The following is a 1,056,080-nucleotide window of genomic DNA, read 5'->3' as shown; positions in this document are numbered from 1 at the left end:
ACCCTGTGCCTCATGGGAACAGTCCAGCCCGAACTGCCAAGCCATGCCTTCCCTGGACCGGAAACAAGCTTCTGAGGACCGGTTCCTGGCATTGAATCCAGTGGCAAAGTGAGCAAGGGACTCTCGTCTGAGCATACCCTGCCACACTTATGGCGGCCAAAGCGGTACAAAAGGGGGTGGTGATGGACGGAGCATCTGAACCAATCAAACACTCACACCCAGTCAAAAGATCTGGATTTAATCCATCACCGTTCTTTAGCCCAATCTGCCACCCCAGTTCAGCCATGGCTATATGCAAATCAGTCTGACCCTGTGCCTCATGGGAACAGTCCAGCCCGAACTGCCAAGCCATGCCTTCCCTGGACCGGAAACAAGCTTCCGAGGACCGGTTTCTGGCATTCCAGCCGTCTTCAGCCCGGCTTGCTTGAATCCAGTGGCAAAGTGAGCAAGGGGCTCACGTCTGAGCATACCCTGCCAGAAACCGGTCCTCGGAAGCTTGTTTCCGGTCCAGGGAAGACATGGCTTGGCAGTTCGGGCTAGACTGTTCCCATGAGGCACAGGGTCAGACTGATTTGCATATAGCCATGTCTGAACTGGGTGGCAGAGTGGGCTAAAGAACAGTGATGGATTAAACCCAGATCTTTTGACTGGGTGTGAGTGTTTGATTGATTCATATGCTCCGTCCATCACCACCCCCTTTTGTACCGCTTTTGGCCGCCATAAGTGTGGCAGGGTATGCTCAGACGTGAGTCCCTTGCTCACTTTGCCACTGGATTCAAGCAAGCCAGGCGAAAGACGGCTGGAATGCCAGAAACCGGTCCTCGGAAGCTTGTTTCCGGTCCAGGGAAGACATGGCTTGGCAGTTCGGGCTGGATTGTTCCCATGAGGCACAGGGTCAGACTGATTTGCATATAGCCATGTCCGAACTGGGGTGGCAGAGTTAGCTAAAGAACGGTGATGGATTAAATCCAGATCTTTTGACTGGGTGTGAGTGTTTGATTGATTCAGATGCTCCGTCCATCACCACCCATTTTTGTACCGCTTTTGGCCGCCATAAGTGTGGCAGGGTATGCTCAGAAGTGAGTCCCTTGCTCACTTTGCCTCGGGATTCAAGCAAGCCGGGCTGAAGACGGCTGGAAACCGGTCCTCGGAAGCTTGTTTCCGATCCAGGGAAGACATGGCTTGGCAGTTCGGGCTGGACTGTTCCCATGAGGCACAGGGTCAGACTGATTTGCATATAGCTATGTCTGAACTGGGGTGGCAGAGTGGGCTAAAGAACAGTGATGGATTAAACCCAGATCTTTTGACTGGGTGTGAGTGTTTAATTGATTCAGATGCTACGTCCATCACCACCCCCTTTTGTACCGCTTTTCGCCGCCATAAGTGTGGCAAGGTATGCTCAGACGTGAGTCCCTTGCTCACTTTGCCACTGGATTCAAGCAACCCAGGCTGAAGACGGCTTCAATGCCAGAAACCAGTCCTCGCAAGCTTGTTTCCGGTCCAGGGAAGACATGGCTTGGCAGTTCGGGCTGGACTGTTCCCGTGAGGCACAGGGTCAGACTGATTTGCATATAGCCATGTCTGAACTGGGGTGGCAGAGTGGGCTAAAGAACGGTGATGGATTAAACCCAGATCTTTTGACTGGGTGTGAGTGGTTGATTGATTCAGATGCTCCGTCCATCACCACCCCCTTTTGTACCGCATTTGTGATAGTGCAGGAGCATTTATGTTTTCGCTAAAACATGATGATTTTGAGCAAGTGCTGAGACGCTTGCTGTTTTCACGATACTGCTGGCATTTGTGATAGCGCAGCAGCGCTTTACGTTTTCCCTGAAACATTGATGATTTTGTGCATGCGCAGGAGCGCTTTATGTTTTTCCATTAACCTTGATGATTTTGTATTAAGGCAAGAGAACAAGACGAGCAGAGGCACATAAGTTTCCAGTACCTTGCTGTCCTGACTAATCATATACTCATACAAGGAATCCCTGCTATGCTAGAACAGTGAGTGCAGAATTATTATTTATTCCTTAAGTATAGTGTGACCTGTTTCTCTGTTCTGATCCTTAACCCCGGTTCTGTCTTCCTTTATATGCAGTTCCCACAGACAGAAGGTTCCTACTTTTCTGTGATGCTCCTCTATGGCATAGGAACTGAAAAGGGACTGAAGGACCTGTCCGTCTAGCAGTGTTTTCTTATTTTATCCATTTCTCTTTTCCCCGGGGTACGCTGGCGCATAGTAGTGTTAAGATCACTCTATGTGTGGGCACCTCCAGGGGAAGAAGGGGGATTTTCTGCACACCATCGTTCCTGCTTACCATCCTCCGAGGTTAGTGGTTCTCTTAATTTGTTACCACTGGTACAGTGACATAACCACAGACTCGGCAGAAGTTTAAAACTCTTTTTCTATGCAAGTTTCGGTGAGTCTCCTTCCAAATTACAATGACCATAAATTTTACAAGTAAGAATATGATTAATAGGACATAACGTTTGCAAGAAATCACAGTAACACTTTTAGACATTGGTACCTGGGAAGGGTGAAAAAGGGAAATAGCACAAGGACATACCACATGGATTATATTTACCTAGAATGGTGCAAGGACCAATCCTGGCCACAGGCTGGGTCAAAGACAGTGATCCTGACTAATCAGGTGCCCCAGGGACAGGACAGGTGCAGATCAGGACAGGTGACCTCAGCTAAGTGCAACACCAGCGTCACACCCCTCTCTCTAGGCCAATTCAAATACCCCAATTGGGTAATCAATAACTCTCCCTTAGCAAATCTCGATTCTTCTGACAGAGTGCTCCGCCAGCACCTCTGTTCTCGATCTCCTATAGCATGCGTTGGGTCAGTGACAGGTCAGCTACTCGGAAAAGTCGGACAATTTCTCTAACTAAGCCTACTATAGTTATACAATTTCCAGGGCAATGTACCACCCCTAAATGTTGCAAATCTATGTGTTCCCCTTCAGTGATTGGTCAGAAAAGATGAGGAGACGTCATCACACCATACTAAGATGAGATCATTTCAATTCAATATAGTTGATCAAAGTTTCTGCCCACAGTTTATTTTCCCATGTCTTTATTCCGCCCACCAATATCATTTCATTTTAATACACAAAGTTTAATAAAGTCGCAAATCTTCTTCCTGTCCCAGGTTAGGGCTGAGGTTTTCCCAGAGGCATTAGCGGAAAGACAGTCCACTGGCATCAGTTCAATGCCACTGCTCGAGGTCTCTCAGAGTTCTAAACACATGCGCAGAGCGGTTTTCAATATGGCTGTTCATGTCACCCTCGGGCCCAATTACGAGCTATTAATAAAGTCAAAGAGAGACACATTAGAATACAAAAATAAATGAATGCACTGTTTACCACTTATCTCTACTCTAACCCCATTACTTTATTTATACTATAGCATTAATAGTTAAGTAGAACGAACAAAGTTTAGTAAAAACAGCAGCATGTGCTTTAATATGAGTAAGCATGAAGCGGCCATCTTGGCACTAGTGCGCAGAAGCTAGAAGTTCCCACCAAAGCACGGATACGTCATACCACGTAGATGTGGCAGACGCATGCGCAGAAGAGTTCCCGAATTTGCCGTGGCCGTTTTAGGACACTCGGGTTACTGTTAGTAAAAGCAAATATGCAAGCTTCCCCAGCTTACTAAATACGTCGTGTAATGCAAATATTAGTTGACAAAACATGTTGATTAATTAATTATGTGTTATTTCGAGAGGGCTGAGTCCAAGCATGTTTCGGTATTAAACCTTGCTCCATCACATGGTGTGCCTGCTGTAGGAGAAACTCATTAAAGAAAATAGTGCTTACAGACAAAATAAGACATACTGTGCAACAACAGCAGTAAAAGGGCCAGTCCTCATGGGAGGATACAAATGAATGGATGCAAGAGGAAGATTGCTGTACTGTTCCTATGTAGAAAAGGGGAAGGTTTAGCTGGCATGACCAAAGGTGTTTGAATGGCACCTTGGGGCATCCATTGTGTTGGATGTATTTGCCTCACACACCCCGAAGGATGTCATGCTTCATCATCGGCGTTTGCTCCTCGTCGGGGAGGCGGTGCAATCCCCGACGGGCTCACCTCAAGAGGGGCTCTTTGGCGGAGATCTTTTATCCAACAGCCTTATGGTGAAGTGGGGGTGTGTGGGCAGGACGGTGTGTGATGATGGGATGATTGCTAAAATGTAGCTGGGGGTACCGGAATTCACTTTATTCTGGGGGTCCCCTGGCTGCAATTAAAACGTGAGGCTAGCTTACTAGGTGTCAACAAATTAGGTTGAGTGACACTAGTAAAGACTAGAGGTCATAAGTGGTCGACATGTTTCTCGCAGAGGGTCAAGTTACCCGCGATTCATCAGGACCTTATAACAAGTGAGAAAAGGGGAACATGCTCGTGTCATGTATGTGGTGTGTGTTACCTCTGTGGGGTATCCTATGCCAAAAAGTCAGGGACTACATGCCACATGAGGGTCGGCAGGATTAGATATCAGGGGCGAGCCCATTAGGTGAGGCTCAGCATGCCTGTATCCTTGCTGCGTGACCTACCCGTCCCCGCCGAGCTCGGCGGAGCAGGAGTAAGCCATGAGGGACTGACGGTTAGCAAGCAGTAATACGCAGCGAGGCACCGTCCCGGGGGGATCGACGATGCGAATGCCGAACCCCAGGTCAGGGACCCCCGCGACACAGCACCGTGCGTCACTCGTCACCTCACCTACTGTAGGGAACCAGGCGGCTGGTGGTAGCAGACCAATCAAAAAGTCCAAGTGTTCCAGAGAGCGGACCCGACCACATTCAGCAGTCCGTTGTTATTCAACTCGGACCCGGCAGAGCCCGCACTCGAGACCCCGGCGTCCCTGCTGGGTTAGGCCTCAAGCGACCATCGACGTATCTCCGCTCCACAACGGCGGAGAAACTCCGGGATTGCACCACTGGAGAGCAGGTCGGATCACACACACGGATCCGGTGCAGGTAACCAGGATAAGCGACAGGATAATAGATCGAAGGACGGAGGTCAGCGGAGCCGGGAGACTATGCAGCCATCTTGGTTGGTGTCGTAGCTCCTCCTCTGAGTGTACTTTTAATAAACAATTATTGATTTGTATTCTCTGCTGTCTCACCTACTCTTCATTTAGTATGGAAGGCTGAGAGGTGGTCGTGAGGGACCCGAGTGACCCTAATCGGGCCACTTCCTTCATTACCTATTCCAGTAAAATGGCCTCTGCTCTCTTCCTTCAATAAGGTGCCAGAATTGCCTTCACTTTAGGGGACTCGTTTTCTGGAATACAGTGAAATATATTTGATAAATTCAGGTGATGTCACAAAATCGAAGAGATCATGTTATTTAAACGGTATACTAGTTGTAATCTAGCTGTAATTCTGCTCAACTTACTACTGGGGCCTAGAAAACGGTCCCTGCAGCTCCTGTCATAAAGGGGGTCCATTAACCCTTCAGGGGACGCCCAAACCTTCATGGGTCCCCCATTCAGCTCAATGCCTATGAATAGCTGTACTGCGAGATATGGGAGAGTCAGGCGCCTTTCATCACATTATAGGGGGAGACACCGTTTTTCATTACACCACTCACCGCCACATTTACTAACTTTGCAGAAAACGCTATGGGCATTTCTTCCTAAGACGGGGTTGGATTCGCTTTGTTCCTTAGGTGCTTTAAACAAAGCGTTGATATTTTATTTGTAAAACTAGGCATTTTGCAAAAGTGTTTTTGCTTTGTCATATATGCAGCCCCAGTTTACATGTAACGGATTGCTAAGGGGCATTCGAAAAACAGAAGGCGAGATGAAAAGATATCATACAAGGTGAAGGTTTTAAGGTTTATCTTTAGAATAAATCTCGCTATTGGCTTTAAAAAACATTCCTCGTGCACAGCCCTTAGTGATCTGAATAAACCACAGGCTTGTATTATCTAAGCAGCATTCCAGTCAGTTTGCACAGATCTGTTGAAAAGAAAAGAAACTGCTTCAAGCAAACAAAAATATCTGCAGTTCATCCAAACAAAAACATTTTCCTTGCAAACTGTAGACTATTTGTGATTCCGTTTGTGCCACAGCTGCCTTGGCCTCTTGTATTATTCGTCGGTTACCTGAAGAACACTCCTGATAACCAGCGGCCTTCCCACCTCTTGCTCGGCATCTGCGTTTAGGGGATATGTGCGCCATTGATCTAGTGATTCAGAAAAGGGGGTGGTGATGGACAGAGTATCTGAATTAAACAAAACACTCGTACCCAGTCAACAGATCAGGGCTTGATCCATCACCGTTTTTTAGCTCACTGCACCATCCCAGCTCAGAACCTGGCTACATGCAAATTAGTCTGTACCTGGCCCAGTGCATCATGGGAACAGGGCAGACCAAACTACCAAGCCAATTCTTATACTGGAAAGGAAACAAGCTTCCGGGGACCGGTTTCTGGCATTACAGCCGTCTTCGGCCCGGCTTGCTTGAATCCTGATGGTGCAGTGAGCAAGGGACTCACATCTGAGGATACCCTTCCACGCTTATGGTGGACAAAACGATTCAGAAAAGGGGGTGGTGATGGACAGAGTATCTGAATTAAACAGAACACTCGTACCCAGTCAACAGATCAGGGCTTGATCCATCACCGTTTTTTAGCTCACTGCACCATCCCAGCTCAGAACCTGGCTACATGCAAATTAGTCTGTACCTGGCCCAGTGCATCATGGGAACAGGGCAGACCAAACTACCAAGCCAATTCTTACACTGGAAAGGAAACAAGCTTCTGGGGACCAGTTTCTGGCATTACAGCCGTCTTCGGCCCGGCTTGCTTGAATCCTGATGGTGCAGTGAGCAAGGGACTCACATCTGAGTATACCCTTCCACGCTTATGGTGGACAAAACGATTCAGAAAAGGGGGTGGTGATGGACAGAGTATCTGAATTAAACAGAACACTCGTACCCAGTCAACAGATCAGGGCTTGATCCATCTCCGTTTTTTAGCTCACTGCACCATCCCAGCTCAGAACCTGGCTACATGCAAATTAGTCTGTACCTGGCCCAGTGCATCATGGGAACAGGGCAGATCTAACTACCAAGCCAATTCTTATACGGGAAGGGAAACAAGCTTCCGGGGACTGGTTTCTGGCATTACAGCGGTCTTCGGCCCGGCTTGCTTGAATCCTGATGGTGCAGTGAGCAAGGGACTCGCATCTGAGTATACCCTTCCACGCTTATGGTGGACAAAACGATTCAGAAAAGGGGGTGGTGATGGACAGAGTATCTGAATTAAACAGAACACTCGTACCCAGTCAACAGATCAGGGCTTGATCCATCACTGTTTTTTAGCTCACTGCACCATCCCAGCTCAGAACCTGGCTACATGCACACAAGTTATATATTATAAAAATATATGTATTTATTCTGAGAATAATCACCTGTACTCTTTATGAGTATAGAAGCACAAGCGTTTAAGCAAAAGCACAGTTTAACATATGAAAGTTGCACAATTATGGATGAGGCCGGTGGCCACTCAAACCATATATTAAAAAAGTGGTATAAGTATCACTAATCGAACAGTGGTAAGGCCTAGGGCCTTGGGAATCGCTGGGGCTATTCGGGACTAGCAGTGATGAAGTTGGGAAAAGCCCGCGGGACCGCTAAAACCACACGCATGCACCAATGCAAAGTCAATGGTGCGTAAAAGTTATCGAGTTACAGTTTTAGGAGTCTTCCGACTGGACTAGAACTACAAAACTTTAGACTTAGAAACTAGAGGTGTAAACCACTACAGGAGCACCGGCGTTCATGAGTTACCTCACCCACAGGAAGCGGGTGCATAGGTGCAAAGTCGTGTCGGGTTTCGTCGTGTAGATCTATGGAGCCTGGAGATGAAGATGCTGCAGGCGGCCAGAAGAGAAGTGTCCGGTGTGATCCAAGGGTGGATCGAAGATGTAGAGTACCTGAAAGCAGAGGGGACAGAGTTTGGGTCACTCAGCAGTGACCAGGGTGGAACCAGGAAGGAACCAGGCAATGTCGGGCGCAATCAGTTGGTTGTCGAGAAGCTTGTCTCCGCTGCCACGTGGACTCTGGGGCACAGAGGATGTCCAGGAGTGGATCACGAGCTGTCCCACGAAGGCTCTCGCTGTCGGCGGTGTCGGCTTCCGGATCGGAGTTAACAAGCCTTGGCAAGCGCAACCCACGCAGGATTCGAAGATCGCTTCTTACTCGGACCAGCAAGGTCAGAGCGGGTGCTCCTTTTCAGGGGAGTGAGGGCCAGTCTGGAGCAACCAGACTAGCAGAGCAAATTCAAAGGTTCGTTGGTACTGGGGCCACTAGCCAACGGGCAAGCGACCGGACCAACGCGTCGAGCAGGAAAATGCAAAGGGGCCCCGCGCAGCACTCGGTGAGTGTGGAGGGGAGAGCTTTGGTGCAAAAGCTGCTCGGGCTGGGGCTTCTCAAACCCAATGCACAGCGTCGAGGGAGCCTCGGGAGCTGCACGGTCAGCACTTCGTAGTTTTTACAAGATGGCCGGCCCCACGCTTCAGGTCGCCTTCACGGGTCTCAGATTCGCTGGGACTGTGGATTGGGCTGTTGGAAGGCAGGAAAGCTGGGTCTTGTTGATCTCTGTTGCTCGAGTTCCGGCGGGAACTGCAACAAAGCAAACGGTGAGGCGCTGGATGGTGCCTGTTTGCACAGGGTGGTCACTCCTTGACCACAAGGGAGATTCTTCAGTCTTCCACGTCGAGTGGGATGTCAAAGGGTCCAGAGTTTCGTTTCATAAGTTTCAGTCAGGATAATCTGATGTGCACTAGCACAGCTCCTACCTTTATTCCAAATCAAGGGGCAGGATTACCTGCTAGGTCCCTCCTATGGGTGGGACCCAGGAAGGGGGTGGTTACACCCCTTTCCCTTTGTCCAGTTTCGTGCCAGGACTGGGGATGGAGTGCCCCAGAACCGGTTTGACTGGATTTTGCACGGGACACCTTGTGTGCCCCAGGCAATGTCTAGTTTCATTCAGCCCACCCTGCCCCAATCCACTATCTCCTGTCTGGGGAGGTGTAGCACCTCCCTGCGACAGGAAATCTTTTGTCCAGGCCTCCCCTGCCAAGTTTCGGTCAGCAGTAGGAGGTCAGACTTGTGTCTCTGGCAGCAGCATCCATTTTGTGATGCTGAGGCTCTGGTTAGGATTAACCGCGTTTTAGCAAAGTAACATGTCTTCTCCCTCTAGAAGGGTGGAATGCTACCCCCGTCGCCAGGACTGGCGAGGGGGTAGTATTCCAAATCGTATGACACCCTACACGACATGTTTTGATAAAGCCAAACCAAAGTTATCAAGTAACCGCGAGGATTATAATGCATTTAAGAGTATATGGTATGGCAATATCCCGGAACAGCTAAGGGAGTTGGTCCCGACTGCTGCAGACAGGCTCATCTCATGCTAGAGCACCATCTCACATAAAACCAAGCACTCTGCCTCCAGGATTGTTAAGGCCTGCCATAGGAGTGACTTATAGGTGTATATATATGTCCAGATATAGGTTTAGATATAGGTATACTATATCTAAGCAAGGGGTGATTACACGACCTTGCCCCAGCTGAGTGATCAGCCAGTTGTGTCAGTTTGGATAGCCAGCCAGGGGTGGCAAAAGATATGCTGCAGCCCCTGGTAGGCCTTGGATGCACCTATGCCCTGGGTACCTATAGTACACTGTACAGGGGCTGATAAGGTGACCCAAGCCAATTTAGTTATGCCCTAGAGTGCATGGAGTCCATTTTATAGAGAGAGCAGATAGCCTGGGACCCTGATTAGCAGGATCCCAGGCCAACTAAGTCCAAAACTAGCTAAACACAAGGCAAAAAATCTGGGGTAACCATAGTCAGGTATCCACCTTCCTACAGCAATTAAGCAGCTGTCTGATTGGACATGAGGTAAATGGATTAGTCTCCTCCTGCACGGCTGAGCAGCATTCATGGTGTCTTTTATCAGAACGATTCCTCATGGAGCCAGACACCAAGAGGCCCAGTACTAACTTAACTAGAACAAAGAGCCAAAATAGGAAATATACTTGCATATGCTTCTTATATTTCTTATTTTTTCCAGTGGCATGAATTACATTTTCTTCGTTGGTTTTCACACCTCATATCTGTCTTGGATCCACAATTCACGAAATACAAAAATCCAAACTGTTTTTCAGTTTAACCTCAGTGACTCTGTAAGAGGTCACATGACAGCTATTGAATGTAGAAATGGGTGGGACAACAAATTAACAGGGAGAGCCGAGCCGAAATAGGTCTCGCATTGTAAATGCGAGACCTATTTCATTTCAAAGAAGCAGCCACCATTGTCCCTGGCTTCTTGGAAAGTGAAAGCGGGCATAGCGCGCTGTATGGTGCAGGAAAGCATGTCGTGTCTGCAGTAGGAAAAACTCATTAAAGAAAATAGTGCTTACAGACTAAATAAGACATACCATGTAACAACAGAAGTAAAAGGCCCAGTCCTCATGGGAGGTTATAAATGAAGACAAGGCGGTACTAAGGAGGTACTAACAAGCCTATTATTGAATCAGAAGCCAGCATTTACAAAGGACAATGACACAAGACAATGAAAACTATTGGCAGAGCTTCAAGTCCATACTCAAATACAGCATGCTTCCTAGAGTAGTGCATGCGCTGCCCATGCTTGACCTAAAAATCTGTACTTTTTCGGTCTTTCACCTTAACTACATATAAAATAATGAACAGCTTCAATGAAAATTAAATGGAAATTATGTTAATCATTGGAAAACGCAGTTTCGTACATTATAATACCTTTATTAGTTAATGCACTGCCTCAGAGAGCCAGAGAATTGAATCCTAGTTGGTGCAGTGGAGAATAGTGACCTGTGTACTTTTAGTGCTACAAGATCTGTGACAGAAAGCACTCTGAACACGCAAGTCATTATTTTTAACTTGCATTACACACAGTTTAAGATAGGCTCCTACAAAATGTGCAAAAAGGATTAAGATTAAAAAAAGTGCTTTTAAAATATAGATTTTAGTAATTCCCAGACTGTACACAGTGCAGTTTTTTTTAATAACGGTCTTTTAAAAGCTCTTACTTCACTGGTAGGTCCCATACAATACCTCCCAAAAAGAATTAATGTGTGTCATCAGGAAGCTTCAAGTGATTCCATTGATTAAAGCCAATACTGGCTTCCAATCACCTTTTACATGTGCAGGTTGACCATTTGCACACATTTACATTTCTGTCAGGTACGCAGGACCCCTGGAAAGAAGTTTTGTTTAGCTGTAGGTGCCTGCCTCAGTATCACAGCAGAGGAGACTCCCTCCCTTCCACTTCAGCTGTAGTATTTCAATCGCTAGAATTAACTGTCCCAGGGCAGTTGTCTTTTCTCACAAAGTAGGGGAACTGTTTTTCTAAAATCAAAAATGTATGAGTACTATGTGCCCTTCAGATTCCCCTACTTTGACCACTGATTACATGGGGTTCTGTAATCCTTATATAAATGCACATCTCAAATTTCATTATAATTCGTGACTAGTGATGCACTGAGTTGCCGAATTTAAAGAAAAGACACCAGAAGTCGCATATTATAAGTTATTACAGTCGAGTTTTGAGGTCAAAGTGCCTGCTGCCTGAGCCAGCGGCTGAGGTGAAAGGCAGGTCAGGTCATGGAGTATAATTGAAGCAGCTGTTTAAACCAAGGAAAACAGAACATTGCTTTTCTTCTGCTCTTTTTGAATAGCTTACAAGCAGAAAAAATATGTGTATTTTTTGCACTCCTTTGATCGAGAAAAGATAGACTCTTTCTGCATGTTTCTACACATTCCAAGCTACTTCAGCTCTCCTTTAAAAAAATAAAAAATAAATGACTTGTATTGAACTGTTTATCTGTCTGTTTTCAACAAATATCTAATCTTCCTGAGGGCCCCCAGTGCCGGGACAGCTCTTAGGAGGTAGCTGTGCGCTTTACAAATGCTGGAGGGGTGCGGAAATAATTTTAATCTTTAAAAAGGGCGATAGGAATGACCCGTCAAACGATCGTCCGATCAGTTTAATGGATATTTTAGATATTTGCCAGGCATATTTTATTACGTATGAATTCTTGGATGGACGAGAATGCCATACTCACAAAGTTCCAAGCTAGGTTCAGGAGTGGTATAAGCACGATTGATCAAGTTTTTAGATTTTGTTGCCTTTGTTGGAAGTATGTTTTTTTACGGAAAGGGCATATTTATGTGGCATTTGTAGACATAAGGGCTGCTTTTGATTTAGTTTTGCGTGATCGTTTATGGGATTGTCTGTATTTGCAGGGGTTGCCTGTCTGCTTACTCCAACAGATCATAAGACTACATGAAAAGAATTATGCAAGAGTGCGTTGGGGGATAAATGGAGAATTGTCAAAACCTGTTCCAATAATGCGTGGAGTCTGCCAAGGGTGCGTGTTGGCTCCCATGCTCTTTTCATTGTTTGTTAACGATATCCCAGTCCATCTAGAGGAGTGCAACAATGATTCACCCAAGTTGAACCGGTAAAGGGTCCCTGCACTCCTATCTGCGGACAATACAATCCTAATTTCACAGACACCCAAAGGTCTGCAAGCACTTTTAAATTCATTCCAACAATACTGCAATAAAAAAAAGGCCTAGAGATAAATAATGAAAAAAAACAAATGTATGGCCTTAAACCCGCACCAAACATTTAAGGGGAACTTCTTTTTAAACAACCAGAAATTGGAAATAGTGTCAAATTGTACCTGCTTGGGTGTTTCTCTTGATTCAAAGATTTCATGGAAAACCCAAGCAGAGAAGAGTAAAACACTTTTGACTCGGAATACTTTACCTATTTTAAAAAACATGCGGCGAGTCTTAGTAAATCTGTATCTCCAGCACTAGAAGTGTTTAAGTTTAAGGCCCAGGCTGCAGCGCTATATGGCGCAGAAATTTGGGGTACAACAGCTGGGAATCTTTTTCAGAAAAGCGAAAATAATTTTTATAGAAGCCTTTTAAGACTACCTAAACGCTCCTCACTTCTACCTTTAATGCTTGACTTAAACATGAAACGCACAGACCAATATGCAATCCTACGTCCACTTTCATATTGGGTTAGACTCTGGTGTTCACCAGACCTCGGAGATTACAGAGATGGTCTTTCAGAAATAATAAGATTGGATTCGCATAATTCCAATGGATGGTTGAAACATGTGCGAACATGGCTTTGTAGAATTGGGCCGTCACATTTTTGGGAAGAGCACTCATGTCTGACGCAAAGTTGCAAAAAACTGGTAAAAATTAAATTTTGGGCTTATATAACATGCAACCTCTCCAATAGTCATGCAAGTGGTTCTATTACAAACAGTTTTTTGGCTTACAAGGATTTTCCATACTTTGAGGATTTCTTAGGTGAGGTCAGACCACCTTTGGCCAAAAGCCTTTATTTGAAATTTAGGTATGGAATGCTGAAAACTAATGTAACCCTAGCAAGATGGGTTAAGTCAGTGGAACCAATAAATAGTGAGACATGCACATGTTGTCAGATTAGTATTAAAGAAGACGATGTTCATATTCTCTTCTTTTGCGCAGCGTACGTATCAGCCAGGAAACGGTGGATTAAGCCACTGTGTAATGTCATAGGTGTACGCTCGTACAAAGAAGCATATAGGATTATCAAAACTGACACCAGACAAGTGGTTGTCTTTTGTATCAGTAGATTCCTTTTGGCAGCAAGCTTTGTACGCAAGAAACTGGGTCTGGACTTATAGTTGCTTAGGCTAGTATTTATATTTGACGTGCTTCCTTTGATTCATCAAATGGTTGTATAATAATGAATTGCCCCTACGATACCAATATTGGAACTGTATAAACTAATTTTATAAAAATGTTTTTAGATTTTGCCTTTTTATCTAACTTCTGAATTTTATTGTACTTTCCCTAAACACCATCCACCTGCATGTAAATCATCTATTCTTCTCTTATGTATGTGCTATGCAGTGTTGTTTTATGCATCTTTATGGCCATTATGTGCCGAAATAAAGATTTATGATGATGAAATGCTGGTATTTCATTTAACTTCATCTAACAGGTTTTTGATGTGGTAAATTGTGCTCTACAGGCTTTATTTTTATTTTTCTTGTTTACAAACAAACTCACTCTTTCATATGAAAGAGCTATGCACCAAAGTTTTAAGTGGTTTGTGGGAAAGGTGATGGTACCTCCTGGTGTACATGGTAAGGCTATTGCAAGTCACCTCAGAGTTCCATAATCTTGTAAATAAACTCAACCTTTGGCCTCTTTCCGCTCTAATGTTATGGAACTCCTCGGTGACTTGCAACATCCTTATAATATTTGGCAGGGGGTACTTTATGAAAAGGTGAGAGTGGACTACACACACCGAATGATGAATAGTAGTAAATTCGTTGCGTCAGGGGTATCACCCTCTGGTCAAGAGATGTATATGAAATTAAAGAAAAGCGTCACCTCTGTACGGGACGTCCCCCCGAGCACAGCTATATCCCACAAGACTTTCCAACCGAGGTTATCCTCAAACAATCAATCAATCAACCAATCAAGCAGTGAACTTGTAAAGCGCACTACTTACCCGTGAGGGTCTCAAGGCGCTGAGGGGTGGGGGGAGGTGCTGCTACTGCTCGAAGAGCCAGGTTTTGAGGAGCCTTCTGAAGTTAACCAGGTCTTGGGTCTGCCGCAGTAGGGTGGGGAGGGAGTTCCAGGTCTTGGCGGCGAGGAAGGAGAAGGATCTGCATTTTGAATCACGCCATGTCACACTGTGCTTTAAAAACCAGATCTGCAATATTGACTAAAACTTTAAAACCTTGTCAGAACCACATGGTAGTGGTATCAAAAATGTCCACCGTAAGTCAACGTTACAAGAATACCATAAACAAACATTGGCAAATTCTGGCTACTGAACCAGATTTCAAGGGCCTGTTCATCGACAAACCTATTTTTGCATATAATAGAGGAAAAAACCTAAAAGATCTTTTATAACAATCCAAAGAAGCCAGCCCGTCCAAAAAGTTTAGAGGAACTATACCTTGTCATAACTGTAGTAAATGCAACAATGTCATCAAAGGTGCGTAGACGACTCATCCCATGAAAGGGACTCGCATCAACCTGAAAGTGACAGCAACATGCAATGCTACCAATGTGGTGTTCCTCTTGAAATGCCCATGTGGCCTTCCATATGTGGGTAAAACGGAGCGAAAAATCAAGACTAGAATGCATGAACACAAAAGCAGCATTAGAACAAAAAATCTGAAATCTACAGTTGCTGCCCACTTTGTTGACAATCACCACAACATAAGTCAATTGCAATTCCTAGTTTTAGAAATAGTGGAGAAAACTAAAGGCAGAAACAACAACAATTACCTCTTACAAAGAGAGAATCACTGGATTTAAGCCCTCAACTCCCTTAAATTTTTTAATTTTATTTTTTAAATACAGTTATCAAGTATTGTCAGGAGTGGTGCTGAGTGTTGTGGAGTTCTCCCTGGCACGCAACCATTGTAAAAATGGGTCCCATATGTTTTTCGGTCTGGATGCTGGTGGCATAAGTTCCCAGTACACACCCAGTTGGGTATGCCCATAGGTTACATCACCTTCCTCCTACCCCACTTAAGAGCAATCTGTCGTCGAGCGTACAGCATCAGAAAGGCATGTAGTTTGCGCCTCTGGAGCAAGGTATCCTTTACCAAGCCAAGAAGGCCTATGGATGGGGAGGCAACGTCTGTCCTCTCTACAATCTGATTCACTGCCGTGAAGACGTCTTGCCAATATTCTGATATCCTAGGGCAATCCCATGCCATATGTAAGAAAGATGCCGGTCCGAACCCACATCTCCAACAGTTCGCGTCTTCTCTCAGCCTCATTTTGTGAAGACTGACTGGTATGCGATGGTACCTATGTAAAAATTTAAAGTGTATCAGGCGTAATTTATAGTTTGGGGATAAGTATAGCATTTGCTTACAACAATAATCCCATTAGTTCTTTGTCAGTTGGGGGTCCAACTCACTGTTCCACATCTGCAAGGATCTGGGCTGTGTGACTGGAGCCTGACATTGCAAAGTGGCGTATAGGCGAGTTACCAATTTACGTGGGGATGATATGGCCAGAATGTTTTCTAGCGCTTGAAGTGTCGGGGGAGCCTCTGGGAACCCCTCCCAGAGCGCGCGGCATGCTGCTTTCAGTTTATAATATGTACATTTTTCTGCAAATGGCAATTCTTGTCCATCCTCTCCAGTAGGTTGGGGCCTAAAAGTGCCTTCAGGGTATTAATCAGCAAACGTCAGCAGCTGTGTGCCTCCCATGTCTATCGTCCCCCCTCCATGTTTCAAACATGGCAAAAGTGGGTTATCTCGTAGTGCCATGGACGGCGCGTAAAGTATTGGGAGATTAGCACGCCTCTGAAGTTCCCGCCATGTCCACCTGAGCATGTCAGCAGTGTCGACATCTTGTTGTGGGCGCGGCGTCTTGTTATATATCGCTACTTTTAGTGGAGCTGGCGCGACTGTGTCCATTTCAACCGCAACATGTGGTTGATATGGTGTCGGGTATATCCAGAAGTGTAGAAACTGGGCTTGCGCGCATAGCGCATAAAGTCTCATATCTGGGGCACCAAGTCCTCCCTGGCTTAGCGGTAGAGTTAGAAGGTCCCAGGATACTCTCGCCTGTCCACCCCCATACCAGAGAGAGCAATTGGGAGCGGAGACACTTAAAGAAGTGTTGCGTGAGGGGAACGGGCACGTTTGTAAATAAATACAGAAATTTCGGCAGAATTACCATTTTCGTCAATACCACTTTTCCTGCAGTGGATAATGGTAATTTGGACCAAATTGCCACTTTAGATTCCAGCCATGTTACCGCTCTCCCAAAATTTAAATTCCAGAGATCTTGTAAGCTGCGGCTGAGCCAAATGCCCAGATATTTGACTTCCTCTGCTGCCCATCGCAGAGGGTATTCTGACAGCACTTCAGCGGTCTCATCCGTCAGTGGAAAAATGACAGACTTCCTCCAGTTTATGGTAACACCAGATAGCCCGCCAAATCTAATAAATTCCAGCAGCACTGGGTCTAGATTCTCTGTGAGATTGAGGATGTATAGCGTTACATCGTCAGCATATAGTGATATTAAAAGGCTCCTGCTGCTTAGGCCTATCCCTCTAGCTGTGTGGTGTTGACGTATTCTGGCCACTAGCGGTTCCATGACAATGGCAAATAATAGCGGTGAAAGGGGACAGCCCTGTCTCGTGCCTCTGGTGACTTCAAAGCTGTCAGATATCAAGCCATTCACACGTACACGAGCTCGCGGCTTATTATAAAGCAATTGAATATGACTTTTAAAGAGGGGGCTGAAGCCCATACGCACTAAAATCCTAAATAGGTATGGCCATTCAAGTGAGTCGAATGCTTTCGTTGCATCTAAGAAGACAGCAGCTGCTCGTACACTGGGGTGGAGATAGTGTAAAATTGCAAATAGTGTTCGAAGATTGTGCGATGTGGCCCGCCCTGGGATGCACCCTGACTGGTCTGAGAGGGCTACCATCGGGAGAAGCGGCTGCAGACGATTTGCCAGTAATTTAGCGTAGATTTTAAAATCCACGTTTATTAAGGAGAGCGGACGATATGAGTCTAGTTCGCTTTCGTCTTTATCACATTTTTTTACAGTGTCATTATTAAAGCTTCGCGGATGGAATCAGGAAGGGTCCCAACCTCCAATGCTTCAGCGTATACTGCCAGTTGCTTCGGAGCTAGTTCGTCACTATACGTTTTGTAAAAAGTCGTTGTCAGGCCATCAGGCCCAGGGGCCTTGTTAAGTGGTAGGCTTTTTATTAGTTGCTTAATATCTTCTACCGATATGGGGAGATCCATATATATCCTGTGTGTATCATTGAACCAGACCAGACTTACAGAATCTAAAAAGTCCTGCAAACCCTCCGATTGCGTTGATTGAATCGCTGTGTACAAGGAAGAGTAAAAGGTAGCAAATTCCTGCAAGATTCCCCCTGGCCTGTTACAGTAGAACCACCAGTTTGTGTTACTGTGTGTATGAATGTGGTGGAGTTAGCTTTACAGAGCATGCCTGCAAGTGTTCGGCCTGGCCTATCCCCCTCCCCATAACGCCTCGCCTCAGCATGCTTCCCCAAGAATTTAAGCTCCCTTTGCGCCTCTTCCGCAAATTCCAATAGTTTACTCTTCAGTTCTGCCGCTAGTTCTGGGCAATCTCCGGAGCAAAATCGCTGTTCTAGGTTTCTAATTTGACTTTCAATCTGTAGTATAGAGCCCCTAATTGCTTTCAAAACGCCCACTTGCCTGGCTATACATTTCCCTCTTATTACCACCTTGAAGGCGTCCCAGAGTTTTGCCTCAGAGGATACCGAAACAGAGTTCAATTCAAAATACTCGACTATATAATTTCTAATCTCTTCCTTAAATGCTTCGTCCAGTAGAACATGAGGGGGTAGTCTCCAGTTAAAGGCACGTGTTGGTGAATCTGGGAGAGATAGTTTAAGTAAGCACGGGGCATGATCTGACAGGGAACGTGCAAGGTGCGTCACATCTAGGGTCCAGGTGGCCACATCTGCTGACACCAACCAATAATCTATCCTTGACCAAGCAGCGTGTTGACTCAAAATACATGTTCCCTCCCGCAACTGGGGATGACTATCTCTCCAAATGTCGACCAGAGCGCCTTCAGACATAATGTCACGTAGCGCCAAACTAGCGTGAGGGTGCAACTGTCTTGTCGATCCTCGCCTATCCTGGGTATCATTAAGTACTGCATTGAAATCTCCTCCCCAAATGATCGTATGACCTTGTGTGGAGGCTATCCATACCCAGACATCGCAAAAGAAATCCGGGGAATCTGTATTTGGACCATACACGGCCGTCAACACCACCGGTTTATCTCGAGTTGGCCCTGTAGAGCAACATATCTTCCCTCTGGGTCTGTGGATACTGCAGTTTCTTTCCAATCTAGCCCTCTTCCGATAAGTATAGCCACCCCTCGAGCATAATTGGAGTAGATTGCAGAGTATACTTCCGCCCATCTGTTATTCCTTCAGTTTTGGCGATGGTGTGACATTTAGGTGCGTCTCTTGTATAAAGCATATGTCTACATTATGCCTCGATAAATAGGCATGGACTAGCCTAGCTTTCCTGCCAACATTAAGCCCTCTAATATTCCATGTAAGGATGTTAAATGTTACCTTTCGCGTCTCGAGCACTGTTATGAGCTAAAAATATAGAAGTTCTACACCCAGTCGTATAATATCTTCTAGTGTAACCTAAGAAAATGCAATGAGCATGCTGATCAGTATGTACCAAAACAACTAACATTCCCTTCCCCACCCCCACCCGCTCCAACCCCACAATCAGGTTGTGTGAAAGCCCCCCCTCCCTACTTTGAAAACAACTTGTAGCAAACATAGGGAAACTTCCCATGGGGGCATGGTGTCTCCGGCATACACCCCCGTGGGTACAGGGTAGCTGGGGAGTTACAGTATCGTGCCTGTGGGAGTACCCCCTTAAACAGTAAAGAGGTAAGGATTTTCCATCTGAACAAATTTACAAAAAGGTAGCACTGCCTCAAAATTCAAATATTATATCAAAGGAACTGGCCTCAGACCATTTCAAAGTTGACAAATAACAGTTAGTGAGCATAAATAAATATTAAACAACACAAATCGTAAATGGGCAAGCATTTGGACATACATTGTAAATACGTTGTTTCAGTCGTTATCACTGCTTCTCGTTCCATTTGTGTTCACCGTTACTGAGACCGGTTTGGACTTGCACACATGTTTGGCAAACTTAAGGGCCGACTTAGCATCTGCAAAGAAATGAGCTGATCCATCATGCGAGACCTTAAGTTTCGCTGGGTACAAAAGAGAGTAGGGGATTTCAGCCTGTCGTAAAAGGCGCTTTGCCGGAAGGAACTCTCTTCGTGCAGCCTGTACCACTGGAGTAAAGTCAGGGTAGAATGAAATGTTATTGCCATTATGGGTAATATGTCCCTTCTCTCTCGCCAGGCGCAAAATCAGGTCTCTATCTTGATAGTTTAATAATTTGGCCAGGATGGGCCTTGGGGTGCCTCCTACCGGTGGTTTTGGCCAAGGGCTCTATGCGCCCTCTCGACCACGAACACCTGTGGCAAATGAGGATCAAAGAGCTCGTGCAGCAGGTACGCTATGTAAGTCCCCATTTTCGGGATAGCTGTTGTTTCAGGAATTCTAGTGACTCGGGGGTTATTCCTTCTCGAGCGCGCCTCCAAGTCATCATTTCTGGCCCTTTGGACAGAGAGTAGTTTATCCATATGTAGTAGTTGTTCTTTTTTTTCAGCTCTAAACTCATGAAATTCAGTTTGTCTGTTCTCTAAGCTGTCCAATCTCGTTTCATGAGTGGATACCTGGGTTTTAACCAAATCCAGTTGAGAGGTCAGTGTATCCAGCTTTGCATCAATTTTTTTCAAACTAGATCTCATCTCCAACATTAGGGAACTAAGGTCCTCACCCTTGTCACCTATGGAGTCATCTTGGCCTGTGGCGTCTGTAGTCTCTTGTTCCTGTTCAGCTTGCCTGGTGTTTCGTTTATTTTCAAATGTTATTTTAGGCTGTTGTGCATCTTGTGTACCCATCGTGTTCTCAGCCTGCTAGTACTGCAACTTTATAATGAAATATCCGCAGATGATCGTGCCTAAGCTGTGCGTCCCCTTTCTGGGCTTTCGTTTAATCTGCAGTTGGATGAAGCAGTATGTAGCCGCTTTCAGCAGTGTTCCTGCAGGAGCCACTTCAGAGGTGACATCTCAGCTTCGAAGAAACTAGAACTAGAATGATCTTTACCCCACAGTTCTGCACTTGTCAATAGAGCAGCTACTGGTTATGTGGTTCGGCGTGTTAGTGCGATGCAGCTACGCAGCCAGGTGTATCCGTGCACGTCAATGGCGGACAGCTTCCTCTCCCCAGGGAGCAATGGTCACTTTGCAGGAGCCGATCAAGGCATGCAGGGGGGATCGCTTCATCCGCACTGGCACTGCTTATACATCCAGAGGGTAATGCTGGCGCGTGATCTCATCTCAAACAAAATAGAGGCACGTCCCACCGGTTAGTCGTCAGCAAAAATGGCGGGTGGCATCTTTATACGTGGAGAGCTCGGACTTCTATTTTGGGGCTCCTGCTACAACATCTGCAATGTGCTCGGCGTTTCTCGCGCAGGGGTTTAGCAGCAGGGTGCCAGGTTCCCTTGAGTAATCCCCCTGCGTCCCTACCAGGTGCGGAACCTGTCGCCTCGCGTCACTTCACACTTGGCCACACCTTGTGGTCTGCCACACCGGCCAAGCGCAATCCGGCGTTTTGTCACATAATCTTGCGGCAACTGTGAATGCAGTCCTGTGACCTAGGACTGATGGATAGTTGCTCAGCTCTGTCGGGTTTCCCGCTATCACCTCTTGCTTTCTTCCCCGCAGTCTCAGGTATCGGTCCCACGCTCAGCCGCGCCGCAGCCACATAGCCTACAGTACCTGAGGTGTCTGATTGCTGCTCTTTGCCCACATGCGTCTCTGGGTCGTTGTGCTCCCTCGGCTTTATGGACCTTCCACCGCCGTTAAAAAAAATTCGGTTCAGCCTCCAGAGCGCAGTCCGCTCGGGCCGGGCCTCAGCAGCCCCGGGCTCGATTTTGGTGCTGCCCCACGCTCAGGGTCACTTCCGGTGGGCTACGGCGTTGTGCGGGCTCGTACTTCTTGTCAGCGATCACAGCGCGCCAGCCGCAGCCCTCTTTCTAACCGCTACCAGAGCGCTGCGATCTCTGTACCTTAATAATGCAGGGCAGCGCAGTTGGGTCTCCTCGGGGACACTTTAGAGAGGGTTAATTAAGGATTACTCTCCCCAGCCGGCGGAGCTCGCTAAAAAGCGGCCATCTCGCAGCTTGGTTGGCCACGCCCCTCCAACTCCCTTAAACCTTTTGGATTGAATGACAGAATGGAATTTTCTTGTTATCTGTAACTCCTGGGATTTACACCCTGGACTCGATGACTCCTTCATATGCCTGTGCATCAGCTGGTCTCTACCTGGTGTACCATTTTTTATTTTGCTGTTTCCTTTAATTGTTCACATCTTCGCACTTCTTCATGGCAACCTGTGACACGTTTTTCTCCATCATACCATTCACCTTCTGGGTTCATATCCTTTTCATCTATACCATTCACCTTTGTGATCATCTTATCTATTCTAACCTATACATGTTCACATGGTAGCTGTAAGGCCCATCCTTTCATTCATCTGGCTCTGATACGCTTTTCACTTTTTTTTCCTTGACCTTCTCAATGCTACTTGACTATGTTTACAGATTCTTATATGTTACCTATTTTGTAGCAATTTTCTACCTCTCCACGTGTTTACTTTCCTTATTTATTCATTATCATTGCTTATTGCTCTTTGTACATTGGTGTATTGAAGGTTTTTGCAGCCTGCTACATTCAAGCCTTTTATTTATCTTCCTTTGAATTTTTAATCACTTTATACATTTATTTTCTCAGTATACATATCATACTGATTGTTATTTTTCACCCACAGCTTCGCATATACGTTTTGTTGCATGTTCTAATATGGCCGCCACTTTCTGTGATAGAGATTTAGTCCTTTTTTACTGTTTAATCGCCATATACTAACCCCACAGAACTCCAGCTCCGATGTACACGCTAACTTTTTCTCCGCTCTTGACTATCGGGACACCTAAGTCCACATTGGTTTTAACAGTACTTCATTCTTGGTGCACAGGCACAGGTGATTCCATACACTTGTCTAGTTCTTTTTTATATTTTTGGCATCTTCCCGGTCATTAGGTCTCGCTGAGCCAACACGCATGTGTTGCTCTGCGAGAGTTAAGTAAGGGGCTTTCAAAAGTGCTCCCAAAGGCTGCAGGTGGATGAGGTACAGTGCATGTGCGCCGGGCGCTTGCACCATTTTTCAGCCTGCTTGATCACTTTCGCAGCCGCTTTGATGTTCTCAGTGAGCCACGCGGCCACTGAGAACATCAAAGTGGCCGCGAAAGTGATCACACACACCCTGTACTGCTTCCTTGGGAATATATATACAAAGACGTTGAAGTAGTTTAGTTCCGAATGTATTTAACCATTTAATGCACACGAACACGTGGATACCTGCAGAGCGTCAGTGCTAATATTAGCCAATCACACTACAATACAATGGCCTGGGATCATTAGCAATGCTGTGCAAGCTTATCTGTGCATCTACTTTTATTTCAACTTCATTAAATTACATCCTCGTTTAAATTCCCAAACCCACAAATCTGTACCACGAACATATTGTGCTGGCAGCATTGAGAGTCACTGTAGACAACAAGCAGTTTGTGTACTGGCGCCCGTTCATTGACATTAATCCTGGTGACCCCAGATTCGTTTTTTTCCCTTCCCTTTCCTGCCCATGCGTGCCTCCCAGTTGTCTGTATCCTTTCCTGCAGCCATTTCACTCTTTCTACCTCTGCCAGTAATAGGGTCCTCGTCTTTCTTTTTCCAGTTACATCTCCTCTCTTGTTCCTACAACAGATTCTGTAGTGTAGTTCCTATATTCCTAATACACTCTGTGCATTGGAATAATATATCCTATAGATTTGACGTAGGACTTCGGTTTACTAGGTCTCTATCGAATATACTAGACTTAATTGTGAGTCACAGCTAGCTCAGAGATCACTAGAAACTTTCTCGAATACACAAGAAGGGATTAGTTTCTGATAACCACATAAACATGACAACTTTGTTTCCCAAGAATAAGAAATGTATCTCTAGAGTCGCGGAAACAATAGATAGTTATTTCACTCTTTCAATCGTGCATGCTTCGTTTCAGCAGAGGTGCAGAGAAATAGAGAGACGGGCGTTTTCAATAAAAGGGTATTTATTGAACAGTCTTCTTTCTCATGCAGAGGAAATGAACTGCTACAATCGTAATACTGGTTGTAAAGTACAATGTGTACAGTACGAAGAGTATTATAAAATAACACTGTAAAAGCATGATATGGTTTCTAGGCCATAAAATACATAGAATACATGCATTAATAAATAAAGACTAAAAAGTACTCAACTGGTGCTTCTAAAATACGCCTACCCTGGTGTACTTAACCTAGGTCTAGTACAAGGGAAGAAGTAAGTGAGGTGTAGCTTAGTTTCAGTATTCTTTTGCCAAGAATTTATCCAATAATTCTCTAAGGGTTTAATCAGCTCCATACCTTGTTTTTACAATGAAGGATGTCTGGTATCTCTTTCTCAGGACTCGATTTCCCAACAAACGGCAAGGGTAGCTTGGAAACACTGGAGCTGGATTTCTCGGCAGGTGAAAAGACAGCGTCTCTCTCAGTGCGTCTGCTGGAGGGTCGGCTTCCTTCGGCTGTAGCAGAGCATCGGGCAAGTAGATACTCGAACTGCTCCAAACCACCGTGTGTTTGCCTGGGCAAGTGTGGGTATATTTATACCTTGAAGGTGCCTTGTTTGACGTAAGGTTGGACATAATAACGTCATCAAAGACTCAGTTCTTCGAAAACTCCATGAGTTCTTGGATAAATCAATGTTCAAGCAAGGGGAAGTCCCTGAATGCTGAAGGTGGGTTTTTCCAAGAAATCGTTGTGGATGTTCGGAACTAGTGGAAGTAGCTATGCCGTATTTGGACTGCATAGGCTGAGTCTAAATATGGCTATGATTTCTATGCCTATATAAGGATAGGGTGATTTATACCTATATATGGGCATGAATCGGGAAAATTACACTAGGGTCCTAAATTCATATACTACAATTCCAGCTTGGAAACGTTTGGTAAATGGGTGGTTTTCTGAAATTTTGACTCAACTGGATTATTGCTTTTCACTCTTTACTCTTTAGACCCACTGCAAACTATTTTTAGTTATCTTCCTTCTTCAATGCCCACTCTTCATTGTCTTCATTTCACTCCTGGCTTCTCCCTCATTGTGTTTGTATTACAGTTAAATGTACCCCTGTGCACTGAGGACCGTGAAGCGTTTCCCTCGCTTCGTCTCCCTCCACAGTTCTGCTGCATTCGCTGGTTACTTACAGCCGCTTACAATGCTTAATTTGTGACAAAAGAGGTGCCGGGGCTCTTATTAGGCGACAGCTTTTAAAAAATATTTTTTTGTGTTAGCCTGCCTAAGAAAGAGCACAGAAACCGTACACTTGGGGATTGCATGTTGTTTAAAGACAAACAGTTAGAAAATCAGCACTTGCATTTATATTACTTTTAAATAAAACTTGACACAAAATGCAAATGTGCCCAGCCAGCGTGTGATTTTTTTTTTTTAACAAAATCCAGAGATAATTTTGGAACACGTGTCTGTAGGCAACTTTGTAACATTGCACATGTCTGGTTTTTGTTTGTTGCGTGTATTTTTTTTGGTTGGCTTAGCTAGTGCCGCTTTTACAGTGCGGGTTACAGCTGCTTATAGAGCTTAATTTGTGACAGGATAGGTGCCGGGGCTCTGATTATGTGGCAGCCTTTATTGAAATATGTTTCTGTTAGCCTGCCTAAGAAACAGCACATAAATCATATTATTCAGGAGGACATGTTGTTTAAAGGGAAAAAGCTGAGACTTTTAGCACTCGTGTTTATTTTACTTTGAAAGGAGCTACAGACACGTTCACCATTACACCACACAAATGCTAATGGCTGTGCGTGATTAGGCAGCTGTGGCACCTCCCACTGTTAGTTCCTCTCAGGTGACATTCAGTTTCCAAGAAATAGACCGCCATTCAGTTTACAGACTAACAATAAAGGCGATTGGAGTTTGACCGTGCGTCGCCTATAATAGTACATCCTCTTTTTTTCGCTACTTCGTACCACACATCTATATTTTCTGTGAGCCTCAATTCTACCTCCTGAGTAAGTATGGAGGGTAGGCCTGCTGACACGGTGATGCTTGCTAGCAGCCTTCACTCACTGAGACATTTTACCATGCAGAAACCGGATCTCCCTAGTATACAGATCCTGATTTACAAAATGTTCTGATACTGGATTGACTTACACCTGTAAACAGGAGTAATTTATGTTTGGCTCCGTAAGACTGTTTGAGAAATCTCATACATGGGGGGCGTGGCTTGGCGCTCGGCGAGTATGGCGGCGCTGGAGTGAGCGCTCCGTCCACACCGGTGAGAGCTCCCGGTTTGTGTCTCCTTTCATTCCGGAGATGTCGCATTCCTCATTCGGAAAGTCATAGCATGCCGCCTGTGTCTTTTGGAGACTTTCTGCAGCCATAGACCCTTTCTTTGCCGACGGTGGGTCCGGTCGCGGCTCCCTGACGGCCGCCGCCGCCATTTTGTTTTTTCGGATGCGCACCTCACCTGACGACGGCTGGCCCTGGCTCTGATTTATTCTTCGAGAATGCCCTCCAGTAGGATTCTCTTGCACCAGGTGGGACAATTTTGGCAATTGGCTGTTGCCTTTTAATGACTTGTGGCTCTTTAATATTTTTTTCTGGGGTTACCTCCCCTCACGATTGGCAGCCATTTTCTGGTCTTCCCTGACTGTGATGTTTCTTCCTCCTTGGAGCTTGACTTTTTGCTTTCACTACCTGAGGCTTTACTAATACTTCACCATACGCTGCCTGCTTAGCTTTTGTGACGTTTTTTAGCGTTTCTTCGCCCTGGCATTGAACAAAGTGTTCCTGTCTATCGAACCTGGTACATTGAGGACCTCATCTTCTACTCCTATCCTTCTGCTGATTCAATATATCACAGGGTCTAACAACGTTTTTAACTGCACCACTATTTCGACGCTCTCCTCTGTGTTTATTCATACCATATGGGCAGGAACTCGACAAATTCCATTACCAAGAACTCGAAGAAAAGTCTCATTTAAAACTCTAAAGTATTTTCTGAGTTTGCTAAGCTTGATGCCTCTCAATCGCCTCCCACCAGCAGCACGCAGTTCATGATGGAACCGCCTGTGACAACATAGGGAAAAACTACCACTACACGACTGAAGAAAGACCCTCCTTCGCCACCTAAATCTATATCTCCCATCGCTATGGAGCTTTTGTTGGAAGAAATAAGGGCCCTTCGCCCCTTTATGGAGGAAACAAATGCTAAATTACAAGTCTTGACTGATAATTGGTCGCAAATGGACGCAAGAGTCACGTCAGTGGAACGGAGTGTTTCTTATCACTCCCAATCGAGGAGTGATTACATTTTTGTTTCCCATAACATTGCCCAGACTCTTACTAATGCTGAAATTGACCCCATTTTATTGTCAGACCATGCTCCTGTTTTTATTCATATTGATATTCTCCCTAAAGTTGCTGGGCCTAGGAGATGGCGTTTTAACAACGCTCTTTTATTAGATCCTAAGTTCACCACCTCTTTCACAGACTTTTTTACCGAATTTTTTGAGACTAATGATACTCCTTCCGTACCTCCTTCCGTGATCACACACACCCTGTACTGCTTCCTTGGGAATATATATACAAAGACGTTGAAGTAGTTTAGTTCCGAATGTGTTTAACCATTTAATGCACACGAACTCGTGGATACCTGCAGAGCGTCAGTGCTAATATTAGCCGATCACACTACAATACAATGGCCTGGGATCATTAGCAATGCTGTGCAAGCTTATCTGTGCATCTACTTTTATTTCAACTTCATTAAATTACATCCTCGTTTAAATTCCCAAACCCACAAATCTGTACCACGAACATATTGTGCTGGCAGCATTGAGAGTCACTGTAGACAACAAGCAGTATTGTGTACTGGCGCCCGTTCATTGACATTAATCCTGGTGACCCCAGATTCGTTTTTTTTCCTTCCCTTTCCTGCCCATGCGTGCCTCCCAGTTGTCTGTATCATTTCCTGCAGCCATTTCACTCTTTCTACCTCTGCCAGTAACAGGGTCCTCGTCTTTCTTTCTCCAGTTACATCTCCTCTCTTGTTCCTACAACAGATTCTGTAGTGTAGTTCCTATATTCCTAATACGCTCTGTGCATTGGAATAATATATCCTATAGATTTGACGTAGGACTTCGGTTTACTAGGTCTCTATCGAATATACTAGACTTAATTGTGAGTCACAGCTAGCTCAGAGATCACTAGAAACTTTCTCGAATACACAAGAAGGGATTGGTTTCTGATAACCACATAAACATGACAACTTTGTTTCCCAAGAATAAGAAATGTATCTCTAGAGTCGCGGAAACAATAGATAGTTATTTCACTCTTTCAATCGTGCATGCTTCGTTTCAGCAGAGGTGCAGAGAAATAGAGAGACGGGCGTTTTCAATAAAAGGGTATTTATTGAACAGTCTTCTTTCTCATGCAGAGGAAATGAGCTGCTACAATCGTAATACTGGTTGCAAAGTACAATGTGTACAGTACGAAGAGTATTATAAAATAATACTGTAAAAGCATGATATGGTTTCTAGGCCATAAAATACATAGAATACATGCATTAATAAATAAAGACTAAAAAGTACTCAACTGGTGCTTCTAAAATACGCCTACCCCGGTGTACCTAACCTAGGTCTAGTACAAGGGAAGAAGTAAGTGAGGTGTAGCTTAGTTTCAGTATTCTTTTGCCAAGAATTTATCCAATAATTCTCTAAGGGTTTAATCAGCTCCATACCTTGGTTTTACAATAAAGGATGTCTGGTATCTCTTTCTCAGGACTCGATTTCCCAACAAACGGCAAGGGTAGCTTGGAAACACTGGAGCTGGATTTCTCGGCAGGAGAAAAGACAGCGTCTCTCTCAGTGCGTCTGCTGGAGGGTCGGCTTCCTTCGGCTGTAGCAGGGCATCGGGCAAGTAGATACTCGAACTGCTCCAAACCACCGTGTGTTTGCCTGGGCAAGTGTGGGTATATTTATACCTTGAAGGTGCCTTGTTTGACGTAAGGTTGGACATAATAACATCATCAAAGACTCAGTTCTTCGAAAACTCCATGAGTTCTTGGATAAATCAATGTTCAAGCAAGGGGAAGTCCCTGACTGCTGAAGGTGGGTTTTTCCAAGAAATCGTTGTGGATTTTCGGAACTAGTGGAAGTAGCCATGCCGTATTTGGACTGCATAGGCTGAGTCTAAATATGGCTATGATTTCTATGCCTATATAAGGATAGGGTGATTTATACCTATATATGGGCATGAATCGGGAAAATTACACTAGGGTCCTAAATTCCTATACTACAATTCCAGCTTGGAAACGTTTGGTAAATGGGCGGTTTTCTGAAATTTTGACTCAACTGGATTATTGCTTTTCACTCTTTACTCTTTAGACCCACTGCAAACTATTTTTAGTTATCTTCCTTCTTCAATGCCCACTCTTCATTGTCTTCATTTCACTCCTGGCTTCTCCCTCAGTGTGTTTGTATTACATTTAAAGGTACCCCTGTGCACTGAGGACCGTGAAGCGTTTCCCCCGCTTTGTCTCCCTCCACAGTTCTGCTGCATTCGCTGGTTACTTACAGCCGCTTCCAATGCTTAATTTGTGACAAAAGAGGTGCCGGGGCTCTTATTAGGCGACAGCTTTTAAAAAATATTTTTTTGTGTTAGCCTGCCTAAGAAAGAGCACAGAAACCGTACACTTGGGGATTGCATGTTGTTTAAAGACAAACAGTTAGAAAATCAGCACTTGCATTTATATTACTTTTAAATAAAACTTGACACAAAATGCAAATGTGCCCAGCCAGCGTGTGATTTTTTTTTTAACAAAATCCAGAGATAATTTTGGAACACGTGTCTGTAGGCAACTTTGTAACACTGCTTATGTTTGGTTTTTGTTTGTTGCGTGTATTTTTTTTGGTTGGCTTAGCTAGTGCCGCTTTTACAGTGCGGGTTACAGCTGCTTATAGAGCCTAATTTGTGACAGGATAGGTGCCGGGGCTCTGATTATGTGGCAGCCTTTATTGAAATATGTTTCTGTTAGCCTGCCTAAGAAACAGCACATAAATCATATTATTCAGGAGGACATGTTGTTTAAAGGGAAAAAGCTGAGACTTTTAGCACTCGTGTTTATTTTACTTTGAAAGGAGCTACAGACACTTTCACCATTACACCATACAAATGCTAATGGCTGTGCGTGATTAGGCAGCTGTGGCACCTCCCACTGTTAGTTCCTCTCAGGTGACATTCAGTTTCCAAGAAATAGACCGCCATTCAGTTTACAGACTAACAATAAAGGCGATTGGAGTTTGACCGTGCGTCGCCTATAATAGTACATCCTCTTTTTTTCGCTACTTCGTACCACACATCTATATTTTCTGTGAGCCTCAATTCTACCTCCTGAGTAAGTATGGAGGGTAGGCCTGCTGACACGGTGATGCTTGCTAGCAGCCTTCACTCACTGAGACATTTTACCATGCAGAAACCGGATCTCCTTAGTATACAGATCCTGATTTACAAAATGTTCTGATACTGGATTGACTTACACCTGTAAACAGGAGTAATTTATGTTTGGCTCCGTAAGACTGTTTGGGAAATCTCATACATGGGGGGCGTGGCTTGGCGCCCGGCGAGTATGGCTGCGCTGGAGTGAGCGCTCCGTCCACCCCGGTGAGAACTCCCGGTTTGCGTCTCCTTTCATTCCGGAGATGTCGCATTCCTCATTCGGAAAGTCATAGCATGCCGCCTGTGCCTTTTGGAGACTTTCTGCAGCCATAGACCCTTCCTTTGCCGACGGTGGGTCCGGTTGCGGCTCTCTGACGGCCGCCGCCGCCATTTTGTTTTTTCGGAAGCGCACCTCACCTGACGACGGCTGGCCCTGGCTCTGATTTATTCTTCGAGAATGCCCTCCAGTATGATTCTCTTGCACCAGGTGGGACAATTTTGGCAATTGGCTGTTACCTTTTAATGACTTGTGGCTCTTTATTATTTTTTTCTGGGGTTACCTCCCCTCACGATTTGCAGCCATTTTCTGGTCTTCCCTGACTGTGATGTTTCTTCCTCCTTGGAGCTTGACTTTTTGCTTTCACTACCTGAGGCTTTACTTATACTTTACCATACGCTGCCTGCTTAGCTTTTGTGACGTTTTTTAGCGTTTCTTCGCCCTGGCATTGAACAAAGTGTTCCTGTCTATCGAACCTGGTACATTGAGGACCTCATCTTCTACTCCTATCCTTCTGCTGTTTCAATATATCACAGGGTCTAACAACGTTTTTAACTGCACCACTATTTCGACGCTCTCCTCTGTGTTTATTCATACCATATGGGCAGGAACTCGACAAATTCCATTACCAAGAACTCGAAGAAAAGTCTCATTTAAAACTCTCAAGTATTTTCTGAGTTTGCTAAGCTTGATGCCTCTCAATCGCCTCGCACCAGCAGCACGCAGTTCATGATGGAACCGCCTGTGACAACATAGGGAAAAACTACCACTACACGACTGAAGAAAGACCCTCCTTCGCCACCTAAATCCATATCTCCCATCTCTATGGAGCTTTTGTTGGAAGAAATAAGGGCCCTTCGCCCCTTTATGGAGGAAACAAATGCTAAATTACAAGTCTTGACTGATAATTGGTCGCAAATGGACGCAAGAGTCACGTCAGTGGAACGGAGTGTTTCTTATCACTCCCAATCGAGGAGTGATTAAATTTTTGTTTCCCATAACATTGCCCAGACTCTTACTAATGCTGAAATTGACCCCATTTTATTGTCAGACCATGCTCCTGTTTTTATTCATATTGATATTCTCCCTAAAGTTGCTGGGCCTAGGAGATGGCGTTTTAACAACGCTCTTTTATTAGATCCTAAGTTCACCACCTCTTTCACAGACTTTTTTACCGAATTTTTTGAGACTAATGATACTCCTTCCGTACCTCCTTCCGTGATCACACACACCCTGTACTGCTTCCTTGGGAATATATATACAAAGACGTTGAAGTAGTTTAGTTCCGAATGTATTTAACCATTTAATGCACATGAACACGTGGATACCTGCAGAGCATCAGTGCTAATATTAGCCGATCACACTACAATACAATGGCCTGGGATCATTAGCAATGCTGTGCAAGCTTATCTGTGCATCTACTTTTATTTCAACTTCATTAAATTACATCCTCGTTTAAATTCCCAAACCCACAAATCTGTACCACGAACATATTGTGCTGGCAGCATTGAGAGTCACTGTAGACAACAAGCAGTATTGTGTACTGGCGCCCGTTCATTGACATTTATCCTGGTGACCCCAGATTTGTTTTTTTCCCTTCCCTTTCCTGCCCATGCGTGCCTCCCAGTTGTCTGTATCATTTCCTGCAGCCATTTCACTCTTTCTACCTCTGCCAGTAATAGGGTCCTCGTCTTTCTTTCTCCAGTTACATCTCCTCTCTTGTTCCTACAACAGATTCTGTAGTGTAGTTCCTATATTCCTAATACGCTCTGTGCATTGGAATAATATATCCTATAGATTTGACGTAGGACTTCGGTTTACTAGGTCTCTATCGAATATACTAGACTTAATTGTGAGTCTCAGCTAGCTCAGAGATCACTAGAAACTTTCTCGAATACACAAGAAGGGATTTGTTTCTGATAACCACATAAACATGACAACTTTGTTTCCCAAGAATAAGAAATGTATCTCTAGAGTCGCGGAAACAATAGATAGTTATTTCACTCTTTCAATCGTGCATGCTTCGTTTCAGAAGAGGTGCAGAGAAATAGAGAGACGGGCGTTTTCAATAAAAGGGTATTTATTGAACAGTCTTCTTTCTCATGCAGAGGAAATGAACTGCTACAATCGTAATACTGGTTGCAAAGTACAATGTGCACAGTACGAAGAGTATTATAAAATAATACTGTAAAAGCATGATATGGTTTCTAGGCCATAAAATACATAGAATACATGCATTAATAAATAAAGACTAAAAAGTACTCAACTGGTGCTTCTAAAATACGCCTACCCCGGTGTACCTAACCTAGGTCTAGTACAAGGGAAGAAGTAAGTGAGGTGTAGCTTAGTTTCAGTATTCTTTTGCCAAGAATTTATCCAATAATTCTCTAAGGGTTTAATCAGCTCCATACCTTGTTTTTACAATGAAGGAGGTCTGGTATCTCTTTCTCAGGACTCGATTTCCCAACAAACGGCAAGGGTAGCTTGGAAACACTGGAGCTGGATTTCTCGGCAGGAGAAAAGACAGCGTCTCTCTCAGTGCGTCTGCTGGAGGGTCGGCTTCCTTCGGCTGTAGCAGGGCATCGGGCAAGTAGATACTCGAACTGCTCCAAACCACCGTGTGTTTGCCTGGGCAAGTGTGGGTATATTTATACCTTGAAGGTGCCTTGTTTGACGTAAGGTTGGACATAATAACGTCATCAAAGACTCAGTTCTTTGAAAACTCCATGAGTTCTTGGATAAATCAATGTTCAAGCAAGGGGAAGTCCCTGAATGCTGAAGGTGGGTTTTTCCAAGAAATCGTTGTGGATTTTCGGAACTAGTGGAAGTAGCCATGCCGTATTTGGACTGCATAGGCTAAGTCTAAATATGGCTATGATTTCTATGCTTATATAAGGATAGGGTGATTTATACCTATATATGGGCATGAATCGGGAAAATTACACTAGGGTCCTAAATTCATATACTACAATTCCAGCTTGGAAACGTTTGGTAAATGGGCGGTTTTCTGAAATTTTGACTCAACTGGATTATTGCTTTTCACTCTTTACTCTTTAGACCCACTGCAAACTATTTTTAGTTATCTTCCTTCTTCAATGCCCACTCTTCATTGTCTTCATTTCACTCCTGGCTTTTCCCTCAGTGTGTTTGTATTACATTTAAAGGTACCCCTGTGCACTGAGGACCGTGAAGCGTTTCCCCTGCTTCGTCTCCCTCCACAGTTCTGCTGCATTCGCTGGTTACTTACAGCTGCTTCCAATGCTTAATTTGTGACAAAAGAGGTGCCAGGGCTCTTATTAGGCGACAGCTTTTAAAAAATATTTTTTTGTGTTAGCCTGCCTAAGAAAGAGCACAGAAACCGTACACTTGGGGATTGCATGTTGTTTAAAGACAAACAGTTAGAAAATCAGCGCTTGCATTTATATTATTTTTAAATAAAACTTGACACAAAATGCAAATGTGCCCAGCCAGCGTGTGATTTTTTTTTTAACAAAATCCAGAGATAATTTTGGAACACGTGTCTGTAGGCAACTTTGTAACACTGCACATGTTTGGTTTTTGTTTGTTGCGTGTATTTGTTTTGGTTGGCTTAGCTAGTGCCGCTTTTACAGTGCGGGTTACAGCTGCTTATGGAGCTTAATTTGTGACAGGATAGGTGCCGGGGCTCTGATTATGTGGCAGCCTTTATTGAAATATGTTTCTGTTAGCCTGCCTAAGAAACAGCACATAAATCATATTATTCAGGAGGACATGTTGTTTAAAGGGAAAAAGCTGAGACTTTTAGCACTCATGTTTATTTTACTTTGAAAGGAGCTACAGACACTTTCACCATTACACCACAAATATGCTAATGGCTGTGCGTGATTAGGCAGCTGTGGCACCTCCCACTGTTAGTTCCTCTCAGGTGACATTCAGTTTCCAAGAAATAGACCGCCATTCAGTTTACAGACTAACAATAAAGGCGATTGGAGTTTGACCGTGCGTCGCCTATAATAGTACATCCTCTTTTTTTCGCAACTTCGTACCACACATCTATATTTTCTGTGAGCCTCAATTCTACCTCCTGAGTAAGTATGGAGGGTAGGCCTGCTGACACGGTGATGCTTGCTAGCAGCCTTCACTCACTGAGACATTTTACCATGCAGAATCCGGATCTCCCTAGTATACAGATCCTGATTTACAAAATGTTCTGATACTGGATTGACTTACACCTGTAAACAGGAGTAATTTATGTTTGGCTCCGTAAGACTGTTTGAGAAATCTCATACATGGGGGCGTGGCTTGGCGCCCGGCGAGTACGGCGGCGCTGGAGTGAGCGCTCCGTCCACACCGGTGAGAACTCCCGGTTTGCGTCTCCTTTCATTCCGGAGATGTCGCATTCCTCATTCGGAAAGCCATAGCATACCGCCTTTGCCTGTTGGAGACTTTCCGCAGCCATAGACCCTTCCTTTGCCAACGGTGGGTCCGGTCGCGGCTCTCTGACGGCTGCCGACGCCATTTTGTTTTTTCGGAAGCGCACCTCACCTGACGACGGCTGGCCCTGGCTCTGATTTATTCTTCGAGAATGCCCTCCAGTATGATTCTCTTGCACCAGGTGGGACAATTTTGGCAATTGGCTGTTGCCTTTTAATGACTTGTGGCTCTTTATTATTTTTTTCTGGGCTTACCACCCCTCACGATTGGCAGCCATTTTCTGGTCTTCCCTGACTGTGATGTTTCTTCCTCCTTGGAGCTTGACCTTTTGCTTTCACTACCTGAGGCTTTACTAATACTTCACCATACGCTGCCTGCTTAGCTTTTGTGACGTTTTTTAGCGTTTCTTCGCCCTGGTACATTGAGGACCTCATCTTTTACTCCTATCCTTCTGCTGATTCAATATATCACAGGGTCTAACAACGTTTTTAACTGCACCACTATTTCGACGCTCTCCTCTGTGTTTATTCATACCATATGGGCAGGAACTCGACAAATTCCATTACCAAGAACTCGAAGAAAAGTCTGATTTAAAACTCTAAAGTATTTTCTGAGTTTGCTAAGCTTGATGCCTCTCAATCGCCTCCCACCAGCAGCACGCAGTTCATGATGGAACCGCCTGTGACAACATAGGGAAAAACTACCACTACACGACTGAAGAAAGACCCTCCTTCGCCACCTTAATCCATATCTCCCATCTCTATGGAGCTTTTGTTGGAAGAAATAAGGGCCCTTCGCCCCTTTATGGAGGAAACAAATGCTAAATTACAAGTCTTGACTGATAATTGGTCGCAAATGGACGCAAGAGTCACGTCAGTGGAACGGAGTGTTTCTTATCACTCCCAATCGAGGAGTGATTAAATTTTTGTTTCCCATAACATTGCCCAGACTCTTACTAATGCTGAAATTGACCCCATTTTATTGTCAGACCATGCTCCTGTTTATATTCATATTGATATTCTCCCTAAAGTTGCTGGGCCTAGGAGATGGCGTTTTAACAACGCTCTTTTATTAGATCCTAAGTTCACCACCTCTTTCACAGACTTTTTTACCGAATTTTTTGAGACTAATGATACTCCTTCCGTACCCAAGCATACCATCTGGGATGCTTTCAAAGCCTCAGCAAGAGACTTTGTAATTGGATATGTTGCCACAAAAAGGAAGATTGCCCGAAAGTTCACGGGCGATCCTCTTCAGAAGATCAAGAGATTGGAACACACTTATTATACATCGCACTCTCAAGACAGTTTGACAGCCATTATTTACGCTAAGATGCAATTTAACAAAAAATCTACGGAAGATGCCTGCCTATATCTACTGAAGTCAAGTGCAACATTTTATGGGTGCAGGAATAAAGCTGGGAAGATCTTAGCTAATTATTTGAAAGTTAAGCATAATAAGTTGAATATTGAATCTATTTATGACACTAATTCTAATCTTAAACACAAATATGTTGATATTGTAACTGAATTCTCAATTTTTTATAATAATCTTTATTCTTCTGACACTCAGCCTTCACCCCAATCCTCATCCCATTTCTTTTCCATCATTCACAAACCCCAAATTCTTCTCCTTGATCTCACCTCTTTAGAATCAGACGTATCCCAACAAGAGTTACTTGCCGCACTTCAACATCTCAAAAAAGATAAGGCCACTGGACCAGATGGTTTCACAGTTGAATTCTATTTACACTTCTCAAAACTTTTGATACCAAAACTACACTTCCTATTAGGCACATTTTTCACTCTGGGTAGATCTTCTGGTTCCTTTTCTGACGTTCACATATGTCTTATTCCTAAGGAGGGGAAAGATGCTAAACATTGCAAAAATTACAGGCCCATTTCTCTAGTTAACATCGATTATAAGATTTTTGCCAAGTCACTTGCAGCAAGACTAGACCTTCTGTTACCTGACCTGTTGGGTGCGGAACAGTCCGGTTTCGTTAAAGGATGCTTTATTACTGACAACACCAGACTTTTGTTCAATGTCCTATCGAAGTCCTCACGCTTACAACACTCTCTTGCAGCGATTGCATTGGATGCCGAGAAAGCTTTTGATAGGGTCGAATGGACCTATCTCTTTGCGGCCCTCGAATGGTTTGGTTTTGGCCCTAAATTTATCTCTTTAATTTCCATCCTTTGCTCTAATCCACGTGCAGCAGTCTGTGCCAATGGCTTAGTCTCCTCCTTTTTTGACCTAGGAAGGGGTGTCCGTCAGGGGTGTCCTTTATCCCCGTTCCTTTTTGGTTTAAATCTTTTATTGAAAGTTGAACACAGTAGACATAGAACACATTAATATCTCGGGCGAGCATGCGGTCGCCTGGCCATGAACCACTACCCCTCCCCTCCCATCGGTGGGATCCCCGGTGGCTACTTGGCGCATGTCCCGCAGCGCCGAGTAGGCCCTGTCTACAAAAGCAAGTACAAATCCAGTCTCGTAAACTTCTAACTCCCAACCCCCCCCCCCCCCTGCCCACCCCAGTCCCACCCGCGTTTCCCCCTCTCCGGCGTGGTAGGTGCGATGGCATCTGTTCGTCGTGTTTGGCACGACCGCAGCGCTTAGGTAGGTGTGCGTTGTTCCTCCTGGAAATCGCTCGGGAGTCTAAGTACCCTAAGATATTTTGGGCAGGTGATTTCGTGGAACTCCGTAGACAGGAGGGAGATGAAGGGCTGCCATATGTCCAGAAATGTGTCCCGTGTTTGGGTGAGGGAGGCCTGTATCTTTTCCATACCCATAATATACCATAGGCGGTGAAGCCAACCCGTGTGTGTAGGTTTCCTGGAGGTGCCCCAGAGTGACAGGATGTGTTGGGTGGCCGCTCCCATCGCCAGCCCCATCTGCTTGCCTCTGACCGATTTCAGAGGGAACGTGATGGCGTTGGGGAGGCCCAGGAGTGTGTAGGCAGGGAATCGGGGAATTTCTGTGTCAAAGTGTTTGTCAAAGCTGCAGAGCACTTCCTCCCAATACCCCTGCACCTCTGGACAGTCCCATAAGATGTGAGTGAGTGTCCCTCGCTGCCCGCAACCCCTCCAGCACCCGGGATCTCTACGCTGGTTGCCCTGATTGTAGCCGGGCCGGCGTGAGGTGCCAGTAGTACGCTATTTTCACCGCCGATTCCTTACTGGCTACATTGCGGGCGGTGTGGTGGGCCCTGAAGTAGATGTCCTGCCACTCTTTGTCCGTGAGGGTGCGCCCTAGTTCGTGTTCCCATCTGTTTTGTCCCGCCGACCAAGCAGCCGGGGGAGGTGGGCCTAGCATTGCGTATAAATCTGTGATGACATGTCTATCGTCCCGTTTCGTGTGAAGCCAGCGTTCATAGGCCGTCAGGGGTCTGCCCACCTGAGGCTGCACATCTTTCTCCAAAAGCCAATGTCTAATCTGGAAGTATTGGAAGCGTTGTATCCGCGGGAGCGTATAATAGTCCTGCAGAGTGCCCATTGTCATGAAGCCCTCTGGGTTGAAGAAGTCGCCAGCTGCCTTGCACTCCGAGTCGCGCCACTGAGGGAATGACCGTGGGGCCATACCCGGAGGGAACGCCGGATTTTCAAGGAGGGGGGACATCGGGGACGGGAATGTGGTGAGGCCTTTCGGCACCGCTACTTTATCCCAAACCTGCATTACCGTTCTCGTGATGGAGGATTTTTTGAGATATGAGGGCCTGTCTCTGCGGCTCAGGAAGGGATCTTCCATAGGGACATCTGGCCCATGGCGCGATCCTGAAACAGCCATCGTTTTTCAGATTCGGGTCTATTCCATTCTAACAGGTAGTGGAGCTGCGCCGCCTGAAAATAGCGAAGGAGGTCAGACACCCCAAGACCGCCCTCCGCCGTGGTTCAAGTATTGAGGTCCCTACGGAGGCGAGGACGTTTACCCGCCCATACAAAGTGCGTAATGGAGTCCTGCAGCTGTTTAAGCACTCCGATCGGGGGCGTAACCGGGATGGTCTGAAAAAGGTATAGGATCTTGGGGAGTAAGGTAATTTTCACCGCAGCTACTCGACCCAGCCAGGAGAGCAGTTGACGCCGCCACCTCGCGAGATCTTCGTTGAGGTCTCGGAGCAACGTCGCATAGTTCTCCTCAACCGTCTGGGTAGTGCTCGGGGTTAGAGAGATGCCCAGGTATGGTATTGACATCTGCACAGATAACTCCCCGTATGTGCGGTGTTCACGTCGCGTCGCCGTGGCGTTCCAACCCAGGGGGAGGACTAGGGATTTCTCTAAGTTCACCTTGAAGCCCGACACCTCCCCGAAGCACCTCACCTCCGAAAGGAAAGCCGGTACCGACGTCGAGGGGCACTCAAGGGCCGCCAAGATGTCATCCGCATACAGGCTCACGGTTTGTTGTTTGCCGCCAATTGGAACGCCTTTGATGGACCCGTTGTCTCGGATCCGTTGGGCCAGGGGCTCGACGTACAGAGCGAAGAGCAAGGGGGAGAGAGGGTACCCCTGCCTGGTGCCCCTTCTAATGTTTAGGGGTTCCGAGCGTATTCCATTAACAGAGATCCTGGCTTGTGGGGTGGCGTAGCAGCTAGCCACTCAAGTGCGGAATCTGTCCCCGAAGCCATAGCGTAGTAGGACGGCGTCCAAGTAGCCCCAGTCCACCCTGTCGAACGCCTTCTCGGCATCCACGGACAGGAGGACCGCGTCGGAGCCGTTGTAATGAGTTTTATCAATGACGTGGAGCAATCGTTTGGTGTTGTCCGCACACTGCCTATTGGGAACAAATCCCGCTTGATCCGGCTCAATAATCCCCGGTAGACAAGGGCCTAATCTAGCAGCCAGCACGCTCGTGAATAATTTTAGATCGATATTGAGAAGGGAGATGGGCCTGTAGGCTTTGCATTGGGACGGGTCCTTACCCGGTTTAGGAATAACCACAATGTCTGCGTCCAGCATGTCTTGGGGGATGGAACCTCTACCCTGGAAGGAGTTGAACAGCCTGGCCAGCAGCGGGGCGATCTGGGCCGAGAATCCGTCCGGGCCTGGGGCTTTTAGAGGCTTGAGGCGCGCGATCGCGGAGATCACCTCTTCGGTTCTGACTGGAGCGTCAAGGGAGACCTTGGCGTGTTCGTTCAGGGGTGTTATGTTCGCGTCGCGGAGGTAAGTGTTGATGGGCGTCTGCTCGGACGGCGGTTCTGCTGTGTACAGTGAGGCAGAGAACCCGCGAAAAGCTTCTGCGATTTGGACATCGTCTTGGGCGATCGTCCCATCCTGAGTGTGGACCGGGGGCACCCTCGCCTTCAGGGTCCTAGCCTTGAGGCAACCCGCCAGTAGGCGGCCCGTTTTGTTCCCCCCCACGTAATATGTGTGGCGCAGCTGCAGGGCCGCGTATTCCGCTCTGTCTAGGTCTAAGCTGGCCAGTTGAGCTCTGGCCGCTTTAAGCTGTCTCTATATCCTGGGTGCTCCGGTCCGGCTATGGGCTTGTTCGAGCTCAAGGACCCGTGCCGACTGGGACAGTCTTTTTTCTTTCCTAGTCTTTGCCTCTGCCGCGGCCACCGAGATCAGCTCGCCCCTCACCACCGCCTTAAGCGCCCCCCATATCGCAGTCAGGGAAACCTCTGGGGTGTCGTTGGTCTGTAGATAGTCTATGATGCTATCTTGGAGTTTCTGTGTTACTCTCTCGTGTTGCAGGAGGGCGTCATTGAGACGCCACCTGCCCCTGCGTGTGCCATGCGCCGGGGTCCGCAGGTGAAATAGGAGTGCATCGTGATCCGAAAGTGCCGCTGGGAGCACCTCTACATCCTCCATCAAGGAGGACACTTCAGCGCTGCCAAAAAAGTGATCGATGCGTGCGTAGGTGCGGTGTACGTGGGAATAAAAGGTGTACCCTGGGGAGGTGGGATGGTGCGCGCGTCACATATCCGTGAACCCCTCCTCCGATAGCCAACGGCTCCCTTCCCGTGTAATCGCCCCCGCAAACCCTTGCCGGTGGCCAGATCTGTCCATGTCGGGATTCATCACTAGGTTCGCGTCGCCTCCTACCAGTATCGCCTTAACATTGGGTTGCAGCGCCTCTGCCAACGCCCCTTTTAGAAATGGTTCCTGTTTGGAGTTTGGAGCGTATAAAGACCCAACTACCATGTCAAGCCCCCCTATGCGAAGTGTGTAAGCCAGGAATCTCCCCTTAATGTCAGCTACTTTGTCTCTCATGGTCCCCTTGAAGTGACGTGCTACCAGAATAGCCACCCCCGCCTTCTTCTCAAGGGTCGAGGAAAAGTGTTGAGTCAGGAATGCCCTGGAGCGCATCCTGTGCCAATCTTTGGAGAGTAAGTGAGTTTCTTGGAGCAGACAGATGTCGGCCCCCGAGTTTTCTAGACAGGACAGGACGGCTCTGCGCTTTATTGGATTGTTGAGCCCCTTCACATTTAAGGTGAGTATTTTCAGCGGGGGATTAGCCATTCACAGGGGAAATGTGGACCTGGCAGTGTCTGCGATGTGCCCTTTGTGCGCCCGGTCTCCGTGCCAGTGTGTGCGTCGACGAACATGAGCCACGCCGGGAGGAATCCAAAACCCCCCATCCCACCCCTCCCCAACCCCGACCTCCCCCTCCCCCGACCCCTCTCTCCCCTCAATTCCCCCCGACTCCCATCCCAACTCCCCGAACCCCCCCTGCCCGCCCTAACCCCAACGTGTAACTCCCGTCCCCAAGTCATAGTCCCAGGCCTATCCAAAGTCAAATCAGGCCTGTAGGTAGAATAGGTGAAGAGGAATGTGGCAGTGGTAGCCACCGTGGCCCCCCGCCCCTCCCCCCCCCCATTACGGAGTAGCAATGCAAGTGTGGCCCCCCATCAGTGCACAGTTCAGGGTGTAACAGTGGTGTCCTTAACAACTTCTTCGATGGCCGCGGCTTTGTCCTTCGCAATCGTTCCCGGGTTCGGGCGGTGGGTGTGTCTGAAGCCTCGGCATCTCCTCACTTGCTGCCAGGCACCCTCGGACGGGCGGGGTCTGGTTGTCTGCGATAACCCCGGGGAGGAGGCCCCGTCCGATGTGTCGTCGGGGAGGTCAATACCCAGCAGGGCGCAGGTGTCCTGTAGCGATCGGAGTTGATGTAGGGTACCGTCCCATTTGAAGATCAGATGAAACGGGTGATCCCATGAGTAGGGCACCCTCTTGTCTCTCAGGAACGTGGTGACCACCTTGAAATCTTTGCGCTTCTGCAGAGTGATGGCCGAGAGATCCTGATATAGTTCAATGGGATGGTCACGGAATCGGATGGGTTGAGCCTTCCGCGCGTCCCGTAGGATCCTCTCTTTCAGGGGGAAGTCCGGGAGGAACGCCAGGATGTCCGGAGGGGGGGCAGGAGCTCGGCGAGGCAGCCCCACCCGGTGAGCGCGGTCAATGCGGATGGGAAAGTCGGGTGCTTCGTTGAGAACCTCTCGGAAGAGGTCTTGGAGGTATTCCGTGACGCTGTTCCCCTCCGCTTTCAATGGCACACCCCGGACCCGTATATTGTTCCTTCGAGAGCGGTTTTCAAGATCCTCTGCGTGGGCCTGGAGGCCCACCTGCTGTTCCTGAAGACGGATGACTTCTTGTTGGAGGAGCACCAGATCGTCCCCCCTGGTCTGATTCGATTCTTCTACCGCCATAACTCTGTCCCCCAGGCCCTCCAGGTCTCGGCGCAGTTCCTTCTGTTCACTCATCATGTCTTGCTTCAGAGTCTGGAAGTCCTCATGCAGCGTGTTGAAGAGGGACTCCAGGAACGATTTCGTGATGGGGGCTTGCGCAGGCTCCTTGGTCGGGGTTACGGTCTGAGACGCCGGCATTGTAGGTGATTGGGCCTTCCCCGATTTAGAGGAGGATTTCAGAAAGAGTTCGTTGATCGGGCGGCCCCCTCTGCGTGTAGAGTTCGACATGGGTGGGGGAGGAACCGGACTGTCCCCGTTCCTTTTTAACAGCTTTGGAGCCTTTCCTCTCTATACTTTGTCAGCATCCTAACATCCATGGTTTTCAAACTTCGCAGTCACATATCAAACTGGCTGCTTATGCTGACGATATTTTGCTTTTATATCAAATTCTTCTGAATCTATACCTGCTTTTCTCAATGTAATACGTGAATACTCCCTAATCTCCGGTTATAAACGTAATAACGACAAGTGTGAAATTTTGCCCTTGACAAAGATTACTCTCAAACCTGATTTTAGTGCCTCCAACTTTACTTGGAGTTCTTCACACATTAAATACTTAGGATTACTTGTTACCCCCTCAATTCCAGACACAGTTACTTTATGCCTGAACAAATGCATCCAGAAAATATCGGATTTAACGTCCAGATGGCACCCTCTTTATCTGTCCTGGTGGGGTCGCCTCGACACCATCAAGATGATGCTGTCCCCTATAATTCTCTACACGATTTCCAACATCCCAGTGCCCATTCCCTCAAAAAATTTTCAGAAAATTAACTCAATCCTATCCTCATTTCTTTGGAATGGTAAGAAGTCTCGGATGTCTCTCAGTAGACTAATACGACCAAAACTGGAAGGCAGAGTTAATTTTCCGGATTTTCCGGCCTACCAGAAAGCATTTCTTTTGCAACAAGCTTCTTTCTGGTTACAGGACTCTGTTGATCCTTGCCCTCTTTGGGTCACGGTTGAACGTCTTTCACTTTCCCCATTCTCTTTTGCGGAATATTTATATTTCTCCCGCAAACCGTCTTCATTATCTTCTCCCTTCCACCCCTCCCCCCATTACCACGGTGGCTGACTTTCTTAATTCCACCATTTGGCATAATCTACACATTTTAATCAACAATAAATCCTTTTACTGGAAGTCATGGAGGCAAAAGGGGTTAATATGGGTATCTCAATTATTCTCTAACTCTACATTCATACCTTTCTCAGCGCTTTTCCAATCTTTTGATTTGCCTGCCCCCTTCGCTCGAAAATACCTTTTACTTAAAGAGGCAGTATTGTCCACTTACACTCGACTCTTGCAATCTTGTGCTCCACCCACACTTCCTACCTCCGCTTCACAACTTCATTCTTTCTTGCGAACCACATCTACAGCTTCTGCCATCTACAAGTACCTTCATCCCACAGAATCCACTAGGTCTAAGACTAAGGTGGAAGAACAATGGGAATGTGACTTTGCCATGTCTTGGTCGACGTCTTTATGGACTAAGATTTGGACCAAAATTCGTAAATCATCCAGAGCAGCAACCCTGACACAATCCCTGCTTTTCATTTACAATAGGCTTTTCCTCACACCATCTGACCTTAGTAAGAGATTTTCCACAACCCCAGACCTGTGCTGGACTTGCTCTTCCCCACACGCTACTCTATTTCATATGTTATTCTCCTGTAAAATTGTCCATAATTTCTGGGTACAGGTCTGGTCCCAAATTAAAGACATTTTTCATACTCACATTTCTTTCTCTTATACTCACATTTTCCTGGGTAGTCTTTCCTCTTGCTGGGGGATAGTCTCAACGAACACATTTCTGGTCACCTTAAAGACCTCCATTGGCTACCCGTCAATAAGAGGATCACTTTCCGACTGCTAACCCACGCACACAAATCACTCTACGACATCGGACCAGAATGCCTCAACTCACGACTGTCCTTCTACACCCCCTCCCGCCAACTACGATCTTCCAGCCAAGCCCTCGCCACGGTACCTCGCATCAACAAGACCACCATGGGAGGCAGATCCTTCTCATACCTGGCTGCTAAAACTTGGAACTCACTCCCCGCTTACCTACGCCTTACCCAGAACCACCTAGCATTCAGAAAGCAACTTAAAACGTGGATATTTGACAAGTAATCGTCCTCCCCTTCCTAAGCGCCTTGAGACCCTCTGGGTATGTAGTGCGCTATATAAATTCTCTGACTTGACTTGACTTGACTTAATGTTTGAATTATTGATTTGTTTTTGGCTGTTGCGTTTCAGCAGATTACAGCCAATTGGAAAGATTTTTCAAATATCTCCTTTAAAGCATGGTGGTACAACATTTGTCATAATCATAGATTGGATACTGCTTTTGTTTTCCCTATTCACATGGCGACAAAGCGTATGGACTTCTGGCTCCCAATCATGCTTTACCTTGATGTTTGTGCTAAGCGCTCCTTTCATTTGCATCCTGCCCAACAAGAAGTCTCCAAACCCCCTTAATCACCCTAGATGTTCCTTATTTCTTCATTACTCTATTTTATCTCCCTATTATTGCATTGTTTTATATTTACAACCATTGTATACTGTTTGTTTAGCTTTAAAACCAGTTTTTAGTTTTGCTTACCCTGCTTTTCCTTAAATAAAATTTTATTGAACTGAAAAAAAAAAGAAATCTCATACATGAATGACATACATCCACCCTGGACTAAGTTACGGCTTGAAGGTCCAGATGCAGCTGGTGTAGAAACTATGAGGAGTACCCACCACCCCAGGTGTCACAGGGGTGAGGGGAAAGAAGAGCACAAAAGTGAGTGACAAAAGATAGCATTTCTGCGCTTCATTTGAAAATCTGGACATTTCTTAAGCAGCATATTTCTTACATTTCTACAAAATAAGCAAGCAAACACAGTGCTACGAAAAAAGTCATAGGCGTCTTTTTTGTAGTACATTCCTTATATGTAGAATTGTGTCTTAAGGCAGTAAAATGTAAAAATGAATAAGCATTGGCATTGCCAATAGGTCTCGCTTTTGGGACCTTATAAGTATTTAGTTATGCAGCACAATATCCTTGGTGCAACAACATCAACTGTTGCATGGCTAAACACTTATAAGGAACAAGGTTTAGCCATGAAACAGGTAATGTTGTTGCACCAAGGATATTGTGCTACAAAACTAAATACTTATAAGGTCCCAAAAGCGAGACCTATTTTTGTGTAACATCTCTTCTCTCCTTTTTAGCTCTGCCTTACTCATATTAATTTCAGTCTCTCCTAAATCAGCTTGGGATGATAACTGGCTGCTAATAATATTTCTTTTTATGTTTTTGCAACTGTGTGTGATGCCAATAATTGTCTTGTTTAGATGTTGTCTTCCCGTATCATGTACACAACACAAGCAGAAATGATTTGTTGAAGTGGTGCTGTGGATTGGCAACAGAGATGGTGGTATCTTGATGGGCTGAGCTGGCGTTGTGCTGAGCCGAGTGCCTATGCTGCGCAGAGGGAATTTTTGTGACTCGATATTTCTTGGAGATAGCGCTTTATTTTCAAATTGTACAGCTGGGAAATAGCGAGCAAACGTTTGTCTCGTTTTCCTTCAGAGCTGTGGTGTGTGAAAATATAGTTCTAACTCTGAGAAATGTTATGTAAAGGAAGGCCCATAAAAGAATGACTGCTTCCCTTTTATTTTGGAAACTGCTCTTATTTTTCATAATCTCATGATGGTAATTTGTGTTTGTAACAGACTTTCTCCACAAAGAGGCACTGGCGTAACGAAAAGTGAGGGGGCCTCCCTGCACGGTACTTAGAGGGGCCCCCTCCTTTTCTCAATCAGGAGCTCTTCAGCCAGAGTGCAGTGCCTAGGGGGCCCCTTTGAGCTAGAGGCCCCCTGCACCGCAGGGGCTACGGGGGGCCTGTGTTACGCCCCTGGAAAGAGGGACAAAATATGCGCTGGTACGCTTCAGAGCCATATCTCCACCACTCTCTCTCCCATTGTGTGTGCCAGCCCGGGCCGAGACACCTTCCCGGGCTGGCGACCGTCTGATTGCAGCCGCAGCCGAGTACTTCAAAGGTCGGTGAAAGACCATTCAGTTGTTAACGAGGCTTCGCAGTGTTGTCACCCCTTTTTTTGAGCCCCTGCATCTCTGTTCTGAGGGGAGCGGGGAGCAGCGTTTTAGTCTCGGCCCCTGGGGCCAACATTCTCGGGGCTCTCTTCAGCAAGAAAATGCATTTAGGACTTCCTGCAGCCAAATACTGAAACATGATAATCGGATCTCGGTTATTAATACAGTAGCCCTTTCCACCAAAATCGACTACAAATGTCACTCGAGAACCCTTAATGAGCAACAGGACGCTGGCAGCGCATTCACTCAGCTTTCACTTTCCTTAAAGTTCTCTCCCCTTTATTCTTCACTAAGTCCACTTATTTTTAAATCCGACCTATGCAATGCTTAATTTGTGTAAATTCACTGGAAGGCTGCCTGCCCAGAGGAAGTTGTAAAAGTCACATATTTCACTATTCGTCGCTTCGCTCTGCCCCCTGCGGCACCCTGCCCTCCCAAGATGAAAGGAAGCGGACATTTGTTTAGAGCTTGTAAATTTCGAACCAATTGGCCTGCGTCCCTGAATGTGAAAGGAGCTCGATAAGATCTGTTGTAGGCCTTTGTCTGGAGTGTGCTGCGTTTTAACACCTCAATGCAGTTCAGGGAGCATCTTCTACTGCAAGCTGTCCCGGTGGCTCAGATCAAACCCGGGATAGCTAGATCAGAAAGATTTTAAAACAAAACAACAACAAAATCTTCCCAATTCACTTAGAAGGGCTCTCAAAAGCTCAATGGCCAGGTCTGGTGAGATGCCACCCTAATTACAGCAGATAAAGTGCAAGGGCAGCAGATGCCGTCTTTAGTAGTCAGATGACTGCATACCTTGTTTTATTTTTAGGTCTCGCCTGCCAATGCGCTTGCGCATTGCTGGCGAGAGATATAGAGGGCCACCAGCAAATCCTACCAAGAGGTTTTGGAGTGCGGATTATGCCCAGAGCATGTGAGGCATTCAAGCGCGAAGCTTCGCCAGCGAGCGCTCGGCCTCACTTCCTGCTCCCCCTCTTGCTTTCGTTATCTCTCACACCCCATATGCTCGTTCCCTCCCACCCTTCCGACTTCAAAGGAACGCTGCTCCCCTGCTCCCCCGCCCCCGCCACGCAATGCCGAGTGATTGTTAAGCTTTGAAGTCTGCCCCAGTTTCTCTTCCATCCTCACTTTATCTCGCTGTTGTCTCTCGAGCTTTCCGCTTCTCACCCAGCCGGTTATTGCCCGACTTTGTCTTGCCCCCCGCCTCTCTATTCTATTGTCCCATCATTCCTAAATCTCTGCCCTCGTCTAAATCGTTCTCCGTGTCTCACCCCCCCTTGCTTTCTCAACAATTCTTTACTCTTCTCTCCCCATTTCTTGCTCTTCCTCTCTCCCCCAGCCCCCCGCAGACTCTCTGTTTGGGCCGTCTCTAGCTCTCTCTCATCTCTCCATCTTCCTCTCTTTTCTGCTGTTTCTAGCTCAACCTCTGGCTACGATCTGACTCCCTCCCATGCTTCCGACTTTAAAGGAACGCCGCTCCCCTGCTCCCCCGCCCCCCCGCCACGCAATGACGAGAGCTTGTTAAGCAGTGCGGCACGCCGCACTTACTCTAATGTTTTTTTTATAATCCGCGGTTTCCGACCCCCCCCCCCGCCACCGCAATGCTGAGAGCTTGTTCACTTAGTAGTATTTATTGCTATTCTAGACGAGTTTGGTGTTTTATCACTCTACTGAATGGTGCAAAGTGTACCGACCTCACAGGATGAGAGGCGCACTTGGGCTTGAACCTATGACCTTCACACTGCAAGTGTATACCTACCATTCATTTGGTGCGTTAGTGTAAAGATCAATCATTTGCGCCTTGTCCTGTCTCTTTTACTGCCTCTCTCTCACTGTTGCCCTTCTTTGACGCTCTTTTGTCTCCTTCTCGATTTAGTGTATTTCGGCTGGGTGGGTGTACTCTCTGAGTGCCAGAAAGTCTGCACTGGGGGCACATTTGGTGTCCCTGTGCATAGTCCAGCTCAAACCAGTTCTGGGAGCCATTGGCTCCTGCTCTGGTGTGAAACTGGATAAAGGACAGGGGTGTAGCCACCCTTCTGTCCTGTCCCTCCCCTAGGAGGGTCCACAGAATCTTTCCAACCCCTTCCCATCGGGATAAAGTGGGTTACCTGACCACAGGACTTTAGATTTTACCTGGACAAAATTCTGCTAAGAAGAAATCAACTATTTTGACTGCCTGCACGATGCTGGACAACTGAAGAATCTCCCTTTGGAGTAAAGGAGTTACTCCCCCCGCAAAAGCAGGCACCTCAACCCATCTACCCAGCTTGCTTCTCCCGAGCTCCTGAGGACTCTGAAGATTTCAGCAACACAGGAGCTCTATCTACCCTCTCAGCATTTCTGAGACCAGTATCCCTCGTGGGGACCGTGCACCTCGATCCCCTGTGCACCGTGTACATTTGCAGTTGCATATGCTTAGTGACATTTCCTGAGCGTGTGCTTTGGACTCCTTGTAGTCCCAAGCAGTATTTTAACTGAAGATTTCCGGCCTCCACTCTCCGAGTGTCCTGTGGACATGTGCTTTGCAGACTTGCTAGGGGTCTCCTCGCGATCCCTGGTTCGTTGGTCTGTGGGTCCTGGTGAGGGTCACCTTGTTAATTTTTGGGCTTACCTGGTTGCTCCAGAAGTGCCCTGACTCCCCTTTGCTTGGAGAGTCTCCGGGACCTTGCTGGTCTACACCTTAACCTTTTTCCTCTGACTGCATTAGTTGCAGTTGCCAAGGCTTGTTGATGCTCCAGCCAGACATTGACTCCTCAGCTCCTGACATCCTTTGTGGGAAAGCTCACCTCCAGATCCTGGTCATCCTAGACATCTCTTGGTCCCTGTGGCTGCAGAGTCAAGCAACCCTTTATCTCACCTGAAGCACCCGACATTGGTGGCCATTCGACTACTGAGCCCCTGGTCACCTAAAGTGACCCAGACTCTGCCCCTCTGCTTTCAGGTTCCTTTCACCTTGAATCCAGGCTTGAATTCCACCGGACACTCTTCGCCTTCCTGGCAGCAATACGTCTTTGCAGCTATCCTTTAAAAACAACAAGGTTTCCGACACTGCTTGACACCTATGCACCCGGCTCCTCTGGGATCGGTAACAAAGGTTTAGTAGTCACTGGTGGGTTGGCCTTAGAACCTCCTATGTTCCAAAGGGTTTGCTCGAAGTCCTCGTAGAAGTGTCCTTAAACTTTTAAATTTGCATCACGACTTTCCCATGGAGTTGTACAGAGCACGCGTCCGTGTTTCCTTACTGCACCCATCCTCCATGGGCTCCCTGTGTCACTCCTCTGGGTGGTTCCTTGGGGTCCCAGCAATTCCACGTTCTCTAGGCACTGTGTGTAGTCAAGTCGTCGTTGTGATACCATTTTTTTAGTATATGGTCCGGTCTCCCACTGGAGCCCGCTGTGTATTGTGCTATTTACGAACGTTCTATTGATTCAGTATTGTGTGCTTTATGCCCTAGTCTCCCATTGAGACTAGTAGAGAGTGTTATATTAATAAATATACATTTTTATATAAACACTGTGTGGTTCTCCTTTCATTCAGTCATTTAGGAGGTGATATTCTGGTAAAACAAGCTGCTTTACGCTCCTTCAAGATTAAGCCTGAAGGCTGCTCTCCATCGCTATCACTAGTGTAGCTTACAATAAGGTTAACTTTGACCTCATACATCATAAGGGTCGTGTGGACTGGTACAAGGGGCCCACTTTAATTAGTGGACTGCGTATACCAACCCACCTTCTCACAGATGCTAGTAATGAAAATGAACGTGAAGCCCAGATTTAATTACCTGTTCATCATTATCCCCCCTTGCGCAACCCTTATCGCATGTTAGTGACCATAGAGAAGTCTCTGAAAACCTTCCACTGGGGATATGTAAGCCTTGATTGAAACTGGGAACATTATACACTATGACGAAGATGGGAGAACTGAGACTGCCCCATGAATACTCAAAGTGACTGATATAACAGGCAGTGCATTATAGATATATCTACATGGTTGACTAGACACACCAGGTTGAGTGCATATGGAAGCTGCCCTCTGTGGTCAGTATAGGGGCACCAAACTGCTCTTCATGGGTGACCCTGAAAACCTGATCTCTTCACATCCAGTACTAAATGCAACAACTCATGCTTTGCACAAGGCCCATAAACTGCTAGGAGTGGCCTCAAGACTACATGCTTATGCCCCTCTCTCGTGCACTGCCTCCTTACTATTTGGAAGAAGAGAGCCCTACTGAAAGTGATTTTATCCAAGGGAATTCGCTAATTTGCTGACCTCCTCAGCGGCCAGGTGTATGAACCCTTCACATATGCCCAACCTAAACTTTACCTGCGGTCCGACCATTTCTGGTATTACATTGTGAGGAAGGCACCGGGCTCACCCCCAATACACATACAGCCCTCACCGATTTGAGACTACTTGAGGACATGGGTCACGTTTAGAGGGACGGTGTTAAGCTGCTACGAGATCCTGATAGACTCAATATTCTATCCCAGTCTCAAAGCATTTTAAAGACGAGTCATCAGATAGAGTACAGGTCACATACTGTGATGACGGCTGGTCAGACCTTAATGCCAACAATGCCAAACTTCTTGGAGAAGCCTGTCTGAAGTTTAGTTATTTCAAAGTGCTGAACAGGTGGCATGATGTTGGAGATGCAGATCACTTGACGATACATAGTTCATTTGCTGTGAATTTATTCTTCACTGACTCCCTACTGGGCCTCCAGCGAAGCCACAATTAAAAGACATTGATGCTGGCTTGTCATCTAAAAGCACAAACAGTCCTCCTCCATGATTTCGGTGAATGTTCAAACATGCCCAACAGTCATGTTGGCTTGTGTCTGCCGTGGCCGCGGACAGAATTTGTATCATGAGGCTTCGACACTCCAGCACCTGCCCTACCCCATACTCGTGGCTTCAAGAAATGTGTGAAGTGGCCTCCTATGAACACATTGTCACCAGCCTGAAAGACCACCTACATCCTCGACACCAGCCCAGTCCCAGTGCCTTCCAAGACCTATCAGGCCAGATGGGTAGATGTACATGGGACTCTTCTACCCCACAGCAGCTATTTCATTGCCAACCTAATACATTGCTGTTTCTGTATGTCACACTACATGAGGAGTACCATGAGTATGCATGTTTAAAGCCTCTGTGGACACATGGAGCTATATGTATTCTTTCCATTCAACTTCACATTCTTTCCATTTCCTTTGATGGTTACTGAGTCTCAACCTCTCTGAAATGTATGAACCTTGTCGCTGTAAGGGTTATTTCCACTGTACCACACTGCTAATATTATGTGTTTTCATATGTATTCTTATCAGTCACAAAGGTAGTGAAACTATTGGTTGTCATCAATTATTTGTACTTTATCGAAAAACGTATTTATTTTATTTTATTTGTTAGATTTATATTGCGCATGGCTGCCCCAGCGACGGGGCGTCCCAGCGCAGACCAACAACTCCCAGACAAGAAACCGAGGCAAACAGCATTAAGCCGGAAAAAGCCAGGTTTTGATGGCCTTCCGGAACACAAGATGATTTTGAATAGCTCTGATGGACCCAGGGAGCGAGTTCCACAGTTGCGCAGCAAGGCAGCGGAAGGAACGGCCACCAGCTCTGGCTTTCCAAACACGCGGGGTGCATGCCAGTGCTAAGGTGGCAGATCGTAAAGGACAACGGGATGCATAGAACTGCAGCAGTCCCCTCAAGCCAGCCGGTGCCTGCTGTGATAAGATCTTATGCGCCAAACAAAGCATCTTAAATTGGATACGCTTTTCTATCGGCAGCCAATGAAGCTTCTGCAGAACATGGGAGACCGAACAGGTGTATGGGAGGGCCAACAGCATGCGGGCAGCAGCGTTCTGTGCTCTCTGCAGACGCATGACGCTAGCCTTGTTGCGCCTAGATATAGGCAGTTCCCGTAATCCAATCTTGACAAAATGGTCGCCTGGAGGATGAGTTGGCGGACTTTCGAGGGGAAAAAACCAAACAGCGGTTTCAAGCCCTCAGGACACCAAAACACATCCCAGCCAAAGCTTTAGATTGGCGTCAAATGTTAGTTCACTGTCGAACCAGATGCCAAGATTTTTCACTGTCTCCTTGGGCAAGGGGGCAGGTTTCAGCTGGTCGGGCTTATAAATGTTAATCTAGAAAAGAGAAGTACATGCATTTCTTGCTATGATGTCTTTTCATCGAGAATTGGCCGTGGTCCCTTTTCTTGACACTATTAACACCATAGTGACCCAAATCTGGTCTTGGACTTACTCCCAGTCACCCTTCTCTCAGCAGTATCTGATCTTCCCGGCTTAATGTTGTAATGTTTGGCCTTTCCCCTCATATTTCCCTTTTTTCATGCAATCTTTCTTCCACCACTTGTTACCTAGAATGAGTGGGCAAAGGCTCAACTGTTTGGCTTTTAAACTGCATAATTTCTGAAATAGAAATAGCATTTAGCATACACATATCCCATACCTGGGAATCACCCTTACCTCCTCAACGGAATCGACGGTCATTACTAATTATACGTCCCTGACCACACAGATCCAGACAGATCTCACACGCTGGTCAAAGCAACCTCTCTCTCTATTAGGGAGCTAATTTCTGAATTATTTATTGACACTGAATGGATAACATTTCTGTACTGTTTCAAAAAATCAATAGTCCGCTCTGCGTTGTCTTCCCCCAATTCAGAGGTTCTCAATATGTTCGTTAACATGTTAGAGTTCAAATACAGGGCTTAATTTGAGAAGGTGGTTTACGGTGCTCAGCACCTGGCACTTAATTGTCAACACTGGGCATGTAATAGTCTGCGACATGGTGGCGCTGTCTGTTTAATTTACAAATGAGCACAACAACAGTTTTTTCTTCATTCAATATACATAAAAAATGACTACTGACTGCTACCCAAGCCATTCTTATACCTCTGGGGGCCTGGAATAAGCTGAATTGTCACACTTGAAGGAGTGTGATGATTAGTAATTGAGTTGGTACTGCCATTGACAGTGCTAGGAGGGGCAATGTATAGTGCAAGCTGCAGGGGCCTCCTGAAGAGAGACCTGGCACTTATTATTATTTTGTTTTACACAAATTAAACACTGTTTACACAACTTGTTTCACCTCAACATCCCCTTGATGCTATCTCAGATTTATATTGCTCTTCTAAGAGAGATGAGGTATTCTGTACGAATTTAATGGGGAAGACTGTGAATGATAGGTGCAGCAGGATCTGAAGGCCTAATTACCTAACAAGACAAGAAGTTTTATACCAGTTGACCCAGATTCAGAAACCGTACTATTTGTTTAAGCCTCATTCTAGTCTTAAAGATCCCCTAATAGCCCATATTACCTATTTGCATAACTCGAAAAAAATAAGCTGTACATAATTACGATGCAATTTCGTCTCAGTACCCGACTGTGGTATCTGTCTATATTTTCACTGTCTCCGAGATAGGGACTTGCAGCTCGGAACCTTGACACCACCAGGTTCTAGAATCGACTGCTGGGAACAGGTTGACATCTGAGGTGACAGCTGGAGTTAAGCTGTGGCTGAGGTGCATTTAAATCATCTTCTTTTCACTTCACTTACCTGACACTTTACTGTACGTGGGGCCACTTCCCATTTAACACTAGCGATAAGGATGGGAAATGCGTGTATGCACCTGAAATCACTATGGAGGAGGAGCTGATGTGATGGAGGTCTTAGCCACTGCTGTCTTTGTGAGATGGTGAAGGATGGAAATCTACTACCTCTCATGTGAAGAGCTAGAGGTGACTCGAGGAGAAGTTCAAACGCCTAGCAGTAAGATTTTCACTCAGCCTAATGTAACTGCAATGCTTTTTTGGCGCTAAGCGGCTGGTAGTCACCAAAATTAACTTTGACTTGTAAAGTGTTATATTCGATGTACTCATCTACATCTTTGGCTGAGGATTTGAGGCATTAAAGAGCACACTAAGTGACAGTGTCTGTTTCTTCCAGTAGTTTCTGGGAAGGATCAGAGACTTGCGCACTGGAGAACCGTAGTACCGAGCGCCACATCCAGAACGATGGCCCCACATCTCTCCACAAAGGGGCACACATTTACAAGGTGTGTCGCAGAATGGTGTGACACTGTGTGCTGAATGGGGCGTCAGACTGTCGGTGGGTGATGGCTGAGCAGATGTTTGCTGGTGCGTTTGCCTGATACTGCTCATAACGGAGAAATTAGAAAGTAATGGAAGGACCTGTGAGGGAGAGTGCGTTTCCTGAATTTCAGAGGACTGGTGGCAGTTCTCCCAGCCCACGAGAAACTTAAGACAATAAGAGGAAGAGCGCACCTCATGTGACCAAAGGGCAGAGAGAAACTCCCTGGTGGGAGTACGTCCTCCCTGAGTAAACTCGTAATCACAAACGGTACCCGACTACATGTTGAGATAACATTAAATAACCCTGGGAGATGATTGATGAAGTGACCTAGATGTTACCCGCTGGGTTTCGGAAAGGAAAACATACCTTTTTGTTTTAATTAGCCTCACACACCCTAGTGGTGTCAAGCTTCATCATCGTGTCACCCTGTCCGCTAAAAGTCAGGGTGGGCTCAACCATGTCTCAGGGAGCACTGGTCAGGGGGTCTTATAGAATAAAAATCTTCAGGCTGTTCCCGTTATCCCTTTATTCTTGGAAACGCATGGGATATTAAAATAATTAAGCATTTACCAGGGTCAATTTGATGTATTATTGGTCCTATTACTCTAGTGTCAGCATGTTTCAGCCTGTCTATTGGCCTATCAAAGGTCCTAGGCTCTCTTCAGTGCTTTATGAATATAAAGGTTCCCTCCCTGGTATGTGCAGAAGAAAATTATCACACTGCTCTAGTGACAAAAAAAGGGAAGATAGCTGCTCCTTTTGCATGAATAAAGATACACTTATCTTTAATGTTAAGGATCTTGTTCCTTCTTCTCCATCTAAAAAGACAAAAGCAGAGAAAAAAGACAAAACATAACACAGTAACTTTTTTTTTGCAATCATCGTTTTATCCCCAAGGTGATGTGCTTACAAACTTCACCCATGCTCCTCCGTTTTTCTGGGTGATTTAAGCCATCAATCCTAAAAAGTGTCAACTGCACACTCCTTCCAGTTATCTCGTATCAATATCGCTATTGTGATGGGTTTGTGATGTATGCGGTGTAGTGGCGATATACATCACATTCTATCCTTATTCAGTACTAGTGTAAAAATAAGTGCTTGAGAAATATCGGCATGCCTTTCACTTCTAACCACGCCAAAGTTAAAATACAAACATCCATCGTGCACGCATTCTTTATATACATTCATCTCTCCCTTACCCCGATGTGGGAGAGCTAACACTTCATGGGGAATGTAGTCGGAGGGGTAGTCCTCTAGTCAGACACTGTTTGTTGCGTTTGGTTTGTCAATGATAAAATGGTACCATACCAGCATGAAACAAAAGAAGGCAAAAACAAGCATGGGTGAGTCTTGTAATATTACCAATACTTCTCCCTGTCCCCACATACCTTTGCAGGCCGTGATTGCCATCACGCCTATGAGTAGTCATGTCGCCAAGGGTCCTGCCTCACTCCTACACCTGTTTGGTTTTACACCCTGGGTTTGCGCCACGATCCAGGTTCGACTCCCGGTTTTAAAGTGGCCACTTTGTTCCACGTTTCACTGGCGGTGCACATGACTGCGACCGGCGTAGCCGGAAATAACGTGGTCCGCATCGGGGTGATGAGATATGTAGTTTATACTACAAACTTAAGATTATTGCTAGTATGTATGTACTGAATTAAGCGGGACACCCGCAACGCATCGTGGTCATTGAATTTTAATCATCCCCGGTACGGATGCGATTCAACACTACGCATATGCTTTTATTAAATTACTGGCACTGATTAGTACTCGGTAACACAATTCTGTGTTTTACCAGTGCATACTGAGGCAACGCGATAACTCGTAGTTGATGACCGCCAAAGGTGTATGATGCCTCCATAATTAATTGTTAATAGAATTGTGGTGAACCGCTATGTTTTCAGTGTAGACCTGGCGATAGTGTCTAAAGAGAACTCTGGGTTTGACACTCCTTAGTAAGCAGGACTCTACCCTGATCCAGCAGGCCTACAGAAATTCTGTCTCAAAAGCACTACCCTACACCATGATACTCACCCATAATCATAAACTTTTCACAAGGCCCATAAATGACTGAGACAAGAATTGGCCAACTGAATCATGTGACCTAATTAATCGGAACTATTCACAAAAACTATTTACATTTATATACAACTGCAGTTTATCATTATCATGTTTATATATGGAAACATTTAATTAAGTCACCTAGGCAATGGATCAACTGATGGTAACTGGACTCAGAATAAAGAAGACTAGCTTGTCATTTCAAAATCTATTTTATTAACTTTATTTTCAAATAAAGAGCATTTTAATAAAGAAATCTTTTTTATTTAGCATTTAATAAGCAATCATTTTATTAAGTAAAGGCACATTAGACTGTCAGTTCAAAACGAATCAGTATGAAAAGTATTTAAGCAGAAAGAATCTCATTCCCTAAACCCTATTTCCCTGACTAAACTTATTAGAACCTAAAAGAAAAGATCATTAGTTCAGGTTTCCCTTACGTGAGTCAAAAGTCCGACAGCATCTCACGCCCTTCAGGATTCAGGAACGAGCCAGCAGCCCTCCCTCCAAGGGGCCAAGTTTTATACCTTTTCTCTATCTAAAACTAGCTAAAAGAATACTTTTTTAAAGACATCCAGCGCTTTCATTGGCTGACAGCCGTCAGTCCACATGAGATCATTGCATCTTCATTCCAAAATCGTGCCTTTCTAAAACGTCTTTGTCTATTGTCTACAAGCGACATTAGCTTCCGAGGTTATTGCAACAACTTATTAAATAACAGTTTGCTGATTCCTCAGCTTGGCGTTTCTGCCGCATCCTGTCCTTGGAAATTATTCAACACGGAGCACATCTTGCACAGTTCCTCTTATTTTGTTTACTGACGATTATGAATGTGACAAACTTTTTTCATTCTTTTGCTGTGCTCGGCTCATCACGACAGGATTCCAAACAGACATTTAAAAGCTAGGCCTCAGGCCTCTTTATCGAAGAACTAGTATGCAAAGAAACACAAAACATTAATTAATTTGAGTAATGAAGTCATTCTGTTACCCACCCCCTTTACTAATGTTAACCCATTAGTTTATATTAAGTAGCTTTAAGCACGATTAAGCAGCAATCATAAAAACATTCTTCACACGGGCCTCAGGATTCTCCACGAGTCTCTGCCACATAAAAGACACGACATAGACGAAAGCACATTTAAAATAAGCACATGCTATTATTTAAACAGCCGCAATTAATGTTGACAAAAGAAATAGACAAAGTTAGTTTATTATTTTTCAACGTACTCGCAAATGCAACAAAGAGCACATAATGTTAGACCCTCATGTTTGTGAATGCATTTTTAAACTAGGTTGAATTAGTACAAATCATGCATAAACTCATTAATTCATTATGAAAGTTTAACTCCGCAAATTCAAAACGCATTTGATTTCTAAAACTCGTTTCATCAACCCCAATCACATGGGCTCAGCGCTTGTCAGGTAACGGGAACGTTACGGATCACGTGGGCTTATAGATATTAAAATATTTTTTCTTAGGTTGTCCTGTATTAATACCAAATGCATCCTGGCAGTCCTGTTATCTCCTATTGTACCAGATGTTTTTCTAATATTTGTCTAATACCCACTTGGGAAGTCCATTGCTGTGCTTGTTCTTGTGAATATTTATGGACCGACCTTGTGGTGTCATTACATAGTGAATGTGCCTATCTGAACACAAGTTGTTATTTCATGATTAACGCCATTGTTATACTATGTGTAGTTTAATTGATTCCAAGGTATTGAATCATTCAAGCCCTTCTCATGGGTTCTCAAGCAGTAAATCCACTGTTGTTCACATTCGAGAAGTCTCTTAACCAGATTGCCACCCCTGTTTATCTGTTCAATCACTGTCCAGCTAAGCTCTTTGTCAGATTGGTTCTTTTCCAGAAAATGGGATGTGAGTTTTGTTGATGTGATTGCCCGCCTGATTGTGCTATGGTGCTCGCTCATGCAGACCTTGACCTTTCCGTTGGTCATTCTCATGTACATCAATTTGCACGGGCAGGTAATGACATACACCACATGTTGTGAGTTACAATTTGTGTGTGCTCCTTGTTCCAAAGGGGTAACCTAAGCCTACGTCAATTTCTTTTGTATGCTTAGTGAAAGAGCACACCACACAATTCCCACAGGGGTAGTGGTCCCTAACAGGGGTTGATTCCACAGTGTTACTTGGGAATTGCTTTTTTTCTGAACTCATCCGTGTGTACCAAGGAATGTCGCAAGATTCTGTTTCTTTTGCATGAGAACATTGGTTTTGCAAAAGTTAGTGTATTTGAAGTTAGGGTAGGTCAATTCTTATTAATGATCTTTTTAATCTTGTTTGCCGAAGAGTTGTATGTTGTGACATATATCAATAGGTTGGTTTCTGGTTGGTTTCGAGAAGAGCTGACCTAGGTGTAATCCTTGATCTTTTGCGTGCCCTCTCTATGATTCTTTTGGGGTAGGTTTTCTGCTCTAATCTTCTGCTCAGTGCATCCGCCTCTTTATTGAAATCATATAAGTCAGTGCAATTCCTCTGGACCCTGAGGAACTGGCCCATGGGTAAGTCCTCCCTCAGGGTCCTCGGATGTGCGCTGTCAAGTTGTAGTAGACTGTTCCTGTCCGTCGGTTTGGTGTATAGAGAATTAATCAGTCTTCCTTCTTTGGCAATGATATTTATGTCCAAAAAGGATACTTGATTATTACTGGATGTCTGTGTAAACCGTAAATGTGGGTTAAGATTGTTTATCCACCCTGTGAACTCAAGTATGCTATTTGAGTCACTTTTCCATATTATCAAGATATTGTCAATGTAACTCAGCCATTTCAGTATTCTTTCTGTAAAGGGATTGGTAGACCAGATATGTTCCTCCTCAAATTGGCTCATGTACAGACTCGCTATGCTCAGCGCAAACGTGCTGCTCATGGAAGTCCCATGGACTTGGAGAAACATCTGGTCTTCAAATTTAAAGAAATTTTCAGTCAAGGTAGGGTGCATCAATTTGATAATCCAGGCAACTTGTGCCTTCCATTGCCAATCCTCCCTGTCCAACAGTTGTTCAATGACTCGTAGGCTCTCCTCTTGAGGGATACTGGTATAAAGGGCCTCTACGTCAAGGCATATCATGATGTTGCTCTCAGGATCATATTCTATGTCAGCCAGTATATTAAGCATATGTTTTGTGTCCTGTACATAGGACTTAATTTTTGTGACGAGGGGTCACAAAAACAAATCAGGGTATTTTGATAGAGGTTCCAGAATGAACCCTATTCCGGACACTATAGGTCTACCTGGTGGTGGAATCTTCCCTTTGTGAATTTTTGGTATTGTATAAAACAATGGCATTCTTTGGTCTTCCAAATTCAAGAATTCATGTTCTTTCTTTGTGATCCAATTGTCATCCAATGCCTCTTTTTAGGATTGATGGCTTAAATCACACAGAAAAAAACCGGAGGAGCTTGGGTGAATTTTGTAAGCACATCACCTTGGGGCTACAACGATGATTGCAAAAAAAAAGTTGTTGTATTATGTTTTGTCTTTTTTCTCTGCTTTTGTCTTTTTAGATGGAGAAGAAGGAACAAGATCCTTAACATTAAAGATAAGTGTATCTTTATTCATGCAAAAGGAACAGCTATCTGCCCATTTTTTGTCACTGGAACAGTATGATAATTTTCTTCTGCATATACTAGGGAGGGAACCTCTATATTCATATAGCCCTGAAGAAAGCCTAGGACCTTTGATAGTCCAATAGACAGGATGAAATAGCACTAGAGTCAATAATACATCCAATTGACCCTTGTATATGCTTAATAATTTTAATATCCCATGCTGTTCCAAGAATAAAGGGATACCAGGAGCAGCCTGAGGATTTTAATCTATAAGACCCCCTCTCCAGATCTTTCAAGTGTGCCCTGAGACATGGTTGAGTCCACCCTGACTTTTAGGGGACAGGGTGACACGATGATGAAGCATGACACCACTAGGGTGTGTGAGGGTAATTAAAACAAAAAGGAATTTTTCCTTTCCCACAACCCAGTGGGTAAAATCTAGGTCACTTCATCAATAATCTCCCCAGGGTTATTTAATGTTATCTCGACATGTAGTGGGGTACCGTTTTTGATTATGAGTTCTCTCAGCCCCCATTACAACTCTTTCCCTGGGAAGACAAGATCTTGCAGATCCTACATCCTGAAAGCTTGACAGGAATCCCTGGTGAAGTGGAGACCGGAGACCGGTAAGTTAGACTTTTCAATGTGTCACTAAACCTAACTGTCATGGTTGCTTTGAATTTAGCTGTTGCTAACGTGTTCAGTACATTTTTTTAAACATAGAAACCTACCTATACCAGCAATATCTTGTTTGGCTTGTTTGTTTGAATGTATTGTGTTGTATGTAAGATAACAGGTTTCAGTATCCATTATGGTGCTTATAAGTGTTTTCAGACCAAATAACATATATGTGTTTCATATAGTGCGTGTTCTCCTTTTACTGCTGATTTTTATTATGTATGTTCAAGTTACAATTTTGCAAAAGTTGTGAAAGTTTCATCGTAATAACTACTACTACCATGATGTCTTGTTTCTGTTTTGTGAAAATAATATTGCAATATAATGTTGATCATTCTCCCTTCTCTATCATATTTTCACAGATGGTAAAGTGTCATTTATTGATCAATCTCTATTTAATGCTCTCTTTTGAAAATTGTTTGTCTTGATTTTGGTATGTTGTCCTTCTCTTGTCATGTAATTGAATTTATGTTGTTAATTTCACAAATCAAAGTTTGTTGATCTACACAATTAAAGGTATGTACATTTATATGTTGAATGTAAGTAATATGTGCTAAACATCCTTCTGAGTTGTGAAAATGTCTGTGTTTTAGCCTGAAAGGCTGTGGAATGGTCAATTCCACATTTCTCCTTCCTACTGTGTTATGTTGAATTGTTGGTACATTTCATGTATAATTACTATTTTTCCCCCATTTCAAGGCATCTTCTTACCTGTTTATTTGAAGTAGTTTTGTCTGAAATTTAAACTGTCTTCGTAATTAGGTACAATACCACTGAAAGGTATATTCAAGATTTCCAATTCCTTTTCCCTTTTAAGTTGCTACAATTTTTGCTTAAAACTAATTGGATGTGTAATCCACACTTTTATAATGTATACATTTTTTCACATTCATAATAGGTCCAGCAGTTTGAGCACATGGCAAAATACCTGTCTCTGAGGAAACCTCCACTCCAGTCAAGGATCAAGCCTCCAGGGAAGGCTTCATTCAGGAAAGTCCATATGAAGAGGCGCGCCCTGGTCCATCTGGTCTGCCTGGGCAGGCAGCTCCAGTGAGTCTCACTCACCCCCACACCTACACCCCCCCACACCAGCTGTTACAACACCTCAGCTTACGGATAACTCAATTTCCTATGTCCAAACAAACGGTAGACAGTCAAAATATCGAGTTGGAAATATCGACCTACCATAATATCGAGTCTGAAATATCGAAGGAGCATAATATCGAAGGCAAGAATATCGTAGGACAGAATATCGACCCAAGGTAAGTAATATCGAAATACTTAATATCGATGTAAGTAATATCGAAGTTAGTAATATCGATAGCATATATATCGATGTTAATAATTTCGATGACACTAATATCGATATTTGTATTATTTTATAGTTTTTTATTATGTATGTGTTATATGTTTAATTTAAGTATTTAAAATAATTACTATTATATGTGTATACATTTTCTATAATAATATATAAATTTATAAGGAAATTTGATGTTTTAGTACCGGAGCGGGTTGTGGGTTTATAGGGGAATAGGGTGGGAAGTAATTTAATTATGGTAAGTTAATTAATACTTAGTAGGATTAATTAATTAATTATAATTATTTGCTAATTAATATTGATTAATTGGGAAATAATTAATTGATTAATTGATATATATTTTCTGTAGCGGGATGTGGGTTTATAGGGGAATAGGGTGGGGAGTAATTTAATAATAATTAATTAATTAATGTATGTTTTTAAATATTTATAACTAATTAATTGGCAAATAATTAATATTAATTAGTTAATTAATTAATATAATTTTGTACATATTTTAAATTAGTAATTAATTGGTAATTAAATAATATTAATTAGTTAATTACATTAATTAGAGTAATTTATTTATATATATAATTTTTAGTTACTGTTAATTAATTAATTAGGGAAAAATGATATTAATTATTAAATTATATTAATTACAGCTTATGTGCTAATATATTTACTTTATTGTTATTGTTAATTAATTATTAATTGCTAATTAAATAATATTATTTAACTTTGGGTTAAGGAGTATTTTTAGGGTTCAGGGTCATTTTTGGGTTTTTGGGTAAAGGGGTATTTTTAGTGTACAGGGTCAGTTTTCAGTTTTTGGGTAAAGGGGTATTTTTAGGGTTCAGGGTCAGTTTTCAGTTTTTGGGTAAAGGGGTATTTTTAGGGTTCAGGGTCAGTTTTCAGTTTTTGGGTAAAGGGGTATTTTTAGGGTTCAGGGTCAGTTTTCAGTTTTTGGGTAAAGGGGTATTTTTAGGGTTCAGGGTCAGTTTTCAGTTCATGGGTAAAGGGGTATTTTTAGAGTTCAGGGTCAGTTTTCAGTTCTTGGGTAAAGGGGTATTTTTAGGGTTCAGGGTCAGTTTTTAGTTCATGGGTAAAGGGGTATTTTTAGGGTTCAGGGTCAGTTTTCAGTTCTTGGGTAAAGGGGTATTTTTAGCGTTCAGGGTCAGTTTTCAGTTCTTGGGTAAAGGGGTATTTTTAGGGTTCAGGGTCAGTTTTCAGTTCTTGGGTAAAGGGGTATTTTTAGGGTTCAGGGTCAGTTTTCAGTTGTTGGGTAAAGGGGTATTTTTAGGGTTCAGGGTCAGTTTTCAGTTCGTGGGTAAAGGGGTGTTTTTTGGGTTCAGGGTCAGTTTTCTCGACTGTTGCACTCTCTGGAGTGGGAATAGTAATTTTATCCCTACGCTATCAAACGCTTTCCCTACTGTTCCACTCTCTGGAGTAGGAATAGTAATTTTTACCCTTACTCTATCCAACGTTTTATATAATTAATTGTTAAAATATCACATGTTTATTTTATTTTTTATATTACTTACATTTTATTTATGTTATTGTTTTATGTTTGTAAATGTATTAGTAAATTAGAATATATTTCATTAATTTATAAATTAGTAAATTAATTATTAATACTTATTGTTCAGTACATATATATTATATCTTTACTGTATATATTTAATTAATGTATTATTAATATATATGTATTATTTATTAATTTTAAACATTATTAGATACTTTTAAATATGTATATTTTATTTATTAGTGTTATATACTTACTTTTACATTTATATATATAAAAAAAATCGATATTTTTAACATCGATATTTTTTGCATCGATATTATTTTTTCGATATTTTTGTACTTACCATGTTGTAGATAGGATGTCGATATTTTTGCCCTCGATATTGTTGACTCGATATTCTTGTAGGTCGATATTTCTGAGGTCGAAATTCTGTCAGTGATCCCAAACAAACATCACACCAATTTTGTGCCCCCCAGTCCTGGCTGCTTTTGTGACAACACAACCACTACCTCCAGTTCAGCCAGGGCCCAGTGGGATGTGGCACACTGGGTCAACAGTACAGGGTAGAAGGGGTAGGGATCAAGGGAGGGAATCTGTGAGTCAGCAAAATAGTGAGGCTACTGGGTTCACTGTCACCCAGGCCACCATTGACCAAGTCTTTGGATCCAACTATCAGTCCCACAACATGATGGGCTAGGTCCTTACAGAGCTCTGGGAGATGAGGCAGTTGCAGAGGGATCACAATATATGAATGGAAAATTAGAACTACAATTTGGGCTCCCTGACTGGGGTGCTGCTTGACATTTACACCCATATGTGCAGGGCTTTTCCGGCACCATCTTCACCATTCTGTAATCCAACAACATCTGGGCTAACTACATCTGCCTCAGCCACAGAAAGGGAGGCCCTGCCACCAAAGGCAACACCTGCAATAACCTCAGTCCCTGCAACTGTGGATCCACTAGCCCCTCGACGGAGCACACATTCATCTGGACCACCAGTAGAGGATGGCAAGACCACCGCCACCAAGAGAGGCAGAACCTAATTTTCTCCAGTGTTTGACTACCGTTCACGCTTTGGATTATTTTCTGGACACATTTATCTTTCTGATGCCAGTTGTCTTTTGGACAATGGCTTCAGACAATTTTGGTTTTTCAATAATGGTTTCATTCACCATGACTGACTTTTTCAATTTTTTTTTGCTACTTGGTTTTCATCCGGTTTTAGTTTATTTGGTTTTGTTTAATTAAAGCAAAAATAAGAAAGTCAAAGCAAAGACTGGTGTTGTATTTCTTTGCTCTATTTATTCATTATTTTCCTTTCATTATACATTTCAAAATGTAAAAAATAAAATGTCTGGTAAATAAATAAAGTGCAAGTAGGCAATGTTTCTCTCAATTTTCAACCATGACAACAAAATACAAATACTAAAAACTCATCAACTAAGTGATAAGCTAAGTAATCAACTAGCATTTGATTACATTTGAAAAATATTTGGCAAATTGCTCTTAAACATAACAAACCACCATAAAGAACACAAATACTCAGTGCCATTTCTACGTTTCAAAGCCTTGCCCACATGGAAAATAGGGATATAATCAAAACAATCATATTCAATAGGTAGAATATATTTGATTTATGTCATCAGCTGTAGGCAAATCTTCTGCCTCGCAATAGGAAATACACAACAACACCAAGAGTCAAATCCCTTAGCAATACTCAATTTGGTTACCACAGGCTCTTTCCAATACGCTGTTGCAGTATCTTGGGGAATGTCACAACAAACTGGAAGTGGTGTGCTACAAGATGTCCTTTCTTCAATGATGAAGCATTCATCAGATACTGCCAGTGTTTTGGTATCATCTCGTGGCCACAAAATGAAGTACTGCCATGAGTTTGAGAATTTATGTAATAGATGTGTGATTTCTATTGTGAGGCAGCCAATCTTGTTTCAGCTAATGACATAAATCCTAAATAGTTTGCCAACTCAATCAGAATTTTTAATAACATCCTGTTCTTCCATGGTGACAAGGTCTGGACATGGCTGGAACACTTGAGGCTGTTGTCTCCTCACTCTCACTGGGTTCCTATATCTGCAAAAATGTTTTTTCAACATAATAAACATTTGCTAACGTTCTTTTTATAGAACATACATTTAATGTTTTATTAATAATATATATGGCTTCTTAACATAATTTAACACAACTTGTAATTTTGACATTTATTTTAAAAACATTTGTTTACCTGTCTATTGATTAAAAATAGAATAATGTGTACATAATACATTTTGAATGTATTATTTAGACAGTCTTTTTTTCTAAAAAAACAATTCTAACAAAAATAGTGTCAATGACTGTGTAAATAACACCGCACAAATGTCCTACTTAATAACAAAAACACTTAAGCATAAATGTTTATTTTCAGTTTAATGAGTGACATTAGCATATTGTACATGTAAACAGACTAGCCACCATAAACATCCACAAATACACTATTTGACTATTTAAAATAGTGGGCACCTGACCTCTCCATCAGGACATTTGGAATTAGATGGCTGCTGTGGAAGTTGTCCAGGTAGTGGGTGAAAAACACCACAATGGACACTGACACAGGCTAACGTGTGTAAAAGCAAAATATAAAAGCTAATGGCTGTGTCCCTCTCCACCGGCGATTGTGTATGTTGTGTACATGTGCACGAGGTTTGAAGAAACCTCACTTGTCTCCTAACACTGCAGCCAACAAGACCTCCTCAACATTTGCTACTGTTTCCGACCTCTGGGAGGCTGGATGCGAGGAAGAGCAGATGATAGGGCCCCAGCATTCTTGCCATGTACCTGTTCAAAATGTACTTGTAAACCTGTCTAACAATTGTTTTTCAAAGCACAGGCTAGAATGTCCCTTTGAGTTCCTAAGTGAAGTGTAGTGTTTGAACTGAAGTGTAATTTATGTTTACTTTACATAAAACAATGATGATGTGAATTTATAAGCACATTATGGTTAGAGACAAAAACAACATTAGTATGTATCATGTGTTTTGAGTCCTACATTTTATTTGGTGTGTATTTTTAGATATACCAATGTATATGTATAATTTTCATTTCAAATGTAGAAATTTCACACCATATAAAAATCGAAAACACATTATATTTACAACGGTACATACATATAATTTTTTTTTACAACCGAATTGAAAAGGGTTTACTATGTGTATCATATCACTCAAACAGTCAAATCAAATCAAATCAAAATAGCTTTATTCAGTGTAAATAAAACAAACGCCATAAAAGCATGCTAATACATTAAAAAAGAAAAACATTCACATATTACATCATAATTAGGGCTCCCGGTTTTCCGTTTAAACGGATTTTTACATATAAATACAGACGGAAAACAAGTTTTCCTTTATCTGTATTTATATATAAAAACGGGAAAATACTAGTATATTTGTTATTGACTTCAATAAATCACACCCCCGGCCATCTGGTGTCTCCCCCTCCTTAGAGGGTTAAGAGGTGTCAGCACAGCTGAGAGAGCTTCCTGGCGTGCACACGCCGCGCCCGAGTACTTCACAGGTCTTTGAAAGACCATTTACATTTTAATGAGGCTTTGTTGTTCACCCCTTGGCCCCCTGCCTCTTGACTCTGCCGATTGTGCCAGAACACGTCTTTTCCTCTCAGGCTGGACTACAGTGGTTCTCGGGCCCGAGGCAGGGCTCCCTGCTGAGGTGGGTGGGGAGGGGTGAGAGCAGCTCCTACAGAATGCAGTGCCCAGGCCCTTGATCAGAAGCTCACAGGGGGTCGGAAAGTAAACAGAGGATCCGATAATGGTGCAGCTCACAAGACTCCTACCACTGGTCGGAGTCTTCCGAGCTGCATCGTAATAAGCCTTTTACGTGTTGAGACACCTATCCACAGGCTTCACCACGGTGCAGGAACAATACACCCTTTAAGGCCTGCTTAAGATGTGATTTTCAATAAATAAAACAGGAGCACTGCCTTTGCTTTTACTTTTCATGATTTACCAATCATACCTATGGTGGCATCTGACATAAGGCATCATTGGATTGTCACCATAACTAATTCAGGACAATAGTACTGAGCATAACCTTTCCAACATGGCAGACAGAAGCACACATCTTCCGCTGAATCCAATGCTGCAGGAAAGGAACTCAACAGGTAGTGTGAGTCAAAGGCCTTCTCTTACTAGTGATTCATTAAGTTATTTTTCTGTACAGTCTATAAAAGTGGCCTGTTGGAAACAACTACAAGAAATTTCAGACATGTCAAATTGACCCACACGAGGTGTGTGTAGCACGTTGAGCACTAAATGTATTTACTTTGCATTCTGATGCTTGAAGTCCTGGCATTATGTTGGTAAAAAAGACAAGAACGAGAATACAAACTACGGAACCCAGAACTAGATGAAAGATTTACACTTGATGTGATACATCTTCAGGTTGGAGCAGGTTTGTAATGCAAGCCTAAAAAGGTCTGGAACTAACTCATCTTCAATTTAACTGCATGTGGGTCATTTCGTCAACAAAAAACGCAGAGCAGATAAGGCATTTATCTCCCAAAACACCATTATAGAACAGTACAGTGCACCTAGTTTTTACACTCCAGCTGTGTGCAATACTTGCATTTGGAGTCTTGCTGATGCTTTCATAAAATCAGGACTACAACTCCCAGAATGCAAATCATAAAAGTGGACTGAAGGAGCTATTCATAAATGGGCTTGGGCAGCTTGGAACTCTGGAACAATCTATGACGTTTGCATAAAATACACTCAAACACCTGTCCAAAGAATAACTCACATTCGGTAGTATTCTGGGGTAACTGGGAGAACTGTGAGTGGCCATGATTAAGTTGTCTTTTATCATTGAGGCCCTGAAATTGTACTCAAATCCATCAGACTTGGGAGGGCTCAGAGCCCCCCTTCAAGTTTAGGGGCCTTATTTATGAAGGCCTTGCACCACCGGTGCGTCACTTTTTCCCATGTTAAAAGTGACGCACCGGCGGCGCAAGGCCTTCATAAATAAGGCCCTAGGTATCTAAATGCCTTTTCTCGCGGAGGTACTGAATCTCCTGCAAAATTGTGACACATCGTTTTGTGCATGTTTATTTTCCTTTCAGCTTGTTAATTTCACTTTGGCATAGATGCAACTAAAATAAAACTCTGTGATGAAGGGCATTCTTCCACAATGCATAGGGGATTAGGGACTGAGTGAAAATAATATGAACACTGTTCACAGAGTTTTCATTAAGAATGAGGGTACTGTTTTGCAACAGCTAGCATTAACTGTCATAAATGCTCACTCTTTCGAATAGTGTGCTGCCAGATAGCACGGCAGGTGGTTTAATGATAGCATTTATGATTTTTAAACTGCAAGGCTCTGAGACAAATGGCTTGTGATAGCACTTTTAAGCATATTTGGGACATTCTGCAAATGGCAACGTTTTCAGACGAATGTATATTGTTGACCAATAACAACTGAGTGCATGTGTGCATTCACAATTTAAATAAATGTGGAAAAATACTAGCTGTAGCGTCGTCTTTTGCTTGTGACAAAAATAAATGTGGATAAATACAGAAAAAATGCCCAAAAAATAAATATGGATAAATACAGACGGAAATGGCAAAAAAATAAATACCATAAACCGGGAGCCCTAATCAAAATCCATCATCAAAGTTAAAATCAGATTTACACATTTAGCTTTTCATGGGGATTAACTCAGTATAGAATCAATAGGGTATTAATACATCAATATATCATGGAACAGAAATACAATTGCCGCTGTATATACAATATCATGATCCATAATCAAAGTTAAAATCAGATTTACACATTTAGCTTTTCATGGGGATTAACTCAGTATAGAATTAATAGGGTATTAATACATAAATATATCATGGAACAGAAATACAATTCCTTCTGTATATACAATAAGGTGCTACTGCTTATGAATGCATAAAATTATATGGAAACATATGTGAAGAAATTACAGTTGTTAGTCTTGTCTTTCGTATAACAGTACATCCAAATGTGCATATTCTTTACTCTTCCTAATATAGGGTTGTACAAAACGAATGACAAGAGTTTATAATTTTCACATTATCCAAACCGCAAACAAAGTTAAAAGCATTTTTATAATTAAAAAGTCTGTTTCTTAAAAAAAGGGTTTTTAAACCTGATTTCTGAATACCCATATAAAAAGGACAAAAAAGTATGAAATGTAAAGTTGATTGTAAGGTTTTATCGTCACATGGGCAAGGTGGTAATGTGTGGCACCATTTTTCAGTTTTTGGAAAGGCTATTAAATAATGTAAGGTGCCAGTCCTAAGCCTTGTCAGGTAAAATCTATGTTGTATATTCCTTACCAATGTCAAGTATAACTGAGTGCCCCTCATCAGCGGGCATTCACAATATCTAGCTATACTCTGTTTTTGACTGGCAACCTTTTCCCGTTGCTGCTCCATTGCGGTTAAGTATCTTAATTTCAAATCACTATTACTATAATCCTGTATGTTAATAGGATTGTTTTTATCAATATTTACTTCACATTTAATTAAAAGTTAAAAAATTTACTCCAGCCATGGTATTTTAAAACTGTGGTCAAAGGCTAGGCAATCCTTTATTAGATCTTTTATAAATTTGGTTTCGTCCTTTGCCTATAGCCCTTGCCACAGTGTAAGACCAACTATGTTTATTATATCGCTTAAATATAATACAGATAATTCCTTGTGTACAATGATGTTTGGAGTTGCACTAGGGACAGCCAACAGTCTTTTTAAAAACGTATTTTCCTTGATTTGTAGTGCACCCGTATTTGCTCTCCCCCATATCGCTGCACCATAACAAACCCCGGAGACACACTGGCTCCTATATAATGATAACTTTTCACGTATGGGTTTGTTTCCCAATTTTGCTGCGAATCTAAAAATGCCCTCAGTAGTTCTTAAAAATTTCATCCTACAAGAGTCAATATGCTTATTCCAGGTACCATTTCTACTAAAGAGCATCCCTAAATATGAAAAAGTAGATACTCTATTATTAATAACCCCACCCACATGATGTTGTCTTGACTTTGGCCTCTTGCCCTCACAGGTCATTACAAAAGTTTTCTTTAAATGCAATTGTAAATCAATGTCCGACATGTATAAGGCAACATTTTCTATTAAACATTGTAGGCCATTTGCAGTCCTTGACATTAAGACAGCATCATCTGCTTCTAATAAAACAGGTGTGGGGCGTTTTCCTACTTTCGGGCACCTGCAACAAATATTTGTAAAAACAAATCCACATTATTTTAATATAATGAAAATAAAAGCTGAGCTAAAACGCATCCTGGTCTAATACCACGCTTTACCATAAAATCGGGTGTACATTCCTGCATCTTGCCATATCGTACCCTAGTACTTAAAAAGGCCAGTCAGTCAGTCAGTCAAATACACTTTATTCGATTTGTTAAAAATCATAAAAGACATAAAACATTTATATACAAATATAAAATCACATATTTCATGAAATTACAAAATCCGGGCAAAGACGTTGTATACAGTAATAGGACACAAATGCAATACAGGCCAGTGTTTAAGTGGTGATTCTACAAAACGATACAAAGTCCCTCGATGTCACAATTTTTGTTCTGGTTCTATAAGCCGCCACTAAAAAACTAGCCACACCAAATATAATGGGGGTACTGCCCAGAACTGTAGGTAAACTAGAGCCGGCCTGACTTCAACAAAGCCGACTTCTATTAAAATTGGTAACAAGTATTTTTTCCTAGGGTCCGAATATAAACCGCAAAACATAATAAAGTGCATGGTGTCCTGTGGGGAGAATTCATCACATTTACAAGTGGGGTCCTCTTCTGGTTTGCTCCAGGATTGATAACTACCTAAAAAGTAATGGATTAAATTAAATCTAAATTTGGTTAGCAGGTATCTGTGGAAGGGCTTGGTTACAATTCTGAGGTAAGGCCCAAGAGAAGGAGAAATTAATAGCATATAATGTGATCTGACAGTTGGTTTAATCAGTTCTTGCTCCTCGCAAGCCAATCTAGCCTTATCCATAAAGTGCATTTTCGTCCAGTTAATGTCCTCCCTCCTGATACAAGATGGGGAATTAAATAGTTCTGGTCGACCTAGTTGTAAAAAGGTGTGTCTCACATACTCCAGCCAGGGTATTTTCTTAGCATGGTCCAGAGACATAACATCATACAGAATAGCATGGTTAAGTGTTAGTTCATCATTAAGCCATGTCTTCAACCAGAATATTAAAGGAGCCAATCTAAGTTTATCAGTTACATAGTCTAAACCCACCTCCCCGTGAATCGAGAAGGTGGGGGTGGACTGGGGGACAGAAAGAAGAAGTCTCAGGAACTTATTTTCCACTGTTTGAATTTTTTCCTGTGACACATACCCCCATAGTGAGGACCTATCTGCCACGTCAGGACTATCAAAATTGACGACAACACAGTACCCCTGTACTAATTTAGGTCGTTTGCCAATCCAGCCCACCCTGTTGGCAAATATAATCCTGTCAGCTACTTGGATCCCACCGCTGCTGGCTTCCGCGCACCATGACCTTGCCTTGATTATTAGATCGGCAGCTGATTCTGCCATTCCCTCTTCTAGTGGGGGTACACCAATGAAGATTGCCACTAATGGGGCTGCCGCCGGGGATAAATCAAGATTCAATTTACTTACCCTTACCCTCTGACTAGGAACTGGGTTCCGTGGATGACTATCGCTCCCTAAGTGTCCTACCTTTGGGCACCCTGTGACTAGGCCTGTATTGGCACTGTGGGAATTTCATGCCCCCTCAGAGACTGCATGCACCCCAGAGCTGGGCAAATTGGAATCAGGTATTGTCATCACATTACCGGTGGAAATGTCGGGCGGGGATACCCCTCTAATTGGGAAAGGGACTGGAGTAAGATCTTTAACCAGTTTATCAATTAGTGAACATTTCGTCAATAGGCCGGCAAGGCAAGTGTTCAATGTATCAACAATGTCCTTAGCAATACCCACTAACAAAGGCTTAATTCGGGCAGAAAACAATACCTCTAGCTGGTCTCCAAGATTGGCATCAGACCCAAGGGGGGGATTGGGTTGCCTTCTGAGTTCTTCTTCCTCTTAGTGTTCCGTTTCGGTGCCTGACCGGGAATTTGGGTACTCTCTGTCAAATCCAAGGCCGGAATATCGCCAGATGGGGGGCAGACAGTTTGTATCGCAGGCATGTTAGCATTTAATATGACCACCTCCGGTTCTAGGGGAATGTGAGGCACATGTTCGGGGAGGGTGGTGTGTGCAGGCTTTGGTGGTGGGGTGGCAGACAAACCTAGCTCTAGTTCGGCATTTGCAATTTCCTTTGAAAGCACACCCACTGCAGATGAAAGATAAGAGATGATGGACTCTGAATGTCTCGGCACCTTTGCCTTCTTTCCCCCCTCTTCAGCCGTTACAGTGTTTTTGCGCTTACCCATTGGATGATTTCAGGGGTGTGGCCCAGCCCAGCCTCCTCCTGCCCCCGACTGCCACAGACTGCCCGCCCTTGTCCCGGGCTTCTCCCGGCGCTGCCCGCGTGCGTCCTGCGACACAGAGGAAGCGACTCTCCTATCTACGCCTCGGTGTGGTACTGAAAATTCTAGACCCTGCTATAATGTGGTACCGAAGCCCAACACTCGTGTCGAAAATAACATCGTATCATGACGAATTTGGTATCGGCAGACCGGTAATGATTAGGACATTATACCTATGCATTTGCGTCATGATCGAGTGATGCAATCACCTTAAATTCGTACTTCCTGTCTTGAACCCTCGGGTTCCATTTTGTGAGCGGCATCCATTTTGTGGTTGCCCTTACATAGTCAAAATGACCAAGGCCGAATTCGATCTGAAAGGACACGTACACCTTTCCTGACTCCTCTGCGACCTGGGCGAGCTGACTTCACTGCCTCAAGCCAAACCTGTTCGGGCAGTCCCCATCCCAATGGCCGAGCGAGATTAGCATCAAGGCACAACATGTCATAACCCGTTCATCGCATACAAGCCATGTTTTATCACACACACACCTGTCCCTGTTTCTTGTTTATGACTAGTTTTACGAGGAGGAGGTGCCCGATTTTATTGGGGGTTCATCGATATCTGATGGAAGTTCTGGACCTTGCTGGGTAATCTATCACGTACTGGACAAACCAAAATGTGGGCTTGCCATCATGACTCTGCTTTTTCTTTGTTGTGAAAATATGTATATGGTTGAACCGTAAAACAAAGAATTTTTGCCTGAAGCTTATATTTTTGTATAAAAAGAAGAGGCTAGTTCTGTAAAAACGAGCAGTCTCCTGAGAACATACATGCGCTTCATGCTGTTGTACTTCTAGGACACCTGTTACTGGTTGCAGCCAATAAACTCGATCCTTGACATCACCTAGAAGACTCTGTGTTTCTGTGGTCCAAAACAGGAAGAACTCAAGAGGTCTTTGGGTGTCCCCCTGGCACCGCCGGGTCCCTAAAAACCCGGTACCTCAGTTGGCGCCCAACGTGGGGAGGTATCAAGCGGTATCGGTCCAAGCCAGATGTTCGTGAGGAGCTTCGTGTGAAAATTCCAGAGGAGGGCCAGCCACTGCAGCGACCCCTGTATGTCGACGTGGTTCCGAAGGTCTTTGCTGCGAGGTTCCCCGCGTCCCGACGGCTACGAAGGACTGCTGCCCTGACTATCGCCCTGTTTTGGACCCATTGATGCTTGGTAGAACAAAACGATAGACGAGTCTTCTAGTGACGTCATCGATCTTCAATACTTCAGTTAAGTATAAGTGGAGCGTCTCCGAGTCCTAAGTTTGATTCTTAGTTTTGGTATCCTTGAGATACGCTTTGATTTGGAACTTGCAAGCGCCAAAGCCGAGGGACTCGTGTATTCACGAGACTATCATATTCGATAATCCTTTGAAGTTTGAAGCTAGACTAGTGAGCGAAGATGCCTGGTCTTAGCAGACTTGGAAACTTGTTTTGTCTTGGTTGTAGTAGGGACTCCCGATTAGAGCATTCGTGTCCGGTTCCTCCGATTGGAACTCCAACATAAGAGCTCTATGTGAAGCATGGCGTAGGCCCTATCACATATAATGAAGTGTGGATCCGATACACCAGAAACGATGGTGTCTTAAAATGGCCTCAATATGGTAGCTTTGACACAGAGATTTTAGATAATCTAGAGGTGAAACTTTTCAAGAAGAAAGCCCGGCCGGCGATGTTGGACTCCTTTCGCCTATGGCGCAAGGAAGCCAAACAGAAAGAAATGAGATTAGCGAAGAAAAATAAACGAGGTATGTCAATGGTACAAGCTGCCATTGCATTCAGGGATAATGAGGAAGAGCAAGAGAACGAACAAATGCTCAGAAGCAGGAAGTTAGCAGTAGATAAATGCTATCCAGTTCTGCCAAGTAAAGGACAAGAATCAAAAGACGAGCATGAGAAGGATCCTTTAATGTCTCATCTACTGAGTTCTCCACCTCCATATGCGCAAAGTGCTACAGCACCGCAACAACCTTTAGTTGTACAATGCCCTATTGTTCTAATACAAGCACCAGCTCCTCTTCAGCTGGTTTCTACTCCTCCGGCGCAGCCCTCTCAGGGGCCGCCGCCTTTGCTACATACTCCATCTGCTTTTTCTACGACTTCGCCTACTGCTTCAACTGCTTATCCTAATACTCTTTCTGCCACTGCCTCGACTTCTACTTTACATCAGCCTGTCTTTTCTGGCGTTTCTGCCTTTCCACCAGCTTCCCCTTCTGTTCGACAGAGAGTAGTAAATGTATTGGCATTTTATATAGCGCACTACTTACCCGTAGGGTCCCAAGGCGCTTTGACCGCTGCGAAACCCTTCCTGGCTTCCCTGAGAGATGGTCCCTTAATGGGTATCTCCAGGGTGAGACCAGGCATCCCCGGCGGTCTGGTGGGGCCGTTAGTGAAGATGAGGCAAGCTAATGCCCAGAGTTGCCGAGTGTGATTGCTGATCAGAGTGGGCACCGAGGCGAGAGAATTATCGAGTCCGCTGACCCTGGTCCAGAAACCTGCCGCACCGGAAATCGAACCCTGGTCCCGGGCCGTCCTCTGCTCTCGGGTCTGCCGCCTCTAACCAGTGAGCCACACTACTTCACTGTAGTAGCAAACACTGTCACTGGTCTTTTCTCACCTTTCTTTGGGTCGCCTAAGACGAACCCTAACACAGAACGTAGACAGTTGCGGAGTCGACTGCCTGACTATCACGAGAGAGAAGTACTGAATGAGTTAGCACGTAAATGGGTTACCAATACTGTAAAGTATGACGTTCAGTCCGTCATGGAAGTCATCCGTCAGTGGGAAGCATCTACACAGAGATATGTTTTTGAACAAATGTGTGTATTTCTTTGTGAGGATTTGGAAGGCAATGATCCAGCATTCGACATGCCTGAATTATTCCGTGTACAGCTCAAGTTCGCAGAAGGCATGATTGTGGGTGCCGAGGTTGAACAAGCGATTGAGATTTTGTTGTCTTATAGGGGTAAGGGAAGCAATTCTAGATCACTGTCTGAGCATGACATGCCAGGTAGGAAAAAGGCGCGACAATATCCCATGAGAGAGGTTCCTCCAGTTTGGAGGGAAGGTGATGCAAATGCGAATCCAGCCATTCCGCCGCTTTTCCAGCGTGTATGGGTACATGTTCCCTGGAAAAGATCTGAGGTCTTAGCGCTGAAGCAGACGTTGCCTGATCCCCGTAAAAATCCTGCAGGGTATTATAAGGAGTTATCACAGACTGCCAGCTCCTGTATTATGAATTTAGCCGATGTAGACATGTTGTTTGGAAATGTTGTTCCACAGCCTTTATGGGGAAAGATTCGTCATGCAGATCATGACCAAGAGTTAGGTGATACATGGGTTAATATTGCTGCTGCTGATGCTAGACAAGTTGGTGGCTCTAAGCCCGAGCCTTTGGTAGCAGAACTTCCTGGTAGAATTATCACATATATGAAGACTTTAATGCCTGAATTGCGTGTGAATTGGGACAAGTTGTCTGCGTGCAAGCAGAAGAAAGATGAAAATGTGTCTGACTTTTTCACGAGGTTTGAAGAGACTTTCGTCGATCATAGTGGTCAGGATATGGCTACCGAGGGTGGCCAAAGATTGTTTGTAGACAAGTTTGTACATAATTTGCTTCCTGAACTATGTAATAAGTTGAAAGATTCAGAGAGTGCATGGGCTGTTTCCACGTCAGCACAGATTTTAGCCACAGGCCAGTACTACGAAAATAGACGCAAAGATGAGCTAGAGAAGGCTGATAAAAAGACGAAAGAATTGAAAACTAAAGTCCTTCTCCAGCAAGCTTATCCGCCTCGTACTGCTAGTCAGCACGATTATAAGCAACCTCAGCAGTATTCGAGAAACTCGCAAAGAAACGAGTCTTCTCAACAGCGTTTACCGTATGGTCCGAATCAGTGTGCGTATTGCAAGGAAGAGGGTCATTTCAAGAGTAATTGTCCGGCTCTGTTACGGCGTATGAATGGTGTCTCTGGTACGAGAGGGTGAGGTGTTCAACAGGCTCCTAGAGGTAGGGGCTGTGGAAATTTCCCCCAGAATGCTCCTTCTTTTCCGCCTCAGAAATCCATGAACAGCTTTGACCAACAGAATAATGTGTCTTCTAGGACAGCTCAGTACTATGCTGTTGACTACTATGCAGAGAACAAGAATGAGGGTAATGATTGCTAGGACAGCCATGGACAAAGAGAGGGAGTTGTTTCAGTTCCAGTAGATCAGAATGGACCTTATGTTGAGGTGATTACATCAGGTGTGTCAGAGCCTTTTCTGTTGGATACTGGTGCTACAAAGAGTTCTATTATGCACTCAAAGCTCCCTGGCGCACCTTTGTCTGGCGAAATGAATGTTTCAGTAGGTTTTTCTGGCGCCCCGGTTAGGAACCCGATCTCTAGTCCTATGTCCCTTTCTGTTGGGCCATGTGAATTAGAAGCACCCCTCATTCTTACAACAGGTTGTGGTGAAAACTTGTTAGGATTGGATCTGTTAAAGAGATTATATGCGACTTTGTACTGTTCTCCTTCGGGAGTACAACTCACCCTAGGTAAGAAAGTGGTTTCCCCAATGTATTTGTCAAGGGAGAAAATTCCAACAGAGTTGTCGTCTCTTCCAGATATACTTTGGGCCACTGGCTCTAATGATGTGGGTCTTTTGGAAATAGCGCCATATGTTATAACATTGAAAGCTAATGTTAGGTTGCCACGTATTCCCCAGTACAAGATCTCTAGCGAAGGTGAAAAGTCGTTGTTAGCGATCATTTACGACCTGATTGAGAAAGATGTCATTGAAGAGACAACAGGCAACATCTGTAACAGTCCTGTCCTGCCGGTTTTAAAGCGTACTGATCCTTCCCAACCACCCGTGTACAGATTTGTGATTGATCTTAGAGAAGTGAATAAGATTGTTGTGCCACAGTTTCCAGTTGTTCCTGATATAACTGCCCTATTGACTATGGTTCCAGCTTCAGCCACTTGGTTCACGGTGATTGACTTGAAGAATGCTTTCTTCAGCATCCCGATTGCCGAGGAGAGCAGAGATATTTTTGGCTTCAATCTAGGAGGCCGAAGCTTCCGCTTCAAACGCGCTCCTCAGGGCTACTGTGAAAGTCCATCAATATTCAGTAAGGCTCTGAAATCACAACTTGACACAATTGTTCTACCTGATGGCGCGACTCTTATTCAGAATGTCGATGATTTGCTGGTCGCTACAGATACTGAGGAGATTTGCAAACAAGCCACATTGTCATTATTGCGTCATTTGTGTGATATGAAGCACAAAGTCTCTCTTCCGAAATTACAGTATTGTCGACAAGAAGTGACCTACTTAGGTCACATCTTATCGAAGGAGGGAAGGAAGCTGACCCCAGAGAGAATACAGGCAATTGCAAAATTGGGTGTCCCAAGGACACAGAGAGAAGTGCGTGCTTTCTTGGGTATTACATCATATTGCAGACAATGGATACCGAATTTCTCCTTGGTGGCCAAACCTTTGGTGGCATTAACTTGTAAAGATACACGAAACCCATTTCATGGTCTGAAGAGTGTCAGAAATGCTTTCACGAATTGCGTGATGCATTGTATTCGGCTCCTGTGTTGGGTACCCCCGACTACAGTAAGCCTTTTACATTATATGTCCACGAGAAGGAAGGTTGTGCATTATCAGTCCTGACACAATCCTTTGGGGGCAAACAGCGTCCATGCGCGTACTTTTCGGCGACTTTAGATCCGGTAGCTAAGGCATTGCCAAGTTGCTTGAGGGCCACTGCGGCAGCAGCTGTCTGTATTCGACAGTCTGCTGGGTTAGTAATGAATAATACACTAATAGTTATGGTCCCACATGCAGTAGACATTTTGTTAAACAGAACAAGGACACAGCACTTAACGAGTGCTCGATTGTCAAGTTATGAGCTGACACTGTTAGCGAGTCACATACACATAAAGAGGTGTGATACATTGAACCCAGCCACGTTATTGCCCATTCCAGTAGAGACAGATGAGGTCGAACAACATGACTGCTGCTTTAGGACAGAAGAAGAGACAAAAGGGAGAGTAGACTTGCAGGACACTCCTCTTCCTGAATGTAATGATACTTTATGGGTTGATGGTTAATGTTTCAAGTTGCCGAATGGTGATACGACTGCAGCATATGCTGTGACGACTTTGCATACGATTGTTGAAGCTGCAAGTATCCCACACAATTCTGCACAAGCAGCAGAATTGATTGCACTTACGAGAGCATGTGTGTTGGCAAAAGGAAAACGAGTGAATGTGTACACAGGCAGCCAATACGCCTTTGGCGTGGCTCACAGTTTTGGACGATTGTGGCGTGAACGTGGGTTCCTGACATCGCATGGTACAAAGATCCAACATGGTCAGCTAGTGAATGAGCTTCTCGAGTCACTGACCTTACCACTACAAGTTGCGATTGTGAAATGCAGTGCACACAAAAAGGTGACAGATGATGTTGGCCGTGGAAACGCGTTTGCAGGTGAAGTTGCAAAAGAAACTGCAAGGAATGTGATGAGCCGAATGTATGTTGCAGGCCCTGCGAGATGGATTGGTGATGTTGGTATGTGCGCAGACACGATTGAGAGTGTGAAATCCATCCAATCCGAAGCCACAGAGAAAGAGGTAAATGAATGGAGAGAAAGCAAGGGTAAATTGGATGCGAATGGTTGTTGGGTCGAATTGTCAGAGCATCAGAGATGGCTGTTACCCGATGCGTACGTGCTTGCAGTGGTGACAATGGCTCATGGAATGGCTCACATCAGTGTGAAAGGGATCTGTAAGTTGTTGGCTCCAGTATGGCAGAATAGTGGAATCCCTAAGTGTGCAGAGAATGTGGTCAAGAATTGTATGGTGTGTCTGAAGTACAATCCTGGTAAGGGAACCCCAACTCCAGCTGGTCATTTTGCGCCTCCAACGTATCCGTTCGAGGTTTTGCAGCTAGATTTCATCCACATGGAGAGGTGCAACAATCTGAAATATGTACTCGTTGTTGTTTGTGCCTTTTCTAGGTGGGTGGAGGCGTATCCCCTTAAGGACAATACTGCCTTGTCCACAGCTAAAGCCCTTGTCAAAGAGTTCTTCCCTAGGTTTGGAATGCCTAGAATGGTCTGGAGTGATAATGGGAGTGAATTTGTGGGACGAGTGATGAAGAGAGTGTGTGAAGGGCTAGGCATACGTCAGAAGTTCCACTCTGCAAATCACCCCCAATCAGCTGGATTAGTAGAGTGCTATAACGGCACTCTAAAATTGAAACTGGCCAAGATCCAAGCAAGCACAGGTCTTAAATGGCCAGACGCCCTGCCTTTGGCACTCCTATCAACAAGAATGACTGTTCACTCTAGAATGGGACTTAGTCCACATGAAATTGTGTTTGGCCGCCCAGCCAACATATGGGGAGTGCCAAGGCCCACAAGATTCAGTGAAATAGAGCATCCTGTACTGCTTGACTATCTGTGCGAATTGACGACTAAATTGCGTGTTTTACACCAACAGGTCCACAGTTCTTCTCCGCCAGCGTCTGATGATCCAGGCCACGCAATTGAACCTGGCACCTGGGTCCTGGTGCGCAATTTCCAGCGAACCAAGAACGAGCAGCGTCGCTGGTCCGGACCTTTCCAAGTGTTGCTGGCTACCCGCTCTGCAGTACGTGTCCACGGCAAGAAGAACTGGGTGCACGGCGCCCATTGTAAAAGGGTCTAGTTACCTCTGCCTTATGACTGGTGGGTCCAGGATGGAATTGCTGACTCTGAGGCCGAGACTGTGCCTCGCTTCTTACCCTTCAGTGATGCACGTTTGAAAGGAACTACTTCAGAAAAGGAAAGCGATAACATTCTGCAAGGATCTGTGCCTCTGTCAATTCGATTGAACACTACTGAGCCTGAACTCCTGTTTCTAGACCACACAGCACCTGGTCGAAACCATTTTAACTTGAGGCCGAGACCTATGACTATGGACAAATAAACAAGTCTTTTCTTTTTGATTGTGCACTCTCTCATCCACGAAACTTGCTCATTTTTGATTTTAGAACCGCCATCCGGTTCTGCTGCTAGGGTCCCACAGTCTTTGGAGTGCAGCTGGAGATGGTTAGGTCGACAGTTCTGGTTGCTCTAAGGGAGTTGCCCTAAACTGACAGAAGCACTCCTTAGCAGAATCAATCTCCCATCGCGGGCAGCAACTTAGAGGATGGAGTTTCCCAAGATGGAGAGACCTGCCAGATCAGCGAACTTTGAAACGAGAATATGCACTGTGATGGCGAAAAAGCGATTCTTAATAATATGCATTTTCATGTTGTGTAGTATAATGATGTTTTTGGTGGGCTTTGCTTTATTCACCTTTCGAGTATCATTTGTACACACCACACAGCCCACACCTCCTCCTACTGTTTCTGCACACTCCTTTCACCCTCTACCTGAACACGAGTCTAACAGAAGATTAGAATTCATAAATAACTCATTTGTCCAGCTCCTACACCAGCACCAGTCTGTAATGAACACAACGAATTGTTGGGTATGTGGACTTATGCCACACACGACAGATAAGGGTATCCCGTATTTTGTCCTGCCATTTAGCTACTATGGTTCTCTGTGGGCATTTCAAACCATGTTCCTATTCGCCATAGAACCATATCCCCCGCGTCCCACAGGAAGAAATTCAAGCAACAAGGCACTAGTGGCAGGAATCAGCAATATGAGCAGGGATATCGACACATATCGAACGATCCCCAAAGATGAATTTAAGGCGTATAGTAGATGGAATATAACTAAATATGGAATTTCCTTGAGTGAGAGCCAGCGAGCAAAGAAATCCTCCCCAATCTGGATAGTACCCCATCAGGGTCACCTATGTCTGCAGGGAAATGGCAAAAAACCCTAGAGCTCAGTTAGGGAAGAGTGTCTGTACTGAAACTTACGTTTTCCTGTCTCAGACCTCCCCTTCATTCCTAGCAGCTAAGGGTACCTACTTCGTCTGCCATGATAGAGCATATACATGGTTGCCCCCTGACTTTTCGGGCACATGTTTTATCTCGTTCCTGTTGCCACCCACCTACACGGCCGAGGCAGATTACCATCGGACAAGGACAGTTAGGGGTGTTGTGAGTAAAGCAACACTGCGGAACAGGAGTTTGGAGATTTCGCAAAAGGTTTTCTGCCATTTTGGGGGCCTATGGTGAACAGCAGGAACATTCGCCAATTGACGAGGGTAGTTGAATCCGCCGTGATTGGAGCGGCTGGTGCCCTTAGTAACTTGACTGCGGAGCTCCAGTCGGACCGCCTTATGACTCTTCAGAACAGGGTTGCCCTAGATGTCATACTTGCAGACCGTGGTGGGGTATGTAAAGTGATCCAATCCAGTTGCTGCATTTTCATCCCTGACAATGCTCCGACAGTATACCAGGCCATCTCCAAACTGCATAAGATCTCTGAATCCATTCACGTGGATAAAGGGGACTGGTCCTTGCTGGGGTGGTTCTGGGAACTGATATCTGCCTGGGGATGGAAAACTCTGATATTCATTGGGATGGTCTTTGCCATTCTGTTTGTGTTCTGCCTGTGTGTACAGTGCGCTCCTGCAATATGTGGGCTCTGTGCTACATCATGTGTAAGGAAGCCTGTGTCAAGGGACGAACTAAGCAACAGGATGATGCTACAGCAGCATCTCAATGACTTCATGAATACAGATTTGGACTCAGATTAGCATGAGTTATTGCCTATATAAGGGCAAAAGGAGGGCCTGTGGTACTGAAAGTTCTGGACCCTGCTATAATGTGGTACCGAAGCCCAACACTCGTGTCGAAAATATCGTATCATGACGAATTTGGTATCGGCAGACAGGTAATGATTAGGACATTATACCTATGCATTTGCGTCATGATCGAGTGATGCAATCACCTTAAATTCGTACTTCCTGTCTTGAATCCTCGGGTTCCATTTTGTGAGCGTCATCCATTTTGTGGTTGCCCTTACATAGTCAAAATGACCAAGGCCGAATTCGATCTGAAAGGACACGTACACCTTTCCTGACTCCTCTGTGACCTGGGCGAGCTGACTCCACTGCCTCAAGCCAAACCTGTTCGGGCAGTCCCCATCCCAATGGCCGAGCGAGATTAGCATCAAGGCACAACATGTCATAAACCGTTCATCGCATACAAGCCATGTTTTATCACACACACACCTGTCCCTGTTTCTTGTTTATGACTAGTTTTACGAGGAGGAGGTGCCCGATTTTATTGGGGGTTCATCGATATCTGATGGAAGTTCTTGACCTTGCTGGGTAATCTATCACGAACTGGACAAACCAAAATGTGGGCTTGCCATCATGACTCTGCTTTTTCTTTGTTGTGAAAATATGTATATGGTTGAACCGTAAAACAAATAATTTTTGCCTGAAGCTTATATTTTTGTATAAAAAGAAGAGGCTAGTTCTGTAAAAACGAGCAGTCTCCTGAGAACATACATGCGCTTCATGCTGTTGTACTTCTAGGACACCTGTTACTGGTTGCAGCCAATAAACTCGATCCTTGACATCACCTAGAAGACTCTGTGTTTCTGTGGTCCAAAACAGGAAGAACACAAGAGGTCTTTGGGTGTCCCCCTGGCACCGCCGGGTCCCTAAAAACCCGGTGCCTCATCCGGGCGGAAGTGGGTGGAAGTGGGCGGAAGTGGGCGTCGCCAAGGCTGCCGAGCAAGCTGGGAACTGTAGTCCCCTCCTCTGCGGCCGCGCGTTGGAATTGTCCGCGGCGGCGAGGGTGACCACACGGAAGCAGGAGCAGAGTGTTGGGGCTGGTGAGTGAAAGCCCGTTTTGCCAGAAAAGCCCCAAAGGTTGTCCAAGCGTCCTCCCGCTCCACCGGGGAAGCGACTCTCCTATCTACGGCTCCGGGCGGAAGTGGGCGTCGCCAAGGCTGCTGAGCAAGCTGGGAACTGTAGTCCCCTCCTCTGCGGCCGCGCGTTGGAATTGTCTGCGGCGGTGAGGGTGACCACAGGGAAGCAGGAGCAGAGTGTTGGGGCTGGTGAGTGAAAGCCCGTTTCGCCAGAAAAGCCCCAAAGGTTGTCCAAGCGTATATTTATGAAAGGAATGAAATTACATCAATAGGAGCCCCTAACTCCTTCAGTATTTGCCAAAGTTTTTGATGGTTAACTAAATAAAATGCGCTTGTGAGGTCTACAAAACATAGGTCAAGTGCCCCCTCCTTGGCTAATATATACTTCCCTATTAATAATTCTAAATTTAAACATTGCTCTATCGTCCCAATGCCTCTTCTGAAACCATACTGGGCTTCTGTCAATATTTTGTTCTCGCTATCCCAGTCTTCTAGTCAATTCAATTCAAAACCACTTTATTCGATTATTTAAAATCATAAAAGTATGCTATTCAAATACATTTTTAAAATCACATTTACAGGATAAAATCGTTATATTTACATATAATACAATTCATATACACAACTCACAGAGTTCATCAAGTACACAAATTTCCAGAATATCTTACCAAATATACACACTATCTACAAATCAGCATTTAATCGACAGGGGTTCATATTCAGTTGTCTATTCAATTAAATCATTAAAATCTCTTCCGTCATTGAGAATTACTTTTACTTTTACTCACAATTTGTTTCCTCTAACTGTCTAGCTTTTTTGTTACGGATAGATGTTACAATGAAATTTGCTACCCCGAACATAACAGCCGAGGATTCCATCAACTGTAAGTATATTAAGGCAGGTTTTACTTGTAAGAAACCCTTATTTTTCAACAGTGGTATAATAAACCTTTTCCCTCCCTCCGTATAAAAAGAACAAAAGAACACAAAATGCCTCGACTCCAGAAACACATGCAATTGATTAAAACGGAATTTGGTTAACAGCCATCGATGGAAAGGTTTGGTAACAATTGTCAAATAAGGTTGAATAGACATTGTCAATATCAATAAATAATGAGCCCTCACTGTCAGTTTGCAGAGTTCATTGGCTTCACGATCCAATTCCCTAGATTTTATGAAATTGGTTTTTACCCATTTAATGTCAGCTTTAATTAAAGTTTCTGGGTTTAAAAAAAATTCTGGACGCCCAAGATAGTTAGATATTGCTTTGATATAAGACAACCATTTTATTTCTGCCACTTTATCTAGAGCCAGACAGTCCTTAATAATCTTATGGTTCAGAGTCAGGGCGGGATTTATCCATAATTTAATCCATTGCAGGATAGGGGCCATATTCAGATAGTCTGAGATATATCCCATCCCTAACTCACGATGTACAGCAAAACTCGGAGTTGATTGAGGGAGGCCCAGCAGAGCCCGCATAAATTTGTTTTCCTCCCTCTGTATGCGAATTATATCCTTACATCCCCATATTGCGGCCCCATACCTAGCTATGGCCACGGATTTCGCTTTATAAGCTATGGCCACGGATTTCGCTTCTAGTCTTTCTAGCATGATTCGACCTATAAACTTCTATGAGGATTCAAGCAGGGATATTGGGGGGCGTGGCTAGCAGCCGGAGGGAATGGTCGCTTGCTGAAGCGGCTCCCTGCCCTCGCCTGGCTATCTGCCAAACAAATCCGTATTCGCGACCTAGGACTCCCTTATAACTCGGAGACCCCTGTCCCTCAACCGATTGTGCGCATCTTGTGCAGCTGTGGGCCTGGTCGGGGCCACCGAACCTGATCCTGAGCCCTTTACGAGGAGATCCCCCGGCGTCTGCAAAATGGCGGCCGCGCTGTGCTCCGGACCCTGAACGGCTCGACCTGGGAGACTGGAAGGCGCCCGTATCCGCTACCGCTTAGGATTGCCCCTCCGCTTCCCCCCTGAGCCGCTGCTGAGACCTCCCGCGGCTGCCGGAGCTTGCCCCCTGCGGCAGAGAAACCGAGAGACACGGAGGAGACAGGCGGGGGACTGCCGACGGCCCGCCGGGACGCCATTCACGCAACGTCCCGGCTTTGGGGCCTACATCTGCTGGAGCGCCGGCGCGACTGCCGACGGCTTGGTTGCACGGGTTGGACCCTCCGTTAGCTTCCCCCCTGTTAATGCGCGGGCTGCCCGGGGTAGAGCCACAGCCCGCTTACACTGCCGGGGTGCGAGCTGCTGAGATCGGAGACCTAGTCCTTCTGCGCGGGGCTGCGCATCGGGAGTGCACCCAACGAGGACTCCGGAGCTGTACTGGAGAGAGACCACACCAAGCCAACAGCGCAAGACGACCGAGACACAGAAGCCGGACCCACGTGAGTGCCGCAACCTAATATGTGTGTCCTCTGAGCTGCTACTCCAACCTGTGGTCGCCCCGAGTTAAACACTGGTGGAGTCTGGGACCCTATTACTACGCCATACTTGCGTTATAATGGCAGCATTGTCAAGTACCGCAATCTAAAAGATCGCGTTGTACTGACATACATCCCTCTTCCTCACTTTATGCCACTTCACTTTATGCCAATCTACTCTATGCCTCTCCACTCTCAGTCTGAAAATAGACTAAAATTACCCTGTCACTACAGGGTGTATGGCCGATGGTACTAGAAATCAATTTTTGTCTCCTACCACCTCTTCTAATACCAGCACCCCAGTGATACAAGAAACAGTTTCCACCACTGTCCCATTGGCCCCTCCGGGACGTTTTACGGTAGACCCTTCCAAGTTTTCCACTTTTATTAGTCAATGCCAACTACATTTCATGCGTAAAACTTCTTGTTTTCCCTCCAAAAAGGCCAAAGTGGCATTCGGATTATCCTATCTGGGGGGGTACTGTGGCAAGCTGGTCTATTCCATTGATAGAAAAAAATTACCCACTATTATACAATTCACAGCATTTAAAGATGCTTTAAGGAAGTTGTTTGATAAACATTCTTACATACACTCGATAGACACTGAATTGGTAAAACTAAAGCAAGGAACAATAGATCTGATGACGTATATTACTACTTTCAACACACTAGTAGCTGAGTCTGGATGACCAGAAGAAAAACGCAGTGCCCTATTTTATAAGGGACTCAAAGATTAATTAAAGGACTTTCTGGCTCAGGTAGTAGTCCCCCCTGTGTCCTGTGATGCCCTCATCAACCTAGTGATGAAGTTAGATCACCAAAATGGTGAGAGAAAAAAGGAGAAGGATCAACCAGAAGTGTGTACACTAATATACATGGAGAAAAGGTAGGAGACAGAGAACATAGAAGACCCAGAACCTATGAAAATAAGCAGTATAAGAAGTTCCCTTAGTGAAGAAGAAGAGAAGAGAAGAGGTTAAAAAAATTATACCTATACTGCAGAAAGCAAGGGTACATCCTTAGATTTTGTCCAGTGCAACCACAGAAGAAATGAAGGGCCAGCAAACTCCTAAACCCAAAGTCTGACAAAAGAGAGACCTCGGGTTGTTCAGGGTTAATTATCTCACAACATGCAGTTCAAAATCATACCTTATCTCATCCTTTTTTCTTGTCATCACAGCTGAGTTGGTGAGCTGGAAACAAATGTCTCTGGATGTACAGATGATTCTAGACTGGTGCCACTGGTAATTTCATGGATTTTTTTCTGGACTAAGAACGATAAGATTCCTTTTTCCAATAATCCCTCTTGGGAGCATGTTAAAACTATTGATGGCAGCATCTTAAATCAGGTCCCATAAAGTATGCTACCATTGACATCATTCATGTAATACAAAATTCTCATTGCGAAATGATTTCTTTTCACCTAATCCAGTCCCCTCAGTTTCCTATCTTGTTAGGGCTTCCTCTGGCTCCGTCAGCATAACCCTTTCATTGATTGGATGAACTTATCAGTATCCTTCCCGACAGCATATTGTGTTAAGTCATGTCAACAATTCCAAGAACTTCCTGGCAAAGTGGTGGTAGTTGATTCCACTACAATCCTCTTGTTATCAAGACTTAAAAAGTGTTTTTGATAAAGAAAGGGCTCTCGCTCTCCCGCCACAAAGAGCATAAGACTGTAGAATGTATTTGATAGCAGGAGCTCGTATACCAAGCAGTAGGATGTATGCACTAACTGAGAAAAAAAAATATACTTGCATGAATATATTGATGAAATGTTGCAAATTGGAGTCATCCTTCCTTCTCGATCACCTGCGTCTTCACCTTTGTTTTCCATTCCAAAATGGGAAGGGGGTTTTCGTTATTGTTATTGTATAGACTATAGAGCCCTCAATGATGTAAACATAAAAAATAGGGACCCGGTGCCCTTCATTCCTTCGTTATTAGATCAGGTTAAACATGCCACTATTTTCTCGAAGTTGGATTTGTGAGGAGCATACCATCTAGAGATAAAGAGGGAGATTAATGGAAAACAGCGTTTTGTACTAAGTACAGTTTGTATGAATACCTGGTAATGCTCTTTGGTTTGTGTAATGCCTTGTCTGCATTTCAGTTTTTTATTAATGAAGTACTGAAAGACATGCTGGATTCATATGTCATGCATACATTGATTGAAAGAAACCAGGACGTAATCCCAGTGTGGGTAGCACTATACCTGTGGCAGTTGCCAAAGTAAATCACACATTCTATCAATCCAAAATGATTTATATACATAAAATACACTGCAAACATTCTTTTCAACTTTGTATTAACCATGTATTTGAAATTACATATGCACAATTGATAAACATAGGATATACGTGGATATCGTTTCCACCTTAATTGACACAATCTTCATAAACAAATTCAAATTAACAATTTCAAATTAACAATGGTCTTTGCAGACATTAATGTTACGATGCGCAGATTTGTGGAAAATCAGCCCGATGCATTTCGGGACCCCGTGGTCCCTTCATCAGGGGCACCTCTGTGGACAAACAAATAAACATCACACTGATATATGTTATGTGTACACTGGAGGATATCTCAACAACTGAAATGGACACGTGCTAATGATCTAGTTCATTTGTGTCAAGAACATATCTTGAGAGTAAAGTAATTCATGCTGAATCAACATGCTGATGCCAAAGTACTCCGAATAAAGAGAGCATAGAACAGTGGTTCAATCATGCATCATAGTGAATATGTACATATCCAAGAATACTACGAAGAACACCAAACTGATCGAGTCATAGATAAAAAGTAGCGTCTATGAAAAGTGTAACAAATAATCACAGTATTGGGTGTATAAACATACAATAAAGTGCCACCAGTGCTGTAACCACATGTGATAAAAAAAGGTAAAATGAAGGTGCCAATATCGAAAATGACCAATGGGCTACCTGCCGCACAACGTTTAAAAAATATCCGAGTAAAGATGTACTGCGAAGTTCTAAAGAATAAAGAGCTTGGTGTTACTGAGTGCTTATAAAAGGATAATGGCGTGCTGGGTGAAAAAAAGGATGGTATGGCGCTTACCGAATGTGGACCATGGTATCCCTTAGTAGGTGAAAAGGGTATTATCCTGTATGCAAAATACACAAAATTGGCATTCCAAATACTACAACGTGCACATATGCACTACAACAAAAGGAACTGTCTGGGGGTCATTTCTTACCTGCCGGTACGACAGGTGATGTAAAAATCAATGGGGACGCGAAGCCTGTAAGGAAATAGTGCTGATATTAAATACCATAGTATAGTCTTCCAATTGTGGTTAAAAAATGTGGGGAATAGCTCCTTACCCAAGGATACCGCACAGTCACTGGATACAAAAGCTACAGGTCAATCCAAACAGGAATGGAGAATCTCAAGCGTCGCACCAGGAGGCGCGATGGAAATAAAACTGTTCAAGTACGGAGTAGAAGACAGACTCTTAACAAGTTCCATAGCCACTTGAGGAAAAGTAAAACGGACTGGAGAAAGGACTGGTTTCAAAACCTCCATATGTAAACACCAAATGTACAATGGGGTAAAAATATATATAAAATATGCGGTAACCACCGACATGCATCAATGCATAAGAAATATCAACTAGTGAGCAAAAAGAAGAAATGTAATGCCCCCCCCCCAAAAAAAAAATATATATATATATTTCAAACACCATCAGGTCTCTCCTAAGAAAATGCCACACACGGAGGTGTTTGATATATAGCGGCTTGTCCGGCCACGAAAATGCCTCACCGCTTGTCAGAGCGGGTCTAGAGTGTTCGGAGATATGAGCATTGGTGAACGGAGGTGGCCTGCATCACAGGGAAATACTGCATGGTTTCAGCAACAGGACTGTAAGCCCCCCACCCGTCAGGGTATGACATTTTGAATAGGAGGCAGTGGAGCCCACTTGGGGAGTGAACTGTTAAGTCCATGTGGTGTATTACAACTGCAACAACCAGAATGCCACAGTACGCCCAACTGAATAAATTAAGTTCTTCAAATCTGCTTCCTTTCTTTCAGCCAGCCAGTGATCAAGAGCGCACAGCTCGAAACGCATATGGCGCTTTGGAAGGGCTGCTACCTGCTGTGAGCTACCTGTGATGCCGTGAGCTGTGATTCTCCTTGTGTGGCATTTTCTTAGGAGAGACCCGATGGTGTTTGATATATATATATATATATATATATATATATATATATGCAAAGTACCCCGTGTGTACAAAGTGTGTGTTTCATACAACCAAAGAGGAAGAAGTAAAATAAAGAGTAAAAAATAAAGCTGTAGATGTAGTGCCCATGATAAAGTGCTCCTCATTGTTCAAAACCATGTACAGCCTAGTTAGAAGAGTACAAACTAGAAAATATCAAAGAGCCAATACATATTCAGTTCTATACTGTCACTCAGTGTGGATTACTAATACATAGAAACATATCTGTATGCATACGTGGATTGTGGCTACACCCAAAAACAAATGTTAGACCATGGTGTGTATACATCCTATCGAACTTAGAGAAATGACGGGTTCCACATATAATTATATATATATATACACATGACGTTCACCACTAGTCAAATACCATCTATGATTACAATTAATCCGACGCAACAAACACTTCAAAACACTTTCTCAAGAATAATATACTCAAGATATGTTGTATTCAGACAACAATATGTGTCAAAGGTGCATACTCTGCTTACATTATTATAGAAAACAACTGTAATCCACCTGTTCATTTAATCCCTTCGGAAATGTAGTGCCCAAAGACTCAATCCAGTAAATCTCTCTTTGTAGTAATCTATTGTGGTTGTATATACCCTCTGAATGTTGCACTACCTCAATGACCTGACTGTGTATTTGTGAAATGCTGTGCTTAGCTTCATGCTGGAGCTTAAGGAGTTAGGTCCCGGGACATGGGGGGGGGGGCTGGACCCTTTTTCAAATCTATACATATACAACTTGCTCCCCTCACACTTCTTTTTTGCTTGATAATTTAAAGCACATAAATCAGGTCTACTTCTGAATATGTGGGTTTATTTAGTTTTACCCTTCACTTTTCAATTATTATTTAAAAATTGAAAAGTGAAGGGTAAAACTAAATAAACCCACATATTCAGAAGTAGACCTGATTTATGTGCTTTAAATTATCAAGCAAAAAAGAAGTGTGAGGGGAGCAAGTTGTATATGTATAGATGTGCTTAGCTTCATGGCAATGTGTGGCTTCGCTAGAAGTTGTGCTGTGTGTGCGTATTTTACTTTTGTGTTCCGTGAGTCTTAATTTAAATTTACTTTCTGTTTTCCCAACGTACATCAAGCCACAGGGGCATTTTAAACAATACACAACATTGGTTGAGTTGCAATCCGCCGAATGACGTAATTTTATTTGTTTACCAGAGTGGGGGTGTGTAAGGTATTGACCAGGAATCATGTTGCTGCAATGAATGCAGTTATGGCATTGTCCCGTACCTTTGTGTTGTTCTTGAGATATGGGTTTGGATGGCGAAATTATTTCTTGAAGGTTTTTGCCACGGGTATACCCAAATTTGGGTTTCTCAAGCAATAACCCATTAAAATCTGGTTCTGTCTCCAGTAGTTCCCATTTTTTTCTAATGATGCGTTGTATATCTTTAGAACTTGTATATTATTTGGAAACATGTGGGAGTTTTCGATGTTGATGGTGTACGCTTATTAAATAGTGATGAGCGTGGCCTTGTCGCTACTCTGTCCATATTATCTTGTACAACTTTCTCAGGATAACCCCTGTCACGAAATTTCTGTTTGAATTCCAGTGATTTTAGGATCATGGTTTCAGGGTTCGAGCAAATCCTCTTTATTCTGATAAACTAAGAATATGGCAAGTTCTGTATTAGACTGCGGGGATGAAAACTGGTGAAATGTAACAAACTATTTCTGTCAGTGGGCTTAGTGTAGACTTCCATATCAAAACCCCTTTGATGTATGTCTCTTCGGATTAGAACATCCAAGTAGTTGATTTGGGTTTGACTAATAGTGTATGTGAACTTAATACGTGGATCCCGTGTGTTAAGTTGACTGATCAGTGTTTCCAAAATGTTCCTGAGATTGGGTCCAGAACACAAAGATGTCATCAATATATCATGCATATTGTGCAATGCCTGTATTCCAATCAGGATTGTGTAGTATGTGGTCATTTTCAAACTTGTCCATGAAAATATTTGCATATGCGGGTGCCCCCGACAAACCCATAGACGTACCTGTTAATTGTGCATAATAATCAGATTGCCACCGAAAATAACTATGATGTAAACAAAAGTGTTGAAGTTGTAACAAAAAAACCTTGTCCACATCAATATCCTCCATTGTCAAGAGAGCCCAATCTACCGCTTCCATGCAGGTTTCATGTGCAATTGAGGTGTATAAAGCAGTTACATCGATTGTGCACATGCACCAATGTTTCTGTGCGTATGGTTGTATGGAATCCAGCTTTTGTAGAAAATCCGTTGTGTCACGAACTTAAGTACACCAATTTTGAACAAACTTTTGAAGATAGTGATCCAAAAATCTGCCTTTGGGATCAAATAGTGACCCACACCCTGAGACTATTGGCCTGAACGGGGGATCAACCGGATTTTTATGGATCTTTGGAGTCATGTAAATACGAGGTCTTCTGGGATTTTTGGTTGCCAGGAATTCTTTGCATGATGAGTCTATGTAGCCCATTTTTTTCTGCTTGTTGTAAAAGGACTTGCAGCATGCCTTGTAGCTGGACCGTGGGATCATTAGGTAATTTGAGGTATGTTGAATCATCTGTGACGTGTTCTTCCACCTTGGAAACATAGTATGCGATGTCCATCATAATCAAAGCCCCGCCTTTATCGGCCGGTTTGAATGTTAGTGTTGTGTTGCTGGCTATAGATCGATTAACTTTCTTTCATGAATATTGATATTCTGATGTTGTTCCTTCTTGAAGTTGATCTTAGACAGATCCCTTTTGACCAACTCTTCAAACGCATCTAACATTTTGTGTGAAACCGGTGGTTGGAACTTACAAAACCTCTTCGTTGGTTCATTCAGATCTGCAGTTTGGGGTTCAAGGCCATTAGTGAAATAATGTTTGAGGAGTAATTTACGCATGAATCTGAAAAAGTTTAGTAGTATCTGTTGTTGGGACAAATGACATGCCTTTTAATAACAACCTAGGTATAGTGCTACCCACACTGGGATTAGGTCCTGGTTTCTTTCAGTATATTATTTCCTGTGAGGTCAGTACAGGCAGTGGGTATGCACCCTTAACTCTAAACACTTAACAGAGAATAGACTGATTACACAGATTAATTAGCAGTGCTTCTTCGGATTCCCTATTTCTTTAATTGCATACATTGATGACATCTTAATGTACTCTTCTTCGGTGAAAGAACATATAAAACACTTAAAGAGTGTGCTTGAGAGACTACGGGATAATCAGTTGTATTGTAAGTTAGACAAATGCCAATTTCATACTGCTCAGGTGTGCTTGTTATTGTTTGTCATGTCCCCCAAAGGTATCAACTTGGATCCTCAGAAAGTAGTTGCCATAACTCGCTGGCAATCACCATGATCAGTTAAAGAAAAACAAAGTTTTCTTAGTTTTGCCAACTATTATAGGCCTTTTATTGAGAACTTTTCTGAGTTAGCGTCCCGCGTTACCCGGTTACTTAAAAAAGGAGTTTCTTTTGAATGGACCACAGCAGTTGAAGAGGCTTTCTGTAAGTTAAAGCGAGCTTTTACTCAGACTACATATTAAAGTAGGTGATTGGGGTTTGCAGAACCCATGAAGGTCACAAAACTCTTTAGCAATACTGGCAAGACCCAGGATGCAAGAATCTGGAATATGGGGAGAGTGGTGAGATATTCTTGGCCTATACAGAATAATGGTACCAGAGAGAAGAATGAAGCAACACTGAGAAAGTGAACTAATGGGGAATAAGCCAGAAGTAAGCAAAAGTTTGAATATCAAAGCCAATATCAGATCTAGTGGACGTGTGATTCATCCTCCAAGTTTCTTGTAAGATGATCTAGTCAACTATCTGGAGTGTAGCGGTGGATCATTCCTTCAGGTGTCACCTTTACTCCCCACAAACAACATTGTGTATTGTGGATCTTAAGCTGATGCAATAATCTTTGTATAATAGTGTACATATGTAGTTTGTGAGCTGTTGTATATATTATACTGTGTTTTAGTACACCTTCCTGCTAGTAATCAGTCAGTAAAAGTTCTTTATTTCGGTTAATTAAAACCATAAAAAGCGATACAGAACTTTGTCCTCCGCCTATTACAAATGTATGTTAAAAAAGACTATGTACATATTTAGTTAATACAGTTCAATTCATAACATGTACACCTGAAATGCATTAAAAAGTTTGTTTAAAAATTATACAATTATACAATATAAATCCAAATGTACAATATCCAAAAAAGCCTTTGGTCAACGGCAGTTTAAGTCCATACAAGGTACACTGTTGAATATAAGTATTTAAGGACCATAGCCCCCATTTGATCTAATATGACAATCTAGTAATATTAGTGTCTGTTTAATTTTCAACACGCACTGTATAACAGATTAACAAGTTTTGAGTTATCCAATGAAGGGTGGATTTTGGGTATATTGTAATTATGAAAAAAGGAGATGTATGGTATCAGTCTATATTGTCACTATCTCTGAGACAGGGACTTGGAGCTTAGAACCATGACACCATCAAGTTCTAGAATAGACTGCTGTAAGCACAACTAACTCTGAGGGGACAGTTGGAGATAAGCTGGGGCGGAGGTGCATACAATGAATCTTCTACTCCCCTCACTTACCTGACTGTCCTGTTTGTGGGTCTTCATCCCATTTAACACAGACCTTCTTCTGTGACTAATAATTCCTCTTGTACGTCATATAGTGCTTGGAGTCTCGATTTAGCCTCAGGTGTTGTGCGTGCTAAAGTCTGAAACAAAGATTGCCATTTGTTGTTTTCACAGCCTCCTTGATGATTCTCAATCAATCAGTTGACTTGCAGAGAGCATCATGTCACCCGTGAGGGTTTCCAAGTGCTGGCAGGGCCCTGGTGATCAGCCAAAGACCCAGGTCTTTAACGAGTTTTGGAACTCAGGAAGGGGGGGGTTCAGAGATAGAAGGGTAGTTTGTTCCATGTCTTCACTGCTAGGTAGGAGATGGATAGTCCTTCACTCCCGCTATGTTGGAAGCGGGAGGTGCAGGCTTGGGAGAAGAAGGCAGAGCGGAGGTGTCTGGCGGGCTGATACAAGTTCAGGCGGTGCTTCATGTAGATGTGTCCGCAGTTGTGTAGTAACTTGAATGAGTGGGTCAGTTGTTTGAGCAGGAATTTTTCTGTAAAGGGATCCAATAGAGTGCCCTGAGGTAGGGAATAATATGGGTTTGTCTTGAGAGGTTGAGGACAAGTCTGGCTGCGGCATTCTGTATGGTCTGTAGTTGACGGAGGAGGTGGGCTGCGATTTCTGCATATCGAGTATTGTCATAGTCCAGTCGGCTGACAATGAGGGCCTGGCTGATTGTCCACCTTAAGCTCTGTGGTAGCCATTTGAAGATCTTGCGAAGCATGCGTAGGATGAAGATGCAGGAGGAGGAGACTGAGTTGACCTGGGACATCAGGGTTAACTTATTGTCCAAGGTGATACCTAGGTTTCTAACGTGTTCAGTCAGGGTCGGAGTAAATCCGAGTGGTGTGGGTCACCAGGAGGAGCCCCACAGAAACCTTTTTGTTGCCAAAGATCAATACCTTTGTCTTGTGTAGGAAGGTGGAATCTGACTATATGGTTACCCCAACTTTTTTTCCTGGTGTTTTGCTGGTTTTCGACTTAGTCTGCTCACCCTATAAAATGGACTCCATGTACTTTAGGTACATACCAGATTGGGAATTGGGTCAACTCTGTGAGCCCCTGTGTAGTGTACCATAGGTACCCAGGGCATAGTTGCATCCAAGGCCTACCAGGAGCTGCTGCATGTATTATGCCACCCCTGGCTGGCCCTCCAAACTGGCACCACAGGCTGATAACTCAGCTTGGGTAAGGTGGTGTAATCACTCCTTACTTAGATATAGTTTATCTATATCTACCTATACATATAGACACATATGCACCTATAAGTCACTCCTATGGTAGGCCTCGACAATCCTGGAGGCAGAGTGCTTGGTTTTATGTGAGAGGGTGCCCTAATCCTTGCGGTTGGTGCTAACTTTGGTGTGGCTTTATCAAAACATGTTGTGTAAGGTGTCAAACACTTTGGAATACTGCCCCCGACAATTCTGGCGGCGGGGGTAGCATTCCACCCTTCTAGAGGGAAAAGACATGTATCTTACTGCTTTACCCGGTTAAAGTTAACAGAGCCCCAGCATCACAAAATGGATGCTGCTGCCACAGACACAAGTCTGACCTCCTGCTGCTGGACGAAACTCCGGAAGGGAGGCCTGGACAATAGGTTTCCTGTCCAGGGAGGTGCCAGCACCTCCCCAGACAGGCAGATGGTTTTGGGACAGGGAGGGCTGCATCCCCCAATGCTTTTTGAGGCACTGCCTGGGGCACACAAGGTGCTCCATGCATAGCCCGGTTCAAACTAGTTGCTGGGGCACTCCAGCCCTGCTCTGGCACAAAACTGGACAAGGGGAAAGGGGTGTAACCACCCCCTTATCAGGTCCACCCATAGGAGGGACCTAGGCAGGTAATCCAGCCCCTTAGCTTAGTATTAGTGTAGGAGCTGTGTCCCCAGGACTTTAGATTATCCTGGAAAGAAACTTTTATACAGAACTCTTGAACCTTCGACATTCTATTCTGACTAGAAGACGGAAGACATCTCCCTTGTGGTCAAGGAGTGACCACCCTGTGCAAACAGACACCACCAGTAACTTGCCAGTCTGCTTTGTTAACGCTCCTGCCAAAACCCGAAGACTCAGTGACATAAGAACTGGACTCTCCTTTCCTGGTCATGAATTACTAGCCTTCTCTCTAAACGGACAGGGGGGCGCTCTATTCACTGGTCTACTTTGTTATAGACCCCCATCCAGCCCTTTATCAGCTGTGACGGGGCTGATTGAGTTAATCCTCGACCTATCCGCCTCGCATTCAAGGCTAATGGTATTAGGCGATCTTAATCTCTGGCTGGGTGGCTCTGGAGATACTGCACTTACAGATCTGACCCAGACTTGTCAGAGTATTCTACTGCAGCAGTTGGTCCTCACTCATACCCATCAAAAGGGCCATATACTAGACCTTATCTTTGCTGACCCAGAGCTTGTGACTGTTCGAAATATCCTGCCCCAGTGCTGGACGGACCATGCGTTAATCCTTTTCTCTCTTACGCCCAAGGTGGGGCAGGGGAGAAATAGGAATTCTGGTGGAGTTAAAAGTACCAGACAATGGTCTAAACTCTTGCGTCAGTCCCCTTTACCCTCTTTACTCTCGGAGGGTTTCATTTTAGAGGAAAACGTAGATCTGAGTTATGACAGACTTAGTCAAAGGATTGTGTCTTCCCTTGACTCTCTGGCCCCTTTACGGAAAATAAGAAACAGGCCCACACCAGCGATGCCATGGTTTTCCGAGGAGTTGTTTCAACTTAAACTCCAATGCAAACGGGCTGAGCGCACATGGAGAAAGAAATACCTGGACTCAGATCGGGACCTTTACAAACAGGCCCTGTCCATCTATAAAGCACAGATCAAATGTGGGAAGGGCAGGTTTTTGGAAGAGTCTCTGCGGGCGGCAGCTAATAAATCACAGACCTTATTTAAGATCGTGAAGGATCTGTCATGCCCTGTTAGTGCGACTAATACCATCACAGCATCTCAGTCCCTGTGCGACTCACTGGCACAGGCTTTTGAGGACAAAATCGCAGCCATTCTGAACAATCTTGGCGTAACACCTGGAGGTAATCCTCAGGGTCGTACGGAAACGCACTCCGGGTCGACCACAGACTTTATCTCTAGCACTGCTAAGTTGGACTGTTTCCCTTCTCCAACGTTCGAGGAATTCTGCTCCCTGGCCAACAGTGTGTCGTCGGGATCACCTTTAGACCCACTACCGCATAAATACTGGAAGCTCTTTCGGGATGAACTCTTTCCACCATCTGCGATCAGTCCCTGGTTTCAGCACGGGTACCAGACTGCTGGAAACTTGCCGTGGTATCCCCTTTACTCAAAAAGCCCACCTTGGACCCGGTTAATCCTGCAAATTACCGACCCAGCTCCCTGCTCCCGTTTCCAATAAAGATTCTGGAAAAATGGGTCACAAAACATCTGTCTAAACACCTGGAGATTGGGTCCTGTCTGGATGAAGTTCAATTCGGGTTTAGACCGGCCCATGGGACGGAATCAGCTCTGGTGACTGTACTTGACGACCTCAGAACGCGAGCCGACCATGGAAGAGCAGTCTTTTTAGTGCTGCTCGACATGTCGGCTGCGTTCGACACTGTCAGTCACTCAATTCTGATTAACAGACTAGAGGAAGTAGGGGTAACTGGCCTTGCCCTACAGTGGCTGACATCTTACCTTGGTAACCGTCACCAGGTAGTGGCATTGCCACCGTTTCAATCCAACATCAGAAGAGTGGCGCAAGGTGTTCCACAAGGGTCGGCCATCAGCCCTATCCTCTTCAACCTGTACCTGCGGCCCCTAGTTGCGCTGATAAGATCCTTTGGCATAGCGGTGACAAACTATGCAGATGACACTCAACTTGTCTTCTCACTTGAGGGCAAGGAAGCAGTGACACTTGACACCTTCCACCGCTGTATGCTCGCAACTGCGGACTGGCTGAATCAGAACTCGCTGCAGTTCAACAGCTCTAAGACAGAAGTCTTACACTGCACCACTGACCGCGTCCCTAGACCTCTCCCGCCGGATTTTTGGCCACCCTCCTTCCAAAGTACGACTGGGCCTACCACCTCGGTCCGCAACTTGGGAGTGATGTTTGGGTCCAACCTCCAATTGGATGCAGCTGTGAATAAAACAGTGAGTACTTGCATGGGATTGCTTCGCATGTTGAGAAAGGTTCTACCGATGCTTCCTAAGGACAGCAGGCCAGAGGTGGTGAGGAGCATTATCATAAGCCGTTTGGATAACTGTAATGCTCTATTTCTTGGAGCACCAGCCACCTTGATAGGAAAGCTGCAACAGGTGCAAAATCTTGCAGCCAAATTGGCGCTTGCTCGTCGCCGCCACGGCTCCTCATCCCAGGCATTAAGAGACCTCCATTGGTTACCGATCCTTCAACGGATCGATTTTAAATCTGTATGTATCGTATTCAGGGCCCTTCACGGATATGGCCCAGTACCACTTCAGAACATGTTTCATTGGTACACCCCGTCTAGACCCCTTCGTTCGGCTTCCGCTTATCTTGCTGTGGTGCCTAAAGTTCTGAGAGCTCGGCTGGGCGGCCGATCTTTCAGCTTTACGGCAGCCAGACTATGGAACACTCTTCCGTTAGGATTGAGAAGTATGCATGACCTTGTCTCTTTCAAGAAAAATTTAAAAACACATCTCTTCCCTAGGACTGCATCTTCTTAGTTTTCCTAAATTTCAGCAGGGTGTGCAGCAGGATTTTCTTCAGTCAAAGCGCCAGGATACCCGTGGGGTGACAGACACGCGCTATACAAGATTACAAATACATACATACATACATACATACATACATACATACATACATACATACATACTCTCAGACTTCTCTGACTCCGAACCACATCCATAGCAAAGCTGAGACCCGTGACGGACACGAGAGACGTGGGACCGGACAACCTGGACATCCTGCATTTTGCTAACTGCTTAACTACCGAGGTACCCTCATAGTTGTGCATTGGGGAACAAGAAGCCCCAGACACGAGGGCCATTTGCACTGAAGCTCAGCCCTCCACACTCCACGAGTGCCGCGTGGGGCAATCTCTCGCATTTCAGCTTGATGCATCTTTCTGGTTCCTTGCCTGTTGGCTAGTGAGCCCCCTGAAGACTTTCCTTTTGGACTAAACTGCTTTCCTGGTTGCTCCAGGCTTGCTCCAGCTTCTCTTCAAAGGAGAAGCACCACAGACTTTGCTGGTCTGCAACAGAGACAATCTCGACATCCTGCATGGGTTGCGGTTGCCAAGGCTTGTTGGGTCCAATCGGATCCCGACACCGCAGTCAACTAGATCTGTCATCGGAGAGCTCAAATCCAGCGCCTGGTCATCGTCAATGCCTCCTGGACCTCATGGCTGATGAGACAAGCTCACCTTCTTCACCTTCAAGTATGCGACATCGCCTGGTTCCTTCCTGGTCACTGGCTAGTGACCCAGACTCTATCCCCTCTGCTTTCAGGTTCTTCACATCACCGATCCACCCTTGGATCCACCCGGACACTTTTTCTCTGGTCGCCTGCAGCACTTCTTTGCAGCTCTCCATAGAAAACGACGAAGAAACCCGACACCAAAAGGCACCTATGCACCCCTCTTCCCTGGGTGAGGTAACACGAATACTCCAGTGCTCCCGTGGGTCTTGACTCTCGAAGTGTCCTAGTCTAAAGGGGTTTTATCGTAGTCCATCCGGAAGTGTCCTTAAACCGTAACTTTGTAACTTCTTCGTTTCCCATTATAAGTCAATGGTAACTCGCGACTGTGTTTAGACACTGCACGCGTCTCCCGTGGGCCTCCTACTTCCTAACCTTTGGTTGTCTAGTGTAGCCCCAGCAATTCTACAGGCCCTAGGCCTGCTGTCTAACTCTCACTTGGTTCTTATACCACTTCTTTAGTATATGGTTTGTGAGGCCTCTAGGGCATAACTGTATTTGTGCGACTTATCATATGCTAATTGAGTAACTTGTGATGTACTTATACCTCTAACCTCATAAAGAGTGCAGAGGAGTTGTGTTTAGAATAAATACATATATATTTGATATATACCTTGTGCGGTGTCCTTTCTTTTGGTATTCAAGGGATTATATTTGGTAAAACAGCTTGCTTCACATGCTCTCTGAAGTCTTAGGCTAAGACTGCTGGTCCCTGCTACAACTAAGATAGCTTGTCTATAAGGTTGACTTTACAACCACCATCAATAAGGGGCGATTAGACTGGTGCAAGGTGCCCACTAGAATAGTGGACATCATATGCCAGGCTAACTTCTCACATCTTGTCCATGTTGAGCTTCGGGATTCCTAAAAACAGTTAGTAACTCTTCACTGGAGATGAGTTTTAGCCTGCAATTGCAGCCAACAATTCTAACATTCTCATCAGTTTCTTGTGGTTAGTCTTCTACCTTGTTGGCCTGACAGGGGTGATATAACAAATAGTTTGCATGATTCCCTTTCCCAGAGTGGTTTACCATCACAAAAGAGAATTATTGCAGTTGCAAGATCCCTTTTTTAAATCAGGGAGGAGACTTACATGCAAACCAATGGAAGAAGGGTTTTTGTGGTGTATGCAGATGTGAAATATATTCCCATACAACTAGACATCAAAATATTGACATCAGCATAGTTGCTTCTCTTTCTATTTACAAATAGCATTAGAGCAATGCTTAGGATGATAGAATTACTCGCAAAGGCCTGTTGTACTAATTGCCCATTAAGCTGAAACTGTAGCAGCTCTCCTCCATGGCTGGTGGGACTGACATCCACTGATAATTCTGTAGATTAGGAGGGATGGTAGAACTTTAAGGTTATCTCTGCCGACAGGAGCTTTCTTTACATCTTGTGTTCCTCAGACCGTTTCCCCACAGCATCTGTTCTTGTAAGATAACTCATAGGCTCATTAAGACAGTCAGGTTAGCTATGAACCAGCCACAATATGTGACCATTCCCAGAAATCGTTGATCATCCTCTACTTTCTGGCATGGTTCTGCTGCATGGCTAGCCACTTATTTCACTGGATCCAGTGAGAACCTTCCCACTGCGAACCAGGACCTAAAATCTCAGTCTATTTCTTTAGAATTTCACATTTAGATCTATTTAAAGTAAAACCACCCTCTCTCATTCTTTCCAGCAAGCTCTCAAATGGTTGTTGTGCTGTTCTGCGCATGTGGGGTACATCACAATGTTGCCACTGTCATTAGGTACTTCATACAAACCACTAAGTGTTTCTTGTATACTGATTTGAAACACTTCAGATCCACTGGTGATAGCAAAACTGAAGTGTTCATGTCATTCTGAGGCCGACATGTGTGGAGAAAGTGGATATATATCTTGATGATTTATGAATGGGTAGTTATGGATTTCTGTCAGGACTCCCTGGCATGCATGTCACGGATTGCCCTGTGTCATTTGCCAACATCCTTATGGAGGTAACATTAGTCATATAGCGCTGTGCGTAACCCACTAATGTGAACAACAAGGATTTGCCTTTGCCAATGTCTGGTTTTTATTTGCTTTTGCAATGTGTTTTTGTTTACTTTTGCCAATGTTTGTTTTCTATGTGGGGAATTTGCCAATGCTTATTGGTTTCAGGGAGCTGAAGGGCAAATGTATGCTTAACAACTGCCTGCTGACATTGTTGTCCTGTCGCCAGGCAACAGAGGCGTAAAAATATTGAAGATCCAAGAAGGTATGTAAAAGTACTTTTATCGTAGATGCGGCACAGCACATCTGTTCAAAGCAAAAGAAAGGCAGGAACTGCTGTGCAATAGCATTGGAACATGGAACCAAGGTTGTACAAAGCAGGTACATGGTTCCATGTTCTAGGCACAAGATAATCACGACGGAAAAGATAAGATAAGGGGAAAGACAAGGAAAATGAAAGGCAAGGAAAATGTAACAAGAGGGCTCTTGGTGGTTTAAACACGTGGATAATAATGATCCTGAGCACGTTGTTGTACATGCCCGCCAACGCCCAGGATCTAGGCTATAAATAGCCTCATCAGCAGACACCGGTTGCTTGGCTTTCTGTTTCCATCTAAAGGATTTCCCAGAGCCTCGAAGGAATTCCCCAGAGCCTCTGCCTCGTCAAAGACGAGGTGACTGCTGAAAAAAGATTTCTTCTGTCTTCGAGCCGGCTCAAAGACAAAGACACGGACATTGCAGAACTCTATTACTACGCTTGCATGAGCTAAGTGTTTTGTTTGATTTTCACTTAGTCTTGCTAACCCTTGAACTCCTTGTAGGGGTCACTGTTTGAAAACAATGCTACAATACTTTTGGTGCTTATTTATAGAGTTAACTCTTAGTGGCATGGTGTAGCAGCTGCCTTTGACAGTTGGTGCACACATTTCTAACACATGCTTTTTGATATTTGATGCACGCTTTTCTCCCTTTGATATTTGGTGCACACTTTTCTGAAAATAGCTTTTGATATTAGATGCACGCTTTCCTGACTTTGATATTTGGTGCATGCTTTATTGAAAACTAACATTTGTATTTGGTACATGTGTTTTGGCCGTACTGAGAGCGCAATACGTGATTAGTTGAAGCGCAACACCCTATTAGTTAAAGTGCAATGGTCTTTATGTAAAGTGCACTTGTTTTTAGTTATTTCCTGGAGAACTTTAGTGGCATTTTAAAAGGCACATGTAATCCGTGTTCTGGGAACTGAATGCAGACTTTTGCTTGAACTGTGGAAACACTTTCGGATGCACGCGGTGGAAACGCTTTCTGATGCATGGATGCATATATGACTGCTTAAGTTTCAAAAAGGTGAGATGCTCTGATAGCGCTAACATATTAAGTGAATTTATGACAAAGAATACAAAGTCTAATACAAATCCTGCTTTATGTCCACAGAATCTGTATATACATATCATAACGTGCATTGAGAGACTAATCTTTTGAAGCATCATCACCCCTTGAAAGGTAATTAGCATATTGGAGTTATAGCGTTTTATTGACTAAGAGAGATAGGGCTTTTGTACTCATATTCCTTTGTGTGTTTCAGGAAGATCACGAGTCGTTTTCCAGAACCTGGCAGGCCCAGACAGTAAAGTGTAACACTCTCTTCCTGGTGGAGTGTGAAGCGTAGCAGTCTCTCTTTTTTTTGTCTCTCATCCCAAATCCCCTTCCCTCTTTGGGCACCTGCCAGGACTCCTGTTTTCAACCAGCAGCACTGAGAGGTGTTCATAGGGGGTTGAGGAACAGTAATCGCCCCTGCGGACGGACCTGGTTTTCAGGTGAGTGGCTGGACTCACACCTTACAATTTCCCACTTTCAGATCGATATTCAAAAACTGCTTGGCCCCAATAACTTCAGCGATGCATCCACTACAGGTTGCTCTCTCAAAATGACTTTTTGGTCATTCATTTACTGACTCGGATGCGTACCACACCCAGCTGTTTGGGTTTGCTTGCCCCCTCAATCAGTGAACTAGGGGGTGGAGTGATCAGCAATCCTAATATTTCCAGTTTCCACTAGTTTATTCTGTTCTTGCTCCATTTGATTAATGGAAATGAATTATCCTGCATTGTATTGCTACAGTCTGAATCAACTTGTCATCTATGTGTAGCTTCACATTTTTGTTCTTAGTAAAAATGTCAACATATACTTCCAACATGCTACTGAGACTATATATTTTAACATCTAGTGAGAATGTCATCAGTTGAAATGATTCAGCTTCACAAGTGATAAGAATAATTCCCACTGTTCTAGTTACAAAGAATATAGTTGTGTTTATTTAGTTCAGTATGATATCTCTGTGGTAAATGTGCCAAGGTCAACTGGAGTGGTACTGCCATAAACATATGCCCTTGAGGTTGTTGTTTTGAGAGATGCTGATTGTCTAGGTCTCCAAAAGTCTTTAAGACACATTGGGCTCGATTCACAAAGGTAAACCAAAAGTCCAAGTTTAGACCTAATGTCTAACTTTACAGAGTAAAGTACACTTTGGTCTACATTTAGACCAAAAGTGTAAACGTAGACCAAATGTCTAACTTTACTACTTGTAAAGTTAGAATTTTGGTCTAACTTTACCTCTAGTTAAGTTAGACTTTAGGTCCAAGTTCACCTTTGTGAATCAGGCCCATCATTCATACTTTAGCCGCAGTGCCGGTTAGACTGACCATGCGATTCCCATAGATACTTAGCTGTGATTTAATTAACACTTTTTTCTGTCATCAAGCGCAGGTGCATATGCATAATGTCCATGTCCTCAATGCCATCTGACTCTGCTGTTTCTCTAGTCTCAGCTTGATCCTGCAGTTGTTTCACCATCTTCCAATTTGACATTGCCTTTAGATGTTTCTTTGTATTTTGTCAGCTGCCTGACAAGTCACAACACACTCTGGCAAAGTGATTTGCCTTTCTGCATGAAGAATGTTTTTTTGCAGGGCATGTGGAGCTGTGCGAAAAAGCCATCCCACAAAATACACACTTCTTCAGCTTCTTTCTGATTGAGAGCTTTGAGTAGCACCTGCTAGTTCATTCACCTACTCCAAGGTTCTGTCTTTAAGGAGTGTGCTGTCAAAGATGCCTCCATGTGTGAATCCTGGATTCTGAAAATGTATGTGACATTCCAGGCATAAGCATAGCTTCCAGAGTTATTTTGTCTTTTTCTAGAAACAATCTTCTCAATATCGAGGAGTAGAATCCTTAAATGATTTGAGTGCTGGTGCAAATGTGTCTACTAATTCACACATGCTGGGCAACTTCCAGACACATGCATAGAAGCATCAATGGTTTCTTCTGCCCTTGTTTCACCTGCCTCAATTTGAAACATTCGAAATCTGGAACAATTTGAAAGCCGATACGTTCGGTGGAATAAGGAATACCGTGTGACTCTCCTCATCTACCAAGCACATTACAATTGAGCATTTTGTAGTCGGGTATATTTCCGTTGCGGCTGGCAAGTAATTTAAAAATCTTTCTAGCCACATTTTCACTCTCAATGCAACAAAAGAAGGACCAGGTATCATTCTGAATAATTATATTTTATTTACAGAATTATGTAACATGTTGTGGCATAGACCACTTTCACCCTCAGTGAATGAAACCTAAGTAGAGCACTCCACCACTTGCCATAATGCTTTCACATTCTAAGTGTGGTGGACTCCTTCAAATGTCACAAATCTCTTGATTAGTATTTAATGTTTTTCAGTTCTTTCTTCCACCACATGTGTTGCTATTTTAAAAACACAGATAGGGTGCGCAACTCACATTGTGAAGTTATTTTTTTAAAATGTAGGCCTCACACATAACATATCTCATCTCACAACAACCACATTTTTCTCCACCAGCACAGGGCACACCGAGCTGCGCAGAGTGCTTGGATGCATGGACTGGCGAGGGCTGAACAGCACAGTTTTCAAATGCAACTGATGGAGGAACTGTCAGGCCGCTGAGAGGGGAGCTTAAGTACTCCGCACACAGCTATGGTGACCACCTGGCATGGAGGCAAATTCAGAACAGGACTGTAAAAATTCAGGACAAAGGGTCAAATTTTCAGGACAAAATATCAATTTTGTAGACACATCCGAAGAGTGACCATATCCTTCTACTTTATTAATGCATCTATTTACTATTTCTCATATTTCACTATTTATGCACTGTGCTCTGTATGAGATTGCCTCTAGGTATGCTACATTCAGATATTACATTATGTCCTTGTTCAATGGTAAAGTGATGCCCTTGATCACAGTGTCAAGAGCATCACCCCCTACTCAAATCTACAAATCTTTGGCAAACATTTTGGGAAATATTAGGGTAAGTGACTTTTTCACCTTCTACTAATTTAAACAAGTTAATAAAAAAAATCTCAGCCAGACATCAAATAAAAAAATAGTAATGAGGCAGAGCAGATGGTTTATGCAACAGTTTCACACCTAAAGTCATGATGTGAGGTCCCCACAACTTATCTGTAGTCTCAGAGCACAGAGAAGGCACGTCTGCAGCATTAGGGTGTGTGTCAGGGACTCTACGTTTATCTTCGAACTGGAAGCCCAGACCACCAGACAAATAGAAATACTGAACAGGATGGAGTTGAGATTAGATGGGATATCCACAGGACCTGATTTAAAGGGCCATTGCTAAGAACCAGACAAATAGGGAAGAGAAGAACAAGGTAGGACAATTCTTAAAAATCCGATAAAATGGGCTCTCCATAAATTTTAGAAAATATTTCGTACCTGGAGACTAGTCTCAGCAGAGAGATAAGAAACAGAAGAGGTACTGTCATATGCTTGAATGTGCAGCATTCACCCACCCTAGCAAACTCTGCTGGTGCATTAGTCTGTTGACAGTGCTTGCGGAGGGCGGGCAGGGGCCGGGACCCTTGGAAAGTAGGGTCCTGGGCATTTGCTCACTCTTTTCATGTCTTAAAATGACTCTGTAGTTGAGCCAAGTCTCAACCAGTAGTCTGACTCACAAGTGAAGGCCAAAGAGCATGCGGGACCTTCAAACTATTTGAGATAGAAATTAAACAACAGGTAAAGTATAAGAACACAATAAAGATTTTAAAATGTAGAAATTTTCTTTACCATAAGGAAGTTTTTCAATTTAGTACTTTAGATCACAACATTGCACTTACATTTATTTGAAGTGAAAGTTTCTAAGCATGAACTTTAAAACGTATATTAAACCTCCCTCCTGACAAAGTCATGATTGAACACAGTGAACCAATTGCCTGCCGTCCCTCACATCATGGGCAATATTATTTGTATAGATGGTGATATATTGCAGGCAATTAAAGCATATACAAGTGTAGTTTTTGTACAGTATCCATCTTGTGCTGAATTACTTGAACATTTTCTTAAATGTCAGTATTAAGTAAATTGGACAAAAAACGTTACTTGATTTTACTCAGTTCACACAATTCAATCATGTGGGATGCTGGGATTGAAATCCAGGTTTAAGTCACCGACTATAATTTCTTTTTCTCAATCACCTTTAACACCAGAGGACAGTGTTTTATGTACACTTCTGTCAGATTAATAGTACACTATGTTAAATAAACAGAGATCACGGGTTAATTTGACATAATATCTAGCAAAAAAGGTTCATAGTGAAGGTGAAGGGACCACAGGACACCATATGAAGGTGAAGGGACTACAGGACACCATATGCTAATATCAGTGGCTTCCTCTGACTTTTTTTTAGAGCTATTCAACCCAGTGGTTTAAGTTCACTGAAAAAAGTATGAATACTGCGATCCTGAGTGCAGTGCCGACAGGGTCAGTGAGCATGCAAGCGTAATCTAAAATGTGGCTAAAAAAACAAAGCATTCTATAAATATCTAGTGAATATGTCACCATCAGGTCACTGTAAATAAAACAAAGTACACCTTAAATGAAAAATACATGCAAGTTAAACTGTCAGTGGGAAATGCATTATATTATGTTACAAAACTTCTGCTGGTTAATGTAATCCCTGCAGATGTATGTGTGTGCAATTAGCAGTACACAGAAATCAATCTTGTTTGATGCAGCTAGGAACACTGACTTGTGCTAGGAGTTACCCACCTGTCACAGAAAGCACAGTAAATATGTACGTCATTGTTTTACACACAGTATAAGATAAGCTGTCATACAATTAGAAAATAAAAAGACAAAACACTTCTCCAAATTGTAGATTATAGTAATATGCAGATTGTACCGAGTTTTTATAACGGTCTCTAAAAAGCATGCACTCCAGAGCTCAGCTTCGAACACTCTTACCATACCTCTCAAAAAGAGGAAATTTTTGTCAAAAGGAAGCTTAAAGTGACTCCATCAATTGACACCTATATCGGTTACAAAGCAGCCTTTACATTTGCATATTAACCAATTGCACATATTTGCATTTCATTCAGACACCAGGCACCATGTCAAATTGGTTAAATTCATGTTTAGCTGCCTGCCCCTCCCTGGGGATTACAGCACAGGAGACTCCCTCCTTTTTACTTTAGCTGAGCCATCTCAACTGTCAGAATTAACATTTTTATTTTAGCACAAAGGCTAAAATTACAGGCAAATGACGTCCGTGGAAAGCTCCATCACAGACAAGGACATTTGAGTTAATAGGATCAACATACAGAGGGGCAGCCGGGTTATAGATAACTGCACTACCTAGGTCACTCACGTGGTATATTAGGTCTTTGTAATGCCCACCTCAAATGGTCAGCTGCCACATGATCATAAATAGACACAAAAAGATAGCTGAGAGGCAATACAAATTAGTAGTTTGTCGATGCCGCTGTATGTTTTTATTTCACACGAGCTTGGTGTTCATATTTAGAAACAGTTATGGAGAAAAAAGGGGGAGGTACCCTACTGTTTCAGATAGGGACAGGGTAAGTACAGGTTACAAAACAAAGAGTCCCAAATTTAAAAACTGAAATCCCTACACACACTAGAACATCAATTCAATAAACGGCAGAGAGAGCCCAAGTTATGTCAGCAAACACCACAAAATTAAAACAATACCAAATGGTTAAAAAAAGAGAATTTGTGTCTATTTATTACGTTCACATATTATTAGACCAATAGATTTCACAAATTAAAAACAATTCATACAATTTATACAATAAAACATATTTATACACACAATTTTTAAAAAACAGATCAATATTAAGAAAACAGAGGTCGGCGCAGCGTTTCGGTGATTCAGATGATTTTCTCCTTCATCAGGACAGTTTTCTAGACAGTAGAGAAATATTTCCATTATTCAAACAATCGTGTGTTGCTGACAATAACCCTTAACATCTCTTATATAACCCGCAATTCAAAAAGAGGAACAATTCCTACTATAATTGTTCTAACCATTATTAGAAGAATATGTAAGTTCTAAACAACCATTTTTGTTTACACCAAACATCGTAGTTTAAAAAAACATTTTAGTATAGTCTATTGTCTGCTGAGCATCAAAGTCATTTTTACAAGGGAAAACATGATGGTCATACCTCTCGCTAGTTGAGGATTTTAATTCCTTCTAGCTTTGTTATCGTTGTTTTAGGTTTGCACAGAGAAAGGTGGGTTTATAATTCACCTTTAGTGTAGACTCACTGTAAAAAATATATTTTGTTTAAAAATTATTATTCATACAGATTTGTTAAATAAGAGTAGGATTTTTAATCCTTCTCTATACATACCACTGGATAAGTATTCAAGAAGGATGGACCTTAGTTGGAGCCACCGATTTGTCAGCAATAAAATTCAACTGTAGGGGCAAGACAAAGTATTTCTAAAATCCCATATATTTCATGTATATTGAGCTTCCAGCCTAGTAAACTTGTTAATACTTATGACTGGGTCTTGTCGCTTGAGCATAACACTTGCCTTTCAAAAGCCTGTCAAGAAGCCTAGTATAGGTCAACTTTGCAGTCGCGTCTGGATGTCGACTGGGCTTGAAACCACATGATACGTCCTCTTTATATCCTTTTTGAACAATGAATACAAAAATTATTTATGTTTGTTTAGTTATAAAAGGTTTTATCGTATGTTAAATCTGCTTTTTCAGATTTTTGTTACACCCCCTTATCGTTACCTGGAGTATTGTGGCAGTGGTGTTGTACAGGTTAAAATACTGGACAGACCTGAAATTAAAGAATCACATAAATCTATATTAGGATTATTTCTTTTCTATTTTGATGTCCTCGTTCTAAGGTTTAGATATGGTAAATTTTCTTAGTAAAACCGAATAGTATCAACTATTTCTAACTACCCCCCTATTTTATTTCAGGTGGTGTACCGTCATTCTTAATCAGTATTGTTTGTTTCTATGACTGTCAAGTCATGAAGTTATCCTTATATCCTTATGTTACTGGTCCCATTAAGTTTAAAGGGTATTTACCATAGAGTTTCAGCTGATTTTACTCTAACGGCAATACGCCTAATGGGTGTTAAGTAAATCCCGTTCTTATCTACTAACTAGCATGAACCGGCTAACTAGCGAGGCCACAGCGCTTTACTTCGTAGATGAAAATGGCCTCCCTGCATTCAACGTGGTCACGGTTTGCTTGTGGGTGTGGAAGAATGTATCGTGTGTGGTTGCTTAAATACACGCAAGAGGTGAAAGTTCATACCTCATCAGTGACATATTTACTAATCCTGCAAAATATCGATACATGGATGCTCCAATGGGAGAAAGTTAAATGGTATGACTCACTCGATCAAAAGATTCAATAAAAGAAGGCTGAAGCCTTATTATTTACATTTTCTACGCATCGTGGCCGGTCCCATTTCATGGCCGCAATTTTAGACTGGTGTAACATATACTGGTCCTGGAGCAAGTCAACACGTAATTGCTCTAAAAGGAGAAAATTTAGATTGTGCAACTGGCTCGATCATAAAAATTTAAATAACTTAGCCTAAAGTCTTGTCATTTTGATTTCATTATTTAAGAAGATATCTGCCAGTCCCGTACGTAGCATGGCGGCCATCTTGGATTGGCCAGTCTATAATTGCCAGTAGTAAGTTTTATGATGTGATATAGGCATTTTTCATATCATAAGTAAGTTGCGCCAAAAAGTAAAAATACCTAATGTTTATAAGATTTTTTTAAACACTCCTGAAATCCGAGCTTTATAGTTCTTGTCTATGAATCTCGACCGAAGCCAATCTCATGGTGGCCATCTTTAAATGGGCTATCTGTGACTGCAAGGCGGGGTGGGAATAGGTGGACATGGGGTAGACCAATCCCTATGCACATCCCGGATCACTTCCTTAACTACAACCGTTTTAGTTGTCTTGAGGCAGTAGATTGACTGCATCTCCCTATTTATGAACAAGGAATCCTCAAGGATAAGGGGGAAGTAGAAAATAGATCTCTGGACACTTTAAAGTTGTTAGATTGTGTACAACCCAATATCACAGAGGACTGTGACCCTACTGGAGATGAAGATCCAGTACCGCACGAGTATGTAGACCAGGGAAACATAAATAGCTCAAGTCCATCCCATAAGCAAGGATGTGGTAACTTGATCCTCTATTTAGCTAATATAGAGGCTGTAGATTCCACATACCGGGATAGGGATGTTACCCCCGAGGCAGGGATACAAAAAGATAGACGAGGGTACAATCTAGCAAATTGGAACATTGCGGGTTGGAACAGTAAGCTGGGTGTTTTGGGCTGGAGAGAAATTTTGGAATCATTTGACATTCTATGCCTCCAAGAGACTTGGAGTGTAGATGACATCACCTATGATTGTTATGTTGCTTATAACCTCCCAGCACAAGGTTCGAATATGGGTAGAGCTAAAGGGGGTTTACTTATTTTTCTTTCTGTTCACCTTCCTGTGCAGGTTATAAGATATGTCATGATTGGAAGTCACTCCCAATTGTTGTGGTTGAGACATAAGAATGGCCGCAATGTTTTACTGATTAATTTTTATAATAACTTTCCTAATTCTATGCGATCGACTGCGATTAGCGAGGTCGTTCGGATGGGATTGTTCGGGCTAATCATGTTAATTTCGTATTCTTTTGGGGTGGGGATTTTAATATTCCATTGTGTCCCTTATCACTAACTAAGGTGTGCGGGATATATGATGATAGAGGAGAAGGGTATATTCATTTTAAGCATAGTCGTTACGGAGAGTCCCTGAACTCAGCCCTCGCAAAATTCTACTTGGTCGTGTTGCAACCTGCAGAGACAGTGATGGAACTCCCGTCCCTACCTTCACAGGGAGGAATACAGCTACAGTCATTGATCATCTTCTGGTCTCAGATGGTATTTGTATGCATTGTGACACTCCGGTCGTTCTGGATCTTGTGATCAGCGACCACAATTGTGTCACAGTAACACTGCTGGTTTTGGGTAATAAAGCACCAGCAGCCCAAACCGTTGTTACCGATATCGCCCCTTGTAGACCAAATGATCATAGGATAAAATGGAAGGGCGATAATTCCGAAAAGTTACAGATTAAAATTGTCGCGGCTTGTTTGCCCGATTTGTATTTTTGCCTGGACGAAAGTACAGATTCTAGTGGCATATTGATTAGTTTTAATAGGATTATTAACATAGTTGAAAGCAACCTGACCTCTACTAAGCATACTAATCATAAACCAAAGATGGATTGGTTTGATTCCTTGTGCACTGAGTCACTGCAGAAGCTTATGAGGGCTCTATCTTGTAGGCCCAGAGATAGGTCGAGTATCATAACTTTCAGGGCAGCCTATAAGGGGCATCTAAAACATCGAAAGCTGGAACTGCAGGAAGAAGCATGGGATCATTTGACCAAGGCCGTTGAACTATCGGACAGCAAACTGTTTTGGGATACGGTTAATTGTCCCTTTTTCAAGAGTGATAACACTCCAGTCCTCGCTGCCCAAGTTAGCGAGGATTGCTGGGTTACTCACTTTGCTAGTATTTCTAACCCGCAGAGGGTGGTAGATGCACCCTTGGCAGAGGCTGATCGATGGCAAATTGTCCCCCTAAGCATTGCAGTATCTGAGGTAGATCTTGCCATTAGAATTAGTAAGGGAGCAAAGGCCCCTGGTCCTGACGGGGTGCCCATAGACCTGTATAAGGCAGATACACCATTGTGGGGCCCCGTCTTGACTAAGGTCTTTAACGCGGCAGTCATGAAAAGCACACCGCCTAGTTGGGGTGAATCTGTAATCATTACGATATATAAAAAGGGGCATAGGTCGGTGCCAAAAACTACCGCTCTATCTCCCTTTTAGATTCATCACTCAAAACCATGAGTTGGGTGCTGCTGGCCAGGTTAGAAGAGTGGGCCGAGGGTTGTGGTATTCTTGCGCGGTCCCAATTTGGATTCCGAAAGGGTCTTGGTACCGTAGAACAATGCATACATTTAGACCTCCTAATAGGGAAGTATACCCGTGCAAAGCAGGGCTCGCTTTTTCTCTGCTTTGCTGACCTAAGCAGCGCGTTCGATCTTGTTGATCACGCGCTGCTATGGGCAACCCTATTAGAACAAGGTGCCCCAGCAGAGATCATTTATTTCCTGGCCAGATTATATTCTAAACTTTCTGCTCGCCTTAGATATGGTCAAGGGGGGAAATGCACTGATAGTATCAGTGTGAAGTTAGGCATTAGACAAGGCTGTGTCCTTGCACCCCTTCTTTTCTCCCTTTTTATTAATGCAATGGAGACCAAGCTTAAGCAGGTTAACTCTGATGCACCGCTAGTAGATGGCCAGGCTGTTCCCATCTTGCTTTATGCTGGGGATTCAGTGCTCCTATCCAGATCCCCCCGAGGTTTACAGAAATTGATGGACAAGTTTGCGGGTTTTAGCAAGGAAAAACAATTTTAAATTAATAATACCAAAACATTTATTATGCCATGCGGAAAGAAAATGAGGAAGTTGAAATCTTTCCATACAGAGGGACAAAAAATAGAAATTGTAAATAAATTTTGTTATTTGGGCATAACTTTCAGTGGTAACGGTATGTGGTCACAGGAGATATCCAATGTAAAAGCCAAGATGTCCAAAAGTGCTAATGGAGTTTTTAAATTTGCAAATAAGCTTGGCGACCGCCGTATATATGACGTGCTGCACATATATCGCTTGTAGATGCGTTGCAATTGCGCTCTACGGATCCGGTGTTTGGGGGCATTGTCGCCATGGGGATTTGCAAATAGAAGAAAATAGTTTTTTAAAAGACTGTTATGCCTGCCTACGTCTGCCTCCACTCTGATAATACACCAGGAATTGGGTCTGGAGTTTTTATCAGATTTAATCTGTCTAAGACCATTGTTGGTGTGGAGAGCAATCTGGCATAAGAAAGAAACTAGCTTTATGAGGAGCATTATTACTGATTGTCTTCGCCTTGACAAAAGCTCACTGATCCCATGGATTAATTATGTTGTGACAACTGCAAGAGATGTATTTAATCTTAATCTCCTGGTTGATCAGGAGTGCTTCTCTGATATTTCAAAGAAAGAGTTAAAGATCTCTTATTTACATAAGAAAGCCCAAGTGCGTAGAGACTCTACTATGTTGTCAACTATCCCTCAGTATTACTACTCCCATAGGGTTTCATCTGGTTTTTCCAAATATTTAAAGGTTGTCACCAGACCATCTCATTGTTTTGTCCTTATTAGACTAAGACTCGGAATTGTCCACCATTTGGTCGCGTTCCCAGTTATGAAAAATTATCCCTCTATACCATGCCCATGCGACAGGGTCACCAAACAGAGTACTATGCATTTTTTATTTCTGTGTGACATTTATAAATATCTTCGCGTTGCCTATTTAAACAACTGAAGAAGCTCCCTCTTGACCTATAAATACTTTTATCATGGGAGTTACCTCTCAAACACAGGGCATACACCAACAATGTCTACACAAAATGTGAATTTTTACTCATTTTATTTAATTTTTCTGTAAAAAAGACTTTTTTTTCAGTATATCATATTTTTCAAATGCAACAGTTATAAAAATATACATTATTCAAAGAAACTCCAGGGGAAATTCTTTCAACACAATGGAGCTATAAATATATATCCTTGGTTAATCAAATTCATGTAAAAAACAGAATCAATCAAATGTGCACAACCAGGTAAAGAGCCACACACACTTACTCATACATACTTCCTAAACATACATTCCATCACAAAAACAACCATAAAGTATCCTATAACATTGAATCTGTTGTCCAGTTGGTGACCAAAGTCATTAGATTTGAAGGGAAGGGAATTGGTCGACACGTTTCATTTGAGACAACGACATGGACCAACACATGAATGAAAAAAAGGCTTTTTTACCGAAAAATGAAATAAAATGAGTAAAAATTCACATTTTGTGTAGACATTGTTGGTGTATGCCCTGTGTTTGAGAGGTAACTCCTGTGATAAAAGTATTTATAGGTAAAGAGGGAGCTTCTTCAGTTGTTTTGGTATTTCTTCTCCCCTCTACTCCCTGACCTGAAATGAACTCCAAGAGGGGGTCCCCTTTTTATACTATTTCGATGCCTATTTAAAACCATTACTTATAAAACTGGCAATTACTACGATAAATTCGGCAATGAGGCTGCTGTTTTTGTTTTCACACTGCCATGTTTATTCTGAAATCTGTGGCTGCAAGGAAAAGTATGGTTTTCTAATCATTTTGTTTATTGTACATTGAGCTGCACTAAACCTGTTTTTATGGGGTAATCCCATTAGAGTGTAATAATATAAATGTACATGTATTGTATGCTTTTATGATTGTTTTTCTTTTTAATAATCGAATAAAGATTTGAAACTTGAACTTGACTGCTTATCTACAAATAGTCCATGTTATTGTTCATTTCATGTGCAAATCAGTCTATTAGTACTAGGTACATTTAAATTGAAAATTTCCTACCACTCATAAATTCGAAAGTCAATGTTTTATTTTTTGGGAACATTCTAGTAAAAACAAATGTGCCCATATTACTCCCTTGTTTATTAACATTAATCATATCTTGTGGGCCTCTATATTTATGTTAAATCCAGATTACGAGGGACCTCTGTTATAGCAGCCATCTTCTATGGTTCAAATATTGGCCATTCCATTGTACGTGAATGGAGTCTAAATAAAACTTCTTATCTCGTTAATTCTGCAGCCACACTCTGCTATGCTATTACCTTTCAGATGTACTACGGGTTGAATCACAGATCTATTACAAAATAATTTACCTATGCATCAGACAGTCGAAACTAGAGCCTTCAACCATTTTAGAGTACAGATGTATAAGTCTAAGCTCTCTGTTGGTCTATGGTCAGATAAGTTTTTTTCTAGTCTTCTCTGCTATTTAATCCATTTTTTACTGAGTCAAAAAAGCACATATAGAATTGTTCTATTTTTTTCCTTTTTATCAGTTCATTACCTCCTCTGAAACTCAATTTCATATTTTCAATTCCACCCCACCTAAGATCATTTAGGGTATGTTTCTCTTTTAACCAATGTTCAACCAATGGTGCAGTTGTTTTATTAGTTCTTATAGCAGATTTGTGTTCACAAATTCTAGTTTTTACTTCCCTAGCTGTCTCGTCTATGTATCCATAATTACATGGACACATAATCAGGTAGACTAGATTTTTGGAGCGTCAGTTAACAAAACTTTCCATGTTATGTTTAATTCCATTCACTGTTATGTTGTCACCTTTGATAATATTGGGACAGATGCTTCAACTACAGCATGCAAAAGTTCTAACTGGTAAGCTTGTGTTGGTAAGTCTTGTTTGGGTGGAAACATTAGATTCTCTGAATGTGTGTACCAGACAGTTCCTAATAGTCCTGTTCCTTCTGAAGGAAAACATGGGTTTAGGGAGGGGCTCTTTATTCTGTTTGGTAATTAGGTGCCAGTTTCTATTTATTATATTTTTAATCTTATTGCTAATGTTGCTAAAGTTAGTAACGAATATGAGAGGTCCTTTGTAATCATTTGATTTTCTTTCCCTATCCTAGAAGAAGGTGTCTCTAATATAATATTTAGCCCTTTTGTATGCATGTTTCACAAGTTTTTTAGGGTATCCCCGGGCAATAAATTTCTGAGTCAGGATAGTAGCATGTCTTTCGTAGTCTTTGTTATTAGTACAGTTCCTTTTTGATCTAAGAAATTGGCCAAAGGGAATATTATCCCTCTGGCTAGCTGGATGGTTGCTGTTGTAGTGTAGCATTGTGTTCCTGTCAGTGCTCTTCATGAATAACTCTACATTAAGGACACCTTCTACGTTTTTAATCACAATATCTAGAAATTCACACCTATCTTTGCTGTTTTTCAGGTAAACCTGAGATTATTATCTCCAAGGTTCAACCATTCGATGAATTCTTTTAGATATTCTACTGTCCCTGTCCATATAAAGAACACATCATCAATATACTGGCTCCATTGGGAGATGTTTTCCTAAAATAATGCCAGGTCACTGAATATATGTGTGTCCTCGAAGTCAGCTACATTTAGACAGGCCAGGCTTGGAGCACAGGTGGCTCCCATGCTGGTGCCCTTCACCTGTTTAAAAAAAAAAAATCAAACAAAAAAATATTGTTTTTAAGGATTAAATCAACACAGTCAACTATAAATGTGGTGTGGGCTGTAAGGTCATGATCCTCCTTTGTAACTAGGCCTTTTATCATGTTTATGGTGTTGTCCGGAGTAATATTAGTATATAACGCTTCGATGTCTAAAGTGACCAAGCATTGGGTCTCTGGGCAAAATTCAATATTTTCAAACTTTTTGATCATCACCGTGGTATCTTTTATGTATGCCTTTTGTCGTATCACCAACGGCTGTAAAAAGATGTCAACATACTGGCTAAGGGGTTCGGTAACTGAATTGATGCTTGAGACTATAGGTCTCATCGGGGGTTCTTTGGTACATTTATGGACTTTAGGCAGGCCATACAATGCCGGGATCACAGGGTTCTCATTGGATAAATAGTTATATTCTTCAGTGCATATCACACCATCTTTCTTAGCTAAAGTTAAAACTTCTTTAGTTCTGGTTTTCAATTAAATCCACTCTTGTCTACTCGATTTACAGTAATGTTGCTCATTACTAAGCATGGTTTGAATCTTGTTATTATAATCCAAAGTATTCATAATAACAATACTCCCCCCTTTGTCTGTGGGCTTCACAGTGAGGGCAACATTTTGTTCCCAAGATCTAACAGGTACATGCATCAATATTGCATTTTGCGATTCCTTACTTGTGAAAAATAAGGAATCGCAATTAAGGAGTTGCAAAATGCAATGCATCAAGAAATTGCTAAAAAAATAGCGATTTCTTAATATTCCTTAATTGCGACTCGCAAATTGCGAATCGCAATTAAGGCATACCTCCCCATTCATTCCTATGGGCCTAGAGGCCCATAGGAATGAATGGGAAGACATTCTCAATTTGCGATTAGCAATTAGCGAATCGCAAATTGAGAATGCGATTTCAAGGGTGCAGGGGTGTCCGAAGGACACCCTGTTGTACCCCTGAAATCAATCTGTGCACATATGTTGTGCACACACATGCCCTTAGGGCATGTGTGTGCACAACATGAAACTTTGAAAAATGCACAAAAGTGCATATTTCAAAGTTTACGCAAATTACCATGAGGTTGAACCTCATGGTAATTTGCTCCCCCTAATTGTGAAATCGCAATTTTTTAAAGTTTCATGCATTGCATTTAAGGAATCACAAAATGCGATTCCTTAAATGCAATCGCATTTCGAGAATTCGCAAATATTTGTGAATTCCCAAATTGCGAGGGCCTTCATCCTTCATGCATTCCAAAAGCAGATTTTGCGATCGCAAACGGCCGATTTTTGCGATTCGCACCATTTGCGATCGCAAAATCCTTTGATGCATGTGCCTGTAAGTGCTTATAGTTCCTGTTGTGTTATATTGCTATTCTGCCAAATCTTTTTATTAAGTAGATCGTCAATGCACTTGCTAACGCTACCTTCAAAGATTTCAATGTCTTTATTGACCTGTGCGCTAGTCGGGGTCCAAGTAAACTTGGGTCTAATTCCTGATCTATTGCCTATTGGCTTTTTTCTTTGCCCTCACAGAAGGAATTTAATCTAATTTTTCTATGAAAGTTTTGTAAATCACTTTCTAGACTATATTTATCAATGGGTTGAACTTTCGCATACCCAAGGCCTTTCTCCAGGACACTTCTTTCTGCCAGGGAAAGATCATATTGAGAGAGATTTATGATGGGTGCCTTATCCGTTAGTCCCATTTTTTTGTGACTCCTGGTATTCATATATGGACGTTGTTGGAATGGAGTCTATGGATGAAATTCCCCCTCCCCCTGCCTCTGCCTCTTGGGGGACCAAAGTTCTTTTGACGTTGTTCTAAAAAAGATAGAGAATCTCTGTTTGTGTTTGATACAATTTCTCTATCCAAAGTTTTATGATTCTCTTGTTGAGGTTCACTCTCTGAGTCTGAGCTTGTATAAGAAGTATCAAAGAACCTCACCCTTTTCTTGGGAAAGTTTTTTGCTGGTTGAATCCAAGGTTTTCTGTAATTACCTTCGTCCCTTGGTCTTTCATAAAAATCATTCTGGAGATATGGATAAACTGCTTCAAGGTTATAGGTATAAATATCTTTCTTAAGTTTATTAGTTTTTTTATTCACCATATATTATCCATATCCTACAATATATTTCTGAATTTCTTCCAGTTTCTTTTTAGCCTAGGGCATCTTTTTCCTTCAATTTATTTTCCAGCTCTTCTACTAGTTCTCTCTTCTCTATTATTAAAACGTCTTGGGCTGTTTCAATTATCAGCAACATTCAGTTGCGACTGCGCCTATTGGCTATAAACGTCCAGTTTTCAATAAATTTAAGTTTTTTTTTACAAAGACCCCCGGTTCATTACATATCTGAAGGCCTTTGGGGATGATGCCTTGTTTACAGTATTCAATAAGAAAGTCAGCATGTAGTTCTGTTCTTATTATTCTTTTTTTCATATTCCACAGTGCCTTCCACTGTTCTTCATTCGTATTTTCTAAGGTGATGGTTGATATATTTTTTGAGGTACTATTAATTATTCTTTTAAAATGGTCCTCTGAAAAACCATACGTTTTGATGCCTTCCATGGACCGTTTTAGATGCTACGTGGAAGGTATGGAACCAACTTCCAACTGACAAGCAGTGCTATCAAGTTATGGAGAAAAAAGGGGGAGGTACCCTACTGTTTCAGATAAGGACAGGGTAAGTACAGGTAACAAAACAAAGAGTCCTACATTTAAAAACTGAAATCCCTATGCACACTAGAACATCAATTCAATATACGGGAGAGAGAGCCCAAGTTATGTCAGCAAACACCCCAAAATTTAAACAATACCAAATGGTTAAAAAAAGAGAATTTGTGTCTATTTATTACATTCACATATTATTAGACCAATAGATTTCACAAATTAAAAACAATTCATACAATTTATACAATAAAACATATTATACACACAATTTTTAAAAAACAGATCAATATTAAGAAAACAGAGGTCGACGCAGCGTTTCGGTGATTCAGATGATTTTCACTTTCATCAGGACAGTTTTCTAGACAGAGAGAAATTTCTATTATTCAAACAATCGTGTGTTGCTGACAATAACCCTTAACATCTCTTATATAACCCGCAATTCAAAAAGAGTAACAATTCCTACTATAATTGTTCTAACCATTATTACAAGAATATGTAAGTTCTAAACAACCATTTTTATTTACACCAAACATCGTAGTTTAAAAAAACATTTTAGTATCGTCTATTGTCTGCTGAGCATCAAAGTCATTTTTACAAGGGAAAACATGATGGCCATACCTCTCGCTAGTTGAGGGTTTTAATTCCTTCTAGCTTTGTTATCGTTGTTTTAGGTTTGCACAGAGAAAGGTGGGTTTATAATTCACCTTTAGTGTAGACTCACTGTAAAAAGGTATTTTGTTTAAAAATTATTATTCATACAGATTTGTTAAATAAGAGTAGGATTTTTAATCCTTCTCTATACATACCACTGGATAAGTATTCAAGAAGGATGGACCTTCGTTGGAGCCACCGATTTGTCAGCAATAAAATTCAACTGTAGGGGCAAGACAAAGTATTTCTAAAATCCCATAGCAAGAGGTATGACCATTACGTTTTCCCTTGTAAAAATGACTTTGATGCTCAGCAGACAATAGACTATACTAAAATGTTTTTTTAAACTACGATGTTTGGTGTAAATAAAAATGGTTGTTTAGAACTTACATATTCTTGTAATAATGGTTAGAACAATTATAGTAGTAATTGTTACTCTTTTTGAATTGCGGGTTATATAAGAGATGTTAAGGGTTATTGTCAGCAACACACGATTGTTTGAATAATAGATATGTCTCTCTACTGTCTAGAAAACTGTCCTGATGAAGGTGAAAATCATCTGAATCACCGAAACGCTGCGTCGACCTCTGTTTTCTTAATATTGATCTGTTTTTTAAAAATTGTGTGTATAATATGTTTTATTGTATAAATTGTATGAATTGTTTTTAATTTGTGAAATCTATTGGTCTAATAATATGTGAACATAATAAATAGACACAAATTCTCTTTTTTTAACCATTTGGTATTGTTTTAATTTTGTGGTGTTTGTTGACATAACTTGGTCTCTCTCTCCCGTTTATTGAATTGATATTCTAGTGTGCGTAGGGATTTCAGTTTTTAAATTTGGGACTCTTTGTTTTGTAACCATCTTTAGAAACAGCCAACGCGTTTCGCCCTAAAAAGGGCTTCTTCAGGACTATATTAGCAGACAACATAAGCAGAGTTTAGACATCTGTGGTGGAAAATCATAACTTCCTTATTAGAGATAGAGTAAACAAAAAAGTCAAGATTTGAGATTGGACAGTCTTAGTCCAAGTGAGAAAAGACCGCACAATATTCTTATGAAAGGAAGGAATAGTTGTAGTCTGAGAGAGTAATGGTTCAAAGGAGAGAAAGGTTGTGATACTGTGAGAAGAGGAAGAAACAGGAATGTTTAGGCGAGCAGATCTCAGCAGCCATGGTGTAGTCCTATAGTCAAATCCAATACCCAAGTGCCAGTCCGTGATAAAAGTGCTTTAAAAAAAAAGGGAAAAAGGTCCCTTAGTTGACCAGCTTACCCAAAATTATAATTGGCATAGTACGTGTGCCAAGGAGATAAATTCTTGTAATGCGTGTTTGGTATCGAGCGCTGAATATTAGGATGTAATGTCAAGGTTAGATCCCTGTATGGAAGAAAAGGTGATGTAAGTGGTCCGTGTGCTCACTAGTGTGTAAATGAGCACATAAAGGACGGGTTGCTAGGTATGATGGTGAAAAGCACCTTAGGCCAAAAGGAACCGCCTATGTATCCTTATTGGAGAGATCCCAGACTGAGTTAGAGGCCAATTGCTTTCAATGTTCTTCATAGGAGTATCTGTTTGAAGGGATAAGAGTGAAATTAGGCAAAAAGGATCAAGAGGGTCTGGTATGTCTGGTAGTAAAGTGCTATGGTGCTGCATGAGTTACGCTAGCACAACAGGCAGGAAATCAATAGTTAGTGGACAGGTCAATGGGGTTGGAAAGAAGTTAAAAGCTAAGATGATCGTGACGGTGTAGAATAAATTGAAGTAATACCCTGAAGAACTGTGTGAGTTCGACCTGCGCAAATATCATAGCCGAGTCACATAAATTGGAATTTCTTGCAATACTGGTAATCAGAGGTTATATGTCATAATGTATCTCAGATCAGATAAATTCAGCTAATCTTAAAATGTTCGATTCCTCCCCATAGTAGTGAGTAAGGACCTACGAGGTAAGTCTTAGCTCTTGGAACGATGTGTTCCGATCAAGCAACGAAGAGTCTGACCCCCGGCATAATCGGTTGCAAGTTAATCTACGAGGTAGAATAAAACACTAAAATACGCCCAATGAGCCCTGTACCTTATCACGTAAGTTGCAGTGCAGCGATTCTTGATCTGTGTCCGGCTGGCATGAATAGCACGGAGATATGTCCAGTATCTATAGCTCTACCAGGGTGTCCCACCACAAGAACGTAAGTTACATGCCCTATACTTCCTGGTATCTGGAAAACTAGATGGCTGACTGCCTCGCAAGTGCCAGTATGCATGTGATTTCCAGATTCAGTGAGAGGCAATAGACAAGGAAGTGTGCACGCCTCTAGTGATCCCAATTATATGAAAAAGCCACAGCCCGTTATGCGGAAGGAAATTAGTTGAAAGATGCTTTATTTATTGATTAAAGAGTTGTGCTGTCAGTTACGGAAGTAATTCAAATTAATGCAATTATGTATTGCTTCAATATAGCACACATAAAAATGGTATCCAGCTTCGTAAGCAAGAAAAGAAAAAAGCTAATAAATCTCAATTGAACCATTATAGAAGACAAAGTCAGATAATGAAAATGAAGCCCTATGTATTAATGGTGTATATGAGAAATAACTCTATTGTTATTGCCGGTCAGGGGCAAAGAGAACGGTGTATTATAAAGGTCCCATAGTTGTTCTTTTTAGGGCGGGTGGAGACGGGGAGTTGAGTTGGAGATGGCTAGGGTAAAGGTTTCTGTCACACAAATGGGGTCACACTGTTGCTAGCAAAGTATAGCATAATAGACGTTAAAGAGTGTTAGCAGTTAAGGTAACAAAAAGATACACAAGAATGTGAGACTAGGCCATACCTCAAGGGAGAGGAGAAAAATGTCAAAAGAACCAAGAGACATGAAGGATTGTCTTAGCAACACAATCTCAGTGTAACAAAAATGAACCACAATAAGAGAGTGACCTGTAAGTGTGTTATGTATTACGCAAAAAAAAGTAGGGTGTCCTATTATTAAAGGATAAACGGAAAGCACAAGTGAAAGGTAAAAGGTAAAGAAGCTTTTACATCCTAAAATTCTTTTAAAACTTTATACTGCACCAATGTCGGAATTTGATCATAGTTTAGGAATATAGAAACAATTGACAGCTGTAATATTTACATATCCCTATGCATTCTATCTAGGGCAATGGGGTTACCGTGTCCTCGGTGCATAAGTACTACCAGAGTCTTTTTTTGGGCAATAATGTTACAGTGCCACATGTCCAATGGGGTTACAGTGTCCTGGGTGCATGGGTACTACCATAGTATAATTAGGCGGGCAATCAGAAAACAGTGCCACAAGTCCAAGGTTAGGAAACAGTTGGTTTAGTCAAGGTACTAAACAGGTGATTGCAGACAAGTCCAGATTGATAACAGGGAAACACACAGTTAGAGGAGGTTTGTTATACAGGAAAGACTATTACAAAAAAATGTGCATCTACTTTTCAACGTTGAGACCACGCGTTGTGGTATGCAGAGTACATATCCATCTCGCTTCCAGCTGTCTGAGTGTCAGTTCTCTGTCACCACCTCTTATATTGCCCTGGGGAACAGCTATGCCATGGAAGCGGAACTTGGTTCTATCTACCCCACTCCTACACTCCTGAGAGACCAAGGCATATGCTGAGTCTCCATTGAGAACTGCTCTGCGATGTTCATGAATGCATGTTTTGAGCTGTCTCGTGGTGCTCCCTACATAGATCTTGTCACATCCACAGATAAGTACATAAATTACAAAGCTGGTGAGACAGTTGATAAACTGTGTCCCTGTGTTGTAGCTCATGCTTGTGGTTTTGTTGCAACCTAAGTTACAGATGTTGCACGTGCCACAAGTGTAAAAGCCCAAAGGTTTGTGAAGCCAACCTTGTCATTGTGGTGTCCTGCAAAGTGTATGGCTCGGACACAGAGCATCTCTGATTGTTCTGCTTCTCTTGAATGTCAGGGATGGTCTTGCTGAAATGATACTGTTAACCCCAGGTATACCCTTGAGTAGTGCCCAGTGTTTGCCAAGTACTTTGAAGACTTCATGGTTTAGTGTGGAATTTGTTGTGATGAATGAGAGTCTTTGCCTATGTCAGGGTCCTTCCTCTTGCTTACTAGTGTGTCTTTCCTTTTTATGGACCTGGCCCTGTTTTCTGCCATATTAAGGACACGCTGGCCGTAGCCTCTCCATTTAAGTCTGTCTGTTGTTAGCTTGGATTGTGTGTCAAAGTTGGCTTCCTTGCTGCTGTTTCTACGGATTTGCAGCAGCTCTCCATAAGGAATAGCTTTTTTGGTGGATGGTTGATGTGAGCTACTGTAGTGCAGTATACTGTTCACTGCGGTTTCCTTCCTGTGTAGTGTGCTTTCAATTCTGTTGTTCTGAATGTTGTTGTTAAGGAAATTGAAATATTCCCTAAGTTGTGGTCCATTGTGTGTACATAAGATGATGATGTCATCAATATAACGACCCCAGATCTGGAAATGCCTAGTCCAGTCCGAAGTCACTCTTGACCATGCATGTGTGTGTTTTACCCATCCCATGAAGAAGTTTGCATACGAAGGGCCAAATTTGGATCCCATTGCAGTTCCCTGTTGTTGCTTATACCATGTCTTATCAAAAAGAAAGAAGTTGTTATCAAGGATGATAGCAATCATTTCGATCAGCATTAGATTATGGTCAAAAAGGGTCGCCTGTCTCTTGGAAAAGAAGAAGTCTACCGCAATCTTTCCTAGATCCCTCCTGATGCAAGTGTAAAGCGATTCTACGTCTAGCGTTGCAAACCACATCCTCTCATCCCATTCTAGGTCCTTGAACTTGTTCAGTATGTCCGTACTGTCCCTGACATATGAGGGCAGGTTGACCACTAATGGTTGTAAAAAAGTGCAAACAAATTTGGTAGGGCGTTAGACCTGTCAGCCCTAGGGTGGTCTTTCCCTATTTTTTGCCCTTGCCTCATTTTTTCCACCTACTTTTTGTTGGCCTTAGGTCTCTGGGCACCTTCCCATTGGTTCCCAATGTTAAGGTGCAGGTGCTCTCTTCCCCTAAGATGGCTGCCACTGACCCCTGCTACTGTAGCGTGGTCTTTTTAGATGCACTCTAGTAGCCAGAAGCTGACTGGGACCCTTAAACAATGTTGCAATACCAGCCTGCCTGCCCATAGCTAGAATGAGGGAAGCTCCTGGAACCTTCCAGAACAGGGAAGGTAACACCAACTGCCACTGCCAACTGCCAACTGTCGCTATATAAGGAAAGGTAGGGAAACTTTCCAGTCAGAGGGGAGTCAGTTGGGGCATCACTTACCTGGGGGAACCTACGCAGGAGATTTAGGCAGTAGGGCCTATTCAGGAACCTATACCACTGGGGGTGACCGGGTTTAGGTGCTGCCCACCAAGCTGTGTGAGGAACACTGAACTAGCCAACTGATCAGGCCCAGCGGGAGGGGAACCCAGGGACCACTTGAAGTGACCTGCTGAGGAAACTTGACAAGCCTTCAACTCAAACCCCCCCTCTCTTCAAGTAACTTCAACCCAAGGGCACCAGAACCAACAAGCGCCAAGAAGAAACTCCCCTGCGCTAATCAGGACTTCTGGGGATAAGCCAGGTACTGTGCTGTGCCAATTCTGCCCCTCTGTCTGCCCTGTGGCCCCAGCGCTGTCCTGCCTCTTCCCCGCTGCTGAAATTGAACTGTGCCGCTCCTCAGCGCTCCCCTGCTGTGCCCTGAGAAGCGCTGTAGCTGAGAGACTGTTGCTGCCTAATGCGCTGTAATTTCCCCTGCCCCAGCGCTATCTCTACCAAGCGCTGTAAGCTGCCCAGAACTACCCCTGAGCGCTGTGACCCGAGAAGCGCTGTAAGCTTCCCAGAACTGCCCCTGAGCGCTGTGACCTGTGAAGCGCTGTAGGCGGGCAAGAACTGCTGTTGCGCGCTGTGCCCCACAAAGTGCTGAATTGAGCTCCACTCACCCCAGGGAGGCCTGGCCATGAAGCGCTGCCATCCGAGCACTGTGATTTGCCCCTGCCGCCGTGTGGTTGCGGGCCGCGCCCGGCCCGAGTGTCTGCAGTCCCTGCGGCGGCCCCCGGAGCCTTGGGGAGGCCGCCGCGATCACATGCTGGGCTGCGCCCTGCCTGGAGGCCCCATTGCCTTTCGCGCCAATTCCTGTCAGGCCGTCCTAGGCCGTGAAGCCTGAGGCCGGGAAGCCTGAGGCCGGGATCTCTCGTCTCATGATGGGGGTGCATCACGAACTCCGCCCCCGCCGCGCACCAATTGGTCCGCACCGCCGAGCCCACGGAAAGCGAGTCATGGATTGGCTCAGGGGCCCGGCACCCATTCAGACCAGGCATGTGACGGGCCCAAGCAGCTTCACCTCCCCGGCCCGCACAGCAAGTGCTCCAGAGGAGCCCGAGAGCCCTCACCTGCGGACACAGGCCCCGTAGGGCCGGAAACTGATTGGGAGGCCGTGCGAGGCCTACCAGGAGGGCCCACTCTTCCCCTAAGGCCAGCTGGGTCCGACGCAAGGGCCCGAGTGGCCGAAGAAACCAGGTAACCCCCGGGGAGGAGGGCGGAAGGCCACAGGAGGCCCCGAGTTCGCCCCTCCCCTAGGTAACATTGTTGTGGGGTCCTGTTGGCCCTAGTTGTGCGCAGGAGACCGCTGAATTGGGCCAGAACACTGTTGAAGCCCCATGGTGATAACTATTCCTGCCTAATGAAGTGCTTTCTGAGTTCTCTGTAAATGAAGTTTCATACCTGTGCTTTCATTAGGAGGTGTTGCTTATGCCCATATGTAATGGATGTTCTTGCCTTATGAAATATTAACTGCCCACTAGAGCATAGACTTGCATGGAGTCATCTTAGGAAATGGTTTATTCCTGCCTGATAAAGGGGTCAATAACGCTAAAGGAAATGTCTCAATTTGCTTAAGCAATTGGTTGTTCCTCTTTAACGAAATGTCTTAATCCTGTCTAAGGCAGTATTTATTGACAGCCTACAGTTATCTAGTATTTAATATTTATTCATTTTGGTATTTATTACTGAATGATACAGCCCATGTGTTTTAAGAGAAGCTAATAAGTTATACTCCTGTGAATTTTTAATCACCCTGATCTAATCTTATATAAATAACTTATTGATTTGAATCCAGCATACTGGTGTGGTTTCAGTCATTGCGTGTGCATTTATTGTCTCAGTGGATGCGTGTGCTGTGTAGTCACTTAACACCTGTGCTTTCGGGTGCCTAACTGCTCGTGCCAGGCTAGACCCGGGGAACTGTTGACCCCAGTTCTTACATTTGATGCCGAGCGGTGGGATCCAGGACCTGTGACTATACAGCACCCTCCAGTGGGACAGAGTGCGCTGCAATTAGACTGAACACCTATCGTGCCTACAAGCTTGCTCAATTGACCCCCCCCCCCTGTCTAGCCTGTAGAGTGTGTAGAGACCTGTGTTGACCCAGCATTGTACCCACGTCCTAGCATCTTTCCTTGATTTTAACTGGGTCCCCACCTGGCAAAATGGAGTTCCATCTTGCCGATTTGGATGAGTACACAGTGGTGCAGCTTAGGGAATTTTGTCAGGGGATGGGGGTGCCGGTTGGGCGGAGAGCGGCAAAGGAAGAACTCGGTATCACCTTGAGGGCATGGGTAAGGGCCCACCCAGAGGAGAGAGGGGATGGGGAACAGGAGGAACAGGTCACACAAGGGGAGGCGGGCACTCCAGAAGACCCAGGCCTGCTCACCATTGATATGTCTGACAATGTGTTGCCAGGAAGACGTTCCGGGGCAGGGAGTAGTGTATCTAGGGGGAGTGCGTCGTCGCAGGAGTATGAGGACAGGAGGGAAGAGAGGCGATTGAAGTGGGAGCTTGCCAAGCTAGAGCACGAGAGGGAGAGAGAAAGGGAAGATAAGAAGCTTGCTTTGGAGAGAGAAAGATTAGCTATGGAGGAAGGGAAATTGGTGCACGAGCTCCAGCTTAAAGAAATAGAGCTGCGAGTATTGCAGTTGGGTGTGCCCCAACTGGAGGCAGCGTACAAGGGGCTCAACAGGGGCCCAGATTTTGGTTACCCAAGGAAGTGATAGCGAGCTACACCCAGGGGGATGACATTGCTAGGTGGTAGGAGGCGTATGAAGTGGCCTTGACCGCCCATGGGGTGCCCAAGAAACATTGGGGAAGTGGTCTGTACCGTTATATACCTCCCAATGTCAGGGACACCCTCCTGTACTTGGATAAGGCGGATCAGTTCAGGTATTCCACCATGAAGGAGGCGCTCATTAAAAAGTTTGGCCTCAACCCCGAAAGGTACCACCAGAAGTTCTGTGGCAGCCATAAGCTGTCCACGCAGAATTGGGTAGATTTTTTTGACTATGCCCGTAAGGCTCTGGGTGGTTGGGTGCGTGGCAGCGAGGTGCATGATTATGAGGGCCTGTACAATCTTTTTTTTGAGAGAGCACCTCTTGGATAAATGTTTTCCGGAGCTGCGCCAACATCTGGTGGACCGCAAGCTTGCGGAAGAGGCAGATACTTGGTTTAGCATCCGGGTGTCACACAAGGGCCCCAGGGGAGATGGCCCAAAAGGCGGACAGGGCGTCCCCCAGAAGAAAGAGGGGGGAGATAAAAAGAAGGAGTTCTCACGAGGCCCACAAACTAGACAGGTTGGGAGAGGAGTAGGTACCCCACCTCAGTCCAGTCCCCCAAAACCCACTTATCCTGACAAGAGTCAACAGCCAAAAGTGGTCCGGTGCTATGAATGCGGGGAGGTTGGACACTACAAGGGAGATGCCCAATGTCGCAAACGACCCCCAGCCCCCACTGGTGGCAAGAGTCCCGGGTGGCTAATGTAGCACTTGGGATGGAGCTGCCCCTAGATAGGGAAGGGGAGTGGACAGGCCTGACCCTGGTTTCACTTGGGGATAGAGAGATGGTCCCAGTGACGCCCTTACCATTGAATACTGCTAAGTACCAGCAGTGGGTGAAGGTCAATGGGGAGGTGGTGGATGCTCTGAGGGACACAGGTGCCAGCATGACCACCGTAGTGAGGCAGCTGGTGTCCCCTGAGCAGGTAGCACCTGATGTGTTCCATCCGGCCGTGTTGGCTGATGGCAGTCTGAGCTACTATCCCGTGGCTCAGGTTCCCTTTGAGTGAGGAGGAGTTCAAGGCCCATTGAGAGTTGCGATAAGCCCTGCCTTGCCTGTGGACTGTCTGCTGGATAACTACCTAGAACATACCGCCTGGAAGGAAGTGGAGCTTAAGGCCCACAATGAGATGCTGGGGTTACCAGGGTGGACTTGCGTAGTCAAGTGGTCCATGGCTGCCCGGCAGGAAGCTCAACCCAGGTTGGAGCCTGAGACAACGGCCCAACCCAATGCTGGTCATGAAGAGGAGAGTGTTGTGGATGAAACACCCCTTGTGATGGATGGGGAGCCCGTGGAGGTACCCCCGGAGTCCGTGGAGGTGGATGTTGTTCCCGTGGGGGACTTGCCGACCCTTGCCGAGTGGCATGTGGAAGGAGGGCCTACCCGGGAGGAATTCTGTTGGGCGCAGAAGGAGTGCCCCACGCTTGAAGGTATGCGGCGACAGGCCGAGGCCCAAGCAACTGATCAGGAGACCGGCAGTTTTCATGTGTACTGGGAGGTTGGCCTCCTTTACAGTGAGCATAAGGTTCCGGTGCATGGATCCTCGAGGGCCTAAGTGGTCCCCCGATGCTACCAGGCCTTCTTATTGGAACTGGTGCATGAAATACCCTTGGCTGGACACCTGGACCAGGACAAGACCTTTGCAAGGTTAGTCCCACATTTCTATTGGCCCAGGATGAGAGTTGCCTCTGACACCTACTGCAAGACCTGCAAGACTTGCCAGGCCAGTGGCAAGTCGGGGACCAAAGTGAATGCCCCTTTGGAACTGCTCCCGGTGGTCGGGACCCCTTTTGAGCGGGTCTGTATCGACATCGTTGGGCCGTTGGACCCTCCGACCTCTGCGGGACACCGGTTCATCTTGGTGTTAGTGGACCACGCCACCCGGTACCCAGAGGCTATTAGTCTGTCAAATGTCAAATGACAAAAGCTTTTGTATAGTGCAGCAAATCACTAGAAGAGGTCTCAGGGCGCTTGGCAAAAAGAGAGGCAACAACCTTAAGGGATGAGAAAAATGGTCAAAAAACGGGGGAATTAATTAGGAAAGAGCCAAGTTTTCAGACTCCTGCAGAGCTCTTGGTAGTTGGAAAGAGACAACAAATGAGAGGGCAGATTGCGGTGCCATGTATGAGAATGCCCTGCGTCCATTTCTGGAGGTTCGGGCCCTAGGCTGGGACAGAAGGGATTTTGAGCTGGAACGCAACAAGATGGGCCTGTGCTGTAAAGGAGTTTATGTGTAATAGTTAGAATCTTAAATTGACATCTCTGGCGCACAGGGAGCCAGTGTAATTTTTTAAGAATAGGTGTAGAAGCAGACCTCAGCGGTAGTCCCAGTACCAGTCTAGCGGCCTTGTTTTGTAGGATTTGCAGTTTAGTAAGCAGACACTCATTGATCGAAGTGAGCATGGCATTTCCATAATCTAAACGGCTTATAATAAGCCCCTGAACCAGAGGCTTTCTTGCCTCTAAGGGAAGCCATTTAAAGATTTTGCGCAATTGTCTCAGTATTCCGTAGCAGGTACCCGATACTTGGTTGACATGTGCTTTCATTGAGAGAGTACTGTCAAGCATGATGCTGTAATGGCAGGGTTTTTGGCTCTATCTAGCAGTGATATAGATCTTAGTCTTGCTCACATCTAGGATAGGTATTCTTAGCTTGTGTTGGCCCTTTTAAGCCCTTTCTTCCAGACCTAGAAGAGGATAGCTGCTTAATATGATGATAGATCCCTTATTCTTGACTCTAACCTGTCTATTGCCTATTGGCTTTGACATAGTAGACACATTGGTATGGTTTATGTAGGTATTCTGGCAGAGCTAAGGGGCATTTCATCCCTTTCAGGCCTACAGGCCTAGAACTAGAGGGACTCCATCTTGATGGAGCTGAGAGGCTTTTTAGAGTAAAGGTAAAGTTTATAGTTAAAGCTGTTGTTCGCCCTAAGCGAACCGGAGAGAACCGGCCAGAGCTGAATCTAATCAGGAATTGTTCCCGGGCTCAGGTCTCTAGACGAAACAAGCAGACTGGTCACTGTGGGAGCGTCTAGCGCAAGGAGCCTGGTGCATGGGATTGGTGGGAGGAAGCTGCTGGCTGGAACTTTCCATGAGGAAACAGCATTCTATATCAGTGAAGTGCAGAGGCGGAGTCAGAGAGTCGAGTGGAGGTGGCGGAGCCAAGCAGTCGAGTGGAGTTGGCAGAGCGGAGAGGGTTCAAGCTAGAGAGAGCTGACTTGAATTGAAGGAGCAGAGAGTGTTGGTTGAGGTGGAGGAGTGGTAAGCAGTGGAGTGGAGTTGGCAGAGCGGAGAGGGTTAAAGCTAGAGAGAGCTGACTTGAATTGAAGGAGCAGAGAGTGTTGGTAGAGTTGGAGGAGTGGAATTGCAAGAGGAGAAGAGACAGGACATGCTTGGAACGGAGAGAAGACAAACAGACAGTCAGTGAGCTGGAACTTAAGGAAGCAGTCAGAAGCAGTTACTTATCAGGAGGAGGTGTGAATAGCTGGAGTCTGAAGTAATGCCTTTTAGAAGAGATGGAGGAGAGATCGTGGACTAACCTGTGGGAGCAGCTGGAGTTAATTGGACATTGGCGCAGAGATAGTCAAAACAGAGTGAATAAGCTAGTGGAATGAAAAGCATCAGAGCGGCAGACACCATTAGATTGAATCTGGAAGGTGGAGACAGTTCGTGGGGGAGAGGAGTCCAGTGCAAAGTGATCAGCGCAGAGGTGTATCCAAGAGTGCAGGAGAGAGAGAGAGAGTCTGAGATGAGCCAAGGCACAGACGAGAGAGGAACCCAGATGACAGCTAGAACAAGACTTCACACTAATCAGGTGATATTGATTCTGTCACATTAGTTTACTTTACACTTGCATCTTAATCTTGTCTTTATTCCCTAAGCTATTGTATTGCTAATCTTTTCCCTTTCAGCGGTGTGTTCTATCTATAGTCTTTGTCTGTGTAGGTGTTTATATTGTTATAATAAAACCCCCAGTTTGTAGTAAACTGCAATGTGCCTTGTATTCTTGTTCAATCCAGGTAAATGTATCTCCTAGGTGGTGATTGTTTATATGAATGGATGAGTAACCCCAATCAGGTAAGTGGTGATCACATAAATAGGGAGCGAGTGGACCTATGATGCCAAGAATAAGAGGTACATTATATTAATTGGCTAACTCCTAATATTGTAGTAGCAAGCCCTTAGTGAATAGAGAGAGAGAGAGAGACTTCCCAACATATAACGATAGGTGCTCATAGGAATGTGGTCGTCGTTGATATACGGCGTTAGTGAGAGCGCTGGGGTGGATTACCAGCGTGTATACCCACAGGATTGTGGCTTGTGTAAGTGAGAGCGCCAGGGGGGATTACTGGCATGTAGGTTTGCCGGATTGTAAACCGTTTGGAAAAGAGAGCATTGGGTTCTGCAGGCCCATGTGTAGACGCACCGGATTGTGTGTCATATCTGCCCTGGGGTAGATTAGTCTGGGTCTGAGTGGCCGCGAGACTATAAGGTATGAGTGTAGTGTAGGGCATGGATATCCTTAGTAATCAGTGAGTATTCTTAGTATCCCTATAGATTTAGTGGTGTTTCTAATAATATGAGCTTGTATATTGCGAGTTCCCCATCCTCAGGTAGGTACCCAGGTGCCTGGATAGATGGTCCTGAGGAGGGATGTGGTTACGTTCTGGCTGGGTTGGAGGGGCCCCTAGGGGCTGATCCCATCTAATCAGAAAATCCGGCCATTACAGATGCCCAGGTCACGTACCACTTCTTTAGGCTCTGGGAAAGGACCTAATTCGTATGGCCACCAATCCTGGGACCAGATTGTTTTGGGCTTGCCGAATAGCAAAATTTCCGTTTTGCCATAATTGAGTTGGAGCTTATTAATCACTCATCCATTTACTAATATGAACCATGTACTGTTTGAATCTTACAAAAGTGTCAGCTATCTGAGAACTGCAGGTGATTAACACCTGCGTATCGTCTGCGTACGACACTGTGGAGAAGCCATATGATTTTATAATATTGGCCAGAGGAGACAAATACAGGTTAAACAGCAGGGGGCTGAGAATCGACCCCTGTGGTACCCCCACAGTGAGAGGCATGTTCCTAGATACAAGAGTGTTCATCTTGAGATAGGTATAGCGGCCGGCTAGATAGTCTTCGAACCAGGCTAAGGCGTTGCCCCTGACACCAATCTCCCACAGCCGATGTTTCAAAATCGCGTGGGAGATGGTGTCAAAGGCCGCCGATAGATCCAACAGGACCAGAATGGCAGACTCCCCTCTATCCAGGGAGAGTCGGATGTTATCGACTATCTCAATCACTGCGGTCTCTGTACCATGGGCGGCATGAAATCCTGACTGCGAGGGATCGAACAGTGCATGTGTTTCAATATAGGTGGAGACTCGTTTATTTACTAGATGTTCAAGTACTTTTCCAAAGTAGGGTAAGAGGGATATAGGCCTATAGTTGGATGGGGAGGAAGGGTCGCTATTTGTTTTTTTAAGAATGGGCTTAACCTGGGCTAGCTTCCAACTGCTAGGAAAAGAAGCACTCTCAAAGGAGTTATTAAAGATGGTGGTCAGCGTGCTAGCCAGAAGAGGAAGTATAGCGCTGCATCTACTTGGGGACAGTAAATCGGTGGGGGAGCCCGATTTGATTTTCTTGAGGGCTTCTAACACTTCATCTGAGGTAGTGGGCTCGAATTCAATTAAGGACGGGATTACAGTTGTTTCAATGGGAACCACAATACCCTGGGATACTGCGCCCGGCAGGGGTGCATCCTGATTGGGAGTTGGAAATGAAGAGTAAATTAGTTTGATTTTGTTATCAAAATAAGAAGACAATGAGTTGACCCACTCTGTGGTCGCGATAAATGCGAAACGCTCCACTTGAGGGTTGGTGAACTCCTTCAAGATTTTATAGAGTTCTTTACTCGAGTTGGCTGCCTTTTTTATTCTCTGCGAAAGGTAAAGTGTTTTAGTTTTCTTTATATTTTTCAGATAATTGGAATGAATGAGTTTATAGCTAGCACGATTTTCTGGCGTTCTGTTTTTCCGCCAACGCCTTTCAGCTGATCTGCTACTAGCTTTCTCATGCTTCAGGTCCTCAGTAAACCAGGGTGAGGCGACACTCTTAACATTGACTGAAGTTTCAGGGATAATTTTATCAAGAGTGTTTTTGATGGGGAGGAGCTACGATAGGAAGCAAGATGGCCGCGTAGTCTCCCGGCTCCGCTGACTTCCGTCTTTCGCTCGAAGATCCTGTCATCTATCCTGATATTCCGCCCCATATCCGTGTCTATGAAGTAATTTGCAGTCCAATGGAGCAATCCCGAGACTTTTCCGACATTGTGGAGTGGAGTAATGTCGAGGTTTGACTTGCGGCCTAACCCAGTCTGGAAGCCGGGGTCTTGAGTGCTGGTCCAGCCGGGTCCTAGTTGAACAACAGTGGACCGGTGAGGGCGGCAGGGTCCGGTCCATGGAACTTTCGACATCTTTTGGATTGCTTTGCTGCCGATCTGCTGCCTGGTCTCGTATCGGAGGTGAGGAGACGAGTGACGCCCGAGGCGGTGTGGCGGGGGTCCCTGACCCGGAGGCCTAGCGTTTGCATCGCAGGTGCCTTTGGGTTGGAGACTTGGCGTGCACGAACGCATGTTGACGATCTGTCCCTCACTGTTCATTCCTGCTCCGACTAATCTTCCCCCGGGGAGGGCGACTCTCCGAGGGGATCACTATGCCTGATGTTATGCGAAACCCAGCGGAGCGGGCTAAGTGCGGCCCGTCATGCGGTTAGTGTTGGCAGCCCTCGAGGCACTTCAGGTGACTATGGAGGCCCAGGTCTGGAATCTGATGTCGGGAGTGGTGGAATTAGAAGATCGGGACCGGACCCTGACTTGTTGCCCAGGATCCGGCGGCCAGCTCAACTCTCGACAGACACCCCAGCGGTGCATTCAGACCCGGTGCATGGAGCTGTGCCTCCCCCTACAGAAGTGGAACGGATCGAATATGCTGAGATCTGCGTATCAACTATATGGTCGGAATCTTTGGTTTCGCAACCAGCGGAATATTAACTGCTGTTCCAACTCTGGAAACTTTTAGTCGGAACTGTGAACTGTGTTGGATTGTGTCGCACCCCCTTCCCAGATGGTCCATCAAGATGGAGGATGGGACAGTGTCTGGCCTCGGAGTTGGGGAGGGGCATCGTTGGAACCGGCCTTCTACTTTGGGATTTGCCATCCTTTCTCCATCTAACAGACTATATTTCGTCAACTTCTGTGTTTTTTTTTCAAAACCGTATTTATTGAGAGTTCAAGCAAGTATCAATACAGTTCTCCACAATCAGGAGGATACTGTCAACAGTATGCAGGTAATGGCATGACAGTGAACCCAGATTTTAGGAAACAAACCCCATCCCACCCCTGCCCCACCCATCCCCAAAAATACCCCCCAACACCCTTCCCCAACTACCCACCCCTTATCCCACCCTAGCCCAGTGCACGTGTTCACAGAGTAGCAACATTAGATGGAAAGCAATGTAGGTGTCGGCCAACAACCTAAGGTACAGGGTCCACATCAGAAGGCAGCACATCATCAATGTCAATCGGGGGGTCAAGAGTAAGCCCCCTGTAGTCCGCCCACCGTTTCCAGATTTTGTAGTGCTTTCGGGGACACCCCCTGGCTTCGAAGACAGGCAGTTCCAGCCCCATGAGAAAGTCCAATCCCGCCTTCCAGGCGCCGAGTGGGGGGGCACCTTCACTTTTCCAGGCCTGAGCCAGATCTCGCTTGGCCACCACTAGCCCCAATAGCAAAAGATGTCGTTTGTAGATGTTGCCCCAACGTTCTCCAGGACATGGAGGAAGGTCCCACCCCAACACCTCCGATAGGCAGTCCCAGACCCCAGTCCAGAATCTGGTCAATCTCCCACAAGACCACACTGTGTGGAAGAGCGTCCCCCTTTCAGTTCCACACCTCAGGCACTCCGGAGCGGCTATAAGGCCCACCCGCCACAATCGTTCCCTAGTATAGTATGCCCTGTGAAGGTATTTGAATTGAATAAATCTAAGACGGACGGCTATAGCAGCCCCACGGGGGGATTCAAGGGCCTCACGCCAGTCATCCTCATCCAAGGGGCCAACATCCTTCTCCCAGGAGGCCTTCAATGTTAAGAGGGAAGGGGAGCAGTGCGTAACCAGGGAGCGGTATATCTGAGAGACCTTCTTGTCGCCCAGGTCCCCCATAAGGAGTTTCGCTTCAATGGGACTAAAGTCAGGGAGTTGATCTAACCCCACCAGGCTAGGGCCGAGGGCATGGCGGAACTGGAGGTACCGGAAGAATTGGGACTTAGGCATATTGAATTCAGAGCTAAGGTCCTGAAAGGACTTAAGTGTAGTTCCAGTGAGGACATGACCAAGGGACGAAATCCCGATCGCGTCCCAGCCGCCAAACCCAGATAGGGACGCCAGCGCCGGAAGCAAACCATTATGCCATAACGGAGTCTCAGCGGTCAGTCTGCCCCACCAACCCATACGGCGCAAAGCTTGCCGCCAGATCGCGAAGACTACTTGGGTGACCCTCGGCAGCGTCCTCCTCCGTCTGGCCGAGTACAGTAAGGTATGGAGCGTGGCACCCCCCATCAGAGAGTGCTCCAATGCATAAGCCGGATCGCTACGGTCTCCATACCACCACTCGTTGAGCACCAGGAGGTGGGAGGCCTGGTAATAGGACAGAAGATCCGCGGACACCAAGCCGCCGCAGTATGTAGAGAGAAAGCATGTACGCAGTGCCACACTGGAGGCACCCCCCGCCCACAAAAACCGGCCCAGCACTGAATTGACACGTCGGACCACTGCGGGTCTATTCTATATGGATGATTCTGCAGTTGATAGAGAAGCCGTGGCAGGGCTACCATCTTGAATATGGCCGATCTGCCATAGATATTGAGGGGCATGCGCGTCCATGTCTTGACATCCATCTGAACTCTATCCCACACTGGCTGCACATTCCGATCCCACGCCACCGTAGCCGAGGCCGAGAGGAAGACGCCCAAATATTTCAAGCCATCGACTGCCACCTGAAGGGTCGCGGCCCACGGGCATGTCAGCGATTCACCCCCCAACACCCACAGGGTCGACTTGCGTGGATTAAGAAAAAGCCCCGACGCTTCACCAAACTCCCGCATCATATCTAGTATGCGAGGGCCCGTGCGATGCAAATCAGTCATTAAGAAGAGGACATCGTCCGCATACAAGGCTATGCGATCCGAGTGGTCCGCCCCCATACAAAGCCTTGATAAAGTGCATCCCGGCGCACTCGAGCGGCCAGGGGCTCCATGGCCAGCGCAAAAAAGTACGGGGAGAGGGCACACCCCTGACGAGTGCCCCTGGCAATGGGGAACCGCTCGGAAATCGCCCCAGAGACACGCACCGAGGCAGTTATGACCGTATAAAGCAATTTCACATAGGAGATGAACACCAGCCCCAGGTTGAGAAGCGGCAGAAGGGCAAAGAGATAGGTCCAGCTAACCGAATCAAACGCACTATCAATGTCAGCAAGCAACAGCGCTGCCCGATCCCCGGTCGCCCCCACTGCGTCTATCGCGGCCTGCGCGCGCCGAATGTTGTGTCTCGTCGCCCGGTGTGGCATAAAGCCCGCCTGGTCCGGGTGGACAAGGTCCGTGATATGTGGAAGTAGGCGGTTCGCCAGCGCTTTGGCCAGGAGCTTGGCTTCAAAATTGATGAGGGATATGGGACGATAGGACTCGTGACGGTCGGGGGGTCTGCCCGGCTTTTGGAAGACCACAATTTCGGCTTGACGCCAGTCCGGGGGCAGGCTGCCACGCTCTCGCGCCAGTTCCAACGCCCGCCTGTAATGTGGCCCAAGTTGCAAGTGGAATTTCCTATAGAATTCGCTGGGAAACCCGCTCGGTCCCGGTGCCTTACCCACATTAAGTTGACCCAGCGCGTCACCTAGTTCCTCAGCCGTCAGGGGGAGATCTAAGGCATCTCGCACCTCATCCGAGACTGCATGAGGAGGGACATCCGGGAGGAACCCCTCAATGCCTTCGGGGGAAAGGCTCTCCCGAGAGGCGTACTGTTGCGCGAAATAGCGCGCAAAGCTCGCCGCGAGGATCGCAGGGTCTGTTATCACCTCTCCTGCTTCGTCTGTAAGCCCCGGCAAGGTGATCGGCTGCAGAGTCTGCTGACAAAGCCTTTGAAACATGGTGCAGGACTTGTCTCCCCACTGGTACACCCTACTACCTGTAGCCAGCCACGCCTGGCGGGCCTCATCCAGCAAGATCGAGGAATAAGACTGCTGTGCTTGTAGAAGCAGCCGCAGTGTCCTGTCATCACCCACTCCCCTGTATCGCGTCTCCAGCACCTCCACCCACTCCGTCGCTGTAACAATATTTTCCTGCCGAGTCCGGCGAGCAGAAGCGCACCAGGCGATGTCAATACTCCTCAAGGCGGGCTTCATAGCCTCCCAAACCGTCACCGCGTCCACCCCCTCCGTGAGGTTGTCCTGCCAATAGTGGGCAATCGCACTGCGCATATGTTGGGAGTAGGCCGGTCGCTGTAGATGCCACGAGGACATCCGCCACCGGAACGGTTGGCGTGCCTTACATAGGTCAATCTGAACTGCCACAGGGGAGTAATCGGACAGCCCGCGAGGCTGGATCGCCGCCCCCTTCACCCTGTCAAGGAAGGCCCCCGGCACGAACACACAATCCAAGCGTGAGAGGGAGCCATGCACTGCAGAAACATACGTGTACTCCCGCTTCCCGGCATGCAGATGCCTCCACACGTCCACCCATCCCAGTCCATCAATCATGGCATTCAACCGTGTAGGCGAGGCCACAGCCGCGACCCCTTGCCCCCTCTGCCTGTCCAAATTCATGTTCACCACATCATTCCAGTCACCTCCAATCACTGCCAGGGAATGGGGAAGCTCAGTCCACAAGGCAAACAGTTTCTCCGCTAGGGACCACTGCAGCGGGGGAGGGGCATCCACACTACCAAATACCACTGGCTCCACGCCAATCCTCCCCTGTACAAATACAAACCGACCCTGAGGATCGAGCCAGTGACGCTCATGAGTATAAGACAACCGCCTGTGGACAAGAATGGCCACCCCCCTCGAGCCCCTTGTAAACCCGGCATGAAACACTTGGTGGAAGCCAAACCGCTGCAGACTCAATGCTTTAGTACCCAACATGTGTGTTTCCTGAAGGAGGAGCACATCCGCCAAATCCCTTTTTGCCCAGCGAAGCACAGCCCCCCGTTTGATCTTGTCCAGGAGCCCCCGGACATTCCAGCTCAGAATCCGCATAGAGGTACTAGGAAGTACCGGTCGTGGGGCATCAGCCATTGTCACGATGGGCAAGTCTCTGCGACCCCCAGAACCCGACCCAGGTCCCCAACACCCCAGTTGCAAATATCATAAGAATCACGTGCATCCCACATAGAACAGCCCCGACCCCCACCACCCCCCTCGACCAGCCCCAACCCCCAAACAACCAAACACCCCAGTCCCCCCCCCACCCCTATACCTCAGAGAACAGTGAAGTATCTGTCGCGGCATGCGGTGCTTCAGGCCCAGAACATAGCGCCTAAAGCCAGCCATACCAATGGATCCCAACTAGTCCCCCCACTAACCAACAGGGCGCGCCCCTAGAACCACCCCCAAAATGAGGAGACAGCCCACAAATCGTGCCCCGAACCCCCATCCCACAAGCATCAGGTCTATAAGCAAGGCACCATACATATAAACCAGCCCTCGAGGGCCCCATACACTTGCCAAAACATAAGTCTACAGAAAGTAACAACAGAAGGGAGGTAGAGTGGAGAGTTAGGATTCTTACTCCACGGGCACTGTTTACATAAACAAAAAGAATCCAACTCACAGTGGGCAGGGGGGGGGGAATGTCAACCACAGATGCGGGGACATTCAGTGTTTTGTTAAATACCCCTCACACACCAACAGGCCCCTTGGTGTCATGCTTCATCATTGGGGCCTTCGCACCCCTCTAACGGGATGCGGCGTGCTACGACCGATGACTACGTGGGAGCACTTATAGTAAAGACTATGTGTGGTGCGTGTGGTGGAAGTGGTAGGGTATTTATTAAAATGTGAGTGGTGGGATGTGGTGAAGGTTAAAAAGTACCTGGCTCGTAGGTTTTAAAGAATAATTTTGTATTCAACCTCGGGCTGATACTAGTAAAAGAAGTGCAGATTGAGGTAGTTAGCTGTCGTGATTATGGACAGTACCTCTGGTGTGCGTCGACATGTTTCGGAGCTGGTGCTCCTTCTTCAGGACGGGGGCACAACTTCCCCACCTTACTCACGTTTTTCTATATGGTGTATAATAAACCAAAAGTGAAAGACTATTTACAGTGTCTTAAAGTTAATTAAGGCTACAGTGTGCCTACAGCGGTCGTGGAACATGCAGTTGCATGACCTACGGAAAAAACAAACCAAAATTAAAAATAAAATTGGTTGCCCTGGTTGGGCTAGCTCTGACAGGTGCAGTCACCTGGAGCACCAAGGTTCAATGATCCTGTGAAAGGAAAAGGACACACAAAACACACAACACAAAAAACACAAACTAATTTTAAGGAGGCACTAGGTCATACCTAATATGTTAGGTTTTCTTGCTTCATGAGCATCAGGTGAACGTTGAGGGTATTGTTGTTGCTAAATTTGCAACCTGGATAGATAAAGGTTAGATTTCAGTCTCTTGTACTCACGGTTCAAGGTAGTAGATGGTGTTTGGGTGTACCAAATACTTACAAACTCCAGGTAGAAAATTATCTGTGTTCCCCCTACGCTGCTCCGCTGGTAATGACTGTGGGAGCTCACCCTGTTGTATTTATACAAGAAGTGCTTAATTATTCTATGCCCTTCATTGGTTAATTAGCGGATGTATTCTAGGCCCTTATAAGGTAAATCCGCCCGTAAACCAGTAGCATGCGACCGATTTTCGGTGAATAGCAGCCGTCAGCTGTCAGCCGTCATGCCCTTATTTGGTTAATCCGCCCATTAGCCAATAGCCGCCAGCTGCAAGAGAGAGGGACGTGTTTTCGTAATAGTCTTTGGTGCGCGCATGCGCATCAAGAGTTCCGCTCTCCGCGTCAGATGAGGCAAAGCGCATGCGTGAACGGGTAGCGTGTTGGTAGAGTGTCTACGCTCGTTCAATGTGCATGCGCGATGACACTTAGTTTGGAGCAGTGCGAGAACCCCAATTAGAGTAGCTATGTCTATGCTCTTTCAATGTACATGCGCAGTGACACTAAGTTTGGAGCAGCGCGAGAATCCAAATAAAAATAGCTATGGGATCACTGTAGTAGTGTGAGGTTCAGGATTTAAGGTCAGGCTATTAGTTTAAGCAAGGTGGTGACATATAGATATTTAAGATGTTGGTAGCCACTAAGCTAATGATATGTCAGTCTGTGGAGGGGAGGTAGTGGAGGGAACCCATCGTGAAATATGATGGTCCTGAGTCCCTAGTGCTAGGTTGTACTAGGTTTCTGTGGGAGTTTTAGTAGGCGGCTCTAGGGGGCCAGCCTTAGGGAGCAAGTCAGTCCGAAAAGAATAGGTACACATTGTGTTTCAGTAAGAATTTGATAGCTGACTCCAGGGAACATCATCATTTAGACCCTGGGTATTCGTACCCAAACGGAATACCCACCGTTGTTCTTTCAGAAACAGGTCTGAGTCAGTTGGTATGTGTTCGATTACTGTCCATTTCAAATCATTTACACAGTGTTGTTTTTCTATGTAATGGGAAGCCATTTTTGCGGTCATCTTTTTGCAGCGCACATTGCTTTTGTGCTCACCTATTCGTGTTTTCACCGCTCTGGTCGTCATTCCTACATACTCTAAACCACAAGGGCATGTGATCATGTACACAACATTTTTTGTGTTACAGTTTGTGAAAGCACGTTGTTCCCAAGTTGTTCCATTTCTAAAAGTCAATGTCTTGCTTTTCTGCGTCAGGTGGCAACTGCTGCAATTCCCACAGGGAAAGTGTCCTTGAAGCCCAATTGTGGTTTGTCTTATTGGAGTGTTCTTCTTGGGTCTTGTGTGGACCATTAAGTCCTTCAAATTTCTGCCCCGACGATGTGCATGCATTGGTTTTTCCAGAGTCATGTTCCCACAATTTAATATCTTCCAATGTTTATTAATGATCTTAGAAACTTTGTTGGATATTGTGGAATAGGTTGTAACACATATTTGTCTCTTTTTGTTATCTGTACTCTGTAGTTTTTCTTCCAGCAGGGCATCCCTGTGGTTGTTCTTGGCTCTTTTCATCGCCTTGTCAATTATCCTGGCGGGATATTGTCTTTGCATCAACTTACTCTTCAGATCACCAGCTTGAGTCTTGAATTCACTCAGTTCATGGGCAGTACATTTGCTCCTAGTATAGCTGGACTATACGTTCACCACCTAGAGCAGAACAAGATTCTACATTCGGACAATCCGTACAGACCTCATATAAAAACCTGGAAGAGGTACATAGACGACGTCTTTATCATATGGGACGGCGATGTAGAAAGTGCATCAAGTTTCGTGGTTTGGCTCAATAACCAGAATACATACCTGAAGTTTACCAGCACAATGTCCAGTCAATCAATGGTGTTCCTGGACTTAAACATCTATGCCGAAGGCAATAGACTCAAGAGCACTACACACTTCAAACCGACGGCCAGGAACTGCCTCTTAAGGTATGATAGTTTTCATCCCAGACATCTCAGGGAGAATCTGCCCTATGGTCAGTTTTTAAGGTTAAGACGAAATTGTACTGAACTGAGTGAATTCAAGACTCAAGCTGGTGATCTGAAGAGTAAGTGGATGCAAAGACAATATCCCGCCAGGATAATTGACAAGGCGATGAAAAGAGCCAAGAACAACCACAGGGATGCCCTGCTGGAAGAAAAACTACAGAGTACAGATAACAAAAAAAAACAAATATGTGTTACAACCTATTCCACAATATCCAACAAAGTTTCTAAGATCATTAATAAACATTGGACGATATTAAATTGTGGGAACATGACTCTGGAAAAACCAATGCATGCACATCGTCGGGCAGAAATTTGAAGGACTTACTGGTCCACACAAGACCCAAGAAGAACACTCCAATAAGACAAACCACAATTGGGCTTCAAGGACACTTTCCCTGTGGGAATTGCAGCAGTTGCCACCTGACGCAGAAAAGCAAGACATTGACTTTTAGAAATGGAACAACTTGGGAACAACGTGCTTTCACAAACTGTAACACAAAAAATGTCGTGTACATGATCACATGCCCTTGTTGTTTAGAGTATGTAGGAATGACGACCAGAGTGGTGAAAACACGAATAGGTGAGCACAAAAGCAATGTGTGCTGCAAAAAGATGACCACAAAAATGGCTTCCCATTACATAGAAAAACAACACTGTGTAAATGATTTGAAATGGACAGTAATCGAACACATACCAACTGACTCAGACCTGTTTCTGAAAGAACAACGGTGGTTATTCCGTTTGGGTACGAATACCCAGGGTCTAAATGATGATGTTCCCTGGAGTCAGCTATCAAATTCTTACTGAAACACAATGTGTACCTATTCTTTTCGGACTGACTTGCTCCCTAAGGCTGGCCCCCTAGAGCCGCCTACTAAAACTCCCACAGAAACCTAGTACAACCTAGCACTAGGGACTCAGGACCATCATATTTCACGATGGGTTCCCTCCACTACCTCCCCTCCACAGACTGACATATCATTAGCTTAGTGGCTACCAACATCTTAAATATCTATATGTCACCACCTTGCTTAAACTAATAGCCTGACCTTAAATCCTGAACCTCACACTACTACAGTGATCCCATAGCTATTTTTATTTGGATTCTCGCGCTGCTCCAAACTTAGTGTCACCGCGCATGTACATTGAAAGAGCATAGACATAGCTACTCTAATTGGGGTTCTCGCACTGCTCCAAACTAAGTGTCATCGCGCATGCACATTGAACGAGCGTAGACACTCTACCAACATGCTACCCGTTCACGCATGCGCTTTGCCTCATCTGACGCGGAGAGCGGAACTCTTGATGCGCATGCGCGCACCAAAGACTATTACGAAAACACGTCCCTCTCTCTTGCAGCTGACGGCTATTGGCTAATGGGCGGATTAACCAAATAAGGGCATGACGGCTGACAGCTGACGACTGCTATTCACCGAAAATCGGTCGCATGCTACTGGTTTACGGGCGGATTTACCTTATAAGGGCCTAGAATACATCCGCTAATTAACCAATGAAGGGCATAGAATAATTAAGCACTTCTTGTATAAATACAACAGGGTGAGCTCCCACAGTCATTACCAGCGGAGCAGCGTAGGGGGAACACGGAGAATTTTCTACCTGGAGTTTGTAAGTATTTGGTACACCCAAACACCATCTACTACCTTGAACAGTGAGTACAAGAGACTGAAATCTAACCTTTATCTATCCCGGTTGCAAATTTAGCAACAACAATACCCTCAACGTTCACTTGATGCTCATGAAGCAAGAAAACCTAACATATTAGGTATGACCTAGTGCCTCCTTAAAATTAGTTTGTGTTTTTTGTGTTGTGTGTTTTGTGTGTCCTTTTCCTTTCACAGGATCATTGAACCTTGGTGCTCCAGGTGACTGCACCTGTCAGAGCTAGCCCAACCAGGGCAACCAATTTTATTTTTAATTTTGGTTTGTTTTTTCCGTAGGTCATGCAACTGCATGTTCCACGACCGCTGTAGGCACACTGTAGCCTTAATTAACTTTAAAACACTGTAAATAGTCTTTCACTTTTGGTTTATTATACACCATATAGAAAAACGTGAGTAAGGTGGGGAAGTTGTGCCCCGGAACTGAAGAAGGAGCACCAGCTCCGAAACATGTCGACGCACACCAGAGGTACTGTCCATAATCACAACAGCTAACTACCTCAATCTGCACTTCTTTTACTAGTATCAGCCCGAGGTTGAATACAATTTTTTCTTTAAAACCTACGAGCCAGGTACTTTTTAACCTTCACCACATCCCACCACTCACATTTTATTAAATACCCTACCACTTCCACCACACGCACCACACATAGTCTTTACTATAAGTGCTCACACGTAGTCGTCGGTCGTAGCACGCCGCATCCCGTTAGAGGGGTGCGAAGGCCCCAATGATGAAGCATGGCACCAAGGGGCCTGTTGGTGTGTGAGGGGTATTTAACAAAACACTGAATGTCCCCGCATCTGTGGTTGACATTTCCCCCCCCACCCTGCCCACTGTGAGTTGGATTCTTTTTGTTTATGAAAACATAAGTCTATACTGCACCAGTCAATGTCAACTCCACCATCCAAGTTCTGGCTGCCGCAATGTACAGCCACAGATCAAAGGCAATCAGTAGACGTCCATATCGTACGATGATCAGGATTCCTTGCCAGATTGGTCCGTGTCGGGCTGTGTGTCCTCCAAAAGGGGGTCTCGGGACAAGGACCTCCGTCGCGAGCGGGACTTGGGATGACGTTTTCCTTTACCGGGCGGGTCGCTCCGGTCTTGAGACGAGCTGCGCGAGGGCCCGGAATGCAACCCCGGCAGGACGTTTGGTCGGAGCCTGACCGCCTCGTCAGTCCACCTGAAGACGGCCTCCGGCGAGTCGAAAAAGTGAGTCTTGGAATTGAAGATCACCCGGAGGCGGGCCGGGTAGAGCAGCGAATACTGGATTTTTAGGCCACGCAGCTTGGCCTTCGCTGCCAGGAATGAGTGTCGCTGCTGCTGGACCAGCTTGGTATAGTCCGGGAAGATCATAATCTTATGATTGTCATACAGCAAGGTGTCTTTGAGCCGCGCTTCCCGGAGTATGACGTCCCTGTCGTGGAAGTTCAGGATTTTGGCGATGATCGGGCGAGGCCGCTCCCCAGCCGGTGGTTTCTGCGTCAGGGCTCTGTGTGCGCGCTCTACTACAAAGCAGCGCGACAGGGTGTTCGGGGGGAGCTAGCCCTCCAACCATCGTGTCAGGAATGCATCCATGGGCCCTTTCTCACAATCCTCCAGAAAGCCGACAAAACGCAGATTATTCCGTCGCGCCCGCCCCTCTGCATCTTCCACGCGAAGCGTCAGGCCCTTCTGAATCCTCTCCATGTCCGCAACTTTCTTCTTAAGGGCGCCAACATCTCCTTCCACTTCTGTGACCCTGGTCTCTGTTTCGGTGATGCGGGCGACCGCGTTGCGGAGATCTTGACGCAGCAGCATCACATCGGCACCGACCGCGCCAATCTTTGCGTCCAACATGTCGCGGGACTGCGTAATGGCCGCCATCAACGCCGCGTTGTCCGGCCCGGCACTCTGGCCTCCTCCGGCTGTCCCGGCACCTCCTCCAGGGCCAGTGAACTTATCAATGGGCCCTTGCTTGGTGGCGGTCGTGCCACCCCCGCCTCTAGTCATGGCTCCGGCAGAGGCAGTAAGGCGACACACGCCCGTACAGGGGTTCGCACAGCTAGAATGTCCACCACTCGGGCCCAGGCTGGGGTGTCCGGATCGCACCAGGCCGCGTGGCACCCACCTGCCACTAGCACACCAAGTTACAAGCAGGCACCTGGGCTGCGCTGCTCCGCCAAGGCGCAGGTGTTGCCAATCTCGGGCCCAGAGTCAAGGCCGCCGATGCCGCCCAGCCAGTCCGCCTACTCCAGCCGGCGGGACGCCGTCGACTCCGCAGACATCTCGCCACCGGCAGACAAGTAGATACTGGGCGACCTGCGGATCCGTGCTGTCGTCTCGCAAGGTCGCTACTCCGCAGGATGTATCAGCGGCAGGGTGCACCGTCACCTCTCTTCCGGCGACTCAGCTTCAGCCACACAGGCTCAGCCGCCTGCAGTCCGCCTGGCGCCCAGAGCCGGCCGGCGGGTGGGACAAAAATTGAGGTCCCGGCTCACCACGCGGCGAGTAGGCCCGGCGGGCACCGCCACCAAATGCCGCTCCAAACGCAGTCCGGGGCCCCAGCGACCACACCAACGGGCACCCCCGGTCTCCAGCAGCCACTGCCACAACAGCAGATGGAGTAAAGGGTTCAGGGCCAGGATAATTAAGCGGATAAATATCGGGCCGGCAGGAGCTCTACAGAGCCACGTCCGCCATCTTCGCCCTCGAAGCCACGCCCCCCTTCTGTGTATATTTTGACAATTTGACGATGGGGCTCTACTTATCGGAGGGAATCAGCAAATTTGATTGACGGGGCCAAGGCTGAGACTGTTGTTTTGGGTTTCACACTATGGTTTCATCGGTAACGGGATTGCTTTACTAGGTTAACGGAGACCGGGCGGGGTTTATAGTTTCCTCCGGTGTAATGTTCTATTGTATTCTGCTCGATTGTGTCAGCTTTGTGGGGGATTCTTTGTTAAGGCGGTGGGGAGAGACCAAGAATGCGTATGATAAAGCCCTCCTCCATTTTTACTTTTAGTGTAGGGGTTTAGTTCTTCTTTATTTCTCTTTGTTCTTCCTATACTTCGGGTTTCAGTTATTTGGCACGCTGCTAGGGGGGTAGGCCGTAGTCATCTGCAGGAGTGCAGGGTGGGGGGTTGGGGAGGGGATTTTTATTTTTGCCTTTATTGTTTCTATGGCCTTCTTTCTCTTTCGTATCCTTCCTTTTGCCTTTTCTTTTGCTTCTTCCTTTTTCGGGTCAGCGTAGTGGGTCCACTCTTCTGTCAATTATCGATTTTTCTTATCTGTGCCTATACTTTTCACGGTATTTCAGTATCATTTGGCGGGCGCTTAACTGGTGCGAACTGTGATTGTATGCTTGTTTATCCTGAATTGTATGCCTTAGCGCCACTGTCTTAAATGAGATCGATCTACTGTGGAAATCCTACTATTTTGCCCGCCCTTTATGCAACTCTGTGATATTGTATGGCACCTGATCCTTCTATTTTTATATTGAAAAATGGAGCCTTTAGATCCTGTCATTCACATGGTGTGCTTAATAGCCAGTTTTAATTGAATTTGTGGTACATTCGCTTCCCGGGCTGCCGAGTCGTGTCCTAACTGACTTGCTGTGATGAAACTGATTAGCAGCCGGCCCTGGTGGTTGTAGGCCCATATTTGTAACTGGTTGAAGTACCAATAAAAGTTTTCCCAAAAAAAAAAAAAGAGTGTTTTTGATGGATACTTCCAATTGGGTTACCATTAGTTCAATATTATCACAATTGTTGTTGGGAGGTACGAAATATGTCAAAAATGCCTCAGTGTGAATTTATGCCAGGGTCGTATAGATGCTGTTTCTTTCAGGGGGATTGTCCTTGACCTCAGAGGATTGGGGAATTTAAAATTAACAAAAAAATTATCCGTCCAGATCATAGACATGGGTGATTCACAAGTTAATTTTCCATGTTGGTGAAGATTAGATCAAGAGAGTGGCCAGCCTGATGAGTTGGGCCGAGTACCTTTTGTGTGAGGCCCAAAGTTTGCAAGGCAGTTATTAAATTACAAGAGTCAGTGTTGTGTGTTAAATCTGCATGATCATTGAAATCCCCAAGTAGGATAAAATTATCCGTAGCCAATACATGAGGTGCTAGTATGTCTAAGAGATTGTTGGCAAATTTTGATTTCACTCCCGGGGGTCTATATGCCAGGGTGGCCCTTCCAAAGGAGTTAGTGTTAAGTTTCATATTGATTATTAGAATTTCGAGCCTTTCATTCGCGAGTGACTCAAGCTTGGAGATTTCAATGGGGGCTTTTCCGCAATAGCAATGCCTCCCCCTCTCTTTCCTACTGCATCATGCCTGATAATCTGGTATTCGTTAGGGAAAGCAATTGCTATGTCAGGTGAAGCCTGGCTGTGGAGCCAGGTTTCAGTGAGGAAACAGATATTGGGTTTTTTATTATCCAGTAGGCTCCAGAGCTCGAGAGCATGCTTCGGAATAGATCTAGTATTAAGGTAGAGTGCTGCGAAGGTGTTCCTATCTACATTTGCGCTGGTGTTGCTCTTTAATTGAGGATTGACAAGCGCTCTCGCATGCGGGCCACTTAATGCTGTATTGGTAGCTACCATAGGGGGTACCATAGTTGGGTGGATTACCTTGTCACAATCTAATTGAACGGTTAACACTTTGCACGGGTTAAGAGATAGGAGTTCTTTCCGACTGTAGCAAATCATAATTGCTGTGCCAAAAACATCAAACCGAAAGAAAAAAATATGCAAAATATATTTATCCAGGGGTTAAGGCGGGAGGCGATGTCCAGGCGTGACCTTGGGCGCGCCGCCGACGCGCCGCTGCGCGCGTCCGCGCTAGTGACGGGAATATGTAGGGAAAGATGGCGAGGCAGCTCTGATGACGCTGCAGGTGTACCGCTGCTTCCTGTCCCTCCGCACAAACGGCACAAGCCGTGGCAGAACGGGGACCAGCAGTGAAATGAGCAGTCATATGAGTTGTTGCAGTAGTTAATCACCACAAACTCTGAGGACCGTCACTGCACCTGTGGTGGCGCGGGCCCTAATGGGGATATTTACCAGAGTGGGATTCCCCAAGGTCGTGGTGTCAGACAGGGTCACAAACTTCATGTCGGCCTACATGCAGGCCATGTGGAAGGAGTGCGGAGTGACCTATCGGTTCTCCACTCCTTACCACCCCCAGACTAACGGGTTCGTAGAGCGCTTCAACAAGACCTTGAAGGGGATGATCCGGAGCCTGCCAGAGGACTTGAGGTGGAAGTGGGACATCCTCCTCCCTTGCCTGTTGTTTTCGTACCGCGAGGTGCCACAGAAGGGAGTCGGGTTCAGCCCCTTCGAACTGCTCTATGGCCATCCCGTTAGGGGGCCCCTCAGCCTTGTCAAGGAGGGGTGGGAGAAGACTTCGAAGAAGCTTCCCCGTGATGTCGTCAGCTACATGCTGGCCTTCCGCAGCCAGATGGCCAAGCTGTGGAATGAAGCCTCAGACAACTTGGAGGCTAGCCAAGCCGTCAAGGAGTGGTATGACTGCAACGCTCGGACGGTGGAGTTGGACGCTGGACAGAAGGTGTGGGTCATGGAGCCTGGGGAGCTTAGTGCCCTCCAGGACCGGTGGAGTGGTCCATACGAGATTGTGGAGCATCGAGGCCAGTCTACCTATGTCGTTGACTTGAAGACCCCCCGTCAGCCCCATCGGGTGCTCCACGTCAACCGCCTGAAGCCTCACCATGAGCTATCTGAGCTTGCTCTCCTCGTGGTGACGGATGGGAGCGAGGAGGAGGAGAGTGAGCCTCTTCCTGACCTTCTGGCGGCCCAGGTGAAGGATGGTTCAGTGCAGGGAGTTGTCCTCTCCCCATCCTTGACCCCAGAGCAACAGAGGGACTGCCGCCAGGTATTGGTGCAGCACGCCTCGTTGTTCTCCCTCATACCTGGAATTACCCATCTGTGTACCCATGATGTGGACACAGGGGACAGTCCGCCTGTAAAAACCAAGTCTTACCGACTGTCCGATAAAGTGAAGAACAGCATCCAGGGTGAGGTGGCCAAAATGCTGGAGCTGGGGGAGATCGAACCTTCCTGCAGCCTGTGAGATAGTCCGTTTGTGTTGGTACTGAAAGTAGCCCCACCAGGCACCACACCAGAACTTCGGTTCTGTGTGGACTATCAGGGATTGAACTCCGTCACCAAGACAGATGCTCACCCGATCCCACGGGCAGATGAGCTAATTGACCGGCTGGGAGCAGCCCGTTACCTCAGCACCATTGATTTAACATCAGGGTACTGACAGATTGCCATGGCCGATAGAGCGAAGGAGAAAACAGCGTTCTCCACTCCCGAGGGCCACTTCCAATTTAGGGTGATGCCCTTCGGGCCCAAGAATGCTCCGGCCACCCTCCAGCGGTTGGTGAACCAGGTGCTGTCTGGCCTGGAGTCCTTCTCAGCGGCGTACCTGGATGACTTAGCTGTCTTCAGTAGCACCTGGGAGGACCATCTGCAGCATCTCCAGGAGGGGCTCCAGGCTCTGCAACGTGCTGGCTTAACCATCAAGGCTAGCAAGTGCCAGATTGGAAAGGGATCTGTCGTGTACCTGGGTGGCCTGGTGGGCGGGGGAAAGGTGCAACCCCTCCAGGCCAAAATCAAGACCATCATGGCCTGGGAGCCCCCCAAGACCCAAACTGAGGTCCAAGCCTTCCTCGGCCTCACTTGATACTACCGCAGGTTCGTCAAGGGATATGGTACCATCGTAGCCCCCTTGACTGAGCTAACGTCCAAAAGCAGCCACGCAAGGTGATCTGGACGGCTGCTTGCCAGGAGGCATTTGAAACACCGAAGCGCGCGATGTGCACCGCTCCGGTGCTGGCCACTCCTGACTTCCAGAAGGAATTCATCGTGCAGACGGATGCCTCAGAGCATGGCGTAGGCGCTGTGCTTTCGCAACTCAACAACGACGGCCAAGACCAACCTGTGGCCTTTATCGCTAAAAGACTCCTCCCTCGGGAACGGCGATGGAGTACCATCGAGCGAGAAGCCTTCGCTGTGGTCTGGGCTTTGAAGAAGTTGAGGCCATACCTCTTTGGCTCTCACTTCCTGATTCAAACCGACCACCGACCCCTTCACTGGCTCATGCAAATGAGAGGCGAAAACCCCAAGTTGCTAAGGTGGTCCATTTCCCTACAGGGGATGGACTTTCGGGTGGAACATCGGCCCGGAGTTGACCACGCCAATGCTGACGATCTCTTCCGGTTTTTCCGCCTTAGTGACGAGAACTCCCTAGAGGCTGGGTAGCTCTCCCCACTTTCAGTTGGGGGGGGGACGCATGTTAGACCTGTCAGCCCTAGGGTGGTCTTTCCATATTTTCTCCGCCCTTGCCTCATTTTTTCCAACTAATTTTTGTTGGCCTTATGTCTCTGGGCACCTTCCCATTGGTTCCCAATGTTAAGGTGCAGGTGCTCTCTTCCTCTAAGATGGCTGCCACTGACTCCTGCTACTGCAGCGTGGTCTTTTTAGATGCACTCTAGTAGCCAGGAGCTGGCTGGAACCCTTAAACAATGTTGCAATACCAGCCTAGTATAAGAACAACAATGTCCCAACTGGTATTCGTTAAAGACAATTAGTAAAGATATGTAAATACATTATCTGAAAGGAAACAAGGAGACTCTATGTAATTCTGACATTTGCTAAAAGCATAATTTTATGTATAAAAGATTTTTAGGAAAAGGAACAGAAATATAGTTAACAGTTATAGCAGCACTGCAGTATATAAATCACAACAACTGAAAAAACAGAAAAAACAACCCAAATTGTACGTGGTGCTCTAGGTGTGACAGTGAAAATCAATATAGCGACGCAGGTGACAGTGTGAAACAGCGTGAGTGGCGCAAGGTGACTGGTGAGTAAATATACAGTGTATTCCTTGATATACGGCGGTTCAAGATGGATTTGAAATTTATTTTACAAGTATTCAAATGTACAACCGCTTCGTATTTCGCGCCAATATTTGCGCTGAAAGGTCGACGGCGTTTCGATCCAGGTTACTACAGAATCTTCATCAGGACTGGGTCGTGGGCAGTGCTGCAGGGGGACAAAGGGAGAAGTGTTGGACAGAGGGAGGGTAACGCGGGAATGGAAAGTAGGGTAAGGGGTCAGTTGGTACCGGTGGATTGCCGCAGAGGTGAGGGGCAAACCGGGATAGCTAAGTGTTGTGGAAAACGGGCGCCAATTTGAGAAAAGGGCTGATGAACATGCGCAAGTAAGGGGTGAACAAGCAGGGATCACAGGTAGGGGCAAGACTCTGGATACTATGCCTGTAACCCAGGGTGGTTGCGACTGCATCAGAGAGGGCACATAACTAGTGCAGATGCGCAAAGGAGAGCAAGGGAACGCAATTAGTCTCAGGCAGGCATGGAGATAGAGAAAATGGCCTGGCGTTGGTTGGTTGAGGGGCGATGGCGTTTACCTGGTGGTCGATTTAATGGTAATCAATCGCCGGAGGTCCACAACTGCTGGATTATGTAGATGGCAAGCGCTTAGTTCCAAGCTGTATTTGGTCTACTTGGCCTGGAGAACAATGAAAAGTGACGGGGGAGGGAGAAGAGGGGGGGGTGAAAGTGGGAGGGGTAAGAGGTAAGGGTAAAGTCAATAATGGCCAGGTGCGGCTCAGTGGTGGGTAAGGTGATCGCAAAGTGAGTCGATCTTACCAGGGTACGAGTGGTTGGGTCCCGTGGCAATCCCGGGTGCGGGATTGGCTGCAGTGTGGCCAAACACACACGATCTCAATTAGTTGTGAAGACTGGAGGTGAAGGAGAATCAGGTCAATGTTCTATTGGAACGCAGAGCTAGCTATGGTGTGCAATAGAATATCCCTAGAGTTAAATTTGGGATATAGAGGTGGCTAGTAGGCACACGGCACAGCGGTCTTGCACTGAAGCGCCGCTGCCGCGGCTTCTTCCGACTTCGCAATGTCACGACCCCGGATTTTCTACCAGGGGGTCCAGCAGCATTTCTTGAGCGTTTGAGCGTTCCTCCGCAGGCTCGCTCCGCTAGCCCCCCATTTGCCGCCCTCTTTGCCCCTTCGCCTCTTTGCCCTCTTTGCCTCCGCCCCCGCCTCCACGGCCAACAGACAGCGGACGCCTCCCCCCCCCTCCAGTAAGATCAGCACAGAAGCCCGCGAGCCACAAGAGGGCTGGGCAGGGGTTAGTGGGGGCCGGAGGAGCCTTCAGGAGAGGGAGGTGTAAGTGATGTGGCAGTCAAGCAGCAAGAGGTGTGACAGCCAAGCAGCAAGAGATGTGGCAGCCAAGCAGCAAGTGGTGTGGCAGCCAAGCAGCAAGAGGTGTAGCAGCCAAGCAGCAAGAGGTGTCGCAGGCAAGCAGCAAGTGGCGTGGCAACCAAACAGAAAGTGGCGTGGCAACCAGGCAGCAAGTGGTGTGGCAGCCAAGCAGTCAAACAACGACACAGGCAAGTGGGCAGGTGCCTCGGTGGGACTTCGGTGGGTTTCCAAGTGTGTAGGACGGCGAGCAGAAGGCCGCAGTCTGAAGCACCCAGGGGAGTACGGTGGCGTCCCGGCCTGCGATCCCCAGCGAGACCTGCTCCCTGCTTCCCTTAACCCTCCACCACCACCTACCATTATCACTGCCGCCGCAACCAACTGCCATTGTGCCACTGTGCAACAGAACACAGAACTCAGCTGCCTCGCACATCCTGTGCAACTTGTATCACCTCCTAATTCCCCCAATCTAACCGCACCCAAACCAACACCCCCCCCCAGGGGTGGTGAAACAGAGGATGTGGTCAGGGAGAGGAAGAAGCGCACCTCCACCAAAGAACAAGGAGAAAGCCAAAGAGGCAGCAGCCAAAGAACTCCAATGTATGATCTCCCCTGGCCCCCGTCCTTCTGCCAAAACTGAAACACATCGGGGCCAGAACCGGGAGCCTCAACAGATAAGCAGCCATCGCTTTCAAAAGCAACAACCGTAGCAACAGCAAGCAACTGGCTAATCTGCAGCATTAAAAAAAACTACAGCGGCGACCCCGGTAGCGAAACGGGGCGGCAGTACCAAGACCATCCCGATTGCCCCACCTAGGCACCACTCCGCACCAAACAACAGTAAACGGGCACTGATAACGGACTATTTAAAAGTTGTAGTAGAATCTACCTCATCTAACCGCCACCGCAGTAACTCCGGCGCCTTCAATACAAGAGGCGAAACCAGCATCGGCCCAGCGAGTGAGGTCACAACACACACCCCTATTGGGAAAACTTTGAACCTGGAGTGCGGTAGGAAAGGTTCCCAGTCACCACAACGTTTGGAAGCCCCCCATGAAGCATTTACAGGCATTCCAAGCCTCCAGCTCTTATCATCCAAAGCTCTCATCCCCTTTGAACTCAGACATAAGCAAAATAACCAAGTCTTTGAGGCACAAATACATAACCCTCCCACTTCTGTCGATTATCCCAAACATCAGACATCATTTTCATTTTTCCCACGTACAGATGGACCCCAAAGTTACAATGATGGGGCCCCCGCTGAGGAGACGACCACAAACATCTTGCGCTCAACTGAGAACATAATAGGGAACCAGACTAAACCCCAGGGCGACCAGTACATCGGGGCCCAGGGATTTGCCAACCCCAATCCCATCAAAAAGCCTGTTTTTTCTTCATTTTTGTTCGAAGCACAAGCAGAACAGAATCACTGCCAGTCCCCCCGCCCCGTAACCCAACAGGAGGTGCAGTCCCCCCTTCCTGCTATGCAGGACTCTAACCTTTTTCAGCCATCATCCCCAACTAGGGAACTGCTTAGCAGGACCCCATCCTTTCTACACTCCCCTCGGTCAACACGCTCAATACGTAGGATAAACGGCGCCCAAGCCTCTCCAACTGAACCAGGCAGTAACTCAACTCCAACAGCCTGGCAACTCATGCTACCACCGATGGACACAATTGCCAAAGCAATTTCTTACCACGCAGACGAGCTGGATACCCAAGTGGACCTTCTAAACACATTAGCAATCCACGTTCAGGGGGTAGAACAGAGAAGCGTGGCTCAATTGTTAGAGCGGCGGACCCTGATGCAGAGGTCTGGCCCGGGACCAGGGTTCAATTCCCGCCTCTGCGGCTCTTGGACACAATTTCCCCAGACCTGATAATTCTCGCCTCTGTGCCTAGTCTAATCATGGGTCCTACTCTGTGACTCTGAGCAATAGCTTGCTTAATCTCCACAACGGCCTCAGCAGCGCTTGGATGCCTGCTTCACCTTGGGGGGGTGGAGGGGGCCCAGGAGTGGACATTTCACAGGAAAGCCAGGAAGGGTTCCACAGTGGTATGAATACAGCGCTACGAGACCTCAGGGTGAAAGGCGCTATATAAATACAAACACATTTACATTTACAAACTGCAAAGTTTCAACAAGATGGTCTCGAGGGTGCAGCAAGACCAGGAAACTACATATCAAATGTGTAACTGCCATTGCACCTAAATAATAGATAAACTAGCGAAGGTTCCCACCATCCTGTCAGATCTACTCGCTACAACCAGGGAAGCCACAAAAAAGAACGCCCCTCAAACAGAGCAAGACTACAATGCACCAAGGGCGACGGACACCGAACCACCCAGCCACGTGGGTGAACAGACACAAAGCGGCGCTGTTTTCATCTCAGAACAATTACTCATAGACCTCACAGTACATAGTCCAGCAACTACCGTTACCAACCCAAACATCCCAGCCCTTCAACCAACTGAAAATAGGGAGCAACCACTAGCTGAGCCACTTATATCAATCAAGTCACTAACCAAACGAGAGAGAAAACGCCTAAGAAAAACAAGAAATAAAAGGCAATCTAGACAGGCAACCAATTTATTTCCTGTGACCAGGATGCGGCCTCCACTTCTCCGGATATAACTTCATATAATGATCAATTGAACCCTCCATCTACGCAACCTACCCCCCTGAACCGCCCAAATAACATCAAAAGGGAACTATCGCAGCCAGAGAAAGTAAATAGTATATTTAAGCCACCAATGAAAGAGAAATACTCTAAATCCACCAAGGCAATACACTTAGAGAACTCCCCAATTAAACTAAAGAAACTTACAAAAGACACAAGTAGAACAAGTCCACGCATTGCATCTTCAGTTACCGAAAACGTAGGGGAAGATACCTGCCAAACTGAGACAGGTAGCAACTCAAACGCGGGAAGCAACCAAGCAACCCAGATAAACGTCCATAGACACCCAACTCAAAACAATGCAGCCGCAACCTTGATTACTTCTTTGAGAACAACAGAGTCACCACTGGCCAATAAAGTCTTGGGAAGGGCTGTACATCTAGCCTCACACCAGGATTGCTCCTCAAATTCTAACAAATTAGGCTTTATCCCCCACTATGTATCAAGGGGAAACCACAACATTTTAAATAGAAGTATCCTACTTAAACTCTTTAAAGCTCTGCCCCCCCAAGCCACATAACTACCAGCGACATTGTTAGTATTGCATTTAAACAGAACACGTACTTCATGGGACAAGAAATCATCACAGCCTCGTTCTCAGCCACCTCTTTTATTGAACAAATTTGGCAGCAGAGGGACCAATTCGCAAAGTGGGGCATCAAGTTAAAAAAGATCGACCCCCCCTGCTACCCCAACCTGCTCCAACCAGTCTACCAACCAGAGGGTCTGTAAAAGGCTCAGACCATCAAACTTCCCAAAAAATAAATAAGTGCATAACTAAGAACATTACTATCACCTTTGCTAACCCAGAATCCATTAAGCCCCCTGGACCCCGGGACCAAATCGCAGCCGGACCATCTCAAGATATGGCATGAATCAACACCCACGCAGCTCCCAATCGACTCCAAGGCTGCAACATATGCTCCTGGAATGTGTTCGGGCTTAGCACAAAACTCGAAGATCAAGGCTTCTTGGAGTTTATTTCAAAGTATAAAATTCTTCTCTTCCAGGAGACTTGGATGACTAACTTAACTCCCATAACCGGTTATGAGAAATTTCAGAGGCCCGCCGAAAAGGCAGGAATACTAGGGAGAACCAAAGGAGGTCTTTCAATGTTTGTTTCAACTGATATTCCATGGCAAGCTTCAACAATAGACCTCGAATCCTCTTGGCTGAATGTGTCAAACTCTAAGCCCCGCCTCTCACTTGTCTGCTGATACTTTACATCTATATTCATCCAGTGATCAGCCGAAAAAAGACATGTGTAGATCACTTATTAGCAACAATGACAACTTTAATACTCGCCTACCAGGATGCAAATATCATCCTGTCAGGGGACTTTAATATGAACTTACTGCAAGCCATTAACGAGCGTACACATGCACCGAAACAACGAGATATGCTCGGCAAGAGATGTGCGGCCAGTCTGGCGGAGCTTTCAATGAGAATTAAACGGGAGCAGCCCGACAGATAGTCCAGCTGCATACACCAGGATTACTCAAAAATCAGCCTCAACAATAGACTACTCTTTCACGGATCATGAATTCTTCCCTTTTATCACAAATTTTCAAATATTGGATAGGACCGAAAGCGACCACAAACAGCAAACATTTAGGTAACTAAGTAACATAGACAACCTAGTGCCATCCAGAGTATTATCACATCAAACGCAATGCTTCAATTTAAAACATCTGACATGGAAATCAGATTCGATTAATGACATCATGAGGACATGCACCCACCTCTTAGAAAGATATCAAACAGAACCCATAAACACTAAGACATGGTAGCACTTTACCCTAGAATTAAATAAAAAATTCTGCAAGCAGGCCATGGGAAAAAAAGTAAAAAGACTTGAGGGGGCTGAATGGTTCACAAAAAACCTCAGGATGCAAAAACAACAATTGAACAAACACCTCAGGAGACTACGCACCCAGTGCGCCGCCCCCTCCCAGGACCTCTTGCAACTAATTACTAAAGCCAGAAAAGACATAATAAAAGACATTAAGGCAGCAAAAAAAAGCGTTCCATGAACAACTCTGGGCCAAACTCCACCATTCCACCAAACAAAGGGACTCAAGGCAGTTCTGGGAAATAATCAACCAGTTAGCAAACGGCAAGAACCGGCATCACAACTCAGACATCATGGAGGACTCCTGGAGTGCCCACATTGATTACCTATACAACGATATGTCAATGGTTCGTCCGGTAACTCATTGCCCAGAACCAGGCGTGAAGCCAATTGTAGCAGGCCGTATCAAAATCACCCCCAACTCTGAAGCATTTGAATATTCTCCCCAAATCCGGAAGGAGCAAGTACTAAAAATCATTAAAAAACTGAGACCCGAGGGAGCCCCAGGACCCAACGGGTTGCCAAACGCCTTGTTCCGGCATAATCCCTTATTCTGGTGTGAACTCCTCCCGCCACTTTTTTCTTCAATCCTAGCTTCTTCTACCATCCCAGACTCCTGGAGGGGCAGTATTTTAAATCCAATATACAAGTTGGGTGCCCACTCCGACCCCTCCAACTACCGTCTGATAGTCTTTTATTTTTCTTTTTGGAAAACCTTTATTTACCAAAACAAAGTACACCGCTATTCAGCCGTACATCCCGGAGGCCAGGCAGCATTGTGAATCAATTCGGAAACATGTACAAAACAGAAAAAAAGGAGCAGTCAGGTTTAATTTTATGGATATTAAAGAAATTCCGAGAGAGACGAGAGGAACCAATGAAAACAAGAAAAGAGAAAAAAGAGAAGTGCAAAAGGGAAAAGAGAGAAAGGAGAAAGAAGATGGCAAGGCAAAGAAGCATAAAAAGCGATAAGGCACAGATCCCGGGGGAGAGGCGGGATCGACAACATCATAAAAGTACCAGAGCGTAAAGCAAACATGTAAACGGGGAGCAGAAAAACAGGATAGGTCCACGTGAAACCAGGGGAAGGGGAAGCTATGGGGAAAGGCGGACCTCCGGCTCAATCGTCTCTGGGGGTACACAGATGTCTCCTCTATATGAATTCCAGGCACCCCAGACCAGGCCCCACATCTTGGGCTTACCCCGGGCCATATAAACAGTTTTCTCCCGGAGCATGCACCAATCCATATTGGTCTTCCAAAGACTAAATGTCTCTCTTGGCAACCATATTACCAAGGGTGACCCAGCGGGTCTGAGCAGTGTTGTAGTCAGTCGGACCCCACACGTTCAGCAGACAGCATCGAGCCTCCGCATGCAAAGTCACACCAGTCACAACCCTCATAACCGCATGCACTCGCTCCCAATAGGAGGCAATGCCGTGGCACTCCCAAATTGTATGCATAAAGGTGGCCGTTGCACCACATCCTCTCCTGCAAATGCCATCCTGGGAGAGCCCCATACGAATCAACCTGGGGCCAGTGACATACACCCTGTGGAGCACTTTCAACTGGACCAATCGCAACCTGGCAGAGATGGCCACCTCCTTGGGGGAGGAAACCGCTGACTGCCATTCCTCGTCATCCATCTCAATCCCATCATTCACCCAGAGGTCTCTCACTTTCACCAACAGGTCCGTTCGTACATTTATAAGTTTCTTGTAGGTCAGGGAAATGGCACTATCCGGCATGTGGCCGTCCAACACCCTGTCCTCAAGCGGGGATGATTCGGGAACCTTGTCCCCCACAGGCAAGGAAGATGTGAGTGCGTGTCTCAGCTGTGCATATCGGAAGTATTCCATGGCCCCCAATTGGAACTCAGCCTATAAGGCAGTGAATGACTTGATTACCCCCTTGGACATCACATCCGCGACTTTGGAAATGCCAATGAGGTCCCACCGGTCAAACCCCTTAGAGTGCCACAGTTTCCCCAGTAAGTCGGAATCATAAAGGGGAGTAGCCATGGTGAGCCTGCCCTGCCAACCCAGAGTCTTTGTCACCGCCCTCCACAAGTGCACCGCAGTCTTGGTGGGACCAGTCAATTTCCGGCCCAGAGATCTAGAATACAGGGCCCTGTAATACATCCCGTCTTTCACGAGCCAGCGATCCATGGCGTATCCCGGGTTGACTGCTGGTCCGTAGAAGCCGTGGTTAATGGCCGCTAGCTGAGACGCCCAATAGTAGCGGCGTATGTCAGGCAAGGCAATGCCACCATCGTACCACGGAATAGTCAATTTGACAATATAGATGCGCGGTCTGCCATCCCACAACAAAGCTCGTTGCAGGCTGTCAATCTCCCCGAAGTACTTAGACGGAACTGGGTCTTGCGTGTTCTGAAGCGCATAGAGGAACCTCGGCAGGGACATCATTTTGAACACCGCCGCGCGGCCCAACAGGGACAGCGGCAGTCTCTTCCAACCCTCCACGTCACGCCGCAGGCGCGCCAGAGGGGGGAGCAAGTTGTTCACATAGCGCGCCCGGGCATCCGTGGAAATGTAGATGCCCAGGTACTTGAAGCTCTGTTGCGAGACCTGTATAGCACAACCTCTAGGGAGACGCGGAGTGTCCCCATTCAGCACGTATAGGTAGGACTTAGACCAGTTGATGACCAGGCCCGAGTAACCACCAAAAGTACCCAGTACGTCAAAAGCCACAATTAAGGACCGACAAGGAGAGGTGAGGTAAAGAAGAATATCGTCCGCATAGAGCGAGACGCGATCTTCAAAGCCAGGCGACCATTTGATACCATCGATATCAGGATGAGTATGGATCCATGCGGCCAACGGCTCAAGCGCTAAAGCAAATAGGAGCGGCGACAGCGGGCAACCCTGTCTGGTACCTCTGCGTAAAGCGAAGGAGGTTGACAATCGGCCGTTCACCGTCTCGTTGGCCATCGGGGAAGAATAAAGGAGCCGAACCCAACTAATGTAGTCAGGGCCAAATCCAAATTTAGAAAGCACCGCCCAGAGGTAATTCCACTCGAGCGAGTCAAATGCCATCGTCGCGTCAAGCGAGGCAAGCACAGTCGGTTCACTGAGCAGGTGTGCCCGCGCCATAACTGCGTGAAGCCTGCGAAGATTAAGGGCCGTGTTCCGATGAGGAATGAAACCAGACTGGTCCGGGTGGACCAAGTCCGCAATCACGCCCACAAGCCGATTGGCTAGCAACTTCGCCAGGATTTTAGGCTCGGCATTTAACAAGGATATAGGACGGTACGACCTACATAGGTCTCGAGGCTTCCCTTCCTTATGGATGACCACTATGGTGGCCAAACGTTGGTCAAGCGGGAGTTCACCGGCGTCTCGAGCTGCCAGGAACATATCCCTTAGGGGTGCAGCGACGGTGTCCGCCTTGATTTTGTACAGCTCCACTGGGATACCATTGGGTCCCGGAGCCTTCCCGGAGCGCAGCGACCTTATTGCCAAAGCAACTTTGTCTACCGTTATGCCTCGGTCCATGTCATCTCGCTCAATATGGGACAGACAAGGAAGCTCAACCTCCTCCAAGAAAGAGGCCGAGTCCGATTCGGACAGGGCGGAGACAGACGTACAAACCGTCTCAAAGTAGTCAGCGAACGCCGCGGCAATAGCAGTAGGGTCAGTAACGACCAGGCCGTCGTCTCCCAGGATCTCAGGTACCACTCGGGAAGCCAATTCCTTCTTGTCCAACCAGGCAAGAAGCTTGCCCGCTTTGTCTCCGGCGTCGTAGATCCTCCCTTGCTGTTCCCTGCCCATTGCCTTGGCAGCGTCAGTAGCAGTGGCACTATACTCCGACTGCTTCAGGGAGAGAGCATGGAGCAGTTCTGGTGTCGGCCCCAGTGCTAACTGAGAATTCAGGTCCGCGATATCCGACTCCAGCCGCACCAAGTCCTCATCCCGCCGTCTGCGCGCTTCGGCTATCAAGGAGAAAGCCTCTCCCCTAAGGACAGTCTTGAAGGCCTCCCAAAGGGAAACGGCCGACGTTACCGAACCCGTATTTTCAGTAAAATACAGCTCAATAGACTTAGCTAGGAGGTCTCGGGTCTTGGGGTTACGAAAATACCAGGGATTGATCGGCGCCACCCTGGTCGTCGCCACGATGCCAAAGTCAAATGACACCCAAACCGGAGAGTGGTCCGAGATGCCCCTGGCCATAAGACGAGCACTAGAGACAGACTGAGCTTGAGCCGAGGGAGTCAGTATGTAATCGATACGAGAGAGACTCCCATGAGCCCCGGAATGGAAGGTGTACTGTCGCTGGGCGGGATGTAAAAGTCGCCAGCAGTCAATAAAGCCCATGTTGTTCATGAAATCAGGGAGCCATGAGTGTGCACTGCGGAGATCTCTGGACGGGAAACGGTCCAAGGTGCCTGAAACCACAGAGTTAAGGTCCCCACCCAGTATCAATAGCCCCTCCGGGAGGCCCAAAATGGCGCCGCCAAGATCTTGAAAGGTGGCAGCCTGCAACCCCGGGGGGACATAAACCGAAACCAAAACCAGAGTACGCCCCTCCCACCTGCTCACCACAGCTACATAGCGGCCTCTATCATCTACCAACGTGGACTCCACCTCCAAGGGAAGAGACATGCGCACCATGATACCCACCCCACGGGACCCCGTAGAGAACCCGGAGTGGGCCACCATTTTAAACCCCTTCCTATTCAGAGCCTTACAAGTGTTGCCAACAAGAGTTTCCTGCAGGAGAACAATATCCGGAACACAACGTTTAAGCATTTGTATCACAACCCCACGTTTAATACGATCCCCCAACCCGTTCACGTTCTAGCTGAGTACATTCAAAGTCTTACGCCCCATCATCAATGATGCCCCACCCCAGCCATCCCCCCCCGGAAAGCAGCCATCAAAACGATGCATGCAACACAATAATACCTTCACCTTGAGAAGAGTAGGAAGAAGAAAACAAAAGAAAAACACACACCCCAACTACCCCCCACCCTGCACCCCTGCATTAGACAAGAAGCCACCCCAACTAGCAGTGTGCCTGTCGCCCCTAAAAACTAACCTACAAAAAGCCCCCAGAGGAGAATGGAGACATCCTATCCCCCCCGTTACCCTCCTACTTTAGGAAATCAGAAGAAGTAAAAAAGGAAAGAATCAATGTCAGTGTTCGATGCCTTCACCGCAGCCCTCCCAGAGAGAAGGTCAAAAAACAGAAAGTTTATTCTTGAGAACCTGGACCTCCTGATGCCCCCTCCGACTGGTCTTCCGGAGTGGTCCGACGCTGAGGCAAAGTGTCCAACCAGTCCCCTGCAGCATCGGGGTGATCGAAGAACAGCGTCCGGTCGCCATGTTCGATGCGCAGTTTCGCTGGGTAAAGCATAGAGTACCGTAACCCCATCTCCCTCAGCCTCCGCTTCACACCCATAAAACTTTGACAGCGTTTCTGGACGGCCTGGGTAAAGTCGGGGAAGAAGTTAATGTCAGCGTTCTGGAAACGCAGCGGGCCACCGCTCCTCGACGCTTGCAAAATGGCGTCTCGGTCCCGGTAATTGAAGAGTCTTGCAATGATGGGGCGCGGGGATGCACCCGACTTCGGTTGGCCACCTGGCAGTCTGTGTGCTCTCTCAACCGAAAAGAATTTACTCAATCCACCCGGTGCCAAGTGCTTTACCACCAAGTCTTCCACAAACAGGTCCACCGATTCTTCCTCGGCTCCCTCTGGCACACCCGTAATGCGGACGTTCTGGCGCCGTGCCCGTCCCTCAAAATCGTCAAGTCGGCGAGCAAGTGCCCCATTAGCCGCCTTCAGATCTCGTACCTCGGCCTGCATGTCCGACATATCAGAAGTCAGACTTGACGTTTTAATGTCGAGCGACTTGACCCTGTCGTTAGTTTTGCCGAGGTCGGCTCTGATGAGATTGAGCTCGATCTTGAGGGTATGCACTTTGCCGGACAGCGCTTTGTGTTGGCTATGCATCTCAGCCTTCACACCAGCAATGGCCCCCATCACGTCTCGAAGAGTGGGTTCCGTATCTTCAGGGGACACATCTCGTTGCGGGTCCTTGGCATGGCCCGAGGAGCCCGGCGATCCTCTGGAGTGGGAGAATCGTTCGGGGATGGTGGATTGGGAATGGATGGGTTTCCTGCTGACCCTCGGGGGCTTCCCTTTGTCCGGATCACCCCTGCCCGCCATGTTGGGGAACGGGAGCAGTATGGTCCAAGAGGGGGGGCAGGCCAACAATACCACCTCCACTCGATCAGCCGCACAAGTCACACCACCTTCAGCCGAGAAAAGCAAGCTATAGAGGAGACCATCAGGGCCCCCGGGTTCAGCGAGTATGTTAGGACCGCACGCAGTGCACCGAAGCGGGCCTCGTCTCAGCCCCAACAATGCCAGGCAACCATGTCGTCAGCGTCATCCAGCTTCACAACGGGATAACTCGGTCCAGGAAGCTCGGATCTTCAATCTGAGACCTGGCGCCGCGTCAGCATCAACAGCACAGTTGATTCCCACCGTCGTGGGACAGGATAGTTAGCAGGATCAATGCGGAGGGTCTTCGGAGCTCCGAGCTTACGCGGCCATCTTGGTTGCCCGCGAAGCTCCTCCCCCGTCTCATAGTCTTAATCGATGTGGAGGCTAAAATGTATGCATCAAACTTGCTGGCTGACTTGGAGGATTGGGTCGGAAGTAGTAACCTCATCCCCTATACCCAATCAGGATTCAGGGCAGGGATGGGCACACTCACGAACATCTCCGCGGTCACCCTGCTAGCCAACCAAGCTCTCGTAAAGTCCAGGCCTTTGTATGAATGCTTCATAGACCTGAAAGAAGCCTTTGACAAAGTCCCAAAAGCTAAGCTATGGGTAAAAATGCACAACTGGGGTGTCCCAACCAAACTCCTGAACGCCATTATCAACTTGTATTCCCAGACGTGGGTTCATGTCAGGAAAGGTGACGGGCACAGCATAACCAAAAAGTTCCAAACCCTTAATGGGTTAAAACAAGGGTGTGTGCTGGCACCCTGCCTCTTTAACATCTACATTGCTGACCTAGATAATCAACTACGGTCAATTCCATCAGACCCCCCAAAACTAGGTAACGTCCCCACACCCAGTCTTCAATATGCGGACGATATTGTGCTACTCGCTGTTACACCCGTAGGTCTGCAGCGACTCATCACCAAACTAGGAGCTTACACCACCAATGCCAAATTAACCCTCAATCACCCCCCAAAAAAAGTGATGTGTTTTGCCAGACGAGTTAAAACCAAGGCTCACCGCAAATTCACCTGGTACTTGGACGGGCAACCTCTGTCCCCGGTAGACTCATATAAATATCTAGGTTTCCTAATAGACCGTAACCTCAACTTCAAATTACAACTGGGGCAAGGCCGTATCAGAGCTAAATAACTGCAGTTCGCCTTCAGAGTCTTAAAGAAAAAACTCAGAGGGTGTTCTACAGGCAATTTGCTTAAAGCCATCTCAGAAAAATTCTTACCCTCGATTTCATACGGCTCGGAAATCCTAAATATGAAAGATGTCATCTACCTAAACTCAGCACAATCAACCCTCTTGAAGGTTCTGTTCTCAATCCCCCAACACATTTCACAATCCCAAATTCGTCTTGAGTACGGCCTGAGAAACCAGACTCCCGACAGACAAGGGGCATTAGCCAAATACTACTGGAGAATGAGGGATGCAGAGGACAACACCCTTGCACACTCCTGCTGAAAGGAAATTGAAACCCAATCCAGGCTAAGTAACTTAATGTTCAGTGTTCTGAAAGACTCCCTCGCGGCATTGCAGTTCGAGGAGGCATGGCTCACCCTTCCCACTTACTCCAGTTTTAAAATCGTAGTGAATAACGCAATCAAAAGGACCTCAATATTAATGGACAAAACAGCTGTCTCAAGTAAAAAACACGCCTGGGCCGTGATTCAAGGCTATCAGCGGCTGAAACCTCAACCATATTTACTTGACCACTTCTCCCAGGAGATAAAACACTACTTAACGTTACTGTGTCTGGGGTCATTTCCATCAAAAGACCTGGCACCAAAATGGAAATACCCCTGGCAATCCAAGGATTGTCGCTTATGCGGAGGACGGGATGAGTCTCTCTTACACTTACTATGCATATGCCCTTCCCTGGCAGTGACCCGAAGAACGGTCCTCCAGGAAGCCGTCAGGAAGGAACAAATACAAACATGCAGAGCAGCCGTCAGCCAATGCCTCGGGGGGCTATCAATCCAACTGTCCTGTACAGCAATACAATTTCTCAAAATGGCAGCAAAAGAACTGGAAAAAAGGAAGTCATTCACTAATTTAATAAGTTCCAGCATACCCACTAACGGCATAGTCTAAATGTTTCAAACTCTCCTGTTTTTAAATTCAAAATGTATTTTTACTAATGGTGGTTCCTCACCCTTTTATGATTTTTTTAATGTAATTAAATAAACGTATTTATGATGATGATGATTGTCTAACCAATGGCAATCACAATTTGGACCCAGCCATATGAAAATCACACTTTACCCTGCACCTCATGGGAACAGCACAGCTCGAACTGCTGAGCTCGGTCCTCCCTGACCCGGAACACAAGCAACCAGGACTGGTTTATCCCAAGTTGTAGGCTCATAAGCCAGATAAAGCTTGGTTCCAATTACACAGTAAGCATGGGGCCCCCATCTGGGCATACCCATGCCACTCAAGACGGTACATGAAACACACAAGAGCTGATGGGAGGAATGCTTCCAATTTGTCTAACCACTGGCAAAAGCTTGGGGTGGCATCCCAGCCCATCATTAATTTGCTCACCATGCCGCCTCAGTTTGGACCCAGCCATATGCAAATCAGCCTTGACCCTGCACCTCATGGGAACAGCCCAGTTGAACAGTTAAGCCAGGTCCTCTGAACCGGAACACAAGCAACACAAGACTGGTTATTCCCTAATCCAAACTGAGGTGGCATGATGAGAAAAAAGAACGATAGGTTGGGTTGCTACCCCAAGTGATGCCAGTGGTTAGACAAATTGCCAGCATTCCTCCCATCACCTTTTGTGTGATCCAGTGAGTTACAAATTCTGCTGCTGAAACCTGCTGTGAACATCAGGTTACATATTGGAATCTCATACAAGGCTACCTCAACCCTTCATATTTCCAAAGCTGGTAAATAGAATACCATTAAACTGGGTACTGTACTGTGCCATATACCCTAGCAGCAACTGTACCGCCTCCATCATCACTCACCAGGAGGTTGGTCTTTCTTTCGTAGGACACACCATGAAATTAAAGCCACTACTATTATGGGCTAAGATTATACTAAATTCTCCACTAGAAGTGGCCTAGCTGACTGCTTGAGCTAGACATGGGGGACCCCCTCTACAGTGAATCTGGGTCAGGGAAAAGAGGGGTATGAAAAAAACACAATACTAAATATTTCCCTCATCGACCTTCATACTTTTATCTACTGATTTAGTTCATATACATTTCATCAGACTTATAAACATTAAGAAAGCAATAGTGACAATTCAACTCTTCTCATTACTTCTTTAATATCTCATATTATTTTTTTCTTTTTTTTACATTATCAAACTCATATTTTTAAAAAAAGCTTAATTTTTTTGAGTTGTTCATCTTCATAATTTCACATCAATACAATTTTTTTACTGTCATAAGCATACAAAATTAATAAATAAGTTATACTAAGGAACATTTATTAAGAAAAAGTTATCTGCAAATTGCCCTTGGAAGAGAATAAATACATACAATCAAATAACAATCACACAAATACAAACACTCTCAATACAGCTACATTCATACACTATCTGTACACAGTTGAGTAACTCCTGGCAAGACGATACTCCTGCCAGCATAAGAGTCCTGGACGAACCAAAAGACTCTGCACTAGGTCGACACACGTTAAGGTGGACAACAGTTGTGCAAGCCACCTTCCTCGGGACCCATCCAGATATCAAGCAATCAGTTCCCAGGGGACCTATATAAATTTATAAGAAAGTCAGCACTATTGCAAACAGTAAAAGAATTGTATTGATGTGAAATTATGAAGATGAACAACTCAAAAAAATTAAGCTTTTTTTTTAAATATGAGTTTTATAATGTAAAAAAAGAAAAAAAGAATATGAAATATTAAAGAAGTAATGAGAAGAGTTGTATTGTCACTATTGCTTTCTTAATGTTTATAAGTCTGATGAAATGTATATGAACTAAATCCCTAGCTGACTGCTTGAACATGGATCCGAGCACTAACATCCCGTGGCTGGCGTATGTCCAGAGGTATTTTATGGACTTGGGTGCCCCTGAGTTTTTTTACACCCCCACTGAAATCACTAGAAACACCAAGAAATGAAGTATCACGCAACAGGTCATGGCAACAGTTTGTTACCATTCAAAGATTTTTCATCAAGAGGGCATAGAACCCTACCTAATATGAATACCTCACCAGGAACATAGATTTTTTTCTTACACATTTTAGAATGTGCACTACTCACTTCCTGATAGGTTTCTCACTGCAGGGTAGCTGGTCCCCGTCCTTACCTCATTGACCGTGTGATAATGTCCGTGCACAATCCACCATGCTCCTAATTTTTTTGTGGTTTTTATTCTGCACCAGGAGTTACATTTCTGTGCCCTAGCTGGAGAACTTTTCATCATCATCAAAATACTTTATTTCGGTCAAATGACCTTAAAAGTGCAAATGCAATAAATACAAACAGTACACAAAAATATTCACCGTTATAAATGCACGCTCACATAACCAATGAGTGACCTTGCGTGCATTCTATAATGTCCTCTAAAATCGAAATTAACTCAAAACAACATAAACCCTCCAAAATCCTAAAGAGTTGACAAAAGGGGATCTGCCATGTTGGGATCTGGGGATAGCTAGCAAATGACCATAAAAGTGCAAAGGCAATAAATAAAAACAGTACATAAAAATAGTCACTGTTATAACTGCACACTCACATAACCAATGAGTGACCATGCATGCATTCTAAAATGTCCTCTAAAATCAAAATGAGCTCAAAACACCATAAACCCTCCAACATACTAAAGATTAGACAAAAGGGGGTCTGCCATGTTGGGATCCGGGGAAAGCTAGCTCCTGAGACTGATTAGTTGGTATATACACAGTCTACTATCTAAAGGTTCAATGCAGTGTTTAGACCGGTGAAGGATAAGTCCTCTAAGAGTATAAGACTAATTATGTGCATTAGAATTGACAAAATATGGAAGTAGTCTTAGATTGACTCCCTTTTTAGGTTTTGCCTCGCCAAAAAGATGCGCTCTGCGCATCTTTTTCGCGCAGGCGAAAACCTGATGAGAACTGTAGTGTGGCTTTGGGTCGGCCCTCGTCATTCATTGGCTGGCTCCATAAATGGAGCCTAGCCATTGGACGAGGGGCCTGTCCGTCAATGCCGGACCAGACACGGGGGCGTTCCCGAGATTCTTTGGCTTTTGCCGACGTCACGCGACGTCAGGCGAAAGCCGGGAACGCCCCCGAATCTGTTCCGGCATTGCCGGCACTTCTGCGTCTCTCCTCCCCCGTTTACCGCCCCGTGACTGGCCGGCCGGCCAATCCTAGCGCGGCCGGCCGGAAGTGCCCGCCCCCCGCAGCCCGGGGGAAGAAGGAAGACGGCAAGAAGTATGGCGGCGCCCGCGGGGCTCCCGTGGCCTGGAGGGAACCCCGGGAGATGCGGAGGACGTTGCCGGTCTCCCATGCCGAAGAGGGAGACCGGAGAAGTGCCAGAGAGATTGCCGCCGTCGACGTTGCCGGTCTCCCATGCCGAAGAGGGAGACCGGAGAAGTGCCGCCGTCGCAAGGTGCAGGTGAGTCGATTTGTTTTTTTTTTGTTCCTATGGATACCTGCACAAAACGGTACCAGTTCAAATCACTCCTCACTAGCTGTCGCCATCCCTCCTCGGTTCCGCGCACAAAGAGCATTACGCCAGCGCTACCTTCACTGCTTCAAAAGATTACGGCCCGTCTCAAAGTTACTGACGATGGAACTTCACTACTCCGCTTCACAGGCAGCGCAGCAGCCGCATCAAATTTACCCTCCACTTCACTCGTAGACCGTCATCACATCCCGGCATCAGCAGCAGGACGGAAATTCCATGGACGGTCGAATCAAATGCCGGTGCCGCTCCAACCATCGCTTGTTGCCATTTGTAAGAAAGTTGCGCTTTACCAGGTAAGGTTGGCAATGTTTAGTTTTTGTAATTTCAAGCTGAGCATTCGGAGCGGCATGGCGTTCAGCTTAACTCCATCTCAACCCCTACAACCGCCAACCTTGAACCCCCAAGCTCATTCCCATTATATGTTCTATTCCCAAAGTTCCTCCACCATACCACAGAGGGCAATAGTTTTTCACCCAACCCGTAGTTTGGCTTCTTATCGACTGACATACACTTTAAACCAATCAGGACTGTGGGCTTTGTCAATGGATGTTTAAGATTAATGAGTAACAACGATTGAAAATGTTTACATTCTGAAATTGTGATAATGTGACTTCAACATTACTTAGATCTGTGGAAGGTGTCGTGATCTTTAGAGTGTCCCAATCACTCCCTTTATGTTCACTCTGTGTTACGACATGTATGCCCTTTTTCTCGCCATGTCTCATGTATGTGCATATCTTGTATCTCTGCATATCTTATATCTCATCTCTTTCTGCTTCGGCACCCTCTTTTCACTTTCTCCTGAACGCACTTCCTCGTTCTTCTTCACCACCCCAAACATGCAGAGCATCCACTCACCTATAAGCACCATATTTTCTTTAAAGTTTTACCTTGTCATATTTTTGACACCTGTGTACGTCTTTACTCACATTCTCATTGAATAACCATTGCAACTGGAACACGTGACCATTGCTCTGTGCTCTCAGTAGAGAGGTCAAAGATTGAATGACAATGTATTCTGAACACCTTTTTGACCCCATAACATGCACTTTGAGAAACTCATACTGCCTTCAGCCTCACCTCCAGAGCTCTCAATCGTGGCCCTTTATAAACACACGGAGGTAACTCAGTTGAAAGTATGCACTATACACTAGCAATATGCTACATAAAAAAATATACAGAAATACAACATCCTGGAAATAGCTACTACTCTTAGGAATGCAAGAAGTAGTAAAACGTAAAATATAAACTGGAACTAAAGCCCTAGAAGTAGTGGTGTGGTGGGTTCTGCAACACTTCTTTTTATGCAAAGTGTGATTTTGCAAAGTGAATTATGTGACAATCTTGCAGGGCTGTTGATTGTTTTCTTTTGTAAAGATGCAAAAGGGAACAGAAAAGGGGGGAACGAATCTGAAAACAGGGAGAAAGAAACGTGTTGCCCTCACACACCCCTAGAGGTGTCATGCTTCGTCTTGGGCATTGCTCCTTGTCGGGTCTGCGCTGCAATGCCCCACTGATACCACTAAGGGTTGCTTTAGCAGAGAACGTTTGTCATTTATGCCATATGATGAAGGGTGTAGGTGTGAGAGTGTCCTAAAAGTCTGGGATGGTAATGTGTGGGGAAGTGATGTAAAACTGTCTAGGAGATTTCGAAGTAGCTATTTTAATATGATGATTCTCCTGACCTGATTACACCACACCATACAGCAGTGGATGGACCACAATCATCTTAAACTAAATCTGGGTAAGACCAGCGTGGGGAGAGTGGCAGACGGGGGAAAGGTTCACGGGAGCTAGTGAGCAGGAGAGGGCACGGTGAAGAAGAAGAGCGCGGGGAGAGTAGATATGCGGATGAAAGGAGGAACGAGCAGGGAACACTGACGGGAGAGTAGACTGACTGACTGGGGACAGACTGGTTAAAAGAGAGCAGGAGCTAGTGAGTGAGAGGCGACAGGCGGGAGGTAGAGCTGGGATGTGTGAGCGGAGAGTGGTCGGCTGGTGAAAGGAGAGGACAAACTAGTAGGGCAGTTGCGGGCAGATGAGTGAAAGAGAGCATGGACTAATAAGAGAGGCGGAGGGCAGACGTATAAACGGGGTGCAGAGACGAATGAGCAAGAGATAGATTTTAGACTGATAAAAAAGGACAGTAGGAAGAGATAAAGGAGTGAGAATACGGATGAAATGGGGAGCAGGTACTAATGAGGGCGAGGGGACGGGCGAAGATGAATGAACAGGTGTAAAGGACAGCAGGGGCCAGTGAGGAAAGACTGAGGACAGGGAGAGGGCGAACTCATGAGAAAAGAAAGGTGAGCTATGTCTGGGAGTAGAAACGGTGGTGATGCTCAGCTCGAGTTATAGCACACACTGGATGCTGGTGTAACGCAGCCCCAGCGACGCGATGGAGTGGGGCGGGATATCCACTGAGTGCCCCTACGTGTCAGGGGCCCTCCATCAGTCCTCCGTGTGCCCCTGTTGCCTGCTTGTGCCTCCGTGTGCCCCTGTTGCCTGATTGTGCCTCCGTGTGCCCCTGTTGCCTGCTTGTGCCTCCGTGTGCCCCTGTTGCCTGCTTGTGCCTCCGTGTGCCCCTGTTGCCTGCTTGTGCCTCCGTGTGCCCCTGTTGCCTGCTTGTGCTGTGTGGCTGTGTGTGTGGGGTGCTTTGTGTGGCTGTGTGTGTTGGGTGCTTTGTGTGGCTGTATGTGTGGGGTGCTTTGTGTGGCTGTGTGTGTGGGGGGCTTTGTGTGGCTGTGTGTGTGGGGGGCTCTGTGTGGCTGTGTGTGTGGGGGGCTCTGTGTGGCTGTGTGTGTGGGGGGCTCTGTGTGGGTGTGGGTGTGTGGGGAGGCTGTGTGTGTTTGTGTGTGTCATTTGCGAGAGATAAAGCTAGTGGCATTGTAAATGACAATGCCATTTATTTATGTTAAAAAAAAAAAAATGTCAAGAGCAATGCCAATAGCTCTAACTTTAACAAAGGCAAAACCATTGCATTGTAAATGCTTGTTTAGACAGTGCCATTCACAGTCCATAGTCAAGCAGCAGTGATTCTACAGTTTCATTTTCTGGGTCAGTAGATGGTTGTTAGTCTCGGCCCTAGCCATAAAAAGATAGTATACATTCAGATGAAGGAAAATATATAAAACCAAGTATTCAATGTTGAAATATGCAGTTAAAAAGGAATTTATTTTGTGGACCTTTCATAGAGGTTTAACTACAGTGCAAATATATTTTACCAGCTAAAGGTCCAATTGGTCACCCAACTCCCTTTCCTGAAGGACCTGCACATTAAAGTGGCTTTCCCCTCTTAATGCAGGCAGACCTGTGATGCAGTCTGACCTGGACACTCCCCAGGGGGGGGAGGCAATTAGGCTTAGATGTAAGCCCTGGAGTCTCAGAAATTACTTGCACACCCTAAGATCCAGGTGAATGTGATACTCAGATAAAAGGATGGAACTTTCTGCCATTTGCAGAGCAATTGTTGTTTGGCTACAGAACATCTAGTTAGTCTCCACATTCCTCTGGCTAGAATTCCTGCCCAAAACTAAACGTTTTTACTATTAGAAAACCCAGCACCATCCACAACTTCCCTGGTCCTACCCCAGAAAGTACAGTGCTTTAACTTAGGTCTGGTTACTGGGACCCACCACATAGAGAACAGGAATCTCCACACCACAAATACGATTTGTTGTACATTATCGTAATTTAGGAGCACGAATGCTTCTGCTCCCATGGAGAGAGCAAGTTTTGCTCCCTTGTAGCTCCTGACAAGTTCATTCCTTGATGTTACTGTCATGACACTGCACTGCAGGGTCACTCCACATGCTTGTTCTTCTAATACTATCGAGTGTGTCCCTAATGTATTTAAGCCTGGGTAGTTTCCCTGCCCCCAAGAGAACCATTACTTCTTTTATCTCAGATCTATATGCGATCAGTTCTGGAGTAGACCAGATACATCGCCAGAAAGTTAGTGGTCTGAGCCTATTTCTTCTGCAATCGGTCTGACTCCTAAATCCAATCGAAGTGGGACAAGTGGGATACTAAGGGGGAGTCCAAGTAGCTGCCTTAAACATTATTTTCAATCTTACTTATATTTTTCATTAAACAGTGCCCCCAAAGTTCCGCCCCATACATATTGGCGCCCCTCTCTTGCAATTTATAGATCTCTGCAGTGGGGCTAATGGGTTTGAAAAATAATTTCATATGAGCTTTGACCAGTCCCCCTATTGTCTGTCCTAACTTAATGTTCGTTTTTGCTATTTGTGGTACCTAATCAATTTTTTCAGTTAGGTTTACACCTAGATATTCAAAAACGGATACCCTCTCAAGTGGGGTGCCGTTCAAGCAGAGATTGGGGTGTGTGGAATTTACTGGGTTCAAGACCATATATTTGGTCATCTGGATGTTGATTTCCAGCCCTCTATTTCTGTTAAAAGCGCCAAAGCTAACAAGAATCTTTTGAACACCCATTGTTGATTAGGAGAGCAGGAGGGTGTCGTCAGCAAGCATCAATGCAGGTACTTTGTTTTGTGCAATCTTCGGGGCATCGATGTCATTCTCCTTGTTCAACGTGTCTACCAATGCATTGATGTATAAACAGAACAAAGTGAGGGCTAACACACATCCCTGCCTAACACCTCTGTTGACAAGAGTGGCGTAAAGATCGCCTCATGTTTCCATATCTATTTATTTATTTATAAACTTTTATGTAGCGCGAACAAGATCCAGGGGGATATCAGAGCTCTTTACATTAGGATGGAAGGAGGACATAAATGCAAAGTCAACAAAAAGTAGTAGTAAAAAAAAAAAAAAGGAGGAATTGTTACAAATTCAGGGACAGTTACACCATGGAGGGTCATACAATAAACAAGTTTGCGCTGGCCCAGAGGGGAGCATTGTGCATGGGAAAGAGGAGCAGTAATGTATGATGGTACAATGGAAGTAGGAATAATGTCTTTGAGTAGGTGAGCCCTGCCCAATCAGAGTAAGAATTTTTCATTAAGAATCTTTTGGCTTCCAATTTGAAAGCCGTCGTTGCAGAGATTCTGTTTACTTCTGGAGGAAGAGAGTTCCAAATCTTTGGGGCGGCGCAGGAGAAGGCTCTGTGACAAGTTCTCTTTTTCTTAAGGATGAGTGGCCACAAGAAAGCTCGCGTTTTTGCGCTAGGTACCTGGGAGTATTGAAGTGAAGAGCTTTGTGCGTCAGAACAGCAATCTTTAACTGAATACGTACTTCAAAGGGCAGCCATTTGAGATATTTTAGGACTGGGGATATGTGCTCATTTTGCTTTGAGCCTGTAACCAGTCTAGCTGTGTAGTTCAGCGATACTCTTAGAGGAGCCAGAGTGTATTTGGGTAGGCAGCAGAGGGTCGCGCTGCTGTAGTCAAACCTCAGCAGGACAAGCACTTGGACCACCTGCTTGAAATCATTTTGTGGAATAAAAGGTTTGATCTTCCTGAGTATCCTCATCAAGTGATTTACTTCCTTTCAGACCTTACTGATGTAATTTTTCATGTTTTGGTGCTTGTCCCGGGTGACGCCAAGCGATTTGGCTGAGTCTATGATAAGAGGAATGCAGTTGAAGGCAGTGAGGTGATTCAACCAAAGGTCAAGCTTGGGGCTGTGGTTTGGAGGGGATATGACCATAAATTCAATTTTAGAGGTATTGAGCAGGAGATGGTTCTCAGTTAACCAGTTTTGAGTAGAGGATAGGGTCGTGTTGAGAGAGATGAAATTTTCCGGGGAAGAGATTTTAACATAGATTTGCGTATTGTCTGCATACATATGAAAGAGAGTGTCCGTGGAGTTTAAAGAGTTAGCTAATGGTTCCAAGAACAGGTTGAAGAGGATAGGAGGCAGGATGGACCCTTGGGGAACCCCCATGTGAACTGGAGAGGGCTGGGAGAGAGAGAGGTTTGCCTTGACCCTTTGAGATCTATGGTGGAGGAAGGACGAGAACCATTGTAGCACCTGACCAGAAAACCCCATCCTGTTTTCCAGAATGCAAAGGAAGTTGTCATGATTAACCGTGTCGAATGCTGAGGAAAGGTCCAGGAGGATCAGGAGGCCGGATTCGTTTTGGTCGTTCATTTTTAAAATATCATCCATAACATTAATGAGCGCCGATTCGGTGCTGTGCCCCTTCAGAAAGCCAGATTGATGCTGGTCAAGGAGTTGGTACTCCTCTATGTGAGCACAAAGTTGGAATTGAACACATTTTTCAATGAGTTTTGCTAGGGTGGGAATGTTACAGATAGGACGGAAGTTATACAGATCAGCCTTGTCTGTGTTGGGTTTTTTCAGTATAGGTGAAAACTGAGCTGCCTTTAGGCACTTGGGGATCATGCCTTGAGAGAGTGAAGCGTTTACAATCCTTGTCCAAGTGGGGATGAGAACATTCTTGATATCTTTGAAGATGGCCGGGGGCAACAGATCATTTAAGTGGTTGGATGGATTTATTTTATGAAGGATCTTGGTGATGTCTTTTTCACTAAATGGGGTAAAGGTGCTCTAGGACGCATTTTTCTTGATGTTCAGGTTAGTAGAACTGCGTTTTTCACAGAGGTCAAGAGGTGATCTGTCACTAGAGGAAGGCAATAGTGCCTTCTTAGAGGCAAGGTCAATGGTGACGAGTCTTGCTTTCTCAGTGAAGGAAGCACCAAGTTTATTGCAGGAGAGAGAGCTGCCACCAGGATCCAAGTGGTTTGGACCTACAACTGATTGCTGTTTGACCAATTCGGAGAGTTTCTTGGGGCTGTTTGCCACGTGATCCAATTGGTGTCTGAAATAGTTAGCCTTCACGCTCTTAATTCGTTTGTTGTAAAGGCTCCTAGCCTCTCTAAGGAGTTTTACAGAGGGATTGGATCACCAAGAACGTTCGAGTAATCTCAGGTGGCAGCTTTCCATATTTAAATTGTCATTATACCAGGGTTTGGATAATTTTGTTGAGGCATTTTTTTGTTGGATTGGATCAAAGTCATCCGTGATGTTGGAGATGGTCGAATTGTAGGAGTCAGTGAGTGACTGCACTTCGGCCACGTCAGCTAGGAAAGAGAGGGCCGATTTTCAGTGGGAAGCTATTTTATCAGAGTTTAGTGATCTGAGGTCCCTTTTCAAGATCTTTACTTTTGTAGGTATAGCCTTCCTGAACGATATCTCCCTGTTGATAAAAAAGAGGATGCAGTGGTGGTCGGACAAGTCACATAGGATAATGGAATCCAAGGTGATGGACTGTACATTTGAGATAATAAGGTCTAAGGTTTTTCCTTTTATATAGGTTGGTTGGTCACAGTGCTGAGTCAGGTGTTGCACATTTAAGAACGATTTTAGGCAGGATACCGCCGTATCATCGGGGTTCGACCAGTGGAGGTTTGGGCCACAGTTGAATCAACATTGACGAAGATGATTTCCATTAGTTGCTCGATAAAGGGGAGCTTGTCTCCCGGGGGGTGGTAGAAGGTGTGAAGTTTACAAATTGGTAAACTAATTTGGGCACAATTTCCTTTGTGTAATCTCTTGATCATACGGCATAGATACGTGGGGACCCAGATGTCATTTAGTAACCTTCAAACTCCTCATCCACACACACAAAGCTCTCCACAAGACCGGCCCAGCATACCTCAACAGACGACTCAACTTCTACACCCCCACCCACAAGTTCCGCTCCGCCAGCCTTGCCCTCGCCACATTCCCCATGTCCGAAGAACGACCACCGGTGGCAGATCCTTCTCCCACCTAGCCACCAAGACCTGGAACACCCTTCCCACCAACCTTCGACAGACCCAAGACCTACTGGCCTTCAGAAGGCTCCTCAAGACCTGGCTCTTCGATTACTAGCAGCACCCCTCCCCCAGAGCCTTGAGACCCTCACGGTTATGTAGTGCGCTTTATAAGTGTCCTGATTGATTGATTGAGTACAGACTACAGCTTGTCCCTGGGTGCCAGGTTAAAAGTACGTTTTAGATTGAGAAATATAAAATAAAGGCTAAGATCACTGTTTTTCAGTATAAAAGCTGGAGCCTGAAGATTTGATCTACAGTAGAGATATTTTTCCTAAATCCTCATTCAAAAGGATTTAGGATGTTGTGATCCTCCATCCAGTCCTGAAGGTGTGCCAGTAATACTTCGGCAACCACTTTCTGAGGTACATTGATTACACTGATGGATCTATAGTTGACTGGTAGAAGTTGAGAGCCCTTCTTATAAACTGGAAGAATTTCAGCTCCAGCCCAGGTTTTAGGGATCGACATTTCCCCCATCACCGCGTTGTATAATACACACAGGTAGGGCCCCAAGATTGTTGGTTCAGAGAGGAAGAAATCCCCCGGAATTTTATTTAGTCCCGGTGCTTTATGCAGGGCTATTTTGTTTATAGCACTTAATACCTCAGGCAGGGTTATCTCTGGAAACTCCCGGGGTACGCTCTGTTGTGAGTCATTGATTAGGTTTACTGAGTTTGCCTCTTTCCCAGGTGTAGCATACAGGGCCCGGTAATGACCTTTTTAGGCTTCCACCACAATGTTAGACTCGAAAGCCCATTTTCCTTCTCTACAACCTGAGTTGATTATATTCCAAAAGGCCATCAGATCATTATCTATAAGAGCCCTTCTCAGAGAGTCCCATTTTTCCTACTCTCAGTTTTTTTTGCATAAGGCCCGCTTAGACTTTATTACTGACCTATCATTTGATTTGAGGGCTTCTAGCAACACCAATTTTACCTCCCGACACCAGCGATTAAACCAGGAGTGCAGGAGCTTCCTTTAACCTCTGGGATGCCCCTCTGGGTAGAATATACCTGTTAACACCTTGGCTGCTTGAGATACCCCCCTGCTGTGCTGAAGGTCAATAGAAACGGGTGTGGTCATGACGAGCTCAGTTCGTCATGAGCACACGAGCAGTGTGCCTCATGACGAGCTGAGCTCGTCATGAGCATGGAAGGGGTTAATTTGGTTGTCAATTCTTGGTGGATCTCTGCAACCCCTGCTAATGAGGTGATTGTGCTTTCTTCTGTTATGAACTTATTTATATCCAGTAAAGAAGAACTTAGAGCCTTTAATAGGGCAGCAATCCCACCAGTTAATTAGTTCATTTCCGACCAACGTATTCTTCTCCTGTTGGTGGTGAGTATTAATCTATTGTCTGGAGGTGTATTTGCTAGAGATCCAGCTCGAATAACCGGTATCTCCAGCTCCAGGGTCAGTGCGTTGTGGTTACTGTCATGCCGAGGCAGGACAGCAAAGTCAACAACTCTAGGCCACATCCTGGTTTCTACCAGGATGTAGTTTATCAGGGAGGAATGACCCAAGAAAGTATGCTTCACCAGCGGGGGGTCGATTTTATGTGCCCATTGCAAGCCCTGACTGAGTGGTTCAAAGTAAGGGATTTGATCTGGAGGGCCAGCGGGGTCCATGCCCTAATGGGTCGGATACTCAGCTCAGGAATGTACCATAGTCTGTCTTCTTCATAAACAGCTCTACCATTGGGCTCCTCCAAGGGCTCCAATTGGCAATTGAAAACGCCTCCTATAACCATGTAGGTGTTGTTCATGATAGCGGACATGAATGAGAGAGGCTGATTGTTGTTGATCACTGCTATTTTAACTTGGGAGCAAAAGTGAGTAAAACACACTGGATATCATTTGAAGGAAACTCCATCCTCTTAGCCATCCATCCCAAATGAGTAATTACCCATATAAAAAATCCACATTTGTAAAGCACACAATCACCCGCAAGGGTCTCTACGCGCTGGGGGCCGTCGGGAAGATTAAGCAAGCTATTGCCCAGAGTCATATGGTGCTGGGCTAACCTGCCGCCGGAGCTGGGGATCGAACCGTGATCTCCAGATTCCAGCGCCAGTCGCCCTGGCCGCGGCGCCACACCTCTTCCAGTCCACTGGACGGTCTACCCTGCCCCTAGTGATGGCAGCCGTTGAGAAGTTCACAAAACGGTCCCACAGCACATCCACCCTAAACCATGTTTCCTAGAAGACGCACAAGTCATCCTGATCCACAAAAGACCCCCAGTCAGTGGGGGCAAGATTTTCTTTAGACCTGCAACATTCCAGGTTAGTCTACTCAGCAATGTTGGTGCTTCTTCTGTATCAGGGTTTTCTAGGTTGGTGGCAATTTTAGAGGACAGAATCTCCCTCTGAGGTTCTGGAAATCCCCTCCCTCCTGGCCCTGACTAGACACTTCTATTGGATAGGGTATACGTTTTAGGGCTTAGGCCTGCTAGCATTTCTGGTCTGTTGCCCTGTTTTGACACTGTTAAGGTAACAATAAGTGGGAAGGTTTGGCAACCATTGCCAGACTGACTTTTGTTCATTGGCCCTTCCCTATCCCATATCTTGTCCGTGGCTGCTTCTGAGGGCTCTGTCTGCAGCGCGATTCTTTCTCCCCCATGGCGTGTTGTGGACTTCACAGCCGTAGATTGTGGCTTGCCCTTTCAATTGTGCTCCCTTTAAAAGTTCTTATTTGATATAGCTCAAGCTGTTCTGTTAGTCAATCTACCTCCTCTGGGCCCCTAACCTATTTGCTGTGGGTAGTTTAAATAGCATGATGGGATATAAATTCGATAAATACATGTTATTGGCCTAATATATACAATATAACCTTATAACCGCACGTTAGCTTTGCATTATTCTCCTTGTATTATTGTAGTTAGGAACGATTCACTTTAGTGCTGCTTAAACCTATTGGTATGTCCGGGGCCATCTTGTTTCGTTTCTCTGTCTCAAGTACTGAAATCACGTGATTAAGCTTTCGGCACGAAACCACGATGGCAGACTTAGCTGTTTGCTCCCCTCCCTAGTTTGTAGCTCAGGGAAACCCAAGGTCGCACCTGCCCTTCTTGTGGGATGCGCACATTCTAGCAGATCCCGTTCCTGCACTCCCCGAGCTACAGATAGAAAGGGAAGCACCTTACTGACCTGCCCCGGGAATAGCTTAGGCCTAGCTACTGCAATCAATTGTGCCTTATATGGGTCTTCCTGCTGGCTCACTGACAAGTTGTATCTTTCCTAGTAAGGTGATATTGTGCTATGTGTGAAACGTGTATATGCTTTGCACCACTTGTATGTAGTCAGTCTCCTCTGCGCACCTCCGAGTGTCGTGTAGAATGAGGCTTCCCTGTCAGGGCTTGTATTTGCAGAATAAACGATTGAACCTTCTCCATTGCCGACTGATTTATTATTAATAAATAAAGGTATATGGGCTATTGGTGAGTATAGTCCATTAGTATAATATTTTGGTTCCTTCAAGCAAAGTCTAGGTTTCTGGTAGAGAGGTCCAGCTTGCAGTTGAATTGGATTAAGGGTGCCCAGTGTATGGCTGTTTTGTTCCCTGATTGATGTTGCTTGGGGTAATTTATGAAAGTATCCAGTTGGGAGGGACATAATCTCTGTGCCCAGATCCTGATTGGAATCATTCGTAAGCAAAAGACTATAAACAGTCATTGGATTTCTGAAAATAATCCGAACACAGTTCACTTGCCTATCCTTAATTCTGTTTTCTACCTAGTTGACCATTTGAGTCATAAGAATCTCTCCTGCTCTTTAATATGGAAATTGCCTATGTCTCTCTAGCCAGAACAGACATTCGTTGGTTAGTTCATTTTGGTATTCCCTCTGGCTTGTCTTAATCTGGTGTACCCCTGTCAATACGATGACATATGGAGATGAGGTGGGGTAGGTTAATGGTGAGGAGAGATGCCCTATCAATCCTATCTGCTCTTCCAGATTCACCCCCTTCCCCCTCCCCTGTACTCCTAGCACCGTACAATAGGATGCAGTTTCTCAATAGGGCTTTGTTGGAGTAGACCAGGCCACCTGTTGAGCCTCCACAGTTGTTAGTGTTGGTGATGCCATCTTAGACACCTGTTGTATATTTCCTTGGTACTATAGTTGTGCTAGGATTGACTGTCTGGCAGAAGGCATCAATTCCCCTTGCTGTGACCCCAAAAGGTATTTCACTACACTTTTCAGCCAATTTGTCACAGAGTTCTGACACCTAATCTAGGCGTGCTACCAAAGGGGTAAATTCTTACTTTACAATGTTTTAATTTACTCCTGTAAGTCCACCAGCAGGTTGCCCGCCACTTGTGTTCTATCAATAGCGCTGGACAGGGAGGGTTATCAAGTGAGCCATCATTCTGCTTCCTTTGTTTAGCCTCCCCTAAAGTTTTTTCTGTAGGTTTGTTGATCTTTAAAGAGGCCTTTCACATCCTCCCCCTTCTGTGGATGCACTTTGGGGATATCGTTGATGTAGTTGCCATGGGGGAGGGGGGTCATAGAGGGATTAGGCTGGATACAGGGTGTAGCTGGAGGGTGACAGAGCCTATCGAAGAGCGTTAGGGGTCCGAGGTTAGGGACAGCCATCTTTCAGTTTATTTAATTTTGATTACCACTACCCCTATAACCCTATGTAACATTCAATCAATTGATGTTGGTGGCAGGGAGGAGGTTAGTGTCTATGCCTGCGCCTGCAACTTTTCTTGGCAGGCCCGCTTCCCCATAATTGTTTAGTTGGTATCAAAGGGCCCGGTGACACCCCCTCAAAAGTTATGCAAAAACAGCAGTTGGGGCATAAAAGAGAAAATGGAGTGAGAAGGCAAGACAAAGCAAGACAGGCAAGGTCGTAAACTGAACAGATCCTTCACACGCCGCTGCAGGGGGCAACCGTGCAGGGTCCTTGACAAGCCCCTGATATGTTTGCAGATAATAGGGACATAGCCCAGTCAAGCCTTGTCTGGCTGTGGACTGTCAGTGTACTAAAATTGCCTCCAGGCGCAGAGACCAGTGTTGCCAGCAGAACACTCCCACTGGCAACCAGCTTTTACCTCCCACGGTAATCAGGCTCCAGGGGTAGTACACCGCCAGTCAGTGCCAATGAGAGCACACCCCAGGCGGCCCATACATCTGTCGGTGGGTGTAGCTGCAGGGTCCTATGGGACCAGGAGAGTAAGACAGCTACTCAGACTATCTAACACAAGGGAGTGTGATACTCAGCAGCCCCCTCCAACAATAAATCTCATCCTCTGCAGTAGGATCAGGTAAATGACGTACTCACAGGAGCCAGAATGGCCTTGTACTACCTATACCCCCTCTTTCCTTGTCAAGACCCAGATAATATCAATAACAAGAGTTTCTTTGGATAAGGGGGTCGTAGATAACTCCCAGGCCATATTTATTAAATTAAAATTAAAACAAACTTCATAATTACAATATTTACAAAAATACTCAAAAAAAATAAAATGACATTGATTACATTGATAAGTACAGATGTCAGATGGCTAACCTTAACATAACTCTAATACAAGTTATTCCTATCCGAATCTAAACATATCATCATCAATAATCATAATAGCAGTTACTTTCTGCGGATCCCTATTTGAGCCTACGGCAAGGTCAATAACTGGTGTCAGATCCTTATCAAATTAAGCCCGCCCTCCCACTGGAGTGCGCATGCACAAAAGGCCTGTTCACCGGGAGGGTACTCCCCCCCCCCCCCCGGTTACCCCCGTATGCTCTGTATACTATCTCCATAAGGGGCCCTTGCAGTTCTGCGCTCTTTACTGGCGCCATTGTGCATGTTCGGGGTGGCCAACCAGCCTAGGTAAAGCGTAACTCCTCACTCCCCCGCACCCATCCAGCCAGCCAGCTGTAACTGTCCCTGGAGATCTAGGAGAGACCACTTGTCCCTCCCCCTTGGGCGACCACATTCAAAAATGGCGCCACCCTCTAAGGACCTTAAATTTACTGCTCACCAATCATGACCTTACTGCCTGACCAAGGAATTGCACTAAATATAACAATAGATGACCTGTAAAAGGAAAACACCTCACCTGGACATAACAGAAAAAACAGAACAGAGCATAAACCACCAACATTCTGCTTTAGGGGACGGTGGGTGGGGAAATAGAATTACAGTCTCCTAGCGAGGCTGGTCTGGCAGGCTGGGGGTGCGAGGAGCAACGAGGATGATTCCTCTGCTCCCCAGCCCTTTATGGAACCTCTACAGCCAGGCCGGTTCTAACCGGCCTGGCGTTGTCCACACACGTGACCCGTAAGTGATTCTAATCACTTCCGCGTCACGCTCGGGAGCCACGACCAATCGCGATTGAGGCACGCCTGTCGCATCACTACTATGCGCAACAGGCCCACCTCTAGGGTCGTCAGGGGCCAGCATGACCGCCATACTTTCAGCGTGTCCAATGCCGGCCACGCCTTTTCTCTATGGCCTGGTACTACCTATACCCCCTCCTCCCTTGCCAAGACCCAGATAAAATCAGTAACAAGAGTTTCTTTGGATAAGGGGGTCGTAGATAACCCCTGGCCGTATTTATTAACATAAAATTAAAACAAACTTAATATTTACAATATTTACAAAAATATGCAGAAAAAAATTGACATTGATTACATTGTTAAGTACAGATGTCAGATGGCTAACCTTAACATAACTCTAATACAAGTTATTCCTATCCGAATCTAAACATATCATCATCAATAATCATAATAGCAGTTACTTTCTTCGCATCCCTATTTGAGCCTACGGCAAGGTCAATAACTGGTGTCAGATCCTTATCAAATTAAGCCCGCCCTGCCACCGGAGTGCGCATGCGCAGAGGGCCCGTTCACCGTGAGAGTACCTCCCCCTCCCTGTTACCCCGTACTCTCTGTATACTATCTCAATAAGGGGCCCTTGCACTTCTGCGCCCTTTACTGGCACCATTGTGCACATGCAGGGTGGCCAACCAGCTTAGGTAAAGCGAAACTCCCCACTCCCCCGCAACAATCCAGCCAGCCGGCTGTAACTACCCCTGGAGTTCTAGGAGAAACCACTTGTCCCTCCCCCTTGGGCGACCCCATTCAAGAATGGCGCCGCCCTAAGCCGGGGGCGCAGCCACGTCCCATTATCGCCCGGCTGCTCAATTACCGCAACAGGGATGTAGCACTCAGAGCAGCTCGCACGAGCCGGAACCTGGTCTGCGATGGAGTACAGTTTTCCCTCTACCCGGATTTCACGCCCATGGTACAGGAGCAGCGGAGAAAGTTTCTAGATGTAAAGAAGAAACTAAGAGACTTGCAGGTGGACTACGCTCTTCTGTACCCGGCACGCCTCAGGGTGACCCATCAGGGCAAACAGCACTTCTTTACGAACCCGCAGCAAGCTGAGGACTACGTGAAAAGGATCCGCACCGCCAGGAGGGACAGGCGCAATGAGGAGGAGGATGAGGCAGGCGGCAATCAAGCCGAGCAGGATGAATAATGCTGGGGGGGTGCTCTGCGGTTGGTCGTCGACTCCTTGTTGACCTACTGCTGCTCGCTTTGGGGGCTGCACGCCCTGGAGGCTAGGACCATCTTGCCCTACCCGCGGAGTCGCTGATGAGGGCTTCCTTGCACCCTTGGTGTGCTGCTGGGTGATTGTTGGCTCCAGAGCATTTGGGACCGCTGCTGGCATGGAGCTGGGTTCGAACAGAGGTGTGGCGCAGCGGAATGACAAGTGTACGGTGGGAGGTATGTAGGGTGCGGACCTTCTTACACCGCACACTGCCTGACGAGAGGGGTATTGGAGAGAAGGGGCCCTTGCGAACGCTTGGTCGCTGGCCCACCGGCGAACTGTGGAGACTCGCAATGGAACGTTTGCCCTACTCCCAATGGATCGGCCTTGCCTGCCAGCGGTGCCACGAGTAGACGATTGGGGGCTGTATAGGCGTTTTGCTGTGGGATAGCTATGTTGCATGCTGTGCGCTATTGCTGGGATTTGACTACTGCGCAAGTTGGAGGGGGTGCGGATGGGAGGGGGGACGCAGTTGGGACTGTGACTGACCCCCCTGCTCTAATTAATGGCCAAGCTTGGGGTCCAGCGAGTAGGTGATACAATGGTGCAGTGTTTCGGCTTCAGCCCACAGGAGTTATATATGCCAGGCACCACCCCTTCTTCTCTGTCTTCCCCGTATGTCGTGCGTGGGATTGGAGGGGAGTGTAGGGGTGTATGGGCGCGTACCTCTTTTGCCCCCAGGAGGGAATGCCCCACATGATTTGGATACGGTTCTTGTGTTTGGGGATTGGGGTGGGGGGTGGGAATCCGTTACTGGCAAGTTTGGGTTGCTTCAGTGGGTGGGGGGTGGGATGGTGCTAAGGGTGTTGAGGTGTTGTGCGTGGAGGGGGGGGGAGTCTGATTGTTGGGCTAGGGGTTGTTGACAGTGGCAGAACTGTTGAGGTTGTAATGCATGGCGTGAGGGCTGTTGCGGGGGATGTGGGGGGTGTAAGTATGGATGGCCCATTAAGAAGTCGATCCCTGCGTACGGTGAGACTGGTACTGCTTACGCTAACGCGAAGGGCTGAGGCACTGGCATTTTGCATGCTTGTAGATTGTGATTATACTGTCGGGTGATAATGCGTTAGCTACGGTTTCCTTGCTGTCCTGGAATGTACGGGGACTTAATAACCCCCGTAAATGTAGGAATGTAATTGCATATTTGGATAGGCATCAGGTGCAGATAGCCATGCTTCAGGAAACACATCTGAACCCGAGTTGTGCTCCCCGCCTCGCAAGCAGGTGGGCAACTGTGAGAGAATTTTCTTCCTTTTCCACCTATTCCAGGGGGGTTGCTATCCTTATAAACAAACGGTTGATGTTCCAAAAGATGGGAGTTCGGATAGACGGTGAGGGGAGATTTGTGATTCTGTGGGGACGGCTGGGTACCGATGTGATAATGCTGGTGAATTGTTACGCGCCTAACGTCGACACACCGGGATTTTACTTAACACTCTGGGGTCACATGCTAGAGGTCGAGGCCACACACATAGTCTGGGGGGGGGATTTCAATCTCTCACTGCACCCGGGGTTGGACAGGTCGGACGGGAGTGGACAATATAACACTAGGGCCAGGGACGCTTTACAGGGAATACTCACGGAGGCGGGTCTACTAGACAGCTGGAGGCACTTACACCCGGGCACTAGAGAGGGTACACACTTTACCACATACGCGCGCTCCTGGGCAAGGATCGACTACTGTCTTATCTCTCGTGGCCTAGCTGGAGGTCTCGTCCAGGTGAAACACCTGCCTCGTACATACTCGGACCATTGCCCTGTGCTGGCCGTCATTGGGATGCCTGGATATGCGAGGATGCGACCTCCATGGAGGCTCTTTCCGTCGGCCCTACTTGATCCTGTCTTTAAGCAGGAACTCGGCGAGGAGATTGAGGCCTTCTTCCCTAGGAACAAGGGGTCAGTGGACAAGGTTGAGACGATATGGGAGGCCTTTAATGTCACAGTGCGAGGTGTCACGATATCCAAGAGCTGTGGCATTCTACGGGAGATTGTGCATACCTTGACTACCCTGGAAGCGGAACTTAAGGCTCTAGAGGCGGAGATGGCCCGCGATCCCTGCCCTGACCTGGAGAAGGCATTTAGAACTAAACTGTCGGCCTATGAGGACGAAGCAGCCAGAGAAGTGAAGTTCCGGGGCAAATACTGGACAGCCAGACGGTATTGCGAGGGGGATAGGCCGGGGAAAGTCCTGGCAGCCCTTACCAGACATCAACGATTTGTCACGCATATTTTGGAAATCTCTGATGGGAAGGGCGGGTGTCACAGGGACACTAAAGGGATACAAGATACCTTCCTTCAGCATTATCGACGTTTATACACTACCCAACAGACTGGGGAGGTGGACTTTGGCTCATTCCTGGATGATATAGCACTCTGTTGGCTAAGCGACAGTGACCGAGCATTCTTAGGGTGTCCCTTCGAGCTGGATGAAGTTCGTGAGGCGATCATGTCGCTCAGTAATGGTAAAGCTGCTGGGCTTGACGGCCTGCCGGCTGAATTTTATAAGTGCTATATAGACATCATGGCACCAGTACTGAAGGAGGTATTCGAAGAGTCCCTAGAGGACGGAATACTACCAGGCTCCATGAGGGAGGTTGCGATCACCTCGTTACTGAAACCAGGGAAAGATCCAGTGGATACTGATGCTTATAGGCCCCTATCACTCTTGAATTGCGATGCGAAGATCTTGGCGAAAGTGCTCGCGACTAGGCTATCCCTCCTCATGAACACTTTGGTGCTGCCTGATCAGTCGGGATTTATCCCGGGGAGGGCCACTTCCCATAACCTCCGTACACTATTCTCCCTCGTGCCCACCATATCGCCTGAGCTCCCGGTCGCAGCAGTGTTTCTGGACGCCACCAAGGCTTTCGATTCAGTGGAATGGGGGTATCTTTTGGCCATATTGGGCAGGATGGGATTCCCCCGGATATTCATAGCCTGGGTGACGCTACTATACACCTCTCCAGTTGCCAGAGTCATCGTTAACGGTATGCTGTCGGCACAGATGCCGATCACAAGGGGGACTAGGCAGGGATGCCCCCTGTCGCCTCTGCTTTTCGCCCTGTCCATCGAACCACTGGCCTGCAGAATCCGGCAATTACACAAGGCTAGCGCCTTTAATTGCAACCAACGCCAGATCGGCATATCCCTATATGCGGACGATGTCACCTTGTATGTGCGGCACCCGCAGCTCCATCTCAATGCCCTGCTGAGGGAATTTGTTTTCTTTGGAGGCATCTCTGGGGTGCACATCAATTGGAAAAAGTCGCAATTCTATCCCCTCACAGCATCAGTGACCCGCTTTCCGCTGGATTACCCCTTGGAATGGTGCGACTCGGACCTAAAGTACTTGGGGATTGAAGTGTCCCTTAACAAAGAAGACACGCTTCGTATGAACTATGGGGTGGCCATCTCGCAATTGACCGACAATGTGACTCGCTGGATGGCCCTGCCACTGTCGATGGCAGGCAGAGCCTCCCTGATCAAAATGGTTGTCCTTCCGCGGTTTCTATACCTCTTCCAGAATATACCTTACTACCCAGGGGCCTACTTCTTTAAAAGACTTCGATCAGAATTGCTGCGCCTTTTTTGGGGAGGCAAGCAGTCGCGCCTTAGCTGGCAGCTCCTCACACAGCCGTACAGCAAAGGGGGTTTCGACGTGCCTGACCTGGAGGTGTACTACCTCAGCGCTCAGGCTCAGCATGCCTACTATTGGGTGAACCCCGCCCCTTTCATGCCGCAGGTCGCGGCGGAGGACTGGGTTGTTCACCCCCTGCCGCTCAGGGGCATGCTGCTGGGATCGACGGGAGATATCGAAACGCCAGCTACCACTGTCACCTGTACTATAGACACGTGGCGGAGGGTGACGAAACTACTGGACGCTCCTATGCTATACTCGCCGGCCATGCCCCTTGCATACCACCCAAAACTGTCGCTCTTGACGGAACGCGGATTCCGATCTATGTGCACTCGCTTACACGTTGATGTCTGGGGCGATCTCTTCCAGGATGGTCAGTTTCGCACCAAGGACCAGTTATTTCAGGGCACCCAGCCAACGACAATAGAAGTGTTCTATTATATCCGGCTTCGCCAGGGTATGAGGGACATACTCCCGAGCTTCCCGGAGGAACCGGGCACAGTTCTGCCTCTGCATGTAATGCTGTTGTCAGACGGCAGACACTTGGTATCGAAATTATACGCTGCCATTCGGGAGCAGCGTCCCCTTGTTCCGGTTAAGGCGCGAGCTGCCTGGGATTCTGAGCTCCCTACTGCCCTCACTGATGAGCAATGGGCGTATAGCTGCTCGGTCACTGCCAAAATCTCCCCCAGCTGCCGACTGAAAATTATTCATTATAAGTTCGTGCAGAGATATTATTATACTCCAGTTCGCAAGCTGCGTTTTCGGCTATCGGAGGATGATAGATGTGCGAGATGCCGGGCGGAGGGTGCGGATTTCCTCCACTTGGCCTGGGAGTGTGGAGCGATCCAAGAATACTGGGAGCAGGTACACGCTGCGCTCCAGGTAATGATAGCTGGCCCCCTCCCCATGGACCCAGTGGTGATGCTGTTGGGCTACACAAGGAATGTGCCCAAGACCGACCGCCGATATGTGGATGTCGCCTTGCTACTTGCTAAGAGGAGGATTGCCTGCAGATGGGGGAGGGGAAGGGCGCCGAAATTTAAGGAGTGGTTGGATGATCTCAAGTACTGCCAGGATCAGCATGGCGTTTATGCAGAGCTGATGCCGGCCCGTAGTAAACCCTGTGACTTCTGGTCCCCCTTACAAGTGTACTGGCTATCTCAGACGACTCACAGCGACCCCTCTGGAGATGACGGGTCTGAGCCGGGCCCATGAGCGGGTGTTACAGCCCTACACCACACGCACCGCACTACTTTTCACACGTAGGAATGTGCACGACCTGCCCAGCCCGGGGAGGGATGGAGCGAATACTGTGGGGGTGACACTGGGAAATCCGGAGGTAACACGATACGCATTGCATTGCTCACATGGTTGGTCTCTCCTCACCTCCTGCGGCTTTAGCACGTGGGCCAATGGAAGTGGGTGGGCGCATTCGCCCTATGGATGCCGGTCGATATAGACGGCTGCTGTAATAAAGAGTGTAGGTCCCTGCTTTGGGATGCGCCCTACCCTGGTTATTCTCCCACTGACTGCCATCCCCTTATGGGACGAAGTTGCCCGCACCTGCTGCACGAGCCGCACAGTTTTGTCCAGGATGGGGTTGGATGGTTGCTAATGGGTGCCTGCACATGCACGACTATGGGTGCCGGGGTGAAAGCACACGCTATCTGCCAAGATGCCTTTATGTAATGGAATGTACCACTGTTCTCGATGCTCCCGCCCTTAACTGGGCAGAGGGGGGGCCCCTGTGGGGTGAGGCCCCTCAGTCTAAAATGATATACGTGATGTATGCACTGTGCCAGCCCTTGAGTGGAAGAGCTATTTACATTGTATGTACCATGAACAGTACTGAATTGTATTATTATTGCATTGACTTTCATGCCTCTATGTTGAATGCCACTGATAAATGTCAAATAAAGGTTTAAAAAAAAAAAAAAAAAAGAATGGCGCCGCCCTCTAAGGACCTTAAATGTACTGCTCACCAATCATGACCTTACCGCCACAGGCCAGCATAGTTGACCGACTATCTGGCCCCCCAACTTGCTAGCTAGAAGGTCATATCCTGCTTCTGAAGCCCCCTAACCATGCCAGCAGATTCTCTAGAAGTATTTCATTACCTACTTTTGACAAGTGGATACCGTCTTTTAAGAAGACCGGCTCCCCCGGATACACCAGTGGGCGATCGTCTGTAAGTGAGGAGACCTAAACAACCCTCTATCTTATTATTGATCCTCCTTACTGAGTGATTCAGTACCCTCACAGACTCCCCCCTCCATTGAAATCTGAGTACCATCTCAGACCATACTATTGTGGACCCTTGGCATGTCATAGCTAACCAACCCACCTCCGTGATTATGGCTTCCACCAGCAACCTTCTACCCAGATTTACCAGATCATTCCCTCCCAGGTGCAAGATAATGATACTAGGTAGAGCCCCCCTTGCTCAACAGGTCCATTACAAAACCCCTGAACTGACTATAGCGGAGACCCCCTTTTCCATGAAATGACACCCTAAAACCAGCCTGTTCAGCTCTGGGCTTGTAATTCCCTGAAAAGAAAAATGCATTCAAACGTCTCACATATGAATGGCCAATCATCCAAACGACATGTGGTCCTTATTTCTGTGGATGTGCACGTTCTTGTGTTGATAGTAACTGCTGAGGTGCCGCTGCCAGTTTCCCCCCTGCGTGACAGGCTTGAGAAACTGTAAGTGTAAGCAGAGAAGGAACATGCATCAGCACCAGGCAAATGTCCTACTCACGACATGTGCAGCCGCACGTAGTGTTTATAACAATTGGAGGACCACCTCCTAATCCTTTTGACATTGCTGCTATGAAAACCTCTTGCTGTCGCCTCAGTGGCAGCCCCTATTCTGAAAGAATGGGTTCCAAAGCAACTAGGATCCAAACCTTCCTTCTGTAGCCATATCCATGACCCTATTAAACTGAAACCTTGTGAACGGGGTACCGTCAGCATGGATTAACAAAGTCTCCCCCTTGTACTAGGTCTTTGCTGTAAGAATGCCTCTAACTGTGTTACGGGGCAGCAAGGGTTACCATGTGCCCGATGCAGTACTAACCCCTCACCACGGGCCTCTTGGTCAGTTTTAGATTTCCTAATGGATATCAATAAGGCGTCGCCTAGTATCTTTGCATGTTCCAACTGCAGACCCCCTTGCACATCCTGTTTATTTTGGGCCACCAATTCCCCTATCCTAAATCCACCATAACAAGCTAATGAAAAGGCAGCTCTGAAAAGCAGAGCTCCCCCTGTGGTGCTGCAAATAATATCAAGAGCCCCTAGTAAAGATGTTAGCAACTCAACCCCTATTGGACGTCTTGTTTCTGGTGCTGACCCCTGGATGCGCTGCCACCCTTTTAAGGCTTTCCTAACTGTGAAGCTGTTGGTGGTATCTCCCCTGTCTCTAGTTTGCGCAAATAAAGAGATTGCTGCCGCATGCCACCTGGCTGCTGCCGTTGTGTGCCCCTCTTCGGTTAAGGCACCCAAAGTAACGCAGCAGTGCCCCTGTATCATGCCACTTCTCTGCCCACTCCCTTCCCAAGAATGTACAATATGCCCAAAACGCCCCTTCATAAGCTTTCCTGGTCCTGGGAGCTAGGCTAGCTGCCACCAGGTTCGGCAGTTGGGGACACCTATCTGCCAAAGAACTTCTGGGAAGGATGTTGGAGTCGCTTTTGCAGCGGGGAGGTGTGCCCTGAAAACCTGCATCTTGAAGCGAGAGAGTGCGTGACTAGCATAATCCAATACCCCTGGCACATGTTTAGCTTTAAATTGCATGTTCAATTTTATACATAACAACACTCTTTCACCAGGCGGAGAATCATTTTACACTGTGCTGCCTGTTGGTTGATGCGTTCGACCTCAGTCATGTTATCCGACCAGAACACCACTGATTGATTACGCAGACGTTCTAGCCAAACTGTTAATGCCACTCAGATGGGAAACAGTTCCAAGAATCCAATGTTAGGTGTCACCCCAATCTCCACCCACCAAGCTGGCAAATGCTGACCCACCCATTCATTTACGAGTATGTCACCGAATCCCACACTACCTGCAGAGTCAGTCCATAAACCTAACTTCGCAGAAGTAGTGGGTGAACCAGGCCAAACTGCACTGCCGTTGAAATCCTGCAGGAATGCCATCCAAATCCACATGTCCTGCCTAACCTCAGCCAACAGCCTGGTGTGGTGGTGTTTTTTTTTTTAGCCCGGCCATGGCCTGGGAGATGGAGCGGGAAAATGGTTGTGCCATCGGAATGACTCTCAGAGCAAAATTCCATTGCCCTACCGTCTGTTGTATCTGATGCAAGGTCACCTTATCTTTTGCCAGGCATTCCTGCAATGCTGTACTGAATTTCTTAATCTTGTCTGCCGGTAACCGGAAACACCCTTGGACTGAATCTAACTCAATGCCTAGGAATTCTATCGTAGTTGTTGGTCCTACTGTCTTTCCTGGTGCCAGGGGAACCCCGAAAGCCTGAATGAGTGTGCAAAATTCCTACAGTGCCCACGCACACTCCCGGGAGCCCGCTGACTCCAGGATAAGAAAATCGTCCAGATAGTGCATGACAAATTGATTCCCTGTCGCCTGTCTAAAAACCCATCCCAAAAATTACCTGAATTTCTCAAAGTAAGCGCAGGAGACCGAACAACCCATGGGGATGCACATATCCATATAGAATTTGCCCTGAAACCTAAAACCCAGAAGGTGAAAATCCGATGGGTGAACTGGCAACAAATGAAAAGCAGACTCAATATCAGATTTCATCAGCAGGGCACCAGGGCCCAGGCCCCTAAGCATCTCCACTGCCTGGTCAAAGAAAGCATATTTCACCCTACAAAACTCATCACTGATAGTGTCATTCAATGAGTTGCTCTTAGGTGCCAACAGATTATGAATCAACCTGAACTCACCATCCTCTTTTTTGGGAACCACCCCCAATGGGGAGCAGACAAAATTGTGTACAGGGATGCAGTCAAATGGCCCAACTATTCTGCCCAAGCGTAGTTCCTTTTCAATCTTTGTGGCTGCCATGCCTGGATTGGTCCTAACAGAAAGTTGATTTTTGCATTCAGGTGCCCCCACGTAGACAGGTGCAGGGATCCTAAACCCATACATGAAACCATCTCACAATGTCCTAGCAGTGGAATGATAAGGGTACCTGTTCAGGCAAGGGGTCATGGCAGTTACATTAATGGGTGAGTGTGCCATATGCTGTGTCCTCCCCTCACTCCTGTTTCCTCCTTCCCTTATCTCTTGCATTCTTGAGACATTTGGACTCTGGGTGCAATGGGTTGGCACAGATAAAGCATGCATGCTTGAACTTCCATGTGCCTAGAGTCCTGGTGCATGTCTGCCTGTTAAAGTCCCAACATGTCCCTTACCATCCTCCCCCGCTACCCGGACTAGTGGCAGGGCCTGTAGTTTGGGGTGGCCGAAAAGGCTGAAAGGATTGGAATGCCTGGCCCCTGTAATTGGCCTGTACTGCCACCCCAAACTGATCTAACCACAAGATTGTGTCAACACGGTCCCAGGAAAGGGATGGGTTAGATGCCTTAGCCTTCCTGAAGTCTTTATCATACTCCTTCCATCCAATGCCCCCATACTTGTCATGAGCCATAGTAATCCGACTCTGGTAACATGCCATCTCTGCCTGTATGTTGGGAAAACGTTCAGCCATCACTGCCATGAATACTGAGAAACCTCTAATCCAGTTATTCAAATTCTCCTCAATCCTGAATTTCAATAATTCACTTGCCCTTTCTCCAGGGAGCATCCAGTCCTTCTTTTTCTTTGCTTCATACCTTTCCATTTCGTCAAGAAGCAATGAGAACATGCTAACATAACTTTCTGCCCATATCCTTTCTTTCACCTCTTGTGTGACGTGTCTTGCTAAATGTTCCCTCCCAGTGCGGGATTCACCAACACCAAACAGTGGCAATGTTAGCTGCTTACCTACAGAAGCTGCTCCAGCTGGCTCCATCAACTTCTCCTTCGTCAGGCTGTTCACTGGCATTCCTTTGTTGGATTCAACTGAGGATACCCCACCAGTTGGATTGGAAAGGGAAGGTGTACACAGCCCCTCTCCTGACGGGCCCCCAGGTGTTGCAACAAACTGCGCTACCATCCTTCTTGCTTCTGACAGAGGATCCCCCTACGCTCTTAGCCTCAATTGACGGTGACAACATCCCAGCCTTCCCCAACCATGGAAGGACTGCAGCTATCTGTGCTACTAACTCTTGTGAAACCGGGGCGGTGACTGCCGGGGCATGCTTTGGGTCCAGACCCGCCGGACTCCCTGGAACTAGTTTGCCGCTTGCTGCCGGGACCACCCCCCGAGGGACAGCCGGGGCCTGGGCACCTGACGGAAAACCTCCCTGAGGAACCCACCATGTCGGAACAACTGGGACCGGGGCACCCAGAGGAAAACCCCCCATCTGGACCAACCCTGATGGACCCGGCACCTCCCCCTCTCCCATGGGCTGGAGGACTGGCACAGGTGCCTCTGGTATATTCTTTACCTTAGCGACCCCTTTTTTGGGCCTAGCCCACTTGGGGAGGGTGGATAATTCTCCCCTAGGCTTGGGGGACACTATGGTTCGCCGAGGCCTATCTACCACATCGACTTGACCTTCCACCCTTTCCCTGAGATCAGCAAGGCTCTGTCCTAATTGATAGACCTTCTTCCATCTCCTATCCATAGTCACCATCTTGCGCATCATTGTCTCCATCATATACTCCATGTGAGAACGCTTCTCGCCACGCTTCCCCTTACTGGCCATTGCTTTTACTGAACTGCAGGGGTTATTCTAAATGTGCCAGCTACCCAACCAAATACAGCATACACAATGCCACCCACTTAAGCACGGTCACTTGGGTAGTAGCCCAACCTAACACACCCCTCAGTACTTTCAGGCCTGGTCTGAAGAAATCAAAAAAAGGTTCCTAGGGGTCCCACTGATACTTGGTCCTTTTAAACCAACAAAGAAGAAATTGGCACAGAAGCTGAAATATAAAAGAGCATCTTTATTAAACTCAAATGAGTGAGACTACGTCACACAGAAGCCTTAGTATCTGAATGAGGAAGTCTAAGGAGTACAGAAAACTGGGGCTTTATATATGCTTAGGGTTACATAGTAAGCATAAATGCAAGGGGCAGTCCTGGCTCATGTAAGCATGCAAAATGACTAAGTTGAACATACAAGATCTACTTGCTCAACAAAGTGGGAGGAGAGTTACTTCTCCAAAAAGCAGCAAAAATAGCCTGACAGTTATACTAGAGAAGCAGGTGCATTCTACTAGCTAGGCCCTTCTGGGCATGTGCGAAGGTGGAAGATGCTAAGTATAGTTTGTCTTTAGGCAGATTACAAGAGCAGTTAACAGAAAGGTAGGACAGAGCACATGGCGAGCAAATGGCAAACAAAATTGCTGCCAGAAATACAAAATGGCTTTTACAAAGCGGATAAGATAACTTCTAAATGCAGGATGGCTTCAGCTAAATGCTAACTCATTGCTGTCAATTTTATGACAAGGCCACTGTCCAGGCCCTTACCTTACAATTCTGGAGGTACACGACCACCCGTAAGCACCCACGCAACCAGAGCTACGCCACACCAGCTAATCCAGTGGGTCAGGCGAGTTTTCTCTAGCCCGCGTGGCTCCCAAAAGCGCTGGAATACAGGTCTGTCCCTGCCCCCTTGGGTACCTCCTGTGTGCTGCTCCAACGAAAAATGAACCTTTTAAGATCTTGTCCCGATTGTTGGGGCTCTTGAAGCTTGTTCACTGTAACAGAGGACAACAACAGATCAAGGGAAGTCCCCCCCAATGGTTTACACCCAACCCAGGTGTGACTCCCAAACTGCCCGGTGCCCACAAATACCTAAACTCCCTAAGCAGTACTATTCCGGTGTGACTCATTGATATTAATGCTCAATATCACTTCAGGCCGAGTGCCGTGCTGTGCTGCTGGCACTGGGTTAATGCACAAGTATTTACAAACTGATGAACTGTGTACAATTTGCAGCCCCCCCCCAGCACTACTTTCGCTGCCCACTCTTAAAATACACTGTATACTATGTATACACACACAGCGTGATAACTTTCAGTCGCGCGATTCTAATAGATGCAGCCGAAAAGTGTTCGAGCCTCACAGTGCCCCTCGCGCTTACACGCGCTTACACAGTGCAAACAGAAACCCCCTGACTGAGTCAGACCTGATTTACGCGTTTACTTTTCACGCACTCTACCACATCTAATAAAGCGCGCTATTGATGCAGCGGTACCCTCAGTGAGAGCGCTCAGTTTACCCCCGTTGCCGCAACAAAACACAGCGGATGTGCGTACAGAAACGTTATTCGTGCCTCTGCTGTACCAGGACACACAGCGGAACCTCGCTGAAGCCCGCAGCATGGTGAGCGATCCCTGGGCGGGACCCTGGGTACCTTACAGAAGTGCTGTTCTAACTTCCGATAACCGGAACCGCTGAACCCACTGCGACGCACGCCACCTGGATGATCCGCCTGTCGAGCGCTCCCCGTTACCTCCACTGCTTGCCTGCTAATTCCTTTTCCTCGTCCAAACCGCTTTTCCGACCTGGAAAATAAAAAGCAGCTTGCCGCGAGGCCGTCCCGTCTGACAGAATAATACCGGCATCACAAAAAGACCTTCCAAAGACCACGAGGCAGCCCGGAAAAAAGAAAAGGAAATAGAATTACAGCCTCCTAGCAAGGCTGGTCTGGCAGGCTGGGGGCACAAAGAGGATGATTCCTCTGCTCCCCAGCCTTTTATTGAACCTCTACAGCCAGGCCGCTTCTAACCGGCCTGGCGTTGTCCACACGCGTGACCCGGAAGTGATTCTAATCACTTCCAGGTCCCGCTCGGGACCCACGAACAATCGCGATTGAGGCTCGCCAGTTGCGTCACTACTGCACGCGACAGGCCCGCCTCTAGGGTCGTCAGGGGCCGGCACGACCGCCATACCTTTGGCGTGTCCAATGCCGGCCCAACCTTTTTTCAAAGTTCCCAACAGCTGCTGCAGGGTCCCGTTGGGCTCAGACGATTCTCTCCAATGAGGGCTCTGAACGGCCCCCAAGTGTCACCACTATGAACCCTTGCCTCACGAGGACTGAGGCACAGGGGCTGGTGCTGATGCCTCCCCACTGGAGCAGCTGTCCAGTCACCGGACGCCTGCCGGACCCAACAGACCCACGTCGCTCCGCGTCAATCAATCTCTTGCCATTTTCCAGGCCGCCGTGTGGATTCCACATACAGTCCCACCTGTTGTTCTTTTTATTAGATTTTGCCTTGTTAGCTGATGGAAGTGCTGGTTTCCCTCGCAGTACCTCCCGTGGCGAATACATCTCTGCGCGCAGAAAGCGCAGGAGATCACACGGCAAGTCAGGAGTAGTTCTGCTGGGCTGCCATGAGTGCAGCCCCTCCGTGGGCTCGCTGCACCTCGGCCTGTCACTGGCAGAGCTGTATTTCGGGTTCGAGCATAATGGCCTCGAGGAGAACAACAAGAGGCTGTGGGTCCTGGACTGCGGACAGGCAGAGCATGGATGAGAACTTTTATTTGTAGCTCAGTGTCTCTGAATTTTAAGCTGTTACAGTGTCTGTCGTCCAAATGTATTTCAAAAACGTGGTTATATACTGTGCACTACGATGTTTTTTTCTCAAATCTTCTGTGTATGACGTGCTCCTTGGGATTTGCTCCTTGCTCGGGAGTTACGCATAAATGTGTAGATAGCACTATCGTAAACCATACGATGGTGGCTCCCAGGGCACTGCCGTGTGTTGCTGAATACCTCAGCTGAACATTGTCAATAAAGTTTATTCACAAAATGAAACAAAATCTTTCTTATTCTTTTCAGGATTTTTAATTCATCCTTTTCAGTTTCAACCATATATATTGGTAACTAGTGGTTGTAGTCACGTTTTATATTTCCTTCCGAATGTATTTGTCATTGTGTTATATGCTTCAATTGTAATGCTTGAAGAGTGAGGAAGTATTTGGGTTTTGTATACAGTTGTGGCTCCTGATAATTATGAATTATGTATTTTTTTCTCTTGAGTCAATCTTTTTTAACATTATGTTATTACTGATTTTGTAATATATGATTTGCACTTTTCTTTCTTTTTTGTTGTTTTTGTAATGTGTACACTTGTATAACCTAATCATGGTTGAATAAAGGTTAACTGAAACTGTACTAACATTATGAGAGAAGTCATTATTAAAGGAAGTCCCAGGCTACGTCTAGTCTACAGAATTGCCAGGAGGCTGAATGGGTCCGCCTGTATGATCTGTGCCTAAATCAGTCAGCCATCTTGTAAAGTGTCCTCCAGTTATACGCAATGCTGACAAAACCTTGGTGCCTAATGAGGGCAGTGGTACATTTCAGCCAAAATGACGTTTTTGCACTTGTACAGTAACAGAAACTAGGATTCTTTGATTTCCAGACCCCTTGTTAACCGAGTGCAGGATTTTCACTTACATCACTATTTCCACTTTTCAAGTGGAAGACTTCTGTTCAGTATCAACAGCTCTAGGATAGTTCTTGATTACAAGCAAATTCACAAAAACAACAGCCCTGCATGCCCCTAGACTGAAATCACAGTGATTGTTAAAAAAACTACATGTGGTTGTGTCTTTGTTCCCATCTTCAGTCGAGGTCAACATCACAAGTGAACAGATTAATTTTCAAACAAAAGGCCAGTCTTAAAAAAATAATGAATTACCGTAATCAATTACACCAGAATGTCAGACTTAGAAAGTCTTGAGACCCTGCCAATTACAGTTACTGCTTCTGGCGGCCAGCAAAGCAAGAGATGTCAACTTACCCATAGAACATAGCTAGTAGACGCTTGCCAAGCAGGGAATGCAGTACATAATCACTCTCTAGAGACACAGATCTCCATATGAGAATCAAACCACAGTTGTCTGGGGGAAGGACTAGATGGATGGGGTGAGCAGGACAATTCTACAGGGACAAGAGTCACAGACAGTCCAAATAATGCCCATTACGAAAATGCCACCCAATTGAAGGAAGGTTCAACTGACCTTCAGCCAATTAAGTATATGGTTGCGTGGACTTATGCTTCAATCTAACTATTCCCAGGTATGTTCTCCCCAATTATGTAGTGAACAAGAAAAAAAAACACATCAACCTCGTCCTCATGCTAGTTGGTAACCTACAAGCACATAAAGCAGGGACACTCCAGCATGCTTCGCTTCAGTCATAGCAGGAAGGCTCTTTAAGCAGCATGGAATCAGGTAGCTTGTAGTGTGCATATTCAGAGCTCCAAAACAACGTTCCAGAGTGCAGCACTGAAATGTATAGCAGAAATCAGTGTCATAAGCAAATTTAACATACGTAAGGATGAAGGACATCGAGACTCAGGGTCACTGGATGCTGTGAGATCATAGAGGTTCGAGAGACCTCTGGGCTGAGGCATCACTGGAACTTTCAAAGAAAAGTCCACAACTTTCCTTCCATATGTAGCACACCTTGGGTGATCAATGAAGCTCAGATGTGAATCTAAAATGGACCCTAAATTTTAAAACTCAGGGGGTGACTACTCTAGCAGTCTACTATTTCTGGGGTGAGGAGACCACCCGGCAAGCAGTTGGTGGTCCTACCGCTGCATTAGGATGCAACATTAGGATGCGACCACATGGCTGGCGGTCGCAAAGTGCTCCTTTTCAGTGCGGTTTGTGCTGCAGCCCAGGAAAAGAGACGCAGCACAAACCGCCATGAAAAGGAGCACTTCCTACATGTCCATGGATTGTTTGCCATGCACCATGTGGTGAATGGAATACGGTGCATGGAGGTAAGTGGGGGCAATACTTGTGCCCCCAAGGCAACTTTGCAGAGACCCACATGGGACGGGTCCTGTTTGGAGCCCCACTATCCTTTTTCAACAGCCTGTACATGGTGGTGTACCCGCCATGAACAGGCCGGTGGGAAAGGGTAACCAAATTCCAATGGTGGTGTCTGGCTGGGCATCACCGCCATTCTGGACCGTGAGGATCTGAGATCCTGTTAAAGGCGATAGACTGGACTCTGCTCACTGTGGTTCCAACCAGCATCATTAAACTGCAGTGGTCAGGCCGAAAGACTGTCAGCGTTCAGACTGACACCGACAAACTGTTGGTGTGCGGTGCGACTGCCATTATAATCAGCCCCTCAGTGTTTAATGACTCTGGTGTTTCCATGGCCCTTTGTACTAGACTGACATTAAAGCTCAACCTTCATCATAGAAATAGCAAGAGGCAACATGGCGGCGCAACTCTTTAGAGCTCCGTCTACAGGGCCCTGATTTATCCTGAAATTCCCCTGAGAAAGTGGTTTTCGCTCGTCAGTATCGGGCGGAGCAGGTGCGGCATTGCCTAAGGAGTCCGCCGGTGTGTGAGGCGGTGGTCAACGGGGCTGGAGCGGAGGCGAATTGACCGCTGGGCTGCGGAGGCGAGGGGGACAGCGAGAGGCGCGAAACCCGCCAGGGCCTGGTCAGGCTGGGAGGCCCCCGCTGTGGTAGTGGCGGAGAAAGCCGGCCTTGATCATAGCTATGGGCCCCCGCGTGGACTGACGGTACGCAGCGGCGGCCCTGGTGCGAGTGGCCGGGTGACCGGAGGTACCGGGGGAGGCTGTGCAGAGGGCCGGGAGGCGAGCCCCCGCAGTGACGGAGCCCGAGGCGCCGGAAGCGGAGGAAGGCGGACCGCGGCTGCCAGCGCCACGGAGGAGTGAGGAAGCCCCGCTGTGAGAGCCCGCAGGGGGGCCGCGCACAGAGAAGAGAGAGGCGGAGGTGAGGATTCGCCAGCGGCGGACACTGATCGCTGGTGACGGACGCAAGTGAGCGAGGAGGCGGACTGCAGCACACCTGGCCTGGGATGGTGTACGCTGAGGGCTCCAACTCGGACTGCGAGAGGCGGTGGACTCGGCAGACTGTGGAACACTGCGGAGGCTCAGTGGCCAGCGGGAGAGGTGAGCGGCCATGGGGGGGATGCTGCTGAAGTCTACTGCCGGCCGTCTGGACACTGAGGCAAGAGGCGGCGCGACCTGACTTTCCAGCAGCTGTGGGGGCATAAAAGCTGAGATCGGAGCCGAAGGGCAAAGAGAAGGAGCATTGAGCCCAGGGCGTGGGGGTGCACCAGGGCTGAGGAGATCGGAGCTGCAAGGTGCCGAGGGAGAGGCAAACTGTGGCTTACGTCCCTCAGTCGCCATTTTGATTTGGACGCCATTTTGCCCGCCAGCACTGTCGGAGGCCCCCGCCCCCCCTCCCCTGCTGGATCGCATAGGCTGTTCCCCTGCTGCCGATGTCGAAAGCTACTGAGTTCGCCCCAGTGGCGCGGGACCGAGTGAAGAGGAGACCAACACCCCCTCCCTGTGCTACTGGAGCAGAGGTGCACTTAGGAGAGCGTTGCTGCCCACAGACACGCATCAAACTGCGGAGGGGCGCCCATTGATGGGCCGGACTTAACTGGTGTGGCAAGCGGCCCCTAAGGACCTGAGCGGAGGTGACAGACGGCGGAGTTCCACTGCAGATAGTCCCTTTTTGGCCTGCACGCGGTACTGCTTGGGGGCGCATGCCTGATTCCCCTACAGCCTTATGAGTGAGCGGCACGAAGAGGACCAAAAGCTGGTGGGCGACTGGGGTACAGCATGATGGGCATCTGCTGGCTGTGCTGATGTAAGAGCCGAGGGCCAAGGCCTAGCAGAGGAAAAGGAGGAACGAGGCGTGGGGACTGGGTCTGGCCGCTGGCAACGTTGAAAGGGCGCCATTTTGATACAGGAGCCACCCCAGGTGCCCGCGGGAGGACAGTCCCCTGTCCCAAGTCCGTGACAGTCACTCCATCTGTTGCCGGCGCTGCGGGGCACCGGGACTGTGTCAACATTGCGGGACTGAGAGGTGAAGGACCCATAAGTGCGGCGGGAGTTGGGGCGCATCTGGGAGGACATTGTTGATTGCACCCGCACCCGTCTGCCAGGAAGTGCGAGCAGCAGGCCGGGAGCCAGCCTATGCGTTGATCAGTTCCTAACCGTCACAGCGTGGCTATCCACTGGAGGAGGACTACTGCAACTCTTCTGCGCTTTGTCAGCGCGCGGTGAGGCCTGCCGGAGCAAGACTGCTCTCCCCACAGCCGCCACTAGGAAAACAGCGGATAGAGAAACGCTAGAGGGACGATTGCTGACTGTCTCCCCCGGCCCAACTGGTTGAACGAGCCTGCTCCACCTGCAGTTGCAGCTAGAGGCCGAACTGGCCAGGGAACAATTGGAAGACGGTTGCCGCCTGCACTGGTCAGCTCAGTCAGGACGGGGGCTCATACAGACGCCTGGAAGCAAGGCTGGGAGGTGCGCTGTCCTCGGGCGCCTGGACATCCCACTCTGACTGGTGTCACCATAACCGGAGCAAGTACCAGTAGATTGGCCGATAGGAACGGGTGTCCTTCTTTGCCTCCGGACGTCGCCACTGGGGCCGCAGCCAGCCGTGCTGATTCCCACAGTGCAGCAACTTGTAATGGGCAGACTTCGAGACAAAGCACAGACGAAGAAGCAGGGGGTGGGTGTCCCTGACCTCTCGCAGGAGCAGAGCCGGATGGCCATGGAACCCACGGCTACCCTAGCGGCCAAGTTGGACACAGTTCTAGCGGCGGTGGAACAAATCGGGACGGCCTTGGAGCAAACGAAGTCATCCCTGGAAGGGCGGATCGATAAAGTCACATCTGACTTCGCGTTGCTGCATGCGGACCATCGTAAACTGTCGGAGTCAGTCAAGGAACAGCGTCAAGAGGTCCAGGAAATACAACCTGTGGTGCACAGCCATGCCTCAGCCCTGCAGGACCTGATTGATAGAGTCCATGCGCTAGAGGAACGCGCGGAGGACGCGGAAGGGCGAACTCGGCACAACAATGTCCGAGTGGTGGGCCTGCCGGAGGGGGAGGAGGGGACAAACCCTGAAAGAAACACGGAGGCCTGGCTGCAGTCGATTTTGCCGGCTGGAGCTCTGTCTCCTCAGTTCGTGGTGGAAAGGGCGCACAGAGTCCCAGCGCAAGCTCCGAAGCTGGGAGCCCGACCCCGTCCGTTTCTCTTCAAGCTCCTCAACTACAGGGACCGGGATGCAGTGCTCAGAGGAACATGAAGATGAGCAACCTTTAGGTGGGCAACAGTCACGTGATGCTATTCGCGGACTATACAACAGCAGTGCAAAGGCAGCGCGGCTCGTATTTGGCAGTGAGGAAGCAGTTGCGGGACCTGGAGCTGCCTTACTCCCTACTGTTCCCCTCTCGCCTGCGAGTGGTCTCTAAGGAAGGTACCCACTTCTTAAAAACTCCGTCGGAAGTCTGGGACTGGCTAGAGGAGACTGGACAGTGGACGGTACGCGGCCGACGGGCCTGGAAGACGGCGAATGGCAAGAGCAACGCTCCAGGAGGAAGAGGAGAAAGAGAGGGGCCCGACGTGGGCCAGGCCCGGGGTGGACGGCGCCCAGCCCGGAGAAGATGCAGCAGGAATGGCAGGAGGCGCTGGAGGTGGTTGCCACGTTGGGAGCGGTGAATGGTCACGGAGGCCCAGACCGCAGGCCACAGAGTGAGACTGGAACTATCGGCTCGTCCTCACCACTCACTGTACTGTTGGAAGATGCCATGCTGCCTGCGGTGCCACCTCAGACAGCGGACTTCATAATGTGACTGATGGCGGACCTGGGTTAGCAAGTTGTGTCGCACACACACAGTGTTCGGTCCCTTGTATCCTTTATATGACTGCTGTGACATGCTGGTGTGCTTAGCTGCTGGCCTCAGAACCCCACCATTGGGGTTCAAAGGCACAGTAAGGGGTGGCCTGCGCTAGAGACCGGCACCGGCTGGGCCCAACCACCTTTTCCGTGATTCACCAACCACATCTCAGTAGCGCTTAGTGCCCTAGATGAGGGAGCGGACTACTGACATCACTGACTGCGCGTTTTCCCTCACGCACGTAGATTGCGGTCAAGACACGTTAAGCGGTCGTCGCGTTATCTAGTCAGGACGCATTCCCCGTTGGGAGTACGCCCATAAAGTTACAATGTTAGTATTGGTTCACAAATTTCAGAAGCGGCACTTAGGAATCCCCGTCCGAGAGCCTGCCCCCTGGCCTAGCAAGACGCGCCCCATGACTCCCAGGGTGGTTACACTACAGCACAGCACATGGCGTGTACTAACATCATGACCTGGAACATCCACGGCATGCACACCCTGGCGCGCCGATACTCGGTCTTCGCGTACATGCAGCAACACCAGGTGGGGATTGCATTACTTCAGGAGACGCACATGTCCCGAGTGGAGTTAGAGAGGCTCCGCAGGCGATGGAGGGGGCAACTTCATGGTACGACCTTTTCAGCGCACGCGTGCAGCACCTTGATATGGGTAAGGGCAGGTGTTCCCTTTACATGCACAGACACACAGGTAGACCCAGAGGGGAGGTAGTCCTTTGTGCAGGGGAGACTCAATGGCAGGAAGTACTGTTGGGATCTATTTATGCCCCCAACACAGAACAGCCTGCCTTCCTAACATCACTAAACCACATACTTCAGCGATACGAGGGCCTCCCCTGGCTGCTGGGTGAGGATTACAACATGGTGCTGGACACTCAGTTAGACCGCTCATTCCTGCCCCTTCGTGCAGTGGCAGCAACCTCGGCAGCGCAGGCTCACAGGGACTGGTTAGCACACTGGGGCATACTCGACCTTTGGCACGCGCAGCACCCTACGGACAAAATCTACTCGTACTACTCGGCGGTGCACGACCTTCATGTCCGCCTGGACTAAATCGTGGGCTCCCAGTCCCTTCTCCCACTCTTATCTAAGTCAGAGTACTTGGGTAGGACGCACTCGGATCACAATCCACTATGGTTCCAGCTCAGCTGGGCGGTGGATAGATCCCAGGTACCCACATGGCGACTGCAGCCGGCTGCGTTGGAGGATGCCGAATTTAGTTCTTCACTGGGCACGGCCATCCTATCCTACTTTGAGGAAAATGAGGGTTCAGCGAGTGACCCTATGGTGGAGTGGGACGCCCATAAAGCGACTGTCCGGGGGCACTGTATAGGGGCCACATGGAACATTCGCACACAGGTGTCGGTGTCCCTGACCCGCATAGAATCCGAGCTTCTGCAGTATGAGAGCGAGGGAGAAGGCACTGGCAGACATGCGCTCAGGCTTGCGGAGCTCCGAGGTGAGCATGCGGTCCTACTCGAACGACTGCGATGCCATAACTATGCAGCACATACTGCCAAGATGCACGCGCAGGCGGACAGGGCTGGCCGATTGCTGGCCTGGTTGATACGGACCACGGAGCGCAGCGTCCCGATCTGTGCCCTCCGCTTGAGGGATGGGACGGTGGTGAACACGCAGCGCGAGATCCACCGGGCGCTTACCGATCATTATCGGGACCTATATAGAGCTCGAGGCACTGGTCGGGAATCTGCGGTGGGTGAATTCCTGGAGGTGGTCGAGTTACCTTGTGTCCTAGAAGCCCAGAGGGCAGAGCTGGGCGCCCCGCTCACGCTAGAGAAGGTGGGTGAAGCGATCCACACGCTGGAGACGGGGAAAACACCGGGCCGGACAGCCTGGCGGCTGAATACTATAAAGCGAATAGGGACATCCTAGCGCCTCGGCTCCTGCAGATGTACAGGGCATCCATTGATGAGGGCCATCTTCCGCCCTCACTACAAGAAGCGTTTCTGGTGTCCCTGCCTAAGCCAGACAGAGACTCCACGTCCCTGAGCTCCTATCGTCCACTGGAAATGCTTAATACAGACTATAAGATTTTGGCCAAAATACTTGCTGAATGCCTGGCGCCGCTGGTTCCACATTTAGTCCACCCAGACCAAAATGGTTTCGTACCTTCGAGGTCCACATCTCTGAATGTCAGGAGATATTTTCGAGTAGCGAAGGAAGCAGCGGCGGTATGGCCCAGGGCGGGGTGCCTGGTGCTAGACCTGGAGAAGGCCTTTGACTGCCTGGAGTGGGGCTACCTGCGGACGGTATTGGAGGCGTACAAATTGGAAGGAAACTTCCTGCGCATGGTGGGACTTCTGTACAGGAACCCGGTGAACCGCATCAGGCTGGGGCCGTATATCTCGGAGGAAGTGGCGGTGGGCAGGGGCACTCGGCAGGGATGCCCCTTGTCACCTCTGCTTTTTGCGTTAGCCATGGAACCCTTAGCGGCGGCCATGCGACAATACCTGACAGATGGCATCCCACTTGGGGATGGCGTGCACCAAGTATCTCTGTACGCCGATGACCTGTTGGTCTTTGTCAGAGATGTGAGCCACATGCCGGAGCAACTGGCTCCATTGCTGAGTCGCTTTGCTGGACTCTCGGGCTCTGAGTCAATGCAGGAAAGTCATGTCTCTATGCCTTTAACAGTGGAGTCGCTGATCCAGAGTACGGCCTAAATGGCACGCGAGTTCAGTGGCTGGCGGACACGTTTAAATACCTGGGGATCCAGACCTACCGCCGACCGGCGGACCTGATGGATGGGAATCTGGGCAGAGCGGTGACAGCGCTCAAAGCCCAGTTGGGCTTCTGGTCCACGCTCCCCCTGACACCCGCAGGCAGAGTGGCCCTGGCCAAAATGGTGATGCTCCCTCGCCTTCTCTACTATTTTGCGAATCTGCCCTTGTTCGTGCCTGCGTCCTTTTTTTCCAACCTTAACAGGATCCTACGAGACTTTATCTGGAGCGCATCTCAACACCGCCTGGCCCTCGGAAAACTGTTCCTCCCGACAGACAAAAGCGGACTCGCCGCCCCCTGTTTTGAGCACTACTACCTGGCAGCACAGCTTCAGTGGATTGCCCAATGGTTAGCAGATAAGGGGATAGAGGACACTGCCACAAGCGAGCCGCCCTACACATTGGAGAGGATCATTGCGTTGTTTCACCCGTTAGCGGGCAGGGCACGCCCCACTCCGCTACTGCTAGGGGTGGCGTACAAATGTTTCCGCAGGGCTCTGTACCTCACGCGGAAGGTGCTCCCATATGCGCCAGTGGTGCCTTTGGAAGGCTCGCCTGGAGGTGAGGGTGTCCTCACGCGCCGCATGTTGGAGCCGTGGTAGAGGCGGATGTCCAGCCACTTGGTGACCTATACCAGGATGGGGCTCTAATCCCCTTTTAGACGCTAACCGCAGAGGCCGACCTTCCCCCAGGAGGGTTCCTGTTACACAGATCTCTTACGGCCCAAATGGCGGCCGGATGGGGTGACATAGCGGAGGAGCCAGCGCAACACCTAACGATGCAGTACCTGCACGTCATGGGCAGGGGCAGGCATCTAATTAAATGGTTTGCCGCATCCTTACGGATACACACGGAGCTAGATCTGACTCCTCTCCGCGGAAAGTGGGAGCGAGATATAGGACGAGCACTGGCAGATAAAGAATGGGAGAAAATTCTAAAAAGCTCGGTGCGCATCCCCAGAAATGTGCGCTTCCGTCAGATCCAAATATACACAGGGCCTATCTCACCCCGACTTAATAAATAAATACTTTCACAGGGTGGACGCGTCCTGCCCTAAGTGTGGTGAGCTGGGTGCGGATTTCCTTCACACTCTGTGGCACTGCCCGGCCCTCGGTACATACTGGAGAGACATTAGTGTCCTGCTCACGCAATGCACTGGCCGCACAATCCCCTGTAACTTGCCTGAATTTCTATTGCATCATTTCAAGAGGCCACCCAAGGACAAGGCATCGTCCCGATTCCTGGATCTGGGGATGGTAACAGCGGTGCGGCTCCTTACTAAGAGGTGGAAAGCAAGCGACCCACCCAGCATGAGGGCATGGACGCTGTCCTTCCTATCATGGGCCAGAGCGGAGTGGACAGCCATCAGGAGGGAGGAAACGGTGGGGTTCCGAAGGGAGCCCATGGCGGAGTGCTGGGGGGGGCATGCTCGGCGCCCTGCAGGCGGCAGGGGGTGCCGCGGCTGAGGGGGCGGAGGGGGAATCAGACCGACACTACCAATGCGCAGGCTGGTGCACACCATGAGATGGAGGCGAGGGTGTAATGGAAATGGAGATGTATGCATTTGATTAAGGGGTGAGGGGAGTTGGCTAGACCGAGAAAAGGAGACAAACAATGTACAGGCAGGGAGGGGGAGGCGGGCCTCGGAACGGGGCACGGAGGGTGCGTTGTACTGTAACATGATGACAATGCCGTCTTTTGCTGTTTTAGTTCTCCTGCAAAGGTTTTGATTGCACTTGGGTTAAAAATGTAAGACTTGTCTCTTGGTGCGGAACTGGGGTGCGATGGCTCATGTACGTTAAGGGCATGCCAGGGGGATCAGGCTCTGACTGCATGCCGGTATCAAGACAAGGAAGAGATCCTGCCGTGTAATTTTAAAGGTTGCCCTACAAGAGGTCCAAAGGATTACATACATACCACTCTGAACCCTAAAGGGATATCTCACAGATAAATCAACACATATATATTATCAAAACTATTTATTATAGATTATTAAAGTTCATTTTTTTCTCATTTTCCTTTTGTATTTCAGTAGTATAGACAAACATATTCAAAGAGGACAATTATAAATATACAATAATAAAAAATTAGATAAGAAGATTAATTCCTATTCATAGCCCATATTCCCACGATACATACCACCAACACACATACACAGTCATTCACACTTCATACAACACTTCACACAATAGCCACAGATGTATACGATGGATATGGGACAGATGAAATAGAGTCCCAGATGGTTATGTAGGTTCCAGGGGTGGAACAAACGCAGAAGCGCGTTTCGGTGTATAGCCCGGCACGGGCTACACCTTCATCAGGGCGGAGGTGAGGTGGAAGGAGAGAGGGCCACAGATGGGGGAGGTTCTCTTGAAAATGACGAGGAGGGCAGGACGAGCTGTAATCCCCTGCTCGCTAGGTAATCAAATTCACCGGAGCATTTAGCATGGCGAGCCTAGTAGGCTTCAGGAAATACGGAGTCCACGTGGTGAGGGAATTCCGGTTCTGGTTCCAAGTTATGGGATGTCAAGGATAGATAGTGCGCGTTAAAAGACAACAATAGGCTCTACGCAGGCTTTCTTTTATAATAGTGTTCGAAGGGGTCGGCAACGGAGACACCGAAATATGCGGAAGCGATGGGATAGATGCAGGTTCCCCTAGATGCTCCCGGCGAGGGCGCCAGGTACAGAGGTTATGCCTCCTGTTCAGAATGCGAAACGCGCTTCTCCGGCTGGCCGTGCAGGGCGCACACTCGGGACTAGACGGGCCGCACAGGTGTGAAAGTGGCAGCGCCCTCTTGACCTGCCGCAATACTGGAGCAAGGGCAGCCAGGCACGATTGCAGAACTGTCTAGATGTTTATGGTGCACCTAATGTAAAGTTCAAATAAAAATGCCAACAAACAGAGTTGACAAAAAAAAATCATAGAAATAGCAACACATAGATTCAAATCCTCAATCTTGTATAATTCCCACAAACATGAACCAGTGGTGTCAAGTCCTCATTGAAGTTTTGTAACCACTAGCTGCCGAAACATCAATATACAGTAAATTCAAAACCTAGACAATACTGAATACCAATTCTGCTTATTAAGCATGTGCCTCTAAGAGGTTTTAGACATTACTAAGCCCTAATCCTGAATGTGAATATTTTAATTCCCCACTGATAACAGACAGAGCATTACCTGGGTGCTGCAGTTTTACTTGCTGCAAGTGCTGTATTGGCATCACTCGTCTGATCTTCAGAGTGCACAGTAAGGTGACTCTCTTTGTCCATATTATCATTTTCTGTTTAGGAAGTTGGAATGGCAGAGGTTAGTATCTGAGACACAAATGAAGATAGTTATAATGATTAGTGGCTGCAAATGTCTCATCAAATACTGAATCACAAAGGAAGATTTTAAGGATAATTAAATGTTTAGAAGTGTGACAGGATCTGATGCCTTTCTAATGGTCAGCGACTGACGATGTAAGAAATGACTTGCTATGTTAGAGATGACCCAAAGGGTACGTGAGAGGCAGGAAGGATCTATGAAGTGATGGAAGGGTAAGTAAAGAGTCAAGAAAGGTCATGGAAAAAATGAAAGAGTAAAAATGAGCCAAAGGGCCCACAAGGTTCTGCAACTGTAAAGGAGGAGCAGGAGGAGTTATATAAAGGCCAAAGAGGGCTGTGGCCTGGAAGACTGTGACTGACCATAAGAGTTTATGAGCAACTGAAATGTTATTTAATTTCCAGAAAGGTAAATGCTGCTATGGAGAGGCTGGTAGGGGCCAGGGGAATTCTGTGAGGATGACAAGTTTAGTGAAGGGGTATAGTGTACTGCAGGAGTGGTTGATGACTGATCATAGGTTTTAGGGTGTGGAGGAATCAGAAAGGACTGGACAGTTCCATAGATTTCAGTGATGGATATGGGAATAGATGTCAGTTCATATTGAAGGAATGTAAGGGTGAAAAAGGTTTGTAACTGTGTAAGACAGGTTTAAACGGGTGATAAAACTGGACAGGAGAAGTCAGAAAAGGGTTAGAAGAAAGCATATGACTAATTGAGGAGTCAGAGGAGAAGGAAAGGGTGAGAGAAAGGTGTAAGAAAAACAAGGGGCTGATAATGTAAGTCATGGAGGGTCAGGGATGAGTCTGTCGTGCTTAGTGGTACTAACAGTGACTGTAACCTTTCTCAACTAACAGCAGCTTTTACCTTCTTCTATCCGAGGGCTTCTTTGGTTAAGATGAACAGTAAAAGTCTGACCATCCATATTCTCATATGAATCACCATCTGTAAAGAGAAGAGGACCTCTTATTGACTATCATGTAGTGGCTCATATTGTTAGTTAGCATGCACACCAGCGGGGTTTGCATGTACTCTTTCCGGATCACTGACATAATATGGAATACAAAAAATTAGACTTACCAAAATATCAATGCCAAAATATAGAATGCAAAAATATTGAATTCCTATCTACAAACAGGTAAGTACAAAAATATCGAATCAAAAATATAGTTTTAAAAAATATAGTTAGTCAAAATATAGGATTTTTTTTAAATGTCTTAAAGGTAATTTAAAATGAATGAAATAATAAATATAATTAACTAAAACATACTTAAAAATACTTAAACAACTTTAAAATTAATACATAATTAATTTATTGCCACTCCAGTGAGTGCAACAGTAGGGAAAACGATGGATAGCATAGGGGTAAAAATTACTATTCCCACTCTAGTGAGTGCAACAGTAGGGAAAGCGTTGGATAGCGTAGGGGTAAAAATTACTATTCCCACTCCAGAGAGTGCAACAGTAGGGAAAATGTTGGATAGCGTAGGGGTAAAAATTACTAAATCGATATTATATTACTTACCTTCAATTCGATATTTTTCACCACTATGTTCTGTCCATTCGATATTTTGTCCATTCAATATTTTGACTTCGATATTTTGGTAATTTGATATTTTGAATTCAATACTTTGTCTGGTTACCACTCTTACCCTATATTTCAATATACTCTCGAAGTAAGTGTGGAACATAAGAGTCTTCACATACAGATGAAGAAGAGGTTTGTACGCACTTCGGCAAAGTAGGAGCTCTGCCATAAACTGACAGAGCTCCAGCTTAACTTACAATTTCCTCTCGTCATTTAGGGTTGAGGGAACTGCTGTGTTTCTAATGATGAAACCTCACCTGGTTGCACTTTTGAAAACCCTTGACCTGGTGATCTGGCTGGTGCAGGGTGACGATGGTGGTACCCCTGCGCTATTTAGGGCATGGCTGTTGCCACTGGAGTTCCCTGAGAAGATTTTCCCAATAAATCATGATGCACCCTGGTAGGGAAAACCAACAAAAGCATTCACTCAAAGGTAGAAAACTCTGAGCACGGGGCGCTAGAGAGCGCAAGAGCAGCATGGCCGCACGCCTGTGAGGCTCCTGCTCCCTGGGAGCTTTATCCAGCATTTATCCTGTGCAAATGCACTGTGAATTAAACTGCAACCTCGGTAGTCGGTAGAGATAATGTCCCTGCCAATCCGGTGAGAAGCCTGAAGGGATTGGAGGTCGGCCGCCGCCGCATTGGTCAGCAACAGAAGTGACCACACCGGGCTCGGGAGCGGAAGTGCTCTGCAGGCCGGCTACCACGATTAACCACGTCACAAGCGGAGACTGGGCCGCGCAGCTTGGGCTCGCACCTGGCGCGGAGGCTTATCACTGGGGAGCAGCGCTCGCGCACGCTTTGCCCGGTGAGTGATGGGAGGCTGGTGGCGGCGACATGACCCCTCGGAGGAGCTTTGCATAACGCCGTACTGGCAGTGAATGATCCAGGCCAACACGCGGAGGTGGCGGACGCACTGAGGCGCTGCTCGAGGCAGCACGGAAGGTACAGGGAGACCGGCGGAACACCCTGCACGCTGCGGACTGCGCCCTGGGAGTGGAGGATTGTTAGGGCCGCCCCAAGGGGCATTGGGGTGGAGGGCTCCCACTCAGTCGCTTTTGGGGTCGGGGGTGATCCCGCAGCGGTGCCCCTCCCCACACCAACCGCAGAGCATATGATGCAGGCCCATCTATGTGCCATAGGTGGAGTAGCACCCTGAGGGAGATACGGCCCGCCACGCAGGGAGTGGACTTTAGAGCAGCGTGGCAGAACTTTGGTGCTTCACTGGAAGGAAGGTACGTCGAGTGCACGCCCCACCCCCTTGCCAGAGTCCCGAGCCTGTGGTGGCGGGACAGAAAGTTATTTGCGAGTGGGAGTGCTCCCCCCCCTGCAACTGGTGCGGGTGGGCCCCAACCACCCCACGATACTGAGAGTGGGAGAGTCATCACGGGGACCCGGGGACCAGAGGCAGACCAAGCCGCATGTGGGAAAGGCATGGAAGGCGGGATAGGATGCGGCGCTAGAGATCGAACTAGCATACCAGCGACAGTGTGGTGGTCTGGGCGCGGGTTGGACCGCAGCGGCTTCCTAGTGTTTAGAGTGTGATGGAGGTGGCATCTGCAAGGAGATTGAACACATCTCACAGCTGGTGTCGTCAGGTGGAAGAGTGCGAGGACTCCCTGCTTCACAATATCTACGGTGCCCGCCCAAAGACCCGCGCGGTTACCGGCATAATGGGTATGCCTGATGCCAAACAGCCCAAATTGACTTTTGATGCGGCGAAAAAAGGAACGAAGTCGGCGCAGGACAATCCAGACCAGGAGACGGAGTTGCAAGCTAGTGGAAGTACTCCCCCACAGAATTCAGACACCAAAGAAAGCATTCTCTTCGCAGTTCATCGTAGAAAGAGCGCACATTTCACTCGGCCCGCGCCCTGCTCCCGGTATCACTCCGCGTCCCATAATTGCAAGATTATTAAACTATCGGGACAGGGATGTGGCTCTCAGTGCGGCACGGCAGAAGCGGACGCTGTCCTATGACGGAAACACCTTCTCCATATACCCAGACTTTACACCCATCGTACAGGAAGAGAGGCGGAAGTTCATGGACGTAAAAAGGAAATTAAGAAATGCGCAAATCGACTATGCGCTCCTGTACCCTGCGAAGCTAAGGGTGACGAATCAAGGGACGCAGAGATTTTTCACAAACCCGCAACAAGTGGAGGAGTTCTTGAAATCGGTGAAGCGATCGAATAGGGGAGGTAATGCCCAGGAAGATCTGCAACAATGACAACGTGATGAAGACGATGATCGTATAGAATAAATGCTTCGCCGGGATCAAGCTGTGGACTTACTTTTGGACTTGTATGGGCTGGTGCTCTACATAGCCTGTATTGACTACCATGAGGTGAGATCTTTCCAATTGCCTCATTTGCATGTCCATTATTGGCTCCCAGGCTCTGCTCCCTCCTAGTCGGGCCTGTTGTTCCACCGGGGCGGGCTGGAGGAGAGTGGGGGAACTGCGTAGCTCTCTAGTTGGGCACCCGTCAGGGTATACCCCCATTGTAGACCGTACTGTATTGGGTCCAAATGTTGTTGTTGGGAAGTGGGGTGGGGGGTGGGGTCGGGATTCTGGCAAGTTTGGGTTGCTTCAGTGGGAGGGGAGTGATAGGGATCTGGAGTTGAGCGACTTGGTATGTACTATGAGGAGGGTGGAGGGGAGTGAGTGGAAGGTACACATGAATGTCACACTGTCTAATTGTTTATACTTCACAGGTAATTATGATGTTGCTTTTTGGGGGGCTCGGTGGAACGATACAGAACAATGGCTATCTGTTAGAATGCGGGGTTTGACATTGGGTATCATAGCGGTTCGGAGAGTGATAGGGGTGTTACTGCACATGGCTATCGAAACGCAGACAGGGGGTCCTTTGCTGTAACTGGCATTGTTGAGTCCCCCCTCTCGCGACTGTACACAATGAGCACTTGCACCCTGAATCTTCTCTCTTGCAATGGACCTGCAGAGGTTGGCTGGGGGAGGGCAGCGGTTTTCAGACAGGAATGTTCTTCTCCAATGGCATATAATAGGGATGTGGGCTGCCTGAATCATGTCATCTACTGACAGCACTAAATAGAATATCCTTACATGGAACATCAGGAGGCTGGGAGACCCGCGTAAGCGACGTCAAATCCTCTCCTATCTTGACCGGCACTAGATACACGTAGCAATGCTGCAAGAAACACATTTTGACCCAAGGCGCGACAATACATTCGCCTGTAAGTGGGCTGCACATAGAATTTTCTCTTCCTTTTCGTCCTATGCTAGGGGAGTGGCGATTTTAGTAAAAAAAGGCACACCATTCACGCTGGCTGAGCTACATGGGACGCTCATGAGAAATACTGCTTAGCCTGGGGGAGGTTGGGATCGGATTCTGTTACTCTGGCCTGTTGTTATGGTCCAAATATAGATGACCCGCAATTCTTCACGGAACTGTGGGCAAAGATCGTAGACATTGGATCCAACCATATCGTGTGGGGTGGGCATTTTAATATTGTGCGTAGTCCGGACATTGATAGATTGCACCCGGCCACCCATCATTACACAAGAGCCCGTGCCATGCTCCAATCCACTATCGAGGACTACCACTTGATAGATGCGTGGCGGCATATGCACCCTAGTTGCCTGGAAGGTAACCACTTTACTGCACAAGCAGCGTCATGGGCGCGCCTAGACTATATTTTCCTGAACCTTGGGTTGAGACCAGCGATTCTGCAGGTTCAGCATTTAGCCAGGACTTATTCGGATCATACACCGGTCCGGCATACACTGTCCTCCACAGACTATGGTCCCCCTAGGAATAACTGGAGACTGCAACCAAAAATCTTGCTGGACACTGTGTTCCAGGAGGAGCTCGGGGAGGAGATCACAGATTTCTTTTTACGTAATAAGGACTCGGTCGACAGTGCAGAAATTGTATGGGAAGCTTTCAAGGCTACGTTGAGGGGCTTTTGTATATGGAAAGGCGGAGGGGTACTTAAGGATATTATTACTACCCTCCGCAAGCAGGAGACTGAATTTAAGTCCTTAGAGGGGCGAATGGCCACCGGTTTGGATGGCATCACACAATCGCAGTTTTGGGAAAAACTCACACCATACATGGATGAGGCTGATAGTGAGGCGAAGTTTCGTGGGAAGTACTGGAAGGCCCCCCGATACGGAGAGGGGGAGAGGCCAGGGAAGGCACTGACAGAGACGATTAGAATGTCACGGGGCTCTAATATAATCTTGGAATTGGAGGGGCTAGATGGTATCATGTACAAGGACACTGCGACCATACTTCACTGAACATTATGTGGCGCTATATACTACCACTAGGGCGGGTACATTGGACCTAGATGAATTTTTAGGGGATGTATCACTGGGCTGGTTGAGTGATGTGCAACGGTCTTTTTTAAGTGCCCGTTCGAACTCAATGAGGTCTGAGAGGCTATTATGCATATGCAGTCGGGTAAGGCTACAGGATCAGATGGTATCCCTGTCGAGTTTTATAAAACTTATATATATATTGTGGGAAGTGTATGAGGATGCATTAGAAGTAGGCCATCTTCCCCCTTCCATGCGGGAAGCAATCCTTATCTCCCTTTTAAAACCAGAGAAGGCGCCGCAGCATTGCGACTCATATAGGCCCTTATCACTGCTCAATTGCGATGTTAAAATACTAGCGAAGCTCATAGCAACTCGTCTCGGTCTGCTTATTGAGCATCTAATATTACCCGACCAGTCGGGTTTCGTGACCGGACGTGCAATGTCCCATAATCTGCGGACCCTATTTACCATCTTGAATAATGTGTCCTTAAAGTTACCTTTGGCGGCAGTCTTTCTGGGCGCCACAAAGGCCTTTGATTCCATTGAGTGGGACTATGTGTTTGGTGTGATGGCCCGCATGGGATTTCCCCCCCCCACCCCCCTCCCCCCCCCCTGTTCCTCTCCTGGATACGATTATTGTATTGCTCGCCGGTGGCTAAAGGTGTGATTATGGCAAAACCTCTGAGGGTTTCTCGATAACGAGAGGTACTAGGCAAGGTTGCCCGTTATCGCCCCTGCTGTTCGCGATTGCTGTGGAGCCACTGGTGGCTAAATTGCGACAACACCACAGAGACAGGGCACTGCAGTGTATTATGAGGCAGATACTAGTTTCCCTCTATGCGGATGACATTACGCTCTATACACGAGACCCCCAAAAAAATCTGAATATTGTCCTCCGAGAATTTATAGTATTTGGGAGACTCTCGGGAGTCCAGATAATTGGGGTAGGTCTTGCGTCTTTCCCCTTACTGATGCAACAAGCTGCTTTTCCCTGGATTACCCAATGGCCTGGTGCGATGATGAGCTAAAATATCTGGGCATCCGCGTGACAAGGAACAGAGAAGAATTGATGCAACTTAATTATGGCACCATTAAGGTGCGCATCGCAGATAATGTATCAAAGTGGATTGCCCTTCCTATCTCCATGGCGGGACGTCTTTCTTTGATCAAGATTATTACAGTGCCCCAGTTACTTTACCTTTTTCTCAATATACCCTTCCATCCAGGGACTTTCTTTTTAAGCAGTTGCGATCGGAACTGACACGATTAGTGTGGGGCAGTAAAACTGCGAGATTACAATGGAATGTATTGATACGGCCATATTCTCAGGGAGGGGTTGGGGTGCCCAATTTTGAATTGTACTATTACAGCTCTCAGGCGCCCTATACCCACTTTTGGATACATCAACCACGTTATATGCCCCAGGTGGCAGCGGATCATTGGCTCGCTAACCCTATCCCCATTGAGGGGACTCTGTACACCCCGCTCCCTCCACGAGACACAGCGCCAACCACGGTGAGTTGCACGGTGGCTGCCTAGGCATCTGTGGGGAAGCTGCTGGACACGCCTATGCTATACTCGCCACTGATGCCACTGGTATTACACCCCGCCATGCCTCTGCTTCAAGAGACCCTCTTCCACAAGTTTAGAGACCAAACTGGAATGCGCACCTGGGGAGACATGTACAACAAGGGGACATTCCGCACAATAGCGCATGTTTTCCAGAATATAACACAAACACCACCACTTCTTGTACATACGATTGAGGCAGGGAGTTCGCTCTATTACTCCTGACTTCCCCTCGGAACCGCCAACCTTTGCACCACTGCACTTGACATTGCAGAGTGAGAAAGCCAAACGACTGGTATCTATGATATACAAGACGGTGCACACATACAAAATTGAGCAGGCTGCAGGGGCCAGAGAAAAATGGGACCAGGAACTAGGGACAGCACTAACGGACAAACAATGGGAGTTCTGCTCACTGCAGACTGAAAGAATTTCAGCTAGCAGCAGACTCCGGATTATCCACTATAAATGTTTACACAGACTGTACTATACCCCTGCCCGCATGTATAGATACCAATTACAAGATACAGATACGTGTGATAGATGCCGAGCTGAAGGCGCTGATTTCCTGCACTTAGCATGGGGTTGTCCGGTGGTGTATGAGTATTGGATGCAGATTTTTCAAGCACTGTCCACTATGATAAATGTCCAGATTGATAGGTTGCCGCTAATGGCTTTGTTGGGGTATGTGGAGAGGTTATGGGTGGAACATCGTAGGTGTGTTGCATTAGCGCTGCTCCTAGATAAAAGATGGGTGGCATGTCGCTGGGGGAGAAGTAGAGCGCCCAAGTTTAAGGTGTGGCTTAATGATCTAATATATTGTCAGGAGTAGTTGGCGATCTATGCAGAACTTCTGCCAGCTGCATCCAGACCCCGAGATATTTGGGCACCGCTGAAGTGCTATTTACTGTCCCACCCTTAGTGAAGCTCTTCTGCTGAGAAGTGAGCCGACTAGGGAGCGAGCACTGTTACACAAAACAAGTTCGACTACCCACTATTGGACATGCCTGCTGCTGCTATGTTGAACAGCTTTGAACTGAATGAGGACCTGAGTATTTGGGGCATGATCGGTGGCCGCCCCCTTTCCCCCCTATTGTGGGGAGATGAAGGATTCCCTGTTACCTGCTCATATTTTCTAATTCTTTGAACTGTGTCTTTGCTCTTGGCTCCTCCTCTTTGCATATTTGTCATGCCTGAAGTATTGCACTGTTATAATGTCATTGGCCACTATGCAAAAGACTATGTGACTATGTTAATGACAATTGAATGTATTATTATGTACCAATTAAGACCATTATGGATTTGTGATCGCATGTGTACCATGACTGTGATGGTTTGTTTTGAAAATTAATAAAAATAATAAAAAAAAAAAGAAAACTCTGAACACATTAGGAGCACTATTTTTTTCTTTTGGCTTTTCTGAAACAAATTCTAGCTTTGAGAGCTTGTTTCTCCCAGAATTCACCTTGCCTTCAGTACATCTGCTGCACCGTTTGACATACTGAAAATACCAAAACCAAATATGGTGGGAGGTCCTCTGTCAGGGGAGTGGAGGCCAGGACCTTCAGGGACTGGCAGGCCAACCAACAAACATTAAATGAGGCACTTTGTTGTTGAAATCATGTATTTAAGATTAGAGCATTAATGGCATTCAGACACAACCAACGTCTCTTGCACCCAGAGTCCCCTTGCCTTACCATTGCTATGGCTTCACTTCTTAGGACACACACATGTGCACCTCTACATACACACACACACACACAGATGGGCCCCACAATGCAATTTCCCCATGCAACTTCATCAAGGTTTTTTGAACAGCGTTACAGCTATCACATTTTGCAGAGAGGTAGAAATTTACTCAGAAAGTGTTCTTTTTTTGATTTGAAATAAATCCATTTTTTTCTTAAACTCATATCCCCAAAAGCGTCGGCAATGCTTATATAGCCGCCCTTCTGAACTGTGCACCCTGAGGCTTTTGCATTCGCCGTGTTCTGCAAGCCTTACCAGACCCACACCTTTGTTAGTGTCATTGCGTAATCATCGGACCAAGGGTAGATGTACAAAATCCAAAGCACTGCTCCATGTCAGAAAGTCAAGCCAAATGTCAAGATTATTTTCCTTCGCCCCTGCTTGGTCTGAACGAGCAATTTTAATGGCAGCCCTGACCAAATGTTTGCCTAGGGTGGCAGGGGGTCCCTCATTTTAAACATATTTCTCTCTGGGCTATCAGGATTAGATAGAGCAATAGTCCTCTATGTTAGTTCTTCAACTTCTTAGTGATTGTACCATCTCCTCCAAACAGGACTATAGCCGTGTTCAGGGCGTTCTCTCTGCCAAAAATTCCCCTTAAAGCATTCTCTAATTCTCTATTCCATCCCAGTAATCTCTCAACCTTTGACATTCAAAAAAGATATGCAGATTGTTGGCTCTTATACAGTCTGGGGCATTTGGGGGGAGGAATAGGGGCAAACTTTACTATCTTAGCCAGTGTCCAATATAAACGATTTATGGGGGCGTGGCCAAGATGGCGGGGTGAGCAGACGCTTCTTCCCGCAGCTCCTCCGACCCGACTAGGCCCGAGCCCTTTTCCGTCAGCTTCTCTCCCCCCGCTGAAGCTCAGCGGCTGAGGGACGGGCGGCGGAGACCCTGGGGCACACATTGATGCTACTTTGGCACCGATCGCTCCGGCAGAAGCACGCTTAGAGACCGATAGCCAGACGGCGGAGCGCCTTGGAGGCGGAGCGGAGCGGGGCGCTGTCCGGGAGCCTCGGCTGGGGCCTGGTGCTGATGTCTAGTGATCTGGAGTGGAGCTCGCCCCGGTAACCGACTGGGATCGTCAGAGGGATAACTGCCGCGAGACATCGCTGAGCGTGGACCCTGCTATGTGATCGTGGTGATGCTTGGACTGGCGGTGGTGGCCCCGGCCCCGTCGCCGGTTGGCGACAGTGCTTAGGACCGGGAGCCAGGTCTACTGTTTCTCCTCTCTGGCTGCACGGCCCTGGATAGAATTTTCCTCTGTGTACCTGACTCTTAGTGTGGCCTTGGTGGCATCGCCGGGCCTGGACGATCTGCCCGGCCCCGCCCAACCGCCATCTTGTCTTCACGGCGACGGTGACGCAGACCTCCTCCAGTGTCGCCTAGGGTCATCTCCTGCACCTCTACCCTTGCACAGCTCTTCTTTCCTGCGGGACGCGGCAGCCCGGGTTCCCCCTGCGGGGGCCTACGTTGGAACTTTGACTGGGCAACGAACGGCCCTCTGCGACTGGACTGGCCCACCATTTTGTCATCTGTGGCGCAAGGCCCCTGGTGTCCCTACTACAGCGGGCGTTCCCCCGGGCGGCGCTCTGCCGAACGTTAGAGACTCATCGAGGACGGGGCCTACTGCTGGTGGCCGGAGCCAGTGTTCCTGACTCAGTTGAGTGTGGCAGCTCACGGGGCACGAATGTCGGGAAACCGAGGATCGAGGAAAGGGGACCGCACCCTGCCGGACATGCTTAGCAGAGCCCAGCAACAGCGAGACAGGGCGCAACCGTCTCCGAGCTCTTCCCGGGCTGCTGCGGACCCTACCGGGGGTGAGCCCCCCATCACGAGGTCCTTCATGGAGGAACTGTTCAGCTCGCTTAAGGCTGACTTCCAGACGCTGAAGCAGGAGGTGGCCAGTGAAGTCCGCAAGGTCCGCAGGGAGGTGGAGGGCCTCGGCGAACGGATGGAGACGGTGGAGGCGGCGGCCCAACGGCGGGACGACGAGATTGTCCATTTGCAACAGGACGTTCTCCGTCTCAGGGAGCAGACCTGATGGGCTATCTGCAGGACTTGTTTCGGGAGATTCTGGGAGAGCCCGCGGACTTCCCGATCCGCATCGACAGGGCCCACAGAGTCGGCCGACAGCGACAGTCGGCGGCACCTCCGCCGGACATCTTGGCCTACCTCCCTGACTTCCCGGTGAAGGATCGCATCATGTCGGAGGCTCGCAGAAAACAGCCATTGACATTCCGAGAACGACCTGTGGCGCTGTATCAGGACCTGTCTGCTATCACACTACAGAAGCGTAGGTCTTTCAAGATTGCAACCGATTTCCTGCGAGAGCACGAGACACCGTACTCCTGGGGGCACCCCTTTCGTTTGATATTCCGTTGGAACGGGGTACTGCACCAGCTGCGTTCCTTGCAGGATGTCTGCTGTGTCTTGGGTCTCACGGCCACAGAAGAGGATGGAGCAACACCAACCTGGAGGCGTTCAGATAGAGGAGGACGACGGCGGTCAGCGAGGAGGAGATCGGCGGTGAGCGCTGGGCGACCTGACTCACCCACCATTAGAGCGGACATGGCCAGCGCTCTGAGAGAAGCGGCCAGGGACTCGGCCGCCACGAACGGTGTGGCCTTGACGGCGTAGACTCACTCCGGGGGGAGATGGACATAGCTTCTTCGGTGCCAGGTTTGGGGGTCGGAGGGAGGGCCGGGGGAGGGCGGGGAGAACGAGTGGCCGGACGTCCACTTTTGGTACTTTCTGCGGACTTGACCGTTTTGGGACTTGACTGGGACAATGGGTTGTTTGTGTGTGAGTAGGACTTTGGCAAGTTGCCACTGGTTAGTTTGGGGTGGGGTTGGGAGTTGTTCAGGGGTTGGGAAGGAACCGTCCAGTATTTCATATGTTAACGCTTGGTCCTATTTTGCTTGTCCTGCGCTGCTGCCCTGCGCCGGTATACACCTGTTACAACGCAACTTTTACAACTACCTACTGTTACAACGCAACTATTACAACGCATACCATTACAACGCATTGCGCTGGGGGGCGCTCTAGGATAGGGAATAAGTATAATTTACTATCCAACACCTTCCCTAGTGTCCACGGGGACAGGAGTTAGAATAGTAAATTATACTTACCACTATCCAGCACCTCAAAGCGCTATGCGTTGTAATGGTATGCGTTGTAATGGTAGCGTTGTAACAGTAGGTAGTCGTAATGGTATGCGTTGTAACATGGTACATCCCCCTGCGCCCCTCCCCCGCCTGTTGCCTGCCCGCGGCATAGCGTCTCCGGACTCTGGGGGGTATGTCGTCCCTGAAGGTGGTGACCCTTAATGTTAAGGGTCTGAATAACCCTGTGAAGCGCAGGGCGATTTTATCTCTGCTGGAGGGGACACGAGCTGACATATGCCTCCTACAAGAAACCCATTTATTGTCCCGTGATTGTCACAGAATGCGCTCTGCCAAGTTTCCAACTCAGTTTTTCTCCTCTGCCACGTCCAAGACCGCGGGGGTGGCTATTCTGCTATCGAGCTCCTTCAGGGGGGAGGTGTTGTACAAATTTGCGGAACAGAAGGGGAGGCTTTTGGCATACCGCCTCCGCCTGGGGGACACGTCGTTTACCATTGGCTCCTTATATAGCCCAAATGACCACCAAGAACGCTTTCTAGATTCGGTGCTGGTGAACGTGACTGCCTCCCCTGATCGTCATGTCATACTAGGGGGTGATTTAAATATAGTCTTTGATTCTGCACTAGATAGAGCAGCGCAGCGATTCCCGCAGACTGGGGAACTTTCCCAGGCTGGGAAGGCCCGAATCACTGACATGGATTTGCATGATCTTTGGTGCACCCTCCACCCTACAGACAGGGACTATTCCTATTACTCGCATGCGCACCGGACGACGCACGGTTGGACTACTTTTTGGTTAGTGGACCGATGCGTGCCGCTGCTACGGCAGTGGACATTGGGGTCCTGTCACTGTCTGATCATGCGCCGGTCGTGGGCACGTTTGCGTGGCCGACGACCTCCCCCTCTCGGGGGTGTGGCGCCTTAGGGACACCCTTCTGCACAAAAAGACGGTTGTGAAGCATATTGAGGAGGCGATCCGGGAATACCAGGCACACAACGATAACTCGGACACTTCACTGGCGACACAGTGGGCGGCGCTGAAGGCGGTTCTCAGGGGGAAGTTCATCTCCATCTCCTTCCCAGAAAATAGGGAGCGGCAGCGCAAGAGGGAGGAGCTGACTTCCCAGGTCCAGGAACTGGAGCAGGTCCACCGCCGTACGGGAGCTCCGAGGGTGTGGAGGCAGTTGAAGGCTGCCAGGAAGCTCCTGTCGGCGCTGGACATGGACAGGGCGGAATACGCAGCGTTGCGTCTGAAACATGCATTCTACACAGGGGGGGATAGGTGTGGCAAACTCTTGGCAAATAGGCTTCGTATCGCGCACCAGCGTAACGTAGTGAAGGAACTATTGGGTGCTGACGGGGTGGCGGTTTCTGGTGATGCTGCGGTTGCGGAAACTTTTTGTAGTTTCTATGAAGCGCTATACACGGGGGAGCCCCCTTCGTCGCGGGATGCCACGGAATATCTGGAGTCCGTAGCCCTTCCGGCGCTGGACCCCGCTCAGGCGGAATACCTCGAGCGTGACATCCACGTAGAGGAGGTGATTTCTGCGATAGCCAGACTCAAGCATGGGAAAGCTCCGGGCCCGGACGGTTACACGTCCCTGTTTTATAAAACCTTCTGCCCGGTTGTGGCCCCTATCCTCGCCCGGCTGTTTAACTCCTTCTCCGAATCGGGAGCCATCCCACCAGACCTCTTAAGAGCAACGGTCTCAGTGATCCCGAAACCTGGGAAGGACCGGGCCCTATGCGGCTCATACAGGCCCATCTCTCTCCTGAATGTCGACCTCAAATTGTACACGGGGATTCTGGCGTCCAGGCTGGCCCTGCACCTCCCGGGTCTGGTTGAGGCCGACCAAGCTGGCTTTGTGCCTGGTAGACAAACTGTCGACAATACTAAACGAGTGGCGCACATTTTGGAGAAGGCTTCGCGGATCCCGGGCGAGCGGATGCTGCTGGCGGTGGATGCTGAGAAAGCTTTCGACAGGGTTCACTGGCCTTATCTCGAGCAGGTGCTCAGGAAACTGGGCATCGGTGACAAATTCTGCTCGATGGTCTTCAATTGCTACAAGTACCCTTCGGCGACGGTGAGAGTCAATGGGTGCAGCTCCCGTAGCTTTGCAATCGAACGGGGCACTAGGCAGGGATGCCCACTTTCCCCACTCCTCTTTGCTCTTTACATGGAGCCGTTTGCCCAGAGGATCCGCCAAAACCCGGATGCGATCGGGATCAAGATGGGGCAGTATGTCCACACGGTCAGTCTTTATGCGATTGATGTCCTGTTGACCCTGGACGATCCCAGGAGGTCCCTTCCCGCCTGTATTCATGAGCTGGACGCTTTTTCGCGAGTGGCCGGTTTTAAAATGAACATGGGCAAGTCGGTGGCTCTAGATGTGTCTCTGGCCGCGGATACTAGACGGGACCTCCAGCGGCTCTTTCCCATGCAGTGGTCATCATCCCTGGTGCCATACCTGGGGATTCTATTGGCGCCGACGTTGCCAGAGATGGTAACGGCCAATTACGCCTCTCTTAGCAAGAAAATCAAGGAGGAGCTAGGCCACTGGAGCAAAAGCCTGTTGTCCTGGCTCGGCAGGATTGCTGCAGTCAAGATGACGGTTCTGCCCCAGATTCTATACCTTTTCCGAGCCTTGCCTCTCCAGCCTCCAGTGGGCTGGATCAGGCAGACGCAAGCTGACATCGCACGCTTTGTCTGGCAGGGCCGCAAGCCGCGGATGAAGAGGGTTCTCTCCACGCTCGCCCCGGAGGCGGGGGGCCTCGGTATCCCGGACCTCCGGAAATATTTTCAGGCGGCGCAGTTGCGCTACCTTGTGGAGTGGAGCAGGTGGGAATCCGATAAGCACTGGCTCTTTCAAGACCAAGCGGTGGCGGGGCGTACCCTCCAGGAGGTTCCATTCTTGCGCCGGGTTCACCGCCCCCCCAACCTCTATGCTTCCTTTGTTACGCGGGTTCCCCTGAGGGTGTGGGACACAGTTAGTGAGGTTCGGGAACTCACCACGTTCCCTTCGCCTTTTACGCCGATAGCGGATAACCCTGATTTCTCCCCTGGGATGGAGCCAGGTGCTTTTTCCCACTGGAGGGCGGCGGGCTGCCGAGCGCTCTTTCAGATTTATGGGTCGGAGGGGGTGGTCCCCTTTCAGCAACTACGACAGGAGTTCCAACTGCCCGAGTCAGATAGACTGCGATATATGCAAGTCCGGCACTGGGCGCTTCAACCCCAGGTGCGGGACACCGCTGATCGTCAGATAACACCATATGAGCGGTGGTTGGTGACCCGCGCCTCCGATGCTAAACTGATCACCGATCTATATAAATTCTTGCAGCCCCCTCCGTTTCACTACTATAACCCAGGCAGGGAACGATGGAACAGGGAATTGGGTAGGACACTTAGCCATAAGGAATGGGACCAAATTGCACACCTTGCGAGATACTCGGCATATCACACTGGCCTCACGGAAACATTCACCAAGGTGTCCACATATTGGTACTACACCCCGGAGAGACTGCACGAGATGAACAGGCATATCGAGAGGGAGTGCTGGAGAGGTTGTGGTCAGGTGGGAACCCTTTCACATATACTTTGGGATTGTCCCTTGTTGGCAGCTTATTGGAAGGAAGTTCTTGATGAGACCGATGTACATTTTGAAATTGAATTACCGCGCTTCCCGGCGCATGTATTGCTGGGCCTTCCTAATGGTCTGATGTACCTTCTGAAGTCCCGCAGGGGCAGGCAAATCGCGATAGCGCTGGGCTCAGCGATTCAGAACATCCTGATCCACTGGCGTACCACCACGGTCCCCTCCATCACAGGCTGGTTGCACAGGCTCTGGCATGTGCTGGGTATGGAGAAATTATCACTCATGGTAGCGGGGGATGTGGACCAATTTGATGAGCTATGGCAACCCTTTCACGCGCTTTTAACTACGGAATTTAGGGAACTCACCTGTCCGAGATACCTCAGGCTTCTAAGATTGACACCACCAGTGATGTTAACCGACTAGGGGGGTAACAGGGCTGGGCTCATGGGGGGGGGGCGTAGTGGGAGGGCAGGTAGCGTTATTAGCGGAACATTGGACGGGCGGGGGGTGGAGGGGGAGTTGTGGTGAGTTGGGGTGTTCGGGGAGGGTTCTAGGGAATGGTGGGTTGGTTTTCTTTGTATTATTGCTTTCCTTTTTCTGCTCAGACTGATGGTGTTGATTATGCTCAGATTGATGGTGTTGATTATACTCAGCCTTTCTCATTTGCCGTTGTTTCCTTTTCCACAGCGGCCTAGTCCACCATCGCACTCATAGTATCATGCTTACCTTCTTTCACTTGAATGTATGTAACCCTAACCTCCTGTTCCCTCCCCCTATGTTTTTGTCTTAATAAAATGCTTTAAACCTAAACGATTTATGGTGAAAAAAAAATTCTTTTTCAGATTAGCAGGTTTTACAAATTTGTAAAGGAGCCTCAGGGAATATTCCCAAACGGCCTCTATGTCGCACTCTAGAGGAGCCCCATTCCAAACTTGATGTTGCTTTGGGCACTCCTCATCTACCTCCAAGAGCTTCTTGTACCACTTAGAGACTTCTTTGTTATTAAGGCTCCCGTCTTGGAGAGCTAGCTCCAACTCCCAATCACCCCAGGCTTCTTTCTTTTTGGACGTAAACCATGAAGATAATTGGACATATTTAAACCTGGAATAATCGCTCCCAATCTTTGCTCTCAGAACGTCCCATGGATGGACGCCCACAGCTGATATCAAGCCTGACCATTTTGTAAGGCCTGCCCTTTTGATTGGTATACTCAGGTTATCCTTCAAACATAGCAGCGTCCCCGGAGATACCCAAATTGGGACCAAGTCCGAATAATAGCCTAAACCCCACCTGCTCCTAACCCTATACCATAGGTGTAAGGCAGACTTCAATATTTTTAGGCATACTTTTTTGAAGTACCTGGGGGTACCAAATTTGTATAGAAAGCTATCCCACCTTCCTTACCATTTCTCCCAAAAGCCTCCCCCAGGTCGAATCATCAGCCTTCCCAAGCAGCATCCGGATATTTTTTAATTGAAAGGCAACGCAGTACCAACTGATATCTGGAAGAGCCAAACCACCTTTAATGAGCCTGCGCCTGAGTTCCTTCGATGCCAGCCTTGCGCCCTTATAGGCCCATATAAAGCTTGCAATCTTTTCCTGGATTTTATTAATACTCAGTTTGGGAAAGCCGAGAGGGATAGCGTTAAACAAGTATGTTGATTTGGGGAGTATGACCATTTTAATTAGGTTGACTCTTCCGTAGATAGTTAGAGGGAGATTTTTCTTCCTTGACAACAATTGGTCTATTTCTCTTGAAAACCTATTTAGATTAATCTGCGGGATCTCATCTATTGCCTTAATAATTGTTATACCTAAATATTTAAAATATTGGCTAACTTTTCCCTCCCAATCTTGTATGTTCCAACACATCACCTCGGTTTTGGATGAGTTGATTAGATATCCGGATAAAGACCCAAACTCCTCTAACAGATGTTCTACCCTTGTTAGTCCTACTGTTGGATCAGCAGTATGTAGCAAGAGGTCGTCTGCATATAGAGCAAACTTACTACTATGCTGATGAGATCTAAAAGGGGTTATAGAGGTATCTGATCTTATTATCTGAGGTAATGGCTCTATATATAAATCAAATAATAAGGGTGAAAGGGGACAACCCTGCTGTGTCCCTCTTAGAATGCTAAAACTTGATGTTAAGGTCCCATTTAACAAGATCTTGGCAGAGGCACCCTCGTAGCACTTTTTTAGAGTATATAAGACAATAGAACCAAAACCCATTGTTCTCAATACTTCCCACAAGTCCTCTCAACAAACTCTGTCAAACGCTTTGGCCGCTTCTAATGCCACTACGGCCAAAGGCTCGACACGTTCAGAGGCAGGATCTATGGTGCCTATGCGTTGCTGGGTCTGTTCTTGGATGTATCTCTTCGAGATAAAACCCTTCTGATCTAGATGAATCAGTTGTGGTACAAGCTTGGCTAATCTCCCTGTCAAGATGCTCATGCAGATCTTATAGTCCGCATTCAGCAGGGAGATCGATATATAAGAATTTTCTCTTGAGGGATCTTTAGTGGGTTTCAAGATGTGTACGATTGTTGCCTCTTTCCATGACCTAGGGTCTTGACCGCCTAGTTGAAAGACCGAATTAAGCAATGTTTCCATAATAGGTACTAACTTCTCCAATAGGAGTTTATACACCTCATCAGGAAGTGTGTCCGTGCCTGCTGCCATATTGTTCTTACTTTTTCCGAGACTCAGACGGATCTCGTTCCTAGATATTGGTGCATCAAGTATTTCACAGCTTTGTGGTGTTAAAATGGGTAGGGGTATTTCCCGTAGCCAGGCTTAAAGGGTTTCAGGATTGAGAAAGATTTCTTCCTTATATACCTTAGAAAATAGAGTAACTAAACAGGTTTGCATATCTTCCAGTTTATGGGATGTATCCCCATTTTCAATTACTATTAGTTTATTTATATAATTCCTTGACTGATCTACTTTAGCTTTCCAAGGTAAGAGTGCTCCTGATTTCTCCCCGTATTCATAATTCTGCAAGGATTTTGCAAACCATTGTGCTTTGCACTTCTGGTCTATCTTAATCCTATATTCATGACAGGCCTCATCCAACAGTCTCTGAACCTTTGCCTTTGCTTCAACCATCCCTGGGTTCATCTGACTAAGATCAGCCTCTAGTGAACCTACCTTATCTTCCATTTTTTTTAAAGATTGGGATCCCGCTCTATTTTTAGAGCTTATGAGACTATGCAAAGTGATTCTCAAGAAGGCCTTAAAAGCGTCCCATACAATATCTAGAGATGTAGACCCAATATTTACATCAAAATAATCAAAACATGCATGTTTAAGTGCTTTAGCTGTTAATAGATCCAATAGCATTGCTCTTTTAAGTGTCCATCTAGGTCTTGATGATGGACTACTGTCCCCAAAGGGGATAGCGACTGCCAAGTGATCAGAAATATGACTAGGATAGATATTGATAGATGTTATGGCATCCATTATTGATCTGTCTGCAACAGGAGGTAATCTATCCTTGAAAAATGTCCATATTTCTTACTTTGAAAAGTAAATCCATGGGTATTGCCCTTCTTAACTCTCCCAACATCTGAAAGTTCCAGGTAATGCATCATATTATTTAAGGCCTGACGGACTCAAGGAGTCCCTGCATGCCAACTCTGATTCGATCTATCAAGCCGTGAGTCGAGCAGGACATGAAAGTCTCCCCCTATTATTATTGGGGCAGTAACTTCCATCAGGTACCATTGTAGGCTACATAAATATGTGGGATTGTCAATATTTGGCCCATAAAATTATGTACAAGCTATCTCTGTCTCTCTAAAATCTAAGAGGGCTATAATCCACCTCACAGTTTTATCTGTTTTAAACGATTTTATTATACAGCCTGCCCCTCGTTTAATCAAAATAGCCACTCCCTTGCAATGACTGTCTGCTCTGATGTGCAGAAAGATTAAATCCAGGGGTATCGTGAAAAGGCAATGCGGCTCTCTGAAATATCCAAATTAGTCTCTTGGATCAGGCATATTTGAGCTGGGCTTTGTTCTAAGTATTTCATAACTCATCTCTGTCTGCACATACATCTATGGCCATTAATATTCCATGAGAGGAGTTTTAGGTCCCTAACTCCCATTAAAGCAAATCATTATTCAGGGTGTCATCATAGCTAAGGCAGTAGCTATTGCGATGATCATAAAACTAACTTTCTGACGTGATAGAGGATTTTTAAAAAACATTTTCTTCCACTGCCCCCTACCTCATGCTCCTCCCCTCTTCCCACACCCCTCCTGATCCCATGCCCCATCCAATCCCCTTCTCCCTCTGGAAAACCCTCCTTACTATACTAGGAACATGGCGGCCGTCAGCTAGCGGCCGCAGGATGGAAGTCCTCCCGGCCCGTATCGTAATTCTGAGGGCCCCTTTAAGCCCTCCTCACTATCTATCTGCGCCTCCTGCACACTCCCACATACTCTCCTCTTCTCTTGGAGTGCCTCCTCTCACCTGCAAGTTTGCCTACCGGTTTGCCGATGATCCTGGATCAGTGCGAGGAATCCGGTGCGCTCCGAGCCCCGCAATGGGAGGGCATGGCTTGGGAGTGGGGTTTCAGAAGGTTTGCGAACCTCCAGTTAAGGGCTGGCAGAGGCAGAGCCAGCACTAGAGCATGCAGCGGTGGCTGCAGGAATTAAAGAGGAGACGCGCTCGTGAAAGCCTGGAACTTCAGCCCTGGAGTGGGCGCACTGTTGGTAGGAGGTGGGGCAGCGTCCAGGAGCGGTTTTCCAGGTGGTGATAAGACATCCCAGGAGACTGGAGCTGCAGGTTTGCTATATTTGGCCCGAACCCATTAGATGGCTCCTCGCTGTACTTACCTCCTGCTGCTGGCTTGGAAAGCCTAGAAAAGACAGTTTGAGTGCTGGAATTGGGAGGGGGAGGCCAATACCATATGGAGAGGAGTAGAAACTAGCAAATGAGATTTGACCTCTCAGTAGAAAAGGTGTGCAGATATACACTCCATATGAGAGGTACTCAATCAATCTCTCTTTCAGAGGCTTTGACTCGAGACCCTTCCTACCCTACGAATAGCACAAGTAGGAATAGTAGACTTAGATCACTTGAGAGTCAAAAAACAAAAAAAGGAGGGGAGAAGGGGAAAAGAGCAGAGGTTTTTACCTCAGTTAAGAGCCCCAGAAGCAGAGGCAGAGGTAGGGGAAAAAAGGTCTCTGCAATAAGAGTGAAGATTACACCCTCTCTAAAATCCTGTGCCAGTCTTACCCCCACCCAAGGAGGTGTTTTTGAGTCTGTCAAAAATAGGATGGAGACAAGCCAGTCCCAGGGAGCACAGGGAATAACCCTCTCATCCACCCCCACACTATGAGCCCTTTCATTTCTACCTGAAATATCCGAAGCAACCACAGTGGAACCCAATTGCCCTCGAATGATCTTGTACCCTTCAATCTCCATCACAAACAGATTTACTGCATTGGAGCCATAAGAAAGGGATAATCAAGTTGATCAGTCAGTTCCAAGGCAGCGTGCACCAAGCCCCTCTCATACCCCCAGACAAGTTCTGAGTCTTTAGTAGGTATACATTTAGCCTTCAAGGAGGAGATGGGGAATAGGCTCACGGTATCCGAAAACAACCAAGTGGCGATACAGGCCTCCTGTGTAGTTCTAGCACGGAAGCTAAAAGAAGTATCTTTAAGGATGGACACTTTGGAGAAGGAAATCCCTAACATTAAGGAGGCACTTGATACATCCTCAGTAGAGATGAACAGATTATTGAGGCAAAATAAAGAAATGAGGGAGGACCTAGAGCGCCTTAAGAATCACTCAAGGAAGAACAATCTGAGACTGATTAATGTTCCAGAAGCCCTTAAAAGATCTGACATGAAAGCCTACGTGATCTCGCTGTTAAAAGACACAGTTCTTAAAAATTGTCCTAATATAGAACCATCCATGGAGATACAGCGGGTCAATCGGGAATCTTACAAGAGAAATACCGTGAGACAGAAGCCAAGGAAAATTTTGATAAACTTTCTGACGTACACCACAAAAGAGGCTATTTTGTCGATAGCACTTAAGGAAGGCCTACTGATGTCTGGATCATTCTCGTTCTCATCAGATCAGATATAAGCCACACTAATGACCAGAAGCAATGGGAACTGGGTAAGCAGATGGAGGAGTTGAATAAACTAGGCTCTAGGAACAGTTAAAAGTTCCTGGCCTCACTCCGCACAATGTGGAACAACCACATGTAAGTCCACCGATCAGTGGAGGAGGTTGATGAGCTCATAGCAGAAATTAAGAAAGGAGGAGGATCGTAGGGAAGGATAGGAGGGTGGAGAGAGGCGAGAGAGGCTGGGGAGGCAGGGGGGGTCTTTGGAAGTAAATAGTGCAACTAGGAGTAATATTGCCAGGGGACTGAGGCCCATTAGGCTGTAAATCCATTTTTCTCCCAATAAAAGTTAATCAACCTTAGCTCCTTCCTGAAAAGTTTCAGGGAGATCCATGAAGTGAGGGCCGAGAAAAAAAGGGGTTCCCAAACCATCTATCTATCTATCTATCTATCTATCTATCTATCTATCTATCTATCTATCTATCTATCTATCTATCTATCTATCTATCTATCTATCTATCTATCTATCTATCTATCTATCTATCTATCTATCTATCTATCTATCTATCTATCTATCTATCTATCTATCTATCTATCTATCTATCTATTCGAAATATATATATACATATATATATATAAATAAAACAATGCTCGTCCTGGCGCAAGCCTGCGCCGCCAATTAGTATTTCAACTGGTCTTGAAAGAACGAAGAGCTGAACCCAGGTTAGGTGCCAAACAACAAGGTGCTTTATTTATGCATGTTGCTGAGCCTGTCCGCCATATATATATATATATATCCAACACAAAGAGTCGCCTGCTGTGGAAGACGCTACTCAAACCGGTAAGTTTTGCCAAAATTTCTTTATTGCAGGTAGCAACACAGGACCAGGAACCAGCTCACTGGATGTTCAATTCCCACCCAACGCGTTTCATGTAAGGACACTTCTTCAGGGGCTTGGGATCAAAGTCAATGCTGATGCACTTTTTGGTGGCAACCTAAAATATTCAACTCTCCCCGCCTTAGTGGGCGTGGCCAAGACAAAGGCCTGCTGGTAGTTGTGGTGCACGTCGTTCTCCTTCAGTGAGCGGCATCACATTGCTTCACAAAATAAAAGTTTGTTATCCAAGTGGATTAGTGGCACAGTTCCAAGTTGTTCACGCTGCTAACTTTTCCCCGCAAAAAATGGCACCAGTTTCCATAAGCAAATCGGCCGATTGACGAACTCGCTGGGATGCTGGAACAGCAACGGGGGGTCTTCCGCGGCTCAGGCAAAGCCGCTAACATCCAACACAAAGAGTCGCCTGCTGTGGAAGACGCCACTCAAACCGGTAAGTTTTGCCAAAATTTCTTTATTGCAGGTAGCAACACGGGACCAGGAACCAGCTCACTGGATGTTCAATTCCCACCCAACGCGTTTCATGTAAGGACACTTCTTCAGGGGCTTGGGATCAAAGTCAATGCTGATGCACTTTTTGACGGCAACCTAAAATATTCAACTCTCCCCGCCTTAGTGGGCGTGGCCAAGACAAAGGCCTGCTGGTAGTTGTGGTTCACGTCGTTCTCCTTCAGTGAGCGGCATCACATTGCTTCACAAAATAAAAGTTTGTTATCCAAGTGGATTAGTGGCACAGTTCCAAGTTGTTCACGCTGCTAACTTTTCCCCGCAAAAAATGGCACCAGTTTCCATAAGCAAATCCGCCGATTGATGAACTCGCTGGGATGCTGGAACAGCATTGGGGAGTCTTCCGCGGCTCAGGCAAAGCCGCTAACATCCAACACAATATATATATATATATATATTTCCAAAAACAGCAATGTTCACGCTCTCAGGAAAACACCACACAACGCCAGAAGGTATCTCCAAGGGTGTTTAAACACCCTTGGAGATACCTTCTGGCGTTGTGTGGCGTTTTCCTGAGAGCGTGAACATTGCTGCTTTTGGAAATATTGAATAACCGGCGTGCTCGGCCGGAGTACACGCCACCTCCTATGGGGCCATCCGCAACCCTAACGGAGCATACGTGGGACTATATATATATATATATATATATATATATATATATATATACATATATATATATATATATATATATATATATATATATATATATATATATATATTACCTACTGGCGTGTCGCCAGTAGGTATATATAGTTAGGATTATTTGTCTATGGAACTTTTGAAAATTCTATGTCTAATAACTTTGGCGTTTGTGGACGGAATCGGCTGAAATTTTCTGAAAAATGGCACATTCTATTTCTGAGCAGCCCCCGAAAATTTGGGGGGGTTTCGTCAAGGGGGGGCCGAGAAAAAAGGGGGGTCCCAAAACGCGTTTTTCCCATGTTAATTTCCATAGGGCCTTTGGCCTCACTTTTAGCTCGAACGGCTGAATGGATTTGCACGAAACTTGGCAAAATTGTAGGGACTGTTAGCCCGATGTGCTTTTGCTAGGTCTCAATATATGTGCTCCAGTGGATTTTGAGAAATTAACGTTCAAAACAAGATATATATCTGTAACAGCGCTCCGGGCTGCGCTCCGGTCCGCTTACTTTTCGCGAAACGGAACTTTGCGATGCGAAGCTGATTGGCTCCCCGGTGTCTGTCAACATTCTAAACAGTCCGGAGCGGCCACCATCTTATCTCTCGGTAGGATCGAGAGAGAAGAAGAGGTGAAAAACGAAGGGGGAATTTAATGAAAGGGGGCAAGGTATACCCCTCTTGACCCCCTAGGAATGTTGTTGGGGTTATTAAAGGGTCCCGTGGGGAAAATAAAAAAAAAATTATTTTTCACGGTAGAAGCGCTTCCCGGGCCGCGAACTGGGCCGCAAACTGGTAGCGAAACGGGAATTCGCCATTTTGTGCTTCGTTTTAATTAAATTACTAGGTATAAGGGGGTGCGGGAGACCATTTTGTGCTTCGTTTTAATTAAATTACTAGGTATAAGGGGGTGCGGGAGACGTATCCTAATCCCTTATGTTTTCTGAGGGTGGCTGAGGAGGCTCATATATGTTGATACATGTCTTCCAGCGGCTGTGCGTGAGCTTTTTTTTTTTTAGCTGCGTGACGTCTGTTAACGTTCGATTCGATGGAAATCAGGAAGTGTTGACCACCAATTTGTCAGTGCGATAAAATATTTTGTTATAAATGAATCCTTATTGATAAACATTGTCTGCGCCATCTTGCCTTTTTTCCAATGCCACAATTTTGTCAGGCACGGCAGCCATTTTAGATGCCAGGCCGGTCCCAGGCTATCACCTAGCCCTGCGGATGTAGTTTATGGCCCCAGCTGTAGAGAATCCAGACATGCCAACCCTCCCGATTCAGGCGTGAGACTACTGATTTCAGTGCTAGTCTCCCGCCTCCCGATTCCTGCAAGCAAAAACCCGGGGGCATATTACCAACAACTAGCGATAATTTTTGTCTCTAACTTGTTTAGAGAGAAAAATTATCGCCGCACATCGGCGATTTTTATCGCAGATAAACCTTGCTATTAGCAAGGTTTATCGCAAATGCGATAAAAAACGGCCGCAATGCATGAATATCGCTGAAAAGTCAGCGATATTCATGCATTATCCAGCAAATGCTCTTAGCCATGTTATCCACCTCCCATTGGATAACATGGCTAAGAACTGCTCAGGCAGGTGTTAGCTTTTGGAGATATTCGTGCTTAGCGCGAATATCTCCAAAATTTGGTAATAGGAGATAGCGATGTTAGGGACTGTTTCCAGTCGCTAACATCTTGGCACGCCCACTTTGCATGTCATTAGTGATAGATATCACTGACATGCAAAGCGGGGCCCAAGATGGTCGCTATCTCCTTTTAGCTGTCACTAACTGGAGTTAGCGACAGCTTGGTAATAGGGAGATAATTTTATCTCCGCTTTCTTGGCTTTTAAAGCCAAAAAAGCGGAAATAAACCCCCTTGATAATATGCTCCACGATTCCTCGGGGGTTTCAGCTGACAGGGCTTGGTATTGTGTTACGTGCTAATTCTTCCAGGAAACGTCAGAGGGTCGATGCAGGGGTTCTAGAAGGGGTGATAAACCATTTAAGCCTCATGAACAAGCGCATGGTCTTTTAAAGATCTGTGAAGTACTCGGGGCGGCGGTGTGTGTGTGCCCTCTTTCAGGAGCGGGCGGGGGGGGGGGCACTGCCAGCAACTTGCCAGGCCGGGCAGTGTTCAACACTTGCATCACCCTTTCTCTGCCTGCTATTGCGCTCCATGCTTCGGAAAGGTAAGAAAAAGAACGTGCATTTGAGTTTGAAATGTCCGATCCTGTAGCAGTACACTTGCAAAGCACACACATGACAATAACCCGATTCAAGGCCCCATTCACTCGATTTTTTAATAATATATAGTACTCCAAAAAAGTAGGATTATAAAACTTTATTAACTTTTAAATATAACGAACGCAACAAAAACTGTAAATATATTTAAACATTTTTTGACAAAAAAAAACAACAATGGTCCGAAGCTGTCTTTTGTGCGAATAGTCCCAAGGCAGCACAACGTGCTGAGTTGTGGACGGCACCCAGGTGAAGAACCATCCCTTTTTTAAACCCCATGGTGACCAACTAAGTGCAGGTTTTACATAAAGTAGTGTTTACCTAGAGTGGTGCTGTGTAGGACAGTCTGAATGGAAATTAACCAGAACTATAACGATAACAACAACAACAACAATAATATAACTTTTATGCCTAAATTACGCAAACATTTAGCTAATCTGCTAAAGGGGGGAGTCGCCATTTCTTTTGATAATTTATTCACCCATCCGTAGCCTCTCTATTCTCCATTACAATGTGTTTCTTGCTGAAATTAACCAGAACTATAACCATAACAACAACAACAACAATAATATAACTTTAATGTCCAAATTACGCAAAGATTTAGCTAATCTGCTAAAGGGGGGAGTCGCTATTTCTTTTGATAATTTATTTATCCATCCGTAGCCTCTCTAATCTCCATTACAATGTGTTTTTTGCTGTCGCTAGCTGATGAAAAAACTAAAGTGATAACTTCCTCATCCTTATTTTGTCTTTCTTTGTTCCTTAAGATGTTATCTGTGTCAACCTTTTCCGAGAATGCTGATGCGTTAGGGATTTCCATGTGTTTCTTAATAGCATTGGTGTCTGCACACTTCTTTGTCAATTCTGTGAACATGAAAACTGCTTCATAAACAGACAATATCTTTGTTTAGTCATTAGTGTTAAGTGTGTCTGAAACTACAGTGCCCTTCTGTTTTTCTTTCTTCAGGCTCTACAGAGTTTTGTGTGTTGTTCTTTTGAGCGACAATTATTCCAGAGGTTTCAGGTTCACTTGTTTTGTCCTGCAGTGAGTTAACAGCTTTAGAGACTTCATGTTTATTTGCTATGTCCTGCTGTGCGTCAACTGCTTCAGAGACGTCAGCCTCATTTGTTATGTTTCAGTAGATCCTGGACCTGCCCGGCCGCGCCCAAAATGGCTCCGGTGTAAATGGGACTCGTAACTGCTTGTTGTGTACTGGTTGCCCAACCTTGATATCACGAGATACGTATGCAGTTTTGAAGCACATGGCGGAGGCTCGTCTGCTGTAGTGGGGCACCCCTTTATCGTTTCAGTTGCCATTCCGCCCGCTTTTGCTACACTGTGCCTTTTCCGCCATTCAGCTGTTTACCGCCCGCTCTTACGGCTACAGCGTCTCGCTCACCATGTAGTTGAGTTGCTCCCACTCTTGCGGTGCAGCGATAGGCGGCTGCCACAGGACTCTTAAAATGGCGGCCGGCTCTTCGGATTTGGGCCTGGTCCAGTAAAATGGCCCTGGGACACCTTGGAACTCGGACGCTTGTCTGCCAGGGCTTGGGTCCTATTCTCGAAAGCATCCCCTCAGCCTTGAAGATTCTACAAAAGTCTTGGGGATCTCGACTCCCGCAGGCTTCCGGTGGGGAGCGGCTGCCATGATTGCTTGCGGAATGGCCACGACGGAGCTACGAGATGGTGGTGCTCTCATGGTGACGCCAGCTTCAGTATGAAACATCCAGAAACAAGGTGGGGCTTTCATCGTTTGGGAAAAAAAATGTTTTAATCCAATGAAAAGTGTTATTTTTAGGTCACATGACCTAGTCTTACATCATTAGGAAAACAAAAGTAAAATGAACCAATGAAAAGTTTTATTAACAAGTCACATGACCTGTTATGCTTACGTTACGCGCTGCGCGGCGCGCTCTGGATCGTTTCCGGGAAGCTGCGCCTTGCGCACCGGAGCACTTCCGGGTGCGCTAACGCGGCGCGTCATATGACGCATTACGCGACAACTCAGGTCCAGAATATAGTCAAAATATCTCCACCAACCAGCGGTCGGAGTACAACCGTTTTCAGCAGTCCAAAAAGTTCTGTTAAATCGCAAGAGCGGGAGCAACTCAACTACATGGTGAGCGAGACGCTGTAGTCGCAAGAGCGGGCGGTAAACAGCTGAATGGCGGAAGAGGCACAGAGTAGTAAAAGCGGGAGAAATGGCAACTAAAACGGTAAAGGGGCGCCCCACTACAGCGTGTCTTCAGGTTAAACGGATTGTGGGACAAGGTCCAGAATGGAAGAGTCATCAAAAGGCAAAAAAGTCCGCCGGACCCCGGGAGCCGGCCGCCTATGTCGGGGGCGATCTCAGGCCACACCAGGGCAACACGACTTGGGGAGGGGGCAGGAGCCAAGCGCCCCCTCCCAGTCCGCGCCATTTCACCGCCCCTCGGGGGCCTCCGTGAAGCGGTTTAGGGAGGCACCGTATCACATTGTTTTCTAATGCAGTCAGGTGCACAAACGGACCCCACTTACTTTGAATAGTGAAGCTGCAGCAGGTGCAAATAAGGTTTAGACAGTGTTACAAGCGCTGCTTAGAACTCTGAAGTATGGCACTCAACGTCCAGGACTTATGCCATTTGTGTAAGGCAGTGACATCGAAGCAACTCAGGGAACAAAAGCATGAACGAACACTCACGTATGAAAATCTTACTTGGAGAGGGGGCAGGCGCGAAGCGCCCCCTCCCAGTCCGCGCCACCACACCGTATGTAGAAAATCTGAAGCCATCGTTTTACAAACTCTCAACCAGCCTTGGATGGAAAAATCTTAAAGAATGTACAAACTGAAAACCAGTTTTTGTCTGCATAGCATCAGCAGCAACGCTTGCTATCAGTGCATGAGTTTCATGCTCGATCGATTGAGCTAGCCGGATCGGGCAACAAAAAGTATAAAATAGTTATGTAAATAGTTATTTAATAAAATGTTTTACCCTTTTACTTTGCTGGTGTGTTGTATCTATTTATAATATTTGCATAGGGTTTGTTGTTATTTTGGGCGGGGTGGGTGGCGGAGTCGATCTGTCTTGCAGCCATCATGGTGTGGAGCTTAGTTCATCTCACTATTTTCGTATTTCTCATGAAGGGTTGTTCCTAATGTTTGTATTTTAGCGAGGTCAAAAAGAGATCCAATTAGTGGTCTACTGATTTTGCTCGATTACTTTTATTTTTTTACACGATTTTTCACTATCTGCAAAGACTAAACAGAGTATTGCGACTTTGTGCTTGTTTGTAAATAGAGAATGATCCAAAGAGAACCAATTCTAAAACAGTAAATGCTTGGATAACAATCAATGAAATGGAGAGACAAGCAGGTACGACGGATTACAACGGGGGTAAAGGTCTGCGTTAACTACCCTTCACTATCTGCAAAGAGAGAGTATTACTAAGAGAAAAGAGGGGAGGGGGGGGCAGCGTTCAAAGCACATCAGCGTGCATAAACACGAAAACGTTTTTACCTATCACGTACTTGACATTTGACAGCTTTTGATATTTGCTATTAAAAAACCATTGAAATTCACAGAAAAAACCATAGGTTATAGTCCATATATAGTTAGGAATTTGCATTTACAAAACCTTGAAAATTCACTGAAAAATCCATAGGTTATAGACCATATATAGTTAGGAATTTGCATTTACAAAACCTTATTTTACTCGCATAAAACCATTGAAATTCCATATATAGTTAGATGCGCTAACTATATATCGCGCACCCGCAATCCACTGCTGATGATGTCACATATTACATCATTCATGACATGGTTAGTGACATCACTGATGACATCACTGATGACATCTCAAATGACATCACTGATGACATCACTGATAACATCTCATTTGACATTACTGATTACATCACTGATGATATCATTCATGTGATAATACCATGAACCTCTTCAGACTCTAATATAACCTTAGATACAATCAGTGTAAACAGACAGTCACAGACTGTCACTCATCCATGGAGTTACTCACACACCTAGTCAGTCATGCAAACAATCAATCAGACTTCCATTTCCTCAACTATACAGTTATACACACCTTATTTATTCAAACATATACTAACACATATTTACTCTGTTATACAATCCCTGATACAAGTTCACAATGATCCATACAGATACTCACACATTCACTGGCTCTTATGCACACTTATTTATATATGTCAACTCTCACATGTACTGTGTTTTACATATGTACTTACTTTGACATGTAGCACTGAGATATCCATTCACTCACTAATACACTAATGCACACAGTCATCCGCCCATACAGCTGTTTCCACATGCAGTTTTGAACCCATACATATAGTGAATCAACTACTCACACATCTATGTACAGAGTCACACACCTCCCAGCTACCCATACACACTCACTCAGTGTCCCATACAAATACTTGGACAACCAATCAATAACCCATACAGTTATTCATATAGCTACTGATCAACACATGCAGCAGTTTGTAGAACAACAGATATAATGATGCACAAATTAAGATAGTTTAGTCACTAACCCATGCACTCATTAAGACACATTTAATCATTCTCTCATACAGTCAGTTATGCACCTACTAAATCCTTTTTCCAGACACTTAAACATCCACTCATTCTTCAATATGTAAGTCACATTTTAACTTTACAGAAACATACAGTCACTGGATGTTGTCATCAGTGATGTCATTTGAGATGTCATCAGTGATGTCATCAGTGATGTCACTAACCATGTCATGAATGATGTAATATGTGACATCATCAGCAGTGGATTGCGGGTGCGCGATATATAGTTAGCGCATCTAACTATATATGGAATTTCAATGGTTTTATGCGAGTAAAATAAGGTTTTGTAAATGCAAATTCCTAACTATATATGGTCTATAACCTATGGTTTTTTCAGTGAATTTTCAAGGTTTTGTAAATGCAAATTCCTAACTATATATGGACTATAACCTATGGTTTTTTCTGTGAATATATATATATATATATATATATATATATATATATATATATATATATATATATATATATATATATATATGTATATATATATATATATATATATATATACTACCTACTGGCGGTCGCCAGTAGGTATATATAGTTAGGACCTAGTTACCATAGGAAATTCCGAACATTCTATTGGGAATAACTTTGGCGCCCATTGAGGGATCTGCCTGTAATTTTCCTTAAATTTGCCTTGCTGTGCTCCGCTCCTTCCCTGAAAGTTTCGGGGGGGATTCGTCAATCGAGGGCTGAGAAAAAAGGGGGTCCCAAAACGTGTTTTCCCCATGTTAATTTCCATAGGGACATTCTGACAAGGCTACAGCTCGAACGGCTGAACGGAATTACACCAGATTTGGCAAAATGGTAGGGACTGGTATGCAGCAGTGCCTTTTGTATGTTTGGTGAAAATCCCTTCAGTAATTTTTGAGAAAATCGACTTTTTTCAAATTATATATCTATAAGCGGGACACGGTGCGCGCACGGGCATGCACCGTCCTTGCACTGTCCTTGCACGTGCGCGGACCATAGCTTGCGCGCGCGGAATTCTGATTGGCTGTTGGACGTCTGTCAACATTCCAGTCAGTCGAAATGAGGAAGTGTTGTCCGCCATCTTGTTTTTGTGACAGATGATAGTGGTTGTAAACAGAAGTGTAATAGTTGACAAGGAGGCAGGGTAGAGATTCCTGAGCCCCCTAGGTTTTGTCATGGGGTCTGTAAAGGACCCCGAAGGTTGAAAAAAATAAAATAATACAATAAAAAAATCACGGGGTCCGCGCACCGTGCGCGGACTTTGGCTCGAAAAGACAAAAAAGAAATACATTAAAATAACAAATTTCAGTGTTTAGATGTTGGTTGAGTGCAACATTGAGTGATGACTCTTTCACCTTTGGGTTTAGTTAGGTGTTTTGTGGAGAGTTTGTATGGTAATTGGTAGAGAACATTGGGGGTAGGTTGAACATTATGTGAGTTTGAAAGTGTTGATAATTTGAACCAATTAAAATGTTACTTTGGTTTTGATTTTGTGTGTGATAAAATGTGATTGGCTTGGTATGTGAATATGTATGAGAAATGAGAGAGAAACACAGTCATTTTGAGATTTCAGTGTTTGAGGTATACTTCTGAGGTGTGAGATTGACACAGAATTTACTGTTCAACAGTTTTCTAGAAGGTGAGTTGTTAATTTGTAAGGAGTACTAAGGTAGATCTGGTTGTACTCAGATGAGGGCTGTAAATGAAATGGCATTTGTAAAGCTTGCAGTTTAGATAAAAAAGAGGATGACATTCACTGCACTTGAAATTTAAGAAATGATTGGTGCTTTTTGAAAATGCAGCACAGCATATTAGGGTGCATAGTTTTGTTTTTTAAAAGAAGCAATTCTAATGGTTCAGAAAAGGTCATTGAAAGGAACATTGCACATGATTAGCTGTTACATTGAAAGGTCAAAGAATCTTGCTGGATTCATTTGCAACATAGTATGATGAACTTTTTACCTGTGTCTTTCTTAGGTGGGAGTTACCATGGTAACAGTTTGAATGAGCACTAGGGAGATGGGTGAATATTATGTGAGTTTGAAAGTATGGGAATGTAGAACCAATTGAAATGTTAGTTTAGTTTTGAAATAGTGTGGGAAGACATTTCATTCGTTAAGACCTGAGATATGTGTAAAGAATGAGTGGGAAAGTGTGCCATTTCTGGTTCCAGTGTCTGAGCTGCATTTCAGAGATTCTGCTTAAGAAAATCTGCTGTGTGTTTGACACTGTTCTATATGTTCAAAAGCGATTTTAAAGGTGAGCAATATAGAGAGAGTGCTGTTTGCAGTATTGGGAAGCATAACAAGCATATTGGGCTTCATTACTGTTGTATTTTGAAAATGAGTCAGGTTTCTGCATTGTAGTGTAATGCTCATTTAAATGGGTTGTGCTCTGTCTTTAAAATGATTTACCATGCTAAATGTTTTTTGATAAAATGTGTGGCTTAAAGATTTTTGACAAGGATCACTGTGAGTGTCTGTGTGAATTAAGGAATTATATTTTCACCTTTTTCTATAATGTTAACTGAATGGTGCATATTAGAAATGACATTTTGAAATGAGTTAGGTTTCAGCAATGTAATGTAGTGCATATTGAAATGGACTGTGTTCTGTGTCTAAATCAATTTACCATGCTAAATGATTTTTGCTGAAATGTGTGGCTATAAAATTTTTCACAAGGGTCACACTGTGTGTGTATGGAATTATATTTTCATCTTTTTCTATAATGTTAGCTGTGTGTGCTTACAGTTTGTATCTTTTAGTTTATAGGGTAGACTTCTTTTTAAATTGTTTTTCATGCTTGGATTCAATGCTGGTATAGAGATAGTGTAATGGTTTCATTGGACTTGTAAATATGCTCCTTTTTTAGAAGCGCATTGTGCAACCTTTAACATGGGTGCAAGCAGTGAATGTATGGAGAGGGATAGGAATAGCAGATAGAAAACAATATGAAATGGTGTGGGAGATGCATAAAGGATTTCTCTAATGGCATCAATTGAGATGGAATATAAGATAAAGAGGGGCATATTTACAAGCCCCTTGCACAATGTTTGATATGGGTGGAAGCGGAAATTAAATGCAGAGTAATGAAATTGGCACACAGACAAGAATATGAAATGGTGTGAGAGATGCGTAAAGGATTTTACTAATGGTATAAATTGAGATAGAATATACAAAAAAAGAGGCATATTTACAAGCCCCTTGCGCAATGTCTGACATGGGTGCAAGCAGAAAATGCATGCAGAGTAATAAAATTGGCACACAGACAAGAATATGAAATGCTGTGAGAGATGCGTAAAGGATTTTATTAATGGCATAAATTGAGATGGAATATACAAAAAAGAAAGGCATATTTACAAGCCCCTTGCGCTATGTTTAACATGGGTACAAATGTAAATGCATGCAGAGTGATAAAATTGACACACAGACAAGAATATGAAATGCCTTGAGAAATGTGTAAAGGATTTTACTAATGGCATAAATTGAGAAAGAATATACAAAAAAGAGAGGCATATTTACAAGCCCCTTCCGCAATGTTTGACATGGGTGTAAGCAGAAAATGCATGCCGAGTAATGAAATTGGCACACAGACAAGAATATGAAATGGTGTGAGAGATGCATAAAGGATTTTACTAATGACATAAATTGAGATAGAATATACAAAAAAGAAAGGCATATTTACAAGCCCCTTGCGCTATGTTTAACAGGGGTACAAGCAGTAAATGCATGCAGAGTGATAAGATTGGCACACAGACAAGAATATGAAATGCCTTGAGAAATGTGTAAAGGATTTTGCTAATGGCATAAATTGAGATAGAATATACAAAAAAGAAAGGCATATTTACAAGCCCTTTGTGCAATGTTTGACATGGGTACAAGCAGAAAATGCATGCAGAGTAATAAAATTGGCACACAGACAAGAATTTGAAATGGTGTGAGAGATGCGTAAAGGATTTTACTAATGGCATAAATTGAGATAGAATATACAAAAAAGAAAGGCATATTTACAAGTCCCTTGTGCAATGTTTAACATGGGTACAAGCAGTAAATGCATGTAGAGTAATAAAATTGGCACACAGACAAGAATATGAAATGCTGTGAGAGATGCGTAAATGATTTTACTAATGGCATAAATTGAGATAGAATATACAAAAAAGAAAGGCATTTTTACAAGCCCCTTGCGCAATGTTTAACATGGGTACAAGTAGAAAATGCATGCAGAGTGATACAATTGGCACACAGACAAGAATATGAAATGCCTTGAGAAATGTGTAAAGGATTTTACTAATGGCATAAATTGAGATAGAATATACAAAAAAGAAAGGCATATTTACAACCCCCTTGTGCAATGTCTGACATGGGTGCAAGCAGAAAATGCATGCAGAGTAATAAAATTGGCACACAGACAAGAATATGAAATGCTGTGAGAGATGCGTAAAGGATTTTACTAATGGCATAAATCGAGAAAGAATATACAAAAAAGAGAGACATATTTACAAGCCCCTTGCGCAATGTTTGACATGGGTGTAAGCAGAAAATGCATGCAGAGTAATGAAATTGGCATACAGACAAGAATATGAAATGCCTTGAGAAATGTGTAAAGGATTTTACTAATGGCATAAATTGAGATAGAATATACAAAAAAGAGAGGCATATTTACAAACCCCGTGCACAATGTTTGACATGGGTGCAAGCAGAAAATGCATGCAGAGTAATAAAATTGGCACACAGACAAGAATATGAAATGCTGTGAGAGATGTGTAAAGGGTTTTACTAATGGCATCAATTGAGATGGTATATAAAATAAAGAGGGGCATATTTACAAGGCCCTTGCACAATGTTTGACATGGGTGCAAGCAGAAAATGCATGCAGAGTAATAACATTGGCACACAGACAAGAATATGAAATGGTGTGAGAAATGCGTAAAGGATTTTAGTAATGGCATAAACTGAGATAGAATATACATAAAAGAGAGGCATATTTACATAGATAAGAATATCAAATGCTGTGAGAGATGCGTAAAGGATTTTACTAATCGCATAAAGTCCTGCCAAAGTTCCCTCTCTCAAACATCAACAAGCCAAATTGTGATTTCCACTGCACATTATTCCGATATATACAGTACGCATAGAAGAACATCATAGAGACAGAACTGTAAGGTAAGGAACGAAAAAGAAAGATAAAAAACAATTGATATATACAGAAAGAAAACAGATATAAACAAGTGGAAAGAGCATAGACGCACAGACATAGTGTCATGTTACCACCATGAAAAAGATGTCTAAGTTGACCCTTAATTCGATCAAAACTCATCAAGCACACAGTTACATATTAATTAATCATTCATGCTAGTAGGGCTCCAAAGTGGGCTTACCATCAGAAGTCCAATTCCAATAGTAAAACAGTAAGCTCATAATGAAAGTCCGGCCAAAGTTCCCTCTCTAAAACAACAACAAGCCAAATTGTGATTTGAGATCTTACTTCAGGGAAAAACTGTTTGTGATTTAGTACCAGGTGCTTCACACCTGACGAAACCGGTGACCATAAAACTAAAAAAAGTACTTAAGCTTTTCCACCATGGAAATTCCATACAACTTAGAAAAAAACCAAGAGTGAAAATGAAGATAGTGCAAACACCTGTCCATTCACCAAAGCACAAGTCCGATAGGTCACTAAAAATAATGAAAAAAAACTGTTTAATTTCAATCAATATTATTTTCCTCTGGAAACGTGTTGATAAGCACACTGTGAGTGGAACAATGTTGTTTGATACACTTTTGGTCTATCTAAGAAACATACGTGTGCTATTTTTGTATGCTGTGTACCATGGTTTCCAGACATGGAATATTTTAAAAAGGGTGGCACGCTTTTGGTCATTTAGTGATTGATTGCCATTGTTGGGTTTAATGTGTATTCATGACTTTGATGAAGCTACTTTTTTCTTCTATCAAAACAAAGAAGGGGGACCAGGGAGCTAATTAATGGTCCAGTATCCATGCTCCCGCAGAATACATTACACAAAAACAGGACACTGTTCCAAAGGCCAGGTCCACAAAGTGATCCATTGACCTTGTGATAGGGGAAGAAGAAGTCCTAGGTGAAACGAACCCAACAAACAAGGGAAGGGCTAGTCTTGCCTCTTGTTTACCTCACACACCCCGAGGGGTGTCATGCTTCATCATCGGGCTGTGCTCCTCGTTGGGTCGGCGTTGCAATTCCCAATGGGTCCACCGAAGGGTCGCTTTATCGGAGATCTTTTGAGGCATGCCGGATGGTGCATGAGGGTGTGCGGGGTAAGGGTGGGTCCTATATTAGGGGTATCAAAAGGTGCATGCATTGTGAAATGAAAAACTGACAAGGGGTAACCTCCTAAAGGTTATCATGATATTGTGTCCCTCTTGACAGATTAAAAAACTCTAAATAGAGTATCGTCCCACAGGGCATATTGTGCCTAGGTATTCAAAAACGGTCAACATGTTTCACGCCTCTATCGCCGCTAAGGTCGTTGGCACTTCTTCAGGACCAGGACATGAGAACAATAGTGAGGTGCACATGAATAGTGAATTAAAAATATCTACCCAAAGTATAGGTCAGGATGGGCCATTGTTCTGCTCCTGACCAAAACCTAGGACAAGAAAAGAAAGGAAAAAGAGAGAATACAATGGAAGTGCATTAGCCTTGATTAATACAACTTAGTGTTCCACTGCCGTGTGCATCACATACCAATGTCAAAACAAGAATAAAATGGAATAAAGAACGAGGCCGGTAGGAGATTAGTCATTTGCTTGTTGAGCATAAAAATATATAGGCGGGAACCTAGGAAAACAAATATACATACATATCGTAGTATGACACATCACAAGGGAAACTATATTGCCAGGCAGGTGAAATATACCCGTATTCATGTACCAGTGTTCAACCATAAATGAGTGAATACATTAGGCCATTTGCTTATTACTTGCTGGAACCAAATGAGACATATCTCTCCACAGTGAACCCAAGGTTCCAAACGCTCGAGGGACTCTTACCTTCCAATTTGAGCGGATCTCGCTCCAATGGCTTGTGATGTGTCATAATACGATATGTATGTATATATGTTATGTTGTGTAGGTAATATATATATATATATATGTATATATATATATAAATATATATGTATATATATATATATTCACGGAAAAAAACAGAGGTTTCACACCAGTTATAGTTAGGAATTAGCATTTAAAAAACCTATTAAATTCCAGTTATAGTTAGTTGGAAATTTTACTGACATAAAACCATTGAAATTCCCACGTTATAGTTAGTTGGACTCACTATAACTTGCGCGCCTGCAATGCACTGCTGATGACGTCACATATTACATCACTCATGACATGGTCAGTGACATCACTCATGACATCACTGATGACACCATCCTTGTGACAGAGTGACAGACCTGTTTTCAGTGTAATGTAACCCTTGAAACACATATTCAAAAATAGAAACTAACATTTTCAAAAAAATGGAGATACCCATACTAGTTACAACAACCAATTCAGTAATTCCACCAACTATATACACGTCCACTCATTCACCAACAGTTCTATATAGTCCCTCATACATATACTCACTCATAATATGTAGTGATACACCTATACATCCTGTTACACACTGACAGTCATCCAAAAGTTACTCACACACATACTCACACATGCAAATAAACTATTGGACATCCATTTATTTGCATATACAGCTATACACACACTACCACCTTACTTCTAAGGAAACTCACACATACTTACTCTCTTAAACAATCACTTATAGAAACACATACTTATTTAAACAGGAACTCTTACAATCTCTCACTCTCACATATACTCACTTATATACATCAATACTCACATATACTAGATTAAAACATATGTCGTTACTGATAAAGACACTAGTGAGACAGTCATTCACTCACTAACACACACATATACACACTCATCCACCCATACAGTTCTGCACATATGCTGTCTTCAAAACACTTACAGTGAGTCAGTCATTGATGCATCTATGTGCTAAGTAAGACCCCCACCAAACCATACAGACACTCATACTGATACTACAAAAAACATCTAATAACCCATATACACACACATGTAGCTACTCACCAACCCATGCAGCCACTTATACACAAAGTGAAACACTGATACATATATTTCAATATTTAAACATTACTCGCTAATATATGTATTCACTAAAATACACTTAATAAGCCAGTTAACCAACAATCACATGACCCGACGCGCTTACGCTATGCCCGGTGAGCATAGCGTAAGCTCGTCGGGTCATGTGACCTGAAAATAACACTTTTGATTGGTTCAGAACACTTTAGTTTCCAAATAATGAGAAAGCCCAGGTAATGAGACCTGAAATTAACACTTTTGATTGGTTCACAACAGTTTTGTTTTCCAAATGATGAAAGACCCCACCTTTTTCCTCATTTTCACTTTGTTGTTTGAGTGAAGAAGACCTGCATTCATTCTGTGAGAAATGGCTTCACTAGTAGCAGCTGCAGGTGCATCTGCACCACCACCACCTCCACCACCACCACAAGGACCACCACAAGACCACACTGGTGGTCATGAAGAAGAGGAGGACGAAGAGGAGCAAGAGGAGAGGCAATATCTGCCTGAGGACAATCCCCCATACAGACCCAAGGAACATTTTATTTGGGAGTTTTTCAAGATGCCAAGGGGTGCCAAAAAAGTGAATGCAGCTAAGGTGACTTGCCTCATCTGTCACCAAGAACTGTCAAGAGGGAACCCAAACAAAAAATATTCTTTTGGGAACCACGCTATGATTAGGTATATGCAGAGGAAGCACCCAAACAATTATTCGAGAGCAGAGGTCAGGGAACTGACCAAGAACCCTCCCCATCCTTCTTCTTCAAGCACCTCCAATCAACCCACTCCATTGGGTGCAGAGGTTAGGGAGATGGTCCCTAATTTCCAAACCAAGTTTGCAAAATTTAAATTTGTTTGCATATATTGCAACAAAACAATATCATATGGTGAGCAGAGCATCACTTTACTCAATCGAGCTGCAGACAACCATCACTGCAGCAAGCAACTTTAATTTTTTCTATTTTTTTGCTCCAGTTGAGCTGTTTGCAATTCCCTGTGTTTTGTTTGACCCCAGAAAAACTACAAAAAAATATAAAATTGTTCAGAAAATCCAAAAAAAATAAAAAAAATTCAAAAAAACAATAAAATAAATATAAAACAACAAAAAGAATAAAAAAAACAGTTCTTTTCAGAACTACCTCCAATTTATATAAAAATGCTACATGTTTAAAAAACTGTCTTTCTTTTTTTCCCCATGGTACGCTCCCCGGTGCGCTCCCCGGTGCGCGTACCGGGCGCTACCCCCGCGAAAATCCCCCCCCAAATTTTTTTTTGCCCCGCAGGGCCCTTTTATGGCCCCCACATCAAACCTAGAGGGTCAGGGGGGGTCTACCCTGCCCCCTTTTGGTCATTTCCCCCTTTGTTTTTGCCACCTCTTCTGTCTCGATCCTACCGAGACACAAGATGGCGGCCGCTCCGGACTGTTTCGAATGTTTACAGACACCCGAGAGCCAATCAGCTTTCCACGCGCAAGTCGCGTAGCGCGCCCCGGTGCGCGTACCGGAGCGCTGCCATAGATATATATATTTTTTTTTAACCTAAATTACTCAAAATCCACTGGAGGACATATCTTGAGACATAGCAAAGGCACATCGGGCTACCATTCCCTACAATTTTGCCAAGTTTGGTGGAAATCCATTCAGCCGTTCGGGCTAAAAGTGAGGTCGGCCGCCCTATGGAAATGAACATGGGGAAAACACGTTTTGGGACCCCCTTTTTATCTCAGCCCCTGCTTGATGAATCCCCCCCAAACTTTCAAGGAAGGACCGGAGCTCCGCGAGGCAAATTTGAGGAAATTTTCAGGCAGATTTGTCAACCGGCGACAAAGTTATTCACAATAGAATTATGAGCTTTTGCATTGAAAAAAATGCTAACTATAACTAACTACTGGCAACCGCCAGTAGGTAATATATATATATATACATTGAGCAAAACTCTTCTTCTTTCAAAATTTCTTCGCTGGGCGCCAAATGAAGAGCACAGACCACAGAACGTAGGAAATACCTTCAGTTTAATTAATCCTTTACACAAACAGAAGGGGCAGCCATGACGCGTTTCGTCCCTAGCTTGGGACTTGATCATATGACATGATATATGTTATGTTGTGTAGGATATATATATACATATATATATATATATATATATATATATATATATATATATATATATATATATATATATATATATATTCACTGAAAAAACCATAGGTTTCACACCAGTTATAGTTAGCTGGAAATTTTACTGATATAAAACCATTGAAATTCCCACGTTATAGTTAGTCGGACTCACTATAACTTGCGCGTGCAATGCACTGCTGATGACATCACATATTACATCACTCATGACATGGTCAGTGACATCACTCATGACACCATCCTTGTGACATAGTGACAGACCTTCTTTCACTATAATGTAACCCTTGAGACACATATTCAAAAATAGAAACTGAAATTTTTTAAAAAATGGAGATACCTATATCAGTTACAACAAGCAATTCAGTAATTCCACTATCTATATACACATCCACTCATTCACCAACAGTTCTATATAGTCACTCATACATATACTCACTCATCATATGAAGTGATACACCTATACATCCTGTTACACACCGACATTCATCCAAAAGTTACTGACACACATATTCTCACGTGCAAATAAACTATTGGACATCCATTTATTTGAATATAGAGTTATACACACACTTCCACCTTACTTCTATTTAAAATTACACATTTTTATTCTCTTAAACAATCACTTATAGAAACACATACTTATTTAAACAGGAACTCTTACAATCTCTTACTCTCACATATACTCACTTATATACATCAATATTCACATATACTAGATTAAAACATATGTAGTTACTGATAAAGACACTAGTGAGACAGTCATTCACTCACTAACAAACACATATAGACACTCATCCACCCATACAGTCCTGTACATATGCTGTCTTCAAAACACATACAAACAAAGAGTCAGTCACTCATGCATCTATGTGCTAAGTAATACCCCCACCAAACCATATAGACACTCATACTGATACTAATAATAATATCAAATAACCCATATACATACACATGAGTGGATGTGTATTAGATGGTGGTATTACTGAATTGGTTGTTGTAACTGGTATGGGTATATCCACTTTTTTGAAAATATTAGTTTCTATTTTTGAATATGTGTTTCATGGGTTACATTATAGTGAAAGGAGGTCTGTCAGTGTGTCACAAGGATGGTGTCATCAGTGATGTCATGAGTGATGTCACTGACCATGTCATGAGTGATGTAATATGTGATGTCATCAGCAGTGCATTGCACGCGCAAGTTATAGTGAGTCCGACTAACTATAACGTGGGAATTTCAATGGTTTTATATCAGTAAAATTTCCAGCTAACTATAACTGGTGTGAAACCTATGGTTTTTTCAGTGAATTTAATAGGTTTTTTAAATGCTAATTCCTAACTATAACTGGTGTGAAACCTATGGTTTTTTCAGTGAATTTCATAGGTTTTTTAAATGCTAATTCCTAACTATAACTGGTGTGAAACCTATGGTTTTTTCAGTGAATTTCATAGGTTTTTTAAATGCTAATTCCTTTGTATATCGAGTTTCTAACCTTTTTTTTTTTTTACAATTTGCTGTTTTTTTTTAAGTATTCATTTTTTTTTTATAATTTTTTTCTTTTGCGCTCTGGGTGCGCGCTCCGGGAAGCTTTCAGCTAAGCTCTCCTGTAAGCTTCTCCGAGAGCTCATCTGAAAGCGCACTCAGAGCGCAACTGTCGTTCGTGAAAAAAAAATATGAATGAAAAGTTAATAATAATGCAAAACATTTCGTACCATACAAATAAAATTTGTTTTTTTTAATATGGAAAATGATTATGCATTTCTATAAAAGATTGATGACGTCACTTCGGCGCGCAACGTAAGTGCCCTCGGAAGCGCATACGTGCGCGGCGCATAAACGCACGGAAAAGCGCCTACGATCGCGCCACGTTTGCGCCCCGGAAGCGCCTACGATCGCGCTGCGTAAACGCACCCGGAAGTGCTCCGGAGCGCGCAGCGTAAACGCGTCGGGTCATGTGACCCTAAAATAACACTTTTCATTGGTTGCTAACAGTTTTTTTTTACAATGAATGAAATCCCCACCCATTTCCTTCACTTCTTCTTTCACTTTTGTGACTGAAAGACCTGCCTTTTTTGCTGCTCCATATTCCTGGATTCATCATGGCTGCCAGACCATCCAGCAGTGAAGATGACTCCAATGATTTCATTGATGAAGAGCCTCCTACCCCAAAGGTGAAGGAACATTTCATCTGGAAATTTTTTAAGTTTCCAGCAGGCCAGAAGAAGGTGAATGCACCAAAAGTAGAGTGCAGGATCTGCAAACAGGTCCTGTCACGGGGTAACCCCCAAAAAAAATACTCTTTTGGCAACTTCACCATGATTCGCCATGTGGAGAGGAGGCACCCCCAGAATTTTGCCCGGGAAAGTGTCAGGGCTCTGGCACAAGAGGTTCCCAGAGATGGGGCCTCTACATCAACAGGAGGAGCAACTTCTTCTGGAAGAGAACAATCTCAGGGGCAGGTAGCAAACATTCAACCTGCATTCAACCATGGGGTCGTCAGATGCAGATACTGCAATCAACTCCTCACCTATGGGGAGCAAAGTGTCCTGCTCATGGTTCGGGCATTGGAGAACCATCACTGCCCTTCCCACCCCTAATTTTTTTCTTTTCTTTTTGCTCCTGTTGAGCAGTTTCTATTCCCTGTTTTTGTTCCTGTTCAGTTAAAAGAAGAAAACCAAAAGTTCTTTTCAGAACTACCTCCAATTCTCATCAAAGAGCTATAATCTTAAAAAATGAAGAGTAAGTGAAATATAGTGCATTGATAATTGAAAGGAGAATGAGTAAGAAAGAACAGAAAGGTATGAGAGGTGAAAGGAAGTGAAGTAGGAGGAATGAAAGAAGGTGAGTGTTAGAAAAGAAAGTTATGACACAGTGAATAAACTGGAGGCCTCATTTCTGAAAAGTGACGCATCGCTACGTGAAAATAGCGATGCGTCACTTTTCTGGACGCACTCCTTATGACATTCCAGATATGTCATATTTAATATATGACTAATCAATTCGCAAGGAGTTACAGATATGTCAGTATTTCTGACATATCTGTAAACACAAAAGTAACGCATTGCAGGAGTGCGTCACAAAAGTGACGCAACTCCAGTAATGTGTCCTTTCACATGGAAAAAGCACCATGTGAAAGGTTTGCTGTGAAGCAGGCGCAAGATTTTGGCGCAACTGCATCCTAAAAGTGACGCACTGCGTCATTATTACCAAGCTTTTTGCAAGGAACACCCCCTCTGCATGCATTATACCTGACACTATTTTTTAAAAAGTGACGCATCTAGGTACATGGGTCACTTTTTAAAACTCTGCGCCATATTGTATCTGCATCAGGTATAATGTATGCAGAGGGGGCAATCCCTCGCAAAAAGCTTGGTAATAACAACGTACTGAAATCTATGAGATTTCTCTGCGTCACTTTTAGGATGCTATTGCGTCAAAATCTTGCGCCGGCCTCGCATTACTTTTATGTTTACAGATATGTCAGAAATACTGACGTATCTGTAACTCCTTGCAACATGATTCGTCATACATTAAATATGACACATCTGGAATGTCATAAGGACTGTGGACAGAAAAGTGACGCATCACACCAGCAGTGTAATGAAATGTGCCTCGTTGCACTATATTTAAAGGATGCAACAGCATCCTAAAAGTGACGCAGTGAAATCTCAAACATTTCACTGCGTCGCTATTACAAAGCTTTTAGTGGGAGAACACCCCCTCTGCATGCATTATACCTCACGCAGATATAATGTGGCGCTTGATTTTAAAAAGTGACCCATCTACCTAGATACCTCACTTTTTAAATATAACGCAACGAGGCACATTTTTTTACACCACTGGTGCGATGCGTCACTTTTCTGTGCGCACTCCTTATGACATTCCAAGTAACGCATTGCTGGAGTGCGTCACAAAAGTGACGCAACTCCAGTAATGTGTCCTTTCAAATGGGGAAAGCAGCATGTGAAAGGTCTTGCCTCAGTCTAACACCTGCTGTAAAGCAGGCACAAGATTTTGACGCAACAGCATCCTAAAACTGACGCAGTGAAATCTCAAAGATTTCACTGCGTCGCTATTACAAAGCTTTTTGCGGGAGAACACCCCCTCTGCATGCATTATACCTGACGCTATTTTTAAAAAGTGACGCATCTAGGTACATGGGTCACTTTTTAAAACTCTGCGCCATATTGTATCTGCATCAGGTATAATGTATGCAAAGGGGGCATTCCCCCACAAAAAGCTTGGTAATAACGACGTACTGAAATCTATAAGATTTCTCTGCGTCACTTTTAGGATGCTGTTGCGTCAAAATCTTGCACCTGCCTCGCATCACTTTTATGTTTACAGATATGTCAGAAATACTGACGTATCTGTAACTCCTTGCAACATGATTCGTCATACATTAAATATGACACATCTGGAATGTCATAAGGAGTGCGCACAGAAAAGTGACGCATAACACCAGCAGTGTAATAAAATGTACCTCGTTGCACTATATTTAAAAAGTGACGCATCTAGATAGATGCGTCACTTTTTAAATATTGCATAACAATGCGCATTTTTTTACACCGCTGGTGCGTCACAAAAATTGACGCACAGGAAGCGCAAAACTAACAGCGCAAGGCCTTCATAAATATGGTCCTGGATTTTCCCCGTGCTTCGCCGGTGCGCGTACCATGCGCTTCCCCCGCGCAAAACGAAAAATTTTTTTTAATGCCCTGCAGGACCCTATTTTAGTCCCTACATCAAACCTAGGGGGTCAAAGGGGGTCTACTCTTCCCCCTTATGGTCATTTGCCCCTTTTTTTTTCAAACCCCTTGTGTCTCGATTTTACCGAGACACAAGATGGCGGCCGCTCCACACTGTTTAGAATGTTTACAGACAACTGAGAGCCAATCAGCTTCCTGCGCGCAAGTCGCGTGTCGCGCCTGGAGCGCACTCCGGTGCGCGCACGGGAGAGCGCCTACAGATATATATATTTTTTTGAACCTAAATTACTCAAAATCCACTGGAGCACATATCTTGAGACATAGCAAAGGCACATCGGGCTACCAGTCCCTACAATTTTGCCAAGTTTCGTGGAAATCCATTCAGCCGTTCGGGCTAAAAGTGAAATCGACCGCCCTATGGAAATTAACATGGGGAAAACGCGTTTTGGGACCCCCCTTTTATCTTGGCCCCCGCTTAACGTATCCCCCCCAAACTTTCAGGGAAGGACCGGAACCCCGCGAGGCCATTTTCAGGGAATTTTCAGGCAGATTCGTCAACCGGCGCCAAAGTTATTCCAAATAGAATTTTGAGATTTAACATTGAAAAAAATCCTAACTATAACTACCTACTGGCGACCGCCAGTAGGTAATATATATATATATATATATATATATATATATATATATATATATTCAAAACAGTCTTTCTCCTACCAGCAGGAAGAAGGAAGTGTGGCACAGCTCCGGGGGAACAAAGGTTGCTTTTAATGATGTAAAAGCGCTGACAAATTAAAGGGTCCCTGAAACGCTAGGCAGACGCGTTTCATCCATAGTTGGAATCTTCAGTGCCCGTTTCAGGCTGTTACCATTAGCGAGGGTCCATTGCTTTGATGTTTTTGAAGCTGTGACCACATCCCGTTCTGTAGCCACGCCCTGCTTGTGCCTCACAGGTGTGGAGCTCAAAGCGCCGTGCCTGCGCCACCGCTGCATGCTGGGTATTGTGGTTCACCGCAGGAGCCCATACAGTGAAGGGTTATGCTGAATACCAAGTGATACTTCCATCAGTCGTGGACGGTGTTCCACCCCCAATGCGGCCGTAGTGCAGGAAATAAAAGTTCTCCTCTGTCCCCCTTGATCAGGCAGCCGAGTACTGCCTCCTCTCTCCCCTCGTGAAGAATAACCGCCAAGTGGTGATTGCAGCACAAGGGGGGGTGACACGGTTGCAGTTCCATGCAGACAAGTCCAAAGGTTAGCAGGTAACACCGTGTCCCACCAGACCGAGAGGGCGTCCACAACACGCCAGCACCTGCTAGCTGGCGATAAATATTCAAAACAGTCTTTCTCCTACCAGCAGGAAGAAGGAAGTGTGGCACAGCTCCGGGGGAACAAAGGTTGCTTTTAATGATGTAAAAGCGCTGACAAATTAAAGGGTCCCTGAAACGCTAGGCAGACGCGTTTCATCCATAGTTGGAATCTTCAGTGCCCGTTTCAGGCTGTTACCATTAGCGAGGGTCCATTGCTTTGATGTTTTTGAAGCTGTGACCACATCCCGTTCTGTAGCCACGCCCTGCTTGTGCCTCACAGGTGTGGAGCTCAAAGCGCCGTGCCTGCGCCACCGCTGCATGCTGGGTATTGTGGTTCACCGCAGGAGCCCATACAGTGAAGGGTTATGCTGAATACCAAGTGATACTTCCATCAGTCGTGGACGGTGTTCCACCCCCAATGCGGCCGTAGTGCAGGAAATAAAAGTTCTCCTCTGTCCCCCTTGATCAGGCAGCCGAGTACTGCCTCCTCTCTCCCCTCGTGAAGAATAACCGCCAAGTGGTGATTGCAGCACAAGGGGGGGTGACACGGTTGCAGTTCCATGCAGACAAGTCCAAAGGTTAGCAGGTAACACCGTGTCCCACCAGACCGAGAGGGCGTCCACAACACGCCAGCACCTGCTAGCTGGCGATAAATATTCAAAACAGTCTTTCTCCTACCAGCAGGAAGAAGGAAGTGTGGCACAGCTCCGGGGGAACAAAGGTTGCTTTTAATGATGTAAAAGCGCTGACAAATTAAAGGGTCCCTGAAACGCTAGGCAGACGCGTTTCATCCATAGTTGGAATCTTCAGTGCCCGTTTCAGGCTGTTACCATTAGCGAGGGTCCATTGCTTTGATGTTTTTGAAGCTGTGACCACATCCCGTTCTGTATATATATATCCAAACAAATCCAGTAACTGCAAATGAATTCACACTGGTGCCGCGGCCTCTGTTGATAAACGCTTTTATTTCATTTTGCACACTCAAAATCAAAGGACTTTGTAATGTTTTCTTGAAGCAGGCTTAACAATGCATAATGAAGCTATGCTCACTGGGGCAAAACTTTTTTCAGTAATATCACTCGCACTGGTATTTCTTGTGCTGTAATGTTTAAATCATAATTTCATTTAATTTTCGGAACTTCATTGTTGAAAATTGCAGTAACACTGAAGTCTTTTCAAGGTTTCCATTCATTGAAGGCGGAACTAGTCTCTGTCACTTTAAATGTTACATCGTATCAGTGAAACTCTACCCGTGAACAAGCTGTGACTGAAACAGCGAAACGCATTGGGCACCCGTTGCAAAATTAAATAAAAGCGTTTATCAACAGAGGCCGCGGCACCAGTGTGAATTCATTTGCAGTTACTGGATTTGTTTGGATATTTGGGAGTGGCGTCCTTGCCGCGTTGCCCGCCGCCATTGAGGCTCTTCGTTTGCCGAAACTTGGTGTTGGATACTTTGAAACTAGACGAGAGCCCGCCCTGCATCTGGAGCCAAGAAAAGTACCAAGGGAATCCCTACGAGTCGCCGCATCTTGAAGGTGAGAGGTGGAGTTGGAAAACTTTGCCAACATCGGTAGCGGAGCGGGGAGGACCGGGATACCTACGGGAAGTGATCCATCGGCTCTTTTGTGTGCGTAAAGGGAAGCGGAGGACGGGAAGAAGCCCTAAGAAGTGTGGCTTCTCTGTGTCCATTAAATCGCATTCGAAAAACGCGGAAAGAAGCGTGTTAATAACAATGGCAACGGAGAGGGTAAATAAACGTAAAGAGGCAGCTACCATGCTGTTTACTAAAACCACAACGGACACAAGAGCTCGAGAAGGATTTCAGCTGGGAATAGTTACACTAGATGAAAAAAGGAAACTTTGGGACGCTTTATGGAAAGCTTCCAAGAAAGAACAATCCAAAGGCTGGGAAGCCATGGCATTAAGACAATATGTGGAAGTTGGAAGGGTACCAAGAGGTCTTAGAATCTACACTATCCCCACTTTTCAGAACTCGGATCCAGAAATGATACATTAATGGATGGGTGACAATGAGGAATGTTCTGCTAACATGCTAAGAATGCTCATAAAATATGCTGAGAAAGAGTGTGACAAGCTCAATGAGTAAATTGAAGAAATAATGGGGAAGCTGAAAGACCTCTGTAGTGCTGATGAACTTGAACTTGAGCTAAGCAAAATGAATGAAAAATTGTCCAAGATTGAAGAGGAAATCAAGCAAAAAAAGCTAACAAAATTTGAACGTGATGAAGCAGATTACAAGTATGGTCAAATACTGACATTCAGCAAGAAATTTGACCACCTTAGAAAGGGAAACACGAGCAGTTCACCAGTGACAGCAGTCACAGTTTCAACCGAAGAAACGACAGGAGGGCAAGAAGGTGTCAGTAACATGCTAGCCTCCACAAGTGGAACATCTGACCCCAAAGACACAGAAGGGGTAAAAGAAAGATTTTTAAAGGAGATCATGCTAATGGCAAAAGGGAGAGCTCAAAATATCCAGGCCGGAAGCGAAAGCCCAAGACCAAATCGTGGGCGAGGAGGCAGAGGAGGCAGAGGACGAAGTCAATCCACCCCCAGTACAGGAGAAACCCCAATGGGAATGCAAACAAGGGGAAAAATGGCGAAGAAATGAAGAAGGATACGTCGACTGTGGTAAATCTCTCAAATTATTCATTATCTGATACTGAGCTTGATGTTCTCTCTAAAGGATTGTCCTTCTGTCCTTCGGCTAATTTTAATTACACTGAATCTCGAATTGACCTTCTTCACTTCACTAGAAAATTAAAACTGAAGAAGTGGTTCGCAACACACAAGAATAGATTGAACAAAGTCTCTCATGTTCCAACCAATCTCAATGTGCATGACATCGAAACGCTTCAAACTGTACAAGAACTTGGTAATCAAGGGGATGTTATCAATGATCCCTTCCTTAATTTGATAAACACTGACATTGACATTGAAATGATGAGTGACAGTGGCTTTAAGCCCAAATCAATATTTTTACCGCAAGTTAACTGTGATGTCATAAACTGCTTTGAAAGACGAATGATACAAGAACTTAAAAAGTTGGATTCTGTGAAATACCGTAGTAGACAGAATCTTAACAAAGCACAAAGGGATGCCATTGTAACATTGGAGGAACACAGAGACCTTGTAATCAAAAAAGCAGACAAGGGGGGTAATGTGGTGGTTTGGCCACTACATATGTACAAAGAGGAAGGCTTAAAACAATTGAATGATGGTACTAAGTACAATGTGGCAAGTAAATCAGAGTATGATGAGTCCAATAGAATGATTTTTGACAAACTGAAACTGTGGAGGGAGCAAGAACTATTGGAGCACAGTGAATACATGTACTTATATTACAAGGACCCAAAAATTCCTGCACTATACCTCCTGCCCAAAATACATAAAAATGCCACTAGACCACCAGGTAGACCGATAGTGTCATCCAGGGGTAGCACATTGGAAAATGTACCAAAATATGTAGATTATTTTCTACAGCCATATGTGCAGAACCTACCAGGCTACATAAAAGACACTGGGGATTTTTTTAAATAAAATCAAGGGGATACAGTGGCAAGAGGATTAGCTGCTCCTTAGTATGGATGTGTGTAGCCTTTACACCAGCATTCCACAGAATGCTGGGGTTGACGCTTGCAGACACTTCTTAAAGCAAAGATCATTGTCATATCTGGTTCACACAGAGATGGTACTAGATATGATTTCTATTTTTTTGAAAAATAACTTTTTTATCTTTGAAAAAATCCTGTACAGACAAACCCAGGGGATGGCAATGGGGACCTGCTTCGCCCCCAGCTTTGCAGGTCTTTACCTCGGCTGGTGGGAGGAGCAGGTGGTCCGGAACATCACATTGTACCAAGACCATGTCGTCCTCTGGACCAGGTACATAGATGACAACTTCTGTATTTGGAAGGGAGACCAATTGAAAGCAGATTAATTTCTCCAAGTACTTAATGTGAATAGCTACAATTTGCAGTTCACTAGCCAGAGCAGCAGAAAAAAAATTGTTTTCCTGGATTTGGAAATTTTTATTGAGAAAAATAAACTACACAGCAGACTCCACAGGAAAAAGACAGCCGGCAATAGTCTGTTACTCTCACAAAGTTGTCACCCCAGAAATCTGGTTGCCAGTATCCCGTTTGGCGAGCTTTTGGGCACAAAACGCAATTGTTGCTCATCTGAGGACTATAACAAAGAAGAAGAAATAATGTGCAACAGATTTAGAGACAGAGGGTACAAAGAAGACACTATTCTGGCGTCAGTTGAAAAGGTAAAGAATCTCAACAGGGATGAGCTTTTGAATAAATCTGATAATAAACTCAGGTTTATAACAACTTACCATAACCAGGCTTGGGAGGTAAGAAAAAGTTTAAACAAATTCTGGGTAGTACTGAGAACAGATGAGGACCTGAATGAGTATGTGGGATTATACCCATCTGTCACTTTTAGACGTTGTAAGTCACTTAAAGATAGCCTTACAAACAGCTCTATAAAGGAAAGTAAACGAAAGAACCCTGTTGAAGGTTTTTTCACCTGCATGAGGTGCAAAGCATGTAAGTACAGTCAGAACTGTAAAACCATTAAACTGAGGAAAGACAAACCAGCTTTTAAAATTTCCATACATTTTTCCTGTGACACCGAGTTCGCTGTGTATGCGTTAAGATGCCCTTGTGATCTCTATTATATAGGGAGCACTACCAAGAAAGTAAAATTACGAGTTCTTGAGCATCTTAGAGCAATTTCTCATAATTACAGGCAGTACCCAGTTGCTCGCCACTTCCATGAAGTACACAACCAAAATCCTAATCTCCTCAAATTCTGTGTGTTGGATTCAGTGCCCCAAAGGGAAAGAGGGGGGAATCGCACTATTGAGTTGAGGAAACTGGAGTCTAAGATGATTATAAGGTTTAACACCATGATGCCCGCAGGGTTAAACTTTGACGAAGAATTAGCGATTCATCTGAGATGAGATGTTATTTATCATTATCTTTTTGTGTCTGAACCTTTGCGTCTATGTGCCCTTTTGATGATTTTTTAACTGATTGTTTTTAATTCACTAAGAGAGAGTTCCTGGGCTCTAAATTAGAAACCATATGTTACTTCTTTTGCAGAAAGAACTTCATGACAAATCTGAAGACCCGGATAATGAATTATTTTTATGCTCACTTGAGCGGGACTTTATTTTCAAGTACATGAAATGTTGACAGTCGATAGCAAATAAGCAGTACAATTTGATGCAAGTTATGTTTGTTTTATCATGACGCCCCACTGGGGCTATACTCAAAATCAAAGGACTTTGTAATGTTTTCTTGAAGCAGGCTTAACAATGCATAATGAAGTTATGCCCACTGGGGCAAAACTTTTTTCAGTAATATCATTCGCACTGGTATTTCTTGTGCTGTAATGTTTAAATCATAATTTCATTTAATTTTTGGAACTTCATTGTTGAAAATTGCAGTAACACTGAAATCTTTTCACGGTTTCCATTGATTGAAGGCGGAACTAGTCTCTATCACTTTAAATGTTACATTGTATGGATGAAACTCTACCCGTGAACAAGCTGTGACTGAAACAGCGAAACGCGTTGGGGACCCGTTGCAAAATTAAATAAAAGCGTTTATCAACAGAGGCCGCGGCACCAGTGTGAATTCATTTGCAATTACTGGATTTGTTTGGATATTTGGGAGTGGCGTCCTTGCCGTGTTGCCCGCCGCCATTGAGGCTTTTCGTTTGCCGAAACTCAATCAATCAATCAATCAATCAATGACATTTATAGAGCGCACTACCTACCCGTAGGATCTCAAGCCGCTGGGGGTGGGGGGGGGGTGCCGCTACTGCTCGAACAGCCAGGTCTTCAGCTTCTTCCTGAAGGAGAGGTGGTCTTGGGTTGGATATATATATATATATATATATATATATATATATATATTCACTGAAAAAACCATAGGTTATAGACAATATATAGTTAGGAATTAGCATTTACAAAACCTTATTTTACTCACACAAAACCATTGAAATTCGCATACATAGTTAGTTGCACTAACTATATATCGCGCACCCGCAATCCACTGCTGATGATGTCACATATTACATCATTCATGACATGGTCAGTGACATCACTGATGACATCACTGATGATATCTCAAATGACATCACTGATGGCATCACTGATGACAACATCCAGTGACTGTATGTTTCTGTAAAGTTAAAATATGTTTTACATATTGAAGAATGAGTGGATGTATAAGTGTCTGGATGAAAGATTTAGTAGGTGCATGACTGACTGTATGAGTGAGTGATTAAATGTGTCTCACTGAGTGCATGGTTAGTGACTAAACTGTCTTAATTTGTGCATCATTATGTCTGTTGTTCTGTAAACTGCTGCATGTGTTGATCAGTAGCTATATGAGTAACTATATGGGTTATTGATTGGTTGCCCAAGTATTTGTATGGGAGACTGAGTGTGTGTGTGGGTGGCTGGGAGGTGTATGACTCTGTGCATAGATGTGTGAGCAGTTGATTCACTAGATGTATGGGTTCGAAAGTGCATGTGGAAACAGCTGTATGGGCGGTTGACTGTGTGCATGAGTGTATTGGTGAGTGAATGGATATCTCAGTGCTACATGTCAAAGTAAGTACATATGTAAAACACAGTTTATGTGAGAGTTGACATATATAAAAAACTGTGCATAAGAGCCAGTGAATGTGTGAGTGGCTGTATGGATCATTGTGAACTTGTATCAGGGATTGTATAAGAGAGTAAATATGTGTTAGTATATGTTTGAATAAGTAAGGTGTGTATAACTGTATAGTTGAGGAAATGGAGGTATGATTGATTCTTTGCATGACTGACTAGGTGTGTGAGTAACTCCATGGATGAGTGACAGTCTGTGAGTGTCTGTTTACACTGATTGTATCTAAGGTTATATTAAAGTCTGAAGAGGTTCATCGTATTATCACATGAATGATATCATCAGTGATGTGATCAGTAATGTCAAATGAGATGTCATCAGTGATGTCATTTGAGATGTCATCAGTGATGTCATGAGTGATGTCATTTGAGATGTTATCAGTGATGTCATCAGTGATGTCATTTGAGATGTCATCAGTGATGTCATCAGTGATGTCACTGACCATGTCATGAATGATGTAATATGTGACATCATCAGCAGTGGATTGCGGGTGCGCGATATATAGTTAGTGCAACTAACTATATATGCGAATTGCAATGGTTTTGTGTGAGTAAAATAAGGTTTTGTAAATGCTAATTCCTAACTATATATGGTCTATAACCTATGGTTTTTTCAGTGAATTTTCAAGGTTTTGTAAATGCTAATTCCTAACTATATATGGTCTATAACCTATGGTTTTTTCAGTGAATATCAATGGTTTTTTAATTGCAAATATCAAAAGCAGTAAAATGTATTCTTCTTTTAAAGGGAAAATATATTTTTTATGTATTTGATATAAAAAAAAAATTCCGCTACCGGTCTGCGCACCGGGTAGCTTCCCGTTAGCTCAAATTGGTACCGCGACCCAATCCGCGCACCGGGAAACGTTCCGTTAGCGCAACTGCCGCATTCGAAAACAACATCGTGACGCGTCACATAAGCGCGACGTATCGGGTTGCCGCGTAATGCGTCTTATGACGCGCCGCGTTAGCGCACTCGGAAGTGCTCCGGAGCGCGACCCGAGGCGCGAAGCGCAGCACCCTGGAAGCGCTCCAGGCGCGGAGTGGGACGCGTAACGTAAGAGTAACAGGTCATGTGACCTGAAAATAACACTTTTCATTGGTTTAGAACATTTTTTATTTCCCAAATGATGAAAGCCCCCACCTTTTTTCCTCACTCTGACTTTCATCTTTGTGAGAGGAAGATCTGTTTCTGCTTTTTCAGTCATGGCATCTGTAGTAGCTGCAGCTGGTGGACCCCCACCACCACCACAACCACCTAGGAAGGAAGGACCACCTGGAAAGTTCCTTCCAAACCCAGAGGAAGAGGAAGAAGAAGAGGAAGAGGAGGTAGAGCCGAGGCAGTTCTTGCGTGAAGAGCCCCGGCAATCCCACCGCTTAGACCATTTTATATGGCAATTTTTTTCTTACCCTCGAGGGCAAAAAAAGGTCAATGCCCGGCTGGTGACATGCCTCATTGCGATGCAGTTCTGTCCCGAGGCACAGACAAAAAGTATAGTTTTGGAAACTATACTATGCACCGCCACATGCAGAGGTGGCATCCAATCAATTATAGCGTTGCTGAGGTGCGTCACCTCCAGGATAACCCACCAATATTATTTTACTTTTTCCCTTGGTTTTCCCCTTGTTACGCTTTTCGGAACGCTACCCGGTGCGCGGACCGGGCGCTAACCGTGCAAAAATGTGAAAAAAAGGCAGTTTTTTTTTACATATATGGGCCTCCTCAGCCACCCTCAGAAAACCTAGGGGGTAAGGATATATCTCCCGTGCCCCCTTATACCCATTCCCAACATTGTTTATCCTCCGTCTTGTGACTAAATTCGTCCGAAACACAAGATGGCGGACTCCCGTTACGCTACCGGTGAGCTACCCGGTTCGCGTACCGGGTAGCGCTTCCACCGCAAAAAATTGGAAAAAAATTTCTTTTAATTTTTTTGCCCCACGGGGCCCTTTAATAGCCCCCACATCAATACTAGGGGGTCAGGAGGGGTCTACCTTGCCCCCTTTCATTCATTTCCCGCTTCGTTTATTTCCACCTCTTGTCTCTCGATCCTACCGAGAGACAAGATGGCGGCTGCTCCGGACTGTTTAGAATGTTGACAGTCACCGGAGAGCCAATCCGCTTCTCCTCGCGAAGTTCCGTTACGTGTCTGGTACGCGTACCGGGGCGCTAACCGGGACGCTGTCACAGATATATATATTTTTTTGAACGTTAATTTCTCAAAATCCACTGGAGCACATATCTTGAGACCTAGCAAAGGCACATCGGGCAAACAGTCTCTACAATTTTGCCAAGTTTCATAGAAATCCATTGAGCCGTTCGAGCTAAAAGTGAGTCCAACCGCCCTATGGAAAACTCAATGTTAAAAACACGTTTTGGGACCCCCCTTTTTTCTCGGCCCCCGCTTTACCAACCCCCCCCAAACTTTCAGGGGACGCTCAAAAACAAAATGTGCCATTTTCCTGAAAATTTCAGCCAATTCCGTCCATCAACGCCAAAGTTATTCAACATAGAATTTTCAGAAATCCCTATTAAAAAAAATCCTAACTATATATACCTACTGGCGACCGCCAGTATGTAATATATATATATATATATATATATATATATATATATATATATATATATATATATATATATATATATATATATATATATATATCCTTCCACTTTGGTTCCATTTGCCGATACCGCAGCACTCAACACGGGTGCAGCGCCCTGCAGCTGAACCACGCTGCTCACAATTCTCACACCATTCCTCCAGCAGGAGAAAATATGGGTCGCACTCCACAGGTCGTATTTTGCAATTTTTCTTTTTATTTCTTTAACATTCTCTTCAAGTTTAAAGGCAGCTGTTACGATCTACGCGTTTCGGTATTCCCAATACCTTGCTCACGATCAACCGAACACTTGGCCCCCCCGTTTGATATAGTTAATTACATCTCACATCACTTCCTGTTGGGGATAGCCAGTGCCTCTATGCTTTCTGGGATATGTAGTTTTTTCATTACATCTTTCAATTAAATCATTACCATTTTGTTCATTATTATGCTGTTCTACTGCTTTTCCCATACCTGTGTGCGTACTTATCACATTTCATATCAATTGGATCCCTCCAGTGGGATAACATTACTTTCTCATATACGTTTTTAACTCCGTTGATCAATATTTTCAACTTTGTACATACCCCCCCAATGGTTTGGTTATGTTAAATCGTATACAATCCCATGTTTCACCATTTGATATTATCAGTAAATAATTTACTTGATTATTACACACTATATCCATGATTTTTTCTCTCTTTCATGCCTATCATAGGGTTGTTTAACAGTTTAGCATAATATTTGGCAATGTTCCTTTCTCAAAGCGAAGTCATTATAAATGTATATAGAGTTCCTCTGACTGGTTTAGCCCATGCGGGGTTAGGGTCCTTAGGTTTAGGATGTGACGTGACTCCTTTTGTCTCAAGAGTCTTTCTCTGTCTCCCCCTCGTTCTTTTTTGGGGACACTTTCAATACCAAAGAATTTCAATTGGGTCCAATCACTTTAGTGATTTAGTTCCATGTGCTTTGCTACCGCATTTGCTCTATCCTGATGTATGGTAGCTCGGACGTGCTCCAGTATTCGCTTTTTTAGTTCACATACCGTGCTGCCCACATACCTCATAGGGCAAGGGCATTCCACAACATATACCACATGTGTGGTTTTACAAGTGATTAATTCTCTGATCTCCCATGTTTTCTGGTTTGCCATTTGTACTTTTTTGATGGGTTTAGCTATTTGGCACGCTTTGCATGCATAGCACTTGACAAAACCTGTTGATTTTAGCCATGAGTCTTTTTTTGTTGTTATTGGTTTCCTGAAGTGGCTATGAATAAGATGACCCTTTAAGTTTTTTGCCCTCCTGTACGTGATTGTTGGGTGGTGTCCCATAATGTTCTTAACTGTATCATCTAGTTGTAGAATTTTCCAATTACGTTTCAGGATATTTGCAATTTTCTTACTTTCATTTGAAAAATCCATTATCATTCACACTGGTTCTGGTTCACTTGTGGATTCCTTTTGTTTTCTTACTAGGCATTCTTCTCTAGTTTTCTGATTGGTTCTCTCCCAGCATTTTTTGATTACGCCTTTGTTGTATTTCCGCCTTTTGAACCTGTCTGTGGTTGCCGCACTATGTTTCAGCCATTCATCATTTTCACTACGGATTCAGCGGATTCTTAGAAATTCCCCGTAGGGGATACTGCTGATGAGGGACTGCTGGTGGAAGCTTGTGGCTTCTAGGGTGGCATTTGTGGCCGTACATTTGCGATGTAGGGTGGTCTGTATTTGATTATTTCTTATATAGATCTCCGTATCTAGAAATACAATACGGTCATTGCTGATTTCATAACTGAATTTTAAGTTTGGTGTGCTGTTGTTCATGACTTCAAAGTATTCTACAAATTCCTCTCTACTTCCATCCCAAATGATTAGTAAGTCATCAATATATCTTGTCCAACTAATGACTTTAGATAAAGATAAGTCTCAAAATCAATTTTCCATAGGAAACTTTAGCTAAGGTTACAGCCCGAACTGCTGAATGGAATTACACCAAACTTGGCAAAAAGGTAGTGCTTGGTTCTGAAAGCGACCTTTTTCTAAATGGTATAAATCCATTCAGTAGTTGCTGAGAAATTAAAAAAATAAAAGTTTCAATATCAATGGCCGCTGTGGGTTCGCGACCCGTCCCGACCACGAGCTTCACCGTGATTGGCTGCTAACACTCCAAACCAGGAAGTGTTGGCAGCCGTCTTATGACTCGGTAAAACCGAGTCACAATTAAACAGTGAAACAAAGGTAAAAAACAAGAAAAGGGGGCAGGGTAGAAACACCTTGACCCCCTAGGCCTGCCCAGGGGAGTCCCACAAGGACCCACAGGGCCAAAAAAAGCATTTTTTTAAAATAATTTTGCTAGAATTCGCACTGGGGTCATGAATCCCGCCGAAATTATAAAACAAAATGAGGCCCCGGGTGGTCCAGGTCCCGGGGCATTACCCAGTTTATTATACGGTATAAAAGCCTCATTTAGGCCCAGAAGCCAGCCAAAGCACTTCACCCAACAAGCCACCTATTCAATGGATGGTAAGCCGTCCATACCTTCGACACCTTCTTGTTAGATTTAGGTTCAACATCATACAGTATTCACTGGGAGTCTTCCCTGTATGGGGGGTGCCAGATGAGTCAATTCCTTGTAGCTGCGATAACTTCTCAGAGCAGTCCCTCATACATTTTGTAATGTTTTGTGAGCACTTTAAGAAGAGTAGAAAATTATACTTGGTCCCTATTCTAAGGGAAGCAGGCTTTATGCAGGTGCGCCCAGCGTTACTTCATTTACAGTTACTAGGGAGTACCGAGATAATCTTCGGGGTTGCTAACTTTCTGGTCGCAGCTATGCGCCCAAAAACCAGGAAGCTATCCCCGAAGGACTTGGAAGGGCGCCCTCATTACACTGCAGACTTAGCTAATATTTTTTAAATTAACTATTCTTCCTATGACTTCACTGCAAATGTATTGCTTTTGTATTAACATTTAAACTATTGACCGGACCTACATATCACTTTGATTGATTTTTTAATTGTTTTAAACATATGAAATATACGATATGTAAAATAATTTTTTAACAATTGTTTTTATAAATTGCATTGTATTGTTGCTTTTATGATTTTAACTAATCGAATAAAGCTGGCTTTTGACTTTGACTTTGGAAAGAACATCCGAAGTGTGCTGAAGGTAGCAAGTGTTTTTCCACAGATAAAGCTCTCGCAGTGCACAGGATGATATATTTCCAGCCATGGGACTTGTAGAGCCACAGTGTCAGCAGCCCAACACTCTGTTGACATGTGGGCAGTGTGGACAGATATTTACTCGACAGGCACATCTAACATTGCATATTAGGAGGCATAAGGAGAAGTTGATCAAGTTGGAGGAGCAGTCTGAAGAAAGCATCCCACCCCAGGTGCATTTGAATGCACAACAGAAGAATCCGCCCAGTGGTGGTTTGTTCACATGCAAGGAATGTGGCGACACAGTTTGTCGCCAATGGCACCTGACTGTGCCCTGGAAGGAGCACCGAAGTGGGAAGCCCTTTAAATACAGAGAGTGCAGTAACAGTTTCACTCGGATGTGGCACCTCACTGAGCACCGTCGAAAGCACTCCGTTGACAAAGTGTGGCGAATGTGGCAAGATCTCCCTTCGGCTAAGCAACTTGAATTTTCATTGGCGTACGCACCTGTTAAAGGAACACTTACAAAGCAGCCAGAGCAACAGAAGTGACCCTCATCAACCAGATCTCGCGAGCCAGACAGATAAGCAGTTTAAATGTGTTGTTTGTGAGAAAATTTTCCTCAGGCTCACACACCTAGTTCTGCACCAGAGGCGTCACATCCGAGAGAAAAGTACAAAAAACCCTTGTGACAAGAGCAACACATGGAAATAGCCCTTATTTGCCCAAGAAGGGATACCCAGAAGCAGCCCTTTGTTCACATGTGGGGAATGTGGGCTGGTTTTCCCTCGGAAGGCTCCTTTCACGTTGCACCTCATGAAGCATGCACAAGAGAAGAGTAGAGGAAAGCAGGGAGGGACTCAAGAGCACTGTCAGCTAACGTCTCCCATAGGAGAAACGTTGTACAAATGTTGGAAGTGCAATAAGAGCTTTCCCTGCTGGGCTCACCTTGGTTTGCACCAGAGAGCACACATCCCAACAAAGCAGTTCCAGTGTGCTGATTGTGATAAACGGTTCACCCATATCGCCTACTTCACCATGCATTGTAAAATACACAAGTGGGACAAACGTTTCACATGTGAGCAGTGTCTAAAAAGCTTCCCTCTGCTAATTCATCCCACACTGCACCAGCGTATGCATAAAGATGAGAATGTCAAACCTGAAGACGATGCGGCCGTTCCACAGGAATTGTCCCCGCCACAGGAAGCTGCAGCTGCCCATGCGTCTCCTGGAGATGCATTGCAGCAGAAGTGTAATGCAGGTCAAATATTTCAGTGCAAAAAGTGTGACAAAAGCTTTGCACGCCAGGGTCGTCTCATTATTCACTACTGAATGCACACAGGAGAGACCCCGTTCAAATGCACTATCTGTGGGAAAGGCTTCCGTGGGAAGACCAAACTTGCATTGCACCAGCAGATGCACTCCAGTGGGAATACGTATAAGTGTGGAGAGTGTGTAAGTACCTTCTTTTAGCTTTCAGATCACATTAAACACCAAAGAAAACACAGACCGAAACCATTTAAGTGCACAGAGTGTGACAAAACCATCCATCAGAAAGCTAACTTAGCTCCACATGAGAAGACACACGCAGAGTAGAAACCGTTTAAGTGTATTGCTTGCGACAAGAGTTTCCAGTGCCACACATGCCTAAATTTGCACACAAGAAAACATTCAGACCAGAAAACGTACACGTGCAGTAAATATTTAAAGACATTCCACCTCAGACAGTCACTGATTGCACATGAAAGAATACACATAGGGAAGAAGCCGTATAACTGTGGGCACTGTAAAAAAAGATTTCAGCAGCAGGTACATCTAACTATACACACAGGAGAGAAACATCACCAGTGTGGAAGGTGCGGTAAACAGTTTCCTCAGCAATCCCATCTAACAGTTCACCTGCAAATTTATACAGGAGAGAAGCGGTTCCAGTGTCACCACTGTGATAAAATGTTCAGCATTAGCAATAATCTGACAGTGCACGATTTTGAGGAAAACATGGCGGCAGTCGGCTGACTGCAGCAGTGCTCCGCTCCGTCCCGGTCCCGGATGCCTGATTTTCGTGTTTCTTCATTTGACTTGCTGACTCGGCGAGTTATGCATTGAGCAGGTATTTTTTTTTTTTTTTTTTTTGTGTAAGATTTTTATTGACAGTTACCATCAAAATAACATCAGTACATCTGTTCAGTCATACATTTCGTACGGTAATGCAGTAGTTTGTACTGTCACACAGCTATTCAGCCGACAACCCTCCGGTCCGGCAGCAAATGTTAGAAATGATGTGGAATGCCATCAGGATACAATAATTGAATTTATGAAATCTTACGTTTTCTAGTCCATTTTTTGTTTTTATGTAAAAAATAAAAAGGAAACAGAACAAACTCAATGGCTCATCTGTGTTATATAGTCACAAAGCAAAAAACGATGTCAATGAAATATGCCGATCCCAATTATCCAGGTAGATACCCCTCCCCCTCAAGCACCAAACTAAGTCGAAATCTCTATTAGCAAAGGAACATTCCCGGTCCCTCCCCGGAATACAAGTTCCTCCTCATCCTCCGAATCGTCGTCTTCGTTCTCCGGCAGCGGTTCACATATGTCTCCTCTGTATCTATCCCATGCCTCCCATACCTTGTTCCATTTCTTTGGGTTAGCTCTCATTTTATACACAGTTCTTTCAGTTAACATCAATTTATCCATAGTCCTGCACCACAATGCCAATGTGGGTACCTCCGCCACCCCCCATCTCTGTGCCACGTCGCGCTTGGCCACCATTGTTCCGATAGTAACCCACTGCTGTTGTCTAAGATTAAGGTCAGTACCCTCCCAAATATTCAGTAGGCAGAGGCGTGGCTCCGGCGTAAGGGAAGTGTCAAGAGCCTGGGATATTGTCCTCATGACCTGTTGCCAATATCTCCTTATGGACGGGCAATCCCACAGTGTATGCAATAATGTACCGTCCTCCCCACATCCCCTGAGACAGTGTGGGGTTTCAGCCCTATGTATTTTATGTAGGGTAGTCCTTGTGTAATATACTCTATGTAGTATTTTTAGTTGTATGAGCCTAAACCTGGCCGACACCCCCGCCTCCCTTGGAGACGCCATAGCAGCATTCCAATCCGTCTCGTCCATAGCTCCTAACTCACTTTCCCATTTCTCTTGTAAATTCTGCAGGGGATCCGGGAGATTGTTCAACAGTTTGCGATATGTGAGTGAAGTGGCACGTGTTTGCAGAAAGTCTGTAAGAAGCCGGTCTTCTAGGGGTGAGGACTCTGGGATGGTGAACCCCGGTTCCAGTACCGCCATCAAAGCGTGTCTTATCTAGATGTACCTATAGGTTTCAGTGGGGCCTAGTGCGTATTGTTGTTGCAGTTGTGAAAAGGGAAGCACCCCTGTGGACGTCCAAAGATCTCCCTCCGTTGAGATGCCTATATTATCCCACTGGGTGAACCCCTTGCTGGACCTAAGGCAACCCAATTTCTTGGTGTCCCAAAGTGGGGTCAGCTTCGTGATGACCCCCTTCCACTTCAGCCGTGTGAGCGCCCTGTACCATAAAGTAACTGTATGCTTAGTAGGGCAAATCAGTCCCTTAAGAAGACTCGGGTTGTATAACGGGGCCAACAAACTTTGCGTCCCCAATTGGGTCCTATCAGCCAAATATGCCGGGTCATCGTGTGGTGCGTGGATCCATTGATTAATTACTTTAAGTTGGGATGCCCAGTAATAAAGTTGTACATTTGGTAGTGCTATTCCCCCATCATACCAACCATGGTTAAGTTTAACGTGGGCAATTCTCGGTGGACGTTCACCCCACAACAGGGTAGTCACCACTGCGGTGACTTTACGAAAATAGGAGAGCGGAATCACATCTGGGGTGTTCTCCGTTGAGCAGGTTTTTGCTTACAAAATCAAATACTCTTATTTTTGGGTTCGGAATATCGCCTAACCAAGCTGTTTTTCTCTTACCTCGATGTGCCTGAATCAAACAACTATCTTCGGTGCTCAGGAGGGAGGACGCGGCAGCTCTGCGGAGTCGACCAGCTGTAACAGCGGAGGTGAACGCCCTTCCCGAGCAAAGCTCACACCTGTGTTGCTGCGGTGGGGGAGAGCCGCCCTGGAGCTCCGCAGAGCTAGGAGAATTCGAAGCCTCCGCAGGGACACATACATAAGCAGCTCCGGTGAAAATAACGAGTCGGCATTTGGAGCTAGTGTTTTTTCGCCCATTAAGCCTGGCAGTGGTTTTTCTTTGCCGCTCACAGAAGCCTTATATGAACGTGAAGCTAACAAATTAGCCAATTAATATGAATACCATGATAAAGAGGTGAGAAACACCAGCAGCTATCAAAAATACTCAAGCTCAACTTTGGCACACATGAGCACTGCAGAATCTACCAGGAGGTTAAGAGGTAAGAGTGCAGCAAAGGGCTTGGTGGGGACCAGTATATCCCGAAAAAAGAGAGCTAAAAGCGCGCTCCAAGCTACTGAGGAAGGGGCTGGCAGGGAGGTTTTTGAGTCAGTTAAAAGCCCTCAAGACGGAGCAAAACTAAACTCAGATCAGGAAACATCCTCTTACCTATCAACTGAAGTTAAAGCGAAAAGGGGGAGGAAACGCGGCAAGGCGAAGCCCCCTACAACTTCCATTCCTAAAATCACTCCATCTTTACGCTCATATTTCAAGGTAATTCCCCAAGTCCTGAAAATTGGGAAAAATCACCAGCAGTGCTCTAATACTGTCACGAGTCTCGACCTAGGTTCAGAGACCATGTCCACTAATGGGCAGGTTTTGTCCCCAGCGACAGTGGCCGCAGTAGCTGCCTCAGCTAACCCTCTAGAAAATCAGCCACAAATAGCCAATACTGACTCCTCTCATATACTACAACTAGCAGAGAAGTCTTCTATAGTGGGAGATGGAGATGGAGAGGGAGAGGGATTATTGCTTAAAAATCCGGCAGATCTAGGTATAAAAAACTCTGAGGACACAAGGTCAGTTGACGAAACGGCACTACTATCAGTACCAGATGATGGTGTTAGTGACCCCACCAGCGATCCTATCAGTGTAACTACAGTTAACATGGAAGACAATTTTGAAGCTGGAATATTTTCTGAACCCCCTTCGATAACACCCCAAGAATCAAATGGCGCCGCAGGATCATGTCCAGAAACTATCTCCGTAGCTTCGATACAACTAATGTTTGCAGCATTATCCACTGAGATTAAGCAAGGCTTTGCTGAGTCAGCTTCTAACCAGAGGGAGATAAGGAGTTTCTGCGAGTCTCTCAATGAGAGAATAGGCACCTTGACGCTGAGAACCCAAGCACTGGAGGAGACTGTGGGGCAAATATCGATGAGGGCAGAGGGCACCCAGGAAGACATCACAAGATTAAGAAAAGAAGATCAAGCCCTTTCGGAGAGAATGGAGCTCTTAGAAAACAATGCAAGGCGTAGCAATATACGCATTCTGAATGTTCCTGAAGGAAGCGAAGGTACGGATATTAAGAGCTACATAATCACTCTACTAAAAGAAACTTTAAATCTTTCTCATTCCATTGAGGAGCTAGCAACTGATATTCAACGTATACATAGGGATCCTTTCAGGCGCAACCCACAACGGACTAAACCCAGGAAAATTCTTGTAAATTTCCATACCTACTCCTTGAAGGAGCATATCCTAAATCAAGCGCTTAAGCTAAAGTCACAATCATTTAAAGGCTTTAATTTTCAGATTCGCTCGGACCTGCCCCGGTTCACCTTAGACAAACAATGGGAGTTGGGCCAGAGGATGGACGCTTTCCGCAAATTTGGCGCTACTGTACAGATGGGTTTCCCCGCATCTCTTAAGATTATGCTAGACAATAAAATGTATAATATAAGATCAGTGCAGGCTGCTGATGACCTACTACTCTCTTTTGGCAGCAGGAAACAGAGAGACTAGAATTCAGATGTGTTGAAAACACAGCTAATAAAAAGCGCCTCTCAACTGTTCTAAATGCCTCAAACTACCAAAATTTCCATTATTCAGTAGGGAGGATAAAAACAGAACACAAGAAAATAATGAAGTGAAATCACCTCGGAAAAAAAAAAAAAACGGAGAAAGTTAGAGGGAAAAAAGGGGAAAAAAAAAAATAAGAGGGCCAGTCACACTATAAATATAAGAGGCACACGGGGTCGAGATGGGGAAGAGCTAGGGGCACTTACTTCCGGAAAACTTCCGATTGGTGAGTACAGGGTTTTCCCAGGGTAGGGGGGGTGGTGGGGAGGGCACGGGGGTGTGTGGGGGCACAATTATACTTTAAAGAACGAGCTCCAATCTTTCTATGTAAATACGTTTTTGAATATACGGTTTTTTACTCATCTCAAGCAAAATAACATGAACTCATATAATTTGTTACCTAAATTACTAGTCTTACTGCCAGTCTCACCAAACAACCCAAACCAACATCACAATGAGTAAACTCAAATTATTATCCTGGAATGTTAATGGTCTCCGCACCAGGCCTCGTGCTAACAAAATCATGCAATATCTTCGAGATACCGATGCGGGGATCATTATCCTCCAGGAGACACATTTAATCGAGAGCGAGACACTCGAGTTGGTCCGAAGGAATAGATGGATAGAATCCTCGATTTCAACAACACAAGGATTTAATACACGGGGGTCTTGATTCTTTTTAAGAAATCCCTAAGGGTTAATATAATACAACAGAAGGTGGATGCTGGAGGGAGATGGGTTATTGTAGCAGTAGAGTTAAGAGGAATGAAGTTAACACTAGTGGGCTATTATGGCCCAAATATTGACGATCCCTCAGCACTGAAAACCCTATTCAACCATTTGTTAAGTTTCCCAGACCCGGTGATTATAGCCGGGGATTTCAATATTACTTTGAACCCACTTTTGGACAAATCCCCTAACAGTAGACAAAAAAGTATCTCTAAATCTAGAAACTGTCTTTTAGGTCTAATGAACCAGTATGGATATACAGACATCTGGCGGATTAGAGAGGGTCAAAGGCAAGACTTCTCATTTAGAAATTCTAAATATAGACATAAATCTAGAATTGATTTTATTCTTACTAGTAGAGCTTTGGCCGATGACATTGCCTCAATACACTACACTCCAATACATCTCTCTGATCATTCGGCAATCGAGTTAGAATTAAAATTGGTTACGACACCGCCTACAAGAATGTGGTCCTTTAATAGGTCCTTACTCTCATCAATAGAAGATATTGAATTCTTACAGTTAGAAACACGCTACTTCTTCAACACTAACAATGGAACAGCCTCAACAGGAACTATATGGGATGCATTTAAATGTACACTAAGAGGCCTCATTAAAAATAAAGTAGCTTATAGAAGAAGGCAGTATACAGAGGAAGTAACTTCAATTGAAGAAAACATTTTGACAGTTCAGTCTGATATCGATAATATTGGTTTAATAGACAATCAGGACCTTGCCGAAAAACACGTTGAGCTAGAAAGGTTAAAGAACGCATTATCGGCAATTCTAGAGAAACGTGTCTTGCAGAGATGGGAGGCAAGCAAGCTCTCACATTTTCAATTTGGCGAGGGGGCAGGGAAATTACTTGCCTGGAAGACAAAATCTGACCTGGTTCGTAACATTTCCTCTGTTACATCAGCGAGGGGTACCTTTTCCAGGGACGACGAAATCAGAGTAGCTTTTAGAACTTTCTTTCAAACTATATATCAAGACGATCTTGATGTAACTCAGAATGACATCACGAGTTGGTTAGGAGGTATCTCTCTACCATCTTTAACATCAGATCACAGCCGTTCCTTGGATGAGGAAATAACCATTACAGAGGTAGAGGAGGCTATAAGGAGAGCAAAGGGTGGAAAGTCGGCAGGCACTGATGGTTTGCCATGTGAAATATATAAAAAATTGACCACAGAGGTCTCTCCAGTATTAGTTACCCTATTTAATCAAATTCTGAGACACGGCTAATTGCCACCTGAATCTTGGGATAATGCCTCCATAACCCTCATCTTGAAGCCTGGCAAACCCTCTTCAGATTGTGGCTCATATCGGCCTATTTCTATTCTAAACGCTGACTACAAAATCTTTGCCACTATATTGGCCAATCGGTTGGGCCGGGTAGCGCCAGATATTATAGCTCCGAACCAAAAGGGGTTTATAAAGGGGAGACAGCTGTCTGAGCTCACTTATGAACTACTAGGCTCTATAGATATCGCTATAAAAGAGGCGATCCCCTTGGCTGTCCTCACGTTGGATGCTACCAAGGCCTTCGACAGGGTGAATTAGCTATACCTGTCGGAGGCCTTGAGGAAGTTCAATGTAGGGGATAGATTTCGAAGAACGATAAACTTGTTATATCGGTGCCCATCTGCTTCACTTTTGATAAACGGCAGTTTGACGGAGCCATTCAGGGTCACGAGAGGAACTAGGCAGGGTTGTCCCCTGTCCCCCCTCCTTTTTGATGTATACATCGAACCCTTTGCTCAAACTTTAAGAGATAGTACACTCATTAAACCTTTTATTTTTGGTGGTTGGGAGAAAAAGGTGGCACTTTATGCAGATGACATTATGATTTTTACTTCTAGCTATGATGAGGCATACCCAGAGATAATCGATCTGGCTCTCAAATTTGGTAAAGTCTCAGGTTATGAGATTAACGCCTCAAAGACAGAGTCAATGTCCTGGAATATTAATATAACTTACAATAACGGAACATCCAAAACCCAAATTCGCTACCTGGGGATAAACATAATTAAAGATATCAACGCAATTGCTTCTCTAAACTTCACCAAAGTAGCTGCAGAATGCCGGAAACTCATGAGAGACTGGTCACATCTCCCGCTCACTGTCTTGGGTAAGGTTAATCTGGCGAAGATGAGTATCTTACCGAAAATTTCTTTTCTGTTTAACTCAATTCCACTTTCTTTTGGTGTAAAATTAATTTCAAAGCTGCAGAGCGCAATTACCAGCTTTACTTGGAATAGTAAAAGTCCCAGAATCTTGTGGAAAAAAATCAGACGTCGAAGGGAGAAGGGAGGGCTGGCTGGTCCAGACCTTCAAATCTATGCATGGGCTTTCCAGCTCTAGCATACACGTATATTGCTTAAAACTCCTACGTCTGCGGGGATGGGCCTTCTTTTTTCTACACTATTGGAATGTGAAAGAGTAGACCAATCTGGTTTCTTGTTTAAATTTGGAGACCCCAAATTCTTTAAGAAAATAAAATTAAAAGTTTTACAAGGGTTTGCATCTACTTGGTATAAAGTGAGGCAAGCGACTAAAGTTGGCTACTATTCTGGGAAGGCTCCTATATGGAACTTGCCGGTTCCCCCTGCATGGACAACGGATGCACTTAACAATCCGTTAATAGAAGCTGGTATCAATAGTTGGGATGACTTGTTTATGGATGGGTCTTTGCTTCCATGGGACTATTTAATTAACAAAGTAGGCCCAAGTCTGTCGAGATTTAAATATATTCAGATCTCTAGCTGGGCACAGTCATATAAGGAGCAGCCAGCACGGTTTAGTAAGCTGCCTATAGGTGGTTATAGTGAATTGGTAACTTGCCTTCTAGACAGCCCAGTGGCAAAGAAAGAAATTTCACTCTGGTATAACAAAATAATAGATGAAATAGATGCCAACTTCCATTTACCGACATCACTATGGGCTGAATCAATACCAGGTTTGGATGTGGAGGAGCTTTGGATGGCCTCTTGCTCAACACTCTGGGACCTAGTTAAACCTGCGTGGCTTCGTAGGAACCACCTTTTTACTATACATAGGGCATACTATTCCCCGCATAGGTTGACTAAGTTTTCTCTAACAGGTCCGGTGGTATGCCCCAGATGTGGGTTAATTGCAGCAACAGACATTCCTATGTTCTTCAACTGTCCAAATCTATCCGCTTATTGGGAAGCCATTAGCAGCAAGCTATCACAATCTTTGGGTGAACATATCTCTATAGACCTTGCTCTTGTTATCTTTGGTCTTAATAGCAAAGTCCGCAACGCCTCAACCAATTTGCTATTCTATGCCATTCTAGCGGCTCGTAGGGAGATATGTAGACACTGGAAAGATGCTCAACCACCCACAGTGCATGAATGGCGAACATCACTTCTTCAAATTTCTAAACTGGACCTCGCCAGGGCAGGAAATTCCAATAGGAGAGCTTTTTGGGCCATGCTTGGATAGTAGCGATAAGCATGTTTTTTTTTTTCTTCCCCAGGTCCTATGATTAAAGCGCGCATTGCCTACCCTTGCTTCCATCACTAAGTGTCTTGGACTTATGGGGGTCTCGATAACTCGGGCACTATCTACTAAGGCTCAGCCCTAAGCAAGATCATGGCTGGCCTGTGTGAATGGTGCCGATGGGATTTGGTCTTCCTCCCTCCCTAATGAATTCTCCCTCCAGCTATAAGCTGAGATAGCACAGAACACGACCATACGCCTTATTGCTCTGTGGCGGTCTTTTGATTTTGATAGATTGGAGCCGTGTACGCAAATGAGGATAAAAAAAAAAAAATCTGACAGTGCATCTGAGAACGTGCTCTAGAGAATTGCCATTTCAATGTAACCTGTAGGAGCAAAGATTTGCTCACCGTAAAGCACGGACGAATCACCAGGGAAAACATGTAAATGGAACAATTTAAGTTTCATTTGTTTAAAGCTGCCATTCCAATAATCCTCTGGTTGCAGACCGAGAGTTTAAACAGTAGATACATAATCTACGGTGAACCCTGTTACTGACCCTGCTGTCGCTGCCAAGGAGGAAAGTGTGCAAGCTATGACCTTCCTGAAGAAAGCTTAAGGGGATGGAGGTAATGCAGCCAGGAACCTAAGGTTAGAAGGCATTGGCGTTCTGCTTCTCGATATGTAGAACTCAGTCCTCACACATCCCAAGATATCTCAAGTGAAACGTCTTTGGGAAGCATTACCCGTGAATGCTTTTGAGAGCCATTAACCTTGAATGCAGATTGGTATGAGACGTGTAGGAAGAATAGTGCTAGTCAGTTTAAAGAGCTGGCACTCGAGGGTGCTGTATGTACCGTGTGATCTGCAGTTGTGGTTCAATAACGCCAACCCTGAGTTGAAACATAAACTGATATAAACATAAAAGACACGCAGAATAGGCCAACAATAGACTGAGAAGTTGAATAAGAAGATATCATGCAACGTGTATTGGTTCATGCTGAATATTAAGACTATAAGTAAATCTAAAAAAATAGGAGATAAGTGCGCTTGATCTTAGCCAAAAGACTGAGACGGTTGAAGAAAGTCTTACACATTGTTTCCAGAGGTATTGTCCTCTATGTAGGGCTGTACACAGAGAGATAAGGCCAAGTAACTGGATTTGTATGTTCACAATTTTATGTAAAACACGAGGTAAACCTCAGATTTTTTGACTTTGTGACAGTATTCATGAAATTAAAGAATACAAAAGGTTGAAGCTGGTTCTACCATTTAATATATTCCATTCACAATGAAGGGGGACTTCCAACTAGAAAAACTAAGAAAGACAGTAATATCATAATTCCATGCCAGGACTCAAAAGTATTGGTCTTGGTGGCTACACAGATGATTGTCAACTTTCAGGATGTAAAGATTCAATACACTTGAAGACTATACAATGCCTAATGATGGTGCTGGTAAACATTACAGCTTTTGGTCCAACTAGAGGCAATACTCACCTTTGTAACTCTGTTCCAGTTCCAGCAAGAGCATAACCTCAAGTGTGGAATATAGGTGCTGTACAGTTCAGATCCAGCATGGGATGAACATTTCCTAACTGACACTGATTTGCTACTGCCATTTACAGGTAAGCATCAGCTTGTTGACTTTGAACCCAAGATTATAAACCCAAGAAAACAAGCAAGGAGCATAAACCCTAGTCTAACACTGCAGTCTTCCCCTTTGCTAAAGGGCTGTCATTTGAGACATTGACTGTTCAGGACAAAACTATTTTAACTAATGCAAGAGCAAAAAAAGGATTTTTTTTATTCATAGCAGACTTGATTCTAATGTCTCTATTGATTACTGTGACCCTGCTGACCGACATTTTTAGTTTTGTTTACCTTCCAAAAGCATCTTTATCAGAGCACTACCCTTACATGGAGCTATTCCTGTGAAAGAAAATATTGAATTTCATATCAAACAATGCTCCTACCCTTTGTTGCCATAAAGGAAGGGTGTTACTAAGCACACTGCTACTAGAATGACACTCCCTTCTTTCCAACATATTACATCCCTCTCGCATCCTACATTTAGATTCCCAATGTAGACTTTTTTTTCACCTTAAATTAGTTTTCAATGTATTCATACCTATCTTCTTAGTAGCACCAACAGTCCACAATTGATGGGTCATTCTTTGATATTTTTGAGTTCAGATCCCCTCACAAATTATTACCAAATGCATCAACACACCCCACCCCTCATGAAATTCTTTCACCACTAGGAGGCTTGTGTCAGATCTGCAAGTACATTTTAAATGCTTCATTTGGTAAATATTTATTTTTTCATTGACATTTGGCTGGATCCCAGCTTGAAATATCCTCTAGCAAGATGTTGACTTCAAGCAGTTCTCATTGATGATTTGCTTACATTTGTTGTAAGAGTGATGCCAACATTGACATTTAGTACATGTTTTCAATACTATTAGCTATATATTAAATTGTCATTCACAGTTGGCATGCAAGAAGACATGTCACATCACTGCAAGAAGTCTCTGAAGCTAAAACCATTACACTGCAAATAACTGTTTCCATACTTGACTGCAGACTCACTGGAAATGGGTTTTCCTCAACCACCCAAACGAAACTCAAACAAAACTGGTGCTCATGTAAAGCATCTGATACCCGATTTCTCAGGTCTAGTTCGTGCCATATAAAACTCTTTCAAAAAAATAATAATAATAATAATAATAATGTATACTTATTTTTAACCCACAATAATTATAATAACCCTCAGGATACAAGGGGCCTTAATCCCCCAACTTACAATGCTCCACTGAGTGCTATTGCACATTTGTCAAATCAGGCCCCGCGCTCTGCTTTCACCACTGTGCAAACGCGCCACGTGGCTTATTTTAAGTTTGGAATTAAGTCCTCTTAAATCATGAGGGTCCGTTGGGTCCAACTAGCCCACCAGGTACCTCCAGTAAGCGCCACAGAGCTGCCTGTTTGCACAGCGGTGAAGGGAGGGGGCTGGCCTGATGTCTTTGCAACAAGGCCTCTTTCTGCACCTCTGTTTGTTCTTTCAGCATATCTCTTGCTTCTTTCTGCACCTCTCTTTGTCTTTCTGGACTTCTTTTTTTCTCTTGCTTATTTCTGCGCCTTTCTTCCTCTTTCTGCACATGTCCTACCTCTGTAAGCATAGTTCAGAATTAGCACTTAAAAAACCTTTGAAATTCACTGAAAAAAACGTAGGTTTCAGGGACGTTATAGTTAGAAATGAGCATTTAAAAAACCTTAGGGACGTTATAGTTAGTTGGACATTTTTACTTGTACAAAACCAGAGAAATTCGGCCGTTATAGTTAGTTCAGCTAACTATAACTCGCGCCCCCACAATGCACTGTGATGACGTAACATATTATATCATTAATTTTTTGTTCAAATCTGTTTTTATTTCATTTTACCTGACATTACATTTTCACAAAAGGCAACGCATCACATTAAGGGCCATCAGTACAGTACTCCGTCCATATATGTTGTAAATATATCAGTCAACTGGAGTGCTACGCAGGAAACACATTACTACACCTTCGCAGGTGTGGAGTCGAGGTTAGCCCTCCCAGTCAGTTCACTTCACTTAGGACAAATGGTAAAGCACTGAAATTGGATGGTCGTATAAGTGTGTGTTACAGAGTTCTTTCAAATTGTACAACAGATACAAATGAACATATGTTGTGGTCAAACATTCCCAACTAAACTAACCTTGGCAGCATTAACCGATGTCCATGCAATCATCTCTTCTCAGGCCCGCCCCCTGACATCCCACCTTACAGCAGCAACTTGACAGGCGCCCCTCTCTATTAGCTGTGGCTATGCACAACCTATCCGCGAAGCGGGAAACGCAGGCACCTGGTATTACTATTAATAGTTGGTAGGTTGCCCGACCCTCTCTGTATGTTCACAACTACCTTCCACGGACTGCACCCCCTGACTATCCCTCCCTGTATGACGCAGGGCCCGGAGCAATCCCTCCCATTGGGCAGCTATGGGCTCCCTCCTCAGTCCCAGCGTCTCTTCCCGTATTATAGCCAACTCTTCCGTTTTGGCCCAAGCTAAAAGCGAGTTTCGCCATGCACATATTTGTGGTGGATCGTGCGCTTTCCAGCGCTTGGTGAGGAGGCGCTTGGCAACCACCAATCCCAGGTCAAGGAACCTAGATGTGACTTTCGTGGCCAAGGATCTACGAAAATGGTGCATGAGGTAAGCAGTCCAGTCAAAGGGGATCCAAACTAATCGCTGCATGTGTTTGGAGTAACGCCGCAAACCAGCAGATCAAATGCCGACCTCGCCCCATAACGTGGAGGTACTGTATGGTAAGGTGTTGGCTCGGCTCCGCGGTTATGTAACCCCATTTAGCAGTCAGCGTCGCAATCAATGATCTATGCCATAGAAATTATCCTGGCGGCAACCTCACGTTCTCAGCCAGGGATTCAAATGGTATAATAGTGCCATCTCGATACAGATCCTCAAGTGTCTGCAAATCAGCTTCATGCCAGTCCCTGAGCTCAGTACGCGTGAGTGTTCTGGGGCCATTAGGGGATCCCTCCAGTGGTATTTCCAACGCATAGGGATTGTGCGCCCTGGTGAGGTAGAGGCTGTGACAGTAGCACCTATATTCCACCGCTAGAAGGAGTGGCTTAGGGGTCGCGGCTTTATTGGCTGGGTGGAAAAGCCTGGTTATTTGTTCCAGAGAGTAGGGGGCAGCGTGGACACAGTATCGTCAGGGCCCCTATCCGCAAGCCAACGGGAGACCCACTGCAGCTGTGCGGCCAAGTAGTAATGCTCAAAGCAGGGCCCTGTGAGACCCCCTTGCTCAGTCGGCAGGCACAATTTCGCCAGCGTCATCCTATGCCTGGCGCTCCCCCAGAGGAAGTCCCTAAATACACTAGCAAGTTTGGCGAAGAAGGACACGGAATATATAGAAGGAGATTAGTGAAGTAGTACAGGAGATGGGGAAGCATCAGCATCTTGGCTAGTGCCACTCTGCCAGGGACCGTCAGTGGGAGCGTGCTCCAGAAGCGCACCTGTGACTCAATTGCCACCAAGGCCCTTACCAGGTTGCCGTCAAATAGATCTGTTGTCTGACGATATATCTGGATGCCTAGATAGCGGAATGTATCCACTCTCCATTGTACCCTGATATTGTTTAGTGTATATCCCGGGTCGCTGCCTCCCTCCCCGAAGGCATAGATGCAGGACTTGCTAACATTTACGCTCAGCCCCGAGATAGCAGTGAAGTCACGTAGTATGTCCGCCAGCTGTGCTGGTATGTTCTCTATGTCCCTCACATATCAGGAGATCATCTGCATACAGCGACACTTGGTGCACAGCGTCACCCCGGGGTATTCCCTCTCCTAGCATCATACGCAACGCCGCCGTAAGAGGCTGTATTGCCAGAGCAAACAGGAGAGGCGACAGTGGGCACCCTTGCCTGGTGCACCCGCATATTGGGATAGTGTTAGAGATGTAAGCCTCAACCTCACCTGAACTGTGGGGTTCTTGTACAAGAGGCCAACCATCTGTAGAAATCTAGGGCCTAACTCATATCTCAAGAGCACTGCCGCTAGATAACTCCATTCGAGTCAATCAAAGTCCTTTTCCAGATCTAATGCAAGGCAGCCCGCTCTAGGCCACGCTCCCACACTATCTGTCACCACTCTAAAAAACCTACGCAGATTTAGCGATGTACTACGTTTAGGGACAAATCCATTCTGGTCACTATGAACCAGTTTGGAGACTACCAGCGCCAGCTGCTGCGCCAACACTTTGGCGAATATCTTATAGTCCGCATTGAGCAGCGCCAGGGGTCTATAAGATCCCAGGGCTGTTGGGTCCTTGTCTGGTTTCAGCAGGGACACCAGGTAGGCCTCCCACATCGAGGGGGGCAGCGTGTCTTTTTCTAGAGCTGTGATGTAGAGGACATGCAGTTGCTGTATCAGAGATTCCCGATAGGCTTTATAGTATTCGGCTGGGAGGCCGTCCGGGCCTGGTGTTTTCCCGGAGGCCATAGATTGGATCGCCTACCCCAGTTATTGTAAGGAGCGCCTCCGACGCTGTAGGTAGTCGGACGGATTCTAGGAATCTTGTCGTCTCTGGGCCTTGGCAATGCCGGCTTGATCGGTATAATAGCGTGTTATGGTCTACCATCACCCTGTGAATCTCACGTTGCGTATATACCAGATTCCCTTCCGGTGCACGTATGGCTTCGATAGGGGCATGCTTACCTTCCTGTTTCATATGTGTGAGGAAGAGAGGGTATCCCCGACTAGAGTTCCTAATTCGGGATAGGTATAGTATGTGAAAGAAGGGTAATTAGGAACTGGTTTGAAAAGAAGGGCAAAGGCGGACAATTGACAGCAAAGACTAGTAGAGAGATATGATGCAAAATTGTGACTTTTATTTTATTCAATTCTCATTTTGGTAAAAAACATGATTAAATTTTTATGAGTATTTGCCATGTGCCTATCTCCACTATACATGTGACTTTTCAATCTACATATATATACATATTTTTACAACTTATACACATCTTAAAGTAGTTCATTTATGCTCAGGGGTGGAGAAAAACAATTGTTTCAGCACATTATACATAAAAACATGGCTAGGTGTTTCAGCAGCCAGGCTAGCAGACGGCCCGCCCTACCTGCTGAAGCATGTGTGCGGGCAGTATGAGCGGTGTAGTTATGACAACGCAACTGTTCCATAAGTTCTGCATGCCGAGCCCTGAGTGCTTCCAGGCGGTCAGAGTGTCTGCCCCCTCCCTCTCCCTCACGTTCATATTGGAGTAGCTGTGATTCCAGCCGGGTAAGCGACCGGGCAAGTTGTTTTCGTATGTTCCATGTGGCCCATAAACAGTGACCCCTATTTATTGTCTTATGGGCATCCCAGTCCACCACAACGTCACCTGCCTTGCCACCATTAAGTTCAAAGTATGTGAGGACAGCCGTTCCGAGGGATGCACAGAATTCCAGGTATTCTAGCGCTGCAGGCTGGAGGCGCTACGTGGGAATGGGAGGGTGACCCACCTCCCAACTGCACTGGATTGGCAAGGGGTTGTGGTCGGAGTGCATCCGCCCCAGGTATTCTGATGCCTCAACTAGGAGGAGTAGAGAATGTGAGCCCACCACTCTTTCCAAGCGTACATGTAAGCCATGCAACGCAGAATAGTAGGAGTAAATACGTTCAGTGGGGTGGAGAGCGCGCCACATATCTAACAATGACCAGTGTGATAGCCAGTCCTTGAGTACTCGCGCATTTGACACAGCTGGTGTCTGCCTGAGGGGGAAAGACCTATCCATATGTACATCTAGTATCGAAATTGAAGTCCCCACCCAGCAACCATGGGATTCCGGCGTAAAGCGTCAGTACTGAGGACAACTGAGTTAAGAATGACGGTTGATCTACATTTAGGGCATATATCGAACCTAACAATACTGCCTGACCATTAAGGGCCCCTTTCACCAGCATGTACCTTGCATCTGGGTCCGTCACCACATCCTCACAAACTAATGGGATGCCAGCCCTCACAAGATCGGTGTGCCACTTGCGTGTGCAGAGTACACCGTGCAATACACCTGTCCCCTCCAGCACTTGCGGAGCCTGTCTAGCTCCTGCTGTGTCATGTGTGTTTCTTGCAGGAAAGCGATCCCAACCAAGTGCCTCTGGAGGTATGCAAATATGGAATAAAGCTGCACGGGTGTGTGCATGCCTTGCACGTTCCACGTAACCATATTAGCCCATGTCATCACTAGTGTAGCTAGACACTAAAGACGTCAAGGGTGGGGCGCCTCACGACGCATGAGAGCCCTGGGCATATGTTAGTGCTTCGCATTGCTGCAACAAAAACAATAATTGAACAAGAAACAACATAACAATGAGGGCGAACTCTGCAGGGAGTCAGTCCAAACCCCTGTAACAACCAGAAAGTACAGGCTTAGTCCGCATGTTGCCTGTGGGGTTACATGCACCTGATAGTGTGGTGCTGTGACTATCCCCCTTGTGTTTCCCCGGGTAATTTGCATGCCATCTACATAATTGCTCAAAGAAGTGTGTGGGTCCAGCCAGTTCAGAGTTCAGTGGCAGCCCATGCGTGCCCTCCCCCTGTAGCAACATATGGAGCCCAGCCTGGCAGGTGCGCAGCAGCCTCCACAGTTCCTCCCAAAGGGCGAGCGTGGCCAGCAGTCCCATCCGCCCACCGTCCGTAGTGACACAAGATGAGAACCCTGTGGTGCACCATTAGGTATCTACTTGCGTGAGCTATCTGTGACAGCGTTCAGCTTGCCAGTTCTTTAACCTATGATGCCATCTACAGTTTCCGGTGTTACTACTGGCAGGTCGGGGTCCTCTGATATTTCGGTCGATGGCGACGATGAGCCACTGACTACCAGGACGTCTCTCATGCAAGTGCTGAAATGTTCCCTGGCGCGTGGTGATCCGATGGTGGCCACCGCCGCCAGGGTGTCCTTTGTTTCCCGTTTCATGTTCTCTGGGCTTGGAGCCTCCATCCTTGAATTCATGTTACGTCTTGTCCCTTGGCGCCACGTCGTCTGTTCCTCCTGCCCGCCGGGTTGTCTCCGTCAGTCTCCGATGGTCTTGCTCCCCTCCAACACCCTGTCTCCTCCAACCAGTCCCAGACCTCTGCCGGAGAGTCAAAGAAGCAAGTCCCTTCTGTCACTACCATCTGCAGGCGAGCAGGGAATAATATTGAGTATGGTAGATCCAGTTCTTAGAGTTGGCGCTTCACTGCTGCATAGTTGCTCCTGCGGAGCTGCACTAAAACAGTGTAGTCTGGGAATAGCATTACTCGGTTACCACTCACATTGATGTTGTCCATTTTGCGCGTTTCTCGCAGCACCACATCTCTGTCCCTATAGTTGAGCATCCTGAAGAGGAAAGGGCGTGGTCTGGGCCCTAGCTGTGGCTTTTGTGCTGGCACGCAGTGAGCCCTTTCTACCACAAATTGCTTCTACAGCTCTCCTTGGTGGAGCAGTTCGCGAAGCCAGCGCTCCGTATATTGCTCTGGGTTCCTGCCTTCCTCACCCTCCGCCAGCCCCATGACTCTGATGTTGTTGCGGCGGGAGCGCCCTTCCACATCCTCCGCTCTATCTTACAGGGCATGTATGCAATCTGTCATGTCTTGTAGTGCGGCTGCGTGACTTTGAGTAATAGGCTGTAGATCGTGAAGTGTGCAGCCCTGCTCTGTGACTTTGTCGGCCAGCTTACGATGATCTGCGTGTAGCAGTGTGAAATCTGAGGTGACTTTATCAATTCTGGTCTCCAGGGAGGTTCTGGTGTGTTCTAATGCAGCTCCGATTTTCTCTACCGCTGCGAGCACTGAGTCCATCTTGGCTGCCAGGGCTGTAGTCATGGGCTCCATCTCTCGGTCAGCTCCCGCGCGTGTGGGATCAAGGCTGCTCGCACGCAGGTGTCCCTGTTGTTGTTTGGTGCACATTCTGCCCATTACTAGTTGTTGCGCCGTGGGCATCCATGACCTGCCATTGAGACTGATGTACTGTCTATGATACCTCTGTGGGAGTGCAAGACTCTTCAGGTGCGCAACCTGGCGGGGTCTCCAGCGTCAGCCGTGCTCCTCACATCCAAGTAATTCTCAGGGTGCAGGTTGTGTATGTCTGTGTACGTGTGCGCTCGTCACGTACTGCAGGGCGTCTGTCGCCGGTGCCTGGTACTTGCCGTGTTAGTGTTCCTTCCAGGTAGCCCCGTGTGTCTTTCTGCAAACCTTTGCTTGTGCCACTCCCTCCAATCTGTACCAGGCAGGACGATAGAGGCTCAGCCCCTGTTGGTGACAGCACTCTCCTGGCTAGTGTGACACTATATCGCTTCCCAGGCCCCGTCCACAAAGGCCACGCTGTCACCCCCGGTCTGCGTACCCGAGCTGTTTGGACCGCTCGTCCAGCGGTGTACCCTACTCCCTTTACGTATGAGACTGATCCGAACTCAGTGCGGTATATGCGCTTTCCACAATGCGCGGGGTACAGGGTGTATTCTGTCGTCTGCTGCCCCACTGGATGAGCAGGGGGTCTCTATAACTTACAGGTGTCCCCTGACGAGCGTGGAGTGTCTGCCATTATGTAGATGGGGCCAGAAGGCTCTGAAGGCTTGACCAGCACCCCAGCAGCAAGCACCACATCGCACATCCTGGTTCTGGCGTATAGGCTGCACCTCCCTTGTAGCAGGCCGCCCTCTGCTCCTTCCTCCAGTATAGCTTGGGTTCTAGTCCTTCACTTGCCAGTAGGCCCCAGGATCCAGCAGCGCCCTGTCTTCACAGCAAGTTCCCTTCACGCCAGCACCATTGTCTTGACTCACCCCCAGGGGGCCTCCAGATCATTCCACTGCTGCTGCTTATGCTACTTCCCAACGGGGCCTGTTAGAAGGAGTCTGACCACAGTTCCGCCTCCGTCCAGCTCACTTCACTGCGGCTCACGTACTACTCTTCTCGGGGTCTTCCACAGGAGCTCCCAGCTAGGCAGCACGCGACATGGCTTCTTACTTCACCACTCTGGGGGATCTCGCGGGACCTCCCCGACCTTCACTGTCTGCAGCCCAGTATCACTGCTGATTGCCCACTCCTCACAGCCCCAGGCTCCTGAGCTCCTAATTGAGGTATACAGAGCGGTCTACCACTCTCCAGTGTGCTTCAGGGGCTTGCAGCAGTCCCAAGCCACCCTCCCGGCACTCACCGAGATCTTGGCGGTGTCTTCTCCCACATCAGCTGGTAACTCACAGCTCTGGCAGTCCAGGAGCGTGTCTGCAGGTGTTTGATGTACCCCGCTGCGAGTTTGTGCGCGGGCCCACTCAACTCGGGTATGGGCGATCTTCTGCGACAAAATGTCCGAGCGCTGCCTCACAGTGAGCGGGCCACGCGCTCGTCCTTTCCGCCGTCGCGGATTCAGCGGGTCAAATGGCCCAGCCCAGGTCTCCCTTGGTGCAGTTACCCTTCCGGCACCTGGACCCAGGCCACAGAGCTTTAGATGGAACTTCCAGGATAAGTATGTCGGATCACAGGCGGATTGAGGAACGGAGCACTAGGGAGTTGCGACTACCATGCTGGCTGGTTAGCCACGCCCCCCCCCCCATAATATATCATTCAAGACATGGTCAGTACGATCACTGATGACATAATTGATGACATCTCAAATGACATCACTGATGACATCACAATGACATTATCCACGTGAAAATCTGATACACCTCCTCATACCCTAAAATAACCTTTGATACACCCACTCTAAAATACAGACTACCATTTTCGAAACCATAGACACACATCAGTTAGTACATACCCACTCGCGCTGACAGAAAAGAGGACTCATTGCCCATAGACTTTGGTTGCCCAGCACTAACACCCTGGGGGGAGCATAAGCCCAGGGGTATCAAGCAACCCTAGTGAACATTTCACCCAGCAGCAGCCACTGGGGCTGCCATCCACCCTAGTGGGACCACAAGTCCCAGGGTGCAACGGGAAGCTAAACCATCTCTTCCCCCATAGCCACAGCAGCCACAGGTGATGGGGATGTGTTGCCATTGCTCTACACAGAGCAGCCTGCCTCACTGCGGCCTGGGACGCGCTGACAGAAAAGGGGACTCGCTGCCCATAGACTCTGGTTCCCCTGCATTAACACCCTGGCGCGAGCATAAGCCCAGGGCTATCATCCAACCCTAGCGAAAATGTCCCCCTGCAGCAGCCACTGGGCCTCCATTCACCCTTGTGGGACCACAAGTCCCAGGGTGCAATGGGAGGCAAACCCATCTCCACCCCCATTGCCACAGCCACCATAGGTGCGGGGGAAAAGTCTACAAAAAACAGCCTCCCTCACCACAGCGCGTCCTTGCCCATCATTGCCAGGAAGAGGCAGGGCAGGGCGAGCCCCCTTTCACCTAACTGTCGGGCTGGGCTGCACACCACTCCTAAACCAAAAGATACTGTTCCACATGACATTGTCCCTATTCAGGTTCATTCTCATATCTTCTTGTAGTCTTTGCACAGGGCTCCGGGACTTATCGCGGGGAAATTGATTTCAATTGAACGCTTAATCCTGTATATTGTGGGCAATACATTTTAGGGGCGTATCGTAACACATTGTCTTTTAAGTGACGCACCAACCCAATTGGGGCAACAATATGGGTAAAAGGAAATCAATGGAGGGTGTGGGGGTGAGTAATGGCCCGCATGGGGGTAGGGAAGGGGAAAGAAGTAAAAAGCTCACATAAACGCGCTGTTAATAATTGTGTGATGGACAGGATAGACACCCTCATCCATGAGTGCGAAGACATTCTAGGCACAGAAACACCAACACCTAACTCTAATATGCAATTATCATCCCAAAGTTCCAGCACACTACCCACACCCACCGTTCCCTCAATGTTCTGTAAACAGCCTAGGAATAAAGTATTGAAGCACAGCGATGAGACACCACAAGAACTCACTGGGGTACAGACAATAGATCTTTCCACTCAAGATACACCTTCCCATTCCCCTACCTGGCCTTCCTATTCTTTGCACAAATAGGTTTGTAGTCTTGGCAGATACTACTGATGCCTCGGGGGACCAGATTACATCACCATTGCCCCCACCCCAAACCGAGAGCAGCGAGGAGGTGGCTCTATCACTGCAAGGCCTTTATCAGCTTGTTGCTTCTCTTAGACAAGATATAGAAGTCATGAGAGCTAAGATCGACGAGCTTGTCGACACAGTTAAAATCCTAACCCGAGCAACATCTCATACAAGTACAAGCAGCCTTCATGTCTTGCGGTGAATAGCGCCTACATGCACAGCAAACCTACCCCCCCTCTCAGTATGAAAGAAACCAAACAGGTGATTAATCGCTCGCACTTCCCCCAACAAAGCATGATAAAGTTTTTTCACCTTCCACCACAAGACAGCCCGTGACCGTAAAATCCTACCCCTGGAATTAGTTTCCTTGCAAACCCCTGCACACTGCACCACCCCTACAAGCGCACCAACAACAATGCACCCAATGGTTATTAACTCACCAAAGAGGAATTATCCTCTGCAAACCTCTTATCCAGAAAGAAAAATGCTGCGGCTGGTTACGAAAGCGAGGATTCACTAATTAACATGTCAATACACTGTATTCGTCATGTCAGTGGATACGCGTCCCTCATTCGAGAGGATATTGCCAGGGCCAGGAGATGCACGTCATGCACACAATCACTGGACCACATTGAGCTCACCCTGATTAACACACACTTGGCAGAAAATCACCTCTCACTTGAGTTTCGCACCTGCTCCCCTGACTCTTCAGCAATACAGATCAGGCGATTTCCAGTAGCACTATCCTTAGAAAGACCAAATGATAACCATTTGACGGGGACCATAGGAGGCTCGTTTTCCCTAGAATCTAATGATTGACTACAAAATGAGATCTGGGTAGTACAGCCATTACAGGTTCTCCCCTCAGTCATCGACCACATTTCCTTAATTGACCCAACCTTCCACTACCCCATTGGAAGGATCTAGTAGAGGGCTATGACATCTGTGTTTTCCAGGAAACATGGAGGCTGGCTCCTCAATATCAATTGGGTTATAGCTGCTATCACATACCTACCACCACTAAAGGGAAGGCTCGCCCCTCGGGAGGGTTGATTATATGGGTTAACATTGCCCGTAACTGTAGAATTTCCAGCCATCAAACTTTGAGCCCAGATATTATGAGGCTCACTATTAAGGGCCCAGGAGGGGGGGAAACGCTGGATCTGTTCAATGTTTATATAAGGGGAACAGTTGCGGGCAAAGCCTCACCCACCATTACACTACTCAAACAAGGTTTGTCAAACTGTTTGTCCCACTCCAGAGTAGTAGTCGCAGGTGATTTCAACAGTACTTTTGAGCCTCTCAGTACAGAAGACATAATAGGGATAGGGGAAGAAGATAGCAAATGGAGTGTTCCCCCACTAACCATACCTCCGGTAAAAAGATGGTAACAGATAGCTATTCAACTAAATGCACTCACCGTGGAATATGATTTGAGGACAGTGAATGGCAGCATTAGGTCTGATACCCAGGGAGCCTTCACTTACAATAGACCAACTTGTCCATCTCGTATTGACTATATCTTAGTAGACGTTTTGGCAGCATGTTTTAGATATGGTGGTGGGGAACACAACCGACAGCGACCACAACCCTCTTTGCATATCATTGAGGTTCCCATGGACACCTCCTTGCTCTATACCAACCACTCATATGCACTCTGTGACCAAAGAGGTGAGCCCCTCAAACTCTAGACGAGCCTTAAAATGGCATAAGGTTGCCCTACAAGATGCAAAAGTAGCGGCCATTAGGCAAGTACTGCATAAAAACACAATCAAGCTAAGCGAAGGTAGTGTAGAATGGCCCACTCATGCTCTTAGCATACACACGCACTATTGAAAAGATTAGTACTATCTTCCAAGTACCTAACACACCTACCAAGTCTGTAGTACACTCAAGGAGAGGTCAATCATGATATACTAAAGAGTGCTGAATTAAGAGGAAGGCCTTGGCAATAGCTATTAGAGCTAGGCACAGTCCAGTCATCAAAGCCGCAAGGAAAGAATACAGAGAGGCCCACCACCAAGCAAAGTTAGATTGGGACGAAACCCGATGACATGATCTCAAAAATGCCAGTTTAGCAAGGGACACTAACCTCTTTTGGACACTGGTTAGATGGGCAAATGAGGAGGAAGCAGACCAAATCCCCAACCACATTCCACCTCAGGTTTGGCATGACCACGTTGGCGAATTATACTATGGGTCTAACGATGCAAGTGTGGAAGGGCAATACGGCCATCTCCCATTAAATCCTGGGAACGGCGACAGTAAGTCATTAACACTGAATGAAGTTGAGTCTGCTATAAGTAGGATAGTGCCTGCTAAGGCACCGGGACCTGATGGCCTCCCTGGGGACCTGTTCCTTGCAGTCTGGGACAAATGGGCTGAGTATGTCCTCCTTCTTATCAATTCCATCTCTAGAGGATGCCCAGTCCCAGAATCATGGAAGGGCGCGGAGGTAGCCCCAATCTATAAGAAGGGAGCCAGAGAGGACCCTTCCAACGATAGGCCAATTAGCCTCATAGATGTAATGTAGAAGATAGTTGGCAGGGTCATATTGCAGAGAATCCAATCGTGGGCTGAGAAGGAGGATATCCTCTCTCAATACCAGGTGGACTTCCGTACCAACACAGGAACGGTGGACCAGGTCTTCAGGCTCCTCTTGATTCATTGGAAAGTGGCGGTTGAAGAACATAGAAACCTTCTCAGGTGTCTCACTGATACACCTTGGTCCTTTTAAACCAACAAAGAAGAGATTGGCACAGAAGCGGAAATATAAAATACATATTTATTAACCTCAGATGAGGGAGACTACATCACACAGAACCCTTAGTAACTGTATGAGGCAGTCTAAGGAGTACAGAAAACAAGGGCCTTATATGATTGTAAATAGGACTAGGGTTTAGCTCTTTATTTGAATACACCAACTCAGTTTTTTGAATCTTTTTGATAAAACCGTACCACCAACTATCATCGCCCCCCAGTGAATGTTTGATGTACATCCCCTGTCTTGTGTACACGTGTCTTGTGTTTATTTGTGTGTTAAATGTTTGTATAAACCACTCCCACAAATACTTCCCTTGTCCTTGAAAAGTTTCACTCCTCCATGTTCCAATAATGTTGATTGTTTGATGATGTAAATATATATATATATAAAAAAATCCTTCTTTTAAAATACAAAAAACTAACTAAACTCATAAAAATAAAAATAAAAGATTACCAAGCTTTCTACTATAAACTTTGACTGAAAGAGTGGTCTTTTTGGAATTAGCGACTAGGAGCTTTTTCTTCTATTGTTTTGAAAATTATTGCACAGTACTGGCAATTGTTTTGTTTATTTCTAAGTGGCGCAGCCTTACTGTGCTTTCCGCCAGACCCGTTCAGTTTCGTGGTTGGGTTACATAGTCAGCATAAGACCATGGGGAGGTCTTGGCACATGTAGGCATGCAAAATGCTTCATATGGGCATGCACGATCTGCTTGCTCAACAAAGTGGGAGGAGAGTTACTTCTCCATACAGCAGCAAAAATAGCCTGATAGTTATACAAGAGGAGCAGGTGCATTCTACTAGCTAGGCCCTTCTGAGCATGTGCAAGGTTCTGAAGAGGGAAACAGCACATGGCGAGCAATGGCTATCTAAAATGTCTGCCAAATACAAAATGGCTTTCAGCTCATGCTAACAAATCCCTGCAATCTTTAACATGGTGATTGGCAAAGGCAGTCTTTACCTCGCCTTTATCGACTTAAAGACTGCATTTGACCTGGTCCCTAGGAACAAGTTATGGGGAAACACTGCGTGCCATGGGTATCCCTCCACTAATTCGTAACCTCTTAGTAAGGCTTCATGATGGCAACTATGCTCAGATAAGATGGGGGTTCCCAGGGACAGCTTACGGATAAGATTCCAGTAAACAGGGAAGTACGGCAGGGCTGCATGATGGCACCCACCTTGTTCTCATTATAGGTGAACGGGGTGGTCAGATTTTTGCAAGAAAGTACACAAGCTGATGCCCTGGCAGGCAACAAGGTACCGCCTCTCCTGTTTCCTGACGATACATTGCTGATCTCAAAGACCCCATCAGGCTTACAAAAACTCCTGAACAGGTTCCAACTTTTCTGTAACACCCGGGGGTTGGTCATAAATACATCTAAAACAAAATGCATGACATTCATTCCCCACAAATCGTTCAGGAACAACATCACATTTGATGGGACATACCTTGAGAGAGTCACCACATTTGATTACCTTGGGATGTGCCTCTCAGAAAAAGTGCAGTGGAGAACCCATCTTGATAAAATGCTCCTGAACCACAAACGTGTTGCCGGATCACTGAGCAAAAAACATCGCTCATCGTTCAGTAGACCTATTGCCCCGGCACTCACTGTGTATGGAGACAAGGCAGTTAGTTTGGCTCACTATGGAGCCGAGCAGTGGGGTTTCGATAATCTCGATGAGATTAGTAGGGCAGAGCATAAGTTCTTTAGGGACCTGATCATGTTACCACAGGGGTTCCTTTGATATGCGACCTGGGCAGGTGCCATTTTAAAGACCTGACCAAACTTTGCCCTTGCTTTATTGGGCTCGCCTTAGGAGAACCCCGGAACTCACTAACTATGCAGAGGCTTTCGCAGAAGTAATGGGTATGGACACCTGTAAGGGGATTAAATGGATCTCTAATGTTAAGGCACTAATGATAACCCTTGGTCTTGAGGAACCCTGGGACGCTTAAAGCCCACCGAGTAAGGAAGAACCTAAACGCATCTATTGGGACTGGATAGATGCTAGAGACTTCAGTAACCGAAACATAGGAAGGCTTACGGAAGAAATCTTCCAACACAAACACCCTAGAGGCCTCAAACCTTACTTGGACATAATTTAGATCCCAAGGGATAGGGCATTATATACCCAATTCAGATTTGGCTCACTTGCAGTCCATGAATTCACCGCAAAGTGGTGCCCCCTCACCAGACTACTGAATAATGCCCTTCCTGTGGGACCTCTGAAGAGAGTGACCCACAGAGACCTCAGTAACCGAAACATAGGAAGGCTTACGGAAGAATTCTTCCAACACAAACACCCTAGAGGCCTCGAACCTTACTTGGACATAATTTAGATCCCAAGGGATAGGGCATTATATACCCAATTCAGATTTGGCTCACTTCCAGTCCATGAATTCACCGCAAAGTCGCGCACCCTCACCAGACTACTGAAGAATGCCCTTCCTGTGGGACCTCTAAAGAGAGTGTCGCACATTTCATGTTTGCTTGCCCAGCGTATGTAAACGCTAGGTCCTGTTGGCTTGCGCCAATCTGCAAACAATTAGGCACTCTCGATCATCGAGTTGCCTTACGCATACTAAAGACTGATCAGAGAACCCTTTTTGTTTGCGGAGTCACCAAGTTCCTGGATCGTGTCTGGTTAATCAGGCGCAGGGCTATACGAAGGGTGACCTGAAACTGATCCAGAATACCTGCGACCATGTATACCGGACTATTGTTACCTGCAATGCTATACTCTGTCCCCGATACGGAACATTTTATTGTTTTTATCACATTAATCAAAATGAAATCCTTATATTAGGAGGAAATAGCTTTACATTTTAATTGTCTTAGAAATATTGCATTGCTAAATTTTATTAATCTTAATGAATTATATCTTCTTCTCTGTAATACTGTTGAATTGTGATGCTTTTATGATATTTATATGGAAATAAAGCTGTTTGACTGACTGCCATACCCACTTACTAATTCCGAGGTCTACACACATATCCACTCATTCACCAATACAGTCACTCATACACGTAGTCAACCATCAATATGGCATTATCATATGCACTCACATATCTATACAGACACTCATACAATGCCACTCATCCATAGAGTTACTCACACACCTAGTCAGCCATACAAAGAATCAATCACACACCCATTTACTCAACTATACAGTTATACACACCACCTCACTTACTCAAGCATATACTAACAAATACTTACACTCTTATACAATAACTAATACAAGCACACATTGATCCATACAGCCACTCTCACAATCACTCACTCTCACATGTATTCATTTATATACTCCAACACTCACATTTACTGGCTTTCACATATGCTTGCATGTACCTCTGAGGCATCTATTCACTCACCAACATACCCATACACACACTCACCCATACATACAGCCCTTCACAAATGCACTCTTACAAACACTCACCCACCCATACACCCAGTGAATCATCCACTCACACATCTATGCACAGTCACACCTCTCAATCTGTCCACACAGACACTCAGGCACCCATACAGATACTCAGACAACCGATCGATAATCCATATAGATTCTCATTTAGCTACTCACCAACCCATGCAACCACTTACACACCAACTGACAAACTAAACTGTGTCTATCAGTCACTAACCCATGCATTCAGTAAGATACATTTAATCACTCACTTATACAATCAGTCACGCACCTACTAAATCATTCATCCAGACATTATACACCCACTCATTTGTCAATACACCTTGGCAGATATATAAAACATATATTAACTTTATAGAAACACACAACCACTGGATGATATCATCAGTGATGTCATTTGAAATGTCATCAGTGATGTCATCAGTCACTGACCATGTCATGAATGATATAATATGTGACGTCATCAGCAGTGTATTGCGGGGCGTGAGTTAGCTGAGCTAACTATAACGGCTGAATTTCTCTGTATTCGTACCATTGAAATGTCCAACTAACTATAACGTCCCTAAAACTTATGTTTTTTTCTGTGAATTTCTATGGTTTTAAAAATGCTAATTTCTAACTATAATGTCCCTGAACCCTATGGTTTTTTCAGTGAATTTCAAAGGGTTTTTAAATGATTATTTCTAACTATAACCTCCCTGAAACCTATGGTTTATTCAGTGAATTCGAAAGGTTTTTTAAATGCTAATTTTTAACTATTCCTACAGTGGTAGGACATGTGCAGAAAGAGGAAGAAACACACAGAAAGGGGAAAGAGAAATGTAGAAAGACGCAACAGAAGTCCAGAAAGAAGAAGAAAGGCGAAGAAAGAAGCAAGCAATATGCACAAAGAACCAACAGAGGTACAGAAAGAAGCCTTGTTGCAAAGACATCCTGTGCCCACAACATTTACTGACTGGTATTGGTGGTAACTGGCTCTGATTAACCAGGCCCGGAGCCAGTGCTATCTTGAAAAACACTTATAATACAGTGATAACACCTATGTACACTAGGGTGCATACAGGACTGCTCCCCTGATATCCTCCGTGAGAAAAAGGACTATCTGGCTAGGAGGATAGAGGCAGCCTTCAATTCATGTAAGGAGATCTTTACTGTTGTGAGGGAGTTCACGGCCCCTAGATCTAATCTTTCTCAAACCGCTCCTTCTGAGTCGTGGGTTTGTGATCTTGCAAAGTTTTTTACGGACAAGATTAAATTGATTTAGGACTCTTTTCCTGAGAGGATGGTTGAAGTGCATCCCAGCAGTGAGGTCGGGTTAGTCCCATCGCCTACTCTGGATTCCGCCTTGGCTGTTTTTCCACCTATCTCTATTTCTGCGCCATTGGCACTTTTGGCCAACCTTAAATCGGGGTCGCCGTTAGACCCCTGCCCGGCCAAATTCCTGGTGAAGATGGCGGCTGTGGTAAACCCATTGGTTAACCCACTTTGAACCTCTCTTTGAGGGAGGGGGTGGTCCCGCAGACTTGGAAGCGGGCAATGGTGATCCCCCTCCTTAAAAAGCCTGGCCTAGACCCCGAGGTGTTGGCCAATTATAGGCCTATCTCTCTCCTTCTGGCATTGGCCAAAATTAAGGAGAAGCACGTGCATAGCGTGCTCTCTGGCTTCTTAGAAACCAATGACCTGTTGCACTCCACTCAATCTGGCTTCCGCCCCAATCTAAGTACCGAGACAGCGCTTTTGGAGGTGTCTGAGGCCATCAAGGAGGCTCTGGATTCAGGAGGCAAGGCCATGCTTGTCATGCTTGATCTGTCGGCGGCCTTCGACACCGTCCCCCATGAGGGGCTCCTCGCCAGACTTCATAACATCGGTCTGAGGGGGGCAGTGCTCAGCTGGTTTACATCTTTTTTAGCTGGCCGTCGACAAACGGTCTGGGCCTCCTCTAGCTCCGCTGAGATGCCGCCATTGGGAGTCGGAGTTCCGCAGGGCTCTGTGTTGAGCCTGACTCTTTTTAACATCTTTATGACCCCTTTGGCGGCACTGGTGGAGTCCTTTGGGGCCCAGATCGTTTCCTATGCTGATGATACCCAGTTTCTCTTTATGTGTAGGAAAGATCAGGATTTCGACGGAGAGAGCATTCGGGACTGTCTCGGGGCTGTTTTCAATTGGTTTCAGCAGAACAGCCTCAAATGTAACTCTGACAAATCGGAGGTGCTGTTCTTTGGTTGCTCCTTAGACCCTGACTGGCAGGCGTGGTGGCCAATGGATATGTTCCCCCCAGCACAGGCGTCCCAGCTGGCAAAAAACCTGGGAGTCAAGATCGATAATGGTCTGACGCTGAGATCTCAGATCCTCGGTCTGACGGGCACATGTTTTGGCATTCTCAAGATGCTCCGGAAGTTCCTTCCTCTGCTCACAGAAGAGCATGGGAAGATTACGGTGCAAGCCTTAATTGGCTCCAGATTGGACTATGCCAACGTCCTCTATCTGGGTCTTCCGGAATATCTTGTACAGCGGCTGCAGGTTGTGCAGAACTCTGCTGCACGCGCCATTTTTGGCCTTCACAGGCGAGCCAGAGTGTCCGGCCTTGTGCAGTCGCTCCATTGGCTGCCTATGCGGAAGCGGATAATTTTTAAGGTGTTGACCCTGGCTCATAAGGCGCTTTTTGGTTCGGGAGCAAAATATCTTCAGCGTAGGCTTGTCTTCTACCGTCCGGCCCGATCCTTGCGATCTGAATCTTTGTTTCTTGCGGCGGTTCCCCGAGTAAAGAGGGCCCGTATTGGGGGACGTTCCTTCAGACTGAGGGCACCACAGCTCTGGAACACTCTGCCATTGGCCTTACGCGGTACCTCCAATCTGCTGTCCTTCAGGAAGGGCCTTAAAGCCTGGCTTTTTACCCTCTAGTGTGTCTCCTTTTGCTGTTCATGAATGTTTTATTTGTTGTTATGTTTCTTGTTATGAGCTGCCAAAATAAAGCGCCGGGACACTCCAATGGAGTAGCCGCGCGCTATAGAAATAAAAAAAATAAATAATAATAAAAAATAATAATATAAGTTGGGGTTACCCCTGTGATTGGCATGACCTCCCCTGTAAGGCCCTAGTACATAATAGGGCAGGGGGATTAAAACTACCTCTAAGTCAGAGGTACAGAGAGAGGCAAGAGAAGTGCAGAAAGAAGCAACAGAGGTGCTCAAAGAGGCAAGAATGATGAAGAAACAGTCAAGAAAGGTACAGAAAGAGGGAACAGGGGTGCAGAAAGAGGCAAGGGGGATACAGAAATTTACAACAGAGGTACAGAAAGAAGCAAGAGCAGTGCAGAAAGAAGCAAGAGGAGTGCAGAAAGAAGCAAAAAAGGAGTAGAAAGAGGCAAGAGCAGTACAAAAAGAACCAACAGATGTACAGAAAGAGGCAAGAGAGGTGCAGAAAAAGGGGAGGGTGAAGAAAGAGGCAAAAGAAGTGCAGAAAGTGGCAAGATATGTGCAGAAAAAGGAAAGAAGGGTGCATAAAGAAGGAAGAGATGTGCAGAAAGAGGCAAGTGAGGTACAGAAGGAGGCAAGCTAACTGCAAAAAGAGCCAAGAGAGTTGAAGAAACAGGCAAAAGGGGTGCAGAAAGTTGGAACAGGTATGCAGACTGAGGCAAGAGGGGTACAGAAAGAGGGACAAGAGATACAGAAAGAGGCAAGAGGGATGCAGAAATTTGCGACAGAGGTGCGCAAAGAAGCAAGAGCAGTGCAGAAGAAAACAACAGAGGTGCAGAAAGAGGCAAGAGGAGTACACGAAGAGGCAATAAAAGTACAGAAAGTAGCATAAGAGGTACATAAAGAGGCAAGAGAACTGTGGAAAAAGGCAAGAGAGGTGCTGAAAGAGTCAGGAGACGTGCAGAAAGAAGAAAAAGGGGTAAAGAAAGAGGCAAGAGGGGTGCAGAAATAAGCAAGAGGAGTGCAGAGAGAAGAGACAGGGTGCACAAAGAGGCAACAGAGGAGCAGAAGGAGGCAATAGAAATACAGAAAGAGGCAAGAACAATGCAGAAACAGGCAAAAGAGGTGCAGAAAGAGGGAACAGGGGTAGAGACAGACACAAGAGAAGTGCAGAAAGAAGCAACAGAGATACAGAAAGAGGCAGGAGTGTTGCAGAAAGAAGGAAGAACAGTGCAGAAAGAGGTAGGAGAATTGCTGAAAGAAGCAACAGAGGTCTAGAAAGAAGCAAGAGAAGTGCATAAAGAGGCAAGTGAGGTGCAGAAAAAGCAAGAACAGTGCAGAATGATCCAACAGAGGTGCAAAAAGAAGCAAGAGGTATGCAAAAAGAAGAAAGAGAAGTGCAGAAAGAGGCAAGAGAATTGCTGAAAGAAGTAACAGAGGTGTAGAAAGAAACAAGAGAAGTGCAGAAAGAGACAAGGGAGGTACATAAAGAAGCAAGAGCAGTGCAGAGAGAAACAACAGAGGTGCAAAAAGAGGCAAAAGGGGTACAGAAAGAAGTAACAGAGGTGCTGAAAGAGGCATCAAAGGTGCAGAAAGAGGCAAGACTTGCACGAAGAGAGAAGAGGTGTGCCAAAATGAAGAGTCCTCAAATCACAACCATTGTTATTTTTATCTGTTAAAATTGGTCAATTTATTTCTATCGTTTGTATTGTTGGTATGAGCATAATTGAATTCCTGATCTTTCAGGATGTGTTGGTACGTGAGACTATGAATCTGTTGGTATAAATGTGTGAGTGAGTGTGGCGTGGGATGTTATATACGTTCATTTAACAAATAAGATACCAATGAATTATGAATACATTTTGATATGTTTCTAATTTGTGCGTTGTGATACGTCTCTGTCTCTCTGGCCAGCTCCCTGGGTGTTTATATATTAGCGATGTATAACGCATATTAAGTGTTATGGTAGAGAAACTTTGTTTTGAATAGCTTGCCCGTTTCCCCTGATTTTCTCTGCCTTATTTGCCTCAGGGGCCCTGTTTGATTGAGTGGCCCTTAGTGCAGCAAGGGTCAGTGGTGTTCTAGCGGTGCAGCAGCAAGAGTGCACATGTTCGGTTTTGGGCAGATCATTTTTGCGACCAGCCTGAACATGCGCACTAGTGCACACATTAGGAGACCGAGGGTGCTTCTGCCACAGCCCCGGTCTCCTAAATGAGCAGGGAGTATCCCTGCTCAAGGCAATCCTGGCGCTGCTGGAGCAGCGTCTGGATTTGCTAAGAGGCAAACGTTTGCCAATGCCAGGCCTCACCGGTCTCGGCGCTCAGTCAACTGTCCTGAACATTGGGCGTCGGGCCCGCGCGTGGTTGGCACAGTGAGTAACAAGCATGACCAATCACTGTCTGTCACAGCTTGCCATGTAGAGTGATTGGCCATTTCTACGTTGTTGCTGAAGCTAGCATGACTGAAGAGTATGTGACGTATAGCAGACCTCGCGCCACAGTCTTAGCCACCTTGTATTCAGTCAGTGCTGCCTGCCTGCTACTGCCAGCCCAGTCCAGACAGTGCACTGCCTACTGCTCGCCACTCGTGCTACTTACTTGTTTCGCTTGGGTCTGGGTCACCTGTGAGGTCATACGACTTTCCTTCCCCAATAAACATGTGAGTACAAAACTGTGCTAGCCTAGTGCAGGCCCAGCGCCAGGCACCGCTTCAAGAATTGCCTGAAGCGGGCACAGAGGTCTTTGCTCCAGAAGCCCACCAGGCAAGTCTCATCTTTGCTGTGGTTCGGTATTTCCTATTTTAGAAATAGTGAATATCGGACCACAGCAAAGATGAGACTCGGCTGGCAGTGATCTGGAGCAAAGACCTAATTTCTGTGGTCTGTAAAAGCAGGTAAACAGAGTCGAGGGAGTTTTTGAGTACTGTACTGGATTTTTTACACCATAAACAGCGTCATTCTGGGGCAATGACTGAGAGGACGGGGCACGAGCCGCAGAGCAGGTGAGCTCATGCCAAGACCCACATGAACCCACAGAACTCGCAACGACAGGTCAGGAAGTGAGCCTTGACGCAGTAACAGCTCAGCGGCATTTCACAAGCATCCTAGCGAGGGGCCGGCTTTGATCTTCCGTAGAGCACAGCAGAGAATATCTCTCCTCTGCTCTACAGAAGATCAAAGCCGCAAGCCGGCCCGCATCCAAGCACCATGTTATTGCACCCAGCTCCTCTTTTAATAAAAGGAGTTGCTTGCACCAGAGGACTCCTCTTCCTAAAGTTGTTTCCGAGGGTTCTTAACAATGATTCAAGGCAACACCATGCACATTTGCCAAGACTTAGCGACAGAGAGAAACGAGAGGACTCCCTGCTCATGGGCAAAATAAAACCCTGTCACGTCTCACTTAATAATCCAACGAGTGTTTCTCTGTGTTTGGGAGGGGAGATGTCTTCACTAGCCGGAATATCACCCGGGCTGCCACAGAGTGGTCTACACCCCATGGCGTTTACCAGAAACTTCCTGTTAGCTCCTTTCCCCACTCTTGTATCAACCCTTCTGTCTCTGCTTCATCCCAATGCTCACCCCCTCTTCGACCCCTACTGCCTCTTCTGCTTTCCGTTACAGTGTCTTTCCCTGCCTTTGTATACCAGTCTCCCTTCCCTGTAGAGCTTTTATGCACCCCCTGATTCCTCAGCTTTGACTTCTCTTCTTCTTCCCGCCTCTTTGTTTTGTGTCCACTCGCAGGTTTTCTACAGGCTGTTTTTCTTCTCACTTTTTCCCAGTCTTTCTTCCCACCCTGGTCTTCTTAATTCCCACCTTTAGCTTCTAAATGTCACGCTTGCTGTCACAGCCCACATTTCACTGCACGTTCTACTGGATGTGTTATTTTATTTCTCAGACGTTTTCAATAGAAGCACAAATCCGGCGTCGTGTGAAATGCCACTGAGGTGTTACTGCGTCGAGATGATAGACAGAAAAGACACACAATTAACGAGAAGCGCATCCTGGTGGCTGGCTGGCAGGTGAGGGCTTGCCTAGGCATGTCCTCTGCCTTTTCCTGGATAAAAACCTGTGTCCGGCCTCCAAAAGCTATGGCGCGGAGGCGACATGAATGGCGCCTTCAGTAAACATTTGCATAACCATTTCAACATTGGGAAATTATGGCGGCCGGTAGAAAGGTTCCCCCAGAGTCGGTGTGTAAGATTGACTTAAGTGTCTTGGTGGGCCTATGTAATCATGTAAAAGGCCTAAGTCGGCATGAGTCACTGTAGAAAGCAGGTTCCCCCAGAGTCGGTGTTGACTTTAATTCAGTGTCTTTGTGGTGGCATGAGTGAGTCACTGTAGGCGTGCATATCATCCTGCTATATCTCGTTGTGCATTGTTGCTGTGTGTGCCAGCTGAGGATTGTAGGATAAAGGTCAGGATGACAGCTCTGCCAGCCCACTGGTGCAGATTACAGGAAGATGGTCAACAATGGGCGCTCAAACCCACTAAGCAAGGTTACCACCTTTAATGTTCACCACAAACTGCGTCAACTCTGGCATGAAAACATGTTGTGTCTGCGTGTTTTTGAATATAGGGAAGTCCACATTTGTACTGTTGCTTTAAGAGCGAGAAATTTCGTGCTCTATTCTAAGAAGTCTGGTTGAGTACAAAACCTCCCTGACAGCTCCATGGCAAAGATGCGTGCTGTAATTTAAAAAAAACTGGGGGCCACTGCTGATCTTTCCACGCCGCCGTGACGGGAACGGCTCAGGGTGAGCGATACCCTGACCTGGAGGCACCAGAAACGCGCCGTGAGGGAAACGGCCAGCTTCTTCACCGTCATCCACCCTGTGCAGCAGCAGCTGGGGAACTACATCACCCAGCTGCCCCGGGGGTGGACACGGCGGTTGTGACTTCTGACACGCGCCCAGAGGCGCCTCATTAGCAGGGAGCGCCGAAGCGCTCTGGGGGCCACTTCTGATCTTTCCAAGCGGCCATGACGGGAACGGCTCAGGGTGAGCGATACCCTGACCTGGAGGCAACAGAAACGCGCCGTGAGGGAAACGGCCAGCTTCTTCACCGCCATCCACCCGGTGCAGCAGCAGCTGGGGAACTACATCACCCAGCTGCCCCGGGGGTGGACGCGGCGGTTGTGACGCCTGACACTAGGTAAATATCAATGGCTAAGAACAAATCAACTATGGACAATTATTTAGTCAAAATGGTGAGTAAGATTAAAGATGATAGAAGGAAATCACTGGGTCGGGAAAATTTGCCGCCAGTGATAATTACTACTCCCCCCGGTGACAGTACTGATTTGATTCTGGCCTCTTCTCCTATTTCTGTTGTTGCTACTGATGTCCCTATAGTGGAAATCCCGTCAATATTAGTTGTAGATCAGGATGTATTAGACCAGGAACTTCCAGATGATTCCTTGGATGTTTCAATACAGCGCTCTCCAGTCAAGAGAGCTATAAGGAAATGTATGAAAACACTGACTAAGCGGGGAGGAACACAGCACAAGAAAACACCTGAAACAGTGCAGAGGAGCACTGTGGGTCACAAGGAGACTATGACTATTAACAATGGCACCAGCATGAACTCTGATCTTTTGGACCATATACCTAAGATGCTTGAGGCTAAATTAGAAATTGTTGTTAGGCCTCTAGTGGCAAAAATAGAAGTTTTAACAGCTGAAGTGTCTATATTGGGAGGTCTTCTAACCTGGATAACTCGAGACGAGGGTTTGAAATTGAGGGAATGTGATGTTATACCTGAAAATAATGTACAGAAGCCATTGGTGGGGAGGGTAAGCACTGCTAAAGCCGGGGAAACGAGCCGATCAGTTGGTCAGACTACACAGACCAAAGTGGCCCCAACAAGCACAGTGGGGTCATCAGCCCCACCAAGGAAAATGCGCCCAACTAATCTCCCACCAGATTGTGAACCATATGTTGTTGGACTTTCCAACGTCCCACCCTTAGACCCTACAGAGCCTAATTTCCGCCAGGAATCTCATAATTCACTTAAACATAAAACCGTTTCCAGGCTGAATAAGAACTGTGGGTTCCCGATAAACTATTCGGACCAGATATTAACAACTAGACGGGTACCCTGGATTGGTAATGCCAGGAAAACTTGCAGGGGTGAATGTATCATTACTAATTTTAGGCACCTTGAAAAATGTTGCGACTGTGTTACTTAGAGCAGCATCCCTGAAACTGGGTGAGAACAGTGTGGGTGTGCATCCTCTGGGATATTTCTATAGCCATTTAGCAAAGGTACCTCTGCATAACACCACAAGTAGGCCTCCTAATTCCAGCAGATGTCCAATCTTTGAGATCCCTACTCATAATAAATATCAGGCACAGAGTACCTTGGATCAGAATGATTGACTCTTGTCGCTTAGTAGCATTGGCCTGGGGGTAACCTCAAATATTCAAGATGGGAAGTTAAATAGGAATAATCTAGAGCTTATGCAATTACAGACAGTGGTGCCCACATTGAGTTACGAGGATAGCCCTAGACCGGATCCTGCCGTAATGGCAACGGTGAGTGATCAGACTTCTAATCGTACTGGCGATAGCATTGGCAGCCCAGGAGAGGTTGGTTTATGCTGCACCAATAGTATCAGGCCTGAGGGAATCACTAATGGAAATACTCTAATGGAAGAAACAAATATTAAAACTGTCCCTCTAGATGGCAAATCTAAACAAGACATATTGTTGGATGCACCCCTAACCAGTCTCAAGGAAAATGTACCCGTAAGATTAATATCATGGAATATAGCAGGCTTAGCTATTAACCTCCGGTATCTAGTTTGGTGCATTTACATTGAGGATTATGATGTCATCCTCCTCCAGGATACTTTGGCCCTAGAAACTCTGCATAGGCTCGGGTACAAAACCTTTTATTGTAACGCAATCCCCTCTTCAAGAGGGAGAGCGTCGGGGGACCTGGTAATATGGGTGAGAGTCAACTTAGAAATAGAAGTTACCTTACTGTCAATTCCTTCCCCTGATTTATTAGGATTAAAGATGGTGACAAGGAAAAAAGAATCTGTATATCTAATAAATATATATAACAGACCACACCCATCAAACAAGGAATCTAAGGTAGTAGAGCTACTGGACTCCTTTTTAGACACACTAGGACCAAATGCACAAGTGGTATTAGGAGGGGACTTCAACTGTAAATATGAACCAGTGTTGGGCCTCGATAACTTACTCGATGAACAGGACATGGCAAACGATATCCCAAATTTGGATTCTACCGGGCCAGTTAAATGTACTGTAGCAGCAACTCAAATTCTACAGCTGACCTTGGGTCATGACTTAAGGGCATGTAATGGCCGCTTACAATCTGATAGACCAGCAACCCCAACCTTTTGTAAAGGCAACTGTAAGTCACCTATAGACTTTATACTGGTATCTCTGAGTCTATGGTATTTGAATATGACTTCAAAATAGACACTAGGACAGAGAGTGACAATCTTCCACTCCAATTATGGCTATATCCCCAGCCTTTTATATCTGAACTAGTGGAAGAAGTTGCAGCAAATAATCCCTTTGGGGAACCTCAGGTATCAAATAATACGCGTGCTCTGAGATGGCCCTATATCCTGGCTAAAGATGTGACAATGTTAAATATTTATAATACCTTCTCTGACACCATTGCATCTTGCCAGGAGCCCGTATTGAGCACCCAGGGTGTTCTAGACCTACACTATCAATTAGTAGATGCGCTAACTCCCTTTTTGAGTAAAATTTGCAAAAGGGATAAGAACTTAAATGAAAGTCACTTAGAGCTAGCGAATCCCTGGTATAACAAAGAGTGTCGTCAAGCCAAGTCCAACTTGATCCAGCCTGTTAAAACTAAAAACTCACAGCTTATAAAAGATAGCAGGTATGCATATAATGAAATCTTGATTCAGGCGAAAAAAGCATGGGATGACGCATTATGGGATGATCTACTAACAGCAGCTAAATTGAAAGATCAGGGTACCTTTTGGAGTCTAATATCAAAGGGTAATAGAAAGGATAGTTCACCTAAGGACCTCTACCTAGACGAAAAAACATGGTGTGACCATTTTAGTAAATTCACACGATGATGAGGGGTTGCCCATACAAGATAAAGAGAATAACTTAGAACTGAGCACTGTGCCCTTACGATTGAGCATAGAGGAGACCATGCAGGCACTACAGGCCATCAAACCAGGTAAATCCCCAGGACCCGACAAGATCCCTGGTGATCTATTAAAGCATGATGGGTTAAGTATGGGGGCCCTACATTAACTTTTTATGTAACTCCATAGTTGTTGGAACGCCAATTCCTGATAGTTGGAAAGTGGCAGAAATTGTAACAATTTCAAAAAAAGGGATCGTTATGACCCGGGCAATTATCGCCCAATTAGTTTAATTGATCTTTTACAGAAGATTTTTGCCAGACATATTTTAAATAGACTTTTTGAATGGATAGAGGGGACTCAGATATTGACTAAATACCAGGCTGGGTTTAGAACAAAAATTAGTACGGTGGATCAAGTGTTTAGGTTCGCCTGTATCTGCTGGAAGTACATTAACATAAGAAAGGGTAGCTTGTACGTGGCGTTCATTGACTTGAGGGCCGACTTCGACCTCGTTCCACGTAATCTTCTGTGGATCACACTAAGAAACATGGGGGTCCCCGGAGAGCTACTAAAATAACTTATTAAACTACACATAGGGAACTACGCCAAAGTTAGATGGGGGAAGGGAGGTGAGGTCTCAAAGCCCATACCTGTGAGTCGAGGCGTGCGCAAAGGCTGTGTGCTGGCGCCTACGCTCTTCTCAATTTATGTTAATGATATATCTACATATCTAAGGGATTGCGACCATGACTCCCCGAAGCTAGGAGATGAGGCTATTATGGCACTTCTTTTTGCCGATGATACAATCCTCATCTCACAGAGTCCGAAGGGTCTCCAAAATCTGGTGAATTCATTCTATGGTTACTGTGTAAAGAAGGGGTTAGAAATAAATTCATCTAAAACAAAATACATGTCCATAAACCCACAAAAGTCCTTTAGGAAAAATGTGGCTTTAAATAATCAAAAACTAGAGTATGTGGGGAGTTTCAACTATCTGGGTATTATGTTGGATAGTAGCCTTTCATGGAAGGGGCATTTGGTAAAAAGTAGACTGTCCTTCAAACAAAATTCGATGCCCATCCTAAAAGTGCATGGAGCTAGTCATTCAAAAGCTATTACGCCGGCACTTGAAGTATTTAAGCAAAGGCCCAATCTGCGGCACTTTATGGGGCAGAGGTCTGGGGCAATGCTGTAAGAGCAACTTTGAACGGTAAGAAAATCATTTTATACTTAGGTTGCTCAAATTACCAACCAGAACTCCCCTAGTCCCAGTGTTTTTGGATATTGATCTTAAACATACAGATTACCAAGCAATCCTAAGGCCTTTGTTGTATTGGGAAAGGCTATGGACAGCCCCGGAGTTGTGTGACTATATAAGTGGATTGAGAGAAATTATCCAGATTGATGAGTATAAGAAAATCGCTTGGTTAAAACACATTTCCTTTTGGTGTATCAGGATAGGGTTGTCCCATTATTGGGAAGAACCCCAGAATATGACACCCCTGTGTAAAAAGTTCTTAAAGGCCAGATTTTTTGGTCTTATGTCAATGGTGAGCTAATTCATAGCTCATCCACTGGCACATTGACCCAGAAATTCTTGATTGTAAAGGATAATGCTGTATTTGAACCATTCATGGATGAGATAGGACCACCACTAGCAAAAACGTTATACTTGCAATTTAGATATGGGGTGCTTCAGACGAATGCTAACACATGCAGATGGGGGGTAAAAATGATAATGGCCTTTGTATCCTCTGCTCCCAAAAGGCAAAGGAAGACAATGTCCATTTACTGTTTTTTTGTCCGGTCTACAAGTCACCTAGGAACCGTTGGATTAGACCCCTCTGCAATATTATGGGCGTTAGGTCATACAAAGAGGCAGAGCGTATAATCAAGTCTAATACCTCACAACTGGTAGTGTTTTGCACAAGTAGGTTTTTATTTAATGTGTACCTCATCAGAAAACAGCTTGGCTACAAGCTGTAATGCAGTAATGGGGTCTGTAGTCTTCTATAACCTGTATAAGTTAGTATAGCATGCACTGAGTTCACTTTCTAAATGTGGTTTTTAAAGATTTTAAACTCTGTTTTTTTAATCTGGCTTTTAAATTATGGAATATAACTTTTTATTTAAACTATAAAGTGAGATCTGATTTTACCATAGTATTATAAAATTATTGATATGGATCAATTGTTATTTGCCCCATTATATTAATTGTAACCTGTTTATGTGACTATTTGTTGGTAAAGGGCACTGTATATATTGTCTGTAAATGTTTTTTCTCTGTACTTCCTGCTTTTATGGCTATATTAGCCGAAATAAAGTTGAAACAAACAAACAAACAAAGTAAACTTTGAGCACCAACCTTGCTTCTTATCATTTTGATTCATTCTTTATCCATCTGGGTAGTTTATATTCTATTCATTATCACTCAAGGTTTTAGCTCGGTGCTACAGAAGATCATTAACCATGGATATAATTTAATGACAGCCGGGTCATGTCGCACTAAGTACACCTTTGTTTGTCTCAAAATGCTAATCACCGCTCTCTGTAGCATTAATAAGGGGCTCTGGTTATAAAATGTGATAATAATGTGTGGTCTTGTTAAAATGCGTTGGATTATAAAATTATAAGGCAAAACACATGGTGCTTCAATGCACTTAAAACAGTGACGCTGGCATTGACTAATAACTTTTTTCATACTTGCTTACACATATTTTCTATATATTGTGTGTTAAAGAATAGAGAAAAATGTAACGGTGTTAATACAAACTTTTAATGGAGGGAAATAACTTTAGGATTAGTTTTACAGCAGATTTACATCACAGCAATAAACTGCAGTTGGACCCTGTGTTCAATTATTTTTTACTGTGTTTCAGAGCCATGTTGATGACCTCTCTAGAGACACAAGAGATACTAATATTTTTAGCCAAACATAAAAAGGTGCAGTTGCTAATGAAGACTTAATAAGTGAACATTTAAAATTTAGGGTACACGTGCTTAATTAATCTGCCACATCAAGACCTTTAGAGTGAGCATAACAGATGTCTGTGGAGGCGAGAGAACTACGCCTGCTTGTATCTAAAAATGCACTTCAGGTTATTCCTATGAACTTCATATTATTCCTTCATAATTGTCGGTCAAACTCAGTACTGGTCGAACTTCTTTACTCCTTTAAGCTTTCTTTTGTACCTTTCATTCAGTGATGATAACTACTAAGCTTTGACTGTCTGGACGGAGTGGGCAGGGTTTTAAAACTGGTACAAATACAAAACTAAATTAACACATCGGTGGAGCAGGAGCTACCTATTTCCTAACACTAGCTCAGCATCATTGGTCGGGGAATCGCATCAGTATTTCAATTGTCCTACATAAAATCCTATGGAATGGACTGGCATGAAACTAGACTAGTACCTGAACATAAATATTTTTGTTTTCTACTATCCGTGGTACTGAAATTATTTTCATAGTGAGGGTGATGGCCAGTGGGTTACATCAAAAATTCATAGGTATTCTGCACAACTATGTTGTTATCAAACAAGCAAGTGTAGACAGTGATAAACATTTAGCTTATTGAAGTGGTGTCCATCTTATCATCTCCTCTTTGGTGTTATCTTATAAAATGAGGAAAGCATTTTAGTACAAGTGGGCGTTGTAAAGCATGCCCTATCTACCAGGAACGGACTGGCCTACAGGGCAATCAAGCAGTGCACGAAGGGTCGGTATGATAGGTTAGTGCATGGACTGCAAAAAGGGCACCTTTCCAGGGAAAATACATTTTGTCCTGCAAAGTAAATAATACCAATGTTTTGGCTCTGCACTGCTTTGCATGACTTTGCATCTCATAATGTGCTGTGATTCAGTGTGCACATCTGTGCAGATGTTTTTTGTCAGTCCGTGTTAGTTTAGGTCTGAGTGCGAGTGCGCATTTTCACGTGTGCAAATCTTGGCTCTCTACCGGAGTTGTATGTGTCAGTTTGTGTGGTGTGAGTCTGTATGTTTTGACACCTTAACATTTGCATTGACATATGTAGTTAGGCATTCCCAACTTAAAGCAACCAAGTCGTATATAAGTGTGGGTGCGAGCCGGTCAGTGCACATCTTGGGAGTTGGGACTGGTTCCTGCATGTGAAGGCTAAGGGGCGCTGTCTCATCTGTTAGAGGACTGTCTGTGTTTGGTTGACTGAATTGTTATATTTTTATTTTCAGCACCTGGTAAAGCCTGACAAGCATTACCTAATTTTTGGGAAATGTTTGGGCGAAGAACAAGAACCCCCAACCTCCTTTGCTGCTCTTTCACCCCTACAACCCAGCAAACACCAGTGTTAAAGATAAGAAAGCTGATGCTATATTTTTTTACATTGGAGTTAGGGCTATGTATGTGGCACTGTACATGGTAGGTGTGGTGGATGCACATTTTGAACATTGTACCCTCAGTGGATGGAATTTACTAATAGCCTTAGGCCTGTGCTTAGGGCTATAATGGATGTTAAAAGCACTATCTATCCCTTCCCTTGTTGTAGGCCCTCAAGCAGTGTCTGTTTCAGTGCCTTCAGCAACCAGTATGGCCCACAGAGGCAGCAGGCAGTAAGGCTGTATTTGTAGCAGTCATGTTGTGCAAAGGGTAGCTGTTGGCAATCTATTACGATAATGCACAAGATATATGTATTTATACTGAAATGTTATATTATTGCACCAAACCTTATACGTTGTATTTTGCTTATTCACAGGTTTCTTTAATATTAGTAAGGCCAGCATCGACATGAATACAGTAGAACAGCTAATTGCAAGGCCATTCTTTGGACGGAAACTTGAAGAGAAACTACATATAAAGCAATTAGGACCTGATCGGTCTGACCTAAAACTACAAGTTACCCAGGACAGAGGGAAAACTTACAAACGTACATTCTCAAACATCTGGTACACAAAAGCTGATTGGCTTACAGGGTGCACGTAAACAAAATCTCTTTTCTGCTTCTCCTGCTTGCTGTTTGTTGGTGAAATTAAACTAGTGACTGGCGTCATTAGACCCTTCCCGCACTACCTGTGGCTGAAATCCATCTGCCTGTGTAATCTATTAAGTTGCAAACACTTGTGTGATATTTCAAAAATGTAATTGAAATAATTCATTTCAAAATTTCAACTTTTTTAACATACTATGTGTACATTTGACAAGAACAATCAATATTTATCTGTCTTGCTCTAGACATTAAATTTACTATCTGAATGAAAAAATAATAATCAATTAAAGTGTAAAGATAATCTAGTCCCAATGCATTTCGGGAATATTTCCCTTCGTCAGGGGCACTGAAAAACATAATATAATAAGCATATATAATCTTTTGAGAGAAGCGACTTTCAGCACAAATAACACTGATACAGTTGATTCACACTAAGTTATACACTGTAAAACTGTTCTTTAAACAAACAAAGAAATGCAAAAAAACTTACAATAGGTATTGCTATAATAGACATGTGCATAAACATTAGTGAAAAATGAACCAAACACATATATGAAAAAACGTGTTTCGAGGATTGAAATGGGAATAAGCTTGTTGTTGCATATTCGACTCTGAGGGATAATTGAGAAAATGAGGGTAAACCTGTTGATGGATAGTATGCTGTAAACGGTTAAGGTTAAGACAAGAAATTGGATTAGTGGATTGAACTCTTACCAAAGAGGATACTGAAGAGAACTAGTTATGAAGCCTGCATTCTGGAACAACGAGTTAACTTTCGAGGAAATCTACGGGATAAAAATGAAGCTTTGTTTGTAATTATTGCCCTTTAATAATATGAAAGTGATAAACTGACAATGCCGAGTATCGTACCTTGGTTTCCGAAATATGCACACCTTGAACCTTGAGTCTTTGCGAGAAAAAATGCCGGAGTAATCCACTGGGACTGGTCTTTTAAACGGCTGCATAGGAGCGAAAAAGTAATAAAGTCTCAATTGTGGAAAAAAAGCCTTCGGCTTGCACAGCATAATCTATTGAATACGAACTAGCTAAAAGGTTTCATAGATCGTACCTTGGATTACGAAACTCTGGTAGATTAGACAGTCTGTGCCATGAAAAACACTTGCAATGGAGAGACTGGTTTGTAGGTTCGGTAGCTGAAGTGTAAACAAACAGATAATATTTGTATATCTGGACTGCTAGTATCTAGAAACGGTGTCTCGACTGGTTGATTAAACTTTAAAGCACAAGTTACGTTATGTATGTGCAACTAAGACGAAGCCAAAGGTTTTCTTGAGATGTAATCCCGGAGAGGCGTATGGCTTCTTTTAGGAAACCGAATCCTGGAGAATAAATGGATAGAACGTGGGTATTTTTTAAAAAAGAGTCCTGCTGGGAACCCCTTAATTATCTGGTGAAACGCGGTGCATACCTCTAAGAAGAAGATGAGAAACGGTGGCTGTTTCTCTTGTTCAGGATATGAAAATCAGAAAGCCCACGTGGAGACGTGAACCGGCAATGAATAACGGACTGCGGAAGTACTTTATGTAATACCGATGTCGGGTCGGAAGATAAATATAGACGAAAGACTATAAAGAATGTGTAGAGCGTTGATGGCGTGAGAACTCTCTGTCCTGAAAAAAACTTTTTCTTTTAAGTACGACATAGAATATAAATACTTAACTTATAACTGAAAAGTAGATTTAAGTGGAAAAAAACACATAAAGAATGGCTGTGGGGCTCGTAGAAAACATAGAAAACGGACTAGGTCCTAACTAAACGTGGTTGTTCGCCATGTTGGCTTTGAATAAATTGTACGCCCGGGTACCTAAAAAGTGGTAAACTGAGGCTTAGTACTCCAGATAATGAATGAAAACTGAAGGTGTAATGAATCATAAAGAGTGCCGACATGTCTAGCTGAAATAATGACAATAGAAAGAAGTGTACAAATTTAATATAGGTTAATATACTGTAAACAGTGAAAGACAACATATGTGTTATACATTCATTTTCATCATAGACCTGTAATATACTGGTTGGAAATGATCTATCTTCACTTAAAGTGTCCTATCTTAAGCTGTAGATCTATTCTGTTGTTTAGGATCTTTAAATGAATGAGCTTATGGTGTCTGAAATATAGAGATGAAACCTCATGTGTATTGGGTTTTCTAAAGGGGGAAAAGTTCTTTGCCTTTAGAAACTGGTCATCTGAAAACATCTCAGATACTATCAAACTTGAGTAATTGGTTACCGGTCTTGGAGTTTAGAGGAGACATGACATATCTATTTTGTCATTGAGCCCTTTCGGTGTTTGGGTTTGTAAAAAGTCTATCCACCAAATTTCTCTCTGTGATAGACATTTTTCATTGTTTCGGTCTGGCAAAATTTGAATCTGTTCTAAAACCTGGAATCTAAGTTGCGGGATGGTGTGTTTCATTTCTGTCCAATGGGAAACTAAACTGGATGTTAAAGTTTTGTTCCGTATTCAACTTTTATGTTCTGTAATCCTTACTTTAACTTTATGCTCAGTTTTTCCTTTGTAAAGTTTGCCACACGGGCATTTGATACTGTAAATGACGTGTGATGAGTTGCAATTAGTCTGTTGTCTGAGTTTGATTTTTTTGCCATTCTGAGGATGTAATAAAAAAGGTCCTTCCATCACGGTATTGGAGTGAGTGCAATTGTAAACATTTTTCATGCCTGGGTTAAGTTGAGTTGATCCTGATTCCTTTCTTGTGCGAGTAACCAACTCATGAAGATTAGAGTTTCTGGTATGTGCAAAAAGGGGTTTATTCGCAAATATTCCTTGAAAATCTTCCTCTTTTTGCAATAGTTCCCATCGTGTATTGATGATGTTTTTGATTGCATTAGCTTGTATAGAGAACTTGCTTACAAACACTTGTCGATCTTTTCCTGACTTAACTTTCGGTTGTATCAATTCTTCTCTTGAAAATGCAGATATTTTGTTTTCTGCTGTTTGTATGACCTCTTTAGGGTATCCTCGGGCTTCGAATCTTTGTCTTTGTCGTATGGTTTCTGCGTAAAGTGCTTGATCATTTGATGAAATCCGTTTAATGCGTACTAGTTGAGAGTATGGTAAGTTGTGCAAAAGATTCCTTAGGTGAAAACTGTTGTAGGCTAAAGTGTTGTTCCTGTCTGTAGGTTTATGGTAAACTGTAGTTTCTATCTTGTTGTTTTGCAATTGCACTAATACATCCAAGTACGGTACCTCTTGACTGTTGGTAGTGAAGGTAAATTGAATTTGTGGGTTTCTTGTATTTAGTTCTCGTATTTTCTCAATGAGCAATAAATGGGGACCCTTCCATAGTAGGAATATGTCATCAATATACCGTTTATAAAAAACGGTATGTGTTTTCCAGATTTTCTCTGTCAATATGAAATAGTTTTCAAATTTAGCCATGAAGGTATTGGCAAAAGATGGGGCCCCTGAAAACCCCATAGATGTTCCATTGATTTGTAGAAAGTGATCGTTTTGCCATTTGAAGTATGAATGACGGAGACAAAATTGAAGTAATTCAAGAATGAAGACTTTATTAGCTTCAATTTGTGGCATTTGTAACAGTGTCCACTCGCACGCTTCCAGTCCTTCTGCTAAGGGAATTGAGGTGTATAAGGAAGTTACGTCAACAGTACATAATGTGATGTTATTGTCATTCAAGTTCACTGTTTGCAGAGATTGTAGAAAATGGGACGTGTCTCTTACATATGATGTCCACCCTTGTACATAAATTTTGAGAAACTCGTCTATGTATTTTCTCAAAGGCTCAAAGACCCACAGCCGCTGACTATGGGTCTCATTGGTGTTTGTTGGTGACATGTCTTGGACAAAGAGTGATAGACTTGAAGCATTTGTCTGACAAAATAAAAAAGCATGCCCACTCAAGAAGCCATATGGAAAACCTGAGAAAACTGGGAATGTTGGGAGACACACCGATTGAGCACCACATAAGCAATGCATACTGCAAAACAATACAGAAACACAATGAAGTAGCTGATAGGAATAGACACATACTATCAAAAATAATTGATTGCATTCGTTTCTGTGGTGCTTTCAAACTGGTATTGCAAGACCATGTTGAATCTGAAAGTTCCTCAAATCCTGCAATATTCAGAGGCCTTGTGGATGTAATAGCAAGCATAGAAAGGAAATTGAAGCACATTTAGCAAGTGCTATAGTCTTTAAGGGCACCTCTAAAACGATCCAAAATGAACTCCTTGAGTGTATGCTAGGAATTATGAGAACATGAATATGGTGGTGTGCACTCCTAAGTTTTACAAAATTGTGTGTGAGGAATTATGAGAAGCCATATTGTCCAAGAGGTGCAAAACACAGACTTTGTAGCTATTCAGGCTGTTGACACCACTGATGTGGCCACACAAACAGTCCGTATTAGTCTTTCGGTACCTTGACAAAGACTGTAAAGTTGTGGAGAGGTTCTATGGTTTCGCACATTTAAGAGATTCTAGTGCAGAAACGATTACTTCAACTATACTGCGTGAACTGAACTTCATTTTTCCAGAGCTGCCTCAAAGAAAAGAACCTATCGCACAAATCTATGATGGTGGGTCCATAATGAGTGGAAGCCTTGGTGGAGTACAGAAAAGAATTAGAGATGTGTACCCTAATGCTCAATATGCACACTGTTACGCCCACCAGCTTAAACTTCTTATGCAACAGGCAGTATTAAAGATCTCTGAGAGACATCTTTCAGGATGTGGGAGGCATGGCAGCATTCTTCTCACCTTCCCCCAAAGGAAAAGAAGCACTTCAGGAGATTGTGGACAAAAGGCTTCCAATGGGATCCTCAACTCGTTGGAACTTTAACATACGTACAGTCAACCTAATCTATAAACATAGGGAGGACCTTGAGAAATGTTTTGATGCCGAAGAAGCCAATGAAGCCTTTGATTACAAAAGTCAGAATGAAACCTGTGGCTTTGCTAGAACACTAAAAGACAGAGAGTTTTAGTTCTTTCTGTTTTTATTTCATGACATAATGTATTTTGTCGTTGATACAATAAGTGGAGTCAGGCCCTGGGACTTGTGGTTGGTTGGACCATATATATCTGGGAAAAACAAGCAAGTACCAACCACACTTTTTTTCATTCCTATTACTGAAGGAAAAAACAAACCAATATTACTCTTAGGTCTGTTGGGCGTTTCTTACCCTTTTAATTTCTATTTTTACTTTTCAAGCAAAGATTTTTATGTGTAAAAAGAATACAAGACATTTAAAACATTTACACAAAAATACAAAACATTCATCACATATATATACAAACTGTACAATATTTACTTATTCCAATTAATGCACTCAGATCCTTGTCGAACTTTGACAAAGTAACGCTCGGTATAAATGACAATATATTCAAATAATATAAACCATAGTTCAATTCATTGGTCTATAGGTCAACTGATGTCGTATTTTTTATGCCTAGAAAAGGGTAAGAAACGCCCAACAGACCGAAGAGTAATATTGGTTTGTTTTTTCCTTCAGTAATAGGAGTGAAAAAAAGTGTAGTTGGTACTTGCTTGTTTTTCCCATAATGTATTTTGTCAACATAATATACAACCATTTATAAGCATGAGCCATAGCTACTGTCTCTGTGAAAAGATATACCAGTATGTTTGTCACGAACATGAGCAAAGTGAGAGATGGGTTGACAATTTAGACAGCAAACTGTCAGAGGATTCTACTTCTTCAAACCGCAGGAAAAACATCAGCAGACTGGTTCGAATTGCAAAGGAGATATGTGACATTATAATTGTGCATGCACAAGAATGTTTTTCTTTCACAAAACATTTGGTGAGTGCCACATTATTGCAAAGTGAACACTTTGCAAAATATGATCAATCCTTTCCTGAGCAAGCTCTGAATGAGGCCGTGGAAGTTTATCCTATGCTCAACAAAGAGGACCTGAAAACTGATTTGACTGTACTGTACGGAATGAATGTATACCGGAAGGCCCCTGGTGCCATTTCTTTGCTGGCTTTAATTCAGAAACTTAATATGGAAAGGTCACTTACAGAGACAGTGGCTTTACTAAAAAGTGTCATTACCACTCCTATGACAACAGCAGAGTCAGAATGATGTTTTTCCACCTTAAAGAGAATTAAGACATTCCTCAGCAACACAATGATTCAGGAAAGACTGAGGCCCACATGCATCATTGTTACATTTTGCACTTCCTAATTTGCGAAAAATAAGGAATCGCAAATTAAGAAGTGCAAAATGCTATGCATCATTGTTTTCGCTATTCATTTGGGATTTGGTAAAAATCGCAATTTTTACCGAATCCCAAATGAATACCGAATTCTTAAGTGCATTTTCGCAATTCCTATTGCTTCCTATGGGCCAAAAGGCCCATAGGAGTCAATGGGAAGGCATCAGCAAATTGCGAGTGGCACTTTGAAAATTTCATGGGTGCAGGGGGGGGTCCAAAGGACCCCCCCATGCACCCCTGAAATGTATTTTTCGCATCATTTTTCACACACACATGTCCTAAGGACATGTGTGTGTGAAACATGAATGTAGAAAAAAAAACATTTGCAGCATTTTAAACACTTTTTCCAAATTTACCGAGTGGTTCAACCACTCGGTAAATTTGGCACACTAATTGCGACTTTGCACTTGTGAAAGTAATGATGCATTGCTTTTAAGAAATCGCACATCTGCGACTTCTTAAAAGCACCCGCAATTTTAGAACTCGCAACAATGTTACGAATTCTAAAATTGCTTCATGCATCCCAAAAAGCACTTTTGCATTCGCAAACGGCCGATTTTAAGTAATCGCACCGTTTGCGACTACAAAAATGCTTGATGCATGTGGGCCTGAATGCTTTAGCAATGCTCTCTATACAGTGCAACCTAGTTAAAAGAATCCCCGGCTTTAACGTTCAAGTTATTGAAAAGTTTGCTGCTCTTAAAGACAGACATGCTGATTTTACCTACAAAAAGTGAACAATATGTTGAATGTTGCTAGTTTGCGACATGTTTAGTTGTTTGTTAAATAAAAAACATCTGTGAGGTACTCAGAAATGCATTGTATCTCAAAGTCTGTTATGAAGCTCTGTGGTTATACTGAATAAGCAGCTACCTATGTTATATGACATATCTTTATTAATGTAATAATTGCACTTTCACAATTGCTTTATTAACCTTCCTGCTTTCTCACATTTGCTTGAAAATGCACCATTTGTCCACTCTTTTTCAAAATTTAGAGAACCTCCCGAACCCCCCTTAGGTTGTTTGGATTCGCTCGAACTGCTCGCTCGCTACGGTGCAGTATGGCTAGCATTTCACACCCACCACTTTCAAATGTCACCAGCCACCACTGAGGTTAGCAAAGGGCCTTCTACCACGCTGTAAGACTTGTCGCTGCATTTCTGCTAAGGCTTGAACCATTTGAACTAGAAACAAGGCTATTTTTGTTCAAATCTGCAGATTAGGGAGCAGATGAATTATGTGGCTAATGCAGAAAATGTATAATTGTGTGAAAGTCGGTGCAGCCAAACAGTCGCATAATTTCAGTGGCCCAGGTCATATCTCTGACCAGGTCCACAAGTGCTCCTCAGTGATTTCTTCTTTTTTGTTTCACTGAGTTCATAGTTGAGCTTCTATGGAAATGAGGAAGACTAAACCTGACACTACCACTCCACAACACAGACTACCATGCCATATAATTACTCTCCATAACACATATTCCCACTCTACATAATTCCTATAAAATAAATACCACATACTTTCTATCTACATAATACCACTGCACAATTTACCACATAATTCCACTACACACAACGTAGATCTACTCCACTCCGAAAAACATTAAGATCTAATAAACTGGTCCAACGACACAAAGAGAATACCGCTGAACCAAACAGGCTTCAGGAAAGGAACTGGGACACTAACTAATATTATGTCGCTCTCAGTACTAGCTGACAAATATCTCCGAAGAAAACAGCCCCTTCACCTATGTTTTATTGACTTAAAGGCAGCATTCGATAGTGTGGATCGGAACATTTTATGGAGGAAATTGCACAGTTGGAACATCCCGGATAAAATCCTGAGGGGGATCTTACTCCTTTATTCCAACACCTGGATGGAAGTTAAATTGGGGAATGGAACACGCCTCTCAAGAAAAATCAATACCAGCAAAGGTCTCAAGCAGGGCTGTGTTCTAGCCCCCCATCTTTTTAACCTTTTTATGGCGGACCTAACATCAAGTCTAAATAAGATCCCATCCCATCCACCTAAACTTGGCTCCATTCCGCTAACACATTTATCCTATGCGGACGATGTGGTACTGCTGAACCTAACGAAGACTGGCATCCAAAGGTTACTAGTAGAGCTGGCAGAATTCATAACAAACAACAACCTGGAGATAAATACAACAAAAACAAAAACAAAGCTTATCACCAGGCGGCGGACAGCCAGCACATGCCTCTATCTGGAGGGAACAAAGCTAGAGGCTGTGTCCAATTTCAAGTACTTGGGCTTCTACTTTGATAATCGACACAGCCTTCAGCAGCAAATCTCGTACATCACCCAGAGATCAAATTCACTCTCATTTGCTTTTAGATCTTTGGCCAAAAAGCTCACGGGGCCATCATATAAACCTCTACTGGCAACAATAAAAGCAAAAGTTCTTCCAACCCTGTCATATGGCAGTGTAGGACTGCATGGGAAAGATGCGGACCTGCTTAACAAAATGCAGACAGCCATCTTTAAATCCACCTTCCAAATACAACAGGGAGCCTCACCAGCTCAGACGAGGTTAGAATTCGGAACAGTAAATGAAACAGTAGGAAGAAAGTACGCAAGTATTAAGTACTGGTACACACTGAAACAGAACACGTCAGCCTCGGAATTGCATCAAGCACTATGGGAAGAAATAAGATCTGACCCTAAGTCCCCATACAATCAGTATCTTGAAAAGTCCATAACTGAGACTGGAACAAGAAAACTTTGGGAACTTAACCTGCCTTACCCAGCGTTCAAACAGGCTATAAACAAGTCAACAAAATTCCATTCCCTCGTACTTGATAAAGCCACGTTTAGTACCAGAAAACACGCATGGATGGTTATATCAAATTACAAAACACTTGTGGCAGCCCCATACCTAACAATCACATTTTCAGCTCACAGAAAACAGAAACTAATGGGACTCCGTTTTGGGAAATTTCCATCGATTATGGACCAACCAATCTGGGTGCATGACGGTCCGAAAATCTGCAGACTATGCGGGAGGAGCAACGAGGACTTCATTCACCTTGTCTGTATCTGCCCAAATCTAGCTCAAGCTCGAAGTTCTCTTTTTAAAAAGTCTATGAACGAGCGGGGTATAAGAACGTGCAGATCTGCAATTATGGCAACCTTGAACCCAGTAGACACGCAATTGAACTGCCTACTACTAAAGTTCCTTGCAGCCCACTCTCAAGCGCTAAAATACACTACGGCACCCTGTCAACAAAGGGATAATACAACTGTGGTAGCTCGGGGAGTGAGCTTTCCGGAACATTAAAAGAGGAAAAAATCAAGAACTGTAGAATTAAGCTATACAGACTGCATTTTAATCATACTTCATTTGATTTTAAATAACAAAGTCGGTATTAGACGGAGAATGTTATAGAATATACTAACAGAGATTGCACTTATATATTAGGAAATTTTAAACACATTAGTCGATTTTTAAAATGTATTGTTGTGGTTTTAATTAACTGAAACAATAAAAACGTTTTCACTTTTTTTTTCACATTTACATTCACATTGCCAATAGCTCTAACTCTCCTAAATGCGAAACCTATAACATTACAAACACTTCTCTAACTAGTAGTCGCGTTCGCAGACTGGTGGAGAAAGGGTACTGGGCCTCCAACCAGCGCTCAGGAATTCCCCTGCTTAGGATTTACAGGAGTTACCAGGAGGGCTTCTTGGCCTCCAAAATCCCTCAGGAGTATATTGGACTTCAATCCCAATCCCGTACCCTGCCAGGATGCTTGTTTGCAGAGTGGTGGAGAAAGGGGGCATGGCCTCCGAAGACGTTTAAGCAGTCCCACTGTGTGGGACTTACTGGAGGCAACAAGAGAGGTAGTTGGCCCCCAAGGACATCCTGGGGGGGGCAACTCCTCCTCCTATCACCTCCAGTAAGTCCCACACAGCAGGAATGCTAAATTGTCATAGCAGGCCATGCCCCCTTTCCCACCACTCCGCAAACATACTTCCTGGTGCACACTTGGATGGTGATTGAGGTCCCCTTCGCTGCTGGGGGTCCTTAGGGGCCAACTAGCCACCCTGATACGCCAGTATGTCCCAGATAGTGGGATTGCTGAAAGTTGGACACAGGCCATGCCCCCTTTCTCCATCACTCTGCAAATGCCCCTACTGGCACGTTCTAAGTTGGGGGATTAAGTCACCTTGAATACTGAGGGTCCCTGAGCGCCAACTAGCCCACCTGTTACCTACAGTAAGCCCCATACAGCTAGATTGCTGAGTGTGCTCGAAGGCCACGGCCCCCTTTTTACATGACTCTGCAAATGCGACTCGTGACGCACTGCTGCTTTAGGGATGAAGTCCACTTGTGTCCTGAGGTCCTCAGGACACAAGAGGACCACATCGTCCCACCAGCAGTGCGCCAAGAGGTACGTCTGCAGAGTGTTGTAAAAAGGGGCATAGCCTCAGACCTCTTCTCAGCAATCCAGCTCTGTGGCACTTACTGAAGGTACCTGGTGGGCTAGTTGGCCCCCAGGGACCCTCAGTATTCAAGGGGACTTAATTCCCCAACTTGGAATGCGCCAGGGGCAGGTTTGCAGAGTCATGCAGGGAGGGGGAGGGACCTCCGGCAAGGTGCTGGTTACTTTGTATTTTTATTTTGTATTTTATGGGAGGAGGGCTGCGTGGCCCCCTTTCCCTAGGCCCCTTTTGGCCCTGGAGACCCCATCCCCGGGGCCTGGCAGCCTTGTTTTTTGCCATTTATTTTTTGGGGAGGGGGACTGTGTTGCCCCCTCCCCTGGGCCACTATTGGCCCCAGGGACCCCATCTCCCGGGGTCTGGCCTTTGTAAAAATTGTTTTAATGAGGGGAGGTGGGCTGCTTGCCCCCCTCCTCATGGCCTCTTCCAGCCCGGGGATCCCATCCCAGAGGGCAGGCCTGCGTTTTTTTGTTTTTTAATTTTTATATTTTGCGGGAGGGGGGGCCCCCCTACTGGGATCCCTTCCATCGGGGTCTGGCCTCACAGTTGGGGACCGTGGGAGGAGCCCTATGCCCCCACTGTTCCACTGGCTCCCCGCCTCCTGCGGGAGCCAGCATTGCTTTTGAGCAAGGGCATAGAAGCCATCTTTCTTGTATGATACCAAATGTTGTAAGCTTTTAGGCCCTGCTAAGTTGACATAAAAAGCAGTGCATAAAATGCTTGTACTTTTACATTTGATTCAGAGACACAACTTTTGTAACACAAGGTTTGCTCAGGAATAATACGTGACAGGGAAGATGCTCAAGAAGACATCAGACATTTCAGCATAGCTCATTTTGCAATATGTCTGGTTCTTTCCATTATGTTGCAATAATTAACTGGGAAGGTACCAACGTTGATAGATTACATTACAGTGGAAAGTCCCCATAGCTGCCCACTTGGAACACGTGGTTAGCAACAGTATATTTCAGACCGTAAATGGTATAGCACAATCTAGACCTTTGCTAATTGGTCAAATGGCTAGGGCTTAATTTGTGCTACGTATGTGATGATGCCGCATCCTTTGTGGGTTTGGCCTATAAAAGCTGTCACCAACATCCCATCTTTGGGCATTCAGTATCTATATTGTCTGCCTCCGTGCTGCAGTACTTTTGCATTATTTGGTGTTCCCCAATAAATCTTGCTAACAGTTGTGCTGACAGAGACTTGTGTTATTTGTATTATTCCTTATTATTTATTTTTCAGCTTCTACAAGGGGAGCTGCTGACATGCATCTCCCCTTGTTCAAAAGCAATTCTGCTTTGCTTCGTTGAAGTGAGAGCAGGTGCCCCCCACACACTTTTTAATTATATTTAAGCCCGGGAAGGTGGCAGTCTCCGGGGCTGAGGGGGCCGCAAGGCCCCTGCTTATAATTTTTAAGAGCCCCAGGGAGCTGGGGTTCCCTTGGGCAGCTTGGGGGGGTTGGGACTCTCCCACGTATATATACATCATGCCCGTGCAAGGTGGCAGTCCCTGGGGCTGCGGGGGGCCACATGCCCCCCATGTTTAATTAACTAAGCCCTGGGGAGGTGGTGGTCCCTGGGGCTGAGGGGTCCCCCACAGGCCCTGCGTATTAATTGGTGATTGCCCACGGGACCTGGCCCACCCGGGGGCTTATAGAATACAAAGTGCGGGAGCCCGCGCTTTGTTTTCTTTTTTTTCTCAGCAGTATTCGCACACCCATCACAAATTCTGCAGCTTTTTTTCCTAAATTTTTTTTGGGCCTGGGGGTCCCTTGTGGGACCCCCTGCGCAGGCCTAGGGGGTCAGGGGGTTTCTACCCTGCCCCCTTTTCGTGTTTTTCACTTTTTTTTACTCTTTCCTTGTGACTTGGTTACCAAGTCACAAGATGGCTGCCAACACTTTCTGGTTTGGAGTGTTGGCAGCCAATCAGAAGTCAGCTCGTAGTCTGGAGAAGTCGCAACTCCTCCTCGGTGCTCAGATATCGAAAGAGTTATTTTTATAATTTCTCAGGAACTACTGAACGGATTTACACCATTTTTAAAAAAGGGATCTTTCTGAACCAGGACCTACCTTTTTGCAAATTTGGTGTAATTCCGTTTAGCAGTTCGGGCTGTAGCTTTGTCTAAAGTTCCTATGAAAATCGAGATAGGGAGAACAGGTTTTGGGTCCCCCCTTTTTTTCGCGGCCCCTGCTTGACAAATCACCCCGCAACTTTCAGCACAGGAGCTGACCGGAGTGGACCTTCTTTTTTGAAAATTTCACGAAGATTCGTCAAATGGCGGCGCCAAAGTTATTGGCAAAACAAAAAACGCTATAATTATATATATATGTGTGTCTGTATACATATATATATATATATATATATATATATATATATATATATATATATATATATATATATATATATATATATATATATATATATTTAACACCTACTGCCGTCGCCATTAGGTAGTTATAGTTTGGACCTAGTTAAAATAGAAGCGTTTTCTCTTTTGCAAATATCATTTAGCGACGTTGGACGAATCTTCGCGAAATGTTCGAAAAAATGATGGCCCGCACAGGTTAGCTCCTGTCCTGAAAGTTTTGGGGTGATTCATCAAGTAGGGGCTGCAAAAAAAAGGGGTCCCAAAACGCGTTTTGACCCTGTTAATTTCCATAGGAAACTTTAGACAAGACTACAGCCCAAACCGCTGACAACAATGTAGCTTTTGGTTCAGAAAGTGACCTTTTTTTTCAAATAGTGTAAATCCATTCAGTAGTTCCGTGGAAATTCATATATAAAAATATATTAGTATCTGATGACTTTGGTGGATCCGCAGACCCTCCCGATCACAACCTTGATTCTGATTCAAACCAGGAAGTGTTGCCAGCCATCTTGTGACTCGGTTGAACCAAGTAACTAGAAAAAAGGTAAAAATCCAAGAAAAGGGGGCAGGGTAGAAACACCCTGACCCCCTAGGCCTGCTCAAGGGTTCCCCAAGGGCCCAAAAAAGCATTTGCTTAAAAAGAATTCAGTGGGTTTTGCGTAGGGTGCTCGAATCCTGCTGAAATGTTTCCAAAAAACGAAGCGTGGGCTTCAGTGCTTCCTTTCTTTTCAGCCCCCAGGTGGGCCGGATCTTGAGGGAAATCCTTAATTTTGCTGCAGGGACCAGAGGGGCCCCTGCAGCCCCCAGGACCGCCACCTTCCAGGGGCCATGTTAATGATCTGCAGAGGCCACAGGGCTCCTTGCAGCTCCGGGGACCACCACCTCTCTAGGGTTTTTTTTTAATCTATAAGGTGTGGGGGGGTTGCTCCTGCCCCCCACTTCCCCAGGGACCACCACCTCCCCAGGGCATAGATTATTTAAATAGGGAGGTTATTTGTGGACATCTGGCCTTGGGGACCACCACCTGGAGGGAGACCATGCTGTCCCCCTTCAGGAGCCCTCAATGGCCCTGGGGACAACCACCCCAAGGGGTCGGCTCCAGCAATGTCCCGGAGTGCCCAACCTGGAACATTGCAATTTGCTATGGCAGTGCTCCCGCCCTGTCGTAGTAAACATCCGCTTTGCTTCATGGAAGCGAGAGCAGGAAAACTGCTCTTGCTTCCATGAAGTGAAGCAGAATTGCTTTTGGGGCAAAGGGAGCTGCATGTTGCAGCTCCCTTTGCTCTAGAACCATCCTGGATCCTGCAGGAGGTGGGGAGCCAGCAGGGCTTGTGGGGGCTTTTGGGCTCCCCTCACGGTCCCCAACATGAGGCCAAGCCCGGGGATGGGGTCCCTGGGGCCAATAATGGTTTGGGTGGGGGCAAATCGCCCCCTTCCTTTTTAAATTAAAAAAAAATAAAAAATTGGCCAAGCCCCGGTAAATGGGGTCCCTGGGGCCAAAAATGGCCCTCTCTCTTTTTTTTTTAAGTTCAAAAATGGTTCGGCCCTAGGGGATAGGGTCCCTTGGGCAATATCGGGTAATGGAACTAGGGGGCATTAATTTATTTTTCTCTCTTAAAATGAGTTGTGACCTCATCGAGGCTCTCAGCCCAGCCCCAAGTGTAACATCACTGTAGATTCGCAGATCTACCTTAAATACATATTTTAATTGTGTACAATCCAGAAAGTAGTGTTACATTTGTGTACTCTTTTTATATAGTTAGTGAGATTGCAGTTAATAATCACATTAAATTTTATAGAGTTAGTAATAATATAAAAAATGTTTTTAAGTTAAACTAGAAAAGTGTATTGTGTTGTAGTAGATTGAATTTGGGCTTTTGTTTTGTGGATTTACGATAGGTTCGCAAATTCACAACATTTTTAAAAGAGTAAGTATGTTAAAAAAATAGGATTCACTGTTGGATTATAGGGTGGCTCTAAAAAGAGCCCTTGTTTTCATTATGACTTTGTTGGAGCTACATGTAAGTGCGGATGCACAACTTTAGGTTGTTGAGAAACACCCACTCATCTGTGAAATGAACTCCATCACCTCTGTAGATATCATGCATATCAAAACATACATTGTTGTTATAAATGGACACCATCCTATGGTCTCTGAATGAAGCAGAAACAGAATCCTAAACTTACTACTTTTGGTATTCACAGAAGGCATTTAGTAGTAGTAAAGTTAGGATTTTGTCTTAAGTCTGTCTTAAGTCTGTCCTAAGTTTGTCTTAAGTCTGTCTTAAGTCTGTCTTAAGTCTGTCCTAAGTTTGTCTTAAGTCTGTCTTAAGTCTGTCTTAAGTCTGTCTTAAGTCTGTCTTAAGTCTGTCTTAGGTCTGTCTTAAGTCTGTCTTAAGTCAAACGTAAGACACAATACTAACTTTACTGCTACTAAATGAATTCTGTGAATACCAAAAGTAGTAAGTTTAGGATTTTGTCTCAGATTAGTTCTGTAAATTGGCCTCATTCTTCTAGCTTTTTCAATCTGTGGACAGAATTGATTTGACTACTTCCATTTCTGTGTTTGGCATATATTAGAGTATACAAAGACAGTTTGAGGCAAAAGCTACATCAATTGTGCAAAGTTATCCTTCATTAGGATTTCCAGACTTACCCCAGTCAATGTGCCTAGGTCATTGCCACCACAGTGCACAATCATGAGGTTAGGGCGTTGAAAATGCAAAAAGGTTTTAACCAAAGGCATCAATGGGTGCCCCCTTAATCCTCTCTGTGTAATCCATTTAATATCCACATTTTGCAAACCTAGGTCTTTGTCAATACCTCTGCGTTCAACATACTTTTTGCACCCGGAAAACATGACTGTGCCCTACAATCGATATTGTAAGCATCTTGAAGGGATGTCTAGAAGGAATGAAAAGATGTCTGGAGCTCAGATAGTCAGTTGGTAGAATGAGAGGTATCTAAAATGGTGGAAAAGATGCTGTTTTTGAAAAAGCTGCTAAGTGATTGGCTGTTCATTAACATTGGGCACTCAAAAATAGGATGCATGTTACTTTCCTAATTAAGCATGTTTCTGATTGGTTATAAAAAATGCTTGAAAGGTACAGTAGGTAGGATATGGTGATATTTTTCAAAAGTCAACCACACCTGCTATTTGTATTTTTAAGCTAATGCGCAGAACTTGAAAATATGGTGAACTTGTGACCTGCCAGAACAGTTGAATGTTGCAGAAACTTTTACTATGGAAACTAGGATTAAGCAGAATTCGGAAAGGGTTGAAAGGTAACTGTGGATCTAAAATGTGAAATGGTAACTTATATATAGGTGATATGTTACTAAATTAAGTTTTTTTAAGTCAGTAGTATGTGTAGAAGTAGTCTGTTGTTAAAAAAACACTAGTATTATTAGAAGTAGGGTTTCGAACTGCTGTAATGGCTCGCAGTTCCATCGCGACCCTACACTGCGGCACCTCGGTGGAGTCGCAACTCCAGAAAATTACAGAACCTGTTTGGGCACTTTTAGAAGACAGTTAAAAAGGGCTAATATGTTTAACCAATAGAAAATTTTCACAATGTGAAATATTGTAGTAAGCAATGTGATTTGTCACTTATATTTATTTGTGTGCAGAACTAGAGGGAGCGTTTGCCATTACTAGTTTTACGTTGTTGAGAGAGATGCATTACATTTATTGTGTAGGAAAGAAAATCTTTTATGAGTTTCTGATATTACATATTCTTAAATAATATTTGAAAGGTATGTTACAAATTTGTAAGGTGTGTTATGTAATTTGTAGTAGTGCTGTACTGTTTGTAGTGATATGTTTAGATTTGAAAAGCTTTATTTTCAAAATCTTGAAATCATTTGAGAAGTGTGATGTTTGAAATATGTTACAAAATGTACAGATATGTATTGTAGTTTGTTCTATTGAACTGAAATGATGATTAAAATAGTTTGTACATACTAATGTGTGTACATTGGTAGATGGACTAGTGATTATGGTAGTTTGAACGAGTCTGTGGAAGGGTACCGTTGAAGTATGCAGCATACTTTTAGGTGTCTCCTTGAAATGGGAAGTGCAGTCTGTCAAGTTTTAAGGTCTGCTTGGTCTTGTGATTGAGGTGTGTGTTAACTTGCACATGTATTTTCATACGTGTTATGCATCTGAAGATGCTAGATGTATAAAACACAGGTATACGTCTATTTGCATGTTTCTTTTACATATGATGCCACTAGAAAAAGGTGTACACACATGCATGCATGCTTTTAGGACTATGATGAGAAGTACAACAGAGAAATGCGAAGGCTTACTGCTTTATATTTGGCTAGGTCTAACATCTTGAGTACTTGCAGAATAGTGAAGCAGAAGTATAAAAGTGAGGTTGAAGACATGTTGGCAGAGGGAGTAGTGATTAGGCTACTTTGTATGAGTTTGTAGAAAAGTACACTTGAAATACGCCGCAAAATTTTAAGTGTCTGCTTGAAATGAGAAGTGCAGTTTGTGAAGTTTTAAGGTCTGCATGGTCTTGTGACTGAGGAATGTCTGTACTTCCACATGTATTCTCATATGTGTTATGCGTCTGAAGATGCTAGATGTATAAAGCACAGGTATACATCCATTTGTATGTTTCTTTTATATATGATGCCACTAGGAAAAAACATGTATATTTCAGCAGTATGGTGAGACTTATAACAGACACATGCAAATGATTGCTGCTTTATATTTGGCTAGGCCCAACATCCTGAGTAGTAATAGAATGGTGAAGCTGCAGCACAATTGTGAGGTTTAAGACATGTTGTTAGTTGGATTACTGATTAGGCTACTTTGTATGAGTCTGTGGAAAGGTACACTTCAAATAAGCCACAAATGTTTAGGTGTCTGCTGTAAATGGGAAGTGCAGTATGTGAACTTTTAAGGTCTGCATGATCTTGAAACTAGGGTATTTCTCTACTTACACATGTATTCTCTTATGCGTTATGCATCTGAAGATGCTAGATGTATAAAACACAGGCTAATCCCTTTTCGTATGTTTCATTTACATATGATGTCACTAGGAAAAGTTGCAGGCACAATCAATTAATCAATCAGGGTAATTGTAAGCGCACTATGCACCCGTGAGGGTCTCAAGGCGCTGTGGAGGGGGGGAAGCAGCTCTGTTCAGTCGAAGAGCCAGGTCTTGAGTGTCTTCCTGAAGATGTTCAAGGAGGGGGAGAGTCTGATATTGATCGGGAGCTTGTAGCTTGTTCCAGGTTTTGACTGCGATGCAGGAGAAGGCTCTTAACCTGTTCTGTCTCTGTGGATGTGCCAGGAGTTTCGACAAGGGCGAGCTTGGTGGATTGGAAATTTTTCTTGGGTACGTGGAATGAGATTCTCTCGTAGAGGTATTGGGGTCCTGTGTCGTGGAGGCATTTGTAAGCGTGAGTGAGTATCGTGAAAGTGACTCTCTTCTCAACAAGGAGCCAGTGGAGGTGCCATAGATGTTGAGTGATGTGTTGGTGTCTAGGGATGCCAAGGACAAGTCTGGCTGCGATGTTCTGTATAGTCTGGAGCTTGGGGAGTAGAGACTTGTTGATTCCGGCATAGAGGGCATTTCTGTAGTCCAGCCTGGTGGTTATGAATGCGTGTGTGATGCTCTTTCTTGACTCTGGTGGGATCCATTTGAAGGTCTTTCGGAGGATGCGGAGGGTGTTGAAACAGCTGGAGGTGAGGGCGTTGACCTGTCTGTTCAAAGAGAGGGAGGAGTCGAGTACAATGCAGAGGCTTCAGGCGTGATCCATGAGGGTCGGGATTTTGGAGGACGATGGGCCACCAGGTGTTGACCCATGTTGAGGGGAAGGGTCCGAGGACGAGGACTTCTGTCTTCTACGAGTTGAGAATCAGGCAGCTGTTGCTCATTCAGGATGCAACGTCCTGCATTCCTTTCTGGAAGTTGAGTCTGGTGATTCTGGGGTTCTTGGTGAGGGAGTGGATGAGGTGGGTGTCATCGGCATAGGATACTAACTAAGGCTGTGCTGTCTGACGATGGCGGTTGTGAGAAGTTGGCCTAGCATATGCTGTCCACTCTTCTAGTGGGCACCTTGCAACAGTCTAAATGACCCTTATAGATGGTAGGTTAATGGCAACCTTTATGGAAAGCTGTCCTAGTGGTAGCTGTGGAGAGCAGCCTTCAGGCTAAGTCTAGGAGGAATGTAAAGCAGCTTGTTTTACCAGTCAATAATCTTGTGAATAATCAAATGAAAGGAGAATCACACCAGGTATATGTATAAAATATATGTACTTATTCTAAACACATCCCTCTAGTCCATTTATGAGGCTAGAAGCAAAAGTACTCTCAGTAAACTCAATAACACACAGTAAATTAGCACAGTATACGTTGAGCCCTTGGGTATAAGAACCACAACTTGCATAGATACAAGGCCTAGAGCTTTTAGAACCGCTGGGGCCACCAGGAACCACCCAAGGTAGTGACACAGGGGACCCACGGGGGACGCCTGCAGTGTCTAAACACAGCCGTGAATCACCATTAGCTTCTATGAGGAAAGTCACGGCTGGAATTTCAAGAATAAAGGACACTTAGAAGAGGACTTGGAGCAAACCCCTTTAGAACTAGATGGTTCTAGAGTCAACACCCACATGAGCACTGGAGTACTCGAGTTACCTCACCCAGGGAAGCCAGGTGCATAGGTGTCTTTTGATGTCGGGTTTCGTCGTCAAATTCAATGGCGATCTGCTGCAAAGTGCTGCTGGCGACCAAGTGGAAAGTGTCCGGAGGGATCCAAGTCTGGATCAAAGATGAGAAGAACCTGAAAGCAGAGGGGACAGAGTCAGGGTCACTAGCCAGTGACAGGGGCAAGATAGTTGAGTGTCCACAGATGTCGGGTGCTTGCAGGTGAAGAAGTTGAAGCTTGTCTCTTCAGCCATGAGGGCCAGGAGGCGTCGACAATGACCAGGTGCTGGATTTGAGCTGTCCCACGAAGGATGTTGTGTGCTGTGGTGTTGGTGCCCGGATTGGACCCAACAAGCCTTGGCAACAGCAACAGCAAGCCAAACAGAAAGCAGAGATTGGCTTCGGTGCAGACCAGCAAGGTCTGAGGGACTCACCCTTTGGTGGGGAGTCAGGGCACATCTGGAGCAACCAGGGAAGCCCAAGAAAAAGCAGAGTTACCTTTGTGGGGACCCACCAGTCAAGGGACCAGGGATCGTGAAGGAGCCTGGAGCGGAAATGCAAGAAGCCGGCCCACGGAACACTCGTGAAGTGTAGGCCCACAAACTTCGGCGCAGATGTTGCTCGGGCTTCGGCTAGAAGGAACCCAATGCACAACTTCGGGAAAGCTCTGCAAGCGATGCACTAGCAAATGTGCACAGTGTCCAGTAGTTCCGGTCCCACGTCACTTGTGAGGGCTGCAGGTCTCAGCTTTGCTGGGATCTTGTGTCGGCCTCTGAGAAGTCTGGAAGTCTGTGTCCTGTGTCGCAAATACTTCGGAGTCCGGCGGGAGTTTCAGAAATGCAGACTGGCAAGATGCTTCTTTGGTGCCTGTTTGAACAGGGGAGTCACTCCTTGATCCCAAGGGAGATTCTTTTGTCCTCTAGTCTTGAGTAGAGCGTTGAAGTTTCAGGATTCGGTTGCAGAGTTTCGTCCAGGGGTAATCTAAAGTCCTGTTGCCAGGGTTCCTTTACTTATACTGAGAAAAGGGGTTTGACATACTCTGGGGTCTCACCTATGGGAGGGTTTGGAAATAGCGGTGGCTACATCCATTTCCTTTGTCCAGTTTCACGCCAGAGCGGGGGAAGGTAACCCCTGCAACTGGTTTGAACTGGGCTTAGCACAGGGACACCAAATGTGTCCCCAGTGCAGACATCAAAGCACTCAGAGAGTGCACCCACCGAGCCCCAATACACTAAAGCCTGTCTGGGAGGTGGTTACACCTCCCAGTGACAGGAAATCAATTGTCCAGGCTACCAATACTGGAGTTTTGGTCAGCAGCAGGAGGCCAGACTCGTGTCTGTGGCTGCAGCATCCATTTTGTAATGCTGTGGCTCGTTTAAACTATTACCGGGCAGACCAGTGTGTACATGTCTCTCCCTCTAGAAGGGTGGAATTCTACCCCTTCAGGACTGATAAGGCCTGCCATAGGAGTGACTGATAGGTTTATATGTGAAAGTGATATAAGGTAGATTGAGGTAACCTATATCTTAGTAAGGGGTGCATCCACCACCTTAGCCAGGCTGCAGTAGCAGTCCTGTGGTGCCATTTTGGAAGGCTTCCCAGGGGTGGCATAATACATGCTTCAGCCCCTGGTAGGCCTCTGGGGTTCCTATGCCCTTAGTACCTAAGGTACCATATACTAGGGACTCACAAGGGTAACCCAGTAGCCAATATGGAGTATACCTAATGTACATGCAATCAATTAAGAGAGGAAGCAGCTAGGCTGGGGTCCTGGTTAGCAGGGCCCCAGCCAGACTAAAGTCGAGAAACAGTGAAACACAAGCAAAAAGCTGGGGTACCCATAGTAAGCAGATCCTACTAGCCTACACAGGTGAAGGGGGCCATGAAGATGTTGAAGAGAGTGGGAGTGAGCGATGATCATTGTGGTGCTCTGCAGTTGATTTCAGTGGGTTTGGAGAGAAAGGATGGCAGTCTGATTCTTTGGGTTTTTCCGGTGAATACTGAGCCGATCCAGTCGAGGGCACTTATTTCTTCTATGCCGGCGTCGTGGAGTCTGGCGGGGAGTGTGCGGTGGAACACAGTGTTTAACAAAGCTGAGAGATTGAGTACGATTAGGGCCACAGTGTATCCTTACTTAAGGAGGATGCTGATGTTGTCTGTGGCAGCGAGTAGGGCGGTCTTGGTGCTGTTGTTGCTGTGGCTCTGGATTGGGAGGGGTCGAGGATAGAGTTTTCTTCGATGAACCTTGTTAGTTGTACGTCAACGTTCTTCTCAGTGACTTTTGCCACGAAGGGGAGGAGGGAGATGGGCCAGTAGTTCCTAAGGTCTGTGGGATCTGCTGAGGGCTTCATAAGCAGGGGCCTGACTCCTGGCAATTTCCAGTTGTCAGTAAAGGTGCCGGTCTTAAAGGTGGCATTGATGGTGCATTGTAGTTCTGGAGTGATGGCAGCACTGTGGTGCGGGAGCAGGGATCTGTGAGGGGCCGAGTGTACTCTTTGGTCATAACCAGTGTCCAGGTGGTGATGGTGGGCTGGCTGGCGTTGCTGGAGATGGGAGTGGTTATGGAGCCAGGTGTCCGATTGTTGAAATTGTCATAGAGGCTCTTGATTTTTAGATGGATGTAGGATCCAAGCGTGTTGCATAGGCCCTGGGAAGATTTGATGTCCATGGTTCGCTGAGGGGCTTGGTGAATTCTTAGATGATGCTGAAGAGTTCCTTGGAGTTGCTGGAGTTGGCGAGGATTTTGTTTTGAATGAAGGTCCATTTGGTGGTTCTAATGCATTGGTGGTATTCCGTCATGGCGTCCTTGTAGGTGGTGTGGTCTTCTGACATTTTGTCGTTTCTCCAGTTCTTCTCACTAAGCCACTGGAGTCAAGCTATCCTGGCTGAAGACAACTGATAGCCAGAAACCGGTCCTAGGATGCTTGATTCCGGTCCAGGGAAGACGTGGCCTGGCAGTTCGGACTGGACTGTTCCCATGAGGCACAGGGTCAAGACTGATTTGCATATGGCCATGTCTGAACTGGGGTGGCTTGGTGAGCAAAATAACAATGGATTGAACCCAGATCTGTGACTGGGGGTGAATGTTTTGCCATTGTGCAACATTCTGTCCATCATCTTGTGTGTTTTGATGTTCACCCTATGTGGGAAGGGTATACCCAGACGTGGGTCCCGTGCTCACTATGCCACTAGTTGATAATACAAATTATATTACTACACAGTTATTGCTGAAGTACCTCGATTAAACCAACATAGGCAACAGGTAAAAAAATCTCTAAAAGTCTGGCCCCTAATAACAGGTATACAGATCCTCACTCGCATTCAGCCCATTTTGGATTCTTACTATCCAGTTCTAGTATGTACCGTGTTTCGAGAAGGCGAAGCCTAGCTTCTCTATCCCCTCCTCGTTTTAACGGCCAGACTGTACCAATTACGTAGTACTGAAGATGGACTGGATTGGCTTCATGAGTTGATTCAAAGTGTCTGGCCACCGAATAGGCCTGATCTTTGCCTGTTATTGCCCTTATGTGCTGGAGTATCCGTTTGTGGGCGGGTAGACTGGTGCTACCAATATACCTCCACCCACATGGACACTCCAGCACATAAACCGCGAAATCTGTTTTACATGTCCGTCTTTTAGTGATTTCCAGCAGGTATTGTTTGAAAGGGCTCTACTAGCTGATTTTATTGCATCCATAGCGACCGGCCCTGCATTGAGTACACTTTTTAAAGCCTTTGCTGAGGGCCATCCATGTGCTGGAAATCTGTGGTTCTAAACTGCTCTTGACCAAAGCATTGGCCATTGACGGACACCATCTAAAAGTAAGCAAAGGTTTATCTGGAACCCTCTGGCCAATGATTGGATCTCCATTAATGAGATTCCAGTTGTGATAGAAAATTCTCCTTAAGTCAGAGTGTTGCCTATTATAGGAAAGAATCATGCGGGATTGAATACACCCAACCTGCGTGGCATTTGATTTGTCCTTTGATTTAGGTGTTAAAGCTAGATGTCTGGGCAGAAGGGCCACTCCCTATACAAGATAACAATGGATTAAACCCAGATCTGTGACTGGGGGTGAATGTTTTGCCATTGTGCAACATTCTGTCCATCATCTTGTGTGTTTTGATGTTCACCCTATGTGGGAAGGGTATGACCAGACGTGGATCCCGTGCTCACTAAGCCACTGGAGTCAAGCTATCCTGGCTGAAGACAGCTGGTAGCCAGAAACCGGTCCTAGGATGCTTGATTCCGGTCCAGGGAAGATATGGCCTGGCAGTTCGAACTGGACGGTTCCCATGAGGCACAGGGTCAAGACTGATTTGCATATGGCCATGTCTGAACTGTGGTGGCTTGGTGAGCAAAATAACAATGGATTGAATCCAGATCTGTGACTGGGGGTGAATGTTTTGCCATTGTGCAACATTCCGTCCATCATCTTGTGTGTTTTGCTGTTCACTCTATGGTGGAAGGGTATGCCCAGACGTGGGTCCCATGCTCACTAAGCCACTGGAGTCAAGCTATCCTGGCTGAAGACAGCTGATAGCCAGAAACCAGTCCTAGGATGCTTGATTCCAGCCCAAGGAAGACATGGCCTGGCAGTTCGGACTGGACTGTTCCCATGAGGCACAGGGTCAAGACCGATTTGCACATGGCCATGTCTGAACTGGGGTGGCTTGGTGAGCAAAATAACGATGGATTGAACCCAGATCTGTGACTGGGGGTGAATGTTTTGCCATTGTGCAACATTCAGTCCATCATCTTGTGTGTTTTGCTGTTCACCCTATGTGGGAAGGGTGTTAGACCTGGCACCTTGGTGTGAGTCTCCCTTCCACTTTTTGCTATTGTGCCTCAGATGTTTTGCTGGTGTTAGCTGCTTAGGGCACTGCGCCACGGACAATCCGCGCCGCAGTGCCAGTGCTCCCAATGTAAAGTGTACCTGTAATTGATTTCCATGATTGGCTCATTTGATTTACTGTCAGTCCCCAGTAAAGTGCACCAGGAGTGCCAGGGCTTGCAAATACAAATACTGCTAGTGGGCCTGCAGCGCTAGTTGCGCCACTCACAGAAGCAGCCTTTAAAAATGTGTCTAAGGTCTGCCATTGCAGAACCTGCGTGCAGTCTAGTACTGTCATGCTGGCTGGGCAAGTGCACCCACTTGCCAGCCTCTAAACCTTCCCTTTACTTCATGTGAGTCACCCCTATGGTAGGCCCTAGGGCAGGGTGCATAGTAAGTATAAGGTAGGACAAACCCTGATGTGTGTGGCATGTCCTAATAGTGAATTACAGCCATTCTCGTTTTTTACTATTGTAAGGCTACCTGTTCTCATATGCCAGAATGGGCTGCTGGAATTATTACACTCTATAATCCCAGTAGACTCAGGGAACATGGTAGGAAGTCAAGTTTAGTATGCTTGAACTCAAAATAATAAAATACTTCTTTTAGTAAAGTTTATTTTAATAGCCTGTGTTTGCAAATGCTACATTTAGAAAGTTAGCATTTGCTTGCCTAACCATTTCAGCCCGCCTCTGCTCTTATGTGTATCTGCTGTCTGGTTTCTGTGAGTGACAGGGCTGGGGATGACAGGTGGTGAATAGAGGGATTACAGCAGGATGTGTGGAGGGAGTGCCCCTTGACTCTGAATAGGGTTGTGCTCTGCCACTACAATGCTGGCTCCGCCCCCTGGGAGCGACTGCTCCCTGAAAAGGAGAGACCAGAGTTTGCCAAACAAAGTTCTCCAGAGCTGAAATGAACTATGCAAAGGCCCCCCTGGCCTGCCAAGACAAAAGCAACTGTGTATAAAAGTAGGAGACCTGCTCCTAACAAATCAGATCCTGTTTTACCACAACAAACCTCTGCCCAGCTAGAAGGACCAAGAAGAAGCTGAAGGACTGGCCTGCAGTGGGGCCTTGCTGAGGAAGGAGAGGAAAAGACCAGAGAGGACTTTGTTTTATTGTGCTTAAACTTATCTCCAAGGGCTTGATCTGAGCTTGCCCCCAGAACTGAACCCCAGGACAAGTGGGTTCAATTCTGCCTGTGCCCGTCTGCTGCTGGGCCCTTGCGTTCTCTTCCCTCGCCGGGCGTGACTATGGTGCCCTCGCCCCTCCTAAGGTCGTGACAGCCCGGAGCCTGGCCTCCCCTGCCCGCTGAGAGCCCTGCTCGAGTTAGAGTCGCTCTCTACCCGCTGGGCCGGGCCGCCCGCTCTCCTGTCACCTCCTCTGCTATGGAGCGTGTTGTGCGCCTCTTCCCCTCTCCTGTTGGAATCTGCACGGAGCGCATCTGATAGCCCCGGACGGTCCGTACCCCGATACGTGCCTGACTGTCCCACTTTGCCCTCCTGCATACCAAGGTCCGTGCCGCACCTCAAGAAGAGCCTCTAGTACGCCCCACCCCAGATCCACAGGTACGACCCTGCAACGCGGAATGAGAAGAGTTCCCCCATGCATCTCCTGCGTACTAAACAGAAGTACGCCCCGCAGGCCTGAACGGCGCCTCGCCCCGTGAGCTGCTCTAGACCACGGATCGCCCGCAGCCCTCCACATCGTCCCGCTCACATGCCTCGCACCTCGAGGGGGCTTCGAGCCGGATAATTCCTCGGAGAACGGCCGGCCCCGTCCAGAGTCCACCCTCACCTGAGGCCGCGCCTGAAACGCCTCGGACACTCGCAACATGGTACACTTGAACTCGATTTTGAGTTCACATCGGATCCAGGGTCCGCAAAGTTTGTTTTCCCTGTCGTCCGTCATTCACCAACGGGTCGCTTCACCAGCGCGAAGCGCGCATCGACCCCCAGCGTACCTTGCTGACAAGAACACTAAAGAACTTTTGCCTATTTAAATCTGGCGGCCTCATTAGCTAAACGTTATATGGTTTTGTGATAACTCTGCAACTAAGTATTTTTATATAAAGCCTACGTATTTTGATACAAAATCTACGCCTGGTGTCCATTTGTGGTGGGTCATTGTATTTACTGTATGTGGTCATAAATGCTTAACTGACTTAGCGCCCTGAAGATTAGCCTTGATTGCTTGCGCCACGCAACCTAAAGGGTGAGCAGGGGTTATTCTGAAGCTGTAGTTCCCTTGCCCTGACTAAAGGAGAGGGTCCCTGTTTGTCACAAGTGCATACCTGTGCCAACCAGAGACCCCCAATTCTAACATTGGAGGCAGCAGTGAGGATTTTCGAATTTGCATTTATGATTCATGTACATGAGTGTTAGAGAGTCTGCTGACGATCCATCCCATGTTTTGCGGTCAGTTGAGCGTTGGGCAGAGGAGCAGAGTCGGCGGCAGGCTGCGAGCCGTACGCGGCTGGGCGTGAGCGTTGAGTCGAGCGCTGTGAGAACAACGCCGCCGCTGCAGGGGAGATCGCAGGGGAGACCACATGGGGAAACCGCCACCGCCACCGCTACCGCCACTGGAGGAGCCGTAGCTGGTGAGCAGCAGAGGTGAGGAGCTGGAAAGTGATGGCTTGGTCTCCCGCTTGGGTTACTCCCTGCTGATTGCCCGCCCTGCAAATCCGATGCTGCTTGTGACTAATTTTGCCTGTGCGTGGGGTACAAATTATTTTAAAGAAGCACTGAAGTGAGCGTCTTATCCACAGAAGGGTAATAGAGTATCCAAGCAGACGTATCCCTGATGACATCCCATGCACATGCAATGTGTCTGACATTTTAAATTGGGAATGACATTCGAAATTGGGAATAGCATACAAGGAATTGAATCACATCTAGGCTTGTAGTGGTGCCCACTGTCAACACAAAAGATTACCTTCAACACTGAGCATTCGCATCTGAATTAGATACCAATTGGTGGAGTTGAACGATCCATCCCACGTGGCAGCAGGCTGCGAGCTGTACGCGGTTGGGCACGAGCGCTGAGCTGAGTGCTGTGAGAACAACGCCGCCGCCGCAGGGGAGATTGCAGGGGGAGCATTTCAGCTAGGGCGGAACCCGCTGCAACCAAAAGCTGTAGGAGCCGCTGGGATAGAACACACTCCCAGAAAAAACCTGGAGAAGCACACCCCAAAGCTGCAGGAACGGCGGACATTTGTCACACAGACACGCGTAAGTGAACCCACCTGCTCATCGTCCATATTTTGTCTAATCTCGTCCAATCCCTGCCCCAGCCAACACCCATCTCTGCCAAAGACAACCCTCAATCAGGTTTTAACGTCTTTATTTTGAAGCTTTCTTCATAAAAGACACATATAAAAATACATACAAATTTACATACATCATACATCATGAATAGTACAAGTTTAAAAAACGGTTATAAGTGGCCATCGAGACATTTTATAAAAATCAATTAAACAGTATCACAAGACGTTTTACATAGATCGTTAAAAAGGATTTAAAAATCACAAATCATACATTCGAAATTAAACTGAGTATATTCCCTCTTATACAGTTGTCATAGTAGTCTTAGTTATCTTCCTGAGAGGTATCTGGCCCTAATGGTCCATGCCCATCCAATGTATTTCGCCACACCTATGGAGATCCACTCGACTGTATTATATCTCAAGGTTAGCAGCGCTTCTTCCCACACCCGTGTATTAATCCTTCTACAGATGGGTTTTATCCATTTCTGACGTGGTGCACAGTGTGCTGGACAAACAAAAAGAAAGTGACCCATTGTTTCCTTTTGCTCACTACACCATGGGCAGTGCAAAGATAGTTGATTGTGCCATTTATTGGTAAATTCCCTTATTGGCAACGTGCCAACACGAAATTGATGATAAAATTTCCTATCTGCACTTTTGGTGATCTTGTCCCAGTATATCTCAGTGTGGGAAACCACTTTATAGAGCAAAAAGAAGCCAGTCAAGTTTTGTTTCTGTGAAAGCAAAACCATATCTTCTTTGACTGTGGACCAAAACATTAGTTTAAATTCTTTTTTTGGCGGAAATACCTGGTTTCCCGGATCTGACCACAGCATATGAAAACCCATCCTATAAAGAATTTCCTTTACATTTTTAAACCAAGGTAAATTCCCTGACCCAGGTATTGATCTCACATCCAGAACTTCATTTGCGAACATACAAAGTTCTGGAGTGGTCCAGATGCGTCTCTAAAGGGCTACCATCCTATATTGAGCTTGATTTTTAATTGATTGGCAGCCCATATCTAACATAAGGGGGAGTGTTGGAGTAGATAATGGGAGTCCTACCAAACTACGGAGAAATTTATTCTGAATTTTGTCTAGTGAGGCAAGATCTACATAACCCCACAAGTCGGAACCGTAAAGGATGGCAGAGCTAATTTTGGCATGAAATATTTTTAGGGCTGGCAAGACTCTTTTCGTTTTGGAGCAACGTTGTTCTTTAACAAGGCAACCCGATAAACGGGCAAATTTTAGGTAAAGTGCCTCGATCTGCTCCTTCCAACGCAGTCTATAGTCTATAACCACCCCTAGGTAGGTCATCACCCCTACTTGTTCCAAGTTGGTACCATTCATAGTAACATGACCCCTTTGTGATCTATTCTTGGTCAGAACCATGAATTTGGTTTTCGAAACATTAATTTCAAGATCGTTATCTGTACAAAACTCCACAAACTTATTAATTGCGGTCTGGAGACCCACCTGTGTTTTTTCCAGGATTAGAGTATCGTCGGCAAAAATTAAGAGGGGGAATCTTGTCCCACCCAAAACTGGCGCATCTGTCGGGGTAGAAGAAAGAAACTGTACTACTTGATTAATAAAGAGTAAGAACAGGGTTGGTGCCAGGACACACCCCTGTCTTACTCCACGGGTCACTGGGAAGGGGTCAGTCACCTGGCCCTGACGTCCCCATCTAACTCTAACAAAGTTAGAGTCATGTAGCCTGATGGTAAGCTCAAGTAGTTCGGGTGGCATACCCATTCTCTTTAGGGCTTCCCATAATTTTCCTCTAGGGACCAAATCGAACGCAGATTTAAGGTCCACGAACGCTGCGTATATGGTGCCATCACCTAGATGCACTGTCTTCCAATAGATCATGATAAACCTAAGCACTTGGTCGACAGTGCTAATACTGGCCCTAAAACCAGCTTGTAGCGGGAATAGGATACTTTCCTCACTCATCCAAGGCTGGATTCTACCCAGCAGCATCCTGGCAATTACCTTCTGCAGGGCATCGATATGACTTATAGGACGATAATTCCCCGCAAGGGTCTTATCACCTTTTTTTAATATAGGGAGAATTTCGGCCCCTTTCCATGAGTCTGGTATACAGGCTCCTCTAGCAATAGCATTAGCTAAGAAGGTTATATAAGGGACCCAGTTTATTGTATCAAGTTTAAAAAGATCAGCCGGGACGCAGTCCATACCTGGTGCTTTGCCATTTTGAATCTGTTTTAATGCAATCTCTGTTTCACATTCTGAAAAAGTTATGATCTCACTAGTAACTATGGGAATGGGAGGCAGATTACTCTCCCCAATATCAAGAATACCTGTTACATTGCTGCAGAATTGGGCCGAAAAAAATACAACCCAATCCTCGGCTGAAACGTAGTTAACTGGGGTTTGCGAGTCCCATGACCCTCCCCACTTCACTACCTGCCAAAATTTAAGTTGGTTAGTAGACAGACTGGACTCATATAGTTCCAGCCAGCGTTGGTCATCCCATGCAGTCCTTGCTTGGTTTAGCACTTTATTATATTTGGCCCTCTCTATTTTAATATCCGTTGTTACCCTGGACTTAATAACAGCAATCAAAGAACTATGTGCTGTGCGACAGGATTTGTTGTACCACTTAGCGCCCAAGGGTTTACTATCAATTTTCGACGAGCCACCTTGCTTTGTAAAGAAAGATTTAAGTTTAACAAAAAGGGACTCATGGATTGCAGTGATTTGTTCCAATGGCCCCATTGTATCCAGCACTGATTTTACTTGATTAGTGGCAGCTACAACTTCCATTGCAATTTTTTCAATAGTGTCAGGGACTTCCAAAATCTGATCCCAGCGTACCCTACGGCGATCATTTGTAAGAAATGTCTCAGCCGTAGTGTACTTTGAAGCATTCTTTATCGACAAGCCGCCATCCACTTTCAAGTTTACTAATAAGGGATTGTGATCACTTTCTGGCCTGTCTACTATTTCCATATCCTCTAATAGGCACCACAACTCTATTTTAATAAGGAAATAGTCTATGCGGCTGATACTATAGCCATTATCAAATGTGGCTTTTCCTGCTTTGTCCGAGATGGACCTCCCATTTGCTGCCCTAAAATCCCACTCCAGACATAACCCAAGCCATTGCAGAGCAGCATCAGTGACTTTTTTAATAGGCGATAAGGCGAGGCTGGGAATGTTCCATAATTGGTCTGTCTCACCATAACAATTATCTTCCATAACTGGTAGGGGTTCAAACGTACAGTTTAAATCCCCTGCCACTGTTATACACTTATCTCGGCCAATACTATTTAAAAGGAGTTCAAGGTCCTCAATAACTTCAGGACTCTTACCTCCCACTCGTCCCCTAGCATATATATTGATTAAAAACAAGTCCCGTTGATTTACTCTGCTGAATTTAAGGCCCTGTAGATCAGCACTAGGAGCAGATAGCTCGTGGGTCCTGTAGCATAGAGATTGTTTTATCCAAATAACAAGACCCCCAGACGGGCGACCCGTTTGCCCTTTATGAGCTGGTTTATAAAAATTCAAATAACCAAGGCGATAAATAGCTTCAGTTGACCAACTTTCTTGAAAAACAACAACATCAAATTGCTCAATAAATTCCCCCATTCTACCATGTCCATTTTCCCCTTCTGCAAATAGAAAGGACGAAAACCCTGCCTTAGGATATAAAGGCCCTAACAAAGGGGTCCAACAGATGTGGGTAAAGGGGTGATTAGCCTAGAGGTTGACATAACACATAACAATCACATGGTCAAATCAAGGATAAACAAAACAATTCATATTTGAAAATATATTTCTTTTTTTATTATTATTTTTTTCCATATAAAGAATAGCAATAATATAAATATAAAGTTTCTTTTAAAGTCTCACATGTACAAAATAGATCATCAGTAAAATAGACATGGATAAGCAAGCAATAAATAAGGAAAATTCTATCCTACCCAGTAACGGCCACACAACACACATTCAAACTCACTCACTTCAATCACCAACCAACCTATTCTATTTGATCTCATTCACCACTCATGCTACATCCATTCATCTAATCCTGGCGAATACAACACAAAGATGGTTTCACGTATTGTACAGATCGGGATGTTTTAGTCCAGGGGGGTGGTTCTGACTACAGGTCCTGATGTGAAAGGGACAATAGTCATTTTCCTGGGGACATAAGCCGACGCGCGTTTCGGTGGAGGGCCAATGGGGCCACACCTTCGTCAGGGCAAAGGGCAGTATACTGGGAGGGGGCACAGGAAAGAAGACACAATCTGCAAGATAGAGAACAAAATACATTTCACTTATACAAATTTAATTTATATCTAAAAATACAAGTTTTTCAAGGAGTACAATTTGATATACAGTAAAACATGCGGTTCCACATTCTGAATAGTTACTTAGATTAGAGAGACTAGGTTTTTACTCAACTGATGGATTTCAGTGCAAAGCTTCTACATTTGGCCAGTGGTTGCTGTGCCATGTCTAACCCTCTAGAGACACTCCCAAGGAAAGATTCCCTATCACGTGGAATCTATAAAGGCATCTTGATAGCCTTAACCAAATGGACCGTGGAGAACAATTTATACCAGCACTCAAACTTCATTTTCAGACAGGTATTAAAACCACCTTTTGTTTCCATATCAATCACATTCACATAATTCATAGCACAAAACAGAACTGTTTTTCAATGTACACACATGATCCTTTTAAGTGAGGACAAGGCCTGGACAAACCTCTTACAGTTATTTACAAATAAACGTTTCCTAATACACAATAAACTACAGGTTGTATTAAGATGGCGGCCGCGGGTCTTCTCATCACACCTAGAGCACTGAAAACCCTGCTTCCTTCAGGTTTACACAAGATGGCGGCTAAAAACAAACGAGAAGTCGATAGTCCGTCGTTTATTTTGTCATCAGCAGCCCACACAGCTGGGATCACTAAACAATGGCGCGAATATGGCGCTACTTAAACAGTGGACTGGAAGCTATGAGGGAGAGTCATTTGGCCGAGATATTTGGACGGCGGAACCCCTGCGCCACGGAGACAGCATCTTCGAACTAAGGTAAGCCCGCGAAACGGATGGTTTATGACTGGGGATTCAGCGTGAGCTTAGAATAATTGACAAGACTATCCTTTCCCCTTGTCTACTCCTTGGCTCTAGACTAGCCAGCCCCCACCTGGGTCACTTACCGCCGATGGAGGACGGCACATAGACTTGGACCCCATGAAGAAGAATCCTCATTATACCTAGAGACCTGCGCATTAGAACCCCAGTCTAGGAACAACTTCTGTTACATTGAAGGTAAAACTCAGGACGAACGTGTATATATGTCTAAATCTGAGTGGCTCTGTGTTGACCAAATACCACGTTTTCTCCATAGACTATAAAACCTACATACCTTTGGAAACAACGGGACGTACATAAAAAGACAGTTCCGCCTATCTGAACCAGAGGCGCTGGTATGTATCCAGACCTTTAGTTGTACCTAAATGTGATCTTGACACCCGAGACACATCGACTGTGTCTGTTTTCCAACTCTGTTAGGAATCTTGTCTGTTTTCCAACTCTGTTAGAATTCTAGCCCTCTTTAAAAAAAACAAACATTAGAGTGATCCATGCCTCTGTTCAATCTATAGGCTAGAGGGATGTACAGCCCTACTCAAAACCTGCCTGAGAATTGTGAGCCCTGAAAGAAGAAAACATTACGCTGAAGCGCTGGTAAACAAAAGTAGGTGTCTTAAACCTTGAAGGTGCTTTACCGTCTCTAGCTTGTTAAAGACTAACTCCCACTCAGTAGACTATATGTAGGAATAGTGCATTTATTTCTCTAAAAACAACAAGAGTGAGATTTAAAAGATTTTTTCTAGTGTCATGGGAATTTTGGTCAACGATTTAAACTTAGGGCCTAAAAGGAAACTTTCGGGTTGACTAAACTTGGATGACATTACTTTGTCCCCCTTACAGGGCTGGAATTGATCTGAAGGTTTACCCACTATAAATTATCCCTGATTTCCTCCTGACATCCTTTAACTGGCTGAATAAGACACATATACAGGTAATCAGAATAAGAGAATAAGTGACAGTTAATGCTGGTTTAGCCTTTTAAAATCGCCACTGACTGAATCAGGACTGGCTTGCCCAGTTGCCCCTTGAGGACCAGGCCTTGTCCTCACTTAAAAGGATCATGTGTGTACATTGAAAAACAGTTCTGTTTTGTGCTATGAATTATGTGAATGTGATTGATATGGAAACAAAAGGTGGTTTTAATACCTGTCTGAAAATGAAGTTTGAGTGCTGGTATAAATTGTTCTCCACGGTCCATTTGGTTAAGGCTATCAAGATGCCTTTATAGATTCCACGTGATAGGGAATCTTTCCTTGGGAGTGTCTCTAGAGGGTTAGACATGGCACAGCAACCACTGGCCAAATGTAGAAGCTTTGCACTGAAATCCATCAGTTGAGTAAAAACCTAGTCTCTCTAATCTAAGTAACTATTCAGAATGTGGAACCGCATGTTTTACTGTATATCAAATTGTACTCCTTGAAAAACTTGTATTTTTAGATATAAATTAAATTTGTATAAGTGAAATGTATTTTGTTCTCTATCTTGCAGATTGTGTCTTCTTTCCTGTGCCCCCTCCCAGTATACTGCCCTTTGCCCTGACGAAGGTGTGGCCCCATTGGCCCTCCACCGAAACGCGCGTCTGCTTATGTCCCCAGGAAAATGACTATTGTCCCTTTCACATCAGGACCTGTAGTCAGAACCACCCCCCTGGACTAAAACATCCCGATCTGTACAATACGTGAAACCATCTTTGTGTTGTATTCGCCAGGATTAGATGAATGGATGTAGCATGAGTGGTGAATGAGATCAAATAGAATAGGTTGGTTGGTGATTGAAGTGAGTGAGTTTGAATGTGTGTTGTGTGGCCGTTACTGGGTAGGATAGAATTTTCCTTATTTATTGCTTGCTTATCCATGTCTATTTTACTGATGATCTATTTTGTACATGTGAGACTTTAAAAGAAACTTTATATTTATATTATTGCTATTCTTTATATGGAAAAAAATAATAATAAAAAAAGAAATATATTTTCAAATATGAATTGTTTTGTTTATCCTTGATTTGACCATGTGATTGTTATGTGTTATGTCAACCTCTAGGCTAATCACCCCTTTACCCACATCTGTTGGACCCCTTTGTTAGGGCCTTTATATCCTAAGGCAGGGTTTTCGTCCTTTCTATTTGCATTGGTTTTTCCCCCCATTACCTGCCTATATCCTAAAGATACCCTTGGGGAACCCCCTTCTGTGTCTATTTAATTCCCAGCCTTGAGCTGTGGGGGTCGTTTTGGGTTCTTTCTACTAAATGGACCAGGAGAAAGTGTAAGGAGAGTGTGAGTGTTGTTCTGGAAGGCTAGAATGGTATGATTGATTGGTTTTGATAGTGATACACACATGACCTATACCTAAACCTTTTTGAGATTAATTGAACTAGAAACCGGTTGGCATCCATATCGAATATCTATAAAATCTATACGTTAAAAGACCTAGAATGGATACTATAAAAACATTTGGTTTCACAGATGATGATTTCGCCAAAATGCTTGGCCTCCCAGTAGATGGTAATCAAGATTTTACTGTACCAAAAGGCCTAAATGGAGACTGGAACAAATTACTAAATCTCCGAAAAAAATCAAAAAGAACGGAACTACATGCGAAATTCATGTTAGATTATCTACGAGCCGGTACGATCCCAATTGGGCTCAGAGTCCGTAATATCCCTGGAATGTTTATTGAAATCAGACAGTTCCTGGAGCGGTGGGCGCTTATATCTAACCGCTGCTCCAGGGACTGGATGATGCTGATCGTGGAAACCGCACGAACAGTTATGGAGATCCTCGAGAAAGAAATCCGAGAACTAGAGGACAAACTTAAGGATGGGGACTCAGTCGAAGAGGGGAAAAGGAAGCTAGAAGAAATCCAATTCGAACTGGAATCCTTCTCTGATTACTTACTTAAGAGAAAGACAGAAAAGCTAAGGAAGGATGTCCGCATGTTCTCACAGGAGAGGGCTTACCCCTATTTAGGGACCAACTTCTATACCACCCAAGAAGAGGGTGCCCCTCGAGGCCAAACATCGAGGTGGGGACAAGGAAGGAAAGTCACCACTTTCTCTGAAACAACGGATTCCGAGGGAGAAACCCCTGAGGAATATGACCCCAGTTACGAACAAGGACATAACCCTAATCAAGGACACAACTCAAATAGGGGAAATAGAAATGGAGGGTATGACCGCAACTACCAACCAAATCGTTTTTTAGGGAACCGCCGGGGCAATACCCGTCCCCCATTAAGAACGCCTCAATTGAGGAATTACCATCAGGGTCGCGGACAGCCACAAATGTACGTGCAGACTCGCCAACATCAGTATTGGCGAACATAAGGGGGCTCCCTGTGTTCAATCTATCAAATGAAACAGTAAACCCTGAGGCCATCCAACTTCTATCGAGGGGCCTATCATTCGTACCGTCCGCCAACTTTAACAAATTTGAACTGAACAGGGATTTACAACTGTTCTTTCGAAAGGTACGACTCCAAAAGTTCTTTCAAGATGCGCCCCCTACCGACAATGAAACTAATAGATCTGGTTGTAAACCCCCCTCCTCCTTCACACCGTCCTTGGAAATGGTGGGACCAGAAGTTGACATATTTGAAAAGACTGTTATGCAAAAGGTCAACAAAATGACCAAATATGTACCCATACCAAAAGCCAATTTATCCATCCAAGAAAGTAACGCCCTGAAAGAACTTGAGGCCAACAAGAACATCACAATTAAACCTTGTGATAAAGGTGGAGGTATTACACTTCTTGATACTATGGATTACAAAAAGAGAATGAATGAATTGTTGTCATCCTCAGGCCATTACATTCAGGTTACCAGGAACCCCGAACAATCCCTTAAAAAACGAATCTTAAAAATGGTCCAAAAAGCGGTTAATGATAATCATATCTGCAAAGCTGAGGCTGAATATTTGACCCCCTCAAATACAAAAATCCCCATCATATATGGCTTACCAAAAACACACAAAAGCAGTGTAGACCCTCCCATGCGACCAATAGTTTCGACCATTGGTTCTGCTACTGAGCCATTATCGAAGTACATCGATAAATTTCTCAACCCGATGGTCATGGAATTGGAGTCATATGTACGAGATACCGGGCATTTCATCCAGCAAGTGGAAGGCACTCCGTTCAATGAAAACTCTGAAATTATGGTCACACTTGACGTGGAGGCACTATACTCAAATATACCACAGGAGGGTGCATATGATGCCATTGAGACTGTGCTTGCCCGAAAGGCCAACATAACTAATTCGGCCTTTATCCTCGAATGCCTCAAAGTAGTTCTATTCGAGAACTACTTTGAATTTGACAACACACTGTATAGACAGGCCTCTGGTGTAAGTATGGGAGCGAGCTGTGCACCCAGTATTGCCTGTCTGTATATGGGCGAATTCGAAAAAACTAATATCTACAATGAGATGGCCCCTTTCTTCGAAAACGTCGTGAACTGGAAACGGTTCATCGACGATATCTTTTTTATCTGGAGGGGAGCAGAGGACCAACTAACTGAATACATTGAATGGTTGAATATGGCAGACAGAAATCTGAGATTTACCAGCCACACCAGTCGGTCTAGAATTGAATTCCTGGACATATGGATTGAACATCAGAACAACATCATCAAAGTATCTCTGTATACGAAACCTACAGCACGAAATACTTTGCTTCAGTACGCGAGTTTCCATCCGCGCAGCCAGAGGGATAGTATCCCCTATAGTCAGTTCCTTCGCATTAGAAGGAACTGTACTAATCTACAAGATTTTCTAACCCAGGCGGATATACTCCAGGAGAAACTACGCTTCCGGGGATATCCCCCAAGATTGATCAAAGAGTCCTTTAAACGTGCCAGGTACACGAACAGGGAAGCTATGTTTACAGAGAAAGAGTCGGAGAAATTGAACCAACTAGTTTGTGTAACTCGTCACTCTGAAATGAACCATAAGATCAGGCAAGCAATAAACTCCAGTTGGCACATCCTGAACCTGGAAAGTGACAAAACACATCTAAAACGACCAATCTTCGCCTTCAAAAAAAACCAAAACCTGAAAAACCATCTGGTAAGAGGAAAAATATTGGAACCACCGACCAATAAGCAAACCACTATATCAGGAATGGATCCAATATATGGCAATCACAAATGTGGAACGTGCCATATATGCCCTCAAGCCATTGTTGGCGATACTGTCAGTACGAACACCCGCACAGTCTCAGTCAGTCGGAATGCCACGCTGACCAACTGTCGTACCAGTAACATCGTATACCTAATACTGTGCCCGTGCAACCTCCCATATATTGGAGAAACTGGCAGAGAGTGCCGGGTACGCATTGGGGAGCATAAGTCCAATATAAGAAACAAGAAGATGGCAGCCCCAATTGTGACTCACTGGTTGGAAAAGAATCACAAGGAAACAGAAATACGTTGGTTCATCCTTGAAAAAATAAAAGCCAATCCTGGGATCGATCCTACATGCCTCCGAAAAAAACGGGAAGTGTTTTGGATCTTTTTTCTAGATACTGTCCAAAAAGGATTGAATGAAGAATGTCCCTGGCATCAGGCCCTTTTATAACTATACAGTCATAGTTCTGTGCCCCTAAATGGGAAATATGAGACTGAGATGAACGACACTGATATAGTTTCATGCCTCTAAAGGGGATATATGAGACTGAGATAAACATTAGGATGGACATTATAGGGATGAGAGTCTCTTAAGTCCAATTATCTTAATAGTTCCATGCATCTTAAGGGTTATTTGAGACCACAATGATCACTATGATGAAATCGATATTACAACGAGTAATATAGGGGAGAGTGTCTCTTACCCCAGAAACGCTAGCCTCAATCCCATCTACTACAAGGTCCATTATCTATAGCCGGTAAGCCACTTAAAACCAGCCTCCGACTTTATCAGAACTGTCCACAGAACTATAATTATATAATGAGATAAAGGACATGTTGGCATGAATATAGCCAATATATCAATAAAAAGTCTCCCTGCCACAATAAAAAGATCCTGCTAATAATAAGACTTTAATAGTGGATTATTGAGCATCAGCGCGAGTCCACTCATTTAATAATCATGATCCTTCGAAAAATTAAAACTTTGCACTGTCGATGCCCCATCAAAAGGATACCACAAACGGGACCCGTTAAATCGCCGTAGATGGACAAACCTCTTACAGTTATTTACAAATAAACGTTTCCTAATACACAATAAACTACAGGTTGTATTAAGATGGCGGCCGCGGGTCTTCTCATCACACCTAGAGCACTGAAAACCCTGCTTCCTTCAGGTTTACACAAGATGGCGGCTAAAAACAAACGAGAAGTCGATAGTCCGTCGTTTATTTTGTCATCAGCAGCCCACACAGCTGGGATCACTAAACAATGGCGCGAATATGGCGCTACTTAAACAGTGGACTGGAAGCTATGAGGGAGAGTCATTTGGCCGAGATATTTGGACGGCGGAACCCCTGCGCCACGGAGACAGCATCTTCGAACTAAGGTAAGCCCGCGAAACGGATGGTTTATGACTGGGGATTCAGCGTGAGCTTAGAATAATTGACAAGACTATCCTTTCCCCTTGTCTACTCCTTGGCTCTAGACTAGCCAGCCCCCACCTGGGTCACTTACCGCCGATGGAGGACGGCACATAGACTTGGACCCCATGAAGAAGAATCCTCATTATACCTAGAGACCTGCGCATTAGAACCCCAGTCTAGGAACAACTTCTGTTACATTGAAGGTAAAACTCAGGACGAACGTGTATATATGTCTAAATCTGAGTGGCTCTGTGTTGACCAAATACCACGTTTTCTCCATAGACTATAAAACCTACATACCTTTGGAAACAACGGGACGTACATAAAAAGACAGTTCCGCCTATCTGAACCAGAGGCGCTGGTATGTATCCAGACCTTTAGTTGTACCTAAATGTGATCTTGACACCCGAGACACATCGACTGTGTCTGTTTTCCAACTCTGTTAGGAATCTTGTCTGTTTTCCAACTCTGTTAGAATTCTAGCCCTCTTTAAAAAAAACAAACATTAGAGTGATCCATGCCTCTGTTCAATCTATAGGCTAGAGGGATGTACAGCCCTACTCAAAACCTGCCTGAGAATTGTGAGCCCTGAAAGAAGAAAACATTACGCTGAAGCGCTGGTAAACAAAAGTAGGTGTCTTAAACCTTGAAGGTGCTTTACCGTCTCTAGCTTGTTAAAGACTAACTCCCACTCAGTAGACTATATGTAGGAATAGTGCATTTATTTCTCTAAAAACAACAAGAGTGAGATTTAAAAGATTTTTTCTAGTGTCATGGGAATTTTGGTCAACGATTTAAACTTAGGGCCTAAAAGGAAACTTTCGGGTTGACTAAACTTGGATGACATTACTTTGTCCCCCTTACAGGGCTGGAATTGATCTGAAGGTTTACCCACTATAAATTATCCCTGATTTCCTCCTGACATCCTTTAACTGGCTGAATAAGACACATATACAGGTAATCAGAATAAGAGAATAAGTGACAGTTAATGCTGGTTTAGCCTTTTAAAATCGCCACTGACTGAATCAGGACTGGCTTGTCCAGTTGCCCCTTGAGGACCAGGCCTTGTCCTCACTTAAAAGGATCATGTGTGTACATTGAAAAACAGTTCTGTTTTGTGCTATGAATTATGTGAATGTGATTGATATGGAAACAAAAGGTGGTTTTAATACCTGTCTGAAAATGAAGTTTGAGTGCTGGTATAAATTGTTCTCCACGGTCCATTTGGTTAAGGCTATCAAGATGCCTTTATAGATTCCACGTGATAGGGAATCTTTCCTTGGGAGTGTCTCTAGAGGGTTAGACATGGCACAGCAACCACTGGCCAAATGTAGAAGCTTTGCACTGAAATCCATCAGTTGAGTAAAAACCTAGTCTCTCTAATCTAAGTAACTATTCAGAATGTGGAACCGCATGTTTTACTGTATATCAAATTGTACTCCTTGAAAAACTTGTATTTTTAGATATAAATTAAATTTGTATAAGTGAAATGTATTTTGTTCTCTATCTTGCAGATTGTGTCTTCTTTCCTGTGCCCCCTCCCAGTATACTGCCCTTTGCCCTGACGAAGGTGTGGCCCCATTGGCCCTCCACCGAAACGCGCGTCGGCTTATGTCCCCAGGAAAATGACTATTGTCCCTTTCACATCAGGACCTGTAGTCAGAACCACCCCCCTGGACTAAAACATCCCGATCTGTACAATACGTGAAACCATCTTTGTGTTGTATTCGCCAGGATTAGATGAATGGATGTAGCATGAGTGGTGAATGAGATCAAATAGAATAGGTTGGTTGGTGATTGAAGTGAGTGAGTTTGAATGTGTGTTGTGTGGCCGTTACTGGGTAGGATAGAATTTTCCTTATTTATTGCTTGCTTATCCATGTCTATTTTACTGATGATCTATTTTGTACATGTGAGACTTTAAAAGAAACTTTATATTTATATTATTGCTATTCTTTATATGGAAAAAAATAATAATAAAAAAAGAAATATATTTTCAAATATGAATTGTTTTGTTTATCCTTGATTTGACCATGTGATTGTTATGTGTTATGTCAACCTCTAGGCTAATCACCCCTTTACCCACATCTGTTGGACCCCTTTGTTAGGGCCTTTATATCCTAAGGCAGGGTTTTCGTCCTTTCTATTTGCATTGTTTTTTCCCCCCATTACCTGCCTATATCCTAAAGATACCCTTGGGGAACCCCCTTCTGTGTCTATCATTTTCCCCTTCTGCCCGCAATGTTCCAAGACAATATCCTGAGTGTATTTACAAAAGCTACTAATGGCTCATCAGGTATTACTACATTCCCCCCGCTTTCCTCATTTAATAAGGGGTTATCAATGCCATCCTCTACCAAATTAGAGGCATTGGAGCTATTTTTTGATAGATCACCCAAAGGATTTTCTGCATAATTATGTAAATTTTCAGTGCTGGTGTCCATCACCTGGGTGCTTGGGGGATGAGGGGATATTTTCCCAATAGAGAGCCTGGGCACCCTTTTGTCCTGTTCCATTGTCCCCCCGTTATGTCAATCAACGCCATCCAACCCGCACAACGGTGCAAAGCGATTCGAGAGATGGGGCATGAACATAGGGTAAGTAGCCACTTCTGGGGGATATCTTCCTCTAAAACTAACGTTTTGGTTGAAATGATTTCGTCGAGGAAGCTCTCTCCCCATGCTGCGTTTAGGGTAGAAATAATGCAGGGACAAAGTTTGAACATCACCCATTCTTCCAAATCTAGGTTCTCTCCTAATAAACTCAGCTACCCACGGCTCCCTAAAGCTGATGACGACACAATCCCCTTCGAGGTCTTTTTTGCTAAAACCCACCCAGTCTACTCTCCTAACGGTAAGGATTTCAGTCTTTGACATCCGTGGGAGTGGACGATTCTTATTTAGCCAAAATTTCACTTTGTTGTGTAAGTCACTGTGGGTTTCCACCTTACCCTCTCCCAGTGGGGCAACTCCTGTCAAGATTACGGTGTATGGCAGTGATTCAGGAGGAAAATTCACACATCGTTTCCTGGATGGAATATTTTTCCTAATCAGTGTGTTTTGGACTGCTGGGCGTGATGGTTTGGATGAATCTTTTGTGGTGGACTGTGTTTTGTTACCAGAATCAACTTTATGAGGGATAGTCACTACAGCAATCTGCTTATTTGTATCAATGGCAGGTTTCTGCTGGGGAACCTTCAACGAGTATGATACATGTTTTACGATTTTCCCCTTGTCTCCATTACTCAGCACCTTTTTCTGTGCGTTCATTTGCACAGGGCCCTTGGAGCTACTAGATTGTTGGAGATTTTTCAAAATATCGGAATTTTCCCTCACTAATGATTCCATAGAGTCCATTTTAACATTAAGCAGTCTAGTTCGTTCAAATAAGGGCAGAAGGAGAGATTTAATCAACACCTCAATTTTATCTAATAGTGTACCTTCTTCATTATTATCTGTGTTATTATTATTACTCCCCACAGGATTTGGAGGTATCACTATTGTGTTTCTTTGGGACGGTTTCTCACTAATGATTTTCTGAACCTTTCTTTTATTGCCCCCCTTCTGAGTCGAATCTTCTCGTTTCCTTTTGTTAGATTTGTGCATATTCCTATTCTCCAGAGGTGACAGATGTGCTTCGGACTCTGGGCTTATAATAAAACTAGAGGAAGTCGAGGTATCAGTCTCAGAGTTAATTGTGTTGTGTTGTGAAAAACTACCTTCTAATAAGGAAACCTGAGCGATTTTATCAGCACCCCTCTCTGGCTCTGACTCAAGGTCAGTAGGCGCAGATTCTATAGCTATAACATTACCAGCCACAGAATCCAATTGTGTTAGTGGAACAGGGGAAACAGCTTCACAAATTTTTCCTAAAGATGAACGCTTACCCGTGACTAAGTCAAGAGATAAGCGTTTTTCTGCAAGTGCAATTTCTTTTTCTAGGATGCATGTTGTACGTTTAAAAAATTGGTCAATAGTACCAGTAAAAACTCCATTTGTAGTGGATACTTGGATCTGTCTTTCTTTACCAGAGCGTAGGGGCATTTTGTGTGTATATCGTTAACCGCGCTGCCAGAAAATACAATATGCGATACAACTGACACTATAAATCAAAGAGTCGTACGATACCAGATGACACTGTGGGGAGAATGAAGGGGGGGTGGCCCGACCTGACCTCTGTCGGCCTCAGACGGCCCCGCCCTTGTCCCGGGCTTCTCCCGGTCGCTCCCGCGTAGCGGGACTTCTGGGATACTATTATAGGGACTACGTTGATGGGGAGGAGCAGGCAGAGAGAGCGGCCCAGGTGCTGGTAATATGGGCTGGCGGGGGCTCCTGGGAATTGTAGTCCCGGCCCCGGTGCTCGCTCGCAGCCCTGCTCGCTGCACTGGCTCCCACAAGTCTCCTCCACAAAGGTCCTTGACAAAAGTTAATATTCCCACTCGAAGCGGGACCCGCGAAGCGGGACCCGCGAAGCGGGTTCCGCGAGAAGTAACTCAGTGAACAAAGGAAAATCCTGATGCGCAGAGACCCAGCGTGTGGCAAACAGGTAGCAGCAAGGCGTCCCAAGGAATGATCTGAGTGCTGGTGCTTAAAAGCGTGCTGGTGGGGAGGAGCAGGCAGGGAGAGCGGCCCAGGTGCTGGCAATCTGGGCTGGCGGGGGCTCCTGGGAATTGTAGTCCCGGCCCCGGCGCTCGCTCGCAGCCCTGCTCGCTGCACTGGCTCCCACAAGTCTCCTCCACAAAGGTCCTTGACAAAAGTTAATATTCCCACTCGAAGCGGGACCCGCGAAGCGTGTTCCGCGAGAAGTAACTCGGTGAACAAAGGAAAATCCTGATGCGCAGAGACCCAGCGTGTGGCAAACAGGTAGCAGCAAGGCGTCCCTCAATAAGACAGGAAAAGTTGAGAGCCATCGGGGGCCGGCTGAAGCAGACGCTAAAGCAGAAACCGCATGAAAAAAGGTAGTGGGGGCAGCAGAGCGCAAGGTTGCTACTGGGGAAATGAGATCGGGGAAAATGCGACAACCCGCGGAAAGTAAAAAAACTAAAAAAAAATCAAGGATGCCACCTTCGGAAGCTAAATCTCTATCGGAAATAGGGACCGAATTAAATCTCAGGTTGGTATCAGCACCAACCCCTGAGTTAACAACAGACTCCGGACAGAAAACCGGTCTCCTAAAATTCTTTTATTTAAAGGACCCAATGGCGGCAATTTACGCGCCAACTGTTGAGGCTGGCAAGTTGCCAAGCCCCATTGCGCCATTGAATGTACCCTCCCCACGGGCAAGCAGCCCGGAGAACATGATGAGTATCGAACCAGAGTGTATACCCTCTCCATCATGTTCGGGCCTTCCTCTCCAAGGCAAATTGGCGTTAGTAACCGCCCAGGTGCATCGTTCCAACACTCCCGTAGTTACAACCGACATAAAGGGAGACAGAGTCGCAAAGGACATCATAGATAACCCAGCGCAAAGGACACCCAGTCGAGTCAGAGCAAAAGCGCGACAGTCACGGAGCTCGTCGAAGCCAGCAACCATATTAAGGCAAACAAGGGTGCCAAGGAGGGAAATACAGGCCATAAAAACCTATCCATCTCATCCGGACAAGAAGGGGATCCATGGTTAAAGCCCCTTTTCTTATCAAACGACTCTCAACTCGAGGAATTTACAGAGAGAATTACAAAGTACAGTGACTCACAAGGGAGAGCACCAAGAACCAAATATGGTTTCGATGATCGACATCTGAGCCCAGGTATGCTGGTCTCAACCCCGCCTTGCCCCGAATTAAAAAGAGACCAATAAAAAGTACTTATAAACGACAGCATTATTACACAATTAAATCAATCTTATCCTAACCATCCCGTACCGATTACAATTTCATCAGGGAGCACGTTGGACTCAGAGCCCAAGGACCCAAGCAAAATCCAAAACCATGAACCCTCTACGTCATGGACCCAAACCCTGTTAAGCACCCTAGAGCAAGCAATAAAGGTATTGAACTACCAATCGAATAAAATTGAAGTCCAGATTGACCTCATTACATTAGTGACTGGGCACATTTCGGGCAGAAACGCAAAACTGGACTCTCTATCAGCCCTTTAAACAGCCCAGGGGAAATTGGAGGCTAATACCAGCTTGAATAAACAACAGTGCAATTGTGGATGCGGAAGCATAATTGAAAAGCTAGCAGGCCTCCCGGCCATCTTGATGGACATCCTAGGGGAGGTAAAACAACCATGCAGTCACTGTCAGGTGATAGAAATTAAACCAACCCCGGAGAAGCCTCAAACAGCAAAGAGAAAGCATATCAGTGGCCCCACAAGAAGTAAACGATTAACGGAACAAGAACAAACATCAAAGGAACCTGGTCTAGGAAAACCAGTCTCAGAAAGTGATGAAATACCATCTACCCAACAATCCTTCATAGATGATAAACCCACAAAGAGGCAAAGGAAAAGGGCAAGGAAGGCCAGGCTCAAGTATAATAAACAACCAAACGCAGATCTGGGTAAAGATTTTCCCATATTTAAAACCAGCATCCCTCAGGAAAATAAATTTAAATCATTGAATGGGTCGCCAGTGGGTGAGGAGATTCTTGCAGAGCCTTCAGAGAAGGTAAACTCATCGAATACATCTTGGGTCGAAGGCCCTAGAATAGGAGCCAACTCGAGTCCTTTCCCATTCATAGGTGAAATCAGACAAAAGGACACAAGATCGGACCAGCAACCAAAAGCACAAGAGTCCGGACGAGAAAAAACGAGGTCCAAGCCAGTGGTTGAAAACGGAGGACGTGAGCAAAACGAACCTATATTAGGCCTAGTAAAAAACAGTATGGGCACAAAAGGCATTCGTAGAGAGGGCTCCAACCATAATACAAAAATCAATACAGAACACCAAACACCCACAACATTTGAAAAAAGTGTAAATGAAATTCAAGGCCCAGTAGTAGCACCAGAATTAAAAGCTGTGCCAACCCCCATGCGAATCATAGTTTTTGAAAAGCTCAACAATCGACTCACTCCCCTCGTGGAAGTTTTCAACTTCACAACTCGTCATCTTGCAAAGCAGCCTTAATACATAAGGAGCCAAGTCAGCATCTAGAGCCATTCAACTTAAAATTAACTTTCATCCCCGAATATCCAACCAGGGGGACACCGGACATTCTCAATCGAGGCAATTTGTTAAAATTATTTAAAGAAACACCAGCTTTACAAGAAATCACTTCCCAGGACCTTTACTCCATCGAATTTCAACAAAATATAAATAATGCGGCCATTGAGGAAACAGTCACAACTTGGGCTTCAAAGGACCTCGTAGAAAAGATATACTCTGCAAGACCTCAGTTTGAATCATGAGGTATCTCAATCATGCGACCTAAGCGCCCAAGGTATCCCGATCCTTTACAATTTAACACAGGTGACCAAAAAAAGGGACAAGGGATCAGAGTTCAATATACCTCCTGTTTACGCGGTGCTCGAGCCACCTCGCCAGAGTCATCAAGCGCAAGTCGCAAACTACAACCAACCGGTCTCCACCACGCAGACAGAATGGATTGGTCCTGGATACCCAATGTCTTGAGTAAGAAAGCTACCTAACCCAGACCCAACCTTCTCCCGGCCAATGCGGAACAAGAAGTACCCTCAGAGTTTAACAAAGAAACCAAACGTTTCATGCTATTCGTGGAACATGCATGGCTTCCGAGAACTGGCTCATGACCACGAAACACTATCTTTCGTCTCACGAGAAGACATAATCTTGATCCAGGAGTCATGGAAATTACAACCGACTCCCAGGTTTTAAAGAACATCATATATTTGCAGAAAGTCTCGCAACACACGGGCATCCCCGTGACGGACTATCAACATATGTAACCCATAAATATAATTGGACATCCGAAGAGCTGAATGTGTGTCTAAATTGGGTCCAAGTGACAAGAATTACCGAAGCCCCGACACTGGGGATGGAACCATGGAAAATTCTAATATTTAATGTTTATATCCATCCCGATAGAAAGACACAACAAGAAAAATACGTGACCTTGTTGTCACTGATCAAGGTAATACAAAGAACTCATTCAAATTGCCCACTGGTTATTTCCGGGGACTTCTACAACGCTCTCATTGCCCAAAACAAGGCAAAGGCGAAGACGACCGCAATCAGTGGCGGAAAAAAGCTAGCATCCACCTTAAAAGAATATGGACTGTCAATCCTGAATGGCAATACAAAGGGGGATAGGCCGGCAGCCGTCACATATCTGAGCGGCAAGGTCCATTCAATAATCAACTATTCAATAGTAGGTGATGAGTTAAATCCCAGCATAGAATCATTTAGCGTAGAACACCGAGTAGAAAGTGATAATTTCCCCCAAATAATAAGACTGAATATTGCACCAAGGATGGCGCCAACTACGACCGCCCTCCTTCACCACGCAACAAAGCGCAATTTAAGAAAATTAAAATGGCGTGGTGACGGGCTGGGCAAAATCATGGACTTAGTTAAAGCCCATATGGCCAACCTTGGGACCCAAAAGAGGAGGGAGGCGCTAGTATCCAACTGGGAGCAAACGATCCAGGTCCTACAGCAAAATTTCCCAGCAAGTACAGGGAACCAGAGGAACTTCAATATCAAGAAGGAGCCTTGGTTCAATATGGACCTCAGAACAAAAAAAAGAAAAGTCGCCAAGGAAGTCCGACGCTTGCAAGTTAAAAAGCATTGGGGTCAGTGGTAAACAAATCTAACCTGAATGGAGCCAGGAGCACCTATAGGAAGGCATTGATGGTCGCAAAGTACTCGCATAAAGAAACCATCTGAAATAAACTGTTAATCGCGGGTAAACATCCCAATAGCCAGGACTTTTGGGGTATCATAAATGACCTGAATCAAAGAGCAACACTCCAACAGGAAGCTGAGGTTGGAGCAGAAATCTGGACTAGACACGTTCAAACTCTATATTGCAATACAGATTCAGGTCTCGTTAATGGTACAGGGGCAACACAGGAAAACATGGCGCGACCAAAAAGACCCGCGTACAAGGAATTTAGTGCCTCCGAGCGGGAAAAAATTCAGAAGGGGCGAATAGAACCAGACGTCCTAACCACCAAAAATCAACTAAGGACAATAATATCAAGACTAAAGGCAGAAGGCGCGGCTGGACCAAACGGGCTGCCAAATGCGATCTTTAAGCATGACCCAGACCTGTGGTCAGTGATCCTAACGCCTCCGTTCATCCAAATATACAAACGAGCAGAGTCACCCGCCTCTTGGAAAGGCAGTATCATCCACCCTATATATAAGCATGGTGACCATCGTAACCCTACAAACTTTAGATTGATATCGTTAATAGACGTAGAGGCCAAGCTCTATGCTTCATGCATTCTACTAGAATTACAAGCCTGGATAGCATAAACAAAGATAATGCCAAAATTTCAAACACGTTTTAGGCAAGGAATGGTAACAATAACAAATTTAACTTGCCTGTCCATTTTAACGGACCAAACGGTAGCAAAGGGAGCCCGTTTGTACGCCTGCTTTATAGACATTAAGTCTGCTTTCGATCGGGTGAATAGAGAGCGCTTGTGGATGAAACTAAAGAGATGGGGGTTGCCAAACCAACTTTTAATAGCCATCAAAGCCCTACATTGTCACACTTGGGCAAGAGTGAAACTGGGAAACGGAGGTAGCACAACCAGGACTATCCCGACACATCAAGGCCTAAAACAGGGCTGCGTTTTAGCCCCCACCCTCTTTAACCTTTTTCTCTCCGACCTCACAAGCGCGCTGGAATCGGCAGATAGCCACCCACCATCTTTAGCCAACAACCCAATACACTACCTACAATATGCCGACGATATTGTATTGTTGAGTAAAACTCCAATCGGCCTACAAAGAGCCATAAATAAATTAACAGCATACCTAGAACGGGAAAGCCTGGAACTAAATAAAGAAAAAACTAAAGTGGTCCGCCTAGTAGATCCGCATAAGCTAAAATATAAATGGATGGCCCAAGGAATAATAGTGAAAGAACAAGGGAATTACAAGTATTTGGGAATAACAATATCAAAAGGCGTCAACCACAAGGATCACAAAACAGCTCTACAAGCAAAGGCACAATCTTTAATCTTTGCGTATCGTTCGTTAAAAGCAAAAATGGACTGCCCTAACTATAACCATCTATTAAAAGTAATGGCAGCACAGATTATGCCCAGCCTATCTTATGGCTTAGTTACGTGGTGTGGCAAGGAGGCCGATCTTTTAAATGAACTACAGATGAAAATTTAGAAAACGGTCTTCAATCTACCAAAATCCGCCTCAGCGTCACAAGTCAGGCTCGAATTTGGACTGCAAAACCTGAAGTTCTGGAGCATGAGCGGCTTCGTGAAACTCTGTTATAAACTTCGATCTGCAGACCCAGACACATTGGACTGGCTGAGATGGGAGGAAATTAAAAAACGGGCGGATACAGAAACCCCGAATCCCTTGGGAAAGTTTCTGAAACTCTGCGTGGAAAAGCTGGAGCTGGAAGCAGTCTGGAATTTTGGGACACATAAAGCAAGCCTAAGCAAATTAGCCAATGCGGCAGTAAAAAGGAAATCCTTTTTGAAGGATAAAGAGACACTGGCAAAACGCCGGCATGGCTGGACCATTATGAACTCCTTTACAAACTCAAAACCACTTGCATACCTATTATCCCACTTTAGTGGTCATTTAAAAAAGGCTTTTACAAACTATTGGATGGGGATGCATGTATCAAAGGACCTACTACCGTCCTGGAAATCCTCCGACCAGAAGGAGCAATGTCGTCTCTGTGGGTATAAAACTGAAACTCTGGCCCACCTTCTTTGTGTATGTCCGGCGCTGATAGGTCAGAGACGACTTTTATTGAAACCCACTTTTAATGCGCTAAATATTCGCTCTTGTAGACACGCTGTTACATACTGGCTCGGAGGTTCCTCCATAATCCTGGCATGCCGTGGAGTTAAATATCTGGCAGAAGTAAGAAAACAGCTGGGACAAATCGAAAAGGGGTATGGTGGGCCATTACGGACACTTTAACTAAGGATCTTACACGTTTGACCCAAATTTTAACAGGTGCTGAGAACTAATAATTCTAGTTTTTTTTTGACAAATTTTGTATTGCAATTTTATCATGCGAATTTTGTAAAAAGTAAGTAAAAGTGAGTAAAAAGTGATTATTCAACATGAGGCACAATCCATTTGACATTTTGAATCATTTTTTCAACATTTGCAAAAATCTATTTTTTGATGAAAAACAATGACCCCGGACCTGTCGAACTTTCTCCAGATGGTCAGAAATTGTCATTTTTTGATGTTTTCTCTTTTGACTGTAAATGACTAGCAAATGTGAATTATCACTTTTGGAACTAAAATAAGTGTGTTTAGAGTCATTTTTCTGCCAGAAATTGGTCGAAATAGAAGTTTCTGAGAAGGAGGAAAAGTCTGTTAAAATGGCAATTTTGGTCACTGTGAGGCTTTAAAAAGTGGTTATTCAACATGAGGCACGATCCATTTGACATGTTGAATCATTTTTTCAACAGTTGAAAAAATCTATTTTTTGATGAAAAACGATGACCCCGGACCTATCCAACTTTCTCCAGATGGTCAGAAATGGTCATTTTTTTATGTTTTCTCTTTTGACTGTAAATGACTATTGAATGTGAATTACCCCTTTTGGAACTAAAATAAGTGTGTTTAGAGTCATTTTTCTGCCAGAAATTGGTCGAAATAGAAACTTCTTACTAGGAGGAAAAGTCTGTAAAAATTGCAATTTTGGTCACTGTGAGGCTTTAAAAAGTGATTATTCAACATGAGGCACAATCCATTTGACATTTTGAATCATTTTTTCAAAAGTTGAAAAAATCTATTTTTTGATGAAAAACAATGACCCCGGACCTGTCGAACTTTCTCCAGATGGTCAGGAATGGTCATTTTTTGATGTTTTCTCTTTTGACTGTAAATGAGTACTAAATGCGAATTATCACTTTTGGAACTAAAATAAGTGTGTTTAGAGTAATTTTTCTGCCAGAAATTGGTCGAAATAGAAGTTTCTGAGTAGGAGGAAAAGTCTGTAAAAATTGCAATTTTGGTCACTGTGAGGCTTCAAAAAGTGATTATTCCACAATGAGGCACAATCCATTTGACATTTTGAATCATTTTTTCAAAAGTTGAAAAAATCTATTTTTTGATGAAAAACGATGACCCCTGTCGAACTTTCTCCAGATGGTCAGAAATTGTCATTTTTTGATGTTTTCTCTTTTGACTGTAAATGACTATTAAATGTGAATTATCCCTTTTGGAACTAAAATAAGTCTGTTAAGAGTCATTTTTCTGCCAGAAATTGGTCGAAAAAGAAGTTTCTGAGTAGGAGGAAAAGTCTGTAAAAATGGCAATTTTGCTCACTGTGAGGCTTTAAAAAGTGGTTATTCAACATGAGGCACAATCCATTTGACATTTGGAATCATTTTTACATCATTTAAAAAAAAAAATCTATTTTTTGATGAAAAACGATGACCCCGGAATGTCGAACTTTCTCCAGATGGTCAGAAATCGTCATTTTTTGATGTTTTCTCTTTTGACTGTAAATGACTAGTAAATGTGAATTATCACTTTTGGAACTAAAATAAGTGTGTTTAGAGTCATTTTTCTGCCAGAAATTGGTCAAAATAGAAGTGTCTGAGAAGGAGGAAAAGTCTGTTAAAATGGAGATTTTGGTCACTCTGAGGCTTTAAAAAGTGGTTATTCAACATGAGGCACGATCCATTTGACATGTTGAATCATTTTTTCAACAGTTGAAAAAATCTATTTTTTGATGAAAAACGATGACCCCGGACCTATCGAACTTTCTCCAGATGGTCAGAAATTGTCATTTTTTTATGTTTTCTCTTTTGACTGTAAATGACTATTGAATGTGAATTACCCCTTTTGGAACTAAAATAAGTGTGTTTAGAGTCATTTTTCTGCCAGAAATTGGTCGAAATAGAAACTTCTTACTAGGAAGAAAAGTCTGTAAAAATTGCAATTTTGGTCACTGTGTGGCTTTAAAAAGTGATTATTCTACATGAGGCACAATCTATTTGACATTTTGAATCATTTTTTCAAAAATTGAAAAAATCTATTTTTTGATGAAAAACAATGACCCCGGACCTGTCGAACTTTCTCCAGATGGTCAGAAATGGTCATTTTTTGATGTTTTTATTTTTGACTGTAAATGACTACTAAATGTGAATTATCATTTTTGGAACTAAAATAAGTGTGTTTAGAGTCATTTTTCTGCCAGAAATTGTTCGAAGTAGAAGTTTCTGAGTAGGAGGAAAAGTCTGTAAAAATTGCAATTTCGGTCACTGTGAGGCTTTAAAAGGTGGTTACTCAACATGAGGCACGATCCATTTGACATGTTGAATCATTTTTTCAACAGTTGAAAAAATCTATTTTTTGATGAAAAACGATGACCCCGGACCTGTGGAACTTTCTCCAGATGGTCAGAAATGGTCTTTTTTTAATGTTTTTTCTTTTGACTGTAAATGACTATTAAATGTGAATTATCCCTTTTAGAGCTAAAATAAGTGTGTTTAGAGTCGTTTTTCTGCCAGAAATTGGTCGAAATAGAAACTTCTTACTAGGAGGAAAAGTCTGTAAGAATTGCAATTTTGGTCACTGTGAGGATTTAAACAGTGATTATTCAACATGAGGCACAATCTATTTGACATTTTGAATCATTTTTTCAAAAGTTAAAAATATCTATTTTTTGAAGAAAAACGATGACCCCGGACCTGTCGAACTTTCTTCAGATGGTCAGAAATTGTCATTTTTTGATGTTTTTTCTTTTGACTGTAAATGACTATAAAATGTGAATTATCCCTTTTGGAACTAAAAAAAAGTGTGTTTAGAGTCATTTTTCTGCCAGAAATTTGTTGAAATAGAAGTTTCTGAGTAGGAGGAAAATTCTGTAAAATGCCAATTTTGGTCACTGTGAGACTTTAAAAAGTGGTTATCCAACATGAGGCACAATCCATTTGACATTTTGAATAATTTTTTCAACATTTGAAAAAATCTATTTTTAGATGAAAAACAATGACTCCGGACCTGTCGAACTTTCTCCAGATGGTCAGAAATGGTCATTTTTATATGTTTTCTCTTTTGACTGTAAATGACTATTAAATGAGAATTATCACTTTTGGAACTAAAATAAGTGTGTTTAGAGTCATTTTTCTGCCAGAAATTGGTCGAAATAGAAGTTTCTGAGAAGGAGGAAAAGTCTGTTAAAATGGCAATTTTGGTCACTGTGAGGCTTTAAAAAGTGGTTATTCGACATGAGGCACGATCCATTTGACATGTTGAATCATTTTTTCAAAAGTTGAAAAAATCTATTTTTTGATGAAAAACGATGACCCCTGTCGAACTTTCTCCAGATGGTCAGAAATGGTCATTTTTTGATGTTTTCTCTTTTGACTGTAAATGACTATTAAATGTGAATTATCCCTTTTGGAACTAAAATAAGTGTGTTAAGAGTCATTTTTCTGCCAGAAATTGGTCGAAAAAGAAGTTTCTGAGTAGGAGGAAAAGTCTGTAAAAATGGCAATTTTGCTCACTGTGAGGCTTTAAAAAGTGGTTATTCAACATGAGGCACATCCATTTGACATTTGGAATCATTTTTACATCATTTAAAAAAAAAATCTATTTTTTGATGAAAAACGATGACCCCGGAATGTCGAACTTTCTCCAGATGGTCAGAAATCGTCATTTTTTGATGTTTTCTCTTTTGACTGTAAATGACTAGTAAATGTGAATTATCACTTTTGGAACTAAAATAAGTGTGTTTAGAGTCATTTTTCTGCCAGAAATTGGTCAAAATAGAAGTGTCTGAGAAGGAGGAAAAGTCTGTTAAAATGGAGATTTTGGTCACTGTGAGGCTTTAAAAAGTGGTTATTCAACATGAGGCACGATCCATTTGACATGTTGAATCATTTTTTCAACAGTTGAAAAAATCTATTTTTTGATGAAAAACGATGACCCCGGACCTATCGAACTTTCTCCAGATGGTCAGAAATTGTCATTTTTTTATGTTTTCTCTTTTGACTGTAAATGACTATTGAATGTGAATTACCCCTTTTGGAACTAAAATAAGTGTGTTTAGAGTCATTTTTCTGCCAGAAATTGGTCGAAATAGAAACTTCTTACTAGGAAGAAAAGTCTGTAAAAATTGCAATTTTGGTCACTGTGTGGCTTTAAAAAGTGATTATTCAACATGAGGCACAATCTATTTGACATTTTGAATCATTTTTTCAAAAATTGAAAAAATCTATTTTTTGATGAAAAACAATGACCCCGGACCTGTCGAACTTTCTCCAGATGGTCAGAAATGGTCATTTTTTGATGTTTTCATTTTTGACTGTAAATGACTACTAAATGTGAATTATCACTTTTGGAACTAAAATAAGTGTGTTTAGAGTCATTTTTCTGCCAGAAATTGTTCGAAGTAGAAGTTTCTGAGTAGGAGGAAAAGTCTGTAAAAATTGCAATTTCGGTCACTGTGAGGCTTTAAAAGGTGGTTACTCAACATGAGGCACGATCCATTTGACATGTTGAATCGTTTTTTCAACAGTTGAAAAAATCTATTTTTTGATGAAAAACGATGACCCCGGACCTGTGGAACTTTCTCCAGATGGTCAGAAATGGTCTTTTTTTTAATGTTTTTTCTTTTGACTGTAAATGACTATTAAATGTGAATTATCCCTTTTAGAGCTAAAATAAGTGTGTTTAGAGTCGTTTTTCTGCCAGAAATTGGTCGAAATAGAAACTTCTTACTAGGAGGAAAAGTCTGTAAGAATTGCAATTTTGGTCACTGTGAGGATTTAAACAGTGATTATTCAACATGAGGCACAATCTATTTGACATTTTGAATCATTTTTTCAAAAGTTAAAAAAATCTATTTTTTGAAGAAAAACGATGACCCCGGACCTGTCGAACTTTCTTCAGATGGTCAGAAATTGTCATTTTTTGATGTTTTTTCTTTTGACTGTAAATGACTATAAAATGTGAATTATCCCTTTTGGAACTAAAAAAAGTGTGTTTAGAGTCATTTTTCTGCCAGAAATTTGTTGAAATAGAAGTTTCTGAGTAGGAGGAAAATTCTGTAAAATGCCAATTTTGGTCACTGTGAGACTTTAAAAAGTGGTTATCCAACATGAGGCACAATCCATTTGACATTTTGAATAATTTTTTCAACATTTGAAAAAATCTGTTTTTAGATGAAAAACAATGACTCCGGACCTGTCGAACTTTCTCCAGATGGTCAGAAATGGTCATTTTTATATGTTTTCTCTTTTGACTGTAAATGACTATTAAATGAGAATTATCACTTTTGGAACTAAAATAAGTGTGTTTAGAGTCATTTTTCTGCCAGAAATTCGTCAAAATAGAAGTTTCTGAGTAGGAGGAAAAGTCTGTAAAAATTGCAATTTTGGTCACTGTGAGGCTTCAAAAAGTGATTATTCAACATGAGGCACAATCAATTTGACATTTTGAATCATTTTTTCAAAAGTTGAAAAAATCTATTTTTTGATGAAAAACGATGACCCCTGTCGAACTTTCTCCAGATGGTCAGAAATTGTCATTTTTTGATGTTTTCTCTTTTGACTGTAAATGACTAGTAAATGTGAATTATCACTTTTGGAACTAAAATAAGTGTGTTTAGAGTCATTTTTCTGCCAGAAATTGGTCGAAATAGAAGTTTCTGAGAAGGAGGAAAAGTCTGTTAAAATGGCAATTTTGGTCACTGTGAGGCTTTAAAAAGTGGTTATTCGACATGAGGCACGATCCATTTGACATGTTGAATCATTTTTTCAACAGTTGAAAAAATCTATTTTTTGATGAAAAACGATGACCCCCCGGACCTGTAGAACTTTCTCCAGATGGTCAGAAATGGTCATTTTTTTATGTTTTCTCTTTTGACTGTAAATGACTATTGAATGTGAATTATCCCTTTTGGAACTAAAATAAGTGTGTTTAGAGTCATTTTTCTGCCATAAATTGGTAGAAATAGAAGTTTCTGAGTAGGGGGAAAAGTCTGTAAAAATGGCAATTTTGGTCACGGTGAGGCTTTAAAAAGTGGTTATTCAACATGAGGCACGATCCATTTAACATTTTGAATCATTTTATCAACAGTTGAAAAAATCTTTTTTTTGATGAAATACGATGACCCCGGACCTGTCGAACTTTCTCCAGATGGTCAGAAATCGTCATTTTTTGATGTTTTCTCTTGTGACTGTAAATGACTATTGAATGTGAACTATCCCTTTTGGATTTAAAATAAGTGTGTTTAGAGTCATTTATCTGCCAGAAATTGGTCGAAATAGAAGTTTCTGAGTAGGAGGAAAAGTCTGTAAAAATGGCAATTTTGGTCACTGTGAGGCTTTAAAAAGTGGTTACTCAACATGAGGCACGATCCATTTGACATGTTGAATCATTTTTTCAAAAGTTGAAAAAACTATTTTTTGATGAAAAACGATGACCCCGGACCTGTCGAACTTTCTCCAGATGGTCAGAAATGGTCTTTTTTTAATGTTTTTTCTTTTGACTGTAAATGACTATTAAATGTGAGTTATCCCTTTTGGAACTAAAATAAGTGTGTTTAGAGACATTTTTCTGCCAGAAATTGGTCAAAATAGAAACTTCTTACTAGGAGGAAAAGTCTGTAAGAATTGCAATTTTGGTCACTGTGAGGCTTTAAACAGTGATTATTCAACATGAAGCACAATCTATTTGACATTTTGAATAATTTTTTCAACATTTGAAAAAATCTATTTTTAGATGAAAAACAATGACCCCGGACCTGTCGAACTTTCTCCAGATGGTCAGAAATGGTCATTTTTATATGTTTTCTCTTTTGAGTGTAAATGACTATTGAATGTGAATGATCCCTTTTAGAACTAAAATAAGTGTGTTTAGAGTCATTTTTCTGCCAGAAATTGGTCGAAATAGAAGCTTCTGAGTAGCAGGAAAAGTCTGTAAAATGGCAATTTTGGTCACTGTGAGACTTTAAAAAGTGGTTATCCAACATGAGGCACGATCCATTTGACATTTTGAATAATTTTTTTCAACAGTTGAAAAAATCTATTTTTTGATGAAAAACAATGACCCCGGACCTGTTGAACTTTCTCCAGATGGTCGGAAATGGTCATTTTTTTATGTTTTCTCCTTTGACTGTAAATGACTATTGAATGTGAATGATCCCTTTTAGAACTAAAATAAGTGTGTTTAGAGTCATTTTTCTGCCAGAAATTGGTCGAAATAGAAGCTTCTGAGTAGCAGGAAAAGTCTGTAAAATGGCAATTTTGGTCACTGTGAGACTTTAAAAAGTGGTTATCCAACATGAGGCACGATCCATTTGACATTTTGAATAATTTTTTTCAACAGTTGAAAAAATCTATTTTTTGATGAAAAACAATGACCCCGGACCTGTTGAACTTTCTCCAGATGGTCAGAAATGGTCATTTTTTTATGTTTTCTCTTTTGACTGTAAATGACTATTGAATGTGAATTATCCCTTTTGGAACTAAAATAAGTGTGTTTAGAGTCATTTTTCTGCCAGAAATTGGTCGAAATAGAAACTTCTTACTACGAGGAAAAGTCTGTAAAAATTGCAATTTTGGTCACTGTGAGGCTTTAAAAAGTGATTATTCAACATGAGGCACAATCCATTTGACATTTTGAATCATTTTTTCAAAAGTTGAAAAAATCTATTTTTTGATGAAAAACAATGACCCCGGACCTGTCGAACTTTCTCCAGATGGTCAGGAATGGTCATTTTTTGATGTTTTCTCTTTTGACTGTAAATGAGTACTAAATGCGAATTATCACTTTTGGAACTAAAATAAGTGTGTTTAGAGTAATTTTTCTGCCAGAAATTGGTCGAAATAGAAGTTTCTGAGTAGGAGGAAAAGTCTGTAAAAATTGCAATTTTGGTCACTGTGAGGCTTCAAAAAGTGATTATTCCACAATGAGGCACAATCCATTTGACATTTTGAATCATTTTTTCAAAAGTTGAAAAAATCTTTTTTTGATGAAAAACGATGACCCCTGTCGAACTTTCTCCAGATGGTCAGAAATGGTCATTTTTTGATGTTTTCTCTTTTGACTGTAAATGACTATTAAATGTGAATTATCCCTTTTGGAACTAAAATAAGTGTGTTAAGAGTCATTTTTCTGCCAGAAATTGGTCGAAAAAGAAGTTTCTGAGTAGGAGGAAAAGTCTGTAAAAATGGCAATTTTGCTCACTGTGAGGCTTTAAAAAGTGGTTATTCAACATGAGGCACAATCCATTTGACATTTGGAATCATTTTTACATCATTTAAAAAAAAAATCTATTTTTTGATGAAAAACGATGACCCCGGAATGTCGAACTTTCTCCAGATGGTCAGAAATCGTCATTTTTTGATGTTTTCTCTTTTGACTGTAAATGACTAGTAAATGTGAATTATCACTTTTGGAACTAAAATAAGTGTGTTTAGAGTCATTTTTCTGCCAGAAATTGGTCAAAATAGAAGTGTCTGAGAAGGAGGAAAAGTCTGTTAAAATGGAGATTTTGGTCACTGTGAGGCTTTAAAAAGTGATTATTCAACATGAGGCACAATCTATTTGACATTTTGAATCATTTTTTCAAAAATTGAAAAAATCTATTTTTTGATGAAAAACAATGACCCCGGACCTGTCGAACTTTCTCCAGATGGTCAGAAATTGTCATTTTTTGATGTTTTCATTTTTGACTGTAAATGACTACTAAATGTGAATTATCACTTTTGGAACTAAAATAAGTGTGTTTAGAGTCATTTTTCTGCCAGAAATTGTTCGAAGTAGAAGTTTCTGAGTAGGAGGAAAAGTCTGTAAAAATTGCAATTTCGGTCACTGTGAGGCTTTAAAAGGTGGTTACTCAACATGAGGCACGATCCATTTGACATGTTGAATCATTTTTTCAACAGTTGAAAAAATCTATTTTTTGATGAAAAACGATGACCCCGGACCTGTGGAACTTTCTCCAGATGGTCAGAAATGGTCTTTTTTTAATGTTTTTTCTTTTGACTGTAAATGACTATTAAATGTGAATTATCCCTTTTAGAGCTAAAATAAGTGTGTTTAGAGTCGTTTTTCTGCCAGAAATTGGTCGAAATAGAAACTTCTTACTAGGAGGAAAAGTCTGTAAGAATTGCAATTTTGGTCACTGTGAGGATTTAAACAGTGATTATCCAACATGAGGCACGATCCATTTGACATTTTGAATAATTTTTTTCAACAGTTGAAAAAATCTATTTTTTGATGAAAAACGATGACCCCGGAATGTCGAACTTTCTCCAGATGGTCAGAAATCGTCATTTTTTGATGTTTTCTCTTTTGACTGTAAATGACTATTAAATGTGAATTATCCCTTTTGGAACTAAAATAAGTGTGTTAAGAGTCATTTTTCTGCCAGAAATTGGTCGAAAAAGAAGTTTCTGAGTAGGAGGAAAAGTCTGTAAAAATGGCAATTTTGCTCACTGTGAGGCTTTAAAAAGTGGTTATTCAACATGAGGCACATCCATTTGACATTTGGAATCATTTTTACATCATTTAAAAAAAAAATCTATTTTTTGATGAAAAACGATGACCCCGGAATGTCGAACTTTCTCCAGATGGTCAGAAATCGTCATTTTTTGATGTTTTCTCTTTTGACTGTAAATGACTAGTAAATGTGAATTATCACTTTTGGAACTAAAATAAGTGTGTTTAGAGTCATTTTTCTGCCAGAAATTGGTCAAAATAGAAGTGTCTGAGAAGGAGGAAAAGTCTGTTAAAATGGAGATTTTGGTCACTGTGAGGCTTTAAAAAGTGGTTATTCAACATGAGGCACGATCCATTTGACATGTTGAATCATTTTTTCAACAGTTGAAAAAATCTATTTTTTGATGAAAAACGATGACCCCGGACCTATCGAACTTTCTCCAGATGGTCAGAAATTGTCATTTTTTTATGTTTTCTCTTTTGACTGTAAATGACTATTGAATGTGAATTACCCCTTTTGGAACTAAAATAAGTGTGTTTAGAGTCATTTTTCTGCCAGAAATTGGTCGAAATAGAAACTTCTTACTAGGAAGAAAAGTCTGTAAAAATTGCAATTTTGGTCACTGTGTGGCTTTAAAAAGTGATTATTCAACATGAGGCACAATCTATTTGACATTTTGAATCATTTTTTCAAAAATTGAAAAAATCTATTTTTTGATGAAAAACAATGACCCCGGACCTGTCGAACTTTCTCCAGATGGTCAGAAATGGTCATTTTTTGATGTTTTCATTTTTGACTGTAAATGACTACTAAATGTGAATTATCACTTTTGGAACTAAAATAAGTGTGTTTAGAGTCATTTTTCTGCCAGAAATTGTTCGAAGTAGAAGTTTCTGAGTAGGAGGAAAAGTCTGTAAAAATTGCAATTTCGGTCACTGTGAGGCTTTAAAAGGTGGTTACTCAACATGAGGCACGATCCATTTGACATGTTGAATCGTTTTTTCAACAGTTGAAAAAATCTATTTTTTGATGAAAAACGATGACCCCGGACCTGTGGAACTTTCTCCAGATGGTCAGAAATGGTCTTTTTTTTAATGTTTTTTCTTTTGACTGTAAATGACTATTAAATGTGAATTATCCCTTTTAGAGCTAAAATAAGTGTGTTTAGAGTCGTTTTTCTGCCAGAAATTGGTCGAAATAGAAACTTCTTACTAGGAGGAAAAGTCTGTAAGAATTGCAATTTTGGTCACTGTGAGGATTTAAACAGTGATTATTCAACATGAGGCACAATCTATTTGACATTTTGAATCATTTTTTCAAAAGTTAAAAAAATCTATTTTTTGAAGAAAAACGATGACCCCGGACCTGTCGAACTTTCTTCAGATGGTCAGAAATTGTCATTTTTTGATGTTTTTTCTTTTGACTGTAAATGACTATAAAATGTGAATTATCCCTTTTGGAACTAAAAAAAGTGTGTTTAGAGTCATTTTTCTGCCAGAAATTTGTTGAAATAGAAGTTTCTGAGTAGGAGGAAAATTCTGTAAAATGCCAATTTTGGTCACTGTGAGACTTTAAAAAGTGGTTATCCAACATGAGGCACAATCCATTTGACATTTTGAATAATTTTTTCAACATTTGAAAAAATCTGTTTTTAGATGAAAAACAATGACTCCGGACCTGTCGAACTTTCTCCAGATGGTCAGAAATGGTCATTTTTATATGTTTTCTCTTTTGACTGTAAATGACTATTAAATGAGAATTATCACTTTTGGAACTAAAATAAGTGTGTTTAGAGTCATTTTTCTGCCAGAAATTCGTCAAAATAGAAGTTTCTGAGTAGGAGGAAAAGTCTGTAAAAATTGCAATTTTGGTCACTGTGAGGCTTCGAAAAGTGATTATTCAACATGAGGCACAATCAATTTGACATTTTGAATCATTTTTTCAAAAGTTGAAAAAATCTATTTTTTGATGAAAAACGATGACCCCTGTCGAACTTTCTCCAGATGGTCAGAAATTGTCATTTTTTGATGTTTTCTCTTTTGACTGTAAATGACTAGTAAATGTGAATTATCACTTTTGGAACTAAAATAAGTGTGTTTAGAGTCATTTTTCTGCCAGAAATTGGTCGAAATAGAAGTTTCTGAGAAGGAGGAAAAGTCTGTTAAAATGGCAATTTTGGTCACTGTGAGGCTTTAAAAAGTGGTTATTCGACATGAGGCACGATCCATTTGACATGTTGAATCATTTTTTCAACAGTTGAAAAAATCTATTTTTTGATGAAAAACGATGACCCCCCGGACCTGTAGAACTTTCTCCAGATGGTCAGAAATGGTCATTTTTTTATGTTTTCTCTTTTGACTGTAAATGACTATTGAATGTGAATTATCCCTTTTGGAACTAAAATAAGTGTGTTTAGAGTCATTTTTCTGCCATAAATTGGTAGAAATAGAAGTTTCTGAGTAGGGGGAAAAGTCTGTAAAAATGGCAATTTTGGTCACGGTGAGGCTTTAAAAAGTGGTTATTCAACATGAGGCACGATCCATTTAACATTTTGAATCATTTTATCAACAGTTGAAAAAATCTTTTTTTTGATGAAATACGATGACCCCGGACCTGTCGAACTTTCTCCAGATGGTCAGAAATCGTCATTTTTTGATGTTTTCTCTTGTGACTGTAAATGACTATTGAATGTGAACTATCCCTTTTGGATTTAAAATAAGTGTGTTTAGAGTCATTTATCTGCCAGAAATTGGTCAAAATAGAAGTTTCTGAGTAGGAGGAAAAGTCTGTAAAAATGGCAATTTTGGTCACTGTGAGGCTTTAAAAAGTGGTTACTCAACATGAGGCACGATCCATTTGACATGTTGAATCATTTTTTCAAAAGTTGAAAAAACTATTTTTTGATGAAAAACGATGACCCCGGACCTGTCGAACTTTCTCCAGATGGTCAGAAATGGTCTTTTTTTAATGTTTTTTCTTTTGACTGTAAATGACTATTAAATGTGAGTTATCCCTTTTGGAACTAAAATAAGTGTGTTTAGAGACATTTTTCTGCCAGAAATTGGTCAAAATAGAAACTTCTTACTAGGAGGAAAAGTCTGTAAGAATTGCAATTTTGGTCACTGTGAGGCTTTAAACAGTGATTATTCAACATGAGGCACAATCTATTTGACATTTTGAATAATTTTTTCAACATTTGAAAAAATCTATTTTTAGATGAAAAACAATGACCCCGGACCTGTCGAACTTTCTCCAGATGGTCAGAAATGGTCATTTTTATATGTTTTCTCTTTTGAGTGTAAATGACTATTGAATGTGAATGATCCCTTTTAGAACTAAAATAAGTGTGTTTAGAGTCATTTTTCTGCCAGAAATTGGTCGAAATAGAAGCTTCTGAGTAGCAGGAAAAGTCTGTAAAATGGCAATTTTGGTCACTGTGAGACTTTAAAAAGTGGTTATCCAACATGAGGCACGATCCATTTGACATTTTGAATAATTTTTTTCAACAGTTGAAAAAATCTATTTTTTGATGAAAAACAATGACCCCGGACCTGTTGAACTTTCTCCAGATGGTCAGAAATGGTCATTTTTTTATGTTTTCTCTTTTGACTGTAAATGACTATTGAATGTGAATTATCCCTTTTGGAACTAAAATAAGTGTGTTTAGAGTCATTTTTCTGCCAGAAATTGGTCGAAATAGAAACTTCTTACTACGAGGAAAAGTCTGTAAAAATTGCAATTTTGGTCACTGTGAGGCTTTAAAAAGTGATTATTCAACATGAGGCACAATCCATTTGACATTTTGAATCATTTTTTCAAAAGTTGAAAAAATCTATTTTTTGATGAAAAACAATGACCCCGGACCTGTCGAACTTTCTCCAGATGGTCAGGAATGGTCATTTTTTGATGTTTTCTCTTTTGACTGTAAATGAGTACTAAATGCGAATTATCACTTTTGGAACTAAAATAAGTGTGTTTAGAGTAATTTTTCTGCCAGAAATTGGTCGAAATAGAAGTTTCTGAGTAGGAGGAAAAGTCTGTAAAAATTGCAATTTTGGTCACTGTGAGGCTTCAAAAAGTGATTATTCCACAATGAGGCACAATCCATTTGACATTTTGAATCATTTTTTCAAAAGTTGAAAAAATCTTTTTTTGATGAAAAACGATGACCCCTGTCGAACTTTCTCCAGATGGTCAGAAATGGTCATTTTTTGATGTTTTCTCTTTTGACTGTAAATGACTATTAAATGTGAATTATCCCTTTTGGAACTAAAATAAGTGTGTTAAGAGTCATTTTTCTGCCAGAAATTGGTCGAAAAAGAAGTTTCTGAGTAGGAGGAAAAGTCTGTAAAAATGGCAATTTTGCTCACTGTGAGGCTTTAAAAAGTGGTTATTCAACATGAGGCACAATCCATTTGACATTTGGAATCATTTTTACATCATTTAAAAAAAAAATCTATTTTTTGATGAAAAACGATGACCCCGGAATGTCGAACTTTCTCCAGATGGTCAGAAATCGTCATTTTTTGATGTTTTCTCTTTTGACTGTAAATGACTAGTAAATGTGAATTATCACTTTTGGAACTAAAATAAGTGTGTTTAGAGTCATTTTTCTGCCAGAAATTGGTCAAAATAGAAGTGTCTGAGAAGGAGGAAAAGTCTGTTAAAATGGAGATTTTGGTCACTGTGAGGCTTTAAAAAGTGATTATTCAACATGAGGCACAATCTATTTGACATTTTGAATCATTTTTTTCAAAAATTGAAAAAATCTATTTTTTGATGAAAACAATGACCCCGGACCTGTCGAACTTTCTCCAGATGGTCAGAAATTGTCATTTTTTGATGTTTTCATTTTTGACTGTAAATGACTACTAAATGTGAATTATCACTTTTGGAACTAAAATAAGTGTGTTTAGAGTCATTTTTCTGCCAGAAATTGTTCGAAGTAGAAGTTTCTGAGTAGGAGGAAAAGTCTGTAAAAATTGCAATTTCGGTCACTGTGAGGCTTTAAAAGGTGGTTACTCAACATGAGGCACGATCCATTTGACATGTTGAATCATTTTTTCAACAGTTGAAAAAATCTATTTTTTGATGAAAAACGATGACCCCGGACCTGTGGAACTTTCTCCAGATGGTCAGAAATGGTCTTTTTTTAATGTTTTTTCTTTTGACTGTAAATGACTATTAAATGTGAATTATCCCTTTTAGAGCTAAAATAAGTGTGTTTAGAGTCGTTTTTCTGCCAGAAATTGGTCGAAATAGAAACTTCTTACTAGGAGGAAAAGTCTGTAAGAATTGCAATTTTGGTCACTGTGAGGATTTAAACAGTGATTATCCAACATGAGGCACGATCCATTTGACATTTTGAATAATTTTTTTCAACAGTTTGAAAAAATCTATTTTTTGATGAAAAACGATGACCCCGGAATGTCGAACTTTCTCCAGATGGTCAGAAATCGTCATTTTTTGATGTTTTCTCTTTTGACTGTAAATGACTATTAAATGTGAATTATCCCTTTTGGAACTAAAATAAGTGTGTTAAGAGTCATTTTTCTGCCAGAAATTGGTCGAAAAAGAAGTTTCTGAGTAGGAGGAAAAGTCTGTAAAAATGGCAATTTTGCTCACTGTGAGGCTTTAAAAAGTGGTTATTCAACATGAGGCACGATCCATTTGACATGTTGAATCATTTTTTCAACAGTTGAAAAAATCTATTTTTTGATGAAAAACGATGACCCCGGACCTATCGAACTTTCTCCAGATGGTCAGAAATTGTCATTTTTTTATGTTTTCTCTTTTGACTGTAAATGACTATTGAATGTGAATTACCCCTTTTGGAACTAAAATAAGTGTGTTTAGAGTCATTTTTCTGCCAGAAATTGGTCGAAATAGAAACTTCTTACTAGGAAGAAAAGTCTGTAAAAATTGCAATTTTGGTCACTGTGTGGCTTTAAAAAGTGATTATTCAACATGAGGCACAATCTATTTGACATTTTGAATCATTTTTTCAAAAATTGAAAAAATCTATTTTTTGATGAAAAACAATGACCCCGGACCTGTCGAACTTTCTCCAGATGGTCAGAAATGGTCATTTTTTGATGTTTTCATTTTTGACTGTAAATGACTACTAAATGTGAATTATCACTTTTGGAACTAAAATAAGTGTGTTTAGAGTCATTTTTCTGCCAGAAATTGTTCGAAGTAGAAGTTTCTGAGTAGGAGGAAAAGTCTGTAAAAATTGCAATTTCGGTCACTGTGAGGCTTTAAAAAGGTGGTTACTCAACATGAGGCACGATCCATTTGACATGTTGAATCGTTTTTTCAACAGTTGAAAAAATCTATTTTTTGATGAAAAACGATGACCCCGGACCTGTGGAACTTTCTCCAGATGGTCAGAAATGGTCTTTTTTTTAATGTTTTTTCTTTTGACTGTAAATGACTATTAAATGTGAATTATCCCTTTTAGAGCTAAAATAAGTGTGTTTAGAGTCGTTTTTCTGCCAGAAATTGGTCGAAATAGAAACTTCTTACTAGGAGGAAAAGTCTGTAAGAATTGCAATTTTGGTCACTGTGAGGATTTAAACAGTGATTATTCAACATGAGGCACAATCTATTTGACATTTTGAATCATTTTTTCAAAAGTTAAAAAAATCTATTTTTTGAAGAAAAACGATGACCCCGGACCTGTCGAACTTTCTTCAGATGGTCAGAAATTGTCATTTTTTGATGTTTTTTTCTTTTGACTGTAAATGACTATAAAATGTGAATTATCCCTTTTGGAACTAAAAAAAGTGTGTTTAGAGTCATTTTTCTGCCAGAAATTTGTTGAAATAGAAGTTTCTGAGTAGGAGGAAAATTCTGTAAAATGCCAATTTTGGTCACTGTGAGACTTTAAAAAGTGGTTATCCAACATGAGGCACAATCCATTTGACATTTTGAATAATTTTTTCAACATTTGAAAAAATCTGTTTTTAGATGAAAAACAATGACTCCGGACCTGTCGAACTTTCTCCAGATGGTCAGAAATGGTCATTTTTATATGTTTTCTCTTTTGACTGTAAATGACTATTAAATGAGAATTATCACTTTTGGAACTAAAATAAGTGTGTTTAGAGTCATTTTTCTGCCAGAAATTCGTCAAAATAGAAGTTTCTGAGTAGGAGGAAAAGTCTGTAAAAATTGCAATTTTGGTCACTGTGAGGCTTCAAAAAGTGATTATTCAACATGAGGCACAATCAATTTGACATTTTGAATCATTTTTTCAAAAGTTGAAAAAATCTATTTTTTGATGAAAAACGATGACCCCTGTCGAACTTTCTCCAGATGGTCAGAAATTGTCATTTTTTGATGTTTTCTCTTTTGACTGTAAATGACTAGTAAATGTGAATTATCACTTTTGGAACTAAAATAAGTGTGTTTAGAGTCATTTTTCTGCCAGAAATTGGTCGAAATAGAAGTTTCTGAGAAGAAGGAAAAGTCTGTTAAAATGGCAATTTTGGTCACTGTGAGGCTTTAAAAAGTGGTTATTCGACATGAGGCACGATCCATTTGACATGTTGAATCATTTTTTCAACAGTTGAAAATCTATTTTTTGATGAAAAACGATGACCCCCCGGACCTGTAGAACTTTCTCCAGATGGTCAGAAATGGTCATTTTTTTATGTTTTCTCTTTTGACTGTAAATGACTAGTAAATGTGAATTATCCCTTTTGGAACTAAAATAAGTGTGTTTAGAGTCATTTTTCTGCCATAAATTGGTAGAAATAGAAGTTTCTGAGTAGGGGGAAAAGTCTGTAAAAATGGCAATTTTGGTCACGGTGAGGCTTTAAAAAGTGGTTATTCAACATGAGGCACGATCCATTTAACATTTTGAATCATTTTATCAACAGTTGAAAAAATCTTTTTTTTGATGAAATACGATGACCCCGGACCTGTCGAACTTTCTCCAGATGGTCAGAAATCGTCATTTTTTGATGTTTTCTCTTGTGACTGTAAATGACTATTGAATGTGAACTATCCCTTTTGGATTTAAAATAAGTGTGTTTAGAGTCATTTATCTGCCAGAAATTGGTCGAAATAGAAGTTTCTGAGTAGGAGGAAAAGTCTGTAAAAATGGCAATTTTGGTCACTGTGAGGCTTTAAAAAGTGGTTACTCAACATGAGGCACGATCCATTTGACATGTTGAATCATTTTTTCAAAAGTTGAAAAAACTATTTTTTGATGAAAAACGATGACCCCGGACCTGTCGAACTTTCTCCAGATGGTCAGAAATGGTCTTTTTTTAATGTTTTTTCTTTTGACTGTAAATGACTATTAAATGTGAGTTATCCCTTTTGGAACTAAAATAAGTGTGTTTAGAGACATTTTTCTGCCAGAAATTGGTCAAAATAGAAACTTCTTACTAGGAGGAAAAGTCTGTAAGAATTGCAATTTTGGTCACTGTGAGGCTTTAAACAGTGATTATTCAACATGAGGCACAATCTATTTGACATTTTGAATAATTTTTTCAACATTTGAAAAAATCTATTTTTAGATGAAAAACAATGACCCCGGACCTGTCGAACTTTCTCCAGATGGTCAGAAATGGTCATTTTTATATGTTTTCTCTTTTGAGTGTAAATGACTATTGAATGTGAATGATCCCTTTTAGAACTAAAATAAGTGTGTTTAGAGTCATTTTTCTGCCAGAAATTGGTCGAAATAGAAGCTTCTGAGTAGCAGGAAAAGTCTGTAAAATGGCAATTTTGGTCACTGTGAGACTTTAAAAAGTGGTTATCCAACATGAGGCACGATCCATTTGACATTTTGAATAATTTTTTTCAACAGTTGAAAAAATCTATTTTTTGATGAAAAACAATGACCCCGGACCTGTTGAACTTTCTCCAGATGGTCGGAAATGGTCATTTTTTTATGTTTTCTCCTTTGACTGTAAATGACTATTGAATGTGAATGATCCCTTTTAGAACTAAAATAAGTGTGTTTAGAGTCATTTTTCTGCCAGAAATTGGTCGAAATAGAAGCTTCTGAGTAGCAGGAAAAGTCTGTAAAATGGCAATTTTGGTCACTGTGAGACTTTAAAAAGTGGTTATCCAACATGAGGCACGATCCATTTGACATTTTGAATAATTTTTTTCAACAGTTGAAAAAATCTATTTTTTGATGAAAAACAATGACCCCGGACCTGTTGAACTTTCTCCAGATGGTCAGAAATGGTCATTTTTTTATGTTTTCTCTTTTGACTGTAAATGACTATTGAATGTGAATTATCCCTTTTGGAACTAAAATAAGTGTGTTTAGAGTCATTTTTCTGCCAGAAATTGGTCGAAATAGAAACTTCTTACTACGAGGAAAAGTCTGTAAAAATTGCAATTTTGGTCACTGTGAGGCTTTAAAAAGTGATTATTCAACATGAGGCACAATCCATTTGACATTTTGAATCATTTTTTCAAAAGTTGAAAAAATCTATTTTTTGATGAAAAACAATGACCCCGGACCTGTCGAACTTTCTCCAGATGGTCAGGAATGGTCATTTTTTGATGTTTTCTCTTTTGACTGTAAATGAGTACTAAATGCGAATTATCACTTTTGGAACTAAAATAAGTGTGTTTAGAGTAATTTTTCTGCCAGAAATTGGTCGAAATAGAAGTTTCTGAGTAGGAGGAAAAGTCTGTAAAAATTGCAATTTTGGTCACTGTGAGGCTTCAAAAAGTGATTATTCCACAATGAGGCACAATCCATTTGACATTTTGAATCATTTTTTCAAAAGTTGAAAAAATCTTTTTTTGATGAAAAACGATGACCCCTGTCGAACTTTCTCCAGATGGTCAGAAATGGTCATTTTTTGATGTTTTCTCTTTTGACTGTAAATGACTATTAAATGTGAATTATCCCTTTTGGAACTAAAATAAGTGTGTTAAGAGTCATTTTTCTGCCAGAAATTGGTCGAAAAAGAAGTTTCTGAGTAGGAGGAAAAGTCTGTAAAAATGGCAATTTTGCTCACTGTGAGGCTTTAAAAAGTGGTTATTCAACATGAGGCACAATCCATTTGACATTTGGAATCATTTTTACATCATTTAAAAAAAAAATCTATTTTTTGATGAAAAACGATGACCCCGGAATGTCGAACTTTCTCCAGATGGTCAGAAATCGTCATTTTTTGATGTTTTCTCTTTTGACTGTAAATGACTAGTAAATGTGAATTATCACTTTTGGAACTAAAATAAGTGTGTTTAGAGTCATTTTTCTGCCAGAAATTGGTCAAAATAGAAGTGTCTGAGAAGGAGGAAAAGTCTGTTAAAATGGAGATTTTGGTCACTGTGAGGCTTTAAAAAGTGATTATTCAACATGAGGCACAATCTATTTGACATTTTGAATCATTTTTTCAAAAATTGAAAAAATCTATTTTTTGATGAAAAACAATGACCCCGGACCTGTCGAACTTTCTCCAGATGGTCAGAAATTGTCATTTTTTGATGTTTTCATTTTTGACTGTAAATGACTACTAAATGTGAATTATCACTTTTGGAACTAAAATAAGTGTGTTTAGAGTCATTTTTCTGCCAGAAATTGTTCGAAGTAGAAGTTTCTGAGTAGGAGGAAAAGTCTGTAAAAATTGCAATTTCGGTCACTGTGAGGCTTTAAAAGGTGGTTACTCAACATGAGGCACGATCCATTTGACATGTTGAATCATTTTTTCAACAGTTGAAAAAATCTATTTTTTGATGAAAAACGATGACCCCGGACCTGTGGAACTTTCTCCAGATGGTCAGAAATGGTCTTTTTTTAATGTTTTTTCTTTTGACTGTAAATGACTATTAAATGTGAATTATCCCTTTTAGAGCTAAAATAAGTGTGTTTAGAGTCGTTTTTCTGCCAGAAATTGGTCGAAATAGAAACTTCTTACTAGGAGGAAAAGTCTGTAAGAATTGCAATTTTGGTCACTGTGAGGATTTAAACAGTGATTATCCAACATGAGGCACGATCCATTTGACATTTTGAATAATTTTTTTCAACAGTTGAAAAAATCTATTTTTTGATGAAAAACAATGACCCCGGACCTGTTGAACTTTCTCCAGATGGTCAGAAATGGTCATTTTTTTATGTTTTCTCTTTTGACTGTAAATGACTATTGAATGTGAATTATCCCTTTTGGAACTAAAATAAGTGTGTTTAGAGTAATTATTCTGCCAGAAATTGGTAGAAATAGAAGTTTCTGAGTAGGAGGAAGAGTCTGTAAAAATGGCAATTTTGGTCACTGTGAGGCTTTAAAAAGTGGTTATTCAACATGAGGCACGATCCATTTAACATTTTGAATAATTTTTTCAACATTTGAAAAAATCTATTTTTAGATGAAAAACAATGACCCCGGACCTGTCGAACTTTCTCCAGATGGTCAGAAATGGTCATTTTTATATGTTTTCTCTTTTGACTGTAAATGACTATTGAATGTGAATTATCCCTTTTGGAACTAAAATAAGTGTGTTTAGAGTCATTTATCTGCCAGAAATTGGTCGAAATAGAAGTTTCTGAGTAGGAGAAAAAGTCTGTAAAAATGGCAATTTTGGTCACTGTGAGGCTTCAAAAAGTGATTATTCAACATGAGGCACAATCAATTTGACATTTTGAATCATTTTTTCAAAAGTTGAAAAAATCTATTTTTTGATGAAAAACGATGACCCCTGTCGAACTTTCTCCAGATGGTCAGAAATTGTCATTTTCTTGATGTTTTCTCTTTTGACTGTAAATGACTAGTAAATGTGAATTATCACTTTTGGAACTAAAATAAGTGTGTTTAGAGTCATTTTTCTGCCAGAAATTGGTCGAAATAGAAGTTTCTGAGAAGGAGGAAAAGTCTGTTAAAATGGCAATTTTGGTCACTGTGAGGCTTTAAAAAGTGGTTATTCGACATGAGGCACGATCCATTTGACATGTTGAATCATTTTTTCAACAGTTGAAAAAATCTATTTTTTGATGAAAAACGATGACCCCCCGGACCTGTCGAACTTTCTCCAGATGGTCAGAAATCGTCATTTTTTTATGTTTTCTCTTGTGACTGTAAATGACTATTGAATGTGAACTATCCCTTTTGGAACTAAAATAAGTGTGTTTAGAGTCATTTATCTGCCAGAAATTGGTCGAAATAGAAGTTTCTCAGTAGGAGGAAAAGTCTGTAAAAATGGCAATTTTGGTCACTGTGAGGCTTTAAAAAGTGGTTACTCAACATGAGGCACGATCCATTTGACATGTTGAATCATTTTTTCAACAGTTGAAAAAATCTATTTTTTGATGAAAAACGATGACCCCGGACCTGTCGAACTTTCTCCAGATGGTCAGAAATGGTCTTTTTTTAATGTTTTTTCTTTTGACTGTAAATGACTATTAAATGTGAATTATCCCTTTTGGAACTAAAATAAGTGTGTTTAGAGACATTTTTCTGCCAGAAATTGGTCGAAATAGAAACTTCTTATTAGGAAGAAAAGTCTGTAAGAATTGCAATTTTGGTCACTGTGAGGCTTTAAACAGTGATTATTCAACATGAGGCACAATCTATTTGACATTTTGAATAATTTTTTCAACATTTGAAAAAATCTATTTTTAGATGAAAAACAATGACCCCGGACCTGTCGAACTTTCTCCAGATGGTCAGAAATGGTCATTTTTATATGTTTTCTCTTTTGACTGTAAATGACTATTAAATGTGAATTATCACTTTTGGAACTAAAATAAGTGTGTTTAGAGTCATTTTTCTGCCAGAAATTCGTCAAAATAGAAGTTTCTGAGTAGGAGGTAAAGTCTGTAAAAATGGCAATTTTGGTCACTGTGATGCGGTAAAAAGTGGTTATTCAACATGAGGCACGATCCATTTGACATGTTGAATCATTTTTTCAACAGTTGAAAAAATCCTTTTTTTTGATGAAAAACGATGACCCCCCGGACCTGTTGAACTTTCTCCAGATGGTCAGAAATGGTCATTTTTTTATGTTTTCTCCTTTGACTGTAAATGACTATTAAATGTGAATGATCCCTTTTAGAACTAAAATAAGTGTGTTTAGAGTCATTTTTCTGCCAGAAATTGGTCGAAATAGAAGCTTCTGAGTAGCAGGAAAAGTCTGTAAAATGGCAATTTTGGTCACTGTGAGACTTTAAAAAGTGGTTATCCAACATGAGGCATGATCCATTTGACATTTTGAATAATTTTTTTCAACAGTTGAAAAAATCTATTTTTTGATGAAAAACAATGACCCCGGACCTGTTGAACTTTCTCCAGATGGTCAGAAATGGTCATTTTTTTATGTTTTCTCTTTTGACTGTAAATGACTATTGAATGTGAATTATCCCTTTTGGAACTAAAATAAGTGTGTTTAGAGTAATTATTCTGCCAGAAATTGGTAGAAATAGAAGTTTCTGAGTAGGAGGAAAAGTCTGTAAAAATGGCAATTTTGGTCACTGTGAGGCTTTAAAAAGTGGTTATTCAACATGAGGCACGATCCATTTAACATTTTGAATCATTTTATCAACATTTGAAAAAATCTTATTTTTGATGAAATACGATGACCCTGGACCTGTCGAACTTTCTCCAGATGTTCAGAAATGATCATTTTTTGATGTTTTCTCTTTTGACTGTAAATGACTATTGAATGCGAATTATCACTTTTGGAACTAAAATAAGTGTGTTTAGAGTAATTTTTCTGCCAGAAATTGGTCGAAATAGAAGTTTCTGAGTAGGAGGAAAAGTCTGTAAAAATTGCAATTTTGGTCACTGTGAGGCTTCAAAAAGTGATTATTCCACAATGAGGCACAATCCATTTGACATTTTGAATCATTTTTTCAAAAGTTGAAAAAATCTTTTTTTGATGAAAAACGATGACCCCTGTCGAACTTTCTCCAGATGGTCAGAAATGGTCATTTTTTGATGTTTTCTCTTTTGACTGTAAATGACTATTAAATGTGAATTATCCCTTTTGGAACTAAAATAAGTGTGTTAAGAGTCATTTTTCTGCCAGAAATTGGTCGAAAAAGAAGTTTCTGAGTAGGAGGAAAAGTCTGTAAAAATGGCAATTTTGCTCACTGTGAGGCTTTAAAAAGTGGTTATTCAACATGAGGCACAATCCATTTGACATTTGGAATCATTTTTACATCATTTAAAAAAAAAATCTATTTTTTGATGAAAAACGATGACCCCGGAATGTCGAACTTTCTCCAGATGGTCAGAAATCGTCATTTTTTGATGTTTTCTCTTTTGACTGTAAATGACTAGTAAATGTGAATTATCACTTTTGGAACTAAAATAAGTGTGTTTAGAGTCATTTTTCTGCCAGAAATTGGTCAAAATAGAAGTGTCTGAGAAGGAGGAAAAGTCTGTTAAAATGGAGATTTTGGTCACTGTGAGGCTTTAAAAAGTGATTATTCAACATGAGGCACAATCTATTTGACATTTTGAATCATTTTTTCAAAAATTGAAAAAATCTATTTTTTGATGAAAAACAATGACCCCGGACCTGTCGAACTTTCTCCAGATGGTCAGAAATTGTCATTTTTTGATGTTTTCATTTTTGACTGTAAATGACTACTAAATGTGAATTATCACTTTTGGAACTAAAATAAGTGTGTTTAGAGTCATTTTTCTGCCAGAAATTGTTCGAAGTAGAAGTTTCTGAGTAGGAGGAAAAGTCTGTAAAAATTGCAATTTCGGTCACTGTGAGGCTTTAAAAGGTGGTTACTCAACATGAGGCACGATCCATTTGACATGTTGAATCATTTTTTCAACAGTTGAAAAAATCTATTTTTTGATGAAAAACGATGACCCCGGACCTGTGGAACTTTCTCCAGATGGTCAGAAATGGTCTTTTTTTAATGTTTTTTCTTTTGACTGTAAATGACTATTAAATGTGAATTATCCCTTTTAGAGCTAAAATAAGTGTGTTTAGAGTCGTTTTTCTGCCAGAAATTGGTCGAAATAGAAACTTCTTACTAGGAGGAAAAGTCTGTAAGAATTGCAATTTTGGTCACTGTGAGGATTTAAACAGTGATTATCCAACATGAGGCACGATCCATTTGACATTTTGAATAATTTTTTTCAACAGTTGAAAAAATCTATTTTTTGATGAAAAACAATGACCCCGGACCTGTTGAACTTTCTCCAGATGGTCAGAAATGGTCATTTTTTTATGTTTTCTCTTTTGACTGTAAATGACTATTGAATGTGAATTATCCCTTTTGGAACTAAAATAAGTGTGTTTAGAGTAATTATTCTGCCAGAAATTGGTAGAAATAGAAGTTTCTGAGTAGGAGGAAGAGTCTGTAAAAATGGCAATTTTGGTCACTGTGAGGCTTTAAAAAGTGGTTATTCAACATGAGGCACGATCCATTTAACATTTTGAATAATTTTTTCAACATTTGAAAAAATCTATTTTTAGATGAAAAACAATGACCCCGGACCTGTCGAACTTTCTCCAGATGGTCAGAAATGGTCATTTTTATATGTTTTCTCTTTTGACTGTAAATGACTATTGAATGTGAATTATCCCTTTTGGAACTAAAATAAGTGTGTTTAGAGTCATTTATCTGCCAGAAATTGGTCGAAATAGAAGTTTCTGAGTAGGAGAAAAAGTCTGTAAAAATGGCAATTTTGGTCACTGTGAGGCTTCAAAAAGTGATTATTCAACATGAGGCACAATCAATTTGACATTTTGAATCATTTTTTCAAAAGTTGAAAAAATCTATTTTTTGATGAAAAACGATGACCCCTGTCGAACTTTCTCCAGATGGTCAGAAATTGTCATTTTCTTGATGTTTTCTCTTTTGACTGTAAATGACTAGTAAATGTGAATTATCACTTTTGGAACTAAAATAAGTGTGTTTAGAGTCATTTTTCTGCCAGAAATTGGTCGAAATAGAAGTTTCTGAGAAGGAGGAAAAGTCTGTTAAAATGGCAATTTTGGTCACTGTGAGGCTTTAAAAAGTGGTTATTCGACATGAGGCACGATCCATTTGACATGTTGAATCATTTTTTCAACAGTTGAAAAAATCTATTTTTTGATGAAAAACGATGACCCCCCGGACCTGTCGAACTTTCTCCAGATGGTCAGAAATCGTCATTTTTTTATGTTTTCTCTTGTGACTGTAAATGACTATTGAATGTGAACTATCCCTTTTGGAACTAAAATAAGTGTGTTTAGAGTCATTTATCTGCCAGAAATTGGTCGAAATAGAAGTTTCTCAGTAGGAGGAAAAGTCTGTAAAAATGGCAATTTTGGTCACTGTGAGGCTTTAAAAAGTGGTTACTCAACATGAGGCACGATCCATTTGACATGTTGAATCATTTTTTCAACAGTTGAAAAAATCTATTTTTTGATGAAAAACGATGACCCCGGACCTGTCGAACTTTCTCCAGATGGTCAGAAATGGTCTTTTTTTAATGTTTTTTCTTTTGACTGTAAATGACTATTAAATGTGAATTATCCCTTTTGGAACTAAAATAAGTGTGTTTAGAGACATTTTTCTGCCAGAAATTGGTCGAAATAGAAACTTCTTATTAGGAAGAAAAGTCTGTAAGAATTGCAATTTTGGTCACTGTGAGGCTTTAAACAGTGATTATTCAACATGAGGCACAATCTATTTGACATTTTGAATAATTTTTTCAACATTTGAAAAAATCTATTTTTAGATGAAAAACAATGACCCCGGACCTGTCGAACTTTCTCCAGATGGTCAGAAATGGTCATTTTTATATGTTTTCTCTTTTGACTGTAAATGACTATTAAATGTGAATTATCACTTTTGGAACTAAAATAAGTGTGTTTAGAGTCATTTTTCTGCCAGAAATTCGTCAAAATAGAAGTTTCTGAGTAGGAGGTAAAGTCTGTAAAAATGGCAATTTTGGTCACTGTGATGCGGTAAAAAGTGGTTATTCAACATGAGGCACGATCCATTTGACATGTTGAATCATTTTTTCAACAGTTGAAAAAATCCTTTTTTTTGATGAAAAACGATGACCCCCCGGACCTGTTGAACTTTCTCCAGATGGTCAGAAATGGTCATTTTTTTATGTTTTCTCCTTTGACTGTAAATGACTATTAAATGTGAATGATCCCTTTTAGAACTAAAATAAGTGTGTTTAGAGTCATTTTTCTGCCAGAAATTGGTCGAAATAGAAGCTTCTGAGTAGCAGGAAAAGTCTGTAAAATGGCAATTTTGGTCACTGTGAGACTTTAAAAAGTGGTTATCCAACATGAGGCATGATCCATTTGACATTTTGAATAATTTTTTTCAACAGTTGAAAAAATCTATTTTTTGATGAAAAACAATGACCCCGGAACTGTTGAACTTTCTCCAGATGGTCAGAAATGGTCATTTTTTTATGTTTTCTCTTTTGACTGTAAATGACTATTGAATGTGAATTATCCCTTTTGGAACTAAAATAAGTGTGTTTAGAGTAATTATTCTGCCAGAAATTGGTAGAAATAGAAGTTTCTGAGTAGGAGGAAAAGTCTGTAAAAATGGCAATTTTGGTCACTGTGAGGCTTTAAAAAGTGGTTATTCAACATGAGGCACGATCCATTTAACATTTTGAATCATTTTATCAACATTTGAAAAAATCTTATTTTTGATGAAATACGATGACCCTGGACCTGTCGAACTTTCTCCAGATGTTCAGAAATGATCATTTTTTGATGTTTTCTCTTTTGACTGTAAATGACTATTGAATGTGAATTATCCCTTTTGGAACTAAAATAAGTGTGTTTAGAGTCATTTATCTGCCAGAAATTGGTCAAAATAGAAGTTTCTGAGTAGGAGAAAAAGTCTGTAAAAATGGCAATTTTGGTCACTGTGAAGATTTAAAAAGTGGTTAATCAACATGAGGCACAATCCATTTGACATTTTTAATCATTTTTTCAACATATGAAAAACGATGACCCTGGACCTGTCAAACTTTCTCCAGATGGTCAGAAATGGTCATTTTTTTAATCTTTTCTCTTTTGACTGTAAATGACTATTGAATGTGAATTATCCCTTTTGGAACTAAAATAAGTGTGTTTAGAGTAATTATTCTGCCAGAAATTGGTAGAAGTAGAAGTTTCTGAGTAGGAGGAAAAGTCTGTAAAAATGGCAATTTTGGTCACTGTGAGGCTTTAAAAAGTGGTTATTCGACATGAGGCACGATCCATTTGACATGTTGAATCATTTTTTCAACACTTGAAAAAATCTATTTTTTGATGAAAAACGATGACCCCCCGGACCTGTCGAACTTTCTCCAGATGGTCAGAAATGGTCTTTTTTTAATGTTTTTTCTTTTGACTGTAAATGACTATTAAATATGAATTATCCCTTTTGGAACTAAAATAAGTGTGTTTAGAGACATTTTTCTGCCAGAAATTGGTCGAAATAGAAACTTCTTATTAGGAGGAAAAGTCTGTAAGAATTGCAATTTTGGTCACTGTGAGGCTTTAAACAGTGATTATTCAACATGAGGCACAATCTATTTGACATTTTGAATAATTTTTTCAACATTTGAAAAAATCTATTTTTAGATGAAAAACAATGACCCCGGACCTGTCGAACTTTCTCCAGATGGTCAGAAATGGTCATTTTTATATGTTTTCTCTTTTGACTGTAAATGACTATTAAATGTGAATTATCACTTTTGGAACTAAAATAAGTGTGTTTAGAGTCATTTTTCTGCCAGAAATTCGTCAAAATAGAAGTTTCTGAGTAGGAGGTAAAGTCTGTAAAAATGGCAATTTTGGTCACTGTGATGCGTTAAAAAGTGGTTATTCAACATGAGGCACGATCCATTTGACATGTTGAATCATTTTTTCAACAGTTGAAAAAATCTTTTTTTTGATGAAAAACGATGACCCCCCGGACCTGTTGAACTTTCTCCAGATGGTCAGAAATGGTCATTTTTTTATGTTTTCTCCTTTGACTGTAAATGACTATTAAATGTGAATGATCCCTTTTAGAACTAAAATAAGTGTGTTTAGAGTCATTTTTCTGCCAGAAATTGGTCGAAATAGAAGCTTCTGAGTAGCAGGAAAAGTCTGTAAAATGGCAATTTTGGTCACTGTGAGACTTTAAAAAGTGGTTATCCAACATGAGGCATGATCCATTTGACATTTTGAATAATTTTTTTCAACAGTTGAAAAAATCTATTTTTTGATGAAAAACAATGACCCCGGACCTGTTGAACTTTCTCCAGATGGTCAGAAATGGTCATTTTTTTATGTTTTCTCTTTTGACTGTAAATGACTATTGAATGTGAATTATCCCTTTTGGAACTAAAATAAGTGTGTTTAGAGTAATTATTCTGCCAGAAATTGGTAGAAATAGAAGTTTCTGAGTAGGAGGAAAAGTCTGTAAAAATGGCAATTTTGGTCACTGTGAGGCTTTAAAAAGTGGTTATTCAACATGAGGCACAATCCATTTAACATTTTTAATCATTTTTTCAACATATGAAAAACGATGACCCTGGACCTGTCAAACTTTCTCCAGATGGTCAGAAATGGTCATTTTTTTAATCTTTTCTCTTTTGACTGTAAATGACTATTGAATGTGAATTATCCCTTTTGGAACTAAAATAAGTGTGTTTAGAGTAATTATTCTGCCAGAAATTGGTAGAAGTAGAAGTTTCTGAGTAGGAGGAAAAGTCTGTAAAAATGGCAATTTTGGTCACTGTGAGGCTTTAAAAAGTGGTTATTCAACATGAGGCACGATCCATTTAACATTTTGAATCATTTTATCAACATTTGAAAAAATCTTATTTTTGATGAAATACGATGACCCTGGACCTGTCGAACTTTCTCCAGATGTTCAGAAATGATCATTTTTTGATGTTTTCTCTTTTGACTGTAAATGACTATTGAATGTGAATTATCCCTTTTGGAACTAAAATAAGTGTGTTTAGAGTCATTTATCTGCCAGAAATTGGTCGAAATAGAAGTTTCTGAGTAGGAGAAAAAGTCTGTAAAAATGGCAATTTTGGTCACTGTGAGGATTTAAAAAGTGGTTAATCAACATGAGGCACAATCCATTTGACATTTTTAATCATTTTTTCAACATATGAAAAACGATGACCCTGGACCTGTCAAACTTTCTCCAGATGGTCAGAAATGGTCATTTTTTTAATCTTTTCTCTTTTGACTGTAAATGACTATTAAATGTGAATTATCACTTTTGGAACTAAAATAAGTGTGTTTAGAGTCATTTATCTGCCAGAAATTGGTCGAAATAGAAGTTTCTGAGTAGGAGGAAAAGTCTGTAAAAATGGCAATTTTGGTCACTGTGAGGCTTTAAAAAGTGGTTATTCAACATGAGGCACAATCCATTTGACATTTTGAAAACTTTTTTTCAACATTTGAAAAAATCTATTTTTTGATGAAATCGATGACCCCAGACCTGTCGAACTTTCTCCAGATGGTCAGAAATGGTCATTTTTTGATGTTTTCTCTTTTGACTTCTTTGCAAATGTGTATATACTCCCCTCCCTATAATCTCTGTCATCACGCTTGAATTTACGCATCTTTTTCTCCTTCAAATAGTTTTGGTGCCCCTCAAACACTTTCTTAAGGATGTCGTAGTTCTTATCCACTAGGCCCTTATTCTCACAGGCCGCAATCTCTTTCTCTATTACTTCAATCTCTGATAAGAGCTTCGCCCTCTTCTCAATCGCGTGTCTTACTAGTATTTACATAATTATCAGGGAGGCACCCTCTAGATTTTCCTCCCATTCTTTAAGGAGGTCGTCGCTAAGGTCTCCAAAGGTTGGAAAGATTAAAATGCGTAACCCTCTTGGTGCATTCTTGTTGTCAATATACTGTTGGAGGTATTTCCAATAGTCTCTTGGCTTGGAACCAGTGGGCAGTTTCTCCTCATATGTTTGTATAGTATCTTTACAGTAGGCCATATCTTTAATCCACTGTTTGGTTTTTAGGGCCTACCTACTGCCCTAGCATAGTGAGATTCAGCGTTTGGCTAGGAGTAGGGCTATTATGCAAAATGTACACTTAGTAGCTCCCACACCAGGGATGAGTCCCCGCAGACATGTACGTATTGTGCATTCAAAAGTAACACCCACCATGTCACCCAGCATCTTTTCAACTTTTAACCAATATACAGTGATTGATTCACAATACCAGGCAAGGTGTATGAAATTGGCTTCTTCTGCACCACATCATTGACATCTAGCATCTGAACGTAGTCCATATTTACAGAGTCTGGCAGGAGTGTGGTATGTTTTATGTAAGTATTTATATTGTAAAATGCGCAAGTTGCCATTCGGTGTCAGTTAGAGTGCAGCATATTGCCCATTCTTACTCCGTGAGGTGGTCGTTAAGTGTATCATTTCACCTCGTTAAAGCCTTGTGCGTAGTGTCACCTATGTCCTCCTGCAATTTAAAGTATAGTTTCGATACCATATGTGTGTTACGGGGTCCCATGAGAATCAACTGTAGCATGGATAATTGTGACAGTTCAGCAGGGTAAGAGGGGTATGGTTTCGTGATGGCTCCCTGTAACCTATAATACGTGAATCTAAAGAGTAACGTCTGATTACTAATATATGTGAGGTCTTTAGGTTCTATAAAGGTGCCATTTTTGTACAGGTCCCCCATTTTATCGATACCAACTTGCTTTAGTAGACCTGTTCCTACTTCTACCCGGGTGACTGAAAGTTCCAGGTGATGATGCAAGGGCCATTCAATTGAATCAAATGCTTTTGCTGCCTCCAAAAGGACTGCAGCAGCCTTCGTGTTTGGGGTCAAGTAGTGTGACAGTGCATATAGTGTTCTGGTGTTGTGGACTGTTGATCTAGTGGGTATAAATCCTGACTGGTCTGGTTGTATGAGAGTAGTCATTAGCGGCTGTAGACGTTTTGCAAGAAGTTTGGCCAGTATTTTTGTATCGGCATTGATTAAGGATAGGGGCCTATACGAGTCACATTGTTCTGGGTCTTTATTCGGTTTAAGAGGGCGATGAGCATGGCTTCTCTCAAAGTAGGAGGTAGTATCTGTTTGTTATGGGCGTCTCCGAACAAGGTGAGGCACCAGTTGGTCAACAAATGCCTTATAAAATTCGCAGGTCGAAGCCATCTGGGCCTGGCGCCTTACCATTTGGGAGTGATTTAATTACTTCACTTCCACTACTGTTACTGGAAGCGAAAGATATTCTCTTTGCTTGTCCGATAGCAATGCTATCACCACATCCTCCAGATAAGTCATGATTTCGGAGGGTGGAGCAGTATTTTGTGAGGCATACAGTTTACCATACATTCCCATGAACGTGCTCAGTATATTCTGTGTATCGTATTAGAGCTCACCTTTAGTATCCTTTACAGCGAGGACCGTTTGTGGCATGTAGCCAGAGCAAATTTTGTTCGCTAAAACACGACCTGGTCTACCCCCTTCACTGATGGTGCGCGCAGTTTTGCGTTTTGTTAGATATTTAAGATCATCATCAGCAAATGACTGATATTCCGTCATGACAGTTCTAATATCACCCAGTGTCTTCGCGTTGTGTGTGCTTTCGTATTCACGTACCAGTACACCCAATGTGGCCTCCCGCTTGCTAAGTTGGCTGAGTATATCTTTTAATATTCCTGCGTTAGTGCTAATACATACACCCCTTATGGTGGCTTTCACCCCTTCCATGCTGGTGACGAACCCCAGCCGTCATGCACTACGGTGCTCGTGTGCTGATGATGGCTGGGGTTCGTCATGGCCCGCCCCTGTTCGTTTGTTTACCGCACGGGGGCGGAAACGGGCCAGCAGTGAAGGGGTTAAAGGCTTCCCATAGTAGGCTAGGGTCGTCCGTAGAGGGCTGGTTTAACGCGAAGTAGTCAGTGATGGCCTGGCTAATAATTTCAGTGTATACAGAGTCTAGTAGTGCCTTTGCATTGAATCTCCAGACATACGGTGGAGGTGTGTAATGAGGAAGGACTATAGTCAATAGCACCGGATTATGATCAGAGAGGGTTTTAGGCATGTGATGTATGTTTCATGTCCAGGACGCTATTTCCTCTGTTCCTAGCCAGTAGTCGATACCAGACCAACTGTTATGTATCAATGAGGTATGGGTGGCCTCCATACCCCCAGGGTATCGGGCTCTCCAAAGATCGATCAGGCGGGTTTGTGACATAATTTCTTCTAATACTCCCACCGCCCGTCTGTGTGGCTCCTTTGAGGCACCCGATCTGTCCAATTTGTCATTTAAAGTGATATTGAAGTCTCCTCCCCAAAGCAGAGCCATGTCAGGTAACACACTGATTTTACGCCAAATTATATTATAAAAATCGGGGTCATCCACATTCAGGCCATACTTATTGATCAGAGCCAGTCGCTGCCCCTGATTCGTCCCGTTATAATGACATAGAGACTCAGGTCATCTGTGATAGTGTTATCTATACTAAATTGGTTCCCTTTTTTTACCAAGATCATTACGCCCCTAGAGTATGTAGAGAATGAGAAGCTGTGTGTTGTTTCCACCCCTTTGTTCCCAATATTACTCTTGTGTGTAGGTGCGAAATGGGTTTCTTGGAGGAGGGCGATATCAATATGAAGCCTATGGAAGTATGCAAATATTTGGCGTATCTTTTTCAGGTTATTAAGCCCTCTAACATTCCATGTCACCAGATTTAGGTGCGCTGGTTGTAATCTATCTGTAGGTGATGACATAAGTTATCTTATAATCTATTGCTGTACAGTTCTCGTAATGGGTGCGTCTGGTACTGCTATTAGAAGCCTGGTGACAATAATTAGATTAGTATCAATCTGGATATCCGCGATGCATCTCAAATACCGCAGTCTGCGTAACGTTTCCCAATCCCATCCCATCCCACCCATCCCCCTCCCACTATGCCAAAGACAGACCCCTATCTGAAATAACAACATAATGAAACTTGTGGTGGGGAGCAGCCTCCTGGGGGGATCTGCCAAGTGCACACAACTGATGAAGCATGACACCTAGCTTGCTGGGTGTGTGAGGGTTCAAGTTCCCAAGAGGGAATTCCCCCTTCCCTTCCCTTTTGGGTTTTTGCTTCTACTCCACATCACACACTCTCTTTCCCTTCCACCCAGTCCTCCTGGGGAACTGTGTGTACTCTCTTTGTTGCTAGTGAATTGGACACACACATTGGACCCCGTTAAAAACTGGACACCGAAGGTTCCACTCCTGGTTAAATAATTACGTTTTATGTCCCTTTTGCAATTCCGCGGACATGGATTCTGGGGGCCTTAGTAGCGCCAGTGAGGTGTCCACACAGGGTTCTATTACTAGTGACCGGTGCAGATATCTATGGGGTATAGCATCTGAAAGACTTCAGTGTCGCCAAGTGTTAGTGGCAGTGCCAGCTACACACGGATAATGTTCAGGGTTTGTGCACAGCAGTGCCTGGCTCACCTCGCTGCACCGCAACACATGGACAGTCAGTCACAGCGTCGTCGCAGGATGGATCTGCTTATTGAGATACACCGTGGTAGTCAGCTCGCCTGTAGCACAGCCGTGCTATGAGGTGTTGCATGGGCAGTCGGTACAACACGCCCCCTTCAGTATGTGCAGTAGTAGGAAGGGCGGTGGAGCATATCATAAGCCACTATATGGGGAGCTCTGCCATTATGTTTATTCCTCTGTCTCTCCTCACTTCCGTGCAGGACTTCAGCCCACCTGTCCTATATGGGGTATCTCCCACTACGCCGCTGTTGTGCTGCTCTGCCATTTTGCGTCACCCTGAAGCATGTCTCTCACTGTGCAGGGAATGTAGCCTGTTCTGCGGCCAAAAGCTTCCAGAGTGCCCCAGTGGATGCCACAACCAACAGCGCCCAGCGCCAGCCATCCCAGGTTTGAAGTTTTCGGTTTCAGGCACTCAGATAAGCCTCACCGCAAGTCTCAGCTGCTCCGGTCAGACCTCACACTGGGCGCCGCCATTTTGAGATCTCCAGGTCGTCTCCATGCGCCGTTATTACACTCGCGATTTTCTGGAATGTGAGGCATCCTTCAGGGCTTACAGCTTCTTCCCTCCACTGCCAAGCGGTTCAGACATTCTGAGGAGTGTTTTGAGGTCAATTTGGTATCTGCATTGCGTTCTTTTTGTCGGATAATAATCCCGACCGGTGGAGATGTCTTAGGAGGCAGCCATACCGCAGTGCGCCCTCCAACGCCTCCCGCCTTTGACCCAAGCACCTGGTCACTTTGAAGTGACCAAGACTCTGTCCCCTCTGCTGTCAGGTTCTTTCCTTCCAGAATCTAAGTTTGAATTTGTCCGGACTCTTTTCACCTTCACAGAAGCAGTACTTCTTCACAGCCCTCCACTGAGAACGACAGCGGTTTCCGACACCATTCCAGACCTATGCACCGGCTTCTCTGGGATAGGTAACTTGGGTACTACGGTATGGGTGGGGTGGCTCTCTAACCTCTTAAGTTCCAAAGGGTTTTCTCGAAGTCCTCATCAAAGCCTCCTTAAACTTTAACATTGCTACAGTGACTTCTCCATAGAATTGTACGGAGCCCGCGGTCGTGTTAGGACACTGCACCCGTCCTCCCTGCGATCCCTATCTACTCAGCTTGGGTGGTTCCTTGGGGTTCCAGCGATTCTACGTGCTCTAGACCTTGTCTTGATCCCAGTCGAGATTGTTATACCACTATTTTAGTATAAGGTTTGGCCTCCCCCTGGAGCCCACTGTGTATTGTGCTACTTACAACTGTTCTATTGATCTTGTATTGTGTGCTTTGTGTTCTACCTTGTGTAAAGGATAGTAGAGAGTGTTATATTAATAAATACATATTGTTATATATAACTACTATGTGGTTCTCCTTCATTTAGTTAATTCAGAAGGTGATATTCTGGTAAAACAACCTGCTTTACATTCCTTCAATATTAAGCCTGAAGGCTGCTCTCCACATCTACCAGTAGGATAGCTTTCTAAAGGTTATCTTTGGGGGCGTGGCCAAGATGGCGGGGTGAGCGGACGCTTCTTCCCGCAGCTCCTCCGGCCCGACTAGGCCCGAGCCCTTTTTCGTTAGCTTCTCTCCCCCCGCTGAAGCTCAGCGGCGGTGAGATGGTCGCCGGAGATCCTGGGGCACACATCGATACCACTTTGGCCCCGATCGCCTCGGTGGAAGCACGCTAAAAGACCGATTGCCGGACAGAGGAGCGCCTTGGAAGCGGAGCAGAGCGGAGCGCTGTCCGGATGCCTCGGCTGGGGCCTGGTGCTGATGTCTAGCGATCTGGAGTTAAGCTCGCCCCGGTGCTCGACGGGGATCGTCAAAGGGGAAGCGGCTGTGTAACTTCGCAGGGTGAGGCCCGTGCCGTGTGATCGTGGTGGTGCTTGGACTTGCGGTAGTGGCCTCTCATGTGGCACGGCCCCCGACCCCGTGGCCAGTGGGCGACGACGCTTGAGATCGGAGCCAGATCTATCGCTTCTCCTCTATAACTGGGCGGCCCTGGATGGAACTTTCCTCTGTACACCTGGCTCTTAGGGTGGCCCTGGTGGTGTCGCCGGGCCTGGTCGCTCTACCCGGCCCCGTCCAACCGCCATCTTGTCTTCACGGCGACGGTGACGCAGCCCTCCTTCAGTGTCGCTTGAGGTCGTCTCCTGTACCTCTGCTTTAACACAGCTCTCCCTTCCAGCGGGACTCATCGGCCGGGGTTCCCATAGCGAGGGTCCCTGTTGAAATCTTGGCTGGGCACCGAATGGCTCTCTGTGACTAGACTGGCCCGCCATTTTGTCATCTGTGGCGCAGGTCCCCTATCTGGCCGGGAGTTCCCTCTCGAGGGACTCTACCGAACGTTGGAAGCTTATCGAGGGCCGAGCCTACTGCAGGTGGCCGAAGCCAGTGTTCCTGCTTCAGTTGAGTCCGGCACCGTACAGGACACGAATGGCCGGGAAAGGAGGATCGAGGAAGGGGGATCGCACCCTGCCGGACATGCTTGGCAGGGCCGAGCAACAACGGGACAGGGCGCAACCGTCTCCGGGCTCTTCCCGAGCCGCTACGGACCCGGCCGGGGGTGAGCCCCCCGTCACGAGGTCCTTCATGGAGGAACTGTTCAGCTCGCTTAAAGCAGACTTCCAGACGCTGAAGCAGGAGGTGGCCAGTGAAGTACGCGAGGTCCGCAGGGAGGTGGAGGGCCTTGGTGAGCGGATGGAGACGGTGGAGGTTGCGGCCCAACGTCGAGACGACGAGATTGTCCATTTGCAACAGGACGTCCTCTGTCTCAGGGAGCAACATGTTGAACTCCAAGCCCATAATGAGGACCTTGAGAACAGGTCGAGGCGGAACAATATACGGGTACGGTGTGTACCATCTGCAGATGAGGGGACAGACCTGGTGGGCTATCTGCAGGACTTGTTCCGGGAGATTCTAGGAGAGGCCGCGGACTTTCCGATACGCATTGACAGGGCCCACAGAGTTGGCCGACAGCGACAGTCGGCGGCACCTCCGCAGGACATCTTAGCCTACCTCCCTGACTTTCCGATGAAGGAGCGCATCATGTCCGAGGCCCGCAGGAAACAACCATTGACATTCCGGGAGCGGCCTGTAGCGCTGTATCAGGACCTGTCTGCCATCACATTGCAGAAGCGCAGGTCCTTCAAGATTGCGACCGATTTCCTGCGCGAGCAAGAGACACCGTACTCCTGGGGTCATCCCTTTCGCTTGATATTCCGTTGGAATGGGGTGCTGCACCAGCTGCGCTCCTTGCAGGATGTTTGCGGCGTCTTGGGGCTCACGGCTACTGAGGAGGAGGGAGCAACGCCTACCTGGAGGCGCTCGGATAGAGGAGGACGACGGCGGTCGGCGAGAAGGAGATCGGCGGCGAGCGCCGGGCGGCCTGACTCGCCCACTATCAGAGCGGACATGGCCAGTGCCCTGAGAGAAGCGGTCAGGGACTCGGCCGCCTCGAACGGTGTGGCCTTGACGGCCTAATGACTCACTCCAGGGGGAGATGGACATAGCTTCTACAGTGCCAGGTTCGGGGGCCGGGGGGAGGGTCGGGGGGGAGCGGGAGAAGCGAGTGGCCGGACGTCCACTCTTGTAAATTTCTACAGACTTGTCCGTTTTGGGACTTGACTGGGACAATGGGTTGTTTGTGTTTGTGTTGGGCTTTGGCTAGTTGCCATTGGGTAGTTTGGGTTGGGAAGAAACCGTCCGATGTTTCCTGTGTTCACGCTTGGTCCACTTTTGCCTGTCCTGCGCTGTTGCTCGGCGCCCCTCCCCCTCCGGCTACCTGCCCGAGGCATAGCGTCTCCGGACTCTGGGAGATATGTCGTCCCTGAAAGTGGTGACCCTTAATGTTAAGGGTCTGAATAACCCCGTAAAGCGCAGGGCGATTTTGTCTCTACTGGAGGGGACGCAAGCTGATATCTGCCTTCTGCAAGAAACTCATTTGCTGTCCCGTGACTGCCATAGAATGCGCTCCGCCAAGTTTCCCACCCAGTTTTTTTCCTCTGCTGCATCCAAGACTGCAGGGGTGGCTATTCTGCTAACGAGCTCCTTCAAGGGGGAGGTGTTGTATAAATTTGCTGAACAAAAGGGGAGGCTTTTGGCATACCGTCTCCACTTGGGGGGCACGTCGTTTACTATTGGCTCCTTATATAGTCCGAATGACCATCAAGAACGCTTCTTAGATTCGGTACTGGTGGATATCACTGCCTCCCCCGATCGCCATGTTATCCTAGGGGGTGACTTAAATATAGTTTTCGATTCTGCATTAGATAGGTCAGCGCAGCGATTCCCGCAGACTGGGGATCTGCATGACCTTTGGCGCACCCTCCACCCTGCGGATAGGGATTACTCCTACTATTCGCATGCGCACCGGACCTACGCACGCTTGGACTACTTTTTGGTTAGTGGACCGATGCGTGCCGCTGCTACGGCGGCGGACATTGGGGTCTTAACACTGTCTGATCATGCGCCAGTCTTGGGTACGTTTGCGTGGCCGGCGACCTCCCCCTCTCGAGGGGTGTGGCGCCTTAGGGACACTCTTCTGCACAAAAAAACTGTTGTAAAGCATATTGAGGAGGCAATACGGGACTACCAGGCACACAATAGTAACTCAGACACCTCATTGGCGACACAGTGGGCGGCGCTGAATGCGGTCCTCCGGGGGGAATTCATCTCCATCTCCTCGGCAGAAAACAGGAAACGGCAGCGGAAGAGGGAGGAGCTGACTTCCCAGGTCCGGGAGCTAGAACAGGTCCACCGCCGTACGGGAGCCCCAAGGGTTTGGAGGCAGTTGAAGGCTGCCAGGAAACTCCTGTCGGCACAGCCTTACGTCTGAAACATGCATTTTACACGGGGGGATAAGTGTGGCAAACTCTTGGCACACAGGCTCCGGGTCGCGCAGCAATGTAATGTGGTGAAGGAGCTCTTGGATGCAGACGGGGTGGCTGTTTCTGGTGATGCGGCGGTCGCGGAGACTTTTTGCAGTTTCTATGAGGCGCTGTACGCCGGGGAGCCCCCCTCGTCGCGGGAAGCCGTGGAATATCTGGAGTCAGTAACCCTTCCGGCGCTAGACCCCGCTCAGGCGGAATATCTTGAGCGTGATATCCGCGTTGAGGAGGTGATCTCCGCGATAGCGAGACTTAAACACGGGAAAGCCCCGGGCCCAGACGGTTACACGTCCCTGTTTTACAAAACCTTTTGCCCGGTGGTGGCCCCTATCCTCACCCAGCTGTTTAATTCCTTCTCCGAATCAGGAGCCATCCCACCGGATCTCCTGAGAGCCACGGTCTCAGTGATCCCGAAGCCTGGGAAGGATCGGGCCTTATGTGGCTCATATCGGCCCATCTCACTCCTGAATGTCGACCTCAAGTTGTACACGGGGATTCTGGCGTCCAGGCTGGCCCTGCACCTCCCGGGTCTGGTCGAGGTTGACCAGGCTGGCTTTGTGCCCGGCAGACAGACTGTCGACAATACTAAGCGAGTGACGCACATTTTGGAGAAGGCTTCGCGGATCCCGGGTGAGCGGATGCTGCTGGCGGTGGATGCTGAGAAAGCCTTCGACAGGGTACACTGGCCTTACCTCGAGCAGGTGCTCAAGAAATTGGGCATCGGTGATAAATTCTGCTCAATGGTTTTCAATTGTTACAGGAACCCTTCGGCGATGGTGAGGGTCAATGGGTGCAGCTCTCGTAGTTTTGCAATCGAGCGCGGCACTAGACAGGGATGCCCACTCTCCCCACTCCTCTTTGCTCTTTACATGGAGCCGTTTGCCCAGAGGATCCGCCAAAACCCAGATGCAATCGGGGTCAAGATGGGGCAGTATGTTCACACGGTCAGTCTTTATGCGGATGATGTCCTGCTGACCCTGGACGATCCCAGGAGGTCCCTTCCCGCCTGCATCCGCGAGTTGGATGCCTTTTCACGAGTGGCTGGTTTAAAAATGAACATGGGCAAGTCAGCGGCTCTTGATGTGTCTCTGGCTGCGGATACTAGACGAGACCTCCAGCGGCTCTTCCCCATGCAGTGGTCCTCTTCCCTGGTGCCATACCTGGGGATTCTGCTGGCGCCGACGTTGCCAGACATGGTGACGGCTAACTACACTTCTCTTAGCAAGAAGATTAAGGAGGAGCTTGGCCGCTGGAGCAAGGGCCTGTTGTCTTGGCTTGGCAGGATTGCTGCGGTCAAGATGACGATTCTGCCCCAAATCCTATACCTCTTCCGAGCCTTGCCGCTCCAGCCTCCAGTGGGCTGGATCAGGCAGACGCAAGCTGACATCGCACGCTTTGTCTGGCAAGGCCGCAAGCCGCGGATGAAGAGGGTTCTCTCCACGCTCGCCCCGGAGGCGGGGGGCCTTGGTATTCCGGATCTCTGGAAATATTTTCAGGCGGCGCAGCTGCGCTACCTTGTAGAGTGGAGTAGGTGGGAGTCCGATAAGCACTGGCTCTTTCAGGACCAGGCGGTGGCGGGGCGTACCCTCCAGGAAGTTCCGTTCTTGCGCCGAGTTCACCGCCCCCCCAACCTTTACGCCTCCTTTGTCACGCGGGTTCCCCTACGGGTGTGGGACACAGTTTGCGAGGTTCGGGAACTTACCACGTTCCCCTCACCATTTACGCCCATAGCGAGTAATCCTGATTTCACCCCGGGGACGGAGCCGGGCGCTTTCTCCCATTGGAGAGCGGCGGGCTGTCGGGCGCTCTTTCAGATTTACGATCTGGAAGGGGTGGTCCCCTTTCAGCATCTTCAACAAGAGTTCCACCTGCCGGAGTCGGATAGACTGCGATATATGCAGGTCCGGCACTGGGCGCTTCAACCCCAGGTGCGGGACACAGCCGATCGTCAGATAACACCATACGAGCGGTGGTTGGTGACCCGCGCCTCCGATGCTAAACTGATCACTGATCTCTACAAGTTCTTACAACCCCCTCCGTTTCACTACTACAATCCGGGCAGGGAGCGGTGGCACAGGGAATTAGGTAGGACACTTAGCCATAAGGAGTGGGACCAGATTGCACACCGTGCACGACACTCAGCATATCACACTGGCCTCACTGAGATATTCACCAAGGTGTCCACATACTGGTATTACACCCCTGAGAGACTGCACGAGATGAACAGACACCTTGAGAAGGAGTGCTGGAGAGGTTGTGGCCAGGTGGGGACCCTTTCGCATATTCTTTGGGACTGTCCCTTGTTGGCTGAGTATTGGAAGAAGGTTCTTGATGAGGTTGATATGCATTTTGAAATCGAATTACCGCGCTTCCCAGCGTTTGTTTTGATGGGCCTTCCTAATGGCCTGATGTATCCGCTGAAGACCCGCAGGGGCAGACAAATCGCGATAGCGCTGGGCTCAGCTGTTCAGAATATCCTAATCCACTGGCGCACCGCCACGGTCCCCTCCATCACTGGATGGTTGCACAGGCTCTGGCATGTGCTGGGTATGGAAAAATTGTCACTCACGGTAGCGGGGGAGATAGACCAATTTGATGAGCTGTGGCAACCCTTTCTTGCGCTTTTAACTACCGAATTTAGGGAACTCACCTGTCCGAGGTACCTCAGGCTTCTAAGGTTGACGCCACCGGCGAATCCAGCAGACTAAGAGGGACAGCGGGGCTGGGTCATGGAGGGGGGGGGTGCAGTGGGGGAGCAGGTGGCACTCTCAGCGGTACATTGGACGGGGGGGTGGGGGCAAGTTGGGGTGTTTGGGGGGGGGGTTTAGGGGATGGTGGGTTGGATTTCCTAGTGTTACTGTATATTATTCTTGCTTAGACTGCTGGTGCTGACTACGCCCAAATTGAAGGTGTTGCTTTTATTTAGCTCTTTGCAATCGCTGTTGCCTCCTTTTCACAGCGGGCTGGTCCACCGTCGTACCCATGGTATCATGCTCATTTTCTTTACTTTAATGTATGTAACCCTAACCTCCTGTTCCCTCTCCCTATGTTTTTTTGTCTTAATAAAATGCTTTAAACCTAAAGGTTATCTTTGACCTCAAACATTATAAGGGTTGTTTGGACTGGTGCAAGGTGCCCACTTTAATTAGTGGACATCATATATCAGGCCAACTTCTCACAGCCACCAACTACAATATAGCACTTATGCAGACAAATTAATCTACAGTTCCATTTAACTCTTAGCACCCCTGTAAACAAGCCGAAGGCTAAATCAGGTGTGCTAGGATTAGAAATTGTAAAGTGCAGATTCAAGGAAGAGCTGGAGCAACATCATTGAATGGAAAGGTTTACATAAGAGCAGCAGTGGCTTCGGTGTTAGGGCTTTGGGGCCTGGCCCCTCTAATTTGCATACATTTAAAATGTATTGTATTGGTCTCAGAAGCGCTGCATTATAGAGCACCACGAACAGAGGGAGCTTAATCACAAATACAACAGGTCGAATCAGATTAACAGACAATTTGTGTGAGCTTTTTGGAGAAAATGGCACTTCTTTATAGCATAAACGTAACCACATATATTGACGTGCTTTACAGGAGCACCAGTTACACTACACAGTTTCAGACACTGGTAGATTAAGAGATTTTCCCAGAAGGGCAGGCTGTTGAGGCTATGCCGACTACTAGAACCTCAGTTCCAAAGTCGGCATCTCTGGCCTTAAGGCCACATTCTCTACCTGTATGTAATAAACATAAGCCTTTATTACTCACTTTTTTGCCAACTGCATTAGAATATGTAATCCTTTCACTTAAAGCTTTTTAACTCAGGCATTAGTCCACAAGAGAGTCAATTAAAGGCACTAAGCAGTGTGTATTCAAATAGACATTGAAGTTGTTTACAAAGAGTTTAAGAGGTGCACTCAATTGTGTAGTTAGCAAAAAAAGTTCATAGAGTTTACAAGTCTTCTGTTCCTTCTTTATTGATTTCTTTTTTTCTTTCTTTTTAGAATACAGAGGCACAGCCAACGCATTTCATTCCCTATTGTGCCTTGGGAATTTCTTCAGGGCTAAAGTAAAATCATCTCAATCCAATAATTCGAAGAAAAAACTGCATATTCACCGTAGGTGCAAGATAAATGTATTGCCAAGGACCCAAGTACCCGGTACCTTTATTCTGAGTAGTTTTCTGGAAGGAAGTCCAAATGCGTTCCTCCGTGTATAGGAAATAGTAATGTTTGCAGAAAAAGCGAAAGGTTGTCCTTGTCCCCAGGGGGGGGGGGTTTGTCCGTCGCGCCAACAGTTCCTGTGGATAAAGGTAAAACTCGATAACGTGTGCTTCAAACACACGGACGGAAGAGCAGACGGTGCCGTAGACCATAACAGGGGTCCTTCAACAGTGACTTACACTGCTTTGGCATCTTGAATAAACGCCACACCTTATCGAGTTTTACCTTTATTCACAGGAACTGTTGGCGCGACGGACAAACCCCCCCCCCCCGGGAACAAGGACAACCTTTCGCTTTTTTTGCAAACATTACTATTTCCTATACACGGAGGAACGCATTTGGACTTCCTTCCAGAAAACTACTCAGAATAAAGGTACCGGATACTTGGGTCCTTGGCAATACATTTATCTTGCTCCAACGGTGAATGTGCAGTTTTTTCTTCGAATTATTGGATTGAGATGATGTTACTTTAGCCCTGACGAAATTCCCAAGGCACGAAAGGGAATGAAATGCGTTGGCTGTGCCTCTGTATTCTAAATAGAAAGAAAAAAAGAAAGAAATAAAGAAGGAACAGAAGACTTGTAAACTCTATGAACTTTTTCTGGTAACTACAAAATTGAGTGCACCTCTTAAACTCTTTGTAAACTCTTTATATAACAGACATCCTTGGCAGCGGATGTGGAGAGTGGTTGCACCACAACAACCCACGAAACAGAGGAAGTTGATGTGCTAAACCTTAGTCTACTGCTGTGTGCTTTGGTTTTCGAATAGACATTGAAGTTGGACTGATGCAAACTAGGAGCTTTCACATGGACATGAGAGATAAAGGAATCACACAGGGCTTCCATACTCAGCGCCTTCTGAGACCGAAGTTCCTGTGGCGCCAGTCTTCAATCTGCTGCTGTCCATATGCTATGATAACTAAGGGCTGTGAAAAGGTAAGCCTGGACATGCGCTGTATCTTTCTTTTAGAGCCTCACTTTCGCTTATGATACAATTATGCACAGAACAGGGTCAAGTAGCCAGGAACCGTTTACAGCGCTTCCAGGACTAATACAATACATGTATGCAAATGAGAGGGGTGTGGCCCCAAAGCCCTAACACAGAAGCCACTGCTGCTCTCGTTGGAGAAACACCAAAATGGAGCATCACCTGATGGACACATTCACATGTAACACTATTTTGATGAATGCCCATAAACGGGAAAATCCATTTCCTCAAAAATTGCGGTAAAGAAAACACCAGAAAGTGGAGACAAGACGATGGTACAAAAAAACAAGTAAGGAGAATAAGAGGTAGGATTAACAGAGAGGGTTGAGAGGTGTATAGCAGGTTGTAGCTAGAGGTAGTATAGGTTTTAAGGGGGTTGAACTACTGGGGTATTGGCTGTGATAGATGGCCTAAGGTACAGGTGAGGTAGAGGTACTAATGCACAGGTGGGAGTAAAAGTACCAGGGTATCAGAATAGACTGATGCACCGGTTTATAGGTACAGGTAGAGATATTGTGGTTTAGTTAAAAGTAGATATACTAGGGTATAGGAAGCAGTGTCAATGCTGTAATACAGGGCTTTAAGTGGGATGAAAAAACTGGGGGGGTCTTTCAAAAGGGCGTGGCCAATGTAATTAAAACACCTAAGCTAAGAATCTGTGTTTAGCATAGAGTGTCGCCCGACTTGTATTTTTTCTGTTTCTGTACTGTATCCAGATATATGATACAACAAGTAACATCATACCTACAAATCAGGGCTCTTGGCTTTGTCAATGGCTGTTAGTTCCATAGATAGATAAGCAGCAACTATGGCTTGTATATAATATTGAAAAAGCTTCCACATAAGGCCCTGGTGACACCACAACAATGTTCCTGCTCCTGATATTAAAAAACAGAAGGGAAATCCGGAGGAAAAATGACTCTCTTTAAAGAATTTCCCTTCCCCTATAATGCTCACCAGGCATGACGTCATGCTGTAACTTCTCCACTAGTGAGAAGGGAGCAGTGAGAGCAAAGCACATCAATTTGTCTCTGTCACTGCAGTCAGGAAAAAAATGAGCCAGGGCACAAGACAGAGCCCGATAGTAGACCTGTTTCAAGGCCTCCTTTAAAAAACTGCCGTCTCTCAGCACTGGTGAGACCCGGCCCACTTAAAGCCCTGCTGTATTATAGACTAGTTTAGAAGGACTAGGATTTTTGTGGAAGCAGGTGCACTAGGGTATAGCTAGGTGTAGGGTTATTACAGTATAGGAAGGGGTATAAAGGCTGGGTAGCCTACTATAATTGTGGATAATTGGGGGATGCTTCTAGGGTCTAAGTAGGTGTGAAGCATTAAAGTAATTAAAACAAAACTATTGGGTGAGAAGGGGGAAGAATTGACTCGGATATAGGAAGAGGGATGAATAGGAAGGAGAGAAAAGGGCAGTGGTTTTCCAACTATAAGTGAGACAACGTGGAGGCACCATCAATATCCTGCCACTCCGATTAAAGACAAACAAGTAATCTACGTGAGAATGGAAAAAACACCACATGGAATTCATTAAACCTAAACACCTTATTGAGAATGTCCCTTATTATTAGAATTCCAGAGCCCAGTTTTGTTATGAAGACCTCTCCATACGGGAGAGAAGAGAAACACAACTTGATTGAATGTTTCTTATCTGATCTAGTAGACAAAGCAAACAACATTGGCGTAGGGAGACTGCTCAGAGAGGTTTGTTGAGAGTCATACCACAAGAGTCACTGTGTACAGATCCATTAAGTGTGCTAAGAAGAGCGGAGAGCGAGTGCAATGTCCGCCGCGCCACAGGAAGGCGAATGTATAAAGTTATCAAAAGGAGAGGCAGAAAGATAATAGTAAAGCCAGTATTATAGAGCAGCACCAGTAGAGGGAGTTTAATCACAAATACAACAGGTGGAATCAGATAAACAGACAATTTACATGAGCTTCTGGAGATAATTACACTTCTTTATAGCATAAACGTAACCAAATATATTGAGGCACTTTTACATAAGCACCAGTTACATTACACAGAGTTTCAGACACTGGTAGATTGAGTGATTTGCCCTGAAGGGTAGGTTGCTGAGGCTACGCCGAGACTAGAAACTTGGTCCCCGGTTCAAGTCGGCACTATTCTCTACCTGTATGAAATAAACATAAGCATTTATTACTTACTTTATTGCCAACTGCATTAAAATAGGTACTCCTTTCACTTAAAGCTTTTTAACTCAGGCATTAGTCTGCAAGAGAGTCAATTTAAGTCACTAATCAGTGTGTCTTCAAATAAACATTGAAGATGGACTGATGCAAACAAGGAGCTTTTACACGGAGGTGAGGGAAGACAGCATAATGCAGGGCTTCCATATTCAGGTATATATAGAGTGGTCCCAGACAGAACACACCGGATTTAAGAAAATCACGATGTTTAAGTTAAATAAATTTAGAAAAATAAATCCTTTAGGGTGCAAGGTGTTTTTATTTTCACCGCACCAAAGTCAATCGATGATCAAAAAATTGGATGAGGAATATATACACAATATACATAAATTCAATACGCCCACAGGGAAAGGGAAAGGTATTAGGGAAAGGGTACACATTTTTTATGATAGTTTAACATCACTAATCAAAGTTTTCATGTGCATGACTCTAAAGATCACAGTCACGAAATTTAATAGATCCCCATACGTGGGGTCAGAAAGCAATACGTGAACATCAAAACAACATTTCAAATAGAAGCTTCTATTCAGCTGTATACATCAGGCTATCCTTAGGAGTTCTGGATTGTAGAAAAAAGTCTACGTTTCGACCCTGGGATTGTAGGACAATAGATCCTTACTACGCGGGTCTTCGTCAGGACGTGAAGGGAGGAGGAGGGGTAGGGTGGGGCTGTTTCCTGGTGAGTAATCAAAAAGGTGGCCTGGGAGAATGCCCCTGGTCGTTGGCGTGACGTAATTATGCCAGTGAATGTCCGTATCCTTGTATTAAGGCATGGTTAGATGAATGGAATCAATCGTATTTATTCAGGACTGCACCTCCATCGTTATGGGGTAAAGTAGGGAAACTCAAACTGTCGATTTATATATCATAAAGGGATGATCGAAGGGGATCGATCGTTGTATTCTTTGATTTTACCTCCGGCGTGGCGGGGTGAAAAAGTAGATATATGCTTTCACTCTTAATCCTGAAGAGATTAGTTGCAGGATTTTGGGAGCAAAAAAGTTCAGCGTCTTGCACCGTCAGGCAGGCACCAGGAAGTGCTAGTCTTCAGTCTGCTATAGTCCCTCTGCTATGATCACTAAGGGCTGTGAAGAAGTAAGCCTGGACATGCGATGTGGGCTGCAGGGCCGGAGTGGGAACTGAGCAGCCCTGCCAAATATTGGCAGACCAGCCCCCGTCCGGCGTGTAGCGAGCGAGCGCCGCGAGTGAGCCCGACCACTACTAGGGTGGTTTGGGGGGGTCCTCCCCCCATGAAAATTTTGGAAAAAGACAGACCAAAATGGAGAATTTTACAGCACACTCTTCATTACATATTGAATTATATCAACATTCAATACACAGTAAATAGTAGATGATGACCTTTAAGAGCACCAGGTTACCCAGCCAGTCACATGTACCTATAGACATTCTTTCAGAGAGCACCAAAAATAGACATGAGCACACAGGCCACTGAGGCCAGAAACTGTGGAAATGTCACACATAAGCACCTAGGCACTGAGTGCAGAAAATGTAAAAATGTCACATATAAGCATCTGATAACTAGCACCTAGGGCACAGAGGCCAGAAACTATGGAAACTTCACACATGACATGAGCCTCCAGGTCACTGAGCCAGACACTATGGAAATAGCACACATAAGAACCCAGGCCAGAAAACATGGCAACGTCATACATAAGCACCCAGGCTGACAGAAGGCATGGAAATGTCTCACATGGCACCCTAGCCAGAAAGTATGGAATATTCACACAAAGGCACCCAGGCTAGTGGCACTGGAACACTTTTCAGAGTGTGGGTGCTGCCGTCAATGTTGCCTGTACATCACTCAAGTCATGGGATTGTGAAAAATTCAAGAATCACACAAAGAACACCGGTAGCAAATCAGCCTTGCCTATTCCGGGACATATAAAACTTAAAAGTATATACCAAACCATTTAAATACACTGCACTCTGCATACCACACCCTGCCTTATGGAAAGGGCTTGCGCTAGTGGTGACATCCTGGTGATAAATGTAGTAAAAGGGAATATTTTTAGGCCTGGCAAAAGGTTCCTTTTGCCAGGGCAAAATTCCAGTTTTATAACTGCACTGGCAGACTGCAATGACAGGCCCTGGCCTTGACACATGTTTAAATAGGCTACTTACGTAGGTGGCACAATAAGTGTTGCAGGCCTAGTAGCAGCATTTAATTTACATTCCCTGGGTACATGGAGAACCACATTTCAATTATTAAATTTGCCAATTCGGTGTAAGCCAATTTTACCATGTTTAAACGAAAGAGCGCAAACACTTTAGCACTGGTTAGCGTTGGTAAAGTGCACTGAGCCCTAAGAGCCAACACAAATGGCCTTTTTTGATGTAATAAAGCAGATCAAACCTGAATTTAATTTGAAGGAATCTGAGGCCGTCAAAGACTTATCTAACCATGTCTCAGCAGTGAGTATGAACAATATGCTCCCGAAGGAAAGTGTGAGGAAGAGGGGGGGAGGAAGGCGTGGGGGGACCAAGACCATGGTATTATCACTGAGCAAATAGGTAATCGTTTCAGTTGTAAATAAAAAGCAATTTCGGCATATCCATGAAACAGGCGTGTAACCTACAGGTTACATAACCCATTGTTCCCCCAACGCTTTCAACCCGGTACATTCTAGCAACACGTATCTCTTTTTCCAGAACATGCACTCAACCCACTGTGCTGTGACTGGAAAGGGCTGCCTCCTATTCCCCTTTTGTTCAAGCCGGCAGGAGGCAATGTGTGTCATCATTATAGTGGAAAATGTAAAGGTTAGCCAAGCCCACCACCTCGCTCCGCCCTAAGCCTGGTAGGCCACAGCCCGTTCCGCGACCGCAGCACAGTGAATTTGTGAGCACTGGCATACTACCATAAGTGCTGGTGTTGACAATTTAGCACCAGTGCAGCGCTCCGGAAAGCACCAGCATAAATTAAGCACCCTGCTATGATGGTGTATCAGGGTATTTTAGTACACTGTTGACCCTGAGCAGACATCTGCTCATTTGTTGTCCATACCATGCAGCTATAATAGCAGACTCATGCTGCCTGCTCTACAGTCACATCACAAACTCCATTCATTGGAACACATATCACTTTTGACATTGACCCCTAAAAACAGCTCTTTGTCGTTGGTGCCTGCAAGATTCATGTTTGAATGGCATTAATGAGCAGTTACGTAGGTATATAATTGCAAGAGCAACATTAATATCTCTTCTCTCAGCTTGAGAACTGACCTTGGAAAACATTTCAACCTTACACTATGGCAGAGGTTCGCCACAGATTTCATATAGATCGCTCACCCTGCAGACTTTATTCCCCTTTCAAATGGTCTCTTCTGCTGCTTTTGATTAAATCACTTACATTTAAACCTCGTCCTTCCTTGAGGCTCAGTGAGTTAAGCGCAGGGCCCGGCCATCACTGAGGGAGGGAGGGCCACGCCCCGGAGCAGGCTAACATTTTCCGGCATTTACTGCCGCCGCCACCCCCTGCTAAGGACCGCTCAGTGGATGCCTTGTAACGTGTAACGCATTAAATGCTGCACCCATGGAAAAACCCTGCTAGGAGTAAGTTAACTGTCGCCTCTTGCATTAGCTGTGATGTTTGAGCACTGACAAGACCATCTCAGCCTTCCATCCTCCCAGGGTCAGTAAATCAGCCATCTGTAAGCCTTGTGTGCCATCTAAACCCATTCCTCTCGGCCCCCCTTGCTATATTCAGTGGCCCGTGCCCCTTGGGCCAGATCCTTTATTTAAAAACAAAACCTAAAATAGAGAATAAAATGTGAAATAAATATCAACCCGTCCCTTCAGTTTCCCGTGTGTGTGTGACTCACTCAAATCTATGTCAGTTTTATACAGAGCCAAGATTTCTTGTATGATTGGAATATTTCCCAGGCATTGCCAGTGGAGGTTACACAGGCATGTTACAGGAAGAGGTGACCTCCTACTGGGTGCATGTTACAAGCAGAGGCGGCCTCCTACAGCAGGGCGCATGTTACAAGCAGATGCAGCCTCCTACAGGACAAGAAGGCATATTACAGGCAATCGGTAGAGGCGGGCTCCTACAGGGCAGATGGCGGCCTGTCAGTGTGCTCCGCCTGTAGGCAGGCCTGGCTCCAACTTTCACAGAAAGAGAAGTACATTGTTGGAAGAAGCTTCAGTGGTGCCCCCTCCTGCGCTGCAGCCGGCGCCGAGAAACACGGTCCCTGTAACCACAGCGCTAACTAAGTACAAACGATCTCGGGTCTGTGCTGTGGAGGGCCATCTCAGAACATTCAAAGTTTTCTAACCACCCATGGAGGTTTGGTGCCCAGCAGCAGAGGCCTGCAATCAGCAAGGAACCTCAACTCCCAACAGGCCTTTACATGCAACACAGATGGGTCTCACTCTCTGGGGGTCCAGGGACCTGGACTGTGGATCTCACTGAAGCCAGACTTCAGGGCAGAATCAAACACACTGTCTAGGGAACAAAATAGGACCCCTGAAAAGAAATTAGGGAGGCTGCACACTGATCAAGGGCAAACTGTGAGGTTGTCTAAAGCCTAGGGAGGAAGAGCAGGCTAGTAGGTTGGTGCATTATATTGATTTGTGAGAGCAGTGCAAGTACAGCAAACGGAATCCAATATGGACGATTGGGGGCATCACTTGAAGCAGTACTGGAATGTGCAGACAAAAGAAAGCATGCATTAGGAGCAAAATGCATTCTCATGCTCCAGTGTAGCATATTACTTAGTCATTTATTTATTTATTTATTTTATTTATAAAGTTTTATATAGCGCAAACTTGATCCCGAAGGATATCAGAGCGCTGACAAACGCTTCCCTTACTCAAAGTCAGATCTGACTTTGAGTAAGGGAAGCGTTTGTCACCTTGAATAAATCCACGGGCCGGGCCTAACCAAGCTTTAAATGCTTTTAATTCCGGCCCAGTCGTGACGCCCCCAGAGACAGTGCCAGGCCAATTAATTAATTTTTCAGCATCACTCACCTATGGATGCCACGCGCCAGGTGGCAGCCAGCAGACACAGCCCGGGACAGGCTACAAATAACTAAATGACGGGGTCAGGGCCTCTCCAGGCTCCGCTGCAGCCTCTCGTCATCTCACTCTCTGGCCTCCTCTGCCTCCAGTCAAGCACCCTTTTTTTTGCGCGACCTCAATGCGATTGCACAGGATCACCCCTGATTAGGCCCTCTGACTCCAGACCCCCACCCTAAGGGTCAATGACACGCCGCGCAGACGTAAGGCGGAGACTGAAGACTCCGTGCATGGTGCTGTGCAGCTAGTGCCACCACCCAGTGGATTTTTTAATAAATATAAATTATAGTGCTAGCAGTTCTGGACACGGACAGCCTCTGTTGTTGCCGTAGATCGTACTGCGCGAGCGTGACCCCGTGACCCTAACGCGCTGTGGACGCCGGAGTGGAGCTGAGCGAAGCGCGAGCCTCCGGACGAGCCGAACCGAACGAGAGAGTGGGAGAGCGGCTATTGTGGGCGACGGAGGATGGCCCGGTGTTGTAAAAGAGCCGGTGAGCAGCGGGTGCTAAGTCGAGAAGCTGAGAGGCTTATCTAGCGAGCGGAAACGGCACAGAGGAAGCGAGGAGCTCGGTGTCCGTGAGCCCGTTAGAGAGAGCCTAAGAACAGGATTGTTGCCTCATTGCCCCGTCTGCCCCGCCAGTATCCAGTAGCCTGACAATTCACAGACACGGTCAGGTAGATTCTTGCAGATAGTAAAGCTCCTACGCCTCCACCTGAGCCTTTCTGTGCTACTGAGGGGTGGAAGAGGGGGTAAGGAAGCAGGAGCACAGTATTTGGAGTGATTTTGGAGCATTTGGAGTGATTTTGGAGTGACTCTGGAGTGACTTCTCAGCCTCATAATAATCAAAAAGTAAAGAAATGAGACTGTGAGAGAAGGAAAAACCTTATACACCGTGAATTAAGTTAGGATAATTTAATAAAAGAGAAGCAGAAAAGGGCACGGGCACGAGTTCTTGTACAAGAAAGAAGGCACAACGGAGGTAAGTGACATATTAAGTTTTGTTCTTTTTAAAAATTGAATAACTAATAAAAGTTGACTCTACTCTGAAGTGCTTGAGGGAAGCACCTAAGGAGTAAAATGGCTCCACGGAAAAATAAAAGTACATTAGGAACAACAAAGAACGCGAATGGTGGTAATCAACAGGATGCCCAAGAGAGCCTGTTATCCCCAAGGGCAAAGGAAAAATCAAAAGGCCCCCAAAAGAAAAAAGGAAAAACTCCCAAAGCTCCCAAAGAAGTACGACATGGAGGAAGTAAGGGGAGTGTAGCATCAAGTACAATTAAGGAGTTCTTGGGAAAGCATTTTAAACGGGTTTTATCTCCTGCTAAAACCATGGTAACCGAAGAAAAGGTTGAATCATGGAAAGGGGGATCCTCCTTAATCTTTGATGAACATTTCGTAGACTCCATAGATCTAGGCAACTGATCAGTCCGGTCTTTGACAGGTCAAAAGGGAATAATAATGTCACAGCGACTTTCTTCCTCCCCGAGATTAATATAACAGACGTTGGAAGAGGAAGAGGGAGATAGTCTGGCCCGTAATCAATATGATGATGATTCTGCCCAGAACCTAGATGGAAGTCCAGATGGAACTGAAAAGCAGGTTTTGGGGGGAGTCAATGACCGGGAAGGTCTGGACAAAAATAGTGACACAAATGGTGAAAATCGGTCACTGGACATAAACTTGGAAGTCTCGGAATCCCCTGCATTTTCAATGTTAGAAATGATGCTAATGGTCCAAAAATCGCTACAAGGACTGCTAGAAATAACAAAGCTAAACCATGATATCCTGAAAAGTCAAAAAATGTACCTCTCTAAAATTGAGGGGGAATTACAGGGAATTAGAGGACAAATGCCTTCAATGTTAAGACCAGTTTTAGATCCAGTGGTTATAGGACAAGAGAGGGAGGGGGAAGGTAGAATAGCTGATCCCCCATTAGTAAGCCATACTGACGTTCATGAAGTCTATGTGTCAAGGTGGCCAATGTTGGTAAAAAGAAGAGGCGAATACATGAATTATGGCAACGCAAAACGAGTAAGAGTAGCAGGAAGTGTGGTTCAAAGAAAGATTAATCTAAGTGTGACGAAAAAAAGAAAGGTGAGGAAGGAGCAAATAGAAGCGGTAACACAAGAGCCTAAGATACAATCGCTTAAAATAACGAAGTAACATAAAGAAACTAATCCTGAGAAATGGGCCAGGTCTCTAGTAAAAAAAGAGAAGTGTAGTAGGAGGCAAATTCACCATGACAAAGTGAGAAAAAATAAAAGCCATTTAGCCACAAAATTAGTAAAGGTACCGGCCCGGATGCCCCCCATCAAAAATAAACATAATGTATACCGGAAAAGTAGCATGGAAGAGGTACCTAGACTAAACACACAATATTATCAGGGGGTGACAAAGCCGGAAGAAGCGGCTGATAGAGGGAATAAGTGACTTTATTTCCAACAAATGAAATTGGGTAGGGGTGGCAAAAAATTAAAAAAGAGTGGGAATTTAAATAGAGCACACCTACTCAATGTTTTTGCCCATTGCCCAAATCTAAATGGAATAGGCTCATGAGACCTTAGACAGGTGGGATTCCAAACAACTGGGGATAGCAAGGAGGTCACCAAGGTACAGCTTTGTTCGGGTTTGGTCACATCTGCAATAGTAAATGCAGAGCAGGAAATCCGAAAAGAGGGGATTAGATTAGTGTCCAAAGAAGAGTTAGCGTTTGTGTTTAAGGCGCCCCAGCAGAAATCTTTCCTTAGGTACCACGCTGGGCTAGGAAAGAGACAAGTGAAGCTCCCAGGTAAGGAAATGGAGGAAGGGAGAGAAAACTTCAATATAGTAATAAACAATTCAGACATGGTGGAGGCATGGAAGAATTGGAGTAATACTTCAAGCCCAGCAGGACCCTCATACAGTTATAGGGAGGATTCCATAATGAATGGCCCTTTAAGCGATGTAGAATAGGTAAGGGGGCAGCCACCGAGCACACAAATGGTCTCTTGGAATATAAATGGCCTAGGAACGCACTTAAAACATGAAGCAGTGAAAGAACTCGCAAAAAAGAACGAAATAATCTGTATACAAGAGACCTGGCTCTGTAGTGCACCTCCAGTAGTGGAAGGGTTTCGACAAGTCCACCGTCCAGCAGTAAAATCTAACTCTGGTCGTCCTGCAGGTGGCTTGTTGACAATGATATCAACAACGTTAATATCTAAGACCTCTCTGTTATCTGTAAAGTGTAAGTGGCTTTTGGCCTGTAGAATTCAAACGACATATGCTGACAAGAAATATAAATATATGTTGATCCTAAATGTGTATATGCAATGGAGCTCATTGAAGGAATATGGGGTCGAATTGTTACATTTTAAGAATGATATGGATGCACTTTGCGATAAGTATGGGAATGATTTGATTGTGTTATTGGGAGATTCTAATCATAAACTAAATCCAAAATTGTCTGACCGGTGGTACTCAGAAATTCTAGAGGCATTTGAGATAAAAAAAGCAGAGTTTGTGGAAACTAAAACTTCAACTGATGCGGCTAAATTGGGTAATTATTTAGCCATAAAAAGTTTCTTTTGTCTAAATGGTGGGGTAACTCAAGACCGCCCGGCAAAGAAAACTTTTAAATATGGGGTGCACAACTGCCCAATAGACTACGTGTTTATGCCGGCTTGGAATTTCGAGTTAGTAAAAGATTTTAGCATTAACCCCATGGAATGTAGTGATCACAATTTAATAAAGCTAGAATTGGGAATAGCACAACACTTGGTTTGTGACACAGTTATCGTTCAAGAGATGGAGTATCCGAAGCGGATGACCACTCGGTTATCTGAAAAATCCATCTAGAGGTTAACAAGCCTGAAACATAAGGTTCAGTTAGGCTGCTTGAGGGGCCAAAACCTATCCTGGTTTGTGGATAAAATAAAACAAGTAGTGGAAAGCATAAGTATAAAATTAAGGCCCCTTGCAAGTGACCAGAAGAATAAGGGACGTGCCCAAATTAAGAAAGAAATATGGTTTAATCAGGACTGTTTAATTAAAAAAAGGGAAGTTAAGAAAGAAAAGCGTAGCTTACGGAAAAAATTTGTGCAAGCAAAGGCGGAAAACTTAGTAAAAATAAAAAGAGAATATAATATGTTAATCCAAAACGCAAAAAGGATTCATAAAGAATCTTGTTGGGGTAAATTATTGGAAACTATCGAAACTAAAAATATACTGCAATTCTGGAAGCTAATACAGTCAGCTACGGAACTTTCGATTACCCCAATGATTTGTGTAGTGGAGGAGGATGCGTGGATAGAGTATATACAGAAATTGTATGCCCCTGGGAGGAGGACCGATAATTTGGTATCAAAGGGTTGGAGAGGCCTAGTAGAGGATTTAAAACAAGATTGCTCAGCATTAAATGTCCGTAGGATAATCAGGACATTAAATTTAACAAGAGCTGCGGGCCCAGATGATATGCCTGCCCTGATACTAAATTCAAATCAGCCTTGGTGGGCGGAATTCTTCTAAAAAATGTTTGCAATAATAATAGAGCAAGGGGAATTACCCTTAAACTGGAAGGGTGCAATAATAAGTCCGCTACACAAGAAAGCGGATGTACATGCCCCCAAAAACTATAGGCTAATTAACCTATTAGATATAGGAGAAAAGATCTTTGCTAAGATGATTCTCGGTAAGCTAAAAGCATGGGTGGAACTTTGGTCAATCGTGCCAGTAGAACAGTGTGGGTTTAAAGAAGGTCACTCCACGATTGATTATTGTTTCGCCCTGTGGGCATTAGCCAGGAAATCAATAGAACAAAATGGCAAATTATTTTGCTGTTTTGTCGATTTCCGGGCAGCTTTCGACTCAGTGGACCGAAGTAGCCTATGGGAAGTGCTAGAAACTACGCAATGCCGGAGGGCATATTGAATATTTTAAAAGAATTACATAGCAATAATTGGGCCCAGGTCATTAGAGATTCAAAGGGCTCTTTTACCCAGAAAATTCCTGTAAAGAACGGTTTGAGACAAGGGTGCGTATTGGCACCCTTGCTTTTCTCAATTTTCTTAGCAGATCTTCCCGCCGTTTTGGAAGTTGAAAAGAGTGCTAGCCCGCGCATGAACTGTAATAAAGTGTCATACCTTTTATATGCTGATGATCTAGTGATCTTGGACCAAACCGAAATGGGCCTTCAAAGGAAATTAAATGTTTTTAAAAAGTATTGTGATAAAATGTTTTTAACTGTGAATATGGAGAAAACAAAGATCCTATGTTTTGGAAAGAGGGTAAAAAATGTTAATTGGTTTTTAGGTCCGGACAAATTAGATGTAGTAAGCGAATATAAATATCTAGGCCTTTGGTTTGACAGTGCATTAAAGTGGAATACCCATGTGGTGGCACAAATTTCAAAGGTGTCTTCATCAGTCTGTGTATTGAAAAAATTTAACAAAGATTATGGTGACATGTCTCACAGACCGATACTAAGGGCATTTGAAGCTATGATCCCCCCACAAGTTCTTTATGGCGCAGAAGTGCTCTATCTGAGTGGTAAAAGGGGGTGGGACCGGGAAGAAGGAAAGATACTTAAAATGCTGTTGTCTTTACCTAACGGTTCCATCTTGCAATCAAATTGGAGGTAGGGCTGACGGCATGGGATGTAAAGTCACAAATGTCATTGCTAAGATTTTGGAACCGTCAGGCGCCTGGTGGGGAACAGAAGGTCTCAATTTGGTGCAGAGAGGAAATACCAACAAGCAGCTTACATTGGGCACAGGAAGTGAGGAAAACCCTACAGTTAGTAGCTGCGCACTTAAAATTGAACCTCAAGCAACCTTCATTGGATTTAGTCTTTACCAAGAAAATGCTTAGAGACCTAGGGCTCGAATATTCTAGATCACAAGACTTGGAGTACCTAAAGCTAAAAAAATCAGTTAATTTGGTAAGGAATGAATGGGAAAAGGAGGTCCGGTTCCCTTATTTGGATGTGTTACCCAATAAATTAGGATCATTAGGATCCTCCCCAGCAGCCGCCCTATTTTTCTTCCCTGTTGAGACAGCGATGTCTAGCGCCAAGATGCTCCCTGGAGTGTAAGCGCGCTTTAGAAAAACCCATTCACATTCACATAAATGGCTAAGATACGAAATCTTGAAGGTTCGGGTGGGCTTAAATCCATGGAAGATCGATAGTAAAATAAAAGTAGCCCTGATCCAACCAGATGGTATTTGTAAATGTGGCCTAGGAGCAAAAAATTATATTTTGCATATTTTGATTGACTGTACATTGATCTTAGCTGTTCGAAAAATGTTTTTACGCCCAATATTCTTAAAGTACAAGGTGAATACACGTGCGGATGCTGTTGTTATCCTTACAGAAATGTCCTCCTTGGACATTACAATTGCGCTGGGGAAATTTTTGAAGGCAACAAGAGAATCTGTAATGGAGGCAACTAAGGAGGATGGGAAAGTTTAAGATTTTAAGATTTTGAAAATAGGAGTATCTCAATATAGTGTTTTTAGGGTTTTAAACGTGTACAGAGTGTGAAAGGAATTATGGTTTAATATTCTTATTGCTATGTGGATCCATTGTTCTATGTATTTTTTATAGACTAGTGTCTAAATAAACTTTGTTATATCTCTCTCTGCGTGCATCACCACCAGGCAGCAGCTGCATTTTATGCAGAGAGTTGTGTGCGTGTTTGCTGCTCGGTGACACCAGGGTCCAAATCGGCCCCAGGAACAAAACCGGACCCCTGCCACAAAACCAGCCCCCACCCCATCCAGCCTACCGGGGGATTGCCCAGTGCCCGGAATTGCCAGTCTGGCCCTGGTGGGCTGCCTTTCAGATCCTCACTTTCACTTATGATACAATCATGCACAAAACGGGGTCAAGTAGCGATGAACTGTTTACAGCGCTTCTAGGACCAATAAAATACATTTTAAATGTATGCAAATTAAAGGGGCGTGGTCCTAATACCCAAACGTAGATGCCACTGCTGGTGTACAGTACTAAGACTTGCCTTCTGTCATCTCTCTTATACACTGGTGACATTAGTTAATAGCTGTACAGAGTGAAAAGGAAGAGTATATTGTTATTATTAAAAAAATACTTAATAAAAAGATGTAAACAAAATGTAATAAGTGAAGAAAGAATTCTGTAGACAGAATGATATCTTCACAAATATTTATTATACATCTAAGTATATTCACTGGTTTCATGTGACCTTGTAGCACAGTGCTCAAAGAAAGTGGTTGTGCAAAGAGAAAAGAATGGAGAGCGATAGCAAAATACAATATATATCTCATAAGGAAATATACAAATAATACTTTTGTAAATTAGCCGAGCAGAAATAAACAATAAATTGTATTCCACGACACATAAGTTCACTTGTTTGTGTTTCAATAAATATATTTGTGGGTCATAATCCCGACATGATATTGGAAAAGCTTCGATGAAATATGTATAGAGAAGGTGTGGACCCATGAAAGAATATATTAAAGATGGAGATGGTCCAGAAATGAATGTCTAGTGAGTTGTAAGCATGTCTATGAGAGTAAGCACAGTGATGTGGACACTTCAAAAGGGTGGGGTAGGATAATTAGGTAAATGGCACAGTGAGATGCTGTGTGCATGTACAGCAGACAAAGAGTATAATCAGAAAAGGCCCTGTAATATATATGGCAATACACACAAATCTGGGCAGAAATCCTAACTCCGCTCTACAACAACACCTTCTTGACAGCCATAACTCCTGATTCTTGGAAAGGCTCAATTTTGGTACAGATTTTCCAAAAAGGGGATCAACTCAAGCCATCAAACTACAGGCTAATAGCCTTGCTTGACCTGGAAGCAAAAGCATATGCTCGCCTACTACTGAAGGACTTGGAGAAGTGGGCCGAAGAGAAAAGCATAATACCCTTCTACCAGACCGGCTTTAGGTCACAGTCATCAACTTCGGACAACGTATTGGCATTGACTTACTTATCATCTCAGGCAACCCTTAAGAATCACCCACCGCTTTTCTGCTATTTTGTGGATTATAGTACAGCCTTTGATAAATTTGTCCGTAAACGACTATGGTGGAAGTTATAAAACTGGGGCATTCCACCAAACTTGTTGAAGGCAATCGGATCTCTCTACGAAGATACCTGGGTGCGGGTTAAAACCAGCTGCTGCACAGTGTCCCCCAAAATATACATGGAGAATGGGTTGAAGTAAGGATGTGTGCTGGCCCCCATCCACGTTCAACCTCTTCACAGCAGATCTGGGGGAGGCCCTAAAAGGAGCTAGTCCAGTAGCTCCAAGACTTGGAAGCGTGAGTTTGCCGGTACTACAATACGCCGACGATACAGCTATACTGGATCATACAAGGGTGGGTCTACAAAGAGCCCTAAATATTTTTTTTTATTTTTTTTTTAATTTTTGAAGACCTTTATTCGTGCATGTAAAGAAGTACAAATAGTGGCCTACAACCTTCAGGCCGGCCACAAACATCATTGAGCACAGGTGCATGCAATATCAAGGCGCGACAGCATATCGATAGCAATAACATATAGTCAGCAGTTACACTGTAAAGCGCGCGCCTTCGCGCCCCAGGAGTGATGAAGGTCATTTTTAAAGTTTACATGGCTACTAGTAGGGACCAACTATTTTGCAATAATGATTAGAATACTAACGAAAGGAAGGAAAAGGAACAGGGGCCGCGTAGACAGAAAATAGCAACATCAGCAAGGCATACACCACCCAGCATTTCCGAGGGCTAAACCCACAGTAGGTATCATGACGGCCAAAAAATTGCACAACCAGGATAGTGGACCCGAGGTCCCATCAGCATCCACCGTCACCTGCCCATCAACATCAACAACACGGACCCAAGACAGAGGAAGAAGAAGTAAATTAAGAAGAAAAAACAAGGCACCATAGGAGCATCAAAAATAAAACCCATCCCCCAACCCCCACCCTATACGCATGCGAGGCTACGGCCTACCCCCCCCCCAGCAGCGCACCTGTCGCCCCATAAACCCGAAATAGAGAAGAAAGTAAAAGAGAGAAAAAGAAAAAAGACACCTTTGATATAGGGAGCAAGAAAGGAGAATCCAGTCTAAAACTCCCACAAAACCTAACCCCGGGGGAGGGCCATATTTGTTCATGTCACGGTCTCCACTACCCGCACTAGAAACACATCGCGGCAACTACAGCAAACATATACAAAAGTCATGTCCCCCAATGAGGTAAAGAGTCTCAGTCATGGCCCCTGTGTGTGTCCAGACACTGCAGCAATCCAAGTCCCCTCCAGCCGGACAAACAGTGCAGGGCCATCTCAGCAACCATTGTCCCCGGATCCCCCGCCCGTGAATATCAACACCCCACCAGGAAGGGCAGAACCAGGTACACCCTCCCCGCTGACCGACCAGGCAAGAAGGCAGAAATCAACCATTAGCAACAATTATCCCCATTCTCTAGTACGCAGAGGCTACCACCACAGTTAACAGGGCCAAAAGAGCTGACACATATTCACAGCCTGTTATGGATAAGAACCTTAAAAGCAGCACATATAGAGTCACAGGATAGCGTCCCGTTAACCAGATGGAGAAGTGCCGCACCAGAGCGGCAGAACACAGGCGAGAGGAGAGTGCAGCAACGTGACGCAAACAATCCGGCACATCAGGCAATCGCAGTTTCAATGGATATAGCAAAAAAAAAAAAAAAAAAAAAAAAAAACAGTCCGAGTCAAGTCCCACCAGCCAGCTTTTTAAGAGTGGTGAACGGAGTCCCTTCAGCCCTGGCCAGATCTTGACCGACTCGTCAGAAATGGCCGACGGGGGAGGTCCGGGTCAAACGATGCAGGAAGACAAGATGGCCACCACTGATGAAGAAGAAGGAGACAAAGGCAAAATGGTCGCCCTCCGGCACTTTCGCTATTGTAGACAAACAGAAGAAGCATCCCAAGGCTCAAAAGTCGCTGTTCACACCACCTTCTGAGAAAAGTTCTGCTCAAGGCTGCAGATGTAAAGGGGAACGAGACTGACGAAGGCAGAGTCTGGTACACTAACCTTACAGTCGAGAAAGTTGCAATTGTCGACTGGAGGGGAAACATTGTAGCGCCTCTGAGGGAATCATCCCGTCGCTGAAGGTGAAGTAGGGAGACAGGGAAAGGCAACAACTCTCTGCACAAATCCTGCGCCTCAGAGCCCCCGGATAAAGTCAGCAGGGGCGAGCCAGCACAGTTCTGGTAGGTGGTCGGCCTCCCGGGACTCGAAAGAAGAACATCGTCAAGACGCCCACTGATCCTTTGGAAGGAGGCATGACAGTCCTGGCGGAGCTTGGTCAATGCAGCAAGAACGGACCCGTATGTCGGCTCTGAGGGAAGGGTCTCCAGTCCCGTCTCAGGGGATTGCGTGGGTGTCGCAGCCTTCAGGTCTTCGGTGGGTCGGACGGCGGAGTCGTGGAACAGGACAGCCCCCTTTCGCACGGGGGAAGTGGCCGCCATCGCTTCATCCCAGCACAAGGAAGGGGCTAGGCACGGTAGGAAGGCAGCACCAGGCGGGCCGTCGTCCCATACACCTCTCACGATTCCGGAACGTCGCACAGGGGATTCCATTTCAATCCGCCGCGAGAAGAGGCGATTGCCGGAGTGGCCAGCAGGAGAGAGGCAGTTGCTGGCTCCCGGACCCTCAGCGGAGCGGAGACAAACGGGGCGCAGGTCCAAGGCTACGACGACAATTTCTCCGGTTGTATAGCTCGCAGGGATCCCGGAGGCACACGGCAGACTCAGCGCGGACACAGCATCACGCCGCCACGGTCAGAGTGCAGGATAGGAAACAGGATTACAGCGCTGGAAGTGCAGGCTCGCGGAGCCGAGACTCAGCGCGTCCGTTCAGGTCGCCATCTTGGCTCCAAGAGCCCTAAATATTTAAACAACTTCAACAACACCAACAACCTGACTGTCAACCAAGGAAATACCTAGGTGGTCATTTTCGGGACATACCATCGGAAGAAGAACACACAATAGCTAATGGGCAATCTACAAATCAACACAGTCGATTCATATAATTACTTAGGAGTTTGGCGGATAGAGCGGGCCAAGGAGAAGGCCCATCTGAAACAATTGAGCTCAAAGGCCAGCAAGGTCACACACCTATTAAAACAATTAAGCCACCACTTCATTAGACCGTCCGCTGGCCCAATATTAACTGTCCTGAAAGCCAAACTACTACCAGCTATCAGCTACAGCCACCTGGCCTTCCCCGTCTACAGGTTGCCGCCCTAAATTCAGCCCAAGTAAAGGCATACAGAGCTGTGCTCCATATCCCAAGGTCAGCCCGAAATGCAATGTTTGCACTGGAGTTAGGATCAGCAAGGTCAGACATGACATGCCAGGGGGAGATTATAAAGTTATACTTAAGGATACTAAGGGCCCCGATCCACTCTTTGAAACACCACCTGAGAACAATCTTCAAAGGGTCAGGCACGGCCTGGCACATCAGCCTAGGAAAGGCGCTTAAAACATTGAAGATCAAGGAAGACAGCATTACACGGCTAGACATCCCCCAAATGCTTGGAAAAGATCCATAAACCAGCTAGTCTGCGAAATCTCCTTTGATCTGGATATCAAATCTCCCCATTCAAGCGCCTACCTAGACCCTCTGAATAACTCCTACAAAGTAGGCAAAGCACAACCTTACCTAAGTGAGGCTCTTACTCCACTGGCCCGAAGTAAAATACTCTATATGAGGCTAACTATACTAGGAATTTCTGACTTCAACCCCGTATGGACCCCCAAGGGGGAATCTACAAACTGCAGACTATGCCCCTACACGAGGGAATCCTGGCTGCATCTCCTATGCTGCTGCCCGAATTTCAACAACGACCGTTGGCGACTCCTGCCTCCAATCTTTATTGCAAATGGAATAAAGTCTTGCAGCGGAGCGTCAGCCTTGTGCCTTTCCATCACCGACACAACGACACTAGCAAGATTGGCAAAATTCACTCATCAAATCAGGATCGCCCTAAAAGCTACAAATGAAAGCTACAAAACTCTGACAAAGGGTACTGCAAATCTGGAGGAAGCAAGCTTAGCGGCCCTAAAACACCCCTAGCCCACCAGTCTAAGACAGCACTTACATCAGCTAGGGCCAAAAGGATTGTAAGAGGTGTTGTCCTCCATGCTGTACAGCTGTTTACCCAGTGAGGCTTAAAAAGGAGACTTCATGAAAACGTGCAAGAGATCACAGCATTGACTATAACCTCTGGGGAGGGACGATCATGTTGGCACAGGGATGCAGTGCTCAATTTTATGTAAGATAAACAGTTGCTTTTAGTACTATGGTTTTTAGCTTTTATATATTGACCGTTTAAACTGTAATGATTTTAATTAATTGATCAGTTAATAAATAAGTACAAAGTACAATATGCACAAAGCAAAGATGCTGTCACAAAAGAGAAACAATGCCAAATGGCTGAAGATGTGAGTTGCGGACATGATCAGTTTCCATGCACCTTTCTTAAAAACAGGGGTACTACCTACTCTAGAACATATCCACCTCATGAACAAGGAAAGAAGTGGTAAGGAATCAGGATTGGCACCCGGGCACAAATTACACAATATTTAAAAAGACCAGATTCCGTGTACTTCAGCTAGGCCAAATGAAGTCAAAGGTTTGAACCCCCCTCAATGCTTCTAAAGGCGGACAAGCACAAGTTGGACGAGTCCTTGGTGGGTCATGCCTCAGATCGTATCCATGTACAAAGGCTAGAGAGAAAGTGCCTCTTAGGTTGCTGCTGTTACATCACAAGGTTGAAATAGCTTAATCTGTGTTGCACCTCTGTCCTCACTCCTACAAGTAAGCCCAAAACATCTCTAAGATCACAGGGTCCGTTGCTGTTTCTAATTACATAAGGAGGCATTGTCCTGTCCTTCTACAATTCCTTCCCAGACAACTTCCAGTTTATGATTAGCAGTGTATGACATTTCAGGTTACAAAAAGAGACCATGTGCTAAAAGGAAGTAAACCCTGCTTTCATTATTTAGGCTAGGAGGCAGCAGGGCAATATACCATACATTTGGTAAAACTCATTTTGTTCAGTCTTAACCAGCTCGTCTCTTAGTTGGGAAAATCAGCCTTTTATGTCTCCACAAGTTGACTGTTTGACCTCTTCCCACTTCCTTTAATCAGTGGCGGCTGGTATTTAATGGCTGGGGCGGGGCAGATTGGGGGGGGGGATACAAGGGAGAGGGAATGAAAAAAAATGTATAACACTTACCTGTTGCTGCTGCCTCTCGTTTCTCTTCACCTGCTTCCAGGGCAGGAGGCAGGAAGCAACCGGCTCCCAGGCTCCCCATAGCCAATCATAAGGCCACAATGCAGCGTTGTGATTGGTCTGAGCGCTGTGGTTCGGTGTTCAGTCAGGGAATGGGAGGCTGAGCATGTTCTGCACCCAGGCTGTAATGCCTGGGTGCAGTGGGCAAACCGCTCCTGCCCTGCTCTGTGAGCAGAGCAACCTCAGCCCCGCCCTGCCCCTACCCCGCTGAGCAAGGATGAAACATAAAATGATAATAACGATGAGTTATTATCATTTTATTTTTTCCATGTTGGCCTTCTCAGTGGGGCGACACTCCTCTGCCTTAGCGGAGGGGCCGCCACTGCTACTAATCATCCCCAAATACAAAAACAAAAGTAGCCAACAGGTGTCATTTCCTGGTCTAGACAACTCTTAATTCAACCTCCTTGTGTGGACTGATCGTGCTGGACACTGTAGCTCACATCTTCCCTTGAGGAGAGGAGCATTTTGCACACTGTTAGCTTTGTATTGTATTAAAGCATGTTTTTTTAACCCTTCACTCCCCACTGTGGGGTGCTGGTGCATAATAGCTAATGGTTAGCATGCTATATCATGAAAGCGGGGAAGTTGGCACAGTGTTGTTATTGTTGAGATCATGTGTCATTCAGATCTCACAACTCTTGTAGGTAGAGTGTAAAAACATCCTAGCTATCACTTCAGTGGCACTGTCCTTGCAGTTATAAGGACGTCAAGAGTAGATAGCATGTGGTTGAATTTAAACGGTTTCTCAGTGAACGCTACGTAGATGCAGACCATTTGACTGCTAAAGGCCCACCGTTGACTGAGGTATTGATTGTCACTGTTCATATGAAGTGAGCAGTTTTTTCCTAAGAGTAATGTTGCTTATCTCGCAGATTTACTTCAGATGAGCTTGATATGTAGCTTCTGCTTCAGCCAGTTCATGCCAAGGCAGATATTGGGCAAGGTTGAAACGGAACTAAGCAGTTTTACTATACAAGTAGTGAAGCATGCCTTGTGCTGTTCACCAAAAGAAGCCTAGGGCCCTCAATGTTAGTGGCACTAGGTTAACTGCATCTGGCAAGTATCATCACATCAGGGTACATTGTTCACACTGAGATGCATTACCTCACTTGTCCGAGCTCTGCACATCAAAATGGGAGAAAACTCAATCATACAGCACTCATTCCTCTCCTTTGATCCGCAAAACTTGGAAACTTGTGGCATTTCTTGCAAAATTCCCACTTGTTACCTGGCAAAATTCATGCAGCGTAAAACTGCTAGTTGCGACAGAATCTGGATTATCAAGGCCCTTAGAATGAAAGTTTAAGAGTGTACTCACCATCCTCCTGACTGCGGTCTGAGCACTGCTGCAGGTTCCTGACGGGCACCATGAATACTGCTCCCTCCATTTCTTCGTAAGACTGAGAACCTGTGAGTTAGATGAGGAGCAGCAATTGATAACTAGGACAAAAAAGGCAATACACCAGTGCCAGGCCTGTGAGAGCACGGACTGTCAACTGTCTAGAAGATCAGGGAGATGCAAGCATGCTTGGTTTTGGTAGAAATGTATATAAGAGCATGGACGTCGATTCACCAAAATTGTAGAGGAGCAGAAGTGACAGAAGGATCATTGTGGTAAGCAAGCACAAGACCGAATTAACACCTTGCCTCACCATTAACCTATAAACAGCTTCATGTTTCTGCTGGAGGACAGGGCAATGAACTACAGAAGTATTCCTTATTCTTATAGTCCCTTTTGTTTTCTGTTCCTACCTTTACCTAATTATCCCAAACATCTAGGGCTAGCAAGGGCAGGTTTCCAAAGATAGTAAGGGGCAAGCCATAGGTAGCGACTGCTATCCTTGGCTACCACTAATTGATGTCCATGTGTTGAAGGTCTTAGGCCCACATACATTAAGCGTTTTTGCATTCGCAAACGGCGCGAATCGTAAAAATCGGCCGTTTGCGATTGCAAAAACCTTTTTTGGGATGCATCATTTATTTTTCATTTATCTCAATTTAAGAAATCGCAATTTTTTGCGATTTCTCAAATTGCGATAGCATTTAAGAAATCGCAAATTTTGCGATTTCTTAAATGCTATGCATGATTTTATTTAATTTGCGAATTCGCAATTTGGAAGGGGAAAATTACCATGAAATAAACCTTCATGGTAATTTGCGAAAAGTTTCAAAAATGCAAAAAAATGCATTTTTGAAACTTACATGTTACACACACACATGCCCTTGGGACATGTGTGTGAGTAAAATGTACTTATGTGACATTCCAGGGGTGCAGGGGGGGTCCTTTGGACCCCCCCCTGCACCCTTGAAATTGCATTCTCATTTTGGGATTCCTTAATTGCGAATTCGCAAAATGAGAATGCCTTCCCATTGATTCCTATGGGCCTCTATGCCCATAGGAATCAATGTAAAGCGATTCCTTATTTGCGATTCGCAATTAAGGAATCGCAAATAAGGAAAATTAAGAAATCGCAAAAACTTTTGCGAATTTTTAATGCATAGGAATTTGCGATTCCTAAATTGCGATTCCTTAATTTTCGCAATTTAGGAATCGCAAATTCCTACAATGATGCATGTGGGCCTTAGAGTGGGATATATGAGAGATTATAGTCTGTCAAAGTTTTGAGAGGTCGGGGAATCGCTTTGTTGCTGAAACAATATTCAGAGTGCGAGTGCCTTCATCAATATTACGTCAGTGAAGTCATATGCTTTGCGGAAAATTCAAGCGTCATGCTAAGAACAAGTGCAGAAATGAGTCATGTCCATTCACGAGGAGAGTGATAAGGATGTGGTATATAGTCAGCGGTGCACTACGGAGCACACTGTCACTCACATACTACTTTATCATGTTGTGGTATCCCACAGTATTTTACAAACAGCACATTTTTCATTTGAAATGGCCACTGAATTTATATAAAGATGCAGTTTTACTGATAGAACTATATTTCACACAAATGATTATGTGTGGAAAACAGGTTTCACAAATATTTATCATTTGCGTATCACCAAATAAAGTGCTTTGATTTGCTTTGATCGTATTAGAACCTATATTTCCATCAAACTGCAGAATTATAAAATATTTCTGCTCTCCTAACTGCTGATATATTTTTGAAAATGTATGCAGTTCTTTTACAGGTATTTAAATATTGTTGTGTCTGAAATAAATTGACATCCTGGAGCATTTCCTTTCACACTCCTTGTAACCCAGCAAGATTGTCACATAATTCACTTTACGAAATGGTCACACTATGCTGTCAGAGAAGGAAAACAAAAAAGATCATGTTAAAAGAATAAGCAGCAATTTGATAGAAGGCATAACCTGACATTTGACCTCTGTCTTTCAAAGCACAGACAATGAAGCAAGTTAAAACATTTAAATGCATCTTCATTACTCATGCACCTTTTAAACTCCATCATGATTATTTTGGAGGCGCTCCAGCACCACCCCTCATCCCCACTTCCAGCGCCTAGGGGAATCTAATGACACAGGAAACATTTGACGCCAGACAGTTTTTGCTGCCCAAGAGGATAGAATGTGATTAAAGATAAGTAGCGTTATATTTGACACCTCGCTGTCCATGACTCTCCAGGTCAACAGAACGGTGGCCACTTGCTGGGGGGTCATCAAGATCCTTAAAAGAATCCTGCACTATCTGTCTCCCCAAGCACGTAAGCAGACGGTGGTTGCATTAGTGGGTTCTAGGTTGGACTACTGCAATGCACTTTATGCAGATTCTAAAAAGGGCCTCATCCAGCGCCTTCAGGTCGTGCAGAACGCGGCCGCGAGATTCGTTCTGGCTCTACCTAACGCATCCTCTGCTACAATGGCCAGGAAGAGCCTGCATTGGCTTCCCATTCAACTGAAGATCTCATTTAAGCTCTTGTACCTGGCCTATAGAGCTCTTTCAGCTGGTCCTTTGGATCCCTTGGGCTCTCTTCTAACCCGCCATGTTCCCAGTAGGACTCTTCGATCCTCTGAGATGAATCTGCTTGTAGTTCCCCGCGCGAGGAAGGTCAGAGGGGGCAGCAGAGCATTTGCCATCTTTGCCCCTCGGCTGTGGAATGCCCTCCCATTGGAAATTAAGGCCCAACCGTCTCTGTCCCTCTTTAAAAAAGCGCTAAAAACTTGGTGCTTTATCAAGGCCTACCAGTAAGAGATTATTTTGGTTCCAGCTAGCTTCTTTTTGGTTAGGCGCCTTGACGCCCATTGGGCTTAGTAGCGCTATACAAATTAGATTTCATTCATTAGATTTCATTCATAATGGAGGACCGAAGGGGAGAGAGCTTGAAAGCCAATCCACTTCTTGGTGCTACAGGCCTGACTCTTTGTTGCAATTGGTGGTGTCAGGTATATTCCTCTCTCAGAACATCTGAGTGTATTCTTGAGCCTCTGGTCAACTTAAGAAGTGGCTGCTACCCAAAAATACTAATTCCTTAAGAGACGGGGACTCTCCAGAGGGATGACTCCTCTGAACTGCTTTGACCTGTGCTGTGCCCTTCGGGTGGCGGTCCAGACACACCCATCTCACAGCTCTTATAAATTTGGTATTATAGAAGCAGTTGTGAAGGGGAGAGACCCCTCTCCCTCAGGACTTCCAGTCTACAGTGCAGTGCCACTAGGGTGTGGAAAACGGTTTTACCTCACCTGTTGATTTCTCGCTCACTCCATCTGCTGTACCCACAGAATTGCTGGGAGTAGGAGCCAGGAACCCTGTCCAACAAAAAAAGGAATTCTCTCATTAAAAAGACTGCAAACACTGGAAATCCACTAAATAATTGACAATTACTTTATTCTATGCCTAGTAATGAGGCCAGAACCCAGCCTCGAAACCTAGCTAACTCAGATGCAATTCCTGTGTAAAGCTAAAAGACCCAAAGCACACCCACCCGGATCAGTGTTGTTCAATCACTGTAATGTTAAATGCACACACGATTCAAGGAATAATGCACACCAGCTAGAATACAAAAACGTATATCTATGTTGATTTACAGTCAATGATTAGAACGCTATTTATGGATCTACCCAAGAAATCAGACATAAACATGTTTTTACATTGCTAATAAATTTGAACCTGTTGGACAAATCTGCTTCAAACTTTCCAATTAAAAAACAATACATTTTGCAAAGTGTTGTGCAGACAGAACTGATGGACAGGAAGTCATAAATGGGTTCTACAAAGGTAGGGTTTTACATTCAATTTCAAATAGGAGTTTTCTTCAGATGATAAAAAACGGAATAATATCAAATTTGCCAACACAGGCCACCATTGTCACTGTCCTTTTTAGGTTGAGCCGAGCTGCAGCGCGCATGAAGGAAGTGGCCCTTAGGGGCCAACCGGGTTACTTACAACCACCTGCTATGTCGTCCCAAAAATGAAGAATCGGTCAGACAGTAGAGAATACAAACAAGCTTTTATTAGCAATACTCGGCAGAGGAGTCCAATCTGACCTGCAACCTAAGATATCTGCAGAGGGACTGACCCTCAAACAGTCTGCAATGAGTAATCATTCCTCCCAAGAAATCTCCAACCAAACCCACAGTGGAAAGTTACCGGCCTGGGCTGAACATGAACAAAGGATACACAGAAGGATGGGCTACCACCTGCCAAATAGGTGCATGCTATCTGTAATTCTAGGTCACTGCGCTGAGTCTCAGCATCCCCTAACTTGGGAGCAGAGCTACACACTCAGGTAGGTATGCAAGGGCAGAATGGCCTATTCATTAGTAAGTCGGAAAACAACCTGGAACAGAAGAGAAAATAATAACAAAATACAGTGTTCTGCTGAAGCAAGCAATATGTATAATGAGGCCTAGTTCAGACACGGCCTAAGCAGCCTAAAAGGGATTACAAAATACAATATGGCATCACACTGGCTAACTCAAGCTTGCACGTTGCATGGATAACTCAGTAGGTTGCATAACGTGAATACAAATGGCATCTATTTAGCAACACACTAATAACCTAATATAGCATGAAATGAGTGCATTGCAGGAATGGGATTTTCAAACCTAACAGACCCTCCTTTTAGCATGGGTGGCTAAATGCTTTTTTGGGCTTTCTGGTAGGGTCTTTACATTTCTAAGTGGGGAGAAAGAAAATGCATAGTCGCTCAAGTTACAGGGGAGAATAAGGCAGCACATGAGTATCAAAATCCACTTAGTATTAAAAAATGATCTTGTTGATGAGCATTATGTCCTGGATATCCTGCATCATCATAGTAGAGACCTTATTATCACGTCATGGCAATTTAGGGGTAGGGGTGAACTTGCTCATACAATAGTTGCAACAGGCTAGAAGGCAATTGATACATAAGCAGCATGTAAAGATGACACCTGCAATAGCTACTAGGAAAAGTAGTATCTTCCAACCCCATGATGTCAGCAGACCCCAGGACCACCCTGTGAGAGTCAAGTCAAAAAGTATGTTTATTTGGATCGTAATCTTTAAACAAATACATAGCAATTAATTATTGATTTAAAATATTCCCCAACAATCTCTCAAGCAGGTTAAGAGTTAAAATCTTCTACCATTGGTTATAAAATTATCTCCTCCTAAATACATGACATTTAAAAATGGGTGCTCATATAATTGATTCCTTCATTTAATTCCTATCCTATTAAAATTAATAAAACCAGCTAACTCTAGACAAGATTCAAATTCCTCGTTATAAAATTCTAAAATATTATTTCTGACTTATTATAAAACTCTGTACTACCTTTATGAATTTCCCTAGGGTAATTGCAATGTCGATACTAGGTAATTCTGTGATCAGCTCAATTGCTTGCACCCAAGTTCTTATACCATATTTTACAAATATAGGGCGTAGCCAAAGTTTACCCTGATCTATGATGTTTATACAATCCAGCAAAATGTGCAAGGAGTCCCCTTTTGTGCCCAGCCTACATTTACAACACCCATTAGGATCCAACATTTTGGTTTTAATTTCTTTATTTATTAGCCATGGGTTAATCCCAATGCGCAGCCTTAGGATCTCTTTCCTAAACCACAGGTTTGGTAGGGTGTCCAGGTAGGGGAACCAGTTTTCCTTTGCCCAAGAGTTCATCATGAACTCTATTTTCTTACCAAGGTATTCCCTATCCGCTCTTCTAGTAGCTACCTGTCCATTGAACTTTAGCTCATTTTTTGTACACTCTACTATTGGGGAGTCTCGGCATATGTACACTTTCATGTTCTCGTAGGCCTGTACCATTCTCTTCCTGCACATTTTTGCCCAATTTAAGTTACTTAGTTGTATCTCTTTCCGACACCATTGTGCAACTTTTTGTCTTTTTTCATTTTCAAGGCGTTTCCAAAATCTAATCACTGCTACTTGTGATTGTACCCCCAAGCTTTTGTTCCTAGTTCTGTTCTTATTGCTTGCACCATTGCTGATGGGGGCAGGGATAAAAGATTTTTCAGGCATTTTCCTTCCTCTAGGTCCCAGGCTCCCTTACCGCTCAAACAAAGGATTTCTGCTCCATAGAGTACTTGTGGTGGAATCATTGCACTGCAAGCTTTTAATAATAGTCGATGGGACTTATCCCCATAGTCACGGTTAAACATTGGGATCTTAAATTAGAATCTGTTAATGAATACCGCTACCTAGGTGTTTGGTTCGACAAAAGATTAAACTGGCAAACACACCTAGAAGCCCAAAAAGCGAACGCACAAACATCAATTGCTGGTTTCGGGTTGCACAGTCCCCACAAGGGATACTGGTCTCAGAATCACTGAGAGGGCAGATCAACCTCAGGGACCTTGGGGAACCCACCTCATCTGTAGCTGAAATCTTCGGAGTCCTCAGGAGCTTGGGAGAAGCAAACTGGTCAGATGCATTTAGGTGCCTGCTTTTGCAGGGGAGTAACTCCTTTACTCCAAGGGAGATTCTTCAGTTGTCCAGCATTGTGCAGGCAGTCGAAGTGCTTGGTTTCTTCTTAACAGAATAGTGTCCAGTTACTGGTGTGGAGGTATGATTCCAAAGTGTTTGACACCAAACACAACGTGTTTTTCAGCAGCCGTTTAAAAATGGCTTTTACCGCGAGGTTATAGTGCACTTAAACATATATGCCAGGCTGCATCACAGACAAACCCGGAGAATGGTCTCTGAAGGCTGCAGAAGGGCTCTGCTCATGCAGGGGAACCCTATCACATAAAACCCAGCACCCTGCCTTCAGGATTGATAAGGCCTGCCATAGGGGTGACTGATAGGTATTTAAGTGTGATGATTTAGAGAGATATATTGAACCTATATCTCAGTGAGTGGTGCAAGCACCATCTTACACAGTCTGCAGTAGCAGGCCTGTCATGTCAATTTGGATGGCTTCTCATCGGTTGCATAATACTTGCTTCAGCTAATGGGAGACCTCTGGGGTACATGGGGTACCATATACTAGGGACTGATAAGGGTACCCCAGAATCCAATCTGGAGTGTACCTAAAGTACATGCATTGCAATTAAAGGGAAAACGCAGATAGACTGGGGTCCTGGATAGCAGGATCTCAGTCAGACTAGGCCCAAAACAGTGTGACATCAGTAAAAAGTAGGGGTAACCATAAGAAGCAGATACTACTTTCCTACACACCCCGTAAGAAGGAGGAACTCATAATTCCTTCCTATAACATTCAGGGCTTCTCCCTGGTTGTTTCATAATCCACCGTTTACATTTATAATGTTTATTTCATGCCAGGAGCGGAGACTATAGTTTCCACAACCCTAGAGCTGTTAAGTACATGTATGCTTCGGCCCTGGCAGGAGTTTTGAAATGAGTGTGTAGCGATTTTAACTGTCAATTTGAAACCCTAAAGGTAATTTAGTGAGATTGACACAGAAGGTAGACAGCATTTGGTCCATCCCTAAGTTAGTAATTCCTCCAATGAAAAAATGGCCACCTCTAGCTTTCAGAATTTTTGCTATAGCATTGAACCAGGGCCTACGAGCCTGTATTGTCAGAACTGTATCTGACAGGGCTGCTAAACACTCCTTTAATCGCCCCTCTGGCACCAGCCATATCGAATATGTTTTTGTGGATTTGCAGGTCTGGCCTCACTTATTTTGATATGGAGATCCATCAGAGACAGGACAGTGATCATAATGCACTCATCAGTGTCATTGCTCTTCCATTTTGTGGCATGCCAGCCAGCGTTCCTGATCCTTTTGACAGCAGATTGAGGCCAACTAATAATATACGTAAAGTGAAATGGTGTCATATGGCTCCCTATAAGGAAACGGGTCGGGCAATCTATAAAATAGTAGAAAAACATTTGGAAGGTTTTCTCCTCCAATTTGGGGGGGGGGGGGCAGATTCCAGTGATAAACTAGAGAAAATCAGGGCAGGTCAGGGCAAACTGTGTGGAGACCTTTACAGACTCTTTTTTGTGGAACCCAAAAAAGGCTGCAGGGAAGCAGCCATCCCCAACTTGATTTAATTTCTTATTTCCATTCCATTCCAAAAATCTTTATTTCGATCACATGATCATAAAAGATATACATATCATCACATTTTTAAAAAAATACAGAGGATGTCATTTTGTGATTAATAAAAACGCATTAAACAACATTGGTGATCAAAATAGATAGCGGTATGTCAGGGATTCAGGTCTGTCGAGAGTCCCCAACTCTCTTGATACAGCGATTTCGGGCATACCACATTGCAGTTAAAAATTTTGATAGGGCAAATACAGTAGTTGGGGATAAATCAGTCTTTAAAACTCTGTAAGCGGGTAAAAATGTTCTAAATCCCATGTTTTTAAGCAGAGGGACCAGCCAGTATTTTCTGCTTTTCTCATAGGCTCGACAGAAAAAAACCACATGTACGTCATTCTCCTTTGTGTGGGCACATGCAGGGCAGATTTCTGTGGGAGGCCGACAAGACCATGCTGCAGTGAAAGATGCCAAGGGAAGGGTCCCATACCTCCATTGCAGGAATAATTTCCTACTTAGCACTGGAGTCATGCCATCTAGGACACTTTCGAGTTGGTATGAGTCTTTGGTTTTTGTGAATTGGTTGGTCAATGATCCTTCACGGGTGCCATCCACAGCTCGGGAGAGCATTAGATCACAGTAGGCTCTAGATAACGCCTTTCTGGGCGTCCTGTTACTTGTGTTTACAGGATCCGACCATAAATCTGGAAGACCAATTGCCTCGGAGGTTCTCTTAATATAATTTAACCAAGGTGTTCTAGTGGCGTTGGGCAACAATAAAAATTCCTGCAGCTCAGCTCTATAGGTTGAGAGGTCTGGACTACTCCAAAGGCGACGCCAGAATGCTAAAGGTTAAGCCTCAGCTCATCCGTTATGGGCCTGAGGCCCATATCCAGCCTTAGGGGCAGAATTGGGGTACTCAACGGGAGAGCTGTAATCTGCCTCAGGAATTTATTCTCGGTGGTCAGTAATTTTGGCGATGGAATATGACCCCACAATTCCCCCCCATATATGGCGCCCCCCGGGCCTTTGCCTTATAAATTTGAATTACAGGGGTGAGTGGGCGATATGGTGATTTGCTCGCTATTCTCATAATACCACCCGCCAACTGTGCCAATTTGATGTTTACTTTTGTCTGGTGTGCCGACCACGTTAAATTATCATTTAGGGTTATCCCCAGATACTCAATTGTGTGGACCCGTTCCAAGCGGACTGTACCCAGAAGGGGGTTTGGGCGGTTAAGGGGCATGGGGTTAAGAATCATAAATTTGGTTTTCTGGGGATTGATTTCAAGTCCCCTTTCAGTGCAGAACTCCAGAAAACCGTCCAAGACTCGTTGTATGCCCATCGGGGATTTAGACAACAGCAGGGGGTGTCATCTGCAAACATGATTGCGGGCACCCTGCTGCCAGTCAATTTTTGGGCATCAGTGTTGGCAATCCTGGTGAGGTGCGCGATAACCCTGTTAACAAAGAGGCAGAACAGGGTCGGTGCAAGCACACAACCCTGTCTTACCCCTCTGCGAACGGGGAACCTTTCGGTTAGATTGCCACCTCTACCGCACCTGACATGCGCGAAGTTGTTGTGATGTAATCTCATCAGGATTGCCAAGATGTCTTTCGGGACATTCATCTCCTCCATGACCTGCCACAATTTTGCTCTTGACACCAAATCGAAGGCGGCACGTAAGTTCACGAAAACCGTGTACAAGGTGCCGCCCTCGATTAATGCTGTCCTCCAATATATTAGGTTCAGCCTAAAAATTTGGTCAATTGTGGACACCCCCCGCCTGAATCCTGCCTGGTAAGGGGTCAGTGTGTATGTCTCCTCCAGCCAATTCTGTAACCGGTCTAGGATCAGCCTACCGAAAAGCTTTTGGGATACGTCGATGAGGCTAATCGGGCGATAGTTGGCTGGGAGCAGAGGGGATCCCTTTTTGAAGATAGGAACCACCTCTGCGCCCAGCCAAGTATCCGGGACCTCCATCCCCTTGAGGACCGCGTTGAATATCAGCATGAGATAGGGGGCCCATATCACTGGTTCCTGCTTGAATAAGTCACCCGGTACCCCATCGAGCCCCGGAGCTTTCCCTGTTGACAGCCCTGCTATGGCAACCTGCACCTCTTTTTCTGTAAAAAGTTCTCCTTCAGGTTCAGTCACTATCATATTGTGGGATCCATTCGGAACCTCATCCTCTGTTGCATACAGTGACTGAAAATGATTTTGCCATATACTGGGGGCAATGTTAGGCTCAATTGCCGAGGATAGTTCCTCCATTCCGTTAGACACTATACGCCAGAATTTACTGGAGTCTCTGGTGGCAAGTGCCCTGGAAAGTTCCTCCCAGTATTGTTGGTCCCATTCAGCCTTGGCGTTCACCAAGAGCTTCCTGTGTGCCCTTCTCCTAGATTGAATCTATTCCCTGCTTTTGCGTGCCTTTATTGCAGATAGCAGTTCGCGTTTGGATTCCCTGCATGTGGCATTATACCACGTTCTCTTGATTGTTGCACCGGTTTTACCCCCCCCACCCTTGTAAAGAGGTCTAGCTCCATGGTGTTTATTAAGTCTGCATGGGTCTGCCCTAACAGGTCTCTATTTCCCCCTTCACCCAGTTCCTCCCCAATAACGAAGGCCCTCTCCAGAAGCGGAGTAATTCTGGCGTACAGTTTAGATAACTGTTCGCCGCTGGTGGCCAGTTTTGCCCACCTTACTCTCCTCCGATTATTTTCCAGGAGTAGGCCTGGCTTAGCGCTGTGAATGTCCCGGCCCGTATCCTTTATACCTGGTAGGGCATATTCAAGCTCCAGGGCGTTGTGGTCACCATCCCGTCTATCAATAACCTTGAAGTCGATGATTTGTGACCACAACAACAATTTAACGAGAATATAATCTAGTCTTGATTCACTTCCAGCTTTATTATAGGTGCATTTGCTTGGAATATCTGATTTAATACGCCTGTTACAGGCCCTTAGGCCTTGGTTTAGAGTAAGGGTGGTTATTTGAAGAGATAGGGGAGTCCAAGCTCTTGGTGGAGGTGCCACCGTGACCAGAACTAACCACCGTGAATCCTCCTCGAAGGAGGGTCCATCACGAAGGCCTGGTAGTGGCTCATAGTGTGAATTTAAATCGCCTCCCACCACATAGTGAAGTTCCCCTGGAATGTCACTTAGAAAAGCGGAAAGTTCCTCTATGGTGTTTGATTCTCGTGACATGGGTACGGGTCTTGAATACACGTTTATTACCACCAATTTGGAGGAATTTGGCCATTCTAGGAGGACAGTTAGTATATCATCTGAGTCTGTAGTTAGACAGCTGGCCTGGCAGCCCAGATCGGATGCTACCCAAATTGCCAGTTCTCCCGATGGTCCACCCCGTCCCCCCCACTTTGCTGGTTTGGAAAATACTGCGAACCCCTGGAATGTGAGCTCTTCTCGCACCCAAGTCTCTTGGAAAAGGCAGATACTTTACGAATTAATTAAGGAAACCCATTCCTGACAGTCGATTTTGTTGGCCAACCCAGCCACATTCCATGAGGTCAGGATCAAGGATTGGGGCCTGGTAGAAGGTGACCCTATATCGGAACGGTTGAATTCGATAGTATCACGGTTGACCACGGGGTGAGGAGACAATTGCCCCTGAACCGACCCTATGTTGGTATTGATATCAGATGTGTCCACTAAGGAATGCCCTGGATCTTGGCGGAGTGCTGGTTCTCTCTGTTCCCATGGAACCTGCACTTGTTCAAGGGGGGTATATCTATCTTCTCTGTCATCTATCCAATAGGGTTGGAGGTGATCTCTCCCTTGGGACTCAAACTGTCAATCAACCATTTCGAGGCTGCTATATCTGTTGTGGGTCGGGAGGTAGGCTGGATAATGGATTCTGTGGGGCCCCGAAATTCCTCTCATGCCACCCCCCCCCCCTCCACCCCTCCTCCTGGTGTTGGACTCCCATCCTTCCTCTTCACCATACGGTAAGAAAAATTCAGGGACTCTGCTCCTATGGTAATATGGTTCCCTTCTCTCCCTACGGTTGCTCTCCCATTCTTCCATCATTTCCTGGTATTGCCCCCATCTCTGATCTTCTAAAGTGTATAGATTTGAGGGGTAGAAGAATGAGAGAGAAAGGGCTTGGATGTTACTTTCTTGGTCGTCTGGGGCCCAAGTGCAGATGTAGGGGGCTGTGCTAGGTTCTCTAAAAGTAACCAGGACACAATCTCCTCTGATTGTTTTTCTGGTGTATCCCACCCAGGTAACCCGTCTGACCATAAGAATGTCACTAGTTGTACCTTGTGGGAGAGGTCTATATATAGACAGCCAACTAATGACTGTTTTTAAGGGAAAGGGTCGATTCTATTGCCTTGGGTTTTAGTTTGGGGACCCCTGCCAAGATGACCGTGTAGGGGGACGCCTCTGGTGGTAGATTCACAGGTTTGGTTTTTCGGGCAGTGTTTTGTTTTTTCCCTGGAGGTGTTAATTCGCTCTGTGTTTTAGTCGGGAGTGTAACAGTGTCTTTTGATAGTGCAGTAGTAGTTGGGGGTGGGATCGATACAGGCTGAGTTTTTGTAGGGACGATGTTTGTATTGGGGTTGGCCGGGGGTTGAGGGATCTTATGTTGGTTTAATTTGGGTTGTGGTTCTTGGGTAGTAGTAGCAGGGCCCTTTTTCTTCAGTGTTGTTGTGGACTCGATTCCCCTTTTAGGCTTTGCGTCCGTGTCCCCTTTAGCTCCTTTCAATTCGAGTTTCTGGGAATCTGCTAGCTGGACTGTAGATTTTTCGATGTTAACCAGCCTGGCTTCGATCTTAATCAGACGAGCCTCGAGGGGACTCAAAAGGGACCTAAAAAGTGTGCCTATATCTGCCAGTGTAATATCGTCACTAGAATTTTCCGTGGAGATGTTGTTAGAACCAGGTGGTATGAACATGGGAATAGTGACTGGTGGCGAAACCAATACACTGACCTTATCCGGATTGGCATAGGTGATACTGCCTGGAACGCCATTTTCCCTGGGAGGATTTAGTTTGGGGCTTTTTGTATTTCTTTCTCCCTTATTATGACCCCCCTTCTTCCTTTTTTGAATAGCACCTTCCCTATCACCCCTTGTTAGGTCAGAGATATTCTCACTAGTATTGCCTACAACTGTGTTAAGTTCGAGAATTGGAAGCGGGGTTTCAGGTGGAATTTGGGATATTTGGCCTGTGGGCAGAGTCATTAGACTCATATCCTCAAGATCACTTGGGGCCTCAATTGTAAGGTCTGGGTTAGTGGATGATTGGGTAGGTGAATGATTTTCCCCCCGATCCCCCAGTTCACAGTTCGTGGCTTCTAGCCTTCCATCAGGAGTTCTGGCTTGGGCCATTGGGCCCATCGATGATCTCCTTACCCAATCTATTTCCTGGGAAATTCGTCTCTCGAGTACTTCAATTTCCTCTATCAAAAGTGATCCAGCTTTAACAAAATATTTGTCAATGGTACCTTTAACGGCTCCAGCCGCAGCCATGGAAGATTTACTCCTGGTTTCTCTGGTGCACATTGCAATAGCTGGTTACTCCGTTCCTTGTGTGGGTTAACCGACCGGGGTGGTGGCCCAGCCCCGGTCTCTCCGGTCCTCGAACGGCCTCAAACGGCCCGCCCTTTGCCCGGGCTTCGCTCCGCACCTCGTACCTCGCGCGTCCCGTGTGCGCGAGTCCGAGTCAGTTTATGAACGTGTACGTTGGGGGCGTGGCTACCGGGGAGAGCGGGCCAGGTGTGTCCAATTGGCCTTGCAGGGACTCCTGGTCAATGGAGTCCCTGCCCTTCACGCTCCCAGCCCCGTTGAGCCAACACAGCCCACGCTCGCTTTCTCCGTGAAGCGGGACCCGCGGAGCGGGTCCGGCGAAGAGTGACAGGAGATTGGAGGTTGCAAAAAGGAGAAAGGCAGAGTCAATGCAGGTCAGGAATGCCTCTGTCCCAACACACGGTAGACAGAGCAAACAGGTCTTATTTAGACGGACCAGGGCTGCCTTGATGAAAGCTATTAAGCAACAAGATAGGTTGGAGACTCAAACTAAAAGGGGTTTTCTGAAAAAAAACTATCAGCCATATTCATCAACCGGAATAGCGCTCGCAAATGGGCAGATTCTGAGAATCTGGCCGTTTGCGAGTGCGATTTTTGCATTTGGGATTCATCATCCCAAATGCAAAAATCGCTATTTGCGAAATCGCATATTTGCGAGGAATTGGATTTAAGGAATCTCTAATAGAGATTCCTTAAATGCAATTCATCACCCTAATTGAAATTGCGAATTCGCAATATTTGGTCACAATTTACCACGAAATCTGACTTCGTGGTAAATTGCGAAAAACGAGTAAAAAGCACTTTTGTGCATTTTTTACTTTTGCATGTTACACACACACATGTCCTCTAGACATGTGTGTGCGCAACACCTGTTCAAATGTGCATTTGAGGGGTGCTACAGGGTGTCCTTTGGACACCCCTGGCACCCTTCAAATCGCAATCTTATTTGCGATTAGCAAATTGCTAATCGCAAATAAGGAATACTCCCCATTCATTCCTATGGGCCTTTTGGCCCATAGGAATGAATGGGGAGTTTTTCCTTATTTGCGATTAGCAATTTGCTAATCGCAAATAAGGAATCAGTAGGAATCGCAATAAATTTTGCTAATCCTACATGAATCCCGTTTTGCGAGTCCTTAATAGCGAATCGCTATAATTCGCTATTAGGGCCTCGCAAAACGGGAGATTGATGAATCTGGCTGCAAATGCCAAGCCAAAAGGGATTGGGAGGAAGCAAAGTGGGAAGGGCTTCTGGAGGCAGTACGAAAGGGGGATCAGCTAACTTTCTGGAACTTGGTATCTACAGGTTCAGCAGTGGGTTTTCATGCTGTGGAGACTAACGCCCCTGCTGTTGACTTAGTTACAGATTTTTTCAGTTTATATTCTGTAATTGAAGAGGATAGTTCCTCTGTGGCAGCTTCCAATTGTGACTTTGTAGTGGGTTTGAAAGAGAGGAGCCACCCAGTATCACGCTGCCAGAAGTTAGATCTGTAAATTTGAAGATTGTTTCCAATAAGGCACCAGGTCCTGACAAAATCCCGGGAGATCTTTATCTCAGCGAGATGGAGGTTTGGGGTCCTTATTTCACAGTTCTTTTTAATGCAGTCAAATTACAGGCCTATTAGCCTCATTCACAGTACACTGAAGTTATTCAGTAGAATCCTTCTAGGAAGGCTTCAAGATTGGTTAGACACTGAGGAAGTGTTTACCCCCTACAGGCTGGTTTTAGAGACAGTAAAAGTACACTTGACCATGTCTTTTGCCTACAAATGCTTTTTTTGGAAGGTGGTGGTTCTGTAAGGCTGGAGTTTGTCGGGTTGGTAGACCTGCAGTCAGTATTCGACCTAGTCCAGTGACTCAAGCTTTGCCAAGTGATGGCTGATATTGGTGTCCCTAAATATTTACAGGCCAACATCATAAGACTCCATGAGTATAACTATGCCAAGGTTAGGTGTGGTCAACTAGGTGAGTTGACAAGCCATTTCAATGTTACAAGAGGGGTAAGGCAGGCTGCGTTTTAGCCCCCACCCTCTTTACAATTTATTTTAATGATTTGATTGACATCTGAAAGGGTGGGATGTGATTCCACTAAGATTGCAGGCATTAAGGTTCCAGCCTGATGTATGCGGACGACACGCTACTAATATCCAAATCGCCCATGGGGTTTCAGAATGTTCTAGATAGCTTTGATATTTTTTGCACTTAGAGGGGATTGGAAATTAACATCTGAAAGGTAAAATACACAGTCCTTAATCCCTGTCCTATGACAAGATAAACCAAAGGATCAAATATTCCACACTCAAGCGTGTGCACTCTTTCGAGTATCTAGAACTGATTCTCAATGAGCAACTGAATTGGCAATGGCATATTGACAGGTGCAGACTAAAACTTGAACAACAAAGTGGACGTTTGATAAAAGTGCAGAGCAGTTCACAATTTCGTCATATTTCACTGGTACTGCAAATCTATAAACATCCGGCTATGGGGGCTGCCCTTTATGGGGTGGAGCTTTGGGGACACAAGGATGCAACAGTCCCAACTCTAGTAGAAAACTGATTCCTGTGCCAGTTGACAGACCTTCCTGTTAATACCCCTCGACTCCCCCTTAGGCTAGATATTAGCATCCTGCCAGTTTCTGAAGGGAAAGGTCTGAGGCCAATCCTTTATTGGTTGAGTCTTTGGGCTTATAACATACCATGAGGGGCTGGAGGAGATTTTGAGGCTTTCAGGTTCTGGCAAATGTTTGTGGATAAGGCTTATTCAAGACACCTTGGGAAATTTAGGAAACTGGATATTGTGGAAAGATCTGAAGACAGCTGGGTCTGTTTTGGAAGCATTCAATTTGAGATGGCTCCATGTTAGAAATGGGGTCTCTAGTTGGCAAGGGTTTGCACCATTGTCCAAGTAGGGACCCTTCCATCTAGTGAGGATAAAGGAGTTAAACTCCTATAATAACCCATCTCACCCCCATGGTAACTTGGCACGAACAGTCAGGCTTATCTTCGAGGCAGTGTGTAAAGCATTTGTACATAACCAATAGTAATACAGTGAAGACACTGCAAAAGGACACCACACCAGCGTTAGCCGCAGAAGTTCTGCCAGCGCAGAAATGTCAGGGGCTTCAAACGTTACGACCATGAAAAAGTTGGTGCATCATCTGCGACTGGAGGCCAGCCTAAATCGTGTGAAGGTTTCTCAAGCTGCTGCCGACTTGAAGCAGTTCTGCCTTCAGAACCTTTACCAACAGGTACATTTGCATGCAGCAGTTGCCAGAATTGTCAGAATATTATCAAAGGCAACTGCATTTCACATAATAATATTTCAATCAAAATTAAGAGCTTCATGAACTGCTGTACTAAAAATGTAATCTATTTGATTAAATGGCCATGCAATTTTGCATACATAGGTGAGACCTCAAGAGAAGTACGTGTAAGGATGAACGAACATAGATCTGCCATTAGGAATTTGAAGAAAGGGGCTCCCCTTATTGAACATTGGAGCGAGGCAGGACACACGAGTGATGATTTGGAGGTGACCGAGATTAATAGCTGAGGCGGGGATATTAACACCAAAAGGAAAAAATGACAGAAATTCTACATGTCACGCCTCAACACGGTTAGGAATGGCCTTAACAGCAAAGAGGATTGGGAACGAATCGTTTAACCATACAATCTGGTATTCCTCAATCTGAATCCCACAGTTTTTTCTGTGGAAATATTCCCTTAATGGGGATTTTGCTGTGATAAGTAATATCTACCGTATGAGTGAATTATTTATCTCTAATAAGACATTGGTTACGTGAAAATATGAGGACCATGTATCTTTGACCTTAATTTCCCCCCTTTTTTCTTTTATTCTTTTCTTTTTTATTTTTTAGACTGAATGTTCTTTAAAATATCAGAATAATAACTATTTTTATAAAAATTAAAAAAAGAGATATAAATGCTTGAAGACCGTTGCCACTGGTCAATTTATGTATGTTGTTCATTTGTAGGCAGTTTAATACACATTGGAATTGGTTCCAAAGTACTATTGTCCAGTAGTAAGTAATGTCTTTATACTAGATTTTAAATATCCCAGAATGAGGATAAACCATGCAGAAAATACCGTATGGCATTGGATTTAGGAAATGCTTAAATCTATAAAGTTCGAGCCAATTTGAAGAAAATCGAAGACAACTCCAGACCGGACACTGTTTCCACCATGTACTCAAAGAGTAACCATGATTTGCTATGGTTCCGTCACATGTTCTTGTCATGTGAGCGGGACCTAGTCGAATCGTGGTTCGCGTTCTATTTAAACGCCGAAAGCATAGAACACGGCGTAATGTCAATTTCATGCCAGAGGGAGCAGGGAGGCCGTCAATCAATGCTACGGTAAGCTTATGCACTGCGTAAAATAGGCGGCGAGAATGAGAGAAGGCTAACAAAGCTGCTATGTGATACAAAATTTAAACTTGGTAATCGCTTTAACACGCTATTCCCACATGCCCCGCGATAACAACTTGAACGGAACTAGTCAAGAGGTGCTAGTTGGTGCCTGAAAGTTGCCGCGGTAAACATGGAGCACTTGTGGCCACTTAATTTATATTACTCACATTCAAAATGTCATCGGGTGCTCATAGAAAACACAGTCGATTAATAAAGTCACATAATGAGTATAGAACATTGGGCATGTTCACGTTTCGATGATTTTGTCTAATACAAAGCAAACTATATTAGCTCACTATAAGTGAGGGTTACGATCAAAGAATATAAGAAAATAAGACAAACTAAATAGAGTATTCTTTCACAACCGTTCATAATGAAACGTTAAAGACAATGCAGTATTAACAAATGGCATAGCAGCTTTACAAACAGATTATTAGCATAATATTTTGGCTTCTGTTGTAGATTGGATATACATTACCAATCAGATCCTAAGAGTACAATTAAGAAGTACTATATGCCGTCAAGATAAGCAGTATACTATTGAGGGCTGCGACGACAGACACCATTGTTTGATTTATTATTGGTAAGTAACTCTCTGAGCATGTTAGGTTCATATGCAAAGTGATAGTTATAAACCAAAATGGAAAAGCCACAACTCTAGTTTTATTATCATCAATTAGATTTTATTCAGAATCTACCCACAAAGAACGGTGGCTCCCCTGGATGAATAGAGAAATCATAACCACAATCTGAGGTAGATCTTTATTTTTTCCTGTTCTAATGATACTGAGTACTGTGTACTTTACATTATAGAATTGTAATTGGTGTACACCTCTATGTTTTAGTACGACCAGAATATTCTAGATGTGAGTAGCAGATTCTAGCGCACGTCTAATGAAGGGCTCATCATCAAATCTACCCCTTCAGTCTTGTCTAAGAAAATCTCCTAAAGTATTCACTTTTTGAGGTATGTAATCTGTGTAGATAACCTAACAGGGAATTGACATTTAAATACATAAGTAATCCCTAAGTGATAAAAATATTATAGTAACTGTTAATACGACAAATAACTTTCTATCCTTATAATCGCTATAGTCGCAATCTGGATAACAAATAGACAGACTATAGATTTCCCTAAACTGTTGTTTTAATAATCGGGCGATTAGGAGCCTCTTGTGTTCTACTGGTTTGATATATATGATTTGTCATTGATATACTTTTGTGATATTAATTTGTAGACTGTATAAATAAATTTGGTTCCTTTCAGATGAAAATTCTGAATTTATACTGAAATGTTATAGAAGATAATTGTACTTAGAATCTGCCTACTGACCACTTGTGTAAAAACTTTATGGATTGTTTGCTAAAAAATGAAAAAAATGAGACCTGGTTATATGAGTAATTCTGTGTTTTTTACTGTCTAGAAACTGTCCTGAAGAAAGTGTAAGAGTTTTTAAATAATCACCGAAACGCTGCGTCGACAAATTTCCTTTTTGAACATTGTAAACCTGTATAATGTAATGTTTTTTATGCCATGAAATTTAATAGCTGATTTTAACTTGGATTTTTTAAATGTTTATTAAATTATTTTTAATGTGTACTGTACAATGTAAAACAAATACCTTGGTATAAAAAGCAAACCAGTTGTTTCTCTGATCTGTCTAGACTACACAGTGGGTTATCTAATAGTATGGCACAAATTAATTTCTCCTTTTTTTGTTAGTTTGAGAATTTATGATCTCTGTGCTTAGGGACTTTCTATATTTTCTCTGCCTTCAGATTGCCCCACACAATCCCTTGCTGACTGGAGTCTCTTCTAGTACAAAATCCTTTCAGGCCTCTAAAAGTGTGTTCATTTTTATAACTTGGAGAAATACTTTCTTCTTTTTATCAGTTGTCTCGGTTTACTAATATTCATATCTGCTGACGTGCCATCACAAATGGTGACTTTTCAAGGGGTGGCCAGGTTTGAAACCTGTACAGATGCTCAGCATTGAAATGATGTGCCAAGTTCATCTGATAACTTGTGACTGTTTTACATCTACCTCTCCCTTTTCAGTGAATTGTGTGGTGTTTGCAATACTGTTTCCTTATTACACAAGGGACTGTTTTATACACTGGTATTTGAAAGCCACAATAAAATATTTGGTTTAAAAAAAAGAAATGAAAAAAAACAGAAAAATATCATATATTTCTATGTACTTAAGGCAAGACCAAAAATGTTAAACATCCACTATACAATTCTTTGAAATCTTCAGTAATCAAAATAGACTTGAAATAAAGTTCCTTGAAGTCAATAGCTCCATCTGGGGCTATCACGGCGTTGTGAACAACAAATTAAAACAGTATTGGCTGACTGCGGCGTCGCAGCCAGCTATGGTGTCGGGAAGACCCGCAAAACAGTAACTTTAGAAATGCAGGGCATCGGCGACCTCTCGTGGGGCTGTGAAAACACAGCGTCTTCAGGTGTCAGTTCTGTATGTCATTGCAGGAGTTGTTGGCCTTTGGAGTCACACGCGTTGCAGATCAAACTACATGCGGAGCGCCGGCAACGGCAGGCATCGGGTGCTGCTGTGCGAAGTACAGCGGTGCGACATGCAGTGCCCTCAGGACGCGTTGCAGGCAGCGGCATGGTGACGGCCGTCCAGCAGCGTCGGTGAGACCATGGCTGTGGTGCGTAATGATGCAGTGCTCGTTGCAGTGCTGGCAGGTCACAGTGCAGGCAACGGCATTGTCATTGCTGAAGTGCTGTCGTCGGCTGACAAAATGGAGTCGATGGTGCTGGCCTCGGTAGGCAAAGGCTGTGGTTCAGGATGAGGTTGGTGTGTGGTGGAACTTACGTGCGGTACCCTCAAACCACAGTGGAAGTAGCGTGCATCAATGTCCGCGTGGAGTGGCATCGTCTGGGATACTAGGGTGAAGCTAGGTGGTACGGAGTGCAGTGCCCACAGGTCACAGTGCAAGCAGCGGCTTGGTGGCAGCATCAGGTTGCATCATTGGTAAGACCAGGGTTGCAGTGCTGTATTGTGGCGGTGCCCTCTGCGGTGCTTTCAGGACACAGAGTCAGCAGAGGCATCGTAGACAGCGTCAGGTTGCTTTTTCTTCCATTGCAGCACAAAACACATAGTCCCAAGTGCTGATGGCAGAATAACTTGAATTCTTTGCTGTTCCTGAGACTTTAAGAACAGGGGGCAAGCTCTACCTCAAGCCCTTGGAGAAACTCACAAAAAGAAATTGCAGAAATTTCAGTCCAGTCCTTTCACTGCCCAAGAGAGAAGCAGACACTGCAGGCCAACACAGCAAAGCACACTGCAAAGCGGTAGTCCCTCCTCACAGTTTCTCCAGCTCTTCTTCTTGGCTGTCTTCTTGGTTCTAAAAGAGTTCTGAAGTTTAGGGGTTTGGGTCCCACTTTTTAAAGCTCAAAATCCTTTGTTCTATGAAGGCAGAGAGTGTCTGTGCCTAGCCAGAACCAGTTATGTCCTCTCTGGTGCAGCTTCATGGCAGGAGGTGGAGACAGCTTTGTTAGAGGCAGACCAGGCACATTCAGCTGAAAGGAAATCCCCTTCCCCTACTCTAAATGCAGCTGAAGTATATTCAGCCCATCCCTGACCCATCTAGACTCTCTGGAGCCACTGCTCCGCCACAGCCCCTGTCATCCCAAAGCCAGACAGTCAATCCACAAACCCAGCAGAGGCACACTGGAGGGCTAAGAAACAAAATATCTACTTTCTAAAAGTTGTATTTTCAAACACAGAATGTTAAAATTACCTTTACTAAAAGATGCATCTTGAGGGGCGTGGCTTGGAAGCCGATGGAGCAGGCTGCGTGAGCGCCGAGCTCCGCAAAGATCCCCGTAAAAATCCTGTTTAAAGTGGCTCTGTGACCCACCCGACGGCACCGAACAACCCTGAAGTGGCGCGGACAAGGACTGGTGCTGCCCGGAGGACAAACCCGAAGTAAATAGGGAGTTTCTGCAGTTCTCCACCCGGGGTTGTCGCGGCAGAGAGGCCCAAAATGGCGGCGACGCGGGCCGACTGAAATTCGAGCCCGGGACGGAGGATGGTCGGAATCATCACCTATGTGGCCCATTCATCGGAGAAGCAGCAGGAGTGTCGAACCGAAAGCCCGATTTCGGACTGTCTCAGGACTGGGCTCGGATGATCCGTGAATCGCACCATCCTGTATTGCGGATTCCCCGAGCAAGTGCTGCCTGCGACTGTGGAGGAGCTATGGCCAGAAACAAGAGCCCTGACACACCGGATCCCTGGGGCTGAGCTGTGGGACCCTGAGAGGCCGCGAGGCTGTGGGACGGCTTGGTGGGGAGGGTCCACTAGCCACACCATCCTGCTCTGTGGATGCCCCGAGCGAGTGCGGTCTGCAACAAGGGAAGAGACACGGGCCGGAAACGAGCTCCCTGAGACCTCGGATCCCTGGAGGGACGGATTGGCGGGGAGCAGCGGCGCTGACGGTACAGCCGCGGTGAGTAGGGGGGGCTTGACCCAGAGTTCCGGGCCGCGGAGGTGGGCGTGGGACGCCGGGGACGGCCGCGGCCTGCGAGCTGTGGCGGCGGCGAGAGCGTGCGCAGGGAGACAGTTGGAGGGCTGTAACGAAAGGCCTGCCATGGACAAACTTGGCGGCCCCACTGTGAATGAATGCGAGTGCATTCACCGAAAACCCTGGGACAATGGCCTCTGAAACTGTTCACGGATAAGCAGGCAGGCTGTGAGGAGAGAAGGAGGACTGTGGCGGCTGATTTGACCTACGGGCAAGACGGCCTAGGGAGGAACGGGTGCCAGATATCATTGAGGCAGCCCTAGCGTTGGAGACATACAGTCGAGCTTTGAGCTCGTGATAGCCCTCAGAAACGCGAGGGGGGCCCCTGGCTGGGACGGTGATCCTGAATTGACACCACTGGCGGCCTGTGGTGCCCTGCATGCTGGGGCCCTCCTGGTAAGCAAAACTCTTGATCTTGACTGAGGCGAAATTGGAGGCTGGCATAATTTAAGAGGTCGGGACACCAAGGGGGTACATACAAACACTTGGCCACATACTGGAGGACATGAACACGGGGAAAACAAAAGAAAAGAAAGATGGGGCGCACCATTTACCAGCGAGTGAGGCATCGTCCAGGGCCGAGTTGGTTAGCCTGGAGGTGCCCCAGGACCCTAAGATGCAACAGCAGGTTGATTGAATATTGGCGGCTATAGAGGACTCACGCACAGCCCTGCAACAGGATATAGCGCAAGTGGCGACGGGACTTGGCCTCCACAGAGCGGATCACGCTAAACTTGCAGATAGAGTGAAACAAGTAGAGTGAACACTGAAGGACGTGACGCTAGCCCAAACGGTGCTGGAGAACAAAATGACCGACGCATTGGAACGGATCCTGGTGCTGGAGAAACGGGCTGAGGACGCCGAAAGTAGAAATCGACGCAATAACATTCACGTAGTGGGCCTGCCTGAAAAAGTGGAGGGATCAAACATGGTGCAATACCTGGAGAATTGGTTGAGGCCAGTGGTGGCCGCTGAGGGATTATTGCCTTTTTATACCTTGGAACGAGCGCACAGGGTGGCTGCGAAGCCACCGCAGCTGGGACGCCCCCCGCCCAGTGGTGGCCTGCCTGTTGCATTATAAGAACAGAGACAGGTCGCACCCACCTCCTGCCAGATTCCCCTGTTCGTAGGTTGGCCAAATATAGACTGGATTGGCAAACCAGGTGGAATTTGGTGGACATATGGTGAATCCACCACCCGCGAGACCAGGACTACTCCTATTTCTCATCAATGCACGAACTCCATGTTGGACTTGACGCAATCTTATGCTCACTGTCAAAAGTGCCTTCCGTGACCCACTCTGAATATTTGACTAGGACATTGTCCGACCACAACCCGTTGCTGATTACTATGCACTGGATGGTGGTAAAATCCGAGGTCCCCACTTGGAGATTGCGCCCTGAAGCGCTAAATGACCTTCTTTTCCAAAGAGAGGTTGGAGAGGGGATAAAGCATTATTTTAATGAAAATGCGGGGACAGCTTCTACTAGGGCAACAGAGTGGGATGCCTTTAATGTGGTGATCAGAGGGCTCTGCATCAGCAAGCATGTAGGAGTACGGAAGGTGTTGCTGCAGGACGTAGACAGGGCAGAAAGCAGGTTGCGGTCGGCTGAACGCGCACGACCTGAACATCTAGAAGTACAAGCAGAGGGAAGGGAGGCGAAGGAGGCAGTGCTTTGACTATAAAAACTATGTACGAGAGCCCATGCCGAAAGGGACAAGGTGGGAACGCTGCTAGCATGGTTGGCTAATCCCACACAATGGGGGTCCCCAATCACGGCATTGAAGGAGCAGGATGGTAGCACCATATACACTCAGTGAGAGATTATGGACCGGATTTTGGAATATTACGAAGCACTGTATGAGAGCACACAGGTGACGGGGGAGTCGGAGATTGATGCCTTCATGGAGAGCATGCCCCTCCCGCAGCTGGAGGAGGAACAGGCAAAATGCTTGGGCTGAGTTATAACAATGCTGGAAATTAGGGCCCAATTAAACAGATTGCCCGCAATAAGACCCCGGGGTGGACGGGTTGCCGATAGAATTTTATTCACAGTATGTAGATTTGCTGGCTCCAAGAATATTGGAGGTCTATGGGGAGGCGCGTGAACTGGGCCACCTCACTATGACGATGAGAGAAGCCCTAATTGTCCCATTGCTAAAACCTGGGCGGGAGGGTACCGACACAGCCTCTTACCGACCATTATCAATGTTGTCAACTCATTATAAGATATTGAGCCGGATTTTAGCATCTCGCCTCCTACAGCACGTGACGGGTTTGGTTTATGGGGACCAGGCGGGTTTTATCCCAACTAGGAACACAGCCACGAACGTGCGGAGGTTGCTGAGACTTATGGGAGAGGACCGGCTTGGCTCGCCTATGGCCACAGTACTTTCAGTGGACATAGAGAAGGCCTTTGATAGTCTGGAATGGACGTACTTGTATAGGACAATGGGGTGTTTTGGTTTGGGAGAAGCTTTTGTGGGTTGGACTAAGGTGTTGTACACCTCCACAGTGGCTAGGGTTAAAGTGGGGGCGTTAATTTCTCCCCGCTATCGAGTATCCTGTGGAACAAGGGAGGGCTGCCCACTCTCTCCGTTATTATTTGCTCTAGCAATAGAACCTTTAGCAGCGATAGAGCTAGGTTGGGACAATGCTGTGAGGGCCTGGGGTTCAGAGGGGAACAGCAGTACATCTCACTATATGCGGACGACTTGCTGATGTTTCTGGCAGATGCAGAAAGAGCCTTGAAGGGAGCAGCAGGCTTGCTATCAGAGTTTGGTGACATCTCCGGTTTAAAGGTAAACTGGGTTAAGACATGCCTGTTTCCGGTGAAATCAGGAGGGCCAAAGCCTATGGTACTGCGTAACGTGCGCTGGGAGCCGACATGTTTGGCCTACCTTGGTGTGCATATCTATCATGAGGCCACGGATGTTCTGGAAGGGAATATCGGGCGATGCGTGCGCTGAAAGGTAGAATGGCATTTTGGAGTACGCTACCGCTGTCAGTGATGGGACGGGTTGCTGTGCTAAAGAAGGTAGCACTGACTAGGCTGCTGTACTTTTTTCAAACATTGCCCATCTGGATACTGAGCTCTATGTTTAAGTTACTGAAATTGTGGGTTTCCTCTGGGGATCTGGCAGGTGGAGAGTAGCCCAAACAACACTCATGAGGCCGAAGGCAGAGGGCGGGCTGGCTGTCCCGGACCTGGAACTGTACTACTTGGTAGCTCAACTTCAGGTCTTGACGCAAGCAGTAGCCATGGAGTTTAGGGGTCCGGACAACTTGAGGGGTGGAAGAATTCCGAGGCACATCCTATCCTTTATAATTTTACAGCAGAAGCTCAACCTTAGAGATCTCGCATTAGAGGAGAAAACGTTGAGACTGTGCTGGAATCGCAGCTAGCGTAGAGAGTGTGTGCTGCATCCATATGCACCTGAAATTCCACTGGGGATGATTACAGTGTTACCTCACGGTGGAGATTGGTCCTCCTTGATGGAGTGGGAGCAAGCAGGGATCCAGGTACTCTGAGATTTATATGAGGAAAGTGTATTACTGACGTATACAGCATTACAGGAGAGATATGACCTACCAGGGGGTGGATTTCTGATGTACACTGCCCTGGTATATGCAATTAGGAAACATTGGAAGCAGGGATTGGTAGAACCCAAAACAACAATGGCATGTCAGTATGTAGTGATGGCGGCAGGGACGTTTAAAGCAGTTATCTTGCTTTTAATCAAGAATGCTGAATGAGGAATTGGCTCCGCTAGACGCCCTACGACTAAAATGGGAGGCAGGAATTGGGAAGCCCATACCGTAGACTGCATGGGGACAGATTTTGCGCAGGGCTTGGAAAGGCCCCAGGAATGCAAGATTTCAATTGGTGCATTTCTTTATCATACACAGAGCTTATTTAACACAGGGTAAGATCCAGAAGTATTTTAAAGTTAACAATGCGGCATGCCCAAGATGTGTGGGTGAGGGAGTAGAATTAGAACACATGTTGTGGGAATGCCCGAAGCTGGGAGATTATTGGGACGAAGTGGGAGGCCTATTGAACGCAATCACTGAGCGCCAACTAGTTTTTGATATGGCGACATGCATACTACATTGGTTCCCTCATACATCCAAGACAAAGGTGACAAGTATGTTTGTAGACATGGGGTTGCTGCAGGCAAAAAGAGAAATAACAATGCATTGGAAATCGAAGGAGGGTCCCAACAGCAAGAGATGGAGGGCTGAGTTGAATAAATGGGCCAGTAGCGAGGGGGTTATTAGATTCCAACAGGCACAACGCCTGAACAATGAGAAGGCGATGAACTCAGCGAGAGTATGGGAGGTATTGGTACACGCTTTGGCTGACCAACAGTCTGAGGAGGACCCAAAGTAGGACAGTATAGTTCCAGGAGGCCCATTACACGCCTATTATGGGAAACATTGGTTTTACATTACATCCAGAGACACGCTGTAGATATTGTGTTCAATGCGATACACACTGGTGAAGGGGGGAGGGGGTGGGATTATTTTGGTTTAAGAGAAGTTTTGTTACATATTCAAGGTATTTCATAACCGTGAAGCATGATATTGCTCGAATGTAAGTTGATTTATTATGATTGTATTGAAGAAATGATATATCGTTTTATAGCATGTGAGCTTGCACGATAGGGTGGAATTTGTAAATAATGCGGTGTGTGATGTTTATGTTGCTATTGACTGCACAGTGCCATTACACTGCCAACGTAATTTAAATAATAAAATATGTTTAAAAAAAAAAAACTAAAAGATGCATCTTTAGATTCTGGGTTCAGGAATACTAAATGTATTTTTCTACCTTGTTCCCGGGAGTAGTTATATTTATGAGATGTTATAAACAAACTCCCCCTTCTGCGCTATTGGAACAGGTAGACTTGCAATAGTAAAAAAAACAAAAATTGGCAGTAATTCACTATCAAGACATGCCGCATATCCTACCTTTCACATACACTGCGCCCTGCCCACAGGGGTACTTTTGGCCTACCTTACATGGCTGTACCAGACTGCACACAGGCTCTGAAATGGCAGGCCAGTTACATTTACAGGCTGCTTGTGTGGGTGGCACAATCAGTGCTGCAAGCCCACTAGCAGCATTTGATTTACAGGCCCTGGGCACACACAGTGCACTGTACTAGGGACTGACTCGTAAATCAAATCAGCCGATCATGGAAACACCAATACATAACAACAATTTACAACAGGAGCACTTGCACTTTAACACTGAACAGCAGTGAGAAAGTGCACAGAGGCACTAAACCAGCAAAAAACTGAATTAAAACGGGGAGGTCAGAAAGCAGAAAGTAATGGGAACCATGCCAACAGATGGCAAGTCTAACCCATGTCCACTTCATCTGAAAGTAGGGAGAACTACCCAACCTCCTGGGAGTTCTCTTCTCTAAGGTGGAAGAACCTGGACAGACCATCTGCATTGGCGTGTTCTGTGCCAGGGAGGTGTTCTACCTAAAGTCCATTCCCTGTAGTGAGATGGACCACCTCAACAGTTTTGGGTTCTGACCCCTCATTTGCATCAACCATCTGAGGGACCTGTGGTCTGTCCGAACTGGGAAGTGAGTCCCAAACAGGTAGGGTTTCAGCTTCTTCAGTGCCCAGACCACACCAAAAGCTACACCTCTGTTCCCTGAGAAGTACTCTCCTACTAAGGAAGACTACAGGCTGTTCTAGGTCCTTTTCATTCAGTTGTGAGAGCACCGCTCCCTCACCATGCTCTGAAGCATCGGTCGGTACAACAAATTTCTTGGAGAGGTTGGGTGCCTTGAGCATGGGCGCCGTGCACATGGCGGCCTTCAGGGCATCAAAAGCTTTCTGACAGGATTCAGTCTAGATCACCTTCCTAAGCTACTTCCTGGAAGTCAACTCTGTTAAGGGGGCAACAATGGTGCCATAGTCCTTAACAAATCTCCTGTAGTAGCCGGTGAGACCTAAAAAGGCTCTCAACTCTGTCTGGGTCTTGAGGGGTTCCCAAGCCAGCATGGTGTCAATCTTGGGCTGTAGGGGCACTAACTGGCGGCTTCCTACCTGGTGTCCCAAGTAAACCACAGAACCCTTCCCGATCTGGCACTTACTGGCCTTGATTGTGAGGCCTGCCCTCTGCATACCCCTCAACACTTCACCGAGGTGCTGCAAGAGTTCTTCCCAGATGGAAATGAACACTGCAATGTCATCCAGCTACGCAGCACTGAAATCCTCCAGTCCAGCCAATACCTGGTTGACCAACCTCTGAAAGGTGGCAGAGTCATTCTTCAACCCACAGAGCATCCCCTTGAACTGGTAATGTACTTCTGTGGTTGGGAATGCTGACCTCTGCTTGAACCCATCAGTTAAGGCAATCTGCCAGTATCTAGACGTCAAATCAAACATGCTGAGGAACCTGGCAGCTCCCAACCGATAAATGAGCTCATCAGCTTTGGGGATGAGGTGTGTGTCAGTCCTGGTGACAGCAGTGAGCCCACGGTAGTCCATACCAAACCGCAGTTCTGGAGTGGCACCGGTCGCAGCAGCCTTTAGGACCAAGACCACTGGGCAGGCCCAAGGACTGTTGGAGGGCTTGATCACCCCTAACATCTTAGAGACCTCCTCTTTGATGCTGGCCCTGACATGGTCAGTCAACCTGTAAATCTTGTGTTTTACAGTAGGGCTGTCACCAGTGTCCACACCATGGGTACACCAGTGAGTAACACTTGGGATCAGAGAGAACAGTAGGGCACACTGTCCTAACAACTGGTGACAGTCACTCTGCTGCTCTGGGGTCAGTGTAGGGGAGAGGATCACACCTTCCACTGACCCATCATGTTCCTTGTTTTACAGGAGGTCAGGGAGAGGGTCATTCTCCTCTTCCACCCCATCATCTGGCGCCAAGAGCATGCTCACTTCGGACCTCTCAAAGTGGGGCTTGAGGTGGTTCATGTGGAGGACGCTCAAAGGGTTCCTGGGAGTCTGCAAATTCACCTGGTAGGTGACATTACTTTTGCACTCCACCTCCTCCAAAGGCTCAGTCTACTTGTCCTGCAAGGCACAAGTTTCCACTGGAGCCATGACCCGCACTTTTTTCCTAGCTTGAAATTCTACCAGAGTGGCATTCTGGTCATACCACTTTTTCATTTTTTCATGGCTTGCTTCCAGGTTTGCCTGAGCGAGTTTCCTGAAGCAGGCAGTTTGGTTTCTGAAGGCCAGCATGTAGCTAAACACATCCTAGGTAGTTTTAATGGGAGCTGCCTTCCAGCCTTCCTTCACAAAACTCAGAGGTCCTCTCACAGGGCGACCATAGAGGAGCTCAAAGGGACTGAACCCAAGAGACTTCTGAGGCACCTCTCTGTATGCAAAGAGAAGGCATGGCGAGAGGATGTCCCACTTATGCCTCATGGGTTCTGTTACACCCTTAATCATGCCCTTCAAGGTTTGGTTGAATTTCTCCACCCAACCGTTACCTTGTGGGTGGTAAGGAGTGGTGAACTTGTAGGTTACACCACACTCCTTCCAAAGGGATGTCATATACTTTGATATGAAATTCATCCCATGGCCAGAAACCACCTCTCTGGGGAAACCTATGTGGGAAAAGATCCCCATTAATGCCCAGCCCACCACCGGCGCCATCCCGGTACCAGGTAGCATGGTCCACCAAGACCAGGATGTACCTGTTGCCCATGGCTGTCTTGGGATCCAGTGGCCCCACAATGTCCACCCCTACCCTTTCAAAAGGGGTTTCAACAACTGAAAAATGTTGGAGAGGAGCTCTAACCTTCCTCCCACTATTACCACTTGCCTGGCAAGTTTCTCAAGACCTGAAATGACCATCAGACTGCCTTCACATTTGGGGCCAGAAGAAGTGGGTGACAAGCCTGTCAAAGGTCTTGTCCTACCCTAAATGTCCTGCCAAAGGTACGACGGACCAAGTAGGAAGGTCCTGAAGTGCTAAGATACCACCAGCGCACGGGCTGACCCAGGCTTAGCGACCTTAGTCTCGATATACAGGAGCTTATTCTCCCAGTAGATCCAATGTGATCCAGACTGACCACCAGCTGCCTGGTCTGCAGCCTACCACCACAAACCCTCCGGAGAAGACCACTGTTTCTACTGGCTGCAGAATTCTTCCCAATGGGACCACCTTCTTGCTGCCAATGGGTCAGCTAAGAGATGTCACCCACTTCAGCTACCTGCTCCCCTGTAGGTACCGGCGTGACCTCTCAAGGTCCGCCTCCTCCCGGTTTGAGGGAACCTCAGGGGCCAGTTTACCTCGCCCCCTGCCCTTTCTTTTGGCAGGGACCTGGGCCACTGTTCAGGGCTCCAGGTCCTTCTGATCACCCTTTCTGGCCTCCATTGACCGAGTGGACACGCATGCCACTCTGGCAATCCAAGCATCTCCAAGTGAGATCTGAGCTCAACATCCTTCCCCAAGGACTGCTCCAGGTTGTTACCTAGCAGACAATCTGCAGACATGGTAGGGCTCACAACCACTCTCAAGGGACCTGAGACCCCCCATTTAAAGGGAACCTATGCCACCATACACTGGTGCTCTGAGTTGTCTACAGCAACTACTTGGTGGAATGCCCTGGGAACTACCTGCTCCTCAGAGACCAGGTGACACCGGACTGAGGTCACACTGGCTCCAGTATCCCTGAGAGCCTCTATCCTTTTCTCATTTCTGGTCACCCATGTGCTGACATTCTTTGTGCTACAGGGTACCAGTTTTCCTGGGACCATCTCACTGCCCCATAGTGAGATGAGGGTCATTTCTGCAGGATGCCAACCCTCCTGTGGGCACCGCTCCTCCCTAAGAGCTACACTAGACAACACTGTGGTCTGCCCACCAGTGGGTGGCTTCTCCCTCCTGGGGCTCTTAGGGTCCCCCCTTATGTGACCCACCCGTTTACAGGTGAAGCATGTCTGGGGGCCTGGCTCAGCAGGCTTTCCTGAAGTGACCCCTTGTTTGTTATCTCCTACGGGATGGTAACCTTTACCATGGGTGTTAGTTTGGGGCCCTTTTGAGAACTCCTGTGCTTTACCCTGTCCACCTCACTTTTCTGCTGGGGACCTTGGCCACTTTTGGCTGAGTCTCCCCCAAACGCTTTCTTGTGGACCCTGGTACTCACCCAGTGGTCCGCCTCCATAGCATGCAGTCTGGGGTCAGTTAGCTTACTATCAACAGGAAGTATCCCTTGCTTCCTCTTGGAAGAGTAGCCACAACCCTGCCCTCCAATTCCTTTCAGGGACCCCATTCATGCGAAGAGACGCCTCATACACCTAGAACCACTTTGTATGTCATCCCCCTTCATGATTTTCCTTGCCTACATTCTTTGGAATGTGCACAAGTCTGTCTACCAGCCCTGACAAATTGCTGCCACCATCTGAGTCAGTTCTACTCCTCTGATCCAGCTCCTTCACCTTGATTTCATGGTCTGCATCATTCTTTTCTCCTCCATGGCTAACTTAAGCTTCACCAGTTCCATAGCAAGTCTCCTTGTTTCCCGCCTGTCCTCCAGTTCCTCATGGGACTAGCCACTGCTACCTGGTTTACAGGGTGCTCCCCTAACAAAAAAACATCCATCCTTGGCATTGGCTCATCAGCCTCCATAAAAAGTTTCCCAGACAGCTCACTAGCATGTCTGGCTGCTACCCAGGCCCTCTGCGCCTTTTGTTGCTCCTCTTTTCTGGTGAGGACCCTGATTTGGACTTTGAGGTTTTTGCAGATCGCCTTCAATTCCTACACATTGTAGGTTTCTAACCTCTCCTCCTCAAAGGCCACTTCCAAGGATGCAGCAGATGATGCAATTGATTCAGAAATGTTGTACTGGCAAGTTCAAGACCAATGGAAAGGCAAAAATAGACCAAACAAACAGTATGTGGTACGTAATAGTCTGCAACATGGTAGTGTTATCATGCACTGCATTTATTATGATGCATCAGTGTAAACTGAGTGCTGGAGTGTGAGGCAGTATGCGCCCACCCCCTCTTATTTGAAAGGGCTTCCTTGAGCTAAAGAGCTGACGAGCTCTGGTTGATGCACCTGCACCCAGCGAGTGGTACCGAAACCTGAGAAGACTTTGGGCAGCATCTCCAGCACCCTTCAAAAAAGTGTTGCTCTTTCCTGAAGAAAGACAAGTATCCTGAAACACGTGTCTAGAGATACACAGTACTGGCTGCACCGACAAGGGTGAAAAACTAAAGCCTGACACCGAGGAAAGTGTTATCATGCACTGCATTTATTATGATGCATCAGGGTAAACTGAGTGCTGGAGTGTGAGTCAGTGTGCGCCCACCCCCCTCCTATTTGAAAAGGCTTCCTTGAGCTAACGAGCTGACGAGCTCTGGTTGATGCACCTGCGCCCAGTGAGTGGTACAGAGACCTGAGAAGATTTTGGGCAGCATCTCCATCACCCCCAAAAATAGTGTTGCTCTCTACTGAAGAAGGACAACTATCCTGAAACATGGGTCTAGAGATACAGAGCACTGGCTGCACTGACAAGGCTAAGATAATTTCACTTGTGTACTTGTGTACTTGGATTTTAATGTTTTGGATCAACTAATAAAGAAGTTACTCGGACCATCAGTGGATTCTGGACCTGCTTCTTAAATTACTTAGCCCTTGGACTGATTTAATGTTAAAAGGATGTTATTATCTTAGAGGCAGTGTGTAAAGCATTTGCAAATAATCAACAGTAACACAGTAAAGACACTAGAAAGAACACCACACCAGTTTAGAAAAATATCAATTTTTTTGTATACTTAAGACAATCCCAAAAACGATAAAAATCCACCTATACAGTACTTAAAAATCTTCAGTAATCAAAATAGACTTGAAATAAAGTTCCTTGAAGTAGAGTGCTCCATCTGGGGCTATCATGGTGTCGTGAACAACAAATCCAAACAGTTCTGGCTGGCTGCTGCGTCGCGGGCCCGCTACAGTGTTGGCAAGACCAGCAAAACCGTACCTTTAGAAATGCAGGGGGTCAGCGACCTCTCGTTGGGCTCCAAAAGCACAGTATCCCTAGGCATTGGTTACAAAGGTTAATGCAGGAGTCTTCGGGCCCTTGGAGTCACAGTCTCCTTTCTGGTGAAGAATTGGCTTGGTAGTTTAGTCTGCCCTGTTCCCATGATGCACTGGGCCAGGGACAGACTGATTTGCATATAGCCAGGTTCTGAGCTGGGATGGGGCACTGAGATAAATAACGGTGATGGATCAAGCCCTGATCTTTGGACTGGGTAAGAGTGGTCTGCTTAATTCAGACACTCTGTTCATCACCACCCCCTTTTCTGAATCGTTTTTGGCCACTATAGGTGTGGCAGGGTATACTCAGACATGAGTCCCTTTCTCACTGCTCCATCAGGATTCAAGCAAGCCGGGCCGAAGACGGCTGAAATGCCAGAAACCGGTCCCTGGTAGCTTGTCTCCTTTCTGGTGAAGAATTGGCTTGGTAGTTTAGTCTGCCCTGTTCCCATAATGCACTGGGCCAGGGACAGACTGATTTGCATATAGCCAGGTTCTGAGCTGGGATGGGGCAGTGAGATAAATAACAGTGATGGATCAAGCCCTGATCTTTGGACTGGGTAAGAGTGGTCTGCTTAATTCAGACACTCTGTTCATCACCACCCCCTTTTCTGAATCCTCTACTGAAGAAGGACAACTATCCCGAAACATGGGTCTAGAGATACAGAGCACTGGCTGCACTGACAAGGCTAAGATAATTTCACTTGTGTACTTGGATTTTAATGTTTTGGATCAACTAATAAAGAAGTTACTCGGACCATCAGTGGATTCTGGACCTGCTTCTTAAATTACTTAGCCCTTGGACTGATTTAATGTTAAAAGGATGTTATTATCTTAGAGGCAGTGTGTAAAGCATTTGCAAATAATCAACAGTAACACAGTAAAGACACTAGAAAGAACACCACACCAGTTTAGAAAAATATCAATTTTTTTGTATACTTAAGACAATCCCAAAAACGATAAAAATCCACCTATACAGTACTTAAAAATCTTCAGTAATCAAAATAGACTTGAAATAAAGTTCCTTGAAGTAGAGTGCTCCATCTGGGGCTATCATGGTGTCGTGAACAACAAATCCAAACAGTTCTGGCTGGCTGCTGCGTCGCGGGCCCGCTACAGTGTTGGCAAGACCAGCAAAACCGTACCTTTAGAAATGCAGGGGGTCAGCGACCTCTCGTTGGGCTCCAAAAGCACAGTATCCCTAGGCATTGGTTACAAAGGTTAATGCAGGAGTCTTCGGGCCCTTGGAGTCACAGTCTCCTTTCTGGTGAAGAATTGGCTTGGTAGTTTAGTCTGCCCTGTTCCCATGATGCACTGGGCCAGGGACAGACTGATTTGCATATAGCCAGGTTCTGAGCTGGGATGGGGCACTGAGATAAATAACGGTGATGGATCAAGCCCTGATCTTTGGACTGGGTAAGAGTGGTCTGCTTAATTCAGACACTCTGTTCATCACCACCCCCTTTTCTGAATCGTTTTTGGCCACTATAGGTGTGGCAGGGTATACTCAGACATGAGTCCCTTTCTCACTGCTCCATCAGGATTCAAGCAAGCCGGGCCGAAGACGGCTGAAATGCCAGAAACCGGTCCCTGGTAGCTTGTCTCCTTTCTGGTGAAGAATTGGCTTGGTAGTTTAGTCTGCCCTGTTCCCATGATGCACTGGGCCAGGGACAGACTGATTTGCATATAGCCAGGTTCTGAGCTGGGATGGGGCAGTGAGATAAATAACAGTGATGGATCAAGCCCTGATCTTTGGACTGGGTAAGAGTGGTCTGCTTAATTCAGACACTCTGTTCATCACCACCCCCTTTTCTGAATCCTCTACTGAAGAAGGACAACTATCCTGAAACATGGGTCTAGAGATACAGAGCACTGGCTGCACTGACAAGGCTAAGATAATTTCACTTGTGTACTTGGATTTTAATGTTTTGGATCAACTAATAAAGAAGTTACTCGGACCATCAGTGGATTCTGGACCTGCTTCTTAAATTACTTAGCCCTTGGACTGATTTAATGTTAAAAGGATGTTATTATCTTAGAGGCAGTGTGTAAAGCATTTGCAAATAATCAACAGTAACACAGTAAAGACACTAAAAAGAACACCACACCAGTTTAGAAAAATATCAATTTTTTTGTATACTTAAGACAATCCCAAAAACGATAAAAATCCACCTATACAGTACTTAAAAATCTTCAGTAATCAAAATAGACTTGAAATAAAGTTCCTTGAAGTAGAGTGCTCCATCTGGGGCTATCATGGTGTCGTGAACAACAAATCCAAACAGTTCTGGCTGGCTGCTGCGTCGCGGGCCCGCTACAGTGTTGGCAAGACCAGCAAAACCGTACCTTTAGAAATGCAGGGGGTCAGCGACCTCTCGTTGGGCTCCAAAAGCACAGTATCCCTAGGCATTGGTTACAAAGGTTAATGCAGGAGTCTTCAGGCCCTTGGAGTCACACGTGTTACAGATCGAACTCCTCGTGGTTCAAGTCAGGAGCGCTGGAGTCGGCAGGCGTTGGGTACTGCGGTGCGAAGTACAGAGGTGCAGTGAGCGGTGCCTTCAGGTTGAGGTGCAGGCAGCTGCTCAGTGACGGTCGTCCAGGAGCGTTGGTGCGGCCAGGGCTGCGGTGCGAAGTGATGCAGTGCTTGTTGTGGTCCTGGCAGGTCACGGTGTAAGCTGCAGCGTCGTCATTGCTGAAGCGCTGTCGTCGAACTGGAGTCAATAATATTGGCATCTGTAGGCCAAGGCTGTGGTGCAGGATGAGGATGGTGCATCATGGAACTTACGAGCGGTGTCCTCGTACCATGGACCAAGCAGGGGCATCGATCTTGGCGTGGATCGGCATTGTCAGGGATGCCGGGTCAACGGTGTGAAGTGAGGCGGTACGGAGTGAGGTGCCCACAGGTCATGGTGCAAGCAGTGGCTCGGTGGCTGGGGCTTGGAGGCAGCGTCAGGTGGCGACGTCGGTAAGACCAGGGTTGTGGTGCGGTGTTGCAGGGGTACCCTCTGTGGTGCCTTCAGGAAAGAGAGTTGGCAGCGGCGTTGTAGACAGCTTCTGGTTGCTTTTTTTCTGTTGCAGTACAAAACACACAGTCCCCAGTGCTGATGGCAGAAGAGCTTGAAGTCTTTGCTGTTCCTGAGACTTCTTGAATAGGGCTACATCAAGCCCTTGGAGAAACTCAAAAAAATACATTGCAGAAAGTTCAGTCCAGTCCTTTCATTGCCCAAGACAGAAGCAGCCACTACAGGCCAACACAGCAAAGCACACAGCAAAGTGGTACTCCCTCCTCACAGCTTCTCCAGCTCTTCTTCTTGGCAGTCTTCTTGGTTCCAAAAGAGTTTTAAAGTTTAAGAGTTTGGGTCCCACTTTTTATTGCCCCAAATCCTTTGTTCTCTGGGGGCAGAGAGTGTCTGTGCCTGGCCAGAACCAGTTCTGTCCTCTATGGTGCAGCTTCCTGGCAGAAGACATCAATTTTAGAGGCAGACCCGGCCTATTCAGGTACAAGGAAATCACATCCTCCTACTCTAAATTCAGCCCAGGTCTATTTAGCCCATCCCTGACCCATCTAGACTCTCTGGAGCCACTGCTCCTCCCCAGCCCCTGTCATCCCAAAGCCAGGCAGTCAATCCACAAAGGGATTCCATCAGTTAACGCCAATGCTGGCCTCCAAGCAAACTTTACATCTGCAGATTAGTGAGCTGCACACATTTACATCTGTTTCAGGGAGCAGAGATCCTGACAAGAAGGCTTATTTCAAGTTTATTTCTCTGCCCTCTCCTCGGGATCACAGCAGAGAAGGCCCTCTCTCTTAACCTTCGTCTTCTAGCACAAACGCTAAAATTATGGATAAATGCTGTCCGTTGAAACATGAATCACAGACAACTGATATTGGGGCTAATTTACAGACGGATGGTCACCCTACTTTACTTGAGCCCCAGTTACATTACACAGGATTTTTTTAGGCACAGGGAGTTTCAGTGATTTACCCAGAATCTTCAGGTGTTGACCAGACACCTAGACTCCAACCTCAAACCTGGTTCCCCAATTTAAAAATCAGCAGCTGTTGCCGTAATGCCACATCCTCTCCCTATTACTGATAATCTCAGTGGAAAGAGGAAGGATGGGAAAATAAACAGAAACACAAGGGCATATTATCAAAGGATTTATCTCCGTTTTTTTGGCTTTAAAAGCCAAGAAAGCGGAGATAAAATTATCTCCCTATCAGCAACAGGGTTCTAACACGCAAATTTTCATGTTAGCACCCTTTTTCTAAACGCTTCCCCTTGCATCTCTAATGAGATGCAAAGGGGGCGTTCCAGAAAAAAAATAATAGGAGAAATGTTGTTAAGCGACATTTCTCCTATTATCAAGGATTTCGCTAACCCTGTTAGTGATAAAAAAAGCAGCGCTAACTGCGGTTAGCACTGCTTTTTTTACACCTGGTATTTTCCTGACTTAGCCATGATATCCTATGGCTAGGATTGTGAGGCCCTATCATCAAGCTAACGCCAAACTTCGAGAGATTATCGTTGGTTTTCCAGCGATAATCTCTCAATTGGCAGTTAGCGTGAGGATTTTTATCACTTCTGAGATAAACCTTGCTAATAGCAAGTTATCTCTGCGTTAATTTCCAGCGATGCTTAGCGTTAATAAATTCGTTGCTAAGCATCGTTAGCGATAAATATCGCTAAATGTTGGTAATATGCCCCACAGTTCTCAAAGTCTCAGATTAAATACAGCAGAAATAACCCTAAATTAGCCAGCTCTTACAGTCTCCGAAAGTAGAGCCACTACTCTGGTTACCGTGTGGCTCCAGATACTAGAGGTAATGTGTACATTGTCTTTAAAATGCATCAATGTAGATGATGTATCGCCTTTACATGAGTCATCAATTAACAGCCCACATAACAACGTTATATGAGTCATCAATTAACAACCATATGACAACCTATTTCCCATCTGCCACGTAGAGCAAAAGTGATCCCAACTGTGCACAATCATCATCAGCTTTAAATATATTCTTGGAAATGCAGTAGTTTAAACAACACAGCTTTCACCCTCAAATACCATTTTCCATTCCTGGTAAATAAGCACATTTGGACACGTAACTACTTGCTATTTACATTCAGTTTGCCCTTAAATTTCTTTTTACAAGAAACCCACAGCCAAGATGCCTTCACTAAGAAAATGTTAGCCACTATAGTATTATGAGATGTGGCTGTTGACCTACTGAGGAATGTGAATGTGGTTTAAAGGGGGACAGTTAGGGAGGCAGTGATATTCACAACAAAAATATTTAAAGAAATTAAGTTTCACTGTAACATAACTTTTGATAACTTTTAATACTTTAATAAATACATATAACTAATTTACTTTAGGATTTTTTTATCATTATGAAAATACATTTATTGTAATTTAACTTGATATAAACTTGACTTCCCTATACCTAACCATAAAGAAATGTCCACCACAATTGCTAAGGCCTTTAACAAGTGTGCTGATCATCAAATAGTGTCATATTCACTACTAGTAGTAACTCTATGGTCGAACATGATGCTTTTTCTGACTCTACCTCCTGTTTCAAGAGGTGGAGACATGTAGATGTACAATTTTGAGTACCTTTACACTTGTAAATGGCGAATAGTCAAAATTACTAAAGTGATTCAAAGGATTAAGAGTACACTTGCAGGCATAGCTTTACCCACAGATACTTTTACTTTTGTCAATAGCCCACCATGTTTCCTCAACATATTGTTTAGTCTATACACTTAACTAGGTGTGTTTTGGCAGGCCGTGGTCCACCTAACAAGCAGTTACCTGAAATTATGCCTTGCCCTGTAATTGGCAGCTGTTCTGAATTTTCATAACATGCTCCACCTGTCAAAAAACACACACAAAATATATGAGCAATCACATCTTCAATATGAGTCACAGAATATCAAATACAAGCCAATGGTTCAGATTCAGGTGCTGAGAAAATGCAAGCCCCGACCTAGACACCTACTAAACAAGGTGCCTCATGATCAGTGTGTAACTACATCCTAAAGTATTTGGAAAGAAACAAACACTTCAATCTGAGACAACCTTGGTGATGTAATTAAAACATTGCACTCACCATGTTCCTTCCACATGCCTTCATTGGATAACGTCCTTATGTCGCACTCTTTAAAGTTTTCAAATCTAAGAGCACAGCCTTACACTTTGTCAGTATTGGTGGACACACCCCTGCAATTTCAATGGAGCCTCATACACAGCTAATATCATTGTCCATATTAACAATAATGGAGCCATCTAATTAATGGCTTATCTCAGTGTCTCCATGGACTATAAGTAGGCATTGCGCTTGACCAGTCCCGGAGGACATATTAAACATTTTAAGTTTCTCTCAGATCAAATGTTAATATAGCAAAAGCTGATTGCTCAGGGTACATATAAAATCATAGTATTGATTGTCAGGACCACCACGAGGGACAGTACTTGCCTTGACATACAATGACTTATGTAATGATACGCACAGGTTGGTGGTAGCCTGTGTGTACACTGAGGGTTAGGTCAGACTTTCCACTTTTTTATTAACTGTGGTGATAATAGACACTTTTGCACAAACTTTCCAATTCCTCCAATTTGAGCTTGAAATGATAAGCTATGCGCAGATTGTTTCTAATGATTTATGTTTTTGAGAGGACTTACCCAGCCTCAGACTAGTTGCAAAATGTTAAAAGAATAGATCTGTAGAAATCATTGTTTTTTGTACTATATATTGCACTCAGGTTCTAAGGAATATAGGATTAATTCATAAGATGTAACATTGCTAGGGTTAAGAGGCTGGTAGAAACAAATTAGACACAAAGATTATTCAAATTATGCGGCAACAAGTGTAATTTATGTAGCACACTTTCTGCCAGTATTATTTTCATCTATTTGAGCTATAAGCAAAAAAAAAATAATCTGCACATTATGTGGACACTTATTGGCACATGCACTAAATCCACAATTATGTAGAAAACACTGCAGCCACCAAATCTCAGATTTATTGACCCTCACCATTACAACAATTTATTGAGAGGTAAATACAAATTAAACTTTTTAATTCCAATCAGTGTTCACTATTAGTTGCACTTTCAAACAATCTGTTTTTTCAAGCTAACTACCCCAAAATACATCTGAAATATAAAAAAATACATAATGGGTAACATAACATACGGTCCAACATTGCCATCTCAGGGTTCTGTTGATATGTACAAACCACCCAGTTCTTCGGCCTCGTTGTTTATGATGCCACCAGAACAGTTCAATGGTTATATTCAACAATATTAAAATATTGCACTGTTATTCTGTTATATATCATATATTAATAATATATATGTGCTTGAATTAAACTCAGCCCTGAACAAGAGTATTGTACTCTCAAAGAAGGGACACTCATTCTTGTGATTCCTGTAATTTAGCAACATTCAGCAGGCTTGTTGAAATGTTAAGAGTGATAAAATACACTACTGCCTGTTGATAGCACCAGTCACCATTTAATAAAGGCCACAGCTGTGCTATAAGCATCAGCTGCCAACAAGTATATCTCAGAAAGCAGGGGTCAGAGCACACAGGAGTGCAGAAAGAACCAATCAACCCACTGCTCCTGTGATGAGTTCAGAGGACGAAATACTATGCTGTTTTCATTCTTCTTGCCAAGTGTTGCCCTGCTCATATCCCTCAACTCCAAAGCCTGATGAAGTTTCAATCTTGTTGAAACTTTGCAAACTCTTTTTCCCTTCTCTTGGGTACCTCTAAATAGGATGCCAACATGCTGCCCCAGCCTCGTCCAAGAGCATACGTGTGGCTTGTGTGTATCAGTCATCTGTCTCCACTGTCCTGAGAAATTTGAAACTGCATCTGTTACATCAAGGGCAAGGTCATGAGCATTACATTTGCTGTGCATGGCTGTTGAGCCAGTTTGGTGATGCAATCAGATCCCATCCCACTTATTAGTAAAAACATGTACTTGAGTAAAGAAGCCTCTATTGTCACATCTCTAGTTATGCAACAAGAACATCAGTCTGACTAATGAGGCCCTTGAAACGGTACCCCACCATCTATAAGAATCATCTACATGAAACCTAAGATAGTTAACTAAATATACATTGAACAAGAATCCTATTTTTGATTGATAATTTGATCAAACAAATCATTAAACCTCAACCGCAGTAAGGCCTGTCTTTGATACTAGAGGGCAATAAGATCTAGTGCCATCCATTTTAGTAACAGAGTCATCCAAACAATCACTATCAATCTGCAGTAATTTTATGACTCACTAATAAAGTCGGATACCCTATTGAGATGATCTAAGTAGGTATCAATCAAGCAAGAACGATCTAGGTGACTGTTGTCATTTAATCCAGCACCATCTATTAGCAAGATCCACCTCTTAGACAAGCAGAGTTGTCTGAGAAGACAATAAACATTCCAAAAAGAGAATAAACTCAACAAATATGTTATCTAACCAGATATCCGATCATGTAGTAAGGAAGACCTCTCCTAATACCCAACCAAAATAGACTTTGTTGCAAAAATGTCATCACATTTCTGCTCAATAAGTCATCTGGTTAAAAAAGGATATCTACTTAGAAAGAATTATCAGTTGCTCAAGATCCATCTATCTAAGCAGATACCCATCCTAGGTCATAGCTATCACCCAACTGAGAACCAGAGACATCTTATCAGAGATTTTGCTGATCATGAAGTGACCTCTGTTGCCATCTAACCATGAATCTGTTGCAAACTACAGTTCCTCAACTGACTAGCCATGCTCCGATCAATGGAAGTTGTTGGGAGGGTATAATTTGGGCAACAGTAATAGATCAGATGTTCATTGTGTCTAAAATTTCTGCATTACGTAGAGACCACCATTTTACCAGCAAGGTACTTTAACCCTCTGCAAAGACTATGAAGGAATAACAGGAATCTCACATTAACTTGAGAAATACATTTTTTATTAAAGATGATTTCTTCTCCATCTATACAGAGATCACAACAATCGTACAACCGTTGATGGGCACTTTACATTTTAATGAATCTACCAAAGCACCTATGGCATGTTCCATGTCATAGAAATGTCACCACATGTCACACTGTTTTACAGACCATTTCTCAAGTTTCCTGCCTGGTCAAAAATTCACTTGCAAAAGCTGCGGGTCAAAGGGTGTTTAGGGGCATTTATTAATCAGTCCACCATATAGGAGATGCCTTCATAGCACATCTCAGTCTCAATTCAATCACTACTAGGGTGTCTCATGTTTAAGTACTACTGGGGTGTCTAGTCTTTGACAGGAACATGGAGGATTTACAATGCATTACCTTATACACAAATATTACTTACCATATGCAACATTGTAATCTTTTACAACTTTGGACAGTTCTGCTGGGTTTTCATAACATATCCCATCTGTAATGGAGAAAATGGATGAACAATAAGAATACATAGGGAACATGGTGCTTTGTAGTTTTTTAACAACATAATGTTAGTTCCATTTGCAGTCTGTTTGAGTGAGACAAAGAAACAGTGCAAGAGCTGAGGAAAGACAGGGTAACACATGAGTAAAATTGCTAGATGGATGAGGGGGCTGAATGCTCAGATACATCAACAGCAGGGAGGCTAGAAATCCATGAGTGACAGATAGTCAGAATAGCTGAGAGTAGATTTAAAGAAAGACTGAAAATCCTAACTTAATTTAAAACTTTGGTTATTTTGCAGCAGCAATTGCACTACAACTGAAATCAAAAGCTGGAAAAATACTGCAACCAAGAATTGTGAACTAATATCATAGCTGAGAATGTGCATAAAAAGGACCACATGGACTAGAGAGTTAGCCTGAAATATCAATGGGCAGGTTGAGTGATAGTTTGCATGAGCAGAGTAAGTCAGCCAGAGGGCACTGATCAAAAGTTGAAGGGTTTGACTGACAGGCTGTCATTTGCCTGGGTTTGATTGCCCTGGAAGGGTGAGATAGGATGGGGATTTTTTTAGAAGGGAGAGCGTGCAGAGGAAGAAAGCCTCTCAAGAAATGGGTGCCAAGGGTTTAGAAAAGATACCGTGAGAGTGGGACAGGAGGACACTAAACCCCATCATGAGCTGTTGAGGTATCATGTTTTGTATCATGGTTCTAAGAAGTTGAAGAGTAGGATAGGTAGATGCAAGATCCAATCTTGAGCTGCTGGTTGAAGTCCCCCAGGGGAATCCTGGTCCTTAAAGTGTCCTGAGGGATGAAAGGGCCTAGGGCTCACTGGCAACAAACAAAGCCTTCACTACACTAGTAATCAGTCAATCAGATGAATTGTAAGCACACTACTTACCTGTGAGGGTCTCAAGGCACTGGGGGGCAGGTGGGTAAGCAGGTCCATTCAGTGGAAGAGCCAGGTCTTGAGTGTCTTCCTGAAGATGTTCAGGGATGTTTGTAACTATGTGGCAGGCTGGTGACAGATCATCCGGTAATCTCATACATGTGTTCTGTGTGTATGCTATCCCCTGTCCTGTTGGTCTACCAAGTGATGTGAGTGTAAGATGTTGGTTTAAGAAGACATGAAAATATGAAACCTAAACTCCAGTGTACGGATTTTTAGTGTAACATTTAGTGAAACTTAATCTGTGTCATCAGCTCTATTATTTGGGAAAAATGAGGTTCCAATGTTTTTGTTTCCTTATGACCTGCTGTACCTAGATACCTTGCTGTAATAACCGACTTTTTCTGGCCCTTTTTAGAGGGAGGATGATGGAGAATGACTCCAGTCTATCACCCTTATAGTATAGGGATTAGGACTATAAGTAGGACCTATCCATGAGGCACAGTAGTGCATTTTCGTACCCTTTTCCTTAGATCAGGGCTTATGAACTTAAGCTAGGGGATAGATATATAAGTATTAGTGATGATCCATCCTTTTGTAAGAGTGTTAGTATATTTTCCATGGAGTTATGCATATTTTGGGCCTTGTAGGCCTTAAACGGGACAGACTCCATCTTGCCTTCTGCCTGGTAGCTTGAGAGGCTTTCTAGGTCAAGTGTGATGTTTTAGTTTCAAGGTGTTGTTCGCTTGGAGAGAACCGGTTCAGGCTGGCCCTTATCGAAAGACTGTATTTTTCTCCACTCCGAAGACACAACTTCAGGCCGGCCGGCTGGGAACGTGTCCTTGGTACGGGGAGGTACAAGAATTTGGTGGGCGGCAGGTTACTGGCCGTAACTTTCCATGAAGGGACAGGCTTTGATATTAGCGAAAGTGTTAGGCAATGAGTCAGTTAGTTCGTAGGCGGCAGCTAGCCGTTAGCATCTATGCTATTAATTATTTCCGAGGCGGACAGTCGCCATTTTGAAGTCCAAGAAATATTTTAAGACCAAGACTCTCTGAGAAAGACTGAAGGAGAAATAGCGCGGAGCGCACAGAGCCAGAGAGAGAGAGAGAGACGGTAGCTAATAGCGAGCAAGGTTCCGGTGACTTGGAGGGAAGCAGAGGAGGTTGAGCCTAGCGGTGCAGACGTGTACTTGTGACGGCTGAGGTGTGACCCCGAGACGAGCCAAGATACAGAGACGAGAAGGGAACCTAGATGACTACCGAGCCCCGACTTCATATTAACCAGGTGACCTCCGCCCTTTCCCATATTGAGCGCGCATTCTAACCTTTTGCCTTTTCTTTGCAGAATATATATATTGCATAGTATTGTGTTTGTGTGTATTACAAATAAATACGTATTATCATGGAGGTGGGGGGAGGCAGAGTGAAAATCCTTTCAGTCTCCGTCGATAACTTTATAATCAGAAGGGGAAAGGATCACTGGTCCTGCTTAAACTTTGGGCTCACAAGTCGAGGACCTGGTTTTTCTCCCAAATTAAATGACTCTCATACACGTGTATGTTGGTAGTGATGGTTTCTCGTTTGCGGTATATACTGTATCCCCGCTTCTCTACACGTGCGTGCGTAATCATTGAGTCATTCGTTTGTCTTGTGCACCCTCCACCAGGAGGTTTTGCCTTAAGGTTCAAGGCAGTAGTGATCGTGGAAGTGAGGGGGTAGTGGTGTGAAAGCTAAAATGTCAGAAAACCAGACAAGTGTTCTTTATTGAGTCTGGGTTCGGACTGAGGGTAAAAATTACGGATGCACTTTGTGAATTGTTAAGGGATTCTAGTGCATTGCAGTGAAAATTTAAAAAGAGGTCGACATGTTTCAGCCTTTGGTAGTCAGAGGATCTATAGGCTTTCTTCAGGACCAATGGGGTTAAGTGAAAATGTGAAAAATGTGAGAAGAAAAGAGGAAGTTTGACCTGTTTCTTCGTGACTTTTAAGGTTACGTTGTACCTTATTTTATTTTGGAAATTTCTCCCTCGGGGAATTAAGGCTGATCGAGAGAGGCCTTACTTAGTGCCTTCTTACTCGGTCCTGGCAGCATGTGCTGACTCTGCCCTTCCTCACCCGGAACTCCGGGTGAGGAAGGGCAGAGTCAGCACATGCTGCCAGGACCGAGTAAGAAGGCACTAAGTAAGGCCTCTCTCGATCAGCCTTAATTCCCCGAGGGAGAAATTTCCAAAATAAAATAAGGTACAACGTAACCTTAAAAGTCACGAAGAAACAGGTCAAACTTCCTCTTTTCTTCTCACATTTTTCACATTTTCACTTAACCCCATTGGTCCTGAAGAAAGCCTATAGATCCTCTGACTACCAAAGGCTGAAACATGTCGACCTCTTTTTAAATTTTCACTGCAATGCACTAGAATCCCTTAACAATTCACAAAGTGCATCCGTAATTTTTACCCTCAGTCCGAACCCAGACTCAATAAAGAACACTTGTCTGGTTTTCTGACATTTTAGCTTTCACACCACTACCCCCTCACTTCCACGATCACTACTGCCTTGAACCTTAAGGCAAAACCTCCTGGTGGAGGGTGCACAAGACAAACGAATGACTCAATGATTACGCACGCACGTGTAGAGAAGCGGGGATACAGTATATACCGCAAACGAGAAACCATCACTACCAACATACACGTGTATGAGAGTCATTTAATTTGGGAGAAAAACCAGGTCCTCGACTTGTGAGCCCAAAGTTTAAGCAGGACCAGTGATCCTTTCCCCTTCTGATTATAAAGTTACAAATAAATACCCCAGTTCTTAGTGAACCAACATGTGCCTTGTATTCTTGTTCAATCAGGGTAACCGCACTTTCTAGTCAGGCATTGTTTGCATGAGCGGATGTGATACCCGATCAGGTAAGGAATGAATGAACAATGAGGGAAGAAGGGTACATTTGATGCCAAGAGCAGAAGGTACATATATATATCAATTCGGAAAGTCGTACTGATTTCTATTATTGTAGTTTTATCCCGAGTAGACAAGTGAGAGATTTCCTTCTTAAGTATTCATAGGAAAGTGATCGTCGTTAGTATACGGCGTTAATGAGAGCACCGGAGGGATACGGTGCGTAGGTTCGCCGGATTGTGAACCGTGTGTAAATGAGAGCACCGGGGGGATACGGTGCGTAGGTTCGCCAGATTGTGAACCGTGTGTAAATGAGAGCACTGGGGCTGCAGACCCATGTGTGTAGACACGCCAGATTTGTGTCGAGTGAGCACTGATAATCATCAGTGTGTAAGAGTATATATTCAGACCTGCCCCAGGGTAGATTAGTCTGGGCCTAAGTGGCCGCGAGACTAGTTGGTATAAATAGGATATCGTAGAAAACCTATGCATGCTGTATTGCTATTTTCCCATCCTTAGGTACGAGATGTACATACATATATGTCTATACCCATTGTAAATACGTTCTAAGGTGGGAGGTGATTACGTTCCGGCTGGGTTAGAGGGGCCCCTAGGGGCTGATTCCATCTAAGCGGAAAATCCGGTCGTTACATCTGGCGTCACGAACTGTTTACGAAGCCTGTGTGCGCTGTATTGTTTTCATCTTGTTGGCTTGCGCTCGGCTTGTACGTGCTTTTCTTTGTTAATAATTGTGTATATAATTTTTGTGTGTCAAAATGTTTTCGAAAAAATCAGGCTCTGTTTTCAAATTGCCTATTCAGATTCCCGGCTGGGAGTCTACGCCTTACGAGGCTTTGGCCCGTGAGTGGGCCGATTCTACTGGTTTGAGCGAGAATTGGACTTCTTGTCTGGAGCAGGCGGAGCCTGCTGATGTGGTTTCTTGCTTGCAAAAAGCTCCGGTAGTGAAGGGTGATGAGCTTCCTATTTTGGGTCGCAGAGGTTGGATTGTGCTACATGCTTACCGGATTCTTCATGAGAGGTTTGTTCAGTTGCGAAAACAATGCAAGGATATGGAAAGACAGGTGGTTGAATTGCAGAATGCGCATACTTTGTTGCGGTGTCAAAATAAATTGCTTGCCGACAAACTTGAGACTTATCAGACTATTGCCGAAAGGGCTGCAGTTCGCATTGCGAGGTATAAATACAAACACCGTCGTGGTCGTGTGTCTACACGGAAAGTGCGTCTGGTCGTGGCGAAAGCCGGACTGGATTGGAACCCTGACGAGTGGGATGGTAATATCTGGGATTCTAATGCTTCTGACTCCTCGGCTGAGGAGGGTGACAAGCGCGAGTCTTCTCGCTCCGGACGTGACTGTAAATCTGCTTCTTGTGACAAGGATGTCGTATCTAGCGACCGTGGTTGTTCTTCCCGTTCCGATGACGTGTCTTATCCTGACTGTTCTTCTAAATCTAAGGACGGGGCTTCTTCGGGAGCTCTGCCGGAGGTTTCTGCTCATCCTGTGTTTCGTCGCAAGTTACAACAAGCTCCTGGTAATCCGGGTGGTGTTGCCCTGGATAGTATTGAAGATTTTACTCAACAGGAGGTTAGTGATATTTTACAACGTTTTCGTCAACGGCCCGGTGAGGCTTTGCTTACGTGGATGGTGCGCCTTTATGAACTGGGCGCTGCCGGTGTCATGCTCGATGCTGTTGATTGTTTACGGTTTTGCTCTTTGAGTTCTGATTCTACCATTCAGGATCATTTTCGAAACTATAATGGTGCTGGTCAAATTACTTTGCTCCAGCTTGCGTCTGATGGCTGTAACCATAAATACCCTACTGAATCTGATTGGTCTGTCAATGACAAGCCGTGGTATACTTTGCGTGATGCGTCGCAACGTTTGAAGGAGGAAGTGATGAAGACCGCGATTTTTCTCAGTACTTCTGATAGGTTGTTGGACGGTCTGTTAACATCTTCTGTACGCAATCGCATTATCCGTTCTTCCCCTGTTGCTTACAAGCAGGTTATGATGACTTTATTGATTAATCAGACTGGCAATCCTTTGTCTGCGGTGCTTGAATCTGTTCGTCAGCTTGGTGAGTTGGGTGAATGGTTTAAACCTGAGAGACAATCTCGTCCTGAGGGTCGTGCTGCCGGGGATTATAAGTTCTCTAGACGTGATATGTTTCTTGCACTTTTGGCTGATGGTGTGAAAAGGGAGGACATTGACGGCGAGCCTAATAATCGCTTGTGGGACATATTCCGTAAGCGTGGTTTGGATCGGAAGGAGGGTGCTCGTCGTGTGCGGAAGAATGATTGTGGCCGTGGTTCTGATGACAGTGGTGATGAGAGGCGCCGTGTAGATTCTGATCGCCGTGGTGACCGGCGTTTTGATCGTGATGTGTCCCCTCGTCGTGACAGAGAGAGGGAGAGAGAGGGGGAAAAAAGAAAGGGGGAGAGATGATCGTGTTTCCAACTGATATAGAGAGGAGAGAGATTATTCCCCTGAGCTGAGGAGAAGGGAGGATCGTCACAGGCTTGCTGATCGTAATTCACAGTACGAGGTAAATGACAAAAATCCATTTCGTAATGGAGATGGATATGAACAGGAAATTTTGATACCCAAGAAACATGAGAGTATTTATCCTGATTTGTCCTGGTTAGCGGAACGCAGTAAAAATGACTAGGAAATAGGTCAAGCTCCAGTACGAAGGTGGGCTCACAGAGATAACAGACCCTATGTAGATATTGAGATTTTTTGGAAACATCGTAATATCCAAAGGGCCCGAGCATTAGTGGATACAGGAGCAGAGGCCACTTTAATTCATGGTAAAGCAAAGAAATTTAAAGGACAATTCTTCACAATTACTGGTTTAGGTGGAAAAGAGACCCCTGCAGTGCAAACTACACTTGAGATGAAAATTGGTAGGATTCCCCGTAAAGAATATTCTGTGTTAGTCATACCCCTTTTGGAGTATATAATTGGAATTGATATTTTGAAAGGAATGACTTTGCATTTGGATGACGGTTGTTATCAATTTGGAACCAAGCATTATATTTCGTCCAGACCCGTACGGGTTGGCCGTTTACGAATGCTTCCCATTAAAATTCCTCAAGCTACGAAAGTGGTTTCTCAAAAACAATATCGTATCCCAGGTGGCCACGAAGAGATCAGTGCCACAATTCAGGATTTGGTTGATGCAGGAGTTATAACTCCGGTCACTTCTGCTTGGAATAATCCCGTTTGGCCCGTGCGCAAGAGTGATAATTCTTGGCGCATGACTGTTGATTATCGAGAATTGAACAAACACACACCTCGTTTGACTGTTGCTGTACCAGATATTGTTACTTTGATTCAGAGAATTCAGAAGCATCCAGGTACATGGTATGCGTTCATTGATATTGCTAATGCTTTCTTTTCGATTCCAATTGCCCCTGAGTGTCAGGAACAATTCAGTTTTACCTGGAATGGACGTCAAATGACGTTTAGGAGTCTTCCTCAAGGCTATGTACATAGTCCTACGATCTGTCACCGGCTGGTGGCGGAACACTTGTCCGAGGTGCCCGTACATCCACAAATACAAGTTTGTCATTATATTGATGACATTTTGATCCAAGGTGAGACGCAAGATCAGGTCCAATCTCATTTAGATCAGATTCTTGACTGTTTACGAGCGAAAGGTTGGGAAATCAATCCTGATAAATTACAAGGTCCATCCCAAAATGTTAAATTTTTAGGCATTAATTGGCATGAAGGTCACAGAGAGGTGATCCCGCAGGTGAAGCGGAAAATTTTAGATTTTGCGGTTCCAAGGAATAGAAAAGAGGCTCAGAGTTTCATTGGTTTGTTTGGTTTTTGGCGTCAGCATATTCCCCATTTGAGTCAGATTTTGGCTCCCTTATATCGAGTCACTCGTAAGAAGAATGCGTTTGAATGGGGTGATCTACAACAGAATGCATTTAATTTGGCGAAAGAAGCCATTCAGTATGCCTTGGATTTGTGGCCTGTGGGCGAGGGTGATGTGGATCTGAATGTGTCTGTGGAAGGTCCGTATGCCAATTGGAGTCTATGGCAAAAACAGGGCAGACAAAAAGTGCCATTAGGTTTCTGGACTAAAAAGTTACCTGAAGCTGGTGAGCGTTATACACCTTTTGAAAAACAGTTGCTTGCATGTTACTGGGCTCTGGTGGATACCGAGCAATTGACTTTAGGTCATGCTGTGATTTTGAGACCTGAAATTCCTATCATGCAGTGGGTTTTGAGTTCGCCGAAATCCCATCGAATTGGACATGCTCAAGAGGCGAGTGTGATTAAATGGAAATGGTACATTCAGGACAGGGCACGTGTGGGTCCGAAAGGTGTGGCAGTGTTGCATGAGCGAGTGGCGCAGGCGCCATCGAATGAAACTGGAAGTGATTGTTCTGTACCTGTAGTACAGGAATCTCCCGTCAAGTGGGGTAAATCATTTGATGATCTGTCCGTGGAGGATAGAAAACATGTGTGGTTTACGGATTGTTCAGCGAGGTTCATTGGTGAGAAACGACATTGGAAAGCAGTGTCCTATAATCCGATTACGCAGAAATTATTGAGCACAACTGGTGATGGAAAAAGTAGTCAATATGCTGAATTGTATGCGGTTTACCAAGTTTTGAAACAGGAACTACCTGGCACATGTCATATTTTCACTGATTCCTGGTCCACTGCTAATAGACTGGCGGTATGGTTACCAACATGGCATTCTCATAATTGGGAATTGCATTCAAAAGAACTGTGAGGAAAAGAATTATGGCAAGAAATTTGGGAATTGCTCCCACAGAGTACTGTGACAATCTTTCACGTAGATGCTCACACCCCGATAGATTCCCTTGACAAATTCTTTCATAATATTGCAGATGAAAAGTCTAAAATTTCTGAGGCAGTGGTGGACATGCAAGATTCTGATTTGGCGGGATTGGCGAAATGGGCCCACCAGAAAGCGGGACATTTTGGAGAGAGAGCCACTAGCAGGTGGGCTACTGACCGAGGGATTCATATTCCTTTAAATTTGATTAAAGATGTCATTCTGCATTGTCCCATTTGCCAGCATTCTAGAAAGAGAGAAGTGCCTCACATTGTTCAAGGCCATTTACATCGAGGAAAATTGCCCGCTCAAATTTGGCAGATTGATTATATCGGCCCGCTCCCTATGAGCAGAAATTGTCAGTATATTTGTACCGCTGTTGATACCTATAGTGGCCTTCTGGTCGCTTTCCCTTGTAAAAATGCTACCCAAATCAATACCATTAAAACATTGGAACTACTCATTTTATATTATGGTGTTCCATTTCAAATTCAATCTGATAACGCATCCCACTTCCGTGGAAGATTGGTGCAGGAATTCTGTGTGGAAAATAACATTGAATGGGTGTTTCACATTCCATATTATCCACAGGCTTCGGGATTGATTGAGAGAATGAATGGTTTGCTAAAGGAACAATTACGAAAGTTAACGGATGAACATTATAAACACTGGAGGGACTTTCTAATTCAGGCGTTATTGATTCTGAACAATCGTCCCTTGTTACATGCTGAATCTCCTTTAATGCGTTTGTTTCCTCCAACTGTTGATGCAAAACCGAACACTCTTGTTAATACTGTTATGTATTGGGAAATTACCCCCGGAGCTTTGGCTCCATGCAGAGCAACCCCAGGTTCTGCAGGCTTGGACCTGCATGCTATGGATGACATTGTCCTAAAAGGTAGAGACCGAATCATTGTTGAAACTGGCATTGGTGTCTGTATACCAGCCGGTAGCTTTGGATTGATTGCCCCTAGATCGGGCCTTGCCTTAAAAGGTATTCAAGTTCTTGGAGGAGTGATTGACAGCGATTATCAGGGAGAGATTAAGGTCCTCCTGCTTAATAGCAGTGAGGTTGATTTATCATTCAAAAAGTCTGACCGCGTTGCTCAATTGTTGATTATGCCTGTCTTCAGTGGTGAGATTAAGAAAGGCTCTGCCCCGACTTTGCTAACGACACGTGGCCAAAAGGGCTTCGGCTCCTCCGATAATCCCGGAGCTAAGATATGGGTGCAATCGCCTAAACATCCCCCTGAACAGGCTGAAGTTATTGCGACCGGTCATGACAACACCATTTTGGTGATGAAGCCAGAGAAAGATAGCTGGGAAGCTGTCCCAGCTGACAAATGTTACTTACGAGAATGATTAAGGCCTGTGTTTGTATTCTTTCAGATCATTCTCTGGACTGCTGCTGCAGGATGTGCCGGCGTTGGACTCCTTTTGGTCTGCTACGCCGGGAGAGGAGAGAACCCACCGACTTCGGTTCATTGGAGAACCAGAATTCCTCGTTCCTTCGCTGCGTGGGACTCATCGTCCAATTTTTGGATTACTCTTGCGAAAAGAGTTACTAACTCTCCACATTTTTGCCTCACTCCCATGAGGTCTGTGACTGACATTCTGGCGACCTGTTTGGTTGCCGTCCCTGCTTCTATTGAGACTTTACGACATATTTTCAATATTTCCAGTGCCCGACCAAATATTATTCTGGGCGATTTTTTGACTCATGAATTTTGTCCTTCGTGTACGGTCTTGTCTGAATCGATTTCCCCAATCCATTCCCAAATCACAACGTATAATATTTCACAGGGTGATTTATGCTTTATTCTAACATGCGATTCAAAGGCCATCACAGAATGTCTTAAATTAAAACTGCAGGCTGCCACTTCTTTTTCAGCTCATCAACGATTGTTGTGTTTACAGAGACTTCCTAGTTCATGCATTTCTGTCAAGAACAATATGACATGCAAACGTTTATTAGTTGCTCCTAGTCATTATCGTGCAATGTTATTGCCTGCTGGATGGCTATTCTCCTGCGGGAATACCTCCTGGCCCTATATTCCCGCTAATATTTCTGGAGGTCCATGTGCTATCACTAGATTAAGCTTATTAATGTTTTCATCGCACCCTGGTTCTCATTCCCGTGTAGTACGTGACTCTATGATGTTACATGAAGATTGTGATTCGTCCGTACACCTCTATTCCAAATCGGAATATCTTAGTCTAGCTATTTCTATCATTGGTGTCCCGGCGTTAGCTGTTTATAACGCCAAAACAATTGGCAAGATGGCCTGCTGGATGGTTAAATCAATTAATCACACGTCTACTGTATTATCTGACCTATTATTAGATGCCCAGGGTGAACGCCGAGCCATTTTGCAGAATCGCGCTGCGATTGATTATCTTTTGTTAAAACATGGACATGACTGTTCTGATTTTGAAGGCCTCTGCTGTTTTAATTTGTCTGACCATTCTAAATCGATCCAAGCCCATATTGACAAACTCCACGATTTGACTGCAGAGGTTAGACAACATATTGATCAGGGCTGGTTTGACTGGCTCTTTAATTGGTTACCTGACTTGCATTCTTTACGACAGATTTTAGGGGGTATTATAATTTCTGTTTGTGTTTTAGTGGCTATTTGCTGCTTTATTCAATGCATTCCTTCCCTACTACAATATTGTAGAATTAGCGGGAGACATAGATCAGTTAATTTTGTTTCTTATTATTCTTCTACTGATGTTAGTTCTATGTAGAATATGGATAATAGACTGGAGTCAAGGGTGAAATGTAATAACCGACTTTTTCTGGCCCTTTTTAGAGGGAGGATGATGGAGAATGACTCCAGTCTATCACCCTTATAGTATAGGGATTAGGACTATAAGTAGGACCTATCCATGAGGCACAGTAGTGCATTTTCGTACCCTTTTCCTTAGATCAGGGCTTATGAACTTAAGCTAGGGGATAGATATATAAGTATTAGTGATGATCCATCCTTTTGTAAGAGTGTTAGTATATTTTCCATGGGGTTATGCGTATTTTGGGCCTTGTAGGCCTTAAACGGGACAGACTCCATCTTGCCTTCTGCCTGGTAGCTTGAGAGGCTTTCTAGGTCAAGTGTGATGTTTTAGTTTCAAGGTGTTGTTCGCTTGGAGAGAACCGGTTCAGGCTGGCCCTTATCGAAAGACTGTATTTTTCTCCACTCCGAAGACACAACTTCAGGCCGGCCGGCTGGGAACGTGTCCTTGGTACGGGGAGGTACAAGAATTTGGTGGGCGGCAGGTTACTGGCCGTAACTTTCCATGAAGGGACAGGCTTTGATATTAGCAAAAGTGTTAGGCAATGAGTCAGTTAGTTCGTAGGCGGCAGCTAGCCGTTAGCATCTATGCTATTAATTATTTCCGAGGCGGACAGTCGCCATTTTGAAGTCCAAGAAATATTTTAAGACCGAGACTCTCTGAGAAAGACTGAAGGAGAAATAGCGCGGAGCGCACAGAGCCAGAGAGAGAGAGAGAGACGGTAGCTAATAGCGAGCAAGGTTCCGGTGACTTGGAGGGAAGCAGAGGAGGTTGAGCCTAGTGGTGCAGACGTGTACTTGTGACGGCTGAGGTGTGACCCCGAGACGAGCCAAGATACAGAGACGAGAAGGGAACCTAGATGACTACCGAGCCCCGACTTCATATTAACCAGGTGACCTCCGCCCTTTCCCATATTGAGCGCGCATTCTAACCTTTTGCCTTTTCTTTGCAGAATATATATATTGCATAGTATTGTGTTTGTGTGTATTACAAATAAATACCCCAGTTCTTAGTGAACTGACATGTGCCTTGTATTCTTGTTCAATCAGGGTAACCGCACTTTCTAGTCAGGCATTGTTTGCATGAGCGGATGTGATTCCCGATCAGGTAAGGAATGAATGAACAATGAGAGAAGAAGGGTACATTTGATGCCAAGAGCAGAAGGTACATATATATATCAATTCGGAAAGTCGTACTGATTTCTATTATTGTAGTTTTATCCCGAGTAGACAAGTGAGAGATTTCCTTCTTAAGTATTCATAGGAAAGTGATCGTCGTTAGTATACGGCGTTAATGAGAGCACCGGAGGGATACGGTGCGTAGGTTCGCCGGATTGTGAACCGTGTGTAAATGGGAGCACCGGGGGGATACGGTGCGTAGGTTCGCCAGATTGTGAACCGTGTGTAAATGAGAGCACTGGGGCTGCAGACCCATGTGTGTAGACACGCCAGATTGTGTGTCGAGTGAGCACTGATAATCATCAGTGTGTAAGAGTATATATTCAGACCTGCCCCAGGGTAGATTAGTCTGGGCCTAAGTGGCCATGAGACTAGTTGGTATAAATAGGATATCGTAGAAAACCTATGCATGCTGTATTGCTATTTCCCCATCCTTAGGTACGAGATGTACATACATATATGTCTATACCCATTGTAAATACGTTCTAAGGTGGGAGGTGATTACGTTCCGGCTGGGTTAGAGGGGCCCCTAGGGGATGATTCCATCTAAGCGGAAAATCCGGTCGTTACACTTGCCTATACATTCTCCCAGATGCTGGACAGTGTATCACCAGCCCACTCCCATGTCATCACCACACCACCCTGACAATACTGGAATAGATCCCAGTGCTGTTGCCTAATTGTCTCACCAAGGGAGGTATCAGAGCTGTGTCAGCTACATGACTGTCTGCAAAACAGTCTCCCAGAAGTGAGGGGACATTGCCTGAAGTTTGAAACTTGTTGTAGAAGTGGAGGGTCCACCCTGAAGCCTGCCTGTTTGCCTGCCTGCTCAGTAAGGGAAGGAGAGTGTCTATTCCTGCAGGAGGAAACACTGCCCAAGAGCAGAAGCTCAGTGTTGTTCACATATGTAGAACACCCAGAAGTAGCTGACTGTTGACAGGGAGTGAAGCCAGTCATGACCTAAAGATTTATGTATCCCACCCAGCTCTAGGTTCAGTCCTACTATGAACTGCATAAGATGTTGTGCATCACTTCATCATGGTGCTGCTGGCATTCCTGTCTCCATCTCCGAAGGCTTTGGTGCTGCAGCTACTACTTGAGAAGCTACTGTATGCCCACCCTTAGAAGAATGCTGGCCCTAGCATTATGATGACAATTCTTGGCATACTGTGGATATACACCATATGAGATGGCAATAGTCATGCAAGGCAGAATCTTTCTATGTATGTCAGGAGTACCTAATAAAACATGGCAGCCTTGATGTTGGGTTGCCAAGTATTTATTCACAATGAATGAAAAATTGGTGTTTATGGATAGAGACAACATTAAAGGTGCCAAAACAGATCTACAACAGGATCTGTGTGGCCTGCATCGATAGGCAATGTGAAGGAACTGAAGCCTTGCAACAACGCCTCCTCCAGCTCAAAGATCAGCACATTATTTTACAAGCTAAGTGTGAAGACCTTGAGAACAGTTTGCTGCCCTCCCAAAGTACCTTACGGACTTCTTCAATGCAGGCCTTGAGACATGCGATGGTGAGCCCATTCTAATGGAAAGAGCACACAGGATTCTACTTCTCCGTAGAACTGGATGGGCTCACGTGCATATGCTGCTTCACTGACAAGGAGGCCATCATTACCAAAACCTGACAAGGGGGCCCTCTCTCCTTTAATGGGGTGCAGCTGCTCCTCTTTCATGACCTTCCATTCACCAAACTCACCAAGAGTACAACTTAATCAGTCAAATTTGGGTGGGTGAACCTCAAACTTCCCAAATAAAAGCAGTGGGGTGGAGGGGTGGGAAGACCATGGTTTAGGATGGACTATTTTCATAAGGAACAGGTTCCATACTAATTTGCATTAGGTGGGCCTCTGTCTAGAGTGACAAAGTGGGCAAAAAGAGATAAGTTGGAATGCTAATGCTACCCCGAGCAATGCCACTGGTTAGACTATTTGCAAGCATTCATCCTATAATCTTTGGATGTTTGCCATTAGCATGCCAAGAAGCTAGATATTGGCTTAGCTTTATAGGCCGACTACTGCTAATATTTGTGAATTCTAAAAAGTAATAGATTTGCATCATTCAAGGAGTACTTCCATGGTTGCAGATTTACAACTTTTTTGGGTAAACCAGTCACTATATATTTAAGATCCTGATCAAAAAAATTAACAAATTAAAACCTTGTAGTGACATGAGAAAACCAGATATAGATATGGCAGATTCAGGGTGCCTAGACACAAGAACTAAACCAAGAATGCATTTGAGGAGTGTCTCCCCTCCTTCCCAAACATCCCAGCTGAAACTGCGGCCCTGCCCGTCCCACCTGCGCCTGGTAGTTCTCCTTGGGAAGTCATGACTATGCTCATGTACATCACAACTGCCTGGAGTCCATACCCTGGGATCACTTATTTTAAATGTATTTTTACTGAACACACTCTACTTCTCTGCTACAAGAAGCCTTTATATTAGAGTTATCAAGTTGGTGCATGTGGCAGCGCTCCACATTATATGTGATAATAAAGAAAAAAGAGGCTTTGAAATAAAATATTCTCCTAGGATCACACAAGCAGGAAAGCCAGTATTAATTACAGGTTATCTGGTTTCACATTTTGAAATTCAGTCACCAGATGGGAACTTCTGATGCTCTGTCCTTTTCACAGGAACTGTCACTGTTTCGTCTTTCATTCTTGCCTCACAATGGGAAAAACCAACATAGAGATAGCAGACTCAACTCAGAATCCCCAGACCCAACTGTCAAGGCAAGATGCATTTATTTGGTGGGTATAATGCCCCAAACACCACCTGATGCTACGCCATACCCTCGCAAAATGGCTCAACTTTAAACCCACCACAGATTTTCACAGCTCGCATGACACTAAATACAATGGTCCCACTGATATTGCTTCATCTTCTCATGGGATTGTCAAACATTCATCACAGCCTCCTCCTAAGACGCTAAACAAATTTTAAGCTTATCAGTGGAGGAAGCAAAGACTGAACCCTGATGAGCCCTTGATCAGGGATGCCAGACCGTATACTGGCACTCAGGAAGACACCGCCCAAGCTCCACGGAAATCCAAAAATAACAAAGCTCTGCTTTTAGAACATAAGACCAGAGAAATTGGCAGGGTAAAAGCTGCACAAAACCCTGTGTTATAGTGTCCCGAGTGATATATTCATAGCAGTGCTCCAAGAACCGGAAGGGGCCTCTTAAACTCTTCAAAATCTGAGGATAAAAAGTCCCCAAAGCATAATTAACAAAACAGTCTTGAGCAACAAATTTGATTCAAAACTTGATAGTCCACACAATGTTGTTGTTATTTTTCTTTATTTCAGAGCTTCATATGTATCCATTGACAACACAAGCTTGTAGCCAACACGTGTTTAGTCTTTCAGTAACTCAACTAATGACTTTATCAGGGCCTAACAAAATTAATCCAGGTAAGTCTTCCAACACTCCAAAACTGCACGGACGGGACCCACTTTGCCACTTCACTAGAAATATATTGAGAAACAATTTAGTTATTTGGACTTGGATCACAGATATGGTCATGGACTAAAATTCTTAGTTTTGAGAATAATATATGGTGGCTGCAAATGTGTGTTGTGTTTGTGCTGGATACATATGAAGCTCTGAAGTAAAGAAAAAACAATGACAACATTGCCTGGACTATCAAGTTTTGGATAAAATGTGGTACTCAGGACTTTTTTGTTAATTATGTTTTTAGAACATCTCTGGCACTCGAATGATGAGGGCAAACAGCACAAAGCAGGCCAGGCAGAGTAATCTGTTTTTGTTTTGCACTTAGGCAGGAGTTGGACCTGTCCTGCTTTGGAACCAACTCCAGCTTGGAACTTTGCTCTACTTCAGAGGCTGCGTGGGAGGTCTGGATCCCTTTCATCATCTTTAAAACCATTCTCTCAGTCTAAATGTGCTTTTGCGGGCACTGGAGAGTACCCAACCTTCGTCCCTCAAGTGTCCGTATGCATGTTTGTTATCAGTTACCCTTTTTGTTTGGCACACTGTTGGGCGTTCTTGGTCATTGTTTTACATTTAGGGAAACCTAGTACTAGAGGGGAAGCTAAAAACACCGGAAACTACTTGTTGCTTCGCACTTCCATCTTACCCAGAGTTTTATGAAAAGGTAGTCTGACATGTCACACAACTATCACACTATGGCCATTAACCATAGAAAACTGAACACACAACTAATGTTTGAGGCCTTAATATCCCCTCCAAGCGATTGGGCATCCTGGGTAAACTTAAATTAGTGACAGTTTTTGTCTGCTTCCTTCAGTAGCAGGCCTCGAATAATCAAAATGTTACTAGACCTTCAGGTCCAATGACCTAAATAATCTATTCAAACTAATTATAATGTTCTTGACCCACATACTGGTTATAAATTATGCAATCCTAGGCAAATAAATTAATTCACTGAGCCCCCATTTTCTTACTTATCACATATGAGAGACACCTACAAGTATGCAAGTTCAGCATATCTGCTGTACAAAAAACACTTGTTTGCTCTAATAGACTAAACCTTTGCTCCATATATAATACAAATCTAGCCACCTATAGGAAACATATGACCGCTGTAACGACCGGATTTTCGGACCAGATAGAATCAGCTCACCAAGATACCACCAACCCAGCCGAAACGTAACCACCTCCCTCCTCAGAACCTACTTACCAAGGCACCTGGGTACCTACCTGAGGATGGGGAATTAGCAATATACAAGCTTAGATCCTCTAAAACGCCACCAAATCTACAGGGATTACTAGAAATACTCCCTGATTACCAAGGAATTCCATACCTTATAGTCTCGCAGCAACGTAGGCCCAGACTAGACTACCCTGGGGCAGTTCGGATTACTTACCATTACACACTGACCACAATCAGTGCTCACTCAAGCCACAATCCTGTGGGTATATGCACTGTGTCCTCCCGGTGCTCTCATTCTCTTACACAAGCCACAATCCTGTGGGTATTTGCTTACTCAAGCCACAATCCTGTGGGTATACACATTGATCACAATCAATGTTCTCACTAACGCCGCTACACAACGACGATCACTGTCCTATGAATACCTTCAGCTCTCTCTCTCTCTGTTGGGAAGTTTCTCTATATATCGAATATCTACTTGAGATGAATTATTATATTTTATTTGGTAGATAGACAGTTCAATCCTCTCACACAAGAATGACCAAATCACAATATGCAAAGGTTATTTCCTGATTCAAGTGCTCCCTACTTCCTTTGCTCAGTTACCACTTACCCGGACGGGAAACGCATCCGTCCACATAACAGCATCTGACTAGAAGAAAGGTTAACTTTATCATAAGAAAACAACAGTTACACAATGGTTCACTAAGAACTGGGGTTCCTTTATTACACAATAGCAAATTATAACAACACTATAATATAGCCTGAAAAGCAAAGGAAAGAATTAGAAAGTGTGTGCACGCTAATAAGAAAGGGTCGACGTCAGCTTATGAGTACAAAGTCTGGACTCAGTTGTCATCTGGGTTCCCTTCTCGTCTGTACCTTGGCTCATCATAGGATCACCCCTGCAGTCACGGTACACGTCTGCACCGCTATGCTCTGTCTCCTCTGCTCCCCTCCAAGTCACTGGAACCTTCCTCTTGTTCTCTGTTTCGTCTGTTTTACTCTCGCTGTTCTGCGCTACTCCTCTCTCCTCTCGATCACGGACTATCTTCACCTTCCAACTTCGATCTTATAAATCAGTTTCTGCAGCTCTAGTATTCGTTCTCTCCGCTAACTGCTTCACTCTGCATGCTCTGATCTTTTTATCAAAGCTCGCCAGCTGCTCCAACTAAAGTAACTTCAATCTTTCCGAGAGATTATCAGCCTTTGGTCTCTTTCGGATTTCAAAATGGCGACTGTCTGCTTTAAGTTGATTAACTGCAATAATGCTAACGACTAGCTGCCGTCTACTAACTGACTGTCTGACTCGCCGTGCTTTCGCTAATATGGAACCTTGTTCAAGCATGGAAATTTCCAGCCAGTAACCTGCCACCCACCAAATTCTTGTACCACTCCGTGCCAAGGACACGCTCTCAGTCGGCCGACCTGATGTTATGTCTTCGGCACGAAGAAAAATACAGTCTTTCGATAAGGGCCAGCCTGAGCCGGTTCTTTCCAAGCGAACAACACCTTATAACTAAAACATTACATTTGACGTAAAAGCATCTCAAACAGCCAAGGCAGAAAGAAAGATGAAGTCTCTCCCGTTCGAGGCCTACCAGTCCCGAAATAAGCATAACTCCATCAGAAATATACTAGCAACCTTTCAAAAGGACGGATTAATACTAATACTAAGGAATCTATCCATTAACATAAGCTTATAGGCCCTAGAATAGAGAAAAGGGTAGGGAGTTATATCAAACACCTTGTAAATAGGCCAGGTCTGAGGTTCTAATCCTCCTATTAGAATGATAGCAGGCTAAAGTCACCTTCACTCAAAAAGGGGACAAAAACCCGGTCAGAACAACCGCTGACTTGCCTCTCAGTTAATTACCTGCATTGTCATCAGGGTGCGGGAAGGAATGTTTCCCAAATTATGTTTAAAAACTATCCCTTCAAATAAATACATACCTGAAGCATGAAATATTAGAACACTTAGGGCCTCATTACGATGCGGTTCGGACGTTGCGGTCCGAACCACAACTATTGCTGTTGTCTGAATGATGCATTGGGATGCGTGCGGTCGGAGGCAGCAGTCGGAGGGACCAACCAACACCTTCTGATGGGCTCATGGAGCTCATTGGTTGGATCGACAGCTCCTCCTAATCCGTTAAGGATGGCATTTCCGCCGTAGGAATTATGATGCCAGTTTCCCACAGCCTTTCCATTTTGGGCTTTCCGACATGAAAAGGCTGCCGGAAAGCAACATTGGGAGCCCATTACCAGTGCCCCATTTCCCCCTAGTCCTCCGCATCTGGGCATGGGGCCCACCTATGGAGCCCCCTGAAAATCTCTGCCTGTCCGCGCCCATCATAGCCCAGATGAGGCTCGGCTGAGCCGTCCCCGCTAAGATCTGCACTATAGTTTTGCAAGGTACTGGATGTTTATGAGTAGTTGGCGCTAAGAGAACATTGGTTTTGTATTTGTACTCCTGCTCTAAAGAAAAGTAGGCCTCTAGGTTTTCTCACCAAGCAGGACATGGGGAAAAGTAAAGTTGCAGGGGGTGGTTCTGGAAAAGTGCGTGCCAAAACAAAAATGGCTAAAAAAGATCTGGAAGCACACATGGGGGAACTGTGTACTTGATAGAATAGATAATCTTTTAGTTTGAATGTGAGGAAATCCTAGACCCTCCAAAGTCCACTGCCCACCTCAACCCCAAGACTCGCCCATTACCACCAACCTCTAGAATGCCTAAAAGCATTCTCCACAAATTTAGGAAGCGCAATGCGCACAATCTTAGGCTTGATTCTCCATAATGAACCAACACCAAGGTGATTAATCCAGCAAGTCCGGCTACCTTGCTGACCCAAGGCTCCCCTAGCTTAGACCTCACCTGCAGCAATAGATTTGCACCACTTTCATCTATGGTAGATAACTCACAAGTTGGGGAGGATAGGGAGGGAGTGGATGTGGGGGTTGTCACATACCACCTAAGGGGCAATTTAAGCCTGACATTGATGTCCTTACGATTGTTAATATTCTGAGAGCAGAATTTAAGGCATTGCACGCTATAATAGGTGAACTCAAAGGTCAGGTTAACCTTCTCATTGCAATAGATGGGAGTGCTAACCCTCAATTAAATCTCCTGCCCCCACCGCTTGGTAGTCCCTTTGGGAAGGATATACCTGCAGTCCCTGTAGGGCCTGCCAGCTTCCTCCAAGACCTATCACTGAAAGTTCAAAGCGCAGCTTTGCAGAAACAGATACTTCCAGTAGGGAACCCTTGCCCAGGAGTAACCCTAGACAGTATCCAATGAGAGAGGTGAGCCAATTCCCCCAAGTTAGCAACAACATTTATATGATCAACATCCTGAAAAATCTCACTTATCAGAGGTATGAAGGTGAGCACTCTCTTAGGAACATAGCAATCCAATGGATTAGGCATATGAGAGGCTGTAGGTCTGTGATCAGGGATGATATTGGGCGAGCTAGAAGCATACCTTCCCCAATAGCCCTAGGGATTGTATAGAACTATCCCTGCAGATCGTAGTTTGGTCCATAGTCTAATTGCACTGCAAGAACCAGCATCCAACTTAAGTACCACCTCCCTAATTGCCCCAGAAGAATTAGTAACCTCCCCATCACTCCTCACCTTGGCCAAGATTCTACTTTATCCACAAATATTCAACTGTATTGGTGTGATACTCACCCAGCTTTGGCGAGTCAGCTATCCTCCTTAATACCAACAGGAGCCAGTAGTGAAATTACCCTAGGCCAAGGCGACTTAGAAACCAGGGGGGCATTCACATTTAGAGTAAAGTCCCCTGTGGGAGTAATACTCACTAATCCTTGCCTTCACCAAGCACATGCACACACCCTAGCTTTAAGATCCAACTCTCCTAAGGCTCCCTTGCTCAAGGATATGCATAACCTCCAGATGGTGTTGTAGAACGTCACTGGGATGAGGCCGAAGATGTTACTCCTGCACTAGCTTAAATTCATGGAAGCTTTTGATATCTGTACCCTCCAGGAAACCTGGAACACTAATCCACTACACATACCAAACTATGTAACATATCACCGCCCGCTAGTCGTGGCAAACTAGGACGCCCTGCAAGAGCTGCTGGGGGAAGGTTCCTCCCTCACCCCCTGATTTTAGTGGGTGATTTTAATGTGCTGTACAAATCCTTGGTGTGGGAGGATACTTGTGAGGTAAGGAAGAAAGATGATCTCCACCTAGTTTCCAAACTTGACCTACCCCTTTCCAAAAATGGTCGCAAGTGGCACTACAATTGAATGCCATAGTTCTGGAGTTTTGTCTGAGGGCCACAAAAGAGGTGGACGAAGTAAGACTAACTAGGTGCCAATACTATCAATACATCTAAGGGTATAAGCAGCATTGATTTCTTTATTTTAGATCTGAGGTTATGGACCTTGTTAATAAACATAAAAGTGGGCACAAGTGTTGACAGTAAACACAACCCCCTATGCTTGGGCCTAATGTCACCTTGGGGTGAGCCCTGTAGCAGGTGTAGAGCCCATCTAACTACAGCAGAGCTCTATTCAATGAATGACAATCGCCGCCTTAAGTGGCGAAAGGTGATCCTGGATAAGGGCAAGCTCCAGTGAATTAAAAAAGAACTGACTGGGTATTGATAGACTTTACAGCCCTGCTTGAGCAACCAGGAGAGCTGGATGGCAGTACACACAGCCACTCCCATTTCTTCAAATAGTTGGCCTCTCATTTTGTTGCGCTCTCACCCCATCCAAACTCTCTTTGTAGGGTAACTCAGCAGCCTGCATGGTTCAACTGTAAGTGCAGGCAGCTAAAACAACAACTATCATCCCCACTCAGGTCAAAAACTCTGACCTTATAAGAGACCAGAGAAGATCATATTAAAAAGCCCAAGATAGAGCAAAAAGGGAGGGGAGTCAGAATAGTTGTGTTGTAATTTGAGAGCGACTAGATTAAGCATTAGCTGAAGACATCTTAGTTCTAGCCGTTATCTTGACCTTTAGCGGACTCCATTTTGTATTCACGACAGCCATTTTGTCTGCTACATGCTGCCTGGTGTCGACCATGTGCTTTGTCCTATCTTCCTGTCCACGGCGCTTGAAATCTGCCCGGCAACGAGTTATATTTAGCATCCCCCACTTTCGCGCATGTCTATTAGGTTCCACAGTTGTTAGTGATTAGTTCCAGATAGGAATGTGTTTGTCGACCCCCAAAACTGTTAGCTCCTCCCACTGATCGATTGTGCCTCTCGATATTACCTTATAAGTACATAAGTTGTGCTCTTGTGTTTGTACCGCCTTCTTTTGAGCCCCTGTGCGGGTATAAATAAACCATGCTTCCTTAGCTCATGGTGCTACTTCTTGCAATACCGAAGGGTACTGTCTGAACGGTAGCACCACCTAATGAGGTGTAATAAATGTTACTGTTTCTATTCCAGTTTCTGTGCCAACTTCTTCCTATTGGTCTGATACTTTTGTGCAGAGAAGGGCAAACCCCTTGCACTAGCGGGTCTGGCAGATGCCTGATACAACAAATTGGCGCCCAACGTGGGGCTCATCGGCGACTCGGATGCCCGAAGGAGTGGTCGCGACGAAGGATTGGGATCTCGCCACGGACGTGATCACTGCCAGAGGAGACCCAAGTCTTGGCATCCAAGGCGTTTTTTCCTTCTTTCCGATCTGACCATCCAGGTGGCGCCGGTCCTCGACTGAGATCTCTTCTGTCGATTCGCTGTGCAGTGGCCGGTTGGTTGAATTTAGAACTTGGCAGTTGGAATCTGTACACCCTATGATTGGTAAGAGCCGTTTTGCTGCACATACTACAGGTTCTGGATGCCCTTGTATGGTAAGGTAGTTTTAGGAACGCTTACCGTGGCATATTTGTATTTGGAATAGACTAGTCTAATTTGTATTTGGGACATCAATGTGGAGATTTTTCTTCAATGAGTCAAATTTGAACGGCACAACGTACTAAAAGTACTTTAAGTGCTACTTTGTTTATAATACTGCATATTTTGCATTATTTTTGGCATACCTGTTTTTAGCGCACTTCGAAGGATGTGCTGCTTTTGTAATGGCACCAGATTGAGACTCGAGGAATCGCAACCGGCTCGACCCAGAGGGGACGCCTAATAGGGATATGTACGTAAAATTTGGTCTTTCATCCATAATGTACAGCACGTTATGGCATAAATACACTCGTAAGGATCCTGAATTACGTTGGCCTATGAATGGGTCATTTGATATACGAAAGAATGAGTATGTGGAGCGATGTATGTTTGAGCGGAAGTCTAGACGTGATATGCTTGAATGCATGCGTATGTGGGAGAAAGAAGTGTGTGAAGGAGCAAACGTGAGCAAGCATTGATTGAGAAAGAGCAGCGGAAGAATGTGTATGAGAAAGCTCTGGAGTTGAGAAAGAAAGAAGTGAAAGAGCTGAAATATAGAGAGGAGAAAGAACACAGATTGCAGGTATCTGGCCAATACCCTGTCCAACAACCTCTCTATCCTGTCCTTAATAAACCACAAGATGATTTTTTGTTATTAGATCGACCTCTCCGTCCGAAGGTGGTGAGGATTCCGATTCAGATCAACGAAAGGCGTGGGACACTCGTTCTATGCTGCCTGCTCAACGTGCAGCCGATATCAGACAAGCTGCTCGTAAAGCATTACGTAGTACTGATCCTGCTTCCGATCTCTTAGCTAGTATACAGGGGTGGCCAGAAAAGAGCAGAAATATTTCACTGAGACGTTTGCCTCAGAAGTTGTTGAATTATTTCGGAAGTTTTCTCCAGATTTAGAACCTGACGATGTAGCAGCTGATTGTAAGAACATGCGTGATGGTCTTTTTGTTTTCCCTCAGGTGGCTGATATGATTAGATGTTTGGTCAAATTACGAACTGATGCGGTTCACTTGAAGGAGCAGAAAGACTGCAGATGAAGCTGCGCAGAAATCTCAGACTGGAGGGTCGCAGTCTTCTATCTTCGGAACAGATAAGATAATGGCAGTTCATATGAAGCCCATGCGGGAAGCCGCACCCTTGTATGTTCCCCCTAAGGGAGCGGGTGACAGTGATGATAAATATTCTGCTGATGCTAATGGTTATTTTAATTATAATTGGGTGTATACTCCTTGGAATAGGGCAGATGTAATGGCGCTTAAAGCAGCATTACCCGATCCACGTAAAAATCTAGCCGCTTTCTATGAGGAAGTTGAAGGCGCTATAAATTCTTGTACCATGACTTTGTGTGATATTGATTTATTTTTTGGATTAATATTACCACCGGATATGTGGAGGACCGTCCGTAAAATAATGATCGTGCTACTTTTGGTGCCGAATGGAAGGATCTAGAACAATTGGACGTGGAAAGGGAACCCGCTCAAAAGCCACATAAATTAATATTAGATCTTCCTGCAGCTATTTTAACTAAGCTTAAAACAGTTATCCCCCTAAAAATATAGATTGGACTGTTTTAGCATCGTGCAAACAAAAGGTAGATCAATCGGTTTCTGATTTCTTTACGCGTTTTGAGGAAGCTTTTCACGATTTTAGCGGTCAGTCTTTGACGGATGATACAGGCAGACATCTTTTTGTTGACAAATATGTTACGAATCTGTTACCAGGGATAGCTAGTCGTTTAAAAGCAAGTGAAAGTTCTTGGACTACATCTTCTCCAGCATCTGTTTTAACGATGGCTCAATATTATGAGCGTCAAGAATTAGAAGCGAAAGGTAATGAAGAAAAGAAATCTAAAGGTTTGAAAACAAAGGTTATGTTAGCTCAAGTTTATGGTCCGCACTCTAGAGGCTATGATAGGGGCGGACGTGGATCTTTTAATCCATGCTATACTCGTTCGAATCTGTCTATTAATCAATGTGCGTATTGCAAGAAATTTGGCCATTGGATGGCTGTTTGCCCAGTGTTGCGTGCCCAACAGAATTCACGAGGCCGGGGACAAATGAGAAATCGTTCAGGTTATTCAGGACCTAGGGGAAATGCGAATGATCGTGCTCGATTTGATACTAATGTGCGAACACAGAATGGGTTTAATACCTTTAATAGATGAAATCAGTATCAAATGTCTGATTATGTTCAGCCTGACCTTTACGATTCTGTTCATGCATAGGATTGCCTAGGATGGGGTAAAGAATCAGTTGAAGTTCCAGTAGATCAGACGGGTCCCTATGTTACAGCACATGTTTTGGGTCCTACTGATCGTTTTCTGGTTGATACAGGAGCTACTCGTAGCGCTTTGTCTTAATAATTGGTTCCAAGGGCTCCCCTGTCTGGCGTAACTATTATTTCGGTTTTGATGGAACACCTTCCCTTAGCCGACTGTCACAACCACTTGCATTTCATGTTGATAAATTTAGTGCTCCATGCCCGTTTTTGCTTTCTCCAAACTCACAAGACAATATTGCGGGTCTCGATATGCTCAAGTATTTCAGAGCCACAATACGATGCTCTCCTGAAGGAGTGCGCGTCATTTTGAATGATAATCACTCTGTGTCTGAAAGAGCTTGTCTTGTTAAAGAGGATATTGCATTAGCGTCACTCCCTAAAACTTTGTGTGCTACCTCAGACACTGATGTGGGCCAAATGGTTATCCCACAAGTACACATTAGCGTCAAGGAGGGAGCTATGTTACCTCGCTTGCTTCAATACAGAATTTCACAGGAGGGTGAAGAAGCACTCATACGAATTGTACATGATCTCATTCAAGTTGAAGTTGTTGAGGAAGTTCCATTTAATGTCTGCAACAGCCCGATTCTTCTGATTTTTAAAAAAGACACTGACACTAGAGTTTACAGGTTCATTATAGACCTCAGGGAGGTGAACAAGATCGTCGTACCTCAATACCCTGTGGTTTCTGATATTACAACACTTCTTACATTGGTTCCTCCAACTGCAACCACGTTCTCTGTTATAGACTTGAAGAACGCTTTCTTTTCGATCCCTATTCATCCTGATAGCCGATATTTGTTTGGTTTCACTTTGAATAATCAATCGTATAGATTTTGCAGAGTTCCTCAAGGCTATACCGAGAGTCCGAGTATTTGCAGTCAAGCATTGAAAAGACAACTTGATTCCTTTGTCTTGCTTGAAGGTGTGGCTCTCATACAATATGTCTATGATATCTTGTTGGCAGCCGATACCCCTGAACAATGTGAAACGTGCACTCTGTCCTTGCTTTCTTTTCTTGCTTCGCATCATCATAAAGTGTCACGAAAGAAATTGCAATATTGTAGACCAAAGGTAACCTATTTAGGTCACCTTTTGTCTAAGGAGGGACGTGCATTGACATCAGTTCGCATACAAGCAATTTTAGATACTCCAGTACCTTCTACACAGAAAGAATAGCGCTAGGAAATATTACTGAAGAACTATAAGTTGCCAGAATTGTAGCGCTCCAGAACCGAATGGTTTTAGACGTGATGCTAGCCGATAGAGGTGATGCATGTAAAATTATCGGTAGTAGTTGTTGTGTCTTTATCCCCGATAATTCGCCCTAAGCATATGACTCAATTTTTAAACTACACAAGATAGCTACAGACATTCACACAAAGAATGGCACCTGGTCTTTTGTTGGATGGTTTTGGGCTCTATTCTCTGCTTGGGGTTTGAAATTACTGACTATTCTATGTATTGTAATTGCAGTGATTTTCACCTGTTGTATGTGTATCCATTGTGGCCCAATGCTATGTTCGATGTGCATTACTGCTTGCATACCGACCAGGAAGGATGTTGTGGAAATGAAAGCACAACACATGTTAAACAAGGAAGTAGCTGACATGATGCGTATAGATATACAGGATGAATATTTAGACTATCCCAGAAAAGCGAATGTCTTCAGCTAATGCTGAAAGGGTTGTCTGTTGTAATTTGACAGCGACTAGATTAAGCATTAGCAGAAGACATCTTAGTTCTAGCCGTTATCTTGACCTTTCGCGGACTCCATTTTGTATTCACGGCAGCCATCTTGTCTGCTACATGCTGCCTCGTGTTGACCATGTGCTTTGTCCTATCTTCCTGTTCACTGTGCTCGGGTTATATTTAGCATCCCCCATTTTCGCGCATGTCTATTAGGGTCCACATCTGTTAGTTATTAGTTCCAGATATGAATGTGTTTGTCGACCCCCAAAACTGTTAGCTCCTCCCACTGATCAATTGTGCCTCTCGATATTACCTTAGATGTACATAAGTTGTGCTCTTGTGTTTAGACCGCCTTCTTTTGAGCCCCTGTGCGGTATAAATAAACCATGCTTCCTTAGCTCGTGGTGCTACTTCTTGCAATACCGAAGGGTACTGTCTAAACCGTAGTACCACCTCATGAGGTGTAATAAATGTTACTGTTTCTATTCCAGTTTCTGTGCCAACTTCTTCCTATTGGTCTGAGGACTTTTGTGCAGAGATGGTCAAACCCCTTGCACTAGCGGGTCTGGCTGAGGCCTGATACGACAGTTGGAGGCTTATAGAGGAGACACGTGCCTGTAAAGATTAAAACATTTTCTGGCTCCTAGTGACAAGCAGAGATGCTGAGAGGTCCTCCAGCCCACGAATAACATCCCAATATCTGCTTGGTATGATCATTTTAAGTTTTTGTTTGCATGACCGAGCCTTCTTGACCTGGTAACAACTCAGCTACGATTACCCCTTACTTATTCTAAGGATCTCTTTATGAGAAGTGAAATACATTCCTATATTAATTTAATTACCCAAGCTAAGGCTGCAGGCCCTGATGGCATCCCTGGTGATCCGTTCCTACACGGCAGCAAAAATTGGTCTGCTTATACTCTGACCCTGTCCAATGCTATTGCAAGGAGTGCCCCAATTATTCTGTCACGGAAGGGAACCAAGATGATTCCTATCCACAAAAAAGGTGAAAAGTCATTGCACAGTAACTATAGATCCATTAGCCTCATTGTTTCTATATAAAAAGTGGTATGCCAAGCACTCCTGGTCAAGATACAGCACTGGATCGGTGAAAACAACATCTTAACTCCCTTTCAAACTGGCTTTAGAGATAAGATGGGAACAATAGACCAGGTGTTCCACTTTCCCCTTCTTTTCTGGAAGACCGTGGTCATTGACCGGTTGAGTTTATATGTAGCTTTCATCGGTTTAAAAACTGCCTTTGACCTTGTCCCCAGACAGAAACTGTAGCAAGTACTAATAGATATGGGGTTTCGCCAGAGATCTTATCCTTAGCTTTTCGGCTCCTTGTGGCAAATTTTGCCAAAGTATGATGCGGAGACCAAGGCCAGCTCACTGATTCAATTGACGTTAGCAGGGGTGTCCACCAAGTGTGTGTGATGGCTCTCACACTCTTTTTGTTCTATATGAATAATGTTGAGCAGTTTTTACAGCAGGTGTCAGCAGGCACACCTATGCTGGGGAGAGAAAAGATTGTGAAGCTCCTATTTGCGGATAACACCCTGGTATTGTCAAAAACTCTGGGGGGCTACAGGTACTGCTTAACGGATTCAATTATTTATGTTTGCACATTCTAGATATTAATAATTCTAAAACTGTCCCAGCACATCAGCTTGTAAACACAAAAAGCCATTGAACACTGTCAGAAGCGGGTCCTGGTTATCCCAACAGATCAATAGAACAGCATCAGAAACCCTTGCTGTGCAGAAATTGCGAGGAGCCACAACTCCCATGATTCCTTGCATGTTCCTGGCTAGTATGTACATCGGGTGAACAATCCACAAAAGAGCTTCCGTGTCCCTCAAATGAGCTGATTATGCTGGATGCAGATGGATCGTCAGCTGGTTAGCAGTCTGAAAAGGGTACGTTTTGCACAGAATTTCCTGGTTTCTATGTTATCATAGAAACATCCTTGTTTCAACTAATTTTGTCATTTGTACTCGCACGTTTGTCCTCCTCAAAGATTCGAAAGAGGAAACTCTTGGCTGCTGTTCTCCTCTGTTGGCGGGTGTGAGAAGCTGGCCTGGTATATGATATCCACTAATGTAAGTGGGCACCTGGCACCAGTCCAGACAACCCTTATGTTGATTTAAGAGGTCTTAGACAACCTTAGAAGCTCTCTAAGTGGTAGCCGAGGTCAGCAGCCTTTAGGCCTAGTCCAGAAGAAGTGTAAAGCAGCTTGTTTTACCAGAATGCAATCTTATAATTAGGGCTCCCGGTTTTATGATATTTGTTTTTTAAACATTTCTGTCTGTATTTATCTATATTTATTTTTTGATCATTTTATCTGTATTTATCCACATTTCATTTTGACGCAAGAAAAAAACCAGCTAAAACTAGTATTTTTCCAAATTTATTTAAATTGACATGCACACTTGCACTAGGTTGTTATAGCAGTTTTTTTAAATGGGAGCCTATGCTAAGTACACTTTACATATTGGGAGCAAATTTTGTCCCTGTCCTCTAAGAAAAGATGCGTGAATTAGTGGTTTTGATACGGTCTCATTTGTGCATCTGTCTTGCAAAATGTCAACGCATTACTACCTCTTTTACTCACATTTAATCAGCCATCACAGTGAGTGTTTGCTCGAAGAAAATCAGATCATTCTTAGTGTTAATACATAAAAGATAGAACAGACGGGGCCGATGTAATCTACGATGTCAGAGGAGAAGGGAAATAGGAGGGCTCAGGGAGACAGTTCCTTATGCTTCATATATGTTCTTCTGGTGATCAGTGCTGCACGAGGTGCGTGGATCTTGAGTCAGAGTCTGTATTTTTTTTTACATGTTTCTTTATTCAGATCTAGGGTATCCAGAAAGCCCTGTGTATGCAGAACACCAGTTATCCAGTAATTGGCTTGATATTTACATCAAACAAATCACTGCATTCTGGCAGTTGTAGACTTTGTCTGCTTCAGTTAAGGCAGAGGAGCTAACGCATATGATAACTATATTATGCACCAAGGAAAGGAGAATTGAGTTCATGGTGTGAGGTTTATATGGAATCATCTATACGTTGATATATGTTTATATATCAAATATAGGATACGTCAAGCCATTGGACGTTGATTTGCGGTTTTGGGATAAATTGGTTGTAAATTGCCATTTCGCTGTCCCTTACCCACTATTTTTGCTCGAATAATTTCAGCAAAGATTTGGGTATTTCTGAATGGGCAGGCAGGGCCAGCCTCAAAGACCCAATGACACTCTTTCACCCTGCCCCCTCCCATGGATGCTTTGTCAGTGATGGTTCAAATCCATGCCTAATCCCGGTCCACTCCTTCCAAGGCCACTCATCTCACCTGTAGGCTCCGATGGGGAACATTATTTTCGAGGTTGAAGGCGGTTTGTATTGTACTTGTTCTGCACTCCATTTTACACCTGGGTTGTAGCTGGGGTAATTTAAGTGCAAAATCCAAGTTAGAGCTTGTTGTGCTTAATTTAGTTTTGTCTCCTTCACCCTCCTATACAAATAAAAACAAAAGGTTACTGGAGCTGCAGCCGATGTCTCGGGGTGTTTTCACACCTTTTAATGAACATCAGCTGCTTGCACTGCTCCAACAATTATCTTGCGTGAAATACCGCTGTGAGGGGTGCTGGAGTGTCTCTGCAGACACGGTGCTCCTAGTTCCCCTGTCTCTGGAGCAGTTTCAGGGCAGCAGTTTCCCGTTTCTTTTGGCCGCCCCTGTGCACCTCTGATTTGGATTTTAGAGAGGAGCACAGATGCAGGAGGAGCATTTGTTTTGTAGGTATTTTCCCGTTTTTATAGATAAATACAGAGAAAAACAAAAAGTTTTCAGTCTGTATTTATGTGTAAAAATCCATTTAAACGGAAAACCGGGAGCCATACTTATAATATAGATTAAGTGAAAAAGAACCACACAGATATTTATAAACATATTTATTTATTATATAATACTCTCTAACACATTTAGATATCTCCTACCAGGAGATAGCACAATGCACACTTTACTTTGCAAATAAATTCATTAAAGTATCACAGAATACCCAGTGGGCCCCAAGGGGGACCAAACCATATACTAAGAAGGTGGTATAAGAACCATGATTCAGGTCAAGAAACGGTCGAGAAGGATATAGAAGTGTTTGGGACCTAAGGAAACACCCAAGGCGAGTAGATAGGGACCATGAGAATGTGTGCAGTGTGTGAACAAGACTGCATGCTCCATAAAAATCAACGTGTAAGATTAAGGACCCTTCCAAGTGGACCATGAAGAAACCCTGTAGAAGACAGAAGGTTGGAGAGCCACCCCACCCATGGATACTCTAGTACCCACATTACCTACACCAGAGAAGCCAGATGCATAGGGGTATAGTGGTTTTGGAAAACACTGTCAAATCCAGTGGAGGTCTTCAAGAAAGTGCCACTGCAGGAAGAGGAGAAAGTGTCCTGTGAAATCCGAAGGTGGATTCAGGTTGAGAGGTGCCTGCAAGCTGACGGCACAGAGTCTATGTCACTCAGCAGGGACCAGAAGATCTGGAAGATGAATGCCCACCAATGTCAGGAGTTGCAGGAGAGTTGACGAGGAACTTGACTCTGCAGATGTGAGGACCAGGCAATGCTGAAGAAGACCAGGAGCCATGCACAGGCTGCCCCATGTTGGGTGTCGAATACTGAAGGGTCGGTGTTTGACGGGAGCACCAACAAGCCTTGGCAAATGCAACCTACGCAGAAGTCAAAGAAGGTGCAATGTCTGGACCACCAAGGTCCAGGGGACTCACTGAAGCAGGGGAGTCAGGGCCTGAGCAATCAGGGGAGCCCAAAAGAAACAAAGGTGACCCTCAAATGGACCCACAGGCTGGAGCCACTGGAGTCATGAGAGCACCTCAAGCAGCTCACCAAAAAATGCAGGCCACAATGCACAACAATGTGGTGGGGGCAAAGTTTCTACTCACTGGAGGTACTCGAGGTTAGGGCTACTTGGAGTCCAAAGATCTTCTTTGAAGAAAGCCAACAAGCCTTTGTAACTGCAAGTTGACAGGGTGCACAGGGGTTCGATTATTGCAACCCCCACGAGGGATACTGGCCTTACACTTGGTGAGAGGCCAGGGCAGGACTTGAGAGCTGTGGAAAACTACCACCTGTGTTGCAGAATCTTTAAGAGTCTGGAGGAGCAAAGGATCAGCAGACCAGTCGACTTAGTTGTGGTACCTGCGAATGCAGGGAAGTGTCTCCTTCACTTCATGGGAGATTCCTTCGGATGTCTTTAATACCCACAGGCCTTGGAAGGTTCCTGTGTGATGCACAGGCACAGACAATGCATCAGACTGGAAGGGAGATGAAGTCAAGCACAAACGAAGCCCAGTGAAGTCCAGAGGACCCAGACGGTAGAAGAAGAAGTGGTTTCTGATCTGAATCTTGTCTCACGATGAATCTAGGGACCCCCCCACAGGTAAGCCCTTAAGTACCCCATGGAAATGGTTGGGATGTTTCAGGGTACCGTCCCAGGGGAGGCTCTGGACAGTGGGGAGGTTACTCCTATGTCCTTTGTCCAGTTTCACATCAGAGCGGGAGCCAAAGGCTCCTAGAACTGTTTTGAACTGGACTGTGCATGGGAACACCAAATATGCCCCTCGTTGAAGACTGAGTGGCACTGGCAAGTGCACCCAATACACTAAATCCCGTCTGGGAGGTGGTCACACTTTCCTGTGACATGATGTCTATTGGTTTTCCTCACCCTGCACAAGCTTGACTCAGCAGAAAGAAGGAATAATTGTGTCCCTGGTCAGCAGCAACGATTTTGTGCTGTCCTGGTCTAGAAGGCTAGTACTGGGACAACTGAGAGCCTAACAAAGGTCTCTTCCAGTACTTGGAATCATACCTTTCACACCGTTTACGGTGAGGAAGTATGATTCCAAAATGTTTGATACCACACATGATAAGATTAGTTCCAGCTGTTTTCCAGATGGTCATCCTGAAACCACCACAAACACATAAACACAATCCACCAAATTGGATAAATTGGCCAAGGATTTAAAGTTTTACGATAAAAAAGCAGTTTACCCATACTTAGCCGAAGGCTATTATAAACAAGACAATCAAGGCAGGTTCTTTACCAGAGGGCGTGGTGGTTTCAGGAAGTACAACACTTTCTCTGACTCCTCAGCCACCAGTAACTCTGACAACGAACAGGAGAGACCCAGTACTAGCCACCAATACTCTGAACAACAAAACACTTTTTTAGAGGAGGACCAATGGGCAGGATATCAGAGCAGGGGCCGCCCCTGGGGGAGACCCAGGGGACAGGGCCAATCCAATTGGAACACAGGCAGGGGAGCAGCTGCGAAGAAACAAGTTCGCTTCAATCAGGAAGCTCATGGAGAGATTCGGACCAGACGCCAGCATTACCAGTGGTAAATGTTGCTTGTGAGAGTCCGATAATAAATCTATCATCATACACTCTTAAACCAGCGGAGTTAAATATACTGGAGAAGGGTCTCTCCTTTGTTCCTACTAATCAACCAAACACATTCAGTCTAAAAACAGAGCTACATCAGTTTTTTCGGAAAGTCGGAATGAAACACCATTTTAATAAAGTCCCTTTCAAACCAACATTTACCAGCACTGGTTTACGACCACCATCAACCTTCACCCCGACAGCCCAGATGGTATCACACAAAATCTTAGCCTTTGAACAGGTGGTGATGCGTGACGTAAATCTAGCACTCAATCAAAAGAAATACATCAAATACAATATCAGCAGACAGGAACGAAAGGCCCTTGAATCTTTGAAACAGAATACAGATATTGTCATAAAACCGGCGGACAAGGGCGGGGCCATTGTTGTCCAAGGAAGGGATGATTATAAAACGGAGATTCTTTCACAACTATGAGTAGCTGGTAATTATAAAAAACTAAAAACTGATCCCACGAAAGAGATAGCACTGAACATTAAGACAATTACAGATAAAGCACTGGAGGAGGGATATCTATCCAAACAAGAATATGCTTATCTAAACAGTAACCACCCTAGGCTCCCTACGATTTATACACTTCCAAAGGTACACAAGAGGTTAAATAATCCCCCAGGCAGACCCATTGTGTCTGGCTGTGGGTCTATTTTGGAACCCTTATGTAAATTTATCGATATTTTCTTAAAACCAGCGGCGGAGGGAACAAGGTCCTATGTAAGAGACACCATGCAAGCGATCCAACTGGTTGATGGATATTTGTTCGACCAGAATAAGAATTTTTTGGCCACGATGGATGTTACATCGCTTTACACAAATATCCCCCAAACAGCTGCTATTAAAGTGATTAGAGAGGTCCTGGAAGAACGCCCTAAACCATGTCAGGTACCTACCAATTTTATTTTAGATCTACTTGAGATTGCCATGCGTAAGAATTTCTTTTACTTCGAGGGAGACTACTATGTGCAGACAGGCGGAATGACCATGGGTGCAAGCTTTGCGCCGGACCTGGCCATACTCTTCATGGATGCATATGAAAAAGAATTTATACATAGTGACACAAACCCATACTTTACAAACATTAGGACATGGCATCGATATATCGATGATGTCCTGATGGTTTGGGAAGGAAATGAACAAACCTTGACAGAATTCCATGGGTGGCTTAATCAACGATCCAAGGATATACAGTTTACTCTCGAATACAGCAAAAAGAAAATCAATTTCCTTGACATCAGTATAGTTGAAGAAGCAGGGTTGTTACATACCACCCTCTACAGAAAGTCCAGCGAGAGAAACACCTTGCTTCGGTACAACAGTCACCATCCGCGCAATCTCAGGGACAATTTATCTTACGGCCAGTTCCTGAGGTTGCGCCGGAATTGTACCCGGAAGGAGGATTTCTTTAATGAATCTTTATCACTAATGGAGTGTTTACTGGAGAGGGGTTATCCACAACGACTTCTCAAAAAAGCCAGAAAAAAGGCTTGGTTCTGCCATAGGGAATTTTTGTTGGAACCAAAAACCAGGAATAATGGAACTGAAGATATGATGACATGTGTCACTACGTTTAACACTAAGAGTAGTGAAATTAAGAAGATCATAAACGCACATTGGCACTTGGTGGCTGACGAAATAGGGATTACAACTCCACCTATGTTCGCCTTCAAGAAGGGAAGAAGTGTTAGGGATTATGTGGTTCAATCACTATTACCTAGCATAACCAGAGACTCCCAATCCACACTATGGAATACATCTCCTGTATTAGGCCACCATAAATGTGGCTCATGCAAAGCGTGCCAACTAACAGAAGAACTGAAATTATGTACCCATAACAACTACACGCACATTATGAAACAGCATACCAATTGTAACTCGACTGGAGTCATATATGTAATTGCGTGTCCCTGTGACTTCTGGTACATAGGTCAAACAATACAAAAAGTAAAAACTAGAATCCTACAGCATTGTAGTAGAATTCGCTGTAGAGTTCAAGGAGCCCCACTGGTGGAACATTTTTTTAAATTTGGCCACTCACCTGAAAGCTTGAAATGGTGGGTTTTGGAGAAGGTTACGGTCAATATAAGAGGAGGCAATTTTTCCAATTGTTTAAGTGTACGGGAATGTAAATGGATGCACACTTTCGATACTGTGAACAAGGGCCTCAATGAAAATGAGGAAATAACACGACAGATGGCGACACTCTATAATGGCTGAATTTCCTTTTGTGTGTAACATGTGGGATACCTTGCTGCACATTTTTTGACTGAATATTGTAATCTTGAGTCCATCTATGTGTTACATATTTAATGCTAATGTTGTGTATATGTACTTTAATAACCCTCCAATGCATAATCTTAATGGACTTGCTATGATGTTTTACATGTCACATTGCCTTTGTTGTTTTCTTTCTTTGAACTTTTGCTCATTTGAGGGGTGGCGCTGTGTTTTCAAGGCGCTGACTAATTAGGGCATGGTTGCATCGAAGACCAACTATCCACTTGTTTTTCAAAATAAGAATATTATATTTGTGTAAGGCTCCGACAAAAAGCATTGTGCGATGCCACTGTGCGCACATTTTGACGAAAGAGAGAGACACGTTGCTCTCTTTAGGAGTGGCGCTGTATTTCTAAGGCGCGGACGAATTAGGGCATGGTTGCATCTATGACCAACTATCCACTCGTTTCTAAAAACAAGAACACTATAATGTTGTAAGGCTCCGACAAATAGCATTGCGCGTTACCGCTGTGCGCACATCCTGACGAAAGAGGGAGACACGCCCGATCTCCTAGCAACCACCGGGACGCCACACAGATTCGGCGTATGACGTATGTACGTCGGTTGCCCGGTAACTAGGATAGCTACGTCGCGTTGGTATGCTTCCGCATTCCATAACGCGAGGTGGACCTGGAAAGCCGTGCGGCACACTGAGCGAGAAGATTTATCGTTCATTGCTGGATATAGCGAGACTGGGTAGGTGGTACTTGATCCCTTGATTAGACTACTTGGCACTAAGTATCTTTATATACAATTACAGACTCAACGTCTAATGGAGACGTTTCTTGTCCCCCTTTTTAGCACTGTGTGATGCCAAATTTCTTTGGAATTATCCCCGAACTAATGTGGTGGGTGAGTACTTATGTGCATAAAACCTTTAATCAATGATTCACTACATGCCCAAGTGGGCTTTCATCTAATTACTGTAGAAACCCTAAATCAATGAAATGATATATAAGAGGTGATACAATTTAAAGTGAGACCGCTGCTCTAATTTGATGATATAATATCTTCCCTTATGTGTGAAGCAACTCTAATGGGAATGACCTGAGTAGCACTAATGGCTACCTTTCCTTTCTTTATTCACAGTAATACTTTGTGAACTATCTAATTTTGAGTGCGGACTGATCGTCGCACTGTTGTTGATGCACCACAAAAGGGTGAGTGCTTTTCCATAACCCTCACTAATGGACTCATTTTACATGATCTAGTGATACTTAGCCCCACTCTTTCATTTATCATTACAGGTGCCCAATTATAATTGTTTTTAACCGACGTGCACTCTGAAAGAATACCCCCCTCCCCCATCACTCCGTCCTGATGAAGACCCGTAGTTGAGGACTTAAACCACCCGTTGTACGTTTGGATCGAAACGTCGACGACATTTCCCTTTGGGAGCCTGTACCTACTGACCCCTGTCCCCTGCCCCATTTCCAAAAATCCCATTGCCATCTGTGCAAACTAAGGACTACGGAATTGTATATAGTATATAAGCGAGTAAAAAAGAAGTACATTTTTTACAAGCGTTATCCAGGTCAGGCTCGTTTTTCTTGTATATAAATGACCTACACTATGTTTCTCTGATCCTCTTGATCATTCACTTGAGCACACACTTTAACCTTTCTCTGTGCACGTTCTCTTTTATTATAGAACCATCTCTTGGTTTATTATTTATGTAAATACATTGATAAAGATATGTTGAAATTCTAATAAAATTTTGTTATATTGTACATTAAACAGGCCGACCTGATCGGATTTTTCTCAGCTCTAATGGTATGTTGGTGCTTACTGTATGATACTTTGTAAATGTGGGCTAGTATTACCTATTTGAATTAACAATACAGATTCAGTCTTGGTTTAAAGAAAATTAATTTAACCGAATGTTATAATTGTTTTATATGTTATAATTATGTCAAGGACCAGCGATGTAGAAAAAGGCTCTTCCACCTGCTCTGGTTCTGCAGAAGTGTGGGGTCACTGAGGTATTTAGGTCCGATGTTGTGGAGGGATTTGTAGGTGAGTAGGTTGAAGGTTACTCTCTTCTTGATGGGGAGCCAGTGGAGGTCTCGTAGGTGCTGGGCCATGTGCTCATGTGGTGGGGTTCTGAGGACGAGTCTGTCTGCAGTGTTTTGGAGGGTTTGGAGCCTGTGTAGCAGGGTTTTCTTGATTCCAGCGTAGAGGGTATTACAGTAGTCCAATCTGCTGGTTATGAGTGCTTGGGGGACGGTCTTTCTGCATTCGGAGGATCCACATGAAGGCCTTACGGAGGATGAGGAGGGAGTTGAAGCAGGTGGAGGTGACGGTGTTGCTCTGGCGGGTCATGGTGAGGGAGGAGTCTAGAATGATGCTGAGGTTTCCGGCCTGGTCTGTCTTTCTGTCGGGTGTGGGTTTCCGAAGGTGGAGGGCCGCCAGGTGTTGTCCCAGGCAGTGGAGGAGGGTCCAATAACAAGGACCTCTTTCTTTTTGGAGTTGAGCTTTAGGCAGCTGTTGCTCATCCATGCTGCAATGTCTTTCATTCCTTTGTAGAAGCTGAGTCTGGTGTCTTCGGGGTTCTTCATGAGCGAAAGGATGAGCTGTGTGTCGGTGGCGTAGGATACTATGTTGCGCTCATGCTGTCTAACGATGGCAGCAAGGGGGGTGATGTAGTAATTGAAGAGCGTGGGGCTGAGCGAGGATCCTTGGGGTACTCCGCAGGTAATCTCTATGGGTTCGGAGAGGAAGGGTGGGAGTCTGATCCTTTGGGTTCTGCCAGCAAGAAAGGAGCGGATCCAGTCAAGGGCGGTTCCCCGTATGCCGGCGTCGTGGAGTCTGGTGGTGAGAGTGCGTGGGAGACTGTGTCGAAGGCTGCAGAGAGGTCTAGTAGGATGAGGGCTGCGGTGTGTCTCTGGTCGAGTAGCATGTTGATGTCATCGGTGGTGGCGAGGAGGGTGGTCTTGGTGCTGTGGTTGCTGCGAAGTCCAGACTGGGAGGAGTCGAGGATGGTGTTCTCTTCAATTAAGGTGGTCAGCTGGGCATTGGCAAATCTCTCAGTGATTTTGGCTGCAAAGGAAAGGAGTGAGATGGGCCAGTAGTTTTTCAGGTCCTTCGAGTCTGCAGAGGGTTTCTTGAGGAGCGGTTGACCTCTGCCTGCTTCCAGTCGTCAGAGAAGATGCGGCGGGCAGGGGTCCGTGGGGGCTCCTAAGTGGGTGTTCATCATGGTCATTGCAGTATCTTCAGTGGTAATCTTTTCCAGGTGGTGATGGTGGGCTGGTTGTCGATGACGGCGAGGAGGATGTTGTCCGGAGTCTGTACGCTGAAGTTGTCTTAGAGGGCCTTGATTTTCAGCTGGAAGTAGGAGCTGAGTTTGTTGCAGAGGTCCTGGGATGGAGTGATGTCCGTGGATTTGCTGGGGGGTTTGGGGAACTGCTGCATGACGTTGAAGAGTTCCTGTGTTACTGGTGTTGGTGCGGACTTTGTTCCAGATAAAGGTCCTCTTGGTGGCTCTTATGCGCTGGTGGTATTCAGTCATGGCATTCCTGTAGGTGTTCTGGTCTTCGGTGGTTTTCCTGTTTCTCCAGCGTTTCTCGAGGTGTCTGCAGAAGCGCCTGGCTTCTTGGAGGTCGGTGGTGAATCAGCCTTAAGGGGGCGTTGTCTGATGGGGTGGTGGAGGGGTGCAAACTTGTCTGTGCAGCTGGTGATCCAGCGGTGTAGTTCATTGGCTGCAGAGTTGACGTTGAGCATGGCCGAGGGGGGGTCATGGCAGAGGGTGGTGTTGAGGTGTTCTTCTGTGACCTGGCTCCAGTTCCTTCGTGGCTGGCGTGTGGCAGGCTTGGGTGCGGTGGTAGTGACAAAGGTGAAGTGTACACAGTGGTGGTCTGCCCGGAGGGGTTGCGAGGTCTGTCCCTCCTGTGAAAATGGGGTCAAGGATGTGTCCATCTTTGTGGGTGGGGGTGGGGATGAGCTGATTTAGTCCGAGGTTGGCGAGATTATCCAGGAGGGTGGTGGAGTCGGTGTCGCTTCGGTTGTTGAGGTGGAAGGTCAGGTCTCCGATGAGATTGTAGTCTGTGGAGGAAATGGCGTGGGGTGCAACAAGGCCGGTAATGGTGGTGGCAGAGGACGCCAGGGGGTCTGTAGGTGAATGTCTCTTGCTGCATGGTTATGAGGCTGGTCTGGATCAGGAGGTGGAGGTGCTCTGTGTTGGAGAGGGGGTCACTCGTGCTGAAGGTGAAGAGTCAGAGGGAGCTCTTGTGCACAATGGTGAGTCCTCTTCCTGGCCCGTGGGGGATGTCCTTTCTCTGGATCTTGTACCCGTCGGTGATGGCGGTGGTGATGTCGGGACGGAGGTGGCGTTAGTCCATTTTTCGATGAAGAAGGCAAAGTCTGGCGAGGTGGGTGTCGAACAGGTCCCAGATCTCTACGGCTGGTCTGTGTAGGGAGCGCACATTGAGGAGGATGTACCTCAGGCTTCTGTGGTACGGGTGTCAAGCGTGGGTTCAGCGGTCAAGGGGGGGCGGTCGAAGGTGAAGGATTGTTGGCAGTATCGACACTTCTCAACATTGACTGCAATGTTTACTCCTTGGTATTCAAACTCGCCGGACTTAGAGAGGATTTCAAAGACTTCAAATCCCAGAACCTCAGAACCCCCCTTCCTAGGTCCATCACACCATGCACTGGCTTTCCTAAACTCACTAATCCCAAACTCTGGAAAACCATACCACTTCACAACCGTACGCAAAACCCCATACGCACCATGAGTGATCTTTTACTCACTGTGCCGTCGAGTTTGCTGTGCTTCTGTCCCGGCTGGGGGCATTACTTGAGGCTGCTTTCTATCCCGCGGAGCCCGCTGTCACTCACCGCTGCACCCGGTCTCCCCCTGCCACCGTTGCCTCCTTCCAACTGTGCACGGCAGCAGTGGGGGGGGACCGTGGGTGCCAGGGACTCCATGAACCAGGTGCCTTTGCGGCCGGAAGCCGCTGAACCCGCGCCAGGAGGCGCATAAAATTGAGACACACCCCCGGTGGAGCAGGGATCTTTTACTCACGGTGCCGTCGAGTTTGCTGTACTCCTGTCCCGGCTGGGGGTATTACTTGAGGCTGCTTTCTATCCCCCGGGGCCCGCTGTCACTCACCGCTGCACCCGGTCTCCCCCTGCCGCCGTTGCCTCCTTCCCACTGTGCATGGACGCAGTGGGGGGGGGACCGTGGGTGCAAGGGACTTCATGAACCAGGTGCCTTTGCGGCCGGAAGCAGCTGAACCTGAGCCAGGAGGAGCATAAAATTGAGACACACCCCCGCGTCGCGGGAGCGTGCCGGGAGAAGCCGGGACAAAGGCGGGGCCGTCTGCGGCCGTCCTAGGCAGGACAAGGCTGGGCTGGGCCACCTCCCTTTTATTTGCTGTTAAAGTGATCCTACCGAGAGACAAAATGGCGGCCGCTACGGACTGTTTAGAATGTTGACAGACACCGGAGAGCAAAGCTCCGTTACGCGAAAAGTACGCGAACTGGTGCGCTATCCAGGACGCTGTCACAGATATATAAATTTTTTAAAACGTTAATTTCTCAAAATCCACTGGAGCACATATATTGAGACCCAGCAAAGGCACATCGGGCTAACAGTCCCTACAATTTTGCCAAGTTTCGTGCAAATCCATTCAGCCGTTCGAGCTAAAAGTGAGGCCAAACGCCCTATGGAAATTAACATGGGAAAAACGCGTTTTGGGACCCCCCTTTTTTCTCGGCCCCCCCTTGACGAAACCCCCCCAAATTTTTAAGGGCTGCTCAGAAACAAAATGTGCCATTTTCCTGAAAATTTCAGCCGATTCCGTCCACAAACGCCAAAGTTATTAGACATAGAATTTTCAAAAGTCCCATAGGAAAAAAATCCTAACTATATATACCTACTGGCGACCGCCAGTAGGTAATATACATATATATATATTTTTTTTCCATCTGGGGTATATATCATGGCGCTATGCTCAGGAGGAGGGCGGAAAGCTGTAACAAGCACCGCTGGGGGAAGTGTCAGGGGAACACTGGTCATCTTCATTACAAGAGCTGCTATTGTTTTGGAGCGAGAAATCTCGCTTACCGAGAAGCGCTTATCCCTGGAACCACTATGCACTAAGAGGTCGTCCCTGGGTTCCATAAAATTAGCTAAAACTCCTGAACAGGTAGGCTCCAAGATGAACAACCATCTAGAAGAGAATATAGGATCGGTGGTGAGCCAAACTGATATCACGTTGAGTTTTACAACAGACAGCTCTGAAACTGAAGACAGTGGTCTTAAAGTATTGGAAACCAGTAACACCCTGGCTTACCTAACGCCATTAAAACCTGTAACACCATACTTACAAACGGGGAAAAGAAAGAGAGGTGGAGGTCGTCAGAAGGGAGGTCGCCCTAAAGTGACTAAAACATTGTGTAAAGATGGGGTCCGTACGCACAAGATAAGACCTACACTAAATTCCCCTACCTGCGCTCAGAATAATAAATCCCCCTTTATTCCCAATACACAAAAGGGGGGCCCACTAACTATAGACGCCCCAAGATGACTCGTGGAACAAATATTAAAATGTTTTATGTTACCAATAATGGAAAGAATTAAAATTATCAATGAGAGCTTGGGGAAGCTTGAAAATACTGTGACAAATAACACACATATATTGGCTAGTCTAGTGGATCGCAGGCAGGAAACCGGCCATGGTACATTAGCTACAGGGGTGAGTAAAGACTTAATACTCTTGGTGCCACCCTTGGCAGGCGAAACAGCTATAGCGCCCCAAAAATCAACTTTCGCCAAGGACGTGATAGAAATAGATAAGTCATGTTTTAAAAGTAATGGAGTATTAAAATATACCAAGGGGGCAGTGGAGATAGTAAATCGTGTAGACTCCAAGCAGATAGATGATAACATGATCCCAATGAGGAGGGTGGGAAATTCTGAAAACTCATCAATTATTGATTTACTGCCCCAATCAACTCCATTGGTGATTATTATGTGCAATGTACCCCCATTGCCAAATGGAGTTAAAGAGAAATATGGCCAACTTTTAAACAAGGTCACACATTGGTTGACCTGTAACACCACACATGGGTATCGCGCAATGCATAATATCAACATGGTACGGCGAGTATTCTGGCTGGGAAGATCGAGGAAAAGCATATGGGGAGACTGCATAGTGGTTAATTTTAATAACCCTTTAGCAGCTGAAAGTTTACTCAAGGAGACAGTTGGGGGTGTGATGCTTAGGGGTCATGGTATTGAGATCTTGCCCCTTGGGTTCTTTTATAAGGGGGACGAGGAACATCACACCTGGACCAAGGTGCACAGGGCACGCACGTATAAATGGAGAGATTTACCAAGGCAAGTATTAACCCCATTCAGAATGGCAGAAAATAATACCTGGGAACGCAATTACCCACAGTTTCTGCTGGGCCCTAACAGATATGCAGCACTCTCTGGGCTCAATGATTGCGACTGACTGCGGGCTAGTAAGGTAAAATCTATGCGTTCAGAGAGCGACGGTATACACCTTGAGAATTCCGATTCAGCCATAGGCCCGGTTTTGGAGCTAGACGATGTGGTGTCTCAATCTGACTCTCCAGATAAGGTTTTGTGTAAAGACCATAGGGCAGATAATTCCAAGGAAGCAATGGTCTCCGCCCGTCCTGGAGAGCATACATCGATTCCATGACAGGTGGCTCGTCCAGGGGGAGCAAAACACTCTACACAGGGCTGACCTTGGCCTTGACAATGGCAGGGATTATAATGTAGTATCCTGGAATGTTGCAGGCTTGACAGGAAAGATTGCAGATCCCCTATGGGTACAGTTTATCAGCCGTTTTGGGATAATCTGCCTTCAGGAAACGTGGTTGGTTGATTGCAACCATCTCGCTTGCAGAATATAAAGCATTTTTTTGTGCCCGCTACCCGTGCCACTAGTGGTAGAGCAAGAGGTGGCTTGGATATCTTTATTTCCTTGGCCCTGAGACATAACATTAGGGGTATACCATCAGCCCATAAAGACATACAGGCTATAGTGGTAGGGTGTCAAAAAAACAGCCTGTGTGTGATAAATTGTTATAATGCTGTCCACAAGGAGGCAGGTTGTAAGATGACTGACCTTGCCAACTTTGTAGAGCAGAGTTGTGGGCCATTTAAAAATAATGTAATGATCACAGGTGATTTTAACACTCATCGTGTGGAGACCCCAAAATTACAGATATGGGTCTGATGGGTTGCCCACTGATGGAAGGCTTTCATTTTGAACACACCGTCCAGGGAACTGTCCTTAATGATATGCTTGATAAATATAATCTGTACCCTACCATGAGCTATGCACAACCAAATAGTAGACAAAACAAACCTACATTTTAAGGTTGCAGGGAGGGTTCCTTTATAGATCATATATTGCTTACTAGGCCTACTGTGTCCCTCTTGAGGTTTTTTTTGATTGTGGCATGTGCATTTAGTGACCACAGCCCCGTGTGCGTGAACTTGGGTGGTAGTTTATTGATAAAAAGGGACTCTGTACCAAACCAGACTCGGTTAAAATGAAAAGATGGTAAACGACGGTTGAAATGGACGCAAGTAATTCCGTCGAAGTTTCATGACGCCCTTAAAGACGCATGCACAATGGAATTTATGAGTTGCCTGAATGTAGCATCAACGGCCAAGGGCACACTCAAAGCCTTTGATGTCATTGACACCAACGTGGGGACCCTGTTGTTAGCTCCAGGTAAAAATAGGGAGTATACGGATCCCACTATGTTCTAAAGCCGCAAGAGATTTTAAAGTGGTTTTAAAAGAAATAACAAGGGAGAGAGAAAAGATATGCACTCTTCGCCACAACTATAGACGGGCTCTAGTAAACCGTAAAAAGGAATTGAAAGAGGCAATGTGGCAAAAAACTGAGTGAGAAAAATAAAATATAAAGTGTGCTTAAAATTGGATGAGGGAGTATAGAACAGAATTTATTCGGGTGATACTCACTCTGCCAATGTTAAAAAATTTGTCAAGACAGTTTGAGGAATAAGCTGTCTACAGTTATTATTGTCACTTGTTATTATTTTTTGTGTAGATTTGCAGTAGCGTTAATTTGTTGTAAGGTCCTGAAGAAAGCAAGGACAAACCTGTCCGTCAATTGCTGAAACATGTCGACCTGGTTCCATTTCTAGACAGCTTATTCCTCAAACTGTCTTGACAAATGTTTTAACATTGGCGGAGTGAGTATCACCCGAATAAATTCTGTTCTGTACTCCCTCATCCAATTTTAAGCACACTTTATATTTTATTTTTCTCACTCAGTTTTTTGCACTGCACTCCATCAGTTATCCTGCACTGCACCGCTTACTAATCTTGAGAAGTGGTATACCATACTACCTGTTTTCTTAATTGAAGAGATCTATTAACACCTTGGTCTTCTTCTTTTTGAGAACAACACACCCGGGTAGATGGTATTGGAAGAAACCCAAATGATGAAGAGCGGTTCCGAGTGGTGACTGATGGGTATCTTTGACCATCCATGTGGGTGTCATTGAATACTTCTTCTCTATAGGTCAGTTATAAGGGTATTTGTTGTCTGGTTACACACACCATAAACCATTTGTTCTTTTTCTTTCTCTTCTAGACCCTCTGGTACTCTGTTGTTGTTATGTATCTGCTGGGGATGTGCACAGGGCTTGGTCTATAAATATTCCCCCGGGTCCCACCCCATTGTTGTGTTGTTGTTATAGGTGGAGTCATTCTTAAGAGACTGACTGACTGGGCTGAAGAGAATAAGGTAGTATCAGACATCCAATTTTGGTTTCGCTCTGGCCATTTAACTATGGCACAATGCCTCAATCTCTACCTGATCCTCAGGAAGTATACCATCTCACGCCCAGGAACAATTTATTTAGCCTTCATGGATTTGTCATCAGCCTTTGACTGTGTTAATCGGGAGAGGCTGTGGCAATCCATGAGGGACATGGGGGTAGAGCTTAATCTGGTGGACTTCCTAATGCACCTACATAGGGATACATGGGCAAACATTAGATATGCTTCTGCCCTCAAGGTGACCAAGAATTTTAACACAGAACAGGGGGGTACGCCAGGGGTGCATTCTAGCACCATTCCTTTTTAATTTATACATTATTGACCTGGAAAAAACACTGCAGGAGACTGGGGCTGACTACCCGTATGTGGGGAGGCGGGGTCTGCCTGTCCTACTCTATGCGGACAATGCCGTCCTTTTGGCACGTACCCCTAAAGGCTTACAGACCTTACTAGAAGCATTTTGGGGATACATGGATGCAAGAGATTTGGCTATAAATAACTCTAAATCATACATAATGCAGGTAGGGAAGCGCCCCACAAAACAGTACCCTTTTAAAGTAAATGGAGAAAAAGTTCCTATCTCTACAACCTTTTCTTATTTGGGCGTCCTACTGGACGATAAACTGAACTGGACTGCTCAACTTAATAAAAAGAAGGGAGAGGTTGCTAGGTCCAATGCTGCAATATTTAACTTTTCGGCCAAAATGGGCCAACACCCGGTGGCGGTCATGTTAAAAACTTATCAGGCCAAAAGCGTCTCTATAGCCAGCTATGGAGGTGATATTTGGGGGTACTCTGGCCTTGAGGGGTTGCAGGTAACCGAAAATATTTTTTTTTCAGCAGTTGCTGTGTGTCCCACAAGGGACTGCAAACTTTTCGGTTCATGAAGAAACCGGTACCTCGGGATGCGTCCCTGTGTCCCTCCAATGCGGACAAATCACTCCCATCCCCATAAACCCGATGGCTGACCCTAACAACCCTAATAACCTCCACCCCATCTCCAACCTTCCCATTCTCTCAAAAGCCCTTGAAAAATGTGCACTTTCTCAATTCGATAAACACATCGACACCTGCAACCAACTTGACCCTCTACAATCCGGCTTCAGTAATGGCTGCAGCACTGAAACTGCATTACTAAATATAGTTGATGACATCCACCACCTCTAGAAAATGACGAGGCCTGCTTACTCATTCTCCTTGACCTCTCTGCGGCCTTCGACACCATCAACCATTCAACCTTACTCAACACACTTAAACTTCGCTTTTGCCTAAATGGCACTATCCTCAACTGGTTCATCTCATATTTCCAACACAGAAACCAGCAAATCAAAATCCAAAGCTGCCTCTCTAATCCCACCCCTGTCTCCCTTGGCGTCCCCCAAGGATCTATCCTCTCTCCTGCTCTCTTCAACCTATTTTTGGAACCCATTACCCTCATACTTAAAAAAGGCGGTATTAACTATCACCTTTATGCCGACAATACCCAACTGTACCTTAAAATCAAATCCCATGCAGATATACTACACCTTAACACAGCCCTGAATAATATTCAAACCTGGTTCCACTTCAATAATCCCAAACTCTATCCAAGAAAAAATGAAATCATCCTTTTCTCCCCCCAAAACAACTCACTTACCATCCAAACATGGATGACTGACCTCAATCTCCTTGTCCGAATCAATAAAATCCCTCGATATCACCATTAACAAAATGTTAACGCTCAATGCCCATATAAAAACTCTGCTAAAGGAGCACTTTTCATGCTCTACCATGTCAAAAAAATCAAGCCTATCATTCCAGCTGAAGATTTCAAATCTGTGGTCCAATCGCTAGTCCTCTCGAAAATTGATTATGCAATGCCCTACTCGCCGCATCTCCCAAAATTCACCTTACACCCTTAAAATCGGTACTGAATCTAGCAGCCAGGCATACTACTGACGATCTGATCACATCTCGCCTGCACTTAAGACTCTTAAATGGCTTCCTATCGAAAGCAAATCCTCCTATAAAATTGCATGCATTACGTATAAAGTCCTTCATCATAAGACCCCGCTTCATCTCTCAAACAAACTCAATAAAGCAGGTAGTGCCCGACCGATGAGAAGCACCAACTCCCTCCTCCTCGTCCCCACTTTGTTAAAAAAGAAAGCTGCACAATCTTGCTCCTTCTCTGGTAAAGCCCCCAGCATTTGGCATGCCCGCCCTAATGATCTATGACTTAACCCTTCATACGACAGTTTCAAAAAAGACCTTAAGATACACCTGTTCAACAAATACTGGGGTCCGTAATCCTGCCTTTTCAGATTGGCTACTCTACCCGTGAAACTCCAGAACTCCCACCCTCTATTAACCTATCCTGTACTGTTCAAGTTGTTTTATCTATTGTTTTCTCTAAGTCAATTTTGTCTGTATGTTGCATTTGATACCAATGTTCTGTATTTCATGTACTATCATCACTCCTATGTAAAGCGCTCTGATACCGCAGGGTGGAGCCAGCGCTATATAAAACCTTTTAAATAAATAAATATATTTAATGTAATTCTTCCTAGGGGGGTGGAGGCAGTGGCGGAGCGAAGTTTCCACAGAGTTGGTCCCCAACTCCATGGACTTCCGTGTAGTGCCGCTCTGCCAGCTCTGCCCAGGCTTAGTGGATTGGGGCACGTTAGGATGTTACGCGACTCTGCGATATCTCAAAACTGACGCGCCTCTCCCCCCACTTTTCTTTCTTTAACATTGGCTCTTGATATACATCAGGTTTGCAACATGCAGGCCTTATTATGCCTGTAAGAACTCCAAGAGCTTCCAGCGCAATACACTGGAGAAAATTATTTATGGGACAGTTCACTTTTGGATATCACCTGATGACTCTATATGGTTCGCATTTATTATGGATTACCTGTATATTCTAGTGTGGTATCAGCTACAGAGCACTGGCTACTTATCCCTTACACTTGTGTTGTCTTCAGCTGACAAAGTACATCGCATTATACTCTGTCCACCCTCTCGCTCCTGGCGATATGGTGCTTCCTGCCTCTGCTATATGCCTCTCATGCATCTATCTTGGTGCATGTATAGGAAGTAAACTACCTCACTCACTTAATGGGTTTATCTTGTGGTGCCAATTTTGAATATTACATGTCTTTTGCTATGTTTTTTGACTTGTACATACTAATATGTTTTTAAACTTAAAGTACTACGGTAATCACCGTCCAATTATAAATGTGTGTAACCTCTCTATTACAATAGATGTGGGTTTGTGTTTGAGTTTTGTGCCGTTTTTTAACACAATTTTGGATTTTATTGGTTTGTGTCCATGTTTTGATTAGTGTCCTTTTACATCTAATTTTCAGCCCTGATGAAGTTCCCCTTGAGGGAATGAAACGTGTTTGCTGAATATGCTACTATAGAACTTCCATATGAAATAACAAATTTGAAATAAATAATTTTTTTATACTACTTACAGTCCACTGGAATTCATTGCCTGGCGCACCCCCACTTGTAGCAACCTTTCTGTTGCTTATTATTGTGTTTGGGTGTTAAACTGCTATTTATTGCTCCTCCCACTTTTAAGTCACATTTTTCAGTTGACAGGTCTTCTCATTTCCACAGCTTTAGTGCGTCACATGTTTATGTAAACGTGCATCTTTCCATACTTTTTTACTTTCGTATAATTTCTAAAATGCTTTATGTAAACTCCTTTTTTTTATTAAAGCATTTCCATAGGTTACTTTTTTTAATACGAGTATTAACATTCATTCCTCTTTTTTTTCTCGACTTATTATTCAAATAACTTCCCTTTTTTTGTAAAACTTTTTTTATTATTCTTCATTACCCTAAACCCGTATTTTTCCTGCATACCGTGCCAGAGATACTCTCTATTAAACTTTGAGTATTCTAATTTATGTCCGAGTATTAATTTATTTAATTCCATTACTCCGAGTTTTCATACATTTATTCATCTAATATTTTTTATCTTTCTATATACACTGCAAGGGATACTGTTATTTGTCTAGAATCACACTATGAATCAGTGTCCATTTGACAAAATTGAGAGAGAATGATTTGGTTGGTTGATGTGTTTGCAGTTACATAAGAACATATACTCTTGCAGTAAGCCAGGCTTTAGGGTATGCAATGCTTCAAGCTCCTATGCATTATGCATGTAGTTGTGTTACCACCTTCACATTTGTGCTTCAGGCCTACAATTCCCCAATCACTATCCATATACTCCAGCAAACACAGTGTGACTGCTGTTGCAATTTCATAATGACTCTTTCAGTACCATGTAGTAATTAATTCACTAAAGTAAAAGTCAACCAATTAAGAAATCACCCAGTGTATTTACTTATATTAATGTAATCATTCAGTCAGTAAGCATGAATTCATGCAGTGAACCAGGCTTTAGGAAATGGAGTGATTCAAAGTGCTATGTATTATGCGTGTAGTGGTGTAATAACCTTCACATTTGTGCTTCAGGACTACCATTCCCCCCTCACTATACATACCAGGGGTCTCCAACCAGTAGCTTGGGAGCTACTGGTAAGTCACCAACATGCTGAAAGTAGCTCTCAGAGGTGAAGCCAAACCAAGCCAATCTCAGAGATTCTGTGTATATTAAAGAAGGTAGCACTGCTCATTTCACTATGCTTAAGACTTACAGACAGCCAAACCAATGGCAGGGCCTGTTGATAAAACTCAAACACACACTGTGGTGGCATATCAATTAATCAATTAGGGAAGTATAGAGCACACTACTCACCTGTGAGGGTTTCCAGGTGCTGGGGGAGAGCTTTGTGCAGCTTTGGTCATTCGAAAATGGCTCTTCCTGAATGCTTTCAGTGTTGGGCTTCATCTGATGCTGAGGGGGAGTTCGTTCCAGGTCTTGGCCATGATGTAGGAGAACGGTGTGACTCCTGTCTGTTTATGTGGATACAGAAGATTTCGGCAAAGGGTGGTCAGCGGAGTGGAGGTTTCTTTTGGGGTATATAAGGAGATTGAGGTATTGGAGTTTGGTGTTGTGGAGGGCTTTATAGGTGTGTATGAGCAGCTTAAAGGTAACTCTTTTTTCGACGGGGAGCAAGTGGAGTGCTCGTTTATGCTGGGTAATGTGGTCTTGTTATGGGATGCTGAGGATGAGTCTGGCTGCGGTGTTCTGGACAGTCTGAAGTTTGTGGAGGAGACATTTGTTGATTCCTGCATAGAGGGCGTTCCCATAGTCCCCGTAGTCCCGTAGTCCAGCCTGCAGGTGAAGAGTGCTTGGGTGATGGTGTTCTTTGATTCATGGGGTGGGTCTATTTGAAGGTCTTGCTAAGTATGTGGAGGGTGTTGAAGCATTTAATTTTTTTTTTAAGTTTTATATAGCACTAGCTAGGTATCAGAGCGCTTTACATGCACACAGTAAACAGCAGAAAGGACATTACATTACATTACATAGTAGGCAGGCAGTAAGGAAGCAAACCAAAGAAAAAAAGACAGCACAGGAAATAAATATTCAGTGCAGCAGAGTGGGAGAGAGCAATAAAAAGAAAAAGGTGCGAATGACATAGTCCAGTCACCCACTTTCCTAGAATGTCCAGAGAGAGAGGAGACAACTCGGATATAGAAGTCTAGGTAAGTTGACGTTGGTCATGAAAGTATTTGTTTAGGAGATGGAGTTTCAGGTCCCTTTTGAAACAGGAGTAGGAGGGGTTGCATCTGAGGACTCCAGGGAGAGTGTTCCATATCCTGGAAGCGTTGCCAGAAAAAAATCGGTATTGGGTGGTTTTCTTTTTCAGTTTCGGAGGAATAAGAACGAGTGAGTTGGAGCTTCTCAGCATTCTGGATTGACCTGCTCTTATCCATTTGTTATTTAGGTAGTTGGGGGCAGAAGAGTGAAGGGTTTTGTGTGTGATGCAGGCCAGTTTATAGCTACATCCCTCTTCCATGGGAAGCCAATTGAGGCAGTTGAGAGCTGTAGTGATGTGTTCAAATCTTTTAACTACAGATACTAGTCGAGCGGACATGTTCAGCACTGCCCTTAGAGGGGCTAGGTGAGCTTTTGGAGTCCCTGTAAGGATGGCATTCCCGTAGTCAATTTTAGAGAGAACTAGGGATTGGACTACTGTCTTGAGGTCATCGTGGGGTAGAAAAGGTTTTCATTTTTTGAGGTGTTTTAGAGAGAAAAGAGCACTTTTTGCAGAGTTTTTGATGTGTGCGTCCATTGATAAGTTCTTGTCAAGGGGGATGCCTAGAGACTTAACTGAGTCGGATAGGGTAAGGGGGCAGTTTAGGGCAACCAGATTCTTGAGCACTCTTGGATTGGACGATGGTTACTTTTTGGAGAGAATAGGATTAGTTCAGTCAGTCAGTCAGAAAGGCTTTATTTCGATAAAACCATATCATAAAAGCTTCACATTATAAAAACACATTTGGAATTAAAAGCAAAAAATAATCTATATACACCAAATTTTTACAACCAATATTTACAAGTTAAAAACAACGTTTTAAGCGATTGATTAAAAATCAGATTAAACATTTCATTTAAGCCTTTTGTTTCTAACATGCCATGCCCATGATAAAAACTTAGAGAGGCCACAGACATACAATGGCCGTGAATCTGCCATTAAAATGCGCAGCGCCTCATTGTGAGACCTAGTGCCTAACAACCGACACAGAGGTTTGAGCCACCTGTTTCTTGGGCGCATGTCCGCCGGGTATTCAAACATAAAGTGCGCTATAGTTTCTGGTCTGGTTAGGCAAATAGGGCAAAATGCTGTTGTTTGAGCTGGGGGTTTCCAGCGAGCTGTTAAGGCACGCACTGGGAGAGCCCCGACCCTAAACCTGAAGTAGAGGGCCCTATCGAATGGCTTCCAGATAATATCTAAATAAAGTTCCCGGATCGGCAAATCCTTGAACTTTAGCAAGTCGTCAGTAAGCCTGCCCAGAGCATGATCAGTACTAGTTCTAGACACAACCCAGTTCCAATAGAGGCTCTTTAAAGTTGCCTTCGGAGGAGAGGACCTACCAATCCATGCCTCACTAAGGCCCAAATCGCCAAGCAAAGCTTTTACATCTTTTAACCACTTTACTTTATGCCATCCAGGCAATGACATTACTTCAGATAGCCCAATAAAGGTATCATTGGGGTACTCTGGGGAAGTGACATAAGATCCCTATAGAATTTATTTTCTGACCTTGTCAGTGCATATATGCCAATAGTACCCCATAGCTCCGCCCCGTAGAGAGCAGAGCTAACTCCCTTTGCTTTATAAATGTCAATTACAGGGGCTATTGGCCTTATCGAACAGGAGCGCTGTTCCTTGAGCAGAGCCCCGGCTACCCTCTTATGGGTTAGCAGCATTTTACAGAGGTGCGGGGTCCACTGCATGGTATACGATATGCGTATACCTAAATAATCAAACATAGTGACCCTTTCCAAAGGCACAAGGATCAATGTAGGGGGACGGCCACATTTTTTCGGAGGATTCATCACCAGATACTTTGTTTTATCAGTGTTGATTACTAGACCCCGCTGCAAGCAAAAAATCTGGAAGTTGTCAAGGTGGTTTTGGAGGGCCATTGGGGTCTTAGATATTAAGAGCGTATCATCCGCAAATAGGAGGGTAGGAATTCGCTCGCCGCCAGAGATGGTTCATCTGAAAGATCTTTTAGTAGATGCTCAACCACACCATTTACATATAGTGAGAAAAGAGTGGGAGCAAGGACACATCCCTGGTGGACCCCTCTCTCTACCGGGATTCTGTTGGTTTTCTCGCCCTCTATGCCCCATCTTACTTGGGCAAAGTTGCCTTCATGGAGCCTTACCAATATGGACAGGATGTAACGTGGGAGCCCCATATCAGAGAGTACTCCCCAAAGAATCTCCAGTTACTTGAATGAGATTAATCTTGAAACACTTTCTACAAATTCTGTCGACATATTAGAACTTATTCCTACTCCCCGATTGTAAAGCTGCAGGTCTGGACGGGATCCCCATGGAATTTTATAAAGTCTTTGCGCCCCAAATTCAGAAAATATTAACTGATCTGATAACATCTATTTTCAGTGGGGCTTCTCCTCCTCCAGATTCCTGGTCTAACGCTAGGATAGCTATTTTTCCCAAAAAAGATAAATCTCCACTCGAGATGAGCTCATACAGGCCAATAACACTCATCAACTGCGACTCTAAGATTTATTCCAAAGTACTGGCAAACCGAATTTCTTCTGTGGTGGAATCCCTGGTATCAGAGTGGCAACATGGGTTTATCCCAAAAAAGGGCACCACAGAACATGTCAGGCGAGCCATTACTCTATTTGACGCCGCACAGGCAGCAGGAGACCCGATGTCATTAACACTACTTGACGCCGAGAAGGCCTTTGATCGGGTTTCCTGGAGATACTTGTGGGCAGTCATGAAGAGGATGGGCTTTGGGCCGAAGTTCATACAGGCCGGGAAAGCGCTCTACCTTAACCCCTCAGCCTGTGTTTCCATAAACGGTCAACTAACCGAGCAACTGAAGATATCCCGAGGCACCAGACAGGGTTGCCCCTGCTCCCCTCTGCTGTTTGCCCTGTACCTGGACCCTTTTATTAAACAAATTGAAAACAATCATAACATTCCACCGATAAGTTTCCAAGGCTTCAATACAAAAATTTTAGCATACGCAGACGACTTGGCCATTACATCACCAGACCCTCTAAAAGCTATAACGGAATTAGAACATGAGGCAGAAAAATTTGGAAAGATCTCTGGCTACACTCTTAATAAAAATAAGACTCAGATAATTACTAACAGCAAAATCTCCTGGACCGATCAGAGGGTGGTAGGCAAAGCCAAATATTTAGGAGTATGCATTTCTTCTAATCTGGACGAAGTTGTTTCCAATAATCTGCTCCCGCTCGCAGTACAAACCAAGAAAGCACTGAAACAAATAAATAACCTTCACCTCACTTTAGTTGGTAGATGCAACGTCGTAAAAATGACCTATTTTCCCAAACTTTTATATTTTTTCCGGACCATACCTTTAGAATTTAGTAAAGCCAACCTCACGAAATTCCAACAAATCTACACACAGTTTATTTGGGCATATTCACAACCTAGGAGGGCATTCAGACAACTATGCCTGCCTAAAGACCGAGGCGGCTGGTCCTTTCCCAACATCACTTTGTACTACTGGGCCACGGTCATGCAATATAGTACTGAGCTAACTAAAGAACGTCCTGATGTGTTTCCTACAATGTTGCCCTCTCCCTTTCAACTATTGGTGGGGGAACACCACTGGGGGTGTCTGCTACGAGAAACTACCTTTGGATACTTTAAACGGGTTAGATTTAAGACCCTGCTCAACTCATTTAAAGTATTTCAAAGCATCCGTAGATACCTTGGTATAGGCAGATACAATCACTATTCTCCTATTTTAAATAATAGTAATCTCCCTGACATCTTTGGAAGGGCCTACTTATCTGACTGGTACAGGGCTGGTATTAGAAAATTAGGTGACTTAATTACCAACGAGGGAGTAATCCCCTTTCCTGACCTTATTGATAAATTCAGCCTCAAGAAAGAGGACGCTTTTAAATATATGTCTATCTACGACTTTCTCTCTAGAAAGGTAGGGGGAACCTCAGGTTTTATGGAGGTAGAACTCCTTAATGTCTTACGGAAACCTCTGACTCCCCGAATTGGCCTCCTATACTGCATCCTAAATAGACAGACTCCTGACGATTTGCAAAGTATTGCAGGCAAATGGTCTACCAAACTTGATTCTCCTAGAAATGTTTTCTTTAACTCACTTACCCTTTCACAAAATATTTTACTGTCTGCTAAATTACAAGTTCAGCACTTTAAAACAATTTTTTTCTTATATATCACTCCTAGCAAAATAGCAAAATGGGGGACCGGCCAAGGTACTCTCTGTCCCAGATGTGCTGAACTCGGGGCCAACTCCATACATATATTTGCTTCTTGCACCAAGCTCGTGCCTACTTTAAATCGAATACAGGGGTTTCTAAGAGGAGTCACCTCCCAGCCAATAACTCTGAACCATACTACCATCATGCTTGGGACACAAACAGAAGCCCCACATCTGAAAAGGGAGGGCCTAACATTTATAGCAATGGCCGTCTGGAGGATCTGTGTTGCTACAGCCTGGTTAGACCCAGAACCCCCTTCTTTTTCTCAATGGCTTGCCAGATTTATGGCAACATACCACCTGGAAATAGCTGTATATGCAAAAAAAGGACGTAAGGGCCAGAAAAAGGGCACCGAGGTGTGGGAAAATTTAACTAACTGGTTGACTCTGCCTGATTAGCTCGTGTATTTCTGTTCCTTTTTTATACTATTCGGTGCCAGTCCTCCCAGTTTTTTCTGCATCTTTCTATGTCTGCTTCTTTCTATTCCCTCTTTCTTTTTCTTTTCTAGTTTTTTTTTCTCTCTTCTTTTTCCTCCGGTGTATTTTTGTGCCCATTATTCCAATTCCCGCTGTAACCTTTTTCTTCTCTGTCATAGGAGGGTGGGGGGAGGGGGGCTACAGACCTTCAATGTTAATTTGTATGTATACTTACTTTGCAATTTGAAAATAAAAAAATTATAAAAAAAAAAAAAAAAAAAATGAAAGATCTTTTAGTAGATGCTCAACCACACCATTTACATATAGTGAGAAAAGAGTGGGAGCAAGGACACATCCCTGGTGGACCCCTCTCTCTACCGGGATTCTGTTGGTTTTCTCGCCCTCTATGCCCCATCTTACTTGGGCAAAGTTGCCTTCATGGAGCCTTACCAATATGGACAGGATGTAACGTGGGAGCCCCATATCAGAGAGTACTCCCCAAAGAATCTCCCTAGACAGTCTTTAGGTCGATGAACGCGAGATAAAGACTGCCTTTGCCTATAACCAACACCTTCCAGTAGATTAACATTAATCTGAACGCCTGCTCTATTGTGCCCGTACCAGCCCTAAACCCCGCTTGGTAATTAGAGAGAATCTCATTTTCGTCAATCCCTTGTAATCTTCTCTCCAACAGCACCTTACTAACAACCTTCTGAGTCTAACAAACTTATAGGACGATAATTGGAAGGGGCGTCCCTCAGCCCCTTTTTGAAAATGGGCACGACCTCGGCCCCCTTCCAGGACTCAGGGATGGCAGCGCCTCTATCAATGGCGATAAGCAAAGAGTGAATGAGCTTCCCCCATTTCGGCTTATCCGAATCGAAGCAAATCCCCAGGGATGCCATCTGGGCCGGCTGCTTTTTGGGGCACGATGGTGCTAATAGCATACTCCACTTCCTTAGTTGTAAAGGGGAATTCGTTAGAATCCCCCTCCAAAACATGAAAATTAGATGTAGCTAAAGCGCTAGTCCCATGCTGGCAGGTATACAGTTTTGAGAATGGTCAAACCATGCTTGGCTAGTAATACTGCATTACATGCAATACTGCATGTACTGCTTGTAATGAGGTCGCTGTCTGGTCTATTTCTTGCTCTAATTGTATCCCAAAAGCGTCTAGCATCCTTGCTAGAGCTAGTCTCTTTTAATGTTTGCCAATACTGGTCTTCCCACTCCTTTTTTGCGTCTATTATTGCCTGCTTATACTCTTTTCTAGCGCACTCTATCAAAGGTTGTGACTTCCCTTTGATAGCCTTGATCAGGGCGTACTTTTTATGCCTGCATGTAGGAGTGAACCAATCATGCGCACCCTTTGGCTTCTGGGACCCTGTCATCTTACCCCCGCGTACTTGCTTCAGAAATAATTTCCCTACAATCTTGATGGTATCCTGGAAGACGAGCGTTGCCCTACCTGGGAAAGGGTGGTCTAAGAAGATAGCATTAACAGCCTCGCAAAGGGAGCTGGACACTATGTCTATAGCCTCTAGCTTTGCTTCATCCAGGTCTACTTTACACCACTTAAGGCGTCTCCCACAGTTAGATGGGAAAACTTTGGGGGCAAGCTCCAATTTGCTTGGTATTACTTCATTTGTTTTTCTGGGCCACAAACTTTTAAGGGTTAGCGAGAGCGAGTTGTGGTCACTATCTACAGTGGGTAAGACAACCATATCCTGGACAAACTTCCAAAGCATAAAATCAAGGAGGATGTAATCAATCCTTGTCATGTGGTTCACCCTATTGAATGTATCAGCACCCATGGAGTCCAAATTAGTTCGACCGTTAGCAGCTCTTAACCCAAACTCCATGGTCAATGCGTTCAGCTGAATCGCCCTTTGGGACCATCTTTTTATTGGTTGAATAGTTAACATGGGTATACCTCCTTACGTCATCCTCACCTAGGTCCAAAATATCCTCTGTCGCAAGAGGCTCATATGTGCAATTAAAATCTCCTGCGACCAGGACTTGCATGCCATCATTACAATCTCTGAGTTCACTTTCAAGGATGGTTACTATTGGAGACAGAGAGCCATTTATTGTGCCCCTAGCATAGATGTTAAATAGCTCGAGGGTTCGTCCCCTATTGGGACCCCTCAACGAAATTCTAAGAATATCTGGGGAGTTGCACTGCTTTTGCGTAATATGGCAACCCAGGGAAATGCTTACCCAAATAAGAAGTCCCCCTGAAGGACGGCCCTTCCCAGTGATTGGGGGTACTGCAGGTAGAAAATAGGTAACATAGCCTGCTCTGTGCATGGGTTTCAGGCTCCACGTCTCCTGAAAAATACAAATCTTGTGCGCCTCCACCAAGGTGTTCCAATCTGGTGAGCCTACTTTCCTGTGAATACCTGCTATATTCCAGCTGATAACCTGAAGTAATTCAGTAGCATCTGTAGGAGAGTAGGGTCTGCTATCCTATGGTCACCCCAAATTTTTGAATTTTTGCTTCACTGGTTTATGACTTAATGTGGCTGTGGGCCTGCTAATCAGACCCACAGCCTGCTGTTCTCTCTCTAAATTACTGCCAATGCACTCTAGGTACATTACGAATTGGATCTGGTTCACCTTATAGGCCCCTGTAACAGTGTACCATAGGTACCCAGGGCATAGGTGTAGCCAAGGCCTACCAGGGGCTGCAGCATGTATTGTGCCACCCCTGGCCTGGCCTCCATATTTGACACAACTGGCTGAACACTCAGCTGGGGTAAGTTGGTGTAATCACCTCTTACTTAGATATAGTATACCTATATCTAACCTAACTGGACACATGGTAACCTATAAGCCACTCCTCTGGAAGGCCTCAGCAATCCTGGAGGCAGAGTGCTTGGTTTCATGTGAGATGGTGCTCTGGCACGAGCTGAGCTTGTCTGCAGCTGTCGGGAACAACTCCCTTAGCTGTTCCGGGATATTGCCATACCATATACTCTTAAGTGCATTATAATCATCGCGGTTATATGCTAACTTTGGTTTGGCTTTATCAAAACATGTCGAGTAAGGTGTCATACGAATTGGGATACTACTCCCTCGCCAGTCCTGGCAACGGGGGTAGCATCCCACGCTTCTAGAGGGACACGACCTGTACATAACCTGAACCCCGGTTAAAGTTAAACTCGAGCCTCAGCATCACAAAATGGATGCTGCCACCACAGACACAAGTCTGACCTCCTGCTGCTGGGAGTTCTTCCAGCGAGGGAGGGTTGGACAAAGGGTTTCCTGCCTTGGGAGGTGCGAGCACCACCCCAGACAGGATTTTGTGTATTGGGTAGGACAGGGCTGAATAGAATCAGACATGCCTGGGGCACACAAGGTGTCCTCGTGCATAAGCCAGTCCAAACCGGTGCTGGGGCTTTCCAGTCCCAGTCCTGGCGCGGAGCTGAACAAAGGAAAGGGGGTTAGCCACCCCCCTTCCTGGTCCCACCCAGAGGAGGGACCTAGTAGGTGATCCGGCCCCCAGATTTGGAATAAGAGTAGGAGCTGTGTCCCAAGACTTCAGATCATCCTGAACTCGACTTGAAACTAAGAAGAAAACTGGACTTCGACATTCTGCTGCACAAAAGACTGAAGAGCATCTCCCTTGTGGCCAAGGAGTGACCACCCTGTGAATACAGGCACCATCCAGCAACTCGACATCTGCTTTGCTGCCGCCTCCCGCTGGAGACCGAGCCCAGAGCCCGACAAGACCCTGATTCCCAGACATCTCAGAGCCCGATCCACAGTTCCTGAAAAGAAGGGACCCCTGGAGGCACCGAGAGACGTGACACCAGACCTCTTGAAAGACCCCCGAGAAGCTGACTGCGCAGCACCTGAGGCACCCTCGATGTTGTGCTTTGGGGTTTGAGAAGCCCCACCACCGAGCAGCATTTGCACCGAAGATCAGCCCCCCCAGCATCTCCACGATCTGCGTGGGGCCCTTTTGCATCTTGCCACTCGACGCGCCATCCCGGCCACTTGCCACGTGGCTAGCGGCCATCTTGGTGACAAAACCTACAATCAACACCACTGGTCTGGTTGCTCTAGACCAGCCCTCGCTCCCCTGAAAAGGAGCAACCGCTCTGACCTTGCTGGTCCGAGTGAGAAGCTTGCATCGATTCCTGCGTGGCTTGCATTAGCCAAGGCCTGTTTGCTCCGATCAAGAAGCTGACACTGCCATCAGCTAGAGCCTTTGTGCAACAGCTCGTGACCAACGCCTGGACGTCCTCGACCTCTTCGTGTCCACGTGGCTGCAGAGACAATCTTCACTATTTTCACCTGTTTGCGCCCGACATTGCCTGGTTCCCTCCTGGTTCCACGGTAGTCACTGGCTAGTGACTTTGAACATTGTCCCCTCTGCTTTCAGGTCTTCACCTCTTCAGATCCACCCTTGGATCCACCGGAACTCTCATCGACGACCCGCCTGCGGCATCTTCATCTACAGGCTGCATAGACCAGCACGACGAAGCCCGACACACTTTGGGACCCCTGCACCCGCTTCCTGTGGGTGAGGTAACTCATGAACGCCGGTGTTCCTACACTGGTACACACCTCTAGTGTCTATGTTCCAAATTGCTAGGTTCTAGGTCATCCGGAAGGTTCCCTTTGCACTAACTTTGTAACTTTTATGCACCATTGACTTTGCATTGGTGCATGCGTGTGCTTTAAGCGCTGCACCCGAGTCCCGCGGGCCTTTCCCGACTTCATCACTGTTAGTCCCGTACAGCTCCAGCGATTCCCCAGGCCCTAGGCCTACTTCCTGTTCCCATAGTGACTCTTATACCACTATTTTAGAATATGGTTTAGGTGGCCCCTAGGGCTCATCCATATTGTGCAGCTTTTGTATATTTAAACTGTGTTTTTTTTAACGCATTTGCTTCTGTGCTCATAAAGAGTATAGGGGATACTTGTAGTAAATAAATATATATATATTTTCAATATATATCTGTGTGGTGTCCTTTCATTTGGTATTCAAGGGGAATGTGTTTGGTAAAACAGCTTGCTTCACATGCCTTACAGAGTTTAGCCTAAGCCTGCTTTGTCCTCGCTACCTCTAGGATAGCTGGTGTATAGGGTTGACTTACAACCAATCATCATAAGGGTTGCTTGGCATGGTACAAGTTGATCACTAGAACTAGTGAGCATCATATACCAGGCCAACTTCTCACAGCATCTAATACTTGATTCATTGGGGACTCCAGTCGTACTATGGGGGGATTAGGTTCTGTGCTATCTGGCTCAATAGCTGGGGTAGGCCGGGGACGATATGCCCAAATCCGGGGCATCTCCCTGGTCAATTGGATGTACTGCTAGGGTCAAATGGTCACTTATAGGGCTATCTGCTAGATTAGAAAAAGGGAATCGATATGTCAGTACCCTAAGTCAGGGCCATAATATTCTCGCCTATTACCAAAATCTGAAGTGGGATGGGTACAGTAATCACTAGGAAGCCCTCCCCAGGATTGGTATCCATGATTATGCCATTGGGTCTGAGGCACTTGTTGCGGGTAGAAATGCCCCAAACCAAATGCTCTTATTCCACTATTGCCAGACTCGTTATGATGGTTGCAAATGAACTTTACGGCGCGCATATCCCGAAAATTAACTGGGATACAATCGCCTGGGACATCCTTTACTCTGCTGCCCACCCAGCCAACTCTTCTAGCGAACAGAACCTTTCCATCTATTTGCCTCAGCAAAGGCCTATTATTGTTTAACCAATATGTAGTTTTGTTTTTGAGTTCAGAGTATGATTCTGTTTTACCAGGTGGTAGCTGAGGAACTCCTGCTAAAACAACTACATAGGGCATACTTGCAGGAGGCAAGTCAATATGGGGAAAGCTAAGCCATTCGCTGTCTGTTTCGCCCGCTCTATGGGCCAGATTTGTCCTCTCATTTGCTACATTACTGGGAATATTTTTATCTTTCTGAGTCTGCGTGGTACCGCAGTACTACCTCCCTTGCCTTCTATAGTTGCTACATTACTGGGGGCATTTTTGTCTGCTTGGGATTGGGAGGGTTCCCTGTCTCTACACCCTTTATCCCTTTTTGCTGTCGGATGTTTACTTACTTTACTCCCCTTTTTTATGGTTGGTAGTGAGGGATTATTACTACCCGTTGTCCCAGGGAAACCTTTTTGGTTTGGAGTAGCAATAATACATGTCTGCGACGGATCTTGCAGCTTCTGTTCGTCAAAAGCAGAGCTATTTTTTGAGTGTAGCTTAATTAGTGCCTTTACGGAGAAGAAGTTATCAAGAGTCCCTTGTTCAAAGCTATCGAGCCTTTTTTCTTTTTTTTTATTTTTTAAAAACCTTTATTGAAAAACAATGCACACAGCTATTCAGCCTTACATCCCGGAGGCGAGGCAGCAAAATGGAGCAAAGGAACCAAAGTGCAAGAATCAGTACATCAGAACTAATGAAGGTTAATTTTCAAGTTTTTATAAGTAATGTAGAAAAGAGGGAGAAAAGAGAAAGAGGCGCCGAAACTGGCTCAAAGAGAGAGGCAATGGAGTGTAGAGTACAGTGAGGCGTAATGAGGGGGTCGGGAGGGCACAGTGAACACAGATATGTCCAGTGGAATAGAATACTAGGAATGGGGCAGGGAGGGAAACACAGGATGGCAGCATAAAAATTTACAGTTGGAGTCACAGGCTACGGTGATAAGTGTTCCTCCTGCGGAGCGGGGTCCGGAGGTACGCAAATGTCCCCTCTGTATTCATTCCAAGCCCCCCACATTTTCTGCCACTTTTTAGGTTTACCCCTGGCAACATACAGAGTCTTTTCCCGGAACATACACCAATCCATATTGGCCTTCCACTGTACAACCTTCGGAGCCATTGTAGCTCCCCACATCTGTGCGATGTCCCGTTTAGCTACCATATTACCAAGGGTCACCCATTGGGTCTGAGCCACGGTATGATCTGTTGGACCCCAGATGTTCAGGAGGCATCTCCTGGCTTCCGCATGCACATCCACCCCAGTCACCTCGCTCATAATCGAGTGCACACGTCGCCAGTAGGAAGCTATTGCAGGACATTCCCATATAATGTGCATGAAAGTGGCAAGGGCGCCACAGCCGCGCCTACAAAGGCCATCGGCCGAGTAGCCCATGTGCACAAGTCTGGGACCAGTGACATAAACTCTGTGCAAGATTTTGAGCTGCACCAGCCGCAGACGGGAGGAGATAGCAACCTCCTTAGGGGAGGACACCGCACTCTGCCAATCTTCGTCATCAATCTCTATCCCATCTCTCACCCACTGGTCCCTCACACCCAGGAGGAGGTCTGTACGGACATTGATGAGTTTCTTGAATGTCAATGAAATGGCACTGTCCGGCATATGGCCGTCCAGCACCCTATCTTCCAAAGGAGAGCTGTCGGGAATCACCTCCCCCTCCGGCTTGGCGGACAGTAATGCATGTCTCAGCTGAGCATACCGGAAAAATTCCGTTTCACCCAGCTGAAACTCTGCTTGTAACTGGGCGAAAGTTTTAACCTCGCCACGCAGCAACATGTCCTCCACCCTGGAGATGCCAATTAGGTCCCACTTGTCGAAGCCCTTGGTATGCCATAATTTGCCCAGGATGTCCGAGTCGTACAGTGGGGTCGCCTTCGTTAGTCTATCCTTCCATCCCTGCGCCTTAGTAATCGCCCTCCAAATATGGACCGCAGTTTTCGTTGGACCAGACATCCGCCTGTCGAGAGACCTCGAGTAGAGTGCCCTGGGATACTTCCCTCCGCCCACAGCCATTGATCCATGGCATACCCCGGGTTCTCCGCTGGACCGTATAAACCATGGTTAATAGCTGCTAACTGGGAGGCCCAGTAATACCTCCGCACATCAGGCAATGCTATCCCCCCATCGTACCACGGCAGCGTGAGCTTCGTGATAGCGATGCGAGGGCGGCCATCCCAAAGTAGGGAGCGTTGTAGGCTCTCGATCTCACCAAAGTATCGAGCTGGGACCGGGTCTTGGGTATTTTGTAGGGCGTAGAGGAACCTGGGCAAGGACATCATTTTAAACAACGCCGCGCGCCCAAGCAGGGAGAGCGGGAGTTTACGCCACCCCTCTACATCGCGCCGAAGGCGGAGAAGAGGGGGAAGCAAGTTGTGCTCATAGCGCGCTTTGGAGTTAGTGGAGATGTAGATCCCCAAATATTTGAAGCCCTGGCTCGCCACCTGTATGCCACAGCCCCTCGGAAGGCGAGGCGTTCCCCCTTTCAGGACGTACAAGTATGACTTGGACCAGTTAATAACTAGGCCGGAGTACCGACCGAAGAGTCGCAATACGTCACAGGCCACGATAAGGGATTGGCAGGGGGAAGTGAGATACAAAAGAATATCATCTGCGTACAGTGACACTCGGTCCTCGAAGTCAGGGGCCCATCTGATACCATGTAGGCCGCCAGCGGTTCAAGCGCGAGTGCAAACAGGAGGGGCGACAAAGGACAGCCCTGCCTGGTGCCCCTCTGAAGAACAAAGGGTGCGGAAACTCGACCGTTGACAGCTACGTTAGCCAACGGTCCAGCATATAGAAGTTTGACCAAAACACAAATTCCGGGCCAAAACCGAGCTTCGCCAACACTGCCCACATGTAACTCCACTCGAGGGAGTCGAAAGCCATTGTGGCATCCAACGACGCCAGGACAGCCGGTTCCTCAAGCGTATGGGCCCTGGCCAGGGCACCGTGAAGTCGACGCAAGTTAAGAGCAGTGTTGCGGTGTGGAATAAAGCCCGACTGGTCCGGGTGCACTAAGTCACCGATGACGCCAATCAGACGGTTGGCGAGCATTTTGGCTAGAATCTTAGGCTCCGCGTTCAAAAGAGAGATGGGGCGATACGATCGGCACAAGTCTCTTGGCTTCCCTTCCTTATGGATAACCACGATGGTGGCCAACCTCTGGTCAGGGGGAAGTATGCCAGCCTCCCGCGCCTCCAGGAACATATTCCGCAGATGCGGGGAAATCACATCCGGTTTGATCTTATATAGCTCTACCGGAATGCCGTTAGGGCCAGGCGCCTTGCCAGATCTCAAGGAACGAATTGCGAGTGCAACCTCGTCCACCGATATATCCCTGTCTAGGTCGTCTCGATCTGCTTCCGACAGGCACGGAAGTTCGATATCCGACAGGAAAACACCCGAGTCGGCCTCAGATCGATCCGAGACAGAGGAATAAACGCCCTGAAAGTAATCCGAAAAGGACTCAGCGATGGCGCTCGGGTCAGTGACCAACACTCCGTTCTCTCCCAATATCTCCGGGACGACGCGGCTGGCCCTCTCTTTCTTATCAAGCCAGGCCAGCAGCTTGCCCGCCTTGTCACCAATGTCGTAAATCCGACCCTGCTGTTCCCTGCCCAGGACGAGAGCAGCGTCGGTGGCAGGTCACGATACTCCAATTGCTTAAGGGAGAGATTATGTAGCAGGTCGGGCTCAGGGCCCGCCTCCAATCGGGAGTCTAACTCCATGATCTCCGCCTCGATACGCACCATGTCGGCGTCCCTGTTCCTACGGGCTTCCGCTATGAGAGAAAATGCCTCACCCCGCAAGACCGTTTTAAAAGCCTCCCACAAAGTGGCAGCCGATGTAACCGACCCCACATTCTCGGTGAAGTAGAGTTCGATAGCCTTGGCCAAAAGACCACGAGTCCTGGGGTTTCGAAAGTACCACGGATTGACCACCACCGGTCGCTCCGATACAACAATGTTAAAGTCGAACGAGACCCACAGCGGGGAGTGGTCCGAGATACCCCTCGCCAAAAAGCGGGCCTCAGAGACCGCCGGTGCATGAGCTGCCAAGGCAAGGACGTAATCAATCCTGGAGAGACTACCGTGAGCGCCCGAATTAAATGAATATTGCCTCTGGGTGGAATGTAAAAGTCTCCAGCAGTCGACCAACCCCATAGTGTCAAGGAAAGAGGGCAACCACATTTTCGAGCTTCGAAGGTCTCTAGGCGGATGTCTGTCCAAGGATCCAGAGCAAACAGAATTAAAGTCATCCCCCACAATAAGCAACCCTGCTGGCAGATTCAAAATGGCGCTACCAAGGTCCTGGAAGGTGTTAGTTTGCAAACCCGGAGGAACATAAACCGAAACCAGTGTCAAGGCACGCCCTTCCCAACGCCCTGCAACGGCTGCGTACCGCCCCCTCTTGTCAACAGTATTGGAATCAATCTCAAAAGGGAGGGATGTGCACACCATAACACCCGCCCCCCGGGACCCCGAAGAGAACCCCGAATGAGCCACCATTTTGAAACCCTTCCTGTTGAGCGCTCTACATGTATTCCCCACCAAGTGTGTCTCCTGCAAGAGAACAATATCAGGCATATGTCTTTTAAGCAGTTGCAATACCACCCCTCTTTTAATACGATCACCCAAGCCGTTGACGTTCCAACAGAGAACTTGCAATTTCCTACCCCCCATCGTCGTGTCCCAAGTCCTCACCCGCCCCCCGAAGCCTCATCGACAAATGAAACAAAACAGAGCGTATGACCCATTGCCTAAGGGAAAGAAGAAAGAAACAAAGAAAATACACAAAACCTTCCCCAACACCACCCCCCACCCTGCACCCCTGCAGCAGACTAAAAAGCCCCCCCAACCAGCAGTGTCCCTGTCGCCCCATAAACTAAGCTACAAAAGAGACCCCAGAGGAGTAAGGAACCCCCGCAATCCCCCCCTGCCACCCTCCATGTGAGAATAGGATATTCCAAATAAAGTGCAACAGCTTGGCATTATCAGTCACAGTCAACGGGCACACCAACCGCTAAAGGCAGTGCAAGAAGCACTATTCCTGAAGATCAGGGCCACCAGAGGCGCCTTCAGAATGTTCCTCCTGTTCTTCTTGACGGTGCGGCAAAGTGTCCAGCCAGTCACTCGCAGACCCAGGCATATCAAAAAAAAGGGCTCAGCCATCCCGTTCAACGCGCAGTTTAGCGGGGAACAGCATAGAGTACTTCAGCCCCAAGTCCCTGAGGCGCCGCTTTAACCCCGCAAAGCTCTGGCGCTGTCTCTGAACAGCCCTGGTGAAGTCCGGGTAGAAGTTCACATCAGCGTTCTGGAACTTGAGAAGCCCATGTCGCCTCGAGGCCTGGAGAATCACATCCCGATCTCTAAAATTGAATAAATGGGCGATGATGGGTCTCGGTGCAACGCCCGTCTTCGGAGGGCCGCCAGGTATTCTGTGGGCTCGCTCCACCGAGAAAAAGTGACTGAGTCCTGCTGGAGCGAGATGGGTCTTTACCAAGTCCTCAACAAAGAGGTCGACGGCCGCTTCCTCCGCACCCTCCGGCACCCCAATAATGCGCACATTCTGCCGCCTGGCACGTCCTTTGAAATCCTCCAGCCGCCTCGAGAACAGGTCATTAACCGACCGCAAGGTACGGACCTCCGCTTGCAGGTCCGAGACATTGGTCGTGAGGCTGGAGGTCTTAATATCGAGAGATTTCACTCGATCATTTGTTTGGCCCAGGTCGGCCCTGATCAAGTTGAGATCGATAGCCAGGGTGTCCACTTTGTGTGCCAGGACCTCGTGCTGCTTATGCATCTCAGTCTTGATGCTTGTGATAGCCCCCATGATGTCGCGTAGAGTGGGCTCTGACCCCTCGGGTGAGCACGTGCGTAAGGAGTCCTTAGACTGAGCGACTACAGAGGGCGAAGTCCTTTGTTGGGCGTACCGATCGATCTTATTTGTCTGGGGTTGGACCGTCTTCCTGCTAGCCCGGTTCGCCTTCCGGTCGGGATCACCCCTGCCAGCCATGTTGGGTCCGGAGAGAACAAAGGGCAATACGGCGATGACACTGTGGACACTCGAGCGGGCACGAAGCTTAGCTTCCACGAGGGCCAAGACAGCAAGCAGGTACAGACGACGCTCACTCCGCATAGCAATCATGCACCACGTCGTCTCGATCATCGGCCACCTCCGGGACAATGGCGCATCCCTGGCACAAAGTTCAACACGACATAACTTTGCCAAGAAATGTCGGATTTGGAAACGGAAAGCGGATCCCGTGTCCGTGACCATTCGCCAATTGGAATCCACCGCCGTGGATCAGGATTTCTTCCAGGATATGTGCGGAGGGTCGGAGGGTCTGCGGAGCTCCGAGCTTACGCGGCCATCTTGCTTGCCCGCGAAGCTCCTCCCCCCCAGCGCTATCAAGCCTTTTTGATAGAGCCTTTACCCTCTCAAGTACCGGCAGTATAAGGGACTTCATGATCTGTTCAATATGGGCAATGAGAGGAATGTCTTTAGGAGCACTTGGTGAGCTTTCTAGGTTTAAACTTGTACCAGACAGCGGAACAGTATTAGTATTAAAAGTTCCACTGTTGGTTTGGGCAGAGGGTTTCTCCAACAGGGCCTCCAATCTTTGCAAGAAGAGTTCGCCAGTTATTGGACCTCCAGTTTCAGCTAATGTGATTACAGAGTCAGATACATAGCTACTAATATTCTTTTCCTGTGGTGCTTTATGCTTTTCAGCCCCTTTCTGTTTCTTTTTCCTGTTGTCTCCTGCACTCCCCTTAGTCTTTTGGGCAAAAAGGTTTTCTCTGGTAACAAGTTCGGACCTAAGCCTAGCCAGCTGTCCTCTAGTAGTTACACACAGACTATTTGCACTTTGGTCTCCCTCAGAAATCGAGGTCGAACTTTCCTAGTTCTGGCTGTTTTTAGAGTCATTTGGCTGAGATAAGGGGGTGGTCGGGGTCTGGGACAACCTATCATGTGGGGATAAAGGTAGTATCACAAAGGGCAAATTACTATTCGCAGGAGATAGAACTTGAGCCGGCGTGACCTGTCGAATACCTGGAAGAGAAACAAAGGAAGGTGCCAAGATTGAATCTTGGGAGTTGGTGGTAAACACTGATGTATTAGAGGGGGGCAAAGGAGGGAGAAAGCCCACAGGCAGTGACAGATGACGTTTTGTACTTTCTATGGCGTTTGCCACCACACCAATTGTTTTTTGCAGCATACGATCTATCGCAGTCAAGCTAGGAAGCTGAGGGTTAGGGGCTGCATTTTGCTTGGGTGCAGGGACAGATCTCGAGGTGTTGCGCCTTCCCATTCTTAAGCAATCTTAATGAAGAGTACAAATCTAGGTACTTGATTTAAGATTAGCACTTGCCAAGACCACCCTAGGTATAGCAAAGTGTAGTGCCCTAGAGGAGTAAAGATCTTCTAGCAGGTGTTTCTATATATGCTTTCAGCCCTTAACTAATAACAACTCACAGTCGTACAACCAACAGGTAACAAGATCATAAAACAACCTGTATAGGTACTGAGGCACAGGACCATAGGACCAAGAGGGGTGAGCCAGCCCAGCCTCTCCTGGCCACTAATGGCCACAAACGGTCCAGCCCTTTTCCCGGGCTTCTCCTGGGACGCTCCCGTGCGCTCCTGCGCAGCGGCTAGATGGACTCGCTATATACCACGTGTGGGTGCCGGTGGGCGGGGCTGGGTGCAGAGAGCTGGAGCAGGTGTCAACAATCAGCGCAGGGACTCCTGGAACAGCGAGTCCCTGCCAGCGTCCAGTGCGCGCTCTGCCTGCTCTCGGCCCCAGGTGGCAGGCAACAGCAAAGCCCAGGTCAGGGACCTCCTCTCAATCGAATCCACGACACGGCACCCGCGAAGCGGGTGCGGCTAGCAGTAGACCTCAAGCCTCTCCAAGGCAGCAGGAAAGTACAACAAAATCCTCACTTTAGCACAGCAGTCGCCCAATTGCAGGGGGAAAGTCAGGGCTTTAAGAAGCTGATGAGTGCCGGCGGGCGGGGCTGGGTGCAGAGCGCTGGAGCAAGTGTTAACAATCAGCGCAGGGACTCCTGGAACAGCGAGTCCCTGCCAGCATCCCATGCGCGTTCTGCCTGCTTTCGGCACCAGGTGGCAGGCAACAGCAAAGCCCAGGTCAGGGACCTCCTCTCAATCGAATCCGCGAAGCAGCACCCGCGAAGCGGGTATTGCTAGCAGTAGACCTCAAGCCTCTCCAAGGCAGCGGGAAAGTACAACAAATTCCTCACTTCAGCACAGCTGTCACTCAATTGCAGGGGGAAAGTCAGGGCTTTAAGAAGCTGATGAGTGCCGGCGGGCGGGGTGGGTGCAGAGCGCTGGAGCAGGAGTCAATAATCAGCGCAGGGACTCCTGGAACAGCGAGTCCCTGCCAGCGTTCAGTGCGCGCTCCGCCTGCTCTCGGCCCCAGGTGGCAGGCAACAGCAAAGCCCAGGTCAGGGACCTCCTCTCAATCGAATCCGCGACGCGGCACCCGCAAAGGGGGTGCGACTAGCAGTAGACCTCTAGCCTCTCCAAGGCAGCCGGAAAGTACAACAAAATCCTCACTTCAGCACAGCAGTCGCCCAATTGCAGGGGGAAAGTCAGGGCTTTAAGAAGCTGATGAGTGCCGACGGGCGGGGCTGGGTGCAGAGCACTGGAGCAGGTGTCAACATTCAGTGCAGGGACTCCTGGAACAGCGAGTCCCTGCCAGCGTCCAGTGCACGCTCCGCTTGCTCTCGGCCCCAGGTGGCAGGCAACAGCAAAGCCCAGGTCAGGGACCTCCTCTCAATCGAATCCGCGACGCGGCACCCGCGAAGGGGGTGCAGCTAGCAGTAGACCTCAAGTCTCTCCAAGGCAGCGGGAAAGTACAACAAAATCCTCACTTCAGCACAGCAGTCACCCCAGTTTTATCTGGGTTGAGCTTTAAGTGGTTAACGTAGAACCAAGTTTGGATCTCGGTTAGGGTGGTATTGAGTAGTTGGATGTCGCTGGGAAACTTGATCCTGAAATAGATTTGGGTGTCGTCCACGTAAAGGTGGCAATTCACTCCAGCTTTTTTCAATATGATTGTGAGGGGCTCCATGAAGAGATAGAAAATGAACGGGGAGAGGATCGAGCCTTGCGGGTCCCCAAGTGTGACTTTAGTTGGCTTTGAGAGACAGGAGTTAATTTTAATTTGTTGTGAGCGGTGTTGAAGGAACGAGGTGAACCATTTTAGAACAATGCCATTTATGCCGGAACATTTCGACAGGGTCTGCAGAAGGGCTGGATGGTTTACTGTGTCGATTGCCGCAGATAGGTCAATAAGGATGAGTAGGCAGGCATCACCTTAGTCTAGGGCCTTGTGAATGTCGTCGGAGACGTTAAGCATAGCTTTTTCCATGCTACAGCCTTTTCTGAAACCAGATTGAAAGGTGTCGAGGAGGTTGAATTCATCAATGTGTTTATTGAGTTGGAGGAGAACACATTTCTCTAATGTTTTTTGCAAGGAATGAGAGGTTAGAGATGCCTGAGGTTGTTAAGATCATTAGGGTCAGCCCCAGGTTTCTTGAGAATGGGTGTGATTTGTCCTAGTTGAAGGGAGTCTGGGACACAGCCTGAGGTGAGAGAGGCATTGATGATTTTTGTCCAGAAAGGAGAAATGGTGTGGTTGAGTTCTTTTATAATTGTGGAAGGGAGGGGGTCCATAGTGTGGGAGGAAGGTTTTAGATTAGAAATTATCTTGAAGACCTCGCTTACCAACATTAGCTCAAAGTCGGACCAATGCGCATTGTTTTTTAGCTGGAGATAGGTCTGATTGTCCTGGTTAAGAGCTCTTTCCGAGTGGTCAAGGGAGGTTGAAGGGGGACAGGTTAAGGGGGAAGGAAAGTTAGCAGATTGTTAGAGACTTTATTAGTGAAGAAGGTGACAATTTCTTCACATCCCTCATTGGTGGCTTTGATTTCTTGAGAGGGAGTGCAGTTAGTTTGGCTTTTTTTTTTTTTTTTTTCCGAAAACCTTTATTATACCTTCACAGTTGTACACAGCTTGTCGCCTACAACCCAAATGGGCCGGCCACTAATTGAAGTGTCATATGAGAACGATCATTAAAAATACACACAGTGCAGGTTAATATGAAAGTCATTGAAGTAAAGATCGCAAAGAGAGTGGCGAAGGTTAAATGCAAATGTTCCATGCTTGGTGAATGAGGTTTTCATTTACTGTTTTTTAAACCTAAAGAAAAGAACAATCGAACTTCGGGAAGTCACAGTACGATCCTTAACTATGCATATTGCCAGACAGACATGAGATTATACCTGAACTGAGCCAACCTCATGCGCGACCACAAGTCAAGTTAGGGTGTAAATGAAACATCTCCCCCGCCCGTCCCCTCCTGAAAGACCCCGCCCCCTGAACAGCCCCCCTCATTCCAACCCGTCGTCCTCATCCGAGTCTAGCGGGTCTTCTTCTGGCAGTGGGTCGCAGATGTCACCCCGATAGGCATTCCACGGGGACCACACCTTGTTCCACTTGCCCGGACAAGCTCGGTTCAAGTATACCGCCCTTTCCGTAACCATGGCCCTGTCCATGTTAATGCACCACTGTGAAGCTGTCGGGAGGTCCGCCACCCCCCAACGCTGCGGGATGTCCCGCTTAGCTACCATCATTCCCAATGTTACCCAGAGGCGGCCGTGCCGGGACAAATCAGTTGGCTCCCATACATTGAGGAGGCATCGCCGTGGCTCCGGCAACACCGAGACCTCCAGCGTTAGTTTGGCTTTTAACAATGTTGAAGAGTTCTCTTGGTCTGTTTTTGACCAGATCTAGTTGGCTGCGGAAAAAATATGGCTTTTCACTGAAGATGTGTTTTTGGTATGACCGCCGAGCAGATCTAAGATGTGTTAGGTGCAAGGCCGAGGGGTTTTGTCTCCAAGACCTTTCCGTTTGTCTGAGTTGACGCCGTTCATCATTCAGCTCCACGTTAAACCAGGGTTTTGATTTGGTTCTCCTCAGTTGTTTGAGTTTGAGAAAAGCTACTTGGTCTAAAACCTCTGTCATTCTTGAGTTAAGGTGTGAAGTGAGGTCATCAGCCGTCCATGATGAGGGATAGAGTTGAAGATGGGGATGAATCTTGGCTTCAAGTTCGAATAAATGTATTTCTTTGATGTTTCTGGCCAAGAGTTTAGGTTTGACAACACAAATAGTTTGGAGGCTTGCAAGTGTGTCAATCCTGAACAGAATGAGATGGTGGTCGGACCAGTCAATGGGAGAAATCTCTCTCAGGGAGATCAGATCGTTGTTGGTTATGATTGCATCTAGTGTTGCACCTTTGATGTGAGTTGGTTTATTGCAGAGTTGCTTGAGGTTATATATTTCCAGAAGCTTGGAAAGGTTCAGGACAGTGGAGTCTTCTGGGTCGTTCCAGTGGATATTGAGGTCACCCAAGAATACGTCTTTGGTGTCTGTTAAGGATAATCGTGTTATTAGGTCTGTTAGTTCTTCGGGGAAAAGGGTACGCTCTCCAGGAGGATGGTAAATGGTGTGGAATTTGATGGGTGGGGTGCCCTTGGTAGTGAGTTCGATGTCTAGGTATTCAAACAATAGGTATTTTGCAGGTTTGAGTTTGGTAATATGTATTCCATCTCTATGAATGGTGGCTAGTCCCCCCCAGTTTTGATCGGCCTGTCTTGTCTGATGATGTTGTACCCTGAAGGGGTGAGAATGTCAAGAATGGTAGTGGAGTGGGCATTGAGCAAGGATTCTGTGAGGAAGGCGATGTCAATTTCTTCAGCGATAACATGTTGTACTGCTGATCTGCAGTGTAGGAGCATGCAAGAGAGAGGACGGGGAGCCTCGGTGATTGGGGGAGTTAGGTGGATAGAGGTGTATTGAGCAGGGGGTCTAGGCGAGTGGACGGTATTCACAATTCTGTTGTTGCCGATAATAACAGGGATGCGGAAAGGGACTGACTTTTGGTACAAAGCGAGGTGAGAGTCGTAGAGCTCATCAGGTTTCGGTACTGAAAAGGGTTGGCTATCCCTGTTGGGACTGAGGGCCTGGTTCGATGATGGGCGGGAGGGGCGAGGGGTGCTCTATGGGGCCATGTGAGATGTATTGAGTGCAGTAGGAGCACAACACCTCAGGGGGAGGGAGCACAGTGTGAGGTCGGACCCTATTGCACCTGCCTTATGTGTAGAAACTACGAGCCCCAGGAGGCCTTGGGGCAGAATGTATTTAGGTGAGCCTCGTGCATCGGAGGATGCACCTAATTCTGTTAGTTCCTGTTTTGAACTTCGAGGTAGGAGGAGCGTCATCAGAGCATGAAGGAGTTACCAGGTATGGTTTCGTGTCGGGCTGCCTCTGTGAGTAATCCTTTCAGGACCTTTGAGCGGAGCGCTGTGGTGTGATCTACATGCTACCGTATCCTGTTTACAGTTTCCTTTTTGTATGTTCTGGTAACGCTTGGGAGGTTTTGGAGCAGAACGCTGTAGTTATCGGCTATGCGCTGTTGTGTCCTTATACATACATTTGTTGTCTGCATTTGTGAGACTTTGGATCAGAACGCTGTAGTTTTCTGCTACGCTGCTGTTTCCCTTTATCTTGGGACCGGAGGACGGTGGTGATCTCAACCACGTGTTGCCGGTTGGTATCCTCACCTTATATCATTTTCTTGCTGGAGCGCAGTAGCGGTCGCAACTACGTGTTTCCAGTTTTTGTTGCTTCTTTTTAAAGAAGAGACTGAAGAGTTGTATCTATTTCATTTGCTCGTCTGTCAAGCATTATCACGGGCCCTTTTTGCATTTACATTCAAAGACCTTTAAGGAGTTATTAAGGGTCCTTTTCTTGTTTCCGTATATTTGATCTTTTACTTTGTGGAAGGATAGACAATAATCTACGTTGTTTCCCTTAAGATTGGCACTTTTGAAAGGAAGGGAAAATCTATACACTGGCATAGGGTCCGGCTGGAGTCTATGGTTGCAATCATATAAAGGGCATTTAGAGATGAAAAGTAACAGTCCTCATCTACTGATTTTCTCTAAAATGCCATTGTTTTGCAGGGTGGCCTAAAGAACTGGAAGAGGTTCATTTCCGTTATGTGCCAGGTATAGATACTTATAGCAAGAATTATTGAGAGTAGTTAGTTGTTGAGTATCTTGTCTTACCTTGTGTCTTTTGTCTTTTCAGATCTCCTTCCCAGCCGTTCCCACCCTTTCCTTCCTTTTTATCCCTCGTCTGATGGTTCGAACACCCTGTATATTTATACTCAGGGTGTTGGTAACGTCTGGAGGTGGACCCTTACTAGCATCGAACAGATCCTGCGGAGCACGTCCTGACACACAGTGGCTTAGGTATTTTAAGAAGGTCTTGTTGTAAGTAAAGGAAATCAGCAGCAAGGGAGTTAATTTTCTGCTCCATTCTGTTCAGTTGATGTGCTATTGAGATGAGAAAGTTTAAGGTTTTAGGCAGGGGTTGAGGATGACTTGGGTCCATGGAAGGAGATTGAGCAGGGGTCATGGGTTGGATGGAGTGGGATTAGGATAGGGGGGAGGTTATACGCGCAGAGTCGGTATTGTAATGTTCCTATTCGAGGAGTTCGACGGAGGAGAAGTGGGACTGGTGTCCAAGTGAGGAGGGAGAGAAATTCTGGGATGGACGTCAGAGTTCCGGGCATTGTCAGAGAGATTGGCTGTGGAGGCAGGTTGTGAATGTGGGGGAGCGACAGCAGAAGGGGAGTATGTAGTGGTAGAAGGGAGAGAGAGACAACTGGATTGGAACTGACGTTAGACAGGGGGGAAGTGAGGGTCGGGGGAACAGGGACAGTGTAGGTGGTAGGGGAAGATTGTGAGGGAGGGTTCTGATTATCAGGGGTAGAGAGGGAAGAGTCTGTGAGGTCCTTGTGATTAGGAGAGGGGAGAGGTTGGACGCAGGGAGCCGGATTGGTAATGTTCCCATTCGAGGAGTTCAGAAGAGGAGAAGTGGAACTAGTGTCCAGGTGAGGAGGAAGAGAAATTAAAGAAAGGCCATCGGAGTTTCGGGGTGTGTCCGTGAGGATAGAGTTGAAGGCGGGTTGTGTATGGGGGGTGTGACAGCGGAAGGGATAGTGCAGTTATAGAAGGGGGGCGAGAGACCACTGGATTGGAAATGACATTAGACCAGGGGGAAGTAAGGGTCGTGGGAACAGGGTCCGTGTAGGTGGTATGGGAAGGTTGTGAGGGAGGGTTCAGATTCTCAGAGGTGGAGAGGGGAGTGCCTGTGGGGATTTCAGTCGCAGGAGGGCTGAGGTTGGAGACCAAGTTGTTAAGATTGGCCTTGAGGGGATTCTTAGTTGTGAGTGTGTTGCTCCTGGTGTGATAAGTAGATGGGAAAAAGGTGGGTGTTTGGCAACGGTTAGTAAGAATAGGATAGCGTTGGCCTATTGGTATGTCACATGAAAGATGTTTATCCACTTTAAATCTAAGTTGGGGAGACTTACTGCTGTGGTAATACCATTTGTGGGACACTGCATGTGATGATTTGAATTTTACTTGATTAGAAGCATTTACTATTGATAAATGTTTTCCTAGCATTCTGCTGATAACTTCACTTGGAATATTTTGGTGGATACTACTGATAATTGTGCTGAGGGTGGTCATAGTGTAATGTTAATACATACCCCCAGCACAACCCCTACACTTCACAAACACCACTACACTACCCTAAACCCTAAAACACTACCCGCAGCATGAACCTGTACACTACATAAACAGCACTGCAGTACCCTAAACCCTAAAACACTACCCCCTACAGTAGACCAACACCACTGCACTATCCTAAACCCTAAAACACTACCCCCAGCACGACCCCCTACACTACACAAACACCACTGCACTTTCAGGGGATGCTGTACTCCCAACAAGATGCCTAATGAAGAAGTATGGTGCAGCGGCCAGGGCGGCTGTCTCCGGAACACTGGGGCTCATGGTTCGATCACCGGTTAGCCCAGCACCTTGAGACTCTGCACAATAGCTTGGTTATTCTTCCTAACCATCTGGATGGCCCCCGCGCTGGGAAACCTCGCCTGAGGTAGCTGCGTGCTTTACAAATGACGGTATTATTATTATTATTATTATTATGAGGAGTACTAGATTAATGCATATCTTTCTCTTTTCAGCTAAGACCATACCAGGAAAAGGTCCTATGAGTATGGTCGATATTTTGCGTGCATGTTTTATAATCAATTTGCACTAAATGTTGATACTTATCCGACAATTGCAATTTTATATATGGTCTTTAAGAAAGCTGACTGACCCTAACCTAAGTGGGAATAAGTTCGGCTGAAACATGCAAACCTTGTAGATGTCCCGGCATCCAAATGCCATCTTACTGTTTTTAATCTTGCTTGAGTCCCTATAGAAGAAAAACAATCAATAGACGATTTAGAGGCATTTTTAACTCACACATACGCCCTGCACCTCCACTTACAAGAGCTCTGCTTACAATGCGGCAAGCCCACTCATACACACTAGGTGCATGAGTGAGGGTCCAATGATGAAGCAAGCCATAGGTGATACCTGTGAGTGAGGACCCCATAATATATATATGTGTATATAAATATATATATTCATACATACCTTCAAACAAGATAAACATCCAAGCAAATGTGGCGCAGGAACTAATTTACCTTGGGTGCCATCTGCTCACTTGCTTGGGATACATCAATAAATTCCCGCATCATATAGGGTCACCGCTCTGAGTTTATAATTGTAATTTGGGAAGCTGAGGGCCTACCCATTAATATTTTCAGTCCTTCTGATGTTCTTTGGTATTTTACAGCATGGACAGTTACAATTACAGTCCATTGTAATACTGAGCTGGACGTTGCAAACATTACGTTCTGGACAGGTGCCATGGCGTTACATCAATAGTAAAAGTCTGTTTTCTACATATGATCAAACGGAGAGACAGATTGTGATGGCACACAGAGATGCAAGGTATACCATGTTGCACACTAAAAAATTAGACCAATTGTGTTTCACTGTGGCTGAGACACCATCCACAGACTGAATAATCCATGGATACATCACCCTACCGGTTACGACTTTCCAAATCCAATATTGTCTACAATACCAGCTGGTAGGCAGATATGAAGCACTAAGGGAAGGTTATGCGCATGAGTGCTGGGAGTTACCATTCCGGTTTAGATGCAGGAATGGGTACACAAATGTTTTACTTAGTGGTTCCGACTGAGAGGATACTTTAAGAGGGTCCCTAGTTTGAAAGGCTCCTGGGATTCATCAGGTTTTCAAGCTGCTCTCAAATGGGAGCTACTTGATGCTAAATGATCAAGGTTGCTGTGTAATGGAACCGGGCATCTCTTATCAGGTGACGGTTAATTCCATAGTTATTTGTAGCATAAAAGTATTGTTTCCACCTGACCCCACGCTTAGAGAGGCAATGTTATGGCCTTTGATAAATGTTTCCAACATACACTTTGATTGTCTGAGCAAACTGAAAGCCATGCTTTTTTAAAAAGATGTGGCCTTAACTTCAGCCACAGAGATGTTTGATTTCCAGTTTTCAAAGTCCTCATGTGAGATACAGACAGTACTCCACCCTAACTTCCCACTGCAGTTTGGGGAGCTGGTTCACAGTATCTTTAAAATGTCTGATATGAAGGGAATAGTGCACTTTTTAAAATATATTGGCTCTGGATTGGTTAACACCTTTCAGACTATTTTTAGAATTATATCATCTTTTATACACTTCTTGTTGGGAAGCAGTTTTGGAGGGCTCCCACTTGTCCTGCTGCTTGTAGTGGGAATCCTGATTTTATTTTTTATGCTCCGCAATGGACGTCCCAGTTTGACCCGGAATGGAACCAGCACTGGTTTAGCACACCTCGGCTTCGAGAACTAAACAAGCATTGTTTTTTGTCCTTCAGGGCTGTTTTGTTTCACTGTATACAACATGTATTCCACTGCCTACTTTTTTGTCACAAATGCATTTTGGTTCTATGCCTAGGATCACAATTGGTTGCACCAGTGGACATTGAGGTAATAATGGACCCCTTAAAGGCCCATAGGTATTATTGTCCCCAGTGTATTCCATTGCTGATAAATTAATTCTTCGAGCCACCCTGGATTTGCTTTGGTTCCAAGTGAAACACACACTGGCTCAACAATACACTTAAAGAATGCAGTCCCTCCCTCAGCGGCGGCTGTGGGAATTGGATGGAATCATCTTTGCTTCATAAACCTTCTTCAAGGTGCGCATCAGGGACAGTGTTTGAGGTTGTGGGCATCATCGATGTTGCGTCTACCACCCGGAATACATAAACAATTGGCTTTTTTTGTGTGGAAGCAATTTAACCTGTTTTTTAAACAAAATGAATCAAAACAGCTTTTGGCTTTTCTAGGCACCATAACTTTTGAGTGGTTTGAATTTCAAATGGTGTAATGACTTTGATTCTTTTATATGAATATTTTAAAGGGAAGCTCGATTTTAGGTGATTTTAAGAGTAGTTTTTAACCTTTTTTAGTTTTTATTTCATTTTAGCCTGTTGGTTTTTTAGATAGCTTTTATATATTGACTCTTAGTATGAGGAATGGGTGTTATGTTCCCGGGTTAGACCCATGTAGCGTGCTGCTCATTTCTTACATTGTCCTCTTTTTCACAATAACATTTCTGCCGTGAACATTTGCACATATTTACATACACCACAATGTTGGATTTGTTTCTCTAAAACTACTTTGTTTACACAACATTATTACAAAGCCTCGAGCATCATTTACAAGACCTCTTTACGCACTATGTACAAATGTCGCTCTATCTTTCTCCATGGGGCGGCAGAGCTATCTATATATCCATAATATCACTAATCCACAATGTAGATCGCAAGGCTTCTTTCCATTATAAATAATGAGCATCCCTATAGAATAGCAGAGGAGGCACTTCAGCTGACACCAAGGGTCCCTGCATGCTGAGACTTCACCAGGCAGCAGTCCGACACCTCCGTGAGGAGTGTCTGGTTTGTGACCAAGACGTGGTCCTTCATTCTCTCCTACAAGGTAATGGGGATGGATCCTCCCTAGGGGAGATTCTTAGCTCTATACCTACATACACTCTAGAGTAGGGTTTACATAGTAGGAGTATGCCCGATTACTGCCTGTTAATATGCCTGCATATATACACTGTTTTAGAACCGTGGTAGAACTTATACCAACTATTTACCCTTTTGGTGCTCGTAATCACTTTCATCTGCTTCTGTCTAAGGATTATCGTAGCACATGTATTCTATACAAGAATAATATTGGATCAATAAATATAGTAAAAACATCCCCCTTGGTATTCTGTATATATCTCTGAGATTAGGGGAGTTTATGGTGGCATTGTGAGCTAATTGGTCTCTAGGCCAACATATCCTGCCGGGGGTGCCCGGAATCAGTCTAGGCACCTCATCCAAAGTGTATGTTCTTTAACAAATGCAGAGGCCCTTCGAATTAGTGAGAACTATACAACATTGCCTGGAATAAATCCAGTCTTAAACTAATCCAGACTCTTGATATTTATTACAAGGCTCCACACAGCAGATGAACATGATTGAAATTAGGCATTGTGAGCGTGGTTGTGTCATGGCAGCACTTCCCACGCTAAAGGAGCCTTGACTCTGCAGACAAAAAGGAAATATGCGAATGGAAGAGTGACAAGTCCTCCCTTCCCTGCCGGTTCTCTAATTATTGAGGGTTAGGAAAGTTTCTGACTTTACCCCTCATATGGCAACAAACACAAAGACTTTTCAAGAGAACGCTTGAAACAGACCACATTGTACTCAAACAAAACAGGCACAGAAATGTGATATGGTTGTCTGTCACTTTACTCACAATCACAGACCACGCCCATGCCCCGATATACACTGACATCCACCAGCACTATTTGTGCAGAAATCCAACATGGCCCAGGTTGCCATGCAGTCTTTTATCAGAGTTTAACTAACAGCTTTCACCATCAGTAGGCTTACACATCTCCTTAAGCTGGGCAATGGGCCTACCCACTGAACTAAAAAATGCCTAAGCACGTGGCTAGCTCTAACCAGCCTTGACCCTTAAACACTAACCAGTAGATGCATCAACGTTTTCATTTGCGATTCCTTATTTGCGAAAAATAAGGAATCGCAAATAAGGAATCGCAAATGGCAATGCATCATTTATTTCGCAATTTTATTGAGAATCGGTAAAAATTGCAATTTTTACCGAATCGCAATAAAATTGCGAGTTTCAAATTGCGATTTCGCAATTTTCATTGATTCCTATGGGCCAAAATTCTCTAAAAATAGCGATTTTCCAAAAATGCTTGATGCATCCCAGACACCTATTTAGGAAGTGCAAACGGACGAATTTTGCGATTCGCACCGTTTGCACTTCCTAAATAGGTTGATGCATCTAGGCATTAAAGCATACACCCACAGCACAATGAATATTTATGAAGCCACCTAACCGAGACTATGACAAGAACACAACGCCCCTAACACATCACAAGCTGAATCAGACTTTAGACTGTGATGGTAACCCAGACACGAGTGGAAAAAGTCCTGCTTGCTGATGGGGTTTCAAGGTCACGCTGGCTACAGAATGCACACTATAAAATATTGCTACTATAGCAGAGGACGGTCACTGGACACGACATCAGACACTGGAGGTGAACTCGCAGCAGCGTCTCCTGGGGTAACAGAGGTTGCTCACAAATTTTATATTTACTTCTGGGGCTAGAAAAGATGGCAGCCATTCTCCCTTCATTAGGGTCGTAACAACATGACTATAATAAGTGCAGCAGGTACATACCACTGGAGCGGCTATCAAATGTGTTTATTTTGCTACCAAGTTTCTTCACTTGCATTACAATTTAAAGCACCCTTGCTACACATTTTCTCTTCATCTTTTTATTAATGAGTGTAAAGTCTCACCCTTCACGTCCACCGTTGGCTCTTCCACGCCCACCGTTTGCTCTTCGTTCAACTTGAATAAGACTGTGCCATCAGATTTACTGCCTTTCGGATACGGTTTCACTTCCCCGTTTGTGTTCTCATAACAATCTCCATCTGTGCACAGAGGAAAAAACACGCGACATCAAAAAAGTTATTTAGAAATCATAGGGCTTGCTCGATCACCCTCCACCCTTTCTTCATGAGCCATCAGATCCAAGCCACACCTTGACCTCCCTCCTCCTCCATCTCCTCCACCGTATACCCCATCATTACCTTCCGAATTGTCATCGTTGGGTTGAATGTTGGGTTGAACGTTGGACCCTTCACCTTTGACACAGGCACCGAAAGAGAAGCATAGAGACGTGTTAGCCACAGTACAAATATGACAAGCCTCGACAGGTCTTAATAGTACATCGGGACATGGGTAGTTCTGACTGTTAGGGCAGGATCCGGGCACGGAAGTAGAGGAACAACCTCAGGTGAAATATTTAAGAAACTCGACAATAATAAATCCAGATGTACGGAAACTTTGTGACAAGCCAAAGGTGATGCAGCTACAAGGTGTCATAGTTACACTGCTGTGGAGTATGTTTAACAAAGCGCTTTTTTAAACATTCTCTAGTAGGGAATGGAACACGTATGTCTGGGTTAAGGAAACATTTACCAATAACTCTCACAGCACAAGGCAATGTTATGCTTCAAATAGCCTCTCATAGTACACTAGGAAAGTGAACAGTAGATGTTGAAAATAAGAACAATGGGGCATATTTACAATAACTGGCGCATCCCTGCAAATCAGCAGGGATGCGCCAGTTATTGTGCGCCACAGCTCCGCCATCATGGATGCGCCGCATTTACAATGCTGTTCACCATGGTGAAAAAAACGGCACAGATGCGTGACGCATCTGTGCCGTAAAAGTGCATTGCTGGAATTGCGTCGCAAGTGCGATGCAGCTCCAGCAATGCTCTGGGGGCCCTATCTAGTTAATGCTGCATCAATCCTTACACCTGCTTCAGGCAGGCGCAGGGTTTTGACGCAGCATGGGCCTAAAAGTGACTGAGTGAAATCTTGTAGATTTCACTCAGTCACTTTTAGGAGGCGTTCCTGCGCCGGAACGCGTCCCCTGCAAAGGAACGCCCACATTTGGCGCAGGGCATTACAACGTGACGCATCTGGGGATGCGTCACGTTGTAAGAACCCCCGCACCATGGAGCAGGATTTGCGCCGCCGCTGCGTCACAAAAGTGACGCAACGGCGGCGCAAATGAGGCGCAAGGGGCTTGTAAATCTGCCCAATGTTTTTCCTCAGCATATATTTACTGTCCTTTGTAAAACATTAACAGGGACTCTCAATATGTACTTTTATCCCGACTGCACTAAGCGCCACTATGCCAATATTAACAAATTCACATAGCTCTTACTATGCATCTCTATCTCTGCCTTCATTATGTTCAGGACAACCAGTTCTGGAAGGTCTGCCAAGCGCCCGTAATGCACATCTATCTTGACCTGCTACCTGGACTAGTATCAAAGTAGTTAGACATTCTGGAAACTTTTAATGCGTTTCTTTCTTGGTTTACACTGATACCATATTATTGACCTATTTACTGAGCTTTCATAATGTATGATTCCTCTGCATCGTGCACACAACTTAGTTCAATCTTCTGTAAGCTAATATTTAATCTTTTTTTATGTTTATACATTTTATTTATTGATTTCGTATGTTAAGATGCTCAGAGAGCCAAATAATGCAATTGAATGTGTTGTGTTATGGATTTGTACAGTGCATGGCTCCCCCAGCGACGGCAAATGACAAACAGAAGTTTATGACAAACAGAAGGAGAGAGGTTTAGCCGGGAATACTCAGGTCTTTATGGCTTTCCGGAAAGCCAGATGATTCTGAATATCTCTTTTTGATACAGGGAGAGAATTCCAAAGTCCAAATGCCAGAGCCTTAAAATAATTTGATGATGTAATAATAATATCTGGTGACCAACTAAGCATTTGTGCCATAAAAATAAAAAAAACGAATAAGTACTTTGAATACTCACATAACATTGGTACCCATCAAAATATTCGCAATTTAAAAGGACAGTTAATTTTATAATCACAGCACCATGAGATTCACTCATTTAACTACTGCAACAACTCAGTATTTGTTCACATCCTTCGCAGATACCACTACTGTAAAAGTATGCGGATCTACAGGATTCAGAATGTGTTCGCGACATTGAATGTTTATACAGAATGTGGACTTTCCAAATATTCATGTAGGAATGTGCTAATTGTATTAAAGACACGGAAGTCCGTATTATGCTGTCTTTCTTGAAATGTAATTCAATAACAGGCGTTTTTAATAAACATTACATTGTTAAAACTAAAAAATATGAACAGGACTACAATAGCCAGCAGTTTAGGTGGTAGACTACCGTGTTACAGTCACAGTTGTATCATTAGTCCTCCTTATAAATATCTCTCTGTCATCTTGTCTCTCCTCTTTAAACATACAAGAACAATGAAGAAAATACAAATGCCCATAAGCAGAATAAATGCCAACCATTCTTCATATCTCTTTGATTGTTCATGAAGTTTGTGGAATTGTTGATTCAGGGACAGGAAAAAAAAGAAATCGGTAATATTCTAATAGTGGGAGGGTAAACTTAAATTAATAATGAAAATTCGAAAGCGGTGCGATAATGTTCAACTCCGAGTCTTTAATAACACTAGATCACTCCTACATAAATATTTGAAAAATCCACATTTTAAAGCATGACCGGATGCTCATATTAAGCTAGTGTAGGTTCAAATCTTTTATTAAAGTTTTCGTTATATCAAAAAACCGCGCCAACAACAGACCTCGCGATGTAAACACAGTAAGCTAAGTATCGAAATGGCAAATAGTCCCAAAACCATCTCACTCCCCACCCGCCCTCCACTCACAAGAGGATTAGTGTATGAATTCTGCCCTGTCGGTGCTGGAGCTTAGTGCTGCTCTGATGATGGCAGTGAGAGTGTCTCTGGCAAGCTTAGGAGACGGGGATATCTGGGGCATGCAAGTTCACAAAATTCTTGTGAAAGTAGGGACAGGAAAGGATGCCATAAATCTCTGAATGCAGATCCCTGACCAGCCAAGGTAAGCGTTATCTTTTCCATGCCTAATATGTGCCAAACCTATGGAGTCAGCCAGTGTGGGAGGGCGTCTGCTGAGTTCCCCAATGAGTGAGTATGTTCTGCATGGCAGCTCCTGGGGCTAACCCAATCAGTTGTCCTCTTCTAGTATTCAGTGAGTATGTTAGTGGGTTTGGTAGGCCAAGGAGTATGTATACAGGGAATCGTGGTAGTTGGATGTTTAAGTGTGTATCGATTTCCCAGAGTACCTGGGTCCAATATTGCTGGAGCATTGGGCAGTCCCATAGGATCTGTACTAATGTTCCTTGTGAACTGCAAACCCATCAACAGTCAGCGCTCCGTTATGGGGTAGCCTTGAGTATCCACGCTGGGGATATAGTTCTGAGATCCCTTTCATGTCTGAGGATTTGCTTAGAAGCCATTTTTCATACTGGGTAAGGTCTTGCTGGGCGTTGGGCTTATTTTGCTTGTGTAGCGTCCAGTGTTGGAGCTGCAAATACTGGAGGCACCCTGTCTCTGGGATGCCGTAGTCTACTCGGATTCGCTATGAGACGCGGGACATCAGTGACATTTTCCAATAACATGGAACGAACGAGTGAGCGTTCAATTCCGGAGGCACGGAATTAATTCCTTGAAGGGTTATACAGAATCTACTGCCCCTCTACTCCCATTGAAGTTAGCGTAGTCAAACTAAATACGGAATTCGTAAAGCATCAGGTTGCTGAAAGAGACACAGGATTACCTTATTCCACAACACTGAAATATACATGGTTGGACTACATATTGGAATATTCTCAGAGTGATTCCTCTTGAGGGCATATAATTATTAAGTAGGACCTTTCATTAATTGAAAAATACATTAAGAAAATCCTAGTAGAATCACTGTCAATGTCAAGGGTCATCCAACAATATATGGTTGCCCGCCCTAGTCCTGATGAAGACTCGCACGGCCCAGGCTCAACTCACCGTGAGGCCCGAAGTCGAGTCGAAACGTCGACGCTCTTTTGATATTCGACCTGGAACCATATATTATTACCCTCTTGTGCATCACAATCATTAGATATATAGGTTTCGTAATGATTTAAAATTATGGATGAATTGATTTATGGCCAGGTCTCAGTATAGGGATGATTATTGATCCTTTTGTACAAACAAAAAACTGTGTTTTTATGTCACGATTTTTGTAATTCTTTTCTTTTCCTTATCACCAAGCACTACTACATCTTCCTATTTTGCACACTCCCCTTGGGGCAACCAATATGACCTACATGTATTGTAAAAGTTATTTATATCGCATAATAGTGGTAGAAAATGAATAAATCACCACTGTACATTGTCTTTTGGCTGTTGCGTTGTGAGACTACTCCACTTTTTGAATTATGAAATGTTAACTAATTGCGACATTGCAAAATATTAGTCTTTGGACCATTGTCTTCTAATACTGTTCAATACCCAGGTTCTGGACCAATTGGGTTACCCCATTTCTATTAATGGCCCCACCTAATGCAGCAGCCACCTGAGACCCCCTCTGTCTGTCAAGAGACAGAAAACAAACACACATAACATCTGTGATGCCCGGCTCCAAAATGTCGGCATCCCGGGCTTAGCATACCGGCTATAACATCTATTTTAAATGAAGAGGTGTGGCCTAATCAGCTAAGAACACACAGGGGGCACATAAAGCACCAGTGTATGCCTAGATACATAGTTGCAATTGGAAAGAATCAGCGCATCCAATCCTTAAAATCAACATCATGGGTGCCTGACTGCAAGATGACGGCTCCCTGAGGTCAGACAATCTGGCTACAATGTCCTCTTTAACGAAGAGTTACGGCCTTATCAGGAGAGTGCAGGTACAGACTACAGACAGAGATCAGTGAAAAAACCTACGCTTTTATTCTCAAAAAGACGAGTCATAGCCAGAACACTGCAGCGCGGACACCGGCCACAGAGGGCACCATTCTATGCCTATACTACAACTGCCTAACCCCAAAAAGGTGACTCCACAGGATATAGCCAGATCACTGCAGCGCTGACACAGGTCACAATAGACAACACTCTATGCACAACTTCCTATTTGGGTATGGATGCATATGTAGCTTTTCTTCTTTCCCCTTGTTTCTGTCACTTGCGGGATGGGCATGGATGTTTTATATAACTACCAGCCACGTGCTCCTTTTTCTCTCTTTTTTTATACTTTTTCATATTTCTTCTTGTACACTGGTATCTATAGAGCACTTATATCTATAATGCTCCCTTCTGGGTGATTGGGTCTTTTTGGAATAGGTCTCTTATTCCCCTCTATACATGAGTCTCTGACAATGTCTACTTTGTGTAACATTGTTGTCTGGCACTTGTTAACGATAAAGCATTCTATTCCAGGTTTTATTTTATATATGGATATCTGATGCTTATTTAGAAATTGCTGCCCCCGGAGCCTATCAAGGAGCACTTTTGACTTGATCTAAATAAAATCAGTAACTTGTTAGTATTAGTGATTATTTTGAAATATGTATTTTTTCTTATGTTTACATATATATTGTCCCACACCTCTCTGTACATCTCCGCCCTGATGAAGGTATAGCCCCGGCTGGGGCAACTGACCGAAACGAGCGTTGGCATTGTTCGTTTGAGGGCAGCTGGACTGATTCCACCCCCACTCCCCTGATGATTTGTTTCCATCTTGTCATCTAAATCATCTTGTGGCTGCTATGTACTTTTTGGATATTATGTGTGTCTGTTGTATGAATTATGTTGAATTTTGGAATGCATGATGGTATGATTGTGATGTATGAATTCGATGTGTGGGACCGTATTTATTTATTGATTCATGTTCTTTTTTTAAATTGTTGTGTGGTCTGATATTTATTATGTTTGTTTATGAATTGAAGGCAATGTTTTCTTTATAATAAAATTACTATATATTTACATTTTTTGATGTGATCATTTGATCTAGCCCTTGTTTGCTCTGGTGTTAATGAATCAGTAAAAGGACCCCTTAGCTGGGCCTTGTTTGAAATTACTTGGCAGGTACTCCTTTGCCTTTGGTTAACACTCTATGCCCATACCACAACTGACTGACCCCAAAAGACGACTCCACAGGGCAGGCAACCCTGCTGCTATATGCCTCTTTCACGTCGAGGTGCGGTGTGATCAATGTAGCACAGCCATCAACTACTCAATACACCGTATCTCTCTATGCTACAAAGACCAAGGAAACAAGGATCGCTTCCAATTTTTAACCAGGAGGGAGGCCAAAATATTACAGGGCTGACACCGGCCACGGATTGCACCTTCCTAGACCTATAATACAGAATGATGACTCCAGAAAAGCACCAACTCTATAAGGCATCTACAAATGGCCACCCCCAGCTTGTAATAAAACAATATTGTACCCACGTAACAGAGTCAAAATGACACTGGCCAACTTCCCACACAGCCGGCACACTGAACGCACTAAAACCCCACGGCCTGAACTCCTTTTCTATCATCTTCCCACCCAATCTCTCACCTAAAGCAAAAAGAAACTTTAAACACAGGCTGATAAGACAACACCAGGAAACACTATTCGCAGACATATACCACTGCTCCTCTAAAGGCAAGCAGAAAATGGATCTAATCTTTCACACCCAGAGCCTTATGAAATGGATCACCATCCTTAGATCCCACCTCCACATTTCTAAAACAACTAGCATCCCCCTCAGCTGCAAACTAACGTTCCTAAGCTCAAACCACCGTACACGCAATGGCAACACCTTTGCGACCATATACATCAATGGCACTGTCCTGATCCAAGCCAACAATGACAACCTGGATGCATTTGACTCTCTCTTCCCCACACTACGCAACGCCTTCACTCACTTACACTACTCCCACTTGAACAAAACCCTATCCTCGAACCAACCGACCCTTCTGGTAAACTATCAAATCAACCCCTCGACCCAATCCCAACTCAACAACCTATCCCCCCCAGCGCCTCCCTCCCATCCTCCTCCAGCTCGCCCACAAACTTGCAAACTGCATCCATCCTAGCCACTACAAACATGAGGTATGCCCCAGATGAGACATTACATTCCTCTCCCAGCCTGCTCCTCTCCCCATCTCCCTCAAACCTCCAACCTCCGCCCTCCAACCCAACTCAACAACCTATTCTCCCCCAGCGCTTGCTTCCCCTCCCCCCTCCAACAGCCTTCTCCTCTCCCCCCACAATACTCGTCACCACTCCCATCAAGCAACAAGGGAAACAGACCTGCAGATAATAGCCCCAAACTCTCTCCATGCACTAAAACCTATGAAACATTGAACTAATTTGTCACAACACTCCCCCACGATTATTCCCAAGAACCACACAGACATTAGCAACACTATGAACCACAACACCACTGATAAGATCGCTCCACCCATAAACATAGACATCACAACACGACAAGCCACTCCTCCCCGACAAGCCCCCCCACCCATAGATTGCCCTGCTCAGGACATCCTGAAACAAACTCCAGTTCACCCCCTCTATGAATACAACCCAAAGACTGGCACGGCTGGAATATCAGTTTGAGATCGTAATATATGTATCAATAAAATCCTATCGACCCACACTTCACCCTCAGAACTTACCCAACGTCTACTCCCCATACCCACAACCACTTCAAGTAAACACAAGACCTCACAAGGCCCAAAAGCTCAGATCGAACAGTAACCCCATTCCCCGCGAAGCAGCTGCAGAGACCCAGAAGAACAGGCACTGCAATGTCCATGAAAGAGGTGAGGGAATCTTGCTGAATCCTATAAAGGAAACTTCAGCTGTCCACCCCAGCTCCACGATCCAGGTTTTCACTGGATTTGAAAGAGATTGAACCGCACCGAGAACGCTGAGACCTACATCATACCTCACCAATATCCCCATGGCCCCCCAAATAGGAAACACAATAACAAGAAGGCAACCAACTGCATGCTCATAAACTGCAGATCTGCAGCCAAACACGCAACAGAACTGACAGAAACCATCCTCACCCACCACATTGACATCACGTTCATAACAGAAACCTGGTTGAATGAATCCTGACCCCCCATCATCGACATGCTTGTACCTCTAGGGTTCTCAATCATCAATAAAGACAGAAAGAGCTAACAAGGTGGGTGCACCGCAATCAAACCCAACACTAACATCTCTGTAATGGAAATAGACTCCTTCAATTATAACACTTTTGATTACTTAACCTCCACCATTAAGACGACAGACAACAACACGCTTTATTGCCACCTCCTTTACCATCCACCAAGCAACTCCCCCGCATTTGGAGAATACCTTTCCAATCTAATAACACACTGCTCACTCTCGGACACCAACAACCTAATACTAGGTGACCTAAACCTACACTGGAATGAAGAAAAACATCCTCTGATACAATCCATGAATGAGCTTCTTCTCAATAATACTTTTACCCAACACTGTAAAAAGAAGACCCACATCAAAGGCTCAATCCTGGATGCCATCATAGCACACATACACAATCAGCATTGACCATATCCTCCCTGTAGACTGGTCAGACCCCATGTCATTCTATTTCATATCAATCAAAAGACCCAACACCTTCCTGTACAAATGAACCCCTTCACTGGACAAAAAACTTAAGCCAGATCCCCCTCGCCGAACTAGAAGAAAAGATAAGAGCACTCCTCCCCATCACCGCAGGAGACAGCTCCATAACAGAACTCACCTCGCACTACAACGCGACAATGACCGACATACTTGACCAAATAGCTTTACCGAAACAAAAAAAACTCAAGAACATTCCTTTGAAATCGTGGTTCAACACAGACCTAAACTCGGAAAGAAGTCAACTAAGAGCTGCTGAAAGACTCTGGCGTAACAACCCCTCAACTATCCACCTTGACCAACTCCAAACGGAATGCAGGAAATATAAAAATGAAAAATCCTCCTTCTTCTGTGGTGCACTAAACGATGCAAAAAATTGCCCAAAACAACTCTTTAATCTCATCAGATCGCAAACATCTAAACCCCCCCAAAATGCTAGCCTCAAAAGACCTATGCGAAAACTTTGCTGATTTCTTGGATGTAATAATCTCAGAGATTGAGCTCACACTGGAAGTCCACCACCGACCACCTAACGAAAGCCCACTCCCCTGCAAAGAAGTGAACAACCCCCTGCCCCCAGGTAACCCCCAAATAGCTGGAAATCATTCAAACCCATCTCCGAAACAGAAATTTTGAAAGTGACTACCGGAACAAAGCCATTGTCACACATTGAAGACCCCCTCCCTGCTCAACTGGCCAAAAAACTCAAACTCTCACTAGCCCCGCTTTGGACAAAGATTATAAATAGCTCACTGAAACAGGAATCATGCCAGAATGCCTCAAAATTGGTCAAATCACTCCATTGCTGAAAATAACAGACTCTGACACAAAAGATCTCAATAACCTCAGACCCGTCTCCAATCTCCCATGTTATGTTAGCCAAACTACTAGAAAAATGTATTCTTCCGCAACTCACCCATCACATGGACTACAACAAACTCCTAGACCCTCACCAATCGGGCTTCAGAAAAAGTTACAGCACAGAGACAACTATCCTGAATGTCATTGATGACGTCTACAAATCACTCGACAGGGACCGCTGCTGTGTACCCATACTCCTAGACCTATCGGCGGCCTTTGACATGGTTGACCACAAACTGCTCATCAATGTACTTCGTCAAAGTGTAGGAGCAGAAGAGGTGGTCCTACAGTGGTTCAACTCCTTCCTGCAGAACCGCTCACAAAGAATAAAAATCAGAAACTTCACATCTGACCTACGCCCTGTAAGAAGGGGCGTACCTCAAGGATTAGTTCTCTCACCAGCACTTTTCAACATATACATGAAGCCCCTCACCACCATACTCAGAAAAGCCAAAATACCCTTCCACCTATATGCGGACAACACCCAGATATACCAAAAATGGCTATCCCAAAACCACCTAAAACTCCTCCAGGACAAGACTGAAATTCTTCTCATAGACAACAAAGAGCAAACCCCCCAAATCACAGAATGGCTAAAATCTATTGGTGCTCTCAACTGCAGTCTCATCCCAGCCGGCTCCATGAAATCACTCGGAATAACTCTGGACCCTAACCTAGACATGGTCAAACACATCAAAAACACTGTAAAGAGTGCTTTTTTTCAACCTTCAACTACTTAACAAAATAAACCCTTTGTCCCTACAAAAGACCTTAAGCAAGCCACACAATCTCTTGTGCTATACAGATTGGACTACGGAAACGCCACCCTCACAGGCACAGCAAAAGCACACCTTGCTCCTTTCAGATCAACCCTAAAAGCAGCAGCCAGAATGGTGACTGGAGAAAGGAAGTTTAAACAAATCACTCCTGCTCTCAGAGAGCTAAACTGGCTCCCAATAGAAACAAATGCAAACTTCAGAACTGCTTGGCTCACTCACAAAGCTCTACACACTGGCAAACCAGCCTATCTGCCTCCAAACTCAACAAAGCAGGGCAGACAAGAAATCTCAGGAGCACTAACACTCTACTTCTCATCCCTCCAAAAACTCACAAACAAAATATCACGCTCCTTCTCTGGAAATGCTCCCAAAACTTGGAACGCCATCCCAGTACACATCAGGACGAACCCTTCCTTAGAAAAATTCAAAAGCCAACCCAAAGCACTCTTCCTCAATTGAGCTCTTACGAAGTAAGAGCAGACCCACGAGGCGGAATCGCACCCATCAGAGCATACAGACACTATGATAAGATTAACTTCTTAAAGCATGTACCTCCTGACTCGCTACTTTGTCCTCCCTCCTGAACAAGAACCTGCGCAAATCAATATGTTTACTACTGTTAGTCTATGTGCTCGAATGTCTCTTTACAAATGTTGTAATTTGCTCTGATACCTTAGGGTCTGGCCAGCGCTATATAAAATTCTTAAATAAAATAAAATAAGTACTGAAACCAGGCACTCGATAAATCATTCATCCGCAAGAGATGCCATTACCGTTCTTTTGTAACATATTTCTTTTTTAAATCTTATCTGACTAAATAAATAAACACAAATGTAAGACAATAGGCAACCGCGCATTAGGTTAGACTCTATCTGCCCATCCTAAGCCCTTGTGGAGTTATCTTCTTTTTCATGATCTGTAGTGACCTCAAAGCAACAACCCAGTGCTTTGCAAAAATTCTAAATTATTAAAACGTTAAAATAATAAAAAAGTGGGTTATAGTGCTACAATATATTAAAACGGATGGGGCAAGTACTATATAAACAAGCATTTGCTGACTCCATTTTCAGACTGAAGCTATTTTCTGTGCTTGCACGTAGCTGCAAAGTGGGGAGGCCATATTTCGATTCCGATGCCGTGGCCTTGGAGCAGACTGGCACGGACTCTCATGAGAATGAAGGGGAGAGGCTTGCTAGAAGGTTCGTTATGTTTGGATTTGTATTAAAAGGGGGAGCCTCCACTGGTCTGGTGGAAGTTTGGAAGTTTGGGAGTTTTGATTCCGAGTGAGGGCAGACGTGTCTATCTCGTATTGAACCCTGATAGCTGAGCTCTGATCCCCGGCTGTGTGAAGACTTCCCCTGACCAGAAGTGGGCAGTGTATGCATCAGGTGATGTATTGAGTTTTGTGGTTATTGCCATTGTGATGTGAGCCAGTGGCTGTGATCGTTTGAGGTATTTTCTTTCTGGTATGGGAGGTGCACATCCAGATTGATCCTCTACTGCATGTATATATATCTTTCTGATCTCGTGCAGGAAGTCCAGTGTATCTTATCTTATATCAGTTATTGCTTGTTTATTAATCAGTATAATTATTGATTCATGCCATTTAGATTATAAATTTGCTCAGTTATTGATTCATGCCTTTAGATTATAAATTTGCTACATATATTTGAATCTTAAGCATTTGGTATCTGAGATGGCCTTTGTTTAGAGAGTATTATGTAATAAACCCCAAGCCTTATTCTAAAAGTGTTAGTCTTTGGATTTTGTTTAATAAAAACCCTTTTCAAAAGGTGCTGTTTGTTTTTTGTTGAAGTCTTGCTGTGCCAGGGGTGGTAAGACATGCTCAAAAGTGTATATTATTCAAAGGAGCAGTGGTATATTTGCCTCCCAGGTGGGAGTGCAGTGATTTGGTATGGCTTATTGGTGAGAAGCCACATTCAAAACATTTTTGGCATAGTCGGTTGCAGGATGTGAACGTTGATTTAAAAGGGGAAGAAATATGTTTTCTAGAAATTAAAAGCAGACTCTCAGATACCAATTGATATATGTATATATTTGGAAGGGAGGTAGCCCATATGATGTGATAGTCCGTGAGTGAGCCAATTGTGCTGGGTTGAGTGAGAATTGGAGTGTGTGTTTAAGTGTGTTTTGCAAAAAGGACTTATAAATAATTTGCTACATTAGGCAGAAAGGGCTGGATCCCTTTCAAGTGTTTATTAAGAAATGTACACAAAGTATGTTCTGTTGCAGTGTGAATTTGAGGTATGAGAGACACGGTTTGTTGTAACCAAAAATACCTCTGCAATGTTAACCTGTAAGAATAAATTATTGCAAAGATAAGTGGGAAACTTACCAGACTGTGACAGAAAAAGGAAATACTTTGTATCATGCAAAATAAGTATAGGAAAAGCAGAGGAAGCGTTAATAGGAGAACAGTGCGTTTAAAGGTTGGAATTGACTGCAACCCTTAAATTTGGGATGTTCTTTGTTTGACATCTTTGGAAAAAGCGCTTGAAATTGTTTGGTTTCTTTGAGAACATGATAAAATAAAAAGAGCACTTGAAATTGCTTTCCCAGGCAAACTAATGAATTAGGTATTTTTCTGAAAATGACTGGAATGAGTTTCTTGTTGTCCTGGTTGTTCTTAAATTGTAAAATGTAACAAATGTAAAAAAATCTGGTTTGATTAGAAGTACTAGAATGTATATATTATTTTAACATATGAAGTAATTCAACATGAGAGAAATGTTAGAAAAAAAGAAATATGTTTTTTTAATCAAAGGCAGTTCTGTGACTGTTCAGGCCAGTGTGAATTTGTGCTGCACAGACACGCATTTTAAATGTGCACTAGGACAAGTGAAATACAGACTCATGTTCTGACAGGGAGTAGTTTATAGCTTTGAAATAAGAACAGAAGAAAGGGATACAGAGTGTATTAGTGTTGAACCAAGTGCCAGATGTAGGTAACACCTTTTTACCGACTCTAAAATACCGATTTTTACCGAATCGGTATTTTAGAAAAGGGAAACGAGATGTAGGTCAAAATTCGGTAAAAAATACTGAATCGGTAAAAATCGGTAACCCCGTCTCGGTATTTACCGTATCGGTATTTACCGATACGGAAAAGACCAAATCGGTAACTCACATGCAATCCTATGGGCCCAGAGGCCCATAGGAATGCATTGAATCTACCGAATCGGTATTTACCGATTCGGTAAATACCGAATCGGTAAATACCGAGTCGGGGATACAAAATATCAGGCAGTTGAAGTATCAACCAATCACGTGCCTCCATCCCGACCCTCAGCCAACCAACAGAGCAATAGACCAATCCTGTGCACCGACCCCACCCCACAACCAGGAAGTGGCCACACCCATGCAGATGCAGTGTACCTGATCACACAGGAGAGCAGACAGACAGAGACAGGCTGTTGTGAAGCAGAGCCCTGCAGGAGAAACAAATGGAGCCCCAAGACTCTCAGAGGGAAGGTGCAGAGAGGAAGAGGAAGAGGAAGATGAAGTTTAGCACTGGTGAACTTCAGGTGCTAGAGGAGGAGGTAGTCAAGCACTACCCAAAAATCTTTGGAAAGCAGTCCCTGCAGGTACCAGAGGCTGTCAAGAGGAACACCTGGCTGGGGATCCAGACCAAAATTAACGCCATAGGAGTGACCAACAGGTAAGTGGACGACCTCAAGAAGCGATGGTACGATCTAAGGATCATCACTAAAAAAAAACTGGCTTCAAGAAGCAAGGAGGCCAATGCTACAGATGGAGGGAAGAACAAGGCACCTCCACTCACGGACCTGGAAGAGCTTGTGGAGTCCACACTGGAGCCAGAGTGCGTTCTGGGGATTGGTGATGCAGACAGCTCAGCCCGAGCTACAGCTAAGAAAGGTAAGGGACATGTCCATCATCCCCCACCCCCTGCCTGTGTTCCTCCCTCAATGTGGCTATGTATAGAGGGAATCCAGTTCTGACTTCGTCAGCCCGCATGCCCTCCCCTCCGCTGACTACATCCTCCTGGGGGACCTCAACTTCCACCTGGAGAACAACAACGACCGCAACACCAGCACCCTGCTCGACAACCTCGCCAATCTTGGACTCAAGCAGCTGGGAATCCAGTTCTGACTTCGTCAGCCCGCATGCCCTCCCCTCCGCTGACTACATCCTCCTGGGGGACCTCAACTTCCACCTGGAGAACAACAACGACCGCAACACCAGCACCCTGCTCGACAACCTCGCCAATCTTGGACTCAAGCAGCTGGTGTCCACCCCCACCCACCTCGCCGGACACACACTCGACGCAGTCTTCTCTTCCAGCACAGACATCGACTTCAGCCACGCCACAGAGCTTCAATGGACGGACCACAGCTGCGTCCACTTCACCTTCAAGAGAACGACGACCCACCACCACCAGCAACAGGCCGCCCGCAGAAGCTGGAACAAGATCACAGCAGACCAGCTCGCCACCTCCCTGAGCCAGCACCCTCCTGCCAGCTCAGCGAACCCCAGCCAGGCCGCCGACAACCTCACGAAGTGGATCAGCATCTGCGCGGACGAGCTCGCCCCGCTGAGGACCCCGCCCAGCAGACCCGGGAGCAAGAAAGCCCCGTGGTTCACCGACGAACTCAAGAGCTCCAAGAAGAACTGCCGAGCCCTCGAGAAAGTCTGGAGAAGGGAACCCACACCGGACAACAGGACCACCTTCAAGCTGGCCACCCGGAAGCACCACCAGCTGATCCGCGCCGCCAAGAAAACTGCATTCAAGGACCGGCTGGACAACAACGCACACAACTGCAAGGAACTCTTCAACATCGTGAAAGAGCTATCCAACCCCAGCGCAGGAAACAACGACATCACCCCATCGCAAGACCTCTGCAACTCCCTCGCTTCATACTTCCACAACAAGATCGCGGACATACACAACAGCTTCAACAACCAACCAATGCACACCAAGACCGAACAACCACCCCCCACCACCACCCTCCACGCCTGGACCCCGATCAGCACCGAAGACACCATCCGCACGATGAACTCCATCCACTCCGGATCACCGACCGACCCCTGCCCTTACCACGTCTTCAACAAGGCCGACGCTGTCATCGCACCCCACCTGCGAGACATCATCAACACATCCTTCGACACCGCCACCTTCCCTGAGAGCTGGAAGCACGCCGAACTCAGCGCTCTACTCAAGAAACCCACAGCGGACCCCACCGAACTCAAGAATTACCGCCCCATCTCGCTCCTCCCGTTTCCAGCCAAAGTCATCGAGAAGACCGTCAACAAGCAGATGGCCGCCTTCCTCGAGACGAATGGATCCCTCGACCCCTCACAGTCCGGCTTCCGAGCTAATCACAGCACCGAGACCGCCCTCATCGCCGCCACCGATGACATCCGAGCCCTGATGGACAACGGAGAAACAGTGGCCCTCATCCTCCTAGACCTCTCCGCGGCATTCGACACTGTCTGCCACCGCACCCTAGTACAGCGCCTCAGCAACGTCGGAATCCAGGACAAGGCGCTGGAATGGATCATCTCCTTCCTCGACGGAAGAACACAGAGAGTCCGCCTACCACCGTACAAGTCAGAGGCCACCGAAGTCATCTGCGGTGTCCCCCAAGGATCCTCACTGAGCCCCACCCTCTTCAACGTCTACATGAGCCCCCTCGCTGCCATCGCACGCCAACACAACCTCAGCATAATCTCCTACGCCGACGACACCCAGCTGATCCTCTCCCTGACCAACGACCCCGCCGCAGCCAGAGCCAACCTGCACGAAGGGATGAAAGAGGTAGCCGAGTGGATGACGACCAGCCACCTGAAACTGAACTCAGACAAGACGGAGGTCCTCATCCTGGGCTCTTCACCCTCCGCCTGGGACGACTCCTGGTGGCCTCCCGCCCTGGGCACCGCACCCAAACCGACAGACCATGCACGCAACCTGGGCTTCATCCTGGACTCCTCCCTCTCCATGACCAGGCAAGTCAACAACGTCTCCTCGGCGTGCTTCAACATCCTACGCATGCTACGGAAGATCTTCTGGTGGATCCCCACCGAGACCAGGAAGACCGTCACCCAGGCCCTCGTCACTAGCCGACTGGACTACTGCAATGCCCTCTACGCCGGTACCACCGCCAAGCTTCAGAAGAGACTCCAGCGGATCCAGAACGCCTCAGCCAGACTCATCCTCGACATCCCACGAACCAGCCACATCTCCGGACATCTGAGAGACCTTCACTGGCTCCCCGTCAACAAAAGAATCACCTTCCGCCTCCTCACCCACGCACACAAAGCCCTACACGACCAAGGCCCAAGCTACCTCAACAGCCGAATCAACTTCTACGCTCCCAAACGCCACCTCCGATCAGCCAACCACGCCCTCGCCGCCGTCCCCCGCATCCGAAGAGCGACTACAGGAGGAAGGTCCTTCTCCTACCTGGCCGCCAAGACCTGGAACTCCCTCCCGACCGACCTGCGCCTGACCCAAGACCACCTCTCCTTCAGGAAGAAGCTGAAGACCTGGCTGTTCGAGCAGTAGCGGCACCCCCCCACCCCCAGCGCCTTGAGACCCTACGGGTATGTAGTGCGCTCTATAAATGTCAGTGATTGATTGATTGATTGACTTTAGTATGCACCTGCCGTGCATTATGGCAGTGGTAGTCATAAGAATACCCATATGAGCAGTCAACATGAAATGTCGTCAGGCATGCCACACAATACAATCAGACACATGGGAGGAGCAGAAAATAGGGATGTAAAAATGTAATTTAATAGTGATTTACACGATGACAGCACCACTAAGACACTGCCCATATCTTTCCACAGGGGAGACATCACACAAGTCCCAGCAGGTGAGGGAGAAGACACATCCCCAAAGGGATAGCAGTGAGCAAGAAGGCAGGGATGCCTGGCCCAGCAGAGCAAGACCTACAGCACCCAGCACACAAGCAGCTGACATACCAGAGGCAGACGACACCATGCTACTGGAAGCATCTCCAGTGCTCCTTGGCTCACCACTACCTGAGTCAGAACAACCAGACACACCAGCAGACACAGAGGTGTCTGAAATCTTCAGGCCCGTGAGGCATGAGGGTCCCCCGCATAGGATCCTACAAACATCCTCGGAGGAGGAAGGGGAGTGTGAGAAGTCAATGCAGTCTATGGCAGGAAATGCACCAGGTCATACATCCACTCCTGTCAGGCGATCCGGTGGAACAAGAAGCCATAGGGTCCGGGAGTCAGGAGCCAGTGGCCGTGATGAGGATGTGTTCCAAGGCCTTGAGGCCACAATGGTGAAGGTGCAGCGCCTGCAGGCAAAAGGGATAAGTGCAGTACACAGGCAAATGCGAATTTTGAACACTAATTCCACAGACATGAACAAGGAAATTGCATCAATGGCAGACAGCATGAGGGACATGGCAGATGGAGTCAGGGACATCTCTCAGTGTGTGATGACACTCTGTGAGGAACTACGTGAGGACCGTGCAGAAAGACGCAGGGAGAGCCATCGTACGCACCATCAGACAAGCGGCATGCACCAACTTGCAACTGCACCTTCACTGATGTGTCGCCGTTCAGTTACGATGCAGGAGGGGCTGGTGCACTGCTGTACTGACCTCACACGGGGGATGCGGAGAGTCACTACAGCGATGGAAGTGCTGCTGACAAACCAGTCAGCCACCACAGGAGCAGAAGGTGTCGGGGACACAGATACCGCTAGTAGCAGCGGCAGCACCCCTGTCCCTGAAGTAAGGAGGAGTAGCAGACGCCAGAGTGCCGGCGCAGGCACAGCAGACTTGGAACTGAGCCAACCTCATGCCTCACACGGGGCTGTTCATGGGCGCAAGCAGTGAGTCTGCCATATTCAGTCGGACATGTGAGGGTGAGGTAACCCCCGTACACACAGCAGTGCTAGGCACACTAGTATGTGACATTTGTGGCTCATGTCTTTTCTACGTAGTGCAAAATAAACTACGTGCATTGACATACAACACATGCTTTGTCTCAATACTTACTCAGAAGTAGTTGTGTGTGATTCTGCCCGTCTCTGTCTTCCGTCTGTGGGTGTTGGTACTCCGACTGTGTTGGCTGCTGGTAGTGCCTGCTCATCGTCATGGTCTTCATAGTCCTCCAATTCCACCTCTGTATCCCTCTTAGTTGCGAGGTTGTGCAACATTGCGCAGGTTGCAATTATCTTACAGCATGTTACAGGTGCGTACTGCCGTGCCCCCCCACTTTTGTGGAGGCAGCGGAACCGGCTCTTCAGGAGGCCAAAGGTGCGCTCAATGATATTGCGGGTGGATTTATGTGCCACATTGTAACGTCTCTGGCTGGGGGTTGTAGGGTTCAGGTAGGGTGTCAGGACGAAGGAACGGAGTGCATATGCACTATCCCCTAATGTGGAAGAAAAAAGATGCATCACTCAGATGCACACAATGACATACGTCTGCTTCATCTATCAAGGGAGTGTCACCCATTTCTTTACCTACCAGGTATCCTTCCCCGAATTCACCCGCTGTCAGGCGGGTATAGATCCCACTGTTTTGGAATATATATGAATCGTGGGTGCTTCCTGGGTATCTGGCCACTATATCGGTGATGATGTACTTGGCATCACAGATTGCTTGTACATTAATTGTGTGTGATGACTTCCTGTTCCTGTATATGTGCTCTGTGGCAGCTGGGGGGCAAATGGGGATGTGGGTCCCATCAATGCAGCCAATCACGTGTGGGAAGTTAGCCATGAGGTAAAAGTCAGTCTTGGTCCTGAGCAAGTCCGCATCAGTGTCTTGGAAGTGGATGTAATGATCCATTCTTTGCATCATGGCATCCAGGAACTTTCTGAAAAAACGAGACAGGCAGCTCTGGGACACCCCACCTACCGCTGCCACAACACTCTGGTAGCCCCCAGATGCTAGGAGGTGAATGCTACAGAGCACCTGGACATGGGGTGGGATGGCATGGGCCCTTGGTCTTGGGTGGTCCAGGAGTGGGTGCAGGTCCCTGATCGGGTCCATGATGGTTTCAGGGTGCAGTCTGTTTCTCTGTAGTATCTCTGGCTCTGTCAATTGGAAGAGTGTAATCTTTTGCCTACAGACCTGCTCCTCCCTTCTCCATACCCTCTCACCTGCTGCCTGTAGCCTTAGCCGTCTTGCTATGACGTAAAAATCCGCCGTTCTGGTTCCAGTGTTGCATTTTGGGGCCTTTTTTTATAGGCTGCACCTGATAACCACCTGCTTGCAATCCATGTTAAATACCGATTCATAATTACCGAATTTTGGTGTAATTCGGTAGTTTAAGGCTCACCTACATCTCGATGGTGTGTTTTTTTTCCATTTCGTAATTTCCGAATCGGTAATTTTACCGATTCGGAACATTTACCGACTCAGTATATTTTCCGAATCGGTAATTTTACCGATTCAGAACTTTTACCTACTCGATATTTTTTCCGATTCGGTAATTTTACAGATTCGGAAATATTACCGATTCGGTATTTTACCGAGCCGGTAATCTACCGATTCGGTATTTTTTCGGGATTTAGGCGACCTACATCTCATAGACCAAATACCGGTCAGTAACGGCCGAAAATACCGAATTTCGGTCGTTTCCGACCGGTATTAGGCTACCTACATCTGGCCCCAAATGTTTAGCTTGTGAATTCTCTTTCATTCTGACAAGAGGTGAAAGGGTTGAGAAAAAATGTGAGGCTGTTTTCAGTCTCAGACATGAAATGCGGCCTGGGAGTGGATGGCACGTAAAATTCTGGTGCAGTAGGAGAAATGAAATACACAGTTAGTGATGGTGAAGTGCTGGTTTCTTTAAGATAGATGTTTGGGAGGCTTGCAGTGAGATCATCCAGCAGCGCTGAGAAGAGGTCAGGCTTTCTGTGAAGACTGAGGAGGAATTCCTACGGGAGGGGTCATCCCAGCTCCTCGCCCCAGCAGACAGAGACAGCTCCTTTGACATAGATGTTTGGGAGGCTTGCAAAGGCGCAGGTTTCCTTCCCCCTCTATGAGGTGATTCGCTGCGCAGAATGTAGCAGACGAAAGATGGCAGGCGTGCATAGCACTTCGGCCTCGGAGGAAATAAGGTGGGGGCCAGCGGCAACAGAGTGAGAAAGAAGGCTCTGCTTGTTATTTTTGGCAATAGACCCAGCAGGTTCTGCGGCAGCCTTAGACAGGAGGTGCACTCCTTAAGGGGGATTGAGAGACACACAGAGAGCAGCTTCTGAAGTTTAGAAAAAATAAAGTAGGAAAGAGGTACAAAGAATAGGAATTAAAGGTGTCCTTTTGCCATCCTTGTAACAGATTTGAACATTAGTTGAAGAAATGTATTTTTGAAGCAATTTAAAAACAAGTTCGTTTTTTTAAAGAGAGAATTAAACATGTACTCAAGCTATTTGTTTAGACCAGCTAGGATGAGTCAGATCTGAAAAAATGTGAGATTAGAGAACGTGAGGAAAATGAACAGACCAGTTTTTTTTTTTATTTGAGTTAACGATCGCTGTTCGTGGGTTGGTGAGTAATGAATTTTGTTTTACAGGGAGGAATGTTATCTTAGGAAATGAATGCAACACTGTTTTTAACTCTGCACAAGCAGTTTGTGTAGAATGGTTTTAAAATGTCAATTTAGAAATGTGACAGTGTATTTTGTGTGCCAGTTCAAGAGAAATGTGTTCTTTATAGTTTTTGTAATGAGTAGGGAAAAGAAAAATATGTTTCTAAAAGTTAGATACTTTTGTGTTATTGCGCATTGGCAGATATTGGACAGAGGGCATTAAAATACTATTTGATTTCTCAGGTCCTAAGGAAAAGTCCAGGGGTAGAGATTGAGAATATAAGATTCCCCAGAGTATGCAGCAAAATGCAGTTACGGAGCATGACTGACCCTTTAATTTCCTTACAGATGACAAGGCTAAAATTTTGGAGGCACGATTCAGATTTGGAGTGCATACCTAAATACGAGCACCTAGGAGATAAAGATCATACAAACAGGTGGACAGAAAATGAAGGGATCTCCCCTAGATGTAATCATAATTGTGATTCTTATGTGTCAGAATGTACAAGCCAGACAAGTCCCATTGAAGGTGAAATGCCTGTTGAGGAAAGGAAAATTACCGGAGCAGATGAAGTGTTTTGGGTTTCTTGCTCATTGCACCATCAGGATTCAAGCAAACCGGGCCGAAGACGGCTGTAATGCCAGAAACCGGTCCCCGGGAGCTTGTTTCCTTCCCAGTGTAAGAATTGGCTTTTGTAGTTTGGTTTGCCCTGTTCCCATCATGCACTGGGACAGGAACAGACTAATTTGCATACAGCCAGGTTCTGAAACTGGGATGGTGCAGTGAGCTAAAAAACGGTGTTGGATCTAGCCCTGATCTCTTGACTGGGTGAGAGCTTTCTGCTTAATTCAGAGACTCTGTCCCTCACCACCCCTTGTTGTAAATATTTTTGTCCACCCTAAGCGTGGAAGGGTATTCTCAGATGTGAGACCCTTGCTCATTGCACCATCAGGATTCAAGCAAACCGGGCCGAAGACGGCTGTAATGCCAGAAACCGGTCCCCGGGAGCTTGTTTCCTTCCCAGTGTAAGAATTGGCTTTTGTAGTTTGGTTTGCCCTGTTCCCATCATGCACTGGGACAGGAACAGACTAATTTGCATACAGCCAGGTTCTGAAACTGGGATGGTGCAGTGAGCTAAAAAACGGTGTTGGATCTAGCCCTGATCTCTTGACTGGGTGAGAGCTTTCTGCTTAATTCAGAGACTCTGTCCCTCACCACCCCTTGTTGTAAATATTTTTGTTCACCCTAAGCGTGGAAGGGTATTCTCAGATGTGAGACCCTTGCTCATTGCACCATCAGGATTCAAGCAAACCGGGCCGAAGACGGCTGTAATGCCAGAAACCGGTCCCCGGGAGCTTGTTTCCTTCCCAGTGTAAGAATTGGCTTTTGTAGTTTGGTTTGCCCTGTTCCCATCATGCACTGGGACAGGAACAGACTAATTTGCATACAGCCAGGTTCTGAAACTGGGATGGTGCAGTGAGCTAAAAAACGGTGTTGGATCTAGCCCTGATCTCTTGACTGGGTGAGAGCTTTCTGCTTAATTCAGAGACTCTGTCCCTCACCACCCCTTGTTGTAAATATTTTTGTCCACCCTAAGCGTGGAAGGGTATTCTCAGATGTGAGACCCTTGCTCATTGCACCATCAGGATTCAAGCAAACCGGGCCGAAGACGGCTGTAATGCCAGAAACCGGTCCCCGGGAGCTTGTTTCCTTCCCAGTGTAAGAATTGGCTTTTGTAGTTTGGTTTGCCCTGTTCCCATCATGCACTGGGACAGGAACAGACTAATTTGCATACAGCCAGGTTCTGAAACTGGGATGGTGCAGTGAGCTAAAAAACGGTGTTGGATCTAGCCCTGATCTCTTGACTGGGTGAGAGCTTTCTGCTTAATTCAGAGACTCTGTCCCTCACCACCCCTTGTTGTAAATAGATAAAGGGAGCACGTATCCAGCAGTGAGTGGAGAAATAGTCAGGAAGGAAACTGCCCCAGCCCTTCTTGCTGTACAGAGAAAAATAGAGTTTCATTCTCATACCGAGGATTCAGAGATTAAAGCGTGGGTAGAATTCTCAGACAATTCCCCAGAGCTAGAGGAGAGCTATGCAGACAGTGATAAAAATGTTTTTACAAGAAGAGTGATTCTTGTTTCTTTTTTCAGATCATCATACGGCAGCGCTCTTGGTGTGGTGGTGCCCCAGTCCCCGTATGAGTGGGATTCCCCCCCACTCCCCTTCCTAAGCCTGGAGTGATCGCCGGACAGTGGAAGCTGAAGTCATGTGGCTGACCAGACCGGATGTGGTCCTTCTTTGCCAAGCGAACTGACTTGATGTGTCGGAGATGGAGATGACGCGACTAGCGAGAAGGCTGTGTGCCTTTCACACAGACAGACTGTTGATTTTCAAGTGTATAGTGAGCAGCAGAATGTGCTGCAATTGGAGTTGTTTTATTGGCATGTGAGACAACAAAATGCAAGATCTGTGTGTCTTTCACACAGAAGAACTGTTGGTTTGAACATGGAAAAAGATGAACAACTGAGATGTTGTGCTGCAATTTGAGGAGATATTTTCTGACCCAGAGACTGAACAGAGAGAAACCTGTTGATGATGCTTTTATTTTTCAGCGGGCAATTCATATTAGTTTGGCTGCCTTAGCAGTAGAAGTTCAAGTTTAACCATTAGAGACATTAGGAGCATTCAAAAGCTTGATTCATTTATTTTGTGTATTCATTCAACAGGTATCCAGATATGTATGAGTTATTTTTGTGCTTTTCAGTTTAGCACCAGAGTTATTGCTTTTACATGTATTTGGGAAATGCAGTCTTCTTTTAATTATGACATGTAGTTGTGAGAAGTGAGCCTGGCATATGATGTCCACTAGTCTAGTGGGCACCTTGCACTAGTCTAAACGACCCTTATTGATGGTGGTTGTAAAGTCAACCTTATAGACAAGCTATCCTAGTGGTAGCATCGACCAGCAGTCATAGGCTAAGACTTCAGAGAGAATGTGAAGCAATCTGTTTTACCAATTATAATCCCTTGAATACCAAATGAAAGGACACCACAAAAGGTATATATCAAATATATATGTACTAGCTTAACCGTCGCGTGTTGCTGCGATCTCAGAAGAAAGGAAATGTAAGGAAACTTGTTATGATAACATTCAATTTACATTGTGTCATTTTTATTGAAACGTATTCATTTTAATATGGAAACATTTTGAAGTGTTGTTTTAATTCTGTTTATTTATTAGAGTGTTTGTGGATACACGGTATTTTTTGGTTTTCCGTCTGGTGCGTACACAAATAAATCAGAAGGTTTTCTGACCCGTGAGCTGGCCACATACAGTTGTCCTTGTGAGAAGCACGGATTCTGCAAATCTAGTCCACACACTTCCAGCGATTGTCCTTGTGCTTTGTTGATGGTCATTGCAAAAGCGAGTCGCACCGTAAACTGTAAACGTTCAGTATTGGAAAGATTATGAGGGCCCTGGGGGTCCGGGGGGCTGATATTTAACACATTTTCATTTTTTTCTTTGCCAGAAACCTTCGCGGGAGTGTACTCAACAACTTTTAACATATATTTATTTTTATTTTTTGCCAGAAACCTTCGCGGGAGTGTACTCAACAACTTCCCAAAGTTTCATGGCGATGGGATGAATGGTTTAGTAATGCATGAAGGACAAACAGACATACTTTCGTTTTTATATATATAGATTTATTTCTAACACAACCCCTCTGTACTCTTTATGAGGTCAGAGATCGAAGTACATCACAAGTTACTCAATTAGCATACGATAAGTTGCACAAATACAGTTATGCCCTAAGGGCCTCACAAACCATATACTAAGTAAGTGGTATAAGAACCACTTCAGAAATAGTGAATTGGCCTAGGGCCCAGGGAATTGCTGGGGCTACACTAAGCAACCAAAGGTTAGGAAGTAGGAGACCCACGGGAGACGCGTGCAGTGTCTAAACAGTCGCGAGTTACCATTGACTTATAATGGAGAACGAAGAAGTTACAAAGTTACTGTTTAAGGGCACTTCCGGATGGACTACGACAAAACCCCTTTAGACTAGGACACTTGGAGAGTCAATACCCACAGGAGCACCGGAGTACTCGAATTACCTCACCCAAGGAAGTGTGCATAGGTGTCTTTTCGTGTCGGTTTTCGTCTTCGTTTTCTATGGAGATCTGCAAAGAAGTGCTGCAGAGGAAAAGTGTCCAGGTGGATCCAAGGGTGGATCGGAGATGTGAAGAACTTGAAAGCAGAGGGGACAGAGTCTGGGTCACTAGCCAGTGACCAGGAAGGAACCAGGCGATGTCGCGATGATCTCAGGTGAAGAGGTGAAGCTTGTCTATGCAGCCACCAAGACCAGGAGGCGTTGACGATGACCAGGAGCTGGAGTCAATCTGTCCCACAAAGGATCTAGTTTGACTGCAGTGTCGGTATCTGGTATGGACCTAACAAGCCTTGGCAAACGCAATCCACGTAGGAAAGGAAGATTGGCTTCAGAGCAGACCAGCAAGGTCTGAGGCACTTCTCCTTTGCAGGGAAGCTGGAGCAAGCCTAGGTCTACCAGGAAAGCAGTTTGGTTTTAAAGGTTTGTCTTCAGGGGGCTCACTAGCCAGTGGGCTAGCAACCGGGAAGACGCATTGAGCTAAAATGCAAGATGGGGCTCCACGCAACACTCATGGAATGTGGAGGGCTGAGCTTCAGCGCAAATGGCACTTGGGTCTAGGGCGTCTTGTATCCCAATGCACAACTGCTAATTATTTCATGAGTCTATGCAGTTAGCAAACTGAAGGATGTCCAGGGTGTCCAGTCCCACGTCTCTCGTGGCCGCCACGGGTCTCAACTTTGCTGTGGATGTGGGATGGAGTCAGAGAAGTCTGAGAGTCCAGTTCCTGTGTCGCTGCATCTTCGGGTTCTGGTGGGAGCATCAACAAAGCAGACCGGCAAGTTACTGGTGTTGCCTGTTTGCACAGGGTGGTCACTCCTTTACCACAAGGGAGATGTCTTCAGTCTTCTAGTCAAAATAGAACATCGAAAGTCTAAGAGTTTTGTTACAGGATAATCTAAAGTCCTGGGGACACAGCACCTATCTTTATACTAAGAAAATGGGCTGGATTACCTGCTAGGTCCCTCCTATGGGTGGAACTGGGAAGGGGGTGGTTACACCCCTTTCCCTATGTCCTGTTTTACGCCAGAGCGGGCTGGAGTGCCCCAGCAACTGGTTTGAACCGAGCTATGCACCTTGTGTGCCCCAGGCAGTGTCTGGAAATGCATCTTTCCATTCAACCCACCCTGCCCAAATACACTACAGGCTGTCTGGGGAGGTGCTAGCACCTCCCTCGACAGGAAACCTATTGTCCAGGCCTTCCTTGCTGGAGTTTTGTCCAGCAGCAGGAGGTCAGACTCGTGTCTGTGGTAGCCGCATCCATTTTGTGATGCTGAGGCTCTGTTTAACTTTAACCGGGCAAAAGCAGTAACATACATGTCTTTTCCCTCTAGAAAGGTGGAATGCTACCCCCACCACAGAACTGGTGGGGGGTAGTATTCCAAAGTGTTTGACACCTTACACAACATGTTTTGATAAAGCCAAACTAAAGTTAGCATTAACCGCGAGGATTATAATGCACTTAAGAGTATATGGTATGGCTATATCATAGAACAGCTAAAAGAAGATGGTTCCAAAAGCGGCAGAGGGTCTCAGCTCATGCTAGGGCACCCTCTCACATAAAATCAAGCACTCTGCCTCCAGGATTGTCGAGGCCTACCATAGGAGTGGCTTATAGGTGCATATGTGTCGGTTGTACGGCATTACAACGCAGGCTTTTACCCCGCATGCCATTACAATGCAGTTTTTACAACGCAAGTCGTTACAACGACTTGCGTTGGGGGCGCTGGCTAGTGAAATAGTTTAATTTTCTATTCCAACTGCAGCCCACGTTGATAGTAGGGGGGTGTTGGATAGAAAATTAAACTATTTCCTATCCTACAGCGCCCTCCAGCGCAAGTCATTGTAACAACTTGCGTTGTAATAGCAGCGTTGTAATAGCAGTGTGGGGTAATGCCCACGTTGTTATGGATGTTTCCCATATGTGTCTATATATAAGGTAGATATAGATATACTATATCTAAGTAAGGGGTGATTACACCACCTTATCCAAGCTGAGTGATCAGCCTGTGGTCCAGTTTGGATGGCCAGCCAGGGGTGGCATAATACATGCTTCAGCCCCTGGTAGGCCTTGGATGCACCTATGCCCTGGGTACCTATGGTACACTACACAGGGGCTCACAGAGGTGACCCAATACCCAATCAGGTATGGACCTAAAGTACATGGAGTCCATTTTATAGAGAGAGCAGATAGCCTGAGGCCCTGAATAGCAGGATACCAGGCCAACTAAGTCGAAAACCAGAAAAACACTAGGCAAAAAGTTGGGGTAACCATATAGTCAGATATCCACCTTTCTACACAACCCCCCCCTAAACAAAAGGAGATAAGGCTATCCTTGTCCAGGTAAGCCTATAATGCCTGAGTGGCCATGTAAGGAAGTACCTGCACTAGCATGGTTACCCCCTGTCTCATGGTCCACTAAGCAATCCTCCACCCTAAGGTTATCAGAGGGTCTCCACCATAGGGAATCTCTACCTGTGGTGTGTTTTGGCAAACTAAAAGGTTGGTGCTGGGATTGAGTACTGAAGTGAGGCTCCACTAATGTAGGGCTCAGCTTCCTCCAATCACTATCCACCATGTATGCCTTTCTTTCCATGACTGAGTTGCACTGTGCTCTCACGGTCAACCTCTGTCTGCCTACAGCTGGAGGCTGGGTCCCTTTGGTTGGACCACTGGAGTGACAGTACAGGTTTGGGGTCACTAGGTCCCAGGTTTGCCTGTGCCCAACAGAGTCCATCTGGGGGAGGTTCCTACCTAAGGGTAAGGTAGATCCCTCAGAGGTTTGAGGAATTTTCACCCGGCTAGGGCTTCTAGACTGGGTGCCCCTAATCTGCTGATGGGGGGGGGGGGTTCCTTGGGACAGGGGGCCCTTTGGGGTCCACTGGCCTCCATGACCTCTACAGCCCTGGGCTGACTGAGGCAGGGTAGAGAGGGGCAGGTTACCTGCTCCAGACTGGGTACCACCTTGGAAGGGTCCACTGACATAAGGGGCTCTGCCAGGCCAGGCCTGACTACCTCTGGGGCAGTTCCTTCACAAGGGGTAGGGGCAGTTCCCCGAGGAGGCTGATCCTCACTTAATGTCTGGTGAGAGGGAGACTTTTCTTCATCCCAAATGCTCTCTGTCTGAGTGGAGTGATCCATAGTTTCAGGCTTCACAACACAAAAATCTGTTTGAGTTTGGGCTGTGACCATCACAGCCCAACCAACCTTTTCAGGAAGGCCTACCATTTTGGAATGGATTTCTTTTTCTATCTCAGCCCAGGCTGAGATCTCCAGATCATTGCACACAAAACAATCTACAGGCAAGTTTGTATACACTGCCACTCTCTTTGGGCCAGTGACACCTCCCCAGCTGAGATTTACTACTGCCATGGCATGATCCTTCTGCACTCCATCAATATTGGTCACCTGGTATGTGAACCCAGGTAAAAGCTGTTCTAAGGGGACTAGTCTCTCGGTCACCATAGTGATGCTAGCCCCTGTGTCCCCATAGGCCTCAGCTTTCTGACCATTGATGTGGGGCTCCTGTCTGTACTTGCCCAAGGTATTGGGACAAGCAGTAAAGTTGGCAAACCCCATGCCATTCTCACAGACTAGAGTTGCTGTAGTGGGGACCTGGTTAGGCCAGAGTCCACCTGAGTTCCCCAAGTAAACCCAGCCCAATTGTTGGGGGCACTCCCACCACTCCCACCACATGGGGGTTTACTACTAGTAGTAACAGGAGGTGTTGGAGTATTACTTGGAGGAATATTTTCCTTATTGTTGGCTTTTGGGCAACTGCTGTCATTTTTCCAATGGCCAGGTTGCTTACATATATGACAATAAGGTTTCTTAACATTCATCCCTCCTATCGCTCCTTAAGTCGGTCCAGGGATGTGGGACAGTTATTTACCAGGGCTCGGTATATACGGGACACCTCCCCTCTCCCCAGGTTACCCTTCATGACCTGTGCTTCTAGGGGACTAAATTCCGGGAGGGAGGTGGGCGTTGGGAGGTGTATGTGAAGGGCATGGCGGAGTTGCAAATATTTGTAGAACTGGGAGTGTAAGAGAGTGTGCCTGTTCTGTAGGTCAGAGAAGGAGCGCATGTGATCCCCTAACCACACGTCCCCAAGTTGTGTTATCCTCACCAAGTCCCAACGGCGGAAGCCCTCCAGGAATGAGACCTCACTCAACCAGGTGCCATGCCAAAGGGGCGTCTGCCTGGTCAGCTTCTGGTCCTAGGTCACCAAGCGAAGGGCAGCGCGCCAGGCCATCAGGACCGACCTGGTGATTGGGGGCAGGGTTTGTGGCACTGGGGAAACATATAGGAAGCTTTGAATCTGCGGAAAGTCCAGGGCAGCAAGCTCCACCGGTAAGCAGGGTCGGACCAGCCGCCCGCAAACCAATCGTGTATCACAATGAGTTTTGTAGCTAAGTAGTAAAAATGGAGGTTGGTGACTCCCATACCGCCGTCGAAGGGGGGAATCCGGCAATGGGACAGGGACATCCGCGATCTTCCACCACCCCACAAAAACTGAATGAGTGCGCTGTCTAGTTCTCTAAACCAGCTACGCGAGAGGGGGACTGAGGTGTTCTGCAGAATGTAAAGAAAGCAGGGGAGGATCATCATTTTGAAAAGGACACTTCTGCCCAGCGGGTTAAGGGGGAGAGATTGCCAGTTCCTAAGGTCTGTTTTCATCCGGGTGACCAGGGGGTAATGTTGAGGGCCCACTCCAGCTCCAGCAGGAGGGTCACTAGAGTCCTGGGGCAGGATCGCTCCGGGTCGACCAAGTAGAGCAGAACATCGTCCGTGTATAACGCAATTTTATCCACCTGGCTCTGGTCCCACACCCATCCCTGGATAAGGGAGTCCTGTCGGATTAGCGCCGCCAGAGGCTCCATCGCCAGATCGAATGGGAAAGGGGGTAGCCCTGGCGGGTGCCTCTCTGGATCAGGAATGGTTCAGAAAATGCACCGTTGACAAGTACACAGGCTCTAGGGCAGTTGTAAAGGACCTGGATCAGGTGGCGGAAGGGGAGGCCGAAACCCATGTGCACCAGAACATCCCTTAAATATCCCCAGTCCACCTTGTCAAAGGGCTTTTCAAAGTCCACGAGGAGAAGCGCCAAGTACGGGGAGAGTCGAAGCCGATGGGCCAACGACAAGTGGAGGCGATAAATGCAATGGAGGGTGCCTCTGGCTGGCATGAACCTGCATTGGTCAGGGTGGACCAGGTCGGGTAGAAGGGGCCAATGCCGTTGGGCTATCGCTGTAGCGAAGATTTATATTTCGGTGTTTATCAGAGAGATGGGGCAGTAATCAGAGCAGTCTAGGGAAGGCGGCTGTGTCTTCGGGAGGACCACAATGGTCGCCACGTCGGATTCAGACGGGAAGGACCCGTCTTCAACCACCTGGCGGAAGAGCTCCGTTAGGTGGGGGACCAGGTCATCACGGAATATAGAGTAGTATTCTTGGGGGAATCCATCGGGTCCGGGTGTCTTGCCAGAGTGCAGCAGGGTGATAGCCCCATGGATTTCCTCCGGGGTGAGAGGGCCGACTAGGGAGTCCGCGGTTTCACGGGCGAGACAGGGAAGGCAAGTCCCAGATCTCTCCATCAAATCAGCGAGGAAAGTTCCGGGGGGGGGGTGTGCCACGTATAGGGCCGCATAGTAGTGAGCGATAGTTTGCGCAATAGCCACCAATGTCACCTGGTGACTTCCACCGGCCGCACGGATTTCTGGAATGATGCGGTGATCCATAGGGTAGGATATCAGGTTGTGCAGCAGTTTGCCATTCTTATTACCCCATCCGTATATACGGGCCATGGAGGAGCGCAATAGCATTTTGTCCAATTCCAGAGAGAGCCATCGGATCTCATTCCGGACCAGCGCCAGCTGCCTAGAGGAGTCCGAGTTGTCCTTGACAAGTTGAGCCCACTCCAAATGAACAGCTCAGGATTCCAGCTGCTCCAGTTGGGTGACCTGGGCCGCGCGTTTGGCATGCACTAACCCCCTTGCTACCCCTCGAACCACTGCTTTGCCCGCTTCCCAGAGTGTACCTTGCGAAGGGACCGAACCTGCATTAGCAGAGAAGTAGCGGCGGAGTTCCTGGCCAAGGGATTCCACCAGTGTGGAATCTTGCTGGCTTGGGGCCTGTAAAGGGAGACCTGATGCGGAGGGAAATGGGGGAATGGTCGGCGATTCCCCTAGGGAGGATCTCAACCCCGGACACCAACTGCCAGTCTGTGGCGGGCATCAGAATGAGGTCTATGCAGGAGTGGGTGTGGTGGGAGGCCGATGTGTTTGTGTATTGTTCTTTTCGGGGGTTCCACACCCTCCATACATCACAGAAACCCATAGCCGAGGTCCACCCCACGAGGCTCTTCGCAGAGGTCAACTGTTGCGCCAAGGGAGGACCCGTCACATCCCGGAAGGGTTGTAGGACAGTATTGAAATCACCCCTGATGACGGTGAGGCCCTGTGTAAGGCGCCGGAGGTTGGATGACAGGAGCGCAGTGGGAACATAAGTGCAAAGGAGGTTCACGGGATTACCTTCAACCATCCCCGACACGGCTACGAACGTCCCTTGCGCATCAGTGGCGACGTCGACTACAGTGAAGGGGAGCCCACATCTCAGAAGAATTGCCACCCCTCTGGAGCCCCTAGCAAAATCAGAGTGCCAGACCCGGTCAAACCCGTAACGGGCCAGGAAGTGGCATTAGGAGCCCAGAAGATGTGTCTCCTGGAGGAGAAGGGCTTCAGGCATGTGTCGGCGGGCTGCGCGGAGCACTGCAGTGCGTTTAATGCGGTCTAAGAGGCCATTCACATTCCAAGAGAGGATGTGGAGGGGTGTGTTAAGCGTGTGGGTCATTTGTAAGGGTGGGGTTAAGAGTGAGGCAAGCGGGGAGGATGAACCCTCCGTAGTCAGGGGGAAGGCCTCGGCCGGATCTGGGGCACCAGGGCGTAGTTGGGTGGGACAGGGGTGTATGTGACATCAGACAAAGACAATAGGACATGTGACTACCAATGTGAACAGCACACGGCGGCCCGTGGGTGGCCAAAAACAACAAACCCTTGAGAGACAACGGTCTCTCCCCCTCCCTCTCCCCCCAACTCCCCCCACCCTATACTTCGAAACAGGAAGCATCTGGCACCCTTAAACAAGTCACAAACACCTCACAGGGAGTCGAACAGCTAAACTAAAATGGTTAGCAACCACAAGATTGGGACATGGCTGAGTCGGACCCCCCTCCATGTGTTTGGATGAAATGCTAACTACAAGTTAGAGGAAAAGAGAATAAACGTGCATCTGTGGGTTAAGGTGTTCGAACTCAGGAGTACATCAGTGTGAGGACCCCGACAGATCAGGTTGGCGACCTCCGTACGAGCTCGATCACAGAGTTAGAGACATGATCATCGATGATGAGCCCCGGGTCGATCAGGGAGGAAGCCGGTGGTGGGGGAGCGGGCCCCGTTCCTGGGTCTGGATCGAAGAATGTGGGGCCCGTGCCTCCAGCGATTGGGAGCTACGACCGGTCCTCCCCTGGTATCCGGTCCAATGGCGCCTGGGCTTCGGCGTGGTTTGGGTTGCCCGCTCCGGGGCTCTCTGAGAAGGGGAGAGAGTCGCCTTCGGCCGGAGGGGCCACTCCTCCATGAGCCAGGTCCACACTGCTTGAGGGGAATCAAAGAAGAAGGTCTTGTTCTGAAAGATCACTTTAAGCCGAGCCGGGAGGAGGAGCCCGTAGCGAAGGCCCAGCGCCCTAAGCTTTTGTTTAACTTCGTCGTAGGAGCGACGTTGTGACTGAACCTCCTTGGAGTAGTCTGGGAACACCATTATCTTAGAGTCTTGGTGAGGCAGCGGCCCCAGCTCTCTGGCCACCCCCAGTATGGCGTCCCTGTCACGGAAGTTAAGAACACGGAGGATGATGGGACGGGCAGGAGCTCCAGGCGGCGGCTTAGGGGTAAGGGAGCGATGAGCCCGTTCCACCGCGAACCAGGGGGAGAGCTTCTCCTTGGGCATCCAGGAGCAGATCCAAGCCTCCATGAAGGTGGCAGTGTGTTCCTTCTCCACCGCTTCTGGGAAACCCAGGAGGCGCAGGTTGTTTCGGCGCGCCCTGTTTTCAGCATCCTTGGGCCGGCGGTGGAGCTCCGAGGTCCGTGATTGGAAACGGGCCATTTGAGACTTGAGGGTATTGACGTCGTCTTCCACAGTGGAGATCCGGGATTCAGCTTCCGTGATGCACTCCGTGGCTTTGCGAAGGTCCTGGCGGATGAGGGCCACATCGATCCGCACCTCCCCTATCTTGCTCTCAACGCGGAGATCGCTTGAAGGATGGTCGATAGGTCCCCTTCAGCTGGGCCAGTTCCAGCCACCGTTCTGCCACCGAGTTCCCGATCCGATTTCGCAAACTGTTCCATTGTTGTTTGGGTTGTGGGGCCAGGGGCCGGGAGGGCGCGGGGTTTGCCCATAGGTGCAGACAGTCAACAAACGCGAGATAGAGAGGACGGGGCGTAGGTCAGGCGGCACCCTGCCACCCGATATGATGAGCGGACCTCTCTGTAACACCCGGTCCATCTATATCAGAGTCCTTGAGGCGGGGAGCGAGGGCTTGGTGAAGAGGGGGGAGGTTGCCCGTAATGCGTTGGTCAGTTTTCCCGGGGCCGGACTGCCCCACAACAATACACCCAGGGCACAACGATGCTCAGAGACGGGTCCCAGATAGGCCAGTCATAGGGTCAGGCGGCCCCCCAGTTCCGCGGCAGGTAATGAGCCTGCCGCATCCCTCCCCGGGCACACGGTACCAGGCAGGTCAAGGCCCCGGTTGTCCTCCCCGGGGACCTCCTTATGGCACAGTTCCACGTGGCAAGGCGCAGGTGGTCTCAGTCGCCCCGGAGGAGGAGGGGTCGCAGGGCTGCCTCTACGGCTTCGTGGTGATGGTCAGGTCTTTCCGCAGAGTGACTCTTTGGGGTACAGGCATTCAGGCCAGTGCTAGGGGACCAGAGGGCCGCCTTGTGGGGGTGCAGCGGCGGAGCGAACGCAGGGCCCAGGCCCCAGGGCAGATCGTGCAGGCCCAGTCTCACCCCCCCACGGACACTCCCGGCAATTGTAGCACCTCCGGTCAATGAGCCCACTCCCCGGAGGGACAGCAGCACCCCGAGGAAGCTCGAACCCCCGCCGACAACTTCACCTTCCCTTCGACGTCTCTGGAGAGCTGGTCGTCTGCGCTTCTGACCGCCGGTCCCGCACAGGCAGCAGGGGGGGCCGGCGGTATCTCTGCACAAGGGGTTGATGAGCCACAAGGCCGCCGCCCACAGGTCTCTCAGCGGGTCACAGTCCTCCATCGGGGGGTTCGGGCCAGAGCAGACCGCGTCAATGCGAGCAGGCCGAGGGCCGCCTCACGGGGTCGCACCAGCAGGCCGGCAAAAGTCCAAGACCCCGAGGCAGAAAGCGCGAGCTGGATGACCCCAATCCCCCCAGGAACTCCTCACCGTGGTAGCGTTGTCTCACAGGTCTGTCCCTTCACCTCGCCTGCTGTACCGACAGCTCCTCTGGTTTCGCCGCCAGACCAGCAGCCGCCGCCTCTGCGCCTCACCCCCAATCCGGCGCTCCAGGATGGGCCCACGGCCCAACGGCTTCTCGTGGCAGCCCCGGCCTCTGGGGTCACAGGCGATGTCTCTCCGGACCAGTCGCACTTCACTCTGGCAGCACCCGAGAAGGCCGACAACTCCCTCGATCTGCCACCCCGGACTCCCAGTGGTGGTGGGGGGGGGTCCAGGGCCTCTGGGAGATAAGCGCTCAGGCCCAGGCCCACGCTACCTGGGGGCCGCCATTTTAGCCAAGCCGGGCCTCCGGGAACAAGGAGCGAAGGGGGAGGAAGGGTGCTCCGGAGCGGCCCCCAAGGACATCGGAGGAAAGCGGACCGCACAGGGATCTGCGCCAGGCAGGCAGATGGCAGAAAGGTAGGCAGTTATCAGCGGATGCCGGGCTGACGACGGAGGGGGTCCAGGAGCACTCTCAGAGTGCGACCTCCATCTTGATGCCGTAGGCCACGCCCCCGTCACCCGGGTTTTAAAAGCAAATGTGTCGTTATATCTGTAAAGTTCCACAACTTGGCCAACATGGAAGGTACGGGGTATCACTGACTCTATATTCGTTCATAGTTGCACACATAAAAGATGGTGGACATGACGTATTTCTGCGATTATGAATGTTTATTGTACATTCAGTGGTTTGTTGTAGCTGTAGTAATACAGCACTGTGAAAGGTTTAAGTTGTAGTTTTTGGCACATGAAGGGCAGCTAATTTAAATACGTATGTGGTCATTCAGGTACACTGTACAACTTGATGCTGAAAATCAGTGTTCGAGTCTCGGAGTTGCATGCACATCCTGTTATTGTAGAGTAATGACGTAATGTACGCGTGCCTGAAAATGTATTGTAAATATGGTGCTCATGTAAATAGCTGGTATAGTTTTGGGTGGATTTTGCGCTATATAAATATACTTTTTTTTAAAAAAAAAGAGGAATAGCCCACACTGACTGTCACAGGTAAGTTGGTTGCATACGCTATTTATAGCACAATATAATGTGGTAGGGCGGAGGAGCAGCATTTTACAAACACAATAAATACACAGACACAGATAGATAGTTGAAGTGGGCATGGGCACATGTGCTCGACTCCATTTATTACATTGTTGTTGCTAACAAATAGAATAGTAATCATGATATCATGTACAGATATTTAATCGTAACGGTTTATGACTTCTGTTGTACAAAGGTAGGAACATTGTATGTGAAATAATGTACAGAACATTCTATCGTAAAGGGTTCATGAGTTGTGGCGCACTGAAGTAGGTGCGGTTTGTGTGGAGCCTGCGATGATGCGTGGTTCAGGCAGACCGCACTGGTAAAAATGTGTTTTGACTATTGAATTTTGCCTTAACAAGGGCATGTGGCGATTATTTACAGTGCACTGAGTTAGTGGTATGTGTGGTGTTTATTGTGTGCTCACCCTGTGATGATGCTTGGTCTGAGTGGGTTGCACTTAAACCATTTACTGTTGCATAATGGACTATATGAACTTTGAGGGAGGGGAGGAAAAAAAACTACGTGACATTGATTAGAGCTGCACAGTATTGGTAATTTAGTGTGTGTGCACGCAGCGATGATAAGTGGTGGAAAGAGTTAGTGGCACCTGAAGCAACAAAGTTCAGTGGAGCCCGCAATGATGGGTGGTCCAAGCAGGACGCACTGGTAGCAAAGTCTTTAAAATCAAGTTTTCTAATAAATATTGGTTGTCCATTCACAGAATTAAGTTGAAGTATATCTCCAAAAACTATGATATATTTTCTTCTAAAAAAGTCATCTTATTCAATACGGTCACGTGGCAATGATTTCTGGTGCTCTGAGTTAGTAGTACCTTTGGCGCTGAGCTTGTACGTACCCTGCGATGATGCGTGGTCGGGGGGGAGACACAGTAATTGAATTAATGTCTTTTGTCAATTGAATTCTGCATGAATTCCATTTAAAAGTGATAGTATGCCTCATTGCTGACATAAAACTGTTCACTCTTCTTTGCAATGATTTATGGTGCACTGAGTTAGTAATATCTTTGGCGCTGAGTTTGTACGTACACTGCGATAAAAAAGGGGGGGCCGCATTCTGACCAATGTCTTTTCTCTATTGAATTTTGCTTAAATAGGGCCACGTGGCGATGAATTATGGTGGAGTTAGTAGTACCTTTGGGACTGAGCGTGTACATAACCTGCGATGATGCGTAGTCCGGGCAGGCCGCACTGGAAGCAATGTTTTTTGCCTAGTGAATCCTGCTTTAACAAGGCCACGTGGAGATGACTTGTGGTGCAGTGAGTTACTGGTACCTGAAGAACTCAGCGTGGGCTCATCCTGCGATGATTTGTGGTTCGGGCGGGTCGCACTGGTACAATGTCTCTTGGATATTGGAATGCGTCATGTGCAATCGCCATTCCACCTGAATCGTGAGCTCTCACAATGTAGATCGAAGGCAGTTGTCAGTGCTCCTTTGACAAAAACAAAAGAAAAATAGTTCACTGGCTTCAGCAGTAGAAGGTTGCACACACTCAAAACTCTGGTGCAGGAGGTCGAAGGACCTCCTGGACGTGGAAGGATGGGGAGAGCATTCCATGACTGAAAGGATGAGGGGATATGTATATCCTAGAAACAAGGCAATAACCGCTAAAGTATCCCTCTCCTAAAAAAGGCCATTCTCATAAGGAGGGAATATTGAGCTGCACCTAGAAGCCACATCACTCAGAGGTGGGAAAAAGGAAAAAAAAAATTTTTTTTTTAAAAATAAAACCCTCAGTGGGGTCGTGGCTTCGAGGGCGAAGATGGCGGACGCGGCTCTGTAGAGCTCCTGCCGGCCCGATATTTATACGCTTAATTATCCTTGCCCTGAACCCTTTCCTCCATCTGCTGTTGTGGAGGTGGCTGCTGGTGACCGGGGGTGCCCGTTGGTGTGGTCGCTGGGGCCCCGGACCGTGTTTGGAGCGGCATTTGGTGGTGGTGCCTGCCGGGCCTACTCGCCGCGTGGTGAGCCGGGACCTCAATTTTTGTCCCGCCCGTCGGCTGGCCCTGGGCGCCGGGCGGACAGCGGGCGGCTGAGCCCGTGGGGTTGACGCTGAGTCGCCGGAAGTGAGGTGACGGTGCACCCTGCCGCTGCTATATCCTGCGGAGTAGTGACCTGGCGAGACGACAGCGCAGATCCGGAGGTCGCCCTGTATTTACTTGTCTGCCGGTAACAAGGTGCTTGCGGGGTCGACGACGTTCCGCCGGCTGGAGTGAGCGGAATGGCTGCGCCGCATCAGCGGCCTTGACTTTGGGCCCATAATTGGCAACTACTGCGCCTTGGCGGAGCGGCGCTGCCCGGGTGCCTGCTTGCGACTTGGCGTGCTGGTGGCGGGTGGCCGCCACGCGGCCTGGTGTTGTCCGGGCGCCCCGGCCTGGGCCCGAGTGGTGGACGTTCAAGCGGCGGGGCCCCCTTTCCGGGTGTGTGTCGCCTCGCTGCCTCTGCCGGAGCCATGACTAGGGGCGGGGGTGGCACGACCGCCACCAAGCAGGGGCCCATCGATAAGTTCACTGGCCCTGGAGGAGGTGCCGGGGCAGCCGGAGGAGGCCAGATTGCTGGGCCAGACAACGCGGCGTGATGGCGGCCATTACGCAGTCCTGCGGCATGTTGGATGCAAAGATTGGCGTGGTCGGTGCCGATGTGATGCTGCTGCGTCAAGATCTCTGCAACGCGGTCGCCCGCATTACCGAAACAGAGACCAAGGTCACAGCGGTGGAAGGGGATGTTGGCGCCCTTAAGAAGAAAGTTGCGGACATGGAGAAGATTCAGAAGGGCCTGGCGCTTCGTGTGGAAGATGCAGAGGGGCGGGCGAGACGAAATAATCTGCGCTTTGTTGGCTTTCCGGAGGATTGTGAGAAAGGGCCCATGGATGCATTCCTGTCACAGTGGTTGGAAGGCTGGCCCCCCCCGAACACCCTGTCACGCTGTTTTGTGGTGGAGCGTGCACACAGAGCCTTGACGCAGACACCGCCGGCTGAGGAGCGGCCTCGCCCGATCATCGCCAAGATCCTGAACTTCCATGACAGGGACGTCATACTCCGGGAAGCGCGGCTTAAAGACACTCTGCTCTACGACAACCATAAGATCATGATCTTCCCGGACTATACCAAACTGGTCCAGCAGCAGCGACACTCATTCCTGGCAGCAAAGGCCAAGCTGTGTGGCCTAAAAATCCAGTATTCACTGCTCTACCCGGCCCGCCTCCGGGTGATCTTCAATTCCAAACTCATTTCTTCGACTCGCCAGAGGCCGTTTTTAGGTGGACCGACGAGGCGGTCAGGCTCCGACCGAACGTCCAACCGGGGTTGCACTCCGGACCATCGCGCAGCTCATCTCAAGATCGGAGCGACCCGCCCGGTAAAGGGAAACGACATCGCAAGTCCCGCTCGCGACGGAGGTCCCTGTCCCGAGACCCCCTTTTGGGGGACACGCAGCCCGACACGGATCAATCTGGCAAGGAATCCTGATCATCGAGCGATATGAACACCTACTGATTGCCTTTGATCTGTGGCTGTACACTGCGACAGCCAGGACTTGGATGGTGGAGCGGACATTGGCTGGTGCAGTATAGACTTATATTTTGGCGAGTGCATGAGGCCCTCGAGGACTAGTACATGTATGTGGTGCCTTGCTTATGGACTTGATGCCTGTGGGGTGGGGGTTCGGGGCACGTTCTGTGGGCTGCCTCCTCCCTTTGGGACTGGGGGGTGGTTCTGGGGGTGCGCCCTGTTGGTTAGTGGGGGGACTAGTTGGGATCCATTGGTATGGCTGGCTTTAGGCGCTATGTTTTGGGCCTGAAGTACCGTATACCGCGACAGATACTTCACTGTTCTTTGAGGTATAGGGGGGGGGGGCTGGGATGTTTGGTTGTTTGGGGGTTGGGGCTGGTCGAGGGGGGTGGTGGGGGTTGGGGTTGTTTTCTATGTGGTGCACGTGATTCTTATGATACTTGCAACTGGGGTGTTGGGGACCTGGGTCGGGTTCTGGGGGTCGCAGAGACTAGCCCATCGCGACAATGGCTGATGCCCCACGACCGGTACCTCCTAGTACCTCCATGCGGGTCCTGAGCTGGAATGTTCGGGGGCTCCTGGACAAGATCAAACGGGGGGCTGTGCTTCGCTGGGCGAATAGGGATTTGACGGATGTGCTCCTCCTTCAAGAAACACACATGTAGGGTACTAAAGCATTGAGTCTGCAGCGATTTGGTTTCCACCAGGTGTTTCATGCAGGGTTTACAAGGGGTTCGAGGGGGGTGGCCATTCTTGTCCACAGGCAGTTGTCTTATACTCATGAGCGTCACTGGCTCGATCCTCAGGGTCGGTTTGTATTTGTGCAGGGGAAGATTGGAATGGAGCCGGTGGTGTTTGGCAGTGTGTATGCCCCTCCCCCACTGCAGTGGACTCTAGCGGAGAAACTGTTTGCCTTATGGGCTGAGCTTCCCCATTCCCTGGTGGTGATTGGAGGTGACTGGAATGATGTGGTGGACATGAATTTGGACAGGCAGAGGGGGCAAGGGGTCGCGGCTGTAGCCTCACCTACACGGTTGAATGCCATGATTGATGGACTGGGATGGGTGGATGTGTGGAGGCATCTGCATGCGGGGCAGCGGGAGTACACGTATGTTTCTGCAGTACATGGCTCCCTCTCACGCTTGGATTGTGTGTTCGTGCCGGGAGCCTTCCTTAACAGGGTGAAGGGGGCGGCGATCCGGCCTTGCGGGCTGTCCTATCACTCCCCTGTTGCGGTTCAGATTGATCTCTGTAAGGCACGCCAACCGTTCCGGTGGCGGATGTCCACGTGGCATCTACAGCGACCGGCTTACTCCCAACATATGCGCAGTGCGATTGCCCGCTATTGGCAGGATAACCTCACGGAGGGGGTGGACGCGGTGACGGTTTGGGAGGCTATGAAGCCCGCCTTGAGGAGCGTTGACATCGCCTGGTGCGCTTCCGATCGCCGGACTCGGCAGGAAAGTATTGTTACCGCGGCGGAGCGGGTGGAGGTGCTGGAGACGCGATACGGGGAAGTGGCTGATGACAGAACACTGCGGCTGCTCCTACAAGCACAGCAGTCTTATTCCTCGGTCTTGCTGGATGAGGCTCGCCCGGCATGGCTGGCTACGCGTAGTAGGGTGTACCAGTGGGGAGACAAGTCTTGCACCATGCTCCACCGGCTTTGTCAGCCGACTCTGCAACCGATCACCTTGCCGGGGCTTATTGACGACGCAGGAGTGGTGATAACAGACCCTGCGATCCTCGCGGCAAGCTTTGCGCGCTATTATGCGCAACAGTACGCCTCACGGGAGAGCCTTTCCCCCGGGGGCATCAAGGGGTTCCTCGCAGAAGTCCCTCCTCATGCAGTCTCGGATGACGTACGAGATGCCTTAGATCTCCCCCTGACGGCCGAGGAATTGGGCGACGCGCTGGGTCAACTTAATGTGGGTAAAGCACCGGGGCCGAGCGGGTTCCCCAGCGAATTCTATAGGAAATTCCACTTGCAACTCGGGCCACATTACAGGCGGGCGTTGGAACTGGCGCGGGAGCGTGGCAGCCTGCCCCCGGACTGGCGTCACGCTTAAATTGTGATCTTTCAAAAGCCGGGTAGACCCCCTGACCGTCATGAGTCCTATCGTCCCATATCCCTCATCAATTTTGAAGCCAAGCTCCTGGCCAAGGCGCTCGCGAACCGCCTACTTCCACATATCTCGGACCTTGTCCACCCGGATCAGGCGGGCTTTATGCCACACCGGGCGACGAGACACAACATTCGGCGTGCGCAGGCCGCGATAGACGCAGTGGGGGCAACCGGGGATCAGGCAGCGCTGTTGCTTACGGACATTGATAGTGCGTTTGATTCGGTTAGCTGGACCTATCTCTTTACCCTTCTGCCACTACTCAATCTGGGGCCGGTGTTCATCTCCTATGTGAAATTGCTTTATACGGATGTAACTGCCTCGGTGCGTGTCTCTGGGGCGATTTCCGAGCGGTTTCCCGTTACCAGGGGCACTCGTCAGGGATGTCCCCTCTCCCCATACCTTTTCGCACTGGCCATGGAGCCTCTGGCCACCCGAGTGCGCCGGGATGCACTTTATCGGGGCTTTGTATGGGGGGCAGACCACTCAGATCGCATAGCCTTGTATGCGGATGACGTTCTTTTCTTTATGACTGATTTGCATCGCACGGGCCCTCGCATACTTGAGATGATGCTGGAGTTTGGTCAAGCATCGGGGCTCTTTCTCAATCCGCGCAAATCGACCCTGTGGGTATTCGGGGGTGAATCAGTGACATGCCCGTGGGCCGCGACCCTTCGGGTGGCAGTCGATGGCATGAAATATTTGGGCGTTTTCCTCTCGGCCTCGGCTCCGTGGCGTGGGATCGGAACGTGCAGCCAGTGTGGGATAGGGTTCAGATGGACGTCAAGACTTAGACGCGCATGCCCCTTAATATCTATGGCCGATCGGCCATATTCAAGATGGTAGCCCTGCCACGGCTTCTCTATCAACGGCAGAATCACCCATATAGAATGGACCCGCAGTGGTTCCGACGTGTCAACTCAGTGCTGGGCCAGTTTTTGTGGGCCGGGGGTGCCTCCAGGGTGGCACTGCGTACATGCTTACTGCGGCGGTTTGGCATCCACGGATCTCCTGTCCTACTATCAGGCCTCCCACCTCCTAGTGCTCAACGAGTGGTGGTATGGAGACCGTAGCGATCCGGCTTATGCTTTGGAACACTCTCTGATGGGGGGTGCCACACTCCACACCTTACTATACTCGGCCAGACGGAGGAGGACGCTGCCGAGGGTCACCCAGGTGGTCTTCGCGATCTGGTGGCAAGCTTTGCACCGTATGGGTTGGTGGGGCAGGCTGACCGCCGAGACGCCGCTATGGCATAATGGTTTGCTACCGGCGCTGGCGTCCCTGTCCGGATTTGGCGGCTGAGATGCGATCGGGATTTCGTCCCTCGGTCATGTCCTCACTGGAACTGCACTTAAGTCCTTTCAGGACCTTAGCTCTGAATTTAATATGCCTAAGTCCCAATTTTTCCGGTACCTCCAGTTCCGCCATGCCCTCGGCCCTAGCCTGGTAGGCTTAGATCAACTCCCCGACTTTAGTCCCATTGAAGCGAAACTCTTTATGGGGGACCTGGGCGATAAGAAGGTCTCTCAGATATACCGCTCCCTGGTTACGCACTGCTCCCCTTCCCTCTTAACATTGAAGGCCTCCTGGGAGACTGATGTTGGCCCCTTGGATGAGGATGACTGGTGTGAGGCCCTTGAATCCCCCCGTGGGGCTGCTATAGCCGTCCGTCTTAGATTTATTCAATTCAAATACCTTCACAGGGCATATTATACTAGAGAACGACTGTGGCGAGCGGGCCTTATAGCCGCTCCGGAGTGCCTGAGGTGTGGTGCTGAAAGGGGGACGCTCTTCCACACAGTGTGGTCTTGTGGGAGATTGACCAGATTCTGGGCTGGGGTCTGGGACTGCCTGTCAGAAGTGTTGGGGTGGGACCTTCCCCGTATCCCTAGATTGGGCCTCCTTCATGTCCTGGAGAACGTTGGGGGCAACATCTACAAGCGACATCTTTTGCTATTGGGGCTGGTGGAGGCCAAGCGAGATCTGGCTCAGGCCTAGAAAAGTGAACGTGCCCCCCCACTCGGCGCATGGAAGGCGGGATTCGACTTTCTCATGGGGCTGGAACTGCCTGTCTTTGAAGCCAGGGGGTGTCCCCGAAAGCATTACAAAATTTGGAAACGGTGGGCGGACTACAGGGGGCTTACTCTTGACCCCCCGATTGACATTGATGATGTGCTGCCTCCTGATGTGGACCCTGTACCTTAGGTTGTTGGCTGACACCTCCATTGCTTTCCATCTAATGTTGCTACTCTGTGAACACGTGCACTGGGCTAGGGTGGGATAAGGGGTGGGTAGTTGGGGAAGGGTGTTGGAGGGTATATTTGGGGATGGGTGGGATGGGGTTTGTTTTCTAAAAATCTGGGTTCACTGCCATGCCATTACCTGCATACTGCTGACAGTCTCCTCCTGACTGTGGAGAGCTGTATTGATACTTGCTTGAACTCTCAATAAATACGGTTTTGAAAAAAAACCCTCACCCAGTACTGGCATGGTTCATCATCGGGTTCACCCTGTTCCTAGAGGTCAGGGTGGGCTTGACTGTATTCCAGGGAGCTTTTTGAATATTTCTGTCTAGGAGGTGTTTAACAATTAGGTAAAATGACTCATCCAACCCCAAGGTATCCCTTTATTGATGGGTTGGATGGGAGAGATTAAAAATTACAGAGGGAGATTCAGGATATTGTGGTGCTATGACCCTATTAAATGCCAACATGTTTCTGCCCTATACTACTGGCCTCAACAGGACTTTTGCATTCATCAGGGTGGAATATGTATCTCTACTTATCCCATACCGTACCAATGATACTCTACTGTATGAGTTATCTCAGTGCTAAATACAGCACCCTATGATGATGCATGCCTCACTATGTGGGAGCAAACTTCAAGGACCTATGGCAAGGTGCCAATTGGGCTACACAGACTTTGCCCACTACCAGTCATACAGCTGTGACCGAACAGAGTTGCCTGTTACCTCCTTTTTAGTGTAGAGGTGAGTATTATGAGGGAGAATGAGGGACACACCGTCTAATTGCTAGTTTCTTTCCTTTTATAGTGTGAATTGAGTTTGTAACCAGGCAACTATTACACATCTGCAATCCACAAGAAAGACAGTCCTGAGACTCATGACATGCCATATTTAATGTCTTTTTCACATGCCACTGTTCTCGTGGATGCTTAGATTGATGGTAATTCTTCAAAGATAATCCATAAAAGCAAGCTTGATTGCTCTTCATTACTGCCTACAGTGAACTTTGATCCAGTTGTTCATTAACCATTGCCAACCACAAAAAAACACGAGAGAAGACAAAGCTGCAGAGAGAAGCTGTTAGAGCTGAGGTATCTGTGGCAACAAATAAGGGTTGTGGTTATGTATATTGGGTTTGTGACTAAAGAAAAGGACTTAGGAAGAGGACTTGGTGACTTTAACAGAGGTATACATGCTTCTAGAAGATCATCATGGTTATAGAGAAGGGATGTATCTATAGTGGACCTCATGTCTACAGAGAGACAATTAGGGTTATAAAGAAAGTGCTTATTGTGAGAAGATGGACTTGTACATGCTGTCCACTAATTAAAGTGGACACCTTGTACCAGTCCAGACGACCCTTATGATGACTGCAGTTTCTGAACAGCCTTGCTTGAACGACACGAGTCGACGGGCTGTGTCTTGGTACGCTTTAATACCGCCTTGGTTTGTACTTGGTGGGTTTGCGGACCCTTGTAAAGGACACAGAGTGTTTGTGAGCAGTCTGATGGACCAATTGGTAATTCCACTTGCGTTTTGAAATAGGTCTGGACTGTTCGCGAAAAATCTGCCAGGCCAACTGGCAATTGGCATACATTCGAAAAGGTCTGGGACTAAAGCCTGTCCTCTTGAACTTGGTACGGTCTTTAGACTGTTATCCTGAATGTGAGGCAGCCTCTTGGCCTGGCTAATGTGTGATTCGTTTGTGTGTCTGGGTGCTGTGGGGTCTGTGGACCGACACCGATGATGGTGTTGGTGAAATGCTTGGTTGAGTGACAGTTGGTTTTGAGTTTTGAGTGATTTTGTTTTTTCCTTTATTGCAGTTGTTGGTATTGTTGTCGTTTAGGGACAGTGTGTGTGTCTTATATTAAGCTCAATATCAAAAGAGAGAGTCAGGGAAATTTTACATATATTATGTGAGGTGGGAACTCCTGGTCCCCGGAACAGTTTACAGAAACAATATAGGAGTATCCCCTCATATTAAGCTGCCTTGTTTAAGTAAGTAAGAGTGTTTCAGATGTCGATGTTTTTCTACTGATGCTCGGTAGGAAGAGAGCTAGCCCGCACCTCCGGAGGGTACCCCAAATTTTGACATATATGTCAAGCATGGTATTGGCCCTATCATGTTTAGCACATTGTGGAATAAATATACGAGGGACAATGCTGAGCTGCAATGACCACTTACTGGCTCGTTAGATGAACAGAAAATACATTTCATGCATGACAAATAGTTTGCTAAAAGGAGTAGGCAGTCCATGTTTGACTCCTTGAGAGTGGGGCAGAAAGAAGCAAAGCAGCGACGCATATGAGCAGAGAAAAAGGCTTGAAGGAAGTAGACACAAACTATTAGACAAAAGGCTGTAGCCTATCAAATGAGAAAATACAGAGACAGGCATAGAGTGCACAGATGGGAAATTCCGACTTCAGACTTACAAGTGTTATTTTATTAGGGAGGAGGATGAGCTAGTTGAAGAACTCTTGGATTCTCGCCCTTCACCACCCTATGCTCCAAAGCGGATATACCCTACAGTCCCCACATCCCAGCCCTCAACCCTTGGGGTTGTTGTGAGAAAGTGTCCTCTTTCTGCATGGTATGCCCCCACTTTTTGGTGAATTGCTGATGTTCTTTGACTGAGTGTGCCCTGCATTCCTGGTAATTAGGTACCCAGTGTCTATGTTCCTTTCCTAAAATTGCATTGAAGCCTAAACCCAATTGGCATCTCTGGCTACATGTCAGCCCCTGATAAATGGTATCACAGGTACCCAGGACACTGTGACCAGAGAAGGCCTCTAGGGGGTTGCAGCACTTATTGTGACACCCTTAGAGGTCCTGTACCATGACATCCACACACTGCCTTTGCAAGCTGCATGTCTTGGTGCAGAAAAGTGAAGAGTCGACATGGCACACATCACTGTGTGTCATGCCCACAAACCACTGCCCAGGCATAGATCAGTCACCCCTCTAGCTGGGTGTCCTATGCCAGTGGTGAGGGTACAGGTGCATGGGCCCTGTGCCCCTACAGTGCCCAAGTCCATTCCTGGGCACTGTAAGTGCAGTGCTACCATTAAGAGTATTAAGAGTATATGGTGCTGGGAGTTTGTCATTACGAACTCCACAGCACCATAATGGCTACACTGAAAACTGGGATGTTTGGTATCAAACTTCTCAGCACATTGAACTCACACTGAAGCCAGTGTGGGATTTAATGTAAAATGAATGACAGAGGGCATCCTAGAGATGCCCCTTGAAACTCGACCAACTTCTAGTGACCCGATGAGTGGCTGCTTAGGCTGCCACCGACAGACATGTTTCTGGACCCCTGGGTCGAGAGCTTGCTGCTCTCAGGGGCCTGAAACAATGCACATCCTCGGACGATGTGCCAAGCCTCCTCCCCCAGGATGGGCAAGGTTTAAGATGGAGAAGCTTCAAATGCATGCCACATTTATGTGCATCCCCAGACCATTTCAGCAACTAGTCCCCACTGGTTATACCCCCCACTTTGGGCGGGAGAGCCGACGGGAAAAAACAAGTGAGGGAAAGAGGTGTACCCACCTCAGCCAACTCCAGCCCTTAGGTGGGGTAGGTGAGGGAAGCACAACTCTGAGCCCCACCATCTTGAGGATGGGGGGACCCAACCAAACAGGGTCAGGCTCCTGTCCCCCTCCCATTGGAGGGTGGCCCAATAGGGGGTGTACCCACCACAGCAAAAGTACCCATAGGTCCCTGTCCTTTAACTACCTGTAACACCTCTAAATCTAATATTTAGGGGCACCCTGAACCTTGCTTCATCAGATCCAGAAACGAAAAGAAGAAAAGAAGAAGAATGACTGAACAACCATGCAGCCAACTAACAAGAGCAACACAACCACTGACTTGGCCCCAGCCCTACAGGCCTGTCTCCCCTTGAACCTGCTCCTGCAAATCCTGGTGTGTCCTGCAGCCAGCAACCTCAAAAACCCCAATGGACCTGCCTGCCTTCACTTCCAAAGACTACTTCACCTGTGAACACCAGATTTGTTCTACTGCAACCTCTGGCAGCAGCCGGAAACAGTACAGAATTAGATTCAGGGGGACTCACAAAACTCCAAAGCAGTCCAGGATTGATTTTGTAGACTACTCAGTAAAGACAATAGATGGTTGGTTGACTGGACACAATGAGCATTACTTTACTGGAATTTAAAACTTATTTATGAAGGAACATATTTTAAGTAATTGCACGAATGAAAGGTTACATCAGCATTTTGTAAACCTAGGTCTAATTTCTCCCCGAGAATTGGGAAAGAAGACCACAGGGTCAAAACTAGAGTGACTAAGACAACCACTGGGGGTGACCAAAAGAAAGGGGTTACAAAACCTCCCCAGGGGAACCTCCCCAGGGGAAAGGTGGTGAGAATCCCCAAGACAAAACGTTTTTAGTCTTCTAAAGGGCCCCAAACCCTGCACAGAGGGGTGGCTCCCAAAACTCTGCTCAAAATGGTAGTATATACAGGAGGAAAAACTTTAAACCTGCAAAGGCCTGGTGTAACAACTGTAGAAAGTTATAAAACAATGTGTAAAAGAAAGTAAATAATACTTATAAACAAAATAAACATAGTTAAAAATATTTAATGATGTTTAAAATTAATAAATAATACATATACAATAATATAACATTAATTAAACATACATAACATATATTATATATACTTACTAAATAATACGTTTTAATAATTATTTGAATACCTTATACATTATTAAAAAATATTATAAATTACAAACACATCTACACACATGAAACAATAACATAAATAAAAAGTAAATAATTATATTTAATACATTAAAGAAATTAAATATACTTTCAATGTTTTTTAAATTAGTTATATACTACATTATGAAAAATAATTTAAAAAAATTAAATAGCTAAATAAATAAAACTACTATTCAAAGTCCAAAAAAAACTACAGTAATGAAAACATTGGATAGTGTAACACTTAAAATTACTATTCCCTCTTCAGAAAATGCAACAGCAAGGGAAGCATTGGATAGCGTAGGGGTAAAAATTACTATTCCCACTCTAGAAAGTGAAACAGTAGGGAAAGCGTTGGATAGTGTAGGGGTAAAAATTACTATTCCAACTCCAGAGGGTGCAACAGTAGGGAAAGCGTTGGATAGCGTAGGCGTAAAAATTACTATTCCAACTCCAGAGAGTGAAACAGTAGGGAAAGAGTTGGATAGGGTAGGGGTAAAAATTACTGTTTCAACTCTAGAGGGTGCAACAGTAGGGAAAGTGTTGGATTGCGTAGGGTTAAAAATTAGTATTCTAACTCCAGAGGGTGCAACAGTAGGGAAAGCGTTGGATAGCATAGGGGTAAAAATTACAATTCCAACTCCAGAGAGTGCAACAGTAGGGAAAGCGTTGGATAGCGTAGGGGTAAACATTACTATTCCAACTCCAGAGGGTGCAACAGTAGGGAAAGCGTTGGATAGCGTAGGGGTAAAAATTAATATAAAACACAAAAATAGAGCAGAACAGGTCTGGAAATGGTGTGTACCTAAACCAGTGACTATGAAACCACAGGATGCACGAGCGAACCAATGCCGTTGGAAAATATTGGAAACGTTTTTATTTCACCAGCGGTTTATCATACAAACTTGTTTCAAAAACAATGAACTGTCTCCAAACCTACACCGGGATTGTCCTAATATGTGCGCATGCGTGACATAGTAGTGTCTGCTTCCGCGTCTATTCGGTTCAGTGAACGCCCCTTCTACCTCCGTGTTTATCCATCGGCGGTTATTTAAGCATGAAAGGCGGTTCCACATTCACCTCCACTTCCGCTCGGCCAACGACCAGGGGCACCGACGGACAGGTGAGTGTCCAGTTGGACTCTCTTCGTTTCCGCAGTTCCGTCAGATTTGTTAATACCAGTCAGCTAGAGCTGACTACACACCATCAGAGGTGGCTGGGATGGGTCTGTAGTGCTGACACGTTGTGTCACAAGAGGAGACTCTGTTGTTTAGCATGCTTTGACAGTGAATTACTTTTCCCACCTATACCCTTCCTCTGACTGGGTTGGATAGTATCCTATGTTCTATACAACTGAATGAAAACCTTATATTAGACTACCTAGAGGCACTTCTTTTTGCCTGTACTCTCAAATATTCAGACTTTGTTATATGAGGTTAGACATTAAACATGTTATGTGTCATACAGGATGGTGTGTGTGGTTGTTGCCTTGACAGACGGGCTCCTCCATACGTTTTTTGGGTTATGTGTGTAGAGCAATTGGCTTGGGCATGGTAGAGCTTCTCACTGTTCCCTTTTTTCTACACCATAGAGCGGGGCCTCATACTCCCGAGCGGTTGCCGGGTGAGGTGAGGTCTTCACCCACACAAGGCTGGGTGAGTATCACTGGGAGGAAATGCCTCAAAGTGATTAAGCTATTATGCTTTTTCTATACATGCAGAATGTCAAATATTCATGCAGGTGTGTTTTACCTTACGGTCTCTCTGGACGCTTATGGTGATGTATGCGTGAACTAGTGTTGTTGTACAATTATCTTTGTTTTTTGACAGGGAGAAGACTTTCTTCTTTCCCGCCATTGGACGTTCAAGCACAGAGGTTTCTGGTAGATATGTATCTATGAATCTATCTATTAGTAATACTTATCATCATTTTTCACCTAATATACTACCTAGTAGTCATAGTTGCAGTAGCTAGTTTACACTTAAGGTCCTGAAGAAAGCTGGGGTAATTCCCCGCAAGCTGAAACATGTCGACCAATCTGCACTGCGCCATGAGGTAGTCTTACTACCAGGCGTGTTTTTAAACCTTGACACATAGATTTCTGAATACACGTTCCGTCAGTATCTGTGTAGCCAATTTTATTCACCACTACCACTTAAGCACTGCACATTATTAAGTCCACTCTATGGTAAACATCATGGCTGGATTCTGACACCCATTCCCACACCGGCACTGAATGGCTTGATGTGGGTTGGTTTGATCAGCAATTCCCACGTGACGTAAACTCCACCGTAAGGGTGGTCTGATGGGTCTTGTACCAGCCATGCGGTTTCCAATATTTTCCAACGGCATTGGTTCGCTCGTGCATCCTGTGGTTTCATAGTCACTGGTTTAGGTACACACCATTTCCAGACCTGTTCTGCTCTATTTTTGTGTTTTGTATTCTGATAATAGGGGTGTGAGCAGACAGGTCATTAAATATATTCCCCTTGACCCTCCACAACGTTTGTTTTTTGTATTTAGAGCAACTTTTCAGTTGCGGGTCTATGTAAATTGGTTGCGAACAAATTTTATTTGCACCTTTATAGCTCACCCAAATTAATTGTGTGTGTCGCCCTTGTCTGCCCGGTTACTGCCGCTATCCCTCTTTTAAGACACTTTCACAACATCCACAGTACTTTGTACATGTGCATTAACTTTAGGATATCTACTGTCCAAATATACAACTCCTCATGAGGTCGAGTGGCGCTTCATCATAGAGTGACTTTTGTTGGGCCACACGCCCACAAGATTAATAACGACCTTGCTTCGGAATAATTTGTACTTTTCCTTCCATATGTATTTCGGTGTGGATTGGAAGATCTTTGCAGAATAAGTAATCTCAGTAAAATAAACAAACTTGTTTTGGACGCAATGTATACATTACCACGGCGAGAGTGAACAGCATTTTTCAAGTTTGCATGCTATAACATGACCACCTGTCCTGTAGTTAATTGGTGACTCGGATTTGCTAACATACTTTTGCTGACTACAAGCTCAGAAAAGCGCTTTTTGCCGGGCGCATGCTCGTGGGATTAGTGTCTCCGGGTGTGTTTATGTGCGCAAGCCCAGAGGAAGATACTAGTTCAATTATATATACCATTCTAGCAGCAGGCGCACAAAAGTAAAAAGTTTTTATTTCACCAGCGGTTTATCATACAAACTTGTTTCAAAAATAATGAACTGTCGAGGGGGCGTGGCTTGGCGGGCGAAGATGGCGGTCGCAGCCTTGTAGAGCTCCCGCCGGCCCGGACTTAATTCGATCATTTATCCTGTCCCCCGAGCCCGCTGTTGGTGCCCAGTGATTGCTTTCGATCTGGTGAAGTCTCCTGTCTACTTTGGTGTGCTGATCCTGCAATTCCTCCCTTCCTGTGATCGAAGGGAGGCGGCGGCGGAGTGCGGCCTGGTGACCGGCCGGAGACCAGGGTCCTCGAGTTTCGCGACGCCTGGTGGCAGCTGCGACCTGGCGGGTGCGGGTGGCATCCGCTACGCCGCCCTTGGCTCATCTCTTCGACCGCGATCGCCTGGAGATCGGGACGGTGCCACCAGCTCCTACCCATCGGCTCATCCCCTGAACGACCAACGAGCGGTGGCGGTGAGGCGTGGCCCCGCGACAGTCTGGGGACAGGGTCCCTTGTGCCCGGAGGCGGCCGGGGATGGACTAGTGGCCGGTAGGGGCATTTGATCCGCCTCCCCTGGCTCGGCCCGCTGGATACGGCTGCCCACAGACTGCAGACCCGCAGATTTCTCCTGCTATACCCTGGACGGCTGCTTGTGGGGACGAGTGTGGTTACGGCCTGTTCTGCCGGGGTGACACCGGGACCTCGATTTTCGCGACATCCGACCGCGGCGGCCGGCCCGCATCCCTCCCTGGGGCCTCATCTGGGCCGCCCCGCTCGGGATTTGTGACAGTGCCCGAGGGTTCGAAGGTGGTGTCCGCCCCGCCCGGCGCTTGCCATGTCCAGGGACAGAGGAGGTGGCCCGCCTAAACATGGCCCCATCGATAAATTCACCGGGCCGAGTGGTGGCGCCGGGGCAGCCGGTGGCAGCGGCGGCCCCAGGCCGGACAATGCAGCTATCCTAGCGGCCATCACCCAATCTAGAGACATGCTCGATGCCAAGATTGGAGCGGTTGGGGCGGATGTCACGCTCCTGCGCCAGGACCTTCGCAACGCGGTGGAGCGGATCGCTGGGGCCGAGACCCGTATCACTGAGACTGAGGCGGACATTAGTGGCCTGAAGAAGCGCCTAGCGGAGGTGGAGAGCGTCCAAAAGACACTGGCGGCCCGCGTGGAAGATGCAGAAGGGCGCGCGCGGCGCAACAACCTCCGCTTCATTGGATTTCCAGAGCGGTGCGAGAAGGACAGCATGGAGCGGTTCCTGACCGGGTGGCTGGAGAGCTGGCTCCCCGAAGGGGCACTGTCTACGTGCTTCGTGATTGAGAGGGCCCACAGGGCTCTGACCCAGCGGCCACCGGAGGGTGAGCGCCCACGGCCAGTTATCGCTCGCCTGCTGAACTATCATGACCGGGATGTTATCCTGCGGGAGGCGAGGAACAAGGGCTCCCTCACCTTCGAGAATCATACCATCATGATTTTCCCGGACTACATGAAGATGGTGCAGCAGCAGCGGCAATCCTTCATGGACGCTAAGGCTAAGCTTCGGGGCCTCAAGCTCCAATACTCGCTCCTGTATCCGGCTCGCCTGCGAGTAATATATCAGTCTCGGACCCATTTCTTCGATTCGCCTGAGGAGGTGTTCCGCTGGACCGATGAGGCGGTGCGACTCCGGCCCCATGCCCAGCCGGGGCTGGACCCGGGCAGGTCTCAGGGATCGTCGCCGGAGCGGACGGATCGCCAGCCCAAGAAGGGCCGCCATCGGAGGTCTCGCTCCAAGAAACGATCGGCTTCCGCCTGTGCATCGCAATCGGGTGGTGCCAGGGACTCGGAACACTCCGATGCGGGCAGCTGAACACTGTTGGGCCTACTCGCACTTTGTATGCTGCTTACTGACTTGCCCTGCCTTGGCTGGTGAGACTGTTTCATTTTGTTCTTGATGTGCCAGCCGATTCCCATGTGAAGACTTCAGTTATTGTCATGGGACGCAGTGTGGCTCGGAGGGTACCACATGTGGGCCTCAGACCCTCACGGATGTGAGTGTTGTTGGGGGGGTGGTGAGTGTGTGTCATGGTGGGGTTGTGGGGATCCATTGGTATGGCGGGCCCTGGGTCCTCTGTTTTGGGCCCGGGTCTCTCCATGCCGCGACAGGTACTTCAATGTTTTCTGAGGTATTGGGGTGGTGGGTGTGGGGTGTGGGGGGGTGTTTTGGTGTTGCAATTGTTGAGGGGGTTCTGGGTTGGGAAGGGGGCGCTGAGTTTGCGGGCTGGGGGGGTGGGTCCACACATGTCGGGGGCTGTGATTCTTGTCGATTTGCGGGTTGCACCTGGGTGGGAGGGTGGGCCAGATTTTGGACTGTATATTGACAATGGCTGATGCTGCGATTGTGTCTCCTTCAAAGACCCTGCGGGTGGTGACATGGAATGTGCGGGGTATCCTGGATAAGATCAAGCGTGGGGCTGTGCTGCGGTGGGGGAAGAGGGAGATGGTGGATGTCCTCCTGCTTCAGGAAACGCACATGCTGGGCTCCAAGGCCCTTAGCCTCCAGAGGTTCGGTTATCACCAAGTCTATCATGCTGGCTTTACGAGGGGATCACGGGGGGTGGCCATATTGATACATCGTAGGGTGGCCTATGTTCATGAGAAGCAATGGATCGACCCTCAGGGCAGGTTTGTCTTTGTTAAGGGCCTACTGGGTTCCGAGCCGGTGGTCTTTGGAAGTGTCTATGCCCCTCCCCCCCTGCAATGGGCACTGTCTGAGCGGCTGTTTGCGTTGTGGGATGAAATCCCCGAGGTCCTGACTGTGGTGGGGGGTGATTGGAATTAAGTCATGGATGTGGGCCTGGACCGCCAGCGGCGTGCGCGTGTGGTGTCTGACCCCCCCCCCCGCGGCTGCCCCCACCCGGTTGTGTGCGACTGTGCGCAGTCTGGGCTGGATCGATGTGTGGCGGCATTTTCATCCCGCTGTGCAGGCCTTCACGTATGTATCGGCGGTGCATGGGTCGTTCTCGAGACTCGATTATTTGTTTGTACCGGGTGCCTGTCTGAACCGTGTCAGGGACGCCGCGATACTCCCCAGGGGCCTCTCGGATCATTCCCCTATCTTAGCCACCCTGACCCTCCCCTCTAAACGACAACCCTTTCGCTGGCGTATGTCCGCCTGGCAGTTGCAGCGGCCAGAGTGTGTGGCGCACCTACGCGAAGAGATCGATCACTTCTGGCGCGAGAACTTGGTGGGGGGCGTCGATGCCATTGTTGTGTGGGAGGCGCTGAAGCCCACGATCCGGGGCGTTGATATAGCTTGGTGTGCGGCCGCTCGGCGGGAGCGTCGGGAGGCCATTGTGACTGCCGCGGCCCGCGTGGAGGAGCTGGAGCAGCGTAGTCGACTCGGGGGTGACGAGGGCGTCGTGCGACAGCTCCTGCAGGCCCAGCAGACTTATTCCTCGGTCCTATACGAGGAGGCCCGGCAGGCGTGGCTCGCCACGCGCAGCAGGGTGTATCAGTGGGGCGATAAGTCCTGCACCATGCTACATAGGCTTTGCCAGGCGACCTTCCAGCCCCTTGAGCTACCCGGCCTTACGGCGGGGGATGGCTCAGTTATGACCGACCCGGATCGGTTGGCGGCTAGCTTTGCCCGCTACTACGAGGCACAATACGCTCCTCGTGACCCACTGGTGGAGGGCGAGATTGCCTCATACTTGGATGACCTATCCCGCAGGCAGTCCCGGAGGAGACTAGAACGGCCTTAGAGGCCCCGCTTACGTCCGAGGAACTTGGGGAGGCCCTTGGCCAATTGAATACTGGGAAGGCGCCCGGCCCTAGCGGTTATCCTGCCGAATTTTATAAGAAGTTTCATGTCCAGCTGGGACCCCACTTTCGCAATGCCCTAGAGGCAGCTCGGTCTAGAGGCGAGCTGCCACCTGACTGGCGCCATGCTGAGATTGTGGTCTTTTTGAAGCCTGGCAGGGCGCCGGACCGTCACGACTCTTACAGGCCAATCTCCCTCCTCAATATCGAGGCCAAGATCTTGGCGAAAGCCCTGGCGAACCGCCTTCTGCCCCACATCGCCGACCTGGTCCACCCTGACCAGGCCGGGTTCATGCCGCACAGGGCCACCCGACATAATATCCGGCGGGCGCAGGCAGCGATCGATGCCATGGGAGCTAGGGATGAACAGGCCGCGCTCCTCCTCGCGGACATGGACCGGGCCTTTGACTCGGTGAGTTGGGCGTATTTGTTCACCTTGTTGGCCCGCCTCAATCTAGGGCCTGTTTTCTTGTCCTATATCCGTCTCCTGTATACCAATGTTACGGCATCGGTCCGTGTGGCCGGTGCGGTCTCAGGGCGCTTCCAGATCGGCCGTGGTACTCGGCAGGGCTGCCCGCTGTCCCCCTATCTGTTTGCCCTGGCCATGGAGCCCCTGGCGTCGCGGATACGAATGGATGCCCATCTGCGTGGCTTTGTCTGGAACGATACCCTTACGGATAGAATTGCACTTTACGCGGACGACGTCCTCCTGTTCCTTACCGACCTGCGGCGTTCGGGCCCTCGTGTGTTGGAGATCATGCGGGGGTTTGGCGAAGTCTCAGGGCTCCGCCTTAACCTGTCTAAGTCGACCCTATGGGTATTACGTGGCGGAGTGGTTGCCGACCCTTGGGCCGCCGACCTGCGCGTGGCGACGGACGGCCTGAAATATTTGGGTGTTTTCCTCTCGACTTCGCGAGCCGTGGCCTGGACACGCAGTGTCTTGCCGGTGTGGGAACGGGTCCAGGCTGATGTTAAAACATGGTCCAGAATGCCACTTACAATCTTTGGGAGGTCGGCCATCTTTAAGATGGTGGCGCTGCCGAGACTATTGTACCAACTTCAACATTTCCCGCATCCTATTGGCATGGAGTGGTTCCGTCAGGTGAACTCTGTGCTGAGCCGCTTCCTGTGGGATGGCGGAGCAGCCAGGGTGGCCCTGAGGACATGCTTTCTGTCCACCTACTGTGGTGGTTTGGCCACATCCGACCTCCTCTCCTACTACCAGGCGTCACATCTTCTTGTCCTCAATGAATGGTGGTACGGGGACAGGAGTGACCCGGCCTATGCCCTGGAGAGACATCTCATGGGTGACCGTACGCTCCATACCGTTCTTTACTCGGCCCGTATACGCCGTGGGTTGCCGTCGGTGACAAAAGTGGTCTTTGCAGTGTGGCGGCAGTCCTTGCGCCGCATGGGTTGGTGGGGCAAATTAACGGCTGAAACGCCGCTGTGGCACAACGGTTTGCTCCCAGAACTGGCGGCCCTGGCCGGGTTCGAGGGCTGGGAGGCTATTGGAATTACGCAACTGGGCCAAGTTATGTCAGGCGCAACCCTCAAGTCCTTTGAGGAAATCCGAGTGGAGTTCCAGATGCCTCAGTCCCAGTTCTTCCGTTATTTGCAGCTGAGACATGCCCTCGCCCCAAGCATTGCCGGCCTCGACTCCCTACCGGAGTTCAGCCCGATTGAGGCGAAAGTGTTTATGGGAGACTTGGGTGACAAGAAGGTCTCTAGGATTTATCAGTCCCTTGTTATTCACTGCTCATCCACTCTCAGCTCCCTTCGGGAGGCATGGGAGGTAGACGTGGGCGCCTTGGATGAGGACGACTGGAGGGAGGCACTGGAGTCCCCGCGCGGCGCCGCTATCGCGGTTCGGCTCCGCCTGATACAGTTCAAGTACCTGCATCGTGCCTATTACACACGTGAACGGCTGTGGAAGGCTGGTTTGATTGCGTCATCGGAGTGCCTGCGCTGTGGGGATGTGCCTGGCTCCCTGTTGCATACGGTGTGGTCGTGTGGTCGCCTGGCTGGATTCTGGAGGGGCGTGTGGAATTGTCTGGCTGAGGTCCTGGGCTGGGATCTTCCTCGAACCCACAGGCTAGGCCTGCTGCACATCATGGACGGGGTGGGGGGCAACATATATAAACGTCACCTGTTGCTCCTGGGCCTGGTGGTTGCTAAGCGTGACTTGGCTCGGGCCTGGAAATCTGTGAGGGCCCCCCCCCTGTCTGCGTGGAAGGCTGGGCTGGACTACTTTATGGGTCTTGAGAAACCGGTCTTTGAGGCGCGGGGCTGCCCACGCAAACACTTCAAGATCTGGAAGCGGTGGGCCGACTACCGTGGCCTGTCCTTGGAACCCCCGGTGGAGCAGGAGGAGGACATTTGATCGCAGTGACTTTTCTGGCCCCAATGGCGAGACCCAGGTTGCACTATACCTGCTTCCTCTATGTGAATCGTCTTTGTGTTGCTTCTGTACATGTGTGGCGCGGGGGGGATGGTGGGTACGGGTGGGGGTGTAGTTGGAGTTGGGATGGGTTGTTAGGGCATTTTTAAAGCTGAGCTTCATTGATACTTGCTTCGTAAATACTATGTACGTCACCATTGCATTGATACTGATGTGGTGATCTTGGTGTGTGAAGATGCCACATTCTTGATACTCTTTTGCTCAATAAAATTGGTTGTGAAAAAAAAAAATAATGAACTGTCTCCAAACCTACACCGGGATTGTCCTAATATGTGCGCATGCGCGACATAGTAGTGTCTGCTTCCGCGTCTGTTCGGTTCAGTGAACGCCCCTTCTACCTCCGTGTTTATCCATCGGCGGTTATTTAAGCATGAAAGGCGGTTCCACATTCACCTCCACTTCCGCTCGGCCAACGACCAGCGGCACCGACGGACAGGTGAGTGTCCAGTTGGACTCTCTTCGTTTCCGCAGTTCCGTCAGATTTGTTAATACCAGTCAGCTAGAGCTGACTACACACCATCAGAGGTGGCTGGGATGGGTCTGTAGTGCTGACACGTTGTGTCACAAGAGGAGACTCTGTTGTTTAGCATGCTTTGACAGTGAATTACTTTTCCCACCTATACCCTTCCTCTGACTGGGTTGGATAGTATCCTATGTTCTATACAACTGAATGAAAACCTTATATTAGACTACCTAGAGGCACTTCTTTTTGCCTGTACTCTCAAATATTCAGACTTTGTTATATGAGGTTAGACATTAAACATGTTATGTGTCATACAGGATGGTGTGTGTGGTTGTTGCCTTGACAGACGGGCTCCTCCATACGTTTTTTGGGTTATGTGTGTAGAGCAATTGGCTTGGGCATGGTAGAGCTTCTCACTGTTCCCTTTTTTTTACACCATAGAGCGGGGCCTCATACTCCCGAGCGGTTGCTGGGTGAGGTGAGGTCTTCACCCACACAAGGCTGGGTGAGTATCACTGGGAGGAAATGCCTCAAAGTGATTAAGCTATTATGCTTTTTCTATACATGCAGAATGTCAAATATTCATGCAGGTGTGTTTTACCTTACGGTCTCTCTGGACGCTTATGGTGATGTATGCGTGAACTAGTGTTGTTGTACAATTATCTTTGTTTTTTGACAGGGAGAAGACTTTCTTCTTTCCCGCCAGTGGACGTTCAAGCACAGAGGTTTCTGGTAGATATGTATCTATGAATCTATCTATTAGTAATACTTATTATCATTTTTCACCTAATATACTACCTAGTAGTCATAGTTGCAGTAGCTAGTTTACACTTAAGGTCCTGAAGAAAGCTGGGGTAATTCCCCGCAAGCTGAAACATGTCGACCAATCTGCACTGCGCCATGAGGTAGTCTTACTACCAGGCGTGTTTTTAAACCTTGACACATAGATTTCTGAATACACGTTCCGTCAGTATCTGTGTAGCCAATTTTATTCACCACTACCACTTAAGCACTGCACATTATTAAGTCCACTCTATGGTAAACATCATGGCTGGATTCTGACACCCATTCCCACACCGGCACTGAATGGCTTGATGTGGGTTGGTTTGATCAGCAATTCCCACGTGACGTAAACTCCACCGTAAGGGTGGTCTGATGGGTCTTGTACCAGCCATGCGGTTTCCAATATTTTCCAACGGCATTGGTTCGCTCGTGCATCCTGTGGTTTCATAGTCACTGGTTTAGGTACACACCATTTCCAGACCTGTTCTGCTCTATTTTTGTGTTTTGTATTCTGATAATAGGGGTGTGAGCAGACAGGTCATTAAATATATTCCCCTTGACCCTCCACAACGTTTGTTTTTTGTAAAAATTAATATTCAAACTCCAGAGGGTGCAACAGTAGGGAAGGCGTTGGGTAGCGTAGGGGTAAAAATTTGTATTACTACTCCAGAGAGTGCAACAGTAGGGAAAGCATTGGATAGCGTAGAATTTAAATATAACATACTTATAAATAAATGTAATATTTAAAATAATGAATAATTTATTTTTAAATATCTCTACATCATTTACAAATACCCATTAATAATTATTAAAAACATAATAACAATTGATTAATTCATTAATAATAACTCAAAAATAAATACCAATAAATATAAAATAATACATATTAGCCACCAAAATATTGAACAATAAAAAAGAATCCATTATAAAAAATATTTATTATTAAAAATTAATTGATTAAAAAATATTAAACAATAAAATTATTTTTCATACCAAACATACTTTTATTAAACATTAATTACCAATGAATTAAAAATAATTTCCAATTATTAAAAAATAATTGGCAATTAAAAATATGAATTATCAATTAACAAAATGAATTACCAATTAAAAAAATGTTTTACCAATTAAAACATTATTTCTCAATTAAAAAGATTAATTATCAATTAAAATAATTAATTGCCAAATAATCATAATTAAAAATAAAATATTCCATACCAATAAATACAAATAAATCATTACTTAATTGCAATTAAATTATTTCCCACCCAATTCCCCTATAAACCCACAACCCACTACAGAAATAAACACAAAATGTAATTAAAATTAATTTATACTTCCTAAAAATTATTAATCAATTTCGTATATTTAAATTACTTCCCACCCTATTCCTCATTAAACCCACAACCCGCTCCGATACTAAAACATAAAATTGACTTAAACATAACATTATTAACATATACAAATAGTACACATATAATTTAAAACAAGTAAAACACTTAAAAAAACATATAACACATAGATATTAAATACATAATAAAATACATAACAATAATACAAATATTGATATTAGTAACATCGAGATTAGTTACATCGATATATATGCTATCGATATTACTCACTTCGATATTACTTACATCGATATAAAAAAATCGATATTACTTACCTTAGGGTCGATATTCTGTTCAGCGATATTCTTGACCTCGATATTCTGTACCTTCAATATTTCCAACTCGATCTTTTTGTAGGTCGATATTCAAAACTCAATATTTAGACTCTGTACCGCCTGACACAGGTAGTGGTCTCTCCAAAGCTACCATCTGCATGTCTGCTTGTCAATGACCTGGAAACCTCAGCCTGGGCTGAGGTTGAACTAAAGAAACATGCAGCAATGCTGGATATCCCTGAATTGGTGTGTGTAAAAACAAGAGCACAGAGCAAAAGGCAGGGTGAAAAAGAAGTGTTGGAGCCTGAACGTATGGCACAACCTTCCAAGAGAAAAGGTAAGAAGACTGGGGAACCAGCTCAGCAAAAGGATTAGTAAACCCCCTCTCCTCAGGGAGAGGACTTGGACAACCCAGAGGGAACTGAGCCTATGGAGCTTGACCCTTACCAGCCCTATGCCAGTGGTGAGGGTACAGGTGCATGAGCCCTGTGCCCCTACAGTGCCCAGCTCCATTCCTGGGTACTGTAAGCAGTGCTGCCATTAAGAGTATATGGTGCTGGGAGTTTGTCATAACGAACTCCACATCACCATAATGGCTACACTGAAAACTGGGATGTTTGGTATCAATCTTCTCAGCACATTAAACCCACACTGAAGCCAGTGTGGGATTTAATGTAAAATGCACGACAGAGGGCATCTTAGAGATGCCCCCTGAAACTCGACCAACTTCTAGTGACCCGACTGAGTGGCTGCTTAGGCTACCACCAACAGCCATGTTTCTGGACGCCTGGGTCGTGAGCTTGCTGCCCCTGGGGGCTTGAAACAATGTACATCCTGGGATGAGGTACCAAGCCTCCTCCCCCAGGATGGGCAGGGTTCTTGTAGGGGAAGCTTCAAAGGAATGCCACCTTTGCGAGCTTCCCCAGACCATTTGCTGCTTTCAGCAACTGGCCCCCACTGGTTTTACCCCCCACTTTGAGCAGGAGAGCCAGCGGGAAAAACAAGTGAAGGAAAGAGGGGTGCCCACCTCTGTCAACTCCACCCTTCAATTGGGGGAGGCAAGGTGAAGTACAACTCTGAGTGCCCGCCATCTTGAGGATACGGAACCCAACCAACCAGGGACAGGCTCCTGCCCCCCTACCACTGGAGGGTGGCCCGATAGGGGTTGTACCCACTACAGCAAAGGGACCCATTGGTCTCTGCCCTTTACCTACGTGTAACACCCCTTAACCTAGTATTTAGGGGGCACCTTGAACTTGCCTCCTCAGATCCAGAAACAACAAGAAGAAAAGAAGAAGAAGGACCGAACAACAGTGCAGCCAGCTAACAAGAGGACAACGCCCACTGACTTGGCCCCAGCCCTGCAGGCCTGTCTCCCATCAAACCTGCTCCTGCAAAATCCCTGTGTGCCCTGCAGCCAGCAAACTCGAATACCCCGGAGGACCTGCCTGCCTCACTTCCAAAGATTGCTTCTCCCGTGAACACCGGATTTGTTCAACTGCAACCTCTGGAAGCCGCCAGAAACCGCGAATTCAGCCCACTCTGCACCCGCCGAACCTGGCCCGAGCTCGAGTGGAAAAACACCACAGGAGGTCACCCCGGCGATCCTGACCCGAGATTCGGTGACCCCTGATCTGCCTCAAGCTTCCAGCTGACGCCTGAAACCTAAATACAAAAGGCCCCCTAACCATGACCAGGAGCTAGTTAGTAGATCCGACCCCAAAAGGCACCCCTGCACATCTCCCCACGGCCTTGTGTGCCCAAACCAACAGTGCCTAACCAACCCATAACTTCCCAACTTACCTCTCAAAGTGGTGGTCGCACCCAGATGTCCTTCGTTTCCCTGCCTGCAGTGCTTTTGCAACCGGAGGTTCTCCATTAAAAACAACAGGGCACCCGATGTCGAAACAGCCCTCTGCACCCGGCCGCCTCAGTGCCGCTGAGGGTGCACCTTTTGTGCTACTTTGTTTCCCCATTTGCCCAACCTAAACCCTAGGAGCTTTGCTCCCACAACCCAGTGGCCTGCATGACAGCAGCCACCAACCGGAGGGCCCCTATCTCCCATTGGATAACATTGGGCCTCAACATTCTGCACCCGGCCACCCTTGTGCCGCTGAGGGTGTAACAAAAGTGCATCACTGACCTTGGGAGACCCCTGAGTCTAACCCCAGAACCTTAACTCCCACAGTGGATAACTTACCTGTGAACCGATAACCTGTTTTTCCTCCATAGGATAACATTGACAATTTTCTTCTAAAAAGTTTCTGTGTGGAGTTTTGAAATCTAAAAATATTCTTTAAAAATCGCACAAATAACCAAAATGTATTCACTACTTACCTGTTTGCAGTAAATGTCCCAGTGCTGTATCTAGGTATCCAGCACTGAGTCAGAAAAGTAATTAAAAAAGTAACTTACCTCTAATTTACTGAAAAAGCCAATTCATTTCAATATACTGTATTTGCTAAGTATTGCAACCTACTGCATCCCCTGTAAATCAAACAAAGTACAATTTCCAATGCATTTTTAAACTGTTCTACAATCAGCAACATATTACTGTAAAGTATGTTATGTTTACCTGTGCCAGACTTGCTAGTTTCTAAGAATAAAACAACAGTATATTTTTTTTACAAAAACAATTGGTCTAGAGTTCAGTCCTTGAGTGTGAGAATGTATTTGCTGACTGAGTGTGTACATCAAATGCTTAACACTGTCTTCTGATACCGCCTTACTGCTAGACCACTCTACCATAAATAGAGAGTAAGGTTCTATCTAACTTTAACCTCTGGGGTCCCCTGGACTCTATTCACACTATACCTCATTTTGGTGTAGTATATATAGATCCAGTTTCCTACAGTTGTTCCCTCTAATGCAGCTGTTTCTAGTACTACTGCCTCAGCCCCAGCCCCAGCCCCACTTCCCTCCTTTGTATTCCCGCCAGTCACTGTTACTTCCCCTGTCCTGTCTCTTCACTCTACTGCCCTGTCTCTTGGTTCTGTCTCGTCCACTACACCCCCTTTCACCCCTACAACTCTGGCTCCCTACATGATGGTACCTGTCTCTGCATCCATTCCTTCCCTTGTGAGTGTAACGCCCCAAACACCATTGAATACTGAAATGCCTGCACGTGGAATTCCCGGAGCCAACTTCAGCCGCAGCGCGAGGTCGCATGGAGAAAGAATTTGTGCGCTCTGCAGTGGGTTCTGAGGAGAAACAGAGGGTGGCGAATCCGGCAGCTTAATGGTCACATCACCCGGTCTATAGTGTGGAGGATGTGCGGAGTGTTATGAAAGATTATGAGCCCTTTATATAGCAGCATGCCCTTAAGCATATGTCCACCACGCTGATAGAATTGTGGGAACAGTGATTCCAGGGTACCGCACTGCAGATTATCTATGACATACAAGACAGAGTATATGTTACAGACATGGCCCAGAATGAGGTTTTTAGCACTGTGACTATACTAGTGGTTTACCAAGGTAAGTTACTCCAAAAGGTTCTGATGTTAGGACTACACAACACCCCATGAGGGAAGTCCATCCCATTTATCATCCTGAAATACCGGAACTGCGTGACTCAACGGATACTGTAATAAGACCGTGAGTCGACGCTCTGTTTCAGGAGCAATGGGTCTACACTCCTTGGAAAAGTAGCAAGGTCCTTTCCCTAAAAATCCAGTTGCCGGATCCAAGGAAAAACCCCACTGCATATTATAAGGAATTGACGGAGGTGGCTACCTCCACAGTGATGACGCTAGCTGTCATAGAGTTATTTTTTGGCTTGTTGGTACCGGTGGATATATGGAGATAGGTCTACAAGCAGGACCATGCGGTGGAGCTGGGACGAATAGAGATTGTGGGTGGGACGAGATCAGAGCATGGGATAAGGAACGCAAGCCCGGTGAGAAGCCCAAAGCAGAGTAATTGGCTTTACCGGGGTGTATTATCGCCTACATGTACTCACTTATCCCACCGAAGAGAGTGGATTAGGATAAGTTGACTGCGTGTTGTCAGAAGAAGGACGAGAGTGTGTCGGATTTCTTTACCAGATTTGAAGGGGTGTTTCTAGATTTTAGTGGTCAGGATCTGTCACAAGAGGGTGGTGTCCATTTGTTTGTGAACAGATTTGTCACTAATTTGCTCCCTGAGGTTGCAACTAGGTTGCAGGCCTCGTAGAGTACCTGGACGACCTCCTCTCCATCGGTTATATTGAGTATGGTGCAGTATTATGAGCATAGGGAGAATGAGGACAAGGAAAAGGTATAGAAAAAGTTGAAAGATTTGAAGACGAGGGTGTTGATGCAGCAAGTTGCAAGAGGAGGGGGAAGAGGATGTGGTTCGGGTTCAGGTCCATGACCACTTCGATCTAACAGAGGTGGTGCATCAGGTACACCTGTGGGTCCCAACGAATGTGTGTACCGTAAGAAAGAGGGACATTGTTTGAACGAGTGCCCGGAATTGTTGCAGAGAGCTGGGGTTCCGAGAGGTTGGGGTTTCAGAGGATGAGGACATAGAAGAGGAGGCCGAGTAGTCAGAGGATATGTCTTGCAATAGACTGAGAAGGAACAATTTTGACAACCCTCGGGGAAGACAATACTACTAAGAAGACTATGATATGGACAAAGTGACGGGGTTGTCTCACAGTTAGGAAAGCCAGGGGCCGGGCAATGGATCAGTACCTGTAGATCAGTGTTGGACCTTATGTTACTGCAGATTTACAAGGTATTACCAAACAAAATTTAGTTGATACAAGGGCTATGAATAGCGCTGTTTCCTGCTCACTGATCCCGGGGGCAGCTCTGTCTTGCCAAAACAATGTTTCAATGGGTTTCTTAAGCGTACCAGTTGTTAGCCCCATTTCCAAACCTCTTGCTTTAACTATTGGCCCTTTCACAGTTGACTCACCATTTCTATTGATGTACATTGTGGAGAGAATTTACTAGTACTGGATCTGTTAAAAAGGTTGCATGCAACAATTTATTGTTCCCCCAACTGTGTTTATATAACTCTTGCCAAAGATGCCCCCTTCCTCCTGAGTTTCGAGATGTGCCACAGACGTTATGGGCTGCAGGAGATACTGATGTGGGGTTGATTCAGATCCCGCCAGTCTCTATACAGATCAAGGATAATACCAGAACGCCCCTAATTCCCCAATACAAGATATCCCAGGCAGGAGAAAGGGCTTTGTTGCAAATAATACAGGAATTGATTAAGTCTGATGTGGTTGAAGAGACAGCAGCAAACATGTGCAATAGCCATATTCTCCCTATTCTGAAAAAGGCACCCGTGGACTCTTCTGATGCCTACCCAGATGTTTAGCTTTTCATCATTGACCTTAGAGAGGTTAATAAAATTGTGGTTCCCCAGTATCCTGTGGTCCCTGACATTACCACAATCCTGACCATGATTACCCCGTCAGCCAAATTCTTTTCAGTGATAGATTTGAAAAATGCTTTCTTTAGCATTCCAATCCATCCAGATAGCAGATATCTGTTTGGATTTGCAATAGCCCGTCGGAGCTTTAGATTCTGTTGTGCTCCACAAGGCTATACAGAAAGCCCAAGTATTTATAGTCAAGCTTTGAAAACACAATAGGATTCTTTGGAACTTCCCCATGGTAATGTGTTGTAGCAATACGTTGATGATCTCCTTGTGGTCTCGTACAGTGAAAACGGATATAAAGAAGCTACAGTTAAGTTACTACTGCATTTGGCACATCATGGACACAAGGTGTCCCTATCTAAATTCCAACAGTGTCGACAGGAGGTCATCTACTTAGGTCACCTACTGTCGAACCCGGGTCGCAAACTAACACCTGAGCGCATAGCTCCTATTACTAATATGCCTGTTCCTAAGACCCAACGCAATGTATGTGCATTCTTGGGGATAACTTCGTATTGTCGGCACTGGATCCCGAACTTCTCATTACTAACAAAACCCCTTATTTACCTCACCACCAAGGATGTGCATAAACCCCTACCTTGGACACCTGCATGCCAGCAAGCTTTTGAACAATTAAAGGTTGTGCTTTGCTCTGCCCCTGTACTTGGTACTCCTGACTACCAGAAGCCTTTTGTGCTCTATGTACATGAGGCGGACGGTTGCGCGCTTTGTGTTCTAACACAGGGTTTTGGTGGTAAGCAGAGACCCTGAGCTTATTTCTCCGCTATCCTTGATAATGTCGCCAGAGCGCTCCCGAGCTGCCTGAGAGCTGCCGTGGTGGTATCTATCAGACAATCGGGAGGGGTCATCCTTGATACTAACCTCACAGTTAACGTACCTCAAGCTGTGGACACACTTTTCAACAAGTATGGAAATGCTTCTGGGATAGGTCACAATTTGTTATGGAGTGGTGCAAGAGGGCGAGGGGAAAAGCCCTATAACCCCTCCACGGTGGTGTGTTGAGGTCAACACACTGAAACACAAAAACAAAATGCCCACTGCACTGTAAGACATAGTATAGCACAAGGTGTGTCCTTGTGGACACCAGAGCAATTACAGTCACAGCTGCTAGAGAAAATGACAATATCTCTAAAGTAAATCTTTCGTTTAATATTCTTAGTGGCCAGCCGACACGTGTTTCGTCGCAAAGGAATGTAATTTTCGCGACTCCTCAGGGCTTACGTATATTCTGGGCCCCCTGTTAGGTCGCTAAGCCGGTGATAATTCCGACCTGGCTGGGCTCTGGACCTGGTAGATGTTGTGGCCCCAGTTGCAGGACACACGTCTTAAAATCCAACCTGCGGAAAGGAAAACTCGGATATGAGTTAAAGGTGATCCTGTCTTAGCTCGTATTCCGCGTGGCACAGATGTCTGATGGACCGTTTGGTCTGTAAAAGAGGACCCGCGGTCCCGCATGTCTGTGGAAATAGTTCGGGAAGCGAGTCAACTCCCGAAGTGTTGAAGCCCCTGTTAAGGGAATCCAAAGTGGTAGAGGTAATGCGGGATGCGCGTTGCCAGTTGCCGTGTTCCTGGTGTGGACGCTTTTGAACAAAACATAGACGCAGCACCTCACCAGTGCGCGTCTTACTGGATATGAGCTAACATTATTTGCTGCGCACATTACCATAAAAAGATGCGCTACCTTGAACCCAGCCACATTACTACCCCTCCCTTTGGAAGAAAAGGACGATGATGTCCATGATGGTTTATTTCAGACCGAGGAGGAAACAAAGGGACAGCTAGACCTGACTGAGGTTCCCTTATCTGACCCCCAAGGGTAACTATATGTCAATGGCTCTTGTTTTAAATTGCTGGATGGCACTACTACTGCAGCCTACGCAATCACCACATTACACACTGTAGTTGAGAAAACTCACATTCCATACCAGTCGGCCCAAGCTGCAGAGTTAGTCGATCTCCTAAAGGCCTATGAATTGATTAAGGGACTGGCTGTTAATGTCTACACTGGCAGCCACTATGCGTTCGGGGTGGCCCATAATTTTGGGCGCCTCTGGGCAGAGAGATGGTTCCTGACCGTGCATGGGAAGAGAATACAGCATGGTCCACTAATACTTAGATTGTTATCAGCATTGAAACTTCCTGATAAGCTGGCTATAATAAAATGCAGTGCCCATAAAGCAATCATGGATGATGTTGATAGAGGTAATGCTTTTGCAGACCAAACAGCTAAGGAGGCAGCTAGATCAAAGATGAACAAGATGTTTGTGGACGGTCCTGCTACATGGATTCCAGAGAATGGTATGTTCGAGAATACAGTGGAAAGTATGATGGAAATACAGAGAGAGGCGACTGTAGATGAACTGAAAATGTGGGAGGAGAGGACAGGATGTTTGGACAAGGATGTGTGTTTGACTGACTTGTCAGGAAAGCAGAGATGGTTGTTTCCAAATGCTTTTGTTCTCCCTGTAATCACCATGGCCCGGCACACTTGAAATTAATGAATGAAATGTCAATTTATAGAGCGCGGTTGCTGCCCTGGGGCGTCCAAGCGCTAATGGCCAACTGTAAAATTGCTTAGAAGGCAGAAAAAGGAAATTAAGGAGAGGGATTGAAAAGAAAAGTCTTCAGCTGTTTCCGAAAGGTGGAAATATTTCTGTTGGATCTAAGTTGAAACGGAAGCGAATTCCACAGCTTGGCGGCGTTATAAATGAACATCCTGCCGCCAGCTCTTGCCTTTTTTATTCTGGGGACTATAGCCCTACATGCCTGGCTAGAACGGAGAGTTCTGTATAATAGAAAGAGAGAACACCCTGCCAGGGTATACTTATATGGTCCCAACAGCGAGATCCAAAGTGATAAGGGGAGGTGACATAAAATAACGCATCGGAGCCAAAGATATATCAGACCTCATTCAACACAGTTGCTTGAGAAAATAGAGAAGTTTGTATTTTTTAAAAATGACAATTTATAAGTAGAATCCATAGGAAAAACCTTCTAAAGTATGTATGCAAACACAGGAACAAAATGTATCTCTTGGGTCTAAATAGGTGTCATCGTTAAAAATTTATACCAGAAACAGAGTTTATAGACGTCCCACACACTCCCACAGTCATTCATTAAGCAGACATACACATCTCAATCTCACTCACTATAGAAATAATGCAGACATACAACCACAAGTATAGGAGGACCTAGGGGCCTGCAACATAACAATCAATGTTTGCTAGAGTAGAGACCAAAAAACAACAACATGGAGGCAGTTAAGGATGCAGTGCAGTAGGTAGTGCTATTGCAATAGAGGCCATCCATGTAGATCACGCCAACGCGCGTTTCAATGCAACGCCAGTTTAGGCTGCATCTTCATCAGGGCATTGAAGACCGGGGAGGGGGACATACACACTGTGAATAAAAAAGAGGTCTATTTATGTGTGAATCACATAGTTAAATACATATTTACTACATACAAATATGAATTAATTAAATTTATTTTAATAGGTTAAACATATAATTTCATTGTGCATATATATATATTGCAAAACGGTTAAAAATGATAAACTCATTAAAAATGTATATCCAGGCTCCGACAGCGTAGTCACTCAAAACGTGAGGATTGTTACTATACCTCCTTAATGGGAGGGACACGGCGGGCTGCTAAGGATAAGCCCAGAGACAGCAGAGACAACCAAACAGGTATTCCGAGCACACGATTACTAAAATTCAAGGTATTTACGGAGAGTTCTGCCAGGTTGATACTGTCTTGCTAGGTCCCGAGTGATAGCCGGTCCTGTGTCCCAAAAAGCTTGGTGGAATATACACATCGCCTTGAAGGCTATTCTTTGTCGCACTGGAAGCCAGTGCAGGCTGAGCAGGCCGGACTTTGCCGACGTCCTTCGTGGCAGCTGGAGCACGGTGCGGGCAGCACAGTTTTGCACACTCTGAAGCTTGCACAGTGTATATTCCGAAACGCCCAAGTAAAGGACGTTATTAGAATCCAAGCGGGACTGAATCAGACCCTGGATGACCACCTGCTTTGCCACCACCAGCAAAATGGGGAGAACTTTCTTTAACATCCTTAGGAGGCCAAAGCAAGTGGCCGCAAGTTTTGTGGCCTGCGTATTAAATGAGAGAGTCTTGTCCAGCCAAACCCCAAGGCTTTTTATATTATCCCTGGGTATTGGGGGGGTGCCAAGACATGAAGGCCACAGGGAGTTAACAGCAGTAGGGTTAGTGGGCCCCAGGAGCATCAACTCCGTTTTATCCCCATTCAGCTTGAGGAGAGAGGAAGTCATCCATCTCATTACCTTCTCTAATCATTTTAACAGACCTCCTGGGGATGGCAAGCCCGGCTCCTGCGCCAAGGAGACCACTAGCTGAGTGTCGTCCGCATAGGAAATTATCTTAATGCCTAACGGACGGACAACCTCAGCCAGTGGTCTCGTGTAGATATTAAAAAGCGCAGGGCTTAAAGAGGAGCCCTGTGGGACCCCACACTTCAGTGGCCTGCTTGAGGATACAGAGTCCCCATCAAAAATTTGGAAGGACCTGTCACTCAAAAAGGATTTGAGCCATAGCAATGCTCTGCCAGCTATTCCGACACTTGACAAGCGTCCCAGCATTAGTGCCAAAGGAATATGCAAGCTACTAGACCCAGTATGGCAGAATGATAATATCCCTTAGGTTGCAACGCACTTGGTAAAACACTGTATTATCTGTCTAAAACACAATCCTGGGAGGAGCACCTCTACACCTGCTGGCAATTTTGCACCGCCTTCCTTCACTTTTGAGGTTCTCCAGATGGATTTTATCAAAATGGAACGAGTAAGTAATTTGAAATATGTACTAGTGGTTGTTTGTGCATTTAGTAAATGGATTGAGGCTTACCCCACTAAGGAGAATACAGCCATGTGAATGGCGAAGACACTTTTAAAAGAGTACTTCCCCAGCTACGGAATGCCAGGCGTGATCTGGAGTGATAATGGGAGCCATTTCAATGCCAAAGTCATTGATTTGGTGTGCAAGGGCTTGCAAATTATGCAAAATTGCTGCAAACCACCCCCAAGCAGCAGGCCTTGTTGACAAGTACAATGGTACTCTCAAGCTGAAGCTAGCAAAAATTCATGAAAGTACAGCATTGCAATGGCCAGATGCACTGCCCTTAGCATTGTTGTCCACAAGAGTGACAGCGCATTCTAGGACAAGGCTGTCACCCTACGAAGTTGTCTTCGGGCTCCCTGCTAATGTCTGGGGTGTCTCAAGACCCTAACATTTCTCCGAGATAGAGTACCCTCTTTTGATAGACTACCTGTACCAATTGTCTAAAGACCTTTGTTTTGTTCACCAACAGATACTAACCACTCTGCAACCAGTACCAGAGGGACCCGGGCATCGACTACAGCCCGGGGACTATGTGATGGTTCGACATTTCCCGCGCAAAACCTGCCTGGGGCCGAGGTGGAAGGGACCTGCCCATGTGTTGCTGACCACCCATATGGCTGTCAAGCTAGAAGGTCAGAAACACTGGGTGCACACATCCCACGTGAAAAAGGTGCCCTTACCACTTCCATACTATGCCTTGGTTCAGGACGGGATTGCTGACCGGGAAGGTGAGCTGGTGCTTTGCTTTTTCCCTTTCTCTGACGCCTGGTTGAGAGGGGAGCAGATGGACGAGAAGACTGACGAGGCCTTATTCGAGGCAATTCCCCCTGAGATAAGGGCCGCCCTGATGCTCCAGCCCATGGTGTACAAACACCTGAGTCTCGAGGCCCAACTGAATGTGAATTCTTGCCTCTGTTTGTGGATGAAGAAGTGCCTGGGCGTACCAGGTACAATATGCGGCCCGGACCGAAGGACAGTGTGCCAGCAGAGCAATCCAGGAGTTAGGGAAGGACTTGAGATTAGGGTGTAGGTGCTGTGTCTCTGGTGCCTACTTTGGACTAGAGTGCAGAACACTGGTGCACTGCCCTGGTTACTGGACGGGATCATTGAGGGTATTTGCCCGGGTGGGAAGTTGCCTTATCCTGAAAGAAGAAGGATTTGTTTCTCAGTAAGGGCTGCAATTGTTTTCCAGCAAGAGTTGCGATCATGCAGCTTGTCTGTGGGAGTGCTTGATGAACAATAGGAGCCTGCCTGTGAGGCTCACAATGGACACAGGAAAGAAGAATACCCCTCTGGTTGGTTGTATTTGTGGCTCTAATTCTTGAAAGTATTTTCTATGTACCCATTTGGTCGTGCAATCATGGGAGAGGAGCAGCCTCTAATGGCTTCTCCGATGCAGCAGAATTGTCCTAGGTTGTCTAGCTGGTCTGCTGGAAGTAGGATAGTGGTGGTAGTGCTCACTCTCTTGGTGACAATAACGTTATTTGGAGTAGTCTGGTATTTAGAGAAACAACATCCTGTGCATACTTTGATTGGGTCTACCCCGGTCCCCGCTGACCACTTGTTTATGTAATTGGCCCGCATAAAGAAAGACATAGACAAACTTACACTCAGAATGCATTTATCCAAATGCCTTATCAAGTACAGAGCACTACTAATGCCACAAAGTGTTGGGTGTGTGGACTGCTCCCCTCAGTTATGCATAAAAATGACCCACTGATATTGTTGCCCCTGTCCTCTTTAGGTAGCTGTGAAGCTTGGTTTCAACTTCTATCTATGGTTTATATGCATTACTATGCGGATGCAATGAAAATGACACAGGCTGACTATGAGGCAGTATTAGATTATATAGTTGTACATCAAGGATATACACCTGTGGAAGATGGAAAGGAGGGAACCATACACCCTGACACCTGTTTGATTGTTTTCACACTCCACGAAAATATCACATGGGTACAAAATGAAGTACTAGACTTCCAAGGATTCAATGTAACTGAATATTTTAAATGTTTCCAAGAGCGCAATATCACTGAAGATAAAGCTATGCCCGTTCCTGTGATAAATGCAACAGCTAGTTTCTGTGTTCAAGGGTCAGGGAATGTTTCCGTAGGTTATTGTAACTATACCTATCAATTGAATACCACTAGTAGCCCACCCTTGCTGACATCTCTGAATGTATATTTAATCTGTGGGGAACAAGCTTATACTTGGCTCCCTAGGTCCCTAGGGGTGGTCTGGCTGGTGTTACCTCTCTTTCCTCCTACCTCCTCTTTACCTTGCGCCGTCGACTTACCACAAAGACCATAGGTTGCATCGTAGGGATCTTTCCGTGCACCGAGTTAAAAGAGTTGGGAATACAGATGATATTGATCAAACAGATACCTCCATACAGCAATTCACTGATATAATGAAGAGTATTGTGCCGTTCTGGGGTCCCATGTTTAATAGCCGCAACATATGTCGCCTTGCCAGAGTATTTGAGGGAGTCATTAACACTACTGATGGTATACTGAATAAGATTACAGTCGGGCTCCAAGCTACAAGACTCATTTTGCTTCAAAATCAGATGGTTTTAGAAGTCATTCTAGCTGACAGGGGTGGAGCATGTCGCTTCATCGGCAGCAGTTGCTGTGTATACATACCAGACAGTGCCCGACTGTTTTTCTGCCATACAGAAATTACACTGATTCGCCTCAGAGATCCATCAAGACAATTGTTCACGGTCCCTTACAGGGGGGCTCTGGGGTGTGCTGACTTCATGGGGTTGGAAGATGTTTCTTGTCCTGATAGCTATCGGAGGGGTCATCTTTACTTGTTTGTGCATTAATTTTCTCCCAGACTGTTGTACATATTGTGGGAGTAAACTCACCCCAATCATTACACTGCCCAAACAGGATAATAAGTATGCCCCCATGATGATGCAAGAAATTCAGTCAATTATGCTGATAGATGAGAGAATATGCGAGTATTAAATAATGTTTCTTTCATGCCTGCTTCTGCTTTGAATTTGTTTTGCAATATGAATGACTATGTAATTCTCCAATTCCTGCCGGATAGCAATAAAGCTTTTTGCCACATATGCTAAAAGGAGGGTCTGTTAGCTTTGAAATTCCTCTTTCAGTTGTGCACTTACACATGTATGTTAGGTTAGCAATATGTGGCTAAATGGACGCCATTTGTATTCACGTTATGGAACCCACTGAGTTACCCTCGCAACATGTAAGCTTTAGTTAGCTTCTGTGACTCCATTTTGTGTTTCACAATCACTAGAAGACTGCTTGGTCTGTGCTCATACTAGGCCTTATTTTCCAATCTGCTTGCCTCAGTAGCACACTGTATTTCAGTATTATTTCTCTCTCCTGTTCAAGGCTGTAACCCAACTTGCTAATGAACTGATGTTCTTTCTTTGCATTCCAATCTTAGGGGCCTATTACGATGGAGGATTTTCCGCATCCTCCTGGCCGGGGGAAGCCACCGCCGGCACGGAGGATGCGGGAAATCCTCTGCGGACCCACCGCCACATTAGGATGGCTGGTGGGTCCTGGTTTTCGTCCGCAGCTTTTCCGCCGCGGTTGGCTTACAACTGTGGCCGAAAAGCTCTAATATGGCGACGGTGTCTCTCAGACCCCGTCAGCCAGATTAGGATGGGCTGGGAAACATGCTTTTCCGCGGCGGCTTTTCTGCTGTGGAAAAGCATGTGCAACTTCACTGCGGGGGCCCGTTGCGGGCCCCCTGGGTGAAGGGGGGTGGGGGGTGCACATGAGGGGTACCTATGGTACCCCCCTGCATTTGTATGCAGAAATCGGCAGGCACCGCACAGTGCCTGCCGCTTTCTGCATACAAATGCAATGTATGCATTTTTACCATTGCGGCGGATGCAGCTTGAGGCCGCACCCGCCGCAATGGTAAAAATAGGGGATGTGACCGCCAGGGTGGCGGTCACATCCTAATTGCACAGGAGGTATCTCCGCAGGCCATGCGGAGGTTCCCTCCTACTCTATGGTGGCGGACGGACTCAAGTCCGTCCGCCATCATAATCGGCCCCTAAATGTGTAGCTCCGCTCCCACGTTAGGAGACGCTGAGACTCGGCACAGTGGTTTTGCGCTACTGATAGTGAACCCATCTGGCAGGTGTTAGCTCATCTCTCTGTACCTCCTTTGTTCATGCCCGTCTCAAGCTGGTAACTTTCCATTAGAGGCATGGCTGAAGTCTCCAGATGGATTTATTATGAATTAGCGTACCCTGGGGCATCAGTCCCCTCGGCAGACATCTTTGGGTGAAGGCCTGACTGAGCTCCTCTGCAGAGTATATGCTGAATAAATGTAAGTTGTATTCTCTACTGTCTGACTGACTCATTTTGGGGAAGGCCAACGCGTTGGCTGATTGTCTTGCAAAAAAGAATGAATAAAGAAAAGAGGAAACTTGATTTTTGTCTAATTGCTCCGTGGCTTTGAAACATCCACTATCCATATGAATTTGAACATTTTCGCAAAGTGGTACAGCTCTGATTTTGCTTTTTCTTTGACAATTAAATATAGTGGCCTACACCTAAAGTAATTGGTGCAAACACCATCTTACCCGGGCTGCAGTAGCAGACCTTCGAGTTCCATTTTGCATGGCCTCTCATGGGTGGCATAATACATGCTTCAGCCCGTGGGAGGCCTCTGGGGTACCTATGCCCTGGGTACATGGTGTACCATATACTAGGGACTAATAAGGGTACCCCATTATCCAATCTGGAGTGTGCCAAAGTACAGGTATGTTAATTTAAGGGAGAAAGCAGATAGACTGGGGTCCTGATTACCAGGATCCCAGTCAGACTAGTCACAACAGTGAGACATCAAGCAAAAATTGGGGGTAACCATAAGAAGCAGATCCTACATTCCTACACTCATGACTACAGAGGAGGACCTTGTTACTGTGGAAAATGGTACTGTGGCTGTTAAAGACAGGTTTATGGCTAACAAGAAGATATACACAATGGAATCCTGACTATAAAGCAGGTTTCATAGGCTATAGTTAGATCAGCCTGTTACAGTAACAAATGGGACTGTGGCTGTAAACGAGAGGTTTGAGGCCAAAAAGAAGGTATACACAATGGTATCCTGACTATGAAGGTGGTTTCAGAGGCTATAGTTAGATCAGCCCATAATGTCTAAAGAGGAGGACTAGTTAACCATAGCGCTGGGGCAGTCTCTATTGGAGATGTTGCCTTGGGCCTATTGAAGCAAATCTTACTGTTAAGACAAGGTCTCATGTACAGAATGATGACTTTATCTGTGCAGAAGGGGTAATTTGGCATGCAGGCTGCCTCACTCACCTTCTGAGGTGACATTGAAGAAGTCATCAGACATTATATTCTTCCTCCTCAGATTCTTGGGATCCTCTTCTAATTGTCCCAGATCCACATTCATGTATGAGTCATCATCCTCATCATGGGTCTTCTTTCGTTTATCTTTAGCAAAGCAAAAATATATGATACATCTCAAAATTCGAACAAAATGCAGAGTAGCGACACAACACTGATATGAGATACAGATAGACACTTACCAGTAAACACAGCAGGAACATCTATGTATGTGTTTGGAGTACTACTTGCAGTGATTCTGAAGAAGCTTTAAGGAGAGAAACACGTGTTCAGTAATTACCACGTCAAGTAACCTGTTTGTATATCTATGATCCACCAAACACCCTCAGCACAAGGAGAACAAACCACTGATTAAAACACCATCGATTATGGGAGTCATTCTCTCCTTATATTTATCAATCTCTCTGTCCCACACTCTCTTTATTAAATCAGGGGTCAGACAAAAACGTCCTTAATATAAGAGATCACAGCACACACCTTACAACTTTAAAGTAGGTATCCACATATCTCGTAGTCAGGCACAGATCATACTGACCATCTTTCAACTGTGTTTCTGTCCTCAGAATGCAATCCTATCCCCGTTGTTTTATGATCTACAATATATAAAGCTATCTTCTTTTTGTTCGGGCTCACCTTGTCCCCAGTCTGTATCCAATCCTCAGTGTACAGTCCCATGCTTGTGTTTCCGGCCTTCCATGTACATTGCTATAATCTTTCTCATTATCTTCAGTGCCATCCACCTGAGTCATCTGTCATCTGTCTACTGTATTATGCTATTGGATTCCAGCCTATTCTGAAAATGTATGTTCTTGTTTTTCGTCCTTGGACGGCATTTGTTTCTTTATGGCTTTTTGATCTCTTCTCACAATCCTATGTCTTAGGTCTCTCTGCCATCAGACAGTAGTTCTATCATCTTGGCGTTTGCACTTAATCTGCATGGTAATTGGCTAAGTTGTTTAATTTTTTAATCACATGTAGAGTTCCTTAATGCCACTAAATAGTCCTTTTTGCATACAGCACCATGAGGAAAGATGCAAGGTTGAATGATCAGGGTGGGTCTTAGTATACAACTATACCTAGTTGTTCCCTGCTCTAACTTTAATGTCCATCTCCTAATATTCAGTCTCTGATTCACCATCTTCATCATTGTAATTAATCTACAATCTTATTATCATGCTCTGTGTCCTTAATCTATAATTCTATTTGCTTGGTCCTTGGTCTATACTTCTGTCCTCATCCCTTCCTCAGTATACAATTCTTTCTGGGATTACTTATTAACACTGCAGTGCTTTATAAGTTTGAATCATTATAATGATTTTAGGTTCATGCAAATACAATTAAATCTTCTCGGCAATTGAACTTAGTGTATGAATTTCCTTTCATTCCCTCTTTCTTTCATTCTTTCATTCGTTCTTCCTTCCTTTCCATTTTTTTATTTATCCTTTCCTTCTGTCTTGTTTTCCTGTTTTCTTTCATTCCTCCGTTCCTGTTTTCTCTCTCTTTAATGTTTTTATTCATTCATTCTTTTCTATTTGTTCCTTTCATTACTTCTTTCATTTTTCTTCCATTCCTTCCGGTATACACCTGTTACAACACAACTTTTACAACTACCTACCATTACAATGCAACTTTTACAACGCATACCATTACAACGCATTGCGCTGGGGGGCGCTCTAGGATAGGGAATACGTTTAATTTACTATCCAACACCTTCCCTAGTGTCCACGGGGACTGGAGTTGGAATAGTAAATTATACTTACCACTATCCAGCACCTCTAAGCGCTATGCGTTGTAATGGTATGCGTTGTAATGGTCGCGTTGTAATGGTAGGTAGTTGTAATGGTATGCGTTGTAACGTCATACATTCATTCCTTCCTTCATTGTTCCATTCTTCTTGTCTCTCTTTCCTTTTTTCTTTCTTTCTTTCTTGCATTCATTCCTTCTTTCCTACTTTCTTGCATTCATTCCTTCTTTCTTGCTTTCAAGCCTACATTCTGCCTTTCCTTTTTTCTTTCTGCCCTTTTTACCTTCCTTCTCATTTGACTTTCTTTTTTTCTTCTTTCATGCTTTCATTCACTCTTTTTATTTTTCTTTATTTCTTTCTTTCTTGTCCTTTCTTTCTTGATTTCATTCCTTCTTTCTTGCTTTCTTTCTACCATTATTTCTTTCTTTCTGTCTAGCTTCATATCCTACTTTAATTCTTTCCTTCTTTCTTTCTTGCCTTCTTTCTTTTTTTTCTTTATTCTTTTTTTCCTTTTTTCTTACCTGCCCCTTATTTCTTTTCTCCTTTCTTGCATTCCTTCTTTGTTGCATTCTTTCCTTCTTGACTTTTATCTCGCCTTTTTCATTTGTTTCATGCCATCTTTCTATCTTTTCTTTCTTGCTTCCATTTTTTCTTTCTTTCTATCCTTCCTTTCTTTCTTTCCTACCTTCTTTCCTTCTTTCTTTCTCAAAGGCAAGAGAACCTCAGCCAATGACACAATGATTTTTTAGGTCTGTGTTAGCTACAGCCTTTTGATTTTACTAAAACTATGTGTATGACATAGTTACTTACAGGGGTTTTCAGCCACATTCCATCCATTTGCCTGCGATTGTGTCATTCACATTTTTCTCCGTCCCACTTCAGCATGATTAAAGGGGACAACGCATCACCCTACTTTGTCTTTGGCTGACTTCACTATGAGATACAGCATGCTGCTCTTTCACACGAAAAAATAACATGATGATGAATGGGCATACCCGGCACACACTCAGGGCATCATGTGCAAAAACAACAAGGAGATGGTTGGCATGCTTTAATTCATCTCAGTCACTGGCAATTGATTGGGGTTGCATCCCAATCCATTGTTTTTCACCCACCTTGCCATCTCAGTTTGGACCCAGCCATATGAAAATCAGTCTTATACCTATTGCTCATTGGAACAGTCTAGCCCAAACTGTCATGCCAGGTCCCCCCTGAACCGGAATGCAAGCAACCTAGCACCGGTTTTGCCCTTGTTATGGACTCTTCAGCCGGGTATAGCTTGGCTCCAGTGGTACTGTGAGACCGGGACTCACGTCTGGGCATTCCCGGTGCACTTAGGGCATTTTAATCAAAAACAATAAGGTGATGGATGGCATGCTTGAATTAATCTCAGCCATTGGCAATTGCTTGGAGTTGCATCCCAATACTTTGTTTTTCGCCCCCCCCCCATGCTACCTCAGTTTGGACTCAGTCATATGGAAATCAGTTTCAACTCTGCTCCTCATGGAGACGTTCCAGCTCAAACTCCAAGGCCAGGACCTCCCTGATCCGGAACACAAGCAACCCAGTAACGGTTTAGCCCTTGTTATGGGCTCTTCAGCTGGGTATAGCTTGTTATCAGTGACACAGTCTGCCTGGGACCCATGTCTGGGCATACCTGGCACACTTAGGGCATCATATGCAAAAACAACATGGTGATGAATGGAATTCTTGAATTAATCTTAGCCACTGGCAATCGCTCTGTGCCGCAATCTAATACATAGTTTTTTGCCTAACATGCTACCTTAGTCTCGACCCAGCCATATGCAAATCAGTCTTGACCCTGTTCGTCATGGTAACAGTCCAGCTGAAACTGACTGCCCAGGTCCTCCCTGGACCGGAACACAAGCAACACAGGACCGGTTTCACCCTAGGGCATCATATGCAAAAACAACAAGGTGATGGATGGAATGCTTGAATCAAACTCAGCCACTGGAAATCACTCAGAGCCACATCCCAATCCATCGCTCATCGCCGTAAGTGCACTGGGTATTCCCAGTTTGGGCTGGAGTGTTCCAGTGAGGAACATTGTCAAGAATCATTTGCATATGGCAGGGTCCAAACTCTGGTGGCATGGTGGGTGAAAAACAATAGATTGTGATGTGAGTAATTACCAGTGGCTGAGATTAATTAAGGCATTCCCTCCATTGCCTTATTGTTTTTTCTCTTTCACAAGGAGCACATCCACACACAAAGTAGTTCTCTTCAGTGCCAGAGGGTTCTATGTTATTGTGTGCTTTTTTAAGAATAAAAACATTTTTGCCTTTAGTAATTTTTTTTAAGATAGACTAACTCCCGCCAGCTCCCCAAACAATAATGTTTTGCAAAAGCCTTGACAAAACAAAACAAGAATTGGCAAAATGCTCATGGACAATGCCATACCTATTGGTTTTGCCAATGCTTGTTGTAATTTGTCTTCAGTCCTATTATGTTCGTATTATAATTAAATATACAATTCTATTTTGCAGGTTTTTAATGTAACTGTTTGTGAGACACAAAAGGTTATAGGACTGGAGACAGGGGCGGAGAGCTGTATGGTGGTGACAGTCAAGTGAAGAGGGGTATTCATTGTATGGATCCACCATGACTCCACTCCTTCTGCACATTTTCTTTGTGGCAGTATCTTACAGAGGCACTTATCAAGGACTGTGCACAATAATAAATACATACATTTCTAGGTAGGTTACTAATAATAACAATGACAACAAAAAAGAGGGGCTAATTATGGTCCAGTGTCCGAGCTCCTTAAACATAAAGTACACAACAAAAAAGGACACTGTTCCTAAGGTGGGGTACAAAGGATACCCAGACACCTATACAAAAGGGAAGAAAGAAAGAAAGACCTAGGTTAGAACGTGACCCACTACTGAGGGGGAAAGTCATGCCTTGCCTACTGTTGCCCTCACACACCCGAAGAGTGTCATGCTTCCTCATCAGGCATTTGCTCCTCATAGCGCCGGCGCTGCAATTGCCTACGGGCGCCCGAAGGGTCACTTTTTCTGAGAACTTTTTTTCAGAGAATGCTGGATGGTGTCTGCAGGTGTGTTGGCGTTTCGGATCCCGTCAAGAGGGTAGTGAAATAGATGAGTGCATCGTGAAATAAAATTGTCCAGAGGTTGTAGTGAAAAACTATAGTCTGATCAAACCCTATGGGTAAAATATTACCCCGCCAGGCACCCTGTGCATCTGTAGAGTACTCCAGACAAGGGGCCAGATGTAGGTAATTCATATTTACCGACTCTTAAATACCAAATTTTACCGATTCGGTATTTAAGAGTCGGTAAATAGGAAGGGGGGAGATGTAGGTAACTCGAATTTAAGAATTACCGAATCGGTAGGACTCTGTATTTACCAATTCGGTAAACACCGAATCGGTATTGCCCATTGATTCCTATGGGCCATGAAGCCCATAGGAATCAATGGGCAATACCGATTCGGTATTTACCAAATCGGTAAATGCCGAATCCTGCAAGGGTGCAGGGGGTGTTACTTTGACACCCTCTAGCACCCCAATTCCGGACTTGTGTGCCATGTGGCACACAGACATGCCCTAAGGGCATGTCTGTGTGTCACATTGCACAGGTGTGCATGCACAGATGTGCATGCACACCTGAATTGGGTATTTTACCACCCAATAGTATTGGGTGGTAAAATATTGATTCTTAAGGGCCTGTGGCACTCTTAGGAGTGCCACCTACATGTGGATTTACCGAATCGGTAAATATACCGATTCGGTATTTTACCGATTCTGTAAATTTACAGAATCGGTAAAATATTGGCCCCTTACATCTGAAAACCCTAATACCGGTAGGTAACGGCCGAATTCGGCCGTTACCGACCGGTATTAGGGCTCCTACATCTGGCCCAAGGGGTGGATCTTCATCGCTTTAAGCTTTTGGAGTTATTCTCCTGACTGGGATGGGTTTTGATAAGGAGCAACATCAACTGTTAACCACACTCTAAGGTCTACAGTTGTCTGGCCCGCCCTGACTTACTCTGAGGGTATTCATTATTTTTATAATAATTTTAACGTGCACTTCACTATATTTAGTATTTTTGGTCCTGATGAAGCACCAACAACCATTGTGGCAGTGGAGGCGCAAAACATGTTGACTCACTATACCCAGGCACAGTGAGGGATAACAAGCTGATTTCCCTTATGTTAGTGGTATGGGCAGTACATATATATATTGTATTAGCATGATGTATCTATATATTCCCAGTATAGAGGTATGCATAGTGCTTAATCTACAACTTCTTTTAATAGTTAGTAAGGGTATATGCTGTGTGTGTGTTTTACTTGCATAGAGTGGGCCGAAAACTGTACAGACGCCATCTTTTCTTGTCTGCGTTAGACACGAACAGTGATCATGTGTTGCTTTCCAATGGTTGTCAGGCCTTAGCTTAGTTGATTTGTTGGAGACAGCTGAATACACGCTATTCTCTCCCTGTGCTCGAAGTCAAGGTCGCATCTGGCTGTGGGTGCGATAAGCGCATTCCTGAAGGCACCGTGCCTGCACTCCTAGGCACCAAGATGAAAGGGAGTCACCCCTCCTGACCTTCCCAATAATAACTAAAGCAGAGCTTTGTACTAATCATGTGTGCCATATATGTAAATTGATATTTGTATAGCGCACTACTCACACGCAAGGGTCTCAAGGCGCTTATACGAATACCGCTGTGGAACCCATCCTGGCTTTCCCTGTGAGGCATCCACTCCTGGGCACCCCCAAGGTGGAGGCCAGGCATCCTTAGCGTTGTGGGGGCCGTTGTGGAGATTAAGCAAGCTATTGCCCAGAGTTGCAGAGTGGGACTCCATGATTGGAATAGGCACCGAGGTGAGAATTATCAAGTCCGTGGAATTTTTGAGCCCAAGACACGCCGAGGCGGGGAATTGAACCCTGGTCCCGGGCTAGACCTCTGCATCAAGAGCCAAGTAGTGTTTTTCCATGTACGGTAACTTCATGTACCAGCCTAAAGTATATATATGTGTCATTTTGAGTGTCAGCCAGCAGTCTTCTCCATGCACTGTGAGGGGTGAGGATGAGAGAAGCTCCTCTATAGAGTATTTTGTATAATAAACTATTGAACTTTCTACACTGCCAACTGATTTGTTATTTAGTAATTGGTATTGGGCTATTGGTAAGTATAGCCTTTATTTTATTTTATGGTACGTCAGTTGGCGACTCTGGTGGGACTCCGCGTTGGGGTCGTTCTCCCGTAATCGGGTAGAAAGGACAAAGACAAGGGGAGCTCTGGTCGAGTAGGTGGACTGACCGGAGATTCTGATTTACTCCGCTCTCGCGATCAGGGAGCCCCAGCTGCTAGTGACCCCTCGCCGGAGTCCTACGGGCTAAACCCAGGAGCTGACTGTGTTGGTCTTCAGGAGTTGGCAGTGGAATACGCAATCATACCTGCGTGCACCAGGTGAGTGAATTGTTTTTGGTGTCTTTCAGAATGCGCTGTTGAGCAGTGCCTTTGGAAACAGTTAACTGTATTTGATTTGGTGGTTGGTGAACCACGGGGGACTTTGGGGTTTGACAGGGCAGCATTTTGGCTGCACGGGTAGACGGTCCACAGACTTGTTTGGTGAAATAATAGAGATACCGATCAGACGCCTTGGTGTGACACGTGTGGTGTGCACCTGGCTGGACTTCTCTCGGAAAAGCCTGTGGTTGTACCTGGGTAGCCATCGGGACATATCTGGAGCGTCGCTAAGGCAGCGGGCTCAGTCAGAATAGTCCCGGGGGTGAACCAGGAAGATTGCAGGATGGTCCATAGGTCGGTCTGTGGTTAATCTCTGTCTAATGGTCTCTTGGTAGTCTCCGGACTGCCTGACTTTGGTATCTGTTGGTCTGGAATCTACACTGATTGGTTCTCCATGAACGGGAGTCGACGGGCTCTGTTCTTTTGGTATTGGAAAAGACATGTTGCTTTGAAAGATTTTCCTTTTAAATATGTTTTTGCTTATATTGTCTTGTTTGAGGTTTTGATTGGTGAATAGGATGTGAGAATGTATGAACATGGCCATGTTTGAAAGATCGTTTCTTTGAATGAGATTGGATTGTTAGTGAATAAGTATGTTGTGTTTTAGTAAACTGTGTTTTGGATGCTGTTGTCGCCGAAAGGGCGCACAACTGGATCAAAGTTAACCTGCCCCACCTGAGGGTAGCCCAAGTTATGATATGTATGTTAAACATGGTCTTTCGCCTATTTTGTTTAATACATTATGGCACAAGTATACCAAAGATAATGTAGAAGTACAGTGACCTTTAACCCGGTCTTTTGATGAGAAAAAAATAAATTACCTGCAGGATCGATTATTTTCTAAACGTAGTCGACAAACGATGTTCGACTCTTTGAATATGTGGCAGAAGGAAGCAAAACAAAGACATATTAGGGAGGAGAAGTTATGCAAAATAAAAGCAGGCCAGATGATTACACAAAGCCATAGCGTATGATAAAGAGCAGACTGAGAAAATATAGAGTGTGCAGATAGACAACACAGGTTGCAGGTGGGTAAAAGTTATGTAACTAGGACCGGACCAGAGGATGAGATAGGGGATTTGTTAGATACACGTCCACCTCCCCCTTATGCCCCACAACGCAAATATCCAGCAGCCCCTTTAACTCCAGCTTCGGCTCCCATTTCCGCAGCTTCCATTGTGGCTCCTGTTTCTGCCCCTCTAGGAACTTCTTCAGTCTTGTCCCCTCCGAGGTTAGGATCAGGCACTATATTATTAAACACCTTGTCCCCTTCTCCCGTGCCTGCGGTAGTTTTGGCTTCCCCTTCCCCGAATTGGACTTCTCAGCCTTCGAGCACGAGCCCCACCCTAGAAGATCAGACACCCAGTCGCGGTCCTGAGGGTCTAGATGTGCGGCGATTATATACTTGATCAGAGGTAGGATTAGAAGAGAAACAGATGATTGCGAATCAGACGTCCCAATGGATGCGGAACCCTGTGTATATTATTGCCGATATATGAAGTACCCTTTGAGATTAAGAGTCTGTTATGCAACAATTTGCTCTGGAGCATATGGCTACCTGTCTTATTTCCTTGTGGTAACAATGCTTTCCAGATGGAAAAGCCCCACAGGTAATATATGATATTTTGGACCGGGCTCATAAATTTGAATTGGGTTTGGAAGGTGTGTACCAGAATGTAGAGATTCTGATAAAATATAGAGAGTGGTTACATCTGAAATGTCCTAATTTGGATTCCCAGTATCCTATGAGGGAGGTTCATCTTATTTATCATCCCGAAATACCAGAGTTACGGGATAATCAAGATCAAGTAACTAGAGCTCGTGTGGAGGCACGATTTCAGGAGCAATGGGTCTACACCCCGTGGAAAAGCAGTGAGGTCCTTTCCCTGAAAGCGCAACTCCCCGATCCTCGTAAAAACCCTACTGCCTATTATGAGGAACTCACAGAGGCTGCGTCTTCAGCTGTCATGACCTTAGCTGACATTGAGTTATTTTTTTTCCTACTGGTCCCTGTTGAAGTATGGCGTCAGGTGCACAATCAGGATCATTTAGCAGAACTGGGAGAGACTTGGGACCAGTTTAAGGACTGGGGTAAGGAGCGAAAGCCTGGTGATAAACCTAGACCTGAAGTATTGACTTTGTCAGCCCAAATTATTAAGTATATGCACACCTTGATTCCGCCTCGTAAGGTAGATTGGGATAAATTGACTGCGTGCAAACAGAAAAAGGAAGAGAGTGTTTCAGATTTCTTTACCAGATTTGAAGGGGTATTTATTGACTTTAGTGGACAGGATTTGTCGGTGGAAGGTGGTGTGCGATTATTTGTTAATCATTTCGTAACCAATTTGTTACTTGAGATCTCTGCACAGCTACAAGACGCTGAGAGTACTTGGACCACTTCCACCCCCAAAATCATATTGAGCATGGCTCAGTATTATGAGCATAGGGAAAACGAGAGTAAGGATAAGTCAGAAAAGAAAGCAAAGGATCTTAAGACTAGGCGTGGGCGGAAAATCCGTTCCGCTCGCGGATTTTGCGGATTTTCGGGAAATCCGCAATCCGCGAGATTTGCGAATCTCCCGCAAAATCCGCAAATCCGCGAGCAGCGGATTTTGCTCGCACTGCTCGCGCTGTTCGCGTGAGTTCGCGTGAGTTCGCGCCCCGCGAATAAGTGCAAAATTGCAGAAATACGATTTTAGCAAAACTGAAAGTAACTACTTACCAGGTTCAAAAGTTCAGGCTCATCATTAGTAGCCATTTCCTGTAGTGCTTCCTGAGGGGCCCCTCCAGAGTTCAGTTGCCAGTTGAAACTATTATGTGACCCTGCTCTGAACCTCAGAATAGTTACACATATGCCACAAAGGTCCTGAATTACAGCTAAGGGAGACAAGCAGGAGCCAGGCTGGAAGTTAAAATCCATTAATCAGCCCCTAATTCATTATTGTCAGTTGGGGCAGGGCAGGTGTTGTAACTAATTTTGCAACAATGAAAGCACTTAGCAAGTGCAAAAGATCACTAATCAGGGCGCACTAAGGAAGCAGGTGCCAGCTAAAAAAATATTCTGTGACACATTAATCAGCCCCAAATTAATTCAGGTCACTTGAGGCAGGGAAGGTGTGCTTTGCTTTGCCGAAAATAATGTACACTGGACAACCAGAGGGTGTGGTGATGAAACAGAGGGTGGCATGGGTGGGCCAGAGGGTGGCATGAGTAGTCAGAGAGTGGCAGTGGTGACAGAGAGTGGCAGTGATGAAGAAGAGTGTCCCAAACAGGCTGGACACGTAGAAACAACAAGTTCGCGAAACTTGCGACCCGACAGGTAAGTTCGCAATTTGCGAAAGTGTACAAAACCCTCGCGAACTGGCAGAAACACGGGCGAACACAAAAAAAAAAAAAATCCGCAAATTCGCGGGAATTCGCGGATTTTGCGGATTGCGAATCCGCAAATCCGCAAAATTCGCGAACGCGAGATCCGCAAAATTCGCTCATGCTTACTTAAGACACGAGTATTGTAACAACAAGTTATGAGGAGATGGGGCGGAGATCGAGGTGGGAGAGGGTTTGCTCCAAGAGGGGCGGGACCTGGACGAGGAGGAGGTCCAGCTGCTGCTTTAGGAATAAACCAGTGCTCTTTCTGTAAGCAGGAAGGGCATTGGCAAGCTCAGTGTCCATTGCTACTGGCTCGGGACGGGGCAGCAAGAGGAAGAGGACGAGGTCGAGGTGGTGTGAATCAAAGTGATATGCGAAGAGAAGAAGCATTGCATGGTGAGTCAGAAAATAATTTCTTTGATAATCCAAGAGGAAGACAGTACTATAACGAAGATTGTGTGTACGAGGGGGCTGATGGGTATGGTTATACATAGGACAGCCATGGACAGAGTAGGGGCCAGGTGTCAATACCCGTCGATCAGCAGGGGCCCTATGTGAAAGGGCAGTTGATGGGGGATTCTGAAAACTTCCTAGTTGATACGGGTGCAATTAATAGTTTAATTTCCCATTCACTGGTCTCGGGGGCTGCTTTGTCTGGGCAAAACAACATTTCAGTGGGATTTTCTAGAATCCCGGTAGTGAGCCCCATCTCTAAACCTGTTCCGTCTACGATTGGCCCGGTTACCGTGGAGTCTCCCTTTTTGTAAACTTCTCATTGTGGGGAAAATGTTTTAGGGTTGGATTTGCTATAAGAAATTGCATGCACAAATTTATTGTTCCCCTGATGGTGTTTATTTGACTATAAGATCACCGGGTAAACATACCCGACAATCTTTCACTAAAAATGAGCCCCTTCCTCCGGAGTTCGCTGCTATACCATGGACTCTATGGGTGAAAGAAGATACAGATGTTGGTTTATTAAAAATTCCGCCTGTTTCTATCACGTTAAAACCAAATGCTCGTTTACCACTCATACCTCAGTACAAGATTTCACCGGCTGGTGAAAAGGCTCTGCTTGCCATCATTCAGGATCTGATTGACAAGGGTGTGGTGGAAGAAACAGCTGCAAATGTATGTAATGGCCCGATATTACCGATTTTGAAAAAGGCCCCGTTTGGGAATGATGTTGATCACGTTGATACCTATCGCTTTGTAATTGATCTACGAGAAATTAACAAGATAGTGGTGCCGCAGTATCTGGTGGTTTCTGATATCACTACTATTCTCACCATGATCCCTCCCACTGCAAAGTATTTCTCGGTTATCGATCTGAAGAATGCCTTCTTCAGCATTCCAATCTATCCTGATAGCCATCATATTTTCGGCCTCTCCTTATCTGGACGCAGCTTTCGATTTTTCCGCGCACCCCAGGGGTACACTGAGAGTCCTAGCATTTATAGGCAGGCTTTGAAAGCAGTATTAGATGAATTGACCTTACCCCCAGGCAACATACTCCTCCAGTATGTTGATGATCGGTTGGTGGCTTCCGATACTGAGAGCGGCTGCAAGGAAGCCTACCTTGGTCATCTACTATTGGGAGAAAACTAACTCCTGAACTTGTGACTACTGTTTCTAGCATGTCTGTACCTCGTACTCAGCGTGATGCTCGTGCATTTCTTTGCATAACCTCTTACTGTCGGCAATGAATTCCTAATTGTTCCCTTCTTACTAAACCTCTCTTGTACTTAACCACTAAAGAAGTGCATGAACCCCTACCTTGGACTGATGAATGCCAGAAAGCTTTTGATTCTTTGAAATCTGCGCTTTGTTCTGCACCCGTCTTGGGTACTCCTGACTATCGAAAGCCTTTTGTGCTCTATGTATTTATTTATTTATTTATTTAGAAGCTTGTAAAGCGCACGGCTACCTCCGGCGGAAGTGTCCCGGCGCTAAGATTACATGAGAGTCCCCATAGAGAGTAACCAAGAATACATCCCATTGAGGGAAAGGAAATACTGAAAACCTGAGAATGCTGAAGACCTAATGATTAGTGAACAACCAGGTCTTGAGTTTGCGTCGAAAGGCTGGCTCGGAATCAGAGAACATGAGGTCAAGAGGAAGGCTATTCCAGAGCTTGGCAGCAGTGACGGTGAAAGATCTGCCGCCACTACGAGAGAGCCTAAATCTTGGCACCGTCAGTAGACGCAAACTGTTAAATCTCAGGTGTCTAACTGAAGAAGAGATCTTGAGACGTTTTCTCAGATAGAGTGGGCCGATTCCATGGATTGCTCGGAATGTCAGGGTCAGTATTTTAAAATCAATGCGTCGGGCTATAGGAAGCCAGTGAAGCTCATCCCGGTAGGCTCTGACCGAGGTACGAGCAGGGATATTACCAATGAGCCGAGCTGCCGCGTTCTGGACAATTTGCAGACGGTCAATTAGGTATAGGGGGGCACCTGCATATAGACTATTCGCATAGTCTAGATGGGTGGTAATGAGTGCCTGGACAACTGTTTTGCGAGATGATTGAGGGAGGTAGGGGAAAATTTTCCTGATCATCCGCAATTTGGAAAAACAAGCCCCTACCACTTTGTTGACTTGGACACTTCCAGACAAAGAGTTGTCAAAGGTGAAGCCAAGGTTGCGGGCCGCTTGTACAGGAGAGGGGGGAGGATTCAAAACGGTAGGCCACCAAAGAATTGCAGGAGGGGGGGATTTCATGCTGAAAAAGAGAACCTCCGTTTTGTCGGTGTTGAGGGCAAGGTGATTGGCTGACATCCAGGTGCAAATATTGCCAAGGCTGTTTCTAAAGTTGGAAAAGAGGGAGTCAGAGCGGTCTCTAAAGGAGAAAACAAGCTGAGTATTGAAGGACTGGGTTCTTTAAGACCCAGCGGTGCCAGGGCACAACACCTGAAACCTTCGTGGGTAACCTGCTCCGGCGTACGAATCACAGAGACACGGGACACTTCCTTCGGCGTCAAAGATTCAAGGTTTATTTGCTGCAGGGAACACAGAAGTCACGACAAGTACACCACGTGCAACTTGGGGAGACTGCTTCAAATTGGTTCTGTGGATCGCTCCTTTTATACAGTTTTTACCCATAAGACAACATGGGACACAAAAGTTTACAACCTGGTTCTCACCATTATCCCCCAGAGAGGTCGCTTTGGTCACTTTGAAACACATGAGGTCCGGAACATAAGTGCGGAAACATTTGGTGGTTCCCAACTGTAAAAACCCATCTTCCCACCATTAGCAAATTCCAATCAGCAGTAAAACAGATCGAAATAGGAACAAGGACAGGTGCAGAGGAAGAGGGAAACAGTGGGGAGATCGGAAAGGGTGTAAAAAGGGGAGGTATCGGGAAACACGAGATACAGGCATCAAAGGGACGTGCCTAATGAGATGCACGGCTGAGACAATAAGTCCGTGCGGCAAGATGAGCCTCGAACGGCGCCATCTGCTTTACAGTAGCATCCCCCTCGTCATAAAGACACTTACAAAGAACATGTGTCTTCCGCAAATATCTTGGGAGTCCCAGGGTCGCGAAGCGGACAGCGTCCGTTCGCTGACTACTTGAGGGCAAGAGGCAAAATGGATGCCGTATCTAAGATGGAACCCGTGGGTACAGATGAAAAACCCACATAACAAACGAACGGTTTAAGTTAGCACAGCGAAACTGCGCACACTTACTAAACTCGTCATTTGCGGTTCATAGATACCAGACTCGACCATATTCGTGCGAGTCGAAAACACCACTTACAATTGTCACGGAACCTCAGACGCTCCTTTTGCCCTCATGTAGGCAAGCACTAGTCGGAATCATATTCGATATTCATCAAACCATCGAGATGTTGCTGTAGCATAGCTCTGTCCAACCGAGTCCCCTTGGTAACAGGTGGTTGTCTTATACACGTTGTAGCACAGAGGCCACATAAGGCAGGACCACACTGCACACAAAGGCAACACGTGAACAGGAACACTACAACGACTCCGATGATCATCAGAATCTTCCAACCCCAAGTCGACATCAGGCCCCAAAACCACCCAAGTAGCGTCCAATCCCCTACATCCACGTGTATGGATTCGGAGATCTTATGCAACCTCGAGATCGCTTGATAGACAGTAGGAGCGTTATCTGGAATGAAAATGCAGCAGCTCGAATGGATCACCTTACATACCCCACCTCGATCTGCTAAGATGACATCTAAAACCATACGGTTTTGTAATGTCATAAGTCTATCCGCCTGAAGTTCTGTGGTGATATTACCAAGGGCACTGGCAGTAATATTAGCTGTCGATTCTACCACTCGAGTCAACTGTCTCAGGTTCCTACTATTGACCATAGGTCCCCAAAACGGGAGGAAACCCTTGAAAAAGTCTCCTGCCTCTTGACCGGCAGTATCCTCTTCGCTAATTACGCCTCGTACAACTCTAGTCTTATGATAATCGGCATCTACAGTGAACGTCGGAGGCAACAAATTTGCAATGAAGCATGAGCCCATGAAGTCAGCGGGCAGCCATGCATATGCACGATCATAGCAGATAAAGTATGTACCCTTGGCAGCCAGAAACACAGGGGACGAGAACATCGGCAGAATGTAATTTTCAGTGCAAGCACTTGCTCCAAGTCGGGCTTGCGATCTTCGGCCACGACCCATGAGACAAAAATTACCAGTGTGGGGTACGACCCATATCGGAGGCGAGCTTTTAAGCTGCTTTTCGCTAGTGAACGCACTATATTCACCTCTACTTAGGACCCTATAGGCCTGTATCTCTTCTTCAGGAATAAGCGAGGGATCATAGATATCACTATCTAAATCCTCTATTGCTATCGACAAAGGTTTTTGATACGAGGTAGGACCAGAGTAGGGGGAACGTGGTTCTCGAATGGGGTGGAAACCCAGTGCGCTTCGAAACATTGTTTGAAATGCTCGAGCTGACCCTTGGGAACTATACGGTAACACCAGATATGGAATTCCCTTATCCGTAGTATGTGGCATCAACCCACACACCCAACAATTAGTAGTGTTAACCACTAACTGATGCTGATGAAGGAGCTGAATAAAGGAATTGTTGCGGAATTCTACACGTCTAGCCTGCTCGTGTTCCGGTAACATATGAAAGGAATGGGGAGAAACAGTAGAGGTAAGTTTAGGGTCAGGAGTAGGAGTAGGTGTAGCAGAAGGTAAGAAGTAAGACATTGTGTAATACACTCCACCCGCCAATAATGCAGAAGCAGTCAAGAACAATACAAACAGTTGGAATATAAAACATTTGGTACGACTGAGTTGCTGCAGCTTAAATCTGTGAACCTGAGCTCCCTCCAAATCATTCAGCTTTGAGAATGCCATTCCCTACGACCGTCCGCAACGTTTCTTGACGCACTTCGTTCTGTGTAGCAATAGTCAATCCCTAGGAGTTCCCAGGAACCGACGGCCTTTAACCTAGCGTCAAGACCTACTATCCAGAAGGAAGTACGCGCGCGGCCCTACGGCCTTTAATGCACAATATGTATGTATGCAAAAAACAAAGTCTCTCAGCTATGGAAGCAAAAAGTACAAGGAATGAAGCTCAATATATATACAAAATAATCACAGTAATACGAAAGTTCAAAACTGATCACGGAAAACGGGATAATGCAGTTGTCAATACAGAAAAAAAAAACAGGATCTCTTTATTAGTCTTTAGTGCGAGATCGCAGAAAGTATCGGGTTTTCCCAGGACGTGTCTGCTCGTCAAACAAAGGATCCGTTGAAGAGACAGCGTCCTGCTGATCAGTTGAGTGTTCTGGTCTTGAGTCTTTTGATGCTAATTGTTCAACAGCGTCTTTCTGCTGCGCTGAGGATTCTCCAACAGGCTGTGCGTCGCTGAAAGGTACAAACGCCGGCAATGTTTCTGTTTCAGTTGATGCAATGCCTCTCCTTACCCACGGGTCTGCCGGCAAAGGGATGGGGACTCTTTTGGTGTGGGTGGCATGCACCCAATTCTTACGTCCCTCGAGACGAACGGCAGTCCTCGTGGCCAGGAGCACTTGATAGGGTCCGGTAAACCTCGGGTCCAGGTTATTCTTGCGTGAAAAATTTCTCGTCACCACCCAGTCTCCGGGCTGGAGCTGGTGGCCTGGACCCTCCGTCTGCGTCGGCAATGCGTCGTAAACCTGTTGGTGAATTAACCTCAGTTTAGCAGTCAAGTCATGTAGATAATCGATCAACATTGGGTACTCAAGATCAGAGAACATTCCTGGCCTAGGAACCCCCCACACATTCGCAGGACGGCCGAATACTATTTCATAGGGACTAAGCCCTACTCGGGAGTGTACAGTCGCCCTAGTTGACAGTAATGCTAAAGGTAAAGCGTCAAGCCACGAAAGACCAGTCGTAGCCTGAATCTTCGCTAATTTTAGTTTAAGGGTGCCGTTGTACCCTTCAACCAATCCAGCTGACTGGGGATGATTGGCGCTATGGAATTTTTGATTAATTCCAAGGCCCTTACACACACTCTTCATCACACTACCCACAAACTCACTTCCGTTATCTGACCACACGACTCTAGGCATTCCGTACCGAGGAAAATATTCCTTCAGTAGGATTTTCGCAGTAGACAAAGCAGTATTGTCTTTGAGAGGATAGGCCTCGATCCATCTGGAGAATGCGCAGACCACAACTAAAACGTATTTCAGGTTATTGCATCGCTCCATATGGATGAAGTCCAATTGAATCACCTCAAAGGGGCATGAAGGAGGAGCAAAACTGCCAGGAGGAGTTGGGGTTCCTTTGCCAGGATTGTACATCATACACACCATACAATTCTTCACCAGACGTTCAGCACATTTCGTAATGCCATCATTCTTCCACACCGGAGACAACAATTTACAAATACCTTTCACGCTAATATGTGCTAACCCATGCGCCATTGTCACAACGGCCAGCACATACGCATCAGGCAACATCCACCTTTTCTGATCAGACAAATCAATCCAACAACCATTCGCATCCAACTTTCCCGTGCTTTCTTTCCACTTCGTCTTTTCAGTCTCGGTGGCCTCATTCTGAATTTCTTTCACACTTTCGATAGTGTCTTCACACATACTCGATTCTGTAGGCCACCTAACCAAACTCGTCACATACATCCGAGTGCTAAGGTTCCGGGCAGTCTCCTTAGCAATCTCATCCGCAAACGCATTACCACGACCAACATCATCCGTCACCTTACGATGCGCACTACATTTAACAATCGCAACTTGCGTAGGCAACGTCAATGCATCCAAAAGATCATTCACAAACTGGCCATGCTGAATCTTCGTACCGTGCGACGTCAAGAAACCTCTCTCTCTCCACAATCGTCCAAAACTGTGAGCGACGCCAAATGCGTATTGGCTGTCGGTAAACACATTCACACGTTTCCCTTTCGCTAACACACATGCTCTAGTGAGAGCAATCAATTCTGCAGCTTGGGCAGAATTCTGATTCAACCTTGCAGTCTCAACAACAGTATTCAACGTTACAACAGCATAAGCAGTAGTCACATCGCCATTCGGCAACTTAAAACATGACCCATCCACATACAATGTACCATCTGGTTCTTCCAATGGGGTGTTTTTAAGGTCCACTCGACCTTTTGTTTCCTCTTCTGTCCTCAAGTAGCAATCATGTTCTGCTACTTCATCTGACTCTGTGCTAATTGGTAACAAAGTTGCCGGGTTCAGAACATTACAACGTTTTATCTGAATGTGGCTTGCCAAGAGCGTCAACTCGTACCCAGACAACCTCGCACTCGTCAAGTGCTGAGTTTTCGTTCGATTCAAAAGAGTATCGACTGCATGCGGAACCATCACCGTAAGCATATTATCCATGACCAATCCTGCTGATTGTCGGATGGAGACCGCAGCTGCCGCTGTTGCTCGTAAACAACTCGGCAATGCTCTAGCTACTGGGTCCAAGGTCGAGGAAAAATATGCACATGGACGTTGCTTACCACCAAAAGGTTGCGTTAAGACACTCAAAGCACAACCTTCCCTCTCGTGAACATATAACGTAAACGGCTTACTGTAGTCAGGGGTACCTAACACAGGAGCCGAACACAATGAATCACTTAGTTCAGAAAAACTTTTCTGACATTCTTCCGTCCATGGTAAAGGAGTTGAAACATCCTTGCACGTAAGAGCCACCAATGGTTTCGCTAGCAATGAAAAATTAGGAATCCATTGCCTGCAGTACGACGTGATACCTAGAAAGGCACGCACATCTCTTTGGGTTTTTGGCACAGCCATTCGCGCAATTGCTGCAATTCTCTCTGGGGTCAACCTCCTTCCCTCCTTTGACAATAAGTGACCTAGATAGGTTACTTCTTGACAACAATATTGGAGTTTAGAAGGGGATACCTTATGATTCAACTCACAGAGATGTTGCAGCAACGACACTGTAGCAATTTTGCAAATGTCCTGAGTATCAGCAACCACCAATAAGTCGTCGACGTATTGGATCAAGGCCGCACCGACCGGCAACCTAAACGCATCCAGTTGACCCTTCAAGGCTTGACTGTAAATCGATGGACTTTCACAGTAGCCCTGAGGAGCGCGTTTGAACCGGAAGCTACGTCCACCGAGAGAGAAACCGAAAAGGTCCCTGCTCTCCTCGGCAATCGGGATGCTGAAAAACGCATTTTTCAAGTCAATCACCGAAAACCATGATGCAGAAGCTGGAATCAGAGTCAGTAGCGCCGTGATGTCAGGCCCAACGGGAAATTGAGGAACCACAATCTTATTCACCTCCCGTAAATCGATAACAAAACGATAAACAGGCGGTTTTGAAGGATCAGTACGTTTAAGAATGGGCAGCACAGGGCTGTTGCACACGTTTCCCCGAGTCTCTTCAATAACATCTTTCTCAATCAGATCATAAATGATCGCTAACAGTGCTCGTTCACCATCAAGGGAGATACGATATTGGGGAATACGTGGCAGTCGCACATTAGATTTCAACTGTACAACATAAGGGGAGATATCCAGTAGGCCCACGTCATTTGGACCCGTTGCCCACAAAGACGCAGGAAGAGAACTCAATTCCGGTGGAAGCTTATCGAGAGACAAATACATAGGAGAGACAACCCTCTCTCCTAACGTAAGCTTTACACCCGCAGGAGAACAATACAAAGTCGCGTACAAACGTTTAAGCAAATCCAGGCCCAAAAGATTTTCACCACAACCCGTGGTCAAAATCAACGGAGCTTCTAGCTCACGTGGCCCAATTTTAAGGGGCAAAGGGCGTGAAACTGGATTGCTAACGGGGGCGCCAGAGAATCCAACGGAAACATTTGTTAAGCCAGACAAAGGTGCGCCAGGGAGTTTCGAATGCATGATAGAACTTTTCGCTGCACCAGTGTCCAACAGAAAAGGCTCAACGACGCCCGATGTAGCAACTGCGACGTAAGGCCCTCTCTGATCAACCGGAACTGATACCACTCCCTCTCCTTGTCTTTGGCTGTCCTAGTAATTACTGTCGTCAGTTCCCTGATCGACGTAATAATCGTCTACATTGTACTGCGCAGATCGTCCTTGCGATGATCCACGTTGATCGAAACAATTATTAGAATTGGATGAGTTATCTGAGCGATCGTTCTGAGCACCACGACCTCTACCACGTGATGCCTGCTGCGAACCACCACGACCTCCTCTAGATGAGTTACCATTGTTACGTTCATTCAAAACAGGGCAATTGAACTTAATGTGTCCCTCCTGTCTACAATAAGCACATTGATTATACCCTAACGATGATCTTTGGGAGGAGGAATCATTACGAGTTTGGGATCTGTTCGATTGCGGCTGCGATCTATTCTGCTGTGAATTATTCTGATTCGAACGTGGAGGATACGCTTGCTGAAGCAACACTTTAGTTTTGAGCTCTTTCGTTTTTTTATCAGCACGGTCGTTCTCTTCTTTCTCTCTATTCTCATAGTATTGTGCCGTAGCCAATATCTGAGCCGAAGTAGAAACGGCCCATGCACTTTCCGAATTCTTTAACTTATTGCTCAAATCGGGCAATAAATTTGAAACAAATTTATCCACAAACAATCTCTGACCACCCTCGGTACCCATATCCTGTCCACTATGGTCGATGAATGCCTCCTCAAACCTCGTAAAGAAGTCGGAAACACTCTCATCTTTTTTCTGTTTACAAGCTGACAATTTGTCCCAGTTCACTCTCATAGCTGGCATAAGCGTTTTCATTAATGTTATTATTCGTTGAGGAAGGGCAGTAATCAACTGGTCGGGTTTAGTAGCAGCCACTTGTCCGGCATCTGCCGCTACAATGGCAGCCCAATCACCGCCTAATTCATTCGGATGATTTTCCTGCCGAATCTTAGCCCATACCGGTTGCGGTACGACATTGCCGAACAACATATCGATATCGGCAAGATTCATTACCGTAGCATCTACGAGCTGCGATAATTCCTTATAATACCCTGTAGGATTTTTGCGTGGATCAGGCAAAGATTGCTTCACCTGTAGCACTTCCGATCGTTTCCATGGGAGATGTATCCACACTCTCTGGAAATGCGCCACTGTCGCAGGGTTAGCATTAGGATCAGCTGGTATCCAAACCGGTGGAACTTCTCGCATGGGAAATTGGCCGGACTCGTCTGGTTGTTTTTCAATATCCTCAACGAACAATGCATGAGGTATCGGAGCGGGACGAAAAGATAGCAATCGCTCAACAGCACGTCGAACGTTAGTATCCACTATCAGTCCATTTGCGAACTGAAGCTGAAGATCAGACAGAGCGGTGAGCACCTCGTCAGGCGCATCGGCCGCTATCTGATCATAAAGGAACTTACACATTTCATTAAACACATATCTCTGGGTTGGTATATTGAATTGACAAAATGTATCGAGGACAACACGGGGTGGACTCCTAAGAGGATTTACCATCCAACCCATCGCCATATTATATAGCGCAACGCGTTCCCTGTTTCCAGGAAGCTGACTACGTCTCTGAGGACCATCGGAACCAGCGGACCCATGAACAGGTCCGAGCGAATGAAAGAAGCTAGCCGCAAGAGGAGTAGTACGAGAACGAGTAGAGGGAGAAGCATACGATACAGGACTAACAAGAGAAGGAGTAGAAACAGTAGCAACAGCAGGAGTTAACAAAACAGGAGCAGTAGCAGAAGCAGTAGCGGGAGCAGGAGTATGTGGAAGCGGAGGAGCAGTAGGGATAGCAACAGGCAAAGGAGCAGGAACAGTCGGAAGAACGGGTGCAGGTTGAGGAACAGGCGGAGGAAGAATAGGTGGAAGAATAGGAACGGCAGGGACCACAGGAGCTGCGGTACCCTGTACATACGGAGGTGGCGACTTCATAAGATAAGACATTAAAGGATCCTCAACTGGCTCTTCCTTCTTTTCCGACTCCGTAGGCAAAGCAGGATAACATTTATCTACGGTCATACGCTGTAGTCTATCAAACACTTCCTTATCCTTAACCTCCTTATCACGCTGAAACTGCTCTGCTTTCTTCACTATGGTAGCAACATTATCTCGCTGAGTACGTTTATTCTGTCTGATTTCTTTCTGTCGGGCTTCTTTGCGCCACAACCGAAAGGCATCAAACATGGCCGGCCTTGACTTTCTTCCGAACAATTTAATCTCTAGATTATCTAAGATCGGGGCCTCGAAGCTACCATGGGGTGGCCAGCGAAGGTCGCCGTCCTTCTTTGTGTATTTAATCCAATAATCGTTAAAAGTAATTGGGCCTAGCCCATGTTTACTATAGAGCTCATAAGTGGGAGTTCCAACCGGAGGTATCGGACACGAGTCCTCCAGTCGGGAATCCGTACCACAAGGTCTGAAACAACTAAACAAAGTACTGCGACCAGGCATCTTGCACACTAGCCGAGTTTCACAAACTTCAAGGGTTACGGGATTTACCAAGTCCCAGCAAAAGAACAAAACCCTCGGTTTTTGGCGGCTGCAGTCGTCAAACAACACAACAAAGTACGCTAGCAAAGTGTCACCGACAAAAACACTCACACAGCGTTAACAACAAAAACACTCGCTAAAGTGTCAACAACCAAGAACTCTGGGAGCGACCCACAAATACTTAACTCAAAGATCGATGGCGTCACCAGGAAGGCCCGTCAATCGTCTCGCTCTACCAAGGTCTACGCCAGGCGCCAAAACAGGTCTACAGTCAGGGCAGCAGTCCGTCGCAGCCGTCCGGAGGCGGGAATCTTCGCGGGAAAAGTCTTCGGGCCACTTATTTCGACAACAGGATCGATGAAGCGGAGTGCACCTTCCCTCGGAGATTTCACACGAAGTTCCTCACGATCGTCGGGCTTGGACCGGTACCACTGATGCAGCCCCACGTTGGGCGCCAACTGAAGGACTGGGTTCTTTAAGACCCAGCGGTGCCAGGGCACAACACCTGAAACCTTCGTGGGTAACCTGCTCCGGCGTACGAATCACAGAGACACGGGACACTTCCTTCGGCGTCAAAGATTCAAGGTTTATTTGCTGCAGGGAACACAGAAGTCACGACAAGTACACCACGTGCAACTTGGGGAGACTGCTTCAAATTGGTTCTGTGGATCGCTCCTTTTATACAGTTTTTACCCATAAGACAACATGGGACACAAAAGTTTACAACCTGGTTCTCACCATTATCCCCCAGAGGGGTCGCTTTGGTCACTTTGAAACACATGAGGTCCGGAACATAAGTGCGGAAACATTTGGTGGTTCCCAACTGTAAAAACCCATCTTCCCACCATTAGCAAATTCCAATCAGCAGTAAAACAGATCGAAATAGGAACAAGGACAGGTGCAGAGGAAGAGGGAAACAGTGGGGAGATCGGAAAGGGTGTAAAAAGGGGAGGTATCGGGAAACACGAGATACAGGCATCAAAGGGACGTGCCTAATGAGATGCACGGCTGAGACAATAAGTCCGTGCGGCAAGATGAGCCTCGAACGGCGCCATCTGCTTTACAGTAGCATCCCCCTCGTCATAAAGACACTTACAAAGAACATGTGTCTTCCGCAAATATCTTGGGAGTCCCAGGGTCGCGAAGCGGACAGCGTCCGTTCGCTGACTACTTGAGGGCAAGAGACAAAATGGATGCCGTATCTAAGATGGAACCCGTGGGTACAGATGAAAAACCCACATAACAAACGAACGGTTTAAGTTAGCACAGCGAAACTGCGCACACTTACTAAACTCGTCATTTGCGGTTCATGGATACCAGACTCGACCATATTCGTGCGAGTCGAAAACACCACTTACAATTGTCACGGAACCTCAGTATCGTCAGCATAAGAGACCACCCTGACACCCCAAGACTCAACTACCTTGGCAAGAGGGGCCACATAGGCATTAAACAATAGAGGGCTCAAGGCAGAACCCTGGGGCACTCCGCACAGGAGGGGTTTATCCTCAGATTCAAATGGGTGCAACGTAACCCTCTGAGATCGACTGGACAGAAAAGATTTAGTCCAGGCCAGCAGTGTCCCTCCTACCCCTAACTGTTGTAAACGGGTGGCAAGTATATTATGGGATACAGTATCAAATGCAGCGGATAGGTCGAGGAGGACCAACATGGCCTCCTCGCCCCTATCCACTGATTCCCTGATGATCTCAGAGACTTCTACCAGCGCCGTCTCAGTGCTGTAGCCGGTTCTGAAGCCGGACTGGGAGTCGTGTAGAAGCTGGTTTGATTCTAGATACTGCGCCAACTGTTTCTGTACCACCTTCTCCAGAATCTTGGCAGGTTTGGGCAAGAGCGATATGGGCCGATAGTTGCTAAATTGCAGGGGGTCAGCACCAGGTTTTTTCAGTATAGGGATTAGCCTGGCCTGCTTCCACACTGAAGGAACTGGCCGCAAGACAGGGAGGTATTCCAGATGGAGAGAAATGGATTTACTAGAATAGGGGCAAGAATGCCCATGACTTTGGCCGGGACTGGGTCCAGAGGGGAACCAGACTTTACGTTGTGTAGCAGAGACAGCGCTAGGTCCGGGGTCAGCTCACTAAAGGAGTTGAAAGAACAGGGGATAGAACCTGAAATGTCTTCAAGGAGGTTAGGAGGAGCCGTAGCAAAGGAGGAGGAGAGTTTGACTATTTTCTCCTGAAAGTAATCCGAGAGTCCATTACACAGATCTTGAGTGGGGATACATTGGGATTTCGAGGCCGGGGGGTTTACAAAGTCTTTCACGGTGGAGAAAAGAGTTTTGGAGGAGTTATGCGCCTGTTGAATGAGAGTGGAAAAGTAAGTTCTCATTGAGGAACGTTTCAATTTGTGAAAATGGTTCCGGGCCGATTTATAGGCCAGTTTGGCTAGAGGGTCATAATCCTGTCTCCATTTGCGTTCCAACTGCTTACACTTGCTTTTTTCCTCACGAAGCAGAGGGGAAAACCAAGGGGCAGAGGGACGTGATCTGGAAGAAGTAAGTGGAACAAGAGGGGCAACAGAGTCAAGAGCGGCGAAGAGGGTCGAGTTAAATCTAATAGTTTCTGTGTCGAGATCTTCTAGCTGATTGAGTTGAAAATGAAGGTGGGCTTCCAAGGAATCACAGGTTACTTTGGCCCATTTACGACCTCTGACTCTGTTAAGGGGGGTGGGGGCAGAAGGGGAAGGGGCCGTGATGGTAAATGGAATAAGAAAGTGATCAGTCCAAGTCATGGGAGTCGGGGGAAGGGTGGAAATGCCAAGATGATTGGAAAAGATGAGGTCGAGTGTATGGCCTGCTATATGGGTTGGGCCTATAACTAATTGGGGCAGGGTGAGTCCATGTAAAGTTTCTAGCAGGGAAGAGGCTTGTGAGCAAGAAGGATTATCAATGTGGAGGTTAAAATCTCCCAATACGGTAAAATGGGGGTGTTTGAGAGAAAAATCTGCAATAGAATGCGTCAAAGCATTTAGAGAGGAGGAGGTCGCAGCGGGGGGGTTGTAGACCAGTATGCCTGCACAGATAGTACTAGCGGTGTCCGTGACCGTAAAATAAGCGGCTTCAATGAGGCCGAGATTGGGAATTTTGGTGAGATTAAGTTTAAAATGAGATTTAGCAATTAACGCAAGACCCCCTCCGGACTTGGAGTTGTCTCGGTTGATGCCAACGAAACAATAGCCGGGGGGAGTAGCATAAGGTGGACGGTTGTTCGCTTTCAGTGTTAACACAAGGCTTTGGTGGTAAGCAAAGACCTTGTGCCTATTTCTCGCCGGTGTTGGATAACGTCGCCAGAGCGCTTCCTAGCTGTCTGAGGGCTACTGCCGCTGTTGCTACTCGACAGTCGGAGGGGCTCGTGTTGAATACTGACCTCACAGTGATGGTACTGCACGCTGTGGATACATTATTTAATAAAACGAAGACTCAGCACCTTACGAGTGCTCGTCTTACTGGATATGAATTGACTTTATTTGCACCCCATATTACAATTAAGCGGTGTGCCACTCTGAATCCTGCCACATTGCTATCCCTCCCTTCGTATGGAACAATAAATGACATACATGATTATATATTTCGGACTGAAGAAGAGATGAAGGGACGGGTAGATCTCACAGACATTCCTCTATCTGACCTCCAAGGGGAATTGTATGTGGATGGTTCTTGTTTCAAGTTACCAGATGGCACGACAACTGCTGCATATGCGATCACATCCCTCCGCAGAGTAGTTGAGACTTCTCGAGTACCCTATCAGTCAGCAAAAGCAGCTGAGTTAGTGGCATTACTTCGAGCTTGTGAATTAAGTGAAGGATTGAGAGTAAACATTTACACCAATAGCCAATACGCCTATGGCGTGGCTCAAAGTTCCGGCCGCCGATTGGCGGAGAGAGGTTTTCTCTCTTCTCATGGTCAGAGAGTACAACATGGTCCCTTGATTTTACGGTTACTTGCAGCTTTAACATTACCAGAGAAAGTAGCTGTAGTTAAATGCAGTGCACATAAAGTAGTGGTAGATGCAGTAGGTGAAGGGAATGCTTTTGCAGATCAGGTTGCAAAATAAACTGCTAAATCCAAAATGTCATCCATGTGTTTGACCACTTCTGCTAGGTGGGTGGTGGAGACCGGAATATTTGATAACACTATGGAAAGTGTCAGAGAAATACAAAAGGAAGCTACCCCTGCTGAGAGTAGCAACAGCAGACGTTAAAGAAATAGCCGATACACAGGGGAACTTGCTAACAGAGTCAGGACCGGTAAGGGAGGTTTTTAAACAGTTCTACACAGATCTCTACTCCTCAGACAGTAGAGTTAGTACAGAAGTGGTAGAAACATATCTGAGCGAGGTGCCTCCCTCTGGGCTCTCCATAATGGAAAAGGAGGAGTTAGATGCTGGATTTCGGGTGGAGGAATTAGTTACTGCTCTTGGCAGTTCGCCCTCTGGGAAGGCAGCAGGGCCGGATCAGATCCCGGTGGAATTCTTTAAAATTTTTCAAACAGCAATTATAGGGGATATGTTTAACATCATGGCAATGGCACAAAAGGGTGAATCCGTCCCTGAGTCCTGGGGCGCAGCGAATATAATCGTAATACTAAAAAAAGGTAAATTAACAACTGAACCAGGTTCATACCGCCCAATTACCCTGCTGAATGCTGACGTCAAGATTTACTCAAAGATGTTAGCTAAAAGATTAGCAGGGGTGATCGAGGGTTTAGTCAGTCCTTCCCAGCATGGGTTTATCCCAGGTAAAGGAACCACACAGCATGTTAGGCAGGTTATCACCATGTTTGATGCAGCAGGTACCCTAGGAGACCCCATGGCAGCGCTCTTTTTAGATGCAGAGAAGGCATTTGACAGGGTCTCTGGGGATACCTATGGTCAGCCATGAGGTGGAATGGATTTGGGGAGGGTTTTATTAAGGCCATACAGACCTTATACATCAATCCAATGGCTAAGATTAGGGTCAATAGGGGATACTCTACAGCAGTCAAGATATGTAGAGGGACCAGACAGGGTTGTCCAACATCCCCCCTGTTGTTTGCGCTATACCTGGATCCCTATCTGCGTAGGCTGGAACAGAATCCACTGATCGTCCCGATGAATATAAACGGCTGTCCAATAAAAACCCTCGCGTATGCGGACGACGTCGCTATTTTGACACCTAACCCCTCCACTGCCATTAGGGAAATCGAGGCAGAGGCAGAACGCTTCGGTCTAATCTCAGGATATAAATTGAACAAACCCAAGACACAGATCGTTGAAAATAATTATTCAGGGTGTAATGACGCTAGGGTAGTTGGTTCAGCCATGTGCTTGGGGGTGGCTATATCAGCAAATCTGGATAGGGTGGTAGAGATAAACATGGCTCCTCTGATGTCAAGAGTAAAGATAGATCTAATAAGGATGAATAATCTACACCTTTCACTGATGGGTTGCACTAATGTTATTAAGATGCTGATTCTCCCCAAATTTCTTTACTTTTTTAGATCGATTCCGTTATTCATTGAGAATAGTTGGTTTGATACACTAGAGACATTATGCAACAGATTCATCTGGGCCCATGGAAAGAAGCACAGGGCATATAAATATATGACGCTCCCAAGAGAAAGGGGAGGGTGGGGTGCACCAGACTTCAGGTTGTACTACATGGCAGCTGCTCTACAGTATATGCAGGGGTTAATAGGAGGAAATGGCCTGGATGAAAGACTTAATAACCTGTCTACAAAAGTATATGCTACGGTCCTAGGGTCAGACGCGGGAAATTGCTTCCTAAACTGTATAGACTATGGCTACTTTAAAAGAACAAGGTTTAAGACGGTTTTAACTGCCGTTAAGATATGGACTGCCTTCTTGAAAAGAAGCAAAATTGGGAAGTATAACAGATACACTAGACTCTTTAGAAACAGGTCGTTTCCCCATGCAATCTTTGCAGATGAAGCAATGTTTGTATGGGCAAACAGTGGAATCATCCAGATTGGGGACTTATTTGATACAGAGGGGATCGTACAGTTCACAGACTTAAGAACTAAATATGGTATTAACAATAGAGATTTCTTCAAGTATCTACAGGTCAGGAGTTTTTTTATGATAAAGCAGGGGGGTCTGTGGGAGTAGGCAGGAATGAGATAATGGAAAAAATCAGACTTTTGGGGGATCGCACCATTAGGTCTTTCTATGCCTGTCTGATGAAAGGGAAAACTGATGACTTAGGAAAGGTAGGCAATAAATGGGCGGAAAAACTCAGTGTAGACGCTGGGTGGTTTAAAAAATCATTGGACCTGGGTCGCACTATACTGTGCTCATCCCCCATGCAGTCACAACACTATAAAACTATTTATTCATTGTATCACACTCCTGCCAAGATAGCCAAATGGGGAGGGAGCACGGGTATAAATTGTCCCCGATGCAACGCTAGTGAAGCAGATAGTATTCACATCTTCGCTACATGCCCTCAATTACACACGTTAATAAGGGATATCGAGGGTTTTCTAGATAGATCCCTGCGGATTCAAATCAATTTTAGCCCAGCTAGAATAATCTTAGGTTTGGGATTGGAAGGGGCTGACATACATCAGGAATTTCTATTTGTGGCAATGTCAGTATATAGATTGACCCTAGCAAGGGCTTGGCTTGACAAAAACCCACCGACACTACAAACCTGGCTGGCTAATCTCTTAAATGCGTATAATGTGGAGAAGAATATTTATGCACGAAAAGGGAAAAGGGGAAGGACATTAGGCCTAAGAATATGGCAACCCATAAGTATTTGGAAGGAAGGAATTGGGTCTGAGGTAGACCCAAGAAGGGCTTAAGCTTTCAACAGTGATTAACTAAGAAATTCATAAACATTGATTGTGGAAATGTGAAATGAAAAGTTTGTATATCTTGTAAAAATTTGTTTATTTAGTTATGAAGCATGAAGTATCAATGCTGAAAATTTTATATAATGTATAAAGTGTGTGCAACATGGAAAAAATAAATATAATAAAAAAAAAAAAAAAAAAAGGAAGCTACCCCTGCTGAATTGGCTAGTTGGGAGAAGGAAGTGGGGAGATTAGACGAAAACAATTGCTGGGTGGATTTGACTGAAAAACAGAAATGGTTATTACCTAATGCATTGGTGAACGCTGCAGTGACCATGGCCCATGGCCCAGCACACACTGGGACGAAAGGCATCTGCGCACTCTTGGACCCTGTGTGGAATAATCCTAATATTTACAAAACTGCTGCCAATTTGGTCCAATATTGCATGATTTGTTTGCGACACAATCCTGGAGGGAGGGAACCAGTCCTCAGTGGAAACTTTGCGCCACCATCCTTGCCATTTTTTACGTGCTCCAAATGGATTATATCCAGTTGGACCGTGTTAATAATCTGAAATATGCTTTGGTTGTGGTATGTGCCTTTAGTAAATGGGTGGAGGCCTATCCGACCAAGGAAAACACTGCTTTGGCAACAGCAAAAGCTTTGATAAAATAGGTTTTCCCGCGCTATAGATTACCACGGGTTATCTGGACAGATAACGGGGGCACTTTAATGCAGAGTTTATCAGTCATGTTTGTAATGGGTTGCAGATTAAACAGAAGTTTCATGCAGCCCGACACCCCCAATCTGCGGGATTGGTTGAGAAATACAATGGAATTTTGAAATTAAAAATGACCAAGATTCAAGAAGGTACTGGGCTCAAATGGCCCGATGCCCTACCATTAGCTTTGATGTCCCTAAGTTTTACCCCCCGTTCTCGCTCAGGTCTATCCCCATATGAGGTGATCTTTGGGCGACCAGCCAATGTTTGGGGTGTCCCGAGACCCAAATCTTTCCGTGATATTGATTACCCTATGATGACGGATTATTTGTATGCTTTGAGTAAAGATCTCCGTTCCATTCATCAACAGGTATCAGCAGTGTTGCAGCCCCTGCTGGAGGGTCTCGGACATCACTTGGAATCAGCACAGGAGGTCCTGGTCCGAAATTATCAGCGGAAATCCAGTTTGGACCCTCGCTGGTTGAAGCTCTACCAAATTCTCCCGGCTATCCGAACAGCGGTGAAGGTGGAAGGCAAGCGACACTGGATACATGTCTCGCACCTGAAGAAGGTACCCCTCCCGCTTCCTACTGACCAGCGAGATAAGGAGGGAATCTTGACTCAGGAGAGTGAACGAGCCCCTTGATTTGTTCCTTTTTCTGATCCTTGGAAATCGGAGAAGGGCAAGGAGAAGGAGTACTGGGCTCGGAAGGGGTTTTGGCATCTGATTCAGCAATTGCCCTGGATTCTGTTACTCCTGTTGTTGATCAACGAGTCCATGATATTCCCATCACGGAAAATGCACCTTCCCCTGTTTTGTTCTCTGATCAGGAAACACCTGGCCATGCTCGATACAACCTGCGGCCCAGAAAACAACGCGGTACCCCAGATGAAAATGGTAGGAGATAGGGAAAGACTTGAGTAATAGGGTTTGTTAGAAACCTTTCTGGGGTACTGAGCGGGACACTGGACTGAACTCGTTGAGAGCTTGGAACATTTTCGGTTGCTCTGTTCAGAAAGAAAGACTGAATCTCTGGAGGAACAAGGCCCAGGTTGTATTTTCCTCAAGAACTGTGGGAAGACACAGCTCCAACGCACGGATTTGTTGTTTGGTTTCTTTTGATGAACGATAGGAGCCTGCCGGTGAAGCTCTAGACGGACACAGGAAAGAAGAACCCTCTGGCAGGTTGGACTGCATTGCCCGAGTTTAGTTTTGGACTTTTAGCCAGTATGTATCCCTTTGCTCATTTTGTCCCTAAGGAGGAACGTCCTTTTGTACCCCGTCATTACCCTGCTTATATACCAGATTTTTCTAGTTGGACCCTTCGTGTAAAAATAGCTTTTGTAATTAATTTTACGATATTGTTTACAATAATGATGAGTGTTTTTATATACTTAGAATTTCGTCATCCTATGTCTACTATTCTGGGAACAATGACCCCAACCCCGGAACATTATTTCTATACCTTGGCCCCCCACAAAGAAAGGCATCGTCAGACTAAGAATGTGTTTGTAGAAATGCTTTATCAAACACACAGTGCAACGAATACCACCAATTGTAGGGGCCTTTGCCCTCTGTAATGCATCATCATGATTTGTTTATTTCTTTGCCATTGTCGTATTTAGGTAGTTGTGAGGCATGGTTTAAATTATTCTCCATGATGTACATGCACTATACGGTAGATACTACTCATTATTCCGAAAGGGACTACGAGATGATTTTAGCATACATAGAAACGCATCAAGGCTTTGACCCAGAGGGAAATAATGGAGAAGGAACGTTAGACCCAAGTGCTTGCATGAATTTGTACACAGAATATGAAAATGTTACCTGGCTCATGAATGAGATCCTGGATTTTGCAGAATTTTATTTCACCCAGTATTTCCAACAATTTAAGCAAAGAAATGTCACAGATGACAAGGCAATCACAATTCCCATACTGAATAGTACTTTAGCCTTTTGTATTCAGGGAGCAGGACAAATCTTAGTAGGAGAAAGCCAGTGTAACTATACTTATTGACTGCGAACTTTCAGTAGCCCTCCATTACTGACCCCTCCTAATGTATATTTTGTGTGTGGAAAAAATGCATATACATGGCTTCCCCCAGTGTATATATCACCTGCTAATTATCATAAGGACCATCAATCGGAAAAGTGAGGGCTGCCCCTCATTAGGTAATCGAGAGAATTAGACACCACTGATATAGATCAAACGGACACTGCGGAGCAACATTTCATTGATATCATGAAGGGAATGTTTCCTATCTGGGGACCCATTATTACTAGTAAGGAAGTAAGGCATCTGTCCAGAGTAGTTGAAAGGGTGATCAATACCACCGCAGGTATATTAACCAATTTAACTGTAGAGCTTCAGGCTACGAGACTTGTCTCGCTTCAGAACAGAATGGTACTAGACGTTATCTTGACTGATCGAGGAGGAGCATGCCGTGTGATCGGCAGTTCCTGTTGTGTATACATTCCTGACTCCACCCCTTCTGTTCATTTGGCTATTCAAAAGCTACATCGCTTAGCATCCGAAGTACATGTAGACACAGGGACCTGGTCTTTGTCTGGTTGGTTCTGGGGCCTGTTATCCAATTGGGGATGGAAAATGTTGATGATATTGGCGGGCATAGCTGGTGTCATATTTACTTGCTGTTTATGTATGCATTGTGGGCCGGCTTGTTGTTGTTATTGTGCTACTAAACTTGCCTCTTCCATAACCACTCCTTCCCCAGCGACCGTAAAGGCACAATTAGTGCAAGAAGAGATAAAAGATCTAATGCAGATCGATGAAGGGATATTTGAGGACTGACTTACCTTTAAGTTAGCTACATCATGCTTGCTAAAAGGGCAGTTCGGAGGGATAAACAGCCAATTTCCCTTATGTTAGTGGTATGGGCTGTACATATATATATATTGTGTTAGCATGATGTATCTATATATTCCTAGTATAGAGGTATGCATAGTGCTTAATCTATAACTTATTTTGCTAGTTAGTAAGGGTATATGCTGTGTGTGTGTTTTGCTTGCATCGAGTGGGCCGAAAACTATACAGACGCCATCTTTTCTTGTCTGCGTTAGACACAAACAGTGATCATGTGTTACCTTCCAATGGTTGTCAGGCCTTAGCTTAGTTGATTTTGATGGAGACCGCTGAATACACGCTATTCTCTCCCTGTGCTTGAACTCAAGGTCGCATCTGGCTGTGGGTGCGAAAAGCGCATTCCTGAAGGCACCGTGTCTGCACTCCTAGGCACCTAGACGAAAGGGAGTCACCCCTCCTGACATTCCTAATAATGACTAAAGCAGAGCTTTGTACTAATCATGTGTGCCATATATGGTCCTTTCCGAGGGCCAAGAGCCAAGTAGTGTTTTTCCATGTACGGTAACTTCATGTACCAGCCCAACGTATATATGTGTCGTTTTGAGTGACAGCCAGCAGTCTTCTCCACGCACCATGAGGGGTGAGGATGGGAGATGCTCCTCTATAAAGAATGTTGTATAATAAACGATTGAACTTTCTACACTGCCAACTGACTGGTTATTTGGTAATTGGTATTGGGCTATTGGTAAGTATAGCCTTTATGTTATTTTATGGTACGTCAACAAGGTGCCTGGTGGGGTAATATTTTACCCATAGGGGTTGATCAGACTATACCTTTTTTTACAACAACCTCTGGACAATTTCATTTCACGATGCACTCACCTATTTCACTACCCTCTTCACGGGACCCGAAACCCCACACACCTGCAGACACCATCCGGCATTCTCTGAAAAAAGATGCCTAATGATAAAGCATGACACCCTTCAGGGTGTGTGAGGGCAACAGGATGCAAGACGTGTCTTTCCCTCTCAGTAGTGGGTCCCATTCTAACCTAGGTCTTTCTTTCTTTCTTCCCTTTTGTATGGGCATCTGGGTATCCTTTGTACCCCGCCTTAAAAACAGTGTCCTTTTTTGTTTTATACTATTATTACCATACAGCTTTACATCTCAGGTTTCTGCTATACATTATAGGCAACTGGAGCTTTGCTCTCGGTCTAGATTTGATGCAACGTCAAACCTCTAGGTGGAAAATGGGTCTCTTCATCTTAAACCTTGTTCTCCATTGCTATGTTTTTGGTGTATGTCTTTTTTTCTGCAATTTATTCGTTGTGTTCTTCTTGATCTCAGGTACAAATATAGCCTCAGCGTTCTTTTCATTAGTTTATAATTCTATCATGTAGGCCTTTGGCCTTAGTTTACAATTGAATCTTTCTGGGACATGTCCTTACCCTACAAATCTACATTCTCTGCATTTTACCTTTATACTGTAGTGTATCCTCTTAATCTTTATCCACTGTCTACAATTCTGTCCTGCTGATCTTTGTTTTAGTACATAATACTATACTCTTTATATCTTAAGCCTACAATTGTATCCTCCTTGTTACAGGTCTCAGTACCTGCACCACCTCAATTTGGTCTATGTCTTTAGTCTAAGATACTTTTCTAGTGTTCTTCTTGATTTCGGTGGACATTTGAATCTTCTTGTTGTTTGTTCTTAGTTTGGATTGTTATATTATATTTTTTAACCTTGGTCTCCAGTTCTTCCGTCATGACCTTTGCTTGTTTAAATCACAACCCTAAATAACTGGAAGTATATAGGTCTCCTAGAAGGATGGTGCAGAATCTCCCTTAATGCATAATCTGGAAATTGAGCATAGAACATGCTTAGAATCTTGGGTGGCATGGCACAGAGCATTTCCTTACCTCCTCGAGGTGGTCTTTTGACGCTTCCTCCTGGCTTTAATTTCTAGGATCGCAAAAAGAACAAAAAAAACTGCTTTAATATATGATTTGTCTTTTATCAGGTAAAAGATGAATCCAATGTATTTGCCTGAATAGCTCTATCAACAAAAATTATTCTTATGAGCTCGACCAACAACTCATACACTTTGGTCTTACTAGGTCATTACTTACGTTTTATGATCACAAGACATATCCCCCAGATAAATGCTGAAAGTGCAAGAGAGCCTCCGGTGCCAGCTATGATTATCCAGTAGCTGTCTCGGAAGATTTTTCCCCACTCTGCAATGTAAAAGAGTGGTATTAGGTTAGAATGAGACTCCTACTTTAATATTAGGGTACTGAAAAGGGTGGGACCAATGCATAGTGTGATAGAGCAATGGATGTATCTTGGGTGCATGTAAACACTGCCAAGAATTGCCACTCTGATAGCCGTGCAGGGTACACTATCCACAATCTTGAACTTATTTATCAGTCTTATCTTAGCACCTATTGAAGATAACCTTCAAAGAGGCACAACCCTCAGGCTCGGACGGTGGGCAGATGTTCTAGGAGCACAAAGGCATGATCAACTGGTTTTAGTAAAGGGTGGTTTTGTTTGTTAGTACATTATATGAAGGGACTCGAGAGTATAAGAAGATTCTTTAATTCCCAGTAATGGTAAAATAATGTGTGAATTGATAGGTGGCCATATTAGTGTCAGTGGGTAGCATGTACTTTTTTGATAAACAATGTATTCGTTTTTCATAAAATGGCCAGCACAAGCACAACTATAATAAGGACTATTCACGTGGATCATCAATGTGTCATGCGTGTCCTTAATAGGTGGTCTGTGGTTTTAGTACAATATGGGCTGTTAAATGAGTTCTTACTTGAAAGAGCAATGACCTCCAGTTCTATAATGTCAGAGTTTTCTCCCCAGCTGCAGTTATACACCCCTGCATCTTCTGGTCGCACAGCAGGTATGAGTAGGTCAATAGTCTTGAAAAGAGCAGCTCCAAGGGGTCGTGCTCCTGGATGAACTTCTATTGTCACACTGAAGTTCTCATCCAAAATGAAACTGCCCTTGACACTTTGCCAGGAGTGTGTTGTCCAGTTACTGCTTTTGGAAAATCCGCATGGAAGGTACACTGAGGCACCTACGGGGAAGGTGAGCACAAGGTAATCTGAAAAGAAACTTACAGTCAGAAGTAGGGTTAACAAAACACACGACATGCAAGGGCAAAATGTAACCAACTATGGAAAGCAGATTTTGTCTTCACTGCACCTCTATCCCAAACCTTTAGGCAGTCTTTGGGATTGTCTTTACAAAACATGACTGTTTCAGACCACAGCACGATATCTGACACTACTATCTTAACATAGCAATGCAAATGTTTTTACGTTACTAGACAATGACACAAACATGTGTTTTCCCTTTGTCAGATATGCCCTAGAAGTGTTTCCGGAATACATCGGAGTCTAGACTGTATGCATCATTTTCTCTTTAGTACCAAATACTAATAATCTCCCATCACTGTTAGATCATGGTGTGTTAAGCTCCAGAATTTCACTCCTACATTAGTAGCCATCAGTATCTTACCTAGGAATCCCACTCACTTAGAAGTTAGTCCTCTTGGCACAAATTGCAACAGCACACATTTGAGTACTCACAGATGTAGGAAGCATGCAAGGCAGAAATCAGCCAAACCATTGAGACAATCCAAAATTAGATCTTTTCTGGATGGCACATTTCAGATCCCAGTCCAAGGTGTTGCCCTCATTAGTAAAACCTCTCACAGACTAGACTAATCAACCACTCTAAAGAAGATCTATAGAAAGTTCCAACTGTTTGCTTGGTACATGGTTATATGCCATTAAACATCATTTTGAGGATGGGCCTTTAGAAAGCACACTTAAGATATCATTCACAAGAATGCATTGTTTTTGCACCCATGAACCCCGATGAATACAGATTTCTTCTGGCTGTTCTCTGCATTTCCAGATGCTTCTGATGCACCTTGTAATCTGAAATATTATCTGTTTGTTGTTCTTGCTCCAGCCTGCCTGTGATCAGTTGAAGTCTGCTGTCTGCTTCCATGTCACTGCAGTCTATTATGTTGTGTTTTTATCTGCCCTTATTAATAGTGGTTCTCCATGTTTAGTTAGCAGGTGTAATTATATATATTGAGACTATGCTATGTAAATGATATGTGTCTAGGCAAGAATTCTGTTCATGGGTAAGCTAGACGCTGCCTCTTTCTGCTTGCTCTGGTGCCAGCCGTTCCCTGCATATTTTGTCTCGTCACTTAACCCAAATATATTCCTAAGAGTTCTTCGCATAAGTGCGACCTAAAATTGAGCTTAAAAGACTGTCATCAGCTTCATCTTCACCTTCAGAATACTGGCCAGGACCCAAACGATTTTGCGTATGTGACATGGGAGCATTTTAGATTGAACCCCAAAGAATTTTAGAAAGACCTATGCCTAAAACATAACTTGGAGATAAAGAACTTGACTAAATTCCTAGGAGGGCAGAAGCGAGCAAACGAGCAAACGACAGCACAGAGGAGGCCGTTAGGGCAATGGCCAATCTAATCACACCCCCATCGTTTCCATTGCTGTGAGGGCAACGGTCGCGCCACCAGCACCCCCCGCACCTTCATCGCCGTGAGGCCAATGGCAAGTGGGGACTACAGCTCCCAGCTGCCCCGGGGACCAGCACACCTCTGATGCTCCCGCTGCGCCTGGAGGCGCTACAAGTACGCGGAGCGCCGAGTGCGCAGTTGAGGGCAGAAGCGAGCAAATGAGCAAACGACAGCACAGAGGAGGCCGTGAGGGCAACGGCCAAGCTAATCACACCCCCAGCGCTTCCATTGCCGTGAGGGCAACAACTGCGCCACCAGCACCCACTGCACTTTCATCGCCGTGAGGGCAACGGCAAGTGGGGACTACAGCTCCCAGCTGCGCCAGGGACCGGCGCACCTCTGACGCTCCCGCTGCGCCTGGAGGTGCTACAAGTACGCGGAATGCCTCCCGCCCCGCGGGATGCGCGTGGGCAGGCGCCGGGCTAAGCCCAGGCAAAGGGCCGGCCGTCTGTGGCCGTCAGGGACTGACAGAGGCTGGACTGGGCCACCTCCCTAACGTGCAAACAAGTGGACATAACTTCTGGAAGGTACTGTTTAGAACCATTTGATGATATACTAAAACATTATATAGTATAAGTTATTTGTTTACACCCACCTGCCCGATTCACCATATTTTAATTGGTATAATTGACAATGGCAAGAAAACAGGGAAACAAGAACCCAGTGGAGAATGCATGCAATACTTTGGACACATATTTAGTCAAAGCAGTCAGCGATCTGTCTAAAGAAATCGACCGCACAGAGAGAAGGTTATCCATGAGTTCCAATGCAGTATCGGGAGATAAAACCAGGGAAGATTTTAATTTGGTTCACATAGAAGATGTTTCTAATACAGGGTCACCGATTATAGTGGGAGACGTAATTATTCACACTGATGATATAATCCATACTAGCCAAGACCACTCACGCATTTCCAAAACACCTTCAATGTCTATATTGGCTCCCTTATCTACTACATCTCCCACACCGCCACCAAAGGTCACAGTAACTAAGAAAAAAGCTACTGACAAGGGAGCTACCAAGTAGGCATGGGCGGAAAATCCGTTCCGCTCGCAGATTTTGCGGATTTTCGGGAAATCCGCAATCCGCGAGATTTGCGAATCTCCCGCAAAATCCGCAAATCCGCGAGCAGCGGATTTTGCTCGCACTGCTCGCACTGTTCGCGTGAGTTCGCGTGAGTTCGCGCCCCGCGAATAAGTGCAAAATTGCAGAAATACGATCTTAGCAAAACTGAAAGTAACTACTTACCAGGTTCAAAAGTTCAGGCTCATCATTAGTAGCCATTTCCTGTAGTGCTTCCTGAGGGGCCCCTCCAGAGTTCAGTTGCCAGTTGAAACTATTATGTGACCCTGCTCTGAACCTCAGAATAGTTACACATATGCCACAAAGGTCCTGAATTACAGCTAAGGGAGACAAGCAGGAGCCAGGCTGGAAGTTAAAATCCATTAATCAGCCCCTAATTCATTATTGTCAGTTGGGGCAGGGCAGGTGTTGTAACTAATTTTGCAACAATGAAAGCACTTAGCAAGTGCAAAAGATCACTAATCAGGGCGCACTAAGGAAGCAGGTGCCAGCTAAAAAAATATTCTGTGACACATTAATCAGCCCCAAATTAATTCAGGTCACTTGAGGCAGGGAAGGTGTGCTTTGCTTTGCCGAAAATAATGTACACTGGACAACCAGAGGGTGTGGTGATGAAACAGAGGGTGGCATGGGTGGGCCAGAGGGTGGCATGAGTAGTCAGAGAGTGGCAGTGGTGACAGAGAGTGGCAGTGATGAAGAAGAGTGTCCCAAACAGGCTGGACACGTAGAAACAACAAGTTCGCGAAACTTGCGACCCGACAGGTAAGTTCGCAATTTGCGAAAGTGTACAAAACCCTCGCGAACTGGCAGAAACACGGGCGAACACAAAAAAAAAAATCCGCGAACGCGAGATCCGCAAAATTCGCTCATGCTTACTACCAAGGCAAAAAGAGACAGAAGACATTTTACTCGCGGGAGTGCAGCAACTTTGAATAAAGAACTGGAGCCTAATGACGTCCCTAAAAATTGGAATATAGAAGCCATTTTCGATAAGTTGGTAGTACTGCTAAGGCCGCTGCATGACAGAATAGATAACATAGCAAAAAAGGTAAACAAACTTAGCGGGTGTCTTGAGAAAATCAATACTAAACTAGAGAAAGGTAATGTGGGTGTATGCAATAATGGTATGGGTGTGCACAAACTGAATACTGACAAGAGCGTTAATATTCCCATAAACAGTATAAATAAGGAATATAATGGGAACCAAATCCACACAGAAACACCAACAGAAAAACCCCCAACAGTTACCTAACAAGCACGGCACCAGAACCAAATGTGAAAAAGAAAAAAGGGACGCAATAGATTTGGAAAGTAGAAATCCCCCTGTATTAGTCCCAGAGGAGCCAGGTGTGAGAAGTTTGCCTGATATGTGATGTCCACTATTCTAGTGGGCACCCTGTATCAGTCCAAACAACCCTTATGGTGATGGTTGTAAAGTCAACCTTATAGACCAGCCTTCCTAGAGGTAGCATGGACAAAGCAGTCTTAGGCTAAAACTTCAGAGGGCATGTAAAGCCAGCTGTTTTACCATATGTAACCCTTGAATACCAAATGAAAGGACACCACACAGGATATATATATATAAAATATATATGTATTTATTTTTAAACAACCCCTCTTAGCTCTTTATGAGATCTTCGGCACAAGCACATAACAAATTACATAACTATCATACAATATGTTGCACAAAATACAGTAGATCCCTAGGGGCACTTCAAACCATATATTAAAATAGTGGTATAAGAACCACGTCACGAACAAAGGAAAGGCCTAGGGCCTAGGGTATGAATGGGGCTACACTGTACTACCAAAGGATAGGAAGTAGGAGGCCCACGGGAGGCGTGTGCAGTGTCTTTACACACACGAAAGTTACCATAGAGTTAGAATGGGAACAAAAGAATTGGAAACTAGTTCTTTTAGGTCACTTCCGGATGGACTAGGAGAAAGCTATTTGAAAGTTAGACACTAGGATAGTTAATACCCACAGGAGCACCGGAGTACTCGCGTTACCTCACCCACAGGAAGCGGGTGCATAGGTGTCAAAGTATGTCGGGTTTCGTCGCTGAATCCTATGGAGCCTTGGAGAAAGATGCTGCAGGCGACCAGGAGAGAAGTGTCCGGTTGGTTCCAAGGGCGGATCGAGGATGAAGAGTACATGAAAGCAGAGGGGACAGAGTCTGGGTCACTAGCCAGTCACCAGGAAGGAACCAGGAAGGAACCAGCCGATGTCGCGAAGCAATCAGGTGATGTTGTGAAGCTTGTCTCTGCAGCCACGTGGACCAGGAGCCGGCGACGACAACCAGGAGTCAGGCACGGACTGTCCCACAAAGACTCTCGCTGTCGGCGGTGTCGGCTTCCGGATTGGGGTCAACAAGCCTTGGCTAAGGCAACCCATGCAGGATTCAAAGATGGCTTTTTAATCAGACCAGCAAGGTCTGATGGGCTGCTCCTTTACAGGGGAGCAAGGTCCAGTCTGGAGCAACTAGACCAGCTGTGTATATTCAAGATTACATTGTCACAGAGGCCACTAACCAACGGGCAAGTGACCGGACAGACGCGTCAAGCAGGAAAATGCAAAAAGGCCCCACGCAGCACTTGTGGAGTGTGGAGGGATGATCTTTGGTGCAGATGATTTTAAGAATAGTGGGGGCGCACCATCACAAGTCCAAAAAGGCAAAGTTTGTATCAAAATTATTCCTTCTTTAGTTATTACATTTTGTGGAAAAGTTCATCATTTCAGTCATACAAGAATCAGCCAACGCGTTTCTCTCCCACATCGGGATTTTCCTCAGGGCAGATAGTTTTGATGGTCAACAATTATGGTTCCGGAATGTCTCTGTAAGTAGCGTAGTGGCAATTGTGTTAAAGGACCCCTGTCACCTTGATTAGTCGTCTCCTGTGTGTATCCGATGGCCTAAATTGTATTTGTAGACAGCCTCGAGTAGGTGGTTGGGAGTCCGCAAGATAGTTGTATACAAATAATGCGGCGTAGGACCTTTTTACTACTATTGTCAGTTAAGTCATCAATGGAAGTGCACACATCATAACCTTGTCATGGTAAGGAAGAATTAAAGTGGATTCTTCTGCATAGGACCTGTTTAAAACAACTCTCAATTAGATCATCAATGGAAGTTCGCACCGCACATCCTTATCATGGTGAGGAAGAACTAAAATAGGTTCTTCTGCGTAAAATCAGGTATTGTCCCTGGATCCGGACAATTCAAACGCGGCGTAGCGGTAGAGTTCGGCGTCTACGGTCCAAATGCAATCGTGCATTTGGACCGTAGACGCCGAACCCTACCCATTGAGGATATTGTATATCAGAAAAGGATCGTGGTCTGGGTACCCCCCATATATTAGCGGGCCGGCCGAATGTGATCTCGTGAGGAGAAAGGCTGGAGCGAGAATGTGGGGTAACCCGTAGTGGCATGAGGGCTAAGGGCAAGGTGTCAGGCCATTTCAACCCTGTACTTTCCTGAATCTTAGCCATCTTGAGCTTAAGAATCCCATTTTATTTTTCCACGAGCCCTGCTGATTGTGGATGTTGGGCTGCGTGAAATTTTTGCTTTATTTGTAAACCATCACAAATATGCTTAACAAGGGCCCCATGGAAGTGTCCCCCATTGTCTGACCAGATCAAACGGGGCAAACCGAATTGTGGCACAAATTCCTTGAGAAGGGCCTTTGCTGTGGCCAGAGCAGTATTCTCCTTGGTAGGGTAAGCCTCAACCCACTGGCTAAAAGCACAAACTACCACCAAAACGTATTTCAAATTATTAACACGCTCCATGTGGATGTAGTCCATCTGGAGCACTTCAAAAGGTAACGTTGGAGGTGCAAAGTTCCCACTCATGACATTTTCTCCCTTCCCCGGATTGTGTTGCAAACAGACCAAGCAGTATTGGAAAAACCGGACAGCTGTCCTTTGTATGTTAGGGTTATTCTATACTGGGTCCAGGAGTCCACAAATACCTTTTGCTCCTACATGGGCAGGGCCATGAGCCATAGTCACAACGGCCTGCACTAATGCATTGGGTAGTAACCACCTCTGTTTTTCTGTCAGATCAACCCAACAATTGTTCTCGTCCAGTTTCCCTACTTCCTTTTCCCATTTCTCTAATTCTGCGGGGGTGGCTTCCTTCTGTAATTCTCTCACAATTTCCATAGTATTATCAAACAATTCAGATTCCTCCACCCATCTTGCGGAGGATGTCACAAACATAGCTGACATGAGGGTCAGATAGAGGAATGTCGGTAAGGTCAATACTTCCTTTTGTCTCTTCCTCGGTACGGTAAATGCAATCATGTGTATCATTGGTAGTTTCACTCGGAGGGAGTGGTAACAGTGTAGCTGGATTTAGTGTTGCACATCGTGTGATCGTGATGTGTGGTGCAAACAATGTCAATTAATACCCAGTGAGGCGTGCACTTGTGAGATGCTGTGTTTATATTTTATTTAGCAATGTGTCCACAGCATGCAGCACCATCACTGTCAGATTGAATTTAGAACAAGTCCTTCCGACTGCCGGATGGCCACCGCAACAGCTGCTGTGGCCCTCAGACAGCTAGGAAGAGCTCTGGCGACATTATCCAATGTGGCCGACAAATAAGCACAAGGTCTTTGCTTACCACCAAATTCCTGCGTTAACACTGAGAGTGAGCAACCGTCAACCTCATGCACGTATAGTACAAAAGGTTTACGGTAGTCAGGAGTGCCCAAGACAGGAGCAGAACATAAAGCAGTTTTTAAAGAGTCGAAAGAGTTCTGACATTCATCCGTCCAGGGGAGGGGTTCATGCACGTCCTTAGTAGTCAGATGCAACAGAGGTTTAGCGAGCAGTGAAAAGTTAGGTATCCATTGGCGACAGTAAGAAGTGATGCCAAGAAAAGCACGAACTTCGCGCTGCGTGCAAGGAACAGATATATTAGAGATGGTAGTAATACGTTCAGGGGTTAGTCGCCTACCCTCCTTCGACAGTAGATGACCTAGGTAGGTTACCTCCAGTTGACAGTATTGGAACTCAGACAAGGACACCTTATTCCCCTTTGCTGCCAAATGGTGTAACAATTTAACAGTGGCAGCCTTGCAGCTTTCCTCTGTGTCTGAAACAATTAACAGGTCATCCACGTATTGCAACAGTACGTTGCCTTGTGGCAAGGCCAGGTCATCCAATAGAGCCTTAAGGGCTTGGCTATATATGCTCGGACTTTCAGTGTAGCCTTGAGGTGCACGGCAGAAGCGGAAGCTTCGGTCAGATAATGAGAATCCGAAGATCTCTCTGCTATTGGGATGGATAGGGATACTGAAGAAGGCATTCTTCAGATCTATGACCGAAAAATACTGGGCAGTTGGTGGAATCATTGTGAGGATAGTGGTGATGTTCTTCACCACAGGATACTGTGGCACAACAATCTTATTAACGGCTCTGAGATCAATCACAAAACGGTAAGCATCACCATGTCCCTGTGTACCGGACTCAGAATTATTTTTCAAAATCGGGAAAATCGGGCTATTAAAAACATTAGCAGCAGTCTCTTCCACCACCCCTTTGTCAATGAGATCTTGAATAATGGACAGCAGAGCCCGTTCACCAGCTGGTGCAATTTTATACTGCGGGATGCGTGGTAATTTCGCGCCAGTTTTCAATGTAATATGAACCGGGGGAATATCCAACTTACCCACGTCCGCATCCCCGGTTGCCCATAGGGTCGCGGGAATGCCATCAAACTCAGGGGGAAGAGGTTTGTTTTTAGCAAAACATTGTTTCATGCAGTCAGCGTAGGGTTGTATTGTTAAATAAACCCTATCAGCGGAGCAATGTATTGTGGCATTCAATTTTTTTTGCATATCCAAACCCAGCAGATTCTCCCCACAATGTGAAGTTAGCAGAAAAGGTGTGTCAACAGTGGCAGGACCAATTGTGAAGGGTAGAGGTTTTGAGATGGGACTGACAACCGGGACTGCCGAGAATCCCACGGAAACATTATTTTGCCCGGACAGAGCCGCCCCTGGAACCAATGATCGAGCAACTGAACTATTCATTGCTCCTGTGTCAATTAGGAAATTCTCAGAAGTCCCCATCAATTCCCCTTTTACATAAGGTCCCTGTTGATTGACCGGGATCGACACTTGGCCCCTACTCTGTCCCTGGCTGTCCTATGCGTGGACATACGAATCCTGATCCTCAAACGCGTAATCCTCATGATAATATTGCTTGCCTTGGTGACCATCGAAATGATTTCATTCATACTTGCCTGATCCTTCCTCTCTGCGCATATCACTCCGATCGGGGCCGCCTCGTCCTCGTCCCCGCCCTCGGACCGCACCGTTCTGGGAAAGCAACAACGGACACTGTGCTTTCCAATGTCCTTCCTCTCTACAATATGAACATTGGTTTAACCCTACTGTCGGAGCCCCGCCCGTACCTCGGCCTGTGCCCGCCCCTCTGGACATGGGCCCTCTGGCCCCTCTCCCCCCTCCTTGTCCTCGGACAACTTGCTGGAGCAGCACCCGAGTTTTGAGGTCTTTGGCCTTTTTCTCTACCTTATCCTTGCTTTCCTTTTCTCTATGCTCGTAGTACTGAGCCATACTCAAAATTACAGAAGGGGTGGAGGTAGTCCAGGTACTTTCTGCAGCCTGTAACCACGCAGAAATCTCCAGGGCCAAGTTCGTTATGAACCTGTTCACAAACAATCTAATTCCACCCTCCGTGGCCAAATCTTGCCCACTAAAGTCAATGAAGACTCCTTCGAACCTAGTGAAGAAGTCAGATACACTTTCATCCTTTTTCTGTCTACAAGCTGTCAGTTTATCCCAGTCAACTTTTCGTGGAGGTATCAAAGTGTGCATATATGCTATTATTTTTGCCGGCAGAGAAGTTATTTCATTCCCAGGCTTATCTCCTGGTTTACGATCTCGGTCCCAACCTCTCAATTCTTTCCAGGTCCCCCCTAGTTCAGCATGATCAGCGTCTTGTACCTGCCGCCATATATCAACGGGAACTAGTAACCCGAAGAATAACTCGACATCTGCCAGGGTCATTACAGCAGAGGCCGCAGCCTCGGTCAATTCTTTATAGTAGGTGGTGGGATTCTTACGGGGGTCAGGTAGTTGGGATTTCAGAGCAAGGACTTCGCTTCTTTTCCATGGAGTGTATACCCATTGCTCCTGAAACCGGGTATCCACCCGAGCCCGTATTACCCGCTGGGCATCATCGCGTTCTTCGGAAATTTCGGGATGGTAAATAGGGTGCACCTCTCGCATGGGATGTTGAGAAGTCCAAATGGAGCTCTTTAAAAACATCCTGCCTCGATATTCAACCATGGTGTCTTCATTCTTATACACATCCTGTGGATCCATGTTGAATTTATGGGACCAATCTCGGATGTTATATAGTATCTGAGGGGCACTTCCATTGTCAAAGCTGACTTCCCAAGCTCCTATAAGGGAATCGGACATTTGGAACAACACGTGTTGCTGCATTACCGGCTGTAGATCCTTGAGAGTGCTCCATATGTCGGCTACAGTATATATATCGTTCCGCATCCATTTGGCGGCCTGGTCTGCTAATGCTTCCTTTTCGCCATACTCCACAGATGACCTAGTGAATAGTCTTTTTACCGTCCAAACCTCCCGGTCCCCCTTTTGGTGTCTGTCCCGATTCTCCGGGCGTTGTGCTGGCTGATTGGGAGGTCCATACGGGACTCGGGACACTTAACAGTGCATGAGGTGTTTCCAGGGTATGCCTGGGATCAGGGATGAGGGTGGCCTGGTCTCTCACTGAGGTAGATGGGGCACTCGCATTCCCCTGGAGGGTGAGAGAGCCGTGTTCCTCCAGTGCGGAGGCTTGGGGCGCAGCCACCACTTGAACGGGTACCGCAGGGTATATGCGCTGTGGAGCATACGGTGGGGGAGGTCTTTTATCTATCAGATCCTTTATCTCATCTTCGGTCTCATTTTGTGCTACATAACTCTTATCCACCTGCAACCTAAACTTCCTATCTGCGTACTCAATATTTTTCTCTGTCTTATTTTTGTCATGTGCAATGGCTTGCTGTATTTTTAGGAGTTTCTCGGACCCAATGCATCTCCTCTTTGCCTCTTTCTGCAAAATGTTAAGGGTGTCAAACATAGCCTGTCTACTGCGCTTAGCAAAGAGACGCTCTTGTAAATACTGAATCTTTTTCTGGTCAAAAGACCCAGTTTTTGGCCACTGTAGTTCCACATTATCTTTGGTGTACTTATGCCATAAGGTATTAAAAAGAAGGGGACCTATCCCATGCTTGCAATACATATCATGGCTGGGTGTTCCCTCTGGAGGAGCTGGCTGGCTTTCGTCCAACCTCGTGCTCCCTCGGTGAACACAGCCAAAGCATAATTTACTAAAACACGGCATTGCCCTTTTCTACCTAATTTGAGCTGAAAAGGAATCAAGGATTATTGTTCATCGATGATCATTAATCATATCACTCTCATACACATGGCCATGTTTTCATTCAAAGTCACTCTTTCATTGCAAAACAAACCTTCAATTTGACATGAAAACGAAAACACAGATATTTGTGAACGTAAAACGAAAACACAGATATTTGCAAACAAGAGGTGGAGCCCGTTGACTCCCACCTGTGAAGAACCCTTTTTCAAATATTCAAAGCTGCAAAACGTCTTCTGACAACAGGCTTGTCCTTAGACTGCCTAGAGATAGCTACACAGGTTTCTAAACCACAGACCGACCTACAGGCCATCCGACAGCATTCATGGTTCACCTCCGGGACTATGCTGGCTAAGCCCGCTTTTTCAAGTGCCGCTCCAGATCTGTCCGGGTGCTACCCAATCTCAACTGCCGGCGTTCCAGAGAGCAGTCTGGCCGAGTGAGAACCGCAATTCCCACAAAGGCGTCTAGTCTCTATCTCCAGTTACCCTTTACAAACCAAATCAGAGGCATCTGCACGTGCAATTTCAATGTTGCCCCGTCAGACCCCCTATTTCCAAAGTTTCTCCGTGACCACAGGTCACCAAATGCCAAGTACCAAGTCCAAAATTGCAAAAAACGTTATCCAACACAGAACGAGACAAGACACTCACCTGGTGCACCAGGTCAGATTGTACGTTCTTCACTGCCAACTCCTGTTAAGGCCAACGTGGCTGGTTCTCGGGTTACACCCGAAGGACTCCGGCGTGGGGCCACTAGCAGCTGGGGTTCTCGCGATCGGGAGAGCGGAGCAGACCCCGAATTCTTCTTGGTCTATTCTTCAACCCTCTCGATCAAGATCACCCCTTTTAATGTCCCGCTTCTCTTCTGATTACAGAGGGAAGACCCCAACGCGGAGTCCCGGCAGAGTCGCCAACTGAAGTACCGAAAAAAAAAAAAATTACCACCTCCCAATTAGAGCTATATTCACAACCAATCCCATTCCCATTACCAATAATCAGTTGGTTGGCAGTGTAGAAGGTCCAATCGTTTATTATAACAAACAAACTCTGCCAGAGGAGTTCCTTGCGACCTAACCCCACAAGGTCCGCATTGTCAGAACATCACATATATACAGTTGCATTCTCGAAACCGCTACCCAAGATGGAAAAATACAAGTTGGTACAGGTTGGTGCAGGGGGAAAGACCATATATGGGAGACAAAGCGCTCTTGGTTTAGCTCATCCTAGATTAGCAAGGTCGTACGGGTGACTCCCTTCTGCTAAGTCCAAGACAGTCCGCCCGCACCCCTCCCGGAATGTGCCTATCGGGCCTCCTCCTGCTACCTATAACCTTGACAGGCCTAACGAGCTGAGGCAGCAGTATTGCAACAGTTGGGCTATTTCTCAGGAGAACGACTTCGGTAGAGAAAATGAATGGGGTCTGCTAATGTAGGACTTCGAGTGAGGCCACAAAATGGCGTCGGTCAAGTCAAGCAAGTGTAAAACGTGCAAAGCAGTGTATGTTAGAAATCTAAATTACTGCAATTCTGGTTTATGCTAGTGTTTGCGTACTTATGGTAAGTAATTTAGATACATCATGCTAATTCTAAAACATCGATTATATGCTTCACATAACCGGAAATCAATTCCGGTTCCTCATCACTCTATATTGTGGCATGTACTTCTAGACGCAGGCGCCCCCAAGGAAATTGTTTATTTTCTGGCTAGGGTATACGAGAGGTTGTCCAGCAAAGTGCGCTATGGTTCTGCAGGCGAGTGTACTTTCTTGTTTAAGGTGAAAAGGGGCATCCACCAGGGATGTGTACTTGCGCCTTTTCAATTTTCATTGTTTATTAACCATGTGGACAGTACACTAAAACAAATTCCTGCTGATGCACCCTCTATCGAGGGCAAGTCTGTCCTCATTTTATTATATGCAGATGATGTGGTTTTAATTTCACGTACCCCTATTGGCCTCCAGCGTCTTATAGACCATTTTACATTTTTTATTAATTGCAGGAAACTTCGAATAAATAAGACAAAGATATTTGTAATGCCATGTGGGAAACCAATAACTAAACCAGGAAAGGCCTTTTATTTAGAAGGAACAAAAAGGCAATCAGTTAAATCTTTTTGCTATCTTGGGGTAACTTTTGCAGGAAACGGGAAATGGTCACATGAATATGTTAACATCCGCCATAAAATGAGCAGGAATGTAAACAGCATTTTCCGCTTTTCTGCAAAAGTTGGTGCACGAAGACTTAAAGATATGGTGACTATATAGAATGCCAAATGTGTATCCTCTGCACTATACGGTGCAGGAGTCTGGGGCCACCACTTTGAACAATCACTACAGCAGGACGAAAATATATTCATTAAACGCATGCTGTGTGCCCCATCGTCGGCTTCAACTGAAATAATACATCAAGAAGTAGGTTTAAAATACATTTTAGATTTGGCAGGACTTCGTCCCCTTCTATTATGGCGTTCTATCTGGGCAAAATCCGAAACTGCATTCACACAAAGTATAATAAAGGATTGTTTTAAACTCGACCACAACTCACGTATCCCGTGGCTGAGCCATATTCGACATTGGTACAGTCTTTTATTTAACTGTGACATCTTTAGTGAACCTGAGTATGCAGCTTCAATTTAAAAAAAAAGAGCTTAAAGAAGCATTTTTGGCCCATAAAAACGAGTCAAGAGGAAAATTAATTAAGTCCCAGCATACTGTTGTGTTTTATAAAGAACTGAATCTTACAACAGGTTTTCAGCCATATTTGGACAAAGTAACCATATCTTCCCAACGTTTTGTTTTAACACGTTTACGGTTAGGGATTGTACATCATTTAGTGGCTTTCCCGGTCATGAAGAGAAGTATGAATCTAGTATGCCCATGTGACAATACATCTATGCAAAATTCCTGCCATTTGTTATTGTTCTGCAAATTTTATCATTTTTTAAGGAAATATTACTTGAAGCCATTGTTTTTAAAATATAACGTTCAATCCAGTAAAAATGCTTTGAGAATGCTATTTTTATTGGAAAGCCCGGATGTCTGCTTCTTTGTAGCATCCTACATTTTAAAAAGTATTGCCGCTAGGAAATCAATTGTACTTTAAAAGTGATATAATTGGGAAATCCTTTTATATTTATTTATATATAAGGTTAATATTCGCAATTGCAATCATGAACTGTATGCACTATTCACTCTACACCTGACACTTTAGCGTATTTTACACATGCTTCATTATTTGCTAGCCCCCATTTGCGGTTTTATCAATTTGATACCTTATATAATCAAAAGATTATTTCTGTTTGTACGGTATTTTTTATAAAGATTAATTATTTGTATATATGATTTTTTTTGACAAGGTACTGTATGCAAGCACAAGTCACTTTACTGCGTTACTTGCACATATCGGGCCCGATTCACAGAATGAACTTAAGAATCAATCCTAAACTTACTACTGTTTTGATATTCACAGATTGCACTTACTACTTTTGGTATTAACAGAATGAACTTACTACTTTTGGCATTCACAGAATGCACTTACTACTTTTGGTATTCACAGAATGAACTTACTCATTTTGGTATTCACAGAAGTTAGGACTACTAACTTTAGGACTCCTAAATGCCTTCTGTGAATACCGAAAGTCTTAAAATTAGGATTTTTCTCAATTTAGTAGTGGTAAAGTTAGGACTCCTAACTTTAGGACTCCTAAATGCCTTCTGTGAATACCGAAAGTCCTAAAATTACGATTTTTCTCAATTTAGTAGTAGTAAAGTTAGGACTACTAACTTTAGGACTCCTAAATGCCTTCTGTGAATACCGAAAGTCTTAAAATTTGGATTTTTCTCAATTTAGTAGTAATAAAGCCTAACTTTACTACTACTAAATTGAGAAAAATCCTAATTTTAAGACTTTCGGTATTCACAGAAGGCATTTAGGAGTCCTAAAATTAGTAGTCCTAACTTTTGCTACTACTAAATTGAGAAAAATCGTAATTTTAGGACTTTCGGTATTCACAGAAGGCATTTAGGAGTCCTAAAGTTAGTAGTCCTAACTTCTGTGAATACCGAAATGAGTAAGTTCATTCTGTGAATACCAAAAGTAGTAAGTGGATTCTGTGAATGCTAAAAGTAGTAAGTTCATTCTGTGAATACGAAAAGTAGTAAGTGCAATCTGTGAATACCAAAACAATAGTAAGTTTAGGATCGAATCTTAAGTTCATTCTGTGAATCGGGCCCATCGTAACTGTATCCTGCAAATTCACTTGTCTTAGTCTTCCCACTTAGTCCATTGTATGATATGAAATTGAAGTTGTGATCCTTGTTTTTATGTATGCTTATATGGTTGTTTCATTACACCGAATAAAGCTTTTGAAATTGACTAAATTCCTAAAACCATGTTCTTAAGTTTTAACCTCATGACTAATGCCCTACAACACACAGAATATCTTAATAAAATTGAGATCTAAAGGGATGTTGACCTAAATCTAACACAGTTCTCCGGCAATGTGCAGTTTTAGTTATATATAATTTACATTAAATGCATTCTTTAGATATCTCAAACCTGAAGAGCTGTTATTATGCTCCGAGGCAAAGAGTCTGCAAAGTCTGTCTTATGACATCTAGCCCAGATTCAAATAGGACTCTGCCTTATGAGGCTATTGATCTACACTCAGTGAACCTTCTGAATCATGCGGCCATAAGGATGTTAATAATTTGCTAGCCCCCATTTGCGGTTTTATCAATTTGATACCATATATAATCAAAAGCTTATTTCTGTTTGTACGGTATTTTTTATAAAGATTAATTATTTGTATATATGATTATTTTTTACTAGGTACTGTATGCAAGCACAAGTCACTTTACCGCGTTACTTGCACGTATCGTAACTGTATCCTGCAAATTCACTTGTCTTAGTCTCCCCACTTAGTCCATTGTATAATATGACATTGAAGTTGTGATCCTTGTTTTTATGTATGCTTATATGGTTGTTTCTTTACACCGAATAAAGCTTTTGAAATTGACTAAATTCCTAAAACCATGTTCTTAAGTTTTAACCTCATGACTAATGCCCTACAACACACATAATATCTTAATAAAATTGAGATCTAAAGGGATGTTGACCTAAATCTAACACAGTTCTCCGGCAATGTGCAGTTTTAGTTATATATAATTTACATCAAATGCATTCTTTAGATATCTCAAACCTGAAGAGCTGTTATTATGCTGCGAGGCAAAGAGTCAGCAAAGTCTGTCTTAATGCATATAGCCCAGATTCAAATAGGACCCTGCCTTATGAGGCTATTGATCTACACTCAGTGAACCTTCTGAATCATGCGGCCATAAGGATGTTCACATAGATTCAGAGTTTCCTGTGACCTCCCCTTCTAGAATTTAGCTCCAAAGTCCAGAAGATCTCTAGGAGCAAGTTACACAATTAAAGATTCACTAAACATGATACTCTGCAGAGGCTTTCTGGTCAAAGAAAGATATATATTACTGGTGCCACCATAATGAGTCTTCATTCTTCCCCAGTTTAAAGTAGACATGGTTTTTCTATTAGCTCCTCTCCTTAGAAAATGTGGGAATTTTATGTGGTGTTTTATGAGATGACGTGCAATGAAAGTGATTATGATTCAAATAATCTATGAATAAATCCCTGAAAAATATGCAGTACTCCTTCACATTAGGAAAATCACATTTGACATCCTTTGTGATGAACTATCCATCATAGAAATGGATAAGCATGCTGGTACCTTGCCTCTGTGTGCATTATCAGCCGTATCTTTGTTGCTTCTAGCTTTCTCCCACCGTTTCTAAATCCGTACAACTACATAATTGAAGCGCCAAGGCCCCCCAGGGTAAACCCGCCCTTTACAGATTTTTAATATAACTTTTGGGCAGGTGCATCACTTTCTCCTGAGTCGTGCCTGGTCATGCCAGATTGTGCCCGGGTCATGCCTAGGTCGCTCCTGGGTTCTGCCTTGGATAACATTGGTGCAGGTTGTGGTTGCACAAATGTGTGTCACTGGGAACCTGGGACAAGTGTGTCTGGGTTGATTAAATTGGCCCTGCCTTCAGATCACCCAGCCTAATATGGAACAGTCATAGTGCAAATCCTGGTCTCTTGTATCATCAGAATAATGCAGATGGCAGACAAATATCTTTGTTTTTGTACCTGGTGGAGGTGCCTTAAGGTTAAGGACCAATTATGACAGTGTTTGAGCAACAGAAGTACTGCTTGAGGAACACTGTGTTGCTGTGGGCTACCCCTTTTCTGGTATCTAAAGGGGGGGGGGGTAGCCAGGCTTCAGTGTCTCAGCTGCAACAAATAGGGGTCCTTGTCATGCCTCTCTGACTCCCAGATGGTCTTGGAAAGTTGAAGAAGGGTATATAAGAAACATGTAAGAAACTGGTGGACTGCAACAGAAAAAATTGCAGAGCGGAGAGTGGAAAGTAGAGGGCTCAGCACAGTTGCAATCACTGGTTTCTGATACATGCCTGTGGGGGTGAAAGGCATCATTTAATCAGGTTTGTGGGTCCCTTTACCTTAACTAATGACCCTTACTTTCTACCCTTTATCTTCTAACCCTCCCTGTCAACCCTTTATCTTTTAACCTTTATTTCTTACTCCCTTTTGAGGGCCATAAACACAGGTTTCAGTTTTCAGCATGTAGGGTGCTATAGGTTGATATATCCATTATTATTATTATTAATCATTTATAAAGAACAACTATCACCCAGCGGGCATCTTGGTGCTGAAAACTATAACTCAGAAGAACTTCTGTTAAACAATGACACCTACAGCTATTTAGCTACAGCTGTCCTTTTCTGGGGAATAGCCATGTCTTTAGGTTTTTCCTGAAACTTAACAGTTTTGTATTGGTTCTTAGATAGAGTGGCATGTGGTTCCGTAGTTGAGCAGCTCTTGGCGTAGAATCATTTACCTTCCTGTTGTATCTTTTTAAAAGGAGGCACAGATACCAGGTAGGCATTGGATGATCTCAGCTTTTATGCTGGCCTCTAAGGTTTAAACTTTTGTTGTGGAGACTTAGGTCTAGTGCAATTTAATGCCTTTTGTGGGATGCAGAGCACCTTAAACATGAACCCTTCCTTTACAGGGATCCAGTGGAGTTCCTACATTATTCCAGTTGCAGAATTTCTTCTCCCTTTGTTTAGAGCTAGCTTGGCAGCCATAATCTAGATCCTTTGAAGCCGCTTGAGCAGATAGTCTGAACAGCCTAGAAGTAAGGAGTTGCAAAGTCCAGTCTGTTCAGTATAGTTGCCTGTACCACAAGTCTCCTACAGGGCTGTAGAAGCATAGGGGCAATGTTCTTTACGTTTCTTAAGCGTCCATGACATACTGCTACCACTTTATTGACGTGAGTCTCCATTGAGAAATTCTCGTCAAATTGAAGTCCAAAATTTCGTATTGAATCTGTCCAGAGCTGACTTCATTGTCGGTGGCTGGAAGTTGGATGAGAGTTGTTGTTGTAGATTCCAATATTATAATGGGATCGATACAGAAGACACAGCAGTAGACCAAGGTCAAGCACATAGATTACATCAGTTTCAAATATTTTACATAGGTGCAGCTACTCCCGACCTCCCCTGCTAGGAGATGTCTAGTATGACAAATGTCCTCAAGAAAGGAAGGTGCACTCTAATAAGAGTCAATTGGACGGAAAGTATTTTTTTCAAAAGTTCTTCTCTTTATTCATATAGATTTTTTCTCATAAAGCCAGCAAAGCCAACGCGTTTCGTTCACCTAGTGCCACGGGAACTTCATCAGGGCTGTAACAATCATAATATACACCACATAACTATACATAAATAAGACATAATAAATACATAATACAAATTGAACACAAATAATGAATTACAACTAGACCCAACAATACATATACAATGACCGAAAGAAAAACAAACATAAAATACATTTAAAGTACAAATAAATGATCAAAATTACTTCAAATCTCAATAAAACCATATTTCTTTCTTTGTAGTGAAAACAAGAAATATGATTTTATTGAGATTTGTAGTAATTTTAATTTGTCTTTTCTTGATCTGATAATTTATTTGTAATTTAAATGTATTTTGTGTGTGTTTTTCTTTGGGTCGTTATATATGTATTGTTAGGTCTAGTTGTAATTCATTATTTGTGTTCAGTTTGTATTATGCATTTATATGTCTTACTTATGTATATTTATGTTGTGTATATTGTGATTGTTACAACTCTGATGAAGTTCCCATGGCACTAGGGGAACGAAGTGCATTGGCTGTGCCGGTTTTATGAGAACAAATCTACATGAATAAGGAGAAGAACTTTAGAAAAAAATACTTTCTGTCCAATTGACTCTTATTAGAGTGCACCTTCCTTTCTTGAGGACATTATGATGGGATTATCAATCTACTTTTAATTTCAAATTTGATTAAAACTAAATTGTGTGGTATATATAATAAAAAATCAACTAAGATGATATTCTTACAGAAAAAACAGATTTCATTGACTGATCCCCCTCGCCTAGGGTAAATGCTGCGACAACGATGGGCCTAAAGGGATGTTACCTTCACTTCAAAATCAAGTGATACTGGCGGATTTGAACACTAGAAATTTGTTAAAATCCTTAAAGTCCAATTATTATTTACCTTCTTCCCTCACTGAGTCCATACAAAGCTAATTAACAACATTTTTCAAAACATCAAAAAGCCATTAATGTGTCTAGAGCTGTTTTATTGATTAAAAATATATCTCCAATTTGGCCTTTTACTCCCTTTTATGGCCTGTGACTCAGAGCAGCCTGTTCACGCTCCAGATTTATTTATAACTAGACTTAAGTAAGGACAAGCCAAAGATCTAGCTGAAAAAAGACAAGCCTTCAGAGGCTTTAGCTCCTTCAGAGGATAATGATCTGAAGTTCAAACACAAAGAAATCTCAACATACATGGAAACTGCAGACAGGTAAAAATTAGGAACAAGACAAGAAAGGCAGGATAAAAAAACAACCACAAGGCTTCAACTAGTGGTAGCCTTAGGCCCTTGGCAGCAAGACTGGGCTTTACCCCTGCTCCAGTCGTATTGGGCCCGGCTGAGTCTTGTTGGGAGAGGTATTTGATGGTGCAGTGCTGCTCTGCTTCCTCATCAACCGACCACCTCTTCCACATGCCAAACCTCAGAAACTCGCAGCAGCAGCGCACCACTTTGGACTGCATTAGACCTCAGAGTTGTCGGATCGTCCCAGGTAGGAAGAGAGCCCGAGGTACAAAGCTTTTGGAATTTGTGGAGCTTGTGTTGCTTGTGTGGTGGCCAGAGATTATCCAGCCCTCCTTTGCTCTTTACTTTTTGCCCGAAGGACTGGCATAGAGGACTGTGTGAACTGTGAAAAAAAGCTGGAAGGTTGTGTGATATTGAGTCTGAGCTTAAGCCCAAGGATCTTGTTGCTGCGAGTTCCAATAGCTGGCTAGTCTGTTTTTCAAGTTTAACAAACCTGTTAATCCTGAGCCCCTTGTCTATAGTGACTTCTTCAGGTGCCTCGTGGGTTAGGCTCAAACTAAAAAGGAATCAACTAAGTTTGAGAGGTAAAAAAGTAACAGCGTGGAGTCTAAGGAGTGTGTAGGGCACGTGAGTGCTGGCTATAAGTGGCATGATGGCAGTTTTTAGGAACTGCTGCCGAAGGGTAGAGCCGGGGGTAAGTGGGAACATTCTGAACAGGTCCAGGAGTGGTCTGCAAACCCCCTGTGAGCGCCCCTGCACTTGGCCCAAAACTAAGAACGAAGTTGTCCACAACATTGTCTTTAACATTATCACCACCACTCTCATACCAGCATTATGATTTTTTTTATTCATCGTACTACCTCAGTCAAAATTGTCATGGTGATTCTAATCATACTATCGCATTTAAATTGCTCTTGCTTTTAAACAGACTTGCTGATATCATGAGGTGTGGATGTTCTTGAGGGACACCATAGCCATTGAAAAGGTGTAAGAAATTGAAGCCTGAGTTTTTAAAGTCACCCAATTGTTCTCCAATAAATCATAACATTTTAACTGGTTCCCGTGTTTAAGCCCCATACTACCACTTCTGGAGGCAGATATTCCTAAAAGCAGAGGTATCTAGTCCTCTATCAAGGATTATTTTAAAATTCCAGCAATACCAACTCAAGAGGAAGCAAACTCACTTGACATATTCAATCTCAGACTTATCCAAAGATTTGTTTTTATCATCACAGACAACCAAGGCTAGGATACCCTAATGGGTCCTCCTGTCTAACTTGGCAACATCTGATATCATCCCAGTAAAAGAACACATTCATGGTCACCTTGTAAATTCATGCAGTCATTTACCAACCACCCACAGCAATTCTTCTAAACATGTTGTTGAGGCACAAGTTCATTGTTTAGAGCTGGAAACTTGTTCTGAGAATTTCCATTCTGCCCGTCTTACAAATAACTCTTTACTTAGGATTGAACGAAGCCAGCAACAACTTTCTTTTAGCATAGGTCCATTAGCACCACAGCTCCTGGTAAATTTTATGAACATGTTGAGGGCACATTTCATTCAGAAACTATGCAGATTTGAATCAAGAAGCAAAATGGCAGGTCTTGACCCTTTTAGTCCAGTCTCGTCTATAGGACCATGGATAACCAATCCAAAACCAACCTTAAAGCCATTGAAAATAATCTTTGCCATTAGGCATATAAGCATTAGCAATGAGTATCCCTCACCAGTAATCAGTCCAAAAATAACTGACAATATGGAATACACCCATAATTCAGTTAAATCTGTGGACCTGTCATTAATGGCTAACTATGATATTATCACCTCTCCCAAAGTCCCCTAATAGATCTTGACACAATTCCTTGAGTCATTGGGACAACTTGCTCAATATTATAGACTTAATAAATGCAGCCATTAATTACTACTCAGACCAACTAAATGTCTAGGTGGACTTGCGTATTATGCGCCTTGACGCCCAGCTGGGCTTAGTTGCACGTTAAAAATTGTTTTTCATTTCATTAAGCGTGCCTCTTCATCACAGATATAGATACTATATTAGAAAGGTTTAGTGAATTAATTGTAAGAGCACAATCTGATACCAATGGACAGCTAGTTACTTGTGCCCAGAAGTTGGACAGTGTCTCAGTTGGACCACTAGTGGATGAGGTTAAACCCAGGGCCAAATCTTTAGAGGCTAAATGCCACTGAGCACTCCACCCTTGACACTTAATTCAAACTTCAAGAAAAGCCTCAATCTCGGGGTTCGTTATCCTCAAAGGCAGATCATCTACCAATGATAGAGAAAAAATTAGCGGAGAATGTCAAAACCATGGCTAATTGTCAAAGTTGCAGAGAAACCACCCCTTGGCATCAAACCTGAATTTCAATGGCAAGAAGAGTTCGAAACCAAGGGCTCACCATCTGCACGTGTTAGCCGGAATTACTCATTAATGCCCGACCAGCTGTTGCCATGTGGAGTTTTGAAGGATCAAGTTTGACCTATCCATTCCAAATTCCAAAAAGGGCTAACCAAAAGAGAAAGAAAAAAGGTTAAGAAAGGGAGGAAATATACAGGCTATGGGCCTGGTAGATTTTTGGCGGGCGCATAATCCACGAGTTCGGTAATACACTCATATCTCTGCCGCTCATGGCTCCGGCTCCCGGATCGACTATTTATTTACACAGACGGGCCATATGGACCTCTTTCGGGGGGCATCATAAAGCGAGAGGGATATCTGACCACTCCTCGGTAGGTGTGCAGTTGACAGGTCCCAGGCGGGAGTGAAATGTCCCGTCCCCCCCCCCCCCCCCCGGCTTGACACCTTTTTATTTAAGGATCAGGAGTTCCAGGAGAAGTTCTGAGAGAGGGTAGATCAATACTTCGCAGAGAATGTGGGTTCAGTTAGTTCCCCTGGGATAGTCTGGGAGGCATATAAGACCGTGGCCAGGGACTTTGTGCAAGAAGAGGTGGGACGGAGGCGCAAGGACAAATATGCCCAAATAGACAAACTGGAAATGGAGCTCCAAGCTATAGAGGCCGAAAGGGCCAAAAGGGGGCAAACTCAGGAACAGGAACGGGATAGGCACCACAGGGCACAGCTCCTGGAGAAGGAACTGAGGAATGTACTTACTGAACAGGCAAGGGCACACGCCCTTGCAACCAGCAACGAGTGTATGACTTAGGAGACAAGGCCAATAAAATGATAGCCTGGTTGAAAAAAAGAGATAGGAACGCAACTGGGTGCCGGGGATAGAGATGGGACCGTGCGGGACACGAGCACGGAGATAGCGGAAGAGTTTGCGCTTTACTATGAGGCGGTGTATCGGTCGCAGACAGCCAGGGGTGAGCAGGAGTGTCAGGACTTCCTGGCCCCTTTGCAGTTGCCCATCCTGGTTCAGGCGGACAAGGACGTTCTGAAGTCTGATATTACGGTCAAGGAAGTGGAGGAGGCCATGGGGATTTACAGGCGGGCAAGGCACCGGGGCCTAACAGGTTCCCGGCGGAGGTGCTTGGGTGTGTGTCAAGCAGGACTGCACCCCACAGGCTATGCATGTTCAACGAGGCAAAACAGACTGCGGCTTCCGAGGGACCTGCGGTCGGCGACGATTGTAGTTATACATAAGGCCGGCAAACCGAAGGGAGTATGCAGCTCCTATAGGCCCATTTGCCTCCTTAATTATGAAACAAAAATCCTGGGGAAGATCCTGGCCACAAGACTGGGGGCGGTGGTCCAGTCTCTGGTCCATCCGGATCAGTCAGGCTTCATGCCGCACAGAAGCACGCAGCTTAATCTGCGGACCTTGTTTGGTGTCATACAGGCGGTGTCTACGCGTCTAGAGGTTCCTGCGGCCCTGTTGTCCCTTGACACCCACATGGCTTTTTACAACATGGAGTGGAAGTATATATATGCGGTCCTGTAAAAACTTGGATTTGGGGATAACTTCCAGTCATGGGTGAAGCTGCTGTATACGGAACCGCTTGCGAGGGTCTGAGTCAATGGCGCCATATCAAGGGAATTCCAGCTGGGGCGGGGCATGAGGCAGGGATGCCCCCTTTCCTCCACCCTCTTGGCGTTGGAGCCGTTGGCCCACTGGATACGGGCGGACCCCGGGGTATGGGGCATGAACCTAGGAGGTGGCTGGGAGGAACGCAGATCGTTATATGCCAATGACATCTTATTGTATGTTCAGCAACCGGCTACTTCCATCAAGAGGTTGATGTCCATTCTCCACACGTTCGGGGAATATTCCGGATACCGCATCAACTGGGACAAGTCCCTGGGGCATGTCCTGGTGGGGCCACAGCCGCAGCTAACTGAGGATTGTAGGGGTCTGGTCTGGCGCGAGGTATTCCGGTATCTGGGCATTTGAGTCAAGGCATCAGACAGAGAGTTTCTCCGGCTGAATGTGTCGACGCAATTGGAACGGCTTCATGGGGACGTGGAGCACAGGAAAACCCTACTGCTCTCCTTGATGGGACGAGCCGTCCTATTTAAAATGATGGCCCTACCCAGGTTAATATATGTCCTGCAAAGCTCGCCCTTTCCGATCCCGGAACAGGTCTTCAGAACGGTGGAGTTGGAGCAGCGCTCCTTATTGTGGAGCGGCGGAAGCCCGAGAATAGCTCTCCGGGAACTGCAGAGGGGGCCATATGAAGGGGGACTAGCGGTCCCGGACATTCGCCTATACTATTGGGCGACGCAACTGGTTAATATTGATGGCTGGGTGTTTGCCCCAGAAGGAGCCTACGTATAGGGTTGATTTAATGGTCTTAGGTAGCGGTGGATACTTAGCAGCTCTCTATTCTAAGAGAAGACAAGGTCGTAGTTTGCCACCCAAGACGGCAGTGATAGGGGGGTTGTGGAAGCGGGCAACGATACTACTGGGCTGGGAGGCGAAACTTACGGAACACACACCATTATGGGCTGGCAATTTCCTACCGGCAGTTGTGAAGCTGCGGAGTCTAATCGGTATTGAGGTATGAGGGATGTGTGGACAAGGCGGGACATGGTGGACTTCGCATCCCTGCAGGCAGAATTTCAGATGGGGAATGGAGAATTTCTAAACTATCAGCAGCTTAGACATGCCATATACACGCACATGAGCCAGGGGGATCAGCTGCCGGAGTATGCCCCGCTTGAAGATAGGCTGTTGCTAGATCCCATGATTGATAAAGCTATCTCCCTCACTTATAGAAAGCTCATAAATAATCTCCCGGACCCACTGACACCCCTGAGAGAGAAGTGGGAATCAGATGTTGGTCTACTGGAGGATAACGACTGGGGTGAGGCCTTGCAGTGTCCCCGAGAGGTGGCGATTCGCGCCAGATTCAGGCTGGTTCAGCTACTTATCCTTCATAGGTCATACACTCCGCGAACAGTACAGTACAAAATTGGATATGTGTCTTCACGATTTTGTCCCAGGGGGTGTGGGGAAGAGGGCACTTTCTTCCACATTCTATGGGATTGCATCAAGATTCGGGCGTACTGGACCAGCCTGACAGGTTTAATGGAGGAGGTGGTGGGGGCGAGGTCCCGATGGAGGCCCGATGGCATGTCCTGGGGGTGAAGGGCGACATTACTTGGCCAAAAGGGGATAAGACATGGCTGGCCCTGGCAAGTATGGTGGCCAAGAGAAGCATAGCGAGGTTATGGGGAAGTGATCAGTTACCAACGGTGGAAGAATGGGAGCGGGACTTGGATTGGTGCCAGAGGGCGGAGAAGGTAATCTATAAAAGTCGAGGTTGCCCCAAGAAATAGGAGAGAATATGGGCGGCATGGAGGTGATACAGGGGGGACTGGATGGGCAACCCATCTGGGTCTGCACTGGAATAATGGGGGGTAGGCAAAGATGTTGTATTTCTTGTATGAATCGTTGTAGCCCAGTTGGGGGCTATTCGGTGGATTTGGGCTCTCTGGACCGCTATTGGGGATGCAGTTGGGTGCATTTTGGCATGAGTGGGGGGTGAGTGGGTTGGGGTGGTTGATTGTATGGGGGAGACTCCAGTCTAGAGTCTTCGCAGTGCCGTTTTTGTTGCATAAGGGTGTTATTAGGTGTCTGATCTCTGTATGCACGCCAATCTGGGAACTGGGGGGATGTCTATGGTCAATTTTGTTTGCATTTGTCAAAGATCTTCCAATGCTGACTGATGTGTATTGTTATGGAGCTGGTTTTACAATAAAAAGATTTTCAAAAAAAAGAAAGGGAGGAAATAAATCTAAGAAACTGACAGCAGCTGCAAATTAAGCTGTAATGTTAGATGATTTCTATCCAATACGGTACGCAACTGGTCAGTAGTGCCAATACTCAATTTAAGTCTCAAACAGCAAGGGGGTTGAATCAGCCCACAACTTATCTTTCCAGTCAAAACAAGAGGAAGGTTATAAAAAAAATCAACTATGGATAAAGATTTCAGTCAAATCAGTGGAATGGCGAATTTACAGGAAGGAACTACCATGATAACTATAGCTCCTAACGCTAGTAACCAACAAGTGATAAAAGCATCCCTGTGGAATCCAAAGTCACCTCACTCCCAGTGAGGAACTTGGTTGGATCCATCACAGAAGAACAGTGTCCAGAACCTGGTAAGGTCAGTGAGTCACAATCTGGAATGTAATTGTCAAGTGCTCATCTTACCTTTACCAAGTTTATTTTAATACCCAAATATCAATCTAAAGGATCCTACAACATTCGTAATCGTAGTGATATTCTAAGACTTGTAACATTGATTCTGTCCTTATCTGGTCTCACATCTGTAGATATTGACCCCATTCAATTCAATCCGATTATTGGATATCAGGATATTTTGATCAAAGCTACAAGATCCTCACATAAAGCCTGAACTGCCAAGCCAGGTCTTCCCTGAACCGGAAACTTGCATCCTGGGACCGGTTTCGGGGTAACACTCCTCTTCAGCCAGGCTAGCTTGAATCCAGTGGCAAAGTGAACAAGGTACCCACGTCTGGGCATACCCTGCCAACTTAGGGCAAACATAGCAAACACAAAGAAAAGATGGACGAAGTGCTGAAACTTTTCAAATACTCACCTCCAGTCACAGATCTGGGTTAAATCAATCATCGTTCTTTAGCTCACTTCGCCACCTCTGTTCAGACCCAGCTATATGCAAATCAGTCTTGACCCTGTGCCTCATGGGAACAGTCCACCGCAAACTACCAAGCCAGGTCTTCCCTGAACCAGAAACAAGCATCCTGGGACCGGTTTTGGGGTAACACCCCTCTTCAGCCAAGCTAGTGGCAAAGTGAGCAAGGGACCCACGTCTGGGCATACCCTGCCAACTTAGGGTAAACAAAGCAAACACAAAGAGATGATGGATGGAGTGCTGAAACTTTTCAAACACTTACACCCAGTCACAGATATGGGTTGAATCCATCATCGTTCATTATCTCAATTCGCCACCTCAGATCAGACCCAGCTATATGCAAATCAGTCTTGACCCTGTGCCTCATGGGAAAAATCCATCCCGAACTGCCAAGCCAGGTATTCCCTGAACTGGAAACAAGCATCCTGGGACCAATTTTGGGGCACCAGCCCACTTCAGCCAGGCTAGCTTGAATACAGTGGCAAAGTGAGCAAGGCAAAGTGAGCAAGGGACCCACGTCTGGGCATACCCTGCCAACTTAGGGCGAACAAAGCAAATACAAAGAGATGATGGACAGAGTGCTGAAACTTTTCAAACACTCACCCCCAGTCACAGATCGGGGTTGAATACATAAACCTTATTTAGCTCACTTTGCCACCTCATATCAGACCCAGTTATATGCAAATCAGTCTTGACCCTGTGCCTCAATGAAACAGTCCAACCCGAACTGCCAAGCCAGGTCTTCCCTGAACTGGAAACAAGCATCCTGGGACCGGTTTTGGGTTAACACCCCTCTCCAACCAGGCTAGCTTGAATCCACTGGCAAAGTGAGCAAGGGACCCACGTCTGGCATACCCTGCCAACTTAGGGAAAAAGAGCAAACACATGGAGATGATGGACGAAGTGCTGAAACATTTCAAACACTCACCCCCAGTCACTGATCTGGGTTGAATCAATCATTGTTCTTTAGCTCACTTGACCACTACAGACACAGCTTTGTGCAAATCAATGTTGACCCTGTGCCTCATGGGAACAGTCTGGCTGAACAGCTAAGGCATGTTTTCCCTGAACTGGAAACAAGCCTTGTGGGACTAGTTTCGGGGTAACACACCTCTTCAGCCAGACTAGCTTGAAACCAATGGCAAAGTGAGCAAGGGACCCACGTCTGGGCATACCCTGCCAACTTTGGGAGAACAAAGCAAACTCAAAGAGATGATGGACAGATGCTGAAACTCTTCAAACACTCACACCCAGTCACAGATCTGGGTTGAATCCATCATCATTCTTTAGCTCACTTCGCTACCTCAGTTCAGACACAGCTATATGCAAATCAGTCTTGATCCTTTGCCTCTTGGGAATAGTCCAGCTTTAACTGCCAAGACAGGTATTCCCTGAACTGGAAACAACCATTATGGCAGGCGTAGCCGGTAGTGGGAGTACTGGCCGGGCGGTGACGTGGGGAGGGGGAGGGGCAGTGTGGGGGGTACTAATGTATAAATTACGGACCTTAACAGGTAAGTAAACAAATAAATAAATAAAAATAATTTTGTTGCATGCACTTCATCACCAAATGCGATGCAGTACGCGCAACAACATTTGTTTTATTCATTTATATGTTTACTTACCTGTTAAGGTCCGTAATCCATACATTACTACCCCCCCCCCACCCCGCCCCTCCCCCTCCCCACGTCATTGCCCGGCCAGTACTCCCACTACCGGCCGCAGCTGCATTCTGGGACCACTTTCGCGCTAACACCCATCTTCAGCCAGCTGAAATCCAGTGGCATAATGAGCAAGGGATCCATGTCAGGCATACCCTGCCAACTTGGGGTGAACTAAGCAAACACAAAGAGATGATGTACGGAGTGCTGAAACTTTTCAAAACACTCACCCCCAGTCACAGATATGGGTGTAATCCATCAAAGGGTTTTAGCCGAAGTTGGCAGGATATGCTAAGACGTAGGTCCCTTGCTTTCTTTGCCACTGGATTCAAGTTAGCCTGGCTGAAGAGGGCTGTTAGCCTGAAATTGGTCCCAGAATGCTTGTCTCCAGTCCAGGGAAGACATGGTTTGGCAGTTCGGGATGGACTGTTTACATGAGGCACAGGGTCAAGACTGATTAGCATATAGCTGTGTCTGAACTGGGGTGGAGTAGTGTGCTAAACAACGATGATGGATTTAACTCGTATCTGGGACTGGGGGTGAGTGTCTGAAAAGTTTCAGTGCTCATTCCATCATCTCCTTGTGTTTGCTTTCTTCCAGCCTTACCAGCAATATCCTGCTCATGGTTTTGAAAGAGGAGTCCAATCGGGAGATAGGGCGGTAGTTTTTTACATCCGACCTATCTCCCTTCTTGTGGATCGGGATTATAATCGATTCTCCCCAAGTCGGTGGGACACCACTGCTCGTGGCTGCATCGAATACGATGGTTAAAATGGGGCTCCACAGCGACGGAGCAGCTTTATAGACATCTATAGGAACCCCATTCGGCCCCTGGGCCTTCCCTCCCTTACTGGCACTAATGCCTTGTTCTACCTCTGCAATAGTAAAATCTAGAGGCACAATGGGCCAAGATCTTCAATTAGCACCATAGGGGCAATCAGATTTAAATATATTAGAAAAATGGGTTACCCAGGCCTCACTAGTAACATTGGACGTGAGCTCAGGGATCGAGTCATCTTTAAGGAAGGGACAATTAACTGTTGCCCAAAAGAGGGCACAGTTAGACATTTCCGCTGCCTGCGTCAGTTTTTCCCAGGCCTCCTCTTGCAGCTCTCCCTTCCTATGCTTAAGAGCTAGATTATAATTGAATCTCAGCTGAGCTACCGATTTCTGATCCCTTGGCCTGGTCGCCAATTCCTGCTTGAGTTGGATAAGCAATACAGTGCAGGTATGGTCAAACCATCCCTTCTTGTAAGTGGTTTCCCCCTTGCCAGACGTAGTAAAAGTTGAATCTATAAATTTGTTGATCCTATTAAAATTCCCTAAAATACATTCTGAGTCAATGTCATTATTCAGGATGTCATTAATTTCCACCATACACCCTTTTACAATGGTTTTTAAAAGGGCCTCAGATTTTCCACCTTTCCATCTTAATCTCGTCCCATTGGGTCTGTATGGTTTGATGTTCTCCACAGTTCTCGTAATAGGGACAGACCTGCCTTCCCAAATAGTAGTTAATAAAATAATACGGTTGTGGTCACTCAATGTGGTTTCTTCAATCCTTGGAGCCATACAAAATGGTAAAATATTAGATGATACAACTATGTGATCAATGATGGTATTAGTGTACCTTCCGGTATACGTAGGAATAGTATAACCACATTTATCTTTTACATATTGTAGAATTTCCAAGTAATGATCCGCCATGATTTTGTTTATTGACTCACCATAAATGTTATGGCGGAAGTGCAACTCATCCTCTCCTGTATTACTTTTAACCCCACATACATTTAGAGTAGACACAGTACAAGTTGCAATATTAAAATCACCCACCCAAATAAGATCAAAAATAAAATGTTCCTCCAGACACCGAGCCCTGCGCTTATAAATTATAGGATACAAAACATCATAACTAACCAAGTCCGTGCACCTAGTTTCTTGAAAACAAATGATGTCATGTGATTTAATACAATCCATCCAACCCAACGTTTGCCCTTTTGAGGCCAACCCCAAAAGCTCTATATTAGATTGCACCATCATTTCAAGGGGCTTGTTAACATAATTCATTATATTTTCTATAATACCAGGAATAGAAAGGGAACATGTTCCACAAGCATTTTCCTTGGTTTTCTTATTACGTCATATGCAGAAATCTAATGTCTTTTACTAGGCTGTGTCTACATTCAATCTAAATCATTTACTCTGGCGTTTTAACACTCCGGAAGATATTCTTCTGTATGCTGATATTCTAATAAGAGCCAGATGTACTCCTTCTGCTGAAAAAAACATCTTTAGTGGTTTAGATGGTTTGGAATAGAGCAACCTGAGCCATTTTTCGCTTCAAGCATATTTCCCTTTCAAACCAAAGTCAAATATCACATAAGTAAATTAAGAAGGGCATGTAAGCAAGAGCAATGGAATGCAAAGAACAGCCATGGAACAAACTAATAGCTACAAGTAATCTAAAAAACAGTAGGGCTCTTTGGTATATTATTAAAGATTTTCAACACAATGTCTATAATGCTAATATTCCAGAGACTACTTGGGGTGGTCACATAACCGAAATCTATTGTCCTCAGTCAGTAGTTTTACTTGATCCAAGTGCCTCTTAAAGTAACCAATCTTCTGTGAAAACTGAGGGTGCAGTTGAGAGTAGGATCGATGAAAAACAGCAAAGCCCGACCATGATACCCAGTAGGGATTCTACATTGTCCTCTCCTACTATAGTATTGTTTGAAAAGAAAGAGACATCGCCACTCCTCAAATGAATTAGGACTAACCGGCTATGGGGTCCAAACACGTTACCAAATTCCTTCTTTAGGGCTGACCCCGATCCATAGTAATGCATTTTGACTACCATAAAGAAGTAATCCTGACTGAGATGATTCCAGAAACATGGCAAGGAAGTATCTTGCAACCCATTTATAAGAGCAGCCCTCTGGAGTTACCTGCAAATTATTGCTTATTTGCTTTGACAGACGTAGAGGCAAAGCTTTCAGCCTTTTGAATGCTAGAGGAACTTGAAGCCAGGGCAGCTGCAGTGTATCTAATACCATTGAATCAAACTGGTTTTTGCAAGGCCCCGTCTACCAACACGAACTTGCTCACCCTGACGCTCCTGGCCGAGGCCACCACATCAATGAAACACAAGCTTTACATCTGTTTAATTGATTTAAAGACGAAAATTGTTATAGCAAAAGTTAGCCGCATGAGGTGCACCACCAAAACGCCTGGACCTTATAATACACTTTTATACAAATACCTGGGTCCCGATCAAGTTGGGGGATGGAACGTCTCTTACCCAGGGAATGGAGACATCAAACAGTCTAAAACAGGGGTGCGTTCTTTCCCACTGTTTATCTGATCTTTTTTTGGCAAACCTTAATCAACACTTAGAAACATCGGTTTCTCACCCCCTAAGCTGTGCAGCATTCCCCTAAAATATCTCCAATATGCTGATGATATAGTCTGGCTTAGGGATGTACCATGTTACAACGCATACCATTACAACTACCTACTGTTATAACGCGACCATTACAACGCATACCATTACAACGCATAGCGCTTTGAGGTGCTGGATAGTGGTAAGTATAATTTACTATTCTAACTCCAGTCCCCGTGGACACTAGGGAAGGTGTTGGATAGTAAATTATACTTATTCCCTATCCTAGAGCGCCCCCAGCGCAATGCGTTGTAATGGTATGCGTTGTAAAAGTTGCGTTGTAACAGTAGGTAGTTGTAAAAGTTGCGTTGTAACAGGTGTATACCCTGGCTTAGTCAAACCCTTATAGGTCTGCAGCATTTAATCAATTCTTTGATGAATATACATTAGCTAACCATCTTGGGCTTAACATTAAAAAAACAAAGATTATGATGATTAGAGCATCTTGTTGCAGGGATTCTGCACAAATAGAGAACTATGCACAGGAGTATGGGACCTTGGTGTATAGGGACGGGGTCTTCCTACCACCTTAATACCCACAAACCAAGGACCGACTAGCTATTGTGCCTCACTTGCTCTCCTACTCACTTCCAGAGAAACAAATAATTAGAGCACAACACTCTCAGATCTCTCAGGAATCCAAGTAACAACACACATCCATTTGCTCGCACTCTTGCACTTGTCCACAATAAGATCTAACAGTGACATGAAACAGTTTAAAATATTTATTTTAACTGGCGTGCCCTAACATGTAGTATACGTGACACAACAAGCGGGAAAATGCATAGTGCAAATACAGCCAGCATAGCAGCTAGTGCATATATCATAAAGGGAGATGTCACCATAGAAAGACACTGGAGAAAAAACTGCAGTGGATAACCTCCCCTCTCTTGCTAGGAAGAAGTATTATTATATAATAGAAGATCTTGTTGTGTTCGATTATAGATTCCGAATGAATTTCCCGATTAGTGCCCTTATATAGGTATAATGCTTTGCCCTTGTATAGCCATAGAAAACCAGTCCTTATTTAGGCATAGCCCATGTTACCCAAATACAGGCATGGCTACTTCCATCCGTTCATCTACGTCACAACGATTTCTTGGAAAACCAGACTCTTAAGCGTTAGAGACTTCCCCTTGTCTGGATATTGATTTCTCCAAGAACTCCTTATTATGCATGAACAACTATTCCTCAGGGGTTCATTCATGACGTTCATATGCCCGACTTTTACATCAATACTGGCATTCCTAAACATCTTCAAGGTATAAATACTCCTTCACTTGCTATAGCAAAGCACGGTGTGGTTCAGTGCAGTTCGACTACCTACTTGCACGACGCAGCTTGCTCAGGGGCATAACACAGGCCCCCGCAGCCCCCACGTTGCGGGGGGGGGGGGCCTGTCCTCCAGGGGGCCCCGTGCTCCAGGGGGCCCCTTAGTGAAACCAGCATTTTTTGGTAATTAATACATTACGCCCACCGCCCTCGCTCGTTGCACCTCGCCATGGCCTCTTTATATTGGTGCGCAGATGTCATCGCCTCTGTGGCTGTGCGGTCTTCACCCTTAGGGTGGGGCTGGCCTGGTGAACGTAGTCATGCGCATCGCACAATTAAAAGTGCGCGCATGACTTGTGAGGTGAGGAATCACAGAGGCCGGCCCAGAGATCAATGATAGGTGTAGTATTGGAGTGCATTCTAGTAGCTGGGTGTGGGCGGAGCTAGGGGGCTAGAGGAAGGGGAGGAGTGGACACAGGAAGAGGACAGTTAGAGTAGGGACAGGGTGTATGCTGGATGTGTAGAATAAAGCTCCAGTAGAACCTTAACCAGTGTCTGTGGTTATTTGTAGCGCAATGCACAACTGGCGACGAGGGTGGGATGGGCATGAATACAGCCCACCGAACCCCACAAGAGTGCCCTGTCCCGTTTTGGCGCCGAAGGAAATAAAACGCCGCCGAGTGGGCCTGCCGCCCAAGAGAGAGGCCAGCAGCCGGTGACCCTGTCCCTCCAGTAGTGGTAAGGGAGTGAAGAGGGAGCCGTAGTAACAAGCGATGAAACGCTTGAAAGGGGGCGCAGCAGCAAGCGCTGGAACGCTCGAAGGGAAAGAGCAGTTCGCGACAAAACGTGACCCGGCTGGATGCGTATGATCCGGCGTGTGAGAAGAAAACAGAGGTCGAGAGCCCACTCCGACTCTGTCCAGTGTCCAGTGCCCCAAGAAGTGTAGGAGCAGCGCCTCGAGTGAAGGACGTGGTCCCAAAGAAGTCCGGCGGTGAGTGCAGCCGAGCGCGGTGGAACCGGAGCTTCTAAAGCAGCCGGCATCGGAAATCTCATGCCCGATGCGTGAGCTTTGGCATCGTGTCGCAGCGTGATTGCGGCAGCTAGAGCAGCAAGACGTCGGGAGCCCACCCCGGTCCTACCTGATGTGAGGAGATCCTGAGCGAGCGAGAGCTGCGAGGAGCAAAGACCCCAGCATTCAGCGTGGACCTCATATGCCCGCCCGGTGAGTGCCTGAAGCCTGCCGGTACCCGGTAGCTGAAATTCAATAGGGGGATCCAAATCTCGGGAGACACGAGATTTTAAGCCCGGCGGCCATCTTTGAGTCAGGCAGCCACAGACATCCCCTATGTGAGAACTAGAAGCGGCCATTTTGGAGTCAGGCAACCTCCAGTTGATGAAACCAAGCATTGGCACCTGTAATGGAACAAGCACTGGCGAAGACAAGAGACAAGCAAACAAGCATTGGTAAATACAAAAGAAGCGTTGGCAAAGACCAAACAAGCATTGGCGAAGGCAAGAGACAAGCAATCAAGCATTGGTAAATGCAAGAAAAGCATTGGCGGAGGCAAGAAACAAGCAAACAAGCATTGGCAACAACGAGAAATAAGCAAACAAGCATTAGCAAAGACAAGTATCAAGCAAGCAAGCCTTGGTAAAGGAAGCAAAACAAGCATGTGCAACGGAAATAAGACAAGCACTGGTACCTGAAACAGAGCAAGCATTGACAAACGCAAGTGAACAAGCAGTGGCAAACGTAATGAAAGAATACGCATCAGCCAGAGGAAATAAGCACCAGCAAATGCCAGAGACAAGCAAAGCAAACGGTGAACACGAACACACACTGATACAAGTGACAAGAAAGGGAATGAACAGAAATAACTGTTAGCAACGAGCACTGGCACATACACGGTTCACAGCGCGCCAAGCACAAGCCAGTGCCGGAAACAAGCAAAGACTGCACTGAACATAAGCAAGCACGGATGACCACAAGCTCCGAAGTCAGCGAGCACAAGCAAGTACAGATCCCCGAATGTAACGAGCACGAGCAAAGACAAGCGCCAAAGCAAACGTTCAGCACCACGTGAAGACGAACAACTAAAAGTAACGGGAGTTAAGAAAATAAATGATCCAGAAGCACGAGTGGAGGAATGTCAAGGAAGCCCTCTCTCATCAACGAAGAGATTGGATAACCCACACTAATCCAGAAAAGACACATGAGTGAACTGGATGTCAAATGTGCCAGGCACCATCGCGGAAGAGTCACCAACCACCCGCAGCTACCATACAACTCTAAAGAAAGCGAGCCACGAGTCACGCATAGTGTAGCTAAGTGGTGGCCATTCGAAACTCAAGAAATCCAAGCTTCATTAACGAGCGCCGATCGAGGCAGTTGCGAAGCTTATCAACCTCTGAGGATACAACCAGACCAAGGATCTCGGCCGAAGGTGGTCAGCAAATAAGACAGGAAGCAAAGTGAACAAGCCTGCGACGGTAGCAGACGGGAACTTTCCTTCCTCATGGCGGTGATTACAGCAACTCATCGGCCCAATCCCTGCCTTGAAGTACCGCCCCCAGTGACCCAGACTGACGGTCAGAGTTTGGGCCCCAAATGGAACCGGTGGCTGGAATCATTGGACGATTTCCTTGATGTGATCGGTGAACGAAGAGATAGAAAATGTCTGACACTACACCTCCAGCTGGGAGGCCATGAGGGTCGACGTTTAGTCAGAACATTCCCTGAAAAGGACACAGAGACCTATGAGAGACTCCAAAAGAAGCTACGTACCCATTTCCATGCACCGGTAGACGTGGATCATGCTCGCATCGCCTTCACCACAGCACGGCAGGAACCAGGAATACCATTGCCAAAATTCATTGCCCGATTGCAGAGCCTAGTACCCAGCTGCCACTTCAATACCTTTACAAATGAAGAAGCCGTTCGACTTTGGATAATTGAAAGCTGTTCAAGTGCAGACACGAAGCGCAAGATCCTTCAGGGGCAGTGGTCGCTAAGGAGAATTATCAGAGGGGCCGAGGTCGGAGTGCGGGTCGAAGTAAAAGACATATCAAACAGAACTAAAAAAAGGGAAGGTGAAGGCAGATCAGAGCCAAGACAAAAGAAGAGACAAAGCGTCATGAACTACTCCAAGTCACCAACCCGAAAGACCAGGATGAGTTCGGATTGCGATAGCGACACTGATATAACCTCAAGGAGTTATTCAATCTCCAGAAGTCAGTCAACAGATGGTGCAAACGGTTCTGAAGCAGAGGAAGGGTCAAGTGGTTCAGGTCGCACCAATGGACCAAATGACAGTCTGTCCAACAAACGCGCAAGAAAGGCAAAACATAGAAGACTGAACTAAGCAAGTCAACACTGGAAATCGATACACGACCACACACAAGCATCTCACTGGGCGAGAGACGAGTCAGAGGAGACGTCAAACAGGAAAACACACCACACCGGTAACACAGATGTCAGTACACCAAAAAAGGGTGAAGAGGAAGTGGACTGCACAAGATGGACTGATTCATCCAGACAACGAAAGGAGGAGGACAAACGCGTGCATGACACTCAAACCAATGAAGAAACTGAGAGGAAGTCATCATCATCATGCGAGAGAGACAGAACTGAAATACCCTGGGATCAAACTCAAGACATAAGTACGTGGTTATCAAACAACCCCTCCAGTGAATTGACAACAAAGACACCTCGAGAAAGATGCCCGGAGAAACACCTCAAAGACAGCTCTGGTGTGCAAAGCAGCTCGTCACAGACTACTCAGTTCCGAAGACCACCCGTTAAGACATTCTCAAAGGAACATTCTCAGAGGGAACTGACAGAGAACTCCTCTGATTCAGAAAGCATGTCGGTCCGATCCTTTGAGTCGACAGAGTTGTGGTCCCGACAACGGTCACGTGCGACATTCTCAAAGGAACGTTCTCAGAGGGAATTGACAGAGAACTCCTCTGATTCAGAAAGCATGTCGGTCCGATCCTTTGAGTCGACGGAGTCATGGTCCCGACAACGGCCACGGCACCAAGCACCCGAACACATCAGAGAACCAAGGGACATTCTTCCCGCCAAGAGCGACACGTCTTACACCAACGTCAATGCACACTCGATCACTCCACCAGACAACCTGTCATATCAATCACAGGTACATCAAGACACAAATACTACATCGTCACCCCGGATAGGGGCAGCGAGGTTGACACGAAGGTCCTATAAAAGGAAAATAGATAGCGTGGCCATTAGCACCCAGATAAAAACGGACCAACCAGTCGATCTGCAAGGGAAGCCAGACATGCCAAGAGAGACAGGTCATCATCGGATGAGAACGGAACACACAAATACCCAGCCGGTCCCAGGGTTCACCGGTTCGAGGCGCGAGCAGGAGTGGGTGAGACAACCAGAGACAGCAAATCAGTCTCCAAGCCATACCAAGACGATCTCCGCAGTTCTTACCCCACCGGCTGGTATCCAGGACTCGGAACAGGAAGACAGTGTTGTTCTCGACCGGACAAGGCAAAAGGAAGTAAAAATACATGCAGGCACTCGGAAGGGAACCAGAACAACATCCCCTCAGAAAAGAGGCTGAGCGTCACTTGAACAAGGGTCACAAAGGAGGACAGACTGCAGATATCAAACTGAGCTCTCCATAGGCACCTCAGACACTGAAAGTGAGTGGATCACTCAGAAGTTGAGTAAAAACCACCATGAATCTGAACATATGCACATCACACGAGAAGTCGTGCAAGTGCAAAGATGCACTCTTGTAATAAAAGATGCTCTTGTCGAGGAGGCAGAAGGCCACACAACGCAAGCTGAGATGCGTCTACATATCTCAAGCGAACAGCCCGCGGACTCGTATGGCTGACCCAGGAACTCTAAATATGTTAGACGCTAGGTTCATTTTGTTAACAAGGGGGGAGATGTAGTATTGGAGTGCATTCTAGTAGCTGGGTGTGGGCGGAGCTAGGGGGCTAGAGGAAGGGGAGGAGTGGACACAGGAAGAGGACAGTTAGAGTAGGGACAGGGTGTATGCTGGATGTGTAGAATAAAGCTCCAGTAGAACCTTAACCAGTGTCTGTGGTTATTTGTAGCGTGATGCTACAATAGGGACCGGGCTGCCGCCGGACATAATTAATTAGTCCTAGCCCCTGGCTCGCCTTGCAGTCTTCCCCGTCTTCTGCTGCCCTGCAGGTGAGTCTCCGACGCCTCCGAGCCAGGAACAAGAAGTCCGTGTCAGAGGGTGGGGGTTGAAATTGGATGCATCACGGTGCGGGCGGCCGGGGTTAAATAAGTACAATGTAGTATAGGCCCTTGTTCCGTTCTGTGCAGTGCAGACCACGAAGATTGCTCAAGTGTGTGAGAGCGGGATGATGGTTGCAGCTTGTGCACCATCGCATGGCTGCAATAAATCAAACATTTTATTCATGATGATTGTCACCTTTGCAATCATCATGATAAAAATGTTGGACTTATTGCAGCCACGCGATGGTGCACAAGCTGCAACCATCATCCCCGCTCTCCTCTCAGTCTCAGAAACTGCACCCACAGCGCCGTGACTTAACATGGCTAAACATGACAGTTCTTGGGGCGAAAATGTTATAGTACCAATTTACAAGTAAAACTCCAACTTGCAGCATATTAACAATCATAATCAATTGGAACCACTGAGATGACCCTACGCAGTAAGCTTTTATGAAGCCAAATTTAACTGTAAGTAAGGTTACCAGCCCTTCTTTTGCCCACCCCGATGAGGATGCTGTGGCAAGCACCTCAAAGGCATAATAGCCCTCCATCACTATGCTCTCTCTAGCCCAAGTTTTCTGCAAACAAATAACATCAAATTCCCTGATATATTCTAACCAGACCTCATCTGTTAATTTCAAGTGGATACCTGCTACATTCCAGGAGATTAATTTAACCTCTTAAGTGCTGCGCCTATACCAACGGCCGACGGCACCACTACCTCGAAGTGCTGCCGTCGGCCGTTGGACGTTCCAGCTGCACCTGCGCAATGGAACGTTCAGCACTGGAGCTGGACGTTCCAAAGCAGCTAAGGTGTTAACTGAAGGTAAAGAGTGAGCCAGACATGTATCCGAAGATATAATTGTTGAGACCTGGCTATGGATATCTGGATATCTGGATCAGCCACTCGCCCTTAAGCCTATTTTCAGTGGCTGTATTTACAAGTTACTCAGGTTCTTCTTTACAGAGGGTCCAATGGAAATGATGTCAGGGTTTTTTGTGGATTTTGCGTTTCCAAGTGCCTCTTTAGTCACTACTTCCCCTGAGTCGACATATGAGGGGCCCTTGCTTTCATTATCTAGATGCCTGCCGGATTGTCTAGTTAGTCAATCAATCTCGGTTAGGTCTGAGAGTACCTCATTACCATTAGGGTGGTAAATCACAATGCTTCCTCTAAAATTGCCAACTACGTGTGGTTTTGAATAATATCTCCTAACATTTTTACAACACCTACTGATTATTCTTTGTACTCTAGCACCTCTTTTGGCACCTTTAAACACATTTTAACAAACTCATTCACGAAATGGAAATGCTCGTCTGTTTTTCTTCGGGATATTTGACCTGTTACATCCCTGATATGTGGAGGTCAGAAATTTGACCATGCAGCACTCGGGCATTCTTATCAATTTTTATTTCTATTTTATTTTTATGTTTACTTTTAGCGTTTCTTCTTATGCCTCTTTGGTGTGGTTTTCATATGTTTTCCAATTATTTTCACATTTGGTGATGGTTCTTTCAATTTTGATTACAATCCTCTCACTCATTGAAAAAGCCAAGCCTCAGACGAATGGGCCACAAGGGGCAAAACACGTGTGGGCTGCTCTGAAACACCTTGCTAGGTATCATTATTTCATCCTGAACGTTCTATTAATGACTGATAGAGAAAATTTTCCTTTGTGAATAAAATTTACAATTGCACAAACGTACTATAAGCCACGTCAGGAACACTTTAAGGTGATGACATTCAGTAACATGGGAGCTGTAAGGGGAGGATGCACTCATCTCTTTTACAGAATTCTTCATATTGAAGCAAAGTAGGGTCCTAACCTCAAGAACGACCCACCCCACAGCTAAAAGGACATTGCACACTACAGGGAGTGAGACCTGGAACTCGCACCACTTTCACTCATCGGTCGGTAGGGTGTCCTCTAAAATAACTTCTCTGTGAAGACTGGAAATTTCTCCAAAGGAAAGCATTTCATAGGAAACTATGGGAATATTTGCTTATCGATTTCTCTCCATTCATGTGTCATGATGCAACAATCAACACTATCCCAAAGCCAAAGATTCTGGCTCCAGTAGAAATCTTCATCCCCTATTCCAGCAGCAGACATATCAAAACCTAAATTGTCTCTCAAGAGTTGTAAGAAATCAATAAGTTAAGAACCCTCCATGAAGCAACCCCTTACTTCATCATTGTCAGTGTCTCCAATAGGCTCATTACTTGTCTCCAGCCTGGGGTCTCAGATGGAGGCAGCCCCTAATTTGATAGAAAAGTAGCCTCAACTGATACTTCAATTTACTGCTGGAGAGTTTCTAGTGTGGTAATCTCAGTGGAGGGGTGATGGAGCAAGAATTTCCACGTAATGCGACTTGCTCGTATTCAGTCTTTTCGACATAACGTTAATGTACTAATCAACATGTTTGTTTTATTAATATTGCATTTCCCAAAACATTGGGTATTTAGAAGAAGCCTGCATATGTGTTTCTACTAACGATAATCCGCTTGCACTAAAAATGGCCACTGCTACGTGGGATTTCTTACTGCGCATGCGTCTGTCACACTCACGTGACATGACGTACTCTTTGCTTTGGTGGGAACCTTTTGCTTCTGCGCATTAGAACTAAGATGGCTGCTCTGTGTTACAGCATGCATGAAGCTTGCACTGCTGCTTTTGCTAAGCTGTTCGTTTTGCCTAATTTCTAATGCAATAGTTAAAATAAAGTAATGGGAATAGAGTAGAGATAAGTGGTATACAGTACATTCATTTATTCTGTGTTCTAAAACTGTTTCTTTATATTTTTTCATGTAACGTAATCTTGGGCCTGGGAGATACTATTACTCGATCTTGAAAACCCACATTGCGCATGTCTAACTCTAAAGAGAACTGAAGTCATCCAAACTTGTAGCAATGCCAAGCTACCACGCACTGGAAGATGCACATGGGAAAACGAACTTTTGAACCCAGACGGAAGAAAACTTGCTAATATGTTATAACAATGTATTTGTTAATAGAACATTCATTGTCGGGTGGAATAAAACATACGTGGGAAAATAAATTGATGGGTGGGACCGCAAAAAATAATATTCATTCTAAAAAGTTTCATTTGGTATGGTGTGATGACCTCTCCTCATTCTTTTGTCCAAACAAAATTGGGGATCCTTACACTTGCAACATTGGGGGGTTGTACACTGACCTGGAAAATAGTAGAACTAGGGTAGGCTTAGCTAGTTATTTTGTCCGACTTGTCCGAATAGCTGACCTGTCACTGACCCAACGCACTCAATAGGTGATCGGGGTGCAGAGGTGCTGGCGGAGCCCTCTGTCAGAAGGTTCGAAACCCAGATCGGGGTTTGAGAGCTGAAGTGCTGGTGAAGCACTTTGTCGGAGAGGTCGATAACTTTTACCGGGTTCAGGCTGTTAGCTGCAGAGAGGGAGTAACGCAGGCGTTGCAACGTTAACTGTGGGTGCCGGTCTTAGATTGTGGTGGTCCTGTCCTGATCCAATTTGGTTTTACCTGTCCTGATTCTGATCTGCACCTGCTTGCTTGGTGAAGTGAAGTGGAGAAGTGTGGCTCACTGGTTAGAGCAGGCAGACCCTGAAGCAGAGGTCAGACCCGGGACCAGGGTTCAATTCCCGACGCGGCAGGGTCTTGAGCTCAAAAGTCCATGGACTTGATCATTCTCGCTTCGGTGCCTGACCTAATCATGGGTTCACACTCTGCAACTCTGGGCATTAAGCTTGCTTAATCTCCACAACGGCCCCCCCGCGGCGGGATGCCTGGCTTTCACCTTGGGGATGCCCTGTAGGGGCTATCTCACAGGGAAAAGCCAGGACGGGTTCCCAAGGCAAGCGCGGAGATACCCCTTCGGGGGTCGATTCAGGCGCTATATAAGAAACATAATAATAATAATAATAATAATAATTGCTTCTATGGTGCCTGTACTTTCGGGGTTCTGTCCTTTAAACTGACCCGTGGCCAGGGTTAGTTCTTCACACCATTCTAGGTAAATATTCAATGTGGGTATGTCATTGCTCTGTTTCCTTCTCCCTTCCCACCCTAATGTTAAATGATAAAGGTTTTGCATATTGTCGTATGTCATTGTTCTGATTCCTTCTCTCTTCCCACCCTAATGTCAAATGAGTAAAGACTGCCTTATAAAATCAATACATATTTTTATTCTAATCGTTATCTTCCTAATTGAGAATTTTCTATTGCTTGTCCAGAGGACCAGCTGCGAGAGCTCTATAAGCCAGGCACAGGATCTTAAATGAAATCCTCTGTTGTATAGGGAGCCAGTGCAGGCTCTTTCTGGCCATTGTAGCCGAAGATGCATTGGGTAGAGCCAGGACAAATCTCGCAGCCGCGTTCTGGATAACCTGAAGGCGCTGAATAAGGCCCTTGTTGGAGTCTGCATAAAGGGCATTACAATAGTCCAACCTGGAACCCACTAATGCCACCACTGTCTGCTTACGTGCTTGGGGGGAGAGGTAGTGCATGATTCTTTTCAGAATCTTAATGACCCCCCAGCAAGTGGCACTGTTCTGTTGACCTGTAGAGTCATGGATAGTGATGTGTCAAATATGACGCCGAGGTTTCTGGCCGATTGGGAGGGAGATGGACAAGTTCCCAAAGATGGAGGCCACCACTCGCTAGACCAGATGTCCTGGTCCTTGCCAACGACCAGGATCTCTGTTTTATCGCTGTTCAGCTTTAGGGAGTTCTGAATCATCCACTCCGCGACTGTCTGCATACAGTTCCTAAAGTTGACGGCGGAAGTCGTAACAGAGTGAGCCAGAGACACCATGATTTGGGTGTCATCGGCGTATGACACGACCTCCATCCCCTGCGATTTTACTAGCCTAGCGAGGGGGGCCACATAGATGTTAAATAGGGTCGGACTCAAGGCCGACCCCTGTGGCACCCCATACCGCAAGGATTTAGCAGGGGAGAGGAACTCACCAAGCATGACTCTCTGCTCTCCAAGATGTAAAAAAGAGTGCAGAAGGCTCAGGGCCGGCCCGCGATCTATGCATCCCTCCGACGAGATGTTAAAGTTGACGGAGACAGGGTGTCAAATGCTGCTGTGAGGTCAAGTAAGACCAACACAGTGGTTTGGCTTGAATCCACCTTCATGCGGATGTTATTCACAACCATAGTAAGAGCTGATTCAGTACTATGGGCTTTTCTGAATCCATGCTGGGAGCTGTCTAGGAACCCCGCGGAATCCAGAAAAGAAGATAGGTGCAAATTCAGGTGTGACTCGAGCATTTTTGCTGGGGCAGGTAGCAAGGAAATGGGTCTAAAATTCTTGAGCTGTTCGGGGTCCAGGGTGGGGTTCTTCAAGAGGGGCTTCACTATCGCCTTTTTCCTAGCCGAAGGGAAAGTACCCTGAGCCATGGCACCATTCATCACTTCAAGAAGAGGCGGGAGGAGCGTGTTTCTACATTCCTTCAGAACCTTCAGAGGACATGGGTCCAAAGGAGAGGCCGACTTTATACGGTCCAGCAGAAGATCAAGCCCATCAAGGGTCAGCGGCGGGAAATGAGAGAGGGTCTTGGTGGGATCTCTCGACCAGACCTCTAGATTAGCTAGAGTGTGAGAGGAAGAGTCTCCCAACATATTCCTCTGAATTTCCAACGCATGATAAATATCCTCAATTTTTTTATGAAAGAACTCAGAAATTTTGTTGCACAGCTCCTGTGAGCCCACAACGGGGTCAGGCTCTTGAAGGGAGCAGAGAGAGTCCACGATCTTAAAAAGTTCCCTAGACGAGGTCATGGATGCAGTAAGATTTGAGAAAAACATCTGTTTTTCCTTAATTACCCTAGCCTTGTAGTCCCTGAACAGGCGCTTGTGTGCGTCTCTTTCGGAGGGGTCCCAGGCCTTCCTCCATCTTCTTTCCTGTCTCCTGCAGCTCTGTCTCAGAAGTCTTAATGACTCTGTAAACCACGGAGCAGAAGATTTGCGTCGCGCTGAGTATCGATAAGATGCAGGGGCTAGTTCATCAACCGCTTTGGTGATAGAATTAGCAAGCTCGTAGGCTGCCTTATCAGCTTCTCTCAGACACGAGTACCCGGTGATCTTTATGTAGGGGGCAAGTGCTTCATTAGTGATATTCTTATAATTCCTTTTGGCTCCTCTATTAATAGCAGCCGAGGCCAGCGTCTCCGCCGAGACATGTACTAATTCAAGAGGCACCGCCATGTGATCTGTCCAAGCTAGAGGCACTGGAAGACCACCTGAAAATCTAGGGTCATTGGTAAACAGCCCGTCTAAGATGTGACCCGCCCAATGGTTTGGGCTATGAACCAATTGGGTAAACTCAGAAGCTCCAAGTGAATCCACTAACATAGCGGTATCATTGTCCCCCAGATTATCCAAATGGAAATTGAGGTCCCCTAAGATGGTAAGATGGGGTTTACCAAAATAGGGTTCAAGAATTTTCAGAAGATCACCGCTAAAGCCGGCTCTCGGACCAGGCGGTCTATAGATGAGAATACCAGTAAAAGAGACCGAGGGAGCACATAGAATAGAAAAATACAGTGCTTCAAATGGGTCCGAGGCCTCAGATAGAGCTTTTATAGTACAGGGCAGAGAGTCTTTACAGAGAACAGCCAAGCCCCCCCCTCTGCGATTGAATCTATCCTGTCTAAGAAATTTAAAGCCCTCAGAAATTGCCAACAATAGATCGTGGCCTGAGGTCTCAGAGGCCCATGTTTCCGTTACAAACACCCAATCGGGTTGTCTATCCGACACGAACTCGTGAAAGGCGATGTTATTTTTAATAAGGGACCTAGCATTGACCAGAAAGCCCTTTCTAGAAGAAATGGGCCCATCTGACGTCGACGAGTTTTGAAGCCTGCTCTTAGAGGCAGCGGGGGACAGAAGGGCCAACTTGCAGGTGTGGCAAAGGGAGGAGTGTAATATGCCTTCCGGTGAAAATCTATGATGGCAGGGCAAAGGGGACGGTTTAAGAGCCAGTATCTCCCTAGAGGTGTAACCACAAGTTACCAAATGAGAAGAATCAGGGGGTCCTGCGTCCAGCACGTCCTCAGCGCGGATGGGCTGAACTCAGGCGTAACTCCGGCGGAAATCCGGCGTCCCCGCTGCGCGTGACCGCTGTGCGTCAGCATGACCTCCTTTTAAGACGTCTAGCGTCCTTCTGGCGACTAGAACGTCAGAGCTGCCAAGTGGCGCCGGCAGGCATCCCCAAGTACACCCAATATGGCCGCCACGAAGTGAATGCGAACCGGGAAGAGGGCCCGCCCAACAGCGGTGGGTTTTAAACAATTATAGTGCAAGTGGTGGACTGGAGATTAAAAACAGGGGATAATGTCGAAATAAAAATAAAACGCAAATGCAAAACTGGGAGCTTTAAAATCTCACGATGGCCGCTATGCAGTCAGGAACAACACGCAGCACGCAGGAAACGCTCTGGTGCGCTAGCAAGACCGAGCACCTAATTTTCCCTCCTTTTAAGACATCTAGCGTCCTTCTGGCGACTAGAACGTCAGAGCTGCCAAGTGGCGCCGGCAGGCGTCCCCAAGTACACCCAATATGGCCGCCACGAAGTGAATGCGAACCGGGAAGAGGGCCCGCCCAACAGCGGTGGGTTTTAAACAATTATAGTGCAAGTGGTGGACTGGAGATTACAAACAGGGGATAATGTCGAAATAAAAATAAAACGCAAATGCAAAACTGGGAGCTTTAAAATCTCACGATGGCCGCTATGCAGTCAGGAACAAGTATATCTTCAATCTCACTAGCTACAGCAACTGGCAGTAAATTCTAAGATTGCTATAGCAGTGAGATAGCACATCCCACTAAATGGTTCAAAACCCGCCCTCTTTAAAGCACTGAGATTTGAAAAAAAGGAAATATAATGGGCTCTGCCTCATTAATGATTGCAATAAATATGCTTTTTAAACATATTTTATTATGTTTTACAATTGTCATGAGGTAAACATTAAAGTTCAATTATTCATTCTGAATCATTCTCATTATGCATCCCCAATGTATTAACTCTTACTTGTGTTATCTTTCAATAATATGCCATGCAAATAAAACAATTAACTTTCAGCCCTGACCCAGTTTCCCTTCCCAAGTTTTAGATACCTACCATAAGCTAAGGATTAATACGATGTTCTATTCTCTAGCTATAGTGTTATCTCAACTGTGCTATCTCCTACCCTGTTGCTCAAAGCATTAATTGTGCTAGGGCAAGTACAATTTAGCTTGGGTTCCTTCCCTGACCGAATTCTGTTACTCAGGACTGGAGTGGATTCTCCTAATATAGGTTCCAGGTCTTTTGCATTATCCACCAATGCTTCCCAGGCTCTGGCCCTCTCTAATGATCCAATCCCTGACGGGCATTTCTAAGGAGCATCCTTTCATCACATCCCGCCCATTATTCCAATTCCCTTTTCCATATTGAAATACAAGGCACTGCAGGGGTCTTCCAATGCCGTGTTGTTTCTCTTTTAGCCAATATCCGGGTCAGGTCTTGAAAACTGCTAGTGACTCATGTTTTGGAGTAGTGGGGAATTAGGGACAAGAGACAGTGTGCTGGAGCACATGGAACTGGTGTAGGAAATTGGGTTTCTTTTTTTTTTTTAAAACAATTTTTATTACACATAATTTTTCAAAACATTAAGGAGCCCCCCCCCCGCCCTCCACCCACTCAAATACAGGCATGGTTGCACGATATTATTGATCATATCGTCTAACATCGACTAACTAAACATGACGAGTAACTATACCCTTAAGACAAGACTATAAACATTTGCATTTAAGTAATGAATAAAAAAAAAAAAAATTAAAAAAAAAAAATGGAGTTAAGTTACTATCCAAGACCTTCGATCCATTGTGTAAGTGGGTACCACATTTCTAAACCCTTCTTTTTTTTTGACACCCTTCCTGCTGTATATTGCTTTTTCCAAGCTATAGGCTGAGAGTAGTCTGGCCTGCCATTGGTGGAAAGATGAGGGGACATTATCCAGCCAAGAAGAGGCAAGACAGATTCGAAGCACCGCCATGGAGACAAATAGAAGTCCCTTCATGTTATCTGGGTGGTTCGCACTATCAAACCCCAATATTATTTCCGGTGTTGTAATGACAATTTCTGTTTCAAATATTTCAGAGAAAAAGGTGGATATCTCACGTCTGATGGTACATAGTGCCCCGCAAGTAGCAAACATATGTATTAGATCTACTTCAGGCATCATGCATCTCGGACAAAATGTCCCTTTACCTGTACTCCATTTAGCTAGCATATAGGGGGTATGGTATAGAAGAAAGAAAGTTTTGTAGAATTGTGCTTGCAGTTTTGAGGACATTAGTATCGATTGGGATAGCTGGAATGCGTTCTGGATGGGTATAATTGGGATTCCGAGTTTATTCTGCCAATTATCTATGTGTTTGTCCATATCATCCGGGAATCCAGTGGTTAACTTGGTGTATATTGCCCCAATTTTTACTTTACTACAATGAACAATAGATTCTATTAGCTCGTTTTTCTGAAGAGCTACCCTACCCCCCCCCTTTTTCATGATATAGTTCCTGACCTGTAAATATTTGAAGAAGTCCCTATTTTCTAGGCCATATTTGTGTTTTAGAGACTCGAATGAGGCCAGACCAGCTGACTCATAAAGAGAACCTACTTGGATTATACCAAGTCTGGTCCACCGTGTCATACACATGTCAGAAAAGATATCCGGGAGGTTGTTGTTGCCTATAAAAGTAGTATAGTACGAGTACCGGCCTAGCCCTAGATGTTTACGGATGTCATTCCAGGCAGCGTAGATACCCTTTAAAGTTTTGAAGCGTACTTTCTTAAAATGGCAGTCATAAGTCAGTCGCCACAAGTGTGCGCTTGCTTGATTGCCAAGAATAAGTTCCTGAGGGTTGGGAACAGATCTTTCTAAGCGATCGTCCTGATTATTCCTGAGCAGCTGGCTACTATACTTAAGTATTGTCGCCCACCAGTAGGTTTTAAGGTTTGGGAGTGCCAAACCTCCTCGTTCTTTTGGTAGGGTAATAAATCTATTGGATCTTCGTATTTTCCCATAGCTCCATATGAAGCGAGAAAAAATGTTATCGATTTCCTTAAATAAAAGTGGTTCAAAATTCAAGCAAATGGTTCTAAAAAAATATAAAAATCTAGGAAGATATACCATTTTGATTAGATTGCATCTTCCTATGATTGTAAGGTGTAGATTATGCATTTTTTAGGCATTTTTCCGTTTATTTCATTAGAGGAGCCATGTTAAGTTTAACCAGATTGTTTAAATTAGCGGTAAGGTTGACACCGAGATACATTGCCTTATCCGTTACCCTTTCATCGACAATATTGCTATTGCTGTTGATTAAGATTTGAGTTTTGGTCTGGTTTAATTTATACCCCGAGATTTCGCCAAATTTGTTTGCCTCTAGTTCCATTGCCTCTACTGATTTTTTAGGATCAGCTGTAACTAAATTGGGTTTCTGTTGCAGTAACCCCCCCACTTTTTGCCAAGACTACTGATGCACTTTTACTTGGTGTGCCCTGGGTCCCTGCCACTCAGGTTCCCCGGGCACAGTGACCATAGAAGGCCTCTAAGGGCTGCAGCACGTATTGTGCCACCCTTAGAGGTCCTGTACCACTACACACACACACTGCCTGTTTTGGTGAAGAACAAAGTGAAGAGTCGACAGAACACACACGCCTGTGTGCCATGCCAACAACCCACTGCCCTGGCATAGATCAGTCACCCCTCTAGTTGGGTGCACTATACCAGTGGTGAGGGTATAGCTGCATGAGCCCTGTACCCCAACAGTGTCTAAGTCCATTCTTAGACACTGTAAGAGCAGTGCTGCCATTAAGAGTATATGATGATGGGAGTTTGTCATTACAAACGCCACAGCACCATAATCGCTACACTGAAAACTGAGAAGTTTGGTATCAAACTTCTCTCTCAGCACTTTGACCCACACCGATGCCAGTGTGGGATTTAATAAAAAATGCACACATAGTGCATCTCAGAGATGCCCCCTGAAAACAAACCGACCTCTAGTGTCCCGACTGAGAGGCTGCTTAGGCTGCCATCAACAGACATGTTTCTCCACCCCTAGGTCGAGAGCCTGCTGCTCTTGGGGGCCTGAAACAATGCACATCCTGGGACGATGTGCCAGGTTTCTTCCCCAAGGATGGGCAGGGTTCACGAAGGGGAAGCTTCAAAGGCATGCCTCCTTTGTGAGCTTCCCAGACCACTTGCTGATTGCAGCAACTGGTCTCTTTGGGGGGAGAACCTGCAGGTAAAACAAGTGAGGGAGAGAGGTGTGCCCATCTCTGCCAGCTATACCCCTCAGGTGGGGGAGGCGAGGGGAAGCACAACTACGAGTCCCCACCATCTTGAGGATGGGGGGACTCAACCATCCAGGGAAAGGCTCATGCCTCCTCCCACTGGAGGGTGGCACAATAGGGGGTGTACCCACACTAGGGAAGGGACCCATTGGTCCCTGCCCTCTACCTACCTGTAACTCCCCTTAATATAATATTTAGGGGGCACCCTGAACCTTGCTTTCTCTGATCCACAAATGACAAGAAAGAAGATAAGAAGGATCGAAGAGCCGTGCAGAGCTACGATGCCCACTGACTTGGCCCCAAACATAAAGGCCTGTCTCCCCTCGAACCTGCTCCTGCGAAACCCTGTTGTGACCCTGCAGCCAGCAACCTCAAAATCCTTGGAGGACCTGCCTGCCTTGACTTCAAAAGACTGTGTCTCCCAAGAACAGCGGACCTGTTCAACTTGCAACTTCTGGCAGCAGCCGCAGACCACAAATACAGCCCTCTCTGCACCCGCCGAGCTCAAGTGGAAAAACACCACTAGGAGGTTTCCCCGGTGATTGTGACCCAAGATCTGGTGACCCAAGACCAGCCTCAAGACGCCAGCCGACGCCTGCAGCCTCAATCCAGAGGACCTCCCTCTTTCGTGACCAAGAGTGGGTAAGACTTTCTGACGCCAAAAGGCACCCCTGCACCCAATGACCCACAGCCTTGTGTGCCACAACCAACGGTTGCCAACGCTAGCCAACCCAAGACATCCCAACTTGCCCCTCAAAGTGGTGGTCGCACCCATAAGGTCTTCGTCCCCGAACCTGCATTGTTTCTTTCGACTGAAGTCTCTCCATTGAAAACAACAGGGCACCCAACATCAAAACAGCACCCTGCACCCGGCCGCCCTAGTGCCGCTGAGAGGGCACCTTTAGTGCTACTTTGTTTCCCTATTTTCCCTGAGCTAAAATCCAGGAGCTTTGCTCCCACAACCCAGTGGCCTGCTTTCCAGCAGCCACCAACCAGTGATCCCCTATCCTACATAGGATAACATTGGGTCTCAACACTCTGCACCCGGCTGCCATAGTACAGCTGAGGGTGTACCAAGAGTGCATAACTGACCCTGGGGGACCCCTGAGTCTAACCCCAGAACCTTACCTCCCACAGTCGATAACTTACCTTTGAACCTTACCTTCGAGTGCTGGGATGCCCGAGGGTAACCACGCGCTATATAAGATTCCAAATAATAATAATAATAATAAATAATAATAACTGATAACCTGTTTTTCCTCCATAGGATAACATTGACAATTTTCTTCCAAAAAGTTTCCAAGTGTAGAGTTTTGAAATCTAAAACTATTCTTTAAAAATCACACAAATTTACTAAAACTTATTTACTTACCTGTTTGCAGGAAATGTCCCAGTGCTAAAACTAGGTATCCAGCACTGAGTTAGAAAAGTATTGTAAAAAGTAACTTACCTGTAATTTACTAAAAAAGTCTATTCATTTCAATGTACTGTATTTGCTAAGTAGTGCAAACTTCTGCATCTCCTATAAATCAAACAAAGTACAATTCCTATTGCATTTTCAAACTGTTCTACATTCAGCAACTTATTACTGTAATGTGCCAGGCTTGCTTGGTTCTAAAAATAAAACAACAGTATTTTTATTGTTATTGTTACTTTAGTTTGTATAGCGCCAGCTCACCCACCGGTCTCAAGACGCTTTCAGACCAAGAAACACAACAAATTTTCCAGGCTAGCGAAGGAATAGAATATCTTATAATTAAGAAGGGCCAAAAGCTTCCCTGAATAATGTTGTTTTCAGTTGTTTTCTGAACTGTAGAAGATTGGCCTCCTTACGAAGCATGTCTGGCAACTTATTCCACAGCTATGGGATTTGTGTGGAAAAGGATCTTCCACCCTTTGTTGCCAGTTTGAAACGAGGGCAAAACAACAGTTGAGCATCCGAGGATCTAAGTGATCGTTTCGGATTGTAACGCGTCAGACGATCCTTGATATAGACCGGTGCTTGTCCATGTATTGCCTTATGTGCAACGCACAGGCTCTTGAATTCCACCCTCTGCTTCACCGGAAGCCAGTGAAGCGTATGTAGTAGGGGGAGGCATGGGCTTTCCTGGGAAGCTTAAAAATCAGGCGTGCAGCATCGTTCATAACCACCTGTAGTTTCTTGATCAGACTATTTGGCAGGCCTAAATAAAGGACATTGCCATAGTCCAATCGTGATATAATCGTGGCTGACACTACCGTGCGGAGCATCGACTGAGAAAGGAGAGGGACAAGCTTACGTAATTGCCTAATAAGACCGATACACACGCCAACTACCGTAGACATCTGGGCAGACATTGACAGACCACAGTCAATTTTTATGCCGAGACTTTTTACATTTGCTGCTGGTATTGGGGTAGGACCAAGTTCTTGTGGCCAGTACCCATCACCCCAGGGTGATGTTCCTGTAGATATCACCAGGACTTCTGTCTTTTCAGGGTTGATTTTCAATAGGTTGACAGTCATCCAGCTGACTGTATACCTAAGAACTTCTAGCATATGCGCCTGGGCTTCAGTAGAATTCTCAATGCTAAAAAGCAACTGAGTGTCGTCGGCGTAATTAAACACTCGACAGCCCATGTGCACTAAAGACTCAATCAGGGGTTTTAGGTAGAGATTAAAAAGTAGTGGAGATAGTGCTGAGCCCTGCGGGACTCCACACTCCACCATGCCTACATTAGAGAGATCATCTCCCTGTTGAATCCTCTGTTGTCTCCCAGTTAGGAAGGATTCTAGCCACTTATAGACTACACCTTTTATTCCCAAACTGGCCATTCTTTCCAGGAGCAGGTCATGGCTGACAGTGTCAAACGCCGCTGACAGATCTAGAAGTATCAGGGCGCTTGGTTTCCTACTGTCAGCCATGCCTCTAAGCTCATCCAGCACAGAGAGCATCACTAACTCTGTGCTGTGATGTGCCCGAAAGCCCGCCTGACGCCCATGGAGAAGATTGTGAGACTCCAGAAGAGAGGATAGATCTTGCAGCACATGTTGCTCTAGAATTTTTGATAGAAATGGTAATTGGGAGATCGGTCGATAATTTTTTAAGTTGGCTGAATCTGCTCCTGTTTTTTTTATCAAAGGTCTAACCCGAGCCTCCTTAAGGCTAGGTGGAAGGTATCCCTTCTGCAGTGACATATTAAGGAAGGAGAGGATATGTTTCTCCAAGATGGGACATGCCGCCCGGAAAATCCTAGGGGGACAGGGGTCGGCAGGAGAGCCAGATTTGATATTATTCATCAATTGCTCAAGCTTGGTAGGATTTATTTCAGGAAAGCGTGAGATGATACATTCTTGAGGGACAGCAGTATTCTGCAATGGAGTAAAACCGCTAACTGTATTATTTTTAATCTCAGGGAGAATAGTTTGCACTTTTTCTGAGAAATACTGTTGAAAGGTGTTACTGTCAAATTTTATCTCAGTTTTGACCGGTATCTTTGTCAATTCACTCAAAATAGTAAACGTTTCCTTCTGAACATTTTGCGCCTGTTTGATACGAGTATCAAAATATTCTGCTTTGACTGTCAAAATCAGTTTCTTGTAAGAGTTTAATTTGGTTTTGTAGTGTTCATGAGCTATTTCCTCCTTTGTTTTCCTCCAATGCCTTTCCACACGGCGGAGCTCTTTCTTATATTCTCTCAGAGGAGGGGTAAACCAAGGAGCGCCTTTCCTCAGCCCTTTGGCTTTTTGTAGCTTTTCCGGAGCAATCTGATCGATCGCCTGTGTTAGATTTTTAGTTAAGTTCATATAGTCCTGGTCTAGATTGCCGCTAAGGGGATTAATACAGTGTGGAAGAGTGACTGTTAAGGTTTGCAAATCAACCTTCTTCCATTGACGAACTTTTTTCGTTTCTGGGACTGTGCTTATGGAATTCCCTTTGATGGAAATACCAAAGTTAATCAAATAATGGTCCGACCAAACGCAGGGTAGGATATCTTGAATCATCACTTCCGGGTCCGAGGTCCAGACAAGGTCAAGCATATGTCCCCTTTTATGCGTGGGACCTTCTACCAACTGCTTCAGACCACTTATGGACATAGAAAGCTCCAGTTGTCGAGATATCGAGTCTTTAGGCGTTTTTTCCCAGTGTAAGTTGAAATCACCGGTTATTATTACCTTTTGGTATCTAGTACAGATATCTGATAGAATGGGGGCAAAAAGATCGTTAAATGTTACAGTGGTGTTTGGGGGCCGATATATTGTAAAAAGCGCAAAGCATGAATTATTTGAAATCACCTTTATTCCCAAAAGGTCTGCCAAATCCACCGATTCCGCCATAAGCTTTTCGACTCTCAGGTACTTTTTGAATAAAATTGCAACTCCTCCGCCACGTGACCCATTTGCGCGATTATGCCATACCGCATCATATTCTTCCGGAAGAGCTGCTAAGATATCCGGTACCGAATTATCATCTAGCCATGTTTCGGTTAGGGTTAAAATATCTATATCTCCCTCTTGCAAAAGGGTTAATATTTCTAGGTGGTGCTTATGGAGAGATCGAGTATTCAAACTCCCAACCTTCAATTCAAGTTGACCCAAATGAGAACTTGTTCTAATGGGTTTCAGGATATGTAAATCTTTTAACGTGCCAATAATATTTGGGCTCAACCTTACCTTATTGGAGTGTAAGTCATGTAGAGTATCTGACGAGTATTTAATGATAGAACCAGCAGTCCTAGCCCCTGGGCCCGTCCGTGCACGGACGGGCACAGTCGGGCTGGACTCTGGCGTGACTCCGGCGTGCTCCCGCTGCGCACGACCGCTGCGCGCTGTCATGGTCCTTTTAAATACCTTGCAGTAATTGACGCCGCCTAGCACGCTGCCCTGAGTGGCGCTGCTGTGAAGAGAATACCCCCAAGATGGCGCTGCCTAATCCACAACGAGGGACAGAGGAGCCGCGAAATGCGGTGAGGTTACAATTATTGAGCAAGTAGATGGTGCTAAAAACAGGGAAGAAATAACAAAATATTAACTCAAATATAAAACGGGTCCTTTTAAAATTATTCTGAGTTCGAGCCTAGTGGTTGAAAAAGGGCTGCTAATCTAAGCGCTGCGCCAATAGTTGTGGGTCTTGCCTGGTTAGAGGTCCAGTTCCAAGTTCCAGCCCGCCCTTTAATACCTTGCAGTAATTGACGCCGCCTAGCACGCTGCCCTGAGTGGCGCTGCTGTGAAGAGAATACCCCCAAGATGGCGCTGCCTAATCCACAACGAGGGACAGAGGAGCCGCCAAATGCGGTGAGGTTAAAATTATTGAGCAAGTAGATGGCGCTAAAAACAGGGGAGAAATAACAAAATATTAACTCAAATATAAAACGGGTCCTTTTAAAATTATTCCGAGTTCGAGCCTAGTGGTTGAAAAAGCGCTGCGGATCTAAGCGCTGCGCAAATAGTTGTGGGTCTTGCCTGGTTAGAGGTCCGGTTCCAAGTTCCAGCCCGCCCTTTAATACCTTGCAGTAATTGACGCCGCCTAGCACGCTGCCCTGAGTGGCGCTGCTGTGAAGAGAATACCCCCAAGATGGCGCTGCCTAATCCACAACGAGGGACAGAGGAGCCACGAAATGCGGTGAGGTTACAATTATTGAGCAAGTAGATGGCGCTAAAAACAGGGGAGAAATAACAAAATATTAACTCAAATATAAAACGGGTTGAAAAAGCGCTGCTGATCTAAGTGCTGCGCAAATAGTTGTGGGTCTTGCCTGGTTAGTATATGTTATATTCCAAAACAATTGGCCTACAGTTTTGTTCTTGAGTGTGTGAGTTCATTTGCTGAATGAGTGTGTACATCTAATGCTTAAACCTGTTCTCTGATACTGCCTTACTGCTCAACCACTCTACCACAATTAGAGAGTAAGGTTCTATCTAACTTTAACCTCTGCCTAACTCTGGGGTCACCTGGACACTTAGCACACTATACCTCAATTTGGTGTAGTATATATATAGAGCCAGTTTCCTACAACTGGGCATTCTATGATTGCCTCAATTATGTTAGTGATTTCATTCCTGTAGTTCTTTAGCTCCGGGCATGTCCAGAGCATGTGGAAGAGTTCTGCCCCCACTTCACCGCATCCTGGTCATCCTGTGTAAGAATTTGTTAATTTGTCCAGCTGTGAGGTATGCGCTGCGTAGTATGAAGAAAATAATTATTTGGAGAGAGCAAGATGGCGCTCGTCTAGTGGACGCTAGCGGAGCTAGAGGGTAGCGGTCCGGATCGTAATATGCCCGGTGTGAGAGCAATCTCGCTTTCTTCCCTGCTCTGAATCCCACTCCCCATTTATATCGGTGTCGGATGCTGTACTCACCCCTCGTCAGATGCTGTTTGGCGGCAGGCACTCATACTGTCTGGGAACGCCTTTCCTAGTGCGGCGCTGAGTTTCAGTGTACCTGCAGTGCCTACTGCTTCAGCTCACCAGCGCCCCCACGATGGCTCCGAAGATCGCGGTGAACGTCCCAACGAAAGCAGCAGCGGCGGCCGCCACGAGAAGAGCGCGGAGTGAGGCAAATCCAACCCCTAACGAGAACGTCATGACAGGTATCGACAACTCCCCGGGACAACTCCCCAAACAACAAAACCGGTAGAATCGAGAAGAGGGAAGGGCGGTACAACTGCAGGCAACAGCAGGCTGAAACCAGCAGGACCCTCGGTGGTGGAGCTGCTACATCGGAATAAAGATGCAGCGATCACAGTGAGTACTGTCCCGGGAATCAGCTTGAGGGGATTCCTGGTGATGCGGTAGGGGCAGCAGTGGGGGGCTGGGCTGATGTCGGTGGGAGCCCTGAAATAACGCTTCACTTAGACATTGTAACCCAGGACAAAGCTGTATGCCCGGGCATCTCTCTTAATATTGGAAAAAAGGGGGCTCATCAACAGAAGTTATTGTAGGGTCAATCTATGGAAATCATGCAGTCATCCACAAGTACATTGTCCTCTAATCTAAATGGTATTCCTCTGATGGGAAAAGGAGAGCAATTCATTAGTAATGCTTCTAAGGAAATACAGGCCCCCTACAATACATCAAGAGACTGTAAGTCAAATGGGGCATGAAGCCGCAACTATGGCGGTGAAGGACGGTGGGGAAGAGGAGAAAAAACAGAGCGACTGCTTCTTCTCGTTGACTGAGGAAGCAGAGTGGTCAGAGGATGCATTAAGTACATCACAGGGGGCTAGCAGCTTGGAATCAGATCTGGATCTGGAAGAGAGCGATGAGGATCTACCTTCAACAACAAAAAAAGGTCCAGCTCCCTTGGGTAAAGGGAGTAAGCAGAGAAAAGACCTATCTTGGGATTACTCAGCTAACACCCCACTCTCAAGAACAGGCGACAAATCCTCAGCTGCCGCAAAACCCGAAGGACCCTCCACACTGGACATAATTCATCAGGCCATATTGGCCCACAGAGAGGAGGTGCGCCATGACTGTGAGTTGCCGGCTGTGCATTAGTGCGGCGCACGGAGGGATTCCTACCCTGTGCACACGGCTGATCAACAATCTGACACGACGAGTGGAAAAACCAGATCGCTCAATTAGTTGCGGCTGATATATGGATAAGGAACGTCCCGACCAGAGGTGGAAATCATACAGGGATTCGCTATTTTCAATCGTCAGGATCGCTCAATTTGTTGTGGCTGATGTATAGATAAGGAATGTCCCGACCAGCAGTGGAAATCATACAGGGACTCGCTATTCTCAATCGTCAGGAACCGAACGTTCTAGAAGCCGGATGGCTCTAATTGAAGGGTGACTATTCCGAACACCCACTGGGCTCCTATTTCAAGAATGGCCCATAGGCGCAATTTCACTACCCCATCCTCATAAGTCCTGAAGAAGACACGCCCTAGACCCGGAAGTAAGGCGTCCAAGGGTCGAAACGTCGGCGCTATTACCACCAACTGACCAGTTCAGAACATTCAGTTACTAAGGCCAAGTGAAGTGGCGTACTGATTGTATTATAATTAAATACGGAAACTGGCCTATAGAGTGTTTAGAAAAAAACACACCAAACCCTTTCCCTTTTCTCCCCTCACTCACTTGTTGTATACAAATTCACTTTTTCACGAGTGCACCACATGTCACTTTGCACGCACTGTATTTATATGCGCCATTTATTATGAAGTAATGTGGAATTGTTTTGACTAATTTATATGTATCAAAAACAAGGTTTTCATGAATGAAACTAATTCAATGATTAAAACTACAGTGTTATACTGTTCTCCTTGGTATGGGATTTGCTCCTTGACAAATGCAGTCATTTCATGATTGTATAAAATAACCTCTAACTAAATAAGAGACAATCTTGGAAAGATGGATATATATTTTGAAGAAATCAGTTGGCATGCCCGACAGAACCATTGTGTATACTAAGCAGGAAAACCCAGGTAGGGTTGCAGAAAATGCAGGGAGTAGTCGGTAAACTATCCAAATTGTTCTCTAATATGAGGGAAAGAGTTACACAGTTGGAGGATAGGGTAATGGGCGCTGAGAGTGAAACGTTAAGGGCAGTTACAATGGTGGAGGCTCATGATGCCCAGAGAAAAGGCATACATTAGAAGCTGGAGGAATCAGAGAACAGACAGAGAAGGAACAACTTAAGAGTGTCGCAGTCCTAAACATATTGTTGGCTGCACGGTGGAAGGACTCTATGGCACCCTCATTCCAGATGTGGTTATCCAGACTACTGGGCATTCATAATATCGAAGCCGCCTTATACTCCCGAAGGGGAAGGAAGATGAGGGTGCTGGGGCAGAATATCTGGGCCCCTCTTAAAAGATGGAGGGATGCCAGAAAGTCCTAGATAGCGTTCTTTTATGTATTTTCTGCCTTTTTAATTGTTATAATTACTGATTTGCCTTAATATAATATGTTTCTTATTGCTACAAGTTATTTATGATGAATTGGTCCTAACTAGCCGGAGGGATGCTAGAAAGTCCTAGATCTATTTCTTTTTTGTATTTTCTGCCTTTTGTATTGTGATATTTATTGTTCTCCCTTAAAATATGATGTTTTTTATCTGCACAAGATATTTAAGATGAATTAGTCCTAACTGTTTTAAAAGATTTAAACTGATGTATAGGAAACTGTATTATAATGGAAAGATATTTTTGCATACACATGATTTAAATTTTAATTAAAAAAAAATAATAATAATAATAATTATTTGGAAATGTGTATTTCTTGAGATCTTAGGGGTCCCGGTCAGTATATTTTCCCAAGCTTTGTCTTCCAGGGGGATAGTAAGGTCCTCAGCCCATCAAGGGCGGAGAATGCTAAGTGGTTGAAGAGTGTCCCTATCCAGAGCCCTATAGAGGCATGTAATCACCTTGATTCTACCCCTGCGTACCAATGTAGCTACAGGAAGCATGGTGTGGCAGTTCAGACATTCCTGCTCCCCAGTGTGAGCGGATCGCCACCACAACTCCTGCGTGCAATAAGAAGTGACCGTGGGGAGGTTAAATCACTCTCTGAAGTATTCAAATTGGAGGAGTGGCCCCTCTCTATACAGGTCTCCCAGTCCTGATGCCCATGCTTGTATCCAATCTATGTGGCCCTATTATTGTCCCCCAGTGGTAGTATTTGTAATATTGTTACGGGGAGATCAGGTGAGTAGGTACCCGTGTTTGATTCTTTTGGAGGCAGCGTCTGCAACAGCACTGTATCACTTGTACATCACCAGTGTCATCTAGTGGAGCTCTGCCTACTCTTATCAACAACTCCTATAGTACATGCAAGTCTGGTGTAAGCGGACCCGCTTCAATGCCTGTGATTGCAGATCTGCCGCCCAGCGGGCCAATCACTGCGATTGGGCAGTCAGTTAATATCTCCAGAAGTCGGGGACTGCCAGGCCCCCCTCCGCAGTCAGATGCTGCATAGTTTACAGGTCTACCCGTCTACGGCCCGTGCCCCACAGGAAATTCGATACTAATAAATGCAAGTCATTATGCCACCTTGGGGGTATCCATATTGGAAGCACTGTGAAAAAATACAGTAATTGTGGTAGTGCCACCATTTTTAAAAGCACCACCCTCCCCGCTAATCAAAGCAGAAGGCCTTTCCAAAACTCCATGCTAGTCCTCAAAGAGCATATGGCTGCCCCCAGGTTACCCTGATATATCTCAGAGCAGGAGTGGTATATTCTCTAACCTAGTTATTCCAGGCATCTGGGTTCCCATTGAAGGTTATCCAGGCCAGCAGGGAGGTCTCGGTCACTTGTTTAGCAGGAAAAGTCTGGATTTTTGCCAGTTAATTTTTAATCCGACATTTCCCCAAATTCTGCCATCAGTGCCTTAGCACCAGGTAAGTCTTCTCCTATGTTTCCCAAGAACAGCAGCAGGTAATCAGCATACAGGGCAATATTATGTACACTGTTCCCAAGTTATATCCCCAGGACTTTTGAGTCAGTCCGGGATAGGCAACCCAGCAGTTCCATAGACAGGGCAAACAACAGCGGGGAGAGGGGACATCCTTGTCACATGTCTTACTCCACTCTGCCCTGCTATGAGATGGTTCGGCCCATACTGATCCACGCCAATGGTCTTGTATAGAGCATTCTGACCCATTTTGAGAAACTTTGCCCCAGTCGCATTCTATTCATGACCCCATACAGGAACTCCCATTGAGGACTGTTGAAGGTATTTTCCGTATCAGCAGCAAAGACTAGCCCCTCCACCCCATCCTGTCGCACCCCTCCACAAGTGCCATAAGGCGCAGCATATTGAGCGCCTTATTCAACCCTGGGATGAATCCCGTCAGATCCGGGTGTATGAGGTCAGTCATTAATGGTTGGAACCTGGTTGCTTGTATTTTTCGGAGTATCTTAAAGTCTAGGTTAAGCATGGATAGTAGTCTGTACACCCCACACTCCAATGGGGATTGATCTGGTTTGAGGAGAGGGACTATCAGCGCCTCCCAGGTGGTGTTGGGGAGGTGGCCTTCCTCCATAGCCGCTCCACACAAGTCTACTAACTTGGGTGCCAATTCTTCTTCGTAGGCAGCATAAAACTCTTTGGTATCCCATCTGTACCAGGTGTTTTACCTCTATCAAGTCCCTTAATAGCTACTCTTACCTCCAGTTTGTCTATAGGGGCCCCTAACACATCCGCCTCCTCTACCTCTAGTGTGGGAAGTTGAATATCAGCTTTATATTCCCTGATAATTCCCTCTTCCTGTCTCAGTTGGCTGCTATTGACGTTGGTGTAGAACTCCAGAAATCTCTGATTTACCTCCTCTTGCCGATATAGTATACATCCCTTGCTGTCCCCAATTTAAAGTATTGGAGAACCCTCTGGCCAACCAAGTCAGTAAGGATCCCATTCTATCCCGCTCTGTGTGGGTGTTCTCCACATATTTCTTATAGTCAAAGCCCTGTAATCTTTATGTTTGTGTGGCCACTTCCTCGTTGGCATCTAAAAGGGCCTAGCCCAACTCAGAATCTCCTGGTCTTTGTGTTTCTAATATAGGGAGTGCCTGGTCTGCAGTTTCTAGGTCTCGTTTGAGTGTACACCAAACTCCCATAGAGGCTGCTAAGCAACCGCCCCTATGCACTACGTTAAAGACATCCCATTCAGTCAGCCTAGATGAAGTCATGTTATGATGCTGTAGTGAATGAGCCACTTTAGTGGTCTGATGATCTGTGATGACCTCGATCACCACCATTATGTACTGATTCTAGTGTGCTATGCTACTTTAGCCTTAATGTAGGATGGTCTTGCATTAGAATAATCTTGCCAAAGAATAGAAGGTATGGGATGTCGAGGTGCAGTGTTGTTGGTGATGGTGCACAGAGGTGCTCCATAATGGATACTGAGGGATTAAGTGCATAGTGTTATTTGAGTTAGGTGAATTATGACTTTAGCCTATTGGCTGTGACGTGGTCTAATATCATTCTGCTTTCCAAGTAGTAGAGGCCTATGCTTGAGCAACTCCATATTCTAAACTGCAGCCATCTTCTGAGCCTCTGTAGGTGAGAGGTGATATTTGAGATTGCATGTGTTGTTCACCGGCAGTGAACCAGAGCAGACCAGTTCTTATCAGGAGGAATGTGCCTTCTTCGCATTGGCGCCATAACAAAATGCTTGGCCAGCTGCTGTTGGGTGCCTGCTGTGGAAAGGTACAGGAATCTTGTGAGAAAGGTAGGCGGGTTCTTCCAGAAGCTTCGATAGAGGATAGAGTTCTATATTAGAGAAAGGGGGTCTGAGAGAGGGGGAGGTTCTGAGATTCAGAGATGCTGAGATGCTGGTCTGGTGGTTTGGCGGTCTGGTGATACATCACGGTGCAGACGTGCAGTCGTGTTTGTGCAACAGAGAGTCCTGACCCAGCCAGAGAGGGAAAGAGAGACGGACCCTTCTTCAGATGTTAAGACGCCTAAGATTATGGTGAGGTGTTCCAGGTGTACTTATTGTATCTAACTATGCTTTTATTTTCAGGCTCTATGTATATGTATGTGTTGATGATTACTACAAATTTTTACTGTGATGTTTAGTTATTTCTTTATTTTGTCATCCTATTATCATGTAATAAAGAAACCCTAGAGCATATCATTTGTTTGTATTCCTTGTGAGGGAAGGTCGGGACCCTTTTTTACCAAGTACTTACAGAGGGATGGGCGATTCCCCTCTAATGGGTAATTGTTGATACAGCAGGGAAATAGGCTCCCATCAGGGATGTCTAAATTACATTGCTAGGAGGAGCATGCGCTGTGTACCCTCTCGGATGGGGAGGTGTGGTGACTTGTTATTTGCGAGCTCCTTGGAAATGGTTTTATATGTTGTCAGTGTTTATTCCTTTCTTGGGTAAGTATTGTGAAATGTGGTGTCTTTCTGGATCCTGAGAAAGGATGTGGTAAGTAATGGCCTGGTGACTGACAGAAGCACCAAAACATACAGAGAAGTAGGTAATTACAGATGCCAATAAATATATTTGTAATTTTTACAGTGTCACTTTTGGCTGCTCTGCAAGTCAGTTATGGCTATATGGTATAATTGTCCCATCTGCCCAGCAAGACAGTTAAAGATTGAAACTGCTAGAGCTAGTCTCAGAAGGAAAAAAACATTTATTAAAGAAATACATGGATACACCATACCTGTATGCCAAGTAGGTAAAATTTAGTGTTCATTTCAGTAAAAAGAACTAGTGCATTTAGAAAGTGACCTCTTTTAGTGCTTCTGGATATTCTCTACCATATGGGAGGAAGTTTTTAAAGTGAGCTAGGTAAACCATGTCTGTGGAGCTGAAAGATCATCTCATATGCAAGGAATGTATGAGGAAGATGAACGAGGAGGTTATGTGTCTGTGCTTCTTATAGTAAGTTCTCATATATTTATGCATTGCCCAGTGTTTTAAATTCACAGCAAAGAATTCTAGAACCTTTATTTTCAGTGCTATGCTATGTCTTGTCAAACTTGTATCAACCTAATGGTAACTATTTACTTTTTAGATGGAGCATTCAGCCTGGGCCGATAAACTATGCTTTAGATATAGTTACTTTAATAATTTAGTTCAGCAGAAAAATGTGTCCAAATTAACTTTATTTAAACTGAACTGAACTGAACAGATAAACTATCTTTGCGCATTCTTTAGACAAAGCAAAGCCCCTTAAAATCACAGCGTAATTTTACCTTCAACCTGGTTCTTCAGACGGAAGAGGGTCCTGGTGGCTATGTTCTTCAACTGGCAGTAGTAACAGCCTTTATCTTTTTTGGTAAGGTTCTTAATCACAAGGTTAGTTCCTTTCAGTATACATTTGGACCCATTGTTTATGGTCTTTAGGACCCCGTCATGGATTTTCCTCCTTGTTGGACTTTCCTCAAATGAGATAGATGAATTTTTACTGCAACCATGTTGAACTCTGCTTCCACTAAATCCAGCTATGTATTGTTCACCTGTGTGGGAAAAGAACACAAGTTCTGACAATGTGTGCTTGATTGTATTTTTGTAACGTTTTTTCAAAATATGCAGAATTATTTTTGATAATTAGTATTTGAAATGATGCAAAGAGTTGCAACCAATCAACTAATGATGTTCCACCTGAAACTATTTACCAAGGTCAATTTGAAGTTTGAATAATGCTTTGAATAGTTAAGCCACAATTTTGTATGGTGGGCCGTTATTTTAAAATGTATGCAGTTTCTGGTGTCATGTGCAACTTGCTCCTGCTCATTCACCCTTCCAATAAGTATCCCACTGCAAAGCCATCTCTATTTTCTTCCACGGAGCATCAGGTGAATAACGTAAATGTATTAGCATTATACAGCATTGTTAGAAAGTGTATAGTTGAGAAACTAAAGCCCACTTCACACACTAAAGATCCCCTCCCTTCAAACATAGTGTATAATCTAAACCACATCATTGCCCCATGTTGGAGAAAAATCATCAATACTTCTCTTACCTCGGGTTGTGTACCGGATTCCCTCCAAGTAGGTCAAATCACACCCATTCTCAAAAATCCTAGGGCAGTCCCAAATTATCTCAACAACCTCAGACCTATCTCCAACCTCCCATTCCCAGTCAAAACTATGAAAAAATGCGTCTTACAACTCAACCTACATATAGGGGGATTCAACCTACATGACTCCTTCCAATCAGGGTTCAGGAAAAGCTGTAGCACAGAAACTGCCATGCTCAATATCTCAGATGACATCCATAGATCCTTAGACAAAGGAGATGCATGCATATTATCCTACTAGACGTATTGGCTGCTTTTGATACAGTTAATCACTCAGTCTTAATGGAGTCACTGAAGATCCGCTCCAGTATCAATGGCACCATTTTAAAATGGTTCACATCTTACCAAGAACACTGTTCACAACAAATCCGAATTAAGTCTTACCTCTCGAAACCCACACCTGTCACACTTGGTGACCCCCAGGGCTCAATACTCTCCCCTTCACTCTTCAATCTTTTCATGGAACCCCTTACTATCATCCTGAAGCAAGCAAGGATCAAATGTCACCTTTATGCCAATGACACTCAACTCTACTAAAAAAATCAAATCAGCCAGTGACATCCCACATCTCAAGGTCACACTGAGTAAGATACAATCTTGGTTTAACTCCAAAGCAGAAGTTATTCTGTTCTCCTCCAAAAGTAACCATCTACCAATCCAAGACTGGCTCATCAACCTGAAGGCTCTAAATTGTTCTCCCGCTCTATCCAACTCGGCTAAATCCATAGGCTTCACACCATGGACAAAAATTATCAATGAAGGATCACATCAAAAAAAGCCAAAGGAGCGCTGTACACACTAAAACACCTAAAAAAAATCTAACCATTAATTCCCTCGGATGATTTCAAGTCGGTAGTTAAATCTCTGGTCCTTTCCAAACTTGACTACAGGAATGCTATCCTCACAGGGACCTCGAAAACCCACCTCGCCCTCCCTCAGAGCAGTACTAAACAAGGCAGTCCGGCTCATAACAGATATTAAACGGTTAGAACACATCATTCCTGCACTCAACTGGCTTCCAATCGAAGGAAGATGCACTTACAAGACTGCCTGTATCACCCATAAAGCCTTTCACTCACATACATGAGAATATTTAGAAAACAAACTCACGAAATTCAGGAAGAACCAGAACTCCTAAGAATCTTCAACACATCCTTCTCATTCCTCCCAAACATAAAAGGAAATAAACCCAGGCTCGCTCTTTTTCTGGAAATGCATCCAGCATACGGAACTCTCTACCGAGGGACCTAAGATGCAACCCCCCCCCCCCCTTCCCTGGTTTCAAAAGAGACCTGAAACTCCATCCCTTCAACAAATACTGGAACACATGCGCAATCTGAACCTTGCTCAAATAGTCTCTCTTTCTAATTTCGGACCCCGTTGAACAGTTGGCTGTTTTATTTTGCTTCTTTTGTCGAGAATGTCTTTCTCTCCTTGGATTCATACTGTGCTAATTGGCCACAATCAGTAACCCACCCTCATGGCCTAACTGTATATCTACACATGTGGCCAATTCGATACTGCAACGAAATGAGCTTTGCCAAAGAAGAAAAGTACTGAGGAGTGATTATATCAACAGACACACCAATAAAGCATATTTTATCTAAACTTAAAATATTAAACAACAAAACTAAATGGCTGCTATCCGAAAAAGCTATGTTAACCATTGCCTTACTGGGTGCGAGACCGGGTATTGCATGAATCTACAGACATCCGCTGCCATCTCTCTCCTCCCCGGCCCGGAAACTTCAATTAGTATATCATGCATTCACTGGCTCGGTGTCATTGCCCTCCCCATACACTTCATTACTGAAGGCCATGAGTATGGTGTACCATTGTTGCGCTATGGGGTACTTGCGGAGCCCTGCCGTTTCCTCCCTGTGTAGCGATGTACTGTCTGCCTGCGGCCAAATCCTAAGGGAGCTCCTCCAGCTGTTTATTTCTGGGGGATCTGCCTGCTTCCACAATTTTGTAATTAAGTGCTTGGCAGTTATTAAACCTAGGTCCCTGAATCGCGATGTGACGCCATTGTTTTTAGATCTGACATACGCACTCAAAATGCAGATTTCCCATGTGTGTGGAAAGGAGGTGTCGGTATAGTTCGCCAGGGCTGCAGTTACCTCTCTCCAATAGCTCTGTAGGAAGGTACAAGACCAAAGCATGTGGAGCATATCCACATCAGGCCGCCAACAGCGTGGGCATTCTGCTGAGGTAGTGTGAAAATATCTTTTCATTTTGTCTGGGGATAGGAACGCCCTGTGTAATACATATTTTTGGATTAGTTTAAATTTGGAGTTTCTTGGTATATATGTAGCACCAGTCAAGATTGTGGACCACTCCTTGTCCGTCCAGGGTCGACCTCTGTCAGTTTCCCAGTGGGTACGGAGCGTTGCCATTGGGTTCAGCGTGTGCGTGAATTGTAAAGAACTCTGATACCTTTGGGTCTAGCTAGCTCTATATAAAACCTATAAATAAAATAAAATAGATCCTGTGCTTAAAGTATAATTTTCAAGACTTCCGCTTTAAGTATTAGGGTAGTTGAGCCATTGCTTATTTGTATTATACATCTCTGGGGGTAGTTGCTGAGGAAGCAAGCAGAAGATTTCTTTTGCCTTAAGAAAAAGGTTAGTTCTAATTTATTGAGTGTTTTCTAATCATTACATTGTTCTTTCTGATTTGCCAATGCAACCGTAAACATGATCACATCATAATGATTTTGCACAATTTATTGATAGCTTGTGTGTTTGTCTATAAAACCTTTGGCATTCTGTCTTTAAGGGGATTTCTTTTACCATGTTTCTTGTAGGTGACCTGTCATGCTGTCAGTGCTCTTTATGAGTTGACACTTAAAATTTTGCTTAGATTCTGCCTAACTAGTTGTTATATAGTTTTATGATTTTCGCTTTTATCTGTACTTCTGTAATAGGGCCTTTATGGCAATTCAAGCAGTTTTCTCTCTGCCGCATTTTTATTATTCTGTAATAAATGTATTATTAGGTTTATTTTTAATCTACAACTCAGTTCTTTATGCTTGCAATATTTTATTACTGTTTAACTCTGTTAAATGGGGTTTTCGTGATGAGCACTGAAGTCTCTACCTGCTAGATCAACTGAAGGCACAGGAAGCAAATTATTTTGGTAAAAAGTGTGTTGGTCAAACATTGGGGTTCAGATGAATATTGAGTTTTGGCTCCCACAAAGTTGGTTGCAGAGAATGGTTGGCATTAGAGTATCTCCTCTTTAAGGGGTGCCCCAAATGGTTTTTGGAGGATTTTTTTCTTTAGGTGCCTAAAACGAAGGAGAAAGTAGTTTTGTTTGGCTAACTTCTCGGTGCAGGATTCTCCTGCGGGTGGCAAGCGGTATTCCTGTGCAGCCTTAAATGACTTGGGGCCACATTATCAAGAACAGAGATAACATTATCGCCACTTTATTCCCATTGAAGCCCAGGTTTGATGTCCTTCACACCAGAACCTGGGCTTCTATGGGAATTCTCAAGGGCATATTATCAAGCCCCTTATCGCCACTTTAGCTGCAATTTCCTGCCGCTAAAATGGTGATGTTATTGCTGTTCTGGATAATATGGCCCATTGGGGGTATGTAAGTATGAATAGGGGAACGTGAATGTGTGAGTTTCTGTGTTTTGTGATGATGGATTTCTGTTTTGTGGTGAATTGTTTGCTTATGTGATGATGATAGTGGCCTCAATTGGTGGGATGATTACTATGTTGATGTTGTATTATTCATATTTGTGGACTGTTGGACTTGGCCCGCAGGGCAGGTTCACCCCTAGACTTTTTGCCTTATTTGTGACCCTGTGTTAGTGATTTTTGGGTCTCTGCGCACTTTCCCCTGAGTCCCAGAGTGAAAGTGCGTGCGTGTAGTATGGCTGGCCTGCCCTCCCATAGGAATGCATGGGGAATGCGTGTATCCCTGGTAGTTCCTGATGCGTGGGGAGTGCAGGCTCGAGTTTGGTATGCCTGAACTCGTGAGAGCGAATGCTGCAAGATGGTGTCTGCGGCATGTATGTGTCTAGTTGGGAAGTGCTACTTCTGGACATTGAGATATGTGTACAGTGAGGGTGCTGGAGCGTGATTGGCTGGAGCTGGCTGGCATGCCAGGCTCCAGGAAGTCTGGATGGGTCTGCCCGGTGGTGAGTGGGAGATTAGCATGAGTGATGTGTGGGAGGAGTGTACCTGGGTCCTGGATGGGCTGGGTTTTCCCCACACAATGCTGGCTCCGCCCCCCTGTGGTGTGTCTAATGACCCTAGCCTCCCCAGTGAAAGGAATGGGTGGTTGGGCCATCAAGAGTGCTCCAGAACCAGCTGCGACTGGTTTTCCCCCCACCCTGCACATTGTAACAAAGGAATTTACAGTATAAGAAGGGGCTGTGTCCCCTTGGAAAATGTTCTACTTTGGAATCCTGCCAGAGGGGGCTTTTGCCGCTGCTGGGGCCAGAAGGACCGCCACTTGGGGAGTCTCCCTGCCTGGAGACCCAGTGTGCTGGCTCTGGCCCAGCCTTGCCCCCCTGCCTGCCTCCAGCCCTGTTGGAGCCCTGTCCTGTCCTCCAGTACTGGGGAGCACTGAGGACTTCTTTCCTGCAGCCTGAGAGCGCTGCTCTCTGCCCTTCAGCGCTGGGAGCGTGGAGATCGCCTGGCTAGCGCTTGGAGAGCGCTGGATTTTACCCCTAGCGCCTGGGAGCGCTTTTTGCTGCTGTTTAGCGCTTACGAGCGCTTATTTGTGCCTGCAGCGCTTGGGAGCGCTGTGGTCTGCAGAGGCCGGTGCCCACCCGGCATCCGATCGCCCCGTGTGGCGAGTTGACAGCGCGGGTGCCACCCCGCTTATTGCTGTGGTGTTGTGCCGATTTATTGATCTACGAGGGAGCCCACTCCTCGGATCATCTGGGAGCCCGCCTGCCTGCCTAAAACGGGCCGCCGCGCTGCCCGCGACGACCCGGAAGTGTTCCGGCCGGCCGGCCAATCAGAGCGCGGCCCCGGGAGAAGCAACCGGAAGTCCCGCCTCGCCGCCGGGAGAAAGAAGAGCCCAGCAGCGAGGAGAACGGAGGTACGGTGCCGGCAAGGCTCCGCCGCCCAGGAAAGCCCCGGGACCAGCGGGAGAGACCCGCCTCCGCTGGAGAGACCAGCGCGAACCCGGTAGGTGCGTGCAGAGGAGGGGGGAGCGTCGGGACACATTGCCGGTGTCCGCCCCGCCCCCTCTCGGTAGCGCGACCTCGCGCCTGTGTGTTTTGAGCCTGAGGGCTCGGGGGCATTGTGTATTGAAGAGCCCAGAGAGGCTCCAACGTCCAGCACATTCCTTGTTTGGCGAGCCAGAGAGGCTTGTGGGCGCATCTACTAAGAGCCCAGAGAGGCTCTGAGGGGCATTTCGTCCGTGAGCCTGCGAGGCTCTTGAGGAGCATTTGTCCTGACCCCTGGTCCCCAGAGAGAGGGACCCCACAGCCCAGCGAGGCTGCACCATTGGCTTGGAGTCCAGTGAGGCTCCAGCCTGCCTTTTGCTTTGCGAGCCCCGAGAGGCTCGAGTGCCCCCCTTGTCTGAGAGCCTGAGAGAGGCTCCGCAGTGCCACAGTGGTGGTTCTTTGAGCCCAGAGAGGCTCCAACTTTGCGCTAACTTTCCCTGCTCCAGTTGCCCAGCACTTTGTGGGCAACTGCCACGTTTAGGCCCTGACATTGGGACACCGGGACAGTCACAGGTGGTGACTTGTGAGTATGGGGTAATGGTTATTGATTCTGCACCTCTGAATGTATTGCTTATGCGTCATGTGCCTTTACACCTCTGAATGTTGATACATCATGTGTTTTATCCTTGCACCCCTATAGGTATTGTGACATGTAGGTGGTTGTTTTCTCCCTAGTACAGGTGGTGCTAGAGAGGTCCTGTTACCAGTGATTACTGGTTGCATGCTCTACTGTTATATTTTTGTGCTACAGTAATTATTTCTAAAACTGCTGAGACCCTTGACAGTGGTCCAGGTGGCCCTGTCCTGTACAAATATCCCTTGTAAATTCCGCCCGTGCCTGATTGGCACAGTGTAATAAGATGTGTGTTTTATCTGATGTATATTTATTCTAATACAAAGGCTATTTTTACATAACCTTGTGTGGAGTGTTTCTTTGTGGTGGGCCTTGGGTGTTGTTGCTGGGGTGCATGCGCAAATACTTAACTTACATCGCCTCCAAGTTTAGCCTTGACTGCTCGCGCCACGTTACCTAGAGGGCGAGTGGGGGTTGCCTTGGCGTGTGACTCCCTTGCCCTGACACTTAGAAGTGGCGATCCCTGACTGACCTCGACGCGAGTCTTGGCCGGCCAGGGTCCCGGGTCCAACATTGGCGGCAAGCGGTGAGGATAAGAATTTGTGTTTGCGTTGTACCACAGTAGCAACTGGCCACTACAAAGCTCTGCATTTTAGATGACCACATTTTTGGGGATTATTGTGTTTTGGTGAAGTTCCATTATTGCTTCTCCTGAAGAGTGTAATTTGATAATTGTGTTCAGTACATTTGTCCCCCGCCCTGCTTCCAGAGTTTGGTACCTGTGTCACATGTGGTCAGGTTGAGAAGTCAGGGGTGGTAGAAACTGCCTTACCGATCCGAGGGGAGGGTGTGTGTGGATGAATGGTGTGTTTCCCTGGACGCATGAGTGAGTCCTTTTTTAAGGAGAGTGGAAGTTTTGGAATTGTGTACTTTTACTTCAGATTGCTAGTTCCCTTGTGTTGCACGTGTCTGTGAGCATCCTGTCAAGATGGAATCTCCTTTTAACCTGTGTGGCCTGTCTAAGTACAGTGTGCATGAGTTGGTACGGTTATGTAAGGAGAGAGACATCCCAGTGAGTGAGTCAGACACCCAGTCCAAGCTTAGGGATAACATGATCCTGTGGCAGAAGAGTGACTGGGAGCGTGAGCACAGTGAGAGGGAGAGGGCCCGGACCGCACACCATGAGGGTGGTGGGTCTGAGGGGAACCCTGAAGAGTCTGATGTAGAGAGTGAGTTTGACAGTGGATGGGCGCCAGCAGAGAGCGAGTACCCCCTAGATAGGGAGTCCCTTGCTGGGTCCCGTGTCAGATGTAGCCCCCCATCCCTTTCCCTGTCCCCAGAGGAGTGGATGGATAGGAGAGAAGAGAGGGAGCACCAGCTGGCCATGGAGAAGCTCAGGTTAGAGTATGCCTGGAAGATGGCGCAGCTGGGTGTGAGTGAGCGGATTGCAGAGGCTGAGAGGGCCTTGGCCAGGGAGAAGATAGCCCTAGAGTGTAGGGTATCCCCTGACCGCAGTCTTAATTTTCTGGATCCCCCAGGGAGGGTGGAGTCCAGTGGTGGCAGCTATGTAGAACCAAGTGCGAGCAGTCCCACTCCCAGTTCCCCCAGTCTGGTACCTGTTTCCCCAGAGGAGGAGTTAAGGTTGAAATTCAGGGGCAGTAGGAAGCTGCCTCACCAGTCGTGGGAGGAGTTTGAGGATGAATGTTGTGGGACACTGTTTGATTGGGTGAAGGTTAACACGAGAGATGATTTTGATGTCTTGTTTGATCTGATTGTCAAGGAGCACCTGCTCAGTTGTTGTTCTCCAGAGTTGCGCACACACCTGTTGGGGTGTGGATTGTCTGAGGCATGTGAGCTTGCAGATGAGGCGGACCGCTGGGAGAGTGCGAGAGGTTCTGTACAGTCATTAGAGAGTGAGTCCAACAGCAGTGGTACAGGGAGCTTCCAGCCCAGCGTGGTGGAAGAGGCTCAGTGTAGCCCAGCTAGGTCCCAGTATAGTGGGAAGGGTGAAGGGGCTGACTGCCTGGCTCAGTGGAGCAGGAGTCAGGGGGTGGCTGAGAGCACCCCGAGGCCCGAAGCCCTGTCTCAGAACTTGGGTGGTTTCTTGAGGGAACACCAGGTTGGGGACCTAGGCTGTCCTGTTAGTACACTTGAGGAGGATCTCCTAGTGTCTAGGGAACCTGGAGTGTCTGTAACCAGAACTCCAGGGGTTCCAGTGTCCGGCAGTGTCGCTCCAGTTGGGAGGGCACAGAAGTCCGAAGCGAGGAGTGATTGGGGGACGAGTTTCCCAGTGGATGCACCAGTGGACCAGAGACTAGCCAGTTGGGCTAGGTCTTGGGTGGACCCGGGTGGCGCCACTTCTGGTCTGGGGGATCTTTGCGCACTGTCAGGTGGACAGGAGGCGGGAGATCTGCGCCAGACAGACCGTCACACGACACAGGGGTCATGTGTCAGCCTCAGGGGGATTGCGTGTGAGTCCCCAGAAGTCCTGGAGTGCCAGGCAATTATTCCACCAAAGGTTTTAGACCGGAGGTTGGGAGGCCAGGTGCAGGTTCGGCCTGACCTGAAGGGTAGGACGACTGTAAGCAGTGTCCTGACCGGTTCTTCCAGGGGAACTTCTCCAGTTGGGAGAGGCCAGACCTCTGGAAGGGGGTGCAGAGGGTGGGAAAGCCCACCTCTGACCCCGGCGCAACCTGAGGGGTTAAACCCTGGGTTGGAGTGGCGTTGTAAGGGTACCCCTCGCAGGAGGAGGAGGAACCCTGGAAGACGAGGTAAGGGGAGGAGAGCCTTCCCTGAGACTCCTGGTCCGCCTGAGGTTGTAGACCAAAGGCTGGTGAACCAGTGGCAGTCTAGTCCTGTCTTGCAGACAGGGAGAGTGGAGAATGGACACTGTGTGCCAGGGGTTACTACCCCCCGCTCTGCGAATTGGCAAGGACCGGTGGCACCTGGGTGGCCCAGGGCCGGGTCCTGGCCGCGGACAGCTGAGGAGTACCAGTGGGTTAGCCCAGTTGGTCCTTACAGGAGCTTTAGAAGGAACCCTAGGGGTTCACCGTGGCATAGAACAGGAGAGTGTCCCGGCAGTGGCGGGCCTGCGTCCGTGTTCTATCGCCCCAAGCAGGGAAGTCCATCACGGTGGTGATTGTTCTCCCCTGCGTTTTGGCTGGAAAGGGGTTGTGTTGGACTTGGCCCGCAGGGCAGGTTCACCCCTAGACTTTTTGCCTTATTTGTGACCCTGTGTTAGTGATTTTTGGGTCTCTGCGCACTTTCCCCTGAGTCCCAGAGTGAAAGTGCGTGCGTGTAGTATGGCTGGCCTGCCCTCCCATAGGAATGCATGGGGAATGCGTGTATCCCTGGTAGTTCCTGATGCGTGGGGAATGCAGGCTCGAGTTTGGTATGCCTGAACTCGTGAGAGCGAATGCTGCAAGATGGTGTCTGCGGCATGTATGTGTCTAGTTGGGAAGTGCTACTTCTGGACATTGAGATATGTGTACAGTGAGGGTGCTGGAGCGTGATTGGCTGGAGCTGGCTGGCATGCCAGGCTCCAGGAAGTCTGGATGGGTCTGCCCGGTGGTGAGTGGGAGATTAGCATGAGTGATGTGTGGGAGGAGTGTACCTGGGTCCTGGATGGGCTGGGTTTTCCCCACACAATGCTGGCTCCGCCCCCCTGTGGTGTGTCTAATGACCCTAGCCTCCCCAGTGAAAGGAATGGGTGGTTGGGCCATCAAGAGTGCTCCAGAACCAGCTGCGACTGGTTTTCCCCCCACCCTGCACATTGTAACAAAGGAATTTACAGTATAAGAAGGGGCTGTGTCCCCTTGGAAAATGTTCTACTTTGGAATCCTGCCAGAGGGGGCTTTTGCCGCTGCTGGGGCCAGAAGGACCGCCACTTGGGGAGTCTCCCTGCCTGGAGACCCAGTGTGCTGGCTCTGGCCCAGCCTTGCCCCCCTGCCTGCCTCCAGCCCTGCTGGAGCCCTGTCCTGTCCTCCAGTACTGGGGAGCACTGAGGACTTCTTTCCTGCAGCCTGAGAGCGCTGCTCTCTGCCCTTCAGCGCTGGGAGCGTGGAGATCGCCTGCCTAGCCCTTGGAGAGCGCTGGATTTTACCCCTAGCGCCTGGGAGCGCTTTTTGCTGCTGTTTAGCGCTTACGAGCGCTTATTTGTGCCTGCAGCGCTTGGGAGCGCTGTGGTCTGCAGAAGCCGGTGCCCACCCGGCATCCGATCGCCCCGTGTGGCGAGTTGACAGCGCGGGTGCCACCCCGCTTATTGCTGTGGTGTTGTGCCGATTTATTGATCTACGAGGGAGCCCACTCCTCGGATCATCTGGGAGCCCGCCTGCCTGCCTAAAACGGGCCGCCGCGCTGCCCGCGACGACCCGGAAGTGTTCCGGCCGGCCGGCCAATCAGAGCGCGGCCCCGGGAGAAGCAACCGGAAGTCCCGCCTCGCCGCCGGGAGAAAGAAGAGCCCAGCAGTGAGGAGAACGGAGGTACGGTGCCGGCAAGGCTCCGCCGCCCAGGAAAGCCCCGGGACCAGCGGGAGAGACCCGCCTCCGCTGGAGAGACCAGCGCAAACCCGGTAGGTGCCTGCAGAGGAGGGGGGGAGCGTCGGGACACATTGCCGGTGTCCGCCCCGCCCCCTCTCGGTAGCGCGACCTCGCGCCTGTGTGTTTTGAGCCTGAGGGCTCGGGGGCATTGTGTATTGAAGAGCCCAGAGAGGCTCCAACGTCCAGCACATTCCTTGTTTGGCGAGCCAGAGAGGCTTGTGGGCGCATCTACTAAGAGCCCAGAGAGGCTCTGAGGGGCATTTCGTCCGTGAGCCTGCGAGGCTCTTGAGGAGAATTTGTCCTGACCCCTGGTCCCCAGAGAGAGGGACCCCACAGCCCAGCGAGGCTGCACCATTGGCTTGGAGTCCAGTGAGGCTCCAGCCTGCCTTTTGCTTTGCGAGCCCCGAGAGGCTCGAGTGCCCCCCTTGTCTGAGAGCCTGAGAGAGGCTCCGCAGTGCCACAGTGGTGGTTCTTTGAGCCCAGAGAGGCTCCAACTTTGCGCTAACTTTCCCTGCTCCAGTTGCCTAGCACTTTGTGGGCAACTGCCACGTTTAGGCCCTGACATTGGGACACCGGGACAGTCACAGGTGGTGACTTGTGAGTATGGGGTAATGGTTATTGATTCTGCACCTCTGAATGTATTGCTTATGCGTCATGTGCCTTTACACCTCTGAATGTTGATACATCATGTGTTTTATCCTTGCACCCCTATAGGTATTGTGACATGTAGGTGGTTGTTTTCTCCCTAGTACAGGTGGTGCTAGAGAGGTCCTGTTACCAGTGATTACTGGTTGCATGCTCTACTGTTATATTTTTGTGCTACAGTAATTATTTCTAAAAGTGCTGAGACCCTTGACAGTGGTCCAGGTGGCCCTGTCCTGTACAAATATCCCTTGTAAATTCTTCCCGTGCCTGATTGGCACAGTGTAATAAGATGTGTGTTTTATCTGATGTATATTTATTGTAATACAAAGGCTATTTTTACATAACCTTGTGTAGAGTGTTTCTTTGTGGTGGGCCTTGGGTGTTGTTGCTGGGGTGCATGCGCAAATACTTAACTTACATCGCTTCCAAGTTTAGCCTTGACTGCTCGCGCCACGTTACCTAGAGGGCGAGTGGGGGTTGCCTTGGCGTGTGACTCCCTTGCCCTGACACTTAGAAGTGGCGATCCCTGACTGACCGCGACGCGAGTCTTGGCCGGCCAGGGTCCCGGTTCTAACATGGACCTATCTGATGCTGTTTTGTTTATAGGAGAAAATTAAACTGGCTTTTGGATTTGTTAAAAAATGCAAGATCTCAAGATATTTTTACATTATCTGAATAATGGTGTGTAGAGCTAGGTGCTGATTACACATTGATAGGGACCGATACCAATGCATTTCCTTTTCCATTTTTGAGCGATTTCTTTGGGTTATTGTGCTTGCCCTAAGTGCTTGGGGTGTGGTGCATTAATTTGGGAGGTAAAATTCTGCTAGTCAGGAGTCTGCCTAATGAGAACTTTGTGTGCTGTTTCAGGTTCAATCATATTTTCTAATACTGTTTTCTTTGCTCGTTCGAAATCAAGTTTTTACTATTCTGTGAAATACTGATTTATTTTCATTTCTAGGGTAAACAGACAATGGGGTCTATTAATTTCTCAATGTTTATTATGGTTCTGTAGTTGCTTTTCTTTTCACAGAGAAATTGTGCTCTGATTGGCTGCTCAGCCAGGGAGCCACGCTGGGATTGGTGTGACTTCAGCTCTAGCTGTGCTCTGATGGTTGTTTGTCAACACAGCCAAGCTGTGATAGGTTGACCTTTCACAAAGTCATGCTGAAATTCGCTAAGTTCCTTTTTAGCATTGTTTTGATTTTTTAGGTGGTTTTGAGCTTGAGTAAGTGTAAATATGGGTGGAGTATTTACAAAAATAAAAAAGAGGAAATGCCTAGAGAGGGTCTCTCAGAGGGGTCGGTGAGACTCCAGGGCATAGATGCTGGATCCCTCCCCAATAAGGGGAGAGGAGTGCTTTGGTTAGAAGAATGAAGGAGGGAGGAGGAGGGGGAGAGGTTGAAAACCCAGCGTGAACACAGTGTCCGACTTCTGGCAGGGTAGGAGACGGTTTCCAGTGGTAAGGGGATTAATCCTAGACCTCCACTATGTGAGACTACCTTGTCACTGTGGATTCTCTCAGAAGGGTCTCTGAGACTCCAGGGCAAACATTCTGGATCCATCCCCAACAAGGGGAGTAGGAGTGCTTTGGACAAGGGCATACTAGAGGGGGCCATAATAGGGAGTCGGGTTGGTAGGGTTGCATAGGTTACAAATTACACATTATTACAGAAGGTACGTCAATTACGAGTTACATCCATTTGTTCAAGGCGTGTAGAAGGGTAAGGGGATAATGTAAAAGGGGGACGGGGAGGGAGATTGAGCGGAGCATAGGCACGAGATTAAACAAAGCACGTAGGGGAAAGAGATTCAGGGGAGAGATGGAAGGACTCCTGGAAAGTTATTTCATGCAGGCCGTATTTGCACTCTCCCTTTTATAGTGGTCAGAGACTGAAGGCCCGTCCCAGTCCAGATTTTGAGCCAACCACAGCACCGAGACCGCCCTCATCGCAGCCACCGACGACATCAGGACCCTGATGGACAACGGAGAAACAACCGCCCTCATCCTCCTAGACCTCTCGGCAGCCTTTGACACCGTATGCAACCGCACCCTAACAACCCGCCTCCTCAAAACTAGGATCCAAGAAAAAGCCCTGGACTGGATCACCTCGTTCCTCTCCGACAGAACCCAGAGAGTCCGCTTCCCTCCCTTCCACTCAGGGGCCACCAAGATCATCTGCGGAGTACCCCAAGGCTCCTCGCTCAGTCCCACCCTCTTCCATATCAACATGAGCCCCCTCGCCGCCATCGCACGCAAACACAACATCAACATCATCTCCTACGCCGACAACACCCAACTGATACTCTCCCTCACCAAAGACCCAGACACCGCCAAAACCAACCTCCAGGAAGGAATGAAAGACGTCGCAGAATGGATGAAGCTCAGTCGCCAGAAGCTGAACTCAAACAAAACGGAGGTCCTCATCCTCGGACAATCCCCATTCGGCTGGGACGACTCCTGGCGGCCCACAGCACTGGGGTCCGAGCCAACACCCACGGACCACGCACGCAAACTGGAATTCATCCTGGACTCCTCCCTCACGATGACCAAGCAAGTAAACGGCGTCTCGTCATCTTGCTTCAACACCCAGCGCATGCCCCGAAAAATCTTCTGATGGATCCCCACTGAGGAAAATTAAATTTTTGGTCATGTTATGTTCCCTAGCGCGTACCCCACCGACTCCATGTACCAGCTTAAAGTGCATGTAACTTCCCTCCTGTGCCAGCTATGAAGACGCAAATACATTTGCGTCCACCGTTAACATGTCCTTTTTCAGATCCACCCTGAATGGATTATGTAGTCCGTTCCTAAGTATGCTATGCCACCGTCTCTTTGTAGTACACTTTTCAGAGTAGGCCCTGAATTTCTGCCATCGAGCCTCTTTTGTGGCTCCTGACTCTGGCAGCCTCTGCCCAGGCTACCTCTGTACCCGTGAACTCTGACTTACTTTCAGCGCGGCCCCTCGCGCTCAGCTCAAGCCTGCTTTCTGCCAAGACTGACTATAACCTTCGAGTTATCTGTTCCGCTCCTCGAGAATGCATTCCTGCCTACTAGATCCTGTAAACATCCTCTCCAGCTGCAGAGCCAAAGGGCCGACCTGTCTCAATGCAAGTAATTCATAGCCTCTGTTGCCATGCTTCCATGGAAGGCCCCATGCCCCACGCTTCACATGTAGACACTTAGGCGCTTATACACGCATCCACAGTTAGCATAGAATAGCTTCTGCCCTAGAGACCTTTCCGCCCAGATAGTATAGTTCCTAAACATCAGATATCAGATATGATAGAAGTACAAGTTGATCTGACATGCCAGACTTCTGTCTCTTTCCGTCAGTGTAAATGTCAAGTCCCCTGCACCCCGTCAATCACACGTCATGCAGCTGCGCGCGCATCCAAGCTTCCGATTTCTGCTGACACTGCAACAATTCTGTTAGCACCACCCCTTGGTGCCACCCACTTACGTCACCTATCAGTGACGTTTCTAGCACACACCTCTGATTCACGCCTAGTTTACGCCTCTTGATCACGTACTAGTAACACGTGTATACTGTTATCTTGTCTTCTCTCAGCTGTTACGCCTCTTACATTGATTCTTATGGTATAAATCAAGTATATAAGCTATGTATTGTCAATAAACGAGAGCGCTCTATCCCTTCTGACACCCCTGTGGTGGTCAGAACATGATATCCTGATCAGACCATTCCTTTATGAGGAATAAAACCCTTAGAAACTCTAACACCACGGACTCTGTCTTTTTTCATTCTGATTGAGTTATTATTGATTAAGTACTTATCTGCATAGAAATTAAGAGAGTAAATTAATTATTTACGTCATTTTGGCGCCCGAATAGGGACCCCTCCCCCACCTCACGCGCCGGTTGGTGCGTTGCAAGCTATGTCCCCTGCCATCAGTTAGAAGGAACCTACGCGTACTGGCAGGATTTCCTGCATCTCCCTCTGACCCACGGAGGTGACGAAGACTGCGATCAGTGCCCAGACGAGGCGGTGAGGAGTGCGGAGGATCCCGACCAGAGCCTAGCCGAAAGAAGCAAGGTCCGAGGTGTTAAGAGGCCCACCAGGTTTCCGAAGTTTTCCGAAGTATTCCGAAGTACCGAGTCGAGTCCAGTCGAAGTTTTCCGAGGCCTTCTGTTTCCGTGCTTCCCGGTGAGTACCATTGCCGGGTTGTATCTAGACGGGTTTGGGTACGCAAGTCCGGTCTGCACTGTTTTTAGGCAGTGTATCTGTACTGTTTAGCAGTATATCTAGTATTCCGAATTTCTGCACTGTTACACCAGTGTATCTGTACTGTTGAGCAGTACATCCAGTATAGGGGGGTAGTCATCTATGTCTTAAATGCTTTCATGTGATTAATGTCGTGGTATGAATGTGACCGTTTAATGTGCATTATTGTGTTTCTTGTATCAATCAAGTTGTAACCAGTATTAAGTAGTAAGGATCGAGCACTCAGTAATAAGTAAGCAAAATGCCGTTTTTCAACAAATTAAAGCAGATAGGAACTAGGAAAGGGATACTGGAGGAAGAAATTCCTATTCCCCCTAGGGACACTCCTGGCAATTTTATGTACCAGAAGCATGGCATAGATGCCATATTATATCTCGATTTATGGGCCGATTACACCAAACACCTAGACGAAAGACACAGATGGCCTGTTACCGGAACATGGGATGCCGAGTGCATCATGAGGGTAGAAGAAGCATTATGGAAAAAGAAAGCTAGACAATCTCAGAAGGACGCCATAGAATTTTGGCGTAAGGAATCACGTAAGCGTGCTGACAAAGCACTCCGTAGAGAAGACAGACTTAAAGAATCAGAGAAAGACCAAGAAAACGAATTAGTTACTGAAGGGATCCGAGTAAAAACAGAACAAATAGACCGTGCCCGAAATAACCTTGTAAACGGTATGTATCTTGCAGCAGATGGCATATCTGAAGCCCTATCAGAAATACCGAAAAACTTACCGACACCATTAGTTCCAACTAAAGTAATGCATAAAACTACTAAAGACATATTCCTAAATTCATATTTAGAGGATGTAGCACCAGCTTACACCAATCTGCCTGTTCGTGCCCTGCCTACTGACAGGGATGGGGGTGGCATTACGCCCCCAGATCATGTTCCGCCGGTACCGCGACAGACCTCCCCTGTTCCGCCAGCTCCGCCACTTCCCGCACTCAAGACTGACCTACCGAAACAAGTCCTACCTGATCTTACTAAACGACAAATTCAAGTTCAGATACAGACTCCGCGGAGAGATAATGCCCAAGCATCCGCCTCAGGAGGTGCGACTGCGGGTCCTCAGACCCCGCCACCAACACACAGATTCCATTTAAGGGACACGCAGAATCCTTTCCAGTCTCCCCACTCGGCGCGTCTTGACGCATTCAAAGAAAAGATGTCAGTTTGCAGATATGATCCAGTACCCGGAAGAAACGATCTAATGATATTAGCATCCCTACGGTTAAGATCTGCCACTGATAGCTTGCTATGCTATGTAGGAATGAAGGAACGTCTCGACAGACTATATGAGTTTATACAGACAGGGAAAGACCCTGACAGTGTCAAAGATGCCATGCATAAACAGAAAGTTGACATTCAAGCACAGATATTACGATTTTTCATAAATTGTGTAATAAGAGAACGAGACAGGCCCGAGACAGATCAAAGTGAATTAGACGCATTAAACAAGTGGGGTCAAAATATAGCCGATGGAAAACATGATAAGGGGACTTGCATAGCCAGTATGTCCCAGAAAATTAGAAAGGCAGTATTAACTGCACACCAGGAAGGGAATGATAAAGCTTCCTCCGAGGAGGAAGAAAAACATGAAGCACCAGGAAGGTCTACAGATACTATAGCGTATGTAGGTAAGGGAAACTACCTTAGGAAAGGTATTCGTCCGGAAAGCAAGAGAGTTCTTTTCTCTGCTTTAACAAACCCGAATTCTTCTGAACATCAGTTCCAGGAAACTGATAAAAGGCTTCGAGACCGAGTGGGGTACCATGTACTCAATTCTATGGATGAACAGGAACTAGCCCGGTCAGCCGTGTTATGGGCCGAAAACCCAGACATATATAATGATGATACGTTAGTGCAGACATTCTTGAACCTTTCCCCAGAAGAGCAGAAAATAGCGGGTGTATACATGATTCAGCACCTCCTCATCAAGTTCAGAAACCATCATTCTGATCCAGGTCCCTTACACGAAACATTAGAAGCACTACTCATGGATAGATGGAGAGGTTTCAGTACCAAGTTAATACAAATAATTCTAGAACAACGACGTAAGTATAACACCTTCATAAGCTCTGAATATGTTCCCCCGCCGCCTCCAGAGAGGAAAACGTATTACATGCAATGCGGTAGTGGCATTGAAAGTCAGAATCCCTTACGAGAAGTACACCCAGTTATGGGTACGGATAACGTCCTGAAACGTGTGTATGTTCACACACCACTGACTAAGTTAGAACTGTTAGAAATGAAGAAATTAGTTCCGTGTCATGATAAAGACCCTGCAGGTTTTCACAGAGAGCTCAAAGACATGTTACTGATGGGAGATTACACGTATGATGATATTATGAAAATGTTAAAAGTACTGTTGCCCACGGGCATTTACGAGAAATTAAAGGAAAAAGATTGGGAGGTGGGAGAGTCTAAGATAGCATGGGCAGAAATAGAAGACGAAGAAAGTAAACGGATCCCAGGGTTAGGCCTTGGGGATAGGACTAAAGCATTACCAGGTTTGATAGTACAGGTTTTGCCAAGATTATTGACAACTAGAAAGGAAGATTGGGACGCAATCTCGTCCTGTAAACAGAAACAAGATGAAGATACTAGTGACTTCTATTCCAGATTCGAGAAATGTTTCATTATAAATAGTGGCCTACAGCCTAGTAGCGAGTCATATCCACACCTTTTTGTATCAAAATTAGTCGAGAATTCCCTACCATTAGTCAAAAATAGAGTGTACAAAGTTGAAAGTACTTGGCAGGCAAATACGCCATCCCAGATGTTACAAATGTTACAATATCACCAGAACAGAATTAGGGAAGAACAAGATCAGGAACAGAAACGTATGAAAGACACGAAAATGAAAATGTTAGTAGCTCAGACGGTCCCAGCCGACGGTCAAAGAAAAGGTGGGGCCCAGACCAATCATTCTGCAGCTCCCGTTAAAGGGACATGTAATTACTGCAAGCAGCCAGGTCATTACGTACATGAATGTCCAGTCCTGAAACACAACATCGCGACAGGTAAAACTAAAGAAAGACCGCATCCGCCTAGACATGAACATGGTCATCAACAGACCTCACAGAACGAACAGCCAATGCAGAATACACAGCCTATGCATGCTCCACCTCACACAGCACAGACAGTAGCAGTACCACAGCCACAGCCCATTGCCGCGACTCAGCAAGTCTCACAACAGATGTACCAGTATGCCCAATCTGCATATCCAGATTACCCCCGATACACATGAAACAGCCTAGGGAGGGAAGGTGGTTTGCCTCTTATTGAAATTCCTGTAGATCAAGAAGGTCCTTATGTACATAGTCACGTATTGGGAAAAGACAGAAAGTTTTTAATTGACACAGGGGCAAGTCGCACTACAATCAGTCACAATGAAGTCCCAGGGGCACCCCTCTCAGGCTCACAGAATGTTTCCCTTGGTTTTTCAGGACAGCCTATTGTAAACGAAGTATCAGAACCAGTACCATTAGCTGTGGGTCCATTATCCCGAGTTACAGATTTGTTACTTACGAAATCATGTCCAGAAAATCTGTTAGGAATTAAAACACTGAAGGCTCTAGGAGCTATAATATGCTGTTCCCCGGAGGGAGTCAGACTCTTTCTACGGGATTTCAAGGGTCATTATGTTTTACGTAATTTTGATGTCAGATTGAAAAATGTACCAGATCACTTATGGGCAAAAGGCCCAGCTGATGTAGGTTGTATGCATATCACTCCATATCGTGTTACACTCAAGACAGGAGTTGTTCTACCCAGAATCAGACAATACAAGTTACCACCCGATGCTGTAGTGGCTTTACTGAAAATCATTGAAGAGCTTATTGCCCAGGGGGTGGTCGTAGAGACCGACTCCAATATCTGTAATTCACCCATCATTCCAATTCTTAAACGTACAGACCGCAATGCACCGCCAGTATATCGGCTGGTGATTGATCTTCGAGAGCTGAACAAATGTATTGTACCACAGTATCCTGTGGTCCCCGATATCTCTTCCCTATTGACTGCTATTGATTCAGAAGCGACGTTCTTTACTGTAATAGATCTCAAAAACGCTTTCTTCAGTGTACCTATTGATCCGGAGAGCCAATATCTCTTCGGATTCAGTTTAAATGGACGAAGTTTCAAATTTTCCCGCGCACCTCAAGGATTTACAGAAAGCCCCAGCATCTATAGTCAAGCACTGAAAAGACAACTAGATTGTATTCAAATGCCAGTTAACACCGCTTTACTGCAATACGTCGATGATCTACTGATCACCGCACGAAGTGAGCCCGAATGTGAACAAGCATCACTGACAGTTTTGCATTTCCTGGCCGACAAGGGACACAAGGTGTCTCCTTCGAAGCTACAATTCTGTGTTCAGCAAGTTGTGTACTTGGGTCACTTGCTGTCCAAAGTGGGGAGACAGCTCACTCCCGATCGCATTCAGTTAATTGTAAATATGCCACGACCACAGACACAAAAGGAAGTGCGGGCCTTCATAGGCCTCACCTCGTACTGCAGACAATGGATTCCTCAATATGCATTTCTAGCTAAACCACTCATCCAGTTAACGACGCAGGAGGTAGCAACTTCCATTGTCCTCCCTTGGACTCAGGAACACACACAAGCCTTTGAGGAATTAAAGAAAGCTTTATGCCAAGCACCAGTTTTAGCGACACCATGTTACAGCAAACCATTTACACTTTTTGTTACAGAACGTGACGGTACAGCATTGTCTGTCCTCACTCAGGATCAAGCAGGTTCATATAAGCCTTGCGCTTATTTTTCAAGTACATTGGATTCCGTGGCCCAGGCACTCCCTGCGTGCTTAAAGTCAGTAGCAGCAACAGCGTTAGCAATCAGACAAAGCGATTCAATTGTTCTAGGTCACCAGTTAACAGTACAAGTTCCACATTCTGTAGAGGTTCTGTTAAACAGAACCCAGACTCAACACTTGACTATAGCACGACTGACAGGTTACGAGTTGACATTATTCCAGCCACACATAGAAATCAGACGCTGCAGTATCCTGAACCCAGCAACACTGTTACCTACAGTTATGACAGATCCAGCTCCGCATGATTGTATAGAGATCATTAATGCAGTAACAAAACCCCGACGAGATTTAACCGATGTTCCATTGACAAACCCAGATCTGACACTTTATGTAGATGGTTCATGTATGAGAACAAGTACAGGAGAGTTAGTGGCCGCATATGCAGTGACCACTGAAACTGAAGTTAAAGAAACACATCGTATTGATACACTGTCTGCTCAAGCGGCAGAGCTCATCGCTCTGACCCGAGCCTGTATTCTAGCCAAGAACAGAAATGTCAACATATACACAGATTCCCGTTATGCGTTCGGAGTCGTACACGACTTCGGCATGCTGTGGCAAGAACGAGGTTTTCTGACCTCTCATGGTGCCAAGATACAACACGGTCCTCTTATTCAAGCACTGTTAGAAGCAATACATCTGCCTTCAGCCATATCCGTCATGAAGTGTAAAGCACATACTAAAGTCACAGATTCTGTTTCCCAGGGTAACGACCTGGCAGATCAGACAGCAAAACAGACAGCATTGACTCACACTCAGACAACTGATACGACAAAGACAACAGATCCGACAAACTGTATGACAGTCAGGGATCCCACACTAGATGTTATTGACATTCAGACACATGCTACTACAGAAGAAATAAAGAAATGGATCGAACTAGGAGGGATACAGACAGATCAAGGTTGGATGACGAAGGGAAAATCTACATGGTTTCTCCCTGACTCTATGGTTCAAGTTATGATAAATACAGCACATAGTCCTGCACATCTAGGAGAGAAAGCAATGCTAGACAGTTTGCAAAATATCTGGAACAATAAACACTTACGAGCAGCCGCAAAACAGAAAGTGCGTACTTGCATGATCTGTTGTCAGTTCAATCCAGGTAAAAGCGTCCCTGTAGAGCAAGGTGGATTTCATCCTCCCGATCACCCTTTTGAAGTCCTCCAGATGGATTATATCCAGATGGACCGTTGTCGAGGATTTAAATATGTTCTCGTAGTTGTCTGTGCTCTGTCCCGCTGGACCGAAGCATATCCAGTCCCAGATTACACTGCTCCGACCACTGCCAAGCAGTTGGTTCGTGAATTCTTCCCACGATACGGCCTGCCTCGTGTCGTGTACTCAGATAACGGTCAGCCATTCTCATCTGCATTAATGAAAGAAGTTTCCTTATTACTGGGATACCAGTGGAAGTTCCATTGTGTCCGACATCCAGAAGCCGCAGGCCTTGTTGAGAGGCATAACCAGACACTAAAGATCCGCCTTGCCAAAATATGTCAGGAGAAAGGGGTCGACTGGATAGTCGCCCTGCCAGTGGCACTATTCTATATGAGAATGGTTGCCCATTCGAGATCAGGGCTATCTCCGTATGAGGTGGTCTTTGGAAGACCACCGAATATGTGGGGGACGCCCATTCCAAAAAAGATTACTGATGTTGATTCTAACATGTTGACAGATTACCTTGCCTCCTTGATGTCTGCACTCCAATCATGTCGTTCACAGGTTGCCGCAGCCTTCCCTGACAACACTGATGTAAAGCCACACGACGTCCGTCCTGGTGATACTGTACTCGTCCGAAATTTTGACAGGAAAAGTCCGCTGGAGCCCCGCTGGAAGTCTCCGAAGACCGTTCTTCTAACAACAAGGACGGCAGTGAAAATCGAGGGAAGAAAGGGGTGGGTCCATACGAGTCATATAAAAAAAATTTCCGGACTGAAACCTGAGCAAGACTCGTCCACCCCCACCAAAGACTGTGTCAAACAGAAAGACTTTACAGAATCTGAACGAGAAAAGACTCCTCAAGAAAATTATCGCATGAAATTACGATCTAGCAAGTCAGACAGTTTAATTGTTTAAGTCCTCCCCTAGGTGAATCGGTTAAATAGTTTCTGACATGTATCCCCTAGATCGAGATAGAGATAGAGAGAGAGAAGCAAAGAAACGTACATATTGTAAATCACTTCGTAGTCACTGTATAGTGACACTCATAATCATGTTTATTCTCAGTGTTTTAATTATCATTACTAGCATCCTTTTTTTTTAAAATATTTTTATTGGAAGCTTTTCCCCCTTTTCTCCCCAAAGACATGAGCAGGGCACAATAGCATTCGATATAACACGGCACAGATATCATATATACATATATACAGTAGAAATTTTATACAAAGTAAAATGGAAGGGAAAAAATATATATCATGTCAAATCATACATAAATTAACCAGAAACGAATCATATATACGGTAGGAGTATGCACTACAATGCGCTGTGTACTCAATTACCCCCCTCAAGAAATAAAAATGATTTAAATCAATAATCTGTCAATGATCAGGACCTTGCTTCCAACGAATGAGGGGCATTACTAGCATCCTATTGCCTATCTATTACCCTATTTTCAAGCGTGAACAATCTGCTTACAATGTATCTGCTGAACACACTTTTAGTGAGTTACCTCCTCACGAGCTTTCCTACAGACTTGCGCTGCGCAACAACACATTCATTAGTATGTTACATCATTCCCATCAAACTAACAATGCTACAAATTGCTGGATATGTGGCCGACTCCCTCCCTACCAGAATTACAAGGGAGCTCTGTCTCTCTTTCCATATCCGTTCACTCACAATGGCTCCTGCGGAGCATGGTTTAAAATAATTAATTCTTTAGATCCCGACATTGCTGTTTTCAATGGGGGCTGGGTTTGGGGAAATCTGAACTTGGTCCTGCTAGACGTCTGTTACCCAGATAAGGAGGGACTCCCCACCAGAATAGGAACTGATCTAGAAAATGAAGTGTATGGATTAGGTAATTATACAATTAGCCTTATGATTCTCACTGTCGAATCCGAAGCCACACCAGTTCTACCCGTTATGTCAGTACTGCCAGTCACTGGTGAATTATGCATCAAAAAGAAAGGTTCAGTACACTTAGGTCATAGTAAATGCACTACTGTGGTCGAATTCAGTGATCATGGAAAATCGTCTTTTAAAGCTATCAGTCACTCATACTTTGTTTGTGGTCATACCGCATACATTCGTCTACCTCCAGATTGGGATGGTACCTGTTACATTGCATTCCTTCTGCCACCTGTTTTTCTAGCTCCTCCTGATTACCATAGAAATACCAATCTAGTAAAGAATAGACCCAGAAGAGACATCCCACTTGTCGACTACACAGAAACGGCATGGGAACAGTACACCGATTTTAATAAGGGATTCTTTTTCTTTTTAGGACCTGTCCAGAATAGTAAATTAATACGCAGATTAACTAGAACACTTGAAGCAGTAGTGAATGAAACTGCCTCCGCCTTAGGTAACTTAACAGAAGAGCAGTCCGCCATGCGGGTTGTTGTCCTTCAGAACCGTCTTGTTATTGACGTCATCTTGGCAGATAGAGGTGGAGCCTGTAAGGTCATCGGGTCAAGTTGCTGTGTTTTCATACCACAAAACGCACCATCTGTATATCAAGCTATCACCCGTCTTCATAACATTGCAAATCAGATACATCAGAATCCAGGCACCTGGACTTGGTCCGGTTGGTTCTGGACAACGTTAACAGCTTGGGGATGGAAGATCCTATCCTTCCTAGGCATTGGCCTAGTCCTAGTATTCAGTTGCTGCCTGTGCCTACAGTGTGGGCCAGCGATTTGTGGACTGTGTGCCACTTCTTGTATTGAACACTCCAGTTTTCTCTCAAACCGTAACCGAAAGAAAGAAGAACAAATGATGTTACAAGAACAGACTGATCGATTCATGAGGATCGATATTTCATGAAGGGTCCGTAGGGAACAAGGAGGGAATGAGGAAAATTAAATTTTTGGTCATGTTATGTTCCCTAGCGCGTACCCCACCGACTCCATGTACCAGCTTAAAGTGCATGTAACTTCCCTCCTGTGCCAGCTATGAAGACGCAAATACATTTGCGTCCACCGTTAACATGTCCTTTTTCAGATCCACCCTGAATGGATTATGTAGTCCGTTCCTAAGTATGCTATGCCACCGTCTCTTTGTAGTACACTTTTCAGAGTAGGCCCTGAATTTCTGCCATCGAGCCTCTTTTGTGGCTCCTGACTCTGGCAGCCTCTGCCCAGGCTACCTCTGTACCCGTGAACTCTGACTTACTTTCAGCGCGGCCCCTCGCGCTCAGCTCAAGCCTGCTTTCTGCCAAGACTGACTATAACCTTCGAGTTATCTGTTCCGCTCCTCGAGAATGCATTCCTGCCTACTAGATCCTGTAAACATCCTCTCCAGCTGCAGAGCCAAAGGGCCGACCTGTCTCAATGCAAGTAATTCATAGCCTCTGTTGCCATGCTTCCATGGAAGGCCCCATGCCCCACGCTTCACATGTAGACACTTAGGCGCTTATACACGCATCCACAGTTAGCATAGAATAGCTTCTGCCCTAGAGACCTTTCCGCCCAGATAGTATAGTTCCTAAACATCAGATATCAGATATGATAGAAGTACAAGTTGATCTGACATGCCAGACTTCTGTCTCTTTCCGTCAGTGTAAATGTCAAGTCCCCTGCACCCCGTCAATCACACGTCATGCAGCTGCGCGCGCATCCAAGCTTCCGATTTCTGCTGACACTGCAACAATTCTGTTAGCACCACCCCTTGGTGCCACCCACTTACGTCACCTATCAGTGACGTTTCTAGCACACACCTCTGATTCACGCCTAGTTTACGCCTCTTGATCACGTACTAGTAACACGTGTATACTGTTATCTTGTCTTCTCTCAGCTGTTACGCCTCTTACATTGATTCTTATGGTATAAATCAAGTATATAAGCTATGTATTGTCAATAAACGAGAGCGCTCTATCCCTTCTGACACCCCTGTGGTGGTCAGAACATGATATCCTGATCAGACCATTCCTTTATGAGGAATAAAACCCTTAGAAACTCTAACACCACGGACTCTGTCTTTTTTCATTCTGATTGAGTTATTATTGATTAAGTACTTATCTGCATAGAAATTAAGAGAGTAAATTAATTATTTACGTCACCACCGAAACCAGAAAAACCGTCACCCAGGCCCTCGTCACCAGCCGACTGGACTACGGAAACGCCCTATACGCAGGAAACACAGCCAAACTTCAGACACAACTTCAACGCATACAGAACGCCTCTGCACGACTCATCCTCGACATCCCTTGCCACAGCCACATATCCGCCCACCTGAGAAACCTGCACTGGCTCCCCGTCTGCAAGAGAATCAGGTTCAGGCTCTTCACTCACGCACACAAAGCGCTACACGACAAGGGCCCGAATACCTCAACAACCGCCTCTCGTTCTACATCCCCACCCGCCAGCTCCGCTCCACCAGCCTCGCCCTCGCCACCGTCCCTCGAAATCGCAGAACCACCACCGGAGGAAGATCCTTCTCCTACCTGGCAGCGAAAACAAGGAACTCCCTCCCCTGCACCTAGAACTGACCCAGGACCATTTCACCTTCAGAAAACACCTCAAGACCTGGCTATTCGAGCAGTAGCGACACCCCCCCTCCCTTCAGCGCCTTGAGACTCTCACGGGTGAGTAGCGCGCTCTATAAATATAATGATTGATTGATTGATTAAATATTCTGAAACACATGAGAAAACTCCCTTAGCTTGCGAATCGTATTTGAAATGATAATTATTCCTTTTAACATCCTTTGGACTGAATACTGTGATTGTATTAATATTGCGACATTCTAGATCAGCTGCCTGGGAAAAGGTCCTGCTGAAATTTAAAATTTTCTTTTTAAAATGTCCCATTGTTTGACGGATCCAATGCATGCATGACTTAGGGAAGCTGCGTAATTAATTGACTTATTTTTCTGCATTGTATCTTCTTTCCTGTTACATCACCCTCACCTAATTTTGGACGGTTGCATGACACTACAACGCGGGCTATTACCACGCGTGCCATTACAACGCTGTTTTTAGAACGCAAGTCATTACAACGACTTGCGCTGTAAGCGCTGGATAGTGGAAGAGTTTAATTTTCTATTCCAACTCCAGCCCATGTTACAGTAGGTAAGGTGTTGGAATAGAAAATTAAACTATTCCCTATCCAACATCGCCCTCCAAAAAGCAGCGTAGTAATGGCAGCGCGTGGTAATGCCCACGTTGTAAAGGCTGCTCACCATTTTGGACTGACAAATGGAACTGAGTGGTCAGAAATTTCTGGGTGATGCCAAGGGGTGTCACCCTGGAAACTTATGGAGTGTAATTGCTCACATTTTGGGCTCAAAGAGAGCGGCTTGAGCTTGGACATTCAGAGGATTGAAGCAACCTGTTGTTGTGTAGTTCCTATAGAAAATATACAAAATCTGCGTGTTTACACAACATACACTGTAGGATTGGTATCAGACGAACTCTGATCACCCCCACTGGGTATGTTAGCCTTTCTGTAACAGCCAGCTCACTGTGCCACTATAATACCCTCTTACTAAGGAGAGAATAGTTTCTGACAACCTCAGAACATGACAACCCTGATCCCTCAGGATTCTGGAAACAATGTACTACCTTTTGCTCAGTCAATCGTGCTTACTTAGTTTCTCTCAGAGAGATGCACTAAATAATACAAGCTGGGCGTTTTAATTCATCATTTATTGTACAGTTGTTATTCTGGTGTAGAATAGATGTACTGCAGCAACCGTTAGACAATATAGGATATAAATGATTAACAGTGCTACGACAGTGAAAGGATGGTAGAGTTCTACCATCTTACTAAAATCATAAATATATTCAAGTATATAAAACACATGATAATAGGTGGGTACTCCTACTATGCCTCCCTATCTAGATGTGCCTAAATGTACCTAGCATGGGTGTAGGTGTTAAGCCAAGAATTCCTCTAGGATCTAGTCAACCCCATTACGTTAAGTAGGACTGTGGGACCCCGTTCTGGTCTCGAGTTGGACACCCCATGTGGACGTGAGACCACTGCGAGCTGGAGTGTCTGCATGCCGGAACCTCAGCATCTCTAGTCAGTGCATCGGCTGGGAAGTCTCAATCACCTCTCGCTATCTTAGCAAGACGTGATTTGCATATACCCATATGTCTCCTCAGGGGTACTACCTTGCTGTGTTACTGCATCGGCCTAAGGATGACGTTGGACCTGAAATTTGTACATAGATTTTATACAGTAGATGGTAGTCTTGCTGTGCTTCCAAGAACCCTCATGCATAATGTATGAGATTGTGAACTAGGGAAAACCTGTGTTCTGAATGCAGTGTAATATCTAGGTAAATGGTCAGTCCCTGTAAACCTTGACAAGCGTAATGTAGGGAGAGAATATAGGTGAAGGGTAACAAGTTTACAGAGGCCTAAATTATAGTACGTATATGGAATATAACACTGTGACGTAACACTGCAATTAGCTGCCTATCAGTGTGCTTGCGTAGTTTGAACCTTTTCAGTGGAAGGGTTCACGTCATGCTGCTGTGACTTTGCTGTTGCAGAGACAGACGGAGACAGATTGCTGTCTTGACGAACCGGAACTGCTTACTTTGCTGAACTTTCATGAGGTTCTGTATAATGCTCACCTGATTTCCTGTCTCCTATTGAGACATACACTGAATGAGTCTAAATCTGTCTTGTCTGAGGAAGATTTTTCCCTGAACATCCCTAAATCTCAGAGGCTTTGTATTATTTCATTAAATATTTTACAAATTTAATATAAGGGTTGTATGCTATATTATGTTAATGATAATGTTCTTTACCCTTAAATGAATAACTAAACTTTGAAATTTAGACTAAATTCTGCTGAATCTGTCTCATCATTCCTTGTGGGTAAATCATTTGTTTTTTGAGTCACTATAAATTATTTCTAGATTGTAAAGAAGTATAGTCTAATGAGAACAATTATTTTATTCCTGGTCCTCATTGAATAATTGTCCATCCTAGAATATCTAGTCCCCTTCAGCACAGAAAAAGATCCATCAGAAGATCAAGTAAGTGTAATGGGTAGAGAGAGAATAAAAGTATAAATAGATAAAGTGTTAGTACACAATGAAGATTTGGCCCAGTTAACACTACACCACCAGTTAGGCCTAGAAGGAAACTGTAGTAGTAATATAAGGATAACACCACACAGCAGAAATCCTTCAACTGTTTATTTCCATCATAGGTGGATCAACTCTACAATTCCAGTCAGACGCAGTCAATTGTCACCTGGCTCCCTTACCTTGGGATCTCACTATGTCACCATTGAATGATCTGACGTGACAGGAGTCCAGCCTAGCTGAGACTTTTCAGATAAAATATCCCTGAAACATTGTCATTTTACATGAACACAGGTCTTTCCTGAAGTTGCCTCCAATTTCTCACAATGACTTTTGACACACATTTGCATTTGTGACACTCTGGGTGGGTTTCCTAGAAAATGCCAAACTTGCTTACATGAGTCAACTTTACAAGAATACTATTGTATTGCCTTGTAACTATGAACAAGGCCAAAATGTACATTGTGCAAATAAGCTTGTTATTGTCATCCATATACCAGTACAGCTATCTGTAGCACACAAACAATGGCAGCCTTATCACAATCTCAGCCCTCTGCAAGGACCTTTAGTCATAAATACACTTCTGTTTCTGGGTGTTGGCAGTGGAGGCACTTCTGCTAACGTTGAGAAGTCTCTACAGGCTGACACCTTTGCCCAGCAGCTGACTAATATCTCTGTGAGGGTGTCCAGCTTGTGACCCCAATGGGATCCTACATTCTTGCCCACCATATAATGGGATTGGATCATCCAGTAAGGGGATTCTTGGCAGAACATACACAAATACCCTAGACACGCAGGTCAGGGATCGCATAGTAGGAGTACTTCAGATTGGTATATTGTTTCATATGCTTACATATATACATTGCTTCCGCACGATGGGGGAACTGTTTGTATTGTTCACTGTCCTGATACTTCTTATAACTTTCATCTGCTTCTGTCTATTGATCATTGCAGCACATATATACTATACAAGAAACACGTTGGTTCAATAAATATTTAAAATGTCCCTTTGTGTATTCTTTGTATAGTTCTCTGAGCAAAAGAGTGCATGTATGGATGAGCAAAAGGTACTAGATCAAACACCACAGTTCCAGAGGGAACAGGATTGTCATGTTCAGTGGTTGCCAGAAGTGTAAACTCCCTGTCTAGGTTGGGCGGTGGGCTTATAATGCCTCTGTGGGCTACTTGGTCTAAGGGACAACACATCCTAGGCGGGTGCACGGAATTTGCCTAGCACAATTCCAATGTTTATGTCATCCACAAATGCACAGTTCCTACTGATTAGTGGAAACTATACAACATGGCACTCAACGTTGGTTGGGTTCTTATTTTGTATGGATGAACTGAGTAGTTCAATTGTGACTTCACAGAGAGCCCTACATTCCTCTTAATTGGAAAAATCTGTGGTGGTAGGGAATATATTCCTCAGCTGAGTAGGTATATCCTATCTATTGGCTGCTGGTAGTTCAAACTTGAAAGGATCTAACTCCCACTGTGATAGCCTACTCTGTACTTCATTTATACATACAAGGCACAAAAAATCTATAAGAACTGTAGATATGCACAGTCACTCAGAAAATACTACAGCGAGAGAGCATTTCAGTAGTGGATGCCGAGTGCAGGGACTGAAACAGTGATCAGCCGTGCAGGCCATGTTGATTGGTGCCACTCGATCCAACCAGGCAGCAATACCAACAGCAACACTCATGCGGGAAGCCAAGGGGCATGCTGGGCACGGTTCCTCAATCCTACGCAGAAGCAAAGCTCCCCAGGAGGCCCGCAGGCCTGCTGCACTGTTTCTAGCCCTGGTCGGTGGAGAGGCCGCACCTGAAGAATCGGCTTGGTCCGGGCTGCCCTGCTGGATTACAACACACACTACACCACACCACCTCACCTTGCCCACCTTGTACAGTTTCTCCCAGCCTTGCCACTTCCCTCTCCTGCTTGGACAACCCAGCAAACCAGGACACCAGCAAAAGGGAGGCCGCCAGGCTGGGCTGTGTGTTTGACTTTCTCCATGTCACCTGGAGGGAGAACTTCAGAGGGCAGTGCCAAGGGGGGATTCCCCCAGCCACAGAATCCGTAGCAGCCACACCCACAGCCTCAGCAACTGCTCCAACATAATCCAAACTATTCACATTATTCAACCTATCCAACTTGAAAGCATCAGAGTTATTGTGTCTACTGCTCCCATGGGCCCTGATCTCTCCCCACCAAGCCTGTATACGTAACCAGGCAGCAAACACGTGAGTGTAGCAACTGTACTTGGAAGCCGCAAAGTGTGTGCCCTGCCCCCAGCAGAGGCGGCCCCACTAGCGCTGGGTGTGGCTTGTGGGAAGCAATATGCCCCCCTTGCCCTCGCAACCTCTCGACTCAGCGATTCAGCGACTACAGACCCTGTATTTCTAAAGGTCATACAAAGAGCCACCATAATCTTTTGGCAGTCAGTCTGGCACTCCCCGCCTTGGCTGACTTGCGGTATCGTCCGTAGTGGGAAGGGTAGGTGACTAGACGCCCTCCGCCAGGAACTCTAAGGTGGTCCCCACCAAGTTCTGGCCCCACCCGGTCAGCTCGAGGAAGCCTCCCGAGTAAAATATACGGTTCTGGGAAGGGTCCCGAGGAAGGACTGCCATACGACACCTACCAGGTCGTATACTGGGCCCCCTGATCACTGGGGTTCCCTTGCAATTATATGAGCACTCTTTGGTCCTGACGAATTGCCTCTAGGGCAAGAAACATGTTGACCATTCACTCACCAAGGGTCGAATGAGGCTTACTACCTTGATTGTTCTGCCTCTATACCCCTTGTACTTTTAATAAAGCAGTGAGCCATACCATTAAAATCCTAATTTTTGGACTCTACTGACTTTTTTTATTCACCCACGCTCACTTTTGCACAACCACATATTACCCCCTTGTGTAGTCCCCTTACATCCACACACCCTTTGGCGAAGGAATAGAAGATCCCCACCAAAGAGCAACATTTATTGTTGCCCGACAGGCATTGCACTGCCAGCCTGTCGCAGGGGCAGGGTACCGATGATGACGCTGGACGATCACCGGGTGGGATTACAAATGTAGTCCAACCGGCGACTTGTGTGAGGTACCCCTACAAATTCCGAGAGAGGGTTCACAACACTCACTTTTTTCCTTTTTTGACCTAACAAGAGAGAGGCCAATGACAGTCCTTTAGTTGACTGTATCCGGGGAACTCTGTATTTCTTTTTGTTGATAGACTCCCCGCCTTGGCCCCAGCAACCTGAAAGCCCCAGCACTAACCTACATACCTAGCAGCCTCGGTCACTTTTAGGCTCATCAAAGAAATGGGTATTCTCTACCACATCCTATTACAAAGAGAAGTAAAGAAGAAAGCTCTGGCCCTATCGTCGCAGTAAGCACTACCATCAACTAGTCAAAGGCGCCTTTACGAAAATAAAACATAACCAAAAGGAGGGCAGAGGAAACAGAGCCCAACTTGGGCGTCCTCATCAGATGCCGCCAACTGCATCCAGTCTCACCTTCACACGCCGATCGCAGAGGATTAGAAGGAGCGTAATAAAGAACTCAAACAGATCACAAACCCCATTCCTATTGGGGTGTAAATTGCCCCACAGAATATTTCATCAGAGTAATGCGATAGCTTTGATTAATAGAAAACAGACTCGCCCTCACGTGTATAATCCATCAAAATATATTCGATACAAAACTGACTTCAGGGCCAACATTCCTTGCCCAATTACAATAGGTAGGACCAATGTCAAGCCTAGCCGAAAAAGCCCCAGTCCCGCAAGCACCGCAAGTGCATGAAGTGAAAATGGCAATAGGCCTACAGCCAATCCGGAGATACTAAGGCCGGGCCCCTTGGGACCCAAAGGTAATTTCCTCACCTGGCGCAAGTCTCAAGCAGAGTAGCAGGAAATCTACGACCGGCAAGAATGCTATAATCGATAACTTCTTCAGTAAAAGAACCCCATCAATCTCTCAGCTCAATGCTCACCTAGCCCAAACCCCGGAGGCTACAGGTGATACAATAACCAAGCAGGAAGAGCCAAATATATCCCTTAAATCTTCCCATGAAAGCAAAATTACAACATCTAACCCAAAGGATCAAAATGCAGCTATTTCCATAACAAAAATGTCCTCTGTAAATCCTTGAGACAGCATCTTTGGTGAATTTAATCCCACATAAAACACAGAAGACAACATCTCATGTGCTAGTATTGAAGCACCACAGGTTAAAAATCTTACAGCTCCAAGATAACTCTGCAAGCAATCTGAAGCTGTCACTCATAGCCATGCTCAAATACATTATGAAATATCGCAGGAATCAAACACTCTCAGGTGAGTGCAGGGCGAGCCTGCGTGACCATTACCATTCCGACAGGCATTGTGTGGGATACAAAAACTTCCCACGAATTTAAGCATGCAGCACCCTACCCTAAGAATTACAAGCAGACTAAAACCTCCGCCCCGGTACTGCAACAATGCGAAACTCAGCAAACCCAGCCCCAGCCCCAGGACAACAGCCTTACATGGGATAAGAGCACATACAATAGGAGAGGCTCACCTACACAACAAGCAACAAGAGTTATTGGCACCAATTAATACGTATCTGGTCACCACAATAAACACTCACATGGGCGGTGCGATTGGTGCCACTGCACCAGGCGCGGACTTGGGGTGGGGGCGTCATTTTTACAAGTAATATTATCATTTTAAAAGCACCAACCTGCTGGCGTGTTTCTGGCCTCCTGCACAATTTGTGTAGGCATTAATTAAAACGTCAAGATAACAATGATTTACTGTGTTCCTGGAAAGAGACCGGAGGTTTGTTTAGTGCATGGGTACTCGCAAACATTTCCCAGGGTCCACAAAATCCTGTCTGTGACTTCCCGAGGGCCGCACCAATGCTAGCAGGGCGATGGTCAGGGTATTGAAAGGTGGGCATAAGGGCAAAAAAAGCAGATGCATGCTAAAGATAAGTTATCTAGGAAACATTCTTTGCTTCTTTACTTTTGGTGCTAAAAAAGTATGCTGGTTTCACAGCTTTCTGAATGTTCCTGCTCGGTCATGTGAACAACAGCCCAGTGCTGCTGTTCAGCAGGGGGCCTCAATTATAGGTCAGGAAGGCCGCATGCGGGCCTCGGGCCGTACTTTGATTATCCCTGGTCTAGTGGAAGTTTTGACTCATCCAAAGGTAGCGCAGAGGGTTAAAATGCCTGCTGCTAAGAACGGTTACCATGGTGATAACAAAGTGCATGTAATGTAAATAGGTCAATGGGTTACTGATTCTGTAAGAGAGCTCCTTTTGTTACTTGTCATTTGTAAGTCATAATCGTAATATAGAACATTGAGCTATTAACTGTCATCAAAGTACTGTGTGTAAGCTGCAAAGTATATTGTACTGTATTGTAATTGCAGCTACATGTTTTTTTGCGCAGTTTTTCATTATCCTAATCTTGCCAAAGGGTTCACTTGGGTGGGAAACAATTCTTGTTAAAGACAACCCCTAACAATGGTGTTACATTTTACATTCTGAATTTGTGCTTTTCCAGAAAAAGGTCTCTTAAACGATATTGTCTACCAGTTTCGATGCGTGTTACTCCTACACTACACCTTGTAGTCCTGTCTGATGTAACATTTTCTATAAACTGATTTACACACTTATGATTGTCTCTACGCAATGTGTGTGTGATGTAAAATGGTCTGAGACCTCACACTGACATAAGTGGTGCTCTAAAACTAAATGAATCCAAGAGACAGTGGTTCTGGAGACTTGAGGGGCACTGCTAAAGGGCGCTGGTGAGGGAATCCATGGCATAGGTGGTCATTGGGGGTGCGCCAACAGACATTGTCGCACATGGAGCCACCAGCGCTAAAGCCGGCCCTGGTCAGAGAAACTAGAACTACAACTAAAAGCTGATTCAAGCTGCAGCCATGTCCATAGCCAAAATGGAGGCCAAATTCACTAGTATGGAGAATACAAAGCAACACGTGAGCCAAACTGGGAAAAGGAAAATGCTTATGCGAATGCCATAACATAGCAGAAAAAGTATGCACCCTACCGAGGTTTTAAAACATTGATGATCTCAGAGTGGAAACAAGCGCTCTTCATCTTCACAACCACCAGGGTTTAAAGACACCTTCTCCAATACTGACCACCGCAAACCTTCCAATAGTACAAAATATAGTCACCCAAGAGCTGGTATCAAGCGCTGCGGAGATCCTGGTAAATCAACCTTCAGTGAACACAGCTGTTACTGCCATCACAACAAGGACAGTGGAAAAAAATGTCCATAACACCAATGAGGCCACTGCAAATAAGGAGGAAGACCATTGGACAAGGGTTCTTTCTGAAAGACCAAAACATCTTTTTTTAAAGGCCAGAAACAAAGCAGTCAAAGACCAAATGTACAATGAATACTCGAACAAACAAGGCCCTAAAACCAGCATGGTCAATAAAGCACACCTCTTCTTAACCACTTGGATGCTAGGCGTTTTCCCCCCCAGTGCTGGAAAACTCTTGTTGCCATATATTCATGACGAGCTCAGCTCGTCATCAGCACACGACCCCCGTGGGTGATGACGAGCTGAGCTCGTCATCAGCATCGAAGGGGTTAAAGACAAAAGGAACAGGAATGAAAACAGCACACATCAAGGGAAACAATCCAATCTACAGGTACGTAGGCCTCTAATCCCCGCACCCCCAGCTGATCTTGGGGCTGGACCCCTGAACATCCAAAGTCTAACAATCACAACATCCTTGAAGTCTGCTGCTTCCACATCCATGTGACTAGTTACTGCTGGATCCGCTAAACTCAGCAAACACTCAGGTACACAGACAGGAACACATGGGTGCCTCTCTAGTAAAACAAGACAGCGACAGACAATTATGCCAGGCTTCTACCCCCAGCACCCAACTATACGAAGCAGCTAGCTCTCGGAACGCACACTGATTCCCAACACAATGGAATCGGTAGTGACTCCAGTACCACCAAATTGGTATTAACGCCAAAATACTGCTCAGAGGACAACCACAACAGCCTTCATTACTCCAACTTATTGCGCCTCTTCGAATTTGACTAACATAACCACAGAGGACATCATGGGCATAGAATTCAAAACGCCACCAGAGCCTGATAAGTGTAGAGCGCCCACAATAATTACATTGAAATCACTCTCACTTTTGGAACTAATCATGAGCAACACAACCACATAAGACTAGGGTATAGTGCTGGTGAGACTCAAAATACCCAAACATCCTCTCCTCTAAAGTTCCAAAAAGAGCCCCAAAGCTCTCACACAACTAGTTGTTGTAAGGGGTGTAGGGCACCCACAACTCACCCCACACTCTACATACTGAGCATATCACAACAGTTTACAAATACAGTTTATAAACACAGCGGGTCAAACTAGAAAAGTCACCATGGGGCGTGGCGAGGGCAAGAACAATCAATACTGGAGCTGGATAGCTCCTACCCTGTGCAGCAACGAGCAGCATCACTCCTAGCACCAGTAAACAACCCACTAACTGTAACACAGAATTTAAGATCCTCTCATGGAACATAGCCAGATTGTCCAGAACACTCAATCTGCCCCCGCAAATCCCCATAAGATTCCTCATTGCAGGCCACGACATACTCTGTCTTCAAGATACCTGGTCATTAGGTCCAACATGCATACTAGGCTTCCACGAAATCCACCATCCCGCAAACAAAAACAATACGGCCACTCCATATACAATTATATTGGCTAATGTCCCTCCAGCATCCGAGAAAGTTAACGAAACATGGATCAGCTTGAGGAAAAGAGCTATACATGGTCTGGGTCTAAGAGTTGGTCTCACTAGAGAGATGTTTTCTGCTTTCAGGATGGTAAGATGTGTCCCATGGGTGGGTCCAAATAGGAAAGAGTTCGGGGGGGACTGTGTAGTTTTGTCCCTGGGGAATCCCTCATTGGTGCGAGAAATAATTTACAGAACAAATGATACTAACGATATGATGGAAGGTTTACAAGTCCTCCCTCTGAGATACTTTTACCCACCCAAAAGAATCATTAGGCCTTTAATTCCGCACTGCCTTTTACAGCCCAACCTCTCTGCAAATTTCTGCCTAGAGGTAATAAATAGGTTTGGGCCCCTTCAATCCTTATACGAAAATGGCTGACTACCTGAGTGGAGACCACAGTTCTGGTGTGGATAAAATGATCTCCCAATTTGGCATGGAAAGTACTCCCATGCTTCAAGCCAGGATGCTGATATGGTGTATAACAAGACAACAAATATCAGGGGGGATTTGGTTAGTATATGCCGCAACAAAAATGGTACAGATAGTATAGTTGTTGAGTCAAGGAAGAAGGTTATAGATTAGGTACCTGAATGTCAGAATAACGATAATGTTAATGAAGGTGCACTTATGGGTATTAGATTGCTCTACTGGAACATATCAGGTCTGCAAACTGAGGTGAATAACCCAATCTGGACGGATTTCGTCCACAGCTTTGATATTTTATGTTTTCAGGAGACATGGCTGATGGATGAAGTAAATATAGATGGGTACAAGACCTATCATGTGACGTCAATAAGGTCAATCCGTGGGAGAAATAAAGGAGGTATATGTGTTTATAGCTCTAATTTATTGGAGGTTTTGAGAATTGAAAGGAGCATATCAACCACTTTTTACCAAATTGTTATTGTTTACTTGACCTCTAACTTAGCTGTAGATGTCGTTAATTTCTATAACAACATCGACTGGGGTCAGATGAGGGAGGTTTTAAAAACACATAGGGGCCGATTATGATGGCGGACGGACTTGCGTCCGTCCGCCACCACTGAGTGTGAGGGACCGTCCGCATGGGCAGCGGCGGTCCCTCCATGACAATTAGGATGTGACCGCCACCTTGGCGGTCACATCCTGTATTGTTTACATTGCGGCGGGTGCTGCTTGAAGCGGCATCCGCCGCAATGTAAAAAATGACAACAGTGCATTTGCATGCACAAAGCGGCAGGCACCTCGTGGTGCCTGCCGCTTCGTGCACGCAAATGAAGGGGGGTACCATAGGTACCCCCCATGTGCACCCCCACCCCACCTTCACCTAGGGGGCCCGCAACGGGCCCCCGCAGTGCAGACCCGTATGCTTTTCCACGGCGGAAAAGCCGCCGTGGAAAAGCATAGTATTGCAGACATCCTAATATGCCTGGCGGTGTCTGATAGACACCGCCAGACATGTTAGTGCTTTTCCGCCGCGGTCGGAAGGCGACTGCGGCGGAAAAGCTGCGGACATAAAAGCAGACCCACCAGCCATCCTAATTTGGCAGGGTGGGTCTGTGGAGGCTCCGCAGCAGATTTCCCGCATCCTCCTGGCCGGCGGTGGCTTCCGCTGGCCCGGAGGATGCGGGAACTCCGCAATCATAATTAGCCCCTTAGTGAGGAATTAAATAAGATAAGAGTACAAAAAGATTCTGTCGTGATTATAATTTGGGGAGGTGATTTTAATATAAACATATGTGCACAGGCAGGAACAGGACATTGTGGAGAAGTAAATGAAGAAAATTAGCCAATGCCTCATTTTATACATACTGATAGGGTAGATAAGTTCAATGATCTAATGGCCACGCATGACCTGGGTTTTGCTAACCTGTTGTGTTCTCCATTGGTGGATTTTGATTAAACATTTATCGACAGAGGCTGTAAATCCACAATTGATTTTATAGTAATCTGTTGTAAATAAATGCCACGTAGTCCATGTAGTTTCTTGATGCTCCTTTATTCATGTTAGTTGGTAAGTCAAGTATATAAAGGAGGAACCCCACCAGGAGAGGCCTCCTGCCACTCAGCCCACATTCAACTGCCAGACATCCACACAGAACATTCTAACAGGCTCTTGCATCATACATTCTATGCTGGGCAGCAGGGACAAGTACAACACATCTCCCTTCTTTAATTTGACGAACGAGAGATATGAATAGAAATTGCGGAGAGTAAGTGAGATAACAAGTCACATCACGGAATTTCAAAATAAATGTAAAATCAGATAAGATTAGCAAGTTAACATCGTTAACATCTTCTCAAACCAATCACGCAAACTAATAATAACATTCACACCACCTTCTCTCTTCCTTAAACAAACATTACTCACACAATGAAATAACCAACACACTATCACGCCCACGCATCACATACTCAACCCAGAAACCAAACAAACCGACTGGCCCGGTCAGTAAGAGGCAAAAAGGTCCCAACTCACGGCGTAACAATACAACACTTAGATAAGGGACAACCTTCACATCACTTATGTCAAATATGAAGTCTAGTAAGCAACTAAAAATGGAACTCCAAGCTCCCACATATTCCACGTAGAAGTGTAAACATCCAGAAGTGGAACTCCAAGCTCCCTCAAACTCCATGTAAGTATTTAAAAGTGGAACTCCAAGCTCCATCAAACTCCATGTAAATATTTAAAAGTGGAACTCCAAGCTCCCTCAAACTCCATGTAAATATTTAAAATTGGAACTCCAAGCTCCCTCAAACTCCATGTAAATATTTAAAAGTGGAACTCCAAATAGCAGGATACATGTGTCCCTTGCAAAAGCATAGAGTACACACTACCCTGGAATAAACATCACTGTGAACTTACCACCCAGAAGTTCATCAACGTAGGGCATATACCACCACCCCACAAACACACCCCCCAGGGCACATATTACCCAAAAACAAAAGTTGACCCAAACGGAACTCCAACCACACCATGAATTAACTGTCACCACAAAATATACCAACAATATGACCTCCCCAAGGATGAGCACTCAGCGTAGCATATACAAATCCAGACCTTAAACTCCAACCCAAACTTAAACCCACACAAAATAACATTGCAATGACCAGAAAAATAACTTAACCACATCGCTGCTGTGGTTATTTTTCCCCTGTGCTGGAAATTGCCATTTTGCTGGTGTCATGACGAGCTCAGCTCGTCATCAGCACAGCTCAACTGTGCCTCATGACGAGCTGAGCTTGTCATGAGCATGGAAGGGGTTAATAAACAGTCTCGTGGTCTGATGAGCGATCTCTCACCCGAGGTTTTCAATCTCCACCAGTAGTCTGCTAGCATTGGTATAAATCCACAGAAGTCCAAAGAATCTACCGACATGTCTGCTGATGTACACACCCTCCATTGGTAATGTCATCTTCATTACGTTTTTCTGTAGTGTAACACGATGCATTTTACACTTTAAAGTTCTCACCCCACGTCTGCTGACACTGCTCACTGAGAGTGCTACGACTTCCTTGCAGTTTCCCAGAAACGCGGCTGCAGTATTCAGGGCCACAACTTTGTGTGTTAATAGATAGCTGCACCAGACTCAGAATATGGAACCACGCAGTTTACGTTGTGCCCGGTGGCTACCAGCACGTTGATGCTTGAGTGTCACTTCAACCTCCCACGACGTCATAAGGAGAGAGTTCTTCGCGGTGAACACAAAAGGTAAGTTCCATGCTACATTGCTCGTGCACTTCTTTTAAAGATAAGCATGACAGTTGAAAATGTTTGAGCATTGCGCAGTGAAAATTAAATGATTGAAGTAAATGAAAACCAGAATGTAATACCCCAACACTGGCTCACCGGATATCCTCACAAGAGAAACGTGCACAGATTCTCTTAAAATAGCACTTTCAAACAAAATTACTTCGTCATGCTTTTGCCATGCGATCACATGCCAAAATATATTTTCTTAAAATAAAATCTGTGCTCCGCATGGCTCAAAAATTAAATAACAGTTCTCCAATCATGCTTTGCCCTGTGTTACCTGCTCCAAAACAAAGAAACATGAAGTGAATTGCCAGCGCTGTGCTCTAATCTCTCTCTCCACGGGGTCAGAAGCAGTAGAGCACGACTTGGTTAACGTGTGCAACTGCTGAAAGAAATGTCTTTATGCACAACAAAACGTAAAGCTCACCAAGGATGCTAATATTTCCACAACAAACTTCTCAAATCAGTCTCATGTTTCAAAGGGTGTCCAATTCAGAGGGCTCGATTTAAATGTCCTAAAATACTAGTTTAAAGGTCAAAGTCTCACACCACATAACGCCAGTACTGTTTACAATGGCTATGACGTTGAGCTTGATCTGGCACTCTTAGTTCTTAGGGCGACCGATTTCAGGGTCACTGGTGGGGTCTTCTAGTGCCAGTTAGCTTAAACACATGCAAACGTTGAAAGTCTTTTACCTTGTTTCTTTAAATGATCTGTTTCTGTTCTACTTCCTTGAATTATCTCTTCTCTCTTCATAAGTGGAGAAGTGTGGCTCAATGATTAGAGCGGCAGACCCTGATGCAGAGGTCTAGCCCGGGACCAGATTCCAATTCCCTGCCTCGGCGGGTCTTGGGCTCAAAATTCCACGGACCTGATAATTCTGGCCTCGGTGCCTATTCCCATCATGGAGTCCCACTCTGCAACTCTGGGCAATAGCTTGCTTAATCCCCACAACGCTAAGGATGCCTGGCCTCCACCTTGGGGGTGCCCAGGAGTGGACGCCTTACCGGGAAAGCCAGGATGGGTTCCATAGCGGTATTCGTACAAGCGCCTTGAGACCCTTGCGGGTGAGAAGTGCGCTATACAAGTATCAATTTACATCACTTTTAAGTTCCTCAGTTTTGTAGATTCAGATTCATGCAGGGGTAGCCTCCTCAAACTGTCGCCAAAAATTTTGTCATCATACATTCTATGCTGGACAGCAGGGACAAGTACAACATAATCCTGACTCGCCATGCTACTTTGTTTGGAAACTTTGAAATTCACCCCAATGTCCTGAATGACCACTTGCCCCTTAGTATTAAGCTATCCATCCCCAAGCGAGGGGCTTAATTTAATAGTTTGACATGGATGCAGAATATTGCACTCCCCATAATGGGTATTGCTTCCCTTGGGGTACGAAGGAACCAGAGGAGCTGAATAAAAAGATCATTACTAAATCATATGACCACATAGTAAAATGCCTAAAAGAAAATACTACATCAGCGGAAATACTGAGGGCTTTTACTCAAGTGACCGCTGTGGTTCAATAGTGGCTCTACTAAGGAAAATGGTTGGTTTGATTCAAACTGTACAAGGGCCTATTTAAAACTGAAAACCACACTCCATAGAACTGTAAGAGACCAGAGAGAAATTAGAGAATGTAGGAGGGCATACAACCTTGCAAGAAAGGTAAGAATGAAAGAACTAAAAGACCAAGGTTGGGATGCTCTTTATGAAGCATCCCTACATAGGGACTGTACCTCGTTTTGCCAGGCGGTAAATGCCGCGTCTTTTTCAAGTGGAGATGGAGAAAAGATTGAGGTGGCAATTGACGAGAAATCATGGATTAATTTTTTTTGGTAACCTGTATAGTTCTCTGGGGTTGGAAGAGAATAACTCGGCCTCCGAATCCCCATATGGGGAGGGCCACAATGACTTCATCCCAATTGATTTATTTATAACACACGAGGAGGTGAGTGCAGCCATTAACGCCAGTAAAGGAGCCAAGTCTCCGGGTCCGGATGGGGTCCCAATGGATTTATTTAAGTCTATTCCATCTTTATGGTACCCATTGTTAACTAGGGTCCTTGAAGCTTGCTGTGCAAGGGGTTTTATTAGCACGTGGTCGGCTTCTGTGATCCTCCCGATCTATAAAAAGGGTGATCGGAATGATCCAGCCTACTACCGCCCAATATCTCTTTTAGATGCTTTGGTTAAGGCGGCAGGCAGGATTGTCTTAAATAAACTACATACATGGGCCGAAGATAAAAATATACGGAGTCCTGTACAATAGGGTTTTAGACGGGGGGCTTGGGACCAATGAACAGGTTTTAAACGTAAGTTTAGTACTGGGGAAGTACGTACAAACCAAGGCTGAGAAATTATACGTGGCCTTCGTAGACCTTACGGCTGCTTTTGACTGCGTCATCCATACTAGATTCGGGAAAATTTTGACTGAGTTAAACATTGACCCGGTACTGTTACAATTTTTAAGACAACTATACTCGGGGCTAGTGCCAAAGGGAGAATGCACTGCGCCATTTCGCGTGGAGAGGGGAGTGAGACAAGGTTGTGTCCTTATACTCCAACGCCTTAGAGGAGGAACTGGTGGCCAGGGCGAGTGACCTCCCTTGAATTAACAACAAGCCAATAGTCTCCCTCCTCTACGTGGATGATGCAGTGCTTATGGCCAGAGCACAAATCGGCTTACAGCGAGCCCTCACCACGTACATCAGTTTTATGGACAGCCGAGGACTAAAACTAAATGTAAAAAAAAACTTTTGTAATGTTATGCGGAAAGGGGAAAAGTAAATGTAGTAGCCTATCAGCGGGGAAAGATAGGATAGATTCTACCAGTACGTTCACCTATCTAGGCGTCCTATTTGACGCAACTGTTCCTGGGGAGCGGCAATTAAGAGTTGATGCCTTCACTTTGGAAAATCAGTTATGACTGTGATAAATTTTGCAAAGAAGTTAGGTAAAAGGCCCCGGAGATTCTCATGAAAATTTACCAAGCAAAGTGCATTAGCATTGCAATGTTTGGGTCTGGAATTTAGGATTTTCGATACGTCTCAACAATTCAAGTAATTGAAAATATATTTTTTACATTTATTTTAGCGGTTCCTCAGAGTACCCCGGTCTATAATTGTCACAGTGAATTGGGCATCCCATATATTTTGGACTTGATTAGCAGGCAACCTCTTTTATTATGGCACCCAGTCTGGACATTAACCAGTACAGGTTTGATTAAAAAAATTATAGGGGATATAATGAAATTAAAACATGTCTCCAGGGTAAGTTGGATTAATTATATCAGGAAATTTTTATCAGATATCGATCATAATGATTTTTATACCTTTCCTGAAACTATGAATTCTATTTCTAGGAAAGATTTTAAACTATTATGTATGACACACTTACAGTCAGAGCTGCACAGGAAATGAACAAACAAATGGTGGTCCAGCACCAACTAACTCTAGCAACCTACTGTATACAACCATACCTGGTCTGGTGTTTAGGAGGGTTTGACAGATATGTTCATACTAGGTTTAGGCTTGATTGCTTTCATCGATTGGTCAGTTTTTCGGTTCTTAATGATTGGTCCAGAAATCTATGTTACTGTCCATGTGATAATTTATCAAATCAATCTACCATACATGTGATTCTTTTCTGTAAATTCTATTGTAACGAAAGAAGTAGATGGATTTTGCCATTTTTAAAACAGGGAGGTTGGAGGCAGTGCCGTCTGGCCATTTTATGTTTACAATTACTAGAAAATGTATACTGTGTGTCCATCATGACGGGATACCTGAAAAGTATAGTAAGGAAAAGAAAGAGCATAACTTTGTCATAATGTGCATACCATTTCTTAGAAAGATCAATAATAACAATGATATGGTGGATATGTTTAAAAAATATATATACAATTTGCCTAGGTGATTTTACAATAATGAATATTTAAAATATGACTTTTATGATTTTAACCTGCTTTAAAATCGAATAAAGTTTATTCAGATTCAATACATTTGGAAAGCCTTCTGGTGGCATCTCAATGTATCTCAATATTGGTTTAGAGTTAAAAGCAAAAAAAACTCACAATCAAAAACAGCATAATACAATCCATCATAATGGAAGGTGCTAAAATTACGTATCTCAAAACAAGAATACTGCTGATTAATCTATACTTTAACAGTTTTGGCTCAGAACAGGATAGAAAGTAGACACATCTATGTGACTCACTAGAAGACGTTCCCTGTGACCACCCCAAACACGATATAATAATCCGCTGCAACTTTACCCTCCACCCTTTAGTGGCACCAATACCTAAACACTACCCAGCAGGAACACCGCTAGACCAATTGCAGAGCATGCTCAAAGGATATAATCTCCAATCTATCAAACACACACTAGAACAGAGTACTGTAAATCTTCAATTCCCCAAAACCCTTAGAGGAGAAAGCACATTAGATGTTTACGATGGCTACAATTATGGAGCAGATGGTGAGTTTTAACATCCCTCTATCTTCTCTAGGCAGACATCTTTCTCTCTGCACTGAGCTACAATTAAATACAGCGAGGCACGACCACATGAACATAATTGGGTCTTTTAGAGGGCACGAAACAACACAATTAATTTGTCAAATAAAATGAGACCCAAAATGTAAATCCTAGAAATCCACTTGTGATCCGACTATCCAGATGCTTAATGGACAAAGCCTTCTTGCACACTGGGACCCTATCATTAATGATATTCCTACTATAATAGGATCTAAACTCCCTCGCAGGCCCAAGGCAAGATTTAGTCATCACAAGAGACCAATAACAGCCAGCAAGCAAAAGATCTTGTAAAGATGCAGTCCACCAGTTTGAGTAGAGCGAAAGGTTTATTACAGTAGCAAGTATGTAGGTCTAACGGGCCCTGAGGATCAGCACCAACTGAAGTTGATGTTCTAATCCACTGTTCCCCAACATGCTTATTACAGCAAGTCACAGAATATAAGCGCATAACAATCCTAACATTCTAGACCATAAATGAGGCAATAGGAGAGCACAAGAAATACAATGTTTGAAATACAAGGCAATGCATAGGACACCACATATCTCCCCCTTTAACAGAGAAAAGAAAAACAAACAACAAAAAATAAAAAATAAATAGTACAATAAATAATCATAAAATGTGTTAGGAATTCTTCTTACTCTAGAACTTTGTCGTAATTTGCCATCAGAAGTACGTGAGGATGAAGACTCCAGACCAGAAGCATTGTCAAGTTGAGTGACCTTGGCAAGATGTGAAAAACTCCACCACTGCCCATTGTCAAGTCAGACAGCATTCCCTTTGATTTCAGCAATGTGGTGAGGTTGCCTAAGTTTCGACATTCCTTTTTATAGTAATAAAGGAATCTTTGACCCTCACCAAATCTCCAATAGAAAACCTAATCACCTTTCTTTTACCAGATTGACAAAGTTTATCAAATCTAAGGTGATTGGAATTGTCAGAGGCAACTTTAGCTTTAGAAGCTTCAGCAGAAACAGAAAATTGATCATTAAAACATTGAGTTTCCAGAAGGGACACAAAGAAGAGGAAACTTTCCTCCCCTTCATCAATTCAAAGGGAATGGAACCTGAAACCGAGTGGGGGTGGTCCTATGTGCCCAAATCATGTTTCGTACAGCAGTTTCACAATCACCATGACTATTGAGAGTACTTTGCACACATTCAACCAGACCCCTATTGAACCTCTCAACTTTCCCATTGCATTGGGGATGATAGAGAGGTGTTCGTAAATGTTTAATACCCAGTTTTGTCAAAAATTCTTGCATGGAAACAGAAGTGAATTGCACTCCATTATCAGTTAAAATTTCTTCCTGAACCCCTTCTCTCAAAACAATATCTTGCAGAAAACGAATTACAGCTTTGAAATTGGAATCAGATACACCTCTTACTTCTACTCATCTGGAAAGATTGTCAATAAGCACAATGAAATACCTCATGCAGTTAGGCAAAACATGAAACAGGCCAAGAAGGTCCACAGAGATTCTTTGCCAAACCCTGGGTGGACACGGAACAGGTTTGGGAATAGGAGGATGCTTATCACTGTAACAACATTGACCACAATTTTTGACCAAGTGCTCCAGATCTTTTCTTGCCTAAAACAATGGGAGCTAACCAAACAGTGGCATCAACACGTTCAATTATGCCATCATCAATCATTTTATTCAGCATAGTGGGACGATCACTTCTTGTACTATAAGGCACATTCCTTAATCTGTGTTTAACTGGTGATTCACACTCTTTAATTTTAATGGAATGAACAAAATGTGTTATCTTTCCAATTTTATTGGCAATATCTTGTGAATATTTATCTTTCCATTGAACATAATTAGAAATTGAATTAACCAGCGAGACAGGATTTTTCTGACCTGGTCTTATGATCATGCAAAATTCAGCTTGGTGCCACCGACCTAAAACATTGATACCTTTAAGAGCAACATAAACTTTGCCATGGATAGTTTTGTCTTGAAACGTTATATCAGCCCAAAAATAGCCTGCAAGATCAATTCTGCTACCCTCAAATGCAGTGGTAATGACATCAGGAGGTAGCAAAACCATGTTAGACCAAGATTGTTTAAATGTATCAATAGAGATGATGATGATTCTGGCGCCTGAATCAATAAGTAATAAAATATCATGAGACTGTAAGGATACTTGAACAAGAGGATCACCAAATCTTTTATCTGAATGTACATTGTTGATATTCAAGTATTCCACAGAGACAACATATAAGGATAATTATTCCATACCTTTATCAGGTTCATCAGAAATTTCATTAGAAGGAAGATCATGGACGCTTCTAACAGGAAATTGTTTGCCCCCTCTGCACACTTTTCCAAAGTGACCATTCTTTTTACACTTGTAACATCCATGGGAAATTGCAGGACAATTTTTGAAATTGGAAAGATGAGACGGAGAGCCACATCTGTAACAGTGACAACCAGAATTAACAAATGTAGAAGACTTGTTCTTGTCAGTAAAATCTTTTCCCTTTCTTTGTTCGACATCACCAAGAGACTGAGAAGAGGAACGTGAGCTAGCAGTAGCTACCATGGAACAAGGGTTGTATTCCAATTGTTTAGCATCCAACTCAGATCGCTCAATACTTTTAGCGATGTCAGTGGTTTCATCTAAAGAGGGTTTTTTGCAGAGAGTAATTTCTGTTGAATTCTCTTGGAATAACATCTGCAAACAATTTGATCTCTGATTAATTGAGAAGTAAAATTCCCAAAATCACGATGACTAGGTAAAACCTTTAAAGCGGTAACATAAGTGTCTATGGATTCACTTGGAGATTGAACACGAGTAAAAAATGTGTGTCTGTGGACAACCAAATTACTCTACATTCGAAATATGTGCTCTGTTGTTTAAGAGCTAATTGGTATTCATCCATGTCACCACTGTCATGGTCAACATAAACAGGTAAGTGATCATAAACATTTTGGCCCTCCACACCTAGATAATAGTAAAGGAGACTACGTTTTTTATCTGGTTTGAACGTCATGCCATCAATAGCTCCTAGATGCACATTAAAAGATCTGAACCACATTCACCATTTTAAAGGTGGTTCTCCAGGATCTTGTAAAAAATAATTGGGAGGAGTAACCGTTTGCATGGTGTAATAAAACAATTGGAGTAGTGTAAGAAAAGATAGACTGCAGATCCTTTAGCTGTTGCACTTCCTTAATAGTAAGAAGTAATGCAACGAAGTCAGTATTCACTGTACAGGAGCAAACATTTTGGAGTAGTGTTGGAGAAGAAAAGCTGCAGAATTTACAGTACATAGCAGCAGGAGCAATATCCCACAGCTGTGTATACAGAAGGTAGCACAGCACACTGTGTGCAACAGAAGGTTGGCAGACATGTAGCAGCCAGAGCTCATGTACAACCACTGGGAACATACAAGTAAGTTGGAAAGGCTAGATTCAAGAAGGATGACAAACTGGATACAGGTGCCTACTGCTTGATTGCGCTGTTGGATATTAAAGCCAAGGGCTACGCCTCACTCCTGCCGAAAGACCTAGAGTCGTGGGCGGAAGAAAACGAGCTGATCCCATTTTGTCAAACTGGCTTTAGGAATAATTCATCAATGGCAGACAATATTGTGGTTGTATCTTTTTTTAATTCAACAACCCCTTAGACGCAAATTATGATCTTTATGCACATGTTTTATTGATTACTCAACTGCCTTTGATTCAGTGGACAGGAGCATTCTGTGGCAGAAATTGCAGGACTGGGGCATTCAAATAACCTGCTGCAGCCAATAATTGCATTATACACTTTAACATGGGTCAAGATTAGGCTTTCTGGAACATTCACAACAGGGAAAATAATGACAAATAGCGGATTAAAGCAGAGGGGTGTCCTGGCCCCCCTTTTATTAAACCTGTACACAGCTGACATGTTTTCGGCCCTAAAACATGCGAATCTGATCCCACTAAAAATTGGGTCTTCAAAGTAAATATTTTTGCAATACACGGATGACATAGTGTTACTGGACCACTCGCGAAGAGGGGTTCAAAAAGCCCTGAACGCTCTTTATAAATACAAGAAAGCAAACAAACTGACGGTCAATGAGGCGAAGACAAAAGTTGTTGTATTTGTACAAACTAACAAGAAAATAAATGCTGTTTGGAGCCTGGGCCTTTTGACTGTCCAAAGGATAAACGCTTATAATTACATGAGTGAGTGGCTATAAACAAAGGGAGGACCCAAAACCCATCTGGGACACCTCAAAATCAAGTTGCCGCTGATCACCACAAGATTAAGTCAGCTTAATACAATTCTAGCAAACCTGTCTACAACACCAATTCGATGGGTCCTCCAGGCCTCCCTTTTACCGGCACTCAATTATAGTCATAAGGCCTTACCGAAAAATCTCAAAAAATCACTTGATAAATTCCAACTTCAAGTATGCAAGAGAATTTTCCACACAAGAGATATAAAAATGGACCTCAAGGCACAAATGTGGTCTAACATATGAGCATTTTTAAAATATTAATATAGGATCATTAAGGCTCCTCCAAACAACTTGAAATCCACTCTCCAACAGATCTTCACCTTAAAGCCAAACCCATGGTCAAACTACTAAATCAATGGACACACTCCAAATAGATCTGTGAGTGTGAAACAATAAACTTTTTATCATATTCTGAACTTAAAAAATTCTTAAACGGCAGATAAAAACACAGTCAATACTAGCCGACTTGGCAAAATTGAAATCTAAGCGTTTTCCAGCATTTGCATGTAGAGGCCACTTCATAAGATGCTGTTGTTCCCCCACAACCGAGACCACAGACATACCTTTGGAGCACAATTGGAAGGTCATGTTTAAAACAATTCATGGCTGCAGGGTTGATGTGCTTCAGACTAAAGAGCTGAATCCAAAATAACACACCCTTTCCATGATCATTAAGTGCAGGCTTTGTGGATACCAAAAGGAAACTTTTACCCACCTGTTGTGTTGCTGCAGTGTGCTCCTCAATACCTGTCGCTCCCTACTAAAACCTTTGTACCTCAAACACGGGATACGAATTTGTGAAGAAGCCACAAATTTCATTTTTAACATAGTAAAGCCATGGGACCGGGCAAAATTTGGCAAGTGTATAAGACTCTGATAAGTCTGATTAACACCCTAACTATTATCATGCAGTACTACTGACTTTCATTGTCTTGTAAGATTGAGTCAAAATATGTTAGACTTGCATACTTCTTAAGCACTGTTTCACACAAGAATGCATGAATGAATATTAGTCTTATGAAGTGCAAACTTTGCCCATTAGGCATCAAGGCTTTGTGATAGAGCCAGGGGTCACAGAAAGTACAGAAGGGAACTTAACAATTAAATAGTGAAGAGCCAAGTTTTTAGGGCCTTATAGAACAGAGTGAGAGTCTTGTCTAGAAATGTATTATCCAAAGCTTGGAGGCAACAACAGAAAAAGCTCCCCCACCCCACCTGGTTCTCCTGAACCTGGGAACTACCAGACAGTTTTTACTGGCAGACCGTAGTTTTTTGGTAGGGACATACAGTTGAAAGAGCCTTTTAATGCCTTTGGAGTCTTAGTCATGAAGAGCCTTGTGGAGAAGGCAAAGAGCTTTGAACAAAATTCTCTAGCCTAAAGGAAGCCAGTGCAACTTGCAATAGATGTCGAAGCAGGGTGGAATTTAGGAAGATCCGTCACAAGTCTGTCCACTGCATTGTGTACCAGCTGCAGTTTGTGAATGCATCCCTTATTGATGTCCAGAAAGAGGGCATAATCTGGAGAGGACCAGTGTGACAACTGCCTGCTTTCGAGAGGAAAAATAAAGACATGGAAAGATCTTCCTCAAGATTCTGATGATGCCAAAACAAGTGGAGACAGCTCTGTTGATCTGAGGGAAAGATGGCTATAAACTATGACACCAAGATTGTTTACTACTAGAGCAGGGGCATGACCCGAGCATTTCAGGCCACCAAGAATGGGACCATATAGATTGTTCAGTACCAAAAATTAAGACTTCTATCTTGTCACCATTGAGTGGAAGGTAGTTATCTACCATGCAGGAGGCCATAGCCCCCATGTACTTTTTAAAATTTGCTGCAGACACCTCCATGCTCTTGTCGATTGAAACACTAGTTTGTGTGTCATCTGCATAGGATAGAGCATCCAGCCCAAACACATAATAACCTTGGCCAAAGGGGTGGCATAGATGTTAAACAAGGTTGGGCTCAATGAAAACCATGTAGGACTCCGCAGAAAGTATAAGTGGCATCAGAGTAGAACTGATCCAATTTTACTTTTTGTGACCGATCAGTGAGAAAAGAAGGCAGAAGTTCAGAGGGTGAGATGGTATCAAAGGCTGCAGTTAAGTCTAGGAGAATTAGTAGAGAGGTGTACCCAGCATCAACTTGAATGCGGATGTTTTTTTTTGCAGAGGCTAAGGCAGTCTCCAGGCTATGGCTACTCCTAAAACCAACGTGAGAGCCATTAAGCAAATGATGTTGGCCCAAGTAGGAGTTGCGATGGAAATTGAAATGCTTTTCCAAGATCTTTGCAGGGACTGGCAACAGAAAGATAGGTCAATAGTTTTTTAGTTCAAGAGATCTAAAGTATCCTTTTTTAATAATGGATTAACCACCGCAGTTTTCCAAGTGAGAGGGTACTTTCCCTGTGAAATAGCTACATTAAGCATGGAGGTAATGTGAGGGACAATTATCTCTCTTCGTAATTTCATGATCTTCATGGGGCAGGATACCAGAGGGGATCCAGAGGTGATTCCCCCTAGTGAGCAATACGTGTGCTCCTGAGACAAGGAAGGGAAGGCGGATAAATTAGCTACCCCCTTGTGGAGTGTAGGAGAATTAAGGGGAGCTGAGCTAGTAGTAAGAATGGTATTGTGCAACTCAGAATTGAGGTTGTCCTGGGAGGAATATATTTCTGAAATCTTCATACGAAAATATTTTTCGCCATTTTGTCACAGAGATCCTGTGAGCTATAGGCGGTAACCGAAGGAGAGGAGAGGGAGTTAATTACACTGAAAAGATACCTAGAGGATCTCAGAGATCCTGTCATCCGAGAATAGAAAGATGATTTTTCCTCTTTGATAGCAGTTTTGTATTCCACTAATATCTTTTGATGATGGTCTCTTTCAGTCAGGTCCAGATGTCAATGCCAGATCCTTTCTTGATGACAGCAGGATTGTCTAAGCTTCCTTAACCTCTCTGAAAACCAAGGGACAGTAGGCTTTTTTCTGCCTACATAGTGCTCCATGAGGGGAGCAAGGGAATCAATACCTACTTCACACAGACCTGAGTAAATATCTCCTAGTCCCTCAGAGGACATATTTAACTCTATCTTTCTCATCATGTATCCAAGATAATGTGCATCAAAATGCACAGTTTGCACAGCCCTAGCATCTTTGCACATCAATGAAATGGTTTTAGCATTGACCTTGCCCATGAATTTGTAATCTTTTTATGTCTTTTATGGAATTGCTTGAATGTGGCTTAATGAGGTGAACATTTTTAAACCAGTTTTTAAGTTCATGCACGGAACTCAGTTGACTTATATTCATGCTTTTGTACACCAATTGCAAATGATTTTAATTAATTAAGCAGGAGTTATGACTGACTGGTTGCACACTAGATGGTGGGATCGTTACCTTTGTGGTAGGGGGACATAAAGAATGTAGAACAGATGTGTTTTATTCTTGGGTTACATTCCCAACTGCAGATTCTGCAACACGAGTATTTCACGCATACACTGAGGATGAAAAAACCAGATTAATACACTCAAAATGAGACAATAGAAGTTCCTCTCAATTTACCAAGGACAAATTAATTGGTTTAAAGGCAACCTCCCACACACTATAAAAAACGTGAGATTGGGCCCACTCAGCAATGAAGGGGTGACATGGCCAGTCCTAGAAGGATTCACATCACAGCTCGGTATCAATACTATGGCCGTCGCTCAGATGTGGGGATTATACAATTATCTACTAACAATATACAGATGCCTTACACATTTTGTGATGTGAACATTAACACTCCTGTTTGGGCTGTTCAAGCTGCACCCCCACAACTGGTTACACCAGGCATTAGCCCACAAATACTGAATGTAGTTATGGGTAAAGATCCCACCAAGAGGGAAGAAATCCCATTCTGGATTGCACAAAAAACATATCAGCTTGAAGCTGTATTTCCCCATACGGGCCCGCAGAAAAAACACCCAACAATGGCAAATTGCTTGCCAATGGGGATGGCTCCCTCTGTGGAGGACTGTGCAACTTGAGGCACGGTCTTTGCTGCGGGATATACAAGAACACATGGTACCCCTTCTCTGACTGTTCTGCTTGAAGTGCTGAAACAGGTCGAGAATGAGTACGTGGCACCACCTGCTCTGGACCTATGGATGAAACTGATGAGCAACTCTGCTGCAGTATCTGCTATAATGTTGAGCAACATTAAAGGGGAAGGTATATATGCCAATGCCTGAGGGATTTGACTCCTGCACAGCAGGAGCGTGAATTGCTTAAAATTATTGAAGTACCCTATAAAATGCTTGGTGTTGACAATTTGGGAGCCAGACTAGGGAAATCACAGTTGAAAGTAATTCTGAAATGGATAACTCTAAGCAAGCACCCTACTCTCGACAAAGAAGAAGTGTGACAATAAAAAACCCAAGGATAAAACAAAATCATGGAGTGGGTCCCCGACAAAGGAATCTACTGAGACAGATATGAACTTGCAGAGCCATCATATTGTTAAGCGCCTGACAGGTATCAGGATACTGATACACATGCATCTTGTTCCTTCCAGGATTCATCTGATAAATGTTCGGAGAGAGGAAGACGGTCAGAGCACAGATCAGAAGAGCATGTGAAACCAAGGAAGGACTTACAACGCTCATCTTACTAGATTTTTAAGCTAGAAGAAAAGCCTAAAACATCTAAACGCAATGCAGGGGCGTGGCCAAGATGGCGGGCTGAGCGGTCGCACTCGCTGTGAGCTACTCCGGACCTGAGCCTTAACCTTAACCTACTAATTTAGCGCTGGTCTCCCCCCGGGACCCTGCATTTAGCGAGATATAGGCGCTGGATGTCGGAGTGGAGGCTGTGAGGGCAGAAATCGCTGGAATTGGAGGGTGAACGGTCCCGGAGTCCTTGCCGGGAACGAAGAGGGCCCTTGGCCCGGAGCGGAAGGTCCGGGAGATACGACGAGAGGTGGATGGCCTGGGAGAGAGAATGGCAACGGTGGAAGGCGCTGGCCATGCCAGGCATGAAGAGATTACACAGTTGCAGCAAGAGGTTATAAGACTCCGGGACCAGAATCTTGATCTTCAGTCACATACCGAGGACCTTGAAAACCGTTCCCGGAGGAACAACATCCGAGTCCGGGGAGTTCCGTCCCGAGAAGAGGGGGAGGATGTGGCTGCGTACCTGCGGGGCCTATTCAGAGAGGTGCTGGGTGAATTGGCTGATTTCCCTATTCGTATCGATAGGGCGCACAGAGTGGGCCTACTGCGCCGGGCCTCGGCACCCCCCCTGACATTTTGGCCTTCCTGCCGGACTATCCCCTGAAAGAACGAATACTTCGCGAGGCACGTAAGAGATCATCCATGGACTTTAGGGGTCACCGCGTGGCACTCTACCAGGATCTCGCAGCATCCACCCTGCAGAAACGCAAGGCCTTTTAAATTGCGACGGATTTTCTTCGGGAGCATGGCATTCAATACTCCTGGGGGCACCCTTTCCGCCTTATTTTCCGGTGGAATGGGACTCTACACCAGCTGCGTTCCCTTCAGGATACATGTGGGGTGCTGGGTATCACTGCTACAGACGACAGAACATTCACGCCTCGCCAGCGCCGTATCACCAGGGATGGCTGGCAGACGATCCCTGGCCGGCGGTCCTCGGCCTCCTCAACGAGACCGGGTTCGCCTACTGCAGCTGCGGACCTGGACGATGCACCACGGGTTGTAGCCACCGTCACAGCGACAAGTGAAGTCGCGTTGACAGCCTGAATGAACTCCGGGGGGAGATTGACATCGCCATGACTGTAATGCAGGTGTGGGGGTTCGGGGGGGGCGGGGTAGTGCGTAGTGGCAGGACGTCCACTTTTTTGACTTTCCACAGGCTTGTCCGTTACGGACCGGACTTGGACAATGGTTTCTGGTGGGTTGTTGGGGGATCAGGAGGGGTGGGGTGGGGATTGTTGGGACAGTCCCAGTTGCGGGTGGGGACTGGGGTCAGTTGGGAAATTGGAAGGGGGGGGAACAGTTTTTAGGGGGATTGGAAGGGGGGGGACAGGCAAGGGGGGGGGGATCCGGGTGTTGGCGGGGGCGGGGGAGGGTCGTCCAGTGCACAATGGGGTTCCTTGTTATTCAGGCAATGCATATGCTTCTTGGTTTGCTCAGAATTGACTACCGCAATTACAGTTTTGACTTTCTATTTGATTTGCGGAAGAAAGGGGGGAGGACGGGGTGGGCTGTCCAGTGCTTGTTGTGGCCTGTGGCTATCCAGACATTGACTAGGCCTCTGGCTTTGATCGGTCACTTCTGCCCCACACATGATAGCGCTCTGTTCCCTATTGTGTCACCTCTATCACACGGCAGCATTTGTGCCCTTGTTGCCCTGTTGCTATGGGGCCCCATTGCTTTCTGCTACTCCCCTTTGCATGCCTCCTGACACTTGCAAGGTAGTGACCCTGAATGTCCGGGGGCTGAATAATCCAGTCAAGAGAAGGGCTGTGCTCTCACTTCTGGAGAATACCCAGGCAGACATTTGTCTTCTCCAGGAGACGCACCTCCTATCGCAAGACACGCACAGACTCCGTTCTCATAAGTTCCCATCACAGTTCTTCTCCTCTTGTACTACTTAAACGGCTGGGGTGGTGATACTAGTAGCCAGACACTTTAGGGGAGAGGTCCTCCACAAGTTCGCCGAACAAAAGGGCAGGCTCCTTGCAGATCGGTTCAAGATAGGGGGCCTTCTGTTTACGATCGGGTCCCTGTATAGTCCTAATGAAAGGCAGGATCGTTTCTTACAGACCGCGATCGAGGATATCACTTCTTCCCAGGACCGTCATATTATACTCGGTGGTGACTTCAACATGGTATTTAACTCTGCAATGGATAGATCGGCGCAACGCTCCCCGCAGGTAGGGGAACTCTCCGCGGACCGTAAGGCTCAGCTGGAGGAGGTTGACCTCCTTGATCTGTGGCGATACATGCACCCCACGGACAGGGACTACTCGTACTATTCCCATGCGCATAAGACGTACGCAAGATTGGACCATCTTTTAGTTACCTCCCCGGTGCAGGCGCTAACCTCGGGGTCAGAGATGGGTGTGATCTCCCTTTCGGACCACGCCCCAGTTGAGGCTACGTTGTGTTTGCCGCCGGCCGTTTCTCGGCCCAGGACGTGGCGTCTACGTGACACGCTGTTACATAGGAAGGAGGTGGTGGTCCGCATTGAGGAGGCGATCCGGGACTATCAATCCCATAACGACAACGCCGACACTGGCCGGGCCACGCAATGGGCGGCGCTAAAGGCGGTGATTCGAGGGGAATTCTTGGCAATCTCCGCGGCTGACAACAAAGAACGTCAGGCCAAGAGAGATGAACTCACAGGTCGGGTTAGAGAACTTGAGCAGATACATCGTAGGACTGGGGCTCCCAGGATTTGGAGGCAGCTTAAGGAAGCGAGGAAGCTTCTGGCAGCCTTGGATCTTGATCGGGCGGAGTATGCGGCACTCCGGCTGCGTCACACCGTTTATACTGGAGGAGACCGCTGTGGTAAATTGCTGGCCCACAAGCTCCGGGTGACACGTGGGACCAGCTGGTTAAGGAAATTTCGGATCAGGCAGGGAACGTTGAGATGAAGGACGCTCGGATCGCGGCCGTTTTCCGCGATTTTTACAAGGGCCTCTACACTGGAGAGCCCCCGGACGAGATAGCTATGACTGCCTACTTGGATTCGGTTACGTTGCCGTCCCTGGATCCTTTGCAGGCGGAGTATTTGGATAGAGACATCCGGATAGAGGAGGTGATCTCTGCTATTGCCAGACTTAAACATGGCAAGGCGCCTGGACCGGATGGATTCACGGCCCTCTATTATAAAACTTTCTGCACATCTTCAGCCCCCGTGCTCACGCATCTCTTCAATTCCTTTGCTGATCCCGGAGCTATTACACCTGATCTCCTCCGGGCCTCTGTTACGGTTATCCCTAAGCCTGGGAAGGATCCGAAACATTGTGGGTCCTACCGACCGATTTCTCTTTTAAATATTGACTTGAAGCTGTACACTGGGATTTTAGCCGCGCGCCTAGCTCTTCACTTGCCCGGTCTCATCGACCCTGACCAAGCAGGTTTTGTCCCTGGGAGACAGACAGTGGACAATACGAAACGGATTGTCCACCTTCTGGAGAAGGCTTCCCGGATTCCGGGAGAACGAATGATGCTGGCGGTAGACGCCGAGAAGGCCTTTGACCGAGTCCACTGGCCCTTTCTGGAGCGAGTTTTAGAGAAAGCTGGGATAGGGGATAAGTTCCGATCCATGATTCTTAACTGTTACAAACAACCATCTGCAGTAGTCCGGGTTAACGGGTTTACGTCTGCGACCTTTAACATTGAACGTGGCACCCGACAGGGCTGCCCGCTCTCGCCTTTACTCTTTGCCCTTTATATGGAGCCGTTCCCTCAACGGGTGCATGATAATCCTGCGGTGACCGGAATCCGGATGGGGGGTTTCACGCACGCTATCAGCCTCTACGCAGATGATGTCATCCTGTCCATTGACGGACCCCGGACGGCCCTCCCGGCATGTATAAAGGAATTGGACTCCTTCGGCACGGTAGCGGGGTTTAAAATTAATATGGGGAAGTCGGTGGCTTTAGACATCTCCCTCAAGCCGGCTACCAGAGCCTATTTGCAACACAGGTTTCCCATGCTTTGGTCTTCGGTGCAGTACCTTACCTGGGGCTTCAGATCGCTCCCACTTTGTCGGCCATGGTATCGGCCAATTATCAAGCCCTAGGAGCAAAGATTAGGGAGGAATTAGGGCGATGGAATCGCGGAACACTCTCTTGGCTGGGCAGGATAGCTGCTGTCAAAATGACGATTTTGCCCCAAGTACTTTATCTTTTCCGGGCCTTGCCGCTCCAACCGCCGGTTGGGTGGATACCGCAACTACAAGCAGATGTTTCACGCTTTGTCTGGCAGGGCAAGAAGCCTAGAATGCGTAGAGCCCTCTCGCTGCTGGCCCCCGAAGCGGGCGGTTTGGGGATATTTGATATATTTGATATTTATGTGCATTTGTAAAGCGCTAACGTTCGCTCCCAGGGGAGCATCATGGCGCTGAGCAAGCTGCGGAGAATAACTGAAAGAGTGGAGTGTGATAAGGGAAAAACTAAATGGCAGCCAGGACGAAGGAGTCTAGTTGTTGGTAGACCCACAGGGATACCAGATTTCCGCAAATACTTCCAGGCTGCGCAGCTCCGTTACCTAGTGGAATTGAGTAGATGGAGTCCGATAAACATTGGCTCTTCCAGGACCAGGCGGTGGCGGGGAGACCTTTGCAGGAGATTCCTTTCCTGCGTCGTCCCCATAGGCCTAAAAACCTCTACGCCTCCTTTATTACGAGAGTCCCCCTACGGGATTGGGACGCTACTAAACTTCCACACGGTCTCACCACGTTCCCGTCCCCGCTCACACCGCTAGTGGACAACCCAGATTTCACACCAGGACTGGAGAGAGGGGCGTTCACGCATTGGAGGCAGGCGGGGTGTCGAGCCCTGTGCCATTTGTATAGCCCTGAAGGAGTTGTCCCCTTCTCCCAACTCCGTCAGGAGTTTTCACTCCCGGAGAGTGACCGACACCGCTATATGCAGGCTCGCCACTGGGCCCTCCAGCCGCAAGTGAGGGAGTCAGCCGATAGGCTTTTTCTTCCTTACGAAAAGTGGCTCTTATCGCGCACATCGGATGCCAAATTGATTACAGATCTCTACAAGCTTCTGCAACACACAGTTATCACCCCGGGAGGGAGCGCTGGGAAAGAGAACTGGGGAGGACACTGAGCCCTAGGGAATGGGAGCACATATCTTATAGGGCAAGGCACTCGGCATACCACATGGGGCTCACTGATACTCTGACCAAGGTCTCCACCTACTGGTATTACACACCTGAACGAGTCCACGAATTTGATCATAGCAAGGAGGACACATGTTGGAGGGGGTGCGGGCACCGGGGGACACTCACGCACATTCTGTGGGACTGCCTGTTACTGGAGCCTTACTGGAAGAAAGTGTTGGATGATATTGATACACACTTCAACATTGAATTACCACGCTTCCCTGCTTATACCTTGTTGGGGCTTCCAAACGGATTGATGTACCCTCTTAGATCCCGCAGGGGCAGACAGATAGCGATAGCTCTAGGCTCTGCAGTCCAAAACATTTTAATACACTGGCACACTGCTACGATACCCTCCACCACAGGTTGGCTCCATAGGCTGTGGCATGTGTTGGGGATGGAGAGAATGTCCCTCACAGTGGCGGGAGATGTGGAACAATTCAGGGAGCTCTGGCAGCCGTTTCATTCCCTATTGCTCACGGAATTTAGAGAACTCACCTGCCCTAGGTACCTCCGCCTTCTGCGGCTTCCAAGCCCGGTGGAGCCTGCCCAATGATTTGTTACTGAACTTTTTCTCCAAGTGAGGCATAGCTTGATGTATTTTCTTTCTGGTTGGGGACTGTGCACTGGACGGGGGGTGGGGATGGAGGGGAAGGGGGGTTGGGGGAAGGGAGTTGGGTAGTTGGGGTTTGGGGTGGGGTTGTGCGGGGAAAGTCATTTCATGCTGTGACAGAACATGACATATATTCTGTGGGGGCGTAACCCGTCATGATAATCTTGGCTGCGGGTACACTTGAGCTTTGTGGGTTGTGCCGCCCTGTCGTATTGCTCTTTGAAGATATGTCTTGTCCCAACATGTTATGTCGAATAAAATACTTTAAACCTAAAACGCAATGCAAAAATGAGAAGGTAGCCGGGCTTCAGATCAGGCATGCCCTGGATATTGAGGAATCTCTTTCTGAATGGGGAATGAGCATTGACAATGCTGGACAGCGCAGCAAAAGTCACAATATTTTTCCAGAACATGATGGATTATCGGTGGGAGTAACGCTGAGTGAGTACATCACAGTTGAAACACCAGATACCAGGGTAAGCGTTTCACATCATTTATACAAAGTCCAACTATGGTTTGAAGGGGACATGTCCAGGTTAATGAACCCTTTTGTTGCTAGATTCCCCCCCCCCCCTTGGCTAAGCCTTTTTTTTGGCTATTTAGGGTAGTTTGCACTTAGGCCCCTGTAACTTTTTGACCGCATAAGTTATACACATCAAATTTACATCCTTTTCTTCCAATATCATAGGGATTTTAAAGGTGCCCAGGGTTTGTGAATTCCCTTGGAGGGGACCGAGAAATTAGCCAAAATACAGATTTTTTTTTTAAATGGGGAAAAAGGGCCGCAGAAGAAAGCGTCAGGGGTTTCCCCTGCAAATGGTATTAAAAAAGGGTTTATGGTGCTGAAATCATCATCTTTCCATCTTTCAGGGTCAAGCAGACTTTTAGCAGAAAACCAAATATCTACACAGTTTGGGCTTTTTACTGGGACTTAGCCTATTTTTGCTACTTTTTGTGATTTCAACCTGCTTCCTGTTAGTGGTAGAAATAGGTGTAAAAGCAATAATGGACCACGGAAAGCTATACATTTCTGAAAAGTAGATCAAATTCTGAATTCAGCAAGGGGCCATTTGTTGTAGATCTTTCAACATTTTTTTTTATAGAAATTAACAGTTTATAATAAAAATAATTGAAAATGAGTTGAAAAAAACAGGCATTTGTGCCAACATTTTTACCTGTAATTTCTTCTAAGTATGATAGATGTTAGAAAGCAATATACCATTACATCCGCTGGATCCTTATGGTTAGGGGGATATATAGGGCTTGTAGGTTTACCAAGAACCCGATGAACCCAGAGCCAATACCTGAGCAGTGTCTTGCAGTTGTTTTTCATTGTGTACCGGCACTATAGCAATTAATTTGGTAATATAAAGAGTAAAACATGGGTATCAAAGACACCTATGTATTCCCTAAATGGGAACAAAATATAGAGTTTAGAAACAGTAGCTATTAGCACATCTTTGAAAATGTGATTACTCATACCAGCCTGTGAATTGTAGGACATTTTTCAAAGTGACTTATTGTTTACACATTGTCTTACATTAGAAAGGCAGAAATGCATAGAAAGTCAATAGGTAAAAGCATATTCTCTACAATTAGGAGTTTCCCTAAGTCTCCCAATAAAAATGGTACCTCACATCTGTGGATAGGCCTAATTCCCGCGACAGGAAATGGCCCAAAATGCAATGTGGACACACCACATTTTTACAATGACCTTTTTTTACACTGTGCCAAGCTGTGGATTTTGAACCCTAGTTCAGCCGGCACCTAGGGAAACCTAGCAAAACTATAAAAAAAAAACTAGACACCTAGAGGAATTCAGGATGGAATGACTTGTGTGGCTCCCACTAGGTCCTGTTACCCAGAATCCCCTGCAATCCTCATACTTTGTAAAAAAAAAACATTTTTCCTCACATTCCTGTGATAGAAAGTTCTAGAATCTGTGTGGATCCACAAAAGTTCACGCACCCCGCGGTCCCTAAAGTCTTCCGATAAAAATGGTACTTCACTTGTGTGGGTAGGCCTAGTGCCCGCAACAGGAAACAGCCCAAAACACAACGTGGACACACCACATTTTTAAGTGAAAACTGCCCCTTTTTTGGCAAAGTCCCTAGCAGTAGGTTTTGAGCTCCGCCAGCACCTTTGGAAACCCAGCAAACCTATACATTTTTGAAAATTAGACACCCAGTGTAATCCAGGAGTAGGTTACTTGTGTGGCTCTCTCCAGGTTCTGTTACCCAGAACCCCCTGCAAACCTCAAACTTTGTAAAAAAAAACACATTTTCATCACATTTCTGTGATCGAAAGTTCTGGAATCTGCGTGGTTCCACGAAATGTCATCCTCCCAGCATTCCCCCAAATCTTCAGATAAAAATGGTACCTTACTCCCATGGGTGGATCAAGTACCCGCGACAGGCAAGGACCCAAAATATATTGAGGTGGCATAAAAATTGCCCATCACAGAACAACCTGGTTTTACAAGGGATGTCACCTGGGATTTTGGCATCAGGCTCGGCAGCCACCCAGGGAAACCTACCAAACCCACATATTTCTGAAAACTAGACCCACAGGGGAGTCAAGGGAGGTATGGCTTGCGTGGACCTTCAAAGTTTTCCTACCCAGAATCCCCCGCAAACCTCAAATTTAGATGAAAAAATTAATTTTTTCACAGATTTCTGCCACGCCACCCGCCAAGAGTCAGTACATGCACACAACCATCCACACAAACCAACAGCCAAGCACTATCCACTGAAACTGTCAGCCAAGCGCCATCTACACACACCGCCAGCCATCTGCCTACCAAGCGAAGCAGAAAGGCTGTGGCAAATATGTTGGGGGGGTGGAGGCACTGACATGCCCATTTCTGTTAGCCCCCACCTCTAGGTATACAAAAAACCATCCCTAGGGCCTAGTGGGCTTTCTGCCCACTCAGGTGCAGATCCGGGGCTATTGCCCCCTCTGCCTCTGGGGGGGGGCAGACACACTGTGGGATTGGGGGCATTGGCATGCCCACTTAGGGCAGTTCTACCCCTAAATTCAATGGAAAAAAATGACTGTTGTCTAGTGGGCTTACTAACCCACCCAGGAGGTTGATTGGGGGCTACTAACCCCATCTGCCCCCTGAGTGGCGTAAAGACTTCAATTTTGGTGGGGTGGATGGGGGCATTGTGATTCCCATCTTGAGCAGCCCCTACCCCTAATTGCAGTGAAAGAAACATTCCTGGTATATAGTGGGCTTTCTGGCCCCGGGGGTAAATTGTGGGCTACTGTCCCATCTGCCACCAAGGGGGACAGAAAGACTGGAATTTTTTGGGGGGAAGGATAAGGCTTCAGCATGCCAATCTTGGGAAGCCCCCACCCCAAAATTTAACGTACCAAATTGGGGGCTACTGCCCCCATATGCCCCCAGAGGGGGCGGAAAGACTGTAATTTTGACAGGGGTGGCGGCTGTCCTAAATGGGCATGCCACTTGCCAAAATAAATCTTTGGTATGTACTAGGCTTTCTGGCCCCGGGGGGAAGATGGGAACATTCCAGTCCGAACTGCCAAGCCAGGTCCTCCCTAGACCGAAAACAAGCATCCTAGGACCAGTTTCTGGTTTCACCTCTCTTCAGCCAGGTCCCGTGCTCTCCATGCCACTAGATTCAAGCTATCCTGGCTAAAGAGGGTGCGGAACCCTGAAATCTGTCCTAGGATGCTTGTTTCCAGTTCAGGGAGGATCTGGCCTGGAAGATCGGGCTGGACTGTTCCCATTCGGCACAGGGTCAAGACTGATTTGCATATGGCTGGGTCCAAACTGGAATGGCATGGTGAGCAAAACAACAATGGATTTAGGCCCAGATCTCTGTACTGGAGTGAATGTATGACATTTTTCTGCATTCTGTCCATCAATAGTTCTTTTTGCATTTGTCATCCCTAGTGGAACGGGTATGCTCAGACAAGAGTTCCGTGCTCTCCAGGCCACTGGAATCAAGCTATCCTGGCTGAAGAGGGGTGAAGCCCCGAAAACGGCCCTAGGATGCTTGTTTCCAGTCCAGGGAGGACCTGGCATGGCAGTTTGGGCCGGACTGTTCCCATTGGGCGCAGGGTCCAGACTGATCTGCATATGTCTGGGTCCAAACTGGAATGGCATGGTGAGCAAAAAAACAATGGATTTAGGCCCAGATCTCTGTACTGGGGTGAATGTATGACATTGTTCTGCATTCTGTCCATCAATAGTACTTTTTGCATTTTTCTTCCTCATGTAAAGTGCTCCGATACCTCCGGGTCTAGCCAGCGCTATATAAAACTCAATAAATAAAATAAATCATATACACTGATGGTTCTGCTCAGCCTGCCGTAGAGACAAAGCACCAATACTCAGTTGCATGCTCAATAGTGAAAGATCATATGCATGATGAATAATTTCATCCTGAGAAAAACCTACACGCAGTCTCTAGGTGATTGCGCAGTAGTGGCACTACAGAATATGGATGCTGGTGCTGGATGCCCCACAATAGTGTGTGAGCCATATTATTTTCTAGAGTCGTATAATGAATATCTACATTATTGGAGCCAGAATAGATTCAGAGACTCCAAAGGCTGCAGAGTAAAGCACAAGATGTTTGGGAACAGGTGTCAAAGCTGAAAGAATGCTTGTCCAAAGCTTATGTCATTCACAAACTGAACCATCAATGGGTTGGTGGTCATGCAGCTGGGAAGTCCATGGCTGATAAGGCCAAATAAATGACTATTCACCCTGCAGTGGTTGTTACAATTGCTCGTTCTAATATGAGGATAGATAGAGACATCATGGTGGCCATCAATGCTGCTCCCAATGATACACATCTGCCAAAAGGCTTTCCACTCAAGTACTCCTACAAGGTAGATGCACAAAACACACCTTATACTCAGATTCCAGAAGTGGGGAACAGAGTAATACCAAACAGTGATCGCAGACTTGGATCAATTTTAGCTGCTCATGTGGGTCTGGCTTCTGCACATGCAGAGGTGGCTGCTATAATTTAATTTTTGCAGCAACCCTATTGGTGGCCAGGTCTTTATAAACAGACCAAGGACTTTGTCCTTAGATGTGACATCTGCCAGCAGAGGAGGGGTTCCACAGTGGCTCTTCCACCACGGACACCTCTACTGATTTCAAACGTAATATTGAATTGCGTGTGCTTAGATCGTTGCAGCCCACTATCGTCAGATTGGACATTCAAGAATATCTTGGTTGCAGTGGATGCCTGCTCTTGATTCCTTTGGGTCTGGTCATAGCGACCTGGCCACGCTCTAAGTGTTATAATGGATCTGTGAGTCTTCATCAGGACATACACAGTTGGCACACTAACTACATTCTGAACAGGGTCCAGGGTTTAGCTCTAGGGCTCACAAATAGGCCAAGGGAAGTTTGGTTGCTACTCTGCATTTCTCATCTCCCTACCATCCTGAGGGAATCACCATAGTGGAAAGAAAGAACAGAGACTTAAAGCAGTTTTTAATAACGAGGATCCTATGCTCAGGTCGCAGTTGGGTTCATTACCTATATGGGGTCCAGAGGCTTTAATTAATATGCCAATAAAATCCTTTGGTGGTCGGACTCCCTATGAAATCCTGTTTGGGGTCACCATGTGTGTCTCTGACCTCAACAAAATCAGCATAGTGGCAGCAGAAATACTATTTGACATCAATGAATGATTGGCTGTTTTACAGAAACTGAATGATTTCTGGGACAAACAAAGCAATGTCCAAGTAAAATTCACCAACACTGGAGAAGTAAAGGTAGTTCCAGCAAGGCCTGGCTGGAGCAAGAAGGTAGGGAATCTGGTCAGAGAAAATATTGTGGACAAGAAAGATTTTGGGCCGTACTGCAGAGCACCTGTGCCCATCCTGGCTGTTGGAAGGTATGAGAACGGTACTACTACCCCCTTGACAGCCGCAGTTTTGTTTCTATTGATCTGCTCAAACCACACCATGTGGCTGATTCTCAACAGTAAGCCATGTGGACTCCAGGGTGGCTACCAGTCTCCTCTCTTGCTACCATACAGGAGGTAATAACGAATGAAGCATGCGCTTTCCAAAGAGAGACAACACTAAACAACAATGAAGTATGTCTTCTACCTTTTGCAAAGACTACGACAACTGTACAGTTAATCAGTACGGAACCCCAAATTTCAATTTGGAATACTGAAATAAATGAGGTCTACATCAATGTACTATAGATCGAGTCTCCATCTAGTTCACTACAACCAGCGGAGATGTAAAGGATAGACCGGGCTGCTTCTGGCTACTTCATCGACTTTGATGACTTCTCTTCCGACTCATCGGAACAACCTCTGCCTCCACGGCCCCTACCTTTTAAACTGAAGATGCGTATTTTCTATCTTTGGCTGAAAAGAACATACTTTCTCTCTCCATGGTCACACATTTGGATTACAATTGCATTACTTTTCTTGGTCCTTTGGATTGGTTTTGTGACAGTGTTCTTTCTGCTTCTGCATGGACATTTCATCCCAGAAATCTCTGCAGTACAAATGGTAAGCTTGATTCTGAATCCATATGAATAATCACACTGTGAGCAAAGGGACCTTTCCCTAGTGAACAGTTCAGTTGTTCCAGTTCCTGATGGATTTATATGGGATAAAGTATTGTTTGATGTGTATGGCCCCACTTAACATTTAGACATTCCACATTTGTTTAAAATTCCTATAAATAATATCATCACCCCTAGTACTGCTTCTGATGATTGGTACATTGATACAGTACATAAACTACTAGAAGGTCTAGAGAATTCAACTGTATTTTCTTCTGATGAGTTATATGATGGCACAGCTAACTATGATTAAATGTTTTTCAAAGCTAGTATTCCTTGGGAATTGTTTTACTTTAAACAATGGGAGCCTTGCTCTTCACCACCACTGGGTAGTTCAAAGGCATTTGCACAAACGTTTGATTATTTTTCTGGGTAGAACATCACTGATCCGACCTCTTTTCATTATTGGCTTACACAGTCACCTGCAAAGAAAAAAAAGTTAAACGACATGAAGCTGGTTTACTCTGCTACATTTCTTTCCCAGCTCTCTGTACAACATTTTGACTTTTGGATGGACACAATAGAAGTCAAATCTATCTGGGGGACTAAATATTGACGGGTCCGGGGAACTGAGGCTTTACTTAGAGCCTGTTTAATACCACAATAAATGATTTTCCTGAATAAAACTGTGCAACAGACAACATGTCTTGGCCTTGCCAAGGTATAAGATTTGAACACACCACTGATTCCCACCCTGGCATGATTTGAGGATTGGCAACAATTAACATAATAAAATGAGGATACATAGATACCATGCTGCATAAGCATAACTCATCAGACCCCAATTGGAAGAGATGGTTATTCTGGTCATTAGACATGAACAAATGTCAGGCTTGATTCCCGGGTGACTGCAAGGGATTTTCAGCAAGTAGGTCTGACATGCAATATGTGCAGACTGAACATTCGGGGGTGGTGACAACTTACAGTGTTGGGAAGTTGTGCCTTGATTGGCTAAAAACCTCAACACTGTCTCAGATAGTACAGCACTTGTCTCTTTTATATGATTACCTAGAACTACAGGAATTTTTATTATTTCCTCAAAAACCATGTCAAATATTTTTTCTTTATGCCATCCATACTGAGATGTGGAAATTATCACAACAGGAGACTGCGGAAAGATTGCGTGAGATTGAGATGGCCAACTTAGAACAGGCTCTTGAAGTAGTGGAAAACTGTATGACTATCGTATCATCCAGAATATACCCTATGGGTAACATTGTATCATCTACAATAGATGTCCTAGAGTAAGAAATGTCTGCATTACAACACGGACAATCCCAACTTAGGTCTATTCTATTGTTGAGCTGGATAATGCAGACTCTACTTTCTGGGCCACGTGCCGCAGCAACCCATTTGCATCACAAATCTGATTTCCCCATACCACCTTTCAGAACAACAGATAGTTATGGCATGGAAAGATGCAAAATACATTATGTTACATATTGTAAGACTGGAGAAATTACCTTTGACAGTTGCTGAAAAAGCATCCTTGGATTGGATAATCCATGGGTACATTACACTACCAATCTCAACTTTCTACTTTCAGTACTGTCCACAAAGCCAACAAGTGGGCAGATATGAAGCGTTAGGTGAAGGGTTCATACATGAACATTGGGAACTTCCTTTAAAATTCTGGTGTTGGAATAAAGGAACTTAAGGTTTTCTCAGTGGTTCCAACTACAAGAATACTTTGAGTGGATCCAAAGTATGCAAAAATGTTTTGTTACACAGAGCAAGTAATGTCTCTGTTGGAAACTTGTTTTGCTACTTGCAAAGTTCTCCGGCGGCCATGATACGGGTGACTTTCAGATGACTCTCTCAAGGGAATTACCTGATGTTGAACAGTCAAGGTTGCTGTGGGATGAAACCAGAGGTTGCCAATGTGGTGACCATGTCTTCCATGGTTATTTGTTGGAAATACGTCTTGTTTCCGTCTGCTATACAGTTAGGGAGAATATGCTGTGGCCTTCGAGTAATCTTACCAAATTACATTTTGATGGAGCAAACTGAAATCTATATTATTGAAAAAATATGTGCCCTTAACTTCTGCTAAGGAGACGTTTGGTCTTCAGATGGCAAGGTCCTCTTCAGAGATATAGGTGCTACTCCGTACTAACTTCCCACAACATTTTGGAAAATTAGTGCATCACATTTTTACCATGTCTAATGCAACTGGAATATCACGTTTTTGCAAAGACATTGGTTCTGGGTTGGTTAGCAACTTCCAGATGGTGTTCAGAATCATTCCATCTTTTATCCACTCCGTTCTCTGAAGCAATGGATGTCCCACATCGAGATCAAATGGAACTTTCACTGCCCCAAGTCTGTAGTGCTGTGACAGCATAATGCATTGCATTGGCACACCTGTGCTTTGAGAACTGGATAAGCATTGGTTCCTGTCATTTCAGCAAGTATGCCTTTGCTGCATGCAGCGCGTGCCCTGAATTTGTGCCTGGGGTTGCAATTGGTTAAACCTTCGGACATACATGTACTGATGGACCCACTAAAATCCCATTTGTATAGCTATCCCCTGCAAATACCATAGCTCAAGGTCGCATTCTATGAGCCTCCCTTGGTTACTTCTGCACCTGGCAGATTGGATCTTGGCTCAGGGTCAACGGAACACCGACTGGCTGTTCTCGCTCTCCCACAGCAGCTGATGTGGGGATCGATGGGAACATACTTGCTCTATCAACTTGCTCCAAGGTGTGCCTCTGGGATCATCGTCTGTGTTGTCAAGTAGTTCTTATAAATCTATATAGGATCTGCACTTTTAGACAGCATACACTGTGGGACTGGTGTCTAGAATGATTTCAGACACCCCCACAGGATATGGTCCACTGTGTACCCGCTAGCTTACAGTACCAAATGAACTCCTCTTACCAAGGAAAAAATAGTTTTGGGCAACTATCAAACATGACAACCCTGACCCATCAGGGATCGTGGAAACAGTACAGTACTTTTCGCTCAGTCACTCATGCTCACTTTGTCTCAGAGAGATACACAGAATAAACTATGGTGATATTTTCAAAAAGCATTTATTGAGCCAGGGTCATTCTAGAGTAAAATATGTGTGCTGCAACAAACATAAGACAGAAACAGATATAAATGATTATCAGCAGCAACAGAGTAAATGGATGATAGATTTCTACCATAGTGCTAAAACAATAGATTTGTGCAGGCCTATAGATACTTGACAGTAACACTATGTACTCCTACTATGCTAACCCTAACTAGATGTACCAAATTGTACCTAGCATATATGTAGATGTATAGCTAAGAATCCCCATAGGATGAAGCCTACCCTACTACCTGAAGTGAGAAACTGTAGGACCCCATCTTGGTGCCTTTTTTATGTTTATTAAGTTTCTTTAGTGATTTTAAAAAGAAAAGAAAAAAACCACAAAGCTCAGCTTAACAGTGTGCAATGACCAACCACCTCATGGGTGAAGCTGCAAGTTACAGATTACAACAGATATAACAACAACCGTCCCCTCCCATCCACAGGACCCTCCCCTATTCCTCCCGCCTCCAGCACCCCCACCAATTTCTGTCACAGCGTGTTCAAACTTTTAAGAGGCTTCTTGCTCAGGATCAGTAAGGCAAGCAGTTTCAAATATTTAGGGCAGGTAATTTGATTGAATTCTGAAGACAACAGTGCCAAGAAAGGGCCCCATAGTTTAGGACAGAAACTGCCTTTGTCAGTGTGAGCGATATCCTCTCCATTCCCAAGATGTGCCACATACGGTGCAACCATCCCGTCAGTGTTGGTATCCGAGCTGAGCCCCAGTGGGCGAGTAAGTTCTGGAGAGAGGCCCCTAGAGCTGACACGGTTTGCCAACCTCTGCTGGATTTAAGGGGAAACATGAGAGCATTTGCCAGACCCAAGATTATGTATATTGACAGTCGAGGTAGCTCTGTGGCGAAATGGGCATCCATGTCTTGTAACACCTGTTTCTAGTAGGATTGCAAGAGTGGGCAATCCCACAGGATGTGAGTCAGCGTACCCGGTAAACCACACCCTCTCCAGCACCCCAGATCTTTAGACGGGTTACACTTGTGGAGTGGCCGGGGTATAATACCAGCAGTGTGCTATTTTGGTAGCTGTTTCTATTCTAGCTACATTATGCGCAGAATGCCTGGCCCTGTAATAAATATTCTCCTAATACCGTTGAGAGAAAGTGAACTCCAGTTCTCTCTTCTAACGCATTTGTCTTGATATCTTATCAGGGGTAGGGGTTTTTCTAATCAAACTGTAGAGTTGAGAGACAAGATGGGTGTCATCTAGTTTGGAAAGTAGCCACTTTTTGAAAGCTGTGAGGTGGCGCTGCGCTAGTGGACGAACCTCGGTGCATCACCCAGTGTCTAATAATGGAAGCGTTCCCCTTCCGGAAGGTTTTGTTGATTAGGGCGGTCCTCGAAGGTCAGGGGGCCAGTCTCGTCTAATACGTGCCCAATTGATCTACTGCCCTCCTTCGGCCAACATGCAAAGGTTTTCTCATCCATCCTTGGGGAGAAAGACTGATTACCAACGATGGGTGTCATGGGGGGATGAAAAGGTGGTAAGGCCTCTAATGGCCGCTATGCTGTCCAATGCTTTAAGGGGAACCCTCGTAATATAGGAGAGATAAAGGTTCCTGGGTCTCTCCAGTTTCGTCATGAAGAGGATCTGCTACAGTGCGCGTCCAGCCAGTGCCCTGTCTATGAAGATCCAATGTTTTTCTGATTCTGCACGCAACCATTCGACGAATTTCCGGAGTTGGGTCGCCCAGTAGTAGTCTTGGAAGTTTGGAATCCCCAGCCCTCTCCCTCTCGTGGGTCTGTAGCTGAGGTCCCACTTCATTCTAGGTCTCTTGTTTGCCCGGAGCATACCGTGGGGTGGGTCTATGGGTAAAGTTTGGGAAAATAAATAAGATCTTGGGTAGTATGGTTGTTGGACTTGGCCCATTTTCCCCTGAATTTTTTCGCTTTTGTGGGAATTCACATGTTATGTTAATAAAGTGAAATACAAATGTTAAATGTGACGCAATGGTGTACGCACCTGTAATTCCCCCATTGTAAAAATGCACCTTGGTAAAATGCTACTTTTAAAATGGACGCCAATGCTGTCTGCTTGCGCCGCCTGCCGGAGGTGGGTTGGCGGTCTAGTGTTTGAAGTGACAAGGTGCTCTACCCTTCCCCCACAGTGACAGTGAGGCTGGAACTGCCAGGGACCTTCTAGAAGCTACCAGCCCTTTCTGGTAGGTGGGAGGAGGGGTGTATATGTAGAGCAGTAGAGATACCATGTGCTCAGTCAGAGCGTGGACTTGAGAGTGAGGGGACCTGTCTCCAGGGGGTGCCGCCGCAAAGGCCTGTGTGCTGGCCCCTGAGCCCATCTGTACCCCTCCACTGTCCACAGGGCCAGTGAGAGCCAGCTGTTGGAGTTCAGGCTGCTGTACCAGGAGGAGTGCCACGTTACAGGGGATGATGGTTCTGGGGAGCTGCTGTCCTGTACTGATGAGTACCCACTGACCGCTGACCTGGCCTAGCACTGCCTGCCTGCTCTCCTGGCCTAGCGCCTCGTGAGCGCTACACCTGGGCCTTGACTGCTCTCTAGCGCCTGGAAAAGAAGAGCGCTTTATCTGATTGCCAAGGAGCACCTTTGACTGCGCCCAGAAGGAGGTGAGGAGCGCGATCTGTTGTCCCTGAGTCTTCTGGTGGGACCCAGCGCCTCGTGAGTGCTCCAGGTGGATTACCTGTACCCCCCTGCCTGCACCCTAGCGCTGTACCGCCCAAGCGCTATATGCAGATGGCCAGTGAAGCGAGAGGAGCGTGGGCGCTATGTCCTTAGGTGGAACCCTTAATCTGTGGCAGCTACCTAGCGCCTTGTGAGCGCTATATTCGCATTGATGGTGAGGAGCGCTACCTGTCGTCCCTGAAGCCCCTGGTGGGGCTGAGCACATCGTAATCGCTATATTCAGGGTGCCAGGAAAAGAGGAGCTGAGGCCTGCAGTGCTGCACTGTCAAAGCGCTATATTTCCATTCCCCTGCATATGTGCTGCATTGTGGTGCTGCCAGAGTGCCTTATTCACATGGACTGTGCTCTGCTTGCTGCCAAGGTGCTACAACTGTGCCCAGGAGAAGAGGAGCGGACGTCTGCAGCGCCGGGATTTCAAAGGGCTACAAGGGAATCCCGGCATATGGGATTTCCCCCTGCCTGCTTGGTTGACAGCGGGCAGCTTCAACATTGTGGGGCACTCTTAATTGCAGAGTCCAGAAGAGGGACTCCGTTTTCCCCAGTCGCAGTGTCGCCAAAGGCTAACCTGCAAGACTGATGGCACTTATAATGTGTCCCACTTTCCCTCAATGACTGCAAGGCTGTTAATGTTTTATGCCCCCTCCTAATGTGACTTACGCTAATGTGGTGATCCTAGTGCATTTATGCTAATGTGTTAGTGCTAACGCTTTTATCCCTATTGCAGAGCTGATAAGGTTTATGCTGATGTCCAATGCAGTGAGGCTGAGCTATGTACATTGTGATTAATGCCTAGTGAGAGTATTTCCCCCATGCTAATTGTGTTTCATGCCGGCATGCCTCATGTGAGATGCTGCATGCCAATTCCCTTCTGTTGCTCATGATAACGCCTACATGGTAACGGGGTTTAGGCTGGTCTGGTATATAAGGTGTTCTTGTGCCTATGATAATGCCATGATGTTTACCTTTTATGCCCAATGCTTTGATGTTAAGGATGAATCCTCTAGGCGCACACAGTCATGCCTAATGCTTAGGGTTTCTTTTCCCCTAAAGCTACAGCTGCTGGACTCCTCATCTATTCCTTGCACCTACCTTTATTCCACATACTCTTGTGATGGTTCTGGCAGCGGCCTGAGTGGCCCTGCCCTGTAAATAGTCCCCTTCTGTACATGACTATCGGGTGCCAGTTGGCGTTGTGTTCACCCCTGTGATTACTTCTTGCTGTGTTGTGCATAATACATATGCTGTTTTTCACCTAAACTGGTGTGGTCTCTTTTTGTAGTGTGCCTTGTGTGTTGTCTGTGTGTGCTGTGCGGATGCTTTACACATGTCCTCTGGAGTTTGGCCCACCCCCTCTGCACCACGCTGCCTCATTTCTAACAATGGTTATTTTGATTGAGGCAATGTGCCTGAGCTAGGATAGCGCGTCTGGCTTTCATCGTTTCAAGTCCTCCCTCACCTGGCGTAATAGAGTATTGTTATTCAAAGATACAGTATCAGTGATAGACACTGAGTGTTGAATACCTAAGTAGGGGATATCCTAGTCAGTTAATTGGAGAGGAAGGTCAGCTTTTAGGGAGGCTAGTGTGGAGTGTTTGGGAGTAAGTTTTAGAGCTTGGGATTTGTGTATGTTTATTTTAAAGTCTGCCGCTCTGTAAAAACTCTTAAGCTCCACTAGAACCACCGGGACAGATGTGGAGGGATGCTCTAGGGAAACTATCACATCATCCACATATAAGTTCAGTGTATGCAGGTCCCCTCCCAAGCGAATGCCCAAGATCAGCAGGTTGTCCCCAAGACATTGAGCCATTGGCCCCATGTAGAGAGCAAAAAGTAGAGGGGGGGGGGCATTTCTGCTGAGCTCCTCTCTGTATGGGGAAGGCAGAGGATGTAAACCCATTCACTCATACAGTGGCCGTTGGGTTGGTGTAGCCACTGAAAACCCATGCTATAAACCATTCTGGGAGACTCAAGTGTCCATGGACAGAATCAAGCATTCGGTATCAAAACGTTGGGCATGTAATATACGTTTGGTATTCTTGGCGCACTGATGTCCCGGTACTAAGCCGGCCTGATCTGGATTGGACAGGCCAGGTGGCATTGGCGACAATCTCACTGCCAAGACCCCTGTTGTTAGACTTGGCGGTCACTAGTTGGCAGAGGTATACACTTCTGACAAATAGGGACTCACCTCCTCTAGTCAGGGCAAGGGGATCACACACTTAGATAACCCCTGCTCACCCCCTCGGTAGCTTGGCAAAGCAGATAGGCTTATCTCAGAGGCAGTCCGTTAAGCATTTATGACCACATACAGTAATAAAGTGAAGACACTACAAATGGACACGACACAGAAGTATTATAAAAATACGAATATTTATATAAGGCTTAGCATAAGACCAAATAATGACAAAAATATACCACAATCTTAATAAATACTCTTGGAAGGAAAAATAATAGTTCAAGCGTAGTTTCTTCTTAGCACAAAGTCTTTAGTAACAAAAGCAACTCTTCTTCTTTAGATCACAGTTCTTGGCAACAATGTAACCCACACGGGAGTCACACGATGTCGAGGCAAAGTTAATCCAAAGGTTCGGCGTCGACCGCGAGGAGCGCTACGTCGAGCCCGGAGTCAGACGGACCCCCCACAACACAGTACCTTGGAAAAGCGAAGCACACGATGATCAGCGGCGTCGAGATGTCCGGTGTCGCGTCTTCAGCGTCGATCAGGCCTCGTAGTCGGGGCGGTCGGCAGCGGCGTCGACAGATGTCATGCAGGAGCAGTGCTCACGAGGTGAAGCAGGATACGGCGTTGTCGTCGATGTCGATGATGAGGTTGCAAGAGTGAGCAGCGCTCACGGCGTCGAGAGGGCTCGGGGTCGAGGCATCGGTAGCGGCTTCGCTACTAGCGTCGATCGGGCCCAGTGGCCGGCGTCGAAGATGCGGGACACGGGAGCTGCACTCACGATGTCGGGCTGGATTCGTCGGCGTCCGTCGCCGTCAGGATTGCTGGATTTCTTCGGAGATGCTGGACTTTCAGGTTCCAGCAACAAGCACTTTTAGCAAATGGTGAAGTCCTTTAGCCCTGTGACGTCAACAGGAGGCTGGCACTCTTCCAGCCCTTGGAGATTTTCTTGGCAAAGTTCGATAGTACACACTCAGTTCCTCTCTCCTGGTTCCTTGGCAAAAATAAAGAAGTGACTGCAGGATTCCCCCCAACAAACAGCACTCTGGCAGAAGGGGTAGGCAAGTCCTTGGATCAGCAGGCTTCTTGTCCTTGGTTCAGGGTTCCTTGTCAGAATTGATCTAAAGCTTTGATCCCTTTGTCCATGCAGGTGAACTCCCCCTCATCCCGGGTCTGTTGTGGGTGTAGCCAGGCAGAGGCACCTGGCCTATTCATGGTGCAGGGCTGGGTCCTCAGACGCCCAGCAGGAGGTGGAGCCAGTATTGTCACTGGCAGGAGCAGAGCTATCCGTCGATCGGCTGGAGGTGGAACCAGCATTGTATCGGGCAGGGCCGGCTATCAGGAGCTGCTCTTCCCCTACTCTCAATGCAGATGTACCACTCACCCCACACTGACTCATTCAGAACTCTGGAGCCACCCAGCCCCTGTCACACACACACCAAACCAGCAGAAACCAGAAATAGTTAGACAAGAAAATAGCCACTTTCTAAAAGTGCTATTTTCAAACCCAGAGTCCAAAAACCATCCACCCAAACAGATGCGTCATTAAACCCTGAGTTCAGGGATACCAAACTCGACATTGTGCCATGCTCCCCGAGCCCGCTAGGATTATACCATTAATAATCCCGGCAGCCCATTCTAACTAATGGAGAGCAGGTAACCTTACAATAGTGAAGAACGAATATGGCGGTACTTCACTATTAGGACATGCCAACTTCGTCAGGCTTGTCCTACCTTACGCTTACAATGCACCCTGCCCTCGGGCCTACCATAGGGGTGACTAACATGAAGTTAAAGGAAGGTTTTGGGGACTGCCAAGTAGGTGTACTCGCGCCGTCCGCGTGACAGTACCAGACTGCACGTAGGTCTAGCAATGGCAGACCTTTAGACATACTTTACTAGGCCGCTCGAGTGGGTGGCACAACACGTGCTGCAAGCCCACTAGCAGCATTTGTATTTACAAGCCCTGGCACTCCTCGTGCACTAGACTAGGGACTGACAGTAAACCAAATAAGCCAAACATGGAATTCAATCAATACAGTAATTTAACATAGGGAGCACTTGCACTGCGGCACTGATCAGCAGTGGCACAGTGCCCAAAGCAATATACCAGCAAAAACATCGTAAACAGAGGAGGCAAACAGAAAAATTGGAGGAGAGACTCAGGCCAATGATGTCAGGTCTAACACGTGTCCCCTCAAGCTGAAATGTGGGGAGAACTACCCTTTTCCTAGGGAGTCCTCATCACTAAGGCGGAAAAATCGGGACAGACCATCAGCATTGGCGTGATCTGTACCTGGGCGGTGTTCCACTGTGAAGTCCATCCCCTGTAGGGAAATGGACCACCTCAACAGTTTCGGATTCTCACCCCTCATCTGCATCAACCATCTGAGGGGCCTGTGGTCTGTCTGAACCCGGAAGTGAGTCCCAAACAGGTAGGGTCTTAGCTTCTTCAGCGCCCAGACCACAGCAAATGCTTCTTGCTCTATCGCACTCCACTTCTGTTCCCTGGGAAGTAACCTCCTACTGATGAAGGCTACGGGTAAGTCTCGGCCCTCTTCATTTACCTGAGCTAGAACAGCCCCCACGCCATGCTCTGAAGCGTCCGTCTGGACAACAAATTCTTTAGAAAAGTCGGGTGCCTGGAGTATGGGTGCTGTACACATTGCAGTTTTCAGGGTGTCAAAGGCCGTCTGACAGGCGTCAGTCCAAATCACATTTCGCGGCTGCTTCCTGGAAGTCAGCGAAGTCAAGGGGTGCACAATGTTACCATAATCCTTGACGAACCTCCTGTAGTAACCCGTGAGTCCTAAGAAGGCTCTCACCTGGGTTTGGGTTTTGGGCGGTGCCCAAGCCAGGATGGTATCTATCTTGGGTTGCAGAGGGGCCACCTTGCCGCTCCCTACTTGGTGCCTTACGTACACCACTGAACCCTGCCCAATCTGGCACTTACTGGCTTTGATTGTGAGGCCTGCTCTGCGCAGGGCCAACAACACTTCCTGGAAGTGGCACAAGTGTTCCTCCCAGCTGGCGCTGAACACTGCGATGTCGTCCAGGTAGGCGGCACTGAAATCCTCCAGTCCAGCCAAGACCTGGTTGACCAACCTCTGGAAGGTGGCAGGGGCATTCTTCATCCCAAAGGGCATAACCTGGAACTGGTAGAGCCCATCTGGTGTGGAGAATGCTGACCTCTCCTTTGACCCATCAGTTAAGGCGATCTGCCAGTACCCAGACGTTAGATCAAACGTGCTAAGGTACCTGGCAGCCCCTAACCGATCTATGAGCTCATCAGCTCTGGGGATGGGGTGTGCGTCAGTCTTGGTGACTGAATTGAGTCCTCGGTAATCCACGCAGAACCGAAGTTCGGGTGAAGCACCAGGCGCCGCAGCCTTCGGGACCAAGACCACTGGGCTGGCCCAAGGACTGCTAGAGGACTCAACCACCCCTAAGGCAAACATTTTGAAGACCTCCTCCTTAATGTATGCTCTGACCCTGTCAGTCACCCTGTAGGCCTTATGCTTCACATGAGTGTTGTCCCCGGTGTCCACATCATGGACACACCAATGAGTGACACCAGGGATCAAGGAGAACAGATCAGGGAATTGTCCCAACAGTTGGCGACAATCTTGCTGCTGCTCAGGGGTCAGTGTGTCGGAGAGGACAACACCATCCACTGACCCGTCTTGCTCTTTTGCGTACAGGAGGTCAGGAAGAGGCTGGCTCTTCTCCTCCATTCCAGCATCTGTAGCTAGGAGCATGCCCACTTCGGACCTTTCTAAGTGGGGCTTTAACCGGTTGACATGCAGGACCCTCAAGGGGTTCCTGGGAGATTTCAAGTCCACCAAGTAGGTGACATTGCTCTTCTTCTCCACAACCTTAAACGGTCCAGTCCACCTGTCCTTGAGCACACAAGGTTCCACAGAGGACATGACCCAAACCTTCTGACCAGGCTGAAGTTCGACCAGAGTGGCATTCCATTCGTACCACCGCTTCATCTCTTCCTGGCTGGCCTCCAGATTTGCCTGAGCAAGTTCTCTGAAGCGCCGAGTCTGGTTCCTAAAGGCCAGCATGTAACTGTATACATCCTGGGGAGGTTTCCTGGGAGATTGCTCCCAGCCTTCTTTGGCCAGACTCTTAACGGGTGACCATACAAAAGCTCAAAGGGGCTGAACCCTAGAGACTTCTGCGGCACCTCACGGTAAGCAAACAGCAGGCATGGCAAGAGGAAGCACCATTTACGCCTCATTGGTTCTTCAAGACCCATGATCATGCCTTTAAGGGTCCTGTTGAATCCCTCAACCAGCCCATTACCTTGAGGGTGGTAAGGAGTGGTGAACGTGTAGGTTACCCCACACTCCTTCCACAGAGACTTCATATAATTGGAAATGAAGTTGGTGCCCCGGTCTGACACCACCTCTCTGGGGAACCCCATGCGGGAGAAAACACCCATCAGCGGCCGTCACTGTTCGGAGAGGGATGGCTTCCGGGTACCGTGTTGCATGGTCCACCAAGACCAGGATGAACCTGTTGCCCAGGGCTGTCTTGGGGTCCAGGGGCCCAACAATGTCAATCCCCACCCAGTCAAAGGGGGTACTGACGACTGGAAAAGGTTGGAGGGGAGCCTTCTGCTTCCTTCCGCTTTTCTCACTTGCCTGGCAAGTGTGACAGGTTTTACAATGGATATCTGTATCCCTTCTCATCTGAGGCCAATAAAAATGGGTGACAAGCCTGTCATAGGTCTTGTCCTGCCCCAGATGTCCAGCTAATGGAACGTCATGAGCCAAACCCAGTAGGAAGGCTCTGAAGCGCTGAGGTACCACCAGCACACGGGCTGACCCAGGCTCAGCAGCCTTAGGCTCGCTATACAGGAGGTTGTTCTCCCAGTAGACAAAATGCGATCTTGACTGATCACCTGCGGTTTGCGCTGAGGCCTGCTGCCTCATACCCACAAGAGAAGGGCACACTTTCTGTTCTGCACAAAATTCTTCCCTGGAGGGACCACCATCCTGCTGCCAGTGGGTCAGCTCGGGCAGGTCTCCCAGTTCAGCAACTTGTTTCCCTGTGGGCTCCAGGGCATCCCCCTCAGGGTTTTCCCCCCCATCGACCACGGGAACGGTGGGGGCCGGTTTCCCGCGCCTCCTGCCTCTTCTCTTTACAGCCTGGTCCTGGGCCATACTTTCAGGCTCCGGGACCCCATCAACACCCTTACTTGCTGTCATCGATCGAGTGGTCACACACACCCACTCTGGCACACCCAACATTTTCAAATGTGTTGCTCGCTCCACCTTAGCCCAAGGGGAGTCTTCCAAATCATTGCCCAGGAGACTATCAACAGGCATGGCGGGCCTCACAGCAACTTGAAGAGTACCTGAAACTTCCCCCCATTCAAAGGGAACCTGAGCTACATCACACGCTTTCTGGGAGTTGTCGGCAGCTATCACAGGGTAGAATGCGTGGGGAACCACCTGCTCTCTGGACACCAAGTGACACTTGACAGCTGTCACACTCGCTCCGGTGTCTCTGAGAGCTTCCACTCTATGGCCATTAATGGTCCTCGAGCCGAGTGGTCGCTCCCAGCGTCCCCTGCTGGTTCTGGTATCGTAGCGCTGCTTTGCCTGTGCCTCTGCCGACTACATTTGCCTGCCGCCTGCCTCTTTGCTTGTTTTTCATTGTTTTTAAACTGTTTGGTGATTGTATTGCGCGTATAACTGTAGCGCTCCGCTGTGCCCCCCCTCCGCCTCCATCTTGACTGTTGTTGTTGTCCTCGTGTGCCCGCCCCGCCTCCCAGCTGAGACGCCCTCCCACTATCCTTAAAGAGCGCTTCTTCACCTCAGTGCGCTGTGACTCACTCCTCTCCTCGAGCCGAGTGGTCGCTCCCAGCGTCCCCTGCTGGTTCTGGTATCGTAGCGCTGCTTTGCCTGTGCCTCTGCCGACTACATTTGCCTGCCGCCTGCCTCTTTGCTTGTTTTTCATTGTTTTTAAACTGTTTGGTGATTGTATTGCGCGTATAACTGTAGCGCTCCGCTGTGCCCCCCCCTCCGCCTCCATCTTGACTGTTGTTGTTGTCCTCGTGTGCCCGCCCCGCCTCCCAGCTGAGACGCCCTCCCACTATCCTTAAAGAGCGCTTCTTCACCTCAGTGCGCTGTGACTCACTCCTCTCCTCGAGCCGAGTGGTCGCTCCCAGCGTCCCCTGCTGGTTCTGGTATCGTAGCGCTGCTTTGCCTGTGCCTCTGCCGACTACATTTGCCTGCCGCCTGCCTCTTTGCTTGTTTTTCATTGTTTTTAAACTGTTTGGTGATTGTATTGCGCGTATAACTGTAGCGCTCCGCTGTGCCCCCCCTCCGCCTCCATCTTGACTGTTGTTGTTGTCCTCGTGTGCCCGCCCCGCCTCCCAGCTGAGACGCCCTCGCCCCTCCCCCTCCACCATCCATTTATGGCCAATGCCCCCACGCGCAGCGTCCACGCGCTACGTACACGCCCAAGGTGCGCCAAAGGTAAGCCCGTCTACGCCCGTCCGCGCCTGGACCGCGCCCAGCGCCAGACCCCCTGCCCCTCGCGATGCCCAGCCCTCCCGCATCACCTACGATGCCGCCACCCTCCTAGCCCTTAACCCCGGTCGCGCCCCCAACTGCGTCCAAGCCGCCCCTGGAAAAACCCATGGACCTTTCTCCTGCTACTCCTGCAAATTCAGCGGCAACGACAACATCTCCCCTACAACCACACCACTGACTCCCGACCCCAACCACCTACAATGCATCCTTCTCAACACCCGATCAGTCCACAGGCACGCCATTGACCTATGGAATCTACTAGACACCATTTCTCCAGACATCTTCTTCCTAACGGAAACATGGATGAACGCTTCCTCCGCACCAGACATCACCATTGCCATCCCTGAAGACTATAAGATCACTCGCAAAGACCGTACCAACCACACAGGAGGAGGAATCGCCATCGTCCATAAGAAATCAATCCGCATCTCTACCAGCTCTGACGCCAACCTCGCCAACTCCGAACACCTTCACTCCCAGATCCACATCGACCCCAAAACCACACTCAGAGGCACCCTCTTCTACAGACCACCTGGACCCCGCGCAAAATTCAGTGAAGACATCACGGACTTCATCACTCCACACGCGCTCCCCTCCAAAGAATACATCCTTCTGGGAGACCTCAACTTTCACCTTGAAAAGTTCAACGACCGCAACACCACCACCCTCCTGGACAACCTCGCCAACCTCGGACTTAAACAACTGGTCACTTCCCCCACCCACATCGCAGGTCACACACTCGACCCCATCTTCACCTCCAGCAATCATGTCTCCTTCAGCCACACTACGGATCTGCTCTGGACTGACCACAGCTGCGTTCACTTCACCTACAACAAGCCCAAACCCACCAACCACCTCCAACCAACTCTGCAAAGAAACTGGAACAAAATCACCACCGACCAGATCTCCTCATCGCTCCTTCTAAACACCCCAGCCCACCCCTCGGACCCAAACCTAGCCGCCGCAAACTTCACCCTATGGTTATCCAACACCGCCGACACCTTAGCACCACTGAAAAAACGTCAAAGCAAACCTGGCAACAAGAAGGCCTCGTGATTCAACGATGATCTTAAGAAGTCCAAGAAACTCTGCCGCACCCTTGAAAAAGTGTGGAAAAAAGACCCAACCACCAGCACCAAGGACGCCTTCAAAACCGCCACCCGCACTCACCACCAACTAATCCGAAAGGCCAAGAAAACAGCATTCAAGGATCGACTTGAGAACAACGCCCACAACAGCAAAGAACTTTTCAACATCGTCAAGGAGTTTTCCAATCCCTCGGCCAACTCCAACGACATCACCCCCTCTCAAGCCCTCTGCGACTCCCTAGCCTCATTCTTCCACAACAAGATTGCAGACATCCACAACAGCTTCGACAACCAACCTGGAACCCAACCCACCCAACCATATGCTGAACACTCTCCCCCCGCGAACACCCTTAACGACTGGAACCCAATCTCCACTGAAGACACCATCCACCTGATGAACTCCATCCACTCAGGATCCCCCACAGACCCATGCCCTCACCACATCTTCAACAAAGCAGACTCCGTCATAGCACCGCACCTCCGAGACGTCATCAACTGCTCCTTCAACTCCGCCACCTTTCCGGAACACTGGAAACACGCTGAACTCACCGCCCTTCTGAAAAAACCCACAGCGGACCCCACCGAACTCAAAAATTACCGCCCCATCTCGCTCCTTCCATTCCCGGCCAAAGTAATCGAGAAAGCGGTCAACAACCAGCTCGCCGCTTTTCTCGAAGCCAACAAATCCCTCGACTCCTCACAATCTGGCTTCCGAGCGAAACACAGCACTGAAACCGCCCTCATCGCAGCAACAGACGACATTCGAACTCTACTGGACAATGGAGACACAGTCGCCCTCATCCTCCTCGACCTCTCTGCAGCATTCGACACAGTCTGCCACAGCACCCTTTTACATCGCCTCAGCAACATCGGAATACATGGAAAAGCACTTGATTGGATCACCTCGTTCCTCACCGGAAGAACCCAGAGAGTCCGCCTTCCACCATTCAAGTCCGAGGCCACCAAAGTCATCTGTGGCGTACCACAAGGATCCTCTCTCAGCCCCACCCTCTTCAACGTATACATGAGCCCCCTCGCGACCATCGCCCGCCAACACAACCTCAACATCATCTCTTACGCGGATGACACTCAACTGATCCTTTCTCTCACCAAGGACCCCAACACCGCCAAAACTAACCTACACGAAGGAATGAAAGAAGTTGCTGAATGGATGAAACACAGCCGTCTGAAACTGAACTCAGATAAAACAGAAGTCCTCCTCCTAGGTACATCCCCCTCCGCATGGGACGACTCTTGGTGGCCGGAAGCCCTTGGAAAAGCACCCATCCCGACAGACCACGCACGGAACCTAGGCGTTATCCTGGATTCTTCACTTTCAATGAACAGACAAGTCAGCGCCGTTTCCTCATCCTGCTTCAACATTCTTCGCATGCTCAAAAAAACATTTCGCTGGATCCCCACCGAAACCAGGAAAACAGTCACCCATGCTCTGGTCACGAGCCGACTGGACTACGGAAACACCCTCTACGCAGGCACTACCGCTAAACTTCAAAAGAAACTCCAACGAATCCAAAACGCCTCAGCCAGAATCATATTAGACATCCCACGCAACGAACACATCTCTGGTCACCTGAAGGACCTCCACTGGCTACCCGTCAATAAGAGAATCACTTTCCGACTGCTAACCCACGCACACAAATCACTCTACGACATCGGACCAGATTGCCTCAATTCAAGACTGTCCTTCTACACCCCCTCCCGCCAACTACGCTCCTCCAGCCAAGCCCTCGCCACTATACCTCGCATCAACAAGACCACCATGGGAGGCAGATCCTTCTCCTACCTGGCTGCTAAAACATGGAACTCACTCCCCACTCACCTTCGCCTTACCCAGAACCACCTAGCTTTCAGAAAACAACTTAAAACGTGGATATTTGACAAGTAATCCTCCCCCCCTCCTTAGCCCCTTGAGACCCTCTGGGTATGTAGTGCGCTATATAAATTCTCTGACTTGACTTGACTTGACCTATATTTATTAGTGTTACTAGGCAGAGAGGGTAGAGGGACCAATTTCATGTCTCCTAGCGAGACCAGGGACATCTCTGCGGGACCCCTCCCACCAGGGGCAACCATCTCCCCCCTCCCAGGGCTACACTCGACAACTGACGGGGGGTACACGTTGTGGTGCATTCGAGTCCCTCATGGGACACTGGGGATCATAAAAATGATGTCCCACCTGTTTACAGACGTAGCAGGTCATTGGGCCCCTATGAACAGGTTTACCCGTCGGGTCCCTGACTTCTTCACAGGGGGAAGCTGGGAACCCTTCCCTTGGTTCCCTTGGGGATTACTTTGGGGCTCTTTCTGGAACTCCTTCTGTTTACCCTTGTCCCGCCCACTCTTCTATTGGGGACCCTGCCCACCTTTGGCTGAGTCTCCCACTGGACCCTTGTGGACCCTAGTACTGACCCAGCGGTCCGCCTCCTCAGCAAGTTTTCTAGGGTTAGATATCTTGCTATCAATAAGGTGCTGGCGCAGCTCTGGAAAACAGTTATTAGACAAGTGCTCCCAAGCAAACAAATCATAAAGAGCTTCATAACTTTCCACTTTGCTGCCCTTTACCCAACCATCCATGGCTCTGCAAAAAAATGACACATATTCAACCGACGTCGTACCAGGCAATTTCTTACATTCTCTAAAGGCTTGTCTGTACTTTTCTGGAGTTAGACCATACCTCAACATTAAAGCATCCTTCATATGAGCATACGACATCCTATCCTCCACAGGAATATCTAACAGGGTATCTCTCCCCTCATTCACAAAGCGACCCCACAACCCCGCTCCCCAATCCTTCTCAGGGACCCGGTGGGCCAACAATGCTAACTCATACGCTTTAAACCATTGGCCAATATCTTCATTCTTATGATAATTTTTGATCACATCTTTGGGAAAATAAAACCTACTTTCTGCAGGCACCGATGGGATGCTGCCACCAGAGGGATTCAACTCTAAACTCTTCGCTTTGAGCTCCATCACCCTCGCCATTTTCTCACGTTCAAAAGCTAACTTTTCTCTTTCGAACTCCAATCTTTTGATCTCCATATCAGCTTCTCTCCTTCCTCTTGCATTTTCTAACTCCAACTGCCCTTCTATCTTAAGTTTTGCCATTTCCATGTTGTATGCTTGCTCCTTCTCCCTTTCTTCTCTTTCTTCAGGAGAAAGACCTTTGGAGGAAACACTGCTACCGGGAGAGGACACGGGTCCATTCACTGGCACCTCCTCATCACCTTCCACTGGCGGTACCACCACCGCATCAGAGGGATTTCTGGCCTCTACCCAGGCTTCCAAAGATTTGCGAACTTCCTCTTTGTTTTTGCAGCCTATGGTAGGAACTTTCAACTGCTTGCAAAAATGGTCCAATTGCTTTCTGCTGTAATCTTTGATCTTACTTCTATCAAATTCCTCCACAACAACAGGGGTAGTGGTTCCGGCATCACTCATGGTCAAAACTGGCAGTGTTCAAAACAAGCTTCAGAAAAGTGGAGAACAAAAATAGAATACCCTATCCAAAAAATAGATTGTGGCTGCGCTATGGTCTGCTTTCACTATGTAGCGTACACTAATCACTGCACATGAGTCATAAAAGCAAAGTTCAAATCCTCACCGCTGACCCACCAATGTTAGACTTGGCTGTCTCTAGTTGGCAGAGGTATACACTTCTGACAAATAGGGACTCCCCTCCTCTAGTCAGGGCAAGGGGATCACACACTTAGATAACCCCTGCTCACCCCCTCTGTAGCTTGGCAAAGCAGATAGGCTTATCTCAGAGGCAGTGCGTTAAGCATTTATGACCACATACAGTAATAAAGTGAAGACACTACAAATGGACACGACACAGAAGTATTATAAAAATACGAATGTTTATATAAGGCTTAGCACAAGACCAAATAACGACAAAAATATACCACAATCTTAATAAATACTCTTGGAAGGAAAAATAATAGTTCAAGCGTAGTTTCTTCTTAGCACAAAGTCTTTAGTAACAAAAGCAACTCTTCTTCTTTAGATCACAGTTCTTGGCAACAATGTAACCCACAAGGGAGTCACACGATGTCGAGGCAAAGTTAATCCAAAGGTTCGGCGTCGACCGCGAGGAGCGCTACGTCAAGCCCGGAGTCACACAGACCCCCCACAACACAGTACCTTGGAAAAGCGAAGCACACAATGATCAGCGGCGTTGAGATGTCCGGCGTCGCGTCTTCGGTGTCGATCAGGCCTCGGAGTCGGGGCGATCGGCAGCGGTGTCGACAGATGTCATGCAGGAGCAGCGCTCACGAGGTGAAGCAGGATACGGCGTCGTCGTCGATGTCGATGATGAGGTTGCAAGAGTGAGCAGCGCTCACGGTGTCGAGAGGGCTCGGGGTCGAGGCGTCGGCAGCGGCTTCACTACTAGCGTCGATCGGGCCCAGCGGCCGGCGTCGAAGATGCGGGACACGGGAGCTGCACTCACGATGTCGGGCTGGATTCGTCGGCGTCCGTCGGCGTCCGTCGCGTCGGGATTGCTGGATTTCTTCAGAGATGCTGGACTTTCAGGTTCCAGCAACAAGCACTTTTAGCAAATGGCGAAATCCTTTAGCCCTGTGACTTCAACAGGAGGCTGGCATTCTTCCAGCCCTTGGAGATTTTCTTGGCAAAGTTCGAGAGTACACACTCAGTTCCTCTCTCCTGGTTCCTTGGCAAAATAAGGAAGTGACTGCAGGATTCCCCCCAACAAACAGCACTCTGGCAGAAGGGGTAGGCAAGTCCTTGGATCAGCAGGCTTCTTGTCCTTGGTTCAGGGTTCCTTGTCAGAATTGATCTAAAGTCTTGGTTCAGGGGTTCTTCTCTTATACCCCTTTTTGGCTTTGATCCCTTTGTCCATGCACGGGAACTCCCCCTCATCCCGGGTCTGTTGTGGGTGTAGCCAGGCAGAGGCACCTGGCCTATTCATGGTGCAGGGCTGGGTCCTCAGACGCCCAGCAGGAGGTGGAGCCAGTATTGTCACTGGCAGGAGCAGAGCTATCCGTCGATCGGCTGGAGGTGGAACCAGCATTGTATCGGGCAGGGCCGGCTATCAGGAGCTGCTCTTCCCCTACTCTCAATGCAGATGTACCACTCACCCGACACTGACTCATTCAGAACTCTGGAGCCACCCAGCCCCTGTCACACACACACCAAACCAGCAGAAACCAGAAATAGTTAGACAAGAAAATAGCCACTTTCTAAAAGTGCTATTTTCAAACCCAGAGTCCAAAAACCATCCACCCAAATGGATGCGTTATTAAACCCTGAGTTCAGGGATACCAAACTCGACATTGCGCCATGCTCCCCGAGCCCGCTAGGATTATACCATTAATAATCCCGGCAGCCCATTCTAACTAATGGAGAGCAGGTAACCTTACAATAGTGAAGAACGAATACGGCGGTACTTCACTATTAGGACATGTCAACTTCGTCAGGCTTGTCCTACCTTATGCTTACAATGCACCCTGCCCTCGGGCCTACCATAGGGGTGACTAACATGAAGTTAAGGGGAGGTTTTGGGGACCGGCGAGTAGGTGTACTCGCGCAGTCCGCGTGACAGTACCAGACTGCCTGTAGGTCTAGCAATGGCAGACCTTTAGACATACTTTTACTAGGCCGCTCGTGTGGGTGGCACAACACGTGATGCAAGCCCACTAGCAGCATTTGTATTTACAAGCCCTGGCACTCCTCGTGCACTAGACTAGGGACTGACAGTAAACCAAATAAGCCAAACATGGAATTCAATCAATACAGTAATTTAACATAGGGAGCATTTGCACTGCGGCACTGATCAGCAGTGGCACAGTGCCCAAAGCGATATACCAGCAAAAACATCGTAAACAGAGGAGGCAAACAGAAAAAATGGAGAAGAGACTGTATTGACCAGGTTTTTGGCTCTATTTCTGAGTGATGGTGACTTTAGCTTGCTACCATCCTAGATCCCTATTCTTAGCTTGTTTTGGTCCTTTTCAGGCCTCTTTTCAGACCTAGAAGCATAAACTAGAGGATAGCCGCTTTATATGATGATAGATCCCTTATTCCTGACTCTAATCCATCTATTGCATATTGGCTTTAACATAATTATGTGTCCTTTCATCATTCTACCTATAGTAGAGGGTGGATCCTGTAGTTCTGACTTTATATTACCTATTGGTAGGGTTTGTGTATAGAGCTAGTGTCTATTTCATCCTTTTCGGGCCTACAAGGCCCAGAACCTGAGAGACTCCATTTTGCTTTCTGCCTCTGCAGACTGAGATGCATGTAGGTCAAGTGTGATGTTTTAGTTATGAGGTGTTGTTCGCTCTTTGCAAACTAGAGAGAACAGGCCGGAGCTGAATCTTATCAAGAAGTGTCCCTGGGGCTCAAGTCTCTAGACGAAACAAGCAGCTGATCACTGTGAGAGCGTCTGGAGCAGGGAGCCTGGTACATGGATTTGGTGGGAGTAGGCTACTGGCTGGAACTTTCCACTAGGGGAGAGCATTCCATATTAGCGAAGTGCAGAAAGGCAGAGTGTTCAGATGATTTTTGGAGCTGGAGAGAGCAGTCAGATGAATCTTGGAATGGAGTTGGAACTGTCAGCTGGAGCTGCCAGTTTGTCAGAATGTATTGAAGCAGTTGCCAGTCAGATGGAAGAGTTGAAGCTGCCAGTTGGAGCTTTTGGAGCAGTTGAGCCAATGGAGTGAAGCTGTGGTGACAGAGAGGGCGAGAGCCCTGATTCCACCAGAGAGAGAGAAATATTCCTTTCTTATAGGGTGAGGTATTCTAAACTAGTTTGCTTTATACTTAATCATTCATTTTCCTTTATCTCCTAGGCTATATTCCCTACTGTATTGTTACACTGATTAATCCCTTTTCTTTCAGCGGTGTGCAGTATGTTATAATCCATTTCCCTTTTTAGCTATCTACAGTTCCTGTCAGCTATATGTGCATGTGTTAGTAATAAAGCTTTCTTGTTTTCCATTATAATAAAGAGACCCCGCAGATCTGTGTATGTGTCTATTCCCCTTTACTTTTCAGGATATGTCTAGATTGCTAGTTATTGTCATGTTATAATTTGCTATTGTGTAATAAAGGGACCCCAGTTCTTAGTGAACCATTGTGTAACTGTTATTTGTTTGGCAAAGTTAACCTTTCTTCTAGTCAGATGCTGTTATGTGGACTGATGCGTTTCCCGTCCGTGTAAGTGGTAACTGAGCAAGGGAGCCGGGAGCACTTATATCAGAGAATAACCTTTGCATATTATGATTTGGCCATTCTTGTGTGAGAGGATTGAACTGTCTATCTACCACATAAAATATAACAATTGTGTATGAGACATCCCCAGTAGATATTAGATACATATAGAGAAACTTCCCAACAGACACAGAGAGAGCTGAAGGTATTCATAGGACAGAGATTGCCGCTAGAGAGAGTGTCATTAGTGAGAGCATTGATGGTGATCAATGTGTATACCCACATGATTGTGGCTTGCGAGAGCACCGGAAGGATACGGTGTGTAGTGAGATTGCTGCTAGAGAGAGTGGCATTAATGAGAACATTGATTGTGGTCAATGTGTATACCCACAGGATTGTGGCTTGTGTGAGCACTGATTGTGGTCAGTGTATAATGGTAAGTAATCAGAACTGCCCCCTTCACTATGAGTAGGAGGGTAGCATAGTCTGGGCCTAAGTTGCCGTGAGACTATAAGGTATGAGTGTGGTGTAGAATTTGGAATTCCTTAGTAATCAGTGAGTATTTCTAGTAATCCCTATAGATTTGGTGGTGTTTTAGAGGATCTAAGCTTGTATATTGCTAATTCCCCATCCTCAGGTAGTTACCCAGGTGCCTTGGTAAGTAGGTCCTGAGGAGGGAGGTGGTTACGTTTCGGCTGGGTTGGTGGTGCCTTGGTGAGCTGATTCTATCTGGTCCAAAAATCCGGTCGTTACAGAGACTCAGGCCAATGATGTCAGGTCTAACACCTGTGAACACCTCAAAGTCAATATTCAACAGAGATATTGGCCTGTAAGAGGCACACTGCTTTGGATATTTTCCACGCTTGGGTATCACGATCACTGAAGCTCCAAGCAGGGAATCAGGAAGGCTGGCCGAGTTCCCCACTGTGTTGTATACCAGGATCAGGATGGGAGCCAGAATGGGGCAGAAGGTTTTATAAAACATTCCTGTGAACCTATCCAGTCCTGGGGATTTTAAAGGTTTCAATTTAACGATGACCGATATCACCTCCTCAATTCTGGTAGGAGCCTCTAGCTCTTCATCCTGATTGGGACATATGGCAGATATGGGGACTCCCGTAGATATGCCGTCTGTGTTTGCGCATGGGGATCTTGGGCTGTATATAGATCAGCATTGAATTGACAAAGGTGTCAGCGATGCCCTGGTCCGTGCACATTTCAGCACTGTTAGGAGCTAAGACGGAGGTGACGGTGGATGACTGTCTCTGTATTCGTAGTTTGTGGGCCAATAGATGCCCTGTCCTGTCTCCCCCCGTATAAAAATTATGATGGAGCCTAATTGCCACGTACTCTGCCCTATCTAAGTCAAGCGCTGCTGGCTGGGACCTTGCCGCTTCTAGTTGTCTCCAGACCCGGGGTGCCCCTGTCCGCTGGTGTATCCTCTCTAGCTCGTGTCTGCTGTGTTAAGAGCTCTCTCTTTTCATTGCACGCTTTCTTGTCTGAGGAAGCTATGACGATAAATTCCCCCCTAATGACCGCTTTCAGTAAGTCCCACAATATAGGCCGAGACATATTAGGCGTATCATTAGTCCCCAGCTAACCTTTCAGTGTTTTGGTGATTCGTTGGACCACCTCAGGCTTATGTAACAGAGTGTCACGGAGGTGCCAAGTCCACGGAAAGAGAGGTTCGGGTGGTAGTGTTAATGCCAATGTTATCGCGGAGTGGTCCGATAAAGATAGTGAGTGAATATTGACTTGTTGGATGTAGGAGATCAGTACTGTTGTTCCTAAGAAGTAATCAATATGTGCATATGTTTCATGAGAATGTGAGTACAAGGAGTACTCTCATGCGTTGGTGTGCTTCACCCTCAAAATGTCTAAGAGCCCCACCTTGGCCACTAGCTGTTTCCCCGCGTCCAATAGAGCCCCTGTCTGTCACTGTCTCTGGGCTGATCTATCCAAAGCTCCAACGATGACAATATTTAGGTATACCCCAGAAGAATCATTCTGCTTTGGGATATGCTCAAGTCCTGCACTACCTTGGCCAGGAAAGTTTCTTTTCCCTCGTTGGGAGAATAAATGGATGCTATAGTCAAGGATTGCGAACCCACAGACAAGGAGTTGGCTAAGAACCACCCTTTTAGCTCGGCTTGTTTTGGCCCGGGGCAGTTCCTGGAGATCAAAATGGCTACCCCTGCTTTCTGAGTGGGGAGGAATGAAAAGAACTGCTGCAGGAATGCTCGTGAGTGCATTCTATGAGTGTCTCCTGCATGGAGGTATGTCTCCTATAGCAGACAAATATGGACCTCTGAGTGTTCTAAATATGATAGTATCTCCCTATGTTTGAAGGGGTTGTGTAGCCCTTTGACTTTGAGTGTCAGGATCCTGAGAGCATGGGGCATCATAACAACCTAAGCATAGGTGCTATTGGGCTGCTTTGTGTGGTAAGAGACAGAAGGTACCCCAAACAGCTGCTTTGACCATAGAGTAAGGCTGGAGGTGGTAGCAAAGATGTTATGGCGGTAACAGGAGGAGGTCCCAAACTTAAATAAAACATAATCAGAACAGCAACAAAATAACACCATAGTGAACCTTAAGGTCTTGGGAGTACCATCTCTTGAGATGGAGGTGGAAGAAGTTCAATGCTGGTCGCTCCCCACCATGACTCTAGCTCAGAGACTAATGATGTAAGCCTCGCTGTGGACGTATGGACCCTTCTCTAGATAACATCCATTATTGCCCTCCGTGGATTCATGCCGGGCCATTGGAGCCTTCCCCCAGCAACGTCAGGACTGCCTGCCTCTCTTTTACCATTGTTTCAGGATCTGGCCACCTATCCTGTCTCCTGTTCAGGCTCAATCGCTCGGGTGATGCCCCATCGTCTGTTGCATATTCTGGCATGTTAAGCATGGTGTGGGTTTCCTTGACAGAGCAAATCTGTTGGATTTTTCCATTGAGTCGAAAAATTAGCTTAAAAGGGTATCCTCATGAGTAGGGGATTTTGCTGCTGTGGAGAAAGGGAGTGACACCTCAGAACTTTCTTCGTTTTTGGAGAGTCAACACCACTAAGTCCTGAAAGAGAAGAGAATTGTGTCCATGATACTGGAAGGAGTCGGTATCCCTGGATTTTAGTAATATACGCTCCTTCAGGTGAAAATCATGCACACAAATTAGAATGTCTGGGGGGATGGTGAGGGTCTTCCGGGTCCCACTCTGTGCGGGGGGTCGAGCTTTATCTCTGTGTCCTCGGAGGCAGCCAGGAGCGCTCTAAACATGCCAACAACATACTCCTCCATGTTCTGCCCTTCAGCTCCCCGTGGAACATTCTGGATGCGGATGTCATTCCACCAGTAGCGGTTCTCGAGGTCCTCAGCATAGGTCGGAGACCGAGGTGTTGTTCTTTGAGGCGAATCACTTCCTGTTGTAGGGACCTCATCCCTGCTTGTGGTTTGATTATCCAGTGTGTCCACTCTGTACCCAAAAGAGTCCACATCCCTCCACACCTCTCTGATGTCTTGCGCTATCTCGGCCTTCATTTGCTTGCAGTCGTCCCTCAGTGAGGTAAATGGGATTTCGATGAAGGTGCAGGTGAGCGGGCCTCCACGTCTTCACCTTCTGGTGGCCACGCCGGACAGTCAGCGAGGGCGGAGGAGAATTTTGACAGCATCTCCTTGACTGATCTGTCCTTCTTTCACCCTTTCGCAGTTGCCATGTTTGGTAGTGCAGTTCTTATGTGTCGTCCCGGGCAGCAATTGTGCTGACGAGCTCATGGTTACGCACCTGCGCGCCGCGAGAGGTATCAAGACCTGAGAACATTTTTGGTAGCCTACGCAGCAGCCCCATACACACGCCTATTCCCTGCTGATGAAAGGTAATGACCTAGAAACACGTGTCAAGGGATGGCCAGCACAACGGTGGATATACTCTAGATTTTCCTAGAAGCGCACACGCTGGAACAAACTGCATGAACCAGAATGCTCAGGGGTAAACCCGCTGGTAGGAGGAGCAGTGTGCGACCATATGGATTTCTGTTTATTAAGGCTCCCTTGAGCCTGTCGAGCTGGCGAGCTCATGGTTACGCACCTGCGCGCCGCGAGAGGTATCAAGACCTGAGAACATTTTTGGTAGCCTACGCAGCAGCCCCATACACACGCCTATTCCCTGCTGATGAAAGGTAATGACCTAGAAACACGTGTCCAGGGATGGCCAGCACAACGGTGGATATACTCTACATTTTCCTAGAAGCGCTCACGCTGGAACAAACTGCATTAACCAGATTACTCTGGGGTAAACCAGCTGGTAGGAGGAGCAGTGTGCGACCAGATGGATTTCCAGCAATTGTGTCCACAGGTGATCTTCGTGGCAATCCTAAGCGACAAGGCTCCAAACTGTGCTGTGAAAGTTCTCCGTTGGAGGGCTGCACACTTTCACGCCTCATTGCCCAGCCATCAGTCCATCTCAGTGCTGAGTCAGGGGATGGGGCATCTCTCCGTAGCTGCCAAAAAAAGCCCAGTCCATGCTGGCCCCTGTATGGGGGCGACAGAGCCCCTGTTTGGAGTGATGGCCCACGCAGAGGCCAGAGCAGACCCAGGCCAGGGTTCCAGAAAACGGTGAGTCGTTGCACTTACACTCCCTGTGACCGAGCACGGGCCTGTAGCAGGGTCTGCCCATAGTGGGCCACCGGTGAGGGGAACGTCGGGTGGTGCCAGGCGTAATGTATTTCTGGTTATGAGCGCGGCTTTGGGCTGCTCATGCTGCAGTCAGTGGCCGCTAAATCTTAAGGTTCTGGGTGGACTTGTATCAGGGCCGGAGCCGCTACGCAGCCTGGGAGTAACCTCCTGTGTTCCTGTGTCCAGCCAAGACATCCCCTTCAGCTCCTCGTGGGCCCTGCAGCAGTGTGGGTTGCCACGCTCACGGTCCCTCGGTCCAGATGTGTGCTGCCACCTCCACACTCACCTTGTAACCCACTGGGCTCTCGGGTCTTCAGGAGCCTCAGAGGCAGGAGGGCTGTGCCAATCCTCAATGAGGCCATGCTGTGTGCGTCTCGGGGGTGACCCACCCTCAAAGGAACCGGCAACAAGGTTAAGCGGCTCCTTGATGCTTTGCGTTGGCTTTGGCCCCGACAGACCGCCGGTGGGGCCCAGGTTGACTCTTCCTCGCTGTCAGTCACTCTCCGGTAGTCCCGCTCACCCGGCCCGTAGCTCTAGAAGCAACAGTTCTCTGTGGCCCCAATGAGAGCAGGCCATGCACTCCGTGGTTCCCGGCCTGCACCTGGCTCAGGACTCCGCTGGGACCCCTACGCTGTTCACTGTGTGGTCTGGGGGGATTGCGGGGAGCAGGCCACCAAATCTAGGCTGTGCTACACAGTGCTGGGGACTAGGTTGAGGCCAGAGCAACAGGCAGATGCGTCCTACCGAGTCACCATCTTGGCCACGCCCCCAAATGCCTCTTTTTAGAAGCATGCTATGATATTTTTTTTTAGACTGTGATTTTAAAACAATTTCCTTTACATATGCTGTTGCATTTTTTGCAATAGGATTTTTAGCATTAGATAGCTTCTTAATCGACTTATGTCCTAGGAGTAAGTGTCATGTGTCCCAGTTAAGCATAGAAGGAAGCGTTGCTATTTTACATAAACACAGGTCTTTCCTAAAGTTGCCTTCACTTTTTCACATTGGCTTTTGGTACACATTTGCATTTGTGACACTTTGGGTTAGTTCCTTAGAAACACCAACCTTGCTTACACTAGTCAACTTCACAAGAAAGCTATTGTATCGCCTTGACACTATGTACAAGGCCTACATGTATGTTGGGCAAATGCGCTTGTTATTTTCGTCCATATGGGGTCAAAGCTATCTGTAATAGCAGCTGATCACAATGCCAGCCCAAGGCAAGTATGATTTTTGTTATAAATAATCATCTCTTTCTGGGTGTTGGCAGAGGAGGCACTTCTGCTGACATTGAGAGGTCTCTACAGGCTGACTCTTTTGCCCAGCAACTGACTAATATATCAATGAGGGGTGTCCAGCTAGTGACCAAGAAGGGGACCTGATGCACTTACTCATGTGCTGGTGAATATGAGGAGCACTCCAAACGGGAAGGCAGGCTTATCACCACATGAAATTATCATGGGTAGTGGAATGAGACTTCCACATGTACCTTCAGCTGCATTGGTTTCAATAACTGACTACTAACTAATAAAGTTACAAATGGGGTTTTTAATCATAAAAAAAGTAATCGGGGAGAACCGATTGGGCATTTTTCTACATTACAACATGTGCAATTATCAGCTGAAAATAGTTTTTTATAGTGTTTTTAATGATGCATAGAGTCATACCCGAAGGAATAATGAAATTGCACCTGAAATGAGTTACCTAGGTCAATTTGAATTGTGCGTAATGCTATGTATAATTATGTCAAATTTTTGTATGCTATGTTTTTATTTTTAAATGGATACAGTTACTGGTATTGTGTACAACATGCTCCTGCTCATTCCCCTTCCAATCAGTGTCCAGTAGCAAAGCCATCTCTCCTTTGTTTCTGCAGAGCATTACATGAGTAAATGTATTATCAATATATAACATTGTGAGAAAGCTTGCATTATGAATGGAGCTTCCATCATGTCCTCAAGGTATCATTTTCAAGAACTTCCGCTGGAAGTATTAGGGCAGTTGTGCGAATTCTATGAGCCATTGTTAAGAAATGTTTTATTTGTTTTATACATCTCTGGAGGGCACTTGCTGAGGAAGCAAGCAGAGAATTTCTCTTACGTTAACAAATGGGTTAGTGCTATATAATTGCGTAGTTTTGTTTATTATTATCATGTTGTTGTTTCTGATTTGTAAATGCGACCCTAACCATGAATATACCATGCTGATTTAGTAGGATATATTAATAGCTTGTGCGATTTGTCTATAAAACCGCTGGGATTCTGTCTTTATGGGGATTTCTTTCACCACTTTCCCTGTAGATGACCTGCCATGCTGTCAGTACAATTTATGAGTTGACACTTGCAATTTTTGATTAGATTCTGCCTAACTAGGGGTTATATAGTTTTAATATTTTTGCATTTACCTATACTCCTGCAATTGGGCCTTCGTGGTAATTCATGCATTTTTCTCTGTACCACATTTTGCCTATTATGTAATAAATCAATTTTTTGCTTTTTTATCTAGACCTCAGTTCTTTATGCTGCCAAATTGCTTTACTGTTGAAATCTGCTAAATTGGGGTTTTGTGATCAGGAGTGTAGTCTCTAACCACTAGATCAATAGAAGACACTGGTGACCAATTATTTTGGAAAAAACCGGGGTGGTCAAATATTGGGGTTTAAATGATTATTGGGGTTCAGCTCCACAGCATATCCCAATCAGGGCATATGATCTCTCTTAATTCCATCCCTCTCTCACTCATTGCCCTTTCTTGATGTTACTCACATACCCCTTGCTGCTGACTCTCTCCCTCTTTTCCTATGTCATTCACACTTGCCTTCATACCTTTCATATTGGACCTTTGCATATAGTGCTGGGTTAGATAAGGACACTACAACTACATTTACCCTCCTTTGCAAATAAGTAACCATACTATTGCATTTTGTGTTGATGAATTTGATAACTGCTAATTATTCTCTGTCAGGCAGGTTGAGAAACTATCCTTGTTTTGGCTGCCATGAAGAAACAATAGACTCTTGTACCTGAATTATATGAATAATTTACTTGCCTTGGGTGGAACAAGTTCATAAATAGTTTCCTCATAAAATGGAAGATTTTTAAAACTCATAAAATTCTGGGTCAATGGGCCCACAGGTTTAACTATCTCCTACTCTAACAAGTCTCTAGAGTAGTTTTTTCATGGCGCTAAACAATGGAATTGAATTTACCTGTGGTCGCTTCAGCAGATCAATTGTTACCGCTCGGTAAGGAGCCAGCTCTGTAACAGCCCACAGGTGATGCCAAAACATTAGCAGCTTGTAGTCCAATTTAAGCACCAGCTGTTTGTGGCTTAAATACAAAAACATAGGATCCAGGGGGTACTGATGGGGAGGTTTAAAAGTGATCTTAGAAAGTGATTTTCTATCAGCGTAAAGAGTAAAGAAGTTTGTATTCCCAGTTCCCCACACTTCTTACCTGTAGAGATCCCCCCCCCCCCCAAGTGCCTTGATATTATAAATTCAGAGTGCTGGTGCCACTTTACTGGACATTGTGTTTTTATGGATTTTCCTTACATGAGCAGTCTGCTGGATTAACGACAATTTAACTTTTTCAATATGGTGGCCCAATTTAAATAAGATTTTAAACAGATACCCAAATAGTCAAAGGCAGATACTCACTCTAGGGGACTACTTCCTGCATACATGGTTCTATTAGATGATTTAGTGTTGCCTTTGGAAAAGATCATATATTTTGTTATCGACTCGTTCAAAACCAGGCCCGCATCTTACAGAACCTAGCAAAATCATTCAACAGTTGTTGGAGCCCTAGGGGGGATTTTGAAATTAATAGTGTCATCTGCAAAGAGTAGTACAGGAACTCTTCTCCCATCTACTTTCGGGGAGTCAGCCCCATCCCTAGCTAGGTAATCAGCCTCCCCATTGATGAAAAGAGAAAATAAAGTGAGCGCTAAAACACATCCCAGTCTTACTCCATGTTTAATACAAAACAGCTGGATGAGTTGGTTATTTTCGCCCCGCCCAACTTGGGCAGTGTTTAGTGAATGCAGTTACACTAAAATTATGGGGTAGGCAAAGTAGGGATCATAATTTGCACAAGATGTTTACAAATATTCAGAACAGAGCCAGAAAGGGATGGACATTTGCATAGTCTTGCTTATCATTTTATTTTCATCAGGAACTAAATAGAGGGCCCATTCAAAAGGAAGGTGTTATAATCAGGTCACTGACAAAAATCGTGTTTACTGTTAATATATTATGCTCATGGATATCTTCATGGATTTCCCAAATATGCACCTTTCTTAATTTCAAAAAGTGTGTTTTTCTGCTCTACCTCTAGACATTTTACCTGTAGTGTCCAAGAAAGGCTGTTCTCTCAGCCCTGCGCCTAAATAAACGTATCTTTAAGCGATAACCTGTGAGTGCTTATATCCAAATTCCACTGTTGCTTAATGGCTAATGCCACCTGGATTAAAAATAATTCTTTAACATTTTATGGGCCATTACCATGGTCTTCATGTACAAAAACAACATTTTCAGATTCTTATATAGCAAACAATACTGATTCGCTATTTAGAAATCGCAAAATGTTTTGTACTGAGTCAAGTGTAATAAATACTGATTTCTTAGGATTGTTAGCTGAGAATACCAGGCCTAAAGCACAAAGAGTGAATTTGGTAGAAGGGGTTCGCAATTTGCCCACCAGCTTTTACCAAATGCATTTGTATTTTGAGAATCAACCACAAAATACAGTACCATAGTGGGTTGAAATTTGACCTACCGCTTCAATATTCATGAAGTAGATCACAAATTGTGACTCACTACGATTGGCCACAATCACAGACAAAGTGGCTGGGATCAGTAGACTACCATGTCTGTGGTTGCTTTTAAACAAAGCAATCAGATTTTGTTTTTTAAGTTAAATACAGCTTGTTTTCTTAAAGAAAAACAGGATTAGTTTAAACAAAAAAATGAAAAGTTACGCAAACTTTTTCACGTCTGGGCCGTGCGCTGTCTCGACATAAGACCTGTTTTATGTACTTTGTGGGCTTCCTCCCGCCCATAGGCTTGTCATTTCCTGGTTCCCTCGTTGCTTCATTATTAGTGCCCCCCATTTGCCATGGCATGCATGCATAATTTATATTCCTGTCTTTAGCCTTCCCTGAGAGCAGAAGCCAAGTACTATTATTCATTCACAGTGGCCATTTTTGGAAATATTTCCGTGACTACTTTTTTCCTTTGGTTTAACAGCATTCTAGACAGTGCTCATAGATTTCACAGCTGCTGTTGCAAGGTAATGCTCTAATTTTAATCATTGAGTGCTTGCATAACAATCATGCATTGGGTGCAACACAAAGACCAAACATCAACAAGAAAGTATTCAAAACAGCACTACAATGACAACTCATCTCATTATTGTAATCAACAGCGTTTCACCATGCTTTTCCGTACCCTCCTACCTAATTTCCCCAGCAAATGCTCTCCGGCACTTTGATCAATAAAAGCAGCCACCTGGTTGCAGAGCCTTGGGAAGGCAGGAGTTCTTGGCCCTGAAAGGATTTTTCGAAACTTTCTTTAACCCCCTCATCATCTTTTCACCAGCCTTTTCCCACAAACCAATAACAAGTTTTTTCCAGAAAACACCAGGCTCCAGCTGAAATAAACCTCCTTGGTAACTGGCATCAAACAGTCATGGGTAAACTAGCTCAGAGCTCCGCTATAAAAAGGTCTATACATCTTGTTCACATCTTGTCACATTTGCTGCAATGCCCTCTCTCCTTTAAAGATACATTTAAAACTGCAAAATACATCTTCTCAAATACAAGCATGGGTGCATGTGTTTAGGGGCGTGGCTAGCCAGTCAATATGGCGGACGTCTCTCACTAGCGCTCCGTCACTGATCCCCTAATTATCCTGCAAATTTCCTGATAGAGGTGTTTTGGTGCTCCTTGCGTACAGGGACGGTTGTGCGGGCATAGTGGGGAGCCTGCGAGACCCGGAGGCCCTTACCTGGAGAGCCCTGAGGAGGCGTCCGAGGCTCGGCTGCTGCGGAGCGGGCCCTGAGGCCTTGGGAGCGTAGCAAGACTGGGGCCTAATGGTCGCTGGCAAGTCCGGAGGACACGTTGCGGCACCTCTGCGGCTGCCGGGGACCAACCGAGTGTCGCCCCGACGGAGTCCGACACCCCTTGAAACGATGCTCGGTCGGAGCAGCAGGCAGGACTGTCTGAGCCCGTAGTCCGGGGCCGCTGACTAGGTGCGGCCCGTGTGGGTGTCGGGCACGTGAGGGCGCCGAGACTGCGGCCGGGGTATCCAGGCCCGGAACTGCTGAGCCCTGCTGTGAGGGCCCGAGCGGAGTGTCAGGACAGGGACCCTTTACGGCAGCTGCTGCCGGAGTGAAGGCCGGATGGGGGGACCCATGACCCCCACATCCCAGGAGAAAGGAACCGCGAACTGGGCCTTGCGTCGTGGAGGCTGACATCTGCGGAGGGCTGCGGGTCGGCCCAGCTGCCACTCAGCCTAGTGCCACAGGTGAGGAGCGTGGCCCTGGGGGGGGATAGCGGCCTTGGGAGGACTTGGTGGCGCCCCAACCTGAGGGGTACAGAGACACCCGGCCAGACGCCTGAGGACTGTGGTGCCCATTTGGGGACCCCGGAGGCTGACTGTCTTTGGTCTACAGGAGCGGAGCTAAGCGGGGATGTCCCCGGGAGCCTGGGGGTGCTGGAAGTAACGACGATCTGGAGCCAGGCATCAGCAACCTAAGAGGAGGACTGGGCATGGCTCCTGATTTGGCTGGTTGTGGCATTGTGTCCCTTGCGAGGAGGTGAGGGCCTGTGATTTCCCCCCGTGGCTGGAGGCGCAGTGAACCCTGGGAAGATCACAGCTAAACAACAAGAAGTATTGCCTCATTATTAGTGCTGATCCATTATTCAAAACGTTTTCACCATAGATGCATAGACCACAGGACAATACATCTGAAAGCTCATTAGTAGCTTTTTATTTAAGTATACAACTATTTTAATCACAAAAATTCACTGCATTAAAAAAGAACACACAATGGGAATAAATATAGACTTTTTTACTAACAAGAAATGTCTGAGGGTCAGAAAGGGAGATTCATTCATGTAAAAAGTTCAAGGCACTGCTAATGTATGACCAAATGGTGAAATAAAGTGTATCGATGTGTGTGAAAGCACTACATCTCTAGGGTGAGGAAAAAATACCCATCAGTTCCCGCTCGGTACCGCCCTTTGTCATCAAATGCTGTCTGCCACTGGATGTTGTTGTGACAGATGCTCAACCATTGACAAATGTAAGTGTAAATGGATGATACCAAGAGTAGTGTCTAAAGGGGTAACTGATTTGCAGTGCAAAAGTGAATAAGTGAGGTATATAAAATTGGATAGAAGTGAGTAGAATGAAGAAATTTTAATGGTGTCTCTCAATTCTTCCAATGCTTAAAAACAATGTGAAATACCAACAGATTTAACAAACTATCTGTTTGCAGGAAGGGTCAACATGTTTCAGAATTTGTGGCTATATTGTTCTGCCACTGCTTTCTTCAGGACCAGTGTGTTTGCTACTGCAATATTCATTAATAATAAAAATGATATCACCTGTAGATTCCAGGTCATACTAAATATCCTCCAGAGCACTATTAGGTAGGAGGATAATGCATCACCCCACCTGGCTGCAGCTCAGGTAAGTGGAGCACCGATCTGTCCGTCGGTACACCTATGCGTCCCTCTGCGCTGACTCGTGATAAATCCGATTGGATTAACAAGTATTCATTCAATCTCGCAAGCACACTCATTCAATATCATACCCGACACATTCAACCTACTGGGTGCAAACACAACAAGGGAAGATCAATAGACCACTTGAAGAGCACCTGGACGGGCAAACAACCCTATTTACACAATTAATTTTACTTATATACACCCTACATGAAATTTAAACAGACTGTACAACTACTGAAATAGTCACAATGATTACGCGTGACGCAACCAAATCTGATTGGAAAAAAACTGTTTGGCAGAACCGATGGTCTGCGCGTTTCGAATCCCTTGATTCTTGGGATTCTCCTCAGGATCCAAAAAAATTCTGGAAAGAAAAGAAAAATATGTATGTCTGACAATGTCCTATTCCAATGCCAAAGTGCGCTAACCACTCAGCCATTGCTTCAGCTTCCCTATTCAAGAAATGCCGCAATGCCTTTTTTCAAGATGATTTTTCGAGAGACTCTATAACCACCAGGAGGGAAGAAAAAGGGAAGGGGTAGCCAGAAAGATAGAAGAAAACCATGAGTGTATCTATTCAGCTGGAATAATAGTGGTAATGAATCAATTCTCTGTTGCACAGGGGCTTACCCATTTCGATCACCCGGTGTCCCTTTAAGTACTGCTTCCTTTAATTTGAATATATGTTCGAGGAACAAATGATGGTGACAGCGTCCTGTTAGCAAATAGAAAAAACATGGGCTGCAACTTTCCGCATGATAAGCGAATCGTGGTTCAAATACCTCCCCCGAGGGCCCCCTTCACCCCATTCTCTATCCCTTGTAGGAGCCTCTCTTACCTCCAAACGCCAGCCGGCGTGTAGAATCCTACTACTCTTTCAGTCAAATTGCTCAGTTTTCGTTCCGTACTGCCAACATAAAGGTTACCGATCAATTCATAGCACAGGTTTAACCTCGACAATTTGTAGTTGTGTCGATGTTACAAAAGTCCAGCTTACCAATTTGTTATTAATCCTTTCGCATGAAGTTTGGGACCGTGGTGCTAAACAAACGCCAGCCTCAGTTTCAAACGTTGTTGCATCATGGTGCCCTTGTGACTCCTGGGAAATGTTGTGACGCAGTGCATTCTGCGCCTATGTTTTAAACACGTCTTCGACTAAACTATGTCTAATTTAAAACTGTTTAGTCTATTATCCTGGCACTCGTAAGTGAGTATTCATAATGTGCCACAGATTGGATAAACTAATAGCGCAAGCTGGCGGAAATATTTTAAGTTACAAGTAAGAGTTCGTATAGTCGGAAAGCCTTTTCAAACCCGAACTCAAGAATCGAGAATGTCCAGATGTTCCTCAAAATCAAACAATGTTCACTGTCAGTGCTATTGTTGGTCGATAAAGGATTGTAGTATTATGAATATATATATTTATGCGTGCGTGTCTCATTACCATAGTCCCATTGGCCTAGCGCCCTTTGGTGGCCGGACATGGCGTATGTTCTGCACATGCCAAAGTTTGCAGTATACTACATTGTAGTAGCGCGCACTAGTGTACGCACGTCACGTAACCCACGTGACGTGCCGCGCCCGCGCAAGGCTACGCGGCTGCGTAGTAGGTTGGCGCGGAAGACCGTTAGCTCAGTTGAGGCGCGGCGCTCTTCAGAGGTAGACGTGTTTAAATAAAGACTGTTAACTATACCTGATTGCAGCGTCATCATTGCTGGGTACAACACGACATTACATACATGAACAAGTCTGAAGGATTATATTCTATTAATGTGCTAAAGTGCATATATTATGGGAAGCTTTTCATAATAGTTGCACGACCAAGGAGTTTGAACTGCCCCCCATTAAAATGCACCAGAACGAACTTCTTTACGGACTGTGTTGAATCAGATCACTCATAACATGTATGTTGGCCGGAACTGACATGTGGACTCCATGATCATAACTTGTATATTTCCGGCAAAATCACATTGAGGCCAGACACAACTGTGTCGAATTTAACAATCAAAAGAGCCTCTCTCTGTGCCAATTTCAATTCTAAATCCCCCCCACGAGGGTCTCGTTCAACCTTGGAGATCACTGTCCATCTCAAATCTCTTTCAGTGTGACACTTCTTTTTCCAATGATTTACCAATGGGGCTGTCTCACCATTTGTTTTAATTCTCGATTTATGTTGAGAGATTCTTTGCCGTATTTCCTGGTTTGTTTTGCCAATGTAAAGAATCCCACACGGGCAAATAATTCCATAGATTACATTTTTAGTTTTGCAATTACTGAAAGTCTCATGTTTCCCAAAAATACTGCGATGTTTGAACAGAGAACCTTCTCCTGTGAGGTCGCAGCATATACACGTCCTGCATTTATGATGTCCTTAAATGAAAGCAAGCAGCGTATCCAATTATATTGTAAGAGCTGCCATTAAAAAAAGATCTAAACCTTCATTAAGACAACTAATGGGTCTCGCACTTATAATAGGACATCATAAATGGTATGGTAAGCCCGTGCAACAGAGAATTGATTCATTGCCACTATTATTCCAGCTGAATAGATACACTCATGGTTTTCTTCTATCTTTCTGGCTACCCCTTCCCTTTTTTTCCCTCCTGGTGGTTATAGAGTCTCTCGAAAGATCATCTTAAAAAAAAGGCATTACGGCATTTCTTGAATAGGTAAACTAAAGCAATAGATTTTTTTTTAATTATTATTTTTGTTTAATTTTTAAAACCTTTATTGAAGGCCAACATATGTTATACATCAATGCTTTCTGCCTACAACCGCTTCTCGGCCAGCATAGCAGCACTTTAGCATATAAGACGGATAAGTTTCTTTATGCGATTGAGGGGGTAGTGGAGTACACAGCAAGCCGCCTACAACCCTCACGGGCCGGCCGCGTTACTGGAGTGTGGCAGGTTATACAGGCAGAGTTATTATGATGTACACATTCATGAGTGATAACGTCAACATACAACTAAGGCATCAGATAAAGGAAAATATCCATCTCCACTGATATGTTGTCTGTAACAGTAGATTAAAGAAAACAGTGACCATAACAAGACCATGTGTTCATCCTTGAAAATATATACCATTCATCGCCCCATCTCTGTTGGTGTGAAATAGGCAAATGTGCCGTCTAGGGAGACCAGTAGGGGGTGGGTGACATTCATCACAAGGGTCGCTAGTCATGTTCCGCAGCGCGCTCTAATAAGTAAGTTTGCAGCGGGCCCCATATGTCCTTTGGGTGTGCAGTCGCTCCTGACAATATATTAGGTCTTGGAGCCAGTCCTTGAATTTCAATCAATCAATCAATCAGTGACACTTGTAGAGCGCGCTACATACCCGTAGGGTCTCAAGGCGCTTGGGGGGGGGGGGGGTGGGTGCCGCTACTGCTCGAACAGCCAGGTCTTCAGCTTCTTCCTGAAGGAGAGGTGGTCTTGGGTCAGGCGTAGGTCGGACGGGAGGGAGTTCCAGGTCTTGGCGGCCAGGTAGGAGAAGGACCTTCCTCCTGTAGTCGCTCTTCGGATGCGGGGGACGGCGGCGAGGGCGTGGTTGGCTGATCGGAGGTGGCGTTTGGGAGCGTAGAAGTTGACTCGGCTGTTGAGGTAGCTCGGGCCTTGGTCGTGTAGGGCTTTGTGTGCGTGGGTGAGGAGGCGGAAGGTGATTCTCTTGTTGATGGGGAGCCAGTGAAGGTCTCTCAGATGTCCGGATATGTGGCTGGATCGTGGGATGTCGAGGATGAGTCTGGCTGAGGCGTTTTGGATCCGCTGGAGTCTCTTCTGGAGCTTGGCGGTGGTCCCGGCGTAGAGGGCGTTGCCGTAGTCCAGTCGGCTGGTGACGAGGGCCTGGGTGACGGTCTTCCTGGTCTCTGTGGGGATCCACCAGAAGATCTTTCGTAGCATGCGTAGGATGTTGAAGCACGCCGAGGAGACGCTGTTGACTTGCCTGGTCATGGAGAGGGAGGAGTCCAGGATGAATCCCAGGTTTCGTGCATGGTCTGTCGGTTTGGGTGCGGTGCCCAGGGCGGGAGGCCACCAGGAGTCGTCCCAGGCGGAGGGTGAGGAGCCCAGGATGAGGACCTCCGTCTTGTCCGAGTTCAGTTTCAGGCGGCTGGTCGTCATCCACTCGGCTACCTCTCTCATCCCTTCGTGCAGGTTGGCTCTGGCGGCGGCGGGGTCGTTGGTCAGGGAGAGGATCAGCTGGGTGTCGTCGGCGTAGGAGATGATGCTGAGGTGGTGTTTGCGTACGATGGCCGCGAGGGGGCTCATGTAGACGTTGAAGAGGGTCGGGCTCAGGGATGATCCTTGGGGGACGCCGCAGATGACTTCGGAGGCCTCTGACTTGTACGGTGGTAGGCGGACTCGCTGAGTTCTTCCGTCGAGGAAGGAGATGATCCATTCCAGCGCCTTGTCCTGGATTCCGATGTTGCTGAGGCGCTGTATTAGGGTGCGGTGGCAGACCGTGTCGAATGCCGCGGAGAGGTCTAGGAGGATGAGGGCCGCTGTTTCTCCCTTGTCCATCAGGGCTCGGATGTCATCGGTGGCGGCGATGAGGGCGGTCTCGGTGCTGTGTTTGGCTCGGAAGCCGGACTGTGAGGGGTCGAGGGATCCGTTCGTCTCGAGGAAGGCGGCCATCTGCTTGTTGACGGTCTTCTCGATGACTTTGGCTGGAAACGGGAGAAGCGAGATGGGGCGGTAATTCTTGAGGTCGGTGGGGTCCGCTGTTGGTTTCTTGAGTAGAGCGCTGAGTTCGGCGTGTTTCCAGCTTTCGGGGAAGATGGCGGTGTCGAAGGATGTGTTGATGATTTCTCGCAGGTGGGGTGCGATGACAGTGTCGGCCTTGTTGAAGACGTGGTGAGGGCAGGGGTCGGTCGGTGATCCGGAGTGGATGGAGTTCATCGTGCGGATGGTGTCTTCGGTGCTGATCGGGGTCCAGGCGTGGAGGGTGGTGGTGGGGGGGGGTGGCTGGTCGGTCGTGGTGTGCGTTGGTTGGTTGTTGAAACTGCTGTGTATGTCCGTGATCTTGTCCCTCATCTGCACGCTATTCTCCGTTTGGCAATCAACAACGCCATGGAGGTGTATTTCCGCATTTTGGCAGCAATAGGTTCGGTATAACCCAGGAGGGCAGTGAGTGGGTCGGCGGGGATGTGTAGTCCAGTCATGATATCTAGTGTAGCAAGCACTTCTCCCCAATAGCGCTGTATAGGCGGGCAGTCCCAGGCCAGGTGACAGAAGTCAACCCCCTCCCCCCCACAGCGGTCGCATCTATTATTGTCTCGGAGATTCAGCTTGTATAGTTTCACTGGCGTGTAATATAAGCAGTGTAAGTATTAATAGTGTATCAACCGGAACTGGCTGCTAGAGGAGATCTCACCTGTCTGAGTCCAACAGTATGTCCATTGTTCATCAGTTAGGGGGTAACCAAGCTCCACCTCCCATCTGCCCTGGGACAGCAGTGAGTAAAATTCTCTATTTGTTTGAGTGGTGAGGTATAGAGTTGACAGAATATGCGCTGGGGCTTCTTGTTGCAGAAGCACATGTATCGGGAGCATCACTGGGGGTTCTAGGGGAAAAGTGAGTGTAGCTGCTTTCAATTCAATTTCAAATCTTTATTTCGATCATAAAAGATCATAAAAGATATACACAGAATAGAATAATCATTAAAATACCGATAAAACCCAATAAGAACAGTATTTTGATATACTTAATACAATACAAATCTAAAAATGGGTGTGCCCAAATGCAAGGGAGGAAGAAGAAGTGTTCACAGTGTTGTGGTGCCCTTGATTATTCGAGTGCGTGCCAGCCACATTGCAGTCAGGAATTTTGCCATAGCAAACACTGTTGGCGGAGATAGATCCGACTTTAATACTCTATAGGCCGGAGCATAGGTTCTGAAGCCCAAGATTTTTAAATGAGGGACCAACCAATGTCTCCTAATTCTGGTATAGGCTCCACAGAACAGGACCACATGTAAGTCATTCTCCAGTTTATAAGCACATGCCGGGCACGCCCCTGTCTCCGATCCACCTACCCAAGCCTTTGTGAAGGACCTTAAAGGGAGAGACCCATACCTCCATTGCAGAAAGATCTTCCTTGCGAACACCGGGGTCATGCCATCCAGGACACATTCATGGCTGTACGAGTCTTTGATTTTAATGAAAAGGTATGTTAGGGACCCCTCCCGAGTGGTATCCAGTGTTTTTTGAAGCATGTGATTGTAGAACAGAGTAGACAATGCCTTTCTGGACATCCTTGTGCACGCACTTTCGGGATCCGACCATAAGTCAGGCACTCCAAGAGTAGCTGCTTTCACATCCTGCCGGAGCCTGATATAGTGAAAGCGGTCTAAGGAGGTAGGTTCGACGTCTTTAAAGAATTCTTCATTAGTTCTAAATTTCCCCGCAGTGTATAGCTGGCCCCATGTGTGTAGCGAGAGTTTACGGAGAAGCTGCCGACAGCCTCTCTCCTGTGTTACAGGGAGATCATGCCGCCCATGTAGGGGAAGGAGCGGAGAGTATATTGGTGCGCAGTTGGTCAATTTAGCCAGATCGTGCCAGGCTCTAACTGTGCTTTGGACAGTGATCATTATAGTGTGCCTAGGGACAGGAGGGACGCTAATGTAAGCTGTGCTAAGGGTTGGATGCATGTACCCATGCTCAATTGCCAGATGAGGCATATAGGGGGAGGTGTCATCCAGGATGTAGCAAAGTGCGCCTGTGCGCAGGTGTAATATAATTCTATGTCAGGTATAGAGAACCCCCCCATCTTTTAAGGGTGGTTCAGTGTGTCCCATTTTAGTCTAGCTTGCTTCCCTCCCCACACTAATCGTATTAGTTGGGTGACCCATGGCAGAGAAGAAATGGTAGCTGGGAGCGTAGGGAATATTGACAAATAAGTATAGTAGTTTGGGTAGTATGACCATTTTGATTAACGAGGGCCTGCCAGCCATTGATAAAGGTAGCGTTACCCACCGTGTAATTTTGTCAGTGATTGAGTCCAAGGCACGTCCATAGTTTGTTGTTATGAGTCCTTCACGTGAACGTGAAACAGTGATGCCCAGATAGGTGAGAGTGTCCTCGCACCACTTAAGGGGGAAATCTGGAGTAAATCTTGTGGTGAAGTTAGTGAGCGGGTATATCTGGGACTTGGACCAGTTGATATTGACCCCTGACAGTTGTCCAAACAGGATGAACAGTCGTAGTATGGGGTTCAAACTCACTTCAGGGTGCGCCGTAAATATAAAGTAATGTCGTCAGCATATAATGATTTAAGGATCTGTCGCTCTGGGTAAACAATGGCATGTTCCCGATGATGTTGTCTGATTTTAGCGGCTAGGGGTTCAATGGCTAGCGCGAATAGTAGAGGAGAAAGGGGGCATCGCTGTCTTGTTCCTCTTGCCAATGGGAAAGAGGATGAGCGCAGTCCATTCACCATCACGGTGGCGTGAAGGCCCGTGTACAGTAAGTTGATCCAAGCCAAAAAAGGGGGAGGGAAGCCAGTGTGCACCAGCACAAAGGACAAATAGCCCCATTCTAGGAAGTCGAATGCCTTGGTGGCGTCTAGAAATATGGCAGCCACATTCTCCTCTGGGTCAATGTCTTGAAGGAGGGCGAATAGTGTCCTCAGGTTGTGTGCAGTACTTCTGGTTGGGACAAAGCCCGACTGGTCTGGAAGGACAAGCAGTGGCATGAGGGGGCTAATGCGGTTGGCAATTAGTTTGGCGAGTATTTTAACATCGACGTTTATTAGGGAAAGAGGTCTGTAGTACATGTGCGTAGGTGATTTAGTCAGCTTGGGTACGGAGATAATGAGGGCCTCTCTCATTGTGCGGGGTAGGACGCCAGATTCACTGGCCTCCTCGAACACGTGTCTCAGTATTGGGATAAGGAGGTGTTTATATGCTTTATAGAATTCGGCTGGAAGGCCGTCTGGCCCTGGGGCTTTGCCAGATTGTAACTGCATGATGGCTGAGATAATTTCATCATCCTCATGATGAGCCAATAGAAACTCCCTTTGACCATTACCTAGCCAGGCTATGGCAGTGTCCTCTAAGAAGGATTCGAAGTCCACTGGCGAGTGGCGTTGGGTAAAGTATAGGCTTTTATAGAATTGCCTAAATGATGCAAGAATGTCAGAGGAGTTCCTTCGTACCAAACCGTATTCATCCTCAATCTCCAATATTGTATTGGTGAATCTGGGGGGCTGGATCGATGAGGCTAGCGCCCTACCAGGCCTATCCCCTTCTCCATAGCATCGTGCGCTGTGATATTTTCCCCGAAAATTGCACTTGTGTTGTGCAGTTTCCTGGTAATCGTTAAGGAGATCCCGTATTCGCACCTGCAACGCGGGGAGGGCGCGGCCTGGAAGTCATACTCAGATTTTTTCAGTTCCGTCTCCAACTTGTGGAGAGTATTTCTTATGTCTCGCAAGACCCGCCGCTCTTTGCAATGCAGATTCCTCGAATGGTGACCTTAAAATCCTCCCATATGGTGGCATAAAGGGGGACAGACTCGGTATTATGATCGAAGAAGGCCTATATTTCATGTTCTACTTCGTCCTTGAAGACAGGATCAAGTAAGGATTGCGGGTTTAGGCGCCATTGCAAATATGGGGGATCTACTTGCGGTGGAGTGAGCGTAAGTAGAATGGGAGAGTGGTCAGAGTATGTGCGTGAGAGACAGGTGGTGCGGGATGTCCATGTGGCCATTTCCTTGTCAGCCAGCCAATAATCTATGCGCCACCAGGAGGCATGCACTGAAGAGGAACAAGAGCCCTGTCGTGTCGCTGGATGGTGAGTTTGCCACGGGTCCACGAGACCATATTCCTCTACAATGTTTCCAAGGGTGCGCTGCGCTGCTGTGTAATGGTGAGATTGTGGGTTCGACCTGTCCAGAGTAGGGTTAAGCGTAACGCTAAAATCTCCCCCCCAGAGCAAGTGAGTGGTGTCTGTCTTGTATTTTGCCCCATAACACCCTGAAAAATTCATGGTCATCAGAATTCGGGCCATAGCACGATACCAGGGTAATGGACTGTCCCAGCAACCTGCCCCACAATAAACTATATCTACCCTGAGGGTCTGCGTAGGTCCCTATGGGGGTGTATGGGAGTGCGCGATGCACCAGGATAGCAGTCCCTCGAGCATATTATGAATAACAGGAGAACCCCCTGTGGGATGCCCAGCGGGTCGCGAAGGCGGGAGAGGGATTAGGAGCAAAATGTGTTTCCTGCAGCATAGCGCTGTGTACATCATGGCGGTCAAGGTACGCGAGAATGTGGCGACGTTTCCGAGGGTCTTCCAACCCACAAACATTCCAAGACAGGAAGTTACATCTTAGCACAGCGGGGCGGGTCTCTGTCATAGACATGGAGGAGGAAGACATGATGGGTAATGTTATGTTTGGTTACATGAATTGGGGCATGTAGTGAAATTGTGTAAGATACCGTTTGAACAAAGAAAAGAACAAATAGAAACAGTGTGCGGTCCCCCCTCCTATAAAACCAGTTCCAACACGTTGTAGTTAGGTACCTCCCACCTCCCGACATTCCCAGAAGTCCCATTCCCCTTGCTCCCCCCTCCCACATCAGCAGCCCAATCCTGCTGTGACCCGGTATCCCGCCCCCCTCCCCCCTCTCCCTAAACAATGTGTTCCCAACTGGGGAGCATGACATGGCTCGAATCAGAGCCGTTAGTAGAACCAACATTCTAGAAAGGGTTCGCTTGTGAGGTAGAGTCTAGAGGGCAACCAGGAGTCATCCTCGCCGAGGGCGTTCGGGTGTTCATATATAGTGTCATTACGGTTTCAGGTTACATACCAATCACATTGTCATGAAAAGGTGCCGGTCTGTCATTCAAGGGATAGGGCATCCGAGTCGGTGATCCAGCATATGGCCGGGCGGAGGGGAGGGAGGCCAGCCATTCCGGCCCGTCGGTTCTCCAGCTTCTTCGCACAAGCGGTCCGTTGTGCAGGTCTTCAGGTCAGCGACGTCTCAATTGCAAGGGGGAGCAGGCCAGCCCACCGTAGGCACCCCGACTCCATGTCAGGTGATTGCCCCACAATCCCAGCTACCGGTGCACTGCCGTGTGGCACAGACTCGATATGCAGTTCTCAATTGGGGGCCTCCAGATTATTCCACGTCTGATGTTCCGCCTCCCGCATAAGGGCGGTGCGGCGGGGAAGCGCGATCCGCCCCCTGCCTCGGCAAAGTTTTAAGGAAGTCCTGTGCCAGCTGCGGGGTGGTAAAAAAAATGTGTTTACTCTGGTATGTCACTTTGAGTTTGGCCAGGAAGAGCATTGCGTAGAGGATATTTAGCTGTTGTAGCTTCTTTTTTACCGGAAGAAATTTCCGCCTCTGGTCCTGGACTGCCATTGTAAAGTCTGGATAAATGGAAATTTCCATACCCTCAAGGCGAAGGCGTCCTTGCTCCCTAGACAGTCTGAGGGCGGTGTCCCAGTAGTTTAACAAACGGGCGATGATTGGGCGAGGCATCGCGCCGGGTATCGGGCGAGCCGCAAGTGAGCGGTGTGCTCTTTCAACCACCATAACCGGGGAGAAAGCCTCTCTCCCAAAGAGCGCGATGAGGAGGCGTTCTACATAGTCCTCCATTTTTACGGTGGCGGTGGATTCCGATATTTCCAGGATGCGGAGGTTGTTCCTACGAGAACGAGATTCCAAGTCCTCATTCTTGGCCGCTATTACTCTGAGAACCCTCTCCATTTCCAACGTTCGGGACGTAGTCGTAGTGGAAGTGTCCTCTAGATCTGATATCCGACGTTCTGTTTCAGTCAACCGCTCCTCATGCTTGTCCACTTTGTGTGACACCACATCCAAGTGCGCTGCCATGGAGTCCATCTTTGTTTCTATGGAGGTCAGGCTGGACTGCATAGCTAGTAGTACGTCCTTGAGATCTGCTGTTGAGGGTGTCTGAGCCTCCGTCTGTTCCTCCTCGGGGTCCGTCTGGGAGCGGTTAGCTTGGGTTGGCACCCGTCCAGCTTCCCCATGTTGGCCAGTCACGAATTAGGAGCGGGGGGACGGAGCAGCTGTGCAGCTCTCAGGATATTATAAAAGCCAAGCGTAGACAGGTAGAAGGGAGGTATCGCGTCGGGTCAGCGTACTCTCTGTGAGAGGCAGTCCCAGCCAAGGTCAGGTGTCCGTCTATTAGAGGTTCGCAAGGGGCACAGAAAGCCCACACAGGATCAGCAGTGCTTTCCCAGGGTATGCGGGGGGTTCCAGCAGAGGTCCTTACAGCACTTCCCACCAAGGACATCCAAAATAAGGCAGGATAGCGTCCGGCTGACCCAGCCCAGCGCCTCTGTGGTAACAATCACGGTGGAGGCAACGGTTACAGGGCGTCTATCGCCTCGGTCTGCAGGAGCGCCACACTTGGTAGGGACAAAGATACAGGCCAGACTCTCTATGTAGACAACGTGGGAGACCGCCGGTCCATCCGATGCCGCTCACAAGATCACCAGCGTGAGCGAGTCTGTATTCACATCAGGGGAAATATAGCACTATTTTTGTGCTCGCATCAGGGTGGCTTATATCTGTATTAATGGGGTCAGCGCAGTTTCAAGTCTGTCGCTTCGCTGCATCTATTACAGTTACTCCCGCTTCTCAATGTGTATTCTGCAAGCGGGCATAGGAGTCAGCAGGGGGGCAGGGGGGTGCTAGTCGCGGTGACCGCTTATCAAAGCACCGCCAGCCTCTGGGGTACTTCAGCCTCTCTCAGTACGTTGAGGTTCCGTGACGATCGTAAGTGGTGTTTTCGACTCGCACGAATATGGTCGAGTCTGGTATCTACGAACCGCAAATGACGCGTTTAGTGGGTGTACGCATTTTCGCTGTGCTGCCTAAACCGTTCGTCTGTTTCGTGGGTTTCTCTATCTGTACCCACGGGTTCCATCTTAGATACGGCATCCATTTTGTCTCTTGCCCTCAAGTAGCCAGCGAACGGACGCTGTCCGCTTCACGACCCTGGGATTCCCAAGACTTTTGCGGAAGACACGTTTCCTTTGAAAGTGTCTTTATGATGAGGGGGATGACACTGTAAGGCAGATGGCTCCGCTCGAGGCTCATCTTGCCGTGCCGGTCTATTGTCTTAGTTGTGCATCTCATTAGGCACGTCCCTTTGATGCCTGCAGCTCGTGTTTCCCGATACCACCCCTTTTATACCCTTTCCGATCTCCCCACTGTTTCTGCCTTCCTCTGCACCTGTTTCTGTTCCTTCTTCGATCTGTTTACTGCTGATTGGAATGTACTAATGGTGGGAAGATGGGTTTTTACAGTTGGGAACCACCGAATGTTTCTGTACTTATGTTCCGGGCCCTGAATACATGAAAGCAACCCCTTTTGGTCTTTACGATGGGAATCAAGTTGTAAACCTTTGTGTATCATGTTAACCTATGAGAGAAACTTGTATAAAAGGAGCGACCCACAGTAGCAATTCGAATCAGGCTCCGTGAACCTACATGTGATGTACTTCTCGTGACTTCTGTGTTCCCTGCAGTAATAAACCTCGAATCTTTGACGCCGAAGGAAGTGTCCCGTGTCTCTGTCATTTGTACGCCGGAACAGGTTACCCACGAAGGTTTCAGGTGTTGTCCCCTGGCACCGCTGGGTCTTAGAAAAACCCAGTCCTTCTGTTGGCGCCCAACGTGGGGCTGCATCAGTGGTACCGGTCCAAGCCCGACGATCGTGAGGAACTTTGTGTGAAATCTCCGAGGGAAGGTGCACCCCGCTTCATCGATCCTGTTGTCGAAACAAGTGGCCCGACGACTTTTCCCGCGAAGATTCCCGCCTCCTGACGGCTGCGACGGACTGCTGCCCTGACTGTAGACCTGTTTTGGCGCCTGGCGTAGACCTTGGTACAGCGAGACGATTGACGGGCCTTCCTGGTGACGCCATCGATCTTTGAGTTAAGTATTTGTGGGTCGCTCCCATAGTCCTTAGTTGTGGGTGCTTAGTTGTTGAATGGTTCCATTGCATTTGTGGTTCTTAGTACTTGGTTCTTTGTTGTGATCTTTGACGTCTGCAGTCGCCAAAAACCGAGGGTTTTTGCTCTTTGCAGGGACTTTGTAAATCCCATAACCCTTGAAGTTTGTGAAACTCGGCTGGTGTGCAAGATGCCTGGCCGTAGTACTTTGTTCAGCTGTTTTAGAAAATGTGGTGCGGATTCCCGACTGGAGGACTCGTGTCCGATACTCCCGGTTGGAACTCCAACTTATGAGTTGTATAGCAAACACGGGTTCGGTCCAATTACATTCAACGAGTATTGGATTCGCTATACTAAAAAGGATGGTGTCCTTAGTTGGCCACCTCATGGTAGTTTTGAGACTCCGATTCTAGACAATCTTGAAGCTAAATTGTTTAAGAGAAAATCAAGGCCGGCCATGTTTGATTCCTTTCGGTTGTGGCGTAAAGAAGTCAAACAGAGAGAAATCAGACAGATTAAACGTAATCAGAGAGATGGAGTTGTTACCACGGTAAGAAAAGCAGAACAGTTTCAGCGAGATTAGGAGGAAAAGGAAAAGGAAGTTTTTGATAGACTACAGCGTATGTCTGTAGATAAATGTTACCCGGCTTTACCGGCGGATACGGATAAGAAGGAGGAATCAGTTGAGGACCCAGTACTGTCCTATCTTTTGAAGTCACCACCTCCGTACGCACAGGGTACCGCAGCTCCTGTGGTTCCCCCTGTACCTGCTCCTGTACCTGTTCCCCAACCTGTTCCTCAACCTGTACCCGTTCTTCCGACTGTTCCTGCTCCCTTGCCTACTTCTGTTCCTACTGTTCCTCCGCTTGTACTTCCTCATACTCCTGCTCCTGCTGTTGCTCCTGTTCTACTTACTCCAGCTGTCCCTTCTGTTTCTGACTCTTCTCTTGTTATTCCCTTATGTTATTCTTCTCCGTCTGTTCGACGTCGTACTCCTTCTGTTGCTGCTAACTTTTTCAATTCTCTTGGACCTATTCTTGAGTCCGCTGGTTCGGACGGTCCTCAAAGACGAAGTCAGCTTCCCGGTAATCGGGAACGTGCCGCACTGTATAATATGGCGATGGCTTGGATGAAATACCCCATTAGGAATCCTCCACGTGCAGTGTTGAATACGTTTTGTCAATTCAATATACCGACGCAAAGATACGTTTTTGAAGAAATGTGTAAGGTTCTACGTGACCAAATATCGGCTGATGCATCTGACAAGGTTTTGACTGCTTTGACTGATCTTCAGCTTCAGTTTTCGAGCGGAATGTTAGTAGGCTCTAATGTTCGACGTGCTGTTGAACAGTTGTTATCTTTTCGTCCCTCTATAATGCCTCGAGCATTGTTTGTAGAAGACATTGAGGGACCGCTAGAAGCACCTGGTCAGTATCCCATGCATGAAGTTCCACCGGTGTGGATGCCAGGTGATAATACTCAAAATCCTGCAGTCTTGCCACACTTTCGGAGGGTGTGGATTCATCTCCCGTGGAAACGATCGGAAGTTCTGCAAGTGAAGCAATCTTTGCCTGACCCTCGCAAAAATCCTGCAGGGTATTATAAAGAATTATCTCAGTTAGTGGATGCTACGATAATGAATCTTGCCGACATCGATATGTTGTTCGGTAACGTAGTTCCGCAACCGGTATGGGCAAAGATTCGTCAGGAAGATCATGCAAACGAATTAGGTGGTGATTGGGCTGCTCTTATAGCGGCAGACGCCTTGCAAGTTGGTGGGGCTAAACCTGAACAGTTGATTGCTAATCTCCCTCAGAGAATCATTACCCTAATGAAAACGCTTATGCCAGCTATGAAGGTGAATTGGGACAAGTTGTCCGCTTGCAAACAGAAGAAGGACGAGAGTGTCTCTGATTTCTTTACGAGATTTGAGGAGGCATTCATCGATCATAGTGGTCAGGATATGGGTACCGAGGGAGGTCAAAGGTTGTTCGTGGACAAATTTGTCTCTAACTTATTGCCGGACTTGAGCAACAAATTGAGAAATTCTGAGAGTGCGTGGGCTGTCTCTACTTCAGCTCAAATATTGGCTACGGCACAGTATTATGAGAATAGGGAGAAAGAAGAGAATGACCGTGCCGATAAAAAGACGAAAGAACTCAAAACTAAAGTGCTGTTGCAGCAGGCGTATCCTCCGCGTTCGAATCAGAACAATTCGCAACAGCGTAATAGATCACAGTCACAGTCTAATAGGTCGCAATCACGAAATGACTCCTCTTCGCAGAGATCTTCGTTGGGGTACAATCAGTGTGCCTATTGTAGAGGTGAGGGTAATTTGAAATTCGATTGTCCAGTTTTACGTGATCGAAATAGTGGCAGCTCATCTAGAGGAGGTCGTAGTGGTCCGCAACAGGCATCACGTGGTAGAGGTCGTGGTGTTCAAACTGATCGTTCAGATAATTCGTCAGATTCAAACAATTGTTTTGATCAACGTGGATCATCGCAGGGAAGATCAGCGCAGTACAATGTAGATGATTATTACGTCGATCAGGGAACTGACGACGGTAATTACTAGGACAGCCATAGACAAGGAGAGGGAGTAGTATCAGTTCCGGTTGATCAGAGAGGGCCTTACGTCGCAGTTGCAACCTCGGGCGTCGTTGAGCCTTTTCTGTTGGACACTGGTGCAGCGAAAAGTTCCATCATGCATTCGAAACTCCCTGGCGCACCTTTGTCTGGCTTAACAAATGTTTCCGTTGGATTCTCTGGCGCCCCTGTTAGCAATCCGGTTTCATGCCCTTTGCCTCTTACAATTGGGCCTCGTGAGCTGAAAGCTCCGTTGATTTTGACCACTGGTTGTGGTGAAAATCTCTTGGGCCTAGATTTGCTAAAACGTCTGTATGCGACTTTGTATTGTTCTCCTGCGGGAGTAAAGCTTACTTTGGGCGAGAGAGTTATCTCTCCAATGTACTTGTCTCTCGATAAGCTTCCACCGGAATTGAGTTCTCTTCCTGCATCTTTGTGGGCAACAGGTCCCAATGACGTGGGCCTGCTTGACATCTCCCCTTATGTTGTCCACTTGAAATCTAATGTGCGATTGCCACGTATTCCCCAGTATCGTATCTCCCTTGACGGTGAACGAGCATTGTTAGCGATCATCTATGATCTGATCGAGAAAGATGTCATTGAGGAGACTCGGGGAAACGTGTGCAATAGTCCTGTACTGCCCATTTTGAAACGTACTGATCCATCAAAACCACCTGTTTATCGTTTTGTTATCGATTTACGGGAGGTAAATAAAATTGTGATTCCTCAGTTCCCTGTGGTGCCTGACATTACGGCTCTACTGACTCTGATTCCAGCTTCTGCATCTTGGTTTTCAGTGATCGACCTGAAGAATGCGTTCTTCAGCATTCCGATTGCTGAGGAGAGTAGAGACCTTTTCGGTTTCTCTCTTGGTGGCCGCAGCTTTAGGTTTAAGCGTGCTCCTCAGGGCTACTGTGAGAGTCCATCGATATACAGTCAAGCCTTGAAAGGTCAACTTGATGCATTTGTGTTGCCGGCTGGTGCAGCCTTGATCCAATACATCGATGACCTATTGGTGGCTGCAGACACTCAGGACATTTGCAAAACTGCTACAGTGTCGTTGTTGCAACATCTCTGTGACTTACATCACAAGGTGTCACCTTCTAAACTACAATATTGTTGTCAAGAAGTAACCTATCTAGGTCACTTATTGTCAAAGGAGGGAAGAAGGTTGACCCCAGAGAGAATTGCAGCGATTGCGCGAATGACTGTGCCAACGACTCAGAGAGATGTGCGTGCCTTTTTAGGTATCACGTCATACTGCAGGCAATGGATTCCAAATTTTTCATTGCTAGCGAAACCATTGGTGGCTCTTACGTGCAAGGACGTTCCAACTCCATTACCATGGACAGAAGAATGTCAGAAAAGTTTTTCTGAATTGCGTGACGCGTTGTGTTCGGCTCCTGTGTTAGGTACCCCTGACTACAGTAAGCCGTTTACATTATACGTTCACGAGAGGGAAGGTTGTGCGTTGAGTGTTTTGACGCAACCTTTTGGTGGTAAGCAGCGTCCATGTGCATATTTTTCCTCGACCTTGGACCCGGTAGCTAGAGCATTGGCGAGTTGTTTGAGAGCAACGGCGGCAGCTGCGGTGTCTAGGGTAATAATAATCTTTATTGCGTGATTTAAAAATAAACCATTGCAAGTACAAAGCATTTAAAAAGTTCAAGATTGCATTTAGAAGTTAAATTCATTAAAAATCAGTATGTATAGATGATAACAAATGAAACTTCCATTTTAAAAAGTCATATTCATAAAAAGCCAGCAACAGCAAGTAAAATTTGGCAGCATTATTCCAATGGGGGATTGCAAACTCTGGGCAGCTCAGTAAGTTTTTTTGCAGCGCGCTCCATGAATCTTACTAGGGCACAATTTAATTTAGTGTTCCTAGGGTCGAAACAGGCCAAAACTGCTGCTCTACAGCTTCTAATCATGTTTCTATTCCAATGATGCTTTAGTAGGGCCCGTCTCTCTGTCAATAGTAGAGGGCACAGGCATTTGATGTGTATAATGTCTTCTTTGTGGGTCCCACAAAGTCGGCATTGAACTTTTCCATGTTCTCTTTTCCATTTTGGCCAATGAGTCAACAGGTTAATAACTCCCAGTCTCAGTTTTAAAAAACGTAGTTTCGTCCGAGCACTGAACGATATAGGAAGGTTCGGCTGTGGAATTAGCAAGGCATAGGATTGAAGGGTCATCCACCCATAACTTCTTTTTGCAAGGCTGGCTTTGTCTTCCACTATTGATAATTGTTTGGTGCTGATTTTCGCTAGCCTTTTAAATTCCATCTGACTAGCGTGCAAGTTCCAGAGGTCATTTAGGCACAGGGTTTTTAAGCCGTTTGACCAGTATTCATGTCCTGCTCGCCATGAGTTGTTATCAATGCTGGCCCACAAATGGTATCCTAAACTTCCCTCCTTTGATAACCTCAATTTGTGACAGCACACGAGGAAAGACATGGCTCTGGCCAATCGTTGTTTGCAGATGCCAAGTTCCAACCTAATTTGTGCCGGTGATGTATGGTTTGGTAATTTGAACACAGACCTGTAGATCTTAGTAATTATTTTATCTAGATGGTCACTGTCCAATCCTTTTAATGCTTTGCTTCCGTAAGTTAAGGTAGGAATGATTTTTGCCTGAGCCGCCTGTAGTGTGGGTGCAAGAGTAGGGCCTTGTAGTTTCTTTTGAATTAGTCCGATTGCAAAAGCGAGTGCCGTACCCTTCCTTTTTTGCTCTTCTAGGTGGGATTTGTATTTTCCATTGTTGTTGAAAGTGACTCCAAGGTACCTTTGGCTATTTGATTCGACAATGCTTTCATTATTCAAAGCCCAAGACAGTTTCTTGACTTTCCTTGAGTGCACCGCTAAAATTTTCGTCTTCCTGTTGTTGATGCGAAGCTCATTGTCGTTAGAGTAGTCGGAAGTAGCATCCAGAAGTCTTTGCATTCCGATCTTTGTTTTGCTTAACAGTACCACGTCATCAGCATATAATAGATTTGTCAGCGGCAAGCCAGATAGTTTGGGAGCGTGGGAGTTGACCTTATTAAGAGCTTCAGGGAGGTCAGCTAAGAATAGATTAAAAAGAGTCGGGCCAAGACACAACCCTGTTTGAGGCCTTTTTCCGTCGGAATCGGGCGAGACAATCTTGAGCCGTCCCCGATCTTAATTCTAACCCATGTGTCCTGGTGTAGGAGTTGTATGGCTCTTAGGAGGGCCTCTGGAATGTTAAGTCTGGACAACTTCTGCCAGAGTTTACTTCTGTTGACATTGTCAAAAGCCGCTTGGTAGTCAATAAATCCCATATAAAGTGAACAAGAGCAGAATTTCGCTTGGTCAATTAAGCATGAAAGGGTCATGAGATTGACTGAGGTACCGGTGTTTATTGTGAAACCTGTTTGATTCGGAGGAATTATAGAGTTTTCATCAGACCATGCCCTAAGTGAGTTGAGCAGCACTCCCACAAAAAATACTTTGCTTCGTTGTCAATGAGTGCGATGAGACGGTAATTCCCTGGGGATTTTTTGTCCCCGCCTTTGGAGATTGGTGCAAGGATGGATCCACGCCAGGAGGGCGGTATGGTGTTGTTTTGCAGACATGTGTTAAAAAGGGGGCTTAGTTTCGCAGCCCAGAAAGTTGCATCTTCCTTGAACAGAGCTTGAGGAATTCCACCTGGACCAGGCGCGCCATCCTTGCGTCCCTTTTTTATTATTTTTTCAATTTCGACCTTCTGGACTGTCGCAAAATTGACGCAGCTTTGGGTCGAGTGACGTTCTTTTGTTGGTGTCATTTTGTGACCTAGCTTCTTTAAGGAGTTTGAAGTGTTCAGGAGAGGTTCCGGGACAATCTCTGTTTGTGTTAATGTGTCCATGGGAGGGGGATTTGGATGGTTAGTGAGCAGTTCCTGGTCATTAAAGTGGGAAAAGAGAAATTCAACCCACTCTATTTCAAGAATGCTCGAGGAAGCAACTTTGGATGTGCGCCCAGATGCACTATTGATTGTGCGCCAAAACCTGGCAGAGTTGTTTGTTTTAATGTCATGCTGCAGTTTGACCCAAAACAGGTTCTATTGACTTGTGCGTAGTTCACGTTTTGCTTTCTTGAGGTGATTGCGGGCCTCTCTCAATTTTATTATTTTAATGGGATCCATTGGATCAGTTTTTAAAGCCCGCCATAAGTGATTCATCGATCTTGTTGCAGATAGTATCTCAGAATTTGAGCGCGGCGTATACTTTTGATCAGTTTGACTTGTGTGTTTTGTTGGTTTCGCGAATCTGTCAGTAAGTTCGGTAGCAAATGTTGACCAGTTGGCACATATGTTGTCCGGGCACGTTTGGCGCTCAATTATTTGTTTAGCCTCTGCTGATATGAGTTGAAGATTCTTAAAGGAGCATTTGATGCGTTTGAGGTTGATTGTAAGGCTCTCAGATGGCAAGTCCTTTACCTTTTTGTGTTGTGTAAGGCAAGTCCTCAGAATAATTTCTTGCGGGCAGTGATCACTTTCTGTTCTGTTTCCAAGACAGTATCCTGCTACTTGATGGAGCAATGAAATGCTGACGAAGGTATAGTCAATTAATGAAGTGCCTTTTTTCGATAGATAGGAGAATCGAGGTGGCTTGTCAGCAGGTTAACGCCCATTTAAGGCTCTTAGGCCCAGATTTTCAAGGTTACCTTGTAGAGAACTTCCATGTGGATCGTCCTTGTGCCAACCAGGCTTGGCTTGCGGTGGGATCACCCAGATGCTATCATGTGATTTGGTGACCTCATTTTTTTGAAGGACTGACATTAACCACATGTTAAAGTCACCAGTGAGTAGGATTTCTGAGTTTAGAAAACCTGTTTGCACTCTTACTACTGACGCTGTTACTTCGTCTACAAAGGATTTCCTGGATGCTGTGTTTGGGCGGACGTAGGCATTCATGAAGATTAACCTCCAATTTTGGCCATTGTTCAAAGTAAGAGAGATTCCCACACATTGGAGGCGATTTGATGAGCCCGGAAGGTCCCAGGAGGTGACTGCATTTTTTGTTGATATATAGACTGCAAGACCGCCACTCCCTCTTCCTGGACGATTCAGTTTATGCGCTGGAATATGGTGGGTTTTAAAGCCTTCTAGGTGCTGCGGTGCCATAAGCCATGTCTCTTGTAGTAAGAGTATGCCGAAACCCCGAAAGTAGGAAATGGTAGCGTTGTCCTCGAGTTTGCTCGTAAGGCCATTTATATTCCATGAACAGATTTTTAAAGGAATCTTTTCGTGGCAGTCCACCCTGCTGGGATGTCAACGTAAAAGGCGGGTTGTATTCAGGGCCCCGGCCAGCCATGACCATGAACCCACCTCGTCCTGATTCCTATTTATTGTGATCCCGTCTTCTTTTGCTTTCCTCATTGGGTGGGCAGAAGTGGGAGTTTTGTTGCATACACCCCTGAGGACGGAGTAAACTGTACCCCTCCCTACACTTCTATGTTCAACACCACAGCTTCCCTGTAGAACGTATGGATAGCCCTCTTCCCTGCCCAGTTGTATCAGTATTCCCCATTGCTTGAAGGTGTCGATTGACCCTAGAATTTTGTTCATTGCCTCTGCGGTTCTCCAGGTGATCTTTGTGGATTCGTTTAATTGGCCTTGACATGGTGCAATGAATTCTACCGATATTATGTCTTGAGTGGTAATTTCGTCTGACAAACCTGACGCTTGTATCAGCTTTAAGATGTTACCCCGATTTAGGATGTCATGGCTGCCTTTAGACTTGTATTCTGGATAGAAGAGGGTAGAGAGGTTGTCCCCGCTCTGCACTGTGCTTTTTGGCCTGGGCATTGCCTCTGTTTTGTCCATGATTGGCAATTGCGCAATTTTTATCAAAGAACCCGTAAAAGGGATCTCGTTGCGCACAGAATTGGGCCTTTCATTGTTTACATGACCGAAATTCCAGTTTTCACTTGCTGGGAGTGCGCCCTGTTGGTAGTTGACACGATTTACTGTATCTTCCTGCTTTAAAATGGGGCCTCCAGGTGGCCTTGTCGCGAGACTCGGAGTATGATTCACATCTGTTTCATTCTGCTTGATGTGTGTGTTAGGGGGAGCCGAGTTGGTAGTGGTTTTTTGTTCTTTTGCTTCAATGAGCAAGCATTGTCCCGGAGGGACCGTTGGTGGTTTCTTTACTGTTGGCGGGCTGGAAATGAGGCTCTTCCTTTTGTCACAATCCTGGTTAATTGGTTGTGCTTCCGTTGTTATTCCTGGGTCAGTGGGATTTCCTTGCTCATCGTCTCCAGAGACACCAGGACGTCTAAGGCTGTTGAACATCGGGTATAGGTTTAGGACTTGTTTGCTCCTTCTCATTTTATTTAGTCCTTTCCGCTTCCTCTGTCTTTTGACTTTTCCCGCAGGGTTTTCCTCTTCTTGCTCAATTGGGGAGAGAGGGGTGGAACTAACTCTGCTAGTGACCTGGGGAGATTGCTTTCCTCTCGTGCCGCCACCTTGCACCGTATTCTCTTCAGGTCGTGGGGAGTTGACAGCTTCTTCCTCTCTTAGCCTTGAATTAAAAACTGTTTTGGATTGACGAGCTTCGCTTGGATTACCTGAATCTGTATCGCTGCCATTTCCAGAGATAGGTGTAGCTTTTGCTATTTCTTTTAAGTCTGCTACAAGCTTTTCCATTATACCTGGAAGCGAACAAAGTTTCTCCACTATTGGTGAGCAATCGCATCCTTGCTGCGGGCGATCTACAGTTTCCTGGGCCCGTCTAATCAGGCTGTTTAGATTTGGGATCCTTTCGTCGATTTTGGCAACGTATACGGCAAGTGTATTTAGAAGGCTGATTTGAATGTCCATTTTATCAGCCTGGTAGAACATTGCATCTGCTGACTTTTGAAGGATATCAAGGGCGGTAGCCCATGCTTTTTCTTGTGAGGGGACCTCGCTTTTGTCCTGCCTTGGAGTTACTGGTGGCTTAGGAGGGCCAGGATTTGAGTTCCCATATGAATTCAACATTTTTGCCCATTCCGTCGAATCGAGGTAGGAAAGCTCCTTCATAGCACCCTCAGCATCTTCTGTGTTCGTTACGATTTCAGTGTGCACTGGCTCAGATTTGCACACACGGTGTAGGTCCTGTTGGTTGCAACCACCCCCCCAAAGGAGGTGCCTGGATTTTCCGTCGCAAAGACTGTATTGATGCCCTTGATGAAGTGTAGCGCAGATTCACCGTTTTGACTGCACGGGATGCTGAAGCTGGCTTCAGGAAGCATTTGGTTAAGGTTTCCCAAAATGCTGTTTTTTCTGCCGCTGGTTTTGTGTCGATTTCCTTTGTGTTGAGGCCAACGCTGGATATGGATATAGCGAGTCTGGATGGAGCAGAGTTGTGGCGACACGCTCTCAGTCTTGGGGGAGTCTTCCTTACTGGGCTCCATCTGAGTGCGGTTCGAACTGCCGTTAGCGGTTTGATGGAAGCTGTGGTTGACTTGTGACTGCATTGAGGAGTTCTTAATGCCCCATTTGCTGCGGGGCCCTTGGATATGATCACCAGTGGGCTTAGGGGAGTTGGAAGCCCAGTGATGTTCTTGTTGCTAGAAAAAACCGTTGACCCGGCGTCCTTTATGTAGTTGAATTTTGTTGTTATCTTCGGTTGATTTCCAATAGGTTTACTGGCCCTTGTATCAGGACACTTCCTGAAGGCCTGAGACTCGCTATCAATTGTGATATCGGTGTCGCTCAGCAGCAGAATAGGTGACCGTTCTGGGTCCGAGACTGCCCTCACGTCTTTCCCTTTGCCTTTCTTTTTCCTTTGGGGAGCAGTTATCCTCACCCTGCCAGATCTCATCTCAAGGCAGCAAAATAGATGAGGAGTTTAACTGAGGAAAGGCTCACAGGACTACTGCTGGACCTCTGCTACGGCAGAGCTTCAATCAGCTGCTACTGGCCACTAGTCGCTGGGCACAGGTCCCTTTTCTCTAAGCTCAGATCACTGACCACTGATCTCTTATGCCTGCACGCCTTGGGACGCGAGAGGTTAGCTAGCGTTCAGGCATAGAACCCACAAACTCCTGTCCCTTGCCTTGTTCCCGCTTTCTCTTCTGTTCGCCAGCCCGCACCCCCAGCACTCAGGGTGATGGCGGCGACGACGGTACAGTATTTAGCTGTAGGGCTCAGTTTTTAGTGGGGACTGGGTGTGGGTATGGGAGTAGGTGTGATTGTTTTCCGTCGTGTCCCACCAACCCAAAACCCAGAAGGCAAGCAACAGTTTTAGATAACACGAGCCTCAAACGCTGCACCCCTACCTCTTCGGGTGTGGTTTGGTCACAACGCGTGATCCAAGGACTGGGTCCGACGCCTTGGAGCAGCCTTTTGAAGCAGCCGGACTCCTCCTGTCAGTAGCCTCAGCAGACTTGGCTTGGCTCAGCACAGCAGCTCGGCGCCACTCACACTGTCTCCCTAGCGCTGTCTCTCTAGCGCTGTCTCTCTCCCTGCCGTGATACTGAGAGCACAGGGCAACCGGCAGCTTCAGGGAGTTATGGCCCGATTGGGGGGGCCAAGTGGGGCCAAAGGCGGCCCTGCCGGCCAGCTCCAGGTGCGGCCCGGTTCTTAGAAGCCCAAAATGCTAGAAACGCCAAACCGCCGCCAAACAGCCTCTCGCAGCCGGTCCACTCTTCGCTCTGGCTCCGTGCTCCTCACAAAACGCGGCAGGCAGGACTCCCCCAGTCCTTCACGCTACACCTTCGCCCTCGGCCCCCACCAAAGCTTCGGCCCTGATGCAGCTTCTGCTCTGCTGCTCTGAGGCTGCTCCGGGGCCGCGCACGCGATCGCCACCTAGCGGTCACAACTGCACTCAGAAAGCCGATCACAAATGAGCTGCGGTGTCCATCCGACAATCTGCAGGATTGGTCATGGATAATATGCTTACAGTGATGGTTCCGCACGCAGTTGACACTCTTTTGAATCGTACAAAAACCCAACACTTGACGAGTGCGAGGTTGTCTGGGTACGAGTTGACGCTGTTGGCAAGTCATATTCAGATAAAACGTTGTAATGTCCTGAACCCGGCGACTTTATTGCCAATTAGTATGGAATCAGATGAAGTAGCACCTCATGATTGCTACTTACGGACAGAGGAGGAAACAAAAGGTCGCGTGGACCTTAAAAACACTCCTTTGGAAGATCCCGATGGGACCTTGTATGTGGATGGTTCATGTTTTAAATTGCCGAATGGTGATGTGACGACTGCGTATGCTGTGGTAACTTTGAATACTGTTGTGGAAACTGCGAGATTGAATCAGAATTCTGCCCAGGCTGCAGAGCTGATTGCTTTGACTAGAGCGTGTGTGTTGTCGAAAGGGAAACGGGTGAATGTGTTTACCGACAGCCAATACGCTTTTGGCGTCGCGCATAGTTTTGGACGGTTGTGGAGAGAGAGAGGTTTTATGACGTCGCATGGCACTAAGATTCAGCATGGACAACTTGTGAATGATCTTTTGGATGCACTTACATTGCCTAAGCAGGTGGCGATTGTCAAATGTAGTGCACACCGTAAAGTGACGGATGATGTTGGTCGTGGTAATGCATTTGCGGATGAAACTGCTAAGGAGACTGCCCGGAACCTTAGCACTAGAATGTATGTGACAAGTTCGGTTAGGTGGCCTACAGAGACTGGTATGTGTGAGGATACTATCGAGAGTGTGAAAGCGATACAGAATGAGGCCACTGAGACTGAAAAGACGAAGTGGAAAGAGAGTACGGGAAAGTTGGATGCGAATGGTTGTTGGATTGATTTGTCGGAGCATAAGAGATGGATGTTGCCAGATGCGTATGTGCTAGCTGTTGTGACAATGGCACACGGTTTAGCACATATTAGTGCGAAAGGTATCTGCAAGTTGTTGTCCCCTGTGTGGAAGAATGATGGTATCACTAAATGTGCTGAGAGATTGGTTAAGAATTGCATGATATGTATGATGTACAATCCTGGTAAGGGAACACCTACACCTCCTGGCCATTTTGCTCCCCCTTCATGTCCCTTTGAGGTGATTCAACTAGACTTCATCCATATGGAGCGATGCAATAACCTTAAATACATTTTAGTTGTGGTTTGCGCATTCTCCCGATGGATTGAAGCCTACCCTCTCAAAGATAACACGGCTCTGTCCACTGTGAAAATCCTACTGAAGGAATACTTTCCTCGGTATGGAATGCCACGGATTGTATGGTCTGATAACGGAAGTGAGTTTGTGGGGAGTGTGATGAAGAGTGTGTGTAAAGGCCTTGGAATTACTCAAAAATTCCATAGCGCCAATCATCCCCAGTCAGCAGGTTTAGTTGAAGGGTATAATGGCACCCTTAAATTAAAATTAGCGAAGATTCAGGCTACGACTGGTCTTTCGTGGCCTGACGCTTTGCCTCTAGCTCTGTTGTCAACAAGGGCGACTGTACACTCCCGAGTAGGGCTCAGTCCCTATGAAATAGTGTTTGGCCGTCCTGCGAATGTTTGGGGGGTCCCTAGACCGAGTGTGTTCTCTGATCTTGAGTACCCAATGTTGATTGATTATCTTCATGATCTGACTGCTAAACTGAGGTTAATTCACCAACAGGTCTTTGAAGCACTGCCGACGCAGACGGAGGGTCCAGGCCACCAGCTCCAGCCCGGAGACTGGGTGGTGACTCGAAATTTTGGAAGAAAATGCAATCTCGAACCGCGCTTTACTGGACCCTACCAAGTCCTCCTTGCCACGAGAACTGCTGTCCGTTTGGAAGGCCGAAAAAACTGGGTGCATGCCACCCACACCAAAAAGGTACCTAGACCTTTATCAGCGGACTCGTGGGTGAGGAAGGGCATTGCCTCGTCTGAAACTGAAACATTGCAGACCTTTGTACCTTTTAGCGACGCTCAGCCTGTCGGAGAATCCTCAGTGCAGCAGAACGACATTGTTGAACATTTGTCATCACAAAACTCAAGATCTGAACAATTGACTGATCAACAGAACTCTGTTCCCTCATCGGATCCATTGTTTGACGAACAGACACGTCCTGGGAGAAGCCGATACTTTTTGCGATCTAATACCAAGGACTAATAAAAAAGTTTGCTTTTGTCCCTCGACATCTACGTTACCCCATTGCCACGATCAATCTAAACACTCGTACAACTGTGATTTTGTAAATATTGAGTTTTTTTCCATATATGTGTTTTTGCTTCCACAGCTAAGAGACTTTGTATATACTTGTGAATTAGGATACCTTGTATCCGGGTGAACCGTAGGGCCGCGCGCGTACTTCCTTCTGGTTAGTAGGTCTTGACACTAGGTCGGAGACCGTCGGTTCCTGGGAACTCCTGGGGATTGACTACTGCTACACAGAACGAAGTGCGTCAAGAAACGTTGCGGACGGTTTTAGAGGATGGCGTTTTCAAAGCTGGTGGACTTGGAAAAAGCTCAGGCGCAAAGATTCAAACTGCAACAAACTACTCGTACAAAATGCTTCATGTTTCAGGTGTTCTTTCTGTTTCTAACTGTTTCTTCGTTATTGGCGGGTGGGGTGTATTATATGATACAGTACTGCCTACCTTCTGCCATACCTACTCCTACTTCTGAACCTAAACTTACATCCACTGTGTCCCCTCATTCCTTTCATATCCTACCCCAACAGGAGCAGGTTAGACGTGCGGAATTCAGGAATAATTCCTTCATTCAGCTCCTTCATCAGCATCAGTTAGTGGTTAACACTACCAATTGTTGGGTGTGTGGGTTAATGCCACATACCACGGATAAAGGAATTCCGTATCTGGTCCTTCCTTATAGTTCCCAGGGTTCAGCTCGAGCATTGCAAACAATGTTTCGAAGTGCACTAGATTCCTACCCCAATCGAGAGCCACGTCCTCCGCACTTTGGTCCCGGTCCGTACCACAAGCCTTTGGCTATAGCGATCGCTGATTTAGATAGGGATATCTATGAGCCGTCGCTCATCCCAGAGGAAGAGGTGCGAGCCTATAGGGATCTGAGTGAGGTTGAGTATAGTGCGCTCGTGGGTGAAAGACAGCTTAAAAGCTCGTCTCCAATATGGATCGTACCCCACCTTGGTAATTTCTGTCTAAAAGGTCGTGGCCGAAGCCCGAGAGCTCATCTTGGAGAGAGTGCTTGCTCCGAGACGTATGTCTTACCGATGCTCTCTTCCCCTGTGTTTCTGACTGCCAAGGGTACGTACTTCGTCTGTCATGATCGTGCGTATACGTGGTTGCCCTCTGACTTTGCGGGCACATGTTACATTGCAAATTTGTTGCCTCCGACGTTTACCGTTGATGCAGATTACCACAAGACTAGAGTTGTGAGGGGCGTGATTAGCGAAGAGGACACTGCCGGTCAAGAGGCAGGAGACTTTTTCAAGGGTTTCTTTCCGTTTTGGGGGCCTATGGTCAATAGTAGGAACCTGAGACAGTTGACCCGAGTGGTGGAATCGACAGCTAATATCACTGCCAGTGCCCTTGGTAATATTACAGCAGAACTTCAGGCGGACAGGCTTATGACGCTACAAAACCGTATGGTTTTAGACGTTGTTTTAGCGGATCGAGGTGGAGTATGTAAGGTGATCCATTCGAGCTGCTGTATTTTCATTCCAGATAACGCTCCGACTGTCTATCAAGCCATCTCAAAGTTGCATAAGATCTCTGAGTCCATACACGTGGATGTAGGGAATTGGACGCTACTTGGGTGGTTTTGGGGCCTGATGTCGACTTGGGGTTGGAAAATTCTGATGATCATCGGAGTTGTTGTAGCATTCCTGTTCACGTGTTGCCTTTGTGTGCAGTGTGGTCCTGCCTTATGTGGCCTCTGTGCTACAACGTGTATGAGACAGCCGCCTGTTACCAAAGGAGCTCTGATGGATAGAATTATGTTGCAGCAACATCTAGATGGTCTGATGAATATCGAATATGATTCCGACTAGTGCTTGCCTACATGAGGGCAAAAGGAGCGTCTGAGGTTCCGTGACGATCGTAAGTGGTGTTTTCGACTCGCACGAATATGGTCGAGTCTGGTATCTACGAACCGCAAATGACGAGTTTAGTGGGTGTACGCGTTTTCGCTGTGCTAGCCTAAACCGTTCGTCTGTTTCGTGGGTTTCTCTATCTGTACCCACGGGTTCCAGAGCAGAGGACGGCCCGGGACCAGGGTTCGATTCCCGGCGTGGCAGGTTTCTGGACCAGGGTCAGCGGACTCGATAATTCTCTGGCCTCGGTGCCCACTCTGATCAGCGTTCACACTCGGCAACTCTGGGCATTAGCTTGCCTCATCTTCACTAACGGCCCCACCAGACCGCCGGGGATGCCTGGTCTCACCCTGGAGATACCCATTAAGGGACCATCTCTCAGGGAAGCCAGGAAGGGTTTCGCGGCGGTCGAAGCGCCTTGGGACCCTCCGGGTAAGTAGTGCGCTATATAAATGCCTATACATTTACATTTACATTTACATCTTAGATACGGCATCCATTTTGTCTCTTGCCCTCAAGTACCCAGCGAACGGACGCTGTCCGCTTCGCGACCCTGGGATTCCCAAGACTTTTGCGGAAGACACGTTTCCTTTGAAAGTGTCTTTATGATGAGGGGGATGACACTGTAAGGCAGATGGCTCCGCTCGAGGCTCATCTTGCCGTGCCGGTCTATTGTCTTAGTTGTGCATCTCATTAGGCACGTCCCTTTGATGCCTGCAGCTCGTGTTTCCCGATACCACCCCTTTTACACCCTTTCCGATCTCCCCACTGTTTCTGTCTTCCTCTGCACCTGTTTCTGTTCCTTCTTCGATCTGTTTACTGCTGATTGGAATGTACTAATGGTGGGAAGATGGGTTTTTACAGTTGGGAACCACCGAATGTTTCTGTACTTATGTTCCGGGCCCTGAATACATGAAAGCAACCCCTTTTGGTCTTTACGATGGGAATCAAGTTGTAAACCTTTGTGTATCATGTTAACCTATGAGAGAAACTTGTGTAAAAGGAGCGACCCACAGTAGCAATTCGAATCAGGCTCCGTGAACCTACATGTGATGTACTTCTCGTGACTTCTGTGTTCCCTGCAGTAATAAACCTCAAATCTTTGACGCCGAAGGAAGTGTCCCGTGTCTCTGTCATTTGTACGCCGGAACAGGTTACCCACGAAGGTTTCAGGTGTTGTCCCTTGGCACCGCTGGGTCTTAGAAAAACCCAGTCCTTCAGTGTGCTCCGCAGGGCCTCAGACACCCCTTCGTGCCTTCCGCCTACCTCAAAATGGACCGCAGCGCTTGCCCGCCAATCCCACAGCCACAGCCTTGTCGGTCAGTCGGCCGGCCAGAATAGTGACTTCACACTCGCAGACAATGTCGTCTCTCTCCTACGGGCTCCTCCAGGCAGCGAAGTCACAGGAGCGGCGTGGATTCGGCGATACCTCGGTTCTTACAGCTCCGTCCCCCGGCTCGGCTCCTCCGCCATTTTGTGTGCCGCCGGGTCCAGGGCTCAGCTACGCAGCGGTCGCCCTCCTCTATATCGGATGAAGGTGATCCAGATCCTGCTCTGCAGTGTCCGCCCCGGCAGCCAGCAGAATCAAGAGCCCCTCCTCCGCAGTCAAGCACCAGGGCATCCACCTTGTCAGGTCTCACGGGGCAGTTCGTACAAGGATCGCCTCGGTTCCTCCGCCCCCTTGGCTCTGCACGATCTCGTCTCTCAGAAGAGCCGCGCCGCCATGTTACTCGCTCCAGGCGCTGGTACTTCGGCCGATTCCACAGGATAGTTGAGAGGTAACAGCTAGTTTGTTAGCGTGATATCAGCCCCATATGTTCCGATAGCATATGTTATAAATTTGGCATGTAAAAAAGCACAATGACTAGGAGAAATGAAGGATAGAGCACCCGAACTGCAAGAGCCTCACGCAAGTGCGGCCATCTTGCTTGGCGTCCTCTAGCGCCCCAAGCTGAAGCAATAGATGAGTGGCTAGCACACTTTGGTATTGGAATAGAACATTGTCAGACATACATATTTTTCTTTTCTTTACAGATTTTTTTTGGTCCTGAGGAGAATCCCAAGAATCAAGGGATTCGAAAAGCGTAGACCATCGGTTCTGCCAAACAGTTTTTTTCCAATCAGATTTGGTTGTGTTACGCCTAATCATTGTGACTATTTCATTAGTTGTACAGTCTGTTTAAATTTCATTTAGGGTGTATATAAGTAAAATTAATTGTGTAAATATGGTTGTTTGGCCATCCAGGTGCTCCTCAAGTGGTCTATTGATCTTCCCTTGTTGTGTTTCCACCCAGTAGGTTGAATGTATCGGGTATGATATTGAATGAGTGTGCTTGCAAGATTGAATGAATGCTTTTAATCCAATCGAATTTATCACCAGTTCTTGTGTCTATATTTATCCCTATTGTGTGTTCTTTGTTAATACAGTGAATCTTTGTGAATAAAATAGTTGTATACTTAAATAAAAAGCTACTCAAAAGCTTTCAGATGTATTGTCCTGTGGTCAATGCATCTATGGTGAAAACGTTTTGAATAATGGATCAGTATTGGAAATTCTTCTTGTTGTTTAGTTTATAGGGCTCAGCCTTACTGATTGTGAGCCATACCCTTTTTTGGTATTGGGAGGATCACAGCGGCAGGCGGAAGATGTGGTGCAGCCTGTGGCAGTCACGCTGCGGGGTGCGCTAGGTGTGGAGTGAAGGGCCCTTCTCCATTGGTGAGGCAGTGCCCACGATGCCGCATTGCGTTGGCTGAGACAACTTAGGGGCAGACTGCGAGCACTAAAAACAACGCCCCTGGTGGGTTGAAGGAGTCTGACGACACCGTGCAGATCCTGACTGGTGAGGCTCAGGCGGTGGTGGCCGGCCATCTTGCGCCCGAGCGCCATTTTGGGGGCAGAGACATTCTAGATGAGCATAGAGTGGCAGCGGCGCACTCCTGGCGGGAGAGACACAGTGCGCAGATTGGGGGCTCCGTGAGGTCGGAGGTAGCTGGGGCACGTGGCGCATCACGTAATGTACGACGGCCTAGGTGTGCTGCATCACCTCCTACAACACAAAAGTGCACATCATCTGGGGGCCTCGTTGAAGTCTTGACTGACGCCTGCCTGTGAGGGGGCTACGGAGAGGAGGTACCCGGGGTGGCGGAGACAGCAGTTCAACCCGGTGCAACGGGTGGAGGCGAGACCATCACTCGTGCCACCTTCAGAATCTGTCCCACCCTCCGTGGGCATACCCCTGGCAATGGGGGCCCCCGTCCTGGGGAGTGTGCAGCCCATCTTCTGTCGACGCCGTTGAAGGACTGGTGCGGCCCGCACACCGAGATGGAGGATTGGGAACGGGGAGTCGGTGATTGACTGTGTGTGACCGGCCCGTTGGATGCCTACCGCGCAGCAGTTGTTAATGGGCCAGCTACGGGACAAGTCACATAATAAGCAACAGGCAGTTGACGGTCTTGGCGCTTCAAGGACATCAAGGAAGTAGCATGGAGCCGGCGGCGGCTCTCGCGGCTAAGATGGACTCTGTGCTGGCAGCGGTGGAGTGCATTGGCACTACTCCAGAGCAAACTAAAGTGTCATTGGAGGCCCAGATTGATAAAGTCACGTTCAACTTTACTCTTCTCCATGCTGACCATCGTAGACTGTCGGAGTCAGTCACCGTGCAGTCAGTCGCTCCAAGAACTACAACCTGTGGTGCAATATCACACTTCAGCGCTCCAAGATATAGACAGGGTTCATGTGCTGGAGAATTGCATTGAGGGCGCAGAAGGGCGTTCCCGGCGCAACAAGGTCCAGGTGGTAGGACTTCCGGAGGGAGAAGAAGGGAAAGACCCAGAGCAGTACGCTGAGAACTGGTTGCAGGACCTCCTACCCCGGGGGATGCTGTCCCTGCATTTTGTGGTGGAAAGAGCGCACAGAGTGCCAGTGCAGAAGCCTCGGCCGGGAGCTCGGCCTCATCCGTTCCTCTTCAAACTCCTCAGCTATCGAGATCGGGACGTGGTGTTCCACGAAACCAGGAAACTAGGTGATTTCACAGTGGGGAACAGTCGGGTGATGTTCTTCCCCGACTACACGGCAGCAGTACAAAGAAGAAGGAGCACGTACATGGCTGTGAAACGTCAACTGAGGGAACTAGAGTTGCTCTACTCCTTGTTGTTCCCCCCCGCCTTCGTGTGGTCTCGAAGGAGGGTGCCCACTTTTTTGTTGCCCCATCAGCTGGAGGAGACGGGGCAATAAAAAGGAGCAAGACCTGCAGGCCCAGAGGAGGGTGGGTGGCAGGACCAGAGATGGAGGAGGCGCAGGAGGAGAGGAGCCCGTTGGGGCACTGGACTGGTCCAGTTGCGCCCAGCCTGGAGAAGATGCGACTGGAAAGGCAGGAAGCACTTGAGGCGGTTGCGACCCTTGGAGCAGTAAACAGTACCATCCGCCTAGACCCCCAGTCACACAGCGACCTGGAAATGTGTGCCTCATTGTCCCCATCCATGGTGATTTCCAAAGACATGAACATGCCAGTGGTGACACCCCAAACGGTTGACCAGCTCAAGTGACTGAACAGTGTACTATGGCGGCCTTGCAGGGCCCATGTCTCTGAATGTTCTACATTTTGTGTCTTTCTAGAAATGTCGATGTGCGCGCTGCTGCAATGTATTTTATGCCAAGAGCGTATGCGCTGTCCCACGACGACATACAGTTAAACACCTGTGGTCGTGCCTGCCGGTCCGCGGTTAGAACGCGCTGCATAACTGCTGCATCCAAGGGCTCTCCCGCTAATGACCCACACCGGACCTGCACATTTGAACAGCCTGTACTTCCCCATGCACCTCTTGAACCCCCAGGAGGTCTGTGAGAGGGGAGTAATGTAGCTTGGTTGCTGACAGCACGCTCACCCAGACAGCTACTGCGCTGGACTAACACTTCCTAGTTGGTGGATCATCTTGAGGTTTGGACGTCTGCCCCCTTGGGGACTCGTCCTTTTAGTTGCACTGTTTCTAATTGTTCTCATGTTTCCGTTGCGGCACGCTGATACCCCCTTCCCTGATGGTGCTTGTAGGCCCTCCTTCGAGGTGTTCCCCCTGCCCCGCGCGGGCATGGTGCGTCCAGACACATGACACATACTAACATAATTACTTGGAATATCCGCGGTATGCACACCCCGTCACACCGTTACTCTGTTTTCTCCTATATGCAGCAGCATGAAGTGGGGATTGCCCTGGTCCAGGAGACCGATATGACCCAGACAAAGCTCGACAAACTCTGTAGGCGCTGGAGGGGGCAAATGTATGGCACGGCCTTTTATGCGCATGTGTGCGGCACACTGGTATGGGTGAGGGCGGGCATCCCCTTCATCTGCAAAGAAGCAAGGGTAGATCAGGAGGGCGGTACTCCCTAGTGCAAGGGGCGGCTGAATGGTCAGGAAGTCCTCTTAGGATCCCTTTATGCACCGAACATGGACCAATCCTCCTTTCTAGCGAGCCTGAGTCAGATCCTTCACTCATATGCTGGCCTCCCCTGGCTACTTGGCGAGGACTTCAATATGGTGCTAGACGTGCATCTGGATTGCTCATTCCCTCCCCTCCGAACTGCGGCGGGGACGTCCAATGTGCAAGCGTTCCAGAACTGTCTCTTACACTGGGAGATACATGACCTAAGGCGAGCGTAGCATCCAACGGACAGGGTATACTCCTATTACTCACCAGTTCACGACTTGCATGTCCGGTTAGATAGGTTGGTTGGCACCCAGTCCCTGCTCCCACTCCTTGCCAAATCTGAGTATCTGGGGAGAACATACTCCGATCACCTATGGTTCCAGATTAGTTGGGAGGCGGACCGCCCACCTGTTCCCCCATGGAAGCTACATCCTACCACACTAGTGGATGCAGAGTTCCGCTCCTTGTTGGGCACGCCATCCTTGCCTACTTTGAGGTCAACGAAGGGACCGCGAGTAACGCCATGGTGGAGTGGGACGCACACAAAGTAGCCATCCGGGGGCACTGTACGGGGACGACGTGGAATATTCGCAAAACACTTTCTGCTTCCTTGACGCGCCTGGAGACTGAGCTCCTGCGGTACGAACGGGAGGGTTAGGGGACAGGGGAGCACTCACGCAGACTGAGCGACCTCCACGCTAAGCACGCGGTTCTCCTGGAGCAACTGAGGTGCCATAACTATGTGGCGCACACAGCCAGAATGCACGCCAGGGCGGATGGAGCCGGCCGGCTGTTAGCCTGGTTTATTCAGAGGGAAGGGCCTGGTGCCCCGATAGGAGCTCTTTGTACAGCAGAGGGGAGATGGTGTACATGCAGCGCGAAATACATCGTGCCCTGACTGGTCATTCCACACAGCTTTACAAGGCTCGAAGCACTGCCCCAGACACGTGCTGGAAGGGTTCCTAGATTCTGTTACCTTGCCTGTGGCCTCTGAGGAACAAAGCGACGCGCTCAGTGCCCCGCTCATGCTGGAGGAAGTGGGAGAAGCGATTCAGGCTATGGCGCCTGGAAGAACCCCAGGGCCAGATGGCCTGCCCGCTGAATACTATAAAGTCAGCAGGGAAACCCTCAGGCCTTTACTCCTTCAGCTCTATAACACAGCAATAGACGAGGGCTCGATACCTCCCTCCATGCGGGAAGCATTCCTGGTCTCCATGCCCAAACCGGACAGGGACCCCACAGCCTTGGGTTCATATAGGCCATTGGCAATGCTCAACGTGGACTATAAGGTCTTCGCAAAAATACTTGCGGAACGGCTGGCACCAGTGGTCCCCCACTTAATACACTCGGATCAAAACAGATTTGTGCTGGCGAGATCCATGTCCTTGAACCTCAAGAGGTACTTCAGGGTAGCGGCCGAGGCAACGCGGGAGTGGCCCAGGCCAGTGTGCCTGATATTAGATCTGGAGAAGGCCTTTGATTGCCTGGAGTGGGATTACCTACCCGGGGTACTACCGTGCTATGGGCTTGATGTAGACTTCCTGCAGATGGTCGATCTCCTCTACAAAATCCCGGTAGTCCGAGTGCAGCTGGGCCCCTACGTTTTGGAGGCGGTGGCGGTGGGCCGGGGCACCCGGCAGGGATGTCCCCTGTCCCCGTTACTGTTAGCGCTGGCTATTGAACCCCTGGGCGGTGGCCATGCGGCAGTCCCTTGGCGACGGAATTCCACTAGGCGATGCAACCCATCAGGTATCGCTCTATGCAGATGACCTGTTGGCGTTTGTGAGGGATGTGGGATGCATACCAGAACAACTAGCCCAATTGCTGCGTAAGTTCGCGGATGTCTCGGGGCTCCGGGTGAATGCGGACAAATCCTGCATTTATGCATTTGGCGGAGGGGTAGAGGATCCGGGGTATTGCCTTGAGGGCACAAGAGTCCAATGGAAGGCTGACACTTTCAGGTACCTGGGGATCCAGATCTACCATCAGCCGGCTGACTTATTTGACGGGAATCTGGAACGGGCGGTTGCGGCGCTTAGGTCTCAGATATACTTTTGGTCCACGCTTCCGCTGACGACCACGGGCAGAGTGGCCCTTGCCAAAATGGTCATGCTCCCCCGACTCCAGTACTATTTTGTTAATCTGCCTTTATTTATCCCGGCCTCTTTCTTGTCTATGCTCAATGCGGTCCTACAGGACTTTATCAGGGGTACGTCCCGGCACAGGCTGGCACTGGTGAAATTATTCCTGCCAACAGATAGGGGGACTGGCCGCCCCCTGTTTCGAACACTATTACCTGGCTGCGCAGCTCCAATGGGTCGCTCGCTGGTTGGCAGACAGGGGCAGAGACGATACAGCCACGGACATGCCGCCATACTCTCTAGAGCGTGTAACCAAACTCTTTCATCCACTGGCGGCACCTGAGCGGCCCACTCCGCTACTGCTGGCAGTGGCATATGAATGCTTCCGCAGGGCCTTGCTCCTTACACGCAGGGTGTTTCCATACGCGCCTGCCATACCTCTGGAGGGTTCCCCAGGTGGTGAGGGGGTCCTCACAGGCTCCATGCTAGAGCAATGGAGGGAAGCTGACGTCCAGACACTTGGCAACCTTTACAGGAATGGAGCGCTGGTAGCATATGAGACACTGGTCGCTGAGGACAGACTCGCCCTGGGGGGTTCTTACTACACTGTTCCCTAGTAGCGAAGCTGACGGCCAGGTGGGGAGATGTGGCGACGGAGCCTAAACAGCACTCAACCATGTAGTACCTCCACATCATGGGAAGGGACAAACAGCTGGTCCGCTGGTTTGCTGCGTCGTTACGGACTCACACGGCTCCCAGTTTGTCTCCCATCAGAGGTAAATGGGAGCGAGACCTGGGAAGGTCGTTTTCTGACAAGGAGTGGGAGAGGGTCCTTAAAAGTCCGGTACGCATTCCCAGAAACATGCGCTTTTGCCAGATACAACTTTACATTGTTCATAGAGCCTATCTCCCACCTGCGCTAATCAACAAGTATTTCCGTCGCTCAGACGCGACCTGCCCCAGGTGCGTTGACGTGGGTGCGGGACTCCTCCATCTCATGTGGAGCTGCCCTAAGTTGGGCAACTACTGGTCAGACGCGACCTGCCTCAGGTGCGGTGAGGTGGTTGCAGGACTCCTCCATCTCATGTGGAGCTGCCCTAGGCTGGAGTGCAATCAGTGAGCTGCTTAGGAACTGCACTGGTCGTACTAGACCCTTTGATTGGCCTGAGTATATTTTACATCATGTCTGGAGAACCCCAAAGATAAGGTGTCGTCCCGTTTCTTAGACCTGGGGATGGTGGTGGCAAAGCACCTCCTCACGAGGCGGTGGAAGGCGCGCGACCCGCCTGGTATACAGGCGTGGACCTCTTCCCTTCAGTCGTGGGCCCGGGCGGAGTGGACCGCCATACAAAGAGAGGAAACGCTGGGGCTCGGAAAAGAACCCATAGCGGAGCGCTGGGAGCACATGCTTAACGACTTGCAGCTGCCGGGTGGGGAGGGAGGTGCGAGTGGTGCAGAGGCTTAAGTGGGTGTCCTCGGGGGTTGGAGCGTACCGTGGGCCGTTCTCCTGTCCTGATAGTTTGTTATGTACAACTACTGCCCCACTGGGGCATATAGGTTAAAAGTGCAGGCGCAGCTGTGGCTGGGGGTGCGTGCGTGCGCGGGGCGGGGGTGAAGGGGGAGAAGGGGGTGGGAGCCGGGTTAGCGTGTGACTGTGGTTCTGCCTCTGTTGTTTCAGTTTTCTTTATTGTTGTAGTATAAATATTTCCTCTGTATGCAAGTCCAGGCTGGGGGACCCCCCCAAAACTTTGCGACTCATTACAGGGTCAAGCGCGAGGACAGACATGGACGATTCTGGAGTTTTGTCTGCTCAGGTACTCCACGATCTAGCCAGCTTCGGGCGAATATCCTCTGTCTCTGAGATTATGCAACCGAGTCATCGTGACCTTAACATGTAATGTTACTATGTTTGTGAATGCCTAATTGACATGCCCAGATAGCTGTGCTGATATGGTTGAAGTTCCTACGGTATTATGAAACCCCAAAATGCCAATAAACAGATTTGACAAAAAAAAGTGCATGTGTGTATGTTTTAAAAGGGTCTCGTGCTGCCATGATCAGAGTTATAACCCTTAACAGCGCACGCTGTGGACTCTCTTCTCCATCCGAAGCCACCATGTTACTAGCTTCCAGCATTCATCTCTTCACTAGTATTCCTTGTTACACAATATCTACAAATAGGAGAAAGCTTTGTTTATATTTCCGGGCTAAACATTTCAGGTGCCTCCCCCCACCTCATCTTGCACACCTCAGTGGCAGTTTCATGATCTTTTACAAACAACATCTATCTGTACACAGCTCTATTGCTTTAAGGCTTACTTGGCACTACATGCATATGTGGGATAAAGTCCCTGCATTGCATTTAGGGACATGTAGTGTTTCATTAACATTGTAAGCATACGCTCACAATTCATCTACAGGAGCATAAAAGGCATCACCAACTTAAGTGAGTAGTCAAGTCAAGTCAAAGAATCTTCATTCGGTGATTAAAAAACACCATAAAAGCACACTCATATTTACATGTTAAAAAGTCATTAAACATTTCAGGGTTCTTTGTACAGTGAATTAACAAAACATAAATACAACAATATAGCCATATTTAACACTTAAAAGTTAAAATAAAAACATTTCAGTCTTCTCCTCTAGTAAGCCTTAAACGAAGTGCTACCTTGATAAAGTTCATAATACTACACAGTGTTAGGGGTTCCTCAGCTTTCTGTAAGAATACAAGTGCCTCCCTAGCGTGGACCAAATTAGCATTTTTCAAAATATTTACAAGGTATCTGCGTCTGGGCATTGAGTAAAAGGGGCAGAGTAAAACAAAATGAAGGGAGTCCTGCGGAGACCTGTTGTCGCAGCCGCAGGGCCCCTTCTGTTCTATTGATGTAGCAAACCCCGCTGGTGATGCCAACATAAATGGGAGAAGGTTCAATCTGAAACGGCACATCAGGAACCTATCCTGTGCATTGTACATGAGGAACAAGTATGGCTCCATACCTTCCACGCTCTTCACTAGGTGATGGGCCCTCACTGTCTTTTTGCACCCTTCAGCCTCATCTCTGCGTAGGTTTTTCCGCTCTAGAAAAATTCTCCCTACATGCAGTTTATTCTGGGCTACAATAGTTACGGGATGAGTAAAGAGGTTCCCAAAACCTAGCTCCTCCAGGGTATTCTTCACATAAAGGAGCCAGGGGATGCGCATACACTTGTCCCTTTTTAGGCAGTCCGATAAGATTTCTCTACTAAGTGTCGCATCAGGATTGTACCAGATTTTTAACCAAGCGATAATAGGCCTCAATTTTATCAGATCTTCTATATATGGTCTCCCTAGCTCCCTATGGACAATCAAACCAGCAGTACTTTGTGGTACCCTCAAGAGTGATTTCATATATTTATTTTCTTCACGTTGGATACTAGTGGTATTGACAAAGCCCCATACTTCTGCCCCGTAAATTACCTTGGAGCATGATACTGAGCTGTACAGATTTATCACCTGTTCCGGGGACCATCTTCCTAGCCTCCTGCCATAGCTAGCAATTGCCCCGTTAAATGCAATCATTTTACCACAACGTTCCTCCACCAGGGTATCAAACCGCAGGGCACCATCAAATGTTACACCAAGGTATGGAAACGTTTTGACCTCTTCCACAATGTGGCTCCCTATTTTGTATGTAAATTTAGAGGTGGTTTTTTTCCCCGCCAGGAGCACATAGGATTTACTCAGATTTACAGAAAGGTCCAAGGCACTCATGAACCTAACAAAACCATCAATCAGGATTTGTAGGCTCCTTGGTGTCCGTGCGATCAGTACCGCGTCATCTGCATAAAGCAGAACAGGAATATGACGCGACCCAACCCTTGGGCAATCTGCCTTCAGAACTAACAGAAACTGCTCCAAATTATTAATATAAAGGGAAAACAAAAAGGGAGCAAGAATGCAGCCTTGTCGGACTCCACTCTTACAGGGAAAAGAACTAGTCAGCCCCCCCTCCCTATTAAAGCGGACTTTGGCAGTGGTGTCACTGTGCAGTTCCCTCAATATATTAATTAGACCACTCTCTATCCCCATACTAAGCATCATGCCCCACAATTTTTCCCTATTGACGTGATCGAATGCTGCTGCCAGATCCATGAAACCCATGTAAATGGATTCATCACTAGCCATGGTATACTTGGCAGTCAGCATATAAAGGTTCAGGCACTGGTCACTAGTGGACCTCCCTGCCCTAAATCCGTATTGAGTGTCCGAGAAGATGTTTTTTTCCTCGGTCCACTCGGACAGTCTATTAAGAATTGCCCTCCCCAAAAGTTTTGCTGACACATCAATCAGGGAGATCGGGCGGTAGCACTTTGGGTCATCCCTGTTGCCCTTTTTGAAAATCGGCACAATTACTGCCGTGGACCAAGACGGGGCAGGCCACAGATGATAGCAGTATTAATAACCCTTGTCATTAGGGGAGCCCAGAGTTCGATGTTACTCAAAAACAGATCAGGGGGGATTCCATCAGGCCCCGGAGCTTTATTTTTGGTCAGGCCCTCAATCCCTGCAATGATCTCCTTAATGGAGAATTCTACCAGTGGAGCCTCAGTTGGAATGGCCGGTAGGTCTACAGTAGAACCAGGCTCATGATTGTACAGGCCCCTATAGTGGTTGACCCACTGCTCTGGGAGAATATTGGCCCCTATATCCGGGGTATCTCTTTCCTGGAAAGTTGGGTTATTAATTATTTTCCAGAAGCCTGCTAGGTCCTTTCTTTCCCCCGCTTCTCGTAAATCTGCCCACGCTTCCGCCTGCAAGGCGAGTTTCCTCCTCTTAATTTCCTTTTTATAAATTTCTCTGCACACCTTAACTTTGTGGGGGACCCTTGGTTTAGTTTTAAGGCAGCTTTTCAGCTCCCTCAAAGCTTTGGAGCAGTCTTTGTCGAACCATCGGGGATTCCCGTGGTTCTTGAATGGAACATTAGTCTTTAGCAAACCATTGACCAGATTAGCGATCTGGTCGAAAGCTTCCATTATCCTCGGTCCGCGGACTTCTGTGTCCAAACAATCATTAATAGCAAGTTTGCCTGCGTCCACCAGGCCCTTGTAGAACTTTTCCCCGTCTATTTTAGCCCATTTTAGTCTCCTGCCCTGGTCTGGTGCTCTCTCAGTGAAGGTGCGTTGAACTCTAATACTTAGACCCACCATATACTGCAGCTCCAAGACAAGAGGGTTATGGTCACTAAAGCCACTCCATTCGATCCCTACACTAGTTGTCTTATTAATTAAGGACCTTGAGACCAGAATGTAATCTATGAAGGAAGAGCATCCTCTACCCTTAAATGTGGGGGGGAGTGTGCCATCCTCCTGCATCCCTACCATATTAATGGTGTGTTCAAGGTCATATTTAAACCGTAACATTCTGAAAGCTGAGCCCAACGGCGTATGAGAGAAATGCGGTCCCTTCTCCATAGGGCATCGGGACCAATCTGTGCTTATTTGGGCCAGTACCGGGCACAAGTGGCAATTATAATCTCCCATAACCACCAACCCATGTGACTGCCCATTTTTTTGGCCTGTTATGACCTGGCCCAACCTATTATCTAATTCAGTAACAAGAGAGATGTTAGATCCCGCTATCTCGTTGTTATAAAGGTTTATTGCAACAAATCTAAGACCTTTCCCAGTGAACCTGACTGCCTGAATCCTGTGGGAATTCCAATCAAGGCAAGTATAACTTCCCGGAAGGCTCAGATCTGCATAAATAGCTAAACCTCCCATGGCTCTCCCTGATCTTGATTTTTGAGCAGGTACAAAAAAACACTTATACCCTTGCAGATGGAAATTATTGTCCTGGGCCCAGGTCTCCTGCAGACAAATTACATGGAATTTTCTGATATAGTCAAGCCACTCTTTGTTATTAAATTTCCCAGCCAGGCCAGCTATATTCCATGAGATGATTTTTAGTGCCTCACCCCCCTGGACCCCTCCTCCCTGTGAACCACCAAGTGATTCTCGCACTTGTTTTCCCAATTCCGGTCCCTGTGCATCACCTATACATGCAATATCTACAACCCTAGGTTCATCCAGCACATAACTCCGGGCGCAACTTGATGACTTTTGTTTTGCCTCGGGGCTGTGCTTCTCCCACTCAGCATTTGGAACCCCTCTACCCCCTATACCCCAAATGCCAATATCTCTTTGTCAATCTACCCCCTCAAGACCATCCAGGCAGTGGAACCGATTGAATGTGTGGAAGGGTGGCTCTGGGCGGCTAAATAATGGCCTGGGATTGAACTCATGATGAACACCCCTTCGACCCACCCTTTCCCAGTTGTCATATGAACGGGTCACGTGTACAGGGGCTGGGGTGGGGGGAAAGAAGAAAGACACATGAAGTGTTTGAATTGTTGTTACCTGTGATCTGTTCTTTCCCTGGCATATGTGAGCAACTGTTCCAGCATCCCTGAAGCTCACCAATATGCAATCCCCTATGATGGATTTGCGTGTTCTCCCTATCCAAGGCACCCTTCTGACCATTATGATCTCATTGCTTAAGTGTACGGGTAAGTGTCTATTCAAATTTAGCCACTTAATCACCCTGCTTTTCAGAGCACAGAAATCCTCGGCTTCACCTGCCTCTAGTGGTGGGACGCCGGCCATGACTACTGTAAAGTCATTCGCCTCTGGTGGTAAATTGGGTCTACGTGGCCTGGGGGGAAGCTTCATTAGTGGAGTGGGTGCAACACTATCTGTGGGCTGTACCGGGGGAACAGCATTTGCAGGGGGTATAGGTCCTATGGGGTTAGGTGGCTTATTTGGGGCAGAGTTATTCCTCTGGGTTTGTGGTGGGGCGGCCTTAGTTGCAACCTGTGAGGGAGCAAGATGCGTAACACTTTTTGGAGCTGTTGGGGTGGCAATAGGTTTAGGAGCCCTCTCATGAGAATTGGCCGGATTTTTCATACTGCTTAGTGTAGCCTCAAGAATGGTTAGTCTGATTTCCACTTTTTTGATGCTTTCACTAATTGGTAACAAAAGTGACCTAAGCAGGAATTCCATATTACCCAGCGGAGCAACAGAGAGGGGGGCATTAACAATGTTGCTAGCCGTCTCTTTAGTCAGGACGGGGGCCACACCATCCTGTGCAGCGGGTTTAGAATGTAAGTCAGCCACCGTTGTCACAGTTGATATGGAGGGTTTAGATGACTTCCCAAAATCAGAATGAGGGATCTTTGGTTTGTTTTTAGCCGGGGCACCCCTCGACTTCCTCCTACGTTTGTTTGGTGGGGGCCCAAAAACCCCTTGTGCTACAGCTATTTTAGGTTTGGCTTTCCTAGACTTTGATGCTGGGGGCGGTTGAGAAATTAAGTCAATCGTCCCCCTACTTGGGCTTGTGCTACTCACTGGGGTTGAGCTCATAAGTACCACTGGGGGCGTTTTTGTAACATCCCTAAGCAGGATCGGAACATCTTCGTTTAGTGTCAAGTCTTCGCTAGGTGTGGGAGGATAATCTCCTAGAGGTCTACCTTTCAAGTTATCTATAGAGCGTCTCCGCTCAGCTCTGAGCCGGCTTAATGTGTTCTCCTTGTCCCCATCTCCCCCCGCCCGAGGAAAGTAATTCTCTAAGGTCATGTTTTTTGTTCCTGCCTGCCTTATGGGGGTACTTTCCCTTACCGGGGACGGCATGGTATCTTAGAGTGTGATGATAGCTATGGGGCAATTTATCAGCTTGTTGTGCTAGGGACTTGATGGCAAACGGCAGAACCAAGAGGGTAGGCCCAGCCCGGCCTACTCCGGCCTATGACGGCCACAGACGGCCCCGCCCTTGTCCCGGGCTTCTCCTGCCCGCTCCAGCGCAGCGGGATCCTAGTGCCAAAATAAAAGAGAAGGAGGTGGGGCGGGGGTCGTGGCAGTCAGGGAGAGCGACCCAGGTGTTGTGGGTTGACCTCACGCAGGGGCTCCTGGGAGTTGGAGTCCCTGCGGGTCCGCTCGCAGCCCTGTACTTGCCTGCCAAAGCCCAGTGTCCGGTGTCCAAGATCAGAGCCCCTCTATGCTCAAGGCGCCTCTCTCCACACCGCGAAGCGGGACCCGCGGAGCGGGTCCGGCGAGGAGCTGCGGCAGAAGAAAAACACCACAGGTGTAGGGAACAGCCCACGGCGAAGTCCTAGCAAACAAGGTATCCCACGTCGATCAGGAAGGGGGCTGCTTTCAAGTGCTAGGGCGGGGGCGTGGCAGTCAGGGAGAGCGACCCAGGTGTTGTAGGTTGACCTCACGCAGGGGCTCCTCGGAGTTGGAGTCCCTGCGGGTCCGCTCGCAGCCCTGTACTTGCCTGCCAAAGCCCAGAGTCCGGTGTCCAAGATCAGAGCCCCTCTATGCTCAAGGCGCCTCTCTCCACACCGCGAAGCGGGACCCGCGGAGCGGGTCCGGCGAGGAGCTGTGGCAGAAGAAAAACACCACAGGTGTAGGGAACAGCCCACGGCGAAGTCCAAGCAAACAAGGTATCCCACGTCGATCAGGAAGGGGGCTGCTTTTAAGTGCTAGGGCGGGGGCGTGGCAGTCAGGGAGAGCGACCCAGGTGTTGTGGGTTAACCTCACGCAGGGGCTCCTGGGAGTTGGAGTCCCTGCGGGTCCGCTCGCAGCCCTGTACTTGCCTGCCAAAGCCCAGAGTCCGGTGTCCAAGATCAGAGCCCCTCTATGCTCAAGGCGCCTCTCTCCACACCGCGAAGCGGGACCCGCGGAGCGGGTCCGGCGAGGAGCTGCGGCAGAAGAAAAACACCACAGGTGTAGGGAACAGCCCACGGCGAAGTCCAAGCAAACAAGGTATCCCACGTTGATCAGGAAGGGGGCTGCTTTCAAATGCTAGGGTGGGGGCGTGGCAGTCAGGGAGAGCGACCCAGGTGTTGTGGGTTGACCTCACGCAGGGGCTCCTGGGAGTTGGAGTCCCTGCGGGTCCGCTCGCAGCCCTGTACTTGCCTGCCAAAGCCCAGAGTCCGGTGTCCAAGATCAGAGCCCCTCTATGCTCAAGGCGCCTCTCTCCACACCGCGAAGCGGGACCCGCGGAGCGGGTCCGGCGAGGAGCTGTGGCAGAAGAAAAACACCACAGGTGTAGGGAACAGCCCACAGCGAAGTCCAAGCAAACAAGGTATCCCACGTCGATCAGGAAGGGGGCTGCTTTCAAGTGCTAGGGCGGGGGCGTGGCAGTCAGGGAGAGCGACCCAGGTGTTGTGGGTTGACCTCACGCAGGGGCTCCTGGGAGTTGGAGTCCCTGCGGGTCCGCTCGCAGCCCGGTACTTGCCTGCCAAAACCCAGAGTCCGGTGTCCAAGATCAGAGCCCCTCTATGCTCAAGGCGCCTCTCTCCACACCGCGAAGCGGGACCCGCGGAGCGGGTCCGGCGAGGAGCTGCGGCAGAAGAAAAACACCACAGGTGTAGGGAACAGCCCACGGCGAAGTCCAAGCAAACAAGGTATCCCACGTCGATCAGGAAGGGGGCTGCTTTCAAGTGCTAGGGCGGGGGCGTGGCAGTCAGGGAGAGCGACCCAGGTGTTGTGGGTTGACCTCACGCAGGGGCTCCTGGGAGTTGGAGTCCCTGCGGGTCCGCTCGCAGCCCTGTACTTGCCTGCCAAAGCCCAGAGTCCGGTGTCCAAGATCAGAGCCCCTCTATGCTCAAGGCGCCTCTCTCCACACCGCGAGGAGCTGCGGCAGAAGAAAAACACCACAGGTGTAGGGAACAGCCCACGGCAAAGTCCAAGCAAACAAGGTATCACATGCACATCACTTTTACTTGGACACTTGCTGCAACAGAAATGTTTGGGCAGGCAATAACAACAGTCACATTAACAAATCCAATAGCTTGGGCAGACCTATTGGCATTGCTTATGCTTGTTTAGGAGAAGGCAGTGATAGTGATCCCAGGGACCACCCTCTTACTCCTAAAGAACCATTTTGTCATCATTCACAAAGGGGAAGAAGTCTCCTAGGGCCCTTTTCCGATCGTGGATGGCCCACCACCTACTTTGAGTTGGTGGGAAAATATGAATGTTTTGCAATCAGATTTTGGTCATAAAACATTAATACATACCAGCATTTGAAAGGTGCATATTAAACACTCTACTTCTATATACCAATATCATATTGCTCTTTAAACAATTTAAAGATTTGGAAAACATTTTCTGAATCATTTATTTAGCTGTCACAAACCTCAGATTTACCAAATCTGAGAGTGTATCAATTAAAACACTTTATACATGAGGCCTTAAATTTGTGAGGGCCACTAATTGTTTTTCATCTCAGTAGAAAGATAAGAACCTGGCCTCCTACATACCACAGTAATAAATACTAACATGCATAAAGGGAGCCTCCTGCAACTGAGATAGGAAAGTGATACCACTTCCCCTGGGATCACAGCCTACTGGACTTTGGACGTTGCTTTGACTCGTCTACCGGTTTGTGTCCCAGTCGCCCTTCCTCTCCTCTTTCCATGCGGTGTCCTTCACCCTCCCCTCCTCTTTCCCGCCTTCATTACCTGTCTACTTCCCCAGCTTCTCCCCCCTCCCCTGAATCCCCCCTTGTTTGCTTTTCGCCCTTATGTATTTGTGCTTATTGTTTATCTCGACCTTACAAGTAACTATGTTGCCATGCTCTAATAACTGTGTAACCTTTGTAACGATGTAACCTGTAACTATGATCTGATGCTGATGTAAAGCGCTCTGATACCTCCGGGTCTAGCCAGCGCTATATAAAACATTTAAAATAAAATAAAATAAATGTTTTATTGAAATTCGTAAAGCGCACAAACTGGTGCTCATTTGTGCTATAGAATGAAACAACATAACCATAACCGGAAGACAAACACAAGTTCAGCAACTTTATTATTTAAAAACAGAAATTCCCAAAGATTATGAGAAGTAACTCCATTATTTTGTTAGTTCAAAATTAAGGTTTTAAATTTTGAACTAAAAAATGCTAGTGAGGGCAAAGAGTGGAGCTCGGAATGAACTTTTGGCCTGAATATGATAGTGGTCGGACTTTCGTCTGACCACCATCCTGTAAGGAATGGGACCACCCGACTAGCTGTCAGCGGTCCCACTACAGGAATTATGATGCGACCTCCTTCAAGGTGGTCGCATTGTGTATATTTTATATTGTGGCATGAGCTGCGGGCTGCAGAACATGCCGAAATACAAAAAAATCCACATTTTGCATATCCCTGCATATGGTGCAGGGATATATAGGGGCCACAATAGGTGCCCCTCAGGGCCCATGTCGGAGGACCAGGATGGAAGCAAGGCCTGCTACAGGTCCCCAAGTCACTTTCCGCCTGCCTTTTCATGGCAGCATAACCGCCATGAAACGGCCAATAGAAAGGGACATTGTAATCTCCATGGCGGTGCCTGAGCAGGCACTGCCTCCATTGTAGGGACTGCAGTGCCTCTGATGGTCTGAAGGGCTCCTTGAGCCTGTCAAATCCATGTGGGTCGATCTCTCCACCCCCCCTTTCATCCGCCCACCATCATAATGTGGCGGGGGGTCAAGGAGGGTTCAATGGCGATGGGACCTCCACCAACGGCCTGACGGTGGTGGTCCCGCTGCCATAATAATCAGGCACTTTGTTCCTTCTTGTAGCAGCTGTTATTGAAAAATCAGTGCCCTCCAACTAAGGAAGCTTTTATATTTCAAGGTATTTCCAGTAGCCATTGGGTAAATTGATGTAATGACTGGAGTGGTACATGAAGCTGGAATTCAGAGGACAAGAAAGATGGTGAAAAGTGGTGAACTGCCATATGTACCACTTCTAAGGCTTTGAAAATCTCTGGCTTTCTAATTGGAAGACAGTGGAGACATCTGGTGCCTGTTAGATGGCATGTGTGTGCTTTTTGAACCAGATCGGGTCATCAGATTAGCTTATTGGGTAGACCAATTATAGATGGAGTTTCCATATTCAAGGCAAAACTAATTCAGGGCCATGACTACTTAAGTATAGTATTATGGGGAAATGGATGGCAACATTGTTTTCAGTTGCTTAACTTGCTAGAAGCAGAGCCTGGCAAGTTAGAAAATCTGGTATGCAAGGGAGGAATATATCATTCCATTCCGCAAAAAAATCCCGCATACCATCACTCCGCATTTTTAAGTCCGCAAAAACTATTACTCCTCAAGCCATAATTCCGCAAATTTTCACAACGCATATGACTTCACTCCGCATGCAATTATAACGCAAATGCATGTGTGGTGAAGTCATATACTTTGTAAAAGTACTTTATCATTAAAGATATATATATATAAATATTTATATATATATATATATATATATATATATGTATATATATATATATATATATGTATATATTCACTGAAAAAACCATAGGTTTCACACCAGTTATAGTTAGGAATTAGCATTTAAAAAACCTATTAAATTCACTGAAAAAACCATAGGTTTCACACCAGTTATAGTTAGCTGGAAATTTTACTGATATAAAACCATTGAAATTCCCACGTTATAGTTAGTCGGACTCACTATAACTTGCGCGTGCAATGCACTGCTGATGACATCACATATTACATCACTCATGACATGGTCAGTGACATCACTCATGACATCACTGATGACACCATCCAGTGAATATGTGTCTTTCTGAAAAATAAATATTATTGAGTTATGTTTAAATATTTAAATACATATATTAGTGTTTCACTTTGTGTATAAGTGACTACATGTGTTGATAAGTAGCTACATGCGTATGTATATGGGTTATTTGATATTTTTATTAGTATCAGTATGAGTGTCTATATGGTTTGGTGGGGGTATTACTTAGCACATAGATGCATGAGTGACTGACTCTTTGTTTGTATGTGTTTTGAAGACAGCATATGTACAGGACTGTATGGGTGGATGAGTGTCTATATGTGTTTGTTAGTGAGTGAATGACTGTCTCACTAGTGTCTTTATCAGTAACTACATATGTTTTAATCTAGTATATATGAATATTGATGTATATAAGTGAGTATATGTGAGAGTAAGAGATTGTAAGATTTCCTGTTTAAATAAGTATGTGTTTCTATAAGTGATTGTTTAAGAGAATAAATATGTGTAATTTTCAATAAAAGTAAGGTGGAAGTGTGTGTATAACTCTATATTCAAATAAATGGTTGTTCAATAGTTTATTTGCACGTGTGAATATGTGTGTGAGTAACTTTTGGATGAATGTCGGTGTGTAACAGGATGTATAGGTGTATCTCTTCATATGATGAGTGAGTATATGTATGAGTGACTATATAGAACTGTTGGTGAATGAGTGGATGTGTATATAGATAGTGGAAGTACAGAATTGCTTGTTGTAACTGATATAGGTATGTCCATTTTTAAAAAATTTCAGTTTCTATTTTTGAATATGTGTCTCAAGGGTTACTTTACACTGAGAGGAGGTCTGTGACTGTGTCACAAGGATGGTGTCATCAGTGATGTCATGAGTGATGTCACTGACCATGTCATGAGTGATGTAATATGTGATGTCATCAGCAGTGCATTGCACGCGCAAGTTATAGTGAGTCCGACTAACTATAACGTGGGAATTTCAATGGTTTTATATCAGTAAAATTTCCAGCTAACTATAACTGGTGTGAAACCTATGGTTTTTTCAGTGAATTTAATAGGTTTTTTAAATGCTAATTCCTAACTATAACTGGTGTGAAACCTATGGTTTTTTCAGTGAATTTCAAAGGTTTTTTTAATGCTAATTCCTAACTATAAGTTTCACTTTATAAATAAGACTGTTAGCACTCTAGTTGTTCTTTTTAACACTCTGGTACATTTTCTCATTGGGCTACAGTTGGGCTACATCTAGTTGAATTTTGGGCTACATTTTCAATTTTTGATCTCTGGTGGCCATCTTTGGGCTACATTGGGCTACTTTGGGCTACATTTGGGCTACATTTTGGCTCTAACATATATTAAGCCCAATGTAGCACAATACATATTTTTCTAAAGTTAATGTTTTTTACAAACCACTTCAGAATAGAGCTACCTGTCCCTACAATTTTCCCAATTTTTTTTTAAAAAAATTATTTTGGGGAGCGCTCCCGGAGCGCGCCCCGGGGAGCGCCCCGAAAAGCGTATTTTTACAAAGCGCCCCGGGGCGCGCCCTGGGGAGCGTCCCGTAAGCGCCAATATCGCAAACGAAAACATAATCGTGACGTATCGCGTAGCCGCGACCGCGTGATACGCACGGCGTAAGCGCACCCGGAAGTACTCGAGCGAATACGATCGCACAACGTAAACTTCCGACGCGCTTACGCTGCGCGACCCGGGGCGCGCCCCCGGGCGCGCCCCGGGCGCGTAGCGTAAGCGCGTCGGGTCATGTGAGCAGAAAATAACACTTTTCATTGGTTCATAACAGTTTTGGTTTCATAATGATGAAGCCCCTGGTCTTGTGACCTGAAAATAACACTTCTCATTGGTTCAGGACAGTTTTTTTTTCTAAATGATGAAAGACCCCACCTTTTTTCCTTATTCTGACTTTGTCCTTTGACTGAGGAAGACCTGTTTGTTGCTCTGTCTACTTTTTTGCTCTTTGAGTAATATTTTGTACTATAAAATGGCTTCATTAGTAGCATCAGCTGGTGCATCTGCCCCACCACCACCACCACAACCACCAAGAGGACCAGCTCCAAATTATGTTGGTGGTCAAGAACAGGAGGAGGAAGAGGAAGAGGAAGAGGAGGAGGGGAGAAGAAGATGGCTGCCTGAAGAAAACACACCTTATAAACCCAAACCACACTTCATTTGGGAGTTTTTTTCAATTCCAGAGGGGAAAAAAAAGGTGAATGCGCCAAAAGTCACTTGCCTCATCTGCAATGATGAACTTTCACGGGGCAACCCAAATAAGAAATATTCTTTTGGTAACTATACCATGATTCGGCACATGACAAGAAAGCATCCAAACAACTACTCTCGTGCAGAGTTCCGGGAACTGGCCAGTAACCTCCCCCATTCATCAAGGACCCCCTCCCAAAGAAACCAACCCACTTCCTCGCAACCAGAAACATCTGAGGTGATGCCTTGCATTCAGCCGAGGTTTGCTGATTTTAAAATTACTTGCAAAGCTTGTGGCAAACTTATCTCCTATGGGGAACAAAGTGTGAAACTCATCGTCCTTGCAGGTGATAATCACAAGTGCCCCAAAAAGAAGTAATTTTTTGGGTTTTTTGTTTTTTTGCTCCAGTTGAGCCAGTTTCAATTCCCTTTTTTTGTTTCTCCCCCCAAAAAATACAAAAAAATATATAAAACTGTTTTGAAAAGCCAAAAAAAGTACAAAAAGTTCAAAAAACACAAAAAAAATATAAAACAACAAAAAGAAGAAAAAAAAAAGTTCTTTTTAGAACTACCTCCAATTTCTAAATCAGAACTTCATTTTTTAAACACTCTGTCACCTTTTTTCATCATAGTGCGCTCCCAGGGCCGCTCCCCGGTGCGCGCACCGTGCGCTTCCCCCGCGCAAAACGAAAAAAAAAAAATATTTTAAATGCCCCGCGGGGCCCTTTTATAGCCCCCACATCAAACCTAGGGGGTCAAAGGGGTCTATCCCTGACGCCTTATGGTCAGTTCCCACTTTGTTTTAGCCACCTCTTATGTCTCGATTTTACCGAGACACAAGATGGCGACCGCTCTGGACTGTTTCGAATGTTTACAGACACCCGAGAGCCAATCAGCTTTCCATGCGCACCTCGCGTGGCGCGCCTGGAGCGCTCCCCGGTGCGCGCACCGGTGCGCTGCTATAGATATATATATTTTTTTGAACCTAAATTACTCAAAATCCACTGGAGCACATATCTGGGTGGCAAACCTGGGAGGCCTCCCTCTCTCAAATTTACTGTACGCCGACGACCTGATTTTACTCAGCCAAACCCCAGTCGGCTTACAACACCTGCTCCATACTACAAACAACCACGCCTCAAAAAACGGGCTAGATATCAACCTAGAAAAGTCAAAAATAATGGTGCTAAACCAGCGCAACCCAAAAAAGCGACTGAAATGGCAGCTAGGTGAGAGAGAACTTGAAGTCGTCCACGACTACAAATATCTAGGAATTATCTTTGATAAAAATGGGACATATGACCAACAAAAAGAGGTGATTCAGAGACGAGGAACCATCTTAGCAATCACCCTGAAAAATCTTAAAAGCAAAATAGCAGGACCAAACCTGCTCCCACTGCTTGAAGTGCTTCGTGCAAAGCTGCTGCCCACGCTCACATACGGCAGCGAGGCCTTGCGAGGGTCGGTCGAAGAAACCCTCAATAAAACGGTTGCTAAAGCTTTAAGAATAATCTTCAAGCTTCCTAAATACACCTCCCCAGCCCAACTACGCCTCGAATTTGGAATAGTAAACCAGAGAATAAGCAGGAAGGCCGCGTATGTAAAGAGCTGGTATAAAATAAAGAGTGCAGAGGCGGGCTCGCTGAACTCATTCCTATGGAAGGAAATCTCAAGGAAACATGCCTCAATGGCCAAAGACTACCTCCAATCAGGAATCAGCTTGTTAGCTCTGGAGAATATATGGGAGTCAGGACTCCCATTCAAGACCGTAAAAGACCTGGTGAATAAGTCAACAAAGCTCGTCTCCACCGCAAATGATAAAGAATGTCTGAATAAGAGGGCCCATAGCTGGTTCGTGATACAAAGCTATCCAAAATGCTCACCACAACCGTACTTCAAGACCAGCTTTTCCGGGCCTTTAAAAGAAGGCTTCTTGGCCCTGAGGATGGGCATCCTTCCTGTCAAACCACATTTGCCTCCCTGGAAACGTATATTCACATCTACACAATGCAGACTATGTGGCGAAACCAAAGAAGATATGCTGCATCTCTTATGCATATGTAAGTTCCTAGACCGGGAGAGGAGAGAACTGCTAAAACCGCATATAAATGAAATGCATATCCGGACGTGCAGACAGGCAGTGAAGGCGTGCTTCAGCGGGGCCAACATTAAATTAACCTGCAGCTTCGTCCGCTACATGAAAACTGCCCAAACAAAGCTCCTCGCCGCAGCCTGAGCACAGTTGCGCGCACCCAAGCTCTTTTATCCCGGCAACTCTCTTTGACTCCCACTACGTTCCTATCCTGAGGCAGTCGTCCACGACCAAACAATAGACTACTAGAACTGTGGATACTGGCGTCACCCTCAGACGGGGACTTACCCTTACTTCTTTTTTAAATTTTATACCTTCATCACAATCAAACTGTATGTAATTTTAACCAGAAAATTGGTAGATTTTAATGCATATCCATCACGCTGTTTTTTTTTTTTTTTTTTTTTAAGATAATATGAAATAACGACACATATATGTATCCTTTTATACATTTCTTATTGATGTGTGTACTGCTAAGATTTTCATTAATCAAGCAATAAACTTACTTACTTACTTACTATATCTTGAGACATAGCAAAGGCACATCGGGCTACCAGTCCCTACAATTTTGCCAAGTTTGGTGGAAATCCATTCAGCCGTTCGGGCTAAAAGTGAAATCGACCGCCCTATGGAAATTAACATGGGGAAAACGCGTTTTGGGACCCCCCTTTTATCTCGGCCCCCGCTTGACAAATCCCCCCCAAACTTTCAGGGAAGGACCGGAACGCCGCGAGGCCATTTTCAGGAAATTTTCAGGCAGATTCGTCAACCGGCGCAAAAGTTATTCCAAATAGAATTTTGAGATTTAACATTGAAAAAAATCCTAACTATAACTACCTACTGGCAACCGCCAGTAGGTAATATATATATATATATATATATACACACATATATATATATTTTTAAACAAAATGAAGAATTATGTCTTTAAAATTACATTATATTTAGAACTATATTAATAATACACACACACACATATATATATATATATATATATATATATATATATATATAAAAACCCAAAACAACCCCTGAACCCTAAAAATACCCCTGTACCCCAAAACCCAAACATACCCCTGAACCCTAAAAATACCCCTGTACCCCAAACACAAAACAACCCCTGAACCCTAAAAATACCCCTGTACCCCAAAACCCAAAACAACCCCTTAACCCCAAAAATACCTCTGTACCCCAAAACCCAAAACAATCCCTGAACCCTAAAAATACCCCTGTACCCCAAAACCCAAACCTACCCCTGAACCCTAAAAATACCCCTGTACCCCAAAACCCAAACCTACCCCTGAACCCTAAAAATACCCATGTACCCCAAAACCCAAAACAACCCCTGAACTCTAAAAATACCCCTGTACCCCAAAACCCAAACCTACCCCTGAACCCTAAAAATACCCCTGTACCCCAAAAACCCAAAACAACCCCTGAACCCTAAAAATACCCCTGTACCCCAAAACCCAAAACAACCTCTGAACCTTAAAAATACCCCTGTACCCCAAAACCCAAAACAACCCCTGAACTCTAAAAATACCCCTGTACCCCAAAACCCAAAACAACCCCTGAACCCTAAAAATACCCCTGTACCCCAAAACCCAAAACAACCCCTGAACCCTAAAAATACCCCTGTACCCCAAAACCCAAAACAACCTCTGAACCCTAAAAATACCCCTGTACCCCAAAACCCAAAACAACCCCTGAACCCTAAAAATACCCCTGTACCCCAAAACCCAAAACAACCCCTGAACCCTAAAAATACCCCTGTACCCCAAAACCCAAAACAACCCCTGACCCCTAAAAATACCCCTGTACCCCAAAACCCAAAACAACCCCTGAACCCTAAAAATACCCCTGTACCCAAAACGCAAACCTGCCCCTGAACCCTAAAAATACACCTGAACACCAAAACGCAAACCTACCCCTTAACCCTTAAATACCCCTGCACCCCATAACCCAAACCCACCCTTAAAATACCCCTGAACCCAAAAAAAACCCAAATACTTACCTTACAACTTACCTTAAAACATATACTTTTACCAATCATGCTTTTACAATGATTTTCGTCATAAAAGCATGCGAGATAAAAGCATATAATATATAAAGGCATGCGGTATGAAAAAATGCGGAGTAAAGGTACCTGCGTACTAATGGTATGAGGAGTGAAAGTATGCGGAGTAAAAAATGCGGAATGATGGTATTTTACCGCAAGGGAGAGATCTGAGTCAACATAGATGCTTAAATAGTGAACAGTGGTCAAAGGGAGTGAATCATAATCCTTGGTTGGTAGTCAGGATCACTGCTTGCTAGAGAATGTCTGGCAATAGGAAGCTTGTTTTTGATTGGGTTCAATTTGAAAACATTTAGTGCAATCCAGTGATGTATAGTGGTTAGGTTATGGACCATGCAAGTGAACATACAGAGGCTTGGGGGCTGCTTAGGTTAAACCTGTATGTCATTTGCATATATTTAAAATTTTATAATCAAAGTGCTTAACAGGGAAGCCAGAGGAAGCTTGTAGATATTAAACAAAAGTGAGAAAGCACTGATTATTTACCACAGGGAGCTCAACTGGATGCAGAATTAATAGAGGGAGAAAAGTGTGCTGAGAGCAATTGGAAAAAAAGAGCAAATCTATTTCAGAGTATGATTGTCAAGGCCAATGTCTCTAGATCCTTTCCACAACGGTGCTTGATGGATGATGTCAGAGTACACCAAAAGGTTTGAAAGGACGAGGGCAACAACATCACCTACATGGAAATTGATGAGTAGTGAGAGGGTGTGTCGCCTCTGTTATTACATCTGTAGCTGCCCTGCAATAATAGAGGAACGTAGGAGGCTGCTAAGGTCGGACTTTAATAGTCAAATTATACGAACATGCCGACAAGCAGTCATAGCCAGTTTACAAGGAGAAAGCTTGCAAATTACGGGTAGACTTTTGAAGTTTATAGAAATAGTGGAGAAGAAATTGCTTAACTGTGGATAATGAAGATGGTTTTATTTATATTTGGTTTTATACATTGATGAAAAGTTTCTTTTAATTATGTGGTCTTAATAATGTATGAAATGAAAGACGAATTGTATAATGTTGTTTTAATTGTAAGTTTTTAGTAACTGAACAATACATTTTTCATTCATTTCATTCATTTCATTCACCTCGATCAGTCAGGCTCCACAACTCATCAAGGACACTTGTGGGACACCCCCGCGCCGCACGGCCACCAGCTGCTGCGTGTGCCCCTTAGCCTGGTCCCTGCCGCGCTGCCTGCCTCGCCGCCGGCTGACTCCGTTTTCGTTTGTTTTGTTTTATTTTGAACGTCATTTGTGCTTGTTTTTTATTGTACTTCTTGCCCGTGTTAGCGCCTGTGCTTCCCATCGACTCTGCTGTCGTTTGTTGTGCTTATTTTGAACGTCATTTGTGCCTGTATTATTGTAGTTTTTGCCCGTGTTAGCCCCTGTGTTCTCCATTAGTGCCTGTTTATTTCTCCAGTTTGCGTCCTTCCTGTGTGCCCGCCTACCTCGCCGCCCTCCATCTTCCCTCCCCGCTCCCCGCTTCCCGCCACCACCGCAGACCCCGCCCCTTTTCTATTCTGTTCCCTCCCCGCTCCCGCCTCCCAGCTGCTCCGCCCACCCGCGCACTTGGCCTTTATATGGCGACCGTGCGACACAGGTAAGTGTGACCCACTTGTGGGACACCCCCGCGCCGCACGGCCACCAGCTGCTGCGTGTGCCCCTTAGCCTGGTCCCTGCCGCGCTGCCTGCCTCGCCGCCGGCTGACTCCGTTTTCGTTTGTTTTGTTTTATTTTGAACGTCATTTGTGCTTGTTTTTTATTGTACTTCTTGCCCGTGTTAGCGCCTGTGCTTCCCATCGACTCTGCTGTCGTTTGTTGTGCTTATTTTGAACGTCATTTGTGCCTGTATTATTGTAGTTTTTGCCCGTGTTAGCCCCTGTGTTCTCCATTAGTGCCTGTTTATTTCTCCAGTTTGCGTCCTTCCTGTGTGCCCGCCTACCTCGCCGCCCTCCATCTTCCCTCCCCGCTCCCCGCTTCCCGCCACCACCGCAGACCCCGCCCCTTTTCTATTCTGTTCCCTCCCCGCTCCCGCCTCCCAGCTGCTCCGCCCACCCGCGCACTTCGCCTTTATATGGCGACCGTGCGAACGTGCAGCGGTCACGCGCAGCGGGTGCGCCGTTTGTGCGCCGAAGGCGCGCCAAAGGTAAGCCCGTCTACGCCCGTCCGCGCCTGGACCGCGCCCAGTGCCAGGACCCCTGGCCCACGAGGACCCCGACCGACCCGCCTGACGTACTCCGCCGCCACCCTCACCGCTCTCAACACCGGCCGACTCCCAGAATGCCATCAAGCCACTCCACGACGTACCCACGGACCCTTCAGCTGCCACGCCTGAAAGTTCACCTGCATCCGGACCAGCCTCGCACCAGCACCCGCCAAGTCGAACACCAGCAGCACCCACCTCAAGTGCATCCTGCTCAACACCCGCTCCGTCCACAGACACGCCATCGAACTCTGGAACCTTCTAGACGCCACAGCCCCTGACGTTACCTTCCTCACGGAGACATGGATGAACGCCTCTTCAGCTCCCGACATCGCCATCGCTATCCCAGAGGGCTACAAGATCGTCCGGAGGGACCGAAACGCCAACCAGATGGGAGGAGGCATCGCCATCATCCACAGGAACACCATCCGTCTCACGACCAGCACCGACAACACCCTGACCAGCGCCGAACACCTGCATTTCCAGATCCACACCAACCCGAACACCACCCTCAGAGGCACCCTGATCTACCGACCCCCGGGACCACGCACACAATTCAGCGAGGACATCGCCGACTTCGTCAGCCCGCATGCCCTCCCCTCCGCCGACTACATCCTCCTGGGAGACCTCAACTTCCATCTGGAGAACAACAACGACCGCAACACCAGCACCCTGCTCGACAACCTCGCCAACCTTGGACTCAAGCAACTGGTGTCCACCCCCACCCACCTCGCCGGACACACACTCGACGCAGTCTTCTCTTCCAGCACAGACATCGACTTCAGCCACGCCACAGAGCTTCAATGGACGGACCACAGCTGCGTCCACTTCACCTTCAAGAGAACGACGACCCACCAACACCAGCAACAGGCCGCCCGCAGAAGCTGGAGCAAGATCACAGCAGACCAGCTCGCCACCTCCCTGAGCCAGCACCCTCCTGCCAGCTCAGCGAACCCCAGCCAGGCCGCCGACAACCTCACGAAGTGGATCAGCAACTGCGCGGACGAACTCGCCCCACTGAGGACCCCGCCCAGCAGACCCGGCAGCAAGAAGGCCCCATGCTTCACGAACGAACGCAAGAGCTCCAAGAAGAACTGCCGAGCCCTCGAGAAAGTCTGGAGAAGGGAACCAACACCGGACAACAGGACCTCCTTCAAACTTGCCACCCGGAAACACCACCAGCTGATCCGCGCCGCCAAGAAAACAGCATTCAAGGACCGGTTGGACAACAACGCACACAACTGCAAGGAACTCTTCAACATCGTGAAAGAGCTTTCCAACCCCAGCGCAGGAAACAACGACATCACCCCATCGCAAGACCTCTGCAACTCCCTTGCTTCATACTTCCACAACAAGATCGCGGACATACACAACAGCTTCAACAACCAACCAACGCACACCATGACCGAACAACCTCCCCCCACCACCACCCTCCACGCCTGGACCCCGATCAGCACCGAAGACACCATCCGCACGATGAACTCCATCCACTCCGGATCACCGACCGACCCCTGCCCTCACCACGTCTTCAACAAGGCCGACGCTGTCATCGCACCCCACCTGCGAGACATCATCAACACATCCTTCGACACCACCATCTTCCCTGAGAGCTGGAAACACGCCGAACTCAGCGCTCTACTCAAGAAACCAACAGCGGACCCCACCGACCTCAAGAATTACCGCCCCATCTCGCTCCTCCCGTTTCCAGCCAAAGTCATCGAGAAGACCGTCAACAAGCAGATGGCCGCATTCCTCGAGACGAACGGATCACTCGACCACTCTCAGTCCGGCTTCCGAGCCAATCACAGCACCGAGACCGCCCTCATCGCCGCCACCGATGACATCCGAGCCCTGATGGACAAAGGAGAAACAGCGGCCCTCATCCTCCTAGACCTCTCGGCGGCATTCGACACGGTCTGCCACCGCACCCTAGTACGGCGCCTCAGCAACATCGGAATCCAGGACAAGGCGCTGGAATGGATCATCTCCTTCCTCGACGGAAGAACACAGAGAGTCCGCCTACCACCGTACAAGTCAGAGACCTCCGAAGTCATCTGCGGCGTCCCCCAAGGATCATCCCTGAGCCCCACCCTCTTCAACGTCTACATGAGCCCCCTCGCGGCCATCGTACGCAAGCACAACCTCAGCATAATCTCCTACGCCGACGACACCCAACTGATCCTCTCCCTGACCAACGACCCCGCCGCCGCCAGAGCCAACCTGCACGAAGGGATGAAAGAGGTAGCCGAGTGGATGACGACCAGCCGCCTGAAACTGAACTCGGACAAGACGGAGGTCCTCATCCTGGGCTCCTCACCCTCCGCCTGGGACGACTCCTGGTGGCCTCCCGCCCTGGGCACCGCACCCAAACCGACAGACCATGCACGCAACCTAGGCTTCATCCTGGACTCCTCCCTCTCCATGACCAGGCAAGTCAACAACGTCTCCTCGGCGTGCTTCAACATCCTACGCATGCTACGGAAGATCTTCTGGTGGATCCCCACCGAGACCAGGAAGACCGTCACCCAGGCCCTCGTCACCAGCCGACTGGACTACGGCAACGCCCTCTACGCCGGTACCACCGCCAAGCTCCAGAAGAGACTCCAGCGGATCCAGAACGCCTCAGCCAGACTCATCCTCGACATCCCACGAACCAGCCACATCTCCGGACATCTGAGAGACCTCCACTGGCTTCCCGTCAACAAAAGAATCACCTTCCGCCTCCTCACCCACGCACACAAAGCCCTACATGACCAAGGCCCGAGCTACCTCAACAGCCGAGTCAACTTCTACGCTCCCAAACGCCACCTCCGATCAGCCAACCACGCCCTCGCCGCCGTCCCCCGCATCCGAAGAGCGACTACAGGAGGAAGGTCCTTCTCCTACCTGGCCGCCAAGACCTGGAACTCCCTCCCGACCGACCTACGCCTGACCCAAGACCACCTCTCCTTCAGGAAGAAGCTGAAGACCTGGCTGTTCGAGCAGTAGCGGCACCCCCCCTCCCGCCCCCCCCCAGCGCCTTGAGACCCTACGGGTATGTAGCGCGCTTTATAAGTGTCACTGATTGAACCACTAACTTTGGACTAAAATTGGTTACAAGGGGATATATTTGGTGTTGCCTTGACAAGAGAATTTGATGAAAGTTAATTTTTTTAAGCTTTTTCTCAAATAGAGTATAAGTACATAATATGATAACTGTTTGGCTCTTCAGGTGAAAGAGAGGGTTTTTTCAGTAATGGTTTAACCATTGTTTTTGTCCACAGAATAAGTATAATGCCCTAGGTTAGAAAGAGGTTGAATAGTGTGACAATTTATGAAAAACAGAGGGCCATAACAATTTCACTATACAATACCAGCCAAATATTGAATGTCGGATCCCTCCAGAGGGCGGGCCGGGGACAGCTTCTTGGCTCGTGTCCTCTTTAGGTCGATTTGAACATTTTCTTGCAGGGGTGACGTGGAGGGCAGAGAAACAGCTGCAGGAGTAAACTGGACTAGGTGCAGTAGAAGGGCCGAAATTGCTGCCTCGCGCTTCACGCTTTCGTGGTTTTCTGCTCTTGGCTCCCGGTCTCCCTGGCCCCCGGACTTCCACAAACCAGCTTGGGGTGGTTGTGCAGGGAGAATTGTGCTTCTTTGGGAATCAGTCATTGCGAAGCCCCAGGTGCAGGTTTGGGTTCGGGTGAGGGTGCCTGTGTGCGGTTGAGACTCCCTGGTCCCCCAGTGCCTCTGTGCTTTTGCCTCTATGCTTTTGCTGCTGTTGGTGAGAGCGGGGAGAGTGGGTGAGAGGAGCGACGCCGAAGGTTGTTGCTTCGTGGTTTTTGGCTTCTGGCTCTCAGTCCAAAGCTTGTGGTGCTCGTGCTACTGCTCCTAAGAAGTTAATATTACTGGGCACGCGATAGTGAGCTCTGGTCACAACCATTCATCACTGCTGCCCTGAAAACCCCAGCGGGAGCTTAAAGCCTAGGGCGCCGCGAATTTCACCTCCTGTCACTGCCAGTCCTGCGCATCTTCGTGACCAAGACCTTCAGTCTTTGCTGACACTCACTCTGGTGAAACTTCCAGTCCTAGGGTGCTAAGCGACATCCTCCCCACCCTTCCCACTGCGTCACTGCTGCCAAAGGTAACAGGAGTTCTTGAAATTAAGAATTTGTGTCGCTGAGAGACGTAGACTTACCTGTGACCGGAGTTCTGTGAAGAATCATTCTTGGGAGGGGAGTAGTACTTGTATACAAGAAAGGAACATACCACCAGCTAAAGAGTTTGAACCTGCCGTGAGGCGAACGCCAGCAACTTACCTCATTTCTGCTCGCACTTTGCCTTGCCTGGGTCAGCTGGAGACATCGCCGTGCCTGCAAATACGCTGCCGGCATGGCGCTTCTCGTGTAAAGCTTTACACGAGAAGCGCCATGCCGGCAGCGCATTTGCTGCATGTTACATGGAGAGGAGTTGTATAAGTGCTCTGGTTCTGGTACTTACCAGCTGATTACAGTCGTTTATTGACAGCTATAACTGAATTACGCCACAGCTGGGACGGAAGTAAAACCGTCAGAGAGCAACTTTTAACTTTAGCCATCTGTCCTATAGCCCTGAAGAAGTCTTGGGTTACACCCAGACGAAACACGTGTTGACTCAGCATCTGAAAAGCAAATAAACAAAACGAACAGAATACGTCAAATCAACCATTGTGATTGTACATCTCCCAAGGGGCTCTGCGTGGCGTAGGCCATAGACTTCATCGGAGGGCGCCAGAGGCCTCATAGTCAGTGCAGCCCTCAGCAGCAGGGCCGCCCGTCATAGCCCGGAGGAGGCTAGGCTGGGCCACCTTATTAACATCTGCAATTAGGATGGAAACGAGTTGCTGCAGAAAGGTACTGTCCTTTGTGGAGTTTTTTCATTACTGTGGTCCTGCTCCTTAGTAAAAAAAACCTGCATAGTTAACTAATTAACTGAGAACCTTAAAGAGATAGAGAAACGTAAGAATGCAGCAGGGACACTGGACGCTTTTTTGGTTAGGGCAGAATCGCTATTGATACATGAAATTGAACTTACAGAACGTCGATTATCTATGGACCCCTCAATACTAACAAATTCAATTGGCTGGTACAGGGTTAAGTGTGAATGATGGGTGACTTTCTAATTCTCCCATCATTCCCTCGTCCTTGTTTAGTTTGTCTTCTATTGCTAGTACACAGGAGCTGACGCCCGAACTGGTAGAGCGTAGAGTTACTAGGCATAAGGTGCAAAATAATGTGGCTACGAAGGGGAAATCCACAATTCAAGCAAAAGGGAAGCGGGTGGGTCCTGTAAGGAAACCTAAATGAGGGGGGCCGAAGAGGTTATAGACCATACAGGTAAGGAAAATGTGCCTCATAGAGGTCAAATTGTTACCATTTCTGTTGGCACACAGACAGACCCTGTGATCTTTTATATACCCATAACTAATGTTAAAGAAGCCGTGACAAATAACAACAAAGATGCAGGGCTTGTTTAACAATGGTTTGGGACACATTGAATAGCCTAGAAGTAGTAGTAAAATATTTGGAGAGTAATAGAGAGACCAGACTAGCCGAAGATTACACTGGGAGAAATATTGAAAGGGCAGAGAGGGCGGATAGAATTATACAAAGAGATGACCATCAACATACTGAAGGAAATGAAGGCAGCACTACTACCCAGATCATGCACATTGGTACAGGAGATAGGATTTAGGTGTTACCAACTGGCCCAGATCCATCAATGGCATTGATGAATTGTCCAGAAATCCCTAAAGTAGATAGGGTTCACGGTACACAGAATTTGAGTAGAACTCCTAACATGGACAACTTAAATCTGCCACCTGCCTCAAGTCCATATACGATAATACTAGTTGGTGTCCCTGCCCTTAGATCAAGTGAGAAAGAAAGTTCGGAAGACCTTCGTAATAAAACTATAGGTTAGCCAAAAATAAGAACTTTCACTTAAGGGGCACAAAGTAAATACTAATGGTTCGTAGGGTAGGCTGGCTTGGTTATTTAGCTAAAAGTATAAAAGGGGACAGTATAGTGGTGAATTTCCGTAGACCGCAGTTTGTACACCGTATTTTGAATAGGAATGAGGAGACAAATTTGTCTAATACTAGCATCTGTGTACTTCCACTGGGTTTTTTTTATAGACCACTGTTATGGAACCCAATATCTACACAGTACACAGTCATACAGACAAATAGATATCATGCATTGTCAGACCTGAATGACCAAGACTGACAATCACTAGTGCCAAGTGTCGAAGTCCCTTTAGCACATCCGCTACGTCGGGAGGGATGACCCGCAATGGATTGCACCTCAACTTTAAATATGGTTCCTGTTAATAATATTAATTGTTACAAGAAACATACTAGCTTAGATAGTGCCCTAAGCACGGTAATACGGTGTAGGAAAGAAAGTGAGGTAGGAAATCCAAATGAGATACTATTGATCTCATGGAATGTTTTAGGCCTTAGAAGGAATTTAGAGGATATGATGTGGCATGAGTATATTGATCAAAAAGACACAATTATGTTGCAGGAAACTTGGTACCTAGATCCTCTACACAAAGTAGGCTATAAAACCTTCTGCAAAAGTGCTATTTCATCTGCTAAAGGAAGGTCTTCGGGAGGTCTTTGCATCTGGATAAGGGTCACTCTTGGTCTAGAAGTTAATCAAGTAGATATATACTCTGAGGACATCCTGGGAGTAACATTCCAAACGCCTGATAAAAAGGATGTCTTTATAATACATGTATATTCTAGACCGTACCAAACAAGTAAACAATCAAGGGCAATTGAGCAGCTAGATAACTATTTAAGCACGATTGATGCAAGGCCATTGAAAAGTGTGGGAGGCGATTTTAATTGTAAATATAAGCCTGTGGTGGGGTTAAAAAACGTTTTCCATGAAGAAGATTTGGCCAACAATATCCCGCATTTGGACAGTCAACTAGTAGTACCATGCACAGTAGCAGTCGTATAGTTATTAAGACTTATTTTAGGATACTGTCTAAGGGCTTGTAATGCCCGGTTACCATCTGATAACCCACCTACCCACACATTTATTAGGAAGAATACAAAAAGCCATTTAGATTATATAATGATCTCAATTAAGCTTTAGTCAATGGCCCTTGATTTTAAAGTTGAAATAAGAGTAGAGAGTGACCATTATCCATTATGCTTATCACTGTCAGCCATGTGGGCGTGGCCTGCAGCCGAACATGGCAGACGCCTGTTGAGGGAGCTCCAGACCCGAGCCCAAATAATCCTGCTGTAAATCAGGTCTCTGCTGAATGCAGACGGACACTGCTGCAGTCTGTCGTGGCTGAAGTGGTTGCAAACACCAGACGCTGGCCAAAACCGAACAAATACGCACGGGAAACTGCCGCAGAGAACTTCTGGCACCCACGAAGACGGTGGGACCGCGTGGGACCGTGCACTGCAGGAGAGTCGTTCTACATACCGGAGAGCAGTGCTGGGCAGTAAGCACCTGGTGGTGGGAGCGCTGAGTCCCGGTGTTGAGCTCCGGTGGGAGTGATGGGTGCCGCACTGTGGGACGCGCCCCTGTGGGGGTGGCCCTATGCACCTATGGCCGGGGAGTGCTCATACGCGAGCCCAGGGATGCGAGGCCTGCTATTGCGATTGCGGAGCCGGATACACGCTGAAGAGGCCGGGAGCGAACTGCAGAGGGACTAGCCGGTCCCGGACACAAGGGAAAGATGGAGGGGGGGCTGAATGCGGTGTTTCTCCATGCTGCTTGGTTTCACCCAGCCTGGATGTCAGGATCCGACCCGAAGGCCTAATCGGGGACCAATCGCCACGTAAGACATTTGCTGATGCTGGATTCCGTGGGAGGTGGGGATAGGACAGCCTGATTGCCCCCAAAGTGGTACGGACTTTTGCAACAACACTTATACCCGGGGCACTATCCTACAGGACGCGGCTCACCTCCCCGCGCACCCCCCCCACCCCCACCGAATCTCAGACCGTGGGGTAACACTGTGCACAAACCGTGGTGGGGGAACCGACCGCATGACTGCACCGCGATATTAGTGGCATACTTGGTGGATCTAACTGGGACATATGAAACAAGGTGTGCAGAGGCTCGCTATATAACAACCTCGGCGCTGCCTACAGTGGCACTACCAGAGGACACTCAGTGGGAACTCCCGGTCGACGAAACCGAGGGCCCCCTCCCCCGCAGTGCGGAGATAGAGTGTATGAAGGAGAGCTGTTAGCGGGAAGCGAGCAGTATAAGTACGTGGGCCCTGCCTGCTCTCTGGCACCAGAATGACCGAGGAATGGGCTGTACCAGCGAATGAGCAGAGATTTGCCCACAGCACCGGATAAGGGCCCTCGCTGGACATGGCGAGATCTACAGAATCAACACTTGATCATCCTACTGCCCCGTGAGTCTAGCCGGGTGTGGCAGAGCACCGCACTGACTAAGCAACATGGGACGCCCTAAGCTGAAGCAACAAGGACAACCTGGAGCCGATCCCATACAAGATGGGCAAGACAACGAGGACGGCACGCCGGCATCTAACTGGGTCCCTACCACCCAAGAAGAAAAACTGGACCTTATTTTGAGGGAAGTACGTGACTCCAGGATGGCAATTGAACTACAGATAGGAACCCTGACCATGGGCCTGAATCTGCTAAGGGCGGACCATGCGAAGACGGCGGACAAGGTGAAGGACCATGCGACGACGCTAGCAGAAGTACTCCCACGGCAAAAGCAGACTGAAACAGATGTGAAGCTACTACAAACGCAGGTGGTCACCTTAATGGACCGCGTGGAGGATGCGGAAGGAAGAGCGAGACGGAACAACATCCAGGTGATTGGCCTGCCGGAGAAAAGCAAAGGGTCGGATGCGTCTGGCTACATGGAACAATGGTTCAGGGACTACTTCAAGATGGAGGGACTCTCCTCACAATATTGTATCAAACAGGCACATCGAATACCCACCGGGAGGCCGAAGCCGGGTGCCCCACCAAGACCCCTCATAGTGAAACTACTGAATTTCCGCGACAGGAACACTTTATTGCAAAAAGCTCGAGAGGCGGCGCGGATAACATTCGAGAACACGAGAGTCTCCCTGTACCCGGACTATACGGTATTGGTCCAACAGCAGCGCTCTTCCTTTGTGGCGCTGAAACGATGTTTACGAGAGCTGGCCATACAATATGTGCTACTCTTCCCGGCACGTCTAAAAATATTGCACGAGCAGAAAACCTATTTTTTCGAAAGTCCTGGAGATGTGGAGGACTGGCTAGAGGTGATGGAATTAACCAATGCTTCGGAAAATGCCACACACATGAAAAACCGGCAAGGGTCCCAAGATACTGCATCGACGAGTCGTAGAGGAGGTAGAGCATGGCGAACTATCGCGAGTGGGAGAGTCAACTCACAATAAATGACAAACCAGGAAGCAGGCGGTCATTGCTACTGCGAACTTCACGAACGCCCAACATACGGAGGCTAACTTCTCTACTGAGGATGAGGCGTCACAGGGATCAGACTCAGAGGGCAGTGTGGCTCTGTTCCCCTCTGCCACCCCGCAGCTGATTAGGGACCTGTTCAGCTGATGAACTTGTGCAAGTATACAATGTGTGTTTTCTTTTGACTGTAAGCTGTAGTCCGTCTGATTTAATCCTAGTTCTCCTTAGAAATGTTTCCAGAAGACAATCAATAATTGGACTCGGGTGCAGTAGTAGCTCTAGACTGGTAGACCAAAGCACAAGGTAACCGCATGCGAAGTGCAGGCGCCGCCCCCCATATGGCGAAGGCCCTTTTTATGTTCTCTTTGTTATACTCACTTAAGAGTTATGTTGTGGTCTGGTATGGTTCCGAGACCAGACCGTGTATTGGGACTGTTGGGGGGAGGAGTGGTCACTTTCTTAATGTAATTGCTGATATATCTGGCCTATTGCGAATCATGTTAGCACCCATGTGGATTCAACAAATGAGACAATGCCTGTGTTGGATAAATATACTGTAATAACCTGGAATGTACGAGGTATGGGCACAATACACAAAAGGCATAGGATACACGCGCATTTGTTACGCCGTAAAGCGCAGATAGTCTACTTACAAGAATCACATATGGTGGACAGTGAAGTGGTCAAACTTAGAAAGAAATGGAGGGGTCAAATTTTCTCTACCTCTTACTCAAACTATGCAAGGGGCTCCACGATTTGGGTACGACACGGGGTACCATTTGTAGCACACAAACAGAAAATTGATAAGTGGGGCAGGTATATATTTGTGAGGGGGACGTTAGATGGGCAATTGGTGGTGTTGGGATCCATTTATGCCCCTAACTTTGAACAAGATAAATACTGGGACAAGGTCAGCGGAGCACTAGCGGGATGGGATACATGTCCATGGATACTTGGGGGAGATTGCAACACGGTCATGGATGCGTCCTTAGACAGGTCACACGGCCGCTGCGTGGTGCCGGGGTGTTGAAACAGGCTGAGGCGCTGGTACAATGGGCTGAGGGGTGGAGATTATGCGACGTGTGGAGGATGCCTAATCCCGGACACCGGGAGTACTCATTCTACTCGACGGTACATGACCTGCATACTAGAATAGACAGGCTTCTCTGCTCTGATACCATAGCAATGCAGGTACTCCTCTCTACATACCTACCCAAGACTTTCTCCGATCACAACTCACAAGAGATGAGTATTACAAGGGGTAAGATACCCACCCCGGTCCCTACATGTCGACTATGGCCACAGGTATTAGAAGACCCTGTGTTACGTAATGATCTCACATACTATAGATTGTTATTTTACAGAAAACAATAACACAGCAACAAGTAGACTGATTGAGTGGGACGCCTTCAAGGCAATGATACGAGGAAAAGCGATCAGTGCGACGGTGGGCGCAAGACAGGAACTCCATAGGTCACTGGTTAAAACCGAAAAACAAATGGACAGACTAGAACAAATGGCTGCGGCTGATGACAAACACAAAGATTCCCTGCAAGAGGCGAGAATTAAACACGCTGAACTCTTAGAATCCCTTAGAGTTATAGATTACCAGGAATATACCCGATGAACGCATGTGGAAGCGGAAAAAGCAGGAACTCTGCTACCTAGAATACTTCGGTACACCCCCCACAATAGTGATCAACGAAATCAGGAAAGTGGATGGAACAAGGGCCTCCACACAGGGCAAGATTAATGAGACATTTAGGACATACTACGCTTCATTATACAATGCACCCAATAGGGTACCTGTCGAGCAGACGGAAGCCTTCCTGTCTGCCATGACATTCCCAGTGTTAGCGCCTCCGGCTCAGAAAGACCTAGCAGGGCCCATAACGTCACATGAAATCAAAACTGCTATGAAGGGGCTCCCCCGCAACAAGACTCCTGGAATGGATGGGCTCATCGAATTTTATGCTGCATATGCGGAATTGCTAGTGCCCAGACCACCGGCCCTGTATAATACGATCTGGGAGGAGGGCTCCCTGCCTCTCACTACCGCACAGGCAATGGTAATCTCACTGCCAAAACCTGGAAGAGAACATATGGATATGGCCAATTACCGCCCGTTATCTTTGCTACCCACAGAGTTCAAAATACTGAGTAAGGTACTGGCCAATAGACTACTGCCGTTCCTGTCGCACTTGGTACATATAGATCAGACTGGGTTCCTGCCTGCGCGTAGTACTTCCCTAAATATTAGGAAATTGCATTATTTAATGACAGAAGCGCCAAAGCGGTTCCCCTATGCGGAGTGTATCTCTTTAGACCTGAGTCAGGCGTTCGACTCGATAAACTACTGGGAATATATGTTTCAGACACTACCCCACTTTGGGATACCTGAGGGATACATGACGTGGCTACGGCTACTATACAAAGCCCCGACAGCACGTACGAGAACGGGTAAGCACATATCGGATGAATACAGGATACACAGAGGGACCCGACAGGGTTGTCCACTATCGCCCTTGATCTTTATTTTGGCGCTAGAGCCCCTGGCAATAGCAATGAGACAAAACTTCCTAGGTTTGGGAATACCAATAGGGTGTACAACCCGCCTCTTCTCGGCATAGGCAGATGACATTATAATATATCTGCGTGATCTTCGTCAGCCCTTAATGCCAATATATGAGTTGTACGAACGGTTTGAAAGTTTATCTGGCCTCGCTGTGAACCCCACAAAATCGCATGCCTTTTTCTTTACGGACCAGGCTGAGAATATGAACATAGTGTTTGGGGACTCTTAGCTGCAGACAGTACCAACTACGTTTAAATACTTAGGTATTCAAATCTATAGAGCACATGCGGATATGCTGGAGGGTAACCTTGGTAGAGCAATATGCTCTTTACGATCCAGTGTTGCCTTTTGGACCTCACTACCATTATCCGTTATGGGGAGAGCTGCAATAGCAAAAATGGTGGTCTTGCCACGCCTGCTATATTATTTTTCTAACCTGCCATTGATTGTACCGTTATCCACCTTCAAAAAACTAAACACCCTGCTAATAGAGCTTATTTGGGGTACGGGACGTAGGCGTATCAGTTTGAAAAGACTCCAAGTGGGCACCCGCATGGGGGGACTGGGAGTCCCAGACTTTCGTGCGTATTATTATGCCTGCCAGTTAGAATGGTTATCATACTGGACGGCAGGCCGCAACCTCCAAGAAATAGGGTACACTGACATTGACATCAGCAACCGCACTCTACACGGCCTACTACTACCAGGACATAAAACCCCGAGAGACCTGGCCCCACTATTGGACATTGCGATCACATGCTGGAAAGCGGCGTTGCGTTATACACACACAGCCTCCACATATGCTGGAAATATACCACTGCTGGGAATCCCATTGCATGCAGGTACCCTTACCAAACGCGGATTAGCGCCCTGGACTGAGGTCGGTGTCACCACGGTGGCGGACCTTTTCGGACATGAGACGCTACTGGACCATGACACCTTTATAACTGAGATGGGGGCCCCAGCACATCTATATTTAACACATGCTGCATTGGTACAATATATAAAAAAATACTGGGCACCACAAAGACGAGAACCTGACCACAACGAAATGGTGAAGATGGTACACTATATGGGGAGAGGGAGACACCTGATCCGCTAGATATAATGGGATCAGTACACACACTTGAGTTTTCCTGGACACCTTGAAAACTATTTGGGTGGAAGAGATAGGCAGGGACATGACAGATAAGGAATGGACGATGGTTTTGGAACACCCCAGGAGGGTGTCAAGAAACTCAAAATTTAAGTTCATCCAGACTATGATATTGAACCGGGCCTACTTGACTACGGGTAGGCTGGATAAAATGTTCCAGCAGACACAACACTCCTGCCCTAGATGTAAGATGGAGGGGGCGGGCTTAATACACATGCTATGGACATGCCCAAAATTACTAAAATATTGGACTAAGATCTGGGAGATTACCGGAGAGGCACCACACCACGCGGTGCAAAACACAGTGGAAGAATGTCTATTAGGTCTACACAAACATAGGTCCAAGCATAAGGTACAATACTGATTCATAGATCTGGCTATACTCCTATCAGGAATGTCACTATGCGTTGGAAGTCGTGTAATCCTCTAGGGGTGCCCAGTTGGCATGCGGGAATGGTGCGCTGGAGCAGTGCAGAAGGTGCAGCGCTGCGCAGAGAAGAGGCAAGGGGGCTGCGTAAGACGCCAATAGCAATGGAATGGGAAACTATGATGGAAGAGCTAAAAGTAGCGGCTTTTAATATAGACGTTTAAATATGCCAAAAGTGTGTTAGTAATAAATGTCGCCTACGCCTTGTCACCCAGTGAAATGTAATGATGCATTAGGATACAGCACAAACGATCAGGACAATGTTATGGTGCGCATGGTTTGGTAGTATTCACATACAAGAAATGTGACCAAGGTAGTTGGGGAGAAGGGGGGGGGGTTTAATTGCGGACGTTCTTTGACAATTTGTTCATTAAGTGAAATGTGTACCTCTCCATACATATAAGCCATATGTAAAGGATGTCTGAATATATAGCACAACGTTGATACTAGTAGAGCCTTCGGACACGCCTCAATAATGCGGAAATATGTGTCAAATGATACGTGTTTATGATGGTTTGCGATAATTCTTGCTAGATGTGTTAAAAAAGAGCCCAGAACTACATATAACACTGTATGTATGTATATAAAAAATTGAAAACTAATTAAATATGTAAAAAAAAAAATCACTGTCAGCCCATCTTTTTAACTCTGCTAATATATTAAGAGGAGACGTTGGCAGTAGAAACATTGATCCAATTGTAAGTAATAATAGGAGAACTCTAAAATGGCCTTCGATAGAGAATAATCCAGCGGCTATTAAGCATATTTATGAAGCTTTAATAGACAGGGCCGCCCATACATAGATTGTCCTGTACAATAAATTCCTATAATGGATATTCAGCATAATTTAGTCGAGGACTTTGGGCCTATACTAAGTAAAATCGCGAAGGGAGCTAATAATTAGGCCTGGGAGGTAAATTCCGTCCCGCTTGCGGAATTTTCAGAATCTGAGTAATTTCGCGTTCCGCGGGGAACGCAAAATTGCCCAAAATTCTGCGTTCCGTGACTTTGCTAAATTTTTAGCTTGTTCGCGTTCTCAAAATGCATGTTCGCGAGATATTGCCCCCCGAGCACGCAAACAGCGATTGGGAACAGTAAAAAATCATCGCGAACAAACAATTCTGCATGTTTGCGGAATTTCTACGTATTCGCAGAGATTTTTTACCGTTTCGCTCAGATTTACGTAACGAGATTACGCAAATTCCGCCCACCCCTACTAATAATGCGATTAGGGCGGCGGCAGAGTTGAAAAATCCATGATATAACAAAGCATGCCGCACCATAAAAAATGAGCTTATTATGGCTTCCAAAACAAAAAACATAGTGGCCCTAAGGGAAAAAAGGTTAGAGTATAAACAAATGTTAGCCTCAGCGAAGAAAGAGTGGGGGGCGAACATTTGGGATGAATTATTAGTAGCAGCAAAAACAAAGGACCAAGTCGGTTTTTGGCGACAACTCTCAAAGGGCAATAAAAAAGGTAGATGTAGTAAGGACCTTTTTCTATATCCTGAAACTTGGGTAGCACATTTTTCCGGTCTTTACTCCTCTTCTTCAAATGATATTGATTATTGCCCGACGAGCTATGAAAGCATCATAAATGCCGAACCTCTAGTTTTTAGCTTGCAGGAAACTCTTACGGCCATAGACGCAGTTAAGCCAGGAAAGGCGCCTGGCCCTGATAAATTACTGGGTGACCTGTGGAAGTACGACAAAGGTGGGTGAGGCCCTTATGTTAATTTGTTGTGTAATTCCCTTGCTTCGGGTGCACCCTTACCCGATACTTGGAAAGGGGCAGAGATTATGAATATTTTTAAGAAGGGCGATCGTCATAACCCATCAAATTACCAACCAATTAGTCTTATTGATGTTCTGCAGAAGGTATATGCCAGGCAAATTTTAAATAGATTGTTTGAATGGATTGAGGAACATAACATTTTATTACAGTACCAGGCAGGTCTTAGAGTGAAGACTGGTACGGTTGACCAAGTTTTTAGATTCCTTTGTATTGCTTGGAAATATATAACATTGAGGAAGGGGCATTTGTATATAGACTTTGTGGATCTAAAAGCGGCATTCAACCGTGTCCCTAGAAATCTCCTGTGGAAGTCCCTAAAGGACCAAGGGGTCCCGTGGGAAATTCTTCTACAGGTCAAAAGACTACATAAAGACAATTGGGCAAAGGTCAGATGGGGTCCACGAGGTGAACTAACTGAACCTATTGAGGTCAAGAGGGGCATAAGGCAGGGGTGCCTATTAGCACCGACTTTATTTTCCCTATACGTTAATGAAATCCCTGATTATTTGTTGGGATGCGATCACGACTCCCCTAGGCTAGGGGGATTGCCTGTGCCAGCACTCCTCTTTGCCGATAATATGATTTTAATATCCCAAACACCGAAAAGTTTACAAAACTTAATAAATTCCTTTGGAGAATATTGTAAAGCTAAGGGGTTAGAAGTAAAGCCCAGTAAAACAAAAAAATATGTCAGTGAACCTACACAAAACCTTTAGGAATAATTTAACAGTGGATAACCAGATAATCGAGCTGGTGCATGATTTTAATTATCTGGGTATTACTTTGGATTCAAAATTGACCTGGAGGCCTCAGCTAGAGAAAAGCAGAACTATACTCCTCCAGAATACATTTCCATTAATTAGGAAAATCGAAAGTAGTACATCCAAGCAATTTCACCCGCTCTTGAAGTGTACAAATATAAAGCACAGTCGGCTTCACTGTATGGGGCAGAGCTGAGGGGCCGTTGTAAATAAAACATTCAAGGTGGGTGAAAATAAGTTCCTCAGGAAAATCTTAGACCGTTTTTGTTTTAGGTCCGCTTATGGAACACAGAAGTGCTTATCCACTATAGGGAAGGTTTAAAAGAAAATTTGGAGTTAGATGAAGGTGTGGGGTTGCCTTGGCTAAAACATATTCATGATTGTTTTTTTAAATTGGGATTAAGGCATTATTGGGATGTGCCGTCCGAGCTGAAATTGGCCTCAAAAAAGCTTTTAAAGGGAAACTACTGGTCATTCATACATGATTCTAGAGTTGGGTCCTTGACTCCCCGATTCCTTCAAATGAAAATAGATTAGGATTTGGAACCCTTAATAGATGAAGTACAGCCACAATTCGCTAAATCTTTATATCTCAAATATTGTTATGGTATCCTAAAAATAAAGTCAAATACAGCAAAATGGGCAGTGGGTAATGATAAGGGGGACAAATGTGTTTTGTGTGATCAAGGTGTAATGGAGAGCGAGGTACATCTGATGATCCTTTGTCTGGCCTATGCCCATTGTAGGAAGAAATGGATAAAAACAATTTGCCGTCTGCTTGGTACTAGATCCTGCCTTGAAGCAGAGAGATTATTACGTTCGGATACCAGGCAGACTGTGGTTTTTAGTGTTAGTCGATATTTGTTTGGCATGAGCCTGATAAGAAAAAGGCTGGGCCTCAAACTCTAGGTTAAGAAAATGATTGGGGAGACATTTAAATTTGGCACGTGCTCTTTACTGGAATAATATGAATTTTATTTCTAATTGTATATTATGTAAAAAACTTGGTTATGAGAATGCTTGTTTTAAAAATGTATTTTTATCACTATTTTGTATAGATACTTTTTTTAGAATGGTTTGAAAATGCTGGTCCTCAAATCTGTTTTAACTAACATTTTAATTATTTAATATTTATGTAACTTGTAATACCGTAAGAGCAACGTCAAATTGGTCTGGTTTTTTGATCTAGGTTTATTTTATAATGAAACTGTAGCATTATGTTTTAATTGTATTATTTTATGTACTTTTATGGTTATTTTAACCGAAATAAAGAATATATGATGATATGACGAATGGGGATCCTTAAGCTCTGGAAGTACAGATAACCTGCAGTGCTTGAGTTTATTTTGGATGTGTGTGGATGATATAAAGGTCTGAGTGATTATAAAGATGCCATATCTGAATCAATTTGGGATTGGATTGGCTCCATCTTAATTTGGAAAAAAACATAGCCAATTTGTCACAGAGATTTTGTTTTAGGGTTTAATTTGATTCTGTAAGTGGAGATGACAGCTTTTCAGATGCGAGTGGTGTACATGATCATCATTTTTTAATTATTATATATATATTAAACACACATGCACCAAAGCATCTTGGCGCTAGTACCGCATCATAAAAGAAAAACCCATGATCCCCGAAGGATAAAACGAGATATGAGACCAATACAAATATCATCTATGAAGCCAGGAAAGTGTCTTATGTTTCAGAATATGTCCACAGATAGGATCTTGCTACCTTTTAAACATTGCAAAGTTGTGACCAGAGTGCATTTTAGTGGCAATCCTTTACACGGCTTGGGCCTAGAAGTATTTCCCTACCACTCCTGTCTTTTTGCTCTGGGGCCACTTAAAGGAGAACAGCTGCACATGAAAGTGAAGCCCACCCCGGACAACAGGGGATGATCACATCAGACAGAAAGAGGGGACTAGTTTTGGAGTAAGCTTTGTGGATAAGACATCCTGTCTAAAGCAGAGTCCTTGTGTAAAACCAGGTTAAGTCATGCCTGGCTTGCAAAATGTGGTAAAATGTTCCTAGACCCAGCATCACTCTCACGGTCTTGTTTTGTATGTGCTGTAGATTTGCAATAGAGCTGTTAGGCAGGCTGAAGCACACAGCATTACAGTTGTCTAGGTGGGTTGGACATAAGAACTCGCAACCTGGCCAGAATTCTAGATAGGATAAAGCAGCAAATGTCCTCAAGATTTTGAGAAGCATGTATCCTGTGGACCAGACCTATGGAGAAATGATTACTGATGATCAAACAACAGCTTCAGATTTTTGTCTATAGGTACAGTAGTTGGAGGGACGTCCAAGTTATGGTAGCCAAAAGTCAGGGGACCAAGGTTCAGTTTCTCCTACTACAATTAATGCGTCAGTCTTATTGGCATTTAGCTTTAGAAAATTGAGGGACATTTAGTTTTGAATGCTCAAGAGGCAATCTTTCAGCATTATGATGGAGTTCGCTGAAGACTGACAAATTTCAAAAGCAGTTGCTTCTGAGTATGAGAGAGTCACCAGAGTGAAACATTGACAACAACATGGATTGGGATCTCTTGTTTTAATAAGAAGTAAACCAGGATAGCACGTATCCTCTGAGTTCCACTGCTTACAGTACAATAAGATGTTGGGGGTCACCGATCAAGATATAAGATTACAATCCCTCCACACAGTCCCTTGTCTTGCTATGTCTTTGGCTGATGTAGAGATGCCAATTAGCTTACTTCTGTACCTTGTTTAGGCCACTAACTTGCTAACTTGATAATCGAGAAAAGTCCACCTCTACCATAAGGCTAGACATCCATGTAACCAAGTGCTTATCTGTCCCTTTGACTATTGCTAATAGCCGAGGGATTGATCTAAAGTTTACTGTCTATAATGTCCAGGCCTGTTTTTTTCAGCTTAGTGGTCATCATACTCTCTTTATTTGTTCTTACACTGACTTAGCCTCAAGGAAGCGTTCTTGGCTGTTCAGGGGGGGAGGGGCTTCAATTGCCTGAGAAGCCCTTAAAAGCCATTAATAGGGCATAGTTCACCTAGCGAGCCTGATTTAAATGAACATAAAATGGTCTTTAACTTTATTGAATTAATTAGAGGCAACCTTTGAATAAATAAGCACCCTACTTACGGCATGGAGGATAGAGAATCTTACACAGCTTTTGTGGAGTCTGGAAAACAGACTAAAGATCCTAAGTCTTCCATAATACCACCGACCTTGGGTCTGTCATAGATAATAACAACATTAGCAGAAAACAAATCTGACAGGCTAGTACAGAGATCTCTTGATTCCGGCACCTTTATTTCCAGGCTAGGAGGATTACAGGACCCATTGATAATTTTAAAACGGGCACTCAATGGTTGTAGATTGTAGTTGTGCAAGGATAAAATAAATGTTTGCATCCGTAATAGGAGATTTATATTTTTTCCAGGTGCTTCTTAGTTTGCATCCCAGATTTTGCTCATGCCCTTCCTCCATGTCTGCTCAAATTACCTGAGTAACTTTTGTTGGCCCTAAAACCAAACCTGCCAAATACTACTTGTTTCTTTATCTCAGTCAATTCACTTTAATCAATTAGTTAAAATCATAAAAGTACAAAAACAAACCGCAAACATAGACGATATTACAAATCATTTCGCATAATAATTAAAATACACAGACAATATTTAAATTCATTTAGATAAAACACTATCACCGGGTCATACCCCTTGTCCTAATAAAATAGTAATAAACATTGAAATCTTCCTTAAGAAGAAATCATCATCAAATTTCTCTTATTCTTTAGCCTCCCTGCGCTACCAGAAAAGATGCAATGTTAAAAATATCCCCAGGGTTACACAGAGACGGTAAAAAAACTAACGCTGGTCTAACCTGAGCGAGCCCCTTCCTCTCAGAATAGTTACCAGAAATCTCATGCGAATATTGGAATAAAAGTCACAGAAAAATGTAAAGTATCCTGGGGTGAGAAATGATCACATTGGCAGGGTTCAGCATCAACAGGATTACACCATTCCCTATTATCCCCCAATGTGAGATGAATCAGAATAAAACAGAGCCTAGTTAGGAGCCAAAGAGGATAAGACTTGTTAACAATTGACAAGTAAGGTTCCATATTAATTGATGTTTTAACAAGTAATGGGCCCTAACTAGAGGTTTACACAGCTCCTGTTCTTTTCGCCCCAGCATCAAAACTTATTAAAATTAAATTTTACCCAAACACATCCTCCTTCCGAATCTTATCAGGCTCCTCATAAAGTTCTGGCCGTCCTATTTTGGATAACATGCTTTTAACATATGTCAGCCATTTCATTTTAGAGGACTTATCTAGCTCAACACAGTCCGGTAAAATCATATGGTTCAGGGTTAAATCCGGGGTCAGCCAAGTTTTGAGCCAGCAAAGCAACGGAGCTGTATTCAAAATATCAGTAACATAACCTAGCCCTAACTCCTGATATATAGCATACGATGGGTAGGTTGTGGTACAGACAAAAGACTCTGTAGGAATGTATTTTCAGCTATCTGTATCCCAGCCTGATCTTTATATCCCCATATAGAGGATCCATTATCCGCAATAGCCAAACATTTGGCTTTATAAACATTTTTGACTGGCGTTTTGCTGGTTTTCGACTTAGTTGGACTGGGATCCTGCTATTCAGGGCCCCAGTCTATCTGCTTTCTCTATAAAATTGATTCCCTGTACCTTAGGTACATACCAGATTAATTGCTGAGTTACCTTGTGAGCCCCTAGTATATGGTACCCACAGGTACCAAGGGCATAGGTACCACAGAGGCCTACCAGGGGCTGAAGCATGTATTATGCCACCCCTGGGAAGCCTTCCAAAATGACACCACAGGTCTGCACTTGCAGCCTGGGTAAGGTGGTGTAAGCACCCCTTACTTAGATATAGTATACCTATATCTATCTATATATATAGACACATATTAACCTATAAGTCACTCCTATGGCAGGCCTTGACAATCCTGAAGGCAGAGTGCTTGTTTTTTTGTGAGAGGGTGCCCTAGCATGAGTTGAGCCCCTCTGCAGCTTTCGGAATCCCTTCCATATAGCTGTCCTATGATATAGCCATACCATATACTTTTAAGTGCATTATAATCCTTGAGGTTAATGCTAACTTTCTTTTGGCTTTATCAATACATGTCGTGTTTGGTGTCAAACACTTTGGAATCTACTCCCCCCGCCAGTTCTGGCGGTGGGGGTAGAATTCCACCCTTCTAGAGGGAGAACACATGTACACACTGCTACACCCGGTAAATGTTTTAAAGAGCCTCAGCATCACATGCTGCTGCCACAGACACGAGTCTGACCTCCTGCTGCTGGACGAAATTCCAGCAGGTGAGGCCTGGACAATAGGTTTCCTGTCCAGACAGGCTTCAGTGTTTTGGAGCAGGGTGGGTTGCATTCCGTGAATGCTTTTCAGACACTGCCTGGGGCACGCAAGGTGCTCCATGCATTTCCCAGTTCAAACCGGTTGCTGGGGCACTCAGCCCCAACTCTCATGCGAAACTGAACAACGGGAAAGGGGTGTAACCACCCCCTCCCCAGGTCCTCTCATAGGTGGGGCCATAGAGTTAGATCAACCCCTAAACTTAATATAAGTTTAGGAACCCACTCCCTAGGAATTTAGATTACCCTAGACGAAACTCTGAAGATGAAATCTTGGACCTTCGACATTCCATATTGCCTGGAAGACGGAAAAAATCTTCCTTGGGGTTAAGGAGTGACCTCCCTGTTCAAACAGGCACCAAAGAAGCATCTTATTAGTCTTCATTTTTGAGGCTCCCGTTGGACCCTGAAGAATCTATGACACAGGATACAGACTTCAAGACACCTCCGAGGTTGACACGAGTCCCCAGCAAAGCTGGGACCTATAGCTATCACGAGAGACGTGGGACCGGAACTCCTGGACATCCTGCAAGTTTGCAAGTGCACCTACTTCCGAAGTTTCCCGAAGTTGTGCATTGGGGTATTTGAAGCCCCTGCCCGAGCACCTTTTGCACCGAAGTTGAGAGGCCTACACTCCACAAGTGTTCTTTGGGCTCATTTTCTTCACCGCAGCCTGAGGCTCCTTCGCGGTCCCTAGTTTGTTGGCTTGTGGGTCCCCACGAAGGACAATCCTTTGTTTCTTGACCTTTCCTGATTGCTCCAGGCGTGCTCAGATCTTGCTGGTATGCATCGAAGCCAATCGTATCATCTTGCATGGGTTGCTGTTGCCAAGGCTGGTTGGGTCCAATCCGGATTCCGATGCTGCAGCACTCGACATCCTTTGTGGTACAGCTCAAATCCAGCTCCTGGTCATCGTCGACGCCTCCTGGTCCTCATGGCTGAAGAGTCAAGCTTCACCTACTTCACCTTAAAACACCCAACATCGGCTGGCATCTTCTTGTCGCCATCTTGGTCACTGGTTAGTGACCCAGACTCTGTCCCCTCTGCTTTCAGGTTCTTCAGATCTCTGATCCACCCTTGGATCCATCCGGACACTTTTCCTCTGGTCGCGTACAGCACTTCTTCTCAGCTCTCCATTAGAATTGACGATGAAACCCAACACGAATAGACACCTATGCACCCGGCTTCCCTGGGTGAGGTAACACGAGCACCCCGGTGCTCCCATTGGTCTTGACTCTCAAAGTGTCCTAGTCTAAAGGGGTTTTACCGCAGTCCACTCCTAAGTGTCCTTAAATTTTAAAATTCTAACTTAAACTTTCTCCATTAAAGTCAATGGTGATTTGCGGCTGTGTTTAGACCCTGCACGCATCCCCTGTGGGTCTCCTACGTCCCTACCTTGGGTGGTTCCTTGTTTCCCCAGCGGTTCTACAGGCCCTAGGCCTCACTTTTATCCCTCACATGGTTCTTATACCACTATTTTAGTATATGGTTTGTGAGGCCCCTAGGGAAAAACTTATACTGTGCTAGTTTTCTGTGTGCTATTCAAGTTCTTGTATTTTACTTTTGCCTCTAGCTTAATAAAGAGACTAGAGGGGTTGTGTTTAGAATAAATACATGTATATTTGATATATACCTTGTGTGGTGCACTTTCATTTGATTAAATTAAGAGATTATAGACTGGTAAAACAAGCTGCTTTACATTCCATCAAGACTTAGCCTGAAGGCAGCTCTCCACAGCTACCACTAGGATAGCTTTCTATAAAGGTTGTCTTAAACCTACTATCAATAAGGACTGGTGCAAGGTGCCCACTAGAATAGTGGACATCATATGCCAGGCCAACTTCTCACAGATCCTGCCTACCAAAGATGATGCTTCAGTATCCTGCTTTCCACTGAAAGCTGATACCAAGCCTGAGCCTGGGAAGAGTTGATGCTGATGCTGAACACTGGCTTGCCTTTTACAGAATCACAGCCTTCTTGACCCCTGATAACTACAGTGGTTTGCTGTAAATAAGGTATGTAGTGCGCCCATTATATCTAATAAAATCGAGATGCAAGTTTTTCTACTTTCCATGCTCTCTTATGTTCTTTGTTGTTCTCAACATGTATTTATGCTGATCTAATTGTATTCTGTGTGGCTAATTTGGATGTGTTGAGCAACGGGTTCACCTGTTGAAATAAACACTCATTTCAGTTAAAGTGTCTTTTTCTTAGGACATCTTGTGTGTTTGGTATTGAAGAGATTGGAAGAGCTTTATTTCTAAACACCATGGTGTACCTGAATCCCAGTCCCTTTGACTAGTAGTGACTCAAAACAATTGACGCTATTTGAACTGTATATTAGAGGGAGTTCTGCCGGACCACTAAAACCTGTCTTTGACATTCAAGCATGGTGCATTGAACTAAGTTCACTTGTGTCACCCATGGGTGGGAAAGCAAACCAGTGGAGCTAAGTCAGAGAGTCAGTTTATGCAACATTAGTGCCCAGTGTGGGGCTTGAATGTTTTTGGAACTCCTTGAGTAGTTTCTTTTTGGTAGACACACACAAATCATTATTACATCATTACGGAGAGGTCCGTAGTAATCAAGGTTACCTTTTACAAGGAAGGAGGGAGTACCTATTGCCATAGGATTATGAAGCTTGACTTTTAAAAAGAGATTTCTCATTCTGGTTTTTTAATTCTTTGATTTCATTTCATTCAGTTCATATGGCAGCCCTTATTCCGATAGGTGCCAATTACAGGGAAGCAGTTATTCAGTATCTCAAGCTTTGAGGTTTCCCCGATGTGGGGAGGTGGGGACAGTTACTTTTGAAATAGGTGCTCAGGCAGTATGCCTTTGAAACATTTTACTCATGGGTGGAGTTTAAGGTTATATATGCTGTGTATGGGCAGTTGCAGGCTTTTATAAGGCAGTACTGCTGTTAGCACACTCTAGGGCTTACCTAGATTTGAAAATCCTTTTGACTTACCGGGAACACCAGAAATGGTTTGCTGGTCAGTTGCCACAAAAACTCAGCAATGGCCGCCTTGAACCCCTCAGCAATAAAGGGGCCACATAGACAGTCTTGGCTGGCTACATGCCCATTCCTTATCCTGACACCTTGGCACATTCTGAGGTGGTAGGGGCATGTTTGTCTAGGTGATAGGGACTGACCACAACAGATTAACAAGGGACATTGTTTATCCACCTTGCTCACAGTGTTCAGACAAAACTCCAGGAACAGGCAGAGAACGCAGAAAGCAGACAGTTCTCATGTGAAAGACACAAACAGAGTGTTGCAAAATAAAGTCATGTAGTAACTTGCGCAAAAGCAGCATCATGACAGCAGCTCCCTGTTGTGTAATACCATTTGATCATTGCATGGAATTTGTAGTGCTTTGATGCCAGGGTTAAGTTATGTTTTAAGGGAAGAAAGTGAGCCATCTTGGAAAACGAGTCTACTACAACTAGTATTGTCGTGTGACCCTCCTCAGTTTTTGCGAGATCTACAATAAAATTTAGAGAAAGGGTGTGCCAAGGAACTGATGGTGTGGGAAGTGGGGTCAGAAGTTCTGAGGGTGCCTGGTGTATGTCTTTACTTTGCGCACAAATGCTACATCAAAAGTGCAGCCGAACATGCTCTAATGTTTTCTTTTCCCCTAAGTGAGCTGTCAGAGGTTTTGTGTGTCACCAGTACGAAGCCTGTAATATATATCATTAATATTCCCACTTTCATATTTCTGTATAATGTATTTTGCTCCTGTTGGCCTTTGTGCTGCAACTACGTCTGCTAAAAATGTTTTCTTAGAAACCATTGCTCCTGGAATAAACCCGGTAGGTTTTATAGGAGGATGTTAATTTCCCAGTTCTTGAACTTCATCCCGAAGCCGTAATAAGGCATCGGCAATACCATGCTGACGGCCAGCTTAAAATTAAATCACATAGTCAAATTCTGAGAAAAAGTGTGCCTACCTCAATTGTGACATTGATAAGGCCTGACGGGATTTAGGAAATCTTAAATTTCTATGGTTAGTAATCACTGTGACAGTATGTAAGGAGCCCATCAAGTAGTGTATCCCCTCTTCAAGAGTTACTTTTTGTGCGAGAAATAGGCTATGGGATGGAGCCCCCCCGTTAATTTATTTCTTTGTGAGAAAACCCTACCTACAGCAATGTGTGAAGCGTCAGTCTCCACAAAAATAGGTTGGGAAGGGTCAGGATGTTGCAGAATAGGAGTGCTGGTACAGACATTCTTTAACTGCTGATAAGCCTTCTCTTCAGTCTCATTCCAGTGAAAAGCAACCCCCTTTTCAGTAACTGTTATAGGAGCTACCCGGGTAGAGAAGTGGTCTATGAAACGCCTGTAAAATTTGGCGCACCCTAGAAAACTCTGTATCATAAAGAGAAGAACTGAAAGGCGGCGGGTGCGTTTCAACACCCAAAGGGTGTTACTAGAAATTCAAATGATCCAAACTTAGTGCCAAACGCTGTTTTCCACTCATCACCTTCCCTGACTCGTACCAACTGATAGGCATCCAGTAATTCTAACTTGATAAATACTATAGCATTCTTAATTCAGTAATTCCTACTGTATCTATTCCCATACACCATGAATTGCTATAAAAGGGTTCCTATTTAGTACTAACTAATGTAACTTGCTGTGACTTGAAACCGGGCCAATTTTATGTGATAATGTTTTATAACACAATACAGTGCTGTGGAAGGAGCTTGTACTCATTGCTTCAACATGCAATAAAAATGTCCCATGGCCTACTATTAATATGAGAGGCATGCATTTTAATGAAATTAGCAAATGAGTTGCAGTGGTACTACAAAAAGAAGTCCCTTTGACTTCTGCAGCAAAAACGTACAACTTGAAAACGGATCTGGAGATTCATAGGATGTTCCAGAGGTAATACAAAGGCAATACATTACTCACTATGCCTATTGTGCCTACTTTTTAAAATTCGACTACAACAATTGGCGTTGTGTATCTTTTCAAGAACATTGGATCTGGTCTGGTGACTGGTTCTAAAGCATTATGTGGACTAATTGCATATTTTTTTCAATCTTTGTTCTCCAGTCTTTCTGGGGGATTTCTGACCATTCTACTGCTTGTCAGCTGTGGTGTTGGCATATTTCTCCTTTTCTGCCAGAAAAATCAATAACAAGGAGTACACCAATACAACTGAAAAAGATTCAGAGAGACTCGATTACGTTATTATGGACATGCTTGGCTTTCCAAACTAAGAGAGACAATGTACATGTGAAACCTGTGTTCTGGTGTTTACATTTGCCAGCTGATATCAACCTGAAATTACATCTAGATCAACCTCCAGTAGCATTTATTAATGTGGAAATGTTTTGCTACTACTATTACAATCACACCAGAGACAATGCCAAACCATGCATTTGTCTCCATTACAGCAGGCAATCTATGATGGATCAACCACACCAGTGACACTCTTTGACAAGTTGCTTGATGATTGGCATGACTCGCTGTTAATGTTTGAGCCTCTGAATCCAGTACTTTCACCATCAGTGAGTACTTTGGAATTACAACTGATTGCTTATCCATCCCAGGTGTGCAGAACAGAGCTAACAACAACAATGCGCATGCACCAATTGGATTGCACAATGACCTCACACAAGCTGCGTGTACTCCGGACGGTGTTGATATGTCCTCACAAGGATTAAAAGCAGAACTCTAATTTACCATAGAGACTGCATAAAAAACTGTCCATTTTTCTAATATTTTTAATTTTAGCTTAATAAAAGGTGCATAATTTTTTATTGGCATAATCGCCAACATGCATCTCTTAGCCAACATAAATGCTTATTATGATAATGCATATATCACAACATTTATATGTGCTATGGATTGAAAGATGCAAGGCTTAAAGAAATCAATTCATGCATAGCTTACTGCATTTATTCTTGTTTTATGTAAATCTGCGTTGATGATATTACATTATTTATGTATAGTCATTATATGCTTCATATATATTACCTAAAATATGACATTAAGCTAAGTATAGATTTTATATCTCAATATTCGAAGAGCATGGTTTTCTCTTCAAACTAGATAAATCCTCAATATTTCTTAACTCCCAAGACAATACAATTTAGAGGTGCAAACATAAAGAAATACGGCCTGACTCCTTTTTAAGTGGGCCACAACTCAATTTTCTCAATTTCTTCAAAGTCTTCAACATGTCTGCCGTTGACGCAGATGTCGTCTGTCCTTAGCTTTCAAAGAATTGGAAAAGTGCCAAAAAATGCAGATACACACATCAACAAAACACCTGATGCAACGTCATTCTGTAACAAATGCCTTTTTATCTCGATTTCAAGGGCAAACAAAAAGCAATAGTCAAAATAGTGTGGTCTGAATTGTCATACTTCAACTTACATGTTTCAAGTAATGCGCCCTAAACTAGTATCTTGAGGTTTATTGGTTAAATCAAACATTCCTAAGGAGACATTCAATCAATCAATCAGATACTTGTAAAGCGCGCTACTTACCCGTGAGGGTCCCAAGTCTCTGAGGGGAGAGGAGGGTGCTGCTACTGCTCGAAGAGCCAGGTCTTGAGGAGGGGAAAGAACCTTAATAACGAATCCCTAACAACGAGTGGGCTTAACAACGACTCCCAAACAACGACCTGTGCCTGAACCACGACCTCCTTACCAACTATTGTACCTGAACCACGACCTCCTTAAATACTAATATAGCTGAACCACGACCTCCAAAACCAGAGGTGTCAATAATTATATACAAAAGTTACAAATATATAAATATATATATATATGTATGTATCTTTTTTTAATTGATTCATACATTTCTTTATTTTAATTACGCTACGATTATAATAGACTTTGTATAAATTAAAATTGTTAGGCCTGTAGATGGCACTGTAGGTTTGTTTTTCAATTATGCGATTTGGAACTGTGCTCGATGCAACTGTTCCTCTCTGGTTTTCAAAGTTGAAATGGTCACAAAGGGGTGGTTGAACGTTAATTATATGTTTTATATGAGTCAATTATTTTTAAAAATGAAAATATGTTCTGGAATCCGTTTTTATATAATTTTATTTTTTGTGAGAAATAAGATTTAATTATATTTTATAGTTTTTTGCCGAACTTTACTGTCTCTGTAAGTTCGTCCGTATTTTAAGAAAATGATTATTTGATTGTAAATTTAAAATGTCCTCACTATAAATAGTTTAAATATGAAGTGTTGTTTAATTTAAATATATTTTTTTCATGTTTCAATCTCGTGTTCATTTGAACGTAGTGGTAGATTCGGGTAACATGGAAATTAATTACTTTTTGTGGTTTAGTGAATGGTTGTTAAATACGTAGTGGTTTGGCTTTGGTCGTGGTTTAGCCTTCGTGGTTTAGGCATTCGTTGGTGGAGTGGTAGTTGTGTAATCATACATCCCTTGAGGAGTCTTCTGAAGGCGAGTAGGTTTTGGGTCTGCCGTATGTGGGTAGGGAGGGTGTTCCAGGTCTTGGCGGTGAGGTAGGAGAAGGATCTGCCGCCGGAGGTCGTTCGTTGGATGCGGGGGACAGCGGCGAGGGCGAGGCTGGCGGAGCGGAGCTGGCGGGTGGGGGTGTGGAAGCTGAGTCTGCTGTTTAGGTAGGCTGGTCCGGCGTTGTGGAGAGCTTTGTGTGCGTGGGTGAGGAGCTTGAAGGTGATCCTCTTGTCGACGGGGGGCCAATGTAGGTCTCTCATGTGGGGGGGGATGTGACTACGGCTGGGGACGTTGACGATCAGTCAGACGGAGGCGTTTTGGATGTGTTGTAGTCGTCGTAGGTGTTTGGCTGGGATTCCTGCGTAGAGTGCGTTGCCGTAGTCCAGTCTGCTGCTGACGAGGGCCTGTGTCACCGTTCTTCTTGTTTTGGTCGGGATCCACTTGTAGATCCTGCGGAGCATGCAGAGGGTGTTGTAGCAGAAGGAGGAGACGGCCTTGACCTGCTTAGACATGGAGAGGGAGGAGTCGAGGATGAATCCTAGATTGCGTGCATGGTCAGTGGGTGTTGGTGCTGTTCCCAGTGTGGTCGGCCACCAGGAGTCGTCCCAGGCTGAGGGGGTGGGTCCGAGGATGAGGACCTCCGTCTTGTCCGAGTTCAGCTTCAGGCAGCTGCTCCTCACCAGTCGGCGAAGGCCTTCATTCCCTCGTGGAGGTTGGTTTTGGCGGTGTGTGGGTCCTTGGTGAGGGAGAGGATGAGCTGGGTATCGTCAGCGTAGGAGATGATGTTGAGGTCGTGATGGCGGGCCACTTGTGCGAGGGGGGCCATGTAGACATTGAACAGCGTTGGGCTGACGGATTGCCAATTTCATCTCATATTAGATAGAGTATAAAAGGACTGCCACTTGGCTGCCTGTCAAGAGAGGTCCTTCGCCCCAGCTTATCGCGAGCAAGATACTGCCATATCCGAAGACGATACTGCCTGCCAGGGATGCTGCCACTGGATCCCGCTTTCCACTGTAAACTGATACGAACATGAGCCCGGGAGGAGTTGATGCTGATACTGAGCACGTGCTTGCGTTTTACAAAGAACATGGCCTTCTTGACTCCTGATATTTACAGCTTTTCTATATAAATAAGGTATGCAGTGTGCTCATCATCCCTAAGAAAATCTAGTTGTAAATTATTCTACTTTCCACGCTGCCTTAGTATAGAGCATAGACGTAGGTTTTAGGATGTTAGGCTTTTGGATGACATTTTAACCATATTAGAAAGAATCCTTTGTTGTTCGTTCATTGTTCACAGCATACATTTGTGTTGTTTTAATCATATTCTGTGCAGTTATTTTAAGCAACTTGAGCAACACGGTGCGCCTGTTGAAATAAACACGCTTTTTAGTTAAAGTGTCTTTTTCTTTTGTGTGTTGTATAGAAGCGAGCGAAATAGGTTTGTTTTTGAACAACTGAATATCTCTTTATGGACTGTTAGTAACTAAAAAGCATTGACACCATTTCAACTATGTATTGGATGGTGTTCTGCAGGGCTACAAAAACCTATCTCTCACATTCAAGTGGGTGCACTTGTGTTTCCAATTGATGTGAAAGCAAACCTTGTACAGGTGAGCCAAAGACTCAGTTTACTTTGTCCTCCTCCCTAGGTTTCCTCCAAAACATTAATAAATCGAAAATCCAGTATTTCTTCATAGTTGTACGGTTTGGTCATGATGGGAGCGCTAGTTTTCCTAACCATGCAATACTCACCTTGGCTGCTGATGTTGAGGAGAAAAGAACCGCTGGTAATGGGTCCTGAGAAACACTTGTAAACCCCGCTATCTGCCACAGAGAGATTCCTCAGCAGTAAGTAGGGTCTGTGATTTCCTATCATTTCAAGTCGTGTACCCATGGAGGTGGCAGCTTCCAGGCTTAACCACACCTGGAGTAGGGGCCCCGCATCTCCCTTCTTCCTCCAGACGGCTTCTGTCGGTGTTGAAGAGCTGGGAGACTCGGTGCAACAGGGAAGCCGAACATCCTGTGATTCTAGAGGGGAGAGCAGGCTGGATATTAGTTATCAATAACGAATTTACAGTCCACAAAGCATAGAAATCAGTGAGAACCTCTCACACTTGCTACCTATCTTGAAGCATATAGTTCTTAACATTCATCAGCTCAATTATTCTTCTCCTTCTAAGCCTTTGGGTTGCCCTTTCTTAGTTGTGATCACTTTTCTGGGCAAAAACACTTCTACATTACCCAGACTTTTGTTTCCTACTTCAGATCAATGTGTTTTAATAGCCTTATTCTAAAGTCAGCTCATGCATACCAGGTAATTGCTGAGAAAGAACATTTCATCATGGTGATGGTCTTGACTAATACAGGAAAGATCATAACAATTTTAGCCTTGGACCTACCCTAAGCATTCTTCACCAATAAATAGAAGGTGCTACATTCAATGGTTAACCTTATCTTCAAATTAAAGAAACTCAACCTATTGATATATAGTGTTCTCCTCAATGCCTCCCAGTGGCAAATTGAATGAAAATCATGGTGTCAGGCTCTCACTAGGATCTTTCCGCAGAAGCGAAAATGAGCCACATCATAAATTCCTAACTTCTAAAACTCTAAAGGAAAACTTGCAGATATCCAATAACAACCAGGTTTCCACTTCATAAATGTATCAAATATATATATATATATATTTATGAGATATTTTCAAGAAGACTTTCAACCAAATTCTTCATTCACCTTCAGAGAATATTACATAAACAAATACTTTAAATAACAACAGCATATGTTTTCAATTGATAGTCATAAATGTCTATTTGTTGCTTTAATAAAAAAATATACATTTAACTCAGAGCATTACTTTTAGGTTCTCAACATAAAGCCATCAAAAAGCAGATACTGAAGAAAAATGTTGATAAGTATATAAAACTGTTATCTAGCCCTTAAGCGCATTTTACGTATTGTGTTTAGTAAATGTCTTAGAGCATTTTGTGCCTTATATTAAATTGCATGTTACTGCAAAAGAATCCTCTAGATGAACACTGAAAAGGAGCAAAGTACCAACAGATAACAACAACAGACAAACACAATGGCAGGAGTCCGGGTACGCGAAGACGCTGAAACAGGAAGACTTGTAAGAGCCTCAACAGAAAGCGTGATGGTAGGAATCCAGGAATGTTAAGATGATGATACACTGCAACAAATAAGTGTTTAGGAAAGCTGATGAATAACTTCCTGTGGTGCAGGATACATTCTTTAATGCTCCATCATTTAAAGGGAATACATGTTTGCGGTCAAAGTCCGGAAAATCCCAATAGCATTCCCCCATGGCCCTCCTTACAGGCATGGGTTTACTTTGATATCTACGCTGGAATGTACATGATAGACAGAGGCATGCACATGAACCACTGGTTCCCAGGTAATATCTTCAGGACCAAATCCTTTACAGTGAATCAAAAAGTACAAATTGTGTTTGTTCATTTTGAGTCCAAGATTGCTTCTACTTCAAACTCAGGTTCATCGTCTACAATAATAGCTAGAGCCTTAGGCTGAACGACAGTTCCCTGAGTTATTGGTTTCAGTAGAGAAATGTGGAACACAGAATACATCTTCATCTTCCAAGGTAATTCCACTTTCATGGCAACATCATTGATTTCCCTGAGTATTAAAAAGGGGCCTATGTACCGCAGTTGAAATTTGTACAGCCCCTTCATATTGAGGTGTTGCGTAGATAGCCATACTTGATCCCCCACCTGGTAATCAATGCCAGGTTTGCAATGTTGATCCCTGTTTGATTTATACACCATTTTGCCTGTTCCAAATAACTTTGAGCGCTTTGTTGTAAGTCCTTTATGTGTTCTAGATAGTTTTTAACTGATGGTATGTCAGAAGCAGAAGAGGAGAGACAGAATGCAAATCAGGGGGTGAAAGCCATAGTTATGCTGAAAAGGAGAACGTTTATTGGAACAATGTTGTGAGTTATTATAAGCAAATTCATCCTCCCAAATACATTTGTCCCAATCTGCAGCATTTTTAACACCTGACACCATATATATGGTTCCAAACACTGGTTTACTCTTTCTGTCTGGACATCAGTTTGGGGATGATAATGAGTGGACAAGCGAACGTCAATTTGCAACACCCCACACAAAGATTTCCAAAACTGTGAAATGAACTGTGGGTCACGATCAGATAGAATTACAGATGGAAGACCATGTAAACGTACAATATACTGTAAAAAGATATCTGCAAGTTGCCTAAAGTTAGGAAGGATCCATAAAGGAAGAAAGTGAGCCATCTTGGAAAACGAGTCTACTACAACTAGTATTGTAGTGTGGCCCTCCTCAGTTTTTGCGAGATCTACAATAAAATTTAGAGAAAGGGTGTGCCAAGGAACTGATGGTGTGGGAAGTGGGGTCAGAGGTGCTGAGAGTGCCTGTTGTATGTCTTTACTTTGCGCACAAATGCTACATCAAAAGTGCAGCCGAACATGCTCTATTGTTTTCTTTTCTCCTAGGTGAGCTGTCAGAAGTTGTGTGTGTCATCAGTACGAAGCCTGTAATATATATCATTAATATTCCCACTTTCATATTTCTGCATAATGTAGTTTGCTCCTGTTGGCCTTTGTGCTGCAACTACATCTGCTAAAAATTATTTCTTAGAAACCATTGCTCCTGGAATAAACCCGAAAGGTATTATAGGAGGATGTTAATTTCCCAGTTCTTAAACTTCATCCCTAAGCCGTAATAAGGCTTCAGCCATACCATGCTGATGGCCAGCTTAAAATTAAATCACATAGTCAAATTCTGAGAAAAATTGTGTCTACCTTAATTGTGGCATTGATAAGGCCTGACGGGATTTAGGAAATCTTAAATTTCTATTGTTAGTAATCACTGTGACAGTATGTAAGGAGCCCATCAAGTAGTGTATCCCCTCTTCAAGAGTTACTTTTTGTGCGAGAAATAGGCTATGGGATGGAGCCTCCCTGTTAATTTATTTCTTTGTGAGAAAACCCTACCTACAGCAATGTGTGAAGCGTCAGTCTCCACAATAAAAGGTTGGGAAGGGTCAGGATGTTGCAGAATAGGAGTGCTGGTAAAGACATTCTTTAACTGCTGATAAGCCTTCTCTTCAGTCTCATTCCAGTGAAAAGCAACTCCCTTTTCAGTAACTGTTATAGGAGCTACCCGGGTAGAGAAGTGGTCTATGAAACGCCTGTAAAAATTGGCGCACCCTAGAAAACTCTGTATCTCCTTCAATGACTTTGGGGATTTCCATTGTAAAATTGCTGCAGCTTTGTGTGGATCCATTTCAAACCCTGGTGATGACAAAACATTTCCAAAAAAGGTCATTTTAAGTACATTGAATTTGCATTTTAAAAATGTTACAAACAATGTATTATCTCATAGTTGTTGTAATATAGCTCTTCGTTTTCCACATGTTCTGACACAGAAGGTGGATACTTCAAGATGTCCTCAATATAAACCAAAGCACAAGCACTCAAAACCTCCTGCAAGACCTCATTCATAAAGATCTGAAAGGCGGCGGGTGCGTTTCAACACCCAAAGGGTGTTACCAGAAATTCAAATGATCCAAACTTAGTGCCAAACGCTGTTTTCCACTCATCACCTTCCCTGACTCGTACCAACTGATAGGCATCCAGTAATTCTAACTTGCTAAATACTATAAATACTGTAGCATTCTTAATTTGGTCAAGTACACTGGAAATAAGTGCCAGAGGGTAATGGTTCTTAACAGTTACGTTATTAAGGACCCTGTAATCAATACAAAGGTGTAGCTCGCCTCCCACTTTGGTGAACAAAACAGAGGAAAAGAGGCAGGCAAGTGAGACAGCCTAATAAAACCTATCTGAAGCATGCCATCTAAATATTCTCAAAGATGAATGTTTTCTTTCTCGGTCATGGAATATATTCTCCATTCTGCTACAAGGAATTCGAGCCTCAGGGAGGAGATAGATTTGACAATCATAAGGCTGATGTGGAGGCAGGTTAATGGCCTTCAGTTTATCAAATACTTCTGCAAGGTCCTGATAACACAGGGGAATCATAGGAGTAGAATCCTCAGTCAGCACATCTACAGCCTTTCAGCTCTCAATGTCAGGGGATTGACCCAGTTTTCTTTACAAAAAGTAGAACAAAAGGTAATGGTACGCTTTTCCCAATGAATGTCTGAATTGCAGGTCTTCAGCCAAAGAATTCCTAGAATGCCTTGAAACTGTGGTGCTTGAATCAAATCAAAATATATGTTTGAGGCATGTGTGTTGTAGATCACATGCTGTGCATAAGTCCGCCATCTAGTATTGGGCGCCGACGATTACAGGTTACTTTTGTTCCAAGAAGTTTCCTTCAAGTTAAGAGGCTATGTAACTCCTCCTCTTGGTAATACTGCGCATGATCATCGACTACATTGCTAGATTTTTTCCGCAGACAGGTTCGGATGCATCTCTTCTGCTCCGGTTTGAGACTATTTCAGGTACTCTCTGGTTAGCTAGTTCAGATTCAGACAACGGTATTGTCTTGATCATGTAGTTACATTTCTGGTCTAAGCCATTACCCTTATGCATCATAGGTTTTCGACTTGCCTTCTCGGACTTGAGTCTGCACCCAGCTGGGCCTCTTTCACATTGGCGACCTTATCAGAGAATGACCTGCTGATGGAACGCACTCCATTCCATTTCTATCCTAATTATCATTTTAGATATCCCCATAACGACTAACATTGCATCTGTGATCTACGCCTCTCACCTGATCATCAAGAGGAAAGCTGTGAAGCGTGTAAGTCATTTTGATTGAAGAAAACTCTTAGAGATTGATGTGCCAGACGCCAAAAGATGTAACAGAAACAAGTGGATAATGTACCTGTTATTTTCGGCTGACAACAAATGGACGAGGAGGAAGTGTCGGCTGCATGAGAGGAATCACTGTCGATACATAGGGCCATATGTATCATAGTTCCGTTTTGCTATTCCTAAATACCGATTTTTAAGGAATCGCTATTTAGGAATCACAAAATGGTATGTATGAAGAAAATCGCTTTTTTTTAGCGATTCCTTAAGCTTCCTTAATTGCGAATTCGCATTTTGTGAAGTCGCAATTAAGGAATAATTTCCAATGCATTCCTATGGGCCAGGAGGCCCTTAGAAATGCTTTCCAAATAATTCTCAAATTGCGAATTTGCAATTGGCTAATCGCAATTTGAGAATTATTGCAAGGGTGCAGGGGTGTCTCAAGGACACCCTGCTGCACCCCTGTAAATTACAAGTGTGTGCATATGGCGCACATACATGCCCAATGGGCATGCATGTGCGTCATATGCCACCCTCACAAATGCACAATTGTGCATATTTACAAGAAATTGCAAATTACCACCAACTACAAGTTGGTGGTAATTTGCGATTTCAAAACCTGAAATCGGAATTCTTAAAAGCTTCATACATAGCATTTAAGGAAGCGCAAAATTGCGATTCCTTAAATGCTATGGCAAATTAAGGAATCGCAAGTATTTGCGATTCCTTAAGATGCAATTGTTTCATACATATCAAATCATGCAAAATAGCCTTTTGCGATTCGCAAAGGCCGAAATTCTGCGAATTTCGACCTTTGCGATTCACATAAGGCTTGATACATATGGCCCATAATTCTGAGTCTGACTTTGAACATGATTCGGCAACCCTCCAGCCACCACAGAATGATTGAACAGTTAGCACACTTGTGACTTACCCCTGATCTAAAGCCATAAACAACGGCACGTCTGTAAAGACTGCTTCCGATCTGCCACTGCAAAAAGGTCATGGCACGTACCGAAAAACGGACTCGGAAGCCCCACCCTTGGGCTCGGCTCTGAATGTTCGACCTTCAGTAGGGGGCTCCACCTCCTCCAAATGGGGGCCCACAACCCCTCAGTCATCTGGTTTAGCACCGAAAGAAAAACATGGTGCTTCAGAATCGAGTACAACGGCACCAAAAACAACACACCTTCCAGCTCCAAAATGTTTTACTTTTGGATGGAGATAATAGACGTAATTGTCGCGTCGTGGGCTCTAGGCCCACATGGTAGAAATGAGTGCGACACTGACACCAGTTAGGTAGTGGGTTAGTGAGCCACGAGCACGTGCGCTCGGCTCCTTTTATTGACTGATGTTACGTGCCTCGTGACATCAGTGGTGGGTGGGTGTTTAGTGTAGGCTTTACAATATTAACCCTTAACAGTGTCAGCTAGGACACTACATTCCTCCCAAACTTTAATAAAAATTTAGGAAAAAGCAAGAGTCCAAACCTGTGGGAGAAAATACACAAATGTACAATAATTACAAATTTACATCGAGTCTCTTCCGCTGCTTGCTTGATGACGGTGATGGAAATTGCTGCTGAAACTTTATTTCTTCTTGGCTTGACGTCCTGGTTATCGGTGGGTGTGCTCGTCTTCGCTTTCGCCGTGGACATGTGTTTGTCAGCCCACTGAGATCTGGCTTTTGAGGATGACGTCAAACAGGATGACCAGATGTTAGACTAGGATGACGTTGTCTTCTGCTGGTCCGTCGGTTTCTTCACTGTCAGCAATTTGGCTTCACATTGCAAGGGTAGAGTTTGAAGGACATTCTTCTCACTAGGATGCCCCTCTCGCGGGTATTCTCCTGCCACGAGATATACCGGAGGCCCTTTGAGTCAGGTTTCCACTAGGCCGGGTATTATTCCACAGCGTTGCTCCAACTCCACAGTCTGCGTGTGGATGGGGGAGACGATGAGGGTACTACCTCACAAAGTCCGTAGCTCCACCTGAAGGGTAGTTGTTGACTCCTTCCTTTGCGCACAAGTTCCTCTTCTCCCCGGGACGTGCAGGTGAGACGGCGATGGATCCATCTCTCGTGTTGGGACCCTCTGCCACCGGTGTCCCTGAGGCCTTTGCCCCTTGGATCTCCACGGATTGTATACAAAATTGTTTCCTGGGAAGAATCTGTCGTAATGCTGAATGTTTAAGGCAAAAGCACATTGAATAAAATGGTCATGATGAGAGTGGTGTGACAGAACACCCCCGTCCTTAGCCAATGAAAGAAGAAGTTTGTTCTCATTTTAAAACAAATGTGGGTTGGACATTTAGGTTTTAGGATATAATTGAGGTGCCCGGTGGGCGGGGGTTGGAGTGGGTGTTGGTCAGCAAGCGGGAGATCGTCGCTGTAGTTAGTTTGCTGTTTCCAGATAGAGGTCTACCTGTTTCCTGATTCCTGACTTAATCTTTACCACTCAACTCTTCTTGAGCGGCCTTAATGCCCTTTGGCCAGAGGATAGAGTTCCCTGATTCTTGGGTTAGTATAGATATATCCTGAATTTGCATAATCATTTGCAAATGTATTTTGTCTATGAAACTTTTCTCTTATCGCCTATCTATTCCTTCAATGCATTGTTTATTTGACATGAGTTTGATTTTATACATTGCTAATATTTTCTCTGCGTGATAATCTGTGTTTTCGCATTCTATGACTGTACTTAATGAGCATTCATTTCACATTATTTTCGATAAACATACATTTCACACTGAGACTGTTAGTATTTAGTAGTATAGATAAGTACATAATTATTGCTATCAACTATTCAACTTCAGGAGTCCGTCATCACATATATATACATATTGCACGGAGAAATGCAGGTTCTATTGTGTATTTGGTAAATTAGGTATAAACTTGCATCACACTGAACCCCAGCTTGAGGGATTAGTTGGGTAGTGTAAATGGGCCTATGTTTGTGGAAAATTATCAATCCCCGATCGCTGGATCACAGATGAACGCGATGACAGGATTCCAGGTACGCAAAGATTCTGAAACAAGAAGGCTGCCAAGGGCTCTTACAGAAAGGGTTGCAGCAAGAATCCATAAACGCGGAGGTGATGATGCATAGCAACAGGTAAGTATTCAAAAAGGCTAATGACAAGTAACTTCCTATTGTGCAGCGTGTTTTTTTGATCAAATACCCCACCATTCGCAGTCAAAGTCCGAATGGTCCTGATACATGGGCTTTTGCTTAGCCCACAATGTCTGCTAATTAAATCCTATGTCATATGACCCTTATTGCTCTCAGCCTTTTTGTAATATTCCCAAACATTTCTCTTTCTATTCACGTTTAGGGGGAAACTATAAAAGGAAAGATAGTCTCTTCATGGGGCTCTGGCCTTGGAATACCATTTTTGTCAACAGTAGAACAGAAGCTAAATCTATCTGCTTACAAGCAGCTTCTTAAAATCCTTTTTGATTTGTCTCTTTCCCTTTGATAGCCTCCTGTGCAGACTAGCCAGTATAGACAGGGTGATAAAGGCCTAATTTAGGCATCAGTAAATGGGTTACAACTCTGGCAGTGTGCCAGAGCACACACCTCTGTGACACAGGCAAAACACCATCTGCCAGATAATAAAGGGCAAACTTGACCAATGCCATTGCCCCTAGCAGGTTTTATTTCATTTCCGATGGCATCATGTCCACCACATCAAATTCCTCATTGGCAGTGTTGGTAGTGGCTCCCCATTAGGAACAACACCTTCCCCTACACTCAAAATTAAGAGGCGAAATGCAGAGAAGGGTATAGGTTCCATTAATAACCTCATCTACATCAAGCATTGAAGGCCTGATTTCGAGTTTGGAGGACAAGCCATCAATCCCGGGTATGGTGGTGGGAATCCCTCTGCTAACAGAAAACACGTCTGCCATGGAATCTTAAGGTTCTAAGCACTTTGATAATAAGACCATTTTACCATGTGGGAAATATGATCCCTGTATTATTGTGTGTTGTTTGGATAATATCCATTAGTCAGCTAATATTGGAGGAGCATAAACAATTGGGAGTCATTTTATCTTAGGTGCTGTGGTATAGTGCTTGTACATTTGACATGGTGTGAATATTTTAAACTATATTAAGTGTATAAATGTATCTTTTATCCTTTATTGATATTTAACTTTGTGTTAATTGTTTTGTGCTTTTAAGGTAATCTTTAATGCTGAATAAAGATATTTTGATGATGGTTGATGAACAGTCTGATTAGACTTTCATGCCAGAGTCATGTATTTTGTCCTGAAGCGGTGAGTTTCTGGATAACAGCTTGGACTTCATCTCAAAAACCGTCTGCAGTGGAAGATTCTCACTTTCTTTAAGACATGGTGAAGCTCCTGATTCTCCAAAGCGAGGATACCTTTTCGGTGCTCATTAAAATGCCACTGAATTGCAGGGAGTTTCCTACTATGCATCAAATACATTGTTTGGCTCTGCTGTGCAAGAATGTCCTGTTTTGCATGGTGGTCTTTCACAGATGGAATGTCTGTGGAAATTGTGCCAGGCCTGTCTCCGAGGCGTGTCATTTTGTTTACTGATTTGATACAACAGTAGAAGTATTCTAACAAGAAATATGGTACAAAGCATCTACACAGTACATTTGCATGTATAAGTGAGTGTAGGAACAAATAAAGGAGGTTCAGGATTTCTTGGGTTGTGGATGTTCACAGACCTGACAATATAAACTGTTATTTTTCATACATGCATGTTTACGCTAGATGTAATGTCTGGATACCAAGAAGAAAGTAACACCTTACTGCCATCAGTGATCTTGATGCTAGATCTTGGCCATGGGGCAAACATTGATGATTCCACGAGTTCCGACAGTCCCACTGGTCAACAACAATTATATGAATTTAGACCCCCCCCCCCACCACCAGGTCTATGGGAGATTGCAACATAGGAGATACAGAGACAATGCAGGGTGGGCCACAGCTCTCGGCTAGGAAGAGAGATCGCAGAGACCCTTGACCCAGCCCAGTGTCGAATATAGTTTTCATGAATAAAAACCATAGAAGAAGCCCATCCCTGGGGCAATGTTTGCTTCATCCAAACCTTCCAACAGCAAGGGAAATCTTAAGTGTCATACACAAAACCATCTGCAGTAGGACAACCCTACAAAAGAGCCACAGTGAGGGAAGAGTTACAACGTAGAGCCAAATGTCTTCAAAAAGATAAACCCCACCCTGTGCGTTAGACCTAAATTGTCAAATTGGATCACATGCTTTTTGTTCATTTATGGGGGTAGATGAGGAGGGGGAAAGGTTTATTAGTGTAACCTAAAGATTGAGCGGCTAGCAGAGGATTATGACTGGAGAGGTGTTGTGTAAAAGAGTGGTACAAGAAGAAGTATCGTGAGTGGCCATGAAAGCTAGTGACTCTGGTTATTGGAAGGAGGATAGGAGAGGTGTTGTGTAAAAGAGTGGTACAAGAAGAAGTATCGTGAGTGGCCATGAAAGCTAGTGACTCTCGGGATTGGAAGGAGGATAGCACTAGTAATGGTCTGAAACATGATGGATGGTGGTGCAAAGATGAAGGATCCTACTGACATATACTGACATAAACAATGTTAAGTTGAGCCTAGCAGTACGTACACAAACATTTGGTGATTTTTGAAGTATAATGAAAAGCGGATCAACATAAGGTGCATACAACTGATCAGGAATGCCAAGAAAGCCGCTTTCAAGGACTGACTAGATAGCAACGCCCACAACAGCAAGGAACTATTCAACATCGTCAAGGAATTTACTAACCCCTCAGCCAACTCCAACGACATCACCCCCTCTCAAGCCCTCAGCGACTCCCTAGCTTCGTTCTTCTACAACAAGATTGCTGACATCCACAACAGCTTCGACAACCGGCCCGTAGACCAACCCACCCAACCTTCTGCAGGACCCCCACCCCCCTTGAACATCCTCAATGACTGGAACCCAATCTCCACTGAGGACACCATCCGCCTAATGAACTCCATTCACTCAGGATCCCCCACAGACCCTTGCCCTCACCACATCTTCAACAAAGCAGACTCCATCATAGCACCGCACCTCCGAGACGTCATCAACTGCTCCCTCAACTCCGCCACTTTCCCGGAAAGCTGGAAACACGCCGAACTCAGCACCCTTCAGAAAAAACCCACAGCTGACCCCACCAAACTCAAAAACTACCGCCCCATCTCGCTCCTTCCATTCCCGGCCAAAGTCATCGAGAAAGCTGTCAACAACCAGCTCTTCGCCTTCCTCGAAACCAACAAATCCCTAGACTCCTCACAGTCCGGCTTCCGAGCCAAACACAGCACTGAGACCGCACTCATCGCAGCAACTGACGACATTCGAACTCTGCTAGACAACGGAGACACGGTCGCCCTCATCCTCCTCGACCTCTCCGCAGCCTTTGACACAGTTTGTCATAGCACCTTAATACAACGCCTCAGAAATATCGGAATCCAAGGAAAAGCACTGGAGTGGATCACCTCTTTCCTCACCGGAAGAACCCAGAGAGTCCGCCTCCCACCATTCAAGTCAGAGGCCACTGAAGTCATCTGCGGCGTGCCACAAGGATCCTCACTCAGTCCCACCCTCTTCAACGTTTACATGAGCCCCCTCGCGGCCATCGCACGCCAACATAACCTCAACATCATCTCCTACGCTGATGACACTCAACTAATATTATCACTCACCAAAGACCCGAACACCGCCAAAACCAACCTACATGAAGGAATGAAAGAAGTAGCCGAGTGGATGAAGCACAGCCGTCTAAAACTGAACTCCGACAAAACTGAAGTCCTCATCCTTGGTACCTCCCCCTCCGCCTGGGACGACTCTTGGTGGCCAGAGGCCCTCGGAAAAGCACCCGTCCCGATGGACCACGCACGGAACTTAGGTGTCATCCTGGACTCCTCACTCTCTATGAACAGACAAGTCAACGCCATTTCATCATCTTGCTTCAATATTCTTCGCATGTTCAAAAAAACATTTCGCTGGATCCCCACCGAAACCAGAAAAACGGTCACCCACGCACTGGTCACGAGCCGCCTGGACTACGGAAACACCCTATACGCCGGCACCACCGCAAAACTCCAAAAAAAACTCCAACGCATCCAGAACGCCTCAGCCAGACTCATACTAGACATCCCGCGTAAAGACCACATCTCTGGACACCTGAAAAACCTCCACTGGCTCCCCGTTAACAAGAGGATTACTTTCCACCTCCTAACCCACACACACAAAGCACTCTACGAACTTGGACCCGAATGCCTCAACTCACGACTTTCCTTCTACACCCCCTCCCGCCTCCTACGATCTTCCAACCAAGCCCTTGCAACTGTACCTCGCATCAACAAAACCACCATGGGAGGCAGATCCTTCTCCTACCTGGCAGCTAAAACCTGGAACTCACTTCCAACTCACCTTCGCCTCACTCAGAACCACCTTACATTCAGAAAGCAACTTAAAACCTGGATATTCGACAAGTAATTCCCCTCCCTTCCTCAAGCGCCTTGAGACCCCCTGTGTATGTAGCGCGCTATATAAATCACTTGACTTGACTTGACTTGAATTATAGTATAAAAAGTGGCTTACTATTCAAGTAAAAGAGGGAATACAGGATCATATCACTTTTATATTAGATTGTAAATTAGTATTTGGCAATATAACTGGTACTAGACATTTTGGGAGGCATGGTTGTGTTCAGTCATACCTTATATAATATTCAACATTTAGCAAGCAGGAGCAAATAATCACTGCACCAGCAATAATTAGCAGTACACTGGCGGGAGAGACTGGGCTGGTACACATGAAAGAGAAACTTAGTTGTTAACACGTTACAGTCAGGATCAGTAATTCAAACAAGCAGGAGCAAAACCTTCCTGGAACCATATTTATTACAACATATATCCCAACATGATGCAATGAAGGCAGGCATAAAGTAAATCTTTCAGTGATGTTTTATTGCAGTTGCATTTACATGGTACTTACTACTCCTGAGTTGGAGTGCTTTATGATGAGTAGCACACTATTCTAGAACCCATGGTTGGAGTCAATCCATTGGCTTTGGGTTATTTTTGTTGGTTATTGGGATTCCTCTTGTACTCTCAAGGAAACCATGCTTATAATCCAGTTTCATTGTGGAAGGCTAAATTATTATTTATTGTTATCATTAGGAAAATTTGTGAAGTGCATGGCCTCCCAGCGGCATCCCAGTGCTGAATGAGCAACAGATAGTGTAGGAGCAAGCATCATAGGGGTTAGTTTACAAAGAGAACAGTTTTGAGACTTTTTCGAAGGACAATTCATTATTGAATATCTGCAAGGTAAGGTTTCACAGTTTTTTCACATTATATCTGAAAGATCGTCCTCACTTTCTAGCCCTCTTTACAGGCGGAACTACGGCCTATAGGGTGTTAGGTGATCTGACGGCTCTGGCATGTTTGTAGGGAGTAATCAGTTGTCAGAGAGATCGAGGGGCCTTGATCTCAAAAGGCTTTGTGTGAAATTCGCAGAGCCTTCAAATTGATCCACTGCATGACTGGGAGCCAATGGAGGTCGGCCAAGGCCAGCCGGGCTGAGACATGTCCAGTGGTATTTAGCAGGGTCCTAGTCACTGTGTTCTGCACCACCTGAAGTTTACCAATTTCCACTTTTGGCGCTCCTAGATAAAGGGAGTTTCCGTAGTCCAGATGGAAATAATCAAAGCTTGGACAATTAGCCTCCTAGAAAGAGGGGGGATCAGGTGCAAAATCTTCTGTAGCATTCTGAGGATCACAAAGCAGCTGGCTGAAAGTTTATTTGGTTGTGTTCCCATAAAATGAGTTGAGTCAAGCCATACTCCAAACCTTTTGACAGCTGATTTTGAGGGCGAAGGGGTGGCCTAGACAGTCGGGCTAGCCGAGTGGCTTATGAGCTTGGTTTTATTTCCATTGAGCTTGAGAAAGGACCTAAACATCAAGCTAGCGATCCTCTCGAGGCAGAACCCAATGGAGGGAGCCGTGTGTTTGTCGTCCGGGGTAAGGGAGAACACCAACTGGGTGTCATCTGCATACAACACTAATGAGATCCCAAAAGGTAGAACAATGTTGGCCAAAGGTCGCATGTATAGGTTGAACAGCGTGGGACTTAAGGATGACCCTGTTGCACCCTGCATCTCAAAGGGAAAAGTTTTGAAAAGCAGACTTTGCCAAAGACCTGAAAGGATCTAACCTACAGAAATGAGTTTACCAATTTAAGGGCCAGGCCAGAAGCGCCTGCCTTTGAAATCCGCTTAATAAGGATCCCATGATCCACTGTGTCAAAATTAATAGGATTTAGGAGTGATCATTAGAAGGAGATATGGGAGTTTATGCAGATTGTTAATGGGGTGAATGGAAAAGCTAGAGGTGACTAGGCTGCAGGGATATGGTTTCAAAGAAGGAAAGGTCAATGATCTATAAAATGAGGTGTGGGCAATTTACGGAGATATAATAGAGATTATAAGAGACCAGCATGTGGCAGAGTTGGATACGCTCAGAGAGAGAAGGCATGTTGAGGATGGAAGTTAAGGAGAAGGTCATTCAAAGGAAATAAAGACAGCAACTTAAATGTATATGTCAAGGCAATTTTTACATGCAAGGTTTTAGGACTATAGTGGGGGAGAACTTTTGAGGTAGCACACAATGTCAGGACATATAACTGCAGAAAGAAGATAAATTATTTGGGATAATACTAAATTTAGCACCTTTCATAGGCACTAGAATCATTGACCGACAAGACCTGCAAAAAAGGTGTTTGACTACATGTGAGAAGTTGGCCTGATATATGATGACCACTAATTCTAGTGAGCACCTTGTACCAGTCCAAACAACCCTTATGATGACTGGTTGTAAGTCAACCTTATAGACCAGCTATCCTAGGGGTAGCATGGACAAAAGCAGTCTTAGGCTAAACTCAAGAGGGCATGTGAAGCCAGCTGTTTTACCATATGCAATCCTTTAAATACCAAATGAAAGGACACCACACAAGTTATATATTACAAAATATATGTATTTATTTCTAGAATAATCCCCTATACTCTTTATGAGCACAGAAGCACAAGCGTTAAACAAAGAACACAGTATAACATATAATAAGCTGCACAGTTATGGATAGGCCGGGTGGCCACTAAAACCATGTATTAAGAAAGTGGTATAAGTACCACGTCACGAACAATGAACAGGCCTAGGGCCTGGGAATCGCTGGGCCTACACTGGACTAATGAAGGTTAGGTCATAGGAGGCCCACAGGATGCGGGTGCAGTGTCTATAAGCAACCGCGTTTACCATGCAAGTCAATGGTGAGTAAAAATCAGAAAGATATAGGTTTGGGAGTCTTCCGACTGGACTAGAACTTAGTCACTTAAAACTAGAACACTAGAGGTGTAAACCAATTCAGGAGCACCGGAGTTATATTGTTACCTCACCCACAGGAAGCGGGTGCATAGGTGCCAAAGTGTGTCGGGTTTCGTCGTGGAGTTCTATGGAGCCTGGAGATGAAGATGCTGCCGGCGACCAGGAGAGAAGAGTCCGGATGTAGAGTACCTGAAAGCAGAGGGGACAGAGTCTAGGTCACTAGGGTGGAACCAGGATGGAACCAGGCAATGTCGGGTTGCAATCAGGTGCTGTTGAGTAGTTGTCTCCGCTGCCACGTGGACCAGGAAGTATTGACAACAACCAGGAGTTAAACACAGGCTGTCCCACAAAGGCTCTCGCTGTCGGGGGTGTCGGTTCTTGAATCGGAGTCATTAAGCCTTGGCAAATGCAACACACGCAGGACTCAAAGATGTCTTCTGGATCAGACCGGAAAGGTCAGATCTGTGGCTCATTTTCAGGGAAGCTAGGGCAAGTCTGGAGCAACCAGACCAGCAGTGTAAATTTGATGGATTGTCATCACAGAGGCCACTAGCCAACAGGCAAGTGACCGGACAACGCGTCAAGCAGGAAAATGCAAAAGGGCCCCACACAGCACTCAGTGAGTGTGGAGAGGTGATCTTTGGTGCAGAAATTGCTCGGGGTTGGGGCTTCTCAATCCCCAATGCACAGCATCGAGGGTGCCTCGGGAGCTGCATAGGAAGCACTTCGTCAACTTTTCAAGATGGCCAGTCCCACGTCTCACGTCGCATCCACGGGTCTCAGCTTTGCTAGGAATGTGGATCGGGCTGTTGGAAGTCTGGGAGTCTAGATCTTGTTGGTCTCTGTCGTTCGAGCTCCGGCGAGAGCAACGTCAAAGGAAGTCTTGATACGCTGATGGTGCCTGTTTGCACAGGGTGGCCACTCCTTGACCACAAGGGAGATTCTTCAGTCTTCTACGTTGAATAGGATGTCAAAGGGTCCAGAGTTTCATTTCAAAGTTTCAGTCAGGATGATCTGATGTGCATTGGCACATGTAGGAGGGTGGATACCTGACTATGGTTACCCCAGATTTATTGCCTAGTATTTAGCTGGTTTTCGACTTAGTTGGCCTGGGAAGGGAACTGGTGATATGATTGTTGAAAGTTTTTTCCACAAAATAGGTCCAAGAAAAAGTAAAGCGTACATCAATTACTGCAATTTCAAGCGGACTGCGATGGAGGAGGTGTTGGATACACCAATCAGGTCGTCCCGGTTAAAGATTTTACTTTCTTCCAGTGTGGCAAGTTTACAAACTGTATCCCACACAGTCCTCCCAAAATTGGGATAGCTGGACAGGTTTCAGTTGAAGGAGTTTGTTTTGGTGAGTATATTCAAATTTCACACCTGCCGAAATCCTCTTATTCATTGGATATTTTTCGAGCCATCGCCCAGCCAAGATTCTATCTTTTCCCTGCAGTCTCCTTTTTCGAGTGTGGGAAGCCTGAGAGCTGTATCTGATAAAATCCTCTCAAAATAGGGCATCTTTGCTGAAAAGACCCTCTGAAGCTCAAGTATTCTTGGACGTCTAAAATGTTCAGACTTTTGGAAGCAGTTCCTCTTGGTCACTTTGAAGGCTTCCAAGACCTTTGGGAAAGCACAAAGGGGTCCCTCCAGCAGAGATCACAAGCAGGCCGAGTCAGGTCCATTTGTTACTGCTCAACTGGGCACTTAAGGAAAAGGCCTTTTGTAACTTGTTATGTTCCTTTAGCCACACAGGAGTTCAGCCAACTAACCCTTGGAGTCCACTTCTCACTACTGGGAACAAGTGGGAGAAGAGGCTTCCCCTCAGGTATCACACAGATCAAAGGCACCAGATTTAGTCTTCTTCTGTTCTTCCACAAGCTCATAAAGTGTTCGGTTGAGGGGTGGCATGTTGTCACATTTGTAGGTTTTACTAGCCAGTAGTTGCTGTGATTCCTGGGCACTCCGTAACCAATGAGAAAAAAGTTTCCAACGGCAAACCATCCCACAATTGTGGCACATCCTGTTTGCCTTACCTCAAACTAATTATCCCACCTTGCAGTATTCTGGGTTAAATCCAACATGGCAGAATCTTTCTGCCCTCCGAGGTGGCTAGTGTCCCAGCCAGGGGGGGTGCTCAGGGAAATTAGCTATCACTCTTCCTCAGCGACACTAAACTGGTTCTGGGAACAACTCCCCCACCATTAGGCTTGTTACACTGTGCCCTGGGATTAAAGGGGCCTCCTTCTCAGGTCTCTCTGTATACTTGTCAGTCAAAAATTCTTTATTTCGATTAATTAAAATCATAAAAGACAATACAAGGAACATGAACCTCCACGCATTAAAAATATAAAAGAATAAAATGAGCGTTTGATTAGTAACAATTCATATATACACTGTCAACAATTCATTACATACATCATATACAGTATAAAGAAAATCCCTTAACCATCGGGCAAAAAATCTGATATAAAGTGCATCATTGGGTAATTCCAGTTAAAAGCATAGTCCCCTTTTAAACCCACTGGATAATTATATTAAAGTAGTCTTCTTTTGTTTACCCTGTATACTTAACTATAAATGTGTAGGCCTCATCTTAGTCCCATTCAAGCTAATGAAGTTCCTGGACCCTCCCGACCTGCCCATCCCAGGTCTTCCTACAAAAAGACCTAAGCCATTATTTCTATTGTGGGAGATGTTTTCACATTGCTTTAAGGGGTAAGCACTTACAGAGACATCTGCTGGCAGGCTAATAGTAATTAGCCTCCTAGTGCCTCAAGTCTAACTTCAAAAGGTTACTTTTCCTGTACATTTATCAAAACCGTATCTACAAATATATCAAAAACATTGGTTGAATCAATTTTGTTACTTATACCAAACAAGAGTTAGTACTTTAATTGCACTGCAGTTTTTCTCATAGGAACAGCTACAGCTATAAACAGTGAAAATAGTGCTTTGGGGATAAGTAATTTTAGGAACATGTCAACATGAAATTCTATGTTCCACTTTTAAATACTGGGTACAATACTTGTGAGGTACAAGTTCTACTCATGGGCGACTTTCATCATATTCAAAAGTAAGGTTATTTTCTGTCAAAGAGGCTAACTTTGATAATTTAGGTTTGCATGCAGGTTTAACAGCTGCAGCAGTCAGGCTACACATGTAGGTCTGAAACCATGTTTGTCTCGTTCAACATAGTGGATGGCACAACAGGTGCTCCAGTTCATAAGTGGGATTTAACTTTCCATGTAAATTGTCTACTTTCTTGCACCATAAACTATGGCATTACTGGGTCTTTAAGTATGCCAACTGTGGTTTAGTCAATGTTGCCATACATTAGGGGTCACAGCAGATGCACTCAGCACTGGACAGCATTACCCTAAGGTGCTGAGTGGAAAAACGAGCAATACCAGTTAGCAAAAAATGAGGGTGACCATTCAAAAAGGGATATTTTCTAAAACTACTTCAGTAAGTAGATAAAGATCTTGTTCTTTATGTGGAGATGAGTTCCTTCTTTGTTGTCTGAATCTGAACAAGCTGTAATCAGTCAATCAATTTTCAGAAACACAGTGCAATAAAGCATCACACTGGTCTACGTTTGTTCCAATAATAGTTAAAGTGATGGAGGCTAACTGATTGTGAGAAAAAGAATTCCAGAACAGCTTCAGGCAGTGTGAAGAAGAACTGACCATTGCAGCCACAGTTTTGTTTAGAAAAAGCCTTGCTGAGTGACGATGTTATCCATGATATAAGACCACTTTGCAGGTATATATTGTGGGCTTTGTAATGTATAGTTTGCATTTACTCAGTTTTAGCTCCTCCTGTGTACGGAAATAGCTCTTTGTAATGGCTGGTGTTGTGTCCACTTTGGTTGCATGTAAGCTCGCGGGAGGACACATTAATAGTATGGCTGAATGGGCAATTTGGCAGTAGTTGATATCTTTTAAGAAGGGATTTTATACACACTCATTGTCCCTGGAAGCAGAAAAGTGAAATTTGACACGAATCACAGATGCACATAGTTTTGTTTTTAACATTTTTATAAACTTGATGCGTACAATGGTGTATCTGCAAATATAGTCTAGATGTAGTCACAGAATAACATGTAAGTTACACTATATGTGATTGAAAATACCAAATATGTTCTTTAATAGCCACAGTGCCCAATATGGTGTTATGTTCCTAGCTCATGAATACAATAGTTCTGTAGTATCTAATAACAAAGCACACATGACTAAGTCACGGAAAATAGTAAAAATTGCAGCACAGAGCAAGTGGCAGCTGGTAGATTCTAAAAGTGGTGAGGCCAAAATGTTATCCCAAATTATAAAGTATGATTGCAGTGAGCCTTCTTGAACATAAAAATGTTGGTGAGGGAGGGGGTTCTCCCTCCACAAGAAAACTCTGAAATTAATTAATTAAAACTGTTGAATCTACAGTGCATTTTGGCTAAATAATTTGAAAAAAGGGATCTAAATTGGGCACTATCTTCTCAAGAGTCAATAAAAGGGTTAGGAGTAAGTAGCAGTATGCCTTGTACAGGACTCTTGCTGCACTGGAGTGGGGTATGTAAGCCCCTGGAGGATGCTGGACTGGGCCATCTCTCTAACGAATGTATGATATCATCCTGCTGTATTTCTCCCCGCAGGGAATCCCAACGCGGTCGTTACAACGACCGTGTTGCGATTCTGCATACCATTACTCAGCAAGTCGGATCAACGACTTGCGGAGGGGGTGGCTGGATGTTGGAATAGTATAATTTACTATTCCAACTCCAGTCTGTGCGGACAATAGGGAAGGTGTTGGATTTTAAATCCAACACCTCCCCCCCCCTCCGCAAGTCGTTGTTCCGACTTGCGGAGTAATGGTATGCGGAATCACAACGCGGTCGACCACGTTGTGATTCCCTGCGGGGAGAAAGATTTGTGGTAAAGGTTGTTTACCCTCTCTAACTCCTCTCCTAGCCCAAGGTACTGTGCCTGATGTTTGTTGCCCAGTCCATCTACATGCCTCACCTATTGCATATCTCCCCTTAAAAATCAGCTTTGAGAATGTGCCTGTCATCTTTTCCTTGCATGTGAGTTATCCTACTTGTACCTGCACCTGTCAATCTCGTTGTCATTAACAGTCTAGCATGTGTCCTGTCTTGTTTCCGGACTACTTGTGTTGACCATGGGGAAAGGAAAGGTCACGGAGCGGAAGAACAAGCACAGTAAAAGTGAAGAACTCAAATCACATTAAAAAATATGCTAGAAATAACTGTGTCCTAGATAGAAAAGACAACCTATTGACTGAATGTGATCAGATCTTAGTGCAGACTCTGATCACCCTTATCTTGGCTCTCATTCATGTGTCCCCAGTCCTACTATCAATATCTCCCTGTGCAAACAGAAGAGAATCCTTGGAATGTTTAAGAGATCTGGCAAACAGAGTCAGAAGCCCATTTGTAGCCCCTAAATAGGCTCACCTTCACCATGTCCCTCTGTTTCCTCAACCCGAGACATACCTGATGGTATTTTTCCCTGTGGTAACTGTTTTGCTCCTTGAGCGGGTCATTTTGTGAGCAAATCATCGATAAGAACACTCAATCTCACTTGGAGCATTTAGTAGATAAATTCTATCAGTGTAGTGACTTTATTCTGTCCTCATCTCCATGTGCGTCCAGTGAGGTTCCTAAGCTACCCTTACAAGAGTTCGTGGACGGGTTCCAGGAGGTCATGCTGGAAAAGTTCAGAGCTACCCTGAAGGCAAAGTTTGCTTCTTTGGTGACCCACCTTGACTTGTTTCAGCACTCCGTCCATCATTTCCTTGTGTTTGCTTTGTTCGCCCTAAGTTGGCAGGGTATGCCCAGACTTGGGTCCTTTGCTCACTTTGCCGCTGGATTCGAGCTAGCCTGGCTTATGAGGGATGTTAGCCCGAAACCAGTCCCAGGATGCTTGTTTCCGGTCCAGGGAAGACATGGCTTGACAGTTCGGGCTGGACTGTTCCCATGAGGCACAGGGTCAAGACTGATTTGCATATAGCTGTGTCTGAACAGGGGTGGCAAAATGAGCTAAAGAATGATGATGGATTCAACACAGATCTGTGACTGGGGGTGAGTGTTTGAAAAGTTTCAGCACTCCATCCATCATTTGCTTGTGTTTGCTTTGTTTGTCCTAAGTTGGCAGGTTATGCCCAGTCGTGGGTCCATTGCTCACTTTGCCACTGGATTCAAGTTAGCCTGGCTGATGAGGCCTGTTAGCCTGAAACCAGTCCCAGAATGCTTGTTTCTGGTCCAGGGAAGACATCGCTTGACAGTTTGGGCTGGACTGTTCCCATGAGGCACAGGGTCAAGACTGATTTGCATATTGCTGTGTCTGAACTGGGGTGGCAAAGTGAGCTAAAGAATGATGATAGGTTCAACCCAGATCAGTAACTGGGGGTGAGTGTTTGAAAAGTTTCAGCACTCCGTCCATCATTTCCTTGTGTTGACTTTTTCTAAGGCTTTTCCAGTTTCCAACACAAGCTCTGGCCCCCTAACTACCCCAGGGCCCCAACATACATATGTTCAGCATATATCCAGTGATGCTAATCCACCTACTCAAACTCAACTGCCACCTATCTTGTGGTCCACTGGTAGCCACAGTGTATACAGCAATTAGGGGGGTAGGCAGAAGTGGGAAGCTCACCCCTTCCATCCATCACAGTAGTCCTTCCACATGATACCTGTAGTATTCCATTCTGTGTACTTCCCTTCCCATGTTCTATTTAGAATTGTTTTGGTTCTTACTGCCTGAGGATTCTTAGGGATCCTTGGGAGTGTAATGTTCTAGTGAGATCAGTTACAGCTGTGCATCTGTTCGTGGTGGTTGTGTAAGCTGTCTCTGTATAATAAACTGGATTAACCTTCAAGAAGCCTCTACCTATTTACTACATATTCTGGCGACGATCGGGATATCAAGCCTGAAGCTCAGCAGAACCCGTTTTTGTTTTTTTTTGCTTCTCAACAAAAAGAAAAGAAGAAGAAAATCCAGTGTGGAGACAGCGTTCACCGTTTACAGCGTTTACAGCGTGAATTTTCTAAAGGTACTCTTTAAAAGATTTTTATGTGTTAAATTATAACACCAGCGGCAGCATTCCTAACTTAATGTGCCTTGATTGCACCTGCGGCTGTTTCTCCGTGTTTTGCATGCTAATTTGAGACTTCGGGCGATCCGTGCCTACAATCTTGAGACTTTCATCTCATATGCTCCTGATTGGTTTCCATGTGAAATTTACCCTCTGCTGCGTCTCCGTGGAACTTTTGGGCATTTGCTACAGCTCGATAACTCAAGCGCATCTTTTAAAAAAAGAAAGAAAGCACACGAGACTCACCCAGTCCTTCGCGTGCGCTCCATTCGCTGCCGGAATTCTTCTTTGGATCAGACGCGTCATCGCTACACGCTTTCTCTGCGTGCATCCACGTCACTCGTCAGCGCTCTGCTTTCACGCACAGCGCTGCGTTCCAGCGGCCATCTTGGATCACCACGGCAACAAAACGCCGTTTGGAGTCCCGTTTTCTTAACTCTTTTAACGTTATTATTATTTATGAAATTCATTTATCGATCGATATTTACCACATTTATTTACCTAATTTTGACCATTATGTTCTGCAACTTGTCTCCTGCTTATAGTTTTGTCACGAAGAAACTGTATTGAAAACAGAAAAGGTAACATAGATTTCTATTGTGCTACTACTGTGTTCCTGACAATTTGCTCAACCAAAATAACTGTATTTTTCTTTTCTTTGTTCTTTCCTTTGGGTGTTTTTAACAATATTCAAAAAAAAATGTCGAACAATGTAATTTCACCTGCACATTTTCTACCCTCAGCTGGTGATCCCAAAGTAGAATGGGACCTTTGGTATCCTACTTTCTTAGCTTATGTTGATGTAGTAGAAGAAGACGGCTGTTCTCCTAAAAGGAAACTTGCCTTACTTAAAAATTGTCTAGGCGGTGCCGGTCTTAAAGAACTAGAGAGTCTTCCACCTATTGACTCTGGTGCTGGTGATGTAAATGTATTTGAGGTTGTTGTCAAGCAATTAAGCATTAGATTTGGCAGGAAAATCAATACTGTGATGGAACGTTTTAAATTTTACTCTAGAATTCAAAAAGAAGATGAATCCATAGAAACATATGTAGCTGCTCTACGCACTCTAGCTAGTTCTTGTTCCTTTGAAACCATTGACTTTGATCAGGTGTTAAGGGACCAAATCATGATGCGTACAAAAAGTAAAAAGATACAGGAACGTTTGTGGATGGGCACTGAGACCTCCCTTAACGCTGTCCTAAATATTGCAAAAGGTATTGAGCAGTCGGAATTGTTCGTTAACGAAATAAGAGGCCATGACATTAAAACTAAAGTAACTATCCCGGAGGTTTCATTAGTCAGGAACCCCCCAAACTACAGGAAACCTGCTTCCAATATCACTAGAAGGGACAACTTTAGCAGAGACAACAGGACTTTCCAAAGAAGGTCTCCCATAATTTGTTATAGATGTGGTGCTAATGACCATGTGGGAAATTACAAAGGGTGTCCTGCTTGGAACAAAATTTGTGTTAAATGCAAGAAGTCAGGCCATTTCACTAAAATGTGCAAATCCACACAGAAAGTAAATTTTTTATCACATGATGAGTATGATGACTGTGAACAACCTTCTGAAATTAACACGATGTTGTGTGTTGGTGATACCGAGTGCAAAGGTTTTCCTAGTGACATCATTCTTATTAATGGTGTAGAAATCTCCATGCTCATTGACTCTTGTGCTTGGTACACCATAATAGGCAAAGACGTGTTCGACAAGTTTTGGTCTCCAAAAGAACTGTCACCACCCGACATACATCCCGGTGGGTATACTGGGAAGAAGATAGGCCTTGAAGGTTTTATGTGGGCAGAGATCAGCTTTAAAGATAGGACTATCAAGGGGAAGGTTTACGTCTCCTCTAAAGGAGCATCTATCTTATGTTGGCCCCATCAGTTCGATCTAGGGATCAAACTTGATCCCAATGCTTCCCCTCCCGTTTACGTAGTTCCTCCGGAAAATGACTTTACCTCCCAATTAAAAAGAGATTTTCCGTGTATTTTTAATGATAATTTGGGTGTGTTCGCCAATTTTAAACACCGCATTATCCTTAAAGAATCAGCTGTTCCTGTCCGACATAGGGTCAGAAATGTACCCTTGGCCTACCGTGATAAATTAAAGTTAATTTTATCTGACTTAGTTTCAAAAAAAATTATTGAACCAGTTGAGTCATCCCCATGGGTTTCGCCTGTTGTTTTATCCCTTAAAAGCAACGGGGAGCTCCGTCTGTGTGTAGATCTCCGCAGCTTAAATAAGGAGATCTGGATCGACAGACACCCTTTACCCAACATACATGAGCTCATTTCCACTCTCTCTGGCGCCTGTGTTTTTTCCACACTTGATCTAACCAGCGCCTACCATCAAGTAATTTTACATGAGGACTCCAAATTCCTAACCACTTTTATTACACCTGAAGGTTTGTTTCAGTACCGTCGTATGCCCTTTGGTCTAGCTAGTGCAGCCTCCGTATTCCAACGCCTCATGAAGACACTTCTGGAAGGATGTGAGGGTGCAGTTGCATTCCAGGACGACATCTTGGTACATGGAAAAGATTTTGAGGAGCATGATAAAAATTTGGCTAAAGTTTTAAAAAGCGTACAGGATTTTGGTCTCACTCTTAAACTGTCTAAATGCAAATTCAGACAAAGTCAGGTTGAATACTTAGGCCACGAGATTTCAGCGCTAGGAATCAAACCCAAACTCAATCACATCAAGAGTATATCCGAAGCCCCTGCTCCTTTGAACAAAGACCAACTTGTTTCCTTCCTTGGTCTCACAGAATTTTATAGTAAATTCGTCAAAGATTATGCTTCCAAGGTCCACCCTCTCAGAATGTTGTTGAAGAAAGATGTGAAGTTTTTGTGGAATAACGATCAACAACATGCTTTCGAATTACTTAAACAAGAAATCATTAGTGCTCCTTTCTTAAGACCTTTTGATTTAGGAAAAGAATGCATAGTGTGTGTGGATGCGAGCAATGTTGGCCTAGGTTCTGTCTTGATGCAAAAAGACAAGGGCGAAGAGTATGTTGTGTCATATGCTTCAAGAACCTTGCGAGGCGCTGAGTTCAATTACTCCACAATTGAAAAAGAGCTACTAGCTTGCACCTGGGCCTCTGAACATTTTAGGCAATTTCTTTGGGGAACCAGGTTCTGTTTAAGAACCGACCATAAACCCCTTATCAACATGCTGGCAGCTGGTGGTGGCAGGACCTTAACAGCGCGCCTAGCACGTCTTGCAGCCAAATTGCAAGAATTTCAATGCACTGTGGAATATGTCCCTGGACGGTTAAACGTGCACGCCGACTGCATGTCCAGGTTGCCTTTAGTAAATTCCATTTTTTCTGTTAGTTGGAACAATGAGTCTGATGTTGTTTCTAACATCGACGATGTCAACGATTGTGGTCCAACTGGTGTTTCGCCTAGCATATCTGAAATTGACTGGAGGGAAGCCATGGCGAATGATTCTGACCTTGCTTCCTTAACCAGGTACTTACAATATGGTTGGCCTCATGAGCGTTACTTATCTGGGGACATTCTCTCCTTTTTCAAGGTAAATGACGAACTCATGTTTGACCAAGGTTTCGTGTTTCGTAGTGACAAAATCATTCCCCCCACTTCTTTGAGAGAAAGAATTATTTCCATGGCCCATGAAGGCCATATGGGCATGTCTGGCACAAAAAGGCGCATACGCGAGTTCTACTGGTGGCCTGGTGTTGACAGAATGGTTGACAAATGGGTTCGCTCATGCCCCCCTTGCGACAAAAGTGACAAAACCGTCAAACCCTTGTCTGTTGCCTCTACTCCCATTGAATTTGCCTCTTGCCCCTGGAAGAAATTGGGCATTGACATAATTGGACCTCTTAACTTGTCTTCCCAGCAAAATGTATTTGGCCTGGTCCTCATCGATTATTTTTCTAAGTGGCCAGAACTAAAAATTGTCGACAAGGTTGGTTCCACTCAAATTATCCAATTTCTTGATGAAGTCTTCTGCAGGGAAGGAATTCCCGCGGAGATAGTGTCGGATAATGGCCCGCAATTTATAAGCAAAGAGTTTCTGTCATTCATCCAGAGGTGCGGCATCGTGCACAAAAGGGTGTCGAATTATAACCCACAAGCTAATGGTCAAACGGAACGCTTTAACCGCGTCATCAAAGAGTCCATTCAGCTGGCTGTTAAAAGCAACCTAGACTGGAAAAAAACCCTGCGTTCCACCTTACTGTCTTACCGCACTTCACCCAACTCTGTTACAGGGTTTTCACCTTTTGAATTGCTTAGAGGCAGGAAGCCTGGTTCCAAACTCTTGCCTTGGTGGATGAAAGTTAAACTACCGGTTGATCCCTCTGTAGACCCTGCTTGTGTTAAAGACAGAGTTTTGAAATATCAGGAAAAAATGAAAGCCAACTTTTTGTCTACCAAAAGCTCCGGTCAGAAGGTCAGGGTGGGTGATTTCGTCCGTGTGAAATTTGGCAGAGCTTTTGACCATAAGTGGAGTAAGTGGTCGGACCCTTGCAAGGTTATTGAAGTATTTTCAAAGGCTGTGAGAGTTGAGGATGGGAAAATATGGAATTTCAGAAGGATTTCTTTGTGTAAAGGTTCAAATCCTTCTAATGTGGAATCTTACTCTGTACCATCCTCTTCTAATGATTTTACCACTGCTAAGACTTTGTGTGATCAAAATGATGCATCTTCCTCTCCTTTGTTTAACTCTTTTGACTCTGAGAGCCAGACTCTTGATCCTGTTGTTCCTGTGTCTAATAACTGCAGTACATCCATTCCTGACAACGGTAACATGATCTCTGAACCACCTCTTTGCATTGGCAATGATCCTGTTAGTAGAAATGTTTCCATACCTTGTCCTGTGACTTCTAATGATGATAATTCCTTTCTTAGGAAAAGTGCTCGTGTAAAGCATACTCCTGTAAAGTTGCATGATTACTACCGTTAAGTTTTTTTTTGTTTTTTTTGTTTTTTTTTTAGGGGGGAAGGTGTGTAGTATTCCATTCTGTGTACTTCCCTTCCCATGTTCTATTTAGAATTGTTTTGGTTCTTACTGCCTGAGGATTCTTAGGGATCCTTGGGAGTGTAATGTTCTAGTGAGATCAGTTACAGCTGTGCATCTGTTCGTGGTGGTTGTGTAAGCTGTCTCTGTATAATAAACTGGATTAACCTTCAAGAAGCCTCTACCTATTTACTACAATACCCACAGCTTCCTCTAGAGTGTACGCCATATTTGATTGTCCTTTCAAATGTCCCCGAACTCCTTCCCAACACAAGTGAACGTTTTGAGGCCCTGAAGAAGAAAACAGTGCACTTGCTGAAAAACAATGCGAGATGGCCTCAGGACCTGAACCAAGAGGTTCTTTTAGTCAAAAGATTATTGTGGCATCGTTTTCATCCTAAAGCTTGTTGGGGGACTGTGTACTGCTGAGCTTCTAGACTCCCCTAATTGTGACTGAAACATTTGGCATCTTCTTTATGCCAAATCAAGTCCTCTACCCTAGTTTTTTTCTACAAGCTTCCCCTTCCCTGAACTCCGCAAGGAATGTGTCTAGGCCTGACAGTAGGCATAGACACCTTAGTAAGGCTTACATCTGTGCAAAAAATCATTCTGAACCTTCATCATCCCTGGATGACCAAGATTGATGGTGCCTGACCAAGGATCTGGTAATCCCAGACCCTTTGTGGTCACCAACGCCTGCTGGGTACCCTCTGATACTGACCCAATCATTGTTCCCAGTTTAGTTCTCTCCAAGGACATCTTGGGTCATCGACTAGGGTCCTCCCCTTCCAAGGCTTTGGATCTAGGTGCGCCTGGAATACCCTCATATATGGGTGGCCATTGGGGTGATTAACTTACTGAGACACTAGCCATGACAAATCCAGCTTCTCCAACCGAGTCATAACTCAACACTACAAACCTGCCTGGCCTATTGGACCAATCTCCACTGCCTTCCAACTCAAGGTTATAATGAAAAACCTGGAATATACCTTCATGGAATATTGCTGGTTTCAACTCTAAGCTGGTAGATCAGGACTGGGGGCCATTTATTAATACCCTTAATATTTGTATGTTCCACGAAACATGATGAGTTTAACCAGTCCATATGCTAGAGTTTGCCACCTATTTTGTCCAGCAACCTCATCTGGAAGGGTGCGGCCAGCAGGTGGATTAATTATGTGTATCAAAAACTTGCTATCTCTCGCTATCACAAGCCTTGATATACATTTTCATGATGCCATGGGACTGTTTCTTGCTGGGGGTGGCTCTTCTTTCTATGTTTTTAATGTTTATAACAGGGCAAATGGAGCAAATAGGTCATCCAGTCCTCTGCATGATTTAGAAAATGCCATAGACACTCTCCCACACATTGACAGGGTAATCACTGCTGGCAATTTTAATGATTTCTTTGAACCCTATGGTCATAGGCCTCTCAAACTAACAGAAGAAGAGGATGTAGTATGGGGGGTCACCCATTTAGATTTGTCATCAGATGTTCTGTTGCTGCTGACCAGATGATGAGCTTATCTCTCCATGTTGGTCTTAGGTCCTGCAATGGTAGGTCCCCTTCGGATCATAGCGGTGCCCACACTTTTAAGCGCGCAATGCAAAAGAATTGCATTGACTACATATTTTACCACTACTGTTATGGCCATCTCTTACAGACATGGTGATTGTAGAGTTTCTTGACTGCAACCATTATCCCATCCACTTGTCTCTTAGCTGGTTGACTGCTCATCAAAGTGGTATCTCGATTAATAAGAGAGCCCTAAAATAAGTGGTTGTTTGTAATGATGCAAATTTGCTGGCTCAAATTTATTAAGGGTGGTGGACACTTCGGATGTATTGGCCACCAGCGGGATGCGACCCCTTGATTCTGACTTTACTGTTACTTCCCACGAAAATCTTTTCAGAAGTCCTAAAGCCTCACTTAATAAAGATGCAAACAAGGCTCATAGGGTACAGACTCAATGTGTATGATTTAATACCAGTTGTAGGAAATCAAGACCCTCTCTCATACTGAGCGTAAAAGCACGCAAAGATATTATCAGCACCAGGAAGGTCTATAAATTGGCACTTCACCAGGCTAAAATTGACTGGGATCGACAAATGTGGGAGGTCTTGGTTGTAGTTGCCAGGGTATGGCATCCTAAATAAATTCGGGCAATAGTGGCACATGGCAGGCCAAATGCCACTACTAGTATCAACTATAATCTCTGACCACAGACTTGGGTGGATGCTTTACAAAAAATGTATAAGGCGGAGCCCGACTATGAGAGTAGACAGCTGGGTAAGGACTTATCTCCCCTCACAGGTGAAGGTCCCCTGGTGGCTCTCTCGGTAACGGTTTCCCTAGCAGACAAAGCGCCTGGCCCTGATTCCTTCCCTGGTGACCTCTTTAGATCAGAACCTTTGATCTGGGCTTCCTATTTTAGGCTTTTGTTCCATTCTGTTCTAGCAGGTGGTCTGATCCCTGGTTCTTGGGGGACTGTTGAGATCGTCCCAAGTTACATCCAGGGAACTATAGGCTCATCAGCCTTCTTGACATGTCCCTGAAACTTTTTTCCTGTCTTATTCTGAGGCAACTGCTTGATTGAGTCAAGGACAACACCATTCTCTCTGAGATGTAGGTAGAGCTTAAGAACAGGCTATGGTCAGTAGATCAAATCCTCTGTTTCTGTGCCCTTCACTGGAAAAGAGTAATGCTCAACAAGGGCCACTTGTCTGTGGTCCTTGTTGACTTGACTACAGCCTTTGATTCCAATCCCAGTGCTAAACTATGGGCGGTTTTGAAACAGATGGGTGTTCCTACTACTATTCTGCCAATTCCTATTAGATTGCATGCACATAATACTGCCAGAGTTAGGTATAGCAATAATGGTGAGCTTACATCCCTTAAACATTGAAACTGGCGTTCAGCAGGGATTTGTGCTGGATCCAACACTGTTTAAGTTCTACATAAATGATTAAGTCTATTCACTTGATTTCCCCAAAAATGATGCACCTAAACCTGGCCCCACAAAATTATAATGCTGCTTTTAGCAGATGATATGATTTTTTATTCGCAAAACTCCACATGGCCTGCAGGCAATACTTGATCGCTTTTACATTTTTTACAGTAATCATGGAGTTTAACCAACATTCATCTGTCAGAGCAAACATCATGGTGCAGTGTGTCGCACTTGAACAAGTACAGGAGTTTGTGTATTTGAGGGTCTGCTTCAACCATAAAATGAGCTGGTCAATGCATATTAGGAACTGCTCACTATAGCTCTAACAAGAAGCTGGTGCTTTAGTTAAATTGCGTAAGAGGGATCACATGTGTTTCCTTGAGCAAGTGGTTGAGATATATAAAATTAAAGCAAAGAACTGTCGGGACATGACAAAACTGATGACCTCTCTAAAATGAAAAACAGGTTTGTGAGGAGCATTCTTAACCTCCCACAGAGTGCCCCATGCCTTCCCTATCTTTTGGGTTTGTCTATTGTACCAGTGAATCAACTTCCTATGTTGCGTCCCATTATGTACTGGCAGAGACATTGGTCAACAGACAAACTAGAATCCTACAGAGTTACGATTTTGGCACTCCCAAAATCCCCCGGTTGTGAGAAGATTGCCTGCTTCACCCATATAAAGTCTATGCTATATGAAATATGTCAGTCTTCACTATGAGTTACCCCAGATATAACAAAACATGTACCTTGCTCCTTAATAACAAATGAATAATGCAGCATTTGTCGCTGAGGGAACTGAAATGTGTTAAAGCAGGGACTCGGAGATTAGGATGTATACCAGTGTCTCAGACACTGTTTGCGATTCCTAATGGGGTCGCAAATTGCATGACTAAGTAATATTAATGAATATTAATGAAGCATGCGCAACTTGTGACCCCATTAGGGATGGCTAACACTCCCAAGGATGGTGACATGCTGGGGTCAGCAGACCACAATATCTGGGACTACTATGAAATATAGCAGTATTTTTTGTTTTAAATGCAGCCCGTTTTCCTTAAAGGAAAACGGGCTGCATTTAAAAAAGAAAAATGAAACTTTTTTAAGGGCATGTAGTGGTCCACTGCCTGCTCTTAAAAATATTTTTTCACATACTCACAAAGGGGTAGGGGTCCTTGAGAACGCAGAGTATAGGGCAAAATTCCTACTCTGCAGCAGAGCTGAGTTAGCCCGCCACCCCCCTGGTCTGGTCCCGGCTTCTGAACCCAGCCAGCTCGGGTGAGCTGGGTTTGGGTGCCCGTGATGGGCACCCAAATTCTCAGCAGTCCAAAGGACGGGGGCTCCCGCACCCCAGGGCCCGCTGGATCCTTGGGCCTGGTTCCTACTCCTGACCCCAGCTGAGCAAGGGGAACCTGCCTGGGCCAGATAGGTGTACCCCAGGGCCTCCCAAAGCCCAGGCCTAGGTCCCAGCCACACTAGGACAGCATCTCCTACCTCGCTGGCCTGGTAGACCTGAGCCTGCTGACTCCCTAATCCTGCCCAGCCCAGTCCTCTATCTTCCAAGGCTAGGAAATCTCACCGGGATCCACGCTCATTGAGTTTGCAGCCTAGCAGCCTGATCTTGCCACATTGACACCATCGACCAGAGTCCGGTCTAGACCATGCCCCATGGGCCGCCATGCCAGTGGAGCTCAATTACCCTGCCCGTGCTGGAGACCAGGCCTGCCGGAGCTCTGACCCAAAGGGCCTCCCTGCCAGCCAGAGAAGAGGACAGATTCATGGACCTGCTGCTTCCCCTCTGTAGGCCCTGCTCACCCACAGGAGAAGGGGAATCCCTACGCACAGTCTTAAGACCTCACCTCCTGGGTGGCACAGGATGTCCACAAGTCACTGCAATCCCAGACCAGGCCCAAACGTCCTGTGCTCAGGGCTTCTCCGAGCTCTCCAGGGGCTCCTGCTCCGGCTCAGCCCCACTTTCATGCAGGGCTCGCCTCCTGCCACGCCTTTACCGGGAGCCAGCGGGGAGCGTGGCAGTCCTTCCTGCTCTGCGGCTGCCTTGCCCTTTCAACTGACTCTCACCCACACCCCTAGACCCTGGGCTCAGGGTGCGCCCACCACTGTCCCTGAGACCTGTGGGCAGGAACCAAGGAGGACGTCTTCTCCTGACGGGCCTGCCTGGGGAGCCCATTTTCCTCAACCATTAAGCCACCACATAGTGGGGGCTTACAGAACCCTGGGGAAGGACCGATTGTGGAGTTGTTATATCGATTTTTTTTATTGACTTACTTTATTATCGAGTTGCAGATATCGAATGGACAGAATACCAAGTGTCAGAATATCGTTGAGCAGAATATCGAATAATATCAACTGTAAGGGAAGTAATATCGAATTCCTTAATATCGAAGTTAGTAATATTGAAGTAAGTAAAATCGTTTGCAATAAAATATATGTGAATAACATCAAAATTTATAGTAATGTTATGCATTTTAGTTTGCATTTTAAATGTATTAGTTTAACATTTTTTGTTATGTTTTTATTTATTTTTAAATATATCAATTAAATGTTTAGAAGTTATTAATTTTTTTTAAGGTAATTTTATGTTTTAGTATTGTAGCAGGTTGTGGGTTTATAGGGAAATAGGGTGGGAAGTAATTTAATTATAGTAAATTAAATAATTTTTGGGGTAAATTATTAAATATTTTAAACTACAATTTGCGTTTTAGTTCCGTAGCGGGTTGTGGGTTTATAGGGGAATAGGGTGGGAAATAATTTAATTATAGTAAATTAAATAATATTTTTTTGTAAATTATTAAATATTTTAAATACATGTTTGCGTCTTTGTTCCGCAGAGGGTTGTGGATTTATAGGGGAATAGGGTGGGAAGTAATTTAATTTTAAATAATTAATTAATTAATATTTTAGTATTTAATCATTTATATTGTTAACTAGCTGTACCCGGCCACGTGTTGCTGTGGCTCAGTCTGGTTAATTGGAAAAGAAAGAAAAGAGAAAGCGCCCATTTCTGATATGTTTAATTTCACATTGCTTGTGGGTATACAATATTTTTTGTAATACTGTGCGATTTCATAGATATGTATGATCGCATTCCTATCACTTCTTCTGTATGTTTTTGATGGCAAATGCGAATATGGATCAACCCACCGGTTATGTACTTCGATGTCACTGTTTCGCATTTTTATGGTTGCTAATGTACCCCCATCTTCTGCTGATCTTCTGTATAAAGGATATCCATCGTTCCCTGTAACTGTGTTGGATACTAATGCTAAAGGAGATTGCTTAGAGCATTTTCCGTCTATCATGCATGGTGAATTTGGATTCAGTGTACCGCAAGGTCTATGTATCATATTTTTCGTCCCAACTTCATGCAAATCCTTATCAACGTCAGCCTTGGGTATTTCAGCGCATATTACATTTTCGATTTCGTTGAAGTGATTTTGTTATAGAGCCAGATTAGTATATGTGCCTGTGGCAATGCTCTCTTTTGCCATTCCACTGAGTGCATCCAGCAGCGCACAGACACAAACACTTCATGTTTTACCATGAATCCATCAGCCATTTCAGCTTCTGTCTGAAAACACGTGCTGTGATGTCATGCCTATCCACCGGTTGTTTGAAGTGATTTTGTTATAGAGCCAGATTAGTATATGTGCACGTGGCAATCCTCTCTTTTGCCATTCCACTAAGTACATCCAGCAGCGCAAAGACCCAAAAATTTCAGGTTCTGTATAAAAACATGTGCTGTGATGTCATGCCTATCCACCGGCGATTTCCCAGGAAGTAAGAGCTGTTGTATATTGTCCCAAGCTGGATTGCATGTGAATGTAATGAATAGGTCTGGACGCCCGTAGTGACGAACATACGCAATTCCATCTTGAGCGTACTCATGCATATGACGTGGACTGCCTGTATATGAAGATGGCAAAATCGTTTCAGCGCCTTTTACCTGTCACAGGTGTGACCTCTATGTATATAAAAACACTCGCCTATTCGAATGCAACATTGTGTCAAAATTTCAAAGTAATCTGTGAAGAACTTTCTGAGATTTTAGATGTTGAACAAACGAACATTTAAATTTTTATTTATATAGATTGTCTTAATTAATTAATTATTAATTAATTATAAATGTATTAATAATAAGTAATAATTGATTGGTAAGTATGTTAATTGTGTTTAAAAAAGTTATTACTTATTAATTGGATATTCATTATTAATAATTACATTATTAATATGTTAATTGTGTTCCTTTTTTTAGGAGTGAGTTGGGAGTTGATAGGGGAATAGGGTGAGAAGTAATTTAATTGTGTTTAATTAATTATTTAATCAATTAACATTTTTGTATTTAATGATTTATATTGTTATTTTTGTTAATTACTTATTTAATAATTAACTGTAAATTGATTCATAATTAATAATATATTGGTAATTATGTTAATTGTGTTAAAACAATATTAATTATTTATTCAATTGATAATAATTGTTAATAATTAATTTGTTAATATGTTAATTGTGTACTTTTTTAGGAGTTTGTTGAGGTTTGATATGGGAGTAGAGTGGAAAGTAATTTAATTTTTATAATTATTTTCATATTTTTTATATATTATTTATTTAAAGTTATTTTATAGTGTTAATTGTGTGTATTAATTTATATTTCATAGTTATTAATGTTATTGGTAATTGTTATTAGTTAATAAATTAATTGATATTTAATTATGTTACTTTATTATCATTTTACAATATTGGTGATTACGTTTATAGGGGAATATGGTGGGAGGTAAATTAATTTTTATTTATTACTTAATTGTTAATTAAACGTAAATTATATTGTAGGAGTGGGCATACTAAAATATTCCCCTACGCTATCTAACACTTTCCCTATTGTTGCACTCACTGCAGTGGGAATAGTAATTTTTACCCACCCGCTATCCAACACTTTCCCTACTGGTGCACTCACTGGAGTGGGAATATAAATTTTTACCCAGCAGCTAACCAACACTTTCCCTACTGTTGCACTCACTGGAGTGGGAATAGTGATTTTTACCCACCCGATATCAACACTTTCCTTACTGTTGCACTCACTGGAGTGGGAATAGTAATTTTTACCTTACTGCTATCCAACACTTTCCCTACTGTTGCACTCACTGGAGTGGGAATAGTAATTTTTACCCACCCGCTATCCAACACGTTCCCTACTGTTGCACTCAATGGAGTGAAAATAGTAATTTTTACCCTCCCGCTATCCAACACTTTCCCTACTGATGCACTCACTGGAGTAGGAATAGTAATTAATATCCTCCCGCTATCTAACACTTTCCCTACTGTTGCACTCACTGGAGTGGGAATAGTAATTTTTACCCACCCACTATTTATTTATTGGATGAGTTTTATATAGCGCTGGCTAGACACGGAGGTATCAGAGCGCCTTACATGAGGTTTAACAATGTTACAGCATTAAAGCAGATTCTGTTACATCAGTTACTAGAGCAATTAGCGAGCAGGAAAAACAAGAACATTGGAGCAGATGGGGTAGATGGTGAAAGAGAAAAGGGGCATTCTACATGAGGTAAAACAGTGATTTAAAAATGTTTCATGAAATTACAGTTACATCAGTAATTAAGTGGTCCATATAGCAGAAGAGACGCTGACCAAGTGGCTAGGAACAGTCTGGAAGTCAAAGGCAAGATGGAGGGACCAGGTCAAGGACCCCCAGGACCACAGAACATAATAGCGGGGCTGCAGGCGAACACCTCCATCCAGAAAATCAAAAGTAAAAAAAAAGAAACGCCTACCCCAGGGACAGGGCGCCGTGAGGAGGGTATGTCACTAGGTGTAGATGGACGGAAGGCTGGATGACATTGATCCATCGTGAGTTATTAGAAGTTGGGGAAGAAGTCAGAACAGGCACCAGCTCTGGAGGGAGAAAAGCAGCTATGGTGTCAGAAGGGAGTGAATAACACGCAAAACAGGGCACCGGCATCACGGCCCTTTCGGGAAGCTCCAATCGGGAGGAACGATTCACACGCCCCCACTGCAGCCCCAGAGAGGCACTGCCGGAGCCAGGAAACTGCATCATGTGTTCAGAAGACAGTCATTGATCAGAGGGACCATCAGGGCCGGAAAGACAGGCATCAGCATTGGACATTAAATGGGAGGCGAGACCAGAAGGCTGGCAAAAGGGCAAGCAGCAGCAATTAAGCCCAGAGGCAAGGGGAAGTTCAAGAGGGGAGAACCTCAGGGCTGCTTACCGACGGCCATCCAGGGAACTCACCAGGCATCAGCATCATCGAGGATGCCTCAGACGACTGCAGGTCCACAAAGACTCGAGGAATGGCGTGGATGAAGAAGACAGGACATGCAGCGAAGATGTGAGGAGAGGAGAGCTGTGCCCAATGCCCGGCTGGGTAGGTGACAGGCGCCGCAAAATCCGGAGCCAATCTCCCCTGTAGCTGTCTGGCAGCTCGATCGGGCATCTGCCATGACTGCTCAGTCTCCAAGGAAGAAAAGCATTGATCCCATTACAACTCCAAGACTCTCGAGTTCACAAGCGGGAGATCAGAGCAACGAGGACAACGAGGACCTAAAGGCAAAGAAGACCCCAGGTGAGCATTAGGGTCCAAGGAGGAGGTGGGAATCTCGAGATTTACACCCAAAAGACGATCACTTGCCGAGAGCTCCCAGCCGAAGCTCCTCACCTGTCAGCCACCTTGGCATCTCAGCTATCCAACATTTTCTCTCCTGTTCCATTTGGAGTGGTAGTAGTATTTTTTTCCCCTACGCTAGTCAATGTTTTTACCATTGTTATATTTAATGTAGTAATATTATTTTTGATAAAAATATTTATTTTAATGTTTTAACTTATTGTATACTAGCTTACCCGTCGCGCGTTGCTGCGATCTCAGAAGAAAGGAAATTCAGGGAAACTCGTTATGATAACATTAAATTTACATTGTGTCATTGTTATTGAAACTTATTCATTTTATTTTTGAAAACATTTCCAAGTGTGGCTTGAGCAGTGCGTCCTCGATTGGCTTCCAATCTTGATTCTGGTTGCTCTCCTGTTTCATTTGAGCGGGCTTGAGCAGTGCGTATTTGATTGTTTTCCAATCTTGATTCTGGTTGTTCTCCTGTTTCATTCGAGTGGGCTTGAGCAGTGCGTAATCGATCTGTTTCCAATCTTGATTCTCATTGCTTGTTCATTTGAGAAGAACTGGCTTGAGCAGTGCGTACTCGATCGGCGTCCAATCTTGATTCTCGTTGCTCGTTTGTTTGAGAATTACGGGCTTGAGCAGTTTGTATTCGAACAGCTTCTAATCTTGCTTCCTGTTGCTCGTCTGTTTCTGAAGCTCATAATGCCTTTTTCTTTCGTGCTTCTGATGTAGATTGACCAATCGATTTCTGTTTGGGGGTCATAACTGTTGACGATGCTTGCAAATTCACTGTCTATTTCAGTATTCTAAAGATTATGAGGGCCCTGGGGGGCCGATTTAAAAAATATATATTGACAGAAACCTTTGCGTGAGTGTACTCAACAACTTCCCAAAGTTTCATGGCAATCTGATGAATGGTGCAGTAATGCATAAAGGACAAACAGAAGAGACAGACATACTTTAGTTTTTATATATATAGACTAGCTTACCCGTCGCGCGTTGCTGCGATCTCAGAAGAAAGGAAATTCAAGGAAACTCGTTATGATAACATTACATTTACATTATGTCATTTTTATTGAAACTTATTCATTTTATTTTTGAAAACATTTCTAAGTGTGGCTTGAGCAGTGCGTCCTCGATTGGCTTCCAATCTTGATTCTGGTTGCTCTCCTGTTTCATTCGAGCGGGCTTGAGCAGTGCGTAATTGATCGTTTTCCAATCTTGATTCTCGTTGCTCTCCTGTTTCATTCGAGCGGGCTTGAGCAGTGCGTAATCGATCTGTTTTCAATCTTGATTCTCGTTGCTTGTTCGTTTGAGAAGAACGGGCTTGAGCAGTGCGTACTCGATCGGCGCCCAATCTTGATTCTCGTTGCTTGTTCGTTTGAGAATTACTGGCTTGAGCAGTTTGTATTCAAACAGCTTCTAATCTTGCTTCCAGTTGCTCGTCTGTTTCTGAAGCTCCTAATGCCTTTTTCTTTTGTGCTTCTGATGTAGATTGACCAATCGATTTCCGTTTGGGGGTCATAACTGTTGACGATGCCCACAAACTCGCTGTCTATTTCAGTTTTTGAAAGATTATGAGAGCCCTGGGGGGCCGATTAAAAAAAAAATTGGGACAGAAACCTCCGCGGGAGTGTACTCAACAACTTCCCAAAGTTTCATGGAGATCGGATGTATGGTGTAGTAATGCATAAAGGACAAACAGACAGACATACTTTCTTTTTGTATTTATATAGATAACTAGCTTACCCATCGCGCGTTGTTGCGATCTCAGAAGAAAGGAAATTTAAGGAAACTTGTTATGATAACATTCAATTTACATTGTGTCAATTTTATTGAAACTTATTCATTTTAATATGGAAAACATTTTAAAGTGTTGTTTTAATTCTGTTTATTTATTCGAGTGCTTGTGGATACAAGGTATTTTTTGTTTTTCCGTCTGGTGCGTACAGGAATAAATCAGAAGGTTTTCCAATGCGTGAGCTGGCCACATACAGTTGTCCATGTGAGAAGCACGGATTCTCCAAATCTAGTCCACACACTTGCAGCGATTGTCCTTGTGCTTTGTTGATGATCATTGCAAAAGCGAGTCGCACCGGAAAGTGTAAACGTTCAGTATTGGAAAGATTATGAGGGCCCTGGGGGTCCGGAGGCCGATATTTAACAATTCTTTTTTTTTTTCTGCTAGAAACCTTTGTGGGAGTGTACTCAACAACTTCTCAAAGTTTCATGCCGATCGGCTGAATGGTGTAGTAATGCATAAAGGACAAACAGACAGCCATACTTTCGTTTTTATATATATAGATAATTTTTATATTTATATTATATGCTTATTTATATATATATGATTATATTTAAAATAATGTTTTTAACATTTTATCATTAGAAAAATATATTTCTTTTAATATTAAGTTAATATATATAACAAATTAAGGCATGTTTATTTTTTTATATTATATTTATTATTTATTCATTTTAACCATTATTCATTATTTTCAGGTATGCTTTATTTATTTATATTTATTATTTAATTAATTTTATATTATTATTTTTTTTTATAAATCTTTTTATTATTATAAAGCAAAAATAAAAATAAACAGACATATCCGGTGCCATAAATACATCAGATGTTAACAGGGTGAATTAGTACAAAAGACAGGATAGACTTGAAACAGCAAAATTCTTTGAGAGGTCCGCAATATTAAGCACAGAAATAGAATTGACAATAGTATAGCCGCTAAACAGTTTAGAAGCGGATCCTCAAAACCCACTCACCCGCAAATCAAACAGCAGGAGAATCATGGCAACCTGACACTAGAAGTCAAGGATCAGAGTCCGGATATTACGACAATAGTACATGTATAGGAAAGACTAGGGAAAAAAAAGGAAAAATAATATGGACGATAACAAAAAGAAAACAATAAACCCATCTCCCCACCCTGCACCCTTGCAAACGGTTACCGCCTAACCCCCAGTAGCAGCGTGCCTGTCGCCTCAACTAACTAGATTCTAAAAGAAGAGATCTACCAGAGTAGAGAAGAGAAGTGGAGGAGGACATATTTGTACGGGTCCCAGGTCGCCCCTCCCCCCGCCAGAATCATGAATCCCCAAATTGAAGCCAAGAAATCTACCAGATAACAAACATGTGTCTCTACAAGGGGAACATCAATCACCGCTCAGCCATTCCAAGTCATAAGTTTAACAGATCTCGTGTCCATCGTTCTTAAATAAACCCCAGTCTTTCAAACTCAACCTTGCCCCTTACGATCAGACCCAGGAGTCCCCTCTGGACAAACCACCTCTGCCACCGGACAGTTCGAGGACAAAGAAAATGTAAGAGAATTCAATGCGAGACAAAGTAGAAGAACGAGGGTGCTGTAAGCACCGACAAGTCCAGAGACTCTCCTCCTCATTATGAAGTCCCAACGTTGATCCGTCCGCCGTCTTAGCGGCTCCGATGTATAGGGGAGTGACGCAGTTCCATTCTGATAACAGTTCTCATCAAAAGTCTCTAAAATGGGAACAACAATTAGTTCTTCCATAGGCGGCAGCGATCGTAAGCTTAGTGGTCCATTGGTGGCATTGAGTTTGTTCACATCTTCCATGACACTGGGCAAGGGCACCAACACATCCCACATTACGGGGTTTACTTTCTCCAACAGAGTGGCAATCGTGGGTGTCTCGGTCGTCACTGTTTCTTGTAGTGGAGCAGGGTCCGGTCCAATTTGTGCCAACTCAGACAAGCGCATCGTCATCTTCTGAATACGCTCTTCAACATATACGTGAATAGACTCAATGGCTGCCAACACAGTTCGTAGCGATGGGTCACTCTCGGTCCGCTCCTCTGCTCTGGGATCGGACACAGGAATGATTGCTTCCCCTTTCGAACTCGATCTCTCAGAGAGGAAACGGGCGAGTCGGGAATAGTCGACTACGATTGGAGAACTTTCAATGTTACCGATGAAATCCCAGGTCCGCAACTGCAAGCACAGACTCCGAACCAGCGAAACCCAGCGGGCCCTTTACCGGGTCACCAGGCAGGACACCCGTCCACAGCCACGACCGTTGAGCTGCCTCCATTCCTCCGACTTTCACCAAGGTAGCCAAACGTCATCCATGGCAATCCGAGAAAACGAAAAAAAAAATTCCACTCCGGTGGACCGGACCCAAGCACACCACCGCAGCCGATGTTGTTTAACTGAAACCCGGATGGGCCGGTACTTGAGACCCCGGCTTCCGGACAGATCTAGGCCGCAAACTTCCACTCGACATGGCTTTGTCAGCCGAACAGATAAAAAGTTCGGAATAGCTCCATTAAGCTCACGGCAGGTTCATAAACACAGTGGCTGGGCGCAAGAACAGGATAAATGACAGGATATTCCGGCGGGAGTCAGAGGTCGGCGGAGCCGGGAGCCTATGCGGCCATCTTGGTTGCTAGCGTGGCTCCTCCTCCAATTTTATATTACTTTTAAGACATTTTAAAAAAATCGATATTTTGGTAACCTATATTATTAACAACAATATTTAGTACTCAACATTTTTGTACTTACGTGTTTGTAGATAGGAAGTCAGTCGATATTCTGTCACTCGATATTTTTACCTTGATATTCTGGTAAGTCGATATTCTTCTTCTCAATATTCTGTTAGTGATCCAAAGACAGAAGTTGGAGCTAGCCCAGCCAGCCAGTAGGCCATCCATCTGATCACCCAGCCTTCAGGACCGTTTGGTCACCCGGCCCGCATCACAGGATTTCTCTTATGGAACTTGGTTGTGGCCAGAATCAGTTACACAAATAATCTTTAGGAACATCTCGGATCATAGGAATACATGGTCTTTTTGTACCACGGCTAAATCAGGGTGACACAAGTTGTAAGTGTTTTCCAATCAGGTGGAACCATAAAATCTCAACTTTATAATTATAAATATACGGAAACAAAATATACAATGTAGTCCAGCAACTTGCTGGTACCTAATTCAGATAACCCCTTACACTTTTCCTTTGTTATGCATTTGAATCTGTAGTTGGTCCTGATGAAGGTGGCCAGACTAACTTCCTACCGAAAGAAGCATAGACCATTTCCAGAACTTTGGGAATCCTACCATAGGCACAGACAAGAGAAGAATTTTATGAGATTAATAATTGAACTCTCAAGTGTCTTTGTAGAATCCAAACTCATATAGGATCCCATACATGTTTTGTATTTTATTATTATCTTTTGTGTTGTATGCATAATAGTGTGGCTGAATAGTCAGTAAGTCAAATACACTTTATACGATTTGTTAAAATCATAAAAGGCATAAAAGATTTACATACATGCATAAAAATTTAGTAATTCATGTATTTCCATTCAGGTGGAACCATAAAATCTCAACTTTATAATTATAAATATACGGAAACAAAATATACGGATGTATTCCAGCAACTTGCTGGTACCTAATTCAGATAACCCTTTACCAGCAACTTGCTGGTACCTAATTCAGATAACCCCTTACACTTTTCCTTTGTTATGCATTTGAATCTGTAGTTGGTCCTGATGAAGGTGGGCAGACTAACTTCCTACCGAAAGAAGCATAGACCATTTCCAGAACTTTGGGAATCCTACCATAGGCACAGACAAGAGAAGAATTTTATGAGATTAATAATTGAACTCTCAAGTGTCTTTGTAGAATCCAAACTCATATAGGATCCCATACACGTTTTGTATTTTATTGTTATCTTTTGCGTTGTATGCATAATAGTGTGGCTGAATAGTCAGTCAGTCAGTCAAATTCACTTTATTCGATTTGTTAAAATCATAAAAGGCATAAAAGATTTACATACATGGCTAAAAATTTAGTAACTCATGTATTTACAAACTCAGTGCAAGACCCTTTTGGACAAATATGCTGCAGTTAATCAAGTTAAAAACAAAATGGTTAATAAAATCAATCAGAATAATGCATTTAGTGGCACGTTTTTCGTTTTAATTCTAATTGCCGCCACTAGAAAACTGGCCACATAGAAAGTTATGTGTGGCTGAATAGGTTTGACAGGTGAGAATGTAGGTACGATTGGAGTCTGTGAGGTTATTCATGATTTTGTGATTTGTTTTTCAAATTTGCATAGTAATCTATCTCATATGAATTAGTAAATACATGCTTGTTTTTATATGATGACTATTTCTTCACATAAAAAAGAATATATATCCAAAAAATGAAAAAATATATTTTTGATAAATAATAAAATATAATTTTATTAATTAAAAACATGTGATAAGATTCTGTTTTGGGGATATGTCTCATATATGAGCTTTTGACCAATGTTAAAATTAAGTAGGTCAGCATAGAGGTTTTTCTTCTGTTTTTGCCCGGCCCGCAGGGCCATCTGGTCATCCGGCCCGCAGGGTCATCTGGTTGTGCAGCCAGGCAACCAGATGGCCCGGGATGACCCAGTGCCCAGATGGCCTGGGACAGCTGGACCCAGTCACCCATGCAGTCCAACGAGGGCAAGGGTGACCAGGAGCTCAGAGACCTCTGCTGGGGAGGCTCCATCCTCTGGATGCTCGCCTCCCTTGTCAACTTGAGCGAAAGAGAGCAGTGAAAAGGGGGTGGGCTCCGGTCCCAGGCCATCTGGTCACCCTGCAGACCCGCAAAGGAAGGTGACCCCCGTCCCCACACCTGGGTGGGGCATGGAAGCAAGGGAAGGCCCCCATGCCGGAGGGCATGTGGTGAAGATGTCCTCCCCTGGACCCGTGTTAACCCCTCTGCATCCCTCCTGCCAGCCCGGCGGCAGAGGGACCCACCCCCAGGTGTGGTGGAGGAGAATGTCCATGGGCACCCACGGATAGAGAGACAAACGTTTGGCTCAGAGGATATCTTTCAATAGATTGCAGTGAGGTAGCTGCTCTGCTACATAATCAGGTAGTCTACGAATGATGTAGCACCAGATGCTGCACAAACATGCGGTGCACTAAGGGCGATGGAGGCGGCCCCATTCCGTCCATGCTCCAGTCCCCAAGCGAGGGATGTATGTCATTACCATACATGATTTTACTACGGGTGTCTTTACTTCATAGATTTTACCACGCATACCATTAGTACACTTTAACATTAGCATACATTTGAAAAACACTTGCCATGCAAACAACTAGCACGCACACTGTCATCACGCATTTATTTCGTTACTGCGGTCATTTAATAATATTTTATGATTGCCCGTGCTAACCAGTACCAGAGTTTCACTGACAGAGTAACACTGCCACCTACTGGACTGCGAATTTTCAAAACAGTAGAGTTTCCAAAATATCAGTAACAACAATATCACTGCAAGTAAAATTAAAGGTAAATGTCTGAGAATTTGCAACGCATTTTGATCATGCGTTTTTGCTGCTGTATTAAATATACCCACACGTGGCACTCACTGGACACAATAGCAGTTAAGTTTCCTCTTTCAAATGTCCGTTTCATGACCGGCTTTTAGATAATGACATATTTAGCAGCTCTCCTGCTCTCATTATAATCAGAATTTGAAATTGTCTGTGCCCAGTTAGCAGAGATGTTGACTGACAGAGAATAGGTGCCTGCTTCTCATTCAAGTGTATGCAGGAAATAAATAAACATGAAATAATTGCTTGCTGGACAAAGGCGAAGCTTGGAAAGTCCTGTCTTCCCTCCACCGTGACCTTTCTGTGGCCTTTGACTTACTGGAACATGACCCTCTTATCTCCACCATAACTGTACCTAGGTGCATCAGAGCTGGGTGATTTCACTGCTGGCTTAAATATAGCTATCTAAAAGTATGGATAAAACTGTAGCTCCTCCCTACACCTGATCCTACACAGACCACGCCCCCCTGTACACACCCCTACATGCCTCAGTATCTATGGCAGTCTCCAGGACAGCTTCTGGGCGACGTCAGCGTCCCCACATAGCAGTGCCATCAAGATACCCTACTTTAGCACAGAGCTAGCAAGTGATTATTTACATGTCTATTTATTTCCTGCATAAACCTGAATGAGAAGCAGTCAGAATCTCTGCTAAAATTCTGATTATAATGAGAGCGGGAGAGCTGCTAATATGTCATTATCTAAAAGCCAGTCATGAAATGGACAGTTAGAGGAGGAAAGGTAACTGCTATTGTGTGCTGGGAGTGCCACATGTGTAGGGTATATTTAATACAGCAGCAAAACCGCATTTTTAAAATGTGTGGTAAAGTCGTGCGATGTTAAGACCACCGTGGAAACAGTCTAATCGAAGTAAAAAGTGCATGGTAAATGTACTCCGAAGTAAAAACTTCGGAGTAAAGGCTGTTTCCCCAAGCGAGCAGCTCTATGCACTTGCTCCCAGAGAGAGGCTGGCTATCCAAGGTAGCCCGAGGCTCCGCAGCACAGCGGTATCATTATGGTTTAGGGGAGATTCTGACTTAGAGGCATTCAGTCAAAATCCCACGGATGGTAGCTTTGCCCCATTGGTTCCTGAGCCAGGCACATACACCAAATGTCTGAACCTGCAGTTCCTCTCGTACTGAGCAGGATTACTATTGCAACAACACATCATCAGTAGGGTAAAACTAACCAGTCTCACAACAGTCTAAACCCAGCTCCCATTACCTATTGGTGGGTGAACAATCCAACGCTTGGTGAATTCTGCTTCACAATAATAGGAAGAGCCAACATCGAAGGATCAAAAAGCAACGTCACTATGAAAGCTTGGCTGCCACAAGCCAGTTATCCCCATGGTAACTTTTGTGACACCTCCTGCTTAAAACCCAAAAGTCAAAAGAATCATGAGCCCCCGATTTCAAGGTCTGTATTCATACTGAAAATCGAGATCAAGTAAGCTTTTGCCCTTCTGCTCCACCGGAGGTTTCTGTCCTCCTTGCGCTCGCCTTAGGAGACCTGCGTTATCGTTTGACATGTGTACCACCCCAGTCAAACTCCCCACCTGCCACTGTCCCTGGAGCAGGTTGCGCTTGGCGGACACCGGGCTTCAGGCACTTGGACTCAGAAGCGAGAGACCCTTGAGGCTCGCACCCCTGTCTCACCGGGTAAGTGAAAAAACGATAAGAGTAGTGGTGGTCATTCACCGGGGGCCCGAGAGCCTCCCACTTATCTCAAGTCTCCTCACAGTGCCAGATTAGAGTCAAGCTCTGCAGGGTCATCTTTCCCCACTGATTCTATCAAGCCTGGTCCCTTGGCTGTGGTTTTGCTAGATAGTAGGTAGGGACAGTGGGAATCTTGTTTATCCATTCATGCACCTCACTAATTAGATGACAAGGCATTTAGCTATTTCTGTATCACCTTGCAGTGGCTCATTCTGGGTTATTATGCTGCCCGTCAGCGTCAAATCAATTTTGCTTACAACAAAACAACATTTGTTCGTTCCGGAGTACAGCCACACTGTAAGCTGCCCTCACTGGAACTGGGATCACGTATAGGCCAGAGATCGTATACCCTGCAAAATTGTCTACGAATTGTCCTGTGAAATTAAGTATGATTAGCAGGACATCAATAATCAATGCAATATGTAGTGATTATGTGTATGTAATTATTTGAGACCTATTCTTCATTCATTACATTTCAATAATCATGATGTACGCTTTTGTATCTAAATTATTATAAGCACACATCTATAAATTGCACATCTAGCTAGAAAACACACATCTATAAAAATTTGCATCTATAAAATCCACATCTATGCTAATTCTTGTGTCAACTATAAACTATTATGTATCTGTTTAACAACATTTAAATATTAACAAATCAACATTTTAAAACAATATGTTTTATAAGAGTGACATGTGTGCCGTACGATTGTGTACATGACAGCATTTAGCTTGAAAATTTTAGATATTCATTTTTATTGACTTTTAATTGCAACAAAGAACACAGCACCATTTAGAAAACAAGACCAAGACAAAAGCATATCACAATGATATAAAAGATTTTGTACATACAGCCAATATCAGCAAACCCCCTTCCAAACTAGAGATCACATCATTCCAAATCAGTCTTCTATCACTCCAACCCATTTGCCCTACATTTGGCGAAATTTCTTAGGACAACCTCATACCACATAAAGAGGCCGATCCTGTGCAGCACACCAGTCCACCCCCTGTGCCAACTCACCAATGTGGGTGCGGTATTATTCAGCCAGTGAGCTGCAATGTCCCTCTTGGCTACTGCTAGTGCTGTATACTCTCTACTGGACCTGTCCCTCTTCTTGGTGAAGACACACGTCTTCCCAAGATTTCGTACTGGATACCTATCCTTGGATATCCTCTATGGTGAACACCTTTTTTCAGCCACTAATTTATACTATCATATCATATTTTGTAAAAATATACATGTGTGTGTCTGGCAATGGAGCCCTTTGTACCCTCAGTGAACGTGAAAGACCAGTGAAAAAAGGGGTAGGGGAGTTGTGTATGTATGTAAATGTATTTGAGCTTATATAGCGCACAGCTACCCACAAAGGGTTTCCCGGCGCTTGCTTAGGGAACCCGTCCTGGTATTCTCCTGTGAGATAACCCCGGCAGGGTATCCACAAGGTGAAAGCCAGGCATCCCGCCACGAGGGGCCGTTGTGGAGATTAAGCAAGCTATTGCCCAGAGTCGCAGAGTGTGAACCCGTGAGTCGAGTAGGCACCGGAGCGAGAATTATCGAGTCTGTGGAATTTTTTGAGCCCAAGACCCGCCGAGGCGGGGAATTGAACCCTGGTCCAGGGCCGATCTCAGCTTCCGGGTCTGCCGCCTCTAACCCCCGAGCCACACTTCTCCACAAGAAGCAAGCAGAGCCTCACGGGAGCAACACCCGGCGGAGGAGTGAACAGGCTGGTACTTGCCCGTGTCCTCACGTTCTCATCATCAGCTTCTGCTAGTGCTGTACCAAGGAAGAGTTTCTCAGCCCTGGTGCCATCCAGCCCCTCTGTGATGCCCAGGTGTTATGTATTATTTTAGGACGCTATTGTAAGTTTCCCGATTCATGCCCTTATATAGGTATAAATCACTATATCCTTATATAGGCATAGAAATCATAACCATATTTAGGCATAGCTCATGCAGTCCAAATACGGCAGGGCTACTGGTACTAGTTCTGAAAATCCACAGCGATTTCTTGGAAAAACCCGCCTTCAGCAGTCAGGGACTTTCCCTTGCCTGAGCACTGATTTATCCAAGAACTCATGGAGTTTTCTAAGAACTGAGACTCTTTGATGACGTTATTATGTCCAACCATATGTCAAACCAGGCACCTTCAAGGTATAAATATGCCCACACTTGCCCGAACAAACACATGGTGGTTTGGAGCAGTTCGACTATCTACTTGCCCGACGTACCGTGCTACAGCAAGTGCCGAAGGAAGCCGACCCTCCAGCAGACGCACTGAGAGAGACGCTGTCTTTTCTCCTGCCGAGAAATCCAGCTCCAGTGTTTCCAAGCTACCCTTGCGGGTTGTTGGGAAATCGAGTCCTGAGACCAGCCTTCTTCATTCTAAACTAAGGTATAGAGCTGATTAGACTCTTAGAGAAACCTTGGGCAGATTCTTGGCAAACGAAAACTACATTTATGCTACACCTCACTTACTTCCTCCCTTGTACTAAGCTAAGGTTAGGTACCCCGGTGTAGGCGTATTTTAGAAGCACCAGTTGAGTACTTTTAGCCTCTGTTATTTATTTATGTATTTTTATATGGTTTAAGAACCATGCAATGCTCTTACAGTATTATTTTATTCTACTATTTATACTGTACGCATTATATCCTACAAACTGTGTTACGATTGTAGCAGTTCATTTCTTATGCTTGAGAAAGAAGACTGTTCAATTAATCTTTTTATTTAAATCGCTAGTCTATCTATTTCTCTGCACCTCTAGTGAAATGAAGCATGCACAATTGACTTAGTGAAATATCTATCTATTGTTTCCACGACTCTGAAGATACGTTTTATCTTGGGGAAACAGAGTTGTCATGTTTATGTTATGTTATGTTATTAGGGTATTTGTATAGCGCTCAGCTACTCAGACAGAGTGTCCGGCGCTGGCAGACCCATATAGCACGAAAGGAAGACACAGATGAGATTACTGGCTGAAGAGCCATGTCTTGAGCTCTTTTCTGAAAGATAATAGATTGTCGGTTCTCCTTAAAGCCACTGGCAAGTCGGTCCAGGCCGGTACGGGCTTTTTTAATGGCCGGTGTTCTGGCCAAGGCCAGTGAAGCTGAGCGAAGTGCTCTGGCTGGATGGTGAAAGCCAATCGTGTTCCTCAGGCATCACGCGCCCTTGCCATGCAGAGCCTTGAATGCAATTGTGAGGGTCTTAAAAACAATACGCTGTCGAATGGGCAGCCAGTGGAGCGATTGCAGGATCCCAGACGCATGGGATCTACGGCCAAGACCAAAAACTGCCCACGCCGCAGAGTTCTGCACCACCTGCAAACGGGACAAAAGATAGTCAGGGAGGCCGAGATAAAGCACATTCGTGTCATTCAGTCTGGATCCTATCAGCGCCTGGACAATTGTCCTTCTATGAGAAAAAGATAAGAGTGGAAGGAATTTCTTCAGCATCTTGAGCTAGCCAAAACACTGTCCAACCAGGCTCATGATCTGAGGTTTGAAAGAGAGACCATTATCTATTTTCATTCCGAGATTTTTCGCCACCGAAGTGTCTGTGGCTGCAGGAAACATGTCGGCTGGCCACCACAATTTCCAGCCAGGGACAGGGGAACAACCAAAGAAAAGAACCTCCAATTTATCGGAGTTACACTTCAACTGATTACACTGGAACCAGGCGAAGACGGTTTTCAGGCAAATCCTGATCGGCTCCCCATCAAAATCGATGTTCTTCTCACAGGTGAAGAGGAGCTGGGTGTCGTCAGCGTAGGAGACAATCTGGGCACCACACGACTCAGCCAGCACCACCAAAGGGACCATGTAGATATTAAAGAGAGTGGGGCTCAGAATGGATCCCTGAGGAAAACCCACCTCCAAAGGCGGCACCACGGCTGAGTACGGGGGCCCAGACCGTCTGTTGGCGGTCCGAAGGAAAGGATTTGAACCAGCTGAACACCGTCCCCACAACCCCGATCTCCGAGAATCTAGCAAGGAGACGGCTGTGGGGGACGGTGTCAAACGCCGCCGACAAGTCCAACATCACCAGCAGCGCTTTCTCTGCCCTGTCAAGAACCTCCTTAATGGCCTCTGAAACCTCCAACAGAGCAGTTTCAGTGCTCAAATTGGCCCTGAAACCTGACTGCGTCTGATGAAGGACATCATGCGCTTCAACAAAGTCCGAAAGGACTGTCTGAACGTGTTTTTCCATTACCTTTGCCAAGACCGGAAGCAGGGAAATGGGCCGGTAGTTAGAATGGCATTTAGGGTCGCGAGTCGGTTTTTTCAGAAGGGGTAGCATCTGAGCCTGTTTCCATGCCTGCGGCACTACCCCTGACTCAAGAGAGCAATTTAAAATGGGATTCACGATGGGGTTAATGGCCGTAGCAATTTTAGCAAAAAACTTGGCAGGGCAGGGGTCCATCGGGGAACCTGATTTCATTTTAGAAAGCAGATCCAATGAAGTCAGGTGGCTGATAAGCGGAAATTCAGACAGCCTAGATCTAGTCAGTTCCGTCCGAAGATAGAGAGGTGCGGCAATATCAGTCACCTCTGCCACAGCCGACCCTAATGTGGCCTGAATGCTACAGATTTTATTAGCAAAAAACCTGCTAGATCCACGACCCATGGCTCAGAGAAAGCGCTCTTAGTAGTCGCTGAAGCAGGGGATGTGAATTCCTTCACAATCGTGAAGATTTCTTTACTCATATTAGATGCCTCCTCAATCCTCCTAGCATAGTAAGCCTTCTTTTCTGAATAGATGTCTTTGTGATAAGCCTTAACACACTGCTTATTGGCCACTTTAAGAGCCTCTTCGTAATTCGATCTCCAGGCTCTTTCTGCCTTCTTGCAATGCCTCCGGCTGGTGTTAAGTGCCGGCTTAAACCAAGGAGCCGAGGCCCGCGCCGAGTTCTTATGCGCCGGTAGAATGGGTGTGAGTTCGTCAAGGCAGCGCGCCAACCATGAGCGAAACCGCTATAAGTCGTCCTCCAGGCTACCCGTGAGCTCGCAAGGATAAGACATTAGGTACTGCATCACCATATCCACTGAAATACGGCCCAAAGCACGCTGTGGCTGAGAGTTGCGGCCAGGACCCCTGTTATGGGGCCTGGACTTACCCAGGATGTCAAAACTAACCAGCATGTGGTCAGACCACAGCACTGGTTCAGGTACAGCTGCCAGAATAGGGACCGTAGAGAATATTTGATCACGAATTTGGCCCCTATTATTCGGTTGTCAGAGACTAATCCCTTCTTGTGAATTCGAGAAAGTTTCTAGTGACCTCTGAGCTAGCTGGCACACACAATTTAGTTTAGTATCTTCGTTAGAGACCTAGTCGACCTCAGTCCTACGTCTAATCTACAGGATATATTATTCCAATGCGCAGAGCCTATTGGGAATATAGGAACTACACTACATGGCGCCTAACGTTTGGTAAGGCACTAGTTTAACGCTAGATACTAGAGTAACTCAGTCGTGCTTTCCACAGAGATCCCTTTTTCCCGTAAAATACTCCAATAGACATCTGGAGAGGGTTAAAGGATAAAATATCCGCCTTAAACTGAGTAGGACGAAAAATCCTATGTATTAGTTTTTGGTTTTGTTCAACGTTGAAGGATACAGTGTTCCAAAATATTGTGCACCCTATCTTTATTTCCTTGAAACTTGCTCTGCAAACCTTCATAAAAGAGAGAGTGGCGAAGAGTTAGCTAGAGCTGCAACAGCAGCACTTGCACAAAACCTAGATACTATAGGTTTTAATGAAAATGACCCGGATGTTATACACATCCCGGCAAATGTAGAAAAAATTATAACCTACAGACTCATAAATAATGGAGTATCATTGAGAGGTGGTAAAATAATATTTGTGATAAAGGCACATGAATATTGGCAGACAGAGGTATTCTATTCATGGATTGTCTTTCCTCAAGCAAATCCAGTAACACATGAGTTCCACTACTAAAAAAAGGAGGAACCTCCAGCGGAATACGTTCCTTTCAAGGACGTTGAAATTCCACTAACTTACCAAGAGCATCAGCTCTGGCTTAATAGCGCCCTACAACATCAAAATCACATTTCCAGGTTCTGTCCACTTGGTAGACCAGGAGCTACATGGCCGGTCCTAGCCAGCTAAACACCACATCCTAACATCGAAAGAATGACAGATGTAGAACTGTTAACTCAGCTTAAACAATTAATTAAAATACATAGACAATTGGGACATTATGTCATGCGGACTTTAACAGTCCAACCAGCTGTAAGAATTCCACAGCACACCCCTCATCAGGGATACACAAACAAAATCACACCACAGACTATACAGTCAGTAATCGGTAAGTTGCCCTCAAAAAGGCAACAAATTCCATTCTGGTTAGCCCAGAAAATTACTCAAATAGAGGCAGTATTTCCTGATAGTACACCTCATGAGAAACACAGGATTCTAACAATCTGACTACCAATGGTTGATTGTACCACACGTAGAGGACTGCACCACTTGGGGTACAGTCTTCGCTTCGATCTACACGAAAACATATGGTGTCCCGTCTATGGCGGTAATACCAGACGTCCAAAGACGGATTCAAAATGAATACGGTCCAGAACCGGCCTTAAATCTTGGTATAAAATTACTGAAAGATTTCAAACAGGTCTCAGCTATACTAATAGCCAACATTAAAGGTGAAGCAGCATCTGTGGCAATCCGTCAAAAGCTAAAAGAAACAGATATTACTGAGCAACCATATGAACTTGCCAGAATTATTGAAAAATCTTATGAAGAACTAGGTAGAGATTGTTTGGGAGGGAAACCTGTAAAGCCCGAACTAACAGAAAATCCTGAAAAAAGTTTTTATCAAAAATAATCTCACTACTCCTAAAAAGAAGTGGGAGAACACTAAACAGACGCCTCCTAAACAGAAGCGTTCTCAGTCCAGAGGAAGGTCTCCTCAAAAGGAGCCCTCTGAAAAAAGATATAATCTTAGAAAGAGGGATAATATAAGAAAACCTGATAGATATCAAGATGCTGATACACAATCCTCTCGTACCTTTCAGACTTCCTCGCAGAAATCCGGAAGAAGAGGACGATCAAAACAAAAAGATGAACATGTGCAGTCCAAAGACGATCAACACGTTCCGAAGAATAAGAAAACTCAATTCACCAAAAAGAAGGTAGCAAGTCTAAAAATCAGACATGCCGAGGATCTTGAGGACACAACCCAAGGAGGAGTGGGCCCAGAAAATGCTGGACAGCACTGCAGAGGTCACCCTAGCTCACAGGATCCTGAAGGATAATCTGGAGACAGTGGATCTGAATGAATACATTCAAGTTCAAACTGCCGACACCAGGGTTAGTGTACCCCATAAGTTATATGAAGTAACGGTCCGAATAGAGGGGGATATAACTAGGAAAATAAAAGCACTCTTTGGGAAAAACTATCTAATTGTTATGACATCCTTCTAGCTGAAAAAGACTGGCCACCTGAATTTGTCAGGGAGTGCCCATATGGTGAAGAGATCATAATGCCAGCCTTCTTTAATCATATTCTTATTCGTAAAAAATACACCTATGCCAGAAAATGGGCTGTGGCCCAGACTTCAGCATTATATAAAAATCATGTGGGATCGGATTCGGATTCTCCTCACCATAAAATCCAGTAAAAAAATCAACCTACTGCTCAGAGGCAGTATCCAGTAAAGCAGGGAGATATTAGATCAACTTGAATACCAAGGGGTGATTGAAACATGCACCTCGTCAATGAACAATCCTTCATTTCCTGTCTCCAAACCAGACAATACATATGGTCTAGTTTTGGACTACAGACATTTCAACTCTTGTAGCAAAACGTTTGCAGTACAAAATGCACACAGTGCAGCACTGATAAATAACATTGTGCGCAAAAAATACAAAACGGCATTTCAAACGGTTTCTTCTGTCAAAAAATTGCACCAGATAGCAGGTACATGACCGCTTCCTCAATCATGGGGACACAGCGACAATTTTGCTGTCTCCCCCAGGGATTCAAGAATAGTCCAGGATTATATTCAGCCATAGTAACAGAGTTACTACAAACGTATGATGATGAGGCATTATCTTATGTCGATGACATCTATCTTGAAAATGATGATTTGGACAGGCACTTGTACAGGGTGAGCACCATAATACTTGGGTTTACCTCAGAAGGGTATAAATTCAATTTTAAGAAATCACGAATTCGGGGAGGAGCTTCGCGGGCAACCAAGATGGCCGCGTGAGCTCGGAGCTCCGAAGACCCTCCGATCCTCCGCACTGATCCTGCTATCTATCCTGTCCCACGACGGTGGGAAACAACGGCGAAGTCGGTGCTGAAGCGGCGCCCGGTCTCAGACTGAAGATCCGAGCTTCCTGGGCCGAATTATGCCGTCGTGAAGTTGACGGGCACTACCGACGTCATTGACTGGTGTTGTTGGGAGTTGGGACCGAGAAGTGGCCTGCCTCGGGACACCCCGTGCGGGCCTGCCACACTTGTTGGGCCAGCTGGCCCGGGCGGTCTCCTTCATAACTTTCCTCTTGTCGTATTGGGGGCGCTTTGTATTGTGTGTCTCGCATCGACTGGAGGTGCTATTGGTGGCCTGCCCCTCCCTTGGACTATCCTGCCCTCACTATTCAACATGGCGGGCAGAGGGGATCCGGACAAAGGGAAACCTCCGAGGGTCAGCAGGAAACCGACCCAGTCCCAATCTACTATCCCGGAACGGTTTTCCCATTCAAAGGGATCACCGGGCACGGCGGGCCACACTAAAGACTCGCATCAAGATATGTCCCCTGAAGATCCTGAATTCACACTCCGGGACGTGATGGGAGCCATTGCTGGTGTGAAGGCTGAGATGCATAGCCAACACGAAGCGCTGTCCAGCAAAGTGGATACCCTTAAGATCGAACTCAATCTCATTAGAGCTGACCTCGGCAAGACCAACGACAGAGTGAAGTCGCTCGACATCAAAACATCGAGTTTGACTAACGACATGTTGGATGTGCAGACCGAGGTACGGGACCTGAAGGCGGCTAATGGGGCGCTTGCTCTCCGGCTTGATGATTTCGAGGTACGGGCCCGGCGCCAGAACGTTCGCATTACGGGTGTGCCGGAGGGGGCCGAGGATGAGTCAGTGGACTTGTTCGTGGAAGAACTGGTGGTTAAGAACTTGGCACCGGGAGGATTGAGCAAGTTCTTTTCAGTCGAGAGAGCACACAGGCTGCCGGGTGGTCCACCAAAGTCGGGTGCATCCCCTCGCCCCATCATTGCGAGACTTTTTAACTACCGGGACCGGGACGCCATTCTGCAGGCGTCGAGGAGCGGTGGCCCGCTGCGCTTCCAGAAAGCTGATATTAATTTTTTCCCTGACTTCACACAGGCTGTTCAGAAACGCCGGCAAAGTTTTATGGGTGTGAAGCGGCGGCTTAGGGAGATGGCGATGCGGTACTCCATGCTTTATCCTGCAAAACTTAGAATCGAACATGGCAGCCGGACAATGTTTTTTGATCTTCCAGATGCGGCAGGGGACTGGTTGGACACTTTGCCTCAACGTCGGACCGAACCGGAGGACCAGACGGAAGGTGCAACAGGAGGCCCAGGTTCCCAGGAATGAACTTTCTACCTGTGACTTTCTATCTGGGGGGTTGCTGCGGTTGGCATCGAACTCGAACATTGATTCTTTTTCTTATTACTTCTGCACTTCTTAAGACGGAGGGTAACGGGGGGGATAGGATGTCTCCTTTCTCCTCTGGGGGCTTCTTGTAGGTTAGTTTCGGGGGCGACAGGCACACTGCTAGTTGGGGTGGCTTTTAGTCTAATGCAGGGGTGCAGGGTGGGGGGTGGTTGGGGTGTGTGTTTTCTATTTGTTCCTTTCTTTCTACTCTCTTCATGGCTGGGATTCTATTGTTCTGCTACTATCGGTTTGTTGGCTGCATTCCGGGGGGGGGTTGCTGGGGTGGGACGTCTTTGATGATGGGGGGTAAGTCGTTGAATGTGTTGAGTTGGAACGTAAATGGGTTGGGGGACCGTATTAAACGTGGTGTTGTGATACAATTGCTTAAACGCTGTGTTCCAGATGTTGTTCTTTTACAGGAAACTCATCTTGTTGGTAACACTTGTAAGGCTCTGAACAGAAGAGGCTTTAAAATGGTGGCCCACTCCGGGTTCTCTACGGGGTCCCGCGGGGTGGGCATCATGGTGCGCATGTCCCTTCCCCTGGAGGTGGAGTCTACGTTGGTGGATGATAGGGGCCGCTACGTGGCCGTGGTGTGCAGGTGGGAGGGGCGCACTCTGGTATTGGTTTCGGTTTATGTCCCCCCGGGGCTGCAAACAGCCACCTTCCAGGACCTTGGTGGCGCCATCTTGGGTCTCCCGGAGGGACTGCTGATTCTGGGTGGGGACTTCAATTCTGTGGTTTCGGGTGATTTGGATCGTTTCCCGTCCAGAGATCTTCGTGGTGCACAGTTGTGGCTCCCGGATTTCATGAACACCATGGGCATGGTGAATTGTTGGCGACTCTTGCATCCCGCCCAGCGACAATACACCTTCCATTCAGGGGCTCATGGTAGTCTCTCCCGTATCGATTATATATTGACCCCCGCGGCTCAAGCGCAATCGGTTTCTAGTGCTCGTCTTATGGCCAGGGGCATCTCAGACCACTCTCCGGTTTGGGTGTCTTTCGACTTCGGTATAATGGCGGCAGCTAGGGTGGCGCCTATCAACCCCTGGTATTTTCGCAACCCCAAGACCCGTGACCTCCTTGCTAAGTCCATTGAGCTGTATTTTGCCAAAAATACGGGTTCAGTAACCTCGGCCGTCTCTCTTTGGGAGGCCTTCAAGACTGTTCTTAGAGGAGAGGCCTTCTCCTTGATAGCCGAGGCGCGTAGGAGACGGGATGAGGACTTGGTGCAGCTGGAGTCAGATATTGCTGAACTGAATTCCCAGTTGGCACTGTGACCGACTCCGGACTTGCTCCATGCTCTCGCCCTGAAGCAGTCGGAGTATGGCGCCACTGCTACTGACGCGGCCAGGGCGATGGGCAAGGAACAGCAGGGTAGGATCTATGACGCCGGTGACAAGGCGGGTAAGCTACTTGCCTGGTTGGACAAGAAGGAACTGGCATCCCGAGTTGCACCAGAAATCCTGGGCGACGACGGCCTGGTCGTCACTGACCCTACTGCTATTGCCGAGGCATTTGATGATTATTTTGAGACGGTCTACACGTCTGTCTCCGCTCTATCCGAATCGGACTCGGCTTCCTTTTTGGAGGAGATCGAGCTCCCTTGTTTGTCTGATGTTGAGCGCGAAGATATGGACCGCGGCATGACGGTGGACGAAGTGGTGCTGGCGATAAGGTCGCTGCGCTCTGGGAAAGCTCCGGGACCCAATGGTATCCCAGTGGAGCTGTACAAGCTCAAAGCGGACACCGTCGCTGCACCCCTGAGGGAAATGTTTCTGGCGGCTCGTGAGGCCGGCGAGCTCCCGCTTGATCAACGTTTGGCCACTATCGTGGTCATTCACAAAGAGGGGAAGCCTCGAGACCTATGTCGGTCATACCGTCCTATTTCCCTGTTGAATGCCGAGCCTAAAATCCTGGCGAAGCTACTGGCCAATCGGCTTGTGGGTGTGATTGCAGACTTGGTTCACCCGGACCAGTCTGGTTTCATCCCACATCGGAACACAGCCCTTAATCTCCGCAGGCTTCATGCGGTTATGGCGCGAGCTCACATGCTCACAGAACCGACTGTGCTTGCTTCGCTTGACACGACGATGGCGTTCGACTCGCTTGAGTGGAACTACCTCTGGGCGGTGCTTGCTAAATTTGGGTTTGGGCCTGACTACATTAGTTGGGTTCGGCTCCTTTACTCTTCCCCTATGGCCAACGTGACGGTGAACAGTCATCTGTCGGCCTCCTTTGCCTTGCGCAGAGGTACTAGACAGGGTTGTCCGCTGTCACCGCTCCTTTTTGCTTTAGCGCTTGAGCCGTTGGCCGCATGGATCCGTACGCATCCCGATATTGCGGATATCAAATGGTCGCCGGGCTTTGAGGATCGCGTTTCGCTTTATGCAGACGACATCCTTCTCTATCTTACCTCTCCTTGCCGGTCTTTGATTATGGCATTCGACGTACTGGGTACTTTTGGTGGTTACTCGGGCCTGGTCATCAATTGGTCCAAGTCCTACCTCTATGTGCTGTGTGGAGACACTCTGCGTCTCCCTAGAGGCTGCGCTATACAGATCTCGCAGCAGGGATTCAAGTACTTGGGCATCTATATTTCAAGGGATGCCCGTACGCGTTACACTAACAACTTACTCCCCCCTCTGGCGCGTTTGCGGCGAGATGTGGAGGGTTGGAAGAGATTGCCTCTGTCCCTGTTGGGCCGAGCGGCATTGTTTAAAATGATGTCCCTGCCGAGGTTTCTCTATGCGCTCCAGAACACACAAGACCCAGTGCCGTCCAAGTACTTTGGAGAGGTTGAGAGCCTGCAGCGTACCTTGTTGTGGGATGGCAGACCGCGGATCTCTATTGCTAAATTGACTGTACCGTGGTACGATGGGGGCATTGCCTTGCCGGACATACGTCGCTACTATTGGGCGTCTCAGCTGACGGCTATTAATCATGGCTTTTACGGACCGGCAGTCAACCCGGGAAACGCCATGGATCGCTGGCTTATGAATGACGGGTTGTACTATAGGGCGCTGTACTCTAGATCTCTGGACCGGAAACTAACTGGACCACAAAGACCGCGGTGCACTTGTGGAAGGCAGTGACCAAAACTTTGGGCTGGCAGGGTAGGCTCACCATGGCTACTCCCCTATATGATTCTGACCTGTTGGGGAAACTGTGGCACTCCAAGGGGTTTGACCGGTGGGACCTCATTGGCATTTCCAAGGTCGCAGACATGTTGTCTAGGGGGGAAATCAAATCGTTCACTGCTCTACAGGCCGAGTTCCAACTGGAAGCTACGGAATACTTTCGATACGCACAGCTACGACACGCACGCATCTCTTCTATGCCTGTGGGAGAGAAATTTCCTGAATCGTCCCCGTTAGAAGACAGGGTGCTGGACGGCCATATGCCGGATAGTGCCATTTCCCTGACCTATAAAAAACTAATTAATGTACGGATGGACCTACTGGTGAAACTGAGAGACCTATGGGTGAATGACGGGATTGAGATGGATGATGAGGAATGGTCTCCTCCCCTAAGGAGGTGGCGTTCTCAGCCAGGCTGCGACTGGTCCAGTTGAAGGTGCTCCACAGGGTTTATATCACAGGCCCCAGATTAATTCACATGGGACTCTCCCAAGACGGCCTTTGCAGGAGAGGATGTGGCGCAGTGGCCACCTTTATGCACATACTCTGGGAGTGTCAGGTCATTGCCTCCTACTGGGAGCGTGTGCATGCGATAATGAGAGTTGTGACTGGTGTGACCCTGCATGCGGAGGCTCGGCGCTGTCTGCTGAACGTGTGGGGTCCGACTGATTACAATGTGGCTCAGACCCGTTGGGTCACCCTGGGCAATATGATAGCTAAGAGAGATATTGCCCAGAAATGGGGTGCTTCGACCCCCCCCCACTGTTAGCTTGTGTAAAACCAATATGGATTGGTGCATGCTCCGAGAGAAGACTGTTTACATGGCCCGGGGTAAGCCCAAGATGTGGGGGTTTGTCTGGAGTGCTTGGAACTCGTATAGGGAAGACATTTGTGCACCCCCGGAAATGGTCCAGCCGGAGGTCCGCCTATCTCCATAGCTCCCCCTTCCCTAGGTTCCACATGGTTAATCCTGATTTTCTGCTCCCCGTCCACGTGCTTGACTTGCATCCTGATGCTTGTATGGTGTATCGACCCCGCCTCTGCCCGTGATATGTGCCTTACAATTTTTGTGCTCCTCAGCCTTGTGACTTTTCTTTCTCTCTTTCTCTCTCTTCTTCTTTCTTCCCTTCTCTCTCCTCTCTTCTCTTTCTTGGCTCTGAGGGTTTCTCTCGTTACTTTAGACTTTTTATATCATGAAATTAAACCTGACTACTCCTGTATTTTTGTTTTGTACATGTTTACGAATTGAGTCACAATGCTGCCTGGCCTCCGGGATGTATGGCTGAATAGCGGTGTACTTTGTTTTGGTAAATAAAGGTTTTCCAAAAAAAAAGACATCACAAATTGCCCACCTCAATGTCCTATTCTTAGGATACTAACTTTCGAGTGAAGGTAAAAGCCTGGCAGCAAACTTTTTTGAAAAATGTGCGCTGCTCCAAACTCCAAAAACGCTGAAAAACCTACAGTCAATTCTAGGATTCCTAAACTTTGGAAGAACTTACATTCTGAATTTCTCAGAAAGGGTTAAACCTCTCTACGAATTAATCAAACCTGATTTCAAACCTACTAATTGGACTCAAAAACACACAGACATTTTGCATTCAGTACAAACAGACATGTTGACAACACACTTACAAACATGCAACAATGTACGCAACCTTGTAATCCGAATCATCCCAGGGAGATGCGGATTCACATACCTAACCTTTAACGAAGGTGAAAACGTATCAATAGCTTACAAGTCACACTTGTACACACAAGCTGAAATGAAATTCACTTCAACAGAAAAAATTCTGACAGCGGTTCAGACTGCTGTAGCAAAGGAGAGAGCCCTCGCACAGGGTAAACGCTTTAAAGTCATTACACCTGTACCTGTCTTAGAGGCAGTGATGAGCGCAAGCATTCCAAATGCAAAGCTCTACATCCAAGATAGATAAAATGGGTTAATTCTCTTGCTGCAAAGGATGTTGAATACATTTTTGACCCTTACTGGAAGACACAAGCAAGAATTTATTTCTCCAATACGTACAAGAATGTCCTCTGCCTACTGATATTCTACCTCTAGAACATTACGGCTGTATAATATATACAGACGGGTCAGCACAGCCCGCGATTGGGGGCAAACAAGCTTACAGTGCTCCGTGCGCGATTGTTTAAGGTTGCTGGCACAATGGTAAATTCAGACCTATGGTCACAAAAACTCAATCTCTCAGAGACTGTACAGCTCAGCGAGCTGAACTATAGGCATTCAAGATGGGGGATTGAAAATACCGATCGCGAATTCCCCACACTCATAGTGTGCGATTCGTGTAACTGCGTCAGGAATTACAATGAATATCTGCAGTCCTGGGTTCAAAATGGTTTCAAAAATACAAAAGGTGGCACAATCAAGCATAAAACGCTTTGGGAACAAGTAGTTCTTTTGCAGAAAGAACCAGAAAAGACTCACGTGATTCATACACTGAGTCATCAACGTGATGGCTTTCACGTAGTAGGGAATTCATTGGCTGATACAGCCGCGAAGGCAGCTGTGCAAACGGCTTCCGTAGCTACAATCAATCTTTCGAAAACAATGATAGACGGTGAAACCATGCTCGCTGTCAATGCGATGAGCAAAGGCAGTGGAGCCACGTTACCTCTGAAAATCCACTCAAATATAAATACATAATTGATGCAAACTCTGTTCCTTTTGCTCGAATCCCTGGGGTAGGGATAGGGTAATTCCAAACAGGAACAGGAGAGGTGCTCTCATTTTCGAAGCACATATGGGAGAGGGTCTGATACATCAAGGGATCTCTAAATCTCTACAAGAATTAAAAGAGATGTACTGGTGGCCAGGGATGAAAGCTCATGTATACGAATACGGAATTAATTGCGATGACTGTTACAAATACCACAGCTTTGAACACCACCAGATTCCTGACTTCAGAGTAGCCAGCCCAGTACAGACACCACTGTTAGACAGCATAAGGCTATCTACATGCGGACGTCCGAATAGACTGATGCAGTCCCACAAATATTAAGACAAGATTCCTTTGGATGTGGCCCCAGCGCTCAGCTGACGCTCGAACTGTTACAAAAGATTTGCGAGTCTTTATCGGCACATACGCAATCGGCACGCTACATTCTGACCAGGGTCTTGCGTTTAGCTCTAGGGCTTACAAGGAGGCCATGGCCAGCTTGGGTGTTGCATTGCGATTTTTGAGTCCATGCCGTACTGAGGGAAATTTGGTTGTGGAAAGCAAAAAACATGACATAAAGCAATCTATAACAGCAAGGTATATTAGGTTTGGGTGATGGGTGGGTCAAACATCTAATAAATGTCCAACGTAGTCTTAATAACCTGCCAAGAAATTCTCTGGGTGGAATCACTCCATATGAAATCCTTTTTGGTACTAGAATGTTGGTCGAAGATCTCGATCGTCACACTTCAGTGGTGGAACAAAAACCCTTTGATATCAAAGATCGTTTGTCTGTTTTACAGGACTTAAATGAAACAAGAAAAAGTCTAATCAACACGAGCGAAAAACAAATGACCACTGAACAAAAACAACCTGTCCCAGCAAGACCTGTCTGGATTACAAAAATTGGGGATCTGGTCAGGGAGAAAATAGCGGACAAGAAGGAATTTGGGCCTTCTAACAGAAAACCAGTACCTGTACTAGCAATTCACGGATCAAGAACAGTACTACTGCCGCCCCTTGCTGGAAAAAAGGAGAACCGGTCTGTGTCAATTGACCTGGTAAAACCACACCATGTGGCCGATAATAAGTAGTAGGCCCAGTGGACTCCCAAGAAGTAGCAGACGACCAAATCTTGCTACTATCCAAGAGGTTCATACTGAAAGACTTATCACCTTTGATAAACCTGCAGTGAGAAAAGAAGGACTATGCAACAAAGCAATGGAACTTGTACAGTTCGTCAAGAAACTCCAGCCTACAATGATGTAGCATCTGACTATACAAATATGTCAAGCGAACAAGCAACTCCAGTGATTTCGAAAAATCCGGATGCGATACCAACAATTGACAGAACTGCCACTGGCTATTTTATCAACTTCAATAATTTTCCTGAGGATCCCAGTGAACCTGAAACTACGCCAGCAAACAAATCTTTCAAGGAAAAAGTAAAAGAACTTTGTCAAGAGCTTACAAATACATATCTGGTTTCACCATGGGTTGAACTTTGGATTGTGTTAGGTGTACTTTATCTCCTGCTATGGCTCATTCTTGTGTTAAGTTTGGGAAAGCTGATAGATGGAAAGCACATTAAAATGGTCACAGCAAGTAAGAACATCAACTTGCTCCTGAAGCCACACAAATCATCTCATCGTGAACGACGGGACCTGTCATCAGTGAACATCACATCGGTCCCACTACCTGGTGGAATAGCGTGGGATACAACTGATTATGACATTTATGGCCCTGTTGAGCTTTTAAATATTCCTCATCAATTTAAGGTTTCCTTGAGTGATTTTGTCTCACCTAGCACATTTTCTGATGATTGGGACTTTGAGACTGTTAATAACATGATGGCAGACTTAGAAATGTTAGAAAAATTTACTAAACATGAATACTTAGAAGGTTCATCAAATTATGAAGAAATGTATTGTTTTAATCATTTTGGCCATCATTACTTGCATAAATCTGCAAACCCTAGAAATGTTTTAAGTGGAACGGGGCTCTCCAACAGCTTCGCTCCCTCTGAGACACCTGTGCCCTGCTGGGCATGGATCAGGATGACGACACGCAGGCGGAGGATCCCTCAGATCGTCCCTCACAAAAGACTTCGCCAAGGTCCTCGAGCGACGGATGGCAGCAGGTGGGGCGTCGGCGCTCGCCGAAAGTGTCTCACAAGCCGGATCCAGCGACGGTGGCACATTCACAAGCGGCAGCCATAGAGGAGGTGTCCAAAGACACGGCGCCATCAGAAGACTAACTTGGGACTCGAGCCTTGCCTGGGCAAGCTGGCTCCTGCAGAAGTCAGTAAAGGGGGTCTCTTCTTCTTTGCTTCGAGTTTTGCAGGTCTGGGGGAGATAACGGGGGCCGAAGAGGTCGCCACTGCCACGAACTCCTCTACTTAAGGACTCCGTAGGCCTGAACTGTACACGGATAGGCCTAGGACTATGACACGGTTGGGATTCCAGTTGGGGTTCAGTTGGGGACTGAGGGTTTGGGGGCCCAGGGGAGGTTGAGGGGGAGGTGGGGGAGGGGGGTTCGTTAGGATTGGGATGGAGTTGGGGCTGAGGGAGGGGCTGTGGGTGGGAACCAGTGTGCCGAGGGGTTTCACAGTGCTGGATGGTTCACTACATCTCCATCTGACGCAGGGTCGTGATTATGCTCACATGACAGCCCGCTCACCTGATTTATTATGGCAGACTCCAATTTGAAGGTACTAACACTTAATGTGAAGGGGTTGAATAATCCTGTTAAGCGGAGGGCTATGATTTCATACCTGGAGAACTCTGGGGCCGAGATTTGTTTATTGCAAGAAACTCACCTTTTGCCCAAGGACTGGTACATTATGCGCTCCCGTTCCTTCCCCCAGCAGTTCTTTTCCTCTCTCCCAGCAAAGAGGGCAGGGGCGGCCATCCTGGTATCAGGTGGGGGACAAAGCAGGGGAAGTCAAAGGTCGTCTCTTGGCTTACACCTTTCTAATAGGGGACCGGCGCTTGACGATCGGCTCCATCTACGCCCCGAACACGGGACAGGAGTTTTTTTTTAAAAGGTGCAGTTTCAGAATCGCTTCAACCCTCTAATTCCCTCTTGCTCATAGGGGGGACCTCAATCTGGTTAAGGACACGAATAAAGACAGGTCAGGGCATCACTATGGGGATACAGGCGCTATTACAGCCGCCGGTACAGAGTGGCTACAAGAGAGGGGTCTGACGTACCTCTGGAGGGCCAAGCACCCGAACGCGACGCAATTCACCTTTTATTCCCATGTGCTCCGCACCTATGCCAGATTGGATTATTACTTGGGCTCCTCTGAGCTACTTGCGACCCTCAGCGATGTTTGCACCGTGGCTGCGGCCCTCTCGGATCATGACGCGGTGGAGCTGTTGCTCAAGATCCCCAAGCCCACCCGACCCCATGGGCCATGGCGACTGCGTGAAACCCTCCTGCAGCGACCGGACATCACTAAGCAGCTTCATAAGTGTATCACTGAGTACTTCGCTACTAATGATAATTCGGAGACATCGGTGTCGGCCCTGTGGGGAGCCCTGAAGTCGGTGGCCCGAGGTGAACTTATCGCGATAGCCGCGGCAGAGGCCAAGGTCCGTAAAGCAAAGAGGGATGATCTCACCGCTCCGGTCTCTGAGCTGGAGAGGGTTCATAGCCGCACCTGCGCTCCACAGCTCTGGAGACAATTAAAGGCTGCCAGGACGCAGTTAGCCAGCCTATACACTGACAGGGTGGAATTTGCTGCTCTTCGTCTCCGTCATACATATTACGTTGGGGTAACAAAACGGGCCGCTTACTTGCTAGCGCCCTGAAAGCTAAAACCCAGCGTTCGAAGATCTCCGGCCTTACCGATGACTCGGGCGCAGTCCTGACTGAGGAGACTCAGGTTGCGGAGGCCTTCCGGACCTTTTATGCCTCCTTATACGGGGCTGACACAGTATCACCCGCAGACGTCGATGCTTATTTGATTCGGCGGAGATCACCGCGCTGTCTCAGGCAAACGCGGATGCTCTGGATGCCCCCATCTGCCTGGATGAGGTGCTGGCCGCTATATCCCGCCTTCGCCCGCTCAAATCCCCAGGGCCGGACGGCTTCTCGGCCGGTTTTTACAAAACCTTCAGTCAGCTGCTAGCTCCTGTTCTCACCCGGCTCTTCAACTCTTTTGAGGGCCCAAGCTCCATCCCCCCGGACATGCTGGCGGCCGAAATAGTCATGCTACCTAAACCGGGTAAGAAACCTACGCACTGCTCTGTGTTCCGCCCTATCTCTTTACTCAACCTAGACCTGAAACTCTTAACCGGTATCTTGGCTGCGCGTCTTGGTCCATGCCTGCCTGGGATCTTAGAGCCTGACCAGTCGGGCTTTGTTCCTAATCGCCAATGCAGCGATAACACCAAGCGGATACTCCATTTGGTCGACAAAGCCCACTTCCAGGATTCGGATTCTGCGCTGTTGTCCATCGACGCTGAAAAGGCATTTGACCGAGTCGACTGGACCTACTTACAGTGAGTCTTGGCGCGCTTTCGGCTGGGAGACCGCTTTCAGTCCTGGATCGCAAGCTGTTACCACTGTCCCCAGGCTCGGGTCCGCTTGGTTGGCTTCCGATCGAGCCCTTTTGAGATCCAGCGTGGTACGCGGCAGGGGTGGCCCCTCTTGCCCCTCCTGTTTGCCTTGTACGTAGAGCCCCTTGCGTAAAAGATCCGGGATAACCCTGATATCCACGGCATCACCTTCCGCTGGGAACCTCACGCGGTTGGCCTCTACGCCGAAGACATAATAGCAGCTCTCGACCGTCCAGACCGCTCTATACCCGCCTTTCTGGGGAGCTGGAATCTTTTGAAGCTGTCTCAGGCTTCAAAATCAACAGGGGGAAATCCCTGATATTGCCCCTGGGTAAAAATCCCCACCCTTGCATGAATACACCTGCATACGGAGGCGGCTTACAATTGACCACACAACTCCCATATCTGGGTGTTACCTTCACTTCCTCAACGGAGTCGACGATGGCTCTCAACTACAAAACCCTCACCTCCCAAATCCGGACCGATCTTTACGCGATGGTCCAAGCTACCCCTCTCCCTGCTGGGGCATGTAGCGGCGGTGAAGATGTCGGTTCTACAAAAAATCCTATACCTTTTTCAGACCCTCCCGGTCCTGCCCCCGACTGGCATCCTTGCGGACCTACAAGCCGCTCTCCACCATTTCTTCTGGGAGGGGAAGCGGTCGCGCTTACACAAACGGCTAGCATACCGGAGCATAGATGAGGGAGGTCTTGGAGTTCCCAACCTTTTGCAATATTTCCAGGCCTCCCAACTCCGCTACTTGGCGGAATGGTGTAGGCCGGAATCTGAGAAACTGTGGCTTTTTCAGGACAGGGCGATGGCCCAGACATCCCTTTGGAAAGTTCCCTTCCTCCTCAGGCAACACCAGCCGCGATACCTCTTGAGATCACCCATCACTCGCACCATCATGCGGGTTTGGGATGCGGTCGCTGTTAAAAGAGGTTTGACAACTTTCCCCTCCCCACTCACCCCCATCCTGGACAACCCGGAGTTCCCGCCGGGCACTGATTCCCACGCTTTCTCGCAATGGCGCGGTACCAGCTGCCGTTCCGCCGGCCACCTTTTCGATTTGCGGGGCTTTCTCCCCCTCTCGGATATCACGCAGGGCTATGACATAGCGGATCCTCACCTTTTCCAATACTTCCAACTTCGGCATTGGCTCACAAACGCGGTCTACGCCCCTCTAGTTGGTCAACAGATGACAGTCTTTGAGAAATGGCTGGTGACAAAAGACTCGTATAGACATCTTATCTCGGACATATACAAAATGCTCACGCCCCAATCACACCGGGCAAAACAGCGGGCCAGAGGCGTTGGGAAGCGGAACTTGGCTGGGCTCTGACACCCAGGGAATGGAGCTACATATACTACAGGGCCTCACACACCACACGCAACACTGCAGGCAATGGGGATCGCCATGCAGGCGGCTACGCAACATGTCCTGTCACTCTGGGGCACGACCACCGGGCCTACTCACACAGGATGGCAACACAAACTCTGATTTACCTTGGGGATGGAATGCATTCAGGCTACACTTACGCACACCACAGCTGCATTTCAGAAGGTCTGGCTACCGCTGCTATCCCTCTTGTCCAAAGAGTTTAATGAGATCACATGCCCCAGATACCTTCGCGTACTGCGACTTACTGCAGCTACCCATGACCCTCCGTGATCTCATGTATCATTGCAGTACTCACTACCTGACTGTTTCTGAGATTGGTTCCCATGTACGGCACACTGGTTGGGGTGGGAGGAGGTGGGGGTGGGTTCCTGGTTTCTGTTTTTACAGTTTTGCTTTCTTACAACGCCTACCTTTGCTGCCTTGGCATTACACCTCTGATCTGGCATATGTACTTCGCCTATTGCTCTATTTACAGAGAAGACATATCTGTCTGTCTCGCTCACTTTATATGCCTATTGCCTTTCCATTGTACTGTGATGCCTATTTTTGCTCTTAAAATCAATAAAACACATTTCAAATTAAAACACATACCAGCAGGCCTGGATGAAAGGTTGGGTAAAGAATACATTAGGTCGACCTGGGATTTACCATACACACACAAATGTTTGAGTGGGGGAAAGGAAGTATTTTTTAGTGGTAAAAATTGTGAAAACTCACTAAGCGGTACACTATTGTGTCAAGGTATTAATTTGCATGGAGCCTGCAAAGGTTCTTCCAATAACCTTTCTTGCCACCTGCAGGGTTCGCCCACAGTGGTGATAGATCCAATTTTCAGGCAGCTTTCCAATGGCAGCTACATTATGTTAAATGATCACAGCTGTTGTGAAATGATGCCAGGAATAAGCTATCTCGTTACTGTGTCAGCCAGGGTCACTTGTTGTATGCAAGTATTGTTTCCTAAAACCAAGACAGACGGGGAGTCGCCACTATGGCCCTCACTGAACATCTCTTCTATACGAATTGATACTTTAGGCAGAATGAAAGCCATTCTTTTGCAAAAAACTGTGCCACTGACCTCGTCTAGAGAGACGTATGATCTTGCCGTCCGCGGCCGACAGCGGGCTAGGGCTAAAATCCCTGGTCAAAAGTTTCGCTGGACTAGGGAACAACTCCTTAGTTTCCGCCCCCGCACTGCTACCCCATGTTTGCACGGCATGTTGAGCAGCGATAGGACTTGTCCTCACTGCGGCTTTCGTATGACCACTCTGCTTCAGGAGTCCGCGGAACAGGCGTTGGCCTGTGGTCTCCTGAATGTCAGGTCGCTTCGTAAGCATAGGCTCGATGTGTTCGAGTTGATTACTGACAAAAACCTCGACATACTGTTTTTAACAGAAACGTGGCTTGATCAGTTCTCCGACTCCGACATCATTGAAGCCACACCAGAGAATTACTCCTGGGTTAGGCTGGATAGGCCAGAGGGGGTGGGAGGGGGGATTGCGACAATTTTTAGGGACACTTTGGCCTGCGGCTTGGAACGCACGCTGATTGCGGAAAGTGAGGCGGGTCTCTTTTCGATTAAAATCAATGGGGCTCACACGCTAAATGGATGTTTGGTATATCGACCCCCAGGGACCTTCACTAAGTTTAGGGAGAGCTTGCTAGAAAGCCTCATGGAAGAAACCCTGCGCAGGGACAAATTTCTCCTATTAGGCGATCTTAATTTGCACCTCAACTGTCCGGAGGCTACAGGGGTTGAGGATTTCGGTCGGGACATGCTTGCCCTGCAACTGGATCTGAAACTGGAAGCCCCTACGCATCGACTGGGTCATCTCCTGGACCCGGTCTATGCCAATTGGGAAGGTGTGGAGGTGTCAGGTGTTGAACCTTTTCCCTGGACCGACCACTTCCTGGTTACATTTACAATACAGAGCAGAAATGCCCATAAAACCAGCCAGGTACCATCTAACTTTCGTAGAAGAAAGTGGGCTCAATTCTCGGTGGAAAATTTTAACCACGCCTTAATTAGGGATGGTTTGCCGGGGGGCGAGGATATAGAAACCGCCACCCGTAACCTGAATCAACGTATTTTGGCTGCGCTTGACCAGACAGCCCCACTCTGCCGTTCGAATACAAGTGCTCGGAAAGAGCGCTCAGCACCTTGGTTCAGTGCTGAGCTGAGACTGACAAAGGCAGACTGCAGGCGGGCAGAAAAAGTCTGGAGGGTGTCCTATGACAGCAAGGCCAGGGAAGTATTCCTGGACAAAAGGCGTATTCACCATAGGCTGATAAAAAAGTCTAAGGCAGCCTACTTTGCTGAACAAATTCAAGGGGCAGAGAACTCCGCTAAGGAACTCTTTGGCATTTACAAATCCCTGACGTCGGTAAATGCACCCACAGAACCGGAGACCTGCTCTACGGAGTCTTGTGACCGGATTGCAGACTACTTCTCCGCTAAAGTGGAGAAGATTTACTCGACCTTCCCTACTCGGCCCACAGGACTGGACCTAGAGGAAGCAGTAGGGGACACAGAGACGGCAGGGCAAATATCACACTATCGCACCCCTCCTCCGGAGGAATTACTAGCGGTGTGCCGCTCTGTTAAATCAGGGTCCCCGTGGGACCCGGTGTCGCCAAAACGCTTGGCAGACAGTTTGGTAGTCCTGGAGCCTTATATAAGGCATGTCCTTGATGTGTCCTTCGGATCGGGGAAGCTGCCGGTCGGATGGAAACAAGCGGTGGTGCTCCCGCTCAGGAAGAAATCCCACCTGGGCTTCGAGGTATTAGAAAATCTGAGGCCCATCTCCCTCCTCCCTTTTCTGTCAAAAGTGGCAGAGAAGGTGGTTAATACCCAAATAATGAAGCATGTGGAGGAAAGGGGACTGCTCCATGCGACGCAGTTTGGCTTTAGACCTCGACATTCCACCGAGTCCGCCCTCCTCATGGCGACGGAACATCTGAGAGAGGGCGTGGATGCAGGCCAAACTATGGCGCTGATCCTGCTGGACCTCAGCGCGGCGTTCGACACTGTAGCTCATAACATCCTGCTACAGTGTCTGAACAGTGGTGGCATATCTGGCACCGCGCTGAGATGGATCCATGACTTCCTCAATGAGAGAAGTTTTCAAGTCAGGCAGGGAGACTGCTATTCAAGGGGGGTGCCTTTGGGCCAAGGCGTGCCGCAGGGCTCGTCTTTGAGCCCAACCCTCTTTAATTTGTATGTCGCGCCTGTTGCATCGATCGTAGAGAGCCATGGCCTCCAACTGGTGTCCTACGCCGACGACACGCAGCTGGTGATCTCCCTGTCGCAGGCGCCCTGTCTTGCTGCCGATGGCTTCCGTTCGTGCATGAAAGATCTTGCCGAATGGATGGCCAATAACTGTTTGAAGCTGAACGGTAGCAAGACAGAGGTGTTGGTGGTAGGGAGAGCCCAGTCTGCCTGGTCGTCGGCGTGGTGGCCCTCCTGCCTTGGACCCTCCCCTACCCCGTGCCTTGAGGCGCGCAACTTGGGGGTGTGGTTTGACGCTGGGCTTACTTTCGGCCCCCAGATCAATCGGGTGGTGGGAGTCTGCTTCGGCATTCTGAAGAGGCTGAGAAAGGTCCTGGACCTACTCCCGCTTGAAGCACGCCAAACCCTGGTTCATGCCCTGGTCACGGCGAGGGCGGACTATGGGAACCTGCTGTACCTGGGGGCTCCAGAAAAAAGTATGGCCCGGCTGCAAGTGTTGCAGAATGCGGCAGCGCGTCTGATTCTCAGACTGCCAAAAAGGGCGCCTTCTAGGGCGGCCCTCCAGCAGCTTCACTGGCTCCCGGTGAGGAGAAGGGTAGAGTACAAAGCCCTTTGCACCTGTCATCGTATTCTGAATGGCAGAGCACCGGCCCCTCTGACGAATCTGATCACAGCGTACACACCAGCTCGCGCGCTCAGATCTGCAGGGGGTGGCCTGCTGCGGACTCCTAGAATTAAAAAAGCCCGCATGGGAGGCAGGTCGTTTAGACACCTGGCAGCAACCAACTGGAACAAACTGCCCACGAACCTGCGCCTGGAACCAGATGAGGCGAGATTCCGGGCGAAATTAAAAACTTATCTTTATAGTAAATAAGGTTCCAGGTAGCTTTGGTGCTCACTGTTATCTGCCTACTTCCACTTTCAGCGCGTGGACACGCCGGTGTGCGTAATCGCAGCGCTTAACAAATGTCCCAATAATAATAATAATAATAATAATAAGTTGCAAGTACTTCTTCAGAGATTCATGCATTATTATCAACAAACTGCCCAGTACATTTAGCAGAAATGTTAGGTTGTATCTTCAACATGTCTGATACCAGCGGTATTGCACATGTATTTAAGACAATTTTTTCAGGACTGTTAGCACCCTTTGAAGCAGTCCTGGGCGTTTTTCCAAACTTCATTCACTCTGGGTTCGGCGGCCTGCCTCTCATCTTGAGACTCGTAGCAGGGATCTTATTTTTATTCCTAATGCTTATTTATGGCAAATCAGGCCACCAACTATACCCAAGCCGGCATGAAACATGCGCTACAGTCAATTAGGTACCGTGACAGAATAACACAGATCCTTGGCTTGGCTCGTTTGAGAGATCTGAATACCACATGGTTCCTGTAATTCAGACCAATCTGGCAAGATTTCATCTTACCTGGCTACGATGCCTACTTTGTGGAGAGGAATGCGTGTTAGATGTCTGTCTAACACTACCATCAGTTGCGCCAACGGATGCTGACGCATTACTGGGTCCAGTAATGGCTCAAGTGTTGTGTTGCCCCCAACGGCTACCAATCCTGATGACAGCATTCATTGAGGTCTCACCAGCAAATCCAACTGGAGGTGAGATACGTGAATCAACAGGCACACAGGTACCATCTGATATGAACATTGCTAACACGGCTGACGCTGACGGCGATGCTTCGCATCTGTGCACAATTGACCTTTTTAATGAAGTATTGTACTTTCATCTACTGTGGTAGACGATTTCTTTGCCAGCCTTGATGACTTAATTTTTTCTCCTGACACCGAGAATAACTTTTGAAATTAAGCACACAGCGTTCTTATGAACTCTGAAATTCGACCTTTACTTTTTCAAGATAAAAGCTTCCATGTTTATTTGATTTTTTTTCCAAAACAGACTGAACTTTGGCACTAAGTAATCTGCTTAAAGCAGAACTATTCTTAGAGAACAAGAATTCCTTGAACACTTCCTAAGAAACAATATTAGCCTAAAATATTTATTTTCTGCCATGGGATGGTCTCGACCTTTTTTTTTCTGTAACTAAAAGCCATTTCATAAATGTAATTTTCGTGATTCATTCAGTTAGCATTGCTGATATCCTTTCATATGCTTACAATGAAGTCATTTGCTTTAAATATGTACTATACAAAATGCTCATTTTTACATGTGCAGCCATTTCTAAAATGCATTTTATATGATTTTTTGGGGTTGCAAACACATGCTCTAGATTATATGTTTTAGTATATACTCTTAGATGAACATAATAGCGTGGAGTGGGTGTATTATTTTAGGACCCTATTGTAAGTTTCCCGATTCATGCCCTTATATAGGTATAAATCACTATCAGCCTGATTCATCAACGGGTCGTTTTGCGAGCCCCTAATAGCGAATCATAGCGATTCGCTATTAAGGACTCGCAAAACGGTAATCATGTAGGAATCGCATAATAAAATGCGATTCCTACTGATTCCTTATTTGCGATTAGAAATTGCTAATCGCAAATAAGGAATAACTCGCCATTCATTCCTACGGGCCAAAAGGCCCATAGGAATGAATGGAGAGTATTCCTTATTTGCGATTAGCAATTAGCTAATCGCAAATAAGATTGCGATTTGAAGGGTGCCAGGGGTGTCCACAGGACACCCTGTAGCACCCCTCAAGTGAAATTTCACACAGGTGTTGCACACACACATGTCCAAAGGACATGTGTGTGTGTGTAACATGCAACTCAGAAAAATGCATTTAAATGCATTTTTCTGAGTTTTCGCAATTTACCGCGAGGTCTGACCTCGCGGTAAATTGCGGCAAGAAATTGCGAATTCGCAAATTTAAATTGGATGTTGAATTGCATTTAAGGAATCTCTAATAGAGATTCCTTAAATGTAATTCCTCGCACATTTGCGACATCGCAATTAGCGATTTTTGCATTTGGGATGCTGAATCCCAAATGCAAAAATCGCTCTCGCAAAGGGCCGGATTCTCAGAATCCGGCCCCTTGCGAGCGCAATTTAGGTTCATGAATCGGGCGGCTAATCCTTATTTAGGCAATGAAATCATAACCATATTTAAGCATAGCTCATGCAGTCCAAATACGGCAGGGCTACTTCCACTAGTTCCGAAAATCCACAACGATTTCTTGGAAAAACCCGCCTTTACCAGTCAGGGACTTCCCCTTGCCTGTGCACTGATTTATCCAAGAACTCATGAAGTTTTCAAAGAACTGAGACTCTTTGATGACGTTATTATGTCCAACCATACGTCAAACCAGGCACCTTCAAGGTATAAATATGCCCCCACTTGCCCAAGAAAACACACAGTGGTTTGGAGCAGTTTGACTATCTACTTGCCCAACGCGCCCTGCTACAGCAAGTGCCGAAGGAAGCCGACCCTCCAGCAGACGCACTGAGAGAGACGCTGTCATTTCTCCTGCCAAGAAATCCATCTCCAGTGTTTCCAAGCTACCCTTGCGGGTTGTTGGGAAATCGAGTCCAGAGACCAGCCTTCTTCATTCTAAACTAAGGTACGGAGCTGATTAGACTCTTAGAGAAATCTTGGGCAGATTCTTGGCAAAAGAATACTACATTTATGCTACACCTCACTTACTTCCTCCCTTGTACTAAGCTTAGGTTAGGTACACCGGGGTAGGCGTATTTTAGAAGCACCAGTTGAGTACTTTTAGCCTCTGTTATTTATGTATGTATTTTTATATGGTTTAAGAACCATACAATGCTCTTACAGTATTATTTTATTCTACTATTTATACTGTACGCATTATATCTTACAAACTGTGTTACGATTGTAGCAGTTCATTTCTTATGCTTGAGAAAGAAGACTGTTCAATAAATCTTTTTATTGAAAACGCCCGTCTATATATTTCTCTGCACCTCTAGTGAAACAAAGCATGCACGATTGACTGAGTGAAATATCTGTCTATTGTTTCCACGACTCTGCAGATACGTTTTATCTTGGGGAAACAAAGTTTTCATGTTTATGAGGTTGTCAGAGACTAATCCGTTCTTGTGAATTTTAGAAAGTTTCTAGTGACCTCGGAGCTAGCTGGCACACACAATTCAGTTTAGTATATTCGGTAGAGACCTAGTCAACCTCCGTCGTATGTCTAATCTACAGGCTATATTATTCCAATGTGCAGAGCCTATTGGGAATATAGGAACTACACTACACAGGAGAACATGTGTAGGGTCGATGGGAACCTCCCAGCCCAATACCTCCAAGAACTCTCCCGTTACTGACTCCCAATACCCCTGAATTGCAGGGCAAAGCCACATCATATGATAAAAATCAGCCTGGGAGTGGGGACAGCGGGGACAGAGGGCATCTAGTTGAAGACCCACGCGGTAAAGACGCAGCGGTGTAAGATAGGCAGCATGCAAGAGTATATTTGGACTAGCCGCAGCCTCGCTGAGACCGCAATTACTTTAGGGGCCATCAGAGCGTCCCTCTAGTCAGCGTCATCCAGAGTCCCCAGTCAACCCTCCCAATTGTCCCAGAGTTGAGAAAGGGCGTTGGGAGTGTTGTTGGTGAGTGAACGGTAAATACGGGAGATCCTTCCCCGTCCCAGGTCGCCAGTCATGACCTGGGCCTCAGGTGGACTATACTCGGGCAACGCAGTAACGTCCGAAATATAGGAGTGAAGGGCATGGCGCAGCTGCAAGTATCGGAAAAACTGAGATGAGTGAAGGGAATGTCGGGTCTCTAAATCCTGGAAGGAGCGCAAGTGGGTAGCGCTCCATACATCACCTAGCAGAGATAGCTTGAAATTTAATTGTCCATGTATACTTGGCACTTTTTAAGAGTGTCCATTAAAGTAGTCAGTCAAACATTCTTCTTGAAAAGGGACGATATTTGCAGACCAAGATCAGCCAGAGCAACATCATTACATTGAGGCCAAATACCCCGACATCCGATAATAAAGCCATGAAATTTGACAGTGCTACAGTTGGTAAGATCTTTGATTTGCTGCGATAGATCCAGATTGTATTTAACTTCACTCTTGAACGCTAATTCAAGGGAATTCTGTGAATTTTCATAACAAATTGAAACATCAATCACTACAGCTGTACCATTTTTGGTGAACACTACATCTGGTTTTCTTAGTTCACCTTGACTATTATGTCCTTGGTTTTAGGACCTGCTCCTGAAATATGTGACATTTTTTCGCACACATCTTTAGAGTATCTACAAGTAGCAAATGTACGATTTCTTCCCCTAGTGATGGTTTCTCTAGTATACAAAACATTTCCTCTCAACATCAGCTATGTATTGATTTTCTTTCATTTTATTATGTTTGCTGATCCATAAATTTGAGGTTGGATTGCTTGCTAAGTATGTTATACCATTGCCTTGGACAGGGAGATTTGCCCATTTCTCAAATTCCTCTTTCCTCCAATCATATGTTGCTACCAAATTCATTCCATAACTCAGAAATCTACTGTCTAAAATGTTGAGTTTGTGTGTTTTGAAGATGCAATCAATTTTTTCATTGATTACTTCTCCTGCATACATGAATGAATGAGCTATGTATAGATCTGGAGCATCCTTGAGATACAATAAACTATTGACTTGCTTTAGACCAATTGTCGTACATAACTTTGGCATATTGAGGGCCCCAAAGGATCTTTTCGAATACAGGAGCCCATCACATGTGTATGCAGGTAGGTGTAGGAAATGTTTGACATACTTTTTTATTGTTTGATCCAGAATGTTTAAAGTTTAGCTTCTATTCCTGTAATTTCCAGTTCAAATGACAGTTTAGGGATCAAATATTGACACAGTAATTCTATTTTCTGTGTGGGCTTAAGTGGTAGATTGTTGGGTTTTTGAGCCCAGTCAACAAGAACCTCATTAATTTTGTTGTTGCTTGAATGGCCTGTGTTTGGATCAAAGTTCAATCCGAGGTATCTCTCACTTTCTCCTGGATGAGTGTTTTCAATATTTTGTTTTTCAAATTGTCATGGTTTACAGTTGTTAACCAGGATCTTATCTTTATGGTGACTTATATGAAATCCATGTGCTTTTTTTCACATACATTTTCAGATTTGTACTCATTCCTTCCCAGGTGTTGCTGAGTACTGCGATGTCATCGGCAAAGGCAAGAGTGGAGATTTGCTTAATGAGACCATCGGAGCCAAATGTGAAGTCGTATTTCTGAAGATCACAGATCAAAGGATCCATAGCAAAGTTAAACACAAGTGAGGATAAAGAGTCACCTTGCATAGCTCTCGACTTCATTGTTATTTCTGGAGTTGCTTCATTGTTTTTCCCCTTGAAAAATGTTGTTAAGTCAGTGTATAAGTCTTTTATTATATCTCTGATGCATGATGGAACTCTGTGCCAAGACTGTTTTGCAGAAGTCAGATTTTTGAGACAACCTCTCACCTTCATGAAGCCTTTTTGTCTCGTATTCAATTCAAAGAAAGATGTGAGTCTTTTAGTTAGTATTTTCGTGAACAACTTCATGTATGTCGTACCAATGGTAATTGGTCGCCAATTACTAATTTTTTTAAGTACGGTAATTGGTACATTCTTAGGTATTAATATCGACCAGTACTTTTTATTACTTTCTGGTACTCTTCTCATCGATAACCAAAATGATACGATTCTGGGCAGCAGTCTTGGTTGATTGTTATGCACGTTATTTAAGTCACTCAGACCGATCTTGTCAGGCCCCACTGCTTTCTTTAAATCCGATTCATCGAAGGCTTTAGTTATTTTGAGCAGTGTCATTTCTTTACACAGTCTTCCAATTTCCCATTCATCCGGTATCCGATTAATTGGGATGAATTTAAGATTTTTCTTGTTTTCTTTTTCAAATATGTCTTTATATTAGAAGATTTCATCAGCACTGATTTGGCAGGTGGAATCTTCTGCCCCATCAGTGATTATCCTGGCAATTTTCTTTTTGTCTTTCTTACACATTGCCTGGTATTCTTTGTAGCTGTCCTTTGCTTTTGCATAATTGTTCTTGTGTGTCCGATTGAGCCTTCCATTTTTCTTATCTTTCTTTGCTATCTTGTTTTGTACTGAGGCAATCTGTTGCTCATCTTGAACAGAGTTCATATGCTCATTGTTGGGTTTTCTCATTGGTTTGGTATGATTTGATGGTACAGGACTTATATCATTGGTGTTTTCTGAGATATAAGTCACTACCTCATCCATCAGATCCATAGCAGCATTGTGACGCTGGATGTTTTTGGTGTACCTCTCGACTTCTGTGATTCTATCATTCAGTTCATCAAAGTTGTTTTTTTTGGCGCTCGTTTCCAATTGATACAGTCTCCGTTGTTATTTTCACTGAAATTTCTGGTTCATTGCAGGAGTCATTCTGAGAGATATTGGATGCTTGCAGTACATCCTTTGCCGATTATTTGCTATTATCTCTTCTATCTCTTCTTTTTTCTGCAATTTGTTTTCTGTTTTTATTGTCAAAATGCAGAACCATCAGTCCATTAATGTTTCTCTTGTTCTCATACACTTTTTCCAATTCTGCTAATAGCACTATTTCTTCCTGTGTCAATCATTTTAATGGTTTGCAGCTTGCTAGAGCTGCTAATCTTGCCTCATTTTGTACTCTTGGATGCGCATGCCAAGCATGTTGTGAAACTCCAATCTTTGATCTGATTCTAAGGTCACAGAAGCTGCACAGGAATTGCAGCTCTCCTTTTTGAGGTCTTCCTTTACATTTGGCATAATGGCATGCAATATTATGGTATTTGGCTTCTTTGTCACATTTTGAGCAATAGGTTTTGAGATAGAGGCCTTTATGCTTGTTAGAGGCATGTTTTCTAAGTTCTTTAAATGTTCACAAAATGTCTCCACACAAGTCACAATTATATTTTTTGTTTGGGTATTTCCAATATGTGACTTTTTTTGTATAATCACTTGTCTTTGGATTCAATTCTTTACTGACCGTGTACACATTGGGTAGATTTTCAAAGTTACTTGTCACAATGTCATTCTTGTCTGAGGAGGCCACAAATTCAAGGGCTTTGCTGAGATCTACTGTTTTGTCTTTGTCTGCTATGGAGGATGAACTAGGTGCTATAGCATGACCTGAATCATTCTTACTTATTGCATTGTTTGAAGCGGGTGCTGGGTTGTCAAAGTCAGTAAGGAGGTTAATGATTTCTGGAAAAGACAGCACCTCCTTTCACCATCTTAAAGGGGTTTTTAATTGCCTCAGGCCTTCACAATGCTTTGTTTTAATTAAACAGTCAGATTTCCCTGGCCTGCACCAGTTCAAAGTCAGCTGCTAGGCACTGGCCAAGGCAGAACACCGGCCCCGGGGGATGGGGCACGGGGAGAGGCGACCACCGCAGCTGGGGTGATCCACAGGAAGTGCCCGGCCTGAGTCCAGAGCCGCTGCAGCCCCGGAGGGAGGTACCTTGTCCAGCCGCAGCACACGCCCAGACTCACTTCCTACCCCTGCTTGACCAACCCAGCCCTTAGAGCTAATCCTTATCCCAAAATTACGGATCTGACTTTCCGATTTCCCTTACCTACATTGTTCCAACATATCAGCGGCTGTTCACCTTGGAGAACTGCTGCAGATATAGTTACGGCCCAGCGTGAGATTGACACCATTTACCCCGTATTTTCAAGGACAAGCAAGAGCTCACTGGATGCCGCCGGAACCACAACGCTTTCCATGGCTCGGGCCCCTCTCTCGGGGCGGACCCATTCCAGGGCACCCTGCACATCACAAAGAAAAGAAAACTCTCCCCGGGGCTCCTGCCGGCTTCTCGGGATTCATTTGCGTTACTGCACTGGACGCCGCAAGGTTTCCCATCTCCGCCACTCCTGGTTCGGGGATCTGAACTCGACTCCCTTTCAATCGGCCAAGGACAATGGAGGCCATCGCCTGTCCCTTCCGAACGACGCTCACCTATCTCTTAGGACCGACTGACCCATGTTCAACTGCTGTTCACATGGAACTCTTCTCCACTTCTGCCTTCAAAGTTATTGTTTGAATATTTGCTACTACCACCAAGATCTGCAACTGCGGCGGCTCCACCTGGGCCCTTGTCCCAGGCTTTCGTGCACACCTCAGTGGCCCTCCTACTCATCACTGCTTAGCCCCGCAGCTCTCAGCACTGGCGATGGCCGGGTGTGGGCCCGACGCTCCAGCGCTATCCATTTTTAGGGCTAGTTGATACGCCAAGTGAGTTGTTACACACTACTTAGCTGATTCTGACTTCCATGGCCACCATCCTGCTGTCTATATCAACCAGCACCTTTTATGGGGTCTGATGAGCATCAGCATTGGGCGCCTTAACCCGGCATTCGGTTCATCCCACAGCGTCTGTTCTGCTTATCAGAAGTGGCCCACTAGGCACTCACATTCCATGCCCAGCTCTAGAGTTTCAGAATAGGTTGAGATTGTTTCATCCCCAAGACCTCTAATTATTTGCTTTACCAGACAGAACTGGGACTCCGAGGCGCCAGCTATCCTGAGGGAAACTTCAGAGGGAACCAGCTACTGGATGTTTTCATTAGTCTTTCACCCCTATACCCAGGTCGGACAACCGTTTTGCATGTCAGGACCGCTACGGATCTCCATCAGAGTTTCCTCTGGCTTTGCCCTACCCAGGCATAGTTCACCATCTTTCAGGTCCTATCACGCATGCTCATGCTCCACCTCTCTGATGGAGTGAACAAGCTAGCCGATGGAGCGCCTATCGCTGGCAGCATGGTGGGATTTCACCTAAGCAGCCGTCCACCGGCCCTCACCTTCATTGCCCCACAGGGTTTTGCTCGGCCATCTGACTCGCGTGCGTGTTAGCCTCCTTGGTCCGTGTTTCAAGACGGGTCGGATGGGTACCTGACATCGCCACAGACCCCTGTCCCGGTATGGGCCTCCCCACCCAGCAGTGCGACATGGTCGGGGTACACTGAGCATAGTCCACCTCAGTCAACAGTCACAGTGGGAACAGGGGGCCCCGTCCTCCCTTTCCCACCCCAGCGCGCCCCAATGGGCAGCAGGAGTAGGTGCCTGGGGGGAGCGGAGCAGGTCAAATCTCCCTCAGCCCTGCGGACACGGTGAAGCTGCTGCCAGGAGGCTGTGACACCCTCTGCCGGAGCAAAGGGCCACCTGCCACCCAAAAACCTTTCCAGCTGACCCAGAGCCGGTCATGGCGCACCGACATGGAGGAAATGTACCCTGTGGGGGCCAGGTAGGCCCAGTCACTGGTCCCGCGGAGGGGGTCTGGAACTTCTGGGCCACCGACCTTTCTGCCATGTTGAAACCTCCGGGAAGACTGCACGGACCCCACCCGTTTACCTCTCAACGGTTTCACACCCTTTTGAACTCTCTCTTCAAAGTACCTTTCAACTTTCCCTTACAGTACTTGTTGGCTATCGGTCTCGCGCCCGTATTTAGCCTTAGCTGGAGTTTGCCACCCACTTTGGGCTGTATTCCCAAGCAACCCGATTCCAAGAAGACCCGATCCTGGCTTGCCAGGGGGCGCTCCTGGCCTAACACTGTCCATGGGGTATGCCTGGATCATAAGGACTTGGGCCCCCTGAGTGATTACGGGGACTCTTCTGTATGCCACATTTCCCAAGTCCATCACTGGGTGGGGATTGGGCACTGTGCTCTTCTCTCTTCAATTGCCGTTACTGGGGGAATCCTGGTTAGTTTCTTTTCCTTTGCTTAAATTCAGCAGGTTGCCATGTCTGATCTGAGCTCGTAGTCAGAAAAAAAGCCAAAGTGTTGAGGGGAGCCGCCGGGGAAGGCGTGGTGTCCCGGCAGCGTGTGCCCTCTTTCCCTGGGCGATTGGGGTTATGACTTTGTGGGGGGATGAAGGGAAGCAGAGCTAACCCTGCAACGGCCTCAACCATGTCCCGGGAAAAGCCCCGGGTCGATTGACAATCGAGCAACCCTTAGACAGGCATAGCCCCGGGAGGAACCCGGGCTGCAAGGGGCATTCAAAGTGTCGATGATCAATGTGTCCTGCAATTCACACTGATTCTCGTAGGTAACTACGTTCTTCACCAACGTGTGAGCCAAGTGATCCATCGCCAAGAGTCACAGGCAACTTTTTGAAAATGTTCCGTGCAGGAGAGGTGGGAGGAAGGTGATGCCATCCGTCCACTGTCTGCACGTTGAGACAGTCCTGGCACCTCATTCATGGCTTCCCCTCTGGGAGTCACACTGCACCGTTGGGAGAAAAAAAGGGTTACCTCGTGCTTGGCCTGGGAACCCCTCCACCGCCGCCAGTCATTCCCCGAGAAAGCGGGAGGGACCGCGCGAGTCTTTAAACCCCTCAGCCAGGCCGCACAGGACCCGGTCAAACCGGGTACCTGGTAATGAGGGCGGGTTGCCCCACCTGCACATCAGCCATCCATTGCCGGGTAGCCCCGAGCCGTGCCGGTGGGCTGGTGAGTAGCCCACCCCACCCTTGCCTGGGTCAGAGGCACTGGAAGGGAAGTGTCAGGTAGCTCCCCATCCCGCATGCCTCCCACTGTGCCCTTCCCAGGTAGAGGGACAAGGGCTGGGGGCCGTCCCATCCCCTGTCCCTGATGCATCGGTTGGGTCCTTCCCCAGTAGGGGAAGAGCAGCCGGGGCCCGATCCTCACCCATGCACTCCATGTGGCCATGAGCCATGGGTGTGAGGGCAAGGCTGGGCCCAGTGCCCAGGGAGTGCTTGCAGGAGGCAGCCGAGGGTTTCGGACTGGCACCTTTCATTGCTCGAGCCGCTCCACCATTAATAATCCTTCTGCAGGTTCACCAACTGAAACCTTGTTACAACTTTTACTTCCTCTAGGTAGTCAGGTTTGATCGTCTTCTCAGCGCTCCACCAGGGTTGTTGCCGACCAGAGCGGGGCCGATCGAGGACCTCACTAAACCATCCAATCAGTAGTAGCAACAGCGGTGTGAACAAGGGCAAAATAAACGGGAGCCCTATCACGAACGGGGTTCAGTGAGTTACCCGCACCTGTCGGTGAAGGGTAGACACATGCTGATCCTGTAGCGCATGTGCAGAACTGGACATCTAAGGGCATCACAGACCTGTTATTGTTCGATCTCGTGTGGCTGAACACCACTTGTCCCTCTAAGAAGTTGGACGCGGACCACTGGGGGTCACGTCACTGGTTAGCATAGAGGAGTCTCGTTGTTATCAGAATCAGCCAGACAAATCTCTCCACCAACTAAGAACGGCCATGCACCACCACCCACAGAATCAAGAAAGAGCTATCAATCTGTCAATCTTTTCCGTGTCTGGGCTGGGTGAGGTTTCCCATGTTGGGTCAAATTAGGCCGCAGGCACCACTCCTGGTGGTGCCCTTCCGTCAATTCCTTTAAGTTTCAGCTTTGCAACCATACTCCCCCAGGAAACCAAAGACTCTGGTTTCCTGGAAGCTGCTCGGCGGGTCATGGGAATAACGCCGCCAGAACGCTAGTCGGCATTGTACATGGTCAGAACTATGACAGTATATGATTGTCTTCGAACCTCCTACTTTCATTCTTGATTAATGAAAACATTCTTGGCTAATGCTTCCACTTTGGTTCGTCTTGCGCTGGTCCAGGAATTTCACCTCTATCGACACAATACGAATGCCCCCAGCCATCCCGCTTATTCATGGCCCCCGTTCTGAAAACCAACAAAATAGAACCAGAGTCCTGTTCCATTTTTCCTAGCTGAAGTATTCAGGCGACCCGCCTGCTTTGACCACTTTAATGTTTTCAAAGTAAAGGCTTGGGACCCCCAGGACACTCAGTCAAGACCATTAATGGGGTGCTGTGGCTGGGACAGGTGGTAGCTCGCCTAGCGGCGGACCACCAGCTCAATCCCAAGATCCAACTATGAGCTTTTTAACTGCAGCAACTTTGATATACGTAGGCTGTCCGGAAATCAGTTAGAACCGACTATGCCTGACAGTACCCTACCGGATAAAAATCAGCTGACCCGGTTTAAACCAAGTGTCACTGATTTTCATAGTTGTTGCACCACTTGGCCACTTGATGGAGCCAAAGCATTGCAAACCAACAGCAATTTGTGCCCGAGAAGGAAGCAGCTCGGAATGTGAGTCACAGCAAGGGTACCATAGGCACTAATGCAAGCTAAGAAAATTCCCTCTGTAGCACCTTCTTGGAAATAAAAGCAACTATAATTTCAACATAGTAGGCCACGGCGCCACAGCTCTTCTGCACTACTGCCACCAATGTCCCCGCAGCTACCTACTGGTGCGTCAGATTAAAAATACAATGAACCCAGAGGAGGGAATACTCAATAGTTTTCAACAATTAAACAGATTCCTATAATTTGTATTGTGTATTTTTGTGTGCCTGTGGGGAGATGCTGTGGTTTATGGAAGTTGGCAAAGGGACATTGTTAATTTTAAATAATGTCAGTGTTCTGGCAGTAGTTTAAATTTCCCTCCACAGAAGGAAGTCTAAAACAAGAATCTTCATTAGCATTCTAAGTTAGCTGAGTGGCGAGGAGAACCGTTGTAGCCCAGTAGAAAGTGGTAGACTTTGTGGATATAGGGGTGTGACCCTGGCAATAATCGCCCCACATAAACTAATTGTGAATTGCCCACCCATGGAAAGCATCGCCGTGGTGCATAGGTTGTTTTTGTTTTTCGACAGTGTTTGACACAGTGGGAGGCTTAGTTGCCAGACTGGGTTGAAAGCTAATTAAATGTGCACGCTTTTCTGGTTTTAGGAAAATATCTGTAATTGGTGGCAAATCAAGCGACTTGGTATGAAAACTGCCTAAGTAACAACTTTAATATCCTTAATAGGAATCTAGTTGAAGCAATCGATCCGTTAACCGTAATAAAGGCTTGTTTGGTATTTCATATATTTGTTTAACTAGATTAGATTGCACAACAGAAACACGATTATCAATGGTATTTATAGGAGACTTGCGTCTGAAGAGAGAACACCGCATCTCCAAACATACAAGTACACAATTGAGTGTGAAAGGTTTACTTTAATATGGCGGAATACTGGGATCAAGGGACCCATAAGAAATGTGTATTTTCAGTGTTACTATGTAGCTCCGAAGGTTGCAACGCTGTTGTTGAGATGTATGTTGCACATGTAATTCATGACTAAATCGGGGAGGAATCCGCTCAGCCCATAATACATTTGACTTGTGCGGATTTCAAAACGTCCGTGGCAGCGAACTCTATATCCATTAACCTGTTATCAAGATATCTTATCTATAGTAACCACACTTGTATGCCCTGTCTTATGATGTTTTCGAATAAAGACCAGGAATCTGTGCAGACAATGTTTTTTACTGTAGTATTCCATAGGCTCACAAGATATACAGCCTCTCATTTGTATGCTTTCTTGTTCTTTTATTCCTATGCACGTGGTTTCCTACTTGAAGTATTATTTATGCGTCACACTTCTTTAGTAATTAGTGGGTTTTTATCTGACACGTTTCGCTGATGACTACTTTTTCTATGCTTAAAATCTTTGTGTTCAATGTTTTGAAACCAAGGTCCATCTCTGCGTCTTATTTCTCAATGATGTAAATGAATCCTTTAAGAATATCAGGGCGCTGCTCCTCTGTGATTGTATTATATGCACGCTTTCCTTTTCAGTCTCTAAACTTCATATTGGTGCTGGCTGAAAACGAGCAAGTTCTGAATATTTTTAAGCTATATTATGGGTTCGGAGCCCTATATGAGAGTCTGTAGAGTGAATTAACACTCCAAATGAATAAAGTTGGTGTAGGTGCATCTGGTGGGTTCTGGTGACTTGGGTATGGCCGTTGGTTAGATGATGTCTTCTTTTGTAATTTGCGCTGTTTAGTGTTGAAGCATTGACCATCTGCCGTCTTGTTAGTTTTGCAGGGTTTCCCACTGTTAAGTGCTCTTATGAGTTATATGGTTCCATTCGCGTGGCCCATGCCGTCATGTTATGCTGACAGTGGATTGGTGCATCATTAAGTCTCTGTTGTGTCTGGCCCGGTTCGGCACATGGGGAGCCGAGGTGTGAATGTCCCAATGGCCAGAGCAACACCAGGCCACCTGCCTGGCTCACATGGGGGAAGAGAGGCTGATGTGCTCTGCCATCTGTCTTACTGCAACCGCACCGAGTACTTCACAGGTCTTTAAAAAGGCCATTTACTTAACGAGGCATTGTTGTTCTTTAACCCCTTCTTAGAGCCCCTGCAGCTACACTCGGCTGATTTTGACTCTAGATGCGCCTCTGGGAGGCCAATGCCATTTAATATTTGTGAAATTTGGGAGACTATGGGTTGGGGGTTATTTCATGCAGGGAGACCCATCATTTTGCGTTACCTCACTGCCCTGTCACACCCTAGGGAAGGAGCTTGTGTTCTAACCATTCAAGAACCCATGCATATCCATGTCTCCCGGAAATAACCATATTTGCATGCTTCATGTCAGTAGTGGAAAGGATGCATAGAAATACTCACAGATACGCATTAGGTGGTACACTTTATCAAAAAAGGCCTTCAAATATTTGGGGAATGTGTACTTTGCTGGACTTTGCCACAGTCTCAACAAGCAGAAAGCGTGAAAATGCCGGAATGTTCCTTGTTTTTCTTCAGCTGTCTGTTTCTTCTTTCCCTTCACAGAGTAGAAGAAAGCATTGTTTCGCTTTCAGACTGAGGCAGCCGAAAGTGGACATTAACGTTGCAGGAACAGTTGTTTTTTGACAGTAAGTATAGCTACTTATTTGGTCAAATTCAAAAAGCTTGAGGATGTAGTTCCAAAAAAATCCTCCCTACTTCAACCTCTAGAACTAGTTGTCCTTTACACCTGTCTTACCTATTTGCAACTACTGTAACAATGTCACTCAGGAATTTTCTTTTTGCTTGTACAGAACAAGGGACACTGCATTTCATAGGAGACATTTTGAGCTAACTTTTTAAAACACCAATACCATACATTTCTTTCTGAAGCCCCTCATCTGCAAGTTTAATGCTTCATCTTCCTCTCCATTGCTGTCCTTTCACTCTCTCCTTCTGCAGGCACTTCCTATACTTGTGTCCTTCTGATGGAGTGATTTCAAGAAGTTTAGAGGTGATGGAATGCTTATGGGTTACTTGTTGTTGTGTGAGTTGCCTGCACACTTGCTGCTCAAAGCAGTGGTCAGTGAGTTATTTGCTTAGTTTACAATCACTGAATGGAGTGTGTTTTTGCTTGTTTTATGTTTATTACATGGTTTGTATTTGTTGCTGGGGAGCCAAGGTTTGAATGGCCCAAGGGACAGAGCAACACCAGGCCCCCAGCTTGGCTCACATGGAGGGGAGGGTGTAACTTAGATGAAGATGGCCCAATGGATGCTGCTGTACACTCCCTGTCTCCCCTGACCCAGTCTGTCAGCATGGCTGGGGATGGGACAGGATAGCACGAAAGGCTCTGTGGGCTGTTCATCAATCCACTTGTGTTATTTTTTTATAGGCAGGCTTTGTCTTGTGTTTTTAAATATGCCTGCTTTGATATGCTGTGTTATTTTGCAGCGGTACAAAAGAGGGTGGTGATGGACGGAGCATCTGAACCAATCAAACACTAACACCCAGTCAACAATTGTGGGTTTAATCCATCACCGTTCTTTAGCCCACTCTGCCAACCCAGTTCAGACATGGCCATATGCAAATCAGTCTGACCCTGTGCCCCATGGGAACAGTCCAACCCGAACTGTCAAGCCATGCCTTCCCTAGACCGGAAACAAGCTTACGAGGATCAGTTTCTGGCATTTCAGCCGCCAACGATTGATGTACTGGAGTGTGTGTGTGCTGCTGCCTTTCCAACTCACCGATGCAGGCAGAGCCTTCGCGCGCGGTGGGATGCCAGAGGCAGGACAACCCATTGATGACCTCTGGGATTATTCAATCTCTTATTAAATAGACCAGAGTTGTATGGTCTGCTTGATGCCTTGTGTGTGTTGTTGTTCGTCACTGTATTCAAAATACATGTATGAAGGTGTATTTAAAGGTTTGTTTTTGGAAATTGTGGTAAGCAGAGAAGAATAAGCATGGTAGTATTTAAATGATTATTGTTTCTGTGTTTTCTTAAAAAAGTTTTTACAACTAACCTTTACTGCCACCCCATAAAAAGCGTTCGTAGCTTCCAAGGCTTCGGATTGCTTATGGGTGACATTTTCTTAGTTTCAGGGTACTTGGGAGTGACATTCAACGTCTATGAGTGACACTTTACCGAGATCAAAATCAAGCAATGAACTCATTGGAAACAGTTAAATATCAGAACTTACACCCATCTGAATAATAAGAAACTAAGATCTTGAAACTGCGGCAAAGGAGTTGAAATGGAAGGGCACTAGGTTTGTTCATTGTAATGTAAAACAGTTGTGTAACCATGATATTAAACAATAAAAGTTTCTTTCGGAGGCAGTACTTTATTTACGCTCTTTGCAGATAAATACAAAAAAAGTTATTACTGGATGTAAGAGATTGTCACTTTCATTATAAAATAAGCAATGTACCATGGTCAGCACTTTTCTCTTGGAAAAGTGGCAGCCCTACTGGCAGATGTGCGTGGCCTTGCACTTGCAAGTGTGCACCTGCGCCAGGTCAGGGCACACTTACTCGAAAGTGACCGTCGGACTCATAAATGGTAAATGTCTGGGATGAGGAGTTTCTCGGGCCCAGGTACAAGAGCAGCACCCACCAAAAAGCATCTGTGGCGTGCCACTAAGGATAATAAAAAATGTGTAATTTCATAGATTTAGGGCCTTATTTCTGGTTCGCGTAAGATTGATGGCGAACAAAGCGGTACAAAAGGGGGTGGTGATGGACGGAGCATCTGAACCAATCAAACACTCACACCCAGTCAACAGATCTGGGTTTAATCCATCACCGTTCTTTAGCCCACTTTGCCACCCCAGTTCAGACATGGCCATATGCAAATCAGTCTGACCCTGTGCCCCATGGGAACAGTCCAACCCGAACTGTCAAGCCATGCCTTCCCTAGACCGCAAACAAGCTTCCGAGGACCAGTTTCTGGCATTTCAGCCGTCTTCAGCCCGGCATGCTTGAATCCAGTGGCAAAGTGAGCAAGGGGCTCACGCCTGAGCATACCCAGCCAACTTATGGCGAACAAAGCGGTACAAAAGGGGGTGGTGATGGACGGAGCATCTGAACCAATCAAACACTCACACCCAGTCAACAGATCTGGGTTTAATCCATCACCGTTCTTTAGCCCACTCTGCCACCCCAGTTCAGACATGGCCATATGCAAATCAGTCTGACCCTGTGCCCCATGAGAACAGTCCAGCCCAAACTGCCAAGCCATGCCTTCCCTAGACCGGAAACAAGCTTACGAGGATCAGTTTCTGGCATTTCAGCCGTCTTCAACCCGGCTTGCTTGAATCCAGTGGCAAAGTTAGCAAGGGACTCACGCCTGAGCATACCCTGCCAACTTATGGCGAACAAAGCGGTCCAAAAGGGGGTGGTGATGGACGGAGTATCTGAATCAATCAAACACTCACACCCAGTCAACAGATCTGGGTTTAGTCCATCATCGTTCTTTAGCCTACTCTGCCACCCCAGTTCAGACATGGCCATATACAAATCAGTCTGACCCTGTGCCCCATGGGACAGTCCAGCCCGAACTGCCAAGCCATGCCTTCCCTGGACCGGAAACAAGCTTACGAGGACCGGTTTCTGGCATTTCAGCCGTCTTCAGCCCGACTTGATTGCATCCAGTGGCAAAGTGAACAAGGTACTCACGCCTGGGCATACACTGCCAACTTATAGCGAACAAAGCAGTACGAAAGGGGGTGGTGATGGACGGAGCATCTGAACCAATCAAACACTCACACTCAGTCAACAGATCTGGGTTTAATCCATCACCGTTTTTTAGCCCTCTCTGCCACCCCAGTTCAGACATGACCATATGCAAATCAGTCTGACCCTGTGTCCATGGGAACAGTCCAGCCCAAACTGCCAAGTCATGCCTTCCCTGGATAGGAAACAAGCTTCCGAGGACCGGTTTCTGGCATTTCAGCCATCTTCAGCCCGGCTTGCTTGAATCCAGTGGCAAAGTGAGCAAGGGACTCACGCCTGAGCATACCCTGCCAACTTATGGTGAACAAAGCGGTACAAAAGGGGTGATGATGGACGGAGCATCTGAACCAATCAAACACTCACACCTAGTCAACAGATCTGGGTTTAATCCATCACCGTTCTATAGCCCACTCTTCCACCCCAGTTCAGACATGGCCATATGCAAATCAGTCTGACCCTGTGCCCCATGGGAACAGTCCAGCCCAAACTGCCAAGTCATGCCTTCCCTGGACAGGAAACAAGCTTCCGAGGACCGGTTTCTGGCATTTCAGCCATCTTCAGCCCGGCTTGCTTGAATCCAGTGGCAAAGTGAGCAAAGGACTCACGCCTGAGCATACCCGCCAACTTATGGCAAACAAAGCGGTACAAAAGGGGGTGGTGATGGACGGAGCATCTGAACCAATCAAACACTCACACCCAGTCAACAGATCTGGGTTTAATCCATCACCATTCTTTAGCCCACTCTGCCACTCCAGTTCAGACATGACCCTATGCAAATCAGTCTGACCCTGTGCCCCATGGGAACAGTCCAGCCCAAACTGCCAAGCCATATCTTCCCTGGACCGGAATCAAGCATCCTAGGACCGGTTTCTGGCATTCCAGCCGTCTTCAGCCATGCTTGCTTGAATCCAGAGGCAAAGTGAGCAAGGGACTCACGTCTGAGCATACCCTGCCACACTTATGGCTGCCAAAGCGGTACAAAAGGTGGTGGTGATGGACGGAGCATCTGAATCAATCAAACACTCACACCCAGTCAAAAGATCTGTGGAAGATAGCAGGTGCCTTTTGTTAGGAGCGTTGCCACTCCTTTTAAGAGTTCTGCGGTTCAGTAAAGCTTGATTGAGTGGAATAATTTTCAGCACCAGAAAACCACACTCTGGATGTTATTCCAACTGATAATCTCAAAACTGTCTACAGAGTACCTTTGCAAAATTCTTAAAAACCTGTATTCTGAAATGGAGTATCCAACGATTGATGTACTGGAGTGTGTGTGTGCTGCTGCCTTTCCAACTCACCGATGCAGGCAGAGCCTTCGCGCACGGTGGGATGCCAGAGGCAGGACAACCCATTGATGACCTCTGGGATTATTCAATCTCTTATTAAATAGACCAGAGTTGTATGGTCTGCTTGATGCCTTGTGTGTGTTGTTGTTCGTCACTGTATTCAAAATACATGTATGAAGGTGTATTTAAAGGTTTGTTTTTGAAAATTGTGGTAAGCAGAGAAGAATAAGCATGGTAGTATTTAAATGATTATTGTTTCTGTGTTTTCTTAAAAAAGTTTTTACAACTAACCTTTACTGCCACCCCATAAAAAGTGTTTGTAGCTTCCAAGGCTTCGGATTGCTTATGGGTGACATTTTCTTAGTTTCAGGGTACTTGGGAGTGACATTCAACGTCTATGAGTGACACTTTACCGAGAGCAAAATCAAGCAATGAACTCATTGGAAACAGTTAAATATCAGAACTTACACCCATCTGAATAATAAGAAACTAAGATCTTGAAACTGCGGCAAAGGAGTTGAAATGGAAGGGCACTAGGTTTGTTCATTGTAATGTAAAACAATTGTGTAACCATGATATTAAACAATAAAAGTTTCTTTCGGAGGCAGTACTTTATTTACGCTCTTTGCAGATAAATACAAAAAAAGTTATTACTGGATGTAAGAGATTGTCACTTTCATTATAAAATAAGCAATGTACCATGGTCAGCACTTTTCTCTTGGAAAAGTGGCAGCCCTACTGGCAGATGTGCGTGGCCTTGCACTTGCAAGTGTGCACCTGCGCCAGGTCAGGGCACACTTACTCGAAAGTGACCGTCGGACTCATAAATGGTAAATGTCTGGGATGAGGAGTTTCTCGGGCCCAGGTACAAGAGCAGCACCCACCAAAAAGCATCTGTGGCGTGCCACTAAGTATAATAAAAAATTTGTAATTTCATAGATTTAGGGCCTTATTTCTGGTTCGCGTAAGATTGATGGCGAACAAAGCGGTACAAAAGGGGGTGGTGATGGACGGAGCATCTGAACCAATCAAACACTCACACCCAGTCAACAGATCTGGGTTTAATCCATCACCGTTCTTTAGCCCACTCTGCCACCCCAGTTCAGACATGGCCATATGCAAATCAGTCTGACCCTGTGCCCCATGAGAACAGTCCAGCCCAAACTGCCAAGCCATGCCTTCCCTAGACCGGAAACAAGCTTACGAGGATCAGTTTCTGGCATTTCATCCGTCTTCAGCCCGGCTTGCTTGAATCCAGTGGCAAAGTGAGCAAGGGACTCACGCCTGAGCATACCCTGCCAACTTATGGCGAACAAGGCGGTCCAAAAGGGGGTGGTGATGGACGGAGTATCTGAATCAATCAAACACTCACACCCAGTCAACAGATCTGGGTTTAGTCCATCATCGTTCTTTAGCCCACTCTGCCACCCCAGTTCAGACATGGCCATATGCAAATCAGTCTGACCCTGTGCCCCATGGGACAGTCTAGCCCGAACTGCCAAGCCATGCCTTCCCTGGACCGGAAACAAGCTTACGAGGACCGGTTTCTGGCATTTCAGCCGTCTTCAGCCCGACTTGATTGCATCCAGTGGCAAAGTGAACAACGGACCTACGCCTGGGCATACACTGCCAACTTATGGCGAACAAAGCGGTACGAAAGGGGGTGGTGATGGACGGAGCATCTGAACCAATCAAACACTCACACTCAGTCAACAGATCTGGGTTTAATCCATCACCATTCTTTAGCCCACTCTGCCACCCCAGTTCAGACATGACCATATGCAAATCAGTCTGACCCTGTGTCCATGGGAACAGTCCAGCCCAAACTGCCAAGTCATGCCTTCCCTGGACAGGAAACAAGCTTCCGAGGACCGGTTTCTGGCATTTCAGCCATCTTCAGCCCGGCTTGCTTGAATCCAGTGGCAAAGTGAGCAAAGGACTCACGCCTGAGCATACCCGCCAACTTATGGCAAACAAAGCGGTACAAAAGGGGGTGGTGATGGACGGAGCATCTGAACCAATCAAACACTCACACCCAGTCAACAGATCTGGGTTTAATCCATCACCATTCTTTAGCCCACTCTGCCACTCCAGTTCAGACATGACCCTATGCAAATCAGTCTGACCCTGTGCCCCATGGGAACAGTCCAGCCCAAACTGCCAAGCCATATCTTCCCTGGACCGGAATCAAGCATCCTAGGACCGGTTTCTGGCATTCCAGCCGTCTTCAGCCATGCTTGCTTGAATCCAGAGGCAAAGTGAGCAAGGGACTCACGTCTGAGCATACCCTGCCACACTTATGGCGGCCAAAGCGGTACAAAAGGGGGTGGTGATGGACGGAGCATCTGAATCAATCAAACACTCACACCCAGTCAAAAGATCTGTGGAAGATAGCAGGTGCCTTTTGTTAGGAGCGTTGCCACTCCTTTTAAGAGTTCTGCGGTTCAGTAAAGCTTGATTGAGTGGAATAATTTTCAGCACCAGAAAACCACACTCTGGATGTTATTCCAACTGATAATCTCAAAACTGTCTACAGAGTACCTTTGCAAAATTCTTAAAAACCTGTATTCTGAAATGGAGTATCCAACGATTGATGTACTGGAGTGTGTGTGTGCTGCTGCCTTTCCAACTCACCGATGCAGGCAGAGCCTTCGGGCGCGGTTGGATGCCAGAGGCAGGATACCCCATTGATGACCTCTGGGATTATTAAATCTCTTATTAAATAGACCAGAGTTGTATGGTCTGCTTGATGCCTTGTGTGTGTTGTTGTTCGTCACTGTATTCAAAATACATGTATGAAGGTGTATTTAAAGGTTTGTTTTTGGAAATTGTGGTAAGCAGAGAAGAATAAGCATGGTAGTATTTAAATGATTATTGTTTCTGTGTTTTCTTTAAAAAGTTTTTACAACTAACCTTTACTGCCACCCCATAAAAAGCGTTCATAGCTTCCAAGGCTTCAGATTGCTTATGGGTGACATTTTCTTAGTTTCAGGGTACTTGGGAGTGACATTCAACGTCTATGAGTGACACTTTACCGAGAGCAAAATCAAGCAATGAACTCATTGGAAACAGTTAAATATCAGAACTTACACCCATCTGAATAATAAGAAACTAAGATCTTGAAACTGCGGCAAAGGAGTTGAAATGGAAGGGTACTAGGTTTGTTCATTGTAATGTAAAACAATTGTGTAACCATGATATTAAACAATAAACGTTTCTTTCGGAGGCAGTACTTTATTTACGCTCTTTGCAGATAAATACAAAAAAAGTTATTACTGGATGTAAGAGATTGTCACTTTCATTATAAAATAAGCAATGTACCATGGTCAGCACTTTTCTCTTGGAAAAGTGGCAGCCCTACTGGCAGATGTGCGTGGCCTTGCACTTGCAAGTGTGCACCTGCGCCAGGTCAGGGCACACTTACTCGAAAGTGACCGTCGGACTCATAAATGGTAAATGTCTGGGATGAGGAGTTTCTCGGGCCCAGGTACAAGAGCAGCACCCACCAAAAAGCATCTGTGGCGTGCCACTAAGGATAATAAAAAAAATTGTAATTTCATAGATTTGTGCCCAGATGCATCAACCTTTTTAGGAAGTGCAAACGGTGCGATTCGCAAAAATCGGCCTTTTGCACTTCCTAAATTGGTTTCTGGGATGCATCAAGCATTTTTGGAAAATCGCTATTTTTTGCGAGTTCCAAAAATGCGATTGCTTTTAAGGAATCGCAAATTTGCGATTCTTTAAATGCAATGCATCATCCTCAAAACATTTGCGATTTTACAAATTGCAAATGCAAATTACCACGAAGTTGAACTTCGTGGTAATTTGCAAAAATGTTTAAAAACGCATAAAAATGCATTTTTTAAACGTGTACGTTACAGACACACATGTCCTTAGGACATGTGTGTATGTAACTCACATGTAAAAGTGCATTTCATGGGTGCAGGGGGGGGGTCCTTTGGACCCCCCTCTCCACCCTTGAAAGGCTTTGTTGCATTCCGATTTCAAATTGCGAATTCGCAATTCCCATTCATTCCTATGGGCATTTCAGCCCATAGGAATGAATGGGAATTGCGAATTCGCTATTTGGAACTCGCAATTTTATTGGAATTCGGTAAAAATTGCGATTTTTACCGAATCTCAATAAAATAGCGAAATTAATGATGCATTGCCATTTGCGATTCCTTATTTGCGATTCCTTATTTTTCGCAAATAAGGAATCGCAAATGACAACGTTGATGCATCTAGGGGATGGGGCCTTATTTCTGGTTCGCGTAAGATTGTGATCCTGCAACCAGCCTCTAAACACATACAGCAGCACCCGAGTACTTCACAGATCTTTAACCCCTTCGCGGCGGCGGCAATTCCGCTGCAGCGCTAGGGGGGTGGGGGGGCCGCATGGCGCTCCCATGCTCGTGACGGAACTGCTCCGTCACGAGCCTCGGATGCGCTGTGCTGATGGCCCCGCCCGCTCAACAGAACGTCCAGCGCAGGCGCGCCGTGCGGGCCATGACGGAACCGCTCTGTCATCAGCACAGCGCGTCAGTGACTGGTGACGGAGCAGTTCCGTCACCAGCATGGGAGGGGTTAAAAGACCATTTGCTTGTTAATGAGGCTTTGATGTTTTTCACCCCTTTGTAGTGCCCCTGCAGCTCCACCCTGCTTATTTCTTGAAGAATTAGCCCCCCCGGAAATGTTTTCTTAGCCCTCCCCCTCGAAATTTGGCTCTAATTGCGCCTCTGGGGAGGGGGTATAGCGTTATCCATACATATCTTTATTTAGACCACACCCCTACTTGGATAGGCCACACCCCTTTAAGAGGTTTCCCTCGCCCCCTTTTAGAGCACCCCTAGGTTTTTTTCCCACTTAAAGCCCTGGACAGCATTATACACACACTGGGGGCAGAGGCGCGCAGACTAAGTAGATAAAAGACGGTGCCGAATTCAGAAACGGCCTCCGCTTTCGCTGAGGGGGTCCCGCACTTGTGGCGGAACCTCTGCAATGGAAAACTGCTGTACTGAGGCCCCGTCAAGAGTGCAGGAGGGACCCGGCTTCGACTGCGAAGACTCTGCCCGACTACTTAGGCCATTTGTGAGTTAGGCCTGGAGTCTGCAACTCCTGGTGCGATAGGAGTAGGCCTACCTTTCCATATTCCCGATCTTCTGACTGGAACTAGGTAGGCAACTAAACTGCAAAATAAGCAACAATAAATGCATGTTGCATGAGTCTAGCTTTATAGTGGGACGCAGGTAACGTTATCATTGACCATACTTTGAATGTTAATGCATTGTAAAATATATTGAAACATGCGATGTAAACCCCCCCCCCCTCCTCTCCTCACCCCTCCCCCCTCCAACTCCTTTAGCAGTGGTCAGGCTTGCATGCTGCCCTCGGTTACTACGTACTGAGTGGGGTGTGGTCTTATAAAATGTACCTGGGCTGATTTTGGTTCCTAGTCCGATCCCGCCTCTGCTGCGTGTGATAGTGGAAAGGAGAGACAATGTGGTGAAAATAATTAAGAAGAAAACGCTCGGGTTTCCCCTGAGGGAATGGTGAAAATCGTCTGTGTAGTGCTTTTATTTTCATTGTACAGCCAGAATGCCAGTTGTGAAAGTGGGGGCGCTTATTTTGAATTACAAATACCAAGTAATAAATCGCTGTGTGTAGATGGCAGATGTCTTACATTAGTAGTATAAAATTGTTCACTCAACATCCAGCAAGTCGCTTATTGTTGCAAACACAAAAACCTTGATCCAACCCCAAACACGTATTTTGATACTATGTTACTGTCAGATGCTGAACTACACCCTTCGACTATGTTTAGTTCGTACGTTAATAATGTTTTGCACTAAAAGGGCTTTAATTAACTGAAAACGGGTAATATCTCACTCACTCACGGCCCCCCAAATACTCAAGATGATGCCGTCCTGCTGGCAGTTGCTCCTACTGTCCCATCAAAGGTGTCGACAAGGCCGAGAAAGTGAACAGAGGCAAACGAAAATGCAATAAGTTAAATAACATGTGTGAACTGATGGCGAGAATTATGAGAAGAGCTAATATGTTGTACCGCCCTGACCTGAAGCCGTAAGTCGGCGCAGCCCGTCTATCGAGGTCGTGGTGATCAAACACAGGAGGAACGGAATCTTACAGCCCATCTTGTCACAAAGCACGAAGAGATGCGAACTTCATCTGCGAGGGAGCGGCTGGCGGCACGCCTGCGGGAGGAGGCACAGTCATTTCAATCTCCTCATGGGGCTGCTGCACTAACAGTGATTTCTTCAAGTGTGACGGGCTGCGGTGGGAGCTCGGCCAGGGGCGGAGCTTTGTAGATAAAGTTTAAGTGCATATGCTATGGTATGCTATTTCAGAAAGAATGATTCTAAATCTGTGTTTATGCGCATTGATGTCAGGTTCTACGGTACCACTTTCACCCTGCTTCATGTTACCATGGCGCAGCGCTGGTGTCTATTTAGCGAGCTGCTGGGTAAACAGTGAGGTTCTCTGCTATTTTGGATGTCGTTGGCTAAAGAGCACATCATTATGTACTAATTTGCCGGCCTTTCTATAGACCAACGTCACTCCAAATGAATTCTAACTAAGCAATAACATAAGTATATTTATCAACTGTGAAAAGGGAAGTGACGTGTGACTAAGGGCTGCTGCGGCCAGTGAATCCGCGACTGAAAGGAGAAGTAAACACAAATGAGCGGTGGGCCCTTCAGAGAATGTCAGCTCATGCCGAGATTCAAACAGCCCGAAGAGCAGACAGGCAAGGTAAAACGACAGTTTCATGGGAAAAGAGGCGGTATAAAGGGTTTGTTTGAAATCTTAGCCTGTCTGTCTTGGTGTTAGAGACAGACACAAATAACCAACTTCCCCAACTCTGACCCCCGAGCCCCTTGGGGTTCCGCGTGCGACATGTCCCAACGCCTTTCTAGGGCTCTGACGCGTGTTTCCTGTTTACTGTCAGTTTCTGCAGCAATGGGGGAAGAGGGGTAGTTGGATTCTCTTCCCAGAACCACGGGTTGCACTCTACCACAAACCCCACCTCTATATCAAGCAGAAGCGCCCCCACTAACAAGAGGCTCTGATATCCCACTTTTAAACCCAACTACAGAAAAGAAACCATAGAAGTGCTGCTGTATACCTTCTTGTCAGTACGCTGGGGCTAAGGGGAAAGGGTAAATGTCCCCATGGGCAGTGCTGGCTATAGTCTCATCTGGCCTCAGTATATTTGGTTGTGGTAATGCCTGGTCCATGGTGGCTTGTTACTGTGCTCCCCCCTCCCCTCCTTATATTTATGTGAAATGATCGTGGCCGGCCTGGGACGTAATATGACTATTTATAAGGCCAGTCAGGGCCGGCCCTAGGCATGTGCAAAGTGTGCACCTGCACAGGGCCGCCAAACCCCAGGGGCTGCCACGACGAGGATCAGATCGGAAGGATCTACATCGTGGCACTGGCGGCCCCCTGGCAGGATTTGGCGGCCTCCGGCTCCGACCCCGGTCCGCAATCTGCACGGATGGGTCACACACACTCACACAATCAGCCAGGTTGAATTCTTCTGACGAAACCGAAGCCGGCCCGACCCAGTTATGCATACCATGGCAGCGTTGTTGTTTTCAGTTTCACTTGCCCAGCCAGCCAGCAGTTTGGGTCCCAGGGCCGTCAATCTTAGCCCTACTACCAATGACGTGACGGCCCTGGGACAGCCCCCGCGCGCTGCGCGCAGTGCACAACTGTGAACCTGCTGCTCTTAGCCGCTCTGACGCGTCAAGGTGGTCACGCTCCCGCCAGGGAGAGTGCGTGACGTGAGTGAGCGGTGGTGCCACTGTGCGTCGTCATCGTGTGAGAATAAAGAACAATTAATACCAACGCCACCGACGATCATCAGAGAACACCTGTCTGACTCCAGCACTATCTCGACTCTTCCCCGACCCTTCAAATTTGGAACAGTGAGAGTCTGACTCTGAGACGAGACTGCTAGAGAGAGTCTGAGAATTAATTAAATAGTATAATTTTAATTTATAATATATAATATACTGTATACATGATATGATATGAATATACTGACTAAGTAGTAAGTTTAAGTTAAAAATGTGGCAGTGCAGTGGCGGCACACAAATGAAAACACGGCCCTGAGGGCCCTCTTCGGGCGGGTGCACCACCAGCCAGGCTCGAGTCAAGCTGGCTTAATTCTTCCTAAATCCTATGCCCCACACATGCCCTTTTTGAGGCAGCCCAGCCCATCCCCAACTTCCAGTGCCTTGCTTTATTGCTAAACCGTCCAAATTTGCCAAACATTGCATTATAAATCCAGTAGAAAGCGTGCAGCCGAGGATTTCGAGGATTTCTAACCCTTCAAAGGCAGGGATGGGTTTTTAATGAGCTGCTGCTGCGTGCCTATTAAGCTCTCTCGGGAAAGGTTGCTTCCTCTTTGTTATCTTCATTGAAGTGGACAGCGGACTTGCAGGTGTGTTAATAGACACAACAAAGATAGATTCAATCTGTGAATATTATTTGACAGGCACTGTTGTGCAATGTGCAGGCCTCGAGTGGGAACAGTCTTACAATGACAGCCTGCTGCAGTGCTGCCTGATCGCGCCGACACCGGCAGTGACGCACGCCATAATTCTATATTATGCGCAAATAGAGGTGTGGGGTCCTACACCTAATCAGCCTGGACCTCAATAATTGAAAAACAGAGCAAATTGGCTGATCAGGATTATTGAAAACAATTTTGAGAACAACACAGCCAAACTGTACTGTGTAGCCAAGAGGTTGTATATTTCCAAACAAATTTATTGAAATCTAGAAATGAATTTGCATTACTTCATCAAAACACATGACATCGAAGAGGCATTCCATCAAAACAGTTAGTACAAAAACATGAACAAATATATACAATATATACAAGAATACTACAATTAAGGAAAAATACAATGAAGGAAAACACAAAAGATTTTTGGTGACACCAACTACTATGCTTCAAAACAAATTACATAGCACAATAGTTGCGATGTATACAACTTTAACAATTTATAAGTGAAGAAAGCCAGTCCTTTGCTCAAAAACCAGTAGACAGGCGGATCTGGAATGTATTTGCCTGCCTGCCTCACAACACCTGTGGGTAGAAGTTTTGGGAATTGACAGCGAGGGCCCACGTAAATGGTCTAAATTAGTCCCTAGCTGCACCCTTTGTCCTTGACACAGGCTGGGAGTCAACGCGTTTCGAACCTTAGAAAGTCAAGGTTCTCCTCAGGACGAGGACTGGGTAAAAATGTACCTAAAAGGAAAATTGGGAGTGGTGTCAGAAACTGTATATATAGTGCTTTTAGAAGAGTACTCTCTGACTTACTACCCGTAAGTAGAATGATTTACCTTCTCGGCCGACACAGCGGCTGCGTGGGGAGAAGTAGATAAAGCCACCGGAAAGTGTTCTGCAAAGGCAAGGGTGAAGGCAGTCAATACTGAGGTGTAAGAGATTTGGAAGGGCACAGTGGCGGAAAAGGTATGGGTGAGCCAAGTACCTGGATGCGATGTCAAGAATGCCAGGATCCGACGCGCCCTAGGCGAGATGTGTAATTCAAGGCGACTCACATATTCATTTTCTCTGGTGGAAGAAGGCTGGGAGGCAAAACACATATAAAGGGTATGTCAGGCTTAAGCACGGTAGAGGCAGTGTGTCAAGTCTGTGTGGGAAAGCATCACAGGAAGAGCGTCTCCTACCTGCACCGAATGTATGCTCTCGTAGAGCCATCCGAGCCGCGTAAAGTGCAACGCGACGAGGCGGGAATCAATCTGCCGCAACCAGCTGTAAAGAAGCGGAGACTGCGGGATTATGTTTAGGACGCATTTACCATATGGCGTCAGGGAATCAGGACTGCCTGGGGGCTACTTACTTCCAGCCTTCGATAAACGGAGTCTGTAGTTGTTCGTGACTGGGAAACGAATCACCAAGTGGACAACACCCTCGTAGGGAAGAGAGTGACCGCCCGGGGGCGTGGCGATAGACAACAGACTTAGACTAGTTCCCGAGGATCCTGGTATTCGTAGTTCAAGGGTACTGGATAGCGCCGGCAAAGGAGAGAGAGGAGCGTGGAAGCGCAACCCTTTCCATACCGTTGTGTCACTATTGACACAGTGCATCGATGAATGACACTTGACCATAACCTCGTGATGCAGAAACATATTTACAGTGCATGAACATGTAAAGCATACCATCCAAATGACTCGCGAAGCAGAAATAATGGTGTTGCTTCTTAATCAAAGTGCATGCCTCGATGTACAACAGTGTATAAAAACATCACAGTACATAAACGTGTTGGGGGAGCTTAAACATTTTAAACATATCATCCTGATTTCTCACAAAACATACATCGTAATGTTACTTCTTAGTCAGAGTGAGTACATTGAAGGTCAACAGTTGCCCACAGTGTCATAGTACATAAACGTCAATACAGAACTAGAACGATTTATAACATCGAAACCCCAATTGCTCGCAAAACCTGAACACTTGGAACATTGTATGGCATAATGTTCCAGTCCTAGAAAGGTCATGTTATAATAGTCCCCACTACAATTTGTGAAAATGTGCCTTTAAGAAGTGTCCTGAAGGGAGAGCAGGACCCCTACCTCCACAAACTGTGTCACCAATCGCCATAATTTGGATAGCTCAAAGCAGTACACCCTTCTGGTGCCATCATTGGTTGCAGAGTGAGAATGGTAGTGATAAAAGCAAGAAAAATGTAACAGAAAGTTTGCAACAGCACAGAAAAGGCTAGAGTTTAATGCAATTGCAAACAAAACAGGTGATGGACAGAATGTGGATCAATGTCACACATTCACCCCAGTCCAAAGATCTGGGCCCAAATCCATCGTTATTTTGCACTCCACACCACCCTGGGTTAGACAATGGCGATATGCAAATCAGCTCTGACCCTGTGCCCCATGGGAACAGTCCAGTCCGAACTACAAAAGCCATGTCCTTCCCGGAACAGAATCAAGCATCCGAGGACCGGACCGGTTTCGAGGTAACACCTCTCATCAGCCCGGCTAGCTTGACTCCAGTGGTGTGGAGTGCCTGGGACCCACGTCTGAGCATCCCCAGCGCACTTATGGCGGCAATTGCAAACAAAACAGGTGATGGACAGAATGTGGATCAATGTCACACATTCACCCCAGTCCAAAGATCTGGGCCCAAATCCATCGTTTTTTTGCACTCCACACCACCCTGGGTTAGACAATGGCGATATGCAAATCAGCTCTGACCCTGTGCCCCATGGGAACAGTCCAGTCCGAACTACAAAAGCCATGTCCTTCCCGGAACGGAATCAAGCATCCGAGGACCGGACCGGTTTCGAGGTAACACCTCTCATCAGCCCGGCTAGCTTGACTCCAGTGGTGTGGAGTGCCTGGGACCCACGTCTGAGCATCCCCAGCGCACTTATGGCGGCAATTGCAAACAAAACAGGTGATGGACAGAATGTGGATCAATGTCACACATTCACCCCAGTCCAAAGATCTGGGCCCAAATCCATCGTTTTTTTGCACTCCACACCACCCTGGGTTAGACAATGGCGATATGCAAATCAGCTCTGACCCTGTGCCCCATGGGAACAGTCCAGTCCGAACTACAAAAGCCATGTCCTTCCCGGAACGGAATCAAGCATCCGAGGACCGGACCGGTTTCGAGGTAACACCTCTCATCAGCCCGGCTAGCTTGACTCCAGTGGTGTGGAGTGCCTGGGACCCACGTCTGAGCATACCCAGCGCACTTATGGCGGCAATTGCAAACAAAACAGGTGATGGACAGAATGTGGATCAATGTCACACATTCACCCCAGTCCAAAGATCTGGGCCCAAATCCATCGTTTTTTTGCACTCCACACCACCCTGGGTTAGACAATGGCGATATGCAAATCAGCTCTGACCCTGTGCCCCATGGGAACAGTCCAGTCCGAACTACAAAAGCCATGTCCTTCCCGGAACGGAATCAAGCATCCGAGGACCGGACCGGTTTCGAGGTAACACCTTTCATCAGCCCGGCTAGCTTGACTCCAGTGGTGTGGAGTGCCTGGGACCCACGTCTGAGCATCCCCAGCGCACTTATGGCGGCAATTGCAAACAAAACAGGTGATGGACAGAATGTGGATCAATGTCACACATTCACCCCAGTCCAAAGATCTGGGCCCAAATCCATCGTTTTTTTGCACTCCACACCACCCTGGGTTAGACAATGGCGATATGCAAATCAGCTCTGACCCTGTGCCCCATGGGAACAGTCCAGTCCGAACTACAAAAGCCATGTCCTTCCCGGAACGGAATCAAGCATCCGAGGACCGGACCGGTTTCGAGGTAACACCTCTCATCAGCCCGGCTAGCTTGACTCCAGTGGTGTGGAGTGCCTGGGACCCACGTCTGAGCATCCCCAGCGCACTTATGGCGGCAATTGCAAACAAAACAGGTGATGGACAGAATGTGGATCAATGTCACACATTCACCCCAGTCCAAAGATCTGGGCCCAAATCCATCCTTTTTTTGCACTCCACACCACCCTGGGTTAGACAATGGCGATATGCCAATCAGCTCTGACCCTGTGCCCCATGGGAACAGTCCAGTCCGAACTACAAAAGCCATGTCCTTCCCGGAACGGAATCAAGCATCCGAGGACCGGACCGGTTTCGAGGTAACACCTCTCATCAGCCCGGCTAGCTTGACTCCAGTGGTGTGGAGTGCCTTGGACCCACGTCTGAGCATCCCCAGTGCACTTATGGCGGCAATTGCAAACAAAACAGGTGATGGACAGAATGTGGATCAATGTCACACATTCACCCCAGTCCAAAGATCTGGGCCCAAATCCATCGTTTTTTTGCACTCCACACCACCCTGGGTTAGACAATGGCGATATGCAAATCAGCTCTGACCCTGTGCCCCATGGGAACAGTCCAGTCCGAACTACAAAAGCCATGTCCTTCCCGGAACGGAATCAAGCATCCGAGGACCGGACCGGTTTCGAGGTAACACCTCTCATCCGCCCGGCTAGCTTGACTCCAGTGGTGTGGAGTGCCTGGGACCCACGTCTGAGCATCCCCAGCGCACTTATGGCGGCAATTGCAAACAAAACAGGTGATGGACAGAATGTGGATCAATGTCACACATTCACCCCAGTCCAAAGATCTGGGCCCAAATCCATCGTTTTTTTGCACTCCACACCACCCTGGGTTAGACAATGGCGATATGCAAATCAGCTCTGACCCTGTGCCCCATGGGAACAGTCCAGTCCGAACTACAAAAGCCATGTCCTTCCCGGAACGGAATCAAGCATCCGAGGACCGGACCGGTTTCGAGGTAACACCTCTCATCAGCCCGGCTAGCTTGACTCCAGTGGTGTGGAGTGCCTGGGACCCACGTCTGAGCATCCCCAGCGCACTTATGGCGGCAATTGCAAACAAAACAGGTGATGGACAGAATGTGGATCAATGTCACACATTCACCCCAGTCCAAAGATCTGGGCCCAAATCCATCGTTTTTTTGCACTCCACACCACCCTGGGTTAGACAATGGCGATATGCAAATCAGCTCTGACCCTGTGCCCCATGGGAACAGTCCAGTCCGAACTACAAAAGCCATGTCCTTCCCGGAACGGAATCAAGCATCCGAGGACCGGACCGGTTTCGAGGTAACACCTCTCATCAGCCCGGCTAGCTTGACTCCAGTGGTGTGGAGTGCCTGGGACCCACGTCTGAGCATCCCCAGCGCACTTATGGCGGCAATTGCAAACAAAACAGGTGATGGACGGAATGTGGATCAATGTCACACATTCACCCCAGTCCAAAGATCTGGGCCCAAATCCATCGTTTTTTTAATGCAAGGCAGAGTTGCACCAGGGTAAACAGCAACAGCATCACAGCTCAAACCAAGCCTCACTAGAACAACCTGGTGACAAGATTACAAGGGAGGATTATAATCCCAAATTCGAAAGTTCAGACATTTCATTGAGGCCAGTGTTTGATTTGTCGAATTTTAAGATAAGATACGCTTCCTTTTGCGACAGACGTACATCTGGGTCACCACTGCCACCTCGAATCACGGCCAACACCTTCCATCGCATGTCATTCACAGAGTGTTTGTGTTGTAAGATATGGGCAACCAAAGGTGCCGTTAGGTTCTTGTTGTTTATACGGGACCTGTGTTGTATGATTCTCTGCCGCTCCTCCTGCGTGGTCTTGCCAATGTAGAGCTTTTTGCACGGACACTGGATCGCATAGACAGTGTATTTGGTCTTGCAATTGGTATGTTCCTCATGGCGCCAAAATTTGTTGCCGTCAGTGAAGAGCGAACCTTCCATGGTGGTGTGGCATACAGTGCACGTCCCGCATTTACGATGTCCCTTCACTGGATTGGACCCGAAAATGGTGCTTTGGGTGTCTCTTTTAGCAGGCGGCCTCGTGGAGGTGATCATCTGGCCTATGCTCCGGTTCTTTTTGAGGGCAAACAGGGGTACTCCTGCCTCAGGTAAGATTTCTTCAACCAAATGCTAGCTCTTTCTAATGATCTTTTGCAGTTGATTGGTATGGGGTCCGAAGGTGGATACACAGACAATTCTTTGGGTGGCTGTTCTCAATCTTTTTTCCAGTAGATGTTCCCTGGGCGTCCATCTGGCTCTTTTCATGGAGTGTTTGAGCAATTTATGCGGGTAGCCCCTTTCCTGCAATTTGGCCGTCAATGCTTGTCCATGAAGATCGAACTGTTGTACTGAGGAACAATTCCGCCTCACCCGGAGGAATTGTCCGTATGGGAGATTGTCCCGCAGGCTCCTTGGATGGTAGCTCTTGTAGGGGAGTGCATTGTTCTTATCAGTTTTCTTTTGGTATAGTGAGCAAGAAAGTTCATCATTTTTGACTGCAATCTCCACATCCAAAAAGGGCAAGGATTTAGAACTGTGACTCAGACTAAATTTGATGTCAGGGCTTCTGTTGTTGAGCCATACATGGAATTCTTCAAGGAGGGCTATAGAGCCATTCCAGATGCACCAGACATCATCTATATATCTGAGCCACTGCTCAATATACTCATTGTAGGGGTTGTTATTATATACATATTTCTCCTCGTATTGGCCCTTGTAAAGAATAGCCATTTCGGGCGCAAAGGGACAGCCCATAGCAGAGCCTTTGACCTGTAAGAACATTTCGTCTTTGAATTGGAAGAAGTTCTTTTTCAGGGCCAATGTGGCGAATGAAACAATCAGCTCGGAGGGGACCCTGTGGGGACGGGGTCTGCTTTCCAGGTATAGTTCAATAACATCTAAGCCATCTTGTTGGGGTATTTGTGTATACAAGGAGCAGACGTCCATAGTCACAAGCAGTTGGGAAGTAGGATCTAACTTGCGTCCTTCCACTTTATTAATGAAGTCCATGGTGTCCCTGAGGTATGATGGAACTTGGAACACCAGGGGTTTCAAGAATATGTCTACGAATTGTGAAATCGGCTCAAGAACGAGTCACATCCGGACACGATGGGACGGCCCGGGGGTGTTTTAGAGTCTTTGTGTACTTTCGGCAGAAAGTAAAGATGAGGGGTCCGTGGGTGCTTCTTCACGAGATATTCAGATTCTCTGGGTCCCAGTATTTCTGATTCTCTGGCCTCGTTGACAAGTTTAGTGACTTCATCCAGTATCTGTGCGGTGGGGTCTTGTGTGATACGGCGGTACCACTCCTGATTGTAAACATGGCTACGTCCTTCAGTTCTGTAGAGGTCCTTGGACCACAGAACCACTGCTCCTCCCTTGTCCGCTGGCTAATGATCGCCTCCTGTTGGTCCTTGAGTTGGTGTATGGCTTATTTTTGTTTTTTCGTGATGTTAGCTGGTACAAATGGGCGTTTCTTCTCAAGAGTATTCAGGGATGACATAACAGAGCGCTCAAATGCGAGAATATTCTTAGAAATATTGTAATTGGGGGGACAGAACGTGGATTTATTCCTCAGACCTGATGCTTCGCGGGATACCTGGTCCGGCGAGTCTCGGAAAAACCATCTGAGATGGATTTTCCTGAAAAACTCCATTACCTCCATTTTGATTCTAGTGAAGTCCATTGCGATCCCGGGAACGAAGGAAAGACCGGCGCTATCCAGTACCCTTGAACTACGAATACCAGGATCCTCAGGAACTAGTCTAAGTCCGTTGTCTATCGCCATGCCCCCGGGCGGTCACTCTCTTCCCTACGAGGGTGTTGTCCACTTGGTGATTCGTTTCCCAGTCACGAACAACTACAGACTTCGTTTATCGAAGGCTCGAAGTAAGTAGCCCCCAGGCAGTCCTGATTCCCTGACGCCATATGGTAAATGTGTCCTAAACATAACCCCACGGTCTCCGCTTCTTTACAGCTGGTTGCGGCAGATTGATTCCCGCCTCGTCGCGTTGAACTTTCCGCGGCTCGGCTGTCTCTACGAGAGCATACATTCGATGCAGGTAGGAGACGCTCTTCCTGTGATGCTTTCCCACACGGACTTAACACACTGCCTCTACCGTGCTTAAGCCTGACATACCCTTTATATGTGTTTTGCCTCCCAGCCTTCTTCCACCAGAGAAAATGAATATGTGAGTCGCCTTGAATTACACATCTCGCCTAGGGCGCGTCGGATCCTGGCATTCTTGACATCGCATTCAGATACTTGGCTCACCCTTACCTTTTCCGCCACTGTGCCCTTCCAAATCTCTTACACCTCAGTATTGACTGCCTTCACCCTTGCCTTTGCAGAACTCTTTCCGGTGGCTTTATCTACTTCTCCCCACGCAGCCGCTGTGTCGGCCGAGAAGGTAAATCATTCTACTTACGGGTAGTAAGTCAGAGAGTACTCTTCTAAAAGCACTATATATACAGTTTCTGACACCACTCCCAATTTTCCTTTTAGGTACATTTTTACCCAGTCCTCGTCCTGAGGAGAACCTTGACTTTCTAAGGTTCGAAACGCGTTGACTCCCAGCCTGTGTCAAGGACAAAGGGTGCAGCTAGGGACTAATTTAGACCATTTACGTGGGCCCTCGCTGTCAATTCCAAAAACTTCTACCCACAGGTGTTGTGAGGCAGGCAGGCAAATACATTCCAGATCCGCCTGTCTACTGGTTTTTGAGCAAAGGACTGGCTTTCTTCACTTATAAATTGTTAAAGTTGTATACATCGCAACTATTGTGCTATGTAACTTGTTTTGAAGCATAGTAGTTGGTGTCACCAAAAATCTTTTGTGTTTTCCTTCATTGTATTTTTCCTTAATTGTAGTATTCTTGTATATATTGTATATATTTGTTCATGTTTTTGTACTAACTGTTTTGATGGAATGCCTCTTTGATGTCATGTGTTTTGATGAAGTAATGCAAATTCATTTCTAGAATTCAATAAATTTCTTTGGAAATATACAACCTATTGGCTACACAGTACAGTTTGGCTGTGTTGTTCTTATAATTCTATATTAGGCATTATTTAAAAGGCTCATCCCTGGTCTCAGGCTCCATCTCAAAAACACGGATCCCTGTGCGTCCTGAGCCCAACCCCTGTACTGAGTCGAGAACAAAGGAGCAAGGTGACAGACGACCAAAATACCCCCTGTTCAGGCCTCAGTGCATGAAATGGAAATATTGAATTGCAGGCACTCACTAATTAGAGTACCTGCTTGCTCCTGAGAAGTGCTGGTGCTCTCCCATTAAATATGTTACAGCAGTGCTGAGAGGTGCAGATACTCTACCCTTCACATTCAGGAAGTGCAGGCACGCAGTACCGGGCAGTATCTTCCCATTTAAAGCACTTCCCTTTCCCTTTTCTCTAACCACTTCACCGAGCCCCTAGAGAAGACTCCACCCACCCTGCCTTCTATTTATTTCCTGCGTAGCATGCCCCCCCAGAGATGACCTCTGCCTTCTACCCTTCCCAGATACTTTCTTTTGACCTAAAACAAAAAGAGGACCTGTACTGAAGGTCAAAGATTCATTCGTCCCTAGCAAACAATAAAACATGTCCAGGTGGCACTCAAGAGAATCTGCTTTGAGGGAAGGACAGTGGGGGAAAATACACTGTGCTAGTGCGTGAAAAGGAGAATGAGCAGGAGCCCCCCACGCCTAGGGGAGGGGCGCCCTTAGTAGCACCACGGGGCTGAGCCTCCGGGACCCTGAAAAGGGGAGGGCTGGGTATGGAAAGGCTGGCCATGGTGATGTCATCGGGAGGTGGAACAGGAAATAAAATGTAGCAGGTATTTAAGGCTGTGCCCCGGGGTGTTTCATCCTCTTTGTCCCTTAAGACCACAGCAGGGCTACAGACGCGTCGTCGATGGAGAGAGAAGTGTCCGGTTGGCGGCTGGCATTGTGTGACAAGCTGGGTTTGAGGGGGCCGTGGCGTAGTGTGTCGCCCTCTTAAAGGGCTTTTTTAGTAATGGACCTTTTATGTAAAATTGGGACCGCTCTAGAGGTGCCGCGCTCTACATAGCCAAGGGATTTAGTCTTGATGGGAACCAGGTTCTGTCCATTTGGGAATGGGTTTATGTCGGTGCACGGTCGGATGGGAAAAGGCTTCGGGTCTTGGCGTCGACGCTCCCCATCCTGTGGCTCTGGACGGGTCGCGTGGTCTCCCCGTTCCTGCCGGTAGTGGATGTGTCCGACTGTAACGAGCCTGGTGCTCATCTGTAGTGCTTTGATGCTTTGTATTGCCCGCATAGTGGTTATTTCAATCATAGATGAATATAATACATGTTAAGGGACCACTCAGGTAGAGGGGAGCAGTTAGTGTGGCCTGGGACAGCAACGTCCTTCTACTGAGATTGTTGTATCGAGGTAGGTACGTGAGGCCGTTATCTATCTGTATCTTTGCTGCCGTACCTATAGATGGAGAGTGCGCGCTGGTGTAGGGGGCGTGGCTTCGCAGTTTGGGTTTCGATTCCGACAAGCTGCAATGTTTTTGTTACGGTCCCGGATGGGAGGAGAGCGCGCCTGAATGTAGGGGCCTTGCCTCATGGTATAGGTTTCGACTTAGGCTCGGGGTCACGCGGATATACAGTATCGCTGTATGATGCCTGTTTCCTAGTTATGTGTTATATAAGTCCTTTCCTTTACTAAAGTAGTGATGGATCGAAGTGAGTGTGATTGTGTTGACTCCTAGGCTTCCGATTTACCAGACTGAACTGCGGGGTCGCATGCTAGAAGTCCTCAGTCGGCACCTGGTGTGGGGAATCATGGGAAGGGTATACTCGTTGAGCGCCAGAAGGCTGGTGTACACTGCACGGTGCGGAGTGAGTACTTTTTCTAGTATAAAACATACATCTTCCCTAGGTTATGCGGCTCGCATTTTTTACAATTTTGGCAACAAACCTCTCGGACCTTTAGCGTTGCACCCGCAGTCGTCTGGTTATCTCCTGGCCTCTTCTTACACGGTGAGGTACAGCCACCCTTATTTGATTGCCGGATATCTGTTAACAGACATGCCAACATTTTAGGAAAGGAAAGTGGGAGATTTAGAAAAGTTAAATGGGTGAATGCATTTCACCTATTAACTTCTATGGAAGAAGTAAAAATTTCAGGCGGGAGACAGCCAAAATAAAGCCATTGCTGGCTTTAAGAACCGGGAGTCTCCCGTCTTAATCGGGTCTATTGACATGTAGTGGATGATACTTGGAATATTCTGCCAAACTGTTTATGCTGCCTTATTTCCGTTCTGACTTCGGAGTGAAAGATGTAGAACTATTCTTACTGGGGGTGTCGTTGACTTACTAAAGACTATGCTCCTGTTTAATTTTCCAGACATCGCATCTTATTCTTCTCAGATCTGCATGAACATACGGTCTATAGTTTATCCTGACTTTACTGACTTTTGTTGGCTCTGGGTAGGTTTACCAAACGTGACAGTGTTTTATAAGTGGTATTTTGGAGTACTCTGGGTCGCGCTGTTTGGCGCAAACAGTTTTTTATTACTGTTGGTTGTGGGGAGGGGCCTGGGCCAGGGGGTGTGCTTCTGTGGTCGCGCTGCAATAAGGCGTGCTGTAAAGAGTTGGTCGTACAAGTCCTTTGGGGGGCCAGTGCGTTGGTCAGGTTGCTGCACACTGCGCCCGGGTGTCTTTGTTACATCTACCCGGGTATTATAGTGGTAAATTTGAAGATCTGCTGCTGACTATATCTTCCATCAATAACACCTTGCAGCATTGTTAAAGATGCAGTGGGCAGAAAAGCCCACTCAAGTATCTGAATAGGTCCGCATTCCATGGGCATTTAACAGTTGTCAGACCTTCAGGGTTATTTCAACCTAGTTACTGCATGAGGGGGCAAGGCAGACCTACAAGTCAACACTTTCACGTCCCATTTGTTTCCTGGAGAAGAATCAGGGCCGGTTGCAGAACTCGGTGTCATCCTTTTCCTCGGTGTACCTTACTCCAACGTGTTAACGCGGCCTCACAATTGGAGCTATTATTGTTAATGGCCAAGTTACGGGTGGAGGGTCTCTAATTTCTGGTCCACAAAAGGAAACGGGTCACCCTTGCCTCGTGCAATATGCAGGTGCCTTGCAGATGTATTCCATTAGAGCCATAGTCTGGGGAATGCCAGATTTATGGTAGTAAAAGTAGAGGTTGAGGCAAAATTACACAGACACGGCTGGGCCTAATGGGAGGTAGGTTGCTGAACATGTTAAACGGTACAGAAAAATGTGGCAGTTTTTCGGTGTGTGCATCGCTGCAGAGTTACCATTGTAATCCATGGTGATCTGTGGCTAATAGAATTTAGCATCTAAACAGGCACTATTGGTATACCTTGCGTGCCATAATTATTTTGAAATTCATTAGACACGGCTGAAAATGTCCAGTCATAATTTATTTTGCATTAATATATTGGGCCATGGATACACGAGTAACAGTCTTCTAAACAGGCTTGGTTTTCACTTCCAATTCTTGGTGGGGCACTTACATTCAAAGGCTAGAAGGCCGGGCAAATTTGATTTATGGCCGCTGTCAGTAAGGCAGCGAGGAAGCGACCCTAAACATGAGAGAATCCTTTCTTTTGTAAGAGATCTTGCCCACAAAGGTAAACAGATCACCTCTCCCTTGAGCCATAGGTAGGTGCCTGGCAAATGTATGCTTTACTTAAGCCATAGCAATGACAAATGGCAGTTGGAAGGCGTTTATTATGTTCAGTAATGGCTGTTTCCGTCACCGGGCCGGGTGAAGTAGTGGATTAACCAGCCGTGTCGGGGTCCTGTGTTCACCTCTTGGTCACATGTAAGTATGGGCGAAATTTGTGAATTTGCGTTCTGCGAATGCACGCAAAAGTGAATCCGCAATTCGCAAAATCCACGAATTCATGCGAATTTGCGAATTAGGTTTTTTTGCGTGTTCACAAGGGTTTTTGCCAGTTCGCGAGGGTTTTTTACAAGTTCGGGAACGCAAACTTACTTGTGTGGTCCCTACGGTCCCAACTGTCACGACCATGTTGTTTCTACGTGTCCAGCCTGTTTGCGACCCTGTGGTTCAACGCGGCCACCCTCCGGGTCATCACTGCCACCCTCTGGTTCACCACTGCCACCCTCTGGTTCATCACTATCACCCTCTGGTTCACCACTGTCACCCTCTGGTTCATCTCAGAACCCTCTGGTTCACCACTGCCACTCTCTGGTTCACCACTGTCACTCTCTGGTTCACCACTGTCACCCTCTGGTTCACCACTACCATCCTCTGGTTCACCACTGCCACCCTCTGGTTCATTACAGCACCCTCTGGTTCACCACTGCCACCCTCTGGTTCATCACTGCCACCCTCTGGTTCATTGCTGCCACCCTCTGGTTCGCCACTGCCACCCTCTGGATCATCACTGCCACCCTCTGGTTCATCACTACCACCCTCTGGTTTGCCACCGCCACCCTCTGGATCATTACTGTCCATCTCTGGTTCATCACAGCACGCTCTGGTTCACCAGTGCCACCCTCTGGTTCATCACTGCCACCTTCTGGTTCACCACTGCCACCCTCTGGTTCATCACTGCCACCCTCTGGTTCATCACTGCCACCCTCTGGTTCACCACTGCCACCATCTGGTTCATCACAGCACCCTTTGGTTCACTACTGCCACCCTCTGGTTCAAGACTGCCACCCTCTGGTTCATCACTGCTATCCTCTGGTTCATCACCCTCTGGTTCACCACTGCCACCCTCAGGCTCATCACTGCCACCCTCTGGTTCATTACTCCACCCTCTGGTTCGCCACTACCACCCTCTGGTTCACCCCTGCCACCCTCTGGTTCAGCACTCATCACTGCCACCCTCTGGTTCATCACAGCACCCTCTGGTTCACCCCTGCCACCCTCTGGTTCAGCACTCACCACTGCCACCCTCTGGTTCATCACAGCACCCTCTGGTTCACCACTGTCACCCTTTGGTTCACCACTACCACCCTCTTGTTCACCACTGTAGATTATGGGGGGAAAGCACACCTTCCCAGCCTCAACTGAGGTAAATTTATTTGGGGCTGGTTAATGTGTCACTGAATTTGAGCTTCAAGTCTGGCACCTGCTTCCTTAGCTGTAAGTGCTTCCTGTTGCAGTTTTTTTTACAGGAGCATTGTGCTATACTTGTAACTATTCTCTGACCCTGCTTTGAGGGTCAGAGAATAGTTGCAAGTAGGCAACTGAACTCTGGAGGGGCCCCTCAGGAAGCACTACTGGGATTGGTTACAAATTAGCTTGAACTTTTGCACCTGCTAAGTGCTTTCAGTTTTGCAAAATTAATTTTTCTCCAATTTCGCGAGATTCGCGGGGCGCGAATTCGCTCGAAATCGAACTTGCAATCCGCAAATTCGTGCGAATTTGCAGATTTTTTTCACGTGTTCGCGCGGTTTTTTGATTATTCGCGGACCGCTTGCAGTGCACCGACCGCGAGGTTGCCCATGCGGTCGTACATGGGCACGGCCATCTTGTGCGCGTTGCGTATTTCCGTTTACGGGGCCTATTGGCAATATCGCGTTGTATGCGGCGCTCTATTACGAGTTCACGCGTGTTTTTGCGTACTCGCGGGGGAAAAATCGCGCGAACTTACCCACGCGGTCCTCAATGGGAGCGGCCATCTTGTTTTTTAGTCATTGCTATGGTTCTGTGCATGCTTTCTAATCCTCCTTTCATCTGTGCAATCCTTTGTTTCTTTGGATTTTTTTTAATCTTTTCTACTCTATATCTATTCTTTTTTTCTAGATCTATATTTTGTGTTTTTTTCAACTTTTCGTTACTTTTAAAGCTACTTTAAAAAAAAAATTACTTGACTTTTTCCCTATTCTTTCCTTTTTTTTTCTTTCTGCTGTACAGGACCATGGCAAAGGGAGCCGGGAAGGAGAAGGGGAAGGGTCCCGTACCCGGCTCCCATGCGGGCGATTGCGGGGGGAGCAAGTCACAGCCAGAGAGATCTTCAGCGCGGAGGAGGTGGCCGCACTGGTTTACTATGTGCAGCGCCGCCTCCCCAAGACCATCGTGGTGGCGGCAGGATCGCTAGTGGGTACGGGCTCCGGGAGCATCGGAAGCTGTGGGAGAAGGTGTGCCGGGCCATGTACAAACACTCTCGGGTCCGGCGCACCTACAACCAGGCAACGCACCGGTGGTCCGACATCCTGGACCATGAACGCGACCTACTCGACCTGCTAGGCGTCGAGATCCCCGGGCTTGGTGAGTAGTAGTAGCTATTTAATCACTACTCTGTTTTCTCCTGCTCTATGTGTTATCATATTGCAATTTTTTTTTTCCGAAGAGCAATAATGCTGCCGATTACATTGTAGGAAAATTATGTTTCAAAATGTTCTGTGATTGCATTTCAGGTGCACTGCTCTCCTGCTCAGTGGCGGTGCTACTATGCTTATTTGTTTTCGATTTTTTGTGCTCATTTCATTGGCCTGAGTAATTATGTATGAGTGTACTTTACAGAACTGCGTAATGCTAGACACCAAGGGGCAGATTTACAATTACTGGCGCATCCCTGCAAATTTGCAGGGATGCGCCAGTAATTGTGCGCCACGCCTCCACCACCCATGGTGCGCCGCATTTACAATGCGGCACACCATGGAGCAAGAACGGCACAGAAGCGTCACGTATCTGTGCCCTAAAGGCAGCGCATTGCTGGAGTTGCGTCGCAACCATGACGCAGCTCCAGCAATGCTCTGGGGTGCCCTAGCTCCCCAATGCTGCGTCAAGCAGTACGTCTGCTTCAAGCAGCCGCAGGGTTTAGAGTGACGCAGCATTGGCCTAAAAGTGACTGAGTGAAATCTTGTAGATTTCACTCAGCCACTTTTAGGATGCGTTCCTGCGCAGGAACGCCCTCCCTTGCGCCGGAACGCCCCCTGATGGCGCAGGGCTTTACAACGTGATGCATCTCCCAGATGTGTCATGTTGTTAATATACCCCGCACCATGGCGCCTCTTTTGCGCTGTTGCTGCGTCACAATAGCCACGCAACGACAGAGCAAAAGAGCCGCAAGGGACTTGTAAATCTGCCCCTAGTGACTCAAGTCCAGTTCTTCCTTTGTACACCTGCCACTAAGAAGAGATAGTGGTGGTGGATTGATAGTTTGAGTATTTTAATGACTGGTTATGTAGTAGGAAACTTACTTTTTAGTGTTCTCACTGGTCTGCAATCACAATGGACTTTGTCTGTCACTTCGCGTGCTGCGGAGTGCTGCCTGCCAGTCCTAGTCGAACCTTTTTGTAGTTGGTTTAGTGAGTTACATAACTTTCCAAGTCGACGGTCCGCGACTCCAGCAGTACTAATATCCTAGTAGACCACACCAGATAGGTCAATAAATATAGTGCAATTGTTGTCTATTTGCTATTTTCCCGAAATAATTTGTTATTGTTCTTTTGAAATGTTTGATTTGGTTGACAACAATCATTGATGTTTGGGTCTTTCTTTCATGTTGTACATCAGCTCCCCCCAGGAGCAAGAGGACAGAGGAGGAGGTAGCGGCGCCGGCGGACGAGGACCAGGAAGGCCAGGATCAGTCCTGCGAGGGCTCCTCTGCTGGCCCCAATAAGTTTTCATGTTAATATTAATAATTATACTTCCCTATCTTTTAGAGTACCTATTTTTTACTAACATTCCTCATTCGATTTTTCCTACATCGTCTTTGATCTTCTTGTAGACTGTTTCTAAATTCTTATCCTGCCTCTACTATGACTCCCTGTGGTACTACTAGATTATTATTATTAGTCTTTCTGTGTAGCTAACTAAGCTTGCACAGTTGGCAAAAGGTGTTAAACGAAACTCCCATTCTATTCAGCAATAGCTCTATGCACTGAGTGCAGTCCTCTGGGTTGTCCATAATGTCTTTTGAAGTCTTCTAAATGTTTATGCTTTGAAAATTCCCAACAATAAACTGTCAATGACCACCAAGAAAGAATAAGATACTAGTTTACTTTTTGTTTGGATAGGAGGACAATCCATACTACTATTGTGGCAGGGACAATTCTGCACAAACAGAACTATAGACACTAAATAGTGCATTGTTTATCAATTATAATAGGCACAGTTAGACTTTCCACATACCTCAGTCATAACAGAATTTGAACCCCCAATCTCTTTACTGACTAGCTAGTGTGACAGAGTCATTTAGCTCCCTAATTCATCGATGATTGATCCCCAATGATGATTATTCAACTCAGGACATAAGACTACGGAGTCAGAGTCCAGAACTGTCAGAGCCTCGGACTCATGCTTGCAAATTGCAAACCCTTTCACTCACTCACTCATGACTAAAAACCACAGAGTCTATGTAAGTTTTAAAGCTTTATTAAAAGTAAAAAGATTTATTAAAATCAAGTTCATCATACAACATAAACAGTGGATTAAAAATGGAAAAGTGCTTAGTGATTTCACACATTAATTGTGGGCGAGCCCTCACCTGGTTGGAACTTCAAATCTTCTTTGTGGTGCTGAATCATTGCTGACTCCGTCCTAGTGATGATGATCTGATGTTGCTCTTGTTCTTAGAAGGGAAGCTTCTGTCTGTTATGAGAAAAACGGTGCATGTTAAAAAGCAAGCATTCATCAGTTGTGCCAAAAAGTGTAGCAAGACAAGCAACACCCTTCCCTGAAAAAAGTGCAATTTTTAGTTTTGACTAGACAGTCACAAATTATTACATTTGTTTGTGTAGTCGTAGTGACATTTTTTCATTCCTAGGCAAAATACTAGGGAGTGGTGTATATGGCATCTAAGAATCTGAAATGTATTTTCTAGACCGAACATCGGCACAATCATCCACCGGTGCCAGGGCCAGCGCGGAGGTGGGCACTCCTGGGGCGAAGGCGGTACAACAGCCAGCGGAATCTGCTGTGGGGGATGCCACAGTAGTGGCAGACAGTGGTAAGCTATTATATTCCTTACTTATTGAGATAGCAGACTGCAGAGTGTGCTCTCTGCACGGGTGTATATGTTGTACAGTACAAGTATACTATACTGTTAGGAAGACTTACAAATTTAGAACTCAGTTTTTATTAACCAGGTAGTAGCCTCCTCTAAATTGATTTCAACTCAGCTGTAAAGTTTTTTCGAGAATCCAAGTCAGATCAGAGATGAACTTAATGGATGGGATGAAAGAAAAGGGAAAAAAGGGTGTGGGTAAGTGTGGAAGGACGAGCGAGTTAAAAGTAATGATGACTGGCAAAGAATGATACGTGTTTTTGAATGCTGCCCGAGGTGGCTGGAAATATGATGCATGGCCGGTTGAAGGATGAAGCAAGGATGGGTGGAAGGAGAAAGGAAAGAGGACTGCCTGGGTGGGTGAAACAGAAACTGTATGTGTGCGCAATATATCCTTTGGTTGAAATTCAAATGCAAGTCAAGCACGGATGCATGGCTTGCGGTTTCCAAAATAAAATGGAAATGTTGTTTTCCCGTGAGAAAAAGTGAGGTTTGTCCACTTGAGACATTAAGAAGAATGATTGACATTTACTTTGAATGGATGGATGCCTGTATCATGGTACTATCTGACTCATAGATAGCATATGTGTATGTAGAGAGAGTAGACGGTCACTGGATGAACTAAGTGTTACTTTGAAGAGCATGTAACACCGCACCCGAACTTCTGTTCCAGTGTAGGAAAGGCAAGGAAAAGAAGTTGTAATCTGACCGAATACTACCATGAATAGTAGCAGTACTTTGTATTGCAAGCACAGCATATATCCGGCGATTACGGGGGCCACTCACTACCTCTGTTAATAATTTTAGTACAACTCTGTCATTCATGTGTGGCCTATCAGTGTTCACTCAATAAAAAACAAAGCACCTAAAGTCATCCCATATGTAATCGAATACATATCCTGTGAAGGGATAGATAATCATATTATTTATCTTCTTCATTTTCCTTTTCTAGTAGTCATTGGCACTGTAGGGTGAAAGTTAAATTAATTAAGCAGTAGCCCTTGTGACAGAGTATTCTCAGTGCCACCCGTAATAGAAAAGTAAGAGCTTCACCACCTGCATGTACTGGACTGGTACAGTAACGCAAGCCCGTGTCATCATGGCGTGCGTCTGTTTTTCTCGGGTGCAAGTTGACTGGGCTGGCATTATGCTGGCTTCCAGAAGTTTATGTACCAATTTCGCTAAACAAGAGAGAAGAAGAAGAATAAGACTGGTGTACTGTCATAGTCGACTCTAATGTAGTGAGTCCATAGTGCTCATAGAATTGATTCCTGAAACTACCACAAATGTTAGAGCAAGGCTGAAGAAGTGGGAGGTTAGATAGATACAGGCCACAAATGTTATGTACTGTGCTTGGAAGTTGCTAGTTCTACTGTGACACAACTTTCTGCTGAATTATTTTATGTTAATCTTAAAGAGCATTGGTTACAGACTATGTTTTTCTTTCTTCATATAGATGCTCCTTTCAAACTGTCACGGAAGGAGCTGGCTAGACAAGCCCGGCAACGAATACTGGAGGCGACTGTCGCCGAATATCGGCGGCTGGTGGCCCAAGAGGAGGAGGACACGCAGTCGCAGACCACCACAACATCCACAGGGACAGCTGCATCCTCCTCCGCGCTCCCTGGGTCAGCCAGTCAGCACAGGCCTCCAGCGGTACAAAGCCGTGGTACCGCAGCCACTCGCCACCGCCAAGCAGCCAAAAAATCAGCTGCCCCCCCCACAGCAGGTGCAAGGCAAGCGTGTACCGCCTAACCCTCAGGGTGTCGTACCTTGAGCAGGAGCAGAAGAAACTGAGAATCCTGCTCAAGAAACTCCGCAAGGAGCATGACCACCTGGCCCAAACACTACGCCGCCGGCAGCATTAGAGAAGGAGAGACTGTCCCTTGCCCCTTTTTTAAAGACTTTTGGGGGGTGGGAATTGGGAGTTGGGTTTTTTGGACTTTGGGGACTCTTTATTTCACGGACATTCTTTGGGGTTAGGTAGGGGGGGTGGGTCGGGTCTTGCAGGATAGCTTATTTTTGTTAGGGATATACATAATTATTACTTTCAACTTAAACATAGCATACGTGTTTTTACTGCAGTTGAGGCTGGAGGGGGTGTAATTGTAAGTTTGTTTTCCTGAAACTTAAGTGGCTTCTTGATTCAAATTGTGTAAGTAATTGCCCAAATGTTTACAAAAGTAAGTGCCTCTCACAGAGTTAGTGAATTCAATTGTCCTAGGACTTTACTAGTACTACTGCCAGTCTCTCGTCCCTCATACTACTCCATTATTCTTCCTCCCCCAAACGCTTATCTTACCTGTAATTCGTGTTTGAAAATAGGGCTAGGCACAGGGCTGGCTGCATGGCAAATGGCGATTAAGGTTGGCAATTCTGGGCGGTTAAAATGGCATAATTGCAGCAGTACTAGTGGTGGTACACAGTGGCAGTTGCAGCATATAAAAAAAAAAAAATTGAAACCTTGATTGGCCTGAGCGGAGCATTAGAATGGTACGATAGATACTATAGCACGTGACAATACACTAGAACAGTGCCAAAATGTAGCCTTACAAATGCTAAAGTATTGAAAGTATAACTACTACTTGCGTGGAATTTGACATTGGCTACTACTACAAGAAATAGTACTGAAGGTGTAGGACACAGCAGCGTAATCATTTGCCACGTGTAGGAGGAGGATGTTCTTCATGATCAATCCATTTCATGGCGCCCATGAAAATCTGCTTTGATTTGCCAATAGTCATAGGTCTGTGTCAAGCTGAGTAAGAATATATCCTGCGATTCCTTCACCAGCCTTGAAATGTAATTCATTTTCAGTTGCTATGACCTTATCCTCCCCAGCAAGTGTGTGGAATTATTGCTGTCATTTACTCACACATCAATGAAAACCAAACAGCCCGGGGGAAGAGGGTTAGGGTTTGGAAATTGGATGGGAATGGTTTTTTTTGGGAAAGTATTGTTGAGAGAGGATAAAAAACACAGCATGGCAAACAACAAATGAAGATAAACAAATCTTTGGATATGAAGATATCCATAAATATTTTAAGGGACATAAAGGAAGTGCATGCAGGCATGAAGTTGATTGCTAAATGGATGGTTAGGTTACTTTAACTAAGTAGTACTTTCTAATGAATGAAAGAATGCGACAGTACAAGGCTGCAGTAATTATGCGTTTTCACTTGCCTATCTCTGCACTCAGAGAAACACTTTGTTCATTAAATTAGTTTGAAAAATAGCAAAGTAAAACTATACAATGGCTGGAGGGATGAATTTAGAAGCAGAGAGCAAAGAAATGCAGAGTCACACTCATAGAAGTTCACAGCAATAACATTACTTAAAAGATAAGTAGAAATTAATGGATACTGTTACTGTATGTTGCTGTACTTGTCCTGTTGAATTTGGGAAGTTGCATGCATCAAGCCATTCCACTTATTTGTGGTACTCCTCCATTCCATCTGACGCTCCGTCGATCAATGTTGGTGACCAGAAGACACCCTGTCCACTGCCTGCCTGGCGGATGCTGAATTGCAGGTCGCTAATTTAAAGCCTGACTTCATCCTTTTTTCCATTGCACAGGGTGGAAGCCGCCCTGTAAATGTTGATGGAAAAACAGGAAGTGATATTAAAACACCACTGAGAAAAAAATATAAGGTACGTACGCTGTGTAGTGCAAAAAGTCACACTTTCAGTTTCAGAATCGACAGTACAATAGTTTCGAAAGGGCGTACTCTGATTCTCCTTTTGAAGGATAAATAAGTAGTCAAGTCAAGTCAAGTCAAATGATTTATATAGCGCGCTACATACCCAGAGGGTCTCAAGGCGCTTGAAGAAGGGTGGGGAATTACTTGTCGAATATCCAAGTTTTAAGTTGCTTTCTGAATGCTAGGTGGTTCTGAGTGAGGCGAAGGTGAGTGGGAAGTGAGTTCCAGGTTTTAGCTGCCAGGTAGGAGAAGGATCTACCTCCCATGGTGGTTTTGTTGATGCGAGGTACAGTAGCAAGGGCTTGGTTGGAGGATCGTAGCTGGCGGGAGGGGGTGTAGAAGAAAAGTCGTGTGTTGAGGCATTCGTGTCCAAGTTCGTAAAGTGCTTTGTGTGCGTGGGTTAGGAGGCGGAAAGTAATCCTCTTATTGACGGGGAGCCAGTGGAGGTTTTTCAGGTGACCAGAGATGTGGTCTTTACGCGGGATGTCTAGTATGAGTCTGGCTGAAGCGTTCTGGATGCGTTGGAGTTTTTTCTGAAGTTTTGCGGTGGTACCGGCGTAAAGGGTGTTTCCGTAGTCCAGGCGACTCGTGACCAGTGCGTGGGTGACCGTTTTTCTAGTTTCGGTGGGGATCCAGCGAAATGTTTTTTTGAGCATGCAAAGAATGTTGAAGCAAGATGATGAAACGGCGTTGACTTGTCTGTTCATAGAGAGTGAGGAGTCTAGGATGACGCCCAGGTTCCGTGCGTGGTACGTCAGGATGGGTGCTTTTCCAAGGGCCTCTGGCCACCAAGAGTCATCCCAGGCGGAGGGGGAGGCACCTAGGATAAGGACTTCTGTTTTGTCTGAGTTCAGTTTCAGACGGCTGTGCTTCATCCACTCGGCTACTTCTTTCATTCCTTCATGTAGGTTGGTTTTGGCAGTGTTAGGGTCTCTGGTGAGTGATAGGATCAGTTGAGTGTCATCAGCGTAGGAGATGATGTTGAGGTTGTGTTGGCGTGCGATGACCGCGAGGGGGCTCATGTATACGTTGAAGAGGGTGGGGCTGAGTGAAGATCCTTGTGGCACGCCTCAGATGATTTCAGTGGCCTCTGACTTGAATGGTGGGAGGCGGACTCTCTGGGTTCTTCCGGTGAGGAACGAGGTGATCCATTCCAGTGCTTTTCCTTGGATTCCGATGTTACTGAGGCGCTGTAATAGGGTGCTATGACAGACTGTGTCGAAGGCTGCGGAGAGGTCTAGGAGGATGAGGGCGACTGTGTCTCCATTGTCCAGTAGAGTTCGAATGTCGTCTGTTGCTGCGATGAGGGCGGTCTCAGTGCTGTGTTTGGCTCGGAAGCCGGACTGTGAGGAGTCGAGGGATTTGTTGGTTTCGAGGAAGGCGGCGAGCTGGTTGTTGACAGCTTTCTCGATGACTTTGGCCGGGAATGGAAGGAGCGAGATGGGGCGGTAGTTTTTGAGTTCGGTGGGGTCAGCTGTGGGTTTTTTCAGAAGGGCGCTGAGTTCTGCGTGTTTCCAGCTTTCCGGGAAGGTGGCGGAGTTGAGGGAGCAGTTGATGACGTCTCGGAGGTATGGTGCTATGATGGAGTCTGCTTTGTTGAAGATGTGGTGAGGGCATGGGTCTGTGGGGGATCCTGAGTGGATGGAGTTCATCAGGTGGATGGTGTCCTCAGTGGAGATTGTGTTCCAGTCATTAAGGATGTTCAAGGGGGGTGAAGGTGTGGCAGAAGGATGGGTGGGTTGGTCTCCGGGTTGGTTGTCGAAGCTGTTGTGGATGTCTGCGATTTTGTTGTGGAAGAATGAAGCTAGGGAGTCGCAGAGGGCTTGAGAGGGGGTAATGTCGTTGGAGTTGGCTGAGGGGTTGGTAAATTCTTTGACGATGTTGAATAATTCCTTGCTGTTGTGGGCGTTGTTATCTAGTCGGTCTTTGAATGCGGCTTTCTTGGCAGACCGGATTAGTTGGTGGTGTATGCGGGTGGCGTTTTTGAAGGCGTCCCTGGTGCTGGTGTTTGGGTCTTTTTTCCAGACCTTCTCGAGGGAGCGACAGAGTTTCTTAGATTTCTTAAGATCATCGTTGAACCAGGAGGCGTTTTTGCTGCCTAGTTTGATTTGACGTTTTTTCAACGGTGCTAGGATGTCGGCGCTGTTGGATAGCCATTGGGTGAGGTTAATGGCTGCTTGGTCGGGGTTTGAGGAGTGGGCAGGGGGGTTTTGAAGAAGCGATGAGGAGATCTGGTCGATGGTTATTTTGTTCCAGTTTCTTCGCAGGGTAGGTTGAGGATGGTTGTGGGTTGTGGTCTTATTGTAGATAAAGTGAACGCAGCTGTGGTCCGTCCAATGGAGACCTGTGGTGTGACTGAAGGAGACATGTTTGCTGGAGGTGAAGATAGGGTCGAGTGTGTGACCTGCAATGTGGGTGGGGGTAGTGACAAGTTGTTTGAGTCCGAGGTTGGAGAGATTGTCCAGAAGGGTGGTGGTGTTGCTGTCATTGCTCTTTTCCAGGTGAAAGTTGAGGTCTCCCAATAGGATGTATTCCTCGGAGGGGAGGGCGTGTGGGGTGATAAAGTCAGTGATGTCGTCACTGAATTGTGCACGGGGTCCTGGAGGCCGGTAGAGGAGGGTGCCTCTGAGTGTGGTCTTGGGGTCGGTGTGGATCTGGAAGTGAAGGTGTTCGGCGCTGGCAAGGTTGACGTCTGAGCTGGTTGAGATGCGGATGGAATTCTTATGGACGATAGCGATGCCTCCTCCTGTTTGGTCGGTGCGGTCCTTACGGATGATCTTGTAGCCTTCCGGGATGGCAATGGTGATGTCTGGGGCTGATGAGGCGTTCATCCATGTTTCTGTTAGGAAGGCGACGTCCGGAGAGATGGTGTCTAGTAGATTCCAGAGGTCAATGGCGTGCCTGTGGACTGAGCGGGTGTTGAGCAGGATGCATTGTAGGTGGTTGGTGTCAGATATCTGTTTTGTGTTCGTGGATGAGGAGTTGTTCTTGGTGCCGTTGAACTTGCAGGAGTTGCAAGAGAAGGGTCCATGGGTGTGTCCAGGAGCGGCTTGGACGCAGTTGGGGAGACGGCCGGGGTTTAGGGCTAGGAGGGTGGTGGCGTCGTATGTAATGCGGGTGGGGTGGGTGGTACGAGGTCCAGGGGGTCTGGCGCTGGGTGCGGTCCAGGCACGGACGGGCGTAGACGGGCTTACCTTTGGCGCACCTTCAGCGCGAATGGGGCGCGACCGCTGCGCGTTAACGCTGCGCGCAAATGCATCTGTCATATATGGATAGTGGAAGGGGGAGGGGCGAGGGGGGGGGTCAGCTGGGAGGCGGGAGCGGGGAGGGGCTCAGTTCAGGGAGGCTAAACAACAACACCAATACAATTAAAATGGCCGCAAGAGAAATAAGTTCGAGTACAAGCGCACCTTGGCAGACAAGCGCTACGGAGAATTACTCGGCACTAGTATGCTAAAGTATAGCAATGCGAAGCCGTCAAGCGCAAGCAGAGAAAAATAAATGCAAATCACAAATCAGGCAAAGCAGTCTAGCGCTACGATCTGTTGGCAAGTTAAATGCAATTATATCGGTGCGAGCAAGGCAGGAAAGCACTTATCAGTCTGGCGGAATGGGCAGCAGGGAGCAGCGTTGGGAGCGACCTCTTCTGCGAGGAGCAGGGCGGTCACAGCGTTCGGACGGTAGGGAGAGGAGAGCAGTATCCGTGGGAGGGGGGGTCAGCTGGGAGGCGGGAGCAGGGAGGGGCTCAGGTCAGGGAGGCTAAACAACAACACCAATACAATTAAAATGGCCGCAAGAGAAATAAGTTCGAGTACAAGCGCACCTTGGCAGACAAGCGCTATGGAGAATTACTCGGCACTAGTATGCTAAAGTATAGCAATGCGAAGCCGTCAAGCGCAAGCAGAGAAAAATAAATGCAAATCACAAATCAGGCAAAGCAGTCTAGCGCTACGATCTGTTGGCAAGTTAAATGCAATTATATCGGTGCGAGCAGACCTTCCCAGCAGTGCTCCCAGACCCTTAAACACAGACGCTAAAATGTAGAATACCCCCAATCAGACCCCAAAAACGTGCAATACTGCTACCTGTCTGAGGCCTAGTGGAAAATGGTGACAAAACGTACTTTGAAAGTAAAGTAGGCCCAAATCCCCCCTTTCCCACCATGAATGTTCTTCAAACCACTTGCAACCAAAATTAGACATTTCTCGACAAGTGCTCCAAGAGTAGACCCCAGAACCCAGTTGCCAAAATCTCGAACACCCCCAAACACATGTAATACTGCTAACCCTAACAAGCTCTAAGTTAAAAATAGTGTCAAACGCTTTCTTCAACTAGGCCCTAACTCCCCTTTGCCACCATGGATTTTCTCCAAACTACTTGCAATCAAAAGTATCCTTACCCAGCGTTGCTCCAAGACCCCCCAAGCCCCCCAAACACCTGGAACCCCCCCCAGCAGGCCCCCGAAAACACGAAAGTGAGCGAAAAGTCTGAAAAGTTAAAAACTTTCCCACCATGGATTTTCTCCAAACCACTTTTATCCAGTATTAGACCTTCACAGCAATGCCCCCAGACCTGTCAACCCAGGCGGAAACAAGTTTAACACCCCCAAACAGCCAAAAAGCAAATCCGCAAAAAGTGACACTTAGAATTATTTAGCCCTCAATCCCAAATCACTCCGTGCGCGCTCTGCAGCTAGGCCCTAACACCCCTTTGCCATCATGTATTTTCTTCAAACCTCTTGCAATCAAAAGTATCCATACCCAGCGTTGCTCCAAGACCCCAAAAACCCCCAACAAACACCAGGAACCGCCCCAAATAGCCCCCCGAAAACGCTAAAGTGAGCGAAATGCCTGACAATGGAAAAACTTTTTCACCTCCGATTTTCTCCAAACCACTTTTTTCCGGTATTAGACCTTCACAGCAATGCCCCCAGACCCGTCAACCCAGGCGGAAACAAGTTTAACACCCCCAAACAGCCAAAAAGCAAAACCGCAAAAAATGAGACTTAGTAAATTTCGGGCCTACATGGAATTCAGTCCAAATGTGCTGTGCAGCTAGGCCCTAACTGTCATGAAAACTGAACATTGATACGTTACATTGACTATTCCGCTTGAAATGCATTCTGATTAACATTCGAATGAACAATTGGTTTTAGAAATGCTTGTTGGGGTTTTAGCGTTTGTTGCCTGCTTTGGAACTGTTGTCAGGTTATGAATATTCATAAGGGACACGTTGAGCAGGTGCACTGAACTGACGCTGCCTCACACGTGCAATGAAGCCTATAAAAGGCTTACAGACTGGAGGTTAAACGCTTCGCTTCAGAGCAGACAGAGCGTCACGTCAAGAGCTCCAGATTCCTCTCTCGCCCAGCCCCGCCCTTCGGCTTCCATTCGGAGCTTCAGCCTGGGAACCTCCGTCCAACAACTCCTCACCTGCTTCACATTGTGGGATCCTGCGAGCCTCGGAGGGACAGCGACCGGAGAACTTTCTCTTCCTTGTGCTTTCCGGCTTGCTCCGAGCCCCTTCCACAGTGAGTCTCCCGACTTCCGGTTTCCGACGGAACGTTTTTCTCGTCGGACCAATCGGTCCCACACCCTTTCCGGTCCCCGTATCCTAAGAGTCTTCGTCCAGGACCAAATAAGACTATTTAATGTTGACTTCGGAAGGTGAAATCAAACCTTGTAAAAAAAAAATGAAGTAAATGCATAATATTGTCGAAGATTTCATTTAATGCCAAAGCGAAATACAATTGTGAACTCGTTTGATTATAATCAAGGAATAGCAGTGACTAAAACTGCAGGGTCTGTAAAATATATGTTATTAAGGTTTTACAAGTACAAGTGCCTAGGAGAGTAGAATGGGTTCTTGTTTGTGTTTTTCTTCTCATTTAAATCTACATAACCCAGTGTACAGATTCAAGTTTAACAAAACAAGGTAAGGCAGAAGTTCTGCATGCAAGTTTTAGCTGTGTGATACTAACCAGTTGAAACCAGTTAAAGAAGTAAGAACCAGAGTCCTGAGAAGCGAATTGTTTAATTTGATTTCTTACTTGATTAGGATGTTCAGAAGCACAGTACATAAAGAAGTGCCATAATCCTTGCATAAAGAAGTATAGGAATGGGCTTAGCTCTTGTGGGTATGTATACTCCATAATCCAGTGGTGACTTAATAGGGAGCCTGATAACCAGGTGCCTACAACCAGGATTTTTAATATTGTTGTTGTATCTTTCTGAATACTGTTTAGCCTTTCACTGAGACTTCGCAACTCATCATAAAGCCCAGAATACTTCAGGAGAAACAGTCAAGCATCTCAGAAGAGATCCAGTGTTGTGTTTCTCTCTCACTTTCCTACCCCAATCCACTACCCTTTCCCTTCCCCACTTCCCTGTCCCTCTGGGGGCCAATTGGTTGTGTCAAGTGTCCTAATTCCTTGTCAAGCTAGTTGGGTCTTGGAGGTATTGGGATTAGTCATCGTCAAGAAGGAAACTCCTGGACTCTTGCTGTGGCACTCCTGACAGAAAGCGAAGCCCATACAACTGTCCAAGTTTTCTCTTGTAGTTGACTAATCCCATGGAGGACATGGATGCCACGCAGTTGGTAGATCTAGTGCGTAAAATGAATGATGAGATTCAAGACCTGCGCCTAGAAAACCAATCCCTTAGACAAGAGTTAGATCACACCAGGGGGGAACTGGAAACCACTAGGGAGGGGTTTACGTCTTGGAGAGACTCAAAAAGACCTATTCTATCTCCACCTAAATTTGGGGCCCCGTTTCAGGCTCAGAGCTCAACATCGGGTTTAGGTCAAGGTCAGTCTGCCCAAATCACTGTTGTTTCTCCACAACCAGTCCCTTTAGCCAATCCAGAACGCTTTACCAGTGACAGTTCTCACTTTCAAACCTTCAGAGTCAGTGTCAGTTACATTTCTTATGCAAACCTCATGTGTGTACTTCAGACACTACTAAGGTAGCCTTTATCATCTCCTACTTAGGAGGTGTAGCGGCTAATTGGGCCATGCCTTTGGTTGATAAAAATGATCCGTTATTGCACAACCTCACTCGTTTCAAGAATGCAATGTCTAGTTTATTTGCTAAACATGTCTTCGTGCAAGCCTCAGATAATGAGTTATTAGGCTTACGTCAAGGCGCTAAGGATTTAATTTCTTACGTGACTACCTTTAATCGATTGCTAGCAGAGACACAGTGGCCTGAAGATAAAAGGATATCCCTGTTTTATCGAGGGCTTAGGGATGATTTGAAAGACTCTTTAGCACACATAGTAAACTTACCCAATGACTTTACTGAGTTCCAAGATCTAGTGATCAAGTTAGATCATAGGTTAGGAGAAAGAAGATCAGAGAAGCCTAAGTCAGATTTCAGAACCCTACATTTTAAGACAGAAAAGAAAAACTATGAAGATAAAAACTCTCAGGTTGAACCCATGCAAATTGGAGGCATCAAAGGACCTTTGTCCCAAGATGAAAAAGATAGGAGGAGAAAAGCTAATTTGTGTCTCTACTGTGATAAGGAAGGCCATTTTGCAAAAGAGTGTCCTTCTAGACCTGCTAAAAAGAAACTCATGGCCACTTTGCAAGACATACCTCAGGAATCGGAAAACTAAATTTCTCGAGGAAAGGAGAGATCGTTTCCTCTGGAGATACCAAGATCAAGATCTCACAGTATCTAACTAGTATTATTAATCATGTGCCACGACACTTCACCATTAGAGTAGTTTTAATACTTACTAACCAGAAACACAGTATTCCGGTACTAATTGACTCAGGAGCTACTGGGAATTTCTTTGACCTAGAATTCGCTAGAAAACTAAATCTCACAAAAGTTCCCAAGAAAGAACCAGAACCAGTACGAGCAGTAGATGGATCAGCACTTTCGTCTGGTCTTATCAGATTTCATACGCAACCTCTGCTTCTTCTATCCGAAAAAGGCCATACTGAATCAACTGTTTTTGATCTCATTGACACACCGGCTTTTGGGGTCATTTTGGGTATTCCTTGGTTAGAACTCCACAACCCCAAAATAGATTGGGTGAAACGCACAGTAACTCTAGACTCAACATTTTGCAAAACACATTGTTACCAAGAACACAGAGATCCCAAGCAACCGCTGTTCTGTGCTGCCTCTCAGTCTGTTCCAATAGACTTGCCACAGGAATTTCAAGATTTTTCAGATGTGTTTGACCCTGTAAAAGCTACCAAGTTACCACCCCACAGGGTTTATGACTGCAGGATTGATTTAATTCCGGGAGCAGTCCTACCCTGTAGTCGTATATGCGTTGACTGAACCTGAAAACCAGTATCTAAGAACATATCTAGATGAGCTTTTGGAATTGGGTTTTATTCGCCATTCCACTTCTCCAGTCTCGTCTCCATTATTTTTTGTAGCAAAAAAGACAGGAGATTTGAGAGCCTGCATCGACTATCGTACAGTGAATAAGGCTACCATTAAGAACCGATATCCACTACCATTAATACCGGTGCTTTTAGACCAGGTAAAAGGCTCGACTATTCACACCAAGCTAGATCTCCGTGGAGCATATCACTTAATTCGGGTAAAGGAGGGCGATGAATGGAAGACTGCCTTCTGCACTAAATTTGGACTCTTCGAGTACACAGTGATGCCCTTCGGCCTTTGCAATGCTCCAGCAGCATTTCAGTATTTTATTAATGAAGTGTTGCACGATCTCTTAGACATCTGTGTCATTGTATATATAGATGACATTCTTTTTTTTTCTAAAAGTCCAGAGGAACATGTGTTGCGTGTCCGATCAGTCCTACAAAAACTTCGGGATAATTCTCTTTTTGTCAAACTGGAGAAATGTGTGTTTAACACTTCCAAGGTCGAGTTTTTAGGTTATTGGTTATCCCCTGAAGGTATTGTTATGGACCCAAAAAATGTTAAGGCAATTTTGGACTGGCCAACTCCTACAACTATCAAGGAGGTACAGAGAATACTAGGATTTGCCAACTTCTACAGGAGATTTATTTCCAGGTTCTCAGAAATCGTTGTACCTATTACCAGTCTTTTACAAAAAGGAAAAAAGTTTCAGTGGAATGCAGAAGCAGAAGGTGCGTTTGACGTTCTGAAAAAAGCTTTCACCTCAGCGCCCATATTGAAACACCCAGATCCAGATAGGCCATTCTTTGTGGAGGCAGATGCTTCACAGACAGCGATTGGAGGAGTGTTATTGCAAAAAGATGTAGACTCTGGAAATTTCCATCCATTGGCCTTTTATTCTAGGAAGCTACTACCAGCAGAACAGAACTACACAATAGCTGAACGTGAACTTCTGGCTATCAAAGTGGTGTTCCAGGAGTGGAGACACCATCTTCTGGGAGCAAAACATACAATCACAATCTTTTCAGATCATAAAAATCTGCAGTTCTACTCCACAGTAAAAGCTTTCACACCCCGACAAATGCGATGGTTACAATTCTTTAGTGAATTTGACTTTGTTATCACTTACCGACCTGGAACAAAACAATTATTATCTGATACTCTTTCACGTTTGGTTTGTGATAAACACCAAGAGTTGGGTAGAGGTGAACAAAGTATTATTCCTCAGGGAAAAATATGCGCTGAAATTTCTCAGGGAGATTTTTTATCCGTTCTCAAGGATCAGACAAAAGACTTGGATCATAATGAATGGCTTGCTCGAAAACACACTACGATCTCTGATGGATTGTTTTATCTTAAAGGTAAACTATTCATTCCAACTGAAGATTTGAGAAAACAAGTCATTAAATGGAATCACGATCTGGTTATTGCAGCTCACCCAGGCATTACTAAGACAGTAGAATTATGTCAAAGGTATTTTTGGTGGCAGGGTATGAATTCTGACATTCAACAATATGTTCAAGCTTGTCCGGTGTGCGCGCGACAAAAGTCTTCCCATTCCTCCCCTATGGGGTTATTGCAACCTTTGGAAGTACCTCCAACGCCTTGGCACACTATCAGCCTTGATTTCAATACTGATTTACCAAAATCTTCTGGTATGACTACTATTTTAGTAGTGGTAGATCTCTTATCAAAGATGGGGCATTTCATTCCTTTACCAAAACTTCCTTCAGCAGTAGAGTTCAGCAATATATTTTTGACCAACGTAGTTAAATTTCATGGCTTACCACAAAAAATCATCTCAGACAGGGGTCCACAATTTCTGTCTAAATTCTGGAAACAATTGAGTGGGTTGTTGGGAATCGATTTGGCGCTATCATCGGCCTTTCACCCTCAAACAGATGGCCAAACGGAAAAGGTGAACCAATATCTGGAACAAAGTTTGCGCTGTTTGACCACCACACTATCCTCAGAATGGATAGAAGCCTTGCCCTTAGCTGAATTTACTTACAACAACACGGTACACTCAGCCTTAGGCTGTTCTCCATTTTATTTCCTCACTGGCCAACACCCCAGAC

General features: G+C 45.6%; 1 protein-coding gene, 1 non-coding gene and 4 pseudogenes across 3 annotated transcripts; 1 reads left to right on the top strand and 5 right to left on the bottom strand.

Annotated features, from left to right (window-relative positions):
• Positions 1–109,992: 109,992 nt before the first annotated feature.
• LOC147705924 (B-lymphocyte antigen CD19-like) lies at positions 109,993–1,021,787 on the bottom strand. Of its 2 annotated transcripts, none has more exons than XM_086928997.1 (17): positions 1,021,610–1,021,787; positions 924,559–924,834; positions 735,072–735,335; positions 671,089–671,382; positions 670,391–670,498; positions 670,181–670,223; positions 635,516–635,580; positions 635,286–635,420; positions 559,333–559,386; positions 559,039–559,173; positions 477,270–477,335; positions 473,717–473,776; positions 437,544–437,609; positions 434,217–434,306; positions 213,952–214,029; positions 212,941–213,043; positions 109,993–110,451 (listed from the first exon to the last, which is right to left on the bottom strand). In XM_086928997.1, exons 1-17 carry the CDS (start codon positions 1,021,686–1,021,688, stop codon positions 110,439–110,441), a joined length of 1,929 nt encoding a protein of 642 aa, XP_086785123.1. In that variant the 5' UTR covers positions 1,021,689–1,021,787; the 3' UTR covers positions 109,993–110,438. The 2 variants fall into 2 exon arrangements, with proteins under 2 accessions (XP_086785123.1, XP_086785124.1); XM_086928998.1 differs by lacking the exon at positions 109,993–110,451 and adding an exon at positions 121,565–121,738.
• On the top strand, positions 450,975–454,170 carry LOC147705929 (guanine nucleotide-binding protein G(I)/G(S)/G(O) subunit gamma-5-like; annotated as a pseudogene).
• Positions 970,075–970,863, bottom strand: LOC147705928 (28S ribosomal RNA; annotated as a pseudogene; the record flags this gene model as incomplete).
• LOC147705927 (28S ribosomal RNA) lies at positions 1,004,027–1,006,181 on the bottom strand (annotated as a pseudogene).
• Positions 1,006,392–1,006,544, bottom strand: LOC147705926 (5.8S ribosomal RNA). Its single transcript, XR_015298526.1, has one exon. It is a non-coding gene; the product is annotated as a 5.8S ribosomal RNA (ribosomal RNA).
• Positions 1,007,223–1,008,377, bottom strand: LOC147705925 (18S ribosomal RNA; annotated as a pseudogene).
• Positions 1,021,788–1,056,080: the final 34,293 nt, after the last annotated feature.

This window comes from Lissotriton vulgaris, chromosome 7 (assembly GCF_964263255.1).
Source record: "Lissotriton vulgaris chromosome 7, aLisVul1.2, whole genome shotgun sequence".
NCBI lineage: Eukaryota > Metazoa > Chordata > Amphibia > Caudata > Salamandridae > Lissotriton > Lissotriton vulgaris.
Note: the sequence above shows the minus strand (reverse complement) of the source record. Positions and strands in the feature narration are given on the sequence as shown.

Coding starts and splice junctions, on each gene's coding strand:
- LOC147705924 (XM_086928997.1), bottom strand. CDS start 1,021,688: ATGGGCTGTAAGATTCCGTTCCTCCTGTGTTTGATCACCACGACCTCG. Junction 437,610..473,716: donor AGGGCAAGGCATAATTTCAG/GTAACTGCTTGT, acceptor TTTGTTGGACAG/GGTTCCTGGCTCCTACTCCC. Junction 434,307..437,543: donor AGTGAGCGAGAAATCAACAG/GTGAGGTAAAAC, acceptor TCTAACTCACAG/GTTCTCAGTCTTACGAAGAA.